Here is a 946662-nt window from a genome sequence, read left to right as displayed (position 1 = left end):
GTTGATGTTCCCTTTCCACCCTGCGAGGGATAGGTATACAAACAAAAGGCCCCATGACCAAGGGTAACTGCGGGTAACTTCACTATACGGGGGTTGGGGGAATCCCCCACTGCTCCCACAACGGCGGGCAACCTCTTGGGGACCCCCCATGTATACTAACAATTGACCAGGCCCAGGTGAGCAGATTCCAGCCCAGCTGCCTGCATGTGCATGTACAGCGTGGCTTTTACCAGGCACACAGGACTTCTCCTGGGTCTGAGTGCCACACAGGGAGGTCCCTAATGTTGCCGGATTGCAGCTGACCAGGTTATCTTTCCTCTTGGAGAAGCCCAGGCTCCCAGCCCAGAGCTCCTGTGGGGCACGCTGGCGAAGGCACAGCAATTCTCTTCCAGTGCCACTGGCAGTGAACAGACTCCTCTTCCTCTTGCGGGCCGGGCCGTGGTGGTGACTGCACCAGAGTAGGTGCCGGCTTGTGCCCCGGGGGCACCAAAGTGTGCACGCCTCGTTCGCGCTCATCAGGTACTGTTGGCGGCTTTGCAGTGCTTTTCTCCTCCTCACAGTCCTCTTAGGGGAACAAGCCTGCAAAAGGGGGAGTGGGCCCCTAAGCCACGGTGACCGCAGAGGCCCTCACCACGCGCCCCTGCAGAAAACAGCGCTTCCACATGAAGGAAAATGCAGTGCTCACCACTGTGCCTCGGGATAAGGGCGAGACGCTCACCATGCCATGAAACTGCTCCAAGTGAAATCACCTACCCAGCACTCTCCACACGCTGAGGGTCAACGGATGCTGTGGTGGTAGGACCAGGGGCAGCAACCCACCCACTTAATTCACTGGGCCCCTGGGAGAACACTTATAGGGGGCACAAAGCAGCAGTAGTAAGGGCGATCTCATCTTGCAGCACCACAGTGCCCTGGCTGAACAAAGTCAGGGAGCAGCTGGCAGCAGGGCAACACACAGAAAAGCAATCCAGATGAGTCTTTTGTGCCACCCAGCATATACCAGGCAACAGGGCAACAAAAGAAGGGCAGTGCAGATATGTCCTTTCTGCAGGCCAGCCGTCCTTCTGGCAGAGGTTCAGTCCCAGTTCCACAGGTGCTCTCAAAACATGTGGAACAACCCCTGTACTTATACTCATTTTGTCTTTGATCTCAGGTGGTACTTCAAAGGACCTTTAGAAGTGCGTAACAACCCCCTTCAGCCCCAGCCCTGGCTCCAGACATAAGTAGTGGGTAAACAAGTCTATTGTGTGAGGGCAGGACACAGCCTATACAAATGTAACTGTGCCCCGTTTCGCACTCACTCTCTCTGTTTTTCTCTCTTAGTCCCAGCCCAGGAAGACCATTCAGTATGCATATGTGATCCTGTTACACTTCCACCCTCCCTGTGTAATGACTGTCTAGAAAGTAAGCAAAATGTCTAGCTGTCACTCCACCACAGACGCGGACTGGAGTCAGGCTGCAAAGCACAAGAGTCATAAGCATAAAGTGCAAAAACAACAGATGATGGACGGAATGTAGACCAAATCAAACATTCACCCCCAGTCACAGATCTGGGTTTAATCCATAAGTTTTATTGCTTGTCATGCCTTTCCAGTTTGGACCCAACCATATAGCAAATCAGTCTTGACCCTGTTCTCCATGGGCCACAAACAAGCATTGTGGGACCGGTATCAGGGTATCACCCTTTATCAGCCAGGCTAGCTTGAATCTGGTGGCATGCTTGTTTCCAGTCCAGGGAGGACCTGGCCTGGCAGTTCGGGCTGGAATGTTCCCATGTGGAGCAGGGTCAAGACTAATTTGCAAATGGCTAGGTCCAAACTAGGGTGGCAAGGTGAGCAAAAGAATTGATATACTAAACCCAGATCTGTGACTGGGGGTGAATGTTTGATTTGTTGCGCATTCCGTCCATCATTTGTGTTCGCTTTCTAAAAGTGTCATTTCAACAATGGTAATAAAAAATCCACCTACACCAATAAGCGAGATTTCTCACTACCATTCAAAACATACCAAACATGTTCATGCTGCTCCTCATAAATCAGAAAATAACAGTTAGACATATGCAAGGGCATTCCTAATGTAAACCTATAAGAGAGGCAGACCTCACAGCAGTGAGAAACCAAATAGACTGTTTGTCACTACCAGGACAGGCCACACAATTAGGCACATGCACTACCTTTTACCTACACCGCACCCTGCCCATAGGGATACCTAGGGCCTACCTTAGGGGTGACCAATATGTAGTGAACGAGGGGTTCCTGGCCTGGCAAGTAAATTTAGATCAAAACAACAACAGAGGAGGGGTAAAAAATGGGAAATTCGGAGTCTAGCTCCTGGTCCCGTGTGTAAAGTTCCCGCTAACAGTCAATCAAATACAGATTACACAGGGTTCCATCTAATTGTGAGTTTCTTTCAAGTGAGAAGCTTTGGTCAGTGATTGAGAACCAAAGGTATTCGAAGCAAGAGCCCTCACTCACCATCCGGTGACATGCTTCATCATAGGGCTAGCTCCTCGTCAGGCCGGCGCTGCAATGCCTGACGGGCCCCACAGGGGGGCTCTTTGCCGGAGATCTTTTATGAATCGAGTGTGGCCGGTCAAAGACAAAGGAGTAAAGGATTGGTAAATAGAAAAATTAAAAATGTCTAGAGGTAACTACTAATAATTTTAATTCTTATATTTATACCGCTGACAAGATTAAAAACCAGAAAAAAAGGGGGGAGTTAGTGGAATAATGACCACAAACCCCACAGAAATACACATCGGTATGGTAAAAATAATGTCTCTTAGAGAAAAGTGGCATATAAGAGACAGAGCACACAGGGTCCCCTGTGTCACTCTATGTGGTGGGTCGACATGTTTCTCGCTACTTATAGAAGAATTAACTTATGCGATTCATCAGGACCTAGTAACATACCTAATCCTATAGAACGTGGGAAATTCCACACATATGATAGTCAAAAAACCCTCCAACAATTAATGGTAGGGCCACATCGGGGGAGTCCAGGCTAAAAAAATCAACTCTGATTTTAGGAGATAGCGGTCACTGCCGGAAAACCTACGCCATTACTCGCACCCGGTATCCAGGTAAATTTAGATGCCAAGCCAACATAGCAGTAAACTGCGCACACGGGCCCTGCAATGGCAGGCCTGAGACAGGTTTGAAAGGCTATTTCTGTGGTTTGCGCAAGCTGCACTGCAGGCCCACTAATAGCATTTAATTTACATGCCCTGGGTATGAGGGATACTACTATACAAGGATCTTGCAGGTAAATTAAATGTGCCAATCAGGTGTAAGCCAATCATACCAAGTTTAGAGGGGAGAGCACATGTACTTTAGCACTGATCAGCAGTGATAAAGTGCTTGGAATCCTACAGCCAAGAAAAAGAGGGTCAGAAAAACAGGAGGAGGAGGAAGGCAAAACGTTTGGGGATGACCCTGCAAAAAGGGCCAGGTCCAACAGCGATGATGTACTGATATAGTTAGAGTTGTGTGATAACCACTATCAACACCTCAGAATGACGCTACAGAGAATGTCTGAGGGGGCATACTGTTAATCAAGGGAAAGTGCAAGTTCTTCAAATAAGTTTATTTTTTTGGTACATCTCTTAGGAGAGAATCAACAACTTCTCCGCTTTTACCTCAGCCATGAAGGTGAGGGGTTTCCTCAGAATGGCAAAGTATTACAGGCATTTCATGTCAAACATCACCACTCTAACAGAGCCGCTAAGGAATCTCAGCAAGGCACATGCCCAGTGGCATAATTACCACCTCATTCCTTCTGGCCAGCACACCCTTGTTGTTACTCTGTTTCACCGCCTGACTCCAAAACATCCTCGCAGCCGAACCCATATACCCGTGAGTAGACTCCAACTGGAACTAAGGATAAGCAGCAGCACTCGATCTCACCCACCAGGTGCTAAAACCTGCAGCAGGTGCAAAACCTTTTGATCTCTTGCAGACTGTTGACAATGTTCACCACAGCCAAATTATCTATGTTGAACATGACTGACTTGTTAGCAAAATAACGATGCCAAAGGCAAACCGCCACCACCAGTGGGAAAAACTCCCAAAAGGTTATTCTCAGCACCTTCTTTCTCAGCCCTCTGGCCACTCCTCAGCGCATCACTGACCCTGTCAAAAAATGTCAAAACATGCCTACATCCCCCCTGCCCCCTGCCCCCGCCAGCTGCACTTGAGAAGAGCTCCAACGACTACTCCACCTGCTCTCCCAAACCAGTCATGGTGATCCCATTGAACTCTCTCAAAAACATCCTCCAAACCTTCAATCCTCCTCCCCCCTTGCTTCCAAATTCCCCAATTGGTGCAGAAGTGATGTCCCTGTCAGTGATGTCCTACAGTCTTCTATTGTGCAAACTGGAATCCCAATCATTTCCTGAAACACTGACAAAGTTTCTTTACAGTCCTCTGACGCGGGGGAACCCACTATGAAGAAATCGTTCAAGTAATGTGTCATGATCTCCTTCCCTACTGAATAGCTAAACAACTTCTGCAAAACAAGGAGCTGAAAACTTCAAACAAAGAACAAGAAATAGAACAACCATTCAGCAATGCTTTGTCCACGAAAAAATATCCCGCAAACTGCTTGCTCAACAACTCAGTCATCAGGGTGAACAAGAAGCAAAGGAAAGGCAGATTTTACTTCAAATTTTCCCATCAATGCCCCTGGCCCATACCTGTTGACCAGTTCTCTGTGTTTATCAGCGCTCTCCAATTTTCTATATTGACAAGTACCTTGGGCTGGCAGGACAGTTCCTATTTCTCCCCCTTGGAGCCTTCCTTTGCCTGTATCTCTCAGTGCAGCTGCTTACAATTTTCAATGTACTTCCCTTTCCATATCCATTCCTTAGTTGCCAACATTAAATGGGCCGCCAGTAATCCCCATATATGGGAGTTTCTTATGATTTATGTACATGCTCTCTTTTTTATCCGTAATAACTTTCTCCCCTTCCTTTTCCTCCTGACTCCTGACCTGCCTCCTGCACCGTCTTGCTCCCCATGGGCACAGCATCTGTACTTATGCCTTGGTCCAGCACATACTTACCCCGGGACAGACGAAGCCCTGTACTCATTTGGTCCTTTGCCTCCGCCCCAACTGACTGCACCTCAACCCTCTCTCCCCCATGGCTGCCCTCAGTGCAAGGTTCCTTGCCTGGCCGCAAGGTCGGGCCGGCATTGAAGCTGCCCATCCTGGGGGATGGCCAAGATGGCATCAGACATGATCCTGTGAGCCCACAAAAATATCCTGCATTACTGATGCCAACAGGCCTGGAGTCACCTCCTACTATCTAGTGGACCTCTTCTGCGGCACCGCTTACAGCCAGCTGCTGCCTCAGTCTGTGGGTTTCTGCAACCATTGCAGCAGGGTGATCATCTGCGAGGCCTGGCGTCGATGAGGTCCTTGCCCTGCTATCCCTGGTGGCCTGGAGTGGTGTACTGGGGCTGGGCTGACTGCTGACAGGCTCTGGTTCCAGCAAGTGGTGAGCTGTAAAGAGGTGAGGCCCGCAGTATACTAGACTGCCCTGTGTATGATTAAGGAGCCTGGCCGTACCCCACTGCAGTCCACAAGCAGGAGGAGGCCTTAGCCCAAGTTAGTGTTAGTGGTGACGGCCACTTCGAGAAGGTGTTACCTAGTGAAGACTCACTGATGAGTCCGGAGGGCTTGGAGGCTCAAAAAGAAAAAGGACCTGTGAGGCACAGTGCTCCCGGGTGAAGTGCCTTAAGGCCACGCTGTTGTACCTGGGGCTGGGGGACCCAAAGGAGCTGCTGAGACCCTGTTGAATGTGGGCAGTGTCCTGGGGTGATCCCTGAATATCACGTGGCTTGCTACCAGTTGACATCTTTGGGGCCTGTTGTCGGGAGGACAGCAGAGGGAGAGTCCGGATGTTTGGTCCCCCTGGTTGGAGGGTGCACAGTGGCTGATAGCACAGAGGGCTCTGACCAGAGACTATCGGGGACTTGTTGGAAGTGCTCAGACCTACTTCTTACTGGTATCTCTCAATTGACAGTGGGCCGGACCCCCTCCTCTCCCTTGTCTGCTGTTTGCTCTTCGACCCATATCCTGTGTTGCCATTACCGCTGCTTCCTCCACACCACCATTGTGACTTAGGAGCCCTTTTGTTAGAAATGGGGTTGTTGGTTGGCAGTCAGGTTACCCCCTGTCCAAGCAAGCACCCTCACTCTAGTCAGGGTAAGTCATGCACAATCCAAATTATCCTGTACCCACCCTCTGGTAGCGTGGCACTGAGCAGTCAGGCTTAACTTAGAAGGCAATGTGTAAAGTATTTGTGCAATAAATCATGCAATAACACAGTAGAGCACCACAAAAATACACCACACAGTGTTTAGAAAAATATATAATATTTATCTGGTAAGATGCAGGTCAAAATGATTAAGATGCAACAAGTATATTTTGAAATATCACTGTAAAAATGATATAAAGTGTCTCTTAAAAGCAACAAATGTCTCTTGCATGCACAAAGTACCTGGTTTGCGTTCAAAATCTCCGCAAGGAACCCGCAGAGGAGGAGATATGTGGAAAACAGGGAGGTGTGCGTCGATTTCTCAGGCCGCACAAGGCGATGCGTCGTTCACTTTTCACTCAGGGAAGGCTTTGCATCCATTTCCGGCGCTTGGACTTGGGTCCTCTTATGGTTGCAGGGTTTTCGGATGCCCCAGGGACGATGCTTTGAAATACGGCGCTGCAGGACGAAGTCACAGAGGCTGCGGCGATCCAGTGGGCATTGCGTCGAAAATTCTACTGCACGGCAGGCACTGTGTTGTTCCGGCTCTGCTGTGAGTCGATCCAGTGTGCCGTGCGATGAATTACTGGTCGCTATGCTAACACTGCGTCGATCTTCTCCTTGGGAAGTCGGGCTGCGTCGTTCAGGTTCAGCGTGCGGTGATTTTCTCACTGCGATGCAGGCTGTGCGTCATTTCTGGCAGGCTGTGCATCAATTTTTGCAGCACAGGGATTTCTTCTTGCAGGAATGAAGTATTGTTGGTCCTGAGACATCAGGGAATTGGAGGCAAGCTTTATCCAAGACCTTAGAGAGCACTTCTTAGCACAGCCAAAGAGCAGCAAGGCAGCAGGGCAACAGCAAGGCAGCAGTCCTTCTCAGAAAGCAGTCAGGTGAGTCCTTTGGGCAGCCAGGCAGTTCCGCTTGGCAGGTTGCAGGTTCTGGTTCAGGTTCTCTTCTCCAGGAAGTGTCTTGATGAAGTAGAGTGTCTACCTCAGAAGTGTCTGAGTTGGTAGGGTCAGCGACCCTGCTTAAATACCCAAATGTGCCTTTGAGGTGGGGGAGACTTCAAAGAGTGGCTTAGAAGTGCACACGGTCCCCTTTCAGTTCCATCCTGTCTGCCAGGGTCCCAGTAGGGGGTGTGGCAATCCTTTGTGTGAGGGCAGGCTACTGTCCTTTGACATGTAAGTGTCAGGCCCTCCACTCTCCCAGCCCAGGAAGACCCATTCAAAATGCAGATGTATGCAAGTGTGACTGAGCATCCTGTGTTTGGGGTTTGTCTGAATGAATGCACCAGGGAGCTGTCAACTAAGCCTAGCCAAATGTGGATTGTAAGGCACTGAGAAATGCTCACTTTCTAAAAGTGGCATTTCTAAAATAGTAATATTAAATCCAACTTCACCATTAAGCAGGATTTTGTATCACCATTCTGGGCATACTAAATATGACCTGGCTACTCCTTTCAGATCAGGATCTACCACTCAAACAGTATATGAGGATAGCCCTAATGCTATCCTATGAAAGGAGCAGGCCTCACAGCAGTGTAAAACGAATTTAGGAGTTTTACACTGCCAGGACATATAGAACACACATGTTCATGTCCTGCCTTTTACCTACATAGCACCCTGCCCTATGGGCTACCTAGGGCCTACCTTAGGGGTGACTTATATGTAGAAAAAGGGGAGCTTAAGGCTTGGCAAGTACTTTTAAATGCCAAGTTGAAGTGGCAGTGAAACTGCACACACAGGCACTGCAGAGGCAGGCCTGAGACATGGTTAGGAGGCTACCTATGTGGGTGGCACGACCAGTGCTGCAGCCCACTAGTTGCATTTAATTTACAGGCCCTGGGCACATGTAGCGCACCTGACTAGACTTACAAGTAAATTAAATAAGCCAGTTGGGTATGAGCCAATGTCACCATGTTGTAAGTAGAGAGCATATGCACTTTAGCACTGATTAGCAGTGGTAAAGTGTGCAGAGTCCTAAAGCCAGCAAAAATGAGGTCAGAATAAGAGGAGGAAGGCAAAAAGTTTGGGGGTGACCCTGCAGAAAGACCATTTCCAACACCTTTATTCTGTCTGCAGAGCAGTGCCCGGTGGGCTGCCTAGAGAATCTGCTGCGTCACTCTGGAACCCTTTACAGGGGACAGTGGGTTTCCTGCAGACTTCAATCACAGAGGGGGACATGATGGTGAGGCCCCACGCCCCAACAATGCCCCAACTATGCCCCAACTCCTCCACCCCCATCCTGATCATAATCGGGCACACTGACTAATCCGGAAGCTACCCTCCGCAGCCACTCTGCCCATTTCGAAAGGGTGCTGCATGCTATCTTGGACACTAAAACCTAATTGGAAACTAAAGTAGATGCCGTCTCCCTAGATGTAAACCTGCTCTGCGCATATCACCGGAAGCTGACAGAGTGGGTAGATGATGCTGAATCCTCATGGAGATCTATGTGGTCCACACTGCTTGATTTCCAGATCCAGATGCATGACATGAGAGTGGAAGTGACCTCTCTCCACAGATGAGCGGAAGGCTTGGAGGGCCAGTCAAAATGCAACAATATACACTTTCTTGGCTTTCCTGAATGGTCTATTGGTCCAAACTTGGAACTATTTTTGGAGAACTGGCAGATGAGGACGGTACTGGAGGGTGAAGTGCCAAAATTGTCTTCCATGGTGCAGTCGTTGACTGTATCCTGAACCACAGAGATAGAGATCTGATATTGCAGGTATTCAGATCGAACGGTCCTTGGAGGTTCGAAGGTAATATCATTGCTGCTTACTTGGACTTTACAGAGGAAGTACAACAACTGTGCAACTCCTACCCTGCAGTTAAGCAATGGCTCCAAGAACTGAACCTGAAATATGCCCTGCTCTACACAGCAAAGCTTAAAGTAATCGACAGTGAGTTCACTTGTTGCTTCTCATCCCAGAGGATGTATGGACTTGACTTCCTGCCATAGGCCTTGCGAACAACACCAATGACAACCAGGGGGCCGGTATCTGGCTGACACCCCGACCCCTGCACAGGTGGCGGAGAGGGAGTGGGAATCACCCCTCACAGGGACAGGTTGTCAGGGAGTAAGCACAGGCAGTAGCAGAGGCCCTGAAACACAGCCAAAACCATTCTGATGCTCTACAACTAGAAATTGGACATTAGGTCAGGCACAGGGGACTCAGGGGACACATCAGCGAGGACAGCCTGGGGCCCAGACTTGACAACCAGATTAGCAGATGATATCCTTTGAGCAACTGGAAGTGTTCTTTCCTATGAGTCTGGGGATTGGGCTTGCTGCTCGGAGCGTGCCCAGTTGACTGCTGGCTCTTTTAGTTATGAACTGGATGCTTTGGGATCTATAGCGGCCCCATCAGCCAGAGACCTCAAGCTTTTTGTGTGCCATTCCCCAGATGATTTCTGAAAAAGACTTGGTTTGTTTTATGGTTATTTTTTCTTGTTGTTGAAGGGGAAGGGGTTATTTGCTTGTGCAGTTTTGGCCAGGGACACAAGGTCTTGCTGGCAAGGGAGGGGTTGAGTTTGTTATGTTTCTTTCTTCTCTGTTTTGTATGTGGAGTCATATGCACATGTTTGAAGGTAAGGTCCTGACAGGTGTGGTTCACTTAATTACAGTGGGCAGATGTAGAACAGTCCTCTTACTGTGGTTATTTGTGGGCGATTTGCGAGCATTTTTGATTGTTATTACTTCATGGGCACTCGGATATGCATTGTATTCCCACAATATAATCTAATGACGTGGAATGTGGGAGGCATGGCTAGCCATGCTAAAATGTATCAGGTACATGCTTACATCAAACGATGGCAAGCACATATTGTGGACTTGCAGGAGACACATCTCGCACAAGGGGAGGTAAACAAGGTATGTGTGACATGGAGAAGGCAAGTGTATGGCACCACATCATCAGCCTATGCGAGATGGGTGTTGTTCTAGATAGCCCCAGGGGTCCTGCTTGTGACAGATTCACATAGGGGAGACGAGGGGGGTAGATATGTGATTCTCGAGGACCAGTTAGATAAATCGCCACTCACACTGGTGGGCATTTATGCCCCCAACTCTAATCAGTCAGCCTTCTTCGACACTCTCGCTCCGGTGCTATTTCGGGATCCACAGGTCCCTGGGATATGGGGAGGTGACTTTAACTGTGTACCAGATGTGGCCCTGGGGTGCTCTGCCCCCCCTTTCCTGGTGCCTCTGGCATATGCATATCACACTTTCAAGATTGGACGGATTGTGCCCGATTGTATAATGTATGGCACAATCCCACTGACAGCAATTTTTCATTTTATTCCCCGGTTCATGCCATCCACACTTGGTTGGACCTCTTTCTGTGTAGAAACCCACTAGGCATGCAGATTGCCAGGACAAAGTACTTGGCCCACACCCAGTCTGATCACTGTCCATTGCTGTTGGCATTCAGATGAGGGAGACCATGCACTAGGATACTGACCTGGAGGCCATATTGGCACATATCACTCACTATTTTGAACTGAATAAGGAAACTACCTCAACTAGAGCACCTAGGTGGAATGCCCATAAGGTGGTCATGCAGGAGCACTGCATGGCTACATCGTGGGGGTCTGATGGTTCTTGATGAAGGAGTTGCTTGACCTGGAATGGGAGATACTCTTGCTTGAAACTGAGATGGCCTGGCAGCCTGCTGAACTTGAATTACTTAATTGCTTGCGTAAGATGGAGAGAATCAGAGACATGGTTTGAGGAAATATGATTACAAGCGCTGACTTGCTCTCCTGGACGTGGGGGGGGGGGGGGGGCGATAGGGCAGGCTCTTGGCCTGGTTGGGCGAAGAGGATCAACACCACGTGCCGATAGAAGCCTTCAAACTGAATGATGGCACACTGGTTGATACTCAGGCTGCCATTGATATTTCTTTCCAGGAATATTATCAGTCCTTGTATGTATTGAGGTATTTAATGAGGCTAGACAGTTAGGCTACTTTGGGAATCACTTTGGGAGGAGCTTATAGTGGTTCTTTCCACACCAGGACAAGACCTTCTAGACGTTAGTTCCTACCCCCGCTATCTCTTTTAAATCTCGAGATAATGGGGAAAGTGCTGGCCAACATGTTACTCCCCGTCATCGGTACCCTTGTTCATGGGGATCAGTCCAGTTTTATCCCCGTATCCTTGAGCGTAGTACCTTCTTGTATATCTGTTAATGGCTGCGCATGTTGGAGGTTACCCCAACTGGCACAGGTTGCGGTGTCATTGGACATAGAGAGGGCATTGACACCTTGGGGTTGGTTTACCTACTGGGCGTCACTTATCTTTGCTTGCTGCCTGGCTGTGCTCGCATGTTTTGGCTTTGGCATTTGTGAGGCAACATTAGGGGTAACTTTGGAGATCGAGAAGGGGTCTCAGGTTTGGGGTTCACAAATCCCACTGCAGCTTCTTGTAGCTGCACAGGTGAATAAAAACTAGGTGCCTTGGGAGAGGTATTCATAGGATCATATGGGGTGGTGAAACAGATATGGTAATAGGGCTATGCCTTCGGGTCACTACGCGCTTTATAAATCCTTAAAACTAAACTAAACTATCAACATTTGAAGTATAATAATTTTTTTCACAAAACACTTGCCATGCAGCTAACATAGTTTCTCTCTTCTGTAATTCGGCTTCTGTAAATTTACTTCTAATGTATGGATTTTAAGCTCAATTATTCTATCATCGAATGTCCCTTCTTTTGGCCAGGGATACATATGTTTATGGGTGGCTTTAAATCATTCTAAGCAATATTGATGCAATTTCCTCTTATTATTTGGAAAAACCTTCTACATACATGCTAAGGGAGTTTCCATGATTACTCGTATTTCCAATACTTCTCCAAATTAACCTTTTTATCTATCTGGTCAAATACTACTCCTCTTTTAAAACTTACATAAATATCTTTTAAAGCAGGGCATTTTAGCAACTGTTGTTTTTGTCAATTATGCAATACACATTTAAAAGAACATTATGCAACAATACACAACAACATCATACTGTGGCCACTTTTCATTCATACACACACACACACACACTCACTCACTCACCATTAGCATTTAAAAAAACTCTTCAAATCTTTCCTAAATATGAATCACCATTTTTTCTAACTCTAAGCGGTAAATACAACTGGCAACTGTTAGTCACTTCCCTCTGCACTTAGAGAGGATAACCTTCTCAAACTATGTGTCTCTCAGACCATTGAATGACTTCTGGACTTTAGGTCCAGGATAGTAATTTGAGTGTTCAGATTGTACTCGGAGGTAAAGTTCAATGACATCAGCCTTTCGGCTGTCCCTCTATGTCAAACATTGGAACACATATTGGCATCCCCCAATTTCAAATTACCCACATTTACTACGTCTAACTTTATATTGGGAATAACAAGTTAACCGTTTATGCAGCACTCAACTACTTCTAATTAATCAACTATATTCTACTGTAAATGGTAAATGCAACTGGTCACCCCTGGTCAATTTTCTCTGTGCTCAGAGAAGATAAGCTTTTCAACCCATGAATCTTTTAGATCATGGAATAACTTCTGGACATTAGGTCCAGGATAGTAATTAGAGTGTTCAGATCGAATCTGGAGGTAAAGTTTAGCGATATCAGCTTCTCAGCTGGCTCTCAATGTCACATATTAAATCACATATTGGCATCTTCCAATTTCAATTTACCCATATTGACCACTTCCAGCTTGTCACTGGGAATAACAAATGTACCAGTTATGGAGCTCCTTTCCTGAAATTGTGCAACACATGTACACAATCTTGCATGCAATACCCTTTTGTCTTTTATAACCTTATATCTCCTTATCCTATATATCTACATCTGTATTTACCATTGGCAATCGAAATAAGTCATACAGTACATACAAGAACATGGAACGTAGTCCGCATGGCCCTCACCTTAAAAGACGGCAATCCCCGAATCCTTACCAACCACCGTGCATAAACAGAATTTCAGTAACCATGGTGTCTGCTTACCCCATCAAAGGTGCACAATAATCTGTGCAGCGGGGATAGGTGGTCTTCCGGTGTCAACAGACGGTGGGAACAAAAGGGACCTCTTGGCTGGCTCGCCAACTGTTACATGGCAATTCAAAAACTTGGAAAATGGAAAAAAGACAGACTCCTCTTTGGCAGTGTAAAGGCAGCTGTTTACTGTCATAACAGGGAGATCGACCCCCCTCACTCAGGCAGACAGCTCGTCTCAACTTGCTGTTTCACAGACAGCTTCCTATATACAAAACTACACAATGTTTTATTACAAAACAGAAAATAATGAAGCACTACATAGTTATACAAAAGTTGTGAAAAACATCATGCCTCCTGTGACCCTTCGATCCTAAACTTTAACCTAAATTAGTACACATCCTTTATTGCCGAACTTCAATAATAATTGACTTGACAGTTAAAGATTGAAAACAGAAAAACACTAGAACACCTATGACCCCGTAACCCCAGATTCTGACCTAATCCCTTACACATTCTTTGTTGTAGCTTTAACAATGCTTGGCAAACTAACCATTCTTGAATACATGCATATTTGCGGTAAACACCGTTTTTAATGGCATATGTGCTTTATCATTGTGAACCTAAGACCTCCATACAGCCTGAACCGATTAGATTTCCTACACCCATTGTCTAATCAAGTTGGAATCTATTTAAAAACACAAGGTCCTTGCCAGTGACCCTGTGTGTTTGAGTCATACATTCCTTCATGCTTACTAAACACGAGCTGGTCTTTAATTGCAACCCTTTCAAGTTGCTTATTCCATTATGTCCTCAAAGGAACTCTTCACCTTATTCCAGTCAGTATTAGATTTGATCCTACAATGTTCTTTCACCACTTACAGCTGCGTAGCACTTCCTGCCGGCGTCTGTTATTGCGCTATGTTTTCATATTCATATTTCACGTTTCATACAACATACATTAAATTCTAACAGGCGGTGGATAACTGAGGGGGCCAGGGCCACATGAACCACAGTCTTCCCACACCCACTAACAGAAAAGAACTGGTGCCAGGTGCTACAGCAGGTCAAAGAAGTGTCCTGTAATCTGCATTTTCAATTTATGCAACTTAACTACATACATCAAGCTTACTTTACACCCCACTGCATTCAACATATGTTCCCCGAGGCATCCTCTCAGTGTCCCAGATGCAGAACACCTGACGCAGGTTTTTATCATATGGTTTGGGAGTGTGCTGTGCTGCTGAAAGCTTGGGGAGAGGCCACGATTGCGGACCACACACTTTTGCCCACGCCTGAATCCTTTCTTTTGGGTATCTGGCCAAGGGGGCTAAATACTTACACAGGCTTACAGACAGCACTTTTATCCTCTTCAAGTGTCAAATCGCAATCTCATGGAAGGGTCCACAGCCCCATATATTAAGTGTTGGCTAGGTATACTGTACTGTTGAAAAGGGCATGCACTGAGTCAGGTGTGCTTGCAATGGTGCACGCCAAGGGAGTGGGTGCAGCAGAAAAGTGCTGAGAAATATACCTTAGGAATATAGAAGCAAAATAACGACAATCACTGCACTGACAGATAAGTGGACCCACACTGATTTCTTCCCCGTACCACTAGGGAGAACACCTGGATTTCTGCAGAGTAGGTCAGGCCTTACGCTGGCTTATGCATTTTCACTGGCCTCCATGCACACTTGGGATCCATAAACTGGGCATGAGGAGAAGTAGAACTTTGTTAGATATGAAGGGAAACATAGATCTGTCTTCACCATTTGAGCTGACCAACCCTCAACTACTAACAAGATTCCCTCCTGCTCCCTTGTGACACATGCAGGATGCAGGTGATGGCCATCTCTACCTGCAACAGGCCCAAATTTGCACACTTTAAAAAAAAATTCTCTTTTCCATCATGACTGTGCCGTCACTGGACCTTCCAGTACCACACAGAATGGTGCCTGCAGGTGGAAATGTGAAAATAGGGAACTTTGTTCACTCCACTGTTAATGCTGTAGTTTGGATGTTAATCTGGGAGCCTCATGCAGGACAACGTATTGAACTGATGACTTACTGCTGTTATGACCACCCACAGTACTGGCCATGTTATGTTAAATGACAAAATAATAAAATAAATATAAAAATTTGAAAAAAAAATGCCCATCCTGATGCCAACCTCACAACCATTTGAATGGACACCATCCTTATAGTTTCCAGGCCAGGCAACGATGTCTGTAACACACCAAAACTCTTGCTCTGGTTGATAGTACTGCACCCATGACACACATCATAAGGTGCTGTCCACCAGTTTCTTTCATGCATTGTGTCTTCCACAATCTCCCCCTCTTCAACCTCATCCTCATCATAGTCCAATATCAATTCATTCTCATATTCACCCGCACCCATGTACCCACTAGTGCCAGGAACCTCACCATCACCCACACCACCAGCTCCAAATTGCGCTTCATAAAGATCCTGGTAAGAATCCCGTTCTTGCAAGGCGGATGCAGAGCCTCATCCTTGTTGCGCTATACTTGGTCCACCGATATCCCTGAGCCAGCTGCAAGGACACCATCTCTGTCTTCGGGTCAGGGCTTGCGGTCGCACTAGACCTTGCTGTTAGAAATGGGGTCTCTAGTTGGAAGTCAGTTTGCACCCTGTCCATCTAGGGACCCTCACTCTCCGGTGGTGACGGCATCCTGCGGTGTCGGTGAGACCAGGTCTGCGGTGTTAAGCGGGGCTGCATGACATGCGGTGTTTCCAGGTCACAGTGCAGGCAACGGCTTCGCCGTTGCTGAAGCGCTATCGTCAGTAGCCCCAAGGCGACATTGCAGCACGGGGCGGGCTCCGTGCAGTGCCCACAGGTCGCAGTGCAGATAGGGGCATCTGTTGACGATGCTGGAGTCGATGGTGCTAGCATGGGTGGACCGGGGCTGCGGTGCAGGACGGGAAGGTGAGTTGTGTACCTCAAGATCTGTGTCCTCATGCCACAGTGCAGGCAGTGGCATTGGTCTCAGCATGGAATGTCATCGTCGGGGATACCAAGGCTGCGGTGTGAGCAAGGCGATGCGGAGTGTGGCGCCCACAGGTCACAGTGCAAGCAGCGGCTTGGTGATGGCATCAGGTGGCGTCGTCAGTGAGACCAGGGTTGTGGTGCGACATGGGGCACGGTTCTGTGTGTTGTCATTAGGTCATTGTGCAGTCAGCAGCGTAGTTGATGGCGTTGCAGTGGTTTTTCTTCTGTTGCAGCACGAAACACACAGTTCCCAGGGTTGTAGGCAGATGAAGCTTTGATATCCCTGAGACTTCTAACAGGAGGCAAGCTCTACTCCAAAGCCTTGGAGAAACTTCACAAGCAGGATACACAGCAAAGCCCAGTCTTTGCCCTCTTTAAAGCAGAAGTAGCAACTGCTGGCCAACACAGCAAAGCACACACAGCAAAGGGGCAGTACTCCTCCTCCAGCTCTTCAGCTCTTCTCCTTAGCACAGGTTCCTCTTGATCCAGAAGTGTTCTAAAAGTCTGGGGTTTGGGGCCCACTACTTATACCAGTTCTGGCCTTTGAAGTAGGCAAACTTCAAAGGAAAGTCTCCTTGCCCACGCCTGGCCCCAGACACACATCAAGGGGGCAGAGACAGCATTGCGTGAGGACAGGCACAGTCTTTTCAGGTGCAGGTGTCAGCTCCTCCCTCCCCACTCTAGCCCAGGAGACTCAGGATATGCAGGACATTGCCCAGCTTCCTTTGTGTCACTGTCAGGAGGGAATTCACAAACAGTCCAACTGTGAGTCTGACCCAGACGTGGATTCCACAGGAAGCCAGAGGCACAGAATGGATAAGCAAGAAAATGGCCACTTTCTAAAAGTGGCATTTTCAACAGACGATCTAAAAAACAACTCTACTAAAAGATGTATTTTTAAATTGTGAGTTCAGAGACCCGATACTCCATATCTCTATCTGCTCCTAATGGGAAAATGCACTTTAAAGATATTTTTTAAAGGCAGTATCCATGCCAACCTATGGGAGGGATAGGCTTTGCCGTAGTGAAAACTGAAGTTGGCAGTATTTCATTATCAGGACATGAAAAACACACCAGTACATATCCTACCTTTTAAATACCCTGCACCCTGCCCATGAGGATACCTGGGGCCTACCTTAGGGGTGCCTTCATGTACAAAAAGAGAAGGTGTGAGCCTGGCAAGTGCATACACTTGCCAGGTCGAATTGGCAGTGCAAGACTGCACACACAGACAATGCAGTGACAGGTCCGAGACATGGTTACAGGGCTACTCATGTGGGTGGCACAACCAGTGCTGCAAGCCCACAAGTAGCATTTGATTTACAGGCCCTGGGCATACATGGTGCACTTTACTAGGGCCTTATTAGTAAATCAAATATGCCAATCATGGATAAACCAATCACAATTACAATTTAATTGTGTCTGTAGCACAAACTCCTTGGAGAGGTTTGGCACGGCTCAGTCCAGATCACCTGTCTAGGCTGCTTCTTGGAAGTCAGCTCTGTCAAGGGGACAACAATGGTGCCATACCCCTTGACAAATCTCCTGTAGTACCCGGTGAGGCCTAAGAAGGCTCTCACCTCTCTCTGGGTCTTGGGGGGTTCCCAAGCCCGAATGGCATCAATCGTGGGCTGTAGGGGCAACACCTGGCCATTTCCTACCTCTGTCCCAAGTACACCACTGACCCCTGCCCTATCTGGCACTTACTGGCCTTAATAGTGAGGCCTGTGGCTTGCAGCACCTTCAACACTTCCCAGAGGTGGTGCAAGTGGTCCTCCCAACTGGAGCTGAAAACAGCAATGTCGTCAAGGTAGGCGGCACTGAAGTTTTCAAGCCCAGCCAGGACCTGATTGACCAATCTCTGGAAGGCAGCAAGGGCGTTCTTCAACCCAAAGGGCATGACCCGGAACTGGAAGTGCCCCTTTGGCAAGGAGAACGCCGACCTCTCCTTGGCACCATCAGTTAAGGCAATCTGCCAGTACCCAGATGTTAAATCAAACATCCTGAGGAACTTGGCAGCCCCCAACTGATCAATTGGCTCATCAGCTCGGGGGATGGGGTGGTCGTCAGTCTTGGTGATGGCATTGAGCCCACAGTAGTCCACCCGGAACCGATGTTCTGGTGTGGCATCAGGTGCAGCAGCCTTAGGTACCAAAACCACTGGGCTGGACCAAGGGCTGCTGGAGTGCTCAAGCACCCCTAAAGCCAACATCATGGATACCTCATTCTTGATGTTGGCCTTCACTCTGTCAGCTAACATGTAAACTTTGGGGCATATTTATGAAAAGTGGCACGGCACCTAGTGCAGCGCCACTTTTCAAGTGCCTCTTAGTGCCCCCCACTAAGGCCGCCATGGTACCGCCTTATTTAAAATACGGCACACCATGGCGGTAGCTAGGGTGACTAGCATCATAATTTTTTACGCTAGTCTGGCACTTTGCAGGATTAGAGTAACAAATTATGATGCTAATCTTTCAAAGCAACCAAAGGCCCAATTAATGGGAGCCTATTTTTAACGCCTGCACTTAGCAGACATTACAAAATGGCAAAATAATTGTGCAAAGGAATCTCATAGATTCCTTTACGCCATTTTATGCCCCCCCCCAGCACCAGAACGCCCCCCCTTGCATACATTATGCCTGGCACAGGCATAATGTGGTGCAAGGGGATACAAAGTGGCACAATGCAAGTATTGCGCCACTTGTAAATATGGCGCGACATAAAAAAATGATGCTGATGTGGAGTTGGAATGGTGCCAGGCCAGCATAAATCTGGCCCTTTGTATTTCACAGGCAGGCTTTCCCCAGTGTCCACATCATGCGGGCATAGATGGGTGACACCTGCAGTGAGTGAAAACAGAGTTGAAAATTATCCCAGTAATTGGCGACAGTCACTCTGCTGCTCTAGAGTCAGAGAAGGGGAGAGGACCACACCTTCTACTGACCCATCCTGCTCCCCGGCAGACAGGAGGTCAAGGAGCGGTTTACTCTAATCTTCCACCCCATCATCTGTAGCCAGAAGCATGGTTAACTCAGACCTCTCAAAGTGGGGTTTGAGGCGGTTCACATGAAGGACCCTCAAGGGGTTCCTTGGAGTCTGCAAGTCCACCAGGTAGGTGATATCACTCTTGCGCTCCTTTACTTCAAATGGCCCTGTCCACTTGTCCTGTAGACCACAAGGCTCTACTGGGGCCATGACCCACACTTTCTGACCAGGCTGAAACTCAACCAGGGTGGTATTCTGGTCATGCCAGCATTTCATATCCTCCTGCCTTGCCTCTAAGTTCTCTTGAGCGAGCTTCCTGAAGCAGGCAGATTGGTTTCTGAAGGCCAGCCAGTAATTAAATACATTCTGGGGTAACTTCCTAGGAGTTTGCTCCCAGGCCTCTTTCACCATACTTAGAGGTCCTCTGACCGTATGCCCATACAACAGCTTAAAGGGGCTATAGCCGACCCCCTTCTGTGGTACTTCACGGTAAGCAAAGAGAAGGCATGGCAAGAGGACGTCCCATTTACACCTCATGGAGTCTGAGTGACCCCCAATCATGCTTTTCAGTGTTCGGTTGAAACTCTCAACCAACCCATTACTTTAGGGGTGGTAAGTTGACGCCACACTCCTTCCACAAGGCCTTTATGTACATGAACAAAAAGTTGGTATCCTGGTAAGATACCACCTCCTTGGGGAAACCCACCTGGGTTAAAATCCCCATCAGCGTCTGGGCCAAAACGGGTGCCATCACTGTCCTCAGAGGGATAGCTTCAGGGTACCTGGTGGCATGGTCCACCAAGACCAGGATGAACTGGTTGCCCAGGGCTGTCTTGGGGTCCAGAAGCCTTACTATGTCAATGCCCACCAGTTTGAAAGGGGTGATCACAACAGGGAAGGGTTGGAGGGGAGCTTTACTTTTCTCTCCACTCTTGCCACTCGCTTGCAAAGTCTGGCAGGTCTTACAGAAAGAATGAGCACTTTTCCTCATTTGGGGCCAGTAGAGGTGGGTGACAAGCCAGTTAAAGTCTTGCCTTGTCCCAAATGTCCTGCCAGAGGCACATCATGAGCCAAACCCAGTAGGAAGGCTCGGAAGCATTGGAGTACCAGCAGCCTTAGGCTTGCTAAACAGGAGACCATCCTCCCAATAGATCAGGTGATTCTTGGGCTCAGCTCCAACTGTCTGGCCCTCGGCCTGCTGCCTAAGGCCCACAAGAGTAGGGCACACCTTCTGTTCTGCACATAACTCCTCCCTGGTGGGACCCCTCTTCTTGCTGCCAATGGGTCAGCTCAGGTAGGTCTCCCAGTTTGGCCACTTGTTCCCCTGTAGGTGCTTGAGCGTCTCCCTCAAGGTCAGCCTCCTCCAGGACCGAAAGAACTTCAGGGGCAGATTTCCCACCACCCTAGCCAATTCTTTTGGAAGGCACCTGGGCCACTGTTTCAGGCTCCAGGTTCTTCTGATCACCCTGACTGGTTGTCATTGACCAAGTGGTCACACACACGACTCTGGCAACCCCAACATCACCAAGTGCGACCTGAGCTCCACCTCCTTCCAGGCAGAAGTCTCCAGGCCGTTGCCCAGTAGACAGTCAACAGGCATGGTGGAATTCACAGCTACCCTCAAGGAACCTGAAGCCCCCCCCACTCAAAGGGAACCTGCGCCACCTTACAGTGGCACTCTGAGTTGTCCACTGCAACTACTTGGTGGCATACACCAGTGACTATGTGCTCTTCAGACACCAGGTGACACCGGATAGTGGTCACACTGGCTCCAGTATCTCTGAGAGCCTCTACCCTCTGCCCATTGATGGTCACCAACTGCCTGTACTTTTTAGTCTTATCAGGCATTAGGCTTCTCTGGACCATCTCACCATCCCCTAGTAAGCCAAGGGTCATCTCAGTTGGCTCCTGAAAATCGCCTGGGACCAAATCCTCCTCAAGCGCTACACTGGCCAACCCCTTGGTCTGCCCACCAGTGGGTGGCTGTGTCCGTTTGGGACATTTGGGGTTCCCCTTCATGTGACCCACCTGGTCAAGAGCAAAGCATTTATGGGTTCCCGCCTCTGTAGGCTTTCCTGAAGAACCCATCATTTCTCATCTCCTAGGGGGAAGGAATTCTTACCGGGGATACTAGATTGGGGCCCTTTGGAGAATTCTTTTTGTTTACCTTTTTCCCCCCACTCCGTTGCTAGGGACCCTGCCCACCTTTGGTGGAGTCTCCCCCGTATACCTTCTTATAGACCCTGGTACTCACCCAGAGGTCCACCTCTATAGCAAGCTTCCTGGGGTCAGTCAACTTACTATTAGTCAAGTGCTGGCACAGCTCTGCAAAGCACAGACTAGAAAAGTGCTCTCATGCAATTAAGTTGTACAGCCCTGAAAATCTGTGACATTACTGCCCTTCACCCAACCATCCAGTGCCCTGCAAAAAAAATCCACACATTCCAACCAGGTCTGTGCATCAGTTTCCTTAATATCTCTAAACTGATCCTGGTACTTGTCAGGAGTGAGACCATACCTGGTGAGAAGAGCCTCCTTCATGTCAAAATAGGCGAGGTTGTACCTCTTACCCAAAGCTAACAAAGTGTCCCTCCCCTCCTCTGTGAAGTGGTTCCACAATCCTGCTCCCCAATTCTTCTCAGGAACCCCGTTCATGTGGCTAGATGTCTCATATCCCTAAAACCACCCCTGAATATCATCTCCCTTCTTGTACTCCCTTCCTATATACTTGGGAATGTGGACTATCCTACCTGAGTGCACTGAGGTATTGCTGCAACTATTGCTGCTCGATCTACTCCTTTGCTACAGCTCTTCGACATGACCTAAGAGCATCTTCTTCTCCTCCATTTTTAGCCTGGCCAACTCTATCTTCTGGCGTCTCTCCTGTCTTCCAGCTCCTCTGGAGTCAGGCCCTTTGAACCACCACCACTGCCTGGCCCGGAGGGTATCCCCCCAAGCAGCTCCTGCACCCCCAGCACATCTTCCCTTGGATTTGGCTCCACGGTCTCCCCAGTTGGATCCTCAGGCATTTCTGGCTGCTACCCAGGCCCTCAGCGCCTTTTGTAACTCCTCATTCTTGGTGAGATCTCTTGCTTGGACTTTGAGGCTTTTGCAAATGGACTTCAATTCCTTCATGGTGTACATTTCAAACCTATCCTCCCCAAAAACCAAATCCAGGGATGCAATTGATGATGCTCTTGACTGAGACATGATGTGTAACTTGAACTCAAGACCAAAAAATTAATTAATGGAAAAATCTAAAAGTGGTCCGTAGGTCAAGTGCAAATGCAAGTCCTGTCCTCACCGCTGACAACCGATGTTGGAAATGGGGTCTCTAGTCGGCAGTCGGTTTGCACCCTGTCCAAGTAGGGACCTTCACTGTAGTCAGGATAAGGGAGATACCCAGGTCAGACAATCCTTGCTCACCCCCTTGGTAGCTTGGCACAAGCAGTCAGGCTTATCTCAGAAGCAATGTGTCAAGCATTTACACATTGTAGGAAAGTACTCTTTTTTTGGCATGGTTAATTTTTGCCTGCTGTCAGTGTGTTTTGACTGTTTGCACTGGTATCCTGCTAACCAGGACCCCAGTGATTGTGCTCTCTCCCTCTAAATTTGGTTGCTTAGGACTTTGCACACCCCACAATTGGCATACTGGTACCCCAATATAAGTCCCTAGTTTGTGGTACTTAGGTACCCAGGGCATTGGGGTCACCAGGGGTTCCCTATGGGCTGCAGCATGTTATGTGCCACCCATGGGAGCCCACACAAAATGTGTCTGTAGGCCTGCCATTGAGGCCTGCGTGAAAAGGTGTATGCACCCTTTCACTACAGGTTACTGCAAGTCACCCCAATGGTAGGCCCTCCTAGCTCAGAGGGCAGGGTCCGGGCACCTGCGTGTGAGGTCACCCCTGCATAAGCAGAGGTGCCCCTACGTACTCCCGCTCCATTACACTGTACTTTGTATCTGGGGGGAAGGCATTGTACCCATGTACTGGACACAGATCACTACCTGTATCCAGCTACATAATTGTAACTCCGAACGTGGGCATGTTTAGTAGTAAACATATCAGAATCATGCCCCAGTACTGCTGCCAGTATTGGTTGCATCATTCAAGGCACTCTAAGGGCTCCTTAGAGGACACCCAGCATTGCTCCTATCAGTCTTTTGGGGTTTTCCAGGCAGGCCGGGCTGCAGCCACCCCTCAGACAGGTTTCTGCCCTGCTGCTGCTTGACCAGCTCAGACAGAGGAAGGCAGCACAAAGGATTTCCTGTGGGAGAGGGAGGTAACACACTCTCCTTTGGAAATAGGTGTTACATGGCTTGAGAGGGGTAGCCTCCTCAAGCCACCGGTATGCTTTAAAAGGCACTAGTGCCCTCCTTGCATAAACAGGTTTGCACCAGTCCAGGGATCCCTGGTCCCTGTTCTGGCACAAAACTGGACAAAAGAAAGGGGAGTGACCACTCCCCTGTCCATCACCACCCTAGGGGTGGTGCCCAGAGCTCCTCCAGGTGGCCACTTGATTCTGCCATCTTGAATCCAAGGTGGGCAGAGGCACCTGGAAGCATCTGAGTGGCCAGGTCAGGTAGGTGATGTCACAGCCCCCTCCTGATAGGTGGTCACCCTACTAGGTGACCAATCCCCCTTCCTGGGCAATTTAGGGTCTCCCTCTTGGGTGGGTCCTCAGATTAGACATGCAAGATTCCAGCAGGACTCCTCTGCATTGTTTACTTTATCTTCTGGCCAGTGGGACTGCAACTGAACCCTCCAGGAACCAACAATCACTAATTTCAACAAAAGATCAGCTGCGTGGATCCTGCATCACAGGTGGTAGTTTGGAGTAGTCCCCCTGGTCCTCTCTACCAGCTGTCCAACTTGGGCGACGGTAAGCCTTTGCCTCTCCTTGCAGGTCAGTACCCCTGTGCACTGCTTCTCTTGCAGCAAACAAGGCTTATCTGTTCCACCTCCAAGGGATCTTCTGGCTCTGTGTAGCTCCAGCCCCCAGCACTCCTTCCTGCAAAGCACAGTCTCCTGCCTGCTGCTCCAGCGAAGTGGGACTCCTCTTCAGGTGTGCTGAGTGGGCCTCACTGCGACTCCTGTGCCTGCTGCCAGTGGGTTGCCTGTGGGGGCTGGCTCCTCTTCTTGTGACTCTCCCCGCTGCTGAGGGTCACCCCGGACACCCCTCCTTGGGTCAAGTCCACTGAACCTTGCTGGTCCTTTTCAGCCTTGCAAACCTTCTTCTTCGTCTCTTGCATTTGCCAAGGCTTGTTAGTGGATTTCCAGCACCACTAACCAACTGCATCTCGCCCGCCGATGTGGGACATCACTTGCATCATTCCTGGGACTTCTCTTCATCTCCTGTGCTGCACTGCTAACCTTCTTCATCCACAGTTGACCTACTCCTGCATTCCCAGAAGGGTGGGTAGTGGCTCCTGCCACAACTGGACACTCCATCTCGAACTGGACTTCATCCTCTTCCTTTTAAGGTCCTCTTCTGTCAGGATCCACCTTTGAGTTCTTCCAGTCTTGTTTGGGTCTTGCACAATTCTTTTCTAAAATCCGTCTGTTGGATTTGGGTAAAACCAGGTACTTTCCTCTCCTCTCTTGGTCGCTGGGGGTCACTCTGGTACTGACCTGTTGGGGTTCCTAGTTCCTCCAACTCCCTTCTACTGATTCCACTTCCTTGGGTGGGGGACTGCTTACCACATTCCACTTTTTTAGTATATGATTTGGCCCTCTCCTAGGGATCTCACTATCTGCTATTGCTTTTACCAATGCTTATTGCTTTCTATTCTATTTACTGTTTGCTAATGGGTATATAATAGTGTGTTTAATTACCTCCAGTTGGTTGGGGGAATGCCTACTCAGTGTTCTAGTATCTGTGTTACTATAACAAAGTACATTCATTTTTGTAACACTGTGTGGTTCTCTTATGTGTGTAACTACTGTAGCTATAGTGGTATTGCATAAGCTTTGCGTGTCCCCTAGATAAGTCTTGGCTGCTTATCCACAGCTACCTCTAGAGGACCCTGGTTTCCTAGACACTGCCTACACTTCACGAAAAGGGGATACCTGGACCTGGTATAAGGTGATAACACCATAGGTGCTCACCACACAGCAGGCCAGCTTCCAACTCACATAACACACAGTAATATAGTGAACACACTACAAAAGGACACCACAACAGTTTTAGAAAAATGGCCAATATTTATCTGTATAAAATAAGACCAAAAATAAAAAAATCCAACATACAATAATAAAGGTACGAATTTTGCAGGAATTTACTTAAAAGTACAGTTCCTTGTGAAGTTGTAAGCTCTGCCTGGGCTATCGCGGCATCATGAAGAACAAATCTAAGAGTTCAGGCCAGCCGCAGCATCGTGGGCCAGCTACCGTGTAGGGAGGACCCGCAAACAGTACCTTGGAGATTCAGGGGGTCTTGATCCTCAGACTGGACTACGGCAACGCACTGTACGCAGGAACAACGGCCAAGCTCCAGAGGAAACTTCAGCGCATTCAGAACGCCTCCGCACGCCTCATCCTCAACCTCCCACGCCACAAACACATCTCAGCCCACCTCAGAGACCTTCACTGGCTCCCCGTCAACAAGAGGATCATCTTCAAACTCCTGATCCACGCTCACAAGGCTCTCCACGACGCAGGCCCTGCCTACCTCAACAAGTGTCTCAGCTTCCACGTTCCCACCCGCCAGCTCCGCTCTGCCAACCTCGCCCTCGCCACCGTCCCCCGCATCCACTGTACCACAACCAGCAGCAGATCCTTCTCGCTGCCAAAACCTGGAACTCCCTCCCCATCAACCTACGTCTGACCCAGGACCTCCTGACCTTCAGGAAACGTCTCAAGACCTGACTATTTGAGCAGTAGCACCCCCCCATCCCACCCTAGCGCCTTGAGACCCTAACGGGTGAGTAGCGTGCTTAACAAGTGATTGATTGATTGATTGATTGATCCCTGTGATGAAATCCAGATTGTGGCATCACTGGTGTAGGTTCTGGAGGTCGTGCGGAGGTCGTCGGGCCCTTGAAGTCACATGCATTGCAGATCAAACTCCGGGCTGATGACGAGTCAGGAGCGCTGGCACTGATGGCGTCAGAGTTGCTGTGCGAAGCGGGACGATGCAAATTGTGGTACCCACAGGTCACTGTACAGGCATCAGCTGGGTGATGGCATCCTGCGGCACCGGTGAGACCAGGGCTGTGGTGTGAAACTGGGCGGTGCGAAGTGCGGTGTCTCCAGGTCAAGGTGCAGGCAGCGTTGTCATTGTTGCTAAAACGCTGTCATCGGTAGGCCAATGTGGCTGTGTGGCACCGGGCGGGCTCCATGCGACACCCACAGGTCGCAGTGCAGACAGGGGCATCTGTTGACGATACTGGAGTCGATGGTGTTGGCATCGGTGGACCGGGGCTGCAGTGCGGGATGGTGCACTGTGTACCTCACGAGCGGTGTCCTCAGGCCACAGTGCAGGCGGCAGTGTCGGTGTCAGCAGGGAGTGTCAGCGATGCCAAGGCTGCGGTGTGAGCAAGGCATTGAGGAGTGCGGGCCCACAGGTCACGGTGCAAGCAGAGGCTCGGTGACAGGGTCAGTGAGACCAAGGTTGCGGTGCAAGTGGGGCACAGCTCCCTGCGGTGGCGTCAGGTCACGGTGCAGGCAGCAGCGCTGTTGACACCGTTGCTGTCGTTTTTCTTCTGTTGCAGCACAAAACACACAGCTTCCACTGCTGTAGGCAGTTGAAGCTGAAGTCTTTGATATCCCTGAGACTTCCAACAGGAGGCAAGCCCTTGGAGAAACTTCACAAGCAGGATACACAGCAAAGTGTCTGCCCTCTTTATGGCAGACCCAGCAGCTGCAAGCCAACCCAGCAAAGCACACACAGCAAAGAGGCAGTACTCCTCCTCCATCCCTTCAGCTCTTCTCCTTGGCACAGGTTCCTCTTGATTCAGAAGTGTTTTAAAAGTCTGGGGTTTTGGGTCGACTACATATACCATATCTGGTCTTTGAAGTAGGCAAATGTCAAAGGAAGGTCTCTGCTGTCCACAAGATCCTGCCTTGCCCAAGCCTGGCCCAAGACACACACCAGGGGGTCGGAGACTGCATTGTGTGAGGACAGGCACAGCCCTTTCAAGTGCAGGTGTCAGCTCCTCTATCCCCACTATAGCCCAGGAGACTTGTCAGGATATGCCAGGACACTCCCCATCTCCCTTTGTGTCACTGTCTAGAGGGAATTCACAAACAGCCCAACTGTCAGTCTGACTCAGACATGGATTTCACAGGCAGGCGGAGGCACAGAATGGTTAAGCAAGAAAATGCCCACTTTCTAAAAGTGGCATTTTCAAACAGCCAATGTAAAAACCAACTCTAACACAAGATGTATTAAATTGTGAGTTCAGGGACCCCAAACTCCACACCTCTATCTACTCCCAATGGGAAACTGCACTTACAATATGTTTAAAGGCAGTCCCCATGTTAACCTATGAGAGAGATAGACCTTACCATAGTGAAAAACGAATTTGGCAGAATTTCACTATCAGGACATGTAAAACACACCAGTACACGTTCTATCTTTTAAATACCCATCATCCTGCCTACTGTGCTACCTAGGGCCTCTCTTAGGGGTGCCTTACGTGTACGAAAAGGAAAGGTGTGGGGCTGGCAAGTGGGACAACTTGCCAGGTCAAATTGGCAGTGCAAGACTACACACACAGACACTGCAGTGGCAGGTCTGAGACATGGTTACAGAGCTACTCATGTGGGTGGCAACACCAGTGCTGCAGGCCCACTAGTAGCATTGATTTACAGGCCATGGGCAGACATAGTGCACTTAACTAGGGGCTTACTAGTAAATCAAATATGCCAATCATAAATAAACCAATCACCATTACAATTTAGTAAGATAGCAATTGCACTTTGGCACTGATCAGCAGTGGTAAAGTGCGCAGAGACAATAGACCAGCAAAAACAGAGTCCAGCATACCATAAAAACAGGAGGTCAGAAGGCAAAAAGACAGAGGAAACATTAAAAAAAATGCAGGTCTAACACTTTCTGATTGACCTTTTCCCGCCAAACGAACACCACCTGCCTCAACCCCCTGGCTAGCGCTAAACTGCCCCTGACCCACAGGGAACTGATCGATCTGGGGTACTTCAGGCACCCAAACCCACTTTCCAGGACTCCCTCCACTTTCCTCCTCCCTCCAATGACCGCCACCTGAGTTGTCCCAAGTTCGCCTACCCTGCCCTGCCTACTTTCTTGATTTTGCCTCCCCTTCCTCGACTGCTCACCCACTCTGAAACCTTCCTCCCGCCTGCACCACTCCTGCCTCAAAGCCGGCGAGGGAAAATCCCTCTCAGCACCTGTGAGTCCTGCTGCCCTGCCCACTGAATTCTTGGCCTTTTCCCTGGCCTCCCCTGCTCCTGATTCTGGGCTTGCCTGAGTGAACTAGACAAGTCCAGCGGCAGGTCCAGTGTGTCATAAGCCCCACCCCTTACACTCTGACCCTTCGCTGCCCTGTGCCCAAAAAGGCTCACCGCATTCTGCTCGATGCAGCCAGCCAGTCCAGGCCAAAAGGGTAATACTGCACTGGCCCGTGCAACTCCCACCCCAGGCCTCCCTCCTTGCAGCGCTGCAGCTCCCAGGAGCACTCCGTCTTGTTCTGGCGGGCAGGCCACCTTTCTGTTGTTGCACCCGCTTCAGGTTCCAAAGGCTGCACTACCGCAACGCGCTCTTCCGAGCACAGAAACTGCCCCACCCTGCTCAAGCGCAAGTCTGCCACTTCCCTCATCTTCCCCACCTGGGGGGTCGCTCGACTTAAAGAGCCTCCTTTTTCACCCAAAGGTGGCATAGCATGGCATATCGACCCTGGAAGGATGGCCCAAAATTCTTGCCCTTGCCAACCATCCCGTAGCCTTTGTGCCACGTTTTTGCTTCAGCTTGGGGGTGAGCAGGCTAAAACAGCCACTGCCCCACCCCACCCTCAAGACCTCCTCTGTGGCCTCACACTACAGGGTACCCATGCCTGTTGCAGGACCACAGGCTGCAATAGATCAGCTCTGCCCGTCTCCTTCAGCATTAGTAGGGCCTCTACTTTTTTATTTATAAAGCTCGCCATACCAAAACCCTGCATGCCTACTCTATACCTCTGCCTGTGTAGGATGATAAAACTGTTCCTCCCAAACCGGTGTGTTTTGCAACTTTCAGAAAATGGGGGCTTGGGGAGAGTAAGGGCTCGCCCGATCTCCCCCCAAGCTGATCGGGCATCGGTGGTACAACCCACGACACAGGTAAAATCTATTGGTGGTGGGCACCTAAGGGGAGGAATTAGAGGCTGGATTATAAGTAGTGGGTAGGTTGTGGGCAGCCTCTTTGACCGCTGTCACACCCAAGGGTAAGGGGGTGGTTAGTGTTTGTAAGATTGATGGTCTGGTAGGCCAAAGGAATAATTTTTTCAGTTTCAATTTCAGTTGTGAAGCATTGTTTCATTAAGAGGAAAAAGTGAGTCGGTGGTGCAAGCATTAAAAATATTACATGATGAAGGGCGGGAGGACTTACTACAGAAGGGGGTTTTGAAGCAAACATGGGTGGGCCTAAAAAGGCCAAAAAGGACACCCGCTGGGGGAGTAGTTGCAGCAGTAATGGCTTGCACATCTCTGGAGGCTAAGCATAAAAAGTTTAAATAAAAAAGTGATGAGGGGAGAAAAGCACGCGCTTCACTTGAGCCTGTGTTGCGTTCAGAAGCATTATGCGTGGTGACTATGGTCTTACTTGAGCAGACCGCATGTGTGAGCAGAGGTGGTCTAAAATTAGCATGTCGTTCAAGTGCTTCAACACAAGATTGTGTGGGTGGCCAGGGGAGAGGTGTGTGAGGCATAATTGCAGTGAGGCATGAGCACCGCTTGTGGGCGAGGTGAAGCACGTGCAAGCGCATAATGTGACAGGTGTTGCAATGGGGACGGCTGTACAAGCCCAACTCCACTTAGAAAAGGATTTTGAGCGAGTTGACAGGCAGAGTGAATTTGCAATCAAGATGGCGGCGCCAATGGATTTCAGTCAATCAATCAGTATTTGTAAAGCACAGCTACTCACCTGTGAGGGTCTCAAGGCGCTGGGGGGGAGGGGAGGTTCCTCATCCGAACAGCCACGTCTTGAGGTTCTTCCTGAACATGGTGAGTGATGGGCTTTGTCTGAGGTGCAGGGGAAGGTTGTTCCAGCTCTTCGCTACGGTGTAGGTAAAAGATCAATCGCCTGTGGTGGTTTTGCGGATGGGGGGACGGTGGCCAGGGCCATCTGTGTGGAGCGAAGGGATCTGGCAGGGGTGTGGAAGGAGATGCGGTGGTTTAGATAGTCTTGTTCTACATTGTGTGCGGCCTTGTACATGTCGGTGAGAAGCTTGAAGGTGATTCGCTTCTCAACCGGTAGCCAGTGGAGGGTCCTCAGGTGTTGGGAGATGTGTCCTCGGCGAGGGAGGTCCAGAATGAGTCTGGCAGCGGTGTTCTGGATGAGTTGAAGTTTTTTGATGTTCCTAGTTGAGGGTCCGGCGTAGAGGGCGCTGCCATAGTCGAGCTTGCTTGTGATTAAGGTGTGGGTGACTGTCCTGCAACAGTCCATCTGAAGATCCATCTGGAGATCTTTCGGAGTTTACCCTTGTTAAAATTGTGTTTAGCTTTGTGTGCCGTTTTCACCTGATGGCGAACTTTGCAGACATGCCCTTGCCCTTATGCCCTTATGCCCACAGCCTCCACCCATGTGCACTCTGGCCAATAATTGTTCCTCTGTCCCTGAACTCTACCATCGTCTGAAGATACCGTGGGTTATCCCCATTATGAGGCACACTGTCTGATGTGTGTGTGTGTAGAAGAAAACGAGGGCTGGAGGCATTAATTTTCAATGACTGAGCCTGCCTAATGTCTATGGAAAATGCAGGGCACTCTCCCAGAGACCCTTAGTCTACAACGTACAAACAAGAGACATAGAGCATGCTATGGACTCTAAAACGAAAGTCCATATTCACATGCAACAAACTTCAACACAGATTAATAGTCAAGATATATCGAGATGATTCCTAAAATATCAAATCAGCAGAACAGTTTGCAAAAGCAGTGAGGTTTTCAGTTGTAATATAGTTCTTAATAGGTCTCATTCTTACAATCTTCATATCACTACTAAAGTTCTTGCAGTTTTCAGCTGGTGCTCAACTTTCATTGTAAAGAACGTAGTGTTAGCTGGTAACTGCCTGCAGAGCTCCCACTGAAAAGCACCACCTGAACACTTTAGACTGAACACCACATACTCATCCAATAAAGCGCAGATATGTGACATACATGTATAGGACCATGTTCACGGCAGAACAAAAACTGCAAAACAAAAACACTTAACAGCAAACAGAACATATTATACAGAATATTTCATATACACACGATTGAATGCAGATGTGCTGCCTAGCAGTGCTTCTTAAACATTTTAGAACCACAACCCAATTTGTAGAACAATAAACTTTTTCGGCACACCTAGTTTTAAAGACATGAGGCAGGGAGTTTTTCTTATGTAACTAAAGCACTGTGTGGCAGCACACTGCAATTTCCAGACAGTACATTTTCAATGTAAGTAGCTACTAAATTTGCACAGACATAGTTTTGCTGATTAAACTATACTGCACACAAATTATAATGTGTGGAAATTGGGTTTCGTGCCTATTTATCATTTGTGCATCACCACGTAAAGTGTCTTGATTTGGTTTGATCAAATTAAAATTTGTGTTTCCATCACACTTCAGGGTTACAAAAAAGTGCTTAATTTTTGCTTTCCTAATTACTGATAACAGTTCATTTACAGTTTTTACATTTTGATGTGTGTTACAAACAAATTACATCCTATAGTCTCTCCTTTCACCATCCCTTTATCCAGCAAGATTATCACATAATTCACTTTACATTGCTTTCTTTGGCTGCAGAATGAGAGGAGTTTTTAGCAAGAGAAAGGAAAGAAAAGGGAAATAAAAGAATAGCAGCTGAAAATAAATCACTGCTCTGAGACAGTGTGCCAAACCTCCTGGGTGAACACTAGTGAACTTTGCTGATGTCCTACTGAGCAAGTGCGTGCCCTCATCGACCTGCAGGCACAAGCTACAGCAGTGACATTATGGGAGAGGGAATGCTGGATTAGAAAATAAGTGATCTGGTTGCTTTCAGGGCGCATGAACAGTGGCGCTGGAAGGAGTTAGCAGAACTCTATTCACTTCAATGGCTGGGGGTGGGTCAGGTGGATGAGGACAAGGAGGGAGTGGGCGGCAACAATTTGTTGATTTCACAGATGGGCAGGCTGTAGGAGGGGTAAAGAGGGCTGCTCTCCTGGCAGTTACAGGTGTTTAGTACAGCATTTGGTTTCACTTTGAAAAAACAATATGGCGCTAAGCAGGCAGAGTGCTCCTTATCTGACTTTAGAGGCCCAAGAGAGGGAAGAAAACAGCTAAGGACAACAACTGCTCTACTGGACTAAGAGGTAAGTGTGCAGTTAATCGTCTTCCTGCATCAGGGACATTGTCAACCCCCAGCCACCATTTAGCAGCTACAGTGGAGTGGGGTTCTTGATGGGCCTTTTCTGTCTGCAGCTCGGCAGACAAAGGCCCATAATTAACGTGGGAGGGTGAGTGAGTGAAAGGAAGGATGGGTGGATGGATGGATGAAATGGTGGATGGATAGATGTATGGATGAATGAGTGGAATGATGGATGTGAGAGCGAAAGGAAGAGAGGATGTATGAGTAAAAGGAAGGGTGGATGTTGTAGTGAAAGGATGGGTTGATGGATGATGAGGGAAAGCATGGACAAATGGATGATGAGAGAAAGAAACAGTGGATGGTAGAATGAGTGAAAGGATGGATGGATGAGTGTAAGGGTAAATGGATGGATGAGTGGATGGATAGTTAGAGTGAAAGTATGGATGGATGAGCGAAAGGATAGACAAGTGAACGTATATATGTAAAGATGGATGAATATAACAATGGATGGATGAGTGAAAGGCATGGTAGATGGATGTCTGGATGTAAAGGATGGATGGATGAGTGAAAGGGTAAATTGATAGATGAATGAATAGATGGATGTGTGAGGGAAAGGATGGAGAGCTGATTGGAAGCATAAATGGAGGGTTGTATGGATGGATGAAGAGAAAGCAAAAGGATGAATGGATGGTTGAATGGATGGATAAATGCATGGATGAAAGAAGGGATGGATAAGTGTAAAGATTGGTTGAGTAGATGGTTTGGTTTGATGAATGGGTGTCCCTGGACCATTGTCAGCTGTCCTTTATGGCCCTCACAGCTACTCTACACCCTCCTTGTTATGTGGTCCATTTTTATTGTCTCAAGAGTGAATATTTATTTACTCTTGATATAATAAAATAAAAGGCAGTCCTGCTTCAGGTCCAGCAACAAACTGAGGCAGCTAGTGACATTGTTTGAATGCTGACACAGGTGCATGAAGGTGCCTGTGCCAGACATCAGAGATTCTGTTCAGAGCTGGTGAAATCCCAGCACAGTGAGCATGTCTGTGTAACTATTTGTATGAGTTCAAGTGAGAGAGTGTCAGTTAAGGAATGCGTCAAAGTGAGTGAGAATGAGTGACAGTAAGGACCAGTATGTGTAAGAATGAATGTGAGTGAGGGAGGGAGAATGACAGTGAGTGTAATGAACGAGTTACTTACCTTCGGTAACGCCTTTTTTGGTGGATACACTAGCTACCTGTGGATTCCTCACTCATTGAATTTTCCCCATGCGCCAGCTTCCGACGGAAATTTTCTCCTAGCTTCTGCACGTCGACGAGGACGTCATAAATGCCCGGCTCCCATGCGACGCCGTCTGACGTCATACGGGAAATAAGAGGTCCTCGCCGGCGTGCTGACCTCAGTACCAACATTTTTTACGTGCCTTTGAGGCGAACAGGCAAATACTAACAAAATATATACATTTGAAAGAATACATGAAATAAAATCTTATATCATACAATTTAATTAAATCAAAAAGAGAAAACATTCGAATAAGTATGCATATATGCAAAAATATATACATATAAATTATATATAATTATATCATCACAAAAATAAATACATATATATTATTATATATATATATATATATATAAAAACAACGCAAACATATATCACATCTGCATCAGAATAAACAAATCAATTACCAACAGGAGCTCACCCAAGGAAATCTTGGTAAGACCAGACAGGCAACGGGGAGGCGAGTGGGACCGTGAGGAATCCACAGGTAGCTAGTGTATCCACCAGAAAAGGCGTTACCGAAGGTAAGTAACTCGTTCTTCTGATGGATACAACTACCTGTGGATTCCTCACTCATTGAATAGAGTCCCAAAGCAGTACCGCACTCGGTGGAGGGTGCTTGAATGGTCAAAGCAAGAAATCCTGCAGCACCGACCGTGCAAAATGGCCATCCCTCCTAACCTCCTAATCCAAGCAGTAATGTTTTGCAAAAGTGTGGAGGGATGACCAAGTTGCGGCCTTGCAGATGTCAACCACAGGAACACCCCTAGCCAAGGCCGAAGAAGCCGACTTAGCTCTGGTGGAATGAGCTCTTACTCCATCAGGGGGTTCCTTCTTTGCCAGAGAGTAACACAGCTTAATGCAAAGAATGACCCACCTGGAGAGTGTTCTCTTGTGGACTGCACTTCCTCTCCTCTTTCTCACGTACCCGATAAAGAGTTGATCATCCAATTTGAACTCCTTCGTTCTGTCGACGAAGAAGCTCAGTGCTCTTCTCGGGTCCAAACAATGCAGTTTTTCTTCCTCTTTCGAAGGATGAGGTGGAGGATAAAAAGAGGAGAGTGTAATAGACTGACCCGTATGGAAGGGTGAAACAACCTTCGGCAAGAAAGCAGCCTTGGTCCTCAACACCACCTTATCCCCATAGAAGGATGTATACAGGAGCTTAACAGAAAGAGCTTGTAGCTCACCCACCCTTCTAGCTGAAGTAATAGCAACAAGGAAAACAGTCTTTAGAACCAATAACCTCAAGGGACAAGAATGCAATGGCTCAAACGGTGAGCCCATAAGAAACGTTAAAACCAGGTTCAAATCCCACTGAGGCATAATGAAAGGAGTGGGAGGATATCTATTAGTCAGGCCCTTTAAAAACCTCAACACTAAAGGAGATTTAAATAAAGAAGGTTGGTCAGGCAGACACAGAAAGGCTGACAGAGCCGACAAGTAGCCCTTAACTGTCGCAACTGCACAACCCTTCTGTGCCAGGGACAACGCAAAAGACAAAATATCCGATAAGTGGGCACGTAAGGGATCAATTTGCTTCTCTCCACACTAATTCACAAATTCAGCCCAACTGCTAGCGTAGATAGATTTAGTGGAGTGTCGCCTGGCCGATAAAATAACATCCACTACCTCAGGTGGGAGAGAAAAGGAACTCAGGTTGCCCCGTTCAATCTCCAGGCATGAAGGTGCAGGCTCTGGAGGTGGGGGTGTAAAACCTGCCCCAGTGATTGCGAGAGGAGGTCTGCCCTGTGAGGGAGACGGAGCGGTGGGCACAGAGAGAGTTGGAGAAGATCCGAATACCATACCCTCCTTGGCCAATCCGGAGCTATTAAGATGACTTGGGCCCGGTCTTGGCGAATTTTCCTCAGAACCCGAGGAATTAAAGGTATGGGGGGAAACACGTAAAGCAACTGGTCGCACCAGGACATCTGAAACGCGTCCCCCAACGTTCCTTGCACCGGATACTGGAGGCTGTAGAACAACGGGCAGTGCGTGTTCTCCCGAGTTGCAAAAAGATCTACCCAAGGGAACCCCCACATCTGGAAGATATGCAGGGCTAGATCTGGATGAAGACGCCACTCGTGATCGGTCGAGAAGTGCCGACTGAGACTGTCCGCACGCACGTTCAAGACTCCGGCCAGATAGTTTGCTACCAAGCAAATCCGATGGTCCCTTGCCCAGGACCATAGCCGCAGAGCTTCTCTGCAGAGAATGTACGACCCTACTCCTCCCTGCTTGTTGATGTACCACATCGCAGTAGTGTTGTCCGTCAGGACCTGAACTGACTGACCGCGAAGGGAAGGGAGGAAGGCCTTGAGAGCCAGACGTATCGCCCGCAATTCCAACAGATTTATGGGAAACATCTGTTCCACTGGAGACCAATGACCTTTGACCTCCAGGTCCCCCAGATGAGCTCCCCACCCTAGAGTGGAAGCATCCGTTATCACTGTGGCCACTGGAGGAGGCAGCGAGAACGGCCTTCCTTGGGAAAGGTTGCCGTCCGCAGCCCACCATCGAAGATCCACCGCAGCGCCTCTGTAAATCTTCACCGGTCCATCGAGATCCCATTTGTGCTGAGACCACTGCTTTCGGAGGCACCACTGAAGAGCCCTCATGTGCCAGCGAGCATGAGTGACCAACAGGATGCAAGAAGCGAACAGACCGAGCAGACGAAGGACCTTGAGGACTGGAATCACTGCTCCACTTTGAAACATTGGAACCAACGCCTGAATGTCCTGAACCCGCTGGGGCGGAGGAAAGGCACGATTCAATGTTGTGTCCAGTACTGCCCCTATGAACAGGAGGCGTTGAGAGGGCTCCAGGTGAGATTTGGGCATGTTCACCGAAAAGCCCAGATCGAACAATAACTGGGTTATCGACTGCAGGTGACGCAGCACGAGCTCCGAAGACTTGGCTTTGATCAACCAATTGTCCAGGTAAGGAAATACCGCTATCCCCTTCCTTCTGAGCTCTGCTGCTACCACCGCCATCACCTTCGTGAAGACTCGAGGTGCTGAAGTAAGACCAAACGGAAGAACCGCAAACTGATAGTGCTGCGATCCCGCCACAAACCGGAGATACTTCCTGTGCGACTTGAGTATCGGGATATGAAAGTAAGCATCCTGCAAGTCGACAGACACCATCCAATCTCCTTCGTTCAACGCCAAAAGCACCTGTTGCTAGGGTCAGCATCTTGAACTTTTCCTGTTTGAGGAACCAATTCAAAATCCTCAGGTCCAGGATTGGTCTCAACCGACCATCCTTCTTGGGGATCAGGAAATATCTTGAGTAACAACCCTGACCCCTCTCCTGCTCTGGAACCAACTCCACTGCACCCTTTGAAAGGAGGACCAGAACCTCCTGTTCTAGTAACAGGAGATGTTCTTCTGAACAGAAGGATGGACGGGGTGGGATGGGGGGTGGAAACTCCCGAAAGGGAAGAGCATAGAATTTCCCCACAATACTGGTGACCCAGGAGTCCGATGTTATTTCCTTGCACATGTGGAGAAAGTTTATTAACCTCCCCCCTACAGGAGAGGTATGCAAAGGAATTGGTGGATGACTAAGGCTGCTTCCCATGCTGCACCCCTCCAGAGGAAGAGCTGCTGGGCTGCCCCTCTGGTTGGAACCCTACCCCTCCCCCTGTATGATCTATAGGGGGGGGCAGAGGCGGCCTGCTGCTGAAACCTGCCCCGAAAGGAGGAGCCACGACCAAACCCCCTAAATCTCCTGAACAATCGAGACGAAACAGAAGAGGAGGCTTGCAAGCCTAACGATTTTGCTGTGGCTCTACTCTCTTTAAATCTTTCAAGGGCAGAGTCCGCCTTCGATCCAAAAAGTTTATCCCCATCAAAGGGTAAATCCAGCAGGGCTGACTGAACATCGGATGAAAACCCTGAAGAACGAAGCCAGGCCTGTCTCCTCGTAGCAACAGTGGTGCCCATAGCCCTGGCCACAGAATCAGTTGTGTCCAGCCCTGACTGGATTACTTGGGTCGCCGCAGCCTGAGCATCAGAAACAAGGCCCAACACCTCCTGAGGCAATTCAGAATGAGATGACTTGATCTCCTCCATAAGGGCGTAGATGTATCTGCCCAAGATGCATGTGGCATTGGTGGACTTGAGGGCCATACTACAAGATGAAAATGCCTTTTTGGAAGACTGGTCCATCTTTTTAGAGTCTCTGTCCGAAGGCACACCCAGAAAAGAACCTGGAGCAGTGTGAGACGAACATGAAGCTTGTACAACCAAGCTTTCTGGAGTTGGGTGCCTCGACAAAAAGCTCGGATCCGCAGGAGCCACACGATATCTGTGCGCCACTGTCCTATTAACAGCCGTAGATGAAACTGGCTTTTTCCAAATCTCTAGAATTGGATCTAGGAGAGCTTCATTAAAAGGCAAAAGTGGCTCTGCAACTGCTGAAGCCGGATGTAGCACTTCTGTTAGTATGTTGGGTTTTGCCTCAGCCACTGGAAGGGGAAGGTCCAAAAAGTCAGCTGCTTTCCTCAAAACAGAGTGGAAAGAAGCAGCTTCCTCTGTATATTCCCCAGGAGATGTTAAATCCCACTCTGGAGAAGTGTCTAAGCCACTTGCTGTGTCCAAACCATGGAGATCTACAAGAGGTTCTTCAATCTCACCCTCCTCCAAGGCCTGCCTGCTATATTCCTGTTCTTCAAGGAGGCGAAGAGCTAGCCTCCTTGAATGAAGCCTGGCCTCGATTCTTGGCGTCGACAAGGCGTCCGCCGATGTCGATGACCTCGCCTGACGCCGATCCTCTGATCCATCCGACGCCGGATCCATCGGCACCGTGGATTTCTTCTACGCCGACCGAGGTAGAGGATGAGAAGGCAAAGAACTCTCCGGCTCCGGGACAGCAGTCGTCATCGGAGTCGCAGGTCGTGTATGCGACGCCAAAGGAACCGGCGCCGAGCCAGCACCTCCCATTGGAAGGAAGGGCATGAAAGTTGCCGGTCGTAAAGGAGCCGGAGCACCCATATTAAAGGCCAATGGCCCCAAAGGACCAGCCGGACCACCACCTGGGGCCATCTGCTGAAAAATGGCAAACATCGCATTCAGAAATGCGGAACTATCAGCACCTGGTGCCGGGAATGACGGATACTGCGGAGCCTGTGCTCGAGGTGATAACGGCGCCGACCCCAGCCTCTCTGAAGCAGGTGAAAACCCTGGCTCCTGTGGAGGTACGACCTCGAAGACAGATGGCGGAGTCGTCGGAGAAGTCGGGGAAGCGGGAGGCGACTGCGGCTGAGGAGTGATGGTGGGACTAACCTCTCATGTCTTTCGGCGCTGAACCGAAGGCGACCTCGAGCGTGAACGCTCTCTACTTGACCGGCGCCAAGATTCACGACGGTGCCGGGTGTCACGGTGGCGCTGATGAGATTTAGGTGATGATGATCTGCGCCGATGCCGCTTCTCTTTCTTTTTGGACTTCGCCAAAAACAGCTTCGCCTCCCGTTCCTTCAACGCCTTAGGATTCATGCGTTGACAGGATTCACATTTTTCCACTTCATGGTCGGAGCTCAGACACCACAAGCAAATCACATGTGGGTCTGTCACCGACGTCTTGCCTCCGCACTCTCTACAAGGCTTAAAGCCCGACTTTCGCTGAGACATCTCGAAAAAAATAGTAACTGTAACTACGCATAGCAGAAACACTTGCTCCCTCGAAGAATAACCGTCGCTTGAAGGCACGGAAAAAAGGGAACTGAAGTCAGCACGCCGGCGAGGACCTCTTATTTCCCGTATGACGTCAGACGACGTCGTGTGGGAGCCGGGCAATTATGACGTCCTCGTCGACGTGCAGAAGCTAGGAGAAAACTTCCGTCGGAAGCTGGAGCATGGGGAAAATTCAATGAGTGAGGAATCCACAGGTAGTTGTATCCATCAGAATGAGTGTTTACTGTGTATGAGGCTGAGTCACAGTAAGACTGAATAATTCAGAATGAGTGAGAATGAGTGAGACTGAGTGAGATAGAGTGGGCCAGACTAGAATGAGTGAGATTGTGCGAAATAGAGAGACCAAGTGAGACTGATTGAGTCAGAGTGATACAATAAACTAAATGCAAGAAAGTGTGAGAGAACCTTTCAAGAAAAGCCTGTTTGGAATTCGAGCCATGGATTACACCCCACCACTTCTAAAGGTCACCAGCCGCCATTGGTTTGTAAACATCAATCCCCGTGTTAATAAATAAGCAACAATTTGTAAAACAACATAGCCTGACATTTGACCTCCGTTTTTAAAGTGCAGCAAATGTGTAAATATAAATACAGAATTTGAAGTCATCTTTATGTATAGCTTGGACTTTCACAACCTACAAAAAATCAGCTTGTGACCCACCAGTGGGCCCCAGCCCCCAGTTTAGGAAACACTGTTATGTAGTTGAGTATCACTGTGCTCACAGCAGCACTAACCACCAGGTCTCATCATACATACCATTCAAAACACGGACCACTACACATGGGTCCAAAGTAACACAGATATTCCATATTGTGGTGTAGTGAATCCTAGTTTGTTTTAATGGGATATAGGAGTAAGCTTAGCCTTTGGATTGCAGACTTGTGCCCCCGTCACCTAGTGACTTTTAACCTACTTAGCTTGCTCTATTTTAGAGCATTTATTTAATTAATTCTTTTAAGATGGCTGCCTTGTTTATAGTAAGGCCATTGTTTTAGTTGCATTCTCAGTGCCACCGCGCTAAGGCGTCAATATCAAGCAACAAAAGACAAACAGTCGGTGTTCACATTGGGTACTTTCCCTCTTCACACTTTCGAGGTAATTGTTTATATTAATTACCGTCCTCAGCAGGCCTTGTTATCTATTGTTTGGGAACACACCTAGGGGGGTCCAGTAGATCTGTATAAATATTCCTCACTTAAACAGATAGTCAGAGGGAATCCGACCAGATGCCATCGCTGCTATCAATGCTGCATGTCGCCTTGACGCTGACACGGTCTTCGTGTTCCTACGGAGTCTGAGCTAGAGACCTAATTTCAAGGTAACGAGGGTTGGGGGCTCTTCTCATGGACATGGCATTGGCAGATTAGGTTTAACATACCCAGCTCTCTATTAGGTTAGAGGTTAGGCCTATCATGATAGGGTATTAGGACACATTACACACTTCATGTCATTACATATAAATGCAAGATGGTGGGGGTCTTTGTATTGATGACTCTTGTCTTTACCATTCTGAACTGTTCATTATCCTAATCATTGCAGCACATTAAACTTATTGCGGATTGCAGTTTTGCTAAAATAAAGCCTATTAAAACTTTACTGCATCTTCTTCATTGCCTGTGTTAAAATGAGACATAATGCTTCTGTGAGAAAGGGGTAATCTCCATTTAACCAAGACACTCCATGAGATGTCATACTCTTGAGTCCATGCGTAAAGGCTGCCACAGATCAAATTTTACTGTTTGGGTTTTTGGTAAGGTGCTGCTAGTGAGCCGGAAGGGTTGGGATGACAGTTGCTACTTGTTGTAGGAAAGGCATAGTCGCCTACAAACATTAGTACTGTCATCCTTAAACCAGCAGTCTTGCCTAGAGCAAGAGTCCAACTACGACATGGTACCACCAACTATGGTGTTTAGGCACTAATATACGGATACCCCGCTTATCACTGCCTCACATACAACAGGTACCCTACATAGCATTATACGGAGACGTCCGTGGTCTTGGGGAAGATCCTCCTCAGCTGAACAGGGACCACCAAATTAGGCTGTAGGTTGTTCAAGCTCGAACTCATAAAAGGACTTTACTCCTCATTTGGTTTTCCACCTCTTATACCCACTTTTCGAATATGGCAAACGCCATAGAAATTCCTGAGAATGCTAGACAAGCATTAACATTACACCTAGTGGCACATGGTTTAACATAAGAAGGCAGGGATTTCACTGTCATAGTAGAAGCTAATGAAGCTTACCTATCAGAAACATTTTACTCTTGGGTCACCTTCACTGAGGAAGACTAACGATCAGTTACATTCCACACATATAGAATTGCAAACGTACCTCAACTGTACCAAGCATACCAGTATCATGAAATACCGCTCACTTATCAAGAGCTTCAGAACTGGTTTGAAAGCGCCCTCCCACATGTAATACAATGCGTGAGATTAGGTCCTTTGGGCAATGATGGACAAACGTGGCCTATTTTGCCACATACACACCTCACCCAGGTATACAGAATATGCAAGCAGTAGAACTGCGAAACTTATACATTGAACTAGTAACACTATACAGATGACTTGTTCAGTTTGTAATGCGAACTTTGAACACAACACCAGTGCGTCCAGCACCACCAGCACCTGCTGGCTACCCACTGGCTACTGGGATTGATCCACAAACAGTGCATACTATCATGGGTAAAGTACCCACAGAACAAGAGAAAATATCCTTCTGGGTAGCCCAGGAAACAAATCAGCTGGAAGGCGTGCTTCCCCATATGGGACAACAAGAGAAAAATAGAATTCTCACAATGTGCTTGCCCTTCGGGATGGTTCCCTCGGTGGATGACTGCGCCACATGGGGTACAGTCTACGCTGCAATTTATACTACCACTCATGGTACCCCGACACTTGCCAATTTACCGGAAGTGTTAAAACAAATACAGAATGAGCATGGGGCAGCACCTGCCCTAGATTTGGGGATGAAATGAATGCGTAACTTCGATGCAGTTCCTCAATAATACTCAGTAACATTAAAGGGGAAGCGGTAGCACTGGCTATATGCCAGCATCTCTGAGAAACTCCACATTTGGAACAGGAGAGATAGCTACCGAAATTTATTTCCAACACCTATACTGGTATAGGACGGGATAGTTTGGGGGCCAAACCAAATAAACTCGAATTACAGAGTACCACCCCTAAGGAAGGTACTAAACAGGCACAGGAGGGTCCTAAAAAGCGCTGGGATAAGCAAAAACAATTTAAAGATAGACAGCAGCAGAGAGCAGATTCTTCACATCCGGAGAACTCTGAAAGGAGATACACTCTCATAAATAGAGAAAGTATAAAAGCTCCTGACAAATATACTGATTCATGTCCCTCTCGTTCCTTTCAGGACACACTGGATAGATGTAGCGAGAGAGGGGGCCGTCCTGAACGACGTCCTGAATACGTGAAACAAAAGGAAGACTCACCACAGTCTACAGTCAAAAAAGAAAAGACTCCAGAACAAAAGCCACAATTTAAAAAGAAAAAGGTGGCAGCACTGTCAATTAAAAATGCCAGTACACTTGAGAACATTACTGAAGAACATGACGTGGGCAGCGACACTGTTAGACAGCACAGCAGTGGTCAAGATATGTCGCTAGAGTCTGAAAGATCATCTGGATGCGACAGCAACTAGCGATTTTATTACAGTTGAGACAGCGGATGGGTGCATTCTCCCACCCGACAGGGTTTACAATTTAAAAATCCAAATTGAGGGAGACATAGAGTGCACCATTAAAGTGATATTTTGGGATGATCTTAATTGTGATATCCTATTGGCCGAAAGAGACTGGCCACCTGAACACGTCCATAAGCTCCCAAATGGGGAAGATGTTATTTTGCCTTCCTTATCTGATCTTGTTCTGGAGGCGGTAAAACAAGCCTACGCTGTCGATTGGGCTTTAATGCAGGCACCTGCACTATACCCCAATCATGTAGGTTGGGACAAGAATTCTCCTTGTCATGTAATACCCATCAGGTCTACTCCCCAACCTCAGCCACAATATCCTGTTAAACATGAAGCAAAAGCTCCAGTGAGGGAGATCCTCACTCAGCTCAAGTACCAGGGAGTAATTGAGCCCTGTGCCTCAGCAATGTATAACCCATTATTCCCTGTTGCAAAACCAGACCATTCCTGCAGAATAGTCTTAGATTACAGACACTTAAACAGTCATACAAGTACATATGCTATACAAAATTCACATAGCACAGCACTAATTAACAATATAGGGCCAGATGTACAAAACTTTTTGCATGGCGCAAACAGCAAATTTTGCTGTTTGCGACATGCAAAAAGCACATCGCGATGCTCATTCCCATTTTGCGAGTCGGTAACCTGGTTACCGACTCGCAAAATGGGAATGCGAGTCGCAAATAGGAAGGGGTGTTCCCCTTCCTATTTGCAATTCGCATCGCGATGCAGAATTGCTTTGTGACCGCAAACGCGGTCGCAAAGCAATTCGCAGTTACTACCAGTGTCACACTGGTGGTAACCCATTTGCAAAAGGGAAGGGGTCCCCAGGGGACCCCTTCCCCTTTGTGAATGGCCCTGAAAAAATTAAACAAAAACGTTTCATTTTGTCGTTTGTATTGCAACTCGTTTTCCTTTAAGGAAAACGGGCTGCAATACAAAAAAAAAAACTGCTTTATTTAAAAGCAGTCACAGACATGGTGGTCTGCTGTCTCCAGCAGGCCACCATCCCGGTGAGTGCTGCGAATTGCAAGGGGGTCGCAAATTGCGACCCACATCATTAATATTAATGAGGTGGGTCTTTGCGACCCCCTTGCGATTCACAGATGGTGTCAGGGAGTCTCAAACTCGGAATTTCATACATCTGGCCCATAGTGCACAAAAAATACAAAACAACATTGGATATTTTCAACGGGTTCTTCTGCCAAAACTTAGCACACGAAAGTCAAGATCTGAGTGCATTCTCATTTGGCTCACAGAAATGCTTCTGCCATTTGCCTCAAGGCTATAAGAACAGCCCAGGACTGTTCTCAGCCCGTGTAACGTCAACATTACATGATATTGATCCCGAGGCGCTACCCTACGTGGATGACATCTATCTCACAGACGACGACCTCAACATTCATCTTGTCAGGGTCGATCGGATCATTTTAGGGTTTGCAGACCTCGGTTACAACTTTAACTTTAAAAAAAGTAAAATAGCCTTTCTCAGTGTATTGTTACTGGGATATGAGCTATCAAACGAGGGGAAGAGCCTGGCCCGCACTTTATAGAGAAATGTGCACAACTTCACACACCTAACACTCTCAAGAAACTACAGTCTTTACTTGGTTTCTTTAATTTTGGCAGAACATACATTCCAGACTATGCACAACGTAGCAAGCCACTTTATGCCTTAATACGCCCAGAGTTTTCTAGCAAACACTGGACAGTTGAATACACACGCATCCTTAGGGAATTGCAACAGGACATGCTAAAAGCTAAACACTTGCACACAAGTGACAATAAAACAAATTTGGTCATCAGAATAATTGCTGGTGCCATTGGGTTTACTTATGTCACCCTCAATGAAGGCGACACAGTGCCCATAGCTTATAAATCACATTTATACTCCAATGCAGAACAACGTTTTGCACCCACAGACAAAATTCTGACTGCAGTTCAAATGGCTGTCATTAAGGAGAGGCCACTTGCCCAAGGGAAACGCATCATTGTCCTTACCCCGGTTTCCTGCCTTGGAGGCCATCACCAAAGCAAGCGTTCCAAACACTAAAGCATTACATCCACATTGGATTTAGTGGGCGACCTCCCTGACCGCCACTGATGTTGATTACATCTTTGATCCAAAACTCCAAACACAAGAATTTCTCCGATATGAACAGGAGTACCCTGCTCCTCTAGATACCTTGCCACTTGGCAGATACCATACTGCCATCTACACTGATGGTTCAGCTCAACCAGCTATAGGTACCAAACATCAGTACTCAGCCGCTTGCGCAGCCGTGAGTGGGGTAATGAAGGATGGAGTTTTCCACCCTCACAATACTTACACGCAGACCCTAGGGGCCTGCACAGCTCAGTTAGCTGAACTCAAAGCCCTTATTTTAGCACTAGAACGCACACAGCCAGGATGGCTGCCTTTAATTGTCTGCGACTCATACTACTGCGTCCAGTCCTACAATGATTATCTTAATCATTGAAAGTTGAACGGGTTTAGAGATTCCAAAGGGAACACCATAAAACACAAAACATTGTGGGGGAGCGTGGCTGATCTTAATTATAAGCTACCGTGTGTCCATGTAGTACATACATTGGGCCACCAACGTGTAGGAGTACATGTTATCAGCAACACTTTGGCTGACGAAGCCGCCAAATCCACAATAGTGACGGCTTCTGTGGCTGCAGTGACTCATTCTCATACATGATTGGATAATTAAATTCTGACTGCTGTGAAAGCTTCGGCTGAAGGCAAGTCATTTCCAAAAGGATACCCTACTAAATATTCTTACCACATCAAGGCGCAGAATGTTGCTTATACAACACTTCCTGGGGTTGGAGATGGACCGATCCCCAACCAAGACCAGAGATTAGATCTAGTAAAAAGCAGCGCATGAGGTTGTCGCTTCTGCTCATGCTGGTATTTCGGCCACAGTAACACTCTTGCAGAAAAGATTCTGGTGCCCAGCTTGATACAAACAGACAAAGCAATACGTCCTTTGTTGTGACATTTGCCAGCAAATTAAGGGCTTGAATATCAAACGCCCACCACAGACATCCCTCTTAGTGTCCAGCAGACCACTACAATATGTGTACCTGGACCATTGCGGTCCACTTCAACCTGATGGTGCATACAAATACATCTTAGTCGCTGTTGACTCTTGTTCTAGATTCCTGTGGGTATGGCCTCAGGAGTCGGCTGGCGATTGAACTGTTATAAAAGACTTGCTGATCTTTATCGGTACATATGCGGTTGCAGCATTCCATTCGGACCAGGGCCCTGCATTTGCCTCTAAGGCATTCAGGGATACCATGGGGATGATGGGTGTTGAACTCCATTACTCCTCACCATACCATCCCAAGGTAAATTTGGTCGTGGACAGGCGGAACCGTGATCTAAAGCAGACCTTAACAACTAGAGTATTAGGATCTGGCCGCAGCTGGTTTCATCACCTATATGGAGTCCAGAGAGCACTGAATAATCTGCCAAGACGGTCCTTGGGGGTATGCACTCCCTACGAGGTTCTCTTTGGGATGCCTATGTATGTCTCAGATCTTGATGGCCCTGGTTTGGTGGCAGCAGACACACCTTTTTGACATAAATGAACGTCTCACTGTCTTACAGGAGCTTCAGCAATTTTGTGATGATAATTCATCCGCCAGTGCTGTCACTTTAGGAATGAAAGATTTACCAACAACTTCAACTGGCTGGATTCCTAAAGTCGGGGATCTGGGTTGTGAGAAGATCGCTGTGAAGAAGGAATTCGGTCCATCCTACAGAGCACCGGTCCCAGTCCTGGGGGTACAAGGTACCAGAACTGTCATCTTACCACCGCTGCCTGATTCCAGAGGAAACAGATTCATTTCCATTGACAACGTCAAGCTTCACCATGTGGCTGATCCTGCACAGTAGACCCAGAGATCCCTTGGGTAGTTCCCAATCTCCTCTCACTACCCAACAGGACATACCTCTTCACAGTAGAATGAACAACATTTCTTCGGACTATACAACAATGTCCAACAATGTTACAAATACCTCCTCAACTATGGGGAGGGTCGAAAATGAGCTCTTGCTGGTTCCAGTTCCACCACTTTGACGACAGCACCTGTTTAAGATTTGGCCATTTTCTACACTAACACTACACAGACTGACGATACCATCTACTATGAGTCGCCACACCACGCAGTTCCGTATTAGCCTCCTAGTCCGTTATTGTTAGTCCATCATTTCCAAATCAACTTCACAGCCGTATTGAACTCCTAGTCATTAGTTATTGGTCCATCATTTCCATAACGACCTCACAGCCAACACGTGTTTCGTCTAATGACTTCATCAGGGCTGAAATTTGGTTGCTTCGTCATGTGAAAAACCAACTGAGATTTAATTACTTTGTCTTGTGAAAAAAAAACCTTTTTATCAAGGCTGAAAATATCTCTGGGAAATCATCCTTTCAATCGAGGTTGACCGCTAAACAATAAATTCCTCAAACCAAATCCCGGCAACCTGAAGACGCCGGTAGTTAAGCTCACGATTCCCCTTCACTCGAATGGACACGACCAAATTTCAGCCCTGATGAAGTCATTAGACGAAACACATGTTGGCTGTGAGGTCGTTATGGAAATGATGGACCAATAACTAATGACTAGGAGTTCAATACGGCTGTGAAGTTGATTTGGAAATGATGGACTAACAATAACGGACTAGGAGGCTAATATGGAACTGTTTTTTAGAATAATATATGAAGAATGGATATACAATTCGGATCTGATGAGGAGTGTGGGAAGATTCAAAACTCATAAGTGGAAATATGATGTGATTTATACTTAAAATAACATCATGGACTAATTCATCAGATTTAATTTTGATCAATATTTTGTTGTGAGGGGAGTACTTGACAAGAAATCAAGACAGGAACAAGATCTTATGATAAAAGAATATCTGCAGTTAATTATATGAATGTCAACGCCTCTCTTTGGTCATATTACTGATGCATTTTTGTATATAATATGACATTGAGGAGGTTTTTGCTACTGTTGGTAGATTATTCAATGTTAATAACTGACATCAGACACACCTTAATATAATGTGATAGCAACGAGTGCCACAGTATTGTTGTATGTTTAATTGATTGACTCGTCAAATCAACATGGGGGGTTTGAGGGTGTAATCCCCACTGTAGTGCACCGTTGTAGATTAATGTGTTAAACTAATATAATCCCAAGTACTTTGTGCGCCACCTTTCCCTTTATTAGACACCCCTTCCCGTCCAGTAGATCTGTATAAATATTCCTCACTTAAGCAGATAGTCAGAGGGATTCCAACCAGATGCCATCACTGCTATCAATGCTGCACGTCGCACTGACGCTGACCCGGTCTTTGTGTTCCTACGGAGTCTGAGCTAGAGACCTCATTTCAAGGTAACAAGGGTTTGGGCTCTTCTCATGGACATGGCATTGGCAGATTAGGTTTAACATACCCAGCTCTCTTTTAGGTTCGAGGTTAGGCCTATCATGATAGGGTTTTAGGACACATTACACACTTCATGTCATTACATATGAATGCAAGATGGTGGGGGTCTTTGTATTAATGACTCTTGTATTTACCATTCTGTTTCTTGCACTGTTCATTATCCTAATCATTGCAGGCCATGCAACTTACTGCAGATTGCAGTTTTGCTGAAATAAAACCTATTGAAACTTTACTGCATCTTCTTCATTGCCTGTGTTTGAATGAGACATGAGGCTTCTGTGAGAAAGGGGTAATCTCGTTTAACCATAACACTCCCTGAGATGTCATACTCTTGAGTCCATGCGTAATGGCTGCCACAAATCACCTTTTACTATTTGGGTTTTGGTGAGGTGCTGCTTGTGAGCTGGGAGGGTTGGGACGACAGTTGCGACTTGTTGTAGGATAGGCATAGACGACTACAAACATAAGTACTGTCATCCTTAAACCAGCAGTCTTGCCTAGAGCAAGAGTCCATCTACGAAGGTGGCACACATTTTAGACATAACAGTTCACATACATGCAGCACACCAAGATATGCTATGTACTTGGTCATCTCTGTGCTCACTGTTGCACTCACTTTAACACACCACCCACACAAATCTATAACAGATTATATTAGACAGAACTCCTAACCCACTACCAGCACGTCCAGATAAACCAGTACATGACTACCTTGATTCCCCAACAGCAACCCCTATCTAAAGTAGCCAGGTGTTACCATGCGATCAATGATCAGGTCCTGGGCTTTCCTTTAACAAATTATTGTTTTCAGATGTTTGAGTTCAATTGAATCAACTTAAGTGAATCAGGAGCACAGCTCCCAGAATGCCACACTAAACAAACGAGGTCTGGTGCATCACATTGTTGGTGATATGGAGCCCCCTGGTAACCTTACCACTACCTCCAATGTTCTCGCTGACCTGATACATGCGGGGCAAAGTGCATGCCAGATAACCCAGATGGCACCCAAATAATGTGATAATACCTCCAGCTGCCCTGATCAAACAGTGTAACACACTGACATGTAAATGATGAAGTCAGCTTAGTGAAAGAGTAAAGATCCATGAATGACATAAAGTCATGTTTCACTCTGGTCTGCAGCAGTATTCTAGAAACTAAAGTTGCAAGGCTCTAACACTCAGCACTACAAAGCCATGCTAAAGGCAGAAAGCACTCTATATAAATAACTCTAACCTTACGTATCCTTAAAAGGAGAGGCAGGATGCTTCTCAAGACCACAGTCCTGGATTTGCTTTTGATGCATTCTGGGTGTTGTAGTCATAGTTAAGTTCCATTGAACCAATTGGACATATATGTATGGCAGATCACAGGGGTGTATGAATGACATCGGAACTATTGTGTCCACAGTGGCAGTGCCACAAGCAAAAGGACACTTTTGGAGGAGGAATTTCAGTTTAATGACTGTCAAATAATCACAGTTTATGTAGAGTTATACATTGTCTCACTCCACATTAATCAAAAGCGAGAGTCAAAGAAAAAAGACTCATTTGGCGGCATGGAAAAAAGAATGAAACTTTTTGTATTTTCAGTCAACTTTCAATTACAATCCTCATTAATTCTGCAAAATGATATTCGTGTGAAGACAGTATAAGGGAAACCCATAATCGTATGTGCTTGTGGTCATATTTACTGAAAGTGGTCAAAATGCTGAACATTAAAAAAAAATCTAACCAACAGCAGGATGTACAATACAATACTAAGAATATCTAAGTTGGTCCTGTGCACAGGTTTTACTGACGGACTGAAACACTTGCACCTTTTAGTGCAACCACCTTGAGCATAATAGTAATGCAGTTATTCTAGGTAGTTGCACCAAAAGGTGCACAAGTTTCAGCCCATCAGTAAAACCTATACGCAGGACCACTCTGAGGGCAAAACATTTACATGACAATTATCCTCCTGGGTGTATAAGTCACTTAATAAAATACAATTAGACTGTTTAGAAATCTAAATCATACATATAGAATATGGAAGTACAAATAACTGCAGAATACAGTGTAAAAATTGCTTCTAATTGGTTCACAACATCACAAATAGGATGCATAGAAATAAAATGACAACTATGTGTAAATGATGGCAGACAGCAGCTTAGCTGACGGTCTAACAGATGGAGTAGTTTATAATCTGCCGTCTTTGCCCTGCCTTCCCTGCTCTGGTCAGCCAAGCCCATGAATCTACAGTGTTCTGGGAAGTCACTGCACCACTGGGTTGGCAGTTTGCGAGAGAGGGCGAGTGAAAATGGGAGTATGCACACAGCTGTTAACTAACACGTGTGCTCGCCTGAGCCTCGCTCAAGAACGGGACATGTACTTCTTTTAGCAAAAAGTATCAGGACGTCGCTACATTCTTCGAAAAAATTGAAGTCTGGGTTAGCTGTGACATCTGGTCACCGTAACCTTACTCTGCCCTGTAGTGGCGGTGGTTCAGATTTTCAGTATTGACAAAAAAATCTTCAACAAAATCAGCGGAAGATTGTTTTACCAATACAATCTTGAATGCAAATGCCATCTGAAGAACGAATATTGATACGTCCTTCCAAACACTGGATTACCAAATTGGCAACCTGATTTGAAAGCTTTTTCTGTAGTTTTACAGAGCGCAAGCTCGACCCAAAGGTAGCGCTCCGCATTAGCAGCAGTTACATTACACAAGGACACGTTCGTTTTTGTCGGCACGGGAGATTAAGTGATCTGCCCAGAATCACAGGATGCCGTGAGCGTTCGCCGAAGCTGGAACCTTGTTTCCCAGTTCCAAAGTGATACGCTCTGGCCCTGACGCCACACCCTCTCCCTAGGAGAAAATTAAAGATAAGGACTGGAACCGCTGCTGAAAGGATTAGTATGTTCCAGGTTGAGACACAATCCACCACTCTAGCAACTGAAAGGAACCTCTAAGAATGCGATGGTGGCCATCAGCCATATAGGCCCTCATTACAACCCTGGCGGTCAAAGACTGCATGGGCTGTTTTGGAGTTTGTGCCAACTTGGGCATTATGACCGCGGCGGAAGCGCCGTGGTCGCACTGCCGGGACCGGCGGTTTCCCGTCACTTTTGTCCCGGTGGTTGTAATCCCCCAGCAGTGCTGCCCAGGGGATTACGAGTCCCCCTCCCGCTAGGGGGGTCGCGGGGCCCCCTGCCACAGCCCCATGGAGCTTTTCATAGCAGACAGTGAAAGGCGCGAGGGGTGCAACTGCACCCATCGCACAGCCGCAACACCGCCGACTCCATTTGGAATCGGCTCCTGTGTTGCGGCCAAGATCCCCGCTGGGCCGGCAGGTGGAAACCAGGTTTCCGCCCGCCGGCCTAGTGGGAATCTCAAAATAGACCCTGCTTGAGTGCGGCTGCATTGGTGGCCGCCTGGCGGTTTCATCTTGGTGGGCGGCGGTTGCCGCCACCAAAGTTGAAATGAGGGCCAAAATGTTTAACAAGCGAAGAACGAATAGAGCAGAACTGGATTAAAGTTATCCGGACCTGGGGTGCCCCTTGATACCAGGCATGAAAGTGGCATCTGGATATCACCAGGGGCGTAGCTTGGTCAGTAAGATTGGAGGGTGTGAGCCTCAGATTTTCCAACAATCACGCTGCCATATAATGGTAAAATACATTATGTGACAAGCAGGGCACATGAGAGGGGCCTAAGGGGCAGTGAAAAGGAAGAGGAGTGTGGCTTCGTAGGAGTACTAAGTGTGGGAAAACCTAGGCCCTCATTCCTACATTGGCGGGCGGCGGTTGCCGCCCGCCATGCGGGAACCTCCAATCTGCCGCCATACGGTCAAAAGACCGCTGGCAGCATTCCGACCTTCCCGCTGGGCCAGCGGGAAGGGGGCCTGCAACATTGAAGCCGGCTCCGAATGGAGCCGGTGGTGTTGCAGGTGTGCGACGGGTGCAGTTGCACCCGTCACTCTTTTCACTGTCTGCTAGGCAGACAGTGAAAAGCAGGCTGGGGCCCTGTTAGGGGGCCCCTGCACTGCCCATGCCAGTGGCATGGGCAGTGCAGGGGCCCCCAGGGGCCCCAGGACACCCGTTCCCGACAGCCTCTTCCTGGCGGTGTAAACCGCCAGAAACAGGCTGGCGGGAAGGGGGTCAGAATCCCCTGGGCAGCGCTGCTTGCAGCGCTGCCCTGGCGGATTTGCCCAGCCGAGGGAAATCCGTCGGGAAACCGCCGGACCCGGTTTTCTGACCGCAGCTTTACCGCCGCAGTCAGAATGGGCAGGGAAGCACCGCCAGCCTGTTGGCGGTGCTTCTGTCATTTTAGCCCTGTCGGTCTCGGACCGCCAGGGTTAGAATGACCCCCATAATGTTTTGTAAAATAACTAATATTTTTAGGACTTTCAAAACAGAGAGATGGAGAGTATGTGTACAATTTGTCTGTGTGTGTGTGTGTGTGTAAACATTTCTTGTGAAACTCGACAGACACCTCGCTGTACCCGACTGAAAGCATCTGCACCCTACTATTTAACAGAAAATTAATTTATTAGGGGGTGTAACACCCCAAACACCCCCCTGAAGTCACTCCCCGGAATAGCACTCCCCACTTACAGACATACAATTCCAACAGGAAACATAGGGAAAAAAGATACACAGAAGTACACCCTTGCTTCCACCTCCACTGATCTAAATATATGTCCAGATCACTGTAAGGTGCTTAACTTGGCGTATCATCTGAAGAGGGCTTCAAGGTGAAAAGAAAACGTTTTTTTCACTTAAGTGTATATCCAGCTACAAATAAATCATGAATTATGTAATATAAATGCCTTCGGGCACAATTAAAAATGGATTTTCATCTGCTTAAAAACACTCCCATCAGGAAGTAGAAGTTATTTAATGCTGAAAGTAGGGTGGACGATTCTACTCCGTCAAAATCGTATATTATGCTCCTCGTATCTGTTTTCAAACTTTTGAATCCAGGGCCAGCTTTAGCGCAGGTGGCGCCTGGTGCCACAATCTTTTTTGGTACCCCTTTCCTCGCCCATAACCTCCTCCCTGGATTCCCTTAGAATCACCCAGCAAAAGTGCCCCTCACCTCTCCATAGCCCCTCCCTCACATACATTTCATTTGTTTTATAGTGCTAGTAAAGGCTGGCTTTACTAATCCACTGAGCTATCCACATAAAATACAGGTCTGTTTCTTGCAGCAGGTGTATTAGCCCTTTTTGTTGTTTATGGAGAGTCAAAACTGTCACTAGACAAAACTCCACCTCTCTCTCTCTTTCTCCAGCGGGAACTTTAATCACAAGCGTTATTGTGACGTCTGCTGAAAGCTGGACGCTCAAGAAACTCTGCAGAAAGTGCTTTAAAATCGTGATACTGCTAAACACAGTGACTCCCCCCTCCACCTCCCCCAGGTGTCCGCCTCCAGGCCAGCTCCCAGTGTGGCTGCACCGATCACACCACTCTAAAGCCGGCCACCATATGACTTATAAGGGACCCAAAAGAAGAGACGTGAACTTGTTAATTTGATTTCTCCATTGGACTTGAAGACATCTGTACATTACACGTATTTCCCTCCCATCCAGTACCACAATAGAAGGTGCCTCAAAGATGAATGATTATTTCCATTTTTAATTGAAGATGCAGGTCATAGATATGAAATAGAACAGGTCGGTTAAGTTATGTATTTTTTTCCCTTTTCTTTGCAATAAGGACAATAGTGCTTAGTAAACAATTGGCTGCACTAGTGTATTTTCTATGGTAGAAGATTCTCCACTTCCCGGAGTGGGGGAACTCATCTTAAAAACTAGGGTGGTTTGGCAATGGACAGTTGAATTGGAGTAAAGTAAAACCCTATGTGTAAACTTTGACTGTGATTGTCTGACAGAATATCAATATTAAAAATATAATGTAGACAGAATATTTGGCCAGTAAAATCAAGGCTTAATATATCAAGAGGGTAAGTGCTAATAGGTAAGTATAGATTTACAATTCTTAACTTCATGTCTGTGTACCTTGGAGATATATATATATATATATATATATATATATATAGTACCATGGTACATATATGTGGAGTTAAGTATATCAAAACTATGCTTACCTGTAGACACTTATCTTCACAGTATTTTTGTCCTCTATGTTATTGACACAATATTTTGTTTGCACTCCAGTTTTTCTTCAAAATGTTGTTCAAACACCTTGACTGCTACTTTCCTCTGCTTCAAGGTCCAAATGAGAGTTGGCCTTGCATTCAGTGTATGCAGCAGCAGTGCCCAGCCCCTGGAATCCTGAGATAACAGGAGGGATTTGTCACCATGTTTGCACTCTACCTCTTAGTCGCCCAGGTTTAAGAGAATTTACCTAAAACATCAAGCTGTCCCACCAGGGTCTTTTGTCCGGAATGGTCACAGTGAGTCACTGCATTCAAGACTCAAGAAAGATATATTAATTAATTCACACTCTGTAACAATGAATATAGGAGGCTTCTCTGGTGGTAGAATAGCCACAGAATCAGGCTGGTTCTCAGGGGCCACTGGGACTCAAGGGCAACTAGGCAATCTTTGTGACAGGTAAAGCTGTTGTACCTGGACCTAAATGAGCCAGGAACTACTGAAATGTACTAACTAGTCAAGTACCACCTCTTGGCTTTAACTTTTTGAAGGTAGGTAGCAAGGTCAAACAGCTGAGGCTTATTCTTGGAGTGTTATGTTAAGTAAGAATTAGTGGTGAAGATAACACACGTACTTCTCAATTTCAGTTTATTTATAAGATACATATCTACTATGAGATGCACTATACAAAGATTACACGTTACATAATCAATATATTTCTAAAATACATTTAAGAACGGTAAACATTGTAAAACGCATCATTTAATTTTCTGGGTTAAATAAAAATGGCATGGCATCTTTCACTGAGTGCGTTATTTCAAGAACAATGGCAGTAACAAACATCGATGGTTATAATACAATGCGGACACACAAAAAAAGGACATTTTCTAATGTTTGTACCGAAACCCCACCGCGATTATCAATCTGAATTCCGGGTCCACGCCCAGCCATACACCTGTAATTACATTTAAAGGCATACTGTTTAATCGAAACAATAAAAGAACGAAAAATACCATGCTTCAGGTTTCACTTTAGGTACGGTTAGGGGGAAGCCGCAAAGCATGTGCAAACAATTGCCCCATCTTTCCTTTTCCCTATAGCTAAGCATATCTAGATACCTTGAAGTAACCGTAAGGCTGAGTCTTAATGTACTTCTCACAATAAATATATTGCCCAAGAAGTTATATTATTTTTGTTTAAAGGATTAAAACCTTATTCACAATTATCTACACGGCTCTTTGGCAAGGTTCCTTTAAGGTGACGACATGCCCTAGTGGCATGAAGAATACTAAGGCACACATACCGGGCCTTAGGTCTGTGGTCACCCACACTATTCTCTGGGGGAGGAGAGGGGGGCCACAGACGATGCGGATCGGGAGTGAAAGGCTGATGAGGCAGGCACGTCTCGCCGCACATTTTGCCACACACTGACGCATTGCCACTTCTGCGGTCCTATTCTCTCGGGACTGGGCCTTCGGGACCAGACGGATGACCAATTTCTGGAAAAGTGATACGATCAGGCTGTAGACCTGCACAAGTACTAGCGAGTGGAAGGCACTGGAATAATTTGGAATGTGAGTTCCCGAGTAGGCCGGATACGTTCTGAGACTCCCTGTTGTGTGAGTTGGCACAGTGGGTTATTCACCATAGAATAAATACACAGCACGATTCTGATGGTAAATCGTACTGGCAACTTGTGCTGGGAGGGATAAAGCCTCGGGCGAAAGATAAATGGGGTGAAGGGAGGAAGGGGAGAGGGAGGGATTAAAGTCAAGATATATGGATAGATCAAGAAACTTGACTGTTAGTCCCCTGCTAGAACTGCAGCAAGAGTTTAGAAGAGTTTAGAATGTTAACGATTCCATGCTAATGGGGTCATTCATAGAAATACGTAGTAAGAGCTCCTCCTTGGGATTCTGCTCCTGGATTCCATCCTGTGCTAGGAGGTCATTCACTGATATATGTAGTAAGAGCGCCTGCTGGGAGTTTTGCTCCTGGTTTCCATCCTGTGCTAGGATGTCATTCATAGGTAATCACAATAAGAGGCCCTGCTCCTGGATTCCGTCTATGCACTACATGCTCAACACAGGTATGTATGGTAAAGAGGGCCTGCTGCGAGCTCACTCCAGGATTTTATCCTGTGCCTGGACATCATTCCTAGACCTGGACAATAAGAAGATTTATTGGAAGTTCAGCTTCTCATTTACATCCCTTGTCAATGTGGCCTCCTGTAGAGAGGTAAATACATGGGAGGCTTAATTTTGCTTTTATAATCCCCAGATCCATCACAGAGAGGCACAGGGCACAACACAGTGTTGGCATCTCTTAGTATTTAGCCACTTCTATGGTAAAACAATATTGTATTCCCATCCACATAGGAAGAAACTGGACAGGAAGATGGCCTCCTGATGTGAACTTGATTTTTCATTGTCTTTATCTGATGCATGCCTCCCACCCCCTGTAGAACTGAACGCTCCAGTCTGTGTTTCATGTGGAACCTGTTCAGGTGAAAACAACAAACACACTATGGCCCTCATTCTGACCTTGGCGGGCGGCGGAGGCCGCCCGCCAAAGTCCCACCGTCAGGTTACCGTTCCGCGGTCGAAAGACCGCGGCGGTAATTCTGACATTCCCGCTGGGCTGGCGGGCGGCCGCCTTCAGGCCGCCCGCCAGCCCAGCGGGAAAGAGGCTTCCACGATGAAGCCGGCTCGGAATCGAGCCGGCGGAGTGAAAGCTGTGCGACGGGTGCAGTTGCACCCGTCGCGTATTTCTGAAATACATTTAGGGGCCCTCTTACGGGGGCCCCTGCAGTGCCCATGCCAGTGGCATGGGCACTGCAGGGGCCCCCAGGGGCCCCGCGACCCCCCCTACCGCCATCCGGTTCCCGGCGGGCGGACCGCCGGGAACTGGATGGCGGTAGGGGGGGTCGGAATCCCCTCGGCGGCGCAGCTAGCTGCGCCGCCTTGGAGGATTCCAATGGGCGGCGGTACACTGGCGGGTGACCGCCAGTGTTGCCGGTCCGACCGCGGCTTTACCGCCGCGGTCGGAATGCCCATTGGAGCACCGCCGGCCTGTCGGCGGTGCTCCCGCGGTCCTCCAACCCGGCGGTCATGGACCGCCAGGGTTGGAATGACCACCTATGTCTCCTTCGCTGTCATTCAGTAATTGTAGTTCCCCTTTTCTCGTGTGCTCTGAAACATCCCAATACAATACACTGCATGTTAGAAAAACCCACATAAGACCACCTTCTTACGAGCGAAGACCCCAAACTCTGCTCTCTCTCCTAAATTCTTTTTTAATACACCCATGACCCCAACAACTACAGACCAACTACAAATGGACCTTTCTGGGCAAACTGATAGAAAGAGCAGCATTTGTCTAGATGTCACAGTTCTTTGAAGATAACTCCATACTTGCAGTCTACCAGACAGGATTCTTCCCAGGAAGAGGCACAGAATCCACACTTATTGCCACCTGGGATGACCTTATAAACAAAGGGGTTGTTGCACTACTCCTCTTGGACCTCTCAGCTGCCTTCAACACAATTGACCACGACATTCTAATACAAAGACTTTACGAAGCCAGCATAGAGGTGACTGGTCTCGACTGGATCACATCCTACCTTCAAAACAGAACAAATGTCATCTATACTCCCCATTCTCATCTAAACCATACTTTACAAAAGCAGGGGTCCCTCAAGGCTCTATCATCTCACCCATGCTTTTCCAAATCTACATAAAGTAATTACTGCCAATGATCAATTAATTTCAGCTGACATGCTATAACTATGCAGATGACATACATATACTCCTTAAACTCGAAAGCTCCAAAAGAGATTGAAAACTCAAAAATCTTCAGTTGCCTCAGAGCCATTGATCAGTGGATAACATGGAGCCATCTCAAATAGGATGCTTTCAAAACTGCAATACTAACATGTGGCAATTGGAAAAATTATGACCCACTCTGTGCATGGCCTGATGATCTGGGACCACCTCATAAAGTATCTAAGGAAGTAAGAAACCTTGTAATTACTATGGACTCTAAGATCCCAATGAATGCCCAAGTGGACAAATTAGCAACATCAAGCTTCATTACTATGAAAACTCTGCAACAAATCTTCCCCCACTTGGGATTTCCACACAAGGTCCAGGCTACTATCTCTCTTGTATTGTTTACACTTGTTACGCCAATGGCCTCTACCACGGATCATCTTTATCAACTATGAAAAGTCTCAGATTCAGAAGTTTACTGTCAGACTACTCCTACATGTCAAGCCACAAGCCCACATCTCCCCTGCCTTGAGGTCCCTACATTTGGTTACCGGTTGCCAGAATATCTACCTCCAAGCTGCTTTGTATCACCCACAAAGCAATATGTGGCACAGGACTGATTTTCATCAGGAATAAAATAACCAAATACGTTCAACAAAGGAACCTCTGCTCCACCTTGCCTCAAAATCCCACCATACATGAAAAAAACATAGTTGGCAGTTCCTTCTCCATCCAAGCAGCCAAACTATGGAACTCATTAACTCATTCCCCAAAACATAATATCTATTGATAACTAACAAATGTAATATATATACATTCATATACACACAAACCTGTATACATAGACACATACACACACACACACATTCACTTTTGTACATTTAAAATGTGAGCCTAACTATAGCTTCCCTGTAACCTTAAGTTTTTTTTAAAGTGAATTTCTTTTTTTTTTTAATTCTATTTCCTAACAATAATGTCTTGTAATCTTTGTTTTTTTTCTATGAATTTCTATGTTTTTACTAACGTAAAGTAATTTTCATTACTATACGGTAATCCAACCACCATCGCGTACGGCCTTTGGCCATGCGTGGCAGTGGCTGGACACAGAACCTGGCCTGCAGCCAACCCCCTAACCACCAAACCTCACGTTGTGCACAGCTCTTTAGCCATGTGCGGTAGGAGTTGGCCACAGCCTGTCTCTATAGGTGTTAGAATAGGTGTGAGATGGTGTATCTGGGAGTGAGAGTGGCTGTAAGAGTGTCTGTCTGGGTGTTAGAGTGGGTGCATTTGTGTTTTAGTGGGTGCATCAGTGTCTGCATGGATCTGTGAGGAGGTGCGTGAGGGTTTCAGTGGGTCTGAGTGGGTGTGTAAGAGTGTGAGTGGGTCTGTGAGTAGGATTGTGAGTGTCTGGGTGTGAGAGTGGGTGCATCAGTGTCTTAGTGGGTGCGTCAGTGACTGTGTGGGTCTTTGAGTGGGTGCGTGGGGGCTTCAGTGGGTCTGTGAGTGGATGTGTGAGTTGGTCTGTGAGTAGGTGTGTGAGTGTCTGAGTGCATCTATGAGTGGGTGCATGAGGATCCGAGTGGGGCTGGGAGTGGGTGCACAAGGATCTTAGTGGGTGCTTGAGGTTCTGAGTGGGTCTGTGAGTGGGTGCATAACGGTCTGAGTGGGTGTGTGAGCGGGTCAAAGAGATTGAAAAAGAGAAATTTAGAGAGAAAGAGAGGGACGGGGAGAGAGATAGAGAGTTTTTTAGGCTTTGGTGAATGATATACTCAGAATGAGATATTTTTGCACAAATTGAAAATAAAAATATATTTGTCAATTAAAAAGAGTGAGATCACCTTTAATTATGATCCTTAAACTTTTAAAGCTGAAAAGAACTTAAAGTAGGGAAATGACCACAGACACACTTGAACTAGGACCTTCAACTTTCAGCGTTAGAGTCTAACCATTATGGAACAGGTGAATGCTCAGTATAGTCATTGCATGGATCTCTCATTCTCTTTCATCCCTGAATGGGATCGAAAAAAGAGAGAGAGAGAGAGAAGAGAGAGAGAGAGAGAGAGAGAGAGAGAGAGAGTGAGTCCTAGCTGGCTCCCCATGTCCTGCAGGGAGCTGTTTAAATAGCAGCTCCCATGCTTGCAGGACTAATGTTTTCATCTGTGTCCATGCACGCATATTTGCTTGCAAGGAAACAGATGAAAACTCTGCTTTCTGCCAGCGAGAGCTGTTTGACTGGGGGGGGGCTGTTTTTTTTTGGGGGGAGGAACAGTCCCCAGGGCCATCTATTGCTCCACGAGGAGGGGCTGTACGGCCCCTCCAAATACCATTGCCCCAGGAAGGTGGTGGTCGCGGGGGCTGCCTGCCCTCACTGCCCCCCAGTAACATTTGGTGAAAGCCCCAGGAGGTGGCGGTCCCCGGGGCTACAAAAGGGGGGATGAAGAGGGGTAGTCCCCCGTCTTGTATTTGTTTAACGCTTGGGGAGATGGCGGTCCCGGGGCTGGGGCACATGAAAATGGCAATGCCCCCGGGACTTGGCCCACCCAGGGGCTACAGTTAAACAAGCGGGGGATCCACCACTTGTTTTTTTTTTCGTCGCAGCAAACATTTAAAAAAATGCTTTTTAGCTCTGGGAGGGGGTCCATCTGGGACACCAACACCAGAGCTAAGGGGTCAGGGTGTCCCTACCCTGGCCCCTTTTGTTTTTTTTTAAATTCTTTTTTCTGGGACTCATCTGAAGCCAAGTCCAAAAATTGCTACCAACACTTTGTTCAGCATGAGATCGGGAGGGTTTGCGGAGCCTTTGGGTCCCTAAATATCCAAATTTGGATTTTCTTTAATACCTCAAAAACTACTGAACAGATTTACACCAAATAACAAAAAGACCTTTTTTCTTGCCCAAGAGCCACCCTTCTGCCAAATTTGGTGTAATTCCATCCAGTGGTTCGGGCGGTATATGGAAAAAGCTATTTGTGACCCTCCCTTTTACTCGGTCCCCGCTTGACGAATCACCCTGAAACGTTCCAGGCAGCAGCTGAAGTGAGAACCGTTTTTCAGGGGAAAACTTTGCTAAGATTCATCAAATGGCGCCAAAGTTATTAGCAAAACAAAAAACGATTGTTCTGTAGAAACTGGATCCTAACTATAGCTACCTAGTGGCCACTGGCACTAGGTATTATATTTTTATATATTATTCCATACTTAACATGTATATAAGTAATTGGATAGTTTTCATATGTTACTTGAAAATATGCTTATGGGTTCTCTGTTTTATTTACCTATCACAATATGCAAATAGTATCATAACTATTTTTCTACTAAGGCTTCAATATTTAAATATTGAGGAAATATAAAACAAAAAAATAGATGTAAGTTAAAAAAAATCAAAAATGAATTACCTTAAAGTACAGCAACACTTGAAGGATTCAGTTTATAAAATACTACTTTAAATATCGATATATTATCTTCTTTATACATGTATACCCTGTCTATGTACTTCTGTATCTATATATAGTTAGCACTTTACTCCTACTGTAGAAAACAATCTTTGACCCTATTCAATGCACTACTCTATGTCTCACCCTATTCCTTTCCCAAGATATCCTCTGCTTCTACTCTATGACTCATCCAAACCTCATTCCACTATCATGGTCTCCAAAATAACCCTTTCTAAACGTTTCCCTCTTCTTTCCCTTCTTGGTTCATCCCAGACCTCACTTTACAACCATGATCTCCCAAACAAAACTTTCTAAATTCTTCTCTTGTGTATCCTTCTTTTGACTCACCCCAAACCTCATTTTACTCTTCTGATCTCCCTAATCCATTTCTAGATACTCTTCCCTCCTCTGTCTCTCCTTTTTACTCATCCCAAATCTCATATTACTACTATGATCTACCAAATAACACTTTCTAGACTCTTCCCTCTTCTATCCCTACATTATTCTACTCAACCTAACTAACAGGCACCACTCAAATAAACTCATATTTCCCTATACTAATCCACCACTAATCGTTTTTGGGTTCAGAAGTAGCATGCTACTTGTTGAAAAGTGCCTCGTCAGGGGTAGTAAGTGCTATATAAATACAATTGCAGATAGTCTCATAGAGATGACAAATATTGCAGGCAGACATCCCTCACTCATAGACATAGTTTCATGTAGAGCTTCTGAAAGGGATGTGAAAGGTGCAGAGGCACATGGACACTCACTGAGAGACACAGTCGCATGGAGAGGTTCCTCAAAGGCATGCAATGGATGTGGAGGCACAAGGGCCCTCATGAACAACTATCATCACATTTAAAGGCACTGAGGGCAACACTGGTCCAGCCTCACTGTGGATGCAGAATTTCTGGACTCGGCTGCAGAAGATCAACTGTCTAAAGCTGAATACTGACAAAACCTAAATCATGATTTTCAGGAAGCGCATATCACTGTGGGACTCTGTTGGAAATGGCCCTTTTTACAGGGTTATCCCCAAACTTTTTGCCTTCTTCCTCCTATTTTTTTCTGATTTGTTTTTGCTGGTTCATTGTCTCTGCGCACTTTCCCACTGCTGATCAGTGCTAAAGTGCAAGTGATCCGTATGTAAATTTTATTGGTGATTAGTTTATCCATGATTGGCATATTTGATTTAGTGGTAAGTCCCTAGTAAAGTGAACCAGAGGTGCCCAGGGCCTGTAAATCAAATGATACTAGTGGGCTTGCAGAACTGGTTGTGCCACCCGCATGACTAGCCCTGTGAACATGTCTCTGTGTGCACTGTTTTAAACTGCCAATTCGACCTGGCAGGTGTACCCACTTGCCGGGCCCAAACTGTCCCTTTCACTACATGTGAGGTACCTCTAGGGTAGGCCCTATGTAGCCCCAGCATAAGGGTGCAGTGTATGTTAAAGGTAGGTGTGAGAAGGTAGCCTCTTTCTAGCCTTGTTACCCCCACTTTTGGCCTGTTTGTGAGTGTATGTCAGGGTGTTTGTCACTGTTTTCACTGTCTCACTGGGATCCTGATAGCTAGGCCTCAGTGCTCATAGTGAAAACACCATGTTTTCAGTATGGTTGTTATGTGTCACTGGGATCCTGCTAGTCAGGACCCCAGTGCTCATAGGTTTGTGGCCTATATGTATGTGTCACTGGGACCCTGTCACACAGGGCCCCAGTGCTCATAGGTGTGCATGTATATGTTCCCTGTGTGGTGCCTAACTGTCTCACTGAGGCTCTGCTAACCAGAACCTCAGTGGTTATGCTCTCTCATTACTTTTAAATTGTCACTAAAAGGCTAGTGACCATTTTTACCAATTTACATTGGCTTACTGGAACACCCTTATAATTCCCTAGTATATGGTACTGAGGTACCCAGGGTATTGGGGTTCCAGGAGATCCCTATGGGCTGCAGCATTTCTTTTGCCACCCATAGGGAGCTCTGACAATTCTTACACAGGCCTGCCACTGCAGCCTGAGTGAAATAACGTCCACGTTATTTCACAGCCATTTTACACTGCACTTAAGTAACTTATAAGTCACCTATATGTCTAACCTTTACCTGGTAAAGGTTAGGTGCAAAGTTACTTAGTGTGAGGGCACCCTGGCACTAGCCAAGGTGCCCCCACATTGTTCAGAGCCAATTCACTGAACTTTGTGAGTGCGGGGACACCATTACACGCGTGCACTACATATAGGTCACTACCTATATGTAGCTTCACCATGGTAACTCCGAATATGGCCATGTAACATGTCTATGATCATGGAATTGCCCTCTCTATGCCATCCTGGCATTGTTGGTACAATTCCATGATCCCAGTGGTCTGTAGCACAGACCCTGGTACTGCCAGACTGCCCTTCCTGGGGTTTCTCTGCAGCTGCTGCTGCTGCCAACCCCTCAGACAGGCAGCTGCCCTCCTGGGGTCCAGCCAGGCCTGGCCCAGGATGGCAGAACAAAGAACTTCCTCTGAGAGAGGGTGTGACACCCTCTCCCTTTGGAAAATGGTGTGAAGGCAGGGGAGGAGTAGCCTCCCCCAGCCTCTGGAAATGCTTTGTTGGGCACAGATGTGCCCAATTCTGCATAAGCCAGTCTACACCGGTTCAGGGACCCCTTAGCCCCTGCTCTGGCGCGAAACTGGACAAAGGAAAGGGGAGTGACCACTCCCCTGACCTGCACCTCCCCTGGGAGGTGTCCAGAGCTCCTCCAGTGTGCTCCAGACCTCTGCCATCTTGGAAACAGAGGTGCTGCTGGCACACTGGACTGCTCTGAGTGGCCAGTGCCACCAGGTGACGTCAGAGACTCCTTGTGATAGGCTCCTTCAGGTGTTAGTAGCCTTTCCTCTCTCCTAGGTAGCCAAACCCTCTTTTCTGGCTATTTAGGGTCTCTGTCTCTGGGGAAACTTTAGATAACGAATGCATGAGCTCAGCCGAGTTCCTCTGCATCTCCCTCTTCACCTTCTGATAAGGAATCGACCGCTGACCGCGCTGGAAGCCTGCAAACCTGCAACATAGTAGCAAAGACGACTACTGCAACTCTGTAACGCTGATCCTGCCGCCTTCTCGACTGTTTTCCTGCTTGTGCATGCTGTGGGGGTAGTCTGCCTCCTCTCTGCACCAGAAGCTCCGAAGAAATCTCCCGTGGGTCGACGGAATCTTCCCCCTGCAACCGCAGGCACCAAAAAGCTGCATCTCCAGTCCCTTGGGTCTCCTCTCAGCACGACGAGCGAGGTCCCTCGAATCCAGCGACACCGTCCAAGTGACCCCCACAGTCCAGTGACTCTTCAGCCCAAGTTTGGTGGAGGTAAGTCCTTGCCTCACCTCGCTGGGCTGCATTGCTGGGAACCGCGACTTTGCAAGCTTCTCCGGCCCCTGTGCACTTCCGGCGGAAATCCTTCGTGCACAGCCAAGCCTGGGTCCACGGCACTCTAACCTGCATTGCACGACTTTCTAAGTTGGTCTCCGGCGACGTGGGACTCCTTTGTGCAACTTCGGCGAGCACCGTTTCACGCATCCTCGTAGTGCCTGTTTCTGGCACTTCTCCGGGTGCTACCTGCTTCAGTGAGGGCTCCTTGTCTTGCTCGACGTCCCCTCTCTCTGCAGGTCCAATTTGCGACCTCCTGGTCCCTCCTGGGCCCCAGCAGCGTCCAAAAACGCCAAACGCACGATTTGCGTGTAGCAAGGCTTGTTGGCGTCCATCCGGCGGGAAAACACTTCTGCACGACTCTCCAAGGCGTGGGGGATCCATCCTCCAAAGGGGAAGTCTCTAGCCCTTGTCGTTCCTGCAGTATTCACAGTTCTTCAGCCTAGTAAGAGCTTCTTTGCACCAACCGCTGGCATTTCTTGGGCATCTGCCCATCTCCGAGCTGCTTGTGACTTTTGGACTTGGTCCCCTTGCTCCACAGGTACCTTCAGACAGGAATCCATCGTTGTTGCATTGCTGATTTGTGTTTTCCTTGCATTCTCCCTCTAACACGACTATTTTGTCCTTAGGGGAACTTTAGTGCACTTTGCACTCACTTTTCAGGGTCTTGGGGAGGGTTATTTTTCTAACTCTCACTATTTTCTAATAGTCCCAGCGACCCTCTACAAGGTCACATAGGTTTGGGGTCCATTCGTGGTTCGCATTCCACTTCTGGAGTATATGGTTTGTGTTGCCCCTATCCCTATGTTTCCCCATTGCATCCTATTGTAACTATACATTGTTTGCACTGTTTTCTAAGACTATACTGCATATTTTTGCTATTGTGTATATATATCTTGTGTATATTTCCTATCCTCTCACTGAGGGTACACTCTAAGATACTTTGGCATATTGTCATAAAAATAAAGTACCTTTATTTTTAGTATAACTGTGTATTGTGTTTTCTTATGATATTGTGCATATGACACTAAGTGGTACTGTAGTAGCTTCACACGTCTCCTAGTTCAGCCTGAGCTGCTTTGCTAAGCTACCATTATCTATCAGCCTAAGCTGCTAGACACCCTATACACTAATAAGGGATAACTGGGCCTGGTGCAAGGTGCAAGTACCCCTTGGTACTCACCACAAGCCAGTCCAGCCTCCTACAGTAGGACATGTACTGATGTCTTTTACATGTCGTAACAATGAAATACTGCGAAATTTGTTTTTCACTGTTGCAAGGCCTATCTCTCTCATAGGGTTAACATGGGGACTGCCTTTAAGTACATTTTAAGTTCAGTTTCACATTGGGAGCAGATGGAGATAAGGAGTTTGGGGTCTCTGAACTCACAATTTCAAAATACATCTTTTTGGTAAAGTTGGTTTTTAGATTGTCGGTTTAAAAATGGCACTTTTAAAAAGTCTGCATTTTCTTACTTAACCATTCTTTGCTTCTCTCTGCTTGTGTTTTCCATGTCTAGGTCAGACTGAGAGTTGGGCTCGTTGTTAATCTCCACTAGACAGTGACACAAAGGGAGCTGGGGTGTAGCCTGCATATCTTGTGGGCCATCTGGGCTAGAGTGGAGGGAGGAGTGGTTGCTTACACCTGAAAGGGCTGTGCCTGTCCTCACACAATGCAGTCTCCGACCGCGCAGTGTGTTTCTGGGGCCTGGCCTGGGCAAGGCAGGATTTTGTCAACAACAGAGACTTTCATTTGAAGATTGCCTACAAGGGGTATAAGTAGTGGGCCCAAAATCCCTGACTTTTAGAACACTTCTGGATCAAGAGGAACCTCTGCCAAGGAAAAGAGCTGAAGAGCTGGAAGAGGCGTACTGCCCTTTTGCTGTGTGTGCTTTCACAGGTTAGCCTGCAGTTGCTGCTTCTGTCTTAAAGAGGGCAAAGGCTGGACTTTTGAGTGTATCCTGCTTGTGAGGTTCCTACAAGGGCTTGGAGTAGAGATTGCCTCCTGTTGGAAGTCTCAGGGATATCAAAGACTTCAGCTTTATCTGCGTCAGCACCTGGAACTGTATGTTTTGTGCTGCAGCAGAAGAAAAACCACTGCGATGCCATCAACGACGCCGCTGACTGCATCGGGACCTGAGGACACCACATGGAGCCATGCCCCCCCATTGCATCACAACCCTGGTCTCACCGACGCCGCTACCTGACGCTGTCACCGAGCTGCTGCTTGCACTGTGACCTGTGGGCCCCGCATCGCCTTGCTCACACCGCAGCCGTGGCATCCCCGACAACGCCACTTCATGCTGACACCGTGGACTGAGGACACTGCTCATGAGGTACATGAAGCACCATCCCGCACCACAGCCCCGGTCCATTGACGTCAGCACCATCGACTCCAGTGTCGTCAACAGATGCCCCTGTCAGCATGGGGGCTGCACAGACCCTGGCCCACACTGCACCGCCACCTTGGGCCTACGGAGATGCAGCTGCCTGCACCGTGACCTAGAGACATCGCATGTTGCGCTGTTCCACTTCACACCGTAGCCCTGGTCTTACCGACGCTGCTGGACTCCGTCATCCGAATGCTGCCTGCACAGTGACCTGATGGCACTGCACGTCGCATCGTCCCACTGAAGCCCCAACGCCATTCACACCAGCCAGCGCTCCTGACTTCGTCATCAGCCTGGAGTCCAATCTGCAATGCGTGTGACTTCAAGGGCCCAACGACCCCCACACCGACCTCCGGAACTGACACCTGCGACCCGCACTCTGAATCTCAATGCGAGGATCACTGCGCCCTACATTTCCAAGGTACTGTTTGCGGGTCTTCCCAACACCGCAGCTGGCCCGCGATGTCGTGGCCAGCCTGAACTGTTGGATTTGTTGTTCATTACACCATGATAATCCCAGGTGGAGCTATCGACTTCAAAGAACTGTATTTTTTAGTTAATTTTTGCAAAATTCATATCTTTATTATTGTATGTTGGATTTTTCTCGTTTTGGTCTTTTACATAGATAAATATTGGCTATTTTTCCAAAACTGGTGTGGTGTCCTTTTGTATTATTTTCACTGTATTACAATGTGTTATGTGCAAATACTGTACACATTGCTTCTGAGTTAAGCTTGACTGCTTGTGCGAAGCTACCAAGGGGGTGAGCAGGGGCTATCTGCGCTGGATATCTCCATTATCCTGACCAAAGTGAGGGTCCCTACTTGGACAAGGTGCAAACCGACTGACTCCATCTGGTGGCCAACAGAGCTAGGACTGACACCCACCCCCACCACCAACGCCAAGAACCTTGGGATCATCATTGGCAGCAAACTCAACATGACCACCTAAGTCAATGCCATCACTGCATCAAGCTTCTGTACCCTCAAAATGCTGTGGAAGATTTTCAGAATGCTTCCAATCAGCACCCGGAAAACCATCATGCATGCCCTGGTCACAAGCAAGCTGGAAAACAGGAACACTCTCTATGCCAACACATAAAAGAAAACTCACCAGAAGGCTGCAGACCATTTACAACTCTGCAGCTAATTTCACTCTCAACCTCCCACACCGCACTCACATCACACTGCACCTGTAGGAGCTCCACTGACTCCCCACTGACAAACAAGCACAATTCAAACTCCACGCCTACACTTACAAGGCTCTACATTACACTGGCCCAACATACCTCAACAATCGCATCTGCTTTCACCAACCTTCCAGACACCTACACTGGTCCAGACTCTTACTTGCACAAATCCCACACATACAGAAAAACAGATCTAGCGATCAAGCCTTCTCCTACATCACTGCTAAAATGTGGAATGACCTGCCGCTACACATAAGTGATTCCTCCTCAATTCTTGACTTACACAAGAAGCTGCAGACATGGCTTTTCGACTGGTCCCATTAGTGCCTAAATGTGGCTACTCTAACACCTGCTCAGTGCCAGGACATCCTCCCAGGGGATTGAGCACTCTACAAATCTGCATACCATAACACAGCATAACATAACATACCATAACATATGTCTCCAGCTCTTCAGGGCAACACATTGGCTACAGCATAGTTTAGGAATGAAGAAGGTGTCCAGGTTACCTACAGTCATACAATACTGGAGGAGTTTGATGCATATTATGCACAATTATAAGCCTCTAAGATGACTACACCTGCCGCACATATTGCACAGTACCTAGACGTGGTGGCCTCAGCTTGGTTGGAGGGTTTTCGCAGGCACAAAGGGTCTGATTCACAAAGGTAACCAACACATTTGAGTAAGTTTACAACTTCTCAGTAATCACAAATCGCACTTTTGTGGAATAGTGGAAGAAGGGACTTACTACAAAAGTGTAAGTTATTGTAAAAGTGTAAGTTACAACAAAAGTGCAGGTGTGCCTACTGAAAAGTAGTAAACTTATTCAAAAGTGTATGTTGCTATGAAAGTGCAGTTTGTGAATAGCAGTGTAATGAGTTTGTAGTACTAATGAAGTACTAGAAAACACACTAGTGTGTTGTTTCTGAACCAGGCCCATACTGCCCCAGTGTCTGAGATCAAAAATGCTATTGATGGCCTGTCTCTAGACAAGGTCCCACATTAGAGGGCCTGTCGGCAGAGTTCTTTAAGACATTCAGGAATCTACTAGCTCCACATCTGCTTGACATGTAGAAGGTATCCAGGCCGGGTGAAGGCAGTACAAGTTGCCAGTCAAATTTTCCCCTTTCTTTGTGAAATGTTGATAACAAAATACTTGCAAAGGTGATAGCTGGGTGTCTGATGCCTTTGTTGAGAGATTATATTGCCGGATTAATCAGGGTTTGTCCAAGACTGAGTCATAACGAATAGCCTAAATATATTATTTGTGGTATTTCATCATTTTACGGTAGAGGTGGAAGTGGTCCGAGTCTCCTTAGATGTTGTGAAGAGCTTTGATTCTGCAGAGTGCCTCTTTCTAATGATTACTCTCTGGAAACTGATTTTGCTGCTGTATAATGACCCTATGGCCAGGGAACCAATGAATGGGCTGTCAGATAAGTGGTCCTGGAACTGCAGTAGCAAATTGTTTATGACCCCATTTCTGCTTAGACTCTAAATACAATTTCCTTTAGATCCACCAGTTACTGTAGAAAATGTACAATTTCCTAGTAGTGCATGTAGCTCACAACTTTCTGACATGCAATCAATGAATCAGTGATTTACACAGCACGGCAAATCAAGGGGTCTCAAGGCGCTGGAGTGCTTAACTGCTTGGTGGGAATATAGTCATTCGAACAGCCAGGTCTTGAGTCGTTTCCTGAATTGCTGGGGTGATAAGGCGGTCCTGAGGTGCAGGTTGTACCAAGCTTTCGCCACTAGATGAAAGAAGGAGTGTCCTTTGTTGCTGCTTCGGGAGATCTGGAGGGTGTCTCCGTAGGAGAGGGTGGCGGATCGTAGGTTCTGGTCGGTCTATGGAAGGTCATGCATTTGTTGATGTATACCTGTCCTTCGCTGTGCAGGGCCTTTTATGCACGGGTCAACATCTTGAGCTGCCGTCTCTTCTATACTGGGAGCTGGTGTAGCTTCTTGAGGTGGGATGTGATGTGGGTCCGTCTGGGGAGGTTGAGGATGAGTCTTGCTGCTGAGTTTGTATTGTCTGTAGTCTCTTCAGTAGTCGTGCGGTGATTCTTACAAGGAGTGTGTACCCGTAGTCCAGCATGCTGGTTACGGGAGCCTTTATGACTGTCCTTCTGACAGCAAGAGGATCAGCTGGGTGTTGTCGTTGTAGGAGATGATGTTGAATCCATGCAACTTGACGGTGTTGGCTAGGGAGTCATGTACATGTTGAAGAGGATGAGGCTGAGGGACAATCCTTGGGGGACATCGCAGATGATCTTCTTGGGTTTTGAGGTGAACAGTGGAAGACAAATTCTGTGGGTTCTTGCGGTGAGGTATGAGGCAATCCATCTGAGGGCATCTCCCTGGATTCCGATGTGATGGAGTCTGTTGATCAGGATGTGATGGGAGAAAGCAGTGAAGGCGGTTGACAGGTCCAGAAGGATGAGGGCTGCTGTTTCTCTGCATTCCAGGAGGGCTCTTATGTCGTTGGTGGCTGTGAGCAGGGCTGTGGCTGGCTTGGAATCCAGATTGAGAGTGGTCCAGGAAGTTGTTATTTTCCAGGTGTATGGTGAGTTGCTGGTTGATTGATTTCTAGCACCTTTGCAGAAAAGGGAAGCTCAATTCTGAGTGTTTGCAGTCCTCAGTGAAGGAGGCTGAGCTGATGGAGGTATTCAGGACATTCTTGAGCTTGTTGCCAATCATCTTGTTCCTAAGGTTGAAGACATGGTGGGACAGGAGTTTGTGGCTGCTCCCAAGTGCAGGGAGTTCATGATGGATATAATGGCTTGAGAAGAGAGAGGGTCCCAGTAGGTGAGCAGGTGTTCTGGGTTTCTGTTCATGGGTGTGGGCAGGCTGATGCTGTTGGCAATAGGGGGTTGGGGTTTAAGGTTTTCATAGATGGCTGAGATCTTTTCATGGAAGAAGTCCACCAGGGTGTTGCACTGTGCTTGGGAGGGGGTGATGTGGTTCTCTGCAGCTGTGAGGTTGGAGAACTCCTTCACAATGGCAAAGAGTTCCTTGTTTTGATTTGTGCTGGACTCTATTCGATCTGCTAGGGCGTTCTTCTTTGTTTCTTTCAGAGCGGCAGTGGTACTGGTTGAATGCTGTCTTGAAGGTGGTATGGTATCCTATCTCTTTTCTGGTGCTTCCTTTCTAGTTGTTGGCAGTTGCATTTAGTGGATTTTGGTTCTGCGGTGAACCAACTGGCTCTTCCGGCAGGTCCTTTGGGTTTGACTGGCTTGGTGGGGGGGGATTGGGTCAGCGCATTCTGTGATCCACTGGGAGAAGTTCTTCACAACCTGTTCTGGGTTGGATGTTGTGTCTGGGAGGTGGAAGTTGAGAGCGTTGTTCCACTGGTCTTCTGATAACTTTTTCCATTTTCTGCACGTGGAGCTAGGGGAAGTAGTGCCTGTGTTGGTAGTTCCTGAGATGGTGAAGTGGATGTTGTGGTGGTTGGTCCAGTTGAGCTGTGAGACGTAGTTATACTTGACTCTGTCACTGAAAGTGAAAATGGGGTCAAGCGTGGGTCCTGTGATGTAGGTAGGATTGGTGATGAGTTGTTGAGGCCAGTGTTGCTCAAACCTTCCAAGAGGACAGCAGTGTTGATGTTGCTGGCATCATCAAGGTGTAAGTTAAAATCTCCTAGGAAGGTAGGAATATGTAGTGCTCCGAGTCAATGGCGATAGCGGCGATGAGGTCAGGGATGGTGTCGCAAAAGCTGGGGCGAGATCCTGGTGGTCTGTAGGTGAGGGTGCCTCTGATAGTACTTTTCCCACCTGTGTGGAGTTGGAATTTGAGATGCTCCATTATCGGGGCGAGTTGTCTGAGGAGGTCATGGAGTGGATGGTGTTTTTGTAGATGATGGCAATTCCACCTCCGTGCATTGGAGTTCGGTCACAACGTGTTATCTTGTAGCCTAGGGGTGTGGCGATGGCAATGTCTGACATGGATGCAGGGTCCAGCCAAGTCTCAGTGAGGAAGATAATGTCCAGGGTGAGGGAAGAGATAATTGGGGTTATTACAACTTTGGAGGAGGTGTTAATCCGTCCCAAAAGTGATGGTAAAGTGACGGATATACCACCAGCCGTATTGCGAGTCCATTATATCCTATGGAACTCGTAATACGGCTGGTGGTATATCCGTCAGTTTACCGTCACTTTTGGGACGGATTAACACCTCCTCCAAAGTTGTAATAACCCCCTATGTCCCAGATCTCCATGGCGTGTTTGCCGAGCGATCTTCCATTGAGTCAGATGCGCTGGAGTTGTGCTGCGGCGGTCTCTGTCGTGGTGGTGGATGCAGTTGTGTTTCATGTGTCTCCGGCATTAGCTGCTTCAGTGTTGCAGGTGTAGTGGCAGTGCTGACATGAGAACAGTCCTCTGGTGGTGCATGGCGATGTTAGGCAGCAGTTGTTGTTATCGGTGTGCCCGGGATCCAGGGCTCAAAGGTCTGTGGCGTGTAGCTGTGGGAGATGGACGGGCACAGACGGGCTTGCCTGTGGCCTCCTTTAAGTAGGTTCTGGGAAAAGGAAGGGGTGCTGGGAGGCTGGAAATTGTGGGAGAGAACAGTGGGAAACGGCCTGCATGGGACGCAGGTAAAACAGTGGCATAGCAGGCAAAAACAGGATGAAAAGGAAAGTGGGCAACACAAGTAGCAGAAAACAGGCAGAGCCCGAAGAAAGGAAAGAAAGTGGGCAGTACAAGGGGCAGAAAACGGGCAGAACAAGGAGGAAGGGAAGGATAGCAGGCATTAAAGGCGGGAAGGATAGCAGGCAGAAACAGGCAAAGCAGAGTGCAATAAAGGAAAAGAGAATTGTCAAGAAGAGCAAAAAAACATGGAGCAGGAACGACACGTTGAGGGGAGCTGGCATGGAGACCTAATCCCTAACATTTTACCTAACCTCCAATTAACATGATCAGAATAATGTTTATGTGAACATTTCGGTATGGTATTGTTAAAAAAAAAACATTCCTAGTAAAAAAAGCATGGGGGAAAAGGACTGTCTGCTTCTTGTTATCTGCCAAGCTTCTGCTCCCTAGTTACTTTTTAAAGAAATAGTTGCATCCCAAACTACATATCTCTTTGAAAAAATATTCATTTTAGAATTGAAAGTCCATATATCATTTTATGCCTAGGAAAATGGACACGACTCAGGTTTTTGGCATTTCTGTTGTACTCAAATGTCAGGATACAACCTATATTTTAATCGGACTTCGAAATAGGGAAACTCAACAATTAATTCTGATGAAGTGCCCCAGCTGGGAGAAGAGCAGCACCCCCATCCCCCAGTGTAGATATGGAATACGATGCTTTCAATATCTAATACTTGATACATGTAACATCCTGTCAGCATGTATACTGTAACAATACATGTCTTTATAGTTATCTGTGCTCACATAAGGATCCGCATCATATAAAGAAACAGAGCATTGTAGATCTCTGAGGAGACTTTTATCAATTTGCACCTCATGTGCTGGCAAAGGGTCCTGGTGAGACAATCTCCTCGAGATTAGGAGGAAAGTTAAGAGGCCCTGCCACTGTTTCAGTTGGACCTAGTATCTGATACTCCGTTTCATCCTAATAAACACCACTTTGGACCGAGATACTTTTGAGGTTAACAGCAGATGCCCACCTTCTAGAACAATTAAATAGAGGGTCACCGCCTCCTTCCAGGTAATTAGAGCCACTGATTCCAGTTCTGGACTTCTGCATGACAGCCTAATCCGTTCTGGGTGTTGAAGTCTCCTTTTGCTTCCAGAACCACCACCTTTCCATCTCGCATTTTAAGTGCAATTGTTGTTAGGATTATGCAGACTTTAGTGAATGGGGCCCTTGCACGTTTACTCAATGCCTGCATAGACATGGCCCACCTGCTTCATCAACTGAAACTTTGACTTTATTTCAAAGCTAAATCAAATGTGTAAAATTGAAAGTTTGCAGTCTGTTTCACCTTGGTCTTCTCCACTTGCTCATTCTGTGAAAGATGCTTCACAGTTTCAGTAGGTCTGAGTGTGGTTTGTTTCCGGCGCATTGAACATTACAATCAGTTTTGTTTCAAATGTTCAACACATCTTGCACGGGTGTTGCATGTAGGGAGGTTGGCATTACACCATTAAAATCTGGAGCAAGCCTTTTTTCACTTTTAACCAACACGGTGCTTACGTTTGTTGAACTGCGCTTGGACTGACTTGGTTGCACATTATGAGGATAGGCTTCTGGCTTTGGTGCGGTCTGTGGGTTTTGTGGCGGTGGCACCAGATACCTATAAAGGATTGGCCACATGGTGTAGCTCGACTGAGTCAATTGACATTTGCTTTTTCTTCTTCCTTGATCCTGGTAATGGTGGCAAAATTGCAAAATTGCAGTTCTTGTATCTTCCGTAGCTATTTGGTATAAGTTTTTGGTATGCAGGTCCAAACTCTTCACAGGTGTATGGTCTAGCAACACACGGTGTGGTAGATTATTTAATGCGTTTTGCAATGTTATAGGCTTTATTTAGCCGTGATGTTCCATCACTTAAGTCCCTCATGGTCAGGTTTGCTGTGGACATTAACAACCACCTATAATGCTCATGTAACATAATGCAGAGTAGCTGCGACGCCTGTATGAGCTAAACCTATCCCCTCGTGAGTGACTTACCCTATCAGTTTGGACTGGTTCATTTGGTATAGTTATGTATTTAGTGACACACCTGCCCCCATACAATTTTCTTCTCAACTTTAGGGTTGCGAGATGTTGATGAGAAGGTGGTCTTAGACGCCAAGTCAGGCAGTATGATACATTTAGAAACATAATTGGAGCTGTGCTGTCAACACTGTGTTAGTTAGACAAAGGGTTTTGAATTTCCTAATTTGTTAGACTTACAACCAAAGAAAGGTGTGACTTTAAATCGAGAGTGCTAAAAACCTTGTGTGGGCTGCAGGACGCGTCTGTGGGCACTAGGTAATCAGTGTCTATGAGTACATGTGAGTGCCAATGTGGGCCTGTATATGCCAGCTTCTTCTGTGGGTGTGCTTGGACCATCTGTATGCCTCCCTGTGATGCAGCGTCTGAGTGACATGAAGTGCCACTATGGACTGCTGCTTCTGGGGTTTTTAGGGGCCTGTGCAGGATGCTGGGTGCCTATGTTCACTGCAGTATTTATGAGCTGCTGGGTGCCTCCCCAGGTGAGGTGGGCACTTTTCTGTGCGGCAGTGGGCTACTGGGTGCCTCTGTTTGTACCTGAGTGCCTCTATGTGCTATATAGCGCCTGTCGGTGCCCATATGTGCCACAGTGTGCATCTGTGTGTTTGCTGGTTGCCTCTGTTGGCCACGGCGTGCATTTGGGTTGTACTGTGGCCTTTATTTACATCTCTCCAGCTCAGTGCCTCTAGGTCCCCCTATTTGCATCTTGGCGCCTCTGTGTTTCATAGAGTTGCGTTGGCTTTATGTCAATCCTAAGCGCCTCTGTGCAGCTGTTTGCATCAGTGTACCACAGAGCTGCATTGCATTGATGGTCTGCTTTCCGCATCTGGACAATGCCGGTCGGTTTTTGCACACAGGGTGCTTCTGTGAGCCACAGAGTGCCTTGTCTGTATGTATATACAAGATGCCTCTGTGGGCAGCTGACTTCCTCTGTTTAGCAGTGTGCATCCGGGTGCCTCTGTGGGTGTGTACTGCGCGTCTGTATTTGCCGCAGGCAGGGTGCCTCTGTGCACACGACTCGAGTCAGGCGGGAAAACTTCTGACTTGTGAAGCAAAAATGGCCTCATTTTAGCTGTCTCCCACCTGATTCTGAAGAAGTCGATGGGAAAAATGCATTACTTGTGCTTCAATAAAAGTCAATGGGACAAATACATTCTACGGATTATTTTTGTAAAATCTCCCGCTTCTAAAATGTTGGCGTGTATGGTAATGGCCGCGCCCGGGCCCCAGTGAGCTCTGTCGCTCCACACGAGAGGCCTCAGCTCGCTCCCTCCACGCTAAAGCCCAGGGGCCGGCCTGCTTACTTACTTCCTCCTCCGCCGCTCCCTCCTACTGCGGTTTGTGTGACAGTTATAGAAGGGGAACTCGCTCGTTTCGCACTTGTAGAAACTGGAGCGCGAGAGGAGGAAGTGAGACAGGAGGCGCGGAGGGCGCTCCGCGAGAGGGGGACGGGAGACGCCGCGGACGGGGGGCGGAGGGCGGAGGGCGGAGGGCCCTGAGAGGGGACGGGCAGGACTAGAAGAAAACACGGAGAGCTAAGTGAGGAGAAGTGACTCGGGTGGGGACGATACACGGAGACAGGTGAGAACAGAAGAGAAAATACATTGCAATAAAGGGGGGCGGAGCGGAAAGGAGGCAGGGGGTCGGGGAGACACTGAAGAGGAAGTGAAAGAGGATGAACTGAGGCGACGAGATCAGGGCTGTTCGATACTGCAAGAGGTGACTGGGGGCGAGAGAAGAGGAAGAGACTGTGCTCGGACATTCCACTGTTTTCCGAGAGGGGTGTCAGTGCCTGATTTGAGCATTTTGTGGTCATCCACTGCCCTGGAAGTGAAGCGCCTCCTGGAGGTTTTTCGGTGACCTGCCCACCCCCACCCTTAGGCGTGCTGGTCACCTGAACCCCTCATCTACAGACGTTTCAGTGACAAGGACTCTGGCATCTCATGAAGGAGTTTCATTGACTTGAACCAACTGGACTGGACCCTTTTGAGGATTTTGAAGCACTTGGACCCCTTAAGGATTTTAAGGGACCTGGGCAATCAGCGCCTCCTGGAGGCATTTTAATTATTTGCGTGTTCCAGCCACTCGGTCTGTTAACGCACCCCTAGAGGTGTGACAGTGATCTGGGTCCAGGACACCCTTCGACATGGAACTGTGGCGGCAATGTGCCCGCTGGCTCATCCAGTGCCGGGTACTGCCACCCAACCACCGGGTGATGTGGGACACGGCTCAGGTCTGCGATCTGGCACAAGCCCTGCGTGATGGGGTCCTACTGTGCCAACTACTCAACAACCTGCTGCCACAAGCCGTCAACCTGAAGGAGATCAACCTACGGCCACAGATGTCACAGGTGAGTGCTGCATGTGCCTCCCAGCCACATGCATTGGAGCCCGCTGCTCCATCGCCATCCATCACTCAGTGATTTTTTCTGTTTTATATGGTGCTTTGCTGTGCCCTTTAGTGTCTTCTGGGCACGGGGGATTTTGATATCAATGCAGCAGAAAAGGAGGAAGTTAGAGTCCAGTCAGATGAGGCCGCAACCTTCATCCTGTCCGTTGGCTTTAGCTGCTTCACATCTCCCAATTTAAGATTCTGTACAGTGTATGCTGCTTGGCAGAGCGATAATTTTTTGGACTGTTAAAACATTGCAGTGCAGTGAAGCTGTAATATTTGTTAGTGCTTGTGTTCGTCTTTCTCATGTCAGCCCCAAGTGGCCCACCCCTTTAAACTCACTCCTTCCCACTTCCACCCTTTTGGCTGCTCACTCTCTCACATTGTTCTTTCCATAAGCAGCTTAGAGAATGGTGAGACAGACCAGTCCACCCAGCCCATACCTATTGGTTGATACTTAATATTTCTGGGTGGACTTAACAAAGGACATAATATGGCTGGTTGTGTAATGGTTGCTTCTCTGCTGCTCATGGGTAACTGCTGTGTTTAGATTTTCACACTCAAGATATGATGTCACTAGGACTGTTGATTCCTGAGTCCGTAGGCCTAAGTAATGGACCATACGTTATTAGGGCCTGATTACGAGTGGGTCAGTGTATTCCGAACCATGCATAAACTCCTTTTTTGTGCACATGTAATTTTGAGTTGGAAGGCATTTAATGTATCCAATAATCCTCAGATGCGTTGCATTACTCAACCGTTGTTAAATTTCAGTAAGCCAAACATGGCAAAATTTAACAGGGAAAAAGCATATAGTATTTACCATATCATGCAGATTGTGGTGTGTTAAACACTGAAATATGCACGTTATTCCCCCGTGCTCGTAATAGGTGCTGTTTATTGCATCCAATAAATAACATACCCTGTGGTGTCATTATTTATCAGGTGCAATAAATAGCACCTATACTCATAATCAGGGCCCTAATTTTCTAATAGTAATGAAGGCATGTCCGGCAACTTCGTTAACTTGAGTTAGGAGCGAGAGGCTGGAGGCCATGATTGCATCAGGGTTCCTCACCATCCTTGATGTGTTTGTTGTCTTTCCCAGTTCCAGACGCCATGTGAATATGGGCTGTAATTCTATATGTTGAGTCGATTTTAAGATGATTCTTTAGCTTAGACTGGTCTATTGCAGAGAGGCGTTTACTGAGGTAAGTAGTTTTAAGGTCAAATAGTTCTTCCTGATCAGAGATGGTGTGGATATCATCGGCTTAGTTATAGCTTGAAGGAGCCAATAAGTTCAGGAAGTGGAGATGGGTATACATATGCAGAAGTGGGATGAACTTTGGGGACACCTATCTGAGAGGTGAATGGTGGTGAGCAGAACAATGTAAATAAGACCGTTTGGGCTCTACCAATGACAAAGTATTTTTTTCAGTTGAGGAAGTGCCCTGCATTCTGGTGTTAATTACTCTTGGTAGCATCAGTTTCTGTTCTACAGTGTTGAATTCATATGATAGGGCAAGTAGGAGGCGTGCTTTGATTTTGTTTAAATCTGCAGTTTTCTTGAAGTCACCCCACACGGAGACTAATGCTGATTCCAGACTCCTTTCCAGGTCTAAATCATGTGTGCCTGAAGGAGTTTATTTTTCATTGGAGCTGGAGATCCAGGAAAAGGTTACCTTTTCAGCGAGTGTACCTAGAAATGGTCAGTTAGATATTGATTTATACTTTGCTGGCTCTTACTGATCAAGCCCTTGCATCTTTAGTTTGTGTTTATTATAAGATGTTTTCAGATTGCTCGTGAACTCTCCAGTTGATAGAGAAAAGTTAAGGATCACTCTGGCCAGTATGGCAGCAGGGCTTTCATGAAGAAAGCTTTTACATATGTGTAGAGGGCAAGGGTCTGCATGAAATCTTGCTATCTTTAAAGCTTGGTTTAGTTGGTTGTTTTATTTTATCATTATTAAGACAAGGGAACACTTTGTAGATTGTATTGTGGGTGTAGTACTATTGAGCAAGGTTTGTTAATGGAAGATGGCACTACTTGCTTTTAGGAGAAAACGCTGAAGTACACAAAAAAGTGATGGAAACATTGGCTGAATTAATCTCAACCACTGGTAATTACTTGATTTTGCATCCCAGTCCACTGTTATTTGGTACAACATGCCAGCTCATTTTGGACCATAGCCAAATCCATCTTGACCCTGCTCCAACAGAAACAGTCCAGCCCAAACTGCCAAGATAGGTCCTCTCTGAACCAGAAAACAAGCAACCAGAACTGAATGTGCCCTTATTAGGGTTCCGTAGCCTGGTATATCTTGGTTCCAGTGGCACAGAGTGCATGGGGTCTATGTCTGGGCATGCCCATCCCACCTAGGGCACCACACTAAAGTATAGCAGAAAGTGATGAATGGAATGCTTGCAATAATCTCAGCCACAGGAAATTAATTGGGGCAGCATCCCAGTTCCTTATTATTTTCCATTCCATGCCACATCACTTTGGCCCTAGCCATACGCAAATCACCCTTGACCAGGGGTGTGGAATTTAATAAGATTTCTACTTGTTGATAAGACAGGTTGCTTCATAAATCTACTTGTCCTGTAAAAAAAACTACTTATCCCTTTGGTTCAACTTTAGTGTGTTGGCAAATTATGGCCACAAACTCATTATATAAGAGCTCTGATATTAGCCTCTCTGATTATACTAGGGCTAATACTATAGTAGGGCTTGAATACTAACAGTTTGCTTATTTTGACGCCTTTCTGCAGATCTACATATTGGGACTGGGGGTAGCAGTAAGCAATATTTCCAGGATTGGAATGCCCCTTGCAGACTGTGAAAACCTACTATCTTCCATGTTTTAAGTGTTTTCGCCAGCTCTCCTCTAATCTTTTTCCATACTGAGAAATGTTGGAAATTTACCCCTGAGAAGGGTCAGAAGTAAAACTTCTCCCACGTTTGGGGAAAGTAGTTGACTGGAATGTGAACTTGTAAATGTTCAACAGACTTTCGCATGAGCAAATCTCATGCATATTTGCTCTGTCTAAAATACCGTTCACAATTTTTTTTCTAGGTGTACGATTTCCTGGTCTACTTCTGTAAATTCTTGTCAATTAATGAAATAAGTAAATCTGCGCTAATGCAATGTCATATACCATGGCTGTGCTTTCGTGACTTTCTTCAAGAATTGGGTCTCTAAGTAGGTCTGTCGTTAATTAAGACCTTGTGTGATCATTTAAAATTCTATCAATCGCTCTATCCATATTTTGACTGGCTTCACTGTGAATCATCGCAGTGTTCTCTTTCACATGGAGCATATTGGCAGACAAAGTAGTTTTGTTCAGTGCCAGAACTACTGTGACAATGTGTTGTTTTTGAGACCAAAAATCATTTTGAATTTTGCCAATGTTTGTCACAATATTGAGGGTACAGCAGCTCCTACAACAATAAAGGTTTAAAAAAGTCATTTCAAAAGAAGACACACATTGATTAACCCAAAAGACTTACCACAAATGTCAGACCTGTTGGCTTTACCAGTGCTTTTTTAGTTTCATTTTACCCAAAATCTTGTTGAAACTGGTTACACTGACTTTCCATTACGAATATTTTTTGTGAATAGTAGCATACATCAACACATTTAATTAAACGATGCTTCAAAGAAATGGTACCTAAAATTTCATAGTAGTTTAGGAAAACTTTTTTTTCCTAGTTGCATTTTTTTGTGAACATTTTACTTTTGAAAGCACAGAATCATCAGTCTTACTTTCAAGCTTCTGCAATGTTTGCATCTAATAAGTGAGCATTTTGGAAACATTATAGGTAGCCTCATTGTTAAACTTTTCAAATATGTGTACACATTCTTTACTGGAACCACTGTCAGTAGTGCAGTCCGAGTTTACAACATTTATTGAGAGCGCTCACCCAAATAATAGAGACTCTGCATTAAAGGACCATAAATACAAGTTCGAACAGCATTAACATATGGACACACATATTACCTCAACTGCCGACAATTCCCTTCTGCTCTTCATAATGTGGTGCTGTAAGTTTGCAGCCAAAGGGTTTGTGCTGAAGGGAGTTGGGCCTACTTGTCCCAAGGACAAAATAAACCTGAAATCTTGTTGTTCTTGACTCAAACAATATGTCCTGATGTCATAATAATTCCACACCCCTGCATGACCTTGCTACAATGGGAATAGTCTGTCTTGATCCGCCAGGCTGTTCCTAAACTGAAACAAATGCAACCAAATACTGGTTTCACCCTTAATAGAGGTTATCAGTCCGGTATAGCTTGATGGTTTTGCTCTTATTATGCAATATCAGCCAGGTATAGTTTTGTTCCAGTGACGCGTATACCCAGACTTGGGTCCCATGCACACTGTGCCACTGGAATCAAGCTATACCTGATTGATTAGCCCTAGCTTGTTATATAGTATAAGTTTAATCACTGTATTTCTGATCAGTACTCAAGATGTAAAGGTAATAGTGGAAACTGGGATCATATGATTTGGGTATGTTGGAGCTTGAAGGAGGTTAATTTTCCACACATAAGCCATTGCTTGAGGCAGGGTGTCTGTCCGGAACCTGGAGTGGAGTTTTGCATAACTATAGTTCGGGAGACAAAAATTAAGTTCTCCAGTGGTTACACATGTAATCCCACTGGTCGACAGTGGGTAATTGTGGGTATAGTGACATTGGTTAATAAGTTGCTGTAGTGATGACTCTCATTATTCATTTGGATGATATAGTAGCAGAGCTAATATTCAAATATTATTGATGCCTCTTGTCCTGATGTCTGATAGGATTAGAATGTTATTATTGACTATGATCTGAGTGACCAGTGAACATCTGACTGCTTTAGTGTTTGCTCTGGGCATTACTCTGAAAGGTATGGAAGCCGATATAGCATATGTGATTTGTCTTGCAAGAAAAGATGTATGTTGTTTGTTCCTAAAATTGCCCTGGTAATTGTTTGGATATTGCCCATAGCCAGTGTCACAGTACAGGGTGTGAGTAAGAAGCAAAAGTCAGTCCCTCTTGTCATTCAAGTCATTTAAGGAGCTCGAGTAGAAGTTTGATTGGGATGGACTTGGAGGTCTGTGAATCAACAATCTTTCAATGGAGATAACTAGGAAGAGGCTATGGTGGGGTTAAAATACGGAGGTGATTGACAGTATAGAGAGTTGTACTGGAAATTGTGGAAGGGGAGGTGTGAATGATAGGATAGGAATGTGAAAAAGGGCGTTGTTAGGAGAGAGCGATAGCATATAAGTGAGCCTGGTCTCTGACATACCAGCAGGGAGCATGATTCAGAAAATGTGGTGGAATGTCACTAGAGAGAGGTTTTTGAGACTTGTTTGAGAATATTAAAGCGATAAGTCAATAAGATAATAGTTGAGAAATTGAGAGAGCCTTTAGGATTGAAGATGAGCAGCGTCAAGTGTGTCAGAGCGTAAAGGTGTGGTAGGACGTGATGTGTCAAAGAGGGTATTAGTAAGTCAGGTTGTTTTTGATTTGTGTTCAAAGTATATAGATTATTTTTGTCATAAGGTGATTTTTTAGGGGGACTATAAGTTACATTTGGTGTATTGGTTAATAAGGAAGACCATAGGTTTTGGGTTATGGTGGGGAAAGAAGCTGGAGGGCATATGGAGTAAGACAGGCAATGTATAGCAGAGTGTGCTAGCCGAGAAGGGGAAGGAGGTGGAGAAGAAACTAGGAAGAAGAGGGCTAGTGTGATGGAAGGATGGGATTGTAGGATATGGCAGGTTTACAAGGGGGGGGTTCCTGGAAGGAAGATTGGAGGTATATTGAAGAGGTTGTAGATGGGTGCCAACTGGGCAAAGTTGGTGAAGATGGGAGCATTCCTTTTGGCAGGATATACAGTGCCTTTCTGCTTAGTAGGATCCCCTTGTTACCAGGTCCTAATTACTAGGTTGATAAAATGTATGTTTCACCATGCTCTAGTAACAGTAATTATGCCCCTTAGATACTTGAAATTCTGTAATTTTTGTAGGTTTTTGGTTTGTAATATGTATAGATTGGTCTCAAGGCCTGGAAGCTCAGCCACTAGACTTAGAAAAACTTGAGCCCTTTGTTGCGAGCCTGTTCCTTATTAGTCCTTATTAGCGTGGGGATTATCATTGGTGTTTTTGCTCTGCATGTGTTTTAGTTCTGCAGCGGGACCACTTGGATTCCTAGTAGCTTCTAGTCCATTTCCAGCCCATTGCATGATCTGAGTTTCGAAAGGTCCACATGTAATTTAGAGTCCAGAGAAGCAGATGCTCGGCTACTCTTATTTGGAGAGGCTGGTTATTTTTATACAGTTGAATCTTCAAAATGAAATGTGCATTCACTTAGTGAAGCTTGACCATCTCCAGTGTGATCACAGTGAAGGGTCTGTTCGGTCAACTCATGAACGAGAATGCCAAAGCCCACAGACATCAAACAGCAAAGTAGTAGCTGCACAGTACAGTAGGGATATTGGGAAATCAAATACATGCCAGTGACAGTGAGTCTGCTTAGGCCCATCCCAAGGTGGGAAAGTCATTATCTAAGGATAATCAAATAAAGTTCAGTAGAGAATTTAAGTCTCCCCAGTTGCAGAAATGCTGCAGCTTAAGAAATATTAAAGATACCAGGATAGCCAATCTTTCGACTCCACTCTAAGTAAAAATGCTGTGGTCTAAGGATAAATAACGACTCCATGGAGGAGTGTGCCTGTTGGCCCACTCACAGCAGAAATAACGCTCTGCTGTGGATAATTCAAGGCACTGTGGTAGGGTCTGTGTTAGACCAATAAGGTGAAGTGTTGAGGCCTCTTGATAGTCAAGTATAACACAGCAGTGGGACTATGGGTTACTGAATCTCTCGGGGGTAGAGATGCGTGACCCAAAGGAGCAGTTGACACTGAGGAACAGAAAGCCTTCCGGGCACTAAAAGGGTGAAATGAGACACTATTGGCCAGATAGAGAAGACACTAATGGAAGTCACTCGTAACCTGTGCCATTCGCCTGGACACCCAGGAAAGGGATTGTAAGGGTAGAGTAGAGTAGTAGCGGAGCATCAGAAATCTGTTTGACTGAGGGGGCCCTGGAGCTACAATAGTATTTGTTATGCATGGCTGCACTGAAGCCCTGATGGGATCCATAGCCAGCATGAGACTGGAGAGCAGGCTGTGAAACGGTGGCTCTGCCTCTGGTTCTTTTTTTTTTGTACTATCTTTATTGAGATTTTACTCAATACAGCACAATAGGTGTAAACACCTGTGTTTGCAGTAGTATTGTCGGTATGTTGTGGCCTGACTCGGTGCATGCAAAGTTTTTTACATAATGGCATGGAGGTACCGATTTTAAGGAACAAAACAGAAAAGCCAAACCATGAGCCTTCTGGAAAGCGTAAATGTCTTGGAGGGCGTGGCGGTGGGACATTGTTTACCTGCTGCCCATCCGCAGCATCGGCGGAAGTACAACGTTGCGAGGTGTGTACCGCAGGGGCGCCTCATCTGACTTGTGTCTGTGTGATCGAGGGGGTAATGGTGACGCAGAGAGGGAAATATGTGGTGGAGTGGCCCCCGGGAGCAAAGCTAGGGCCACGCTGATAGGGGTATTCTCAATAGCCAACTAAGCAGTGTGTCTTGCTAATTTGGAGCGGTGCTGCTGTCCGGCATGCCCTGAAATGCAGACAGTAGGTCATCCCATGCAGCCAATATGGCCTTTCGTAATACCCGAGCCTCTTCGCGCTGCCCTTTTATAGTCGCCGTCTGCCAGTTTTTCGCGCTGAGGAGTGTGCTTGCCTTTGGCACTGCTTCGGGTTAGACAGCTCCGAGCATGTACTATGGGCGGTGTATTTTGCCCATTCCTGGGTGTTTCTGCCTGCCATTCCAAAAAGACCTCAACTGTCGTCCTCACACACAAAGCCGAAACACTCGTCATACAGGCCACATGGCACACACCCGCTTCCATCCAAGCTCTCCCACAAAGTAACGTGGTATACATCTGGAAATGCGCTTCTGCGCATCATCAGGGAGGTGAAGCACTATGTGAACACAGCAACTGTACAATACATCTCAACTGTAGTTCGTTCTGCTGCTCCGTCTCCCTTGCCTTTTCACTGCTTCTCCACCCCTAGCTTGCTCTGTCACCCACTGGTCCTCCACGGCCACAGCACTCGTGATCCACAACACCCTTTACGTCCATTGCACACCTGCCTAAGATTAAAATCTACTCCTTCACCTCAATCTGTTGCCTGCCCTTTCCTCACCAGCACTGTCCCCCTCCCAGCCTCCTCTCCTCTTTGGTCTTCTCTTCCACATGCATCCCAAATTGGTCCCACCCCATTAATCGCCTATACGTTCCTCGAGTTACGAGCTGTCGCTTCTTCTCTGCCCTTTGCTTGGCCCTTCCTAAGGCCCGCCACTCCATATTTGCTCCCCCTCCTGCCGCTCTGTCACCACCCACCACTGATGGGTGAAATAACCCTTCACATCTGCCATTCCCTCACAGAAGTCTTGGTGGTTGAAGAGTGAGGGTCACCAGGCCACAGTGTTGTGTCAACGAGTGGGGCACTGCCAGCACTGATCCTCATATCCACAATTGACAGCAGCGAGTGGTCGCCAATTAGCACCTATAGCACGGGGAAGGCGTCAATTAATAAAGGTTATGGAACTCCGAGTTAATTTGCAATATCCGTATCATGTACCCTGAGGGTACTTTATTCTTTATAATACATGATCACACCATCATCTTTACCACAAACCACACAAATCATTGATTCAAGGCTCTTTCATATGAAAGTGCAAGTGTGAAAACATGAAGAATGAAATTAGAACCTCAAGTGCAAAATTAAACACATAAAAACGTGTGAGATATTAGAAACTGTTCAAGCTGCAGTAGCTCTGAATGTGTAGAATCATGCAGAAAGATTATAGTTTTCCTCTAAGAAGTTAAAAAAATAAACATGTTCTTTCTGCTTGCCATTGTGAGCTAGCAAAATAGAGCAAAAGAAAGAAAAGCAACATTCAGTTTTCCTTGATTTAAACATCTGCTTCAATTATGCTCAGTGACCTGACCTGCCTTTCACCTTAGCTGCTAACTCTGACAGCAGGTATTGTGAGGTCAGAACTCTACTGTAATAACTTATAATTAAGGCTCCCGGTTTTATGATATTTTTTTTAGCATCTCCATCTATATTTATCCATATTTATTTTTTTACCATCTTTTTTGGTATTTATCCATACTTATTTTGTGTTTTGAGACTAAACAGAGTCATAAAATTGTATATTTCCACATTTATTTAACTGACAATCAAGCACTCATAATTTGCCTGTTGAGTTACAGCAAATTAAGCACCAAATAAAACAAAACACTACACCCACTGAAAAGTTTCATATTATATACAAGTATACATTAACTAATGGTGTATTTAAGAAAATCTTATAGTGCTGTTTAACTCTCCATGCTTTCTATTTGCTCAGCTGGGTGGCCTGGAAATCATAAAGGACAGCATAGAGAGTCACTCACAAGAAGCACAATTTTCTGTATTTTCCACTTTTAAAAATAAATACAGACAGAAATCACATTGTCTGTATTTTACTGGCATAAATCAGTAAAAACAGAAAACTGTGAGCCTTACTTATAATAGTCGAGGTCTGACCTATTTTCTTTATAATCAGTGATTCAGTGCGCTACAAGTCACCAACTATAAATAAGTTATACATTGGCATTTATACAGGCATTACAGAATTCCATGTATTATCAGTATATTATTTTACATATATGTTCAGTAAAATCAAAAGGGTTTGGCTAAAGGAAGAGGCAAGAAGAGAGGAGAGAAGGTAGAGTGATGAAAGGAGGAACAGGGGTGCATCAGGTTGAAGCGGTGTTGAATGCTCAGTCATGATAGAGACTGCAGCACCTTTGACTGGTGCGTTGACGGCTGGCCTGGCATTCAAAGCTCTGTACATGAGAAAGGGGAGTAAATTGTTCTTTGATGTTTCTGTGACTGTCCAGGCCTTTGTTTCATAATGTGCATTATCGTAAGTGCCTTGTGGCTTCATCTCACATGTGACGCCATCGACCAACCCCAGCTTTTAAACCAAGAGTGTTTTTTGCCTGTTGGACATATTTCAGAAATACAATTGACATTCAGAGCGTAACAACAAGACCCAGAATGCAGTACTCTGCGGAAAAGGACCAGCGGAAAGTGTAGTTTGTGACACGTGCCTACTTGGAAGCTATGGCTAAATAAGCGGTGTGTTTGCAGCTGCACTGTGCTCGTGTCAGCGCCGTGACACGCGTACGTCATGATGTCACAATTGCATGTTCAGTGTAAAGCTGCTGCGTGGCTGATATTCTTGAGTTGAAATGTGACTGGGGAGGGAGCAAGAGGTGCTGGGCGTCTGCGATCTCTCAGGGATCCATAGCAGGGCACGTGAAAAGATTCCAAGCTAATATTTTTTTAAAACCCTGCCCCAGGCTTCTAGATTCATTAGACGAACTGGTAAAGGCTGACGTTATTACTTTTGAAGGACTGAACCGAAGGTGAACCCAGACACTGCAGGAACAGGGGTGCCACTTATTTGCACAAGACAACCGACAGGTAAGATGTGAGAAGGCACTGAGTGCATATGGAGGTGTGAGCTGTGGAAAGCTGTCACTGTGCTGGCCCCAAGGTTTAGACCGTTCCAATCCCAAGGTGTGCCATTTAAACGCAGTTTAAACATTAAGGGCCAGATGTAGCAAAGGTTTTTACCCATTCTGTGTCTGTGGGAAAAAGTTTTCGTACATATGGCACTAAGACCTGGGGCCATATTATGGAAGTGTGCAGGGGGTGTTTGCGCCGGGGCACTTTGGTATTACAGAAGGGGACGCAAACGCCTGTGCGTCCCATTCTGTGATACAGATAGCACATGTTCATCTGAGAGCGTTCCCTCATTTGCATGGGGGCCCTATGTAAATAAAGGAATCCCTTTGACTCTGCGCCCACACCGTATTACACACAGGCGCAGAGGCAAAGAAGCTCGCACTGATAGACAGTGCCCCACCTGCAAGGGGATCTCTAAGCCCCCCAAAAGTGCAGGTGGATTTCCGTCTGCACTGTGAAAAACGGAGACACTTCAAAGCAGCTGCTCTGTTTTTCATGTGAATGCGCTGTCCCCAGGGCACCACGATTTCGCAGTTGCCCTGGGATGGCTCATTCATCCTAATAAAGTGCATTTTCCTTGTTGGCGCCGGGCGCACCTTTTAGAAGGTGCACCTGGCGCAAACAAGGAAAATGTACTGTAACTGTGATACGGCCCCTGCTTTAAGGTGCGCCGTGGCGCAAACATGGATAGTGCGCCCGATCTGTAATATGGGTCGAGGTTTAGTGTTTCCGGGCGTGGGCGGGATTTCTAGGTCTGGAAGCTCAGGCTATTCAGTATGTCCTGGAGCTGTATTAGGATACAGTTTTGGGCAACACGTCATGAGAGCCTAATGGTAATTAGTTACACAGGGCTTTTGTGTAACCAAAACATTTAATTCCAAAAAAACAAGGTAGAAGCCTTCACTGGCCTTAGATCATAACAAAGATGAATGCCATACTTTTTAAACTGGATTTAAAGTTATTTTAATAAAGCAGTAGGTTATGGTGCTTTAAGAAACTTGATAGGTTACTATTCATTTCTGTTTTTCTCAGTTGAAGTGATTTATATGGGGTTCCTTGTTTAATTCACAAGAAAATACACCAAGAACAGCATGGCAGCACTTAAGAAAATCTATTGGTATTTCCAATTTGTCTCTCATAAGGATCATCATTGGTGCTGAGTGGTCCTCTCTGGCAACCAGATAGACTGTAACACAAGAAAACTGTCTTGTTTATCCTTATCTCTGTGACAGAATTAGACTCACCTCTCCTGTTTAACCTTGAGCACCACTTCCATTTGAGCATAGTGCCTGGAGTCCACCCTTTTATAGTGGTAGGTGAGGCAGGATCTTAAAGTGGTACTACTCTTCGATATGTAAGCCCTTACTTATAATGAGAAAACTGTGTCTATAGGGTCCAGTTTGCATAGGTCTGTTAGCTGTACCTGAGTTAGCTGAAAGTCATTCTTAGGATAAAGGGCCAGTAGACAGCTGTACTTGTCTTGAGCTCAGGCCGCATGGCCTCTTGGTCAGCTCGATGTTGTGGCCCACGGGCGTGGAGTGGACAAGGTGTGACTGGTTACATATATACTAATACTTCAACATTGTATCTTGAGGATGCTTGCTCAGAACGTATGAGGCACATTTCTTTCCCCAAAGTCCTATAGCAAGCAGACGTGGAAGACCTTGTTCTTAGCAACACAAAAGGATGACAGACGAAGTGCTGAAACTTTTCAAACACTCACGCCCAGTCACAGATCTGGTTTGAATCCTTCATTCTTTTGCTCACCATGCCACCCAAGTTTGGAGCCAGCCATATGCAAATCGGTCTTGACCCTGCACCCCATGGGAACAGTCCAGCCTGCACTGACAGGCCAGGCCTTTCCTGGACCATAAATAAGCATCCTGAGACCAGTAGGGAGCCCCCTTCCTCCTGGACCCAGTCGGGGACCTGCCGCCAGTGCATAGTGTCAATTGCTGAGGGAGCTCTCTGGAGCTCAGGTGTTTTGTTATGCCCCCTGCAACGAATGTTAAGCAGTGGGTGGACTGTAAGCCCACTATAAGCACAAATCAGGTCTTTTGCAGCTAGGCCGCATTACCTGTCTAATAGCCAAGACTTAAGAAAAGCCATTCTGCCAGAGGGATGTTGAGTTTTAAGCACCCTGAAGCCGGGTTACAGGCATACAAGATGACACTTCTCAATCTGCTTTTAACTTGTGCTAGGAGAACAGTGTTCTCTTTTCAAAACATTTTGGTGGTGGACTGCTTACAACTGTGTCAGTCCCTTTTTGTGCCCTGACTAGTGTATCCCCTCGGTCAGTCCTCTTTTAGGTCTTGCTTGGCTGCGCATGCGTTGTCCCTTCGAGACTTTTGTAATCTTACAGTGGGCTTAAGCCCACCTGTTGCTTACCATTTGTTGGCGCGCATGTTCTTTACAGACCCGTAATTGGTCACTGCAGGTCTAGCGTGATTTCCGTTCTTGTCTGTGGAGCAGCGACCAAGCACTGGTTGATTCAACTTAATCAGTGCCCGTCCACTGATCCCGACATGATTTAGGTGCTTCTTTTTAACTTCTTGGCCCTGCAAACAGAAGGTATATGTGACTGGCAAAAATGGGCCCAGCAGGTCAAACTAAATTGCAAAGTTTTATTTTCTACAGTTAACCCGTTTCTTTTATTTTGCCAGGTCTTCCTTTCTCGAGGTCAAACTAAATTGCAAAGTTTTATTTTCTACAGTTAACCTGTTTCTTTTATTTTGCCAGGTCTTCCTTTCTCGCTTGGCACTCGTTTTTTTGCTTGTAGCACTGTTCTCAAAAGACGAATATCTTGTTCTAAATGTTGCAGAGCGACATTGTTTCTTTCTTATGTGTAATTTCAGAAATGATGCTTTAACACTTAATCCTGCAGTACACCTCAATCCACCCTATCCAACCCACTCTAATCCACCCCACTCAATCCAATTCCCCCATACCAACCCAATCCACCCCACTCTAATTCAAAACACTCACCCCAATACACTACAGTGCACCACACTCTAATCCTCTTAGCCCACCCAATTCTGCCCTGTCAACACCACTCCAATCCAAAATAATCTGCCCCACTGCAATCTAAAACAATCTTCCCCCCACCAATCCAAAACATTTTGCCCACTCCAATCTAAAACAATCCGACCCACTCCAATCTACCCCACTCCACTCTAAAACTATCTGTTTCACTTCGGTCTGCCCTCATCCAATTAAAAAAAATCTGCTCCACTCCAATCCAAAACATTCTGCCCCACTCCAATGTGACTCCCTCAATCCAAAATAAACTGCCCCATTCCAATCTGCCCCACTCAAATTCAGAACAATCTGCTCCAATCCAATCTGCCGTACTCCAGTCCAAAACAATCTGCTCCACTCCAACCCATAACAATCAACCCCACTCCAATCCAAAACAGTCTTCCCCACTCCAATAAAAACAATCTGCACCACTCCGTTCTGCCCCACGCCAATCTAAAACAATCTGCCCAATCCAATCTGTCACACTCCAATCTGCCCTACTCCAATCCAAAACAATGTGCCTCACTCCAATCCAAAACAACATGCCCCTCTCCAAACCAATCCGCCCCACTCAGTCCAAAACAGTCTGCCTCACTCCATTCCAAAACAGCTGCACCACTTCAATCCAAAACAAGCTGCCCCACGCCATTCAAAGACAATCTGCCCCACTTCATCCACAACAAAGTAACCCACTCCAATCTGAAACACTTTGCCCCTCCCCCTTCAATCTGCCGCACTCCAATACAAAACAATCTACCCCACTCCAATCTGCACTACTCCAATCTAAAACAGTCTACCCCACTCTAATAAAAATAGTCTGCCCCACTTCAATAAAAGAATCTGCCCCCTCCAATCCAAAACAATCTGTCACACTCCAATCTGCCACCTGCCAATCCAAAACAATCTGCCCCTCCCCAATCTAAAACAATGTACCCCACTCCAATCTGTCCCTCTACAATCTGCCCGCTCCAATACAAAACAATCTGCCCCACTCCTATCCAAAACAGTCTTCTGCAATTGAAAACAGCTTGCCCCACTCTAGTCCAACACAATCTGCTTCACTCAATCCAAAACAATCTGTCCAGCTCAAATCTGCTCCACTCCAGTCTGCCCCACTCAAATCTAAAACAATCTGCCCCACTCCAGTCCACCGCACTCTAGTCTAATCGGCTTCATCCCAATCCTATCCGCCCCACTCCAATCCAGTCTACTCCACTCCAAAACAATTTTCCCCATTCAAATCCAAAACATCTGCACCACTCCAACCTGAACCAATCCAGTCCAAAATATCTGCCCCAGACCAAACAGAACAATCCGCCCCACTCGAATCTTCCCTATTCCAATCCAAAACAATCTGCCCCACTCCAGTCTAAAACAACCTGCCCCACTCCAATACAACCTGCCCCACTCCAATCAAATCCACCTCACCCCAATCCAATCCACCCCACTACATCCCAATTCACCCCACCCCACTCCAATCCCGTCCACCCCTGTACATCCCAGTTCACCCCACTCCAGTCCAGTCCAATCAAACCTACCCAATCCAATCCACCTCACATCAATCCAATCCACCACAATCATCCCACTCCAATCCAACTCAGACCATTCCAACCCATCCCACTCCAGTCCAGTTCAACACAATCCAATCCACCCCATTCCAGTCCAAGCCAACCCACCCCATTCCAATCCATCCCATCCCATCCCACTCCAGTCCAATCCAACCAACCCACTCAAATCCATTCCACCCCATTGCAATCCAGTCTAACCCACTCCAGTCCAATCTACCACATCCCAATTCACCCACTCCAGTCCACCCACCCCACTCCATCCCACTCTAATCCAGTTCACCTTAATCCACCCACTCCAGTCCAATCCAGTCCACTTTAATCCACTCCATTCCAGTCAACCCACACCAATCCAGTTCACCCAACTCCAGTCCACCCCATTCCAAAAAGTCCACCCACTCCAAAATGTCCACTCTACTCCAATCCACCCCACTCCAATCAAATCATCCCCACCCCAATCCAATTCACCTCACTCCTATCCACCCCATTCCAAAAAGTCCACCCACTTCAAAACGTCCACTCCATTCTACTCTAATCCACCCCACTCCAATCAAATCCTCCCACACCAATCCAGTTCACCCCACTGCAATCCACTCCATTCCAAAAAGTCCACCCCTACCCACACAAAAAACCCTCCCCACACCAATCCAATTAATCCTACTCCAGTCTACCCCACTGCACTCCAGTCCACCACAATCCACCCCCAGTCCACCCAAATCCGGACCACCGAAATCCAATATACCTCACTCAGTCCAATTCACCCCACTCAACTCCAATATACCTCACTCAATCCAATTCATCCCACTCCAGTCCAGTCCATCCCACTGCAATCCAATCTACCAAAATTCAGTCCACCTCAATCCAACCCACCCAAATCCAATACAATCCACCCACCCCACTCCAATCCACCCTACCCCACCCCACTCCGGTCCACCCCAATCTACCCCACTCCAGTCCACTTCACCCCACTCAACTCCAATCCACTCTACTCCACTCCAATCAACCCATTTCCACTCTAATCTTATGTACTACAATCCACCCCACTCTACCTAATTCAGTCCACCCCATTTCAGTCCACTCGACTCCACTCCACTCCAGTCTAATCCACCGTACTCCACTCCAATCCACTCCACTCCACTCCACTCCAGTCTACCCCACTCTAATCTAATCCAGTGTACTGCAATCCACCCCACTGTACCCCTATTCAATCCACCCCACCCATTTTTAGTCCACCCCACTCCAGTCCTCTCCAGTCCACCCCCACCCCACCCCACCCCACTCCAATCCAATAAATCCATTCTACCCCACTCCAATCCACCTCACTCCTGTTCAATCTAATCCACCCACTCCACCCCACCCCAATTCACAAAACTCCAAACCACCCCAGTCCAATCCACCCCGCCCAGTACAATACAATCCACCCCACCCCAGTCCTATCACTCAAGTTCAATCTACCCACCGCAATCTAATCGAATCCACCTCACTCCAGTCCACCCCAATCCAATCCATGTCACTGCATTTTAATCCACCCACTCCAATCTACTGCAGTCCACTCAATCCACCCCACTCTACCCTGATCCAATCCACCGCACTCTAGCCCAATCCAATCCAGCTGCTACCTCAATTCACTCCAACCCACTCCATCCTATTCCACCCCACTTCACTCTACACCACCCCACTCTGTGACACACTCTGTCCCTAAACCACTGAACTCTACTCCCCTCTACTTAACTTTACAGCACTCTACTCCCCCTACTCAACTCTACTACACTGTACTCCAACAAATCCACTGTACGACATTGCTCCCCCACTCCCCTGTATGACACTCCACACCACTAACTTTTAGCCATGCTGGTAAGCATCCACACTGGTGTACAACATGGCAAAAACACATTGCCAAGCCAATAACTCTTGTATAGGCGAGACCTATTGGCTTTACAAATGCCTGGTTCTATAACTCATTGGTTGCAGGGGCATCTAGCAACATTAAAGGGGAGTGCATGCTCTCTATGCCTGTCTATGATTCTGAATAGATTCCTTGCAAAGGCTAGCCAAGACTCACTCAGTTTTTGTTCTCCAGTGGTAGCTGGGGTGCTCACTTTGTGCCGTTCGTGGGCACATGTATTTCCTTTCTGTGTAACCATATATATTTATTACTTTAGCCCTACTGTAGAAGAGAACAAACAATTCTCTAATGCACTATTGTCACTCTAAACCTCTCTCAATCTATCCTCTAGCTCCACTCTCTGACTCATCCAAAGCCTCATTCTACTACCATGATCTTTAAAACAAACCTTTCTAGACTCTTCCCTCCTCTCCCACCCCAAACCTGTTTACTACTATGATCTTCCTAGCAACCCTACTAAATATTCCCTCATGCATCTCTCCTTTGACTCATCCCAAACCTCATTTTAATACTATGATCCCCCTAATTCCTTTCTACAGACTCTTCCCTCCTCCATCTCTTCTTTAGTCTTCTTAAACCTCACCTCACTACTATGATCTCCCAATTAACACTTTCTGGATTTTTCCCTCTTCTATCCCTTCATTATCCTTTTCAGTCCAACTAACAGATTCACATGTCCACAGCTCATTATTAACTCATATTTCCCTACACTAAAACGAATACTATACTTATCTTTCCCTGTACTAATCCACCACTAATCCTTTTGGATTCTGGAGTAGCATGCTACTCACAGAAAAGTGCTTTTAGGCCTTGGCAGGGGTAGTAAGCGCCATATAAATACAATTACAATATTTGGGGGGAGGGCTTATTTTCATTCATCAGGTATTAAACAATAGCAGGAGAAAGGCAGAAAAGAGAAAGAAGGAGGAAAAGTAGTAGGTAGGAAATGTGAAAATGGATAAAGTATGGATTATAAGAACCTGCAAGAGTGAGATAGACAGAAAGTGTAGGGTGTGGAAGAAAGAGGCACAAGGTAGAATCAACACTAGACAGCCTTGGTATTCAGCAAGCCAAGCACTCGACTGTGGCAGACTCCTAAGAAATCCGTGGACCCTCTTTTTAAAATGAAACAAACGCTGGGCATCTTATATTTAGAAATCAAGACTAAGGGCCTGATTTAGATCTTGGTGGGCTTACTGCCAATCTGTTGCAGCAGCAGTTCCAAGAACACTGTCAAATCGATGGTGTTCCACCCGCTGTATTTAGATGTATTGCAGCTGAGCCACCAAGTGCCACGATGGAGTGCTCTTCCTAGCCTTCAGGTGGGCAGGTTCCCTGTGACCGTATTTAGATGATACAGTCCTACAGGTGGTGTACTGCTGGCGGATTGCTGATGGATGGAGACCATCGCTGGATCCAATGGACATCGTACAATGGCAGTGGCTATAAAAAACAGGTAAGTCACACACACACACTGTACCTTGCCCATATGTGTACCCCTGTATCACACGTAACACAACACATACACACTTGTATCCCTTGCCATTCCATCAAACCACAACACGTACATGCTGCAAACACACACTGACGCACATCCATGACAGCATACACACACTATTGGCACTGCACCTACACACAACACAACCACAACACTCCTGCACACTCATCTACACAAACACTCACACAAAGGCACACTACACACATCACCACGACAACCGCCACACAACAACACTCACATGAATGTTGCATGCAGCAACACAACAAACAAAACAACATACACAACAACAGCAAACCCATATCCAAGTGCACACATACTTACACAACCACATCACCCACTCCAGCTCCCTCCACCTGAACCAGCCAATCGCATCATACACACACACACACATACACGTACTGACTTACATACACAACTGGAAGCACAACATCACAGCTACGGGTCCCCTTGCAATGTGCACACATGGATACAGTTGACAAGTTTGAGCCTACCGTCATTGTGGTGCCAGCATTCATTTGATAATGAATACTGACACCAAAATGACAGTTTTGTATGTGTGCAATGTGTGTTGTACCAGTTGATCCCTATCTATGTCTGACCCAATTGTGTCCCCGACATATGCATGTCAAAGTAATTTAAAAACATTACTGTGACATATAAATGACTGCAGTGGTCCCAAACTCATATGCGGTGCCCACAAAATGTAAACAGGAAATGCGGGTTCCCTACCTTTGATTCCGGCGATGGGGTTGTGGGGGGGTCGTGTTTTCTCCATGGTCCAGTGACAGCAGTGATGGGAGGTGCTGTCCAGTTGGAAACAGAAGTGGATTCTGGGAAAAAAGGTATGTTTTCACCTTATCCCCCCCAAATCCACCAACTCCAATGTGGAGGTCAGACCACCACAGATGGCTTGGCGGTAAGGCACATCCAAATCTGCATGGCAGTAAGGGTGACTTGAGTGCCGCCGTAATCCACTATTTCCTGTGGTGCCGTTGACGCAGATGAGAATCCTTGGCGGAGTCGGTGGAACTCAGACGGGCTTTCGCCTATGGGACCGCCAACATCTAAATCGGGCGGGTGGACCGTCAACATCTAAATCGGGTGGGTGGACCGCCAAGGCGGCGGACAGGTTTTTAGTCGCAAAATGGATGGTGGGACCATTACCGCAAGATATAAATCAGGCCCTTAATCAGGTAAGGTGTTGTGGCAGTTATTTCAGTTACAATATACAACAAAGATGTCACATGTAATGAAGTTCAATTTCCAGCCAGAAAGGTGTTTCTTTGAAAATAAATGAGCTCTTTTTATACATTTAAAAAAGAACACTTCAAACAGTTAACAACTTTGAAGACCATAGGGCGCCACTAAGGTTCCGAAGTTATATTTCTAAATAGGTGGTAAACAATGTTCCCTCTAATTTTTTTCCACTCTGTGCGGCAGTGTAAGGTCTCTGTGTGCTGCAGCCAAGGATACGTGCGCCAAGAAATTGACCATTCACACGAGCGCAGCACATAACTACCAAGATCATTGGCATTTGCCTCTCCATAGCTTTGTTTTACCACTAAAGCAAAAAAGGCAGGGCATTGGAAGTTAAAAAGAAGAAAATAGTATCTCATTAATGTCAGGAGCAGCGGAGGGGCACAAATTAAGTTGAATCAATCAGCGCTTAATACCTGCTTCACACAGAGGAACGGAAATGATGCTTGGCTTCCAGTGACGAATTACAAGACTGTAGAGAAGAGTGCCACACAAGCCAACAAATAGTAAGTGACAGGCAGGCTCCAAGCCCTTTACTGTACACAACAGAGTCTCCCAAGCAAGATGCATGAGCTAGCACATGCACTCACAGCAAGCAACAGAAAGGTGACAAGAACGGCCTACCACTGCGCATCTTCATAAGGTGGTGGGTTTTAGTGATATTTGAACCGTTTGAGCTACGAACCATGTATTTTGGATGCAGATTTTTGGTGTCAAAATCTGTAACTATACAAAAATGATGGGGCCACACAACTGCATAATTTTAGTGTCCCTGAATATAGTGCATCTTACAAACTGAAGTCACAGCAGGGGCTCAACAAACAGACAAAATTAAGGCATAGTTTGCTTAGTCCCATGATCGTTAATGCAGACAGTGACTTTAGCCCATCCATAACCCTGGGTATTCCTCACAATAACCAACTACCTAATCTGTAACCTGCAGTACAGAGTACAGCATTTGGCACTTATCCTTCTTGTGTTCTCCGGTTTTGCAGCATGTTATTAAGGCTAGGCATTCTGATTATCCAAATCTGTCAATTAGAAGGACAGTATATAAAAACAAATAACCCAGTTCAGGAAGCACTGTAGTTATAGAAGTGCAGACTTCTGATGGATACAACTACCTGTGGATTCCTCACCTAATGAATACTCCCATGCCGCCAGCATTCGACGGAAATCTTCTTACTAGTCTCTGCACGTCGACGAGGACGTCACTCTAGCCCACGCGACGCCGTCTGACGTCATACAGGCAATAAGAGGTCCTCGACGACGTGCCGACGTCAGTTCCCTTTTTTCCGTGCATTCGAAACGGTTATCTTCGAGGGAGCAACTGTTACTTTTGTGGTTACAGTGTATTTTTGCTGCGTAGTCTTTCGCTGTGGTAATAATGTCGCAGAGAAAGTCTGGATTCAAGCCTTGTCGTGAGTGTGGAGGCAAGATGTCGGTGACGGATCCTCATTCCGATTGCCTTTGGTGTTTGAGCTCCGACCACGACGTCTCGACTTGTGATTCATGCCAGCACATGAATCCAAAGGCCCTCAAGGAACGTGAGGCGAAGCTGTTTATGGCGAAATCGAAGGAGAAGCATCACAAGAAGTCTTCTTCACCAAGACATCGGCGTCATCGAGACTCCCGGCGCCGTAGAGAATCTCGGCGTCATTCGAAGGAGACTCGTTCCAGGTCTTCAGATCGGCGCCGAAGGACATGGGAGATCAGTCCCACGGTTACGCCGCATCCTTCGACGCCGTTGCCCTCTCCGGCGTCTCCAACTTCACCTGGACAGGCGTCGGTGATTGAGGTATTGGAGCCTCAGGTGTTTTCTCCGGCGTTGCAGACGTCGAGGCCGGCGTCGGGGTCGCCTCCGAGACAGGCACCCCAGTATCCGGCTTTTCCCACCCCTGGAGCCGATAGTTCCGCATTCTTGAATGCGATGTATGCCATCTTCCAACAGATGGCTCCAGGGTGTGCTCCGGCTGGGCCTTTGGCCTTTTCATTGGGTGATCCTGCGCCTCTTCGGCCGGCACCCTTTATGCCCTTTCTCCCTTTTGGGAACGTGGGCTTGGCGCCAGTGTCGGCGCCGGTGGCCGCTCCGGTGGCTTCAGAGGGATTGGCCCCGGGGATTTCCAACCCGTCGACGTCGGGATTTCGGCCTGTGACTCCGGTGGGTCCATCTGCTTCAACTGCTCTTTCGTCGGCGCCGAAGTTACCTGTGGCGCCGGACGCGGCGTCGGTGGCTTCTGAAGATCGGCGCCGATCTTCGACTTCGGCGGAGGCATTGTCGACTCCGCGTATTGAACAACGGCTTCATTCGAGGAGACGTGCTCTCCGTGTATTAGAGGAGCAGGAGTACCAACGAGCCCTGGAGGAAGGAGAGCTAGAGGACTCGGGTGATGGGCTGCGTGGTCTGGAGTCGGCCAGTGGGCTGGACACTTCCCCTGAGTGGGATCTTTCGTCCCCGGGAGAATATACTGAGGAGGCTGCTTCCTTTCACGCAGTGGTACGGAAGGCAGCTAGTTTTTTGGACCTGCCTTTGCCGGTGGTGGAGGCTAAACAAAACCTTCTAACAGAGGTGCTACATCCGGCCTCAGCTGCGGCGGAGCCTCTTTTGCCATTTAATGACGCTCTGCTGGATCCGGTGTTAGAGGTGTGGAAGAGGCCGGCATCTTCCCCAGCAGTTCACAGAGCCGTGGCCAGGAGGTATCGGGCGGCTCCGACTGACCCTGGTTTTCTGTCTAGGCACCCTACGCCGGAGAGCTTGGTGGTGCAGGCCTCCTGTTCATCCAAGTCAGCGCCTGGTTCTTTCCCGACCGTGCCTGGGGACAGAGATTCAAAGAAACTAGAGGCGCAGTCCAAGAAGATTTTTTCGTCCTGCAGTCTGGCGTTGAAGGCCACCAACGCAACCTGTATCCTGGGGAGGTATATTCATGCTCTGATGGATGACATTTCCTCATCATTTACAGAGCTTCCCCAGGGTCTTTTGGATGTTGTTTCAAATGCCCAGGCTGCTGCGACCCAGATTATCCAGACGGGACTGGATACGACCGACTCGGTAGCCAGAGCAATGGGCACAACTGTGGTGGCAAGGAGGCAGGCCTGGCTCCGTAACTCGGGCTTTTCTGCGGATGTACAGTCCACATTGTTGGATCTCCCGTTTGATGGGGACAAACTGTTTGGAGCCAAGGCTGATTCGGCCTTGGAACGTTTTAAGGAGAGCAGGGCCACGGCTAAGTCGTTAGGGCTCCAAGCTCCTTCTTCCACGGCCTCTTCCAGATTTTTCAGGAGGTTTCGTGGATTTGGGCGTGGCTCTTCCTCCTCTTCCTTTCGGGGAAGATATCAGCAACCTGCCTCTTCCCATCCCTATAGATCTTTTAGAGGGAGAGGTAGGGTCCGCACCAGAGGAGCCTCTCAGCAGCACTCTGCCTCTTCCTCATCCTCTGGCGGGGTGCAGCAGGGGAAGCAGCCTTAGGCTTCCACCATTTCCCACTCACTCCTCTCCTGTAGGGGGAAGATTACAGCATTTTCTCACCAAATGGAAGACTGTTACAACGGACACTTGGGTTCTCAGTATTGTGGGAAAAGGCTACACCCTTCCCTTTCGGGAGTTCCCGCCCCTCATCCCGCCCCGCCCTTCTTATTGTTCAGAAGAACACCTCCTGTTGCTAGAACAGGAGGTACAAGCCCTCCTTTCAAAGGGCGCGGTGGAGTTGGTCCCAGAGCAGGAAAGGGGTCGAGGATGTTACTCAAGGTATTTCCTGATTCCCAAGAAGGATGGTCGTTTGAGACCAATCCTGGACCTGAGGATCTTGAATTGGTTCCTCAAGCAGGAAAAGTTCAAGATGCTGACCCTAGCACAGGTGCTTTTGGCGTTGAACAAGGAAGACTGGATGGTGTCTGTCGACTTGCAGGATGCTTACTTTCATATCCCGATACTCAAGTCACACAGGAAGTATCTCCGGTTTGTGGTGGGATCGCAGCACTATCAGTTTGCGGTCCTTCCGTTTGGTCTTACTTCAGCACCTCGAGTCTTCACGAAGGTGATGTCGGTGGTTGCGGCAGAACTCAGAAGGAAGGGGATAGCAGTATTCCCTTACTTGGACGACTGGTTGATCAAAGCCAAGTCCCCGGAGCTTGTGTCGCATCATCTGCAGTCAACAACCCAGTTGTTGTTCGACCTGGGTTTTTCGGTGAACGAGCCCAAATCTCACCTAGAGCCCTCTCAGCGCCTCCTGTTCATAGGGGCAGTACTGGATACAACATTGGGTCGGGCCTTTCCTCCGCCTCAGCGGATTCAAGATATTCAGGATTTGGTTCCAATGTTTCGAAATGGAGCGGTAGTTCCAGTCCTCAAGGTCCTTCGTCTGCTCGGTCTGTTTGCCTCCTGCATTCTGTTGGTCACGCATGCTCGCTGGCACATGAGGGCTCTTCAGTGGTGCCTCCGAAGGCAGTGGTCTCAACACAAAGGGGATCTAGAGAGTACTGTCAAGATCTCCAGAGATGCTGCTGTGGATTTGAAGTGGTGGATTGCAAGCAACAATCTTTCACAAGGAAAGCCGTTCCAGCAGTCGCCACCAGTGGCCACAGTCATAACGGATGCTTCCACTCTAGGGTGGGGAGCTCATCTGGGGGATCTGGAGATCAAAGGTCTTTGGTCTCCAGAGGAACAGATGTTTCACATCAATCTGTTAGAGTTACGGGCTGTACGTCTGGCTCTCAAGGCCTTCCTCCCTTCCCTTCGTGGTCAGTCGGTACAGGTCCTAACGGACAATACTACCACAATGTGGTACATAAACAAGCAGGGAGGAGTGGGGTCGTACCTTCTCTGCAGAGAAGCTCTTCGACTATGGTCCTGGGCAAAGGACCATCAGATTTGCTTGATAGAAAACCATCTGGCCGGAGTCTTGAACGTGCGTGCGGACAGTCTCAGTCGCCAATTCTCGGCAGACCACGAGTGGCGTCTCCATCCAGATCAAGTCCGTTTAATCTTCCAGAGGTGGGGGTTTCCTCGGGTAGATCTGTTTGCCACTCGAGAGAACGCGCATTGTCCGTTATTCTGCAGCCTCCAGTATCCGATGCAGGGAGCGTTGGGGGACGCGTTTCAAATAACCTGGTGCGGCCAGTTGCTTTACGCGTTTCCTCCCATACCCTTGATTCCTCGAGTATTGAGGAAGATTCGCCAGGACCGGGCTCTAGTCATCCTAATAGCTCCGGATTGGCCAAGGAGGGTATGGTACTCCGACCTTCTCCAACTCTCAATGTGCCCTCCGCTCCGTCTCCCTTTCAGGGCAGACCTCCTCTCGCAGTCGCAGGGGCAGGTTCTACACCCCAACCTCCAGAGTCTGCACCTACATGCCTGGAGATTGAACGGGGCAACCTGAGTTCCTTCTCTCTCCCGCCTGAGGTAGTGGATGTTATATTAGCGGCCAGGCGACACTCCACTAAATCTATCTACGCTAATAGATGGTCTAAATTTGTTGCGTGGTGTGGAGAGAGGCAGATTGATCCTTTGCATGCTCATCTATCGGACGTTTTGTCTTTTGCTCTGTCTCTAGCGCAGAAAGGTTGTGCAGTGGCTACCATTAAGGGTTATTTATCGGCCTTGTCAGCCTTCATATGTCTTCCAGACCAACCATCTTTATTTAAATCCCCTATTGTTATCAGATTCTTGAAAGGTCTTCTAAATAAATATCCTCCAAAGCCATTTGTTATGGGATTTGTCCTTGGTCCTGACTTTCCTTATGGGGTCCCCTTTTGAACCTATGCATTCTTGCCCCTTAAGGTATTTGGTTTTAAAAACAGTCTTCCTGATAGCTATAACATCAGCAAGGAGAGTGAGTGAGTTGCAGGCCTTATCAGTAAAGCCCCCTTATACAACTTTTTATGGGGATAAGGTGGTGTTGAGGACCAAGGCTGCTTTCCTCCCGAAGGTTGTTTCACCTTTCCATTTGGCTCAGGCAATTACTTTGTCCACATTCTATCCTCCGCCTCATCCTTCCAAAGAGGAAGAAAGACTGCACCGTCTGGACCCAAAGAGGGCGTTGAGCTTCTTTATTGATAGAACAAAGGATTTCAGGCTGGAGGATCAGCTGTTTATTGGATACGTGGGCAAGAGGAGAGGAAAGGCAGTCCACAAGAGAACACTATCCAGGTGGGTTGTTCTTTGCATTAAAATCTGTTACTCTTTGGCAAAGAAGGATCCTCCTGAGGGCATTAGAGCTCATTCCACCAGAGCTAAGTCGGCCACTTCGGCCTTGGCCAGAGGTGTTCCTGTGGTCGACATCTGCAAGGCCGCAACTTGGTCGTCCCTTCACACTTTTGCAAAACATTACTGTTTGGATTCTGAGGTTAGAAGGGACGGCCATTTTGCACGGTCAGTGCTGCAGGATTTCTTGGTTTGACCATTTAGGCACCCACCGCCGGGCGTGGTACTGCTGTGGGACTCTATTCATTAGGTGAGGAATCCACAGGTAGTTGTATCCATCAGAAGAACGAGTTACTTACCTTCGGTAACGACTTTTCTGGTGGATACATTAGCTACCTGTGGATTCCTCACGGTCCCACCCGCCTCCCCGTTGCCTTTCTGGTCTTACCAAGTAATCCTTGAGTACGCTCCTCTTGGTCTTTGAGGGTGCAATAGATGTTGTATATATTATATTTATATATATGTATATATCTTTGTGTATATACTTGATGTGTATATATATTTTAAAAAGAGAGAGTTATATATACAGGGAGTGCAGAATTATTAGGCAAGTTGTATTTTTGAGGATTAATTTTATTATTGAACAACAACCATGTTCTCAATGAACCCAACAAACTCATTAATATCAAAGCTGAATATATTTGGAAGTAGTTTTTAGTTTGTTTTTAGTTTTAGCTATGTTAGGGGGATATCTGTGTGTGCAGGTGACTATTACTGTGCATAATTATTAGGCAACTTAACAAAAAAAAATATATACCCATTTCAATTATTTATTATTACCAGTGAAACCAATATAACATCTCAACATTCACAAATATACATTTCTGACATTCAAAAACAAAACAAAAACAAATCAGTGACCAATATAGCCACCTTTCTTTGCAAGGACACTCAAAAGCCTGCCATCCATGGATTCTGTCAGTGTTTTGATCTGTTCACCATCAACATTGCGTGCAGCAGCAACCACAGCCTCCCAGACACTGTTCAGAGAGGTGTACTGTTTTCCCTCCTTGTAAATCTCACATTTGATGATGGACCACAGGTTCTCAATGGGGTTCAGATCAGGTGAACAAGGAGGCCATGTCATTAGATTTCCTTCTTTTATACCCTTTCTTGCCAGCCACGCTGTGGAGTACTTGGACGCGTGTGATGGAGCATTGTCCTGCATGAAAATCATGTTTTTCTTGAAGGATGCAGACTTCTTCCTGTACCACTGCTTGAAGAAGGTGTCTTCCAGGAACTGGCAGTAGGACTGGGAGTTGAGCTTGACTCCATCCTCAACCCGAAAAGGCCCCACAAGCTCATCTTTGATGATACCAGCCCAAACCAGTACTCCACCTCCACCTTGCTGGCGTCTGAGTCAGACTGGAGCTCTCTGCCCTTTACCAATCCAGCCATGGGCCCATCCATCTGGCCCATCAAGACTCACTCTCATTTCATCAGTCCATAAAACCTTAGAAAAATCAGTCTTGAGATATTTCTTGGCCCAGTCTTGACGTTTCAGCTTGTGTGTCTTGTTCAGTGGTGGTTGTCTTTCAGCCTTTCTTACCTTGGCCATGTCTCTGAGTATTGCACACCTTGTGCTTTTGGGCACTCCAGTGATGTTGCAGCTCTGAAATATGGCCAAACTGGTGGCAAGTGGCATCGTGGCAGCTGCACGCTTGACTTTTCTCAGTTCATGGGCAGTTATTTTGCGCCTTGGTTTTTCCACACGCTTCTTGCGACCCTGTTGACTATTTTGAATGAAACGATTGATTGTTCGATGATCACGCTTCAGAAGCTTTGCAATTTTAAGAGTGCTGCATCCCTCTGCAAGATATCTCACTATTTTTTACTTTTCTGAGCCTGTCAAGTCCTTCTTTTGACCCATTTTGCCAAAGGAAAGGAAGTTGCCTAATAATTATGCACACCTGATATAGGGTGTTGATGTCATTAGACCACACCCCTTCTCATTACAGAGATGCACATCACCTAATATGCTTAATTGGTAGTAGGCTTTCGAGCCTATACAGCTTGGAGTAAGACAACATGCATAAAGAGGATGATGTGGTCAAAATACTCATTTGCCTAATAATTCTGCACTCCCTGTATATATAAAAGATTTACAGTTATTCATGCAATGTTGTGTATTTTTACAATGTAATGGGATGTTGCCTTGCTCTTTCATTGCATTGCCTGGTTGTTCTCATGCACGTAAAAAATGATTGGTACTGACGTCGGCACGTCGTCGAGGACCTCTTATTGCCTGTATGACGTCAGACGGCGTCGCGTGGGCTAGAGTGACGTCCTCGTCGACGTGCAGAGACTAGTAAGAAGATTTCCGTCGAATGCTGGCGCCATGGGAGTATTCATTAGGTGAGGAATCCACAGGTAGCTAATGTATCCACCAGAAAAGTCGTTACCGAAGGTAAGTAACTCGTTCTTCTCTAAGAAAATATCTAAAAATGTAATAGCCAAAAACATCTTTCCATCCCAAACTGTAAGCCCCTTATCTTTATTGCCCTTTATTTATAGTCTTTAAATCGTAGAGTCCAAGCCTTGAGGGTGCCAGAGTCTTTTAGAAAGAAAACAATTGCCGTGCCATCTTAACAGCTGTGCACAAGTTATTACAAGCAGAAGGGGTAAAACACAACCAGGGAAATAAAGCATGAGTGACATTGTAAGAATGGAGAGACACCATCCCCTTCTCCTTATGGTGACTTTTCCAGATTGAGATAGCGGAAGTGAAAAAAAAATAAAAGAAGTGGGGGGGAGCTAACCAAGTGGGGCAGTATACAAGTGACACCATGGCGAATCACATCACAGCTTGTTGTTTCCGGTGCTGAATGGGGTTTTATCACACGTTTGTGTTACCACTGCACTAAGCAAGTGCCAATACATAAGATTAAGGGCATGTAAGCCAATAATACATTATGGGGGTCATTCCGACCTCCGCGGGCGGCGGAAGCCGCCAGAAGACCGTACCGCGGTCGAAAGACCGCGGCAGTCATTCTGAGTTTCCCGCTGGGCTGGCGGGCGACCGCCAGAAGGCCGCCCCCCAGCCCAGCGGGAAACCCCCTTCCATGAGGATGCCGGCTCCGAATGGAGCCGGCGGAGTGGAAGGGGTGCGACGGGTGCAGTTGCACCCGTCGCGATTTTCAGTGTCTGCTTGGCAGACACTGAAAATCTTGGTGGGGCCCATGCCCCACGACACCCGTTACCGCCAGCCAGGTTCTGGCGGTCAAACCCGCCAGAGCCAGGCTGGCGGTAAGGGGGTCGGAATCCCCATGGCGGCACTGCCTGCAGCGCCGCCATGGAGGATTCCCTTGGGCAGCGGGAAACCGGCGGGACACCGCCGGTTTCCTGTTTCTGACCGTGGCGGTACCGCCGCGGTCAGAATGCCCATGGGAGCACCGCCAGCCTGTTGGCGGTGCTCCCCCGGTCGTTGGCCCTGGCCAGGGTCAGAATGACCCCCTATGTTTTTTTCATGTGCTATTGTGGACTCAAAATTCAAATAAGATACATAACACTGAGAAATAATCTGTCGCAAAGTAAAATGACTGTGCCATTGTTTAGTTAAAGGAATAAAAGTTTGAAGGCCATATGTAATATTGTATTAGTTGCCAAAATTGGTCACAAATTATACATCAACTTTTTGCGACCAGTATCTGATTTTGTAAACTAACCCACATACTATAAGGTTAAATTGCAAAAACACAATTTGCACAGCGGAAGAGCTGCCTAATGAATACTAAAAAGACATGACGCAATTCGTGATCCTCAGGGACACCTGGCCACCATCCTGATGTTTGCAATTTCAAATGCATTCCCATAAAGAATATGGCACTGATTTAAAGAGAAACATTTTACTTGTTGTTTCCGTTGCGGAGTACCAGCACTTATTTTTGAGTGCTGATGCTTATTTTTCTTACTCAAACATTTACTGCCAGTAAAAGACACATATGGGAAGGACGGAGAAAGAGAAGAACAAAAAAGTGTCACAAAGGAAGAAAGCAGAAAGCTGCAAGACTGATTGGAAGGGCCAGGGACTGGCTTTAAATGTATTGAAGCGGCTCTAGATGGCTTCAGTATTATGCTGCGTAGTATTCTGTGTTTGCACTTTTAATTGCAGCAGCCTCGCGTTTAAGAAGAGGGCTTTGGGCACCGGCACCTTTTTTTTATTTAAGAGAGATGTTTTACTTGTTTCCTCTTTTTGAGTGCCGGCGCTTATTTTGATGCCTCAAGCATTTACTGCGAGTAAAAGACACATATGGGCAAGACGGAGAAAGAAAAACAAAAAAGCTTCACAATGGGAGAAAACAGAAAGCTGCAAGAGTGAGCTGAAGGGCCGGGACTGGCTTTAAATGTATTGAAGAGGCCGAGATGGCTTCAGTATTACTGCCTTAGAATTCTGTGTTTGCACTTTTAAGTGCAGCAGTGGCATGTTTAAGATGAGGGCTTTGGGCACCAGCAAGTTTTTTTATTTACAGATTATGCACTGGAGAGCACAATGCCCTCAGTGACAAAATAAACATTTTATCTAGCAAGCAATCACCCCAGCCAGCCAGCCTGCTGATAAGCCTGATTTATTGCCCTGAATGCAGCCCGGTGCCCCCCAGCCGGACAAAGCTAGTTAAACTGACCTGCTGTAACTCTTCTAAAAGCACAAACCTTATTCACGGGGATTTCTCCTCTGGATGCTGCTTGTCCTGCGCAGGCAGTAAAATGTGCGCACTTTGTAAACGTGTGTGCGCGGTGGGAAAAGTAATTGTGCGCGCCCGCACAAGCGCGCACCTTAAAGGGGTGAATAGATGTACTGCATAAAACAAAATGGATCTAACCCAAGTAGATTGCCCCTGAAAACCCAGGAAGAGGAACCCAAGCCAGCAAAAAAGCAAGGGCAATAGCGGAACAGTTCCACCAACTGATGTGGGCTTTCAGCCCAGGTATTTCTCGAAAGGTAACAAAAAAGTGACAAAAACATGGCAGAAAGGTCAAGATCAATTCAAATAAACTAAGCTAGCCATGCGCACATCCAAAGAATACAAATCCTCCTCTGCAGTATAGCGTCCTCCCCAGCATGGGTACCTGCTAATGAATACACCCACACGGAGCTATGTATTACACATTTTTATTCATATGCATATTATAATTCTTTAATGAGTCTTCTTGGTGCTTCTATAACTCATCCAGATCGTGTCTTTGGAAACTTGGAATCCATAATCTGCCTTGGTGATGTAGGAGTAATGATGGTCTGAGATTCTCCACAGGTGTTCTCTGATCCACTTTCTTCATTGACATTAACATCCGACGAGCATTGAGACAGCTATTTGAAGTGAGAGGAATATCACATGATAGATTTTACTGGACTTAGGGCTGTTACCTTGTGCTCTTTGCTGGTTACAACTTTAAATAGCTTGCAATCAAAAGGAGCATCAGATTTATTTAGTTGTAGCTCCTGAACAAGAACTCAATCTCCTTGCTTGAAAACTATGTTTTTTGCATTTTGCCTTTTGTCAGCATAGTCCTTAATTTTCTGCTTAGACTCAAGTCGGTTGTATGTGTCTCAGCATCAGTTTTGGATCTCATGTTGGTTCATTGAGTTAGCATGGTTGTTGTGGCTCTCCCGAACATCAGTGTTGCACGGCTTTCAGTTGTGGTTGAGTGAGAAGTTAAACAGAACGCTCATAGAGTAGAATTCAAGACAGTCTTGAGGTTGAGCTTCTTTAGTGCAGCATCCTGAACAGCTTTCTGTAATGTACTCATGAAACGTATAACAAGGCCATTATCCTGTGGCCAAAGAGACATGCTTTTCTGATCCATCACAATAAGTAAATTGAGGACGTTTCTGAATTATCTGCTGTTAAAAGGTGGGCCATTATCAGTTTTCAGAAGCACAGGAATGCTCCATGTCTCAAAGGTGCCATCTAATCTCTCAATAACTCTGTCCTGAGCGATAGACAAGAGGTCTTCAACTAATGGGAAGCCAGACTATTCGTTCACAATCACCATCATGTGATGTCCATTATCAAGTGAACTAAAAAAGTCAACAGCAATTCTTTCCCAGGCATGCTTAGGCATCTCTGTTATGTTCAAGGGGTGTAAAGTAGTTTTCAAAGTCAGGCAGTTAGGCGGATGGCAGATTTCCAATTCTTTTTCAACTCGTTCATTGATATGAGGAAACCAGACTTGATCTCAGAGAGCTTGTTTAGTGGCAATAATTCCACATTGTGCCTCATGAGCTACTTCAATCACCTGCTGTTGCAGCACTCCGGAATTACAATTCTTGAACCCCTCAGGATAATTCCTTCTTGTGTCACTGACAGTTCATCTTTAACATTTTTGTATTCATGAAACTCGCTGTCACTGGTACGAGGTCGAGCATGTTGATTCCATGACTAATGGGTAATAATGCCTTTCAATTTCAACATGTCTCTGTCGCAGCTCTTGGCAGTGGCAATTTGTTCCACTGACATGGCAGCTGGTGTGTTCGCTTTCACTATGAAATTTATGTAGGCTTTAGCAGTCTTTGAAGGTTTACCTGGACATTGTATAGGGACTCTTGAGAAGTAGTTGGCAGGGTTTGGATCTTTTTCTGGCTGATGTCAATTGTGTAGTTGTACTCTTCTAATCGTAGACCCCAATGTTCAATTCATGGAGGCTTCTTGGCTTTTGGATTTGGATTGCCAAAGATAGTCAGCATTGCTTGATGATCCATCAAAAGCGTGAAAGGTTTTCCGTACAGAAATACATGGACATGTTCACAAGCCCACACTACTGTTAGACTTTCTCTTTCTGGTTGTGAATAAGCATGTTCAGACTGAGACAAACTCTTACTTGCATATGGCAAAATATGTCTTCGAGCTTTTCGCTGTCCGCTGTGTTGTGCAAGAATAGCACCTAACCCAACTATGTTAACATCAACAACAACTTCAGAATGTAAATTTGGATCAAAATATGTCATTTCAGTAGCATTTTCAATAGCTTGTTTAATGCTCTTAAAACTCAGCTTGCATTCATGTGACCCATGAAATAGAAAATTCTTTTTCATCAACTCTCTCAATGGAGCACTCACAGTAGCAACGTCTCGTCTCGTATATATCGTGAACAGTAACTGACCATGCCAAGGAATTAACTCAACATGGGAACGTTGTGTGGGGGTTGGCAGTTGACAGCGCTTATACTTTAACTGAATGGAGTGTCATGCCCCCTTTAGAAAAGATATGGCCAAATAATTGTTGTTTTGTCTTATTGAATTGACACATATCAGCATTTGCAGTTAAGCCAGCACGAACAAGTAAATGACACACTTGCTGTAAAGCTTTGTCATGTTCCTTCTGTGTAGCCCCCTAATCCAGTATGTCATCGCTATAGTTGAAAGCATTAACAACAGGTTGTATGATACATCTAATGACATGAAAAATCTGCAGCTGATGACACTTAAACTTAGTCTTTGGTATTGAAACACACCAATATGTGTATAAAAGTTTGCAGTGTACCTGCAGTTCTCCTTGAGTTCCAACTGATGATATCCTTGGTTTAAATCAAGACGAGAGAAGACTTTCGCACCTTTCAGTTGTGTTATTGTATCAACAGTGTGCGAACCTGGAGATCATTCTCTTTCCGTTGCCTTGTTCGCATGATTCATGTCCACGCAGATGCGTACAGCTCCTTCACTGTCCTTTTTAGGCATTTCCACTGTGGGAGAAACCCATGGCATCGAACCAGTAAAGGGCTCAATAATATGCTTAAATAGTGACTTGAATCCTTTTTCAACAGATTCTTGAAAATTAAATTATATTCTTCTGTGTCTCTTAGCAACAGGTTGAAAATCTTCATTTAAATGCAGTTGTACTTTCACAATCTTAAATTTTCCTAATCCATGAAGTAATGAAGGGAGCTGACTCACTATTTCGTGATGAGCATTCATATTGTAATTCACGCATATCAATCCCATGTCAGCAACCATGCTGAAACTGAGTAGACAGGCACTTGACTCTGTCCCTTGAAGTATGTGAATGGGTGCTTACTCTTTTGCTTTCTTGTGTTTCACTGTTGCTACAAATCAGCTTTAACTTTTTAGAGGCGTCAATGCAGCTCATGTATACAGTTTTGCCTTCAATGGCATCAGTTGCGGTAATGGAGACAGTTCATTGTATTTCTTCTCAGACATAGGCCCTCATTTTGACCCTGGCGGTCTTTTGACCGCAGGGGTAAATGTGGTGCTCCCACCACCAACAGGCTGGCGGTGCAGACCGCCACATTATGAGTGTGGCGGCATGGCTGCTTCAAACTGCCACATCTCCACACATACCACCATGGCCGGAGATGATCCTCTCCGACCCGACGGTCCACAAAAGACTGTCGGCGGTATTAGGAGCCGGCTTTCCGCCACGAAAACCATGGAGAAAAGACTACCAGTGACAGGAAATTCCTTCCCTGTCACTGGTAGATGACTCCTCCACCCCCCCAGCAAGCACTAGATACCCCTCCCCGCATACATGCACACAGACATTCACACGCACCACGCATACACCTATTAACCTACACTTACATACACGCATTCACTCACACGCATCTATGCACATATTCACTTCAACATTCATACGCACATTCAAGCATGCGTACTCACACCCATTCAAGCATGCATACTCACACCCATCCAAACATGCATACTCACACGCAAACACAAATACTCACAAGCAGACAAACATGCATTCACCACAACACTCTCACTCACATACACCCATGTATACACACTTACATGCAGACACGCACTCACTTCTATGTTCAGACACGCATACACCCATTCATGCACAGGCAGACACCACAAACAACATTGCCGACCCTCCCACCCCCTTCCCTGTCGGACGATCACTTTACCTGGTCCGGGGAGAAGGTAGTCCGGCATGGAATGGGATGGGGTGCTTCCACCGCCCGCAGCGCCCCGCCAGCAGGACACTGCCAGGCCATATTATTGCTCAAAATAGGGCTGGTGGACTCCTACTGGCAGGACGGGGCTGGTGGTGGAACCGCCCAAGCACCTCCACCCAACAGCACGACTACTGCTGGATTTCCACCCAAAGTGTGGTGGAAATTCAGCAGTACCCCTGATATGGTGGGTGGAAGACCGCCAGCAAAGGTGGTCTTCTGGCTCCCCCATGGCTTGGGCGGTCTTCTGTGAAGAACGCCAAAGTCGTAAGGAGGGCCATAATATTTATTGACACACCACTATCGAAGATAAAAAATATTGCACAACCATTTAACTTCAGTGTAATCTTTGGACAGTATTTGAATGATTTAGGTGCTTTCTCATGTCGACTGTTCTTTGATTGGTATTTCTCTTCACCTGTAGCCAGACCAACATGTGAGCGTTTCTCCGAGGTAAACATTGACATTGCGCAATCATCTTCTTCACGTTTACTTGATGCTGAGTGTGACAAACTTTTTGATAATGATTTAGATGACAATTGACTTAAATTGGTGTTAATTTGTCTTAACTGGTGTTGTCGCTTGGCTTTGTGGGTGCGTGTCGAATATCGCTTCTTCAGCGTTTGGTCAGACATTTTGTCTTCTTGCAGTGACACACTTACTTTTTTCTTTGCTTTGCAAACCGTCACAAAATGGTTTTCTTTACCACAGCCTTTACATAACTATCAGATGGCAGGACATTTACCTTCATGTGGAAATGGCAATCCACATCTGAAACTCAACTTCTTTTTCTGGGGAGACATCACCTTGTCTCCTTCAGCTTTATGTTTCAGCTTGCTTTTCATGTTCATGACTGATTTACTGTGGGCACCTCTGGCCTCCATGTCAGCAGCTTGTCGATCAGCACACTCTTCAGCTCTGGCAACCATGAGCACTTCGTCCAGACTAAGAGTTTCTCTCAGCAAATATGTCATCTGAATGAATCGGACAGGCATCTGTCAATGACTCTGAGACATATTGCTCCCTTATCATTAAATTAATTGAATCTGCAGTGTTTTATGAGCATATTCAATCTCCCAACAAATTCATATATTGTTTCACCAACTCTTTGTCGTTCTTGACAGAAAATGTACCTTTCGTATTGAACTTTAGGTTCAAGGCTCCTTTGATTTGACAGTACGTAACTTGTCCAATGCTAGTGCTTATTTTACGCTAGTGGAGCCGTAAGAACCATTCTGATCAACTGTAAAGCACTAAGAGTAGAAATCAGAAGGCCACACCTGTGCAGAGCCCACCACAACCCCTAGTCAGACTGAACATCCTCTCCCTTGTGGCCCCTCCATCACCCTGAAAGACAAGCCACTTTATGAGCATGGAATTCAGGTCATATTGCCCTCCATCACACATCATGAAGACAACACACGGGGTCATGCAGCAGAAGAAGGGAGCACATAGCCAATTCCCGACATGATCGCGAAGGAGTCAATTAGGAATCATAACTTTTTACCATGTTTGTTAACCCTCTGGGCACTATCATGCATGCTTGCACTTTCCAAATGCAGCCTGCAGGAACCCAAGAGTATTCGGGCGGGGAGTTGTAGTCCCTATTTAGAGCATTAAAGAGGCCTTATTAGGCCTGCAAATCGAAACGGTCCAAGGGCTTTTATTATTTTTGGCAAAAGAAAATGCTGCTAAGCACCCCACATGGCCCAGAATACTCTTGTTACTCTTGGGTTCCTGCGGGCTGCATTCTGAAAGTGCAAGCATGCACAGCAGTGCCCAGAGGGTTAACTAAACCAGTAAAAAGCAGGGATTTCTAATTGACTCCTCACGATCATGTTAGGAATTGGCTATGGGCGTGACGTGGGCTGGCTTTATGATTAGGCACCACTATATTGGCCCCCTCCTCCACTGAATACTACCACGCACTAGAATGCCCCAAGGGATGGTATTATTTTAATCATATCAAGCATACCATTCTAATAAAAAAGACACTCTTGGTGGTTTATCCTGAGATATTTTTAAATAGTATCTGGACTTGAGTTCCTTATCCAGTTAGATAATATCTAAGAACTCCATGAAGATAGCACCACTTGAGGTTGAGCGGGCCCTTGTAGTAGTATCTTACCAGGGTGGGACTAGGTGTCCTATGATGAAGCATGTCACATCACGTGAGTGAGCCCACCTCGTCCAAATCTTTGGGATGTCAGGGAACTCCTGAATAGGAAGGGTTACAATATAGACTCTTAAGAATAGAGTTCTGTGTGGTGTAAGAGTACCATGCACTAGGTGTGTTGATGATATGAAGTGAGGCTAGCCTGGCACTCCATTAAGCCTCAGCGTTCTCCCTACGTGTGTAAGGGTTTTGTAACTGGCTCATCAGTACCTGTAGTTATTGTGTGCCGCCGCAGCATCTGTAACTGGTGGTGGTCCATTTGTCGTTGGAGATAGGGCATTCTCCCTGTGAGCTAAACTGTATAGTGTAAGTGCTACATCTTCTGTGGCACAATAGCCTGCATGCTTTGCATCCAGTGTTTTGGATATGAAAAATAGTTTATTTAAAAGTGTTACATGGCAGACTTGAAACTTGACGCATGTAAACACTGAAGGTGACCAATACTACAAAGAACATTTTCTTTTATATACTTACCTATAAAGCTATTTCAAATCACGACCATTCATCATTCCTGTTTAAAAATGTTGCTTTGTTAGTGACACCTTGATAAAACTCATTGGCCTATCAGCTAGAGCAAAACACGTCTCAGCTGTTTTGACAGAATCAAAAGAAAGCAAGAATTGCTTCAGATACCAAACTGATCTGCAGCGCTTTTTACCTATCAAATGTATGACAGGATCATCCCGTGGAACATACACAAGAATTGCAGTAGTGTCAAGGTTCCTGGTAAGACTGCCCCTAAATGCATGATCTTTTTAACTAGTGTATTTGACACCGAGAGTCACACATTTGTTGGAGCTGAGAGGTAATACATTTTACCTTTGAGTAAAATGTTTTACGTCCTTCAGATGGTGGATATAAAAGCATAACAGATACAGATATAGGAGATATCTAAAATATGCTCCACAAAGCTTGTGATGTATTAATGATAGTTCAATGTCATGCAATGTCACACTGTGTATTTGCTTTGAACCCGTTATATGGATTCCCAGTGTACCAGCCTGGTGACTTCTGGCTTGCAATGAGCTAAAGCTCACCTGCCCTGTAACCCTATCCCATGTTAACACAATTATAAGGTCATGAAACGCATTGTGCGTGTGTGATTGAGTCTGACCCTATTCATGTCATAGGCTGGCTCCGCCTCCTGCAGGGACTTCTTTTGGGGCTCATTGATGGGGCTTCCGTTGATGCTCTGCTTCACCCATTTCTGTTCCCTTGAGGCAGGAGGAATTGAATAGAAAGCGACCGTAAACAAAATGGTCACATTTTAAAACATTGTATATATTTGTTTATGTAGAGTGCATTCTCAACCCTAAATAGGGTTTCAGAAGGCTTCACATATGGAGAGGATGAATTTCACAGGAACATTTGTTTTACTGCATTTATACAAAGCATTTTACAGCAAGGTATTACAGGAGGTTATTACAAGTAGAATACAAGAGTACATACATGTAGGGTATAAAGGGACGTACAGTATGATAGGTGGCTGAGATGCTAAGCAGGTAAGATAAGGTACGAGATATGCTTATGGGAAGGTAAATTGGAAGGGAAACGGCCTTAACAAAGCAGGCAGAGCCACGTTTGCTGTTTCCCTGCAAGTGCAACAACGCTTGCCTCAGCAACAACTCTGCCTTAACCATGCATGTGCCTGAACCACTCAAATGCGTGGTTAAGGCAGAGAAAGTGGTCTAGCTGTCCAGGAGGAACAGGAAGGAGCTGAGAGCAGAGGGGAGAGAGGTAAGTGGGGCTGCGGCCAGGTTTGAGGGGCGGAGGTCAGGGTAGTTTTTTGGACAGGGCAGGTTAGGTTTTAGGGTTAAGGGCAGGGGTCGGGTAGTTTTTAGGACAGGACAGGGTTAGTTTTAGAGTTCAGGGCGGGGATTAGAGTAGTTTTTAGGGCAATTGACAGGCTTTTAGGCCTATGGGCCAGTGGAGGGTGTGGGGGGGGGTTGGGTAATTATTAGGGCAGGGTGGGTTGGTTTTAGGGTTCACGGTGGGGGTCAGGGTTTGGGGTAGTTTTTAAGACAGGGCAGGGTAGGTTTTAGGGTTCAGGGCGGGAAGTTGGGGTAGTTTTCAGGACAGGGCGAGTCAGTTTTAGGGTTCAGGGTGGGGTAGTTTTTAGGACAGTGTATCAGGTTTTAGGCCTCAGGGTTGGTGGGGTTGGCCAGGGTAGTTTTTAAGACAGGTTGGGGTCGGTTTTAGAGTTCAGAGAAGGGGGCGTCTGGATAGTTTTTAGGACAGGGTGGGGTTACTTTTAGGGCTCATGGCAGGGGGGAGTTTTGGGCTCAGAGCAGGGGAAAGAAGGGGCAGTTTTAAGGGCAGGATGGAGTATGGTGTCCAGCATAAGGGGGCAGAGCGGGTAAGAATTTACCACGCATGTTCCTTTACTAAACATGATTTTACAGCAACATTTATTGGAAAGACGTGTGGTAAAGGCATGTATGGTAAAGATACAATCGTTGTTGAGACTGCGTTAAGGCATGCGTGGTTTAGGCATGTGCAATTCCATCATATAACCAAACTGGAAATTGAGGAGGCGTTCTAACATAAAATCATTCTCAAGATGACTGGAGAACATTGCTGTGATTTGCAAGAGTATACTAGCAACAGTTAGTGTGTGTCTAGTAGATGTTTCATTAGGCCAGGCTTGAATCATGTGACCAAGAGAGTCACATAAACTCGGTCGGGAATGAGTTTCAGATTCCTGTGGTATTGCAGAAGAAAACGTTCTTGTTGGGGCCAGTATATCTGAGCCGAGAGAGGTTGACACGTGAGGAAACGTTCCTTCTTTGATTTTTCGCTTCCTCCAGAAAGAGTCAATTTGTTTGCCATTTTTTTATGGGTGTTTGGCCGTAGGACCTTGCACATTACACATATAGGGGGTCATTACGACCCTGGCGGTCGGTGTTAAAGATGCGGCTAAACCGCCAACAGGCAGGCGGTAAAAAAAATGGAATTCCGACCCTGGCGGAAACCGCCAACAGAGACCGCCACATCAACACACCGCCCGCCACGGCGGGACAAACAAACAGTGCGGCGGTCACCGCCAACAGACAGGCGGGAGACAATGTACCGCCCACCCTATCACAACACACCAATCCGCCACCTTTTCCGGGGCGGTAGCCCCGCCGATAAAAACACGGCGGAAACAGCCATTTCAAACGGAAAACGCTCACCTCCATACACCCCACGAGGAATCAGAACAGCATGGAACCCGAACTCCACATCCTCCCAGCGATTGTCTTCCTGCTCCTCTACCAGGAGCACGAACGCCGGCGCAGAAGACAACGGTGAGTACTGCACCTACGACACAGGGGAGGGGGGAGGAGAAAATATTACGGGCACACACATACACCCCCACCCTCACCCACTACAACACACACATCAATGCATAGAAATACATCACAGTCCCCCCCCCCCCCAAACCCCCGGAAGAAAGCAAAGACAAAAGGAAATGATTCTAAACATTGGAATATATTGTAATACTGGCTGAATTATATATATATATATATATATATATATTTCTACACATCAAAAACACTTATAAACATATATGTACAAGTCCGAGCATTGTAGCAGGCATTGTCCGTGGACCACTGGGCCCAAATCACATGGGCAAAGCCCACACAGGATACCTGACTCCAACGGAGAGAACACTGCAGGGGCATCAGATAGGAAAACTCAAGGCACCTCAGGGGGAAGGGGGGGCACCTCAGCCAGATGAGTGCACGACGCCAGATCCACGAGGGGCCTCCATGGCCACTGTTCAATCCTGGGGAGTGCAAAGCCACAGTCTCTCAAGTCTCTACAGTGGGTGGCTTGCCCACTGTTCAATCCTGGGGAGTGCAAAGCCATAGTCTCTCAAGTCTCTACAGTGGGTGGGTTGCCCACTGTTCAATCCTAGGGAGTGCAAAGCCACAGTCTCTCAAGTCTCTACAGTGGGTGGGTTGCCCACTTCCATATCCTGGGGAGTGCAAAGCCACAGTCTGTCAAGTCTCTACAGTGGGTGGATTGCCCACTGTTCAATCCTGGGGAGTGCAAAGCCACAGTCTCACAAGTCTCTACAGTGGGTGGGTTGCTCACTGTAACATCCTGGGGAGTGCAAAGCCACAGTCTCTCAAGTGGATGACAGTCTCCACTGGTTCTGGAGGGGGACTGGTGCCCAGAGTGCTTCGTGCAGCCCTGCCTGACACAGATGCGGGCCTGCCCCAGACGCGAATGGGCCAGCGGTGCTTGAGACGGCGGTGCCCAGTTCAGCGGTGCTTGAGACGGCGGTGCCCAGTTCAGCGGTGCTTGAGTGAAAGGGCCCAGTTCAGCGGTGCTTGAGACGGCGGTGCCCAGTTCAGTGGTGCTTGAGACGGCGGTGCCCAGTTCAGTGATGCTTGAGACGGCAGTGCCCAGTTCAGCGGTGCTTGAGATGGCGGTGCCCAGTTCAGCAGTGCTTGAGTGAAAGGGCCCAGTTCAGCGATGCTTGAGACAGTGGTGCCCAGTTCAGCGGTGCTTGAGTGAAAGGGCCCAGTTCAGCGGTGCTTGAGACGGCGGTGCCCAGTTCAGCGGTGCTTGAGACGGCGGTGCCCAGTTCAGCGGTGCTTGAGTGAAAGGGCCCAGTTCAGCGGTGCTTGAGACGGCGGTGCCCAGTTCAGCGGTGCTTGAGTGAAAGGGCCCAGTTCAACGGATCCGGCCATGGCGTGCAGGTCATTTGCCACCTGTCCTGTGGCTGGCAGGGCCTTCCTGCCCATCTGTCGGGTGGCTGGCGGGGCCTTCCAGGTCTGCAGTACCGGGCCTGTTGGTGTCCTCCTGCCCACCTGGGATAGGGCTGGTGGGGCCCTCCTGGCCAGCTGGGCTGATGGCGGTCTCCTCGGGCGTGCTGCTCTTCCCAGCCTTCCCTGTTCGCCTGTGGCCCTTCCCCACCTTGGGCGGTGTGCCACCTGTCTCCACACTTCGTGCCGGAGCCATGGTAGGGAATTTAGTGCCTGGCGTTTTCACCCTCTCGCGCCGGCCGCTGACTATCTTCGGGTGGGCTGCCCGTGCCTTGGCTCCGTACTGAACTGGCTGCCCTTGAGGGTGGGGGACTCCACAGTCCATGGCAGACTGTCATCACAGGGCCCGGTTTTGTGGTGGCTGAGGTGCTGACTGGAGTCCTATGAGATGGACGGGGTGGGGGAGTTGTAGGAAAGAGGTCAAGTTTGGACAGGAATAGCAATTTAGGACCAGTGGGACGGATAGGTGTATTGGGTATGGGAGTGGAGGAAGAGGTTGTGGTTGTAGGAGTTTTATGTCTGGTGTCTTTGGGTGCAGGTGCTTGGGCTGGAGGCTGTTGTGAGGTGGATGGCTGTTGGGTGGGTGGCTGCCTGCGTTTGTGTATCTTGGAAGAGGGGGAGACAGACACACTGGGAGAGGACACAGGGGACGTGTAAATGGTAGTGGGGGTGTGACTGCACGTGTGCGGGGGGTTCTGGTGGGTGTGCTGGTAATGGATGTAGTGGCTGAAGATGTTGTGCATGCAAATGTGAGTGGAGACGTGACAGGGAGGGAGGAGGGAGACGAGGAGGAGGGAGACACAGTGGAGGCAGTGGGTGTTGGTATGTCTGTATGTGGATGTTGCTTGTGTGAATGCTTGTGTGATGTGTGGTGCTTATGTCTGGATGAGCTTCCCTTTGGTGTTGAGGTGTGTGCAGGCTGGTCTGATGGTGTGTCTGGGATAGGCAGAGGTACAGGTGATAGGGTCTGGGTGGAGGAAGTTGGAGGGGGGAGGCTAGAGACAGGGACAATGGCTGCCATCAGTGCTGAGGCCAGAGTCTGGAACGATCGCTGATGGGCAGCCTGACCAGAATGAATGCCCTCCAGGTATGCATTACTCTGGTGCACCTCCCTTTCTACACCCTGGATGGCATTCAAAAGGGTAGACTGCCCAACAATGAGCGTCCTCAGGAGGTCAATGACCTCCTCACTGAGGGCAGCAGGGGTGACAGGGGCAGGGCCTGAGGTGCCTGGGGCGAAGGAGATGCCCACCTTCCTGGGTGAGCGTGCACGGGCCAAACGCTGAGGGGCTGCTGGGAGGGCGGTGCTGGTGCGCTGGGTGGCGGCTGTACCTGTTGTTGCGGGGGACACGGATGTTGCCGCCACCACAAGGGAGCTCCCTTCAGAGGACGAGTCCGTGTCACTAATGTCCGCTCGTGTCCCTGCTGTGGAGCTCCCCTCGCCCTCCGTCCCACTGGTGTATTCGGAATCCGTTGCATGGCCCTCCAGGGCCATGTGGGATGCAGCTCCCTCGTGCTCCGATGCCACTTCTCCTCCGCCTGATGATGCTAATGCACACATGAACAGGAAGACCACAAAAGAGGGGGGGAGGGGGGAATAAAGACATGTTGAGTGCATGCATTGGCGACACCGTTGGCGGAGAGGACAGACACAGAAGCCCCCTGCACTACGCCGCGCACTTGGGGTCCACTACTCAATCCGTGGGACATGGCCTACAAGCCTATGGACGACAACTGCACACATAGATGACACAGGACCATGGATAACTGTACTTGGCACCCTACAGAGGTGGGGGGCGGGGGCACAGGGCCATGCCTTACGGAGGGGCCTAGACTACAGAAATCGCCCTGGCCTAGGGATACCACAGCCCTCCTCCCCCACCCAGACACCTCCACTGCGCGCAAAGTCAGCAGAATGAGGTTGTACTCACCCCCTTGTGTCTGCTGTGATGTCCTCACGCGCCCATCCAAATCGGGGTAGGCCACCGCCAGGATCCGGGACATCAGGGGGGTCAAAGTCCGACTGGCAACCCTCCCACGTTGGGAGGCCATCCCCAGCTGAGCCTCCGCCGTCTTCCTGCTCCAGCGTCGGATGTCCTCCCATCTCTTCCGGCAGTGGGTGCCCCGTCTCTGGTGGACCCCCAGGGCCCGGACGTCCTTGGCGATGGCACGCCAAATGTCTATCTTCTGGTGGGCGCTGACCTATGTGAAATGTACAGGGGGAGAAAAAGAGTCATCACCTTCTGCACCCTCAATGTGAGTGGGCCCCCATCCCTACCCTTGCCATGTGGCACATCCTGTCATCCGTCGTTTGATGCATGCCTCATTCGCTCCCCTCCCCACCATCTTTCATCCACCCGACTCAACACAGGCATTGCCCCCAAAGCATGGTCCCAGTGTACTTACCTGTTGGTCTGGAGGACCGTAGAGTAGTTTACTCTAGGTCGCTCCCCCTGCCGCTGCAGCTCCTCCAGGTTCCTGAGTTCCTGAGACCCACCTCACAGTAAGTACCCCCCCCTCCCAGCCCCTCGCTCTGCCCCGCGCTACTCACCCTCTCTCCTGCTCCTGCTTCTTTTCTTCTTTTCTTCTTCTCTGTTCTTCTGTTCTTCCTCCTCGCTCCTCGTCTGTAATCTTCTTCTGTACTCTTCTTTCCCCCGTCTTCACTCTTCTTCTCTTCTTCCTCATCTTCTTCTGTGGTCTTCTGCCCTCTGTTCTTCGTTTTTCTGTATCTTCTTCTGTGTTCTTCTGTGTTCTTCTATGTTCTTCTGTGTTCTTCCGGTCTTCCTTTCTTCTCTCCTTCCGGTCTTCTGATCTTCCTTTCTTCTCTCCTTCCGGTCTTCTGTTCTTCTGTTCTTCTTGTCTTCTGTTCTTCTTGTCTTCGGCTCTTCTGCCTCCTCCGTCCTCTTCTCCCCGCGCCTGCCCTCCTGCTCCTGCCTCATCCCCCTCCCACACTCGCATCCCCCTCTCTATCTCTCCTATCTAACCCGTTCACTGTCTACCTCCCTCACTCCTCCTATCTACCTATCTCTCTATCTCTCTATCCCACTATCTAACTCAGCAGGGGTGTGGAATTTATTAAAATATCTACTTGTCCAGGGGACAGGTTGCTTCTCAAATCTACTTGTCCTGTAAAAAGATCTACTAGTCCCTTTGGTGCCATGTAGTGTGGCGACAAATTATGGCAGCAATTAATAGCCTCTCTGATTATGCAAGGGCTACTACCATAGTAGGGCTTGAATACTTGCAGTTTCAATCCCTACTGTAGCAATTTCCTTATTTTGCCACCTTTCTGCAGATCTGCATACTGGGGCTGGAGGAAGCAGTAAGCAATAGTTCCAGGGCTGGAATGCCTTTGAGTCTGCAAACCTACTAACCTGCATGTTTTAAAGATTTTTACCAGCTTCTCTCTAATATTTTCCCATAATAAGAAAGGTTGGACATTTACTCCGGACAATGGCAGAATTAGAACTTCTTCCAGAGTTGGGAAGAAAGTGGCTGGAGGGAAAATGAACTTGCAAATGCTCAATAGATTTTCACATGAGAAAATCTACACATCGTATTTACCCATGCTAAAATACAGTTCACAAATATTTTACAGAGGTACGACATATACCATGGGTGCACTTTTGTGACTTTCTTTAAAAATTTGGGGCCACATGTAGGTAGGTTCAGATTTGTGACCTGCAAATTGCTAGTCTCAAATCCGAATGTAGGACACCATCTGTGATTCGCAAGGGCTTCGCAAATGCCCACCTCATGAATAATCATGAGGTGGGTCGCAATTTGCGACCCCCTCGCGAATGGTGGCCTGCTGGAGACAGAGCAGGACCACTGCCTGCTCTGAAAAAATGTTTACAGTGACATTCACAATGGGAAGGGGTCCCATGGGGATCCCTTCCCTTTTGTGAAAGTGTTAGAACCCATTTGAAATGGGTGCAAACTGCGATTGGTTTGCGCCCGCGTTCGCGGTCACAAAACAATCCTACATTGCACTGCGAGTCGCAATTAGGAAGGGAACACCCCTCACTAATTGCGAGTCGCAAACCCGTTTTGTGATTCGGTAACCAGGTTACTGAATCGCAAAACTGGGTTTGTGCATCGCAATGTGCTTTTTGCACGTCGCAAACAGCGAAAGTCGCTGTTTGCGACATGCAAAAAGCTACCTACATGTGGGTCTTGGTCCCTAATTAGGTCTGGTGTTAACAAAGACATTTTGTTTTTATTAAACTTCTATTTCTCTCTCTTTCGGCTGGCTTTACTGTGAGTGATTGCATTCTGCTCTTCCACAAGGAGCATATTGCCACACAAAGTAGTTTTGTTCAGTGTCAGGAACTACAGTGGCAATCAGTGACGTAACGAAACTGGAGGGTGCCCCTTTGCAAAGAACATGGAGGAGACCCCTCTCCAGACTCACTCAGGGCAGGTGCTGTGCTGAAGGGGCCCCCTGGAGGGTGGCTGCGGGGCCTTTGTTATGCCGCTGGTGGCAACATGTGCTTTTAGAGTTCAAAAACGTTTGGGGGGGGGGTTTGCCAGTGTTTGTTACAATGCTGAGGGCCTGGTAGCTCCCACAACAATAAAGTGTTACAAAAGCCATGTCAAAACAAGACACGCATTGATGAAACTAAAAGACTTATAAAAATATGTCAGATCAGTTGGCTTTGTCAGTGTTTGTTTATTTTCATGCTTCCCATAATCGTGTTGAAAATGGTTACACTGATTTTCCATTAGAAATATTTTTGGGAAATACTAGCATGCATCAACACATTTTACTAAATGACACTTCATTTGCATATAATCAGAGAGCATTCTGGGAGCATTATACTTAGCCTCTTAGCCTAAACTTTTCAAACATGTGTGTACACGTTTCCAACGTCAGTAGTGAAGTGTGACCTTAAAACATTTATTTACAGCACTCACCCTAATAATGAAGGCTTTCAAATAATGAACCATAAATACAAGTTCGAACAGCATTATCTTTTGGAAACACATTACCTCAACTGCAGAGAGTACCACTCTCTGTAAACAGGCAGCCAAAGGGTTTGTGCTACAGGGGGTTGGGCCTACTTGTCCCAAGGACAAAGTAAACATAAAAACTTGTTGCCCTTTACCCCAAACAAGATGTCCCGGGCGTCGGGCGATAGGAATTCCACATCCCTGTTAACTCCCTCACTCTCCACCTCTTCCTATCTCTCTATCTATTTCCCTATCTATCGATTTCCCTATCTATTTTCTCTATCTATTTCTCTATCTCTCCCCCCCTCCCTCACCCCCTCTATTACCTATCTTCCTATCCTCTCACTCTACCTCTAACCCTCACCCACCTCTACAACCCCCCCTCCCCTATCTTCTCAACCCTACTCCTATCTTTCTCCCTTATCTCCTAAACCTCCTAACACTCACCCCCTCCACCCTTAAACCCCCCTCCCCATCTCTTCTCACTCTACCTGTCCCCCCCTCCCTCGCGCTTTCCCGCCGCGACCTCCTGCACGCCCCCGCCCCCCAGCTCCCATTCGCCCCCACCTGACCCCCCCCCCTCCTACCTCATATGGCGGCCGCTGCGCGACAGTGGTAGCGACCCTTGACCCAAGGGTAGGTCGCTCCCCCTGCCGCTGCAGCTCCTCCAGGTTCCTGAGTTCCTGAGACCCACCTCACAGTAAGTACCCCCCCCTCCCAACCCCTCGCTCTGCCCCGCTCTACTCACCCTCTCTCCTGCTCCTGCTTCTTTTCTTCTTTTCTTCTTCTCTGTTCTTCTGTTCTTCCTCCTCGCTCCTCGTCTGTAATCTTCTTCTGTACTCTCCTTTCCCCCGTCTTCACTCTTCTTCCTCATCTTCTTCTGTGGTCTTCTGCCCTCTGTTCTTCGTTTTTCTGTGTTCTTCTGTGTTCTTCTGTGTTCTTCTGTGTTCTTCCGGTCTTCCTTTCTTCTCTCCTTCCGGTCTTCTGATCTTCCTTTCTTCTCTCCTTCCGGTCTTCTGTTCTTCTGTTCTTCTGGTCTTCTGTTCTTCTTGTCTTCGGCTCTTCTGCCTCCTCCGTCCTCTTCTCCCCGCGCCTGCCCTCCTGCTCCTGCCTCATCCCCCTCCCCCACTCGCATCCCCCTCTCTATCTCTCCTATCTAACCCGTTCACTATCTACCTCCCTCACTCCTCCTATCTACCTATCTCTCTATCCCACTATCTAACTCCCTCACTCTCCACCTCCTCCTATCTCTCTATTTCCCTATCTATCGATTTCCCTATCTATTTTCTCTATCTATTTCTCTATCTCCCCCCCTCCCTCACCCCCTCTATTACCTATCTTCCTATCCTCTCACTCTACCTCTCACCCTCACCCACCTCTACAACCCCCCCTCCCCTATCTTCTCAACCCTACTCCTATCTTTCTCCCTTATCTCCTAAACCTCCTAACACTCACCCCCCTCCACCCTTAAACCCCCCTCCCCCAGCTCTTCTCACTCTACCTGTCCCCCCCTCCCTCCCGCTTTCCCGCCGCGACCTCCAGCACGCCCACGCCCCCCAGCTCCCATTCGCCCCCACCTGACCCCTCCCCCCCCTCCTACCTCATATGGCGGCCGCTGCGCGACAGTGGTAGCGACCCTTGACCCAAGGGTAGGTCGCTCCCCCTGCTGCTGCAGCTCCTCCAGGTTCCTGAGTTCCTGAGACCCACCTCACAGTAAGTACCCTCCCCCCCCTCCCAGCCCCTCGCTCTGCCCCGCGCTACTCACCCTCTCTCCTGCTCCTGCTTCTTTTCTTCTTTTCTTCTTCTCTGTTCTTCTGTTCTTCCTCCTCGCTCCTCGTCTGTAATCTTCTTCTGTACTCTTCTTTCCCCCGTCTTCACTCTTCTTCTCTTCTTCCTCATCTTCTTCTGTGGTCTTCTGCCCTCTGTTCTTCGTTTTTCTGTATCTTCTTCTGTGTTCTTCTGTGTTCTTCTGTGTTCTTCCGGTCTTCCTTTCTTCTCTCCTTCCGGTCTTCTGATCTTCCTTTCTTCTCTCCTTCCGGTCTTCTGTTCTTCTGTTCTTCTTGTCTTCTGTTCTTCTTGTCTTCTGTTCTTCTTGTCTTCGGCTCTTCTGCCTCCTCCGTCCTCTTCTCCCCGCGCCTGCCCTCCTGCTCCTGCCTCATCCCCCTCCCCCACTCGCATCCCCCTCTCTATCTCTCCTATCTAACCCGTTCACTATCTACCTCCCTCACTCCTCCTATCTACCTATCTCTCTATCTCTCTATCCCACTATCTAACTCCCTCACTCTCCACCTCCTCCTATCTTCCTATCTCTCTATCTATTTCCCTATCTATCGATTTCCCTATCTATTTTCTCTATCTATTTCTCTATCTCTCCCCCCCTCCCTCACCCCCTCTATTACCTATCTTCCTATCCTCTCACTCTACCTCTCACCCTCACCCACCTCTACAACCCCCCTCCCCTATCTTCTCAACCCTACTCCTATCTTTCTCCCTTATCTCCTAAACCTCCTAACACTCACCCCCTCCCACCCTTAAACCCCCCTCCCCCAGCTCTTCTCACTCTACCTGTCCCCCCCACCCTCGCGCTTTCCCGCCGCGACCTCCTGCACGCCCCGCCCCCCAGCTCCCATTCGCCCCCACCTGACCCCTCCCCCCTCCTACCTCATATGGCGGCCGCTGCGCAACTGCGCAGCGGGCGCGCCACTGGCGCGCCAGAGGCAAGCCCGTCTGCGCCCGTCCGCGCCTGGCCCGCGCCCAGCGCCATGACCCCTGGTCCCCAGCTCTCCCAAGCCCCGCTGACCCGCTACGACCCCACCACCCTCCACGCCCTCAACCCAGGACGTTCCAACACCTGCTTCCAAGCTCACCCCAAACGCACCCATGGACCCTTCGCCTGCAACTCCTGCAAACGCACCTTCCACCACGCAACAGCCACGACCACAAGCCCACGCGCCATCAACCACCTCAAGTGCATCCTAGTCAACGCTCGCTCCGTCCACAAACACGCCATTGAACTCTGGGACCTCCTGGACTCCATAGCACCGGACGTCGCCTTCATCACGGAGATCTGGATGAACGCCTCCTCGGCCCCTGACATCGCCACTGCCATCCCCGAAGGCTACAAGATCTCCAGAAAAGACCGCACCAACCAGGTAGGAGGAGGTATCGCCATCGTCTTCAAAGATTCCATCAGCGTCACCACCTCCACCGAAGACACCCCTCTCGCCGCTGAACACCTGCATTTTCAGATTCGCACCGATCCGAGGACCACCCTCAGAGGATCCCTCGTCTACCGTCCTCCCGGCCCACGCGCCCCTTTCAGTGACGCCATCGCCGACTTCATCTCCCCGCACGCCCTCGCCTCGCCGGACTACATCCTCCTAGGTGACCTCAACTTCCATCTGGAACAAAACAACGACCCCAACACCACCACCCTGCTCGACAACCTCGCCAACCTCGGCCTCAAACAACTGGTGAACACCGCCACCCATATCGCCGGACACACGCTTGACCCCATCTTCTCCGCCAGCAAACACGTCTTCTTCAGCCACGCCTCCGCCCTACACTGGACCGACCACAGCTGCGTCCACTTCACATTCCGACGCGAGACCTGCCACCTCCGCATCCAACCCATCCCTCGTCGACAGTGGAACAAGATCCCCGAAGAGCAACTCTTCTCCGCACTCGCCGCCAACCAACCCACCCTCCCCACCGACCCCAACGACGCAGCCCTCAACCTCACAAACTGGATCTCCAACTGCACAGACATCCTTGCTCCCCTCAAACGCACGCATCGACAGACCAACACCAAAAAACCTCTCTGGTTCTCTGACACCCTCAAAGAATCAAAGAAAACTTGTCGCGCCCTTGAGAAAGCCTGGCGCAAGGACCACACCGCTGACAACATGACCGCCCTCAAGAACGCTACCCGCGAACACCACCACCTGATCCGCGCTGCCAAAAGGAACTTTTTCACCGACAGACTGGACAAAAACAGACACAACAGCAGAGAACTCTTCAGCATCGTCAAGGAGTTCTCCAACCCCAGCGCCAACGCCGTCACGCCCTCACAGGATCTGTGCGAATCCATCGCCACTTTCTTCCATCGCAAGATTAGCGACCTCCACGACAGCTTCGGACACCAGACCCAACCATACACCACCGAACCGGCATCCACGGCCATCACCCTCAACAACTGGTCCCACATCAACACGGAAGAAACCAAATCCATCATGAACTCTATCCACTCCAGCGCCCCTTCGGACCCCTGCCCGCACTTCATCTTTAACAAAGCCGACGACATCATCGCCCGCACCTCCAGACCGTCATCAACTCTTCTTTTTCTTCTGCTACCTTCCCCGAATGCTGGAAACACGCCGAAGTCAACGCCCTACTAAAGAAACCTACGGCTGACCCAAGCGACCTAAAAAACTTCCGCCCCTTCTCTCTTCTGCCTTTCCCAGCCAAAGTAATAGAGAAGACCGTCAACAAACAGCTGACCACCTTCCTGGAAGACAACAACCTGCTCGACCCCTCACAAACCGGATTCCGAACCAACCACAGCACTGAAACCGCCCTCATCTCAGTCACTGACGACATCAGAACCCTGATGGACAACGGTGAAACAGTCGCCCTCATTCTGCTCGACCTAGCGGCTGCCTTTGACACCGTCTGTCACCGCACCCTAATCACCCGCCTCCGCTCCACCGGGATCCAAGGCCAGGCCCTGGACTGGATCGCCTCCTTCCTCTCAAACCGTTCCCAAAGAGTTTACCTCCCTCCGTTTCGCTCAGAACCCACCAAGATCATCTGAGGCGTACCCCAAGGCTCATCACTCAGCCCGACACTCTTCAATGTCTACATGAGCCCCCTCGCCACCATCGTACGCAAGCACGACATCATCATCACCTCCTACGCCGACGACACCCAACTTATACTCTCCCTCACCAAGGACCCCGCCAGCGCCAAGACCAACCTACAAGAGGGTATGAAGGACGTCGCAGATTGGATGAGGCTCAGCCGCCTAAAGCTGAACTCTGAAAAAACGGAAGTCCTCATCCTCGGCTACACCCCGTCCGCCTGGGACGACTCCTGGTTGCCCACGGCCCTCGGCACCGCACCGACCCCCACAGACCACGCCCGCAACCTCAGCTTCATCTTGGACCCTCTTCTCACCATGACCAAGCAAGTCCACGCCGTGTCCTCCGCCTGCTTCCTCACCCTCCGCATGCTCCGCAAGATCTTCCGCTGGATTCCCGCTGACACCAGAAAAACCGTGACCCACGCCCTCGTCACGAGCCGCCTGGACTACGGCAACACCCTCTACGCCGGGACCACAGCCAAACTCCAAAATCGCCTGCAACGCATTCAAAACGCCTCGGCCCGCCTCATCCTCGACATACCCCGCAGCAGCCACATCTCCGCACACCTGAGACACCTGCATTGGCTCCCTGTCAGCAAAAAGATCACCTTCCGACTTCTCACCCATGCACACAAAGCCATCTACGACAAGGGACCGGAATACCTCAACAGACGCCTCAGCTTCTACGTCCCCACCCGCCTCCTCCGCTCCTCTGGCCTCTCACTCGCTGCTGTCCCTCACATCCGCCGCTCCACGGCGGGTGGGAGATCTTTCTCCTTCCTGGCGGCCAAGACCTGGAACTCCCTCCCCACCAGCCTCAGGACCACCCAGGACCACTCCGCTTTCCGGAGACTCCTAAAGACCTGGCTGTTCGAACAGCGATAACCCCCCCCCCTTTTTCCCCTAGCGCCTTGAGACCCGCACGGGTGAGTAGCGCGCTTTATAAATGTTAATGTTAATGTTACTGGGGGAGGACCCCATCCACAAGTTTCTCCAGTTCCTGAGCAGTGAAGGCAGGGGCCCTTTCCCCAGTCGCATGAGCCATTGTCTCTTCCAGACCGAGGTCACAGCAGCACTTGCAGTGTAGGTCCTCTGCTGTCGAAGATCAGGTATCGAGTGATTAGGCAGATAGAAAATGGTGGTCACGCCCGCGGCGGTGCGTACTGCGACCGCCGGCGCACATCGTCATTGGCTCCTGAGACCCATAGGGTTCAATGTTAACCAATGCTGCTTTGCGCCGCCGTCTTCGACCGCCTACCGCCACGGTGTGCCACGCCAGCGCATTGACCTCACATCCCATTGTCACACTTCACAGGTCAGGCAGCCGCCATTTCAAGGGCCCACATGGCTTACTTTTAACTGCGTCACACATACCTAGGCCTTGCATCAACACTCATACAAACCATTCAATGCATTGGGAATCGTGTTTTGGGCAAACTGTGGTTACGTACCTGTGGGCTGATTGACTCTGTGCTCGCTGTTGTCCTTCATAGGCACTGTCCGCTGGGACATGCTAGGAGATGGAGGAATCTTCCCGTGTACAGACCGCTGGTAGACCTGTCGACAATGGAGGAAAGACATGTCATACTGACATACAGGCTTGACCGAGCCACTATTCAGGAACTGTGTGCCCAGCTGGAGCCAGACCTGATGTCACCCATCCGCCAACCCACAGGGATCCCCCCTCTAGTGCAGGTGCTGTCAGTACTCCATTTCTTTGCAAGTGGGTCATTTCAAACAACAGTGGCCATATCATCAGGGATGTCCCAGCCTATGTTTTCCAAGGTGTTGTCCAGAGTGTTGTCTGCCCTTCTGAAATACATGCGGAGCTACATTGTTTTCCCTGAGGTGGAGGATTTGCCTACAGTGAAAGGTGATTTCTATGCCCTTGGACATATCCCCAACATCATAGGTGCCATTGATGGGACCCATGTGGCTTTAGTACCCCCCAGCAGGAGTGAACAAGTGTACAGAAACAGAAAGAGTTATCATTTGATGAATGTACAGATGGTGTGTTTGGCAGACCAGTACATCTCCCATGTTAATGCCAAGTTCCCTGGCTCTGTGCATGACGCCTACATCATGCGGAATAGCAGCATCCCTTACGTGATGGGTCAACTCCAGAGGCACAGTGTGTGGCTAAATGGTGACTCTGGTTACCCCAACCTGTCATGGCTACTGAACCCAGTGAGGAATCCCCGGACAAGGGCAGAGGAACGGTACAATGAGGCCCATGGGAGAACTAGGAGGGTGATCGAGCGGACCTTCGGCCTTCTGAAGGCCAGGTTCCGCTGCCTCCATATGACAGGTGGATCCCTATTGTACTCACCAAAGAAGGTGTGCCAGATCCTCGTGGCCTGTTGTATGCTTCACAACCTGCCTTTGCGACGCCAGGTGCCTTTTCTGCAGGAGGATGGTCCAGATGGTGGTGTTGTAGCAGCTGTGGAGCCTGTGGAGAGTGAAGAAGAGGAAGCCGAAGAGGACGACATAGACAACAGGAACACAGTAATACAGCAGTATTTTCAATGACCCACAGGTAAGAGTCCAACCCGTCATATTACATATACTTAACCCCTACTACCTCTCTACTGTCTGACCTTTTCCCCCTGTGTATGGTAGCTGAGTTGTGACTTTCCCTTCCAGTTTCAGAGATGTGGGCCATACTGCGTGACATCTGCTTTGTTTCCCCATGGACTGCAGCTGTGTGACAGTGGTATGTTGGCATCACAATGTAAATATGCATTTTGGGACGGTAATGTCTAATACATCAGTACAAAATCACAGCCAGACTCCTGATTGTTTGGTCGTATAACTGTTTATTTCAGTGATCTATATTGGTGGGTGGTTGCAAGTCGGTGAGGGGTGATGGTGGAGGATTGACACAGGTGCAATATCCAAATGCCTGTGGAAAGTGGAGCATGGGCAGTATAAGAATGGACAGGGTGTCAATGTGGGACAGTGGGATGACAATCAGGGAGGTATCTTTTCCTGGCGGGGGTCTTGGCATCTTACTCTGTCTTCTTCCTGGATCTCAGGGCCCGCTTGCGGGGTGGTTCTCCTTCTCCAGGGGGTGGGGTGCTGGTGGCCTGTTGGTCCTGTGGCGGGGCCTCCTGTCCACTAGCGCCGGCGGAGGTGGTAGGCAGTTCTTGGTCCATGCTAGTGTCAGGGGCCCTTTGTCCTGCCACAGTGTCCCGCAATGTGGTGACTACCTGATTCAGAGCCCCTACAATGGTGCCCATGGCGGAACTGATGTTTCGTAGTTCCTCCCTGAACCCCAAATACTGTTCCTCCTGCAGAAGCTGGATCTCCTGAAACCTGGCCAGGACCGTCCCCATCGTCTCCTGGGAGTGGTGGTAGGCTCCCATGATGGAGGAGAGGGCCTTGTGGAGAGTGTGTTCCCTGGGCCTGTCCCCCCACTGTCGCACAGTAGCCCTCCCAGTTCCCCTGTTTCCCTGTGCCTCTGTCCCCTGGACTGTGTACCCACTACCACTGCCCCCAGGTCCCTGTTGTTGTTGGGGTGGGGGGTTAACCTGGGTGCCCTGTAGTGGTGGACACACCGCTGATTGACGTGTCCTGGGGACTGAGGGATGGGCCCGCTGGGTGGGTGCTGTGCTGGTGTTCCCAGAGGGGGGAAGGTCTGCTATGGGCTGTGGCTGTCTGAGGGGAACCGACTGTCCCGAGGTCCCCGATGGGCCGGGCTGGTCATCTAGATCCAGGTCGACAGAGGTGCTGTCCTCACTGTGGGCCTCTTCTGGGGGTGGAGTGGACATTTGTGGACCCTCCTGTGCGGTGATGTGGCGTTCGGGTCCTGCAGGGGTATAAAAGTATGGTTATTGCATTTGTGTGTGCCATAGCGTGTAATGGGTGGTTGCCCTTGTACCCCAGTGCTGGCATTCCCGTGGGGGCTTTTGTGACAGTGATTTGGTGGGGGATGGGTATGTGCAGTGGGCATGCTTTGGTGATGGGTGTCCATGCTTTGTGGTCGCATGCAGGGCTTGGTGTTGGGATGGGTGGGCTGTGATGGTGAGACATTTGCAAGGTGCAGGATGTGATGGGGGTGAGGGTGAGGGTCGGGGTATGAGTTGGCATGCTGGTGGGGTGGGGGGGATGAAGTAGTGAAGATGAGACTTACCATAGTCCATTCCTCCTCCTACTCCTGCGAGGCCCTCAGGATGCAGGATCGCCAAGACTTGCTCCTCCCATGTTGTAAATTCTGGGGGAGGAGGTGGGGGTCCACCGCCAGTCCGCTGCACCGCGATGTTGTGCCTGGATACCATTGAACGCACCTTCCCCCGTAGGTCGTTCCACCGCTTCCTGATGTCGTCCCTATTTCTTGGGTGCTGTCCCACAGCGTTGACCCTATCGACTATTCTGCTCCATAGCTCCATCTTCCTGGCAATGGTGGGGTGCTGCACCTGTGTCCCGAAGAGCTGTGGCTCTACCCGTACAATTTCCTCCACCATGACCCTGAGTTCATCCTCGGAGAACCTGGGGTGTCTTTGTGGTGCCATGGGGTGGTGTGGGTGATGTGTGGGGTGGATTGTGTGGTGATGTGTATTGGTGTGTTGTGTGAAGTGCGTGGAAATATTGCTGGGTGAAAGTAAAGTGCGCGTCTGGGTGCTCAGTTCTCTTTTTCTCAGTGCGTGGTCCCGATTCTGTAGAAGTGGGGGTTTGTGAGTGATGTGGGTGTGTGTTTTATAATGTATTGGGTGTGTGGGAGTGGTGTGTGTATGTGTATCAGGTGTGTGTATTTTGAATTGTCCAATGTGGATGTGTTTTGTATATGTGTGTGTATTTTGAGCGCGGCGGTGTGTACCGCCAATGGAATACCGCGGTTGAAAGACCGCTGCGTGGATTCGTGTGTCGTGATAGTGTGGGCGTATTTCTGTTGGCGTGACGGTGGAGGTTTGGTCATCGCCAGTTTCTCACTGCCCTTTGGTGTGGCAGACTTTTGTGGATGTCTGTATTTTGGCGGTTTGCCTGTTGTGGGTCAGAATGACCGTGGCGGTTTACCGCGGCGGCGGCGGTATGTTGGCGGTCTTCTGACAGCGGTAAGCGGCTTTTACCGCCAAGGTTGGAATGACCACCATATTCTTTCATGCACTCCACCATTGGAAGGGAAGCCAATTTAGAAATGTCAGAATGGCTCTAACATAGTCACATTTCCTTTTACCGGAGATGAGTCACACGGTTGGGAGGATATCTTTTAATAGTGTTATTCGAGATTTTCAGAGATCTGATATTGAAGCATTATTGTAGTTTAACCTGGATGTGGTCATGACTTGAACAATGTTTTCAGTTCCGATCTGGGTAGAATTTGTCTGATATTTCTAATGGTTTTGAGATAAACAGTTTTAGCTGTTGCCTCCGCATGGAAGTTTACGTTACGTTTTGAGTCTAGGAACACATTTACAATTTTGCTGGAAAGATAGTCTCGGGAGAAATACTTACATTGCTCATTTGTTCCTTTCAGTTGATAATTTGCTGTTAAGCTTTGATGGTAGAACGAAGAATTCAGTTTTCTGGACAGTTAGTTGAACTTTCTTGTTTTTCATCCAGTTTCATATATCAGACAGACAGCTAGTTAGAGGATCATTACACGTTTTGGTCTGTCCATTTCTTGCTGGTGCAAGAAGACACAATGCTTTTAAAGGAATTCACCAAAGGGTTCCAAGTAAAGGTTAAACTGAATAGAGCCCGTATGAAGGTCTGAAGAACATAAGAGTGAAGGATAAAGGGGAAGTTGATTTGCCTATTCCCACTACGTAGAAAACGTTTGATAGATAAGATCGGAACCGGCTGAAGGCAATGTTGTTGAAGCCAGGACACCACATTAAATGAAAAAAAATATAAAAAACTTTAAAATAAAAAAACAGATGTGGGAATGGTGGTCGAAGGGTCCACATTGGGCATGAGTTGAAGGCAGCTAGTTAAAGGCTACCCTTTGGACATGGAACCCTCTTTTCTTTGCCCGCAAGTCATCCTCCATTCAGTGGATTGGCTTCAGTGTGGCTAGAATCAGCATACTGCTGGAAAGACCAAAGATGCTGACATCAAAAGAGTTTAATGTCTCCTGCCTACCCTTCTGAAGGACAAATATTTTTGAACCATTCACCAGGATCCCCAGTGCTACTTGCAGAAGCTTCCTTTTCCTGCATGAGGAGGGGTGGTCTTCATTTTAGATGGGAGTGTGCACTGCTGTCATTGTCCTCCTCCAGTGGTTCCTTTTATCGGTTTGCTGACCTATTATGACAGCACTTTTTATCTCATCTTCAGATAATACAGAGATCTATTGTCTGCCTTCTAGTGGGTGCTCACAAATTTGTTTCTTATTTTATTCTCTCTGACATGCATTGCCTTCCAATTCCAACCTGTATTTTGTTCTAGGTTGTAGTTCATAGAAAGGAAGACACCATTGTTTCTAAAAACAAATGCACTTATAGCCTATCCACAGTTCGTTGCACATTGTTCGCAGCCAACCAGAGTTTGCCCTTGAAAACGTATTACAAGAGACAGGATGAGGCGAAGCACTTTCAGTATTGGGCTTGTTCACCTGGAGTAATGTTCTCCGTCTCATCCCTCAATTTCACCTTCTGGCCAATTTTCTTTTGTTTTAGCAAGCAGCTCAAAATCTGGCTGTTCCCCTCAAATTATGCTTTCTAGTGAGTCCTGTCTAGTGTTAGACTATATGTCTTTCAGCGCCTGAGTGGCTTATAAGTCTCTACAGAGGGGTTTATAATTGCTTACAAAACTGAACATGATCATGACCTACAAAATGCTACAGTCTTCACAGAGCCTTACCTTTATATTGGTATTGAAGAATTTTAGTCTAACAAAATTTGCCATAATGGTTTACGTGCCTGTCCTCATTATTAAGATGTCAGGTTATGCTTTTCACTTGTTGGCCACTAGCCAAGACGTTTAAGACCCTTGTCTATGAAAACCGACATTAAAAGCCAGACTTGGAATCCTACTTAGCATCTTGCTTGAAGGTCACTGCCCTTAGAAGGTTCGGGAGTGCTGACTTCCATGTTGGTTATTTCTGAACCAGGTGAGATCTTTGAACATTCAACTTGCTTATAGCCGCACACTCTCCTGGTTTGCCATGTACACAATCAGGATGGTAGAGTGCTCGGCCCTCTGATGAAGCCTCCACCAGAGTCTCATTGCTTGAGAAGCCCCACGGACCACCCACTCCCAACTCCTAAAAACACTTGCATGTGGATTAGCATGGCACAATCAGAGTATCCCCTTGCACCTCGAAGCTTGTATTGACCCTATAGTCTGTTTGCTGAACCCTTCATCCACACATGACTGGAAATCTGTGCATAACCCAGGTCCACAGCGCGCTGGCATTGTGCTGTCTCAGTTCCTGTTTATTGTCTTTCTGAGTTGGCTTAGTTAGAGAGTCCAGCTCCCTGAGACTGTACTAAATTGAATTATGATTGTCACAAGGTATCTCTAAAATTGGCTATAGAATTAGCTTTTTGGTGCTACAGAAAGACCTTTTTAACTGCATGTCACCTTGTGATTTACAGACAAGTCTCCAGCCTTATCCTTAGAAAGTGATAGGAATGTTTTAATTAAGCTCTAATCAACCCCCACAAATGGGTAGTATTGTTTTCTTTTTTTTACTGTTTAAAAAGAAGAATTATATGGCCAAATATCTCAGGCTTTGATAATGGCCAAAGATTATAGTTTCAGGAGAGGTCAAGGTTGGATCCTTGGTGGATTTTTAGTATAACTACTGTCAATGAAATGTGTTGCATTTAGATTCATTCTTGGTAAGTGTATTAATTTAGATGTCCTGAAAATTTGACATGGATCCGCTAGAAGAGCTGTTACTGCAGGTGAGGTTGTAGTGAGGAAGAAAGGTCAGGGAATTCCTTGGCTCGAGTCTGGCCCCAGACTCACTGGACCAGGTAAGATGTGGGTGATCGGAGTGGTTGCTGCAAAGGCGGGGGGGGTGCTCCTCTGGTGAAGGCGGCCCAGGTGCACCACACGGTCTGGTTGGGGCGCAAACCCAGAAAACCCTCCACCCGCTGGAGCTACCTTAATCCGTGGTGCTACAGGCTCTGGGGCGCGGCGGCTTTCGGTCACAGCTGTGGGTCCGGGTCATTGATCACTGAGCCCCCTGGTGGCAGACACCGGGTGCAGGGGCGTCCTCAGATCCTCTGAACCGGGGTTGATCTTGTCAGGGTTATCCGACAGCCTCATTAACAGGAGTGGGGGGGCATCTTGGTGAAGGGTTCCCTATTGCAAGAGACAACGCCTCGTGCAGGGAAAGCAGCGGCAATAGGGTGATTTTGCTGATGAAGAGAGCAGGGCCCGGCGGCCCCTTTTGACGGCTGGTCATGGCTAGTACACGCTTGGTACATGCTTGGCAGAGCACAGTCCTTTAGGGAAGCAGGACATGCCAGGCAGGCCCTGAAGACACTCTGGTGTTGCTTTGGTGAATCCTTTCAGAGTGCAGGGCAGAGATCATCAGGCAGCAGGGCAGCAGAGCAGGTCAGAGCAGCAGTTTCTGGGAACCAACAGGTCTGGCAGAGTGGCGATCCTGGCATTCAGCAGTCTTTACTCCAGCACAGTTTCTTGGGGTCCAGAAGTGTACTGATGAGTGGGTCCGGAGTCACACTACTTATAGAGGAAAGTGCCTTTGATGTGGGGGATGACCAACAAAGAATGTGCAGGTCCCCCTTTCAAGTCAGTCTCTGCTCCAGACAGCCAGTTGGGTTGGAATCCAAGCAGGCATATCCACCTTGAACCTGTAACCACCAAATCTCTCCCCTCCCCAGTTCTAGCCCCCCCCCCACCTGTTAATTCCTTCCCCCTCATGCAGTGACTTATTCTGATGCACGAGTGCTGAATAGTCACATCCCTTCATCCCGGATTCTGATTATGTCTGTAGCTTTGTTAACCTATATTTATTTTGATCTATCAGTCCCAGGGCACTTACTCCATTTGGACAGTAAGGGCCTCTATTGTGAGCATTTAGATATTGCAGCACTGGGTGCCACATTTTATTGAATTTGAGCGTCTCTCCTTTAAGGTCGTAAGACAACTTCTCATGTGCCAGTAAGTGCCAAAGGCGCTAGAGCCATATTTCCCCTGTCTGTGCCAATCGGTTGCCCCATAAGCCCAATATGCCTGAATGTGAAGAGCAGTTGGGAAATGCAAGTTCCTTTAAAAGACTGTAATGGATATGTGATTGCTGCTGGAATGCCCAACACTATGGTTGTCGGATTGTTACCCATTGTTTCCCTCTCAATTTGTGTGATGTTGCATAATATAGCTCCCCAAAACTCTTTGAGCTTTTTGAACTTTGGAAATAGCCATAGTTTTTGTAATATTGTCCCCTGCTCCCCATAGTGCCTCCAGCAGTGTGTTGACCGTGTTTTGTCAATTGTGTGAAGGCTTGTTATGTAGAGTGCATTCTATACACTTTTTTGTATAGATTTTCTCAACCTTGTTCATGTGAAATTGACATCCCATTGTTTTGTGAGGTGTGCCTTTTGAGATCTTTCCCTCATTGTGCTTGGCATGTAAAGTACATTTGTAGGTGTTTCTCATTGAGTAAGGCATAGATGTGAGATATTGTTAGACCTGCCACCCTTAGGGTGGTCTTACCCCAGACTTTTTTGCCGTTTACCTCCTATTTTTGTTGCTTTATCTTTTTGTTGGCCCTAGGACTCTGAGCACTTTTCCACTGCTAACCAGAGCAAAAGTGCACGTGCTTACCTGTAAACATGGTAACATTAGTGTATCTGCAATTTACATATTTATTTTATATGTATGACCCTTGTAAAGTGGTATACTATGTACCCTGGGCCTGTATGGTACATGCTACTAGTGGGTCTGCAGCACTTGTTGTGGCACCAACTAAAGTAGCCCCGTAAATATGTCTCGGCTGCCACTGCCGAGCCTGTCTGTGCAGTTTCATTGCCACATCAACTTGGCATTTAAAACCTATTGCCAAGCCTTAAACTCCCCCTTTCTTAATATAAGTCACCCGTAAGGTAGACCATATGTAGCCCACAGGACAGAGTGCCATGTAAGTAAAAGGCAAGACATGTACTTTTAAGTTTTACATGCCCTAGTAATGAAAAACTACCAAAGTGTTTTTTTATTATTGTGAGGCCTGCCCCTGTAATAACCCATTATTGGGAATTCCTTAAAATACTTCTAAGCTGTAATTCCTGATCAGACAGGAGTAGCTGCATCATGTTTAGTATCATTGGAATGGTAATAATAAATCCTCTTTACTGGTAAAGCCAGATTTATTATTACTATTTTAGAAATACCACTTTTAGAAAGTGGGCATTTCTCTGCCGTAACTGTCTTGTGTGCCCACAGCCTGTCTCCAGTGCACGTCTGGCCTGGACCAGTTGACTGCTACACTTGTGCATTCCCTTCAGACACCCACCACACAGGATACTCAACTGCATCTGTATTCATCTGTATATTCATGGGTCTTCCGGGGGAGGAGGTTGGGAAGGGCTTACACACTTCAAAGGGGAGTGGCCTGAGACCTCACAAAGAGGTTGCTTACCTCCCACTGATAGCGTGGAGCCGGGGCTAGGCTGGAAGTGGAGCCTGTGCACTTCAGAGGAAATTTTTGAAGTCATCCCCCACATCAAATGCACTTTTTGGTATAAGTACTGGGTCTCTAACCCCTAAAACAGCACATTTCTGGACCCAAGGAAATTCAGCTGTAGTAAAGACTTTTGTGTGCCAGGATTGCCACTCTGACAGTTCCTAGGAACTGTTCCTCTGTCTTGATGAGCTGCCCTGCTGCCTGGTGATCTCCGCCCTGCAAACCAAGAACTGACAACCATCCCCAGAGTGACTCCAAGGGCTTGCTGACTAACCTCCACTTCTATGAGGTGTCTCCAGGTCATCAAGGACCTCAAAGCTGCTTCCCTGCAGCCTGCCGCCCATTTTGCCAAGGTCTGCAGAGCTTCTGGCCTGCTTCCCGCTTTTGCCAAAGATCACAGAGCGGCTTCAGCTCATCTGACTCCCTGTGCTATCAGGACTTCGGTACTGCTTCCCTGTAGCCTGCCGTCCACTTTGGCCAAAGTTCACAGAGTGGCTTCACCTCAGCTGGTCGCTCGTGCCATCAAGCCGTTGGAGTGACCTCTCTGAAAACTATTGCCTGCTTCTACAAGGACTGCGGAGTGACTCCATTTCAGCCACCACAGTCCTTACTTTGGTGCCCTGGTAACGGAAATGCTCTGCATCTTTGTGTGCACACTTCTGCCCTTTGCTTCAGCACCGGCCGCTGAGAAACCACCTTACTTCTCAACTTACGGGTGCAGCAGTGATTTCCCTGGAGCCGCTGGTTCACTAACAGCTCCCCCACGGCCTTGACAGTATTTTTTTAAAAATATATATATATTTATGTAGGTAGGTGCCCATGACAAACAAAGATACAGATTAGTATGACATCAATACAGCAAGTGTTTCCACAATAGTGAATGAGGACAATGTAGGGCAAACATCAAACATCTGTTTATCAGAAAATTGGTGGGCATGGCAAAACAGATCATCCACATGAGTGGTTTTGGGATAAAGACACATCATCAGTATCATCTAGCAGATCTAGTCCATAATGGCCGATCCTACCGCCACACAGTTTGCGGAACTTGCGTGTGCACCCCTGCTCTTATATGTTACTCTACCCGCTGCCATGTCCAGTCCTCTTTTCAATTCCACCATAGTAGGTGTGTCAGGAACTCCCCAATGTTTGGCCAGTCCCTGTTTTGCTCCCACTAAGCCCAAGTTACACAAAATTAGTTTCATCCGTGGGAGGTCTAGGTCATTGGGTATGCCTAAAAGCTCTTACTTAAGTTCTCCAGGTATAGACTTCTCTAGTATTGTGCTTAATTCCATAAGCACATTTTGCCAGAATGAATGAATGGCTGGACATGTCCATAATGTGTAGATGAAATCCCCTCGGTGCCCCCCACATCTCAGGCAGTCTGGAAAGGCTGCCCTACCTATTTTGTAGAGGCTGACTCTATCGTAGTAGGTTTTATGTAGGATTTTGAGCTGAATTAATCAGAGTCTAGATTTTACTGCTACCTCCCATAGGAACATTACTGCTGCTTCCAAATCTGTATTGTCTAATTCATTAACATCGGTTTCCCATTTGGTCCTTAGTTTCAATAGGGTGTCAGGCATATTATTGTTAATGGTTTTATATATGTAAGAGATTGCCTTCTCTTGTATCTTGCCCATCACAAGTCTACCATCCAGGAGTGCATATTCCTGGACATCTGCAGGTATGTTTTCCTCTTCCAGGCATGGACGAGCTGCAGATATTTATAGTGTTCCCTGTCATGGAGTTGAGTTTCCCTCTAGAAGGATGAAAAGGGCATCAGGGTGCCCCCCCTCAATCAGGTCACCCACTTTGGAAATACCATTATGGTCCCAGGCTGCAAATCTGTTCAGTTTCCCAATTTCTTAAAGGTATCATCCCACCCATAGTGGAGTCTCCCGAGTGATCTTTGATGCCCATACCGGACATTTACTAGCCCTGCATAGATAATATTCATATGGGCATGATTGAAATTGCGTCCTTTCTGGGGCGTAGGTGGGGTGGTCACCAGCCACATGGCCTCAATCATTTATTGCTATCAAATGAGATGCCCAGTAATAAGCCCTTATGTCTGGAAGGGTTATCTCCCCCTTTGTATGAGGTGCGCTGTAGTGTTTGGAGAGCTGTTCTAGGGTGTCAGTTGTTCCACAATAGTCTCCTAAGTTCACATTAGTCTTGACAAAAACATCATCAGGTATTATATAGTATGTGTTTTGTAGGGCATACAGAAATTTGGGGAGAGTGATCATTGTAAACATGACTGCCCTGCTGAGTATCGTTAGTGAGAGTTTCTTCCAACAGTCAGCATCTACGTGAAAGTCGGCCAGTTCTGTACTGCCCTTACATTGTGTTCTGTGCTTCTCTCCTGCTCAGTTGTGCTAATCCCTAAATATCGGAATCCCTCCAAATTCACCCTGCTGATAATAGAACACCAAGCAGGCTGTAACCTCCAGAAGGAGTCCCAGAGGAAAAAACCAAAACTTGGGAAAAACCTCAGATCAACAAACTCCTGAAAAAGATAAAAAGAAAAGAAAAAGTAAAGCAGAAAAAGTCTGGAACAAAAACTGCAGACAGGGAAGAGCAGGTGAAGTCCAAAATCACAGGATACATAAGCGAGGAGCACAACCAGAACGGAAGTTTCTGATGGATACAACTACCTGTGGATTCCTGACCTAATGAATACTCCCATGGCGCCAGCATTCGACGGAAATCTTCTTCCTAGACTCTGCACGTCGACGAGGACGTCACTCCAGCCAACGCGACGCCGTCTGACGTCATACAGGCAATAAGAGGTCCTCGCCGACGTCAGTTCCCTTTTTTCCGTGCATTCGAAACGGTTATCTTCGAGGGAGCTACTGTTGCTTTCGAAGTTACAGTGTGTTTTTCTGCTGCGTGATTTTTATCTGAGAGTTACTATGTCTCAGAGGAAGTCTGGTTTCAAGCCCTGTCGGGAGTGTGGGGGCAAGATGTCCGTTACGGACCCGCACTCGGACTGTTTATGGTGCTTAAGCTCCGACCACGACATTGCAACATGTGATTCATGACAACACATGAATCCCAAAGCCCTAAAAGAGCGAGAGGCTAAACTCTTCATGGCAAGGTCGAAGAGGAAGGAGAAGAAGCGTCATAGGAAGTCCTCCTCGCCGAAGACTCATCGGCGCCATCGAGATTCCCGGCGCCGTAGGGATTCATGGCGCCATTCCAGCCAGAGGTCTCGATCGAGGTCGCCTTCGGCTCGGCGTCGTAAGACTTGGGAGGTCAGTCCCACAGTCACTCCACATCCATCGACGCCGTTGCCTTCTCCGGCTGCGCCGACTTCGCCTGGGCAGACCTCTTCAGTGATCGAAGTGCCGCAGCCTCAGGTGTTCTCTCCGGCGTCGCAGACGTCGAGGCTGGCGTCGGGGTCGCCTTCGATCCAGGCACCCCAGTATCCGGCTTTTCCTGCCCCTGGAGCCGATAATACCGCATTTTTGAATGCGATGTATACCATCTTTCAGCAGATGGCTCCAGGAGGTGCTCCAACTGGTCCTTCGGGGCCGTTGGCTTTCACCTTGAGTGCTCCGGCGCCGCTACGGCCAGCACCCTTCATGCCCTTTCTCTCCTTAGGAAATGTGGGCTCGGCGCCGGTGTCGACTCCGGTGTCCGCTCCGGTGGCCCCAGGGGTTTCGGCCCCGGAGGTTTCCATCCAGTCGACTTCGGAGTTTCGACCAGTGACTCCGACAGGACCATCGGAGGCTCCGAGACGCGCCTCTCTGCATCCGGCTCCTACCTCGGCGTCAAAGCTGCCTGTGGCGCGGACATGGCGTCGGATGGATCCGGCGTCGTTCTTCGAATTCGGCGGACGCCATGTCGACGCCGCGTATTGAAGAGAGGCTACATTCTAGGAGGCGTGCTCTCCGTCTCTTAGAGGAGCAGGAATACCAACGGGTCTTGGAGGAAGGAGAGATAGAGGATTCTGGCGAGGGTCTTCATGGACTGGATACAGCTAGTGGGCTGGATACTTCCCCTGAGTGGGACTTGTCATCTCCAAGGGAGTATACCGAGGAGGCAGCCACTTTTCACGCTGTGGTAAGAAAGGCAGCTAACTTTCTTGAATTGCCTTTGCCGGTAGCGGAGGCGAAGCAGAATTTGTTGACTGAGATCCTGCATCCGGCCTCTACTGCAGCGGAGCCTCTTTTACCATTCAATGAGGCTTTGCTTGATCCGGTGTTGGAGGTGTGGAAGAAGCCGGTATCTTCCTCGGCTGTTCATAGGGCTGTGGCCAGGAGGTATCGGGCTGCACCATCTGACCCTGGCTTTCTGTCCAGACACCCTACGCCGGAGAGCTTGGTGGTCCAGGCCTCCTGTTCTTCTAGATCTGCGCCTAGATCTTTTCCGACGGTGCCGGGGGATAGAGACTCCAAGAAGTTGGACTCTCAGTCCAAGAAAATATTCTCATCCTGCAGCATGGCGTTGAAGTCCACCAACGCGTCATGTATCTTGGGGAGGTACATCTATGCTCTTATGGACGAAATAACATCTTCCCATACGGAGCTTCCCCAAGGGCTTTTGAATATCGTCTCCGATGCCCAGGCTGCTGCAACCCAGGTTATCCAATCTGGGTTGGATACGACTGACTCAGTGGCTAGGGCGATGGGCACGGCTGTGGTTGCGAGGAGACAGGCTTGGCTTCGCAACTCAGGGTTCTCTGCGGACGTGCAGTCGACCCTGTTGGACCTCCCGTTTGATGGGGACAAACTGTTTGGGGCCAAGGCGTATTCGGCCCTGGAGAGGGTCAAAGAAAGCAGGGCCACAGCCAAATCATTGGGACTACAAGTCCCTTCTTCTACCTCCTCCAGATTTTTCAGGAGGTTTCGTGGATTTGGACGTGGCTCTTCCTCCTCTTCCTTTCGGGGGAAATTCCAGCAACCCGCCTCTTCTCACCCCTATAGATCATTTAGAGGGAGAGGTAGGGCCCGCACCAGAGGAGCCTCTCAGCAGCACTCTGCCTCTTCCTCGTCCTCTGGAGGGGTGCAGCAGGGAAAGCAGCCTTAGGCTTCCACCATTTCCCACTCACTCCTCTCCTGTAGGGGGAAGATTACGGCATTTTCTCCACAAGTGGGAGACTATTACAACGGACACTTGGGTTATCAGTATTGTGGAGAAAGGCTACACCCTTCCCTTTCGGGAGTTTCCGCCCCCCCTTCCGCCCCGCCCATCTTATTGTTCAGAAGAACACCTCCTGTTGCTAGAACAGGAGGTTCAAGTCCTCCTTTCAAAGGGCGCGGTGGAGTTGGTTCCAGAGCAGGAAAGGGGTCGAGGTTGTTACTCAAGGTACTTCCTGATTCCCAAGAAAGATGGTCGGTTGAGACCGATCCTGGATCTGAGGATCTTGAATTGGTTCCTCAATCAGGAAAAGTTCAAGATGCTGACCCTAGCACAGGTGCTTTTGGCGTTGAACAAAGAAGATTGGATGGTGTCTGTCGACTTGCAGGATGCTTATTTTCATATCCCAATACTCAAGTCGCACAGGAAGTATCTCCGGTTTGTGGTAGGGTCGCAGCACTATCAGTTTGCTGTCCTCCCTTTTGGTCTTACTTCAGCACCTCGAGTCTTCACGAAGGTGATGTCAGTGGTTGCGGCACAGCTCAGAAGGAAGGGGATAGCAGTATTCCCTTACTTGGACGACTGGTTGATCAAAGCCAAGTCCCCGGAGTTTGTGTCGTATCATCTGCAGTCAACAACCCAGTTGTTGTTCGACCTGGGCTTTTCGGTGAACGTGCCCAAATCTCACCTGGAGCCCTCTCAGCGCCTCCTGTTCATAGGGGCAGTACTGGATACAACATTGATTCAAGCCTTTCCTCCGCCTCAGCGGGTTCAAGATATTCAGGAATTGGTTCCCATGTTTCGAAATGGAGCGGTAGTTCCAGACCTCAAGGTCCTTCGTCTGCTCGGTCTGTTTGCCTCCTGCATACTGTTGGTCACGCATGCTCGCTGGCACATGAGGGCTCTTCAGTGGTGCCTCCGAAGGCAGTGGTCTCAACACAAGGGAGATCTAGAAGGTGCGGTCAAGATCTCCAGAGATGCTGCTGTGGACTTGAAGTGGTGGATTGCGAGCAACAATCTTTCGCAAGGAAAGCCGTTCGCGCAGTCGCCACCAGTGGCCACGGTCATAACGGATGCTTCCACTCTAGGGTGGGGAGCTCATCTGGGGGATCTGGAGATCAAAGGACTTTGGTCTCCAGAGGAACAGATGTTTCATATCAATCTGTTAGAGTTACGGGCTGTACGTCTGGCTCTCAAGGCCTTCCTCCCTTCCCTTCATGGTCAGTCGGTACAGGTCCTGACGGACAATACTACCACGATGTGGTACATAAACAAACAGGGAGGAGTAGGGTCGTACCTTCTCTGCAGGGAAGCTCTTCGACTATGGTCCGGGGCAAAGGACCATCAGATTTGCTTGGTAGCAAATCATTTGGCCGGGGTCTTGAATGTACGTGCGGACAGTCTGTCGCCAATTCTCGGCCGACCACGAGTGGCGTCTCCATCCAGATCAAGTCCGTTTAATCTTCCAGATGTGGGGGTTTCCTCAGATAGATCTGTTTGCCACTCGGGAGAACGCGCATTGTCCGTTATTCTGCAGCCTCCAGTATCCGGTGCAGGGAGCATTGGGGGATGCGTTTCTGATAACCTGGTGCGACCAGTTGCTTTACGCGTTTCCCCCCATACCCTTGCTTCCTCGAGTGTTGAGGAAGATTCGCCAAGACCGGGCCCAAGTCATCTTAATAGCTCCGGATTGGCGAAGGAGGGTGTGGTACTCCGACCTTCTCCAACTCTCGCTGTGCCCTCCGCTCCGTCTCCCTCTCAGGGCAGACCTCCTCTCGCAGTCGCAGGGGCAGGTTTTACACCCCAACCTCCAGAGTCTACACCTACATGCCTGGAGATTGAACGGGCAACCTGAGTTCCTTCTCTCTCCCGCCTGATGTAGTGGATGTTATATTAGCGGCCAGGCGACACTCCACTAAATCTATCTACGCTAATAGGTGGTCTAAATTTGTTATGTGGTGTGGAGCGAGACAGATTGATCCCTTACATGCTCATCTGTCAGATGTTTTGTCGTTTGCTCTGTCTCTAGCGCAGAAAGGTTGTGCAGTGGCTACCATTAAAGGTTATTTGTCTGCCCTGTCAGCCTTCATTTGTCTTCCAGATCAACCATCGTTATTTAAATCCCCTATTTTTCTCAGATTCTTGAAAGGTCTTCTAAATAAATATCCTCCAAAACCATTTGTTATGCCTCAATGGGATTTGTCCTTGTTCCTCACTTTCCTTATGGGGTCCCCTTTTGAGCCTATGCATTCTTGCCCCTTAAGGTATTTGGTTATTAAAACAGTCTTCCTGGTGGCTATAACATCTGCAAGGAGAGTGAGTGAGTTGCAAGCCTTATCGGTAAAACCCCCTTATACAACTTTTTATGGAGATAAGGTGGTGTTGAGGACCAAGGCTGCTTTCCTCCCGAAGGTTGTTTCACCCTTCCATTTGGCCCAGACAATTACTTTGTCTACGTTCTATCCTCCGCCTCATCCTTCAAAGGAGGAAGAGAGACTGCATCGATTGGACCCAAAGAGGGCGTTAAGCTTCTACATGGATAGAACGAAGGACTTCAGGCTGGAGGATCAGCTGTTCATCGGATACGTGGGCAAGAGGAGAGGAAAGGCAGTCCACAAGAGAACACTCTCCAGGTGGGTTGTTCTTTGCATTAAAATCTGTTACTCTTTGGCAAAGAAGGATCCTCCTGATGGCATTAGAGCTCATTCCACCAGAGCTGAGTCGGCCACTACGGCCTTGGCCAGGGGTGTTCCTGTGGTCGACATCTGCAAGGCCCCAACTTGGTCGTCCCTTCACACTTTTGCGAAACATTACTGTTTGGACTCTGAGGTCAGAAGGGACGGCCATTTTGCATGGTCAGTGCTGCAGGATTTCTTGGTTTGACCATTTCGGCACCCACCACCGGGAGTGGTACTGCTTTGGGACTCTATTCATTAGGTGAGGAATCCACAGGTAGTTGTATCCATCGGAAGAACGAGTTACTTACCTTCGGTAACGACTTTTCTGGTGGATACATTAGCTACCTGTGGATTCCTCACAGTCTCACCCGCCTCCCCGTTGCCTTTCTGGTCTTACCAAGTAATCCTTGAGTGCGCTCCTCTTGGTCTTCAAGGTTGCAATAGATGTTGTATATATGGATACTTGTATATAATTATATGTATATATATATATGTATATATCTTTGTGTATATACATGATTTGCATATATTTGTTGGTTTAAAAAAAAAAAGAGAGTCATATTAAATCTACAGCCATTTTATTGCAATGTTGTGTATTTTACAATGTTATGGGATGTTGCTTTGCTCTTTCATTGCATTGGGTTGTTCTCATGCACGTAAAAAAATTTGGTACTGACGTCGGCACGTCGGCGAGGACCTCTTATTGCCTGTATGACGTCAGACGGCGTCGCGTGGGCTGGAGTGACGTCCTCGTCGACGTGCAGAGTCTAGGAAGAAGATTTCCGTCGAATGCTGGTGCCATGGGAGTATTCATTAGGTGAGGAATCCACAGGTAGCTAATGTATCCACCAGAAAAGTCGTTACCGAAGGTAAGTAACTCGTTTGTTTGCAACGCAAGGAACAGAAGACCAACTGTGCTTATATATTGACTAACAGGAAGTGACATGAAGGAAGTAATGAAGACATCATCTCGGATTGGGAAAAGACACATTAAAGTAAATGGAAAAATAGCTGTAGTATAAAAATAGGGAGCAAGGCATGCAGGGAAGGAAACACAGCCTCCTGGGAAAGTGAAAATATGGCCAAGAAGAAACATAAAAGAAAAAGAGAAAATAGAAGAAAGACAGTAAAAAAACAGGTAAGAAAAACTAGGGGAGTAAAAGGTGGGAGCAGCGTGAAACAGAGCCCAAAGGGAAAGTTTCAGGTCGCGCTGTGGCCCAAAAAACAGGTTGCGGCCCGAAAAGTGGCCCGTGGCAGAAACAGCCGTCCTAGATGCGGATTGCTGATCCGACCGCGGCCCGCAAGTGGAACGCCGCCGGTCTTTGCGGTGTCACACGCGCATTTCCAGCCAAAGCAGCTACCCTCTTTGTCTAACCACTCACTGCGCCATGACCGCATCACTGACTCTTCTCAGGGAGATGTCACGCTTTTGGGCTGCTCGCCTCTTTCCTGGTTTCCACATACGTCGCTGCAGGGATCATTCCCAAGCACTCACAATTGTGCCGCCGCTGACAGTCAGACCCATGTCCACCGCTTTCACACAGAGGTGCAGGAAGGGGTGGGAGCTTCTCACTGGGTGTCACCCCCGCTGAGCTGGAGTGCGTCTCCCCCCAGACCGGTCCCGTGGTTAGCTTTGTGGCTACCTCCTGCATCTCCACTGTCTGTTCCCAGCGACCACCATCTTAATGCAGACCATCATAAGTAGCCTTAATGTTTTACGATGTACGATGTTCCCGTGACAGAAGTCGCTGAGCCTGAAGCAGCCCTGGGTCTTCCAGCTCTTGAAATGACCTCTGCCCGATGCTGTGTGAAGTCAGTGTTCCCGATGGTTAGGGGTGAAGGGTATGTGGAGAGCTTTTGTTTCCTTACTAGGCTTTTGTTTTCTCACTAGGCTATCCCAGGTCTCAGCTGTTACCTCCTCACAGGAGGAACACAGAGGTTCCAACAGCGCTGTTTTTGGGAATGCAGATCACCTCTCCCAGTGGGTGAGCTATTGTGTAACGTGCATGCATGCTTGTACATGTGAGGTATTTTGTCCTCACCTCCCCCAGTCTCCCCCTAGAAAGAGTTCCTCTCTGGATAGAGGAAGGGGTAAAGCTTGGAACATAAAGACGATTTTGGGAAGTATTGACATTTTGAGTAAGGCAATTCTCCCCAGCCAAGTCAGAGCGTGAATTCGCCAGGAATTCAGGTGAGCTTTAACCTTCTTCAAAAGGGCTTTTTACATTGCTTCTGGTGCACGCATGTAGGCTAGTGAACAAATAGATGTCCAGATAGTGGTCTCACTCGTAGTGCTTTACCCAGGGTTTGCCCTTCCAACACAATGAACCTCTCTAATTTATGTAGGCTAATCTGCAAAACTGCAAGCACACTCTACTCTACTCTAGCAGTGGTATCAGCTCTTAGCATGACTGTTGAGGTAAGGTAAGGAAAATAAATATGTTGTCTGCACAGGCTGCCTCCCTGAATGTATCCTAGTGAAAGTCAATACCAAGGATGTGGAGGGTGTTCTCCTATTCTTTGCAGTAAAGGTTCTAGATATAGTGCCAAGAGCATCATGTAGAGTGGACAACCCTGCCTCGTAGATCTTTGTATCACTATGGATAGAGATACCCTACTATTAACCCTTATTGTGGTATTGTAGCCCTGGGTAAGGTATATAGTGCAACCCCAACCTCAGAATCTAGACCAATTCTCTCTGCCCAGCGACGCCATGGGCATATCCTAGTCTACCTTGTCTCTGAGAGAACTCTCACTGGAAGACGGTTCGGAACTAATGGCTCTATCTGTATTGTATGCCTTTTTATCTCAGACATTTTGTAACCTGTTGGAAGGACCAGCTCTTTGCCAGCGTGACAGGCTAGAGATCTTGAAATAGCTGTATTGAAGATCTAAATACGGAGACAAGCCCCCCTTCTGTGCTTGTGTCATAATGGTTTCTTTTTCCTCGAAGAAGTGGATTCCCATCAAGACACCTGGATGGGGTGGGAGAAGGGGTGGGGGTAGTGCTGCTTCTGCCTTTGGGCCCTTTAATGATTTTTGTCGAGTTATTGGGTCCAATCTGTGTTGATAAATGATGCTCTCAAATATATCTTGGACATATCTCAGACGTTCATCACTACGCGTGTCTGTAAGAATACCTCAGATACAAATGTTGTTTGTCCTTGAACAGTTCCCTAAGTGCTCACATTTTTCTTGAAGTTTAACATGTTTTCTTCATGGGTGATCTTCCTTTGTTGCAAGTGCTTGCAGTGCCTTATCTGGTCTTGGAGGTGATTTTTCTACATCATCCACATGCAATCCTAGATCGGATATTTCACGTCTCTTTAGGTCTCCTCGGAAGTCAGTTTTAAAAGCTTGTATGTCATTCTTGACTTATTTAAAGGGTTACAAAAAGTCCCTTGTAACACCCTGATGCACGTCTTCCTGTATGCTCCTGTCCTCTGCTAGGGTGTTTTTTGGGGAATCTTACTTGTCTTTGTAAGCAACTTGCCACCTGGACTGGATTAGAGTATCTTTGATAGAGGCATATGTTTCGCCCCCCTTATTGCCTGTCATGACTGGGTTGGTCCCGTGTATGTTGAATCTTCGCATGACTTGATGAGGAGGTGGGTCAGTGCCCCATATCAGATGTCTCTTGTTATTGTCCTGCCAGCCGCCGTCAGAGGGAGGCTAGCAAACGGCAGCCCGTCGCCTCCTCTGTATTCCTCGAATCCCTCCTCCCCATTAAATGTAAATTCTACATGCCCTAGTTAAATATAGTGCTGTGTACTCTGGGCTGCAAGGCCTAAATAGGGATTATTCATAAATATTTAAAAGGAAGGTTTTGTCCTGTCAAAAATGCTTATTTTGACAGGCCGCTGTGTAGATTTTGCACTGCATAAGTCAGGTGCAGAGGGCGGGACTGAAGTCATGTTTGCTCTACCACTGTAGGGGATGGCACTATGTATGGTTCAGTTCTCAATAGGAATTAAACTTCCAGGCCCTGGGGGCACTTTCTACACCCTATAGTAGGGACCTATAAACAAGTTAAATGTGCAAATTAAGGGTAAGCCAGTTCAACCATGTTTAAAGGGTGAGCACAGGCACTTTACTACTAGTAAGTATGGGTACCGTGGACAGAGTTCTAAAGCGAGCAATGCACATAAGACAAAAATCAGAGGGGACTTCATAAAAAAGATGGTAATTTTCTCCAGATCCAGATTTGAAAGAAAACTCGAGGAGAAAGAATCTGAAGCATTCAAACTTGCATGCTATACTTTTTCACTTGGTGCAACATGAGGTTTATGTAAAACATTGTCCTTGGCTGCTCTTAGGTTTAAGTCTAGCTCTAGATGTCACTTTGTAATCAACAGTTAAAGACAGTTGACAAATGGAAGGAAGCATGTCCAAGTGAGAAAAATGAATTATATGTACACTGTGATTTCCCCTGATTCATTCAAAGACAACTGATATTTTTTATGTAACCGTTAATTAGAACCATCAAAAGTATTAATGTAAAATATAAAAGAAATAAAACAGAAACACACCAACTCAGAATTAAATATAGAGTGACCACCCAGAGTTTCTTTTCGTTTTTTAAGTCACACCATGGAAAATAATTAAATGGTTTTACAAAAAGCTGTACAAGTGAATACAGTGAGCATGGGCTCACGTAAGGAGAAGATGGAGGGAAACATCAGACTAACATATGTGGATTAAACAGGCAAGATTGGCAAGGTTTCGCTGTTGCATTACATTTGTGTAAAGCATTTGCAGGATAAAAAGTTTAGGCAACCTCAGTGGCATAAAATAAATGTGCTCCTTATTATATCAGAAGTGGATGGTAATGAAGAGTTTTCCATAAAACGCTCATGTAATGAAACAGGATAAGCTGTAAAAAATGAGTGGGGCAATTTAGATGAATACCATGCGACTTAAAAAATGTACAATGAATAGGAGGGGCAAGAATGTCCATAGTGAGCTTACTTAGGGCAGGCTGTGTATGGTAAAGATCTACAAAGAAGATACGGTACGTAAATAGTTATGGTATCATGGATACAAAATATATACATAAATGCTGCCAACAGGTGTGCCAGTTTACTGCGAATATGTGTGATGAGCATCACCCCTCAAGTAAACTTGAAAGATGCAGTACAGACCATCCACTCGGCACTCTGTGAGAAAGCCGAACAAAGCATGGTGTTCAGAAGGAGAAATGTACTGACTGAAGGCCCAACAAGGCCAAAAAATTGCATGCGGTGTAGCCTACCAGAAAGGTAAGAATAGCGTGATACCGGGGAAGGATAGCCTAAATTGAACTACAGTTATTTTGGTGTCCACAGATGATGTGGTACTTACTGAAGCCCAGGGTATTTCCATAGATAAGTATGACAATTTCCTGAGTTTATGATTAGGCAACACCCAGAGAACAATGAATCTGGAGCAGTCCGAATCTGATTGGCTTCTCATGCCACGTGACCCAGTGACATCACAAAGGAGATCAAGAACTGAGAGTTTTGGTTGACACTAAACCTACTGGATAAGAAGGCCGATCTTTCCTTGGACACGGCTGGCAGTGCTGGCAGTCATCCAGGAAAAAGGGTGATGGATAGAGCGTTATAGACTCTGTGTTCTTGTTCCTTAAGACATGAGCTCTTAAGATGCTTTCTTAATGGTTGGGATCAGACCTTGTACTGTAGATCCAGTGGCCCGAGGGTCCATGAGAAGACTGGACCTCCCTTGGACTGTTGTGGGTCAACTGCCACTGCACCCTCTTCCACTAGGAAATCCAATATCGACTTTTTCCCACCTTGCTTGTGTTTGCTGTGACGCCTGCAGTGCAAGACCGACCGCAGTATTGTTCTAATGAGCCCAGTAAGTGTGTTCCGATTCCTTATGTTCGCCATAGAGGGCACATTGTGAACCACTTTCCCATATCACTTATGTCGATGGGAAGGCCATCCAGACTGGGAAGGGCCCCCTAACCACTGAGTCTAATGTGTTTTCCCCTAGCACTGGTTGGGTGGTGCACTGCTACGCTGCCTTTTGCTTGGGTTTTGGCAGGCTTCAACAATCTCACTTACCATCCTCCTCTTCCAAGTGTGGTTACCATCCTGCCTGTTGCTTCGCCTGTGCCCCTCTAGCTCTGACTGTCTCTCACCAGAGCCGTAGACCAGCCTGTCTTAGCATCACCACCTCTCACCGTGCAGGGTTGATTATCTGAATGGGGCTTTAGAAGGTCAGGGGCCTCATGTCCTGTAGCCTCAATCTAGTGTCCAGATCTCTAACTCTGTTACTGAGCACCACCATCCCTGGGCTATTGAATTGGAGCATACTTTAGGGTGGGTCTTGGTCAATGGTGCCTAGAGGGACTGTGTACATAGCTGCAGAATTACCTCGTCCTCTTTTCACTAGTGGTAGTGAGCAAAAGAGTGCCTTTTTATAGTATATAGTTTATGATGTTTATACACAGAACAGGTGTTGTTGACAGTACAGTGTGTTGCCAGTTTTGCTTTCAGCTCTCTTTGTTTCAGGTGCCCTGCCAGACACAGATAAACCATATAATTCAATCCACCCCGCCGCTGCCAGAAGGTGTGAGCCCTGAGGTGATGCCCACTGATCCCACACACGTTCTGCTGCGCTATCTCTACGAGGGACCATCTGTCAAGTCACTCTTATCTTGCTGGGTCTTTCTCGCCCAGAAAATCTTTTTAACAATAGCCAAAACTGGGATGCAGATCAGCGAGAAAGTTTCTGAATGGCCAAATTTTATGAGGTCTGTTGAAAAATAGAAATTTGGGGGAGATAATTTTTCCTGTTTTTTTGAGGGTTTACAAAAGAGCCAGTGAAGATGATGCCCATCGCCTGATCCTCAATTACCATACACTCTTGTGCACCTTGACTGTGCAAGTGTGTTCCCTAAGGAGGTCTACATTGTTCCAGCATGCCTTGCGAGTACACGAAAAATAAGAAACATGGAGGCACTGGCCCAGTGTCCAGAGATGGACGCCCCAAGTACGACTCTAAGTCCCAGACATGGGTCATGTGCTTGCTGTGCCATAGGACTCACGCAACACCCTATGACAGTCCCGAATAGAGAGAAACTGGTCTGTGGTTGCTCGTGATCCCTTCTGAAGTGGTCATCTTCTGACACAGCAGAACAGACAGTCCCTAGGAGGAGCCTGTTTGGGTACTGCTTTGATTTCCATTAGGCGTGTCTTTGTCTAGAGTGGAATGGTGGGTGAAAAACAATGGACTGAAATGCTACCTGCACGATCACAAGTGGCTGAGATCAATTTAAGCAGTCCATCCTTCATTTTTCTCTCTTTTGCAGAGATGGCAATTGGCATCATTCTTCCATTCGTTATATGAGGGAATGTAGTAGGAAGGGCAGCAAATTTCAACCAGAATACTGAAACCAAAATATTGAAGAAGCGAAGAACAAAATATCTGCACGCTAAGTGTGTGTGTATTTGTGTGCGAGTATATATGCCACTAGGTAGTTACAGTTAGGACCTAATTTCCATAGACAGAGTTTTTTTTGTTTTGCCTATAACTTTGGTGCTCCTTGATGAATCTTCATGAAATTGACAAAACTTATACCTTGGTCAGTGCAGCTGCTGTATTGAAAGTTTCGGGGTGATCTGTCAAGCAGGGGCTGAGAAAAAGCGAGGGTCCAACTCATGTTTTCCCCAATCATTTTTCCATAGGACCTTTAGACATGCCTACAGCCCAAACCACTGAACAGAATTACACCATATTTGGCAGAAAGCTAGATCCTGTTGCGCAGATCATGCTTTTAGTGTTTTGGCGGAAATCCATTCAGTATTTTTGGAGAAATTTAGGGCCCAAAAATATAGATATAAAGGGTTTTGGATCTTTGCGGATCCAACTGTCCCTGTGCTGATATGTGATTGGCTCCCAACACTTCTACAAAGAAGTGTTGGCAGCCATCTTGAGACTCCGCTTTAGCCGAGTCTCAGAAACAAAAAGGAAAAAAAAGAAAAGGGGCCAGGGTTGTGTTACCCTGCCCCCTTAGCACTGGTGCTAGGGTTCTTGAGGGACGCAGCCAGGGCTTAAAAGCATTTTTTTTTTCAAAATTGTTTGAAAAAATCCATGGATTTCTGTTTGTGTTTTTTTTTTTAATGGGTGGTCTCCTGCCCTTTTCTTTTTATTGGCCCCTGGGTGGGCCATGTCCTGGGTGCATAGGGATTTTTAATGAGAAGGGGGGGGCGCATGGGGCCCCCCCTCTTAAGGCTTCCTTTAGCCCTGAGGGCCGCCACCTTCCCGGGGCGATGAGTTAAATATGTGCGCCCCCCTGCAGCCCTGGGGACCACCACTACCCCGGGGCATTTATGAAATAATGTGTGGGGGCCACATGCCTCCCCCCCCCCCCCCCCCACAGCTCCGGGGATCACCACCTCCCCTCCCCAGGGCACTTTAATAAATATGTGCAGGGGGGGGTCACGCGCCCCCCGCAGCCCCAAGGACCATCACCTTCCCAGGGCAGATTAGAAGAAAAAAAAGAGATTAGGGGTCAGTTTCAGACCCCCTGCAGCCCAGGGGACCATCACCTGCCCGGGGCTATGTTTGGTGGAAAGGGCCGCACAGCTCCACTCAAGGAGCCACTGATGGCCCTGAGGACCGCCACCCCCCAGGGCCGGCTCCTGCTCTCTCCTGGTGTCCCCACCCCCGGAGGACAGCAGTGAGACTATAGTGGCATGCACACAGACAATAAACGGCGGGTGGGTGGAAGTCAGGGGCAGCAAGTTTACCACACAGGGCAAGTGGGAGGGGCTGTAACAGCACAGAAGACAATGCATTGCAAGCAGGTTGGTTAGTGGCAGCACAAGGGACATGGTGGGCAAGAGGGAGGGAAAGGGGCATGCATAAAGGACTACAGAGGACGGAAGGGAGGGGTAGGTGCTGGACACAAGCAAAAGAGGGCAGGGAAAGGGGCTTTGCAGGGCAGTCAGGAAGAGCAATTGCAGCACAACAGAGCATGGGGGCAGAAGGGAGTGGAAGCAAAATGGACAATGGAGGACAGGAGTGAGAATGCAGGGGCATGGAACTCTGATAGGCAGGGTGGAGGTTGCAGGCACATGCAGCAGCCATCTGATCTTGCTGGACAGTTGGGAGTGCTGTAGCAGCTCAACAGAACACTCAGAGTAGATGGGGGGCAGTGACATGTCCATGGAACACAGTGAGCAAACAGGAGGGAGGAGGGGCGTGCACACAGCCATTAGAGGGCAGGGGGAAGGAGAGTTGCGGCAGGAATCTAAGCACAGGGGCTAAGCAGGGGGCAATGATTGGGCATAGAATTGGTCAACGGAGGGTGGGAGGAGTAGGCAGGGACAGCAAGCTAAATGGAGGGCACTGGAAGCACATTGGACCAGGCAGGGCAGGTGGGAGTGGACTGATGCATGGACTTGGACAACAGAGGGTAGGGAAGAGATAGATGGGGCAGTAAGCTAACTGTTCAGGGCAGGCGGGAAAGGCAGTGGCAGAACAACAAGCACTCAGAGCTGTAATGAGGGAGAAGGGGCATGGACTTGGACAATGTATGGCAATGAGGAGGGAGGGCAGGAGCAGCAAGCTTGGGTAGGGGCAGCACAATGCCAGGCCAGGCCCGGCCCTACTTCTAACCCTCCCCACCATGCATTGCAATTGGCATTTTACCTAACGTTAAAAAAAATCTAGAAATTCACTGAAAAATCCAAAGGTTACAAGGACTTTAAAGTTAGGAAATAGAATTAAAAAACCTTAGATATATATCCTGGTATGTCCTTGTGGTCTCTGATATGTTGGTAGTGCCATACATCAGTTATGGTAAGAGAATCCACAAAAACGCTAGGGCATTTGCGAACCAGGATGAACATTACCCTGTAGCCAGACATTTTAGAACGCATAATTTTAGTGACAGGAAACTACTGTTGTACATTGGGGCTGAGCACATTGTAGCAAACCCACGGGGGAGTTTCTATGTTGAGGATATATATGTATGAATGTATTCAGTTAAAAAACAAAGGTTACAGGATCGTTATAGTTAGGCTCAGATTTTACACGTACAAAAACCATAGAAATGCAACTGTTATAGTTAGATTTATTTAAAGAAACTATAACTCGTGACCTCTCCGTTCACAGTTTTTCTTCAATAATTCGAATTCCAATGTTTCATTCATACTTTTATTGACATGATTAAAGTCGTCATGAGTGCTGTAATATCTGGGGTACTTAGCAGTGCATGGCGAGGGCGTGGTTTATAGTTACCTTAGGCCGCAATCTATAGTTACTTGAAAAAATGTCTATGTATGACTGCTGAATTTCTCTGGTTTTGTGCAAGTCATTTCGGAACCTATGTATAACGTCCCTGTAACCTTTTGTTTTTTTTTTAAGTGAAAAAAAAAAAATATATATATATATATATATATTCTATTGGCAGTCACCAGTAGGTAGTTATAGTTAGGACCTAGTTTCCATTAAAAAAGCGTTTTTTGACTTGACGCTATCTTTGGCATCGTTTGACAAATCTTCACTAAACTTCCAGAAAAAGTGTGCCCAAGGGTCTTGTTGTGTGGAAGTTTTCGGGGTGATCCATGTAGAGGGGGTTGAAAAAAAAGGGTGAGGCTCAAATTGTGTTTCCCATCTTAATTACCATAGGGGTTATGAACACGACTACAGCTTGCCTGAACTGCTGGACGGAATTACACCAAATTTGGCAGAAAGATAGTTTCTGGTCAGCAGATCACGCCTTTTCTTATTTGGTGTAAATCTGTTAAGTAGTTTTTGAGATATTAAAGGAAAACCAAATTTGTATATATGGGCAGAACCTAAGCACAGATCTCACGGTGAGCACTTCAACCAAAAAGTGATGTCAGCCATCTTTGCACCAATATACATGATCGCGCCCATTGAAATGTATTGTAGCGAATGACATGTTTTGAGGGTCACAAAAAGGAAAATGTATAAAGGGTGATAAAAATGTTTGTTACATTATAAATCATTTGTTGATGATGCCATACTAATTGTAGGAATTGTGGTGTGTTCTAAGGTGATTTTACCCAGCTGGGACTTCATGAATCATGTTTGAGAGAAAACTGCTCTCTTGTGATTTTCCTACGTAGGTTAGGGAAATGCTCCAGAAACTAAAATGAGAGCATATTTTCTGTAAGTTCACACTTTCTTTCTCAGCAATATGAGAATGAAGTCAGACATTCTCAGTAAAACATGCAATTCCAATAGGAGCAGCCTGTCTGTTGATTCCCTTGTGTTCTGCTGCACCCTCCCAGAGTTTTCTAGAGAAAAACAAGAGTGCTAACAGTCATACTTATTACATACGTGTGGTGCACCTGAAGCCACCTTGATTAAATCAAACTGGTAAAACTTAAAACATTTAATTTAGAAAGGAACAAAATGAGGTGGTTCATTTAGTCATATAAATTATGTTTATTACTGTAGAAAGAAAAACTAGTACGTATTTTAAGTCCGTTCTAAAATATCTTTCTTTTCTATTGCATTAAAACATTCTGACATGTGGACTGAAACTTGCACTTTCAACGCCAGCAGCAGACTGCCAGTTAACTCCCAGGTGATCAGCAGCTTACAGTGTTCTTACTTAACGTTAAAAAACCCAAGAAATTTACTGAAAAAAACAAAGGATACAGAGATGTTATAGTTAGGACATAGATTTTTTTTTAAAACCTAGAAATTCACAAAAAAAATAAAGGTTACAGGGACATTATAGTTAAGTTCTGAATTTGCACGCACAAAACCATAGAAATTCCGCTGTTAGAGTCATTTGAAGTAACTATAACTTGTGCCTTCGCCAGGCACTACTAATTACCCAAGGTGTTACATCACTCATGACATCTTCTTTGACATCAATGACAATATCACTGTAACATTTGCAACAAAATTATTGATGAGAAAACTGCATGACGGGGGCGCGAGTTATAGTTACCTTAGAGTAACTGCACTCTACACTACTACTCTCTATGCCAATGCATTCTGCAACACTCTACTCTGGAACACTGCACTTTCCATCACTGAACTCTATGCCATTCTACTCTGCACTCTATGTCAATGCACTCTGCAGCACTCCACTGTACCGCACTCCACTCTATGCCACTGCGCTCTACTCAACTATACTCTGCAGCACTTCACTTTATACCGCTGCATTCTATTATGCACTATTCTAATCTACGCCACTGCATTCTACAATGCTGCATTGTATGCCACTGAATTATACGCCTCTGCACTCTATGCCACCGCACATTAGGCCGCTATATTTGGCAAACATTCTATGCCAATGCACTCTACACCAGTCCACTCTACTCTACTCTACTCTGCCACTCCACTCCTCTGGACGCCACTCTGTCTCTCCACTCTATTCTACTTTACACCGCTCTACACTATGTCATTGCACTCTACACCACTCTACTTTACACCAATGCACTCTGCGTCATTGCACGTTAAGTCACTGCACTCTATTGAGCACCACTGTATTCAACGCCTCTACACTCTATGCCACTCTACTCTACCCCACCCTACGCCACTGCACTCTATGCCAATCTACTCTACACCACTCTGCACCACCGCATTCTGTGACACTCTACTTTGCAACACTTGAGTCAATGCTACTGAACTCTACGCCACTGCACTCTGCTCTACTGTATTCTCTGTCATTGCGCTCTACTCTGCAACACTAACTGTACGCCACTGAACTCCATGCCACTGATTTCTGCACCCCCTTAGTCAATGCCATTGCACTCTAAACCACTGTGTTTTAAGCCCTTTCACTCTACATCACTCAATTCAGTGCAGCTGCACTATGCAGCACTCCACTCTGTGCCACTGCACTCTGTGGCACTATACTCTACTTTGCACCACTCTATGCCACTGCAGTCCATGCCACGCTACTCTACTCTGCACCACACCTGTGCTCCACTACAATTAGTGCCAGTGCACTCTACCATGCAACACTCCAAACTAGGCCATTGCATTCTATGACACTGCTTTTAACACGACTGTATTCTATATTGCTGCGGTCTACGCTGCTCTACTGTAGGTCACTGCACTTCTACGTCACTGCACTCAATGCCACTGCACTTTGTAACTTTAGTCTTCACCCTTCTACTCTACGTCACTGCACTCCACATCACTGCATTCTACTGCACGCCACTCTACTCATCATTGCTGCAATCTATGCCCCTTTACTCTACCCCACTCTACTCTACACAACTGCACTATACACGGTGTACCCTATGCCACTCTACACTACTGCACTGTATGGCACTCTATTCTGCAACATTGCACTCTATGCTGCTGAACTCTACTGCATTCTATGCCAGTGCACTCTGCACCACTGCACTCTATGCCACTCTGTTCTACATCACACCACTGTACGCCACTGCACTCTGCAGCCCTGCCCTCTACGGCACTGTACTGTACTCTGCACCACTCTTCTCCACTTTACTCTGCACCACTGTACGCCACTGCACTGCATGTCACACTGCTCTGCACCACTTCTCTCTGTGTCACTCTGTTCTACTCTGCACCATTCTTCTACACTTTGCCACTGCACTCTACTGTGCAACTCTCTAATCTAGACCACTACATTCTACGAAGCTGCTTTGTACACTGCTGAATCCTATACCGCTGCACTCTACACTGCTCTGCACTCCATCACTGCATGCTGCCACTGCACTCTGTGCCACAGAATTCTATGCCACTTTTCTCTACACCACTCTACTCTATTCCACTGTATTGTATGCCACTCTACACCACTGCACTCTCACAACCTGCTCTACAGCACTGCACTCTGTGCAACTGAACTCCACACTACTGATCTCTGCACTACTGCATTCTATGCCAGTGGAATCAGGCCACTGCACTGTAGGCCACTGTACTCCTCATAACTCTACACCACTGCTCTCTGCAGCATTCCACTCTAGACCACTGTACTCTACAGCACTATACTCTACCCAGCACTACTCTACCCCACTCTACTCTGTACTACTCTAAGCCACTGCACTCCATGCCACGCTATTCTGCTCTGCACCACTTCACTCTCTGCCACTGTACTCTGTGCTACTCTACTCTAGTCTCCATCACTCCACTCTGCACGATTGCACTTTACGCTACTGACACTACTATGCAACACCCTAATGTAGGCCGCTGGTTTGTACACCGTTGAATTCGATGCCACTGCACTGTACGCCACAATACTCTGCAACATTCTATGCCAATGCACACTACACCAGTCCACTCTATTCTTCGCCACTCCACGGTACACCACACAACACTTTCTGCCACTCCACTCTATGACACTCTACTCCACTCTTGACCACTCCACTCTACAATACTCCACACCACTCTCCTCTGCACTCCTAATGTTTAGCCATGCTGAGCAATAGCCACACTAGTGTACAACATGGCTAAAACACTTTGGGAAAGCCAACAAACCGCTGTTGCATAGTTGGAACCGATTGGCTTTGCCAATGCTTGTTTTGTTATTCTGACACAAACTCCTTCTTTTCGACTCTGGTGCACATTTGTCAGAAATATGGTGGATACGCACCAAACTTGTTCGGCCTTCAAAGCCACTGTCCTGTGAAGGTACAGTGATCACCACAGGATCAGCTGTGATCTCTAGATATGGTGGGTGGGAATCCGCCCAGGGTGATGCCTACCACAATGTCTTAAACCAGGCCCTAAGTCTACCTTCAGTGATGTGTATAGTCGTTTTCACCTTACTTATGATTTGAAGTAAGCTGCCAATTTCAGGAGGGTATAGAGTCAACTGTTACCGTTTGAGGGGCCTGCGTGAAGATATCAGTGAGTACTTCAGTCCGAAGACTCCCTGGTGTTGTTGGATTGAGACTTGATGAGCTCTTTGAGCTGAGGCCATAACCACCTTCTCTTTCTTTGATCCCAGTTCCTGTGTTTGAAGAATATTCGTACTTTCCTGTCCACCTGCTGTGACAAGTTCGGTCTGAGGAAGAATGAACTCTTTGAAGCCTTCGATCTCTTTGACGTTCGCGACTTCGGAAAGGTGAGTCCATTCATTTTAATTATCACCTATAACATCCATCTTTCAAAATATTTTTCTGGAATTAAAAGGAGTGGATGGCGTGTAATTAATCGTGCACGTGAAGACATTTTCAGATTTAAAAAAAAATTGTAGTTGTAAAATAGTGTGTCATTGCTTCATTAATGACTCACTTGAAATGGTCGCTACCTAAAATTGGAACTTCCTGTTTTTCTCTTTTGCATATTTCACGTACATTGATAGTTTAACCGTGTGAGCGGGGGCTCGCACTCGTGTCCGTTTATTAACCGTTTAGACATGTCCCAGAAAGATCTAAAATGCTTTTAAAGTAAACCGGATTTTGCTATTTTTAAAAAATAATCTTTATGATTAAACACTGAGCGTGCTGGTAAAATACTGGCCATGGCCATGTGGCAACCCTCGTACTAAACCAGTACCAAGATTTGATAGCGGATTGTGAATCTCATTTCAGACCTTTGGCATTATTTTTTATTAGCAGAAATCTCGGGGAAAGAAGAACAAACTGTAAAGGATGGAATGTTGGAATTAATCGCAGCCACTAGTAATTTCTCTGGACTGCATTCAGGTGCCTCCATTTTTGTTCACTGTACTGTCCGTTTTTGGGGTCATGCCCGAAGGAGGCGGATTCATCACAACTGCTAGGGTATGTCATCTCTTTGATGAAACTTATGCCACAGCCATCTTTCGGATTTGATCGGTGGGGGCCTCATCAGTGAGGAGTAACTTGATTCCTATGGGAGGGTGACCTCAAGGATTCTAGTCTGGGCACACATAATACGAAAACAAGCATTTGCAATGTAGCAGGTCTCGCGTTTGCTCGTGTTAGAGCTATTAGCGTTGTAAACTCATAGCCGGACTTTTCTTGGTACATAAACTAATAATGTAAAGTTAAAACAGTTTCACATATGCAAGCCAATGGTCGCCATGAGCGTGAAGGAGATAAAGAAAAGGAAACAGAAGTTAGTTCAAACTGAAATTTATTGGCAAAAGTGCAATTATCCATGTTACAGGCAAAAGTGTAATTATCCATGTAACCAGCAAAAGTGCAATTATCCATGTAACAGGGTCGGTGTCATGCAAAGTGCTTACCACTGCCTGTGAGATCGCGCTGCGCAGGAAATGAAAAGATGAAGTAGTCCAGAAACCAGCTGAAAACACGGAGCCTCCTATGTTTTCAGTAGTTTATCGATGCGCTTGAGGAGGGCTAAAAACCGGAAAAAGCATGACATATGCATGCCTTTCACAAATGGAATCAATCGATTTTTAAAAGGCAAGCCCAAGAACTAATGAAAGTGACAGGTGTGACATGCGCGTGGTTAGAAGCCCACAGATAGATTACAACATGGTCCAGAGCGCGTGCGCGTGCTCAATCGTAAAGAACGTTTGAATTGGACAATGTGGGGTGGTCTTGTCTGTAAAAATACAGGCTGGATTTAAAAAAACACAATGGACTGGAATGCGCCAAAAGCAATTACCAGTGTTTCTGAACAGTCTTAAGCATTCCAATACATCTTTTTTGCAAAGTGAGCATCACAAACTCAGAAAGGCATGCCCAGATGAGGATCAGAAACTTGCACACATGCACACACACTCATATTCCGAGTATAAAAGGTATATGGGAGCCCCTCACTAGAGAAGTGTATGATTAGTTGAATTTAGTGATGCTGGGCTCAGGTCCTTACCAAGAGGGTGAATGTGAACTGAAAGCATGGTTGTGTTAATCCCCTTGACTTCCAGTGCTGTGTGGCTGCATGGCATTATGTTGTGGCCATTAATATTGACATATAAAAATAGTGAACTCTTTGTACTGCTTGACGCTATATTAGCAAGGTGAATATATAATTACTATTCTTAACTCCACATCTTATTGCCTAGATTAATCCTTAGAAGTAATGGTTAGGTTAATATAGTAGATACAATATTTTTGACATACCCTTTAACACATACCATATAGTGCGGTTATACTATGCTTTTCTACACCCCAGTGTTGACTGGGATAATTGACAGGTGCCTCGAGGGTGCTCTGATGATGTGCATGTGCAGGGCTTAGCTACCCAGGTACCTAGTGTGAGTGAATGATCAGTCTAGATGATGAGTGGTTGTTGCTGAAGTCAACCTGGGCAGAAAGTTATATCAATTGGGTAGAGACTGAGGGGGTCATTCTGACCTCGACCGGCGGCGGAAGCCGCCGGCCTGGCTGGAACCGCCAGAATACCGCTGCACGGTCAAAAGACCGCCGCGGGTATTCTGGGTTTCCCGCTGGGCTGGCGGGCGACCGCCAGAAGGCCGCCCGCCAGCCCAGCGGGAAACACCCTTGCATGAGGATGCCGGCTCCGAATGGAGCCGGCGGAGTGGAAGGGGTGCGACGGGTGCAGTTGCACCCGTCGCGATTTTCAGTGTCTGCATGGCAGACACTGAAAATCTTGGTGGGGCCCTGTTACGGGGGCCCCACGACACCCCATACCGCCATCCTGTGCCTACCGGCCAAAACCGCCAGGAACAGGATGGCGGTCGGAATCCCCATGGCAGCGGAAAACCGGCGGTACACCGCCGGTTTTCCGTTTCTGACCGCGGCTGTACCGCCGCGGTCAGAATGCCGAAGGGAGCACCGCCAGCCTGTTGGCAGTGCTCCCGCGGTCATTGGCCCTGGCGGATTTTACCGCCAGGGTCAGAATGACCCCCTGAGTCTGGAGCTTAGAGCAAAATGGTGCTTCTAATATGGTGGACAATTTGTGTCCCAAGAAATACACCCTGGGGAAAAACCCTACGTGGGAACAGGAACTGGGAACAGTTCCATGAGTGTGGGGTGACACAGGGGAAGGAACTGCCATAGTTTGGATAATTGGGCAATAACCTCTCTTAGTCTGAATTTTTTATCTGTGCAGATTCCCACAGAAAGTAGTTCCAAGAGGAAAATAGAACCCAGATTAGTGTAATGATGTGTGCTAGAACCTCATCAAGGACCCCTCTCGTAAGAATCCTCTGATCATCACTACAAATGAATTTACATGGGCCCCAATTCGAGTTACATGTTATGGACGGATACGCCAATACCTGGTCCACTATTACAGTTTCTGATCAGCATTTCAACATTTGTACAGTGCAATTCTACGTTTGTAGTTTTAAATGGGGAACAGCATAGGGGCCTTGAATTATGGGACTCTTTCTTGCATGTCTATTCCAGATTCTGGACATGTATCTACTCACAGATTGAAATTTTTACACAGTAACATAGGGGAGAACTGAGATGTGAGTCCACTCTGGGTCTACTCAGTAGCAGTAGGGTAGTATCTTATGAGATATCACTCTGTGTGACTCAGACTCAATCCCATGGTTGAGAGAGAGCAGGCAGTGTTCATAACAGCAGCAAATATATAAAAAAAAAAGCAAAAGCATTGTCTCTGGAAGGAAGAAGAAAAACACAATTTAAGCAAAAGTGATTTGGTGCAAGAAGCAAACATTACTTTATATCCCATGCTCATAAAAGGATTATGAGAGATTGGTTTCTCCGTTTCTCAGGGGAGTTTAAAAATCAGCCCTTTACCATCAAGTGAGGGTCTGGGTCTTATGCATGACTATTTAGGGAGCTTAAAAATCAGCCCTTTACCATCAAGTGAGGGTCTGGGTCTTGTGGCATGACTATTTATTAGGAAGAGTGGATGTACACTAATGAAACACAAAGATGTTTTAGAAAGTAGCCATGATGGCACACATACGTTGTACTGCTGTGACGTCTATGGTTTTTATCTAACATCAACGACTGCTCTTAGGTGGCTGCAAGGCAGCCTGTTTAGGATATTTTACCACAATATCAAGATTTTAGGATGTATATGTAATACAATGTTCGATGGCATATGTTGCTGCAGATACACATGTTTGGCACAGTCCGCTGCCTGGTGTTGGGCTCGGAGTATTACAAGTTGTTTTTCTTCGAAGAAGTCTTTTTTGGTCACGGGACCGAAGGACTCCTCCCTCTTCGGCTCCATTGCGCATGGGCGTCGACTCCATCTTAGATTGTTTTTTTCCGCTGTCGGGTTCGGACATATTCCTTTTCGCTCCGTGTTTCGGTTCGGAAAGTTAGTCAGAATCTCGGAAGAAAGCGTCGGTATTGTTCCGTTCGGTATCGGGATAGTTAGGTACATCGACACCGATCATCGGAAGACTTTGGGGTAGCTTCGATTCCCCCATCGGGGCCTGGTCGGCCCGACCGCGTGCAACATCGAAGCCGATGGAACGCACCCCGTTCCGTTTCTGCCCAAAATGTCACAGTAAGTATCCTTATACAGATCAGCACTTGGTCTGTAACTTGTGCTTGTCCCCCGAGCACAAGGAGGATACCTGTGAGGCCTGTCGAGCCTTCCGGTCCAGAAAAACACTCTGGGACCGAAGAGCCAGGCGTCTACAAATGGCGTCCACGCCGACAAAACAACGTTTCGACGACGAAGAGGAAACATTCTCGGTTCCGGACTCAGAATCCGGAGACTCCGACGTCGAACAACAGCAACAAACTGTGAGTAAGACGTCGAAAAGTAAAACCATCGACAAAACGAAAGCCCAGGGGACGCCACTGCCAACAGGCCATGGCTCGACCCACAAAACAGGCGACCCGTCGAAGGCGCCGAAAAAGGGCACGCCCATAGCGAAGACACCCGACTCCGGTCGAGGGACCGCCATGGAGCAACCTCGGAGCCGAGAAAGCGGCTCCGAGAGACAAAAACAAGATACCGGCACCGAAAAACATCGGCACCGAGAATCCATGCCGAAAGGAACAAAAATTCTGTCGGTGCCGAAACCGAAAAAAGATTCTCTCTCGGCGCCGAAAAATACCACCCCTTCATCCTACTCAGAGGAACAAGGAATAAGTGGCCAGATGCACAGATTTGGACAAGAGCTCCAAAGTGTAGAATCAGACTACACACAAAAGAGACTGTACATCCAGCAAGACACAGGGAAGATATCAACCCTTCCCCCAATAATGAGGAAAAGAAGGATCAGTCTCCTCAAGGATGACGCACAACCACAAGCCAAAGTGGTTAAAAAAGTCACGCCTCCGCCCTCTCCACTACAACAGGCATCGCCGGCACAAACACCGCCACAAATGCACTCACCAGCGCAAACTACCATAAGTCAAGATAATCAGGATCAAGACGCTTGGGACCTATACGACACCCCAGTGCCGGACAATGATCCAGATTCATACCCCCCAAAGCCGTCACCGCCAGAGGACAGTACCTCATACTCACAACTGGTGGCTAGGGCTGCAGAATTCCACAATGTCCAACTGCATTCCGATCCTATAGAGGATGATTTTTTATTTAACACCCTCTCGGCTACACATAGCCAATATCAATGTCTCCCAATGCTACCGGGGATGTTACGGCACGTAAAACAAATTTTTGAAGAGCCCGTAAAATCAAGAGCCATCACCCCAAGGGTGGATAAAAAATACAAACCACCACCCACAGATCCAGTGTTTATTACTTCGCAGTTACCACCTGACTCCGTAGTAGTAGGGGCAGCTCGCAAAAGAGCAAATTCCTATACATCTGGCGACGCCCCACCTCCGGACAAAGAAAGCAGAAAATTTGATGCGGCAGGAAAAAGAGTAGCATCACAGGCAGCCAACCAGTGGCGCATCGCAAATTCTCAAGCGCTGCTGGCCAGATATGACCGCGCTCACTGGGATGAGATGCAACTTCTCGTAGACCATCTTCCCCAAGAATACCAAAAAAGGGCGCAGCAAATAGTTGAAGAGGGACAAACGATCTCAAACAATCAAATCCGCTCTTCACTGGACGCAGCCGATACTGCAGCGAGAACAGTCAACACTGCTGTCACCATAAGGAGACACGCTTGGCTCCGCACTTCAGGCTTCAAACCTGAAATCCAGCAGGCTGTCCTTAATATGCCCTTCAACGAAAAACAACTTTTTGGCCCTGAAGTGGACACAGCCATTGAAAAACTTAAAAAGGACACAGACACGGCCAAGGCCATGGGCGCACTCTACTCCCCGCAGAGCAGAGGCTCTTTTAGAAAAACTCCATTTAGAGGGGGGTTTCGTGGCCAACCCACAGACACCACCAGCCAACAAACAAGAACCACACCATATCAGGGTTCCTTCCAAAGGGGAGGTTTCAGGGGATATAGAGGGGGTCAATTCCCAAGGAGTAGGGGAAGATTCCAGACTCCAAAAACACCTCCACCTAAACAGTGACTTTCAAGTCACGCAACCCCTTCACTCAACACCAGTGGGGGGAAGACTAAGCCAATTCTACCAATCTTGGCAACAGATTACAACAGACAATTGGGTATTAGCAATAATCCAACATGGCTATTGCATAGAATTCCACAAATTCCCACCAAACATCCCTCCCAAAACACGCAAAATGTCACCACAACATTTAGAACTTTTAGGACTAGAAGTTCAAGCACTACTGCAAAAGGATGCAATAGAGTTAGTACCAGTAACAAAAAAACACAGGAGTTTACTCCCTGTACTTTCTAATTCCAAAAAAAGACAAAACATTAAGACCAATATTAGATCTCAGGACACTAAATACCTACATCATATCGGACCATTTTCACATGGTCACACTACAAGACATCATTCCACTGCTCAAACAGCAAGATTACATGACCACATTAGACCTAAAGGATGCGTACTTTCATATACCAATACACCCTTCTCACAGAAAGTACCTACGGTTCGTATTCAAAGGAATACATTACCAATTCAAAGTGTTGCCATTCGGAATAACAACTGCACCAAGAGTGTTCACAAAATGTCTAGCAGTAGTTGCAGCACACATCAGGAGACAACAGATACATGTGTTCCCTTACCTAGACGATTGGCTAATCAAGACCAACACAGTAAAAAAATGCGCAAACGACACCACATGTGTCATACAAACCCTTCACAAACTGGGGTTTTCCATCAACTATACAAAATCACACCTAGAACCGTGTCAGACACAACAATATCTAGGAGCAACCATCAACACATCAAAAGGAATTGCCACTCCAAGTCCACAAAGAGTGCAGGCATTCCACAAGGTAATAAGTGCTATGTTTCCAAATCAAAAGATACAAGCAAAATTTGTGCTAAAACTTCTAGGCATGATGTCATCATGCATAGCCATTGTCCCAAACGCAAGACTACACATGCGACCCTTACAACAGTGTCTAGCATCACAATGGTCACAGGCACAGGGTCAACTTCAAGATCTGGTGTTGGTAGACCGCCAAACATACCTCTCGCTTCTATGGTGGAACAGCAAAAATTTAAACAAAGGGCGGACATTTCAGGACCCAGTGCCTCAATACGTTATAACAACAGATGCTTCCATGACAGGGTGGGGAGCACACCTCAATCACCACAGCATTCAAGGACAATGGGATATACACCAAACAAAATTTCATATCAATTACCTAGAACTGTTAGCAGTATTTCTAGCGTTAAAAGCCTTCCAACCCATAATAACACACAAATACATTCTTGTCAAAACAGACAACATGACAACAATGTATTATTTAAACAAACAAGGAGGAACACACTCAACACAATTGTGCCTCCTAACACAAAAAATTTGGCAGTGGGCGATTCACAACAACATTCGCCTAATAGCACAATTTATTCCAGGAATACAAAACCAACTAGCAGACAACCTTTCGCGAGACCACCAACAAGTCCACGAATGGGAAATTCACCCCCAAGTTCTGAACAAGTACTTTCAAATTTGGGGAACACCCCAGATAGATTTGTTCGCAACAAAAGAAAACTCAAAATGCCAAAACTTCGCATCCAGGTACCCACACCGCGAATCACAAGGCAATGCTCTATGGATGAGTTGGTCAAGGATATTTGCATACGCTTTTCCCCCTCTCCCTCTCCTTCCATATCTAGTAAACAAGTTGAGTCAAAACCAACTCAAACTCATACTGATAGCACCCACATGGGCAAGACAACCTTGGTATACAACTCTACTAGACCTTTCACTAGTACCGCATGTCAAACTACCCAACAGACCAGATCTGTTAACACAACACAAACAACAGATCAGGCATCCAAACCCAGCATCATTGAATCTGGCAATTTGGCTCCTGAAATCCTAGAATTCGGACACTTAGACCTCACACAAGAATGCATGGAGGTCATAAAACAAGCTAGAAAATCTTCCACTAGACACTGCTATGCATCTAAGTGGAAAAGATTTGTTTACTACTGCCATGCCAATCAAATACAACCATTACATGCCTCTACGAAAGACATAGTAGGATACTTACTACATTTGCAAAAAGCAAATCTCGCTTTTTCATCTATAAAAATACACCTCGCAGCAATATCTGCTTACCTACAAACTACTCATTCATCGTCTCTATTTAGAATACCAGTTATTAAAGCATTCATGGAAGGGCTAAAAAGAATTATACCACCAAGAACACCACCAGTTCCTTCATGGAATCTTAACATCGTCTTAACAAGACTCATGGGTCCACCTTTCGAACCCATGCATTCCTGTGAAATGCAATATCTAACCTGGAAAGTCGCATTTCTCATTGCAATCACATCCCTCAGAAGAGTAAGTGAAATACAGGCATTTACCATACAAGAACCATTTATTCAAATACACAACAATAAAATAGTTCTAAGAACAAATCCAAAATTTCTGCCAAAAGTAATCTCACCATTCCATTTAAATCAAACAGTAGAATTGCCAGTGTTCTTCCCACAACCAAATTCCGTGGCTGAAAGGGCACTACATACATTAGACATCAAAAGAGCACTAATGTACTACATTGACAGAACAAAGCTAATCAGGAAAACAAAACAACTGTTCATAGCTTTTCAAAAACCACACATAGGAAATCCAATCTCTAAACAAGGCATTGCTAGATGGATAGTCAGATGTATTCAAACATGCTATCTTAAAGCCAAAAGAGAATTGCCTATTACACCAAAGGCACACTCAACCAGAAAGAAAGGTGCTACAATGGCCTTTCTAGGAAACATTCCTATGAGCGAAATATGTAAGGCTGCAACCTGGTCTACGCCTCATACGTTTACTAAACACTACTGTGTAGACGTACTAAATGCACAACAAGCTACAGTGGGCCAAGCTGTACTAAGAACATTATTCCAAACTACTTCAACTCCTACAGGCTAAACCACCGCTTTTAGGGGAGGTAACTGCTTTATAGTCTATGCCAAACATGTGTATCTGCAGCAACATATGCCATCGAACTGAAAATGTCACTTACCCAGTGTACATCTGTTCGTGGCATTAGTCGCTGCAGATTCACATGTACCCTCCCACCTCCCCGGGAAGCCTGTAGCCGTTTAGAAGTAGATCATAAATCTTAAACATCTGTACATTTGTAAATAATTATTATAAACTCTTAACGTACATACATATTCACTCCATTGCATGGGCACTATTTATAGCAAACAACTCCATCCTCACCCTCTGCGGGGAAAACAATCTAAGATGGAGTCGACGCCCATGCGCAATGGAGCCGAAGAGGGAGGAGTCCTTCGGTCCCGTGACCAAAAAAGACTTCTTCGAAGAAAAACAACTTGTAATACTCCGAGCCCAACACCAGGCAGCGGACTGTGCCAAACATGTGAATCTGCAGCGACTAATGCCACGAACAGATGTACACTGGGTAAGTGACATTTTCATTCAAGTGCAGAACCATGACTACCCCTGCAACGTGAAGGTAAATATATGTAGGTAAGTATAGATTTACTGTTCTTAATTCCACATCTGCGTACCTTGAAGATGTATATTGCGTATTATTCTGTGCCCTTTATTTTTTTAAGTCCATATTTTGTCGATCAATATAGTGACATATAACCCATGTTTATCATCACATTATACTGATTAAATAAATAAATCAGGGGTCTCTGAACTTTTCTACAGTGAGATCTACTTCTGATCAATGAACACCTCTCCAGTCTACGACCTAATATATAAATTAGGTACATAAAGGCCAAACAGCTTTGATGTTACACTTATAGTACTCACATCTTGCTACAATGAGTAGACATCATTAATGGCACAAGACCTGTACCAGGAAAGATTTCCCTGTGTGATTGTTACTGTAGGTTTAGTGTTGTTTATGAATCCACTCTGTGAGTTATTGCATTTGGGCTTGTTTCTTTGCCATACAATTCAAAGGATGAAACAGCTTTCATCGTAAGAACCAGTACCCAAAGGTCTTCCATTGTTTGACTAATTCCCTAAGGTCCACTGGTTGATATCCAGAAGCTGCCTTTGGCATAATACCACAAGATTAAGAATAATGATGCCTGGCAGCAGAAATGGAGCAAGGGTTGAAAAGACAGACCCCTGAGTTTGTGATGTCCTAGGTGAAGATGCCCAAGCACAACACTTCACAGCTCCTCTTTCCAAGCATGTAAACGCATATTAAACCAAGTCTGAATCAGAATGTTGTTTTTTTAATAGCTCCCCAAACTAGAACCATTAGGAATAATATAATTTGCAACCTACATGCATACATTATGATGTCTCCAGGATTTCTATCAGAAATATACCTCTGAAGCCACAGAAAGTTGTTCTAAAAAACTAAACTCTCTTAAAGAATCAAAGGGAAAAAAATAAAAAAAGGGAATGGGAGGAGGAAGAGCAAAAAGAGGCTGGGAGAAACTGAATAAGTAAGAGAGGAAATGAGTTAGGAACAAACAAAGGGAAGGAGAGGCAGTAAGAAAAACGGGGAAAAGAGTAGGGCAAAAAGAGGAAGAGAAAGAAACTGAATAGAGAAAGCATGAAAGAAAAGGTGAACAAAAGAAAGCAAGAAGGAGAAAACGAAAACAAGAAAGAGGAACAGACACAGCTTGAGATAAAGGGAGAAAGCGCAAGAAAGGAAGAGAAGAAGAAAAGAAGGGGGAAGAGGGATAGACAGAGAAAGAAGGGAAAGAGAAAGAAAGGGAAGGAGAGCTAGTGAGAGAGAAAGAAAGAACTAGAGAAAGGGAGGTTTAAAGAAAGGGAGAAAGAACAAAAGAAAAAATGGAGAAAGAAAGCAGGGGTGAGAAGGGAGGGACAAAGAAAGAACCAGTGAGAAGGGGGTTACAAGGAAAGAACGAGGGAGAAAGGGAGGGAGGACAAAAGAACAGGGGAGGAAGGGAGGGAGGATGAAAGCAATGGGGTGAGAAAAGGAGGAAGAATAAAAGAACAAGGGAGAAAGATAAGACAAAAGGAAGAACAAGGAAAAAAGGGAGGGGGAAAAAAGAAAGGGAATAAGGAATGAAGAGAGGGAGGAATGGTGAGGGGAATGGGAGAAAGAAATAGAAAGGAACAATTAAAGAATAAAAGGGAGAATGAAAGGAAAAAAGAGAGGAAGAAAGAAAGCCAGAGAAAGACAGGCTCTAAAAAAGAGAAAGAAACAGGGAGGAAAGAATAAAGAATGGGAGAAAAAGAAATAAATACAGGACAAAAGACTGAGAAAAAAGAAGGACTGGGAGAGAAAAAGGAAAGTAGAAAAAAAGGAAGACAAGGAGAAAAAGAAAAAAGATACAGAAAAGGGAATAAATAAAGACAGTGAGAAGGACAGGGACAAAAAAGGAACAAAGAAAGACAAGAACAAAGGAAGATGGGGAATACATGGAGAAAGGAATGAAGAAATTGAAAAAGGAAGACAGCAAAATGAAAATGAAAAGAGAAAAACAAAAAAAGGACAAAGAGAGAAATAAGGAGAGGACGTGAAGGAAAAAGAAAGCAAGATACAAGAAACTTAAGCAAAAGGAAGGAGGAGAGAAATAAAGGTATGGAAGATAGAAATGGAGACAAGGAATAAAGAATAACATTTTAGTAGAACTGTTGAAATGTGAATTCAAAAGTTCTTGACCACAATATGTTTTTCATAGTGAAAGTTGTCAGTGTGCCTGAAAAGCTGAAGTACTTATATTTTGCAGGCTTCATACTATGGACATCATTTTCTTGTGAACAGGAGCGCTGTTTGCTGCTCTTGCACTGTCAGCTTACGGAAGCGGGTGAATATATTTTAAAGTGCTACTCTGGAAGGCACACAATTTAAAAAGCCTAGATTGCATTCCAACTGACAGACTGCGAACGACTTTGCTACTCCCTGTAAGCTCTAGTAGTTTGTGTTCAATTTGTCGGAGATTTCTGAAATAAATGAATCAAAATTGAAAATGGCTTTTGTTTACTCCAACCAAGCCATGCTAGCTTGGGAAGCTGTGCAGTCTTGAAAGGGAAGAATCATTTTAAAGAGTTTGCTGTCCTATATAATGTGCTAGTTTCTCACAAAAACAGATAAAAAATAAAGGTGAATAGAGAGCAGGTATATGAGACAGTAGAGAAAGCAAAGCAGACTAAATATTGTATCCCAATGCTTTCCTATGGAACAGCCAACCCAGTTACAGTGAAATTAGGTTAAGGTGTTAGTCACTGTAACAACATATTTAACATCAAACTTTTACATGTCCTTCATTTAAATATCATGCACCTTGCCATTTGCACAATAAAGCTTATTTAGGAGTGAATTATTTATATTTAAATGGAAGGTGCAGGCCTATCAAAAATGGGTTATTTTGGCAGGTTGAATTTGCAATTTACAACTGCTCAGCTAAGCTACAGTGATAGACCTAGAGACATTCTTTACAGTGCGCTGCAGTATATGGCACAAGGAGCGCTGCAGTCCACTGGTAGCATTTCATTTTCAGGTTCTGGTTGCACTTGGTACCATATATATTGGGGACTTATGAGTAAGTTAATTGTGCCAATCAGGAGTAAACTAAGTTTACCTTTTTGAAAGGAGGAGCCCAATCATTTTACCTCTGGTTAGCAGGGCTAAAGTGCACACAATTCTGTAACCCACTAAAGTAGGGTTCTGCAAAAAGTCAAACAAAATCTGGGTTACCCCACAGAAAGGGCGACTTTGCAACCCAGGCCCGACCAAACGCTAGGATAGACTTACAAATATTGTGATGGGCTTCTCTGATCAAGCTTTAGAATGCAGACAGTTTGCCTATTCTGCAGTGTCAGTTCTATACCGCACTGTACCTATCTGTACCCCTCTGTCAACCTACTCCTCATCTGCAGAACCTTCAGATCTTAACTTGCTTATTCCAGTATGCAGATAGTGCCACCATGGCCAACTAGGTAATGTGGCCCATGCTGCCCTCCAGGTCAGACCTCTGCTGTCCCCTCAGGGTAAACTCTGCCTACAAGAACTGCACCCAACAGAGGTCACTGTGAGCTATCAATATCAAGAGTCAGGCCCCTGACCATCCACTGCTAGGTGGAGGTTCCATTCTGGGGTCTTAGGCAGGCCTCCCCTCCAGCCAGAAGGCTGGCAAGGAGACCCCTCCTTGCTCCTGAGGTCTCTCAAGTCTCTTAGGTTTTCAGAGCGAGGGGTTACGCCCTCAGGTGGTATACACCCTGCTTCCACTCTCATTCCTGCCATCCTAGGGTTGGTAGTCTATACCCTGAGACTGAACAGGCACCTGGCAGTCCAGGACTTCCAGAGGGGAACCACTGCCCCCTCAAGGATGACACTGTCTGTGCTGTGCAGGGCTCTGCCCTGGCAACGACTCCTGTCCTTTGTCTCTGTGACAGCACAGGCAGCACCCTAGGTCAGAGGTGCCCTCACCAGAGTCAGTCTTGGTGTGCTCTTCTCTCATATCAGGTAACCCTTGACCTACGTGTCCTCCCATTGTAGATTGCCTCTTCATTCTGCCCCTCACTCTCCACCTAGGCTACCGTACACTCCACTTGGGAGCAGTCTCCCCACGACACCTGCGTTTTTGAGGTGCCCTAGACGACCACCCTACCCAGTTCTTTTCTCACCTGTGGAAGCTCATTGCCAAGGATACAGACTTTTGGCATTTTGAGACTGACAATGACTCTATTCTGAGCCACTGTCCCTCCTCCCTTTCTGGGCTACTACCCTTTCATTCCAGGGATACCAGAGCCATAAGGTGAAAACAATCCTGCCCATGGGCATTGCCATACATACCTGTCCTTTCAGATACTATTCTGGGAAACACGCCTTTTAAATACCATTGTCTGTCTGGCACAGGTATCCCACCCTCAGGGACCACCAGCTTACTTCCTGGGTCCCCCTCCCAAATAAGGTATGCTATGGAATGCACTACCATTTGCACCTAGAGAAGGCCTCTCCGCCACGGCCACACTGGCTCCTCTTGGGGCGTGTCCACCTGTGGAGGGTTCCTAGGGCAAGCATAATTTCACCTATGCCCCTCCCCACACTTGTGTTCTGCCTGGTAACAATCATAACACTTGAGTGAGAAAAAAGGGTGCCCTGGGCTTCCTCCAATCACCCCCCCTGCCCCCAACGCTGTGTTCAGAAGGGTTATAATAATACTTCCCTTCCAATCACTTGGACCATTTCAGGAACTGGGGGACTTATTTGTTTTATCCTAGACCTCCTCCTTCTGCTGATGTGGACCAGAACCATGCTTTACACCAAGGTGCCTTTTTACACTGGATTTGATCAATAGGTCTACTTCTTTCCCAATGTCGCTGGGTGCAGTGATCTTAAAATAAACAAGGCGTTGGTGTAACTGCAAAACAATTGCTGAATATGTCATCATTCAGTATTAAATTGTAAAGCCCATCATATTCATTTACTTTGCTGCCCTTCACCCAACCATTCATTTTCTTAAAATCAACCTATGGCAGGTGGGAGTGCTTCTGGCTGAACTTCATGCAGTATTTTTTTATGCCTAACCCAAACTTCACAACAAGGGCTTCCTTCAGGAGAGTATATCTCATCCTGTCAGTTTTCACAAGGGCCAAAAAGGTATCCCACCCTGTTGTGGGCATACGCTTCCATAGGCAAGCCTCTCAATTCTCCTCTGGCACTCTGTGCATGCACAAGGATACCTCATAGGCCTCAGACCACTTCTCTATGTCACCGCCCCTCCATAAAACTAGGCTCCAGGTCTTGGGGATGTGGACCTTTTTACCCCTCAGTGTTGTTGCCACCATCTACATTGGACGTAGAAGCCCTCTAGGCTTTCAGGTCCAGTTCTCAATGGCCTCTGTCAAGGACCAGCAGGGCCTTCTCCTCCGAGACCACGGCTAATGTTTTCTCCTCCACTGCCATCTCTTCTGCTTCCTTCTTCTCTTCTGCAGCCAGCTTCTTTTCCTCCAGGGCCAGGGTGCCAGTTGCATCTTCAGAGCCCCCTCTGCTTCTCTGTCCTCTAGTTCTTCCTAGGGTCAGTCTGTGGGAGGGCACACTGCACCCTACTCTGTAGAAGGCATGTGACCAAGGTCTGGAGGCCACATCTTTTTCTAGAATTGGGGCCACTACACAGACACTCCCCTTTTTCTCTGGCTCTGGGACCACTGCAGAATCATTTTCTTTTTCCTTCAACTCATCCTCATGTTTTACTCCTTCATCCTCTTGCTCCTATGCTGCAGAATGCAGCATCCGGACTTCCTCCCAGGCTCTGGGTTCTCTCTGGTAGTCCAGCTTCTTGTTTTGTTTTTTCCGATTTATAGAGCGAAAAGTGGCTTTATTTTATTTAGTTTTCAATTATTTTTTATTAAACAGTTGCTTAGTGTACATTAAACATAAGGGGGTTAGCATTTGTAGAATAGACATTATACAAGAACCAGTTTAATTACAAGTGGTGTGTCCACTGGGATGCATTGTAAGAAGAATTGCTCGTACAGTAGTTATCAATAACTTAAAACACAAATTTGATGGTAGCATCAGTTCCTCACCTCACCTCACCTAAGGTCACCCTTTCCCCGACTGCACCCTCTAGGTACTCCAGCTTCTTGGGCCCTTTTACGAAGCTTCAGCCCTCTATATCCTTACACAGCTTCTTCGTATCTGTTGTGCTGCTGTTCTCAATGCTGCCCAGATCCACTTCCATTCTTTCAAAAACACAGGTGCAAAATAGGAAGGTAGGAATGAAATTAAGGAAAGAGAAAAAATGCCTAAATAAAAATAACAGGAGAATTTAAAAATCAAAAATCGATTTTGATGTCAGATTATGAAAAGGGATTTTTCATAACCAAATTTTTTCAGCAGAAACAAGTGAATATGTACAATACAATTACAACATGAATTACTTTTTCTCAAACGGCATGCGATAAAATTCCTTATACAGATTTTTCCAAATCATAATAAACCCACCATTTCCCCCAAACCTTATCTTTCTAGGGGCAGCCCATTGCCACGCATATAGACTCTCCTTGCTTTGCACACCAGTTCATTTCCAAACTACTGAGTGAGGGAAGGAGAGCTTGCAGAGTTCCACTGCTTGCCAGTGTCTCATTTCGCAATCATAGTTCCGATCCCAAGCAGGGTGCGTTTTCCCTGGCATTCCCCAAGATCTTCAACAATACCCAACAATGCAATCCAAAGCAAAGGGTCTATTGGTCTGACATGAACCCTTGAGAGAGTGGTAAATATCCCTTGCAAATATGAAAGGACAGCCCTACAAAATATGAGAGAGGCCTCCTGTTCTTCAGTGCAGTGGAAGCACATTGATTCAGGAAGCTTTTTGGCCTGCCACAGCTGTTGGGCATAAGGTAAGTAGCATGGAGGGCCTGTCACAGCTGTTGGGCATAAGGTAAGTAGCATGGAGGTATTTAAGCTGGACGAGTCAGCTGTGCAGCAATAACAAGCACTTGTGGGGTAGTAGAAGCTCTTCTGTCACTCTCCTCTAGTGGATTCAGCCATTTCTCCTGTGGCGCCTTTAAGCCAGAGAAGATGTAAGGGGAATTAATGAGCAATGACTTACAAATCTGAGAATCAACCTTTTCCCCAGTGGGCCTATAAGGATCTTATCTTAACTTTAAGTGGGTTGTATTTGAGTATATCAGGGAGCGCATCCTAAAGACGGGTGAGGGCATGGTGCATTTGTTAATATTGGTAAGATTGTGATTTGTGTAGGTCAAATTCAGGTTTGGAAACCCCTGAAGGACTTCATTTGTTCTCCATACCAGATGTCCTGTGCCTTTAATATTCTGATGAGGTCCCATAAAACAAAACCTTCAAGTTATGTGGAATGCTCTAGCCGTCGGCATTGCCAGATGGGCATTTTAAGCGTTACCTTTAGTCCCAAGGAGCACCAACCTGGTGACCTCTGGAATAGGGGCGCTATGTAGGAATCCTAAGATATTATCTTGTCCGATTAACACCACCTCCTCAAGAAAGGCAGGGTTGTATCACCCCACCCTTCAGCCAGGCGTTGAGCATCAGAATCTGCACCACCCAATAGTAGAGGTGCGAGTCAGCCATGCCCATTCCACCATCAAATATTGACTGCACTCTTAGCCAAAGCCATGCATGGGGTGGTTGATTTACCCATAAGAAGAAACGAGCCCTGGTGGAAAATTCCCAGTACCAACCCTGTGGTATAATTAGTGGACAGTTATGAAGCACATTGGTGCTATGGTAGGATCATCTTGAACAGGGCTAACCTGATGGTAGGGGGTGGGGGCACATCATTCACGCAGACCTAGACCTTTGGGTATGCATATAATACCAGGATGTATGACATGAACCTGGGCCAAACCTCATCTTTACCAATATCTTCTTGTGATCTTATGAAACACCTCTTCAAGAAAGGTCTAATTCATGGGGTCAAACACCTTTTCAAAATTATCAATGCTCTGGGGACTCTTCAGGTGGCATAGTCCAGCAAGGGCCTTATGGATTCGACGTATGCAGTGTTGCATGCTGCGGTGTGGGATGAAGTGTGTGGGATGAAGCTGCATTGGTTTGGGTGAATTTTGATAGCACACTAAGATCCTTCTATGCAAGAACCTTGGCGGATAGTCTGATTTCCACAAGGAGATTCAGCGGTATGAGCCACACAGGTTTGCAGGTCAGGCCGGCTTATTCATTATCACAATAATCACCAGGTCCAGTTGGGGTGAAAAGCAGCACTCATCAATAGTTTGATAATACATATCTGTAGGAAAGTGCCCTCTTTCTTAGCATGGTTACCCACATGTTCTGCCTTCTGTCAGTGTGTTTGACTGTGTTCACTGGGATCCTGCTAACCAAGACCCCGGTGATTATGCCCTCTCCCTTCTAACTTGAAAACTTTACCTTTTTCCTTCCCACAATTGGCATACTGGTCCCACCATGTAAGTCCCTAGTATATGGTACCTAGGTACCCAGGGCATTGAGGTACCAGGGGATCCCTATGGGCTGCAGCAGTAATTCTGTCGTCCATATGGAGCCCATGCAAAGGGTTCTGCAGACCTGCCATTGCAGTCTGCATGAAACGGGTGCATGCACCCATTTTCACTGCAGGTCACTGCACCAGGTCACTATAAGTCACTGCTATGGTAGGTTCTCTCAGCCCAAAGAGCAGGGTGCAAGTACCTGTGTGTGAGGGCACCCACAAACTCCAGGCCCATTTTACTGGACTTTGTGAGTGCGGTGATGCCATTTTACGCGTGTACTGGACATAAGTCGCTACCTATGCCCAGCTACATAATGGTAACTCCGAACCTGGGCATGTTTGGTGTCAAACATGTTGGAATCATACCCCAATACTGTTGCAAGTATGATCCCATGCACTCTGGGGGCTCCTTAGAGGACCACCAGCATTGTTACCACCAGTCCTGCAGGGCTTTCCGGGCAGCCAAAGCTGCTGCCACCCCTCAGACAGATCTGATCAAGCCCAGGAAGGCAGAACAAAAGATTTCCTTTGGAAGAGCGAGGTAACACCCTCTCCCTTTGGAAATAGGTGTGACTGGCTGGGTAAGGGGGGGTGGCTGGAGGAATAGCCAAGCCACTGGTGTGCTTTGAAGGGCACATTTGATGCCCTTCGTGCATAAACCAGTCCACACTGGTTCAGGTACCCCATTCCCTTCTCTGGCGAGAAACTGGACATTGGAAAGTGGAGTGACCACTCCCCTGTCCATCACCACCCCAGTGGTGGTGCTCAGACACTCAAAGCTCCTCCAGAGGGTCCCTGGGTTCTGCCATCTTGTTTCAAAGGTTGTCAGGGAACTCTGGGAGCATCTGAGTGGCCATGCCAGGCAGGTGACGTCAGAGCACCCTCCTGTTGGGTGCTTACCTGGCTAGGTGACCAATCCCCTTTTCAGGGCTGTTTAGGGTCTCTCTCTTGAGTGGGTCCTCAGATTCAGCTTGCAAGATTCAAGTAGGACTCCTCTGCAACCTCCACTTCGACTTCTGGCCACTGGAACCGCGACTGGACCCTCCAGGAACCAACAACGCTGCAATCCACGAAGAAGACTCTTCTGCAACTTTGTTTCTACAGCTCCTGCCAGCTTTGCAACATTTCCCCCGCTGTGCATCCTCAGAAGACAGCAAGTATTCAGCCTGCACACGAAGAAGAAGGAATCTCCCTTGGAGTGAAGGAGTCACTCCCCTGCATCCGCAGGCACCTGCTGCAACGACGACTGGCTGCGTGGATCTCCTCTCATCCTGAGCTGCGTGGATCCTGCTTCACGGGTAGTGGTCCGGAGTAGTCCTCTTGGTCCTTTCTGCCAGCTTTCCAACTTTGGTAGAGGTTAGCTCTTGCCTTCCCTCGCTGGACAGTACCCACGTGCACCGCGTCTGTTGCAGCTGCCAAGGCTTGTTTGCATCTCCTCCAAGGGATCTTCAGGTGACATGTAGCTCTAGTCCCCAGCACTCCTTCCTGCGATGTACAGTGTTCCGCGTGGTTCTCCTGCGGTGTGGGATCCGTTTCTGTAGTGCTGCGTGGGCTCCTTCTGCAACTTCTGTGTCCCCGTCCTGTGGGACTCCTGTGGGCACTGCCTCTGCTCCTGTGGACTCTGTGACGCTGAGGGTTCCCCTGTGACTCCCCTTCTGGGTTGAGTCTTCCTGGGTTTTGCTGGTCCCCGGCAGCACCACTTTTCCACTAACCACGAGTTTGCCTTTGCCAAGGCTTGTTGGTGGAATTCCTGCACCGACACCCGTCAGCAATCTTCACCCCAGTGTGGGACATCTTCTGCATCCATCAGGATCTCTTCTTTGACTCCAAGGCTGTAGTGTCGACCTGTTATTCCTCACCGTCGACCACCTCCTGCAAGTACAGCCAGGTGGGTAGTAGCTCCTACTCCTCCTGGACTCTACTGTGACTTTTGGACTTGGTCCCCTCTCTTCACAGGTCTTCTTCTTCAGGAATCCACCGCTGGTTTCTTGTAGTCTTGTCTGGGTGTCTTCTTTTCTTCTTTTTTCTCCTTTTGGGTGGTTTGGGGAAATTCCAGTGATTTACTCCTGCTTTCCTGGTTGCTGGGGCGCACTGTGTTACTTACCTCTGTGGTTTTCTAGTACTCCCAGCACCCCTCTACACATTCCACTTACTTAGGTGTGAGTTCTGTGTTCAAATTCCATTTTTTAGTATATGTTTTGGGCTCCCCCTAGTGTCACTATTGGTTATTGCTATTGGCACTGTTTTCTAACCTTTTCTATGCCTATTACTGTTTACTAGTGTATATATTTGGTGTATTACTTACCTCCTATTGGAGGGTTGCCCTTCTAGTGTTTTGTGGTATTGTCTTCCAAAAATAAAGTACCCTTATTTTTGCACAACTGAATGTTTTCTTTCATGTGTGTAAATGCTGTGTGACTACAGTGGTATTGCATGAGCTTTGCATGTCTCCTAGATAGGTCTTGGCTGCTCATCCACATCTGCCTCTAGAGAGCCTGGCATCTTGACACTGCCTACACTTCACTAAGAGGGGATACCTTGACCTGGTATAAGGTGTATGTACCTTGGGTAACCACCAATCACCAGGCCAGCTTCCTAAAATATTCATGAGGTGCTGCAACAATAGTGAACAAAATTAACAATAATATACAGTTGGGTACCTGTTCTTTCCCGGTGTCTCACTGCGGTTCATGTCTTTCGCACCATCCTACATTTCTGTCTGTGTGAGGGAATGTTCAAGTTCCTTCCGATCAGTGGTAAAAAAAATGTATGCGATGATAGGGGCTTAGAGCTCACGAGCAGGGTTGCCCTCCTTTCGTTTATGCAGAGCGAAAGGCAGATACAATGTCCAACGCAGCAAAGACTCATCTCTTTGATGTGGGGTACCATTCAATTTGCAATCCTTCTGTTGCTAACCAATATAACATCTTAACCGACTTACCCCCCCCCCCCCCAACATATAAACTCTTCTAGCCGAGGTCATCCAGTATTGGCGTGCCTCTTCCAAGGAGAGATGTCTATGGGAGGTTCTATTGATTTTCAGGCAGCGTCTCATATCCTTAATCTGATGTCCATGATTTTTCCGCTCTAGAGTTAGAATATTAATACCTGATGGAGACTTCCAGTTGCAGATTCCTTACATTAGAATTTCCCCCAGGCGTCAGACTAGATCCTGGGATTTTTCTTCGAGCAGTACCCTTGCCCGCTGTCAGGTGGTGTCAGATGACTCTGCGTCCATCATTGGCACCGTGGTTGCCATGATGACGTCGCACTCATATAAAGGAGCCACCCCGGCGGACTGATGTCAGTTCTTTTCTTTCTGCGCCAGCCTACACGCAGATCCGGAGAAGTGCCACCCTCCTTCGTTTTTTGACTGACTTTTCAATCCTTTTGTTGAAGTTTTTGACTACTTGGTGCATCAAGATGTCTTCCAGCAAGACCGACTTCAAGATGGTCACTCCTGTCATCACAAGATGTTGATGACGGATCCGCACCTTGTATGCTTGTGGTGCCTGAAGCGCGACCATGACCCGAAGTCGTGCTCCGAGTGCCAGGCCATGAACCTGAAGGCTTTGAGTGAGTGGTCCCTAAAGCTCATGGCGTCCCGGCGCTCGGCTCTGCGTCCCTTCTGATCTTGTTCGAGAGGAAGGTCACAAGACGGCTCGTGGAGCCATCCCCACTTGTCCTTGTCCCACTTTAAATCGTGGGGGCATTTGGGTCACAAGAAAAAGTCGAAGAAGAACAAACATTCTTCGACTTCACCCCTTCACTCGGACGATGCAACGCGGGAGGAGTGTCGACTCTCTAGACCTTCGTCCTCAGAGCCTGTTTCTGGGTTGGCTCCGCAACTCCCTGAGTTTCTGGGAGCTGGAGCGACTCCAGCCCGACTGAGAGTTTTACGAGACCATGTGAATCATTTGTGGGCAAACCGACCCTCCAGTGATGCCTTTGGGCCCAGTAGGGTCAAATGGGACCCCCTACGGTTCCGTGCTGGCGGCTTCGCCTCCGGAGGGCACCCCAGGATCCGTTACCGGATCTGTACCAGCGCCGGTCATGCCATCGCAACCTTCCCTGGCGACGGTAAAGACGATGACGCTTGTGACGCCAGTCAGGCCCACGATCGGTGTCGATCCCATACTAATTCCTGACTCCGAGCCAGAACAACGTCGCTCTACACCAATACTGTCTTCGGGGACAATGCTCCCCAGATTGGAACATGACCCTATGGATACGGGTATGGTAAGAGTATGGAGGGGTCGCTGGACCCTTTAGAATTCCAGCTAGAAGATCCTGAAATGGACCGGGTTCAGGAACTGGGTGAAGCCAGTGGTTGTGACACCTGCTCTGATGCTGGCATGCTTTCTCCCCCTACAGTGGCTACAAAGGAGGGAGCCTCATATCCTATGGTGGTGAGAAGAGCGGCTGAAGTCCTGGGCCTCGAGCTGCCTTTGCTGGCTGTCAGGACTAACCTCCTGACTGAGGTGCTTCAGCCAGAGGCTTCCACATCAGAACTCCTTTTGCCCTTTAATGAAGCCCTCACTGACGTCCTGCTGGGGACGTGGTCTAAACCCAGCACAGGGGCTCCTGTCAACAGGACAATTGCCCGCTGCCATAGGTCTGCACCTAACGACCCAAATTTCTGACCCAACATCGCAAGCCTGAAAGTTTGGTCAGCCAGGCTCCTTCCTCTTCTGGTGCATTCCCATCCAAACCCCCGGATAGGGAATCAAAACGACTAGACCAATTTGGGAAGAAGTTGTTCTCTTACTCCAATCTGACTTTGCGGTCCAAGAACACCACATGCCTTTTGGGCTCCTTTTCCCAAAGTTTATGGGATAAAGTTGTGCAGGTGCTGCAACAGATCCCGGAGGAGGCCTGGACCGTTCTCTCCCAAGCTGTTGCTGACTGGAGAAATGCAGACAAGTTCACGATTCATTGTGCGCTGGACACAACCGACTCACTAGGCAGATCAGTTGTGTCGACCGTGGCCTTTATGCACCACGCTTGGTTGAGGACGTCTGGCTTTTAGGTGGATGTCCGGTAATTGCTTATGGACATGCCCTTGATGGCACCCATCTCTTTGGAGACAGAGCGAACTCAGTGCTCAAGTGCTTTAAGGAGTCCAGAGCTTAGTCGTTTGGCCTCGCAGCTCATCCTTGCCCACCTCAGTCTGCTTTTCGCCCCTTTCGTGGCCATTTCCTTCCAATCACCGTGCCACACATGCTGCCCAGCCCCTGCGTGTCCATGGATGCGGGATCCAATGTGCCTGTTGATCAGGGAGCCAGCAGTCAGCCCAAGTCCACTCCCCGCTGCAGCCTCCAAACCTTCCTAGTCCATCAAGAACCAGTTGGAGGAAGGAATTGCCATCACCTGTCCCATTGAGAATCCATCAGGATGGATAGATGGGTTTTGCAAATCATCCAAAGGGGATAACTTCCTCCCTTTTGAGACTACCCCCGTGCCATGCCACCATCCTACGATCGGATTACGGAGGATCACTTGGCACTTCTCCACGAGGAAGTTATGACTATCTTGGCCAAGGGAGCCATAGAGAGGCTCCCTGTGCCAGAAGTAGGTTGTGGTTGTTATTCCTGCTACTTTCTGATTCCCAAGAAGGTCAAGGGCCTCCGCCCTATCCTAGACCTTCGGTCCCTCAATCTCTTCCTCAGAAAGGAGAAGTTCAAAGTGCTCACACTGGCTCAGGTCCATCTGCCCTGGTCCCTGAGATTGGATGGTAGCGTTGGAATCGCAGGGAGCCTACTTTCACATTCCCATCCTGCCTGCCACAGACTTTACTTGCAGTTCATGGTAGGTCACGAGCACTTTCAGTTTACCGTGCTCCTCTTTGGCCTTACCAGTGGCCCTTGGGTGTTCACAAAAGTGATGGCGGTGGTTGCAGCTCATTTGCGCAGGCCAGGGGTTTCAGTCTTCCCCTACCTCGATGATTGGCTGTTGAAGGCAGACTCGTCCCACGCTGTTGTATCCCAACCTCAGACTATGGCAAACCCTGTGCATTCGCTGGGGTTCGCTATAAATGTGCCGAAGTCGCAACTGACTCCCTCTCAGACGCCCCTTTCATCTGAGCTGTTCTGGACACAGTGCAGTTTTGGGCCTGTCCTCCCGAGCGGTGAGTCTAGCATATTCAGGCTATGATACCGATGTTCCAGCCTCTGTCCTGGGTTTCGGTGAGAATGACTCTGAGGCTGCTGGGCGTCATGACCTTCTGCATCCTGCTGGTCACACATGCCAGATGGCATATGTAGGCTCTGCAGTGGGACCTGAAGTTCCAGTGGGCGCAGCATCAGGGGAATCTCTCCGACATGGTCCAGATCTCGGAGGGAACTGCGAAAGATCTGCAGTAGTGGCTTTTGAACTGTGATTGGGGGAGTCAAGGCAGATCCCTTTCCCTTCCCCAACCAAATCTGACAGTAGTGACAGATGTGTCCTCCTGGGATGGGGCAGCCACGTGGGGAGGCGGAGATCAGAGGTGTCTGGTCCCACAGAGCCTGGGCTCCACATCAGGCTTCTGGAGCTCAGAGCGATCAGGCTTCCATTGAAGGAATTACTTCCATCTCTCAGAGGAAAAGTGGTGCAGGTGTTTATGGACAACACAACCGCTGTGTGGTACTGCAACAAGCAGGGCGGAGTGGGGTCATGGACCCTTTGTCAGGAGGCTCTACCTCTGGACATGGCTGGAAAGTCAGGGCATATCCCTGGTGGTTCAACATATGGTGAGTACTCTGAACGTCAGAGCAGACAAACTCAGCCATCAATGCATGGTTGATCACGAATGGCATCTCCATCCGGAGGTGGTGCAAGGTCTCTTTCAGCAATGGGGAGAGCCTTGGTTAGATCTGCTTGCCTCCGATGAGAACGTGCAATGTCAGTTGTTTTGCGTGCTGGAGTTTCCAAGGCGGCATTAGCTCTGCAACGCTTTTCGTCTTGAGTGGAACTCTGCCCAGAGTTCTCAAGAAGATCAAGAACGACGAGGTCCAAGTAATCCTTGTGGCTCCGGACTGGGCACGAAGAGTATGGTATCTGGAGTTTCTAACCATGGCCATCGACCCTCCACTCAGACTGCCTCTTCTGGAGGATCTTCTGTTGTAGCAGCAGGGGACGGTTCTCCACCCGAACCTGTGGAGTGTCCGCCTTCTTGCGTGGAGATTGAGCGGCGGCAGTTGACGGCGTTCGACCTTCCACCTGAAGTCTGCAATGTTATCTTGGCAGCCAGGCGTCCTTCCATCAAAATGGTATGCGCCTGTCGTAACAAATTTGTGGCCTGGTGTACCAACGGGTCTGTTGATTCCCGGTCTGCACTGCTGTCTGAGGTTCTTTTGTTCTGCTTAAATCCTCAAGCTTCCTCAAGGGTCTTACCTACATGTTTACACCTACCCCGTTCATAATGCCCCAGTGGGATTTGACCTTGGTATTCACTTAGCTCATGTGTGCTCCCTTCGAACTCCTTCATAATTGTCCTCTTCTGCTTCTCACTTTAAAGACAGTCTTTATTGTAGCCATCACCTCTGATTGTAGAGTGAGTGAGCTCCAAGCTCTTTCTTCAAAGTCACCCTTTATCTCCGTCCATCCTGACAAAGAGATGCTTCGTTCCAGGGCCTCTTTCCTTCCTAAAGTAGTCAAGCCATTTCATGTAGGCCAGTCCATCACCTTGCCTACATTTTATGCACCCCCACATCCTTCTCGTGAAGAGGAGAGACTCCACCATCTGGATCCAAAAAGAGTACTGGTGTTCTACCTCAATCGTACCAAAGACTTCCCGGTGGACAATCAACTTTTTGTTGGTTATGTGGGTGCAAAGAAAGGGTGGGCAGTGTAGAAAAGGACCATCTCTAGTTTGTCTCTGCATCAAAATGTGCTACACTTTGGCTAAGAAGCAACCCCCTAAGGGCTCACTCTACCATAGCAGCTCCCGCAACCACTGCCTTAGCATGCGGAGTCCCAGTCCTGGACATCTGCCAGGCAGCAACGTGGGCATCCCTGCACATTTTCACTAAACACCTCTGCCTAGACAGTCAGGTCTGCAGTCAGGTCCGCAGGGACAGCTACTTTGGACATTCGGTATTGCAGGACTACTTACTATGATCTTGGTTCACATACCCACCTCCGGGAACGGTATTGCTTGGGTATCTATTCTAAGGTAAGGAATCTGCAACAAGAAGTCGCTATCAGATGAACAAGTTACTTACCTTCGGTAACGGTTTATCAGATAAAGACATATTCTAGTTGCAGATTCCTTCCCGACCCACCCATCCTCCCTGCTCTGCAAACTGATTTCTAGGGACAGGGACTCCCTTTCAGGGCCCTAGTTCTGGTGCACCAGTCTCCGTGTTCTTCATGGCTCCGTGCTTCTGGCTTGGAAAGTCGTGAAAAGAAACTGACGTCAGAGGGCCGGGGTGACGTCTATATACGACCGGGACGTCATCACGGTGAGCACGACGCAGATGGACGCGGAGTTGACCAACGCCACCTGATGGCACGCAAGGGAACTGCTCAAATAAAAATCTCCAGAACCAGTCTGACACCTGGGGGAGATTCTAAGGTAAGGAATCTGCAACTAGAATATGTTTCTACCAGATAATATGTTACTGATGGTAAGTAACTCGTTCTTCCAACTTGGTGATTTGTCTATACTTTTTCCTCTTCCCTACCACATAGGACCTAGTGACCCCTCACATGGTAGCCTTTCCATCAATCTATAACGTAGCAGGGTAGTGTACCATTCCTTTGTTCAAGTCTAAGTAGGCCTGCAGTTCTTGCATTAGGAATTGTGTTAATTGTTTATCTGCCAGGAACCAGAAGTGTAGGCGCCATACCAAGCAGTGGCCCTCCCTAAAAGCGCCAAAACTCAGTGTGGAACTCGTGGTATGATGTGTGCTGCTGATGTGTGGAGGAGGTCATGCATGGGTATAAACAAGAGTCTGTGGTTTTCAGACTCACCATGCATCACACAATACCAGCCCTCTCACCTACTCTGCCAGTCTCCTCACTCCTCTATAGCTCATCCCCAGGGATGCAGTGAAGTCTACTTGAGCCATGATATCATTAAAATTACCCCTGATAATGGTGTCCTCTGTGGTAGCCCAAGCATGAACCTTCTGTGGGCCTCAGGGCCAGACTTGGCAAGAAGTGGAGGAATTTAGATGCTCAACAGGTTATAGTGACGGCCCTAAAGAACCCTTAATGTCCACAAATCTTCCAAGTGTGTCTAGATTGGCCTGTGAGACAAATAAAGGGAACCCTTTGCATGTGAGGATCTCCATTTCTCTGGACACGCTAGTGCACCTCACGTGATATACACTATTATAACCATGTTGAGCAATGAATGAGCACTTATTACCCATAATATAGGTCTCTTGTAGCATAAGGCCACCAGTGTGTAGGGCTGCTCCTCTTTTAATGCGGTATTTCAAACCATTGACATTCCATGTCATAACATTAAAGGCATACATGAGGACATGGGAGCAGATTTTTTAAGTGTGTCAAGATCGCCAGGAGAACATTACCATTAGTAAAACCGGCATTGTGCATAAATTAGGACTGCCTACGAAAGAGGCAATCAAACAGTTAAACCCCTTCCCCCTGCCCACACGTCAACCCCAGACGCATCTGTTACCACCTTTAGCTAGAATTAGCAAAACTAGGTGAAACTCTCACCGTAAACCCACTCCTGTTGTGACCCGTGCGAGAATATTAAATAAATGATAAAATGGTCCTGGTTTAATATAAATAAGAACGCAGCTAGGTCAGCCATTCAGTAATTGTAATCCTTGGCTCTCCGGCCACCTCCTCGATCTGGGGGGACAGCAACCATCTCCTTGGGTCCTGTTTCAAGTTCTGATTCACACCAGCAAAGTCACTCTCCAAGTCTGAGGAATACAGAGTTTATCGGTCTGCCTCCAGCTGCTTACGGGACTTACTGCGTCCATGACGTCTGCAGATTTCTCACTGGTCCGCATCTGCATTCGCTGACCAGATGATCTCCACTTTGAAACTTGATTAAATTGTCGCTCTCAAAGAAGATTGACTTTGAGTTGTGGATACCCTTTGCCATGCCGGGTATAGGAGCATATACTGAAATTGCATTACCTTGAGTTTCCTGGTAGGATTTCCGTTGCTGTTGGACTAGATCTGTATAGTTTGGAAAAATCAGCATGCTGTTTGATTGAAAGGAGAGCAGTCCCATGTTCCATGTTACACTAATGATTGTGTCCCCGTCCTTGTAGTTTAGTCTTTTGGCATTCATAGGACATGTGGAGAGGCCTGTTGGTGGGGTTACTGAGTGAGCTACCTTTGAGCTCTTTGAATAGTAAAGCACATTGAGAGCTGGACCAAAGCCTTCCATGAGGCTATCCATTTCTCAAAGATAGTAAAATAAAATCTGGGGTGACCCTTCATAAAGGGCAAATTTGCAACATGATGCTTGAAAGTTTTTTTCTTTTCTGTAATTCTATAAGGGCTAGTACTGCATATAACAGTTTGAAGCTTCAATGCTGTTGAGTTTAGAAAAAGAAGCAAAGTAGTTTGCTCTACCACATTAATAAGTAGATATATTGTGTTTCAGGTGGTTCCTCTGCATCTTTTATTTGATGGCTCAGATGCAATTTCTAGACCTAAACAGTCTTACAGAATTTCCAGCTTCAGTATGATTTGTGTTGTCTGTGTAGTCGTAGCAGCTTAGATGGGAGGAGTTGATTACACCCCATAGTGGCCTGAGTTGGGTAGGGAAGAAGACTGACAAGATGAGTCATCATTGCAGTAAATCAGTCAGTGAAATCTCCTGTAGTGCTAAACAAAGAACAACCTCAGATCTACAATTGTGATAAAGAAACAGAGAAACACTGAGCGCTAAGCACCATACAGAGAAACACTTGAACCGAGATAATACCCCACGTCCAAGGCAGCAAAGACACATCCAGGAAAAGGAAGAAGATATTGCCCTGCCACCTGTCAACAAAGCAGGCTCTATCACATTTTTTGCTTTGGCTGCCACATTTTGCTCAGATAATGAGGAACTTTGTAATTCGCTGGAAACCTGTGGGTTATTTGGTTATGCATCTAAACTCTATGCAAAGGAGACTGAGGCTGCTGCCAGCCAGTCAGCTCGTCAGCACTGGCCTGGGCTTGGGTATAGCAGGTCTCTCCCAGCCAAACATTGTCACTTCCTTGCTGATCTGGTCCTCCAGACTTCCTTCTGCTTTATCTGGCTCATTGATTCTAGCCAATGCCGACATCCCTTCCCCTTTTGGTAGAAGTCTTCCAGCTGCCGCTTGCGGACGTCAAGGTTCTGAAGTGTGTTTGACTGACTCAAATGTATCCTTCCTGTGCGTGACACAACTGTCACAGTAGGACAGGATCATGTCAGATTCTTAGGCTATCCAATAATGAAAATGTGACAGGGGTGTTGCCCCGAACCAACATTGGATGTACATGGCTTACAGGATTATTGTGCTGGCTACAGAGATCTGTGTGAATATAAGTTAGATATGTCTATCAGGCTGCTCTGATTTCTGCAACTCTTCCATTTTTGGGAGACTGGATTTAAAAGGAAAAATATCAGTCCATCTGTGATAACCTATTTTGCCCACTCAGCTGCCTTTGTCTGGGTTGGATTTGTGCTGTACCGTCTATGCTAAATACAAACATGACATAAGCATTCAATATACAACATATATACCACACAAGTCAACCTGCAATAAGAAAAAGCATTGCCTGACGTGTTTCACTGTGATGTACGATCACCAGAGCAGTAAAGTTTAGTCCAGAAAGAGCAACACACGCGTTAAAAAGTGAAATAGCATACTTAGAAAGTTACTGTGATGCACAACATAAGATATACAAAAGAGAAAAAAGATCTGCTGATACGTCTGGGAGACCCCATTTTATGCAGGGAGCATTCCAAGTGAAATGCACCAACCACTCTGAATACCCTATTTGATCTGACAGTTTATGTCTTTGAGCTTCTGAGTGTTTGGTTTTCTAGGGGTGATCCTTCAGAGGGTGATGAATTGTAGAACATTGAGAAGGGTCAGACTGACATTTCTTCACACCAGTGGAGTTCGTCAGCAAGCTATTGAGTTTGAGATTTCTGTATAACGCACTATTCATGAAATCCCCTGAGGCATTTTGTCTTTGCTGGCCAAAGCAAGGTGGCTTGACTAAAAGTGACAGGCAGATGGTTGTAAGTGCTTTCTAAACTGAGAGATTTTGGTATGCACAGAGTCAATCAATCAGTAGATTTGTAGAGCACTACTTGTCACTCGTGAGGGTATCCAGGCTCTGAGTGAGGAGTGGATATCTGTCAGTCATTTCACAATTATGTACCAGTGACTGACTTGGATGGAGGGTCTCCTTATGACAGTGAGGCATGTTGCAAAGACCTCTAGTATATTATGTTGAGGTAGAGAGGAGTGTACAAGGGAAATGGTAGAGCAAGTTTATTCATTAAGAGAAGAGGGGCCGTGCTTTAGAACCGGACTGCCCAAAGGGTGTGCCAGGAAGGACAAATCCATGCCACATTTTCGGTATATCTTCCTGGGATGAATTTACATACAATGAATCCAAATGGGAATTATATTGTCCTTATTGCCCTGAAAATGTGGCCAGTGTTGGACATTGCTGCAAAAGAGATGATTCTGTAGGTAGCGGGCTAACTTAAACATTCTCCTTGTGTCAAGTTATCTAGAAGAGGCCTTTGAGAGAGAGGGATGAGTAGTTCCAAGGATGATTTCTGGAACAAGATTGACCTTGTGTATTTGTATGTGGATTAGATATTTTTGCACCAGAAGGAGGTAATTGGAGATGGGATCATGGTTAGGTAGGTGCCAATGTTCCACCATGGTTAGTTGGTTTCTCGTTTGGAGATAGGTTGAGCAATGGCATTTCTACTGCTGGGAGAAGGAGGGGGTGCCTACTACATATTACCTGAAGTTGGAAACTAATTAAAACCATGTATTCCAGTGTAAATCTGTTGGCGTGGATTTTGGGCTTATTTCATATGTTAGATTCAGACTGGGTGTGAAAAAAGCTTTTTGATCCTGACACTTTGGTCCAAATATGATACTAGATGATTTTTAGCTGCATTTCGAGAAGCTGTGTTCATCATTGGCTCTATGTGCTCAGTCTCTGTGTTATTTTTTGTGTCGGTATTTATTGTTGGACACTTTAAGGTTCAATTTGTTGATGTGTTTATAAAGCGGAAGAACATGATTCAGTGAAAGGTCCAGCAGACTGGTATGGGTACGTTACTAGACTTGCTTGGTTTTAATGGTAAATCGGGCTTAACTACCAGTGGTGCAGGGTATACAATGCACCGGGGCCCAGAGGTGAGAAAGGGTCCAATTACAACAGCCTCATGAGCCATGAAAGGGTGCCTTCAAGCAATATGCACTGTATGTAGGGATGTGGGGGTGCTGCAGACCCTCAAAATAAGCATGCTGGAGTGTCAAATGTAAAAGAGAAGTAAAGATGACTTTACATTTCAGTTTTTATCTTCTCACATTTGCTGTGCGTTCAAAGATAGAGGTCAAACATGAGTCTAGTCCTCTGACAAATTGCTGCTTATTCTTTAAACATGGAGACTACTGTTTAGTTTTGTTTCTCCTACTGCAAAACATGAGCATTTTTGTAAAATTAGCTATATGACAGACTTGCTGATGTGAAAGAAAAGGCTGTTGGATGCTGTTTTCCTTTAACACACAATAAAATTAAAATATCTATGAGTGAACTATACAAATATTTCAAAATAAATGATTAGGAAAGTGTGATGGAAACAGATTTTAATAGGATCAAAACACATCAAGACATTTTCTTTTGTGGCCCGCAAATAAGACATATTCCTTTCCTGGAAGCCAATTTTCACATTTTATTGTTTGTGCACTACATAGTTCTATCAATAAAACTGAATGTCTGCACCTATCTAGTGGCCGTTTCAATGGAAAATGTGCTGTTTGTAAATCACATTGTGCTATCACAGGATGGTTTAGTAACATAATTGTGACAGTGTGCTCCTAAATGCAACACCTGCTGCATACTACCCCCTTTATAACTCTCATGATAAATGGGAGTGGCTCATTTGCGACACTTGTTCTTTGTCTAATGCTTTCATTTCTCAGAATCCCTATGAGTTCAGTGATGTATTATTGGTGTCAACATGGCCAGTCTGAAAATTGCTCCAGCACCTCTGCCTACTAGGGCCACAGGAACTCTTACAGCACTGAGACCTTGCTGTTAGCTCTGTCCGATTCCCTCTGCTGCAGGAGTCAGATGCTGAGCAGCAGAATTCACTAAAACACCTGCAGGGGCACTGCAAAGGTCTCATTGTGCATGCACTGAATGGCAGAACAGTGCGCATGCTTACTTTTGCAAAGTGCACCATTTAGCCCTGGCTACTTGCTGCCAGCAGAGGTCAAAGGAGAAGTTATGCCTATGTTGCTGTGTCCCTTCTGAAGACAAAACACTTGAAATAATCACTGCATTCAATCTGACAGATGGACAGCAGAAGATAGTGGTTAGTTAGGGAAAAATATTTATTTGAGTTTTATGCAAAAATAAAGTGCATAGGTCACTTTAAAATAACTTCTTGGGGTCGCTAATGCACAGTTCTTCCTCATTAAACAGGGGCCAGATGTGCGTAGGTTCAGTTTTGCGATTGCCAAATAGCAAATTTTTGCGATTCGCTATTTGGCAATCGCAAACACCCGAACGTGTGCTTTACTTTTTCTGTGATTCCCAGTGGGTTGCAAACAGACCTACCTTATTAATATTCATGAGGTAGGTCTCGCTTTGCGACCCATTGGAAATTGCTAAACTCACAGGGATGATGGCTTGCTGGGATCAGCAGATCACCATGTCTGTGGTTGCTTTTAAATAAAACAATGTTTAAATGCAGCCATTTTCCTTAAAGGAAAACGGGATGCATTTTATCAACAAAAATGAAAAGTTTTCTTTTAATTTTTTTAAGATTAGACAGTGGTCCATGGGACCACTTCTTGCTCTTAAAAAATATTTTTACATCCATTTTCAAATGGGAAGTGGTTCCTTAGGGACCTCTCCTCATTTGCGAATAGGTAACCACCAATTGAAGTAGGCAGTAAAATGCAGATGTTTTGCAACCACATTTCGGTCGCAAAACATGCACACATATCGGTATTAGGAAGGAATGCCCTAAACACTCCCTTCCGAATACTGAATCGCATACCCTATTTGCAATTCTTTAATTGGTTACCGAATCATAAATAAGGCCTTTGTACATTTAAAAATGCTTTGTTTTGGTCACAAACAACCCGATTCTGTGAATTGGACTGTTGCGACTGAAAAAAATGAATTGTACATCTTGCCCCAGATGAAGGAATAGTTATCCTACTGAGACCTATGAAATCCAGTTAGAATCTCAAAAAACAAGTTGTTGCTCCCCGGTATGTGATATTAAGAGAGGGGGAACTTGTGTAACTGTTAAACACAGTGCTGTAGTATTGGCAGGCTAGCCAACAAATTGACAAGGGGAGATGAGCCACGAGTCTGTTTTGACTCTTAAGAGCCCAGGCATGACCTGAGCCACAGGAACATTTGGCATGGAAGTCATGCAACAAATATTATGTAAAAAATGATGAAGTGTCTTCAAAATTCAAAAATTGATATTTCTTTAACAAGCTTTTCACCTTAGTACATCACTGCATTGAGAGGCATTTATTTACAGTGATAGACTTGAACATAGAATCTTTCATGTCTTCACCTCCCCATCCCAACGACAATACCATTAGGGAAGTAAGAGGCAAGTCAGTTGTCATGTGTTCTCTCTATGTGGGCTATAATCTTATTTTATACAGAGCCACATTATAGTCCATTAAGTCAAACATAAGAGATTTTTGTATGGTAAACAACCTTGCGTATTTCAAGTTTTTATTTTCATTTGCGGTAATGAAAAAATAAACGGCACAATAAAAAATAAAATAATTTCCTAGGATGAAGCAGTTTGGTAAAGTGGTTTCATATTGTGTAATTCAGCCACTAGATTGGTATCTTTTTCTCTCTCCTATTTGACATCAAAGTTTAATACGTTGTCTTTCATTCTAGGTGCATGAGGTAATTGTGTGGGTGGGAGGTGGGAGCCACATCAAAGCTCAGCTCATTTTGGACTCTAAGGCTCAAGAGGACCTTGAGTTGTACCAGAGCCTAGCGCCTGGCTCGAGCCTTCAGTAGCCTATTCACCTCTATACATTAGCCTAAGTATTATGTGCTTGAAATAAGCTTAGATGCTTCTGCCAGTGTGATTCTGTTTAGTATGTGAAGATACTTTTGCTTGCCCTGCTGCAGACCTTCTTGTAGCTGTGCTGTGTGTGAGTAGAACTTACTCTGCTGCCAAATGCTGCACATTTTGTGTGTGTTTACACCCTTGATTGGGCTAATGCTGCAGATATCCGTATTCTGTGCATGCAAGGGAAGCTTGTGTTGTTTCTGACCACCACATCAGAATGTGTTCTATAGGTGTGAGGGAAGCGTGTACTCCTGCTCGGTACCGTACCTGTTTTGTGTGTGGAAATCTTGCTGTGTGTGCGAGTTAAGCTTGCACACATACACCACAGGGCTGTTCCTTACACTTGTGCCAAATGCTAAATGCTGCATATTTGTTGAATCTAAGGAAGGTGTTAAATGGTGCTAGCCACTGGCACACCTGTTTGTTTCTTTGAAGGAAGCTTGCACTGGTGGACCTGCAGTGCCACATTTGTTCCGTGTCTCTGAAGGAAGCTTGCACTGGCTCTGCAGTGCCACACTTATTCCACATTTTTAAATTACGCTTGCACTAGACCTGCGGTACCACATTTGTTCTGTGACTTTGAAGGAAGCTTGCACTGACTGGCCCTGCAGTAGCACACTTGCTAAATGCCTTTCAGGGAAGATTGTGATTGTCTTGACCAGTGCTGTATGTCATATGTGTGTGAGACTAGGACCCACTCTGCTCCTGCTCCCAGTGCTCTATATAGTTCTTTGTTTTAGGTCTGATCAAAAGGCTGTTTAATTACCTCACCAGCCCTCAACAATAATACATAACAATAATACATAATCTTGCCTCAGTTATTCATTAGATAGAGTGTCATTCAGCCTTTCAGTACAGCATGCGCAAAATTGGTCAGTAGATCAGCCCTCTTCAACCTCTAGCTTTGTTGCCAATGTTTGGCTGTTCCTAGTAGACAACCGCTGGTCTTTAGGATGTCAGGTAGACTGTGTTTCACCTGTTTACTCTGTGTTACTCTGCATCCAGAGGATCTGACCTAAGGAGATATTTCCTTTAGTTCTCTCCCCAGCAGATCACTTGCAACTACAGAATAATGCTAATTGAGTAATGAGGGTACCTGCATCGCCGCTGCCAGTGCTACTGGACCACAACTTTCTTACACAGAGTGCCAGACATCACTGCTGCAAGATTCAAAACAATGCAGCCATCTTGAAATGGTATTCTGAATCCTCTATCGCTTTTTCGTGTTCAAGATTGGCAGACCAGTGTGAAACTTTACTTTTTTTTTATAATTGAAGCACATGCCCTCCATGTTTAGTTTGCAGTTTTTTTTATTTTTTTTTATTTCTGTTTTTCTTTATTTTAGCATATGCTACAAAGAAAACCAACACCTTGTGTTTTTTGGCAGGCAAGTGGGACTTGTTTTTTGATGCAAGAACCTTTCCCGCAAAAGGCCATTAACATCACACTCATATAGTCTACAGTGCTGGTCCAAGTGTGGCTGATGAGACATTAGATTACCTCAGTGGACATTCAGCTGTCAGTATAGTTTACCTCAACAGCTTTGAATTGCAGTAATGGACCGCTGCACCACATACTTAACCTGTTTTAGCATCTGCTCAAACTCTGCTCCTTGAAAGTGAGCGGTATACCTGTGTGTGTGCAGTGTGCTTATGTGAGTGCAGGATAGCCACCATTTTTTATGAACGGATTGTGAGGGGTGTGCCTATGTGGATGCATATTTCACATTGTGTCTTGTGAGTGTAGGGTAAGTGTTGTTCAGGTCGAAAGTTGTGCTTGTGTAAGTTCAGTATGAGTGGTGGTGCCTATGTGAGGGCAGCAGTGTTAGTGTTAGGTCCCTGCATGTCATGTCTTTATGTGCATGCATGCTACATGGGCCAAACCTATTAGCTTTGTAATGCTGGGTATCCCTTTGATTCGTAGAAATGCAGCGTAGGAAATGAAAATACTACAGTGTGTATGTGAGAATGATAGTGAATTTTGATATGGCAGATACAAACTATGTCGAAGAATGTTAAGGAGTGTCTGGGCAGCTGATAGAAGAAGATGTCACACCAGTGAGAGGGGCAGTTACTTTACATGCACTAAGGCCCATGGCGGCCTAGCTACCTCACTGAGGTAAATCCGGGAATAATTGTCAGATACTATAAAAAGGTTACTGCATGGCATTGCACATATATTTATGTGTCTATTACATTTAAGTTTTGGAAAACTCTGCAGTGTTGTCTTAGTCACTATGGAGCAACTGAGTAAGCTTTAAAACTAAAAGAACCCGCTCTGATGGACCAGATCCATACCTTATTTTTGAATAGCTACATAACATAAATTTACATACAGTTAATCAATATGGGATTTGTTGTACATCCTCATTCGTTCCTGAAACTCTGACAAGAGTGCAATATTCCTTGGCCATTGCCCCTGTCCTCACTAGTTTTTAGCAGTAGGCTTTTTTAGGTGGTACATTCTTCAAGAGTTTTCTGAACCAGACGTGATTGCTTTATGAATAGTCATCAGTGTGCCTCCTCCCTGTCATCCGAAGGCTAGAATAACTGTATATTTTGTTGCGTTTTTATTCACACAGTATTTGCCTTTTGCTGTTAGTAAAGGCTAAAAGTTTCTGCACGTCACACTCCTTCGCGGTGTCACCATGCAATAAATCTCCATTACCCATAGAGATTGTTCTGCTGAATTTTAAATCTAGACAAATTATAAAAATGTGCAAGAATTGGATTAGGGTACATTTTCCGTATTAAAGCAATGTTGCCACAGAAAACGAAATGAGTCTGTATAAAGTTAGGAGATATGGAAGCTTAAAGTATTCTGTAAGTGCATGGGGTTTTAGATTTCGGTGGACCGGATATCTGTCACCATTGTGACGGAGTAATCCATCTGCCAAAATCTAAATCCGGCCCAAAGTCTTCTATTTTTTTTCTTGTGCAAATGGTGAAGGTACTCTGGTTGTGGTGGGCCTGTTGACCCTCATTGTATCCTGGGGTTCCTGGCTGTGACTCTGTTGTGGTTCTTTGATCAAGCTGGTGTTTCTGGTTGGCCTGGATATTGAAGGTCTTGTTCTGATGATGCATGGCTATGGCTCTCCCGGTTCTGGTGAGTCTTTTGCTGCTTAAAGGTTCTGTGGATAATTCAGAGCTGTCTAGCTCTGCTGTGCCTCATCTTCTGCATATATGCCTGGTTGCACCAATATTCTATTGTGTCTTATCTTGGCTGTCTCTCTTCAGTGGTGAGGTGGATATTAGCAGCCAGGGTTCTGTTACACTTAGTTCATTGTATGCCTGCATCATGTTTTTATTGAATGACATTTCTAGGGTGGCCAGTCATTATCATCATCAAACAAACTTTATTCTGCATCAATGCCATAAAAGTACATCATACAATTTGTATACAGCCAATCCGATGTCGACAACTAGAAAAGACCAAATTTAGAACTTAATATGAAAAACATAAAATCATAGATTAACATAATTAAGAAAGATCAAATCCAAATAGGGTGACCAGTCTTTTTTGTGCTTTTGAATTCTGAGCTTTCTGAAACACTCCACAGATTCGAAATCTGCCATTTCGTTGCGTGGTGTCAGAAAAGGCACTTGAACTTTGATACTGTGGTTTCACTTCCTGTCGTTCTTCATAGTAGCTACTGTGCTGTTTGAGTTATGTTTAAACTCCCATCAACTTGCCTCGGCGTAAGTGGGGCGAGGAGAACGGAAACATTTTGGTCTACAACCAGCATGGTGTATTTCAGGCGGTTACATTTTAAATTCTTTATGATGGTGGCCCCCTTTCTCTTCACCTTCCCCCACCCTGGGAAGATGCTGAATATGGTTAGTTAGATGGCTGAGGTCGGTGGACATTTCCTGTACAGCAAGCAACACTTCCTATTGCGAGTGTCTCACTTCCTGTTCGGAGACACACTTACAGTAACTGGCCGCAGTGATATAATTCGAGTCGCTGGGTCTGGGGAAAGCACATGTTAACGGAGTTTCTGCCATCTAAAGGGATTCTTAAAGGAAAAAGGTAGCCTGCGAATAATGATGGTATCTCTGCCATTTGTACACTGATTCTTTTTTAAGAGACAAAGTAGTTAGCCCAGTTAACAAAGGGTTTTTAATGGACCTCACAAAGGTGACAGGCTGAATGCCTTCTGCTGCATTTCATATCTGCGATATTCAGGTTTAGACAATCATTACTGCAGCTCAGTGGCCCCAATACATTGAGCAATTTCACTAGCTGTGAGTAAAAGTTATTCAGGCCTCTGTGGCTGTCAGTAACGGAAGACTCGAAGGTTGCCACCTCGCTCCATGTTGTCACAACACCATATTTCCAATTTTGGGCTTTTATGTTCAGTATTATCAGGTGTGTAATTTCAGTTTATTCAACGGGAACAAACCAGGACTACAACGTCTAGAACCTAACATGCTGGTATAGTAAACCTTAGCACCGGAAAGCTGGTGTCACGATGACATGGAGTTGTGCCATTACTCTTGTCAGATTGTCCATTTCCGGGTCTAGCTGCTCTTAACTCAGTCTTCTGTCTGCAGCAATGATTCCTAACCCGTGGTTCAGGGAACCTTGCGGCCCACAACACATGCTCAGAGTCCAAGACTGCTTGGAAAATTAAATATTAGTAACAGAATAATAAAGTGAAAATAAATAAACAAAATTTCAAGTTGAAAAATGTTAACAATTCTGTCAATGTGAAGGAATTTGAAATTGGAGTCTAAACATTAAGTTAGTATCCCACAGATTGATTCATGGGAGCTGAGCAAATGCATCAAACAGAATATAGTATGGACGATGGGTGGTCTCTGTTGAAATTTCAAAAAGTTTCAACCTTCCCGTTAAATTTTTTATTTTTTTTATTTTTATATTTGTTAATTAAATAAAATATTTCATATTTTCTGGATTTATTTGATGAATGTTTCTGTAATCTTGTATATTGTTTTGCGGTTCAAATCATCAATATTTCTTAGGTATGGGATCCCCGGCTTCCTGTATTGGTTCCGTGGGGGTCTCTGGATTCCAGTGATGATTACATAGGTCTCCACATAAGTCAAAAGATGAAGAACCAGTGTCCTATAGTGCTTCTTTTGTTTGCTCTGACCCATGACTCCCTTGAATCTGTCTTAGCTGTATTTAATATTGTTTTGTCTCCATGCCTGCGCAAACCTTGTGTGCATTAATAAGCAAGAAGGTCATCTCCCATTCTTGCTGCCTTATCTGAAGAGCGTCTTTGAAGTGATAAAAATATTTTCATACACTTCCAGCTAAAAATAAAGCATCAGTTGCATACAACAAATACCCTCTTGTACAATTTTAAAATACCATTTCAAATGTGTAGCTTCTTAAAGTAACCCTGTGAAGACTGAGAAATACTTTTTACTTCCTATGTTGTAAGTATAATACTCCCAGAGCAAAACATTGTTTAGAGCTCTATTAGTAAACCTTCTTTAAAACCGTATTTTCCAATGTACAAGAAACCTTGGGACCTTCTTGGTGCACTACTCTTTTTTGTTATCCTCCGGGTAAGCTCTAGAGGTAAGGGTGAGCTTGCATGCAGTTTAACAGGAGTAGAAAAGTATTTTGTTCACCGCCTGTGGACCGCTGGGTGGAAATCACCAGATCACTGGTACTCTTAAAGAAAAGCTTTGGTAACATCAAGTATATAAGGTTTTCCGAAAAATACAACAGCAAAAACCACAGTGAATCCAGAATCCCGTGGCTGGGATGTACCCTGGACTGAAGAAACTCAATCACATATTACTAGTTGTGAAAGACGCTCTGACTGACGATTGTTGGTACAGTGATTAAAGCCTTCCGTTCCAAAAGCCATAAATTACTTATTATTCCCCACTCCCACAATATTTCAGTCATTAATCTCTAATCATTGTTCAAATCAATGTCTTCAGATGCGTTAGTATAGTTCTTTCACCTGAACTGAGCCAAAGCTACAATTTCCAGAATGCAATGATTTGTATAATGAAAGGCCAGTACTGAAAACAAGTGGAACTGGTGATATGGAGTCAAGGCTGTTCATTTTCATTCACTCGATTTTTGAATGACCTGATTAAAATTAGAATGGTAAACTATGATGTCAAACTTGTCCAGATTCGAAACTTTGGACTTTGGAACAGTCTTAATTCATTTCTGGGACCACAACATGACTAACACACCTTAAGGAAGTATATAAAAAGTGATGGATGGAATGTTTGAAATAATCTCAGCCACTTATAATTACTCAGGCTGAATCCCAGACCTTTGTTATTTTGCACACCACACCACACCACCTCAGTTTGGACCTAGCCATATGTCTTGACCCTGCTCCAATGGGAACAGCCAGCCTGAATTCCAGGCCAGTCCTCCCTGACTGGAACACAAACAACCTGTGACCAATTTCGCCCTGATTAGGGCTCATCAGACAGGTAGAGCTTGGTTTCACTGAGACAGTGTGCACAGGACCCATGTCTGGGCATACCCACCCCACTTAGGGCGATACACTGAAATATAAGAAAATGATGAATGGAATGCTTGAATTAATCTCAGCCACTGGCAATTACTCAGGCCGCATCCCAGTCCATCATTATTTTGAACACCATGCCAGCTCGATTTGGACCTAGCTATATGCAAATCAGGCTTGACCCTGTGCCAGGGAGAACAATCCAGATCAACCTGCCAGACGAGGTCCTCCCTGAGGTGGGATGGTGGGCGAAAAAGTGTCCTGAAGTGCAGTTCCGAGCTATTGCCAGTGGCTGAGATTAATTCAAACATTCCATATTCCATCCATCACTTTGTTGTTGTTGCAATTGCTGTCCTAAGTGCGATGGGTATGTCCAGACGTGGGTCCTGTGCTCACTTTGCCACTGCAACCAAGTTACACTTGACTGAAGAGCTCCCATCAAGGGAAACCATTTTTGGCCCATATGTGTTACGGTTCATGGAGGACCTGACCTGGCAGTTCGGGCTGACTGTTTCTTTTGGAGCAGGGTCAAGACTGATTTGCTTATGACTGGGTTCAAACTGAGGTAGCATGCTGGGCTAAAAATGGTGGTGTGGAGTGAGCTCCCGAGTAGTTGCCAGTGGCTGAAATTAATTCAGGTATTCCATCCAACACCGTGTTGTTGCTGTAGACACCTTAAGGAAGGACCTAAAATCAGTACTGCTGAGGTAGACCTTATCTTCACTCAGTGTAGGTCTGAATTACCCCCATTGCCCATCAATCCGAGACCTGGCCTGTAGTCTAAAAGGTGCACCAAACTACACCTGTCATAGAGCCCTTCAACCTCAGTGTGACATCTGCACCAACACACCCCTTGCACCAAAGATGCCCAATGTTTGTCCAGGAGGACTAGATGTGTAGTATATCTTCACAATTGTCAATTGCTATGTAACGTTACATAAATTGGGTTCATGGTATGTAAACTTTAGTTTGTGGATATTTGAAACACCTTACCCTCTTCGATCAACAATAAAAACTCCTGCTCTCTGTTGAGAGGTATTTTGTTGGAACCGCCACACCAAAGGTATTGTGGTACGCTAGACAACATGGCAGTACTCAGCAGAACAAATTATTATAATTCCAGCGACTCCTGAGGCCCAAGGTATCAAGCCATTTTACTCTCACAAAGACTGCATCACAAGCTGAAGGTCACTTAGGGGTGTGGAATTTATTAAAATATCTACTTGTCCAGTGGACAGGTTGCTTCTCAAATCTACTTGTCCTGTAAAAAGATCTACTTGTCCCTTTGGTGCCATGTAGTGTGGCGACAAATTATGGTAGCAATCTCATTATGTAAGTGCTCTGATAATAGCCTCTCTGATTATGCCAGGGCTACTACCATAGTAGGGCTTGAATACTTGCAGTAAGCAATTTCCTTATTTTGCCACCTTTCTGCAGATCTGCATACTGGGGCTGGAGGAAGCAGTAAGCAATAGTTCCAGGGCTGGAATGCCTTTGAGTCTGCACACCTACTAACCTGCATGTTTTAAAGATTTCTACCAGCTTCTCTCTAATATTTTCCCATAATAAGAAAGGTTGGACATTTACTCCTGACAATGGCAGAATTAGAACTTCTTCCAGGGTTGGGAAGAAAGTGGCTGGAGGGAAAATGAACTTGCGAATTCTCAATAGATTTTTACATGAGCAAATCTACACATCGTATTCACCCATGCTAAAATACAGTTCACAAATATTTTATAGGGGTACGACATATACCATGGGTGCACTTTTGTGACTTTCTTTAAGAATTTGGGGCCACATGTAGGTAGGTTCAGATTTGCGACCTGCAAATTGCGAATGTAGGATGGTGTCCCTGACACCATCTGTGATTCGCAAGGGCTTCGCAAATGCCCACCTCATGAATAATCATGAGGTGAGTCGCAATTTGCGACCCCCTCGCGAATGGCGGCCCTCACAGGGATGGTGGCCTGCTGGAGACAGCAGACCACCATGTCTGTGACTGCTTTTCAATAAAGCATTTTTTTTTTTTTTTTTTGTAATGCAGCCCGTTTTCCTTAAGGGAAAACGAGATGCATAACAAAAACGAAAAATGAAACATTTTTGTTTCATTTTTTCAGAGCAGGCAGTGGTCCGAAGGACCACTGCCTGCTCTGAAAAAATGTTTACAGTGACATTGACAATGGGGAAGGGGTCCCATGGGGATCCCTTCCCTTTTGCGAAAGTGTTAGTACCCATTTGAAATGGGTGCAAACTGCGATTGGTTTGCGCCCGCGTTCGCGGTCACAAAACAATCCTACATTGCACTGCGAGTCGCAATTAGGAAGGGAACACCCCTTACTAATTGCGAGTCGCAAACCTGTTTTGCGATTCGGTAACCAGGTTACCGAATCGCAAAACTGGGTTTGTGCATCGCAATGTGCTTTTTGCATGTCACAAACAGCGAAAGTCGCTGTTTGCGACATGCAAAAAGCTACCTACATGTGGGTCTTGGTCCCTAATTAGGTCTGGTGTTAAAAAAGACATTTTGTTTTTTATTAAACTTCCATTTCTCTCTCTTTCGGCCGGCTTTACTGTGAGTGATCGCATTCTGCTCTTCCACAAGGAGCATATTGCCACACAAAGTAGTTTTGTTCAGTGTCCGGAACTACAGTGGCAATCAGTGACGTAACGAAACTGGAGCGTGCCCCTTTGTAAAGAACATGGAGGAGCCCCCCTCCAGACGCACTCAGGGCAGGTGCTGTGCTGAAGGGGCCCCCTAGAGGGCGGCTGCGGGGCCTTTGTTATGCCGCTGGTGGCAACGTGTGCTTTTAGAGTTCAAAAACTTTTTTGGGGGGTTTGCCAGTGTTTGTTACAATATTGAGGGCCTGGTAGCTCCCACAACAATAAAGTGTTACAAAAGCCATGTCAAAACAAGACACGCATTGATGAAACTAAAAGACTTATAAAAATTTGTCAGATCAGTTGGCTTTGTCAGTGTTTGTTTATTTTAATGCTTCCCATAATAGTGTTGAAAATGGTTATACTGATTTTCCATTAGAAATATTTTTGGGAAATACTAGCATGCATCAACACATTTTACTAAATGACACCTCATTTGCATATAATCAGAGAGCATTCTGGGAGCATTATACTTAACCTCATAGGCTAAACTTTTCAAACATGTGTATACACGTTTTTTTTTTTGTATTGGAACCAACGTCAATAGTGAAGTGTGACCTTGAAACATTAGTTTACAGCACTCACCCTAATAATGAAGGCTTTCAAATAATGAACCATAAATACAAGTTCGAACAGCATTATCTCTTGGAAACACATTACCTCAACTGCAGAGAGTTCCACTCTCTATAAACAGACAGCCAAAGGGTTTGTGCTGCAGGGGGTTGGGCCTACTTGTCCCAAGGACAAAGTAAACATAAAAACTTGTTGCCCTTGACCCCAAACAAGATGTCCCGGGCGATAGGAATTCCACATCCCTGTCATTATAAAAAAAATGAATCAAAATGAATTTGCAAATTGCAAATGTCTTTCGGCCAGATGTACGACCCTCAGTGTTTGGGACTCACAATTTGCATTTTTGTGCGACTCACAAATTGCGAGTCACAAACACTGATGTACAACAGTGTATGAGACACTGTTTGCAATTCCCATATTGGTCGCAAAGGACGTGCCTCATTAATATTCATGAGGCAGGCCGCATTTTATGACCCATTGGGAATGGCCGGCACTTAAAGGGATGGTGGCCTGCTGAAGTCCAGCCATTTCGCCCATCATTTCCACCTGATAGATACCTTTGCTATTTATCTACAAAAAAAGATTTTGTTTTTTTAAAGTTCATCAACCTTTCTTTGACAGGAATGGCTCTTTCATCCTGTGAGCGTACCTAAATTCCAACAAGCCCTTCTTTTATACTTCTCTTGATGACAGTTCAATTTGTTTAAAATCTTTCTTCCTAAAAAATAACTCTCTTCCCTCAGGAATTCCATCTTCTTTTGCAACATCACACCATCCTGAGTAGAGCATGTACAAAAAAAGACTTAAATTGGAGAATGAACCACCGGAGGACTCTCAGCCTGTGACAGTCCTAACTTGAAGAGTGATCTCCTTTGGAGAAGATGCCCTGCTCTTGGACTTGCTTATCAGCCTATTCCTCCTGGCTCTCTTAAAGACAAACTCGATCATCAGTAACATCTACCTGAATGCTCAATTCATGCTACTGCCACCACAGGCACTTGGACTTCTGTTTATCTCCAGTGCTACATTGGAGGACGCTCCTCTTAAAGCCTGAGCCAACTCAGGGTTCCTCACTGTACTCATACCCTCTGGCTGGGTCTTGTGTCTCCTTCTTGGCCTTTTTATATTTTTTTTATCTCGCAATTCTAGGTGAAAGACATCTTGGTGCACCTAGAAAGAGGTACAACCATGAGGTGAAAGCAATTTGTGACACTATTTTACACAAAGTGAAGTGGGGAGACCTCATCTGGATTATTGTACAACATTCTAGGGGCCAGATGTAGCAAAGGGTTTTTCCCATTCTGTGTCAATGGGAAAATGTGTTCGTACATATGGCCCTAGAAGTCTCATTCAGTGCCTTGCACAACATTCTAGGGCCTCATTTAGAGTATTGTACAACACTCTAGTGGCCTCATCTGGAGTACTGTGTCCACTTCAGGAGGGCTGCATCTGAAGTGAGGTGCCCAGTTCTACAACCCATATTTAGAGAAGGATAAAGACAGCTTGGCTCTTCTCCAGAAAAGAGAGACCAAAATGTAGCTTGGTTTAGTCCACAGACCTGCAGAGAGATCTAGGATTTAAGTAGGTTTTTCCAGGGCTGAAGAGGGCCAAAGGGATGCTTGTTACAAACATTCAAAGCTACATTTGTTAGCAGAAGAGAACCTGACACGTAACAGTCTTGGAATAACACTTGGGGGGTCATTCGGACTCCGTGGATATGGTATGTCTGCAGAGCCCCGATATCCTCACATGATACTATTTGTGTGGATTTAAATTTTCTGTTACAACCAATGGTGTTTTAACTGTTACCACTTCAGTGTTGCTGTAAAAATGCATCACTCTACTAATAAAAGTCGGTCATTATTGCCATGTAAAGTCTGGTGATGAATATTGTGGGTAGGATGCACATAACAGCAAGATAATGGATTTAATGAGCTTAGTACCGTTGCTTCCCTTTTGTCTTTATATTGTGAGGCAAAACCAAGGGAAAACATAATTTGCGCTATAGGGTTTAAGTGAGATCACTGCGATAAGAGGTGAAAGAGGAAGATCTGTAGAAAACATGTCACAATTCAAGACAAAAATACCAAAGACAGGCAGCGTGAGTAAAATCTAGACTTAACACAGTGAGTAAATGTGAAGAGCCATAACAGTTCTAGACTTGTGAATATAGATGTTCTAATGATCACCAAACTGGTATGATATTTATTTTGTAGCACTACAAATTGAGCTAAACAGGATGGCCTTTAAAAGGTAGGGAAACCTTAGAACTGAAGATTAATTTGGTTGATAATGTAATACACAGAAACGGTGGGACATTCTGTTGTTGCATCTTCTGCTGAAAAACAAATGATATATCATCCTGATGAAGGCGTAGAACACCAAAGTGTATAGATTCACTTTTAATGAATATTAACTGTTAACAAGGCAGAATGCATGGTTTGAAATGCTTGCGAAAGACAGCGAGTGCAGAGTTTGCAATGAACAGCAGGCCTCCATCTCTGCAATCATAATGTCCCGGTTTTATGGTCCCAGCTGAGTCTCTTAAAGGGACAGGTTTTGAAATATCAAAAAATGTGGCACACTGCAAAAACAAAACTGAGTGAAGTACAACCACCCATTCCCTCACACCAGTAAATTTGTAATGTTTTGGGGCTGCAGGAGAGGTGACAAATCACCAATACATTTACTTGCATATCGCATGGTAGGCGAAACTCCTCTTTGCCCCCACCCTTTTCATTGTGGGTCGAAAGGAAGAGAAGTGTTAACAATAATAAACACAAAGTTCCAGATGTACGACACATTTTACCCGGTCTCAAATGGCGTACAGCAAAATGCGTTTTGGCATGTACCAAAGGCAAAATGCAAGTCAGTAATTTGTTACTGACTCGCATTTTGCTTTAGCGATTCGGTATTAGGAAGGGCTTGTAGAGGGCATCCCTTCCGAACTGCGAGTCACACTGGTATGAATGTTTTTATTGACCGGGAATGCATTCGGAAAACATTCATGGTTTACCGACTCCTTGAAACAGGCGGTAACCCATTCGCAAATGAGAAGGGGTCCCAAGGAACCCCTTGCAGTGTTTGAGGACAAAAGAAAAGAGACGGACATTTAAGAAAATAACATGAACTCAAACCTACGGGTAGGCGTGAGGAAGTTGGAAAAGGAGTGCAGAGGCCATGCAAACAGAGATTTTGCATCTCTTTTCATAAATGAATGTATCTATTGAGTTTTATATCCAGCTCGAAAGAACATGAATTAACATGCAAATTGTAGTAGAGGGTGACCATCCAAACACAACACAGTAATATAACACAATGGCACATGTAAAACAAGCCACATACCTCTCTCGAGCATGGCCTCAGATCAACTCAATGACAGAGGTGCAACCCAAATAGGTAATTAAACCCCTGAATGATAAAAAGTAGCGGTGCATAATAACACCTTAATGAGATGTGCAGCTGAACAGGGCACTAAAAAACCTGAACAATACAAGTACAATAAAGCATTGCATAAAAACACCTGCTGAAGGTGTGTACAACCTAACATGGCATCAAAAGTCCTGAAGTTTGCAGTACAGCTTAACGTGTTATTATCACAAGTGAAAAACACACATGCACCTCAGAGAGGTATAAAATAGCTGATTGACACATGTATAACCCAGAATACCAAATAATACCGGAATGGCACTCTTACAAAATTACAGGACACCAAAACAACTGAACAAAACTAATAAATCCAAAGAGGAACTGTTGAGAATTTTTAAGGAAATTTATTTTTATACCTTTATGTTTAGTCAACTTATATCTTTCAGTACAAACAAGTCAAGGAAAATAGTCAGCAAGGTTACTTTATAGACTTCTCAGTGAAGCTATCTGAAGTATGTGAGACAAGAGAAAGATGTTGAGTTTCAGGATATAATCACTCTGTTGTTCACACACTGCAAACACACCATTAAAAGACGGTTAATGGCCGACAAAACAACACGTGGAAAAAATAAAGACATCAAAACACATGTTCTAGCTAACATGGCATAAAAGCGCTAACACGACTCTTGTGTAGCTCAAGATTACATCCGTTAGACTGTTACAGTACCACAAAACACCTAATTCACACACATGCCGATGAACTCAGCATCAAATCACCTTAATGACGCACATACAACCCTAAAGGGCATCAACACACCTCTATGCAACCATACAGGCCATCAAAACCTTAACAATGGTTACAGCACAACCATGGTATGGAAACACCTCAGCGACACTCATCATAATCTCAAAACATTGCTGCACTAGTTATTACCCAACAACATAAATACACAACATGAAGCAAAACACCTTAACAACAAACATGTAACCTGAGCCTACATCATAACGTTTAAAAGGCACAGCAAAGTGTGACAGGGTTTAAAACACTTCAACAACAGATGTACAACACAACAGGACATGAAAACCTGTGAAAAACACACGTATAACCCAACATGATAAAATATTTCACCAACAGATGAACGAACCAACATTGTAAACTGTCCCAACATGGCGTCAGAGCACCTCAGTGACTAGCATATTACTCAACGTGGTGGCAAAAGGATGCATGCACCAGCTTGCATGGCATTACAGTACTATACACTTCATTATTATTATTACAATTCTTGCAGACAAATGTACAGAGTAATCTGGCATCGGAAATACTTCAGTGACACATAGAACCCAACATCTCATCAACAATCTTCAACCACACAGATAGCAGCGAGTATGATTTCAAAATACTTCACTATACAACACATGTACAGCACACAGCATCACCAAAACACCTCAGTCAGACTGCTGCTGGTCAACATCACCAATTTGTTTACAACCAGCATGACATAAAACACTTTTTTTAAATACTCTTACAGCACGACATGACACTAAAACACCATGTTAGGACCCAAACAGTGCATCAAAACATCTGTGAAACAGATATTATCAAAGTTAGCCTGAAAACACCTCAGCAATATGTCTATGGCTAAGTTGGCATAAACACGTGAGAGCAGTGTGGTTATCACCAACATTACACTAAAAACTTCAGTGAGTGATATTACTTGACAGAGCACCCCAACGCATCAGCTCAGATGTACTACTCTGTATGACCTCAAAGCAGCTCAACAGAACGTGTACAATATTTAAAATGACCTCTAAATCATCAGCGGAATGGGTATACCAGGGCGTGGCAGTAGAACACCTGAAAAGACACACATATTACCTAATATGATAACACAGTGGCAACCTTGAAATCATCAGAGCCTGCAGCAAACAGATACACAACCCCGCCAGAGGCCTAGCCTAGCGCTTGCTGCCCCAGAGCCCGAACACAAACCAGTATGCTAGTGCAGCATAATATCCCATTACAGCACCCTAAATGTGACATGGAAAACAAACGTCAGCTTCAGCACACACTACAATATTAATAGCACCAGATTTCGGTGGATATACCCAACGTCAGAACGTCACAGGGCCAAAATACAACACAAAATAGCAGTGGACATCAATATAAGAAACAGAACTTTATTCTGCCGAGCGACAAAGCACTGCAGGTGTACTGTAAGCTCAAAGTGATATGCGACACCCACTCCCCATCATAGCATACGGTGCTAATTTCAGGCTGACACAAGATTCTTACACACACAGTATCATGCCCGTTCAGTCTCATCATCGTTGTCAGGCCTACAACTGGAAACCCGCTTTATTCAAACCTGCATCATGTGCTGGATCACCTCCCTATTCTTTCTGTAATACGTGCAACTGAAGGGGCTTAGACTGTATTGAGGGCGTAACTACACCCCAATAACACGCACCCCAAACTACTGTACTTTCTAGGGCTATTACTTTTCTCTGAAGACAACTTTATAGTGTGCCTTTAGGGGTTCCCTCGTCTTAACAGATATAATAACATACCATAGTATAAAGGTGCAATATTTACTGAACTAAATAATTGTGTTTCAATCATCTGATACTCTCCTGGCCTCATGGTGAGGTTCATGCTATTGTCCGTGTTAATCCTTCCCTGACACCCTCGGACCAGGAGCATATTGGAGCCCCCCGCAGCCCCTCTTAGGGGCAGTGGCCCCCAGGGTTCCTTGTTTTGGAGGGCCCCCTCACTCTCTAAGCCATGCTATTGCATGCCTTGTGAAATACGCGCAATGGCATGGCATAAGAAATAGTTAAACGCTTGGGAAAGCCACTCTGCTTTCCCGAGCAGTTCCTGCAGTGTGGGGGAGAGGTGGTAACCCTTCAGTGGACACAAGTAAGCCCATGGTCAATAAATAGCTGTGCATTCTGCCAGGGGGGCATCATTTTGCGTTACACCACAGCCTTTGGCTTACCATTCCAGAGGCACCAGTATCCACAGTATCAATAACTCCCTGGGGCGGATTTAAGAGGGATTACAAGTAGAAACCTAAGGTGTTCCTGAGATAGGCGGAATCGGGGGGAAAGAGATGTGTCCTTACTGGCAGAGCTGCTGACTTCGGAACAAATGTAGCTTTGAATGAATAGAACAAGGCTTGAGGCCCTGCCTCTCCTCAACATCCTGTCACTGGGGCAATTCACGTAGGCCTGATTTGGAGTTTGGCGGAGGGGTTACTCCGTCACAAACATGACAGATATTCTGTCCACCGTATTACAACTCCGTTATAGCCTATGGAACTTGTAATACATCTGGTGTGATATCCTTCACATTTCTGATGGAGTAGCCGCTCCCCCGAACTCTAAATCAGGCCCTTAATCTCCCTGTACTGAATAAATAAAAAAACTGTAATATACATTTGTTCTCATGTAAAGCGCTCTAATACCCTTTTTGTGCTCTATAGAACTGTAAAAAAACAAAAAACATTAGGGGACTTGGTACTTTTGGTTTCAGTTCCAATGGTAATCCTTCATTTTCCTTGGTGTTTGATGTGGAGAATCCATCTACCTTTAGCAGGTGGAGTGTCCAGGTGAAACAATACAGATTTACAGAATTACAAAGGATCTCATAATTCCAAAGGGGCCAATAACTCCTGTTACTGGCCAGTTGGCCTCTCTTAATTATGGGATTAGTGAACTCTCTTTATAAATACTGGACTTCTCTTGTCATTTCAAAGTCTTTCCCTACACACATCTCAACCACACGCCACAAACACAGCAGCCAAAAGTACACGTATGGAAAAACTCTTATATGCATCCAAAATAGCACAGATATCAGTGAGCACCCAGCAACGTTTGCTGCTAAAAAAAACGCATTAGACACATATATTTCGACTAGGCAGTGCATGCCTTCCTTCCTAAAAGATGAAAAAAATATTAAATCCACACAAGTCAGTAATTGAGAGAATGTATTTCTCCAATTTACTTCTATTGAAGGATAGGCAATTTCAGGTGGATACAGCCAAAATAAAGCCCATTTTTGACTTCTCCGGCCTGAATTGGGTCTGTTGGCTTGTTAGTAAATCTAGCTGTCTCACCTATAAAACATTAGTGACATTCAACCACTATTCATTGAGGCTGACATATCCACCCGGTCACACTCATCGGTGCATACATTCACAAGCAGACTCAAGCTCCAGCCTCCTCGCCTAGAAAGTTTGAAACTGTTAGGAAAGTAACCCCCAAACTACAGAAAATACCACAATGCCACACCAATGGCAGACTGCGTACCATTCAAATAGGGTTGCCACCTGACCGGATTGTTACCATCTCGGCCTGTATTATTAAGTCCAGACCAGTAAATATATCGGGAGCAACAGAGAAATCCTAAATTTTCCCCTTTAAACCACAAATCCAAAACATCAAACACATAAATCCGGTAAAAAGTATTTGCAAGCTGTCTAAATTGTTTCAGAATGATCTTTGCAGTCAGATTAGGGATAATGTTCATATTAAAAAACATTCCTGGCAATTTTGCACAAATTCATTTTCACCTACCAGCGCTCACTTGTTAAAGAACAGCAAAACAAACAACTGTGGCCGGTAGTGTTTCCTAGATAGATGGCAACTCTCTATAATAGAACTGAGAATGGTTGTAATATTCGGGCATGAGGACGTTTAAATTAAATGCTCATCTTACAATTGCCCAGACTGTTTTAAATGTCACTCAGGGTTCCCCATCGTTCCCTGAGATCATAGTGTTGCTGCACGTTTTAGAGATAAACTGAAATAATCCTTTATCCTGGAGCCCGACTGTTCCCCACGTTGGAGTGCAGTGCACCATGTGGCTGGTCCAGAAACTGCTTCTAAATGCAGGAGACGCAAAGCTTTGCAGGTCCTGCATGTGCCCGCGTGTGCACATGAACGCTTGTACAAATTGCCTAATATTTATATTAAGTGACAATTTAGTTATATTTACTTACATTTTACTTGATACTTGTGTGTAGCCAATATAATTACACAACCATTTGGCATGAAATCAGCCATTATGCTGGAAAGTAGATTTGTTTGCTGAGGATCACACATTTTGTGCAAGCTGATGTTTTGTTTCTACTTCAGACTGAGAAATACAAGGAATTCCAACTATGAAGAGCTATTAGTCTGAGTAATACATTTGTTAAAGCACTTTTTAAGGTTTGAATAGGGGAAGCTTTCAGGTCAAATGCAGCAACACAAATACACTTCCAAACATAATCACAGCAGTAGAATAATAATGATCATAGAAACAAACAGTAAAAATACACTACTTTAATCATGGATTTTATATATCTGCATATACAGCGATTATATATTCATTCACAACGCAAAGCTAAAAATAAGAATTAAAAATGAATCACCATGGGACGAGGTAGGGGTATCATCTCTTTGACATCTTCAAGCTGAGAACCCAGACGACTGCAGAATGAGAGAAAAGCGACCCTCAGTGGGAACCGGGCAAAGGCGTCCCTCCCCGGAATGAGCTCTGTCTCTAACCCCAGTTGTCAGATTTCCCTCTTAAATACCTTAAATAAGTTAGAGAGGAGAATTCTAGAAACTCTCCACTCCCATATTGTGAATTGTTGTTTAAATGCTGGCTGAACCAGTCAGTGTTGAAAGAGCACGTTGGAGATTTGGCCACATCGCAAGGTACGCTCCCAAGACCGAGCTGTTCCCTACTATACCATAAACATTCTTTTGGTACATCCTTATCTTACCCTCACTCCTCCATGTTATGTCCCTGCCCTTGATGAGAAAGAGCACGAAGACTGAAAACATGAGCGAAAAACATGTTGCATAAGTTGTGCGTGGAAAAATACCTGCACCAACAATGTGACTGTGTTTGAAGCTAAGTTAAGCAGAAAATGGAGTCAGTGGTTAAGATGGAGCAGTAGTCAAATACAGATATCATTACACTCCACCCTTTGACCAATTACTCTCATAACTTACAGGTGTGACATTAACTTGTTTTGGTCTAAAAGTTGCAAGCAAATTAGGTATGCATTGTACACAGCAACACAACATTATGACTATAGAAATCACCACAGGTATCCCACCCAAGACACAGGTAATTGTCTGAAGTTGGGCAACCACTAGAACAACCAATCCCACCACCCTTTATCTACATCTTGTTTTACTCTTTTCACCAATTCATGTAAAGTGTCAATATGGGACTGAATGGATTTAGAGTGGTCTAACAAATTGAAGCAACACATGCCTTCAAATTCAGAGCACCCGTGCTCGTGCTCTAATAATAAGTAGTCTATAGCAGCTCTGTTTTGCAATGCATCTTTTCTAGTACCACGTATATCTAGTAAAAATTCAGATGAAGCAATAGAAGTGTGATTAATATTCTTAACTATTAAGCATGCCAACTTATTGATCATTGGAGTATTATAAACAGCTAAACCGGGTACGCCTACAATAGAAAGACTCAAGCTTATATATTCTGATTTGGATAATAATTGAAGTTCGGCATCACAGTCTTCACCTAATTGAACAGCTTCTCTTGTATACCGAGTATGTACAGAATGAAATGGCAACATCACCAGGTCTAATCATGTAAAGGTACACGGTCCACCAGTTATATTAGGAATGTAGGAGAAAGTGATATTTCCACATGAAAACAGCCAACCCACCAGTAATTTAACATGCTCGATATGACTAGTACCATTCACCACATGATGACAAGAGGTAGGATTATCCATCCGTTTGCCATGTGTATCCGTTCAGTAATGGCAGAGTACCTTTTGTTCCCACAGTATGTCTTGAGGAGCTCCCGTTGCTGCCTTGAGGCGCAGTTGAGCGCATTTTCCAATTTCACATGAATCACAGGTGAAATTAAAACATACATCTCCATGGGTGATTTTGTAAGTAGTTAGTTGTAAAATATTGTCCCACTTTTCATCTGTTGTTTCTTGGCAAGATCTATAATACTCATAAGGTGCAAAATGAGATAACACACCACTCTGTTGCACGTTTCTGTCTTTATTGGTGACATTAAAGATATCCAGTGGAATTTTTGTAAGCGTAGGGATAGCCACTAGGCAGGTTGATATGACATCCACTGTACTTTGCATGGCTCCCATGCAGAAATCAGATCGGTTGAGGTCAATTCATGCCAAGTGGGTCCATACATTTTCAGTCAGGTGCAGTAAAGGTGTCGCTCGACGTGGTTGATCACCTATTTCAGAGTTGGGGGTTTTCGGTCCTCCCTGAACCCCCATGCACACTCCCGAAAGGAGGCCACACAGCACAGTCAGCGCATAGACACCTTGTAGTATGATCTGTAAAAGAGACAAGTATGATCATTCTTGCAAATAACATTTGTCAACTGGGATATGCTCCCATCGCTCCTTTCCTGGTTTCATGATTAGGAGAACATTATCAGAGCCCTTAGCTATAATTTCTGCTGCTTCTGGAGGGTGATTTGGCTATTCCACCCACACCTTAGCACCAGGGTTTGTGTCTGTTGAACCAAGACCTCCCTCCCCATGTACTGTAAGAAGGGCTGGGGTCGTCACGTTCTGCACTGTTCCTCCAAACACAGGGATAATTATCAATTGTGCTATTCTATCTCCAGATTGTATCATCAAGTCAGTGTCTCCACTATTCAAGAGGATAGTTTTGATTTCTCCTTGGTAGTCTGTGTTGATCACTCCACCCAAGACCTGAATACCTTTGAGTGCCAACCCGGATCTGGGAGCAATCAAGCCGAAATGCTCTGGGGGAATCTGTATTCCAACATCTGTTTCACAAAGCGCCATGTCTCTTGGTTTCAATACTTACGCTTTTAAAGTATGTAGGTCAAGACCTGCAGATTCTGGTGTGGCACTGTAAGGAACTAAGGCTCCAGGTTTTATTTCCCAGTACATGATGGTGTTGGTGGCCACATGGGGTTGTATCTGCAATGCAGGGGTTAACATTTTTATCAGGGGAGTTTCGGCATTTGTTAGTGGTCTGTTATTCAGAATCTGGAGGGCTTCATTTAAATGCTCTCTCCAGTTTTTCAAGGTCCCATCTGATAATTTTCGTAAATGGGCTTTCAGTGAGCCTTTCATTCTCTCAATCAGTCCTGAGGCTTAAGGATAATATGGAATGTGATAAATCCACTCAATGTTGTGTTGTACACAGTACTCTTGTACCAATTTTCCTTTGAAGTGTGACCGATTGTCACTCTGGACCTGGAGTGGTACTCTATAATATAACAATAACAGGTTCAAGGTTTTGATAGTATTGTGCAGAGTAGCACGTTTACAGGCAATCAGGTAACCAGAATAGGTGTCTACTACTGTGCAAGCGTATTGACACCAGCAACTAATCAGTAGTGGCCTAATGTAATCAGTTTGCCATATCTGACCGGAAACTTCCCTCTCCCCAATTGACCTTTGACAGTTTGTGGGACAGATCTCTGTTCTGTGTGTTGACAAATAGGACATTGTGAAATCACAGTTTTTATTGAATCAAGAGGAATGTGCCTCCCTCTAATCTCTGCCCACCTGTAAGTGGCTTTCTCTCCCAGATGTCCACATTTTTGGTGCGCCCATTTAACCATCCCCTCCAAGTCAGAATTCTGTGTTGCCTCCTCAGCCTCTGAGATTTTGGCTTTGTCGTCTGCAAGGGAATTGAACCAGTGTTCTAGTAAATCAATGGTACAGTGAGCATCTACATGATCCACAGTAACTGTACTTCTGATGTGTACAACTACCTGTGGATTCCTCACTTTATGGATTCTCCCAGTGCACCAGCATACGACGGCCATTTTTTCCAAGCTCTCCATGTCGACGAGGCTGTCGTAATAGCACAGCTCTGCACGCGACTCTGTCTGACGTCATCGGAGCCACAAGAAGTCCTCGCTGACGTGCTGACATCAGTTCCCTTCTTTCCGCGCCTTCAACTCTAATGGTTTTCCACCTCTCCAATGTATCTCCGCTGTATTGAGGGAATTATTTTGTAGCGCTATTATGTCTCCACAGAAGAAATCCGTGTTTAAACCTTGTAGCGAGTGCGGGGGTCATGTTTTGGTGACGGATCCGCACGAGAACTGCCTCCAGTGTTTGAGCTTGGATCACGACATGGCAGGTTGCTCATCCTGCCAACACATTAACTCAAAGGCTCTAAAAGAGAGGGGGGGAAAAGCCCTTTCTAGCAAAGGCAAAAAAATAAAGAGGTCAACGAAGGTAAAGGACTTGGGACACTTCGTCGCATAGGTCATTGATGTCTCACAAGAAGTGACGTTGATGGCATGAGTGAAGGCGCCACTCATCCAGAGATCGGTCAGTGTCTCCAACTTCGAGGTTACAGTGCCGCACAACTTGGGAAGTCAGCCCCACTGTGACTCCCCAACCACAGTCACCTGAGGCATCTCTGGCTCCTACTTTGATTGAGATCTCTGAGTCACCTGCAAGTTCAACAGCTCACTTTTTCCCTGCATCCTCCCAAGGTCAGGAGGTGTGGGGCTTAGGCACCAGATGTAGCACAGCCACCACAAGAGGAACAATAGTATCCTGCCTTTCCGGCTCTGGAAGCGGATCTGTCTTTGTTCCTCAATGCTATGTTTAGCATTTTAAATAGGGCGATGGTCCCCCCTGATGCACCTGCTGGTCCCACGGGTCTGTTGGCTGTTACGCTGGGGTTGCCTGCGTCGTATAAGTAGGCTCCATTTATGCTGTTTTTACCAGCAACACCTTTCGAAGGTACTGGAACGGTGCTGAGGATATCACCACCTCTACCACAGATGACGGTGCTAGTCGCGCCAGCGGTGCAGCTGCGGGTGTCAGATAGATCTCGACGCTCTACTCCGGCACAGAGTGTGGATTCAGCTCCTCCTTCTCCACCAGTCTTGCCCTCTTCTTTAAGGGCGATGTTGATGTTGATGAATTCTCCCTCAACGCCATGTTTGAAGTCTAGGCTAAGGCCTTAAGATTTCTGGAAGAGCAGCAGTATCTAGAGGAACAACAACAACAACAGATGGAAGGAGAAATTCCTGGGCCTTCGGATGATTTCCAGGGATTAGATACTGCTAGTGGGTTGGATACGTCCCCTGAGTGGAAGCTTTCATCCCCTGGAGGTGAACTCTCGGCAGAAGCGACTAGCTACCATGGTGCGATTAGGAAGACAGCAGAATTTTTGGACTTGACACTTCCTGCATCAGAGTTCAAAACCAACATTCTGATGGAGGTTTTACATCCATCAGCTTCCTCTTCAGAGCCCCTTCTCCCATTCAATGACGCTTTAACAGAACCCATATTATAAGTATGGAAGAAACCGGTTACTAAATTTGCGGTTTTTCAAGACTGTGGCCAGAAGATACAAAGTTGCTCCAAGTGATCCACAATTTTTGTCCCAATGTCGGAAAGCTTGGTGGTACAAGCTTCTTGTTCTTCAAGATCGGCTCCGGGATCATTCCCTACAACACCATCTGATAGGGAGTCAAAGCGTATGGAGCAATTGGCAAAGAAATGCTTCTCCTTGGAAAGCATGGCCTTAAAATCGCTGAATGCAACTTGTGTACTGGGGAGATACATTTATGTCCTAATGGATACTGCGAAGGAGGTCATCACTAAATTGCCGTAGGAAGTACAGGAATATTTTAGTGGACTGTTGCAGGACACTCAAGCAGCAGCTAAGTAGGTGATTCAGTCAGGTCTGGACTCTGCGGGCTCAGTTGCTAAAGTCATGGGGACTTCCATTGCGACTAGGAGGCATGCGTGGCTCAGAGGTTCTGGTTTTTCCTCTGATGTGCAGGCTACGTTGCTGGACCTCACATTTAATGGTACAAGACTGTTTTGGGCAAATGCGGACTCGGCCCTGGAAAGGTTCAAGGATAGCAGAGCCACTGCAAAATCTTTGGGCCTTCAGGCTTCTTCTACGCCCTTCAGACCTTTCCGCAGATTCAGACGGTTTGGCCATGGGTCGTCCTTTCGTGGGAGGCAGCAGCCCCAATTCCAACAGCCTGCCAACCCTCTCTACAGTTCCTACAGGGGCTGTGGGAGAGTTAGAGTGTGGGGAGCCATGCAGCAGCCTTCCTCCTCTTTTTCATCCTCGTTGGGAATCCAGCCAGGGAAGCAGTCCTAGTTCTCGCTCCATTCACCAGCATGTTCTACCCGTAGGTGGAAGGCTGTTACATTTTCTCTACGAGTGGGAGTTAATAACATTGGACTCTTGGGTGTTGAGCATAATGAAAAAAGGTTGTGCCCTTCCCTTTCGGGAGTTTCCTCCCCCCTTTCCTCCCCGTCATTCATTTATTTTGCTCAGAAGAGCATCTCCTGTTGCGTCAGCAGGAAGGGCACACCCTTTTGTTAAAAGGTGCAGTGGAGTTGGTTCCGTAGCAGGTAAGGGGTCAGGGATGTTATTCAAGGTATATCCTGATTCCCAAGAAGGATGGTCAATTGAGGCCTATCTAGGACCTGAGGATTTTGAATTGATTCCTCAAGCAGGAAAGGTTCAAAGAGCTGACCCTAGCACAAGCTCTTCTTGCGGTGAACAAGGAGGACCTGGATGGTGTCTATCGACTTGCAGGATACTTATTTTCATATCCCTATTCTGAAGCCGCACAGGGAGTATCTCCGGTTCATGGTAGGGTCGCAACACTACCAGTTTGCAGTCCTTCCTTTTGGTCTTACTTCCGCACCTCAAGTCTTCACGAAGATGATGGCGGTGGTTGCAGTGGACCTCAGAAGGAAGGGAAAATCTGTATTCCCTTACCTGGACGATTGGCTGATCGAAGCTGAGTCCCTAGATGGCTGATCAATGCTGAGTCTCCAGAGTTTGTGCTGCATCATATGTAGGTGACAACTAAGTTGTTGTTCAACCTGGGCTTTACAGTAAAAGTGCCCAAGTCTCACCTGGAGCCCTCTCATCACCTCCAGTTCATAGGGGGCAATACTGGACACAACATTGAATCGGGCCTACCCTCCTCTACAGAGGATTCAGGACATTCAGGCGATGATTACAATGTTTCAAAAGGGAGCAGCTGTTCCAGTCCTCAAGGTCCTACTTCTGCTCGGGCTGTTCGCTTCCTGCATTCTGTTGGTCATTCAAGCACGTTGGCACATGATGGCTCTCCAGTGGTGCCTCCGCAAGCAGTGGTTTCAACACAAAAGGGATCTCAAAGAGTCGATAACAATCTCCAGAGACGCTGAGGTGGATCTGCGATGGTGGACTGTGGACAGCAGCTTCTCTCAAGGAAGGCTATTTTGTCTTCCACCTCCAGTGACCACAGTCATAACGGATGCTTCCACTCTAGGGGGCGAGCTCATCTGGGGACTTGGAAATCAAAGGCCTTTGGTCTCCAGTAGAACTGATGTTTCACATCAATCTGTTGGAATTGCAGGCAAAACGTCTAGCTCTCAAGGCCTTCCTCCACTCCATTCCCGGTCAGTTGGTACAGGTTTTAACAGACAACACTACCGCGATGTGGTACATCAGCAAGCAGGGAGGAGTAGGGTCGTACTTTCTTTGAAGAGAGGCTCTGTGGCTCTGGTCCTGGGCGTTCTCAACGTACATGCAGATGGTCTCAGTCGGCAATTTTCGGCCGATCATGAGTGGCGTCTCCATCCAGACGTGGTTCTTCACATCTTCCTGATGTTGGGAGCACCCCAGATAGACCTGTTTGCCGTTCACGAGAACACACACTGCCCGTCGTTCTGGAACCTCCAATATCCGATGCAGGAGACACGTTTCAGCTGACCTGGAGCGATCGACTACTTTATGCGTTTCTTCCCATACCTTTGAATCTTCGAGTTTTGTGGAAGATTCACCAAGACTAGACCCAAGTCATATTAATAATCCCAGATTGGCCAAGAAGAGTCTGGTACACAGACCTCCTTCAACTCTCACTGTGCCCTTTGCTCCGTCTCCCTCACAGGGCAGAACTCCTCTCGCAGTCGCAGGGGCAGGTTCTACACCGCCACCTCCAGAGCCTGCACCTACATGCCTTCAGATTGCATGGGGCAATCTGAGTTCTTTTTCTCTCCCTCCAGAAGTGGTGGATGTTATTTTATTGGCCAGGCATCACTCCACCAATACTGTCTATGTCGGTAGATGGACGAAATATGTTACTTGGTGTGGAGAGAGACAAATTGATCCCTTAAATTCCCATTTATCTAACATTTTGCTGTTTGCTCTCTCCTTAGTGCAGAAAGGTTGCGCTGTTGCGACAGTGAAAGGGTATTTATCATCACTGTCCTTTCTTTGCCTACCTGATCAGCCTTCCCTATTTATGTCCCCTATAGTTCTTAGGTTCCTTAAAGGGTTAACAAACAAGTTTCCTCCCACTCTGTTTGTAATGCCTCAGTGGGATTTGAATTTAGTTTTGACTTTTTTGATGGGTTCACTATTTGAGCCTAAGCATACTTGCCTGTTGAGGCTTTTAGTTTTTAAGAGTTTTTCTAACAGCCATCACGTCGGCTACACGTGTGAGTGAGCTTCAGGCTCTTAGTGTCAAACCACTTTTCACTGCCTTTCATGCTAACAAGGTGGTGCTGAGAACCAGTGCGGCTTTCCTTCCAAAGGTAGTCACCCCCTTCCATCTGGGACAATCTAAAACTCTCCCATCCTTTTACCCTCCTCCCCATTTATCAAAGGAGGAGGAAAGGCTGCATCGCTTGGATCCGAGAAGGGCTGTGAGCTTCTACATAGAAAGAACAAGAGACTTCAGAATTGATGATCAGCGCTTCATTGGATATGTGAGCAAAAGGAAGGGCAAAGCTGTCCACAAGAGGACTCTTTCTAGGTGGGTCATTCTTTGCATAAAGATTTGTTATTCGCTAGCAAAGAATATTTCTCCTGGGGGCATTAGGGCCCATTCCACCAGGGATAAATCTGCCACTTCTGCTTTAGCCGGTTGCTGATATTTGTAAGGCAGCAACTTGGGCTTCCCTCCACACTTTCGTAAAGCATTATTGTTTAGACTCGGAAGTGAGGAGGGATGGCCATTTTGCCTGTTCTGATTTTCAGGACTTCTTGGTTTGACCAGTCAGGCACCTACCTCTGAGTGCAGAACTGCTTTGGAATTCTATTCATAAGGTAAGGAATCCACAGGTAGTGATATCCATCAGAAGAGCAAGTTACTTACCTTTGGTAATGCTTTTCCTGGTGGATACAGTAGCTACGTGTGGATTCCTCACGGTCCCACCCTCCTCCCTGTTGCCTACTGGTCATACCAAGAGTACTATTGATGTTATAGATTGTGTGTATATGATATATAGATGTGTGTGTGTGTGTGTGATAGATAGATAGATATATATATATATATATATATATATATATAAGATTTTTAATGTATATATATTGAGTTGGGCTTGTGATGTCGGTATTCACCTGTTTGCCTCAAAGGCACGGTAAAAAAAAACTGGTGAAACTGACATCAGCATGCCGGCGAGGACTTCTTATGGCTCCAATGACGTCAGACAGAGTCGCATGCGGAGCTGGTCTATTATGACGTCAACGTGAAGAGCTAGGAAAACAATTGAATGCTGGTGCATTGGGAGAATTCATAAAGTGAGGAATCCCAGATAGCTACTGTATCCACCAGAAAAAGCATTGCCGAAGGTAAGTAACTTGTTCATTGCTCTGGCATTTCCCAAATTTCTTGCCACAACCCTTTGCTCCACACCTCCTTTACATGTATTTGCCAGTTATGTGTATGCCACGTGGGAAGCCAAGTGGCTAACCCATTGGCAATGGACCAAGAAACAGTGTAAATATGACAAGTCCCGGGCAACTCCTGTTTTAAAGCCTGATACACAGCCTACAACTCTGCATATTGACTACTTTTCCCTTCTGCTGTAGTAGTTAACAACTTTTTGGTGACTGGATTATATGACGCTGCTTTCCAATGTCTTCTAGCTCCCACATATTTGGCTGAACCATTGGTGAACCATACATGCTTCCTATCCTCAGGGGATAAGGATTCAAATGGCTTATCCCATCTCACAGTGATTCCTTTATCTGTCGTACCTCCTGCACCCTCTCCTCATCCTGCACTGGGGCTTGCGACACCTTTTCATGTAGAGCGGCTGTGCCTGCTGGTCCCGCTCAAACCTGTCCTGTATGTACCATTTCCAACTTACGATACTAGCTTCTTGCGCATGTCCTGTGCGGTGCCTTTTAGGTGAGCTCATCACCCACTGCAATAATGGAATCTCAGGTGTCAAAATCACGTTATGACCTAGGGTCATTTGCTCAGGGTCCACTAGAGCCCAGTAACATGCAAGCAACTGTTTGTTAAAGAGAGTGTATCGCTCCCCAGCCTCAGGTAACCTTTTAGTCCAGAACCCCAGGGGCACCCTTGTTCTTCCCTGTTTTTGCCACATACTCCAATTTGCATATTGCCCCTGAATGGTTACCTGCAACTCAGGGTCTCCTTCTTGTACTGGCCACAAGTCTAAAGCCTGTTGAATTGCCTCCTTTACCAAATCAAATGCACACTGCTGCTGTTCACCCTATTCAAACTCATGTTTCTTTCTTGTCACGTTGTACAAAGGGGCCAAGATCTGACTCACATGAGGGATATGCTGTCTCTAAAAACCAAACAATCCAATTAATTGCTCTGTCTCCTGCTTAGTGAGGGGAGTGGCAAACTCTAAAATCTTTTGTTTCGCTTGCAGCAACACCACTCTGTGTCCCTGATTCCACTGAATCCCTAGAAACTTCAAATTTTGAGAGGGTCCTTGTGTCTTGTCTGAATTAATCATGCACCCTTTAATTTGCAAGATTTCAACAACCCTCTCCAACTGAGACTGCACCTGTTCTTGTGTCTCTCCCTGAATCATCACATCATCAATGTAATAGGTCAGTTGCACCCCTGGAATAACGAATACTTCATCCAGGTGTTCTGCCACCAGCCGATGACAGATGTGGTTATGTATATACCACATTGGCAAAGATAACATCTTGAATTGTCTGAATGTGAGAAACTGAATTGCTCTTGACACTGAGGGGCCAAGGGTATAGGCTAAGAAAGCATTGCCAACATCATGTAGCTAAGAAAGCATTGCCAACATCAGTAGTTGCATACCAGGTCCCTTTATGTTTCTGTATTCTTTCAATCAAAGTGATGGGGTCGGGGACCACAGCTGTCAGTAGGGGTGTATGTTTTTATTCAGCTTGCAGTAATCAATAGTCATTCTATAGCGCCCATCAGGTCGACACAGGCCAGTGGGAATTGTTCCTTTCAGTGGTGGTTGGAGCTATTACACCAGCCTCAATCATGTCTTGGATAGTCTTAATTATTTCATTATGCCCTTCCGGAATGCGGTATTGCTTTAGGTGTATTACCTTAGTTGCCACGGGCACCTTCACTGGGGGTATCTTCAAATGTAAATCTGTAGGGAACACTGTTCCAAACAAAAAGGAGAAAGATAAGAGCACGGGTCCTAGAGACCCTTCTAAAATTAGAAGCAAGAGCCCTCACACATCCAATGGCTGTCATGCATCATCATAGGGCTAACTCCTCGTCAGACTGGCGCTGCAATGTCTGACGGGCCCCACAAGGGGGCTCTTTGCCAGAGATTTTGAATTGAAGTGTGTGCCGTGACTATTAAAGTAGGGATAAATTTAAGCCTACAATCAGGGAAGAGCAGGAGAAAAGAAGGTTAAAATTGGCTCAAGAGCCCCAAAACTATGTTTTATTAGACGTTGAGGATCTTGGTCAAAATTAAAAACACAAGGTAGTGGGATAGAAATAATGTTCCACCACTCTACCAACTTGTAAGAGCTGACATGGACACTTACCCTTCAGCTGTTAAATGGGGTCAACATGTTTTACGCCTTAGAAGTCCATACGGATCACCTGGCCCTTCACCAGGACCAAAACAAATGTCTCCTAAGCTACACTACATACCCTAGTTAAATTTAAAAGTCTGAAGGGTAAAAAGTAACATACATAGAATGCTACACAAATCGTGACATAAATAGGTGAGAACCTGTGGAAAGGAAAATACAACACAAAGTATGTTTGTAAGACAGTATAAATCATCGAAATACAACACACATAATTAGTGTTGTGACACTCTGTGTAGATGTGCTGCCATTCTGAATGTGACAAAACTCACAATAAAAAAACTCCTTACCCTCTTATATTAACGACTGGGTTCCATGTGAAAGTGCGAGCCAATGGACTGACGTCACTCTATGTGAATTACAGAATCATCAGTAATTATATTAAACAAAAGGGCCAGTCATCATCGTAAAAAAGCCTGCAACACCATGGTCATGGACCCAAAGCAATGATCACATGTGAACACGAGGGCAGCTCTCACGTGTAACCTGTGTCAAGCCAATGAGTGCCACCTTGTGCAACATAAAATAGTCTGTGAAATGGCTTGATTGACAAATAAGGGCTCTGTGGCCCATCGGCACATTACCCGATAGTGACACTCGGTTTAGATGCCATTGCAAACTAAGAAAAAACACAGACCAATGGTTTGTTGTACCACTAACATGGTGTATAAAGAATACCTTCTTAAAAATGCATTTTCAAGTAGTGGATTCCAAGTGATGAGCGAGCAAGGACAGTACAGGTGCAATGCGGTTAGGAATTCTGTTTTCAAAAACTTACAGTAGAGGCATTGTGTCCCCTTACCCCATCACATATCTGTGCTAACCGCGTTTCACTTTACCCTGTAGAAGAAACAGGACATCAGCCGAAACAGGACATCAGCCGAGCAGCCACAAGAGGTGCAATATAAGAGCTTTTAGACAACCTTTGACACTGTATACCCAGGATACGGTAATTGCTAGAGTTTCCAAATGACCGGTTTTCTACCGCCACCACTGGTATTATAGTGATCATTCGGGTACAAAGATAAGCGAAATCACCGAAAGCTGGTATTTTTAGCCCTGTATATGCTTCAAAAAGCAAATATAAACAGAAAGTACTTTGAAATGTGTTCTAGAGCTGTGTTAATGATCCATGGCCAATAATTAAAGTAAACAAAGACAGAAATAGTAATTTACCAATTAATACGTACGATTTTGTTTCCATTCCTATTCAGATTCACGTCACTCTTAAACAACTAATGACCGGTATTTTTCGCTTGGAAGGGTGGCAACCCTAATCATGGTGGAGTGGTGAACTGCACTGGTGGGTCTTTTTACAATGTGAAAATATGTAACAAAACCTGTGCGGTGCACCATTCAATGAAAATTAAATTGGCACAATGAGTATATGTTTTGAACTAGAGCAGAAATAAACATGCTTTCACGCATTTATTGTGTAGTTTTATATCTCGTATTATCGTCGTAGTACATTAAAAGCCATGCAATAAATAACAAGGTACAGAGAGGGGCAAGATTTAACACACTCTGCAGTACAAGAGATGCCGAGTGACATTGTACAGATCATTGCTGCCACGTTTTCCAACCGAGAAAAACACAGGCCCCGTTCTGTGTAATCATTATCTCAAGAAACAAATGGAAAAAGTCACTATGAGGCAGAGGTGGAGGGACTACCTGGCATGAGGCATGCAGATCGGGACCTTCGCCTCTAAGCGCCTGCAGATATTTATTGTGAGCAGTGTCATCAGCTCAAGCAATGTTGCAGGCTGTGAGGTCCCAAGCAGAACCTTTTTTTCAACAACTCAAGAGGGGGCAGTAACGGGCTGGAAGTGCTGAAAGGGCAAGCAAAAAGAACGAGGGAGGACCAATAGGTGCAAGCAGACAGGTAAGGGAGGGCAGGAGGACCACAGAGCAGTGAGGAGTACACAAGGGAGCCAGCTGACAAAACACACCGTCGTCACGCACCGTAGCCTACTTTCATTGTAGTAGTGAAAGAGAATACAAATCTCGAAACACAATTGCGGTGCAGTAGGAAACAGTTTAAAAATGTAGAGTTACACTGCAGGATGTTTTAGAGATTTAATAAAAAGAAAAATAAACCAGTGACACGCCATCCAACAGACGATGACCACATAAAAAGCTAGCATTTCAAATTGACATTCAGCACAACAAAGAAGTAGCAATGGGCTGCCAGTAAGCCCACTAACTGTAAACAAAATGTCTCGAAGAGACAACGCATGTGCTCTCTACACAAGATCTAACAAGGGAACTGTGATGCTTGGTGAACGAGGAGGGGTCAAAGGTATGAACAAAAAACAAAATATTCTGCTACTAGTTTTTTGTCTTTCTCCTTCAGGTAACTACATATAATATAACGCATACCTTAAATAAAAAAAAGTAAATTTAGGATGACCAGTAGGAAATGGACTAATGTACATTATGAAAACTGTTGGTTAATAAGATCACTGCAGATGCCTGTGAGTGTAACCAGAGAGACACGGAATTGAATCGTGGATAAAACATTCAGGAATAGTAACTTTTAGTGCTACGAGGTCCCAGCCTGTGACCAAAAGCACAATTAATATATGTCATTATTTTAAACTTGCATTTACACACAGTATAACAGAGTCTGCTACAAATGCCCCAAAATATTTAGGTCTAAGATGAAAAGGTGCTTAGAAAATATAGATTTTCTTATTATTTAGACTACCTAGTGGATTAATTTTTTTCATAACTGTCCACTAAAGCATGCGTTACAGAGATCAGTTGCTGGGGGTGCCACCTTGCCCTCCCTTGTAGCAGCTGGGGGTGCCTCCTTGCCCTTCCTTTCAGCACTTGGTGCAGGTACCCTTTCAGTGTGTCTGCCTGGTGCCCGGAATCCTCTCCCACCTGGAGTAGTTGTGGACACTACTGTGCCCGTGGACTTGGTGGCTGAGGTGCTTGCCTGGGTTCTGTCCACCGTGGCCTGACGTGAAGGACAGGTGGGGGGAGTGGTAGGGAAGAGGTCAAGGGTGGAGAGGAAAAGCCTCTTAGGGACATTGAGGCGAGAAGAGGGAGAAGGTTTGGGAGTGGAGGAAGAGGAAGTGGTTGTAGGAGGTGTCTGTCTGCTCTGTTTGGGTGCAGGTGCATGGGCTGGATGCTGTTGTGAGGTGGATGGCTGTTGGGTGTCTGAGTGCTTGCGTTTGTGTACTTTGGGAGGAGGGAACACATACACAGTGGGAGAGGATGCAGGGGACGTGTGCATGGATGTGGGGGTGGTGACTGCCAGTGAGGGGTGTTTAGTGATAGGCGTGCTGGTGCTATTGGATGATGATGTAGCGCATGCAGGTGTAAGCGTAGACGCAGCTGGGAGGGAGGTGGACGAGGAGGAGAAGGGGGACACAGTGGAGGCAGTGGATGTTGGTTTGTCTGATTCTGGATGGTGTTTGTGTGAGTGCCTGTGGGATGATGTGTGATGCTTGTGTTTGCCTGAACTACTCTTGTGTGTTGTCTTATGTGCATGCTGGTCCGCCTGTGTGCTTGGGATAGGTGGGGGGTTGAGGGGAATGGGATTGGGTAGAGGAAGTTGGAGGGGAGAGGGTGAAAACAGGGACAATGGCTGCCATCAGAGAGGAGGCCAGAGCCTGGTTTGATCTCTGTTGGGCTGCCATGCCAGTGTGAATGCCCTCCAGGAATGCATTTGTCTGTTGCATTTGGGCTGACAGCCCCTGGACGGCATTCACAATGGTTGACTGCCCAACAGAGATGGACCTCAGGAGGTCAATAGCCTCCTCACTCAGGGCAGCAGGGCTAACTGGGGCAGGGCCTGAGGTGCCTGGGGCGAAGGAGATGCCCTCCCTCCTGGGTGAGCAGGCACAGGAAAGACGCTGCTGGGATGGTGGTGCTGGTACAGGGGTGGCGGCTGTACCTGTAGTTGGGGTGGGCACAGAGGTGTCCGCCGCCACCAGGGAGCTTCTATCAGAGGAGGTGTTACTGTCTGAACTGTCCCCTCCAGTCTCCCCCGTGGAGCTCCCTTTGCCCTCCGTCCCACTGGTGCCCTCACCATCGGTGGACTCGGCCTCCTGGGTCCCCTGGGATGCAGCTCCCTCCGTCGCCGGTGCCTCTGCTCCCCTGCCAGATGATGCTAATGCACATAAGGACAGGGTGGCAAAACAAAAAGTGGGGGAAGAGACAAAGGATACACTTGGTCAATGGCTGCAACAACACCACCGTTGGCGTACACAGCACCCTCACACACAGGGAACAGTCCTATGCACTAGGCAATGCACTACCAGTCACAATGCTAGTCACCAGCCCATGGACAGGGACACCTACGGCCAATTGCAGCACACCTGATCCCCACAGACCCCTGCCCAGTAGTGGATGCCTACTAGCTTGGTTGGAAGAATTTTACATCAGAACCCTGCCTAACATGGGTCCTACCCTGCAATGTCAGGCCTGGCCTACGGGCACCCACAGGCCCACATCCCCCACCCAGATACCACACCACCACTTGCAAGTTGTATATTGGGGCACTGTACTCACCCCCTTGTGGCTGCTTTGATGCCCCAAAGCGCCCATCCAGCTCCGGATAGGCCACCGCCAGTATGCAGGACATCAGGGGGTCAGTGTTCGACGGGCACCCCTTCCTCGTATGGAGGCCATCCCCAGCTGGACCTCCGCCGTCTTCCGTGCCCAGCGTCTCAGGTCCTCCCACCGTTTCCAACAGTGGGACCGTAGACCCCTAGGGTCCGCACGTCCTTGGCGATGGCACGCCATATAACCTTTTTCTGATGGATGCTGACCTGCAGGGAAATGGACACAGGGAAAGGTATTCGTTCGACTGTCCTGCCTCTTAAACTCATGGGCCACCATAGGCCTTCCCATCCCCTTACGCACAGACATGGCCCAGCATACATGCTGCACGCTACCCAGGGCCCATCCAGCAACCCCACCCACACAAGGCCTTCACACACAGCACTCCATGCATTCATGCCCCATGCATCGTGCTCACAGTGTACTCACCTGTTGGTCTGGAGGCCCATACAGCAGTCGGTACTGGGGTAGGACCCCATCCACCAGTCGCTTCAACTCCGCCGAGGTGAAGGCAGGAGCCCTTTTCCCAGTGACATGAGCCATGGTTGGTTCCAGACACAAGCCACAGCAGCACATGCAGTGTAGGTCCTCTCCTGTTGAAGGTCAGGTAGCAAGTGAGTGAACAGACAGAAAATGGCGGTCACCACCGGGGCAGATCACCATTGGCCACTGTACCCCATAGGGCCCAACGATAACCAATGAGGAGTTGCACGGTGGTTCTCGACTGCCTCCCACAACGGCGCACAACGTCAGCAGAATTAACTCATTTCCACTTGTCCCTCCATACAGGACAGGCAGAAGCCATTTCGGTGGGGGTGCAGGCCATGGCACCTAACTGCGTCACAGTACACACAAGCACCATTTGGACCTCTCCAACATTATACTGTTACAATCTCAACATGCAATGAAGTGTAGTGGTTGGAAATATGAGATACTGACCAGCTGCTCACCGTTTTGCCCCATAGATTGCAACTGCTGCGGATGAATAGGAGATGGAGACATCCCCCGTGTACAGACCCCTAGTGGACTTGGCAACAATGGAGGACAGGCACATTATCCTCACCTATAGACTGGACAGGGCCACAATCACAGAGCTGTGTGCCCAATTGGAGCCTGACCTAATCTCTGCTATCCGTCACCCCGCCGGGATCCCCCCTCTTGTGCAAGTCCTATCTGTGCTCCATTTCCTGGCAACTGCCGTCTTCCAACTGACAGTGGGCTTGGCAGCAGGAATGTCGCAGCCAATGTTCTCAGTAGTGCTGACCAGAGTGTTGTCTGCCCCGATTAAACGCATGCACAGCTACATCGTTTTCCCCCAGGTGGAGGATTTGGCCACAGTGAAAACTGATTTCTATGCAATGGGACATATCCCCAACATTATTGGGGCAATTGTTGGTACACATATTGCATTTGTCCCTCCCCCGGCGAAATGAACAGTTGTTCAGAAATCAAAAGAGCTTTCACTCAATGAATGAGCTGATAATGTGCCTGCCGGACCAGTACATCTCCCATGTCAATGCAAAATATCCTGGGACTGTGCATGATTCCTTTATCCTGAGGAATAGCAGCATCCCATATGTGATGGCTCAACTCCAGAGGCACAGGGTGTGGCTAATAGGTGAGCCCTGGTTCCCACCCAGTGGATGTTGGTGTATGGGTATGGTGTTGGCCCTAAGAGTTAGTGTGTGGCTAACAGTTATCCCTCGATATTTGCAGGTGACTCTGGTTACCCCAACCTCTCATGGCTACTGACCCCTGTGAGGAATCCCAGGACAAGGGCAGAGGAACGTTACAATGAGGCACATGGGCGAACAACAAGAATTATAGAGAGGACATTCGGCCTCCTGAAGGCCAGGTTTCGTTGCTTCCATCTAACAGGTGGTTCCCTGTACTACTCACCCAAGAAGGTCTGCCAGATCATCGTGGCATGCTGTATGTTGCACAACCTTGCCTTATCTCGCTAGGTGCCTTTTCTGCAGGAGGAGGAGGCTGGAGATGGCCATGTGGCAGCAGTGGACCCTGTGGACAGTGAAGATGAGGAGGCAGAGGATGAGGATGAGGACAACAGAAGTGCAATAATCCGTCAGTACTTCCAATGACACACAGGTAAGACAGTGTAACTTAACATTTAATTGACAGTTTTGTGTTTGACATTGTCACTGCCAGACTGATTTTCAAACTTCTATGGCCACTCACTGTACCCTTTGGCATCTCTATTTTCAGATATTTGTGCCCCACTATCGCTCCTGGTGTGTTGATTGAAGCCAACTACAGGTCATTCCTATGTATACATTATTGTACAGGTGAATTGCAATGTTTGAACCTTGTTAAACTAATACATACTTAAATCATTTGACATACTCCATACTTGTATTTTTTTAAAGAGTGTTTATTTAGGTGCTAAGACGTAGAGGGGGATGTGCAATGGGCTGGGGTGATGGTGGAGGAAAGTCCAGGATAGAGTCCAGTCTGTGTGGATCACAGGTGCATTGTCCAAGGAGGGATAGGAAGGGGCGCAATGGCAGTTCAAGGTGGACAGGGTGACAGAGTGGGACACAAGAGTGACATTCAGGAGAGTCTTATTTTCTGGAGGGGGTCTTGGCAATAGTCTCTGGCTTTTGCCTGGATCGCAGGGAACATTTGCGGGGTGGTTCTCCTTCTGCAGGGGGAGGGGTGCTGGTGGCCTGTTGGCCCTGTGTCGGGACTCCTGTCCACTAGCGGCAGCGGAGGTGGAGGGCTGTTCATCAGTTTGGCTAGTGTCAGGGGCCTGGTGATGTGCCACTGCCTCCCTCATAGTGTTGGCCATGTCTGCCAGCACCCCTGCAATGGTGACCAGGGTGGTGTTGATGTCCTTCAAGTCTTTCCTGATCCCCAGGTACTGTCCCTCCTGCAGCCGCATGTTCTCCTGCATTTTGTCCAGTATCTGGCCCAGCGTATCCTGGAAATGTTGATATGCTTCCAGGATCGCGGTGAGTGCCTCCTGGAGAGTCTGTTCCCTGGGCCTTTCCTCCCCCTGTCGCACAGCAGTCTTCCCAGCTTCCCTGTTGTCCTATGCCTCTGCCACCTGGACCGTGTGCCCACTGCCACTGACCCCAGGTCCCTGATCGTCCTGTGTTTGTGGGGTGGCCTGGGGTCCCTGTAGTGCTGGACACAATGCTGATTGACGTGTCCTGGGGACAGAGGTATGGGCCCGTTGGGTGGGTGCTGTGCTGGTGTTTCCTGAGGGGGGAGGCTCTGTGGTGGTGTGTGACTTTGCCTGGGTAACCGACTGTCCGTGATCCCTGATGGGCCAGGTTGGTCACCCAGATCCAGGTGTCCAGAGCTGCTGTCACCACTGTGGGCCTCTTCTGTGGGGGGACTGGATGTTTATGGCACCTCCTCTCCGGTGACGTTGGCTGGGGGACCTGTGGGGATGTTAATGCAGTGTTGTTGTTTCTGCGTGTGACATCATGTGTATGGGTGTATTGCCCTCTATGATTGTTGTTGCCCTGGCAGATTGGCCTTTGTGTGAGTTGTTATTTGGTGGGCTAGGTGATTCGCTCTAGTGTGCATGCAGTGGTGATAGTTGTCCATGCAGCTCTGTGATAGGTGTCAATGTATTGGTGTTGTATGCAGGGCTTGCTATTGGGATGGGTGGGGTGTGTGTGTGAGGTGGTTGAGTGATGGGGTGAGGGTGGGGGTATGTGATGGCATGCAGTTGGGGGGGGGTGAAAGTAGTAAAGAGTTGACTTACCAGAGTCCAGTCCTCCTCCTACTCCTGCCAGGCCCTCAGGATGCATGATTGCCAAGACTTCAAGACTTGCTCCTCCCATGTTGTTAGTTGTGGGGTAGGAGGAGGAGGTCCACCGCCAGTCCTCTGTACAGCTATTTGGTGTCTTGCTGCTGTGGAACGTACCTTCCCCTGTAGGTCGTTCCACCTCTTCCTGATGTCATCCCTTGTTCTGGGGTGCTATCCCACGACGTTGACCCTGTCTACGATTCTCCGCCATAGCTCCATCTTCCTTGCAATGGATGTCTGCTGCACCTGTGATCCGAATAGCTGTGGCTCTACCCAGATAATTTGCTCAACCATGACCCTTAGCTCCTCATCTGAGAACCTGGGGTGTCATTGTGGTGCCATGGGTGTAGTGTGAGTGGTGTGGATGAGGGTGTGTGGGGTGATGTGTTGGGGTGTGTGATGTAAGGTGCGTGGATGGTGTATAGGTGATGGTGGTGTGTGGCTGTGGTCTTGTCTGTGGTCTTGCTATCTCTCTTGTGGCACTTGTTTTTAGTTGTAAAGGGTTGTGGGTAATGTGGGTGTGTGTTATATAGTGGTGTGGGTGTGGTGTGTATATGGGTGTCAGGTGTGTGTTTGAATTATCCAATGTGATGTTGTTTTGTATGTGTGTGTGTATTGTGAGCGCGGCGGTATGTACTGCCAGTGGTTTAGCGCCATTGAATGTCCGCTGCAGTGATTTATGCGTCATAATGTTGTGGGTGTATTTCTGTTGGCTTAACGGTGTAGGTTTTGATACCGCCAGTTTATCACCGACCTTTGGTCTGGCGGACTTGTGTGTGTGGCTGTATTGTGACGAATTGGTATGTGTGTGTCATAATATGGAAAGCGGATATCCACGGCGGTATGTTGGCAGCAGTCGGCATGGCGTTAAGCGGGACTTACCTCCTATGTCATAATGAGGGCCTATATGCTTGTTGGGAATGTTCAAGTGAACTCTTTCAATTAAATTCAACAAGGAATTTCAAGCAGCCTTTACAGTTGCAGATTAACCAACTGCACACACTTACATTTCTTCCAGGCAGTATACACCCTGTCAAGAAAGCTTGTTTTTTGGTCAGCTATCTGTCTCTCCCTCGTCGTTAGAGCATCAGAGACTCTCTTCCCTCTACTTCAGCTGGTTTCTCAACAAGTCCACGGAACTGTTCTCTTTTAATTACAAATAGGGGATTTTTGTGTTAATTGAAAAAGTATGGGCACGTCGTGCGTCACAAATCCCGCCTACTTCAACATCTGCATGTACAAATGAGCAACACGGGGTACTCTATGACACTCCCAATGCAGGACAACCATTGGAAAAGCAAATAAATCTCACTTTTTTGGCCGATTGGCCTTCCCAATGCGTTTTACTAATGTAGTGCAACATCAGCAAAAATAAATACTTTTTGCTGATTCTGTGCTGTATCAGCAAAGGAAAGAGTCATGATGATGAGAATGTGCTCATGTGTGTGTCATGCCATATCATTCCATATGTATACTTATGCATGATGTGCATGCCGACGTAATAAAGCGGCGCCATTTTATTTAATTGTGTATTCTTTGTACCAAAAAGCTGGATGACATTTGGAGCAGTATGTAAAAAAATGTGCTTTAGCCAAATACCAAATGGCAGGAGGGACCATCACAGAGTGCAGCGTGTAGGGTGGGTATTTGAGGAGTGGACAGGAGCAAGAAAACATATGAACTCCCATGGACAGATAAATAAAAAAGAAAAGTTCACACCTCAATGTGAGCAGTGGGAAGAAACAAGACATCCGAGCAAAAGAATGGTAAAGAAGATATTTTTTAATGTAGGGTTAAACATAGAAGAAAGGAAATCCATCAGTGCTGGAATTGGAAAACATTTATCTAGGAACCGATAGATTGGGGTCAAGGTGTGGCAGAGGAAATAGGGTGGAGTCTTGATGGGCGGAACTTTAAAAGCAGAGTTCGAAAGTCAGTTTATACATTTAATTTTAAAAATCTGCAGCAAAGAAATTGGCAACAAGAGCATATGTGACAGTAAATCTGTTCTAAATCATTTAATTGGTCACAAAGAGGTTACATTTTAAAGTATCTTACAGGGTTAAGACACCTATTGCAGAGTTCATTGTGTGCACAGCAATTTTGAGGGGATTATAATAGTTGTAATATAACTCTAGTGGTTAACACATTTCTGGAAAAGTTCTGTCCAGTCACAGTTATGACTCATAAAGTAGCATAGATGGTTAATGTGCCTGCTGCAAAGCACACACACAGATTTGTGTTTTTAGGTAGGCAAATAATTGTGCTACGTTTTTTCACTCTGAGATCATTTTATTACTTCCAGGTCAGGCACTGCAAGCCCTTCTATTATAACTAATATAGCAGAGTGCTCTATTTACCTGCATCAAGGCGCTGCATGTACACTGTATGTCATGGGTCTAAATCCTTATTACAAAGAAAGGTTTCTTTGAGAAGTATTAAAACGTTATTAGTGCAGATAACTACAAACACTGCTTTAGGTTTATATCCTGACTTTGTGTTTCTCCTGTCCATTCACTCTTAACTTTTAATGTCTACAAGTATGGGTGATTTGTGATTCCTACACGTTATAAGTTATAACCCTCATTGTCTCATGTACGATTTCCAATATATTGGTTGACACAAGTGTATAATTTATTGCGCCTCTGTGTGTTATATAAAGCAGTCTGACACTCTACACTGGGATGAGTAGCGCTATAAAATAAATTAAAAAAGTAGGTGCCATTTACATCAATATTTGTGTAATTACGTGTACAGACAGCTACATCTTGCATTCTTACAGTGCAAGCACATCTCAACAAAGTTAAAAACCTGGCGCCAAGCCATAGTTTCTCCTAGGTACTTGTTTAGAGTTAACATGTGCTGCACCTTTGATTTCTTCCATTGCTTTCGCCCCTAGGTCTTAGGCTTCACATAGCTCTCAAACAATATTATACTGAAACAAAAGGAGGGATGATTGCCCTTTCAATCAGGTCTTTGTTTTAGGCCCATCTAGAACTGAATATAAGGAAGCCCCCTTGCCACCTGCACGTTGCTGCTGTGAACAGAATGCAGGCAAAGTGGAGGAGCGACTGAATTGTGTCCTGGTGTCCGAAAATGACGCCAGGTCAAATTCAGCTCATTTCCCTGGATCAGTCAGTTCCCAGATCCGGCGAGTAATAGCTGCAGGAATTGTTCTGGCATGATCCCCCTACTTTCCAGCACTGAAGGAATAAGAAGCAAGCAAATGATAGTGACAAAGCCAACCAACGATAAGCAGTGGGGTGGCTCTGAGCCCACTGTACGATTTTGGTCTGATGCACAAGAGGTATTTTGCCAACGAACAGCTAAAAGTAAGTGAGATCAAAGATCTGATGACAGAAACAACCTGAAAATGGTTTTGCCTGAGCTAAAATGTACATGTAGTTAGAACACATGTACCTGTACCTTAGTAATGATTATTTTTCTTTTCTTCCTGAGGTAGGGTAATTCCTAACTTTCGGCGCAATGAAAATAGTACGCTAAATATCTTTCAAATAGTACTAAATACCACACTTCTGCTGTTTCTCTGTTTCTGAGTGGTGTAAAAATAACAGAAGTTACCTTTTTCCCATTGATGCTACTAAGAGTACCCACTTTGAATAGACGGGAGACTTGGGCCCTTATTACGAGTGTGGCGGTCTTGAGACCTCCACACTCGCGGTAGCAGTTGGACCGCTGCCAAAGTGGCGGTCTGAATGCCATATTACGACTGTGGCAGAGCCGCCTTGGTTGGACCACCGGCACCGCTGGGTTGCCGCCGGTTGACAGCCTAGTGGTGCTGGTGGTCTTAATCCGCCAGGGCAGCGCAGCAAGCAGCACCGCCTCTCTGCCGGCTTTTGCATGGCGGTACCACCGCCATGCAAAGGCTGGCAGAGAAGAGGAGCCAGGGGCCCCATGGGGGCCCCTGCACTGCCCATGTACTTGGCATGGGCAGTGCAGGGGCCCCCATGGACAGCCCTGTTGTGCTTTTCACTGCAGGCAGTGAACAGCGAGATGGGTGCAATCACACCTGACACACCGCAACATCGCCGCAAGCTCGTAATCATTATGGCCTGTTTCCCGCTGGGCCAGCGGGCGGAAACACTGTTTCATCCGCTGGCCCAGTGGGGAAACTCGTAATGGGACCAGCAGACGGAAAACCGAAGTGGCGGTTTTCCGATCCAAAGAGTTTGGCGGGCTGCCTGCCAAACTCTTAATATGGCCCTGAGTCTTTGTACTCTAAAAGCAAAGGAAAAAAAGTTACTTCCTGGGATCCGGTGAAAGACAGAACATTCTGTGCATCATGCTATTGAATTCTTTATAGATACATTGGGGCATATATGTCAGCATTTTTTCTTCTGCCAGAATTTATATATGACCTACAGGACACTGGTTTAATACTCACCAACATTATCTCAGCATTTCACCTTGCCAAGATAGATTGATAAAATGTTATGGCTGGGTTGACTAAGACTTTTTGTCATTCGCATGTGACTTATTTAAGAGCTTTTGTCATTCACATTTCTACAAAGCAGCAAAATGTGGTATGACAAGCCCCACGTATTCTCAAGGTGCGATATGTTTGTTTAATGAAAAAAGAAATATATAATTGGAAATTAAATTTGAAACAGGTGTATGTTACAAAACATAAAAAAGGGGCCTATTTAGATAACAGCGGAAGGGTTACTCTGTCACAACGGTGACGGATATCTCATCCGCCGAAATATAAACCACATAGGATAAAATGGGATTTATATTTCGGTGGACGGGATATCCGTCACCGTTATGACCAAGTAACATGTCTGCCAAGATCTAATTCAGGTCCAAAAGTCTCAAAACTTCTGTAACACATCAGGGAAGGTAGTCTTAAAACAGAAAACACTTTCCAGTACTGTACAGGCTATATATAGCGATACTTGGATAATGAGGGTGTCATGTCTTGGAATATTGGTGATTATTCAGAATTAGTTAAGGATTTGCATGCCAACTAAACGAGCACCTGGGTTATCTGAAACCTACTGATCTAAGGTTTTGGCGAGGCCAGTTAAAAGATCACTCCCATTAATCTAAGGTATCCGAGATAGTCATTTGAAAAACAAGTTTTTTGCCATCCTGTGCTCCATTGAAGGACCAAGTCTCATCACGTTATGGTTGCATGGAGAAGTTGAACTAGCCTCCATTTGTGGGGATTTTCTGGCCTGTCATAGCCTCACTAGGTGTGTCCTGCTCTGAATTGCTTCCCCTCTGCAGAAGTCATGACTCACTCCTGATTCTTGTAGGCAGGAGAAGTTGATGAGTGAGTGAACTCATCCCAATAACAAGAGCAAGAAGTAATGCCCTTTCATGGTTCTGGTGCTGCCACTGGGCCACAATAAAAGAGGCAGGAGGTTCTGGAAACAACTACTAACATCCCCTCTCGCACCATAGTGAGCAGCCCACCATGAAGTTGATACGTCTCTCTGACCACTTTCACAACCTGAGTCAGTGACACTGCCTTTTTCTCTTTCTTTTCAGATCCTGCAGGAGGAGTGATGATGGTGGCCTGAGGCCCTTACGCAGTCTTATTCTTTGCTCAGAGCTCTTGTTGTCCACCTTTGTGAGGCCCCTTTGGTACACCGATCTCTTTTGCTCATATTATTATCTAGAAAGGTTGTTTTCGAAGCGGAAGTGTTTGCCTTTTCTGAGTACACCGGCCCAGATTATGCTAACAGTTATATTGATCCAGGTGTCCATCTTCGGGCTGAACCAGGGAGGGGTTTCACCAAACTGTTATACCTCTTGTCACAGAGTGCCTTCCTGGATGTGTTAACTGCCAGGTGAAAGCCATGGTTCAGTCCCTATCATCCGTTCTGATGGAGATGACTCTGGTCTCTTTCTGTATTGTTATGGTACTGGTGGTTTTACAGTACTAGTGTAGTTACCAGCAAACGTGTCTGAGGAATTAGTGCTTCCTGCCTCGGTGCCCGTGCCTTTTAAAACAATACCGTTTCTTACAGCACCATCTTCTATATTACTGTATTGGTCCATCATCAATGATCTTTTCTCCAGCAAAGCTCTTAACCCTGGGTTCCATATCAGCTACATAGATACAACTGAGCTTGTGCACAGGAAGCCACGTTGGCTGATCTAGACATTGTTGACTCTGGTACCAGTGAGCCAAAGGCATACCAAGCACTCCTTTTCAGTCTTGGCAAAAGCTCTGCAAGCATTGTCCATTGAGTCATCACTTCCCTCAGAGATTTGAGGCTTGCACTCTGGGATGCCTCAGCTCTCCAACCAAAGTGTTTACTCCTAGTGGTGCCATAGGTCATCAAACAAGTGCAAGAACTTGGCAAGAAACTAAATACCGAAGAAGTTCTCCTCTCTCTAGGGCTGTAAACCATAGAAACAAGACTCCCCAAGAGCGCAGTGTCCATCTCTGGAAAGCCACATGCTCAATTTGTGGCAATTTTGTCAGTTGTCCAAAACGCGAAGGGTTCACTCTACCACTTAGGGATGGAGGCCGAATCTGTATAACTGCAGGAAGCACAGAAAGATTATGTACCAAGGCAATGGCCGCTAACTCAGAATAACATGAATGCTCTCATTACATGCTAATGACTATACCTCTCGCAATAATTTGGTCGCTGTGCCCCCTTGATCCCCAAGCATTTCCAAGAAGAGAAAAATTTATGCTCAAGATTTGAAAGGAGGCAGCCGAGCAGAGGTTGCTGTTATCCAGGGACCTCATAAGAGTGGTGATTGTATGTAGACTTTAGCCACCCACACTTCTGGCAAGGTGACCTATATGATAATGCTATTGACACAGACTGGTGAGCGATACACATGCATTACTTTTCCGACGTCAGCTTTAGCTCAGATTATATTAGAGCCTTGATAAGCTATGTGGTTTATGGGCCATAGCAAAATCATTGACTGCTAAGTGTTTTTATTAATGAGAACAAAAAAAGAAGAAACCATTATGACTTTAATCAATCCGAACTGGATTATTACACGTTTTGACACTTCTTACGATGTGCAGGGATACCCCAGTTGTTCGTACTTTGTAACAGCGCTTGAAAAGTGGTCTCTCCTTGTGATAGCAAGTGCTTTTGAAGTCTTTGACCTTAAAGAAGTACACAGAAGAACTGTGGCAAAGTCATTAGCGTTAGTTTCAGAGGAAGAACTTCTTTGAACCATTGATGAGCATGGGTCAGGTCCATACTGGCAAGGTCATGGTCAGATTGCTCAGTTGGGGCCTAAACCCTCACGCAGTCATGGCCTTAAAGAAAAAGGAACAGTCGCTAACCCCAGAGTAGGTCTTTAAATGCAATGTTTCATCTGTTTCTTCAATTCATTTAGGGAGAGTAGTTTTAAGTGGTGTTCCAGATCTACTTAATTAGATTACGTTCAGGCACATCAAGTCACTGAGAGATGCTGCTGCTCTGTGTGGCACCTTTAAAGTCAGTTCGTGTTCTGAGTCATCTTCCTTTTCTTTGGTGGCTCACAGGGTCAGATTCAACAGTGCAACTCCCTTTATGACAAAGACTGGACATGTAGACTTCAGCTCAGCAGCAAAACGGAAATCCTATCGCAAGTCAAGCATTGCAACTTGGAAGGACCGCCACACAAATCAGTGTTTCCTTTACTGCATATGCACAGATTTTACGGATTCAGTGAGTATGCGCCACAGACCAGTACTTCATCACTGTCCTTCTCCCATTAAAAGAGGAAAAAGCAGCTCATGTGCCACGCATTTTTCCAAAGCTTCTTTCACCCTTTAAAGTTTAATGTGGCACCTTTAAAAGTTTAATTTGGCCTCAAGGCTGCACACCCGGCAGCAGACAAACTCGGGCTGCTACATTTCAACTATGACCAGCGGCCTGGCTTCCATTTTTTCCAATGGATCACATCTGGGAACTCAGTAATGCTCCAAAATACATAATCGTTCTAAAATAGGATATACTGGTGAAATACAAGTGCTATCTTTTACTGACTACAGCTTTATTTAATCCTATATATCCGGGTTTGATAGCTATTTCTGTGTTCTTTTCTTTACTCAGTAGCCTTCCACCAGTACCTCCTTCCTCCGTTAATGGCCCTGTTTCACCTTTATAAGTGGGTGGCTGGTTTAACTTTGAAGTGTAAATGTTTATCTCACGTTTAGCCTGATCCATCTCTGCTTGTTCCTAGATCAACCTTCATATCAATACCCTTTTTATTTATTAGATAAAATAGCCAGGGCACCTGGAATTATGCAATATGTGTATACAGTGTTTTCGGCACAATTATACATTGACTGCATTTTCTCATACAATCCACCATCTTCTGCATGATTTCACAAAACAAAAAATGTTGTTTATAGCTCAAACAGTTCAAAAGTTACTAAAATTAAAGCACCACTTCTGGTCTGCTAACCTGTTCCAAAAGCCAACTGGTCACCTTTCCATCCTTAGTGGTTGTACGTATGTGTTAAACTGAAATCAACGAGGTGAAACTTCTTCCCAATCGCAACAATTTCTGTTCCTTTCACAACTGCTGCTCCTGGGAGTAAGTTTATCGAAGGATTTTTAAATCTTGTGGGCTTTAAAGGTAAACATGAAACATAGCAGCAATTGAACCCATTAATAGTGACTTACCTCTAGTTTCACAGGTATGTTAACATTTATAGAGGAAAAGGGACCATCAAAACATTCTTTTTTTAACTGAAAAATCTTGGGATTCATAGTATTAAGCCATACGGTAACTTTTGAATCCAGGGTTGACCTCACCAGACTACTGTACCGACATTAGAGTTGTTTCGCAGTTTACTGTGTTTACCTCTTCTATAAATAATATAAATAATGCAATTTGTCCTACATATAGTTCCTTGCCTGTCCGCCCTAGTGCTTCCAGTGGCATGTATACCACTTCCAGTGGCATCTATACCACTTTAGACTCGGCAAAGGAGTTTAATTCTCATGTATCTTCTGTTATTTATTACAATTACGTTTTTGGTAAATGTTCAAATCTGTTTTATTATTTCCAACTCTGCCTGTGACAACACATTTCCTTTGGCATTCTTAATGCCCAGGCAGTAAAATTAAACCGTAAGGAGATTAACAGCTGCCAAGTCTGCCTTTGATTTAAATGCTTTGCTGTCTTTAAATGCCTCAAATTCCTGTTGTGTGTAAGTTTTTTAAGTAGTAGCACAGTATCCTCTAATGATGTCAGTTATCACATACAATTGTGTTCCAAGTAAATCTCTGTTGAATATTGTAAAATACTGGTCTGTAGGATTCTGAGAAGTATGCGTGAGAAAAGATTTTTCCATCTGAAGGCTTCTTGGTAATAGACTGCCTACTACATTATTTCAGTCGCCTGGTTCTGCTCTAGTCAGGTGCTCAAGTTTGGCCACCCTCCAGTCTAACAGTGTATTCAAATCTCATATTTTGAGGACAGCCTGACGATTCTCCCAAACTTGACCTGTCCAAACGTTTCAAATGTTCGTGTACCCCTCTTTACCTTTGCTCCTTTCAAAGAGCTTTGTTGAAACAACCAAAAAGTTGCATATAGCAGTTAACAAAAATGTTAAATAAATACCTAATTGAACCAGTATTTACCACCAACTTTATATCACAGCAACTCATTGACACCTCCACACGTGGGCTCTCTTCTTGAAGCCCAGTGTTTCAAAACTTGAAAAACAACTGAACCAGTAGTGCCCTCTGATCATTTTAAAATGTAAAAAGCAAAACAGAGGGCTGACATGGCTTAGTTCAACTCAGATCTGGTCACTATGAAAAGATTAGAATACCAATTTAAACGAAAGTGGAGAAAAACACAAGTGGCAGCAGATAGAGCTTGGTAAACCTAATTGTGACATTTTCATATAACAGGCCAAAAAGTAAAGGCCACTCATTAAAGTATTCGGAGAACAATATGAAACTGAGATAATCAAAAGGGGCACCTCTCATCTTGCACTTCGAGAGGCTGATTACTTTTTTTTAAAACAAGGTCCACACGATTTCTATGTATATATTATAGAGGAGAGGGTGACACCAACAATCGCATCAGTGGAACCTCCTAACATATGTATCTTATTAATTTCCTTAATTGCACTGTACGTCAGACAAGTATATAAAGTTAGTAAACTTAAAATTTTGAATTTCCGTGTTGAGCCTTGTTCAGCCAACATAAGTCTACCTCTTTATGCTTGACCCGGAAGTAACAAGAATCATAAATGGCTCTTTTCCAACAAGGATCATTGACTAATGCCTCAAAACATATAATAATCAAATGTTTACAAAAGGGACCTGCAGCAAATGCTCTGGCAACAGCAAAGTACAGACCTAGATGAGACATCCCCTTGTCTAATATTAGAGCCTTGAGAGCCACAAAGCAAGCACAACCCAAATCCTTTGATCCCATGACCCTGAAGCATGTAGGATACCTAGTGTTTCATATTTCCCATTCTTCCAAAAAAATGTTTAAATGATTTGCCTTCAGTGTCCTATTCACACTGGAGATTTTGAAAAGTATGCAATAGATGAATAAAAACTATGGTTACTTATTTCTTTCCCATAAGAATTTCCTATTTATGATAGACTTGAAGAAGCAGTGGTAGTGTAGTTCATCATTGTGGATGGACTAAAATTTCCTAGGTCCGCTTTGAAACACATGGAAACGAACACTGTGATGGCCTTTAATACTCATAACCAGGATAACAGAAGTAGGTCTGTCTTTTCAAGACACTCTGTAAAAGAGCAACTCAAAGTTGGAAATATCATTATGGTGCCTTCTCTTGTTCCATCTCAATCATTGTGCAGCAAAGTGATCTCTAGCACAATGTATTATCATTCACGCGGTGGTCACTTGTTATCTTTTTAATGTGACTCCTTGCTTCCCTGGTTCTAAATCATAGCCATGCTAGAATTACATTTATTGCCCTCATTGTTACCCTGCTTGGCTTGTTCACAAGTTGTATTTTTTTGCTCTCCCGCAGGTTATCGATACCTTATCGATTTTATCTTGGACATCCGCTGCACAGAATAAAGGTTTTATGTGAGTACATTCTTCGTTACATTTGTGCATGCTCTATGGCAGTGGTTCTCCACCTTTTGACTCCTGGGGGCACCCACTTAATCATTACTGGAACTTAAGGACTCCCAATGAATCGCTATTGGAATCCGAGGACCCCCACTGACTTACTTGATGCAGGAGACCCCAGCTTTGGCATTTTCGATTATTTGAACTGCAAAACAATACACAAAAAATACAGAAACAATCATTTTCTAACAATTACACAAAATATTTAATCATTTAATTCACGTACAAATATTTTAAAAAACAGTTTTATAGGGAAGGTTGAAACTTTTCTAAATTCAAATGAGGCCACTATTCCTCCATACTGCATTCTGTTTGATGCACTTGCTCTGCTTCCACAAATCAAAATGAGGACACTAACTTAGTTTTTAGCCTGCAGTTTTAAATTCCTTCACATTTATAGAACATTTTAAAATGTTCGGTTTTAAATTTAGCTTTTTAAAATTTATAATCCTTTATTAATCTGTTAATATTATTTAATCTTCTAAGGAGTCACGGACCACCTGGGTAGGCTTGGCGGACCCCCAGGGGTCCCCGGACCACAGGTTGGAAACCACTGCACCATGAGGTTCACTTATGAATGCACTCTGGTGTTTGCGTGTTAGTTCACTCTGGGAGACATCTTTGATTGTAATCTAGGATACCTAATGTATTTAGTTCTTGGTGTAGCACCAACCCTGCCAACAGAAGGACTACCTAATCCCTTACCAGTGATTGTTGATGAACAAAAATACAGTAATGACAAGAGTAACCTAATGAAACAGCAGGAGATTCACATGTAAAATAAATTGAAACAAAACATAGGTGCTATCAGTCAGTCAGTTAATCAACTGTATTTGCTTTGTTTAGAAACCAAACAATTAACTATTAAAGTAATCAATTATAGCATTACCATAATAATAATAAATATATACATAAACATCCTTCAAAATGAGACACTATCTCTTAACAAGCAATAAATCACACAAAATCAAGTTGAATTAGGCAACATAGGTAGATCAGCTGGTATTGCGACCACCTCTTTAAAACATTATAAAAAACCTATTGGTAAACTCCTAATACATACCCAACATTTTACATCAGTTAATACCATGCCTACATCATTTTCCTTGATCCACTTAAGACACTCAGATTACCAAATAATTATGTTTCATTTATGGCCCCTCTAATCTTCCTTGTATGCCAAATAAAGTTAGCCACAGACAGGCACATATGAGGAGGGTGAAGCTGCTGTAAATAAATAAGGACCGGTCTAAATTGGTTAAATATAATTATTTTAGCAGCAAAGTAATATAATGCCTCCTTGGTATTGAATGGAAACTGCACAAAATAATAGGTGTAAAGTACATTGCATATATCGCTGGTCACTTGGGCAGACAAATAGCTAGGATATTTAACGTTTTTCTTATTTACACTAACCATGGTATCTTATCCGCAGCATTCAGTTTAAGACAGCCATTCACTATTTCTTTGTTCAGTGCCCTGGCTAGTTTTGACCATAACGAATGCCACAGTAATGATGGAGACAGATTTATGTGGTCCTCTATAAATGCAATGCATAATTCAGAATGGCATATCAATTATGCACTGCTAGTTGCTACATTAACCAGTTTTTAAGAAAGAAATGTTCCACCTTCTGTATATTATTCACATTTGAATTACCCCAAACACTTGCACCATAGCAGGCAACCGACATACACTTACCATTACAAATATTTATAATGTCTTTTATTGAAGGATGTTGAGAATACATGGCACTATCATAGAAGCAGCAATAATAGGTAAGTTAGATGTGAGTTTAATTCAGTTACAATGTAACCTCAGTAAAAGAAAAATCAAGAAAGGGTATAATGACCAGAACACCTTCTGAGGGCAAGTACACATTATAATTATTGTATCAGTTAGGAACAGTAAAGGTTTCTGTATGTGGGCAACGAGGGATCAGAAAAACTAGGTAGTGGCATGGGTTCAGATTAGAGTACACTCTAGGATTTGAGTCCGTGACCACTCTGAGTTAAGTGGGGGTACACTGGAAAAACATGTTTGTGATCTCTGAGGAATAAAGGTGAGCACGCTATGAAGTATACTTTAAGGACACTCTGTGTTATTCTTTTAACTACTGTTTTGGATAAAAGTATGTTTACAGCATGTGGTATGAGTATGAAAACACTGTAGGTTCAGGTGTATAACCCTTATTCAGTGTGAGTACAATATGGGGTACTCTAATGTGTACACTACAGGATTTATGTGTGAATACATTTAGGGGGTTTTAGATATCTATATATTCTGTCACCTTGCATGAGGGTACGCCAAGGTATGAGTGCAAGTTTACTCTGTAGTGCATATGAAAATACACCGTGGAGTATATTTCTATGTAAACCCCTGGGAACAAGTGTGAATACTCTCTGTAGAGCAGATATTTGTACACTTGGCTGTGAATGCATGAGTACATTCTGGGAATCGGTATGAGCGCATTCCATATTCTGATGTTCATTCAGTTTATTTACAGGAAACCTGTCTAACTATTGGGCTTGACATGAGTGCAAAGTACAAACTTAAGCATGCTGAGGGTGGACTTAGTTGTAACTTTTGAGCTTCATACTGCTGGAAGTTAGATTTTTGACCACTGACATTTTCTCTGTTATGATCTTAAAGCCCTTGATATTAGATAAAGGAGTTGAACACAAAGTCGCATAGTTTAATGTTTAAATTGCCCCAGATCTAAACTTAATAACGAGCAAGTATTTGAAGTGATGTCAATTATTGAGCCTTTTCAAGTTAGTAAGCGTTATTAATGGGACATTCTAGTGCTCGTAAATTCAATGTTATTTTTTCACTTTAGTAATTTGGGTGTAATTTGAGATTTGGAAACTCCACATCTGTTTAATAAACAATTTTGATTCACATTGTATAGTATTACCATAGCCACACAAATAAAATCTAGTGGGATTAATTGGCTGGACAAAAGACAACACCCAAATAGAGCCAACATTGAGTAGCGGGTAACATTTGTCGTCAATTATGTTTCTCGCACCATACATATAAAAATTATATGTCCAGGTCTAACAGTCATGCCCAAAGCTAAGAATGACCATAATCCAATTCTTGTTTTGATTAACACTGATTTTGAACAGAGTCTAGTTAATGTCTTCACATAGATCTCTTCTAACCTTTAAAAAAGCAACAATATAATGTAATGGCGCCTATTCTGCAAATTGTCAAAAGCTCTCTCAGACTCTATACCGATTACTAAATTGGTCCTTTTTCAACCACAATTTAGCCATTTTTCTTGTAATAAAGATAATCAAATTATTCAATCCTGGTATAGGATTAATAACACATTTATTAAGGGGAATGAGGGAGACTTTTGGCATTTAGGGCCTAATTTTGCCAAACTCTAAAGAGGCCATTAGTCTTTAAATCTACAGGCAATAATGTTTTTATTTGTTTCAGTTAGTGAACAAATCTGGAAAACCCACTTTGACAATCTGTATGCAGTTAATCCATTGTCACCTATTAAATATTAGACTCCTATTACTAATACTGCGGATTCTAGTAATACATGAGCGTGTACAATTGATCTAATTGTTAAAATAATTTTATCTGCTAAAGCTTTCCAGGCTCAAAGTCCAGATGGGGGTCACATTTGCAAATGTAAAAACAAACCAGGGTCCTAAATCAGTGTTCTGTGCCTTTTATTTAATGCATGTCTGTTTAGTGGCATAATTCCTGACATGTGGAGAGAAAGGTTGCTTTAACACATGTAAAAAAAGAACCTCCCAACTATAGGCCTACAAACTATTGGATGCAGCTGTTTGTGAAATGCATCATATATCTCTTTGTTGAATTGTCAACACATGTATGTCTACTCATTTTAGAATAGTGTGGCTTCATAACAAACTTTTTAACAATCTATAATATCATCTTTTTTAGGCTGCTGTGTGAGAAATCATCCACCAATAGAAAACAACCTCACTATGCAGGGATTTTCATCCACTTTTGATAAAGTTGAACGATTCAATTATAATTTAAGATGGAAAATTGGGACATACCTGTCCTTCTAATTAATTAATTGAAGAACCGCCATATAGAAAATTGGGTAAGGGTTCTACTGGGTGCAGCCAATGAATTTAGTGCTACCATAAATATGGACCCTTGCTGTTTTCTCTGTATCTTGCCAACTTACCAGCAGAATTAAACAGGATAAGATCTCCCCCACCACAACCGGGCAAGCAAGATTAACCTTGTAATGTATGCTGATGACATTGTGTTATTAGGTCTTACACTTATAGGCCTTTAAATTAAATTGGTGTCTCAAAAGTAGTTTTTAGTTTATATATAGTAGTTTATATTATAGGGCTCCCAGTTTTCCATTTTTACAGATAAATACAGACAGAAAACAATGTGTTGCATGTCTGTATTTATTTTTAAAAGTGGAACAATACTGAAAATTGTGCTTTTTGTGAAAGACTCCCATGTTGTCTTTCATGAATTCCAGGCTAAAGCTGAGCAGATAGACAGATGAGGAGTAACAAAACAAGATCATATTTACTTAAATACAGGCATTTCTTCACATATATTTGTAGTATAAAGCTAATATACACCTATGGGTTTAGTGGTTTGTTATATGTGACTGCTTAATTTGCTAAAACGCGTCAGGCTTCTACGTATAAGTGCACGTCTAAGAGTTTTAAAAAAATGTTGAAATATACCATTTTACGACTTCATTTGTTCTCACAACACACAATACATATGGATAAATAGCAATAAAATGGCCAAAAAATAAATATGGATAAATACAGATGGAAATGTTAAAAAAATAAAAAACCATAACACCGGGAGCCCTATTTATAAATTAACATCCGTTAAATGAAGATGCTGATATTCAGAACATAACTTTTAGAGAAGAATTGTACATGGAGCAAAGATGGAGTAAATATTGACCTTGTCCAGCAATATATTTATTGAACCCTTCTTTTAAAAACATTCTTAGGGCAAATTATGTTTTCAAACGTAATGTGGTAAATCCTCATTGATCAGCTACAACTTGCTGAGTTTTTCACTGCTTTTGGTTGCTTGAGAGTTGCTGCATTAACAGTATTTACTTCAAAGCTTATGACAATACTTGCCTTTAGAATTTAGTGTTTGTCACTACACTGGATTGCTTTAATTGAGATTATCAAAACCCCTCAATGGGATTGTTACTTAATTGTGGGGAAATCTATATCCATCTAGGCTATTCAGCTAGATTTAGAAATGGTATGCATTTTGTACTGTATTGGATCCTATTTACTTTTTATGAGAATCAGGAGTTGAATTTAGCCTTTGGCTTGCAGGCCTGTGCCCCGGTCACTTAGTGACTTTTAACCTACTTTGCTTGCTCTCGTTTAGCACATTTATTTAATTATTTCTTCCAAGATGGCTGCCATGTTTATAGTTAGGAAGATGTTTTAGTTTCACATTATTAGTGCCACTCTGTAAAGGTGTCACTATCAGCATCAAAGATTAATGAGATATGTAGGTATTTACATCATGTACTTTCCCACTTTCATGTGACAGTAGCATAATGTACCTTTTCTGGGAATTGTTTATACAATTGCCGCCCCAAGCATGCGTTCTTATCTATTGTTTGGGAACATACCTGCGTCAGGGGTCCTACCAGATCTGTATAAATACATCTCACACAGACAAGATAATCAGAAGGATTCCTACCAGATGCCATCAACGCTATCTATGCTACACTTTGCCTTGATGCTGACCTAGTCTTCATGTTCCCACAGAGTCTGATCTAGAGACCTCATTCCAAGGTAACAATGGTTGGGGGCTCTTCCCATGGACATGGCACTGGCATATTAAGTTAAACACACCTAGCTCTCTTTAGGTTAGAGATTAGGTTCAGCATGCTAGGGTAGTTGAGCCTATTTCACATCTATTTCATATTATGTTGTTGCAAGATGGTGGGGGTCTTTGTATTCATGACTCTTGTTTTTACCATTCTGTTTCTTGCATTGTTCATTATCCTAATCATTGCAGCCCATGCAATATAAGGTAGATTGCAGTCTTGTTAATGAAACCTATTGAAACATTACTGCATTTCTTTCATTGCCTGTGTATGACCGAGACATGTATGACTAAGACATGTTGTTCATGTGAGAAAGGGGTAATATCTGTTGAACCACGACCTCCCTGAGATGTCGCACTCTTGGGTCCATGCATAAAGGCTGCCACAAATCACCTTTCACTGTTTGGGCTTTTGGTGAAGTACTGCTTGTGAGCCAGGAGGGTTAGGACAACACTTGTGACTTGTTGTAGGATTGACCTAGTCACCTACAAACATAAGTACTATCATCCTTAAACCATCAGTCTTGTCTAGAGCAAGAGTCAAACTACGACATGGCCCCACCAACGTTGGTGTTTAGGCACTAATTTACGGATACCCTGACTGTCACTGTCTCACACACAGCAGGTACCCTAAGTACCATTATATGGAGACATCCATGATCTTGAAGAAAGATGCTCCTCAGCTGAACAGGGAGAAACTAACTAGGCTGTAGGTTGTTCGAGCTCGAACTATTGAAAGAACTTTCTCCCTGCTTGATTTTCCATCTCTTTAAAGACTTCACAATATGGCTAACACCATAAGAATTCCTGAGAATGCCAGACAAGCATTAACACTACACTTAGTAGCACATGGCTTAACAGACGAGGGCGAGGATGTCACATTCATCGTAGAAGCTAGTGAAGAAACATTTTATTCCTGGGTAACCTTTCCTCAGTAAGACCAGAGTTCATACACATTCCACACATACAGAATTGCACACGTACCACAACGGTACCAAGCATACCAGTATCTTGAAATACCGATTACTTATCAAGAACATCAGAACTGGTTTAAAGGCGCTCATCCACACGTAATACAACCTGTGAGATTAGGTTCCTTAGGTAATGAGGGTCCAACGTGGTCTATGTTTGCCACATATACATCTCACCCTGGTGTACAAAACATGCAGGCAGCTGATCTTGTAGGTTGGGACAAGGATTCACCTTGCCATGTAATACCTATTAGATACAATCTATACATTGAGCTAGTAATACTATATAGACGACTTGTTCAGTTTGTAATGCGAACTCTGAACACAACACCAGCACGTCCAGCACAACCAGAACCTGCTGGATATTAATTAGCTACTACTGGGATTAATCCACGAACAGCACATTCCATGATGGATAAAGTACCCGCAGAACGAGAGGAAATCCTGTTCTGGATAGCCCAGAAAACAAATCAACTGGAAGCTGTGATTCCCCATACAGGACCACAGGAAAAACAGAATTCTCACAATGTGTTTGCCCTTCGAGATGGTTCCCTCAGTGAATGACCGCGCCTTATGGGGTACAATCTTCTCTGTGATTTATACTACCACACATGGTACCCCAACACTTGCCAAATTACCAGAAGTGTTAAAACAAATTCAGAATAAGCATGGTGCTGCACCAGCCCTAGATTTGGGGATGAAATTAATGCATAACTTTGATGCAGTCTCTTCAATAATACTCAATAACATTAAAGGGGAAGGGTAGTAATGGCTATATGCCAGCGGCTCCGAGAGATTCCACACTTGGAACAGGAGAAACAGCTACCGAAAATAATTTCTGACAGCTATACCAGTATAAGACGCAATAGTTTGGGAGCTAAGCCGAAAAAGCCTGAAATCCAGAGTACCACCTCTAAGGAAGGTACTGAACAAGCACGGAAGGGTTTTAAAAAGCGATGGGATAAACAAAAGCAAGTTAGAGACAGATGAAGTCAGAGAGCAGATTCTCCACATCCGCAGAACTCTGAAAGGAGATATAATCTCAGAATTAGAGAAAATGTAAAGACTCCTGACAGATATACTTATTCAGGTCCCTCTCGTTCATTTTAGGACACACTAGATAGACATAGCGAAAGAGTGGGCCGGTCAGAGCGACGTTCTGACTATGTGAAACTGAAGAAAGACTCACCACAGTCTTCAGACAAAAAAGAAGACATGTCTCCACAACAAAATCTACAGTTTCAAAAGAAAAAGATGGCAGCACTGTCAATTACATATTCAGGTACACTTGAGAACTTTGCTGAAGAACAAGATATGGGCAGTGACACTGCTAGACAGCGCAGCAGAGGTCGCAATATGGCGCCAGAGTCTGAAAGATCATCTGGATGCGACAGCAACTAGCGACTTCATTGCAGTCGAGACCGCAGACGGGTACACTCTCCCACCCGACAGGGTTTATGATTTAAATATCCAAATTGAGGGAGACAGAGAGCGCACCATTAGTGTCATATTTTAGGATGAACTTAGTTGTGATAGCCTGCTGCCCGAGAGGGACTGGCCAGCCAAGCACGTCCGTACGCTCCCACATGGGAAAGATGTTATTTTGCCTTCTTTCTCTGATCTTGTTCCAGAGGCGGTAAAACAAGCCTATGCTGTCAGCTGGGCTTTAGCGCAGGCACCTGTGCTATACCGCCATTATGTAGGTTGGGACAAGGATTCACCTTGCCATGTAATACCTATTAGATCTACACCCCAGCCTCAGCCACAATATCCTGTTAAACACAAAGCAAAAGCTTCAGTGAAGGGGGGATCCTCACTCATCTCGAGTACCAGGGAGTAATTGAGCCCTGTATCTCTGCAATAAATAACCCTTTATTCCCCGTTGCAAAACCCGACCATTCATACAGAATAGTCTTAGATTACAGACACCTAAATAGTCATACACACACATACGCAATACAAAATTCACACAATACAGCACTAATAAACAACATAGTGCGTAAAAAGTACAAAACAACATTGGATATCTCCAATGTTTTTTTCTGCCAAAACTTAGCACATAAAAGTCGGGACCTGAGTGTATTCTCATTTGGCTCACAAAAACGCTTGTGTTGTTTGCCCCAGGGCTGTTCTCAGCCAGTGTAACATAAATTTTTCATGATATTGATCCAGAGGAGCTGTCCTATGTGGATTACATCTATCTCACAGATGACTACCTCAACATTTATCCTGCCAGGGTCGATCGGATCGTTCTAGGATTCGCAGCCCTTGGTTACAAATGTAATTTTTGGAAAACTAAAATAGCCTTTCTCAGCGTATTGTTGCTGGGATACGGGAAATGAGGACAAGAGCCTGGCCCCCGCACTTTTTAGAGAAATGTGCTCAACTTCAGCCACCAAATACAATTAGGAAACTGCAGTCTTTACTTGTTTTTTTAACTTTGGCAGAACTTACATTCCTTACTATGCACAAAGTATCAAGCCACTCTATGACTTAATACACCCTGATTTTTCTATTTGGCACTGGACAGTAGAACACACACGCATTCTTAGAGGACTGCAATAGGACATGCTAGAAGCAAAACACTTACACACCTGTGACAACAAAACAAATTTGGTCCTCAGAATAATTGCTGGTGCCATTGAGTTCACTTATTTCATCTTTAATGAAGGCGACACTGTGCCCATAGCATATAAATCTCATTTATACACAAATGCAGAACAACACTTTGCACCCACAGAAAAATTCTAACTGCAGTTCAGATGGCTGTCATTAAGGAGAGACCACTTGCCCAAGGGAAATGCATTATTGTTGTTACTCCGGAGCTGGCCTTAGAGGCCGTCACCAAAGCAAGTGTTCCTAACGCTAAAGCATTACATCCACGTTGGATTCAGGGGCAACCTCCCTGACTGCCACTGAAGTTGATTACATCTTTGATCCAAAAATTCAGACACAAGAATTTCTCCGATACAAACAGGAATACCCTGCACCTCTAGACATCTTGCCACTTGACAGTTTCCATACTGTCATTTGCACTGACGGTTCAGCAAACCAGCTGTAGGTACCAAACATCAATACTCAGCCGCTTGCACAGCTGTGAGCGGGGTAATGAAGGATGGAATATTCTACCCTCACAATACCTACATGCAGACCCTGGGGGACTGCACAGCTCTGCTTGCTGAACTTAAAGCCCTTATCTTAGCGCTAGAACATACGGACCCGGGACAACTTACTTTGATTGTCTGTGACTCATACTATTGCGTCCAGTCCTGCAATGATTACCTTAATCATTGGCGATTGAATGGGTTCAGAGACTCCAAAGGGAACACCATAAAACACAGAACTCTGTGGGGAGGGTGGCTGATCTTAAGGTTAAGCTACAGAGTGCTCATGTAGTCCATACATTGGGCCATCAACGTGTAGGAGTACATGTTATTGGCAACAATTTGGCTGATGAAGCAGCCAAATCCGCAGCAGCTACGGCTTCTATGGCTTCTATGGCTGCGGTGACTCATTCTCAGATGAGACTGAATAATGAAATTCTGGCTGCCGTGAAAGCTTCAGCTGAAGGCAAGCCTCTCCCAAAAGCATACCCTACAAAATACTCTTCACACATCAGTGCACAGAATGCTGCCTATGCAACACTCCCTGGGGTTGGAGTTCGAGTGATCCCCAACCAAGACCAGAGATTAGACCTGATCAAAGCAGCGCATGAGGGTGTCGCCTCTGCACATGCTGTGATTGCTGCCACTAAAAACACTCTTACAGAAATGCTTCTGGATGCCAGGTCTATACAAGAAGACCAAGCAAATGTGCTTTGCTGTGACATTTGCCAGCAGATAAAGGGCTCAAACATCAAATGCCCTCCGCAGACACCCCTGTTAGTGTCCAACAAGCCACTACAATGTGTGTACCTGGACCGTTCTGGTCCCCTACAACCTAATGGTGCATACAAATACATCTTAGCCGCTGTAGATTCTTGTTCTAGATTCCTGTGGGTATGGCCTCAACAGTCGGCTGACGCTCACAATTGTTATAAAAGACTTGCTGATCTTTATCCGTATGTATGCGGTTGCAGCATTCCACTCAGACCAAGGCCCTGCTTTTTCCTTTAAGGCATTCAGGGACACTATGGGGACGATTGGTGTTGAACTCCCTTACTCCTCACCTTACCATCCTGAGGGAAATTTGGTTGTGGAGAGGAGGAATCAAGATCTAAAGCAGTCCTTAACAGTTAGAGTATTAGGTTCTGGCCGCAGCTGCCTTCATCACCTATATGGGGTCCAGAGAGCACTGAATAATCTGCCAAGAAGGGCCTTGGGGGGGACGCACTCCTTATGAGGTTCTCTTTGGGATACCTATGCATGTCCCAGATATAGATGGTCATGGGGTTGGTGGCAGCAGATACACTGTTTGACATAAATGAACGTCTCACTGTCTTACAGGAGCGTCAGCAATTTTGTGATGATAAATCATCCGCCAGTGCTGCTACCATAGGAATAAGGGATTTGCCAACAACTTCTACTGGCTGGATTCCTAAAGTTGGGGATCTGGTTTGTGAGAAGATCGCTGTGAAGAAGGAATTTTGCCCATCTCACAGAGCACTGATCCAAGTCCTGGGAATACAAGGTACCAGAACTATCATCCTACCACTGCTGCCTTGTTCAAAGGCAAACAGATTTGTCTCGATTGACAACATCAAACTTCACCATGTGGGGATCCCTTGGGCAATTCCTGGTCCCCTCTCACTACCCAACAGCACATACCTCTTCAAAGAAGAAACAACACTTCTGACAATAACAGCACGTACAACGATGCTACAAATGCTTCCTCGAGCCTGGGGAGGATGGAAAATTAGATTTTGCTGATTCCTATCACCACTTCAACAACAACACCTGTTCAAGATGTGGCTGTCTTCTATTCCAACACTACACAAACTGACAACATCGTCTACTGTGAGCCTCCACGCAAAGTGGATCCATCCACCAGTAATGCACCAGCTCCTGTGTTTGCAGAGACTGCTTCTGGTTACTTCATAGATATTGATGATCTTTCTTCAACTTCATCCGTTCTTGCTATTGAAACTGTTTCAAAGACACGTAAGCTGTGCATATGGCTTAAAAATAACTATTTAATTCATCCATGGAACTATCTGTGGTTATTTCTGACATTGCTTGCATTTTTCTACGGATTGGTTTTGTGACTGTTTTCTTCCTGCTTTTAAATGGTCATTACCTTCCTGAACGCTCCTCTGTTGAGCCCGTGGATGAAGTTCTAACTCCATATCTTTCCTCACATTAGGTCCGAAGAGACTTGTCCCTTGTGAAAATTTCAGCAGTACCGATTCCTAATGGGATTGTGTGGGATAAAGTTCCATTTGATATATATCGCGTCCTACTGAGATCATTCAAATTGCATATGTCTTTAAGATTCCAATGACTGATGTCATTACACCTCCTGGTGTTGTATCTGACGACTGGGATGTCCAAACAGTTGATTCCATGTTAGACGAAAAATGATGGATTACACTGTATTTGAAAGTGATGATGTGTACACTAACACAAAGAATTATGGGGAAATGTTCTACTATAACAACTGGCGACATTACTAACTGCACTTTGCAACTAGACACAAAACAATAGTTAATTACACACAGTGGGAACACTGTTCAACTCCACCTATGGGGAGCCCAAAACATTATTCAGATAAATTTGCATATTTCTCTGGGCATGACACTAAAAATGCGGAGCCCTACTAGATGAACGCTATAGATATAAAGAGTGTATCGGGTGCACAAGACTGGTGAATTTGGGGTAGGGAAGCTTTATTTAGAGCGTGCCTTATTCCTGTACAAATGATCTTTTTAAATGACACAATTCAACTGACATCCTGTCTGGGGCTAGCAAAAATTAAAGAAATGAATGCACCCATTAACCCCACACCGGAAACATTTACCAATTGGCAGTCCTTCCTGAATGTCATTGAGGAAGAACTAGATGCAAAGGTTCAGGCTGGGTCCTATAATTCTTCACTTTCCAGTCCTCGCAGTTGGTTATTGTGGCCAGTAGACACGAATGAGTGTCAGGCACGTTTTGTGAATTCCTCAGGGGGTTTCAGGATTAGTTGGTCAGACCCTCACTTTGTCTCTGGCCTACACTTGGGTATAGTTACTACAGATAGTGTGGGTAAACTGTGCCAACAGTGGTTACAAACGAATACCTTAGCAGCAGTTGAAGAGCATCTTATTACTCTTTTTGAAGATACAGAATTGCAGGGCTTCTTGTTAGGTCCAAGGAAGCTATGCTCTAAAAGACTCATCTATTCCATATACAATGAGATCTGGAAGCTTTCTCAAATGGAAACTGCTGCACGTTTAAGGCAGGTAGACAAAGAAAATTTAGAAAAGGCTTTAGCTGTTGTCAATAATGGCATGAAACTCTGTCCAACAGGATTTACTCCCTTAATTATATAGTGTCATCTGCATTAGACATCATTCAGAATGACGTGCTTGTTACACCATGGACAAAGTCAGCTGCGTTCCATCATGCAGTTAGTTTGGACACTACAGATTCTGAAAAACGGCTGTCTTCCATGGAAGTATATTAACGGTATTGAATTGTTAACTGCTTTTAATTTATCCAGGGAACAACAGACAATGGCTAAAAGGGAAGCAAGTTTGACCATGCTTCATTTAGAAAAGCTAGAAAAAGTTGCCTTTCACAGTTGCAGAGATTTCATCAACAGTTTGGCTCGTACATGGCATTATAAATCTGCCCATTTCCACTTTTCGTTTTTCAAAATGCTTGAAACATCTTGCTGTGGGCAGATATGAGCGGCTAGGTGATAGCTATATTGAAGAAGAGTGGGAGTTACCCTTTGAATATAAATGTTTGAACGGCGAAACAGAGGTCTTTTTTTAGCGGAAGCAAATGTGAGACTACTGTTAATCATTTAATGATTAGCAGGCAGGTGTCCCTTCATGGCCTTTGCAATGCGGGGGTCGCACCCTTGGCCTGTTTTCTGAATGGTACTCCCATCCCTTTGATTCGTCCGTCATTTCATGTACTTTCGAATGGAAGCTATGTTGTGCTAAAAGACTGTTGCGGTATGCGACCAGGAATTGCCTACACAATTTCAGTCTCTAAGATCGTAAAATGTTGCGGACATTATTTATTCCCCCCACACAAGAGATAAGAGTAGCAGAAATGTGGCCTGACATTGATACTACTAATGTGAATTATGACAAGCTAAGCAGTCTAAAGGCGCTACTGTTCCAGAAACAGGTTGCGTTGACATCTGCTAGAGACTTATGCTCTCCAGATAGCAAGATCATCAGCCAAGATACAATCCCTGTTAAATATTAACTTCCTCAAGCACTTTGGAGAGCCTGTATCCAGAATTTTCAACTCTTCGAGCACTACTGGGGTTGTCCATTTCTTTAAGGCTGTTGGGTCTAGATTTGTGTCCATCTTCCAGACTGTCTTCAGAGTCGTTCCATCAACCATCCATTCACTCTTTTCCAGTGTGTTTGGCGGCTTTCCTGTGTCTTTGGCATTGATCAGTGCGATACTACTGCTGTTGTTCCTGCTATGCAGTGGTTGTGCCTTCACATCTAAGTGGAGTGATGGAGCTACTACCACCAGCCCAGCTGTGCCGTGATTACATGGGACAGTTCTTTGGTGCTCCCGTTGCTGGAGGAATTGGAGTATGATTAGTCATTGTCACTCTGACCAGCGCTTTGGGATGCGCAACCAGTCTTTCATTGCATCTGGTGCCTGTTTGAACATCTACCTCCGGTGTGCCTTCCTGTTCCGCCAGTTCCTCATGTGGACAAGGAACTGCTAATGTTCCCGATGAGGGTTCATTCACGATTGTGCCCCATGGGACTGAGGCTTATTCACGAGGCCTTGGTGGACTGTCTGGCTCCTTTGGGCACTTTCGATGGTGTTACCGTCATGGGAGATCCTGCGTCTAAGCCTGCTGCTCACTACTGCTCCGTGGATCCGTCTGCCAATCCTGTCATTAATCTAACACCTGACAATGTGGCTTCTTTCTTGAATGCGTTTTGTTTTGATGGCTTCGAAGACATTCTTCAAGATCATGACTACTGTTGAATAAATTTGACCATTGGCCTATTCTGAAGTTTTCAAGTTTGCCAACATTGCCTTTAACTTTAGGCTGCTGTGCTTGTCGTGGTTGACATTGTGTCTCTTTGTATGTTTTAGCTATTTTTAACAAGTTTTTTATTGGATTTTAGTTATATTTTAATATGATTTTAGCTTGTTTTAGTCCAGAGCATTTTAGCTTGGGTTCATTCACTTTCTCTGGCATCATCATTAAGGCGTCATACTTGTTCTGGCAATGGGAAGGGTGTAGTGGATCCTATTTAGTTTTAATGGGAATCAGGAGTTTAGCTTAGCATTTGGATTGCAGGTCTGTGCCCGCGTCACCTAGTGACCTTTAACCTACTTAGCTTGCTCTGTTTTAGCACATATATTTAATTTTTCTTCCAACATGGCTGCCATGTTTATAGTTAGTAAGATGTTTTAGTTTCACGTTATCAGTGCCACTCTGCAAAGGCATCACCATCGGTGTCAAAGATAAATGAGATACGTAGGTATTTACATCATGTACTTTCCCACTTTTTTGTGACAGTAACATAATGTACCTTTTCAGGGAATTGTTTATATAATTGCCATCCCAAGCATGCCTTCTTATCTATTGTTTGGGAACATACCTGTGTCAGGGGTCCTACCAGATCTGTATAAATACATCTCACACAGACAAGATAATCAGAGGGTTTCGTACCTGATGCCATCAACGCTATCTATGCTACACATCGCCTGGATGCTGATCCAGTCTTTGTGTCCCCACAGAGTCTGATCTAGAGACCTCATTCCAAGATAAGAGTTGGGGGCTCTTCTCATGGACAAGGTACTGGCAGAGTAGGTTTTACACACCTAGCTCTCTTTAGGTTAGAGATTAGGTTCAGCATGCTAGAGTAGTTGAGCCTATTTCACATCTATTTCATTTTATGTTATTATAACATGGTGGGGATCTTTGTATTCATGACTCTTGTTTTTACCATTCTGTTTCTTGCATTGTTCATTATCCTAATCATTGCAGCCCATGCAAGATGCCGTAGATTGCAGTCTTGTTAATAAAACCTATTGAAACTTTAATTCATTACTTTCATTGCCTGTGTATGACTGAGACATGTGTGACTGAGAATTGTTGTTCATGTGAGAAAGGGGTAATCTCCGTTGAACTACGACCTCCCTGAGATGTCGCACTCTTGGGTCCATGCATAAAGGCTGCCACAAATCACTTTTCACTGGGTTTTTTTTTTTGGTGATGTACTGCTTGTGAGCCAGGAGGGTTCGGGCAACATTTGTGACTTGTTGTAGGATTGACCTAGTCACCTACAAACATAAGTACTATAATCCTTAAACCAGCAGTCTTGCCTAGAGCAAGGGTCAAACTATGATAGCACAGGGGTTTAGTCAGGATTATTGGGACATGGAATACCATTAAGATGGTGGAGCCTGGGTTGCTACAAGCACTTATCCTCACAGAAATGAAATCTACAAATAATCAATATAGATTTTTGAATCTGGTCACCTCTCCCTTGGATACTTCAGAGAGTCAGGTTTAGATGTCACTGTTTTCAAACAGCTTTTTAAAATGTGGTTTAAGAGACTTATGACATTGAAATTCTTTGAGTCAGATTATTAACATTTTTCAATCCTAAAACTCCTTTTTCCGATTTTCTTTGCATATTACTCTGGATCCTAACATTAGGAATTTTTTATCAATTTCATTGGTCCATCAATGGCCTGTCTAAAGCTAGGGACTATCCGTTCTCCAGTATTGAATCTTTCATAGATTCACATGCTTGAATCATTCCCTGTTGTTGAAGTGGGAGTCCCATGGTACCATAACATAGCAGTATGTAACATTACCATAGGCCTAATGGCAATGAACAGTCACTTTAAGAACTTATCTATGTTCATTTAAAAAAAGGACCAAACTTGAACTATGACCAGTCAGGCGACAGCACCCTCTAGAACACTCACAAGAGAGATTGCGTCCCTCAGATTTCCTACTGCACATCATGTGAAGAGAGTCTCTCTGAGCTCTGCTCAGTTTTTCCTTACTTCATCCTAAAGAACTCAGCTGAAAATGTCTGATACTTCTGAAAAATGACTCTTCAGATCCTGCAAGTCCTGTAGAAGAAAACTACTTCATGTGGATGACCCACATAAAGAATGTCTTTATTGCCTCTACCCAAAACATCAGGTAAAGTGTTGTAAGAGCTGTAGAACTTTCTCTTCAAAGACACTGAAAGACAGAGAGGGGAAGCTACTTCTGTGGCCATCACTTCTGAGAAGGACAGTGTCACCTCTGAGAGGTCATGAAAAAGGATAAGATCCTCTGATCAGGGGACATCTGAGGAGAGTAGAAAGGCCTTGAAAACACACCATAAAGATCCTCTTAAAAAGGAGAAAAGACACCACATCTCCACAGAGAAAGTCTCCCCTCAGCCCTCTGCCACATCTCTAAAACATGGAGAGTTATCAATGACAAAGCAAAAGACTGCTTCAAAAACACTGTTGATAACAACATCACTGTGACTGCTGTTTCATTGATAACGCCGACAGTTGCCACCACCTTGTCAATGAGACCATCATCTGCAGAAACAATGACGGCTGTCAATGCTCCCATATCATCAGTGAGGATTCACCCACAGTCAACGACTATGTCATCGACAGCAGCACCATTGATGGCACCATCGTCAAAGGCAACACCAAAAATACACTTTTGACAGTGAAACAACATCAACAACATTAATTGACAAGAACTCCAGTTCCAGCCTTTGCTTTGACGACGACATTGTTGATGTTGTAGCCGATGGGACCGTCGAAGATGATAATAAAGGTGACTACAAGATCATTGACTCCAGTGCTAATGTCACCCAGTAAGGTTTCACCTTTTCCTCCATCCTATCTGTTGGATATGGAGGAGTCAGATGATGTTGGACCATTTGGGCCTGTGCACAGTCCATCTGAATTATTGGTTAAGTGCCAACAAGATGATGACATTGATTAGGAAGAGGAACAATGCAGCATCCTATACCAAGCAAGGCCCTTGCTGAAAGCAACCCTTCCAGAGTAAAGACACAGGTCTCAAACAGTGACCTGCACCGGGTGCCGGCTGACCACCACATCCCATCCTGCAGGTGCGAAGATCTAAAAAAATCTACCCCAAAGGACACAGATAACATCAGACAAATGGGTGTTAGACCTGGTCGCTTATGGCCATACCCTAGAATTTGTACAGAGACCACCAAACAATCCTCCAAGGGGAACGCACCCCCTTCATCTTCACTTACTGAAAAAAGAAGCCTCACCATGCTTGCAAAGGAAGCAATTAAACGAGTTCTGTTTTTACAAAAGGACATAGGCTTCTACTCCTGATTCTTCCTGATAAGAAAGAAAACAGGGGAACGGAGGCCTATCCTGGCCTTAAGAAAACTGAACAAACTCTTATGTAACCAATCATTTCAATGGTCTCCAATGTCCTGCACCTCCTCAACAGCAGCTATTTCATGATGACTCTTGACTTGCAGGTTGCATATTTCAACATCCCCATACATCCCAAACACAGGAAGTATCTTCGCTTCACTATAGCCGGTACTCATTACCAATTCAAAGTCCTCCCATTCGGACTCAACTCAGCACCTCACATATTCACCAAGTGCCTGGCACCAGTAGCAGCTGCTCTCAGAAACCAAGGTCATCAAGTGTTTCCCTAATTGGTCCGTTGGCTACTCAAAGCCCCAACAGCACATCAAGCGTCCAGAGCCACACAAGCTTGTCTCAACCTATTTCACAAGCTGTCTCTCTCTGTCAATTTTCAGAAATATGTAACTACCCCAAACCGGGCTAGTATGTTCCTAGCATCTATTGTGGATACAATACAGAATGAGACAGACCATTTTTACTCACTCTGCAGGCTTTTCTTCCGAGGATAGCAGGCTCCTCGTGCTAGTTCATACGGGCAGTACAACCAGCATGAATTACATAAATAAACAAGGAGGTGCACAATCACTAACACTCTCCCAAGAGGCCCATGATCTGTGGAATTTACCCCACTGTTCACAAAATATAACTGAGCGCCAAGCTTGTGTCCAGAATCAGCAACACTGTAGTGGATACACTTAGCAGGGCAAAATACATTTGCCACAAGTGGGAACTGGATCGAACACAGCTAAACAGTATATTTTCACGCTAGAGCACACCGGCAGTGGATCTTTTTTTGTGACAGACAAGAACACTAAAAGCCAGCTCTATGCCAGTCGGTATCCGCTTCCAGGATTGTGGGGAAATGCCCTTTTGATAAGATGGTCAGGGATTTATTCATACACTTTTGCCCCCTTCCCTCTCATACTGAAAGTCATCAGGAAAGTGAGACGAGAGGGCTGTCGCTTGATCCTGATTGCTCCCAGGTGGCCTAGAAAACACTGGTTTACAGAACTCCTGTTGACGGAATGCAATCCTGTTTGCCTCCCAGCACTGCCATCATTGTTAACCATGAACAACGGCCGGATCTGCATCTGGAACCAGCCTTTCTCCACTTGTGTATTCAATGAATTTAAAGACTTAGACATTCCTGAGGACTGTAGGGATATCCTGTCTAAAGCAAGAGGTGAATCCACCAACAAGACATACATGTTAAAATGGAAGAGATTCTGTGTTTGGTGTCAACAGTCTAACTTGCACCCCTTAAAAGCATCACCTGAGCAGATTCTGCTGATTCTCATATCTCTTGCTAGATCAGGATTAGTGCATGCGTCTGTCAAGGTTCACATTGCAGCAATATCGAGATGCAGACGTTCAACTCACTCTCTTTTCCTTAGCTTCACAAGCATAATTAAACAATTTATGAAAGGATTATTCAGAGTTTTCCCTCCGGTCCAAGCTCCTCCTCCTGAATGGCATCACAATATAGTTCTGTCTCAGCTAATGAAACTCTCATTCGAACCCATTCACAGAGTAGACCTAAAGTTTCTTACTTGGAAGGTGACATTACTGTTAGCACTCACCTCCGCTAGGAGAGTCAGTGAAATACAAGCTTTCACAATGAAGGAACCATTCCTACATTTCAGTAACAATTGTGTATTTCTCAGGACAAATCCCAGATTCATACCCAAAGAGCCAGCTGAATTTCTTCTTAAGTAGCCCATCATACTATGCACTTTTTTCCTGAATCTAGCTACTCTAGCTGAGCAGTCTCTCCATACTCTGGATGTCAAGCAGTGCCTTAAATTTTATTTGCATCATACACAGCAAATAGGTAAAACTGATCAACTTATAGTCAAACTCAACAAGGTGCTTCAGTCACAAAAGCCACTATTGCAAGATGGATTTCTGCTGTTATCCCTGTTTCCCATGCAAAAGTGAGTAAATCACTTACATGCAAAGCCAGAGCACACTCAACAAAGGCAGTGCCCATTTCGACTGCTCTGTTTGCAGCCATGCCACTGGAGATTTGCCATGCTGCAACGTGAAAGATCACCCACACCTTCACACAGCACTACTGCCTAGGATATGCGCACCATGGTGGTGATGCAGCTGTAGGAAAGGCTGTGTTACTTCATCTGTTCCGATAAGGTGAGCCTCTGTTCATGAGATTTTTACATTGGTATTTAAGTATAGTTTCTTGTCATATTTTAATCTGTATGCCTGTCTTTCCATGTCTGGAACATTAAGCTTAGGCAATGTAGATATATTGTATTGACTTCTTACCCACCGTCCTTAAAGGGCATTTATATTGCCTCATAAGCATACTTATAATAACTGCCTGCTATTCTGATTCAAGCATGTGAATCTGTGAAATATCCAATACTGGAGAAGAAAATTAGTTACTTACCTGTAACTTCAGTTTTCCAGTATTGGTATCTTTCATAGATTCACATGTGATCCACCCTCCTCCCCTGAGAAGCTCTGCTTATCACTCCTTGAAGATATCACACTTGTGCTCGAAAATCTGAGGGAAGCACCCTCCCTTGGGAGTGTTCTAGAGGGTGCCCCTTGCCTGATTTGTCATAGTTCAAGTTTGGTCCCTTTTTAAAAAGGGCATGTAAGTTATTAAAGTGACTGTTCATTGCCATTATGGCCTATGGTAATGATACATACTGTTGTGTTATGGTACCGTGGGACTCCCACGTCCACGACGGGGAGAGATTCAAGCATGTGAATCTATGAAAGATACCAAAACTGGAGAACTGAAGTTACAGGCAAGTAACTAATTTTCTTTTTTACTATTGTCAATTACAAGTTGAAATTCATACTATGTTTGTCTTGGATTGCCTCCGTTAACTGATTTGTATTTAAATGCACATTTCTTGAAATATCACATTAAAACTATATAGCATACCATTGACCTTTGAATCTACCCCTATACCATAAATGTGTGTAATTTTTAAAAATGTTAATGCTGTCTTAATAATGTTTGTATTCTATGAAATATACAAATGAAATTGAGTTTGCATGTACAATCTGGTGCATGGTAGTAGGAACACTGTGTACATTTGCACAAGGCTGTTTAAGATGCTCTTATTTCTGAGACGGTCTGGAATAGACCTAGGTAAAGCTCTTCTTTGAATCTGATTTTTTCTACAATGAACTAGAGTATAAATTAAGGAAACTGTTCCTTGCATGATTTCTTTCTAATGTAGGCTAGCCAGACATGGGTAGATTTGTATTGAGGGCCGAATGTCTGGTTGCCTCTCATTCTCCATTCTGGCTCGCCAGACAAAAGGATAACTTCTTCATGTAATCACAATTGACAAAAAGACCACATAGAAGATGGCAAGAGTTTTCTTGGGCGGAAAATGCATGAAAACTCCTTGGCAAGTGATAGAGCACAGCATCCAACAAGCTAAAATGAAGGCCAAAAAAACTGAAGTAGACGGTTCCTGACAAATAGCCAAATACATCAGAGGGAAAAAAAAGACAAAACGGTCTTGAATAGCTGTTGAATCTATTCTCCTCAAGCAATGGCTCATATCGGGGGTAGAACACGTTGTGAGTTTGTTCCACCTTCTTACCTTGGATTCACAGAGGATGGTAAAAAATGGCATTTTAGATTGAGGAGGATAAGTGGAAGGCATGCCCACTTCGTATAGCACAGGAAAAGGAACCTTTTAATTTAGCTAATATCTCAGAACACCTGTACTTCAACTTTCTCGCTCTGCTGCTGCCTTTTATTATCCCCAGCCATGACTGTTGTGTGAAAAAGCTAGTCCGGTTGCCTTGCAGCTGTCTGGAGCACAGTGGGTATAAAAGATGCCTGTTTCCACTTTTCTCTACGATGCCTGGTTGGTGAGAAGAGTTTACCTGAGGGAGCACTCTATGTGTTTGATGTGAGTGGCCCTTTGGTCAGGGCCCAGCCTTGGGAGAACAGATCCTGAGGGCAAACCCCATACAGTGAAACACGAGCCGCATCACTTAACCCGTTCTCCTATTAGGCAGGAGAGTATGGGAACCTACCCTGAACCACATCCTTGTGAAGAGGATGACATCCGGATCATCCTAACATTCACCAAATCTGCAAGGGAATTGCTGAAACCCATAAAAGGTTGTTTATCAGCCATTTGCCAGTGGATAAACCTTAATTGTTTTCAAATTTATGAAGATCATCTAAAGGGTTATTGTGTTGTACTGGGTGCTACTGGGTGTGTTGTACTGGGGCAGAAGATGTTCTTGGATGTGCTTGAGTGGATCCTGTGAATCTTTTCAAGATTGTCATGTTTCAAGAGTGCTCCAATGGTCAGTAGACTTTGTTCATATTATTGTCATATTATTGTTTCTCTACAGACCTTTTCCCACAGAGGACAGCTTGGTCGATGAAGACATCTACAGTGGGCTGCCTGACCAAATTGAGTAAGTGAGCAGTGAGAACATATTAAAGAATGACAGCAGTGTCACAGAGTGCCTGCGGACAGGCCCTGTGGCCAACCCCCTGCACTCACCCAACCTTGCACTGGGCACAGCCATGCATGGTGGAGTTGACCACAAGGCCTGGCCTGTGGCCAGACCCTGCAGCCAACCCCCTAACCACCCAACCCTAAGAGAGAGAGAGAGAGAGAGAGAGTGAGAGATTGAAAGAGAGAGTGATTTAGACTTTGATGAATGATATACTTAAAATTAGATATTTCTGAACAAATTGAAAAGAAAAATGTTTTTGTCAATGAAAAAGAGTGAGATCACCCTTCAGTACGTAACTTAAATATTTGTAGTTGAAAAGAAGCTAAAGCAGGAAATGACCACAGACTCACCTAGACTGGAACCCTTAACTTTCAGTGTGCATATCTGAGACCTTAACCACCAGGCCACAGGTGACTCCTTACAGTACTCTCTCCAGACTTAGCTATGACATTCACCCCACAGATTCTGAGGGGAAAAATACTTCAATGTTCCATCACTAGGAATGTTTAACATCAAAACACTAAAAAATAAACATACACACTGTCATGAGATACTAGGATTTAAACCTTCAACATACTGACAGTCCAAGAGCTTTACCATTAGTGTAGAAGTGTCCCTTGTCTCCTGTCCATCAAATCGAAAGTATAACATAAGCACCAAACATCATGCCAGCTTGATGCTTAGAAGTCATTACATGGAGTGACTATTGGAATAACAATCTCTCTCCATCCCAGTATGGGATGGAAGAGAGCGAGAGAGTGACAGAACAGTGGGGGGAGTCTCAAGGCCCCCCCCAGAACTAGCCAGCTCCCCGCGTCCTGGGGGAGCTGGCATTGGTCCCACAAGCAGGGAGCTGCTTTCAATAGAAGATCCCTGCTAATGGGAGGAATGTTTTCATCTGCTTCCCTCCACGCATATTTGTGTGCAGGGCAACAGATGAAAACTTTGCTTCCTGCAAGTGAGATCTGTTTGACAGCTCTCTCTTGCAGGAAGTGAAGTGTTTGGTCTGAATTTGTGGGAGCTGTCAAAGCTCCCCCAAGTCAAAGCAAATAGCTATGTCCTGGGGGTGGGCACCTTAGGACATAGCAGGAGCCGGCCCTGGTGGGTGGCAGTCCCCAGGACCATCTATGGCTCCTCAAGGGGAGTCCTCCTCCAACGTAAAGTAGCCCCGTGGAGGTGGTCGTCCCTGTGGCTGGTGGTCCACTACATATCCCCTTCATTGTTTAGTCCAGCACCAGGGAGGTGGTGATCCGCGGGGCTGCGGGGTCCACACGCCTCCGCATTATATTTGATCGATTTCAGCACCGGGAGGTGGTGGTCCCTGGGGCTGCAAGGGGGCTCCCCCAAGTCAGAGCAAATAGCTTTGTCCCGGGGGTGGGCACCTCAGGACATAGCGGGAGCCGGCCCTGGGGGTTGGCGGTCCCCAGGACTATCTATGGCTCCTCAAGGGGGGGCCTCCTCCAACGTACAGTAGCCCTGTGGAGGTGGTCGTCCCTGTGGCTGGCGGTCCACTACAAATCCCCTTCATTGTTTAGTCCAGTGCCAGGGAGGTGGTGATCTGCAGGGCTGTTGGGGCCACACGCCTCCGCATTATATTTGATCTATTTCAGCACCAGGAGGTGGTGGTCCCTGAGGCTGCAAGGGGGCTGCACAGCCCCTGCATTATATTTGATTTCTGGCCTGGAGAGATGGTGGGGAGGGGGGCCAAGCATATTTGATTAAAGCTCTGGGAAGGTGGTGTTCCCTGGGGCATCAATATGCCCTAGAAGGGGGAGCCCCATGCGGTCACGCGCCCCCTCGCATTCATTATGATTTAAGCCCTGGGGAGGTGGCGGTCCCTAGAAGGGGGAGCCCTGTGCACCCCCTCCATTATTTCAGCATGCCCCCAGGACCTGGCCCACTTGGGGGCTTCATTAGAGCAAGGGCGGGAGCCCTCACTTGTTTTTTCTTTTCTTTTTTTTGCCGTGAATTTGCAACATTGTTGAAAATTCCTGGCAAAAATGTTTACAAAAAGTTGGGACAAGAGCTAAGGGTTCAGGGTGTCCCTACCTCTGTGCATGAGCTACTATTATTCGCAAAGTTGTCAGGGAGGATCTACGGTCTTAGATATACAAATATATTTTCCCTTTAATATCTCGAAAACTACTGAACTTATTTACACCAAATAACCAAAAGCACAATTTGCGGAACAAAATCTAGCTTTTTGTCAAATTTAGTGTAATACCGTCCAGCAGTTTGGGTTGTAGTCATGTTCAAACTACTGTGGGAATGAAAATGGGAAACACATGTTTTTTTACCCCCCCTCCCCCCTCTTTTCTCGGCCGCCACTTGACCAATCACCCCGAAACTTCCCATGCACAACAAGAATCACTGGGACACTTTCTTTTGGAAACTTCCGTGAAGATTTTTCAAACAGTGCCAAAGATGTAGGCAAGTCAAAAATGATTTTTCTATGAAACATGGTCCATGGTCCTAACTACAACTACCTAGTGGTGATTGCCACTAAGTTTTATATATATATTTTGGTTGGGCATTGGGCTATTGGGCGAGCAAAGGGAAAATGGTAGGAAGACTTTAAGATTGCCATGATGTGTGGTTAGTAATGGATTGTAGCACTACCTGCCAGAATAGCAAGGTGTGTTACTGCAAGCCTGGCAGCATTGTACAGTACTGGGGGTCAGAACTACTGAGCTCCTGAGACCAGAGGATATTACTGGGAGTCTGAGAGAAAGGTATGGTACTGGGAGTCATAACGCAGAGTGTTACTCTGACCAGCAGAGTGATTAAGGGAGCTAGAGAGGAGGGTATTTTATTGGAAGCTTCAGTTAAGGGTGTCTCAGAGGGGACGTTAGGACATTGACTTCTGCAGGAGTCTGAGAGCAGAGTGTCCATGGAGACCTCAGAGCAGAGCTCCTTTTTGGTAGCTTGTTTGTATGTTGTGTTACTAGTGGCCTGTAATGTGGGTGTTTTCCTGGAAGCTTGAATGCAGTGCCATACTGGAAGCATGCAAACAGGCATGTCACTGGGAGTATGAAAGCAGGACTTTGTTCAAGAATACATATTGGGGTTGTGAGAGCAAACTGTTATGCAAAGATCCTAGGCATAGTGGTCCAGATGTAGACGCATTTTACCGGTCTCCGTGTAACTGGTAAAATGCGTTTTGGCATGTACCAGAGGCAAAATGTGAGTTGGTAACTTGTTACTGACTCGCATTTTGCTTTTGGGATTCGGTGTTAGGAAGAGGTGTATAAAGGGGGTGTCCCTTCCTAATAGGGAGTTGCACTGGTATGTATGAATGTTTTGTGACTGGGAATGCATTCGCAAAACATTCATACTTTACCGACTCCTTGAAGGAGGCAGTAACCCATTCGCAAATGGGAAGGGGTTTTATGAATGGGGTGCCAAAAATTTTTCAGGACCACTGCCTACTCTAAAAAAAGGAAAAGAAAACTTTTAATTTCTGTTTTCAAAATGCATCCCATTTTCCTTTAAGGAAAATGGGATGCATTTAAAAATAACTGCTTTATTCAAGAAGTAGTCACAGAAATGGTGGCCTGATGACCCCAGCAAGCCAACATCCCTGTGAGTGCCGAGCATTCCAAATGGGTCGCAAATTGCGACCTGCCTCATGAATATTAATGAGGCAGGTCAACTTGCGACCAATTGGGAATCACAAACAGTGTCTCAGACACTGTTGTACATCAGTGTTTGCAACATGCAATTTGCAATTAGGAAAAAATCCAAAATTGCGAGTTGCAAACACTAAAGGTCGTACATCTGGCTCCAATGTGCTTTACTTGGAATCTGGAAGCAAGGTGATTGACACTTACTAGGAACCTGAAAGTAGCATGTTTTCTTGGAGTTTCAGAGTAGGGCACTTTGCTGGACCCATGTTGCAAGCGGACCTACTTTGAGAAAAGAGTTTGGGTATGAAGACAAGTTCATTTATCTCCTATCACATTTCCACCTCTAATAAGTTTTGGCTATGAAAAATGTCCTTCATTTATCCTCCTCCTCACTGTCGACTCTCAGTAATGCAATGGCAGGAAGGCTTACAAAAGAGTCTTCGTTAACTGAACTCCATTTTACGCCGACCACAACTGTCAGGAAATTTAAAGAACTCTTTGCTCATTCCTTTCCCCTTCTCCACCATCACAGTGATACAGTGGAGGAAGACGATGAGCTCTACGACTGTGTTGACATGGAGGAGGACGAGGGCGATGACATCTATGAAGACCTGATGAAGAGTGAAGTTCCACCAGTGCAGGTTAGTGGCTATACGTGGGCACTTGCAACACTGGCCTCAGGTGAGGGGCAGGAGGACTTAGGTCAAAGTCAGCAAAGGCGAGTGGAACATGTGAGTTCCCCCAGCAGACGGGAGTGGGTGAAATGTGAACAATCTCAACCCAAGATGTTGGAGCCATCATGACATATGAACTTGGTATGGTCTTGTGGGTGAAAGCAGTAACAACTTTAAGAGATCCTAGGACAGGCAAAAAGGGATACATAGAGGAGAGTGGGTGGGCAGAGTGACTGGAAATAGTAAATGCAAACTAAACCAACGTATGAAACTCAATAGATACCTTTTTTGCTAAACGTAAAATGTTTTTTTTATTTATTAACTCTCTTGTCCAAAATGTATTATTACAACAGCTTAAAACAGAAGTGGACAAGAGGGGTTGCTGCCTTCAGGAGATACAGCAGACAGAGGAGAAGTACACTGACACACTTGAGTCCATTTGTAAGGTAAGGCTGGACCTTAGCATGGAAAGCTATGTCTATTGTCCCATGTCCAATCCAAAACCTGAGATATCTCTCAAAACATCGCCACAGTCACTCTTGTTATTGACTCACACAAGCCTTTAAGTACATCATCTCTGTGATAACTTTAGCCATCCTCCTGCAAAGAATACATAAAATCTATCCAGAAACAACAGCGAAGTGCCCTAGATGCAGAACATCAGGTGCAGGTTTATGGCACATGGCATGGAAATTCGATCACATACAGACTTTCTAGTCATCGGTAGTGGCAGAGCTAAAGGAAATCACTGGTGGGTTGCCAGGACTTACTACAAAACTACTTGAAATGATGCTAAAGACAAAGAAAGAAAAAACGAGACACAACTTTACAGTGCTAAAAATAATAATAGCGAAAAGAAGGCTGGCAATGCATTGGTTGCCATCTGGAGCTTCAGAGTACACTGGTGGATTAGGGATAGGGGAGAATGGGCATTGGCCAAGGAGTTACAAATGAAAAAAACAAGTTAGGAGAAAAAAGGAATAAAAAAGACGAAAGATTAGAAACAAGAAGAGATAAGAGGTCAAAATAATCAAGAAAAAATAAACAGTGACAAAAGTAAAACATTTACAAAGAAGAGTATAAAAAAAGATTTACAATGTGCTTGAATAAAAGTGTGATTTGATGTCTGTATAAAGAATACAAATACTGTGCCATGTATATAGTTGTAACGTTGACATAAAATGTGTAAAAATAGAATAAATATTTTAAGAAACCTTTAGCCAGTTTCGGATGCCACAGGTATATTTTCTTACCCTGTGCCATCTCACCTGTCTCAGGCTTTTAAAGTACAGTTTCTCAGCTTGGGCCTTTCTCGCCCCAGCCTTTCCTAGATCACCTGTGGAGACGCCCTGAGTTGCAGGCTTTCTTGCATGTATCAGATCCCTAAGGCAGTTTCAGTCCCAGGAAGACTTGCCTGTCTTAGGCTCCTCTGAAGCCCTTCCTCAGCTTTATATCCACTAGCGTGTCTGATATGCTATAGAGACAGTTCAGCAGCTTTAGATCCTCTAGCCTTTCTTATGTCCCTGTGGAACCGTAGGCCAACCCTTTCCCTCACACCTGTCTCAGATGCTTCTTGCCATTTTAGGTCACTCTGGTGCCCTTCATCAGTCCTAGGATAGCTATACTTTCCCAGATCACCTAAGGACAGTACAGCATCTCTGAGCCTTCTAGCCTGTGTTAGGCAACTGGGTTAGATTTCTTTCTTCACCGTTCGTTCTTGTACTTACAGATCTACTAGCCAGCATTCCCTACCCCTTACTCCCCTGAGCTTCTCAATGCTCCTCTTATCGTACCAAATTGTGGCGTCGCTCATCTAGCCACCTTGCTTACACTTTGTGACCTCAAGCCTGTGTTCATCTTACTGATGCAGCCACACTATCCCTTTGTTTGCTTGAGAGCCACTGCCTCACACTGCTACCCTGCATTCAGGAGACCCTTTGTTATGTTGGAATTATATGCATCTGATCAGTTTCCTGCTGTTGCTGTGGGTTTCCTGTCTGATGTCCCCTTTCTGTGTTGCAGTATTTTCTGAAGCCACTCCAGCGATTCTTAAAGGTCCAGGACATGGAAAGCATTTTTATCAATGTGGAGGTAGGTGACCCACTTTTCAACTTATCACTCCTACCGCAGAGAGTTTTGGGGTTATAGTGTAACTGATACAGAGAATACTGGCTTGTGTTTTGAGGTTCAGCAGTGTTTCAGGGAGTTATGTGTGTTGAGGCTAAGATAGAGTCAAGGCAGTGCAGTGTGTATCTAGCATTGGGACGGCCAAAGTCTGAGGTGTGGGTGACCTGCTGATGATCAGAGAGCCCCAGACACTGTGGTGGATATCCCTGCCATTCCTGAAGGGGGACCAGGTGGGTCCTAAAGTGGCTGTCCTCACCACGGGCCTGGAGAGCCACAATATTTTAGGCTGGGTGTCCTGTCTGTGCTTGAAGAACCACTTGATCCTATTGCAAGTATCCAGTCTGATGCCTGTGTTGCCCTGTACATTGTGATTGGTATCCTGACCATGATGGGACACAGGAACCTTGGGTTGGTTTGCTGCTTGATGCCTTTAGTGAGCCAGGACCTTGGGGTGGGTATCACCTCCAGATGCTGGAGAGGCCATGGACTGTTCTATGGGTGTCCCATCTGGGGCATGGAGAACCTCTGGACTCCAGACAGGGTTTTTTGTCAGGTATCAGGAGAACCCAGTTGTGTCCGCACTGGCACAGGGTCTTTGAGTGGTTAATATGCCTGCTATCCAGAGAGCCTCAAGACCCTGAAGTGGGTGTTTGTTTTGTGATGCCAGACTTTGCTATGTTATCCTTCCTATGACTGTAAGGTGTGTGTTCTGCATTGGGTTTATGAGGCTTAGAGACCTGTAGTGGGAGTCACTCAATTAATTAAAAAAGCATGATAGGTGGTCACAGGTGGCCATGTGCCTTTCAGGACTAAACTGTACCCCATACCTCTGTCTTGCTACCCTCCTCTGGACCACGCTCTACCCACACACCATACCTCTTTTGAACAAAGGCCACCTATCAATTACACAACTTCCAAAATCATCCTGTTTCAAATACCATGCACCTCCCAGCACAGCCCCCCCCCCCCCCCCCCAGTTCCTCAGTTTTGTTTTTTGGGATTCTGTGTCCTGCTCTAGAACACAATACACTTTTCATTAGAGTTCATTCCCCTCCTAACATATTGCTCCAATGAGCAGCCTATATGATGAACATCTGTCTTCTAGAGGGACTTTTACCGAACCATTATATTTTCATAGGGTTCAAGGCAGACACATAAGTTCTCAGAGGTCACCTCAAGACCAGAGTGCATTTCAGATGGAGAGTCCTACCACAAAGCACACTAGTTCTTAGGCTTACACAGACAGTGGAGAAATGGCATAACTTGTTGCCCCAAATCATTCAAATGGAGTGAGCTGGTAATGCTTGTCCTGTATTGTTCCTAGCCCTCTTTGATCACATCACCCAATGTATTGTCTAACCAGGCTCCTTTTACATCCCCCTGCTAATTATGTTGCATATTAATCACTCTCCTGAAAATGTTCAGATAGGTCTGAGCCAGAGTCTGCCAATGTATGAAATCACAACCTTGGAAATACTGTATTATATCAGAACAGGAATAGGGAATGGACAGCACCATCCATTACCTACAATGATCTGTCTTACAATTACCTCCCTATGAGATCTGTTTCCTAAAATGGTAAACATAAAGAATGGGTGTGCTGATGTTTTAATCTTGGAAAATGCCCCTATATTGGAAAGCACCCACCCCGAATCCCATATGTCTCTACTGAATAAAGTGACTCATTGGGTAGGAAAACACACGGGAGGGTGGGTTGACTTCCATAGGGACATCTTAACTGTAAGAAGGGTACCTTGGGTTGGCTCATCCCCTAAAACATCACCTGGGGATTGTATTATAATAAATTTTAGGACCCCCCGGACTGTTAATGCTCTGTATTACCATCTCTCACCTATGAGATCATCTGTAGGGCCTATAAGAGTCCAACTCTTGACTAAGTTTATCCATTCGTTATCAAACCCATGCTATTCTGATTCAACCTACTCTGGGTTTCAGAATCCCAGTAACCTTGGTCTCTCTAATCCCTCTGATACTGCTTTGACATTATCAAATAGATATGAAACCCTGACCTCACTAGAGCAGTTAGATTGACAATCACTAACTGAGCCATCCTTGCAATATCCTCTGGAGACAAACGTACTCTCACAGTCCCCTTTAGAACCTAAAGGAGTCCCTAATATACGTGATATACAGGGTATGACACCCCTAGGGATTATTTCATGGAATGTTGCAGGTCTAAAATCAAAAATTGGAAACCCCGATTGGATAGATTTAGTGATGGGAAATCTTATTATTTGTTGTCAGGAGACCTGGCTCAAAGAATCACCACATATTAATGGCTATACCACATTTTATGTCCCTGCAACCAAGGCCCATGCAGGTAGAGCTAAGGGCGGTCTGGCCATCTTTTTATCTGTGGAGGCTGGAGGGATGGAAGCACGTGTTGTAGGTATATCACCTTTTTTTCTGGCCCTATCTCTGAAACTAGAAGAATCATACGATATACTACTGATCAACTATTATAACAACACCTTTGATAACTCAGATACTAGCGTGGTCAGTAGTCTGGAGACTCTAATACATAAGGTAACAGTATCCAGTAAAAAGGACATAAGAATAGTCTGGGTTGGTGATTTTAATGCCCATCTCTGCGAGCCAGAACTCCTTGACTGTTGTGGACTCCTGGACGAGAATGACATTCCCATTCAACACTTCAAACACTCCCCGTATGGGAACGCCCTTTATTCTCTGATAATAGTAAACTCCCTTTCCTTTCCCACACCCGCTACCAGAGGGATACCAACATTTGTAAGGGGGGACACTCACACCACTATTGATTATATTATTTATTCTAGGGAATTGTCCCCTATTACAGGTCAATTCAGGGTTACCCCGACCTGTTTTAGTGATCATAATCCCTTATCCATTATGATTAATTTAGATCTGATAAATGATCCAAGAAGAGGGAAGCGACACCCTCCCATGAAGCTCTCATCCCAAAAAGGGCTTACAATCAAATGGGGGAAGATAAACAATAAAAAATGTTTTAGAGATTTTTTTTTAATAAATGGCCAGATGTTATGACATCCCTGGATGAAAATAAGGCCCCACACGAAATTATTCGTGCATTCTCCTCTCTGACAAATTATATGGCGGAGAAACTACAGCCTCAACGAGCTAATAAAGTCCGTGGCCCAAGATGGTTTAACCGCGCATGTACCTCATCTTTAAGCATGCTAAAAAAAACAATCAATGCATCTCCCAAAGATCTACAAGCAATCAAGATTGCCAGGAAAAACCATAAAGAAGTTCTTGCCAAAAGGAAAGTTGATCTAAGTGAATCTGCGTGGGAGGAACTGATGTCTGCAAGCAAAATCAAAGATACAACTGCATTCTGGCGTGTGGTAAACTCTTCATTATTGAGCGATAACTATGAGACGCCCATGGACACTGTCATTCCAGCCAAGACCTGGGTGGACTATTTAAAAAAAACTTTCGCCATAGAGATAAATACCTAATCAGGAATGCTAAATTGTTTAAAACCTGCAGGAAATGATCAGCTAAGTTTGGCTTTTAGTAACACTATAAGTGTAGATGATGTTAAACAGGCAATCCAAGATAGTCCATCTGAGAAAGCCCCGGGTCCAGACAGAATTCCTGCTGACTTATATAAAGCACTTCCAGACTTCTGGGGCCCATTGCTAACCAATGTCATGAGATCGGCTGTGGTAGGCCCTTTAGTAGACTCTTGGAAAGAAGCGATCATCGTCCCGATTTTCAAGAAGGGAGATAGGGCAGACCCTCTGTGCTATCGCCCAATCCCTTTGCTGGACAGTTCAGTCAAAATTTTGGGCCGGGTAATTTTAAATAAGCTAGAAGAATGGGCGACTGATACTCACTCCCTCTCAGAGGTACACTTTGGCTTTCGCCCAGGGGTGGGCACAGTCGAACAAACTGTTAATTTGACACTTATAGTCTAGAAATATACTAAAGCCAAAAGGGGCTGTATACACTTAGCATTTATGGATCTCTCCTGCGCCTTTGATACAGTCAGCAGGGAGAAATTGTGGAAGGTAATGCTGGGTATAGGCGTGGATAAACACATAGTTATATTACTCAGTAAACGTCATGCCTGCACAGAGGCTCGGGTCCGTTATTCTCGGGAGGGAGGCCTGACAGAGAAATTCCCCTCACAAAAAGGGGTCAGACAGGGTTGTGTTCTTGCCCCTTTCCTCTTTCTTTTATATATAAATGGGTTGGAGAAATTTCTTTGCGATTTAGGGAAAGACTCTGCAGTTATTAATAACTCCCCAATCCCTGTACTTTTATATGCAGATGATGCAGTATTAATTTCAAGGACAGCGAATGGCCTCCAGATTTTATTGAATGCTTTTAATACCTTTATGAGGAACCTTGGTCTAAAAATTAATAGAACCAAGTCATTTGTTATGAAGTGCGGTCCTAAATTAGCAAAAACGAAGAAATTTACTTTAAATGGGCATGAGATACTTAAGGTCCCACATTTTACGTATCTGGGGGTCCCTATTGATGTAGATTTCAACTGGAAGTTTTTAGTCAATACACGCTCAATACAATTTAAAAAAAACATTGAAGCTGTTTTTAGGTTTGCAAGAAGACTACAACATAAACCTGTTAAGGAAATGATGACGGTCTTCACTTCTAAATGCCTTTCCGTCGCGACATTTGGAGCTGGGGTCTGGGGGCTTGCATAATGTACAGGGCTCCAGATTATAGAAAATAAATTTCTAAGAAGGCTACTATCAGTCCCCCAATCTACACCAATAAAGTTCTGTCACAAAGAAGTAGGTTTAAGATACATATCTAGCTATATAAAACTTCAACCTCTTATATTGTGGATAAAAATCTGGACTAAGCCTGAAACGCTTCTATGTAGAAAGGTGATACAGGACTGTCTTCTTCTGTCACGATTTCTAGATATACCCTGGCTTAGATATGTTTATCTTTCTCTCCTATCATTAGGATTAGGAGATTTTTTCTTTAAACCAGATACCTTAACAAGACAGGACATTAAGAAAGTCAAAGACATATTCTGGCAGAAAAATCAGGATATGGACCCAGCCTCTAGTTTAATGAGCCAACGGACAAGCTTTGAGACACAACAATCTCAACCAAAGTTGTACTTGACCATCATTAATCATGAGCGACAAAGGTTTTTACTCACAAGACTACGTCTAAACACCTTACATTGGGGGTTATTACAACTTTGGAGGAGGTGTTAATCCGTCCCAAAAGTGACGGTAAAGTGACGGATATACCACCAGCCGTATTACGAGTCCATTATATCCTATGGAACTCGTAATACGGCTGGTGGTATATCCGTCACTTTTGGGACAGATTAACACCTCCTCCAAAGTTGTAATAACCCCCATTATCTGGTAGCATTCCCAGTTGCTGGAACCTGGTTTAAGATCCTCCCTCCCTGTTGCTGCGATGGAAAGACATCTCAAAGTACATTACACTTTATGCTTTTCTGCACTTTATATACTATTCCAAGAAAAAGGTTTTTATGTCCGCTGTTTCAGTTTAACAGTATTAGAACTAGCCAACTAGCTTACTCCCACTTACATGATTTGGGAAATATGGACATAATACAGGCTGTGCTAAATTTTATACATGCTGCTTTTGGAGTTCGGAAAATGTATTAACAATGTTTTTAGAAATGTTTTATGACTGTGAAATTCTGTATGTTATTTATTTATTTTATATCTTTTATGGTCTTTTTGCACCGAATAAAGTAAACTAAAGAAAAAAAAGGGTGTGCTGATCCTAGAGCCTGTATCGTAGGTAAAGTTGCTCAAAGGGCCTAGTGGATGGCTAGTAATTTTAAACAGGGCAAGATTATGGAGTAATTATTCAAAGTATACCCTTATCCTCCCATTGCTCAGACTCACTGATGCCCACTTATAAAAGGTGATAGGAAAGCAAATGTTGGCACCACATGGGACAAATTCTACAATCTGAGTGGAGGACTACAGAATGCTGATATGTTGTAACACAAGTTTTGCACTTAGTATACATTTGTCAGTAGTTTAGTCTATGATGGAGGCTTGTACAGACACATACGACTGGCTACGTTAGTGCATACAAAATATGCCCCCATTTCATCATAAGATGTGCAATTACATATAAATAGCTAAATATGTAACACCACAACCAAAACCATTCTTTTTGTGATGTTACCTACTTCTACAACGAGTATTTGGCAAAGGAGGTGTTTTAAAATTCATGTATACCATATCTATATTGATTGTAGACAGAACAAGAAATTCTGTGGTTTTACAGCACAAGTGAAAGTGTAGTACTTTTAGTTGTATAATCAACATCATTGACTGGTATCAATATTTAACCTTGTCAGGGTTGTTTAAAGACCTATAGTCGCTACTATAGCATAAATGTAATAAAATTGAAGAAAATGCCAGATCTACCTGGAGCTTTTGGCCTCTAGTTCATAAGCAGGACTAGCTAAGAAAATTGTATTGCAAACTTCCCAAGGGATCTAGGAGTTCAGTACTGCTGGGGTATTGTTTATTAAATACACAAAATACACAAGGTGATCTGGAGGCACTCCTATATTTAAACCTAATCAAATGTATCTTCTATGGTCTTTGATGGTAGCTGCTTGCTGTTTGCCTGAACCTGACTTTGTTTGTCCCTGCCAGTGGTATCATGAGAGTAGGGCACTCCACATAATGCACGTTTGAAAATGTCTGGCACAGGGACACCTTTGTTGAGTAGGTACTAATATGCAGTCTTATGGGAGGGGTTTGGCAAAGGATTCTGTTTGGACCATAGTGTCTTTGATATCTTGGCCAGGGCAATAAATAGCTGTATTAGGAAGAAATTCCAACTGAGGTAGGTTTCTCCAGATGTAAACACGGAACTTTCCAAGTTTGAGGTTGAAAAATTTCTGCAAGTTTGACTTTGTAAGCCAAGAAGACGTTTTTGAAGTTGCCTGAGGGAGCTAGAACCCTGTAATATATCAGCTGTGGCATGTTTCCATAAACAACAAGGCTATTAACCGTACAAACTCTGTCTACAAGGACAGTATTGTGAGCATGTTTTGGGCCCTCCCTAAAGTGTTATGGATTGGCTTGCCTGTAGACCGACTCAAAATGGTAGTAATGGAATGGGTCACAACTCACCCGAAGTGACTTTGTCAGTAAGTTAGGACTTGAACTTGCAGTGGTGTGATCCATGATAAGAATTTGGGCCATCATTTAGACCTTGCAGCTTGGCTGCCAAAAGGCTGTTGTGGTGGTGCTGACTTCATCTATAAGGTGAAGGAAGACACCTCATTTTAATCTTTACGCTTCTCAAGCCACCGTGACATTGGGGACTGTTGTAAGAGGGTTACTGGTGGCACAATTGATGGCAGCTTCACCAGTGGAAACCCCATTTCTCACCGTACTCTACATTAAGATGCCAAACAAAACATTGGTTGATGGCCCATCACGCAAAGGGTCCCTTGGGACTTGAACCATCATTTAGACCATGAGGCCTGGCTGCCAAAAGGCTGTTACCGCGGTGGTACTGACTTCATCATAGCAGGTGCAGGACGATATCTTCTCCTTTCCCCATCTCAAGGCAATTTTCCAAAAAGTAGCTCCTGACAGGAAATGATCATTGAAGGCACAATCACCATGCCATGCTAGCATGGCAGACCTGTCATTACTTATGTTACTGCTGGTATCCATCTCCAGGAATAACATATCAAATGCACCCTATTCATTGTACTGAGTGTTTTTTCCAAGCATGTGGGGTCTTTTCAGGACTTTTTCCTCTGAGAACCATTGTAGTACACATGGTGGTATTTGAATTATGTTGTTGGAGGGCCTGTGCTAAATTGAACAGACTCTCTAAGCACATTTCTGTCAACATTGGGGGTCTGTGGTAGCTGTCTTCCTGATGGCAGAATCAGTGGCAGCTTCACAACTGGGACCCCCAATTTTGACCACACACTACATTTTAAATTTCATGTGATTAAACATGTTAAGTCGGGAGTGGAACTGTGCGCAAGCTCGGATGATCTACAGGTGGTTAACGCTGTACTGTCATTCCTATGCGTGGTGTGGCCCTACCTGAGAGACCTGCCCTCCGTGCTAGGGATTAGCTCAGCTTGTTTACCTAAGACACTCCGTATATTCCTCACCACAGCTGAATTATATACCTTGCACGGTCCCCCAAGGAGAGGGCTGCCTTCCCTTAGAGGGACAACTTGTGCACCTTAGGTGTCTATTTTTTGTATCCACTCGGTGGGAATGCTACACTGCTCTTAGTGGTGGACTGGCTTAGACCATCAAAGTATTCCCCTTTTGCACTTGCACTTTTGCAGACCCCATGATTATATGATTGCTAAACTTGGGTGTGATGTTTTGTGATTATGACCGTGTTTTTTTTAAGCAATCATGTTTAGTATGTTCTTTTCTTCTTTTTAACAATTATACTGTATTTATTGTATCCTTTTTACTTGCATTTTAATTATTGTATGGCTAACAGCTGAAACAATAAATGTAACTTTGACATTAAGATAGGAAACAGGATGCTAGTGGATGTCCCATCACTAATAGGGTCCTTTAGTCTGAAATGGGGATTATCTGCGGTATTGGTTTAGTTTCGAGAGCATTGTTAGGAGATAGAGCATGGTCGTCAGAGTATGACGGGTGGGACATGACATCCATTACGGTGGGGTTTAGATCAGATAGGAACAGAACCACCTATCAATTTTAGTGTGATGTCATTTCATGAGGAATTTCCTGCACTTTTTATTGATTTTTTTTATATTAAAAAAAAAAAAAAATTCATAACAAAACCACAGGGTCTGTACAATACGAACAATGCAGTAGGTGCATCTGCAGGTGCAGCTTCATGCAAATATCATGACATTATTAACATTTAACAGGAATCATTACAGAATGAAACAAGCATTGCCAAAACCAACAGGTGTTGCCAATATTTTAAAGATGTTGCTCAGCACCACGTGCTGCTGTACAAGATGGCTGAGTAAATAAAAACAGTACTATGGCACAGCCAGCTTTGACCATGCCATAGTGCTTTGTTTTTGTTTTCTTTAAGCCATGTTGCTCAGTAGCCCGCGATGCTGTGCAACATCTTTAAAAAAACATTAACAAAGCCATATAGCTCAATTCGAGCTAGATGGCTTACAGTAAAAGAAAAACCTCGATAATCGGCCATAGTGCTTTTTGTTTTCAGTCGATGGGGGAACAAAAAAGGCACAAGGATGCATGGGAGGAATGGCAGCAAAGAAGCAGGCAGGATGGGAGGGACAGGCAAAAAACAAGGACGTGGGAGGGGGTGGAAGGGAGTGGAAGGGTAGAGAGGCTCTGCAAACACATGCACTCATAAGGAGTGCTAGATTAAAAATAACAAAAAGTACCTGTACCAAGAAGTGGCCAGTGGAAGGACACTGGCCGCACACACTGGAAATTGTACTTGGTCCATGCTCCATAGATGCCGGATGACAGAAGAACTGAAGAGAAAGTGAAAGCTGCAAGAGGCCCTGAACAATGAGAAGCAAGGAAATGAGACCAACGTGGGAGCCAGCCAATGGTAAGTAATGGTAAGTATGGGGCGGACTTTAAGCACATTTGTAAGCTTTTTCCATTAACAATAGCTTTTGCTGACAGTGGATGCATGCTGTAGGGGAAACCTAAAAGTAGTTCTCGCTTGTGAAGGATGTATGAGTTCAAGGGCTTGGTTTAGAGTTTTGGGGACAATTAAGATGGAGTACTGTTCATTTAGAGTTGAGCAGAATGTAAGTATTCTGTCAATGAAACCCCTTTGGCCCCATCAATGGAATATTTCTTCCAACAGCTTGGCAGAGTAAGAGCCATTGGAGAAAGTGCATTTAGGGTGGAGGGTATATTTTTTCTTTCCAGTGCATCACAACCAGAAACAATCTGCCAGTGAGGGACATGAACACCCCCCCCCCCCCAGCCCCACACACACACACACACGTCTTCCGCCACGCTGATGGAGTCAACTCTGTCCATCAAACTCTAAAACAGGCCCTAAGTCATTATTAATTCCCAGCAGGCTATTCAAGAATTCCCTTCATTCTTGCAAATCTGGCAGGGTCACTTCTTTCTGTACCATATTCATCCGGATCACCTCAGCCAATAGCTACGCGTTTGCATCTCTCTTCCTCAGGTCTAAGGCCCTGCAGCTGTAGCCAGTGGATCATTTTGCAGTGCTTTTCCAGCACTAACACTTGGGTCACACATTTATATCTAACTTTTCCTTCTTCTGGCTAGGGTGTTTAAGCCAAGTATATAGTCTGTTAATGAATGTGTCACAGTTCTCAGCAAAAGTTCCATTAAGGCAGAAATCACCTGTCTCCAATAGTCCACAAGTACCAGGAAAGCCCACACCGTGTGTAGGAAATTTGTTCCTGTCTGACGACAGTTCACTTGTCTTGGTTAGATATATCTTTTGAAGTACTTGGGGTCAGAAAAGCCCTTTGTAAGATTTTAAACTGAGTGAGGAAATACTGTGTATTGCTAAACAGTTCCTTATGGTATACCAGTATTTTTTCCCAGTCAATATCAGTAAATGGCATTTTGATGTATTGATTCCTCCTTAAGAGCAGTAGGTGAGTTGCCTGGTCCTGCAGGAGTTCTTTATAAATATACAATATCGGTCACCCACCCTGTATGACACTAATAAAGGTGGTCATGATATTGAATTCAGGGGGATGTCCAGGAAATACTCACCATGTCTACCTCACAGCTCTTGTTAGTTTAACAGGTCAGGAACTGTCCTGCACCTATTGCAGAGTTATGTCTGGCCTCTTCAGATGTTATAAATGTCTTTCATTTGTACATGTCACCCATGGTGGAGCACTCTTCCTCAATTCAATCAGCAGCCTTCACCTCCTGTTTTAACCTTTGGAAGTGTGGGTATCCCCATATTTCGGTGCCTGCCATAAAGGGGGATCCCTTTTCTAATTTTTGCACACGTGCGTTCCAATATTGGTGATATGAATTATATCAGATAGAGAGTCGCTTGGTAGTCACGCTTCAGAGCTATTTATGCAGTATGCAAAGTGGATTGGGATAACACCCTGCAAGTGATCTTCTCTTCTGATTATGGCGTTTATCTATCCATGTGGCAGTGTAGTAACCGAGCCACCAAATAGTGTTCGAAATCTGGCAGGGCAAGCCTGTATTCTTCATATAGCAATTAAGTGTAGTAAGTATAATTCTGGGGTGGCCTCCACCCCCCACCAAAGTGGTGAGTATTTTATCATTCTTATGTAATATTGATATGGGCAGCAGATCTATTACACCCTGAAATGCATACAGGCATCTGGAAAGTAAGATCATTTTAACAAGGGCCACTTTACCTAATAATGACAGGGCAAACACTGCCAGAAAGGAAAAGAGTGTTCCACCCTTTGCAGAATCTTGCCTATGTTCAGCCCAGTCTCTTCTACCAGTGAATGGACCACATGTATCCCAAGATATTTCAAGAATTCATGTTGCCATTCTAATTCTAAGTGTGGGAGCGGTGGGATTCCTGCTCTTTAATGCTTAAGAGTTCTTTGTGACTTCCTGGGCCCCTGGTTAGTGTCCTTTTGAGGAGAGCTTTGTTCTTTTCAGATGTCACCCACTGGTAAACCCTTGGAAAATAGTCTTACAAATCAGCTCAATTTTCAGGCCTCATAGAGTATGGAAACTTTCAAATAAGACATCCACTCTGCCCACCTATCAATAAACGTTGAAATCCAGGGCTACACTGGCTGTGAACAACACTTCAACATATTCTGAAAAAAGCAATCTTATTGCACTATTAGTTCAGTATTATTTGTTTTTCATTGTTATCACCACATGTCAACTTGTTTGCCTGAGCGTAGAATAGTTAATTTTAACGTAGGGTATGATAGAATAATGATAGTCAAAGTGGGGCACTTAAAAGAAAGGCTAAAGTGATGAAAACATTTCTTGTACTGCAGAAAAAGTATGAGGTGATGGAAATTTGAGACTGTAAGACCCCAAGTAATTGCCTTTCAGACCTTTTAGTAGTAAATATAGAAGTCAGACACATATACATTCCTTTTAATCTCAAATCCTATAGAGTGACAGTAAGCACTCTGGTTTCATCCAGCAATGCTCCAATTTTTGTTAATTGCAGTTTTGGGAAGGGCATTGTCCACCGAAATTACATCAGTTGGCACATCAGTTTGTCTTTACTGCAGGAGAGGTACACATAGGATAAATATCGGAAGCCAATTCAGGAACAAATTGAGATTAATTTAGGTTCCACTAAAAGGGGTATAACAGGAGAAGCTTTTAAAATATTTGTCAAGGGTACACTAATTTCTCAAAGCATCAGTGTCAGAATGCAGAAAAGAGAAGAACTACTAAATATAGAAGGAACATTGAAAAAGGCTTAATGCAAGGTTATACAGACCCTCACACCAGAAAATATAAGGAATGTTAATAAATTGAAGGCAAAAATCAAGGAGATTAGAAGTGAGAGGGAAATCAAATTGAAAATCCAAAGACAGTCTACCAGCTGGTGTTTGAATAAAACAATATGAGAGGCAGATAGATTCCATGTTTGGAATATTAAAACCAGGGTGGTTTCTTATCAAATAATGGTAATAAAGGAGCCTTGAGGAAGTGACATGGTGATGGAACTGATAAGAGTAGAAAAAAATGTCTCTAAATGTTTAGAAGGATTTTTATGTTGATTCAATATCCCTGCTGTGCAAGCCTTTCGGGGAAAATTGAATGAGACTAATATGGATACATTTTCTTTTGAAGAACAGGCTGAGTTTTCTCAAACTTTCTCACTAGTAGAAACTGATTGTGTAACAGATTATTTGCCATCTGCAAAAACCCCACAGAAGGTGGGGTACCAAGAGCAGTGTTTAAGGCATAAATGGCCCCACATTTAAAAATAGTATTTGATGCTATTGTCTTGGGAGAAAAATCCCCAGCCTCAGTCATGAAAAGGAAAGTAATAATTTCCCTTACATCTGCCTGAGACCCTGAGTGTTTTAGTTCATACTGGTCCATTACAATGTGGATTATACCATTTAAATGTAGGTGCTCAAAATTATTTCAAGAGACTCAACAACGTGGTGGGTGAAATCAGGCAGGCTTTATTTCAGGCAGATCTCTTGCTTTAGATAGCCATTACTTTTGGTCAGAGCTCAAGTGTGCAGTAAGTAATCAGGAGAGAACCCTGGACAGTTGTTGTTCTTTTTGCAGAGAAGGTTTTCGACCTGCTGAACTAGGCATTATTGACAAAGATTTTAGAGGTCATAAACTTCCCAGACCAGTTCATCAGTACCGTAGAGAGCCTCTGTCAGGGCTCAATCGCCAAATTAGTGTTAAAGGGTTTAGCACTGACTTAAATTAATATTCAGCATGGGACTAAACGTAGATGTCCATTGTCTCCTTTATCGTTTGTGCTTGTCGTGCTGCTTTCTAGATACATTTTGAATTTTGAATCTGTTAAACCCATTCTCACTATTCCGACTGCTATGAAGATTCGACTATATGCAGATGATGTTGCATCATTTTTGGCAACAGATAACCAAAGCCTCAGCAATTTCTCTCAGATAATTGATGCATTTTCAACAAAATTAAACAAAACTAAAACTGAGTGTATATTAATAAATGCTCTGAAATGAAAGCGCACACCAGAGTTGCACATTACCTCTAACCCTGTGTGATATCTAGGAATATTAGTGAATGCCTGGTTACCTGGTATTTACAAAGCTAGTTCCAACAGTCTATTATCTAAAATGTAAAAAGATTTTAAGAGTGGGATGGCTAAGGCACGGACCCGACAAGAATGTATCTCCGCTTAGATCCATGAGCGAACTCTCCAGAACATTTAATTCTGTTATCAATGTAATTTATCACCTATCAAAGATGAAGAGATTCTGCATACTCTGCTCAGAGAAGTAAGCAAAAACATTGAGAATTCATGGACAGAAGGGATCAGGAAGATGTGCCACTTCTCACCAGCATGCATGGCGAGAGTTCCAGTAATCAGAGAAAACAGATATGGGGCGGCATAGTCAGCATCAGCTGACAGGCAGCACATAGCCTCCCAGTGTAAGAACAGTGGGAGAACCATGATAAAAGGGCACATCGACACAAAGTGGTCTCAGGTCCTGAGATCAATGAGAGACTTCCGCGACAGACAGCAATAGCAGAGAAACAAAATGTGACTGCGACTGGGTGAGCAGATATGCTACATCCCCGTGCTTACATCTCCTTGAGTAGGATAGCGTACTCATTCCCACACTTTTACATATTTAGCAGAAACAAAAAGACTGCGGGTAAACTGGAGTCTAAAAAAGTGAAAGCTATTAATCTAAGTTACTGTCGAGGCTTGAATTGAATAAAATGTTTTAATTCGTCCTACAGCAGTAAACTAGACACACTTGTGAATAGTGGGGGTCTGGGAGGGTCCGTACACTCTTGATAACTATTCAAAGAACTATTCACAATCATATTGGTAGTGCAAATGGATCCTGACAGTCAAATCCTTAGCACCATCCTCTGTTTATTACATACCCCAATAAGGAATGACTTCTAATCAAAATTAAGGTCAGAAAAGAGTATCAATAAAAGACATGCTTAAAACATCACAATTGTAGGTAAGAAAAGCCAAGAGGAGTAACATTTATCTCATCCCTGATTGGACCAAAACAGATGACCTTATTGATCTCACAACTCCATCCACTAAAGGTGGCATCCAATATCTGATCCTTGAATTATGAAAAGGCCTCTCTGACTGAGATATAATTTTGCAAATGCTGGCCATTCTGAACCATTCACTTCAAAAGGTACATACCAGAAGAGTCCACCTAGAAACTTTGCACGTAGCCACTCCCACTCATAAATGCACAGTTTACCCTTAATACGGTTGGAAGTTAACGATCTCAGCTTTATTTAACTTCTTTCATCATACATCCCACTATTTCTCAGTGACAAAATCAAAGAATACCGTACTGGCAACAGGTCATACATCAAGTCATAAATCATTTAATCCAGTCAATTAAGCCATAAATCTAAAAATGCTGCATTGACACATGATCATAAATCAAATAATAAACCATTACTGGACGGTTACTGAGTCATAAATCAAATGACCGGACACTTTTATGATGATTATTAGTCAAATAAGCGTCTGTACCAGCCTGGCGTTTATTGCTGATGACTGGGGTCCTTGAGCTGGAGCTTCACTGTGCAGGGGCAGGGGTATTCCACCATCTCTCTATTTTAGGCCCAACTCACTATCTTGAATTATTCGGTGTGCTCCGCCAACTGGCGGGCCACCAGGAGTCATCCCATGTGGAGGGGGTGGAACCTAAAATGAGGACTTCAGTCTTGTCGGATTTTGAGTTTGAGGCAGCTGCTCTTCATCCATTCAGCGAAGGCCTTCATTCCTTCGTGGAGGTTGGTCTTGACGGAGTCCTTGGTGAGGGAGAGGATCAGCTGGGTGTCTTTAGCGTATGAGATTATGTTGAGGTTGTGGGATCGGGGATTGATGCCGTCATTAACAGACTCCCCCTCCAGGAAGGACAGGTGGTGAATTAGCCTATACTGGCCCTGCCCTTTTTTGGGTACCACCTGAGAGGTAAAACCACTAGTCCACCTGGCTTCTCCAAAACCAAGGGGCCCTCTATCCTTTCCAGCTCCTTTTTTTTCATGATTTTCTTGTGCATAATCTCTGGTTTGTGTAATGCTGAGCACAGGTTATTGGTTTTCCTGACCTGACTTGTCTTAACACTGGTATTCTGAAGCCTTTCTCAAATCCTTCACATAATAACTGTGCATCCCCTTTATTATCGTAATGGTTAGCTAGCAGTCTGAGCCTGTGTGTATTGATGGGGGAGTGGGCTAGCTGAAAACTCTCCCATGCAATGCTTGCCCCCTGGCCGCCCGGGCTATTTTTTTTGCCTTGTCTCTCTTTTCTCTTTCATCATTTTATGCATGTAGCTTGATAAATCTTCCTCGTCCCACTCATTGTCAGGGTGTACCTGCATCTTCATCCTAAAGCTCTTGTCATAGTCTAACCATGCGTCTCCCCTGAATTGCCTATAGGACTCATGAATCTTAGACTTGTACAGCTATAAATCTTTTGCGCAGTGTGGGAATTTCTCGGCTATCACGCAGGCCATAATTCTGGAGGCATCCAGCCAATTATCAAAATTCCTCACTTTGCTCACCCACACCCTTTCTCTCCTAGCCTCTTCCTTCTTGTCTCATATGGCAAGATCTACCCCTCTAATTGTATTTCTAGGAGCATGAAGATGTTTATAAATTATTTGCTCCAGATGCGCTCCTTTATTGCCAGTGGTATCAGACTTTCTAAGCCTGTGGCCCTCGTTACCATGACCCAGAGTGCCCCTCCTGTAAGCCTCTGACATCAGGCCATATCCATCCTGTCCTTGAGCTGTACCCCCTGATTTGTTACCCCATGCCTCCGTGGGTACTACATGTGTGGTGCTTGTAGATGGAGCTTCTTCGCTAGCGCTTGCTCTGCCTGCAGGGATGCATACGTATCATGTGCCTCTGCCCTGTTGCACCACCACCCCCCCCCCCCCCCCCCCCCCCAGCGCGACTGTCCCCCCTCCCCCTTTGTTGGCAAAAAGCAATGGTGCAAAAGATTTCAAAGAAGCCTGCATAATCGCACTTATCTGCTCACCATCCGTGGGTCTTGACTTCTTCCTGGTGCTGCCTCCTGGGAGATCTTTGGTTTGTCAGTGTCTCCTTTCCTTTTTGCAGCCTTTTTGCCATTCTTGCTTGCAATACTGCAACGCTTTTTTGGCTCCTCTATCTCCTCGCTTTCATCTAGTTGGTCCTCGCCTCTCTCTTCACTCTCACTGCTGTTACTGAGCTCTTCTGGGCGACCACTCAGTCCTCCTCTTATTTGGGCTAGCAGCCATTCTCTGTAATGCGTGGTGGCTGCTTCTATTGCTGCCCTCATTATTTCTTCGATGTCCTCTGGATGCAGCCCATTGCTTGGATCTGCCATTTGTATAGACAGGTTGCGTCGCTGACCGGTGGCTGTCTCTGCTGTATCTGCTGTATGTTATTTATTCGTGCTTCTCACCAGTGCCTGGGTCGCTTCGCCCCTTACAGGGCTGTCCTCAACCTTATCTGGCTTCCCTGCTTCTCAGCACGGTCTGGATTGTATCACTTCTTTTCGGGGCTGTCACCAGCCTTAGTCTGGCTTCTTGCTTCTCACCATGGCCTGGGACCCATCACCCTTTTCAGGACTGTCCCCGCCTTGTGCTGTAATCCTCAATTGCTCTAACTCTTATGGGGCTGTTCCTATGCCTCTGTGTCCTCTCGGGTTACAGTGAGGTGTGATCTTCGCTATATAATCAATATTCAAGTCTAATCAATGCCCAGTAAACACTATGTGTGTGTCAGAGGGGGGAATTAAGCAGAGAATTATTCAGCGTTACTATGGCAACAAACGGTGAGTTCACAGTGCAGGTTACAGGAGCTAACCTCTGTATGAAGCACCTGCGTATTTCATTGATTTCCCACTGTGGGCTCAGCGTGTCAAACGATGCAATGACGCCTCTCCTGTGTTGTGGGTGCCGGTGCTCCCACATCTCTCCTGCGTTTGTGCTGCAGGCTGCTTTACCTCTAAGGCTTCTTTGCCACAGCGCGGCTCTAGTGACGCTACCGCTGTTAGGGCGTCTGCTGGGTGGTGGTTCGCTACTCTCTAGAGCTCTTCCGGCAAACCTCTTGCCACACACAGTTGTGTCATTACCGATGTAGCGGTCCTCCGTTGGTGGTTCTTCTATTCCGGGAAGTGTTGTGCAGCTGATTCCTGCGCCACACAGAGTTGTGTCGCTACCGGTATAGGAGTCCTCTGTTGGCTGTCTCTTCTACCTGGCATTTTCTAGCTGCCCCTCCTGCTGTGTAGAGTCACCACGGAGTAGCAGTCTTCTTCTGGCGATCCTCCTCAACGACACGACTGACACAGAGGCTTCTCTGGATACACTGTCTACTCCTCGCTGCCTCTTTCCCTGACTGTTCCTCCATTCTCTCCAGCAGAAGGTATCTCTCACAGTCCAGCCCGAAGCAGTGGCTGGACCGCGCATTTGCCTTACTTTATACGGGCATGGTGCCCTGCGGGCTCAATTCAAATCAAGCTCGGCCTCCCATTGGCCGGCGTTCACGCCACTTCACTGCCCTTTGGTGCCCTTGCAACTTCTGCCCCACCATTGCACCTCGACCCTCAGGACCCCCCTGTTACCAGGCCGTGGCGCAGTTTAATGCTCTGGCCCCTTAGGCACCCTCTGGTTGAAGGCCTCTACCAATCTAGAAGCAAACGTTTGCCAAACAAGCATATGAGCAGGACAAATCCGATGTCAGAGCCCCTGACCTTGAACAGCATTATAACCCACCATTAGACAACAACGATGATGGTGGGTCGTGGCCAAGAGTGCAGTGGCGTAGGCTGCTTTGATGAGGCGCACTCTAGAACGTGGCATGCTCCACCAGTTAACCTGTGGCAGAACGCCTCACCTTGCCTGCACAGAGATGGTGAGCCTCCGGGAACATACAGTGGGCAGTGGGGACCCGGAGCAGACCTCGGCTGTTGCCATCAACCATGAAGTAAGAGGTGCTCCGCCCTGCCATATACCATGCCACAGGTGTTAGACTAATGCATTTTAGTGCTGGTGTCTGCAAAACCGCACTAAAATGCACTAGTCAGGTATTGTAGCAAGTGGTGGTTCCTCTTCGAAGGCGGGGGAGCGTTGCCCCACTGCCCGCTGCGAGCCAAGCTGGAAGAAATAGAATGGCAATGAAAAGATTTAATTGCCACACTATTTCTTCCTACGGAGCGCACACCAGCCCAGAGACATGCTGGGTGTGCTCTCTGCTGCCGGACGCAGAGGTAGCAGAGGGCTGGAGCAGTGCCTGGACTAGATGCTCCAAAGTGCGCATGTCACTTTGGCCGGCTGCCTTCCGCCGGCCAAAGTGACATGCGCACTTTGAAGCTGTCTTAAGATAGCTGGGTGGCGACCGGGCACAGGCCTCAAGGGCCTGAAGCAGCATCCAACCAGGATGCTTCATCCAATCCAGGTGCTTCTTTCATGCTGGTTAACAGCATGAGAGCAGCGTCTGGATTAGTTAGGGGAGCTCTTCCTCTATCGGAGAGCAGAAGCACAGGATCAGGAAGTGCAGCCCTTGGGTAAGTACCTTTTTTTTCATGGGTGATGCATGTATGTGTAATGCATGCGTGTAATGTATGTAAATGTGTAGTACATGTAAGTGTAGTGTTTGTGTTTTAGTGTTATTTGGGCTTTTGGTGGGAGGGGTGGTTTACTTTAGGGTTTTGGAGGGAAGTGTGTTTTTTGTGTGCAAAGTGGTGGGGCACTTCAACCACCTCACCACTTTAAAAAGGTACAGGCCGTTGCTAATTGTAGCGCACCTGGGGCACCCCATGACAAGGGCTTAAAACGCTAGAGCTCAGCTGCATGAATAACTGAGCAGCTTGCCAACGTGCTAAAATTGGCTTCCTCCGTAGCCCGCCTTTTACGAAATGAATTGTATCACGCTTTCACAAACCATACATAGGGAGTGTAGGGGGTGTCAGTATTTACAGTCACAGTGGACCGCCCTGGGATTCAGCGAGATGATCACGCTGGACCAGCTTCTAACATAATTGACGCCGTGGTGGTGAAAGGGAAACAAATAACAAACACTATCCGCTGGAGAGATTGCAGCAGTTATGAATCTGGGTGGTGCCTTGCTTTTCAGATGTGGCACCATCCTCTGTTAACAATAGCCAGGAGATAATTGGCCCATCAGGCAGAGTTGGCGGACGGCATTTCTTGTTTTTTTCTTGCCATGTCTTATGCTAATCTTGATCCCCTGATTAGAAAACGGGTACCTTTCTGTCCAGTGGGTGCTCCCCTCACAGCGGTGCTCACTGTGTAAGGCTCTCACTGCAGAGCTGGCGATGAAGAGGGTTTTCATAGTAGGGCGGGTCTCTGCCTTTAGCACGTCTCGCCCCCTCTGCTGGCGCTTTGCACCTGCGCCTGCTCTAGGCAGAGCAGAGAGCATCAGGGACAGCTGAGGGGGCTAGCAGACTCTGCAGCAGCGACATGGTGAATCTGACTGCATGTGTAACCAACTTCTCCATTCTAGATCTCATCACGCGGTCACCCGTTTACCGACTTCTATGAACCTTGAGATACAGGAGTGACAGGGTCGAAGATATATTTTTCGATGGGAACGAAGCTGATTTTCTGCACTGCACTAGGCTGGAACCAAGATAAAATGCAGTTGTCAGCTTGCTGCTCCTTTTATAGATGAGCTTACTGAGGCAGATGATGACTGATCCCAGGCGAGTCCAGTCAGAGGGGGCTGCAGATTATATTGTATGACCTTAGGCCATGGAGCTCTCTCCTGCTGTAGGCAGGCTCTCTTTCCCTGTTCAACACGTAAATAACAGCAAAGCAAAATTACAATTATAATCCTGTTAAATTCTGTGCATTACTATGTGTCCTGTCATACTAAAGGGATAATTCAAATCAATTCTTATGTTCTGCTAATTTTGACTTTTGAAGTAAAAATTCATGGTGCTGTCTGTGCTGAGAAAAGCTTGTTTAGCCCTGGATGGGCCGTCACAGTTCATTTCCATAAATCATTATACCGCCCAAATGTGACACAATTTCTATCTGTATCCATAGCCTGTCGACAATGCAAGAGGAATGGGGTCCCTAATGAGCCATATAAGGCCGTAGATAGTGTAATAATCTCAAAGTGCCCATCTTATTTCCATGAATATTATGATGTTGTTAGTTCATTCTAACGCTTCGTGTTCTTAATTGTAAAATAATAACTATGTCTATGATTTGGGACAAAATTATGAGACCCTGACTCTCCTTTCTTAACCTGTTCGCCCCTGTCTCGATGGATTACCCAATAGTATCAGACCTAATGGTCATTAGCTATAATCTCTCATTGCATCTCTTAGAGTCTCAGAAGAAATCTCCATATATTGATATATTTTATCCTACATGGGTCCACATCTCTTCGTCCATATTCAATCCCTTCGGTATCATAGTTTTTAATTCAATGATGTAACAGGATTCTAATTGTCTCAATTATCGTATTCTGAAAACACCTCGTTAATTTTTGGGGACCTGGTCCATACAGAAAAACAGTAAATTTCTGTTTTCTCTGTGTACTGTTAGAAAATGCCTTGCCACTGGGTATGTGAGATCTACTTTTGAAATTGCCCTCATGTGTTTCAAAACTCGATTTGAACTGCTTTTACTGTACTCTCCACATATTGTAAATCACGTGGACATACTAGGCAGTCAACTGTAAACTCTGAACTACAATTTAGCAATTTCGTAATTAGTTTATTTTTTCCTGTTCCAGGTATCTCATATTTCTGTATTTTATTACTCGTTTTGCATGCTTTAAGATTTATGCAAGGGAAAAAGCCTCTTGTTTTACCTTTCTCTATCTTGTTGGCAGTATATTGTCTGTGTGCCAGCATGTCATATAAAGACGTGCTTCTGCGATATGTAACCTGAGGTGTTGATGGTAACCGAGCCCCAGTGACCTGATCACTTTTTAGGGTCGAGCCTGCGTTGCATGCGCTCGCGCATGCGTTTCGCAGCGAGACTCCTTTGTATTTAGAAAAGGGCTCGGAGCCCTGTCAACTTCACGTCAGTGTTTTTTATTGGTTCGTGGGCTTCCCTAATAAAATCTGCTTTCTTTCATTAGTCGAAGGCACGCATATGTCATGCTTTTTCCAGTGGCTAGCCCTCCTCCAGCGCAGCGACCAAGTACAGAAAACATGCGAGGCTCGCTGTTTTCCATCAGGGTCGTGGACTTTTTTTTCTCTAATTTACGAGCCTGATATCGCTTGGCAGAAGTCGAGCGCTTTACATACTTGATTTCACTTTTTCGGGTTATGTACAAAAATGCACTTTTGCCCGATAGGTGAAAAGTCGGGTAAGGAGTTTACAACGCGATCAGCTCTAACATGATCAAACGTGAGACTCGTTGCATTGTAAATGCTTGTTAGAATTTGCCAATGTTTTTTCACCATCTTAAAAAAAATGTGGAATCACTTGAGCATGTTGTAATCAATCTTACACCACCTGATTATTGTTTATTAGTAGCCTCTGTTTAGAAAATCTGATTCGGTCTTTCACACAGTTTGACCCTTTCTTGGGATTCTTCCAAAAGAGACTTAGAATACCCTTGTGAATGGAATCTATTTATTGTCTCTAACTCTAAAGACATGCATAGACTTTAACAGGATTATAATTGTGATTTTGCTTTTCTGTGATTTACAAGTGTTGAACAGGGAAAGATGTTTGATAATTTGTTATATTTAAAAATGTCTGCCACTTTCACAACTGTGTTTCATTTGTAAATATGGCCCATCTTCTATGTTTTGGACGAAATTGTTGATGACGTTTTTCTGCCTTGCATTATGAAAGAGCAGCTTTGTTTCTGTTTGTAATGACTGACATTGAGGAAGGCGAGAAAGCCAAAACACGTCTGTCTGATGTATTAAATGTGGCTAAATAAATGAGCTGAGCAATTTGCCATTAATGGCGTATACTTCCTGTGAGTGCCTGACATTGTTTGAACAGAAACAGAGATTTGGTGAGGCCGCCCTCACTGATTGGAGTACCGCTGTGTCTGATTACAAATGCAGTGAATTTTACTCTCCCCTTTAACCTCCCATGGGAATTCTGGTAGTTGTAGTTTTATTGTTTTTTTCAACATTAGAAAAGTTGGTTGCCTCATTATCAAAGAATGCGCAATCAATACGTTATGAATCTTCCCTGCGCAAACATCACCTCTCCTGTATAATACATTATTCATCCCCGGTCTCTTTCATTAGGAATGTAGCAATTGTAAAACAAAAGGTCCACAAACCCTTTCCTTTCCTGGGTCGTATCGGCATGAAATACAGGTTTTCCAATGATCAGGGACATGCACCCACTCTCGCTCGTAAGGCTGTCCCTTGCACACCTTTATACTGCAGTAGAAACACAAAGGCGTGTCGAGAAGTCTGTACCCCTCCTGGCTATTTTGGTCATATCCTAATGCTGGCACCGGTAGTTTGAGCGCGCTGTTTTAGACCAAATTGCATAAACTACTATGATTAACAGCAGTGCCCGGCTTGAAAGGAAAAGACTACGAAATCTGAAACTACTCACAGGATTGAAATGAGGGACACAAGTCTCCTGCTTGTGTACTAACATTGTAAGCTGATTAAATCTGCTCAAGGTCCATGAGAGTGCAGCGTCATTCTGTTTGTGTTTTTATGTCGAGGGTTCTGGTCATATCCTAACGCTGGCACCAGTAATTTGAGCTCGCTGTTTGAAACCAAATTGCATAAACATATATATATATATATATATATGTAAAATAAAATATGTTGGAAATGGCCCTTTTTGCAGGGTTATCCCAAATGTTTAGCCTTCTTCCTCCTATATTTTCAGGTCTGTTTGTGATGGTTTATTGTTTCTACGCACTTTAACACTGCTGATCAGTGCAAGTGCTCCCTATGTAAATTGTATTGGTGATTGGGTTATCCATGATTAGCGTATTTGATTTATTGGTAAGTCCCTAGTATAGTGCAAAAGAGGTGTCCAGGGCCTGTAAATCAAATGCTACTAGTTAGCCTGCAGCACTGGTTGTGCCACCCACGTTAGTAGTCCTATAAACATGGCTCAGACCTGCCACTGTAGTGTCTGTGTGCGCAGTTTTAAACTGCCAATTCGACCTGGCAAGTGTACTCATTTGCCAGGCCCAAACCATCCTTTTTGGAACATGTAAGGCACCCCTAAGGTAGGCGCTAGGTAGCCCATGGGCAGGGTGCAGTGTATTTAAAAGGCAGTACATGGTTTTACATGTCGTACCAGTGAAATACTGGCAAATTTGTGTTTTGCTGTTGCAAGTCCTATCTCTCTTATAGGTTAACATGGGGGCTGTCTTTAAATCACTTTAAAGCGCAGATTCCCTTTGAGAGCAGATAGAAATATGGAGTTTAGGGTCTCTGAACTGGCAATTTCAAAATATATTTTTGAGTGAAGTTGGTTTTTGGATTGTGAGTTTGAAAATACCACTTTTAGAAAGTAGGCATTTTCTTGCTTTAACCGTTCTGTGTCTCTGCCTGTTTGTGGATTCCCTGTCTGGGTCAGTTTGACAGCTGGCTGTTTACACCTCTCCTAGACAGTGACACAAAAGGAGCTGGGGTGTAGCCTCCATATCCTGATGAGCCATCTGAGCTAGAGTGAACGGAGGAGTGGCTACTTACACCTGAAAGGACTATGCCTGCCCTCACACAATGAAGTCTCCAAACCCCTGGTGTGTGTCTGGGGCATGGCATGGACAAGGAAGGATCTAGCAAACACTTGAGACTTTGCTTTGAAGTTTGCTAACTTCAAAGGCAAAAAGGGGCATAAGTATTGGACCCAAAACCCCAGACTTTTAGAAGCTTTCTGGAATCCAGAGGAACCTCTGTCAAAGAGAAGAGCTGGAGGAGGAGTACTGCCCCTTTGCTGTGTTGCGGGTGAACTTTGCTGTGTATCCTGCTTGAGAAAGTTCCCCAAGGGCTTGGAGTAGAGCTTGTCTCCTGTTGGAAGTCTCAGGGACACCACAGACTTCAGTTTCCGCGACCTGCAGCACTGGGAACTGTGTGTTCTGTGCTGTAAAAAAAGAAAAACCACTGCGACGCCACCAACGATGCCGCTGGCCTGCACCTAGACCTGCCAGTGCCACCCGGAGCCGCACTGCCCTGCTTCGCACCGCAACCCTGGTGTCACCGACGCAGTCATTGGACGACTTCACAGAGCTGCTGCTCGCACCGCGACCTGTGGACCCGACACTCTGGCATCGCCTTACGCACACCACAGCCTGGGCATCCCTGCCGTTCCTGCTGACACTGTTACTGCTGCCTGCACCATGGCATGTGGACGCCACTTGTGAGGTAAACGAAGCACCGTCAAGTCCCGTACCGCAGCCCCGGTCCAGCGACTCCAGCACCATCGACTCCAGTGTTGTCACCGGGCACCCTGGGTGCACTGTGGCCACCGCTTGTGAGGGTCACAAAGCCCTGTCCTGTCCTGCACCGATGACAGCGCTTCATCAATGACAACGCCACTACCTGCACTGTGACCTGGTGACACCGCTGGTCGCACTGTCCTGCTTCACAACGCAGCCCTGTTCTCACCGCCGCCGCTGGGTGCCATCACCGAGCTGCTGCCTGCAATGTGACCTGTGGGCACCGCTTGTTGCATTGTCCCGCTTCACACCGCAGCCCCGACGCCATCCACGCCAGCGCCCCTGACTTCATCAGCCCAGAGTTCGATCCGCAGCATGTGTGACTTCAAGGGCCCAAAGACTCCCACACCGACTCCGGAGTCGACACCGTGACACCAGCGACGCCGTTCTCCGGAGCTCACCACGAGGATCACAACATCCTGCAAGTTCCAAAGATACTGTTTGCGGGTCTTCCCGACACCGTAGCTGGCCTGCGACGCCGCAGCCAGCCTGAACTGTTGGTTTTGTTGTTCACGATGCCGTGATAACCCCAGGTGAAGCTGTTGTCTTCTTGGAACTGTATTTTTGAGTAAATCTTGCAGAATTCATATATTTATCACTGTATGTTGGATTTTTATCATATTTGGTCTTGTTTTATATAGATAAATATTGGATATTTTTCTAAAACAGGGGTAGTGTCCTTTTGTAGTGTTTTCACTGTGTTACTGTGTACTATGTGCAAATGCTTTACACATTGCTTCTGAGATAAACCTGACTGCTTGTGCAAAGTTATTGAGGGAGTGAGGGTCCCTACTTGGACAGGGTGCAAACTGACTGCCAACTAGAGACCCCATTTATATATATATATATATATATATATATATATATATATATATATATATAGTTGGAAATGGCCCTTTTTGCAGGGTCATCCCCAAACTTTTTGCCTTCTTCCTCCTATTTTTTCAGGTCTGTTTTTGCTGGTTTATTGTCTCTGCACACTTTACCACTGCTAATCAGTGCTAAAGTGCAAGGGCTCCCTATAGAAATTGTGCTGTTGATTGGTTTATCCATGATTGGTATATTTGAATTACTGGTAAGTCCCTAGTAAAGTGCACTAGAGGTGCCCAGGGCCTGTACATCAAATGCTACTAGTGGGCCTGCAGCACTGGTTGTGCCACCCACGTTAGTAGCCCTGTAAACATGGCTCAGACCTGCCAGTGCAGTGTCTGTGTGTGCAGTTTTAAACTGCCAATTTGATTTGGCAGGTGTACTCACTTGCCAGGCCTCAACCTTCCCTTTTACTACATGTAAGGCACCCCTAAGTTAGGCACGAAGTCCAGCGTATGTTAAGGTAGGACATATACTAGTGTGTTTTATATTTCCTAACAGTGAAATACTGCCAAATTCGTTTTTCACTGTGTCCTATCTCTCTCATAGGTTAACATTAGGGCTGCCTTTAAATATCCTCACAAACTTTGACTCACTTTCTATAAGTGTGGTACTAGTACCACTAGTACTCACTTTATTCCTTGCCTCTATAAGTGTGGTACTAGTATCACTAGTACTCACTTTCTTCCTTGCCTCTATAAGTATGGTACTAGTGCCACTAGTACTCACTTTCTTCCTTGCCTTTATAAGTATGGTACTAGTGCCACTAGTACTCACTTTCTTCCTTGCCTCTATAAGTATGGTACTAGTGCCACTAGTACTCACTTTCTTCCTTGCCTCTATAAGTGTGGTACTAGTACCACACTTATCGAGGCAAGGAAGAAAGTGAATCAACGTGCGAGAGACAGCATCCTATTTGACATACCAAAAAGTAAGATGAGACAATCAGATAAACAACAGATCGTTCGGTTTATAACTACGTATAATATGGCACGTACACAAGTACGAATGATATTACAAAAGCACTGGCATATGTTGAGAAGTGATCCGATTATAGAAAAAGATATTTAAAAAAAAAAAACAAATTACCTACCGCATAGGAGAATCAATGCGTGATGCATTAGTAAGAAGTGACATCAGGCAGCATGATAATAGGAATATCTGGTTAGTTAAGAATTATGTTTTTTTTCAAATGTTCTAAATGTAAGGAATGGAGAAAACAACAAGACAGTTGTTATGAATGGCAAAACCATACATAACATTAAGGGAGTGTACACTTGTAAAAGTGATTTTGTCATATATACTTTAAAGTGTAGTTGTCCCAAAATGTACATAGGTAGCACAAAATTGCAAGTGCATAAACATATTTTGCAGCACTTGAGAGCAGTTCAAAATAAAGATGACACTTATCCAGTGGCTAGACATATTCAGGAAATGCATAGGGGAGATATAAAGAACCTAAAATAAAGTGTAATAAATGGAATACCGAAGGATCTTAGAGGAGGAGACAGAGAGAAAAAGTTAAGGATACTTGAGTCTAGATATATAATAGCATTTGATACAAAGGAACCAAAGGGATTGAATAAGAGTGAAGAGTTATACATACCATCTAAGGAGTTAAATAAAATTGATGTTAACATATTTAAACACAATGTTGGTGTTCACACTGATTGAACCATTGTTTCATATTTTTCGCCTTGGTAAATGTATGTACTATTGTCCTGATAGGTTAGGAATACAATGCGTTAAAGCTGTTGGTGCACTATGAATAATAATTTGTTCAAATACTTGAGTAATTTTGAATAAGAGTGAAGAGTTACACATACATCTAAAGAGTTAAATAAAATTGATGTTTTGTGATTAGGAATATGTTTAAACACAGTGTGTATATTCATATTGATTGAACCACTGCTTCATATTAGCTTGGCGGAATTGTATTTTCAGGTAAATGTCGCATTATTAGTGGAGATTATGGAATTATCTCTGATGTACAGTAATTTTTGCCATAGGAATGAATTGATATACATTTCGCATTGGTAAATTCATGTACTATTGCTCTGATAGGTTAGGAGTATAATGCGTTGAAGCTATTAGTGCATCATGTTAAAATATTTGTGTAATTTTGAACAGTGGAATCGCACCATTAGGCGATTTAAATTATATTTGATATTCAATATTTCAATGAATGCATATTACAGAATGGCATATTTGCGATTGTAAGTAATTATCTGTTAGTGATAAGAACCAACGCATATTAGAATATTTATATGCTCAATTGGCTCCCCTTAGACATTGTGGAGCTATCATGGTCGTTTTACCCTTTTTGGGTGGATTTACGAACAAGAAGTTCAACATTAGATACATCTTGAATTGTTATACAGTATGATGAATACAATGTGAAATATATTCTAACTTTAGCAAATTGATTTGAAAAATATGCATTTCGGTTAGAAGGATTCCAAATGTTATGATCATGTGATGAGATATAAAGTGTAAACAAAGATGGTGTACAACAGGCCGACGAAGGCAGAAATGCCGAAACACGTTCCTGTTGTTTTTCTTTAATAAATTATAGGGAATAACTGAGATATTCTAATGCACCTTCAGTGTGAGGAACCCTTTTGAACAGCTCTTTAGAGAAGAGAATTGCGCCGGGAAACGTCTAGGGGTACTTGTGCACACTACACATACACTAATAATAATAATGATTAGACAGCAGAATGGGAGTATTTTTCATCATGGCTGATGCATCTTTAAATAAATCTTTATTTAAAACCTGTAAGTCTTGTTGCAAGAAAATAATGTATGTGGAGGATCCACATACAAAATATCTGTACTGTGTACATTGTGAGCAGATTGTAAAATTTGCCACAGTTTCTCTGAAGCACTGAAAGACAGTGAACAACACTAGGCGCTTCCACTCTGTAGAAGGAAATGGAAAAAGTAAGCCTTCCTCTTCAAAAAAGAAAGGTAATGTTAAGCAGGATAAAGGAGCCTCTGACTCTGCTGTGAAGAGCCAGACAGTCTGTCAAATAGACTCTGGTGTGAAGGAACACAAATAGCATGATGTGCAGATTAAGTAGAAAGTAAAAACATGTAGATCCAGCAAAGGAAGGGGTTCCATTGAAAAAATCAAAGGTAACCTCAGATACTGACCCTAAATCTGCAACAAACTTCAATGAAAATAGAGTGTAAGCAAGACAAAAAAATCATTAATGAAGAAAATGTACTAATCACCAAGACGTGAAAAGGATCCATTGAAGAAGGATTTATGATTGACAAGAGACAATTTCACCATCAACAGAAAGGTATTGATAGGGGAAAGCCAGACAGAGACACTGTCCATGAAGGAAAAGTCGATGACGGCTTTGTTGACATAGGTTAAAGGTGTACCATTGACGAGAGAAGTACTGTTGACGAGAGTTATTGCTGACGAGCGAAATATTGTGAATAAAGAAAAAACAAGCAATTAGTGACATCAGCATCAACAAGGTGGGGTTAATGGAACAGATAAGAGAATATGACTCATCAGGGGAATGAGGAATTAGAAACCATTTTGCTAACTATGATGGTTTTTCCAAATCCATTGCAGCTGCCACAGCGTTTCCCTTAGGAACATTTAGATCAGATGGAGGCCTTCTTCATCAATGAAGAAAGATCAGAGATAGAAGAGAAAAGCAACTTACCCAGGGGAGTTGAGTTGAATATTCATTTATAGATAATGAAGAATATGTAGAGCAATTTGGCTAAAATGAACAAAAACAACAAAAATCACCAAAGATGAACCAGAAAAAAAGAAGGGACGAGTAGGTCCATCCTTCTGAAATGCTGGTTCTGATTCCGATGTAGATTTTAACCTTGTTACAGCATGATTGCTGATATTTACACAAGGCTCCCACCACCACCAGCACAGAATGAGCAATAATCAGGGTTGTCAAAATTCTCACAGCCACCAATATTACAACCCTTACAGATGCAAACACACAGAGATCACAAAGAACCAGAATTATCTAAGAGTACGGCTCCTGATGATATTTCTGTTGGTGAAGGACAGGGTGATGATGACGGTGTTGTTAGCTGACCTTATACAGATAATAACAATAATAATGATAATGGTGATGATACTGATACAGAAAGTCCATCAGATTCTCATACCGAGAAGTCAGTATGGAATCATTTCATAGTGCAAGCTGATGCTTGTCCAGAGCCAGCACATAAGAGTTCACCACCAGATGATATTAGTAGATTTTGAAAGGCCTAATAGCGTTTCTGACCCTGACTGTGGTTGAAAAGTCTTTTTCTTTTTGATTTAAGTAGAAATCTCAAAGAACTGCATGGTCAATGCCTTTGCCAGGTCATATCTGGGAAGAGGGTCTATCAATGATGCATATTCCTGCAACTGCCTTTGTAAATTTAGCTAAGATGGAGAAAAGGCCCAAAGTTACAGATGATGTATTTTGAATCAGATGCAGCTTACTGATTCATTTACTTCAGCAGTGGCAAAATGGATGTCAAGGATTTCTTCATCCCCTTGTATACCGCCTCCAGATAAAGAAGACCGAAAATGGGACTCAAAATTGATAATTCATCAGCCATTATGGAAAGTATGATAGGCAGCTTTGGAGTGATATGGCGGCGTCCTAGAGAAATTGCCACCTCAGTTTCAAGAGCTGGAGAGTCTCTTCATTGATAGACGCAGCAATGGAGTCATCAACATGCTCACTTGAGCAAACTAGAAATGTGACAGTCATGAGGAGGTATGCCTGCTTGAAGAGTGCTTCGTTTTAGACCAGAGGTCCAGTCGCATGTAATGAACATGTCATTTGATGGTAATAATATTTTCTGAAAATAGGTGGATGAGGATCTTCAGGCAATAAAGTCTGATACAGGGAACGCTCAGTCTCTAGGTAAGTTGCACAATAAAGAACCATACAGAAGATTTAAAAGGCAGTTTCAAAGGCATGGTCAAAAGCAACAAGGAACCTTTTTTCATTCCTACAAGCAATATGGATCATATGGGAAATACAGTGCATATGGACAGCAAGTGAGATATCAAAAGCAGCAGAGAGGACAAGTATAGAAGTGGGAACAAAAAAGAATGGGCTGAGGTCAACCCTCAAATTTTGAGAGGAAAGTAGGAAGATCATGACTTAACAGTCAGTATTTCCTCATCACATTCAGCTGCCAGCGGGAGGCTGAATGCCATTTTATTTGAAAAGTTGGAGGCAAGTAACAGACAGATTGGGTTTGGACATTACAAGACATGGTCATTCTTTGGAATTTCTAGAGGGGCCACCATCAGTTCTACCATCATCAGAGGGACACAGACATTTGAAGGAACTGAAGAAGGAGTTAATAAAGGCAATTACAAAGGAAGCTTTTGAGAGGGTGTCTTTGGAGGAGAAAAGAAATACAAGAGCTTCTACTCAAGATTCTTTGTTTTTAGAACAATCTGGAGAGTGGTTTCCAATATTAGATCTAAGAGAGGTAAATACCTTCATAAAGAAACAAAGTTTCTGTATGATCGTGCCACAGGAGATTCTTCAGTTTATAAAGCTCAATATATGTTGAGGGTGCATACTTCAATATCCCTATTCACAGGAAATATCTCTGGTTTATGGTAGATGGTCAACAATGCTAATTCAAAGCCCTATCTTTCCAGCTAAGATTAGGACCTCAGGTTTTTACAAATTGCATGGCTCCAATAGCAGCGTATATAATGAGAAAGGGAAGCATGGTGTATCCATACCTGGACGAATGGTTCATAAAAGCAAGCACACTACAGAAGGCAAACAGTATGATCAGTCTTACAAAGCAAGTGCTTTATAAGGTGGGCTTTGCTATCAGCAGCATGAAATCAAATCTGCAACCAAGCAGGTATATGTTTTTTTTTTTAGTGCAAGAATATTCACTTCAAAGTGGATGGTTTTTCTGTTGGAGAAAAGAGGCAAGACGTTAGGTGCCTACTACTTTAATAGGAAAAGAAAGAGTTTCAGTGAGTATGCTCAAGGCAATTCTAGGACCAATGGCCCTCATTATGCCGCCTGCCAAACTCATGCCGCCATCCCCGCCAGACTCGTACTGCCATCCGCCTGCCAATGCGGGCAGAAGTCCGCCAACCCTGCGGTGAACAGGGCCTTAACATTGATACCGGCTTTTAACCGAGCTGGTGGTATGTGGCGGTGCGGCAGGTGCAGCAGCACCTGTCGCGCTTTCCCCTGCCTGTAATTCAGGCAGTGGAAAGAGCAACGGTGTTGTCCATGGGGGCCCCTGCACTGCCCATGCCAAATGCACGGGCAGTGCAGGCGCCCCAATGGGGCCCCCGTATCCCCCTTTCCAACAGCCTTTGCATGGCAGGGCTTCCGTCATGCAAAGGCCTGCAGAAAGGGGACTTATAATCCCCTGGCAGGTTGAGACCGCCGAGACTGACAGGCTTTCGCCTGGTGCAACCTGGCAGTGTCGGCGGTCCGACGTGGTGGTTCTGCCAAGGTTGTAATGTGGTGGTCGAACCGCCACGACCGTAGCAGTCCGACCCCCACCGCGAGTCTGGCAGTCTTGAGACCACCAGACTCGTAATGAGGACCTATGTCTTCATGCCTTCTGCTGATTCCTCATTGTCATTGAAATAACTCTAACTATAATAGCTAAATTTCTTTGGTTTTGTACGTTTAAATGTATCCTAACTATAACGTCCTTGTAACCTTTGGTTTTTATACGTGAATTTCTGTGTTTTTAAAAAATTCTATTTCCTAACTATAACTTCCCTGTACCGTTTGTTTTTTTCAGTGAACTTCTATGGTTTTGTTTAATGTAAAGTAATTTTAATTATTATACTTTAATCCAACCACCTCCCGTACCAACCCTGAACCCTAGAAACGCCTTACACCCAAAAAACCTTTACTGCCCCTAAACCCTAAAAACACCTTAAAACCCCAAAACCCATACCCACCCTAAACCCTAAAAATTCCCTTGCTTCTCAAAAATCCATACCCACCCTAAACCCTAAAAATTCCCTTGCCATCTAAAATCTCATGCCCACCCTAAACTTTAAAATTACCCTTGCCACTCAAAAGCCCATACCAACCCTAAACCCTAAAATAAACTCCTTCCCACCTAAAAACCCATACCCAACGTAAACTCCAAAATTACCCTTGCTACTCAAAATCCCATACCCACCCAGAACACTATTACCCTTGCCACTCAAAAACCCATATCCACTCTAAACCCTAAAATTACCCTTGCCACATACCCACCCTAAATCCCAAAATTATCCTTGGTACCCAAAAGCCCATACCCATCCTAAAACCTGAAAATTCCCCTGCCACTTAAAAATCCATACCCACCCTAAACCCTAAAATGACCCTTGCCACCTAAAAACCCATACCCACCCCAAGTGCTTAAAATTCCCTTGCCACCCAAAAACCAATACCCATCCTAAACCCTAAAAATTCTCTTGCTACCCAAAAATCCATACCTACCCTAAACCCTAAAATTCCCCTTGTCACCCAAAATCCCATACCCATCCTAAACCCTAAAAAACACTTGCACGCAAAAACCCATACCCACCCTAAACCCTTAAAATGACTTTACACACACACATATATATATATATACATATGACCTTAGGTAACTATAACTCACGCCTCCGCCATGCGCAGTTTTTTGATCAAACATTTTACTGCAAATATTACATTGATATTATCAATGATGTTATCAAAGATGTCATGGCTGCCATAATTTGTGGGGTAATTAGCAGTGTATGGCGAGGGTGCGAGTTATAGTTACCATAGGGCATGAGTTACAGTTACTTGAGATAACTCTAATTATAACAGGTGAGTTTCTATGGTTTGGTACGTTTAAAATGTGAGCCTAACTATAACGTTCCTGTAACCTTTGGATTTTTCAAGTGAATTTCTATCTTTTTTAAATTCTGTTTCCTAACTAAAAGGTCCCTGTAACCTTTGTTTTCTTCAGTGAATTTCTACGTATTTTAATGTAAAGTACATTTTCATTACTATACATTAGTCTAACCACACACAGCCTTCGGCCATGTGCGGCGCGCTGTTGGATGCTGGGCCTAGCCTGTGGCTAGGCCTTAGAGCCAACCCCTATATTCCCACACTGTGCACAGCCTTTGGTCCATGGTGTATGAGTGTGTCAATAAGTATTTGAGTGGGTGTCTGAGTGTCACTTGGTTTCTCATTGGCTGCATGTGTGTGTCAATGGGTCTGTGAGTGTGTGTATGAGTGACTAAGTGGACCTCTGAGTGGGAGTGCAAGTGTCTATCTGAGTCTGTGAGTGGGTATGTGAGTGTCTGACTGGGTCTGGCAGTGCGTGCCTTATTGTGTGAGTGAGTTTGTGAACATATATTTTATTGTAATTTTGTTAGGTAGAGTTTGTGACTCCATCGCTGCGTTACATGGGGGTCCGTGCTGAGCAACGCAAAGGAATCCAGACTCAACGATCGTTTAAAACTAATAAGGGGGTCTCTGAGACACCCATTAATAATCCTCATGGGGTCAGAGTACCTCTACCCTGGCCCCTTCTATTATTTTCAGCCTCTTATTCCATCCCCCACGACCATGCCCCTGTACATAAAAGGGCAGGCGCAACTTTCTTCACAGGTTTCAACAAACCAATCACACTACTGCTTCTGTTGTGTGGAGCCGCGATGCTCCGCACAGGAGTCGCGATGGATCCGTGTCCCTATGTATACAAATTTGTTTACCACTTAATAATTAGAAAACCACTGAACGAATTCACACCAAATCACAAGAATGTCACTTTCTAGACCAGGCCCTAGCTTTCTGCCAAATTTGGTGTAATTCGATCCAGTAGGTCAGGCGCTATCGCTGTTCAAAATCCCTATAGAAAAACAAATGGAGAAAAGGCGTTTTGGGAACCCAACTTTTTCTCAGCCACCACTTGATGGATCACCCCGAAACGTTCCTTGCTGCAGCTCACTTGAGGGTCAAATCTTTTTTGAAAATTTTGTGAAGATTTGTCAACCAGCACCAAAGATATAGGCAAGTAGAAAAATGCTTTTTCTATAGAAACTAGGTCCTAACTATAGCTAACTAGTGGCCACTGCCACTAGGTTATATATACATATATATACACTTACCTGTAAGAACTTTACAACAAATATGCCTTTACCATTTATTCCTTACAATTAAATTTGTTGTAAAGGCATGCATGGTAATGTTGCATGAGTGGTTAAGCCTGCATGGAAATGGCATGCAGGATTCAATCTTTGTTGTAAAGGCTATTTCTCCTATAGCACTAACCATAAAAAGAACCCCCTAGTTTTGTTGCTTTGTAAATTACATGGTTTTTTTACCAGTTTAACTCAATCAAAACAGCTTCAGGTGTGCCACACTTTTGTCATAAGTAAGACTGTTAGCGCTCTAGTTGTTCATGAACATGATTCGCAAAGTCCCAGCAGGGTAAAATCACCTTAGAACAGACCACAATTCCTAAAATTAGTATGGTACCATCAACAAATGAGTTATATTGTAACTAAAATTTGTTATCACCCTTTATGCGTTTTCCTTTTTGTGACCCTCAAAACCTGTCGTTCACTACAATGCATTTCAATGGGGTGCTTTAATGTATATTGGTCCCAAGATGGCTTTCAGCACTTCCTGGTTAAAGTGCTGACAGCCATTCAAATCTCACCATGAGATCTGTGTTTAGGCTCCGCCCAGATATGCAAATTTGAGTTTCCATGAATTTCTCCTAAACTACCAAACTGATTTACACCAAATAAAAAATCACAATCTGCAGAAAAAAATCTAGCTTTCTGCCAAATTTGGTGTAATTCTGTCCAACAGTTTGGGCTATAGTCGTGTTCAAAACTCCTATGGGAAATAACATGGAAACACAAATTTTTTGACCCCCCACCCCCTTTTTCTCCACCCTCGCTTGACAGATTAACTCAAAAATTTTCATGCACAACAATAATCATCGGCACACTTTTTTGGTTAGATTTCGTGAAGATTCGTCAAACACACCAAAGATATAGGCAAGTCAAAAAATGCTTTTTCTATTGAAACATGGTCCTAACTACAGTTACCGGGAGTTCCCAGTCTAACGATGGGAAATGATTCAAGCATGTGAATCTATAGATGATACCAATGGGGAGTTACTGGTAAGTAACTAATTTTCCATCTTTAGTGATGGAACGTGACTGATGACCTCTTTGAAGGAAAACACAGTGTGTCACCCATTGCTATCAGATGCACCTCAGTGAGTTCTTGAATGTCTCATTGGCCTTGTGTGAGCCTCAAGGCCTCCTGTGTGCCTCACTGGCCTTGTACGTACCTTAATGACCTCTTGTCTGCTTCAGTGGGGTCCAGCTTGTCGCAGTGGTGCTCACATCTGCTTCAATGGGTGTATGTGTGCCTCATTGCGTGCCTTGTGTGCCTCAATTCTTTTTTGTCAAAAGGTGTTGGGCCCATATAAAGCAGAATGGCATCTACTCTACTAATATATGTCTCTGAATATTGTGCTCCCTCTGCTACAGATCAATCTTGACTTTAATCTACACATTCTACATGTCCATATGTAAAAAGTGCAATCATCAACATCACACTTTTTGAATTTAACTCAGTGTTTTTCTTTTTCTACCAACACTCCTGGACCCAGAGTTCGGTAAACACACTTTAGCATAATGTCATTTAAGAGTCATAAGATGCAAAAGAATAACCTAATTTGGTTTAAGTAATTCCTTGTGAGAAGTTAAAGAACAACCTGTCACCGGTGCTTGTGATGTGTAATATACAGCAAAAACATATTTGGTGCAAAACATAAAATAAGAACTTAATATTGTACAATCTGTGTCATAATGAACAAATCCATGTGTCACCAGACCTTCCTTTTTGTTTTTTTGGAGGGTGAATTAGTAGCTTTATATGCTTGTTCCATTATTTCACTCCACCCAAAGAATATATAGTATACAACAAGGGTAAGGACCACTTATGTTCATTTTTTTTTTTATGTCAAATTTCCTTGGATAATATGTCTGAACGGTTACAGTGTTTCTGACCTGTTTTCTAGGATCTGCTGAAAGTTCATCAAGAATTCTGTAAAGAGGTGAAAAAATCAATTACTTCCAATAGTGCCCAAGACTTGTACCAAGTGTTCCTTAAGTACAAGGAGAGGTGAGATTATTATACTGGTGCAGGTAAGGACATCTGTCACTTACCATCAGCCATCATTTCCTCACACATTGTCATTCTTTCATCATGCTGTTCCCCGTTTCCTCACACTCTTTCATCACAATCCATCCCATTTTACAGACCTACATTTTGCCCTATTCCTTCACTTTGCCTACATCATTTCTTCCTCTGCCCCGTTTCCTCCCACTTTACTCTTGCTTCCTCTCATGGTGTCCCTAATTGATCACACTTTACTCTGTTGACTAACACACTAGCAAATTGTACTACTCTCTGCACCATTGTATTGAAAATCAATTTATATATTGCTTACTGCCCCTTACGATGCATTGACATGCTTTACGGCAGGTGGCATGCTTCAGAACCCAAGGTTAATGGTCAGTCAAGTGGTTATCAGTTATTGTTTGTTGTTAGGATTAATCTAGTGCTGCTATGGAAACCATTCAATCCATTTACTCTGCTTTCCTTGCAGTAGATAAAATGAAGAGAACTCAGGTGTTGTCATTAGTGGGGGCTGTATGAGCCCGTGCAAATGGTTGGTGGGACGAATAGACAGTCTAGAGCTGATTAGGTATTGTAGGTGATTACGTATTGTTTGGTTGCACAAATATGGTCTTAGAGAAGGAACAGTTATGGCCTTTAAAATGAGGTGAGGAGATTTGCAGAGATATAGTAAGATTGATTCAGCCAGGCAGACGTGTGTAGGCTCTAAGAAGATTGCCATACTTAAGAAAGAAAGAAGAGGGAACAATTGTGGTTTCTCTTAATTTTGCTTCTCATGTGTGCCTACATACAAGGTTACAGACATGGAGTGTGAACTAGGATTGCACGTTTGTTGGTTGCAGCTTGTATTGATTGTGAGGGGTAGACCACAAAGAGCAAGGTTCTAGATCCTGCTCTGCTTGTTTGGAGAAGATGTGGCAGAACTGAGTTATCATGCCATCAGGGCAAACAAAAAGTGGTGAATGTGGGTATATTGGATGTCAATGTAGTTGTACAGTAAGCGAAATAGAAATCAAAGGGGTGTGGATATGATGGCAAAAAGGAAGATGTAGAGATCTGAGTTGGGACAAAGAGGAGACCGGTGTAGAGAGGTCATCAGGCCATAGAGGACTGCTTCACAGAGATGGAGCAGGTAGAATGTTCACGTAGTACGGGATTCAAAGAAAGAGTAGGAGGAAGGGGTTGTGTGCCCTGCATTCCACTATTGGAGCCTTACCAACCACCTCCATTTCTCCCACACTTAACTCTGTATCCTCACATTCTTCTGTGTTTTCTCACACCTAACTCCAACCCACCTATTGATTTACATGCTGCCCTCTTTCCCATTAAAACATATCTTCCTAAACCTTTCTCTAGATCAGTGGTTCCCAACCTTTTGATTTCTGTGGACCCCCACTTTAACATTAATGGAACCCAGGGACTCCCACTGAATCATCATGGGAATCAGGGGACCCCCGCCTGAGTCATTACTGGAAGCTGGGGACCTAATTTGTCAATATTTGTTAATATTTTTTAATTTTCTAGGCTCTCGCGGACCCCCTGAGAAGGCTTCGCAGACCCCCAGGGGTCCCCGGACCACAGGTTGGGAACCACTGCCCTAGATCAAGTCCAGCATTCTTGTTTTTTATATTTTCAGTTCCTAAGAAAGAGTCTACCCCTATTTCCAATCCAAATGCATGCCATATTCATTGGTGTGGGGATTCTTTCATGCTTAGGCTGCATCAATGCGCTGTCTGTACTCTCCTCAAACACCATTATAGTCTTTCTCTCTGCCATGTTATCTAACACTCTGACCCTTACTGTGTACCATTTCTACCCACCCCAGTCTACCATTGCCTCACACTCCATCCTAGAGGTGTGAAAATCCTCACACACTGTGGGGATCTGTATGCTTCTTCTGTTTTTCACTTTTCTGGTTGACCCTGTGTTTTTTCCCACATTAGACCTGACATCTCGAACCCAAAGCTGGTTCACTACAAGGTGTGATTGCTCGCCATGAACATGGAACACTCTCCTGGACATGGGGTGCAATCAAAGTGGACACTGACTACTGCCTTTTCTTCCGGGTATGGGACGACATGTAGTTAGGGGCAAGTGCATATTGGCAGGGACACAGACCTTTTCACATGTACCCTTGGAAGAAGTGTCCACTTACCTTCATGGTAAAATCAGTTTAGTCCCGCATATAAGAGGGCTTTTCTCTTCTCAATGAGTTTAATTGCAATTGTGCTTATGTGTGATATGTATGAGGACTCTGTACATTGTAGGTCGTGTTCTGTGGAAGGACACCTTACATGTCACACAAGTTGGTGACTGTCTACTTCAGGGTAAACTATTCTGGTGTTCTTTTCATAGGGGTGCCACTTGGGTCTGTGTCTTTGAGCCCCCATGTAAGTTTCACGTTCATCTGCAATCCACAGTAAGCTTCGAATATGTAAAGAATGCAACAATGTATTGGTTGAAACCGTTTTGACTGCCTTTGCAGCCCAGTCTACTGATCAATCACAACCTGTATGCAGAACTGTCAACTTGAAAAAAAATCTCACTCTGTGAGCAGGGGGCGGGGCCGGGAGGGGGCAGGCCTTGTGCTGAAAAGTACCTAACTGACACTTTTGCCCCCACCCCGCCCCAAAGCCGCCTTCTTGCTTGCTGATGGTGTTGCTGATTTCCTTTGGTGTTTTCACACCAATTAATAGTCAATGGTAGTTTAAAGCCTTTAAAACCGAGCTGAAAACCAGTGGTTTTCAGCTCGTTTTCCCTGCAACTATGTGATATCGGCTCCTTACTGGGTGACTGTGTGACGGGAGCCAATATAGTGTGTCACACGTGGCACACTGTGTGAGCTGACTGGTCTGGGTATGTCCGGCGTGCAACTTCTCAAACACCATCACTTTTAGCAGTTGTTTTTCCCTTCTCCTTTTACTTTCGCATAAGAAGCCCAGAAAGAGGTCTGCAAAGTTGTCCTGCTCTGCTAAGGAAATGAGCTTTTAATATGACACACCTCTTGATTGGGCCCTATATTGCCTCCACTGCTCCACTTGTGGATAAGAACTATCCCCCAAATGCTAGTACTTTGTATTCTCCCTGACTTTAAGCTCAAGCTCTGAAGTTGTAGCTGAAAGAAAAATAGCATAACAGGACCAGGTCTTCGAGATGCGGTTCCCAAAAGACTGAGAAGATACCTAGCTCACTGGGAAGATACCTAGATCATTAGAAATACCTAGTGCTGCACACTGTGAGGAAGATATGCCGTTCTGTCCGAATGGAGAGAAATATATCCCCATACCGCGAGCATCCGACCAAGATTCAATTGACTGAGACCCGAGTGAAGGAATTAATCTACCTCTGAGCCTTTAAGGAACTGCTGCCATGCTGACCTGAAACAAACCTATGAAACAAGATCTGCATTGTCCTTATGAGAAGATCCCGAATATGATGGCTATATGAAGTTATTTGGAGGTGTAGACTTATAAGGTCTATTGCAAAATTGCTTTTTGCAATGCCTTTAGTAGTACTGCAATAGTACTACTCACATACTACAAAATGTAATTCACACAGCCACATGTGGAGACCTCCACCTCTGGGAGGGATAAGGAGGAGGTTAGGGCAGGACATGAAATACATACACCCATAGACAAAAGAGTAAGTCACATGCTATTCACAAACTACACTTTTAAATTTACTTCCGTTAAAAAGGTCCTAAAACAGTAGTAGTCCAGCTCAACCTTAGAGTATGTCAAGCACCACATGTAGTTAGGTGAATTTGTCAATGACTATAACGTTACTTTAACCTTTGGTTTCTTTCAATGAATTCCTAGGGTGTTTTTTTTTTAACAAAAGTAATATTCAATTATGATATTATGCAGCTAGGTCTTGCGGGCCACCCTGACATGCATCCAAACCTACGCTGCGCACCGCCTTTGGACATGCACAGTGGGGAATTGGCCACAGGGACCCCAATCCCCCAGTCCTTTTTTATTTTAAAGGGAAGTGGCTGTGTGGACCCCTCCCTGACCCTCATCAGGCCCTGGGGACTCCATCCCCCCAAGTTTTTTTTTTTTTTTTTTTTAAGGGGAGTGGGGAACCATAGCCCCCCTCCTGAGCCTCATCCCTCAGGGTCACTCCTTTTACAAAAGGGAGGGAGAAATCAAAGCTGGCTGATTCAAGTCCCAGAGACCCCAACCCTGGGGCCAAGTGTTGTAATCAGGTGGAGAGGGTCATAGCCCCCTTCCATTTTCAGGCCAATTTTGGCCCCAGGGACCTTATGCCTCGGGGACTAGCATAGCTAACTGGGGAGGAAGGGCACGCTACTCTGTCCCCGGGTCGATTTTGGCCACAGGGACCCCATCCCCTGCGACGTGGCTTTATAATCAGGAGGAGGCAGGGCACATGTTCCCACCATCTCAGGGCCGATTTCAGCCCCAGGGACCCCATCCCCTGGGGCCTGGTTTGATTATCAGGGCCAGTTTTGTCCTCGGCACTCCATCTCCAAAGGTGCGGCATTATAATCAGGGGAAGGGTGCGCACAGCTACACCCCATCTCCGGGCCAATTTCTGTGCTGGTGAGCCCATTCCATGGGTCCTGGCTTTATTATTAGGGGGCGGGGGCATGTGGCACCCTTCACTGGGCCAATTTATACACTGGTATTTGGCAGTGTAAGCAAGCTACTGTAGCAAAGAGGTTCAGCAGTCAGCATGCAGTCGTGGTCATCTGGCTGGAATCTCCCTCTAACGTGCATGGGACAGAGAAGTGATTTATAATAAAACAACTGGTGTTCTAAGAAAAGTCCCCACGTAAGGAAGGATATGTATGTTTCTGTGAATGCCGGAGACACAGCGTACCACTTATGCCGTCAACCCTATCTGGCTGCGGCCTTGAGGAAAGCACAGGGTGAAATGAATGCAGTGCTAATAATGTAATGCTTTCCTAAGCGAAAGAACAAACAGATAGAGAAAATAAAACAACACCGCAAATATGGCTAATGCTAGAAAAATAAAGAGATGCTGAATAAAATATAACTGGGCTAAAATGCACAACGGCAGGCCTAGTTTACTAACATATTGTGTCTAAAACATGGCTAAAATAGCTATACTACAGGGCCACATGGCCTCCTTCCTCTTTTAGTTAAATTTCGAGCCCAGGGTGGTCTCTGCAGGGCCTTTTGAGGTCTGAGGGGGAGCAGCATGGCCTCTCTCCCCATGTATTTTTTTTATTTCAACCCTGGGGGTGGGCTCCCCAGGCCTTCTGAGATTCGGGGAGGTGGAGGCCATGTGCCCCTCCGCCACCCCCCCCCCCCCCCACACCCCCCCCCCCCCCCCCTCCCCATACAAAGTAACTTCGGCATAGGGAGTGGGCACCTTGGGGACTCCAATGGCTGCTCGTCCCCCTCCTCATTCATAATATGTTTGACCCCCTGGGGTAGACCCTCCGGGGCTTCTAATGCCCCCTTAACTATAACTCATGGCCTAAAGTTACTTAACAGCACAAGTTATAGTTTCTTCAGATAAGTATAACTACAAGTATAACCATAACTGCTGAATTTCTATGGTTATGTATGGGTAAAACATGAACTGTCCCTGTAACCTTTCTTTTTTTCCACAAAAAGGGTATTTCTAGACAAAGATCTAGCTGTCTGTCAAATCTGGTATAATTAAGTTCAGTGGTGCAGGGCTGTAGCTGTGTCTAAATATTGCAAAATCCCCATAGGCATTGCATGGGGAAATGACTCAAACAGATGGACCCACTAAAGAACAAAAATATATTGCCACTACAACATTTCATCTTCCATCTTCCTCAGGTAGTACAAGATTGTTTACTCTGTGACTGCATAGCTCACACTGCTCGATTTTTGAAAAAGCATAATGAATAAAGGCTGCATTTAGAATGTGAAATCAATGCAGTCCTACGATCTCTTGAGATATGTAGTAATCAGATGGTATTGTCAGTGATGTTTAGTCCATCTGGATGCAATGATTTTAAATGGTACATCCAGATGTTTTCACTGGAGTTCAGTAGGTCTTCCTTTGAGACTTTACACAGGGAAAATCCTCAAATCGGATAGCAAATGGTCCACAAAGCTAAAATTATTGGCTGCAGGCTGGTAAAGTTCTTACTAACTATTGCTATTAATGATTGCTGACTTGTGATTCCCTGGGATCTCCCATATTTACTACTAAAATGTCAAACTATATATGCAGAGATCGCGTAGAAGAGACAGGAGAGGCAGAGGTATCTGACCGTAGGTTAGTACTTAGCATTTTGTGGTATGAGAGTAGTACTGCTGTTGTGCTTGTTCACGTACTAAAAAATGTAGCATGTATATAGTTCATATTTGTTTACATCCACTGACTGGATTGACATTGATATGTTTAAGAGTAAGACTTGAGATTGGTACTGGACCAAATATTGAACTGCTAAATAGTATCACAGATTGCAGTTAGTCTATCATCTAGTGTCACTTTTTGCAGATGAATCTATTGCTTGCATATAAAAGTGTAGTGATAGAATCATGTTTAGGGCTATTATCTCAGAAGGACAAAATGCACATACTGCACAGTCTCCTGCTCTTCATTGCCTCACCCTCAGCCCCACCCAGCTTTTCTTTTTCTCACACTCACCCATGCAAACCTCTCCATTCCCACGTTTATACTCCAAGGCCTCATTCCTAAATTCTTCACCATCCCGCCTATTCCCACACAGTCCAATCCCCACAAGCTTCGGCCTTCTCTCAAATTCCACCTGTCGACCCTCTCCCTAATCCCTCACATGCTTCCACACCTTGCCTTCTAGTCTTTCAAATCCACTTTAAAAAAACACTGATTATCTGACTTTGAATTGCACAAGCTTCTGTCCCTTCTCTGGCAGACCATTGCATGAGCATTTTGTAGCTATTCCTTTGCACTCCCCCACAAAATGTCTCCTACTTTCCCTCACAATGCAACCCTACACATTCTTCTCTTTAAATTTTACCCAAACAGCATTCCTCCTACATTCCATTCCACTACACTGCCGACTCCTACTCTTAAAATCACCTGTAACTCCGATTCTGTATTCTCTCTCCTGTCTTAGGTTCTTGCTGTATGGCCGATACTGTAGTCAGGTGGAGTTTGCCACCAAGCACCTGGATAAGACGGCGAATGAGCGGGAGGACGTGCAGATGAAGTTGGAGGTCAGAGGTCATTTAAGTTGACTCTTTTGGACACCATTTGCTATAGAGCAAATAGCGCAGTATACTACGCCAATTCCTATGGTTTACTTCAGAATCCAAAACTGTATTTAACTCTTGAAAAATCAAGAAATTGCTACCCCCAAGACCCATAGTTCTACTAACCAAATCAGTATCCAAGAGTCCTCCATTCAAGCTGCCACATGACAGAGTTTGTTCCATCCTATAGAATTCTCAGAGTCCCTCTGGATAAGTGCCTTTTTGTGCCCCACGCACAATTGCATGTGAGGTCATGCTGTCATTTCAGGTAAGACTACCATGTGACATTGTGAACGTAGGCTCTGCCAGGCTTTCAGAGACTGCTGTAGTTATCTAGCTTCCAGAAAAGGACTGAAGTAGTTACCTTAGCCATGGGAAGACTTCAAATCGAAAGTATGAGTACTGTTATTTGGTGTGCTGACCATTGAGGCGATAAGGTTTCCTTGGGGGCTGATTGAGAGGCATCATCCTCTCATACCATAGGCCCTAATTTGGACCTCGGCGGTCTTTTCTCAAGACCGCTGAGGTACCGCCGTGCTGAAGACCGCCAGTGCAGGCGGTTTTCCGCACAGCGTATTATGACTGCTGGCAGCCCCCCGCCCTTTTTCAGAGGGAGAGCCGCCAGCAGCCATACTGGCGGTCAGCGGTGAAGTGGAGGCTGCTCCACCTCCACCACCACGTCATCAGAACACCGCCCACTGAATCACATCCCAGGATTCGGTGTGGCGGTGTTCTGGTGATGGGGTGCTGGCGGCGGAGCAGCCCCCATGGATCCCGTTCCCTCCCGGAGGATCACCGGACCAGGTAAGGTGATCGTCCGTTAGGGGAGGGGGGTGGGGGTGTGTTGTGTATTGTGTGCGTGCATGGGGGTGTGCGTGTGTAGAGGGGATGTGTGAGTGTGTGTATGCATGCGGGAGTGTGTGGTGTGTGTATGGGAAATGTGTGCGTTTATGTCTGTGTGTATGTCTGTGTATGTGTGCATGTATGTGTGTGTGTATGTGTAGTAGTTGTATGAGTGCGTGTAGGGGGTGTGTGTGTCAATGTTTGGGGGTGTGTGGGGAGGGGGGGTCCTACCACCTTTGGGGGTAGTAGAGGGGTCGTGTGTTTGGGGGGAGGACTCTGGGGAGAGGGGTGGGGGAGACCCCTATCCGTGCCAGGGAACGTATTCCCTGGCACTGATAGTGCCTACCGCCATGGATTTAGTGGCAGTACAGAACCCCACGAAATACATGGTGGTATGCGGGGTCGTGATGCCGCCGGCGGTGTAGTGACGCCCGCCGGGCTGGAGACCGAAGTCTCCAGCCCTGCGGTCGTTACCACCCTGGCGGTCAGAGTGGAGAAGTGGCGGTTTGGCATGTCGGTCACCGCCATGCTTGTAATTTCATTTTTTTTCCGCCGGCCTGTTTGCGGTATTACCGCCACTTCTCCACTGACCGCCAGGGTTGTAATGAGGGCCATAGTGGCCTATCTTTGGTGGTATCTATCCCTGCCATTATAAAATCGGAGTAGGTCCACTGAAAAATCTGGAAGTGAATTTATATTTTAAGAAGCTTTTACCAGGATTGTATATGACTGAAAACAATCACAACCATTGTGAAGGATTAGGAGACTAAGGACTAAAGGTATGACTCCGGTCTTGTGCTAGGGGGTATGTCTGTATCATTTTGCTCTCTTCCAAGCTTGCTTGTAAAGCAGAAACATAATAGGCTCTTGTCACTAAAAAGCCTCTCTTTGTGCCTTTGCGCCACCCTATGCATTTTAGTAGTGTAGGAACTGCAGGTACATTGCGGTGGTAAAGAGGAACCACGGTTCACCTACTGCCTACAGTCTCTAGAAGAAACCTCTAACTTGATTGAGTCTGAAAATGTATTTATTCAATAAAAGATCTTTAAGTCAAAGTATAATAATACCTCAGCAACCGTGGTGAAGGCAAACTCCGCGATAAAAGAATATGCATCTGTGAGCCCTTGGGACTCTGTGCAGATGATCTTCAGAAAGTATCAACATTAATACAAAGCTTTGGCTGACCATGTGAAAATCTAAAATCCTTGCCTCAGGTTAAAGCGTTAAGTCACATCTTGACTCTGAGACTGTTTTTTTTGCAGTTAACAGCATTAGCATGAGCAAGGAGACATGGTAGTTACTGTTTGTAACAGTTATGCCATCACATAGAATAATTAATTTCATTTTACATTTAGAAGAGACATGACTGAACAGTGTGTCAAGCCATCTAGTTGTGTATAACTCCAGGTATCTTTGTCCATGATATAGACATATGACCCTGTTGGTGTTAATCTGTTCATTATACTCAGCTGACATCTGCATTCTCCATCTACAGGAGTGTTCAAAAAGAGCAAATAACGGAAGGTTCAGTCTGCGTGACCTGCTGATGGTACCAATGCAGCGTGTACTGAAATATCACCTTTTACTACATGTAAGTACAGGGCAACCCTTACTCATAGTAATCATTGTCTCTACTTGTGCTCTGTCACTGCTATCTCACCTCTGTGGCATCACTGATATCCATCCATCTTTGTGGATGGATGCTTTGTCCCTTATGGCCTACAATCCTTGTGCCCTCACAGGCTTCCTAAAAAACAAAACTGTTAAATGTATGTAAAAGTCTCAGCTACTGGTAATTGCTCAGAGCCACATTCCATCCATCACTCCAAACAGTGACCAGCCATATTCAAACTACACTTAGGCCCTTATTACGGCTTCGGCGGTCTTTTTGCAAAACCGCTAAAGCCGCTGCCGCCAGCATACCGCATATTTTGAGTTGCTTAGTATTTCTGTCCATTTACGGGTGGAAATCCAACCCCGACGGCCTGGCCGACGGAGAAAGAGAAGCAGTTCCACCGCCAGCACCACCACACCAACAGGACTCAGCCTGCGGTATTACGATGCGTAATACAGCATGGCGGTGTCGTGTACGGCGGTGCGGTGCTGGCGGTGGAAGATGCCAGGACCCATCCTCTACCAGATAACCACCTTGCTGAAACTGGTAAGTGGACCATCCGAAAGGGGGGGAGGGGTGTTGGGTGCATGTGTGTGGTGTGTGCGTGTATGTGTAGCGGAATAGGTGTGCGTGAGTGCGTGTGTGTATGCATGTGTGCATGGAGGTGTGGATGTGTGGGGGTGCATGTGTCGATGACAGGAATGGTGATTCCTGTCACCGGGAGCACTACTGCCAGGCTTTTCGTGGTGGGGCGACCTCTGCGAAAAGCCCGGCGGTATGCTGCCTCCTAATACAGCCAGCGGTCTGAGGCCTGCCGCCAGCCCGGAGGAGCTCACCACCAGCCGAATCGGTGTGACCGCACTGGCGGGCCTGGCGGCGCTGTGACAGTTTAGCTTTGGCTAAACCAACCTACTTGTAATGCAGCAGTCTTTACGGCCGGGTCCGCGGCGGTAAGACCACCACAGCGGGTGTGGCGGTCTTAAGACTGCCACACTGGTAATGAAGCCCTTAATCTGGACCAATAGGAACAGAAAGGCCACGTCTCCTCCATATGGAATCCAGGCAAGCCCTTACTGTTCTAGCCCTGCCATCTCTGGGTGGGCTGTCACAGATACCCCCATTCCATGTGTCTGTCACTGACATCCTGTGCCAGTGCTCTGTCACTGACTCCCTCCACTCACTGATACCCTTTTTATTTGCAAAAAGAACAGATGATGGACGGAATGCTGAACAATGCAAACATTCACCCCCAGTCACAAAGGGTATGCCCAGACATGGGTCCCGTGCTCCCCATGCCACTGGATTCAAGCTAGCCTGGCAGAGGAGGGGTGATACCCCGAAACTGGTCCCAGGTTGCTTGTTTCCAGTCCAGGGAAGACCTGGCCTGGCAGTTTGGTCTGGACTGTTCCAATGGGGAACGGGGTCAAGACTGATTTGCATATGGCTCAGTCCAAACTGGGATGGCACGGGCAGCAAAAAAATGAAGGATTTAGGCCCAGATCTCTGTACTGGGGTGAATGTTTGACATTGTTCAGCATTCCGTTCATCACTTGTTCTTTTTTTACATTTGTTGCCCTAAGTGGGAAGGGTATGCCCAGACATGGGTCCCGTGCTCCCCATGCCACTGGATTTAAGCTAGCCTGGCAGAGGAGGGGTGATACCCCGAAACTGGTCCCAGGTTGCTTGTTTCCAGTCAAGGGAAGACCTGGCCTGGCAGTTTGGGCTGGACTGTTCCCATGGGGGAACAGGGTCAAGACTGATTTAAATGGCTGCGTCGGAAACTAGAAAGGCACAGCAGCAAAAAAAAACGATGGATTTAGGCCCAGATCTCTGTACTCGGGTGAATGTTTGACATTGTTTGGCATTCTGTTCATCACTTGTTCTTTTTTTTACATTTGTTGCCCTAAGTGGGAAGGGTATGCCCAGACGTGGGTCCCGTGCTCCCCATGCCACTGGATTTAAGCTAGCCTGGCAGAGGGGGGTGATACCCCGAAACCGGTCCCATGATGCTTGTTTCCAGTCCAGGGAAGACCTGGCCTGGCACTTCCGGCTGGACGGTTCGCATGGGGAACAGGTCAAGACTGGTTTGTAAATGGCTGCGTCCAAACTGGAGTGGCATGGGCAGCAAAAAAACGATGGATTTAGGCCCAGATCTCCGTATGGGGGTGAATGTTTGACGTTGTTCAACATTCCGTCCATCACTTGTTCTTTTTTGAACTTGGAATGTACAAGGCATTAGCAGCCTAACCTACAATGAAGAAGCAGTCACATACTGGCAAAAAGTCAATGCAGTTATCCTGCAAGGAATGCAATTATGCTTCCCTGATTGGTACCTGCAGTTCTGTTCAGCAACAATCAAAATGAAGGAAAAGGTAGACCAAAATGGCCATTTACAGTGTATTAGAATTAGGTGTTGCCACAGAAATAATCCATCTCTCTGAACCATGGGAGTTCTTGTCAATAACTGGGTGAGGGACCCTAGGGCACCCCTCTTGCTAATAAACATTTACATCCACCCACACCCTCACTCCAAATGTGAGATTATACCCAAGCCTGAATCAATAATAACTGATCTAAGCCTAGCATATGATGCAGTCTACATGATTCTATCAGGCGATTTCAAAACAAATGTTTTAATTAACTGCCAAGGAGATAAGACAATGCTTTTACAAGACGACCTTTGCCGTATTCCCCATCAAGTGACCCCCACTGCCAAGAACACTTGAGGATCATAGACTACACCTTTATTAGTCTCCCTTTGTTTGGGTATTGAAGTAATTGAAGTTCTTCAAAATCGATGCTCGCACACAAAGCAACCTTAATCCACATTCCCTGCAACTAAGTAATAAATGTCCGCTATTTGACAAAAACACTGACTTGGGCTCTGTAACACACACAACAAGCCTAAAGAGACTACAATGGAAAGGCGTCTCTGCGAGGGCTCTCGGAAGCATTGAAGATCATTCTAGTTCATAGATAACCTGACCTCCAAGGGCTTGAGCCTGTGTAGAGCCTGGGAATTGGTAGCAAAAAACTTGATTGAAGTCACAGTCAGCGTGGATTCGCACACCTTTAAAATATTCTGCCGAGGGCTTCCATCCAGTGTAAGGGCCATTAAAAAGGAACTACGTAAATTGCTTACATCCCTTATAAATAATCCAACCAAGATGGGCCTAACTGCTAAACTCGCAGCCATTAGGAAGATATGTAAGAAGGAAATATGGGCACTCCAACACATTGTCACAACAATTTCTAGGCGACCCTCCTCGTTGCAAGTAAACCAAGAAACTTGAAAAAAAACATGGAGATTGTGATCTATCGCCATCCTCAGGCGGCAAACTCTGCAAACATCGCCTCTCACTGATGGGAAGATTTCATCACCATGGCACAAAAAACACATGCAATGTCTTACCAAAGCCTTCAAGTAGCAGGAATCATCAATGGTAGACACTACAGAAATCCAGCCATGTAAGGTAATGAGTAGAGCAGCAGAGACTGCCGGGCCCGAAATGGGTGCAGAAACAGACCCACTAAATCAGCAGGGCACAGAACAGATAGCGTTTTGCTGCAAACAGGTTACAGATGTCATGTCCATGGGCCGATGACAAGGTGCCCCAAGACCAAATGGCCAACCGCAACAACTATTCAAAGACAGCTTGGAATTCTGGGTCTCTCTACTGACTCAATGTGTCATCACAGAACAAATCCTCTTGTCTTGGGAGGGGCGACAATTTACCCCATTTATCTAATCTCCCTATTGGGCAACGAAGCTAAATAGTACGCAGACCTCTTATTTGGGGAATTCACCCCTATCCCCACAGGGTTTAGAAAGGGGCTGAGAACCACTGCAAATATCCTTCTATTGTCTTCACTAGTGGACACAACAATAAAAAAAAACTTGATATACAATTGTTTTATTGATTTTAAAGCAGCTTTTAATTCAATTCCAGACAATCATTTATGGCAGAAGCTGCCTGCAAAGATAAACCCTCCACTCCTCTTAAAAAGCATTGTCAACCTACACTGCAACACATGGTTTTAAGTCAAACTGAGGGAACGGCAGATCCCTGTCACAAAAAATACAGAAGGCAGAGCTCAAACAAGGCTGCTGCCTCCAAACTGGGATATAAACCATTCTGTTGTCTTTTAAATGCCGTTGACAATCTCTTATTACCCGAGACTAGAGCGGGGCTACAGCGGCTCTTGGACTCTCTCCAATTCTACACTAATCAAAATGGGCTCACCATCAACCTTACAAGGACAATGGCCATAAGCAGACAGAAAAACAAATCAGGCAGGTGACATCTAAATGGTCTGGAAGTTTGCACCATTGCAGAATATAAATACTTGGGCGTCACCATAGACAACCACCAAACCTTCCAACACAAACAGCTTTTAAAGTCGAAAGCAGCAATGTGTTTCTATGCATTCCACAAGCTCTCCAAAAAATCTACGGTCCTTCCTTAGAACCTCTAATGTAGGTGATCCACACTAAGCTAGCGCCTACCGTAGCCTACGGTTCAGTGGTCATGTACGGGGAGGCTCCAGCCTGCTGAACAAGTTAGTAGTGTGCATCTACAAAAAACTATTCTGTTTACCTAAACTCACCTCTTCTGCCCAAACCCGCATGAACTTGGCCTGTACAGTCGAGTCCTGAACAGACAAGACACCTTCCTGGAAATCTGTTTTAAGCTGCGCTCAGCAGGCTACGATACCTTAGAGAACTAACTATGGACTGAAATAACAAAAACGGCTAGCCTCTCTGTTGCCGGAGGATTCCTGGATCAGTTAAGAACCTACAGGCCATCACACTATGGGAAACACATTTCATGGTTAGCCGACAAACAAAAAAAGTCTCACGTTTGCATGCCTGGGTGATTTTAGGTAGCCTAGCAAGGACCCCAGGGACCGCATCAGTCCCCAAATACACACGTCAACGAACGTCAAACAACAAGTTATTTGACACAGACTTGGGAAGCTACCAACCTTGGTCTGCCAACCTGCATATAAAAGGGAAACATCAAGTAACCTATGCAGGCTGTGCCTCTCCTGCAGGAAAAAGCTTGTGCATATCACCTGGATTGCCCTGCTCTGCTAAACAAAAGACGGGTGCTTCTAAAATCATAGTTCCAAGCCTTGGGCATTCGTTTCTGCAGGCCTGCCATAATTGCCTGCCTTTCCGCTGATCACCCCATTCTGATAGGGAGGTTCTTGAAATTCACGCAGGGGTATGAGAGAACTCTGAACAATCTAGCCCACTTAGACTAACATTCAGGAATGTATAGTGAGAAGTGACAGTGATCGGCAATTCTGTTCCTAACCCCCGTGGCCCACGAAAGTGATCATACCTTGCACCCAGCATCTATACCTCTCCCATGTAAGCCATTCTGGCAAGTCACTCATGCTCCAGTTTGTACGTTTTGTCATTAATATTTTTAAACTTATATTTTCCTTTAACCGCTTCAACAGGAATGCGTAGTGAGAAGTGTCAGTGACTTACGACACCGTTTTTAACTTTTGCGGCTCATGAAACATATTTGTAAATCGCACCATGAAAAGTCAAGACAGTACTCCACATGTATGATTTTCTCGTGCAAGCCATCCTTGCAGGTCACCCATGCTCTATTTTGAAAGTTTTGATATTACATTTTTAACTTGTATTTTTTAACCTGTAAGTTCTTTTTATGCAAGTCATTCTCCCAGTGTTTGGTAGCATGCAGAATAAGAGAACTGTTATGTAATGGTTTTCATTAGTCATCCAAATAAATAAATAATAAACGATTAACTTGATATTCTCAAATCTCTGTACTGTGCCAGTTCCTTACTCTGACCTATGTGCTAATAGGCCATGTAAAAAAATTCTGATTCAGAGTGGGATATAATCTGACGCACCCCATAATATTCATGAGGCTAGTTGCAAATTGGGGCTCACCCCAACAGCAGACCACGAGGTATGTAATTAGCTTTTAATAAACCTTTTTTCTAAATGCAACTCTTTTTCTTAAACGAAACTTGGCTGTGTTAAACAAAAATACTTATTATTAAACGTGTGTGAGAGAGTTGGCAGTGGTTCTCTGTACTACTGCCTACTCCCCAAAAAATATGGAAAAATTCAGAAAGAGAAAGAGGTTCCCATGACTACTTTGGAAATGGGTTATCATTTTAACACAGTAGTTGCTAACTTTTAGTGTTTTGGGCTCAGATTATGGTTTTAAAACCTTGATACATTGCCTTCCGAATCACTGTTTGGAAGAGATGTCTACAACACGCCTCTTTAAAACAGCAATTTGGCATGGGATCAAAATACTACTTTAGCAGTTGGTAGACGGTTACTTTGTCCTAAAATTGGATTTGGACATTAGAAAAAGCATTTTGCTTTCACAAACTCAGAATAATAGCATTTACAATCATAAAAATGCTTTGTTACTAGCATCCTCTCAAATTTGTTCTGCCACTAACATTTTGCCGCCCCTGTTGCTAGGAGCTGGTGAAACACACCACCGATGCCTCCGAGAAGGACAATCTGAAGCTGGCTCTAGACGCTATGAGAGTAAGTGTATCTGCTTCCAGTACCTAGGGAAGGAGATGGGTGGAACTGGAGGGAGAGTATGATATATACGGGGAAAGGGGTCCCAGACGATTTGAGAGTGTCGGGGTAATGAGATATGGAGTAAACGATGGCGTAGGAGTTAAGAGTGGAGATTATAGGAATGACAGTCAGGGGCGATGAGAGAGGGTGTGCAGAAGGGTAGAAGAGGTGAGTGTGGAAAAAATGGAACTGAGGAAAAGTAAGAGTAGGGGAGTGAGGATTGGTGAAAATTGGAGATTGTATGGAAGGATACAGCAGAGTGGAAATTAGACAGTGCACATTCCGAGGGTGCTGGACGGCCCCCTCTATGCTACGAGATAGCACTCAGCTCCTTTAAGGGAGCTGAGTGCTATCTCGCAGCACTGTTCAGACCGGCGGGAGTGCTCTCTTGTAATAGGGTGGGAAGGGGACGCCACTGTCATGGTGGTGGCGCCCCCCGCAAGTTTGGCAGTACCATGTTGGGACCGCCAAACTCGTAATGAGACCCTTTTGGTTACTCTTCATGTGATTGAAAGTAGTGTATTTTACACTGAGATATTAGCCATTCGTTTTTAGCAGATTTGTTTATTATTTCAACTTTTCCAAGAAAAAGCTGACTAGTCTCATGTTTTTCACATGAAGTAAAACTGCTTTTCATTTGATAAAACATAAACTTCACTTTTAAACATCTTTGAAAAATATCACTAGCTTTGATATATTTGCAGATGTAATCCACCCTTGTGCTTCGACTGTCCTTCGTGGAATTGCTTTTTCAGAATGATTGCAGAAAACACTTGAGTTCATTTTCCGGTCAAAGTGCAAGCTTAACATCACCCGCTCCACACTGTAGTATGCGATGCTTTCAGAAATATGATCCTTGCCAGTGTTGTTAGGGCTGATGTACAGCGCAGAACGATACACAACACAATCAGAGGTCTTGAAAAGTCATCCCACTTAATGGCGGTAAAGGGGGTTTTAAAAAAAGAATGCTTTGAAAATGAAATATCTTGATGCGTAGGAGAATAACTACTAGAGGTAGCCCCGAACCTTCATCCTAACAGTGCACCTTTTTCTTCAAAGTGAGCTGATGCTTTCCTGCACCAGTCTGTGGAATTGGCAATTATAGGTGAACATCTGCCTTTGAAAAACGTAAAAGAGGGTGCCATCGGTTCGTGATCAGTCATTTTTTTGAGTAACTGGAAGCATGGTACCTCCCCACTGGCCTCACCCCATCCGACTCATAGAAGTGCTTTTGTATTTACAGAACAGCCCTTTTGCAGTTGCAAACCTCTGTTTTCTTAAGTCCTGATGTTATCATTAGTGTATACATATATTAGGTTCTCCCAGAAGATTTGTTGCTGCCAAAACTGTGCCCTATCCCTACCTTCCAATGGAGTTGCCACCTGTCGATCTCATTTGAACGATCACTGTTATCCTAGTTTCACTCTGGTATAATCATCCGACTATTCTCTCTTACCAGGAATCTAGACATGCGTAGGGTGATAGTTTCTGACTAGGTGAGCATTTCTTATCCATACTTTAGTGTGGTATGCCAGTCTTGATATGTGTGAGACATTATTGAGATCCGTTTTAAAATATCTCATATCTAGCTAAAATCATTAGGGAAAAAACTCAGCTGCCTGTCATGTTTACTTAAGTTCCATACACACTTCAATTCTTCATTCCAAATATTATGAGAGATTAACTTACCTTAAAGTCTTGCTGAACAGTTTCTGAGATGCTGTTACCGTTTTAGTAATTCATAAATGGACAGCTGACAGACACATGTATACCACCCGCTTGTTGTTGATCACATTTTTTTTGCACCTGCCCTCTGATTGCACCAGTGTTTTTGCTAACTTGGTTATCTTCTTAGGAGACCAATACATTCTGTGAAGAAAATATTTTTTCTATGTGATGCAAACCCTACTGTATGATGTAAAGTGTGTAATATACTTCCCAAAAATTGTCAAGCTCTAGCATCAGCAAGGCATTTTCCCAGATCTACTAAGACTTACTTAAGGATGTCTCTGCGGCTTCACTTAGTCAGGAGTACAACTTCTTAATTTCTTTTCCTCAAGTGCCCCTTTTTTGTGATTATACCTCCATCTTAGATGGAGTTGCAGTTGTTCATTTTTTGTATTATACTCCATTATAGTAGTTGTAGATAGCGCTTTCCAAATCTGTGTCAAGTGCTAGGATGTTATAATATGGGTCCTTCAAAAGACTTAATATCATGCCACAATCTTGTTGAAAAGTTTAGTATGTTAGCCTGACCTTTTCAAAGTATTTGGGGTCTGCAAATTTATATAAAACATGCTGCCCATGATGTCCTGAAGCACTGGGCCCATTTTAGAATTATCTGTATAAGAAATGAATACTCTATATTTTTTAATTGGAAAGCCAGACAGTATAGTTGGAAATCTGGCAGTCTGAGATCTTTTTTAACTAGCATTTTCCTTAAATTCTTCCAGGAAATCCTTTGACCTTGCAATTGTAAACTAAACTATTAATCTTGCTCCGTAATTTCACCAAGTCGTTTGTATCAAATCTTAATGGAATGCTATTTAACAAGTGTGTAACTTTTAGGAGGATTGACTTCTTGATAAGATTAGCAGTCCCATATATAGTCAATGGAGCATTTCCCACCATGTAATAGTCTTATCTATCTTGTGAACAACTGCCCCTAAGTACTTTCCTAGAAGTTTGGCAATATATTCTATTTTTACATTCTAACTGCATTTTACACGAGTCCCTCTTTAGGTCTTGCTTGACTGTTACTGTGGCTGTGCAGTTGCAATTTCTATTCATTGTCCTTGATTTTGCTTTCTATATACTGAAACTCGGTCCTTTGTGTTCTGGACTTCTCTTTGAATATTTTTGCAACTGTCTCCCTCAGGTACTCCTTATACATATTCTAAATATCTTTATAGAGGAGGTACCAAGATGAAATTCAAAGAATATTCTCAATATATCTTTTATCTCCTCATTTATGAGGAGTTTACAATCCCCAGCCCATGTGAGGCGAGACTAAAGGGTAAGGATTTTTTATTTTAAAGGCAATGCTGTATGATCAGAGATGTGAATTGGTGAGTGTGAAATATTGACTACATATCTTACAGTTCACAGTTCTGGGGAATACAGAGGAAAACATGCTGCATGCTATCACGCTGGACTAAAGCTCAGCTAGAACTCTGAGTACCCCCTGTTGTAATAGGTATAAGTACTTACCTCTGAGTAGCATTTAGCGAATCCCCTGAAGCTACCTCAGAAGAGGGTGGATTATGGGAGTAGAGGTATAAAATACCAGCACCTTGCCCAGATAGACTTGTGCAGCACAGCAGCTGTGTTGAAACCATAAGGCAAGTCACTGGCTCTGCCTGATAGGGCTTGTAGAGGGTGTGCTTGCAGTCAGTGCTGCCAATAGCACAGGGATTCGTCTACCTGGCTTCACTGCGTTCACCGAGAATCACCTGCTTCCCAACTTTATGTATGAAGAAGGGGGGCCTCGGAGCAGTCGAATAGCATATAAAGAAAGCAATTAGAAACCCCCCACCACCAAAGTAAAGGAAAGTGGAGCCATCAACCAGGTGGTTAATCATCAGTGCAGAGAAAGAAGGTAAAGGTGCACAGTCCCACCAGATCACTGATACAAAATCGTAGTAAACTGTATTGTTGACACAAAAATTGTAAAAAATATAATTTACCACAATATTGTTGACACTAATATTGTTAGGGTGATCAGAGGTAGGGTTTTGTCCCTTAATAATTTCCCCCCCCTTCCATTCTTGGAGTCCTGAAAGTTTTGCGGCCTTTTGTCAAGGAGGTGCAAAGAGGAAAAGGGGTTCCCAAAACAGGTGTAAAATCAAATACGTTTTACATAGTCTTTTATATTTTGCTTAACGTGAAAAACATTGGTTGTATTTTTACAGAAGTTAGAAGAATTATTTATTATGGTGCATAGATGATTCTTTGGGGTACTGTAAGTAAGTAGAGTAAGTATTATATAAGTTTAAGTGTTTTTAATTTAGCTATGTCTGTGACTGCGGTGGTACCGCTGAGCTCAAGAGGTATATAGCAATGGCAAATCATTAGGTGATTGGCTAATGATGGCCTGTACAAAAGGTAAAGGTAGCCATGTTGTTTTCAGCTCAATTTGGCCTGGGTACTGTGTTACGCCTTTCAATCTCGGTAAGTATTAGGTTTGGAGGTTTTCCTATAACCATTACCACTTTAGTGAAGTGGTACAAGGTAGCGAAAATATATACAAGTTTATATATATATATTTAAAAAAATACAGAGTACTCCAGTACTAACAAGGTACAAAAAAAGTAAAAATTGCAAATACACTATAAAACACTATGGGCCTGATTTAGAGCTTAGCGGATGGAATACTCCTTCACAAACATGATGGATATCCCGTCTACCATATTACGATCTCCATAGGATATAATAGGATCGTAATATTGCAAACGGGATAGCCATCACATTTGTGAGGGAGTATTCCCCTCCTCCAAGATCTAAATCAGGCCCATGTTTTATAAATGTAGTATGTTAAAGTGTTTTTAATTTTTTACATATTTAAATATGTACAAAATAGTATATAAAGTAGCATGTTAATTACTAAAAATTACCAAGCTACTATAAAAAAAATGCAGTTCACAGTACACTGCTATAAAAATGTATAGAAATTAAAAAAGAAAAATGTTAACCTTACAAAAGGCCCTCATTACGAGTTTGGCGGTCATTAGACTGCCAAACTTGCGGCAGCGGTCTAACCGCCACGGACCCGGCAGTAAAGACCGCCACATCACAAGTTGTGAGGCTTGGCCGAAACCAAACCGCCACAACGCTGCCTGTCCCGCCAGTCCGGTTGGACTGCCGTGGCCGGCGGTGAGCTCCTCCAGCCGTATTAGGAGGCAGCAAACCGCCAGGCTTTTTGCAGTGGTGCCCCGCCACATAAACTCTGGCGATAACGCAGCCGGCAACAGGAATCGCCATTCCTGTTGCCAGCACATGCATCCCCACACGTCCACACACATATAGATACCACCCACCACTCCCCCACACTTCCAAACACCCCCTCACCCAATCGCACACATCCATACTAACACCCCTACCCGACCACACGTATCCATACGGACTCCCCAACTCACATGCATCCACACAGACACCCCCACTCACTTGCATGCATCCATACAGACACCCGCATTCAATCGCAGTCTTGCACACATGTACCCCCACTCACATGCATCTCAATACACACACCTCGTCACTCGCACCCTGTCAATCCTCTTCCCCTCCACTTCCATTCAGACACACACACCTCTCATGCACACCCATACCGCTACACATACACATCACACACATGCACACAACACCCCCGTCCACACACTTACAAATGCCCCCACCCCACTGCACACTTGAAGACACCCAACCGCATGCTTACAGACCCCCACTACGCATCCATACACACCCCCAACCCCTCCACTCACTCCCATTCCATCACACACACACACACACATACATGCACATACCATACTCCATACTACCCCTCCACCCCTCCCCCCCCCCCCACCCCATGTCGGTCAGTCCACCTACCGGTCTGGGTGAGGTGGTCGTCTGGGAGGAGATGGGTATCGGCTGTTTCACCACCAGCCCCTCACAGCTGTGCAGGGTTCGCCGTGCCATATAACGTATCACAATACGGTGGGAAGAGTCCTTGTGGCATGGCGGTGCCTGCGGTGGAACAGCCTCTCTCCTGACGTCGGTCAGTCCGACGGTGTCGGACTTCCACCTGTTAATGAGCAGAAATCCATAGGCAACACCAAATATGGGGGTCACAGCACCGCCAGCACTGGCAGTATGCTGGCGGCATTTTGCACGGCGGTCTTGGCAAAAGAATGCTGTTGTCATAATGAGGGCCAAAGTCTTTATGGGGTACCGTGGTACTACAGCACTCGTATTTTTTTTAAATAATATAGAAACTCATAAATATTTTGAATTACCTATCACCACTTTATTAAAGTGGTAATAAATAGGGGAAAAATACCACACCTAATACATACCTACATCGGAAGGAGTAATGCAGAACACGGACAAAGTGTTCCTAACAACAACATAGCTACCATTAACTTTTCTAAAGCCAATGAATAGCCAATCAGCTAATGACTTGTAATCACTATGTAGTGTGGTACTATCGCTAAATACACCCATATTTCACTAAAGTAATGTGAGATCAGATATCATTAACTTTAAATACTTTAAAACGTATAATAAATTAGTTACTCTACCTATCTAAACTACACTAAACTACACACACAATCTTCTGGGCACTATAAAATGTAATCCATCCACCTTGAAACAAAATGTGACTGATGGTTTTCGTACAACAGATAACACAAAAGTGTATGTGAAATAATATGCATAAACAAAATTGAGATTTTTTCACACATTTTAACTGTCAGTTTCCTTTAATTTACACCCTCCAATTTACACCTTTCTACTGTATAACAGTTCATTTTACGGCACTCCACTCTGGTATTTAAAGTATACTAACTCCACTTTACGACACTCCAGTAACACCACTATATTATATGCGAATCTATTTTGTGTTAGTGCACTGTACTTCACGGAACTACACTCTATGCCCCTCTAGTCTACACCACTAAATTCTACACTATTATACTGTCCACCACTGTATTCTATTACACTTTTGTGTAGGAGTTTATAGACACCCTTACACTGTACTGCTCGCAACTGTATGCTATTCGCTGTACACAACTCCAGTTTACGCTATTCCACTATATGCTAATTAACTGTGCCCCACTTCATAGTACACTACTGGAGTGTACACTGTTCAAGTGCATGCTACTCTACCGCACTCCATTGTACTGAAATGCAGTATATGTCACTACTGTCCTGCAGTCCAATGTATGCTATTACAGATACATTCTGCACCACTCCACTAAACAACACTTCACTGTACATTACTAGAATCTAGGCTTCCGCAGTTATCCCCATTCAATTGCACAACACTCTACTGTATGGTACTCCATTATATACCACTCCAAAGTACTGTTTCAAGTTTGAACACTACTCGTTATTACACTATTGACTACTCAGTTCCTATGCTACTCCACTGTATGGCACTACACTTTATGCCACTTCAGTGGCGAGTGAGGTGAGAAGACTGTTCGGAGGTGGGCGAGTTATATGAATTTTAAGATGGTAGGTAAGTACAGTTGTGCGTTATAAGTATAATATATTAATTCAACAGTGGTGCATATATGATAAATTTAAAATATAACTATTACTTTAGAATTTCTAATGTTTGTGTAGTTTAAGTTTGGGTTGTATAGCAAACATAAATAATGTTTTCCTAACTAATGTATCTGTAATCTTTGTTTTTTGTGTGAATTAGGTATATGTGTGTGTGTGTTCGATTGCATGGGTACCTGCAGATACACATGCTTTGCATACGTTTACCATCTAGTGTTGGGCTCGGAGTGTTACAAGTTGTTTTTCTTCGAAGAATGTTTTCGAATAACAAGTTCGAGTGACTCCTCCTCTCAGTGATAGTGTGCATGGGCATTGAGTCCTTTGTTAGATTGTTTTTTTTCAGTCGTCGGGTCTGGACGTGTTTCCACTCGCTATGGTAGATCTTGGTTCGGTACTATCTGAACTTCTCTCTTTTTTCCATGAACGTTGATACAGTTCTCAATTGCGTTTTCTAAACTTACATTTGAATCAATCGTAATCGTCTGGGTCAATTAAACGCCCTTTATGGGCGACCTCGTCCTTCTTGGGCGTACTTTAATGCGTGGTAGTTGAACAATGTCAGGCTGATGGAATGGACTCATTTTGTTTTTGCCCTCGGTGTCACGCCAAGTTTCCATACACCGAACAGCACTCGGTGTGTAGTCTCTGTCTTTCTCCAGATCACAGAGAAGAAAGCTGTGAAGCTTGTCAATCCTTTCGTTCGAAGAAGACTCTTAGGGACCGAAGAGCATGTCGGTTGGAGATGGCGTCCAAGTCGTCTGAACAAATGCCCTACATCTTCGGGGAAGAACACGCACAAGAAAAAATGGCTCATGACACTACAGTTTCCATCGTAGACTCCGATTCGGATCGATAGTTTGATGGCAACAGCCAAACCATCCCACTGGCGCAGTATGTGAGTACATCAGTCCCTTCCCATCAACAAAAAACAGCCAGAAAGACTTCAGCACCGGTCTTGGGTACCCCACTGCTTGCCAGCCATGGTTGGACCCGAAAAATACAATCGGATGACCAACCTTCAGGTTCAGCACAGAAACACAAGACCAAAGTGCATTAGTCACCAACAAACAGCTCGCTATACCTGTTTCAGGATTGAGCCGAAAATCAGAGACTTCCACCTCCGTGCCGAAAAAAGTAACGACGCTTTCGGAGCTGACATTTTCGGCCCAACTCAAACATTCGGTTTCCAAACTTTCGGAGCTGAAACCTGTGGATGAAAAATATGCTCGAGTTACTGAGGAGTCTTCTGAAATAAGGCCGATATTGGAAGTAATGGACATTAAACAACAAAAAATCCATATACATAAGGACACAGGAAGAATCATAGCTTCTCCTCCTCCAACAATCAAAAGAAAATTGGCTATCCAAGAGAATTTAGAGACTGGGCCTCCACTGGCTAAAATATTTGAACAAAAGGAGAAACCAAAGGCACCACAACAGCCTTCACCGCCACATTCTCTTTTACTTCCTGCTTCTCCACCACCAGATACTCCACCACCTTCACCTACACAATTTTCTCCACAATCCCCTATCTCAACACATGGGGATGATTTATTTGACACTCAACTAACTTAACTTAACCTAACTTAACACTATATGAATCAGATACCATCACTTCTAATGATCCTGATGTATACCCTGCAAGATCATCTCCACCTAAAGATCTATAGGAGTTATATGAATCAGATACCATCACTTCTAATGATCCTGATGTATACCCTGCAAGATCATCTCCACCTAAAGATACCACTGCTTACAATCCGGTTATAGCTAATGCAGCTGCGTATCATAAGGTACAGTTAAATATAGATTCCATTGAGGATAATTTTTATTTGATACACTAACATCTACTCATAAGGAGTATCAGTGTCTTCCTACACTCCCAGGCATTCTTAAACATGCAGAGGACATTTTCAAGGAACCAGTCAAATCTAGAATTATTAATCCAAGGGTGGATAAAAAGTATAAACCTGCAACCTCTGATCTGGTTTTTATTAGAGCTCAATTGCCACCCGATTCTACAGTTGATAGTGCAGCAAGGAAAAGAGCAAATAGCCAATCTACAGGGGATGCTCCTCCTCCAGACAAGGAAAGTCGTACATTTCATGCAGCTGGAAAGAGAGTAGCTACTCAAGCTGCTAACCATTGCACTGTTGTCAAGATATGATAGAGCTCATTGGGACCAAATGGAACATCTGCTACAGTAACTTACACCAGAAAAGGGCACAACAGATAGTAGCAGAGGGGCAGGCCGTTTCTAATAATCAAATTAGATCTGCAATAGATGCAGCAGATACAGCAGCAAAGGATATCAACACTAGTGTCATCATTAGAAGGCACGCATGGTTAAGGATTTCAGGGTTTAAACCACAAATACAACAGGCAGTGTTGAATATGCCCTTTGCTAAGCAACACCTGTTTGGGCCAGAGGCTGATACCACCATAGAAAAGTTTAAAAAACACTTGGATACAGCTAAATCTATGGGCGCCCTGTACACTACACCTACTCGGGGAACTTTTCGTAGGCTGTAGTTTAGGGGTGGTTTCAAACCATCGACCGCAGAACCATCTACATCCCAACAGAAACAAGGGACACATTTTTACAACAGAGGCTCCTTTGGAGGCTTTCACAGCGGAAATAATTATAGAGGGAAAGGTAAATCAACCACCCCAAGAGGTTCCTCCACCTCAACCAAACAGTGACTTTTTACAGATCCCCACACAGCATATATCTCCTGTGGGAGGAAGACTGGAAACTTTTTACCCACAATGGCACAGCATTACTACAGATCAATGGGTTCTGTCAATTATCCAAAATTGTTATTGCCTTGAACTTATCTCTACTCCTCTAAACATTCCCCTTCACTCGCACAAACTTACTCTGGAACATCTCAATTTCTTAAAATAGGAGGTACAATCACTTCTACTCAAAGGTGCCATAGAAATGGTACCTATATCCCAACAAGGGTCGGGAGTGTATTCACTATACTTTCTCATACCAAAGAAAGATGGTACTCTCAGACCAATCTTAGATCTCAGTCCCCTCAATCCGTACATTCTGTCAGAACACTCTCACATAGTCACTCTACAGGACATCATTCTCCTGCTTCAAATACAAGATTGCATGACAGCATTAGATTTAAAAGATGCTTATTTTCACATTCCCATACATCCAGCACATCAGAAATGTCTATGATTTGTTATAGTAGGGAAGCACTACCCTTCGGAGTAACAACAAGGGAATTCACCAAATGTCTGGCAGTAGTTGCAGCATTCCTCAGAAGACAACACATACATGTCTTTCCGTATCTGGATGACTGGCTCATAAAAGCCAGTACAATTCAAACCTGTCAACAGCATACACAGTATACATTGGACACCCTACACAACCTAGGGTTCTCAATCAATTATCAAAAATCTCACCTGCAGCCAGCACAAATACAACCATATCTAGGAGAAATTCTGAACACACAATCAGCATTAGGATAAGCAAACCCAGTGAGAATTCAAGCTTTTCACAATTTTGTAGCTCAACTGCAATACAACCACACTTAGACAGTGAAGTTAATCATGAAACTATTGGGAATGATGGCAACATGCATAGCAGTACTACCCAATGCACGTCTAAACATGAGACCGCTACAGCAGTGTCTCTCGCAACAATGGCCTCAGTCACAGGTTCACATTCAGGATCTAGTGTTGTTGGGCCGCCAGACTTATCACTCTCTACAATTATGGAATCACACCAACTTATTAAAAGGGCGGCCCTTTCAGGACCCTGTGCCACAGATCATAATCACAACTGATGCATCAATGCTAGGTTGGGGAGCCCATCTTAACAACCTCACCATACAAAAGGAATGGAACTCAATTCAACAAACTTATCACATAAACCATTTGGAATTACTAGCAGTGCTCCTAGCACTCAAAGCTTTTCAAACACAAATCACACACAAGACAGTGTTAATAAGGACAGACAACATGACCACAATGTATTATCTGCAAAAACAGGGGGACACACACGCATCTCAATCTTTTAGCGTAGACAATTTGGAAATGGGCAACTCACAATCACATTCAACTACTAGCAGAGTATATCCCAGGGATACACAATCAAATTGCGGACCTCCTAAGCAGGACACAGCAACAAGTACACAAATGGGGTATTCACCCACAAGTGATTTAACAATACTTCTAAATGTGGGGAACCCTAGACATAGACCTCTTCGTCACAAGCAAAAACACAAAATACCCAAACTTCGCATCCAGGTACCCACACCCTCAATCCAAAGGCAATGCTCTATGGATCAATTGGTCAGGGATATTTGCTTACGCTCCCCCATCCCCCCCCACTAATTCCATTTCTGTCAGTAAGATCCGTCACACCTCCCTCACTATAATACTCATAGCTCCCATCTGGGCACATCAACACTGGTACACAACACTATTGGATCTGTCTGTAATACCACATCACAAGCTCCCAAACAGACCAAACTTGTTGGCTCAGAACAAAAATCAAATCAGGCATCCCAATCCCAGTATGCTCAACCTGACGATTTGGGTCCTGAGTTCATAGAATTTGGCTGTCTACAGCTTCCATCTGAATGTATGGATATTCTAAAGGAAGCATGCAAACCTACAACTAGACAGTGTTATGCAGCTAAATGGAATCATTTTGTATATTACTGCCAACCCAAGAACATTAAACCACTTAAAGCATCAGTACAAGATATTGTCTGTTATTTGCTTAATTTTTAAATAAGCAAATCTTACATATCCATCTATGAAAATCCATTTAACAGCAATAGTTGCTTACCTCCAAAACAGACAGCATACGTCTCTGTTTAGGATGCCTGTTATAAAAACTTTTATTGAAGGCCTTAAAAGAATGATTCCACCTAGGGCTCCACCAGCTCCTGCCTGGAATCCTAACATCATGCTCACAAGACTTATGGGTCCACCATTTGAACCCATGCATTCTTACACACTTCAATTTTTGTCATGGAAGGTTGCTTTCTTAGTAGCAATTATTTCCTGAAGCAGAGTTAGTGAAATTCAAGCATTAACTTTAGAAGAACCTTTCTTTCAAATTCACAAAAATAAAATAGTCCTTAGGACAAATCAAAAATTCCTACCAAAAGTATGTTTCACCATTTCAAATCAATCAGTCAGTGGAATTACCAGTCTTCTTTCCACAGCCAGATTCAGTTGCTCAAAGAGCTCTTCATACCCTTGATGTTAAAAGGGCTCTCATGTATTATATAGACAGAACAACTGTTTGTGGCTTTTAAACAACCTCACAAGGGTAATCCTATTTCAAAACAAGGATTAGCCAGATGGATAGTAAAACGTATTCAAACTTGCTATCTTAAAGCTAAAAGACAGTTATTAGTAACTCCTAAAGCACATTCTACTAGAAAGAAAGGAGCTTCAATGGCATTCTTAGGAAATATACCAATGGCAGATATATGTGAAGCAGCCACAATGTCCACACCACACACATTTACTAAACACTACTGTGTGGATGTCTTATCTCGCCAACAAGCAAATGTTGGACAAGCAGTGCTTAAAACATTCTTTCAAACTACTCCAACTCCTACAGGCTAGCCACCGCTTATTTTGGGAGGGGACTGAGTTACAGTCTATGCAAAGTATGTGTATGTGCAGCTACACATGCCATCAAACGGAAAATGTTACTTACCCAGTAGACATCTGTTTGTGGTATTTAGTGCTGCAGATTCACATGCACTCTCCCTCCTCCCCGGAAAAGCCTGTAGCCTTTGTGGTACTTTGCATGGACATCTTCTTTTCTCACTATATATATATATATATATATATATATATATATATATATATATATATATATATATATATATATATATATATACACACACACACACACACACACATATGTGTGTGTATACATATTAATTTCTACACTCTTTACTTCACCCTCCTGCGGGAAAACAATCTAACAAAGGACTCAATACCCTTGCGCACTATCACAGAGAGGAGGAGGCACTTGATCTTGTGAATCGAAAACCTTCTTTGAACAAAAACAACTTGTGACACACCGAGCCCAACTCTAGATGGCGGACTTATACAAAGCATGTGAATCTGCAGCACTACATGCCACGAACAGATGTCTACTGGGTAAGTAACATTTTCCATATATCTATATATGAAATTCTATATATATATATGACTTTTTTGTGAATTTCCTATATATATCTATATATAGTGTAACAATTAAAAAACGATTTAACTTTTTTTAAAAAATATTTTAAATCTTATCAATTTTGAAATATATCTCTATATAACTATTTGTACTAATCAATTTAACATGGTATTAAAATTTATATCATGTAAAATATATTTTTTTGTAATTCTTTTTTTTTTTAAAGTCCTCATATCACATCGGAATGAGCATGAACACCCTCCTGATCCATCTGCACCTCAAGCTTATATCCAGGACAAACTCAGTCAAGAAACTCCGACACAGGGGGATCACCCACCTTCTCTATCTTGTGTTGCTAAAGTTTCCCTTAGTGGGAAGGGTATGCCCAGGCATGGGTCCCTTGCTCACTGTGTCACTTGATTCAAGCTAGCCTAGTTGATGAAGGGTGATACCCTGAAACCGGTCCTAGGATGCTTTTTTCCGGTCCAGGGAGAACCTGGCTTGGCAATTCCGTCTGGACTGTTCCCATGGGGAACAGGGTCAAGGCTGATTTGCATATGGCTGGGTACAAACTGGGGTGGCATGGTGAGCAAAAGAATGATGGATTAAACCCAGATCTGTGACTGGGGGTGAGTGTTTGAAAAGTTTCAACACTCCGTCCATCATCCTTTTGTGTTGCTATTATTCATCAAGACATTGAAATCTCCACCCAGTATGAGTGGAGCTTCAGATTCTAGTAATACCGAGAAGAGGGAAGCTAATAACATGGTGTCATCCACATTGGGACCAAAGCAGCTTGCCAGAGTACACCGACTCTGCAGAATCTTAACTTCTGCGACAATCCAGCACCCTCCTGCCTCAGCTTTAATGCTCAATACTTCCGCCCCAGCGTTCGCCTTGAACAATATAGCTACCCCCATTGTACAGCATGACTGATCCGTGGTCATTACCCTCTCCACCCAATGATGATTCTTAAAAAGACTCATGCATTCTGACCATAGTAGGTGGGTCTCCAGTAGCATAATAACCCGAGCTACGCTATCCTTCAGGTATTCTGTTACCGGGCACTGTCTGCTCTTGGCCCGTAACCCATTCACAATCCAGCATAGAAAGGAAAGGCAATCTCCCCTCAGCTTGTCATCACCCGTGCCAGGCCCCTCCAGTGTACAAACCCTTACTTGATATTTTTAATAACTTTACTGAGGACATTTATTTCATTTTTTCCCTATGTTCCCCACCACTTGCCCTCCCCCCAGTGAATATACACAAACCAAGGTTTCAGTTGGTCTGACAGGGTTCGTGAGGCGTTTGACCCATAGCTAGTGGAGTTAGGGGACGGGATCGGGCTCAGACTAAGCAAGTAAAAGGGGTGAGTCATAGTAAGTGCAGAAAACCTTGCAGCAGAACATCGCCAAGAAAAGTCCCCCTTAGTGGATATAGGCTGAGTAGCACTGTGAGCGGGCCTCCCAGAATAACCCCCTTGCTGAGGTCATATGTTAAAATTAACGCTATGAGTATGGTTGGGATTAGGGTAGGAGGTGCAGTTGGGCCAGAGGGTAGTAGGAGTGAGTTGAAAGTGGTTGAGGCTGGGATTGAAGGGAATGAGAGGATGCAAGAACAGGCAAGAATGATGGCTGGGGGAGACCCACCTACTGTCATTTAGACATCCATACTAGCAACAGATTTTCACCATTGGAGGTACCAGACCTACGGTCCAGAGAAAAAGGAATGGGGGCAATGGAGGGAGCAATGGGAGGTGTTGATGTGACAGGGACCCCTCAGCCAGCGGGAGCAAAATGTCAGTCCAAGCGGGGGGTGTCTAGTGGCAGCAACCCAAAAGGCCCGGCAGGCTGGGAAGTGGTTTAGGTCATGTTTAGTAAACTGTCTCAGGAGATCAAGGAGCGTTTCTCAATCTCAAAGACTAATCAGAAGGAAATTTTGGCCACGTGTTTTTGAGCCCAGAGGACAAACTGTCTAATCAAACCCAGCATACAGAGGTACTGTAGACCAGGACTCAGGAACTGAGTCTAGCAGTGGATAGAAATGCAGAAGAAGTTGTCAAGCTAAAACTCAAAGAGAAGGAGCTGGCAAATAAGTTGAAGAAATTAGAGAACAACTCAGAAAATAACAACATTAGAATACTAGAAGTGAAGGAGGGAGCGGAAGGAGACCTAAAGAAGTTTTTCATAGATCTTCTTTCCAAGGCTCTAACTCAAGTGACCTCCTCCATAGATCTAGGAGTGGAAATCCAGAGGGTACATAGAGATCAATTCAAGTCGAAACCAGGACGTAAGAGGCCCAGGAAAGCCTTGGTTAGTTTTTTTACATATGTTGTGAAGGAGAAGATCCAGGGAGTAGCCTTGAAGGGGAAAGTGCTGCTGGCTCAAGATACCTCTTTTCAAGTCAGGCCAGATATCTCCAGAGCCACAGAGGATAGGGGGTGGGAGCTGGGCTTGCGCATGAAGACTCTCAGAGGTGTGGGGGCTGTGTGGCAGCTAAGATTTCCTGCACTTCTGAAGGTTATGTGGGCTAATGAGATGCATAATTTTCTGGTAAGAGATTGGATCAATGACAGAAATGGGCTACTTTAATTGTGTTAGAGTAGTGAATAATCAGCTCCCGTGGGCAGCAACTCGAAAAGGCAAATATGTCTGGTGGAAGGTATAGGAAAAAGGATTTTAATTAGATTATAGATAAAACATAAATACACAATTAAACCATGAAAGGCTAAAAGGAATAAGATTAAATTAATGTACACAAAAAATAAAATAATAAAAATTGAAACATCGAAAAAAGACAGTTCCAAAAAAACTATAAACATTAAAATAAATGTTAAAATAAAACTAATAATGTTAAATATAAGAAATAAAACAACTAATGCTATAAACTCCTATTTAACCAACCTTATTAAAACTATTGGAGCCTACAATATTACATACACTGTTCCCACTCCAGTCTCCAGTCAGTACAACAGTAGGGAAAGTGTTGGATTTCAGAGGGATAACATGTATTAGTCCCACTCCAGTCAACACATCAGTAAGGAAAGTGTTGGACTTTGGAGTAGTAAAATGTACTATTACCACACCATTCTGTGCAACAAAGGAAAAGAGTTGGATTTCGTAGGGGTGACATTTACTATTTCTCTCCAAACAGCACAACAGTAAGGAAAGTGTTGGACCTTGGAGGGAGTCAAATTTACTATTCCCCCTCCAGTCTCTGTAACAGACAGAAAGCATTGGACTTTGGAGGGGTACAATTTACTATTCCCACTTGACTCTAAAACAGCAGTGAAAGCATTCGATTTTGGAGAGTTAAGATTTACTATTCCCACTCCAGACAGCGCAACAGTAGGGAAAGTGTCAAATTGCAGAGGTTAATTTTACTGTTCCTGTAGGAAGCTGTCCAGGTGTGTGGTGAGAACCTATGGTGTTATCACCTTATACTAGGGCCAGGGATCACCAATTAGTGAAATGTAGGCAGTGTCTAGGAAGCCAGACTCCCTAGAGGCAGCTGTGGATGAGCAGCCGAGACTTATCTAGGAGACATGCAAAGCTTTTGCAATACCACTGTAGTCACACAGCAACTTATCACATGAAAGAACCACACAGTGATTCAAAAATAAAGGTACTTTATTATAGTAACACAACACTAGAATACTTATAGGCAGTTCCCCCAACTGGAGTTAAGTACACATTAATTATATACACACACAACAGCAATTAGTAAATAGCATAGAAACAACAAGCATTGGCAATACTTGGCGAGATACATTCCGCACCAAAGGATGTGGAGTTGTTAGAGGGGAGCTGGAAGAACTAGGAACCCCAAAATGTGAGTATCTGAGTGACCCCAGGGACCAGTAGAGCAGAGGTAAGTACCTTGTATTCCGAAGGACTACAAGGAGGACTTGGAAAAAGGATTGTACATGAACAGGACCAGACAAGAAGAAACCAAAGGTGGATTCCGGTAGAAGAGGACCTGCAAAAGAGGGGGACAGAGTCCAGTCCACGATGGAGTATCCAGTGGGGACATGAGCCACTACCCACCCTTCTGTGGATGCAGAACCAGGTCAACGAGGGGAAAAGTCTTTGGAGCAGTGCAGATGATGTTCCAAATCAGTTGTCGGGTCACAGATGGTCAGTAGTGCAGGAGAACCACCAACAAGCCTTTGCAAATGCAAGAGGAGCAAAAGAAGAGTTGCAAGGCTGAAGAGGACCAACAAGGCCCAGGGAACTTGACCCTTAGAGGGGAGTCCGAGGTGACCCTCAGCAGTCGGGAGAGCCAACAGAAGCAGTCGTAGCCCCCACAGGCAACCCACTGGCAGCAGGCACAGTAAATCACAGTGAGGCCTAGCCAGCACACCTGAAGAGGAGTCCCACGTCGCTGGAGCAGCAGAGAGGAGACTGTGCTCTGTAGGAAAAAGTGCTAGGTGCTGGGACTACTCGGAGCCTGAAGATCCGTTGGAGCAGGAGCAAAGAAGCCTTGGTAGCTGCAAGAGTCACCCTGCACAGGGGTACTGTCCTGCAAGGAGAGGCAAGGGCTTACCGTCTCCCAAGTTGGACAGCTGGCAGAGAGAACCAAGGGGACCACTCCAGGCCACCACCTTTGATGCAGGATCCATGTGGTTCCAGAGGAGAGCAGATCCACGGAGCTGGTCGTTGTTGCAGTTGCTACCTGCAGATGCAGGGAAGTGACTCCTTCACTCCAAAGGAGATTCCTTCTTGCTTCTTAGTGCGGGTTGAAGTCTCATTGACCTCAGAGAATGCATAGCCGGGGAAATGTTGCAGTTGCTGGAAGGAGCCAGAGAAACAATGTTGCAAAGCACAGTCGTCACTGGAGTTGCAGATTGTCGGTTCCTGAAGAGTCCAGTTGCGGTTCCAGTGGCCAGAAGATGAAGTAAACGATGCAGAGGAGTCCTGGTGGAATTTTGCTTGTTGAATCTGTGGACCCACCCTCAAGGAAGTCCCTAAATAGCCCTACAAGGGGTTTGGTCACCTAGTAAGGTGACCAACTATCAGGAGCGGGCTTTGACATAATCAGATGCTCCCATGGACCTCTTCACATCTTGGGTTCAAAATGGCAGAATCAAGTGGCCACCTGGAGGAGCTTTGGGCACCACCCCTGGGGTGGTGATGGACAGGGGAGTGTTCACTCCCCTTTCCTTTGTCCAGTTTCGAGCCACAGCAGGTACCTGGGGTCTCTTGACTGGTGTAAACAAGTTTATGTAGGGAGGACACAAAATGTGCCCTTCAAAGCAAACTAGTGGCTTGGGGAGGCTACCCCTTCCAACCTTGTAACACCTATTTCCAAGGGAGAGGGTGCTACCTCCTTCTCCCACAGGAAAACTTTTGTTCTGCCTTCCCCTGCCTGAACTGGTCAAGCAGCAGGAGGACAGAAACCTGTCTGAGGGGTGACAGCAGCGCGAGCTGCCCGCAAAATCCCAGAAGACTGGTAGGAGCAATACAGGGGATCCTCTAAGGAGCCCTCAGAGTGCCTGAAATCATACAACCAAATCTGGCATCAGTATTGGGTTATGATTCTGACATGTTTGATACCAAACCTGCCCATGTTCAGAGTTAACATTGTGTAGCTGGACACAGGTAGTGAAGTGACCTGTGTCCAGTACACAGGTAAAACGGCTTCCATGCACTTACGAAGTCCAGCCCAATCGATCTAGAGTTTAAAGGGGCACCTCTCCTCATGCAAGGGTGCCTACACACACAGGGACCTGCACTCTGCCCTCTGGGCTAGGAGGGCCTACCACAGGTTACTTACTATGACCTGCTGCAGTGACGTGGTGAAAGGATGTATGCACCGTTTCACGCAGTCCGCAATGGCAGGCCTACAGAACCATTTTGCATGGGCTCCCATGGGGGGCGCAATACATGCTGCAGCCCATGGAGGACCACTGGTGCCCCAATGCCCTTGGTACCTAAGTACCATAGACTAGGGACTAATAAAGGGCACCAGTATGACAATTGTGGAGTGTGCAAAAGTCATAGGCAACCAAATTTAGAGGGAGAGAGCACTATCACTTCAGTCCTGGTTAGCAGGATCACACTGAAAACACTCTAAGCACACTAATAGCAGGCAAAAAGTGGGGGTTACCATGCCAAGAGTACCTATCCTACAGTTCCTACTGCAGTCTAAATAAGAGTAGGGAAAGTACTTTACCTCAAACATTTTACATATATCAGTAACAACATGATAGTAGAAAAATATTAAACTCAATAGAAAAATACAAAATATTATTTAACATAAATAGGTATGAATTGAAAAATAGAAAATAAGCACTTTACATAATTACTATTTATGAAATTATTATCAATGAGTAAATAATTGTTATTCAGTTATCAACTAACTTCCCATCCAATACCCCTACAAACCTAGCAGGCCACAGCTAAAATATAACGTAAAAATAACTATTTCATAATTTTCACATGGAAAATCAAATAATGATTAAAGAAAAATTAATACTTAATTGTTAACTATCAATTAACTTCCCAGCCTATACCCAAAAAAACCTAGCAGCTCACAACTGAAATATAATTTAAAAAAAATAATTAAATATTCCATAATTTAAACATTTAAAATTAAATAAAATAATTACCCTGCAAATAAGTAATAATATATGAATTATTGATATTATTGAAAACTATATTTAAAAGATATTATTAAAGAAAATATTACTTACCTAAAAAAACAATATTATTGTCAACGATATTTGTGCATCACAATATTTGTGTAACAGAATATTTATTTTCCGGTATTTCTGCCTCTCAATATTTTTCATCTGATATTCTGTCCAGACACCGTCACCACAAGGTGAAGGAATCATAGCATCACTCCAAAACCTCCTCTAAAGATGGTAAATAACCTCAAATATTTACTGAGGCCAAATAAATATTGAGTGAGGGTGGCACAGTATATTGATGGTTACTCAGTAGTTGGGGCAAGGTGTCAAAATAGGGCAAGCAGGTCCAGCTTAAAGGCAACAAAGTTTCATCTGTAATTAAACTTACACCTATATCAACCCACATGTACAAGTTACTGGGACAAACACTGACAACAACTGTTGTGCAGTATGGCATGAGAGTCAACAAAAATTGAAAGTTGATAAAAGTTTGGAGATGCCTAGTAAAATTAGTCTAACGCTTAGATTGTTTTTCTGGGTTGTTGAAAAGGAAAAGGAAACAATGGAAGAAGTGGGAGAGACCACATCAATGGGCAAAGGTATGGAAACTTCCTCCTAGTGTTGTATGCAGCATCAAGATAAGTGTATGGCATCAAGAGACATTGGTGAGGGGGGGACAGATAATACTAGAGGTATACTCTGACTCATACAACAAATGGGAGTGGGTCTGACTTCATGGAATCCCAAGAGAGCTGTTTACTGAATAAACACAAGATTTTGTCTCGGCACATTTATTAACAGAAAAAAAACAGGGGTGTGTTTGTAGACTTTAACCTTGAAACACTATCTTAACAGAAAGTGGAAGTGTAGAAAGAACCATATCTTCACTTAAGCACACTAATGATACTTTAGAGAGCATGATACTGAATCTAACTGCAGAACCTAAAACCAGTTTTAAAACAGCTGAAAAATATCTTAGAGTGTTACAGGAAGTCTGTACACTTCTAGAGAGAAAAACATTAGTTGGGAAACAGAGCTTCCTTACCTGGAAACGCTATGCCGGAAACTAAATTATACGTTGGAGAAAATACTCAGGCTATTTCTAGAATTAGGACACAAGAAAAGTGAATTCTGGAAAACCAAGAAAGGACTTAAAATCACTATAAGGGAAATAACCTCATATTATTACTATTAAAAAATACCAGAAGGTCTAGATGGTAATGACTTTAAACATTTTGTAATAACCCTCACCAATGGATTCATTTTTAAGAACAATTCAAAAGTAAATCTTGGCAAAGGAATTCAGAGAGTAAGCTGAGACCTGTTAGAAGAAATCCTAATAGACAAAACCCTAGGAAAAGTTTGGTAAATCTGCAGCTCTGCTGAGTTAAAGAGCAAATATTGGGATTAGCATTGAAGGAAAAATCAGTATAGCTGAGAGGCCATATGGGTTTGATATGTTCAGATATTTGGCAGGCCACTGAAGAGAGGCAGTGGAACATGGATAAGACAGTGTAAGACCATCAACAACTTGGGGTAAAGGTGCAGATAAAGTTTCTTATAATCTTAAGAGTAATGTGGCAAAACAAAATGCATGATTGTTAGAATGTAGAAGAAGCTAATTTTCAAAAAAGTGAAATAAAAATAAGTAAAGCAGGAATGGCTGGGGGAATGGTAGGATTAGCAGCCATGTACCCTCATATGAATGACTTACTTTCTTTCACTAATTTACCTGTGTACAATTTCCTCTTTCTGGTATTTTGGGTAAATGTCAGCAGTGCCTCAACTGGCACTGAGTTTGTGCCTTCAATAGAGAATATTCCTGGGGGAAGGAGAAGAACATATAGGTAGAAATCCAATAAAAAGCTTTAGTCCTCATGCACCAGCATTTGGAAACAATAGCTTAAGGGTAAATGATACAATTGAACGATGGTGAGTATGTAGAGTAACTCTTTTTGTCATGAAATATGAATGGCTTGAAAATCAAGAGAAACCAAAGATTGGTATTAAAATATTTGGAACAATGCTATGCACAGATTACAATATTGTGAGAACTTCATTTGACCAGCAGAGAATGCAAAGTTTTATTTAGGGGTGAAAGATGGGTACAGCATATTGTATGCTCCAACCAAACCGGTGTAACAAAAGTGGTTCTACTAGTGACAAGACAAAACCCGGATATAGAAATAATACAGACTAAGGGCCTGATTAGGTGTTCGGGAGTTGAACCGCCACAATTCCAATACTCCAATGTTGGGGCGACTGTCAAGCCGGCGGCCTCACCATCGTCATCTTATGATGTTTCCACTGGGCTGACCGTCAGAAACTGTATTACGACATTTCAGCTGGTCAGGCCAGTGGAAACAGTGCACCGGCATTGGCCTCGGCCTCCTTAGGGAGCCAAGGCCAATGCCTTTGCACACAGCAGCCTTGGAATGTGCACTGACTGCATAGCAGACCGTGCGTATTCTGAGGGTTCTGACGGGGGGACCCCTGCACTGAATTTCCACCAGCCTTCCATGGCAGTGACCCCGTTCGTTAGAATTGCAAGAATTTAGGTGTACTTGTTGTATGGAGGGAACACAAGGGGGAGCGAACAGGTTATAACTATCCTTCAAAGAAATATGGACCTTACTCAAGATTTGAAATTATGCAAACCCTGTGTTTTTTTCAAATCTCAGGGTCTGCATTTGCAAAACGGTTTTGTACATAAGGTCCTAAATAATCTTAGAACTCACTAAAAGTCAAAATATTTTCAAAACAAATGGCAATTAGCCTTTGTTAACACATGTAAACATGCACTTTTTACTGTTGTGGAGTATATAAAATATGTTTCTTATATTTTTTTTAAATGGTAATGTTTTTGAGTGTCAAGAGTGAGGGACAGTACACAAAATATATTTTGTAAATACAAGCAACTCATTTTTTAGTATGTGACAACATTCGGGAGGTTGTTAAGAAGACAGAAGTCCTCGCTTGAAAAGCTGCCTTCAGTGTTTTGATCTCTTTAGCATGTCACGGGACTAAAGCAGTCAATCCTAGGATGATATAGTTTACTTAGATGAAAAGATTATATGGGCCCTCAAATCCTGCTACGCCAGGCAAATGTGTGAATGTGGCTGGTTTTAAGACCCCAATCGTAAATAGTAGTGCAAAGCAGCTTGGAAATGTTATTTTCATGCCTGTGACGGGGATACAGAAGTGCTCCTTTCTCCCTGTCAGGCTTCTGAAATGTGAAGAAGGACCATACTCATTCAGTCAGGCCAAAAGGATGTAGAAATATTAAATTTTTCAAAATTTTACATAGACAAAATATATTTAGTTTTTGAGCATGTGTTCCTCATCCCATTCTGATTATTTCTTGATCTTTCTACAGATGTTTTGTGGTCTTTTATTTCTTTATTGCTTTTGAGTGCCATTGTCATCAGAATGCCTACATGTAATTTAGAATGTATAGGCTCAATTCTGAATGTAATTGCTATGGAGCGTGGACCTGACTAAAATGTTGATGCCTGTGCTCTGAGCTCATCAAAGGTTACACAAGCTACCCTTGCTCTGATGCATTGCTCAATTGGATGGAATCATTTCAAAATGTTTTTGTCTCCTAGGATTTAGCACAATGTGTGAATGAAGTGAAGCGAGATAACGAAACGCTACGGCAGATCACCAACTTCCAGCTGTCCATAGAGAACCTGGTAGGTGCAGGGCTGGGCCTGAATCTGATTTGGTAATGTTTGCACTACTGATGGGTGTTTGTTGTGAGACCCAACCACAGAGACCCAGCCACAGACCTTGTCAGAGCTTGAGTGAGTATGTATTCCTCAGTTTGGCACAGCTCAAATGCCGATTCAATGTGTGACTTTTGATACATCCCTTTTTTTCAGGTACCTATACATTGTCAGCCAGGTCTTCTGTAGACTCTGTTGACCTTGGCCAATCACCTCTATCCCTCGGGTCGCAAGTCTGACCCAAGCTCTGCCTTAGAGTCAGAGACAAACTGTAATCTAGTTCCTTTTCTCGTAGAATGAATCGTTGGCACACTATGGTAGACCGAAAACAGATGGGGAACTAAAGATCACCAGCGTGGAGAAGCGATCAAAAATGGACCGGTGAGAAGTCCTTTGGAGGACATGCGTTCCCATGCTAGAATACAGGACCACTGTAGTCTGCACGTGGCCATCGGTGGGCGGTGGCACATATCCTTCTAAGTGAATGGTTCCCCTATGGGGTACTCTAAGCTAACACTAGGAATCAGTGCCTAGTCACGTGGGGTCTGAACTGGGGCGTTAGGGGCTGCAGAGGGCCAGTGTGATTGAAATAGCATCACTTTGGGGAGGGCTACTGTGATGTGTATGTGTCTAGTAAAGATAGGGCCAGGCTTCTGTCCTAACGTCTTACTCTTGCTGCTCTATGCAACATCTCTTCTACACTCTCACCCCTTTTGGAGGTCACCTCGGTTGTACCCTCACCTTCCCACTCCTCTGACATTTTGTCTCTTTTACATCATTTCATTCCATTATGTCTAAAATGTGACCTTGCTCATATCTTCCCACCTTTCTAAAATATAGACTTCTAAGCTCGGCCATCTAAGATGCTTATCCTCTTTCCTCTGCCCTGACTGAACCCCTTGACTATTCTATCTTTACTTTTTCTGTTGCTGTTGGGTCTTTTGTTTCCTAGCTTGTTATCGCATGGCCCCTCTCCCAGTTCATTTTTCTCAGGCCTCTGTGATGTGCCGCCCGTCCTACTTTTTAAACTTCACTCCTCTGAAATGCACCATGCCATCTGTCCTCCCAGTTCCGTGCCTGATACGTATGGCCTCTCTTCAGTGCTGTCAATCTTACTCTCTAATATGTCATCCCTCTCCTAGTCGCTATACTTTGACACTTGTCTCTCTTTTAGTCTTTCCCCTATGAGGTTTAAAATCTCATTTGACCTCTGCCTTCTGATATTTGACCGCTCACCTATCCCCCTCCCTTAGCCAGTCCTCTCTGGGATACGACCTCTGTTCTAGCATTTCCCTGCTGAGAAATGGCCTATTTTCCCCTTAAAGTTGTGACTTCTCTCCTAGCCACTACCCTCTAAAATATAGCCCCCGTCTCACCTATCCATCTCTGAAATAGGGCCTTTCACCTAAACTCTCCACTTGGAGATATGGCCCACTCGTAGACTTTCCTCTGTGACATATGGCCTCTTTTATAGCTTCTCCACTCTGAGAAGTTGTCTCTCTGTGTCTTCAGGTATGCCTTTCTCCTGGACAAGGCCTTACTCCTCTGCAAGAGGAAAGGGGAGACATTTGAGATGAAGGACTTCATTAATCTGCCCAATTTCCAAATCCGGGATGATTCTGCTGGAGAAAGAGACAATAAGAAGGTAATTAATTATCTGGATGGAGGGGAATAGGCAAATACGGACAAAGAAGGTTGTTTGTTCTGCTGCATCAGAAAGAGTACCGACGCTTAGAAGTTGAGGACCCACAGTGTGATGGGTGGTGGGCAGTGCTCTAATTTATGGAAGGATGTGTGTAAGGCCACCATAGTTTTTGATTATAGTAGTACTGTAGTGTGGCGGGATGGGAGGTATTGTTGATTTTAAGGAAGGAGGCAGAAATTTATGTTGCACCTATCCTTGTTTAATGCTAATAAAAATGCATCTGCAGAAAATGTGCTTTGAAGAAAAGATTTCTCCCCTTATTGCATCGCTGCTAGTAATATCAGGAACTAAAAGTATTTTTGACGTTAACCATTACTGCTTCTTGTAGATTTAGGTTATTATGGGAGTTTTGAAGATTAGAATGAGGAATAACATGCAGTTGTGTTTTCCTCTACATCAGAACCGCATGTTTCCCCCTTTTCCAAACTCATTTCCCTATGCACATTCATCCAACATTCCTCCAAGTCATTCATAGAGGTATTTGAGCAGTGTTTACTATGGATCAGTGCACAGTTTGCTAACTCAGGAACTGAACCTGATTTCAAATTGCCACAGAATTCAGAAGAAATCTGGCTTTTCTTCACTTCACAAGATGTGCAAAACAACTTGGAGTGCAAATGTACAAAAATAATAATACTCTCCCTACATTTTTCAGTATTGATTTATGTCAAAAGTATGGAAGTAGTTTGTATCATACCTTATAGGTCATGTTTGGTTTGGATAGTGTTTGTTAGTAACAAAATTATCTCACTACATACAAAATAACATTTTGCATGGCTGATGGCAAAGGAAAATCATTAAACTATGCAATCTTTGCTAAGGGAGACATATTTGAACTTTGCAAAACTTTGCATTAAAAAAATTCACTTCACAACTTCCAAATTTGACAATGTTTCTCACATGGTAATGTGATTGTTGATTCCGGTCTCTTACTATTATAAAACTATAAATGTACCAACTGTACCTTGCAAAGTTTAAACACAAGTGAAATAGTCCCTGCAAAGGAGATGGAGGCTTTCCAAAAACAAGAAAAAAGTGCTTAATTTAGTAGTCTTTGAAATATAAGGAGTAGATGGCCATTCTTTCCTGAAAATGCAAGAAACTATTTTCTAAAATGTGAGCAATTTATTGCAAGGTGTGTGGCTATCCCAAACCCACAGAACATTTTGTGTACGAGTTAAAACTTAGAGGCTTTGTTATGTTTGGCTACAAAACTACATCTGCCAACACCAGGCAAATCAAGAAGAAACTTTACTTCCTTCTGATTTGTAATTTTAACCATGGCAGTAGCAGTGCATTTGCATTCAGAATTAGAGATGTGGAACCAAAAATAATATAGTACAAGCCACAGTAAATTCGCTGGAGGAAGTAAGCAAGTTCCAGTTTCATTGACAAATTGAGGACCACTGGAAGGCATATTGCACATAGAAATGGGGATCCATAGATAGATGGTCGTAGATACAAAAGCGCATCCACAATTTCAAGGCCAGTAGAATGCACTCTCAGTTTATACTAGCTTCCCCGCTGGATATGCATCAATTCACACTATTCATTCAAAAGAAGGGAGAGGGGCACAGTTTTGAATTTAATCCAATGTTCTTACATTTCCTTCCATTATATGTACACTCTGTCCACAATTTGTTTTATGATGGCAAATCACCTCTTTTTGGGACTTCAAATGTCTGTGGTTCAGTCACTAAAACCAGGAATAAAACAGTAAGTACTTTTTCTAAAAAAACAAAAAAAGCATAACTCAAGGTTTTTCAAGTAGGTTCTTGATACACTACTAACCTAACTACATCTACCTTCATTGCCACATTTGTTTCCTGAAACTTCCTCTAGCCTGAATCAATGTGTGTACCTAAATTATGAATACATTTCTCAGCACATTGATTTGAACTATTTTACACATTTGATAAAAAAGCAAGTTTCACCATAACAAATCATTTTAATGGTATTCTACAATGTATTCAACCATAAATAATTTACAGTTCATATCAGTCAGCTACTTTCAATACTCCTTCTATAATTTATTTCGATCCAAGGATCATACTTGGTGTATTTTCAGACCTGTCCCTGCAATCCTGCATTACCAAGTGAAGCCTTTCTTCTAGGAGTAAAAATCTTCACAAATGCCTTCTTCGACTTATTCCTAATTTCTTTAAAACAAAAATCATATACTCATCATCATATATTCAATCCCATACATCGTCACATAATATTTTATGTAGTTTTCCTAAAGCAGATAGCCATCCTGAGATGGCATACCACAATAATGCCTGAAATGTAGGTACCCTGCAATCACAGTATTTGCAATTAAAATACAACTTTTCCCATTGAGGGGTTCCATTCAAATTCACCTTTCAAACACATATATCCACAAAATTAATCATACATCCAAGAAGCAGGGTTTTAACACAACCTATATATTCAGGTAAAATCTCACATTTAAATGTCTGATAATCGTAAGTGTCAGTCAATTATTCATGAAAATACACCTGCATCTCCTCATCTGCATTTAAACCTTTTTTACAGCTATGAAATGGTGGATCTGTAATGTCTTTAGCTGTCTCGTTTTATTATAAATCTCCACCTCTTCTGTGTAGGTGCGCTATTAATAATCCAGTACATTTAATTTTGGAAATGTCAGACTCATTATCTGCTTTCCCAAAATGCACTGTCAAACAGTGGCTCTTGTACCCTGTTTCTCAGAGCTCTCAAGTGCGCCTGCCTCCTGGCTTTGATTTTTCTGATTGTTGAGCCCGCGTGCGTTGACAAAAACAGATAACGTATGCAACACGTAAAGCTTTTTATGGTTTAAGAAGAATACTTTGAACACCTAAGTGGAAGGTCATAAAGCAAATTTGAAGCAACAGGATAATCATTGACTTGGGGGTAATTTTATGTTTTTTTTCTTGATCAAATACCCATACATTTTACAATTAATCGATATGACTTTATGATGGATAAGTGCTACTGTTCACTTTGCCGCTGCTTTTTGATATAGATAAAGAATCTTGCTGAAAATAGCTTCAAATTGGGGCAACTAAGGTCATGAGGAGATTGGTGCCTAGAATGTGATTTTGAATGGAGACACGATGTAAATAGTTGTATTTGAAATGAAATCTATGATTGTAGGGTACCTACATTTCAGGTGTTTTTATGGTATACTGTTTCAGGATGGATGTGTGCTCTACGAAAACTGCGTACAAATAGTCTGCAATGAATGGGATTAAATGCATGCTGAAGAATATATGGCAATTTCTTTAGAAATAAGAACCAAGTTGAAGCTGTTATTTGTGAAGTTGTTTACTCCTTGTAAAAAGGCTTTTCTCAGTAATGGGGCATTACTAGCACCCCAGTGTACTAAAACTAAACTAAGCATGCTTGTTGGGCCGAAAATCTTAAAGGGGTGTATTGAGTTAAACTCACTGATATGAACTGTATGTTACTTATGTTTTACTGAAAATAGTAGAATGGCATTACAAATGGTTTGATATGGTGAATCATTATATAGCCAGATGTATATTATTCTTGTTCAAATCAACATGCATAAAAATTGGCTCATAATTTAAGTGCACAGGTTGATTCAGGCAAGAGAAGGTTGCAGTAAAAAAACCTGGATACATAGAAATATTTAAGGTCTCACTATGAGTTTGGCAATCTCTGGACGAATAATGCGGGCCTATGGAGCAAAGACCGCCACAATTCCACCTGCACCGCCAGGCAGCACAGACCGCTGCGGTCAAGAGGCAGCACAAGCAGGCCGGCGGAGCGTGTCTTGCTGCCGGACACATTATGAGGTTACACACCACCAATGTGACCGTGGCGGTCCAACCACCACATTTCAACAGGCGGAAACTGGGAGTAGAAGGGAAGACGCTCACCTGCAGGCAGCCTTACATGTTCGGTGCCGCCATGGAGCCCATCACACACGTCCTGCCACTGCTGCTGATAATCGATGAAGCCCAAAATCCATGCTGCCATGGGTGCAACCAACAGTAAGTACACACACCTACGTGTGTCATTAGGCTGAACAGTAGATCATCACATGGAACACAAACACCACTCCCAATAAACAGCCATGTAATGGACACACACATCACCTATATTGCAACACAATGGAAGAACAGTGGGATGCACACTAGACAGAGAGACAAATATACCAAGCTCACTATGCAAACAATACCTGCACAATAGGGATGGGAACATCAGGAACACTCAGGGAAGGAGGCTGCAGTGCAGCACATATCACTTTGCACATGCCCCTTAAACAACATTTGCACAGGAACTGTCCCTACATGTATCTCAGGGACAAACAATACTAGACCCAAACGACATGCCTATCTGCACAATGTGGAATTGCAAGTCAACAAAGCACATACAAATTCAACTGCATGAGACATACCCCTACATGAAGTAGCTGCAAGTTACACACAGCTAAATGGACACATGCACAGTCAAATGCAAACAAAGGTAGCTCAATCAAACACACTTCATGTCTGCACAAACAAAACAGAAGCTGCCACACATTAGATGCATCTATAAATCCATGTCAGGGGGACAAGTCTAACACCATACATGCTCACATTGGACAACACAAGATGAAATACTTACCATAACAAACATTACACAATGCCATGATACCACCATTGCACTTATACCCACATATCCATACAGTCAACATATATTCTTGTCTTGGCGGACACCAGCACTGCACACAAAGTCAGATACCGCAAACAACAGCAAATGGATCAGCAAGCAGGCTGCAACACACACAACTCTACGCAGACAACACAAGTCACTCAGGAACAACCTAAATGTAGAAAAAGAATTGCAGGACAAATGTGTACCCATCACAACAAATGTTTGGGTTTATTAACTTTAAACTTGAAAAGTCCAAGGCCATCGGCCAGTCCATGTGGTTCTGCACAGGGAACATCACTGTGCCGTCACTTAACTCCTAACTGCCAGGGAACCTCCACAGGAAGGGGCATCAAGTGGGCAGGCAGGCACCTCAGGGATCATCTTTCGGAGGTGGAGGTGGGTCGGATATGAGATGGGTAGGCTTTGGTTTGGAAGGGGTGGGCTGCTTCTTAGGAGGGGGGGGCTGCTTCTTATGGGTAGGAGTCTGGGTGCTTGCAGGAGGGGCAGATGTGACAGGGGAAGACTTGGAGGTGGAAGGGAGAGGTTGGGAGCTGGGTCGGGCCTCTTGGGTTTGGGATGGTGGGTGGTTGGAACAGGGGAAAGGTCAAGGTCAAACCAAAAAACCTTCTTAGGTACGCGGGACAGTCAGCAGAAGGGGATGTGGATTTGCAGGTCGAGGGAGTGGTTGTCTGCTGTGATGGTGTGGATATCATGGGTGTGCACGTGTGGGAGGTACGCTTGTGTTAGTATGGTGTCTGTTGCGTGGGTGAGTGGGTGCGTTTGTGCATATAAGGGGCTGGTATTTGGAGGTGCTGGGAGATGGAGTGGTGGTTGTGTGTGTGTGTGTTGAGATGGTGTCTGCGGGTATGCTGGATGTAATGGATGGCTGTGTGTCTGTTTGGGTGGTGTCTGTGGGTATGGTAGGGGTGGTGGATGTCTGTGTGTCTGTTGGGGTGGTGTCTGTTGGTATCCTGGGTGTGGTGGGTGTGTTACTGACTGTTGTGGTGGCTGTGGGTATGCTTGATGTAGGTGGTGGGGGTGTCCAGGGAAGTGGTGACTGATGTTATATCTGTGGATGTATGTTGTTTGCTTGTGTGCCAATGTGTTTTGTGGTGGTTGTGTGTATGTTGCTCTTGTGTGTTGCGCTGGGTGCTTGCAGATCAGTCTGTGTGCTTGAGATAGGTAGGGTAATGGGGAATTTGGATTGGGAAGAAGGAGGTGGAGGGGGGGACGGAAGATGGGGGTGACTGGCTGCCGTCAGTGTGGAGGCCAGAGCCTGAAAAGATCTCTGTAGGCCAGACATTGCACCATGCATTAGTCTTTTGGAGTGCTGGAGTTGGGTTGCCAGTCCCTGGATGGCATACACAATGGCTATCTGACCCACATAGATACTTCTCAGGAGGTCAATAGTCTCCTCACTGAGGGCAGCAGTGGTAACAGAGGCTGGGGTCAGCGGGCACGCCAACTGGGTGGGGAGCAGCAGGAAGGGTGTTGATAGAACGGGGGTGGCAGACAAAGATGGTACAGTGGTATTCCCCTATGGGTCCACCACCACTAGGGAGTGTCCACTGGTTCTGATGATGAAGATGATGTTCCCGTCACCCCTGAGGCATTCTCCTCACCCTCTGGGAAACTGGGTCCCTCTTGACCCGAGGCCCTATGGCTAGATGCGTCCCCCCTCGGCTGTGCCCTGTCTCCATCTCTTTCCTGGGCTGATGCTGCAAATACAAAGAGAAATAGGGTCATCACATGTCCATGATCACACTTGAACAAGACCTCTGATTAGCAAACATTATCATGATGTCAAGTTGGCCCCAGCAACAAACTCCACCTAAATGGCCCATTCTTGTGTACTTGTGACATACCATATGCATGCATGCCATTTGAACTGTCAACAGTTGCCCACAGAGGAATCAGGATCTCAGACAACTACAATTGAATTTGTTCCCAGTATCCTTTGGACTAGAAGGAGACCTCATCACACTCAAAGCTTTGCCCCATGGAGCAGACCTCAGTTACCAGCTGTCAATCAATAGTAGGCCAGTACCAAGTCCATAACCCCAGATCCTACACAAGATCATGCACACATCAATCAATCAGTGTTTGTTAAGCAAAACTACTCACCTGTGAGGGTCTCAAGGTGCTGGGCGAGGGAAGGCGTGGAGCGTCCATCAGTGCAGTGGTTCTTCAATAGCCATGTCTTCAAATAGCCATGTCTTCAGCTCTTTTGTGAAATTGGGGGGGGGCGGGGTGTAGTCTGTCTGAGGTGGGGGCAGGAGGGTGTTCCAGGCTGTGGTGGCCAGTTAGGAGAATGAGTGTCCCCCTGTTCTTGTTTTTCTGATGCGGGGTACTTCGGCGAGAGAGAGCTGGGCTGAGCGTAGGGTCCTGTGGGGTACGTGGAAATTGAGTTGCCTGTTCAGGTAGGCTGGTCCGGTGTCATGGAGGGCTTTGTGTGCGTGGGTGAGGATCTTGAAGGTGATTCTTTTCTCTATGGGGAGCCAGTGTAGTGTGCGCAGGTGCTGGGAGATGTGAAAGTGTTGAGGTAGGTCGAGGACCAGTCTGGCGTCTGCGTTCTGGATGTTCTGTAGTTTGCGGGTGAGTTTCTTGTTGATTCTGGCGTAGAGCACGTTGCCGTAGTCCAGTCTGCTGGTAACGAGGGCGTGAGTGACGGTCTTTCTGTTTGCGAGGGAGATCCATTTGAATGTCTTGCGTAGGAGGTGGACGGTGCGGAATCAGGTGGATGCGACTGAGTTGATTTGGCAGTCCATGTTGAGTTTAGAGTCCAGGATTATTCTGAGGTTGCGGGCTTGGCTCATGGGGGTAGGCGGGCTTCTGAGGGTGGGGGCCACCAGGAGCCGTTCCATGTGTCGGGTTGAGGGCCTATGATGAGTACTTCAGTTTTGTCTGCATTGAGTTGTAGGCAGCTGCTATTCATCCAGTTGGTGACTGCTCTCATGCCTTTGCAGAAGTTGTGTCTGGCTGTGTTGGGTTCGTTGGATTGGGAGAGGATGAGTTGGGTGTCGTCAGCCTAGGAGACGATGTTGAGTCCATAGTTTCTGACGATGGTGGCTAGCGAGCCATGTAGATGTTAAACAGTGTGGGGCCAAGGGAGGATTCCTGGAGGACCCAGCAGGTGGTAGGTGTGGGGTCCGAGAGAAAGGGGGGAAGTCTTACTCGTTGAGTTCTGCCGGAGAGGAAAGATCTGATCCAGTCGAGGGCATTGTCTCTGATGCCGGCCTCGTATATTTGTCACATACATGATAGCCCAACAATAATAAATGATGTTCCAAAATCCTGCTGTATTGCTGACAAATGTACAATAGTCTGGAGAAGGTGACATGGAAATACTCATGTTACACTGGAAGCAGTTCCACAATGCACACGTCACCAAGTGATATTTGTCCCAATGAAGTCATGGAGGTAGTACTAATGTTGCTCGGGTAGGCCACACATGTGGCATGGAAATGGACACTGTAGGCATAATGTGCAATATGTCAGGGAGAGAGGTCCCCAAAATCAACAACACAATGAATCAGCAAGCCCCAGGGTAATCACCACTAATGTCTGGCACCCCTTACAATGGCATACTCCGAGTGAATCAGTAGACGCCATTAGTCCCCTGGATGTTGGTGAGGCCTAGAGTTTTGCAAGTACTTGTTGAAGGCCCTCAACATGTTGCTCAGTTGGAAGCTACATCATTGTCTATGTCATTTTCATACATACCCAGATGTCTGTGGATGAATGATTGTACCCAAACAGATGTGATTTCAGCAATGAACATTGAACATTGAGGAGTAGTGGTCTGTTTTTTTATTTGAATCTGTTTTACTGGATTTGAATTTTGTGGTTGAAAAAACAACAATAGGGTGTACATAATGGCACGTTCTAGTTAATAACGTCGTTGATATGATACATGCGTTTCAGTGGTCAGCATTGGGCACAACACAATAAGTAAGATGCAGTAGTTCACCGTCAGTGGCATTAATATTCTGCAGGTACAGTTAAATGCAATGCCCCTCTATGAGCAACTGCCACTTGTGTCATCAGATAACTGATCAATCATTTATATCATAACATAAGAAAAGAAAAAAACAACTAGCCAGTTCAGATTTAACATAATATCTACTAGGTGTAAAGGTGTGCGACTACATTAACTGTTAGTTATCAGCCTTTTTGATACATCTGTGGAGAGAATAGAGAGAAGTCCAAGGTTCTACTTCCTTTGATTTATTACATTGCCTGGTGTGCAGATTGGGACAGTATTGTCTTATATTATCTGACACTACACGCGTTGGCATGTTGTATATGGTTATGTGAGCATAGGTGAGAGCCCTCTCAGCCCTAATGTTTCGTTTATGGAAGCATCTGGTCCCTGCACTCTATTGTCTGTTAGAGGTGTAAGCAAATCTGCTACTATTGTGTCCCATTAGATTGCTATAGGGTATTTGCAGAGGCCCAGTGCATCTTCCTGGTGGATCGCTATGCTCTCCGCCTGTGCCCGTCTCTTCCACCTTCGAGTAATTAATTGTTTGGCTAGAATAAGTCCTAGATCTAGGAACCTGGAAGTGAGAGGGTTATGTTTAGTTTTGTGGAAAAAAGTCCCAATATGCATGTTTCCTATGTGTTAGTGATTGTGCAGCCCGTACAGTGCAGCAGCCGGGTCACCACCACTCCCCAGTAGCCTCGCAGGGTGGTGCAGGACCATAACATGTAAACTGTCAACATCCAGCAAGTGACATCGAGGGTAGTACACATCTGTTCTATAAAAAAACAGTTAATTTGTTGTGGTGTCAAATAAGCTTAGTGAATAATATAGTATTGGATGAGACGGAACCGAGCATTACAAGGCACCTTCAGTGGAATCTCTAGTATTCGTGTATGGTGTATGTTTTTTAGGCCTCTGAGTGTTCCCGTAGTCGTGTGAGTAGGGGGGCGTGTCTCAGAGATTCCGCTAGCCAATGCACCAGATGCCTTCATGCGCCAAGCACATGCAAATATTGTAGTGTCAGGTGTGTGGGAGGTTCGTGAGTTATGCCCCCACGATCCTGTCGTAGTGCACCAGTGAGAGAACGGTGTAAAAGGAAGCCGCCATGAGGTATGTTAGTGTCTTCCTGTAAGAAGTCATACACAAGTAGAATGTGGCTATCATATAGTTCACCGAGTGTATGGGTCCCAGCTGCATTCAAAGTGGCCAGATCTGTTGTTGGCGTGATGTGTACGCGGCGTTTCCCACCAGTGTCATCGGCGGTGCATAAGGGATCACTCCCTTGGTAAGGTAAAATCTCTTGCGATAACAGTGAATAACACTGTCTGCAGCAATGGGACCTCGGGTACAGCGTGCTTTGTGCATAGGTGAAATAAGTGGAGTAACTCGGGAAGTGCCCATGCCGGGGCTAGGGTGACCATGTCCGCCAGACTTCAGCCGGCAAACCAATGCAATACCCACTGTAACACATGGTAGTAGAGTTCAAAGTTAAGAAGCGCCAGCCCGTCCTGATCAGTGGCTCTGTGAAGCTTAGTGAGTGCTACCCGGTAACAAATTGAGGAGTAGTGGTCTGTTGGATAGAATTTAAACCCACTACAACAATCAGTACTTGATTGATCACTGTACACAGCCATATGTCGTCCCTGGAGAGCAAGTTTTTGTGGGTTGTACCCAGTTGTGTCGTAGGTCCCTGGGCCAATAGGCAAGGCACATCTATATTCAACACATGACATGTCTACACATACAGTCACTCATCTACTGTGTTACACATGGCTCATCCCTAATCATCTGGGGGAGCTGTCAGAATCTAACATATTTACTTGGCAATGTGACAGGCAGGAATATGCCCTGTACTCACCCCCTTGTGGCTGTTGTGCTGTCCTCAAATGCCCATCAAGGTCTGGGTAGGACACCGCCAGAATGCGGGCCATTAGAGGGTCATGGTCCAACAGGCACCCCTCCACGTTGGGAGGGAAGCCCCAGCTAGACCTCAGTGATTTTCCGAGCCCAACGTCTCAGGTCCTCCCACCTTTTCCTGCAGTGGACACTCTGCCGGCTGTGGACCACCAGGGTCTGCACCTTCTTGGTGATGGCTGTCCGTAGGTCCTTCTTTGGATGGGTGTTGACCTGCATGGATGCAAAAGAGAAATCAAGAGATTATAATCACAGGTTTCATCACAAATGTTTGAGTCACATACATGTGAGTAATATCAAGCTAGGACTTTTCTATTTGCCAATACTCCCCTAGTGTGAAACACATAAGCCAATAAGTACAGGGACTATAGACATATGTATTTCAATTTGTAGACTAACCCACTACCTTGCTCATGGCCTACAGTGACTAAGCAAGCTTAGTGACATCAGGTAGCCCGTACTCTAGCAACATGTACTGTGATGTGAGCCACTGTGAAACACTACAAACCTATGTGGCTTCCGAAGGGTAAAGTGTTCAGGCATGAATGGACCAATATATTCACACTCTGTGAGAATGACTCACGGCATGCGGTACCTACAGGCAACTGCCAGAGTACAAACGTCATCATTGCACGAGTATCAATGAAGGTACTAGCATGGTGGGTTCAGAAAGTGTCTTCCTTGTGAATGTGTGGACATGTAGCTTAACAAATGCAGACTCATGCCACTTTAGGGGGTGAGGTTCTGTGTTATGTACCTGTACCTCAGAACACTCCTTTGGACATATGTGTGCATCCTACTGAGATGGGGTCCAACAATCAATGGCATGTATTGTACAGTTTCTGCTATGTGACCAAGCTACTGAGTCACATATGGCCTCTGAGGAATCAACACAATGTCCCCACTATGGGACTGTCACTTATGCATTATGCCTGTACAGGACAAATATGACCTGGTGAACGTGACTACAGAGCTGTGGCAGTAGGGAACGTGTCCTGAGTCTAAGACACCCATTGGCAATGATGCTAAAGGCGCATATGGACTAATTTAATGATTTACCTCTGAACCCATTTCTAATTTAGTCAAAGGAATGAGGCATTAAAGGCAGGTTTTGCCACTAGAGCCTCAGATTGGCCACATGACAGGATCTGCTGGGTTACAAAGAGTAGGCACAGTGCTACAGTTGCATAGCCTTAGTGACTCTACCACAACCTAGACTAGGTCCCATACTGGGAGATATGTGTGACAGGCCCTGGTCTCTGCAGGCTGAGCTGACAGAACCTACATGACACTCCATTACCATGCATAACAGTACATAATGTAGCCAACAGCAATTTGGTATGTGTGTGTGGCAATCTAAAGGGCAGAGTGACTCATGATATGTCTTCCAGATAACAGTTTAGCAAGGGCAGATGTGGTATGAAGAACTATAGCTCTCTACACATTGCTCACATGACCCTCAGCTGACTCATACAACATGCATACACAGCTCATGCTGTTATGCACATACATGTTGCCTGACATTTACAACAATCATGAGGAAAGTGATGTCAATGGCTGGCAGTAATATCTCCTTACCTAGTTATGTGCATCCAACACAGGGAGGATCTAGGACCCCAAAAACCTCACACAGCACAGTGTGACTGAACTTAACATATGGCACTGACTACCAGTATCTGTATATTGTCCATCCCATTGATGGCACACAGACTGCAACAACAAGCACATGAGTATTCTAACTGGCTCACATGGGCACATTCTAGCCTGTGAGGAGAGAGAGGATGGTGAAGTATAGAAAAAATTGTGCACCTAAGGTACTTACCTGCTCATCTGGTGAGCATTAGAGCTGTCTATACAGGGGTAAGACCTCAGTCACCAGCCTCTCCAACTCCTCTGGTGAGACTGCAGGGGCCCTATCACCTGCTGGACATGGCATGATTGCTCCCAGAGGTGGCACACAGCAGCTCAGGTCATGGAGGTTTTGCTGTCAGCAGTGTCAGGAGTCAAGAGCGTAAATCTGCAGAACATGGTGGTCACGTCCCCAGCATACTGGTTTGTCACAACTAGCAGCCACAGCCATTGGCCCACGACCACCTCTGGCAACGTTAGCCTATGGCTGTGTCTGCCGCGGTTGCAACCGCCTACTTACCATGAGGACTTCCGCCGGCGGTCGCAGGAGGTTCCTAATGTCCAGTGGAGTAGGTTGGGTAGCTGCCATTTTGGCAGCCTAAAAAACTGTATTTGGATTTATAAACTGCGTCACACCTGCAAAAAAGGATTTTTAATCTTGCAACCATGCTTATCCTGTCTTGTCATGTAGGTCCTACTATTCAAACACCAATGAAGTATGCGGCAGGGCACAGATGGCATTTAACAGTGGGGCACAGTCGACCACTAGCAACGGTCATTTTGGCAGTAGGAATATCCCGTCACATTTCGGGGGCAATTGTGTTGCACATCTTTGAGTTTGGTCCATATATATGTTGTGGACATGTGTGGAAAACCATGGGGGTCACATGTGACCCTTGTGTTATTTGCATGTGTTATGTGTACTGGTTGCCATATATATCGGTTCAGAAAAGCCTTGTCACATGATTTCAGTGACATGCATCATGTATGTTGCTGTGGACACACTGACTAATGTTAGAAATCATGTCTTGTCAAACATAGGTATCCAGGGAGAGGAAGGATGCAACAACCTCATGTCTCCCGTCCACTGCCAGACCTTCAGACCATGGAGCACCGCCACATAATAGCATACTATCATCTGGATAGGAAAACAATAGTGGACTTATGTTGTCAGTTGGAGCCGGAGCTGATGCCAGCTATTAGTTATCTGTCAAGCATATCACCCATTGTATTCATGGCAGTATTGCACTTCCTAGCCACATGGTCCTTCCAACATACAGTGCCCATATCTGCTGGTATATTCAGTGTGGTGTTGAAGGATGTCCTTTCAGCAGTGTTGAAACTCCTGGACAGCTATATCCGTTTTCCCCAATGTGAGGATTTAGCCCAAGTGAAGGCTGACTTCTATGGTTTTGCACGCATCCCACATGTGGTGGGGTCCATTGATTGCACACACGTTGGCTTGGTCCCACCGGAGGCCAACGAACAAGTATATCTCAACAGAAAGAACTTCCATTCCATCAACGTACAAGTTGTCTGTTAGGCGTATCTCTACATTTCACATGTCTGTGCCTGTTATCCCGGTTCACTGCATGATTCCTTCATAATGTAGAACAGCACCGTACCCCAGCTGATGTTACAACTGTACCCAGAGAGGGCCTGGCTGGTTGGTAAGTCACATCTGTCCTGTTAGAGAGTGTGCAATGCCTGGTGCTACAATCATGAAGTGAATGACTAATAGTTGCACATATGTCCCATTACTGAACAGGGGACTCCGCATAGCCGAACCATCCTTGGTTGTTGATGGCACTAAGGAATCCAACTACGCCAGGGTAAGTCCACTTCATTGAGGCCTATGGAAGAACACCACAGATAGTGGAGCGAGCTTTTGGGCTCCTGAAGGCCAGATTTGGTGTCGCAAAGGACTGGTGGAGCCCTCCTCTACTCACCCGGAAGAGTGTGCTAGATCACTGTGGCATGCTGCATGCTCAACAACATTGCCCTAAGGAGGAATATCCCATACATCCCAGAGGAGGGGGAGCCAGCATTGCTACCGGGTGAGTATCCTGAAATGCCAAATGAGGATGACAGTGGGGAAAAGGAAGGAGCTGACTTGCGGGAAGATCTCATCATTAGCTACTTTTCATGGGTGTATGTCATGTGATGTAATGACTGTGACTGTACAATGTACAGTAATTGTGAGAATGTGTGGAGTTGAGTGTTTTCACATCAAGTAGGGAGCTGATAGTCTGCCGTATTCAGCCAAAGGCTGCTTGAAGAGCTAGCCTTTGACATAGCCCCACCTTAATGGTGTCGCTTTGTTTGTGTTGGTTTCCTTGCAATGTAATTACATTTCCTGTAGATTGCTATGTGATTTTTGTGATAGGTATGTTTTCAAGCCTATACTCTTCGTTTTGTCTTTGTACTGGTACCTTCACCATGACATCCTCATGTGGGCATGTCAGAGTTGTGACCTTGGGAGGAATCTGATGCTGTTCTGACATACAAGGTGGACATGGATTGCTCCAAGTAATTTAGGTCACAGCTTTGGGGTGTATGAAATCTGTGCCAAGGCAGCATGCACAATGTTTGCGTGGAAAGTCAGAAGTGCACATTGGACTTGTTTTGTGTTCTGTGGTGGGCTGATAGCATTATTTGTGTCATCATGTGGGCATGAAATATGTAGTCATCGTTTGCGACAAAGTAATTCACCTTTCACACTGGCTAAACACTGTTCTTGTATGATGTGTATGTAGCTGTAGATATGTTTCATCATCGCAGGCCAAAGTGCCTGTGTCACAACACTGACATATGTTTTTGTCATACCACCAGATGCATGGGCATTGGATTATGATGGCCCTGTGATCAGGGACTGTTGTACTGGCCTCTGTCTGCATCTTGGATTATGTGATGTTGGATTACTTTGGCGTGGTATGTGATAAGGCTCAAGCTGCTGGCATCATCCACTTTAATGTTTGCCTATTCTACAGTTCAATGTCTGACAAATCCCTCCCTTCTGTGGACTGGGCGGCTTTACCCTGCAATATGTACTGTGACTCAGTATGAGTCACACATTCTTATGTCACAAAGGTCCATACATATGGACAGACTGTGTGCTGTACTCTTAAGCAGAATGTTTGGTGTGACCAGACACTTGTATATATGTTTTTTTGTGTAATGGTTGTAATCCTGAGCAGGACACTATGTACCTGTAACATATCCTTCCTTGCACAAGTAACTTCTGTCTTCATCATATGGTTCATATGGTCTTATATCTCTACATAGCAAAATGTTGAAATTAAGCAAGCAGACAATGAGTTTCTAATGGGTGAATTTATTTCAGCGTTGATGCAGTAAACAGAATTTTGACAGAAAAGACGGAAAATAATAACGTGAAGGTGTCAGTCATGGTGAATCAAAATATTCGAGTAGATGCCACACCATTGGGAGTCCAAAGGCCAGAGTACTTCTCCCATTGGAACGAGTGGGTAGTTCAGGATCAGTCAACAGAGTGAATGTGTGGCACACAAAGGTGGTCCTTTAGAAAGGGGTCACTTGCTGGCAGTGGTGGGTGTCTTGCCATCCGCACCTTCTCTTCGCCAGACGTCCCCACTTGCGTGGTGAGTGGGGTGGGGGATCTGCTGCTACAGAGGTAGGGGTCTCTGGGGCTTGTTCCTCTGGCAGGGCCTCTCTTCCAGTGGCTGGCACCGATGAAGACGGGCCTGGTGCTGATGCAAGCTGACAGATTAAACCCAGATCTGTGACTGGGGGTGAATGTTTGATTTGGTCTGCATTCCGTCCATCAGCTGTTCTTTATGCAAGATGGTGGACACTGCACTCAGACTACAGGTGGGGTGACTAATGGTTGCCTGTGATGTAGAGGGAACTGGTCTAGGAGGTGTTGATGTGGCCACAGTGAGACTCACTGTTGGTGCCTGACCAGGTTGCCCAGATGGGCCAGAACCGTCCTCCACGTCCAGACAACCAGGAGGGTCTTTACTGAGGGCTTCATCCAGGGGGGTAGTGGCAGTCTCTTCTGTTGCCTCTGTGTTCCCAGTGGCAGCTTAACCTTTGATGTGAAAGATACAATGTTCCTGGTTATATTGTGACATCTACCTCCAATAATTTATTGTTACATTAACCATAGACCTTGTACAAAGTTATTTTGCAGTTAATCTCATTGTGGCAAGTAGCCATGATATTGGTTGTATTGACCTGACATTTGTGAAGCATGCCAATCCCATCTAAGTCAAGCAGCTGCCACATGTGCAGATCATTAGCCATTGGTAGGATGGCCTGAGATGCCATCTTGCCACTAGTGCAGGCAAAACATTGGCACTGCAAGATATGTTTGACTGTTATGCAGGGAGACCCAGGACTATTTTGTATATGTGACTGGAGTCATCATGTGCCTAGTGCAATGTGAATGTGTCTGATGCCAATACCATTCTGGTGATGCACCTTGTGGTCTTTGGAATCATTATTTTACACAATGGGTAAGCTGTCCTTGCTGTCCTCAATAGTTTAATCTTGGGTTAGTTGGTCAAGATAGAGCTAGGTGGCCAGACACTACTCCTGGGTCCCTCCCAGGTGAGTAAACTTCAATTGAGAGTTAGCTATTTTGGTGTTTGGAGTTTCTGAAACAGTGTCTCCTGGGAGTTGTAGTCATGTAACTCTCCATACTACACACGATTGACAAATGGTATCCTCCCAGATGAGTAAACTTCAATTGAGAGTTAATTAATAGATTTGGGCAAGTGAACATTCTTTTTGTGGTTTGAGTTAGAGACACAGGGCTTATTGGGCTTAGCATTCCGGTCATTCCCACTGCTTCCAACCACCGCACAAATGTTATCCTCCCAGATGAGTAAACTTCATCGGAGAGTTAAGACACATGAATATTTGGACATGAGAACACTGGGCTTGTGTTTGGAGTTGGAGAGACAGGGCCTCCTGGCCTTAGCAGTCATGTCACTCCCTCTACATCATACACTTGATAAATGTCGTCCCCACTGGTGAGTACACCTCATTTGTTAGTTTTGAAAGAAGGGTATTTGGAGAACTGAACATTGGGCTGGTGTTTTGAGTTAGTGAAACAGTGTCTCCCGGCCTTATCAGTCATGTAACTCCCGGTACTATACACATTACTCATATATCATCCTCCCAGGTGAGTACACTTTAATAAAGAGTTAAGACACAGGGATCACTTGAGGAGAGAGCACTGGGCTGGTGTTTGGAGTAACAGAAACAGGGCCTGCTGGGAGTTACAGTCAGGTCACTCTCACTACTCCCCAATACTTCACAAATGCTATCCCCACAGGTGAGTAAACTTCATTTGGAGTCAAACAGGGGTCTTTGGACAAGAAAACACTGGGCTGCTGTTTGGAGTTACAGAAAGAAGGCCTCCTGCCTTAGCAGTCATGTCTGTCCCTGTACTACACACACTATAAAATGTTATCCCTCCAGATGAGTACACTTCATTTGTGAGTTACCAAACAGGAGTCTTTGGAGAAGAAGAACCTGAGCTGGTGAGTGAAGTAACAGTGATGGACCCTCCTGGTCTTAGCAGTCATGTCAGTCCCTCTGCTACGCACACTATGCAAATATTATCCTCCCAGTGGAGTAAACTTGCACTGAGGTTTTCCAAACGGGTCTATTGGTGAATAAACACAGTTCTGGTGTTTTGAGTTGCTGAAACAATGCCTCCTATGAGTTGCAGTCAGGTTATTCCATCTAGTTGACACACTTTTCCAATGTTCTCCTCCCAGGTGAGTAAACTTCATTTGTGACTTGACAAACTGGGGTAGGTGGGCAAGTGATCACTCTGCTGGAGTTTGGAATTACGGATACAGGGCCTGCGGGGGTTGCAGTCATGTCACTCTCTCTAGTAAACACACTACACAAATATCCCCTGAGGTGAGTACACTTCATGTGGGAGTTACCGAACAGGAGTCTTTGGAGAAAAGAACACTAGTCTGGTGGATGGAGTGACAGTAGCACAGCCTCCTGTGAGTCACAGTCATATAACCCCCTGTACTACACACACTTTACAAATGTTGTCCTCTCAGGTGGGTACACTTCAATTGAGAGTTACCAAACAAGGGTATTTGGACAAGAGAACACTGGGCTGGCGGTTGGTTCTGCAGACAGAGGACCTTCCTGGCCTTAGTAGTCATGTCACCCCCTCTACTTCCCACATTTGACAAATGGTATCATCCCAGATGTGTAAACTTAATGGCCTAGTTGCTAAACAGTGGTCTTTAGACATGTACACACACTTGACCAATGTTCTCCCCCCAAGTGAGTACACTTCATTTGAGAGTTCACTAACAGATGTATTTTAACATGTGACCACTGTGCTACTGTTTTTTAGTTACAGGACTAGTGCCTTCTTGGAGCTGTAGTCATGTCAGTGCCTGTACTACACACACTTGACAAATGTTATAACTCCAGGTGTGTAGCCTTAAATTGATAGGTACCCAAGAGGGGTATTTAGAGAAGTGACTACTGGTCTGATATTCGGAGTTATAGAAAAGTGCCTGCTGGGAGTTGTAGTCATGTCAGTGCCTGTACTACACACACTATAAAAAAGTAATCTCCCCAAGTGAGTACACGTCAAATGTGAGTTGCCAAATCGAGGTATTTGTACTGGTGGACACTGGGGTGGTGAGTGGAGTGACAGTAAAAGTGGCAAAAGGTGAGCTGTGAGCATGCATGACATGACATTTTGGTGACATGTTTAGTGTTGTACCTTACCAGACTCCACTCCTCCAAGTTTTCCTGTCAAGCCCTCAGGATGCAGGATGGCCAAGACCTCCTCCTCCCAGGGAAAGAGATGTAATAGCGCACTGGAAGGGCCACTACCAGTCTTCTTGGCATGCAGCTGGTGCCTGGAGACCAGGGAACGGACCTTGCCCCTTAGTTCATTCCACCTCTTCCTAATGTCCTCCCTTGTGCGCAGAGTGGTGCCTACAGCATAGACTCTATTGACATTCCTGCCCCACATTTAAATTTTGGCTCTGCTCCTATGATTTCATCTACCATGAAACTTAACTCATCTTCTGAGAAACAGGATTTTTTTAAACGTGTCATGGTGGGAAAAAAATGGGTGACTGTGACTCACTAAAGAGGGGAAGTGCCAAAAGGTGTGACTGGACAAAAGTGTGTGCAGGGTGTTGTATACGATGGTGAATAAAAGTGGTGCCTAGTAGCTGTACTGTGTGGAAAATAATTTGCTCTGGCTTCTGTGTGTTGCAGTATAAATACAAAGTATTGTAGTGTGTGAAGGGGTGTATTTTATAGGTTTGTGCAGTGTAGCAATGTGTCAGCTGTGTTTTCAAATTCATCCAATGTGCAGTTGCGTATTATTTTGGCAGAATGCTGTGGTTCGGTCTGCTATTGGTTGGCCACCTTGGGGGTCCGCCATGGCGACTGTGTAATACAGTCCGTGATTGGCCGCGGTGCTGCCAGTGCTGGAGTTTGGACTGCCTATTTCTAGCCCTCCATGCCGCTGGCAGTCTGCCTTTCTTGGTTGGCGGTCAGCAGTCAGCGGTTGTGCCTGTATGACTCTTAAAAGGGCAGTCTGAAATACAGCCAACATGGCAGTCTTTTCTGGACTGCCAACATGGGGGTCTGGCGGTCTGACCGGCAAACTCGTAATGAGGACCTAAGTCAGTAGTATATCAATCTTCTCAAATGCTTTTCTCAAATTAAGTTTTTTTTTTTTTTAAACCTTTGTTTTGTACTTTTTATTTCTGTTTTTTGTGACTGTAACCATCATTTGAGTCCCGGGAGAAGCGATTGGTTATCACAAAACATGTGTTGGCTAGAATATATATGGAATAGAAGGCTATTTTACAAACATCAGATTAACATCAAAATTGTGTCACTCTCCCTTCTTTTGAATAATGTGAATAGACGGTCCTCATTGTGGTGCTTAATGGTCCACCACCGAAGCGCGTGTAAGTAGAGTGTGCACACTGAGGCACAGGGGTAAAACCAGGAACGAAGGTAGACTCACTTGTCATAATAGTGACACCTTGAAAGAAGTACGACTAGCCCTCGGGGTCAGTTGCTCCTGCAGAGCACCAATTCTGGATTACTGTAGCCAAGGGCCCTAGTCACATAGTAGTCAGAAAGGGAGTACCTTAAGCTGAGACCTAAAGTCAACACATTTCAGCCAAGAATTAATGGGCAGGAGAGTACTCTTTCTTTTCAGAAAGAAACACTCCTGTGAAAGCTTGCAATCTATCACAGGGCATGTTGAACAGAAGGATATAGTCAAACTAGTTATGAAAGGACTTTTTTCTTGGTTAACATCTCTTCTTTCTTTTCCCAGTGGTCTCACATGTTCCTTCTGATCGAGAGTCATGGTAGCCAAGGCTATGAACTGTTCTTCAAAACCAGAGAATTAAAGAAGAAATGGATGGAACAATTTGAGATGGCACTGTAAGTCCCTGCAAGGGTGTGATTTACATCCTCTCACAGTATGGGGTGGGTGGTGCGGAACTGGCATATTGGGTTCTTTATTGTGGTAAGAGTATAGCATGTGTTGCTGACAGTTAGAGGGTGACACCAACGGAGCACTTGAGTGCCTTTACAGCTTTCAAAGATTCACATGCTTAGATCAAGCAGCTGTATTTAAGATCTTAGGGCCCAGTTTAAAGTGAGATGGACAGGTTACTCCACCGCAAATGTTACGGATATCGTGTCCATCAAATATAAGTGCTTTAGGATATAATGCATGTGTAATTAGGCAGCCGAGATATCCGTCACATTTGTGACAGAGTAACCCATCCACCAAATTCTAAATCAGGCCCAAATTAGAGTTGAGTTCACCTCATTGTATAGGCAACAGTGCTGCTAGTTTGATGGAGAGCCATCTTAGCTCAGCCTTTCTATCACACGTCAAGAGGAAGGGAATTCCTGATAGAACTCTGCTCTGTCTAGCACTTAGGACTCATACCCACTGCTTTCTACCATTCTTTGTAACATGATATAGATAAGACCATTTTGCTACTCTCACGTTCTCACTGGTCGGTGCCCATGTTCATATGCATTCCCTGGGCTGTTGCAAGATTGAACAATTTCAGTGCCCTTAATGTGCTGGCATGGTATCTGTATCATGTATCGTGCCTCCGCCCTTCTACTTTAATGAGACCATCCAGTGAATGATTACACATTTGGTTTTATAACAAAAGCAGACATCATCAAATTAGGGGACATTCTGGGAATCACCTCATCAAAGGCACATTTAGAAATCTAATCCTCAACCAGACATCATTAAACAAAGACACATCCTGCAATGGTAATCCCACCAGACAGCAGAAAGCATTTTCGCATTCTGCAATACAAAACTAATTCATACACTATCAAACAAAGGCACATTATTTACTACAAAAACATTCAAATACCAGCAAACACAAGGGCAATGTGGAATCAAGACCTCGTCAAGGCACCATCAAACAGAGGCACACCTTGGAATTCAAAACACAACCATATGCCATAAACAAAGGGCCAATCAGAGTATCCAAAACCCACCCAAGCATTATCAAGCAGATAACATTCTTAAATCCAGAATCTGCTGAGAAACTTTAAAACAAATGGACATTCTGGTATTGAAAATCCATCCAGGCACCATAAAGCAAATGAACGATCTGGAAACCGGAACCAACCTCCAACAAATGCACATTCTGGAATCTAAAAGCCCTCTACAGTTCATCGAGCATGGGAGCATTGTGGAATGAAAAATATACCCAGACCTCACCAAACAAAAAAATATTCTATGCTACAATACCAGCACACGCACCATCAAACAATATGTTACATGAACATGAGCTCTCTTTTCTTTTCCTTCAGATCAAATATTTACCCAGATAATGCGACTTCCAATGCACACGACTTCCAGATGTACTCTTTTGAAGAAACTGCTTGCTGCAAGTCCTGTCAAATGCTTCTAAGGTAAGTGCAGAACCCCACGTTCTTAGGGAAGGGTGTTCACTCGTTTCCAAAGCTCCAAGTTTATTAATTCCTAAACAACTTTGTATTGCATTGTATTGTATTGCGGCATTTACATAGCGCTTACTATGCCTATGTGGGGCACAGAAGTGCTTACCCATATGGGCAGTAAGCTACTCCATGTAGGGTGTGTGGCTGGTGGAGTGTTGTGTCTGTTTTGTCTTTTGTGACCCTGTGTGGGAAGTGTTTCCACGTAATACATGATGACCACCCAGGTGTGGTTATTGCGTTATGGAAGGCAGGATGCAGCACTATGGTAGATGATGAGGTGTAAGAAATAAACATGTAGTTTATGGTTTTCGGTATGTTGGCAGCTTTGAACTGCACTGAAAGTCCTTTTACAATATTTCTTATGATTATGAATAATTATAGTCTACTTAACTGGTTACTGCACTAAGTAGTCGAACCTGAAATGTTGTTTATTGTTGTGGCCCAGAGCTGGCATGGATGAGAGAAAAAAACTTAGGGAGATCAGCTGGGAAGGGTATTGTTACTACCATCTCATATCTGGGTGGCATTGTGAGATGTAAAGAAGCAGTCATGGTGTACAGCTATTCGGGACCTGCAGTTGTGGACTAGACAAAAGTCTTCCAGTTGACCAGCACCATCTGACAGATCTCTTCAGTTATTCCATGCCTTTTCATTTGGTGATGGTTGGTTGATTGCCTGGTACAAAACTGTTGGTCTACAAGCCCTGAAGCAGATATGTGTTATGTGAGTGTAAGAAGTGTAAGTTACAGTTGTCTGCCGACCATTTAGTGTTATGATATAAGTATTGGTGTGGGCCAGAGATTTTGTTATATATGAATTGATATAGCTGTATAATATCGAGGAGAATCATAGGTCAGTTCTTTTTACCTTATCTGCATATAGATAGTAGTTTGCTGGTTGTTTTGGTACCTGTTTGTGGGTTGTAAGCTAATAGTGAGATTCAAGATGTGATTATCTTCATGGGTCCTGTCAACATGTTGATGTTGTTGTATTGGAAATAGCCATTTTTCAACTGCCTTCTGAAGTGAATATGGTCATGGAGGCTTTGAATACTGCCTGGTAGTGAGTTCCAGAGCATGGCAGCTTGTACTGAGAAAGCAGTACCTCCTGCGGATTTGTCAAGGTAAGGTGGTATGATGATAAGTGGTGCAATTCTGGAGTGCAGTGTCCTATCTTGTTTGTATTGCTTGAATTTAACTTGTAGGTATAGTGTTGCTTTTTCTTTGGAGGCTCTATAGACAATGAAGAGTGCCTTGTACTAGCTACATGTGGCCAGTGGAGTGATTGCAAGACTGGAGTCATGCACTCTCTTGGGGAAAGTCAACGACCAATCTTGTGGCAGCTTCTTGGATCAGTTGTACTTTGAGTAAAACAACTGTGGGTGCACTATCGTACAGGCTGCAAGCGTCTTTAGTCCAGTTTGTAATATGAGCAAAAAACTCAGAAGTTAACTGCTATCCTTCCCTGTGAGGCCCGCTTTAAACTCTGTAAACAAGAGTTCTTGTAACATCTCCCTTTAGTGCAAAGTCCCCTCCTGCTCTGACTTGCATCTCCCTCATGCGCAGAGTACCTGTAAAGTATTTCTCTGACACCGCAACCAATCTTTGGCAGTTTCTCTGATATTCCCCTTTCATGCAGTATTCCTAATATCACTTTATCAAGCAATGTTTATGTATCACTCCCTTGTGTAGAGTCCCCATAATATTTCCTCTTGTGCCAGGTTCCTTTAAAGTCTCCCACTTCTAGTAAGTTTGTCTAATATGTTTCTTTTGTGCAGAATTCCCTTAACGTCTCCCTCTTACACTGGAGTCCGGCATTCTCTCTTGTGCCATCACCTATCGCTCTTGTGTGGAGGACCTGTAACATCTCCCTCTTTTGCAGTTCTCCTGTAATATATTCTGTGCAGAGTTACTGTAATATCTAATTCTTGTACAGAGTTCCTGTCACCTCTCTCTTGTACAGAATTGCCATTTCCGCTTGGACAGAGTTAATTTGATGTCTTATCTGTGCAAAGCTCTTATATTGTCACTTCCTTACGCAGAAACCCTCTAACGTCGTCTTCTTGAGCACACTTTGTGTTACGTCTCCCTCTTGCAGAGTAAAGTATCCCTTTTGTGTAGAATTCCTGTATTGTCCCCTCTTCTACAGAGTTCCTGCAGTGTCTCCCTCTTGCTCAAAGTAACATATCTCTTGTGCATAGTTCTTCCAATGTGCTCCTATTGTGCAGAGCTTTTTTCACTCTCTTGTGAAGAATTCCTTTAATGCCTTCCTCTTCTGCAGAGTCCCTATGATGTCGTCTTTTGCAGAGCTCCTGTATTATTACTTTCCTGTTTGTGCAGAAACATGTAATGTCTCACTTTTATCACCCTCCCAGGGGGGTTTTCTTCCAGGGGTATCGATGCACTCGATGTAAGTCACCAGCTCATAAGGAATGTCTAGGAAGAGTTCCAGCATGTGGACAGAAAGGTGGGTCCTCATTAAGGGACAAGGTGGGTGGTGCCTGGGATGGGGGAGTTCAGAGCCTGCTTAATGAGGAGGGGTACAGTGCCTTCTATGGAGTGCGGGAATAACAGCTAAATTCCTAACCACCAGAAGGGTCGGCTCCCCATATCTACTTATGTACTATAACTGTGCCCTGGAGTCAGACTGTGTGGGCTTCTCAGCAAGCACTAGAGGGGACTCGAGTCTGCTCTGCCTCTGTTATACCGTGCTCTAGGAGAGAGGCTTGAAGTAGCACGAGGCCTTTGTATTTCTTTTATACCATGCTCTAAATATGGACTTGTAGACAGTGCTTTTCTGTCTCTGTTGTACCACTTGGTGGAGGCAGATCAGAGGGAACATCTGCATGTGTTGTGCCCTGTGGTAGAGGCACTCCTGACAAGTCCTGAATCATTTAGGCCGCTATCTTGCTCAATGACGTCAGAGTGGACTCCATGAATCTCTTGACTGTTTGAACACTGGATTTGTGCCGCGGGGATTGTAGCGGAGAAAAACAATTGAGCCATGCTTCTTCTGTCTGTTTTTTGTGGTGTGGGCTCCTGCTTAGGTTTGTAGTTTGTTGTTTTGGTGTGGCCATCTTTTTGAACATCAAAGATCCCTGCATGATGCTACGCATGTGCACCTCTGCCCTGATTTACCCAAGGATCAAGCCTTTGAATATTTTTCTTTTGTCTCACCACACACGACCATCATCTATGCACAGTGAGGGCTTAATGTAACATTGCTTGTGACCTAGAGCAGGACTTTGTAGTCAGAAAGGCACACTTTCTGCAGACTCATTAATTCGAGTGACTACTTTCTGCTCACTGTGGTACTGAGGTCTGTTACTGGTAGCAAGGCGTATGTCCATATAGCAGGACAGTATTTCTTACCTGTAACCTCTGTAGGTAGAGTTGCTTGTTACCCCATCTAAACAAGAATTCCAGTCCCCTGGAATTGGTGCAGGGGACGGGACTTCATGCTTTGGCGCATGAAGTTGTGTGCGGATGTCAGCTGTGTGTGTGTATAAATATAGTGTTTGTAGCAAAATGAGTAAATAGTACTTGTGTGTGTGTGTCATGGTTGTCTGTGGACATAGCTGATTCCATTTAGAATTTCCTCTGTGGTGATAGTGTACAGAATTGAGGGTAAAGGTAGCCTGCAAGAAGAGCAATGTGTATTGCTGGGATGTTTCAATGTATTGGGAAGCCTTTGTGATGTCCCACCCACTCTAGTATGAGAGGACAGAAGAAAGTGGTTTTGTTTAACATAGAAAAATACTATTTGCCAGCGTACCCTCCCCCCACCCCCCCCAGCACCAAGGTGTTATGCCACCTTGTTGATACTGTAGAGTGTGATGCGGTCTCCCTTTTTTTGCCCTAATTTCAAAGCCATAGCCTCCATGTCCCAGCCTTTAAAAACTCTGGCCCAAATTTACTAAGATTTTGCACCAAGGTGCCATTTACGAAGCCATGCAAAGTCAATTTCCACAGCTTTGCGTGGTTTAGTGAATACAAAGTAATACAAGCCAGTGCATAGTGCTGCCATGTAGTATTTTGTGTTAAGTAGGTGCCACATGGGTTGCTATTGCAGTGCATAGACCCATGTATTTTGACCCAAATCCAGATTTACAAACGCTTGTAAACCTAGGTTTGTGCCAAAATGGTGTGCCTACCTGACAGAGGCACAAGGAGAAATATCTTAATTTCACCTTATTTCCTTCTTTCCGTGTGTGCTGCAGAGAAAAAGGAATATGCCCCTAAGCACTGTATCCCTTTCTGCACATAAACAATTCTGCCCATAACACGTGCACCCTTGGAACCATGCCACAAGGGTACCTGTGTTAGCACTTGACAGCTGCAGTGTGCACCAGCGCATAGAGGGAGATGAACACCACCATATTTTGATAAATATGGCACCATTCAGCTTTCTCACATCCACGCAATGCAGCACAGTAACTTTCCTTCCTGTGTGGCATTGTGTGAACTATTAGTAGATATGCCCCTGCGTTTTGGAGTCTCCTTTCTCAGGTCACCACTCGGAGTAAACCTTGGACTGCTCGGCTTGCTGCCCTGAGAATCAAGTGCGGAAGGGTTGTACTTACTGCTAATTTCTTGGCTCAACCCTAGGACATCAGAGATAAACTGGCCCAATCCCACAATAGGGGCCAGTAGCCCATAAATGTCCTGTGTCCCCCGAACCACTTCCACAGATTGAGGGAAAGCAATGCAGATCACTTGATTTCAGTCCCAATGAACACAAATGAAGATTAGTAAGCCCATATTTATATTTCACCCACAACTTGTGCAAAGAAATTACAGTTACCACGAAAGAAGTGGAACTCAACAACCTATATCTATACTAGTTGAAGGAGTTGTGTTGGGACAAGGGATAGAGGGTTCCTAGATAGATGTAAGGCTAGAAAACCTTTTAAAGTTCAGGAAGAGCTAGCTAGAGAAACAAGTCTTCATATAAATGGGGGGAATGCTTTAAAAGACTCATGGTAAGGTTCAGTCAAAGGGCCCCAGGAAGAAAGTGCTCTAGTGAAATGCTCTCACACCCTTTGGGACATGTGTCCTCCTGGTCTACTCCAGTCGGTTGTAGCTCTTATCTATTTGTTTCTTCTGGTTCCTTTCTTGAGTGGGGAATAATACCGACTGAGTGCAATTGCAAGAAGCAAGAGAAAGATGATTAAGATGACAAATAAATGGATAGGATGATAGGAAAGTCCAGATTGCATCTGGGTAAAGAAAAACAAACTGCGCAAAATACCTCTTAAAAAATCACAATCCAGAATACACAAAAATACTGACATTTGCAAACTAGACAAAAGAAGAAGCAAGGAAATGATATGGAAATAGGCGCAGATCAAGAACGATTATCCCCATGCTCTCTGATGCAAAGGAGATACAAATTATTTGTCTTCTTGGATGGCGCTTCCTATAACAACACAGAAATGCATGTGCGTCATCTTGAATTGAGAGAGCCGAAATGTATTCCTAAAGAACACTTGGGACTTCTATAGTAATGCTTGTTGGCACTAGCTGTCACTGTTTTCAAAATATAGAAAAGGCAATAAAAGAAAGTCTTTCTTTTTAGGTCTTAATTGAGACAGCGCATGCGCAGCCTCTTCCAATACATGAGTAGACCCAGGAGAAAACTGAGCCATAGTGCTCTCTGGGGTCTCGGAGATTTCAATCAAAGTTGGCGCTGGAGAAGCCTGTGGACTCTGAGGCTGAGGAGACACTGTTGGGCTGATCTCCCACGTCGTGTGGCGCTGTCTCGGAGGGTACCGAGACTGATCTCTGGAAGACCGACGTTGAGATTCGTGTCGGCGCCGCTTCTTATGCGACTTTAAGGATCTATGTGATGATGTCTCCCTCGCCTTTGAACTTCGGTGATCTCTCTGCTCCTTCTTAGCTTTTGCCAAGAAAAGCTTAGCCTCTTTTTCTTTCAAGGCCTTCGGGTTCATCTGCTGGCAGGAAAAGCACTCCTCCACATCGTGGTCCGAGCTCAGGCACCACAAGCAATTTTCAAGAGGATCCGTCACCGACATGTGACCCCTACGTTCATTACAAGGCTTAAATCCCGATATTTTTCAGTGGTGAAATTGTAACGCTCTACAACAATTCCGAAACAGTAGCTGCCAAGAGGTAGAAATAAACCGTTAGCGTCGAAGGCGCGGGAAAAAGGGAACTGACGTCAGCACGCCGGCGAGGACATCTTATTGCCACTATGATGTCAGACGGAGTTGCGTGCGGAGCCGTGCAATTGTGACATCCTTGTCGATGTGGGGAGCTAGGAAGAAAATTTCTGTTAAATGCTGGCACATTGGGAGAATTCATAAGGTGAGGAATACACAGGTAGCTACTGTAGCCGCCAGAAAAAGCATTACCGAAGGTAAGTAACTTGTTCTTCTGTACTATACCATTCTATATATACATCCAATACCATACCATACAACAGGCCATAACATACTTTACCACATACAATGACAGCCCATTCCATACCATACATACCCTACCATACTATACAATGACAGGCCATACCATACTATGCAATGACAGACCATAGCATACCATATCATACCACAGTACACAGTGACAGACCATACCATATTATATTGTAAAGTGACAGGCCATATCATACTAGGCAATGACAAGATATACCATACCATACTATGCAGTGACGGGCCATACCATGCCATACTATACCATGACAGGCCATTCCATACCCTACTGTACAATGACAGGCCATACAATATCATACAGTGACAGACAATAGGATGCAATACCGTAACACACCACAACATACTATACTACACAATGACAGACCATACCATATTATACAATGACAGGCCACACCATAACACAACATACCATACTTTTTGACAGGCCATACCATACCATATTTATTTATTTTTATAAAGCATGGACATTACCCAAATGTGTGAGAGCGCTTTGCAATAAACATAGATAGTACATAAGGTCCAGAATTACAAAGTAGCACTTTACAATAAGCACCAAAATTACCAAATAGTAACTAAAATTACAAAATAGCAAATCTTTACAAAATGCAAGGAATACAATTGCTGGAGACGTAGGTACTATGAGTTTCAGCAGTGACAAGGTTATTTGCTGGCACCTTCTTCTTGGTAGCATCTAATAAAATGGAGATAGTGGAGTAAATCTGAAGGTCTGAGCCATAGAGGAGGGAGTGCATGATCCTACTGGAGAGGTTAGCTAAGGTGTCTTGGGCTAAAATGTCTTTGAAGTCGAAGGGCTTTCAGTTCCGTTTTGAACATCGCCAGTGAGGTGGTGGTGCATAGGTTTGGAGGAAAGGATTTCCATATTCTGATTGTGTTTCCTGAGAAGGATTGTGCCATGTTTTTAAAGGTCAGCGGTTCTGGGAACAGTGCTGTGTTGTTACGCGATGGTCTAGTGCCTCCAGGGTTCGTAAGTTTGTCCACAAGGTAATGGAGAGTGGATATATGTATGGCCTTATGGCTTATGGGTGATGCAGGCTGTCTTGTTTATAGTCGTGGCTTTAATGGGTAGCATGGGTAAGATGTGGTCATTCCTTTTGGCTCCATAGATGAAACGTGATGACAAATGTGAGTTTGTGGTGGCCAACAAGGTGGCCAACAAGCAGCTCTAGCGAGGAGCTCCCTGCTCTGACAATTAACCCTGCAACATCCTGCCGCTATATGCTCTCCCTGTACCATGGGAGCACAAATGTATGGCGCAGACAGCGGAGGCCTTATGATTTGCCCTATACTGAGGCAGTGGCTCCTAGTGGACCTTGTGGGTGGAGAGGGGCTTCCTCCCTGGCCTGAGACAGCACCGGCCGAACCCTGAGCTCCGTCTGCCTCTTCAGGAGAGGACAAAAGATGGCCTGCCTGAGCTTCGGTGCCCCGTCCACTGTTGAGACGTGAGGTAGTGGAAAGATCACTGGAGATGGAACAACAAGTCACGAAACTCCAGGAGGAGCTACGGGCCCTCCAGTCCAAGGTTACCTCTCTGACGGCCGAAACGCAGAGACTCGAGATGAGGGTGTAGGATGCGAAATGCTGCTCCCAATGTAACCTTTGATTTGTGGGGTTCCACGAGGGAGCGGAGAGGACGATCCCAGAGCTATTTCTAGAGTATTGATTTTGCGAGACACTCCCAGGGGTGCCTCTCTCAACTGTCAATGGGTTGGGGAACAGTGTGAAACGGGGCCTAGTGGCGCATTATATACGACGTCACAAACCGGATGTGGTCTTCTTACAGCAGACACATCTGTTGGGCACCCATTGCTGGATCCTGGGTAGGGGAGCCTACACTACCTTAGCACATGCTGGTTTCACTACCGGGTCAAGAGGAGTGGCTATTCTAATTAAAAAGAAACTTGGTTTCAGGTCACCTGAACATGGACAGATCAATACGGGAGGTATGCTGGATTGCGAGGATATGGGGATGGGTGCCGACCACTCTGATTTGTATGTATGCCGCCTCTCAACTGTGGGACCTGGTAGTGGAGAAGGTGTTGAATATATTGCTGGAGACAGACTCCACTCTGCATATTTTGGGCAGCAGTTAAATGATTTCATGGCCCTGGTGTTAGACCAAAGGTGTGGAATTTAATAAAATATCTACTTGTCCATGGGACAGGCTGCTTCTGAAATCTACTTGTCCTGTAAAAAAAATCTACTTGTCCTTTTGGTGCCATGTAGTGCGGCAACAAATTAAGGCTGCAATCTCATTATGTGAGAGCCCTGGTGATAGCCCCTTTGATTATGCTGGGCTACTACTTAGGGCTTGAACACGTGCTATTTCAATCCCTACTATAGCAATTTCCTTATTTTGCCACCTTTCCGCAGATCTACACACTGGGGCTGGAGGAAGCAGTAAGCAATATTTCCAGGGCTGGAATGCCTTTGAGTCTGCAAACCTACTAACTTGCATATTTTTTAGGATTTTCCCAGCTCTTCTCTAATCTTTTCCCATAATGAGAAAAGTTGGATATTTACTCCTGACAATGGCAGTAGTAGAATTTCTTCCAAGGTTGGGAAAAAAGTGTTTGGAGGGAAAGTGAACTGGTAAACGATCAATAGATTTTCACACAAGCAAATCTACACATGCACATTGGCTCGTGGTAAAATACAGTTCACAAATACTTTCTAGGAGTACGATCTCCTGGTCTACTTTGTAAGTTCTTGTGAATTCACGAAAGCTAATAAATAAAGACATATATCCTGGGTGCACTTTTGTGACTTTCTCTAACAATTGGGTTCCTAATTAGGTCTGAGGTTAACAAAGTCATCTTGCTTCTATTAAATTTCTATTTCTCTATCGGCTGGCTTTACTGTGAATGATCACATTCTGTTCTTCCACAAGGAGCATATTGGTATACAAAGTAGTTTAATTCAGTACTGTGGCAATCGGTGGCATAACGAAACTTGAGGGGGCCCCATCTGCAAAGAACATGGAGGGCCCCCCTCCAGACTCAGTCAGGGCAGGTGATGTGCTGAGGGGGCCTTTGTTACACCACTGGTGGCAACGTTTGCTTTTTTTATACCAAAAACTTTCTTTTTGCTAGTGTTTGTTACAATGGTGATGGCCTGCCTACATGAAATGTTACAAAAGCCATGTCAAAACAAGACATGCATTGACGAAACCAAAAGACTCACAAAAAAATGTCGGATCGGTTGCCTTTGGTCAAACTGATTTTCCATTACTAATATTTTTTGAAAATACTAGCATGCATCAACACATTTTACTAAATGATGCTTCAAGGAAGTAGCACCTAAAATTTCATAGTAGCGAAATAATTTCTTTCCTACTTGCATTTTCTCCTGCACATTTTATTTTACAAGCACAGAATCATCACACTTGCTTACAAGCTTCTGCAAGCATTTGCATCTAATCAGAGAGCATTCTGGAAGCATTATACTTAGCCTCATATTGTTAAACTTTTCAAATATGTGTGTACACTTTTTTTTTTACTGAAACCACTGTCAGTAGTGCAGTGTGACTTTAAAACATTTAATTACAGCGCTCACCTTAATAATGAAAGCTTTTCATTAACGAACCATAAATACAAGTTCAAACAACATCAACATATGGACCACATATTACCTCAACTGCAGACAGTTCCCTTCTCAGTAAACTGGCAGACAAAGTGTTTGTGCTGCAGGAGGTTGGGCCTGCTTGTCCCAAGGACAACATAAACATGAAAACATGTTGCCCTTGACCCCAAACAATATGTCCCATAGGAATCCCACATCCCTGTAGACAGACTGGGGGTCTTGGTGGCTCCTTCGGTGTTCACTTTGTTGGCACGCTTTGCAGCCTCCATTTGTCTTGTTGACTTATGGCGTAGCTGGAATCCTGATACCCGGGACTACTCCATCTTCTCAGGGGAACATAAGGTCTTCTCCAGATTGGACTACGTATTTGCTCCGGCTGGGGAGGTGGGTAGAGCAGATTACTTGGTGAGGGGCACCTCTGATTACTTGCCTCTTTGGATTGAGGTCCGAGGCGGGGTACTGAGGACTCCAAAGTTGGAAACTCAATGCCTGGGACCTAAAAGACCCGAGTGTTGCTTGGGAGATACGGGTTAACACAAAGCTTTACTTGCAGGAAAATAGGGAGTTTGTGGAATCTGCTGTGGTGCTCTGTGAGCCCTATAAATGTCGACTCCGTGACAGAATGCAGAATATACTGGCGCACAAGAAGCGTTGAGAGCTGGCAGAGATGGAGGGCCTCGAGAGATGACTGAAGGAGAATGCCCTGGGGAGAGGGAAGGATCCCCGGGTCCTCAGTGAGATGGAGGTGTTGCGGAGGGAATATCAGGACTTGGCAGAGGGAGAAATGAGGAAGCAACTGCTGACCATGCAGCATCATCTGTATAATGCTGGCAGTAAAGCGGGAAAACTGCTTGCCTGGCTGAGCAGACATGAGACTGCAACATGCTAGATTCATATCATGGTAGATGTAGATTGTTCGCTCTGTACATCAAATACTGACATTACAGACGCCATAACAGCCTACTTAGAAGCATAGATCTGTCAGTGGTCACAGACGAGGATCGACACCTCTTAGAGGAACATATCATGCTTGCCGAGGTCCAAGGGGCGATTGGGAAATCAAAACCTGGAAAGATCTCAGGCTCCAGAGGCCTACCAGCTGAATTTTTCAAACGTTACTCCACACTTCTGAGTCCCCAATTACTGAATCATTTTCTGAGAGATTGAGATGAGGGTGCCCATAGTTGGAAACTCAATGCCTGGGACCTAAAAGACCCAGTGTTGCTCTGGAGATACAGGTTAACACTGAGCTTTACTTGCAGGAAAATAGGAGGGGACTCTGCTGTGGTGCTCTGGGAAGCCTATCCATATTTCTGAGTCCCCACTTACTGAATCTTTTTTTGAGGGCTCAAGAGGAGGGTGCACTTCCTCCCGACCTACAGAGCACCACCGTTGTTGTAATTAACAAGAAGGGCAAACCAGAGACTTGTTATGGCTTTTATCTGCCCATCTCCTTGCTCAATATCGAGACCAAGATATTGGCCACAATACTTGCTTCCAGACTTTAAACAGTTATTGTTCCACTCATACATAGGGACAAGTCTGGATTCATGCCCAGCAGATCCACTTGACTTAATCTACCCCATCTCCATAATTGGATGTCCGAAGTGGCATATAGAAACACGCCCCATGCCTTTTCTGCCGTTGGACGCCGAGAAGACATTTGGCGCAGTACATTGACCCTATCTCCACCAGACGCTACAGAGGTTCAACTTCAGCTCCAAATTAAGGCTGTGGGTGGGGCTGCTCTATCAAAGTCCGGCTGTGACAGTGAGGGTAAACAAGGTGCACTCTTCGGTGTTCCCAATTTGCCAAGGCAACCAGCAGGGCTCTCCCCTATCCCTGCTGCTCTTTGCTCTCATGGTTGAGCCTCTGGCAGCCAGGATCTGCTCCTGCCCCGATATCTGTGGTTTTAGGGTCTCCGAGGATTTGAGCTGAGACAAAAAAAAAATCACTGTGCCCAGATGATATATTGCTCTACATCACAGACCCCACCACCACCATTCCGGCCATCTTGTGGCGCACTCTCCGGATGCAAAGTTAACTGGAGTAAGTTGGTGCTGTGCCACCCTTATAGGCCACTAGATTTGGGCATTCTCCCACACACACTCTGGGTGGCAACCATGGATTCCAGTATCAGCATTTTTGTGACCCCTTCCAGGAAGTTATGCCTATCCCAAAATCTTGGTCTGGTGATCTCCGGCTTCCAAGAAGACATAGAACAATGGTGTGCCCTACCCCTCACCATACTTGGCAGAGAGGCTGTCTTTAAAATGATAACGCTCCCAAAATTGCTCTAAGCCCTACAAAACATATACCACTCGATTCTAGATGGAGTCTTTGCTAAGATTGAGAGAGATTTACAGACCCTTCTGTGGGATAGGGACATCCCAGGATAGCACTCAAGACCCTCCGGCGCAACCCATATAGTGGTGGCATTGGATCCCTGGATGTGAGAGCCTTCTATTGGGCAACACACCTGTTGGTCATTGACAAGTGGTCCTTTGCACCTCAGGATCACTCAACGTATAGACTGGAAAGAATGCAGTTCACTTCCCACTCATACCCCCACAATTTAGATGGCGAATGAAACATTCGGTGACTACAGCCAGCGACACAGGCCTGGCTGGGGCCACAAAGCTCATCAGCTGGGCGGGGAAGATTACATGAGCTACTCCCTTCTGGGAGAGAATGTGGATGGGCGAGATCAGGAAACTCAGAGGATTTCAGACCTGGGAGTTGTTGGGAATGACACAAGTGGGTGATGTTTTGGGAAATGGCAAACTGATGCCCTTTTTCTCTCTACAGCCAGACTATAGCATGAGTTCTAACGAACATCTCAAATATGGCCAGCTGCGACATGCCTGGCAGGCAGAAGGCCTGGATGTGTGTGACCCGCCCGAATATGCCCCTCACGAGGGCAGACTACTCATGGAGGAACTTAAAGTTAAAGCAATCTCCTTCACTTACAAAACCATTAATTACAACATACCTTGCACACTGGTCAAACTTAAAGCACACTGGGAGGAGGCATTGGGGGAGAGCTTGAAGAGGTTAACTGGGTGGCAGCTCTGATGCCCCCATGGTAGATAGCTATTAAATCCCTGTTGCGTCTGATCCAACTCAAGATTCTACATAGAGCCTGCTATGACTGGGACTGGCTGCATCGAATGGGTAGGGCTGCCTCCGCAGGTTGTCTAAGATGTGGGGATGCCCAGGTACGTTCATGCACACTCTTTGGAGTTGCTCGACTATTCAGGAATACTGGCGGCGGGTGGTGGGGGCGCTTTGTAAGGTTCTGGGGGAAACTATCCCCCTCAACACAAAATACATTCTATTGGGAATCTCCGTGGAGGTAGACATTCCCAGGCCAAAACTCCTGTTTTGTAATATAGTACTAATGGTGGCCAAGCGAGATGTGGCTTGTCACTTGGGTGCTCCGGAGGTCCCGACAGTGGGAGAGAAAGTTACTTATAGAAGTAGAGGTTGCCTGTGCAAATTTTTCAAGATGTGCAGGGGTTGGATAAAACATTATGGATTAAAGCTGCCTGGCAATGACAATGAAGATGTTATCCGATCTCCCTTACAAACAGGTACTCCTGCTAGGTTAAATTACACTGCCTTCTTGATGTTATCTGATTAAGTGGTTTTGTGCTAACCCCACGGGGAGAAGCTGCTGATTACCCATCTGCTTTGTTGTAGGGTGTATGTTCAACGCCCTCGCTGCTGACTGTTTATTGTAACCAAAACTAAATAAAAATATATTTTTTTTTTTATGTAGAAGTGATTTCAGGGGTGTCTTGAGCAGACCAGTCAAGAGTTACAATAGTTAATTCTGGAGAGCACCAGTATTACAGCAATAGATTTCAATTCTTGCTCTAGATTGTAGCGGCGGATTCCTCAGAGAATACGCAATTGATGACGTGCATTGCTGTTCATAGTACTGATTTGAAAATGTAAGTTGAACCTTTTGTCTGGGATGACTGCTATGGATTTGGCAATGTCAACAATGATGGGTTTACAGTTAAGGATGTTGAGTGTGTCTATTCATGATTATATTGGAAATGGTGATTTCAATTCAAGAGATGAGGAGGAATTCAGTTTTGGAAAGGTTAATTTTAAAATTTTTAGATGTCATCTAGTCTTGTTCGGAGTTTAGAGTGATGGGAAGGTGCGAGATGTTCTTTGGAGAGGAGACCATTAAATTCAGCTTGGTGTTGTCTGCATATTGATGCTAGAATATCCCTACCTTTCTTAGTAGGTCTTGATATACAGATTCAATAAGGTCAGAGCAAAGACAGATCCCTCAGGGACCCCTTAATCAACAGCAGTCACTTGTAAGAGACAGTCATCAATTTTTATCCTCTGTGACCTGCATGCGATGAATGATTTGAACCATTTAAGGACCACGCTATCTATGGCTATCCTAAGACCGCACAGTAGTTGACTGTGTTAAAGGCTGATGATAGGCCGATAAGGATCAGGAGGTAGCATTGTCCAGAGTCCAAGACTCGAAATGCATCATCACTACCTGCAGTGGTGCTGTTTCAATGCGGCAGCACCGATTGAATCCCAATTGGTATTCATCTAGGAGGTTGTTATCTTTGATATATATGGAGAGTTGTTACACTATACATCTCTCTATTTTTGCAAGGAAGAGTAGTTTGGAGATAAGTGAAAATCATTGAGGTCATTCGTATCTGGAGAAGGGGTATTTGAGGTGTGGAGTGATTTGTCCCGTTTTGAGGAAGTAAGGAAATGTTTCTTGGCTGAGAGGGAGATTTACAAGATTTTTCAGGTAGGGGAGCAGATGTGTGTAAAGGTCTTTGGCAGTGTTACTCAGGATAGGTTACACATAGTGGTAAGGTTTAGTCTTCATGATTGTTTCAGTAAATCATGCTCCCTAAGATTGTTTAATAATTGCCAGGTGTTCTTGGATTGACACACCATGAGAGGAGTATACCAGTCATCTTGGCATGGAAGCAATTTTACTTTGGAGTCAATGAACTGTACAAATTAATTTGCTTTCATTGGTGGGTCATCAGATTTGATGGATGTGGAGGGGTTGTTAGTGATTTTGACCAGATGGAAGAGTTGTTGGTTGGTTCTTGTCAAGGCAAGAAGGGACCTAAAGTGACTTGATTTCTCACAAAACATATGTCTTTTTATAGTGATCTTGAGTTTCGGACAAGTGAGGTTAGTGTGGAGTACGCTGTGTTCATTTCTTCTCTAATATTCTCAAATTTGTTTTCTCATATACGACCCTGTTGAACCACAGGGCTGATGGTTTAGGTCCTTTCTTTTTGATTTGAAGTGGAGCTGTCTCACCAAGCAGATCGGACTGACGATCAAGAATGTGGGCAGTCGAGTCATTGACATTTGTGACAAGGCTGATGGGAGGTAATACCTTCTGTGCTGTGTTGCTAAGTATGCTGATGTCAGCTATGTTCTTGGGTAATCGCTCTTTTCGTTTCTCCTATGGTCATAAATGAGAGAGTTGCAATGAGAAAGAAATAAAGAAATGATCAGACCATCCGACTGATATGGTTTTATTCGCTGCGAGCAGGTCTTTTCTGGAGATTGTTAAGTTGAGTATTAATTTCCAGAAAGAAAGAAGGTGAACAGGTTAATTGCAGAGTCTTCTATGATGCCCCAGTGAAGATTAAAGTCTCACAGAAAGATCACTTCGCCATTTTATGTAGATTGGTTGTTTTCAAGGTCCAGGTATTCTTCAATGAAGGCTTTATTGTCACCTGGTGGGTGACAAATTGCATTTAATCTGAAAGGGGAATGAGAAATGTCCTAGCTAATGTAAAGGAAAGTTCCAATTCTATTAAGGACATGGAGGCAAGGATTAAGCAGTCCTTTTGTCACTGTTATTAACACAGCAAGTTCAAAGTTCAAGTAAAAAAACACTGTAAAACACTACATATCCCATGAGTTCTAGAACATTCCCTTGATAACCATAAACCAATAGTAACCCTGTCCGAAAGTCCATATAAATGCGTGTCAGCTTCAGTCCTTCCTCTTCTTCACTTTAGGAAGTTAAGTTCAAGCAGCCTCAATCCGTTTTAGATTCAGATCCTAGAATACAAACCAAATGTTAAACAGCCTCAAACATTACCTGATAAAATCCTAGCAAATCATTGCAAGTGCCAGAGACCAAAATAGAGACCTCACTTGTTATTTAGAAATTACATTTAATCATCTCAGAAACATCATTGCTCAAACAAGTAGTTTAAGGAATAATATTACCTGTAATTATACAGTACTTCTTCATTAATCCTCACCCTAAATGTCTTAGTCCTTGTGTTGATCAGAGAAAACAGAGAAGGGTCATAATGCTAAATGCATAGGGTGGGATAATCCTCACCTCCTTATCCTTAATAGAATTGAAACTTTCCTTTACGTTAGCTAGGAGATTTGTCATTCTATGTCAGGACTGGAGGCGAGGATTATCCATGTTCAAAGCTTACTCACATGCAGTGATGTGGCTTCATGAATAGGTTCGAAATAGAATCTTGTAAAGGTGGCTTCTGATTAAAAGGAAAGTTCCAAATCTATTAAGTCGGCCACATTCATAATATCTTGTAGTCTGCCACCTAGCTGGACCGCCTTAGAAACCATGGCCCCTCTGGTAGAGTGTGCACCAAAAAGGCAAATGCTGTTACCTGCCTCTGTAATAATCCATCTGTTGGAAAGTCCTTATTTCTGGCATGGTTACCCCCACTTTTTACCTGTTTTCAGTGTGCTTAGACTGTTTTCACTGGGATCTTGCTAACCAGGACCCAAGTGATTGTGCTGTCTCCTCCAAATTTGGTTGTCTTGGTATCCTTTACACCCCACAATTGGCATACTGGTGTTCCCCTGTAAGTCTTTTGTATATGATACTTAGGAACCCAGGGCATTGGTACACCAGGAGTGCACCCTGGGCTGCTGCATGTATTATGCCACTCTTGGGAGCCCATGCAAACTGTGTCTGCAGGCCTGCTTTTAGGTTTATCTCCGGTCAGAATAGCTTGTCCTTTTTTTCCACTAGGAAAAGGTTGCTCAAGAAACCGCTCGGAAGAAGTCATCTGGGTGATGGCTTCCTTGGGGGGCAGATCCTGGACATCTTTGTCAATCAAATCTGACTCCTGTAAGGAAAAACATATTGGTTGTGGTCTTGCAGTTTTAACTGGAGTCCTGTAGAACTGTATGTAAAAACCATAGACCGTCTCCAGCACCCAAAGGTCTGAGGTGATCTGGGCCCATTTGTTGGTGAACAGCCTCAGTCTCTCTACCAATCTTAGAGGGGAAAAAAGGGTACTGCTTACCATTAATGCCTCCTGGAGCATTAGCTCCTCCCTTGGCAGCACGGCTGGGTCTTCCCCTCGCACCTCCCCGGTTGGGGAAGAAAGTGCCCTGTCGGCCATCATTCCACCCTTTGTTTCGGTGGGCCTGTTCTCTGGAGGGGCCTGATTGGAGAGGGCCCCCGGGGGAGCAACCCCTACCTCTTCCAGCCCCATAAAAAACCTTCCTTGGGAAACATTTTTTGATGGATGATTGTGCCTTGTCCAGCGCTGAGAAGGTGGACACAGACTTCCCAAGCTTCTTCACGAAGGGTTCCCTGAAGAGGTTGCCTTACGCTATTCACCCTGCTTCCAATGATGAAAGTTCACCCAGCTTGGGGTCGATTTTTATCAAAAGAGATTGTCTTCTCTCCGCAGAGAGGGCATAGTTGGCGTTTCCTAGAAGACAGACCGCCCACTGTGCCCAACCCGCCACAGTATCTGTAGGCAGGAGGAACCTGACTGCTTGGATTGTTCAGCTAGTTCTGTTATTTTAAACAGGTGCTCGAGAGAACCAGGAGCTTATTCTGCCATGTGCTCCAGGAGCGATCAATCACTTTTTTAAGACCTTTCATATACTTGGAAATCGTTTTACATAGCTTAGGGCCGATGTTGGTAGTGGCCGTCACCTTGCTTTCTAGGGCTGGCCTAGGGCAGTCCATTCGCAAGTGGGCACACACCTCTTCATCCAAAGGGTGACAAATTTTACTCGCCACATATTCGGACACTTTCTGCTCCAGGACCCACTCTGAAGACGTTGGGTGATATATGTCTTCTGGGTCAAACATGACAGTGCCTGTTTGTTCCCCTTTAAAAGAACCTAAGGCAGTTGAGTTCAGTTGCCAGGGCCTACCCAAATCGCACCCCTCATCCGATGAGCCCTCATCATCAGTATCCCCCCCCCCCAAATTAGGGTTGAATTCTGGGGCGACCTTGTCACCAGGCTCTTCGGTTAGAACATCCTCCTGGCGGGGTGCATTCTGTAAAATGCTCAAACTCTACCGGAAGGCATCCCGTAATTGATCAAAGCCCTCCAGCTGCCCCGCGTCATGATTCTGAGTCCTCGAAGAGGCTGTGGCGGAAGAGCCGCTAGTACTTGCCCCTGTGTCCCCAGGATCCCCGAGCCACTCTGTGGATAAACTGCCATAGACATCAATGGAGTGGTCCTGATGCAAGGGATACAGGATGTTGAAGATGCTGAGGATGCTGTTGTTGCTGATCCTGTCAATGTTGTGTTCCTCGGACCACCCCTTTGTCCAAGAACATGGTGGGGTGGCTTTGGCAACGTAATTTGATGTCCCTTGAAGTCCAGTTGCAGTCCATCCAAAAAACAGATGCCACTGGTCTACTGTGGTTCCCTTTAACTGGGTCTAATATCCATCTTGGATGACCAGAGTGCACTTTGGCGGCCCTCCTGCTCCGGCAGATCTGGGTGCAACTTTTGAGCATCAAGGTTCGATCTCCCAGGCTGCACTTCAGTAGATAGCTGCAAACAAGCAGTTGTGGCTACCAACTTTGCCAGGGTGTTTTTTTTTTTTTTTTTAGCTTTTCTGGTCCTGGTGTTCTAACAGGACGCCAGCCAATTGACTTTTGAAGTTCACCTCTTCTGTCTGGGGCTTTGAGATGACTTTTCCTCAAGCAGGGCACCACAGCCTCTGTCCTTTCTTTGCTAACCCAGGAGCAGTAGGTGCAGTCCAGTCTTTGGTACCACCTCTCTTTGCCAGTCCTTTGGTCCTCTCTCCAGCACAGACGGGCTCTGAGATCTGGGTGCCAGGAGTGCCACTTTTATGCTCATAACTTACCCTTGAGGGATGCAGTGAATATTAGCCACTGGGTTACCAGGTCCCCTCCCACCTGATGATGACTTCCTGCAATGCGTGGCATCTCGCTATCCCAGAGAGCATTATCCTTCCCACTCCCAAGATGGCAGAATCCTTCTTTGCAAGGTAAGCTTGATATCCCACCCTAGAGTTGTGGCTGCTTGAGGAGTAAATGCCCACAGAAAAAATGGGTTGACAACTATTTCCCCCTCTCTGTCTCTGACACCAACCTGACTACCAGAACAAAAGAGCAGCCCCTCTTGTGTATGGCCACCATTTGCCCTTCGAGGGCAGCTTCCCCCTTGAAGTTAGCCTTTTGGGCTCACACCATGTGTGGCTTTCTGTCAGGGAGAGGTAACACCTCTTCCAACAACAGGTCTTTATTGTTTCCTTTTCTGGGAGTTGTTTACACTTCTCCTCAGGAGGGCAGAAGCTATCTTGTGGCCAGCATCTACAAATGACCACTGGAAAACTTGGGCAACAGAGTGGCAACTTTCTTAAGTTGCCTTTTACTTAAAGGTTACATTAAATTCGACTTGGGTGTCAAGCTAGGTTTAATGTAATGATTCTTTTGATAACTTGATGTACCTGCATTAGTAGTCCAATTCAGAAGTTAGCACAGCTGAGTTTTCAGTGTGTAACTCTGTACTTGCCAAAGGGACTACTTGCCTTTCCACAGTAAAAACAATTGGGGGTTTTCACTGTTGGGATATATAAAAACATATGTCCTACTTTTTTAAAATACACTCCCATACCTTAGAACTCAATAGGCTTACCTTTGGGGTAACTTATATATATATATATTGATGAGGGAGGTCTGAATGACTTTGTAATTAGTTGAAATAGGGAAGTCGAGTTAGCAGTTTACCACTTTTCTACTAGTCTGCAGTGGCAGGCTGGAAGAAATGTTTAACTTTGTTATACTTATGGTGGCACAATAAGTGCTGCAGTCAATGGGGATACTTTAAATTGAAGGGCCCTGTGTACCTCTAGTACCATATACTAGGGACCTATAAGTAAGTTAACTTATACCAATTGAACTGGCAGTAGAGAGCAGGCCTCCGTGCACTCAGAGTTGACAAGCCAGCAGCATCAGTCCAAAATGTTGGGGGTGATCATGCAAAAAGAGGAAATTCCTTACACCATACCATGACAGGCTGTACCATACCATACCATACTATTCAATAACAGGCCTTCTCGTATCATACTATACAGTGACAGGCCATACCACACAATACCATATTGTACTATAGAATGACAGGAAATACTATAGTCAAATCTTACCACACTATACACTAACGGACCATAGAATACAATGACATGTCATACAATATCATACCATACCATTCCATATTATGCAATGACAACCCATACCATACCATTCCATACTATACTATACAATGACAGGCCATACCATTCTATGCAGTGACAGGCTATACCATACAAAGACAAGTCATACCACACCAAACCCTACTATACAATGAGAGGCCGTAGCATACCATACCATATTATATATAATGCTCCCTGCTTTCCGTTTTTACTGATTTTTTTCAGATAAATGCAGACAGAAAATAATTTATTTTTCTGTCTGTATTTATTTTTAAATGTGGATTAAAACGGTAGTTGGGTTGTTTTTTGAGTGATTCTAAATGTTGTCAGTTATGGCTGCCAAGCAAATATCTGTGCGGATTGACAGTCATGGGGGTTGAAAAAAAGATCATTTGTGGGTTTTTATATCATTGAAACATCTCAGGTGTTTAAGCATGAGTGCATAGTTATGGGTTAAATAAATGTAAAAATATGCTAGTTTCACCTTCATTTTTTCACAAAACCCAATATAAATATGTATAAATACAGGCAAGATTAGCAAACAATAAATATGGATGAATATAGACAGAAACGTCAAAAAGATAAATACCATGAAACAGGGAGCCCTAATTATACAAAAATAGGGCATACCAAACTCCACTATACAATGACATACCATACCAGGCGATACCATACTTTACCATACTATACTTCATAATGACAGGCCATACCATACCAAACTATACAATGACAGGCTATACCATACTATACGTTGACATACCACCCCATAACAAACCATACCATGATATACAATTGCAGGACATACCATACATTACCATACTGTGCAATGATAGGTCATACCATACTATATACTTACAGACCATACAATACTGTACAATGAGAGGTCATACTATACCACACTTTATTGTACAATGAAAGGCTATACCATACTAAAGAATAACAGGCAAAACATACTATGCTATGCAGTAACAGACCATACTATACTGTACAATGACAAGCCATACCATACCATACCATACTATTCTCTGCATTGACAGGTCATATCTTACCATACTGTAGCATATAATCACAAGCCATACTATAATATATCATATACCATACAATATTATACAATCACTGGCTGTACCATAGTCAAACCTTACTACACTATACAATGGCAGACCATACCATACGATATGACAGGCCATAGCATATCATGCCATACTACACAATGATAGGCCACACCATACTATGCACTGACTGGCCATACTATACTATACAATGTCAGGGCATACTGTACCGTACTATACAATACCAGGCCATACCATACCACACAATCACAGACCATAGGATACATATCATACTATGCCATACCATACAATGAGAGGCCATACTATGCAATACAATGACAGACCATAGCATACCATACTATACAATGACAAACCATACTATACATTGAGAGTTCATACCATACTATACAATGACAAGCAATACCATACCATCCAATAATATTTAATGACAGATTTTACAATGCTATATTATATCATGACATGCCATTCTATACGACAGGCCATATCATACCATACTATGCATGACAGGACAGACTATACCATACCAGGCTAAACCATATCATACTATGCAATGACAGAGCATACAATACTACACTAAACTATTCAATGGCAGGGCATAAAATACCACACAATAGCATACTAATCATTGGCAGGCCTTAGCATACCAAGCAATACCATACCATACTATACCTATACTATATCATATTATACAATGCAAGCAATACCTTACCACACCAAACCATACTATACAATGACAGGCCATAGCATACCATACTGTACAGTGACATGCCATATCATACCATGCTACTGCGTACATACAATGACAGACCATATATACAATCCCAGTTGAAACCGTGCCACACCACACCATTTCATACTATACAATACAAGGCAATATTCTAACAAACTAGATTTACAGGTCATACCATACTATAACATACCAACCATACCGTACCATTCCATACAGTGACAGACCGTAGCATATATACTATATCAAGCTCTATCATACCATATCATTACTGTACAATGACAGGCCATACCGTACCATACAATGGCAAGCCATACCTTTCTATACTATTCATGACAGAACTTTCCATACCATTCTATACAATGACAGGCCATACCATACTATACAGAGACACAATATAGCATAGTATACCATACAATGATGGGTCATAGGATATCACACCATACTATACTATAGAATGACACGCTATACTGTTCCATACCATACTATACAATGACAGACTATACCATAGGATAGATTGACAGTCCATGCCTTAATAACATACCATACTATACAATCACTTGTGAAACAATACCATACCATATCATACTATACAGTAACAAGCCATATCATACTAAACTTTACAATTAATAATCATACCATACCACACCATACGATGACATACCAGGCAATATCTTATCATACTACACTATATTATACTGTATCATACCATGCAATGACAGACCATAATGTACTATACAATGACAAGTCATACAGTGCTATTCGATGACAGGTCATGCCATACATTACCATGGCAGACCAAATATACTATACAATGACAAGCCATACCATCTCACAATATATAATGGCAGACCATGCCATACTATCATATACTATGACAGGCCATACCATAACATACTATACAGTGACCACATAACATACCATGCCATTCTATGCAATGACAGGCCATACAATACTATACCATGCAAGGCAATACTCTAGCAAAGTATAGATTTAGAGGTCATACCATCCTATAACATACCACACCCTACCATACCATTCCATACAGTGACAGGCCATAGCATATCTACTATATCGAGCTCTATCATACCATATTGTTACTATACAATGACAGGCCATACTGTACCATACAATGGCAAGCCATACCATACATTTCTATACTATTCATGACAGAACTTTCCATACCATTCTATACAATGACAGGCCATACCATACTATTCAGAGACACACCATAGCATAATATACCATACAATGATGGGTCATAGGATATCACACCATACTATACTATAGAATGACACGCTATACCGTTCCATACCATACTATACAATGACAGACGATACCATGCAATGACAGACCATACCATAGGATAGATTGACAGTCCATGCCATAATAACATACCATACTATACAATTACATGCGAAACAATACCATACCATACCATACTATGCAGTAACAGGCAATACCATGCTAAACTATTCAATGAATAATCATGCCATACCACACCATGCCATACCATACGATGACATGCCAGGCAATATCTTACCTACCACACTATATTAGACTGTATCATACTATGCAATGACAGACCATACCGTACTATACAATGGAAGGTCACACAATGCTATTCGATGACAGGCCATGCCATACTTTACCATGGCAGACCAAATATACTATACAATCACAAACTTTCCATACCACATTATATAATGACAGACCATGCCATACTATTATGTACTATGAAAGGCCATACCATACTATACAATGACAGAGCATAACATGCCGTGCCATTCTATGCAATGACCGGCCATACCATACTATACTTTATTATACTATGACATGTTAAATCATATCATAACATACCATATTGTATAATGGCAAGCCATACCATACTCACAATGACAGACCATCCCATTGTCAAAACATATCATACTATACAATGACTGACCATACTATACTATACAATGACAGGTCATACCATAATATAATGTACAATGACAGCTCACACCATACCATTCTGTTTAATGACAGGACACTCCATACTTTACGACAGGCCATACCATACCATACACTGACACACCATACCATACTATCCACACTATACCATACTGTCCAATGGCAGTCCATACCATGCTGTACCATACCATACCATACCTCACCATACCAAACCATATCAGACTGTACTATGGTGGCCATACCATACTTCACTATACAATGACAGGCTATACCACCTCATATCATAGAATAACAGGCCATACCATACTTACAATGACATTCCATACCATACCAGAAAATACCATACAATAGTGTACAATGACAAGCCATACCATACCATCACATACCATGCCATGCCATATTATATGACGGGCCATACTATACCATACTATACAGTGACAAACCATATCATACTATACTATTACAGGCCATACCATACCATCCTACACCATACCATACCACACTGCAACATACCATCCTATACCATATCATGACAGGCCATAAAATACTATACAATGACAGGCCATACAATACTATACAATAAAAGACATTTGCTTTGCCACTGTTTTTTAATAAAATGTGTTCAGCCAACTGTATGCTGCTTAACCAAAGGCTTGCGAGGAGAGACCTTAGTGGAAGTGAATCCAAGTCCTGGTATGACCTTGAGAAGCTCCTGTGTGATCTTGCAACAGAAGTATGTGCCAATGATAGGTAGGCAGAGAATCTCCAGTCCCTGTAGAGCACTTGTTGCATGCATGGCAAAAGAGTGGACAAATTAAAGCCCATAACACCCCCTAGTGTAATCGCTAGATTATTTTTCAGACCTTCCCCCTGACAATCCCCTGATGTTGAGTGCTCTGCTGTCAACAGTTCCAGGGATCGTTTCCTTTGGTGGGTTAAGTCTAAATGAGACTTTGATTTTGCAGCTTTTGCAGCTGGGCATTCAGAAAGACGAAGTCTGTGGAAAAGAAAAGGCTGTATCGTTTCAGAAGGAGATGTTGAAATTAACACGCCTGTAAATGAGGCGGGGCCAAGAGAAACCCAGGACGATTGGGTGTCAGAAAGAGAAAAATATGTAAGAGAAAAAACAGAAAGTGAGAAAAAAGCTGAAAAGCTGGAAAAGTAATGGGAAAAGGAAAGACAGGAGAAAGCAAGTTACGTAATTAGAGACAGAGAAAATAGCCCTTGAAAAAAAGGAGGCATAGGTTTGCAACAGAGCAAAAGGTCAGGGAAAGGTGATTCCCCATCTAAACACAAAGACTCCCAACCAAAGTTCCTAAGGATCTTATACACATGTACTTGCCAGGCTCAGATATTTTGGAAGTATGAGTTATGAGTTCGCACTTAATGGTGAAGGGTTGAGCGTCATCGTAGTCTGAGGTCAAAAGAAGAATTCCCGAGGGTGACAAACTAGAACTGGGAGCACATGTATGAGGCCTTACCAGACTGCATGGGCTGAAGCCAACACAGTACCTTCAGAGAGTCCTATTGAACAAGAAGGCAATGGAGTTCCATTTGAGAACTTGATCCATGATGTATTGTGTAATTTCATTGATTGGGTCAATGGGATGGAAACAAAAAGATGCCGGTCTCTTAATCAGTTGATGGTGGCTGAGCTACTTGGAGGGGAGTGCTCTACTGCACTGTATAACATGACAGAAGGAGATCCAGAATTTTGTTCTGTCTTGGTTGACAAGTATTAGCCAGAGGATCTTGGTTCTTGGTCTAAGGTGGATAAGAACTCCCTTCAGAAGGTCTCCAAAGCAGTATGGAATACTAGGACAGAAGCCTGAGGAAAAGTTGGTACTTAACCAGAAGCACAAGTAAAGGGGAGGGAAGGAGGTTTCCTCTACACTCAGGGTGGTGACTTGTTTTAATGGCCACAAGCAAGGGCATGACAAGAAGGATAGCACTAAGCATCCTGTACCAGCTGTGCCCGTGATAGGTAGCATGCTACATGTGAGGACTTGCACCAGTGAGTACCTGGTGGCACTTAACATAATTGTTATGGACAACTGGGAGTAAGACTCAAATGCTCTCAAGCACATATACACAAATGCCACGTGGTAAGTCAGGTGAGTAATACTGGTGCCATCCAAACTATGGTTGAGAGGTTATATCTCAAAAACAAGAAGATTTCCCATGGTTCAAGCAGCTTATGCCTAGCTGTCAGCGTGAATGGCTCAAAGAAGTCTTGCCATGGTTGAGGTAGTGTTCAACAACAAGCTGGCCAAGAATCACCTAGTGGTGAGAGAGAAGCTGGGTGCCTTAGGTTAGCGATCTAATCACGTCTGGGTTAGCTCCAGGGACGTAGGCTTATATGGTCTAGACCACATGATCTGTGCCTATCAGGGCACAGGCTGCACCTCAGCGTAAGGAGAAGGATGTGACTACTTGAGCGATGGAAGGACCGTGGTAGTGTAGGGTAGGATAGGGTAGTGTAGAGCAGAACAGGAGAGGCTCTGAGAAGACACCAACTGTGGTGTCTATTGTCCCAGTCCATTATGGAGAGGAGAATAAGGCCCCAAAGCTGGGCTGTTTATTGAGCTCTAGGTAGCTACTAGAGCTTCAAGCTGGTTAACTGCTGGAGGACTGTTCCAGAAGTTGTTCCTTTGGTTACAAGTCAACTTCCCTATTCTAGTAGGCCCATTAAGGAAGCCAAAGAAGACACCACATCACATGAATGGTTCGCACACATAGCTTGGCCTGGTAGGACAAACTCATGGACAGCGAGTCTTTGAACTCTGAGCCATGTGCCAGCAGGAGGCTTGTGACTCTTCAGATGCACAGAAAATTCCTGCTGACCCCTGTCCACAATGTTGCTTTAGCTAGACACTTGGGCATGGAAAAAGGCAGAGGACATGCTGTACCTTCTGTTTTATTGGTCAGGTATCTACCCTAATATAGAGTGATTCTGTAGAACCTCCCCAACTCAAAGTCTAGAGGTAAGACTATGGTACTTCTACCAGTGGAAAATGTGTTGTTTGAGAGGGTGGGCATCAACACGGTTGTTTCATTTGAAACCTGCTTGACCTCCACCGCCACCCTGAGCTTAAAAAGACAAATGGAATGGCCCCTGCAAAGTAGTCCATCAGATCTCTAGTGTCCCTTTTAGTTGAGACAGGTAGGGGCAACAAAACCAAGGAGGATGGTCCATGTGAGCTGGATGAAGTCAGACCTCCACAGAGGGTATAGCATGAACATGTTGGCAATGAATGGCAAAGGACACTTCCTTCCTCACCCCCCACTCCCTACCTGCAGCTCAACAATGAAGAGGATGGATGTACTAATGAGGTTAACGTTGCTGAGATCTGACTCCTGCGCAGAAAGAAGGGTTGTGAAGACGTGAGAAGTTTTGGAAAGGGTTTTCTAGCTCTTCTCATTGATCCCAGTGTTGACATCCTCCTATGTCCATGACAGAGACAGTGCAACCTGGTTCCTCATGAAGAGCAACACTCACAGGTTGTCAGATATGGTCCAAGTGCTCCTCAAAACCAAGGTGGCCAAGGTGTTTGAACCATTGTGACAAAGACTGATGAGCATGTGATCCTGCAAGCTGGTAAGCTTGGGAGCACTCTGATCTGACCAGTGGCAGATTGCTCTGGCATTTGGTGCCATGGAGAAGTCTGCATTTTTCACCCTGGAAGGCCTTGTCAATTCACTGCTATGCCTTCTGGGCTAGTGAATGTGCCTGTGACTTTTCATTGCCCAGTTAACCACGTGTTGTCAGGGTTGGAAGACTTCTGTGCAGCCTGTCTCGACAACATTGCTGTTTACAATAATTCACAAAAAGACCACCTAGAGCCCTGGAACAGGTGTTAGTGCAGATACAGGGGCCAAACTGACCATCAAGGATATGAGGTGCCACATGTTTTCTTCAGTCTCTCTTGTTCATCAGGTGGGGAGTGGGAGGATGGGCCTGTTTGAAGCCAAAGTATCTGCATTGGTGATTGGGAGGTCCCTAACACACAGACCCAGGTGTGAGCTGTTTTAGGTCCTACTTGCTGTTTACAGCACTTTTGTGTCCCCTTATGGTCGCCCTGACCTCCATAAATCAGCCCCATAATGTGATTTGACCTGAGGAATGACAAAAGGCTTTCACAGATCTGAAGTCGACAGTAAGCAGTGCTTCTGTCTTGAAGGACCCTGACTGCAGACAGACTTTTATTCCACAAATGGACATTTCTGACCTGGTAATTGGGGCAGTTTTTTCCCAACTGAATGACAAGGAAAGGAACATCTAGTTACCTTTGTCGATCACAGACTTATTCATGGAAACAAAACTGGCCTGCCATTGAAAGAAAGTGCTTTGCCATAGAATGGGTTGTTAGGATATTCAGACCTTATTTGTTAGGCACCAAGTTTGTGGCCCAGACATACCACAAACCCCTCATTGGCTATACCAGTGGTCTAGTTACATGGAGGGGTCTTCACAGTGAAGAGCAATGCAATGCTATGGCAAAGGAATTCAGAATGACTTTCCGGATGCTTTGTCAGTCTGACAACCAAATTTCACTAACCCAGGAATGTGTTTGGGAAGGCACCAGGTACTCCGATCTGGGAGCATCATCTTTTGGGATGAGAATGACCTCTGAATGGTTCTGAGAGTGTGTATTCCTACCTTGAGTGTCTAAAGGAGCCAGTGTCAGGTGTTCTGACTCTTTTTTGGCCTCAGCACAAAAACAACTATCATGCATGTATGCGGAGAACCCTAAATATCTTCTCCCTTATTTGTGCCTGTGTTTTGGGTTTCTTTGAGACAGAAAATTCCAGTTCTGGCCCTACTTCCTGCTGACATTCAAAGACAAAGACTGTCTGAATACTGTAATAACAATGAATACGCAAAAGGAACAGAACCACCAGAAACCAGTCCCAGAACTGCACACATAGAATCTACAAACTCTGGAAACAGAGTAGGCAAGAGCCTAAGACCCTAAGTCAGTGTTCTGGAAAATCTCACGGACTGGTACCCAGGCATCGCCCCTGCTGGGTGTTTGAGAAACATCTATGCTTCAGGGCTGGTGTCTCTGACAGACAACTTCCAAGCCAGCTGACTGGACATCACCTTGCGTCCCTGAAAGAGAAGCACTGGAGGTGTTTCTGCACAAGGGTACTGCCTAAATGAGACCCTAGCCCAGCTGAGTGGAAGAAGAAAGGCTGGCCATGGAAAGTACTGGCCGAGTTTAATAAGTGATACCTGCATGTTGGAGCCCAGAGGGCTCTCAGTGCAACACAGGCCTGTGGTGAATCCGTGTGCTCCTGCTTGATGAGTGAGTGTTCCTTTCTACCTCCACTTGGGCTTCAAGTTCATTTCAGACCTCATCTCATCCACATACTTGCCCTCATCCTCGTCGGACCTGGAAGAGTTCAGCAATGTTGCTGCTGCAAACTGATGGTGCTTATACCCAAAGTGGGGAGCCCTGCTGCTGTGGCACGCACCCTTGATTCTACAAGTCTCTCTTGTAGCCCCTCTGCCCCCAAATCACACAAGAAGGCTGAAAGGACTACAGTTGTGACCGCCCACCTCACCTCACCTGCTTGCTGAACTGCTTCTCTTTTCAAATTACACCTGGATGGGCCTTCGTCTCCTTTGGGTGGAGGAATTTTATATGAGCCTTTGACTGCTGCTTTTGGGACTACAACTGTTTCCAGCCCGACAGTGACTGCCCTTTGAGACCACAGAGACGCCTAAAAGAAGGCAAAGCTGGATGGGCAAATAAACTGTGGCTGCAGCAGTGGCACCCCCCCCTTTGATCTGAGTTTTTCACACAGCCATCAAATTAAATGGTTCCTTGTTGGCTTGTAGCAGCTTGAATCTTGTGATTTGTACATACGATTGTGCTGTTTGACCTCTCTGGCAACGATAAAAGCAGAATTGTCACATGAGTGCTCAAGGACAGGCTGTAACTTCTGTGGAATTCCACCATAATATCCTGTAAATATATCTGGGTTCACAAATATTGTGATGTCAAAAATATTGTGGGACATAATATAGAAGGTAAAAATTGTCAATTATTTAATAACATTTTCTAAAAATATAGTTACATGGGAGTTGACCCCTCTAATGTGCAACACTCTCTCTACTGTTGCTCAGATTGAAGTATGAATAGTAAATGCGAGCCCTTCAAAATTCAACAGTTACTCTACTGCTGCTCAGTTTGTAGTGGGAGTAGTGAATTTTACCTCTCCAAGTCAAATTGTTTTATTTGACTTTTTAATGCTGTTTTAATTATATTTTGTGTTTTAATTTTAAAAGTTAGTTTAATATAAGTGTTTACTATGTTTTATTCATTTTTGTTAATTTATTTTTATATTATTGTACTTCTGTTTTTCTATATCTATTGTTTGATATTATTGTTAATTTTTATTAGTAGCTTATTATGGGGGTCATTCCGACCCCGGCGGTCAAGGACCGCCGGGGCCGGGGATGCGGGAGCACCGCCAACAGGCTGGCGGTGCTCCTCAGGACATTCTGACCGCGGCGGTTCAGCCACGGTCAGAACAGGAAAACCGGCGGTCTCCCGCCGGTTTTCCGATGTCCTGCAGAATCCTCCATGGCGGCGCAGCTTGCTGCGCCGCCATGGGGATTCTGACACCCCATACCGCCATCCTGTTCCTGGCGGGTCGCCCGCCAGGAACAGGATGGCAGTATGGGGTGTTGTGGGGCCCCTGGGGGCCCCTGCAGTGCCCATGCCAATGGCATGGGCACTGCAGGGGCCCCCGTAAGAGGGCCCCACTTTGTATTTCAGTGTCTGCTTTGCAGACACTGAAATACGCGACGGGTGCCACTGCACCTGTCGCACATACCCACTCCGCCGGCTCCATTCGGAGCCGGCTTCCTCGTGGGGAGGGGTTTCCCGCTGGGCTGGCGGGCGGCCTACTGGCGGTCGCCCGCCAGCCCAGCGGGAAAGCCAGAATGGCCTCCGCGGTCTTTCGACCGCGGAGCGGCCATATGGCGGCTCCCTCCAGGCGGGCGGCTCCAGGCGGGCGGCTCCCGCCGCCCGCGAGGGTCAGAATGACCCCCTATGTTTAGTTTATTTGCAATTATTCTGAAGTGTATATTTTTATTTGTTTGTGATATATGTTTACATTATAAGTATATGTTGTTTATTGTGAAATTGTTTTTTGTTATATTTTTGAAAAAGCTATTATAGTGCATAATAGTTAACATTTTATATACTTATCCATTTTGATGAAAATGTAGTCGTTTGTATTTTTATTGTTGATATTTTTGTTTTGTTTGTAATATATGTGTTATATATTTTTACATTATAAGCATACGCTGTTTAATGTAATATTATTTTTAAGTTAATGTATGTTTTAAAGCTATTATAGTCCATGATAGTTAAAATGCTATAGATTTATTCATTTTGGATGAAAATATGGTCCTGTGTGTTTTACTGTTGGGATTTTTGACTTTGCATGTTAAGTATTTAAAGTCAATATCTGTGTTTGCAATATTTGTTTGACATATTTTTGACCACAATATTCCATCAGACAACCATATGTGTGCCATAGACAGCAGCGGAATCACTGTAAACACCGTGAAGCATTATCTGTCTGTTTCCCATAGTTGTTAGTATGTTTCCTAAATAGCAGAACATTCATTTCTGTAGTTTTATGTCTTGAGTAGAATAAGGTACTTTTTTTTATTCAAGATGTAGCTCTAGCGGGACATTGATTTGTTAAGAGTTACTCAGTGAGATACAGTTATTGTAGGAAATGGGTATACAGGGAAAAATTTTAAGGCTGGTAATTCTACTGCATACAAGAAATACTGCCAGCGTCAGATATAGTACGAGAAATGATTATACAGCAGAAATTCCAATCCAGCGAGGCGTAAAACAAGTCTGCGTTTTGGCCCCAACCTTATTCAATTGCTACATAAATGAAGTAAGTCAAGACCTGAGGAAATTAAATCTGGATGTGCCAAAACTAGCCAATGAAAGTATACCTATCTTGCTTTTTGCTGATGACGCTGTATTACTGGCAAGAACGGAGATAGCAATGCATCGACTACTTAGGGGTTTTGAATCATTTTGCACCTCAAGGAGTATGGTAATCAATGAGGGGAAAACAAAGTTTATGATTCTTAACCAAAAACAGATGATGCAATCGACTTTTAGGGTAAACTACAAGCATTTGGCCCGAGTGGCTACTTATGACTACCTGGGCTGCAGACTGGACGAAAAACTGACATGGAAACCGCAAATTTATAAAAGTAACAACTCCTTGGTCCAACAAGCTGGAGCGGTACTCAGATTCGCAAAAGCTACAGGCAACCATTCTGAGAGTTCTGCACTGCTTGCATATAAAACAAAAGCAAGGGCCGCAGCACTATATGGCGCAGAGATCTGGGGATTTAGAAAGACTCCATCAATACAAGTAACCGAGAATACATTTTTACGCCGATTACTCTGTTTAGGCAATGCCACACCAATGAATGCAATAAGAATTGATCTACAAATGAGAAAGGTTGAGGACTACATTGCATTGGCTCCAATAAGATACTGGATCCGTATTTGGGCAAAAGAGGAACTCAAACCGTATAGAGATGTACTTATAGACATCATGAAGCTACAAAGTCATCGGAAATTGCCCTGGTTCAAACACATCTCAACCATCCTGGCTGCTATCGGCCAGGAAGACCTCTGGCTCCATCCAGGAAAAATCAGAAGGCCTAGTTTATCTGTCATAAAAAAGGCATACTGGGACCAAAAGACTCAGAGCATGTGTGAGACACTTAGCCCTTTATTTAAGCGTTACATTTTGTTTAATCAAGAGCTCAAACCAGCTTTTTTCATAGACAGTATTTATCCGGAAGAAAAAAGGGCTCTCTATTTTAAATTTCGTATGGGCAACACTACCAGTGATAGCGGTGACCAGTAGATGGCAACCCGTCCCTCTGGGTAGATTAGAATGTTGTCCATGTCTTCATGGTGGCCAAGAAACACTATCCCACTTCCTTTTATTATGTCACTTCACGCTCAAACTCCGCAAATTGTATTTACGTCCACTTTTTAGATCATACGGAGTTAGGAAGTGCAAAGAGGCGGAAGTGTTATGTATGCGATCAGACGAGAAACATATTGTGACAAAGGTCTCAACTTACATACTGGAAGCATGGAAGTTACGTCTATCAATGCACCTACAGCTGGCACAAGTATAATTGCTTGTGTTGTCCCATAGCTATTATTAGCTTGGGAAACCGGTGCAGGTTGCTGTAAAACGGGGCCAGGTCCTGGGTCACTATTAAACTGATGGCTGGCACCGTAAGGTCCCAAATGATCAGTGCCATAATAAGATATCTAAATTTTAGATTTATAATGTTTTTCTAGAATAAGTTAAGAGTGTTATGTAAATTGTGGTTATAGATCACGTTTTATGATAATGCAGGGTAAATTGGGTACATTTTGGCACATGTTAAACCAAAAATTCAAGTACAGTTTTTTTATTGAGACGTTTTATTTAATGCAACTTTTTACCGAGTATGACTGATTGGTATTTATTGTGTGTTATTGTTATGGCCGGATAGGCTGACAACAAATAAATAAATGGAAGTGGAAAATGGACTCTGTAACATCACAGCACCTCCCTTAATAAGCCATTGTACTGATCGTCTAGCAACTCTTGAGAGTCAAGTGCTAAAGGTCTGCACTTGGCGCTAAGTTTTGATCCTCTTGTGGATCAGCCAAATCAGAGGTAAACTGAACTAATTTCCACAATTTAGAGCCAGTAGTCCCGGTGAATATCCACCTAAGGTATATGTTTAGGTTTTGTGGTTTGGACCGCTCACTTCTGCTGAGGTAAATATTTAGTTATAGAGGTAGTAACTTCTGTCTCTTGCTGAAGTTAGGACTTTGTTGTGGAAGATCACTGCATCCTTCACATCCTTCGGAGGTTAGTACTTTGCTGTGGTATAAGCTTCTGTCTTCTGCTTAAGTTATTATAGTTTATTATGATACAGGCCTCAGCAATGCTGCTAAGGCTAGTACATTGCTCCAGTGTAACATGCTGCTTCTTTTCATTTCACAGATTCTGGGTCCTCAACAATCAAGAAGGTACGGTCTTCTCCTTTGAGTCCTCTGCAGTGTCTGCTCCACCATTGGCTTACTGAGTGTTCCCCAGGTGTAGAAGTAGACCTACACATGGACCGTAAATCAAGTGTGGGTTTTTGAGCTGGTTGCCAGGGAGAGGTACAGCTTGTAGTCATAAAGAGGGCATTGTTGTGGACCCCCCCCCCCTCATAAATGTATTGCATGCAGATGAGTACCCAAATAACATATTCTTCTCTCTTGACAGAAGAAAACAAGCAGCAGTGGCAGCCAGAGTAGGAATCAGTCAGGTGAGGCTGGGGACGCACCTGTGTGATCATATTACATTCACAATTTATATGTAAATAGTTTAAGCATAAAACATTTCTGTGCACAACTGGAGTATCAGAGTGCCACAAAAGAGTATTAGACTGTAACTTGTTAATTGTTTTTGCCACTTCCTGAAAGAGAATGGTGACGGTGGATGAAAAAGGGGGTTAACAAACTATTGGCAAGAATTCATTATTATGTGTTAATATTTCATCACAAAAAGAGAGAACAAAACGCCTTGCAAAAGTGATCAATACACCATTAATAAGCTTGAGATCAATTTGCCTTAGTAGAATATCAAGGAGTCTATTAAACAAACCATAAATGAAAATATCTTTACTCTTCAGTTGCTGGTCTAAAATACAGAAAACATTCATTTAAGTATCCATAAAGTGGGAACATTTTAGAGGAAAGGTATCCCAGTTAATAAGAAGGTACTTTGCATGGAAATTATTATTCTGATCAATATGTCAGCATTCAGTTCTTCAGTAGAAACACTCTTTGAGAGATGCGTCAGATTTCTTTACTCCATCTAGCTTTATGTTGTGATTGACGCACGTGCATCAGATTCCTTTTTTCACGAGGAGATGGGGGTTCGCTTTGTCAGCCATTAGCAGCTGGTACATTTTTATGAATAGTTTGTAAATTCCTAAAATAAATTATTAGAATGAAGTTTTCATAGTTCGGATAATGAGTTTAGGAACTGTAATTGTTACAGTTTTGCATCCAGTTTACTACAGTATAAAACACTTCAGCGTTTGGCTTTATTCACAAGTACACTCGCCCATCCGGAGTGAGAAAGACATTTTACCTATAAACACAGTGAGCAGAGAGATTGTTAATAAATCAATCAAATCTCATCTGTCTTGGTAGCTGGGTGGCATTACTGATTTTAATTAAATTGAGTTTTAATTACTATCACTATTTGATCTTTCACTACTGTGATTATTGCCGTTCATTCTCATGTCGACCTTAGTTTTGTGTCCTACTAGGCCTCCTACACCTCAGTGAAACTAAGAGCGCATGATGTATATTAGGTGATTGGAATGATTCAGTGGAATGGAAGCAAAAAATTACCAGTCACTCAATCAGTCAACAGCAGCTGACTGACTCAGAGGGGAGTGCTGTCTAACACAACAAAAGGGCAACCAAAGAAGCCGGCTGTGTTGGCTAATAAGTGCAAGCCAACTTGTCAACTTGGTTCCTAGTCCAGGATGGAAAAGAGCTCCATCAGAATGGCTCCAAACTAGAAGGAAGGACTAGCCACAATCCTGAGGAGACCTTAATGCCTAATCAGAACCTCATGGAAAAGGAAGGGACGGAGGTTTTCTCTGCACCAGGGTTGTGACTTGCTTTAAGGGCCACAAGGAAAGTTGTGACAAGAGGGATTCAATCCACCATTAAGGATTCAGAACCAGATGCACTCCTGATAGGCAGCTTGCCACATCTGAGTACAGGCACCAATGGAGACCCAGCATCATTTGCCCTGCCTCTGTGGACATTTGAGAGTGAGATTCAAATGCTGTCATGCATGTACACCCAGACAGCATGTGGTTTGCCAGTAAGATGGGTAATAATGGGAGGAAGGTTCCTGGCCTGAGACATACAGGACTGTGATTGAGAGTAAATATCGCAATCCCAATCCAAGAGCTACTCCCTGGTTTCAGTGGAATTGTTGTAGTAGTCAGTGGAGATGACTTTAAAGCATCTGCTTGCCAGAGTTGAGGTGGAGATCTTCATAAAGTTGCCCATGGACTACATAGTGGTTAGAGCGAAGAAGAATGCTAAATTCCTTTTGCTTAATACTCTCATTGTGCCCAAGCCAGTCCCAGGGGTAAATACATACATGGTCCAAACTACCTCAGCTGTGCTTATTAGTGTACATGCTCCATGACAGTCTCAAGAGGCAGTTGTGACTACTCAAATCATGGAAGGCCCAAAGCAGGGTAGTGTAGAGCAGACCAGGGAGAATTTGAGAAACACCACCTGTGGTACACATCACTCATTACAAACAGAGAGGAGGTGGCACAGAGATGAACTGTGTATTATAGTCTGGGTCTCTACCAGTGCTGCAGAGTTTGTTTGATACTGGTGTGTTATCTTGAGAGAAGTTCCATCAGGCACACGTGGAATGCCCGGCTCTAGTGGGTCTGCAGCTGGAGGCCACAGACCAGGTCACCACAGGAATGGTTCACAAACATAGCGTGGCTTGGAGAAAGGACTCCTATACATGAGTCACTGAAGCCTGAGTTAAGTGTCAGGAAGGGGGTGGTGATTCCATGAGTTCACAGGAGCCTCCTGTTTACACCCCTCTTATATTCCTGTTCCTCTAGGCCCTCTTACACCTTGTCCATTTGTCCTGGTTATGTGCCTGACTTCTTGGTAACATTAAAAGTTAGCTATCTAGTCTCAATCTGCATATTTTTACTAGTGAGCAGTGAAAATAACTTCCACTGAGAGCAAACGTTCTCATCTCTCTGCAATGTCTTGGGAAATTTGAAAAATAAAATAAAACAAACCAAGACATGCCTCACATCCATGGTTTCAAGTAACCCAAGACACATCAATCCCAATGCACCGGAGCTCAACTACGGCTGAGTGACTCAGAGGGGAGTGCTGTCTAACACAACAGAAGGGCAACCAAAAAAGCAAACCTGTGGTGTTGGCTGATAAGTGCAAGCCAACTTGGCATCTTGGTTCCTCGTCCAGGACCAAAAAGAGCTCCATCACAATGGCTCCAAACCAGAAGGAAGGACTAGGACACAAGCCTGAGGAGACCTTAATACCTAACCAGAACCACATGGAAAAGGGAGGGATGGAGGTTTCCTCTGCACCAGAGTGGTGACTTGCTTTAAGGACCACAAGGAAAGGCGTGACAAGAGGTATTCTCCAATTAAGGGTCATGAACCAGATGCACTCCTGATAGGCAGCTTGCCACATATGAGTACGGACAACAAAGGAGGCCCAGCATCACTCGTCCTGCCACTGTGGACATCTGAGAGTGAGAGTCAAATACTCTCATTCATGTATACCCAAACACCATGTGCTTTGCCAGTAAGATGGGTAATAATGGGAGGAAGGTTCATGGCCTGAGACATACAGGACAGTGATTGAGAGTAAATATCTAAAACCCAACCCAAGAGCTATTCCCTGCTGTCAGTGCCATTGTTGTAGTAGTCAGTGGAGGTGACATAAAAGTACCTGCTAGCCAGAGTTGAGGTGGAGATTTTCAAAAAGTCGCCCCTGGATTACATAGCGGTGAGAGAGAAGAAGGATGCTAAATTCCTTTTGGTCAACACCATCGTTGTACCCAAGCCAGTCCCAGGTGTAAATACCTACATGGCCCAGACCAACTTGAGTGCTTATTAGTGTACAGGCTACATGACAGCCTCAGTAGGAGGTTGTGACTACTCAAGAGATGGAAGGACCAAAGCAGGGTAGTGAAGAGCAGACCAGGGCAGGCTTTGAGAATCACCACCTCTGGTACACATAACTCACGCCAAACAAAGAGGAGGCGGTACAGAGGTGAACTGTGCATTGGAGTCTGGGTCGCTACCAGTGCTGCAGAGTTTGATTGATACTGGAGTGTTATCTTGTGAGGAGTTCCATCAGGCACACGTGGAATGCCCTGCTCTAGTGGGTCTGCAGCGGGAGGCCACAGACCAGGTCACCACAGGATTGGTTCGCAAACATAGCATGGCTTGGAGAATGGACTCCTACACATGAGTCACTGAAGCCTGAGTTAAGTGTCAGGAAGGGGGTGGTGATTCCACGAGTTTACAGGAACCTCCTATTGACGCTCCCCTAATGTTTGTGTTCCCCTAGGCCCTCTTACACCTTGTCAATTTTTCATGTTTATGTGCCTGACATCTTGGTGAAATTGAAGGTTAGCTATCTAGACTCAATCTGCATATTTTCATTAGTGAGCAGTAAAAAGTGACTTCCACTGAGAGCAAAACATTCCCATCTCTTTGCAATGTCTTGGGAAATTTGAAAAATAAACTAGTAACCCAAGACACATCAATCCCAATGTACTGAAGCTCAACAGTGCAAACACAGTGTTAAACAAAACCAAAAACTCCACACTCAGAAGGCTTTAATAAGACCACGACACAGAGGGCTTCATCAAACCCATCACCAAGAGGGCTTCTATAAAGCCAAAGGAGAGAGGATTCCATCAAACCCTATACAGAGCAGAACATGGCTTGAACATCTCTAACACAAGGCCACATCAATCTCAATGCACTGAAGTTCATTAAAACAAGTACAGTGTTGCAACAAAATCAACAGGAGTATAACAACCGATGACCAACACAGAGGGCTTCCACAGCCTTCAGAAAAGGAGGGCTTCAACAATCCCAACACAGGACAATGTTGGTGAAAAAAAGACTTCATTAATCATACAGTAATATGACATCACATGGTGCAGTTTATTGAGTGCCAGTGGAAATAAAATAAAATAGTGGAACCACCTGGTAGTGCTCTCAAGAAGTGTGAGATGTGTGGATATTTACAAATCACTCCAATAACATAATGTTATAGTAAAATCATCTCTTACCCTCATTGAATTAAAGGATGGGCCCTATGGGGATAACGACGGGCATGCATGGTCCAGTAAATATATGAATCTGTATATGAGGTTAAATAAGAGGACAGAAATATTGTCATTGTGTATCTAAATAGCTTTTGACACCTACAAAAAATGTTTTTGTTGTAGACAGCAGGTAAATATCAGACATGCCAAGAGTAAAAATACAGCAATTCTTCACTCAGTTAAAAAATAAGCTCTCTCAATCAGACGAGCACTGAATTTTAAAGTGTCCCCTGAATATGACAGGTCCCGCCAAGTGATATGCAGGTATTGAATACTACGTGTCATTGCCTTTGGTAGCTCCTGTCATAAGGACTGGGTCGGTGATCTCAAAATAAGCAATTGTGAACTCAATGTTAAATTCATTGACAGCTCCCACCAAGGGAACAGAACGAGAATGCATGCGCATAGGTTGTCGCAGTTGTAATGTAGATCATCTTCAAAAGCGCCGGACGCTATTTGTAAGAAGCAGTCAGCGGCGGTAATTGGAAAAACCGCCTTACCGCGTTCTACAAACAAATCACCAGAGAGGCCGTAGGATTGTTTCAAGCAGGTATCTAAGCAAAGATGTTGTGTGCTGTCATAGCCGGGTCGACATCAGTATCTCACACTCTTAGCTGTTCTATATCCATACAAGAAATGCATGATACCAGCAATACATTTCTGAGACTGAAGAACCTGGTTAAACTTTTTCTACAGTGTTATTCCTTTGTTTTCCCCAAAGGTCCCACTAAAATGGAGGTTTGTGAGGATTATTACGGCTTCCCTCCACCCCCCTTATCTTTCGGACCACCATTACCGCTGCACCAGGGTGAAATCATTGAATTGACCAAAGCTGATGCCGAGCAGCAGTGGTGGGAGGTGAGTGATTTCTGCATGAACATTACATAATAACTACCAACAATTTGAACTAGAGCTGTTTGAGGTAAGGGGTCCTAGAATAAACTGTACAGAACTCCACCAACAACGTGACCCAGAGTTGTGGGAGGTAAGAGGTCATTGCAGAAGCATAATACAGCACCTGGAACAATGAACCGTAGTTGGGAGTGGTAAGGAATCACTACACAAATTGCACACATTACCTCCAGCAACACAATCAAAAGTGTAGAGAGGCAAGACATCTGTATATAAGCTTTGCACACCACCTGACACTGGGAGGCAAGTCAGCACATTAGCTTTAAGAACACATGCAGGCATGGGATGAAGGAAGGTATTACTACATGAGCTGTACATGTCACCTTCAAAACCCAAAGCAGCCATGGTGGGAGGTAAGGAGCAGCATGCTCACTGAACATGTCGACAGTAGCAATGCCTAAGGTAAGACATCTGTGACCCACCTGCAGATGTGAGCAGGGAGATGCCCTAGTAAAGAGATCCAGCCACTTCCCTCCAGTGGAATCCATGCGCCTATTGATCATGTAGTTCTCACCTTTCTGGTGCCACTTGTTATTCTGATCCAGATGTAGTCCTGTTCTCTTGCCCTGCTGTTTCAATGCCTTCATGCACAGCACACCTATGTTCCTGCTTTGAATGCTCCCAATTTCCTTGGCAGGGTTATTGGATGTACTACTACCACTTGTGCAAAGCTGCATCACGGCTAATTCTGTGCTCCTGCTCTCACATCACCTCTATTTCATGTGTTTACCTTATTCCTTGGCTCATTTACTCATCTATCCCAAGGTGCTGGTGTCTACTTTTGAATAATGTATGTTCAGACCATTCGCACTCCTAAATAGCAGTCAGTTTATATAATGTCTGTCTTTCTCCCTCCAGGGCAGGAACACCATGACAAATGAGGTGGGCTGGTTCCCTTGGAGTAAAGTGAAGCCTTATCTGTCTGTAAGTATGGGAATGCGCAGGCTTGCTGAACACACAGACTCAAAGGAGTCCTTTGGGTGGGCCTGGGTATTACAACCACTCACTTCTCCTCCAGTAAATATTCCCTTCTGAATCTCTCAGAAGCCCCTGAGCAGTGGCTTCCACTCTTGGTTAGACCCTGGCTAGATCCTGATGCCTGGTGAGAATGGGAAAGCATGGAGGTCTTCCAGTGGACAAGTCTTTTCTAAATGATTCTTGCAAATCTGCTTTGACACACCCACTGGATCATAGCTGCAGTCGAAAACTGATATTTCTATTAGGTCTACCCCAGAATTTTAACAGGTGCACCTGTGAATTCTAACAAGCTCTCTTGAAACTTCTAGGAGACATTCCTGAAAATGTTTATGAGATACCTGTGAAATCTAACAGGTGTACCTAGGCATGTGCCTAAGTACTCCAGACATTGGTTCATTCCAGCACCTTTGTTCCTGTGTAAAGAATGCACCTTACAGACAAAGTGGTTTGAAGTGAAATCTATGTTATTTAATTTAGAATCAGTACAGCCTCACAGTCAACTCTTTAGAAAGGTAAGCAATTAAATGATGCCTTATGTAGTAGGCATATCTCTTCTTCCATGGTATGGAAACTGAGGAAGATGTTGGTGACTGCCTGAGTCAGTTGTGAAGGTCTAGAGCTTGTTGACTTTTACATGCCTTCCTGTGGGTCATTTAACTGAACATAATAACTAAAGACTTCTTTTAGAACTTTGTGAAATGAAAGCACTGCCCTAAATTGGTGGTGCTCTCTCCCCACCAATCTTGTGGTTCCCCCCGCTCTATTTAGGATTAAGGGAACAATGCTGGTATAAGCCACCAACCTTGTGGCCGGCCCACCAAGTGACTGCAGTGTTATAGTGATGGTCATTTTGACTGTTTCTGGCAGGACAGTTGTCACTAACTTTCCACGCCTGTGCCTTCCATGTGAGGCATGGCGGACAATGGAATGAAAATATTTAATGGCCCCTACTTGCAGGAGAAAATTCCCTGTACATTGGACTAATTATTTCTTATTTGGCAAAAACAACCTGCCCATTGCTGATGGGCCGCCTGTCCATCAGGTGTCTGGATGCCATAGCCTCTGCACGCTGAAGGAGGAACGTCCGCTCTATTTAGAGATCCCTGTGCGCCTGAATGGGTTCTCTGTTTTGTCAAGGGAGCCACTGTTGCCGCTCCCTATATAATACTTTAGGTTTGCAAGCAGGTGCCATGTTTAAAAATCCTAAACAGGAGTATATTTTCTCTAAATGAAAAAAATGGCCCAGGTATGCAGGTAGTTTTCCCCCTGCATGTGGGGTCTATTCTCTATTTTCCTGCTTGCGGTTGCCAAACTCTGGATGATGTCCTTCCAGCACATTTGAGTGCTACTTCAGAAATATTGATGCCTCTTCCCTCCTCCCTCAACCCCCTGATAAACTACCACTTATGGTGGAGATACTGTGCAGATCCTTTGTGGTTGAAACTGGATTAGTTTATAGTATAACTTCACCTGAGCATCAAAATCAAAACAAATACAGTGAGAATGGCGACGAACTGGAATGCATAGGCCAGGGGACAGACCCAAATTAGTTATATTTTACACCATCAACAAGACAAACTTTGAGATATTATTTCTTCAGCATGTTTAATAAAACCTAACATCAGGAATAATAGTAATGAAAATGTATTCCAGAATTTAGCTTGAAAAGGCACTGGGAAATGTACAGCTAAGTAAATCCTAAATAGCTAGAATCTTTTTATAGGTACTTACAGGTCACTTGGTCACAATTTCTTCAGATATTTATATGAATCTACACAATGTGAAAATCTGGAATAATGCTGTCTGTCTAAGAGCAAAGACTTGAGTCCTGATTTAGGGTTTGCTGAATGGGGTTACTCTGTCACAGATTTGATGAATATCCCATCCTCTGTAATATCATTCCATTATATCCTTTGGACATTGTGATAAGGCAGATGGGATATCTGTCAGGTTTGAGACGGAGTAACCCTCCCGCCAAACTCTTAAACAGGCACAGACTCTTTACATTTCATCTTCCATAACAAGAATCATGTTTGATTTGAGATTTATGTCTTTGATAATAACTTTTCTATCATGTAAAATATTTTTTTACAAAAGATTGTAAACGTGATGAGAAGTAGAGGATACTCAATCTTTTGTGTTATTCATTGAGTTATATTTGACATGCAGATAATACCTTGACTATATTTCCGACACTCTAAAAAACTGTAATATACCTTAATTGGTTTAGTTGTATTACCTTATGTGTTCATTGCTAGAGAGTACACCCTCTGTATTTGGTTGTGCTATTTTATATAGCCTTTAGGTCAGGTGTTGTTTATCTAAATAGCACGATGCAACATGTTATAAAAACTATTGAGAAATAATATAAATTGTTCTAAATGGTTCTACTTATCAATTTGTACAAACAAATTGTCTGAAGTTGAAGGAATACAGCTTCGCGGAATAACAGGTCCAGAAAAAACTGTGTTAGATTTCCAGTGAACAGGCCATTTGAGGCACAGGTTTAAAATAAATGGAATAGATTGATATTTATGGAGTGCACTTTGATCTAAGACGGACGAGCAGAGACAGACAGTCCAACAGAGGCATAAAGACGACCCCCAAATTACTCAACAGCAAAGATGAGTTTGAATGCTTTCCAGAATGATAAAGAAAAGATGACTGATTTGTTAGCAAGGGGAAGATTATTCCAGAATCAAGGCCATAGATAAAACATAGCTCTGCCTCCCACTCAATTTTTTCTTTTATAGTTGGTACCAAGAATTGTAACTGAGAATTCAAACGAAGATGTCTCATTGATTTATAAAACTGAATGTGAGTGACTAGGGAAGATTTTTCAAGATCATCAAAGATCTTATACATTAGACATAGGCCTCTAAAGATCAACCTCTCCTTGATGGGTAGCCAATGTAAAGCAATCCTAACCTTTGATATGTGCTCAAATTATTCAGTCTACATACCATTATCACTGCTAGATTTTGAACTCTCTCAAACCAATTTAGAGAGGATTGAGTCAGGCCTAGGTAGAGAAGATTACAATAATAATAATTATAATAATCCAGCCCAGGTGAGACAATTGGTGATACTACCTGGGGGTTCATAGCCGGAGGAAGAAAAGGTAGGACTTTTATCATTTATATTGTAAGAAGCAGATGGGGGAGACTCCTTTGATCTGAAGGAGAATTGTTACTCAAAATAGAAACCTAGCAATTTGACTTTTTCTGTGGGCACAGGAAGAACATCCAACGAACAGGGCCAGATGGATTTAGCCCAAATGTCAATATGATCACCTACCACCAGTAGTTCTGTCTTATCAGCATCAAGCTGAAGAAATTTGATTGACATCCATGCTTGTAAAGCTGTAAGAGAAGAAGTGAATCCTTCTACTGACCATGGAGCATGTTGATCTGACCAGTAACAGCCTCCTCTGATAGAGACTTCTAGTTGCGGATTCCTTACATTTGAATTTTCCCCAGGAATCAGAATGGATCCAGAGAATTTTCTGAGCAGTATCCCTGTGTACCATTAGGTGGTGTCAGTCGGCTCAGCGTCTATTTTCGGCAACGTTCGCGCCAGATATAACATTGCAGTTCCTATAAAGGCACCACCCCAGTGTGCATTCTTTTCGTTCCACGCCAGCTAGCACCGATCCAGAGAGAGCTACCACTCAGTAATTTTTTGACTGGCTTTTTTTGTCCTCAGAGCCTATGCTTCCGGTTAATAAGGCCATCACGGATGTCCTACTGGGGACCTAGTCAAAACCCAGCACAGGGCTCCTGTGAACAGGACAATTGCCTGCCACCTCTCTCCGCTCCAGGGGATCAAAGTTTTCTGATGTAACACCCCACCCCTGAGAGCTTGGTTATCCAAGCCTCCACTTCCCAGGGTGTGTTCCCTTCTGAGTCCCTGAATAGGATAGTCAATAGGCTGGATACACTTGGGAAGAATATTTTTTCTTCCACCAGCCTAGCATTGCGGTCCATGAACTCTGCATGCCTTTTGGGCCGTTACTCCCAGACACTGTGGGATACAGTTGTGAACGTGCTGCCACAGGTCCCAGAGGAGGCCTGTGTTGTACTCTCTCAGGCAGTTGCCAATGAGAGAGACGCAGCAAAGTTCACCATCCGTTGCAGACTGCTGACTCACTAGGCAAAGCAGTTTTGTTGACAGTGGCCCAGAGGCGCCACACCAGACTGAGGACATCTGGCTTTTCAGGAGTGTCCAGGCTACTTTGATGGACATGCCCTTTGATGGCACCTGTCTCTTCGGAAACAAAGCCAACTCGACACTCAAGAGCTTCAAGGATTCTAGAGCTACAGCCAGGTTCTCCTAAGTCTGACTTTCTCCCCTTTTGTGGCTAAGGAAGGGAGCTCCGACTGCATCTATTCCCGCCCAGCCACTGTGGCACTCATGCTGCCCAGCCTCTGCTTGACCCAGGGCATGGGATCCACCGACCTCATTGATCAGGGAGCCAGCGAGCTGACCATTTCACCCCCACCCCCAAACCCTTCCAAACAACCTCTAAGCCTTCCTAGTCTGACTCCCCACCAAGGGCCAGTCGGAGGCAGGATCTGCCATCACCTGGTCCGCTGGCAATCCATCACACCAGACGGGTGGGTTATGCAGATAGTCCAAAGGGGCTACTCTCCCCTTCAAGGCTACCCCTCCATCCATGCCACCGTTCTACGATTGGATGATGGAGGATCACTTATCTCTTCTTCCCTAGGAAGTTATGGCTCTCTTGGCCAAGGGAGCCATAAATAGGTCTGGGTTGCTACTCCCACTGCTTTCTGACACCCAAAAAGGAAAAGGGCCTCTGCCCTATCCTAGACCTGTGGGTCCTCAATCTCTTCCTCAAGAAGGGGAAGTTCCAGTTATTCACTCTGGCTCAGGTTCTATCTGCCCTGGACCCAGGATACTGAAAGGTAGCGTTGGACTTGGAGGACACTGATTTACATATTCCTGTCCCGCCTGCCCACAGACGTTACTTGTGGTTCAAGGTGGGCCACGGGCACTTTCAATTCACCGTGATCCCCTTTGGCCATACTAGCGCCCCTCGGGTGTCTACGATGGTGATGGCGGTGGTCGCAGCTCAAGTGCGCAGATCAGGGGTTTCAGTCTTCCCCTATCTCGATGACAGGTTGTTAAAGGCAGGCTTGGCCGAGGATGTTGTCTCCCACCTCCAGAGTACAGCGGACCTGCTGCATTTGCTGGGGTTCACTATAAATGTGCTGAAGTCACTCCCACTCAGAGGCTCCAGTTCATCGGAGCTGTTCTGGACACAGTGCAGTTTTGGGCTTATCCTCCTGAGCAACAAGTCCAGGATATTCAAGTTATGATGCCAATTTTTCAGCCTCTATCCTGGATTTCAGTGAGAATGACTCTGAGGCTGGTGGGTCTTCTTCTGGTGACACATGCCAGATGGCATATGCATGCTCTGCAGTGGGACCTGAAGTTCCAGTGGGCGCAGCATCAGGAAAATCTCTCTGACAAGGTCCAGATCTCGGAGTGAACTGTGCAAGGTCTGCAGTGGTGGTTAACAAACCGCGATTGGGTCAGAGGCAGAGCCCTCTCTGTTCCCCAGCCAGATGTGACGAAAGTGACAGATGCGTCACTTCTGGGATGGGGCAGCCATCTGGGAAAGGTGGAGATCAGAGACATCTGGTCTCCTGCGGAATCCGAACTCCACATCAACCTGTTGGAGTTCCATGCTATCTGGCTAACATTGAAGGCATTTCTGCCCTCTATCAAGGAAAAGATGGGGCAGGTGTTTACGGAAACCACCACTGCCATGTGGTACTGCAACAAGGAGGGCAGGGTGGGGTTGTGGACCTCTGGATGTGGCTGGAACAGCAGGCCATATCTCTGGTGGTTTAACATCTGGCAGGCTCTCTGAACAACAGAGCAGACAAACTCAGCCAAAAATGCCTAGCAGATCACAAATAGTGTCTCCATCCAGAGGTGGAGTAAGGTCTCTTTCAGTAGTGGGGAGAGCCTCAGTTAGATCTGTTCACCTCCACAAAGAATGCACAATGTGAGCAGTTTTCACATTGGAGTTTGAAAGGTGGCAACCGCTTGGAGACACTTTTTGTTTCGAGTGGAACTCAGCTGAACAAGAAAAGAAAAAAAAACACCTCCTGAATAGGTTCCAGTAATGGAACTCAGGCCTCCTGCACTCCTTTGCTGCCCATACCATTTCTGCCCGGAATTCTCTAGCAGATCAACAATGACCAGGGCCAAGTAAGCCTTGTGGTTCTGGACTGGGCATGGAGAGTTTGAAATGCCGAGCTGATCATCATTTCCATCGATCCTCCGATCAGACTGCTGTTTTTCGAATTATCTTCTGTTGCAGCGTTAGGGAAGAGTTTTGCACCCAAACCTGTCCAGTCTCCGCCTTCTTGCGTGGCGATTGAGCGGCGACAGTTGACAGCTTTTGACCTTCCTCCTGAAGTCTGTAACATAATCTTGGCAGCCAGGCGTCCCTCCACCAAAACTGTATTTGCCTGTCGTTGGAGGAAATTTGTGGCATGGTGCACAGACAAGTCTGTTGACCCCCTCTCTGCCCTTCTCTCTGAGGTCTTGTTGTTTATTCTTTCCTTGGCCCAGCAGGACACTGCTATGGGCACCCCTAATGGTTATTTGTCTGCTATTTCGCTTTTTTGAGGTTTCCTGATCAACCTTCTTTGTTTAAGTCCACTATTGTACCTAAGTTCCTCAAAGGTCTTACACACCTTTCTCCTCCATCCCCATTCATTATGCCTCAATGGGTTCTGAACTTGGTGTTGAGATTTCTGATGTGTGCTCCTTTTTTTGCCTCTACACAATTGCCCTCTCAGGCTTCTCACTTTGAAAACAGCCTTCATTGTGGACATTACATTTGCCCGCAGGGTGAGTGAGCTGCAGGCATTGTCATTTAAACCGCCCTACCTTTCCATCTATCCTGACTAAGTGATGCTTCGCACTAGGGCTTCTTTTCTGCCAAAAGTGGTTATGCCTTTTCATATAGGCCAATCAGGGAGCAGTGAGACTGCCAGATTGTCACTTATACATGCTTTACTGCACTTGGAGATATTCAGGACCTAACACTTTCAAAGTCTTTTTATGCATAGGTGTATGTGGGATATATCACCCCACATCCGTTGTGCTGTTAGAAGGGCTATCTTGGGTCTTACAGCCCTGTCATTCCTATTCCTGAAGTACACAGCATTGATATTTCTTATTTGAAAGACTATGGGGGTCATTACAACCTCAGCGGTCTTTTTCAAAGACCGCCGAGGGACCGCCGTGCGGAAGACCGCCAGTAGTGGCGGTTTGCCGCTCGGCGTATTATGACTGTTGGCTGCTCTCCGTCCTTTTTCTGACAGAGAGACGCCAACAGCCATACTGGCGGGCGGCGGGGAAGTGGAGGTTGCTCCACCTCCACCGCCACACCAACAGAACACCGCCCAGCAAATCACGTCCTGTGTTTCGGTGCGGCGGTGTTCTGTTGGCGGTGTGGTGTCGGCGGAGCAGCCCCCATGGCTCCCGTCCCCTCCCGGAGGATCGACGGACCAGGTAAGTCGATCGTCCGTTAGGGGAGGGGGTGAGTGGTGTTGTGTACGTGCATGGGGGGGGGGGTGTCTGAGTATGTAGAGGGGGTGTGTGAGTGCGTGTATGCTTGTGGGGGTGATGCGTGTTTGGGAATGAGTGCGTGTATGTCTGTGGGTATGTCTGTATGGATGTGTGCGTGTATGTTTGAATGTGGGTGTTCGTGTCTGACTGTGTGTGTGGATGTTGGCATGTATGTCGGTGTGTGTGTTGGTGGTGCCTGCATGCGTGTCGGGTGTGTGTGTGAGTTATGTGATGTTGGGGGTCGAGGTGGGCCCTGCCACCTTTGGGGTGTGGCAGGGGGGGTAGGGGAGGGAGTCGGGGTGGGGGAGACCCCTATCAGTGCCAGGGAAGGAATTCCCTGGCACTGATAGTGCTTACCGCCATGGATTTCATGGCGGTTCAAACCGCTGGAAATCCACGGCGGTAAGCCGGGTCCAAATACCGCCGGCGGTATAGTGACGGCCGCCGGGCTGGAGACCCAGGTCTCCAGCCCGGCGGTCGTCTCCGCCCTGGCAGGCGGAACGGAGACCCGGCGGATGACCATGGCGGTAACCGCCATGGTCATAATTCCACAATTCCATAATTCCAGCCTGTTGGCGGTCTTACCGCCGGTTCTCCGCCTTCTGCCAGGGTCGTAATGACACCCTATATATTGCTATATGTAACTAAACTTAGGTTGTGTATTCCGAAGGCCATCATTATTGGCTTCACCAAAGGAAGTCAGTATCAATTTGATTTTGTTTGTTTTTTTGTCTATTTTTTAAAAAACGACTGCAAATTTGTGTTTTCTTTTTTCCAGACCCCTCCACCAGATTTATCTGTTTATAGTTGGTAAGTACACAGAGCACATAACACTGAACCTTTCCAAAAGTATCATATTCACAATAGCAGAGAAAAGGAGCAGTATTTCCCTTTGGTTTTGGTGGTAGCAGTAGCCACTGCATACTGATTTATTGGATACCTACAGCCCATGCACAGTCATTCTGTGATACTTTAAGCCCCTGTACTTTGAAGTTAGGGCAGTTAACAGCCTCAGGCAGCAATATCAGGATACTCATAGCCCCTCTGCAGAAATACTAATATGTTCAAAGTCTACTGGAGTGGGCGGTGGCGGAGGAGGTACGCCTTAAACGAGTAAGAACAGATGAAAAGGCAGACAAAGACATACAAACCTAGGGCACATTTGTAAATAACTTTGAAGCAGGAGATAGTCAATTATTGAGTGACTTAACAGATGAGGAGAATTAGGAGAATGAGAGGGCATGTTATTCGGAACTAAAGTAACGACTGCAAAAGTATATGTATGATGTTGGAAATGATATGTGTGGCTTAATGACATGGATAATAGTGTTGTATATGTTACGTGGTTGTCTATAGCAATGATCTCTTTTGTTAAATTGTTGGTATATGTCCTTTAAATGCCGGGATCGGTTGGTTGTACACTTTAAAATGCTTATAAAAACAGATTCTATAAAAAAATATATATATAAAGTCCCTGCTCTGTAGAACTCAGTCTTCATGACCCCCAACGCTGCGGAACAGGAATAATCACAGCCCCCTCCAGAAGTCCTGGGATATTTGCAGTCCATGACCAGCAATTCTGGGACAGCCCCTACATGGTTATATTGAGGATATATACGAGGCCCCTGCAGTTAATAATGACCACTGAGACTGCTTCTACTGCACAAATACAGAATTAGCTGGAATTTTCCCCATCTGCATTAATCCTAGCCCTTCCCTAAGGCATGTGTGGGTACCAATATGGGACAAACCTTTACTGGGTGGAAAAGTAATGGTGTGTTTCTATCCTTTATGTTTATGTGCACACACTTGAATACATTTACATTTTTTTAAATTGTACCATGTGAACATGACCACAGCTGGCATAACCATATAACTGCATTAAGCGACAAATGCTGACACTGCTTATATCTGTGGTGTGCTCTTTTTTCTTGGGTTTGTACAAACAATGACTTCTATATAATCTAGAAGTTAAAAACAGGAACTTGCACCCAAAACCTTTTCTGGAATCAACATCCCTGGTATGCTAGAGGCAGTATTAATTTTTCCTTCCTGGGAATGCCATGTCAAGCGTGGTACTCCCAGGCAGAAAAAACATGATGGGATACCTCAGGCTAAATAGAGCAGTCCTTCGGATGCAAAGCTGGCTAGCTGGTCAGTGCTAAAGAAGATGTATCTGGTGGTGTAGCAGGCTCGGCTCTGCCATTGGAACCCGAGCACTTCGTTTGACACAATTGACAACCTGCCCTCATTCTCACTCTGGAGTCTTGAATGGGATTCACCGGCAATGTCCTTCACTGGTTCACCTCCTACCTTTCCAACTTCCAGTTTGTTCACATAGGTACCTCCAAGTCTCACAAAATCCCTATCACCTGTAGAGTCCTCTTGGTTTCTATACTGTTACCTGTCATCCTCGGACTCACTTGGAGGTGCTTGGTGCTCAACTCACAGACAGCTTCAAGATTCACAAATTCCCAGATAATACACAACTCTACTTGAAGTCTCCTCTGCTTCAGACATCCAATGCCTTAAACACTCCCTCCACGACATCTAGTCCTGTATTTCCAGTGCCTATCTGGAACTGAGCACAACCAATAAATAATTGTTGTTATTTGCCATGGAGAACAAACAAAAACCCTGGACAGCCAATCTCACCCTCAACGAATGCATTGCCAAAGTCTACCTGCTACAAATTCTCCTTTAAACAGAGTTACATAGTTTCTTCCAGGAAGCAACTTTGAAACTGCTGTTCAATACTTTGTGCTCTGAAATGGTGGCAATACCCTGCTCCATGGCCTCCCAGACTCCACACTATCATCCCTTAAAGACATCCATTATGCTGCAGCACATCTCAACCAAGGCCTGAAGAAATAAGGTCACATCACCCTCATCCTGATGGAACTCCATTGGCTCCCCTTGCCAGCCTGCACCATCTTCAAAACCAGGTGCATCATTTATAAAGCCATTACGACCAGCACACCTTCTTATTTTATAGACACGCTCAGCATCTCTGGTGGTTCTTGGCGCACTTGCAGCTAGGACGCAATATGACTACAGATTAAGAAGTCTAACAAAAGAAAAAAACAAGGAAACAGGCCTTTTCCATCTATACATGAAGGGTCTGGAACAACATCCCAGAACTATCAAAGCCGCCCTACTGCTGCTGCAATTCAGGAAAGAGTTGAAGACACACTTCTTTAGAGATGCTACATCACAATGCATTCACAGTCCACAAAGTAGCTAACTCTCACTACTTGTTGACTTAATGCTTGTCTTTGAACCTATACAGCACTTCATTGCTTTTTGGCTAGGTTGCACTACAGAAATATCACTCACATCCATAAAAACAGACTTCTAAAGCTCCACGATAAAGTGGCCAGCGATTGTCTGAACCTCTGGTGGCAAGATTGTTAAGCGAGCCTTAAAAAATCCTACTGACTCAGTAGGTGCAACATTCTAGGTTAAAGTTTATTTACATATACAAGGCATACTGGAACGGAGAAGCGAATATGTGCAGGGAATGTCCCGCTCTAGGCATCCAAGAGAAGCCTGTGAAAGCAAACCTATTATCTCAAGGAGCCGTCAAAATAAACTAACAAGTACACAATTCTGTAGGAGTCCAGGGACCCACCCAGGCTTAGAAATCAAAGGCTCTGGGTAGAACCGTCCTATAGCGTTTCCAAGAAAGGCCTGAATACTAAACAGTTCCACCTTGCCTTTGTCTAAACCTCACACCCTGGGAGGTAATGAGTGCAGATTTTGAGACCAAGACCTCCCCTTTAGTAATTCGACTACAGTACCCCCAGGTTCTCTTTCACCGTGCACAGATTCTAATGACATAGTGCTCTCTAGCAACCATAACATGTTCTGTGAACTAAAAGAGCAAGTTACTTACCTTCGGTAACGCTTTTTCTGGTGGATACTTTAGCTACCTGTGGATTCCTCACCTAATTAATTCTCCCCATGCGTAGCATTAGATGGAAACTTCTCTCTAGCTCTGCATGTCAGCGAGGACGTCACAATTGGCCGACTCCACGCAACTCCGTCTGACATCATCATGTCAATAAGAGGCCCTCGCCGGCGTGCTGACGTCAGTTTACACCATTTTTGACGTGCTTTTGAAACATATAGATAACATCGACAACCTAAACACTTCATAAATAAATAATAAAACTTTATAGAGAAGCTTTATATAAAAGTTTTACAAAGCTCCTTAAAAAGAGCATACCATCATGAACAGTCTGAAAACTTGGAAATAACCTGAATTGCAACTATGAACATATATACATATATAGAAACATAGAAATTAAGGCACTGAAGTGCACACCCAAGGCGATCCTGGTATGACCAGACAGACAACGGGGAGGCAGGAGGGACCGTGAGGAATCCACAGGTAGCTAATGTATCCACCAGAAAAAGCGTTACCGAAGGTAAGTAACTTGCTCTTCTGATGGATACAACTACCTATGGATTCCTCACCTAATGAATAGAGTCCCAAAGCAGTACCACCTCGGAGGAGGGTGTCCGTCTGGTCACACCAGGAACTCCTGCAGCACAGACCGCGCAAAATGGCCATCCCTCCGCACCTCGGAATCCAGACAATAATGCTTTACAAAGGTGTGGAGGGAAGACCAAGTCGTGGCCTTACAGATGTCTGCCACCGGAACACCTCTGGCCAGAGCCGATGAGGTCGACTTGGCCCTGGTGGAATGAGCTCTGATCCCCTCAGGAGGATCCTTCTTCGCCAATGAGTAACATATTTTAATACAAAGAACAACCCACCTGGAGAGCGTTCTCTTGTGGACGGCCTTCCCCTTCCTCTTCCCCACGTATCCGATAAAAGAGTTGTTCATCCAACCAGAACTCTCTCGTCCTGTCGATATAAAAGCTGAGAGCCCTCTTAGGGTCCAAACGATGGACTCTTTACTCCTCCTTAGATGGGTGCGGAGGCGGGTAGAATGACGAGAGAGTTATGGATTGTCCCAAGTGAAACGGAGACACTACCTTGGGGAGGAAAGCCGCCCTGGTCCTCAAAATCACCTTGTCCTTATGAAAAGTCGTAAATGGTGGGTGAACAGAAAGTGCCTGCAGTTCACTAACACGTCTAGCCGACGTAATGGCTGTCAGAAACACAGTTTTGAAAAACAAATACCTCAAGGGACAAGAATGAAGAGGCTCAAAGGGAGAGCCCATCAAAAAAGTCAACACCAGATTCAAGTACCACTGCGGCATGATAAAAGGAGTGGGAGGAAACTTATTAATAAGCCCCTTCAAAAATCGTAAAATCAAAGGAGATTTGAATAAAGAGGGTTGATCTGAAAGACATAAGAAGGCCAAAAGGGCCGAAAGATAGCCTTTTACAGTGGCCACAGCACAACCACGCTGAGCCAACGATAAAGCGAATAACAATATATCTGAAAGGTGGGCACTTAAGGGATTAATTTGCTGCTCTCCACACCAACGAATGAATTTAGCCCACCTACTAGCATATATCGATTTGGTGGAGTGTTGCCTGGCCGATAAAAGAACGTCCACCACCTCTGGTGGGAGAGAAAAAGCACTCAGGTTGCCCCGCTCAATCTCCAGGCATGAAGGTGCAGGCTCTGGGGGTGGGGGTGTAGAACCTGCCCCTGCAACTGCGAGAGGAGGTCTGCCCTGAGGGGGAGACGGAGAGGAGGGCACAGAGAGAGTTGGAGTAGGTCTGCATACCATACCCTTTGCGGGCAATCCGGAGCTATTAGAATGACTTGGGCCCGGTCTTGACGAATCTTCCTCAAAACCCGAGGAATCAATGGTATGGGGGGAAACGCGTAAAGCAACTGGTCGCACCAGGACATCTGAAACCCGTCCCACAACGCTCCTTGCATCGGATACTGAAGGCTGCAGAACGACGGATAGTGTGCGTTCTCCCGAGTGGCAAACATGTCTATCTGGGAAAAACCCCACTTCCGAAAGATGTGAAGAATCAGATCCGGATGCAGACGCCACTCATGGTCGTCCGAGAAGAAGCGACTGAGTCTGTCCGCCTGACGTTTTGAACCCCGGCCAGATGGTTTGCTACTACGCAAAGCTGATGGCCCGAGCCCAGGACCAGAGTCGCAGAGCCTCTCTGCAAAGAAGGTACGACCCTACACCCCCCTGCTTGTTGATATACCACATTGCGGTCGTGTTGTCCGTTCGGATCTGAACCGACTGACTGCAAAGGGAAGGGAGGAAGGCGTTGAGGGCCAAACGAATCGCCTGCAGTTCCAGCAGATTGATATGAAACCTCTGCTCTACTGGAGACTAACGACCCTTGATCTCCAGATCCTCCAGATGAGCTCCCCACCCTAAGCTGGAGGCATCCGTTATCACTGTGGTCACAGGAGTTGGCAGCGAAAACGGTTTTCCTTGAGAAAGGTTGCCGTCCCCAGACCACCATCAGAGATCCACCGCAGTGTCTCTGGAGATCTTTATCGACTCCCCGAGATCTCCTCTGTATTGAAACCACTGCCTGCGGAGGCACCACTGAAGAGCCCTCATATGCCAGCGTGCATGAGTGACCAACAGAATGCAAGAAGCGAACAGGCCGAGCAGACGAAGGACCGTGAGGACTGGAACTACTGCTCCTTCTTGAAATATTGGAATCAACACCTGAATGTCCTGTATCCGCTGTGGCGGAGGAAAGGCCCGATTCAATGTCGTGTCCAGTACTGCCCCTATAAACAGGAGGCGTTGAGAGGGCTCTAGGTGAGACTTGGGCACATTTATTGAAAAACCCAGACTGAACAACAATTGGGTTGTCAGCTGCAGATGACGCAACACAAGCCCCGGAGACTCGGCTTTGATCAACCAATCGTCCAGGTAAGGGAATACTGCTACCCCTTTCCTCCTGAGGTGTGCTGCAACAACCGCCAGCACCTTCGTGAAGACTCGAGGTGCGGAAGTAAGACCAAAAGGATGGACCACAAACTGGTAGTGCTGCAATCCTACCACAAACCGGAGATACTTCCTGTGCGACTTGAGAACGGGAATGTGAAAATAAGCATCCTGCAAGTCGACCGACCCCATCCAATCCTCCTTGTTCAACGCCAAAACCACCTGTGCTAGAGTCAGCATTTTGAATTTCTCCTGTTTGAGGAACCAATTCAAAACCTTCAGGTCCAAAATTGGTCTCAGACGACCATCCTTTTTGGGAATTGGAAAGTACCTGGAATAGCAACCCTGACCCCTCTCCAGCTCCGGAACCAACTCTATTGCGCCCTTCAACAATAGGGAGAGAACCTCCTGTTCTAGCAAGATGAGATGATCTTCTGAACAAAAGGAAGGACAGGGAGGGAAGGGAGGAGGACTCTCCCGAAAGGGAAGAGCATAACCTTTTCTTACCACACTGATGACCCAGGAATCTGATGTTATGGACTCCCAGATGGGAAGAAAAAGAGAAAGCCTCCCCCCTACCGGAGAGACATGGGAGACGATGGCAAGAGGACTAGGGCTGCTTTCCTTGTGGCAACCCTCAAGAGGAAGAGGAAAGGTGCTGCTGCTGGGTGGCCCCTCTAGTGCGGACTCTACCCCGCCCCCTAAGCAATCGATAAGGGAGGCTTGAAGACTGCTGCCCCGGCTGCTGTGACCTCCCACGAAAGGAAGCCCCTCTTCCAAAAACTCGCAGCCGTCTGAATGACCGAAACGGGGTGGAAGCAGCCTGCAGACCCAGAGACCTAGCAGTGCCCCTACATTCTTTAAACCGCTCTAGCGCAGAGTCCGTTTTAGATCCAAATAGTTTTGCCACATCAAAAGGCAAATCCAGTAGCGTGGCCTGGACATCAGAAGAAAAACCAGAAGTGCGCTACCACGCATGACGCCTGGTGGCAACGGAAGTCCCCATGGCTCTTGCAACAGAGTCCGTGGTATCCAGCCCTGACTGAATAACTTGCATAGCCGCCACCTGAGTGTCCGAAAGAAGGCTATACAAGTCCTGGGGCATGTCCGGAAGAACAGTCTTTGCCGCATCCATTATAGCATGTATATACCTGCCAAGAATACAAGTAGCATTGGCAGATTTTAGCGCCATGCCACACAACGAAAACACCTTCTTGGCCGATTGTTCCATTCTCTTGGATTCCCGGTCCGATGGGACTCCCGGAAACGAACCAGGGGCAGACCTCGAAGAACAGGATGCCTGCACTACCAGACTCTCTGGCGAAGGGTGTTTTGACAAAAACTCCGGGTCCCCCGGTGCAGACCTATAACGCCTGGCCACTTACCTACTAAAAGCCGAAGAGGTGACAGGCTTCTTCCAAACCTCTTCGATTGGTTCCATAAGAGCCTTAATAAATGGCAAAAGAGGATCCGCCATGGCTGTAGCAGGGTGCAAAACTTCCGTCAAAAGGTTGATCCTAACCTGAGCTGTAGGTAAGGGAAGTTCCAAAAAAGTCTCGGCCTTTCTAATCACTGAATGGAAAGTGGCTGTCTCCTCTGTATATTCTCCTGGGGAGGCCAGATCCCATTCTGGAGAAGTGTCAAGTCCACTTGCAGTATCCAGTCCTGGGAACTCACTCTGGGGATCAGTGATCTCCCCTTCTTCAAGGAATTGTTGCCAATATTCCCGTTCCTCCAGCAACCTGAGGGCCTTTCGCCGAGACCTCAACTTGGCCTCCAGCCCCGGCGTCAACATGGAGTGCAATGACGTCGGTGAATGGCGGTGGGAAGGCGTCATGATAGGATCTCCAGATCCACCCAACGCCGCAGATGGATCCAACGATGTCGAAGGTCTCTCCCTCGACGTCAACGGCTGCGCCGCCAGCAGAGGTGCTTGACTAGAGTCTCCAGCCGGACAGAACGGCATAAACAGCGTCGGCCTGTATGGAGCAGGAACGCCGAGATTGAATGCCAGGGGACCGGTGGAGCGAGCCGGCGCACCACCTCCCGGAGCCATATTTTGGAATATGGCAAACATGGCATTGAGAAATGCCGCCGGATCCGTACCCGGAGCCGGGAACGAAGGATAGCTTTGCGGAGCCGACGCCGGGCTGGACTCTTGTGCGCCTGGATGCACCGGAGAAGCCAGATGGCTTTGAGACTCCACGACCTCGAAGACTGTCGGCGCCAGGGACGTCTGCAGTGTCACTGGCTGTGGGGACACCGTCGGACTCACTTCCCAAGACTTGCTGCACCGAATCGACGGAGACCTCGACCCCCGACCGACTCCTGGACCGACACCGAGAGTCACGGTGACGCCGCTTCTTGTGAAACGACTTTCCTGAAGACGATCATTGGTGCCGCATCCTCTCCTTATTTGACTTAGCTAAAAATAGCTTAGCCTCACGCTCCTTCAACGCCTTAGGATTCATCTTCTGACAGGAGCCGCATTCCTGGACGTCGTGATCTGAACTGAGGCACCAAAGGCAGTCGTTGTGAGGATCAGTCACCGACATCTGACCTCCACACTCCCTGCAGGGCTTAAAACCCGAGTTCTTTGGAGCCGACATCGAGAAAACACAAAGTATCCCTTTCGAAGAGCGAACGATACAGGTAGCCAGAAAAGTAACCGCTATCGAAGGCACGGAAAAAAGGGAACTGACGTCAGCACGCTGGCGAGGGCCTCTTATTGCCATGATGACGTCAGACGGAGACTCGTGGAGTTGGGCAATTGTGACGTCCTCGCCGACGTGCAGAGCTAGAGAGAAGTTTCCGTCGAATGCTACGCATGGGGAGAATTAATTGGGTAAGGAATCCACAGGTAGTTGTATCCATCAGAAACCTAAATAATTAAATATGCGTTAATGTGAATGACAGTGTGCATTTATGATTCGTAACAAACAATAGTGGGATAGTCACACTCCCAGCCTCCCATTATGTGGTTATATTCTTCTGTCCCTGCCTTTGATGTTGGACTGGTTTGTTCGTTTGTTGTACAGTGGTTCCTGTTGTTGCACAGTCTTTCACTCGCATGGGTGTATTCCACAGCTCATGTCCCTGATCACAAACAGCCCTTGTACATTTATACTGCACTTCTTCCTGGCATTGCATAGTTCACACAGTTATATGCAGGCATATTCTACATTTCTTTGTGTTACACTGGCTTTGCACATCAGTATGTCATCACATTCTACATTCTCTGCGCTTGATGTACCGCAATCCTGGAACGTTGATGTGTGGTAGTGTTATACACACCTTAATTCTACAGGCTGCTGTTGTCTGGACCATTTTCATTGATTAGTTATAATGTCTCTTAAAACTTACCAGTGACACTGTGAGATATTCAGCAAATGGCTTCATATTCCTTAACATATGTCCACTTGCTCATTAGGTATGCTGGCCCCATGGAGAGGAAAGAAGCAGAATTAGCCATGAATAATCGCTCAGACGGCACTTACCTGGTCAGGCAGCGGGTGAAGGATGCTGGAGAGTTTGCCATAAGTATCAAGTAAGTACTTAAGCTAGAGGTAGTCACTTGCGTTTTTAAGCTTTGTGAAGGCACGAGCAACAGTTTCCCACCACTCAGTTTCCAGACTCCATGCAGGAAACAGCAAATGATTATCACCAAGCAATTTGTAAAAAAATTTCAGGCACAACAAAACTCATCACATGAAATGTCTAAAAGTGATGCAGGGATAACCAAATTATCACAGTATTTTTGTTTTCCAGTCCTTGGCTCACTGGCCATCAAGTTCATACAAGTGAAGTCATTGCTCTGCATCAACAATCTAGCATCCAGTGGCAATAAAATTGGGCTGTGGGTTGGGTCTCTTGCCTACTAGATGTCTGTTGGTACAGACATCCTTCAAACTAGCAGCTCGGTGTTGGTTTACGGCCGCCATATTCACATTACAACAAGTGAGGGTAAAGAAGAGAAACTAGTAGTTCTCTTTTTCCAACAAACACCTGGGTACCTGATTGTGGAAATAAATGTTTTTCTTGTCAACCTAGCAGGGTGAAAGATTGTCCTCAGCATTACAGAGCAGTGCTTATAGAATAGGTGTACTATATACACTTCGGCATGGGTGAAGTAGGGTGCTAGGAATATGTTCATACTGATGGATAAGAAAAGGCAAGTGTTTAGCTAGTAGTTCAAGCTCTCATTTTCCCTGGTGAGCTACTTGGCAAACCCTGATGTGGAGATGCAAGCCCTCCAATGGGATCATAGCTCAGAAAGAGTAAATGAATGGTGAAGAGAACAACACTCAGGGGGTTGCAACTGAGTTGTATTTCACCTTAAAGATGAGTAGTACAGTGAGATGGCATCCTTCTACAGCAGAGCCAGGGCACCAATAGCACAGATCACTTTATCTTCTGGAGGTTAGCTAGTGGATTTAGGAGGATTTAAGAGTTGGGTAAACGGCCTGGTTCTTACATCTTGGGTGAAGATCTTTCTTTTCTTAAACTGCCCTCTTGAAAGACTTTTCAAGTCCTGTGAAATTGGAGTACAGCACTAAAAGTGTGTTCATGATCCAGATGTGCAAGGGGCAAAGTTTGGTAGTAAGAGGTGGCAGTAGTTGTGCTTGATCCCGGCATCTGCTTTCTTAGACCCCCTTCCATGGCATAGGGGTCTTCTGTCTAACGTGGTGGGAAAAATGGTCTGAGGGCATGGGCAGGAAACAGTAAGACAACCTAATAGTAAACTCCTTGAACCAGTTTTCTTAATCATTGGTAATAGGAGATTTCCCTGCCTAGATTGTTTGACTGTATGAGCTTCCTTCCTCACAAGTTATTCTGTCCATTTCTTTGTGGCCACCAGCATGATTCTGTTGATGATGGAATGCTGCTTAACATAACACATTCTTATTCAATAGAATAACTCTGTTACTAACTAGATCGTAGAGTTCCGCAAGGCCGTGACCTGACTCAAATGGTCCTCTCTGATGTTGAGTCAAGCCAGTTCGAGTTTGCCCAGTTTGTCATTCAGGCTCCATTTCCTCTGCTTGCTCTGCCTCAGCAACGACAGAAGCATACCCTGCATGACATAGATTTGGATACAATGCAGTTGATAAGATTGGCCAACCTTATGAGGAGCATTGGTTTGACGACCTGCAGGAGGCTAATTTCCATTGTGACGCCATTCGTCACTGGGCTTGGCTGAGGTCTTTCAGTTTTTCAGGTGATGTACAGTCGTCCCTCGTGGACATGCTGTTTGATGGACTTCACCTGTTTGGGGACAAGGCAAACTCTGTTCTTGAGCGGTTCAAGTAGAGCAAGCCTACAGCTCACTCCCTGAACTCATCTAACCCACCTCACCAGATGCATCAGCTCTACTGTTCCTTTTGTTGCTTTGGCAGAAGTATCCCATACTGTCAGCCGTTCCAAACCAAGCATGGTACCAAGCACTTTTGCACTGGCGCTGTAGTGCCCACCACCCGATCTGTCAAGGTCAATAGGCCACCCAGTCCTTTTCCCTCCCTGCAGCCCCACCTGCCAAACCCCTTTAACGTACCCTTACTGGAGCACAGCCACCCAGTAGGAGGCTGGATCTGATGAGTCTTGGCGGGTTGGCAGGACATCAAACAGGTGGATCCTGCAAATTGTTCAGAAGAGATGTACCCTACCCTTAGTTTCCCTTCCCCGCACCTCCCCCGTCTCCCCAATGACTGATGGAGGACCATCTTTCTGTTTTGCAGCAGAAAGTGCAAACCTGTTTGGCCAAAGGGAGTATTAAAAGGGTGCCCATGCCAGAAGTAGGACGTGATTTCTGTCCCTGCTACCTTCTGGTGCCCAAGGAAGATGGAAGCTCTTGGCCTGTTTTAAACCTGCGCTCTGCCCTCTCAACGCCTTCCTTCAGAAAGAATACTTCAAAGTGCTCACACTGGCCCAGGTCTTGTCTGCTGCCCTCAACCCTGGAGACTGAATGGTGGGGTTAGACCAGTAGGATGCTATTTCCATATGCCTGCCCTTCAGGCCCATTGGCCCTGCCTGCAGTTTCTTGTGGGACAGGAGCATTTCAGTTTGCTGTACTCCCCTTCCATCTCTCCAGTGCCCCTCAAGTGTTCACGAAAGTGATAGCAGTGGTGGCAGCACACCTTCTGAGGTTAGGGATGCCAGTCTTCTCCTATCTTGAGTGCGGGTTCACCCCAAGCAGTCGTCAACCTCCTCTAGACTGCAGCAAACCTCCTGTCATCTTTGGGGTTTACTATCAACATGCTGAAGTCACGCCTGACTCCCCTTCATTGGAGTTATTATGGAAACAGTTCAGTTTCATGCCTTTTCCTCGGGAAAGATATTTCCAGCCATTCAGGCTATGATCTCAGTCTACATCCTGGGTCCTGGATTTCAGTGAGGTCGACTCCGAGGCTACTGGGACAACTGATGGCCTCCTGCATCCTGCAGGTTGAGCATGCTAGGTGGCATGTGCTGGGTATGCAATGAGATCGGAAGTCTGAGTAGGCCCAACATCAAGGAGACCTCTCCAACCACAATCAGATTTCAAAGAAGACTGCAAAGAATCTCTTCATTCTCCACCCAGAGCTCACAGTGCTGACTAATGCATTACTTCTGTCTATTTTCTATCTGTCTTAGTATGAGCCAGAAACATAAATCCGTCTGAAAGACAAACCACACAGCAGACTGAAGAAAGTTACTTTCCTGTACTTGAACTGTAATAGTTGTGATAATGTAAATAAAGGAGATAAAATTGCACACCCAAATTCTGGTAAACTTGTCAAACTACAGCATTGTGGCCACATTAAAAAAATGTATATGTTATTTACATCAATAAATGCTCTTATGGCATCTACAGCGTCGGTTAAACATCACATCTTGTGAAAAATCATTGCAATGAGCATAAATCCATTGGACAGGTTAAAAATGCATTCTCTTAAGTGACCAGACACTTCCTTATCAAGCATACCAAGCAATAATGTTTCCAAATTGTTGCAGTGGTACTGCTAGTCATGAGAGTTGACAGACGAGCTAGGATTGTATCCCATTAAGAATATATTTGGATACAAATGTTGGATAGTCTTGCACTGTAAAGTTTGAGTAAATATCAAAATATAATGTTTGTACTATAAGGTTCAGTTAACCATCAGAAAATGACTTCCCAAGAAACATGAAATGGGTATGAGCGGACTATTAGCAGGTTAGTACAACATAGCACGTCCAGAGTAAGTACTGGCTTAAAAATGCGGACTTCTAAGATGATTGTTTCTTCAAACATTGAAAACTGCAGTTTGTGAAAAAAAGATGTTTTATTTTATTGTGAATTAAAAAGAAAATTTGAAAAATGGTCAAACACTTTTGTGAATTATATAGTTTTGCTAAAAGTATAAAAGATTTTATACAACCCGAAATCTGAGACGGCGATAGTGTAGATACACACTAAAATTTGTTGAAGAACGCCAATGAATATCCAGAGGTGAAAAGTGAGTTACAAAATTAGTGAAAGGTGGGGCACGAAATAGCGGTTGCTTCAGAGAAGCAGTTTAAAAAACTCTTAGGGAAACAGAAAGTTCTTAAAAAAGGTCCTCATGATGCAATCGTAGAACAGGTTTGTGACTTTAATACATTACCAGGCAGAGGTTTGACATATACTTTATATTTGACAAGAGGAATTCAGTAAGCAGTTTGGTAATATTAAATTTCACTTACTAAAATCATGGATCATGTTTGGTTGAAAACTGTTTATCCCTCTAGAAACGTTATTTTTTGTATATGGTCATCAGGTACATGGATTGAAAGGTACATATTCCCAAAAGAGGGGTGCACTTAGTATGACGTAATATGGACATTTTCTGATTTTGTTTAATCCCTCTAGTGGAGAGAATGAGTTACAAAATGATGAACAGGTGAAATGTTTCCTGGCATTTTTAGTAATAACAGTGAATGTTTGAAAATGTCTAAACAACACATTTTCATGAATAGAGGTGCTGTCCATGTATTACTTAATGTCAAGCTTAAAGTCAAGACTGTCCCCTATCTCACACATTTTTCAAGGAACTACAGAGGATATTGTCTGGCTCCACATGGGGGGAGACGTAGGGTGTCCCTATCTGTGCTACAGAGACCGTTACTCGATGGCGGTTTGGGCGCACCCAGTTATGAGTGGTACTATGTGGCGGTGCAGCTGCAGTGGCCGATGCGATGGCTGAGCACAGGGGCCTGTTCAGAGATGGTGGCAGTTGCAGAGCCTCTAGGGGGAGTTCCGAAATACACATGGCTGTCATCTGTGGGTGCATAACAGCTAGGGGAGTCTCAGCAGATGAAGGTAGGTCTTTTGAGTTGATATCGATACGTTATGGGATGGTGTACCCACTCGCCTTATTCTCCCCTCATTCTAATCTGGCACATGCCAACTCTCTGTGAGCTGGCATGTCGTTTCGACCAGGCACCATGGGCGACAGCTGATATATTAGTCCTTGGATAACTTTACTATGAAGGCCACCTCATGTCCTTCCAGGATGTCATGAACATGTATGGGTGACGGTGGGACATTTCCTGTCATATCATGCAATCCAACAAGCACTTCTTATCATTTGGGGGAGTGGAAGGGAATGAATCCCCCCCCCTCCAGTTATTTCATGTTTTGTATTCTACGGAGGAACATGGCACCCCATTACAAATCTATATACTACCCTGCAATCCATAGCCCCTGGAGTGCTGAGGTTGGCACTTGGCTCTGGGGCTTGGATCCACCCATGCCGCTGACAAACAATGGGACCAGGCTTTGCGACATGTGAAGGAGATGTCCCGCAAACTGCGCTTCCGGTACACTCAATTAAATTATGTACACCAAACTACCTCACTGATCACTGCATCCAACGCATGTACCCAGGGGCTTCTTCTGAATTTCCAAGATCCAGGATACTACATGCTGGCTTTTATCATCTGAGGGGGGAATGAGCAGTAGTCCAACGTGCTTGAGGAGAAGTAACTGAGATAACAACTGAAATAGTCGAGCAACCGCTGCCACCCACTTCTGATTCTTGTGTGCTGCGATTCGTCCCTATGTAAAAGGGGACAAGTACCTACATAAAGGTATAGACCTGGTGTTTATCCTGTTCAAACATCACATTGCCATGCAATAGAAGGCGCCAGTGGCACCAAACATTATTGTTTAGCTGGACACACTCTTGACATGGGCTCGTGTTGAGATACACTTCTTTACACAGATAAGATTTCAGGACCAGGCTACAGGAGGAGTCACCTGCAGGGGTGAATATGTTAGGAAGATCGAAGCAAAAAACAATAATCGCCCTCCCTGAATTTTCATGCGCAGTGCCCTGAGTGCATGTGTAGGAGGATCTACAGGAGATTGGGTGGAATTGTTGGGCGACGGGCCTTTATTTAGTTATCACTTGTCGGTGGGGTGGGTGTGCTGGTCCTGCTGCTGTGGATACTACTTCCTGGTGCTCCACTCTGATGACTCTGAGATGGGTCTTTACTGCAAGGGTGCCCATTTACAAGACTATGCACAAGTGTAGTGTCGGATCACCTGTAGATACCATGTGATTCTTGCTACGTGTGGACATTAGATTTTTGTCTATAATACCCTTCACACTTCTTCTTCTTCCCAGAGGTCTGCACTATTTTCCCGCTTGCACAGGATCAGTATGCCAATTCTATTATTCATGTTTATGTTATGATTGATTTTTTTGTTCTCTCCGTGCTTCCTCAGTATAATTGCTCTACAGACAGATTACTGTGTACTGATCTTCTGCTCTTGTTTATAATCAATGAAACACATTTTTTTTAAAGTCAAGAAAGTCCCATGAGCTAAAGTTTGCATTCAGGAATTAATTAAAGTGATGTGAGAAAGTGATTGGGTTTCCCCTATGGAGATAGCTCGCAGCCTGTCGAGGAAAATCAGTTTGTATATCCTCTTAAGGGGTGTAAACAAATAATTGTTTATCGACATCTGTTTCTGAATACTAGAAAAGTGTTGTCTGTCATTAGTGAGGCCACCTTTTTATATTATGAAAGATTTCACCTATGCTAATCCTCAGAGCAGGTTGATTGTAGCTCTAAATGTTACACCTGCTTTGGTTTCAACAGCACTAGATTTTCAGAAAGTAATGGTTCTGTAGTTTGTAAAGCGGCAAGCAAAATATTTTTCTAGGCCAAGAATCAAATATTTGACATAAATCAGTATGAACATAAGAGCTGATTGAGCAATGTGTCCAAAATTCTCAGGGAGAATGATTTCACAGTTCATATCTTTTGAAAACCGCTCTCTCTCTCTCTGCAACAAGTTATTTTGCGTTTACTGGGTGTTAATGTGCTTACATTTGTGGGTTTGCCTTCACCAATTGCCATATTGGCAACCAATTGTGGGCTCAGCCCTCGCTGCCTCTATATCGACACCCTGGGATAAAAGACTTTGAGAACTTTTTTTCATTAGAACTCACAGGAAGGTACATGTGTTGCGCTTTCCTAGTGAGTGGGAACACCCATTCCCACTTCCCTCAAGGAACCATGCTGGGTCCAGTCATACACAAAGGCTTTAGAGAATATGTAATTTATTAAACCTTCCACAGAATGGCAGGATTATCGTGGCATCTCCGTGGCATGCCTTTTGGTGCCCACTATATTGCAGAAAGGTTTAGTGCCACCAGTGAAGGCTGTTAAGGGGACCACATTGGAAAGAAGAAAAGGAAAACTAATAGTTGTCTTTTTCCCTTAGGTTCAATGCTGAAACCAAACACATCAAGGTGACGACAATGAATGGGATGTACCGCATTACAGAGAAGAAGGCCTTCCGGAGTCTGACCGTAAGAGAGGCACAAGAACTGAAAGATACAGGGTCATGCCACACACCCAGAGGCATTCACAGCCACAGATAGTTCTTCCAAATGTGCACTGTAGTGGGGTTATGGCTGAAAGCAAAAATTGGTCGATTGGGAGTTTATGCCTCACTCTCAGAGGCTACCAGAGCCTTACCCATCTCTTCTCAGACCCTGTCTCTTCCTTTCCCTGTACCCTCTTCTTTCATCCCTACATTTTACCATGCCTTCATGAAGTCTGCAACCCTTACATCCACCAAGAACTCTTTCTTTGTCTTTGTCCAAGATTCCCACACTCCCTTCACACAGACCCTCAGCGGCCCTTTCTCTAAACCCTCAGCCTGTGCACTCTTCTTTGGTTCATATCCCCCTCTCTTACTACCTCTATACCTTCATCCTGCCTTCCTCCAAAACCATGAAGCGGTGGGTAGTGTAAACAGCTAGCACTTATGGGCTGTTTGAGCAGCTGGTAGTAGTGGTCAGTGTGAAAAGCTGGCATATCTGAGAAGGGTGGGAAGTTGGTGGTTGTACTCATTGTGGGGAGATGGCACTAGTTGAAAGGGAGCAACCATCACTGATGGGCAGTATGAGGAGCTGGTACATATTGGCAGTATGAAGAGCTGGTACATTGGGCAATGTGAAGATCTCCCACCAGTGGAGACAGTGGGTCGCTGGCACTAGTGAACAATGACAAATTAACACTAGTGGGCAGTACAGTGCTTGAAATGGAAATATAAAAGTGTAAGCAACCATTTTCCAACCGTACTTTCTGCAGAGAACTTCCAGTACTCTAATCCTAAAAGTGTTGAGCCCTTGTTCAGATGTACATGTACTCCTAATAAGTGTAGTGCCAATACCTGCCACTGTAGCCCGCTCAGAGGGCATTGAGTTCACAGTGCACTCTACACAAAGATACTAGCATTCAGATGTTGGGGTGCTCTGTACTCATTCATTCATTCACATGGTACAAGAATGGCCAGCAAAACTGAACTCCTACTAATCTTCTTTTGCAGGAACTGGTGGAATTTTACAAGCATAATTCCTTAAAGGATTGCTTCAAGGCACTAGATACAACACTGCAGTGCCCGTATAAGGAGCCAGAGAGGAGAGCAATGCCCACACCAGCAGGTACTAATCGCCTTTCCTATCCTTCACACTTCCACAGAACTCAAAGGTTTCTAGACACCCCACAAGTCTTGGGTGCTCTACTTGAGGTAGATATAAAAGTTCTGAGATGACGACTGTGCGCACACTATCCTGCATATGCTTCTGTATTCTTCAAACCCCACTACATCAGGACGCGTAGCATAAAGGAAGAAACCAATACAGTAGAGATGTGCATGCTTGTGGAGTTGTATGAAAGTACATATCCTGCCTTTAGCTGCTTACCAGTGGGTGTTTATATATACAGAGGGGAGGGCAAGGAAATATAATTTTAGCTTACCTCTTAAAAAAAAAGGATATAGTTAGGTGCTGTATTAATAGAAAAACTAATGTTTAAAAGCCAAAAAAACACTGAAGTTCGCCAGTCATAGTTCACTGAGCTAACTATAACTTGAGCCCCCACCGTGCATCACATCACTGATGGAATCGTCCAAGCTACTGCTTCTCAAATAGAAACAATTAAGTACTGGAGACAAGTCTCATTCAGTATGTTCAATGTTATATGTTGCACACTTCTGCTACCAGTGAAGTTTTAAGTGCAAGCAGTATTTCATTAAAGCAAGGCAGGGACTGACGCAACTAGTGTGAGAATCATACGTTTCAAACAGGCTAAGGCCTGCTACCAAAAATATGTGAGAACAATTAAAAATTCTCCTTACAATACATTTCATGCAATACAATACATTATCCATTTGTTAATTTCTGTGTGAAGAAGTTGTCATGTAGTGCTATAAACTATTTCTATAAATCTATTTAAACTGGAGATTATAAAAGTTCAGTAAAAATTCTAAGACATTATACATTTTTGTACAATGTATAATCTATGGATGACTGACGGACGGTTCAAGTCACAGTAGGATTGCAAGTATTCTTCAAATGGTGTACACCATTTTGCACATTTCAGAAGTATGTGTAGAGTAGATTTACATGCTACAGGAGCTGCCCAAAGTTACTCCAGTATTGGAACTTTCATAGATTCACATTCTTGAATCATTCCCCGTCGTTGAGATGGGAGCCTCCGGTGTAATACAAAACCACATTCAATTGCATATAAAGCTCAGAGGCACTAGGCCTCTTAATTTAGTAACATCTCACAGTCATTTTGTAAAAAAGGACCAGACTTAAGAGACAACCAATCAGCTGTCACCACCCCTTAGAACCCTCCTGTGAGGAGCTGATTTCCCTCAGATTTTTCACTGCACGTTGTGCTAAGGAGTCTCCTCTGAGCTCTGCTCAGTTTTTTTCTCTCAGAAATACTGTCTGAGTGGATTTGGATATTTCTCTCTTCAGAATTACTTCAAGGTGATTCAAACTGACTACCATGTCAGAGACACCTAAGAAAGAGCTCTTTAGAGCTTGTGCTACATGCATGAAGAAAAGGCTGCATGTTGATGACCAGCATAAACACTGTATTTATTGTCTCTGTCCGAGCCATAAACCTAGAGACTGCAAGGTATATAGAACATTTTCTACCAAGACCCTTTAAGATAGAGAGGGTCATCCAGGGACAAACCTGTCTCTGATGAGAACAGTGCCTCTTCTTCTGTTTCTGTGGTGAAAACGCCTGTCAAACGACAATCTGGAGTCTCTTCAGAAGAAAGACCAAGGAAAGTTGCCAAAAAATCTGCTGAGGCATCCTCAAAGACTGGTAGCCCTTCAAAGATGAAGGTTAAAGCTTCTGACTTTAAGTCCAAAAAGAAGCCTGTTTCTGAGCCGTCAACACCACCACTTAAGGTAAAGCATACCTTCAAGAAACCAACTTCTGTGCCATCCACAGGTTCATCGTCGACGACGGCGCTGTTGACAGCTCAGGTATTGACGACGACTTCTACCGTCGCTACACTTTCTGTCTCTATGGTGAGATCCGGCTCTTCGTCGACGATATGTTCGTCCTCGTCGACGGCACGCCCTATAGCTTCACCGTCGGCAGCTACACCGGCGATGCTCTCATCGACGACCCCACGACGACAACCTCGTTGATGCTATTTCCGCTGTCAACGTCCTCGTCTACGCTGTTTTCACTTACGGCGGCTTCGTCGATGGAACACCAGCCGTCGACGGCATCGTCGATGACACACCAACCGTCGATGACACTCCTACCATCGACGATGACTCTACCTTCGATGCAGCGATGCTCTTGTCGACGATACCACCGTCGACGCCACACCTCTCGTCGTCGACGACGACGAAGACTGCAGTAAAGGTGCAGAGACCAGATTCATTGCCTCTGTTGTCGTCAGGAGACCAGGATACTCACAGTAGGGCAAAAAAGCATCATTTAACGCCCTCAGTTACATCTCCTAGCAAGGTTTCCAGCCTTTTACCCTCACATCTTTTGGATGAAGAAGACTCGGATGAGGAGGGTATTTTTGGAGTCGCCAGCAGCCCCTCACAATTATGGATTAAGTGCCAAGAGTACTTTGATGATGATGAGGCTTCATACTACACCCAAGGCTCTTATGAGCAGCCGACATTGGTCGGTCTTCCCCCTGGGATGGTTTCTGACTTGCAAGCAATGTTGGTGGATTATCAGGAACGTTTTCCACCTAAGTCTTCGTCGGTACAACAGCCGTTACTTCTGCCTCCGCCAGCAACTCCTCTTTTGCAACAGGTGCATTGTGCACCTCAACCAAGGTCACAGCAGTCTGTTCTTTCCACACCAAGACATCAGGTATCCTCCGATGAGGATGCGAAGGAAGGTGAGATACAGCCTGCTAATGATGAGTGGGATGATTATATTATACCGGCTCCTGCCTCGGCTACAGCGCCCATGGATATAGGTGGCTTCCATTACCTGCTTGAGCGTGCCGCCACACGGGTCAATCTCCCAATGCCCACGACTCAGCAGGATTGCTTCCTATATGACTTTAAAGAGCCCACAGGAAAATGGTCAGAGCTATTCCCATCATAGACCATGTGTGGAGCCAGGGCCTAAAAATTATGCAAAATCCAGCAACGGTCCCTGTGGTTCTGCTGAGACTGGATAAAAAAAAAAAGCCAACAGAGGATGCCCCGGCCTGGCTCTCAGGAAATCCGAAACCGGACTCCGTAATATCAAAGGCTGCCCAACGTCGCTCCAGGAACCCCTTTACACCATTGACATCACCCCCAGATAAAGAAAGAAGGCGCCTAGATAATATTGGCAAGCGTTTTTCCTCCATGTCCGCTATTGTGGGAGCGGACCACTCCCTTGCTCTGCTAGGCAGATACGATCGACAGCTCTGGTCAGATGTCTCCCATTCACTTGAAGAGCTCCCGGACACCTCCAAAGCAGAAGCTAGAAAAGTTCTTATAGAAGGCCAAAGATCTTCAGCAGAAATCATTGATTGTGCGCGGGACATAGGGGCAATGGGCTCAGACTACTTGCTGGTTCAGCGGTGTTGAGGCGTCAAGGTTGGCTCAAAGCCACCAACTTTCAGCCAGAAGTCCAAACAATAATTCTAGATCTTCCATACGACATGGAAGCTCTATTTGGCAAGCACGTCGACAACGCCCTTCAAGCCATCAAGGCAGATACAGAAATGGCGAAATCCCTGGGTACTCTGCAATATAGGAAAGTGCTCTTTCGGAGTGCTAGGGGCAGAGTTCAGCCTTCCTTTTGTGGTGGATACCAACAATATAGGTACCCAGCCTATTCATCAACGTTTCAGCCTGCTAGAACACAGTATTAGCTGAGGCAACCACCTCCCACAGCATATACCAGGCCCAGACAAGAGCAAACAGGGGCGTCAATCTAAAGAATCCACGCGTAGACAATGACTGTCCAACGACACGGCCTATTCACTCTCCTCCTACAATTTATCATGGAATTCTAAAACATCATCTACAATGCTGGCAGCAAATAACAAAAGACAAGTGGGCGCTGGATGTTATCTGTTTCGTACACCTATTGGAATTCACCCAGATTCCCCCCTCAATGCCTCCATCACAGGTTCATCAAAAACACCTTTGTCTACTCCGCTTGGAGGTAGCAGTCATGCTGAGGAAATGGGCTACAGAGTCTGTTCCGCATTCCCAGAAGGGAAAGGGTTTTTACTCCCCTTTCTTTCTCATCTGAAAAAAGTCTCGCCTATGGCGGCCAATCCTAGACTTACGGGAGCTAAACAAATACCTCAAGAAGCAAACATTTCAGATGGTCACCCTTCAAGACATCCTCCAGCTTCTGAACAAAGCAGACTACATGGCCTCTCTGGAACTTCACGACACATACTTTCACATTTCGATTCATCCGCTCCACAGAAAGTACCTGAGGTTTGCGATCATCGGCAATCATTTCCAGTTCAAGGTCCTTCCCTTTGGCCTACATTCAGCACCACAAATCTTTACCAAATGTCTAGCGCCAGTGGCGGCCTATCTAAGGAGAAACAAACACCAAGTTTTTCCCTTCCTCGATGACTGGTTGGTAAAAGCCCCAAATGTCCAGACAGCAGAAAGTTCAGTCAGGGCAACTCTGCACCTTTTCGAGGAATTGGGCCTTACACTCAACAAGGAAAAATCGTCCCTGCAGCCATCCACTCGATTAGACTTCCTAGGGGTTATCTTAGTCACTCAGCGAGCCAAAGCCTATCCAGCGCTGGATAGACAAACAAAGCTAACACAGCTGGCAAAGTGCGTCCAAAGAAAAAGGTGTCTTTGAGTTCGGCAGTACAAGTCCTTGCTGAGCATGATGTCGTCATGTATCAATCTCATTCCATTCTGCCGCCTCCAAATGTGTCCGATTCAAGAACTGGACAAGCAATGGATACAAGCACGAGGTTCATTCGAGGATGCCATCCTCGTCACACCGCGCTTGGTCCATTCTCTGAATTGGCGGACGAATCCCGAGAACATTTCCAAAGGTCTCAGTTTCTTGGCATGAGTTCCTCCAATGACTGTCACTACGGATGCATCGCTCACAGGATGGGGTGCATGCTTGCAGAACCTTCGGGTGAGCAGCAAGTGGCCGCCCTCTCACCGTTTGTTCCACATAAATCTTCTTGAGCTGAGAGCGGTCTATTATGCCTTGCAAGCCTTCCTTCCAAAGAAACGAGGGTCAGCGGTGCTTGTCAGGACAGACAATACCATCACAATGTACTACCTGAACAAGCAGGGAGGAACACGGTCTCGCATACTTTATGGAGAAGCACAGACCATCTGGAAATGGTGCATTCACCACTCAATCCACATCACTGCGGAGCATGTCCCAGGTCTGCTGAATACCATTGCGGATTCACTAAGCAGACCGACGACATCCTCCCATGAGTGGGAGTTACACCAGAGGACGCTAGATCAAATATTCGACCAGTAGGGAAAACCAAATCTGGACCTATTTGCATCCTCCCAGAACACCAAATGCCGACATTTTGCAAGTTGGCATCACCAACAGGGGTCATGGGGGGATGCATTTCCAACCGCATGGTCCGGGACCTATGCGTACCCTTTTCCTCCGATTCCTCTTCTCGCAAGGGTGATCAGAAAGATGAAGCCAGAACCTGCCAGTTGATCCTCATAGCTCCAGCGTGGCCGCGTCAACAGTGGTACACGGAGTTGCTCCTCCTGTCGGCCTCTCCAGCCATCAGGCTCAGACCAATCCCGGACCTGCTTACCATCAATCAGGGGCAAGTGAGGCACCTGGACCCCAAATCTCTCAGTTTGCACGCATGGCTCCTGAGTACAATTAATTTGGCCATCTAGATCTACCACCTGAGTGCAGAGAAGTGCTAGCTAACGCACGGGCAGCTAGTACCAGCAAGTCTTACAGACTAAAATAGAAGAGATTTTGTATTTGGTGCGAAACCCAAAATGTGCATCCTCTTTCCTCCGCACTGGAGGCAGTGTTGCCGTATTTATTACAGCTGGCATGTTCAGGACTAGCCCATTCCTCAATCAGAGTCCATCTAACTGCCATCTCCAGATATAGAAGAGTACCAGGCAAACCATCCTTATACTCTCTCAGATTGATAAAACAATTTCTCAAAGGTTTCTTCAGATCTTTTCCTCCAGTAAAACCTCTGCCGCCGGCATGGCAACTTAACATCGTCCTTGCCCAGCTTATGAAGGAGCCCTTTGAGCCGATTCACAGAGTGGACATCAAGTACCTCACTTGGAAAGTGGCTTTCCTTCTTGCCCTTACTTTGGCGTGCAGAGTTAGTTAAATTCGAGCTTTCACTTTACAAGAACCTTTTCTGCAGTTGAGACAGGACCGAGTCATCCTGCGCACCAATCCTAAGTTTGTACCCAAGGTACCTTCCAAGTTCCATATCAATGAGCCGGTGGTGCTCAAAACTTTCTTTCCGAACCCGCAAACTGCTGCGGAAAGAACTCTCCATTCACTCGGCCTTAAAAGATGCATAAAATTCTATCTGGACAGGACAAAACGTTCAGACAGTCCACTCAGTTGGTTGTAGCGTTCAGTGCTACTAGGAAAGGTCACTCGGTAGCCAAACAGACGATATCCCGATGGATTAAGGACGCAATCATATTCTGCTATCAGAAAGCAGGAAGGCCATTGAACATGACCGTAAGAGCGCATTCTACTAGAGTTATCTCTGAATCCTGTGCGCTGTTTACTGGTGTCTCAATTAAAGACATCTGTTGTGCTGTGACATGGAGAATAACTCATACCTTCACGCAGCATTACTTCTTGGACATGGAGTCACTTCGGGATGCAGCTGTTGGGCAAGCGGTCCTTCGAAAACTGTTTCAATGACGGTGAGCTAAAATAATTATGTCCCTCTATCCGCTTATTTTCTGTTATATCACATTTTCTTTAGTATAACGTTGTAGATCATAGCAAAAGGTGTATGTACGTATTATCAGACCAGTTCGCATTTCAGAATGTAATGCTATTATTTGTAGAACGAAAATGTGTTATCCACTGCTTACTCTTCTGATTCAAGCATGTGAATCTATGAAAGTTCCAATACTGGAGTAAGAAACAAAATACTTACCTGTAACTGTAGTTCTCCAGTATTGGAAACTTTCATAGATTCACATGCGACCCACCCTTCCTCCCCTGGGGAGCTCACCTTCATTTTCTCAGTCCTAGATTATTGTTGCATTTTTGCTGGGAAAATCTGAGGGAAATCAGCTCCTCACAGGAGGGTTCTAAGGGGTGGTGACAGCTTATTGGTTGTCTCTTATGTTTGGTCCTTTTTTATAAAATGACTGTGAGATGTTACTAAATTAAGAAGCCTAGTGCCTCTGAGCTTTATATGCAATTGAATGAGGTTTTGTATTACACCGGAGGCTCCCATCTCGACGACTGGGAATGATTCAAGCATATGAATCTATGAAAGTTTCCAATACTGGAGAACTACAGTTACAGGTAAGTAACTTGTTTCTTCCTGGTAGTGCATGCCTTATAACTGGTTAATGTATAGAAGTGAAACAGTTCTCCTAAAAAGTCTGTGTCAGATGAGGTATTTTAACAGCAACATCTTGTTAAATTAAATAATAACCAGACACTGTTTTCAAACGGTATTCAAGATTTAATAAGTTGTTTGTTTCATTACTGTCTACAGAGGCATTACTTTCTTACACACCTTAATATCAGTAGAAAAGAGCATAATATCTTCTTATTGTGGGTGATTTTACAGATTTACGTCATATTCTACATGTTCAGCTTTGTTGCAATAGAATACGCCTATTAGCATTGCAGATGTTATGGAAAATTGGCTCTGCATATAACTTGCTGAGTACCCTCATTGAAAAGCTTATAGCAAACTGTCATAACTGTTGTATGGCGTAGTCAGTTATGTAATTAATTATGTCATTTGAGATTTCATCATTGATATCATTTAAGTCGTCATTGGTGATATATTATGTGAGGTCATAAGCAGCACCAATTATAATTAGCTCAGTAAGCCATACTTGCTGAATTTCAGTGGTTTTGCCTTTTTTTTGTACAGACCCTCACCCCACATTTTCATTTTTTTTTTGGGCTGTACTGCATTATTTCTATTGTACTGTTGAGCAAATTATACCCGCAGACTGCGGGACCACAAAGTAAAGCTTGCACAGTCATGCGGTACCACGGATCCTGTGGCAGCTCAGTACATGGGTGTTGTGGAAGCACCTTCATACCACCAGCAAGCATTTCTTTTCATTTTGGCCCCTGGGGGGGGTGGGCCTTGTGCCTACCTTTCCACCTCAATCCCCCCAGAACTCCCACTTCCCAGATGTTCCAGAGAGTCAGGGTAAAGCTACCTTGCCTCATTATATCTTATCTTTTAACTATGGTGAGGATATGGGGTCTGCAACTCTGAGCCCTGGAATCACAGCCACAACATTCTTGAGATGATATAGTCCAAGTAACATCTACCATGAAGTAAGCATTAAGATGGTTGAAGATATTCTCCTCCAGCTTCCAGGTTCAGAAATTGCATCTGGATAAACCACAGCTGTGTCTAACAACGGATGCATCTCTGTCAGGATGGGAAGTGCATTTGGATGGAAAACAGGTAAATGCCATCCGGACGGAAGAAGAAGGAAAATGGCTCATAAATGTTGGAAGGGCTGTAAGGCTAGCTGTAAAAGCTTTTTTGCCCATTGTGAGAAATCTGCATGTGATGGTCAATACAGATAATAGAAAACCAATGTATTATATCCAGAAGCAGGAAGGAACAAAGGGCCTGATTCTAACTATGGAGGACGGTGTTAAACCGTCCCAAAAGTGGCGGATATACCACCTACCGTATTACGAGTTCCATAGGATATAATGGACTCGTAATACGGTAGGTGGTATATCCGCCACTTTTGGGACGGTTTAACACCGTCCTCCAAAGTTAGAATCAGGCCCAAAGTCTTCTTTCGAAGGAAGCACAAAACATGTGGAATTGGGTGATTCAGAACAAAACATTCCTCATTGTGATGCACTTTTCGCTGGTGCATACGGCAGGGACGGACCAAGCCCTGATTTATTTTGCAAACCAAACAATTCTGAATCCGTAGCACTCCAAGAGAGTTAATACTTTTATTATCGTAATCCAGCACCAGTTCCACCACCAACCCATTTCAACCAACAGGTTTTGCTCACATAATGTGAGTGCATTTTCAATGTCTTATTTTTATACTTTTTACATGCACCTCCCTGACAGTGCATTGTGGGAAACGTAGGACATCAACATTAAAATCACTATAAATCATTCACATAAATACTCTACATGGAATCCAAAATAACAGTTCTGTTTAAAACAGGGATAACGTGTCTAGTTCAAGCCATATTATCTTTACTGCTTATCTCTCTGCTTCATCGTTCTCTATTCATTAGTACACATTATATTCTTATGAGTCTCATGTATCCCAATAATTAAAACAAATATATTCATTTTTACTTTCCCATCAATTGGATCATATTAGATTCATATTTATCTTATCACTAAATATATTTGTAATATCATTTAACTAATTATTTTTTTACTCATTTCTTTTGTCACTTTTCCATCTCCTATATATTGGGATTCTTTAAATATATTTCACATGTTCTTTCTCAATATTTTCAAATTATAATCATAGTATTTATAAATGGCTGTAAAGTTCTACATCCCTATTATGACCTCTCGGGGTCTTAGTCCGCAGTTTAATAATCAGACGTGATTCTAAACGTCTAAGTTTCAATTCACGGTCTCCACCACTTTCATTTTTATCAATACTGGCAATACCAAAGAAGCTTATATTTGTCCAATTATTTCCTTCATGTGTGGATAAATGTTTTGCCATGGCATAATTCATGTCTTTGTTTTGTACAGCCCTGATGTGCTCTAGTATTCGTTTTTTCAGAGGACATATTGTGCTGCCAACATACCGTAGTCCACAAAAACATTCTATTATGTATACTACAAAAGTAATATTACATGTGATCCTCTTGTTGATCAGTATTTTATTTCCTCTGAAATCTTTATATTCTTTTGTGTTAATACCTATCCAACATGCTTTGCATTTTCCACAACATGTGAATCCATTTTCTTGAGCCTCTAGCCAGCTCAATGATCTATTGTTCTGAAAGTGACTCCTTACCAAAAGATCTTGTAATGATGGAACCTTTTTATATGTGATGGTTGGTCTTACTTCCAGTAATTTGCCCACATCTGGGTCTTTTTTTATAATATCCCAATATTTATTAAGGATATTTAAAATTAAATGATTTTCTTTACTGAATGTCATCACCATTCTTATATTCAAGCCTTCTTTCTTTTTCCTTTCCTTTGTTATTACATTATTTAATATTTCTGTTCTATTTAGAGACCTTGCTTTTTGTTCATCTGATTGAATATCTCTATGTTTATATTTCCTCTCAATAAATCTTTGTTTAGTCTCAGCAAATTTGATTTCCATTTCTTGTTCTATAGAGCAATTTCTCTTCATTCTAATAAACTCCCTGTAAGGGATACTTTTCTTTAATGATTTGAGATGGAAGCTTTCTCCATGTAGAATGCTATTTATTGAAGTTGTTTTTCGATATAATGTAGTTTCTATTTTGTTCTTTTCAGTATATACTAGCATATCCAAAAATGGAACTCTATCCGTGCTTATATTGTACGTAAATTGTAATCCAACTTTTTTGTTGTTCAAATTGTCAACATATTCTTTACATTCTTTTTCAGTTCCATTCCAAATTATGAACAAGTCATCTATATATCTAAGCCAAGTTGCTGCCTTCTCTGCATATCTTTCATTTTATTCACCCCAGGCTACATGTTTTTCCCATCAACCCATTGTTAGGTTGGCCTAGCTTGGTGAAAAAGAAACCCCCATCGCCGTCCCGCATATTTGCTTAAACAATTGCTGATTAAAGAGAAAAATATTGTTGTTCAAACATAATTCCATCATCTTTAATAGCATCTGTGAATGTTTCAGCTCTTTCATATCTCTCTGTTGTAAGAAATATTGTACTGCTGTTAAGCCCAGCTCATGACTGATGGATGTATATAAAGATACTATATCAGTCGTTGCTAATTTGTATCCTTTTTCCCCATCCTATTTCTGCTAATATTCTCAAAAAATCTCAAGTATTCTTCATATATGAGCTGAGATTTAAGACTAAAGGAGCCAAAAAGTAATCCACATATTTGGACATCTTCTCATATAAAGATCCACAGCTTAATATTATTGGGCAGCCTGGGGGGCTTAAGACATTTATGTATTTTAGGAAGAAAGTAAATTGTTGGTATAATGGGATTTTCATTTCTCAAGAAATTTCTCTCATCATTATACAGAAGTCCTTCATCATACCATTTATCCAAATACAAATTTAACTCAATTATTAAATCATTGATCGGATTACTTTTTAATTTTGAATAATGAGTTGTTTCATTAAGTTGACAATATGCTTCCTCCATGTATTTAGTTTTTTCCATAATCACTATATTCCCGCCTTTATCAGCTGGTTTAATTTCCAAGTTCTGGTTATTCATAAATTGTTTCAGGGCCTCCCGTTCTTACAAACTCATATTTTCATTAGCATTATTAATTTTTTTATATTCCAGTTGTTCAAGTTCTTCCATAACCAAATCATGAAATATGTCCATCCTATTGCCAGGCGATCGAGCTGGACAAAATTTGGACCTGGGCTTAAATTCAGTGTGTTTATGTCCTTTTATGTTTCTCTCCGGTTCTTCCAATATTTGGGTTTCAGACAGCTCTTGGTCCTCAAGGTTATACATCAAGTCATATCCTGTTTTAATATCAGATTTTTGTTCTCAATAATCAAGCCAGTGGATAGAGATTGATTATCTTTTTGTTGTTTCACTTTTAACCCATGTTTGGAAAAGAATTTTGACAACTTTAATTTCCGTACAAACTTATATAAATCAATTCTAGTCTCTACATACACCAAGTGTTTATTAGGACAGAAAGTTAGGCCTTTATTCAAAAGATTTGTTTCCTGTTTCGTCAATTGATGACTAGAAAGATTGACAATTAGATTTTCACTTTGTTTACTCTCCACTAGTTTGCTTTGTACTTTTGTCTGTTCCTTAGGGGATACGTTTTTTCTGTTTCCAGATCCTCTTCTTGTCTTTCGATACTTCCTCGATCAAATGTGTATTTGCCTCCACGTCCTTGTCATCTGCCTCTGCCCTTTGGTTTTCTCTGATCCATGTAAACCAATTTCATGGGAAAGTAAAAATGAATATATTTGTTTTAATTATTGGGATACATGACACTCATAAGAATATAACGTGTACTAATGAATAGAGAAAGATGAAGCAGAGAGATAAGCAGTAAGGATAATATGGCTTGAATTAGATACCTTATCCCCGTTTTAAACAGAACTGTTATTTTGGATTCCATGTAGAGTATTTTTGTGAATGATTTATAGTAATTTTAATGTTGGTGCCCACGTTTCCCACAATGCATTGTCAGGGAGGTGCCTGTAAAAAGTATAAAAATAAGACATAGAAAATGCACTCACATTCTGTGAGCAAGACCTGTTGGTTGAAACCCGTTGGTGGTGGAATTGGTGCTGGATTACAATAATAAAAGGATATATCTCTTGGAGTGCTACGGATTCAGAATTGTTTGGTTTGCAATATATATATATATATATATATATATATATATATATATATATATATACGTGTCGACGGCATGTGTAGCTGCAGATACACATGCTATGCACAGGTCCTGCCATCTAGTGTTGGGCTCGGAGTGTTACAAGTTGTTTTTCATAGAAGAAGTCTTTTCGAGTCACGGGACCGAGTGACTCCTCCTTTTCGGCTCCAATGCGCATGGGCATCGACTCCATCTTAGATTGTTTTCTTTCCGCCATCGGTTTCGGACGTGTTCCTCTTCACTCCGGTTGTTCGAGTCGGAAAATCATATAAACCATCTGAAATCATCGGTATTGTTTTCGATCGCGTCTCATCCAGCATCGACACCTCGGGACCGGCGGATACAAATCTTTGATTGCCCTTCGGGGCACCCGCGCCAAACTTGGGCCTGGTCGGCCCGACCAAAAGTATAGTCGAAGCCTCATGGACTGGACCCCGTTCAGATTCTGCCCTCGGTGCCACGCCAAGTATCCCTACACAGATCAACATCTGGTTTGTAACCGGTGTTTATCTCCGGATCATCGAGAGGATACCTGTGAAGCCTGTAAATCCTTCCGTTCGAAAAAGACTTTAAGAGACCGAAGAGCGCGAAGGTTAGAGATGGCGTCCAGAAGCACCAAACGCCTCGACGCAGAAGAGAAGGATATGATTCACACCGCTGTCTCTGTTCGGGGATCCGATTCCGAACAAGAGTCCGACATCGACCGACCCCTAACAGCGGGCCAGCACGTGAGTACGCTTGCCCCAACCCACTCCAAGCCCAAAGACAAGGCCTCGGGGACGCCACTGCCGGAAGGCTATGGCTCTACCCGTAAAAAAGCGACCGGTGACCAAGTAACATGTTCGGCACCGAAAAAGGCCACGCCAGTAACAAAGTCTTCAGACTCGAGCCGAGGCACAGGCTCCGAAATCATACGACACCGACCCATCGAGTCGAGACCCCGAAAGTCACTTTCGGAACCGATGCCAACAACTACTCCACGCCCATCGGTGCCGAAAAAAACGGCTTCGGAGCCGAAAAAACATACCTATACAGAGGAGCATGGACTTTCGAAACAATTAAAAGAAAGCCATAGATTTGATGAGGAATTGCAACATATGGAGGATTTCAATGAAAAACAGGCCATGATACAAATCCACAAGGACACTGGCAAGATCCTCACAGCACCTCCTCTGAAAACAAAAAGAAAACTGGCCTTCCATGGACGTTTGGACACTGATCAGCCAACGGCTAAAGTGCCAAGAGAGAAATCTCCGCCTCCCCAGTTTTCTCCTAACCAGTCTCCTCCTCAGTCTCCTCAACTAACTGTCTCCCCGCCTTCTACACCCACTGCACATTCTCCATCACACACTATGCAGTCACAACATGACACAGATCCATGGGATCTCTAGGACGATCCAGTCTCAGACAATAGTCCAGAGTGCTACCCATCTAAGCCATCGCCACCTGAGGATAGCATCTCATATACACAGGTTCTAGCTAGGGCAGCAGCTTTTCACAACGTGACAATGCACACAGAACCTCTGGAGGACGACTTCTTGATCAATACATTGTCCTCAACTTATGCCACATACCAAAGCCTACTCATGCTCCCCGGTATGCTCAAACATGCGCAGCAAATATTCCAAGAACCGGTTAAAGGAAGGGCTATAACCCCAAGGGTAGAGAAAAAGTACAAGCCACCACCCTCAGACCCCATTTTTATCACACAACAACTGCCCCCAGATTCAGTAGTGGTCAGCGCAGCAAGGAAAAGGGCTAACTCACAGTCCTCTGGAGATGCACCCCCTCCAGATAAAGAAAGCAAAAAATTTGATACTGCAGGGAAGAGGGTGGCGCCACAGGCAGCTAATCAGTGGCGAATAGCTTATTCACAGGCCCTACTAGCTAGATACGATAGGGCTCACTGGGATGAGATGAAGGACATTATTGAGCATCTCCCCAAGGACCAACAGAAGAGAGCGCAGCAGGTAGTATAGGAGGGACAAGCAATTACGAGCAATCAAATAAGATCGGAGCTAGACTCAGCAGATACAGCCGCAAGGGCTATTAATACGGCTGTCACCATTAGGCGACATGCATGGCTCAGGTCATCAAGTTTTAAACCTGAAATCCAACAGGCCGTCCTCAACATATCTTTTAATCAGCAATAGTTATTCGGCACACAGATGGACACAGCCATAGACAAGATGAAAAAAGACGCTGACACTGCCAAAGCGATGGGAGCGCTTTATTCATCGCAATACAGAGGCTCATTTCGAAAGCCTCAATATAGGGGAGGCTTTAGGCCACAACCTTCCGAGCCATCTACCTCACAAGCCAAGCACTCTTACCAGACACAATATCAAAGAGGGGGATTTCGGGGATCCTACAGAGGACAATTCCCCAAATCCAGAGGAAAATATCAATCCTCAAAACAGGCCACTAATAACAAACAGTGACATTACCACCACCTTCCCTCAACACACTTCCCCTGTGGGAGGAAGACTGAAAATGTTCTACGACCAATGGTTAAACATCACAACAGACACATGGGTACTATCCGTTATCCAACATGGTTACTGCATGTAGTTAACACAAATTCCTCCAGACATTACCCCAAAAGCACACAAACTTTCATTGCAACATCTTGCAATGTTGCAAACAGTAGTACAGGCACTATTACTCAAACAAGCCATAGAACTTGTGCTGCATCATCAAAAAGGAACAGGGGTTTACTCCATGTACTTGCTTATTCCCAAAAAGGACAAAACATTAAGGCCAATATTAGCTCTCAGGACTCTCAACCTCTACATCCGATCAGAACACTTTCACATGGTAATGCTACAAGATGTAGTCCCACTGCTACAACAGGAAGAATTTATGTCAACACTGGATCTAAAAGATGCGTATTTTCACATACCCATCCTTCCAGTTCACAGAAAATACCTCAGATTTGTTATACAAGGAAAACATTAACAGTTCAAAGTATTACCCTTCGGGATAACAACAGCTCCCAGAGTCTTTACAAAATACCTTGCCGTAGTTGCATCATACATCAGGAGACAACATATACATGTATTCCCATATCTCGACGATTGGCTAATAATAGCCAACACTCAAAAACAATGCCAACATCACACACGTTATGTAATAAACACCCTAAACACACTAGAGTTCTCAATAAATTACCAAAAGTCACATCTGCAGCCATCACAAATTCAGCAGTACTTAGGGGCTACACTAAACACCCAAAAGGCGCTTGCAAGCCCAAGCCCACAAAGAGTGCAATCGTTCCACACCATATTGCCAAAAATACAGCCAAACCAACACTACACTGTATGTTTTGTCATGAAACTGCTGGGTATGATGGCATCATGCATCGCCATTGTCCCAAACGCAAGGTTACACATGCAGCCCTTACAACAGTGCCTCTCAAAACAATGGTCGCAGGCACATGGTCATCTCCAAGATCTAGTGTTGATAGACCGCCAAACACACAATTCGCTTCAGTGTTGGAATCCCACAAATTTAAACAAAGGGCGGCCATTTCAAGAGCCTGTGCCTCACGCCATTCTCACAACAGATGCATCAATGATTGGATGGGGGGCACACCTCAACAATCACAATATTCAGGGACAATGGGACAACAAACAGAAACAGTTTCACATAAATCACTTAGTGCTAGGGACACTGCTAGCAGTTCTAAGAGCCTTTCAGCCTCTTCTTGCTCACAAACACATTCTTGCCAGAACAGACAATATGACAACAATGTACTACTTAAACAAACAGGGAGGAACCCACTGATCACAACTTTGCCTTCTAGTACAAAAGATTTGTCATTGGGCAATTCACAACAACATACACCTGGTAGCTCAGTACATTCCAGGAATTCACAATCAATTGGCAGACGACCTCAGTCGAGATCACCAACAAACTCACAAGTGGGGAATTCACACACAAGTACTTCACAAATACTTTTGTCAGTGGGGGACACCAGACATAGATCTGTTCGCCACCAACCACAACGCAAAATGCCTAAACTTCGCATCCAGGTACCCACATCCTCTATCCAAGGGCAATGCTCTATGGTTCAACTGGTCAGGGATATTTGCTTACGCTTTTCCCCCTCCCCCGCTCATTCCATTTTTGGTCCACAAACTGCGTCAAAACAAACTCACACTCATACTTATAGCACCAAAGTGGCACGCCAACCATGGTACACCACATTGCTAGACCTGTCAGTAGTACCACACATCAAATTCCCAAACAGACCAGACCTGTTGACACAAAACAAACAACAGATCAGACACCCCAATCCAGCGATGTTCAATCTGGCAATCTGGCACCTGAAATCTTAGAGTTTGGATATCTAAATCTTCCACCAGAATGTATGGAAGTCATTAAACAGGCAAGAAAACCTATCACCAGGCAGTTTTATGCTAACAAATGGAAAAGATTTGTTTTCTACTGTCAAGCAAAACACATAACACCCTTAGACGCAACCATACAAGACATTGTAAGGTATTTACTCCACCTACAAAAAGCAAATTTAGCTTTTTCATCCATCAAGATACATCTCACAGCAATTTCTGCTTATTTGCAAAATAAACAAACCAAATCTCTATTTAGAGTGCCTGTCATCAAAGCTTTCATGGAGGGTCTAAAACGAATCATACCTCCAAGAACGCCACCATTACCCTCATGGAATCTTAACATTGTACTCACACGACTCATGGGTCCACCCTTTTAACCCATGAACTCCTGTCAGATTCAATTCCTAACTTGGAAAGTAGCATTTCTAGTGGAAATCACTTCATTACGAAGAGTTAGTGAAATACAAGCATTCACTATTGAACAACCCTTTATACAAGTACACAAACATAAGGTTGTACTTCGCACAAACCCTAAATTTCTACCTAAAGTCATATCACCGTTTCATTTAAACCAAACAGAGGAGCTTCCAGTCTTCTTCCCACAGCCAGACTCAGTAGCAGAAAGAGCACTACATACATTAGATATTAAGAGAGCTTTAATGTATCACATCGACAGAACAAAATCATTTCGAAAAACAAAACAATTGTTCGTCGCATTCCAAAAACCCCATACTGGTAATCCTATATCAAAACAAGGCATAGCCAGGTGGATAGTGAAATGTATCCAAACTTGTTACCTAAAGGCTAAAAGACAACTGTTAATTACGCCAAAAGCACATTCCACTAGGAAAAAAGGAGCAACAATGGCATTTCTAGGAAACATACCAATGACAGAATTCTGTAAAGCAGCCACTTGGTCGATACTTCATATATTCACCAAGCATTGCTGTGTAGATGTGTTAGCAACACAACAGGCCACAGTAGGACAGGCTGTACTAAGAACACTATTTCAAACAACTTCAACTCCTACAGGCTGACCACCGATTAGGGGAGGATTACTGCTTTGTAGTCTATGCATAGCATGTGTATCTGCAGCTACACATGCCATTGAACGGAAAATTTCACTGACCCAGTGTACATCTGTTTGTGGCATGTTCCGCTGCAGATTCACATGCGCCCTCCCTCCTCCCCGGGAGCCTGTAGCCGTTTAAGTTACATTTAAAATTTGTACATATGTATATACATCTCTATTCCATTGCATGGACATCTCTTTCTTTACACTCGTACCTCACCCTCTGCGGTAAAACAATCTAAGATGGAGTCGATGCCCATGCGCAATGGAGCCGAAAAGGAGGAGTCACTCAGTCCTGTGACTCGAAAAGACTTCTTCGAAGAAAAACAACTTGTAACACTCCGAGCCCAACACTAGATGGCAGGACCTGTGCATAGCATGTGAATCAGCAGCAGAACATACCACGAACAGATGTACTCTGGGTAAGTGACATTTTCCATATATATATATATATATATATATATATATACACACACGTGTGTGTGTGTGTGTGTGTGTGTGTGTGTGTGTGTGTGTGTGTGTGTGTTAGAAATGGGGTCTCTAGTTGGCAGTGGTTTGCACCCTGTTCAAGTAGGGACCCTCTCTCTAGTCAGGGTAAGGTGGCCACAAATCTAAGATAACCCCTGCTCACCCCCTTGGTAGTGTGGCTCAAACAGTCAGGCTTATCTCAGAGGCAATGTGTAGAGCATTTGTACACACACAGTAACACAGTGAAAACACTACAAAAGGACTTCACAGCAGTTTAGAAAAATAGCCAAGACCAAAATGACAAAAATCCAACATACACAAGCCAAGATATAACTTTTTAGGAATTTAAACACGTCTTAATACCTAGGAATCAATGGATGTATCTCTTTAGCACAAAGTACCTGGGATGCGTCAACAAGCAAGAGGCAATGTGTAAAGTATTTGTACACAAACACACAGTAACACAGTGAAAACACGACAAAAGGACTCCACACCAGTTTAGCAAAGTAGCCAATATTTATCTGAGTAAACAAAGGACGAAATTACAAAAATCCAACATATACAAGTCATTATATCACTTCTTAGAAATTTGAACAAGTCTTAATCCATAGGAATAAATGGATGTATCTCTTTAGCACAAGATACCTTGGATGCGTCAACAACAAAGATGAGGCATTCCACAGGGGTGATGAGGCGCCAGAAAAGCAAAGCGATGCATCGGTTCCTTATTGCGCAGGGGAGGTGATGCGTCGATTCTTTCCTCACAGGTGAGACGATGCGTTGGTTCCTTACTGGCAGGGGAGGTGATGCGTTGATTCTTTCCTCGCAGGAAAGGCGATGCGTTGATTTCCAGACACGCTGCATCGGTTCCTTACTGTGTTGCGGGGTCGATGAAAAATTGGTGCTCAGGGCCGATGTGTGGAAAATCCAGATGCACTGTGTTGCTGGGACCGCAGTGAAACAGGCGCTATGTCGATTCTGCAGCCGTGGGACAAGCGATGCATCTGTTCTTCATCTGCAGGGCCGGTGCTGTGTCGATTCTTTGGGTGCGGCGCATTGATGCATGGATTTTCTCTCTCAGAGCACCAGCTGCACTTCCAAGGGTCCACGGACTGGAGTTGGCACCACTTGTCAAGTCAGGACTCTCGGTAGAAGAGCTCAGGCACTGACAAATGAATTCTTTGATGTCCCTGAGACTCCTTAGCAGGAGGCACGCTCTGTCCAAACCCTTGGAGAACCTTTGGAAGCATAATGTAGAAAGCCAAGTCCAGTCATTTCACTCTCAGGACAGGCCAGCACAGCAAAGCAACAGGCAGAGTGGCAGTCCCTCTTACAGCATCCAGCTCTTCTTCCTGGCAGAATTTCCCCAGTCCAGAAGGATTCTATCTATGTCAGAGGTCCATTACTTATACCCATTTCTGTCTTTGAAGTAGGCAAACCTGAAAGAGAAGTCTTTGTAGTACACAAGAGCCTGTTTTTCCCTGCCCTGGCCCCAGAACCACTCCAGGGGGTTGGAGAATGCTTTGTGTGAAGACAGGCAACGCCCTATTCAGTTGCAAGTGTCAGCTTCTCCCACCACTCTAGCTCAGGAGGACCCATCGGGATATCCAGGGCACACCTCAATTCCCTTTGTGTGACTGTCTAGAGTGAATGCACAAATAGCACAAGTGTCATCCTGACCCCGACATGTATTCAGCAGACAGGCAGAGGCACAGAACGGTTAAGTAAGAACATGCCCACTTTCTAAAAGGGGCATTTTCAAACTTGCAGTTCAAAAATCAACTTCACCAAAAGATGTTTTTTTAAATTGTGAGTTCAGAGGCCCCGAACTGCATATCTCTATCTGCTTTCAATGTGAAATTACACTTAAAAGATATTTAAAAGGCCATCCCCATGTTGCCCTATGGGAGAGATACGCCTTGCAATAATGAAAAACTCATTTAGCATTATTTTCCTATCAGAATATGAAAAGCACACCAGTATATGCCTTACCTTTTAAATACACTGCTCTCTGCCCATAAGGCTGCCTTGGGCCTACTTTAGAGGTTGCTTACATGTAGTAAAAGGGAAGAGGTAGGCCTGGGAAATGGTTGCACGTGCCAGTTTGAAATCGCTGTTTAAAACTGCACAGACTGACACTGCAATGGCAGGCCTGAGATATTTTTGCAGGGCTACTCGCGTGGGTGGAACAATCAGTGCTGTAGGCCCACTAGTAGCATTTGGTTTACAGGCCCAGGACACACCTGGTACACTGTACTAGGGACTTTCTAGTAAATCACATATGCCAATCATGGATAGACTAATCACCTATACAATGTAGACAGGGAGCACTTGCACATTAGCACTGGTCAGCAGTGGTAAAGTGCCCAGAGTCTTAAAGCCAGCCAAAACAAAATGCAGCACACAGTCAAAAACAGGAGGTCGGGGGAAAAAAGTTTGCGGATAACCCTCCAAAAAAGGACATTCCCCCCAAAAAATGAGAATAAAATATATATATATCCATTCAAAAGTTACATTTAAATCAACTCCTCCTCAGGTCAGCCGTCAGTATTAAATGAACGGCCACTGACACTTTCAGTCATCCAGTCAGCGAAAAGAACAAAAGTTCCTGGGAGGTTATAGTTAGGTTCTGAATTTACTTGTACAAAACCATAGAAATTCAGCAGTTATAGTTTGAGTTCTTTCAAGTAACTATAACTCATGCCCTAAGGCTCATGCCATAACTCGCACCCTTGCCTATCTCTGTCAGTGTATGTGTGAGTGGGGGGGGGTGAATGTCTGAGTGGGTCTGAAAGTGGGTGTGTGTGTCTATGGGTGGGTCTGAGTGGGTGCATGGGTGTTTGAGTGGGTGTGTGAGTGGGTGCCTAAGCCTCTGAGTGCATGTATGAGTGAATGAATTAGTGCATGAATTAGTCTGCGGTTTTTCTTTCAAATTTTACCATAATTCATAAATTCATAAATAATTCATGGAAATTTGTGAAAATTCATGAATATTGCGTGCTGTGACGCAAAATTATATTAAACCTAGAATTTGCCCCTAAAGCACACCTATATCACACTCCTGGGGTTAGGGTACATTCACCATGACCCATTATGCCACTTTCAATTTCAATTTCCACTCCCAGAGACCGTGTCCCATGAAATAAAATGGGGATCTCAACTTTCTAGTCAGGTTGCGGTCAGGCAATTGCAATGCTTCTTTTCGTATGCGTATTTCCAAAATTTTGCAAATTTCATGATTAATGGCGGCCAGAGATATAAAAATTTATTTGGCCTTAAATATCTCCTAAACTATTAAATGTATTTACAGCAAATAACAAAAGGCACAATCTGCGTACCAGCAGGTAGCTATCTGCCAGATTTCATGTAATTCCGTCCAGTGATTCGTGTTGTAGATGTGTTGACAGGTCCTGTGGGAATTAACATGAGAAACGCTAAATTTTTTTAGCCTCCTTTTTCTCTGCCTCCGATTAACAGGTCACCTTGAAACTTCCCGTGCTCAACAGGAACCACTGGGCCACTCTTTTTTGAAAAATTTCGTGAAGATTTGTCAAAGGTGCCAAAGATATAGGCAGGTCAAAAAACTATTTTTCTATACAAACATGGTCCTAACTATAACTACCAGTAGTTAATATATAAATATATCTATTGTGTGTGTGTGTATATGTGTGTGTGTGTATATATATATATATATATATATATATATATATATATATATATATATATATATATATATATATATATATATATATATAGTTAGGACCTAGTTTCCATAGACACATCATTTTTAAGTTGAGGCTAGGCAGCGCGCATGCGCTGTCTGTAAGACCTGTTTTATTGAATAAAGAACTTGGCTCCCGCCTGCTGCTTACCATTGGTTTAGTCAAGTGTCGCTCTTCTTAGCTGCCTCCTAAGTGTTTCACGCAGTAATAGGTCACTTCCATTTTTCCACAGAGGAGCACCGCTCAACTACAGTCAACTACAGTTTCCTTCTACTTGTATTCTTCATCTGGTGTTGGGGCAAACTCTTTTTTTTTTTTTTATTGTTGCAGTGTGGTACGCCATGCTTCATCTTTGAGTATGCAAAAAGAACAGATGATGGACGGAATGCTGAGCAATGCAATCATTCACCCCCAGTCACAAAGAAATGGGTTTAATCCATTGTTTTTTTGCTCACCACGCCACCCCAGTTTGGACCCAGCAGTATGCAAATCAGTCTTGACCCTGTTCCTCATGGGAAATTAATGGATTAAACCCAGATCTGTTACTGGGGGTGAATGTTTGATTTGGTCTACATTCCGTCCATCAGCTGTTGTTTTTGCTTCATCTTTTAGTAAGGCGGTCGCACACACCACCACCTCCCGTCCGTCGTTCTATTTGTTATAGGTATGTTCACACTGTGATTTAGTATTTCTTTTAATTTATTTTAGCTGTTTTGCTCATGGCACTTGTTTTTTCAGCTAGCATATTACTCTTGTCTCCCCTTCCTCATAACCTGAATGCACAGCATAAAACGTTTCACAAAACTTAATTTTTCAGCACAGTGCCTGAAAGTCATTGGGGATGTCTGGAATTCAACATTGTAGGGTGCACCCTTTCCCTGCTTTGTGCACATTAGAATGGTAAATATTGCGGTTTTTTTTTTGAGCCAGCATATTAGGTGTAAACCATGTTCTTCCTGATTACATTTCACATGCTTTACTTAATCTTGTTGTTTTTGGTCCACGCTATCCAAAGCGTTCCCACTGTAATTAACACTCTCCATCAACAGATGTCTCAAATGTGGTGTAATGCCAAAACTGTTCCCTTTGTAACAGGGAAGCAAGATTCGAATATCGGCATTGGCTCACCATTCTGTGATTCTGGGCAATCTCCCCGTGCTCCCCAAAAAATGAATCTGCATTTGTGTAATATAATTTGTGCTCCTGTAAAGCGCTTTGATGACTACTGTTTGAGATTGCGCTATTTCAAACTGCAAAATAACAGTGGTGATTTTGGGGAAGATGTTAATAAGTTATCAAGCACCAAGAATTCACATAGATGCCGAGCTTGAAGTCGCTTTAAAATGTATACCCTGTCATCCTTTATGGCATGGAAAGGAGCTTTCAGTCGGGTTTCACCAGGAATTTTTACACACAGGAAAAAACTTGCCGCACTCTCTCCCTCTCTCTGTTTCAAAAGACTTAAAAAATGTTGGTAATTTCACAAAGTAATGTGCTTTATCCCACTTACTACACCTACAAATCTGCATTTCACTTTTTCCTTCTGCTGCCCCATAAGCCACTCTCGTGCACCCTGCTTACCATATAATAGTACGTTTCAGCCACTGAAAGCATGGGATGAAAAAGTGTGTTTACACAGATTAGTGATTGTCACGTTGATTAACCCCTTAGCTCCTGGGACACCCTTACCCTAATGCTGAGCCCTTTTCTGGCTATTTAGGGTAGTGTGTGCTTAGGCGTTCATAACTTTTTTTCCACATAAGCTATCCACGCCAAATTTGTGTCTTTATTTCCAACATCCTAGTGATTCTAAAGGTACCCAGAGTTTGTGGGTTCCCCTGGAAGAGACCAAGGGCCATATGTACAAACACTTTTTCCCGTAGACACAGAATGGGTAAAAACTTTTGCTCCATCTGGCCCCAGGAAACTAACCAAAATGCTAAAATTACGTTTTTTTTCTTCAGGAAAATGGGAAAAAAGAGCTGCAGAAGAAAGAATGTGTTTTTTTCACTGAAAATGGCATCATCAAAGGGTTTGCAGTGCTAAAATCACCATCTTCCCAGCTTTTAGGAACAGGCAGACTTGAATCAGAAAAACACATTTTTCAGCACAATTTTGGCATTTTACTGGGACATATCCCACTTTTACTATTTTTTGTGCTTTCAGCCACCTTCCAGTTAGTGACAGAAATGGGTGTGAAACCAATGCTGGATCCCGTACAGCTAAACATTTCTGAAACGTAGACAAGATTCTGAATTCAGCAAGAGGTCATTTGTGTAGATCCTTTAAGGTTTTCCTACAGAAAGTAACTGCTTCCAATAGACAAATATTGAAATTGAGGTGAAAAAAGAGCCATTTTCTTTTATAACTTTTTCCAGCTATGGCAGATTTTTTAAAGCAATATACTGTTACGTCTGCTGGACTCTTCTGGTTGCGGGGATAAATAGGGCTTGTAGGTTCATCAAGAGCCCTAGGTTCCCAGAGCCAATACATGAGCTGCACCTTGCAATGGGATTTCATTGTATACTGGGTATACAGCCATTCATTTTGTGAAATATAAAGAGTGAAAACTAGATATCAAGGAAACTTTTGTATTTCCAAAATGGGCACAAGATAAGGTGTTGAGGAGCAGTGGTTATTTGCACATCTCTGAATTCCAGGGTCCCCATACTAGCATTTGAATTACAGGGCATTTCTAAAATAGACTTATTTTGTACACACTGTCTTACATTTGGAAGGAAAAATTGTAGAGAAAGACAAGGGGCAATAACACTTGTTCTTCTATTCTGTGTGTCCCCCCCCCCCCCCCCCCCCCAGCTCTTCCGATAAAAATGGTACTTCACTTGTGTGGGTAGGCCTAGTGCCCGCGACAGAAAGTGCCTAGCTGTGGATTTTGCCCTCTAGCCCAGCCGGCACCTAGGGAAACCCACCAAACCTGTGCATTTATGACAACTAGACACCTAGGGAAACCCTTAGGGTGACTTGTGGGGCTCTAACCAGGTTCTGTTACCCAGAATCCTTTGCAGACCTCACAATTTGGCAAAAAAAAAACACTTTTCCCTCGATTTCGGTGATAGAGAGTTCTGGAATCTGAGAGGAGCCACAAACTTCCTTCCACCCAGCATTCCCCCAAGTTTCCCGATAAATATGGTACCTCACTTATATGGGTAGGCCTAGTGCCCGCGACAGGAAGTGCCCCAAAATACAACATGGACACATCACATTTTTCCCAAAAAAATTGACCTGTTTTTGCAAAGTGCCTAGCTGTGGATTGTGGCCTCTAGCTGATCCAGCACCTAGGAAAACCTACCAAGCCTAGACATTTCTGAAAACTAGACACGTAGGGTAAACCAGGATGGGGTAACTTGTGGTGCTCTCACCAGGTTCTGTTAACCAGTATCCTTTGCAAACCTCAAACTTTGGCAAAAAAAACACTTTTTCCTCACATTTCGGTGATGGAAAGTTCTAGAATCTGAGAGGAGCCACAAATTCCCTTCCACCCAGCATTCCCCCGAGTCTCCCGATAAAAATGGTACCTCACTTGTGTCGGTAGGCCTAGTGCTGGTGTCAGGAATAGATCACATAACGGTCAATGTTAGTCCTTACATGAAGGCAACTGAAGACCCTTGGGTGATCCATTCCTGATGCAGGCACTAGGTACGGGCACTCAAGTGGGGTAGCGTTTTTATCAGGACAGGTGGTGAAACACTGGGTGTTAGGAACTTTGTGGATCCCAGCATAGTCCTGTTGTTTGTGTGACAGACATGCAAGAAAAAATAGAGTTTATTCACCATTTCCCTTTTGCAGGGTATTCTGGGTAAGAAAACCTTTGGCAAACCCACACAAACATCACCTTTGTGGACTCCCCCAGGTGTCTAGTTTCCAGAAATATCTGGGTTTGGTAGGTTTCCCTATATGGCTGCCGAGCCCAGGACCAAAAAAGCAGGTGTATTCCTTACAAAACAAGGTTGTTTTGTGATAGATTATTTTGATGTCTCCACAATATGATTTGGGTGTTGGAATTTGGGGCTGAACTAAATTGGGGAGCTCCCAAGAGAGCACTCTCTCTGTGCTTGCCGCCACATGCACCTGCTCTCTGGGTTCGACTAACCCACTATTGTCCCGCTGCACAGACTGTGCTTGTGAAGGGACAGCAGGAGTGCCCTCATCACCTCCCTCAGAATCACTGGAAGAGGAGTTGTCGGAAAAATCATTCCCAGATTCTGCGCCACTGTCCTATCCCTCAGATGCTGTCTCAGTATCTGCTGTCTCAGTCTCTGATCCTAAGTCAGAGCTGTCCTCTATAACCCGAGTTAGGGCTTCAGCAGCAGTCATCCAACAAGATGCCATCTCTGCTACTGGCTAAAGTCTCGCTGTAAAACACTAGCCTACATAGACAGTCACAAAATTGCTGGTGGGTGTGTGTGTGATGCATTGCGCAGTAAAGGTCAGTCACATTACCTTCGCTTCTTCCCTCAATCAGCGCGTTCTCTCAGACATTCAATAAAACAAAAAAGGCACACTATTACTTCACCTTGTCACATACCAATAGTCACAGTCTTTAGCGCCTCTGGCGCTCACCAACAATCATTATTGGTGCTCCCATGACCACCTCCTCGGATTCCCTCACTACCACCCAGCAAAAGTGCCCTTCATCTCTCCCTAGCCCCCCTCGCACATACATTTCATTTTATTATAGTTCAGGTAACGGCTGGCTTTACTAATCCGCTCAGCTATTTACATAAAATACAGATTTGATCTTTGCAGTAGGCATATAAACCTTCCGTGCTACTTTATGGCATCAAAACTGCCAATAGGCAAAAGTCAGATCTTTTTGTAGCAGAAACATAATCACAAGAGTTACTTGACTTTTTTATTGCTGCCTAAAAGCTACAGATGAAACGCGTCAGTTGAAGTATGTGCATTGCTTTGAAGACGCAAGCTGCAACTGCAAGAGAACTGGTGGCGAATAAATATATATATATATATATATATATATATATCACTTTTATATGTGGGTGTGGTTTTCCTGGGGGGTCGATCGCAGCCTAAGGGAAACCACACACGCATTGACAAAAGTGATCTCTCTCTCCCTCCATATATATATATATATTCAGAAAAACTGGTGCAGTGTAATCGCACACCAAGGGCTGCACAACATCCAAATAGGCTCGTAAAAATGTAGAGTCAAAAACCACTTGTAATTAATTTCATCGGCTGCTATTTATTGAAAAAAGTTTAAATGCAGGTTAAATTCGAACCGCATAAAAAAGGTATAAGAAGCACAAAAGAAGTCAATAATGTGCCCACCAAGAACAAACACACGCTGTCCCAACCAAATGTCAAAGCGTTTCGGCAAAAGCCTTCAACAGGACATTGGCAGACATTTTTACACCCAACTATTTAAACCCTATAGTCCTTCTTTGTTGTTAACTACATAGCTAGAGGGAAGTGCAAACGGAGCGGCCATTTTGTAACATAACAGTTCTGGGTTTGAAAGTTAGAAAATAGTAATCCTGTGCTTAGATGAAATATAAACTTCAAATATAACATTGTGTATTTCTTTTATATTGTAATACCATATCACATATATAATGTGATCGCCTGTAAATGCATAAATAATATATAGTCTTAATTAATAATTGTTAAATACAGGAAAAAGAACAACCCATATATAGGGTTTTTTTTCTCTTTCTCTTCCTTTTTTCCTTCTCTCTAATATCAAAGTATTGTCCACTTTTTACTTGATAGTTTTGGAAGCCTGATATATAAATAGATAAATACATAAATATGTGTACTATTACTTAATTACAATACAATCAATCTATATACAAGCTATAAATAAATAAATGGAATAATTCCAATCGATTCTTATCAAGGAATGACAATAAGAAATATATAAAAAGGTCAGATATATAAATAGATGTTAATAACCAAAATTCTGTACGATTTGTGCTAATATATAAATATCTCAATTGGTCTTAATAACAATGTCAAATTCAGTTATAGATAAATCATTACACAGTACATAAAATTGATCATGGTCCTCTAAATGTTAATATACTGTCAAAGGGAAAAAATTATTGTGTCCATAACACAGGCAAAACTATCATTAATTTTGAAGTTACAAAGGAAACCCAACAAATTCAACAACAAGGATATATATGTACAGACCGCAAGAACCTCCCTCAAAAGTGCATAATACAGTGCAAAGGTGAGTTAGATGAGTGCAACACCATAAAGGAAATTAATACTGTGATAAACAAAATAACAAAATAAACTAAGTTCCAATCCGGAAATCTCATTAACCAATAGAGGATCCTAAAAAGTAATTTTTAAAGTGTCAAATAAATTTCATGTTTTCTACTTTAAAAAAGTATAAAAAGGAATCTAAAATCTCACAGATGTACATGAAGCTCTGCATCCAAATTATGACCCCAGGGGTTTTCTGTGCCTACGAGTAAAATCATTTTAGACTCAGTTTGTCTCAGGTGGGCAGTTCTATTACCCCCCCGGGGATGAGCAGCAATGGTTTTAATACCATAAAATGTTAAAGAGCTGCAATTGCCTTCATGTACATCCCAAAAGTGTTTGGCTAAGGGGTAAGATGGATCATGATTCTTGATAGCTCTGAGATGTTGTAAGAACCTGACTTTCAATTTATGAATGGTGCTGCCTACATATTTTTTATGACAACCACATTCAATAACATACACGACATATTCAGTTTCACAAGTGATGCGATCTGTTATGTCACAAATTTTCCCTTAGAATGTGGTGTATGTATGAGTATTTTGTGCATATAAACAGGATTTACAATGTCCACATTTCCAAAAGCCAAGACTTTTCTTAGCTAGCCAAGATGAATTAGCTTTGGAACTGAATAGACTTCTGGTGAGATGGTCACCCAATGATTGAGTTTTACGATATGTGATATGTGGATGAGGACCTATACTGTCCTTTATAGCAGGATCATGTCTCAAAACATGCCAATTTTTCTGTATGATGTTGTTTAGTTGTGAGTGTTGAGAGTTGAATTCCCAAAACAGCCTAGGTGAAGATCCATCATTTTGGTCTTGATTGTTGATGCTACCAGATTTAAAAAGCAGTTTTTCTCTAGACATATTCAGCACCCTCAAATGAGCATCTTTGAGAATCTTTAAGGGATACCCTCTCTCCAGAAATCTCTGTGTCATAGTAACAATTTCAGTGTTGAAGCATTCATCATTGGAACAAATTCTACGAGCCCGTAAAAATTGACTATATGGAATGCTCCATTTCAAAGCTTTAGGATGGCCGCTATTACCATGCAGAATTGAATTACAAGCTGTTGGTTTACGTAAGATAGTTGTTTGTAAACTGTCCTTTTGTACAGAAATCTGGACATCAAGAAATTCTATAGTTTGGGCACTGTATTTTAAATCTAAATGAATATTAAGCTCATTGTTATTCAAGATGTTAACATATTGTCTAAGAGAGCCTTCATCACCATCCCAAATGAGAAAGAGATCATCGATATATCTGACCCATAGTACCACTTGTTCCATGTATTTGCTATTGGAGTCAGACCAAGCTATCTCCTTCTCCCACCAGCCCATATAAAGGTTTGCGTACGTGGGAGCAAATGAAGCTCCCATCGCAGTCCCTTGTTTCTGCAAATAATATTGATTGTCAAATAAAAAGGCATTGTGGGTGAGACAGAATCTTAGCATGCTAACTAGCATGTTGGTGTGTTGAAGGAATTCAATTTTACGAGTGCCCAAAAAATGACAACATGCTTGGGTACCATAATCATGCATGATGGAAGTATAAAGTGCAGTCACATCCATGGTTACCAATAAATAGTTGGATTGCCATGGAACATTATGAATCTTGGCTAGAAAATCATTAGTATCTCGTAGATATGAGGGCAGTTCAGTGACATAGGGACATAAGAAGAGATCCAAAAAACGGGAGGTGTTTTCTAATAGGGACGAATTCATACTAACAATAGGTCGACCAGGGGGATGTTTTGTATTTTTGTGAATTTTTGGTAGAAAATAGATACAGGGAGTTCTAGGAAACATGACTTTAAGATAAAGATATTCGTTTTGATCAATCAGATCATTGGTGTGCCAACTATCGAGCATCACCCAGTAGATGGTTTGATATTCATTAGTAGAATTGGTGGTTAATTTTTGATAGTGCTGTTTATTGGAAAGCTGATAATTAGCCTCCTTCGTGTAGCTATTAATATCCATAATAACAATGTTCCCTCCTTTATCGGAGGGTTTGATGACAATGGTGTTATTGGATTTGAGCTTATTTAGATCTTTCCAATCTGATGCTGAGAAATTAATTCTCTGAGCTTTTTTCATTTTAATACTTTTCCAATTGTTACGAAAATGATCAATATCATCAACAACCAATTCATAGAACATATCAATCATATTACCCGTAGGTAATTGGGGATTGAATCTACTGGAGGGTTTCAACGCACTGGCAGTGGTCTGATTAGTAACAAATCCCATATCTGTCAAAATGTTGTTATCTTTACCTGTATCATTACTAACATCATCTACACAACTCAACTTCCCAATTTCTACTAAGTCAGGCACATCATTGATATGAAACCCAGATAGCGTATCTACATTGGTGTTAGGACCGGATGTAGTGGCCCGTGTTTTTTTAGAGAAATGTTTCAACAGCCGCAACGTGCGTGTGTATTTATACAATTCTATTCTGGTGTCAACATAATTCCAATGATTGTCTGGACAAAAACTTAACCCTAAATTTAGAATGCGTTCTTGGTTCGAAGTTAGTTGTACTTTAGAAATATTTTCAATAATGTTGGGATTGTCAGATCGAAAAGTCCCCTCTAGTCTTGATATGTGTGACTTCCCCCTCCGCGTCTTGTGCCTCCTCGACTTCGTCCTCTGCCCCTGTTTGATTGTGGCGTGATTGATTGTAGTAATCTCATTTCCCCGTGAAAATCCAGTTTATTTGCAGAAGCTTCATCAGCTGATGAGCTTAAGTCAGAGCTGTCTTCTACTGAATTGGCTGTCACATTGGAGCTATCCGTTGTTACGATTTTGTCTTGTGCTCTGAATGTATTATATTTACGAGCAAATGTGTAGATTCTGCCTACTTCATAGTCTTTTTTAATCTCTGTTAAATTTAGAGGCCTTACGGAGTTTAATTTCATCCTCTTTTTTGGTGATATGTTCTTCCATCTTCATCAATAGTTGTTGTATCTCTGGAGAGTTGCCCATTTTTTCTAGTTCTTTAGTTAAAAGTTCAATTTTGTGGGTTTGTTCTTCCATACGTCGCTTTGATTGAATAATCAAGGTGTCCATTAGTTTAACTGAACATTCAGATGTATGTACTCTCCATTGTTCCAAGAGATCAGGATCTATATCACCAAGGGTGGGTAAAATTAAAATTCTTAGACCTCGTGGCACATATATAGAGAGAGAGAGAGAGAGAGATCTATCTATATAGATTGTTTCCCTGGGGGCTATAGTGGGCCCCAGGGAAACCATACAGCTATTAAAAAAAATTGCCCCCACAGGGGGTCAGCCCTGCTCACGGGTGGCCCCCTGTCAATTTCATTTAAAATATATATATATATATATAATTTTTTTTTTTTTTACCCCAATTTCAAAAACAGTTTTACACCAAATAAAAAAAGGGCTCTTTCTGGACCAAGAGATACCTTTCTGCCAAATTTGGTGTGGTTCCATGTAGCTGTTCGGGCTGTAGTCGTGTCTAAAATCCCTATCAAAATTAATACGAGAAATGCGTTTGTTTTTTTTTACCCCTGCCCCCTTTTTTTTCTCTGCTCCCGCGTGACAGATCACCCCAAAACTTTCCATACACAACTAGACTCAGCTTGACAGTGTTTTTTGGAAAAAAATGTGAAGATTCGTCAAATGCCACTTTGAATGGTTGCCACTGGTTAGAGTATCTGTAAGCATTCATCCCATCATTTTTTTATGTTTGCCAGTAGTATGCCTCGGAACTTGAAACTGGTGCATCTTTCGAAGCTTTCTCCTGCCAATTCTTGTGACTTCCAAAAAGTAGTATATTTGCACCCATTCAAGGAACTGCGGATTTACTACCTTTTTTTGAACTGGTAGCAGTGTATATTTGAGATCCTGATCCAAAAAATGAAGAAGTTAAAACCTCTTAGTGAAATGAGAACTATGAAAAAAACTGACACAGATATAGCAGACTCAACCCAGGATCCCCAGGCTGAACTACAAAACCAAGAATTTGGGTGTCATTCCTCAAACACCCCAACTGAAACTACGCTCCTGCCCGTCCAACCTGTGCCTGGTAATTCTCCCTTGGAACTCACAATTAGTCACCCACAGCCTGGAGCCTGCACCCTCCCCCGATCATTTATTTTAAAAGTACTTTCCCTGCCCACACTCTTCTTTGTCTCTGGTACAAAAAGCCTTGATGGCAGAGTTGTGAATTTGGTGCTGGGGGGCAGGGCTCAATGTTTCTGGTCCTCACCTTTTATACCATTTTATCAGTCGACTGACGGCCCCATGTACTAAGGCCAAGTCACAAATAGAAAAATGAATAGGCAGATTATGAGGGTTGGCTGAGTTAAAGCTGAACCATGGTCCGACTTGCCTCTGAGAGTCGGTGCACGAGTTGAGCCATGAAAATGTTTGCTTTGTATATTGTGCAACATGCATAATGTAAACAATGATAAACCTCTTCTAGATTCAAAACATTGGCCCTCATTATAACTTTGGCGGCAATAACCGCCTACTGGCGTGGTGACGGCCTCCAACATGCCACAGCGGCGGTGACGATCCCTCCGCCAGATTATGAGCACTGCCTGACTTCCGCCACAATAAGGGCGGAAATCTGGCAGTGTTCATACTGGTGGATGGTGGTGACCTGGCGCTGCTAACACCAGCACCGCCCTGCCAGTAGAACGCCACCAGCCGTATTTTGAGCAGAAATATGGCCTGGCGATGTTTTGGGGGGGCGCTGTTGGCGGTAGCAGCGCCCCTTCCCGTTCCCTGCCGGACGACCTCCTCGCCGGACAAGGTAAGTCAGGCGTCCGACAGGGAAGAGGGGTGGGAGGGCGGGGGATGTTTTGTGTGTGTGTGTGTCTGAGTGTGTGAGTATGAGTGTGAATGCGTCTGTGTGTGTTGTGTTGTATGCGTGGTTGTATGCGTGTAAGAATGGTGAAGTGAGTGCTTGTCTGCATGTCAGTGTGTCTGTGTTTAAGAATGTGTGTGAGTATGTCTGGACGAATGCGTATGTGAATGCGTGCATGCCAGTGAATGAGTGAATGTGTGTATGCCAGTGAATGCTTGTATGCCAGTGAATGAGTGAATGTGTGTATGTGGGAGGGTGGGTGTGGGTCGCTGTGACTGTAGTGGGGGTGGCATAATGTTTGTGTGTGTGTGCGCGTTTATGGGGGTGGGGAGGTTGCGTATATCGGATGGGGTGGGGGGTGTTTGGATGGAGGGGGTGTTGGGTATCAGGTGAGTGCTGGGAGTGCGGGGGAGCCGCCTACCTGTGACAGTGAAGGGATTCCCTGTCACCGGTAGGGCCTACCGCCATGGTTTTCGTGGCGTTGCTAACACCACGGAAACCATGGCAGTAGGCCGGCTCATAATGCCACAGGCAGTACTCTGTGGGCCGCCGGGTCGGAGATTAACATCTTCGGCCTGGCGGCTCATACCGCCATGATGGTATGAGTGCTGAAGTGGCGGGTTGGCTGCAGCCAATCCGCCTCACTCATAATGTGGCAGTATGTACTGCCAGCCTGTTGGCTATAATACCGCCACATTAACCCTGGCGGTCAGAAGACTGCCAGGGATAATGAGGGCCATTGTGTTTCTTTAACATGAGGACTATTTTCACCTAAGTGCATGAAGTTATATCACTGCATAAAAAGGTATTTATTAAAACTGTTTTTAGAAACATTCATGGCTCACCCCCCAATGACTATGCTATTAGTAAACTAGAGACAAGTCAGTAGTCATGTAAACCTTAAAGATGGCCTAGATTCTTATTATAGATATAGCAACATTACAGTCTAATATAATAGGTGTTTGTGCAGCGCACATCCTAAACTCAAGTATTTAAAAGTGTGCTCACCTGTGATAATAAAGAAAAAGGAGGTTCTGTGACCAGGACACTGAAGCACATTATGAAGAACCTACAACACATTTTTCTTGTGAGTGTAGCACTTTGTAAAGTCACTTGACCTTTGAGTCTATTGGCAACTTGTTAATTGTTTTAGCCATCAATGTAATAAGCATCATCTGAAATCAAAGACTTTTGATCCGTCTGTTGGGTTATCTGATTAGAGGAAAACATATGGTAGCGATGGTTGTGGGCCATTTGTGGGGTTGTCTTGGTGCTACGGGCTGATTGGAATGGAAGATCTTGGCAGGTTCGGTGCCTTTTATTTAGACTTATCTCAGGACATTTTCGGATTTCACTATGCCTACAGAAGGCACCAGTGAGTTGAATACAGCTGCTTTTGTTCTTGTCAGCAGCTCTTGTCTTTGCTCCAGAGTTGTTATAAGCCAGTAAAAGTATCCTTTTCCGATGGAAATATCTGGAACTAGGTGTATTGTAAGACCTTCAGCTTGAGTTGTAATCAAGCCTTTAGAGTGCATTGTATTGTAATCCCTTTGAAGGCAGCCCTTTATACTAGGGGTGCTGTAAGACAGGGCAGCACATTATCACTGTAGTGTATTAACAATGATGTTGAGCCCTTTTATCATTGTGTTTTAAACAGAGGGGAGCATGCGATATTTCGGTTCGGCCATGGCCCGATACGATTTCTGCGCCAAGGACCGGACAGAGCTGACCCTCAAAGAAGGTGACATTGTGAAAATACTTAACAAGAAAGGACCCCAGGGCTGGTGGAAGGGAGAGATCTACGGCAAGGTGAGCATAGACCTTGATACCTGGGGTCGGGAGCAGAGCAAAAATTGTAAGTGGGACATAAGGTTTGGTCAGAGCAAAGGATGTACTTGTACAGAAGGGTTCAACTGGAAGGTTAAGAAAAACCTTTTGATCTATGCCATCAGATAGTTCTCAACAAAAGTCACAAAGCCTCTGAAGCTTTTAGAGGGTGTTTTACTTCATGTAAATGGTGGACTAAGATAGCAACAAGAAAGTTAAGACTCCAATGGATATTGATTCACTGGTGGGAGACTTTTTCTTAAATGATGGCAATAGAGATCAGGCTAGGATGTGCAATGTAAATGGATAAGTGGATACACCAGATAGTGAAATAATTTTGAAATGGGACAGAACACTAAAGTAGAAAGAGTAACTGTCTAAAGGATAGACCAATGCCAAAAGTCTAATGCAGAAGCTAGCCAAGAATGTGAGGAATTAAAAGGTCAGGCAACTGCACTAGAGATGCCTTAAGAGACACTAGAGATTGCAAGTGGTTAGGGAGGAAAACAAGCACATTAACCTTGAACAGAACTACAGTAATCATTAACTGGGATTAAGAGATGAATAGCAGGCTATACCCAAAAGGCATGGGGACAACATATGTCCTGTTGGTATAGGAAACACAAACAATAACCCATGGATTTACCCAGAAGGCACTGGTGAGACTATTGCCCTGCTTGCATATGGATACTAGAAAAAAGACTTGGAACAAAGTCACAAAGGAAATGCAAACTCATAGAAGACTGAAGTTGCTGCCAAACGGCAAATACATAGAAACAGAAGCACTACTAGGACCAAGCAAGAACGAAGGGCAAAACGAAACAAGCATTGGCATAGTCAGTAGGTCTCGCATTTGGGACCATATAAATGTTTAGCCAGAGCTATTGGCTTTGCCAGTGTCTTTCAGCCATGTTGTAGAGCAGCATGGCTACGTGGCAATTCACCTGTGATTTTCTCAAAGTGCGGAAGTTGGTAACTGCTTCATGGTGATCTGTTCATTCAAGCAGCCAGGTCTTGAGTTCTTTCTGCACCTTAGTTCACCAGGCATTTCTGAAATGTATCCAAGCAGACCTCACCAAACATTTAAAACTGTCTCACAGTCATATTCCCTTAGATAGCTATTCTTTCATCTCATACTTGGAAAAAGCACCGACCCAGACGTGGCACGGACAGGGTAATTTTGCAGACCTAGTAAGCCTGCATCTTTACGTGCCTCTGAAAGTCTGAGTCCTTTAATTACATACTCATGGGCTCACATACTCCAGAGTCAATCGAGGGTGAGTGCTTCAGTTAACTTTGTTGGAGTAACGTAAAAAATAAAATTGTATACTTAAAATTGTGGAACTGTATCCACTTTTTTGGAAGTATGATTACTCCTGTGCTCAAACTAATATGCAGGTACCCACGTAATTTACAATGCTGTGCAAAAAATAAAAACAAAACCCTACAGTAAATAATATGTTGACCTGCCCTTGAAAATGCCCATTCGTTAAGAAGCTACAACTATAAGCTGACAAGCATATTGTTTCTGAAATGTAATGTTTAGCTTCATTATTAAACATTCTTAAACTGCTTATTTCTTTCACCTTGGAGGCAAAGCTGTGAAAAACACAAATGGAAGCAATATATAAGGTGGCAGAATGCAAACTACTATCTAAATGCTGTGTTGCCCCGTAAATCACCTAATAGCCATCAAAAAGAGGCATGAGACGCAGACCCAGAATTAGAAATTCACATGAAGGTTGGAGTTCATTGAATGTAATCTAAGGAGGCTGGAATATGATTTTATGCTAAAAACAAAGATTATCTTTGGAATGTACTGCAAACAACCATCCGGATAAAGCTTTAGCATTGTTACGAAAACCCCATTAAGTAAATTGGAAATATAAAAATCAGGCCTTTCTCAAAATGAACATGTGAAGACAGCATGAAATAGAAGTGTGTAAAAATGAAGTAGCAGTTTAGACGATGAAATAGGAAGTTTTCATTACAAATACCAATGACACTTCATCCAAAACACACAAAGACATTACAAACCACCTTTGGATTGAGATTTATTCCCTCAAGTATTTAATGCAAATAGAATTTAGCAGCTACGAAAAAGCCTACTTTAACTTTTCACATGTTTGTTTATTACTCCCATCTGTGCCTGTACAGCTAATTAAAAGAAATCCAGAAAATACATAAGAAGTCTAGCAGCTGTTGGATTTTAAAAGCTTAAATGCTACTATGCGCACTGAAATAAACTATAGGATGCAGCATTTAATGAAGAACGGGTGTGCAAAACCAGCTTACCAAACCTCGACTAATGCCAAAAGTCTGAATTTCGTCTGAGCGTCTCGTTGACGCCTTAGTTCTAAAACATGCCTAACTTTGTTGTGTTTCACCAAACATACATGTATTTTTCAAAGGAAAGGTGGCAGAGTCCAATTACTTTAATGTGGCTACCATTTTCAGAAAAAAAACAGTTTCCACAGGGCACTGCAAGGATGGGACATATTCCTGCATCGGGGACGAGCAGGACGGGAAACTAAGGCTCTGAATAAGTTTTATTGAAGGCAGGGGGTGGAGCAGGAATGTGCTGCAATGGCAGCACTCATCCTACCACTCTGTAGGTCTTCAAGGACTATGTGCAGAATTACATGCACATCATATGTATGTGTACCTTTATTTACACTTTTGAATGATGTGTATTTTAAAAAAGCTGAAAGTAACTGGCTAAATCTGCAGTATCGTGGTTTACAGCCCAAGAAATAAAGCTAGCAAAACAAATGCAATTTTTGTGCCAACAGTTAAAATAAAAGATGCATCACCAAAGCCAACAATACTTCAATTAACAGAAGACTTTATATAGACAGCCTTCCCATGCCACCTGCAGAAACAAAAGAACCTAGTATGGTACAGAGAGAGGGTTTTAGCAGACGTCCATATTCGGAGGCTCAGTGTGTGGGTTTCAGCTGTTTCCTGAACAGGGGTAATTAATCTGAGATTTCAGGCTTGAGCCAGTGGAATTAACAGATAAAAGAGAACTCCATGCACAGTAAAAGGTTGAGCCGATGAATCCGAGTGCAGTACAGAAAGACAGGAGGAGACGGCCAGAGAAGGGCAGAGTTAAAAAAGGTTACACAGTAAGATGCATATTTATACAAAGAGAAAGAACAACACACAATTCTAAAGCCGTCGTGGCGCTGGCATTAGCGCCGCTGTGAGCTTGAGGCGGTGTGACACAGGAGCCCATGGGAGAGTTTTCTCTTCAAACATGACAGATAAAAGTGAAGTCGGTGAGGCTGAGCAAAAACTGCTGCCATCAAAATCTGTATTTTGAAAATATGCACCCATCTTCTGATGTGTTAAAAGTTTATCTGTCTTGCTAAGCGCGTTTCCTCCTTTCTTTAACTAAAGAGTGTGCCTGCACTCACAGAGCTGCAGAGCACCCTCATTGCAGCAGCTCACATCGGAGCACAACAGCTGGTCTTTTCCTTCTTGGTAAGAGGTGGGAAGGACGAATGCTGCAATAAAAAGCAAGCAGCTACGGGCCTGAAGCACCCACAGTGTAACATGGGCAGGAAAGAAATAATAAACTAGTCACCTAAACCAAGAGATAAAGAACGAAAGTGTAAAGATACAGTATTTGGTCCCTGCTCTGTGGGAGGAAACAAAAGTGAAAAAGGAGGAACAAAGAGGAAGAATTGACCACTGCAAGCAAAGATTTTTAAAGGAGACTGAAACAAACAAATGAAAAGCAGTGACTGGGCTTTCAGCCCACAAAGAAGTATACCAAAGTATACAAGAGATCTCGAAAGCTCCTCATAAAAAAAGAAAGACGGGGTTAACAGGCTAAGAGTGTGAGACAAGGGAGCTCAAAGATGAAGCAGAATGCTATATGAGGGAGCCCCAGCAACTTGGGTAGGACATAAAAGCAAATGTGGGAACAGGCATCAGGAATTTTTCGAATTTCAAGTAGAGGATCACAAAACAGAAGCTCCCTTTGTAGGCAGGAAGTAGAGGTTTTCCAGCTCAAGCTAACGCCAATCCAGGCTGTGGCTGTTTCCAACAAAACAAACGTGTGAGTTAACTCTAGTATATGGCAAGGGAAAGCTGTTTAATCCATTCCTCCAGCCTTGACTGAAAGGGAATATACAGATACCAGGAACTATGAGTTGTCTGAACTAAAACCGGGATGGATCTGGTTTAGAAACTTGATGTGTAGGTATGCAAAGAAACACCGGTTTATGCTAAAGCTGCTAATGTGGTATATAAAAATAGTCACTGAGGATCTCTTCTCCAACTCGCAGCCTCAGGGATAGTCTGCAGTTACAGTATTTCAAGAGTACACAACAGGAAAGCTTTAGAACAGAATCTAAAATGGGTCTAATTTCAGATATGATTAGGAAAGTATGTGAATAAGCAGACGAGTGCAGCACAGTTTTCAGACTAGTGTTCGTATTGCACATAGAGTCACAGAAGGTCTTTAAGCAGCACTATCTGCTGATAGGATTATGACACTATCTCCTCCTTGTTCTCGTGAATGATGCAATTCTCTGCTGTGTTCTCCTCACTCTCAGCCGGTGTGCATGTGCCTCCTGTCTCTTTCTCATTCTCGGGCAGAGCGTTTGTCTCTTTTGACTATGAATTTGCATGCCACCCATCTCTTTCTTATACTATTCCTATTTTTGCATTCCAGATTGGCTGGTTTCCTGCAAACTATGTGGAAGAAGACTATTCAGAATACTGCTGATGACAGCCTGAAATGTGGCAGAGGACTGCTGTCATTGTGGTGTAGGGCTTCACACACTTGGGCCAGGAGCCAATGGAACTAAAGCTGGAGATCCAGACGAATACAACTCAGGACCCTTTGGAATATGTCTGGAGGACCTAAGAGGCCATTTGCAACGCTGGACGGGCTCACTGGGAATAGTAAAGCTCCTCACTCGGAACACCAGAGAACCTCACTGGAAAAAATAAAGAGGATCACTGAGAATACTGGGCAGGTTCTCTCGGACTACTGAGCAGACTCACTGGGAGTACTGAAGTGGCTCATGGGGGAAACTGCAAGCTCACTATAAATACTAGGCAGACTCACTGAACATACTGGATAAGCTCACTGTGAAGAAAGGATAAACTTAGTTGAAACACTGGAGTAGCTTGCTGGCACTGAGAAAGACTGAAAAACAAATTAAGAATACTGAAGTTGCTTACTGGGGATAGTACTCCATCTCAGTGGGAGCACTGGACAGGTTTGCTGAGAGTATTAGCAGACTCGCTGAGAATCTTGGGCTGGCTCGCTGAGAACCTTATCAAATGTCGTGCTGCACTGAAATGAATCACCACCGAAGACCACAGCGAACTTCATTCTTCAATTGTGTCTGAGAGAATAACTGAACTGCAAGTTGTAGGAGCATTCCTAGTGCCCGCCTGTGTCCCCCTAAACCAGCTGTGCTTGATTGAAAGGTGTGCATTGTGATTTTGTTTCCTATTGTCACGTTTGTGTTGTAGCACTTTAGGGCAACATTCATTCATTCCTTCGGACCAGCTGGTGGTGTACAATCCTACACTCTGCTACCCTGACACTTCTGACAAATTCAAATTAGTTTGCCGAGATGCTTTGAAATGGGAATCACTCTTGTTCACTGGATCTCAGAGAATCAGAGACAGACATTTTCATCACATACTGTACCGACGCAGGCATTCCAGTCATAACCTGTATGGAAAACGGTCTCATACCTGCATATGGTATAATGGCAGGCATTCCACTCTCATGATGCACTGATGCCTTTCATATACTGTGCAGTGGCCCCGGCTGTCAGAAGGGGCCGCATGGGGCATTACCCTCACAGGCCTGTGCCTTTTCAGGAGTTTGCATTCTTACTGCATAATGTATTTATAGAATTTTAAGCATGTCTACCTGCAGCTAACTGAACTAAACCACTAAGTGGCACCAGATGATTGAGATGTCCTATTGTCCTATTTTCGCCTACCCTGGATGATATGATTTTTAAACTTAGAAACAGGTGCTTGTGCTTGTTGAGTCCTCACATTACATGGTTGACCTGAGCCCTACAAAAACTTCTTAAAGGCCTGGCAGCTACGGGCACTCCACTTACGTACTGTTACAAGGTATTACTCCATACTGTACAGAGAAAAATGTGAGTCTAAAACACATGAAATCAGAAAAGGCCTGATAGTCACTGATCCTCCTGCAACCTTAATTACAGATCTTGGTCTGCGCAACTTGAGGTAGCCAGCTGTACCTGTTCACATGGTAGCACACATCTGTAAACATGTATTACCACAGATCACTCCTCTTCCTCTCAGTAAAGTCCGGGTACTTCGGGGACTCGCCTAGCCTCTTCCTTGCAGAAGAGGGATTATACAGATCAGACCCCAGGAGCCAATGGTGCACACAACCTCTATCACAAGAAATGTTTAACCAGCAGAGAACCTCCCATATTCCCACTGCGAAGCACTCTCAGGCATTACCACTGGGGGCGCAAGGTTAAAGTTGGAATGTTGCTTCAACCTGACCAGAAATAAAATATTTGTTGTTGGAATGCCTCTTATATTCCTTCTTAGTGTTGAGATGCACTAGGTGAGAAAGTGCGCATTTTTGCAGCCAAAAGCTTCGGATGCGATGCAGAATTTACAGATAAGGGGCTGAGAAAAACACTCTTCCACCCCCTTTAAATTCTTTTGATTGTGGGTAGGTAATATTTTTTTTCCCTCCCTCACAGATATTTGTGGAAAATTGTGTAACTACATGCCATTTGGAAAGTTTTTAGCTTTGCCTCATTAACTCATTTTGCTAGAGTTTCTTTTTCTTGCATACTTATTTAACACCAGCAAAATGGTTCTGCATAGTCTACAAGTAGCAGAAAATAATAAGACCCCGAATAACAGTATGGAAAATCCTGATCCTTGTCAAAACATAAGTTTTCACAATAATCTGAATTCCAAATAGTGGAGTGATTACCGCACTCCACAATGACCCATTTCACAAATAAAGAGCCAAAACTGAATTTCAGGGCAGTAAACACTGATTTGCATAGTATGCTTTATTTTTGACTGGAAAAAACATAGGAGGTATATACTGGACACTGATATGTTTGTGGATTGTGTTGCTGTAGATACACATACTGTGCATACTCTTGCCATATAGTGTGGGGCTTGGATGTGGGCAAATTCTTTTTGTTCAAAGTAGTCTTTTGGAGTCACGAAGTATGACTTCACCTATTGTAGGGCTCGGACGTTTCTATGGGAGTTCCAGGTCATCACCGCCTGGTGTTCTTACCGGGCCTTTGGCCCCGTCCCTCATCAGTCTAAAAAATCCCTCTTCTGGATGGTTTACCATCCAATGTTACTCCAATGCACTTACTCTGTGGTTGATGAATTCTATCACCTTTGAAGGTTGAGAATGTCCAAGTTATGGAAAGGACTCCCTTTCAGTTCTGCCCTTCTTGGCACGCCAACTATCCTAGGACAGACTTGCCTGAAGTTTGTAACCTGTGCCTCTCCACAGATCACTGAGAGGAATCTTGTGCGACATGTCTTGCATTTCCATAAAAAGATCGCCCTTTGGAACCGTAGATCATGTCGCATTGCCTCGGCTTCAGTGGCACAGAGGAGAGGAGTACACTCCAGACTTCTTTGACAAAGGCGAGGAGGAAGCTATGCAGCAAATAGGTATGTCTAGAGCGAAAAGGTGCTCTTGTTGGAGGAGGCCACCTCTGAGTGTAACATCAGAGCTGTAGGGTCCCCACCAGCCCAGCCCTCATTGCCGAGGACTACAGTGAGTACCCAACTAACCATCCCTTGAGACACCAACACTAAGCTGTCATGCAGCTTCAGATGGCTCCGGGATGCCACTGCATCATGGTCATGGTCAGCACCAAACTACTGAGCCAGACCCAACGCCCTCACAACCCTTGGTGCTGTAGTCTAACCCCCTGAAGCTCCCCCCTCCCTTGACGTCGACCACTGTTTCGGTGCCGGATCCGAATATGCCAGGCCTGCAACATTTGGAGTCAAAATCTTCAAAGCCGGAACCTACTTCGCGGCATTCTTAACACCGACCCTCTTTGGCTCCATCAGGCCATCTTTGCAGAAGTCTGACCAGCCCCTCCTGCAGAGACTTCAGGAATGTTTAAACACGGGCCAGCAGAGGATCTACATCCAGCTGGGCATGGGCAGGATCAGGGCTAAGCCTGCGTCACCTCCCAAGGATCCCCACAAGAGGAGATTGACTTTCGAGGAGGCCCTCAACCCTCTATGGGAGTCGATGCCCAAAAAGCCTTCGCACCATGAAAGAGGCACCTCTCCCTTGCAGTCTGGCCCTTCAAGGCCTGCTGCTGCTGCTCCTCCTGTCCCTCTGCCACTTCCTCCTCAATCCCCTCATATTCCTACCTCCCCCTTGCTGCCTGATGACTCTCATTCACCACAGGGATCTCATTATTTAGGGGAAGAGGCAATCCAGGGACTCCCTATGATCCCCCTATTATCCCTGGGCTCCTGACCCTTGGTATGATTATCAGGCTGATCCTCTGGCAGACACCCTCTCTGATTTAATCCCCCCAAACCCTCTCCCCCTAATGATACAACCTTCTACCGTGAGGTTCTTCATAAGGCAGCTGATTTCCTTAAGGTTGAGCTCTATCGCCAGCCTAAGGAGAATCATTTCCTACTAGAAACCCTCTCCTCCACGGAGAGGTCCCTCTGGTATTTGCCCTTGTTTAAGGGCATGCTCAAGCCTGCTGGGGACACTTTCAAAGAGCCTGTAAAAGCTAGAGTCATCACACCCCGAGTTGACAAGACGTTTAAGGCTTCTCTCTCAGACCCCCCCCCCCTACTTCAGAGGGCAGCCCCCACCCCACCCCCCACCCCCGATTCCCTAGTGGTCCATTCAACCAGGAAGAGATCTAATTCCCAGACCACAGGAGATGCACCCCTACCAGACCAGGAAGGCAAGAAAATAGATGCTGCTGGCAAGCGTGTGGCTCTGCAGTCTGCCATACAGTAGCACATCCCCAAATCTGTGGGCTTGCTAACATGATATGAACCCGCCCACTGGTACCAGATGGAGGATGGTATCCAACATCTCCTAGAGCAATACCGCAAGCAGCTGCATGAATTGGTTGTTGAAGGGAACATTATCTTCAATACCAGCATCCGGTGTGCTCAGCATGGCGCTGAAACGCCTGCTCACGGCATGTATTCTAGTCTCCTTCTCCACTGCCATGCATGGCTATGTGTCTCCGGTTTTAAACCAGAGACGCAGCCACACCTTCTTAATATGCCATTCAGTGGTAAGCATCTTTTTGGCCTTCAGGTTGACTGGATGCTTGAAAAGATCAAGAGAGACACTGATACAGCTAAAGCCATGGATGCACTGCAGACTTCCCCATGGCTCCTTTCGCCTCCCACAGTACTGCGGTGCAGCAAAGCAGTTGCCACACCTGAGACTTCCACCACATACACCAGATAACAGCAGCATACCCCTTCACAGGATTAATACAGAGGAGAGTATTGGGAGCAAGGTAGAGGCAAATAGGCAGCTCCTATAGGCTCCTGTCCCCCGATCATCTAACACTGGTCGGGGCAGTTTGCAGGGGATTCTGCCTCACTGAGAGTCAAATATCTCCAGCCTCTGGGTTCTAGCCATCATATGGGAGTGGTACTGTTTAGAACTCTCCCAACCACTACCTAACATCTCCCACATGCACAAATGTTGTCCACAGAACACCAACGCCAGCTCCAGGAAGAGATGCACACACTACTTGCCAAAGGGACCATAGAGCCTGTGCTGCCACTACATCGTGGCAGATGAGTCCACACCCTGTACTTCCTCATTCCCAAGAAAGATGGGCCCCTCATGCCTATACTGGACTTCCAATCGCCCAACAGATACATCCTGCCAGAACATTTCCACATTGTCACACTTCAGGATGTCATTCCCCTGTTGTGGCAAGGCAACTTCATGACCTCCCTCGACTTGAAGGATGCCTCATTCCATATTCCCATTCACACTGCCCATCGAAGATTCCAGCGGTTTGTGGTGAGTGGTCAACATTATCAGTTCAAGTTGCTGCCTTCCTGGGTCACAGCAGCCCGCAAAGTCTTCACCAAATGTCTGGCTGTAGTAGCAGTTCACCTCTGGTGGGGGACATCCACATGTTCCCTTACCTCGATGACAAACAACCATAGACCTTCTTCACAAGCTAGGCTTCATGCTAAATATAACCAAAACTTACCTTCAGTGCCCTCTAAGTACAACCCTTCTTAGGGTCTACCTTAGGCCACCTTAGACTCAAAGATGGGGAAGCCATATTCAAACGTAGCCATGGTCACCGCTTTCCAAAAACTGGTACTTATTTTTCAACCTGATTGTCATGTAACGGTCAGAACAGTGTCACGTTTGTTCTCCAGCACTGGTTCTTTTATAGATTCACATGCTTGAATCATTCCCCATCATCAGACTGGAAAGCCCCGGTAACATTACCAACATCAGTACACATATAAATATCCCTTTACATTGCCACTCAATGCAGCTTTAGCCAACCTCTCCTCATCTTTAAAATGATCCAAACTCCAGCCAATCAGAGAAGAGGGACGCAGTTTTTATGTTATGGTGGAGGCAGCAGTTAAAAAGTCTTCATTTAACACATGCTAATTGTGTGGGGTTATTTATCTGGAGGCACCACATACAAGATGTTTATACTGCACGCACTATTAGCGCAAGCCAGCAGATTTCAGTATTTGCCAGACTTTTTCCACAAAGACTTTAAAAGATTGTGAGAGGCAATTGGACATTTTAGATAAAGAAATGGAAAAAGGAACCACATCTAGAAAGCAGGAAATGGACCCTCTAACCCCGCTTTTAAGAGTCAGACATCTGGTCAAAAGCACTCTGGTGAGAAACAAAAGAAACACAGGGTAAAGAGTGATGAACCTGCAGGAGAGATACCTTGTTAAAGATCTAAGGAAGCCTCAGTGTCAGATGCCAAAGCATCATTGAAGAAAAGTGATGTAAGTCGTCAAGTCAAAAGTTGCCGATGATGGAAAAGGATAAAGAATCGGAGAACAATAACACTGACTATGGCATCATCAAGTGTTAAGGCAAAATTATTGATGGAGGGGACCAGTTTGGGTTCACCATCCACGGAAGCGATGTTGATGAGAGTGTTACCATCGACGAGCAAAAGATCATTGACTAGAGAGACATTATTGGCAGGTGGAAAGCCATACATGAGGGAAGTATCGTTGACGGAGGCTGCGTCGATGCTGGAGATACTGTTGCCAAAAGAAGTACTGTTGACAAAAGGATTGGCGTCAACAGGGAATTTATCAATGATGAAGATAATGCCGCCAACGAGAGGGAAGATGATGAAGGAAAAGAAACAATCATTGGTAACACACACTACATTGAAAAATCTATTAAAGGAAGTCAGAGCTGGGGAAGTGGAGCCAATAGTGCAAACAGTGCTGGTGTCACCAGTACCTTTAAAACCACCACACCATTTATTACAGGACACTTGCCCTGAGGGTCTAGGGCCATTACTATTTTATCAAGAGAGCTCAGAACATGATCTGGATCAGATAGAAGCATTTTTAATGATGGTAGCTCTGAGGAAGAAGGAAGGGCAACTCATCCACAGGATGTAAATATTCTATACATTGATAATCAGGAGGAAAGGTTCAGGGGATGCATGCATCAGAAAAACTGGTGCAGGTACTAATGTACATGTTAACATCAATGCACAACGTGATTGCAGCTATTTATATAAGACTTCCACCTCAGTCGGAGCAGGAAGGACAGGAATCTGAAATACCAAAGACCCTTCAGCCACCAATTCTGCAGCCAGAACAGATGCAAATCCAGGAAGGACAGGGAAAGCAGCCATTGTCCAAGGATATAAATCTGAGGAAGGGGCTTTAGATGAAAGAGCGCAAGATGCTAGAGTAGGATTACCATGTAGTACCAAGGATAGCAATAGCAATAATGCAGATAATGACGCAGAAAGTACACACAGTCGACCTGTGTCCCAAGCAGGTGATTCAGAATGGAATCAGTTTATTGTGCAGCAGGATGCTAATCCCCAGTGGTTAATTTGTAAATAAAAACGTGCCGGTGCCCAAAGCTCTCCTCTGAAACATGCGGCCTCTGCATTTTCATGTGCGAGCACAGAATACTGAGGCAGCTTAATCCTAAAGCCATCTCCTCTGACCTCCTGGTCAGCGTCTGATGCCCTCCCCTGTGCAGCTCCACCTGTTGCTGCTTCTGCCTCTGCCTCGAGCGAACTGAGAGCCTGCGTAGCTCTCAGTTCGAGGCCCACCTCCACCCAAAGGCTCCCGTCTGCGCATCATCCCTGGTGGCCTAGTGGCCATCTGCAAGAAAGTATCTTCTATCTCTCTTTACTTCTGTTTTTTTACTTCTGTGTATTTTCTGTCTTTTTATTCCATTTGATTCTCTTTCCTTCTTGTCTCTTTCTCTCTCCCTTCACTCTCCCTGCGTTTTCCCCATGTTGCTGCAGCCCCTGTGCCCTCCCCTGTATCCCTCCCCTTCTTAATGGCAGCCTCTGCTCACTGAGAAAGAGACTCCTCTGACCTCATGGTCAGCGTCTGTTGCCCTCCTCTGTGCAGCTCCACCTGTTGCTGCTGCCTCTGCCTTGGGCGAACTGAGAGCCTGTCTGACTCTCAGTTTGAGGCCCCCCCACCACCCACGGGCTCCTGCCTGCACCTCATTCCTGGGGGCCTAGTGGCCATCTGCAAGTATCTTCTGTCTCTCTTTACTCCTGCTTTTACTTCTGCCTTTACCTCAGTTTTTTACTTCTGCAGTTATTTTCTGTCTTTTATTCCATTTTGTTGCCTCTTGTCTCTTTCTCTCTCCTTTCTCTCTCCCCATGTTTTCCCCATGCCGCTGCTGCCTCTGCGGCCTCGCCCCGAAGTGCTTTTTCTGCCCTCACGCCTACCAGCTGACTAGAGCCCCCACCTCCCTCCCTTTCTTAATGGTGGCCACGCTGCTGGCGTGCCAAATGCACCATCCACAAGCCCGTCTGCGTCTGGACCGCGCCTATTGCCACAGACCCTGGTCGTCGCTCCATCTGCCAGTTTGACACCAACACTCTGCGCACCCTGAACCGGGAAGATCCCCAGCCTGCCACCTAGCCGACCCCAGGAAGACTCATGGACCTTTTCCATACTGCACATGCTCCCGCACCCTCCAAGGACCACCTCACCATCCCGTACCAAGCACGGATGACCACCTCAAGTGGATACTCTATAAGCACACACTCCCTCATCAAGCATGTAGTAGAAGTGTGGGACCTCCTCGACTGAACTGCCCCGGATGTCGCCTTCTTCATGGAGACATTAATCACCCTCATCTCCTCCCCGATCATCGCCACGACCATCCTGTACAGTTACAAAATCATCCACAAGGACAGAACCAACCGGCTGGAGGAGGCATTTCCATAGTCTACAAAAACATCCTCGGCCTGACAACCACCAATAAGTCAGACCAACCCCAACTCCTCCCTCCGTGGCACACTCATCTACAGGTTGCCAGGACACAAACCCCATTCTGCGAAGACATGGCCAACCTCGTCGCCCCCAAGTGCTCACCTCCTCCGACTACATCCTACTCAGCGACCTCAACTTCAACCTTGATGCCTACGATGACCACAAACCACCTGGACAACCTCATAACACTCGGCCTCAAACAATTCGTCAATGTCCCCACCCACAGAGCCAGACACATTCTCGACCCTGTCTTCTCAGAAGCGAACAACATCACCATCTCTCACACCTCCGAACACCATTGGAACGACCACAAGTGCGTCCACTTTACCTTCCCAAAGAACACTACGCGCCACTATGCCCCCTACCCCCTCGGCAAACGCTGGGGCAAAGTTACAGAAGCACAACACACCAACGCTCTCAACCACTCCCTCCACCCAAAGCAGCGGATGCTAATGAAGCCTCATGCAATCTACCCTGCACGAACCCAGCCCCACACCAGATCCTGAACTCCTGTATCCCCATCACCAAAGAGGCCTCCTAAAGACTCATGAACTCCATCCACCCGGGAGCAACTTCTGATCTGTGCCCTCATCATATCTTCAACCTGGCCAGCGCCACCATAGCACCTGAGCTCTGCCGAACTACCAACCGATCCTTCGAGACCGCCACCTTCCCATCACATTGGAAGCACGCCGAGATCAACCCGCTGCTCAAGAAACCCACCACCGACCCAAGAGAGCTGAAAAACTACAGACCCATCTCTCTGCTCCCTTTCCCATCCAAAGTAACGGAAAAGGCTGTCAACCTGCAACTCACCGAATTCCTCAAGACACACCAAATTTTAGACCCATCCCAATCTGAATTCAGAAGCAACCTCAGCACCGAAACAGCCCTCCTAGCAGCCCCTGATGACATACACATCACACTAGACCACAGTGGCACGGCTGCACTCATCCTCCATGACCTCTCCGCTACATTTGACACCGTCTCCCGCTCTATCCTCTGTGACATTCTACATGACGTCGGCATTCAAGATAAAGCACTGGATTGGATCAGGTCCTTCCTCACCGGAAGAACACAGAGTGTCAGACTACCGTTGTTCATGTTAGAACCCAAAGACACATGCTGCAGAGTGCCCCAAGAATCATCACTTAGCCCAACACTTTTCAACATCTGCATGGCCCGCTAGCCAAGATGATCAAATAACACGGGATAAACGTAGTCTCCCACGTCGACGATACCCAACTGATCCTCTCCCTGTCCGATGACTCTGCAAAGGCGAAGAGAAATTTCAACAACGGGATGAGAGCAGTCACCACCTAGATGGAAGCCAGCTGCCTCAAACTCAACTCGACAAGACAGGGATCCTTGTAATCAGCTCCACCCCTTCCTCCTGGAACAACTCCGGGTGGCCAAAAGCACTGGGAAACGCCCCCGCTCCCACGGACAATGCACGCATTCTGGGCATCATCCTGAACTCCTATCTATCCATCACCGGCCAAGTCAACGATGTCTCATCATCATGCTTCCACACCCTTTGACTCCTGTGAAAGATTTTCAAGTGGAGCCCCTCCGACACGAGGAAGACAGTCACCCACGCACTCTTCACTAGCAAACTGGACTACGGCAACACACTCTATGCCGGCATCAATAAGAAACTACAATAAAGACTGCAAAGAATCCAGAATGTAGCAGGCCGACTCATCCTGGATATCCCCTGCCACAGCCACATTTCCTCCCGGCTCAGAGACCTACACTGGCTTCCAGTCAACATGCGCATCACATACAAACTCCTGATCCACACCTACAAGGCACTACACAACATAGGAACAGCATACCTCAACCACTGCCTCGCCTTCTACGTACCCTACAGACATCTCCGGGCACATGGTTGATTCTGATCTTAGAACATCTATGGGAGGAAGGGTTGACAATGATGCAAAACCCAGCACATGCATCAGTACATCTATTGAGAATTGAAAAGAAATGCAAGGCCACAGATGATGCAGCAAGATGTATTTTAAATCATGGGGATACTGATTTAGTGATTTCAGCAATTGCACAACGGAGTTCAAGAAGTCCTTCATCCCCATGCACAGCACCAACGGACAAGGAAGGAGGAAAATGGCATTCATTGGGGAAAAGATTAAATGTGTTGGCTGCAGATGCGATGAAGATCGCTAATTCATCAGCATTTTTAACACAAAATGTCAGGCTATTATGGAGTGACATGGCTCAACTCCTAGAGAAGTTGCCATAGAAAGATAAAGAGAAAGCAAAGGCAATATTGAGAGATGGCGAGCTATATTCAGCTTCATTAATAGATGAGGGCGGCCATGGATGCTTCAATTGATGCATTTAGGCAAGTTGATAATGCAACTGTCATGCAGAGATGTGGCTGGTTGAAGAGCACATCTTTTATGGCTGAGGTCCAGACACGAGTGATGGGTATGCCATCTGAGAGCAGCTATGTTTTTGGAAGTAAGGTGGATGAAGCCCTTCAAGTGATTAAAGCAAACACAGAGACAGCATGTTCGCTGGGTATGCTGCAGCGAAGGCAGCCATACAGAGGATTTAAAAGACAATTTTTTCTCTAAGGACAACAAGGGTCTTTCTTAGGCCCATATTTATACTTTTTTAGCGTCGCATTTGCGCAACTTTTTGGTGCAAAAGCGGCGCAAACTTACAAAATACAAATGTATTTTGTAAGTTTGAGCAGCTTTTGCTTCAAACAATTATGCAAATGCGACGCTAAAAAAGTATAAATATGGGCCTTAATTTCTACACTACAGACAAAGTACATCATATGGCCAGTACAGTTCATATGGATAACGGACAAAGCAACAGAGAGGACAAGGCTTCAGACAGAGCCAAGGAAGAATCAGGAAAGGAAGGCAGCCCTCAAGGTTTGAGGGCAAAGGAGGAAGGTCATGACTTCTAGAGAATGGTGCCTCCGACATTCAGCTGCCGGTCAGAGGGAAGATGCAGTTTTATTTCAAGTGTTAGCCGCACTTTACAACAGACAAAGGGAATTGGATATTGCAAAGCAAGGGCATGTTTTGGACTTTATAGAGGAACCTACCAGCAGTCCTGCCAAAAATGGAAAAGCACAGACATCTGAGAGAGTTACTGACAGAAATAGTGAAATTAATAAAGAAGAAGGCTATAGAAAGGGTGCCTATGATGGAAGAACACAAGGGATTCCTCTCAAGATTCTTTCTCGTTTTAAAGAAATCTCAAAATTGGTGTCCATTACTGGATTTAAGGGCACTGGTCAAGTTTATAAAAAAGAAAGAGGGCCTGATTTAGATCTTGGTGGTATTAACACCAAGCCATGGTGGACCCGAAAAGACCATCAAATCGACGGTGTTCCTCCTGCTGTATTTAGATGTTAGATCTGCAAGCAGAAGTCTGGTGACAGATTGCTGACATAGGAAGACGGCGGTGTGACCCAATGGACTTTGCACAGTGGCAAAGGCTATGGAATAGAGGTAAGTGACACACACACTGCACCCTAGCCATATGTGTCCCCCTGCTCTACACACTACACAACACTCTACATACACACCATCATTCATTACAACTCCAACACAACCAGTACATGCCGAATACACACATTGACATGCATCCATGACACAACACACACACTGACACCTCACCCACACATGACACAACCACAATAACCAACACAGCTATACGCTCAGCTACACACTCACACACACAAGCACAACTACACACATCACCACAATGTCAAACAACAACAGCATTCACTTGAATGTGTCACACGGCAACATACTCAACACATAGCACAGACCTACCAGTAATGGTCTCCTCGCAATGCGCACACTTAGACACTCTTGTAAAGTGTGAGTGTACAGTCATTGTGGTGCCAGCATTCATTTGGCAATGAATGAAACACCAGAGTGACAGTTGTGTATGTATTTGTTATGCATGTTGTGCAAGTGTGTTCCCAGCCATGTGTCACCCGCTCGTGTATGCATGTCACAGTGATTTAAAAAGAAATTATTGTGGCATGTATATGTTTGCAGTTGTTCCGCCCTCCCATGCAGTGCCCACCCAACGTACCCTGGCAATACGGCTCCTCTACCTGCATGTCCAGCGACAGGGGGGGGGGGGGGTCATGCGTTTTCTCCGTGATACGGTGGTAGCAGTGACAGCAGGTGTTATCGAGTCGTGTCCAGTTGTAGACAGATGGAATGGAGAGAAAAGGTAAGTTTTCACACCAACACCCCCCCCTCCCCCCTCCAATCCACCAACTGAGAAGTGAAGGTCAGACCGCCACTTTTTGCTTGGCACATCCAAATATGCACAGCGGGAAAGTTGGCTGGGGTCCTGCCGGCATCCACTTTTCCCTCTCCCGACATCGACGCAGGTGGTGTTTCTTGGCAGAGGTGACAGTTGGAATGCAGGCTTTCTCCTATGGGACCGCCAACATCTAAATACGGTGGGTGGACCATTGCGGCAGCTGACGGGTTTTCAGCCGAAACGTTGACGGCGGGACCATTACCGCCAACATCAAAATAAGGCCCAGAGTTTCCACTTGGTCACATTACAAGAAATTCTTCTGATTATAAAAAGAGGCCCTTGGCCTGAGGTTAGCTTCTCGAGTCTTTATCAAATGCATGGCTCCAATAGCAGAGTTTATAAGGAGAAATGAGGGTATAGTGTATCCATACCTGGATGATTGGCTTATAAAGGCAATACATTGCAAAGCAGCAGAGAGATAACAAAGCTAATACGCTTTCACACTTAGACTTTGCAATAAATTTAAGGAAGTCAAAATTGGAGCTAGGACAGGATCTGCCACACAAGGGGCATGCCATTTCCAAAGCATGGGTTGCTTGTTGGCTTAAGTGTATTCATACTTGTTATGTTAAAGCTAAAAGGTCTCTACCTGCCCCCCCTCCCAGACCCCCATTCCACTTGCAAGAAAGAAGCTTCTATGGCTTTCTTAGGGAATATACCATTAGCTGACATCTGTAAAGCAGCTACTCAATCCACTCATCACATTTTTACTCAACATCACTGTGTGAATGTCTTGGCTAGACAGCAAGCTAGAGTTAGCCAGGCTGTAATACACACACTGTTTCAATCTTTTGCAACATCCTCAGACTAGGCACCACTTTTGGTGAGGACTGCTTTACTGTCTATGCATAGCATGTGTATCTACAGCAACACATGGCACAAACAGAAAATGTTACCCTGCAAGCATCTGTTTGTGGCATGTAGTGCTGTAAATTCACATGCGCCCACCTTCCTTCCCGGCCTCCTATTGTCTGTTGCAGTTTCTCTTACCTTAATTCTTAGCTTCACATGGTAATATTTTCTGTTCCTATATGCTCCATCTACATCTTCGCCCACCAGCCAGGGAAAAACAATCTTACTATGGAGCCGATGCCCATGTGCATTGCCTACAATAGGTGGAGTCACATAGCTCATGACTCGAAAAGACTTATTTGAACAAAAACAAGTTGCACATGTCGCAAACCCAACACTAGATAGCGGGATTATGCACAGCATATGACTCAATAGCACTACATTCCACAAACAGATCCTTACAGGGTAAGTAACATTTTCCTTACTGGGTGTGGTAAATACCACTTCCAATTCATCACTACTTAGGTACATTCGGGCCTTAGTTTACCGCTCATGCCAAATGCCCTTATGCATAGTTAAACTCGGAAAAGGGTATCTTTGCAGGGAAAACTGTGCCAACATTTGCCCTTGGGGAATAGTCTGCATAAATGTCCTGGCTTGGATGGCTTTGACTAGACTGATAATGACCTCGGTTTGGGGTAAACATTTTTCTTCCTATGCAAAGATAAACTTTGCACAGATGAAGGTAGACCAGCTGTATTCACAAGTTTCCCAAGGAGTGAAAATTGAGAACTTTGCAAAGCTTTTCATGCTAAAGAATGTACTCGCCTACATTTGTTAAGAGACCGAATTCTGTATGACAGCAGAATTGTTACAAATGTGAAAGGTATAGTTCAGCCTCTTCTGGATGTGTGTGTGCTAACAAAAGTGGTATGATGTCTACAGAAAATAGCATGGGTGTGGGGTTTGCATGATTTCATATGTACTAACGTGGTTTGTAGGGAATTTAAAGGAATGATTATGCTGGTCCAGCCAAAGCAGCCATCTATTGACTGGTGAAGTTATAAAGGTAGGAAGGATGGGGAGTACGGAAGCCTGGAGGGGGCTACATCTGTAATGTTTCATTAAGAACGTCTATACTCAGGAGTATTCTCCTTGGTATCCCTAAATGGTGTGCAGTGAGCTGTGAAACACCAGAAATGCCTGAACGACATATTATTTGCATGAATGTGATCTGAGTGCACATCTGTAGAAGGTTAATGACTGATGTTGTTATACAGACATTCTGGGGGTTATTCTAACTTTGGAGGAGGTGTTAATCCGTCCCAAAAGTGACGGAAAAGTGACGGATTTACCACCAGCCGTATTACGAGTCCATTATATCCTATGGAACTCGTAATACGGCTGGTGGTATATCCGTCACTTTACCGTCACTTTTGGGACGGATTAACACTCCTCCAAAGTTAGAATAACCCCCTCTGTCTTGTGCTCGCCATATGCTAAAAGCAAAGATCTTGACAGCCTAGGGCCTCTAAAAGAAAGAACACCTATGCGTCTGTATGTTACTGTATCATTGAAATAACAACTTGCAAAAATATTGCACCTGTTCTATTGACTAACATTGTATTGTGAAGGTAAGTAAATATAGAAAGAATAGATGTTCTATTCCCAATTCCACATCTACTTATACTGGTGACATAGAGGTACTCTATATTGCTGAGTTGATATTTTTGCAGGTCGATAATTCAACCACGATGTAGTATATAACACCGCCATAGAGGACAGACCCCAAACCATTCACACAAGAATAGAAAAACCTGAAATAGAAAACCAAGCAATATTTTGTCAGTGGGAACCATTGATTCCAGAGTTACAGAACGTTAGAATACACACAACCTTCAAAAACTCCACCGTGAAGTTGTTTAGCTGAAGTTTAAAGTGTTGTGGCTCTAGAATGCATCCTCAAACTTTAGATTCCTGGGATCGTGGAAGGAAAGAATGCTAAAATGGGTGGTCCGATTATTCTGGTATCGAAATTCCTTACCAGGGTAATCCCAGACGTAATACGTGTCCGTAAACCACTTAAGTTTCCAAATAAGAGACTGGAGCAGGGTACGAGCGAAGGCAGAGTCTTTGCCAAACTGATAAGAACAATTAAGAGAAGATACTGAGTTTAAAAAAAAAATATTCTTTATTCTTTTTTGTTGCAAGCAGACAGATTGACAAACCATTCGGATTCGTAGTCCATAGATACTTTTTGTAAGTATTTTTATTGATTTTAGTTATAACAATTGTCTTGAACATCAAGATACAGTACCAATAATAGGCCGGCAGAGTCGGCCCAAATATCCAACACATTAATATAGGGGTGCATGTACAAAGTAAGAAACACATTATCATGTGAACAACTGTCCCTTATCCCACATACAAAAGAAGAAGGTATATGGACTTTGGCAGGCATCTAATCAACAAATCAAGAACCAGCTCAGCTCGCTTCCGTGCCCCCCACCTTCCAACCAAGTGTACACAGCATCTCTTTTCAAGGAGCTTCCCATTCATGTAAAAGAACTGCACACGGTGCCACACTTAGCTGTCAGTAGTATGATCAATGGAAGTGAGCATATCTTTCATTCGGATCAAGTAGTCACCCCACTGGTCCATGAGGTTACATCTCCCATGCCTAGCCCTGGCATCAGCACGCACTGAAAGCTCTGTTGAGGCCCAACGAATCACATCTGTCTGCCATGCGATGATCGGGGGAGCCTTCGCTGCCTTCCAGGACATGGCGATATAGCATTTCGCAAGTACCATTGCTAGCCCCTGAAGCCCAACCAGCTGTTTCGCCCCTTAGTCATTACCTCAGAACTGAGAATACACCATTCGGGGTATCGTGGAATAATAGAGGCCTTAACCCCTGATATGCAGGTGGTCACTTTTTGACAAAATTCCACTATTATCGGGCATAGCCACATCATGTGCAGAAAGTCCGCTTCAACACGCTGACATCTGGGGCACAGCGCTCTAGTGCCTGGATACATTTTTCCTATCTTGTCCAGTGAGAGGTATGTATAGTGCAGGTAATTGAACTAAATATATCGTAATCAGGCATTCCGTGTAATTGTTTTGATTGACCCCAAACACCTCTACCATGTGGTGTCTGAGAGTTCCATAGCCACTCTTTCCTCCTACCACCCCTTAAGGGCTAGGAAACATGTGCCAGTGGGATCCCAAATCAAAGCCCCATAGATGTTGGACATCACCTGTCTTGTGCCTGTTGAAGTTAACACCAGTTCCAATGGTCCGGCTACCTCTTATAGGTCCCATCCAAGCCCCACATCTTCCCCGCCACCCCATGGAGTGCCGAATGTAGTAGAAATTGTTCCGGGTCCAGGTTACTCCCCTCCACCAGATCCTCAAAAGTGCATGGTCTTCCCTTCACCACCACGTTCCCCCCATGTCATATGCCGCACTGTAGTCCAAGTGTTTATCTGATAAATCGCCATCAAAAACACCTACAGAGCAGTGGCGCTCATAACGGCAGACTAGGTGGATATGGTATTCCCCTCTTGCCTCGATGTATGTATTTCCTCCAGCACCAAATCGCGACCTTCACTAGTGCGTTTGCTATGGTGCGGAAGGGAGGGTATTCCAGGAACTACTCCAGTTATGGAATGCCTCCAGAATCAAAGTCCAGCTTATCCCATTTGGGATTCGAAGTGTTCTGTAGCCGTTGTAGCAGCCACTGGAGTTGAGTTGCAGCATACTTGAGCTCAAATTGGTGGCTCCTAGGTCCCAGCCTCCAGTGCAGCGTACAAAGTATCAATCGCTACCCTGTGTCTCTTAGCAGCCCAGATCAAGGAAGCGAGCTATTGCCGCAACTCTATAAAGAATGGTTTCTTCAGTATCACCAGGAGTGCTGCAAAAAAATAGAGGAGTCCCGGGAGTATTAACAATTTCACAATGGACACTCGGCCCATAGAGGACAAGGATAACTGTGTCCAAAAGGAAATGACTGCCGGATAGAGATTAGTGCTTTACCCAGGTTACCTTCTATTAGGTCATCTCCGAGTGGTAAATTTGGACCCTCTGTTTGTATAGTCCCAATAACCAAAGGGCCAGAAGGGCTTGATACTTCGCGTAGACCTCTGTAGGTAGTCCATCAGTGCCAGGCATCTTGGCTCTGGCTGTTTGTTTAATAGCCAGTCTGTCCTAACAGGTCAAGTGGGCATCCAGTTTCTGCATCCATCACGGGTTAAGGAGTGGTGTCTCAAGAGGCCGCAGATAGGCAGAAAGCACCTTTTGGTCGACGCCCGCTGGGCACCGCCAGCATAGCACCCTGTAATAGGCTTCAAACTCTTTAATGATGGCCAATTGAGAGTTCACTACGGGGTCCACAGCTGATTGGATGGCCCCAATAGGGGTGCATGGATGTTCAGATTTCAGCAACCAAGCCAGCAGGCCACTGGACTTGTTTCCCAAGTCGTACTCAAATTTGGTATATTCTTTGTAATCAAAGGCTTATAAGTGCCTGGACACTTCCCTGTACTCCGACTTAATGCCTTCTAGCACAGGGTACCTAGCTGGATTGGATGCCTATTCCCTCTCCGCTTTCCTCAATATACCCTTCAGGTCCAATACCTCCATCTGAAGGTCCTGTGTCATGCCAAACTGTATAGTCATGCACACACCACGTATCACCACTTTGAATGCGTCCCATTTAACCATTCCATCCATAGCAGAACCCTCATTCTCAGTAAAGTATCTTTAGATCTGCTCCCCTACATTTGTTCGGAACGGCACATCTGTCAATGCCCATGGCTGCGGACACCAGGTGGGGATTACCAGACGAGGATGCCCCTATTGAAAAGTCACCATCAAATGGCAATGGTCGGACGTTATTCTGCCAAAGTACTCTGATCGTTTGTATTTATTCACTAATGTCCCACTACTATACACCAGATCAGTCCTCGTGTGGAAAGCGTGTATGGCAGAGTAATGGGAGTACTCTCATGTGGGTGCAATGTGCATCAAATATCTAACACCTCTACATTAAGGGTCCACTGCTGCAACTGCCTAGTGGTGGTGTGTGATTGGGCCCCTGGCACAGGAGGAGTGAATCTAACTAGCGCAAAATCCAGGACACAATTGAAGTCACTACACCAAACTATTGGGGACAGTGCTGACCATAGGAGAGCCGGTTTCAGAGAAGTAAGGAAGCGGGGTTGACCCACATTTGGAGCATACAGAACCACTAAAGTGAGGGGTTCACCATTTAGATAGCCTTCTGCAATAACAGTCTGGCCCGCTGGGTCCACCAAGGTATGCCCAGGCACGAACAGGACCCCAGGAGCCACCCATAATAAAACACCCCTAGCATAGGTTGAGTAAGTGGTGCCCAGTAACAAGCCTCACCAGCGCTTACATACCTCAGAAGTTCCTCCACTGTCAAATGTGTCTCCTTAAGGCAGGGAAACTGGATGTGGAGCCACTTCAGATATGAATGAATGCTTACAGTATATGCCCATGTCCTTCAAGTTCCATTTCATTATGTTATATTCACATGTGGCCATGTGAGTTGTGTGTAGTGTGAGTCCCCCTTCGCTGCTTTCGAGATGGGGAGTTGGTATAGTGGCAAGCAGGCTGAGCAAAGGGAAATTAAAAACAACCAATAAAACATCATCAACAATCTCCCAGGACCCAGGCCGCCCTCTCAATTGGTCACAGCCATGCAATGCCATCAGTGATTTAGCATCCACTACGTCTACTCAATGAGGCGAGTGGCCCAAGTTAGCCATCACTGAATGCCATAGTCCAGATCCCTGCCAGCAGTATAGTAGAGAATTCACCTTGCACTATAACACAGGTATCTACCCTCTGCTCTCCCTTCAATTTCGCCCTGCAGTCACACATGCAAAATAGCCATTGACAAAAGGATATACTTTTATCCGTCAGGCCCTCTCTAACAAGTTTGCAATCACTGGAGTGACCTAAGGGCTGCCCACAACTCCTCCGGCAGCTCGATCACCTGTGAAGTGTCCCACATTGCCCTAGTATCTTCATCGGATTCTCAGCCTTCCGGACCGGACATGGATGATTGCTGCACTATAGCTAGTACTGCTGCACTGTCCAGCGCTGCTTGCGCCTTTAATGGTTTGCCACTAATGTTTCTAGTGGATCGTCATCTGTTCCGTTGTGTCTTCGATTTTCCCCACTGGTCCAGTGAGGACGAGCGCTGATAGTCTTCTTGTGTTTCAAGCCAGGATCACACTTCCTTTGGCGTCAAAAAGAACAGTGTATTGATGCTTGAGATTACCCTCAATTTAGCTGGAAATAACAATGCATACTTGATAACTGTAGTGTAAAGTCGCTGCTTCACTTCCCGGAACGAGTCTTGCAGTTTTCGTACATCAACTGTATAATCCAGGAAGATTGTGATAGTACTATTGTCTGTAGACTAGGGGCCCTTAGTTCTATCAATCTGCAGAATATTGTCCCTACCTATCTCTAAAGTTAAAAAGTCCTGCACCAGTGATCATGTTGCGGCTCCCAACATAGGGTATAGTTAGGCACCCTGTGCACTCCCTCCATGAAAAGAACTTAGAGATCTTCCCACAGCACCTGTTCATTCAGCCATGTTTCTAGAAATAAGTCCATACTCAGGCCTTCTATGCCTTCAGGGAAACCCACCACCCTGATTGTATTCCTCAGGGAGCATCCTTCCTGTTGTCTGCCCTCCCCCGCAGCAGCGCCACTTCTTTCCAGAGCATTTCGATCTGCTGTTGGTGGTCTGTCACAGATGATCTAACCATCGCTAGTTCCGTCTCCGTGTCCTGCACCCTATCTTTCAGCTTTTTGTGGTCCCCCGAAGAAATCCTACATCAATCCTCAGAGAGTCCAGCTTGGGTTCTAGGGAGGGCTGGAGGCTACTAACAGTTCTGAGAATGTCTCTGTGTGGTCCTTCAAAAGGTGCTCCAGTGCCATCTGCTGTCAGATGCCCAGGTTCTGTTGCAGCTTGCACCACCATGTGGGGCCCCTCCCCGCTCTTGCTCGGCTTCACTTTGGCCGTATTGGATTGAGACTGCGCAATCTTTGCCTTCGGGGAAGTGAAGAGGGAACATATTGCATATTCAGCAAGGGCCTCTGCGCAGGCAGCGCAAAGAGGTGATATTGCCCACAGGCGGGTGCCGACCCAGTTCTGAAGAACCTGCCAGCGCCGCTGTGCCATGCAGAGCTACAGTCGTTGGCAGAACACCATCACCTTCCAAAGGCCCAACAGTGCCCCTGCAAGCTGCCAGGCCCTTCAGTAAGCCCTGGAAACTATTCGTTTGGGGGCCCAGACTGTGTGTGTCCTGGTCAATGCACCGATTGCCACTGCGTCACTGACGACTCTAGGAGGGCTGCCTTGGACATCCAGGTTAGCCCCGTCTCACGTCCCTGCCTTGAGTAGCTAGGGATCATTCTGGCAGGTGGGGGGGTGCACCATGAGCCAGGCGGGCGATTAACCAGCACCCATGCGTGACAAGGCCTCACCAGAAGGTCCCACACCTATGTATGCAGCAGAACCCCAACCTGCAGATCAGGACCAGCTCGCTAAGGTATTCAGCTCCTCTCAAGCGCTGCAGCTACAGAGGCCCAGTCACACAGAGCTCTTATCAGTGAGGCTGGCGCATCTTCCCTCTGCAGGCTCCACGGTGCTTCAGGCCAGTCGCTCCGCTCCCGAGTCATCCGAGTGCATTTTTCCTAGCGACGCTGGATAGTACCTTAAGTAGAGGGCCGCATCCACACCCATCCGCACTCATGCATCTTGCACACCACCTTAGTATCTCCCGAACCCTGTCATGCCTATGGGCTGTAGCTCCGACCATGCAAATCATTGTTCTCAGCACTCCTGGCGCTCAACTGGTGTGGGGCGCATCAGCGATCTCAGCTTCAGTGGCACTGTTTGGATCCAGAACCTTGCTGCGGCCAGTCCAGCCATTCACACATCGTTGGCGCTCAGAGGGGGTCTGTGGCTCCCTGGCCCACCGTGTGGTATAGGCTGGGGCTCTCCGTCTGCGAGGATACCTGCTGCATGCAGGGGCCTCTGGCAATTATGGAGGGGAGCCAGGGTGAGAACACTCATCCCTTGCACTCGAGGCACACTACCCCGTGCCTCAAATCACCTGTGTGAGGGGGATGGAGCTGGATAAATGTAGGGGCAGTTCAGAGCTCGCAATTAGGTGACCATCCCGTCTGCCATGTTGGACACGCTCCTTCATAGTTCATAGATACTTGACGCAGTAAATCCATTATTATACATTACTGGATTATTAGCTAAATTCCAAATGCACTTCCCCGTCATAAACAAGAGAAATATTTGCATTTTTACCCATGTAACTTACAATGTAAACCGTGCATTTAACCAAAATATTGTCAACTTCCCTCTAGTAGTTGGGAATAGCCAGACAAGTCCATGCCCAGCGCAGGAAGTTGGCCTCTGGGTTGGAACATCTCCTACACTCCGATGATGGTGACCACCCGTACCTGGCCATTGTTGCAGGTGTATAGCAAGCCATGTGTATGAATTTGTAACGTATTAGTCTTTGTTTCCCATTAGGGAATATCTCTTTTATTACTGGCCTACGTATTGCCATATATGGCCCAGGATTACCTGTTCTAGCTCCTTTGACCATCTCTTGCAAGCATGGTTTATAGGTACTTTTAGTAAATGGCATTTCTAAAGATTTACTCCAATTAATATTAAGGCCAGGCTATCTGCCAAAAACAGTAATTTCTTGTATAAAGGGATTCAGTTTTATCTCTGGGTGCGTGAGCAGTAGAAGGATCTTATCCACATGGAGCAAAAACAACATTCTGCTGGAACCAAATTTTATGCCTTGTGAGCTCTAAGAATACATGCTAGAGGCTCCAGTGCGAGTGCAAATAAAAATGGAGACAGCAGACATCCCTGTCTGGTGCCATGTTGTATATTAATGGAATCTGAGGTGTGCTGCACATTCTTTTTTTGCTACTGGCTTAGAGTACAGGAAATCTATCCACTGCAATATTCGTGTACCTAGCCCCGTTCTTTTAAGGATACTGCATAATACAGCACCATTCAATTGAGTTAAACCCCTTAGTGGCATCGAAGAAAGTGGCTACGGTGGGATCTCAGGGCAAGCTGATGCGTTAACTGCAAACAGTTCTATTTATAGTGTGAAACGTTTGGGGATGACCACAGATCAGTCAGGCCTCACCAAACCTTGCATCCCAAGCAGTAGCCTATTTGCAACAACTTTAGCAAAAAAAATAATTGGCAGTGTTGATTGTTGACAGTGGCCGGTAATAGTCACACTTTTGTGTGTCCTTGTCAGGCTTTAGTAGGGTAATGACAATGGCCTCCCTTAGTATGGGTGGCAATACCCCATGGATGTGGGCCTCTTCATACATCAGTAACATAAAAGGTAGGATGTTGTTGATGTGTTATTTATAGAATTCAATTGTAGAGCCGTCACATCCAGACGAGCGGCTGTTTTGCATGCTTCTAATCGACATTTTTATTAGGTTTAGCCTAGGCAGCGCGCATGCGCTGTCTGCAAGACATGCTGTATTAAGTCTGTGGACTTTAACACTGCCCACTAATGCCATTCACTCTTTGTTGTGCTTGTCTTTTTATTAGTGCATTTTTATAAATGTCCCTTAGTTGTGTGCTTAGTTCCCTTCAAGGCAATTTCACTAAGTGAACATTTTTATTGGCCATCACACTATGTTCATGCTTCCTTCTTTTACAGCGTGTGATGACCTCTTCTTCGGTCTGGGCATTTCAGCATTTCTGTTCTTTTGGTTGTCCATAGCAATGTGTTCACACCACACCAGTGAAATCACAATGTGTAGAAAGGCACCAAAGGTTTCAGGTTTCGTTTGCTCTTGTGCCTCCTCTTGTGCCTCTGCTGGGGTATACTTAATTGATGTTTTCCAAGCCACTTCTCCCTACACTGCTGTTTTAGAAATAATTGGCTCTGTGCGCCTGTTTTGGGCCCTTAGCACACACACTCATCCACTTTCTGTCCCCCTCATTCTAAAGTCCTCTAAACAGTGCTGCAGCTGCATCTCTGGTCCCAGTGGTAAATCCTTATTCTCAATCATATAAGCAGTGCTGCTTGTTGCTTTTCTGGTTCCGTCGGTAATTCCTCATTCTAAGTCTTCTAGACAATTCTGCAAGCTGTTCCTCTGGTCCCGTTGGTAATTCCTCATTCTAACCCCTCTAGGCAGCCACGCTAGCTGCTTCTCTGGTCCCAGTGGTACTTTCTCAATCTAAGTCCTCTAGACAGTGCTGTAGCTGCCCTTCTGGTCCCAGTGGTAATTCCTCATTCTAAGTCCTCTAGACAGTGGTGTTAGCTGCTTCTCTGGTCCCATTGGTCATTCCTCATTCTTAGTCCTTTAGGAAGTGCTGCTAGCTGCTTCTCTGGTCCCCTCACTAAATCCTCATTCTAAGTCCTCTATACAATGCTGCAAACTGCTTCTCTGGTCCTGTCACTATATCCTCATTCTAAGTCCTCTAGGCAGTGCTGCTTGCTGCTTATCATGTCCAAGTGGTAATTCCTCATTTTAAGTCCTCTAGAGAGTGTTGCTAGCTACTTCTCTGGTCCCAGTGGTCATTCCTCATTTCTAGTTCTGTACACAATGCTACAGCTGCTTCTCTGTTCCCAGTGGTTGTTCCTCATTCTGTGTCCTCTAGACAGTGTTGTAGCTGCTTCTCTGTTCCCAGTGGTAATTCCTCTTTCTTAATCCTCTAAGAAGTGCTACTAGTTGCTTCTCTGGTCCCCTCAGTTAATCCTTATTCTAAGTCCTCTAGACAATGTTGCAAGCTGCTTCTCTGGTCCTGTCAGTATTTCCTCATTCTAAGTCCTCTAGGCAGTGCTGCTAGCTGCTTCTCTTGTCCCAATGGTAATTCCTCATTCTAACTCCTAGACAGTGCTGCTAGCTGCTTCTCTGGTCCCAGTGGCAATTCCTCATAAGTCTTCTAGGCAGTGCTGCTAGCTGTTTATCTGCTCCCAGTGGTAACGGCTCATTCTAAGTCCTCTAGACAGTGTTGCTAGCTCCTTATATGGTCTCAGTGGTAATTCCTCATTCTAAGTCCTCTAGACAGTGCTGCTAGCTGCTTCTCTGCTCTCAATGGTAATTCCTCATTCTTAGTCCTGTAGAGAATGCTGCAGCTGTTTACCTCATCCCAGAGGTAATTCCTCATTCTGTGTCCTCTAGACAGTGCTGCAACTACTTATCTCGTCCCAGTGGTAATTCCTCATTGTAACTCCTTTAGACAGTGCTGCAGCTGGTTCTCAGGTCCCAATGGTAATTCCTCATTCAAAATCCTGTAGACAATGCTACAGCTGCTTCTCTGGTCTCAGTGGTAATTCCTCATTCTAAGTCCTCTAGACAATGCTGCAGCTGCTTCTCTGGTCCCAGTGGTAATTCCTGTAGGTAGTGCTGCCAGCTGCTTCTCTGGTCCCATCAGTAATTCCTCATTCTAAGTCCTCTAGGCAGTGCTGCAGCTGCTTCTCTGTTCCCAGTGGTAATTCCTCATTCTAAGTCCTGTAGACAATGTTGCAGCTGCTTCTCTGGTCCCAGTGGTAATTCCTCATTCTAAGTCCTGTAGACAATGCTGCAGCTGCTTCTCTGGTCCCAGTGGTAATTCCTTATTCTTAGTCCTCTAGGTAATGCTGCTAGCTGCTTCTCTAGTCCTGTCGGTAATTCCTCATTCAAAGTCCTCTAGGCAGTGCTGCTGGCTGCTTCTCTGGTCCCAGTGGTAATTCCTCATTCTCAGTCCTGTTGACAATGATGCAGCTGCTTCTCTGGTCCCAGTGAGAATTCCTCATTGTACGTCCTCTAGATAGTGCTGCAGCTGCTTCTCTGGTCCCAGTGGTAATTCCTCAGTGTAAGTCCTCTAGATAGTGCTTCAGCTGCTGCTCTGGTCCCACTGGTAATTCCTCATTACTAGTCCTGTAGACAATGCTGCAGCTGTTTCTTTTGTCCCAATGGTAATTCCTCATTCTTAGTCCTCTAGGCAGTATGACTATGATCCTTCTCTGGACCCAGTGGTAATTCCTCATTCTTATTCCTGTAGACAATGCTGCATCTGCTTCTCTGGTCCCAGTGGTAATTCCTCATTGTAACTCCTATAGATAGTGCTGCAGCTGCTTCTCTGGTCCCAGTGGGAATTCCTCATTACTAGTTTTGTAGACAATGCTGCAGCTGCTTCTCTGGTTCCAGTGGTAATTCATCATTCTAAGACCTCTAAACAGTGCTGCAGGCTGCCTCTCTGGCCTCTTCGGTAATACCTCATTTTAAGTCCTCTAGACAGTGCTGCTAGCTGCTTCTCTGGTCCCAGTGGTAATTCCTCATTCTTAGTCCTGTTGACAATGCTGCAGCTGCTTCTGAGGTCCCAGTGGTAATTCCTCATTCTACATCCTCTAGACAGTGCTGCAGCTGCTTCGCTGAACCCAGTGGTAATTCCTCATTATTAGTCCTCTAGGTAGTGGTGCTAGCTGCTTTTCTGGTCCCGTCGGTAATTTCTCATTCTAAGTCCTCTAGGCAGTGCTGCTAGCTGCTTCTCCGGTCCCAGTTGTAATCCCTCATCCTTAATCCTGGATACAATGTTGCAAGCTGCTTCCCCAGTCCCAATGGTAATTCCTCATAAGTCCTCTAGGCAGTGCTGCTAGTTGCTTCTCTGGTCACAGTGGTAATTCCTCATTCTTAGACCTGTAGACAATGTTGCAGTTGATCCTCTGGTCCCAGTGGTAATTGCTCATTCTTTGTCCTGTAGACAATGTTGCAGCTGATTCTCTAGTCCCATTGGTAATTCCTCATTCTAAGTCCTCTAGATAGTGCTGCTAGCTGCTTCTCTGTTCCCAGTGGTAATTTTTCATTCTGAGGCCCTGATTTGTACTTTTTGGTGCAAAACTGCAGTAACGCAGTTTTGCACCAAAATGTTTAGCACCAGCTTGCACCATTTCTGTGCACCAGCCAGGCACCATATTTATGGAATGGTGCAAGCCGGTGCAAAGGGTAGGCTAGCGTAAAAAAAATATGACGTTAGTCGGGTGGGGCTGGCGGTATGGAAAAAATGACATTAGGCAGGTTAGTGTAAAAAACAATGACAACCTGTCTAGAGTCATTTTCTGACGCAAAACCATCCATATCACATGACTCCTATCCTAGAAAAGACAGGAGTCATGACCACCACCCCAATGGCCAGCACAGGGGACCAGGGTCCCCTGGGCATAGCCATTACACCCAGTGCCATGTAGGGGGCCCATTTCAGGGCCCCCAAGGGCACTTTAAAAAAAAAAACAGATACTTACCTTTTCTTGCCTATACTTACCTGGGATGGGATCCCCACACCTCCGCTGTCCCTCTGGTGGCGGTGGGGGTGTACCTGGGGCCTGGGGAGGGCACCTGTGGGCTTATTCCATGGTGTTCCACCATGGAAATAAGCCCACAGGTCCCCTAACGCCTGCCCTGACCCAGGCGTTAAATATTTGAACCCTGCTCCCCCTGTGCCGGATTTAAGCATGGGGATAAATAGAGCGCTAAGGCCATAGTCATTTTTTGCACCGGAACACCAACCTTGCACTTCATTAAGGCAAGGTAGGTTTTCACATCCCAAAAATGACTAACTCCATAAACTTGGCACTAGACAGGTCTAGCGCCAAAGTATAAATATGGATTTACTTTCGCACCAAATTTGCGTTAAAAAAATGACGCAAATTTGGTGCAAAACAAGTATGAATATGCCCCTTAGTCCTGTAGACAATGCTGCAGCTGCTTCTCTGGTCCCAATGCTAATTCATCAATCTAAGTCCTCTAGGCAGTGTTGCAGCTGCTTCTCTGGCCCTAGTGGTAATTCTTCATTCTTAGTCCTGTAGGCAGTGTTGCAGCTGCTTCTCTGGTCCCAGTGGTTATTCCTCATTCTTAGTCCCCTAGACAGTGCTGCCGCTGTGTCTCTGGTCCCGTCAGTACCTCCTCCATTCTGAATCCTCTAGGAAGTGCTGCAGATGTTTCTCTGTTTCTACATACTTAACCCTCTAGACATTGCTGCTAGCTGCCTCTCTGGTCCCGTCAGTAACTCCCTCATTCTAAGTCCTCTCAGCTGTGCTGCAGCTGTGTCTCAGTTTCCAGTGGTAATTCCTCATTCTCAGTCCCCTAAACAGTGCTGCAGCTTGTTCTCTGGTCTCATCAGTAATGCCTCATTCTAAGGCCTCTAGATAGTGCTGTAAACTGCTTCTCTGGTCCCATTTGGTCATTTCTCATTTTAAGTCCTCTAGACAGTGCTACTAGCAGCTTCTCTGGTCCCAGTATTAATTCCTCCTTCTTAGTCCTCTCTACAGTGCTGCAGCTGCTTCTCTGGTCCTGTCAGTAATTCCCCCATTCTAAGTCTTCTAGGCAGTGCTGCATCTGTGTCTCTGTTCCCAGTTGTAATTCCTCATTCTTAGTCCTCTAGACAGTGCTTCAGCTGGGTCTCTGTTCATTCATCCACTACACTTCCAAACCAAAACACATTGGTAAAAGACATAGGGGGTCATTCCAACCCTGGCGGTCATCGACCGCCAGGGTGGATGACCACGGAAGCCCCGCCAACAGGCTGGCGGTGCTTCATTTGGGATTCAGACCGCGGCTGTAAAGCCGCGGTCGCCCAGCCGGGTCCGGCGGTTTCCTGACGGATTTCCCCAGGCTGGGAGAATCCTCCATGGCGGCTCTGCAAGCAGCGCTGCCATGGGGATTCCGACCCCCTTCCCGCCATCCTGTTTCTGGCGGTTTTGACCGCCAGGAACAGGATGGCGGGAACGGGTGTCGTGGGGCCCCCTAACAGGGCCCCAGCATGATTTTCACTGTCTGCATAGCAGACAGTGAAAATCGCGACGGGTGCAACTGCACCCGTCGCACCCCTGCAACACCGCCGGCTCCATTCGGAGCCGGCTTCTATGTTGCAGGGCCTTTCCCGCTGGGCCGGCGGGTGCTCCTTTGGCGGGCGCCCGCCGGCCCAGCGGGAAAGCCAGAATGGCCTCCGCGGTCTTTTGACCGCGGAGCGGCCAAATGGCGGTGACCGCATGGCGGGCGGCTACCGCCGCCCGCCGCAGTCAGAATGACCGCCATAGTCATTTACAAAACCAATAACTACCTCTCACAAATTTGAGACCTATTACAAATGCTTGTTTCTTTAGGTGAGATTGGTTCGCAGAGTGGTCTGTGTTCCACCCCCTCCAGCCATGCCAATTTCAGAACAAGCTGCTGATGAATATAATGATGGGCAGTGTTCATTGAATGTTGTCCTTGTGTCTTTGGCTTGGTACGCCATGGTACCAGCTTCGTCCTCTATCTGTAAAATGTTATTGGTCACCCACTGTGGTCTTACGAGGTTGGCTAGGGTATACCCCGGTCAGTTTCCCTACCCATATTTTCTAGCCTGTACATATTTACCTATATATCTCCTCTCTCTCACAGCTTCATCCTGAAACTCACTCCTTTTATAGTGAATAAATGATAATGGGTCTTGGGTACTCGTGAATGTGTCTTCTGTTGTTTGAATCTGATTCCAGGTTTTAATCTACCATGAATGGATTTCAATATACGGTTTCCCTTGCCCTGGCACTCCTCTCCACCACCGCCTTAAACGCTGCTGAGTAGGTAGGTACAGGCCCAGTATTGTTCTCTTAGTGTGCCTTTATTCCCTGGCATATCTCATACCAGAAGACTTCGTCCTGAAGCATGTTCGGCTGGAATGTTCACGGCAAGTGTGCTCTGCTATTGTCTGCAATGTGTAGTCTCAGCAGAACCGAAGAATGGTCTGAGAAGGTTCTGGGTAAATGAGTGACGGGCTCTGTCCAGCCGGCCATGTCTCGAGAACAAAGCCAGTATGCTAATCGAGCTTCAGTACCTGCAAGGTCATGTTAGCTCATATTATTTGATATCATCTCTCTAGCTAAATGGTTTCTATGGGATCTACCTGTTGAGCTACCTAGATTGGGTGTAGCACTGTAGCATGGCGTTTTGACCCCCCCGTGTTAACGCAACTAATTTTGCAGGTGGGTTTCTTGCAGGAATAGTAACGTCGGTCCGGTGTCAATCTGTGTAAACTATTACTCGGTCTAGTCTCGCTGGGTTGTTTAATCCCCTAATGTTCCACGGGAATATTTTGCGATGCAGGGGGGAATCGGTGTTATGTCCTGCTTTCATGGTGGGAGTGTTTGTATGCAACTTTACCAATGGGCGTCCTTTCAACCCTTTATTTGTGCTACCATGTATCTCTGCGCTAATACTTAGGCTGGAGCTTGCATTTCACACCACCAAAACCCTCTCACAGTGGGCCCTGACTTTTGAGTGAAATACCCCATTGTAACCTTATTAACTAACTGAACTGTGTGGGGTTAGGCCAGATTATACTTATCACGATCCTGTCCCAAGTCACTCGGTTCCCACCATGCCACAGGACCACTCTGCAGCATCAGGCAACAAGTGATCTGTGTGCTCTGTGCTCTCACTATCACCAGAGTGTGCAGCAAGTTCTCGCGGCCAAATCGATATATATATACCTCTGGTTTGTCCGTATCAGCTGTTGCAGGTAGGCCCAGGACTCCGAGGTTGTTCTGCCTGGACCTAGCCTTGGGGTTTTGTTTTTCAGTTTAATTTTGCCCAACTTTGTTAGAACTTGTTTTTGCTTTTTTGAGATGGCACTTGTGTTGCCTTCTGTTTCTATAGTGTGCCGTTCAGCCATATCAATCTGCACACCATGTTTATATATTCTGTCTTTCATGGTGTCTGGCTGCTGATAGGTTATCCATTTTTGCATCAATCTATATTATAGGCTGTGTTTCATGTTCAGGAGTACAGCCTTGATGGCTTGATCTGTCCAAAGCTATGCCTGCCCATCCTTTCAATCTCCAGTTGCCAGTCGCAGGCCTTCTTCCTTGGGGCCTATTTTTGCCTCAACTTGTAGCTTATGCTTGTTGTTGTGTTTGCCCATTGTTGTTCACAATGTGGGCATGGACACAGAGTTTCCGGACTGTGATAATTACCAACTATCTACTGCAGACACCCCCGCAATTCAAAGACTGCCTGCTGTGTTGCTGCAATGTGGGGAGTCCGCACACCAGGACCTGCACCTTGCCTAGCCCACACAGGGCGTCTCGCCGGGGCCCCCGAAGAAGGAACTCATTATTTGTTAGGCGTAGTTGCCATGTTAGCAAAATGAGGCTCAAGTCTGTAGTGTCGCTGACCAGTGATGTAACCGGCCGGCCGACACTCGACAGTGGAAAGGGGTGTTTAGTGTTAGATAATTAATCGAGGTGAAATCCCCGGATGTTCCCGAGGGGTTTCACCTCTTACTAGTTTGTTTATGGTTTGCTCCGTGGCCTCCGGCCCAGAGCTATAAAAATAAAGAGAGGTGTGGTCGGGGCAGGGAGAAGCCGTGCTGTGAACAGTCGGAGACCCGTGCTGCCGGGCGCTCCCGACTGAAAGGCCCCACCCCGCCACGCCGACCCAAGCCCAGCAACAAAAAAAAAAAGGGCTGTAAGCGTTTCCACATTTATGTGTATGGCCGCCCGTTTGTCGTGACCACCGACCATAAGCCATTGCTACCTCTGTTCAATGGAACCGCTTCCAAACCACCGCCGAGAATTGAGAAGTGGATGCTACAATTCCAGGACTACCGGTGTCAGTTAGAGTATCGCCCGGGATCTGAAAACCCTGCTGACTATTTGTCGAGACATCCCAGAGCGGCCTCGGATGTGGAGGTCGAAGAAGCGCAGGAGACAGAGGAGTATGTCAGATATGTCACAGATCGATCCCGGCCTATGCCAATAACGATGGATGAAATTGTACAAGCAACCAAAACGGATGAGTGTTTGCAGAAGGTCCTGGTGGCAATGCAGAATAATCAGTGGCACCGTATTAAAGGACAATTGCCTTTGCTGAACATCGAGTCTCAACGCGTCATCGGGAGTCTGTATAATGTCAAGGGTGAACTCACCACTGATGCTGAAGGGTGCCTGTTGAGGGGAAGTCGGTTGGTCATTCCATCCTCCCTCACAACCAAAGCCGTTGAGTTGGCTCACAATGGCCACCAAGGGATGGTCAAAACCAAGAGCCGTCTCCGGTCAAAGGTGTGGTTTCCCCTTATGGACAAAAAAGTTGAGCGCATGGTAAGGTCTTGCCGTTGGTGTCAGGCTACTGGTGAATCGAATAGGCCTGCTCCCATTGAAACTGAACCCTCCCGAACAGGTTCCTGGGTTTCAGCTAGTTTGGATTTTGGCAGTTTGCCCGATGGCCGACACACCATGGTCATCATTGATGATTTCTTTAAGTAACCCGAAATTGAAATTATCCCTGCCCTCACGGCCGATGTGGTGATTTCCGGTCTCGAGAAAGCTATGGCCACTCATGGTCTCATAGCTGAGATAAAGACAGACAATGGACCACCCTTCCAAAGTAAGGAACTGGCTGAATATCTAAAGATTACAGGCACCCGTCATCGCCAGATTACCCCGCGTTGGCCTCAAGCGAATGGTGAGGTTGAGCGGTTTATGAGGACTTTAAATAAGGTGATTAGAATCGCGCTAGCAGGTGGACAGGCCGTTGAATATGCCATTTTCTCGTTTCTACGGAACTATAGACCAACGCCCCATTCCACCACGAACCAAGCACCAAGCCACATAGCCTTTGGGAGGGCATCTATCAATGCCATTCCTCATCATTCGTCCTGGATTCCTCCCCCCCCTGGCTAGAGATTTGGTTCAAGAGAAGAGGCGGGTGTCCAATCAACGGCTCAGCCGCGCTCAACGAGCGACATTGTCTGATCTCAAAGTGGGGAATCAGGTGCTGCTAAAACAAAGCAAAAACAACAATAGATGGACCGAATGCGGAACATTGTCAAACACTCACCCCCAGTCATAGATCTGGGTTTAATCCATCGTTCTTTTGCTCACCATGCCACCCCAGTTTGGACCCAGGCATATGCAAATCAGTCTTGACCCTGCTCCTCTGGAATGGCATGGGCAGCAAAAAAACGATGGATTAAACCCAGATCTGTGACTGGGGGTGAATGTTTGACAATGTTCAGCATTCCGTCCATCACTTGTTGTTGTTGCTGCTAAAACAAACCCTGCCTGGTAGTAAATTTTGTATGCCTTTCAGTTCTGTCCCGTGGAGAATTGTTCAAAGGAATGGATCTGCTATTGTTGCCCAGCGTGGTAGCGAAACGGTGACCCGTAACGTATCGTTGTTTAAGAGGTTCCACCCTTCTGGAAACACTGGTGACGAAGGTTCTTGTAACACTGATGATGTTGGTCCTTGGTCTCTGGGGCCTGATGTGGACAATTCAACGCCTGTTTCTGAGGATAGATGTGTTGGTGTTCCTGGTTCTGCCCAGATGGAGCAAGTGACTGATGGGCCGGTCCCAGAGTTATTGTCCCAACGCTCCGGGTCTGCCAGATACGGGTTGCGTAGTAATCCACGTCCCTCAATTCGTCTGCGTGATCACCTGTGTGACTAATGATCAAGTGTTTTGTGTAATGTTTCAGTTTTTGTATTTTGTGGAGGAATGTAGTGTCGCTGATCAGTGATGTAACCGGCCGGCCGACACTCGACAGTGGAAAGGGGTGTTTAGTGTTAGATAATTAATCGAGGTGAAATCCCGGCATGTTCCAGAGGGGTTTCACCTCTTACTAGTTTGTTTATGGTTTGCTCCGTGGCCTCCGGCCTGGAGCTATAAAATAAAGAGAGGCGTTGTCGGGGCAGGGAGAAGCCGTGCTGTGAACAGTCGGAGACCCGTGCTGCCGGGTGCTCCGGACTGAAAGGCCCCACCCGCCACGCCAACCCAAGCCCAGCAACGCGGAGTCGCGTGTGTTTATTTATCAAAGCGGCGGAACGAGCATTGAGTGTTGTAGCCCTTTTAAGGGCTACGACACTAAATTCACCGTAAGCCCTCGCGGCCCCAGGCACAGTGGAAAGAGGCCGCAACAAAGAACTTCCCTCCCCACAGTGGTAGACATCTTCACTGATCCGGTGCCATAGCCGGCAGGACCCCTGGGCATCCTCCAGCCAATGACTCCTCCATGGGGGGCCGTAGCAACCAACCCCAAGGCCGCCCAGAGCCACACCCACAGTCTCTGCTGCTTGCTTCGGGGCCGAGCATGTCTGTGCTGCTCCTAGGCCTGTGCACTACAGCTGCACCACGAGAGGGCCCTAACAGCCCAGGCTTGGACCCCGGGTCCCGCACAAGCCCTGGGGCTGCAGGCGCCTCTGTAGGTCCCTCTTGCCTCAGCACTTCTAGTTAGGCCAAGGGGAGCGATCTGTCTTCCTCTGGGATACTGCAACGGCAGGCTGGGCAATAGCCCAATCACCCTCATGGCTTCACGTTCCTGACAGCACAGGCAGCAGAGTGACGACGGCACTTGGAGTCGTGGGGTTGCAGATTGAAGGGAATAGATTACATTACAAGCAGTCCAGCCGCCAGAGCTCAATTTTGAAAGCTGCCATCTTCATTAGCACCCTCCGGCACCCCTCACAACGATACTGAGCTCTACTATTTAGGAAAAAAAATGGGTGCGTGGAAACAATGGGTCTGTCTTAATGAGCAAATTCATAGGAACTCAGTAGAGAAAAAGTGAACCTGATATTATTTTAATAAAAAGTGGTTAAACCTAAATGCGGAGGCATTGATCTGGCATTTCGGCAAACTTTGTGCCTACATGTTCACCTAGGTGGTGCCTTCAGGGTGATTCTTGGAAAGAACAAAAGGTGGGAACCACTAGTGCACCGGCAAGAACTAAATTCAGTGGGTGTTCTCTCAGCTGATACAAAGGTTAGCTTGGCCTTCTTGGTAGCACCTTGCCCTTCTACAGATACCTCTGGTGCTACGTCTGCCAGGTCAATCAATATTGTAGAAAGGACCGCACAAGCGGCTGCAACCATTTCTGTAATACCATTGTACCCCTCTGACGCAAAAAGCAGGTGCAAAAAGCAGGCACATACGCCTGTTGTGCTTGGGTCACTTTGTGTAAGATGGTCCCTGGATGATACATAATCAGTGCTTAATTTGTGCTTATTGTTTCCGGTGCTTAGCACCGGCACTTATTTTTGAGGTGCAGGGCTTATTCTTCTGCCTCAAGCATTTGCTGCGAGCAAAAGACACATATGGGAAAGACGGAGGAAGGGAAAAACGAAAAAGCGTCACAAACCTAGAAAGCAGAAATCCACAAGAGTGAGCTCAAGGGGTTGGGAGTGGCTCTAAATGGATTGAAGAGGTCCGAGATGGCTTCAGGATTACGCTGCCTCAATATTCCGTGCTCGCACATTTAAATGCAGCAGTCGCATGTTTAAGAGGAAGGCTCTGGGCACCGGCACCTTTTTATTTACAAATTAAGCACTGTACATAATTGTCCAGTGCTAGTATTACGAACCCACTGATAGCCCTCAGCGATGATACAGAAGACTTACCCAAACTTGCCCTCTGGTCCACGCTGTTCTATGACTCAACCAATACAAAGGAAAGAAATGGTTAACAGAAACAACAAATTACAAGGCCAGGAAAGGAGAACTGAAACAGTGAGGTCCATTATGTTTGCAGGAAAAGAGTGCGAGAGTTGAAGGGCAAGAGGAGAGAACAGAAAAGCTGGTGACAGATTTAGGGTCAGGGGTCGCCGAGGTGGAATCAGGGCTCTGGTGGGGAGTTGAAGACGTGAGGAGGGCGCAGAAAGTCCTGCAGCAGGATGAGATGCCGACTCCCTTCGAGAGCCCAGGGGAGAAGGCCGGAACCTGTGAATCAACAAAGGAAGGCACATTTCATGGAGGTAGCGGCGGCCTCCTCCGCTATAGCAGAGGAGCGTTCCTCCCCCTCTTGCCAGCAACAGCAGCTGCAAAACTTGAAAAATAAAATGGTAATAAAACCTGTTTATTTTTGTTTAATTTTTGAATGCAGCGGGCATTGGGGGGTGACAGGCAGGGAGGGGGAGTGGTGTGCACTCCTCTCAGTGCGCATGTGGGTTTGGCCGGCCATCCCCACATGCACACTGAGCTCTCTCCAACCTGAGGTGTGTTGCCAGTTGGAGATAGCGGGCACAAGCTCCCAGTCTGCCTGGGAGCGCAAATCGAGGGCGCTCAGGCCAATCCTGACGCTGCTCTCATGTTGCCAGCAGCATGAGAGCAGCATCAGGATTGGCTGCAGAGCAGGCTGGGAGCCTGTGCCTGATGAGCGGTGTTGTGGAGATGCAGCAATTCTGCTATGCGACGGGCAGATACTTTTTTTTCTCTTTCTGTTTGTGCCCCCGGCCACTTTGCCCATACACCAGCCACGACTGTAGGGAGGCAACTGCCGTAGCAGCTCTTGGTCTGGCCACACTCCAGAAGGAGCGTGGCTTGCCCATGTGCATACAAAGGTACAAGGGCGGAAGGCGGTTATGGCCAAAAAATGTAGTAGGAAGAAAAGGGAACTTATTAGGGAGGATTTTCTTTAGGAGTCTTTCTAATAAAGGGGGGGTGCCTGAGGCTAAGAAGAGCTCCTTATAACGGAATTAAATAGAGGAGAACATTTACCCCAGAAAGATACCTTCAGTTGTTTTTCTTTCTTCTCTGCCATAAGTGTTTTGTTTACAAGAAACCCCTCCATTCCTTTGAATAAAACGAGGTCAGCATTAAGTCCCTGACCACAAGACTGCTATAAGCGAATCGGTATCCACCTGGCATCTTAAATGGAGGGAAAAGCCATAAAAGTATCTAACAAGCAGAGAAAAGATCCCTCAGAGATACACGAAAGAGAAATATCCAGCGATAGAAGAGAGAGCTAAAGCAGGAGAGTAAAGGGTGAGGTAGTTAAGATAAACAGAGAAGGAGAAAGCAAGATTTACTTTCCAGAATATAACACATACCTGTGTTTTCCTTCTTTTACTGGGCTCGGGACAGGAGGGCCTCCTATTGCGAGAGAGAAGGAAAAGCGAAACCATTAATACAGTGTACCAACCTGAACATGTTCCACACCGGAAGCAGATACCCTAAGGAGAAGGAAGACTAAATACCTCTAAGATAGTATATTATGAACAAACTTCATAATCCATTCGAAATAAAGCAAGGCTTACAAACCTTCTAAAGAGTGGTAATGTGTTTGCACTAAGTCTCAAAACGGAACCCTGCCGTGCCTTCATATCTGTGCTGGTGAAGAAGATGGGACATATCACTAGAGACTGAAACTGAGGGATACGGGGAGTGAGAAAGAGGAAGTCCAGACTGGAGTCCACTCTCTGAGGTTTCGGCTGTTTCAGTGGAAGGCACCACTCTCTCTGGATGATACGATAGGAAGTAGTTCTGACCAGCTAGAAGGCAGAGGGCATACGATAAGTATGATATACCAGCTGGTTGGTAAGAACAAATAACTGGATCTTGGCTTACCAGTTGCAGCAGCGGATGATGCAATGACAAGCTACCTAGAATCCAGTTGACCCTAGGACACTGTTTAACACACAAGTGTAAAACGTTATGAGGAAAGCAACAAGAGCCAGCAAAAACAACAATACAAGAAGTGGATAGAGCTAAGAGAACCAAGGGAACCATAAGAGATAAAACAACAAACAGTGACAGGATGCCAAAACAGGTGCAAACTGAGCAAGAATTGGAATGCCAATGCAACCACGCAGGGCACAGGACTGAGTTCCTTGAAGACTAGTAGGGCTGAACCTCCTATCACCTGAATCTGCCTCCTGGCTATGAAGTGAGTTAAAAAGAGTAATTAACAGTGGTCTAGTGTTCCTGTCTCAGCCTCCATTGACCTGTTCTCCAGCAACTCCAGCACCAGTAGTTCTGTTGTTTCATCTGAATCCTGACAATATCGCTCCCATCCTAAAAAGCTACCCCAAGGGGACACTTTGGAGTCTGATTTTAAGGGGTGGCCCATATGGATCCTTCAAACTAATCTGGGTGCAGTGACGAAGTCTGCTGGTCCCTATGACCTTCTTGATATGTCATATCCCTCCCAATCCATAAGGTATTGTAACTGCTCCCAGAAGACAAGGGAATCAATAATTTCCTCAACTTCATGCTCAGGTGATTCATCAGTCAAAACAGGGGGTGGTTAGCTAGGTGCATCTGTTACTGCAGTTTTGACTCAGGAAACATGGAACAGAGGATGAATATGGCAATGGGACAGGATAATTGTGCAGCAGACTTCCTTACTTTTCCTGGTGAATATGAATGGGTCCATAAATAGAGGGCTACACTTGGATTGAAAGTCAGGGATGAATAGGAATTTGGTGGGCAACCAGGGCGTGATTTAGAGTTTGGCGGATGGGGTTACTCCGTCACAAACGTGACAGATATGCCGTCTACCGTATTACAATCCCATTATTTCCTATGGTAATCGTAAGACGGTGGATGGGATATCAGTCATGTTTGTGACGGAGTAACCTGTGTGCCAAACTCCAACTAAGGCCCTTTGTTACCCACATCACAAATAGTTGCTTTTCTTTGGTGTCTGTCTGCAGAAGGTTTCTAATTACTATTTGCTTTGCTCAAATGTTAGTAAGCATCCTTCCTAATGAACAGAAGAACTGTGATCTCCCCAGAGAGAAATGCCAGGGCTGTTGTAAGTGAATTCTGCTAATGTAATCCATCAGTACCAAGCAATAGGTTTGCTCATCAGAAAATAATGAAGGTATTGTTCAAGTGATTGGTTTAACCTTTCCATGTGACCATCAGTTTGCAGGTGGTAACTTGTAGAATTAAAGTACTTGGTACCTATTCTTTTCATTAACTTAGTCCATAAAAGTTATGTGAACTGTTATCCTCTGTTAGTGATAATGGCAATGGCACCAGCCCACCAAAAGCCATGTATAATTTTGATATAATAAACGTTTCTGAATGGTGATGTGGTTTTCTGTGGTTCTTGGTCAATCAAGTGTAAGGCAGGAACTTTTTTCTGGACTTCCATGAAGAACTCGCCAATGTCATTAGCGGGAGTGGCAGAGAGGGCGAGACTACATGGTGTTTCTACTTTTGTTTCTACTCCTGTATCTTCCTGTCAGAAAAATGCATCAGCTTTTCTATGACGATTGTCAGGTCTGTAAGTCATGAAATAGTCAAAACAAGAAAAGAACAGAGTCCATCTGACATGATGAGCACTTTTCATGATTCTGTGGTCTGATACATTTTTGTGTCCACACTGTAACCTTGTGCCGAGCTCCTTACAAATGTTGCCTCCAATATCAAAAGACCTCTTTGATCAACAGGAGCTCCCAGTCATAAATAGTGTAGTTTTTCTCTATGTCAGTGTTGGGGAATGAATTTCTATGGGATGAGGTTCATTAATCTCAGAATTTCTTTGTGATAAAATTTCCCTGTAGGAAAGTGCCCCTTTTGGACATGGTCACTCACACTTTTTGCTCATTGATTTTTGTCCCTGCTAAACAGGTCCCCAGTGCCAGTTCTCTTTCCCTAAAACAGGTAAAATGTGTACAATTGGCAAACACCTCTGCACCTCTGTAAGTCCTTAGTGAATGGTACCCCTGGTACCTAGGGCGTGGGTACTGGAGAGGGTCCCTAAAGGCTGCAGAGCACATTGTGCCACCCTCAGGAACCTCCTTGAAACAAGTTGCACACAGCTGCCATTGTACTCTGCGTGTCCTGATCCAAGTCAGGCAAAAATATGACCTGGGACACCCACTGTGTGCCATTGCATCTAAGTATATGTAAGTCACCCCCCATGGCAAGCCTTAGAGCCTTAAGGCAGGGTGCATTATATCTGATGTGAGGACATATCTGCATGAGCAGATGTGGCCCTGTGATGTCCAGTTCAATTACTGGATATTGCAAGTGAACAGGGAAGCCATCTTAAGGTTTGTACTGGAAACCCGTCATCACGAGTTCCCCTGCTACATAATGGCTTCACTCAAAGCCTATTGTGTTCGGTATCAAACACCTTGTCTTAATAAATCCAGACTGATGGCAGCCTTGGATTTATTATGCTGTACAACCAGAGGGCACCTTAAAGGTGCCCCCTGAAACTTACTAGTCTCTTAGTGTGCTGGCTGACTGGTATCAACCAGCCTGCTGCCACAGACATGTTTCTGACCCCCTGGAGACGAGAGCCCACAATCTTAGAGGCCAGAAACAATGCCTGCTCCAGAGGAAGGTGTTATCATCTACTCCAGCAGGATGGCTGCATACCAAGGCCTTCAAAGACACTGACGCCTTTTGTATGTGACCCAGCTTCCCCCAGGCCGGAGACTTGCACCAGGACAGGTGGGAAAATTAGTTAGGCACTAGGCGTGCTTTACTTTTCGGCTAGCCACACCAACATAGTAGGCTACCCAAAGTGGACACTCAAGGAAGGGTTGTACAATCTTGATTTTCGTGGAACTAGGAATTCTGTGACAAGGTTATGCTGACTTCCACAAGAAATGGTCATATAGGGGGTGTAGTGACACCAAGGGTACGTAGCCCATTGACTACTTCTCTCCACTCCCCTAAACACCCCGAAATTTAGTATTTACCACAAGAACAGATTCATATGACTCAGGAGGAAGAGGACAAAGAAGAGCCGGAGGAGTGCGAACTGTGGAAAACCGTGCCTACCTACTTGCTTCTGTCCTGACAATTGTGACATCCCGACTCCTGCAGCTGTGGGGACTCCAAAAGCTTTGGTGGTTCTCCAGCACGTCACCAGCCCATCAGCATCTTTATTGGAGTGGAGAAGCCACTTCCCTGCTACCGACAGGCACCAACCGCAACTTCCGGTTCACCGTTCTGCTGACCACCGGTTCCACTGACACAGCAGCCACCCAGGAGGAGGTCATCATGCTCCTAGAGGCCAGTCCAGCCTCCCTTTCAAGTGAGAAGCCATCAGAATCAATCGGAGCCGATCTGCACCAATACCTGGTATGCCTGACCCCTTTGCAATGACCAAGGCTTGTTGAAGTCCAATCCAGATTCCAATATCGTATTTGAAGACCAGCCGTCAAAGGATATCAGCATAACAGTCATCCAGCTGCACTGTTTTGTCCCCCTTTTTGCTGGTCCATCAAAGAACAGTGGGCGCCTTGACTCAGGAGCACTGACTGCACCCGAGCTCTGCTGCACCTGAGCTCCCCAGCCTGGGTCCAAGACCACAGCCAGCGATCCCTTGTTCTCAGGACCTCCACCAACTGAGCCCCGCATTGGGTGTTCCTGGACTTGTTCCCAAGGCCACCCTTGCACTCTCTTTCTAGGTGTCCCCCGTCCCATTCATCGCCCAAGACACTCGACTAGCACCACTGCACCCGGACATCCCAGGGCAGTTAAAACTGTATTACTGATCTTTTTTGTGACTTTGCAACCCTAGCACACTACAATCCTCAGGGGACCCGAGGACTGTTGCAAGGACCTCTTTCCAGTAAAAGTACTTTGAAACCTTTACTGAGTAAAAGCGCATTTGAGTAAAAGTGTTACTTACTTGTTAAAATGATACAAATTGTAACAGTACTTATCTACTTGAAAGTATTCTGAACCATAATATAAACCAAGTAACTATTTTTCTAAACATTAGTCCTGAGTTCCTTCTTGAGTGTGTGTCTAATTTATTTACTCTTTGTGTAAAAAAAAATGTTTAGCACTACCCTCTGATAAGCCTGGCTGCTAGCCCACACTACCACAAGAGAGAGCTTTTGGGATTACTACTTTTTACCTCATAAACCAATAAGGGTCGCCTGTACTATCTGAATAGTGTACTCCTATATTTGATACACTGCTTAGATAGCCAGCTTCTACATGCCTGAAGGGCAAAAGACAAGGCGTCAATTTCTTCTACTAAGGCAGTAAGTCATTAGGTTATCTTAAAATTGGTGCAGACATGAAAGATTCTTTGAGCTTGTTGAAGGCTTTTTACTGTTCTTCTCTTCAAGTGAATTTTACTCAATTTTTATTCAGTTGTACAATGGAATGGTTGGTAGAAGGAAACATCTGTATAAATTGCTGATAAAAATTGGCAAACCTAGGCCCATATTTATACTTTTTTAGCGCCGCATTTGCGTCATTTTTTGACGCAAAAGCGGCGCAAACTTACACAATGCAGTTATATTTTGAAAGTTTGTGCCGTTTTTGCATCAGAAAACAACGCAAATGCGGCGCTAAAAAAAGTATAAATATGTGAGCTAATCTTTGCACTTCCTTCACACTCTGAGGAGAGGCCATTCTAAAACTGTCTTCACGTTTACGGGATCCATTTCTGTCCGTGGTCTGGGAAAGAGATGGTTGAGACTTCAAAGAGGCACTTGGCAGCTTTTGCTTACATGGAATGCTTCCTTAATTATGAGAGCACTTCTTGTACTTTCTTCCATAGATGTGGAGTAAATCAGAATTTCGTTCTAGCATACCACCATGTGTATATCCAAAACATATCTAACTATGTCATTTACAGAATGCTGGTTTTCCATTCATCCTCTCACACGTCTGTTCTACGTTATATGCTCATCTGAGATGTAATTTGGAGAATAACTTAGAAGATTTGACCGGATCACGAAGTACAGATATGAGAGGGGAGAACACCAGTTCCATTTCTTAATTGTATTTAGCTCTCTTTACTCTGTTCATGGTTGGATATTCTCCATTTGTTTTTAGCATAAATAAGTTCAACCAACACAACAACCAACAAAACTACACATTAGATGCACAACCCCACTCACACAAAGGCACAACTACACACATCATGACAACGTCCACCACACAACAACAGCACTCACCTGAATGTGTCACATGCCAACACAACATACAGAACAACATCAGTCTCACATGCAATTGACACACATACAGACACAACCACATCACCCACTCCAGCTCCCTCCACCTCAACCAGCCATTCCACACACACACGCACACACACATGTATGTACTGACTCACATACACAACAGATAGCACAAACCTACCAGTACAGGTCTTCTTGTAATACGCACACATGGACACCCTTGTCAAGTGTGAGCGTACCGTGATTGTGGTGCCAGCATTCATTTGGCAAAGAATGATAGCACTACAATGAAAGTTGTGTATATGTACAGGGAGTGCAGAATTATTAGGCAAATTAGTATTTTGACCACATCATCCTCTTTATGCATGTTGTCTTACTCCAAGCTGTACAGGCTCGAAAGCCTACTACCAATTAAGCATATTAGGTGATGTGCATCTCTGTAATGAGAAGGGGTGTGGTCTAATGACATCAACACCCTATATCAGGTGTGCATAATTATTAGGCAACTTCCTTTCCTTTGGCAAAATGGGTCAAAAGAAGGACTTGACAGGCTCAGAAAAGTAAAAAATAGTGAGATATCTTGCAGAGGGATGCAGCACTCTTAAAATTGCAAAGCTTCTGAAGCGTGATCATCGAACAATCAAGCGTTTCATTCAAAATAGTCAACAGGGTCGCAAGAAGCGTGTGGAAAAACCAAGGCGCAAAATAACTGCCCATGAACTGAGAAAAGTCAAGCGTGCAGCTGCCACGATGCCACTTGCCACCAGTTTGGCCATATTTCAGAGCTGCAACATCACTGGAGTGCCCAAAAGCACAAGGTGTGCAATACTCAGAGACATGGCCAAGGTAAGAAAGGCTGAAAGACGACCACCACTGAACAAGACACACAAGCTGAAACGTCAAGACTGGGCCAAGAAATATCTCAAGACTGATTTTTCTAAGGTTTTATGGACTGATGAAATGAGAGTGAGTCTTGATGGGCCAGATGGATGGGCCCGTGGCTGGATTGGTAAAGGGCAGAGAGCTCCAGTCCGACTCAGACGCCAGCAAGGTGGAGGTGGAGTACTGGTTTGGGCTGGTATCATCAAAGATGAGCTTGTGGGGCCTTTTCGGGTTGAGGATGGAGTCAAGCTCAACTCCCAGTCCTACTGCCAGTTCCTGGAAGACACCTTCTTCAAGCAGTGGTACAGGAAGAAGTCTGCATCCTTCAAGAAAAACATGATTTTCATGCAGGACAATGCTCCATCACACGCGTCCAAGTACTCCACAGCGTGGCTGGCAAGAAAGGGTATAAAAGAAGGAAATCTAATGACATGGCCTCCTTGTTCACCTGATCTGAACCCCATTGAGAACCTGTGGTCCATCATCAAATGTGAGATTTACAAGGAGGGAAAACAGTACACCTCTCTGAACAGTGTCTGGGAGGCTGTGGTTGCTGCTGCACGCAATGTTGATGGTGAACAGATCAAAACACTGACAGAATCCATGGATGGCAGGCTTTTGAGTGTCCTTGCAAAGAAAGGTGGCTATATTGGTCACTGATTTGTTTTTGTTTTGTTTTTGAATGTCAGAAATGTATATTTGTGAATGTTGAGATGTTATATTGGTTTCACTGGTAATAATAAATAATTGAAATGAGTATATATTTTTTTTTGTTAAGTTGCCTAATAATTATGCACAGTGATAGTCACCTGCACACACAGATATCCCCCTAACATAGCTAAAACTAAAAACAAACTAAAAACTACTTCCAAAAATATTCAGCTTTGATATTAATGAGTTTTTTTGGGTTCATTGAGAACATGGTTGTTGTTCAATAATAAAATTAATCCTCAAAAATACAACTTGCCTAATAATTCTGCACTCCCTGTACAATATACGTGTTGTGCCAGTAAGTCCCCAGCCATGTGTGATGCAATTGTCTCCCAGACATATGCATTACTGTGAGCTATATATTCCTGCAGTGGTCCCGACCTCCCGTGCAGTGCCAACCCAACGTACACTGGCAATGCAGGTTCCCTACCTTAGAGTCTCGCGACATTGGGTTGTGTTTTCTTCATAGGATGGTGGCAGCAGTGACAGCTGGTGTTGTCCAGTCATAGACGGAGGTGGAATTGGGGAAAAAGGTTAGTTTTCACCCTCTTTCTCCCCCAATCCACCAACTCAGAAGTGGAGGTTGGACAGCCACTTTTTTCTTGGCGGTAAGGCACATCTAAATCTGCACAGAGAGAAGGGTGGCTGGGGTCCCACGGCATCCACTTTTCCCTCTCCTGCCGTCAACGCGGGTGGCGTTTCATGGTGGTAGCTTGTGTTTGAATGCGGGCTTTCGTCTATAGGACCGCCAACATTTAAATACGGCAGGCAGATGGTCACAGTGGCAGACAGGTTTTCAGTTGAAAAGACGACGGCTGGACCGTTACTGCCAGCATGTAAATCAGGCCCTATGTTAGATAAACTATGTAGTGCCAAGTATTAATGAAAAAATAAGTAGCAGTGATTAAATCAAATTGAATCTCTTTGAACTGCTTGAAATTGATTATCCATAAAACATCTGAATGCTCAGGAGCCAACAAGGACAAGAACCCTGACCGTTCCTCGAGAGGTGGCAATCATTACCTGCACAAAGAAATGAGCTCTGTCTTTAGTGGACATTTTAGTAATTTGTGAGCCTGGCTTGGGTTTATGATTTAGGGAGAGACTGAGTTGATTACCTGCAACTGTGCGCAAGGTTTCACCACATTTCCTCTTTTTCCACAGTAAGAGCAAAGCCCTGGTTTCTGATGTTGCTCATGTTTTTTGATAGACTTAAGGCCTAATTTAGATTTGGTGGATGGGTTACTCCGACACAACGGTGACGGATATCCCATCCGCCGAAATATAAATCACATTTTTTCCTATGGGATTTATATTTCGGCAGACGGAATATCTGTCACCTTTGTGACAGAGTAACCCGCCCACTGAAATCTAAATCAGGCCTAAAGTATTTTTGTGATTTCCCAATGTGCATGCGTTCTTTAGCTGTAGTCATACTTTAATTATTTTCAGGTGGATTGATAGGCCAGTTACCACGAGTATAATTTAGTCGCTTTGACTTCCTGAGTCGCTATTCTGTATTGATCCGCAGTGTTAAATCAAGTAAGCAGTCTGTTGCTTCGTTATTAACAACAAAGCACCAGCTCTGGGACATGCCCCCACCCTACATAGCAGCACGAGGGTTTACTAACACCATTTGGAACATTATTTGGGACACAGTGGAGATTTCTGGTGTGGCTGCGGTTGGGCCTCCTTTCTTCTGGACTCGTGCGGCACGGAAGCGGAAGTGTGCCTTGCTAAAAGAATGCGCCCCCTGAAGAGGAAGTCTACTGCACACCCCGCTCGCCTGTGGCTCAAAAAAGTGGCGTGTTGGCTGAGGCTGAAAGAAAGGTGTGAGGCAGGGAAGAAAATGTGACTTTGGCAAGCGACCGATCTCGTTACAATGGGATGAACTCACCGAATCCGTTAAAGAAGCTGGGAAAGATGATGGAAGGCCTCCCTGAATTCTGTCAGTTCCCCAGCATTGCCTGCAGCCGAGCTGTGATGTACATACCTGGCTTCTTTATTTACATGCGTGCCCTCTCTTAGAAGTGGCCAGGGGGCCATGCCCCCTGTGCTCTCACTTGTTCTGCAGTCTGGGACCAGGATGGAGGGATATATAGTCCGCGTGCACCATATTTATATAAACAACAGGTACACAATAGACGCTCACATTAAAGATCCCGCAATTGTAGATTAAGAATTTGAAAAGAATTACTAAAGCGCAAAACTAGGGTTGGGTTTAGAGGGTTTAATTTTTATTTAGTGTTCAAATTCAATTGTTTTCTTCTTTATATATTTTTTTGTTCTGGTGATAATCAGCATATTCGACAACATGCCAACCTATTTTATGCTCTATGTATTCTATAATCTAATAAATATAGATATTACAAGTTATATTAGTAGTACTAAGATTTATGCCTATGCTGTTTGGATAGTCTGAGTCATATGTTTTCAAAAGGTACCAAACTGTTGCTGTTCTGTGATCAAGCATGCGAACTTGGTAGTAAACATTACATTTTTATTTTGAATGTTGAATCTATGCACATATGGTCCACAATTTGAAATTGAAAGCATCGGGTATGATGATAATGCATCAAATATGTTTGATGGTAAAAAAACATTAAATTACAGAATTAGATTATTTCAGATGTTTAAAAATTGGAAGAGATTATTGGATAAATATGCTAGTTTGGAAGAGAAATGGGTTGTATTGCAGAATCTCAGGTTTTAAATGTTATTTTACCGCAATATCAAGGGCTAAATATCTCAAGAGAAAAATATTGAGGTGAGTGCATATAAGTAAGTATAGATTTACTATTCCGTACTCCAAATCTATATACCTTGAATATATATATTTTTTTCTTAAGCTACATATATGTAGAGTTGAAGTACAACAAACAATACTTATCTGCATATACTTACCTGTCGATATTATTGTCTTCATATTTAGGCCTTGATATTGTGGTAAAACGATATTAACCACTCGATATTCCTGACCCACGCCAGAAAAATAGCTCTATGTTTCATGAAACTGCTCCATAAATCACTGGAAGAATCCTGTGATTACATTGATAGTGGTCTGTAAGCAAATAGGGTGGCCCGGTACTTACATTTACATTGAGTCATAAGTCACTGGAGGGCGGCGTGTTTACGTTGAGATTGGTCCATACGTCATTACAACCCTCTAGAAGTGCCTCGTGTACACTATGCACTCTTCCATCTCTTGCTAGAGACGGCTGCACTGGTGAGAGCCACATATGTAGGTTGGCAGTGCTCCATATTAAAGTTTGCCAGATGACCCACGGTCATCAGTCACACTAAGCTCAAATCCCAGCCTTTTATTTTACCAATCATTGCTTGCAGTTGGGTTAGCCCAATTGTTTCACTTGAAATGAACCAAGACTGCAAAGCACAGGCTTCGTTGGGTTCTTCAAGGAAAGCCGGGTCAGGAAAATGGCGCCACTAGTGGCATGGAATAATGCGGCAACCTTATTCATAATTCACTAGAAGTGTTTCATGACCACTGATGCATACATCCTCAAAATATTTCTTTCAGATACTGATTATGTTCGGTAGTCCTGAATTCTGCCTCTCTTCAGTTATACGTAGATGTATATCAGGTAGTGGCAATCCCCTAAGAGCTAAGCATGTGCCAGGAGTATGTCTAGAACTAATAATCAAGCCCAGGTGTGCAGAAATGAACAGGTGAAATACAAGGAAGCTGAGCTTCTGATGTTCCGAGACTACATATAACTATTGCAGTGTAAATGTAATACATCTGAGATTGTCAGAAGTAGGTTAAATCAATGGCAAGTCTGTTACTTGCTCCTATTCCCAGTGGAGCCTAAGATTCTACATAGCAGTAAATTGTTTTTCTTTGGCGTCCTGGAGGAGGACGAGAAACAGGTAGAGGAAATGACTGCGTTACAAGAGCCAATGAGAACACCGCAAGAGAAGCTTCAGAAGATCAATACGCAGAATCGTCACAGCCTCCCATACTAGAAGAGCTTGACCTCAGACTCAGAAGCTGTAAAGCACAGAGAAAAATAAGGTCCAGGCACAGAGGTCTAATTAAATGACCGACCAGCACTGAACACGAGAAGGCAATGAAAGGCGACTTAATGTGGAGGTGTAGGTCGAAATGGAGAACTGAATTAATAGGGGCAGGTTAATGGAGCTAGCTAAAGATATAGTTTAACAAACAGGTCGAATCAGTAGGTGAAGGAGGACAGGGTAAGGTTATAGGGGGGTTTCGACTTATGGCCACTCTCCCCTGAGATAAATACAATTGATTATTCTAGTAATTATCCAATGCTGCTCAAAAAATGGCTGTGCTGTCTTTGCTGTTAGCCGGAAGATCGCATCCCGCAACGGAGGTAAGTAGGACTCTTGGACCCTGAAAGCTTGATTTAAAAAATACATGTTGCAGTTATAGAAACACTGGGGCAGATTTTGTGTCGTGGTTGTGTCACTTTTGTGATGCAGCCCGATGCAAAATCTTTTTTTATATTTACTGAGCTATGCAAAGCCACTTTGTGTGACTTTGCGTGGTTTAGTAAATACAAAGTAATGCGACATAGCGCAGCCTTGCTTTCTCGGGCATTGGATCTTTCATTGATTCTCATGAGTGAATCCTTCCCTGTCCTTAAACTGGGAACCCCGGGTAACATTACTAACAGCAGTACATATATAAGCATACCATTACATTGACACAATGCAACTTTACCAGCCTATCCTCATCATTAAAATGATCCAAACTTCAGCAAATGGGAACGCACCACACCCAGCTGTTCCCCCACTGGTGCCTCTGTCAGATATTCTCATACACTTTCAGGTGTGAGGAACCCTATCTGACAGCTCTGTGGAGAGAACAGGAAAACGCTTTCACGTTATTGCTGAGGCAGCACTTGAAAAGTCTTTACTTAGGACACATGCAAATCATTCGGAATAAAGAAGATTTATGGGAAGAATCCACACACAAAGGGCCATATTTATACTTTTTGACGCTAAACTGCGCTAACGCAGTTTAGCGTCAAAAAATTTTGCGCCGGCTAACGTCATTCTGAAGCGCCATGCGGGCGCCGTATTTATTGAATGGCGTTAGCCGGCGCAAGCAGACCGGCGCTGCCTGGTGTGCGTGGAAAAAAACCACGTACACCAGGCAGCGCCGGCGTTGGGAAAAAATGACGTTAGGGCGTCTTAAAATGGCGCAAGTCCGGTTGACGCTAAAAAATCGTCTTAACCCGACTTGCGCCATTTTTTAACGACGCCCATCCCCCATCAACATGACTCCTATCATTGTAAAGATAGGAGTCATGCCCCCTTGCCCAATGGCCATGCCCAGGGGACTTCTGTCCCCTGGGCATGGTCATTGGGCATAGTGGCATGTAGGGGGGCACAAATCAGGCCCCCCTATGCCACAAAAAAAAAAAAAAAAAATACTTACCTGAACTTACCTTAATGTCCATGGGATGGGTCCCTCCGTCCTTGGGTGTCCTCCTGGGGTGGGCAAGGGTGGCAGGGGGGGTCCCTGGGGGCAGGGGAGGGCACTCTGGGCTCATTTTGAGCCCACTTGTCCCTTAACGCCATGCCTGACCCAGGCGTTAAAAAGCGGCGCAAATGCGCCGTTTTTGGCCACGCCCACTCCCGGGCGTCATTTTTGCCCGGGAGTATAAATACCACGTAAAGGCCTGGGAGTCATTTTTTAAGACGGGAACGCCTCCCTTGCATATCATTAACGCAAGGAAGGGGTTCACGCTAAAAAATGACGCACACTCCGGGCACTTTGGCGCCCGAAGCGTCTAACGCCATAGTATAAATATGGCGTTAGTTGGCGTTAGTTTAGCGTCGAATTTGCGTCGAAAAAAACGACGCAAATTCGGCGCAACCAGAGTATAAATACGGCCCAAAGTGTTTGTACTGCCTGCACCCTGAACACAAGCCAGTGGATTGCAGTATTTGCCAGACGTTTTAACAAAGACTTTAAGAGATGGTGTTAGGTGACAGGCTCTTGCTATTTTAGGAAAGGAAATGGAAAAAGGAGAAACATCAAGAAAGCAGGATAAAGGAACCCCTGACTGTTGGTCAAAAACACTCTGGTGAGAGACAAAAGAAACACAACTTAGAAGGGTGATGAGCCTGCAGAAGAAATACTTAGTAAAAGATCTAAGGTAGCCTCAGTGTCAGATGCTAAAGCATCATTGAAGAAAAGTGATTTGAGTAAGTCGACAAGTTGACGACGATGGGGAGGGATAACACTCAGGATAGCATTGTCAAGTGTTGATGCAAAAATAACGAAGGAGGCAACCAGATTAGCTTCAATGTCCACTGAAGGGTCGACAACGCGAGTGTAAACATTAATGAGTATGAAGACCGCCACAAGACAAGTATCATCAATGAAGGAGGTACCATTGCGGAAGGAAGTACTGGTGATGAAAGCATTGCCATTGACAGGGAATTTATTGTAGACGAGTGGGAAGATGATGATGGAAAAGAAACAAACCATTGGTAACACCCACTACATGAAAACATTCTATTAAAAGAAATGAGAGTTGAGGACGTGGTGCCAATATTGGAGACAATGCTGGTGTCACTAGTGCCTTCAAAGCCACCAAAACATTTATTACATGACACTTCCCCTGAAGGTCAAGAACCATTACTATTTTATCAGGAAAGTATTTTTAGTGGTGATAGTGCTGAGGAAAAAGAAAGGGCAACTCATCCAGAGGATTTACATGTACAACGCAGTCATTATAACTTAATTAGATTTTATCATAAAATCATAAAAGCACACACTCAAAAACAATAATAAAAAAGTCAAACTCCTTATTAAGAACAAAGTACATCCACAAAAGTACACATTTTTGACGCACATTCGGCGCAAGCAGAGTATAAATATGCCCCCAAGTGTCTTATTTTCGACCCTACCTGCCTTAGGTCTAGAGCTCGCCCCCCACGTCCGCAGCACCAACCTGCTGTCTCCTGCCTCTGACCCCCGCCCACGCTGCTACTAGCGTGTTCGAGGCCCTCCTACACCCGCAGGCATCCTCCTGCGCCTCATCCCTGGTGTCTAGTGGGGTCTAGTAAGCTTCTCTTGACCCGTGTGCCGCTTTCCGCCGTCCTCGCCTTGCCTCCTTGCGCTTCTGCCCCCGTCGTGCCCCTTTGATTGTGCCGCTTTCCGCCGTCCTGTAAGTGTTTTTTGTATATTTTCAGCGCCTTGCCTCCTTGCGCTTCTGCCCCCGTTGTGCCCCTCTGACTGCTGTACCCCGATTGTATTTTGTGCCATTAGTGTATTTTTGTGACTGTTTTTCAAATTGTGCCCGACTTTTTTGTGCCTTGTTTTCGCCCCTTGGGCGCTCCCCCTTGCCGATCTCACCTTGCCGCTGCCTCCCTGCGGCTCCGCCCCCCTTGCGACCCCATTCGCCGCTCCCTCCCGCCTCCCAGCTGCTCCTCCCTCCCCCCTCCCTTCTTAATGGCTGGCGCTGCGCGTTGCGAGTGAGCGACCTCTGACCTGCCTTAGGTCTAGAGCTCGCCCCCCACGTCCGCAGCACCAACCTGCTGTCTCCTGCCTCTGACCCCCGCCCACGCTGCTGCTAGCGTGTTCGAGGCCCTCCTCCACCCGCAGGCATCCTCCTGCGCCTCATCCCTGGTGTCTAGTGGGCTCTAGTAAGCTTCTCTTGACCTGTGTGCCGCTTTCCGCCGTCCTGTAAGTGTTTTTTGTATATTTTCAGCGCCTTGCCTCCTTGCGCTTCTGCCCCCGTCGTGCCCCTTCTGATTGTGCCGCTTTCCGCCGTCCTGTAAGTGTTTTTTGTATATTTTCAGCGCCTTGCCTCCTTGCGCTTCTGCCCCCGTTGTGCCCCTCTGACTGCTGTACCCCGATTGTATTTTGTGCCATTAGTGTATTTTTGTGACTGTTTTTCAAATTGTGCCTGACTTTTTTGTGCCTTGTTTTCTTGTTTTCGCCCCTTGGGCACTCCCCCTTGCCGATCTCACCTTGCTGCTGCCTCCCTGCGGCCCGCCCCCCTTGCGACCCCATTCGCCGCTCCCTCCCGCCTCCCGCCTCCCAGCTGCTCCCCCCTCCCTTCTTAATGGCTGGCGCTGCGCGTTGCGAGTAAGCGACCTCTGACCTGCCTTAGGTCTAGAGCTCGCCCCCCACGTCCGCAGCACCAACCTGCTGTCTCCTGCCTCTGACCCCCGCCCACGCTGCTGCTAGCGTGTTCGAGGCCCTCCTCCACCCGCAGGCATCCTCCTGCGCCTCATCCCTGGTGTCTAGTGGGCTCTAGTAAGCTTCTCTTGACCCGTGTGCCGCTTTCCGCCGTCCTGTAAGTGTTTTTTGTATATTTTCAGCGCCTTGCCTCCTTGCGCTTCTGCCCCCGTCGTGCCCCTTCTGATTGTGCCGCTTTCCACCGTCCTGTAAGTGTTTTTTGTACATTTTCAGCGCCTTGCCTCCTTGCGCTTCTGCCCCCGTTGTGCCCCTCTGACTGCTGTACCCCGATTGTATTTTGTGCCATTAGTGTATTTTTGTGACTGTTTTTCAAATTGTGCCCGACTTTTTTGTGCCTTGTTTTCTTGTTTTCGCCCCTTGGGCGCTCCCCCTTGCCGATCTCACCTTGCCGCTGCCTCCCTGCGGCCTCGCTCCCCTTGCGATCCCATTCGCCGCGCCCTCCCGCCTCCCAGCTGCTCCTCCCTCCCCCATCCCTTCTTAATGGCTGGCGCTGCGCGTCTGCGCGTCTGCGCGTCTGCGCAGCGGACGCGCCGCTGGCGCGCCAGAGGCAAGCCCGTCTGCGCCCGTCCGTGCCTGGACCGCGCCCAGCACCACCCCCCTGGTCCTCACACCCCCCGCAACCCCTGCCTCCGATACTCGGCCAGCGAACTCCTCGCCCTCAACCCTGGCCCCTCCACAGAGTGCTTCTAGGCCACCCCGAAGCACACCAAAGGACCTTTTTCCTGCCGCACCTGCAACTTCTCCTGCAACAGAACAACGAAGCCAGCAACAACCAACACAAACCACCTACACTGCATCCTCCTCAACACACGCTCCGCACGAAAACACGCCATCGAGCTCTGGGACCTGCTCGACACCACCGCCCCAGACGTGGCCTTCCTGACCGAAACCTGGTGGAACGACTCCTCGGCCCCTGACATCGCCATCGCCATCCCTGACGGATACAAGATCACCAGAAGAGATCGCACCAACGGAATCGGCGGAGGAATAGCCATCGCCCACAAATCTACCCTCAAGATCCACACCCACACGGACGACACCCTCAAGACAGCCGAACACCTCCACTTCCAGATTCACACGGACCCCAACACTACCCTCAGAGGAACCCTCATATACCGCCCTCCAGGACCAAGAGCCCCCTTCAGCGACACCGTCTCCGACCTCACAAGCACCCACGCCCTCGCCTCTCCAGACTACATCCTCCTGGGAGATCTAAACTTCCACCTGGAGAACAACAATGACGCCAACTCCGCATCACTGACCACCAACCTCTCCAACCTCGGACTCCGTCAACTGGTCAACACTCCCACCCACATCGCCGGACACACCCTTGACCCACTCTTCACTTCAAGCAACCACATCTCATTCAGCCACACCTCCGAACTCCACTGGACCGACCATCACTGCGTACATTTCACCTTCAAGAAAAACACCGAACACCACCGCACCCCTCTACCGCCTCACCGCCGCTGGGGAAAAGTCACCGAAGATCAACTAGCCAGCACCCTCGCCAAAAACCCACCACTCGACCCCACCGACCCGGACTCCGCCGCCATCAACCTCCATCAATGGATCCTCAACTGCGCCAACATCCTAGCTCCACTCAAGAGACCCACCGCCAACCAAGAAAAGAAAAAACCAGCCTGGTTCACAGACGAACTGACCACCTCCAAACGCACCTGCCAGAAACTCAAGAAAAAATGGATCCTCGAGCGCACACCCGACAACCTTGCTACCCTCAAGGAAGCCAACCGCGAACACCATCAACTGATCCGACTCGCCAAGCGATCCCACTTCACAGAACGCCTCAACAACAACGCTCACGACTGCAAAGAACTCTTCTGCATAGTGAAGGAACTTTCCAACCCCAACGCCAACGTCAACGACGTCCCTCCTTCCCAGGAACTCTGCGACGATCTCTCCACCTTCTTCTACCAGAAAATCGCAGCCATCCACGACAGCTTCAACACCTCACCTCCGCCAGACCCCACCCCCAACAACTCCTCCCACGCCTACCGCATCACCTCCTGGACTCAAGTAGATGACGCCGAAACCCGAAAGACCATGAACTCCATTCACTCAGGATCTTCCGCTGACCCCTGCCCACATCACGTATTCAACAAAGCCGACGCCACCATCACCCCCAAACTCCGCAAGATCATCAACCTCTCCTTCAACACCGCCACCTTCCCGGACAGCTGGAAGCACGCAGAAATCCAACCCCTCCTCAAGAAACCTAAGGCTGACCTCAACGATCTCAAAAACTTCTGACCGATCTCCCTCCTCCCTTTCCCAGCGAAAGTCATCGAGAAGATCGTCAACGCACAGCTTGCCCACTTCCTAGAAGACAACTCCATTCTAGACCCCTCTCAATCTGGTTTCAGACGAAACCACAGCACTGAGACCGCACTCCTCGCCGCCACAGATGACATCAAACAACAAATGGACAACGGCGAAACCTCAGCCCTGATCCTCTTAGACCTATCAGCCGCTTTCGATACAGTCTGCCACCGCACCCTACTAACCCGTCTCCATGAAGCCGGCATCCAAGACAAAGCCCTCAACTGGATCTCATCCTTTCTCTCCGGCAGAACCCAGAGAGTCCGACTCTCACCCTTCCGCTCCGAAACCACCAACCTCATCTGCGGCGTCCCCCAAGGCTCCTCACTTAGCCCAACGTTGTTCAACGTCTACATGGCCCCCCTCGCACAACTGGCCTGCCAACACAACCTCAGCATCATCTCCTACGCCGACGACACCCAGCTCGTCCTCTCCCTGACCAAAGATCCTCTCACCGCCAAAACCAACCTCCACGAGGGACTGAAATCCATCGCCGAGTGGATGAGCAACAGCCGCCTGAAACTTACCTCCGACAAGACGGAAGTCCTCATACTCGGGCGCACCCCCTCGGCCTGGAACGACTCTTGGTGGCCCACCACCCTCGGCCCCCCACCCACCCCAGCCAGCCACGCACGAAACCTCTGCTTCATCCTCGACTCCGCTCTCACCATGTCCAAACAGGTCAACGCTGTCTTCTCTTCCTGCTTTAACACCCTCCGCATGCTCCACAGGATCTTCAAGTGGATTCCAACAGGAACCAGAAAGACGGTGACCCAAGCCCTCGTCAGTAGCAGACTCGACTACGGCAACGCACTCTACACAGGAATCCCAACAAAAGACATCAAACGACTCCAACGCATCCAGAACGCATCCGCCCACCTGATCCTCGACATACCCCGCCGGTGTCACATCTCCCCCCACCTGAAGGACCTCCACTGGCTCCCCGTGGACAAGAGGATCACCTTTAAACTCCTCACCCACGCACACAAGGCACTACACAACACCGGACCCACCTACCTGAACTCCAGACTCAACTTCTACGTTCCCTCACGCCAACTACGCTCTACCAACCTTGCCCTCGCCACCGTCCCCCGAATCCAGCGCAAGACCTCTGGCGGCAGATCCTTCTCCTACCTCGCCGCCAAGACCTGGAACTCTCTCCCCACCTCACTACGCCAGACCCAGGACCTCCTCACCTTCAGGAGACTCCTCAAGACATGGCTCTTCGAACGATAGCAGCAGCCCCCCCCCCCCCCCCCAGCGCCTCGAAACCCTAACGGGTACATAGCGCGCTTTATAAATCTATTGATTGATTGATTGATTGAAATACATCGTAAGGCCAGTACAATTCCTATGGACAACAAGCAAGGCAGCAGAGGCATAGAGGACAAGGTTACAAAAAGAGTCAAAGCATAGTCAGGAAAGGTGATCAGCCCTCGAGGATTGAGGCCATGACTACCAAGAGAAAGGAGTCCCCAACATTCAGCTACCGGTCTGAGGAAGGATGCAGTTGTATTTCAAATATTGTCAGCACATATCAACAGCCAAATGGGTACTGGACACTGCAAAGCAAGGACATGTTCTAGAATGTATAGAACCACCATAGTCCTATCAATAAGAGAAAAGCACAGACATTTGAGAGAATTACGGACAGAAATAGCAAAATTAATAAGGAAAAACGCTATTGAAAAGGTGCCATTGAAGGAAATATACGAGAGATTCTACTCGTGTTTTTTCTCATTTTAAAGAAATATGGAGAATAGCGTTCAATACTGGATTTGAGGGCACTGAACAAGTTTATAAAAAGACAGTTTCAGCATGGTCACATTAAAGGAAATGCTTCTGTTTATAAAGAGAGAATGTTTTCTAAGTTCAGTAGACTTGGAAGGTGCATATGACAATATACCTATTCATAAGAAACAGAAAATATCTCTGTTTTATGATAGCAGGTCAACACTGTCAGTTCAAAGCCCTGCCTTCTGATCTGCGGTTAGCTCCTCAAATCTTTACCAAAGGTATGCTTCCAATAGGTGGGTTTCGAAAGAGAAAAGAGGGTATGGTGTATCCATATCTGGACGATTGGCTTATAAAGGGAAGTACGTTGCAAAGGAACAGAGAGATAACAAAGTTAACGCAGGAAGTTCTATTGCACTTAGGCCTGGCAATAAATACAAAGAAGTCAAAATTGGAGCCAAGGCAGGATTTGGTGTTTCTAAGAGCAAAAACGAAAATGTCAAAGGGGATGGTATTCCCTGTACACGAATAAGGCAGGAAGATGATAAAGCAGGTGACAACCCTGACGGGAAAATAAAGGGTGACTTTAGGATGGTGAAAGCGGTGCTAGGGATTATGTCCTCATTGCCGTCTTCAAATGAGGGTAATTCAGGAGGGTTACAGCAGGCAATAGCAGCAGAAAATTGGAGATTGGGATGATATAATCCAACTAACTCAAAGTATGAAGAAATCTTTCCGCTGGTGGAAGTGGAGCGAAAATATTTTGAAAGGACAAAGGGGGTCATTCTGACCCTGGCGGTCGGTGATAAAGCGGCGGCCAACCCGCAAACAGGCCGGCGGTCAAAAAAATGGAATTCTAACCCTGGCGGGAACCGCCAACACAGGCCACCACTTCACCACTTCAACACTCCGACCGCCACGGCGGGACCGACAAACAGCACAGCGGTCACCGCCAACAGGCAGGCGGCAGACAATGTACCGCCCACCCTATCACAACTCACCAATCCGCCACCTTTTCCGGGGCGGGAGCCCCGCCGATAAAAACACGGCGGGAACAGACTACGAACGGGAAAACGCTCACCTATACACACTCCACGAGGAAGGAGGACAGCATGGAGCCCGAATTACACATCCTACCAGCTATTGTCTACCTGCTCATCTACCAGGAGTACGAACGCCGGCGCAGACGACAACGGTGAGTACTGCACCTACGACACAGGTGAGGGGGGAGGAGGAAAGCTTACGGGCACACACATGCGCCATACACCCACCCCCCCACCACAAATACCTATACCCCAATGCCGAGCAACAAGTCAGAGTGACACCACACAAACCCCCCGGAATAATGCAAAGACACAATTTAAATGATCTATAAAATATATGTATAAATAGCTCCATTGAAGGAATGGCAAATATGCCATATAAAAGATACAAAAATAAGGAATGAACATAGTCAACAATATATCCATAGGCAAAAAGTCCTGCACATTCCGTCAAAGTTCCATAGTCCGTGGGCCAATGTGCACAAACACATGGGCAAAGCCCACACAGGAGACCAGATACCATTGGAGAGAACACTGCAGGGGCATCAGATGATAAAACTACAGGCACCTCAGGGGGAAGGGAAGGGGGGGCACCTCAGCCACATGAGTCCACAACGCCAGATCCACGAGGGGCCTCCATGCCCACTGTCCCATCCTGGGGAGTGCAAAGTCACAGTCTCACAAGTCCCTACAGTGGGTGGCTTGCCCACTGTACCATCCTGGGGAGTGCAAAGCCACAGTCTCTCAAGTCTCTACAGTGGGTGGCTTGCCCACTGGACCATCCTGGGAAGTGCCAAGCCACAGTCCATCAGTTGGATTACCGACTCCACTGTTATTGGAGGAGGCATGGTGCCCAGAGTGGTTCCTGAAGCCCTGCTCGACACAGAACCGGCACTGACAATGGGCCAGCGGTGCTTGAGATGAAGGGCCCAGCGGAGCGGTGCTTGACAGGAAGGGCCCAGCGGAGCGGTGCTTGACAGGAAGGGCCCAGCGGAGCGGTGCTTGAGATGGCGGGACCCAGCGGAGCGGTGCTTGAGACAGCGGGGCCCAGCGGAGCGGTGCTTGAGACGGCGGGGCCCAGCGGAGCGGTGCTTGAGACGGCGGGGCCCAGCGGAGCGGTGCTTGAGACGGCGGGGCCCAGCGGAGCGGTGCTTGAGATGAAGGGCCCAGCGGAGCGGTGCTTGACAGGAAGGGCCCAGCGGAGCGGTGCTTGAGACGGCGGGGCCCAGCGGAGCGGTGCTTGAGATGAAGGGCCCAGCGGAGCGGTGCTTGACAGGAAGGGCCCAGCGGAGCGGTGCTTGAGACGGCGGGGCCCAGCGGAGCGGTGCTTGAGATGAAGGGCCCAGCGGAGCGGTGCTTGACAGGAAGGGCCCAGCGGAGCGGTGCTTGAGACGGCGGGGCCCAGCGGAGCGGTGCTTGAGACGGCGGGGCCCAGCGGAGCGGTGCTTGAGATGAAGGGCCCAGCGGAGCTGTGCTTGACAGGAAGCGCCCAGCGGAGCGGTGCTTGAGACGGCGGGGCCCAGCGGAGCGGTGCTTGAGATGAAGGGCCCAGCGGTGCGGTGCTTGAGATGAAGGGCCCAGCGGAGCGGTGCTTGACAGGAAGGGCCCAGCGGAGCGGTGCTTGAGACGGCGGGGCCCAGCGGAGCGGTGCTTGAGATGAAGGGCCCAGCGGAGCGGTGCTTGACAGGAAGGGCCCAGCGGAGCAGTGCTTGAGACGGCGGGGCCCAGCGGAGCGGTGCTTGAGATGAAGGGCCCAGCGGAGCGGTGCTTGACAGGAAGGGCCCAGCGGTGCAGTGCTTGAGATGAAGGGCCAAGCGGAGCGGTGCTTGACAGGAAGGGCCCAGCGGAGCGGTGCTTGACAGGAAGGGCCCAGCGGAGCGGTGCTTGAGATGAAGGGCCCAGCGGAGCGGGGCTTGACAGGAAGGGCCCAGCGGAGCGGTGCTTGACAGGAAGGGCCCAGCGGAGCGGTTCTTGTCCCGGCGGGGCCCTGTTCAGCGGTTCTTGTCCTGGCGGGGCCCTGTTCAGCAGTGCTCCTCCCGGCGGGGCCCGTTCAGCGGTTCTTGTCCCGGCAGGGCCCTGTTCAGCGGTTCTTGTCCCGGCGGGGCCCTGTTCAGCGGTGCTCCTCCCGGCGGGGCCCTGTTCAGCGGTTCTTGTCCCGCCGGGGCCCTGTTCAGCGGTTCTTGTCCCGGCGGGGCCCTGTTCATCGGTGCTCCTCCCGGCGGGGCCCTGTTCAGCGGTGCTCCTCCCGGCGGGGCCCGTTCAGCGGTTCTTGTCCCGCCAGGGCCCTGTACAGCGGTTCTTGTCCCGGCGGGGCCCTGTTCAGCGGTGCTTGTCCTGTGTGTCTAGGGAGCCAGACCTGGGCAAGACTTCCAGCTCATTCACCATCCGAACTTGCGGTCGCGGCGCCCTCCTGTGATGGAGTCCTGGGCCCGTGGGTGTCACCCGTCACACCCGGAATGGGGCTGGTGGGGCCCTCCTGGGCAGCTCGCCTGCTGCCTGACTTCTCCGCCCTGCTGCCCTTGCCCTCCTTCGCTGAAGCTCTGTGGCCCTTGCCTCCCTTGGATGATGTGGCAGGTGACGGGGCAAGGCTACTGTCCTTGGTGGCAGCCGTCTCAGGCTTGTCGCGCCGGGCCTTTTTCTTTTTTGTCCTCTTCCCAGGGGGGGGGGGGTTGGCTGTCCCCTTGCTGCTGGCCGATGTTCCTGCCCTAGGATCTGGTGGACTCCAATAGCCCTGCACTATGGTCACAGTAGATGCAGGGCTGGTGGTGGCTGAGGTGCTTTTTTTACTCTTACCAGATGGAGGGGGTGGGTCAGTGATTGGAACGAGCTCAAGGTTGGAAAGGAAAAGGACTTTGGAAGGACAGGGACCGGTAGGTGTAGTGGGTTTGGGAGTGGAGGAAGAGGATGTGGTTGTAGGAGAGTCAAGTGTGCTGTCTTTGGGTGCAGGTGCTTGTGACGGAGGCTGTCGTGAGGTGGATGGCTGTTGGGTGGGTGGCTGCCTGCGTTTGTGTGCTTTGGAAGAGGGGGTGACAGACACACTGGGAGAGGACACAGGGGACGTGTAAATGGCAGTGGGGGTGGTGACTGCACGTGTGCGGACTGTAATGGAGGGTGTGCTGGTGATGGAAGTACTGGCTGATGGTGGTGTGCATGCAGGTGTGAGTGGAGACGTCACAGGGAGGGAGGAGGGAGATGAGGAGGTGGGGGACACAGAGGTGGTAGTGACTGTTGGCATGTCTGCATCTGGATGTTGCTTGGGTGAATGCTTGTGGGATCTGTGGTGCTTATGTCTGGATGAGCTGCCCTTGGGTGTAGAGGTGTGTGCAGGCTGGTCTGATGGTGTGGATGGGATAGGCAGAGGAACAGGAGACTGGGACTGGGTGGAGGGAGTCAGAAGAGGGAGGCTGGAGACAGGGACACAGGCTGCCGTCAGTGCTGAGGCCAGAGCATTGAACGATCGCTGATGGGCAGCCTGACCCGAATGAATGCCCTCCAGGTATGCATTGCTCCGATGCACCTCCCTTTCTACACCCTGGATGGCATTCAAAAGGGTAGACTGCCCAACAATGAGTGTCCTGAGGAGGTCAATGACCTCCTCACTGAGGACAGCAGGGGTAACTGGGGCAGGGCCTGAGGTGCCTGGGGCGAAGGAGATGCCCGCCTTCCTGGGCGAGCGGGCACGGAGCGAAGGCTGAGGGGCTGCTGGGAGGGCGGGGCTGGTGCGCTGGGTGGCGGCTGTACCTGTTGTGGCGGTGGGCACGGATGTTGCCGCCACCGCTAGGGAGCTCCCTTCCGAGGACGTGTCGGTGTCGCTGACGTCTCCACGGGTCCCCATTGTGGAGCTCCACTCGCCCTCCGTCTCACTAGTGTACTCGGAGTCTGTTGTATGGCCCTCCGGGGCCATGTGAGATGCAGCTCCCTCGTGCGCCGATGCCACTTCTCCTCCGCCTGATGATGCTAATGCACACATGAACAGGAAGACAAAGAAAATGGGGGGGGGGAGAAATGAAGACAGGTTGAGTGCATGCATTGGCAACACCGTTGTCGGAGAGGACAGACACAGAAGCCCCCTGAACTAGGCCGCGCAATGGGGGTACACTACTCAGTTATTGTGACTAGGCCTACGGGTCTATGGACGACAAATGCACACATGGGTGAGGCCGGACCATGGATAGCTGTACTTGGCACCCTACAGAGGTGGGGGGTGGGGGCACAGGGCCGTGTCTAACGGAGGGGCCTAGCCTACAGAATGCGCCCTGGCCTGGAGATAGCCACAGCCCTCCTCCCCCACCCAGACACCTTCACTGCGCGCAAAGATAGCAGAATGTGCTGATACTCACCCCCTTGTGTCTGCTGTGATGTCCTCACGCGCCCATCCAAATCGGGGTAGGCCACCGCCAGGATCCGGGACATCAGGGGGGTCAATTGGCGGCTGGCACCCCTCCTACGTTGGGAGGCCATCCCCAGCAGAGACTCGGCAGTCTTTCTGGTCCCGCGGCGGATGTCCTCCCACCTCTTTCGGCAGTGGGTGCCCCATCTGTTGTGGACCCCCAGGGCCCGGACGTCCTTGGCGATGGCACGCCAAATGTCGATCTTCTGATGGGCGCTGACCTATGTGACATGTACAGGGTGGTAAAGGAAATTGCATCAGTTTTCTGCCTGGTCAATGTGAGTGGCCCCCCCCCCAACCTTGCCATGTGGCACATGCTCTCATCTTTTGTGCGTTGCACTCCTCATTCGCTCCCCTCCCCACCATCTTACATACACCCCACTCAACACAGGCATAGCCCATTCAACGTGCACCCTGTGTACTAACCTGTTGGCCTGGAGGACCGTAGAGTAGCGCATACTGGGGGAGGACCCCATCAACAAGTTTCTCCAATTCTTCGTCAGTGAAGGCAGGGGCCCTTTCCCCAGTCGCAGCAGCCATTGTATCTCCCAGACTGAGGTCACAGCAGCACTTGCAGTATAGGTCTTCTCCTGTGGATGATCAGGTCTCGAGTGATTAATCAGATAGAAAATGGCGGCCACGCCCGCGGCGGTGCGTACCGCGGCGGTGCGTACCGCGACCGCCGGCGCACATCGTCATTGGCTCCTGAGACCCATAGGGTTCAATGTTAACCAATGCTGCTTTGCGCCGCGGTCTTTGACCGCCTACCGCCACGGTGTGCCACGCCAGCGCAGTGACCTCACATCCCACTGTCACACTTCACAGGTCAGGCAGCCGCCATTTCAAGGGCCCACATGGCATGATTTCTACTGCGTCACACAGGCCTAGGCCTTGCATTGCCACTCATACAAGCCATTCAATGCATAGCGAATCGTGTACTGTGCAAGCTGTGGTTACGTACCTGTGGGTTGCTTGACTCTGTGCTCCATGTTGTCCTTCCTAGGCACCGTCCGCTGGGACTTGCGAGGAGAAGGATGAATCCTCCTGTGTACCGACCGCTGGTGGACCTGTCGACAATGGAAGAACGACATATCATACTTACATATCGGCTTGACAGAGCAACTATACATGAACTATGTGCCCAGCTGGAGCCAGACCTGATGTCCCCCATCCGCCAACCCACAGGGATTCCCCCTCTGGTGCAGGTTCTGTCAGTACTCAATTTTTTGGCAAGTGGGTCTTTTCAGACAACAGTGGCCATATCATCTGGGATGTCTCAGCCTATGTTTTCTAAGGTTTTGTCCAGAGTGTTGTCTGCCCTGATGAAATACATGTGGAGCTACATTATTTTCCCTGAGGTGGGCGAATTGGCTACAGTGAAGGGTGATTTCTATGCCCTTGGACATATCCCCAACATCATTGGTGCCATTGATGGGACCCATGTGGCTTTGGTTCCCCCCAAAGAAAGTGAGCAGGTGTACAGAAACAGAAAAAGTTATAATTCGATGAATGTCCAGGTGGTCTGTTTGGCTGACCAGTACATCTCCCATGTAAATGCCAAGTTCCCTGGGTCAGTGCATGACGGGTATGTCATGCGAAATAGCAGCATCCCTTATGTGATGGAACAGCTACAGAGACACCGTGTGTGGCTAATTGGTGACTCTGGTTACCCCAACCTGTTGTGGCTACTGACCCCAGTGAGGAATCCCCGGACCAGGGCAGAGGAACGGTACAATGAGGCCCATGGGCGATCTAGGAGGATCATAGAAAGGACCTTCGGGGTCCTGAAGGCCAGGTTTAGGTGCCTGCATATGACAGGGGGATCCCTCATGTACTCACCAAAGAAGGTGTGCCAGATCATCGTGGCCTGCTGTATGCTTCACAATCTTGCATTGCGACGCCAGGTGCCTTTTCTGCAGGAGGATGGTCCAGATGGTGGTGTTGTTGCAGCTGTGGAGCCTGTGGAGAGTGAAGAGGAGGAAGACGACGGGGACGACACGGACAACAGGGATACAGTCATACAACAATACTTTCAGTAGCACACAGGTAAGAAACAGCCACCCCAATTTACATTTACTTAAGGCCTCATGCGTCTCCACTGTCTGTGTTTCCCCCCAGTTCCTGTTAACTGATTTGTGACTTTCCCTTCCCTTTTCAGAGCTGTATGACCCACTGCCTGACTTCAGCTTTGTTTGCCCATGGACTAAAGCTTATTGAAATTGGTATGTTGTCATCACAAAGTAACTGGACATTATTGCACCATTATGTGTAATACATTTGTTAAGAATACAAGCAGACTCCTGTTTTTTTAAGTGGAATAAGTGATTTATTTTAAGTGCTACATATAGGTAAATGATTGGGAAGCGGGGATGGGTGGGGGTGGAGTAATGTCCATGGCAGAGTCCAGTTCTCAGTCGCACAGGTGCATTGTCCATATGCCTGGGGAAGGATGGAGCAGGGGCAGTTCAAGGTTGGACAGGGTGACAATGTGGGACAGTGGGATGACATCAGGGGGTATCTTAGGCTGGCGGGGGTCTTGCAATCCTACTCTGTCTTCTTGTGAGATCTCCATGAGATCTCCACTAGCGCCGGCGGAGGTGGTAGGCTGTTCCTGGCCTGGGCTAGTGACAGGGGCCCTTTGGGGTGCCACATGGTCCCGCAATGTGGTGACGATCTGGGTAAGGGCCACGACGATGGTCCCCATTGCGGAACCGATGTTCCTCAGTTCCTCCCTGAACCCCATGTACCGTTCCTCCTGCAGTTCCTGGATCTCCTGAAACCGGACCAGTACCGTCGCCATCGTCTCCTGGGAGCGGTGGTATGCTCCCATGATGGAGGAGAGGGCCTCTTGGAGAGTCGGTTCCCCGGGCCTGTCCCCCCCATGTCGCACAGCAGCCCTCCCAGTTCCCCTGTGTTCCTGGGCCTCTGTCCCCTGGACGGTGTGCCCACTACCACTGCCCCCAGGTCCCTGTTGTTGTTGGGGTGGTGGGTCAACCTGGGTGCCCTGTAGTGGTGGACACACCGCTGATTTACGTGTCCTGGAGACAGAGACATGGGCCCGCTGGGTGGGAGCTGTGCTGGTGTTCCCAGAGGGGGTTGGGTCTGGTGTAGCCTGTGGCTGTCTGTGGGGAACCGACTGTCCAGAGGTCCCCGATGGGCCGGGCTGGTCGTCTGGCTCCAGGGAGACAGAGCTGCTGTCATCGCTGGGGGCCTCTTCTGGGGGTGGGTGGACATCTCTGGACCCTCCGTGGCGGTGTGGTGGCATTCGGGTCCTGCAGGGGTATAAAGGTATGGTTATTGCTTCTGTGTGTGGCATTTCGTGTGATGGGTGGGTGTCCGTGTACCCATGTGCAGGCATTTCCTTGTGGGGGCTTTTGTGAGGGTGGCTTGTGGGGGTGATGTGTGTGTGCAGTGGGCATGCTTTGGTGATGGGTGTCCATGCTTTGTGGTCGCATGCAGGGCTTGGTGTTGGGATGGGTGGGTTGTGATGGTGGGCCTTTTGCTAGGGGTTGGTGTGATGGGGGAGGGGGTGAGGGTGGGGGTATGATTTGGCATGCAGGTGGGGTGGGGGTGGGAAGCAGTAGTGAAGATTTGCCTTACCAGAGTCCATTCCTCCGCCTACTACTGCGAGGCCCTCAGGATGCAGGATGTGCAAGACTTCCTCCTCCCACGCGGTAAATTCTGGGGGAGTAGGTGGGGGTCCGCCGCCAGTCTTCTGCACCGCAATGTTGTGCCTTGATACCATGGAACGCACCTTCCCCCGTAGGTCGTTCCATCTCTTCCTGATGTCCTCCCGATTGCGTGGATGCTGTCCCACCGCGTTAACCCTGTCCACTATCCTTTGCCATAGCTCCATCTTCCTGGCAATTGTGGTGTGCTGCACCTGTGCCCCGAAGAGCTGGGGCTCTACACGGACTATTTCCTCCACCATGACCCTGAGTTCGGCGTCACTGAACCTGGGGTGTCTTTGGGGTGCCATGGGGTGGTGTGGTTGAGGTGTGGGGTGGCGTTTGTGGTGATGAGTGTGGTGCGTGTGGTGGTGTGTGGTGTTTTGTGCGTGGATTCTGTGTGGGTGATGGTGTTGTGTGCCTCTGTGTTGTGGGATTGTCTATTCTGTGCTCTCTCTCTAGCCTTCGTCAATGATTTCGGGTCGTAGGGGCTTGTGGGTGATGTGGGTGTGTGTTTTATATTGTGCTGGGTGTGTGGGAGTGGTGTTAGTATGTGTATCAGGTGTGTGTATTTCGAACTGACCAATGTGGCTGAGTTTTCTACAGTATGTGTGTGTGTATTTTGACCGCAGCGGTGTGTACCGCCAATGGAATACCGCGTTTGAAAGACCGCCGCAAGGATTTGTGGGTTGGAATGGTATGGGCGTATTTCTGTTGGCGTGACGGTGGAGGTTTGGTCATCGCCATTTTTTCGCTGACCTTTGGTGTGGCGGATTTTTGTGGATGTCGGGTTTTTGGCGGTTTGCCAGTTGCGGGTCAGAATGACCGTGGCGGTTTACCGCGGCCGCAGCGGTGTTATGGCGGCCTTCTGGCCGGCGGTAAGCGACTTTTACCGCCGAGGTCAGAATTACCCCCAAAGTCTGCATATGCAAAAGCCACAGCACTATTTCACTATAGATGCTTCCATGACGGGGATGGGGAGCGCATCTAGACAACAAGATTGTTCATGGTGTTTGATCAGAGGGGGAAAAAAAAGATTACAAATAAACTTATAGGAACAGAAGGCTGGCATTGAAAGCCTTTCAAAATTTTGAAAAGAAATGTCAGATGATGATCAGGACACAATGTACTATACACGGAGGCAAGGAGCCCCCATGTTTGTTAATTCTTTCTAAAGAAGCCCAGAAAATATGGGGGCGTGGCCAAGCCAACAACGATGGTGGACTCGAGCCGATAGAGCTCCGCGTCCTTCCCTGGATTATCTGGCAGCATCCAGCGTATGTGGGGCCGGTGGCGCTTTCATGACGGGTGCGCTGCGGCGCTGAAGCGTTCCAGATTGCCGTGGCTCCGGGTGGGGCCCCCCTGAGCAGCGTGGAGTCGGAGAGTGCCGTGCCCACGAGGGATCTGCGGCCTGGGGAGCTGAGGTGAGCGCGGAGCCGGGGAGGCCCAGCTGTTGGGGCCTGAGGAGAGGAGGCGCAGGAGGGCTGCCAGCCCCGGGTTAGCGGCGACGGGGCCCGGAGAACCTTGGGGCGCGTCCAGGCAGGGGGCTGGCCTCCCTGGTGCGGCATTGCCGCGATGGTCGAGGAGTCTGGGGTCTGCCTTCCGCGCTGGTTAGAAGAGGCTCGGTGCGGGGGCACTAGACTGCAAGTCGGCCTGGGATACCCGGGGAGCTAGATACTAGCTGCCTGAAGTCCGGAAGAAGGTGGAAGAAAAAGTCTGCAGGGGCATTACCGGCTGGGCTGCTCGTGCTGCTGCGCAGCGCCATCCTGGGAGCGCATGCAAGCGGGCCCAGTCCTTATCGAGCTGACGGAGTGCTGGTTCAGATAGTGCTTGGAGCGGCTTGGGAGTGGATCTGTCGCTGGTTTCAGTGCTGGTGGTGAGGAGCTGACCCCCACTGGACTATGGTGGTGAGAGACTGAGCCATTGGTTTAGCCGACTTGAAGACACTGAGGGCTGACTTGGGGGGCCCGTTTTGCTACACAACTGCAAAATTCATTAAGTTGACCCTTTGGTTTGGTCCTCCTGGCCTGGCTGGGTGTACCGGTGGGCTCCCGCGTGACGGCACTGATTGTGTGTCGCCTGGTTAGCGGTGAGGCGCCAGTTGACGTCCCTATAGATCCTGTTTATGGCGGGGACGGGTCGCCTTCGCTCTGGAACTGGGGCTGGGTGGTCGCAGGACGCCGCAACGCAAGACAGACAAAAGCTAGATGCTGTGCTGGCCGCGGTGGAGCACATCAGTGATTCACTGGAGCGGGCCCGCACATCCCTGGAAACCAAAATAGACAAGGTGGCCAGCAATCTTGTCCTGCTGCACGCAGACCACCGTAACTTGGCGGACAGGACAAATACGATTGAGGCGCGGGTGGACGAGCTGGCTCCGGTGACGTCTCACCTAGAAACCAAAATGGGAGACACACTGACCCGGATAGGAGAATTGGAGCGTCGTGTTGAAGATGCGGAAGGCCGCACCCGACGAAATAACGTACGGGCGGTTGGATTACCGGAGGGTGCGGAGGGTCACGACGCTCCGGGGGTTAGTACCGGAGGGAACACTGACCCCTTTCTTCTCAGTGGAGCAAGCGCATCGGATCCCTGCACGACCAAGGCCTCTGGGAAGTGGCCCTTGCCCCTTCATAATCCACTTGCTCCACTATGCAGACAGAGATATAATTCTCAAGACTATGAGATCCTCCTCACCGCCCCGAGTTGATGATGCACAGATAATGCTGTTCTCGGACTACACACTGGCGGTGCAAAGAGACCGGGCCTCCTACTTACCCCTGAAGCGCAGGCTCCGGACACTGCACCTTGAGTACTCTCTCTTATTCCCAGCCAAACTCTGCATCATAGCTGAGAACAAGTCTCACTTCTTTGTCACGCCTGAAGCGGTGTGGGAATGGCTGTAGTCAATGGGCTGTATCAAGGGCTGTGAGGCGGAGGGGAACCCGCCTGCACCGAGGAGCAGGCGCAGCCGAGCGAGGCACAGCCGCAAAGGAGGAGGTGCGACCACTGAGAACGCGAAGCACGCTCCTGACCTGGAACAAATTATACAGGAGCGGCGCGAGGCACTGCAGTCGGCGGCGGCTATCAATGCCTCTCCGACGGCATCGGAAGCGGAAACTGAAATTTCACAACCCCCCAGTGATCGACCTACTACACCGGACCGGCTCTCTGAGTTGAGTTTCCCGGCATGCCTAGGTGTGACCCCCGGCACAGCCAATGATCTATTCTAGACTCTGCTGGCACCTACCGGGGTGGCCCGGAGATGTTGAAACTCTTCCCTCGGCATGAGCTATGCGCTTTGTCTATAGAGACGCTATGTCATTCTGTAAATGTTGACCAGCGGCGCGCCAGATGAAGCATGGGGTAATTAGTGGGTGGGCTGCGTAGCCTTCATTGGTACCCTAGTTATTTATGGGCACCGCTCGCCACTGGCCCCTCACTCTGTTATCCACACAAGCCGGGGTGCATGGATTAGTACACGCTCATTATAGTGTTACGTGGCCTATCCCACTCTCCTACCAGTGGAGAACTAACATGTATAATTATTTTGTTGACTGTATAAGTTGTTTGGTTTGGGCGGAAACCGGTTGTTCATCTGCTCTGATGGTATTAGATTTGTTATTGTTGATTTGGAGTCTATACATAGGATGCCTATCTGGGTCCTGGGGACCCGCCATTGTATGCACAAACTTGCGCTCATGGGCCGAACAGATAGCTCACAGCCACACCACCCAGACGCTGCCATGAACTCGCACATTGCAATCACGTGGAACGTACGCGGCATACACACGCCTAAGCGTAGGTACTCCATATACTCATATCTTAAAAGACACTTGGTGCACATCGCCTTTCTGCAGGAAACCCACTTGGCGCTCCCGGAGATTCCCCGCTTGCAGCGGCGTTGGAGAGGGCAATTGTATGCAACAGGCCACTCTACCTATGCTAGGGGCGCCCTGGTCTGGATCAAGCCGGGCGTCCCCTTTGTAGCAGAAGACCAAATCATAGATGCTCAGGGGAGATTTGCCCTGGTGCGTGGGCGGCTTGCGGGCCGAGCCATAGTGCTGGGCTCCATATACGCCCCGAATGTAGATCAGGCCTCCTTCCTGCGCACTTTGTCTACTCAGTTGTCAGGGTGGAGTGATTACCCTTGGTTACTGGGAGGGGACTTTAACAGCGTGCTAGATATAGACTTAGACCGCTCCTTCCCCCCACTGCCTACATCACCTACTGTGCCAGCTGCGCGTGCGTTGGTCACCTGGATCAAAAACTGGTGCTTAATTGATATATGGCGGCACCATAATGTCACAGATAGAGTTTACTCATATTACTCTGCCCCACACTCCCTGCATGTGATGTGCGTCTTGACAGAATACTCCATACACAAAATTTGTCCTCTGCGGTCATGGACACGGAATATTTGGGTCGCATGCACTCTGACCACAACCCACAGCTTGTGCGCTTGGGCTGGGATACTTCCCCTCCAACTGTCCCTACTTGGAAACTTAGACCTGAACTCCTGGAGGATGCAGCGTTTAAAGCATCGCTAGATGCGGCGATCTCCGAATACTTTAAGCATAATGACTGCACTTCTTCCTCGGGCCTGCTGGAATGGGACGCCTTTAAGATTTTCACCAGAGGTCACTGCATGGGGACGCAGTGGAATCTGTGTCGCTTGGTTGAGCATGATCTTGCCCATACAGAGTGGAGCCTGCTGCGCCCTGAGAGGGAGGCTACCCGAAGCCCCACTGAGGTGGCTCCATTGTCTAAGGTTCGTGCTGAGCGCTTATCCCTTCTCGAGCGGCTGCGTCGTTTAAATTATGCTGCTCACTCAGCGCGTACGCATGCCTCAGCAGATAAGTCGGGCAAGCTTCTGGCCTGGCTGACCAGAAGTGATCGAGATCACGGCCCAATTGTGGAGATTCGCTCAGAGTCTGGTAGCTTACTTCATACACCTTTGGAAATACATTCTGCATTTATGCAGCATTATAGGACTTTGTACGTCTCGGCTGCAACTCCCCACCTACGGTCCTGCGCTGAGTTTCTTTCTGGGGCTGTGCTTCCTTGCCTGTCGGCCACCCAGAGGAATGCATTGGAGGAGTCCCTCTACCTCACTGAGATTCAGGCCAGTATCTGCAAGCTGTCGGCTGGTAGGACACCAGGCCTGGATGGTCTGCCGGACGACTTTTACAAGGCATTCGCTTCAACCCTTGCGCCCCGGCTACTCCGCGTATCTGAAAAGGCCATTCAGAGGGGATTCTTGTCGACATCCCAGAATGAGGCGATGCTAGTATCCCTTCCCAAACCCGGCAAAGACCCGATGGAGTTGGGCTCATACCGTCCATTGGCAATGCTCAACACAGATTATAAAATATTGGCCAAAACCCTAGCAACGCATCTAGCGCCTATGACACCGGGCTTGGTGCACCAGGATCAAAACGGGTTTGTACCTGCGAGAGATACATCACATAACATTCGGCGGCTGTTCTGTATCATGCATTGTTCGAGACAGGACTGGCCGCTGGCGGGATGCCTTGTCCTCGACCTTGAGAAAGCTTTTGATTCTTTAGAGTGGCCTTACCTTTTTGAGGTCCTACAGCGTTTTGGCATTGGGCCCCTTTTTCTTTGCATGGTTAAACTACTATACACTAATCCTCAGGTCCGTGTCAAAGTGGGGGGGAATATCTCAGAAACAGTGAACGTGCGTAGAGGCACAAGGCAGGGTTGTCCCCTTTCCCCGCTGCTGTTTTCCCTTGCCATGGAGCCCTTGGCGGAGGTTCTACGCGACAGGGGCTCCTGTTGGGGAATTGCCCTAGGAGGTGACCTGCACGTGGCATCGCTATATGCTGACAACCTTTTACTGTATTTCAGAGATGTCACGCGCATCCCTCCAGAGGTCGGGACCCTACTGCAGCAGTTTGCCTTGATCTCTGGAATCAGGGTTAATTGGTCTAAGTCGTGTCTCTTTCCCTTTGATCCCACGCTTCCAAATCCAGAGCTTTGTCTCTCTGGAAATACTGTCCCTTGGCAGCCTCACACATTCAGATATTTAGGAATACGCCTTTACCACCATAAAGAAGACTTAATCGATGGGAACCTTAAGAGAGCGGTGTCCTCCATTAGATCCCAAATGGCTTTCTGGCAAACACTACTGCTGTCGGTGGCGGGCAGGATAGCACTGTTAAAAAATGATCGTCTTACCACGCTTACTGTATTCTTTTTCCAACCTCCCACACTATATTCTGGCCAGTTTCTTCAGGGGCCTGGAGCCCAAGTTGAGAGAATTTATCTGGAACGGGGGGCGCTGCAGAGTTGCGCATAGGAAGCTATACATGCTGCTGGAGAGAGGTGGTCTATCGGCTCCTAATCTGTAACATTATTACTTGGCTTCTCAGCTCCAGTGGGTGTCCAAATGGCTAGCAGGCCTTCATCTTACTGATACAGCGACTACTGCGGGCACCTGGTCCCTCATGCAGGTGATGCACCTGTTTCACCCGCTCACGCGCGGCGTCGCCGGGGCAGATCTTCCTTAAGGTGGCCCACAGCTGTTACCGAACGTCTCTGCACCTTGCAGGTGGGACTGTTCCGTTCGCCCCAGCCTTGGTACTGCTGGGTACTCCTCAAGGCTCCAAAGTCACGTCAGGAGCTGAACTACGTGAGTGGCATGCGGCGCAGCTGTGCACGTTGGGCGATCTGTATAATGATGGAAAGCTGCTCTTGTTCTCCGAACTGGTCCAGGAAACGGACCTTCCTGCGGGACAGTTCCTGCCATATAACTCGCTGTTGCGGTCTTTATCATCTAAGTGGGGTGACCTGTCGACCGCGCCCCTAACTCATCTGCTGGTACAATACATACAGGTGATGGACAAGGACGACACCTGATTAGGTGGTTCACAAATGCGCTGTGTATGCACACGACCCTAGAGTACACCACACTGCGTGCAGCTTGGGACATTGATTCGGCTACCCCATTCACAGACGCGCAATGGAACTCTGTTCTCTCCAGCCACATTAATATACCCTGCAACTCCAGATTTCGCCTAATACAATTCTATATCATTCCCAGGGCATACTATACGCCAGCTCGCATTAATAGATATTTCTCCTGTTGTGATGCAGCTTGCCCCCGTTGCCACCACATTAATGTAGATATGATTCACATGTTATGGTCCTATTCCTCCTTACACTGTTACTGGAGAGCGGTAGTAGACTGCTTGTCAGAGTGCACACCACGTTCAATTCCATTCACATGGGAGGTCTGTGTACTGGACCTCTTCCCTAGGAACACGCGCCACAGAGCTGCTGCAAGATTTCTGGACCTAGGCCTGGTAACGGCCAGAAGGCTGATAACACGTAGGTGGAGGTCTGCAGATGCGCCAACTGAACTGGCTTGGAAGCATTCGTTTGAGATCTGGGCAGGTGCGGAGGGGGTGGGATTGAGACAGGAGGATGCACTTGGGTTACGCAGGTATCCATTGTCAAATAGTTGGGAGACGATGATGGCACACTTGCAGGGCCTAGGAACAGGCTCAGGTATGGAGGAATCAGACTAGTAATTGTGAGGGAAATGCACCCAGTCTAAAGATAGGAGCGCGCAGTGGTGCATGCCTGAGCACTAGTCGCTAGTTCTGTTTTTGTCTTAAGGGTGTAGGCGGGTTCAACACAGGCAGCAGGCACCTGGTGCTTGACATGTCCCCATCATATGTTAGCGCGCACATGCGTCATGGAGGGGTTTCCACACACACGAAGGCACGCTTATATAAATGTCAACCACTTGAAGATATAGCACTCCATTGTTTGAAATCGTTATTATTGTTATCTGTTGCTTGCTCTAGGACCAGTACTTACATAAACAACTCTGCAAAAATGTATTGATCTTTGCGTTAAGACTAGAGGGGCACTGTGGCATCTATTGCCCTGCATGTAATACCAGAGACACAAATTTTCCTTGCATGGATCTTCCGCATTCGGTGTCAATGTATCCTGCTGTATGTAAGATTTAGTAGAGCACATTTGAGAATTCCATTCAGAGCTCTGATTGTAAATAGCCAGTATGTTTTAATATCTGCTTTTCACTGGTATAATTACGCAACATGACTGGCAATTATGAATATTTGCTGTACAAATGTTGATGCAAAAGTCAAAATGTTACGATGAGGCTGAAAAACAATAAACAGATTTCTGAAGAAAAAAAAGAAGCACAGAAAATATGGAGCTGGGCCATTGCCATTGAAGTATTGTTGATGGCAGGGCATATTCCAGGAGTGGACATCGAACAGTCCAATCAATTGAGCAGACGGCTTGTGGATACTCACGAGCGAAAAATAGACTTGCAGCAATTGGACAAAATGTTTTGAAGGAGGAGAAAGCGAGAGTGGATATGTTTCAGAACCACAAGTGCAGAAAGTTTGCAAGCAGATGGAAATGCCCAGGAACACAAGGCAATGCATTTTCAGTAGATTGGAAAGGGACGTTTGTTTATGCTTTCCTCCCAATACCGTTGATTGTAATTGTATTGTGGAAAATGAGGAGAGAGTTGCAGGGCAATCTTAGTAGCTCCAGCATGGCCACATCAGCACTTGAATGCAAAACTACTGGAGTTGTGTGTGGAGAGACCAGTGGAGTTCAAGCCAGATGCACAGCTACTTTCAAAGGACAGGTGCTTAACCACACTCCGAAGTCGCTTCACCTGATGGCATGGCTCATCAGTACTTACAATTTGGCCATCTGAATATACCAGAGGAATGCGGAGAGGTGTTAAACAAAGCAGGGGCTCTGTCGGCAGACAAGACGTACAATGTGAAATGGAAACATTGTGTAATGGGCAAGTGAGAAACAGACTATATCCATTATGTATGAGACTGCATGAGTTTTTACCACATCTATTGCATTTGGCAAAATCTAGACTGTCTTTGGGTCAGTAAAGGTGCATCTTGCAGCAATTTTTTAATATTTCTTAGAAAACCTAAAAGAATATCCTTATATTCGCAAAGATTAATTAAAGAATTTAGGAAAGGTTTATTTAGAGCTTTTTCACAAGTACATAATGTGGCACCTGAATGGGAATTAAACAGTATTTGGCAGGTTTGATGAAGGCCCTGCCTGAGTCAATTCACAAAGCAACACTTAAACATTTGACATGGAAGACTACCTTTTCGTTGGCCATAACATCAGCAAGGAGAGTTGGTGAGATACAGGCTTTAAGTTGCAAGGAACGGTATCTGAATTTTACAAATGAAAAAGTGACAATGATAACACATCCAAAATTCATACCGAAAGTGCCAACTATTTTTCATCTAATGCAGAAGATAACATTGCCAGTGTTTTTCGCAAAGCCAGTTGCAACATTGCATTCATTACACATTAAAATATGTCTGAAATGTATTTACTAGCTACTAAGAGAATTCAAAATACAGATCAGTTGTTTGCTGCCTATTGTTTGGGGAATAAACACAGTATCCAAGCAGACGATCGTACAGTGGATTGGGGCATGTATAGTTACAGCTCATACATTGCTGAAAAGGCCACTGATTCAGAAAGTCAGGGGCATTCGATAAGGGCAGTGGCAACGACAACAGCTTTCTTTGCAGCAATATAATTGGAGGGTATTTGCAAAGCAGCAACGTGGAAAATGACACATGCCTTCATTGAGCATTATTGTGTAGACTTGCAAGTGAGCAAGGAGGCAGCGATGGGCCAAGTGGTTCTCAGGAATCTGTTTGCATAAGATAAGCCTCTTTCCCACCTTCCACAATGGTGAGTTATGGTACTATTATGTTAGTCAGGTTTCAAGCATGTGACTCAATGAAAGATCTAATGCTGGAGAAGGAAATAAGTTACTTACCTGTCGCTCCGGCTCTCTAGCATTGGGATCTTACATACAGCCTGCCCACCTCCCCTTTCATGAGGCTTCCAAATTAATATTTTTTTAAAAAGAGTACGTTATGGCACATAATACCCAGATCCTTGTACTGTAAAGACTGACTGTAATTCTGTGTGCCTTTAAAGAAAGAACGCTGCAGCATTATTTCTTGTCTCCCAAATATTATTTATTGAGTAAAACATTGTTTCTGGTGTGTTCTACTTGCCTCAAAATGCAGTGTTCACCACTGCAGTGCCTCTGTGAAACATCGACAAAACCCATGCACTCTGCGCCACTCTACTCTGTGCCACTGAACTCTAAGCCACTCTACTCTAGACCACTGCACTCTATACCACTGCACTCAATGCCACTCCATTCTACATCACTCTGTTCTGCACCACTCTACTCTGCACCACTTTATGCCACTGCACTCTATGCTTGCACAATTACACTCTATTCCACTGCATTCTACCCCACTGTACTCTACTCAGCACAAATTCACTCTGTGCCACTGCACTCTATGCTACTCCACTTTATGCCACTGCACTCTACACCACTCTACTCTAGACCACTGCACTCTGTACCACTGTACCACTGCACTCTATGCCACTCCACTCTACATCACTCTGCTCGGCACAACTCTATGCCACTGCACTCTATGCCATTACACTCTATACCTGCACCATTACACTCTATTCCACTGCACTCTACGCCACTGTACTCTACTCAGCACAAATTCACTCTGTGCCACTGCACTCTATACTACTCCACTCTACACCACTGCAGTTTAATGTGCACTACTCCATTCTTCACCACTGCACTCTACACCACTGCACTGTACGCCACTGCACTCTAGGCCACTATACTCTACACCACTCAACTGCGCCACTGAACTCTAAGCCACTGCACTCTACGGCACTGCACTCTACACCTCTTTACACCACTGCACTCTATACCGCTGTACCACTGCACTGTATGCCACTGCACTCTACACCACTCCACTCTAAGCCATTGTACTCTGCACCACTCTACTCTGCAGCACACTACGCCACTGCACTCTGCATCAGTCTACTCCATGCTACTGCACTGTGCGTCAGCCTAAACCATGCGACTCTACTCTACTACACTGCAGTCTATGCTGCTCTCCTCTTCTCTGCACCACTGCAGTCTACACAACTGCACTCTATACCACACCATTCCACAGTACCCCCCTTAATGCCACTGCAGTCTATGCCACTCCACTTTGCACCACTCTACTCTACTCTGCACCACTCCTCTGTACGTCTCTGCACTCTATGCAACTTCACATAACTCCACACCACTCCACTGCACTTTAAGCTACTGCACTCTAGGCCACTCCATTCCATGCCACTGTACTCAACTCTGCACACTCCATTTCACTGCACTCTACTCTGCACCACTCCACCCTATTGCACTCTATGCCACCACACTTTACATCACTGCACTATAAGCCACTCCACTCTACTCTGCACTAAACCACTCCACGCCACTGCACTCTATGCCACACCAGTCTACAGCTCTCTACTCTGCACCACTCTACTCTATACCATTCTAGTCTACTCTGCACCAGTGCCCTCTACTCTACTCCATTCTGTTCTATGCCACTCCACTCTCTGCCACTTCAATATACACTACCACCACTACACTCTACATCACTCAACTCCACTCAACACCACTGCACTTCACTCTACATCACTCCATCCTACACCACAGCACTCTATACCACTAACTCTACGCCACTGGACTCTATGCCACTGCAGTCTACTCTTTACCACTGCACTCTACACCATAGCACCCTACAGCACTTAACTCTATGCACCTCCATTCTATGCCACTCTACTCTGCATCACTGCACTCTACGCCACTCCACTCTGCATCACTGCACTCTGCTCTGCACCATTCCACTCTATACCAATCCACTCTACACCACTGCACTTTATGCAGCTGCAGTCTATGTCACTGTACTCTACATCTCTTCACTCAATGCCACTCTACTGTACTCTACAGCACTGCAATCAACACAACTGCAATCTATGCCATTACACTCTGCACCATTGTACTGTACTCTGCACCATTCCACTCAACACCACTGCACTATACACCACTCCATTTTGCTGTGCATCATTGCACTCTAGGCCACTGCACTCTATGCCACTCCATTGTACGCAAGTGCACTCTGCACTTCTCCACTCTACTCTACACAACTCTACACCACTGCACTCTACACCACTCTACTCTATGTCACTGCACTCTACTCCACTGCACTCTATGCCACTCTACTCTTCCCTGTACCTTTGCACTCTAAGCCACTCCACTCTTCACCCCTCCACTTTACAATGTTCCACTTTTCTCCACTCTACTCTGCACCACTCCACCATTTGCCACTGCACTATAGGTCACTGCACTTTACGCCATTCCACTCTACGCCACACTACTGTGCTCTGTACCACTCTACACCACTACACTCTATGCCACTGCACTCTATGCCACTGTACTCTGTGCCACTCTACTCTGCACAACTCTACTCTGCACCACTGCACTGTATGCCACTTGACTCTACTCTGCATCTACTCTGCATCACTCCACTCTGCTCTGCACCACTCCACTGTAAGGCACTCCACTCTATGCCACTGCAGTTTGCACCACTGCACTCTACACCCCTGCACTCTACGCCACCCTACTGTACTCTGCACCATTGGACTCTACTCCACAGCACTTTACGCCACTCTAATCTACTCTACGTCACTCCACTCTGACACTCAACTCTACTGTGTGCCACTCTACTCTGTGCCATTGTGCTCTATGCCATGGCAATCTACGCTGCTCTTTACCTCTTCACTCTATGCTGTGCCCATTCACTCTACACCACTGCACTCTACGCCACTGCACTCTACACCACTGCACTCTGCACCAAACCACTGTATGCCACACCAGTCTACGGCTCTCTACTCTACACCACTCTACTCTATGCCACTGCACTCTACACAATTCTACTCTACTTGGCCCGCTGCACCCTATGCCACTCCACTCTACTCTGCACCACTCCACTCTACTCCATAATGCTCCATGCCACTCCACTCTGTCACTCCAATATACGCCACTACACTCTACACCACTCCACACCACTGCATTTTACTCTGCATCACTCCACCCTGCACAATGGCACTCTATCCTACTGCACTCGATGCCACACCAGCCTATGGCTCTCTACTGTACTCTACACCAATCTACTCTGTGCCACTTCACTCTATGCCACTCCACTCTGCGGCACTCTAATCTACTCTGCACCACTCCATTCTGCTCCATGCCACTCTACTCTGTCACTCCAATATATGCCACTAGACTCTCCACCACTCCATGCCACTGCACTTTGCTCTGCATCACTCCACCCTACACCACGGCACTCTATGCTACTGAACTCTATGCCACTAGACTTTATGCCACTGTAGTCTACTCTTCACCACTGCACTCTACATCACTGCACTATATTGTACACCGCTTCACTCTATGCCACTCTACTCTGTGCAACTCTACTCTGTACCAGTCTCCTTTGCACCACTGCAATCTACACCACTTCAATCCATTCTGCATCACTCCACTATGCTCTGCACCACTTCACTATATGCCACTCCACTCTACACCACTGCACTTTGTGCAGCTGCAGTCTATGCCACTGCACTGTACACCTCTGCAGTCTATGCCACTCTACTGTACCTTATAGCACTGCATTCTACACCACTGCAATCTATGCCATAACACTCTACTCGACTCTGCACCACTCCACTCAACACCACTGCACTCTGTGCCACTCCACAGTATGCCACTGCATTGTACTGTGCACTGCTGCACTCTGCAGCACTGCACTCTATGCCACTCCAGTGTAAGCAAATGCACTCTGCACCTCTTCACTCTACTCTGCACCACTCTACACCACTACACTCTACACCACTCTACATCACTGCACTGTACTCCACTGCACTATATGCCACTCTACTCTTCTCTGTACCACTGCACTCCAAGCCACTCCACTCAACACCACTCCACTCTATGCCACTGCAGTCTATGCCACTCTTCTCTTCACCACTGCACTATATGACTCTGCACTCTATGCCTCTTCACTGCACTCTATGCCATTCCACTGCACTCCCCTGCACCCCTCCAGACTACTGCACTCTACTCTGCACCACTCCACTGTATGCCACTGCACTGTAGATAACTGCACTCTATGACACTCCAGTCTACTCTGCACCACTCCACTCTATGCCGATTCACTCTACTGTGCTCTGTACCACTCTATGCCACTACACTCTGCTGCACTCTATGTCATTGCACTCTATGCCACTGCACTCTGTCACTGTACTCTACTCTGCACCACTGCACTATATGCTACTCCACTCTATGCTAGTCCACTCTGTGCCACTTTATTCTGCACCACTCTACTCTGCACAGCTCTACTCTGCACCACTGCACTCTGTGCCTCTGCACTCTATGCCACTTGACTCTACTCCGCATCACTCCTATCTGCTCTGCACCATTCCACTCTATGCCACTGGACTTTGAGCCACTGCACTCTGTGCCACTGCACTCTACACCTCTGCACTCTATGCCACCCTACTCTACTCAGCCCCATTGGACTCTGATTCACAGCACTCTACATCACTCCACTCTACTCCATGCCACTCCACGCTATGCTATTCTACTCTGCACCAGTCTACTCTATGCCACTGCACTCTACGCCAAGGCACTCTACGCTGCTCTACTCTACGCGTCTTCACTCTACGCTGCACAAATCCACTCTGTGCCACTGCATTCTATGCAACTGCACTTTATGGCCACTGCACTATACTTCACTCTACTCTATTCTGCACCACTCTACTCTACATCACAATAATCAGCACCAATCCTATGCCACTAACCTTCACACCACTCTACTCTGTGCCATTGAACTCTATGCCACTGCACTCTATGCCACTCTACTCTATTCAGCACCACTGCACTTTATGCTACTGTACTCCATGCCACTCCACTCTGCATACCTGCACTTTACGCCACTGCACTCTATGCCACTCTACACCACTGCACTCTGCGCCACTCTACACCATTCTCTTGTATACCACTGCACTCTACGCCATTCTACTCTATGCTTGCACCACTCTATACCACTGCACTCTATGTCACTCTATTGTACTCTGCATCTCTGCACTCTATGCCACTCTGCTCTGTACCACTCTACTCTATGCCACTGTACTTTATGCTACTCTACTCTATGCCACTGTACTTAACACCATTCTACTCTGTGCCACTGCACTCTACACCACTGTACTCTACACCACTCTACAGCACTACACTGTGTGCCACTGCACTCTATGGAAATCTACTCTACCCTGCTACTCTCTATGCCACTGCACTCAACACCACTGTACTCTACACCACTTTACAGCACTACACTGTATGCCACTGCACTCTACGCCACCTCCCTCTATGGAAATCTACTCTACACCACTACACTCTATGCCACTGCACTCTACACCACTCTACTCTACATCACTGCCCTCTACACCACTCTACTCTACATCACTGCCCTCTATGCCATTCTACTCTACTCTGCACCATTCTACTGTTTCTGCACTCTACACCAATCTACTCTACAGCACTCTACAACTCTTCACTGTATGGCGCTGACTCTATGCCACTCTACACCACTGCACCCTACGCCATCACACTATACACCATTGCACTCTATGGCACTGCACTCTGCACCACTCTACTTTATGCAACTGCACTCTACACCTCTGCAATCTGCACCACTCCACTCTATACCACTGCACTCTATGCCACTCTGCTTTGCACCACTCTTTGCCACTGCACTCTACACTACTCTACTCTACTCTATTCTGCACCCCTCTACTCCATGCCACTGCATTCTAGACCACTGCTTTCTGCACAACTACACTCTACACTACTACAATCAATGCCACTCTACTCTACACCATTCTTCTCTACTCTACTGCACTGAACGCCACTGCAATCTGTCACTGCATTCTAGACCACCACATTTGATTCCACTCTAGTCTGCTCTCCAGCATTACACTCTATGCCACTGCACCCTACTCTGCACCACTCTACTTTGTGCCACTGCACTCTTTGCCACTGCATTGTATGCCACTACATTCTACAACACTACACTCTACACCACTCTACTCTACTCTACCTTGTAGCACAACACTCTATACCAATGCACTCCATGCCACTGCACCCTGCTCCGCACCACTCTGTTCTATGCCCCTGCACTCTACACCACTGCACTCTACTCTGTGCCACCCCATTACACTGTACGCCACTCCAGTGCACACTACTCCACTCTACGTCATTTCAGACAGAGTCACTTTATGCCACTCGACCCCATTACACTCCACCCAATTCCACGCTATTCTATGCCACTTCATTCACTCCACTGTACTCCACACCACTCAATCCCATGCCACTCCACTCTACTCTACTCCACTCCTTGCCACTCCATGCTACTCCACCGACCTCCACTCTATGCCACTTTACTCTATACTACTCAACTCTACACCACTCTATACCACTCCACTCTACAATACTCCCCTCCACTCTGTGCCACTCTACTCTATGCAACTCCACCTTATGTCACTGCACTCTATGCTACTTCACTCTACACCACTCCAAGCCACTCTACTCCACTCCACTGACCTATACGCCACTCTACTGCACTCACCTCCACATCACTCTACTGCACTCCCCTCCACACCACACTACTCTATGCCACTCCACTCCACACCACTCTATGCCATTCCACTCCACTCTAATCTAATCTACTCCACACTGCTGAACAACATGGCTAAAAGATATTGGCAAAACCAATAGCTTGCGGATACGCGAAACCTATTGGCTTTGTCAGTACTTGTTTATATACAATTGATGATGCCACCAGCGGCAGCTCCTCCACTATGGTGGAGGAATGCCGCTTCCCCGCCAGCAGCAGCAGCTGCAAATCTTTCAGAATAAAACAATAATAAACCATGTTTATTATTGTTTTGTTGTTAAAGGGGCAGGGCATTGGGGATAACGGGTATGAGGGGAATGCACAGAGTACTACCCTCATTTTGCCTGTGTGTTTGGCCAGCCGTCTTGGGCCAGCCAAACACACATGCACACAGGGCTCTGTCCAGCCCAGCCCTGTGTTGCCGGGATGGAGAGAGCAGGCACAGGCTCCCAGTCTGCCTGGGAGCGCCGTGGCTGGGTGCTCCCAGCCAATCCTAACGCTGCTCTGAGCTGGGAGCTTGTGCCTCCTGTCAGAAAGAAGGAGTGGCAGTGCGGCGACAAAGCAAGGAAGGTACGTTTTTTTTTTTTTGTTAAATAATTTAATGTTTATCCTGCTGCCAACCCCACCAGTGATACCAGGGATATCACCAGTGCACTATGAAAGTGGATTATTGTGGTCAGGTCAAATAAACACTGTCCCTCCCATCAACAGTGGGTACAAAGCATTATGGGGCTCATTCCGACTCCCGCCGGCGGCGGTAACTGCACGCCCGGCGGGAGCCGCCGAATGACCGCACCGTGGTCAAATGACCGCAGCAGACATTCTGCCTTTCCCGCTGGGCTGGCGGGCGACCGCCAGAAGGCCGCCCGCCGGCCCAGTGGGAAAGCGCCTTCAACGAGGAAGCCGGCTCCGAATGGAGCCGGCGGAGTTGAAGGCGTGCGACGGGTGCAGTGGCACCCGTCGCGATTTTCAGTGTCTGCTTGCCGTTCCTGGTGAAAGCCGCCAGGAACAGGATGGCGGTAAGGGGGTCGGAATCCCCATGGCGGCGCTGCTGGGGCAGCGGGAAACCGGCGGGACACCGCCGGTTTCCCGTTTCTGACCGCGGCTGTACCCCCGCGGTCAGAATGCCCATGGAAGTACCGCCAGCCTGTTGGCGGTGCTTCCGCGGTCGTTGGCCCTGGCGGTCAGAATGACCCCCAATATGTATTAAACAACTGAACTATGCACACATAAACGTTGATGTCAAGGAGATTACTCTAAATTAAAATATCAGTACAATCTCTCTTGCGATAACTTAGCCTAAAAAAAATAGTGTTGTATGTCGTAAAGTCTTTACTCAATATTACCATCTCATGCTTTTACTGACACTGTAAATCCTGCGGGAGGAAATGACAGCATACCTCTTGCGTGTACCCTTAGTCATATGTTAAAGGGCTAACTGAAACCGGGGTAACTTTCAGTTTCTCCAGACTAACAACACCTCCATCTCCATTACTGATTCAGTTTATTTGATATAGCAACGGTATTAAACTGTAGAAATGACCTACTCAATAAGTCCACAGAAAGTATTCGCACACTTGTACTAATTATGAGTCATTATACACCAAGTCAGTAAACAGATGCTAATATTGATTACAAATTCAGTACAGTCAAAGAGAAGTTACATTAGATCCAATTTATAATACAAACATGAAATTCATGGGATTAATTATCCAATAGTCCATATTCAAACATGAAATTCATTATCCAATAGTCCATATTCCCACACTGAAATATTAGTTGCTTCACAGTTGTAAATTTGAAAAGATGTTCATAGGTATCCAAAATTAATGAAATCCATCCAAAGATTATTCATGAAATAAATGTCCATCCCGTCGTTCCGTTGTCAACACGTGTTTCATCCCGGGAGTACCCTTGGATTTCGTCAGGACCTCCTACAACAATATTTACATATATACTATTGTAATACATCTTATAAGTATCACAATACTATCATGTGTCAAATTAGATGTGCAGTGGGAACCCAATTATATTACATAATGTATTACATCCCACCTCATTTTTTGTGTCCTTTGTGATAAAACAGACCTGGGTGAACACAATATTGTCTGTGACAAATACCACTTTTGTGAGCAAGCATATTTTAAAAGTAACACCACTTTGGTGAACGTGCCCCTCCTCCTACTTCAGCATTATCCTTTATAACCTACATGTGAACCAAATCCATGCTATAACCCTACCTTTCTAGAGGGCTCCACTTGTTAAATTATTGATACATCCCTTGTTCTCTAATTGTCTTATTAGGAACTTCTGCTGAAAGAAAGTTAGATATAAATTCTCCAACTCCACCGAATACACTTACATAAAATCTCAAATTACGCCCATTTTACATCTTACCGCTATTGTGTATCTCCAAGATGCCTATTTGAGTCAATTTTCTATATTATTTTGTCCTGCACGCGAGTACGCTCCTAAGTCCGTTTCAAAATATAACCAAGCCGAGGCTCCTCGGCTGCCGATGCTTTATACCGCTGTCTTGATACTGAAAATCGAAGGCGGACAGCAACGTGAAAACGCCCGTGTGTTCCTGATGATAGAAATGGAAAACGGACTCCGCAAGTCCGAAATTTACTCTTTAGTATGCTTATTATCGAGGCTCCACGTCGCCTCTTCGATCTAGAGCCCCTATCATAATTCCTTTAAAAAAAAGTATATGGTGAATACAACAGTAAATTCATCTAAATCTATTATCAAAATGGTATAAAGACAATATATTAATGCCCCTATTCTAAACTTCCGACTACACTTAACCATATATGTGCTGGTATCCCATTATTATCCATTGATAACATATTGTCAGGTAGGTAAGATTAAAGTATAAAATATAATAAATTGTAATCCTCCCAACCTAATATGTACTAATCTCCAATTATAAATTACGTGTCTCCCAAGAAATACTCCATTTCATAATCAGTATTAAGACCCTGTTCTACAGCTTTTAGTTTCAAAATCCAATATGACTCCTTTCTCCTAAGAGCTAATTCTCTATTCCCACCACGAGGGTTAGCTACACAATGATCGAAACCAAAAAAATTAAATGTTTTATACTTAGCCTGTACATTACATACCTTCATATGAGATGCTATGGGGTAACGATCATCCTCTAAATTGATTGCCCTCCAGTGTTCGGAGATTCTAACCTTTAGCGGTCGTATTGTGCTACCTACATATATCCTATCACATTTGCAAATAATCATATATACCACAAACTTCGTATTACAGTCTATATGTGATTTAATGGATACTGTGTTGCCATTACAATCGGCAAATTCCTTCTTGGGCTGCCATGCCCATTTGCATACTGTACATGAACCACATTTGAAAAAACCTAAACTACGCTTCCCAAGCCAATCTAACTTTTTCCTCTCCAGTAGATAGCTAGGGCTCAGTATATTATTGAGGGTATTCCCCCTTCTAAATACAACATCAGGTCTGTTACCTATATATTTCTTAAGTGTATCGTCCTGAGTTAATATTGACCAGTGTTTTTTCATACTTCTAATGAGTATTTTGGACTTCTCCGTATAATCTAAAATAACCCTAATCTTCTGAACCTCATTTTTGTCAGATGTGTCACCCTTATAAATACCCGGACCTAGTGTCTGTCTACGTGAAATTTTTCTCACTCTCTGCAATGATTTCTTAATAATGCTTTCTGAGTATCCCCTAGCTAAAAATCTCCGTCCAATATTGTCAATTTCCTCATGGAAGTCACTATTTTTACTGCAATTTCTCCTTGCTCTAATCAATTCTCCAAGCGGTATCGCCTCTACTTGATGCTGTGGATGAGCACTAGTGGCATGCAATATATTGTTACATGAGGTCGGTTTACGATACAATCTACTCTCTATTTTATTATTTTCGACAAACAGTTCCACATCCAGGAATTCTATCCGAGTCTCACTATATTTGTATGTAAACTTGATATTCGCATCATTATTGTTAAGATATTTACAAAATTCCTCCAGTGTACTAACATCTCCTGTCCATAGCATGAAACAATCATCGATGTATCGGCCCCAATATAGGATATTGGTGTGCCATTTCGCTGCACCTGGGCCCCAAATCCAAATTTCCTCGAACCACCCCATAAACAAGTTGGCATATGAGGGGGAGAATTTTGAACCCATTGCTACACCCTATTTTTGTTTATACCATTCATTCTTAAATAAAAAATAGTTATTATTAAGTATGAACTCTATCATACTAATTATCATCATCGTATGTTCCATCAGACTGGCAGACCTCTTATACAAGACATGTTCAATTGCTTGAATCCCAAATTTATGTTGTATACTTGTGTACAGTGCCACCACATCTAGGGTGACCATAATCATACCTGTATCCCATTGTATATCTGAAAGCACACTTAGTATATGTTTGGTATCCTTAATATAAGAGGGCAGATTACAAACAAATGATTGTAAGAAAGTGTCTACAAATTCCGATAGTCTTTCAGTGGGATCACCCACACCTGAAACTATAGGTCTACCAGGTGGAAATACAGATTGTTTATGAATCTTGGGCAACGTATATATGCAGGGAAATTTAGGTCGATAGACCTGAAGATATAAGTATTCATCTTCATCTAGTAGTTCCCTCTCCCTCCAATTCTTCAACATATTGTTTATGTCTCTGGTCAAAGTATTAATAGGATTAGAGGCTATCCTCTCATAGCAATTTTCATCATTTAGTTGTCTATATATCTCCTGCTCATAATCCTTACGATTCATGATCACTATATTTCCACCCTTGTCTGCTCTCTTAATGATCACATCATCATCTAATTTAAGAGATTTTAGTGCAATAAATTCCTCACTCTTCAAGTTTAATTTGTTCAAATATATCCTTTTCGTCTCTTCTCTATTTAGGTCTGCCCATACCATTTTATAAAAGGTTTCTATACTGCTATCCAATATTGGTCTTGGTACCCAAGTTGATCTTTGTTTCAAACCACTGGTGACATGTATATTCAATGGTAAATTCAAATCCTGTAACACAGTGGAGACCGTTGTAGGATATTCTTCATAGTCTGTAATTGTCATTAATGCCACTGTGTCATGTATGTCCTGAATAGACAAACCACTAAGTACCGTTTTTTTATGTAGGATTATCTCTGTATCCTTATTACGTAACTCAAAGTATTTTTTTATTTTCAATTTTCTAATAAATTTGTACAGATCTATCTTCGATTTACATATATCTCCAACTGAAGATGGACAGAAACCTAAACCCTTATTTAGAAGACATATCATATCCGAAGATAATGGCTTATCTGACAAATTCACCACATTGTTCTCCAAATCCTTTATACATTGTACATTTTTTGTCCCATGACCTCGTTCTCATTCCTGAACGAACTACGCTTTTTTCCTCCTCTTTTCCCTCTTCTTGTCTTCCTGTCCTTCCTGACTCAATAAGTCACCCGGAATCAGTGTCAGACAAATCGATATATTAATAGACATTTTCACAAGCCGGAACTAAGCCACAGTATCAATTCTATATTTATCTGTCACCATAAACCAGCCTGGGTATTTACTCTTTAACATGAATGTTAATGACTGGTTAATACAAGTATTGACAAAGCCAGTAGGCCTTGCCTTTCTTTAGTTGCCAGTGCATCCCAATTGACTTTACCAAAGCTTTTTACCAATGGCATTCAGCTTCAGCACAAAAGAAATGCTGTGCATCATCGAAAAAAAGAAATGAAGTGATATGAGGTGTACGTGCGCATACATCATTATGCATGTACACCCATGTGTCATAGTCCTACTTTGGACCAGCATTATTGACAATATTTAAAAATATATATTTTTATTTATTTAAAAAGATAGTAACAGGAGGGGCGGGGGCAACGGCGGAGCATGTGGGAGTAGAAGCCAACACAGGAGGAGCAATCGAGAAAGGGGTGGGAGTAACAGAGGAGCTAGAGGTGAGGGAATTAAATGATATAAATCAGCAATAAACGTCTTGGCAGGGTGGGCTGCAGGAAGCAACAGACAAGAAGTAGAGGTAGGAGGAAGCAATGCTTAGCACACACAGGGCTGAGTATTTGAGGAGGGAAGCATCACACAACGGAGAGAGCAAGAAGATATATGCACTCCCATTAACTGCTGAAGAAAGTAGTGAATGTGAGCAATGGAAGGATACAAGTCAAGCAATTAAAAGGATGGTAAAAATGCTATGCTCCAGGGGAGGGACAAACACAAGAAGAACATGGAAATCCATTGAATAAGAAGCAAGCATATTAGATTGACAAGAAAGCCATCCAATGGTAAGCAATGAGTTGGCCCAAAGCCCATTGTAAGTTTTGTTATGGTCCACAAAAGTCCTTTCACAACAGATAACTAAAATCTGGATGTAGGCATTCCCCAAAAAGCAATCATGCGGCTTTGCTGTTTCCTTCTTTTATTGTTCTAGAACCTTTTGAGCAGGATGCATCATAAAATGTGTGGACCACATGTACTAGGCCACCTTTTATAAGAGCTGTTCTAACATGTCTCTTGGACAACACCCACAGTAGATCCTTTGCACACCTTTTTGATCCAAGTCCTGACAAGTCCTTTATCTAGATTTTTTTAGATTTACTAAAAAAAGTGACATTGCACATCTTATGCTGATATAATCAAAGACAGTGGGTAGAAAGTGCTATGAATCAGGTAGAAATAATAACTAACTTCAACGTCTAGTAGAAGCAGGTGGAAGGCCAGACTTGGGAGTAAAATTGGAGAGCAATAGAGTCACATTTAGGACCGCAGGTGAAGTGACATGAAATACCGTCCCATCCATTACTTACTCATTTGCGTGAGAAGACGGGGCACAAAACCACTTGTGTCTTTACTTCCGTGAGTGCCACCCCTGGCTATTCCCTAAATGTTACCTTTGCGCATCAAAGCCACAGTGTTGTGCTTTTGTTTGCACAGAATCTTTGTCTCAATTGATTGAGGGATAGAGGACTAAACAACAAGATGTGCACCCACCTCTTGCATCTCCCGCCTCATTAAAAGCATTTTCTCCGAAGCCTTTCAGTCAGGGTTATTTTTTGTCTAAAGGAAGACCCCTGATTTGCAGTCTATCTTTTGGAAAATTTAGCAAAAAGACAATAGGTCTTGCCTTTTGACTTTCTCAATGCAGACTTGTTGGATTTGTCAATGCTTTTTGCCTATGCTGGTCTACCATGGCAAAAAGAATGAAGCTGTTTTTTGCTAATGTTCAACACCTTTGGCAAAAAAAAATGTAAGGATGTATATGCACGTGTTAGGACACGAATGTGAATAGGGTTCCTCAATTTATTTTGGCCTCAGCATACACAAAATCCTGCATGTGTGCAGCAGGCCTAGGCCCAAAATTGACTTTAAGGCCCAGAACCTGGCTCTGTGGGCATGGAGGGCATTGAAAGTGTACCCTTGACGTGGCACAAGACTACCATCTGTGGCCTGACTAAGTACAGTGGGGGCGGTTGGCAATGTACAGTGCTTTTAGTGATCAGTACTTTAACAGGCATTTTACCTGTTTAAGGAAGTGTGTAATGCCTACAATCATGTGTGAGTTAAGTTCCACTTGTTTCATGACCACACCTTGCACTGACATCCATCTTCGAATGTCGGGTTTTGTGTATGTTTGATGCGTGGTAGCAGGAATCCATATAGTTTATAAGTGTGGGAACTATGACAAGAAATAATGCCAAACTGGTTTCTGAACCCAGACAGTGGCTGCTCATCTGCTGTATGAAAATACCGCATAAAAGTGGGCACCAAACTTGGCAATTTGTTCCAGTTTGAGCTTCTTCGCTGCCGGGGAGAAGTACCGCTGTGTTCAATGGCCGGTATGCGGCTAGCCAGCATCCCGAAGGTGAAGGGGCATCGCTTGATTTCTACAGGCCTTTCTGAGCTATGGCATAGATCTGCTATGGTCCCCAGGAGCTACCAGTCTGCTGAGAAGAAGAGAGAGCGCCGTCTCACTAGCCTGGCTGTACATAGAGGAGAACCCAGCTGCAGAGGCTGGCGTCAGGAACAGCCCAGACAGGAGATGTGGGAGGGTCAGAGAAGACCCATGGAGTGCCCAGGGTCCCCCAGCCTCATTGCCTGCCTGCTGAGTGGCCTGAGAATGAGGAGAGGTCATGCCTGACTCACCAGTGTGAACCACAAAGTAAAGACTGCCATGGGGAAAGACCCACATGTCCTGTGCTGAGTACCCTTTATGTACTTCAGGGATTCATACAGCACCTCATACTGAACAAGGAAGATCCTTTCACCACAGCCACTGGCGCAAACCTATAGCGGTGTCCTCGGGGGCTACTGCCGTGCCAGCCAGCGCACCACAGAGAGGAGGAGGGGGGGTTGTCTGTACGAGCCTCAATCAGTGGTTCATTTCACCCAGTGCCCCACCCACTGGCACACCAGCGCTTGGTACATCCGGTGTGCATCACGTCACTTCATCCATGTGCCTGAGAGGCACTGACTGGGAACTTTTGGCTGACAAAGTTTGGTGGGACAATTCATAGAGCATTGCTATCGCCGCAAAGGAACTGAAAAGTAATTTGCTACGAACTGACCTACAAGTCACAGAAAGCTAGGAAGCTGCTTGTAACAAATGAGTGCGCATCTGAGCTTTAATTACGATGACTTCCATGTTTTCATTCTGACGCAAACCCTTAGACCCACTAGTGCATCTCTGTAGATATGATTACTCTGAATGTACCATGTTACGTTCTGCTGTGTTTAAAATACTTATCCTTTTCCAAAAAGACAAGCATTGAGCTAGAGATAACAATGTTGCATCTATTGTGTGACTGTTATCTGCCACTCACAGTACGTCTCTGAGACACCTTAAACTGCTTGCACACGCTACCCAGAGAGTCATGGGGCATATTTATAAGAGGCTTGTGCCACTTTTAGTGACCCAACAGCAGCACAAACCTTTCAACCATATCTATGAGGCCGCGCAGTACCACTTTGACTGGCTTTGAATGGACTCATAAATATATGGAGAACGGCAGCGCGAATCGCTGCGTTGGCTTACTGTGCAATAGGAAGGTGCTTCATGGGCATTGCGATGGATGTTCCCATGTAACACCCAGGGATTTTGATGCATCCTCAGATTTACAAGGTCATGTAAACCTGGGGATGTGTCAAAATCTTACGCCTCCCCAGGGGATGTGCAACGAAGAGAAATATTTTTATTTCTCCTTGTTTTTTCCTCTTTCTATGTGTGCTGCATTCTGAAGCACATTTAGAGGGAAAAAGCCTCCCATGTTGTTTTTGTGTAGGAAGATGCCCCTTCCTGCAGAAAAACAATCCTGCATGCAACACAGACACCCTAGTTGAATGAATGCTATTTGTATGGTTATGGGATACACTAAAAATTAGGTTAACAACATTGCAGTATTGTCAAGCATAGCAAATAGACACAACTTTAAATGCTTCAAAGAAATATATATATTTTAATACATATAACGGTTTTTGATTATATATAGATATATGTCTGTACAGAGACTTATCTGTCAAAACACAACGGTGCTCCAAGTGTTAGTGCAGTGGATAGTGAAAAACAATGAGCCAAAACAAATTAAATGGAACAGAAATAATAAAAATGTTATTTATACAATACGTACAAAGGGAAAGTCAGGCTCATGAATGGCATTTCATGAGAACCATCAAAGAAATTTCCAAATGATGTTAGTATCCAACATTGAATTATGAGAATTCACCATATATACCGCACATTCTTGCCCTTGTCTTGCTGCGCTGCCCTGCACCAAATCCCTAAAATCCGGGTCCCAGTGCATAATGGGTGTGCTTGGCCCAGTTGGCCGAGCAATAATAAGACAGGCCCATGGTTGGGGCACTACATCACCCATCTGCCCTATGCCCCCCCTCCAAATTGAGGTGTGCATCATGCATGTGTCATCACAAATAATGTGCAGAAGGCAGGACACAACTGCTTTTTTAATTTATCATTCCATAAGGTCAGGTGTCAATCATGGAGTGGTAAATACATTTTTTTAATAAAATGTGGGAGAAAGCATGCTTTAAGAAAAGAGTGGGCCAGCAGCAAAATTGCATTGCCACCTCCCTCTGCCAAACACTAAAATGTTTAAAAAGGATGCCATGTGGAGGGGGGGATTAAATAACGAAGGCTTTAGGAAATGTATGCCCATATTTATACTTTTTTAGCGCCGCATTTGCGCCGCTTTATGACTCAAAAGCGGTGCAAACTTACAAATTGTATTTGTAAGTTTGCGCCGCTTTTGCGTCAAAAAATGACGCAAATGCAAAGTGCTAAAAAAGTATAAATGTGGGCCTTAAGCTCTACTGAGCAAGGAGAGTTAGTGGGATGCAACAGAGGAGCTGGATTGGTTATGTAGTAAACAAGGGGACAAAAGCAAAGCAGAACAGGGAAAGCAATGTATGAGTTGGTGGAGCAGGCAAGAGGCAGTTATTTTGGGAGGAAAGCAGCACACGCTGGAGAGAGCAAGAAAACATGCACTCTCAGGAAATAAGTAGTAGCCTCAATGTGCATAGTGGAAGGATACAAATCACTCAAACAAAAAAAAGGATGTTAAAGAAACAATGCCACAGAGGAGGGACAAGGATAAGACCAGGAAGCAAAACCACTGAATCAGAAACAAACAAATGAGAGTGATAAGGAAGCCAACTAATGGTAAGCAGTGGGCTGGCCCAACACCCACTGAGTACTGATATTGTGCACAGTAGGTCTTTGAGAAAAGACAGCTAAAAGATATCTGAAGATGAGACCTCACGTGAACCGCAATGCATGTTGGCAGGAGATTTCACTTAGATACTGACAGGTGCCCGGGCCTGGTGAGCTTCCCTGCGGATACACGCGGAGCTGCAGATTGCCACGAGGTGGCAGCATTGCCTTATACTTATATCTTAGTAAGAATTTTTTGTCTGCTGTTCTGCCAGTAGCTCTCAGACTTCCCAGTGCCTCTGCCCAAATGAGGACTGGACTGGAAACTTTCATAACCAGGCACTGACATTTTAAGTTGCTTGTAATAAGAAAAGTAGGAACATGTGTCAACGGAGATTGTGCAGTCTTAAAAGATAAGCCTTTTATTATTATTATTATTATTATCAATAATAATAATAAGAATCATAATAATGTTTATTTATTTTTTGTGCTGACGCCTGCGCAGCCGCCGCTTCCATACGCTTTACAGGGACAAAGAGTGTTGAGAGGAGGCAACTGTGGGGGCAAATCAATCCGGGGAGCGGCAGACGCGACCAGCAGGACCATACCCTCAGAGCAGGGAGCTTGGATTTCATCCAAAGACCTGTCGGCCAGATGCGTTTTCACAGTTTTAGTTAATCTCAGAAAATCCTTCTCAGAACGGAGAGGTAGAGAGGGGGCGCTGCAGCACTCTACAGAGTGGGTGGTGAGGTTGGTTTGCGTGATAGTGGTGATAAAAGCAAAATATAAAATACAGGATACATGTCTGGTGGTCTGTTCTATTAGAATGAAGCATCCCTTCCCAACTCACTTAACCAACAATATTTATGCCTAAAAATGATCACCCTGACCTGATTTTAGGACGAGCCTAAAGGAAGAGGAACGAGCGATAATTTGGCCTGCCCTTCTCCATACAGGGTCAAGTGCAAAAGCATATCCGGGGCATAGGAGAGCAGCTCGCCCATGCACCTCAGTAGATCGCGCATCGCTGGGGGGGAGGGCGGGGCTCTACCGGCGGTGCCCGAGCCCACAGGGACCTGGCCCCGAAGCCAGTCACCCAGAGGCTGAGCAGCTGGGATACGCCTCAGTGACTCAAACCAGTGGTTATAACCTTTAGACTTCTGTGGACCCCCAATGTATCATTACTGGAACGTGGGACCTCCCCACTGAATCATTATTGGAATTGGGGGACACCCCACTGAGTCATTAGTGGAAGCCAGGGCCCCAGCCCTAAACATTGTCAATGATTTGAACAGCAAAGCAATTCACAAAAAATACTGAAACAAACTTTTAATCGAAAACATACACAAATGATAACACATTTTGTTTCATTTGCATACAAATAAAAAAATAATTGTAATAGAAAGGTTGGACCTTTTCTAAATTCAATTGAAGCCTCACATCGTCCATACTATATTCTGTTTGATGCACCTGCACCGCTCCCACCAATCATTCTGAGAATACTAATTTCATTTTTAGCCTCCAATTTCAAATTCTTTGACATTTACAATATGCTTTAAAATTTTCAATACATTTAGTCACTTTATTTATATACACTTTGCTTAGAAAATGTACTAATATTAACCAATTAACAGTCATGGACCCTCCATGAGGCTTCAGACCCCCAGGGTCCCCTGAACCACAGTTTGCGAGCCGCTGACTTAAACCATTGAAGCTGACATCTTGCTTGAATCGCTTGTCACAAGTTCTGCAAGTGCATTTCAGTTTTCCATTTTTCTGAGGCTGGTAAATTCAGACTTGAGAACCACTAATACAGTTCTTTGCAGCACTCATGAATGGCTGAAATGTGTTATGTAGCACTACCTGAAAAAATGAATTAATGTGTGACCACATCATGCACCCAGCGGTAAACAGGGACAGTTGTGCAGACTAAAACCCTGTCCATACATGTAACCCAGATAAAACAAGACCCAATAGTACGCTAGTGGTTTATTTGTGGATATGCAAATACTGTCTGCAAACCAGCTTTGGTAAATCTCTATTTTAGTAGTATGCCCACAGAAAAAAAAAAAAAAATACCAGTGATTCTCCAGCTTCCATGCAGATGAAATTGAAAGTAAGGCGTGAGGAACAAGGGTATTCTCACAGTCAGTGAATTTCGGCCAGCCTTTACCACACCGGTGGACATTTCGTCGAAGGAGCCCTAAGCAGTCCAAGAGATGGTGGTTATTACAGGGTGGAAGGAGGAAGCCTTGTGGGAGCTGGAACACGGCGATGAAAGGCAGTGGCATAACCAAACTTGAGGGGGCTCCCTTCAAAGTACTTCTGAACTCACTCAGGAGCTATCAGGCCACGCTACCGAACAGCAGGGACTGCGGGACCCATCGTTACGCCACTGGTGACAGGCATGTGGCCAAGTGGAGCCTCGCACAAGCTCAGACAAGATTCAGTCCCATAAATACTCCTTGTCCTCTATCTTCCTCCTCTTTTCTTTGCTACTTCTGGGTGGGTAAATATAATTTGTGTATGTTGATTACATATGGTTTATATAGAATTTATTTGTGATTTGTATAGGATTTTTATAGATATAAGGTAGATTGTGTATTATACCTAATTTATGGGTAGGGTATTTATTTGTATGTTTAGTTTGTATTATGTTTATATATTTTCTATCAGTGCTAATAAAGTTTGGGTAGTGGTTTTAGGTATTAGTCTGGGGTTTAAAGAGTTAACTATTTCTTTAGTTAAAAGAAGGCATTGTTGGTTTATTAGTCGATTAGGAGATTTTAAGAGAATTTTTTGGAAAAAAATAACAGACACTTTGCGTAGAGCGGTTGGTACCACATTGTGCATTCTTATCTGCGCGCGACCGGCATTCGTTGGCTGCCGGGGTAGAAGCTGCATGCTTTGTGGAGATTCTGCACGCGCTCAACTTCAGCTGCAGTCGCAATTCACTTCAGATGCGGTCATAAATTGGGATATATGCGGAGCCACGGACACTTCTGCCTTGCTAGTCTATGCGTATGCTTGCCATTGCGACCTATTTCTAGGGGCAAAAGGCATGAAGGATGGTTTCCATGACAACGGAACTCTTTAGAACAGTGTTAGTTGCCGAGGACGGTTTGTTGCTCATTATCAGAAGGGAAATTGATTAAAACAGTGGAAAAGGACTATACTACGAGAAACATTTTGAAAATTAAGGAGAGTAATATTAAAATAAGGGATTAAGTCAGAATGATGGTAAAGAATGTTGAAGATTCCGATCAGGAAGACTTTATTAGGAAAATGATAACTAGAGAGGTACAGGTTGCTGTCCAAGAGATAGTTAAACAGGTTTTAAGTAAGAAAAGACAAATCAGAAATTTGAATGAGGAAGAGTATTTCTCAATTTCAGATGAGAAGGACTTAAATAGAGGTCCGAGTGGAAAATGTATATAGAAGAAGAAGCATGTGGACCAGTATTCTGGTAGTAAAGGAGCCCAAAGTGGCTCAGTGAGAGTTGGTGTCCGAGGCAGCACACAGACAAGTCAGTTTTACACTGAAAGTGATTTTGATTCCAAAGACGAGATGGGGGGTGCCAGAAAAAAGTTCACATATGGATGAATATCTCCTAGACTTAGATTATAGGGATGGTTTGAATGAAGAGAATGAGATGAGTGGTAAAAATAAAAATAAAGATATGCCTACAGTGATAGATCCTTTTGGGGGGAAGTTGTTTCACCATAGAAATATATGACATCCGAGAGGGAAGGACTGGTGGCCATTGGATCATGTGTCCAGTTGCATTAAGGCCAGATTGCATAGACCCCTTGAGAAGGAGGAGAGGAATATAATATGAGCAGTGTTCTTTTCCTATGATCGATGATACAGTAACCATGGCACCGAATTTGGACCCTGAGCTCATTATGTACATTTTTAAGTTGTGGATGGTCCCAAGGAAAGGATTGAAAAGTCACTTAAACAATGTCAGGACTTGATATTGGATATCTTGGGTCCATTGGCAAAAATATTTGATGCTGTGGAGGATGCCTTTTTTGAAGAGCATGGATTTGGATATAAATTTATTAAGAGGTTGGTGTCAGCATACCAGAGCTGCAGGACTGTGCTTATGCGCATTAATCCAAAGTTAAGTGATGCATCTAGAAATGCATAATGTGGCACAAGGGGCTATAAAGTGGTGCATCGCATGCATTGCACCACTCTGTAAATCTGACGTGGCGATTTTGGGCTCATTAGCATAAAAAAATGTGGTGCAAGGGGGTGCTGGGCCCTCTTAAATCTGGGCCTATATTTGATAATGCCGAGCAAATGTCTTTTTGTTAGGCATAGAAGGCAAGGGGCATCCTTTAATGGATTTGAGTTCTCGCAGTCTTCTAGTCTGGAGGATTGCAGGTGTTCAGGAAGATTCTCAGGAGTTTCGGGAACAGCTACAGGCTTACTCAGTGAGTCAGGGGCACCAGGAACAAGGAAGAAATTCAGAGGAGCATGGAAAGTATGGTGACGTTGGTGCGTGGAGAGGGATTTGGATCCCGTGGAGGCAGATGAAGTAGAGGGGGCAAATTTCATAGCAGATCTATTTGAGAAAGGGATGTATTACAGAACAGTGAATTGGTACAGGTCAGCTGTAGTGGCAGGTCATTCATTACAACAAGGATTGTCAGTGGGTAAAAGTCCATTGATATGCAGAGTGATAAAAAGGATTTGTTAAAACGCCACCTAAAGCAAAGTATCAAACGTTGTGGAATGTGGATTTAGTATTACAATTGTTTATGATTTGGCCATGTAATAAGTATTTAGAGGTGAGAGAGTTAACTTGGAAATTGGCAACTTTGCTGTGGCTCCTTTCTTTCAGAAGTGTCTCAGATGTTCGGGCATCAGAAATATCACACAGATTCTTTCAGCCGGATGGAGTAGTTTTTTAAACTTGTGAATGGATGAGGACTAAGGGCCTGGTTACGACCATGGTGGATGGGATACTCCATCACAAACATGATGGATATCCCACCCTCTGTTTTTCAAGTTCCATGGGCTATAATGGAACTTGTAATATGGCAGACGGGATGTCCGTCACATTTGTGACAGAGTATCCCATCCGCCAAGGTCTTAATCAGGCCCTATGTCAGGGTCTACATTTTATCCTAGGTTTGACAATTCACCTAACTTGTGTGTGGTTCGATGTTTAAAATAGTATTAAAGAAGGTTGTTAGATAAAAGATGTGCAGGAGTAGATCAATTATTAATCTCTTATGTACAACCATTTAAGGCAGTCACAAGTGCAACAATTGCAACATGGGTGAAGGCTACAATGAAAGAAACAGGTGTAGATATGTCAAAATGTACGTCTCACTCTATCGGGGAGCCATGGCAAGTTAGGTTTGTATGATGGGACGATGGCTGGAGGACATCATGAAAGCAGCAGATTGGTCAACACCTGCGAAATTCAGAAGGTTTTATTCCAAAGCTGTAGAGTGTTTCAAATTGTGTTTTGAAAGACTTTTAACATGCATAACACTAGCCTCCTGTCATACCATAAAATGATGATTCTTATAGGTTAACTGAATAAAGAATCACAATTTTATTAAAGACAAAGAGGCTAGCATTATCCCACCCACCCTCCTAGTTTGAGGAGTTAATTTGGTATTAAAAGTATTGATGATACTTTTATGTGCTAATTGCAATAAATAATTTAGAAGTGATAATTGTATGAAGTAAGCAGGGTCGGATTGGTAAGGCGGGCAGTCGGGCATTGGCCGATGGGCCGATGCCTAACGGTGACCTGTGGGCTGTTTTTTAAGGGCCTCTGTTAACCAGCCCACGGCATGTCATTTGCTTTATTCCTCCCCTGCCAGGCGATCATCACTCTTCAAAATATGATGAGCGAGGGAGGGGTTAGGCTGAGATGGCTTCACTGGGGGCCAGGTGTTGCTCTTGCCCTCGGGCCATTCTTACCTCAGGTTCCCTGGGGGGACAGCCATGCCCAGATGCAATCTCTCTTTTCTCTGCCCCCCATCCCCACTGACCATTACATTTAGGGCATGTCTATATGCAGGGACTCCCTGGGGAAGAGGGAGTGGGCAGGTTCATTTGTGACCATTGGGTCATTTTCACCTGAGCCCAGTAGGGAAGCAGCAATGTTTTTCTTAACCCCTCCCCTACCAGGCGATCGCCCTGTGATTATGGTGGGCTGGAAAGAGGTGACTCTGGGAGAGGTGATTTTGTGGCCCTTGGCCTCCACCTTTCTGTTGCTGGAGCAATAGCAGCTATGTGCTTCACCTGACCCCTGCCCCTATCACATTTCTCTATAAATTAGTGCAAACAGTATTTCATGAAAGGGCCTTGTCCAGGAATGTGGGCTACTTTTTGGGGACTGCCCGGGCCGAATTATGATCCCAATCCGACCCTGGAAGTAAGTTTACCTTGGTAAGTGAAGAAGTAGAGGACACGAATATATGTTTTTTAAATTTACCTTGCAGATATTTATAAGTGCATAAGGATATGGTGCAGAAGTAGTAGAATGACAGGCCTGAAGAGAAGAAATAAACAAAAGAAGAGGAATATGGAGGACAAGGAGTATTTATGGAACTGAAAGTTCTAAAGTTTCATTGTGATATTTTAAAGTTCTGCCTTGGAAACTTTTAAAGGTTGCTGCTCAGAAAGAGTGAATAAATGTTCATGTATAATGTTAGCTTCCTTGTCTTTAACAAAATTGCGATTCATCATCCAGTTAACCTATGAGAATCATCATTTTGCCTCAAATCGTGATGACCACATAAAACGATCTAGCAAGCTATATGATCTAAAAATGGATCTGTCTTGTTTACCTTAATACAGTGTGAACTGTGAAGCAGGGCACCCTTTCTGTATGCTTGCCGTAACAAAGTATTTCAGGAGAGGGTTAGTACATTAGTGGGATACAAATGTCGGCAGCGAGGTCTGTGGCTCCGTGGCGCATGCCTTCGGTTACAAACACACAAAGGGAGAGATCTGCGGAGGGCACAGCCTCACGGGTGTGTCTAGATTTAAACTGACATTTCAGGAGAACAAGTTAAAGGAAAAATCCGCATTAGACATGTGTAATATGCTCGCCAGCTGTGCCCTCTACAGCAGGATGTTGTATGTTTCTTTCCCAAACTCCTTTAAGGGTAAACAGCGTGGGCAGTAGGCCGAATGGTGGGCTCTAAAGATGCCTGGCAGTCGATGGGTCAAAAGGCAAGCCAGGGCGCCACTCTGGCTGAGCCAGGCATGAGCTTTTCTTGGATCACTCGCCTTAACAAACACGAGAACTAAACAGAGAGGCTCCATGTCTTAGGGAAAGAAGGCATGAGAAATCCCAAGGGTGCATAAGGTGGGCAGACATTATCCGGTGCATGGCATGAGGGGATCACGAAACTCATACATCCTGATAATAGAATAGCAAGGCATGGAAGACACACCAGGGCGGGTGTAGTGAACACATTTGCCCTGAGTGTCTGGCGCCACACTACTCCAGCACATGCCTTTATATATCCTCAATGTGTACAGACACCCCAGTTTATACGTCTCCAGTATGTGCCTTCATATATCCCGAATGTGTGCCCTCATACATCTTAAGGGTGTGCCTCATACATCCTGAATGTGTGCCCTCATACATCCACAGTTCATGCCCTCATACATCCCAAATGTGTGCTCTCATACATCCCGAGTGTGTGCCCCCTGCGTTCCCAGTGCTTGCCCTCATCCACCCTGAATATTTGCCTTCATGCGTTCCCAGTTCGTGCCCGCATACATCCCGAAGGTGTGCTCTCATACATTCCCAGTGCATGCCTTCATACATCCTGAATGTCTACCTTCATACATTCCCAGTGCTTGCCCTCGTGCATGCCAAATGTGTGCCCTCATACATTCCCCATGCTTGCTTTAATTTGTCCCCAGTGCATGCCCTCACGTCCCACGTTGCCTGCTATGAGCAGTGGTATGGTATGGTATAGAAAACGCTGTCTGTCCCCAGGGTGAGTACTCCATATGTGCGCCACCATATGCAGATTGTATGATGCATTCCCATGGGCTGCTGTCATACATGGCCAGTGCCTATCTTGAAACAGCCCTGGTGATCCTCTCACGCATCACCAATGTGCCATCACACCACCTCAGTGTCCATCCTTTTACATACCCAGTGCATGCCCTCAAACACTCTGTAGCCTGCCCACATTCGTCCCGAAAATACGCCCTCACACCTTCTTAGTGTATGTGTCATACATCCCAGGTTTGTGCCATCCATGCCAGTGAGGGCCACCTACTCCCACTAGGCACTGCCATCACCAGTGTGTGCACTATGCCGCCAGCCCCACCGACGACCAGCTTTTCTAGAGCGCTTTTATTCCTGGCATCGGCTACTACCGGGGATTACTGGCCCGATCAGCATTACCAGATCCGAAGGAGTGCCCCAGAGCCGGTACATTTCACTCAACGACGACGGCTCCTGAAAATGTGACTAGGCAGACCCGGGAGGTCTGCTGTTCACGGGAGTCCTCGGCCTCCACTGGCCTGTGTGTACCTGCTATGATAAAGTTACAACAGATAGGGAGCTGGAGACTCGCTTCACGGTGACGCAGCTAACCAGCCATGGGCCGTCGGGCCGCACGGACCCTCTCACAGTGGCTGTGGAGGGGTCAACGTCAGAGCTGGGTATTAGAGTGGCTGGTAGAAGGGGCGGGAAGGAGAGGGCGTCAGATGCGAGGTCAGATAGTCAGAGGTGGGTCTGCAGGCGGGATGCAAGATCTGAGAGGACACTATGGGAAACCCTGGCTGCGCCCCCTGCTGCCGCGAACTTCCTGCCTCGCGGGGCTGGAAATAGCAGCCGTCCTTGTTGTTACCCGGATCTCTGTGTGAAGTGAACCATGTTGACGCGAAGAGGGAATTTTCGATGAAAATTTGCTACCATTTTTGATTATTCTGGAAACAGGAGCCGCGGGTGACATCTACTGTAGAGTTGCAGACTCGAGAACAGTGCAGTGGCGTCGCAGCCGTCGCTGGAAGTGGTTTCCAGAGGGGGCCACCGATATAATACATACAAAGTCATTTATACATTTTAAGCAGCCTGAATTAAACATTACTAAGGTCTGTGGACGGGGCAGTGGACTTGAGAGTGACTCAGTCACTCCAGGTCTCCTCGTCTGCAGTCTCTCGGCTACTGATACCTTCTTGATACCCTCCATCTGCCTGTCTCTCACTTCATCTCTTTCCTCTTGAGGAACCCTCTTATCCCTCTCTCCTGCACATACTTCCTTGTGCCTCCTTCCCCTCACCTCCTCAAACACAAGTACCTGCTCACATTTAAGCGCCGCATTTTTCAACTTTCATCGTGTCAATATTTTGACAGCTGTGTACCTCCTTCACACATTTTATGACAAGACCGGAGGCTCTATTATGCGTTCTTTTCTTACTTTAATTCAAACAGCAGCAGTCAAGAAACTACAACTCCCAGAATGGTTAGCTAATGTCTAACCAATGGGAGCAGAACAATAACCCGAACTGGACCAATAGGAAGGGGCCATAAACCATAGAGAGCACCCTTGACTGCAAGCAGCCCTCTTTTCTTGCTGCTCGCAGTCAAGATAAGTACTCTTCTTTTCGTCTCATACGTATTTCTTGATGTTCTTAACTGTTATATTTCAGGCATTTAAAGTTTTACTGCAATTTTCTGTTTACGTATTTGTTGTATAATTTACTTTCTGCTTACCGCTTCGCCTTCGGCGGCTTTATCCCGTTCCCCCCCCCCCCCCTTCCAGTACCGGGCTCCTATGCGCGCGCTCCGCCGAGCGTTCCATTGCGCAGTTCGTTTTATTTCTGTCAGCGCGCGTCTTGTTTTAACGCGCGTCTGACAGAGAAGCTCTTACCGGTCCGGCGCGTCTTCGCCTCGGCTTCTCCTCTTCTTGGCTATTCACGCGCGGCCCCAGAGGATAGCGTTCATTCCGCTGTCACTCCTCGGTGCCGCTGCGCCTAACAATTGAATTCTTCCCCTTCAGGTCTCCGCCTTGGGGAGGAGCCAAACTTTAGTTTCTCGGAGCGTGCTGCTCCTGTTAACCCTTTCTCAGCCTTGCATCTTTCGGTATTCATACAACACATTTCTGGGACCTCGCATTTCTGCCAATTTTAATTTTATTTTGCCATGGAATCGGGGAGTTCTCCCTCAAGGTCTACCTCTCAGGAGGATGAGGAATCTTTTCAAGATTTGAACAAATTTATCCAGTCCTCTGTAAAACACGCTATGAAAGCGTCTATGCAAAAAATGTCAAAAAATATCGAAAATTCTGTCTTGTCCATGGTGTCCAAATCTATGGCCTATTCTGCGGGGGAAAGCAGAAAACGAAAACTATCCTCTTCCAAATCACGTAAAGGCGCACAGACAGGAAGTGAGCTTGACTCACACCAGACTGAGGACTTGATTCCTCCCAGGCCTCCTTCAAAGGAGGGGATTTCCGCCAAAAATATGGCACCTCAATCAAAATGCAAATCTAAACTGAAGCATATTACTGTGCCTAAAAAGATTGTGATTTCAAAGATTTTGGACACAGACGATGAGGACATGGATGAGTTATCTCAGTCTGACAATCCGAATGATACGTTGTCCCCACCTTCCCCCAAACGTATCAAAACTGCGGCAGGTGGTCCCTCTACCAGCGTAGTCGACTCAGAGGGTGTTCCCATGTTCGATCCATCCCTCATTCACCACCCTAACTCAACAGAATGGCTTCCGTTAGACCATGTAGGTGATTACATCTCTTCCCGCCTACCCCTTCCTTTAGACAAGCAAACCAGATCCAAGTTAAAATCAGAATGCCCCAGACCATCATTAGACTCCAACATTACAGCAACCCCAACTATTGATGATTCTCTCATCACTTTCTTTACCAAATTTGGTAAAGATCCCCGTAAGGGAGTGGACAAGGCCTGGACCACTTGTCAGGACAAGCTCCTAGACGTGGTGGGCCCTCTCGCAAGGATCTTCGACATAGCTGAATCAGCCAGGTTAGAGGAATCACCTATTGATCCCTTGGATCTTTCCCTTTGGACTCAGCGAGCCTTTTGTTTTTTGGGCAATGCGAACTCGGCTATTATCCACGAAAGGCGTAAGGGTCTTCTACTCAAAATGGACCCCAAGTTAGCTAACTTGGCCACTCGAGACCCCGGCCTTCAGGCCAACGGGAAACTCTTTGGTGATAATTTCATAAAAGACGTTAGCCGTTTCGTTTCGACGTTTTCATCCTTGGACAAAGCCCAACAAAACCTCAAAAAAGTTTTTAACCAACGTGTTTTTGCCCGGACCGGTAGAGGTAGGAGCCGCTTTACCGGCTGTACATACAGGAATCAAGGCTCAAGAGGATATGCCAATTCATTCAATTCCTACACTCACGAGTTCAAACCCCAATTCTACCCACAAAGAACTAGGGGTTTCCGCAACCGTGGCCAGCGCTCCTCCAGACCGCCTATTAACCAAGGTAAGCCAGGGCTCTCTGCTAAACTTACCATGTTGCTATGCTATGCTATGCTTAATTTCTATAAAAAAGACTTCAGACGTTAGGTCCTTAGATGTCTCTGCCCGACAATTCTTACCTTCAGGGGTCCTATTTCACATTTCCAAACGCACCAAAACTAACTTACACTCAGTTTTCTACCCTTTCTTTCCAGACAAGCCAAAGTTATGTGTAGGTCTTTGTTTAAAAGAATACGAAAAAAGAACCGTTAACCTGAGAACGTCCTCTTCCAATCAATTGTTGATCTCTTTCCGAAAACCCCACAATCCTTTGACTTCGGCAACTTTAGCCCGCTGGATCAAATTGATTATGTCCCTAGCGGGAATAGATATTTCTGTTTTTGGAGCCCATTCCTCCAGGGGAGCTATGGCCTCAAAAGCGTTCGCCATTGGGTCCACTTTAGAGGACATTCTCAGGTCGGCTGACTGGTCAAATGATAATGTTTTCAAAACTTTCTATTGTAAACCTGTTAGAACTGCTTCTTCATTAGTTATTGACCAGCTTTAAACGTGCATAATAGAGCCTCCGGTCTTGTCATAAAATGTAGATTTTCCTAGTAATTTATGACGGAAAGTCTTAATTTTATTAAAGACACGGAGGCGAATATTATCCCACCACAGTACTTCTATTAATATGTACTTTTTATTTCCCTCCCAGCGACTCCAGCACTGCCTCCAGCTTCCAGGTAACTCCGCTAGTTCAATCGGTTCCATCCTCAAGAAGAGACTTCTGGAGGCGTCATCGCAACCTGTCCAGGATCAGCTTCCTCAATCATCGCCCTTTCGGCTCATCGCTGTGGTTCAAGACTTGTGCTCCATTGTTTTATCTCTAACAATTGTTGGTCTTATTTATCCTTTGTTCCATGACTCCATTTGACTTGCTCGTTCAAGAAAAGAGGGCTGCTTGCAGTCAAGGGTGCTCTCTATGGTTTATGGCCCCTTCCTATTGGTCCAGTTCGGGTTATTGTTCTGCTCCCATTGGTTAGACATTAGCTAACCATTCTGGGAGTTGTAGTTTCTTGTCTGCTGCTGTTTGAATTAAAGTAAGAAAAGAACGCATAATATTCGCCTCCGTGTCTTTAATAAAATTAAGACTTTCCGTCATAAATTACTAGGAAAATCTACATTTTCAGTCACATTTACAATTGACACATCTGACCAGTGTTGGAGCTCTGTAGAGAGGCCAAGGATTGGATGATCATTTATTCTGAACCTGTTTATGACTGTCTGACGGCACTGTAAGAAATTCACACTGCCTTTTGTTTGACCTCCACAGCTCTCCATCGCTGTCTAGTACAAACACCCACCCATAACCTACATTTTCAGAAACCACTGCTTAATTTGAGCCGGTGGTTTCCAGTGCTCGGCACCGGCACTTTATTCTTAGCACCTGCTCTTGTGACAGTCTGCCATATTGCTGTGCTGTCTGCCAAATTTGGGTATAAGCACAACCACAGCTATTTATTAATTTATTATATGTTAATAATCATTAAAATGTGCCATCAAGGCCTTTCTTATCACTTTGAGGACATGAATAGGCTGAATTGTCACACTTGTAGGAAAGAGATGGTTAGTAAGACTGTTGGGTCCATATTTATACTTTTTTTAGCCCAGCATCTGTGGCATTTTTTTTTGACGCAAAATCGGCGCAAACTTACAAAATACAACTGTATTTTGTAAGTTTGCGCTGCTTTTGCGTCAAAAAATGATGCAAATGCGGCACCAAAAAAGTATAAATAGGGGCCCTGGTACTTTAATTGGCAGCACTCTTGTGGACAATGGGTGATGGAAGCTGCCTGACGAGGGCCCTGGCACTTATTGTTTTACAAATTAACCACTGACACAAACATATAGAGGCCACTCCTTTCACAGTGCGCATGACACACGAGTAATGGGTTTCATGAATAAACTGAGCTGATTGGCAGGCTGGAAGGGCTCCGGTTTTCCCACACCAGGAAGTGGCACACCATCTATTTAAGTGAGACATCATGAATTTGCTGCTGTTGAGAAATTGTGCTCCTCAGTACAAGGACAAACCCAGAGTGACTGGAATAGTTCTTGAGTTTCCCTTCTGAACTGCATGTAAAACCTACTGCTTTGCAGGCAATACATTTAGAAAACTGTGCTGCAAAAATGAATGTTTTTTCCATTTTTTAAAGAAGCATTCCAGAGGTAGAAGCAAAGCCAAACCCTCATTACTATGGTTTTAGATCCCAGGCCGCTCTCCCACATGTTATTCAGCTAACGGCAGGAATGCAGGAGGGAGAACTGGGGGTCCTCTTACCACAGACGCAGATCTAGAAACCATGTTAAAAAGCACATCTGCACTCCAGCAGTATTCCAGATGTTCTTTTTGAACTTGCTGTGAAGTCACTCTTCGGCTTGCATCTGTTTTTGATAAATATGGCGCCGTGCACTTGGATGTGTTTACTTGGTACATGTAAAGCTGCATTTATACAGCTCTCAAGCTTCCCATTTTCAAGTGTGAGTAGTTCATCCAGTCTGGGGACTTCTCTTTGTATTCTGCGATTTGAAGTATTTTGATCCCAGCATGAAATTAGGAGAACAAGTCCCTGAATGCAAAGAAAAAAACAGGACTGGGGGTGTGACTCACACATGGACCCGGGAAACGTGGGAGCTCTAGATTGAAGTTTTTATTAATTATTGCTTCACTTGTGAGCTTCAGGGACAAGAGCGATCTGGTCACAAAACCCCATCAAAAAATACTAGGTCACAGGCGGCCTGACCAAATAGTTCGAGCCATGTCAACTAGCCCATACCATGACAGTGAATTTTAACAAGTCTAATGTTCTTCAGCGTAGAGCTGTTAGCAGACCGGGACTGGTAGGCTATACTTACAATGGAAAAGGGGAAACTACAAGTCCCAGCATTCCTATAGCTAATGACTGAAAAAACAGAAGTGGCTGAACCTTCCCTGCATGACAGTGGGGCCAGTTGAGGACTCTGTTGAACTACTGCCTGCCAAGGACATTAGACTGGTTCAAAAAGTCTTATAGGCTTCTGCATACTGACTTCGCAGGATTGGCAATTCCATCAAGAAAGTGAACATGTTCATTTCTGACTGGAAGACGGGTCGTAGAGGTCATACCTTCAACACAGATATGTAGTGGCCCCAAGCTAGGTGCAACACTTTCAGGGTTTTCACCGAACAGCACTTCTAGGCCTCTTTTCAAGGTCCTGGATTGTGGCTTGCTAACTATCTTCTTCGCCATCCCTGACATGTACTGTTGTCCTAGTACTGGTAACTCCTGCACGGCGCTATTATTGGGACTCACAAGCCTCAGCTGGCTCCACTGTCAGAAACCCATAACCCGGTGGCCTAACAACCCCAGGATCCTGGGTCATAGAGGCAATATGGGCCACCACCACTTTTTGTTTCCCTGACCAGGTCCGCCAAGTGAGGCAAGGCAGTCGGTGGCCTAAACCCACCAGGTGAAAGCTCTCTGTAGATCCAGGCTATTGTTAATTTTAAAAACTCAGAGTTGGCTAAAAACACAGTGGGCTGCTCAGCACCGAGCTGTGAGGAAAGTGCATCCGACAGTGTGGTAGATGCACTGTCATCACAAGATCCCTGCTAGGCAGTAATGATCTGTCAGTGTGGCAGTCAGTCCTCCACCAGGCGGTGGAATCCAGAGCCCTGCTGACTGGTGAGCTTGTGGCCACCCACCAGGGTCTAAATTACCCTCTTACTCTCTACACCGCACACACCTTTCATTCACGACTTTCTCTCAGCCAAAGATTGTGTATCATACCATACTTTTTAGGGTCGAGCCTGCGTCGCATGCGCTTGCGCATGTGTTTTGCTTGCGAGATGCTTTAGGAGTTAGAAAAGGGCTCGGAGCCCCGTTCACGTCACGTCAGTTGTCTTTCATTGGTTCATGGGCTTGCCTCTTAAAATCTGCTTGCTTTCATTAGTGGAAGGCATGAATACGTCATGCCTTTTCCGGTGGTTAGCCCTACTCGAGCGCAGCGACCAAGTACTGAAAACATGCGAGGCTCGCTGATTCCCATCAGGTTTGTGGACTACTTTTATCTTTTGTTCGAAGCGCGATCTCGCTTGGCAGAAGTCGAGCGCTTTGCATAACATCGACCCTGTTACATAGTTATTTGCACTTTTGCCGGTTATGTAGATAATTGCACTTTTGCCGATAGGTTTCATTACGAGTGAACTGTAGCAGCGTGATCGCGCTGTTTTTTTCCCTTCAATGTGGAAAGGAAAATCCGGTTGGGGGTTTACAACTGGTAATAGCTGAAACTCGGAGAAATGCGAGACCCTAGTGCCTTGCAAATGCTTGTTCTCCAATATCATCCCTATCGAAGCCCCCCTCTTTACTTTTCACCCATTCTCCCACCTCCATCACTCCCAATGACCCATTCTAGCTCTGGCTTCTCTATTCCTTGACACATGGAGCTTCTCCCCATTCATTAATCCATTAATCCATTACAGCACACCCTCTGACCCCTTCATCCCATGAACTATGAAATCCTTCACTCCCTCTGCCAAGGTGCTTCTCTGCCTAACCTCTCCATTCAAACACTCCTACTTATCTAGAAGTTACCTACAATGATTCAATCTGCTGTTGTACTACTCTAATGCGAAAAAAACACTGCCAACCCTTCCTCTCCCATTAACTAGCCACAGTGGCCCAACTCCCTTTCTTCACCTAGAAATTGGAACACCAAGGGCCATATATACAAGAAAGTGGCACATCAGCTGTGATGCGCTACATTTTTTGCACCCGCTTGCATCCCCCTAACCACACCATGTGTGCGCTGTATTTACAATACGGCGCACCATGGCGCACGTTAGGTCAATAGCGTCAAAATTTATGATGCTATTGTGGTACTTTGCAGGATTAGTGCCATAAATAGTGGCGCAAAGTAAAGGGAGGCCCATTGCAAGTGAAGGGCACGTCATTTTAGCGCTTGCTCTGAGCAGGTGTTAAAAATGACACTAAAAATGGCGCAGTGAAATGTTGTAAATGTCACTGCACCATTTTTACGAACCACCCTGTGGTGGAATGCCCTCCTTGCATACATTATGACTGGCGCAGACATAATGTGGCTCATGGGGGCGGAAAGTGGTGCAATGCAAGCATTGCACCACTTTGTAAAGATGGCGAAGGAGAATGGCTTCCTTAGCACCACATTAGAGTGAAAAAAAACGGACTCCGGTATGGTGCTAAGAGACACTACGGCCTTGTAAATTGGGCCCCATGTGGTTAACCGACCTGCTATAAATCTATTATCTAACAACCTCCTTAGCCCTTTGCAGTTGAGCTTTTTTGCCCTCCAATCGACTGAAACTGCATCCTCCAGTTTTTCACCTTCATCTCCTCTGCTCACCCCAATCACTCTTCGTTCATTCTTCTAGAATGATCCGCCGCACTTGACACAGTTGATCACACCTCATTACTTTCCCCCTTCCACACCATGGCATGAAGCGGTCAGTTCCTCATATCTAGCCCATCACTCCCTCTGAGAGCAGTGGGACTCCAAGAGATCCAATCTTTTATGGTGCCCTCTCCCCCGTGACCTCCTTCTCTATGAACACCCTCACTTCCAGTCCCCAATAGTGCAACTCATATCTCAATAGCTATATCTCTGAAATACATCTAATTTTTTATAGCACTACTCATAGTTCACTCACACTCAGGGGCCTATTTACAAGCCCCTAGCGCCACCTTGCACCGCCCGAACTTAATTTTGTTTACTCTAATGCAGCGTTAAGGAGGCCTTTCTCCCGCTCTGTATTTACAAAGTAGTGCAATGCTTGCATTGCCCACTTTGTAAACCTTTGCACAACATCATGCCTGTGCCAGGCATAATGTATGTAAGGGGTGTGTTCTGACGTTGGGAGTACCAGAAAAATGGCGCAGTGAAATTTAAATTTCACTGCACCATTGTTTCTGTGATTTTTAACGCCTGCTCAGAGCAGGCGTTAAAAGGACGCACCCATTTTAGTCAATGGGCCTCCCTGTGCTTTGCGGCACTAGCATCAACATTTTTGGCATTAGTGCAGCAAAGTAACACAATAGAGTCAAAAACATTGACGCTATTCTCCTAACAACCGCCATGCTGCACCATATTTGCAATACGGCGCAACCATGGTGTCATTAGGGAAACACAAGAAAAGTGGCGCATCGGACGGGTGCACCACTTTCTTGTAAATGTGCCCTTCAGTTCTGTGATCTGCATGGTACATGTTCTTTGCAGCAGGCACATTTTCCCTCTACACTACTTTATGATGAGCTAAAACTGCCATTAGAAACATTTCTGATCTCTCACCAGTAAAAACAACAATCACCAGAGTTATCTTGACATTTTTATTGTTACCTGAGAACTGCAAGGAAGTTCTCTTCATTTAAACCAATAGTTATTTTTAAACACAGCGCCCCCTTCCGAAGTCAGAACCAGGTGCGGCTGCACCGGTCACACCGCCCTAGAGCTTGCCCTATCCCGGTGTACACCACACACGGTGCTTAATTTATATGTTCTTGGCTCAAAAATCTGTTCTAAAGCCCACTGCCAGTGCTTTCAAAGGTCGCGATGCCAAGTATCAAGGGAGCATGGACTTGATCTCTCCCAGGGCTGGGCTGGCCTACCCGCACAAGACGTTTCAGTGGACTGGTGGAGGGGGGGGGGCTTGGTTTCACTGCTGGGGAGGGCCCCTTTTGTTGCTGAGGACGTGCTGGCCTCCGTCCCATTTGCATTGCTTCTAAATATACAATGCAAAAACAAATGGTTTTAAAGTATGTTGTGATCACACTTTATTTTTGCATTGTTTATTTAGAAGTGCTGCTAGCAGGAATGTGGCTTACAGATTCCCAGCAACAAAACCAGCCCCCACCGGCAGTGGAACAGGCCCCCACCCTGCCATTCCATGGGAATGCCCGGTAGCCAGTCTGGTCCTGATTCCACCTCATGCCTCTTTAATCCACCAACAAGACAATCACTGTCTCTTTATATCATTTTGCGTTTTCTTTTTTATCACTTCTTTCGCCTTTTGTAAATTTTTCTGTCTTTATCTTCCCCCTCCCTTCCCCGTTTGCGTTTTTCTCTCTCTTGTTCTACATCAAAATGTGTTGAGGAAAAATAAGTGCTGGCCCCCAAAAATGAGTGCCGGTGGTCCACCCTGCAACCATCAGCTCAAATTAATGACTGACCGAACATCACCTTTAATCACAAAGCTGGGTGGCTCTCATCTAAACAAAGGGCCCTCTGCATGTTGTCTGTTGTATTCAAAGTGCTGCACTTCATCACCCTAGACTACCATTACAACCATTCTGCCATACTACCACGTGCCTACTAGGAACTGACCATACACCCACCAGAACTTGCAGGTGATGCGTAAATCACTGCGTGCTGCATCATGAATCCGATCCCCCTACCTTCAAGGATAAACATCAGTTGAACCATTGTCTCCTGAGAACTAAGCCTGCCCCTCACTTAGGCCCTCATTTACGGGGATTTGGTGTAGGGCATAGGGCTGCACTGCCCTACGCCAAAGTGCAAGGGCAGGAATGCACCCGGCGCTGGCGCCATTTGAGCAGTCTAGAGCCAACGCAACCACCCTTGCACCACGGTGCAAAGGTGTCTGTGTTGTCAGCAGGATTGTTTTTGGTTTAGGAATGGACACCTTCCTGTATAGAAAAAATCCATAGAGGTGTAAAAAACGAGGAGAAATGAAAATATTTCTCCTGGTTACACCTGTCCTGGGGGAGGCGTAAGGTTTGGTGCATTTCAAGGTTTACAGGCTCTTGTAAACCTGTTGATGTGTCACAATCCATGGGTGTTGCGTGGGAAAACTCACTGCAACGCTCATGGAACGCCTCCCTGGCGCAGAGTAAGGCAATACAAACACTTGCTCTGCCTTGCCTTTCTCCATATCTATGAGGCCATTCAAAGCCATGCAAAGTGGATTTGAGTGGCCGACTAGATATGATTTTGTATTCTGCGCTGCTGGAGCGTCAAAAAAAGTGACACTCCGGCGGCGCACGGGGCACTAAAATATGCCCCTCAGTGTCCACCTCATGCGATCAAAACGAAAACACCATTAGTACACATTGCGTCAGATTGTAAATGTATGTTTCATGAAACTCGACATCTAACTTGTCTAAAAGTATTTTTATGTCAATTAATATATATCACAATTCAAAATCTAGGTACAATATGTCAGTCACCCTTTTTGATTAGTGTCAATTTCCCTCTTTGATTATCATGCTGTGTCCCATTATTTCTGACAGAATTTACATGCTGATTATGTGAAACACATAAATAACCAATCAGCGCTGGTTGCTGTTTAGACTGTTCTGAGTGCCTGCTAAGCAGCAAATCAGGATATCTGAGAGCGCGTTAAATATTTCCTGTGATATTCTGTGTAAAAAGAGTCACAGGCAGCCCGGATACCAGTGATTTTCCATGTTCAGGAATGGAACCTACCCCTTCATTTTAGCTTGCTGTAATGCAAAACAAAGACTGTGATCTTGTGCAGATTATTAAAACAAGCACTGGCAAAGCCAAATGGGCCTGGTTTTAACGTGCCTACACACGTAAACAAAGGCATTCAGAAATGGTGTTATATGAGTTGCATAAACAAATGCTTTTTATCATAATGAAGAGTGCCCTAATGCCTTTACATGAACTCTGAAATAAGTAACTCAAAATGATTGCCTTCTGTATAGAATGCAAATAGGAGCTTAAGAACTGAATCTAGCAAACAGCCTGGTGATTGAGTGTACTTTTTGGATGTAGTCCAATAGCAGCATTTTCCTCTGGGTGAAATTAATTTTAGAGCAGTGGTTCCCAACCTGTGGTCCGTGGACCATCAGGGGTCTTTGACACATTCCCAGGGGGTCCACAGGCATCTCAAGGCCTTGACCGGCAGGGAAGCGCTTTTCCGGCTGGAGTCTCTAGACTGAAACACATGTTTTTATATTTGTAACTTCATTTGTGCAGCTGTTTTAAAAGCAGTACAATGTTCTTTATATATCCAGCAGTTTTCGGGTAAAAATGAAAGTGTCAAGATAACTCTGGTGATTAATGTAACTACTGGATAGAAATGGGAGTTTTGTCTGTGGCAGTTTTGACTCATGTAAGGTAGTGCAGATGGTTAATATGCCTGCTGCAAAGTTTGTGTATCATGCATATCAAAGAACAGTATTCTATGTACATAGCACTGAGGGTTACTGTTCTTGTCACAGATGTTTTGTTACTGTGCAGCTCATAATCATAATCTAGCATAGTGAGCTATAATCTGCCATCAAAGAGCTGCATGCAAACGCCATGGTACAAGTTAGAAAGTTATGTTTTTCCCATTCTCTCATTATCCTGATGCCGCTAAAAAAGGTTTATTTGTGTAGAAATACATTCTTATTATTAAAGTCAACGGTAACCACAGTGTTAAGCTCTGAATCCTTAGTTTGTGTTTCTCCAGACCAAGCACTCTTAGGAAATACCTACCAGTATAGTTGACAAGTGAATCCTACACCGTGTGGTCCCCTTAGTCTATGTAATATTTCCCATACACTGATTTACACACATGTGATTCATTGTCTCTCTATGTGTGTGATGTAAAGAGCTCCGACATCCTACACTGGTATGAAAGGTGCTATAAAACAAATGAAAGACATATGGAGAGATGAGAGGCACTTAAGGTTTTCTTCCTTTCTCCACAACATATTTATGTGAAAAGGGTTTCTCAGATCCTATGTTCCTTAAAAATAAATACAGAAATTGCTTGGGAAATGTGTTTAAATCCTACAAATTGGTTGGGGGTCCCTGGCTTCTAGTAGTGATTCAGTGCGGGTCCTCAGGAGTCAAAATGTTGGGAACCACTGTTTTAGAGCATTGGCTGTCAAGCTAGACCTAAAAATGCAGATTATGCCACATTATTTTTTTCAAAGTGTTGTCAGCTACCCTTAAACAGAATCAGAAGGCTTCTACACATGCAACACAATCTGAAAGACACACCACCAAACCTAATCCTCAACACAATGCAGAACCATAATAGGAGAGTGGGTATACCAATACCACACTATACCACAACTCTGCACTAACAATCTTGCCACTACCAATGTGTCATTTCCCCAAAGCGCTAAACAGAATGCACTATTGAGCAGAGTTGTCTTAAGGATTTTAGGGTCCTGGGCAAGGCATATGTTGGGGGCCTCTGTTGGGCACAACAATGAAATAATGCATTTCCTGATAATTCAAGCCCACTTAATCCAAACTGTACTACATTATATGTTAAACTTTCAGTAATTGGGCCACATATAAATAAATTAAATAAGTCCTACCTGAAAAAACATAAATCCTGACAATTGCACTCTGCTGGTGCAGGCAGACGGAGAGTGGTTTAGATAGTCAATTAGACATGGTAGTCAGAGGTCAAATAGACCAAATGTTTACTTCCGCAGAGGACCCCTTGAAAGGTAGAGGCCCTGGGAAATTGCCCACTTTGCCCATACGTTAAAACGTCTCTGCTATTGAGACAGAGGGCCATTCCACCGCACAACTCTCAGGGAGCCAACACACTCAGGGTGGAGCTAACCCATGTTATATTACACAAGGCACACTACCACCACTGCTAGACATGTGCATACCAAACCCAAGTCCACCATCAGCCTGTCAACATAGCTCACATTTATTTGAGTAAACTGGGCTTTGACAACTGTCACAGTGAAAGAAGGCAAACACGAAGACCCTCATCCCCCGGCTCTGTCTCTTAGTGCACTCAGACACATACACAACCACCAAGTGCAGCCACCTTGCATGCCCACTAACCTTTCAGGCACGCCTGTCGTGCAGCCACACCCATTTAGCCAACACATTACAAAGCCACTCTGTGGTCTGCCAACACTCTCATCGACAAGCTTGGCATGCACCAGCTCTAGGCCAAATACAACAGGAGCAAATAAACCAAACACTACACACATGAAATAACATCTTCCATAAAGCAGGCCCTAATCAACATGAAATCCCCAGAGGCATGTGAAAACGCACATTCCTTCAGCTATCTGCACTACAAAGCCATATCAGTGGAATATACAGGGAGTGCAGAATTATTAGGCAAGTTGTATTTTTGAGGATTAATTTTATTATTGAACAACAACCATGTTCTCAATGAACCCAATAAACTCATTAATATCAAAGCTGAATATTTGTGGAAGTAGTTTTTAGTTTGTCTTTAGTTTTAGCTATGTTAGGGGGATATCTGTGTGTGCAGGTGACTATTACTGTGCATAATTATTAGGCAACTTAACAAAAAACAAATATATACCCATTTCAATTATTTATTATTACCAGTGAAACCAATATAACATCTCAACATTCACAAATATACATTTCTGACATTCAAAAACAAAACAAAAACAAATCAGTGACCAATATAGCCACCTTTCTTTGCAAGGACACTCAAAAGCCTGCCATCCATGGATTCTGTCAGTGTTTTGATCTGTTCACCATCAACATTGCGTGCAGCAGCAACCACAGCCTCCCAGACACTGTTCAGAGAGGTGTACTGTTTTCCCTCCTTGTAAATCTCACATTTGATGATGGACCACAGGTTCTCAATGGGGTTCAGATCAGGTGAACAAGGAGGCCATGTCATTAGATTTCCTTCTTTTATACCCTTTCTTGCCAGCCACGCTGTGGAGTACTTGGACGCGTGTGATGAAGCATTGTCCTGCATGAAAATCATGTTTTTCTTGAAGGATACAGACTTCTTCCTGTACCACTGCTTGAAGAAGGTGTCTTCCAGGAACTGGCAGTAGGACTGGGAGTTGAGCTTGACTCCATCCTCAACCCGAAAAGGCCCCACAAGCTCATCTTTGATGATACCAGCCCAAACCAGTACTCCACCTCCACCTTGCTGGCGTCTGAGTCGGACTGGAGCTCTCTGCCCTTTACCAATCCAGCCACGGGCCCATCCATCTGGCCCATCAAGACTCACTCTCATTTCATCAGTCCATAAAACCTTAGAAAAATCAGTCTTGAGATATTTCTTGGCCCAGTCTTGACGTTTCAGCTTGTGTGTCTTGTTCAGTGGTGGTCGTCTTTCAGCCTTTCTTACCTTGGCCATGTCTCTGAGTATTGCACACCTTGTGCTTTTGGGCACTCCAGTGATGTTGCAGCTCTGAAATATGGCCAAACTGGTGGCAAGTGGCATCGTGGCAGCTGCACGCTTGACTTTTCTCAGTTCATGGGCAGTTATTTTGCGCCTTGGTTTTTCCACACGCTTCTTGCGACCCTGTTGACTATTTTGAATGAAACGCTTGATTGTTCGATGATCACGCTTCAGAAGCTTTGCAATTTTAAGAGTGCTGCATCCCTCTGCAAGATATCTCACTATTTTTGACTTTTCTGAGCCTGTCAAGTCCTTCTTTTGACCCATTTTGCCAAAGGAAAGGAAGTTGCCTAATAATTATGCACACCTGATATAGGGTGTTGATGTCATTAGACCACACCCCTTCTCATTACAGAGATGCACATCACCTAATATGCTTAATTGGTAGTAGGCTTTCGAGCCTATACAGCTTGGAGTAAGACAACATGCATAAAGAGGATGATGTGGTCAAAATACTCATTTGCCTAATAATTCTGCACTCCCTGTATGTGTCATTCAAATTCCCATAATATACAACAATGGGTGGTCAACCTTTTATCTGTGACTCCTTCAAAGCTGATGGGTAGTGAAGAGATCAGCTGCCGGTAATGCAGTAATGCATGACCCACCACTTGCACCACTTACCCCTTCATAAAATCAAAACAAGCATTGGCAATGACAATAGGTCTGGGTCTAAAGGAATGCTGTATAGTAATGTGAAGCACTACAGGGAGATAGCATGAGAATAGATATGTATTTGTGTGGAAACAAAAATCTGTAGAATAATATTGGGTTGGGTTAAAAGGTCAGATGACAGTGGCACTCTCAAGCCAGCCCTAAAAAAAGATGTAGGTTAATGACTGCTGTCCTTCCATTTGTGAGCTGCCAGAGAAAAACACCATAAATCATCTATTTATCCAAGACTGTTTAATAGCATGACAAGAAAGTTCAAACTTACACAGCTGGATAAATAAACCAATCACAAGCTGTGTGGAGGGCAAGCATGTTTTGTTGTGGAAGCACACAACTTCTACCCAATTAAAACATGTACTCTGGGCTTCCAACATGTAAGCCAAAGCCCCTCTCCTGGCGATTCTCATTCTCAGATAATTGTCTGGTGACAGCTGCACTGTCATGCCTGACTAAAAAGATGGTGCAGCCAGAGAGGAAGCAGGGCTAAAAAAGCACCATTTGAAGATTAATTTGCATTGCCTTTATCAAAAGTGCCACCTCATTTGTACCAGTTATACACTCCAGTACAGCCAACAGGAAGTGAAATGTGGCCAGTTAACCTTTGCAAAAAGTGTACCACTAAGTGGTGGCATGTCTAGAGTTTTTTTGTAGTTTTTAGGTCTTACCTCACTGATAGCACAAGCTCTCTGGTTGCAAAAGACCTACTGTGGGATTACTAAGAACTTACACCCTTGGAACTCACCCATTTCTTACCATTGGTAGGCTTTATTGCCATTCTCATTTACTTGCTTCTTATTAGATGGCTTGCACTGTCCCATCTTGTCCATCTCGTGATTGTCCTTTCCCGGGAGCATGGCTGCTACTTGTTTTGGTTAAGCACTCAATGAGAGTATTCCAGTACTGCAGCCCACATATAACTCTGTCAATGCACCTCAACCCTAACCTGCAGGGCCCCATGATTCCCATACCAGGAATTACATGGTGCTCCGTTTCTCATTCTTCACCGGCTGCCTCTCTGTTATTCTAACATTGGGCCTGAGCACAGCTCTGTCTATACCCCCAATCTTGATCTGAAGCGCCCCAATATTGCTGTATTGGGGTTCACATACAGCTCTGCTAATGCACCTCCTGCTGTTCTGTGGTGCCACCTTCTGTTCCGCACGCTGACTTCTGTTAGAGGACGTGGGGGAGCCAATTAAATCTATTCTTAGCTTTCTTCTTTATTTGGGAGGGTCTGTTTCACCTGTCTCAATCTGTTCTTTCTTTTACTCTGTTTACTCTCAAGGTTTTCTTTCTCCCCCACTTTTCACTTTCCAGCTCTTATAATCCACTCATTAACAGTTTTGCTCTTTCTTTCAACTGTTTATTTCTACTCCCCTCTCTTTTTTTATTTCCCTTTTCGTCTTGATACCTCCTCTTTAAAACTCGCAAAAATGTGGTTATTTCTTCCCTTCTTTTGTTTCTCTCTTTTTTCTTCAGCAGGTGTTCATTCTTTTACTATTTTTTTCTCTTCCCTTTATTCTTTCTTAGTTTTTTATTTTTTTCATTTGCTTTTTCCTTTGACTTGGTATGCATCTTTTTACGTCTTTTTTTTTTTAGATCTTTCTTCGTTCCTTTTTCTGGTGTTTTTCTCATCCTTATCTGTCAATTCACGTCTCACTATAAATCCATCTTTTTCACGTCTGTATGTGGAAGCCACAAGCTACATGTTGGGACCCGAAGTGTCAAAGTAACTTTCCCATTCTGTGTCTGTGGGAAATGTGTCAGTACAAACTTATGCTGGTTCTTTCACTGCTTGTTTCTCTCACCATCTTTCTTTTTTTCTGTAATGATCATTTTTCTCTTTCTTTTCACACTTCTTTCATTATTTTTTCCTGTTTATCTTTTGTTCTCTAGCTTCCTTCCTCTTTTCTTTTGCCTCACACTTTTGCTCTATTTCTTCTCTTAGTTGTATTTTCATATTCTCATTTTTTCTTACCCTTCTTTCATTTATTTCTTTGCAACCCCTTCTCTTTCTTCCTTTTGTCTGTTGAATTCCTTTCACATTTCTTTTTCTGCTTCATCCGCTTTCTCTCCTGAGGCCTACTTATTATTGGAGCAACAGGTGCAGTGGTCCTTTCCATCTTCACTCCCGACTCCCCCTTTCCTTTCACCCTCCAATCCGTCCCAAATGTTTTTTATATGGTGTTTTGGGCATTACACTAATGCCAAAAGTTTATTTCTGATAAATGTTTATATGATCATTGTATATGTTTTAATATATGAACTGTTACTAGGCCACTTGTCCTCTCCATCTTTACTCCCAACCCCCTTTTACCCTCCGATCCGTCCCCAATTATATTTTTGTTATGGTGTTTTGAGCATTACACTCTAATGCCACGCATTTATTTCTGATAAAGGTTTTTATGATTATATACATCTTAAGATAGAGGAAGAAGGTAAATGGAAGCGCTTTAGTTAAATGCTGGACCACTGGAACTATATGGCAGGAAAAGAGGAAAATATGAGGCAGAGTTGACCAATTTATTTGACAAGAAAAGTCCAGTTATGAATTTACAATGCCAATAGCTCTAACTCAAGAAAACGCGAGACCCATTGCATTGCAAATGCTTGTCTAGATTGCAACCTACCAGACAACACAGCTGTCTAGTTTGCTAAAGACATCTTGGGGACTTTCAGAAAGTTAACCTAGGAATGCAATCCGCTCGCTGATTACCACTGGCTTCGCGGTTTGGAACTCACGCTTGTTGGATTTTCATTTGCTGGCTTTATTTGCTTTAGGCTTTTCAGGTTTTCTTTCTCTGACTTCAAAGTGAGAGGATTTATATGACAATATTGCTGGATACTGGGAATAGGAAAGAGTATTTTTCTAGTGCGCGATAACATGTAAATGAACTGTGTAAGTATTTCAGGATATATCAGAATTATGAACGCGGAAATGTTGTGGGTTAATTTTGCACCTTGCTTGGGCACACATAATTTAGCTTAGCTTAGGTCTGTGGTCTGTGCCCTTTTACCTACATATGTACTCCTATTTTTGTTTATTAATTTCAGTCAGCCTGCTTTTTAGCTGAGGTATTTCTCCTAATCAGCTGTGATTCTGCGAAAGCATTGTCATTATTTCTGTACACAACATTTCACCATGTACCTCTGCCCAAGGCTGACAAGAACAGTACATGATAATACAGTTAGTATTGTCGCCACAGGAGTTCGTAAACAGTCCGACACTTAGGCACATGCCCTCGCCAGGCCTATTTCACGGAACAGAAATATGTTTCTTATAAAAACATTCTACAGGCCAAGGAAAAGGAGGGAGGTCATTCCAGCCAGGATATCCATCCATGCTGTATGCCATTTAACTGCTGACCCAGCCCTGTCTCTACAACCAGCCAAAGAGACAGCAGGTAGACCCCTGTTCTCAGCTAATGGGGGTGGGTACTCCTCTCATGGACTAAGTACTGATAGTTTGGGCTAGCACCACTGTGCTATCACCTAGGAGTTAGGGGTTAGGTAGGATTCATATGTACATGTTATTCCAATATGCTTGGGTTGTTTATTTGCTTCTCACTGGTGCAACAATCCTAATCTTGTTATATCTTTTGCCCTAATAATTGTAGCTCATATATTTTATCATAGATTGTAGCCTTTTCAATAAATATATTGAAATCTATCCTGCATCTTTTCTTTGGTGTATGAGACCTTTGCTAATGAGAGAAAGGTGTGAGATTTGTTGACCATGACTTCCCTGAGAGGTCACTGGATGTCGTGTGTCAGGCTGCCACAAATCACCTTTGCTTTGTATGTTTTGGTGAGGTACTGCTACTTAGCTGAAAGAGTTCGGCCAACAGCTGCCAAGATGGTGCGAGATTGACTCATTTACCCACAAGCGGTGGTGCTGCCGCCCTGAATCCAGCAGTCTCATTCCAATCACACAAGTCCTACGAAATGGCGCCACCAACGTTGGTAGGGCACTAATTATACATGTCTCCCAAGTATCTCTGTCTCAACCACACTGAAGGTACCCCAAGTACCATTATAGAGAGACTTCCATGGTCTTAGGGAAAAATCCTCCTTAGCTGAATAGGGAGAACCTATCTAGGCTGTAGGTTGTTCAAGCTTGAACCTTAAAAGGACTTCCTGGTTGGTGTTTCCAACTTTGATACCTATTATTCTAATATGGCACAACCAGTAAAAATACCAGAGAACTGTAGACAACCAGTCATACAGTTTCTTTTAGCTAATGCATTAACAAATGAGGTGGGGATGTCACATTCGTTGTTGGAGCTCACTACGCTTAAAGACCAGGAATATTTTACTCATGGGTCACCTTTTCAGCAATAAATGCAGACTCAAATACATTTCACAGATACAGAATGGGGAATGTACCACAACAATACAGAGCATACCAATATTTAGAAATTATGAAGAACACCAACATTGATTCAATGGCACCTTCCCACATGTAGTACAACCTGTTAGATTAGATCCTTCATGCAATGACAGGCCAACCTGGCCAACCTTAACCACATATATATCACCTCCCAATGTGCAGGCTATGCAAGTAGCGGAAGTACGCACATTATACAATGAGCTAGTAGAAATATATAGAGGCTTAATACAATTCGTAATGCTAACTTTAAACACCGCCCCAGCAAGGGCTGCTCCAGCTATAAATCAATTGGACATCACAGGGATATATCAACAAACTGTCTATTCAATAATGGAAAAAGTGCCCTTTGAGCGTTAGAAGATTCCATTCTGGGTTGCGCAAAAAGCAAACCAGCTGGAAGCTGTGTTTCGCCATATGCAACCCCAAGTTAAATATAGAATTCTCACAACGTACTTGCCATTTGGAATGGTTCCCTCAATAGAGGACTGTACTACTTGGGGCACAGTCTTTGCCACAATATATACCACTACGCAAGGTACACTGACACTTGCAAATTTACCAGAAGTATTCAAACAAAATTAGCACAGGCGACCCCAGCCTTGGGGATGAAACTAATGCACAACTTTGATACAGTATTCTCAATTATGCTAAGTAATATAAAAGGGGAAGCAGTAGCACTGGCAATTCGTCAGCTGCTCTGGGAGGTTCCTCAACAGGACCGGGAGCGCGAGCTGCCAAAGACTATTTCCTAAACTTAATACTAATATAGGTTGGGATAGTCTGGGGGCCATCCAACTAAACCTCAATTATAGAGTACTCCCACTACGGAGAATACTAAGCAAGCACAAGAGAGCTCTAAAAAATGCTGGGATAAACAAATACAAAACAAAGATAGAACGCAAAGAGAAGAATCTCCACCACCGGAGACCTCAGAGAAACAATACGACCTTAGAAATAGAGAAACTTTAAAAACACTCCAAAAAAAACAATATTTTGAAAGTTGCCCATCTTGTTCCTTCCAGGACACACCTGATAAATGGAGTGACAAAGGAGGGTAGTCAGAACACTAAATCGGCTATGTGAAGCCAGAAAAGGACTCACGACATTCTTCAGAAACTTTCACAATAAAGGAAGAGAAACTTCCACAGCAAAAGCCCCAATTTAAAAAGAAAAAGGTGGCAGCAGTATCAATCAAGGATGCCACTTGTGTTGAGAACATTGTTGAAGAACAGGACGTGGGCAGTGACTCTGCTAGACAGAGTGGCAGAGATCACAATATGTCGCCAGAGTCTTATTCATCTTCTGAATGTAACACCAATTAACAACATCCTCGAAATCGAAACAGTGGACAGGCGCGTCTCCCTCCCCACCCAACAGAGTTTACAATTTAAACATTCAGATTGAGAGAGACATAGAGCGCACTATTAAAGTTATCTTCTGGAGAAGATAGACACTAAGGGGCATATTTATATGTTTTAGTGCAAAACTGAACTAATGCAGTTTTGCATCAAAAAGTTTAGCATTGGCTTGCACCATTCTTGAGCGGCAGCCGGGCACCATACTTATGTAATGGTGCAAGCTGGCGCAAAGGGTAGGCTAGCGTAAAAAAAAGAAATTACGCTAGCCAGGTGGGGGTGGCGGTATAGGAGAAGGGGGCTTTGCACCAAAAAATGACGTTAGGCAGGTTAGAGTAAAAAAAAATGCCTCTAACCAGCCTAGCGTCATTTTCTGACGCAAAACCATCCATACCACATGAATCCTGTCTTAGAAAAGACAGGAGTCATGCCCACCACCCCAATGGCCAGCACAGGGAACGAGGGTCACCTGGGCATGGCCATTGTACCCAGTACCATGTAGGGGGGGCCATTTCAGGGCCCCCAATGGTACTTTAAAAAAAAAAAATTACCTGTACGCACCTATATTTACCTGGGATGGGGTCCTCCATCATCCGCTTTCCCTCTGCTGTGGATGGGGGTGTCCCTGGGGTCTGGGGAGGGCACCTGTGGGCTTATTCCATGGTGTTCCACCACGTAAACAGGCCCACAGGTCCCTTAACGCCTGCCTCGACACAGGCGTTTAATAATGGTGCAAAGCAAGCTTTGCATCATTATTGTACCCCTCCTCCATTCCGTGTGTGATTGTGGAAGGGGGGGATAAATATGGTGCTGAGGCCATAGAGTAATTTTTTGCATGGGAACGCCTACCTCGCATCTCATTGATGCAAGGTAGGTTTCCACGTCCAAAAAAGGACTTCAACTCCATAACTTTGGCGCTAGATGTGTCTAGAGCCAAAGTATAAATATGGAGTTAGTTTTGCATGCTCCCACAAGGGGAAGATGTCATTTTGCCTTCTTTTTCTGTCCTGGTTCCATAAGTCGTAAAGGAAGCCTATGCTGCCAATTGGGATGTGGCATAGGTTCCTGCGCTGTATCGCAACCTTTTAGGGTGGTATAGAGATTCCCCCTATTATATAATATCAATTAGATCAACTCCACAGACCCAGCCTCACTTTCCAATTAAACATGAAGCTAAAGCACCCATGAAAGAGATTCTCAAACAACTTGAATACCAGGGAGTAATAGAACCCTGCGTCCCTGCAATAAATAACCCATCATTCCACGTAGCAAAACCTGACCATTCATATAGAATATTCTTAGATTACAGACATTTAAACATTCACACACACACACACATTTTCAATGCAAAATGCACACAGCACAGCACTTATCAACAATATAGTGAGTAAAAAATACAAAACAACCTTGGATGGTTCCAGTGTTTTTTTCAGCCAAAAACTAGCGCCTAAAAGCTCGGCTTTAAGCACCTTCAGTGTGCTTGGCTCTCAGAGGTGCTTTTGTCATTTACCTCAAGGGTATAAGAGCAGCCGTGGGATGCTTTCTGCCTGTGTAACATCACTATTACATGATATTGAACCCAAGGCGTTTTCCTATATGGATGCCATCTATCTCACAGATGAAAACCTCAATGCACATTTGGCCCAGGTGGATCGCGTTGTTTAGGATTCGCTGCCCAAGACTATAAATTAAATTTCAGAAAAACATAAATTGCTTTTCTTGGTGCCCTATTCCTAGGATACAATCTATTTGATTAGGGCAAGAGCCTAGCCCCACACTTTCTAGAAAAAGGCTCTCAACTTCAACCTACAAACACCATCAAGAAGGTAGCTATTGCTGGGTTTCTTTAATTTTGGCAGAACATACATTCCTTACTATGCACAATGCATAAAACCACTTTATGATTTAATTTGTCCAGATTTCTCAAACAAGCAATGGACACCAAAACACACACGCATACTGAGAGCTTCACAACAGGACATGCTAGAAGCTCAACATTTACATACATGAGTCAACAACAAAAATTTGTCATCAGAATAATTCCTTGTGCCATTGGGTTCACCCATGTCACATTTAATGAGGGTGACATGGTACCCACTGCATACAAATCACATTTGTACTCCAATGCAAAACAACGATGTGTACCTACAGAAAAAATACTGACTGCTGTACAAATGGCTGTCATTAAGGAGAGACCACTTGCACAAGCGAAATGCATCATTGTTGTTACCCCGGTACTGGCCCAAACGTAAAAGCATTCCATTCACGTTGGATTAAATGGGCTACCTTCCTGACTGTTGAGTATGTTTTTGACCCCAAACTGCAGACCCAAGAATTTCTTCAATATGAACTTGAGTACCTCGTGCCCTCTAACATCATGCCTCTTGATCAGTACAAAACAATAATTTACACTGATGGTTCAGCACAACCAGCTGTACGTGCTAAACACCAGTACTCCACCACTTGCGCGGGGTAGTGAGGGATCGTACATTCCACCCTCAACATAACTACATGCATACCGTAGGGGACCGCACAACTTGCAGTGCTTAAGGCTCTGATTTTGGCACTGGAGCATATGGATCCTGAACAGTCAACATTGATTGTGTGTGATTCGTACTACTGTGCCACGTCCTGCAATGATTACCTACATCAGTGGTTCACAACCTTTTGATTCCTGAGGACCCCCACTGAATCACTACTGGAAGCAGGGACCCCCAAGCAATTTGTACAATTTAAATTTCAAACATTAAAACAGTAATTCACAAAAAATTCACAAACAAGTACACACCAAACACATACTGAAATTACTAAAGAGTAAATTATTTTTTATTTAAAAAATATGTGAAAATTGATAAAATGTCAATGGGAAGGTTGGCGCTGCATCTTGGCCACTAACTTTTCAATGTTTGGTTTTATATAGGAAAGCTGACTCTTCAGGTCAGATTCTACATTTCCCAAGCAATTTCTGTTTTTATTTTTTAGGTACATAAGATCTGATAAAATGTTTTCACATAAATATGTGATGAGAAAAGGAAATAAAATCATAAGGGCCTCTCATATCTCCACAGCCTCTGTCACATGTAATTCATTTGTTTTATAGCACCTGGCATACCAGTGTAGGGTGTCGGAGCACTTTCAGAGGACTACAAGGTGTAGGATTCACATGTCATCCACACTGGTAGGCATTTTCTAAGAGTGCTTGGCCTGGAGAAGCACAAATTCTAGATTCAGAACATAACGCAGTGGTTAGCGTTGACTTTAATAATAAGAATGTATTTCTACATAAGCAACCCATTTTTAGAAGCATAAGGTTAATGAAAGACTGGGAAAAAAAACTTTCGAATTTGTGGCATGCAGTTTGCATGCAACTCTTTGATGGCAGTTCACAGCTCACTGTGCCAGCTTAGGGTTGTAATTTATGAACAGCACAGTAACACAAGAATCTCTGGGACAAATGTAGTAACCCACTGTGCTATGCACATAAAATACTTTTCTTTGCATGATACACGTTCTTTGCAGCAGGCATATTAACCATCAGTGCTACCTTAGATGAGTCAAAACTGCCACTAGACAAAACTATCTCCAGCAGGAACATTAATCACAAGTTATCTTGACGCTTTTATTTTTGCCTCAAAGCTGACGGTTGTACAGGAAACTTTGCAGTGCTTTTAAAACTGCTGCCCAAATGAAGTCTTAAGTATAAAAGCACGCACATATTTCTGCCCAGAGGCCCAGGCCTGCGGACCCCCTGGGAATGTGTCACGGACCCCTGGGGGTCCGCGGACCAAAGGTTGGGAACCACTGACCTACATCATTGGCGCATGAATGGGTTCAGAGATTCCAAAGGGAACACCATCAAACACAAAGCCTTATGAGGAAAGGTAACAGATCTTAAGGACAGACTACTGAAAAGCTCATGTAGTTCATACATTGGGCCATCAATGTGTAGGAGTACACTTTGTTGGAATCACTTTGGCTGATGAAACTTCCAGCTCCACAGTAGCTAGGGCCTCTGTTGCTGCAATCACTTGTTCTCATACAACACTGGACAATGAGACATTGGCTGCTGTGAAAGCCCTACAATTAGTATACCCTGCAAAATATGCCTACCACCTCAGTGCCCAAAATATTGCATTTGCAACTATCTCAGGGGTGGGTGATCAGGTGATCCCCAACCAAGATCAGAGATTAGATCTCATTAAAGCAGCACATGAGGGTGTTGCTTCTGCCTGTGCTGGTGTGGTGGCTACTATCTCCCTGCTTCAAAAGCGCTATCAGTGGCCTGGTCTCTACAAGCAGACCAAGCAGTATGTCCACTGTTGTGACATTTGCCAACACCATCAAACGCCCACTGCAGACACCCCTCCTAGTGTCCAACAAACCATTACAATGTGTGTATTTGGACCATTGTGGATCCGTACAACCTGATGGTGCATACAAATACATATTAATCACTGTTGACTTGTGTTCTAGATTCCTATGGGTATGCCCACAATGATCGTCTGACGCTTCAACTGTTACTAAAGGTTTGCAAGTCTTCATCTGGACATATGTAGTTGCAGCATTCCACTCAGACCAGGGCCCTGCCTTTGACTCCAGGGCATTTAGGGATATCATGGCAACAATGGGTGATCATCTCTATTACTCTGCATCCTACCATCACCTTTGATTTGTATGTTTGGGTGAGGTGCTGCTAGCTAGGTAGAGGGTTGGCCAGACACGCCAAGAAGGTGTGGGATTGGCTCATTCAGCCACAAGTGGTGGTGCTGTCACCCCAAATCCAGCAGTCTTGTTCAAATAACGAGAGTCCTACGACAAAAACAAATACTTTAATATGATTAAAATGAATCATTAAACTAGGTGATGCAATTGCCCCACATTTTTTCTGTGCACTGTATAGATTTGTTAGTAAAACTGTATGTCTGTGCAAATGTAACGGTCATTTCAATTGAAAATATGTTGTCTGTAAATGCAGTGGGCTACCACACCATGAAAACTCTACTCTATGCCACATTACTGTACTCTGCACCACTCCACACCACTGCACTCTACTCTGCATCACTCCACACCACACCACACCACTCTACTCTGCATCAATCCAGTTTACACCACTCCACTCCACACCACTGCACTCTGTACCACTCCTCTCTATGCTACTGCACTCAACGCCACTTCACGCTACACCTCTCTACTCTACCCTGTACCACTCTACTCTATGCCAATCTTTGCCACTCTACTCTATACCATTGCACTCTTCGTCACTGCACTCTGCATCGCTCCAGTCTAGCCCACACCAATCTACTCTGCACAACTCCACTCTACACCACTGTACTCTATGCCACTCTGCAACATTGCACGCTATGTCACTGCACTCTATGCCAGTACACTCTATGCAAATGCACTTTACACTGTAACACTCAACTGTATGCCCCTGCACTCTACGGCAATCCACTGTATGCCACTCTAATCTACTCTGCATCACTGCACTGTATGCCACTGCACTCTACACCACTTTACTCTACACCATCACATTCTATGCCAATCTACTCAACTGCATTCTACCGGGCACCACTCCACTCCATTCTACTCTGAAACAATCTGCTCTATGCCACTGCACTTTACGCCACTCTACTCCACTCTGCGCCACTCCACCCTATGCCACTGCACCCTGCGCCACCCTTCTTTTAACCACTGCACTCTACTCCAATGCAATCTGCACAGTTGCACTCTGTCACTGCACTCTAAGCCACACCACTCTGCATCACTGTACTCTACGCCACTGCACTCTATGCCACTCTACTCCTCTCTTCACCACTGCACTGACACTCTACTCTGCAACACTGCACTCTCTGCCACTAAACTCTATGCCATTCTACTCTTTACTACTCCACTCTGTGCCACTGCACTGTATGCCACTCGACTCTACTCTGCCTCATTGCCCTCTGCATCACTCAACTCTACGGCATTGCACTCTGCACCACTCTATGCCACCCTATGCTAAGCCACTCCCTTCTGTGTCACTCCACTCTGCACCACTGCTCTCTACTGTGCACCACTCTAATCTACACCACTGCATTTTACAGTGCTACACTGTACGCCTCTGAATTCAATGCCATTGTACTCAGTGCCACTGCTTTCTACGCCACTACACTCTGCAACAGTCCCCTCTGCGCCACTCCATGCCATTCCACTCTGCACCACTACCCTCTACTACGTACCACTCTAACCTACATCACTGCATTCTACAATGCTACTCTGTACGCCTCTGAATTCAATGCCACTGTACTCAATGCCACTGCACTCTACGTCACTATACTCTAAAGCAGTCTACACCAATGCACTCTATACCAGTCCACTCTACTCTGCCACTCCAATGTATGGCACTCTATGCAACTCCAATACATGACACTCTCTGCCACTCCACTGTACAACACTCTGCTCCTCTCTTCGCCATTCCACTCTACGACACTCCAGGCCACTCTCCTCTATGCCACTAACTTTTAGCCATGCTGAACAGCAGCCACACTGGTGAACAACATGACTAAAACGACAATGGCAAAGTCAATAGCTCTTGCATAGGCAAGACCTTTTGGCTTTGCCAATGCTTGTTTAACTTTCTGTCCGTGTTTTCCCCCACACACCACCTTCTGTCTTGATTCATGCCAGGGGCGCAACATGGACCCTCCAGCCCCTGCAGCGCAGGAGGCAGCCCTTTAGAGGGCTTCCTCCCCTTCAAGGCCTCCCTCACATCCCCAAACAAATCAACTTTTGTGAGACCTGGGACACTTGGGGGTCCGTCATTACATCTTCGGGGGTCGCACCATTTTGCGTTATGCCACTGCCCATTGCTTGGCCCTCCCTTCCAGCAATTAAAAAAAGCACAATGCCAGGCCAGTGCTGGCAGCCATCTAAAACAAAAACATTGACAAAGCCAATAGTTCCCACAGTCGAGAACTATTGGCTTTCAAATGCTTCTTTTTGAGGCAAGGGCCGCTGCTGGCGCCTCCGTCACTGTCTCCAGCTCCCCCAGGTAATTATAGAAGGCATGAGAAAGGCCAAAGTGGGGAGAGAAAGAGAGAGCAGTATTTGGTTCCCAGGCCTGCCCTGGGCACTGTGTTAACCGTCTCACCATCGTTCCTCTCTCCCCCAGACACTCGAACCCGCGCCGGCCCGGCTGACAGCGTCTGACAGCTCCTTGTTCCGTCCTCTCTAGAAGGCCCGGTTCCCACGACTGCCCGGTCCCTAAAAAGGAACCGAGTCACGAGATGATGCGCCCTGGACTTAGCGTAAAGGGAACAGGAAGTGCTGGGATTGTTTGACCGAGAAAAAAGCACACACACAATGCTTGGGTTATTCAGTGAGGGAGGAAACGAGAGAGGGGAAGCGAGCCACACGGCAGCCAGCGAAATAGTCTGTCAGAGCTGCTGAGGAGAGGAACGGAGGAGGAGAGAACGGGAACTATAGAAGGGGGAAGAGGAAGAGCACAGAGGGAATAAAAAGGGAGAGCAGAATTGGGGCAAGGGGGGGTAGCGGGAAACGGGAGGAGAGGAAAAGAGGGCGAGAAGAGCGAAGGAGCGAAGAGGAAGGCAGAGGAGGAGAGGAGCGCGGCAGAGGAGGAGGAGGAGAGACATTCTGGCTCCACGCTAGGGCTGATGCCTCTAGTCCGAATAGCGCCATGAAACCCCTCTAAGCATCGGGCTGAGAGCCGAAGCCGGGAGCAGACTACGGAATCTGTACAGGTAATTTAACGTATTTATTTACATAGCTGTGAAAGGAAGCCGGCCGTTTCAGGCACCGTGGCCCTGTGTATCCACTACGCTGATATTATAAAAGCGTGTGGTACACTGACGAGTAGCGAAATGCGTCCGTGATTTAAAGTGGCATCAACCTGAAAACTGGTGCTTAGAAGTGGGCGCTTCCAGCGAGAGGAAGCACATCCCGCCCTTTCACGCTTCAGCTCTGGTCCTGAAGCAAAACCCCTTTCTAGGATGCTGTAGACTAGGTGTGTTTGGATTTTCAGAGTTAACTCCTTTGTCTAGCGCTTAAACCTTTTGTGAGCAATCAGGCGCCCCCGACCTGCCGCTTGGAATGCAAGCAGAAGTTCACTTTCGCACTTTTCTTGGGATGTGGTTCTTCATTTGGGAGTAATTGCAGCAGCTTGAAGTCGCCCGGCATGGCGCAGGGCACCAAAGCGCGAGTCTAACCCTTTACCTATCCGGGTGAGAGTGCAGCTCATGGGCTTTGGGGGTCTAGAAAGAGGTTGTGCTATTTAATAATAAGTGCAGAGGCTCAGTGTTTTTCTTAGCGGCCTACTACCTGATGCCGAACTCCGGGGTTCCTGAACACCCAGGCCTCTGGGCGCTAATTCCGCCTCGTGCCTTTCTTTCTCCGCCCTACACTTCACGCATTTCTCTCACTCTTGTAGGGTCATTTTTTTCCTTCTTTTTCACTTTGACCCTGTTTTCCTACATTTCTCCTCATCCTTCTCCCTTTTCTGTCTTTCTCCCTCTTGCTCCGGTGGCAAACTCTGGGTCTGAAAACTAATTCTTGGTTCCGCGAACCTGTAACCATGGGAGCAGGTACGCACCGGGGGTTTCCTTCCCTGCACTTGGAGTCAGGTGAGTTTCTGAGGAACCGGAAACTCTCCGGAGGTGACACTACGTGTGCGGCAGAGAGAGAGGTTAATGTATGTTATCGGCATTTGTTTAGCGCCCATTTTGCTATTGTTATGGCTTCGAAGCGCTTTCCATTGTCCGAGGATGACTTTCCAGTGGTTCTGAGGTTTCCATGACACCTCATGGAAGATGCGCGCCCAGATGTGCCGTCGGGTGTTCCTGGTGTGTGATGGGTGAGGCCAGAGGACTGTACCCAGTCGCTCACATGTCTTCTAGGATGGCACACATGCGCTTTGCCCTACAGAAGGGCAGATCTGTCAGGAAAGCGGCGGTAGCGACTACTGTGGGTGCTGTCAATGATGTTGGGAGATATGTCAATGTATTCTGTTGTATGATAGCGCATTCCATGAAGAGTACGGATGTGAGCAGTCATACGTATACGCAGGGCTGCTGGAATTATGCGGCAGTGGAGGAGCGAATTATGTGACAGGTTTAACTAAATATCACAGCAAGAAACGATCAATTATGTGGCGTGGCAAATTTTGTGGTAGTATTATTTAATTTTCTGGGATTTTTTTTACACACGTAAACACTATCTGGGCAAAAGTTTCACCTCGGTAGTACCAGTTTGACACCCAAATATCAAAAGTAGCAGAAAGGTGACCAGTCAAGCTTTGTGAAGGGCCTTCCACGTTGCCATATTTTTAGTATCTTTTCACCCGTTTGAGCTAGAAACCATTTTTGTTTCGCTAAAATCTGTTGATTGTGCAGCCAATGGTGGATGAGGTGGCAAATGCGGTAAATTCAAAATTAAACAGTCGCAAAATAGTACAAAACCAGTGGTCCTGCTGATACATTTTGCAACAAAAAATGTATTCTGGGAGTGGACTTGTCTTCGGTCTTGTTAGTTCCTGTCACAGGCTGAAATGTGAGCTAAACATAACCTCCATAAGAGGCTTTTGGGAGCGGCTTGCGGTCTCCCCAAGAAATATTTTTTAAATTACAGCTAGGCGGTCCGCTTATAGCACAGTATTCCTACCACGCTGGCTGAAGACCGGCCGCAGATCATTCTTGCACCTCGCCGCCAAGACGTAGAACAATCTTCCCACCCACCTGCGTCAGACCAAGGACATCCTTACCTTCAGGAGACTTCTCAAGACCTGGCTGATCGAGCAGTAGCAGCGCCCCCCTCAGCGCCTTAAGACCCTCATGGGTGAGTAGTGCGCTTTACAAATTCCCTTGATTGATTGATTGATTGATAGGCAGATCTGAAGAGAAACCCGTGAAGGTACTTAAGGCTTTGACACAGTATAGCTGCAGCAGCAGATCACGCATGCTCTCGCATGAGAACCATTATGTGGCAATAAAATGCCAATGATGCCGAATAATGCAGCACATTTTTTACAGTATTACAGCATTATTTTGTTATCTGTGCACATGTTAACACTGTTGGGGCAAAGGTTTCAATTCATTAATTCCATATTAACGCTCAAACACAGTAAAAGCAATTGGAAAGTGACTAGTCAATATATGCAAAGGACTTTCCACTGTGGGGCAACATGCGTTGATCCCTTATTAGTAACATTTGATCAATGTGGGGTAGAAACATTTTTTGTTAAAATCTGCAGATTCTGCAGTAAATGATGGTTTATGTGGCATATGCTGCTAATCCATAATTATGTGGAAAATGCAGTGGCCCTGGAATGGCACAATTCCAGTGTCCTTGCTCTATGCGCTATGGGTCAAAGCTTTGTATAGAATTATACATCATGTGCAGACGGTCGTAAATGGGAACCAAAATAATGTTTAGCACTAGGCAGAATGAGGTAGTGTTATAGCGACCATGACATTGCAGTGCTTTATAATATTGTTAGGATAATTTAGCACTTTTTCCCCTCAGTTTCATGTTCTGAGAAATTGGCCCAAGGGCATTAGAACGCTTCACATGAGCTTCGTGGAGATTGAGGGCCTGATTTAGAGTTTGGCCGAGCAGGTTACTCTGTCACAAATGTGACTGATATCCCGTCCGCTGTGTTACGATCCCTTTATAGCCTGTGGGGATCCTAGTACGGCGGACGGGATAGCCGTCACGTTTATGACAGAGTAACCTGTCCGCCAAACTCTAACTCAGGCCCTAAGTGATTTGCCAAGAATCACAGGATGTTGAGTTTACGCCAGGATTCATACCTGTTCTCGAGTGCGTAAACCGTCACAGTGGCTGTTAGGATAGCTCTCCTCCCCTAACAACTGTGTAACATGAACTGCTCTGCAGTACTTCACTAAGAGAGACGGACAGACTGGATGGGTCTGGGGTCTCATCTGCCAGTGATGAACAGACTGGATGAGCCTGGGGTCTCATCTGCAGGTGATGGACAGACAGGGTGGGTCTGGGGTCTCATCTGCCAGTGATGGACAGACTGGATGGGCCTGGGGTCTCATCTGCCGGTGATGAACAGACTGGATGGGCCTGGGGTCTCATCTGCCAGTGATGGACAGACTGGATTGGCCTGGGGTCTCATCTGCCGGTGATGAACAGACTGGGTGGGTCTGGGGTCTCATCTGCTAGTGATGGACAGACTGGAAGAGCCTGGGGTCTCATCTGCCGGTGATGGACAGACCGGATGGGCCTGGGGTCTCATCTGCCGGTGATGAACAGACCGGATGGGTCTGAGGTCTCATCTGCCGGTGATGGACAGACCGGATGTGTCTGGGGTCTCATCTGCCGGTGATGGACAGACCGGATGGGCCAGGGGTCTCATCTGCCGGTGATGGACAGACCGGATGTGTCTGGGGTCTCATCTGCCGGTGATGGACAGACCGGATGGGCCTGGGGTCTCATCTGCCGGTGATGGACAGACTGAATGGGCCTGGGGTCTCATCTGCGGGTGATGAACAGACTGGATGTGTCTGGGGTCTCCTCTGTCAGTGATGGACAGACCGGATGTGTCTGGGGTCTCATCTGCCAGTGATGGACAGACAGACCGGATGGGCCTGGGGTCTCATCTGCCGGTGATGAACAGACTGGATGGGTCTGGGGTCTCATCTGCCGGTGATGGACAGACTGGATGGGCCTGGGGTCTCATCTGCTGGTGATGGACAGACTGGATGGGCCTGGGGTCTCATCTGCCAGTGATGGACAGACTGGATGTGTGTGGGGTCTCATCGGCCAGTGATGGACAGGCTGGATGGGCCTGGGGTCTCATCTGCCGGTGATGGACAGGCTGGATGGGCCTGGGGTCTCATCTGCTGGTGATGGACAGACTGGATGGGCCTGGGGTCTCATCTGCCGGTGATGGACAGACTGGATGGGCCTGGGGTGCTATCATGGAGGCAGAAAGTAGACTAGACATGCCGGGGGTCTATAGCTGAGGCAGACAATAGATTAGATGTGACTAAGGATGCTACCTGCTATGGCGTTGCTTGTTTCTATATTTTATATTCATTTTATAGAATGTAATTTAAGACTATAATAAGATTTGTGGGATGTCCCTAAGTTTGATTTCATCATAAGGGAACATTATCAGCGCTTTGTTGCCCTATAAAACCCATACTTTGAAACTGGGCTGTGTGTGGGACTGGGGTATATTTGGATTGTCCTCTGTGACCAGCTATGTCTGGGTTCTCGGGCAGACTGTAAGTATTCTATCCGTGTGCCCTAGTTCTGCAGGTTGTGTGAGAATACTATATCAGGTCTAACTCCGTACACCCCTCTGCCTGGTCTGCAGGGACAGAGGGTATCTTGGCCCACCCCCGTGCTGCACTACTGCCTGCTTCTGTGGGCATGCTGGGCGAGGGGCACCTTTGTGTCCCGTCGCATTCTGGGCCAGAGGGTACCTGCTACACCGTCTGGCTCCAGGCCTGCCTGGGCTCTGGGGGAAGAGCGTGTTTTGTCTCCTTTGTGCCCCAGCACTGCCTGGGTTCTGGGGGCAGTGTACCTGGTCCACCTCTGTTGCATCTGGTGTATCTAGTGTATGTGGTCTACCCCTGTGCTCAGGTCTGCCTGGGTTCTGTGGTCAGAGTGTATCTGGTCCACCTCTCTCCCCATCACTGCCTGTTCTGGGGGTAGAGTGGGTCTGCTCCTCCTGCCCTCTGCTCTCCTGAGTTCTTGGCACGGTGTATCTGGGTCACCACCGGCCCCCGGGTCTGCTGGGATTTGGGGGCGTATTTCTGGTCCACCTCTGGGCTCCACTTGTGTTGGGGGTATAGCGTGCATCTGGTCCACCACCGACCACAGCACTCCCTCGTTCTGGGGGTAGAGTGTATTTGGCTCACCCCTTTCCTTAGCACTGCCCAGTATTGAGGGCAGAGTGTATCTGGCCCACCTCTGCCCGGCTCTCCTCAGCTCTGGGACAGAGTGTATCTACTCCACCTCTGGGCCCATGGTCTGCTGGGCTCTGGGGAGGGGGCGGGGTAGACTGTGTCCGTCCCTCCCCTGTCCCTCTGCTCTCCTGAGCTCTGGGACAATCTGGGTCACCACCGGGCCCCGGGTCTGCCTGGTTCCGTGTGCGTGACTCACTGTCCCATCTGAGCCAACATCTCCCTATCTTGATTCCTGTTCTGGCTGCTATGGCGACGGGTGGGGGCCGGCTACTGAATGGCAGGAAACAGAAGACATCAACATTTATTAAAAGAAAATGGGTTAAAAGACACAGATGAGAGCCACATTTAGAATACTCGAGCCCATCCAATCAGAGTGAATAGGGGGAGCCGAGCGAGGGGGTCGGGTTAAGGGCTAGATGTCTGAAACATGTTTACTTTGGACCCAAAGTGACTTAAGAATAGAGACTTCTGAGCAGGAACACTTGGGACATTTGGCACGGTGGGAATTCAGAAGTATGTAGTTGTGATAACCATCTGAGCCTCTGAGTCTGGCTAAGAGACTCTTACCGACTGCGTGACCAGCTGCTGCGTTTCCCTGACAGAGCCCTCGGTGCCAGGGGCACAGGAAAGCTGCCATGAGCCCTAACGCAAGCAAAGAAAATGCCTCCCCTGTTTATATAGAAAAAAAACTGGGACCCTGTGGACCACTCACACCTCCGGTCCCCGGTGCGACTCCACCCGCTGCACTATTAACAGCTACTCTGCTTAATACCCCTAGGGACTGTTAAAATCAGAGCCCACCCTAAGTTTATAAACTGATAACGCCAACCCCACCGAGCCCACTCTGAAAACAAAGAGCGGTAACTTCTGGGCTCGGTAAACTGCTGATATCAAACCCCACAGCTACCCCACCAGCTGCTAATATTAGGGCCCGCACAAACCTTACAAGCTTTTACAAATCAAAGTTCGCAGGAACCTTCCAAACCTCTAAAATCAGAGCTCACTAACTTGATAAGCCTCTGAAATGAGAGCCTCTCAAACCTTGCTACTGCAAAAATTAGAGGCCATACAAACCTACTAAAATCTGATCACATACTAACCCTATAAGGTGCTAAAATAAAATCCCATACTAACCCTGAAAACTGGAAAAAATTAGTCTGCACTAACCCTACACACTTTCAAAACCAAACTCACCATAAGTTTACAAGCAACTAAAACCAGATCTAACTTTACAAACTACAGAAATTACAGCTCACCTAACCCTACAAACTGCTAAAATCAGAGCCACACTGACCCTTCAATCAGAGCTCGAACTAACAGCAAAACGTGCTAAAATTAGAGTTTATGCTTACCCTGGAGGCATTTAAAACCAAAGTTCACAGTAAACTTATAAACTGCTAAAATCGAAAACACAGCCTTATTAGCTGCTAAAACGACAGCCTACACTAACCCTGCAAACTGCTGCAATCAGAGCCACACTGACTAACCTTACAAACTGCTACAATCAGAGCCACACTGACTAACCTTACAAACTGCTGCAATCAGAGCCACACTGACTAACCTTACAAACTGCTGCAATCAGAGCCACACTGACTAAACCTTACAAACTGCTGCAATCAGAGCCACACTGACTAACCTTACAAACTGCTGCAATCAGAGCCACACTGACTAACCTTACAAACTGCTAAAATCAGAGCCACACTGACTAACCTTACAAACTGCTGCAATCAGAGCCACACTGACTAAACCTTACAAACTGCTGCAATCAGAGCCACACTGACTAACCTTAAAACTGCTACAATCAGAGCCACACTGACTAACCTTACAAACTGCTGCAATCAGAGCCACACTGACTAACCTTACAAACTGCTGCAATCAGAGCCACACTGACTAACCTTACAAACTGCTACAATCAGAGCCACACTGACTAACCTTACAAACTGCTGCAATCAGAGCCACACTGACTAACCTTACAAACTGCTAAAATCAGAGCCACACTGACTAACCTTACAAACTGCTGCAATCAGAGCCACACTGACTAAACCTTACAAACTGCTGCAATCAGAACCACACTGACTAACCTTACAAACTGCTGCAATCAGAGCCACACTGACTAAACCTTACAAACTGCTGCAATCAGAGCCACACTGACTAACCTTACAAACTGCTACAATCAGAGCCACATTGACTAACTTACAAACTGTTAAACTCTGAGACAGTCTAACCGTTCAAACAGCTGAAATTAGAGTCGCACAACCTGTACGTACACTGTTAAAAATCTGATTCTAGATTAAAAGTGCTAAAATCGGAGCCCTCACCAACCTCAAAAGCTGTTAAAATGAAAGCCCACACGAACACTACAAACCCCTAAAATTAGAGACACCGACCGTGCAAGGTAATCGTGCTAACATGAACTAAAATCAAAGCTCAGAATTACTTCACCAACCGCTAAATTCAGAACCACAAACACTTTACTAATGTCTAAAATCGAAGTCCACAAAAACCTTACAAAGTGATACAGAGCTCACCCTCAACTTACAAACTGTTAAAATTTGAACCACTCCAACCCTTCGTATAGCTGAAATTAGGCCCACACAAACCATACATGCTGGTAAATAAAATCTGATCCTATACTAACCATAAAAGCTGCTACAACCAAAGCCTCCCTAACCTTACAAAATTCTAAAATCGGAGTTCCCACTAACCTTACAAACTGTTAAAATGAAAGCCGAGTGAGCACTACAAACCTCTAAAGTAATAGCTCAACCGTACAACCTGCTAAAATCAGAAATAGTGATTACCTGAACTAGTATTAAAATCAAAACTCACAATAACCCTACAAGCTCCTAAAATCAGAACCACGCAAACCTTACAAACCTTTTCAAATCGCACACCACAATAACCTTAACAACAGCTAAAATCAGAGCAAGACTGACTAACCTTGCCAAATGCTAGCGAACAGAACCTTTGTAACCTTACACAAGTCTAAAGTCAGAGTTCACCTAAACATTAAAAACTGTTAAAATCTGAGCCACTCTAACCGTTCATACATCTGAAATTAGAGCCCCCGCAAACCCTACATACTGTTAAAATCTGATGCTATATTAACCTTCAAATGTGCTCAAATCAGAGCCCACACAAGCTTCTAAAGTGAAAGCCCACATGTACACTCAAACCTGTAAAGTCAGATCTCAACTAACCGTTCAACCTGCTAAAATCAGAAAATGTGCTGACCTAAATACTGCAATCACAATAACCTTACAAACTGCTGAAACCAGAGCCACACAAACCTTAAAAAGCGCTAAACTTAATTCAGTGCTCACGTAACACTATAGTAACTACTAATAAAACTGCTAAAATCAGATCTTACGCTAACCCAACTGATTGGACAAAAGCCTACAGTTACCATGAGGGCTGCTAACTTAAGATGCTATACTACTATACGGATTTATAGGATCAAAGCCTGCACAACCCCCAGGAACTTATAAAATCACAGCCCACTCTGACTCCTTGGTCTTTAATAGTATGGACTGTTAAAGACGGAGCCAGAAAACCCCAGGGCGTCCTAAAAGGAGGTTTCACGATAATCCTACAAACTGCTAAAATTACAGCCCACGCTAACCCTGGGGGTTGCTGAAATTAGAGCCAACACTACTCCTATGTGCTGTTAAAATCGGGAATCACACCAGACGTTAACAAGCATTTACAATGCATCGGGTCTCGCGTTTGCTCATGTTAGAGCTGATCGCGTTGTAAACTCCTAACCCGACTTTTCACCTATCGGGCAAAAGTGCATTTATGTACATAACCTGAAAAAGTGAAATCAAGTACGTAAAGCGCTCGACTTCTGCCAAGCGAGATCGGGCTCGTAAATGAGAGAAAAAAAAGTCCATAAGCCCGATGGAAAACAGCAAGCCTCGCATGTTTTCTGTACTTGGTCGCTGCGCTCGAGGAGGGCTAAACACCCGAAAAGGCATGCCATATGCGTGCCTTCGACTAATGAAAGCAAGCAGATTTTGTTAGGGAAGCCCACCAACCAATAAAAAACACTGATGTGAAGTTGACAGGGCTCCGAGCCCTTTTATAAATACAAAAGAGTCTCCCTGCGAAACGCATGCGCGAGCGCATGCAACGCAGGCTCGACCCTAAAAACGGACCCAAAATTATTATCACGGGCAGGGCCGGACTGGGACCCAAAGCAGTCCTGGTAAATTTTGTCAGACTCAAGCACAGTGAGCAAACCTGACCACTACAGGGAGAGTTCGGGAGATTCTACCCTAAAGAAAATTGGGGAAAAAGGCAAAAAATAGTGCATTCTACAACACATTTTTCATTACATATTTAGTTGTAATACCTTTTAAAGCAAATTAAATTATGACCTTACAGTGCACCAGAATACAACAATCTTTATTGGGGTTCTTCAGTGATTCCCTCACCATTACCTTCTAACAGTGCCTCTCATCTCTCCATAATCCCTCTCTCATATGTATTTCATTTGTTTTGTAGCGCTTCTTATACCAGCGTAGGGTGTTGGAGCACTTTTATCACACACACATACAGAGACAATGAATCATACGTGTGTTAATCTGAATATAGAAAATGTTACATAAGACAAAAAGAGTAGAAAGTGTAGGACTCACGTCATCCACACTGGTTTAGTGATTTTTAAGAGTACTTGGTCTGGAGAAGCTCAAACTCAGGATTCAAAATGTAACACAGTGGTTGGGGTTGGATTGACTACTAAAATGAATTTCTACCCAAACAAGCCTATTTTAGCAACATTGGGATAATGAAAGACAGGGGAAAACATAACTTTTAAACCTCTACCATGCAGTCTGCATGCAGCTCTTCGATGCAGTTCTTAGCTCACTGAGCTAGATTATGATTCTGAGTTATATATTGCAAGTACCAAAAAGATTTCTGTGACAAAACTAGTGACCCACCAAGCTATGTCCATAAAATACAGATCTTGGATCCGCATGGTACATATTCTTTGCAGTAGCATATTCACCCTCTACCCTATTTTAGACGAGTCTAACCTGCCAATAGACTTAACTCCATCCATCTCCAGCATGAAGACTAATCACCAGAGATATCAATCTTGACACTTTTGTTGCTGCCTGAAAACTGCTGAGTATACAAGGAACTCTGCAGCCAGAGTGGGAAATGAGTGATTGTGCTGGCCAGGCCTGCTGATTTTGTTACTGGGGCTGATATTGGAGCACTGCTGCAAAACCCGGCCCCAGTAACAAAACCATTCCTCCCGCCTATCCAGCCTCTTAGGGATCCGCCCAATGCCCAGGATGGCCCCTCGGGCCTTGAACATGGGCTGCTACATTTAGAACTGAATCAAACCCTCGGACTTCTAAAATCAGAGCTCATACTGACGGTATAACTGCCAAAATCATGGCTCAAACTAAGCCAGTGGACTAATAACATCAGAGCCCAATAGCCCCATGCTGGAGTAGCTGGAGTCCATGGCGACCACAGCCCCATGCGATTCTGGAATCAGAGACCCTCTGGATACAGAGGAATCAGAGACCCTCTGGATACAGAGGCTGAATTAATCAGGTACCATACCAGCCACGCTGACTGATGATTTTAAAGCCCAAGCTAGCCTTACCGTCCTCTGAAATCAGGCTATATGCTACTGCTACCAGCGGTGGAAATCAGGGTACGCAATAGTCCCAGTGGCTGCCCAAACCTGGCCGCTTGCCAGCCTTTATAGACTTGTAACATCAGAAGTCCAACTAGCCACGCTGCTATGTTGCAGCTCACATTGATCACAGTGACTGCTGATATTGTGGCCCAGGCTACAGACTCTTGAGATCAAAGCCCACACAGGCCTTCATGCACTGACGAAATCATGACACAGTTGCCACATCAACCGATAAAATCAGGGCCCACTCTAGCAATAAAGGCTTCTGAAATCAGAGCCCACAACAGCACTACTCATAGCTGAATTCAGGACCTACACTTGCCAAAGTAATTTCTAAAATGAGGTCCTGAGCAGCCACGGTGCACTGCTCTAGCGCGGTGATGTGGTGAGGCTGAATTCAGGGTCAAAGCAAGCCCTATCAACTGCTGAAAGCAGCTCCCAACAAACCAGAGCAAGTGCAGAAATAAGGGCTTGCTCCAGCCTGGAGGCTACTGAGTAGGTGCCCACACATGCAATACGTACCACTGAAATCTGGTCCACACAAGCCTTTCCAACCTGCTTTAGGAGCCCACACATACCATACGGACTTCCGAAAGAATGGATGGCGCTAAGCTTCTACTGTGGCCGGCTGTACAACGCCCCCTCCCATGGGTTTCTCCTCAGCTGCTCTTGGGTGGGCTCCTCAGAGCCCGTACCATGGCTAGTTGTATGATGCTCATCCCAGCGGCTTCTGGCTGGTCTCCTAGGAGCATACACTATGGCTGGGTCTACACTGGCCCTTCTTATGCGTTTGCTCCTGATGCCCCTTAGTAGACCCTCAATCAATAAACCATGGCTGGGTATTCGATGCCCATTCTTGTGGGTTGTTCCTTTGCCCCTCCTTGGAGGACTCCTCAGAGCACACACCCTAGCGTCAGACATCATTCTCATTTCTAAGGGGTGTTTCTCTGACACTCCTGGGTGAGCTCCACAGAGTGCTACCGTTGAGGGAAGGATGCCCACTCAAGCAGAGCCCCTTTGGACGTCTGGGTAGTTTCGTACTGCCCTATACTCAGTGCAGATCTCATGCACAACGGTGAAATACACCCCGTACAAGCTATGTGGCAAATAAGTGTACCCATACAAGCACTCCCGCAGAGTAGCATACTACAGACCTGCAAGTGCATGTAAAGTTTAATATAATACCACCATACTACTAGAAAGTATCGTAGTATTTTTGTTACCACATTGATGTTCTAAAAAATGGACTACTGAAATGTATAAAGAATCCTTGGTCATATAAATAGAATGCATCTACTTAAAGAGAATTTATCAAGAGAACAGTCTGTTGTTTCGCCTTCCAGGATGATTACTTAAGCCTTCAGTAGGGCACCAGCAGTGCTTAGTTTGTACATAAAAAGGTGCCAGTGCCCAAAGCTCACCTCTGAAACATGCGGCTGCTGCTATTAAACCTGCGAGCAGAGAAGACTGAGGCGGTGTAATCCTGAAGCCATCTCGGGCCTCTTCGATTCATTTACAGCCACTCCCTGAACCTTCAGTTCACTCTTCCAGCTTTCTGCCTTTGTGACGCTTTTTCGTTTTTATCTTCCTCCGTCTTTCCCATTTGTGTCTTTTGCTGGCAGTAAATCCTATGAGGCAGAAGAATAAGTGCCGGCCCCCAAAAATAAGTGCGGGTGTCCCGCACCGGAAACCCCCGCTCAAATTAAGCACAGTGTACGAGTCATTCCATCATGAATTTTGTCCCAGACTTCATTGAAAAAAATATTGATGGACGTGTCCTCTAAAACAATGAGGCCCATATTTATACTTTTTGACGCTAAACTGCGCTAACGCAGTTTAGCGTCAAAAAATTTAGCGCCGTCTAACGCCATTCTGAAGCGCCATGCGGGCGCCGTATTTATGGAATGGCGTTAGCCGGCGCAAGCAGACCGGCGCTGCCTGGTTTGCGTGGAAAAAAGCCACGTACACCAGACAGCGCCGGCGTAGGGGGAAAATGGCGTATGGGCGTCTTAAAATGGGGCAAGTCAGGTTACGTTGAAAAAATCGTCGTAACCCGACTTGCGCCATTTTTTTTCGACGCCCATCCCCCATCAACATGACTCCTATCATTGTAAAGATAGGAGTCATGCCCCCTTGCCCAATGGCCATGCCCAGGGGACTTCTGTCCCCTGGGCATGGTCATTGGGCATAGTGGCATGTAGGGGGGCACAAATCAGGCCCCCCTATGCCACAAAAAATAAAAAAATAAAAACTTACCTGAACTTACCTTAATGTCCATGGGATGGGTCCCTCCGTCCTTGGGTGTCCTCCTGGGGTGGCCAAGGGTGGCAGGGGGTGTCCCTGGGGGCAGGGGAGGGCACTCTGGGCTCATTTTGAGCCCACTTGTCCCTTAACGCCATGCCTGACCCAGGCGTTAAAAAGCGGCGCAAATGCGCCGTTTTTGGCCACGCCCACTCCCGGGCGTCATTTTTGCCCGGGAGTATAAATACCACGTAAAGGCCTGGGAGTCATTTTTTAAGACGGGAACGCCTCCCTTGCATATCATTAACGCAAGGAAGGGGTTCACGCTAAAAAATGACGCACACTCCGGGCACTTTGGCGCCCGAAGCGTCTAACGCCATAGTATAAATATGGCGTTAGTTGGCGTTAGTTTAGCGTCGAATTTGCGTCGAAAAAAACGACGCAAATTCGGCGCAACCAGAGTATAAATACGGCCCTGAATATGGAACAGTTTAACCCCTTCACTGCTCTTATTAGGTGTGTATATGTCATGAAATGTATTGAAAGGCATTGTTTCCTGCCAGGAAAGTTCATTTAAAGTATCCAAACACGAGTGTTATTACTTCTTTACTACTATTGTGGCTTAAGGGAGTGGCGATTTCCTCTTTCTCATGTGACACTTACATCCTAGCATAAGTGTGGCACTGCAAGCCCCAGGATGCTGCCTGCTGTTGAGTGAAAAAACAGGATTGGCTAAAACGAATTTATCTTGAGCTCATGGTGTTGGTTGATAGCTATCGAAGAAGATAATGTATGAGGGAATGCAAAACCCAAGTGCACACTAACTGCCCATGCTCACACAGGGAAAATATGTTTTTAATAATAGCTTTTTCATTTCAAGACGTTTCATTTTGGGGCTTGGGTTTAAAAATGGGATCTGGCTGGGTGCACTCTGTTAGCAGTGAGGTGAGGCAAAATGACAGGGCCCCGGTAGTATGCAACGAAAGTCCCCGACTTTCTCACATCTCAAATATTTCCATTGTCCTTTGGCTGAATGGGAGCCCTCGCAGGGGTTGGGGCCACCTGGAGTGTTGGGGGACCCCCTCCGCCTCACGGGCCTGCATTAGGGTCCTGTCTGTTAGGTTAAGACTATCGCACGTGCAGGCCCACGCCTACACAACCTCAGTTTGGAAACAGGCCTCATATCTGGTGCTCGGCCTTGCACTCTCCCATGACCCCGGCCATGTATTATCTGATAGAGCACATTTCTGTAATACAGTTAAAAGGGTCTGTTTTCATAACAGAGTAATGATAATCTCTCCACGAGGGCCAGCTTCTCCCCAATCGCCCTTTAACACGGATGTCACCCCAGAATTTAGGCCCAGGCAGACGGGACGCAGACTTTCCAACACAAGAAGCTCACATTAATGTGATTTCCTAAAGCCAAATTCATTTTGTGAGCCAAGGACACAAAGCTCTTTTAACAGTAACAAGGTCTGGTTTTATGGTGTTTATTATTTTTTAACATTTCCGTCTGTATTCATCTCTAGTCTTTTTTATTGGCCTTTTTCTGTGTTTATCTATGTTTTGTGACAAAAGTAGCCGCCGCTCATATTTTTCTGCATTTATTTGCCAGATGTTATTCTCATACTTGGGTGATGCCTGATGAGTTTAGCACTGACAACAGTCATGTACTACACATTAAAATACTTCATGGGCATCGACCGCAAACGTGCACATCTGCAGCTCCTTACATTCCATTGGAAACATTTGGATTTAACTTCTGCTTGACAGCCCTACATGCATTGGCCTGACAGTCATAATTGCACTGAACACTTAATACAGACCTTTTTTCTTTTTTAAGAATAAATATAGTCAGGGAAATAGATATTTTCTGCCCGTTTACCTAAACAAAATAACAAAAGCTTTAATAATTCGTTTTTGTAGCTTTTAAAATCACAATGATTGCAGTTTCTGCTTTCGGTAAGTAGCAGGTGCTGCAATTGCCAAATGGTACGCAATTTATCGGCCTCGGAAGGATGAAAGTTTCAGTTAGACCAGCCTGGGTCGAAATTGGGATCTATTAGTTGCACCAGGTGGGAGCAGTGAGCGTTTAACTTGGTTTAATCTCTCAGTGGCTCTGCAATGATCACTGTCACAGACCAATTGCTGCATGACTCTATACCCATGCCGTGATACATTCCAGGAGTTTAGTTTAACGACCTAATGCATTGTGGGACTTGTAGTCGTTGTTCACAAACGTTGATACAATTGACCTGCCACACCTGAAAACAACCACTTGAAAAGAAAGAGTCTAGAGATGGTGGGTTATGTCCTTCGAGTCACGGTGTCAGCTGGTAACTTTGCCTCACACTCAACGCGGAACCCACATTCAAGGAAGAAACCAGGTCCGAGGAGAGAGAGTGATGGTGAAAGGGCCTTATGTGCACACAGTGGACCTCTTTGCTATTTGGGTTGAGATCTCCTGGGCCTCTGGTCTTCCACAGGCTGCGTTTGCTGGTCATATATCAAGCTCGAGGGTCCATGGGCTCTGGTCCTTGCCAGGCTCTTTTTGTTTAAAGGCCCTTGGGCCACCTTCCTTGCAGTACTTTTCTGCTGGTACGGTCACATATTTAAGTTGAGAGTCAGTGTGCTCCTGCTCCAATCAAGACCCGGTGTGATAGTACACTCATTTGAGCTTATCTTGTCAGTCCGCGTTGGGCGGCACTCATTTACACTGAGGGCCAGTTGGTCGCCAGGCCTCACCAGGATGCTTGTGCTAGCCAGTCTAGTACAGAGTCTATCAGGGGCTGGCCCAACATCCCAAAGCAGCAGCACTCAAGTACCTATTGTCCTTTGCAGGGCCAGTACCTGTGCACTGGGCTAGTAACAGCTGTTCCCCGCATCACTTAGAGCATTCTACTCTCTTTGAGTATAGTGGTCTATCAGCATTCTACTTCAGACTCTACCAGTTAAAAAAGGCCCTATCCCTCGTTCTGTGACCTGGCCTAAGGCTCTGAACTATTACTGTAACAGAGGGCCATTAACAACCAGTATAGCCTTCAGCAGCAGGCTTTAGCGTGATGGTGTCCTTCGATCTCAAAACATTGATAAGCAAGATCTCGTGATCCTATTTCATTACAACCTCAGTCATATTTTTGAAAATAAAAAAAATAATTCTAAATGATCAAAAATGAAGCAGGCATTCAAAAAACACAAAGCATTTAAAAGCACAGTTTTTACAGCAAATTATAGTTTTAGTCATTTACAAATGTCCCGGTGTCACTGGGACTCAAACACATGACGTTTGTGTGTGCTCCTCTTTCCTCGAATGTACAGCACTATACAAAAGCGCTTGAATGTATATGCACTCGTTTTCAAAGTGAAAAATATTCCCCGCTAGACACACATACTCCAGCCCTGCCATGTTTCCCATAACCATACGGAATGTGCAGCTCCAGTCCAGGTTTGCACTTTGAATTCTGGGACTTGTAGTAGTGTTTATGTCATAAAACAAGACTACAGCAGTGGCGGCTTGTGTTCAAGGGCTAAGGGGCTGCGCCCCTAGCCTTTTCTGGCCTCTCTAGGGAAGCATAAATTTAATTACATGATGAAAGTAAAACATTTTCTGCACAACATTTTCGGAGTGAAAGTTGTGCACTTTGAAAAGCCCCACTGCGCCTGCGTCTGTATGTGGCTGAAAGCTGCACAGTAGGGCTGACAGGGCTCAAAGCCCTTACGTCCCTGGCTTATCTCCTCCTCCACCAGAAGCCCTGATTGTAAACAGCCTGGAGTGTTTTTTGTTCAGCCCAGGTTTCTGAAAACTTCACATCACTCCAATATTATTCTCCACCCTTTCCTATTTACTCAAATGGTGGGGTGTGATCAGAAGGGTCTATTACCAGAGGTCACATTTTATTAAAAGAATGTGGCACTGGGCAAAGAAAATCCCCAGTCTGTGGCAGAGAAATAGAATAAATACAATAAATAACTCCATCCAGGGCTCTCTGGGAGACAGGAGTGTGACCTGAAGACCTCACGTCATAAATATGCCAAAGACAACCCTGCACACAAGTAAGTTGGAGCTCTATCTTTTTTACAGGCAATAAGAAAATAATTTGTTCTCTCAGCTCTCCTCTCCTTTCACTGCCTCTGTAGGTGATTTCGTCTCTCAAAGGAAGTAAGGGTTCCAGTAATTTATCATGGCTACTTATTGTTTTATTTCTTCTGCAGACTAATGACGTGATATGTCATATTAAACATGTAATCTGCAGCTCAAATAAACGTGTACCTTTTATCACTGAAACTGCTGGATACTGGATGGGTGAGGCAATGTGTGTTTGTTTGAATGTGTTTGCAGGGCTTGACTGAGTGGCTGAGAAAATGTGGGTGTCTGTGTATAAGAGTTGTGTGAATGGCAGTGGATGACAATGTGGATGAGTAAATGGGTACGTGACCAAAGGCAGTGGGTGAGTAGGTGAATGGAAATACGTGGGTAGTGAGGCTCTCTCACAAGGTGCAATTCCATCTTGTATTTGTGCCCCACCACTGCTTTCAGTCACCAGCCACCACTGGACTACAGGTACTAAAATTCTAATAAAAAACCTAAACTGGAGCACCCCATTTTGCATGGTCTAGGAAACTTGGCACCCCCAATAAAAATGTACTATATAGGAAATAGTTGGGTACGGGTGCTTTCAGTCGGGTATAGTGAGGTGTCTGTTGGATTTCACCTGGGATCGTTAGGTACCCACACTGACAAAAACACGCACTAACACTCTCTCGGCTCTGTTTTAAAGGTCTTAACAATGATGAGTTTGACAAATATATTTATAAGTACCCCTAACAATGCGCGTTCCTCACCCTTTTCACTTCACTTTAAGCCCTTCTCAGGTCTTGCTTTTCATAAAATGTATTTCTTTTTTATTCCTTTGCTTCCAAACCTGCGTCTGTAATACGGCCCAGGTGCAGAGGTCAAGGGTTTCCTCATTATCATGGGGCCACACCCTCATGCAAATGAAGGAACACGCCCCTGAGATTTCACTAGCACCAGTGGTCGTCATGTATGGGAATTGTGATACCGAGTACGATGGGGTCAGCAAATGTAGAGGGTGTGGTCAGAGATGCGCTGTTGCTGATGTACTCTGCTAAAAAATGGATAGATAGTGCCACCATGTGGCAGATTGTCAGAAATCAGTGCTGGTGTTAAGAAATAAGGGCCAGTGCTGAACACCAGCAAATAGCTGCACAAATTATGCACATATTAATCAGTGTGCTTAGAAACAGTACAGACGATAGTTAGGAAGGCAAATACAAGACATATACCTAGTGAGGGAAGGAAGGTGGTTTACAATTCCTTACTGGACAAGCGTTAGGTAAAGCAGACACCTGAGCTACAGGGGATGTTAGGCTTGGGGAGGGGGATTTGGAAGGTAGAGGTGGCTACTGTGGTTTTTTCAATTATTAAAGCCTAAATTATTAGCTGTAGTATGTGATTGCCAAGTTATAGTTTATGTAGAGCAGAGTTGCATTAAAGTGATGTTTACACACAAAAAAGCGAGTCTATTAGGACTGCGCTGTCTCGCCCGAGACAGACGTTGAAAAGCCTTGAGAAAATCTCACTAAGTGTCTGATTACAAAGAGAGTCCATTAACTTCACATTTATTTTACAGGGCCGACAAAATGCAGCACCGTAACAGCTGGATTATACCACTGGCAATCCTGGCCTTTCCGAGGAATATCCGGTCGGGTAAGTGAGTCCAGTTTATTTCCAGAACTCATCTTCCCCTCAGCAGTCTACGAGGGTATGTTGGACAAGTCCCACATGCTTCAGTGCTGCCCACGCCAGCACAACCTATCCTGCCTGTGAACTGAAACACTCGGGTCACAGCTTCCATTAGCGACTGACAGCACTCACGGACTGCTTTGAGGTTCTGAAAAAAGCTCCTTTATTACTGAGGCAGACAGCAGCTAAAGCTCACATTTACCATTCTCTGCCCTTTTGCCACCCACAAGTGTGCAGTCCCTTGCATCAAGCTATATTAAACTTACTGCAAATCCCCCAACCTCGAAATAAATTGCCTCTCCCAATGTTTTTCTTGTTTCTAATGTTCAGTTTCCCAGGCCCACTGGACCCACACAGGGCCTACTGGTTCCTAGCTGCCCTTCTGCTCCACCATTTCTTCTGAATTAAGACCTAGAGGTATCCAGGCCTACATGCCCCTGTCTGGCCTCTGCTCCACCATTCCTTGCAGGATTCTAGACTTCCGGTGCTTGGGCGTCCCAGTGCACTGTTGCCTTCTGCGCCCCCCTTCCAACACTAATTCATACCTACTGGCCAGCGGCCCGCCCTTGAGCCAGGGCTGCTGAGCTCCCTACGTCCTTCTCACTCTGCCATCCTTCTCCGTCTTACCAAACCTATATTACAACCATGCTATTTCACCCGAGTCTTCCTTCCGCTTCCTGCCTCCAGCTCGAACAAACATATGCATTGTTGTTAACCTGCTCAGTCCTGTCTCCACAAACCACATCCACCTGAAAGCCACGGAATGGTGGGTCCCCCGTTTGACCACACCATGGAGCCCCAACATGCTATGCCGGCCATCTCTGAGGCCAAGAATTAGCATAAGTATGCCAACACCAGCATTTTGCATAGAAGCCCCCCAATGCCAAGTATTACTTCCAGTTTTTCAGGGTCTGCATTCTGCCATGTGTTCCCTCTCTTATGATAAGAATTACCTCAAATCTCCCAGAGCCAGCATTTTGCCACAGGTGCCCCTATGCCAAGAATTACTTCTAGAATGTCAGGGCCTGCATTTGGCCATGGATGCCCCCCTTATTTCAATAGTTACCTCTAAAATTCCAGTAGCAGCATGTTACCATGGGTGCCAGCATAAGCCCAGAACTATATTGAGCATGCCATGGTGAAACACAGACTCACAATCATCAAAAATGCAAACAAGCATACTCTTACTTACTTGCACTCTCTCCCTCACTCATGGTCACTCCCTCTCTCATTTGCTCTGTTTTTCCTCACTCTAACACACTCATTGTTTCTCACTCATTCTCTCTCACTTACTCACTCTTACTCATACTCACGCTCACAGTCACTCATACACAAATGTACTTACACTCGTTGGTTCTCCATCTCACTTGCACATGCAGTAACAAAGACACCCTTTCATACTCACTGACTCTAGCTCAACTGGTGATGTACAAATACTCTGCTTTATCAAATCAGATTCAATCGGCCCCTCCAGCCTCTGGGGCCTGGTGGAACTGCACATGCTGCACCATTGATAGCTGCACATCTGACTCGCTTCCCATCCTCTCAAAACCTCCCCTCACTCACGACAGACTCACTACTTAAATCCCTTCCGCGCACTCACTTTCACTTACAAATACTCACACTCTCATTCTCACTGATTCTCTTCTACTTTCACTCTCATCTACACTCTCAAACATACCTACCCAGACAGATACACACAAACACACATTCTCACTCAGTCTCATTCACTCTCAGGCACTCACAAACACAATCACACATGGAAAGAGAAACATCATTTGTTTTACTTACCTTTCTTCCTTTGCTGGCAACTCGGAGGCTCCAAGATCCATGAGAACAGAAGCTAGCAAGACATGATTCCCAACAAGGAGCCAGACAGCTGCAGAGCAAGGGTTGAAAAAGGGAAGAGCCAGCCTAATCTTAGTTGAACTACGTCCCTCACCTGCAAAATCCAGACATCCACCTATAGCATCCCGTGTTTTTAAACAGCACTCTGTAGAATGGATCATTGCTGAACACTCATAGACCCCCTCCTATTCCTGTCATCAAGAACTTGGAGAGAAGGCTGAGATGGCTGACCTGCGCACTGGCACTGTTCATAGAAACACAAACGTTGTGCGCACTTAAATAATTAAAAGTTCTCTCAGTTTTTATCTCTGACCATGTTGACTCTGTTTTGTTTTCTGTCCTCTTGTATTTCTCTTTTTTCTGATGTTCTCGTCTCTCTCTCTCTCTCGTTCATGTCCTCTCTCTTTGCTTCTCTCCCTCTCTCTGCTTCTCTACTTTCTCTCTTTTTCTTCATCTGCTTTATTTTTTTAAATCAGTATTTAAAATGAATGATATCAACTTTGGCACCAGTATATAATGTGCAGAATTATACAAGAACTTCAGTATACTATTTTTGCTCACACAGCAGCAATCAAATTTACTCCAATAAACAAATCAGGGAGAGGATAAGATATAGGTGTCATCCTTGAAACTGGAGAACCAGGTTCAAGTCATGGCGTTGGTTCTACATCTTGTGATTTTGGGCAAATCACTTAATTTCCTGGTAACTAAAGAAATGAGTATGATCTTCTGTAATATAAATAAATATATATATATATATATATATATATATATATATATATATATATATATATATATGTCACAAATCCCGACTTGTGCTGGCTACATCCACCCACGCGAAAACGAGGGGTTCGGTGCGAGTTGCGGTCGTTGGTACCGCTAGTATTAAACAAAACATGCACCTTCTCAGGAACAAAAGGAACTCGCACTGCAAAGGCTGGGTACAATCCAAATGTTTAGTGGACATCTAATGGTATATCATGTTCAAAATGTCGCTGAAAGAAAACATCCCATAAGGTATCACTGGAAGTCAGTAGGAACTGGTTAAACCCATGATCTCAGTCCATAATTACATCAGATTTACAGGATAATGACGAAGAGAGAGAAAAAGAAAAGGAAGAATGGAGACTAAACCAATGTGAACAAACAATTCTTCGACAAGTTAAAACATCCCAGGGCCCTGCTGTTGAGGCGAATTATATACTCTGACTCCATAATCCAAAGTCTTTTTTCCTGTCACCTCCTCTTGCTTTCAACAACACCCTGTCAATACCAAAAAAAAGAAAGTATATCAGAGACTTGGGAGTGCTTTTCCATACAGTGCCTAGCCACTGGGTAGCCTTGATCACCATTTTTAACAGCTCTTAAGTGCTCTAAAATCCGCTTGACCACAGGGAAAAAGGCACTTCCTACATGATGATGACCACAAGGACAAACCAGCACATGAACACAAAAATCACTACTACATGTAATTAATTTGTTGATCCTCAACCACTTGCCATTCAGCAGTATGTAAGATTTAACATTCTTGCTGTCCTCACTTGCCACATTTATAAAAAAGGTTCTGTTCTGAGAGGCACCCCCTCAAATAACTGTGAACCATCTTTCACTGAGTTGGCCCTACTATAAGTAATCTGTGGATATTGCGTCACTTTCTGTCCTATAACGGGATCTGATGTAACTAAATGCCAGCGTTTTGTAATCATATTCTTGATTCTAATAGACTCTGCATTGTGTGTAGTGATCTATCTCACCTGTTAATCATTTTTAACAGGGATAGTTCTCTGTAGCAAGAGGTAATTCCTTTCCTGTCCAGACATTCTTTTTTGCAGTCTCGAGGACCTCACAGGGGTATCCCCTAGCTTTGAACCTACATAACATTTTACCCTGTTCTTTGTCAAAAGCATCCTTGCTGCTACAATTCCACGTGGCCCTAAGAAGTTCCCCATAGGAGATACTCCATTTCAATTTGGTAGGATGATGGCTTCGGGCATGTAAGACACTATTCTCTGCTGTCTTTTTGTGGAAAAGGCTAGTATGAACCCTCCCTTCATCTATCTCAGCATGCATATCCAAAACATCCATACTCTTTTCAGGTACCTGATATGTGAAACAGAAATTTAAATCATTCTGTGAGATGTATGTTAGGAAACCCTGTAAAAGGCTCCTAGGACCATTCCAGAGGACAAAGAGGTCATCAATATATCTGGTCCAGAAGGTTATATGCCTAGTCCACTGTAAATTTTCTTCTGTCCAATCATGCTGTCCCAGTGAAACTTGGGGCAAAGCAACTGCCCATCGCTGTCCCCGTGACTTGTTTGTACCATATGTCATTAAAGAGAAAACAATTATGTTCTAGACAGAATCTCAACATATCAAGAAGCATCATAGTATGATCCTATAAAAAATGGTCTTGTCCCGAAAAAAGTGTCTGCATGCCCTGATTCCCAAATCATGATCAATGCATGTACACAGGGACCCCACATCAATTGTCCCCAAATGATATGAGGGTTTCCATGGTATTTCACCAATTTTGGTTTTGAAATCTGTACTATCCCTACAATATGAGGGTAAACTCAAAACATATGGTAATAGATAGTGATCAAGATAGATTGACATTAGTTCCAAAAGGCTCCCATTAGCAGAAATGATAGGTCTCCCTGAGGGATTCAAGTTGTTCTTGTGTATGTTTGGGAGCATAAAAACAGGGTGCCACAGGTTTCTGCACAAATAAAAATTTCACTAAACCCCACTCTCTCTCCATTTATTCAACGTAATGTCATATTGTGAAATTGACTCTTTATATAAATTATAACTAGTCAGTTCATAATCACGTAGGTTAGTAAGTTGTCTATCTGCTTCCTGTAATTACATATGAATGTCCCAGAGGACTACATTTCCCCCTTTATCTGAAGGCTTTATCACAATATTATTATCCTGTGATAAGGACTTCAAAACCAACTTCTGATTTAAAGACAAATTCTCTGCAAAATGATTTTTACTTTTCTTCCAAATCTGCAGGAGCTCTATATTCAGTATTTCCAGAAATGTATCTATATTGTCATGAGGAGTTGAAGGATTACATTTAGATTTAGGTTTAAAAGGGGTAGGTTCCACTCTGCCCAATCCAAATTCATAGAGATTAATACACCTCTTTCTGTATCCCATTCTCTTGTACCCCTTCCAGTTCTTGTAAGCTAATCAAACCCTCAATGTCACTTAAACAAAGATTGTCAAAAGTGAGATCCACTGTTGTGATGGAGGGGTCTTGTTTCCGTTTGTCTTCTTGTTGGGAAAATATTTTCATCAATATTAGTTTGAAAATAAATAGAAACAAATCTATCAGAGTCCTACAATAATCAATATTTGACACAGGACAAAAAGACAAACCCATTTCAAAGAGGGACTGCTCACCATCACTAAGTACATGTGAGGAAAGGTTAAAAACTGTGAATCGGTTCCTCTTTGTCTGCCGTGTTTATCTCCTGTACAGCATTTTGTTTTTGTCTTTTCCAGGCTCCTTTTACTGAGTCTTTCCCCTCTTTCGTTGTTTTCTCCTCTTACTGGATGTGGTTTTCTCAGTGGATCTCAATTTTGTTGTAAAAATGATATTCATCAACAGTAGTTAAAGGTAACACATTTTTATTGCTGGTACCAGGTTACTCTTCCAAATCTGAATAACTATTAGACCCTGATGCGGAAGTGACTATCTCATGTAAGCGTGACACCCCCATCTGCTTAAACTGTCTCACAACATTATCATATTTTTTGCCAAAAGTCAGGATCTACCCAGATGCATAGTACTGTTTATTCCGAAGAAATGTTCTCCTCTTCTTTGTTTGAATCTCCTGCTCGTATTTATTCAATCTTACTTCCATTTGAGTAACACACTTCTCAATTTCATCCTTCTCAGGGTGTTGATCAAGAATTGTTTTCATCTTATTTATTTCTTCACAAGTCTGTTCCAATTCCAATTTAGCATACTTAGATAATAAGCCCAACATTCCCCTGCAGGTAGATGCCAACAACACTGACCATTCCTCAAGCAATTTGGGGTTTGGATTTTGATATGTGGGAGTGATTAAAATACACAATCCCCTTGGCACCCTTCCAACTGCAATATAATTGTCCAGGGAGGTGGTCTCCCACCATCGATTGATCTCCTTAATAAGTAATTTCTCATAATTAAACAAATGTTGTTTAAGAGTCTTGATGGCTTCATTGCCTCCACTCACCACCCCCTCATTACCAGGTATGTGAGTATCTTTCTCATTAAATGAACAGCATGCAACTTCAGATTGTGTTTTCACAAAACTGCTGCTCCACAAGCAGACCTTATTATTCAAAACCAGGCTACCTCCGTATTCTGTTACTCATACAGAAACAGAGCCCCTGCAATTTATGTATATACAATGTTCAGCCAAAAAAACACTGTGTACATACATTGTAAGGGGGCCATGCGCCACACTATGCATACATCGGAGGGGCCCCCGGGGCAGCTCCAGCTATGGCCCTGGGTGCCCACCCGCACGACATAGCTGTTTGTTGTGGCTTGGCTGCAGCTCTGCAGCTGCAGCCTCAGCAAACACTTCAGGTTTTGACAGCAGGTCCTTTGCCAAAATCCAAAGCTGCGCAAGTTATAGTTACCTTAGGAGGGAACGAGTTATAGTTAGTTTAGATATCTCTAACTATAACTGGCAAATTTCTAAGGTTTTGTACGTTTAAAATGTGAGCCTAACCATAACGTCCCTGTACCTATATATATATATATATATATATATATATATATATATATATATTTATTTTTTCACTTAAAAAACGTTATTATATATATATATATATATATATATATATATATATATATATATATATATATATATATATCCAGAAAAATGGTGTATTTAAATCGCACACCAAGGGCTGCACATCATTCAATACCAGCTGGTAAAATACTCAAAAAACCACTTATTCTCGATAGATTCATCGGCTGCTGTTTATTGAAAAAAGATTAGATTGCAGGTAAATCACACCAGCAAAAGTTGGTACAAAAAGCACAAAAAAACGGTCGACAATGTGCTCACCATTCAAAAGACACACACGCTGTCCCAACCAAATGTCTACGCGTTTCGGCCAAAGCCTTCAACAGGACATTGGCAGACATTTTACACTCAACTATTTAAACCATATAGTCCTTCTTTGATGTTCATTGCATAGCTCAAGAGAAGTGCAAATGGAGCGGCCATTTTATACCGTCACAATTTCAACTTAAAAATGAGAAACTCCTAATCCTGTGCATGTTTTGAAATAAACTATGAACTAAAAATGTGACATTATATATTTCTCTCATATTATAATACATTATCACAAATATAGTCTGGTCACCTGTGAACACTAAAAAATTAATTAATTGTAATCACAGTCTACAATTCTTGAATACAAAACAAATCCCATGTATGCTATTTTTTTCTCTTCTCTTTCTCAATTTTCATTTTTCCTTTTTCCTTTTACTCTTGATGTCCACATATTGCCCACTTATACCTAATAATTTTAATTTTGATTTTGATTTCAATTATAATTTTAATTTTAAAAGTCTGATATATAAATGTAATTAATTGATAATATAAATAAATATATAAATATATAAATATATGTACTGCCAATTGATTGCAATACATCCACTTCATATACAGGCTATAAATAGATGACAAATGATGACAAATAAATAGAGTAAATTCAGTCAATTCTGAAAATCCAAAATAAAATACAGGTAAAAGCGATTTCAACGTGGAATAAATAAATAAATGGATATTCATCATCATAATTCATTAAATTAGTCATAGTCGTATAAATTAGTATATTCTAAAAGGAATCTGAAGAGATTAATTAATAGATCCATATCATAGGTCAAATTGTTATCGATTAGGAAATTGTAAATAAACCCCACAAATTCAGCAACAGGAGAATGTATATGTGCGCCGCTATCCTCCCCAAGGACCTATGCAACAGTATAGGAATAAAATAGATGAGTATGACACCCTAAAAGTGAATAAATTATTAATAAAAAATTATTACCAAAATACACTAAGTTTCAATCCGGCAACATGCTAATAATAGTAATAATAACAATAATGATAAAATCAATCAGTAAGGATCCTAACAAAACACAATATTCTAAAAAAGTCATCAATTTCATTACATGTTTTCTATTGGACAAAATCTATGTGTGAGAAAATGTAAAAAAATGTGTGTATATCTCTGTATGGGAAAATCTAAAAATTTAAAAATTTACAGATGTACATGAAGCTCTGCGTCCAAGTTGTGACCCCAAGGGTGTTCTGTACCTAAAAGTAAAATAGTTTTGGACTCCATTTGTCTCAAATGTGCAATTCTATTGCCTCCTCTGGGATGGGCCGCAATGTTTTTAACACCATAAAATGTTAGGGAACTACAGTTACCTTCATGTACATCCCAAAAGTGTTTAGCTAAAGGATAAGATGGATCATGATTCTTAATGGCTCTGAGATGTTGCAGGAACCTGACTTTCAGTTTATGAATGGTACTGCCCACATATTTTTTGCGACACCCACATTCAATGACATATACAACGTATTCAGTTTCGCATGTGATACGTTCAGTTATGTCACAAATTTTTCCTTTGAACGTGGTGTATGTCTGAGTATTTTGTGCATACAAACATGATTTACAATGTCCACATTTCCAAAAGCCCAAGCTTTTTTTAGCCAACCATGACATATTAGTTTTGGGACTCTGAAATAGGCTTCTGGTAAGATGGTTACCCAAAGATTGAGTTTTGCGATATGTGATACATGGATGTGGACCTATACTGTCCTTGATGGCAGAATCATGTCTCAAAACATGCCAATTTTTCTGTATGATATTATTTAAATGCGAATGTTGAGAACTAAACTCTAAGAACAGTCTAGGTGATGATACCTTATTGTGATCTTGATTCTGAATATTATCAGGCTTGAAAAGCAATTTTTCTCGAGACATATTCAAGACCCTCAAGTGTGCATCTTTAAGGATCTTCAAAGGATATCCTCTCTCTAAAAATCTCTGTGTCATCGTCATGATTTCAGTCTTGAAGCAATCATCATTAGAACAGATTCTACGAGCCCGTAGAAATTGACTATATGGAATACTCCATTTCAAAGCTTTTGGATGACCACTATTGCCATGCAAGATTGAATTACAGGCTGTTGGTTTACGAAAAATGGTTGTCTGTAAGACATCTTTTTCAATAGAGATCTGGACATCAAGAAATTCTATAGTTTGTGCACTATATTTCAAGTCTAAGTGAATGTTCAGCTCATTGTTGTTCAAGATATCAACATATTGTTTGAGAGAAATCTCGTCACCATCCCAGATAAGAAAGAGATCATCAATATATCTGACCCATAGTATCACTTGTTCCATGTATTTACCATTAGAGCCAGACCAAGCTATCTCCTTTTCCCACTAGCCCATGTAAAGGTTGGCGTACGTGGGAGCAAATGAAGCTCCCATTGCAGTCCCTTGTTTCTGCAAGTAATGTTGATTGTCAAATAGAAAGGCGTTGTGGGTGAGGCAAAATCTTAACATGCTAATTAGCATGTTAGTGTGTTGAAGAAATTCAATTTTACGAGTGCCCAAGAAGTGACAACATGCTTGAATGCCAAATTCATGCTTGATGGAAGTGTATAATGCAGTCACATCCATGGTTACCAATAGATAGTTGGGTTGCCATGGAACATTGTGAATCTTGGCAAGAAAATCATTGGTGTCTCGAAGATAAGACGGCAATTCGGTGACAAAAGGACATAAGAAAAGGTCCAAGAAACGGGAGGTATTTTCTAATAGGGATGAGTTCATACTCACTATAGGTCGACCAGGAGGATGTTTTGTATTTTTATGAATCTTTGGTAGAAAGTAAATACAAGGGATTCTAGGAAACAAAACTTTGAGATAAAGATATTCATTTTGGTCAATTAGCCCTTTAGTGTGCCAGCTATCAAGCATCTCCCAGTAGATGGTTTGATATTCATTAGTAGGATTAGTAGTTAGTTTTTGATAATGTTGTTTATTGGAAAGTTGATGATTAGCCTCCTTCATATAGCTATTAATATCCATAATAACAATATTCCCTCCTTTATCTGAGGGTTTGATGATAATTGTGTTATTGGATTTAAGCTCATTTAGATCTTTCCAATCTGAGGCTGAGAAATTCACTCTTTGGGCTTTTTTCATTTTAACCCTTTTCCAATCATTCCGAAACCGATCAACGTCATCAACTACCAATTCATAGAACAAATCAATCATATTACCAGTCGGTAATTGGGGATTAAATCTGCTGGAGGGCTTAAGCCTGCTGGCAATGGTCTTATTAGTAACAAATCCCATATCAATCAAAGTGTTATTCTCTTCACCTGTATCATTGCTACCATCATCCAAACAACCCAACCTACCAATTTCTACTAAATCAGGCGCTTCATTGACATGAAAACCAGATAAAGTGTCTACATTAATGTTGGAACAAGATGTAGTGGCCTTTGTAGTCTTGGAAAAATATTTCAACAGCCGCAATTTACGTGTATATTTATACAATTCTATTCTGGTGTCAACATAATCCCAATGATTATCAGGACAAAAACTTAATCCTAAATTTAGAATTCGCTCCTGATTAGAGGTGAGCTGTACTTTAGAGATATTTACAATGATATTGGAATTGTCAGATCGAAATGTCCTCTCTAGTCTTGATATTTGTGATTTCTGCCCCTTCCCCCTCCGCGTCTTGAACCTCCTCGACTTCGTCCTCGACTTCTGTTTGATTGTGGCGTGATTGATCGTAGTAGTCTCATTTCCCCGTGAAAATCCAGTTTATTAGAGAAGCTTCGTCAGCTGATGAGCTCAAATCCGAGCTGTCTTCTGCTGTATTAGTTGTTATATTAGGACTGTCCATCATCATAACTTTGTCTTGTGCTCTAAGTGTATTATATTTACGAGCAAATGTATAAATTCTACCTATTTCATAATCTTTCTTGTCTCTATTGAATTTAGAGGCCTTGCGGAGCTTGATTTCATCCTCTTTTTTAGTTATACGTTCTTCCATCTTCATTAACAATTGTTGTATTTCTGAGGAGGTACCCATTTTTTCTAGTTCTTTAATAAGAAGTTCAATTTTATGGGTTTGTTCTTCCATACGACGTTTTGATTGAATAATCAAAGTGTCCATCAATTTAACTGAGCATTCAGATGTATGCGCTCTCCATTGTTCTAGAAGATCAGGATCAATATCACCCAGGGTAGGCAATATTAGAATTCTGAGACCTCGTGGCACACGACCATTTTGTATATATTTGGTCAATGAGGTCATTTCCCACCATTTTTTTAATTCTAAAATTCTTGCCTTTTCTAGTTCAGAAATAATGGTGGTTGCTGTGCGTGTAGATAAGTCCGAAGGCATTGAGGTTCCAGAAACATTATCAAATAGAGTAGTGGCAGCTTGTTCCCACAGGGCTTTCCGATTCGCCATGATGCATTAAACAATTCAAAAACTGAAAAATGAGTCCAAAAAATTGTACCAGGTTACCAGTGTGAAAATATGTGACAAAACTGTCGTCTATTCAGAATCAGTCCCAATACAGAGTTCCAGATAGAAAAACGAAGAAGAAAGAAAAAATCAAACGCTTCATTCAAAAATTAGAATCCAAAACAAAAATAAATAGTTCAACCAAACTCAAATGCCGGACCGTTACTATACGGACAGCGTGTGTGAAAAATTCAAAGAAACACAAAGCACGCCGATGTATGTTAGTGGTTCGTATTTCGCAGCGCTGGTTACACAGAAAAAATCTGTGCAATATGACACAGTTCAAATGAATGATTCGGATGTACGACTATACTAGTCTATCCGAGTCGAGCGTCGTAATACATCCAATGAATGAATCTCGGCTACCCCCGGCACCAATCCTCCTTACCTCCAAGGGGGAAAGATTTGCTACGATGGCAACAGCAATCTCTACGGGGGAGCTACAATGTATCCAAGCGACGCGGTGCAGCGTGAAGAATCCTCCTTTGAAAGCAAGTCTGGTAACGTTGTATCACGCGCACTCCAAGCGGCGTGCTAGCCCTACCGCGAACCAGACATAACGCGGAACAAAAATATCCAGAAAAATGGTGTATTTAAATCGCACACCAAGGGCTGCACATCATTCAATACCAGCTGGTAAAATACTCAAAAAACCACTTATTCTCGATAGATTCATCGGCTGCTGTTTATTGAAAAAAGATTAGATTGCAGGTAAATCACACCAGCAAAAGTTGGTACAAAAAGCACAAAAAAACGGTCGACAATGTGCTCACCATTCAAAAGACACACACGCTGTCCCAACCAAATGTCTACGCGTTTCGGCCGAAGCCTTCAACAGGACATATATATATATTAATTCACCGAAACAAACAAAGGTTACAGGGACGTTATGGTTAGGTTCTGAATTTACTTGTACAAAACCAGCAGTTATAGTTAGAGTTATTTCAAGTAACTATAACTCACGTCCTAAGGTAATATCAAAGATGCCATAGAAGGTGTCATCAAATTATATAATATGCAGAGTAAGTAGCTGTGCAAGGCAAGGCCAGGGTTATAGGTCCCTTAAGGCGAGAGTTCTAGTTACTTGAAATAACTCTAACTATAACTGCTGAATTTCTATGGTTTTGTATGAGTAAATTCAGAAACTAACTATAAGATCCCTGTAACCTTTGTTTTTTTCAGTGAACTTCTATGTTTTTTTTTATGTAAAGCAATTTTAATTACTATACCTTAATCCAACTACCGCCGCACACAGCCTTTGGCCACGAGCAGCGGGGATTGGCCGCAGGGCCCATAACCACTCAACTCCGCACATGGCCTTTGGCCGTTCACACCGAGGTTGACCACAGGGCCTGTTTCTGTCAGTGGATCTGTGAGTGAGTGTGTGAGTGCCTTAGTGTGTCCGGAAGTGGGTATGAATGGGTCTGAGTGGGTGCATGAGTGTCTGAGTGGGTGTGTAAGTGGGCGCATGAGTCTCTCAGTGCACATATGAGTGAAGGAATTAGTGTATGAATGAGTGTGACTTTAAAAAAAAATGTATGCTTATTTGTGATTAATCTCGATCAATTCTGAATAAACTCGAAAAAATTGCAAATACTGTGCAAAATCATTTTAAACTCATAATTTGACTTTCAAACAGCCCTATATCACACCCCTGGGGTCAAGGTACCCCCAAGCAGACCCCTTATGCTACTTTTAATTTTGTTTTTCAGGCCCAGCCAGGGACCTTAAAATGGTGGCCACAACTTTCTGTTCAGTTTGTGGCAAGCCAATTACAGTGCATTTGAGAACATTTGTGAATATTCACAAATTATTTGTGACCTCAGATATACACATGTATTTTCCCTTTAACATCTCAAAAACTACTGAATGGATTAACACCAAACACCCAAAAGCACAATCTGCCTACCAACAGCTAGCTTTCTGCCACATTTGGTGAGTTCCATCCAGTGGTTCGAGCTGTAGTCATGTTCAAAGGTCCTAGGGGAATTAACTTGAGAAATGCAACTTTTTCGACCCCACCTTTTTCTTGCTCCCTGCTTGACGGATCACCCCCAAACTTTCTCTGCGCAACAAAAATTGCTGGCACACTTTTTGGGGAAAATTTTGCAAAGATTCGGCAAACAGTGCCAATGAAATAGGCAAGTCAAAAATGCTTTATCTATGGAAACAAGGTCCTAACTATAACTACCTACTGGCAACCACCAAGTAGGTAGTTTTAGTTAGGACCTACTTTCAATAAAAAAAAGGCAAAAATAATTACAAAAAAAAAGTGTGGACTCCTGTGCTTTTTTTATGAAGCCCCCGGGTGGGCCAGGTCCTGGGCATGCCAAAAATAAGTAGGGGTGCAAGGCGCCCCCCTCCTAGAACATTTTTATGCTCCGGGTATCGCCATTTGCCTGGGGTTTTACATATAATGTTCATCCCCCCGATGCCCTGGGAACTGCCTCCTCCATGGGGAACTATTGCTAATAAAAGCAGGGGGTGCGCATGGTCCCCCGCAGTCCAGGGGACTGCCAACTCCCTGGGAAGAACTTCAATTGTTATGCCGGGGGGGGCTGCGTGGCCCCACCGCAGCCCCAGGGACCACCACCTCTCTGGGGCACATTTTGAATTAAATGCAGGGGGGTGCCTGGCCTCCCCCCCGGCAGCCCCAGGGACCACCACCTCCCTGGGGCAGTTCTTCTAAATAAAATCTGGGGGGGTCACCTAGCCCTCCCCCACAGCCCTAGGGACTGCCACCTCCCCGGGGCTAGTTTTGAAAAAGATAGGGGGTCCATTGCGGGCCCCTGGGAACACCACCTCCACTGGGCTATTTACGTTGGAGGGGGGCCAAGAGGCCCCCTTCAAGGAGTCACTGATTACCCTGGGGACGGTCACCCACAGGGCCAGCTTCTGCTATGTCCATAACCCAGGGCTGGCTCCTGCAATGTCCCGGGGAGCCCCCTCCTGTGACATAGCTGTTTGCTCTAACTTGGTGGGAGTTTTGACAGCTCTCACCAAGTCAGAGCAAACACTCTGCTCCCAGCAAGGGAGAGCTGCCAAACAGTTCTCCCTTGCTGTGAGCGGATGTTTCCTCCGTTTCCCTGCCCATGGAAATGCAAGCAGGGAAACAGGGGAAACACTGGTCTCACAGAGAGAGGAGCTGCATCTTTAGCAGCTCCCTCTCTGTAACAGCAATGCTGGCTCCCACACGAGTTGGGGAGCCAGCTGGAACTGAGGGGTCCTTCAGGCTCCTCCCACAGTCCCCAACATTGTGAATGGGTGCCTTGGGGGGCACCCAGGTCACATGGATGGGCCCCAAGGGAGAGGGTTTCCAGGGTTAAGTTCACTCTGGGGAGAAAAAAACCTAAATAATTAGGCTGGGCCTGGGGGATGGGGTGCCAGGGCCACGTGCCCCCCCTTATCCCAAAAATATTAAATATTTAGGCCAGGCCCTGGGGAAGAGGTCTCAGGTGGGAGAGGGGGCTACTACAGTCGTGTATGGCCAAAGGCTATGCGCAGCATGGGGTTGGGTGGTTAGGGGTGTTGGCCGCAGGGTCTAGCTGAAGGCCAGGCCCTATGGCCAACCCATGCTGCAGACAGCCAAAGGCAGTGCACAGCGTGGGTTTGAGTGGTTATAGGGGTTAGCCACAGGGCCTGGCCGCAGGTCAGGCTCTGTGGCCAACTGCTGCAGCCAGGCGCGGTGGTGGTTGGATTAATGTATAGTAATAAAAATTACTTTACTTTAAAATAAACATGGAAATTCACTGGAAAAAAACAAAGGTCCAGGGACCTTACAATTAGGAAATAGAATTAAATGAATCCATAGAAATTCAATAAACAAAATAAAGGTTACAGGGACGTTACTGTTAGGCTCAAATTTCAAACGTTCAAAACCATAGAAATTCATCTGTTATAGTTACAGTTGTTTCAAGTAACTATTACACGTGCCCTAAGGTAACTATAACTCGGTCCCTATGGTAACTAATCTGCGGCCTACCCCCCTAACCACCCAACCCCATGCTGCGGACGGCCCTTTGGCCATGCATGGCTGGGGTTGCCTGTGGCCTGTCTCTCTGGGTGTGAGAATATGTGTGAGAGGGTGTCTATGGGTTTGAGAGTGGCTGTGAGAATGTCTGTCTGGGTGTGAGAGTGGGTGCATCAGTGTTTTAGTGGGTGTGTCAGTTTCTGTGTGGGTCTGAGAAGTGTGTATGTGAGGGTTTCAGTGGGTCTGAGTGAGTGTGTGAGGGTCTGAGTGGGGCTGTGAGTGGGTGCACAAGGGTCTGAGTGGGTTTGTGAGTGGGAGAAAGAGATCGAAAGAGAGAGACAGAGAGAAAGAGAGTGAGAGGGAGAGAGAGGGAATTTCGAGATACGGAATGGGACAGGGTGCTAATATATCATAAAAGTGTGTCATAGAACGCCAAACTCAAATACATACAGTACGACAAACTTCATAGAGCATATCTCACACCCACAGCATTGCACAAAATATTTGGTTCCCCTTCAGAGTGCCCCCGCTGTCACAATCTAGGTGCTGACATGATCCGTATGTTTTGGTCCTGCCCGGAGTCGAGACACTTCTGGCTCCAAATTACAGAAACTCTTACAGAGCTAACTGAACGTACTAACTTACCCTCTGCTGAAAGTGCCCTACTGGCGTTGCCCCCAATGAGCAATAGTAACCAATTGTTACATTTACTTGGCGTCAGTCATTGGTAGGCAAGCCGATGCTATGACCTGGAAGTCACCCATGCTCCCGGCCATTTCCCATTGGTGCGCTGTGGTCTTGAAGTGAGGGTAGAGCTGATTTGGTGGCCCTTAGGCGGGAGGAAGCGAGAGGACTGCAGAAGGTCCTGGTAGCAAGTGGCTGGGACAAGTACATGCAAGCGCTGCAATCCTATAGAGAACGCATCTAGCCTCTACAGCTTTATAATAATAATTAAAATGATGAAGACCTAGCAGGCCATGACCACAATGCTAGTCTTATAAAAGCTCCCGCAAGTGAAGTGTGATCACACCTCATAATACACTGTTTGCAGAAAATGATCACTAAAAATGTATATATGGTCTGATCCATATAATAGGGATCTCTGAACCACGGATGTAAATTTATTCTGTCTATCATGAATTGACGATAATGTTGTGGACCATTATCATGCATAACCTGTTAGAACAATGCTAAAGTGCTTGTCTGTAACTAATTTGAACAATGCTAAGTTGATGCTTCGTTTGTTAATCAATTAAGTTAAGGTCATAATGTTGTTTTATCGAACCAGCAACTCCTGTCTTGCGTATGACATGATAAGGTACAATGATTTGTAAAGCACATGAGATAGCTATGTATACCCCTAACAATGTTGATTGAATGATGCATATACCCGTGCATGAAATTAATAAAATTGGTTTTAAAAAAAGGAGGCCGTGGCTCCATGTGTGTGTGGATTGTGGTTGCAATCAGGGGATCGAGGCTGCAGAGCAGGTGATCACGGAGGCACATGGCAGGCTGTGATTTAGTGTGGAAGACCTTGGCTTCACATAGGGGACTGTTATATGTAAATGTAGATATGTCTAGGTAGGATTTATGTAATGTTACAAGCACAATAGATCCTTTGGAGCTGATTTACAAAATAATTTTGTGGAAGCACTTTGAACAAGTCATACTACAGCAGTACTCTTTTGCACACTTTCACACACCTTAGTGACTTGGCAACTAAACATTTGAAATGGGAATAAAATGGGAATATTCAGGGAATATTCATATACAGTTAGGACAACTAGAAATACTGTGCCCTGTTTGCACTTTTACTAAGAAGGGAGCTGGACTTTTTGGAGTCAATTCACAAAAGCAAGTAAGAGTACTTAAAAGAGTACTCCTTAAATACTGCTTTCAGTACTTATAAATCTTTTGTGATTCTGCCTAATATATTGGAATGTAGAATGTTGGGAGTCAGTTGTGTCCTTTGAGAAACAGACTACATTGGACAACCGAAGTCTCCTCGGATTATGGCTACCTTGGCCACCATAACATCCCCATTTACTTAACAAAGACCACTGCAGGTCTATGTGAGACACTGCCTTCCCTTACGGAGACATTGGCTTCGAACTCTGCTGTCATAAAACACACACAGCACGCCATGTGTCTGGCATCAGGTGATGCGGTTTCAATTCCCAGTTCTTGGTGTGTCCTGGACACAAAACTTGGAACTAAGGGACATATTTACAAGCCCCGTGCGCTGCTAGCGCATCACTTTTAGTGACGCACCGGTGGCACACAGTGCAGACCCATATCTACAAAGCCACTTTGTGTGGGTTTTTATGGCCTTGTAGGCATGGTGTAAGGCAACACAGCGACTTGCGCTGCGTTGCCTTACACTGCATCAGGGAGGCATACCTTGGACGTTGCGGTGGGTGTTCCCACGCAACACCCATGGGTTTTGATGCATTCCCAGATTTACAAGGATCTGTAAACCTGGGAATGCGTCCAAACCTTACGCCTCCCCAGGGCAGATGCAACAAGGAGAAATATCCTTATTTCTCCTTGTTGTTTCCTCCTTCCATGTGTGCTGCATTCTGCAGCACTCATAGAAAGAGGGAAATGCCTCTCTGGGTTGTTTTTGTGCAGGAAGGTGTCTCTTCCTGCACAAAAATAATCTTGCTAACAACGCAGACACCCTTCCACCATGGTGCAAGGGCGCCTGTGTTGGATCTATGCATCAATTTGTGCACCAGCGCAGAGGGAAAAGACAAAAATGCACCGCATCTTGTAAATACAATGCATTTCTGCCCGTTCCCTGTGGCGCAGGGCAGAGCAGCAAGGTGACTTGCCTTGCTGCCCTGTGGCGCAGGGCAGAGCAGCAAGGTGACTTGCCTTGCTGCCCTGCACCATGGGGCTTGTAAATATTCCCCCATGTGTTCTGGTCTACAAAGGGGCTACTCGTCATGTCTCAACTGCTTGCTTTGTCTGGATATGTCCCACCCCCCTCACTTTGAGGGACTGGGCAACCCAGCCAATAGACAGCTCACATGGCTGATAGGCATGTGAGTATTGTATTGTATTACAGCATTTATGTAGCGCTTACTACCACTTTGTGGGGAACTAAAGCACTTGCTGCAAGAGCATCAAGCTACACCATGTAGGGTGTGCAACTGAAAGGGTGTTATCTTTGTTTTTGATCCTACGTTGTAAGGCCCATATTTATACTCTGTTTGCGCCGGATTTGCGTCATTTTTTTTTTTTACGCAAATTCAGTGCAAACTCCATATTTAAACTTTGGCGCTAGACACGTCCAGCGCCAAAGTTATGGAGTTTGAGTCATTTTTTGTACGTGTAAACCTACCTTGCGCTAATGACATGCAAGGTAGGCGTTCCCGTACAAAAACTGACTCTAAGCCATGTGCGCCTTATTTATCCTCCGGCGTCAAAATGATGTACAGGAAGAGGTGGGCCTTAAAACAAGGCCCCAGCCGGATTTGCGCCAAAAAATGGTGCAAGTCAGGTTAGAGCCAATATTGTTTACTCTAACCTGACTTGCACCATGCTTTGGCGCACAACCCCCAGTCTTCCCTTCGCCTCCACTGCCCGGTTACCATCATTTATTTTGACGCTAACCAGGCCGCAGCTCCGGCTAATGTCATTCCATAAATAAGGCGCTGGTCTGGCACGTTGGAATGGCATTAGCCGGCGGTAAACTTTTTGACGCAAATCTGCCCTGGCGCTGATTTGCGTCAAAAAGTTTAAATATGGGCCTAAGTGTTTCCATGTCGTACGTGAGGACCACTGCGGCGCATTTATCATCTTTTGGGACACAGCGAGTAGCAGTGTGACATATGAAGACATTGGAGAGATAGAGGCACAGTTTAGTGCAAAAGCAAGGCTCTCCAGCAGCAAAGCAGAGTTTTTGACTCGTCCTACGGTGGAGTCCGAGATCTAAGTTATCTCGAAAATAACTCCAATGTAGTGGGCCACAGCTTGTCAGTGTACAGGAACATTTTAACTCTCGATTTTCAAGCAGATTTCCTTGTGACTCCTATGTGTCGGGTTTGGTGCAAGTTAGCAGCTATGTGGTCTGTTGAAGTCTGATGGGGCAAGCTTCCTTGTAGCTCTGCATAGCACCATGGCTCTGGACCAACTTCCGGTGAAATTCCTCCCTACTTCTACTTCAAAGGCCTCTGACGCTTGAGAGCGGGGGCAAGGGAAGTGCCCCAGTGCTGCGACCTTCTTCCCAGACAACAATACCCGCAGCCATCTGGCTCCCTTAGCGCCCCTGGCCTTCACCAGGAAGCAGGCTGCGGGGGGGGGGTTTCCAAGGATGTTAGATCCTGCATTATGATTAGGTCGTCCAGATACTAAGACACAAAAGATGTATCATTACTGCAGTGGGTGGCGAAACCGTAGCTTCAGAGGGGAGGGGAGGGGTGTTGCACCCCCATACTAAATATTTATTTAACACATAGCTGGGCACAGGTCCTTTCAGTCGGGCATGGCAAGGTGTTTGTTGGATTTAATCTGGCATTATTGAAAACCCACTCAGACATAAACACACACGGCTCGATTTTGAAGGTCTTAAAACATAGTTATTTCACAAAATAATGTGTTTTAAGGACCCCCTCACAATCCGCACCCTTCCCCTTTCCACCACCCTTTAAGATCCCCTCATGCCTACGTGATCGTCGGAAAATCCGAAGAATCACACCCGACCCCCCAGTCTTACTATTTTGGCCTCTTAAAACTCACCCCTGAAAAACAAAGGAAACAACGTCAGTATAGTTATAGGGGCTGCATTCAAGGTTTTAGCTAATAAATTAGCTGCCACCTTTAAGATAATAAAATGAGTTTAATTGGGAAGTCTACAGCATGCCCTCTAGGTAGACATACTGAACGAGAGCTATGTGTGCAGCAGCACAAAGACACGTGTTGAAATTAAAAATGTAACATCCGGTTTTCAGTGTTCCTTACAAAGATGTGCCGCTTCCGGAAGTGTTGTCTATTTTCCAGCACAGGTAACCACTTTTCTGATGCTGTTCAATAATTAAGCCACATGATCTCATCGTAGTAGGTCTAGCATTCGGACAAGGCCTCACTCGTGACAATTGTGTAGCTGCAAACTAGTGAAAAAGTAGTTCATTGCGATAAGAACACTTGGGGATGTAGCAAAATTTACTAGTCTTCATTCTTAGTGGAGATTAAAAAAGGACGTGATGTTCCTAGAGCTGTGCTATTAATTTTTGCTTTTATATTCTTGGTGTTTCACTTCTTTCATATGCTCAAATGGTGACCGGAATGAAGAGAGGAATCTGGAAAGAAAGGCAGTTCTCACCACAATGCCATATTGACTGTTAACAGGTGACATTGATTTTGGTTTTCCCCTCTGGGTTGAAATTCTACTTCCCAGAGTACTGCGCCATAAAAAACATGCTTCATTTAGATAGAAGAGACAGTCGCCTACTAGGACGTATTAGTAACATAGCATAATATTTTTAATTCCACCCATTTTTTTACATTGACAAACCTCTTACCAAGAAAGAAGATTGAGCTGATTGGCTTCATGCTCACAACTCTAATTTTTTGTGCAGGAGTTAGTCTTCAGGATGGGAGTGCCGCAAAAAAGGAAAGGCTTTGGCCCATATTTATACTTTTTTAGCGCTGCATTTGCATCATTTTTTGACGCAAAAAACTTGCAAAATACAATTGTATTTTGTAAGTTTGCGCCGTTTTTGCGTCAAAAAAGCGGCGCAAATGCGGCCCAAAAAAGTATTAATATGGGCCTTTGTTTTAGTGAGACATACTTATGTATAAGACCATTATAACCCTCTGTCAGCCAGTACTCTCCTTCGCAACCAACATGGCTGCCTGTGCAACCCCTGAGACTCTGCAACTTTACATAAGCCATCTTGTAGGTCTTTAGCCCCCAAGGAGAAGAGTTTGGCATCTTTGTGCTCTCCGGCACATTGTAACTTCGAGGGACTGTATCCAGTGGCAACTGCTCCGTTGAGTGGGGCATAAGGACCCCCGTGAACCCACTCGCTCTGCCTAAGGACTTTACACATCCCTGGCACCCACCGGCCACCACAACACCTTTGCTGGAAATGCCTTGGTGACTGTTTCCCCTACCAACAATTGGTGCAATTATGTCATTGTTTGTTATTGCCAAAGGAACATGACTTCTGCATACATTTTAAGCTCGAAAGTATAAAAAAAAAAGACCAAGATAGATCAAGATTACCTTTGAGGCCAGCACTTTCTCCCCATGACAGGTATGGTGTCGTTTTTGTCAGGCGCTACAAATGGAATTGTGTCTAGACACTGTAGAAACGAGACCAGGAGGCGTCAATGAGGGAGAAGCTGGGAGATTGCTCAGACTTTTAAATTATGATCCCTTGTCTTTTGTAATGTCTATATTTTGATAATCCTACCTAATACCTTGATCCCCCTTTAGCGACGTGCACGGCCCCAACTGAAGGGGGTGGTTGTTAGATTCCTTTGAAAACTCCTGTGTCTGTCTATATCCTGCAGCCGATGGGATTCTGTTGTGAAAAGTAAGCAATGCTTTGCTTTTCACTACATTATCTTCCCCTCTAGGCCACAACCCCATAAGAAGCTGAGCTACAGACGTCTTTGTACGCAATCGCACCATCAACAATGCCTCTCAACCTCCTTCTCAGTCCTTTTACCTCTTAAATAGGACAGCTGAGCCATGTCACAACCCGCAGGCCTGCCGACTGAGCCATCCTGCACCCACTAGCCTTCCCACGAAGCCGTGCCGGGAGCACCGAGCCCTCTGTGCACGAATATTCTCTGGAAGTTCAGCAGAAATGATATTGTCGAGAATTACCTCTGGAAAATATATACTTAATAGAGATTTCCAAAAACAATGGTGCAAAATTTCCAGATGTGTTTTTTTATGGCAAAGAATGATAGTTTCTTGTATATTTTTCCAGCACTTATTTTTTTTTATTAATCACAAGAAGGATATATTATCTTATTTTCAATTTTTCACAGCAGTTGATAAAACGTAGTCATACACTGAAAGCATGTTTTTACTTGGCTGCGCATTGCTCTAGGACCAAACACAAGGTTGCATGTTGGCAGCTTCCATGAACTTCACTAACAAGAAGTGACGGGTCTGCTGTTGCACAAGGCTACCTTCGAAATTCACAGAGACTTCTGAGACCTCTGAGAAATGAAAGGCCTTTACCTGCAGTCTGTGGCATGCTTCATCATCGGGCTTTCCCCAGTGATTAATTTGTAAATAAAAACGTGCCGGTGCTCAAAGCCCTCCTCTTAAACACGCGGCTGCTGCAATTAAATGTGCGAGCACGGAATACTGAGGCAGAGTAACCCTGAAGCCATCTCGGGCTTCTTCAATCCATTTAAAACCACTCCCTGCCCCTTCAGCTCACACCTGCAGCTTTCTGCTTTCTCCTGTTGTGACGCTTTTTAGTTTTTCTCTTCCTCCATCTTTCCCAAATGTGTCTTTTGCTCACAGCTAATGCTTAAGGCAGAAAAAAGTGCCCGAGCTCCGCACCGGAAACAACAAGCACAAATTAAGCACTGGCTTTCGTACATCCGGACCACAGATGGTGTACGGATGGATTCGACCACGTGATGTGGGAGCAAGGATTTTTTTTTTGCTAAAGGAAGTGTTAGGGAGCTAGAGAAACAAAGGAACTTAAAACATTCTAGGATGCCCTGACTGGACTAAAATGTGGTGAAGGGATCAACAGGCATGGGTTGTAATGACCCAGCCATCTTTAGTGCACCAGCATGTCTTCTCTGAATTTGTCTTGCCCATATGGGTTGGCGGCCTTCCTCAGGATGTAAAGCCTCTGGCTTAGTGTGAGACATTTTGATAATGAGGCACTGCAACACATACATGTATATGCAAGGCCAATGGTACACACATAATACAAAAAAAATCAACATACAACATAACATATTTGTGTGCTCTTTCCATTGGACATTTTCTGTGGGTCAGAGAATACATCGTAAATCACTTTTCAATAAATATGCAAGTTTGTTTCCCACTAGAAGATATTTTTCCGTGCACACACAAACCGTGTTTTGTGACTCAGCACTCAGTGAAGCACATCACATAACACGCAGAGAGGGGTATTTTCAAGCATCTGGTGCAGATATCACATGTTTACCCAGATGGTGAGGACATTTTTCTCACAACAGGGATTTAGGGGAGTGCTTTCCCTGTAGTCACACACCGAACAATGAGATTCTTAACACAATTGGGATTTCTATGCCCATAATCCGGGGTACTAGAGTAGCAAGCACAATATAATTCGCCTCTTGGAAAAAATTAATTCAGGCTGTAAACTCTTTTGAGGTGGATTGTGCCCCAGGTAATGGGAATTGTGGGGTCTCCTTTAACTAAAGAGTCAGTACTTGGTGCACAATAATTAGAGCCTCCCATTTGTGCCCTGAAATCCCTTTGCTGATGGCTGAAAGGGCCAGTCGACATCCTTTTATTTTCCATGTCTACATCTATTTCCTGGATGTGCCCTTTCCAAGCATCATGTGACATGTGACGTTGGGGCGTTCTTGCTTATGCGTGACCACTGGGTCCCAAGGATCAGCCATGTTGGATTGGGAATGAATTTACTCAAAACATTTCGTTCAGTCCAAATTGATAATTACATGAAAAAACTGACCTTGTGCATCCCATATCCTATTTAAGTGCTCAGTTCGGCATAACTTTAGCTGCCAATGGAGAAGAACAGGGCTTCAGCTATGGCGATGACATGGCATGAGCCATATTGTCAGTTCCATCGTTGTTAAGAGATACTAAAATCTCACAAGCATTCATAGATGTAGACAGATGGGATTCCTTAACAGAACGTAAGAAAAAACAGATCAAAATACTGTCACATTGAGCTATCCTAACTGAATATCTTCATGCCAGTGCTGCACCACAAGGTCTAGTTACCATTGAGCCACAAGAATGACCTACCACATTCATTGACTGAGTGATTGCTGAAACATTCAAGAGATGGTCTTTGGGTAACTGAGCACCAGCAGTACTATACCAGGTGAAATGGGGCTGGATGGACACAGTGTCAGTTACACCCAGGGCATGGTGGCAGATAGAAGGCTCTTATACATGACTCTCTTGGACACAGGAAGTCATTACAAATCTGGCACTGACTGCAACCAAAGTGTTTCCTTGGCGTTCACAGTTAGTACCCTGGACTTTACCGCAGCTGCTTCTATGGATTCCAGAGCAGCTGCTTTCATTGGCTTAGACAAAATCACATCAATGAGCTATAACCCTGGCCTTTTTTTGGACTCCACTATGACCGCTTTCACAGACTCAAAAACGTAATGGTTCTCCAGCACAGCCGCTTTCAATGACCCCACCATAGCTACTTCCTTGGATTCTAACACAGCTGCTTCCTGGGAATCTAGAATAAGTGCAGCCTCAGGATGCTACCACAGACAGATGCCAGGGCTATCATACTACGATACCTTCAGGGAATTATCTGTTTCCAAGGAAGGCAACAGAAAGCTTCCTGGGATTCCAACACATCCAATCCCAGCTACTCCATCACAAACACAAATCTTTCCTTGGACTCATCACAGCTGGTTCCTTGGCATAGAATACAACAGCTTCTTTGGACGCTAACACAACCATTTCCCTCAAATTTGTCATAGCTGTTTACATGGACTCCAGCGCTTACGATATTTCATGAAATTCAAAACAAACATATAAAATATGTTATTTGCACCACAAAGAATCTCATTAATGAGTATTATGCAACCTACTTTTTATTAACCTGGTAAGGGTTTTTGGGGTTGAACCTGCAAGTGCATACGGTTAAGGTATGTGTCTCGCTTGTGAGATTTTGTTGTCTACAGTGAAGGGCTTGAAGCCCGCCCATTACTTACCATTTGTTGGCTTGCGTAGTATTCTGCTTTATAGCCTTGTAATTCAGCACTACAGGCCTGGCATCATTTCCGTTCCTCTGTCTGGAGCAGGGACCAAGCACTGACTGATTCAATTTATTCGGTTCCCGCCCTTTGCTCCCGAGGTACTATTTTGTTCCTTTTAACTTCTAGTGCTCTGCAAACAGGAGGCGTGTGATTGTCGAAAACGTGCCCAGCAGGACAAACAAAATTGCAAAGTTTTATTTTTTACAGCTGACTTTCTTTTATTTTGCCAAGTCGTCTTTTCTCACTTTGCAATCATGTTTTGTTTTGTTTTTGCTTGTGGGCGCTGTTCTCAAAAGATGACGATTATCTTGTTCTAAATATTGCAACGCAACACTGTTTCTTTATTTGTAATTTCTGAAATGATGCTTTATCACATAATCATGCAGTACACCCCAGTCCACCCCACTCCAGTCCGCCCTACTACTATCCACCCCAATCCACTCCAGTTCACCACACACCAATCCACCACACACCAATCCACGCCACCCAATCCAATCCACTCCAACCCAGCCCACTCCAATCCACCCAACCCACCTCAATTTAGTCACCCCCACTCCAATTTGCCCCACTCAAATCCAAAACAATCTACACCACTCCAATTCAATCTGCCCCACTCAAATCCAAAACAACCTACACCACTCCAGAACAATCCGCCCGTTCCAATCCCCACTCCAATCTAAAACAATATGCCCCATTCCAGTCCAAAACAATATGCCCCACTCCCATCTACCCCACTCCAATCTGCTCCACTCCAATCTGCCCCACTCAAATCCAAACAATCTGCTCCACTCAATCCAAAACAATCTGCCCCACTCCAATCTGCCCAATCCAAAGCAATTAGCCCCACTGCAATCTGCTTCACTCCAATTCAAAACAATCTGCCCCACTCCAATCTACCCCACTTTAATCCAAAACGATCTGCCCCACTCTAATCCGCCACACTCTAAACCAAAACAATCTGTCCATCTCAAACCTCCCCCACTTCAATCTGCCCCACAGCAATCCAAAATAATCTGCCCTACTCCAATCTGCCCCACTCCAATCCAAAACAATCTGTCCCACCCTGATCCACCCCACTCCAATCTGCCCCACTCCAATCCAAAACAATACACCCCAATCCATTCTAATCCCCCTCTTCCCAATCCAATCCACCCCACTCCATCCCAATTCACGCCACTCAAATCCACCCAACATCATCCAGTCTACCCCACTCCCATCCAATCCACCCCAAATCAATCCAATCCAATCCACCCTACTCGAATCCACCCCACTCCAATCCACCCTAATATAATCTGCCCCACTCCAGTCTGCCCCACTCCAATCCAAACACTCTGCCTCACTCTAGTCTGCCCCACTCCAATCCCAAACAACCCACTCCAATACAAAACAATCTGTCCCACTACAATTCACTCTACTCCAATCTAATCCACCACAACCCACCCAACTGCAGTCCGGTCCACCCCACCCCACACCAATCCAATCCAATCCACCCCTATCCAGCCCAGTCCAATCTACGTCACTTCAATCAAATATACCTCACCCCAATTCAACCCACCTCACCTCAATCCACTCCAGTCCAATCTACCTCACTCCAGTCGGATCCACCTCACTCTAGTCCAACCCATTCCAATCCAAACCACCCCACTCCAATTCAACCAACTCCAATCCAACCCACCCAAATCCAACTGACCCCACTCCACTCCAATCCATGTCATCCCACTACAATCCAACCCAGTCTATTCCAATACAATCCACACAACTCCCATCCAACCAATCCACCCCGTTCCAATCAAGTCCTTTGCAACCCAATCCACCTCACTCCAATCCAATCCACCCACTCCATCCCAATCCATCCCACTCCAGTACAGTCCACTTTAATCCACTCTGCTTCAGTCTAATCCACCCCACTCCAATCCAGCCCTCCCCTCTCCAATTACTCCACCCCACAACAATCAATCCACCCCACTCCAATCCAATCCACCCCACTCCAATCCAGCCCACTCCACTCCAATCCACTCAATCCACCCCACTTCAGTCCAACCCACTCCACTTCAATTCACCCCACCACATTCCACCCCACCTCAATGCAATCCACCCCACTCCAATCCACCCTAATCCAGTCCAGCACACCCCAATTCAATCCACCCCACCTCAGCTTTATCACCCCAATCCAGGCCACCTACCCCAATCCAATCTAATCCACCCCACTCAAATCGACTGCAATCCAATCCACCTCATCCCACTTCAATCAACCCCACACCAACCCAGTCCTCCCTACTCTACCCCAATCAAGTCCACCCCACTGTACTCCAATCCAATCCACCTCAACCCTCAATCCAGTCCAATTCACTCCACCCCATTCAACCCCACTCCACTCTACAAAATGCTCTGCCACTGAACTCTACTCCCCTCACTCAACTCTATGACACTCTCCCTCTACTCCACTCTACGACACTCTAACAAATCCACTCCAGGACACTGTACTTCCGACTCCACTCTGACACTCCACGCAACTAACGTTTAGCCATGCGGGACAGCAGTCACACAGGTGTACAACATGGCAAAACACATTGCCAAAGCCAATAGCTCTTATATAGGCGAGACCTATTGTTTTTGCCAATGCTTGTTTTTCATGCCTCCTTTATTACAACATTCCAAATATTTATATCCCACTTCCTCATTGCCCTTGTGGTACCAAATAAGAGCATTAATACATTACGGTTGTATGTCAGATAAACTGTCTCCTAAAATATTGGCCAGTACATATATTGAAAGCATAATATTGATTCAGATATAATTGTGAAGGGATGTGTAGATTTACTATTATTAACTCTATACTGGCAATATTCATAAGTTCATATAATGGTCACAACACATATGTGTTGGTCAGTATTTCAACTATCATAATGTTGTACAGCACCATACTGTATTAGTTAATCTGTAAATTTTTGTATGTCAGTTCCATACAATCTCAAAAGTATTAGAAAAGACAGGGTTTGACAATCAATATCTTAAACAACAGATTTGTTATACTATACGATTTATTTGAATTCAAGTTCATATAGAAATGATCTCTAGCAATTAATGCCAGTCTCTATTCCATATATTTGTTGTCTCGCTATACAGAAACACCCTTGTTTACCTGTGTCTGTGATAATCCTTCCTGCACTGGGAGTCTTTGCCTCGGGGCCACGTGCTTTGTCAGTGTATTGCAAGACTCTGGAACTTTAACTGAACACAAAGGCTGCTATAATTCAAACATCGAGAACCATTGTACCAGCAACATCAAAGACGTGATGACCATTAAGTGCTGCAACTCGCAAGAATGCAACAGGGACCTCCAAGTGAGCATCCATGGTGAGCAGTCTCCACCACTATTGACACGCTTCTCTGTGCTTTAAGCTCCAGAATTATATGCATGTTGCAGAACAAAGTCAGTGCTTCAATAGGCTATGCAACTCCTAACAACTCAGTTAGTCAGTTACCATAAAACGCAATCCTCCAAAACCAACTAGACGGGGCTTTCAGCTTTCTTTGCATGTAAAAATTTCGACCATCAGTAATATGGGCCTGCACGTATATTGACTCCAGAGTGCTACCGCCAACATATTGTCAAGGGAAGCATACATAAGAATAGATTCACTATCTACTTACTCTGATGACACGTTGGAGGTAAACATTGTGAAGACGTTTAAGTGCAAGTCGTCATAAAAAGCTAGCTATTTTGAAAGAACACCTCCGGTTTGAAGATCTAGGCTATCGTCCATTGGCCCAAATTTATATATATATATATATATATATATATATATATACATATATATATATATTCAAATTTTTCTGTGATTTACATCCACGTCTCAGGAATCTGGATTGGGTCATCTGACTCAACATGTTCCAGTGCAAAATGAGAAGCTATGGGGGCCCACACTCACTTCCAATACTCAGTTGAGCCTTGGGCATAGATTTTAACTTTAAACCCAAGGTGAATCACCAGAAAGTAAAACCTAGCTTTTGTGCAGGACATGCTGGAATTTTGACAGCAGGTGGAGAAAAGGCTGATAGCTGAGGATAGAAGATTTCATCCTTGGGCTGCAACCTACGCTGGGTGGAAGCGGGGCCCAGAGTGAGCAGTAGAAGCACAGGCAGTAGAGAGCCGGGCCACAGTGGTTGATATTTACCTCTTTACTTTCTCCCTCTTGTGTCTGAAGGGCCCGGAGACCCGCCGTATGACCCCAGTGCGAGGAACCTACTCTTGGCGATCCTTCTTCCGCTGCTCGTTTTCTTCCTCGTGGCGGGACTCATCGCTCTCTTCATTTGGAAAATAAGACATCGGAGCAGGAAGCGGTTGCTGGCCCAACTCAGCGAGCTTGGAGACACAGACCTGCTGAAGGCGTCTATCGTTGGTGACAGCACACTGGGGGTGAGTCTCTCGTCAAATTTTGCCTGGGAGCCACAGTCAGCGGCTGTAGGACAAATTATATTATCTCTTATTACTAGGGCATGAAGTTGCCACTAGTTTGGCCCTCAGCCTGCCAGGAGAAGTCACTGGTGAACCTGAATGTTTGATTGGTCGAGCGTGTGGTTCTGAATTGTGAGGTACTGACATATGGTCTGGTTGTGTTGCGGCAAACTTGTTGCTGTCTGTATGGTTTGCCAGTGTTGTAGGGGAAAGTAACAGCATGCACTTCTTGTAGGTTTTGCTCTATATACCTGTCAGATGAATCCCTGCATGGTAGGTGTGCTCCCCATTTGTTTGTAGCTTGGTTGCCTTTGGTGAAATCCCCTGTGAGCTCTTTGATCATTCCGACCATAACTGTTTGCAGTGGCTTATTATACAATATGTTGCTGTTTTTCAGGGATTAGCCGATGTTCTGTTGTAAAGTTAAGGATCACTGAGGGGCCAAAGCTTGAAGAGTTACTTTTTTTTAACCTTTTGGAATGTTGACACAGCTGTAGCAGCAGAGTGATTGTCTCTGTATGTCGCAGAGCTGCAGCAGCACTAGTGTCGCTGTCTGATGCAAAGACGCTATAGCACAAGTAACACTGTCTGACTCAGAGCTGCTGTAGCACAAGTGACGCAGTCTAACGCAGAGCCGCTGCAGCACAACTGACGCTGTCTGACACAGAGCTGCTGCAGCACCAGTGACACTGTCTGATCCTGAGCCGTTTCCAGTTGCATAATGATGGGGCCCCTTGTACGTTGTGATTGGGGGCCCTCAATCCCCCATACCTCAGAAGGGTTTGGGAGCCTCTGGGATATTGGGGGGGCCCCTGCGTGGCAAGGGCTGCAGGGATCTGCATTACGCCCCTGGTCGTTGCAGGATGAGTAAGGTTAACTGAGACAGGCAGACCCAATACAGAACCATTAATGATCCCTGTATGACAAGACGTTGTTGTAGAATGAGTGACACTCTGAGTGACACTGAGCTGCTTCAAGAAAAGTAAGGGGCATATTTATACTCTGTTTGCACCAAATGTGCGTCAAAAAAGTTGACGCACGTTCAGCGCAAACCTTGCCCCACATTTAAACTATGACGCCCAACTCTGCGTACATCAAAAAACCTCTGTGTGCGTAATTTTTTGGATGCGGGAAACCGCCATGCGTTAATGACATGCAAGGTAGGCGTTCCTGTCCAAAAAATGACTTCAAGGCCTGTGCGCCTTATTTATACTCCTGCATCATTTTGACGCACAGGAGGGGGCGGGCCTTACAAAATGGCGCACAGCCTGATGTGTGGAGTTTTTCAACACCTGGGTGAGGGCAGGCGTTAAGGGACCTGTAGGCTCACTTACATGGTCTCTGACCATGGAAACAGTCCAGAGGTGCCTTTCCCTGCCCCCACGGACACCCTCTGCCACCCTCGTCCACCCCAGGAGAACACCCATGGATGGGGGGACCCATCCCAGGTAAGTACAGGTAAGTTGAGGTAAGTATTTTTATTTTATTTTTTTAAGTGGCATAGGGGGCCTAATTTGGGTCCCCCTACATGCCACTGTGCCCAATGGCCATGCCCAGGAGACAGAAGTCCCCTGGGCATGGCCATTGGGCAAGGGGGAATGACTCCTGTCTTTGCTAAGACAGGAGTCATTTCAATGGGGGTTTTGCATCAAAAAATGTGAGCCATGATTTTGGACTCAAACCTGACTTGCACCATTTTTTGACGCACAACCCCCATTTTCCACTACGCCGGCCCTGTCTGGTTTGAGTATTTTTTTTTACTCTGACCAGCCCGCAACGCTGGCTAACGTCAATCCTTAAATAAGGTGCCCGCATGGCACGTAGGAATGGCGTTAGCCGGCGGTAAATTTTTTGACGCAAACCAGCGCCGGCACTGGTTTGCGTCAAAAAGTATAAATATGGGCCTAAATCTCTTTCACTGTAACCGACTGTTGCTGTGATGCTTTTTGTAACTAACAATCAATTGATAAAATCGGTCTCTTGGTAGAATTATGTATTCATTTATTTTATCTAAAGCATAACACAGAAACAAGCAAACAACATTTTAAGCAAATGCTTTGGATCTGTGATTATTGTCCTATTTTTGCATTGTTCTGCTAATCGAAGCATCTAAACTTATGACTTCGCAGTGGCTTGGATAACAGTTCTTTGAAGAGTTTTTCAACATGTAGGATAATATGGGATTAAGAACCATAACAATTCCTCAAAAGCTGATAGTCGTACAATAGAATTGCCTAAAAGTATAATGAGCTAGAGAGAGAGAGAGAGAGAGAGAGTGCAAAGTGTGCAGTGTGTATTATGCTATTTATTACCAATGTCGAGGGTAGGAATGGGTCATGATATATGAAAGGCGAAACCTCAAACGGAATGTGATGCCCCTCGCTTCCCTCAAAAAGGGCAATAAATAGCATATTTAATACAATTGTCGGGAGTGAGAGGCTATGACCCATGAATAGGAGGAGCCTCAAGTAGGTCATAATGCCTCATCCCTCACTCAATAATCTTCCTAAATAACATATTGCAATCATTGGATTGACATGTATGATCATATGTTGCTTTTTTTGTGACATTCATTGAAAATGTTAACCAAAACCAGAGCTCATGTGGTTAAATCCATGCTGTGAGATAAATTCACAATAACTGGTTCTTTTGAGTATTTCCCCAGTTGTTTTTAAAACCGTGAAAGGCATCTACAAAGGAATCTGGGGTATTAAGCATTGTTTTCTGACATGAATTGAATTGTACTGTGATAATAAAATGAAATTTGACATGTGGACTCTGGTAATAGAAGTCTAAGGGTCTTATTTAGGGTTTAGCCGATGGGATACTCAGACTTATACAATGTGGCGTCTGTCCCATTCCCCGTATTACAAGAGCGTTATAGCCAGAGCAACAGGAATTATGTGGCGGGGAGAACCAAAATATGCATCAAGGTTGATCAAATTATGCAGCAAGAAAAGACAAATCATGTGGCGTAAGGCAGCACATTTTGTCATAGTATTACATCGTTATTGTTTTACTTTTTTTTTACACATGGTAGCATTGCCCGTGTAAAGACTTCATCTTCTTAGTGCTGGTTCAACAACTAAATACAGCAATAAGCAACTGAAAGATGACCCGTCAACCTTTGTGATTTGCCGTCCACAACGAGACCCACGTTTCCATGTTTTTAGTAACTTTTGATCCATTTGCGCTAGAAACTATTTTTTTGTTAGAATCTGCAGATTATGCAGCAGATGGGGTGGCAAATGCTGCAAATCCATAATTATGCTGAAACAAACATGGACACAGAATTGCATCATCCCTTGGGCCCTGTTTATAGCCAAAGGCACCTGTAATACTGCAAACAAAATAGCAATCATATTTTGATGTAGTATCACGTCTGTGAAAATATACATAAGGTAATTTGTCTGAATCGGTATTTACTGGTATACTTGCTCTGAATAACATCAGACGAGTACCACATTGGTCTATATCTTCCTTTGCATAACTATAGTTCTGCCATAAAATTGAAAACTATGGTGTAATTACTAGGATGTGAATCTATTTGTTAAATGATATCAATACAGTAGTTCCAATGTGATGTGAGTAAATGAAGGGCCCGCTGTAGGGCGATGTGACCTGTGCAGCCGCACTGGGGCTGACCTGGAAGGGGGGCACTGACTTCAGGGGAGTCTCTGTGTTTAGCAATAACTTACTATTTTAAAACACCTGCTGTGGAGTTTCTTGTGCATCCAGCTTTCAGCGAGCATTAAAAATGACAAAAGAACTGTAGTGATTCATGTTCCTGCTAGAGAGAGAGAGATTGAAGTTTATTCTAGCGGCAATTTTGACTCAATGTAAAGTAGCGCAGATGGTTAATACGCCTGCTGCAAAGAACAGATCTGTATTTTATGTGGATAGCTGAATGGATTAGTAAAGCTAGCCTTTCTACCACTAGAAATGAAATGCATGTGAGAGGGGGGCTATGGAGAGATGAGGGGCACTTTTGCTCGGTGGTAGTGAGGAAAGTCCGAGGAGGAGGTAATGTGAGGGGTGCCAAAAAAAGATTGTTGCACCGGGCACCACCAGCGCTAAAGTTGGCCCTGAGTAAATACGCTAGTGTGTGATTGGGAGGTTGTTTTCTTGTCCAGTCAACATGACAGTGATGCTTTCTGAGCATCCCTTGCACATTGACAAATCTGCCATACTCATCAATTGTATGATAATTGTACGTTATTGTTGTGCCTAATAAAAAACGTTAAAATGTCCCATTTGCAACTGACAGGACCTCCTGGATGACAACTGCACCACAGGCAGTGGCTCCGGCCTACCCTTCCTGGTGCAGAGGACTGTGGCGCGGCAGATCACGCTCGTCGAATGCGTTGGTGAGAGGCCCTTCCATTATTCGGGATTGTTCAGTGTGGAGCCAGAAGCGTAGCGGGGCTCAATATGGTGTGCTTGTTCTACAGATATTAGAGTCGTCAAAAGCCCTCTCTTGCGTAAAATGCCCTATGATTTGATGCCATGACGACAAAACAAAAATAAACAAAAAAGTGGTAGGAGGAACGCTTGACGTTAAAAGTGACATCCATGGAACGTCACAGTTTGCCTCAAAATCCCAACAGGGATTACCAAACAATGGAACATTCTGGAATAATTATTTGTGACAATTGCTAGTGATGCAGGACTGGATAAAGAGAACTCTTTTTATTTCTCTTCACTGGATCGCCCCTATAGATCCAGCAGTTAGTAGTGCGTGGCTCTGCTTCAGTAAAACCAGTGAAATCCAAACCACCATGCGTCATGGGCTGAAGTGTGTCAGGCCACGCCCACCGCGCCTTAGTGGGGCCGGCCTGAGGGGTGGCGCTAGGAGTATGGAGGTGCTGTTGGTGCAGTTACACCCACTACAACAGAAGTCCTTTAGGCATATAACTACAAACACGAAACCAGTGCTTGAAATGGAAAAATAGAAGTGCCGGTACTCTCCAATTAACAGTATTACGTTTTCTTGAGAAGAGCATGTACTCTCCCTCTAAAAATAATAAAGTGCCGGTACTCCGTACCGGAAAGTACCGGCCCATTTAAAGCACTGCACGAAACATTTGCAGACTGACACAAAGACATTATGCTGCATAGTGCTATTCTACTTAAATGCTCTGTTCTCTCATTTTTATATCTATGATGCAATCTGCAATATGTAATCGACTCAAACGAAATTTTACACCACCATCAGCAAAAGTGGGAATGGGTTCAGACACCAGAGGAGCCTAGCGCAGGCGTAGCCCTGGAATTGCACAAGTCCCTCTTGCTGCCCACCTGAGCACCGTGTAAGACGATGGCACCTTATCAATGAAGACACAATGAATAGGGTGACCAGGCGTCCTGGATTTGCCGGGGCAATCGCGTTTTTTCACCAGCTGTCCCGGCAGATTTCTGGAAATTTAGTTAATGTCCCGATTTTTAGAGAGTGTTGCCTGAAAACTGTGGGAGATAATTTTTTTGTTTTCCAAAGAAGGGATGGTTAGCAGATGTTATCGGAAAGCAATTTTATTAACAGGCATTATACTGGCTTTAAACATTGTATTTTATTTGTGTTCTTAGTGCGTTGTCTGTATTTCTATGCTGATGAGCGCTGTCATTCTGTGTGCTCGGTTGAAGTAAAATTGTATTCCTCCTATTTTTTGTGAAATGTCCCTTTTTTTGGCTTTAAAATTCTGGTCGCCCTAACAATGAAGCCTTTCGTGCACTGAGTGGCGCTTCTCCCAGCAGAAAGAATGCACAGGATAGGGTGACCAGATTTTGAGGAGCAAAAACCGGGACAGGTCAGAATAAAAGAAGGACTAAAGTCATTACTCTCACTTTTATATCTGGCCTGTCCCGTTTTTTTTGCGTAGCTTTGTGAATGTGCGCCTATACATGATTGTGTGTGTGTGTGTGTATATATATATATATGTATATATATATGTATATATATGTATACACACATATTTACAATACTACATATATAAAATTAGCTATGGCTTGACCTCCCACCCTGCACCACTAACCCGCCCCCACCCACCTCTCCCTGCTCCCCACTCCGTCTCTTTACTGGGCGCAGACAGGGGACTGTGTTGCCTGACAGTAACAGATAAATTACTTTCATCATTTCATACTTTGTAGGCGTCTTTTAAAGGAGAGCATACCTTTAACTAATGCTTCCCTAGATGATCTGACCTTAGTACCAAAAACCAGGACATTTATTTAATGATCTGACCTTTGTCCCAAAAACTGGGACATTTATGTAAAATTAAGAGAAGCGTCGGGACACCGGGACAGTCCTCTAAAAACCGGGACTGTCTGGGGAAATCCGGGACGTCTGGTCACCCTAGCACAGGAGGACTCTAGCTCAGCTGCACTGACTGCCTCCTGGTTGAGAGGAATGTGACCTTGCATCAGCTGGAGCCTTTTGGCTAACGTGATGCCAGCACCAACGCAAGGCATCTTGGTGCCACTTTCAAAGTAATATTGTGTTCACCTCGCCATGTCATGTGAGCAAGAGCGGAAGAGCAGGGGGAGGGGTCTTTTGCTGCGTGTATGGACAACGTTGCAGCCTCCTTACTTTGCCTCTAATGGACCCCAAGTGACAGAATGCAAAATCAAGGAGGTGTGACTGTGTGTCTGTGCGAATATGATGTTTGAATATAGGTTGAAGGTTCAAAACTAAAAGTTTGCAAAACCAATACTTCAAAACAGATAGCAAGAAACCGAGTTCGAAAAAGAATGCAGTCTGGGCAATTACAAGTTAGTTTGAGGGCAAAATATTAAAATAAAACATTTTTTCAAATAATATTATTTGTTACCATAGTAATTCGCCCATGAAGTAAGGTGCCTTAACCTTATACCCCACCTTCTAATACTAGTGCAAAGCTCATGCTGTAAGAACCTAACACTCAACCCTAACCTATAGGTTTCCCCATCACTAACCTAAATTCTAACTCTAATTGAAGCCTAACTGCAATGTCTGTCACTCTGTTCCTAACTACCCCTTTCCCGAGGCCTAACCTTCACCTGAATCCTAAACTCAACTGTAACCTTAACCCTCACCATTAAAATTACATCTACCTTTAGAGTTAGCCTTAAGCTAAGCCGGTTAATAACCCTAAGTCCCACCCTGATCCTTTTCCCAACGAAAACTAAACATAGTAAAACCTTATCACATAAGTCTCTGGTAGCATTTCAGACTCATATTCAAAAACAAGTTAAGCATTTCATCTAATGTTTTTCCAAACTTTACATTTCAATTGTTTGGTCTTTTGAACTATATGATTAGAACCTCTGACCTAATATACCTACTCACTTACTTCCACTCGGTATATGTGGCTCTTAGAGAATTGGCAGGGTAGTGATCTCTGCTGATGGTAGGAGGCCCTACATAAATCTAGAAACTCTCACTAAAGGTTTTTTAAAGTTTGTTAGGGCTCCATTAAGAAACCACTTGAGTCTGATTGGCAGATGTCCATCTAATAAGCCACTTACTCTACAAGAAAGAGACTATGAATGGCGGGTAACTCCAAGTTATGTTGAAGGAATCTCGTTTTCAACTCCACTTTTACCAGTGTAGAGTCCAGAAAGACAAACTGTTACCACTTGATGGCATCTCTCACTATGATACTCTAGGCAGCTGCCTTCCTTCCCCATCATATGGCACCAAATGATTGTGACACTGTTCTTGGCGTGATGCTACATGGGACCTGAGCTTACATTGGTCTTTCCTTCCTTTTTTATAAACAAAAGACAGCTGTACAGCACTTGACACACAATAAACTTAAATACCACAAAAAACAAAAAGCAGAAGTCTTACACAAAAAAGTACAGCAGATTGGCATTTCAGACCCGATTTAAACTTTAGCAGACGGTCCTCCGTTTGTCAGGGTGGCAGAGGACATGAGCTCTTCCACGTTGATGGACTACCATCTGCCAACTTGAAAGATTATCACTCCCAAAATTTGGAAAACAGAAGACTAATGTCCTCCCCATTGAGCGATTTCTCCCAGGAAGTAGGGAACATTATTTTTTTTCTGTTCTTTATTGCCAGTTTTTTTTTACATCTTTTTTTACAGTCGTGTTCTTAAAAAAAAAAGGACTTTACACCATCCATAGTAAATACAGCAGGTGGTGTAATAACTTTCTCTGATGGCCCATTCCCCGTAGAGCCATCGTAGGAAGCCTTCTGTTGACTGAGCCAACGGGGAGTCTATCAACGAAAAGCTTATGAACCACCCACCTCTACATGAGACAAAGGGACCAAGAGTTTGGCATACAAGGTACTATGTTGTGTTTGCGCCAAGAGATCTCTGTTCACTAAACTCTAAATCTAGCCCAAAAACATGACGTCAAGCTCTGTGATCCGTAATTTCATCACTAAATTTCTGTTGATTCATACTTCAGTGTATTGTCCGTCCTTGGCAGGATATGCTGCCCCCCTCCCAAAAAAAGGGAGAAACGTTGCAAGGAATTGGATTAATAGCTGTAAAGGATGAGAGTCTTTCACAAGTAAAAATGTCCACATTAGTCTCTTTACTTTGCTGAGAACCAAGTACCTATTGTAGCTCTTGCCTCTTTCAGGGTAGCAGAGCAGAGCAATGTATTGGCTACTCAAGGGAAGTATTGTGGGCCAGTAATCCCAATTCACTGGTTCAAAACAATAACACTCAATAAATCATTGTCTAGTCAGTGCTTTTTCTTTTATAAAGACAATGTACTTTTATGTATACACTACTAGATACTGTGCCACCCTCCCACCTCTACTATATGCAGGCGCACAACATAAGAGATGCCATTATACATAAGGAAGGCCTACTGCCTTTGGCAGGATGTCACCACATTAGTAAAATCAGCACAAGTTGTGCTACAAGATTTCACCGCAATTAAAATCATTAAGCATGATATTAGTCATTAACAGCTTTCAATGTAATGTTGCATTTTGCATTGCCAATATCAATGTGGTCAATAAAGCATTTTAAATTGAAGACGTGTGTCAGAGTGTTTCTTTACAGTGAATAGCCCTAAAAATGCAGCCATATGATCAACCAAAATAGATTCCCACACTCCAGACCCCAAGAACAAAAGCGGTATCTCCGGGAGTGCTCAAAACAGTGATAAGCCTCTTGTGGAGTTATGGACAAAAAGCCCAAGCAGACTTAAGTTAAAGGGGACCTTTTAGGGGCACTTATGGGTGGCTGCTTCCTTCCCTGCAGTCCCCCACAAAACTCTTTGGAATCTTTATTGGTGCCCCTATGCATTTTGTGGACACCACAAGAAGTTAAAATGTATCTTTTAACCTAATGGACCTTTGTGGGGTGCTCCTTGTCCATTTCTCTGTATAAACAATGAGTGCACCCCTGCTATGAGCTCATTACTGTGGTCTTGCCCCTTGTGTGTTTTTGTTGTGTTGTCTTTTTATTTTGGTGACCTGGGCCCACCCAGGGCACCCACAGGCCTAGGCATTTGTTGGGTGTCACAGGGAGGGGATTCCCAAAGCCCTGCTGGCTACAAGTGATCTGTGGGAGCTGGCATGTAATGTGTACTCCTGTGGTGAAAGGAGTGAGCAATCCTTCTGCTCCTGCTTGAGCACTTTCCCCTGCCCAAGCTCCTTGCAGGCTGGGAAGACAAGAGGTTGGCGCAAACCACCCACCCCAGACATGGGCACGGTGGTTCACAACGTGCCTGCCCTACTAGCTTTGCGAGCGGCAGGGGATCGGTTTCTAGGGTCCCTTTACTATTATGACAGCTTCCAGGGAAATGGGTGGCTACCAGGGGGGAAGATTGTGTCTGTTGAGAGGCGGCCCACACACGCCCCTCTACCCAGGCAATAATGAAATATCATTGCACTGACTCCCACGTTGAGAAAACTCCCATGGTGAGTGGGGTCATTACATTTTTTATTTTCAGAAAAAGAATCCTACTTTGGGGAAATCGAAAGGCAGCTGACAACTCTAAATTTGGAGTGCCTTTTTCCATCAGGGCGATAGAGTAAAACACTCTGCTGCCCTGAATGATTAACAACAATCTAAAATGGGCCTTAAGGCTGACTATTTTCCACACCTTGCTTCTAAGAACAGAGGCAAGAAGTGGAGAATTGTCTGATTTAGTATTACAGACACTGGCATGGAGTGGTATATTGAGTGTCCAAGTACTACAGAAAGAGAAAACGCAGTGGTATATAGTAAGGCCTAATACCAACTAAAGACAAGAGGAGGAAGAGGTACATTAGATGACTTGGTATGACAGATGTATTCATTGAATAGCACATAGTTAGATTTAGTACTACAGATAGACCAAAGCAGTAGAAAATCGTCAGTCTAGGTACTAGAGACAGAGACAGGGAGTGTAATATAGTTAGGGTTGCACAGATGATGTACGTGTAGGCCTCTCAGAATGCACACTCTGTAGTTTACTTATATTCCGTTACTTACATTAAATATCATCAGCATTTGTCTACTGCATGCTTGTATTTTGCCGTCGCTAGCCATGGACACCATGTGTAATGTTTTTCTCACCCCACAGGTAAAGGCAGGTATGGGGAGGTGTGGAGAGGCATGTGGCAGGGCGAGAGCGTGGCAGTGAAGATCTTCTCTTCCCGCGATGAGCAGTCATGGTTTCGGGAAACTGAAATTTACAACACAGTCCTCCTGAGGCACGAGAACATTCTTGGTGAGTTAAGTAAGAGGCAACAGTTACTAAAGAGACATTCATGCAACAGAGTAACCCACAAATTAACTAACCCCCCACTTTAAACTAAAACTCTGATGGCATCAAGCAAGCAAAGAAAGTGAGCCTAACCTGCCCTAGAAGAGCTCCCTGGTCTCTTCCAGCCAAGCAACTATCCATTCATCCTTTCACCCTTCCACCTATCTGCTGATATCCACTATTTCACCTTTACATTCTATTATCCATTCATACTTTCATCCATAATTGTCTTCCCCAGTCCATCCATCTGCCATCCATCAATCCATGCATCCACTTTGCCATCCATCCACCCTCCATGCATCTATCTATGCATCCATCCACCTACCCACTCTGTCATCCATCCATCCATTTCTCCATTTTGCCTTCCATTCATCATCCACTCTGCCATCCACCCATCCACTCTGCCATCTAGCCATCCATTCACTGTTTCAACCACCCTCTCTGACATCCATCCATCCATCCATCCATCCATCCATTTATCTATCAAACCAATCAGCCACCCATCCAGCTATTCATCATAATCCATCCACTCTGTCTTCCATTCACTCATCCATTCCCTTTTCCATCCTTTTTTTTCATCATCTCACCCAGGCATCCATCCATCTCTTAACTCTACCATCCTTTCACCTGTTCATCCACCTATTTATTCATTCACTTATCCATCCATCCACTTACTCTACCATCCTTTCACCTACCCACCTGCCTAGCTATTCATCCATGCCTCATTTCACCTAGTTATCCCTTTACCCACTCATTCATTCACCCACTCATACATCAATCCTTCCTTTCACCTTTCTTCCATTAAATATTCCTTCTTTCTTTCCATTTTCTATTTCCTATCTATTATTCTTCCTGTGTCCTGTGTGCCCTTCTATTTGGGCTATATTCATTTATTGAGTTAGGTAGGAGATTTTGCCTGCCCATCTTACGAACATAAAGAACCGCAGCCCGCTGTAGCTGCTGAAGCAGGCGTTCACGAAGCCCCTGCATTCACGTGTTTGAAATGGCACGTGACAGCACACACTACCATACCAACGAGCGAGGACACACAAGGACATGACGCAGGGGCATGAACACATGACACCGGCGATTTGATGGTGTGAGCAGGAGCATGACAACGTGACGACGGTACAATGATATGTGACCCGGCACATGATGTGAGGCTAGGGTAGGATGATATGAAAGAAACAAAACGGAATTAACCTTAGTCACTAGTAATTACGATGGCCACCATTAGGTTTCGTCCCTTGTTAGGTCTGGCGTTAGCCAAGACATTTTGATTTTATTACAATTATAGGTCAACTTACACTTTCAGTCCGCCCTCTTTATCCATTACCATTACCATGTTTTCCTCCTTCTACAGCATACAGCATGGGGCAGTGGGTCACCGCACTTCATCCATTGGCTAACTTCATTATGACAGCATTCTACCCTTTCACACAAAGCAGATTCACACACAGAATAGTTTCCTTAAGTGCTAGGGGTTTCTAAGGTAATGCGTACGACCAAAATAATAGTTTTGCTTTTGGTCAATGTTTTTTTAGGTTAATGAGGCGCCAGTGGCTTTCCCCAACAATAAAATTGTACAAAAACCATGATACAAAACAATCATTGACAAAGAAAAATGGTTGGCTGCCTACACTAGACCTATTGGTTGTGCAAATGTTATTTGTTGTTCATGCTGTGCCACTACAAATAGGTATCAACCATCTACATGTCATTCTTAGTCTGACTCCAATAGCAGCTGTCCTTCCCAGATTGTTCGGCCTTTCCCCTTTTTGAAAGGAACACAGGCAACCGCAGACTGGAGCATGATGACATGCAAAAAGCATGAAGTTGGGGCATGACAATATGGAATGGGAACATGATGAAGTGAAGCATACACTTTCAAGGGTGAAATGAATCTATCAAGATAATGGATTTTTCACAATTGCAAAGCCTGTGGAAGTCCAGAGTCTCAACCAGTCAATTCCTCCTAATCAAGGCATTTTACCAAACAATTACAAGTGCATCTGGGTCTACCACCCACTTCACATCTTCTTATTATATCCCTTTGCAGACATAAAGAGGAGATCACTTAAACCCATTGTTCTTAGGACAGTACAGCTTCAATGATGGAATGCATGTGTCTTCATGGTTATAAGACTTTTTATGAAGTTTAGTTAAGTTAGCTTGATAGCAAGCAGCTGTGTACCTTGCAATAATAATTATTTCCATATATTTGTGAAAAACAATGTCAAGCTAACCGAAGGGTGGCATTATGGCTCTCATTATGAACATTGGCAGCTGAGACCGGTATGATTGTTGCGGCGGTAATGACCGCCACCAGCATGGCGGTCTCAGTCGCCAAATAAGGAAGGCTGTGGGGACTGCCACAGGCGGCCTTCCACCACCGCCAGGCTACCGCCGACAGGCAGCCTGACGATGGCAGAAATCATTATCTGACTGATAATAATCCCTTTCCCTCCAGCCTTTCCCTGTTGGGCTCCCCTGTCAGGGAAAGGCTGGCCGAAGATGTTCTCCGGGGCCCCCGTGCAGTGCCCCGTCACGCAGGTCACAGTGATCTGCGCAACTGGTGCTGCTGCACCTGGCGCACAGCGGCATTGACAGCAATGTCCCGGCCCAGCAGAATGATGTTAATGCGGCCGGCAGTGTCTCGAGGGGGCTGGCGGTCAGTGAATTGACCTCCAGCATGAACACGGCGGTAAACACTGCCATGTTCATAATGCCCCCCTATGTTTCTAGTCAACACCACTGGAAAATGTTTGCAGCAGCAAGAGTGTCAATTTACCAAAATGCCAGTGGTAGAGAAAGTGACACCATGCACCTTTTGACCCTTGTTGATATCACAGTATTGAGCCTTACCCTAGTTTTAACTTCTTACTCACTGCTGCCGGGCTAGGGAAAGAAGTCAGTGCTATTGAAGATAACAGACCTCTAAGAGCCCTCGTTACCTTTTAGGTCAAGCGTGCAAACACTTTGACCTGTTGTAAGTATTGTGGGCTTTTAACCATGCCCATCTCACGCCCATCACTTTCATTCGTTTCTGGGCTTGCCTTTCAAAAATCACTCAATGTCATTGGTAAATGCTTTACATTTGTCCAGTCTTGAGGCTGTTTTTGTCACGCCTTACTGACTTACCCTGTAACATGGATTATTGCACGATTGCAGATATACTTCAGCGTGGGCGAACTATTTTTTACTTTTGTCTCTTCCCTTTGTGCTGCATGATGGGCATGGCGCTCACAGCGCAAAGAGGTACAACAGCGTGAACTCAATCTGCGGTATTGGAGAGCTGGTCACATTCTCCACAGTTACCTAATCGGAGTCATCTCTTGTGGCTCTCCCCTTAAAACACTTGAAATTGGTAAATGCTTTATGTAAAACAGAAATCCTCAAATCGAAAGCGGCTCTCCTGGCACCGCAGGAGAGTTGATACTACAATATTCACTATACTCTGGAAACTTGCCCCATATTGCTTTGCAGGGCATTCCTTTTACAAAACATGGCCCAGATTTAAAAGGGCCTAGCGCCTCCTTGCGCCACATTAGTGTAATTTAATGCATGCACTGCGCCACTTTGTAACCCCTTTCGCCACATTATGCCTGGGCCAGACATATTGTATGCAAGGGGGGCGTTCCCCCATTAGGGGGACCGCAAAATGGTGCAAATAAATCTAAAAGATTCATTGCGCTATTTCTTTACACCATATTTAACGCCTGCTCAGAGCAGGTGTTAAAAGGGGGCACACAAATGATTACAGTGGGCACTTAGGTACTGTTCAGGGATAGCTCCAAAATGTTGGCACTAACCCTGAACAGTACATCAATAGTGTAAAAAATGTAGATGCTATTGCCCCCTAAACCGCACCATGGTGCGCTGTGTTTTAAATATGAGCACACATGGTGGCGGTAGGGGGCGCTAAGGGGCACGAGAAAAGTGTTGTTGCACTGGGTGCAGCACTACATTTCTTAAATCGGCCCCCATGGTTGCACATAACTCAGCCTGTGGTGGTCCTAGGACAATGGGACCTCCACCAAAACGTCCAGCGTGACTCTTTCTGTGTTCGTCATCTCTAGATCCTTACACTAGATTAGTGGGGACCCCAAAATAATAACCTCTCCCACCATTCAATGTCTTTTCAAGTGCTCCCATGGATGGAATCTTTGTTTTACAGCTGGGAATATCTTGTGTTTTAAGGGCCTTGTTTGTAATATCATGTTGCCCTTCAGGGGATAAATACATGGCTACGCTGCATTATTTATTTCCATTTTGCTTTTTTTGTTGGGCTATGCCCTTTAGGGGCTAACTGTATGGTTACATGACTATGTTTCTTACAAATGCTATTTTCATTGTGGTGTCCTCTAGGGGCTGCTCTAAGCATTACAGTCATATCAAAATACTAAAATATTTGTGGCATGAAACTTTCCCCATAATGCTCTGCAGGGCATTACTTTTACAAAACATTGTTGCTTATAACTCATACTGTGGTGGTCCTATGACAATGGGGCCACCTTCAAAACATTGACCACAATGTGCTCTTTCTGTCTACATCATTGCTGGGTCCCCACACAATGACAATGACAACTCCAAAATAATAACCCCTACCACCATTCACTGTCTTTTTAAGCTCTCTTATATTTGGAACTTTTGTTTTACAGCTTAGAGAAGTTATGCTTTATGGGCCTTGTGTGTGATATTATTATAACAGGCCAACTAGACTTGACAAAATATGATGTGCTATGTTTTCTAGTAGCTACATGTATGGTTATATTGCATTACATTCTTCCATTATTATTTCATGTGGTTATGCACCCTAAGGGCTGATTGTATGGTTACATGACCATGTTTCTTCTGAACGCTATTTTTGTTGTGGTGTTCTCTAGGGGCTGTTCCGAGCATTGCAGTCAACATACTATAATATTTGTGGCATGAAAACTCACTGTATAATGCTTTGCAGGGCATTACTTTTACAAAGCAACACAGGCTGCGGTAGTCATAAAACAATAGGACCACATTCAAAATGCTCTTTCTGTCTATATCATCTCTGGCTACCCACACTAAGTTAGTGGGATCCCCAAAATAATAACCCCCCCACCATTCAGTGTCTTTTAAGCATTCTTATGACTAAAAATGTTGTTTTACAGCTGGGAGAAGTTTTGTTTAAAAGGCCTTGTTTGTAATATCTTTGTAGTAGGCCCGCTAGCCCTAAACACCCTATAGGGGCTAGGTATATGGTCACACTGCATTACTTTATCCTGTTTTTTCATGGCGTTATGCCCTCTAGGGGCTAACAATATGGTTACATAACCATGTTTCGTACAAATTATATTTTTGTTATGGTGCCCTCTACGAGCTGTTTTGAGCATTACATTCTAATGCCAATAGTTTATTTCTGATAAGGGTTTATATGACAATTGTATATGTTTGAATAATCTCTCTTTATTACAGTTATGACCATGATTCAGGCCAACTTAGCATCCTTATTACACTGTGACTATTTGAACACTCTTGATATGTTTGGATGACCCTTCTAGTTTATTTTTCATCTGTGGCTGTTGTGTTTCTTTTTGGGGGGGTGGGGGTTGTATTAACCATCCAGCAATTCTGTAGTGATGAAAGTGGTATTCTATTGGAATTAGCATCGCTAATTCAAATTAGGATGCTAAATGGCAACATTTTCATGTTTTTGTTGCAGATAGAGGAAGAAGGTAAATGGAAGTGCTTTAGTTATATGCAGGGCCATTGGAATTATATGGCAGGAAAAGATGAAATTATGAGGCAGGGTTGACCAATTTATGTGGCACGAAAAGTTCTGTTATGAATCTACAATGCCAATAGATCTAATTCAAGCAAATGCGAGACCTAATGCATTGCAAGTGCTTGTTCTTCCTGATAAGTCTTTCATGATCCCTTTGGTTTCGGATAGTACATGGCAAGCCAAGAGTTGCAGGCGTTACCCCCACTTGTTTATTACTGAAGTTCATTGTTAACAAGTAAACACAACACTGCTTATGAACAATTGTGAGAAACATGCCTGTAATTGGTATTGTATTGGCTAAAGTATGATTCAACGGTCCACATGGCAACTCCAGGAGGATTTTAATAAATTGTGCAAAATCCCCAATTTTTTGTCAGTTAGTTGACAAATATTTTGCTTTCTTGCTTCTGGTATAGTTTGTTTTCTGGCTCAAGGCCTGCACCTAGAATTTTATATTTGGTAAATGGGTATGATAGTGTTGAGGCACTCCTGTTCTCAAAATATTCATTTGTTGAATTTTAATGTACTGTTTTATAGGGGAAATGTGTCTACATATTTATATAAACATTGTTTTTTTGTGAACATGACAAGTTTTGGTTGTACCACACTTTCTTTTTGTTTGCGACTTCCAGTGTGTTGCTGATTGTACTTGAAGCATCTTTTGAGTCATGTGTGAGAAGTGCAGGACAGTCAGTGGTTACTTTGATCCATCAGAAAATCTGGCATATAGGGGGTCATTCCGACCTTGGCGGGCGGCTACCGCCTTGCGGCCGCCAATGCGGCCGCACTCCTGCGGCCCCCATTCCGACATTCCCGCTGGGCCGGCGGGAATGAGGCCGCAACACAGGAGCCGGCTCCTAATGAAGCCGGCGGTGTTGCGGCCGTGCGACGGGTGCAGTTGCACCCGTCGTGCTTTTCACTGTCTGCTATGCAGACAGTGAAAAGCTGGCCGGGGCCCTGTTAGGGGGCCCCTGCACTGCCCATGCCAGTGGCATGGGCAGTGCAGGGGCCCCCAGTGGCCCCAGGACACCCCTTACCGCCAGCCTCTTCCTGGCGGTGCAAACCGCCAGAAACAGGCTGGCGGTAAGGGGGTCATAATCCCCAGGGCAGCGCTGCCCTGGCGGATTATCACCGCCGGGGCATAAATGTCGGGAAACCCACGGCCCCGGCGGTTACCGCCGCGGTCAGAATAGGGGAGAAAGCACCGCCAGCTTGTTGGCGGTGCTTTGGTCATTTTTGCCCTGGCGGTCTCGGACCGCCAGGGTCAGAATGACCCCCATAGTAGCCAAACCCGGTACCTTTTGACTCTTTTTCTATGCAATGTATGGCGGATGTGCTCAATAATGCCCTTTGGTATGTCCTGCACAAGATTCACCCTTGCACTAGCGAAGCACTATTTTTCACAAATATAGAGCCAGAGTTATATGGCCCTTTCTCCACATTAGCGTCATTTTTTACGCTAATGTGTTGTAAGGTATTTGTGACATGTCACGTATTGGCGCAATGCTAGCAAGGGGGGGTGTACCCCTACAGGGAGACAGCAAAAAATGGCCCAGTGAAATCTACAAGATTTCATTGCGTAATTTGTCTGTCATTTTTAACTCCTGCACATTGCAGCCATTCAAGTGACGGGCCCATAATAACCTATGGGCCTCCCTAGTGCTTTGCCGGACTAGCACCATAATTAATGGGACTAATACTGCAAAGCACCACAATAGCGTCATAAATTTTGACACTATTGTGCTAACGTGCACCGTGATGCAATTTATTGTAAATAAAGCTCTACCTTAGTAACATAAAAGGGACTAAGGGCGGCGCAAGAAAAGTGGCGCATCAGGATTGATGCGCCCCTTTCTTGCAGATCTGGCCCATCGTGTCTTGAAACAAAGAATAACTTAAAATACCTGTAATATAACGTAGAAGATCCTTTGCTACACTGTTGTTACTTAACTGGATTACGGTGCAAACACAAATGGCCAGATGAGGCCTCCAGATGACAAAAATTTGCTTTAAAATATTTAAAAGATGTCTTGCTGCTAGGGCAAAGGGGCTCTGAAAATCCTTGCCCTAAAGCTGGCGAGGAGGTTACCTTGAGTGTAAGAGGAGAGCCATGAATAGAGGCTTGTTTAGAGTGGTGAATTCTGCAAAGAAAGAGGATGCTCACAACATATTTATATTCACCTCCCTTAGGGTTTATCGCATCAGACATGACATCCCGGAACTCGAGCACCCAACTTTGGCTCATCACCCACTACCATGAGAGTGGCTCCCTGTATGACTACCTGCAGAGGACCAGTGTGGATGTGGAGGGCTGTCTGCGGCTGGCGCTGTCCATTGTTTGCGGGCTGGTGCACCTCCATGTGGAGATCTTCGGGACTCAAGGCAAACCGGCCATAGCGCACCGTGACCTGAAGAGTCGCAACATCCTGGTGAAGGCCAACAAACAGTGCTGCATCGCAGACTTGGGTGAGCAACGAGCCTTGAGATCTATAAGCAGTCAGTGGCGCTGTGGTCAATGAAGACAGGGTTGGGGTTAATGCCCAATAAGCTGGAAACGTGGACATCTAGGTGGCTTCCCATGTACTCTTTTAGGGGTATTACACACTGCGTCACTGCCTGTTTTGTCCACTGACCCTGTTACAAGAATGCCAAAGCGAATCGTCACATATTCAGATGCTCGGCCAAGACCTTTTTCTGATGGAGGCATGTATTTCGTATTTGCAAGGCTGACTTCCGTGGCGGCCTGTGTTTCTTGTTATCATTGTTTTTGATGCAATGTGTGTTTCTTGTTTTCAGGTCTGGCTTTAATGGAAGACTGTTTTTTCAGGCCTGGATTTGATGTGTGTGTGTTTCTTGTTTTTAGGTCTGTATCCTATGCAGCACGGTTGATGTGTGTGTGTTTCTTGTTTTTAGGTCTGTATCCTATGCAGCACGGTGTTACATGTTTAAGGTGGGGCTCTGATTCAGGCATGTTTTTCTTGTGTTCAGATCTGACTCTATGTAGGTGTGTGTTTCAATCATGTGTTAATTGCAGGTCTAGCTGTGATAGAAGCTTGTGTTTCTTGTTTTGGTTCTGAAGTAGACACGTGTCTCTTGTTTTTAAATCTAGCTTTTTCATTTCTAGAGTGGACGAGGCTTATGTAAGTTTCTTGTGTACATTTTGGCTCTGATACAGGGGAGACTTTATAGTGCTTCAGAGTGGCGTAGATGTCGCTGTGTGTTTTTTGTGCTGGATCTGGCTCTGATAGTGGCATATGTTTCTTGTTTTCAGGTCTGCCTCTAATGCATGTACGCATTTCCTGTTTTCAAGTCTGTCAGATGAAAGAGTGTGTTTCTTCTGTTAGATCTAGCTCTAATATAGATGTGGGTCCCTTGTGCTCAGGTCTGACTCTGATTCAACTTTGTGTTTCTGGTTTTCTGGTCTGGCAGATGCGTATGTGCGTTTCTAGTCTGCAGATCTAATTCTGGTGCAGTCTTATGTTTTTGTGTTACTTCTGGCTCTGATGCAGGTGTATGTTTCTTGCGTTAGGTCTGGCTCTGATGCGGGTGTGTTTTTTTGTGTTTATGTCTAGCTCTGCTTATGCCTATTTTTTTAGGTTTCGCTCTGATGCAGGGGTGTGTTTCTTGTTTTCAAGTCTGGGGCCGGATGCACTTGTATGTTTTTGGTTTCAAAATTGTAATTAAACTTGCATTAAGACTGACTCGGATGCAGGTGTGTCTTTCTAGCTTTCTGATCTACCTCTCTTTGATGCAGGTATGTGGTCTGCCTCTGGTGCAGGTGTGTAATTCTTGTTGTAATGCAAGTGTGTTTTTTTCAGGTCTAGTCCTGTTGCAGATGTGTGTTTTTAAGTCTCCTCTGACGCAGGTGTGTGTTCCTTGTTTTTATGTGTGACAGTGATAACATTTTGATTCTCTTCTTTTCAGTTCAGCTTCTGATGCAGGTGTTTGTCTTTTGTTTTTAGGTCTGGCTGTCATGCATTGCCAGAATGGCGATTTCCTAGATATTGGAAACAACCCGCGAGTTGGAACTAAGCGCTATATGGCACCAGAGGTTTTGGATGAAACTATCCGCACAGACTCCTTTGAATCGTACAAACAGACGGATGTCTGGGCATACGGCCTAGTGCTGTGGGAGATCACTCGAAGGACGGTCATTAATGGTGAGACGTGATGATCCACCTTAATGTGCTGGGTTGGGTTCCGTAGTGTCATCGTGGGGGGTTGCATGTACATCTGCTGCACTGCTTAAAAAGTTACTTGTATTCGATGAAATTGCACCCTGTTGCACAGCATTTGCTTGTTCTAACTCACAAAGTAACAAGGAGCGCTTTAAAGAAAAGGAACCGCTGCTAACGCTGGAGTACAAATGTGTGCTTTACATGAGTGTGGTCCAGGCACGATTTATTAACTGCCTGAAAGGATCATGCAGTATCTTCTAAACAAAGTTTGGGAACAGCGTCCAACCAGCGACAGGAAACACAAAAATCTGCTCCCAGTGGAAGAACATGCAACTAGTTGCGCCACCTGCAGGAAGAGGCAGAGCCCCTAAAATCCTCCAAATCCTGTTGAAAACGTGCAAACTGCACGTGTCGCTGTTGATATAGGAACGCCCCCACCCTGCCTTCATCTGATGAGAGTGCTTGAAAACACCTCTTTCCAACAATAATGGTATATTCCCACCTGACACTGCCACCTTTCATTCGCCTTCCGAATCACATTGCCAATCCTGAAACTATTTCCAGCAGAGTGTGTGTTTCCCGCATGCCTTCCTCCTGCCAAGGTCAGTGGCCTCCCTTGAGACAAAATCAACATTTGCAAATGGAAACCCATCAGGCCAGTCTGTAGAAGTTCTGCCGCCTGACCCAATGAAAGCGGAAGGAGGTATGCTTGCCATACACCCTGACTTCCTGTCTTTTGAAGGCTAATTACAATGTCCACTTCTAAAACTAGTTACAAGCAATAAGTTTCCTGAGGCGTCCATGTCTGATCCAGGCAAATGCAGAGTTTTGCTCATTCAGTAAATTGCAATGGCGTCTAGCCATAAAATAGTCATCAGGGAGGCTTTGCAAGCATCATCGGAATCAACAAAGCACTAGTAATTTAGGCCTAAGTGGCCTGATTTTCCACCTAATGCACCAAGCATCCCAAACTAAACAATCGCTGTTTCCACATACAGTGCATTGAACTGTGTTGCTTATGCTACTTTCTGCTGCTGTCACGAGGTACCATATTGCTGCAAGTTTACCTACAGAAGGACCGCAGGAAATATACTGATGGTCATGTTCTGTAATGACGCCAAATCACTTTCTGAAGAACATTCAGGACCACATTCTGTAATACAAAGATGCCCACATTGTCGTACAATGACAGGCTCATTATGAGGTAAAATGCTGGCCGCATTCAGTAGAACAGTGACAGCTTTATTCTTAAATAAGTTGTTGGTGAAATTTGTAATACAATGAAATGTCACATTCTGTCGAATAATGGCAGCTTTATTCTTTATTGAGTGATTGGCATTTTTGAAGTACAACGGTCACATTCTCTTCTGTAGAACAGTGGCAGCTTAATTCTGCAGTACAATGGACAAAACATTATATAGTACAGTGACGACTATATATAAAATAGTGTCTATACCCTGTAGTACAGTGGTTGACATATCCTTTGGGCTTTGTTGTATTCTTCAAAAAAAGGGATATGAATAATATGCAGCACAGTTACCATGATATTGTGTAGTACAGCAATGTACATAGTCTCTAGTACAGTTAGAGCTACATTCTTTGGTACAGTCATACTCCTACCGTGTGATTCAGAGATGGTTATAATCTGTAGCTCAATGATGGACATTTTCTGTGGTAGAATGATGTCCAATGATACAACAAGGGATATATTCTGAACACCGAAACAAACTGGATTATTGTGGGGTGGGTGACACTACCTACCTCAAGAAATCATCAAAACGCTTCTCAGGGTGAAACCTTAAAGTCACTAAATTAACTTGAGCTCAGCTTCCTGGCCTGGTACCTATGGCACAGAGCAGACAGGCTTAACTCAGGGCAATGTACAAAGTATATATGCAGTTTCAAAACAGTAATAGAATAAAAATGCTAAACAAAAAAAGAATTAGAATAATAGATTAAATGTAGTAAACAAAAGAACACAAGAATGACAAAAATCGAATAAGGGAACCTGGCGATATGAATGTTTAAGGTTCAAATAAAAATAGCAACGAAAAGCACAAAGAACAAATGATAGTCAATGGTCATGGCCAACCAGGGCCAAGGTTCAATTTGAGGCTGATCCTGATGGACTGCGAGTCAGATACACCAAACAGGTTCATCATGGTCACGGGGTTTACTTACTAACCTACGCATAATCCACCACAGGAGTATACTTCTGATGCTGACCAGGACTTAATTGGAGGCACTTAAAGACAAACTGCGTATCAGGAAGGGGCCAACAGGAAGGTTCAGTCCAGGTACACACGGTCAGCGGAGCAGTTGCAGAAAAGGCTTTTTGTAGCTAGCTGTATCCTTGTAGCTTGAATAGAAGGCCAGCCTTATGACCCTTGGGATCCAATTCTGTGTCCGGGGTACAAGAGAGAGCATGTGCAGTCCTTCAAGGCTCCTCTGAGGTCACAGGCAGCAGGTCCAGTCCTCTTCTGTCTTCCTCAGGTCCAGCGATCTTCTGACGTGGGTGCCTGAAGATACCAGATTTATGCATGGCATGAGATAGTAGTTGAGAATGACTCTCGAGTGCTTCCTAACAAATTGGGTAAAACTTCCTGGGACCAACCCTATTCACTTTTGGTATTTTCAAAATGGTGAAAAAATTCAGCCTCACTCAACTTAGGCTTGGGGTCGGGGGGCACTACAATAATTGCTGTTGGCTTTACAGCAAGTAGCACGCTACTCAAGAACCCAAGGTTAGTGGTTAATCTAGTGGTTACTGTTGGTTATGGCGATTGATCATGTGTAAAAATTGCATGCATTTATTTCACTATGGTAATCCTAGTGTCTCCCCACATGTAACACTAGAATTCAGTTTGAGGCAGCCACTGCACCCCAATAAACTCAAAGACAGAAGTCAGGTAGGACTAAGGCTTTCCAGTAACTACACAGTGGATAAACAATAATTAATTAAACCCCAGTCGACTTGTCATGCAGGATTTGACAGTCCAACAGGATTTGACACTGCAATGTCAAAAGGGATGCCTGTAGCTCCCACCCTTCTGGTGAGCTCAAAGAGGTCATCCCTGCCCGTTTAGGCCAACCTGTCAATCACAGTGACATACAGTGTATCTCCTGGGAGGCATTTCACCCCCTTTTCAGACCTATTCCAACAATAATCCCTAGCTGGGAGAAGCTTGAGATAAAATGCAAATTAGCCACCAGGAGCTTTGGGCAGGTAAAAGTTAACTTCCTAAAAGTTACTTTTCATTAATATTTATTAAAATAGTTGTCTAATTATTTTTCTTTCTAGCCAATTCCTGAGATACATTATTAGGTCTGTAATCTGTACTGTGGTTTTCTACATAGGGTAGCTAGGCCTGCCACCATGAAAAATAGTGTTTGGGTAATAGTCACTGTAAGAACATGTTAACATTATGTTTTTCCATGTTCTTATTTTAAATACCATGCACCCTGCCTTATAGAATACAAGCCCTACATAGGGGAAAGTTATTCTTATTTAAAAGGGAGGTTTCCACCCATCAAAGTGGTTTATTTCAATAGATCAAATTGCCCTTTTTATACTGCTCCAGTCAGGCTGCAATGGTAGGCCTGAAGCCATGTTTGCAGTGACACTCTAAATGGCATAATAGGTCCTGCAGTCCACAAGTGACATTTAACATACAGGCCCTGGGCACACTTTGTACAATATACTAGGTACCTCTAGGTAAGCTAACCATACCCATTAGGAATATGTCAAGTCAACCCTGTTTAAAGGGGGAGCACAGGCACCTTAGTGTTGGTTAGCAGGTGTAAAGTGCACAAGTTCTAAAGGCAGATAAAATATAGGGTACAACAAAGGACAAAGAATCCGTGGTGACCACACAGAAAAGGTGGATTACCTAGAAACATAGTCTGTAGAACAGTGATGGGCATGTCTTGTAGTACAATCATGGTCATACTTTGTATTTCCTCACTCTAACACACATTCAAAGGGTACAACTTACCAATCCTGTAATGGCTTCTCCACTCATGTCACATATTAGTTAGTTCACCTGTAATAGCTACTGCACCCGGAGGAAATCATTACTGCTCGGGTACTTGCTGCTGCACTTGAAGTACATATTAATTCTCTTGTAACCTCTGGAGTACTTGTAACTCACATTCCTGATCATGTAACCCCTACAGTTCTTGGAGCGGCTATCACTGCCTTACAAGTAGCAAACATGACTACTCCTGTAAGCAGTCTGGCACACATTACTCAGTACTGATTCTGCATTTAAGCTTGCACACTTAAAGCACACACCTGGAGTATTGTTGGTCTTTTAGTCGCTCCAGCTCTTTCACCACACATTGCTGGTCGTGTAGCCGCTCGATCCTGAAGCATGCGTTATTTGTCCTGTAACTGCTTCAGCTCGTCAGCACACATTATAGGCCCCGTAATTGCTTGCTCTTAGAGCACACATTGCTGATTCTGTAGCCACTGCCTCTTAAAGTGCACGTTGCTTGTACAGTAGCATCTTGAGGTTGCAACACAGATTGCTGCGCCTGTAGCTGCTGACGTTTGGAGTACCCATCGCTGATTACGTAGCTGCGTGCTCTTGGAGCGCACATGGCTCATCTTGTAGCTGCTTGCTCTTGTAGTAGGTATTTCTTGTCCTGAAGGCACTTGCTCTTGGAAGGCACATTATTGGTCCTGTAGCTGCTTTCTAGTGAAGCATGCATTACTAGTCCTCGCACTGCTTGCTCTTGGATTGCACATTGCTCATGAAGCCGCTCGCTTGCGTAGCAGACATTGCTTGTTCTGTACTCGCTTGCTCTTGGAGCGCACATTACTGGTCATGTAACCACTTTAACTTCTGGAATACGGATTGCTTGTCCTATAACCGCTTGCTCTTGGAGTGAACATTGCTGGTCCAGTCACCACTTGCTCTTGTAGCAAGCATCGCTCGTCTTGTAACCATTTGTAGCATGCTTTGCTGGCCCGCTAGCCGCTTTTTGTTTGAGTGCGCATCGCTGGCATGGTAATCGCTTACTTTTGTAGTGCACATTGCTGCACCTAAAGCCGTTTAATTTTTGAAGCGCACATTGTAGGTTCTATAACCGCTTGCTCTGGAGCGCACATTTGCTGGTCTTTCAACTGCTCCAATTCCCATAGCTCATCAGCGGGATGCTCATGCCTTGCATAGGTCTGGCACACATGCCAACATTTAAGAAGAGGAAAGTGTGAGATTAAAAAAAAAAGCTGGAGAACGTATTTCTCCCATTGACTTCTATTCCAGCAGAGGCAATTTCATGTGGGAGGCAGCCAAAATTAAGCCACTTTTGGCTTAAAAATTCGGAAGTCTCCTGCCTGAATCGGGTCGACTGGCATATATGCACTCAGGTCCTGCAGGCGCTGGCCTTTAGGAACCCCATTACAGGCCCTGTAAACGCTTCCTCTCGGAGGGCCGGTGCGGGTCCGATATCCACGTGTTCGGGAGCGCGCAGTGGGGTTGCAGGGGCCTCTCCCTCGCTCTCAGCACACCCAGACCACATATTACTGGCTCCGGGTGCAGAAAACCCCCTATCAGCGCTGTAATGTCAGGAGGGGCGAGAATCATAAACAGTGTAATCTGGTGTCAACACCCAGGGCTGTGATTAAAGGCGGGTTTACACTCAATCAGCGCTCTGTTTGCACAACACTGATTAGGCGGCGAGCGCCCTGGGGAAGAGCTGGACCTGAGCCCACCGGGGCTGTCCCAGCTTCCTGTCCGCGGGCGCTGCAGCCGGAAGTTTCCATGTACTGCTGCACAGCTGGAGGAAGCAGGCCCAGCTGTACCAGCGTCATATTATTTGCACACAGCAGTGTGAAAAAAGATGCTACTACCGCCCCTCGCAATGGTGCTCTTTGTATTGAGGCTGTTCACGGAAAATGGCAACCATGCCATGGTATACGACATTATAAGGGAGCATAACATAAGATGACACCACAACATACACAACACATAATATTCGATCGCATTCAGGCAACATCATAATGTTAGCTGAAACACAACTTCCCCTGTCATAGTATAACATACTGTAACACAGCCAGGGTGATGCACCACACGTCACAACATCCCATATCACATCGCGGCATGGGATAGCAAATCAATATTTCACAAAGCAAACACACGGTGCTATACCTCATCATTTCCTACCACACACTGCACAGTACACATTACCCACAGAATAACTTTACGTCATATTACATAGCACACAATAACACATTGCCGCATACGGTTCTATCCCATGTATTACAAGGCACCACAGCATTTCGTTACATCTCACATTACGCCCTACATGCACCCTGCCATTCAGTGCTTAATTTGTGCCAGTGGTTAGAGGTGAGAGCACCGCGTTTCTACTCATTCAAGCTCCCCCGTAGTGCCTTTATTTTTATGCGTTTCCTGAAATTCTGAGAGGAGGAGAAATACCCCCGGATATTAGAGGAGAGGATGATTAACTACTAGGTCCCGTCCTCAAATATTTGGGGAAAGATTTTGTTAGTAAACATTGATGTACTTTCGGCAAAAGGGAGTTTAAAAAGACATGCTGGCCAGCAGCATGCGTGAAGTGCTTTCGCTTGCTCGACAAAGGTCGAAGGTCATAGAGAGATGGGGAGCTTAAAGAGAAGGAGGACTGGCACTTATTTTTGGGGACCGGCACTTATTTTTGGGGACTGGGACTTATTTTTCATTTTCAGATTTTCGCCTAGAACAAGCGAGAGATATGCAGGAAAGGAAAACAAGGAATATGACAAAGATATGAAAAAGTGACAATGGGAGGAAGAAGTGGAGTCAAGCCTAGACGGCGTTAGTATTCAGCAACCGTGCCAATCAGCAGTGCCTGTGGCAGGTTCCTAGGAGGCATTTGTGCTTTTTGTCTTTTGGGTATGTTTGGGCACTTTTGGTCTTTGAATATGTGTTTTTTGTAAAGAATTAAACAATGCTACCCTACGTGACTGTCGAAAATATACTTAGCCCAGCAATTCCTTTCCATAGCTATCATACCAAACCATGACCTTCCATACCATATCGTCCCACTCCATAACATAGCTCAGTTTCTATGTATTCGTTGTCTTAGTTTCAGTGTCACTGTATTTCTAGTCTGAGTCTTTGTGTTTTACCTGGTCTAATGTCAATGTACTGGCCCAGAATCTGTGCTCCAGTCTTGCAGTCTCTTCTCAGCTCCATAGGTGATGCATTTACTGTCCCAGCATATTCCCTTTAATAGTTTTAGGGGCACATTTATAATGCCCTAGCGCCACCCTGCGCTACATTAACGTCATTATTTTTTACGTTAATGTGGCCCAACAAGGCCCAAATCCCTGCGCCCTATTTACAGGGTGGCACAATGCATGCATTGCACCTCTTTGTAACCCTTTGTGCTACATTAAGCCTGCGCCTGGCATAATGTATGCAAAGGGGACATTCCCGTGTTCGGGGGGGGGGGGGACGCTGAAAAAATGGCGTAAGGAAATCTATGCGCTTTCCTTGCGCCATTGTTTTAGGGCACTTTTAACGCCTGTTCAAGACCAGGCGTTAAAAGGGGGCTTCCATTCTTCAGAATGGGGCCCTATGTACTCTGCAGGAGTAGCACTATTGCCACCTACCCTGTGCCATGATGCACCATATTTTAAATATGGCGCACACATGGTGGCGGTAGGGGGGTGCTAAGGGGTGCAGGGAATGTGGCGCTGCACTCCGTGCAGCACCACTTTCCATAAATCTGCCCCTTAGTGTGTTCCCACCTTAGTCTATCATTACGTGTAGTGCATTTTCACCCTTACAGATAACTCCAGATGGAATTATACCACCTACAATGCTAAGTGCCTCCATACCATAGGCCCTGAAAATAGAGGCTCCAGGCGGAGGTTGTTGCAGCACCCCCAAAATAACCATGCTGGAGTTCAGAAGGTGAATGAGCAACAAAGATGCCTTTAGATTTTGTTTTCATCTTGTCACATGTGGCGTGTCCAAAGACAGAGGTCAAATGTCAGGGTATATTTTCTGTCACATAACTGCCTAATCTTTTACCATGGTAATTAGTGGTATGTTATGTTGATTTGTATAGTGCACTATTCACCCAAAAGGGTATACAGGCACTTCGGCAAGGGGTGTAGGTGTTTGGTCCCAAGTCGCTTATATGAAGAGCCAGGTTTTCAGCTTCTTGCGGGCCTAAAGAAGTGAAGAGAGGGCTCTGATGTGTTGAGGGAGGTCATTCCATGTCTTGGGTGTGATGTAAGAGAATGAGTGACCTCCAGATTTGCTTTTGTGGATGCAGGGAGTGTGTGCGAGTGAGGCAGAGTGTAGGTGTTTGGTGGGTTGATGAAAGTGTATGCGGCTGTTCAGGTACTTTGGTCCTGTATTGTGTAGGGCTTTGTATATGTATGTGAGAAGTTTGAATTGCCTGTGCTTGTGAATGGGGAGCCAGCAAAGTTTCCAGAGATGCAGTGTGATGTGGGTGCAACATGGGAGGTTGAGTAGGACTCTTGGGCTGCATTCTGGATGCCCTGGAGTTTGTATGGGAGTTGTTTGGAGATTCCATCATAGAGAATGTTGCCATAGTCCAGCTTGCTGGTGATGAGTGCCTGCGTGACAGACCACAACCCTACACACACTATGGTGCAACAAAAGCAAACAAAAACAAATAATGGACAGAATGCAGAACCAATCAAACATTCACCCCCAGTCACAGATATGGGCTTAATCCATCAATTCTTTTGCTCACCATGCCATCCCAGCTTTGACCCAGCCATATGCAAATCAGTCTTGACCCTGTTTCCCATGGGAACAGTCCAGCTCAAACTGCCAGGCCAGGTCCTCCCTAGACCGGGAACAAGCCTCCTGGGACCGGTTTCAGGGTATCACCCTTCATCAGCCAGGTAAGCTTGAATGCAGTGGCACAGCGGGCCCGGGACCCACGTCTGCGTATACCCTTGCCCACTTGGGCAAGGGTCGCTCCCCAGGGGACCAAATCATTTTTAGGCCATTTCTGCCCCCCGAGGGGAGCAGAAAACCCCTAGACACCAGGGATAAAAACATTTTTTTTTCTTTTATGTGTGCGGAGCGACCCCTTAGGCAAGGGTTGCTTCTTAAGGGGCCAAATTGTTTTTAGGCCATTTCTGCCCCCCCCCTAATATAATTAGGCTGATCTGCTCCCGGGAGGCAGAAACGACTAGACACCAGGGCCATTTTTTAAAAATTATACTTACGCATAAGGGGAGCCACCCCTTGGGCAAGGACCGCTCCCTGGGGGGCCAAATTATTTGTAGGTCATTTTTGCCCCCCTGGGGCAGATCAGCCAAATATAATGAGGCGGATCGGCCCCAGGTGGGGCAGAAAACCCCTAGACACCAGGGATAAAAAAATGTTTTTTCTTTCATGTGTGGGGAGTGACCCCTTAGGCAAGGGTCGCTCCCCCGGGGGGGGGGAATTATTTTTAGGCCATTGTGCTCCCCCTGGGGCAGCTCAGCCTAATATAATTAGGCCAAAAACCCCTAGGCACCAGGGATAATTTTTTTTTTTTTATAGGTGGGGAGCGACCCCTTAGGCAAGGGTTGCTCCCCTGGGCGGCAAACTGTATTTAGGCCATTTCTGACCCCGTGGGGGCTGATCGGCCTATTTTTGTTAGGCCTTGGGGGCAGAAACCACTAGACACCAGGGATTGGTGTGTGTCTATGGGTGTGATTTGTGTGGGGGGCAGCCCCTTGGGCAAGGGTCGCTCCCTATGGGGGCACATTACTGTTGGCCATATCTGCCCCTCTTTGGGGCAGATCGGCCTATTTTTGGAAGGCCAGCCCACCAGAGACCAGGGAATATTTTTTTTTCAAAATAGGAGGGTGGGGGTATGGCCATACCTACACCCCAAATAAATGGAGCCAAAGTTGTTCTACACACCAGTGGGCAGATGGGGCAATTACCCCCGATCCACACCCTGGGGGGGGGGGGGGGCAGAAAGTCTACTAGATGCCATGGAATAAAAAAATAAAAAAAATAGTGGGGTGGTGGCTACCAACCAGTATGGTCCTGGTTATGCCCCACCCCAACTGAAGGGAGTAACAGTCTTTCAGCTCTCCCCCGAACACTAAAACATCTTATCCCACGTCAAGCAAGAGGACATTTGATTATTTGGGGTTTTAGTTTTACATTTGGGCCATGAGAGCTTGGTTACTCTCAAAATCGTCCCACTTACAATGATGAGGGCTGTTTTTTTTTTACTTTGGGACGCTGCCATGTAGAAAAATCCACAAGACCTAGACACATCTGAGAACTAAACATCTGGTTGATTCCAGGATGGTGTGCTTCACATGCACCCGCACCATTTTCTTACCCACAATGCTCTGCAAACCTCCAAATGTTTCCCACATTTCATGATGGAACCTTCCGGAATCTGCAGGAATCCACAAAATTCCTACCACCCAACATTGTCTCAGCTATACTTATAAAAATTTGTCCTGGTGCGGTGATCCCACACAGAAATGTGGGAAAAATTTGATTTTTTAGGTAAATGTTTGCTGAGGATTCTGGGTAGGAAAACATTGTGGGATCCACTCAAGTCACACCTCCCTGGACTCCATTGGGTGTCTAGTTTTCAGAAATGTCTAGGTTTGGTAGGTTTCCCTAGATGGCTGCTGAGCCCAGGACCAAAACGCAGGTGCCCCCGCAAAAAAAGGTAATTTTGATGTGTCCAGATAGTGTTTTGGGGCATTTCCTTTTGGGAGCACTAGGCCTACCCTCACAAGTGAGGTATCATTTTTATTGGGAGATTTAGGGGAATGCTGGGTGGAAGGAAATTTGTGGCTCCTCTCAGATTCCAGAGCTTTCTGTCACCGAAATGAGAGGAAAAAGTGTTTTTTTGGCCAAATTTTGAGGTGTCCAAAGGATTCTGGGCAACAGAACCCGGTGAGAGCCCCACAACTCACCCCATCTTGGATTCCCTTAGGTGTCTTGTTTTAAAAAATGCAGAGGTTTGGTAGGTTTCCCCAGGTGCCGGCTGAGCTAGAGGCCAAAATCTACAGCTAGACACCTTGCAAAAAACATGTCAGATTTCAATGTCGCGAGCATTAGGCCTACCCACGCAAGCGAGGTACCATTTTTATCGGGAGACCTGGGGGAACACAGAATAGCAAAACAAGTGTTTTTGCCCCTTGTCTTTCGCTACATTCTTTCCTTCCAAATGTAAGACAGTATGTAAAAAAGACGTCTATTTGAGAAATGCCCTGTAATTCACATGCTAGTATGGGGACTCTGGAATTCAGAGATGTGCAAATAACCACTGTTTCTCAACACCTTATCCTGTGCTCATTTTGGAAATACAAAGGTTTTCTTGATAACTATTTTTCACTTTTTATATTTCAGCAAATTAATTGCTGTATACCCAGTATAGAATGAAAACCCATTGCAAGGTGCAGCTCATTTATTGGCTCTGGGTACCTAGAGTTCTTCATGAACCTACAAGCCCTATATATCCCCGCAACCAGATGAGCCCAGCAGACATAATGGTATATTGTTTTAAAAAATCTGACATCGTAGGAAAAAGTTACAGTGTAAAACGTGGAGAAAAATGGCTGTTTTTTTTCACCTCAATTTCAATATTTTTTTATTTCAGCTGTTATTTTCTGTAGGAAACCCTTGTAGGATCTACACAAATTAACCCTTGCTGAATTCAGAATGGTGTCTGCTTTTCAGAAATGTTTAGCTTTCTGGGATCCAGCATTGATTTCACACCCATTTCTGTCACTAACTGGGAGGAGGCTGAAAGCACAAAAAATAGTACAATGGGGGTATGTCCCAGTAAAATGTGAAGATTGTGTTGAAAATGGGGTTTTCTGATTCAAGTCTGCCTGTTCCTGAAAGCTGGGAAGATGGTGATTTTAGCACCACAAAACATTTGTTGTTGCCATTTTTAGGGAAAAAACACAAGCCTTCTTCTGCAGCCCTTTTTTCACCATTTGTTTAAAAAAAAAACGAAATGTTTGCTGTATTTTGGCTAATTTCTTGGTCTCCTTCAGGGGAACCCACAGAGTCTGGGTAGCTCTAGAATCCCTAGGATGTTGGAAAAAAAGGACGCAAATTTAGCATGGGTAGTTTATGTGAACAAAAAGTTATGAGGGCTTAAACGCGAACTGCCCCAAATAGCCAAAAAAAGGCTCAGCGCAGGAGGGGAAAAGGCCTAGAAGCAAAGGGGTTAACAAATGAAATGATAATAAACATGGTTTATTATTGTTTCATTTGTTAAAGGATTTGCAACAGCTGCTGCTGGTGGGGGGGCATCGTTCCTCCACCCTAACAGAGGAGCCGCTGCTGGTAGTACCATCAGCCATTTGTTTTGTTGTGTGTGGACTTTTTTAAAGCTTGATGTCCCAAAGGATTTCTTGGAATCGTTTTCACTCATGAAGGGCCCCATTCTGAAAGTGGACTAAGGCCCATATTTATACTTTTTGATGCAAAACTGCGCAACTGCAGTTTTGCTTTAAAAAGTATAGCGCCAGCTTGCGTCATTCCAATGCGCCAGCCGGACGCCAAATTTATGGAAGCCCGCAAACCAGCGCAAAGAGTGGGCTAACGTCTGGGAAAATGACGTTAGCCGGTGGGGGTGACGGTATGAGGGAAGGGGGTTTTGCACCAAAAAATGACGTTATACCGGTTAGAGGCAAAAAAAATGCTTCTAACCAGCCTAGCGTCATTTCTTGATGCAAAACCATCCAGCCACATGACTCTTGTCTTATGAAAGACAGGAGTCATGCCCACCACCCCAATGGCCAGCACAGGGGACAAGGGTACCCTGTGCATGGCCATTGCACCCAGTGCCATATAGCAGGCCCATTTTAGGGCCCCCAATGGCACTTAAAAAAAAATATTTACCTATACTTACCCTACTTAACTGGGATGGGGTCCCCTCAACCTCTGGTGTCCCTCAGGTGTGGTGGGGGTGTTCTTGGGGTGGGCACCTGTGGGCTCTTTCCATGGTGTTTGACCATGGAAATGGGTCCACAGGCCCCCTAATGCCTGCTCTGACTCAGGCGTCAAATAATGGCGCTAACCCTGCTTAGTGTCATTATTTAGGCCTGCCTTCCTCCTGTGCACCATTTTTGCACAGGAGGATAAATAAGGCGCTAGGGCCTTAGGGTCATTTTTTGGACGGGAACGCCTACCTTGCATCTCATCAACGCAAGGTGGTTTAACACATCCAAAAACTGACTTTAATTCCAATATTTTGTCGCTAGACAGTTTAGTGTCAAAATATAAATATGGAGTTACGTTTGCGCTGAATTAGCGTAGCAGAAATGATGCTAATTAAGCGCAAACAGAGTATAAATATGGGCCTAAGCATCTGTTTGTCCCACTTGGCCACAGTAACTGTGCTATTTCGGGAGTAGAAATTCTGGCTATGGTTTTGTAGTCTTTATTCACTGCATATGACTCTCATATATGTACAGTCGTGGAAGTGTGCTGAGCAGTTAAGATTCCTGTGGTGGGTTACATCACAGTGTGTTCATCCAGTAAATAAGAAATAGATCCATTTGGTAGGTGGTTCAGAAGCATTGGTATACTGACTGATGTACGGGTGGTGGTAACATATTGCTACTGGTACTGCTACGAATATGTCTCCAGTAAAAAGAGAAAAGTAAAAAAAGAAGAAGAGGAAGATAGGCTCCCTACCAAAGATATCAGGCACATGCTTGCATGAACCTACAGACCTCCAGTAGAAAGCACTCACAGGCTCTGTTTTTCTCCTGCAGGGATGGTGGATGAGTACAGGCCTCCCTTCTTTGATGTAGTGCCAAGTGACCCGAGCTTCGAAGACATGAAGAAGGTGGTGTGCACCGACCAACAAAGACCAGTCATCCCCAACACGTATTATTCAGACACCGTAAGTCGTCAGTGAGCACGCGATTGTAGTGTGAATGGACAATGTCATCTTTCACAACATACTATTCAGAGGCTGTAAATTATGAATAAGCAAGCACTTGTGGAGTTCCTTGTGCCCGATCAAGGTTTCAGGCAGCGTAGTCCGCATCCAGCTCGGACCCCTAAGGAACCACAGGCCCCTTATTTGGCATTCTTATCCACATTAGACTTCAGGGCTGATTCCATATAGACAAAAGCAATATTCTCTGACTGCCAGAGGTATTGACAATGGCTTCTCACAATAACTTCGAGAGAGGCACTTTTCTTCTGTCCTCGGTAGTGTTGGCTGCAGTGCCCAACCCTGACCCCTAGGAAGAGACAATATCCTCCAATCACCAAGGGAATTAGCAGCCGTAACCCCATGCTGCTTTCTAGCGAGAAAAAGGCAATGTCCTCCTATCATCTGCAAGTTAGCTGGAGAGCCCCATCCAGTGCTTAATTTGTAAATACGAAGGTGCCGGTGCCCAAAGCCCTCCTCTTAAACATGCAGCTGCTGTAATTAAATGTGTGAACATGGAAGACTGAGGTGGCGTAATCCTGAAGCCATCTTGGGCCTCTTCAATCCATTTCAAGCCACTCCCTGCCCCTTCAGCTCACTCTTGCAGCTTTCTACTTGCTCCCATTTGTGACGCTTTTTCCTTTTCCTCCTCCCCCGTCTTTTCTATATGTGCCTTTTGCTCGCAGCAAATGCTTGAGGCAGAAGAATAAGCCCCGGCCCTCAAAAATGTGTGCCGGTGCTCCGCACCAGAAACAACAAGCACAAATTAAGCACTGGCCCCATCCTAGCCTAGGGAAGAGGCAATATCCTTAAGTATCCAGTTGCATCTATATTAAATTGATTATTAGATTACAAGAATAGAAAAACAACCCAATAAAAAACTAGAAAATCGGCTACAAGATTTTTTTCATGAGATGTAAGAAATAGTACTATAAGTCCAACTCAATTGATCAGATGTACCTGACAATTTAGCTTACAGTATTTAATAACTATTATCAACTACTGTTCAAAAAGAACTAACATAACACAAGAAGCAAGTGAAAAAAAAAAAAACAGAACAAAGACAAAAATAAATACAGAGAATCACTAAATAGCAATATTCAGCCACATACATTAACATATTATTGTATTGCTATAATGATAATGATAATAATAATGTGATTATTACTGATATTATTATTGTTGTTGTTCTTTTTCTTGGTATTATTGACAGCAATAATAATATATTAACATTTGGCAAGGCTTTCTGCGCATTTTTTGTATCAAACATCTGGCTTGGCACTTTCTGGTTGCTACAGGGCACTTTAAGAAAGTGCAAGTCCCAAAATACAGAATTTAGTCAGAAACCTCTGCTTTACTCCTACTCAGAAAATGTAGGCTGCATTTTAATGAATCCTTGTGACTGTCCCACTCTGACCAGAAAAAGTAGCCTCTTATAGTATATTTCTCTACCGCAGTTTGACTTGTGCATAATCTTTCTCTGTCTTTCCCAGATTCTATCAGCGTTGGCAAAAACCATGAAGGAATGCTGGTACCCGAGCCCGTCCGCCCGCCTGACAGCCCTCAGGATTAAAAAGACTCTGAATAAGCTCAACAATGCCACCAAACCCAAGCAGGAGTGTTAATGGCTAAGAGGGAAGCCCATCTGTCCCAGGATGGCACGCCTGTACTGCACAGTTTTAGATACTGACTTTCAAAGGGCACGCCTCGAAGGGGCCTGCACTATCACGCAACATTCAAAGCCCGTCTTTTCCTGAGAACAACAGTGGTTATGCTATTTCAAAACACAAAGTGTTCCGAAATTGAAAGCTAGCGTGCATCAAGACCAGAAATCAACATCCTGCTTGCTATCAGGAGACCAATAACATTGAGCGAGCTGTTACAGACCAGCCTTTGATGGCAAGTTAAAAACAATTATATGACATCAAAAAAATGACCTACATTTACGGGATCTTTTGCCGACAGACACTGTAGGTCACTGATTGGAAATAGACACTCAACGTGCCCTCAGAACCATAACCATAAATCAGTGCGCTGCATGCTATAGCAAGACCCAAAGGTCCACCTGGTGCACACAGTAAACCTATAATCCACAATGTATCTTCAGGGGATGTGCAGTCAAAACCCATTGTTTCATCAAAACCATGAGATTAACACCCATCGTACTATCCGAGGGTTGAAAGATAACCAGTGTGCTGTCAAATACAATATGACACACAGCTGCCATTAAACATTAAAGATATGACAATAACAACATAATGCATTCAGAGGGCCAGCAAGTAACACCAAGGGTGACGTCAAATAGTTGCAATCAACATCCAATCTGCTTTCAGGAAACATACAGGCGATTTGCAACCTGCCATCAAAGACCTGACATTATCATCAATTGTACCATCAAAGAACTGAAAGATATGTATTGCTCCATCAAAGCCCAAACATAAACGGCAATCGTGCCATGAAAAGCCTTCAGTCGTCATGCAGCTTGCCATCAAATGACCAGCAATCAACACCCAGCTAGCCACCAGAAAGACACTCAACGTGGCATCGACGACATGTAGGCCACCATCACACCATTAAAGAAGATACTGACAAACAACGTGCCTTCCGAGACCTGCAGCTGACACTTAGCATGCCATCAAAGACTCCATTCAACACCCAGGGTGGATTGAGAGAAGTATAATCAACAACCTGCATAAAAAAAAGACCTGAAAGACCCCAGCAAACCATCAAAACATCTGAAAAAAATAACCTGCATGACATCATTGGACCTGCGCCCGCCACAATGTATGTTACCAAATATAAGAAACTAACACTCTGAGTGGCATCAAAGATGTCAAATCAGTGCTTGAAAACCATTAGAAAACATATGACAAATTAAGAGATCAAAAACCACAACCCTACACTCACTATGGTGTCAAAAGACCACAACTCCTTTCCTCAATCCTAATCTCCGTTGTGCGCAGACATTTTATATAGTGGAATATCTCCTCTCTGGTGAACAAAGGTGGCCATGTGCTTGGTGAGAGGTTCAGGTGGAGGGCTAGTGAGTTGGTAAGGTGCCCCATGCTTAACTCTGAATGGCGTCCTGAAGGCTCATATTGATCTATCCACCTGGGCTATAAGCAAGATCAGAGTTTAAACCTAGACCTGCTTTTAACCACAGATTCCATGGCTATATTTGGCACTTTAAAAAAAGCAGCTTCGGTTGATAAGGGGACAGGATCATCTGCCAGGGAACAGCATTTCCTGGAAGCCTAATTTCTCCTTGCATTCACTTGGAGTGTATCTGGCAGCATTGCTGTTGTCGAGGAGCCTCAAAGACTATCTGTTGCTGCTGCAAACGCCAAAATCATCTTCAGAAAGCAATATCTCTGAAAACCTGTTCAGGTAGCAGAAGCAGCTCATCTTTTCATGTGCTCCACTTTGTTTACAATTACTGTCCCTTATGTTTGAGTAAGGGTATTTGCAACAAGCCCATTGCTTGGACCTAACTGAATGACCATGGCCAGCGGGCCTCATCTTCCTTTTCTAATAGGTTGTATTTCAGATGGGTTTGTGTGATCCTTCATAAAGATCCAATTTATTGTTATTCCAATAAATGACATTTTCGCAAATCCTTTAAAAAACATCAGAAGCCTTGTGCCACAAAAAGGGCCTCTACCTACAATTACATCCTCAAGCTTTAGTGGCCCTGTTTTTACCAACCTAAGCCTGGAGAATTCTGCTGTGAGTACAAATGAGGTACAGAGTAAGAGATCATTTCAAACCCGTTTTATTGTCTTAAAGGTAATCAATATAGGGGGTGCCTGGTGAACCTCAGCCGTTGTTAGACTCATTGAAAATATGCCAGCTGAATTATTTAAAATAGGTCCATCAGGGACGAATCAATGTCAGATTTTCAAGGGATATACATGGAATATAGTTATATACAAGAGGGAATAACATACATAGTCAGTGGTTTTCCAGAAAATCTGTCAACGCCCAAGCTGTCATGAACCTGAGTTGGATAGGATCTGCTGGAAACCTTTTTTGGGATATCCACCACCCTGGCAGTCTGGGTGAAGGAACCCTGACCTACCGGTGGAAGCAACACCACTAAAAATGTGACTACACACATAGTTAAAGCAAAGAAGTCATAAGGGTCACACTTAAGCAAAGGGATGTCGGTTTTCATTTAGTTTTCAGATAATAGGTACAATTGTCTACATAATATGGAATCTCTACTTGGATCAACACAGTCTTGAAAATATCTACTAAAGATTTAGCCCCCAATTCTACGTTGCATGGTATGGGAGACAGAAATACTGGGGTTGGAATGAATGTTTCCAGACCATCTTTTGCCCCTCTAACATGCAGTTCCTAGTTTGATCACCTGGAACAGGGAATAGCATGCAGGACCCAGACTTATCTGCAAATGTATTGTCAGTTCTGGCCGTGTTTCCTCACAAATGCAGAAACACACAGGGAGACACCAGGTCCGAGTCCACACCCAATTAACTCAGAATCAGGTAGGATAGTACCTCCTACAGGGATGTCACTCTGCCCTACCTGGAATCAAAGTCATAGCAGTGATTGCATTCCCCAGACCTTCTTGTTGATATCATTTGCCAAAATGGGCACGGCCAACCTCTTCACCCATGAGAGAAGAACCAGAATTCAAGCGCAAGAGCACTATCTCGGATTAAATGTATAATGCCTCTAGGATCGGCACTTGCTTGACCGGCTCCATTGAACAGGGTAGGACTATTATTAATGGAGCCAAATTCCTGCTGCACATTTGAGTTTGTTACTTTAATTTCCTTTGTGATAGCTCTGTTTTTCAGAATACAATTTAGCAGTTAAAGCTGTGATCTGTTTTGATTTCATGGACAGGTCATGGTTATTCCTAGTTAATACCGGGTCACCCATGCATGACTCAGGTTTAACAGGTGTGCTGTAGAATATCAAGTTTTTTATACTGTCCCGCCAAAACACCATGGCCAATATATCGACTACCACAATATTGTGAAGATAAGAATGAATGGGCAAATATTGATTTGCTAGTCATATCTCCATACAAATGACGTTGACTATAAATAGATCTTCAAGATATGTAGCTATGGAGTTAAGAACACCACATCTATGCTTACCCTCACAATATTGTGCCAGCCTATATTTCGCCAGAACAATATTTGTTCCCTCAATTTTACGTCATGCAGCCAGTTTAAATTTGTTGTTGAGAAGGGTAGGTTTGGGATTAGTAAGGAACATCCAATGATCACACACAAACCTTCAATTTAATGAAAAAATCTTCAATGAGGAGTGAGTCCAATGTGTCTGGGCAATGCAAAGCAGCACAACCATGTCCATTACCACTGTCCCGCTCTACTTTGTCACATGGCGTGCCAGATATGACATTAACTTATAGTGCAATATGTATTATTGTGTGCGAAATATTTATATGTAGGTTGTTAGATGCATATTTTTATTGTGGTATATTAACAAATGTGCAATAAAGAGCTTCTGTCATTGGCGTACACATTGTCTTTAAACTTCAGAAAGAAATATGAGCAGAACTTTTCACTTCCTTCCTAGTTCAAGGATTTCCTAATTTTCAACTATTCTTTTTTTCTGGGCCCTTGATGAACTCTGACCTCACAGGATCACTTACAGATGAAATTACAGATTTGGTCTTTTTGATTTATTATCTGCACCTTCAACATTTTCACCATCAGTTAAGCACACATGCCAAGAAGGGGACATATAATATAGTTGATAAATACAGAAGTGCTACCATAATGTCCACATTACAGTGCCCTTTGGCTCAGTTCAGTGACCTCCTAAACCCTGCAAATTGGCTCTACACTTTCTCCAGATTCATGATGGACTTTTCAGGACTAATGTTCCCATGTGCCTGTCCAGAGCCTTTTTAGGGTCGAGCACACAAGCGCTCTAGCCTGCTGTAATCTCTCTGTGGGCTTTTAATCACGCCCATCAGTTTCGTTGGTTTGTCGGCTTGCTTTTCAAATATCGCTCAAAAAAAAAATTGTGGAAGGCATGTTTAGGTCATGCCTTTTCCGGTGTTTAGCCCTCCTCGAGCGCACTGGCCAACTACTGAAAACATACGAGGCTCCATGTTTTCAGCATGGTTTCTGGACTGCATTTTCTATGGAGCACAATCTCGCTGCACATTTGCCAATACGTTTGACTGAGAGCAAACTTCTGTTTCATTTTGTGTGCTCCTTCACGCTAATGGCGTGGCGCTTTAAACCAGATCGCTTATGTAAAACTGTACTACTATTCATTTTCACTTTGTGTGGCAATAAAAGTCTGGTTAGGACTTTACAACACTATTAGCTGTAAGTCGAGCAAATGCGAGTCCCGTTGCATTACAAATGCTTGTTTATATTATTTACAGCTTTTGTCGGCATCACACCTGCTGTTTGGTTCACCCATGCATTTGCTCTCATTTATGTAAATATATTGTTCAGTTTGGCGTAAGCCAATAGCATTTTTTTTTTTTTAAAGCAAAATATTTAAAAATTAATACCTGTATGCATACATACATAGAGGGGCTTTCTCTCAGCCATCTTCTTCCATTGACCGGTTGTAGTGTCATTCACATTTTTCTTCCATCAACTACAGCATGGGACAGTAGCATGCACACCAAAAAGTGATCTTAATAATAATGACGATGATGATGATCCACTTTAGTACCAGGGTTTGCTGGCCGATGTGTCCTTAATGTTTAGTTCTGGCCCAGAGGCAGCTTTAAATGTCATGCCAGCCTATGTTTTAAATAAAAATACAAAATGTACCTGCATATAGATATTTAGAGGGGGTTTTGGTCAACAACTTCACCCACTGGTCTGCTCAACATACAGCAAGGGGCACTAGATCAGCCCACACCATCCATTAACTGCCTTGTACTGTGAGTGATGGCTTTTTGCAAAGCAGCCTGAAAAGGAGTACACGTCAGTGCCAGGGTCGGTCTGCACATACTGGCAAGATACATCTTTATTTTTAACAACTTCTTATACATTTGTCAGTTTAACGTACATCACATATGTATAGGCAAAAAGAACATTAAAACATTGTAGGCTTTGCCAAGGCCAGATCTATTGGTTTGCCAGTGCTTGATTATATTATTTCCAGCTTTTCTCTACTTCATATCTGCTCTTTGGATGACCCATGCAGTTACTCCCCTGTCTGTAAATATATTATTCTAACCTTGCTTTTGAGTCACCTCCTCCCAGACTCATCTTGCTAGCTGTAAACATGCATAGTCAATTGTCAGTGTTTACTAAAATTATAATGTGAATGTCGCTGCAATACACCCTCTCCTTTAGTGTACTCACATATTTAGATTCCTCAGTTTCTCCCAGTGCTTCACGCCACTGAGCATTGCAGTAGCCCTCTCTGGACTGTCTTCAGTCCTTTTCCAGACCACTAGACCAGTTTACTAGCCCTCTAGTTCTCTGATCTCTACTCCTTTTCTAGATGTGGTCTCGGGAACAGGACATAGCAGCCCAATACGACTGGAAGGATTGGCCTACATTCTCCAGTGTGACATCATTGACTGGGCGCATTACTCCACATGTGGCCTCTGGGAACAATAATCTTTTGTGGCATTCAGAACTTGTGACAACATTCCTGTGAGTCATCTGGACTTGTGTTAGAATTAAAGCTACAATATCATAAGAAGTTGTTTATATATAATTTGACCAAGGATGGATGATAATTTCATTATTACATGGAACAGCTAACCTGGCCAGTAATATGTATCACAGTTATAACTTTTTAGATATTTTTGCGAAAACTGAATGAAAACGTGCCTTGCGGCTGGAAGCAGAGAAACTGTAATCAGTCCTCAAGGTGTACAAAAACAATGTGGGGCCCAGATTTACTAGCACTTTGAGCCCGGTTTGCGTCATTTTTGAGAAGCATACCCGGAGCAAAGTGCAAAGTGTTAGGCTGGGATTTACTATCCCACCCTAAATCAGGTTTTGCGTTGGCCAGTATCACAAAGTAATAGGAAGTTGCACTCAAATGAAGGAAACACTGATTCCAAAGAGATCCCAAGACAGAAGAGATGGCCTCACACAATACTGCAGACATAACCTCAACAAATTGACCTAATACTCCAGTGGAGATACCTAGCAAAAGGATGTGACCTCTAGAGTTGGACACAATCCTCTAGGTGTGACCTCAACAAATGGAACCAAATTCCAGGTGGCATACCAAGAAAGGCGATATAATCTCTAGAGCTGGACACAATACTCTAGATGTGACCTCAACAAATAGAACCAATACTTTGTCTGTGATCCCTAGAAAGTTGATGAGCCACCAAGAGCTAGAAACAGTGAAAAATTTATCTAATACTCCAGGATGAAATACTTAGAAAGGAGTTGTGGTATCTAGCACTAAACACAATATTTCAGAAGTGGGCTCAACAATTGGATACCATGCACCACTTCAGGTCCTAAGAAAGATAATGAGTCCTCTAGATCTGGAGATCTAGACACATTACTCCAGAATATTAATCAGATTGATCTCAGTATTTTCTATATAAGTGGCTTGTGAGGCAATGTTTTTGCGTAGCGGTGTGTTTTAGAATTGCTCAAGTTATATCTGTGGGTTTCTATAGTGTATGTTGGTGTAATCTGTGATTGTGCTGTTGATTTGGCAGAGCTTTGCCATATATATATATATATATATATATATATATATATATATATATATATATATGGCTTTGGAGCAGTGTTGTGCACATCATGGTGAGAAGGTTATGTCTGCTGTGTGCTGTCTCAGGAGAACCACTTGGTCCCAATGGATATCCAGTGAAAGCCCACATATGGTATATCGGGGGGTTGTTGGTGAAGCGTCGTTTACAATATACCTACTGAGACAATGCATAGTAAGTCTTGGGTTTAGGCAGTATGTGCACCCAATAAAATATTCTCTAAACCAGGGCTGCTGTATTTTTATGTGTGATATTAAGCATCCCCCTGTACCTTTCTCATGCCCAATCCCTCTTGAGCCCTGACACCTTGCTCTCTCTTACATTCACTGCCAGAAGGAGTTAGGTCAGCAATAGGCCACCGCCATCAGAGACAGGAGCACGCAATGCCAACTGTGGCCTAACAACTTCCCATCACCTTTGTATCCTTCAGAACATCATTGCGAATGATCCCGGTCCCATCACAGGCATATCAACCCCTATTAGGCCCCACCCTTTTTGGGCAAACTGTGTGCCCCATGCAAGAAGTACTGGGTGGGTAGGAGTAGAATAAGGTCAACAGCTATGTCACAGGGCAAACAATGATGGACTGAACTACAGGGCAGGGGAAAATGTATCTCCCCACTTACCCTCAGTCCTCTTCTAAAATCAGCCTTCAGATTTCTCTGCGATGTTCTGGTAGTTTCTTTTTAACTACCAATGGCCAAAGTGCCAAATTTCATCATGCTCTCCCCACCCACTAACCACGCTCAACCTCCTTTCTGCGCTTAAGCAGTGAGGAAAATCAGATAGAGAAGGAAAGTCATAGGCAGGGCCCCTGGAATAAAGTGATTCCGTGACCATGGCATTTTCTGCATAATTATTGATTTGCTGCATTTGCCACATAATCGACTAGCTGATGCATAATCTGCAGATCTGAAGAAACAAATAGTTTTTAGCTCAAACGGAGTAAAAGTTACTAAAACAACCATTGACAAAGCCAACAGGTCTTGCATATGTGAAAACGATTGACCTTGTGAATGTTTTTTAGCCATGTTGCAAATGGCTGAAAGTAAAGATAAAAAGTTTTATGACACAGCCAGCATTGACTGACACAGCATTTGTTTTACTTGCTGCACTGAAAACAGCGCTGCTGTATAATCTATAACGTCCCTTTAGATCTGTCGTCTGGGGGCTGCAAGCACACTCCTGACCTTTGCATGTGGCCCCCTGTTCAAAACGGGCAAGCATTTATTTATAAGTTAATCAGTGCAAAAGAAAGCAAGTAACTAGGGTGTCCTGCGCAGTTAACTTTTGGGTCACCTTCATTTTTAAAAACATTTTACAACAAACGTTTGAAATACTAAAATGTCTCTTCAAACATGTATTTTATTCACAAGCAGAACTGTTTCATCTTAGTAGTAGTAGTACATCATACTAAATCAGTGTAATTTTTTTTAAGGACATTTCAAACATGAATTTTGAAACGTTCCTGCTTCCACCCAACCTGACAATGCCAATAGTGAACTAAGAGGCAGGTCAGTTAAGTGCACCCTTTGGAAAGCCTGGGTTGCTATTCTACATGGACAACATTTTGGATAAATCAAATGCTGGAGACATTTTCGTACAGCACACATCTTGAAGGTACATATTTCAAGATCGTATTATATGTAATAATGAAGACTTTGGTTCTCATTACGAGTCTGGTGGTCCGAGGACCGCCAGTCTTGTGGTGAGGGTCCGACCACCGCACTCCAGGCGGTCCGACTGCCACATTACAAACCTGGTGGGCAGACCCGCCAGGGGACCTCTGTCACAACCGGAAATGTGGTTCCCGACGGGCTGACGGTGGTCTGAGTTGTGGTCAGCCACAGCGGTGCTGCAGTCAGTGCCACCATGCTGATCGAAACTCAACTTTCCACCAGCCTCTTCATGGTGGGGACCCCACCATGATGAGACTGGCGACAAGCCAGTGCAGTGGGCCACAGGGGTGGGCTTGCCTATGGCATGGGCAGTGCAGGCCCCCAACCAGCAGCAGCAGAATGCGCACTGTCTGCTTTGTAGATAGTGAGCATTCCTAGGGTGCTGGTGTGCTACGGTATTGGCTTCGGCTCTCGTAAGACCAATACTGTAGCACTGTTCCCGCCGGTCAGCCAGGCTGAAGCATCGTAATATAATGCTCTGACCAGTCAGCCTGGCAAGAACACTGTAATACAATGAGAGGGTGGGCCGCTGCAGGCAAGATGGCAGTGTTCTCCCCGCAAGTTTGGCAGGCAGCTCATCCAACCGCCAAACTCATAATAAGGCCCTTTTTCAATGTTTTTTGTACATGGTGCAAATGACTATAATAAAGATGTGCAGTAACAGAAAGAGCTGTCGATTTGGGAAGCCGTGTCTCAGCGCCGGCTCAACATCCTCTGATCTTGACCATATCATGTAATCTCCCCAGTGCCGTAAAACTGTCTTTGTGTAATGTAACTGGTTCTGAAGTACTTTGTAGAACTTTAAGGTGCTTTTTATAAAAGCTGTCCGTACTGTGAAAAAAGGAGATCCATACACTTTTAAAGTGTGCCAATGTCCTAGGTGAGGAGAAGATGAAGCCTGTGAGGGAGGAAGCCTGTGGGGGGAGAGAGGAAGGGTAAAGAAGCACTGCAGTGGTGGAGGAAGTGGCGCTCGCACTGCGAAACAAGAACCACTGGGACTGCAGACGGTAACTGGGGAGCAGGGAAATATCGGCCATAACTGGTCCTGTGTTGGGGTTAGTAGTAAAATATTGCAATAATCGGTACTCAGTGGGTTTCCTAGACCTTTTGGCCCCTGTGCAACTGCACCTGATGCACCATTCAAATCACGACCCTTGTGCCTGCAAGGTAGTTGCACTTGTAACTGCTTGTTTAGTAGTAAAGTATAGTAATAATCAATGTTCATAGGGTTTCCTAGTCCTTGTGGTCCCTGTGTAACTGCACTCGCTGCACCATTCAAATCATGACCCTAGTGCCTGTAAAATTGTTGCACTTTGCTTGTTTAGTAGTAAAATATAGCAATAATTGGTGTTCAGTGGGTTTCCTAGACCTTTTTGCCCATGTGCCACTGCACCTGCTGCCATTCATATTATGGGCATAGGGAAGGAAAGGTAATTGCGCTCATGTCTGCTTTTTTAGTAGTAAAATATAGCAATAATCAGTGGGCCTCCTAGAGCTTTTGGACTCTGTGTCACTACACTTGCTGCACCATTCAAATATGGCCCTAGTGCCCCCAAGGTAATTGCACTTGTGACTGCTTGTGTAGCATAAAAATATAGCAATAATCGATGTTCAGTGGTTTCCTAGAGCTTTTGGCCCCTGGGCCACTGCACCTGCTGCACCATTCAAATCATGACCCCAGTGCCTGCGAGAACAAATTAGGAAATTGTTTATATTCAGTGATATATGTGTACCGAAAAAGGCACAGTTGCAGATGGAATTCATAATTATTGTGTAGATAAACATAAACACAACATTTTCATTAACCCATTGGCTGCCAGACCTTTTCCCACTCAGGTGCCAAGCCTTTTTTTGGCCATTTGGGGAAGTTGTGCATAGGCCCTCATACCTTTTTGTCCACATAAGCTACCCACGCCAAATTTGTGCCCTTTTTTCCAACATCCTAGGGATTCTAGAGGTACCCAGAGTTTGTGGGTTGCCCTGGAGGAGACCAAGAAATTAGCGACAATATAGCAAAAATTTAATTTAAAAAAAAGGGAAAACGGACTGCAGAGGAAGCCTTGTGGTTTTTTTCCTGAAAATGGCATCAACAAAAGGTTTGCGGTGCTAAAATCACCACCTTCTCAGCTTTCAGGAACAAGCAGACTTGAATCAGAAAATCACATTTTTCAACACAATTTTGGCATTTTACAGGGACATACCCCATTTTTACTATTTATTGTGCTTTTAGCCTCCCTCCAGTTAGTGACAGAAATGGGTGTGAAACCAGTGCTGGATCCTGGACAGTTAAACATTTCTAAAAAATAGACAAACTTCTGAATTCAGCAAGATGTTATTTGTGTAGATCCTACAAGGTTTTCCTACAGAAAATAACAGCTGAAGTAAACAAAATATTGAAATTGAGGTACAAAACAATCATTTCTCTCAACATTTTACTCTGTAACTTGTTCCTGCGATGTCAGATTTTCAAAAGCAAAATACCGTTACGTCGCGCTGGACTCTTCTGGTTGCAGGGATATATAGGACTTGTAGGTTCATCAAGAACTCTAGGTACTCAGAGCCAATAAAGGAGCTGCAACTTGCAATGAGTTTTCATTGTATACTGGGTATACAGCAATTCATTTGGTGAAATTCAAAGACTGAAAAATAGGTATCAAGGAAACCTTTGTATTTTCAAAATGGGCACAAGATAAGGTGTTGATAAGCAGTGGTTATTTGCACATCTCTGAATTCTGGGGTCCCCATACTAGCATGTGAATTTCAGGACATTTCTGAAATAGACGTCTTTTTCACACACTGTCTTACATTTGGATGGAATAAATGTAGAGAAAGACAAGGGGCAATAACACGTGTTATGCTATTCTGTGTTGCCCCAAGTTTCCCGATAAAAATGGTACCTTACTTGGGTGGGTAAGCTTAATGCCCGCAACAGGAAATGCAATATGAACACATCACATTTTTACATTGAAATCTGAAGTGTTTTTTGGAAAGCGGCTATCTGTGAATTTTGGCCTCTAACTCAGCCGGCACCTAGGGAAACCTACCAAACCTGTGCATTTTCCAAAACTAGACACCTAGGGGAATCCAGGATGAGGTGACTTGTGGGGCTCTCACCGGGTTCTGTTACCCAGAATCCTCTGCAACCTTAAAATGTGGCAAAAAACACTTTTTCCTCACATTTCAGTGACAGAAAGTTTTGGAATCTAAGAGGAGTTACAAATGTCCTTCCACTCAGCATTCCCCCAAGTCTCCTGATAAAACTAGTACCTCACTTGTGTGGGTAGGCCTAGTGCCCACGGCAGGAAACGCCCCAAAACACAACACGGACTCATCACATTTTCCCCAAAAAACCGACCTGTTTTTTGCAAAGTGCCTAGCTGTGGATTTTGGCCTCTAGCTCATCCGGCACCTAGGAAAAGCTAGCAAACCTAGACATTTCTGAAAAGTAGACACATAGTGGAACCCAAGATGGGGTAACTTGTGGTGCTCTCACTAGGTTCTGTTACCCAGAATCCTTAGCAAACCTCAAAATTTGGCAAAAAACTCACTTTTTCCTCACATTTCAGTGATAGAAAGTTCTGGAATCTGAGAGGAGCCACAAATTTCCTTCCACTCAGCACTACCCCAAGTCTCCCGATAAAAATGGTACCTCATTTTTGTGGGTAGGCCTAGTACCCACAACAGGAAATGCCCCCAAAACACTACGTGGACACATCAAAATTATCAAATACAAAACAACCTGTTTTTGTATGTGGGGGGGGGGGGGGGTCACCTGCGTTTTTAGTCCTGGGCTCAGCAGCCATCTAGGGAAACCTCCCAAACCCAGACATTTCTGAAAACTAGACACCCAGTGTTTTCTTACCCAGAATCCTCAGCAAACCTCAAATTTAGCTAAAAAAAATCACATTTTCCCACATTTCTGTGTGGGATCACCGCACACGCACAATTTTCCTACCACACAATTTGCCCCTCAGTCTCCCGATAAAAATGATACCTCACTTGTGTAGGAGGGCTAAGTGCCTGTGACAGGGAAGAGCCAAAAACAGGTCGAAAATGAGGGGGAACCAAAGCGGGTCCAAAAGGTCAGTTTGGAAAAAAATGCTTTTAGGCCGACAAATGGGGCAGAATTTTTATCGGTATAGATGTAACAATGCTGGGTAGAAGGGATTTTGTGGATTCTTGTAGATTCCGGAAGGTTCTATCAAAAATATGTGGGGAAAATATGTGATTTCAAGCAAAGTTGGAGGTTTGCAGAGCATTGTGGGTAGGAAAATAGTGCAGGGTGCATTTGAAGCACACCACCATGGACTCACCCAGATGTTTAATTTTCAGTTGTATCTACGTCTTGTAGAGTTTTCTACATGTCAGGGTCCCAAAGTCCCAAAAGTGCAGCCCTCACCATTCCAAGTGGGACAATTTTGAGAGTTAGCCAAGCTCTCATGGGCCAAATGTAAAATCAAAACCCAAAATAATCAAATGTCCTCTTGCTTGCCATTCGGATAAGATCTTTTAGTGTGCGGGGCGAGAGCTGAAAGACTGTTACCCCCTTTGGTTGGGGTGCAGGCATAACCATGCCCATACTGGTTGGTAGCCACTACCCCACTATTTTTTTTCCCTGACATCTAGTAGGCTTTCTGCACCCCCAGGGAGTGGATCAGGAGTAATTGCCCATCTGCCCACCGGTGGACAGAACAACTTTGTCTCTGTTTATTGTGGGTGGGGGTATGGCCTCACTCTCTTTTTTGAAAATAATCTTCCCTGCTGTCTGGTGGTCTTTCTGCCACCCTGGGGGGCAGGTGAACCTCACAAAAATAGGCGGATCTGCCCCCAAAGGGGTGGCAGAAATGGCCTAAATTAAATTTGTCCCGCAGGGGAGCGACTCTTGCCTAAGGGGTCGCTTCCCTTGCGTGAAATTGATGTAAAAAAAAAACCCTGGTGTCTAGTGGTTTCTGCCCCCCTTGGGGACAGATTGGCCTTAGAAAAATAGGCCGATCTGCCCCCAAGGTGGGCAGAAATGGCCTAAAATAACTTTGCCCCCCCTAAGGGGTCGCTCCCCATTTGTAAAAAAAAAAAAAATCCCTGGTGCCTAGTAGTTCCTGCCCCCCTTGGGGACAGATCGGCCTAATTAAAATAGGCCAATCTGCCCCCAAGGGGGGCAGAAATGGCCTAAAATAAATTTGCCCCCCAGGGGAGCGATCCTTGTCTAAGGGGTCACTCACCTTTTTTGAAAATTGTCGCAAAAAAAAATCCCTGTTCTCTAGTGGCTTCTGCCCCCAGGCCTAATAATAAATTGCCCTCTCGAAAGCGACACTTGCCTAAGTTGTCGCTTTCCTTATAAATAAACAATAAAACACATCTCTGGTGTCTAATGGCTTCTGCCCCCCCCGGGGGCAGATCGGATTAATTAATGTAGGCCGATCTGCCACCAGGGAGGCAGAAATGGCCTTAGACAAAATGTGTCCCTTAGGGAGCGACCCTTGCGAAAGGGGTTGCTCCCCTTATGACAATATAAAAAAAAAAAACACATCCCTGGTGTGCTTTCCTTCCCTTTTCATGCCTCTCTGACCTCCCCTGCCTTGTACTGAGGAGAAACTAATCTGTTTCATCTTGGATCGGAGGCGACCTCTAATGAGGTCAGTGTGCAATTGCATGCTGATGTCATCAGATGTCAATGGGGGGGGCAGGGGTAGAAGGGGAAGATATTCCCCTTCCAGTCCTGCCCTAGGGCTTCCTCCGAGGGCCTCTACCAGGACATAATGGTTGCGTCTGTGGCACCTCAGCGCCCCGCCACCGGATGTAATCATTACGTCCTTGGCGGTCAAAGGGTTAAAAGTGCCTTTAAACTTATTCAACTCTCTAAAACGAGCTGCCACAGATGTCCTACATAAAGCATCTGCTTTATATATCAAAGTGAAAACCAAGCAGTGTTAAATTGTGTTACAATGTGGGTGACTCTTACCTGTGAATAGATCTTATCCTGTGCTTGACGGTGAATGGGCCATAAACATTATAAACTGACCAAGATCACCATATGCCAGTCATGCACTTTTGTACTTTGTTCCTAAAAAAGCAGTTTCACAAATTAAAAGGACACATCAAAGGAGAGCAATTTTGCAAAAATTGTGCAAAATATGAAAAAGTCCCTGCAAAAATTCCCAAAACACATATCTTATTCACATGCAGAACTTTTTCATCTTAGTAGTACTAGTATATCAGACTAAATCGGTGTGGTCTGCAAGCACCCTCCTGAACATTGCAAGCGGCTCCACCTCATTAAAAATGGACAAGCATTTACTTACAGTTAATCAATGTGAAAGTAAACAAGTATTAAGGGTGTCCTGCACACGTAACTTTTGGGCTACCTTTGTTTGTAAAGACATTTTGCAAAAAACATGTAAAAAATGAAACAATCTGCAAATTTTCCAATAACTGTATTTTATTCACATGCTGAACTGTTTCATCTTAGTAGTACCAGTACATCAACATGATTTTAGAAATGTTCATGTTTCCACTCACCCTGACAATGCCAATAGTGAACTTCATGCCACACGAATGAAAGGCAAAAGTTTTGTGCAGCTGAACAACAAGATACCTTTTGAGGTGGCAATGTCTACAATAAAATACATTTTAAATAAGGGCACAAGCAGGCTCCATGGAGAAAGTACGCTGCATTCCTCTTTCCTGTAAGCACTCTCACTTTGAAGTAATCTGAAAGCAAAATAAACATCAGGCCCCCTTGAAGACGCAGCTTGACATTTGACCTTGGTTTCAGAATGCCCAGCAAATGTGATGAGATAAGAACAAGATTACAGGCCTGTTTATTACAAAAAACAAGTTTGTGGAAGAATACTGTAAACACAGCTTTGGCATGGGGTGGTACGACCTGGAGCTGGGGAGCCTAAAGCAAATACAGCCAGCAAATGGAAAGCCAGAAAATGTGAATTACAAACCACAAAGCCAATGGCAAGACAAAACCAGGTCAACTTCCTGAAACTCCCCAAGATGTATTTCGCATACCACGCAGCTGCGCTTTCTGGTAGGCTGTGTCCTAAAAAGTGACATGTGTTCCTGTGCAGTAGAAAGCCCTTCACAAAGGTTGACTAGGCCTCTTTAAATGCCTTAGTGCTGTTTTTTGTGTTGAACTGGTACTAATAATGAAAAAAGCTTTGCCCAGACACCAACATTATTTCACAAATGACAAAACAATGAATTAATACTATCACAAAATGTGCTGCATACATTGCCTTTTCTTGACACTCAGTTTAGTCAACCCTGCTAGATAATTTGGTCCTCCCTGTCAAATAATTCCAGTGACCATAGCAGAAGGAAATGGAGCAACAATGAGCCAGGACAGGCAATGATCAATCTTGGCGATAAGTGGGATCTCATAGCACTGCAGCCCAGTCATCTCTGCCTTCCCCAGACCCAAAACTGTTGAAACAGGAGTTCATTTGAGGTCCAAGTAGTTAAACTAAGGGAGAAGTGAGGTGTTACCAGGGAAAATAAATTACCAATTCCTCAGGTAATTCCTTATTATATAGGGATTTTCATGGTCGAACTCGGGATCCCTGTTATTTTTACAGCACCTTAGCTAATGGGATCCCCGGTGTTAATGACTCCAGAGGTGTGAAATTAACACCATTTATGCTAGGACCTTGTACAGTGTTCTTTAGTGTCAGTGATAGGTTTATTACTTCATTAAGCTGATTTAAATAAAGTAAGTGTAAAATACCAGCTGTGAAGATCACAGTTTTCATATTCAGGTGTTTCATAAGAGACATTTTCAATATATTCCTAGAGTGATTCTCCTGTATCTCCATCGCTTGATCCTCTTTTGGTGAGATACATCACACCTTGTCTTTGCAACTTCAAAACTGCCCCAATTTGCAAATATAGGCCACTTTTTAGCTATTGAATTCACTAATGGGGGTAACTTTTACTTCAATACCTGGGCCTATATTCTGTTCCAGTCTGACCCCAGTCACGTTCCTACACAAAAGTACAATTTATCATTTTTTAGCCCTTTTCTGGAAAAAGGCTGCACCTTTCAGAGTGAGGGTCTGCTGAATGAACAGTCCATTGGGTTGCGCAGCAGAGGAACACTAGTGTAATCTGAACCATTAGGAACATTCTGTTTTGCACTACCCAGAATTACTGCAAATGCCCTACCATCCAATGCCATATTTGACATACTCATATGAAACGGCCCGAAGTGCCTGGATGTTATATCACATGAATTTATATGCTTTTTGAAGTGGGGGTCACCCCTACAGTTTCAAGTCACTAAAGACCGCAGAATATATTGTTAAAAGGTAAAGAGCATTTCACAAAAAAGCATTAGGGTAGATGATGTATAAGTACTGCTAAGTATTCAGGTCTGGCTTGAGACCACAGCTGTTGCCATACCATATGTGAGCAGCAGAAAAAGACCTTTAGAAAGCACTACTGAGAGAAGGGAGTCGGCTCCGCCCACATTGCTATTCTCCTCCCTACAGTATTTGATTGGGCAGAAGCTGTGTTGCTCTTGAGAAAGAGTGCTTGTTGCACTGCCATAGTCTTTTGATGGGTTTCTTCTCACCAAAGATGGTCACCACATTCAAATGCAGTGACGCGGTGGTAGCACAATGAGAAACAGATGAAAATGTCAATACATCTCAAGGGCCAGAGGTCATCTTTCCTTTTGTCTTTCACACCCATGCTGTAGTTTAATTGGACCATAAACATGAAAGAAAAAACAGTCACCGCACCAGGAGGGTTGGTGGAAGGCACTTCTGCGGGCTGACAGAAGTGAAGCTCGCTGTCACCTTTATCCCAGCTGATGAAGACTCTGATGTGCAGCTGGAGAGCGATGGTCAGCTTCTTGTGGCTCAGTGTTGCCCCCGTTGTCCAATGTTCCTTCCCACGGTCCCCTGCTCCTCTGCAGGGCCACCTGTGTCCGCTTCTGGGTGCCTCTGTCAAGCTGCCCCTGTTAAAGAAATTTTGTGCACACAGCAATCAAGGTCAAAAAGGGTTTTTTAACAGAAGAAAAAAGAATATCGGTAAATCACAGATTCTCTCAGCCAGCGGTTCGCCCTGCAAAAGTAAACCGAGCGATCAGTCTAAGCAAAAATAAGGCACCCATATACAGAATTTCATATTCAGCCTTGCAATGGGAATCCATTACATTGTAAAACAAAGAAAGTGCATAGGTGCCTGGTTCTGAGATCATGAGAAAGGAGAAAGACGACCTTTAGTTATAACAATAACACAACCCTTTCAGCTGAGCAAGCTGATCAACACTTTCTCGTCTCTCGAGCCGGATGTGAAAGCGAGGCTCGAACCATCACAGGCGGGCACTCCTTTAACATGAGCAGGTACGCACGGCAGAAGCAGTACAGTTATGCTCAGGCGGTAGCTTACGTCATCACCCCACTGTTCCCATCTTCTCTGGTCTGGTGAAACCTGCTCCTCCGCCGGGCTGTCCTTCTCCCCTGGCACCGGACTGCCTCCATTGGTCTTGTCTTCTCTTGCTGTCGACTGCTCTTCTATCGCACCCCCTTCTGCACCGTGCTGTGCCCAGCAGGCTGACATGCTGCTCTCGTTGGCCCTGTCTCTCCTGAAGCTCCTCTGCCGGCTGCCCACCCCCACCTCTGAGCACACACAGGACCCTCATCATCATGGCCCTGTTGCCTTGTCCCTGTTGTCTCCCATTGTCCCCCGCTTCGCCTTCAGGCTGCCCCTTGCCACCTCTGGACGTCAAATGACTCTTGTGTTGCTCCCCCGGTTGCCCCCGCCTTTGTAGCAGCCCCTAGCTCCTTCACTGGGCTACCCCGCTCCACCTCACAGCGCCCCGCATCCCCCGCCACGCTGCCTCCATTGTCCCACCCTCTCCTGGTGTCCAGTGCCCTTCTTCTGGGCTTCCCCTCTCCGCCACTGGGTAGCACGTGGTCCATCATCACACTGCCGCTGTTGTCCCCGCTCTCTTCGCCGGCTGTCCTGAGTGTCGTGTGAGTGTCTTTGATTGGTGGTGAGCGTGTGAGTGTCGTGTGGGTGTCTTTGATTGGCGCCGAGCGAGTGAGTGCAGTGTGAGCAGTGTGGGTGCGGGCAGTGCTTTAAATGGAAATATAGAAGTGCAGGTCAGTGGCGTAGCGTGGGTTGTCAGCACTCGGGGCAAGGCAAGTAATTTGCGCCCCCTAACCCAGGGCAAGGCAAGTAATTTGCGCCCCCTAACCCGTGGATTTAGTCTCTTCCAAGATGTTGCGCCCGGTGCGGCCGGCCCCCCCTGCACTCCCCACGCTACGCCACTGGTGCAGGTACTCTGTACCAGAGTACCTGCTTGTTTCTGAGAAGTGGCGGTACTCTCCACTTAAAAGTATGACGTTTTTCTTGAGATGTGCCGGTACTCTCCCTCTCAAAATAAAAAAGTGCCAGTACTCAGTACCGGAGAGTACCTGCCTATTTAAAGCACTGGGTGTGGGGAAGGGGTGTGTCTGTATGAGGATAGAGTGAGTTGTGCCTGAGGAAGTGCAGGTTGAGGGCCGTGAATAGAACAGCGGAGGGTCCGAGCTGTACTTTGGTGATTGCTGGGTGCGCCTGTTCTCTGGGAGCATGGAGTGAGTTGTGCCTGTGTAAGTGCAGGGTGAGCAGTGTGTTTGTGTAAGAGCAGTGTGAGGGCAATTTCTGTACGACTGCAGGGTGAAGGGGGTGACTGTATAGATGGCCGGAGAGGGGCGTGAAGGGTCTGTCTGTGGGAGTGCAGTGAGCAGTGTGCTTGTGTGAGTGAAGGGAGTGGGGTCACTATGTATGAGTACAGATTGAGTTGTGCCTGTATGAGTGCGGGGTGAGGGGAGTGTCTGTGTGAGCGCAGGGGTGGGATCTGTTTAAGTAGAGAGTGAATTGTGCCTGTGTGAATGCAGTGTGAGCGATGGATGTGTGACCGCAGGGTAGGTAGTATGCCTGTATGAGGGTAGGTAAAGTGGTGTGCCTGGGTGGGTGCAGGGTGAGTAGTGTCTTTGCAAGACACACTACTCACCCTAAGCAAAGTAAAGCAAGAGACGTGTCTGAGTGTGGTGTGTGGTGGGCGTTTGAGTGGAGAGTGAGAGAATCTCTGTGCAAGTGCTGGGTGGGCAGTGTGTCTGTATGATGGCAAGGAGATGAGGTCAGTCGGTATGACTGCAGAGTCCGTTCTGTCTGTATGAGTGCAGGGTGAACTGTGTGCCATGCCACCGCAGGGTCAAAGACATGCTTAAGGGCGCAGGGTAGATTTTCTGGTTGGCAGGTACTCTACAGGCCTGGACAGTTTTTTAGGTCAAGGGCGGGAAGGTAATTGGGGAAATCTGTGATTTCCTGAATTTTTCCTCTTTAAAATATAAACAAAAAGCACATGAGGAAATCAATTGAAACATTTGAGAGCTGTCTAAAATATGTCTTAATGATTGTTAATCCAAACAGAGGAGGGTTAATTGTAATGTACAAAAACGTCTTGGAATTTTACACAAATTCCTATACATCTATCAATTATTGCCCCTTCCAAAGTAGCTAAACATAAACAAATATCTGCTAATTGTTTTAAGAAGGAGGGGCAACCAGTGCTTTAAGTGGGTCCTGTCAAATGTCAGACCTAGCAGTCATTAAAACAGGCCTTGAAAGGCGGCCCCATTAAAATCCTTTGTTCATGACCTTAACTTTATAGGCAAACACACAGATTAATTTCTCAACAGAGACTGTAAAAATCGTAACTCAGCCCATGTCTGCAATGGAGATCCTGCACAAATTTACATAGTTTTGCTTCAGCCTGCATTCCCTAGGAGTATTTGCTTTTTCCACATATTTTGTTCCTCTGGTGTTTTTTCATGTCTTGCCAGCTTTTAGCTGTCTGTTGTCAAAAAGCATCTTGTGGACAATAGGAAGAAATGCCAGAGGAAGTTACCAACAAAGAAAATATTTCCCTTACTTCCAGCAAATATCAAATGCCAAAAGACAGAAGAATTATACATTGACAATATCCACCCAAAGCAACATTAGCAAACTAATGTGCACGTGAGGCACAACCTTCGTGGGGACAAAAGAGCCAAACAGCACATGCGGATAATGGGGTTGGGTGTGGAGGCTACCAAACTAAATCACAACTGTAGCAGATGCTATTTGAGTCTCTTTTTGAAGAAACCAGGTGTGCCCTACACTGAGACTTTTGGGCAAATAGTTCAATAGTTTTGAGGAGAAGTCTGCCTGCTTTATGATACGCGACAAGAGATCGGCCTGCTATCTTGGAGCTTGGCTGTTCAATGATGTCTGGACAGGATAAGGCTTCTGAGACGGATTTGTTGGTCTTTCAGCACCCAGTTTAAATGTATTCTTTTACATAGCATATTGTGCTTTTCCATTGGCTGAAAATCAGCCCTATTTTGTACTTTTTATTACTTTGTGACTCCAATCTGTCCCACTCCAATCTGCCCTACTCCAATCCAAAACAATCTGCCCCACTTCAACCCAAAACAATCTGTCCCATTCCAATCCGCCTCACTCTAATCTGCCCCACTTTAATCCAAAACAATCAACCCCACTCCAATCCAAAACAATCTGTACCACTCCAATCCACCCCCTCCAATCTGCCCCATTCCAATCCAAAACAATCTGCCCCATTCCAGTCTGCCGCACTCCAGTCTTCTCCACTCCAATCCAAAACAATCTGCTCCACTCCAGTCCAAAACAATGCACTTCAGTCCAATCCAATCCACCTCATCCCATTCCAATCCACCCAACTCCATCCCAATTCATACCACTCCAAACCACTCTGCTCCCATACAATCCACCCCACACCACACCATTCCAATCCAATCCACTCCTATTCACCCTAATACAATATGCCCCACTCCAATCCAAAACAATGTGCTTCACTCTAATTTGCCCTACTCCAATCCAAAACAGTCTGTCCCACTCCAAACTGCCCCACTCCAATCCATTTTATTCTGCCCTACTCCAATCTGCCCCATTTTAATCCAAAACAATCTGCCTTACTCTAGCCTTCCCCACTCCAATCTTCCCCAGTACACCCTGCCCCACTCCAATCCCAAACAACCCACTCCATTCCAAAACAATCTGTCCCATTTCAATTCACCCCACTCTAGTCCACCCCTCTCCCTCTCAATACACCCCACTCCAATCCACCACAATCCACTCCACACCAATCCAGTCCACCCACATTCATCCACCCCACACCAATCCAGCACAGTCCAATCTACCCCACTTCATCTCAATACATCTAACCCCAATCCAATCTACCCCACCCCAATAAACCCACTCTAATCCAACCCACACTATTGCAATACAACCCACACCACTCCAATTCAATCCACCCACACCAATCCACCCTGCTCCAATCAAGTCCACTGCTACCCAATCCACTTCACTCCAATCCAATCCACCCACACCACCCCATTCTATCCCACTCCAATAGAATCCATTAATATCCACACCACTCTAGTCCAAATAATCCACCCTACACCAGTCCAATTCACCCCACTCCAAACCACCTTAATCTACCCCACTCAAATTCAGTCCACCTCTCTCCAATTATTCCACCCACACCAATCCAATCCACCCCACTCCAATCCAATCCACTCCACTCCAATTCATTCCACCCCATCCAACTCCAATCCACCCAAACCTGAATCCACCCCACCCCTATCCAATCCACCCCTATCAATCCACCCTAATCCAATCCACCACACTCAATTCAATCCACCCACCCTAATCCACCCTGCTCAATCCAATGCACTCCACTCAGTCCAATCCACCCCACCTTAATCTGATCAACCCCAATCGGATCCACCCCAAACCAGTCTACCCGACTCCAGATTCCCCACTCCAGTCCACCCCACTCTAATCCAATTCACCCCACTCCACCCCAATCCACCCCACTCCAATCTACCCCTCCAGTCCACTCCACCCCACTCAATCCAATTCACCCCATCCCACCCTAATCCAATCTACCCCAATCTGATCCACCCCAATTCAGTCCACCCCACTCCAGTCTAACCCACTCCAATCCTCCCCACTCTAATCCGATTAACCCCACCCCACACCACCCCAATCCACCCTACTTCAATCCATTTCTGAAGTCCACCACACCCCATTTCAATCCACTCCACCCCATCACCCCCACTCCAATCAATCCACCCCATTCCAATCTACCCCATGCCAATCCAATCCACCTACTACAATCCACCCCACTACCTCAATCCACTCCAACCCACTCCACCCTATTCCTCCCCACTCCACTCTATGACACTCTGCCATTGAACTACTGAACTCTTCTCCCCTCTACTCAACTCTATGACATTCTGCTCCCCCCACTCCACTCTATGACACTCCAAGTCACTAACTTTTAGCCATGCTAGACAGCAGCCAAGCTGGTGTACAACATGGCAAAACACATTGCCAATACCTCTTGTATGGGTGAGACCTACTGTCTTTGCCAATGCTTATCTGATGCAGCTAACAAGCAATGGTAAAGCCAATAGGTCTGGCTTGCTTTATGAATATGTTTGTTGTTGATTTACAAGGCTGTATCAATAACAGAAACTTGCAGTGAGGCACTCAAGTACTGTTCAGGTGGCACACTGTGAAGCACAGGAGTTTGGTTCACATGTTTTAAGCCGCACCCTTAATTACATATGCCACGACTTTTGGAAATTAATCCTAAATACTTTTCTGTGGTTACGCCCCTTTTAAGAGACGCCTCACATTTTTAAGCACGGGTGGAACCCTAGTGCAGGGAGAGAGGTGTGCAAATGTCATATCTCAACTTGCCTCAAACATGCAGATGTAGTCAGGCTTTTAAGAGGGTCATCCCAATAAGTCAATGGGCAATGAACACCATTTTTGCAAGGGTGATATGTGTTTGAGAAGCAGGTGATTCCATTAAAGTCTATGGAGACATTTTGTTTTGTCAGACGGAAAAAGAAAAAGCAAGTAACTCCAGCCAAATGCAGGTTAGTTGACAGGTATGCTGTATAGGTGCTGGCACATTAAGGTCCGTCATGTTGCATTGCCCATCCTTGTTTAAGTAATATTTATTGAATATATCAAACATCCTTTCGCGTGGAAACGTTTTAAAACTGTTATTACTGGAACAAAATTAAAATATTCCAGATTCTCCCCCACATAAATAGAGTTATGAGAAACTAAGTCTAAGCGGCTGTGTAGGCGGTCGTCGGCACATTTGGCGAGAATCCTGTCTCCCACTAGGCAGACGGGTTGGCAATTTCTTAGACGAACTCCATGCAGTCACATTGTTCGAATGGCTCGCCTCTACTCCGGACATACTATGAGTGCTCTCGAATCTAATCCCTGAATCTGAGGCAAGAAACGGTCGACAGGCGCTTCCTGTAGATAACGCGCCAAGCCCACACCGGAAACGGAAGATTCCAGAGCAGATTTTCTTTTTCCTTTTTAAGACGTAAACAAGAGAACCAAGACGCTCTCAATTTACTTTCAGTGCTCTAGTATCCATTTATGCCGATGACGGCTCTCAGTGCGTGGTCACCGTCACATGGGGTTTTTCCAAAGCTTTGATAAGGCAAGGGTAGCATAAGAAATTGTTTTTTCAGACAGGCGCCGCTGTGAAGTAGATCGCTTTGTGAGAAAGTCCTGCTGCCAGCACGTTGAAGTTCTGGTGGACCTGTGTGTTAACTCGCTTCTTCGCCAACTTGGCAAAGTTTGAGAAACAGACTCTTTTGAGTTAAGAGAATGTCAAAAACACTGGGCGTCGTTTCAAAGCGTGTATTATACAAAGAACATTCATGCAAAGTAAAACAGTTTGTTCCACATCCAAATTTCTTGGATACATGTGTTCCGGAGCTAGAATCTCATATTTTATTTTTTTCTTATTACTTTTATATTGAAATGCATGCAATAACCATGCAACATAGCAAAAATAATGTGTACGATACATGTATGTGATACACATTAACTTACATTCAGGAAGGGGGGATGGTATAGGCAATAAAATCAATGACATTTCGTATTACGTCGAGCAGTACCACAGATTGGGTGCTATGTCCTCACAGCAAGCACCTCCAATGCACAACTGCAGAAGTAATTGCAACTAACATATTATGGTTCAGGCGTAAATCCTGTCTGCAGAATTTCACTGCCTGCTCAGAGTTGAGACCAGAGAGGAGGTTGATACATCAGAAACAGCCGCCTCTTGCAGCAGAGTCTCTTGACTAAGCGGTGTGGTGGTAAAGGGTGTGTAGAGGTCTGCTAGGATTAACTCCCATTGAGATGCGAGTGGGTATTTGCGTAGACTTAGGATGTTTTCATTACGAAGAGCTGTTACCTCCGCTCTCACCCAGACACTTCGCGATTGCGCCCAGGCCTCATAAATTGGTGGATCGGGGGAGCCCCATCTGTGAGTTATAAGGCATATAGCCAACAACACACTCAAGTCTAAGAAACAGGACGTAGCTCTTAGTTTTTTGCTCTTTAGAAATAAACCCAAGATACCGCATCTGTGGCACCAATCGGCCCACACAGTGCGTCAGGCGGTTCAGGATTCCAGTCCAAGAGTGTTGTAGATTCTGACACAATCACAACATGTGTAACAGATCAGCTCCCTCACCCTGATAACATGGGCATGCAGCATCAGTACGGCTTTAATATCTGTTAACCTTATCAGGGGTAAGATAGGCCCTCTCTGTAATATAGGATTGTATTAGACGAAATCTCTTATTGCATGGAATGCCCGTGGGACCTTCTAGTATTGCAACCATTCCTTATCAGTGAATAGTCCCACTTTATCCACCTCCCATCGCCCATGTAAAGCTATAAGCAGACCAGAAGTGTGAAGCCGTATAGAGTCCGCTTTGCAGCGCACCAGGTGTCTCCCCTCACCAAACAAATGTAGATATTGGTAATGTGAGATGTATTTGGGGCACCCTTGTCAAGTCAACCCATGCTCGCTGTAGTGCACCCCTAATGGAGGTGTATAACAAAAAGGTTCCCAGGGACAAGCCCATGTCTTCCACCAGGGCGTCATGAGTGTAGATCATGCCATCAGTGTAAAGATCCCCCAATGTATGAATCTCCACTGCATGCCAGGGAGCCAATTCAGTAGTCGATGTGCTATATGAACCCTATGCAATGGGATGGCAGGTGCATAGGGGACCAGATCTTTAGTAGGGTAACAACACCTACGAAAGCAGCAGTACGCTAAGTTCAATAATAGGGGTTTTATAGGGTAGGGGATTTGGCACAAGGGTGAAATATGTGCAACAATTTGGGATGTGACCATACATTTAAATTGGTAGCGGTATCCGAGAGGCATCCAGAGGAGAAACAGCGGGCCACCCATTGTAGCTGCACAGCTAAGTAGTACTACTCTAGATTCGGCAGAGATAACCTGCCCTGACTCGTAGGACTGTAGAGCATAGTAAGGGCTACTCTGCAGCTGGAGTTGTTCCAGACAGAGCTGTGTATGCCATGTTCTAAGGATCAGAAAAAGAAAGCTGGGATATATTATGGGAGATTCACAAAGTAATATAAAAGGCGAGGCAAAATTATAATTTTAACGAGGGCCACTCTGCCTATCACAGATATCAGCAGGGTCTTTCAAAATGCCATCTGGTTTCGTAGAACCACCGTGGAGTGTTCCAGGATAAAAAAAGATACATTTTAGTATGGTATACTTGGACACCAAGATATCTAAATGTATTTGGCTGCCATATTAACTCAGAAACAATAGGGATGGGCCCTGGGTCAGCCATAGTGCGTAGTAGGGGGTAGATGCAGGACTTGGCCCAATTAAAATGGAGACCTGACACTGTTGAATATTTATCAAAGAGGGCTATTATATCTCTAGGGAAATCTGTCAGGTCCCTAATGTATACAAGAAGATCATCCACATATAGGGATACAGATTGGAGCCCGTCCTCCTGGGGTATAAACCTGGTATGCCCGCGCTCCTGAAGTGCAACAGCCAGAGGCTTCACTGCCAGGGCAAACAGCAGAGGAGATAGGGGACACCCCTGCCTCGCACCCCTCTCAATGTGGATTGGTGACGATATATATGTGTCCAATCTTGGTTCGGGCCAATGGGAGGCTATATAGTAATCTTACCAGCTGGAAAAAGTAAGGGCCTAACCTATATCTTGCTAGGACTTGAAATAGGAAGGGCCATTCCAACGAATCAAATGCCTTCTCTGGTCTATCACAAGACAGCCCGCTTGGGCCAGCATTAAGGGGTGTATTTCAAGATACTGAAAAAACAGCAGAGATTGAAGGATGCCGAGCGACCGGGTACGAAGCCACTTTGATCTTCGTGTACCAATGCAGGTGTACCCAGTGGGGCTGGGCGTGTCGCAATGATTTTAACAAATATTTTAAAGTCTGTGTTTAGAAGTGCTAACGGTCTAAAAAAATGAAGGCTAGTGGGGTCCTTATGTGGCTTGAGCAATTAAATCAGCGTGGCCTCCTGGAGCGTAGCGGGCAGTCTTGCTAGGTCTAGAGCCTCCTCATACAATTTATGCAGCTGGGGTGCGAGCTGGGCAGAGTATGTCTTATAGAATTCTGCCGGCAGTCCATTCGGACCAAGGGCTTTGCCATTAGCGAGAGAGCGGATGGCGTTTTAATTCTCAGATAGTACTATGGGACCCTCCAACTCCAAGCATTGGTCGGCTGTGATACAGGGAGGGGTATGTCAGCAAGAAACAGATCAATATCATCTAGTGTGGAGGCAGAGCGGTATAATGATGTAGGTGGAATGCCCTATGGATCGCATCTTGTGCATACAGCAGAGATCCAGAGGTTGAGCGAGTTGTCATGACCAGGTGAGGTGGGCTTTTCTGTTGTGTTAACCTAGCAAGCAGGGTTCCCGCTCTATCCACCTTTGCATGTGTGTTAGCTGAGTGTACAACATAGTTTAAGCATCACAGTCGTTCAAGCAGCTCAGAATGAGCTTTATGTTTTGCATGTAACTGAGGCAAAGTGTTAGGGTTTCGTGCTGCCTCTGACTCATAGCGTAATAACTGTTGTTCAGTGTCAGACACTTCTTTATCCAGCTGTTTACGTGTACTGCAGCAGTGCCCTAGGCAGTGGCCACGCATTGCAACCTTAAAGGCATCCCACTCCACTGATCGTGAAGTGGCCGACCCCCATTGAGATCAAAATAGTCACTAATCTGCTGTCCGGCCGCACTACGGAAAGCCAGGTCTTCCAGTGCTGCGGGTTGCAGTCACCATGTGGGGACAGGAGGTGGGATGGTCCCTCCCCATTCGAGCTGAAGGTATTGAGGGTTGTGATCGAAATGGGTCCGCCCTAGATAGTCCGTTTGCACTATCACCGGATCAGGTTAGAAGTTCAGATCAGTGTGTCAAGGTGAACATTCAAGCCACGTGGGGCTGAGGAAAAATGAGTATATCCTAGAGGTGGCATTGTAATGGTGCCAAATGTCAGTTAAATGCCAGTGACCTAGCCAATTCGCCAGGGAATGGGCATTTGAAGCGGCCGGCCTGAACTGTTGGTTTTGTTGATCACAATGCCGTGATAGCCCCAGGTGGAGCTATTGACTTTTAGGAACTGTATTTTTGAGTAAATCTTGCAGAATTCATATTTGTATAACTGTATGTTGGATTTTTACTGTATTTGATCTTGATTTAAATAGCTAAATATTGGCAATTTTTCTAAAACTGGTGTGGTGTCCTTTTGTAGTGTTTTCACTGTGTTACTGTGTGTTATGTGCAAATGCTTTACACATTGCTTCTGAGATAAGCCTGACTGCTTGTGCCAAGCTACCAAGGGGGTGAGCAGGGGGTTATCTGAGCAGGTATCTCCCTTATCCTGACTAGAGTGAGGGTCCCTACTTGGACAGGGTGCAAACTGATTGCCAGCTAGAGACCCCATTTATAACATTGGTTGTCAGTGATGAGGATAGGACTTGCATTTGCACTTGACCCACAGTGATTGGTGTACACTACTACCATATCACAGACCATTACATTCCACATAAAGATTTTTGTTTTAGATTTTTTTCTCTTTGACCTATTTTTGATCTTGAGTTCAAGTGAACTCCAGCGACATCATGTTTCAATCAAGAGCATCTTCATTTGCATCCCAGGATTTTTTTTTTGAGGAGGATAGGTTGGAAACCTATACCATGAAGGAACTGAAGGCAGTTTGTAAAAGCCTCAAAGTTCAGGTCAGAGGCCTCACCAAAGAGGAGGAGCTACAAAAGTTGCTGAGGGCCTGGGTAGCCGCCAGAGCTGCCAGCGGGCAGTCTGAGGATCCAAATGGAGAGTCTGCCAACACAAATTCTAGGGAAGATGTACTGAGGGTGCAGGAGCTGCCAGGGGGGAGGTACCCCCTGTGCCAAGCAGAAGTGATGGATACAAACGCCTGACTCCAGAGGAGCTGGAGGACAGGAGAGAAGCCAGGAGGCACCAGATTGAGTTGGAGAGATTAAAAATGGAGGCTCAGAGGGAGCAGAGAGCCATGGAGGAAAGGAAGATGCTTTTGGAACATGAGCTCAAAGTGAAAGAGCTGGATGTGAGAAGCAGATCCAGCCAGGATGGTGGCAGCAATTCATCGGTGTAGTCAGACAGAATTGTGCACAGCCCAAAAAACGTAGAGAGAGAGTACAAGAAGGGGGATGATAGACAAAGGTGGTTTCAGGGATTTGAGGCATCCATCCACATGAATGGAGTCTCTGAGAAGAATTGGGGGCAGGATTGTGGCACCACTTCACAGAGGAGGGAAGGGACACTTTGCTAGTTTTGGGTAAGGGGTACAACCTCATCTACGCTGACATGAAGGAGGCCCTTCTCATTCGGTATGATCTCACTCCTGACAAGTACAGGGATCAGTTTAGGCAGAGTAAGAAAACGGAGTCCCAGACCTGGTTAGAATGTGTAGATTTGTTTTGCAGAGCACTGGATGGTTGAGTGAAAGGCAGTAATGTGACAGATTTTCAGAGGCTGTACAACGTAATTGCGTGGGAGCACTTGTCTAGTCTGTGTTTTGCAGAGCTGCGCCAGCACTTGACTGATAGTAAGCTGACTGACCCCAGGAAGCTTGCTATGGAGGCGGACCGCTGGGTGAGTACTAGAGTCCACAAAAAAGTATATGGGAGAGATTCTGCAAAAGGTGGGCAGAGTTTCCAGCAGCAGAGTGAGGGGACAGGGTTAAACAAAAGGAGTCTCCCAAAGGGCCCCAATCTAGTAACCGGGGTAAGAAATCCCACCCCCCAGGAGATAAGAAACCATGGGCCTGTTCAGAAGGTAGAGCACCATAAGTGCTTTGCTTGTGACCAGGAGGGTCACAGGAAGGGAGATCCCAAATGTCCCAAATGGACACAACCACCCAGCGGTGGGCAGACCAAGGGGTTGGCCAGTGTAGTGTTTGGGGAGGAGGAGGTCCAGGGTGGGTGTGGGGATCCTACAGAGATGACCCTTGTCTCACTAGGGGACGGTGGGTAGATCCAGAGAAACCTAATGCCTGATAACACTAAGAAATACAGGCAGTGGGTGACCATCAATGGGCAGAGGGTAGAGGTTCTCAGAGATACTGGAGCCAGTGTGACCACGGTCCGGTGTCACCTGGTGTCTGAAGAGCACATAGGGGGTCATTCTGACCCCGGCGGTCAAGGACCGCCTGGGCCGGGGTCGGCGGTAGCACCGCCAACAGGCTGGCAGTGCTCCGCCGGGCATTCTGACCGCGGCGGTACAGCCGCGGCCAGAAACGGAAAGTCGGCGGTGTACCGCCGACTTTCCGCTGCTCATGGGAATCCGCCATGGCGGCGCAGCTTGCTGCGCCGCCATGGAGATTCCGACCCCCTCACCGCCATCCTGTTCCTGGCGGTTCCGCCCGCCAGGAACAGGATGGCGGTGAGGGGTGTCGTGGGGCCCCTGGGGGCCCCTGCAGTGCCCATGTCAATGGCATGGGCACTGCAGGGGCCCCCGTAAGAGGGCCCCACTTTGAATTTCAGTTTCTGCTCAGCAGACACTGAAATTCGCGACGGGTGCTACTGCACCCGTCGCACATCCTCCACTCCGCCGGCTCCATTCGGAGCCGGCATCCTCATGGAGGGGTGTTTCCCACTGGGCTGGCGGGCGGCCTTTTGGCGGTCGCCCGCCAGCCCAGTGGGAAACCCAGAATACCCGCGGCGGTCTTTTGACCGCGCAGCTGTATTCTGGCGGTTCCCTCCAGGCGGGCGGCTCCCGCCGCCCGCCGGGGTCAGAATGACCCCCATAGTCCCTTGTGTATTCCACCAAGTAGTTGCAGTGGACACTTCAGAGTGCCATTGTAAGGTGGCGAAGGTTCCCTTTGAGTGGGGAGGGGTCTCAGGTTCCTTGAGGGTAGCTGTGAGTCTCACCATTCCAGTTGACTGTCTGCTGGGCAACGACCTGGAGACTTCTGCCTGGAAGGAGGTGGAACTCAGATCTCACTTGGGGATGCCAGAGTGGGCATGTGTGACCATTCGGTCCATGGCAGCCAGTCAGGGTGATCAGACAGACCTGGAGCCTGAAACAGTGGCCCAGGTGACTGCTGAGAGAAAGGGCAAGGGGTGTGGGAAACCCACCCCAGAAGTTCCCATGGTCCAGGAAGAGGCTGAACTCGAGGGGGAAGCCCCAGCACCTACAGGGGAGCAAGTGGCCGAACTGGGAGACCTACCTGAGCTGACTCATTAGCAGCAAGAAGGGGGTCCCACCAGGGAGGAGTTCTGCGCAAAGCAGAAGGTGTGCCCTACTCTCATGGGTCTTCGGCAGCAGGCCGAAGACCAGGCAGCTGGTGCTAAGCCCAAGGTTCACCTGATATACTGGGAGAATGATCTCCAGTATAGCGAGCCTAAGGTTGCTGAATCTGGGGCAGCCGTGTGCTGATGGTACCCCAGCGCTTCAGAGCCTTCGTACTGGGTTTTGATCATGATGTGCCTCTGGCAGGGCATTTGGGGCAAGGCAAGACCTTTGACAGGCTTGTCACCCACTTTCATTGGCCCCAAATGAAAAAACATTCAGATGTGTTCTGTAGGTCCTGCCAGACTTGCCAAGCAAGTGTCAAAAGTGGAGGGAAATGTAAGCCCCCCTCCAACCATTTCCTGTTGTGAGCACCCCTTTTGAGCGGGTGGGCATTGACATGGTGGGGCCTCTGGACCCCATGACGGCCCTAGGCCACAGGTTCATCCTGGTCTTGGTGGACCATGCCACCCTGTACCCAGAAGCTATCCCTCTGAGAACAGTGACAGCGGCCGTTGTGGCCAGGGCACTGATGGGGATCTTTACCCGAGTGGGTTTTCCCAAGGAGGTGTTATCTGACCAGGGTACCAACTTTATGTCCATGTACATAAAGGCCATGTGGAAGGAATGTGGAGTGAACTACTAATTCACCACTCCTTACCACCCCCAAAGTAACGGGTTGGTTGAGAGATTCAACCGAACTCTGAAAGGCATGATTGGGGGTCTGTCAGACTCCATGAGGTGTAAGTGGGACGTCCTCTTACCATGTCTTCTCTTTGCCTACCATGAAGTACCACAAAAAAGGGTTGGCTTTTGCCCCTTTGAACTGTTGTATGGGCACCGGTCAGAGGACCTCTGAGTCTGGTGAAGGAGGGCTGAGAGTAAGCTCCTAGAAAGCCACCCCAGGATGTATTTAGTTACATTCTGGCCTTGCAAAACCAGACTGCCCGCTTCAGGAGGCCCGCACAAGAGAACCTTGAGGCAAGCCAGTAGGACATGAAATGCTGGTACGACCAGAACACCACTCTGGTTGACTTTCAGCCTGGCCAAAAAGTTTGGGTCATGGCGCCCGTAGAGCCTTGTGCTCTGCAGGACAGGTGGTCAGGGCCGTTTGATTTGAAGGAGCACAAGAGTGATGTCACCTATTTGGTGGACTTGCAGACTCCTGGGACCCCTTGAGGTTTCTACATGTGAACCGCCTCAAACCTCACTTTGAGAAGTCTGAGTTAACCATGCTTCTAGCTATAGATGATGGGGTAGAAGAGGAGAGTGACCCTCTCCCTGACCTCCTGTCTACCAAGGAGCAGGATAGGTCAGTAGAAGGCGTAGTCCTCGCCCCTTCTTTGACTCTAGAACAGCAGAGTGAGTGTCACCAGTTACTGGAACACTTTGCCACTCTATTCTCACTCACTCCAGGTGTCACCCATCTATGCATGCATGATGTGTACACCAGATACAGCCTGCCTGTGAAAACCAAAGTTTACAGGTTAGCTGATAGAGTGAAGGCCAGCATCAAGGAAGAGGTTTCCAAGGTGATGGCTTTAGGGGTGAATGAGCACTCCAGCAGCCCTTGGTCCAGCCCAGTGGTCTTGGTACCCAAGCCTGCTGCCACACCAGAACTTCGGTTCTGTGTGGACTACCGGGGGCTCAATGCCATCACCAAAACGCATGCCCACCCCATCCCCAGAGCTGATGAGCTCATAGATCGGATGGAGCAGCCACATTCCTCAGCACATTTGATTTAACGTCTGGGTACTGGCAGATTGCCTTAACCAAGGGGGCCAAGGAGAGGTCAGCATTCTCAACACCAGAGGGGCACTTCCAGTTTCGGATCATGCCCATTGGGTTGAAGAACGCCTCTGCCACCTTCCAGAGGTTGGTCAATCAGGTCCTGGCTGGGCTTGAAAACTTCAGTGCTGCCTACCTTGACTACATTGCTGTTTTCAGCTCCAGTTGGGAGGACCACCTGCACCACCTTTGGGAAGTGTTGAAGGCGCTGCAAGCCGCAGGCCTCACTATCAAGGCCAGTAAGTGCCAGATGGGGCAGGGGTCGATGGTGTAGTTAGGACACCAGGTAGGGAGGGGCCGGGTGGCACCCCTACAACCCAAAATTGATGCCATTCGGGCTTGGGCACCCCCCAAGACCCAAACAGAGGTGAGAGTCTTCTTAGGCCTCACCGGGTACTATAGGAGGTTTGTCAAGGGATAGGGCACCATTGTTGCCCCTTTGACAGAGCTGACTTCTAAGAAGCAGCCTAGACAGGTGACCTGGACTGAGGCGTGCCAGACCGCGTTTGACACCCTGAAAGAGGCCATGTGCACAGCTCCCGTGCTACTGGCCCCTGACTTCTTCAAGGAGTTTGTGGTACAGACAGATGCTTCTGAGCATTGTGTGGGGGCAGTACTTTCACAGCTAAACGAGGAGGGCCTAGACCAGCTTGTAGTCTTCCTTTGCAGGAGACTACTCCCCAAAGAACAAAGGTGGAGTGCAATTGAAAGGGAAGCTTTTGCTGTGGTCTGGGCACTGAAGAAGCTAGGACCCTACTTGTTTGGGTCTCACTTCCGGGTTCAGACTGACCACAGGCCCCTCAGATGGATAATGCAGATGAGGGGTAAGAACCCAAAACTATTGAGGTTTTCCATTTCCCTACAGGGGATGGACTTTAGGGTGGAACACCGCCCTAGCACGAACACGCCAACGCTAATGGTCTGTCCAGGTTCTTCCGCCTTAGTGAGGAGGACTCCCCAGGGGTTGGGTAGTCCCCCATACTCTCAGCTGGAGGGGACAAGTGTTAGACCTGGCAGCTTTTTGGCGTGTCTCCCCTGTCTTTTTGCCTTCTGACCTCCTTGTTTTTATGGTGTACTGGACTCTGTTTTTGCTGGTGTATTGTCTCTGTGCACTTTACCACTGCTAATCAGTGCCAAAGTGCAAGTGCTCCCTATTGAAATTGTACTTTTGATTGGTTTATCCATGATTGGCATATTTGATTTAGTGGTAAGTCCCTAGTAAAGTGCACTAGAGGTGCCCAAGGCCTGTAAATGAAATGCTACTAGTGGGCCTGCAGCACTGGTTGTGCCACCCAGATAAGTAGCCCTGTAACCATGGCTCAGACCTGCCACTGCAGTGTCTGTGTGTGCAGTTTTAAACTTCCAATTCGACTTGGCAAGTGTACCCACTTGCTAGGCCTAAACCTTCCCTTTTACTACATGTCAGGCACCCCTAAGGTAGGCCCTAGGTAGCCCCAGGGGCAGGGTGCAGTGTATGTTTAAGGTAGGACATATACTAATGTGTTTTATATGTCCTAACAGTGAAATACTGCCAAATTTGGTTTTCACTGTGCAAGGCCTATCCCTCTCATAGGTTAACATGGGGGATGCCTTTAAATATCCGTAAAGTGCAGATTCCCTTTGAGAGCAGATGAAATGTGGAGTTTGGGGTCTCGAAACTCACAAATTAAAAATACATTTTTTAGCGAAGTTGGTTTTAAAATTGTCTGTTTGAAAATGCGACTTTTACAAAGTATGCATTTTCTCACTTATACCATTCTGTGACTCCTGTTTGTGGATTGTGTGTCTGGGTCAGTTTGACAGTTGGGCTGTTTTGCACCTCTTTAGACAGTGACACAAAAGGGGGCGGGTGTAACCTGCATATCCTGATGAGCCATCTGAGCCAGAGGGGAGGGAGGAGTGGTCGTTTACACCTGAAAGGACTGTGCCTGCCCTCACACAATGCAGTCTCCGACCCCCTGGAGTGTGTTTGGGGCCTGGCCTGGACAAGGAAGGATCTGGCAAACACTTGAGACTTTGTTTTGAAGTTTGCCAACTTCAAAGGCAGAAAGGGGTATAGGAAGAAGACCCAAACCCCCAGACTTTTAGAATCTTTCTGGACTCAACCTCTGCCCAGGAGAAGAGCTAAAGAGATGAAGGAGGAGTACTGTCCCTTTGCTGTGTTGCTTTGCTGGGTTGGCCCTCAGTTGCTGCTTCTGCCTGAAAAGAGTGCAAAGGGTGAACTTTGCTGTGTGTCCTGCTTGAGAAAGTTCTCCAAGGGCTTGGAGTAGAGCTTGCCTCCTGTTGGAAGTCTCAGGGACACCAAAGACTTCAGTTTCCTCGACCTGCAGCACTGGGAACTGTGTGTTTTGTGCTGTTCAAGAGGAGAAACCACTGTGATGCCGCCAACGAAGCTGCTGGCCGCAAAGTGACCTGCTGACACTGCACGGAGTCGCACTGCCCCGCGACCCTGTTCTCACCGATGCCGTCATCAGATGACTTCACCGAGCAGCTGCTCGCACCGCGACCTGTGGGCCCGGCACTCCTGCATCACTTGCTCACACTGCAGCTTGGGCCTCCCAGCCGCCGACGCTCCTGCTGACACCGGCGCCACCGCCTGCACTGTGGCCTGTGGACACCGCTTGTGAGGAGCACGAAGCACCGTCCCGTCCCACACTGCAGCCCCGGTCCACCGCCACCAGCACCATCGATTCCAGTGTCATCACAAGCTATCCCTGCCTGCACAATGGCCTGTGGACACCGCTCGCGAGGATCACGAAGCACGTCCCGTCCCGCACCACTGGCTTGGGCCTACCGACTACAGCGTTTCTGCAATGACAACGCCACTGCCTGCACCGTGACCTGTGGACACTGCACGTTGCACCGCCCCGCTTCACACTGCAGCCCTGGTCTCACTGACGCCGCTGGATGCCGTCACCGAGCCGCTGCCTTCACCATGACCTGTGGGCACCCGCACGTTGCATTGTCCGGCTTCGCACCGCAGCCACGACGCCAGCACTCCTGACTTCATCAGCCCGAAGTTCGATCTGCAATGCGTGTGACTTCAAGGGCCCGATGACTCCTGCACCGACTCTGGAACCGACACCACTCTCTGGAGCTCACTGCAAGGATCACGATGCCCTACAAATCCAAGGTACTGTTTGCGAGTCTTACCAACACTGTAGTTGGCCCGCGACTGGCCTGAACTGTTGGTTTTGTTGATCACGATGCCGTTATAACCCTTAGTGGAGCTATTGACTTCAAGGAACTGTATTTTTCTAAAACTGGTGTGATGTCCTTTTGTAGTGTTTTCACTGTGTTACTGTGTGTTATGTGCAAATGCTTTACACATTGCTTCTGAGATAATCCTGACTGCTCATGCCAAGCTACCAAGCCTGTTGTCCGAGAGTTATCTGAGCAGGTATCTCCCTTATCCGGACTAGAGTGAGGGTCCCTATTGGACAGGGTGCAAACCGACTGCCAGCTAGAGACCCCATTTCTAACAGGGACCAATAAGAAGATGAAGGACTGTTAAGGTGAAACCCCAGCAGAGAAGATGGAAGGCGACAAAAGATGTAGACCCAGCCCTACTGGCCTGTCTCCTGCTTCAAAAAACCTGCAAAACAACAGCGGGACCAGCAACCTCTCCCAAGCTCCAGAGGACTGCCATGCACACAAAAGGACCAAGAACTCCCATAGACGGTGGCCCTGTCCAAGAAGAAACCAACAACTAAGGACTCAAACCTCACTCTGAATGCGTGAGTCCTAACCACTCTGCACCCAACGCCCACGGCCCGTGTCCAGGTGGTCCAACCAGCTAGAGAGGATCCCCAGGTGATTTGGAGCAAGTGCCCATCCTGGGTTGACCTCTCCACCCCTCCACAACGACGCCTGCAGAAGAAATCTCGAGGACACCCCTGACTGCGAAGGCTCCAGACAAAGATATCCGAAGCCAAAGCACCCACTGCACCCGCAGCCCCCAGGCCTTGGAGAAACTGACACCCGGTGCAGCAACGTCCAGCAGGCGGACCTCCTCTATGTCCAGCCTGTGATTTGCCCGAGACAACCCCCTGGACCTCGCCTGCAGCCCATGAGTGATCCCCGGGGTTCCCTCAAAGAGAACCATTGGAGGCCCGACATCTTGTTTGCACCCTTGCACCCGGCCGCCCAGTGCCACTTAAGGTGTAGGTTTAGTGTCTACTTGTGCCCCCCCCAGTGCTCCTCTAAACCCCCAAGTCTGCCCTCCGAAGTCACGGGTACTTGCCTGCCTGCAGATCTGGAACCGAGTACCCCCAGTCTCAATAGGAGCCCATGTTAATTTTGCCTGGTGCCTGGTGGTGGGTGTTTAGGGTTAACATGAACCCCAACCTGTGGACTTCCTAAACCCCGGAGACTGTAACTGTAAGTGTTGTACTTACCTTTAAAAGAATCTAACTTTTCTTCCCCCAGGAACTGTTTCTGAAAATTGCGCTGTGTCCATTTTTAAAACAGATTATTGCCAATATTTAAAAAAACGTATGACTTATCCATTTCAAACTAAATACTGTTGATACATGTGTGAAATACGAATCTATTGAAGTACTTATCTGCAACTTGAATCTTGTGGTTCTAAAAATAAAGAAAATATATTTTTACTATATAAAAACCATTGGTCTGGACTTTAGTCATTGAGTGTGTGCTTCTTCTAGTGTCTGTGTGTGTACAAAAAATGCTTTGCACTACCCTCTAATAAGCCAAACTGCTCGACCACACTACCACAAAAGAGAGCATTAGTATTATCTACTTTAGCCTCTGTTAAGTCTCTGAGGAACCCTTGGACTCTGTGCACACTATAGCTCACTTTTATATATTATATACAGGACCAGGTTTCTACAATACCTACTTGCTGGGGTGTGCATGCCACAGATGTTCCATGTCAGTATATTAATGTGGGCCATAAGGAGAGCACTTAGTGGTTATGGGCAGTACGTGAAACGTATACCTGCCCTCTAATACTATCTATGTGTGCAGAGGAGTATGCCAGAGTGTAATTGTTAATGCCATGTATTGCCTAATAGGGAATGGATTGTACAAGAAGTGGCATTTAACAGCACAATGTAACAATAACATAGTGAATACCATTAGAGTAGCACACTAAAACGTGTGGCTACTCAAACCAGATAATACAAAAGAACTGGCCTTACAGCAGGGGTAGGCAGTGATTGCAAAAGAAATGCAAGGCACTATCATTGGGAGCAGCATACCACACCACCTTGTTTTAAGCATGACACATATGGCCATCTACACATTTCTGTACATAAATACTGGCTGTAGCTGACAAGTGACATTGCACAATTTAAAAGGGTAAACATACACCGTATTATGTAAGGCATTAAGGGCACCGCGAGGCTATGCGGTATCAAATGATAGAATCCACTGTTTGCGGGGTTATGTCTGGCAGAATGTGTGAGCTCTGCACAGATAGCCATGTAGCCATGGAGCTCTCACCATCTGATAAAGGAGAATTCAGAATGTCTGGGCAGGAGCATTGCTTCTTGTCCGAGAGTGCAGCCGCCTGTTGCAGGGCTCCACGATGCTCCTGAAGTCTCTGCTCCAAATCCGGGGCTGCAGAGGGGTCCCCCCCTTCTGTGACCGTAGCCGCCGACGCCCAAGCAGGTCATGCCAGGGCCTCCAGACCCCCATCCTTTCCTTTTGTGTGGTGTGGTTGGATTGGACACTTAGGCCCTCATTACAACCTTGGCGGGCGGCTTCAGCCACCCACCAAGGTTGGACCGCCGGGCGGCCGCCAATGCAGCCACACTCCCACTGCGGTCATTTTGAGATCCCTGCTGGGCCGGCGGGCAGAAACCTGGTTTCCGCCCGCCGGCCCAGCAGGGATCACGGCCGCAACACAGGAGCCGGCTCCAAATGGAGCCAGCGGTGTTGCGGCTGTGCGACGGGTGCAGTTGCACCCGTCGCGCTTTTCGCTGCACGGGGCCCAGGGGCCCTGCGACTCCGCATACCGCCAGACTTTTCCTGGCGGTTCAAACCGCCAGGAAAAGGCTGGCGGTAGGGGGACTCTTAATCACCTGGGCGGATTAAAACCGCCGGGACTGAAGTGGCGGTAAACCGCCGGGACTGAAGTGGCGGTAAACCGCCGGTCCCGGCGGTGCGACCCCGGTGCTTCCGCCGTGGTCGTAATACCATGGAAAGCACCGCCAACCTGTTGGCGGTGCTTCTGTCGAAACAGCGCTGGCGGTCTTTGACCGCCACGGTTGTAATTACCCACTTAATCCCTCAAGCCATGTCCATACCTCCTCAGGGGTGGTGAAGAACTGTGTGTTGTTATCAGCCATTACTTGAAGCTTAGCTGGACAGAGGAGGGGGTACCCCAGAACCACCTCATGCAGCTGTTGCTTGACCTCAAGAAATGTGCTATGCTGCTTCTATATGGCAATCGTGTAATCTGAAAAAAACATAACTTTGGCATTGTCCACCTGTATGTTGGTGAGCAGGCATGTTTACTTCAGCACCACATCTCTGTTGCGATAGTGTAGAAAGTGTATCACCAGCGGATGTAGATTGGCACCTGGTGGGGGTCGTCGCTTGGGAACGCAATGTGCCCTTTCAATGGAGTAGAATTGCAATAGTGCGCCTGGGGGAAGCATTGTTCGTATCCAGTCTTCAAGGTCCTGCACTGGGTTGTGACCCTCGGCACCCTCCAAGAATCCCACCAGAAGGACATTATTTCTGCGGGATCTGACTTCCGCATCCTCTGCTCGTTGCTCCAGTATACGCACCCATTCTGGCAACTCCTGCAGGGAGGATTCCAGGTTTTGTGTTCTAGGCGGCAGCTTTGTAACAGTTTGCTCCGTGAGCGTCACCCTGTCCGCTAGTTTCCTATGATCTGCATGGAGAAGGCTGAGATCAGAGGCAACCGTGTCTATTTTAGATTCCAATGATGTCCGCCTGTTGTCTATTGCCAATAATACAGCCTCAAGTTTGTCCTCAATGTGTTGCAGCATGTTAAATTAGTTACAGCAGGTTGTGGCTGTGGCATGGTTGTCCAGGATTGGGAGGTGGTCGTATGCCCCACAGCCCGTAGGCGCCACATGTCTAGATTTGCTACGTTGCCTAACGCTGCAATTCAATACAGGGTGAAGAGCAGCAAAGCACTCTTTGGGCGTGTGTTCAAACTGACATTTACATTACTACTCTGTCAATGTAAATGCCCCTCTGTTGACAGCGCAGGTAGAAGCACATCAGGCTTCGCCACATTGTTCGTACCTTACTGTATTTAAGTAAATGCGTCTAGTGCACCATGTCTGGCGCCAATGCAGCAGGTCACTGTAAAGCACTTTCCTGCTTACTGCCGTACAAGTCCCACTAAGCACTGGGGAGTCAGTAGATCACGTCGCACAACAATTGGACGGACTGAGCCGAGCATGGGAGTTTATAGGCACAGCCTATAATGCCCCTGTTTAGTCATAGTAGTTCAGATCCAGGAGCCCACTTATAATGTTATGGCGCAGCTCTCCACAGGACATCACACCCGCAACCGAGGAAGGAACTCGCTCATAGGATCACGGTAATGTCAATCCCCCCCTCACAGGCACCATTCGCAAAGCACAAAACCCCATTTCTGTTCTCAGCAGGGATTGCAGGCCTCGGTTTCAAGCGGTAATCACTCTCCAGGTCTCATGCAACGTCACAGCAGCACTCGTTTTCCACAGCCCACAATGGCCAGGCGCGTCAGAGACACTATGCGTCTGTTCATCTTGTCAGCTCCCCAAGTGCACTGATAGCAGTGCTTGATGGCCCGCCAAGCAAAAGATTTCAGCAGGATAATTAGGCAGTGTGGCATAGCTCTGTTTCATCCAAGACACCAATTTTTCAGGTATTTTAAGCTCCTTAGATAAGTATGTGACCTTGCCGAAAAGTGGATTAGGGGTGGGTTGCCAAATGTGCACTATGCAATTTTGCACCAACTGTTGAGTGGAAAACTGGCATTTACACTGTAAAACTGTTGCAAGGATGCAATGTTTGCACCAGTTGATTGGTGCAAATGTCTTTTTAAGGTATCTGTTATTGAAAGACCTCTTGTGGACCATACCAAAAATTTTCAGTAGACTTAGAACCAGCATTGTTTACCATTAGCTGGAATTTTTGTCACTTTCTTTGCTTGCTTCCTAATAAATGGCTTTTCTTCATTTAGTGTTTGTCCCTCCTCAGGAGCATAGCTTCTTTACCATCCTTTTAAAGTTCAGATTCAGGGGACTATTTTTTTGTATTTTTCGTTCTGCACTACATGAGAGTGAACTACATGAGAGTGAACGTGTTTTGTAACTCTCTCCCTTGTGTGAGGGTCCCCCACAAGAAAGCACATGCGTGCTGTTTGTTGGTCCCTCATCACCCATTACCAGCTCGTCCACTGCTTTCCTCACTGCTCCCTGACTTTTTTTGACGGTTGCCATTGGCTGCCAGGCCGCACTTTTAATCCGAATCACTTTGCGCACTTTTAAATATTTTTTTTATTTATTGCTCCACCACCAAGGAACGATAAATAAAAAAATGAAATAAAAAGGCGCTCATATCATTACGTATGAACACGGATGCATGAAGACGCATGTCATTTTTCTGGCTGCCGTGGCTTTTTGACGCATATACGTGTAGGCGTCTTAACGCACGTTCACAACACTGTACAGCATCTGCAAGGAGTTTTTCTTTTTTACCGATTCTGTATAGCATCAGAAAATAGAGTTGGCACAGCCAACAGGTTGAAAAGGCGAAACCAACTGGCCTTACCAACACTTGTTTGTTCTATGTAGTCTGTTTAACAGTGATGATAAATAGAAAGTAAAAAGCTACAGAGGTAAAGGGGTGCAGAAGAATGAGGAAAGTAGAAGTGAGTGAGTCATGAGGGACAGTGAGATAATTCAGTGCATCATACTATCCCGGTCACAGGGGGCGGCAGAGAGGCATGAGGTATGTAGTAGGCCTGGTAATCACCTCCTTCAAGAACAATGTCTCTGGTTCAAGGAGGACCCCTCGCATGGTTCTAAATACTCAGCCTAAACTCCCCTAGTCGGTGCCCTGGACTGGGATTTCAGGGGTATCAACCTCACTTTTAATGTCTAGCTGGCACCAGGGTCACAGTCCAACCAGGGCTGGAGCTCACGTGTAGGCCTAATTGAAAACAAAGTTTCAGACACATTTATTCTTGCAAAGCAAAAAACTTTTTGCTGGAAATCAAAGGTACGCAGTCTGAGGAGCGTTTCAGCGGCCAGTCAGTATGGCCAATACCATAACCCTCTTTAGCACCGAGTGGAGTGGATTAAACATTCTGGGGCAAGGTCATAATAAGGCATGTACAAGATGCATAAGGCATAAATCGCACTGCCCCTAGCTGCACAAACTCTACTGTATCAATAGATGAGGTGTCCTACACATTGCATTTAGTGTGCATAACTATGGTGAACCAGTATGAGGAATTTCAAAATTAACCTGATTTTGTTCTCTCCCAGTTAAAATGGTTTCCCTTACGTGTCTCTTTTTTTCTATACACATCGTGGGAAAACCAGGAACTTTTTACATGTTACCACCATATATACAGCACTTGCACATGGATCATTTGATTGTTAACTACATAATCTGAATTTTTTTAGAAAGGCACATACGAATATCAGTGACTACCACAAATGCAATGGATTTTGCTCATTATACCTGACAAACCCCTGTGAACAGCCACTGAGGCAAATTAAGTTAAAATCATTTGGCATTTGAAAGACAGCAGTATCAGGACATTGGTGCAAAGTCAGTCGAAGTACCACCCACACTCCCTGTACCTCCCCACATATACATTAGTGGAGAACTGTTTTGTTTGGGGTACTGGACCTGAGCCAGCTCTGATTTTGGAAACCACTTTGCAACAGGACAGCCGGACTATCACCTCTATGGTATCAGAAAGCCCACCTGATGGCACAGGAGTTCCAGGCAGGAATCAAGCATTGGCAAAGCCAATAGATCTTGCACGTGGGAACAGGCCGGATTCTAGCAGGTGGGTCAGAAGGGCCAGGCCCACCCCCAAACATGACCTTTGGCACTCCCAGTACTAACAAAAGAGGCCACAGAGAAAGCAACTGTTGAGTGCTTCCTCAATGTTGGCAACGTGATTTTTTTCACTTTTGTTTAATGATCAGTCTGGGGTCAATGAGAAATCTCTAGAATACTTTTTATAGTGCATTGTTTTAATAATAGCTGTTTTACTTTTGTACTGACAGGGAAAAAAATACAGTTTTTAGATGATTTTCCCTATTTTTCTACTGTGTGAGACAAAACTCCGGGCATGCCGGTAAAAAGAAAACAGCCCGGTGCGATCTTAGCTCATGTCTGGGGCAAGTTGCAGTGGGGAGGTGTGTGTTGGGGAAGAGGAGACTGGGGTTTACCTGCCAATGATGCAGCAGGTGCAGTGGCACCAGAGCCCAGATTGTAGGCTACCTCCAGGATTGTCAAAAAATGGGCATACACTGGCACCCCAAACGCAGCCTTGGCCCATCCAGATAAATTCCTGGAACCGGGCCTGCGTGGGAAGGGGGGAATGGTCAACAAACAAGCTGGTGCAGATGGGGAACAACAGGGAAAGCAGAGGGTGGGGATTTCTGCAGGGAAGCAGCTTACAAGGGAGAGCAAGAAAACACATTCACTCCCATAGAGCTGTAAAATAAGAAGGAAAAAACGATTTTATTGAATGTAAATTATGGAAGAATATAAGTCATCCAATCAAAGGAATGATAAAGACGTTGTGCTCCAGGGGAGGGACAAACACAAGAAAGGAAAGCCATCAACTAAGAAACAAGGGAATTAGATTACCATTCACACGAACCAATGGTAGGCAATGGGCTGATACATAGCCTAATGTATGTATTGGTATATCACAATATGTCTGTCTGTGGACTGCATCTAAAATGGAATTCTGTGAGGCTTCTAAATCAGCCCACATTGCTACTTACAGCTCACTAAAAACAAGTCAGTACTCCTATATCCTTCCGAATTCCCATCTTGACATAATGAAGCAGGTGCCATTGTTAACACTAGCATTTGTAAAGCTGTAGGTCTCGCCGTTTAATGGCATTATCCCCTCATCTCCATCCCTCTAGCCCCAGTAGTAGCATCATGAGGCGAGCCTGCCTCAGACAGATTAACCATGCCCACATTAAAGAGTTTGCACACACTAAACTCTTCTATGCACCTGATATATGTCCCACCCTTCTTTGAACACTTCCTGTTTTTGTGCTGTCCTCGGCAGACGAAGTAGGTCACATATTTTCTTTCATTAATTTCATCCATTTTATGTTAATTTGTTTATATGTTCTGCTTACTGACGTTGCTGGGTGCAATGGTCTTTGACAAGTATGCTGGTGTCTTAACGTGCTCCCCGCCCATGTGCTGGGCTGCAGCAGGGAGTGGTATATGCTGGTTGCCCGGCCACGCAGAAGCCGTGAATGCCTGGTATCCTGGCATGTTCTCCCGGTTTATATGTGCTTCGGGGTACAGGAGGCTACACTGTTTTCATTTGATGCAGCGATCCTGCAAAATGCAGGATCTCGTTACCAAGCGACTATAAAGCAGGAACAACGCTGCATTAGCACGTTGCTGGCCTGATTCCTAACATGGAGGGTGCAGTAGACTCTGCTTTAGCACAGCCATGTAATAAACATATTGAAGAAGAGCCTCAGGAGGAACAAAGAGAGAAATATGTCCAAGGCTCTCAGTTTCATGATCTGCTCATACATATTAGGGTTACTCTGGGGTTTGAGCTGGAGACTCCTTAGGAGGAGGGATTTTACGCACAATTTTGTGCTCCTGACACACATGATCTACCCCTCCCTAGTGCCATTAAGGACATTTTATTGAAAGAGTGGAAAGACCCTCATAAAGCAGCCATACCTCGCTTTGGCATTAAGAGGTTCTCACTAAAGGATTTTGACACTGAATTTCGCCGGCCACCTAAGGTCAATATGACCGTGGCCTCAATGGCGTCGACCTTGAATCTGGCCTCAGAAGATGCAACACTTTCTGATGCTGTTGACAAGAAAGTTCAATCTTCTCTTAAACGATAATATACTGCCTCTCATTTTGGGGTCAGGGCAAGGGCCTATGCACCTTACGTCACTCAGATCCTGTTAAAGGATTTTCAACTTTTATTTTGATTGCATTCAGGAGAATGATGATCTGACTTCTATATTGGCAAATATGGAACTTTTAACTAAATTTCTATCTGATGTCTCACTTGACAGTTTTTAAGCAGAGATCACATCTGCATGAGGTACTGCAGCTGGGCGCAGACTCCTGTGGATAAAATGCTTGGAAGCTAGAATTAGGTCAAAGAACCATCATCCAAAAATTACCTTTCACAGAGCCTAAAGTATTTGATGCTGAACTTGACAAAATGGTTTAAAAGTTGGCAGAGGAACAGAAGATAATTAAGCCATTTAAATAGGCACTGGTGAAGAAATAATTTTTGTCCAAAGGCATATCATTGAACTTCGAGGATAAACGTCCCTTCCAAGGCCAGGGCTAGGGTCAGGGGACCACACCTGGAAATAAACCAAACCCACCAAAATCATCACTAGCAAAGACCAGTGTCAAAAATGACTATCTGCTGGTTGGGGCAGGTTAAATCAGTTGTATCCCTAGTGTACGGCCTGGATGTCAGATCAATGGATTCTGGAGATGGTGAAGACTGGGTATCTCATTCCTTTCTCACAACATCCACCCATGCTGTTCAGACCTACTCTGTTACAAAAAGATCAAAGAAAGGCACAAGCAATGCTTATGGGGATCCAGGCCCTTCTGGAAAAGAAAACAGTATTTTCAGTCCCAGTGGAGCAAATATTCACTGGGTTCTATTCAATCCAAGTGGAACTTGAAGACTAGTTCTAGATTTAAAGACATTGAACAAGCATGTCCTTGTGGAAACGTTCAAAATGATTTGATTACAGTTCATCATTCCCTTTATTGCTCACAACAACTATCTTGTGACACTGGACAATCAGGATGCATACTTTCATGTTCCAGTCCATCCCTCCAATCAATGCTACCTTTGCTTTGCAGTGGGAGATCATAATTTCCAATTTCAAGCTCTTCCATTTGGTCTTGCAACTTCTCCCAGAGTGTTCACCAAGGTACTTGCTCACGTTGTTGCTTATCTACAACTCTCTGGTCTTTCTATTTTTCCATATTTAGATGACTGAACATTGTCTATGCCCTCTATTTTACAGGCGCAAGAGAATGTGGAAGTGGTTCTTAAGGTTCTGTCATAACTAGGATTCATCGTGCATTTTCAAAAGTCTGATCTTCATCCATCACAGGAGAAAACTTTCATCGGAGCCTTCTTCAACACACGAGTGGAACATGTGCTTCAGTGGGTCCTGTGCTCCTTCCTCCTCAGCGGATTGTGGTTCTTCAGAATATGCTCACAGAACTCCTAGCACAGCCTACAGCAACACCACAGATTTTGTAATGCATGCAGGGACTAAGGGCTGTTCCAAAGGCTGTAGTCCCATGGACTCCTGCTTACCTAAAGTCATTTGGTGAATCACATTCTCCGTCGCTGGATCTCAAATTCACTGAATTATGAGCTCTTGATCCCTTAACACTCCATATCAGTCATCAATTGCAGTGGTGGTTGGTGGGGAAAAATCTGTTGAAAAAGGTTTCTTTTCAGTACTCTCTTCCCCGCCATCCTCCTATGGATGCCAATCTATAGTATTAGGGAGCAACACTGTGGGGATCTGGAAACACAGGGTCCTTGGTATCAGGAGGAGAGTCACCATTCCTCCAATTTGAGGGAGTTAGCAGCAGTGGAAAAAATACTGCAAGCTTTTGCCATCATTTGGAGGGTCAGTACATTCTGGTCAGGATGGACAACCAGGTTGCAAGGTGCTATTTCTTTCACCAGGGGTGGTACAAAAAATGTAGAATTAAATCTGATAGTTGGTCGGATCTTCGAGTGGGCATAAGATCATCTGATAGCATTAGACGCTGGTTATATTCAGGGGGTCTTGAATTTTTGGGTGGACAACCTCAGTTGAAACCTCTTGTCTTTGGTGAGTTGCCATCTTGCAACTGAAGGATTCAGTTGCATCTGTGCCATCTTCAGGAAACTGTGAATGGACATGTTTGCATCACCCCTGGATGCAATGCTTCCATTGTTTTGTTTGGCAGAGGGAATGCATTCAGGAGACATTAAAGCCAGTAGATTGAGTGGATACCCTCTTAATCCACTGGCCTCAAGGTCTCCTGAATGCATTCCATCCACATCCCCTCCTCCCGAAGGTGCTTCAGAAGATATGGGAGGAGAAGAGCACAGTAATAATGATAGCCCCATTTTGGCCACGCCGTCCATGGTTTTCACTCTTGATATCTATAGGCAATGCCTCTTTCATTCCACTTTTGCTGAATCTACAACTTCAAAAACCCAGACTGGCTGCTTGGTTATTGAATCGGTAGGCCTAGAGGAGATGTGCTGCTCCAAAGGAATCGCTTTGGAAATTCAAGCTTTAAAAAAGCCTTCGACATTGACATCATATAAAAAACACTGGCCATCATTCCATAAATGGTGCATGTCTAAAAGTATCTCACCATTATCCGTTGACCTCTGCGTGAGAGTTTACAGAAAGGCTTGACACCATCCACACTGCCTGCACAGTAGTCAGCTATAAAAGCCCTTAAGGATGACTTAGACTGTTCTCAAATTTCCCCTTGGGTGGTTCGACTTCTTAAAAGTTTCAGACTTGAAAAAACCTTTGGTTCCATCCCCTGTTCCTACGTTGGATTTGACTATTGTTTTACAGGAATTACAGTTTGATAATTTTGAACCTCTGGAACAGGCAGAGTTAACATGTTTTTTAATGGCAATCACATCAGCAAGAAGGTTGGGTGGATTGGGGGCGTTAATATCTTCATTCCCATACACCTATTTTTTCCGGACAGAGTGGTCTTAAAATTGGACCCCAAATGTATTCTGAAGGTGCGATCCTAGTTTCATCTGGCATAGGAAATTGTGTTGCCATTCTTCTCAGATCCGGGTCAGATCATTTCATCCTCCTCGGACGTAAAAGGGACTTTGTCTCTATCACGTACACATGCTTAAATTGTATTACTTTCTTTGTGTTTCCTTTTGGGGAGCTACTAAAGGGAAAAGGGCAATTACACAAACCATTAGGAGATGGGTTTGTTTGGCTATCAGTCAAGCATATATGTCTGTGGGCTCCACATTTCCTTGAAGCATACCGGGCTGCTCTAGTAGAGCTGTCTCAGCTTCATGGGCAGAGGCAAGGGGTACTTCCATTTCAGAGATGTACCAGGGTTGCAGCATACACTATACGTTTTTCAAACATTATAAACTTATATTGTCTACTTTGAATAAGTTGAATTGTGGTTCTTCATTCTTGAAATCAGCAAGCATGTTAATTGTTAACATTCAATACATTTCGGGGCAGTATTGTTCAGTTGTGGCTTTCTGCGCTTTAATGGGGCAGGGGTAACAAAAACGTTTAATAAATTAAAAAAAAAAAAAAAGTACCTGTTCCGCAATCCCACACTGCTCCTCTTTCCCATGTCACTTCAGGCACAGGCTCCCAGCCTGTCCTGTGGCCAATCCTGACGCTGCTCAGAGCAGCATTAGGATTGGCTGGGAGCCTGTGCCTGCTTTCTCCAGCCCAGTAATGCAGTGTCAGGCTGGAGAGAGCACAGTGCACATGTGTGTTTGGCTGGCCCGACACAGCTGGCCAAACACACATGCGCGCTGAGGGGAGTGCACTCCCCTCGTCCCCTTCACCCCCATGCCCCGCCTCTTTAACAACAAAAGGATAATAAACTTAGTTTATTGTTCTTTCGTTGTGAAAGGATTTGCAGCAGCTGCTGCTGGCGGGCGGGGGGGGGGGGGGCGATGCTCCTTCGCAATAGCAGAGGAGCCGCCACTGATATTGTAGTTAGTGCATTGGTTCTTTTCTGTGCTTGGTACACCCTCGTGATATTACTACTGAGATGAGATGGATGGAGATGAAGGGGTTAATGAAGATTATCAGTAATTAATAGTCATTATCCTGACCTTTGACTTTGTCAGTGATTTTGCAGATGCTGTTCCATGCAGACAAAAATAAAAAAGTGCAGGTTAACAGATGTGAGATAGCACCAAAAAAAAGATTTGAAAAAACACAATCATGAATATGCACGCATGCGTAGATATGCAATATGACTACAGTAGACCCAGGATGATGACACATGCAGGTACATTAATCATCATTTATGAGCACACATGTCATAACACATTGGCACATATCTTGGAGCAGCAAATTGAAAAAATATTTAAAAAGTGCCAAAGCCTTCCACAAAAAAAAAAAAAAAATTAAATGTGGTGGGGAGTGTCAATTCCAAAGACCTGCGGGAAGAGCAATGGAGAAGGTTGGTTGGGAATTTGCTCAAATAAAAATAAAAAGATGAGAGGAACGAAATCAGGGAAGCTATAGTCGAGTTGGGGGAGAGGGTAGCAACATGAAAAGCGTGGGGGAGATGCATTTGGAGGTCACAAAAAGGCAACAAAGGAAGGTGCGGTGGGGGCTTCTGGAGAACAGATGGACTGCTCAGTCATAGATGCCAATGTGGGGTTCAGTATCAATTGAAGGTAGGATCGTGAGTACCATTGGGCTCTTGAAGGTCGACAAGATTGGAAGGTAGAAACGAATGATGGAGGGCATCCTCTTACTCGTGGGGTGTGTGTGTGTGGGGGGGGTGGGGGGTGAGATATCAGGGCCAAAAGCTCAACTCGCTGGGTTGGCTTTGTAACTTGCCCATTGAACGTGTGGGATACAGCATAGGCAGAGACACACCACGATGGATAATTTCGTATTTTCTGCAGTAGTTTATAAGTATTTACTATGCATAGCTGTTTGGTGACCCTATACTACACATGAACGCTTCAATGAGTGGAGGGCTTTTATTCAATATTAGTACTTCCCAGGAAGGAAATAAACTACAGGGCCCAGAATGCAGTCTGCTCTTCCTAGAATCCATGGCTGCCTGCAGGGATCACACATCACCGTGTGCAATGCAACATTTCAGGATGTTTGAAGTATGTGTTCTTTCGAACAAAAAGTCCAGGGGCGTAGCTTCAGAAGGGGTGTTCCAGAACCCTATTAAATGTATTTTCTGTTAAGTAGTTGGGTACAGCTGCTCTTAGTCGGGTATGGTGAGGTGTCTGTCGGATTTCAAAAGGTATTTTATTCATACAAACACAGACAAAAACTCACACACATTCACTCCCTTCAAGTCTTCAAAAAAGTTGTTTATTGCACCAAATATTGTATTTTCTCTCACTTAGTACCCCCATCAATCCGTAATCTCCTTTTCCACTGCCTTAAAGCCCCTCTCATTCGCCCTTCTTGTCTATAAGGTACGCTAACGAGATATCCCTGAGTGATTGCTGGGAAATGTGAAGCTCAACCCATGCCCCACCCTAGAATCTTAGTGACCCATGAAAATGCCTCCTATTTGTTTTCCCGAATTGAGACATATCCCACACATCGAAGACAGACATCCAGTAGTCCAGCTACTGGCTGGGGTGACTCACGCTAGATCTTGCATCTCGGCTGATAGCACACTAGGGTATCTGCACGCGCGCACGTCTCAGGCCGCACATTACCTCTCCACCTGGGGTGACTCACGCTAGATCCCGCATCTCGGCTGATGGCACACTAGGGTATCTGCACGCGCGCACGTCTCAGGCCGCACATTACCTCTCCACCTGGGGTGACTCACGCTAGATCTTGCATCTCGGCTGATAGCACACTAGGGTATCTGCACGCGCGCACGTCTCAGGCCGCACATTACCTCTCCACCTGGGGTGACTCACGCTAGATCCCGCATCTCGGCTGATAGCACACTAGGGTATCTGCACGCGCGAACGTCTCAGGCCGCACATTACCTCTCCACCTGGGGTGACTCACGCTAGATCCCGCATCTCGGCTGATGGCACACTAGGGTATCTGCACGCGCGCACGTCTCAGGCCGCACATTACTTCTCCACCTGGGGTGACTCACGCTAGATCTTGCATCTCGGCTGATAGCACACTAGGGTATCTGCACGCGCGCACGTCTCAGGCCGCACATTACCTCTCCACCTGGGGTGACTCACGCTAGATCCCGCATCTCGGCTGATGGCACACTAGGGTATCTGCACGCGCGCACGTCTCAGGCCGCACATTACCTCTCCACCTGGGGTGACTCACGCTAGATCTTGCATCTCGGCTGATAGCACACTAGGGTATCTGCACGCGCGCACGTCTCAGGCCGCACATTACCTCTCCACCTGGGGTGACTCACGCTAGATCCCGCATCTCGGCTGATAGCACACTAGGGTATCTGCACGCGCGCACGTCTCAGGCCGCACATTACCTCTCCACCTGAGGTGACTCACGCTAGATCCCGCATCTCGGCTGATGGCACACTAGGGTATCTGCACGCGCGCACGTCTCAGGCCGCACATTACCTCTCCACCTGGGGTGACTCACGCTAGATCCCGCATCTCGGCTGATGGCACACTAGGGTATCTGCACGCGCGCACGTCTCAGGCCGCACATTACCTCTCCACCTGGGGTGACTCACGCTAGATCCCGCATCTCGGCTGATGGCACACTAGGGTATCTGCACGCGCGCACGTCTCAGGCCGCACATTACCTCTCCACCTGGGGTGACTCACGCTAGATCCCGCATCTCGGCTGATGGCACACTAGGGTATCTGCACGCGCGCACGTCTCAGGCCGCACATTACCTCTCCACCTGGGGTGACTCACGCTAGATCCCGCATCTCGGCTGATAGCACACTAGGGTATCTGCACGCGCGCACGTCTCAGGCCGCACATTACCTCTCCACCTGGGGTGACTCACGCTAGATCTTGCATCTCGGCTGATAGCACACTAGGGTATCTGCACGCGCGCACGTCTCAGGCCGCACATTACCTCTCCATCAACAACACCTTTTTACACTTTACTTTGGCTTCGCAGGCTAAAGTGGCCGGGCTTAGAGGGACCGACTCGTCGTGCTTCGGGTCAGTGTAAAACATAGCTCGATGGAAGAGCATGTGCGTCTGTGTATTTTTTTCAAGAACGGGTAATTTTATACAATTTAAACTTTATTAACTTTCATTCGACTTGATGGACGTTTTGTTAAATTAAGGGAATGTCAATTACTTTATAATTTATCAAGCTGCTGGCATTGTGCCCTGAAACAGTTACCTACTGCCCTCGCGATCAAAGTTGTCATTCCTGCACCTACTGGGCTGCAGCACAAATCTTGAAAATCTCCTACATAACTATGATAGACGGAGACTATGGTCAAAGGGCCGGGTGTGGAGTCTGGTCACTGAACAGCAGTGCTTACCCTTCATACGGGCAAAGTTTTTTAAGGGTCTGCAAGGCAAAGTGCTCTGGATTATTGTCAAAGTTTGGTGTCCTTAGCTCCGACGACCAGCCTTTTGGCCGGATTACAAATACGTACCCGCAGTGGCGATGTGACCACCGCTTCCTTGGCGGTCTGATCACCAGATTATGAAGCTGGCGGACGGACAGCAGCAACCACCAGGATCTTGGATCCCGCAGTGGCCAGGGAAGGCGCGATCCATCACAGCGGTGCCGATGCCAGCACCGCCATGCCGATCACTATCTGTCTTTCTGCCGAGCTTTTCATGGCGGGGGCCCCACCATGTAAAGCTTGGCAGAAACTCAGGGAAGGGGCCCCAGGGCGATTTTGCCCACTTGGGCAGTGTGGCTAAGGGCACGTTGTGCCCCCTCTATGCCTGCACTGTCAGTGCACACTGTGCCATGCACAACATTGTGCATGGCACACAGTGCACCAGAGGTGAATGTGGCACTGCACTGTGACAGCATGTGCTTGAGACTCACTTTGAGCCGAAGCTAGCCACCGCAGTGACCGCTGCAGACACTACCGCCAGCCCGGCAGTAGTGTCATAATACAGTGGTGGCGAGCCCGCCGGCTTGGCAGTGTACTCCCAACCGCCATATTGGTGGTCTGGTGTCAGACTGCCAATATCATAATCAGTCCCTTTGTATCCCCCTAGTTGGCTCCAAACCCTTTGCCCACATGGCACCGATGTATCTGATATTATGGTTATTTTTGGTTATTTGTTGTTGCAAGAGAGCGGATGCTAATTTGGGTGCCGTAAATAAAATAAAAAAATGTAAAAATACGCAAAAGCTCATTTTGAACACGCAATGGTTTTGATTATATGTTGCACAGATCTGTGAGCTGCTGTCCAATATGGTTTAAAGTTTAAAAAAACTACAGTGTGGGGGAGGAGAGTCTGGGAGGGGCAACGCATCGGAGGGCAGGAGGATGGCCGGGGTTGGTGAAAAACAATGGAGGCCAGGGGTGGTGAGAAAACACAGGCGGGACGAAGAAGAGTTAATTTTGGACATGCGCTCCATAAGAGTGGCTGCCCAAAAGTAACAAAAGAGTACCTACAGGAACCTGAGGCCAATGAGAGGATATTAGCCACAGGAAGATGTACTTAGTCCATGCTCCACAGATGGACACACAGAGACACCCCAGGAGTAAGCTATGACAGGGAGGAGGTGCTGGTCAATGGTACGTAAAGAAACACGAGTGACATGGGAGCCAACCAAGGGTATGTAGAGATAAGTAATGGGTGGGTTATAAGCCACTTTAAAGATTTGTTTTGTAAAAAACAATAGCTTTCGCAGACAGGGTATGCGTAATGTAGGCAAAACCTAAAAGTAGTGGCCAGGCAGCAAACTGTAGCTGCCTAGCCCTTCAAATAATGTACTATTTTTAAAGGATCTTAATGGGAGGGAGAGGAGAGCAACCAGAAAATAACAAGGGTAGAAGTCATTGCAGAAGGTGGGAAAGGGAGAGCAACGGAAAAGCTTGAGGTGGAGGGAAGAAAAATAAAAACAGGATGGGATTGTGGAAGCAAAGGACTAGCTGGAGGAGAAAGCAACATGGAAAGGATCGGGGGCATTTGAGGAGGAAAGTTCCACACGAGGGAGAGAGCAAAAACACACACTCACTGCCATACTTAGTAGAATTAATTAGCAAAAGTAATATGGATCAGTAAAAACAATGCTCTTGGCAGGCTAGCCCAGCTTTTCCAAGCCATGCAGAGACTTCACTGCCAACATCTATACTCTAGGATTCAATCCAGGGACTCTTGATTTGACAAAGATCTGGACAGAAGATACATTTACCTGCTAAGCTACCTCACCTGAAGTAGTCCTTATTTAACATCCTCCCAAATTACATCAAAATGAGTATTTTTTAAAGAAGAATTATCAGGTGGGAAATGCAATGGCAAAACTGATAGGTCTAGCACGGACTACAAGCCTTTTGACTTAGTCCATTCTTGTTTTGTCAGGGTTTTGCAAAACCTTATTGTTAGGGATGCTGCCAGACCCTCACCAATTAAAAAAAAATGGCAGCTAAAAGAAGAAATATGTTTTGGTCTCAAAAGTACATATTGCAATAGTAGTCCCTGTGGGTGGACACATTCCTTGCGAAAGTGCAGGACACCATCACTCAGAGTGAACTTAGCTAATGGCTAAAGTGGGCTGACCTGCTGCCCATGCTGTATGTTGAAGTCTGTGAAAGGAAAATGTGAATGACACGATAACAGACCAATGGATGTTCAGGTTTATGTAGCGTTAAGGGATAATATGAGGTTTTTAGGGTTCCTGGAAAGGTAGTGTTAAGGGGTAGCAAGTTTCTATGGTTAAGGCGAGGGTAACATTAAGGGTTAGTGTGGGTTTTTAGGGTTTAGGGCATGGTAGTGTTAAGGCAGAGGTCTTCAAACCTTTTTGCTTTGAAACCCCGCTAAGCAAGATGTTTTGAAGTCGGGCCCCTCCAAAAGTTTATTACAAGGATTGATGGAGTAGGAAAGACGGGGCTGAGTGCAAGGGGTGGGGCTTATGAAATAATTTCAGTGGTAATTTTCCATAGTTCATAGTCCACACTAAATGTGAGATTTATAAAACAGCAAATTCTTCAAACAAAACCAGTATTTCACCCAAAAATACTGATCCCCATAATTGGGATGTTGTCAGCCCTCACACTCCTGGGGCCCAATGCATCTGCCACAATAATGACAGCTAAGGCCCTGACTAGCAGCCTATTACCTCTTCCTCTTTCACCTCTTCAACACTTTGTCTGACCATCACTCCAATCTCGCGACAGGCTCTCTGGCACTTTCTGCAAGGGTGCTCTAATGCTACATAGGAAAATAAACCTGTATGCCCCCTTTCTAAAGTAGGACAGTCAAAAAGTGTGATACAGTGGGCCCGCAGACCTCCATGCCTCGGTGCCAAAGTGGACTGTCTGATCTACCATTTGCTAAAAACAGGGCTGCCATTGTGCCACATACCCCTCCATGCTATCTCTCTGAGGCTAAAAGAAGGTGTCTCCCCTGCTTCAATTGTTCCCTCCCCAGAGTCATTTTTCCAGAGCCTGAAAGCAACACTGGCATAGTAATGCAAGCAAAGGAGGATAGTAAAACAGTCATGACTGGGGTGCCATGGTACCTCCAGCACCAATTATGCCTTCTACCCCTTTGTGTTAAAAAAAAGAAGCAAGGGTGATATGGGTCTAAAGCTGGCAAGGTCGATGCCCCCCAACTCTGCCTTTTTATAGTAAGACAGACATAATTGGGTGTACAGTAATCCCTTACACTCTTTGCCTCAGTAGCTGTTGCACTAATGACAGTGATGGCCCTTTATAAAAAAAACAGCCCTTATATTCTGCCTCCTTCATAGGGGGGATCTCTCTGAGGAAGTTATCCCTGTTAATTTGTAAACAAAAAAAAAATGAGCCCCCACTTGGTGCCCTCCTCGTCTAGACACTATCTTCAGTGCCATTATTCCGAGGCCCAAGGGGTCCAATGGATTAGGGCTCTGCGGTTGATTGCAACAGTCGAGGTTCGCTGTGCGGTGAAGGAGTGGCGGTGGGAGGTGGCGGGACACAACTAAATAAACAAAAAAATTAAAATAAATTTAAAAAAAATTAAAAAACTTACCTGGTTTCCGAGTCCCCACTGCATCGCCGGTCTTCAGGCTGCACTGCAGGCACAGACTCCCAGCCTGCCCTGTGGCCAATCCTGCCATTGGCCGGAGCGCCCTGACTTGGTACTCGCAGGCAGACTGGGAGCCTGTGCCTCCTCTCTCCAACCCGGCAACACAGTGCCGGGTTGGAGAAAGCTTAGTGCAGATGTGTGTTTGGCCGTCCTGAGACGGCCGGCCAAACACACATGTGCACTGAGGGAGATGCACACCACTCCCCCCCCTTCTTGTCATCCGCATGTGCTCGCCCCTTTAAAAATAAAATGATTGTTTTATTTTTAAAGTTTTGCAGCTCCTGCTGCTGGTGGGCCGGGTGGGGGTGGGAGGGCGTCTCTCCTCCGCCATAGCAGAGGTGCCGCTTCTGGAATGCAACCCTGTTTGCCTCTTTCCCGCCACCCCCTGAACTCACTTTTTACAAAAACAGCTTTCCCTGAACAGTTAATACTGTCTTTGAGGTGCCATTGCATAGGAAGTGAAGGGGGTGGTGGGGTACAAAGAGCTAGGGAAGAAAAGGCCTTCTCACAAGCCTTTAATTGACGGGTTCCCTTAAAGCTTCATGGTTAGAAGGATGTATTCTTTTTAAGAGGAAATGTAAGGTTGCTATCTTAACAGCTGAATTCCGGTGTGATTGAGATACTTAAATGTTAGCACTAGGGACCGTCTGATTACTCATTGCTAAAATATATATTTTGAAAGCATGTGTTTTATCTGTAACACTAATCCAGGATGTGATGCTATGGCCAGAGCTGCCGACTTTGAAACTGAGAAACTAAGTTCAAGTCCTGGCGTCTGCTCAATACCCAGTGATTCTGAGCAAATCACCTAATCGCCCCATGCCTAAAAAATGAGTGTGACCTTGAGTAATGAAACTGGTGCTCATTTAAAGTACTCCAATACCTTCGGGTTCAGTCTGTGCTACATAAAACTGCAATGAAAAAAACTGTGGAAGCCTAGTTTATACTGTGTGTAACACTATTTTAAAATAATGGCTTACTTTGAAGACAGAGGGTGTCCCTCAAAGCATGAACGCATATGGGGGAAATGACTGGGACAGCTGGAGTAGAGTCTTCCCTCATATTGTATCTTGTGATAATATCTCCTATTCAAGCAATCACCTTACTGTACTTTACGAGGCTGCCCTGTGCTTTATTTGTACCCCCTTGTGACAATACTGAGTGTTCGACTTCACCGAAACGCAATAAAAATGTGTTGATCAAAAAAATAATGACTTACATAATCACAGTGCTGTCTGTCATAGTCTGGGGCTTCAAAGCACTATAATAAGTCCCTATTCCACAATGCATCAGCTAGGATTCAATTTCTGCCTTTCTGGTCTCACACACACAAACCTTTGCAATCATCACATTAGCCAAATGAAGTATCACAATTTTCACCAATTACTTTTTTTTGTAGTTTTATATAGTAGGATCTTGACCTGAAGGTATTAGAGCACTTTACATGAGCACCGGGTAACATTACACAAGGTCACATTAATTTTTCAGACACAGGGAGAATAAGGGCCCGATTTAGAAGTTGGCGGACGTGTTACTCCGTGACAGCGGTGATGGATACCCCATCTGCCGAAATCTAAATCCCATAGTATATAATAGGATTTCGATTTCGGCGGACGGGATAGCTGTCACTGTTGTGACGGAGTACTATGTCTTCCAATATCTTAATCAGGCCCTAAGTGATTTACAAAGAATCATGGGATGTTTAAATTGCATTCTTTTTCATTTCACTGTGTGCTTGTTATTCTTTATGCAGTTTTGTGAAGGCCAAAAAATAAGAAAATACACAACATTTTGTTCTTTTTAGCCACCTCACTGACTCTGTCACCACACTCAGTGACCCCCGCTCCTGTGGCACTCTGGATCACAGTTTCTATACTTTGTATTCTCTTAAAGGTCTGTTTGTAAATAAAGACAACCCAAACTGTGCCAAATAAGGAAGGTTGCACTTCCAAGCTACCTTCCTTTACATTCCTTCACTGAGGCATTTCTGCCCCCCTGGGAATACAACCACGGACCCCCAGGAGGCACACCCCACAGTTTGAAGACCTCTGTGTTAATCGGGAGCAAGGAGTTTTTAGGTATCAGGGAAAGGCAGGATTATAGATTAGTGGTAGGTTTTTAGGGTTCAGGGAAGGGTAGAATTAAGGGATAGTATGGGCTTTCTAGGGTTCAGGAAAGATTACCTATAACAAGTAGTAAGGGGTTTTATGGTTCAGGGAGGGGTAGCATTAAGCGGTAGTAATACATTTTTAAGGTTTACAGCAGAATAACACCAAGGGATAGTAAGAGGTTTTTAGGGTTCATGGAAGGTTAGCCTTAATTTAGGGCAAGGAGTTTTTAGGATTCAGGGAGGGGTAGCAGTAAGCAGTAGTAATGGATTGCAGGTTTCACAATAGGGTGGTGTTAGTGAGTAGTAAAGAGTTTTTAGGGATCAGGGAAGGGCAGTTTTAAGTGGTATTAAGGGGTTTTTAGGGGTGAAGTATGGTGAGTGTAAAGGGTTAGTAGGGGTTCAAAGAATGGTAACACTGAGAGATAGTAAGGTTTTTTTTTAGGATACAGGGAAAGCTAGTGATAAGAGTTAACTAGGTCGTAATGTTCAGGGAATTGTAATTTAAAATTACAGTATATTAAATAAGTATACTAATTTAATGTATTATCTACAAATACATTTGAAGTAAGTTAAATATAATATTAGTAATGTAACTTTTACAAATTAAATACTCCATTCAAAATAATAACATTAACTTATGGGAGCACAGTTGCATTACTTAAAGCACTTAAAAACAGCAACGACAAGAAGTGCTCTATGAAACCAAGTTATTATTGCATGATTGATAAAATAATTTTTTTGCCTACAGGGTGGGCACTGGGTGTTTCCCGAGCATTTAAGATACAATGAAGGGATTTATTTAGCGACTATTTGAAAAAGGTTGTTACCTTAATTTTCATTTTTATTGTGTTCAAACTGTATGACTTTCAAGCAGTTTTTTCAAACAAATTAATTTGATCAAAGTGCTTTTCAAATATATGTTTTTCAAACAAATAAACCAAAGGATCAGCTTCAGCAGAGCACATTGCTCCTCTTGGTGCAGGCAGTGACAGAGGGACAACAGATGGAGGTGGGTGATGTGTTTTTATACGAAAGTCCTTTTAAATGTCTGTGCAACAGACACTGTCTGGCTGTTGCTTTTATATATACAGTGTTAAAACTGTGTCTAAGTGAGACTATGTGCATTGTGTGTGTGTGTATGTGGTGACTTGTATGTAGTGGGAAGTATGTTGGATGCATAATGCGCACATACAATCTCTGCAAGTGATGTGTGTGGGCATTCTATAGATCTAAAAAGCGTGCTATACATAGTGTGTGAGATTGTGTCCACGGTGACTGCAAAAGAGGCTTTATGTGCAGCGTATGTACGCTTTATGTGCATTATATTTATGATTGAGAATCTATGAGTCAGATTTAAGAAGCCCCTAGCGCCACCTTGTGCCACATTAGTGTCATTTTTTTTTACACTAATGTGGCATTAGGTTGGCAAAAACGCTATGCAATATTTACAAAGTGGCACAATGCACGCATTACGCCACTTTGTAAACCCTTGCGCCACATTATGTCTGCTCCAAGCATAATTTATGCAGGGGGGCATTCAGGCATTGAGAGGCCCAGAAAAATGCCACAGTGGAATCTCATGTGGCGTTAGGTTGGCAAGAACGCTGCGCCATATTTACAAAGTGGCGCAATGCACGCATTACACCACTTTGTAAACTCTTGCGCCACATTATGTCTGCACCAGGCATTATGTATGCAAGGCGCAATGTTCCAGCATTAGGAGGGCCAGAAAAATAGCGCAGGGGAATCTCATAGATTAGTTATGAAGCAGACATTAAAATGACGCTCCCATTGTTTTCAATGGGTCTCCTTTCATTTTGCAGGATTAGCATAATTTTTTTTGCCGCTAATCCTGCAAAACGCCAAACTAGCATCAACATTTTGTATCATTAATACGGCGCACACCTGGTGGTGTTGGGGGGGTGCTATAAAAGTGGCACACCATGACATGATGCACCACTTTTAATGAATATGCCCCTATGTACAGTGTTTGTATGTCCACAGTGTGAATCGGACTGTACATACAATGTACGTGTGTGACTCTGTAGGTACTTTGCGTGTGTAGGGGTGGGGCTGAAGTCACGTTATGAGTACGAATGAGGTTTTAAGTACATCGAGTTTGTGAGCCCAGTTTGTCAGTCGGTATGCACTGTTTCTGTGTGAGTGTGTGTGTGTGGGGGCGCATTGTGTGTGAGGGAGAGCGAGAGGATGCATATTTTGCGCCTGCATTTGCAAGCAGGGGCACAGTGTGTATTTTAGTTTGTACATATGGCGTATATGCGTGTCTTTGTGAGGCTGTGTGTACAGAGTGTGCATGATGTTGTGTACGCTACAGAGAGTGCTGTTGTTACTGAACTTAAATTGTGTGCACCGGCTTTATCCACAATAACCTTTGAGTCAGTCCGGTTCCATTTGTATCTTTATGATGAAAAGAATACAGCAGGGGTGCGCAGTGCTTACAAAAATACAAATACAGAATGCAGATGCAATATTGGGCGGGGCTAATGTGGATTTTAAGCCAGTGTTTGAGCCTGCGCAACACAGAAAGGGCTACCCACCAACCAAACCCCTTGAGAGCCTGGGCACATGAACGTGAATGCAAACAAGGGCTTCTCACATTTTTAGAGGAAATTAGAAAGTTATTTAAACATAAACTGAATTTAGAAAGAAAGTGATTATTAATTTTAAGTTAAACTGAACTTTTATTTCCTATACATAGCCTGCCCGCTTCATCGTCATAGTTAGTCCCTGTAGTATCATTTATTCCACTTGCGATACTGCCATGTGAGGTCGATGCGCACCTTTCTTGGCGGGTTTTGTGTCCACGTGTACTGCTATGCTTAGACTTACTTTTCTTTACATGTGTGTGTTGCATATTATTGTGTTTCGGCATAGTTGCCCCTTTTCAGAGATGCTTTTAATCTTTGCTAGTTCGCGAACATCAGATCTGGTCACTGCGTAGCCCCTCGGCCTACGTCACACTGACGATACAGTTTGATGCTATACCATTGAGTTTTTATTACAATGTTGACACTGTAAAGAATGAACGCAGCCGATCTTTGCTTGCGGTATTAGTGTCAGCTGGTATTGGAAGGTTAGCCTTTCCTTCACATATATCGTTTGCATTATATTATATTTTGACTTACTTGGCCCTTTTCACAGCTTGTTTGTCCCTCTGGGGCATATTAACCAATCTTTCACACAGGGCAGCAAGCAAAGCGTTCAAGGTGGAGCGCAGAAATGCTGCATATTTACCAAGATATAGGACAGAGCACTTCTGCACTCCTTGCGCTGGCACGCGGTTTGCTATTTAACGCCAACAGGCACGCTTGGGCCGGTGCTTAATTTGAGCCGGTGTATGCACTCTGTACTGTTTATGTGTACTTGTGCGTGCGCAACGAGAGCATCCTTTGCCACCAGCATTCGTGGCAACTAATGTAGTATGTAAGTAACCAGTGAAGCACAAGGTTAGGAACACTGCATACTCGAACAACTCATTTGTGTAAAAAATCTCTGGCTAAAAGCGCAACATGGGTGTGTCCCCGGTTCATACAGAAAGGCCCTCATTACCAGAGGCCCGATAACTTCCCATCCATGCTGTTACTGCACATATCGAAATTATGAGTTTTGCCGTTTTTATCACACCTGGCACATATTGGTTGTGAGAATGCCACACTGTGAGGAGTTTGGAGCAACAAGGGGCAAAATCCACGTTATGTCCTATTTAGGGGCAAAACTAATAATAGGCAATAATTTCTGCACACAATAATCCCCATACACATTGGTATTGGTTTTTAACGTGTGCAGTAGTGCATCCCACATAAAACAGGGCAACCTATAACAAAGGCCAAAATCTGTGAAGTACACTGAAAGGCGACGACTTCACCACTGCCATCATGGAAAACTTCTCACAACACACATGACCGGAAAGTGTGGCCTGGAGGGGCTCCTGAAAGAGTGATAACTGGAGGGATGACAGCACATGTACCTTGACCTTTGAGTAAACGAAGATATTTCTGTAGTACAATGTACAAGCACAGAATTTCCACTGCCTGATAACTCTAGACAAAATCAGTGATACAGGAAGGTATTTGTCCTTATTACAAGCTGGTCAAGAGCTGTGGCGTGAGCTGTAACATAATAGATCATAGGTGAGAAGCTATGTTGACCGGTTCTGTGCTTCTCCTGTATCCCACCGCAACAGACCCCAGGAACAGGATCGAGACAGCATGTGTGCTTACTGAGGCCAGGTCTCTTTGTCTGCAGTAGTCAGTGGTTACTGGACAATATCAGTGGCATGCGTTCCCTGTCATTTACCACTGGTGTCCCACAGCCACAGGTCAGAAAGAACTCAAATTAGAGGAAAGCAGAGTCCAAAGAGGCGAATTTTAGGTTTAGGGAATGGAAGAAGGCTGCAGTTTTGTCCTGTGGTATGTGGCAGACTAATCCAAAATCCTGGCACATGACACGAGAATGCTTGGTTACGAGTTTTAGTTTTTATGGTTTGGGGAAAATCCAGAAGTTGTGACTTGTCTGTTGCATTTCTTTCACCTCCAGTAGAACAACACTTCTCCTTTAGGAATGTGACTTGCCCAGTGTGCAGTGCTTTGTGCGCAATTAAGAGCATTTCAAAGGTAATTTTAGCTTCAAGAGAAGGTCAGTGCATATCCTATCAGATGGGGTGAGGGATTGCGATTTCTTAGTTCCTGTGACTAGCAGAGCTACTGGATGTAAGAAGGTCATTAGAGGAGCCAACATACATTAAGGCCCATATTTATACTCTTTTTAGCGCCGCATTTGCGTCATTTTTTGACGCAAAAGCAGTGTAAACTTCCAAAATACAATTGTATTTTGTAAGTTTGCGCCGATTTTGCGTCAAAAAACGACGCAAATGCGGCGCAAAAAAAAAGTATAAATATGGGCCTTAGTGCGGCCGGGTAGCACTGCATTGCCCTTGTGGAGGTGTAAGAGCATTAATGTTTGTTCTGCTTTTCTGAAGCCTGAAGGAAGGATATACGGTATCAATTCTGAAGGAAAATGCAGGTGGAAGGAAGCCATTTTCATACTTCCTAGAATGTGTGGAATCATAGATGCTGATAAATGATGGTATCTAACAGACTGGCATGGAAGACGAATAAGAGTCAAGGTTGCATTCATCCGGCGATGCAACTCTCCTCACTTCCCAGAACCCAGTGATGACCATGCAAGTGATTTTTATGCTGGTCAGGAGTAGACTGGGGGAAAGAGGAATGGGACAAGCGAAAGAAACAGCGCACATCTTCACCTCGCCCCTTCTTATTGCCAAACTCAAACTGTGCTGTAGAGGAACTGAAATCTACAAGAAAATGTTATTTCAGATTTCGATCAACGAGATTATAATTCACTAGTTCCACTATGTCATCTAATATGAATCATAGCAATCTCTGCATAACCCACTTTCTGAGGTTACTGACAACTCTATGGGGGTCATTACGACCCTGGAAGACGGCGGTAATTTGGGGAAAGATACTGCCAACAGGCTGGCGGTACCTTTTCCCAAATTATGAAATTGGAGGTTTGGCTCAAGCCAAACCGGCAATGTACCGCTCCGTCCGCCAGGGTGGTAACAGCCGCCGGGCTGGAGACTTCAGTCTCCAGCCCGGCTGCCGTCACAGTCCCACCCTCGGGATTATGACCTCGCCTACCGCCATGGTTTTCATGGCAATCTTACTGCCACGAAAACCATAGCGGTAGGCCCATCTGTGCCAGGGAATTCCTTCCCTGACACTGATAGGGGTCTGCCCTGCCCCCCTCCCCTCCCCAGAGTCCTCCCGCGAGTCCTCCACTACTCTCCCCCACCCGAACACCCCGATATCCACACATCCACATGTGCACACATACACACTCATACACACACGCATACCCACATCCACCCACGCATGCACATATACATACCCACACACCCCAACACACAGTAACATACATTGTCGCCCACACGCATTTACAACACACAACTGACACGTACACTCACATTCAGTCATACAGGCACGCATTCCACCCAACTCACACCCGCATGCACGCATACAAAAACAGACCCCTCCACAGTCACACCCCCATCCCCCTCTCCTGTCGGAGAACCCGACTTACCTGCTTGCAGGGGGTTCTTCGGCAGGAGACAGGACGCAGCGTTGCTGCCAGCAGCAGCGTCCGCTAGCAAAACACCGCCAGGCCGTATCATGGAACATGATACAGTCGGCGGTGTTTTGTTGGCGTGGCGCTGCTGCTGCCAGCAGCGCCACCTTACTGCCATCCGCCGCCATGATCGTCGACAGAATTCGGCCGGCCTTCTGGCGGTATTGCGTCTACGGTCATAATGCATTTGGTGGCTGGTAGCCACGGCGAGAGTATGTTGGCGGTCGTCGCAGTGGGGGTAGGCGGCATTTGTCGCTAATGTCATAATGAGGGCCAATGTTTTCCTAGAGCTGTAAGAGATTAAAAAAAACTATATAAACACTGTATATTATATTCTGAACCATAAAATACATTCTTAGAACAACCTTCAGCAAGTTAGAAGTCAAGTCTGTGATTTCAATAATTCTTAACACACATAGTTCATCATCCGCACCATAATGCATACCCATTACTATTTGATTTTTTTACTTCTGGCAGTATGCAATAACTTCCCCACCACTAGTAGTACTTTAATGCCATATGTGATTCCAGAGGAATGAGCAAAGTCGGTACAATAGAACTTGTAAGCCTAGAAGGATCACTCCGTTCATAATCCCAAACAAGATGACTTGAGTATAAACTGTGCAATTCTAAACAAGGTAACTCCAGTAAACCTGTAATCCTGAACAATATGACTGCAGTAATAAGTGCAAATTACACTCTAAATTATTAGCATCTAATATATATCCACAATACTTCTCTGAGTACAAAGTCCTTAACCACTATGAATTAATTCACAGTGTAATCACTGCTTAGCAAGATATGCTTTGAAACACAAGGGGGCATATTTAAGAAAAGTGGCGCTGCACCTAGTGAAGAGCCACTTTCCCTGCGCACCTTAGCGCCCCCCCTACCACCACCATGTGTGGGCCATATCTAAGATATGGTGCAGATTAGGGGGCAATAGTGCCATTTTTATTGACACTATTGATGTACCCTGCAGGAGTAGTTCCAAAATATTGGTGCTACTCCTGCAGAGTACATAGGGGCCCATTATAAATAATAGAAGTCCCCTTTTGACACCTGCTCTGAGCAGGTGTTAAAAGGGCCGTAAAAAATGACGCAAGGAAATTTGTTAGATTTCCTTGCGCCATTTTCTCAGCCCCCCTAATGGGGGAACGCCCCCTTTGCATACATTATGCCTGGCGCAGGCATAATGTGGAACAAACAGTTACAAAGTGGCGCAATGCATGCATTGCGCCACTTTGTAAATATGGCACAAGGATTTTGGCCTCGTTGGGCCACATTAACGTTAAAAAAAAAAATGCCGCTAATGTGGTGCTAGAGGCTTATAATTATGCCCCTAGGAATTTATTTTCATAGGATCAACGACACCTGTCACCATTGCAAATCTTGAAATCCTGTGAGAGTCCTGTAGCACTCTGGGAAATGTGGTTTATCTTAATTTCAATTGCTTGTTTAATGTGGTGGAGGTGCAAAGCCTCACTCCAAGTAGCGTCTAAGCTGTGCTCACACTGCTGACCTTCACTGCAGCAAAAGACTTGAACACTTTTGAGGTTCAAAGAAACATGTTTCTGCACTTACCTGTCATACCCAAGCAAGTGCGGATCCATAGATCATGACAATACAGATGAGAGTCCAAGCTAAGTGTACTCGCAGTGGACAATCGGAGTGGACATGGTGTAATTATGTCTTACTTGTGCTCAGCTTTAGGAAGGAAAGAGCCCATCCAATTAATCTGTTTTCCAATGGCGTTTTTACGGGTTAAGTTGTTTGATGGATATGATACTTTAAGGTACAGTTGAAAACCATTGATTCATTGATGACTAGTGATGTCTTCATCTAATAACAGGTTGCCAAGTGGTTCATGTAGAGAATGAACAGGTATGGACAGGTGACTGGCCCTCATGTTACGCCGCAGTCTAGAAATAGTGTTGTGGATCTTTACGAGTCAATATTAATTACAAACTGAGATCTTGACTTTAAGAAGAATTGGAACCTGATTATAATTTTACATTCTATACCCACCCTGGATAATAGATCATTTAGCAGAGTATCATGACCAGTTGTCTATGATACTAGAAGGTTGATTAACAGAGGCAGCTGGCGAAATCTGAAATTGGTGGAGCTGTTGGGGGCACAACATGAGGGGTGTTGCATAAGGGGTTGGAGGCAATTTCCCAGTACAATTTTATTAAATAAATAGTGTAACATGATGCAATTTTCAGTAATAATTTTGTTAGACTTTTGTACAAGAACTCTCAAAACATTTGGAGGAATTCCTGGCTTTCCAAGCAAGCCTGACTTCCTCCTCAGGCATGTTTGCAGCAGGCAAAAGGGTTTGTGGTTGGCATGTCCCTCACAAAATGTTTGTAAAATCATTCTTCTTACCTCCATGTAAATACATATCAGGCTGAGACAATAAGGATAATAGAGACCAGGGCTACTCACAGCTATAATGATGTTGCATACAAATATACTGTTAATGTTGCATGCAAACATCCTGGTCCATTCTCCCATATCGATACTCAATGACACTTAAAATGTAAACAATATATTTAAATAAATGAGTATTTTTACGGATACAAAAAAATGCTTCCCAAATTCGTTTTGAGAAAGAGACAACCAACAACTTTGAGTGGAGAAGATTTATCTGTTCAAAAATCAAGAGACTCATCATTACTTTGGCGGTCCAAGGACCGCCATGTTGGCAGTGGCAGTCATACTGCCAACAGGCCGGCGGAGAGGACCGCCAAATTATGACTTTGGCGGTGATGCATACGGAATCCTGCCCAAGCACCGCCAGTGCGGTCAGACCGCCACGGACGAAAGAAGGCACCAGCAGGCCGGTGGACATTAAGTTTCCATCGGACCTATTATGTGGTTGCACACCACCAACATTTCTGCCACGGTCAGAGCACCATAAAAACCCAGGTGGAAACAAACTTTATAAAAGGAGACACTCGCCTCCAGGAAGCCATACTCGTCCGGAGCCGCCATGGAACCACAACTAGATGTCATGCTGCTGATCCTGTTCGCATATAGACAACAGAACTTTCAACGACAACAGTAACCATAAGTACACACACTCACCTGTTACAGTTGTATATTGTGACATTTTGTACAGTTACATAACATACCATAGGGATTAAATAAATAGTGTAACATGATGCAATTTTCAGTAATAGTTTTGTTAGACTTTTGTACAAGAACTCTCAAAACATTTGGAGGAATTCCTGGCTTTCCAAGCAAGCCTGACTGGGGGGCTGTGAGGGCATCACTCACATGTAACAGTACACTGACACACACACTCATATAGAAAAACAAATACACCCACACATACACAGCACACACACTGCAGCCAGCTCACACATACACACCACACGACAAGAACATACACTTTCCCACGGAAACACAGCACAGGCCCAGTCTCACACAATCCCATACAACATACCAACACGTCTCAACAACACCACAACAGCACCATCATAAACACTTTGTCAAGCAGTCACAACCGACACTGGCCAGAGACTCATCACACATACAACACAATATACAACCAACAGGGAACAAACACACACATTTACACAATCATAGCAATCGACACACACATCACACACACAGCACATCGTACCTACAATACCATTCACAATACATGCACACTCACACAGTCAAAGCACACGAAGCCACACACCACAACAACACATACTTGTCAACACAAACAATACACAATACCATGACAACAACATGTCTGCAACATACACATGCCCATCACACAACACACACCCTAGCCCTGGGGGACAAAAGCACTGCACACACCCTCACATACTGCCCAAATAATACAGGAAGCACAAGCACCACACACACAAATACTCACACACAACCACATACTGCCCAAATAATAAAGGAAGCACAAGAACCACACACACAAATACACACAACCAATGTCAGCCAGGAACAACTCTAACCAAGGAAATGAAAAGCAGGACAAAGATGTAACCAGAAAATCAATAACTGGTTGGTCTCTATATATATTTTACAAACAATAAATAGGAAAGTTGAAGGTCATTAGCCAGTCTAGTATAAAAACTATCTTGTGCGGCAAAGGCACTAAATGGCGCCCCGTGACTCCTAATTGCCATGTAACCTCCACAGGTAGGGGCATCAAGGGGGCAGGCAGGCATTTCAGGGATGATCTGAGGGAGGGTGGTGGTGGAGGGGAGGCTGTGGGTTTAGGCTTGGGATGGGGGTTTGGGCTTTGGCTTGGGAGGGGGGGTTGGTTTTGACTTGGGGAAGGGCTGGGTCGTCCTGGGAGGGGGTTGACTTCTTGGTGGGGAGGGGCATGGGTACTGGTGGGGGTAGGAGAAGCCTTAAAGGTGGAAGTGATGGCCTTGGGGAGGGAACCTGATCGTCTAGAGGTGTCACAGGGGGAGGGGGAGCTAGGAGTAGGGAAAGAGTCAAACTCCGAGAGGAAAGCTTTTTTGCACACATGGGGATGGTCATAACAAAGGGGTTTGGGTGTGGAGGAAGAGGGAGTGCTTGTATGAGGTGTTGGTGTGGATGCCTTGGGTGCATGTTTGTGGGAGGTATGCTTGCGAGTGCTGGGTATCTGTTGGGTGGGTGAGTGTGGGTGTTTATATGTCTTGGGCTGAGGGAGTGGAGGTGCTGGGGGATACTGTGGTGGGTAGGTGGCTATCTGTTGGGGTGGTGACTGCAGGTATGGTGGATGTGCTGTATATCGGTGTGTTAGTGGTGTCTGCAGGAGTGGCAACCAGGGTGGATGTCAGAGGATCTGCTGAGGTACTGTCTGTGGGTAGGATGGGTGTGGTGGCTGGATCTGTGAATGTTGGTGCATTGTCTGCAGGCTCTCAGGTGTGGTGTCTGTGATGCTGGGGGTGTCAGGGCAGGTTGTAACTGTTGCTGAGTTTGCAGGTGTATGCTGCTTGCGTGAATGCTGGTGGTGTGTCTTATGGTGCTTTGGTTTGTCTGAAATACCCTTGGACGTTGAAGTGGATGCATGCCTGTCTGTTTGTGTGCTTTGGCTGGGTCGTGGAAGGGTGGATTGGGATTGATAAGAGGAAGGCGGAGGGGGACGGGAGATAAAGGATGACTGGCTCCCGACAGTGTGGAGGCCAGAGCCTGAAATGATCTCTGTAAGCCAGCAAGTGCACCGTGAATGCCCTCCAGGAACGCATTACTCTGTTGTATCTGAGTTGTCAGTCATAGGATGGCATTCATGAGTGTCGACTGACCCACAGAGATAGATCTCAGGAGGTAAATAGCCTCTCCACTGAGGGCAGCAAGGCTAACAGGGTCTGAGGAAGAGGTACCTGCAGCAAAGGAGACGCCCATCCTCCTGGGTGAGTGGGTACGGCCAACTGGGTAGGGAGCTACAGGGAGGGCGTTGATAGAAAGGGGTTGGCGGACAGAGATGGTGCTGGGGTGGTCCCAGATGGGTCCGCCACTGCCAGACAGTGTCCACTGGAGGAGGATTTCGAAGATGATGACTGGATCCAGTCTCCCCCGTGGAACTTCCCTTGCCCTCCAGGCCACTGAGTCCCTCGGTGTCGGTGGTCTCATCACTGGAGGTCCCGTGGCCAGCAGCTTTCCCATTCGGCTGTGCCCCATCTCCTTCGCCTGATGCTGGAAAACAGAAAATGAGTTAGGGTCTTCACATTCTTAACATAACACTTACATCACAATGTACACATCGGTAACCTCCCATCTAGTTGTACAACACCCCCAGGTAGTACAAGTTTAGTGCCAACATCATATCACAACAAAAAACAATGTACGCCCCTCTATAATAACAGAGTCAGACACCAGCTAAGCTACCTATCTCACACCTACAATGCCATGATAACAGTAGAGCTATTACACTAACCATTCCATGACAAGGTGACTTGGCCACATGATACTGGGTTCCATGCACAGCAACATAGTTAACCAACAAATAGGGGTAACATTGATTTCCGCATATGACATACACAAACTCCACACATACTAACAATGTGGCCTGATATCATGTACCAAGCAAGGTAACTCATTCTATAGTAAACACAAGACAGCATGTTGCATACAAGCCATACCCACTACATGTCACTGAGTTCACAAATTCCACAATGGACATTTCCAAACATGCAACTACTCTAATTTGTATAACCAAATGGTAGATAATGAAAGAGTCAGATCACATGTCACCTACACATGTACCAATAGTAATGTAGGAAAGGATGATACATACTTTGTGGACCTAGTCATCTAAGTTACTGTCCTCCTGAAAACAAAGTATATCACTCATATAAGGACCTAGTAAGCTAAGAGCATTTACTCACACACAACCACAGGTAGTATATCTACTCTTTCAGGTCGATGGACACATGTTATGTGTATGAAGGTGACATACAGTTAAACGTATCATGCTATTATTCCATCAATAGCCAAATGGCTGAGTGGCAACATAAGTATCCACACATCTGACATGACTAGTGTTACATCTGTTTGGGAAAAACTCACGGACGCAAACTACATCTGAGGTTACAATAACAGCTACAACCACCATGATGCAAGCCAAGTGCCAGAATACATACACCATTCCAGTCACTTGTATGTGAACTACCACACCTGCACCACATTGGTGTCTGTGCAAACAATAGGTTACCATACAAGAATGAGTCAAAACATATCCAAAAGAGCAACAGAAAGTAAGTTTATAACTCATGACTGTGCATTCATGACAGAACCTTTCAATGTACACATGATGTTGGCAAGAACCAGTTAAGATTGTAACTTTGAATATGATGTCTTATCCTATTTATCATGCCTACAACATTATAGCTACGGAAATAGCTGTTTAGCAAGTCCCCACATACATAACTACACATGGTGCTAACATTCATAGCCCTGACACCAATGTATGTGATTCAACAGGAGTCTAGTAATATCTCCACGGTTACCAACATGTAGGATGTTCACACAGATGACACATTACAGAGGCCTATTTACATCCCTCACTTACCAAGGGGCTTCACTCTGTAACAGGTCAGAATACGTTTTGCATGTATGGCATGTGAAATGTCAGATGGACATCACTGCCTCATATGATGCTGTCAGACATCAGAAATCTTTTGAAAAGTATGAATGACTTCAAATTGTCAGACTCTATGTTGCACATAGACATGATCAAGGGATATTGGAATGGACAGAAAGCAGGGACCTGGGCAACTCACCATCATGATATTGGGAGTAGGAAAGGAACCAACAGGGCAACAGGGTATGAAAAGCTGTATACTGGTATACAGATGGCACAGTCATGTGCATTATCATATGCTTCTGTACAGTTGGGACAACATAGGAGAGTAATTTGTCCCTATACAACATAGTACGTGCACACCTGTGTACCAGTGTTGGGGACTATACATCCATGTGTTCCCTGGAGATCTTTGTCACTTTGCACTTACCACATTGTCGCAGCTTAGACTCTTTCACGTCATACACTAACCTGGTAAAAGGATGAAAAAGTGTCAAGTCTGTTCTTACCCCCTTGTGGCTGCTGTGCCACCCTCAAACACCCATCCAACTCCAGGTAGGCCACTGCCAATATGTGGGCCATTAGGGTGGTCAGGGTCTGATGGGCACCACATTCACTGATCATGTACTACAGTCTGCAGTTGGGTCCGTTTACATACATCACACACACTCTACTATATCTCAGGACTCAAAGTCTATCTGTACACATATGCACATGCCCATCTACCCACACATTTTACCTCAATTCTTCATTCCACCACATTCCCTGGACATCATCATATACTTAACCCTTAAAATATTGCACTTGCATTGCAATTACCTGCTCCTCGGGTGCACCACAGAGCTGTTCATACAGGGGTAGGACCTCCTCCACAAGATTTTCAAGCTCCTCAGGGAGAAGGCAGGGGCCCTATCACCTGTAGGATGTGGCATGATTCCTCCCAGAGGCAGTACACAGCAGCTCAGGTCGTGGAGGTCTTGCTGGCAGCAGTGTCAGGAGTCAAGTAAGAGATGAATTATGAGATGGCAATCACGTCTGCCACGTAAAAGAGCTTCACCGCCGGCGGACATCGCCATTGGCCCATGACTGCCAAAGGCAACAATGTGTTTCAATGGCAATGTCCACAGCGGTTGTATCTGCCTACTGCCATGATGACTCCCGCCGGTGCACCTAGGTGACTGCCTAATGTCCAGTACAGTAGGTCAGGCAGCTGCCATTTTAAGGCTTATATATGAATGAATACATTTTTTTAAAGTTGTGTCACAAGTTGTGAAACATATCTACGACATTGTGTTCACTGTTGGCTTTGAGCAAACATGTAGCAATGTGCATGAATTATGTACAGGATGTCAAATGTATGTGTTTTTAGAAATGCCAATGTAGGAGCATAGTCAGCAGAGCAAATACATTCTGACATATGGTATATGTGTACCATGTATGTGTAACATGTTAATAATGTTGATGTCATATAGACTGTCAGTGACATACTTTTCCATTTCTAAAATATGATAGAGGAAAGGGGATGTGAATGCAGAAATAAGCCGTTATTTGCCTAGGTTTGTTCATTGTACAATTTTTCAACAGTTCATGTGGCATTTTAGAGCAATATATGTGACATAGGTATGCTCATACTTTATGATGTACAGAATGAGTGATACACATACATTCTGATATTTCTCCCACAAAGTTACCCTGGCATGAGAAGAGTTAGAGAACCTCTAGCGTACAATCCACTAGCAGACCTGCAGACCATGGAGGAGTGACATGTGATTCAGATCTACCCCCAAGATAAGCATACAATCATGGATCTCTGTCGTCAGTTGGAGCCAGATCTGATGCCTGCCATTCGTAATCCCCAAGCATACCACCCGTTGTACAAGTTATGTCCGTGCTGCACTTCCTGCCCGCAGGCTCCTTTCAAAATACAGTGGCCCTAACTGCAGGGATGTCCCAGCCTATGTTTCATCTGGTCTTGAAGGCTGTACTGTCTGCATTGTTGAAATACCTGGATAGATATATCAGATTTCCACAACATGAAGATTTGGCCCATGTAAAGGCTGATGTTTAGACTTTGGAACACATTCCTCATGTGGTTGGAGCCATAGATGGCACCCAAGTAGCCTTGGTTTCCCCAAAAGCCAATGAACAAGTGTAAAGGAACAGGAAAAACTTCCACTCCATCAAAGTCCAAGTGGTCTGTTTGGCTGACCTCTACATTTCACAAGTTTGTGCAAGGTACCCGGGGTCAGTCCATGGTTCTTTCATCACGCAGAACAGCAAGATCCCACTGATGATGACACAACAATATACAGAGAGGGACCGGCTTGTGGTAAGTCACATATGTAATGTGTGTCTGTAACTTTCATCTGCTAACAAATGTGTGGATGTCTGTTACTTATGTTTGCAAAAAGGACAAGTGATGGATGGAATGCTGAACAACGTCAAACATTCACCCACAGTACAGAGATCTGGGCCTAAATCCATCGTTTTTTTGCTGCCCATGCCATTCCAGTTTGGACCCAGCCATATGCAAATCAGCCTTGACCCTGTTCCCCATGGGAACAGTCCAGCCCGAACTGCCAGGCTAGGTTTTCCCTGGACTGGAAACAAGCATCCTGGGACCGGTATCAGGGTTTCACCCCTCATCAGCCAGGCTTGCTTGAATCCAGTGGCATGGGAAGTGATGGACGGAATGCTGAACAATGTCAAACATTCACCCCCAGTACAAAGATCTGGACCTAAATCCATCGTTGTTTTGCTGTCCATGCCCATTCCTGTTACTTATGTTTGCCTTTCTAAACTCTTCTTTACAGGGGACTCAGGTTACCCAAACTGTCCCTGGTAGCTGACACCAGTGAAGTACCTTGCCATGCCAGGGGAAGTCCGCTTCAACGAGACCCACAGAAGGACAAGGCGTTTTCTGGAGCAGACATTTGGGCTCCTGAATGCAAGATTCCGTAGCATTGATAAATCTGGTGGAGCCTGCCTTTACTCACCCACCAAAGTATGACAAATTAGTGTTGTCCACTGCATGCTCCACAATCTCGCCTTGAGACATCAAATGCCAATTATACCAGATGAGAGGGAGCCAGCAGTTCCAGTGGGTGAGCATGCAGATGTGCCAAGTAAGGATGAGTATGATGAGGATGAAGCTGGAGACATCAGGGCAGATCTCATCAATCAGTACTTCACCTGACTTTAGGTATGTGATGTTATGTAATTTAAGTAACTCAGTGGCGTATTGATGGGGTTAGGGATGCTTGATAAGGTCTTACTGTGACCATCAGACAGGTCATAAATAGCTTCAAAACATGTATCTCAGATGTGCATGCAGAATGTTACATGGAGTACTGTGCAGGTTTATGATCACCATCACCCCATTTTCTCACAATGCACAGTCTGAATGACCATTGTATAAAGTAATTGGCTGTATGTGTTTGTTTCAATGCAGCCTATACCTTATGTTTGACATTTATAATTTGCAGATTACTTCACAAGCTCATCCTCATATGCAAATATTAGACAGTGTCACATGCAGGTGGAATTTGCAGACTGACAAATGAAGTGAACATGGATTGAACCAGGTACTGTCAGGCATGAGATTTGTGATGTCTGAGTCCTATGCCCAGACTGTAAGGACAGTGGGATAGAAGTGTCCTATTCCACTCACTAGACCTTTTTGGTATTGTAGGTTTGTTCAATGGTACCATGTGTGTATTAATTTGTCTCTCACATGTCATCCTGTGCTATCCATACCCTCAAACATCAGGATGGTTTGTACTGGTAATAACTACATTATATGTAGCTGTCACTGTGTTTCCTCACTCAAGGCCACTGTGCATGTGTATCAAGACTGACATAGGTGAGTGGCGTGCCTACTGATACCTACTATGGTAAGTGGGAGGTTCCATGACTGGGGGCATCTGTATCATGGGGTATGATCAATAGTGAGCTATGCAATGGGTATGTGATAAGGATTTAGCTGATGATATATTGAAACAATATGCATGCTTATTGAGATAGTGAAAGACTAACATGTCCGTAACTTCAGTAGTCTGTGGGGTGGTAGTGATTGACACCTATGCTGAAACACTGAAGTGAGCAGCAGTACACCACTGTGTGATTCCTGGCATTCTCCCAACCTATATGTGAGAAAGTTCAATGAAAGTGAGTTATGTCTATCATTATTACTTAATGCAAAGTCTAACCAGATTAAACAGTACATGTGTGATGAGGCATTACAAATGTCTTACGTTTGAGAGAAACTTATTTGTGCAAGAGGTGTTATAGATGACAGTTAAATATGTTTGATAAATGACTCTCACACATGATCTGTGGTTAGGTAGCATTTATTGAGGCGTGCACAGCAAAATTAATGAATTGGATCAAATATAATACAAAGGAAACAGTGAAGGCTTCTGTCATGGTGGATGAAAACATCAGGGTAGCTGCTACAACATTTGGAAACACAAGTCCAGTGTCCTTGTACCATAGGAAAATGGAGATAGGTTTCAGAAAAGTCAACAGGGTGTATCTGTGCCACACAAGAGGAACCAATCAGTAGAGGTTCACTTCCTGGCAGTGGTTTTGGTCTTGGCATCTGCTACTCCTGGATGTTTTGGGGGATGTCCATGTTTGTGGGGGGGTTCTTTTGCTACAGAGACACGGGTGTCTGAGGCATTCTCTTCCACTAGCAGCCACAGATGTAGAAGGGGCTAATGTGTCATTGAAAGTGGAAGGGACCAGCTGGTGTGTACAGAACCTACTCAGTGTGGTATTCATGTCTGTCAGCACCCCTGCAATGGAAGCCAAGTGGGTATTTTGGGCCTGCCACTGTTGCATGACTTCCTGATGGTTGTCCCTCTGCAGCTGCTTTATCTACCCCATCATGGTAAGTAGCGGGCCCATCATGCCTGGGAATGTTGGTAAGCTCCCAACACTTGGGAGATTGTGTCCTGGCCAATTGTATCCCTAGGAGTCTCCATCCTTTGGCCCACACCACCCTCCCATACACCCTACCCCCACATGCCTGTGCCCTTGACACAGTTTGCCCCCTCCCACTGGTGCCAGGTCCATTATTGTCTGGGTTTATGACAGGAGACTCAGGTACCTGTACCGGGGGCACAAGATGGTAGACACTGTCCTTGGAACACAGGTTTGGGGTGAATGGTGGCCTGTGATGTTGAAGCAACAGGGCTGGGAGCAGTTGATGTGGGCAGGGTGGGGCTCCCAGTTGTTGACTGACCAGGTCTCCCAGATAAGCCATCTTGGTCCTCAAAGTCCACACATCCAGGGGTGTATTCCTCACTGAGAAATTCATCCAGAGGGGTAGTGGCAGTCTCGGTGTCCTTTCCATGGTGTCATTTGATAGGTTACCTGTAGGAGAAATAGAACACACAGTTGCTGAAAGTAATGCAACAAATGATATCAAAGTTTGACCACAAGAAATGCTATGTGACATGCACACAAGACCTTTACTTGATCCCCTGATATAACAATGACACCTGCTTACACATCTGAGTTAGGCCTACATGGGACTCAGAGATTTCCAATTACATACACCTTGCTACAGGATGTTGGAGTATCTTGGTGGGTAGATGACTGTTCACTGACTCATACACTGTCTGATTGATAACTTGACATTTTAAAGTGATCACCAAGTTAGGTGTATAGCATCACTGAGTCAACTAACAGCTGCACAATGTGCTATGGTAACAGAATTGGCCAAACGTATAGGTGTAACCATTTTGCTTGGGCCTCTGTATGGGTGTACTCCAAGTACATCCAGCTTCCAGTATTGGTGTCCCTCCCAGGTGAAGACATGACATTGTGTGGATGGTGATTTAAAGGCCAGTTTAGTAGGGAACACTGGTGTAGCTGTGTGTTGCTTGTAATAGTACTGGCAGATAGCCATAGCATTGCTGTCATTGCCATGGACTGTACAATAGTGGACGAGTCAGGTGGGTTGATTTGATTGTTAGTTTCACATTCAAGGCTGCTTAACTTGTAGTACAAAGTTCAGGTTTCCTTAATGATAGAACAGTGCATGCTGAGAGTTGTAGTGCTGTCAATCCCTGTACTACCCATGCTATACATAGTGTGCCCGTGGTGAGTCTAGTTGACGTGGTATGCCAGAAAGGGATATTTGGACACAGGGGTGGTAAGTGGGTTGGCTGTTAAGGTGGCCAAAGGTGATCAGTGAGCATGCAGGACATTGCAGTTTGGTGATAGTTGTAGTATTGTGACTTACCCAACTCCACTTCCCCAGGTATTTCTTTCAAGCCCTCAGGATGCAGGATGTCCAAGACCTTCTCCTCCCATGATGTGAATGTCGGGGGAGGAGGTGGGGGCCCACCGCCATTCTTGAGGACCACCAGCTGGTGCCTGGCAGCCATAGAACGTACCTTCCCCCTGAGGTCATTCCACCTCTGCCTGATGTCCTCCCTTGTGGTAGCTGCCTACAGAATTCACCCTGTCGACTATCCTTTGCCACAGCCCCCTTTTCCTGGCGATAGATATTCGCTGGACTTGTGCTCCAAACAGGTGTGTCTCTATTCTGATGATTTCTGCCACTATGACCCTCAACTCATCATCTGTGAAATGGGGATGTTTTTCTGGGGACATGGTAGTGGTGGACGAGACTGTGAGAAAGAATAAAATTATTAGGTAAATCACTGATGATGAGATGTGGGTGCTGTGATGTGAGTTGTTGATTGGTGGTGTTGAAAGTGTGGGTTATTAATTCAGCTCTGTTTTGCAGGTGTGGGATGAGTGTTATGTGAAATGTGTATGGGTGCCTATTCTATGGTTGGTAAATATTTTTGTGTGGCCTCTCTCTAGTGGTGTATGGAGTTCTGATTGCAAAGAATTGTGTGGTATGAAGGGGTGTGTTTTATAGTGCAGTGTGTAGGTGTGTCAGGTGTGTGTCAGGTGTGAGGTTTTCAAACTATCTAATGTGGTGTGGTGTATTACTGATGTGACCGCCGCAGTTCGCACCGCTATTGGTCTTCCGCTTTGGAAGAACGATATCATGATTTGTGGGTTGTAATAGTATTGGAGGTTTTTTGGTGGGCTGGCGGTGAGATCGCCTCTATCCAGCCCTCCAGTGTCCTGGCGGTTTCGGAATTTTGGCTCCATATTGGCGGACTTCGTTGTGTGAGTTGTAATACGGCGGTCGTATTACAGCCAACATGGCAGTCCTTTGCCAAAGTCGTAATGAGGCCTCAAATCTTTATTCTTTAGAGTTACATACTGTGTACATCTCTCATAAGGTCTTAGATTCATCAGTAATATAGTAAAACATAAATAATTAAATTAAATATGCAAGGTGATCCCACACAGAAAATGTGGGAAAAATGTGAAGAACTAATACTACTATAATGATGCTCTGTCTATAATAATAATCAAGACGCAAATGGCGTTCACATGACATAACTTGCTTCTTATTTCACTACTAACACTATTATGGCAAGGAGAAAGAAATGTTTTTAAGTTCATGTTTAAAAGCTATAACCTTTAATAAATATCTCTCAACGTAGTGAAATAGTTAAATGTACTAAAGTGAAATACTTCAGCATGTGAAAGAAGTACACATTTCTGAATTTTGAAGAAACTTTATCATACTTTTACATGATGTTTGTTGCATGACTTACATACTAAATAATTTCATGTCTTGGCTTGAGCAGGGTTCTAGGAGCCAAGCTAGACCATTGACTTGGTTCACCCTGCTAATTTATTGTCTCGTCCACCTCTACGTTTCTCTTGTTTTTTGGTGCAAAAATTGCTGCCTAATTGTGCTTTGTCAGGCGTGAGAAGTTCAAATAATCTTGTTTTTGTTGCAGGTTTATGGAGCTCTTGATACTTGATTTAATACAGCATTGCAAGTACCATAATGCAACATAAATTCAAGGGTTGTGGGAACACTGCCACCTACAACCTAAGTACAAAGAAAGAACATTGCTTTTTGTAAGATACTGCTCCAGTGGCGCTCAAACTTGTAAGCACCATAATATCTGAGCCAGCAACAACACAGTGATATAAACAATCTATGAAGACATTATGGTGGACTGAAAAAAAAATCTGAAAAAGTTTAGTGGCATTAAAAAGCATGTTGAGTTGGGAAAGATTCACTCATGCAACTCATGCTCTTGACTGACAGACTGACCTCCTAGATGACATTGTTTGTGTAGAATTCAGCTGATTTTAGTAAAGATGTAGGAGTGCAAGTGACTGACTGAGCTCCAGGCCAGAGGCTTTACACACCTCTGAGTGTCAAGAGTTCACCAGAATCCTATAAAGCCCAGCAGTTGAGGTTAAAAAATGTATAAGAGCTGTAAACCAGAGTGCAATGGGGGCGAAGTCAGAGGTGCGGTCTTTCATTACAGGTTAAATGCAAATCTGTACACAAACATGCGCAAGCACTCGCTCTCGGAATGAAAAATCAATGGAAGTCAAAGTAACAGGTTGGAAATGCACACTTTATGCTAAACCATCTTAATTTGTTAATGCAATAACTGCAAATGACTGTGTGTAACCAATCATAGAACTGGTTGGTGCAGTGGGGAAATAGTGACCTGTGTTTGTAGTGCCACATGGTCCCAACCTGTGGCTGAAAACACTATGAAAAAGCAAGTAATTTTTTCATTTACACAATATAAGAAAGGCTCCTGCAAAATGCGCCAAAACAGGTGATTTTAAAATATGTAATTTTAATATTAGGCAATTTCATTAGAAGAATGCACTGCACAACTCAGACAGTACCACGCTCACATTTCCTCTCGAAAACAATGAAAGAAAAAATATTTGCCACCGTAAAGAGTCAAATGATTCTACAGATTAAAGCCTTTACTGGCTTCAAGCAGCCTTTACCTATGATTTAACAAGTGCATACATTTACACTTCTGATTCCTGAGGAGCAGCAGCACACTTCCTGACTGCTACTCCCTTGGCTTCAGTGTAAGCCCCTCCCCCTCCCTACCTCACAGTCAGAGGCATCTCAAGTTAGGCGAGTCACTAACCTGTTATCAGTCTGAAAGGAATGCAACGTGGGGGAGACATTAATCAAAGGCCTACCTAGACAGTGCACCGGGCATTGCAACAGCGCATACTTTCTGCTGCCATGCCATGTGTTACGAAATTATATCTGTCCACACTCTCAGACGCCCAAACTTTGAAAGCTCCAAAGACAGATGTAAGTGAGAATCCTCTGGTAAAGGCAGAGAAATTCGGAGTTCATAAAAGAAAATTAGTTTCCTTTTAATAGGATTATGTTTGACATGAATGAAATCTAAATAAATGCAACAAAGCTTGTCTAAGTTATATTTTGTCATAAAGATGTTAAGCAGCAGAACACAGATTCAAAGTAGTGCCAGTGCTTAATTTGTAAATAAAAACGTGCCTAATCACGCAGCTGCTGCAATTAAATGTGCGAACACGGAAGACTCTCCCGCCCCTTCAGCTCACTCTTGCAGCTTTCTGCTTTCTCACTTTGTGACGCTTTTTCGTTTTTCTCTTCCTCCGTCTTTTCCCATATGTGTCTTTCGCTCGCAGTAAATGCTTGGAGTAGAAGAATAAGTGACTGCCCCCAAAAATCAGTGCCGGTGCTCAGCACCGGAAACAACAAGCACAAATTTAGCACCGAGTAGTAGCGGTGACCCCGGGTTCCCGAGCAGGAGTCACTGGCCGAGGATGGGGGCTGCTCCTGCACGCCCAGGTGGCAGGGAGAGTTGACAAAGGAGAGTAACCGGGGCACAGGCCCTGTTTCCACAGTCTCCAGGTGAAGAAAGAAGTAACAGCCCTGCCGGGACAGCACTGTTTCTGTCTTTTGCTCTAAACACCCCCAGTACTCGTGAACACGGTGCACACGCGGCACAACTCATTTCAGATTCCCGAGATGGCGCGGCACTGTTTTTTTTTTTTCTTGACACCGTACAGTGTAGAACTGTTGGGGTCCAGGCCCGGTTCTAGTGGATGGGCCAGTCCCACCTAAAATGACCTTTGGCCAGTCCAGTAATAGCAAAAGAGGCCACAGAGAAAAGCACCTGTTAAGTGCTTCCTCCACGTCAGCAAATATGATATTTTTTCGCTTTTGTTTACCTAAATTATCAGCCAGGGGTCAATGAGAAGTCTCTAGAATACATTTTATAGCGCAATAGCTGTTTTATTTGTGTTCTGATAGGGAGAAAAATACCACCTCTAGGTGAATTTCCCTCTATTTCTACAGTCTGAGACAAAACTCTGGGCACGGTGGAAAGAAAACAGCCTGGTGCGATCTTAGCTCATGTCTGGGGCAAGTTGCAGTGGGGGAGGTGTGTGTTGGGGAAAAGGAGACAGGGGTTTACCTGCCAATGATGCGGCAGGTGCAGTGGCACCAGAGTCTAGGTTTTAGACTACCTCCAGAATTGTTGAAAATTGGGCACACATTAATCCCCCAAACGCACCCTTAACCCATCCAGTTATAAATTCCTGGAACCAGGCCTGGTGGGACAAGGTGTGATAGTTAATCAACTGCAGTGCCAATGTCCCTTTGTGAGTCTCTGCTCATGTAATGTGTAAACTCTCTTGGAATAGCCCTGGGCCCCTCCACCTCAATCCGGTCACTTGCAGTGTTAGGCACTGTGGAGGCCTCAGGCCTGCTCCCTTATGACAAATGAGAAATACCATACAGGTGGCTCCCTGTGGGTTCCGATACTCTCAAATTTTACTTACCTTACACGAAGGTGATGGGCACCTTGGGAAGCTCAAGCTAAGCCATAAGCTCCTTTCTTGAGCCCCACACCTGCTGCACCAACGTGCCCATTGCCTGTCTTCTGTGTTGCACGAGTCTGCTGACACCATAATGGCGTCCCTCATTAAATAAGGCGTGGGAAGCAGACACTTCGAGTCTGCGCAGTGTACCTTTAAACCACTGCGCAGACTCAATTTCTCTGCTTCTCACCTGCAGACTCTTCTCCGCCCTTTCCCACCTTGTCACAGGGTGAGGGCCCGGCCAGTGATGCACACTGACCCCATCCTGTGACGAGTTGGGAAAGGGTGGGGTGACATGGTCTCTGTAGTGTTTGACGCCGGAAGCCGTCAACACCACAGACTGAGCCAAGGAAGGGGAAATGGAGGACCACCCCTCCTCCAAAGGTTCAAGATGGTGTGCACCATGACGACAGGGGGGAGGAGATAAAAAGGGAGGCGGTAGGCGGGAAAGGGGTTGTTGGCTGACAGTGAAGGAGTAATAAAGATGTCCGTAAGAATAGCCCGAAGGCTCTGAGTTTAATTTGGGCCGTGCGAGTGTGCGCACTAGTAAGTCGTGAGACACGACAACTTGGTAACGGAGTGGGCCAACCCAACACCCACAGCTCAAGACGGCGGACCCTGATCCTACTTGGCGTCGCAGACGAGAACCACCTGCAGCCGTCCACTCCCACGTCCTGACCACCGGAGGCCCGGTACAGGGTTTGCCCAGCGAGGTTTGCTGCTGCTGCCTGCTCAGCCGCGGCTAGCGCCTGCCAACGCAGCGACTGGTGCTTCGGCATACCAACGCCCACGTGACTCCAGGAGGCGGCACTCCTGGAACTGCGGCCTGCATTTGCCCAAGGCACTGAGAGAGACGACGCGTGTCAGGTGAGAAGGATTTCCCCTGACACGCCCCCGCACAGTCCCGGCCAAAAGCTGTTCAGCTCTATTTGCACCGCCCGGCTCACAGGAAACGAGCTTACCGGAGCGTCAAAGAATCCCCAAAGGTACTGTTAGCTCCTCTGCGCGTTTCTGCAATGACGGAAAAAGGAAAGTTAACACAAATTGCCCTACCGATTATAGAAAAAAAGAGGGAGCAGAAAAAAAAAAAAATTCTCCCCCAAAATTTTTTGTGACTAAATAGCTACTACTTTGCTGCGCAAGTCTGCACGCAATTATAAGCAGGAAAAGAGAGCTTGTCAAAAAAAAAAAAAAGACTTTATTATACAAACAATCTTTTGGTGCATTAATCCACATCAAAACAGTACGCCGCAAGGAGGAAAGGTTCACAGCAAAGCACGTGTGCTACACAGGTGGTTTTTCTCTCTCTCGCCCGTGTGGATCGATTTTGAAAAAAAAAGGGGAGAGGAACAACAAAGGCCCGCCAAATAAAGTTTGTACCCACACCTGAGCCACCATCAGCATGGCTGGCATACCACCTCTAGAGCCTTTCACAGTCACAGGTGAGCCCCCCACCCAAGCAGCAAGGTGGAAAGTCTGGGTAGAGCGCCTCAAAACATATTTCGAAGCACTGGATGTGCAACCAGAAAGGAGAAGACCCCTCCTTCTCCACATCGGAGGAGCAGACATACACAAAATTTTCAAGTCAGTCACAGAGGCGAGGCCATGGACATATGAAACTCTAAAAGGGGCAATCACAGCGCACTTCGAGCCATATGCGAACCCAGACCATGAGAGATTCCTTTTGCGTCAAGCCAGACAAGTCACCGACGAGTCCGTTGACGTCTTCTACGCCAGAATCAAAGAACTGGCCAGCACGTGCACACTGCCCGATGAAGAGGACGAAATCAGAGCACAATTCATTCAGGGATGCTTGTCGTTAAAACTTCGGGAGCGAGTCTTACACCAACTAAACATGGCCATGAAAGATATCCTCACACTGGGACGGTCACAGGAACTGGCACGAGCACGAGCAACGCACATGGAACAAGCCCCGGCAACCCAACCGAAGGCAGAAACGGGCAACGCAGTAACAACTGATAGGTCACGACAAAGAGACGCCTACAAAGGAAGACTCAAAAACAGATTATGCAAATGGTGCGGAGGCCCAGCACCACACCCAACAACCTGCCCGGCGTGGGGCAAAATATGCAGCGCATGCGGAAAGGTAAACCACTTTGCGAAAGTGTGCAGATCGGCACCTAAACAAACAAACACCGGCCCGAAGAAAACCATCAAAATGGTCGAAACTACCATGGACCCAGAGTCGGACAGCGACATGGACAATGACTCACATGTAGTGCACATCATACATGCTGTTGGGGGCCGACGCCTACCCACTTGTCACGTCACAGTCCAAGGAACACCCAATACCGGCACTGGTAGACACAGGAGCCTCAATAAATCTGATGGCCATGGACGTATACAACGAACTGCCTAAGCCACTTCCGCCGCTAAAACCCACCAACATACAAGTGTTCGCGTTTGGAAACAGCCGCCCTCTAGTGATAGCAGGTGCATTCACCACAAAGATCTCCCACGTGGACACGGGGAAAACCACAAAAGTATATGTCTCCAAAGACGGCGCTGGGTTCCTATTAGGCTGCCAAACGGCCCAAGATCTGGAGCTGGTACACTTTGCTTTCAGCATCCACACACAGGCACTTCATCACCTCACACAAGAATTTAACACACTGTTCGAAGGCATAGGCTGTCTGAAAGGCCCCCCACTACAGCTCCACATCGATAAGTCTGTCACCCCGACAGCACTCAGACATTGACGCGTTGCGTTCCACCTTCGCCCCAAAGTGGAACAAGAACTCCAAATGCTAGAACGAGCGGGCATCATTGAGAAGGTCACGGGTCCAACACCGTGGGTGTCCCCTATCGTGGTTGCAAAGAAACCAAAACAGCCAGACGCGGTCTGGATATGCGTTGACAAGCGCATACCCAATCTGGCAATCAAACGAGAACGACACCTCACACCAACCATCAACGATATCCTCAGTGAGCTAACAGGATCCTGCTGGTTTTCAAAAATGGACCTTCGGTCAGGATATCACCAGATCCCGCTACTCCCCAAGTCCAGACCCATAACCACCTTCTCCACTCACAATGGTTTGTGGAGATACAAGAGACTTAATTTTGGCATATCGAGCGCTGCAGAAGTCTTCCAACACGTCATCAAGGAAGTTCTGCATGGGCTTCCAGGAGTCCTGAATGTAAGCGACGACATCCTGGTCCACTCACCAAACATCGAGATACAACTAAAACGACTGCGAGCCGTATTCGTCAGGCAGCAAAAACAAGGACTGACACTTCACAAAGACAAGTGTGACTTCCTCAAGGAAGAAATCTGTTTTTTCGGATACCACTTTTCGAAACGCGGAGTAGGACCAGACCCTCAGAAAGTCAAAGACATCCAGGAAGCCCCAGCACCTACAACGGTCACAGGAGTCAGGAGCTTTTTGGGAATGGTCACGTACTGCGGGAGGTTCATGAGAAACCTCGCCGACATCACAGGACTGCTGCGGCAGCTCACGCAAGCAAACCAACCATGGGTATGGGGCAAGGAGCAAGAAGCGGCTTTTCAAGCCACCAAGGAAGCACTCTCGGCCGACACCACGTTAGTTTTTTTCGACTCCAAGTGACACTCACAGCTGGTGGTAGACGCCAGCCCCACCGGCCTAGGAGCGGTTTTAGCACAAAAGCAAGACTGCGGAGAATGGGCCCCCATTGCGTTTGCCAGCCGCACGCTCACACCAACAGAGCAAAGATATTCACAAATTGAACATGAAGCCATCGTCATCCACTGGGGGTGCCGCCATTTTCATCTCTACCTCTATGGCAAGTCGTTCTCGGTCGGCACCGACCACAAGCCCCTGCTGCCCCTATTCAAAGGATCGTCATCCAAACCTCCGCCGAGAATCGAAAAATGGATCCTACAACTACAAGAGTATGAGTTCACGCTCATTTACCAGCCCGGCACAAAAAACCCGGCGGATTTCCTATCCAGACATGCACGCCCAGCCACGTCACAGGAGGAAGAGGAAGCCCAGGAAATGGAAGAGTATGTGAGACTGATAGTAGAACGAGCACGACCTTTACCCATACCACTCAGCAAAGTGGTGACGGCAACTGAGCAAGTTGAATGGCTGCAGCTCGCCATAGCAGCCACCCGAACAGGAGAGTGGAGACCACTCCAGCGACCAGACTCGTTCCGCACACAACAGGCCCAAGTCTGTCTACATGCCCTTTTCAATGTCCGCCAGGAGCTGTCGGTAAGTGAAGAGGGCTGCCTACTACGAGGTCTCCGCCTAGTGCTGCCGTGCAGCCTCGCAGACCGAGCTGTGTCCCTTGCACACAGTGCACACCCAGGAATCGTCAAATCCAAAGCCCGTTTGCGAAACAAAGTCTGGTTCCCAGGTCTGGACAAACTAGATGAAGACACAGTTAAAAGATGCATTGTCTGCCAAGCCAGCGGTAACCCGACCCCCAGCCCCAGTCCTAACAGAGGAAGGACCTTCGGCGCCATGGCAAAGAGTGAGTGCTGATTTTGGACATCTACCTGATGGGTCACACATGATTATTGTAGTCGATGACTATTTGCGTTATCCGGAAGTAGAAATAGTACAGTCAACATCCGTGCAAACCGTCATTCCCAAATTTGAAAAACTAATGGCCACTCACGGGTTTTTCGGAGAGATACGTACAGACAATAGGCCCCCGTTAAACAGCCATGAGTGGGCCAACTTCCTAGCGTCAATCAACACCAAACACAGACGCATCACACCTCGATGGCCGCAAGCAAATGGGGAAGTGGAACTGTTCGTAAGAACCCTGAACAAGGTCATCCGCGTAGCGGTGGCGGAAGCGGAAGACACGGAAAGAGCAATCTACGCCTTTTTGAGAGAATACAGAGTAACTCCTCACGCCACCACAGGGGCCACCCACAGCCAACTCTGTTTTGGCAGAACGGTGATGGACGCCATCCCGCATCACCCGTCCTGGACGACGAGAACCCCACAACCAAACTAGTCAGCGGAAAGGAGAAACGCTACAAACAGATACGCCTCCCAGAAAAGGAAAACACGGGAGACAAGGATACAAGTGGGAGATACTGTCCTGGTTAAAGACCGCCACCCAGGCAGCAAGTTCCGTCTGCCGTTCAAAACACGACCATGGACAGTGACTGCCGTAAAAGGCACCATGGTGACAGCCCAAAGAGGATCTGAGACAGTAACCGGAAACTTGGCGCTGTTTAAACGTCTGGTCCAGGATACACACAGAGGAGGTGACAAGAACAGCACCGGAGAAAGAGCACAGTCAGACGTGGAACCCGATGAGTGGTACACAGCAGGAGAAGGAACAGGAACCAACCTGGAGCACTGGACAGAGCGGCCAATGGAGCAAGAGCGAGACCAGGCGACAGGAACAAGAACACCTGTTCCGAGCGGAGAGAGAATCCAAGCATCAGGGCGGTCCGGCAGAGGAAGGTACATGCTAAGGCACAACCCTAACCCGTCACGGCGATACGCCGATTTTGTATGTGACTGATCTACAGAGACAGCAACCCAAGTACAGTTTCAGGCTTGACAATGGCCACCAGTTTAACCAAGACTTTTTAAAATGTTCTGTTTAAAGTTTGTTCGTACTCCTCCCCGTTGGGGAGGGATGTAGTGTTTGGCGCCGGAAGCCGTGAACACCACAGACTGAGCCAAGGAAGGGGGAAATGGAGGACCACCCCTCCTCCAAAGGTGCAAGATGGTGTGCACCATGACAACAGGGGGGAGGAGATAAAAAGGGAGGCTGTAGGCAGGAAAGGGGTTGTTGGCTGACAGTGAAGGAGTAATAAAGATGTCCGTAAGACTAGCCCGAAGGCTCTGAGTTTAATTTGGGCCGTGCGAGTGCGCGCGCTAGTAAGTCGTGAGACACAACAGTCTCCACTACTAGAATTAAATGAGCCCCGGCGCTACAGGGCTTCAGCCTAAAGGGCCCGGGGCTCACTTTACTACCACGTCATTTGGGAGGGGGGGCTCAGTCCCTGAAGCTATGTATTTGCCGAGCTGACAACCTCACAGGCCTCAGGACAGTGAGATCATCAGCCCGGCAAAGAGCATTGGATTCACAGGCACTGGCTTGCACAGAAGTACATCTGGGGAGAGTGCAGCAGCCACTAGGATCGACGAGTCAGTGTAAATGTGTTTTTTCAAAGTAATACTCTAACTGAATCCAATACTTTAACTGAATCCTGCATTATTACTAGCTCGGATTTTGAAATTACGGTCCCTAGTGCTGGGAGGGGATAAAGAGGGCAGAGCCCCTCCCGCCCATGACAAGAAACCGCCCTTGTTGATTAATCTAAGAAGGCATGCACCCCCTTCATCTAGAGTTCAAAGAATTTAATCCATCATCTGAAGATATGCCAATTTAGTATTGTATTTGGACTGGAAGTTGGATTGGAAGGTATTGAGCAAACCACTGTTAGTGATGCGAGTCAAAAGCTGTGCAGCAGCAGCAATTTGAGTAATATTTGCTAAGAAAGGAGTTTTAGACAACATGCTTATGCTTGAGGCATTTTGGGTGTTGATTAGGGTTTTTGTAAGCGAGGTCTATTTTGGGTAGATTTGAAAGAGAAGTGAATGTATCTTCTTTTAGTGAGGCACTGATGACTAAAAATCATATTAATCTTTTAGGAGCCATTTTTGTCAGGGCTGCTGTTACTGTAATACAAGCATATGATGAGGAGTTGGCAGAAACTATTATTTTGAGCAGTTCTTGTGAGCACAGTTGCTGGTAGGATGAACATTTTGAGAGGGTTGTTGTTGGTATGTGTGTGGGAGGTAGTATTTGTGAATAGGTATTTTGGTGAGATGCTGGTTACCTGTAGCTTATCAAGGGCACTTTTGTCAACATACTAGTTATCTCTGGCATAACAGTTGTGCTCCATGCCACTTTGTGAGCATTTTGTACAACATTCCGGCTATCCCTGCCATTATAAAGTCCTATGTATGACACATTCCGAGGCAATTAAGTGATTTTCTGGTCCTCCCACCCATATAAGTGGCCAATCTATGATACAATGTGAGCATTTTGTCAACAAGTTGGATATTGGGGCACAGCAGCTGAGGGAGCATGGCAGCTTGCTTAACACCAGCCAGGAGCCCAAGAGTCACTTGCCTTCTCACCCAATGAGGACTAATGCAGAATAATTGCTAATGTGGCTCACTTTCTCACCTTCTACAGCTTCCATTTCCGTGATTTGATTATCTTTTTGTCTTTGCGATTAGATAATGGTTAGACTATCTCAGGAATTATAGATCAGAGAAGCAGGCCCACCGGCTCCACTGAAAATGTAGTACTGGTGGGGGGGTGGCTAGCATCTCTTGATGGGCCTGCAAATCAGATTGTGTGCTCTGAGTTCTGGACCCGGCCCAGGGTTAGGTCCAACTGTGGTAGTGGATGCTGTGGGCCTGACAAACTGGGGTAGAGCCGCCGACTTGCTGTTCCAAGGCCATACGGCCAGCTGGCATTGTGCTTCCCCCTGGAAGGTTCACAAATCTGGCAGTGTGAGCACAGGTGCCTGGCTGCGCAGTGAGCTGGCAGCAGTGGACACTGCACACTCAGTGGAGCTGGCAGTGAGGGTGAGGTCTCACTCCCAACCTGTTTTGTGTCCAGAATCAGAAACAGGGGACCCAATGCCGAAGCTGCCGAGAGTGTGACAAAAATTGCTCATGTCTGAAAAAAGTATTGGTTCCTCTATTCCTCCTGATGATTCTAGATCTAGATTAATGGCAAAACCAAGAGTTTCAACCAACTTCAACAAGAGCGTCAATAAACATAAGGATCATACTTCAATGATATACCTGGTAGGTCAAAATGTATTAAAGAACTGAGAAGCAGGCGTTTTCAACAAGGGGCTAAACATACATTGAGCTTGCCCTAGAAAGATGTCCGGGGAAATTTGGAGGACAACAGCCCTACAAAAAAGTCTTTGATAACTATCAAAATACAGCCAAGGCCGAACAATCTATAAAGACACGGGGTCATACTGGAAATAAGGGTATGCCTCAGATTAAGATGATTCCTAAAGCAACCACGTCCACAACATTGTATGCTGAGGTGCCTTCATAAATAGGTGAACTGGTGGAGTATGAGGCCACTAATCTGGTCTCATTTGACCAACACAAATCTAGTTCAGCTCTTTCTATGACAGTTAATTGAGATTTTGTGTAGAATGGTCAAAATTCTGTTTTAGCAGAGCCCCTGGCTCTGGTTTAGAGACAAGCAGATAAAGATCTGTTAAAATTGACAGAGGCAGACCTGTGAGGCAAGATGGGGATGTGACATCGAGTTAGCCTCAGTAGAGATTATTCAGTCTCTGACCTATGAGTCTCAGCCTGTGCTCGGATCCAAGGGTGACCAACAAATGCAAAGCATGCACTATGATTTTAGAATAAAATGCCTAGAAATGCTTTCATTTACCCAATCACTTTATCTCATAATTTCGTGAAGGAACTACCTAAAACAAAAGACTCGGAGACCATGGCCCCTGTAGGCAAATAAGCCCGGTTAAATACATAATCCGGTTTATCTTTCTGGCTGTGGTGGGGCAAAAAACAGGAAGGTGAGGTTTCCTAAATTAAATCACTATCATTATTGGGAAACTCTGTATTAATAATAGTCATCAAAACACGTTTTGTTAAGTCTTGTCTTAGAAAACCTATCATATGGAGTAAAACATATGTTGTTGACATACAGAGGTTTACATATGAAGCTCCTAAGACAGAAATGAAGCATGATAACATGGTTAATTTTGCTAATGTTTGTTTCAAAGATAAAAATGAATATTCTTGTCAATGGCTAAGAAACGTAGAACCAAATTAACATCCCAGAGAACTTCTCATCTGCAGGGGAAAATGCAAAGCCCCTGCCCGAACCTAAAAATCAGTGCACACATACAAATTTTATTTTATTTAAAAAAGTAATATTTATTATGTGCTAGACTCCTACAAATAATGACAGTAAGAATTTTTGCTATCATTATTATAACTCAGCGAACAACATGAATAAAAGGGACCATCAACTCCCCCCACCATTCATATTTCATCACACATCCCTAATTTCATTATATGACACAACAATATGCTGAGGGCGACCGCGCTGGCTGCCTTCTGGCGTGGCTAGTTCAGGAATCTCCGCAGCAAACTCCTGTTGAGGCAATCAAACTGGATTCTGGTGAGGTGCTTAACACACAGGCGGACATCAAAAACAGAGTTAAAAATTATTATCAATCATTATACGCTGCCACAGAGGCACATGCACAGTTATCTGCTTTCTTAGACATGCCCCTCCTACCCAAAATACACGTGTCGGAAACAGACAACTTAGATGAACCGATTTGGCTAGAGGAGATCCGCACAGCTTTGGCCCAGTTGGCCTGCAACAAGGCCCCTGGCAAGGACGGTTTACCAATTGAATATTACTCTGCATACTCGTCCCGTATCCTGCCACCCATGCCTGACATGTTTGCTGAAGCACGTACAACAGGCCAATTGCCGCAATCCCCAAGCGAGGCCCACATAGTGGTTTTGTGCAAACCCAGACGTGACCCACTAGACGTGCGATCCTATAGGCCACGCTCCCTACTAAACCTAGATAGTAAAATATTGGGAAAAATCCTGCCGAATAGACTTCAACCGTTAATGCCTAGTTTGATACATAAGGATCAATCTGGTTTCATTCCCGGACGGAGTACATTTTTAAACATCAGGCGACTGATACGACTCCTTCACATTGACTTTTATACAGACTATATAGGGGTGGCCGTCTCGCTTGACACAGAAAAAGTGTTTGATTCACTCAGCTGGGATTACCTCTTTGAGACTCTAAATCGGATGGGTTTCGGGACTGGTTTCTTGAGTTGGATACATATCCTATATACCAACCCGATAACCCGCGTTCAAACAGGACACATTGTATATGACAGTTTCCCAATTCACTGAGGCACTAGACAGGGATGCCCACTTTCCCCATTATTGTTTGCAATAGCAATGGAACCATTGGCTGCCCGATTGAGACAGAATGCAGAAAGTTGGGGAATACCGAAGACTCAAATGTACCACATTATATCCCTATAAGCAGATTACGCCTTAATATATCTATGCGAACCTGAACAGTTTGTACCAGGGGTTATGACCTTTCTAGACTCGTTTGTCACAATATCAGGGCTGAAGGTTAACTGGCCCAATTCTTGTATTTTTCCCCATGTCGCCTGTCCCATTGGATGAACAACATACCCTTCCAAATTATCAACTGCAGTGGTGCCATACCATGTTTAAATATCTAGGGATAAGGTACATCACTCCATAAAAGATCTAAAAGAGGGTAATCTTGACCGTGCCACCAGACCTATAGGAGGTATGCTTCCTTTTTGGTGCTCACTTCCGCTTTCACCGATGGGCAGTGTAGCCATAGCTAAAATTATAGTTCTACCTAGACTACTATATTTTTTTGCAGCGTTACCGACTGTTGTACCAAGATCCTTTTTTCGAACACTACACAGCTTATTAACCGATCTACTCTGGGGGACAGGTAGGCACAGAGTGGCCTTGACCACGACACAATGCCCATTGGCCAAGGGGGGTCTTGGCATGCCTAACCTTGAAATATACTATCCTGGAGCTCAGTTACAATGGCCGATACAATAGTAGAGCGAGTCTCAGAACCCAGACAAAACAAATGTGACCAACTTCCTCGGAGCTACCTCAGTGTATGCTTGGCTGACTGACAAGACATGCCTCCCTATATGCGGATCTATTCTGATGACCATGGCCAGAGCCTGCTGGCACAGATTTATACATAGTAAACTTCCTAACATACCGTACTCACCATTGATACCCGTGATGTAGTTGCCGGCTGCTCGGGGTCGTGCTCCGACATCATAACATGACCCTGTGGAAAGCTGCGAAGCTTACAACGTACACTAATGACGTTCGATGAACTTAAGGGAGTCAATGACTTGCAAGTTGGTTTATTGTTATCATACAATGCATTCAGATGACTTATACATAGCACATGGCAAAACGGCGACATGGAACCAACGCCGTTGCATGCACTCACACTCATACTGTCTGCTTCGGGGACTGGAAAAGCAATTTACACATTATATACTGCTTTGAACAATACAAATTGCCCAGAGATGGATAGGGCCCGCGCTCGGTGGGACGCAATGCTTACTAGTCCTCTGTTCCAGTGCTCATGTTCGGCAGCCTTATCCAGCATTAAAGGAGTATCGCAAACCCTAGGCTCTGTTTCACACAGTTCAATTACTTGCACAAAGCTTATCTCTCCCCTTACCGCAGTAAACGTATGTTCCCAACAGCTGACCCTAAATGTCCATGTTGTGGTTTGCTCGAAGCTAGCTTCTATCATATGGTATGGGAATGCCCTCCATTAGAGGTGGCTTGGCAGCGGGTTTTTGAGACTACAGCTGACATAATAGATCACACCCTGTCACCCACTCCAGAATCCTGCCTGCTGGGACTGCGCCACAGAGCCCAAGGGGACAAACACCTACATAGATTTACTGACCTGGCGTTTAACACATTTAAACGCATTATAGCCATGCACTTGACGGCGTCCTCTACCCCAGACTCTACCTAATGGTTGCACATATTATTGCAGTGGACTCGAGCGGAGGCCGAGGTGCTGCATGCGTTCATGCGTAAGGGCCTAGCACGAGGCGGTAGTGAAATATGGGACGAGTTCATCACCAAAATAGAAGCAAAAACCGATATTCGTCCCCCATGAATGAAACATGATACCGTAGCCCTATATGTAAGTAATAGGCCCCATGTTGCCCTCATGAAATTATGCTCACCGCGCTCCTCCACATCTTCGCCCGGCTAGACATTACCGATCATTGCATTATCTTAGCCGACACCATCCCCACAGGTGCGCCCCTCACATTACTGCCAACTCCACCCTTTAAATTCTCAACCACACTTGGCATTTATATGTCCTCACTTCGATCCACACATGCTCTCCCATAGACCGGGGAAACAACACACATGAGCATCTTGGCTGACGCACACAGCAGAAAGTATTGCCTCCAAATATCTGCTAAATATACATGTTATACAGCTTTATGTCCACTGAGACACTGGTGTCATTTTATTTATTGTAGCACAATATTTGCTTTGTTGTCCTTCAGGTGTATCTCTGTCTGCCCCTCTCCACTCTTGCTCCCAATCCCCAAATCTCCTTCTATATTTAAAATTGCTGTAATAGTGCTATCTATGTAATTGTATGGTTCTTTTGTCTTTGGATTTGAATGGTTTATGAAACTTAAAAGAGATTTGTAAAAAAAAACAAAAAAGTAAAAAAAAAAAAAATTGATATCCTGTCTCCCTTATTATAATTCCAGTATTTCCAATGGAAATTGTAATACAGCGGACGGAATATCCGTCACGTTTGTGATGGAGTAACCCGTCCCGCAAACTCTAAATCAGGCCTGTCGTCTTTTTCTCTACCTATACTATAACTATTTGATTTACGGGGTACTTTGTTTTAGAACATTTAGGCCAATCAAGCAAAAGGCCGCATACCTTTAATAAATTAGAGCTACTCTTTTAAACAAGGGGACAGAGTTTATAAACCAAGAAAAAAAATGCTCCCCTAGGCAAACATTTGCACTACCACTTACATTTACACCCCCACAAATACACTGAATAATATGTTTACAAAATATGAAAACATATATTATGTATTTATTAGAACACTAGAATGTTGAGAGCTCCATTGAAGACAACGGAGCAGCAGAGGCGTACATAAGCTCATATAGGCCTGCTGCTCTCAAAATGTCAGTGTTCTAATCCATAGCCTCTGCCTTTCTCTTTCCCCGCCTCTCCAAGTATATGAAGTGAGCAAGGAAAAGCAAAAGGCAGAGACTGTGCCCCTCCCTTCTCTCATAGCTCACAGAATCACTTGATTCTTGGAAGGAGGGAGGGAGGGAGGGAGAATGCTGCTCAGCTCCATGATCTCCCTGGGGTGGCTGAACGAGAATAACAGTTTAGCTGAGCCGTGGGAGAACCAGAGGCTGACTTCGAACCCCTTTCACAGCTCCTACTGTGAATGTTCAACAGCTAACTGCCAAGGGCCATCATGCATGTTGTTAGCTGTAGACTATTCAAAGAAAGAGCTGTGAAGCAAAGGGTTCGGGGACCGAGGGGGATTTCAACCCCCTCGAGCTACGACAGGCCTTTGTGTTTTTTTTTTAATAAGAACATCCTGCCCTCATAGGGTGGAATGTTCCAACAGCCTTATAGCCCACCGTAGCGGGCTATGCAGGCCATTAAAGGCCCGCTCCCTTTTAAAGGCTGGAGCGTGCTTTAATGGACAGTATGGCTTGCTACGGCAGGCTATAAGGCTATATTATTGTTATAAAACACTTTTGTTAAATTATTTTACATGTGTGTCATACAGCATAAAGGACACTATAAAAACATATGTTACAGTAACAAGGATGAATTTCAAACCAGGCTAAAATCATTAGCCAATAAACTAGTACATATCCATGACCCAATGTCACTGTGCAATCATGAATTCATTTTTCATATACAATTGTTCTGTTCTGGCTGATTATGTAATTTACTCTTTGTCAATGCGTTTCAGTGGAGGAAATATTTCTAATCCACCTTCTTCAGGGCTTCCATACATATACTCTATTTCATACATATATTCCTGCCATAAAATATAATGAATTAGGGTTATGAATTTTGTGATGAAACATAGTAATTTTAATAACAATAGTAATATTATTAAATTTTACATTTCATTTTATAATGTACACATGGACCCCTGTATTTTGAATTTTATATAATTAAAAACAGGTAATGTGATAATGTATATGATCTTTGACACATTGCCATATTGGTGAGGTAGTTAGTGTAGGATGGCACCTACTTTATGACACTGTACACCTGACTTTTCCAACCAGTAGCTTGTGAGCTACTAGTACTAGTAGCTCTCCAGGTCCCTGTAAGTAGCACTTGTATGAGTAGCCCACCCTAATAAATTAAACACCTTAGCTTTATTGACTTAATATATGTATGCCAAAACTTAAAAGCCTGTGTTCAAGACCAAAATGTGTTTATTTTTAGAACTCCTAAGCAAATGTGTGGAGAAAAATGGTTAAATGTCCAAAATATTTATAAAACATGTAGTTGAGGGATACATCATGCAAGCCTGGGAAGACATAATACATATTACTAATGCTATTACCTTGGTGCCAGGGGCATTGCAACTATGGCCTTTACACATTGCTCATGAAGAGGCATTCCTAATTGATAAAGCTTTTTAGGTTACTGCTGACACACCTATCTAAGGCACTGAGATGATCACTGTTTGTGGTGTGCACTAATAATATCTTGCCTGATGTGATCAAAAAATACAACACTAATAATATAAATAGCTCAGGATGATTTACACTGAACAGAAGTAGCTCTTATTATTGAAAAGGCTGGAGATCCCGGTTGTGCATCATAGGTTAGGAAATCAAACCTAGAGTTTCTGAGCAGTTACATATATAGATACTTTAGGTGTCTCCTGTTTAGACTTCTATTTGTGGTGCATTGGTAAGGGAAGCTTTTCAATATAGTACTTTAGGAAAAAATATGGATCATAAGGAGAGATAATATAAGTTGGAAGGACACAAAATGTCCATTGCCTATGTTAAGGATAGGCTAGTTCCATGGTATGTGAAACTGAGACCACGAAACGTCCTATTTTGATGCTCATGAGAGGATTATCCTTCATTACGCATGTATGACATGGGTGAGTTAGAGTGTTACACGTAATACATAGCAGTCCTGGGTGGAGGCATTTTTTCTTTTGAACCCTCAATAAGTCAAAGACTAAATAGATTTTAGCAGAGCTAAGTGACACGTTGTGGGTTAGTAAGTACTCTATGTAGGGAGTATTTGTAAATAGCAGTGACAACGATTATGTGGAACATTCAGTTTTTAACAATTTCAGGGTACAGCATGTGTTAGATTATATATTACGCAGATTAACAAAAGGAAAGCATAAATAGTATCCCTAGATGAAGGTTTTTTCCTTCTGTGGCCTTGGTGAGTTGAAGACCGAACAGAGTTAAGCAAAGCGGTACGTTGTGAATTAGCAAGTACCCCACATGGGGAATATTTTCAAATAGTGTGGGCAAGTATCATGTTTAAATAACCCATTTTTAAATAATTGTCACATCTTGTTGAATTACCCATGTTCCATATGCAATAAGGTGGAATACGCCCAACTATGAGGTGAGAATATATTTACCTCTATATTTTAGACATAATATTATAGGTTTGTATGAAGTTAAATGTTTGGATATTCATGTGATCGACTCACAGTATTCCTATGCTTTTTTTTGTAAACATATTATGCAATGTATGTGTGGGGATGTGAATGTAAGTGGATAGTACAAACGTTCACCCAGAGGAGCAATTTCGCCATGTCACATACCTTATAGCCATAAAACCAAACTTTGGAAATTGTCTTTCAGCGACCATCTAGCAATTGTCTAACTGCCTTGCTCTGCTCCAATTCCCACTACCTGTTATACCTTTTCCATACACTATTTTCTGTAGAGCATTATCTGCTGCTTTGTTTGTAGTGCAGGGTGATGGTCAATGCTTTTGTTAAGATTTCAGATTTTAGGAAGCACTCCTCTTATACAGAGCCACACAATGCTGTTTATGCTTGTAGGGTAGATCCACAGCTACCTTAAAATGGAAGCAGATGTGAAATGACCAGATCCCTCTTTCCCAGGCTTGTTAACATGTGGAACAGAAAATATGTGGCATTTAGCCACACATAATTTACATGTTTTTGTCTAACGATACAAGGCACTAAACTACTGTCATGCACTTCATTGCATTCTCCACAAACAGTAGCCATGTTCAAATATAAAGGCTGTGGTATGGACATCACATAAACATATAATCAATGTAACACCCCACATCATCCCTTCTTGTATGAAATAGTCTTGTTTAACAATCTTTACCCAATCCTGTATGGAAACCTGGCAATATATTGCTTCTTACTAAGTTAAGTGTAGCACATAGTGTAAGTGGCAAGAATATCTATTACCTAAAATGTAGAGACTTCGCTCGGTTGTTTGGGCTTTTAAAGGTGCAGGATGCAATTCACACAGTACTTCAGACCAAGCTTGTCCTCTTGTTGTTATCCGTCTCTGAATTATTGAGCACCAAGGTATGTTATTTGCCTTTCTCTTCGCTCTTCAGAATGCCAAATGTCAAAATAAACACTAAGATGTTAGTAGTTTCATCCATTTCATTATCAGAACCGACACTCAATGCAATGCATGCGCTGTTTTCTTGGGTTAGTATCGAAGACCATTCTTCCTCATTTCCTTGAGTCATAGTTATGCCCAACTTCAGGTCTTTCAGGTCTTTTTTACTTCTTCACTAGCAAAATCACACAATTTATATTATTCTGTGCCAATTCCAAAAAAAAGACTTGATATAAAATATGCTAAAATATGTAATGCTGATCCTAAATGCACTTACTAACCCCTTACTAGCTGATTTTAAATGTGAAACTATTCAAATTCAAATGTGAAATAATGTTATAAGCATGTAGAACATCTAAAATGTCAGTATGTTTGGTAGTTAAGTCACTTGTAACTGTGTCACTCATGTTCTACTACGTGGTACTTGAGATGCATAATATTAAGTTGCCGACTTCATTATTCAACTTGTCTTTTTTTAAACTCTTATATTGTTTTTTTTATTTTTGACAAACATATACGCCGTTATCCAACATGCAGCTTGCTAGAGAGCATCAAGTCAATCCTCAAGGTTCAGCTGGGCATGAAGACCTAAAACAAACAGAGAACTGTGTTTCACGACAGTGGCAATAACAACATATTACATATTTTTATTGTAAACAAAAGGAGATCCACTAACAGCATAGCAACTTCACGAGGCATTAGCAAGTGAAACTTGGGCAGCACAGAGCAGGTATTGCCCCCGTTTATATCCATGTGCAGGAATATTGTCATACACATCCCTAAGCTTGTATCACCCAACGTTTCATCTTGCCTTAATAGTAATTACACTATACTGCATCGCATGTTGAGGTTTGCATACCGGAACTTGTTAATATGTTAGTATTCAGCCAATAGAGCAACATAGCAGCTCGTGTTGATGGAAACAACCCTTATGCACAATATTTTACTGTTTACTTAGAGTAACTACATAGCTGAATACTTCTTTTAAAGGCCTTTATGATTTTGCAAATCTAATTAGATAAGAACCATGTTTCTTTAGTGTGAACACTCCTGTAATAGTCTCTTTTGGTGCAACAATTAATGAGCGTTTGTCTTTTAAGTATGCAGCGTTTCCTTACTCTTTGATAAAAGTTTGCTCAAATTTTAAAGATGTTCTTAACAGGCTGATATATTCCTCTGTATTTAGAAATAATGGTAGGGTTTCTAATTAACAATGTAGAGAATACAGAACTTGCCAGTGAAAATAAGTAATAGCTATCCCCAATCTATCGTCCCACCCCATTTCTCTTTTTATTAAACATCCTTCAAACCAATGAGCATTTATTGGTAGAGAGATGATTAGATGGAAGAGCCAAGTGCTATTAGATTTTTAAAAAGGTGTAAGAAGAGATAATTTAAATTCCTATTTCTAAGACCAAATTATATATCAAGTGGTGCTTACTTATGGCTAGTTGTTTAGAATTCATACGGTAATGTTCAACAACTGTTTTACCGTTGATAAGGTTCCATGGCACCCTTTTCTTTTTTTTATAATGTATAACAGTGCACCAATGATAGTCTATGTCACAGTAGACGGGGACCTACAAACAATTTCAGGTTGACTGTGATGGAGTGCAAGTAGGATACACCAACCAGTTAGTCCTCGGCAAGGATTGTACTTTCTAAGTCCCAATCAACCACAGGAGTACACTTCTAAGGCTCCCACGACCTCAGGGGAGGCACTTAGAGACTCACAGTTCTCAAGCAGAGACCAACAGCAGAGTCCAGTCCAGATGCAACTGGTCAGTTAGATACTTCTAGGAAAAGGCATCTTGTAGACTGTTGTCTCACGGTAGCCACATAGGTCAGCTGAGTCCACTTCTTTCTCTTAGGTACAAGAGGCAGCAGGCTAAGTCCTCTTCTTACCTTCTGCAGAGCCATAAAATGTGTGGAAGTGGGTGCCTTGAAGTGCCACATTTATGCCTGCCCCTTGCTAGTAGGTGGGAATGACTCCTGGGCATGTTATATACAATGGGGTAACAGTTTCCAGGGCCAACACTACCCAGGTTTTTTGTAATTCTGGTTTTCTTTAGTGCAAACAGGCCCAAAAGGCATTTTCAAGATCCTGAAAGGCTTCCGCCACACTCAACTTGGGCCCTGAGGGCTGGAGGTGTGCATGGGGAGTGTACTATGGTAATCCTAGTGCCTTCCCACATCTAATACTAAAATCCAGTTTGAGGCAGGCACTGCCCGACAACAAATCCATAAATAAATGTCAAGTAGGGCAAAAACAGGGCCCTTCAGGAACCAGACAGGGGATCCACAAGAATTGTCTTGGCACCCTGGTCTCTCCCTTTGGAGTGTGCCCAGAGTGTTACATACAGACTCGTCAGGCACTTGTAACAGTTCAGGCAGGTAAAGGATAACTTTCTAAAAGTTATTTTTCCTTAACATTTATTAGAAATCTGACTTTACCATTGATTTGGAGTTTAAATAACAGTTAAAAATAGTGGTTTAATTATTATGCTAGCTGGTCTCATTCCTGAGATAGAGTATTAGCATAATAATCTGTACTATGATTTTCTACACATGACAGCTAGACCTGCCACAGTGGAAATATATTTGTGGGCCTTGTCTCTGTAGGGAAATGGTGTTGATGGCCTGACATGATAGTGGGCTTCTGATCCTGGAGACCTTGATGTGGAAGAAAGGGTGATCCCTTCTCAAAGCCACTCTGCCACCAGGGATTGCCCCCCCACCACTAAAAGATGACCAAGAAAAGGAAGCAAATTCTGAGGGAGGAAATACCAATTGTGCAAAAACCTCCAAAAAGAAATCCAGAAGGGCTGCAAGCGCTGAGAAAACCAACCTGGAGCAAGGCACAAGAAAAAACTAGTCAGAAACACAAGGAGCTAACCAGGAGGGTGTACACAGAAGAGGAATGTTTGTGACATACTTTAACCAAACTTTCACTTCCTTATATAAAGAAGGGTGACCAGGAACAGGCAATAACACACAGGAAGGGAATGGCCACCATTTTGGATTGGGAAATCGCTCATAGGCACCATCTTGGATTGGTTAATAAGAAATGAAAAAGGCGCTGCATACACAGGACACCAAAGACCCTAGAAGAAGGCCTCACACATCACCCTGGGCTCCCCTGTGAGCTGCCCTCTTTCTCCTGACCTACCACCCTGCAGGTAAGAACTCCCACGGGGCAGCGCGTACTGTGCACTGCCCAAGCTATGAAGTACTCGAGGCGCGTCACGTTCGGTGTTGCAGCGGGAACGCTGTGTCCCCGACACATGGTAATATTACATTTTCTACATGTCCCACTTTTAAATACCGTGATCCGTACGTTGTGGCTATAAGGCTTACACAGGGGTGACTTATTTATATTTAAAAGGAAGGTTTTTACATGTCAGAAGGGGTTATTTCAACAGGTCACACTGCAGCAGTCAGGTCACAGAGGGTAGGCCTGTAGCCATGTTTTCTTTGCCACTGTAGTGAATAGTAAAATAGGGTCTGCAGTCCAGAAGTGGCTCCTACCTTCCAGGCCCTGCCTACACTCTGTACACCATAGTCTAGGGATGTGTAGGCAAGTTAGGCCAATTCAACCACGTTTAAAGGGAAGCACAGGAACTTTCCTACGAGTTAGCAGGGGCAAAGTTCTCAGGGTTCTAAAGCCAGCAAACAAAAATAGGGTCCAGCAGAGGTGAAAAATGTGGGATGACCACCCAGGAAAGTTGATTACATACATTCACGTTCTTTGTAAACATTTAAGGAGAACCCTCACACTCATATTTCCTTCAAACGAAGTAGTGTATTATGTCACTATAAACAAGGGATCAGACCGTTTTCCCACACTGTAAGGTTGCAACATGAACTTAACCATATCTAGGATCCACCGTACTAGCTAATGGACTGGCTATTCAATGTTTACAAATATTCTATGATATTCATTTGTGTGGAATTTCAAAATGCATGTTCCTATAGAGTCATCAGTTGTGAACTGAATGGTAAGCCTCGGACAGCAAAGCCTTCATTTCATAACTTCTTTAAATCCTATCTCACTGACAATTAGAAAAAAGGTGAATATTAATTTTTCAAGGTGCTAATAGATCTTTTAGCCCCTTAATACCAGTAAAACCAGAACATGTGCTCTGCTGAATAATGTCATTCAAATACATGATATCTTTCGGATAATATGTTAGACATACAGTATCTGCTTTTTAGACCTGCTTTTCTTCTCTCCCTTACATATGCGGTTCAGCAATTGTTTTGTTCTAAAGCATATATCCTTGCACCATATAGTCTTTTAACTACAGTGTAAATTTATCAGTTTATGTCTGTATAGAAATAAACAAGACAAGTTTCTGTATTTCTGATTGTAGAAATGGGCTTCTGGATAAAACCAATTTTTGAATGGAGTTTAAAATAAAGGAATCTATACAAATTCATGTACAGTATCCGAAGTTGGGGCCAGTACAGTCACTGCAAAAGGTCCTGGTAAAAGGGAAGTCTTGTAACTTTAGAGGAAAGGTGTGTGGCACTTGTACATGCCCTGCTGGTCACAGGAGCTGGTAGTTCAATTCCTCTGAATGAAAACATCTTGCAGAGAGGTTATCAGACTGACTGCAGATCCGCTCCGATAGAACTGTGCAAATCATTCTACTTGCCTAACTGTATTTAATTAGACTGAAGTCTTCAAATAATAGTATTCCCCAAGCACCATTTGGATGAGAAACACCACTACACTTATCCAGATTGCAAACATGATTGTGAGCATTATCCAAATACACGTCAGAGGGCATTGTGCTTATTTCCATTTTACACCTGAAAATGACCGAGTTATTCTGCCAATTTCGAATCAGACTCCGACTCCGTTTTTTTTTATCTTGTACATTTGGAAACTTTCAGTAAGTGCATCTTTTTGCTCTCTTTCTTCTGCACTTGGATGATCTATGAACACGTTTCACACACTGACACTGAAGTCTAGTGGGTTTCTGGTACATTGGTTAATTCAATCTTCAATGCTTCTTGAAACAAGTGTCTATGGTTGTGCTGAAGGTATTATTGCAGAGTTGGCATCCTGGTCTTGCTCATTGTCAAGTAGCACAGTGCTTGCTGTTTGTTAACATATGCCTGGACTTGGCTGCAGTGGACATGAGGAATTCTCTGGTTTGGGCGTAGATTGCAGAGTTGTCATTAGCAGCAGTGGGTAACTGTACAAGATTGCTTAAGTGTTATAAATTCACTGATGCAATCAACACCTGCATCACATTCTGCTTTCTATGTAACAGTGCTAATATCAAGGTTCTTGTTCCTTCTGTTTTGACAGGTGCAGGCTCTATAAGTAGTCTAAACTCTTCTCTTTCGCCTGGCTTTTCAGCCACTCAATCAGCAGCAGTGGTTAAGTAGCCAATAGAAACAGACATGGGAGGAACAGCAGCTTGAGCTTCACTCAAACTTAGAGGGAATAACTGTGAAACGTGTAAGAGATCAAGGCGAGATTAAGCATGCGACTTTTCCCCAGCCAGGAGGTCTGGCATGTACGTTCGCCTATCAAATAATACTTCATAAGTGGAGTGATGTAGCAATTCATGCCTCAGCATATTATTTAGAGCTCTTTCAGCACTTTACTGGTTATTGAGCCACAAAGTACCATTTCTTAATACCCTCACAGTGCACGGCTTGTTTGACCATGCTTTTGCAATGCTCTACCAGTCTGGAGACAGAAAATTGGAGATGAGTTCCCATGTTAGTGAGTGGCTCTGTTGAACCATAAAAGCCAGCCCTTAATTAGAGTGAAAGGTAAGCACTCCACTAGTTTTCTGTAACAGCGCAAGGAGGTCAGACCCCTATAAAGCACCTACAGAAATCTATTCATACCAGTATGTATACATTTCTTTATTAGCTTTAGTGAACCATGTGATGAATCCACATTATAGGAAATTGTTAAGCTGGTCAAGTTAGGAACATTTGAGTGGTCTAGTTATCATTGAAGATTTTATTAACTGGCAGATCTAACAATCCATACAGCTTAGTCACCTTTTTAGGTCAAAGCCTACCAGGCAGTACAGCTGTCTCGTTTGATGACGAAATCTTGGGTACATTCAGAAAGCTTCCCTGGGAATGCATTCCGCACATTGTTTACCATTGGCTTTGTGGTTTGTAACTCACATTTGCTTGCTTTCTATTTGCTGGGTCTATTTGTTTTAGGTTGACTTAGCTCAAGTTTGTCCTTTACTTTGCCCAAATACTACTTACTGTATTTGTCCACCAGTGTCCCTTTCTGTAAACAGGCCTTTAAATCTTGCACTTATCTTGTCACATTTGTTGTGCCTTCAAAGACAGCAATCACGTCAGGCTCTGTCTTCCAGAGAGCTTGGTGTTGACCTTTCTTTCTCTGACTTAAAAGTGATAGGATTTATGTGATAATCATGCTGGCTCTTGAGGAGTGCTTGAGGAAATCTGCACTATATATTTTACCTAGCACAGAACAAAATGTAAATGCACTGTGCACATATTTCAAAATTAGAAAAGCCCAAATGAAGCAAATGTTTGGAAATTCTAAAGTGTGGTGGAAACAAATATTTTAAAACAATCAAAACAAATAAATATACTAGGTGATGACATTCCCACACATTATTGTTTGTATACTGTATACTTTTATCAGTAAAACTGTATGTGGAAATGTAATGGTCGTTTCAATTGAAGGTGTGTTTTCTTTAATGGAAGTGAGCTACCACACTATGCATATTCCACTCTACACCACTCCACACTATGCCACCCCACTCCACATTTCATCACTGCACTCTAATCTGCACCACTCAAATCTACACAACTTCACTCTATGCCTCTCCACTCTTCACCACTCTACTCTATGCCAGTGCTCCCCACACTAATCTACTATGCACCACTGCGCTCTTCACCACTGCACTCTACACTACATGCCACTACCCTCTACAACACTGCACCCCATACCACTCCACTCTATGCCAATGCACTCTACACTGTACCACTCAATGCCAGTTCATTCTATGCCAATCCACTCTACGTCACTCTAATATACCCTGCACTCTATGCCACTGTACTCTACCATGCACTATTTTAATCTACTCTGAAACAATCTATTCTACGCTAATGCACTCTATGCCACTGCACTCTACGTCAGTCTAATACACTCCACGCCACTGTGCTCTACACCATTCTACTCTAAACCACTGCACTCTACGCCAATACTCTCAACACTTTATTAAAAAACAATGCACTTTAGCCCACTGCACACTACTCCAACTACTCTGCACCACTGCACTCTATGCCACTATATTCTACTCTGCAACACACTATGCCACTCAACTCTACATACCTGCAGTCTACATTGCACCACACTAGGCTACTCTACTCTGCACTCATTGCACACTACTGTGCACTACACCATTCTAAACCACTGCACTCTATGCCAACGCAGTCAAAACCAATTTACTCAAAACCTATGTATTCTACACCACTGGAATCTATGCCAGCCACTGCACTTTGCACTGCTGCATTCTGCTCCAACTACTTTGCACCACTGCACTCTGCACCATTATACTCTATGTCGCTGCTCTGTCCGCCACTCTTTTCTACTCTGCACCACTGTACTCTACGCCACTGCTCTCTATGCCACTCTACTCTACCACACTCTGCAAGACTGCATGCTACGTCACAGTATGCTACTCTGCACCACTCATACTGTGCCACTACACACTAGGGCACTACATTCAATGCCACTCCCTGACATTCTAATCTGGTCTGCACCATTGCACACCACACCACTGCACTCTATACCACTCTACTCTATGACACTGCACTCCATCCTGCACCACTCCTCTCTGCCCCTGCACCCCCTCCACTCTACACCACTTCAGTCTACTCTCAAACAATCTAATATATGCCATTACACTTTACGTCACTGCAGCCTACTCTGCATCACTTTTTTCTACACTACATTGTATGCCACTCTACATCAATGCACTCTGCACTACTTTACTCAAAAGCAATGCACTCTGCACAACTGCACTCTGTGCCAATCTACTCTGCACCACTGTACTTTACTCCACTTCACTCTAAGCCATTCTACTCCAATCTATAACACTATATTCTATGATAGTCCACTCTGATGTTCTTAAACTCTATTCCACTCTACACAACTCCCTCTCTGCCACTTTACTCTATTCTATTTAATGACACACTACTCCACTCTATTACCCTCCATGCCACTCAACTCTGCTCTACGCCACTTGATTCTACAGCACTCCACTCTACTCTATGCCATTCCACTCTTCTGCGCTATTCCACTCTATGACAATCAAGTCTAGCTCTATGCCACTTTACGCTACAACACACTACTCCACTCAAAGCAACGCCCTCTATGCCACTCCATGGCACTCTATGCCCTTACATTCTATGACACTTTACTCCCTCCATGACATTCCACAAAAGTCCACTCAATGCTGCTCCATAACACTCCAATTTACAACTCTCCATGCCACACTCCTTTACCCCACTAACGTTTAGCCACGCTGAACAACAGCCAAGCTGGTGTACAACATGGCTAAAACATATTGGGCAATAGCTCTTGCACAGACGAGACCTATTGGCTTTGCCAATACTTGGTCATATAGCTACCAATAACACCCATGTAATATTTGTAAAGGTGCTAAAACTAGTTGATACTAAGCTTCTCTAATTAATTCAGTTCTGGTTCACTCCTTTGTTATATCTCCATCGCCTACTCCCTGTATCATAACATTGAGGAGTCCATGCCAGGCTGTCCCAGGAAGTAATGGTAATTCACAGGGAAGCCATGAGTGTGTGGATGTACTATTGCGGGATGATTGATTCGCTGAGTATATGTTTGTGTCAGTTTTGCTTTGTGACATGGTTACTGTTGCTACTTTGGGTGTTTGTACTGAAGATTCCACTGCTAGATGGCTGCAGAATTGCCTTTTACGTAGATTACATCACTCTGGGGGCTAGCATGTGCTGTACATCCACCACTCAAAGCTGTCGTCATATGTGCGTTCCACAGCCGCACAAGCAGCTGAATATCACTGTTTCATGTCTACAGCAGACTGTGCTTCTCCGTCTGTATAAAATACAGTATGGTGCTCATCTATGGAAGTTTCAGAATAGCCTGTTGACGTTGACACCGTTATGTTTCTTAGTGTCTGGTCACAGGAAAGATGTCATGTTTTCCCAGAGAGTATAAGTATATTCCTGGCATTTGTAAGGCTGGAGGGAGGAGACCCATATGTTGAATTGAGGACAAAGGAGACAAAGCTCCTAAAGAAATGATCTCTTGCCGAGGACCTGATGATTGCCCTTTCTATAGAACTACCATTCGGTAGATGGGGGGCTAAATAGGGAGAACTGCTGTCGCCATTGTTCAGGGTGAGAGGGATCATCCTTTCGCCTTTTCCCTGATGATTGTTCATTTTTACTAATGGTACCCAGGTCCAGAAAGCTCACACATCTTTTTGCTGCTGTTGTAAGTACTCCAGAGGACTTATCTGCTGTGAGGAACATGGCTCTACACAAAGGTTGTGTCCAGAGAGCAGGCTGGAAAGGACATTTGAGAGAAATCCCATACTGGTTCTAGCAGTGTAGACAATGGATTAACACCTACTGTTTGCTTGGACTATATTAAAGTGGGAGCCACTGACCCACCTATTTCATTTATAATTTTTTTGACCGGGGAATGGAATGCTTCAGAGGACTTCCATGCAAGGAGAGCTGGTGTCTGCCTGACAGCTAGATTCCCAGAGGTGCAGTCTTGCTTTTCTGAAATAAGTTGTTCAACTGACCTGAAGCACCTGGAAGCCAATCTACCTGCTGAGAGAAGAACGTAGTCTGATAACCCTGCAGGAGAAATGACTGTCCAGGGAGAGCCAGAAACAGCAAGACCCCACTGCCGTTGGTGTCTGCCAAGAGACAAAAAATGGAGGAGAGCAATCTGCGAGGCCCAGAAGTGGTAGGCACTAGTCTCTCCAGTTCTTTAGTTCTAGGGCTTATTCACAGTTCTGTGACTGAAAACACCTCTGTGTCAAGAAGTGCATCTGTGGTCGATCTTTGCCTATGTGGCAAGAAGTGTGGCTTCTGCCAACCACACTGCTGTGACCAAGAATTGCGCTTGCAGTGGCCCTCGCCACCATGATCAGGAAGGGCACTTGCGGTGGTCATCACCCCAGTGATCAAGAAGTGTGCTTGCAGCTGTCCATCGTGCCTCGGTGACCACCCTTTTGGGTGGTGTGGCCCACCTGCAGCGTATCACCTTGGTGACCCAGAAAAGGGTCAGAAGCTGAGAGGGATCTGCCTGTCCTATGGGGTTCACATGACTCCAAGTACTTGTGTTTGTCCTGTCGTCTCTCACTGTTGCCGCCTAGACTGAAAGAGGCTGCTCCTGCAAACAGCGTGCCTCCTCCCAGAAATGAGAGCAGGTGAAGGTGCATGTTCCCAGTTCCCCACCAGCCGTGATTTGAACATGAAGACTTGCATTTGGTGAGAGTATAAAGTGGACGGTACAGAACTATACACTATTTGGCATTTAATCAAGATTGGGCCTTGGGATTGCTCGATTCGATGATATCTACCCAGCAGGAAAAAAAAACTTTATCTAAAATTCCAATTGGAAATATTGCCAGTGGCTTCAGTAACCAAAAAGGTGGTCTGGCAACAGGACAGGTCATTGTTTGTGTCCTTTGGGTGGCTGAGAAACATTATCCCACTTCGTCTTGCAGTGTCAGTTAACCTTATGCCTTTGTAAGCAATATCTATGCCCACTTTCTTAAAGTTTAAGGTCAGAAAGTGCAACATTCTAAGGCTCTGTGGATGAGACTCGACGGCAGACATTGTGCTACTTCTTTCATCCTATATCTATTCAGCATGGAAACAAAGAGCAGAAGCACATAAAAATGTTGCATGCAGACAGATAATGCCTCTAAAGCCGTGGCTGGGTAAATTGATTATATGAGGTTTACTAAATCTTCCCGGCCTGGCATCCACTAGAGCTTACAAGAAACTGTGTATCTGTGCCTTTCTTGTTGCCAGTACATTGGATTTTGGTACATATCTCCCAATAAAATCCCTAGCACAGTCGCAACATCAAGTAAATAGCACTCAAGCACTTTATAAAGTTATGTTAGAGATCAGATGAAATAGACTATCTGGGAGCTAAAAGTTGTTATTTTGCATATGTCCCAACATCATAAGAAGGTTGTTTTCGATGTGCCTTATGGCCCTTTTAAATATATTGATTTTTTTATGCAGGGCACATTATCAAGCCAAATTTGACTGTTGAAAGCACCTCTTTCTCGTTGTATTCCTAATGTAAATGTAGGCTGACACTTTGTTTTTCGAAAGCTGCTGCTGGATCTGTCGCTGGAGCGTGAGACGACATGCCTCTGCCTTAAGCACAATACACTCTAAAACTATGCCATGTTACAGCTGCTGGTGGGCCCATCACGGGATGGGCAAAACGCACTAGCACTTTACGTTCAGCGCACCTTAGAATTGCAGAACTTAACGCTTTCTAGTCACAATATTTCCCGCACTCTACTCTCAGACAGATATACTCTTTCCCCAACTGACGTAGTCATAATATATGTCGGATGAACACTTAGAGTGCATTAGTCGAGGTGTACCTGTTTGATTCGAGATCAATGGCTTTTTAAAATGTTATGTTGCGATCTGGGCGAATGATCAAAAAACAATTGTCCTGTTTATTGACTATCGGTTTTTCTGTATCATTTTTAATTGAGAAATTTTACTAATTATTTGTGATTTTCTGTCATGATATCATGTCTTAAAATGCACACTGTAATTCTAATTGTTATGGCCGGGTTAGCTGAAAATAATAACGTTTATTACTATAGCATTTGGTGAGATTATAAAGTGAACTGTAAAGAACCAAGCACTGTATATGCTGAACAGGGGTAATATGCATCGGAGCCTTGATTTGCATAGTATATTCACTCTTAACCATACAAACTTGAGGATATTGACATGTGCTATGAATACTTCAAAGAGACGGTGTGTGTTATGTTACTACAACTGCAAGGATATTGACACACACCATCAAAGGAGTAACCATAAAACCGCACTTGGTGGCCTGGGCAGTTATCCTTGTAGTACTGTTAACACCAATGACAGTCTTTCCTCTTGGCGTTAACTGGCACCAGACATCGACACCCTGCCTCAAGCTTCCCGAGTAGCCTGCATCACCACTTTCTGGTTATAATCATCATCTCAAAATATTTTTATAGCATCCTGATATTTTTATTAAACATTTTTTTGTGCTTTCTGAGGGCTTGAACCAACATGGAGTATTGTTTTGTATTGTATTGTAATAGTATTTATATAGCGCTTACTACCCCTGACGAGCCGTCAAAGCGCTTTTCGGCGAGTAGCACGCTACTCCGGAATCCAACAAGAATTAGTAATGGATTAGTATCGGGAAATATGAGTACAGTTTTAGTATTATTATGAGTTAATTTGAGCCGCGGATATGAGAGTTTGTTAGTTACATTGACTGGCGTAATGGAGGGGTGGGGGAGGAAAGAAATCCAGAAGTGTTAATTGGGAGTATATCCCTCATTTACTCATCCCAAAGGCTTGGGATGAGTAAAGGGTGATAGAGGAGGGAAGGGTTAGCGAGATCATAGTAGCAGGGTGAGATAAATGAAGGAGAATTTAGTAGGGTTGTTTGGGAGGTCATGGTAGTAGAGTGAGGTTTGGTGAGTTAGATGTGGAAGCGGAGGGAAGAGGTTAGGCAGAGTTATTTAGGAGATGAAAGTAGTAGAATGGATTTGGGATGAGTCAGAGTGGGAATGGAGGATAGATTGATAGAGAGTACAACCAAGCCATCATTTTTGTTTACCATATTCTTGTCCACTCTCAATTGAATGGGGGAAACAGATTGGGACTTATTTGATGGCTTTGGATGGTCAGGAATACAGTCACAACAGAAAGCAGGCCTTGTTAATAAGTACTTTGGTGGGTAAAAAAAAAAGACACTGCAAACTTAAGTATTTGTCTGAGGCAGTAGACCAGCAAGGTGATCCCATACAGGATGCCTACAAGGAAAGCAAACAGAGACTGGAAACTAGATTTGCCAAATCAGTGACTATTGCTATGAATCATTGTTGGATTTGGCTTGTTCTGTAGGGTCATCCTCAAACTTTGTGACTTTACCCCACTGTTTTCTGAATCTGCTTGTGTTGGCCTTTAGGTCACTGCACACTTTATCACTGCTAACCAGTGCTTGTGCTCTCTTCTTTATACAAGGTAAAATTGTCTGCCACCCAATTGACACATTTAATTGACTTGCAAGTCCCTAGTAAAGTGGTGCTACATCTACCCAGGACCTGTAAATTAAATTCTTCTATTGGGCCTGCAGTACTTATTGTGCCACCGACTTAAGTTGCCTTTTAAAAACATGCCTCAGGCCTGCTATTGCAGCCTGGGTATGCACTTTTAAGCTACCATTTCGACCTAGCAAAATACAGCTTTTGCCAAGCCTAAACCTTTCCTTTAATACATATAAATCACCCCTAAGGTAGGCCCTAAATAGCCCATAGGGCAGGGTGCAGTGTATTTGAAAAGGTGGACATGTACTTTCAAATGGCCTGGTAGTGAATGACTCTTACATTTGTTTTTCACTACTGAAGGCCTCCCTCTCCCAGAAGTTAACACAGAGTTACCCTATTACATTTAATGAGTAATAACTTTCAATTGGGAGCAGGTAGGAATGTTAAGTATGGTGTCTAAAGAGATGTAATTTAAAACACTCTTTAATGCTAAAGTTGAATTTTAAGTCACAATTCTGAAAATAGCACTTTTACGAAGTTGGGGTTGTTTGTCCCAACCATTTGGTGCTTGCATCCTGTATACTGGGTCACATGACTAGGTGTAGCTGGCAGTTGATCTTTGTGTATTGCTTCCAGACAGTGGGACAAAGGGGGAATAGGTGTTGGCAGGATGGGCCAACTCTGACTTGACAGGTGGAGTGGAGCTGTCACCTTCCCCACTCATACATCACAAAGACTCTGTCTCAGCACACTCATAAGTGTTTCACACTAGTCTTTTGTTCCCCCAGCTAAACTGGGACCAGGGCAAGGAGGAAGAAAATTCCAAACACCTCTTGGGGTGGAAACCTCCACGACCTTCTCCAGCTTCAAAACTAGAACCAAGTATAAATATTGAACCCTCTGACCCTATTCTTCACTGCCCTTGTGGACCTGTAGATACTACACAAGAAGGAGGCCCTGCTGCACTACTGCTTGAGGCCTGCCCTGCTTGCTGAGGTGGAAGACTGGGCCTGCACTCTTCATCCCAGGCTGAAGTAACTCCAAGAGGCAGCTGAGTGACCTCCTGTTTTGAGCTACAAGGACCTAAGCTCTGGAGGCCTCCTTGCAGCTGCCCAGTAGACCCGCTCGGTGGACCTGCAACTGGAACTGCTTGGGCCCTTCTGGCCTCTGCTGGAGTGAGTGCTTGGACTCCCCCTCCCCCACCAAAAGAGGTGTACCTCAGGTCCTAGACACTTGGTGTGAGTTGAGTTCTTCCTTGACAAAAGGAGAAATCTTGAAGTTTTGGACTCTTTGCGAGCGCAAACGGGCCTGTTTGCATCAAGATTTTGCTGACTAATATGTGAAGTTCTGGTGAACCTGACTCTTTGCAATACAGCGCCCACCAGTGACAGCTGCCAATGCAAGATCTGCTGCACTTTGGAAGGTAACATTTTTGGCAGCTCTAACCTGGTCCCTGTATATGGCCCACGCTCCAATGCAGTCGACCTGAACTTGTGTCTGTCACCTGGTCTCAAAATACCAGATAATCGCGAATGGTGCTTGGTGCCTCTAGGTGCTATATCTATCTTAAATATTTGATCTTGCATATGTCTGGTTCTATTGATTGGTGTTTTGTTGTTTTGGTCTCAAATAAGTTGCTTAATTGTACTCTTTTTTTCTAATTTGTTGTGGAATTTTTCTCCCTACTGTTTGAATTGCTGGATAAATACTCTACATATTTCCTCTAAGTTAAGCCTGACTACGTTTGTGCGAAGCTACTAGAGGGTTAAGCACAAGTTAATTTGGGGCTGCTTGTGACTTCACTCTGACAAAAATTGTGGATGCTACTTTAGTAGGGTTTAATCCCCCTTAATTCAATTTCCTACACCAGTCACAAGTTTTACCCATAGCCTCAAAGAATCAATTGGAGAGATTGTTTGTTGCGTCCGATAACTGGTGATCAAATTTCAGTTCAGTAAAATGATAGACGACATGATAAAAGATCAGTTCATCATCCAATGCTCAAGTAAAAAGATCCAGGGGAGACTTTGGTCCTCATTACGACTAAAGCCGCTGGCGCCTGGAGACCGCCAGTACTGGCGGTCTCCAGTTCACCATATTACGGGTACTGCTGGATTTCGGCCACACTCTTAGTGGAAACCCGGCAGTAGTCGTGTTGGCGGGTGGAGGTGCTCTGGCGGTTCCACAGCTGGCCCGACACCGCCAGACATATTATGGGCCATAATATGGCCTGGCGGTGTCCTGCTGGTGGGGTGCTGCCGACGGTGGGAGTGCCCCTTCTCGTTCCCTGACGGACGACTTTCTCCCCGGAGCAGGTAAGGTGATCGTCCGACAAGGGAATGGGTGGGAGGTGTTGTGTGTGAGTGTGTGGTGTCTGCATGAATGTGTGTATGCATGGATGTATGCATGTCTGAAGGTTGAAGTGAGTGCGTGTCTGCATGTGAGTATGTGTGTTTGGATAAGTGCGAGTATGCATGCTTGAATGTGTGTATGAATGTTGTTGTGAATGCGTGTGAGTGAATGCATGTATGTAAGTGTAGGTGAATGGGTGTATGCGTGGTGCGTGTGGGTGTCTGTGTTCATGTATGTGGGGAAGGGAGGTGCTGTGGCCGAAGGAGGAGTTGGGGGGTTGAGGGGTCCAGTGCCTGCTGGGGGGCGGGGGGACCTATCTACTGTTGACAGGGAAGAAATTCCCTCTCACCAGTAGCCTTTCTGCCATGGTATTAGTGGTGGTGTTACCGCTGTTGAAACCATGGTGGAAAGCTGACTCCTAATACCGCAGGCGGTCTTCTGTGGACCGTGGGGTCCGAGATGATAATCTCCAGTCTGGCGGTTCAGACTGCCATGGCGGTATGAATGGAGATGTGGCAGTCTGCACCACCAGCCTGTGTGTGTAAAAATGTTTTTTTTTAAATAGTTGAGTACTTGTATGAAAGAAATAGAGGCTACTGAGGACAACAAGCAGTAGCAAAACCAATAGGTCTCACCTATGTAAGAGCTATTGCCTTTGCTAATGTGCTTTAGGCATGTTGCACATCAGCATGGCAAAACGTTAGTGGCACAGAGGAGTGTGTCAGAAAGTGGAAGGGCACAGAGTGGAGTGGCGTACAGTAGAGTGGACTGGCGTAGAGTGCATTGGCACAGAGAGTTGCAGTGTATAGTGGCGTGGAGTGTAGTGGCACATAATTCAGCGTTGTTGAATGCAGTGGCGTAGAGTGCAGTGGTGCAGAGTGGAGTGGCACAAAGTAGAGTGGCGCAGAGTAGAGTGGCATAGTGCATTGGCGTAGAGTGGTGCAGAGTAAAGTGGAATGACAAAGTGGAGTGCAGCAGTGTAAAGGGGCATAGAGTTCAGTGGTGGAGAGTGCAGTGGTTCAGGGTAGAGTGTCGTTGAATGCAGATGTGTAGAGTGGTGTAAACTGCAGTAGCATAGAGGAGTGTGACCTAGACAACAATGGTGCAGAGTAGAGCGCAAGGGCGTAGAGTGCAGTGGTTTAGAGTAAGGTGACGCAGAGTAGTGAAGAGTGCAGTGGCATATAGTAGATTGTTTGAGAGTACAGTGAAGTGGCGTAGAGTGGAGTGGTGCCTGGGTGGAGGGGAGGGCAGTGACAGAGAATAAAGTTGTAGAGTAATGGTGTAAACTGGTGTACAACAGATCAGCAGAGAGTCTAGAGACTTAAAGTGAAGTGGTATAGGGTAGAGTGCACTGGAGTGGAGTGGCCTAGAGTGGAGTGGGGTAGAGTGCAGTGGCAAAGAGTGCAGTGGTGCAGAGGAGAGTGATGTAAGAGTGCACTGACATAGAATATAGTGGTCCCGAGTAGAGAAGAAAAGTGCAGAGTGAAGTGGTGTAGAGTGAAGAGGTGTAGAGTGCAGTTGTGTAGAGTGGAGTACAGCAGAGTGCAGTGGCATGGTGTAAAGTGGAGCGGTGCAGAGTGGAGTGGCATGGAGTGTTGCAGAGTACAGTAGAGTGGCATATAATGGAGTATGCATGGTGTGGGAGCAAACTGGCATTACAGACAACATATTTTCAATTGAAATGACCATTACATTTGCACATACATACAAGCTGACTAATACAACTATACAGCGCTCAAATGATAATGTGTGGAAAAGGCATCACCTAGTGCATTGATTTGTTGTGATCAAATTAAAGTATTTGTTTCCAACACTCTTCAGAATTTGAAAAATGTGCTTCATTTGAACTTTGCTAATTCTGATATTTTTCAGTTCATTTAAATGTTTTCAGGTGCTAGATCAATGGTTCCCAACCTGTGGTCTGGGGACCCTTAGGGGTCCGAAAAGCCTCCTCAGGGGGTCCACGACTTCCGTAGAAAATTAAATAATATTAACAGATTAGGTCCCCACCTTTCAGTAATGACTCGGGGGGGTGGTCCCCGGATTCCAATAAAGATTCTGTGGGGGTCCCTGGACTCCAGTAATGATAGAGTGGGGGTGTACAGAAGTCAAAAGGTTTGGAACCACTGTGCTAGAGAAAACCCTTTCTTATCCCCATTATTGAGTAAGATTGCAACATAAATTCTCTCACTTTGAAGTCAGAGAAAGAAAAGTAAACACCAAGCTCCCTTGGAAGCCAGAACTCAATATCTGACCTCTGTCTTTTAATGCAGAGCAAATGTAACAAGATAAGAACAAGATTTGCAGGACTGTTTACAGAAAGGAGCACTCGCGGAATAATACAAGGAGAGACAGTGTGAAAAGGCTTTGCTCCTTGGAAAGGACAAACTGAACATGAACAGCCTAAAACCAAAGCCAGCAAATAGAAAGCCAGAAAAGTTGAGTTACAAACCACAAGACCAATGGTAAGCAACATATGGAGTGCATTTCCAGGAAAACTTTCTAAATGTCCCCAAGATGTCTTTAGTAACAAGGCAGCCTCACTGCTTGGTAGGCTTCAACTTAAAAAAGGGTATGAGGTTACTGTGCCTGCCCATGGTCATCAACTGCGGGATGAAGTGGCAGTGGTACACATGAAAAATCAAAGCAATGTCCACCAGTATTTTTCACAAATGAGTACCCTTTTTAGGACTTTTACTGAGTGAGTCTCAATACTTGGCTGACCTCACTCACTCACTGTAAATTTGCAGTATTTGGACTGACCATGTTAATTGCCAGTGTCTATCTTTTAAGATAAGGTCACTGCTGTGCAGCTAGGGTAAGAGGGATTGGGCTGGTTACATGTGAACAGGTATACACTTGTGTGTACATGTGCAGCTGCACGAGTGAGACTACAGTCATGGACAGCATTCTGTGTGAGCACAGGTAGTCTGGCACAGAAGGGACTTGGCAAGGACTGGTACTGACCTGGGATAGGCCTTATAATAGGAGTGGGCATTTGTAGTGTAGGTCTGTTATGCTTAAGGGAAAATCTGTGGTGTTTTCACTGTATTATACATATAGGAGAAATCTGCCCTAACAAACAGTTTTGCGCTCAGGTCTACAGAGTCCAGCTAGGTGTCAAATTGGGGTAAGACATGCACACCAGGTTTGAATTTGCAGTTCGCAATAACACACATCCACCTCTTATGGACAGCAGGAATTGTGATATGGGACACGTTAATGCCTCAGCTTCTCACCAGAGGGATCACATTCTTCTCCCCACAAAAGGAGCAATCAATTGGGATTAATCCAATTCCTGGGATAAGAAGGGGTAGGGAGGAAATTACATCTGACCTTGATTGTCATACTGCAACTGGGCTGGGACAGTTTGAATTGTCCCAGATTGCTGTGCAGCAGGATTGGGACAGGGGTGGAGGGATGATGTGGCATTGTAGGATTGGCCAGGGTTGCTAAGCCCCTTACACAACCCATCCTCACTTAAACACCCCTCAACAAGGGAAAGACACTTGAGTGGTCCCTGGACCTGGGAGGCAAAAACGGTGGAATGGATATACATATGGAAGAAGAAAACAGCAAGGATGGACTAAGAACTTTAACTCCGGCTGACCCCTATAGCTAGGATGTGTCTCTCCAGGACCAGTGGCACTGGCTCACTTATGCTGCTTGAGGACTAGTTGGGGAAAAGAACTGGACTCCAAAGCCCCACCCCAAATATCAATTGCCTCCAGGGGCTCCCATAGCCCCAGGGCCAGTTCAAAGAAACATAGAAGGCCCACCACAGCATCTAACATTCTGGGGAATCCGTTGCCCTGGGACACAAAGCAAGGTGATAAGCTGGGCAAGTTGGCTGCCCCTCATGCCCATGTCTGGGTGTTGTCAATCATATTTGCAGAAAAGCAGCTCCCACCCAGTAGGGGCGGAAAGGCATATTGCGTCTTCCGTACACTTGGGGGCAGAGCACATGGGGGACTTTGGGCTCCCTCCCGCAGCTCCCAACAAATGGAGGAGTACTTGAGTGTCCCAGTGGGAACTAGGGTACCCGACAACATAAAAACAAAGGAAATACGCATGTGCGAGACCGCCATGATACAATTCCAGAGGGCGGACAAGTAAAGAGCTCCTCTATAGATCTCTCCAGATCTAGGATCACATCTGTGAAAATCCTTGACAGACATTAGGCAGCTACGCCACAAACACATGGTGAAGAACAACATTTAGCAATAATAAAATGACAGACCTTTCTGGCACCAAAGCAGATGACAAGACAGATGATTCACAACTGACAGAAGCCAGAAACTGCTAGAACACCCGCCGAAAACACAGAGCCCAGGACGCTGCTGACTTGCGCAAGGGAGACGTGGGAAGAGGGAACATTAAGAACTTTGAGGAACACAGGCAGAGGAGCCTGCCCCAGTGCCAGCCCAACTGCCCGATCCAACAACCAGAAAGGATGACTGTGCCATCTTCCCCAGATAGGGCGGCCTGAACTAATCATAGAGAGCAGCATAGAACAGGCCTGAAATCTTAGAATTGCCCCAATCATCTTAAAAAGCTTTGATACAAGAACAAGCCTAGACTCCATCAAACCTGTAGAATGGTCGGACCACCACATCATACTATTCCACCTAAACTCAGAACACCAAGAAGTCAAAGGCCAAATATGCACAGCTAAACGGTGGATATGGAACAGCAAATAAATCAAAACTGATAAACTAGCAGGACAGTTCAGCTCTTGCCTCCTACACTGAAATTACATACAATCTGTGGAAGACCCAGGCCTCGAGAACTCAACACAACCACTCACTATGCTGAGTCAGATTTTATCATGGTGTACTATTTTTAGGGACTACTGGCCCTTTCTAGCAAGCTGTAATGCCGCGCTCTGACGCAACGTCTCTTTCTGTCCTCGCGGGTGGAACGCGCTACCGATATTCAGAGCGCCGTTCCCCGCGTTTTTTGACTATGCTTTCTGGGAAGCATATATTTCACTCCCGGTCGCGCTACACTTACTTGTAGCCTTTTTTCTTCTTTTATTGTTGGTGGTGGGTTTTTGTTGGTTCTTTTGCCTGTCTCTATCCATGTTGTGTCCATCTTGTCTTCTTCGTGTTTTTGTCCCAGCATGCTCTGTTTTTCTTTTATACTACTTCCTTTTTCCTATACTGGTCTATGGGCTTTTCCCAATCCAAGATGGTGTTACTTCCCTTTCCTGTGATGTCACTTCCCTTTTCTCAGTATATAAGTCAGTCAGTCTTGTTCCTCCTTGCGTTGCCTTGGGAGATTTTTGCCTGTTCTTTGTTCCTGCTTTTGCCTTGGGATATTTTTGCCTGTTCTTTGTTCCTGCTTTTGCCATGGGATATTTTTGCCTGTTCCTTTTTTCCTGCCTTGTTCCCTGGATATTGCCTATTTTTGTTTCCTCTTGTCAAGTCCTGTTTTTTCTTGTTTTCCTTCAGGAGTTCCTGTTAGAGGTTTTTTCCCCAGTGTTGGGGTTTTTTCCCTCTGGGACTCCTTCTGGAGGGTACGGTCTGCTTTGGCGTAGCCTGTCAAGCGGCACCGTGGCTACTAGAAGGGGTCGCCCTTATCTGGGAGTATCCAGGACCTGTAGAAGACTTGGGGGGTCATTCTGACTTCGGCGGGCGGTGGAGGCCGCCCGCCAAAGTTCCCCCAACAGAATACCGCAGCGTGGTCAAAAGACCGCCGCGGTAATTCTGAGTTTCCCGCTGGGCTGGCGGGCGACCGCCAGAAGGCCGCCCGCCCGCCCAGCGGGAAATCCCCTTCCACGAGGATGCCGGCTCCGAATGGAGCCGGCGGAGTGGAAAGGGTGCGACGGGTGCAGTTGCACCCGTCGTGATTTTCAGTGTCTGCTATGCACTGAAAATCTTTGTGGGGCCCTGTTAGGGGGCCCCACGACACCCGTTCCCGCCAGCAAGGTTCTGGCGGTCAAAACCGCCAGAACCAGGCTGGCGGGAAGGGGGTCGGAATCCCCATGGCGGCGCTGCCTGCAGCGCCGCCATGGAGGATTTCTCAGGCCAGGGGAAAACCGTCGGGAAACCACCGGTTTCCCTTTTCTGACCGCGGCTTTACCGCCGCGGTCAGAATTGGCCTGGATGCACCGCCAGCCTGTTGGCGGTGCATCCGCGGTCCCCAGCCCTGGCGGTCTATGACCGCCAGGGTCGGAATGACCCCCTTGGTGTATTCGCCAATCCGAAATCCAGAGGTGAGAAGTCCAGCGCAGTACGTGACAAATTGCAACGCCAAAAGATTCTGCGTTGCGAGAGCGCCATGAAAGATCCACAGGGAGAGGTGTCAGAAAATGCTCAAGCTATGTTACAGACTGTCCAACAACAAGCCCAAGAGTTACAACAGTTACGGGCAGAGAACACTGCGCTACGACAGGTCTTGTCTTCCCGATCAATGGACATACCACCCATATCTGCTACTATTCCTCGATATTCCGGAGATCCTTTAAAGATGAAGGAATTTTTGGACGCCCTGACGGTTTTCTTTGCCTTTCGTCCACTCCAGTTTTCTTCGGATAAGACTAAGGTGGGCTATCTGATCAGCGCCTTGTCTGGTCCAGCGCTTGCTTGGGCGGCTCTTCTGGTTTCTGCAGATGACCCAGTCCTGGCTAACTATTCCGCTTTCCTGACTGTTTTCAAACAAATGTTTGAGAGACTTGGGGTAGAAGCAGCAGCTGAAGAAGCCCTATGTGACATTCAGCAAGGTAATCAGGATGTACTGCAGTATATAACACGCTTCAAACAGCTGGCAGCTGAAATCTCCTGGGTAGAACGCACCTTCGTAACCCTTTTCCGCCGAGACCTACGTGAAGAAATTAAAGATGAGCTTGTACACTCTTCTCCAGCTTGTTCTTTGAAAGAATTAATGGATCAATCTATGAACATCGAGTATAGACTTCGAGAGCGCAAGATGGAAAGACGTAGAACTAGAGCTCCATACCAGCCCGGTACCTTCCGTGCTAGCAGTCGGCGAACGGAAGATAGTCCATCTGAAGCCTCTCCACCTCCCCATGAAGAGCCCATGCAGATAGATCTGGTTCGTGGGCCATTGACGGAGTCAGAAAGGGAGGAACGATGACGAAAGGGACTTTGCCTATACTGTGGTAAGGCTGGCCACCTGATCCGTAGTTGTCCGGTACGTCCCTCAAGGCCTGCGGGAAACGCCAGCTCCCGTCTCCTGTAAGGAGGAAGGAGACGGGAGGAGCTGAAGTACCATCAATATGTTCCTCCAAAGAAAGCATGTCCACCCTGTTTATCCTCTCGGTCAAGTTACAAAGTTCACAAGATCAAGAAGAACATCCTCTGGCTCTCCTTGATTGTGGTGCCAGTGGACTCTATCTGGATGAGACCTGTGCTACGAGTAAAGGAATCCCCCGCATTCCTAAAGAAACCCCGGAGCAGGTTCACACGGTGGATGGCTCTCCGTTAACCTCAGGACCTGTGGTGGCCTCAACTCCTACTCTTTGTTTGACACTTGGGGGGCATCAAGAACATGTTGCCTTTGATCACATAGCCTCACCAAATCACATCATGATTTTGGGAATTCCCTGGTTAGCCCGACACAACCCCTATATCAATTGGGAAACACAAACTATATCCCTAACGTCTTCATTTTGTCAACAGAATTGTTATTCCACTACTTCTTATTGGACTCCAAAAAGGTCCTGTCAGTCAACTAAGGATAACATTAACTCTATCAATATTATCCAGGGGGTTCCAGATTGTTATCAGGAATATATCAGGATTTTTCAGAAACCTAGTAATCCTATTTTGCCACCTCATCGCAGTTATGACTGTGCTATTCCTTTAATTCCTGATGAAGTCGTCCCCTTCGGTCGAATGTATTCTCTGACAGACCAAGAAAAGAAGGTGTTAAGGGAATATTTAGACGACAACTTACACAACGGTTTGATTGCTCCTTCCACGTCCCCCGCTGGGGCTCCTCTCTTCTTCGTCCCAAAGAAGACTAAGGATCTGCGTCCTTGTGTGGACTTTCGTGAACTCAACAGAATAACGATTAAGGATCGATATCCACTGCCTTTAATCAGGGATATATTGGATGCCATTCAAGGAGCCAAGATATTTACTAAATTAGACTTACGGGGTGCCTATCATCTCCTTCGGATCAAGGAAGGAGATGAATGGAAGACTGCTTTCCGTACCCCTTTTGGGCACTATGAGTATCGTGTTATGCCCTTTGGACTGACCAACGCCCCTTCTGTTTTTCAGCGATTTATGGATTCAGTGTTCTCTGATGTACTCAATCAATATGTAGTCATTTATTTGGATGATATCTTGATATATTCCCGTGATCCTGAGCACCATGTAGATCATGTCCTGCAAAGACTCAAGAAAAAACAATTGTTTTGTAAACCTGAGAAGTGTGAGTTCCATAAATCTGAAGTAAGGTATCTCGGGTTTTGTATTAATCAACACGGAATATCCATGGATCCTGACAAGGTCAGTGCCATATTAGATTGGCCTTCTCCAACGTCCATTAAAGAAACGCAATGTTTTCTTGGGTTATCAAACTTTTATCGTCAGTTTATTCAGAACTTTGCCCACCTACAAAGTTTCAGAACACAAACAATTAAGAAAGAGAACCTGAAGAAGGGCTTCATTTGGACCAAGGAGGCTGAACACGCGTTTCAAGAATTAAAGACAGCCTTTACCCAAGCACCCGTGTTGCGTCATCCTGACAATACCGAGAAATGTATCGTCGTGACTGATGCCTCAGACAGAGCTATTGGAGCAGTTCTGCTGCAGAAGCAAGACAATGATGGATTGGAACATCCTATCTTTTATCTGTCGCATATTCTATCAGAGGCTGAACGAAATTATTCTGTACTGGAACGAGAACTACTCGCTCTCAAAGTAGCTTGTAAGGAATGGAGGCATTTCCTGATGGGTTCCAGAGAGCCTTTTGAAGCTAGAACTGATCACCGTAATCTCCAGTGTCTTCAGAGCTTTCAGTGTCGCAACAGTCGTCAGGCTCGATGGGCTTTCTTCTTTAGCCAGTACGATTTCGTGATCACGTACATACCTGGTTCCCAGAATTTAGTGGCAGATGCCTTATCCCGCAGATATCCTGACATACCCCAGAACTCCTCTCCACATCTTATTGAGTCTAGCAGGATCATCGGAGCTACTCAATCTTTTCAAGAATGAATTCAATCCGAGTACCAGTTTCTGTCTGCTTCAGAATGGGATAGAGTGACTCCTTTTTTGCAGAAGAAGCACAACTACTTCTATCATCAACATGCTCTTTTCCTACCTACCAAGAAAGTGCAGACAGAAGCCCTGCAAATGTGCCATGATTATCCTATAGCCGGTCATCGAGGTATCAGGAAGACCCAGGAGCTGCTTCAGCGATCTTTTTGGTGGCTTTCGCTAAAGACAGACACTGAAACCTATGTGTCAGCATGCCCAGTCTGTGCCCAGACTAAGACACCCCGAACTAAGGTGGCAGGTTTATTAAGATCTTTACCGGTTCCTTCCGCTCCTTGGTGTACTTTATCCACGGATTTCATATGCTCTTTACCTACTTCCTCTGGTAACCAAGTAATCATGGTAACCGTAGATTCATTCACCAAGATGGCCCATTTTTCAGCCTTGAAGAAACTACCAACGGACCCAGAAATGAGTCGCATTTTTCTACGAGATATTTTTCGCCTCCATGGTCTTCCTCAAGAGGTCATTTCGGACAGAGGACCTCAATATGTATTACGTTTCTGGAGAGCCTTTTGTGCCTTCTTTAACATTGAGATTTCTTTATCCTCGGGTTTCCATCCACAAACGAATGGGCAAACTGAACGAGTGAATCAAGAACTTCAGCAGTATCTGAGATGTTACTGTAATGCCACACAAAGCAATTGGTTGGAATATTTTGCTCTTGCTGAGTTCTCCTATAACAACACAATACATAGTGCGACCAAGACCACACCCTTTTATTGTACGTATGGATTTCATCCGAGGACTTTCACTACTGTTTCTCGAACATCCTCTTCTGTGCCTGCAGTCACTTCTTTTTCACGACAGATCCGTCGAATCCAGGGCCTACTTCATACAACTCTCCTGGCTTCGAAACAAGCTATGAAGCGAAAGGCGGATCGTTATCGGCAAGCCGCACCTTTGTATCAAGTGGGCCACAAGGTATGGCTTTCTTCCAGATTTCTACCATCCCGGTTTTCCACCAATAAGTTCAAACCACGTTTTTATGGACCCTTTCGAATTTCGCACATCCTGAATCCTGTAGTTGTGCGTCTCCGCTTACCTCATACCTGGAGGGTTCATCCTGTTTTCTATGTGTCCCAGTTAAAACCCTTTGTTCCTGATCCTTACCATCGCCAGTTCCAACGTCCACCTCCTCTTTCTATCAACGGACAGCCTGAGTATGAAGTCCAGGAGATCTGTGATTCCAGAATTTTTCGGCGCAAACTACAGTTTTTGGTCCACTGGAAAGGATACCCCCTCAGTGACTGTTCTTGGGAGGATGCTTCCTCCGTCCATGCTCCCCGTTTGGTTCGCCTGTTTTTTGACAATCATCCTGACAAACCTGGTGCCTCGCGGAGGGGACCTACTGTAACGCCGTGCTCTGACGCAGCATCTCTTTCTGTCCTCGCGGGTGGAACGCGCTACCGATATTCAGAGCGCCGTTCCCTGCGTTTTTTGACTATGCTTTCTGGGAAGCATATATTTCGCTCCCGGTCGCGCTACACTTACTTGTAGCCTTTTTTCTTCTTTTATTGTTGGTGGTGAGTTTTTGTTGGTTCTTTTGCCTGTCTCTATCCATGTTGTGTCCATCTTGTCTTCTTTGTGTTTTTGTCCCAGCATGCTCTGTTTTTCTTTTATACTACTTCCTTTTCCCTATACTGGTCTATGGGCTTTTCCCAATCCAAGATGGTGTTACTTCCCTTTCCTGTGATGTCACTTCCCTTTTCTCAGTATATAAGTCAGTCAGTCTTGTTCCTCCTTGCGTTGCAAACACTTCCTACTGGTTGTGCTGTTTGCTCCTGTTCCTTGTTCGTGCTTTTTTGCCTTGGGAGATTTTTGCCTGTTCTTTGTTCCTGCTTTTGCCTTGGGAGATTTTTGCCTGTTCTTTGTTCCTGCTTTTGCCTTGGGATATTTTTGCCTGTTCCTTTTTTCCTGCCTTGTTCCCTGGATATTGCCTATTTTTGTTTCCTGTTGTCAAGTCCTGTTTTTTCTTGTTTTCCTTCAGGAGTTCCTGTTAGAGGTTTTTTCCCCAGTGTTGGGGTTTTTTCCCCTCTGGGACTCCTTCGGGAGGGTACAGTCTGCTTTGGCGTAGCCTGTCAAGCGGCACCGTGGCTACTAGAAGGGGTCGCCCTTATCTGGGAGTATCCAGGACCTGTAGAAGACTTGGTGTATTCGCCAATCCGAAATCCAGAGGTGAGAAGTCCAGCGCAGTACGTGGCACAAGCTGACAAAGAACAGGTGTTCTGTACACTCAGAAAGTAAATGAGCAATAAAGATGCCTTTAAAACTTGTTTTTATCTTGTAACATTTCTCTGTGTTCAAAGACAGAGGTCAGATGTCCACAGAGGTTTTCTTACAATTTGCTGCTTATTTTATCCTGGACGATGGAGTTTACTTTTCTTTCTCTGACTGCAAAGATAGAGTATTTTTGCAAAGTGAACTGTGCTGTGTGAGTGTGAAATAGAGAGCTGTAGAATGTCAGTTTTTTCAAAACACACAGCATTTAAATAGCTTCTATATGAACTGTACAAATAACCAAAAATAGATTTTAGTAGTTAGGAAAACAAACTAACTCTGATGGAAATACGAATTTTAATAGGATGAAAACAAATCAGATTTACTTTGAAGACGATAAATATTTTTGCTGAAACCCAATTTCTCACATTATTGTTTATACACTATAGAGGTTTCTCAGTAAAACTGCATGTTAGTGGGAACGTTTGTGGCCATTTCAACAAAGAATGTGTTGTCTGTAAACGACAGTGTGCTACTACATCATTCTTAGTATTATATTTATTAAAAGTGAGTTTTTAAACATGAACTGAGAAGCATTCCCACCCCTGCCCTAAGGAAAGTTCTATTTGTGAACGAAGGGGCAAACCTGAGGTAATGTGTGCCCTGTATGGGGGTCTAGATGTTTACTGTACGTGGACCAGGTTTAGTTTAGTAAAGCAAGCAAAACAGTTTTTCTTACAGCAGAAATGTTGAACTTGCATATTTGAAGGTACTCTCATACTAGATAATGAAGAAAAAGGTGACTCAGTAAAATAAAATATCCACCTAGGATGACATAATTTGAGACCAGTTCACAGTTCAAGTACATTTCCCTTGGGTCAACTAGACAATTAAAGTCACTAGACCTGCAGGTCTGGTGATATTTTTATGATTTTTCCAGGGTAGATCTGACCACACATTACAATGAAACTATGCCAGACATACTCAACCAAGGAGCCACACTAAAACTCAAGAGACTCAGGAGGAACAACTCATTATGCTTCTGGTCTGAGAAGGTACTCCATGAAGAAAGGAGACAGCTCAAGCTAGCAGAGAGGAGATGGAGTTGAGACCCTTCAGCCTTGCACTTTACCCTACTATGACAAGAACAAAACAGGAAGAAGAAACACATCTTTAAAGCAAAGACCATCTTCTGATCGCAGCAAGATAAGGCAACAAGCTTCCCCAAACACCTCTTCAACATCACCAGGCAACAAACACTCCACACTAACACACCAAACACAACAATCGCAGTTGAGCGATATAAGGACTTCTCAAAATTCCTCAGAGAAAAAATCGTGAAGATTGAACTCTTTCTGACCAACTGCCCCAACAACAATGGGCCCACACTTCAAACAGTAAAACAGTGAAAACACCATACAAAAAGACACCACACAGGGTTAGAGAAATAGAGCTGAATTTTATGAGTAAAACAAGACCCAAATGACAAGACTCCAATATGTAGAAGTCGAGATATACATTTTTAAATATTAAACTGAAATAATGTGCTTAGAAGCATAAAGCACCAACAGGGGCTATCTGCTTGCGCTAGACCGGGTGAAATCCAAAAGTTCAGGCTGGCCACAATGGAGCGTGTGTTGGATACAGACAAGTCCTGCTGAAGTTTTACCTTCTCAAAGTTCAGCCAAGAGTCCCGTTCGCAGGGAAGAAGTTCAACGGGAGCAAAGAGAGTGTCACTGGTGGTGGTCCACGGGCAAGAAGAGTCGGCCGGGCATCGCAGCTGGGCAGACTGGAGCGTCGCGGTCGTGAGCTGCGATGCTTGCTGTTTGAAGTGATGAACTTGCGCCAGATCACGCTGATTCTTTGTGCGAGTAGCACAGTTCCTTTGCGAGCTGGCCCGTTCGCGGTCAAGTAGAGCCCAAAAGCTTGACTTGAAGATCAACAAAACCACTTTCAAGGTCCCAGGACTGGAGGGGTGCCTCTTGGGGTCAGGATCTGGTTGAAGACTGGCCCAAAAGCTGTAGCAGATGTGTAGGAAGACTTTTGTCTCTCTGAGACTTCAGAAGAACAGGAGGCAAGCCAGCACGCCCGTGGATTCACTTTGGTTCTGGGGATGTAGAGATGCAGGTCCAGTCCTTTTCACTCCCAGGCCAGGAGGGCAGCAGGACAGGCAGAGCAAAGCAAGAGTCCAGCAGAGTGACAGTCCCTTCAGCAGCACAGCAGTACTTCTTCCTGGCAGAATGTCCCTAGGTTCAGAAGTGCACTGATTTGGTAGGGTCAGAGGCACAGTTCTTATACCCAGTGGTGCCTCTGAAGTGAGGGAGACTTCAAAGAGAGGCATTTTACGTGCACAAAGTCCCTGTTCTTTCTACCCTGGTTCCAGACAAACTACAGGTTATGCAGCTCTTTGTGAAGGGTTAGCCCATTCAGGTGTGTCAGCTCCTCCCTCATATCCTGTCCAGGATGGGCCATCAACATGCAGATAGCCACTCAGTCACACCTAAGCTCCCTTTGTGTGTGGCTGTCTGGAGGTAATGCACAAGAGCCCAGGTGTCACTACCCATTCAGAGACAGGAAGAAGGCATTAGGTGATTTAAAGAAGAAAATGGCAACTTTCTAAAAGCGTCATTTTCAGAATTACAATTTAAGTTGTGATTTTAACTTGTGATTCCAGAGACACCAAACTTGGGGGTCCCATCTCTTCCCAATCGGAAATTACGCTTACAAAATGTAGTAAGGTAATCCAAATGTTATCCTACAGAAGAGATAGGCCTTGCAGTAGTGAAAACTAATTTAAGAGTTTTTCACTACCTGGACATGTAAAACTTAAAAGTGCAGGTCCAACTTTCTCAATACACTGCACCCAGCCCTTGGGGCTGTCTATGGCCTACCTTAGGGGTGACTTACATGTATTTGAAAGGAAGGTTTGGGCCTGGTAAGTGAGTTTACTGGCCAGGTCGGCATGGCAATTTAAAACTGCACGCAGGCTCTGCAATTGCAGGCCTGAGTCATGTTTAAAGGGCTACTGAAGGTGTGTGTGTGGACAGTGGGGTGGGGTTCAATCAGTGCTGCAGGCCACTAGTAGCATTTAAATTTACAGGCCCTGGGCACATATAGTGCACTTTACTAGAGACTTATATGTAAATCAAATATGCCAATTGTGGATAAGCCAATGGTAACATGTTTTAGGGAAAGAACTGATGCACTTTAGCACTGGCCAGCAGTGGTAAAGTGCCCAGAGTCCTAAAGCCAGCAACAAACAAAAATTAAGGCAGCAAACAGGAGGTCAGAAAGCAAAAAAGTCAGTGGAAACCACAACAAGTATGTTAGGTCTAACATGTGAGCCAGCTGAAAGCTGGGAAAGTTACCCAACCCGTTGGGAGTTCCCATCACTAAGGCAGAAAAATGTGGACAGACCATGCACATTGATGTGGTCCGTTCCAGGACAGTATTCCAGCATAAGGTCCATTCCCTGTAGAGAGATGGACACCTAAAGGGTTTGGGATTCTCACCCCTCATTTGAATTAATCATCTGAGGGGAGTGTGGTCTGTCTGAACCCGGAAGTGAGAGCCAAACAGGTATGGCCGTAGCGTTTTCAGCACCTAGACCACAACAAAATCTTCCCATTCTATTATGCTCCACCTCTGTTCCCTAGGAAGTAGCCTTCTACTGTGGTAGGCTACAAGTTGATCCAGGCCCTCTTCATTTAGCTGTAAGAGCACGGCCCCTACACCATGCTCTGAGAAATCTGTTTGGACAATACATCTGTGGGAGAAGTCAGGAGCCTTGAGCATGGGTGCCATGCACATTGCCTCCTTCAGCTTGTCAAAAGTTTTCTGGCATGCCTCTGTCAAGATCGCTTGATGTGGCTGCTTCCTGGAAGTCAGCTCTGTCAAGGGGCAACAATGGCGCCATACCCTTTGACAAATCTCCTGTAATAACCAGTGAGGCCTAGGAAGGCTCTCAACTTCAGCCTGGGTCGGGGTCCCCAAGCCAGAATGGTCTCAATTTTGGCCTGGTGGGGGCTGCACTTTGCACTCTCCCAATTGATGACCCAAGTAGACCAGAGAACGATGCCCTATCTGGCAATCACTGGCCTTGATTTTGAGGACTGAACTCTGCAGAGCCTGAAGTACTTCCTTAAGGTGGTACAGGTGGTCCTCCCAGCTAGAACTGAAGACTGCAATGTTTTCTAAGTAGCACTGAAGCTCTCCAATCTAGCTAGGACCTAGCTGACCAACCTCTGGAAGGTGACAGGGGTGTTTTTTTTAACCCGAAGGGCATGACCCAGATCTAGAAGTGCCATTTTGGTGTAGAGACCTCTCAATTGCCCCCTTGGTCAAGGCAATCTGCCAGTACCCAGACGTTAAATGAAACATGCTGAAGAACGTGACAGCTCCAAGCTGATCTATGAGGTCATCAGCTCTGGGGTTGGGGTGTGCATCAGTCTTGGTGACTGCACTGAGCCAACAGTAGTCCACACAGAACCTCAGTTCAGGTGTGACCCCTGGAGGGGCAGCCTTGGGGACCAACACCACTGGGCTGGACCAAGGGCTTTTGGAGGGCTCAATTACCCCTAACGCCAGCCTTTTGGTTACCTCCTCCTTAATGCTGACACTCACCTTATCAGACAGCCTATAAATGTTGTTCTTTACAGGTGTGCTGTCCAGTATCAATATCATGTGTACACCATGTAGTGAATCCCGGGGTAAGGGAGAACAAACAAGCAAACTGCCCCCCAAACTGGCGACAGTCTCTGTTGGTCTAGGGTCACTGTAGGGGAGAGGTTGACACCCTCCAAGGACCCATCCTGCTCCTTGGAAGACAGGAGGTCAGGGAGAGGTTCACTCTCTTCTCCCTCACCATCATCAAATCAAATCAAATCAAATCATTAACATTTATAAAGTGCGCTACTCACCCGTGCGGGTCTCAAGGCGCTAGGGGAAAGGGGGGGGGGGTTACTGCTGCTCGAAAAGCCAGGTTTTTAGGAGTCTCCGGAATGCGGAGTGGTCCTGGGTGGTCCTGAGGCTGGTGGGGAGGGAGTTCCAGGTCTTGGCTGCCAGGAAGAAGAAAGACCTCCCACCCGCCGTGGAGTGGCAGATGCGAGGGACGGCAGCGAGCGCGAGGCCAGAGGAACGGAGGAGGCGGGTGGGGACGTAGAAGCTGAGGCGTCGGTTGAGGTATTCCGGTCTCTTGTTGTGGAGGGCTTTGTGTGCGTGGGTGAGAAGTCAAAAGGTGATCCTTTTGCTGACTGGGAGCCAATGCAGGTGTCTCAGGTGTGCGGAGATGTGGCTGTTGCGGGGTACGTCGAGGATGAGGCGGGCCGAGGCGTTTTGAATGCGTTGCAGGCGATTTTGGAGTTTGGTGGTGGTCCCAGCGTAGAGGGTGTTGCCGTAGTCCAGGCGGCTCGTGATCAGGGCGTGGGTCACGGTTTTTCTAGTGTCGGCGGGGATCCAGCGGAAGATCTTGCGGAGCATGCGGAGGGTGAGGAAGCAGGCGGAGGACACGGCGTTGACTTGCTTGGTCATGGTTTTCTGTAACCAGGAGCATGGGCATCTCAGACCTTTCAAAGTTGGGTTTGAGGCAATTAAGCATGCAGAATCCTCAGAAGACCACCAGGTAGGTAACTTCACTCTTGCACTCCTTTACCTCATAGGGCCCAGACCAGCGGTCTTACAGAGCTTGGGACTCCGCGGACTGCATCACCCAAACTTTTTCGTCAGGTTGAAACTCCACTAGAGTGGCACTCTGGTCATACCAGCGCTTCATGTCCTCCTGGTTAGCTTCTAAATTCTCTAGGGTGAGTTTATGGAAGCAGGCTGTTTGGTTGCAAAGGGCCAGCATGTAGCTGACCACATCCTGGAGGGCTCTCCTGGAGCTTGATCTCAATCCTCCTTTACCAAAAACTTATCAGCACCAGGGGCGCAGTTCTAAATTAGTACACATCATAACTCAAACAATCTCAGCTAATCAAACAGAAAGACACTCTCACGTCCATCCACTGTTAACCAAGGAGTCCCAAAAGGCTCACTCCTGTCCCCTACACTTTCAACTTGTACACAGTACCCTTGACTATGATCCTGAAAGAAGCCAACCTTCATTCACCTATTCGCAGATGACGCTCAACTCCACCTAAAAGTCACATAACTTAATAATATCCTCCACCTGAATAAAACCCTAAAAGAAGTGCAACACTGACTATCTTTCAATCACCTGAAATTTAACCACCAAAAGACAGAATTCCTCTTACTTTCCTCGGAAGGCAGTTTCCTCCTGTGACAAGAATGAATCACTCATCTTGATGCTCTCAACGGCAGCCCTACAATCATCAACTATACTAAATCATTGGGAATCACACTAGACAAAAACCTCAACATGACTGTTAACACGTGCCACAGTGAGAAGTGCCCTGTACAATCTCAAATTCCTTGAACAGGTCAAACTCTTTATTCCTAGGACGACCTCAAAAATGTGATAAAGTCCCTGGTGATACTCAGACTTGACTATGGAAATGCAATGTTAACTTGCACACTAAAAACCCTCCTAGGTCTCATGAAGGCCACGTGTAACGGCGCAGCCAGACTCAACTCAGGAGGACAAAGTTCTGACCACATTACCCACACACTATTAAGGCATGAATGGCTCCTGATCGAAGAAGGATGTATCTTCAAAACAGTCAGCATTATACACAAAGATCTTCACCTATAGACCCTGAAATACCTACTGAGAAAACTGACTAGAACAGGAAGGCATCAAACGCCTACTGGAACCACCTAAATTCAAGAGAGGTCATATGCAACTTCCTTCACTGGAAACACCCTGGAATCTGGGACCTCATTTCAGCTTGGATCCACGCAAAATCATCCATAACAAACTTCAAGAGAAGTGTCAAAGTATAACTTTGTGAAAGACACCGGGGCCCAACAGGGTAATATGTCTCTTGCTCTTTATAAGTCTCCTACCCCTTATCGGCTCAAGCAAGAGCCCTCACAAACCTAACAAGCAAAATACCACCGAAAACCAGATGGTGACAACACACCCTACCTAACACCATTATTTGACCTCTTGCAAATGATGGAACTCTGCAACCTACCTTGAACAATAGTAAACATCATGTAACCATCAGGCAATATGTAATCAATAGCTATCTGTTGGTGTCATGTACATAATTAACTTTGTAACATTTAAAAAATTTCTATAACGTCATAGTCTATGTAACATCAATATATGGGGGGATAAATAGGGTACCCTACAAGACAGCCAGGAGGCTCTGGAGCCTTGGAAGTGTGGCAAGCAGGGAATTAGGCTGGCTGGTAGCAGAATCGTCTGTGGGAGTCCTGCTTGGGACCAGGGCACCCACCACCAAACTAAGAACAAAGGAAATACACATGGCACAAGGTTGCCATGATAAAAACAGACAGCAATTGAACATGCTCATTAAGTATTCAGGCTCCTGGCCTGGGAGTGCTCCATAATGTCCTGCAAGGACTAATCTACATGGTTTCCTTTGCTTGTGGATACCCAAAGTGGGCACTCCCAATAGCCTACCAGTATGTTTTTGGGAGGGCTGCAGAAAGTGCAACAAATCCTCAGGAATGTTTTCAAGAAAAGTAACCCTAAGCCCCCAAGGGTATGGAAACTCTGCTCACAGCGAAGACTTACTATCTTTTCTCTAGACCTAGAGCTTTTGACTAACAAGCTCTGGAGAGCAGGGACTCCTTGTGGTTGTTTCTATGGATGCAGTGTGTGGCCTAGAGACAGTGAGGAAAGACTCTGACACAAGTTTATGGTTGCTTTGAATGGAAATGTTTCGTTTAAAAATCTTTACTGACTTTACAGTCTTATGGAAGAACACTGCAATATGTATGCTCCTAATGAATGCTTTTGAATATGTTTTTTGTCCTTATTGATTTTAATGGTGATTCGATGATTCCTAAGTGTCAGTTTTATTAATGTGGTGAAACCCACACAAAGCTAGTAGGTCTGCCATTATATATACTGATGCCACTTATGTGATGTTGCATCTAGTGTGATTATGGGGTTCAGGAACCACTAGGTGTGTAATATGCCGTAGGGCGTCACTAAGATTATTTCCATGTAACTGATGTATATATTTGTAATTTAATATGTAGTATTTAGTAGTGTGTGTCTAATAAAAGTACTTTTCCTTTTGTTTTGAAAAAAGGCACTGATCGAATAATAATTTATTGGCTGTTCTTAGTGCGTACCAGTGAACTGAGATTGCTAGCCCACACCACCTCCCCTAAGTAAGCCTTGGACTGCTCTGCTTACTACATTGAGAGAGTCAAATGCTACAGCAGGGCACTTGGTTCCCTGTAAAGAAAAGTGTGCATCTATTACTTGTGTAGGACTCTCATACTTCACAACTAATAACCCACATTCTTACAGGGGGGAGTAGATGGTTAAGCAACTAGAGTGGTGGAGAAGGGAAATTATCTTATTTCGGCTAATTATGTAACAGGTGTGGGACTACTTTTCATGGGTCTACCTTCAAAAATTGTTTTGCCTCAAACAAATATTTTAGGAAATGCTAAATGAGAGGACATTTTGCTAGATGTGCAGGGCTAGGGACAAAGGTAAAGTTGCCTCAATTGAGGTTGAGGACAAGTAAACCGAGAGGGTGTTGAGGTAAGAGGAGTGTCACTGAAGAAAGTGTAGACCCAAGGAGAAGGTTTTATTAATAACAAATTGTGGACCTGATGGTGGATTCTGGTTCTATTTGGTGAGAACATTTCGAAGGTCTGTTTTGGAGCCCAAAGATATTAATCCCACTGGCTATCAACGAAGTAACCACAAGGTTTTGGGATACACATGGCTCGATATGGTGTTTTGAGAAAAAAAGGGTCAGGAGCAAAGTTTATGCAGCTGACTCTGGACCCTTTATTCTGGGTTGTGTTCAGCAATTTGACCTCGAAATCATTATCGATCCCAGGAGCAAAGATCAGATTTGGAGGAGGAGGACACCAACATGGAGTAAATAGTGAATATTGCCAAGGATGTGTTTTGAGGGAAAGTTAGGAGCTTTGAGAGGTTATGTGCCTAAAGTTGCATTACAACAATAAGCTGAACGTGTTAGGCATTGATGGAAAGGGCCCTTTTTGCAGGGTTATCCCCAAACGTTTTGCCTTCTTCCTCCTATTTTGTTCTGATCTGTTTTTGCTGGTTTATTGTCTCTGCACACTTTACCACTGCTAATCAGTGCTAAAGTGCAAGTGTTCCCTTTGTAAATTGTATTGGTGATTGGTTTATCCATGATTGGCATATTTGATTTACTGGTAAGTTCCTAGTAAAGTGCACTGTGTGTAGCCAGGGCCTGTAAATCAAGTACTATTAGTGGGCCTGCAGCACTGGTTGTGCTATCCACATGGGCAGGGTGCAGTGTATGTTAAAGGTGGGACATATGTACTCATGTGTTTCACATCTCCTAACAGTGAAATACTGGCAAATTCAGTTTTCACTGTTGCAAGGCCTATCTCTCTCAGAGGTTAACATGGGGACTGCCTTTAAATAACTTTAAAATGCAGTTTCCCTTTGAGGGCAGATAGAAATATGGAGTTTGGGGTCTCTGAACTCACAATTTAAAAATACATCTTTTAGTGAATTTGGTTTCTAGATTGTTAGTTTGAAAATGCCACTTTTAGAAAGTTGGCATTTTCTTGCTTAAACCATTCTGTGCCTCGGCCTGCTTGTGTATTCCACATGTGGGTCAGACTGACAGTTGGGCTGTTGTGAATTCCTTTTAGACAGTGACACAAAGGGAGCTGGGGTGTAACCTACGTATCCTGATGAGCCATCTGGGCTAGAGTGGTGGGAGGAGTGGTCACTTACACCTAAAAGGGCTGTGTCTGCCCTTACACAATGCAGTCTCCGTCCCCCTGAAGTGTGTCTCGGTCCAGGCCTGGGCAAACAGGTTCTTATCAACAACAGAGACTTTCTTTTAAAGTAGGCCTACTTCAAAGGCAGAAAGGGGTATAAGTAGTGGACCCAAAACCCTAAAATCCCAGACGTTTAGAATCTTTCTGGATCACGAGGACCTCTACCAAGGAGAAGAGCTGAAGAGCTGGAGGAGGAGTACTGCCCCTTTGCTGTGTTGCTTTGCTAGGTTGGCCTGCAGTTGCAGCTTCTGCCTGAAAAGAGAGTAAAGGGTGAACTTTGCTGTGTATCCTGCTTGAGAAAGTTCTCCAAGGGCTTGGAGTAGAGCTTGCCTCCTGTTGGAAGTTTCAGAAATATCAAAGACTTCAGTTTCATCTGCCACAGCACTGGGAACTGTGCGATTTGTGCTGTTCAAGAAGAAAAATCACTGTTACGCCGCTGGCCTGCACCGTGACCTGCCGAAACCACACGAAGCTGCACCACACTGCTTCACACTGCAACCTTGGTCTCACCGCCGCCGCCATCTGACGCCACCACTAAGCTGCTGCTTGCACCGTCAGCTGTGGGTCCGGCACTCCGGCATCGCCTTGCTCACACTGCAGCTTGGGCACCCCTGTACCCAACGCTCCTGCCTACACTGGCATCGCTACCTGCACAGTGGCCTGTGGACACCGCTCGTGAGGTACACAAAGCACCATGCCGTCCTGCATTGCAGTCCCAGTCGACTGACGCCAGCACCATCAACTCTAGTGTGGTCCCCAGTCTGCACCGTGCCTGCCATTCGGAACCAGTCCTCGACCTAGGCCTACTGACGATAGTGCTTCAGCAACGAAGACGCCGTTGCCTGTACCGTGACCTGGTGACACGCATGTTGCACTGTTCCAATTCACACTGCAGCCCTGGTCTCACCAATGCCGCTGGACTTCGTCATGGAGCTGCTGCCTGCACCGTGACCTGTGGGCACTGCACATCGCATCGTCCTGCTTCACACTGCAGCCCCAACGCCATCCATGCCAGCTCTCCTGACTTTATCAGCCCTTGAGTTCGGTCTGAAACGCATGTGACTTCAAGTGCCTGACGCCTGCACCGACCTCCGGAACCGACACCTGCAACGCCGCTCTCCGGATCTCATCTCGAGGATCACAATGTCCTGCATTTCCAAGGTACTGTTTGCGGGTCTTCCTGACACCGTAGCTGGCCCGCAACACTATGAACTGTTGGATTTGTTGTTCACGATGCTGTGATAGCCCCAGACAGAGCTATCAACTTCAAGGAACTGTGTTTTTAAGCTAATTCTTGCAAAATTCATATCTTTATTACTGTATGTTGGATTTTTCTCATTTTGGTCTTTTATTGGCTATTTTTCTAAAACCGCTGTAGTGCCCTTTTATAGTGTTCTCACTTATTACTGTGTGTTATGTGCAAATGTTTTACAAATTGCTTCTGAGATAAGCCTGACTGCTCGTGCCAAGCTACCAAGGGGGTGAGCAGGGGTTATGTGAGCGGGTATCGTCCTTATCCTGACTAGAGTCAAAGATATCAATCCCACTGGCTAGCAAAGGTGTAACCTCAAGGTTTTGGGATACACATGGTTCAATATGGTGTTTTGAGAATAAAAGGTCAGGGCAAAATTTGAGCAGCTGATTCTGGACCCTTTATTCTGGGCAGTGTTCAATAATAATTCCTCCAAATCATTATCAGTCCCAGGAGCAAAGATCAGATTTGGAGGCAGAGGACCCAAACATGGATTAAATAGTGAATATTGCCAAGGATGTGACTGAGGGAAAATTAGCAGCTTTGAGAGGTTATGTGCTTAAAACTGTATTACAGCAATAAGCTCAACGTGTTAGGCATCATCCAAGAAGGATAACGGTTGCTATCAGGTAAAGGTCATAAAAATGCTGGACAGCATGGTCACAGATGCTGTGATACAGCAGTGCAGTGGGTGTTCCCTGTGGTCAGAACTTTAAAAAAGAATGGGAAATTAAGTTTCTGAGTCGACCTACATAGCATGTGTTAGAAATGGGGTCTCTAGTTGGCAGTGGCTTGCATTCTGTCAAAGTAGCGACCCTCACTCTAGTCAGGGTACGGGAGTCACACAGCTAAGATAACCCTTGATCACCCCCTTGGTAGCTTGGCATAAGCAGTCTGTCTTATCTCAGAGGAAATATGTAAAGTATTTGCACACACACACACACAGACAGACAGTAACACAGTGAAAACAATACAAATGGACTCCACACCAAGAGGGTGTAGAGGGAAGAGAAATGTCACTGAAGAGCGGGGAAGAAAGTGTAGACCCAAATGCAAGTTTTTATTAATAACAAATTGTGGACCTGATAGTGGATTCTGGCTCTATGTGGCGAGAACGTGTGGAAGGTCTGTTTTGGAGCCCAAAGATATTAATCCCTCTGGCTATCAAAGGAGTAACTTCAAGGTTTTGGGCTACACAAGAGAAAAGGGTCAGGTGTAAAGTTTATGAAGCTGACTCTGGACCCTTTATTTTGGGTTGTGTTCATCAATATGACCTCCAAATCATTATCAAACCCAGGAGCAAAAATCAGATTTGGAGGCAGAGAGCACCAACATGGAGTAAATAGTGAATATTACAATGGAGGTGTATGGGGGAAAGTTAGGAGCTTTGAGAGGCTATGTGCCTAAAATTGTACTACAACAATAAGCTCAACGTGTTAGGCATCATCCAAAAACGATTGCTATCAGGTAGAGGTAATAAAAGTGCTGGACAACATGGTCACAGATGCTGTGATAGAGCCAGCTGAGTCAGTGCAGTGGGTGTCCGGTGTCCCCTATGGTCAGAACTTAAAGAATGGGATATTAAGTTTCTGATTCGACTTACATAGCCTCTGTTATGTCACTAGAAAGGGTAAGGGTGTCACATGGCTAAGATAACCATAACCCCTGCTTACCTCAATGGTAGTTGGCATGAGCAGTCCGGCTTATCTCAGAGAAAATGTATAAAGTATTTGTATACACACACACACACACACACAGTAACACAGTGACAATACTACAAAAGGACTCCACGCCAGTTTAGAAGAATAGCCAATATTAATCTGGGTAAGACAAGACCAAAACAACAAAAAGCCAACATACAAAAGTCAAAATATCTCTTGTTAAAAGTTTAAGCCAGTCTTTATCAATAGGAATCAATGGATGTATCTCTTTAACACAAAGTACTTGGGATGTGTCACGAAGACTATGTGGGCCTCAGGGGAGGAAAGGTGCCAGAAAAGCAAAGCGAAGCGTTGGTTCCTTCCTGTGCAGGAGAGGTGATGCGCAGATTCTTTCCTCACTGGTGAGATGATGCGTTGGTTCCTTACTGGCAGGGGAGGTGATGTGTTGATTCTTTTCTAGCAGGGGAGGTGATGTGTTGGTTTTAGGACACGCAGCCTCTGTTCCTTACGGCGGTGCAGAGTCGATGAGAAATTGGCACCCAGGGACGGTGTGTGGAAAATCAAGATCTGCTGTGTTGATGGGACCACTCTGAAACAGGCACTGCGTTGATTCTGCAGCTGCGAGATAGCAGATGCGTCGATTCTTCCAGCGTGGCGCAATGGATTTTCACCTTCAGATCCCCACCTTACAATTCCAAGGGCCCAGGGACTGGAGTTGGCACCACTTGGAAAGTTAGGATCTTCAGCAGAAGAGCCCAGGCACTGGCAGATAAGGTCTTTGATGTCCCTGAGACTTCTTAACAGGAGACAAGCATAGTTCAAGCCCTGGGAGAACCTTTGGAAGTAGGAAATAGAAAGCCACCAGTCCTTTCACTCCCAGGACAGAAGCAGTAGTCCACCACAACAAAGCAACAGGCAAAGTCGCAGTCTTTCCTACATCATCCAGTTCTTCTTCCTGGCAGAATTTCCTCAATCCAGAATGATTCTGACTATGTGGTGTCAGAGGTGCAGCACTTATACCCATTTCTGTCTTTGAAGTAGGCAAACTTCAAAGATGTATTTGTAGAACACAAGAACCTGCCTTTCTCTACCCTGGCCCCAGACACACTCCAGGGGGGTGGAGCCTGCTTCGTGAGAGGAAAGGCACGGCCCTATTCAGGTGCAAGTGTCAGCTCTTCTCACCATTCTAGCTCAGGAAGACCCATCAGGATATGCGGGGCACACCTCAGCTCCCTTTGTGTGGCTGTGCAGAGCGAATGCACAAACAGCCCAATTGTCATCCTGACCCAGACGTGTATTCAACAGACAGGCAGAGACACAGAATGGCTTAGTAAGAAGATGCCCACTTTCTAAAAGTGGCATTTTCAAACCCATAGTTCAAAAACAAACTTCACCAAAAGATGTATATTTGTTTTTATTGTGAGTTTAGAGACCCCAGCCTCCACATCTCTATCTGCTCCCAATGGGAAACTACACTTAAAAGATATTTCAAGACAATCCCCGTGTTACTGTATGGGAGACATAGGCCTTCTAATAGTGAAAACTGAATTTAGCAGTATTTCACTACCAGGACATGTAAAACACACCAGTACATGTCCTACCTGCAATATACACTGCACCCTACCCATGGGGATGCCTTGGCCGACTTAAAGGGAGACTTACATGTATTAAAAGAGAAGGTTTGGGCCTGGCAAGTGGATGCATTTGCCACGTCAAAATGTTTAAAACTGCACCCACACACACACTGCAGTGGCAGGTACGAGACATGTTTACAGGGCTACTCATGTGGGTGGCACGATCAGTTATACAGGCCCACTAGTAGCATTTGATTTACAGGCCCTTGGGACACATAGTGCACTTTACTTTGGACTTACTAGTAACTCAAATATGCCAATCATGGCTAAACCAATACAATCTAGACAGGGAGTACTTGCACTTCAGCACTGATCAGCAGTGGTAACGTGCCCAGTGTCCTAAAGCCAGCAAAGAAGAAATGCAGCACACAGTCAAAACCTGGAGGTCAAAGGCAAAAAGTATGGGGATAATCCTGCAAAAAGAGCCATTTCCAACAGCCTGAATCAAAACACTATTGATAGCTTCCCGTAATAAGGGTTCTGATTCGACCTACCTTGCCTTAATCAAAACACTTTTGACAGCTTTCCTTTGTCATACATCAGCAAGATATATTTAATGCTGAAGAGACAAATATTTTTCAACGCTGGACCTTCACAGCCCCTACCATCAAATAAAATTACTCTCTGAATTTACGGTGCTCACTGCTTTGTAACCATCAAAGCCGTGTTTTATAACCATCAAAGGGTTCTACCAGTTTAATTGTTGATTCTGTAGCAAGTATTTTACTATCCATGCTGGCTGATATCTTCAATGGCCATGAGCAAGTTGTCTAGTTTAAGGGTGACATCACAATGTTTGGATAGACTGTTGACAAAGATAATGATGCAAGCTGTAGTGCTGCCATGCCAATGTCGGATGCTGAGTGTTTGAGGTACATGGAAGTTCGTCAGCGCATGCATTCAGGCACACATGATGAGAATTGGAGTTGGCTGTCAAGATCCTTCACTTGTGTCAGCCTGCACAACTTCAAAAAAGCACATCAGCTGGGTGGATGTGCCAAAGGCAAGCATGTCTGTGCCCGCCTGCGCTCCACCACCATGATCCACCCGCCACAATGCACCCTTCTCTTCAGGGCAGATCCTAGTTTTAGAGGCAACCCAAAAATAGTACATTCCTCCCAGCAGCTTAATGCTCTACATTCTGATATCTATGTGCCCTTGACTCCATGACCTTAAGTAAAGTACAGATTCCAGCTATATTAAAGTTGAGTATGCCTGCAAAGGTAAAATGTAATAAGGTCCCTCCAATTAAGGGTCAGGCTCTCATTGTGTTACATTCTGATGTCTATGCCCTTGACACAAAGTTAAATAAAATACAGACACTAGTTTAATTAAAGTTAAGTATGATGGCAAAAGTAAAATGTAATACAGTCTCTCTCCGATTAGGGTTCATTGTCTTGTCAAGGTGTCCAAGACCACCACTAATTGTTGAAAGCTTACACGGCATAATACTCAAAAGTTTCTGCCATCTTTTGCAATGTTCGTCTGTCGTGGCGCATGGAGTGAAAATCCACGGCTTCTTAGAACAATTTGGTATACACATGCTTTTTACTGCTAAAACCTACCTGGCTATCCCCCTATAGTTCATCTATTTTAGATGTATTAGGCCCTCAATGAAGTAAACGTATCCATGTTATGAATGCAGGCTAAAAAGGGGGTGGTATTGCTATTATGTATCAAGATTCTCTGTCCGTTAGTCAGATGAGATCAAAATAAGTATTCAAATACTGAGTGGATCCATAAAAGAATAAACATCACAATAAATATCAGGATAAAAAGTAATTTAAATCGTAAAACACTCTAAAATAACATGCACAGACAATCAAGTTACCATACAATAAAATAAATACAATAAATGTATTAGTTACTGATAGAGCGTCAGGCACGCACTGCTGTGGTAAAAAATGTCCCATCATGGGTGGTTACCTCATCATCATCCAGCTGGGAGAAAATCTGAAGGGCAACCCTAAAATTGTTAATATTGCGTCTCTTGAGAAGGGTAATCAAGAAATGCCTAGAATACATGGAATACTATTTGCAAAAAAAATGTGAAATGCGTCATTGTTTGCCCAGACTTCCCAACGCACGGGCAAGGTATACAATCAAAACCAGCATTGAAACCCAAGAGAAAACATAACAGGTATTTCATCGTCCCTGCCCTTAAACGGAACAACAAGCTCTGCTTCCAATGGCCCACCGACCTTTTTATATACCCCGCTAACTGGTTGGCCATTAGAGAGTTTATATAAACAGCCACGCTCTGCTTTTTCCTCTCTACAGTCAGCCTTTCAGCCTCCGCCAAGTTGAATAAAGCCGAATACAACAGTTTTTTGTTGATTTTATTATCACCCTCTGGATGCTTAGAAACATGATGAAAACCGACCTTACGCACGCATAGTGCCACGTAGGCTAACCAGGGCATGTCCATACCTTTAGCACAACTGAGGCAGTCATTTTTTTTAAATATGTCCTCATACTTTTCCACCCTGGCTGAGGGGGCCATGGGTATACGTTGCCAGGAAGAGACACCCCAACCACAGTGGGTCTCCCCCCATGATGCACTCTCTGCCCACCTGCCACTCAGGACCAAGGCGGTGTCTTATCGGTACCCTCGAGTCCCACACAGTTGACACAGATCTATCGCCTCGCCAGACAATCTCAAGACCAGATAAATCCTTGTGGAAATTTCTTAATCACTGAACTCCTTTTGTTAAACTCGAGAAAGCCCATACTCTACCCAGAATGATCTATCTCTTGATAACTAGTTTCCCAAAGTGACCAAAATTCGTCTCTGTTACTAGGGGGGCCACTACATTCTAGACAGCACAGTTTATTAATCACTGTGAGCCATTCCTGTACAGTAGGAGCCGATGAGAGAGCCCATTGTCAACAGATTTCTTGTCTGGCTAAAAGTATTAACACAAACAACAGGTGACTTTGATGTCTGGTGAGCTTCTTACTTTGCATTTCCCCATCAAACACCCCAAAAATGATCGTCGGGAGGCTTACCTCAACTTCTGGACTAATTACCTCCTTAAGCACCTTATCAACAGTATTCTAGAAATCTTCAAGCTTCGAGCACTGCCAAAACATGTGAAGATCATTCGCCCTCTCTTCGTCACAGCGAGGGCAGTTTTTTTTAGCCCTTCCCAGAGCTGTTAACTTCTCCCGCGACCAATACACCCTATGTAATGTAAACAAATGATTATTCTTCAGAAAAGCAGATTCAACTGTAAATCAGAGTGTAGACATTGATACTTGCCAGAGATTGGTGGCATCCTGAGTTGGCAAGTCCTTTCCCCACTTCTTCTCCGGAAGGGATGGGGTCTCTTCCCCTGCCTCTATTAGCATCCCATACCATAAAGCCACCTCTTTATGGTAAACGGATCTCTGAAATAGTTTCTTCTCCCAGATACTGTTCCCTGTCCCTTCCTTCCACAAGGTGTTAGTCCACCTTGCCAGCTGATAATACTTGAATTTGGAAATTGCATTCCCTACTTGTTCCATAAATGTAGACTAGGGAACCAGAGTATAAATCCTCTATAATTTGTCCCCACTTTACCACCCTTTTTATCTGTAGGGGAACTGATAGTTTACCTTGAAGGTATTCAGGGATACCTGGTGAGTCCCAAATGGGGGCCATGCTGCTATAATATGATATCCCTTAGGAACGCCAGAATTGAAACCATATCCTTCAGGCTGCTGTCAGAGTTTTTAGTCAGATCTTTTTGAAATATTTCGGGTGGCCAAATTTATATAGGAAATGGTCTTCTGAGTTCGAAAAATATTAGGTCCTTGCCCTCAAAAGAGGGGTGTAGTTAAGTCTGTCATTTAGTAGAGCCCTAAATCTTTTAGTTGGAAGGCGAGATAATAGGAATAGAAATCTGGTGTTATGATCCCCCTGTGCTCCTTCTTCTTGCACAGCTTTTTCCACGCAATACGAGCTCCCTTGGATGCCCATACAAGCAAAGCCCCCCAGTAATTTTTTAAACCAACCTAACTTAAACTCTAAAGGGATTGTATTAAACAGAAAAGTAAACTTTGGAAGAATAATCATCTTTAAAATGTCTGACCTACCTATTAGAGATAATGGGAGGCTAGCCCATACCTTTAGGAGCTTCCTTGTTTCTGCCCATGCTTTATTAAAGTTGACCTTAGCAACATCCTCCAGGTAAGCTGTTATCTGTATCCCCAAATATTTTATCTCTTGCTTAACTAAGGGGCTATTGTAGGCGTCATTCCAACACATAATTTCCCTTTTCACCAGATTTACAGAGTAACCTGACACCCTAACAAATGCCTCTAGGGAAAGTAGTATGCTAGGAAGGGAGACACCTATGTCTCTGGTATATATCATTAAGTCATCGGTGTATAACGCCACTTTCTTTTCCCATCCTCTACTTTGAAAGGGCACAATGTTACTATTCTTTCTAATCATTATGGCCAGGAGCTCAATATACAAATTAAAAAGAAGAGGGGAAAGCGGACATCCCTGTCGAGTACCTCACCAGATCCTAAACTCTTGTGACAGATTACCATTATTTGATATTCTGGCTGTTGGATTCTTGTACAAAGCTCGTACTGCCCTGGAGAAAACCTCCCAAAACTTATAGGCTTTCATAGTCATCTGTAAAAAGGAACAACTGACCCGATCGAAGGCTTTAGCTGCATCGAAGGTAAGAACCACTAAGGGGGGCATCCTCCTGGAGTGCCAGATCTACTGCACCCAATAAATCATGTGTGAGTTTGTGAAGTTATCTCCCCATAATAAAGCCCTTCTGATCTTCATGCACCAGAATACCAACAACCCTCTCAAACCTCTTGGAAAGAGTGTGTGTGTAGAGTTTGTAATCTGAATTCAATAGTGAGATGGGTCTATATGACTCACAGTGTCGAGTCTTTCCTGGTTTAAAAATCAGGCTAATTGTGGCTTCATCCCACGATTTTGGCATCTCCATAACCTCAAAGCAACTTGATTAAATAGCTCTAACATGATTGTGGCCAACTTATCTTTGAGTAATCTATATAGTTCATTTGGTAGGTTGTCAGGCCCGTGTGCTTTTCCCTTCTTTTGGCTCTTTATCGCTTCATACACCTTTATCTTTACCTCCAGCTCCTGTTGTGATGTTCCATCTAACTCAGGGAAGTGAACACCACCCATACAGTAAAGCCCCTGATCTGATCCTCCGATATGTCTGAGTTCTCTGTGTAAAGCTTTCGGACGAAAGACGTGAAAGCATCCTCTATCTCTGATTCCCCTGTGCAGTGACACCCTGTAACCTCATTTCTAGTGGATGCAATGTGGTTCCTTGTCTGGTCTGTTTTGGTTTTCCATGCTAAAAGCTTACTACATTCCCATATTCGTAGTGCGCATACCGGCTACTTTCCCCTCTTCTCCTATTTTTAATTTCTAAAAAGGCCACTAGGTCTACTCTGGCCCTCTTCAATTGGGGATCCAGACTGATTGATTGTTGTTTATCCAGAGACAACTGAGCTTCATATTGTGATACTTGTCATGCAGATTTAACAGACTCAAGGCTTCTTATCTGTTCCTTTTCTTCTCTGTGTGGTCAGATTGATTAGCCTCCCCCTTATATGCAATCCAAACCACCTGTAATGTAGTAGATCCACAATTTATAGCGAAAAACTATTTAGTATCACGCTTTAGGCTTTCAATAATCAACTCGACCAGAAACAATGCTCGATTTACTGTCTACCTAGGGTTAATAGTCTGTATATCAAAGTCCAGATATAACTTCACCGCCGAGTGGTCAGAAAGATGTTCTGGGGCATGCCCTACATATTTAACCTTCCCGCATAAGCTTCAGTGCACTAAGAAAAAGTCAATCCTGGAGCGATGGCCATATTTCTTATTGTAAAAGGTGAATCTAGAGCCTATTCCGCCACTCCATCAACAGATGTCAACTAAGCCAAGATCTTCCATTGCCTGCTTCACCCAAGATCTTGTTTTAGGCAAGTTCAAGGTTCCTCTAGGGGTGGATTTATCCAGAACTGGATCCAACAGTACATTGAAATCGCCCCCCAATAGACCTGAGTATTTTGATGTTAATAAATGGTATACGGCCTGGAAGGGTGCCGGGTCATCTATGTTTGGGCCATAGTGCCCTGCTATTGTAAACCAGGACCCATGTTATCTCACTTCCACAATCAACCATTTCCCTTTGGAATCCACAGTCACTTTGCCCACTGTTACCTTTATAGATTTTTTAAAAAGAATCGCCACACCTTTGACTGCACAGGATTGATTTGTACTTGCACAATCCCCAACCCCTTTTGTTTAAGAATGTTTTCCCACCCCTCCGGCAATAAATGGGTCACCTGAAGAATGACCACCTCTTCATCTATTGTTTTAAAAAATTCCAAAATCTTCCTCCTTCTCCTCTTAACCCTAAGATCGTTTACTTTCCAGGATAGAACCTTCAACTGGGTATACTTGTCTCTAGGCATTAGATAAAAAACAAGAGCCCGGTGAGCCCCTCCCTAACCTGAGTATAGTGTGATCACCAATGATAAGCTCCATGAGGACATTTTTTTTGTTTTCCCCATATGCTCCCACACCCAGTGCCAAAAAGAAACAAAAAAACAATCAATCTTTCAAGTCCCCCAGCCTCTCCCCGGGGAACCCTCCATTCTTTTATTGGGAGAACATAAAGTTGCCCCCGTTTGAGCTCTCTTCTGGGCAGCCCAAGCACATAATTTAATGTGATGCCTTAATCTGTTCTACAAAAGTACGGGCTTCATTTGGATCCCTGATGTTATACATATTGTTCTTCCACATAATTATTAAAGCAGCTGGGAACCTCATCTGAACTGTTGTCCCCAGAGACCTAAGCTCCTGCATATATTTCCCCAACTCCCACTGTCTATCCAGCATAGCCCTGGACTCGTCAGATCATATATGAAAGGACCAATCCCCTTTCGAAAAGCTACTGACTTTAAGAGCTTCTGAGAGAATCCTCTCTTTGAGAGAGTATGTTCCAAAGTTTATTAATATTTACTTGGTGGGCTTCTAGCAGTGTTTTTCTTATAAGGGTCTTAAGATGTCCTCGTTTAGGAATGGAGTCTCTGATTAGAGATATTACGTAACCCCTAATGTCATCCCCTTCCACCCACTCTTGGACATTCAACAATCTGATGTTTTTTCTCCTCATATTATTTTCCAGAGTTTCTAACTTATCTTGCATAGCTTTCTCTCCAACTTTCAGCTGAGAAATATCATGACTAATTAACACTACCCATCTGTCTTGTTCCTCAACAGCCACTTCCAGTCTACTCATCCTTTCCCTTAACACATTTACCTTGCTCTCCATAGTTTCAAAGACTTCTTTAATCTTTCCTTGATTGCGCTCTGAAACCTCACACTTCTCTCTAATCTCCTTTATTAACGAGAGCAGGAGGCTTTGAGCATCTGGGCTATGCGACTGCAGGGATTCCACCTGGGGTGCAGGTTCTGGGGTTCCAGAGGGAGACAATGACTGTGAGGTCTCCATATGCCCACTGAGGGAGTCAATTATCGTTCAAGGCAGGATAGGCTCCTCATTGCTTTTTTCCAACTCCTCCTCCTCTAAACCTGAACCCTCCAGAAAAGAGGGAACATTTGTAACTTCTTTTAATATCTCTGCACCCCTACCCCCCTTAGGGAGACACTTAAAGAAAGACATTAGCGGATTGGGGGAACATGGGGGTCGGCTGAAGAAGCGCGGCTGGGAGCTTTTCAGATTCTGGACAGCCCGTAGATGTTTTCGGACGATGCAGAGTCCCTTAATATAACAAAACAGTACAGAAACAGTGAGAGAATTATTGCCCAGGGCAGGACTGCGTGTGTATGTGGGCACTGGAAGAGACAGAGCTGGGTGGAGACCCGGCTGCGAGGCAGGGAGAAGTGAGCATCTCTCTGCTGATTCTGCCTAGAGAGTATGTCGTGGGAGATGCTTCTCATCCCGCTGTGATCTCCGAGGGGCAGGAGGCGCGAGAGGCACCCTTTCCCCAGAAGAGGAGGTGAATAGGAACTGGGGGTCACCGCAGGCTAAGAGCTCTGAAGATCTGATATATATGATGCCGGCTCACCGCCGGGTCCATACATGCATTGAGGAGACACTGTGATTCGTTGTATCACCAACTACACGAAAACCGCTAGCTTACTACATAAATGTATGAACAGACATTGGTACATTTTAACAGATCCTGTTCTTAGAAAAGTGATTCCAGATACCCCGGTTTTTACATATAGAAGGGGCAGAACTCTTAAGAATTTTTTGTGTTCTAACTTTCGCAGTAAACCCTACCAAGGGAATTGGCTCACCAATCGTGGTATAAGTTTTTTCAAATGTGGTCACTGTGGAATGTGTAGATGGGCCAGGTCTGGTATCACTACATTTACAAGTTCTACTGGTGTGCAATACAACATTAACTATAATATCACATGTGAAAGTAACTTTGTCATCTATATGGTCATTTGCAGATGTGGTCTTTACTATATAGGGAGTACTATTAGACCACTAAAAACTAGGGCTAGTGAGCACTTCAGAGCCCTGAGACAAGAAGACGAGAGATACCCTATAGTAAACCATATTCGGCATTGCCCCAAACAAAATAACATCTGTAGCTTTGAATTTTTTGGTTTTGACCGTATAAATAAAGATCCTAGAGGAGGCAACAGAGAGTTAGCCCTCAGAAGAAGGGAATGCTATTGGATCTTAAAACTCAGAGCGGTGGAAGATGGACTTAACACCAATTTCGAAATGGAATATTTTTTGGGAGAATAGGATTACAATTCAGGTTACTCAACATGTATACTCATTGTCTTGTGTATGAGGTTCTCCACTGGTATCTACTTTAGTGTTTTTCCCTTGTTAATTATTTCGCATTCTTTTCTGTGTCTAATATGATGATACTATGTACTGAATTAAGTTGTGGTTATGTTTGTATATTGCTTTACATAAGATATACTATTGATTTTACTAGGATTTTACTTAGTGCATTTTCTTAGATCTGCTCTTCATTGTTTTATACATTTGGAGTCCTGTCATTGTGGGTTCTTTACATATTATGACTTGAGCACGTCACATGGTACTCACCTTACATTCTTTCCCTCTATTTTCCACTTTATATCTTTTTCCATCACCTTTGGGGATTGTGGTATTATATATTATTTTTTTATATTTTTTTGTTTCTACTTAGGTAACTGGTATTACATCAGGGTTTTTATACATTTTGACGTTTTATTTGTTGTTTATATCAGCAATTTTGTTGAGACCTAGTGAACCCGGTTGCTTTTCATTTGTTGTAGTGTACTTTAGTCTTTGTCATTTCCCATACGGTCAGTACCCGTTGAATTTCAGGGTCATGTCCTCAATAATTTTATGTTGAGTATGGCTATTTGTGGTCTTATTATTATTTGACATTTTTGTGTCTCATTATTCCGATCGATTGTCGTTTACACTAGTTTGCTGTTGCCTTTAGACTTGGAAATAACCCTCTCCAAGATGGCGCCCGCCTTTTTGTTTTAATCCGTATTCGAAGTCCGTTTTTCATGTCTCTTAAGAATACGTGACTACAAATAAACGCGTCTGTTTCGGACGCTCGATTTTCGATAAAGGTCTTTGATACTCAGAACGCCGTGTCATTATCTGACCACGGTTTGTTCTTCCTTAATAATTATTGACACATCCGATTCTTAGGTGAGTGATCCGGTTTGTTTGTATAGCACATATTCGCACTTTGGGTTAGCTTCGGGAAGCGTATTTATTTTATTTTCGGATTTTTTTCTAACGTCACCGGACTTCCATTGTGTTCAATGAGTACATTTTTCTTTATATCTTACTTTCAGATAGCGTCAAAGACATTCTGCATTAATAGATTTGGTCGGAGGAGTAATCTTTTCACCAAACAAGGTCAGTTTTTATGACCTATGATTATTCTTACGTTGTGGTATTGGACGTTAGTTGGGCTTCACATTAATATTAGTGAACTCATAGGTGTACCTACGATTGTTTTCGCAGATTTTACAAGCTTTGAGAAAGAGTTTCACTTACGGAATACGTACCTGACTCAAGGTATGTCCCGTTTCTGATGGGTTGTCTGGTGTTAGTTTTTACGTTTAGGTCTTTTATCTATCTCACGGTTGGGGGATTAATCAGTTATTAGCTGTTATTGACTATTCTTGGTTTCCCGGGTACTTTTTTAGATTTTTGTCTATGGGGTGACGGTTTTTCTCTCTTTTTCTCTTTTATTCTTCTATTCTTTCTTTTCTCATTGGGTGACGTGCATACTTATTGTATGTTTTTCCTTACAATGTGATATAATTTTGGAATGCTTGATTCTCTAATAATAATGTGGGTAGTATTTTAAGTGGTAACTCTCTGCCCGTTAAATTGTTCTTTGAGATTTCTTCTATTCTTTTTCACACACTAAAGTCACACTTGGCATGGTTTGACAAGCACAAACAGCACGGTATGTTCTGCTCTTAACAGTCTTTTTTGGATACAGATCTCAGACATAGTTGTGTTCTCGTTTTTTACAGCCCTGATGAAGTCCGTGAGAGGGATCTCTCATAGGACGAAACACGTGTTGGCTGTGGTGGCTAGACTTATGTGAAATTCTAAGAGGGTTTACAATGATTATGATGAACTTTGTGCTTCAAGAAATAAATCTTTCTGAACTATGGATGGTGTGATTGCCTTTCCACACTGAGGATCCGATACATCACTAACTTTGATTTCTATATTCATGAGTGCCCTGGCATTTGTCTGTTTTATTGTTAGTTTCCCTGGAAACATTGGAGGATTAAGGAAGATCCTCTTGCCAGGAGCACCTTGCTATAATTGAAAAGTGGATATTATTATATGGACTTACTGTGAGCGCCCATTTCCTATGACTCTCTTCCTAGGTGCTTTCGTTTGACTCTTTGACGTTGTACATAGGGGTGCTGCTCCAGGCCATTTGTATTATTTGACTATATTGTATTGATTGTTTGTAATTTATATTGTCATTATGGATCGTGACAAATTAGCTGCGGATATCTTTGGCAGTTTAGAGCAGACAGGAACTATACCCAAATCACGTTCAACCAGTGCACAACACTCAAAAATGGGACTTCGGGATAAGTTCTTCAAATTAGAAAAACTGAAGAAACAAGAGGTGTCTAAATGGTGGGATGGGGCCACTTTGAAACAATATGTAAAGCTTAACAGGATTCCTAGAGGGTTACGTTCACATATTTTTCCCACTTTTGATGACCTTGATCCAAACCTGTTGGACAGTTGGGAACAGGAACTAGTATCAAGTTCACTTAGACTAATGAATATCCTGATAGAAAACTCTGAGAGGAAAGTGACTAGATTGCAAACAGAGATCTCGGAACTAGAATTAGAGATTAAGAATATGAATTTGGATGAACCAACTGCCAACAATTATACAATTTTACAGGAAATTATTGAGCATCATCAGAATGAGATCACACAAAGAAAAGCGCGTAAACTGAGGCGTGATGAGTTAGATTACAAAAATGGTAGGATTTTTACATTTTCCCGTAAATATGATCACCTTGTCAATAAGTATGAATCCCCACATAATTATGATGTTGGCTCCTCATCTTCTCTTAGTAGTGTATCTACCAACATTAGTGATACAAGTGCTAGCTCGAACATTTCCAGACAGGATAAGACAGGACAACAAGGTACTCCCTCTTTTTTAGCAGAGGTCCAACGAATAAGACAGGGACAATGGGAAGTAAGTCGACGCAGGGCAGAACCAGAAAAACCAGACGGGGGTAGAGGAGGATCGTACAGACTCAAGCAAAGGAATGAGAACAAGATCATGGAACAGGGGGAAATAGATTTCTCTGATAGTGATTCCATCAATGTTATTAACCTCTCGAATTTGAAACTTACAACTCACGGTCTTACGCTTCTTAGTAAAGGACTGGGATTTTGCCCGGGAGATTTTGGTGACTTCTAAAGAACAAAAATTGACTTTTTTAAATTCATTAGACGTCTGAAGTTGAGGAAGTATTTTGCTAATCATCCGGATATCACAGGCACTAGTACTCTATTTGTGGGTCACAATGATGACCAACATTTGTCCATCATGGATGTCCATGATACGGCTACTCTTCTGTCAATTGCGGATTATGAACAGGATCCCAACACAATAACACGTATTCTATCAGATCTTGATATCCCATCAGATTCACTCCTGAGTGGTCTGAGGAGGAAATCGGATTGGATACCAACATTAACGAAGGACAATTGTGTAGATACTTTTTTTTAAATGGTCTGGCGTGACTTAAATAAATTAGAGTTCAAAAATAATGCTCGCCAACATGTTTGGCATCAGAACCTCACCCAAGCAGAATTGAGCTATTTGAGACTCTTACAGACTAAAGAGGAGATTACCATCAGAGAGGCAGACAAAGGAGGGAATATAGTGATTATGAACACCTCAGACTATGATCGAGAGATATATAGACAATTAGAGGATGTTACCTGCTATGAAAAGATCCCATCTGATCCTATCCCTGCACTCGCTAATAAAATCAATACATTTCTACATGATTGTCTAGATCGTTTACTTTTAAAAGATGAGGAATACATGTACTTACGTGTACATAGACCTAGAAATCCTTGCATATATGTACTACCTAAAATTCATAAGAATCCTACTTCCCCTCCAGGTAGACCTATTGTATCAGGGATTGGTGGTCCTACTGAAAAACTGTTGGAATATGTTGATATCTTTTTACAGCCTATTGTAGGGAACTTACCATCCTATATCAAAGATACGAAACATATTCTCAGTATATTATCAGATGTGACCTGGGAACCAGGGATGACTTTAGTCACACTAGATGTGACCTCCCTATACACCAGCATTAACCATGAACAAGGAAAGGAAGCGTTACGTTATTTTCTTTACAGAAGACCTGCGACTTTGGATGGCCATACTCAAATGTTAATAGACATGGTAGATTTGATCTTGAATAACAATGTTTTTCTGTTTAAAAATGACTGGTTTTGTCAAAAACAAGGTGTTGCTATGCGTGCTAAATTTTCACCAGCTTACGCTAATCTATTTATGGGATTTTTTGAACATAACAAGATCTGGAGTAAAGAGGGGAGCAAATGGGTTTCGAATATACTCTATTGGGGTAGATACATTGATGACTGCCTGATGATTTGGACAGGTGATTTACAAGAACTTGACAACTTTATATACTATCTAAATAATAATGATTGCAATATTCGGTTCACTTCAGAACACAGTGTGACCAGTATTCCATTTCTGGACGCGGAACTTTTTATTTACAATAATAAAATTGAGAGTAGACTATACAGAAAAAGTACTTCTTGTAATTCTATCTTACATGCAAGGAGTGCACATCCAGTCCATCAAATCAACTATATACCATATGGTGAAATGGTAAGAGCAAGACGTAATTGTAGTCTTGAAAATGATTTTGATTTATGTATAGAGGATATGGGCACAAGATTCAAAGCTCTGGGATATTCCACCCGAGTGATAGACCGAGCCCGTACAAGAGCCAAACGTATGAAACGATCTGACACATTGGGTCAAAAATCTAAAACAAGAGACACTGTGATTCGTTGTATCACCAACTACACGAAAACCGCTAGCTTACTACATAAATGTATGAACAGACATTGGTACATTTTAACAGCAGATCCTGTTCTTAGAAAAGTGATTCCAGATACCCCGGTTTTTACATATAGAAGGGGCAGAACTCTTAAGAATTTTTTGTGTTCTAACTTTCGCAGTAAACCCAACCAAGGGAATTGGCTCACCAATCGTGGTATAGGTTTTTTCAAATGTGGTCACTGTGGAATGTGTAGATGGGCCAGGTCTGGTATCACTACATTTACAAGTTCTACTGGTGTGCAATACAACATTAACTATAATATCACATGTGAAAGTAACTTTGTCATCTATATGGTCATTTGCAGATGTGATCTTTACTATATAGGGAGTACTATTAGACCACTAAAAACTAGGGCTAGTGAGCACTTCAGAGCCCTGAGACAAGAAGACGAGAGATACCCTATAGTAAACCATATTCGGCATTGCCCCAAACAAAATAACATCTGTAGCTTTGAATTTTTTGGTTTTGACCGTATAAATAAAGATCCTAGAGGAGGCAACAGAGAGTTAGCCCTCAGAAGAAGGGAATGCTATTGGATCTTAAAACTCAGAGCGGTGAAAGATGGACTTAACACCAATTTCGAAATGGAATATTTTTTGGGAGAATAGGATTACAATTCAGGTTACTCAACATGTATACTCATTGTCTTGTGTATGAGGTTCTCCACTGGTATATACTTTAGTGTTTTTCCCTTGTTAATTATTTCGCATTCTTTTCTGTGTCTAATATGATGATACTATGTACTGAATTAAGTTGTGGTTATGTTTGTATATTGCTTTACATAAGATATACTATTGATTTTACTAGGATTTTACTTATTGCATTTTCTTAGATCTGCTCTTTATTGTTTTATACATTTGGAGTCCTGTCATTGTGGGTTCTTTACATATTATGACTTGAGCACGTCACATGGTACTCACCTTACATTCTTTCCCTCTATTTTCCACTTTATATCTTTTTCCATCACCTTTGGGGATTGTGGTATTATATATTATTTTTTTATATTTTTTTGTTTCTACTTAGGTAACTGGTATTACATCAGGGTTTTTATACATTTTGACGTTTTATTTGTTGTTTATATCAGCAATTTTGTTGAGACCTAGTGAACCCGGTTGCTTTTCATTTGTTGTAGTGTACTTTAGTCTTTGTCATTTCCCATACGGTCAGTACCCGTTGAATTTCAGGGTTATGTCCTCAATAATTTTATGTTGAGTATGGCTATTTGTGGTCTTATTATTATTTGACATTTTTGTGTCTCATTATTCCGATCGATTGTCGTTTACACTAGTTTGCTGTTGCCTTTAGACTTGGAAATAACCCTCTCCAAGATGGCGCCCCCCTTTTTGTTTTAATCCGTATTCGAAGTCCGTTTTTCATGTCTCTTAAGAATACGTGACTACAAATAAACGCGTCTGTTTCGGACGCTCGATTTTCGATAAAGGTCTTTGATACTTAGAACGCCGTGTCATTATCTGACCACGGTTTGTTCTTCCTTAATAATTATTGACACATCCGATTCTTAGGTGAGTGTTCCGGTTTGTTTGTATAGCACATATTCGCACTTTGGGTTAGCTTCGGGAAGCGTATTTATTTTATTTTCTGATTTTTTTCTAATGTCACCGGACTTCCATTGTGTTCAATAAGTACATTTTTCTTTATATCTTACTTTCAGATAGCGTCAAAGACATTCTGCATTAATAGATTTGGTCGGAGGAGTAATCTTTTCACCAAACAAGGTCAGTTTTTATGACCAATGATTATTCTTACGTTGTGGTATTGGACGTTAGTTGGGCTTCACATTAATATTAGTGAACTCATAGGTGTACCTACGATTGTTTTCGCAGATTTTACAAGCTTTGAGAAAGAGTTTCACTTACGTAATACGTACCTGACTCAAGGTATGTCCCGTTTCTGATGGGTTGTCTGGTGTTAGTTTTTACGTTTAGGTCTTTTATCTATCTCATGGTTGGGGGATTAATCAGTTATTAGCTGTTATTGACTATTCTTGGTTTCCCGGGTACTTTTTTAGATTTTTGTCTATGGGGCGACGGTTTTTCTCTCTTTTTCTCTTTTATTCTTCTATTCTTTCTTTTCTCATTGGGTGACGTGCATACTTATTGTATTTTTTTCCTTACAATGTGATATAATTTTGGAATGCTTGATTCTCTAATAATAATGTGGGTAGTATTTTAAGTGGTAACTCTCTGCCCGTTAAATTGTTCTTTGAGATTTCTTCTATTCTTTTTCACACACTAAAGTCACACTTGGCATGGTTTGACAAGCACAAACAGCACGGTATGTTCTGCTCTTAACAGTCTTTTTTGGATACAGATCTCAGACATAGTTGTGTTCTCGTTTTTTACAGCCCTGATGAAGTCCGTGAGAGGGATCTCTCATAGGACGAAACACGTGTTGGCTGTGGTGGCTAGACTTATGTGAAATTCTAAGAGGATTTACAATGATTATGATGAACTTTGTGCTTCAAGAAATAAATCTTTATGAACTATGGATGGTGTGATTGCCTTTCCACACTGAGGATCCGATACATCACTAACTTCGATTTCTATATTCATGAGTGCCCTGGTATTTGTCTGTTTTATTGTTAGTTTCCCTGGAAACATTGGAGGATTAAGGAAGATCCTCTTGCCAGGGGCACCTTGCTATAATTGAAAAGTGGATATTATTATATGGACTTACTGTGAGCGCCCATTTCCTATGGCTCTCTTCCTAGGTGCTTTCGTTTGATGCATTGAGGAGCCCATTTAAGCTCCAGTCTTGCAGACATAAAGCCCACATAAAGGTATGGTGGGTTTTACAAACCCTCTTCCTGATTTAGAGAGCAGAGGCTTGTCTATCAGGAATTTAGGGACAGGGGGCCACCCGCAAAGAACTAAGAGGGGGAGAACGGGAGTGAGAAGCGGGTCAGTCAAAAGTAACCCAAAGAACAGTGACTGCTCAGAAAATCAGCAGGCTATTATTAATTTGAAAAAGAAACAGGCAAATAAAAGCACTCCTATTTTGACTAAAAAGAAGGGGGTTTCCCCCTCAAAAGATTTGCTGGACGATCGCAGGAGTGTCACGAGGCAGTCATTTATAATATCTCTTGTGAGACGTATTTCTTTATTCTTCCAGGCTGCCAATCATGACAAAGGCGGGCGTGTACTAAGATAATCTTCCACAAACTGAATGTCCAATTCCCTATGACAGATCAAGTTGGAAGAAGAAATAGGGGCCGTCACAACCCTTCTACAAAACCTATTCTCCTCAAGCTGAATTGCCTCACATTTTTGGTTCCCCACACCCCTGCTCCATAGGTTACTGATAATAAGCACTGCAAATTGTAAATTCTTAAAAGAGGGATGAGCACCCCCACCCCTGGGTTGTGGTTAGATAAACAAGGAAGAAATTGTCTTTGCTAACTTCAAACTAGAATGATCAATGTGCGATGTCCATTTGCCAGGGTTTGCATATATCAGCCCTAGGTAAGGAAAAGTGCGAACCAGTGCTAAAGTGCATATGCTCTCTGTGTAAAGTGTACTGTTGATTGGTTTATCCATGATTGGCATATTTGATTTACTGGTAAGTCCCTAGTAAAGTGCACTAGAGGTGCCCAGGGCCTGTAAATCAAATGCTACTAGTGGGCCTGCAGCACTGGTTGTGCCACCCACATTAGTAGCCCTGTAAACATGGCTCAGACCTGCCACTGCAGTGTCTGTGTGTGCAGTTTTAAACTGCCAATTCGACTTGGCAAGTGTACCCACTTGAGAGGCCTCAACCTTCCCTTTTACTACAAGGCACCCCTAAGTTAAGCCCTAGGTAGCCCCAGGGGCAGGGTGTACTGTATATACTAGTGTGTTTTACAGTATATGTCCTAACAGTGAAATACTGCCAAATTCGGTTTTCACTGTGCAAGGCCCATCTCTCTCATAGGTTGACATCGGGGCTGCCTTTAAATATCCTTAAAGCACAGATTCCCTTTGAGAGTAGATGCGAATCTGGAGTTTAGGGTCTCTGAACTCACAATTTAAAAATACATCTTTTAGTGGAGTTGTTTTTTAAATTGTCTTATTGAAAATAACACTTTTAGAAAGTAAGCATTTTCTTGCTCACACCATTCTGTGACTCTGCCTGTTTGTGGATTGTCTGTCTGGGTCAGTTTGACAGTTGGGCTGTTTTGCACCTCTCTAGGGGCAGGGGTGTAGCCTGCATATTCTGATGAGCCATTGGAGCTAGAGAGGAGGGAGGAGTGGTCATTTACACCTGAAAGGACTGTGCCTGCCCTCACACAATGCAGTCTCCGACCCCCTGGTGGGCGTCTGGGGCCTGGCCTGGACAAGGAAGGATCGTGCAAACACTTCAGACTTTGCTTTGAAGTTTGCCGACTTCAAAGGCAGAACTGGGTATAAGAAGAAGACCCAAAACCCCAGACTTTTAAAATCTTTCTGGAATCAAGAGGAACCTCTGCCCAGGAGAAGAGCTGAAGAGTTGAAGGAGGAGTACTGTCCCTTGGCTGTGTTGCTTTGCTGGACTGGCCGGCAGTTGCTGCTTCTGCGTGAAAAGAGTGCAAAGGGTGAACTTTGCTGTGTGTCCTGCTTGAGAAAATTCTCCAAGGGCTTGGAGTAGAGCTTGCCTCCTGTTGGAAGTCTCAGGGACACCAAAGACTTCAGTTTCCTCGACCTGCAGCACTGGGAATTTGTGTGTTTTGTGCTGTTCAATAGGAGAACCCACTGCGACGCTGCCAACAACGCCACTGGCCTGCACCGTGACCTGCCGACACCACACGGAGTCGCATTGCCCCGATTGGCACCACGACCCTGGTCTCCCCGATGCAGTCATCGGACGACTTCACCGAGCCGCAGCTCGCACTGCAACCTGTGGGCCCTGCACTCCGACATCGCCTGCTCACACTGCAGCCTGGGCATCCCCGACGACGCTGCTCCTGTTGACACCGGTGCCGCTGCCTGCACCGTGGCCTGTGGACACCGCTCGTGAGGTACACAAAGCACGTCTCATCCCGCACCGCAGCCCCGGTCCACCGATGCCAGCACCATCGACTCATGTGTCGTCACCAGGCATCATGCCTGCACCGTGGCCAGTGGACTCTACTCGTGAGGGTCACCAAGCACCGTCCCGCACCGCTGGCTTGGGCCTACCGACAACAGTGCTTCAGCAACGACGCTGCCTGCACCGTGACCTGTGGACACCGCACGTTGCACCACGCCCCTTCACGCCACAGCCCTCGTCTCACCGACGCCGCTAGACGCCGTCAACGAGTCACTGCCTGCACCGTGACCTGTGGGCACCGCACGTCGCATCATCCCGCTTCGCACCGCAGCCCCGACGCCATCCACGCCAGCGCACCTGACTTCATCAGCCTGGAGTTCGATCTGCAACGCATGTGACCTCAAGGACCCGATGACTCCTGCACCGACTCCAGAACAGATACCGCGACGTCAGTGACGCCGTTCTCCGGAGCTCACCACGAGGATCACGACGCCATGCAAATCCAAGGAACAGTTTGCGGGTCTTCCCTACACCATAGCTGGCCCGCAACACCGCGGCCAGCCTGAACTGTTGGTTTTGTTGATCACGACGCCGTGATAGTCCCAGGTGGAGCTATGGAATTCAAGGAACTGTCGTTTTGAGTAAATCTTGCAGAACTCATATTTTTCTTACTGTATGTTGGGTTTTTATTGAATTTTGTCTTATTTTATATAGATAAATATTGGCTATTTTTCTAAAACTGGTGTGGTGTCCTTTTGTAGTGTTTTCACTTATTACGGAGTCTTATGTGCAAATGCTTTAAACATTGCTTCTGACTGCTCGTGCCAAGCTACCAAGGGGGTGAGCAGGGGTTATCTGAGAAGGTATCTCCCTTATCCTGACTAGAGTGAGGGTCCCTACTTGGACAGGGTGCAAACCGACTGCCAAGTAGAGACCCCATTTCTAACAACGACCAACTGCGTTATCAGACAGACACACCTCTATCAAACTAGGGTTCCCTGAAACTATATCCCGAAAAAGCCGCCTAGGGTCCGCCACCCACCAGACAAGGTGCAAGCCATCAGTGGATGGCTGAATGGTTCTGGTTACACACTCCTGTCTAAAATTAGGCCTGGAAGATAACATTAGGGCTGCTTCGATCGGATTATCGTCCCCGAAGTCGGAAGGAACAACCCGCCCATACAGCTATAAATCTTCTAAGTTCGATGATATAAAAAAATAATCAATTACAGAAGAACAGCCATGGCACCTAAAAGTTGGTAACAGGTGCACGTCAAGCTCAGCCCCCCGTGTCTGCGTCACCCATGATATCTATAGGATCATTACCAATTACTGTGGAACCATCCATGGGCTTAACATAAGTGCTGAGTTTGGCGTTTAAGTCTCCGGCTAAACAGTAACCTGCCAATTTTCCCTTTAGTACCAACATTCTTTTGCAGGGATGCGATAAATTCAAATAGCCTTAAAGTTTTACTACTCAGGGTGTGGCTAAAATCATTAGTATAAAAAATTATTAAATACAAAGTCACTCCCCTTTTATATTTGACAACCTGAAATTTCCCATCTTTAGTTTCAATTTCTTTACATCACCGCCCTGCAGAAAGGTTCATCCATAATGCCAAACCACCCACTGCTCGTCCTGATCGAGAAGAGGTGGCTGGAATGCTATAACACTCAAACTCATCAATTAACAAATCTTGCGTTGCCCAGGTTTCCTGAAACATGAGTATGTTGTATTTTCTCATGAAGGCCACCCATTCTGGTACTAATAACTTGGACTGAAGGCCTCCTATATTCCAGCTTAATACCCTTAATATTACATCGCTGGTGACCAGATATTTCTGGGGAACTGAAGAAGTATCAAGAAGTAGTGAACATGCAACTAAATCTGGTGTAACTATTGTGCTAGCAGCAGCACAGACCGCCAGTCAGTCCAGATCATCGATGTTACTCACAACAGAAAACTTGTTGTGAAATAAGGGTTGTGGGCAAGGTAAATGACTATTGCTACTAATAATCGCCCAATTTGTTGCAGCAAAGGTTTTTATTTATTTATTCATTAGTAATGTTTTCTTGAAGTATTTTATTGTATATTATTATTTTCTTTAAAGAGATTGTTTATCTTTTATGGAGTAAAATCCGAATAAAGATTGATTTGAATTGAATTGAATTGACTATTGTTACTACCCCTTTGATCTACCAACTTTTCTGGTTTATAAAAGTACCCTAAAGGAGGAGCACAGATCCCCATGTCTTTACGTCCCCAAACATCAGCTGATTTCAACATTTTTCATATAAGGCCTTCTAAAATTCACAATAAAATCTACTGCTATAACCTTTGCTGAAAGACACACCCATCCAACTCTACGCACCATTGATATCCCATTTATGTTACTTAACTTAAAATGCTTCTGTTTAGTAAGCCAATCTGCACACTTAGTAAGCAATTCCAAACATGTTTTTGTTTGTGAAATACTAAGGAGGGAGGGGGGCAGCCAACACCACAACATAGGGGCACGAGGTAAATCCAGATGATCTCTGCTCAATTTATAATTGTTTCCCCGAGTTAAATTGCTCATTAGAGCTTGCCCCCACTCACCCTTGAGATGAAGTAGCCACCTGCCTCCCACTAAGCCCAGTCTGCGAACTAGCTGGTCGTGTGGAAATGGGTCTGGGGGTATTGTGAGATACAGTCATTATATCGGCAATAGGCTTTGTGGCGACTGATCGAACTTGGAGATGAACCCTATGTAGGAGGCTGGCCTGGCTTATAGTGGGTACCCTGTGGTACTTACACCCTGTGCCAGGTCCAGTTATCCCTTATTAGTAGAATAGAGGTGTTTCTAGCAGCTTAGGCTGATAGAAGGTAGCTATGGCAAAGCAGCTTAGGCTGAACTAGGAGACAGGCAAAGCTTCTACTACACCACTTATATCATACAGCACAATATCATAAGAAAACACAATACACAGAGTTACTAAAAATAAAGGTACTTTATTTTTATGACAATATGCCACAAGTATCTCAGTGAGTACCCTCAGTAAGAAGATAAGTAATATACACAAGTTATATGTGCACAAACGCAAAACAGGTAAGTAAGAGTCAGAAAAGTAATGCAAACAGTGTAGAATTACAATAGGTTGCAATAGGTGAACATAGGTCTAGGGGCAACACAAACCATATACTCCAAAAGTGGAATGCGAATCACGAATGGACCCCAGACCTATGGGAGCTTGTAGAGGGTCACTGGGACTGTAAGAAAACAGTCAGGGTGTCCAAGATACCCCACCCCAAGACCCTGAAAAGTAGGAGTAAAGTACACCTACTTCCCCAAAAGGACACAATAGTTGTGATAGGGGGATTCTGCAAGAACCACAAACACCAGCAAAGCACTGAAGACGGAGTCCTGGACCTGAGGACCTGCAAGGCAAGGGGACCAAGTCCAAGAGTCGCGATAGTGTCCGGGGGGGCAGGAGCCCAGAAAACCCCAGATGAAGGTGCAAGGAAGCTGCCTTCAGATGGAAGACGCTTGGAATTCTGCAACAACGAAGAGGACTAGGAACTTCTCCTTTGGATGGAAGATGTCCCATGTCGTGATGAAGGTTGCAGAAGTGTTCCCATGCAGATATACCGCAAACAAGCCTTGCTAGCTGCAAGGGTCGCGGTAGAGGTTTTTGGGTGCTGCTGGGGACCAGGAAGGACCAGGATGTCGCCCCTTGGAGGAGGAGACAGAGGGGGCGCTCAGCAACTCAGAGAGCCCCCACAGAAGCAGGCAGCACCCGCAGAAGTACCCGAACAGGCACTTAGAAGATTTGTGAACTGGAGCTGGCTCAGAGTCACAAAGGAGGGTCCCACGACGCCGGAGGCCAACACAGAGGGTTGAGCACTGCAGGACGGAGTGCTGGGGACCCAGGCTAGACTGTGCACGAAGGAAATCCTGGAAGAGTGCACAGGAGCCGGAGCAGCTGCAAATCACGCAGTACACAGGTTTGCAGTCTAGCGAGGGGAGGCAAGGACTTACCTCCACCAAACTTGGACTGAAGGATCACTGGACTGTGGGAGTCACTTGGATAGAGTTCCTGTGTTCCAGGGACCACGCTCGTCAGGATGAGAGGGGACCCAGAGGACCGGTGATGCAGTCTTTTGGTGCCTGCGTTAGCAGGAGGAAGATTCAGTCGACCCAACGGGAGATTTCTTCTTGGCTTCCAGTGCAGGGTGAAGGCAGGTGACCCCCCGAGCATACACCACCAGAAAACTGTTGAGAAAGCCGGCAGGATGAGGCGCTACAATGTTGCTGGTAGTCGTCTTGCTACTTTGTTGCGGTTTTGCAGGCGTCCTGGAGCAGTCAGCGGTCGATCCTTGGCAGAAGTCGAAGAGGGAAGTGCAGAGGAACTCTGGTGAGCTCTTGCATTCGTTATCTGAAGAATTCCCCAGAGGACAGACCCTAAATAGCCAGAAAAGGAGGTTTGGCTACGAAGAAAGGAGGATTGGCTACCAAGAGAGGTAAGAGCCTATCAGAGGGGGTCTCTGACGTCACCTGCTGGCACTGGCCACTCAGAGCAGTCCAGTGTGCCCCCAACACCTCTGTTTCCAAGATGGCAGAGGTCTGGGACACACTGGAGGAGCTCTAGGCACCTCCCCTGGGAGGTACTGGTCAGGGGAGTGGTCACTCCCCTTTCCTTTGTCCAGTTTTGCGCAAGAGCAGGGCTGGGGGATCCCTGAACCGGTGTAGACTGGCTAGCAGGATCCCAGTGACACATAACAAACACACTGACAACATAGGGTTTTCACTATGAGCACTGGGCCCTGGCTAGCAGGATCCCAGTGAGACAGTGAAAACACCCTGACATATACTCACATAGGCCAAAAGTGGGGGTAACAAGGCTAGAAAGAGGCTACCTTCCTACACACTACCACTATTGTCAGGGGCCTTTAGCCCTAGTGAGACTCTTTCACTTTACTCTCCAGGAGAGCCAATTTGGTGAATGATTCACTCAGGCTACTCAACACACCTCAATTGCTCTTTGATTTGGGTCAATTTCTCATCCAGGATGTCGCCAAGCTTTCCACACAAGTAATCGAGATCGGACATATTCTTAACCAAGGGGTCATCAGTCTGCATCACCTAAGTATTAAGCTGCTTAGAAAACACCAAAAGGAAAGCTGGCCATGGTGCTGCGCATGATGTTTGCTGCCCCCCTCAGGGGTTCTCACTGAAGGCTTCTTTTTCTTCACTACTGGTTATTATTTTATGGAATTACCAGACAGATTTACTGAAGTGAGAGCCCCATCCACTGCTCACCAGATCCAAAACAGCAACCTGGGCCTGTGAACAGGCCATAAATCCAGTAGTACTTGGGCTTGTCGGTCCCTTTGTGTGACATCATTTCAGGACTTGGCTCTCCATAAAAACAATTTTCCACTGACACTCTCCGCTCGGTCAATGTGATCTCCTTCGAGATGATACCCGTGGCCTCTTCCAATATGTTATTGATGAATGAACATGAGTAAACAGTCAACCTTGCAGGGCCCCCAATTTATGTTTGCCCATATCGTATTCAAGTACGGCTTACCTCCTAAGACAAAGTCGGGAACATCTGCCACAGGGGGCGAACTTGCCAAAGCAAAAGACTGTGGGTCCAGCCTCGTCCAGTCGTGGACGGGCACAGACTGGCCCGCTCTTGGCCCAATCTTCTTCCAGGCACACAGCTGTGCAGCGGGTGTGGAGCATACTAATAAGCGCTTCGCTGAAGGGGCAGGCACGCAAAACAGAAGTGCCTCATGGTGCAAGCAGTGCAGGGAGAGGTAGTGTAGGCTCTTGCCAGTTCCCTTGGAATGCGTCCCGGGCAGCGGGTGTTGAGTGCGCTAATAAGCACTGAAGGGGCAGGCAAAACAGGAAACACCTCCTGGCGCCATCGGTGCAGGGAGGGGTAGTTCAGGCTCCCACCGGTCCCCTTGGAATGCGTCCCGCGCAGCAGGTGATGAGCGTGATAATAAGCGCTGAAGGTGCGGGCAGGCAAAACAAGAAGTGCCTCCTGGCGCAAGTGTTGCAGGGAGAGATAGTTCAGGCTCACCTGTCCAATCTGATTGTCGCTTTAAAGGCCTATTTAACACATATTACCTTTTTTGTTGTTGTCTCTTTCCCATAATTACCCCAACCAACTCCTTTAACTCTTTAAAATTCTAGGAGTATAACTTATTTCTTTTAAAGGACAATGTTATATTACTTGGGTATTTTAATATAGGATTGAAATATTCTGTAGTTAATTTGCTCCCGTATACACAAAATAGTGCTTAAACGACAATTGCTGTCCAGGGACCCTCCTCATCTAGCTGGTCATCTTCATGACCTTTATTTTTCACTGTAGACAACATAAAAATGTATGGACCTCTAGCCATATGCTGGACGGATCATTTCATCATCCCATTGGGTGTGCATCTTCCACTTACAAAAAGATCATCAGGTAAAGTGGTAATAGAGTATAGGTCCTGGAGAAAAATCTCTGTATCAGATCTGGGAGTTACAATTCTTAGTAACCTCAATTCTAAAATTACATCTGATTTGTCATTGGATCCCTCATCTCTGCTTAATCCCTTCAATAAATGTTTAAACACTACATTAAACAAAGTTTTACCAATTAAGCATCCACCCAAAAAAGAAAGAAAATCCCTGGATTTTACTGGATCTTATGAAATTAAAGTTGAAATGTCGCCAATCAGAACATAAATGGCATAAAAACTATGACCTTGACTTGAAGACAAGTTTGGCTCTTTAAGCTAAGGTATACTACTTAAAGATAAAAGAAGCCAAGAAAAGCTACATTTTCTCTACACTAAAAACAGCTCCAAATCGTTCTAAAACACTATTTTCCATTTTTAGAGAGCTGCAAAACACCGTTTCTGTTCACAATTATATCACAGTCTCCCTGAACACATTGGAAAATATCCATTTTTTCCTCACTCAAAATAACCATATTTAAATAGCAGATAGGTGCATAAGTCATCACCATGCCCGCCGACATACGATTTCCTCAGATCTCTGGAGAAAGTCAAGGTGTGATTAGAACAATTCTCTCAGCTAAAGGTAAACCAGCTTATCAATTTAACATTAAGTTGCCAGCCTTCACAGTCGCCTTTAGACCCTACCTATTCCAGCAAAATGCCATGTGTCAGGGCATTTTCAAGATGGTCAAAGTTCTTGCCACACTAAACTTGAGCTCTGAGGGCTGCTTGAAGTAGGCACTGTACCCACAGCAAACCCAGTGAGAGAAAGAAGTCTGGCAGAACAAGTGCAGGGCCCTCCAGCAACCACACGGTGGATACACAAGAATTGTCTCAGCATCCTGTTCTCTCCCTTTTAAGCGTGTTCCCAAGTGTTAAATGTAGCTCAACAGATCTGTCAAGCAGGATTTTACACTATAGCATCAAAAAGGGTTCCCACAGCCCCCACCTCACATACTCTGTGGAGTTCAGTTATCTCTGCTCTTTCAGGTGAACCTATTGTTTACTCCTGGCAGCATTTCACACCAATTCAAAGTTAAACACAGGCTTCGAGCTGGTAGACTTAAGCAAATTAGTCTTCTGACAGTTCAGGTAGGTAAAGTATATTTTTATATGTTACTTTTCCATACTATTTATTAAAATCTGAATTTGATTTTTTAACAGACATAAAAAATAGTGGTCTTGTTTTTCCAGCTGGTCTCACTCCTGAGATAAGACATTAGTATTTTAATCTGTACACTAGTTTTCTACATATGATAACTAGGCAGACTGTGGCAAAAACTGCTTATAGAGCATTATCACTATAGGAATATGGTAAGATTAACTTTCAACATGTCCCACTTTTAAATACCATGTACCCTAACCTGTGGGCTAAAAGGCTAACATAGACGTGACTTATTAATATTTAAACGTATGTTTTTACCTGTCAAAAGGGTTCATTTTGACAGGTCACAGTGTGTTTTTGCACTGTTAAAGTCAGGCTACAGTGGTAGCCCTGAAGCCATGTTTGCACTACCACTATAGTGGACAGCACAATAGGTGATGCAGTCCACTAGCGGCAGTTAACTTCCAGGGCTTTGAGTACATTTTGTACACAATATACTATGGATTCATATGCAAGTTTTATGTGCTGATCCACAATAAGCCAATGTAACCATGGTTAAAGGGGGAGCACAGGTAATTTACTACTGCTTAGCAGGGGTTAAGGACACAGATCTAAAAGCAGAAAAAAATGTGGATCCAGCAAAAGGCTAAAAAGTTGGTGTGACCATGTGGAAAAGGCAGATTAACCACATACATTCTGATTACATGTTGTGTACGCTCTTTTCATCCCCTTTGCTTCCTCCCATTGAGAACAGAAAGCAGCTCAGGGCTTGTGTTTGAATGGAGAACGCCAGCCCCCTCACAATAAGGATAGTGGGGGCGGTTTGCACTGGCTACACTTTTTAACTCCTGTACTATGTTTTGAAATGGGATTCAGTACCATGATGTAAAATCTAACTTAAGAGTTGGAACTATGTCCAAATCGCCTGGATGAGCAAGGTTCCAACAGGTTTAAGCAAACTACGTCTTTCTGTTCCCATGGAGCTTTGTTCCCTCAATGCCCCAGGACTATGCACGTACTGACGTAAATAATTACAGTACGATAATAGACATAGAGAAAACACTTGAAAAAGCCAATCGGGAGCAGCAGCCGTTGTGCAGCGACTGCTCTCTGTGGTCAGGGGGGCGTGTTGTCCAGACTAAGCCACCTTGGGACGTTTACACTTAAAAGTTGAAAATGTCAAGGTACCAGAAAGGAATACGCGGCGGTTTAAAAATACTCCATGCGTGGTTTGGATTTACGACAATGTCGGTTGGAATGCGGTTATAAAGCGTTCCGACCCCGTTCTGTGCAGAGTCCGACGATGCTATACAGAAGAGACTCCCGAAGGGATGGGATGGTCCAGAATAACACTCCAGGTCTCAGGTGCACCTCCTCCGTAGAAGAAATGGCGCCGAGCTCCTGTCAGTCCTCTTTCCATGTCAGTGTACGTACCCGTTCTACTGGTGCGTGCCCGCGCCCTGTGCCTGAAGCCGTGCGCGTGCACGCGCTCAGTGTCTGAACCTTGCGTGCGCGCTCCCCCAGCTGTCCCAGAGCTCTCGGTGCTATGGCGGACTTACGGGCTAGCGGCTCTCCGCTGTTCATCTTCCTTTTGCTGTTGACGCTGAGCAGCGTCCCCCGGGGGAGCCACGGTGAGTGAGGAGGCGGGGCACCAGTGGGAGCCGGTGATGGTCTGGGAGTGAAAAAGCTCAGGTACAACAACAATATGGCGGACAGGAGAGCAGGGAGCTGTATACAGGGAGGGAGCGTGGAGGGAACGAGGGGTGTTCTTTATACCCACGGGATGTGTTGGCTAAATGAGGCTTTATATACCGGGGGTTAGGTTGTATAGGCAGATCCTCCCCACGTCGCTGGGTGTCTTGGTGGCTTATGTGCCATCGCCGGGATATGCATACCAGAGGTACGGGTTGGAAAAAGGGTATCTCAATGTACAACTATAGTAGACTGGGGACCTGCATGTCAGTGCCTAGAAAACGAAATGCTGGAGGTTAGAGGTTGGCTGAATAGGTTATAGTGTTTGGATAAAGGGGCGTAGAATGGATCCAGTATTTGTTTACTAAGTGAAGCAAGCAGCATGCTGTTGAAGGAGTACTGGTGTGTTATTGTCACACAAGAACTATTTTGGTGAAGAGACCGGATGGGCTCCATCCTCAGAGTCGAATATTTTGAAGGCGCGCTTTACAAACTACATCGTTTTAGACCCTCATAGGCTTGAACACTCTTAAATCTCCCTTCTCTTTCTTGGCAGCCATGAGCACGATACAGTTGGGGGTATAATTACTTCTTGAACGTACTGTCTTGCCCAGAGTAGTCCCGCTGACACGGACTTCGTTGTCTTCTGAAACGTTTTGGGGTTTAAAGAACAAGGTGTCCTACTATGTCTGGTAATTAAGAGAGTAAGTCATAGGAGGACGATCTGAAGCAGAAGTAAATCAACGAAGGTCGGGTCCCTGCCAGAATGTAATTCCTCATATGATAAACAGAAGCTTCGTCTAAATGGAACTTCTTGAGACAGTCAGTAATTAACATTAAAATGTGACGTGTTCTAGCTAGCTTGCACCTACGTCGTCCTCCTGCTCTAAAGAAATGTCTCTCTTATGGGGTAATGGCATCATCAAATACTAAAACTCGTGTTTTTTTAGCGGTTCTGGTGACTACACATGGCTGACAGAGGAAATGCCCTTCAGAGTATCAGTAAAAAAAATGCTCATTAGTGCTTTGTAGGGGGGTCTCTGGAGAGAGAGTGTCTCATACCAGGTCAGTAGCAGGAAACAATTTTAATAGGTTTGGAGGAGTTGAACAGAGAATTTGTTGAAGAATAGGAATATTAGGCCTTGACACAAACTGGAGGTAGTAGACCCCCACGTGGGTCTGGGGAAGAAGAAGCCCAGGGCGAATTTAGAGGAATGCTCAGTGTGATTGGAGAAGAAGGGACTATAGAGCAGGTATGATGAGTGACTGCTAAACATCTAGAGATGAAGGGCAACCAGGGTGAGTTTAAACCGGTCGTGCCTTCTCATTGGTTTCCCAAGTAACGTTTATTTAGTAGTGTAGCCTGTTTGGTGTAGTGTTTCATAGTACCCTTCCGCCCCTCCGTGGCCCTTTCATTAATAGGTGTTGCTATTACCCAATTTAATTGTACTTATTTTACCAACCTTAGCAAGATCTGAGACTGTGTTGGCCTTACAGAAATTCATACACATGGGGTACGGGTCACATCAGGTACCAGCTTTGAATGTTTAACTCACTGGGCCATCATACGTGGAGAGGGGCTAATAATGTTCGATTCAAAAACACCTCTTAAGGTGCTCCGTCTCTTAGGTAGTTTTTAACTGCTTTTGTTTATTAGCCATTCTTTTATTTATAACATGTAAAAATAGGCCACCTCTTCACCGACAGCTCGGGTGGGTTCCTCATCTATGACCTAGAGGTTGGCTGAAAATTATTTTTCCGCCTGCGGAGTTTTGGCCACTTCAAGTTACGCCTTAACAAGTAGTCTTGGCCAAATTCTGTCAGTTGTCACATGGCGGGATTTTTCTCCTGCGAAGCACCAAAACATGCAGACTGACAAGTGAGATTTGGATCCCCTAGCGTGATTTTCTAACCCATGCATTTGTGAGTGATCACGGGGGCTGCAGTTAGAGTAGATTTTCTACTCCAGCGACAGCAAAATCAACTTGAATGACTGCGCGCTATGCTCAACGCATGATGGCGTGCGCCCTTATTTTCAGTGCTGCTTGTGCTAGATTGCAGCATGGGATGTGTGATTGCCATCCGTTGGTGGGATTCTGTGGAATCTTGCAGCATTTTTCTGTAAAACTGCGAGTTCCGCCATCCCTGCTATGAACTAAATGAGCGTTCTGATGTTGTGAATGTCGTTCAGGGACAAATTCAGGCCAAGTCCTGTCTATTGATGTCAGGACAGTGTTTCTCTGGGTGAGGGAAGAATTCTCGCACAGTTACAGCTAGTGATTGGTTTGGGTCGCGTGTATCCCAGAGTGCATTCCAGCTGGAGATGATGTAAAGTAATCCTGGACATAAGCTCCTGGTGGCAGGTAGAGGATGGCAATTTTAAATATTCAAAATGCTTTTTAGTACTCCAGGTAAACCGTGAAGGAATATGTGATCTTCCTTGCCCCTCTAGATCGAGGCCTTCTGTGTATTTTTCCTTCTAGAGCAGGCACAAATGAAATTCATTTTGAGGAACTGAGAGAAAAGTCAAGGACATAGAAATTTCAGTGAAATTAGTTATATACTCAGTGAAGTTTTTGGAAATGTCTTTATGGTGAAAAACTGGGAATACCTCTTGGTTGCGGTGCACACCATAAGAAGTGTTCGAAATTCAAACAATAGGGATGCAAGGGCATATTGTGTGTGACTTGGGATAGGGACACGTTAATTGTCTGTGCCGTTTATGGGGGTGAGAGGTGTTAGGTTTGTATTTTTGATTTTTGTTAGAGAGATGCATTTTGTAGCCTGGGATACGTGTTCAATTTAATTTTGGATCGTGTGCTCCAAGTACCTATGTGGTTGAGTTTCATTGTGGCTTAATATTTTATTGTGTGTGGGTCCCCGATTAGGGGAGATATTTGTCTCACTGGTCTGAGAGACGGAAGTTTATTTAACATACGGTCTTGTGTAAATATGATTTTATTATTTTTTGTCTCTGTGCTGGGTAGACATCTATATTGTGTTTCTGTGGCCTACGGGGATTTTTTTTTTCTTTTGTCTGGTGGGCTGTATATTTGATCTTAACAGTATTGGGAGCGATGTGAAATGTCTTCAGGATATGGGTAGGTATGTTTCTGTTATGCGAAATGGTGTAAATGTTGCTCATTGTCTGTTTGGCGATATATGCATTTTGCTGTGCGAGGTGTGAGTTTGTCTGTTGTTTTGGGAAGTTGTTCACTTTGACCATGTAGAGTTAAAAGATGTGTATTTTGGTCTTTCTTGTATGCGGAGTGATGTATTTTGTTTCTGTGAAGAGGTTTCCATATTGTCTGTGATTTGGTGAAGTTGCTCATTTTGACCTTCTAGGGTTCTAGAGATATGTATTTTTTTTTCATTCTAGTACCCCAAGGGATGTGTATGTTGTATTTTGTTTCTTTGGATAGATGCGTGTTTTGTACATGGTCTAAGGAAATTGCTTATTGTTTTCCTTCCAGTGTTGTAAGCTGTTTATTTTGTCTCTGTATGGGGAGAAGTAAGTTGTCTCTGTATGGCACTGTATTTTGTCTCTGATATGGGAGTTGTATTGTGTCTGTGTTCTGCGCGGATATGTGCATTTGGCCTCGGTGTGAGATGTGTATTTCGTCTCTGCATAAAGTGAGATGTGTGTTTCTTGTCTGAGTTGGGGGTTGTTTCAAGCCCGTGTTATTATTCGAGAAGAAAGAAAGAGGGCGCATAATTGTCCATACGCTCTTTGTTATGCATGGACCGTCTCACAGCTTGTGACCTTTGGCATCTGGCAGTAACCTTTAACTCTTCGCTCTGGAGCAGAGATTAATTTATTCTTAGGCCGTAACTCCTGAGGCCCCGAGTCTGTTTCACATCTTCTGTCAGGGCGGGTTTCAGTCATTGTTCCCCGGTGAGCTGCGAGAGGTGAGAGAGGTAACCTCGGGGCAGGCGTCAGCAGCATTCCCAGCCCGTGTACTTCTGTGTCACTGCACTGGCATTTTCTACAACATGCCATCTGTCATATACCCAGGCTTCATGTGGAAAAGCATCTCTGACCATTATCAGAGACACTGGTTTCATAATTCCTGCCCAAGAACTCTTTAAACATCATAGCTCCCAGACTTTATGGCTCCGATCTGTTTCTCCTTGCCCCTTCTTCTGCCTGCTCGTGTGGCTGTGAGCGGGACAGCAATGAGAATCGTAAAGGTGGAGAGCAGGGGCAGATATGTGCAATAAAAAATCCATCCTGAAGACTAAGCAGCGACTGTGTTTGACCGGCGACCCTGAGAAAAGATCGGCGGGACATGAGACGTGTGTTTGAAGTGCCCTTGAGATTGGTACAAGTCATTCCACGTACTGAGGGCACAGCCAGACGAGTGAAGTAGTTGGGTATCAGAGAGGATTCCTTTTAAATTCAAAACATGTATGGATAGTGACGACGTGGATGTCTGCTGTGAGGAAGGGGAGGAGGTAGCACCTTGGTTCACGTTCCTGGACATAAAGGCCCAGCCTTGTCTGTGAACATTCAGTACTCCAGCTTTCCAACATGCAGAATGCAAGGTGGAGTTGCACTGGAAGGAAATTGGCTAAAATATGTGTATTTTATACATTTTTCAATCGCTGTCAGGCCTGGCGATGCTTTTTTCCCCCACAGAATTAGAACAAAGTAATACCGAAAGGGGGAGCAGTCAACCTCGAATTGGCATGGGCGAGGGAAGACCACGGAGTAGTAACTAAATTAGAGTAGAACTCTGAATAAGTTAGGCAGCTTTTCTTGATGTGGGTAAAGTAGCGATTGGCTTGGGTGAAGATGGAGGAGTATTCCAGTCTGCCGATTATTTTCTAGGCACCTGCTAGAAGCAATTTTTAAAAATAAATCATGGTGCTTCAAAGCTCTGTTTTACGACTTTTTAGCCGTGTAGGTTTAGTCTGGGATTAAAATATGGTCTCTTCAATAAATGTGTCTTTATTGGCGGCTGTTCTTTAAACATATGCGGCGATGCATTCATTCCTAGCTCTTTTTTGTAGCATATGAACTTGGCCTTTTTGAAGTGCATTTGCCAGTGCAGATTTTTAGTAGACAAAGCTCATTTGTTCACTCCCAGAATAAGATGCTTGTTGTTCAAATGTAAGATAAACATCTCGTGCCAACATCCCAGGGAAAACAGGACAGTTGTGGAAAGCAGCATTCACTTCCGCACTCTGTGCTAATAGTTTAAAAAAAATCTCCATCTATTTCTTATAGCAGTGTTGTGTAATATTTGTAGTTTGTAAGATGCACGTACAGTGAGCCTGCTGTAGTAGTATGTAAAACACCGGTTCAGAGCCCACCATGCCACTGCAACCGTGCGCTATGTAGTCGGAGCCACGTGAAAGGAAAACGTAGGAAACCCTATTCTTCACTGCTTCAGTCCTGCTGATAGACGGGACGTCTGGAATTCTGCGCTTTTTGTAGCTGTGATCAGCCGTCATCTGATTTACATCCCAAAATGTTTGTAGCGCAAACGAATCAAAAGTTACTAAAACCGTTTTATTGAATGTTTTTCACTATGGACGTTACAGGCATCGTACAGTAGGTGTTTTAAGCAGTGTATTGGAGTGAGCGCTCCAGAATCAGATAATGTATCGTTCCACTTTAATAACGAAACAGGGACAGTGCACTGCTGTGTGGAATTGGCGTGAACCAAGTTACTAAATCGCACGAAGGTGTCTTGTCACACAGCAGAAAGCCCTCCTCGAAGAGCGACAGGTCACATTACTGTTGTTTATTGCTATCCGTGCGTGTTAAACTGTTACTAATGAGGTGAACAGACAGTGTTAGCAAGTGTGAAAATGACAATCTTGAAGTAATACTATCACAGAACGTGCCACTTTACGCCACATAATTTGCTTTTTACATGTAGTTTTGAATGTAGTCAACCCTGCTGCATAACCTGGTTGTCTCTTGCTCATAATTCCAGTAGCCCTGTTTACAGAGCAGAAAACAGACTACTGCAGTATACATTTTGGGCGTTCAGATTGTGTGCTGAACACACCCTTTACTAGCTTGTTTACCTTGTGGTCCCTTGCAGCGGCATAATCTGGGTCCTGGAGTTTACGGAGAGGTGAAACTTGTCACAGAACCTTAGTATAGTAACAGACAGACAGCCATCTTAAATTAACCTTTACCATCCGATCATCTGCCATTTTATCGCTTTGGCCCACTGCTGTAATGAACCAGTACAGGAGATTGTGCGCCTTTTTTCTCTGCTCTGTGAAGTTCTAACCTCATATTCCAGGTTCAGGAAGGATCCTAACGTTGTAAATAGAAGAACGAAAGGACTGAAAAGTCAAGGATTCTCTTTAGGCGTCCATATTTCATAATCTTTTTTTAAAAGTGCTGGTCTTGCACTGTTTTCTATGCTGGTCCTCGTGGTTCAGGGTCATGTCTGTCCTGTCTTTTGACATTAGGTTCTTACACTCCTCTCTCTCATCCATGATTTTTTCTGTGTGAACACATTTATCAGGCAGATTGCCTCCTAAGTAAGGGCATGGAGAACATTTTGTAAACTGGGCGTCAGGTGGTAGGTGTTGAATTTGTAAATTGTAAGCAATAGTTCATTGTCCTGGTAAAGGTTTGCCTGCCCTTCATGGTTTAATTATTTTTTTTATTATAGGAAATGTGATCACTTTTCAAGATACAGATGTGTTCTGTTGCTTTCAGGTTCCCGTATTTGCTCCTATTGGAGTTATGCATTGTTTTCTTCGAGTTGGGTTGGTCTTTTGGTTGTTTTTTTTATTTTTTAAGGTTGTCGGGTTGCTAGGGGTTAGTGTCCAATACTTTTTTAAGTCTACAGTCCCCTCCGCGGAAGTTGAGCACCGTAGACTCTTGAACGGTGTACTCCGGTCTACTGAACTACCTCACTCATGTAGTTGTAAAGTATACGTGCAGTCCCGGTGTCTCCTGCTACTCTTCAGCTTGTTTTTGGTTGTCTAAGCCAGTGGTACTAATTTGTCGACCCTACAAGGATGAAAGGTAATGTGCGCCCGCAGGGATTGGACCTGTGGTAGTCCAGGCAGTCGCAGATCCTCGATTATGGCACCGGCGGGGAATAGCCTACCATATGCAACCATATTTGCATTACTTCTTTTGCTGACTCAGACCTCGAGGCAGGCACTGTAGAATTGTGAAAGAGGAATTGATGTCCAGTGGACAAAGGGCACCTAAAGACAGACTTCCTTTTGAACAAACAAGGGGAGACATCGTATCCGTGGCGTAATCACTTGGCAGAACTCACTGATCTGTACGAGAAGCCCCATGCGGACAGGGCAGCCTATCCACTTTCACTGTCCAGTGTCTGTGGTCCAGTGCTTATGTGACACGAACAATTAGCACCCTCGACCACTGGAAAACCTCATACTCGGTGTTTGGCGATGCACGTGCCCATCTTTGGACAGGTATCGATGTACTGTTCTCTGCGAAAACACATCCGTAATTTAAATCTCAGGGGTTTGATCACCTTCGAGGATCAAGAACAGAAACCCCAGTAATTGGGCAATTAAAATCACACATCTGTTACGTTTGAGAAGTGAAACAACTGCGAATCACCTAGGCGGGACTCGACGTGATAAAGTATTTTATGAATGTATCCATTGGCATCAAAACTTAGCCTTTGCGTTCCCATTTAATTGATGACGAGCAGCATACTTAAGTTTTATATAAAAATCGAACCGCTGAACTTCCGAATTTCTCAAATGCCCGCTCCTGCTGGCCACTGTTTCTTGTAAAAGGCAAGTCCCCTGGGGACGCGGAGGATGCTCTAGAAAGAGGTGCTATAATTAAATCAGAGGCTCCTCTGGAATAAGTGCCTTGTAATTAGAGCAAGGCAAGCCCATTAAAAAAAAAACTCAAACCCCGCCTTAAATAAATACAGATTTGGTCTTGTGTTGTTGAAACTTATAATTACCAGTGTCACAGAAACACAACCGGATGCCACGGATGATTCTTCAACTAGTATATATTTTTTAAACGTTTAAAACTTGCTTTCTTAAAATGAATCCGCCTTTAGATCGAGCACACACAGTCAATGATTAAAAAGACGCAACACTGCAGGATTCGAAAACGGAAGAACCGAAAATGTGGGTCACCAGGCTTTTTTTGGGGGGGTGGGGGGGGGGAGGTAGAGATCATGTGTTGGGAGTTTATAGTTATCATCATGCCTCTAACAAAGTGGGTTTGCACCTTGTTTTTTTTTTTTAAGTTTCACCTACCTGATAGCGCAAGCTGTCAAGTTGTGAAAGACCTATGGTGATCTTACAGTGGGCTTGCAGCCTTTCCATTGGTTGGCTCTATTGCTGTTATAATTTGTTTGCTTCCTATTCAATGGCTAGCATTCTCTTATTGTGTTTGGCCCTCTCCCTTGAGCATTGCCTCTTGCCATCACTTTGATTGGCCGACTTTGCATCCTTTCACTGCTCGCATTTAGGGAACTACTGTTTAACTCAGTGCTTCTTAAGAGCACATTTGTTTTCTAGTTGTCTACCTTGTGCGTTGCTCCCCACCCATCCCCGTTTGTTTATAAAAGCGCAGCAACATGGATATTTCTGCTGGAGTATGGCTGAAGATCAGACAGGTCTTTTTGTTTTGTCTCCTGTATTCTACCTATTGCATGAAAGCACAAACATTGGCGCATAGAGGCTTTTACAGTGCTGGGGGAATAGCCGTCTGCCTCACTCACTTATTTGGCACATGAGGCCGAAGTTCTACTTAGCATGACTGTTCGCCTGGAGGCCCATAAACTTCATCTCCGGGCTGCTACAAATGACCAAATGGCTGAATCATGTGGAACGTCAGTTAAACCTTGTTAAGAGATTCTAGAAGATACGTATTTGTTTTTTCTCCAGTATTTTTAAATGTTTTATTTTTCAATTTTTTAAAGCAATCCTTTACAAACAACGGCTTAGCCAAGATATTGCCCCACACATTATAAATGTGGAACCTACTGGCTTTGGCAGTGTTTGTTAAATTCATGTTGTATTTTTTTTGTTACATGCATATCCTGCATAGACCTAGAGCTGGGTAGAGTGCATGCACCATATGGGGGAGTCCGAAGAACACTACCACTGAACACCAATGGTTTCCCCCATCAATAACTCAGCCTGGACAGGATAATTACATTCTCAGGCAATGTTTATTTACGAACAAGATTAAAAAGAAAAAAAAAGAAATGCATCATAAAGTTCTAGACATTCTGTAGATCAATTTTGGAGGTAAACTAGACATTCAACTAGACATTCAATCACCTAACCAGCAAACACCCCATAGTAATGGTTTACTGCCCAGCTGTCTTTCCCAAATACAGCAAAATAATTGGGGCCTAGCCCCTTTTCTTGCGTCCCCTGTTGGATTTCTCACAGGACAGACTCCCCTGCTCCTCAGTACAAAAGGAGTGCCCACGCCAGCTTTTATGTTGACTTCCCTAAGACCATGAAGATTCAGGGAGCTGTGAGCGCAAAGTCTCGCTGAGGGTACTATGGAGGAAAGAGAGGGCAATGCCCCAGTGTTTTCAGCTTAAATACTGTCTACTTACCATCCTTGCATCCACCATGCAATCACCAGCATCCACTCACTGCAGGACTACCTGGACTGTGCTGTATTGTACCAGAATTGCTGTATTGTACCAGAATTCAAACTACACCACTACCATTGCCGATGAGCACCCCAGCCATTGTTGAGCCCTACCTGTTTGCTGGGACCACCGTGCTGTGTGCCCCCTTTGCATGTTCTAAATATAACTAGTCAATAGTAGTATGCAATTCCAAATGATAGAGACGTGCTCTACTTAATAATGAGGTCATAAGCAAGTGCATTGATTATTATTATTATTATTTTTTTTTTTTCTTTTCTTAGAATCAATATATTGAGGGATGGTTCAAATATGTGTATCGCGCAGTAACTAACTTTTTAAAACATGTATTAGCAAAGCCAATAGGCCTAGCCTGTGCAGTAGCTATTGGTACTGCCAGTGTGTTTTAACTATGTTGTACACCAGAGTGGCTGCTGTCCAGCATGGCTAAGAGTTAGCAGAGTGTTGTTGAGTAGAGTGGAGTTGCGTAGTGTGGCCAAGCCAGTGGTAAGTAGTGGGCAGAATGCTTTCCCAGGGAAGCTGTTAAACTGCCCACAAGAAGTCTTTTACGCAACCAGACAGCTGACGGTCTAGTAGGTTTGGACCTAAAAAGGAGGATGATGGAAGCTGTGGATACTCAGCAGGAGACTGGGAGTGTGTGAAATATTAAGGAATCTATTTGCACGAGCTGGCGCCTGTTGGTGAGGTACAGTTTGTACCATTTCAAGATGGGTGCCTGTAGATCCCATGCATATTTCAAGGGTGTTGATCAAAGCTGGGTGGTTGACACTGTCAAAGGCTGTAGCGAGGTCAAGCAGTACTAGGAGAGCAGGAGTCATCTGTGTTGTTGAGGAGGGTGTTATTGACTACTTGAAGTGCGGATGTCTCAGTGCTGTAGCATACCTGGATAGTTAATACTGTATAGGATTATTCTTGATTATATGTTCCTGTAGCTTCGTAACAACAGCTTTTTTGATGATATACCTGTGAATGGAAGGTGGGCAAGTGGGGTGGTAGTTGAATGAGTCCAGGGATGTTTTTTAGGTTGAGCACACAAGCGCTTTGACCTGTTGTAAGTGTTGTGGGCTTTTAACCATGCCCATCACTTTAATTCGTTCCTTGGTTTGCCTTTCAAAAATCACTTGATGTCATTGGTAAATGCTTTATGTTGTCCCGCCTTAAAGCTGTTTTTGTCACGCCTTGCAGGCTGCCTCTGTTACATGGATTATTGCACGATTGCTGAGATACTTCAGCGTGGGCAAACTATTTTTTTTGTTTTGTCTCCCCTTCGTGCTGCATGGCGGCCATGGCGCTCACAGTGTGAACATACACAACACCGTGAACTCGATCGGCAGTATTGGAATACTGGTCATATTGTTCAGTTACCTAATCAAAGTAATTTCTTGAGGCTCGCCCCTTAAAACACTTGAAATTTGTAAATGCTTTATGTAAAACAGAAATCCTCAAAGCAAAATCGGCTCTCCTGGCAGAGCGGGAGAGCCAATACTACAATATTTACTGCACTCGGGAATCTCACCCCATACTGCTTTGCAGGGCAATACTTTAAAAATGTTTTTTTGCTCATAACTCAGCCTGTGGTGTTAGCCAACCAGCAACTCTGATGTTGGGGCGGTGAATGTGGTATTCTATTGGAATTGACATGGCAGATTTAAATTAGGATGCTAAATGGCAACATTTCATATTTTGCTGCAGATAGAGGAAGAAGGTAAATGGAAATGCTCTAGTTCTATGCAGCACTACTGGAATTGTATGGCAGGAAAAGACGAAATTATGAGGCAGGGTTGACCAATTTATGTGGCAAAAAAAGTCCAGTTTTGAGTTTACTATGCCAATAGCTCTAACTTATGCAAATGTGAGACCTATTGCATTGTAAGTGCTTGTTTAAGTAGGGGAGGATGTGACCTGATTTAAAATGAACTTTCTGTGGCTTAGAAAGGTATTGCCACAAACAGGGTGCAAGAAGGCAAAGTTCACTGTACGTGAAGTTAGAAGAGACTTTTTTGAAAAGTAGGTGCGGCTGTTTTCATCTGGCCCATGAAGTCAGGGATGAGAATACAGAATGAAGAGCAAGACTCCTAGATGAAGAGGTGCATAACACAGATAGGGGAGCAGGAGGAGCCTGAAAGTTAATGGGGTACCAAAACAGACTACTGAGTATGAGCTGGACCTGCTTGCACGATGATGGGTGTAGTTTGTGAGACAGGTAGCATTATTCAGGCACTGAATCCACCCTCATCACACTTTCCTTCCATTGGTGGATGGTGATCAGTAACCTCCATCCTTGCCGACAGTTTTACGAATTATGACAGAAATCGGACAGTCGAGCCCAAGCAGTGGACTATGCCGACCAAGAGCCAGGGCAGGGGAATAAGGGTTTCAGCTTCCTCAGAGCTGGGATAGCTCTCAAAGTCTGTACTTCCCTGCCACGTTTAAAGTTATTTGAAGGAAGCACGCAAGACGTGTGCCCTTGGCTAAGGAGGTTCTTGGGTCTGAATATAATCGGCCTAAAAGCCTGCTAGAAAAAAACGGAGAACTCCTGACCACTACAAACTTCGATTTTTTTTATCTGCACTACTGCAAGATACAGATTACCAAGGAAACAAGTTATTACCCTAGCATGTGGAACTGCACCTATCTTCAAAGTACCCAACAGCACCTTATGCTACATGGATATACTGTTTTGCCACTCATTTGACAAGGAACACAGGCAACAACCACGGATGTCGCTTCAATGTCCATCTGTCTGTTTCTTGACTTGTAGACCTAGACGTTTTCAGGATTGTCCCTGAAAAAAACAAAATCGTAACAGCTAACAATTACAAATGCAGTGACAATCACTCATGTGCACACCTGATTATTTTATAACATGTAATAAAGTGCTACCGGCATTTACTCCCTTTTGCACCAGGTGTAATGAATGCCAAGTCAAAAAATACAACCCTCTTGTTTGTTCACGGTTGTCAAAGAAACGCCTTGTGAGCATTTAATGCAACTTAATCAAATTTTGCTATAAAATATGCACATTCCAATATGTCTTTCTCCCTGTCATGAAAGTCTTCACTTTGAATACCTGGCATTTTTGGGATGTCTTCACCTAGTGGGTTTACATATGCTTAACCGGAATTAAGCTTTACTTGGCACATTGAATGTGCAGGCAAATGACCGTTCTTTAAAAGGTGCATTTTTAGGTCGAAATGTTCCAGACAACGCAGCTGTCTGGTTGCAAAGACATACTGGGGCCAAGCAGAAAGTTTCCCTAGGAATGCATTCCTACCATTGCATAACATTGGCTTTGTATTTTGTAACTCGCATTTGCTCACTTTATTTGTTTAACGCTGTCCAGTGTGTCTTTGTTCCTCCCGAGGAACATATCCTCCTTACCACATTTTTCCTTAGTACTCGCTTTCTGTAAACAGACCTTTAAACCTTGTTCTTATCTTTTCACCTTTGCCTGTGTTCAGAGACAGAGGTCAAATGTCAGGCTCTGTCTTCTGAGGGATCTTGGTGTTTACTTCCCATTCTTCGCCTTTAAAGTGAGAGGATTAGCTTGACAATCTTGCTGGGTACTGGGAAACAAAAGTTATTTTTCTAGCAAGTAACAGAATGAAAATGTCGTCTGTAAAATAATCTGTGCAAATATTTCAGAATATATTTGAATTAGGAAACCACAAATGAAGCACATTTTTTTGTAATTCTGGAGTGTGGTGGAACAAATATTTTAATACAATCAAAACAAATCTGCACACTTAGTGATGCCATTTCTACATATTATCGTTAGTGTACTGTATTGTTTTATCAGTAAAACTGTATGTGCAAATATAATAGGCATTTCCATTGAAAATGTTTTTGTAATGGTAGTGCTCTAACACACTATGTGTACACCACTCTACGACACAACACTTCATCACTCTCCGCTCCACTGTACGCCACTCTACTCAACAACACTCCGTTGTGCCACTCTACTCCACTCAGTGCCATTCTACTCCACTTTTCGACACACTTCACACCATTAACTTTTAGCCATGGTGAACAGCAGCTAACCTGGTGTACAACATGGCTAAAATACATTGGCAAAGCTGAAAACTGTTGCACAGACGAGACTTATTGGCTTTGCCAATGCTTGTTTAACCCCCCCTACATGGAACCTCTCAGATATGTTATTGCTTACAACATGAAGATTCATCAATGGATGGTGTCCAACTCAACCTAAAAATATCCTCATCCAACGACACGCAGAGACTCAAATTGTGTCTTCAGCTCGATTCAACGTACTTCCTGAAGCACAAAGACTGAATTCCTCCTGTTTGCCACCAATACCAAAAAGCCCCAGATTCAAGACTGCCTGTCCAACTTAAACCTCCCAAGGTACACCCCTCAGATGTGAGAGCATGCCTAATCTCTCAGGCTCACCCTCCATATAGACCACTCATTCAAGCCACACTTTGCTGGGAGCACCAAGACTGCTTGATTCAAACTCGCCCTCTCGAAGAAAGTGAGCCATTACTCCCAGATGAGGACTTCAAAAGAAAAGTACAAACCTTCGTCCTCCCTCATTTGGATAGAGGCCACACTGCTTCCTGTGGGTTCTCTGATTTCATTCTAGCATTCCTGAAATATATCCTACATGAGGTGGCATGGCTTATCAGGGGGCTCAAATAAATGTAACCATTCACCCCCATATTAAAAGACAAGCTGCATCTTATAAAGTCCTCAGCAACAAGACACCTTACCTGGCAAATTGCCATGTCCTGTCGACAACATGTGAACAAGGGCCTATGCATCACCAAACTGGGGACCAAACATTTTAAAAGGAGAGAAAAACAGATGGCAAGGCATCTCTTTTCATGCTCCAAGGATATGGAGCAGCATCCCCATCTACATCAGATCAACACCAACTGTCCTAAAATACAAAAAGAAAATGAAGACACCTCTTCAAAAACCACTATCCCTGATCAAAGGTGCACTGTTTGGACCTTATCCCAATAATTTTCTCTCCTGGGGCCATGCCCCCTGTTTAGTGCTCGTTTTACGTGCTAGATTTGCAGTCTACGAATACCAACATGCACACATCATATTGCAAGGTTGACTGTCTGCTCTCCATGTCCTGTCCCTCCTTTCACTTGAGGACTGCCTCCTGCTCCATTTGTCCTACCTTGACATACAGTTATGCTCTCCCCTGGCTCGCCAACTTTTGACTCTGCAGGCAATGAGACATCATTTTTGCAGTGATGCCCCTCCAGGTGATACCCTTGCCCTGTATCCTTAGCTAGTGAAGCTAACCTCCTGCTCTTGGTATGATGGTTCCTGACCCAGTGAATCTCTTTTGCTGTTCCTACTGTCACGACTCTTCATTCAATGTGGCACACATCCTGCTTTCTGTATGCTGACTCCACGTGTACAGCAGCATGCCCCAGGCTCCTGATTAGTTGACTCCACACAGTAAAGATCTGCTTTCATTCAGTGATGACCTCCTCCTGCTCCCAGCGTTGTCTCCTCAAACGGGGAGGATAGTATTTTGCTCTCCCTACCCTGATTCCTCGAATTTTAAACCTGGAAGACATCCTGATTTTCTGGACTTCTCATACAGCGAGGCCTGCCTCTTGCGCCTCATGTTCAGCCTTCTGAAGCACTGAGTCTGATTTCCTGCTCCGTGTCCCGACATTTGAGGTGCCCCTTTAGTGTCCTCAGTCTTTAAACATAAAATGAGAGTAACCTATGGATCCTGCATTGTCCTTTGAGACCACATTCAGTAAGTGTCGCCTCTGGCACACATCCACACAGATTGAGGTTTCCTTTTGTGTGTCTTTGCTCTTCAGACAGTGGCTGATGACCATCTCCTTCTCCATGTTTTCTTCACAAACAGTGAGACAAATCGAGTGATCCCTTGGCTTGCCTTCTCAAACATTAAGGGTAATGTACTGCCCTCTGTGTCTTGTCTCCTCAGATGAGGCTAATCTACTACTGCCTGTATCTTGATTCTGCGTGTGGAGAGATCCGCCTTTTGCCCACATCTCATGCCTTATACTGGGAGGCCCAGTTCCTCCTTCCTGTGTCCTGATCCTCGTAGAGCGATGCATGCCTCCTGCTCCTCGTTTCTGGGCTTCTCAAACTGTGACGCAAATACCTGCTTCCCAGGTCCTGAATCCTCAGACTCTGAGACTAACACTCTCCTTCTGTGTCTTAATCTCTTGCATGGTGAGACGTGGATCCAACTAGTCATGTCCTGACTTCTTTTAGAGTGAGGCCTTGCCTCTGCCTCCCTGTGTTTTGACTCCTTACACCAGTGTTTCCCAAATTGTGAATTGCTTGCCTATTTTTGGTGGGTTGGGGAAATTGAAGCTCCCCTTTCCATATTCTTATTCCTCATATAGTGATGACCACCTGCAGCTGCCCATGTCCTGACACCTCAGACATTGAGGTTTGCCTCCTACTCAGCTCGTTTTGATCCTTATACTACCACCTGCTTCTCGAGTCCTAGTAGTGAGGCCCAGCTCATGTCCAGCTTCCTTTAACATCGAGACCTTCTTGCTGCCTGTGGCCTGGCTCGCAATACTGTGAGGTGCCCTTTTGCTCTACATGTTTCAATCCTGGAAACGGTGAGGCACACCCCCTGCTCCTAAGTCCTGCCTCCTCAAACAGTAAGACTGCTCCTGTTGACTCCTTATGCATTGAGCCCAGCCTCCTGCTACTGAGCTCCTGCCTCAGTCAGTGAGGCTCACATCTGTGTCACGACTCCTCAAAGAACGAGTTTTGGATACTGCTCCCCGTGCTCTGACCCCAGATAGTGATTCCCGTGTCCTGAAACGGCGGAACTTGCATACTGTTCCCCCGAACCTTCTGCCTCATACAGTTTTTAGGTCGAGCACACAAGCGCTGTCACCTGTTGTAAGTACTGTGGGCTTTTAGCCACGCCCACCTCATGCTCATCACTTTCACTCGTTCGTGGGCTTGCCTTTCAAAAATCCTGTTATCATTGGTAAATGCTTTACATTTGTCCCTCCTTGGGGAGGTTTTGTTACTGCCTAGCAGACTGGCCCTGTTACATGGATAAATGCACGATTGCCAATATGTTTGACTGTGAGCGAACTTCTTTTTCCTTTTGTGTCTCTCCTTTGCGTTCATGGCGGCCATGGCGCTTTGAATCGGCCTGCTTAGGTCAACTCATGTTTTACTCTTCATTTTCAATTATGTGGCAAGAAAAGTCCAGTTAGGAATTTACAGCGCCAATAGCTCTAACTGGAGCAAATGCGAGACACATTTCATTGCAAATGCTTGTTCTTTACTGCCTCACAGTGTACTTACTATCTGCTCACAGCGAGCCGGCCTCCTGCGCACCTCGTCTCTCTGGGGGAGGCACCGCTATCCCATTTCTAAATAGATTTGGTGATGGGGGGAGGAGAGGGGTAGGGGTCACGGCCCGGCTCTCCTTTGTCCCTGGCTAACCCAGTCCATCTGGCTGATTCGAGGGAGCTCGTGCCCCCGTGCAGGGCTGGAAGCAGCAGACCCGGCGCACAAAAGAAACGCATTTACATCCAGAACCGGCGCACAATAAATAGCTCCCCGTCTCATTCTAAAGTCTGATCTGTTCTGTGGGGGCACAGCCGGCCTCCGATGCCAGAACCCATGTTTACGTCGTGCTGTCTTCCCGCTCGCCGCCCCCAAACGGGGTTCATGCAGTAAGCACTTAGGTAGATAAAGCTAGTTTCGGCAAATCACGGGAACATGAAAACCTTGCTCTGGCGAGACCGTGCCCTGCTGTGCCAGGTGAATGCTTTCCATTAAGACAACACGTGCCCCTCAGAGCTGACCCCCCACCTTTCCTCCTCCTCCCGTGACCATTTCATAAACCCTTCCCAATTACAGTCAACGTCATGGTTTTACATAGTGTTTAATCGTTCCCACCCCCCATGACTGCTCCTTCTACAGCTTGCTGTTTAGGGCGTACGTCCAAGGCAGCCTGCCTGCCTCCAGGAGAGACACGAGTGGGTCCCAGGGGAGGCGGGTATAGCAAGAATGGAGATGGTGTTACAGAAGTTTGTCCCTCTTCTGTATTTGCTGCATTTCTGCGTTGGACTGCCCTCCCAAAGCTTGCATGACTCTCGTGGACACATGAGTGTGTATTTACAGCCCTTTCCTGTGATCCCACTGATTTTCTGTTGCAGTGTTTTCTGGGGACCTATTTTGGGGGTCGGACTTTTTGCACCCAGCACCCTCCTTGTGAGGGCCTGGGGCTTGTTTTGTTACCTCGGTCTGTGCTTTTTTTCTTTTGGTTTTGTGGAGGCCTACTTTGGGGTCTGCCTGTCTACTTAAACCTGCGCCGTCTCTACATCCTAGTTTACCAGTGTCTGTGCGTCAATGGCTGCCCTCACTTTCCATGTGCCTCCCATTTGTGGTCTCTTCTGTCCTCCAAAGCCCTTCCTTGTCTCCTGCAGTTTTCCCCCATTTGCATTGTTTCCTGGGAGGTCTGCTTTGATGTTGGGGTTTGCCTTCCAAGCCTCCTTGAATTTCATGTGATTTGAGTTAAGCAGACCTTGTTTTGGATCTACCTTCCTAATCATTCATTTCTCACCTATAGGCGTATCCCATATACACTGTTTGGCTGTATCACCTATAGTTTGTGTTTGGGATGGTGTTTTTTTTGCTGTTGAAGACAGTATTTCTTCACCATCCCTACCTTCTGTTGCACACTTGTAATTGTAACTACATTTGTATAGTGCTTCATGCTGCTTAGTGTGCTGAAGGACATTATCAGATGAGTAGCACGCTACCCTGTGTGGGATTGTTTGGGGCATGTTATACTTCTAATGAGATCTGTAAGTCATTTGTAATGTTGGCATGTGTGATCAGAGAGGTGCTCTGATCTTGTCTTGAGTCGCAGTGCTTATGAGCGATGAAGGTAAAATGGGAGAGAGAACTCTTGCAGTTTTAGCTTATTTGGATGGTTTGATCACTCTGTACGCCCCATACAATATTTTGTGGGACTGTCTGACCATCAGCCTACGTCATGTGCTTTCCAGTTCTGGCTGTGTTACCTTGGAAGTCTATCGCCTGTGTTATGTGGGGCCCTCCCTCCCAGTACTGTCCCGGTGTGGTCTGCGTTTTAGTGTGTCGCTGTCTGAGGTGGTTGTGTTGTCCACGTCCGCGCTTTCCTGTTGTGGTTGTGTGTTTGGAAAGAAGTCTTTGGGATCATTTTTTTTCAAGGATCCTCCTGCATGCCGTTCTAGTTTCGGTTTATTTTTTGGAGGAGGCCTGTCTCCGAGGCTGCTGGTTTGTGGGATTATCTGTGTTGATTGTACTTCTCCAGATTTTGTTAATTATATTCGACAGCTGCAGTGGGTTTATTGACTCTTTCCAAATTATTAAAACTAGATATTGATTCACAAATCATTTGCAATCACCACTCCAAAACGTGACATTTCATAGTTGGTAATCTCACTTCTGGATTAACAATGCCAGGATTTGCTGAGGCTTCAGATTGTGAAGTCCATGTACATTTCTAGAAAATCTACCCGTTTGGTAGAATTTCCCTCTATAATACATTTATGTACAGGTGAAGAAAATGGATGCTCCCAGGGCAAGAGTACTTGAGAATGTGGATCTCATCTCACCATTCCTATTTCCCCCCAAAGTGCACCACTGTCAAACCCAAACTCGTCCCCCACAACAACTTCAACATTATCTCCGTACAGTAAGATCTCCGCCGTAACAGAGCCCCCTCGTGTGGCGTAAAATCTTATTAAAAGGACTTTAAGCCAATGCCTCCAAACGAAAGCCCTATGCACCCTGTCACTCCCAAGAACTCACTGGCAACACTATTTGAAAACAAAAACTAACGTTCTAAAACGATCATATGCTTGTCTTGGCAGTCAAATTCATATGCAGACTGGTCCTCGGAACTCTTATAGCAAATCTGCTATTGATGCATCCAACAAAAACAGATCTTTCCATAAAGCAGTCGAACATTGCATCACCTGATTTTCTACCACTGAATACAATGAACAAGCACTTCACATTGAAGGTGGAAGGTGAACAAGACCGGTTTTAACACTGACAGCACGAAGAAGACCACTACCAAAGCAATAACCACAGGAGGACCACCTTCAAATCACTTCCGGATACAGGCTTCACTGACATCTTCTCAAAACTGAAAGCCATCACGTTTGAGAATAATATCATACACTCAAACATAGTGAAGTCTAGGATAAGCATGGACACCCCTTAATATTGACCGCGCCTCTCTTGCTCCACGGTTTTTGAGTCGCACAAAATTAGACAGACACCACATCATGAGGAAACAACCCTGGACTCCGGTGACCTCACTAAGTAAATCCCTTAAATCGCCTCCCTTTCATTGGAAGTATAATTCACAATACTTTCGTAATTGAACACCTACATTTAGACCTGTAAAATTATAGAGCAAGGGGTCACATACGATGTGGAGGTACACAAACGATCCCTTAATTTCAGAGGTGCCGGGCACAGGTTTTTTCCATGAGAATTCCTATGTGCAGGAAAAAGTATAACATGAAAATGCACATTGATGGCATATGGATTTCTGCCACACTTACTACTACAGATTGGTTTATGATCACTGAAGCAGTGAACGTAGGATTCCTGTACGCCAGGAAATATACAACTTCACCAGTTTTCTAAGGTGCATGTATTTGGAATTCTGTGCATCCTGAAAAAGTCAAATATCAAATGAGTGTGTTTGTGTGAGCGTGGATTTCAATCCCTGAACACACTATGGCCGTGCCAGGTGATGGTGAGATAATGTTTACTAACGCCTCCCGTCTGTATGTCCTGGGTGTGCCCAGTGCATATCTGTAGCAAGCAGATGTGTTCACGCGCCTGGCAACTTCACACTCATTGTCTGACTAACAAGTAGTCGGTGCCCGCTTTATTGACAGTTCTAAATTATCACTTCCACTAAAAACTTGGTTTGTCGGCTGCATATAGTTGGGCATTTTTGATAAAATCAAAATTTACAGGAGCGGTAAACAAGGATTTGTAGATGTAAGAAAATCAAAACACTTCGTTTCTTAATAACACATCCTTAACCCCAGCACAAAGAAACGTTTCAAAGCGAAATTTGGCAACGCTCTAGAACCCGAGGGCTAGGCAGCATTTTGCTTTATTTAATTAAAAACAAGTTTAACCTTTTTTGTCTCGGTGTACCGGCGTTTTATTGCCACTAGATGGAAACTTGTTGCACCGATATTTACAGGAAGACGTAGCTTTAAGGCAAGAGGCAAAAAGCCATATTTGTAAATGTAAAACAGAACTGTCAGCTTTTTTGGGGTTGGACTTGAAGGCATCTGAGAGAGGAGGTTTATTACTGGCAGCTTCAGACGCGGAACCCGTTTAACGTGAGTGCTTTCTAAATGACGCCACATGCTGGACATGACTCCTGCTTTTTTTGTCCTTCTTCCATCATGTTGGTGTGTGGTCACGAGGAGATGAATGCATTGGTCTAAAGCTGTCCAACTCAAGCTCTGATCTCTTGCAGTCTTGTGGTGGTGTTCAGTGCATCTCTTGCATGAAGATTGTGCATGAATATGGTGCTTATGGAAGGTATGGTCATGGATTAGAGCGGTTTGAAACAGAAACGTTTAAAGACCGATTCTGAAGACAAATCTGCACATTTCAAAATCTCTTCTAAGCATACTCCTGGCACAATGGACTTTTAGGTCACGACGCCTCTTGTAGAGTGTTCTCCATACATCATAGTATCCAAACCTGCTTGAGACATACGCAGTCTTGCCCACCTGGCAAATGTGGCTGCAGACGCTGGGCCAAACGGCATGACAAATGAGGTCAACAGCTGAGTAGCGTTGCTTGGTCTGTACTCACCACAACAATATTCATATTCCTTTAGGGCACCTCCGGACAACAAGAGAAGGATATTAATCCAGAGGATGTCTTTGTTCTTCTGCTAATGGTAAAGATCACTCCATCGGGAGTCATTTTTCTAGAACTGCCTAGAGCTCTAATGTCAGGAATTCTTCTGTAGGAAATCAAACAGAGGAGTGTGGCCAATTTGCCTGACAATTGCTTTCTGGATAAACTCTTTAGAGGGCCACCTTTGTAAGAATCACAACATGATGTTGACATTCCACAGCCTAGTGTACCGGGGCAGAGGAGGAATTGCTAAATTAATACCTCTGATTGACACATTTACAGAGCATGGGGTGTTGGACCACTGCACAGTGAGATATTGCAGAAATGGCAGACAGAAAATTATATGGGGGATCTGTAAGCCATCACAGATTCTGCTAGTTCTGAAAGTGTATTCAATATACCCGCACATCCATGTGAATGGGATCAAAATCCTGTGTAAGACACCAGCGTCACCATGAGGAGTTGAATAACTTAAATATACTCTCTGCCAAGACTCCCCTGATGTATTCAGCAACCTTACCTGAAAGGCATGGCAACTGCTATCCTTCCTGGAAATTATTTGGGCAGCCAGTGTGAGGCGTGCATCCAGAATCAGGGGGTGAGAATTGCTGCAGGGATTAATCAATAGACCCAGATGTGGCATGAGAAGTAAGGGGCAATCACACTAAAGCTCCAGAAGGATGGAGTACCATACCTGAGATTCCCACACTGGAGCTATCAGGATCAACTCTGCTGCTTGTCTGCATACTTGAGCTGTGAATATGGGAAGCACAAAACAGGGGGCAAGTAGGGGTTTCACAGACCAATTCTGAAGAGAAGCATTGGTTGTTTTCGCTTTGGGATGCAATTTCCAACTGTAAAATCTAGGTAGTTGTCTGTTGAGACATTAAGCAAACCAGTCGAAATGATACAGACCCCAAAAATCCATCAGCTGTTGAAATATTTCCTTTTTCAGCATCAAGTTGCTGCTGTCTAGGAGAAATCTGGAGTGCCAGTCTCCTGGCAGATGTTCTGCAGTTATGGAGATCCTGCAGGTGAGGCAGACTTGCCAACAGTCTTTTGCCACAACGGTCAACATCCTTGACTTCATTCCTCTCAGCATGCTGATACATTTCACAGGCGATATGTTGTCCATCTTCAGGAGGACACAAGTCGCCAGTTCTTCATAAGAAACCTCACTACAAAGGAGCCAGCAAGTATGCACAGGCAGTTGTTATGCATGTCCAGTTGCAGGAGGAACCATTTCCACCCAGTGATAGGGTTCACGCACCTCCCTGTCAAGTGCCTTGCAGAGGTGGGATTGCACATTCAGAGGCACCTTGATGGAAAGAGGCCAGTATGCTAGGGTGGTGAAAAACATCTTAAGGGGAAACATTTTGCAGGAGGGCCCGCCTAATTGCCATATCAGAGACCTCTTCATAACCCTCTTCTAAGGGTCTCTTGTTTCTCCTAGTCGCCGAAGAAGGCCTCCATCTCCTATCTGAATAGGCATGAAAGTGTGAGTTGTCTGAACATCAAAAGGGAATCTTGCCGCCATCGTAGTAGGCATCAGTTTGAGGATCAAAAGGATCATCCCCCTCATCACTCAAACGGAACCTCGAAGCCGAGGAACCATCCAAGAGCAGTTCCTTGGAGCTCCTAGAGTATCATCCAATGCCTCAGCATAGACAGAGTGTTTTAACTTATGAGAAGCATTGGTAGATGTGGGAGTCTAGCAACCTTCACTGTTAAGCGTGCGTCCACTCAACACATCCGAGCCTCTTCCTTTCTTCTTGACTTTTCTTAGAAGCTGAAGATCTGACCTTTCAAATAAGCTCCCATAACTATATATATATATAACCTGCTACAGAGCACCTGGTACCCTCACAGGTGATTAGTGCGCTATAAAACACTGACTGCATACGTAGGACATGGGTCTGCATTCTCCCGCAGCGTCCAGTTGTTCCCCAGTAGCTTTTAGTTCACGTCATAGTCTTATAGGCCGAGGCTTACACTGAGGCATCAGATAGGTATTTATCCACATAATAATTATGTTCTTCTTCAACAAATCCACTTTAGACAGTAGTGATACCAAAAATGAAAGCTATGGTCTAGCACATACCAGAGGTAATTGAGGCAATAAAATATAAGCTCATAGTGTGAGATAACACCTGCAGGCTCTCCAGAGCAATATAGGATATGGGAGTGAGAAAGGGCTGCAATACGCTCCTAACGGCAGCACAATTTGCAGAATTTACACCCCCTCATCAGGCCTCGAAAAATCATAAAAATGTTACTAACCTACAGGTTGAGTAACTTGACTAATTTACTCAACCTAACTGTAATGTACTTTAGCCATAAACAGATCTTAGATAAATAATTTATTTTACAGTTGCCTTTTTCTTCATTCTCAGATATGAGTGCACCTTCAAGGATGAGTTCAGCATTTCTGCTGTATAACAAGCCCTCTTTTTTTTGAATAAATAGACTAAACATTTGCTCCATCTATAATAATAATCTAGCCCATATATAGGGTACACATGATCCATGATTCCTCTTAGTTTGAGAATAGCATTGCATAAGGCCAGGAGTTTTTCTCGGTTTATGTTTAAACACTCACTTTTATGAAATATATCACTAAAGCATGATTTGGTAGCACACTGTCATTTACAGACATTAAATTGCTAATAAATGTCCAAAAACTTCCCATTAACTTGCAGTTTTACTGAAAAAACTATAGTGTATTTACAATAATCTCTGAAATGTGGGTTTCAGAAAACATAATTATCTTTTGCACACCACCAAGTAAAGTGTTCTGACTTATTTTCATCTTAATAAAATATTTTATTAATTACACAAATACAAAAATATATTTAAAATGTTTGTACAGTTCACTTAATTATTCAATTGTTGTGTGTTAGGAACAACCTGACCGCCAACAGCTTTTCATTTCACACACTTTGTACAGGAGGTCGGATAGTTCACCTTACAAAATCCTGGAACTCTGCAGTCAGAAGGGAAAATAATTGTAAGACAAACTGACTTTTGACCTCTGTCTCTGAACACAGAGCAAATGTGACATAATAAGTACAATGTTTAAAGGCATCTTTATAGCTCCGTCAATGTGTGACTAAACACCTGTTCTTTGTGAACTCACCAGAAGGGGCGAGTAGGTCCTTAAACTATCTTGACTTAATAAAATATGATTCACTGTAGTGAGGGGGCGAGTTGATTTTTTTGAGGCCTGCTCATATTTGGGGCATATAGGGGAGCTTAAGCCTTTGCATGTACCGCTGGATTCAAAACTGCGGGGTCACATGCTTGCACAAAACGACACCTGCCAGAACGGATGATGCTGGTGAGACAGGCTGACCGGGACAAAGCGGGAGTGGTTGGGAGAAGTGCTTTCAACAGAGGAGAGAAGTGGTCTGAGCAGCTCAGAAACGACTTGCAATCTGACTGCAGACCCCGAGCGACTAACCACTCTGGGTCTGCTAACATGTTGGGAAGACAGACAATGTATAGACGTGTAAGCAGGTGGAATTAACAATCTCAGTGCAGTAAGTTCAGCAGTATAAACAATTCTAGAAGTGAGGCACTTATTTTGGCTGCTGAACAGCCAGAAAAGAGGAAGTGGCTTACGTTGCGGATGTCTTTAGCCTCATTGGAAGCTACCGATTGGCTAATGAAATTGTGATGTAATTCTGTTATTTACTAAAGACTCTTGGGATTCGTAGTGTAGTCATTAAAATTTTAGTAATGTTCAATATAATTTACTGCTGAGTAAGTGAATAAAAGAAAGACTTAATCTTTGCTCTCTGTTCCGACAGAGTTATACACCACTCCGTCAGTTGCATGAGTTCAGAGATGTATACTCTGCTTCGTAGAGGTGATAGTGTCTTGAAATAGTGGCTGAAGGAGTCTGACCCAAACAAGCCAATGGCTGATGGATACTGACCCAAAGAATACCCGATGGATAATTTAAACAATAGGTCATTCAGACTGCCGTACTGTGCATCTAGAACTAAAAATGCTGCTACTACCTCCACAAAAAATGTCATTACGCAGGCAATGTTTTTTAATATTTGAGTAAAAAAGTATACATTTTTTTCAGCAATGTAGTGTTCATTGGCATGTCGAAAATGTATATTGTACATTTGTAAGAACTACGTATTTTGGCAGCTAAAGAAGCTGAGGTACTGCTGGGGAAATGTGATGTCCATTGTAGATGAGAGCGCGTGACATAATTAACGTCCATTTCACATCCCTGTCACCAACTACTTAGACCACATATCCCTAGCAGAGGTGTGATGGCCAAAAGGAGAGCTAGCATTGGAAAAAACAATGGGTATCACCTTTTCACCTTTGAGTTAAAACTAAAAACAAGTCTATAAAGATGAAACGTTTTTTTTCCATTTTAGTTACCGACCCAAGTTGAATTAGTAACTACAAAGAAACTAACACACTCAAAAGTTTTTTAATTATTATTTATTTATTTATGGTGAGTGAATTGGAAACAACAGTGGGGAGTTCATTATTGAAGGTGGAGGGAATGGCGAATCAACTAACGGGGTGCCAACAACAAAGCAACACAGGAGAGTGGGGAAACTGCAAAACAAAGAGGAAGGTGCGGAGTGAACAGTGAAACAACATTGGAAATGTTGGGGTAACGCAAGAACAACAAAAGGGAGTGCTGGAGGAGCTGCCAAAGCAACAGTAGTTAGAAAGCGGGGGCGAAAGCAACATGGAGGTTGGGAGAGAGCAACGTGGTGGTAGAACAATGGGAAGACGCATAAGGGCAAGCACAAGTGGGAGGATGGTGGGAAAAGCAGTCAGGAAACTTGACAGAAACGTGGAGTACAGTAGAAGAGACATAAACAAGGCAGAAGTCTCAAACAGACGCACTCTAATGGACTTCTTCATACAAAAGAAAAATAAGTTCTTGTAAAAGCAAGTAGTGATGCCAGAATGTCACAGAGATTGTAAAAAGGCAGTGCTCCATGGGAGGGACAAACACAAGATTGACAAGCTGAGACACAAATAAGAAGCAGGCAATGAGAGATTTGCAGGAGGAATCCTTTTCTAGATTCATATACTATGCAATATTCTGTCATCTAGTGGATGGGTCCGGAATTGTCTGTTTCCCCCCCCCTTTTTATTTTTTTTCTATTCTTGCGGACTTCGTCAACCACCATTTGATGCTATGTCTGTCCTCTGTGTGACATCAGACGGCACCCTGGAAGTACCTGTGCGTGGTAGCCATCTTCAGATTATGTTTTTTACACCGTTGGGTCTGGAAGCAAAAGGTAGAGCGCTAAAGTTATTATTATTTTTTTTGTTTGGAAGAATGTCTTAGAATGCAGAAAAGTGAAGATTTTTGGAACAAATCGTCAAACGAGAGACGAAAGGAGATTGGTTGAGAGAAGGGGACCCTTCGCTCTCAATCCCCAGTGGACGATTCTGTTGGAATACACGTGGTCGGAGAATGAAGCAATGTAGGGGTCATGGAAAACACCCACCTTTAATTTGTGCGCTAACTGCCACCCCAAATTCGTGCAGCACAATCCACACAAAGTTTGTAACTTTTGCCTCCTCATAGACCAACAGAACGAGGACTGCAAGGTCTGCACTGTATTTGTGCCTAAGACTCTCAGAATTTGCCAAAACAGAGAGATGTACACCATACAGCAATGTAGAGCAGCCAGAAACCACAAGCTTTGCTAAAAGATCTGGTAGTTTCCAGCATCGACCAGGAAAATGTTGGAGGCACAGAATTAGACCACGGAGGATTGGACATAGAAATCCTCATGGGGCGCTGAGAAGAAGCGTGTGGCAAAGTATGTAGAAAAGGGACCTGAAAAGGTAAAAGGACTGCTGAAAACTTTAGAGACTTAAATTCCCGAGAACATGTCGCACCAGGCAGCCCTGAAGTCTAAGAAAACGATGGTCGATCCCAACCCAGGGATACTGATGAAGGCAGACTGTTGAAATTGACGAAAACCACCATGGGTCTAGAGGCCTTTGGAGGAAGAGCTGCCAACACAAAAAAAGAGAATATTTTCTGAGCAGGACATTGAAAGAGCCTTAGAGATGGAGAAGAAACAAAGATTATAGGCTGAAATTGCAGCGCTCCTTCAATGCAAGGAGTTCGACACACTAAAGAAATTCAGGATTCCAAGTAAGCATTTCACAACAATAGACATCAAAAAGGAAGAAGCTGCGTTAAAAGCACTGCAACACCAGAACCTCATAAAGAGGAGTCTGAGGAAGAATTCTATTACCCTGAAGGGCAGGAGGCAGCAGGGGGCTTAGAGGTCAAATGGAATGACCTAGACACAGAGAGCCCAGAAGAGGAGATCAAATACGCCTGGAGACCTTCACCACCTGACAACATTACACTCCACAATAGCCTGGTAAAGAGGGCAGCTTAAACTCATGGAGTGCCTCTAGAGGAAGAGAAGGAAGTCTCACGTTTTCTCCTAGAAATTCTTATGCCATCAAACAAGGGGATCCAATACCTCCCAATGCTACTTAGCATACTGGACCAGAGCAAGGAACCCTTTAAGGAGCCATCTTCAGCTAAGGGCGTGACCCCAACGGTAGAAATGAAGTACAGACCATCTTTGAAGGACCTCAAGTACATCCAGGGGAACACAGTGGCCGGCTCTATCATTGTAACAATTGCCAGAAGGGGTAGCAATGCACACACTTCCACGGGCCCACCTGCTGAGAAAGAAAAGAAGAGACTAGATATGGGATGAAGGAAGGTGGAAAGAGGCTGCGACGCAATGGCGGATAACTAACTCCAGTGCTCTCCTCAACCGAAATGGCCAGCAACAATGGGACGAGATCAAGGAGCTAAAGAAGAAGCTCCCAGAGGATGATATAAAGAGAATATAAAAGATATAAAGAGAACAAGGGCAGTTATCCAAGAGGGGAAGAACTTTGTCAACACCTGTCTAAGATCAGCACTGGATGCAGCCGATACAGCCAGTAGACAAGTGTATAGGCACAACACTTACGAGACATGCTTGGCTTAAGATCTCATGCTTTAAACAAGAAGTTCAGGCCTCTAATACAAATAAGCCACTCACTGGAGATACATTATTTGGCCGATGGTAGACGAGTCCTTACAACAAATTAAAGCGGACAATGAAACTGCAAAGGCAATGAGTGCTTTACAGTACAGAGGCACTTTTATAATGGGAAGAAATACAACCAGAAGGTCCACAGGACGGAGATCCTTCTCCACACGGCAGCAACAACAAAAGCAAGTCCAGAGTGGTACAAAGCAGGCTACTTATCAAGCCGGCTAACAACAGTGGTACACTCAAGACAGCCCTTTTGTGGTAGTGGGAGAGCTAAGGGAGAAATCTCCAAGGGAGGAGGAGTAACCACCAACTGACTTAATAACAGCCTCAGGTCCCCACACAACACCAATGGGAGGCAGAATAGCCCAATACCCACAAGAATGGGCAAAGATCACTACAGCAATGGGGTTTTAAACGTGGTACGCCACAGCTACTGTATAGAACTAACAAGGACTACCACCAAAGAAAAAAACTTATCAGGAAGTAGAACTTGTACAACTAAGGAAAGAGTTAAAAGAGCTCTTGCAAAAACATGCAATAGAACGGTACCAACAAAGAAGGTTAACAAGGGAAACTATTCACCTTATTTCCTGGTGGCAATACAAGACCTCACACTAAGGCCAAGCCTGGACCTCCGATTCATAAACAAATTCATTCACACGCAACACTTCAAAATGACAACACTGCAAGAGGTAATCCTGCTCCTGCAAAAGGGGGACTACATGGCAACCATAGACTTAAAGGATGCCTGTCTACACTTACCCATGAATCAGGCGCACAACAATTATCTCAGATTTGTGCTGGAGAAGGTACACTACTAATTCAAGGCCGTGCCCTTCGGCACCAAGAGTTTTTACAAAATGTCTGGCAACAGTTGCAACATTCCTGAGAAGAAAGGGGATTCACGTCTACCTTTTTCTGGATGACTGGCTAGTGAAGGAAAAAATAAAGGTAACATTTCAAAAGGACATTCTAACAGTGATACCAACCCTATAAAAACTGAAGTTCTCCATAAACCACAAGAAATCAACCCCACAACCACAAGAGAAAAATAGTTTCCTAGGAGCAAGACAGGATTTGAAGGTAGCATGTGTGTATCCAACTCAGAAGAGAGGTACAGGCTATCATAGAGCAAACGCTCCTTTACCAGAGTGGGCATTCCCTGACAGTGAGGGCAGTCATGGAAGTGATGGGCATGATGGCATCATGCATTCTCCTCATAACCCATGCAAGACTGCACATGCTCCTATTTCAAGAATGGCTATCCAACAATTGGTCTCAAGTGGTTGTAACAGTGCAGATACAGAAAGAGATACAGTGGCGAACATGCTAAAACATAACCCTGGGGAGACTTTTCAAGACAACTCTACCGGTGAGCATTACAACAGATGCATCTCATAAGGGGTAGGGAGCGCACAGAGGCACCCTAAGAATTTGGGGTCAATGAAACAGCACAGACGCAATAAAGCACATCAACCTCCTAGAGATGAAGACGGTGCTGCTAGCGCTGAAGAACTTTCAAACGCACGTAACAGGGAAAACAATACTGATTCAGATAGACAATACAACAATGTTTACCTGAAAGAATAGGGAGGCACAAAGTCATTCACCTTAAGCAAACTAGCCCAAGAAATATGGCAATGGGTGATATCATAGAGGATCAACTTAAAGACCATTTACCTGCCAGGGAAGGACAATATGGAGGCAGACAGTGAAGAAGTTCACATAAATGGGAACTAAAACAAAAAAAGCGTAGAAAAAAATCTTGAGGCTCTGGGGCTCACCAACAATTGACTGGTTCGCAACAGCAGAGAACAGGTAATGCCAACTCTTCGCCTCCAGGTTTCATCACCACCGGTCAGAAGGGAGTGCACTGTCACTGAACTAGTCAGGGAGATTTGCCTATCCTTTTCCACTGATTTCTCTGATACCAAAGGAACAGGAGAAAACCAGACAACCTGGGACGGACGGATCTCATTCTGATAGCTCCACAATTGGCATAGACAAACCTGTTACTCAGAACTGCTTGAACTGTCAAAAGGGATAGATGATCAGAATCAAAGAGGAGCGAGACCTTCCCACAATGCAGAAGGGGCAAGTGTTCAACCTTGAACCAGCAACAGTTCAGCACCTGAATACATAGAATTCGGACACCTAAACGTGCCACCTAGCAACCATAGAAATACTAAGGGAGGCAAGAAAACCAATACCAAGGCAATGCAACGCGCAAAATGGAGAAGGTATCTCCTATGTTGCACAAAGAACAATGCTTTAGATACAATATCAAAACCTATCTCACTCATCTGCTGGTCAGCGGGTTTAACTATTCATCCCTTAAGGTCCTCTTGGAAGCAATTGTGGCTTACATCAGGGGAGAAGGTTTTTCACATCACCGGTGATCTAAAAGTTCCTAGAGGGGTCCAAGAGAATAGCCACCCCACCCCCCACAGGGAAGGCTCCAGCCTCTATGTGGACACTAAATACAGTTTTAACACAAAAAGTGGTGAAGCCTTTTTAGCCTATGCACAAAGCAGTACTCTGCTATATCACACTGAAAACTGCCTTCCTAATAGCAATCACATCGCTACGGAGAGTAAGTGAACTTCAGGCGTTAACAATCCAAGAAATGTATATGCAGATTCACAAAGACAAGGTAGTTCTCAGAACAAACCCTCGATTCCTACCTAAAGAAGTGAGCAAGTTTCATGTCAGTCAGAGCATTCAGTTGCCATTGTTCTTAAAAAAACAAAAAACACGACCTACAACTAGAAAGAACCTTGCATACCTTTGATGTGAAGAGAGCACTAATATATTATCTACAAGAGACCAAACAGGTTAGTAAGGGGAACCAATTGTTTATCTCATACGCTAAATCCAGCAATGGTTCACTCATTACAAAAAGAACAGTCACATAGTGGATTGTGGAATCAATACAAACATGCTGCTCCTCACCAGGAAAAACTCCACCCTCTCGCCCTAAAGTGCATTCAACAAGAAAGAAAGGCGCAGCTCTAGCGTTCATGGCAAACGTGCCCATAGACACTATCTGTGCAGCAGCAACATGGGCATCTCCACGCACGTTCACCAAACGTGTGGACATACAGATGAATAGGGAAGCTCAGGTGGACAGAAGGTACTACAACACCTGTTTGCAACCCAAAGACGGGGAGACCACTACATAATCTAATACACAGCAGGGGAATCCAGAACAGGATCCGTGCTGCAAAACAAAATGGTTTCTTAACAGTAGGAGTATTTTTGCAGCTTGAAGAGATTTCTAGATTCACATGTGACCCACCCATCTCCCTGGAAACGGCAGCAAGTCAAAAAGGTGGTAAAGAGGTCGTATATAAGGATGAACTGCAAGGAAAAAATATAAAACACAAGAAATATTAAAAAATAAAAAAAGGCATCTGAAGATGGCCAACCCGCAAGTGACCATTCTGGACTCAACCACTAGATGGTGTAATAATGTACAGCATGTGAATCCAGGAAACTCCTCAAGCTGCAACACTCCTCCTCCTATTAAGTAAACATTTTGTTACGTGGAAAGACAAACAATGGTAAGCAATTGGGGGGGGGGGGGGGGGTTCCAAAACCTTCATGTTAAGGCATATTATGGGCAAAGAACAATGGATTTGCTCGCTTCACCGCTGAGTGGTTCACAGCTACAGTCTTTTCTATATGGTTCACTTAGCTCTGTTTGTATGTCTCTTCATACCACACTTAAGCCATTTCCACATGTGTTAAATAGCTGGTGTTGCTATGATCAAATTTAGGGTCCTATATCAAGAGCCTCGGAGCAGTGCCTGTGGCAGCTTGAAGTGTTCATTTCGCTGTGCTCCCTTTTTATTTTTTATTTATTTTTTAACATGAGGAAAGTCCAGCTATGCAGTAAATTATGTAACCGTCTGCTGCTCAAATATTTTATAATTTCCAAGGAAAAGAGAAAATATCCGCAGAAAAGTTAAAATCATAGTAATGTTTCTTAGACCAAAGGCATAAGAGAGATTAGAATAACAGGCTGCACTAATTCATTTCATCATTCCTAAATGTGTAGAAATCCCACTATTTGAAAAGTGTAAGGTCTCTGTTCCCTTCGCACACACCTCTTTACAACTTCAGCTGATGTCCTTGTTTGTCTCCTTCACATAACTTTCCCAGTAAACTTCTCTCAGGAGCCAGTGTCCTGATGCCAGGGTATCTGCACCTTCTCACAGATTTCCTCATGCTCTTTAGCATGCGTCTAACCTGTCAGTGCACACATGCGTGTTACATTCATTCATGCCTATAGGAGTCACTGAGTGGGCTGTGGGGGCAGCTTCCCAGTGTAGATTTACTATGCAAGTGCTCACGACTCAGCTCAGCCTGCAACTTTGCTTTGCTGCTTTTGCTATTAATGAGTACAGTCAGTGCCTGTAGTGTTTCTAGGCTGGTAGTAGTTGCCACTGCATTTCCACCTCCTTGGCTCTACTCATTACTCCTCCTTTCTGCTGTAATTTCCAGAATATCCAAAACCTTTGGAAAATTATCAAAATCTACAGCAATCCAAGAAATCTGTGTTTTCTTTTGAAAAATCTGTGCTTCAGACGTGGAGTGTCCCTAGTTATAGCTTTACACCAAATGTACTCCTCTGTAAGGCATACGGCTATTGTCCAAGATGATGCAGGGCTGATAGTAGTTTGTTCATCTGTTTATCCTAGCCTCATGCTTGCAGGTATTGTTTCCAGGCACTCTTGCAATCAACAAAAAAGGGAGCGTGAGTGCAGGAAGGTAAAGCGAATTGCCAATGGTAACAGTGTGGTAAGCAAGGATCCAGAATTAGAGCCCAAGGAGACTAACCATCAACTGACCCGTTTTACCACATCTCCAAAGTAGAGACTTGCTGAGCTGTCGGTTAGAAGACCTTTCCCTTTGTAATGCTGGAGGAGTTGTAATAGCCGGTCACATATGATTGACTGAACATACCTCCGCCTCTTCCTGTAGTGCAGTCAAACCCATACCTCAAAGAAAATTAGTGTTAAAAAAAACCTTTGAACCTGTTTTTTTTCATTGTCCTTCTTTATGTGCCCCTCATGCCTCATACTATTACTATTCCATAACACTCATCGGTTAGGCAGTCAGTTGTAGTTTATACAGACTGCATAGTAATTTCTTTGTACTGCTTGACACTCTCTCACACTCGCATATGACCAAACTGATGTATGCCTTTTCATTTCCTAATACTGTATTAGTCCTCAGCAATAAACCACTCATTACCAACTGAACAGGCATTAAATAACTGAAGGAATCTACCACATGCCACTGGCCAAGGGAGGTCTTTATTTTAGTCCTCCATTGCCAGTCTCAATTAGCAGCATTTTATGATAGCTTTTGACATCTCACAGGGGCAATAGGGTATTGGATGATAGTTGCAAAAGTCCATCCCAGCAGTTCTGATTCAGGGCTCCTTCCAACGTATGCCTGTTAAAGATCACAAACTTTAAACAAGATATCTCAGAATGGACAACCCAGTGCAGTAACCAGGTCAGTGGACTGTGAAAATAAGAAACACCATAAAGGCACATGCAGAGCAGCACAAAGCTGCCAGCTTACTGAAAACCATAAACTGTGTATCTGTCTCTCATCATCTTCATCCACCACACTGCTAAGCACTGCATCCCATAACACACACCTCAGTGGTTATCGCACACCCCATGGAAACACTTCCAACATAGGATCAAAACAAAGATAACTTTCTCCCAACTACAGACCCTACACAGTGTAGTGTGTTATCCATGTAGGCAAGCGATTCAGCGCCCCACATAGGGGTAGTAAGTGCTATATCAAAGTTGCAATACAATATATTTTGCAAAAGTTCCATAGAAGGCCAGCATGCAGTAGGCTGCTGACGGACACTAATGGAAGCATTAATAGTATTTTGGGTAATCAGCATTGTCTGGGTTGGTACCTGTAATATGTGTGTGAAGAGAGCTTGAATTATTTCTACCCGTGGAGGGGGGGGGGGGGGGGAAGCTAGTTTAGTTTGGGATACCCCAGCTAAAACTGTTGTCTTTATGCATGCTTTTTTTTCACATCACTGTGGCCACTAGAATTATGCAGCAGGGGCGCACCAAATCATGGTGCAGGGTTTACTAAATTATACGGAATGAAAAAGCAAATTATGCGGCACATTTTTTGGCAGTTATACTTCATTATTTTTCTTTTTCTTTTACATAGTAAAACTGTCTGGGCAAATATTTTACCTCATTAGAACCAATTTAATAATAAATACAGAAATAAGCAACTGAAAGATGGCCCGTTAACATTTGCGAAGGGCCTTCCACTGCTCATGGGCACATGTTGCCACATTTTAAGTAACTTTTAATTCGTTTGAGCTCAAAACAATTTGTGTTAAATTCTGAAAATTATGCAATAGATGATGGAGTAGTGGCAAATCCAGAATTATGCCAAGAATGCCGTGGCAACTGAATCTCATAATTCAGTGGCCCTGGGTATAACGGAATTCTGATTCACTCATGTGTGCTTTCCATGGGCGTAGGTCATTCCTAAGGGAACAACAATAACCAAAGCCAGTGCTTCTGTCACAAAACTACTGTATGCCTGCTGAAGGTAGTGCATAGTGTGTGCACAAGGTGCGGGCACTGTTGCCTCTGGCACAATGCATCTATATATCTGGCTGTGGTCGTCCTGCTGCGGGCAAACTCTGCACCGGGTAGCGAGCGTCGCTGTCCTTGCTGAGGTTACTGCACCGTCTGTACACACCCTACTGTAAGGGCAGCAGCAAGCACTGCCTGAGCAGGGGCACATATTATTGCTATATCTGCTCGCTGGCTGGAGGTGGTAATACCCTGCACACACAGCATGTTTGGGGCACGGTGCACTGCTACTGTTAGCACAATATGTTCCCCTACTGCAGGGAGCACTTGCTGCTACTCTCACAGTATACTGCTGTGTGTCCGTACGCTGATAGGACCCCTGCTGTGACCGGATGCACACCTACTGCGGTCAGTACTTAACGTTCCTCTTACAGTACGATATTACTGCACGCTGATAGGACCCCTGCTGTGACCGGATGCACACCTGCTGCGGTCAGTACTTAACGTTCCTCTTGCAGTACGGTATTACTACTCCTACTGTACGCTGATAGGGCCCCTGCCGTGACAGGATGCACACCTGCTGTGGTCAGTACTTAACGTTCCTCTTACAGTACGGTATTACTACTCTTACTGTACGCTGATAGGACCCCTGCTGTGACAGGATGCACACCTGCTGCGGTCAGTACTTAATGTTCCTTTTACAGTATGTCATTACTACTCTTACTGTACGCTGATAGGACCCCTGCCGTGACAGGGTGCACACCTGCTGCGGTCAGTACCTAACGTTCCTCTTACAGTACGGTATTACTACTCCTACTGTACGCTGATAGGACCCTGTATTACTACTCTTACTGTACGCTGATAGGACCCCTGCTGTGACAGGATGCACACCTGCTGCGGTCAGTACTTAATGTTCCTTTTACAGTATGTCATTAGCACTGCTTTCATGTGCCAGTTCACTGGTAGGACTGTTGCTGTTAGTCTGTGCACTGGCGGATGCAGTGCTTGCTGCTCTTCTTACAGTATGTTATTCCTACTGAAACTCTACTCCTGTACGCTGGTAGGACTGTTACAGGATGTACACCTGGCGGAGGCACTGTTTACTGCTGATTTGACAGTGCTGCTACAACGTGCCTGTACACTGGTTGGGCTGCTGTTCCAGTGTGAACATTGGGCCGTATTACACAAGTGCCCCGGGGTGCAATGATCACGTTAGTATTACAGAAGACACTGGAAATGCTTGTGCTGCCGTCTTTTTGTGGGGTGCATATGTTGCATCTGTGCAATCGTGAGGAGTCATTTTTCCATCTGTATGAGGCGTTGCCATGTGTAAATGATGGCCAGCCTACGTCCCGGCGCCCACACTATATTGCAGATACTGGTGCTGTTTAATCACGAACTATGTGCCTCAAACGAAGTGCCACACGGTGCGCCCTCCTGCCTCCACCGAGGGGGCATGCAGATCCCTGCTACGCCTGGTGCAAATGAGTCCTCAGGAATTTGAGCCTTCGATGGGGAGAGCTCATTATATCTCTGGTCATGTTTGTCCTGCAGCGGCCGCATGGCTTCTGTTCAGTTTGGCAGGTAGAGCTGCTTCGTCACTGGATGCCTGAACACCTGATGTAGCTAACAATGCTGTGACCTTCTTCACCTATAAGTGATCTTGGAAACTTAACCCAAGTAAAGCCACCTCTTCTTTATGCACAGTTGGAATACGTATCTTACAATTCAGAAAATAAGCGCACATAACCCCTTCACTGAAGAGTGCACAAGTAACCTTTCTATCCTGAGAAATGGAAGCACAATGACATCTTTATGGTAAACAGAACTGTATTGCATCTCCGTCCTGGGAAACAGAACACTTAACACTTGTTTAGAATGACCAACTTTTGATTTGCATGGTATTACCCCAGGTTTTGCCCTTCTTTAGCAAAACCCTTTCTATTGACCAGTGGCAGTATACTTGTGCTGTCCCTTTTGAACATGATTGAATTGACAGATATCTAATTTGCACATTTAATTTACTTAACTCCCTAGTGTATGGTACCATGCGTACTTGGGCCTGAAAATTAAATTCTACTATTGAACTGCAGCCCTTATTGTGCCACTCATTAAAGTAGCCCTGTAAAACATGTCTTCATGCCCTTGCATTCTTTGTGTGCAGTTTTAAACTTCCATTTCAACCTGGCAAAAAAACCTTTGGCCAGGCCCAAACCTTTCTTTTTAAAACGTATGTCAACCCTAAGGTAGATCCTAAACGCCCACAGGGCAGAGTGCATGTTATTTGAAAAGTAGGACATGCATATTTTATGTTTTTTACATGTTGTGGCAGTGAAAAACATACAGAGTAGTTTTGTACTGTAGCAAGACTGACTCTCCTATTGGAAACACTGGGTTATATTATAACAATTGATAAATTGCTTAACTTTGGGAGCAGGAGTAACATGATTCAAGGGCTCTTTTGAATAGTAATTTAAAATCCAACTTAATGGTAAAGTTATATTTTATATTACTATTTTGGAAACAACACTTTTAGAAAGTCTTTTTTTCTGCTTAAGCCAGGTGCGCTGTTTTGCAAGTGTTACCTAACCCTTGATGGCTCCCCTGGAGTCTTGTGTATTGCTCACAGTGTGTGGACAAAGAGCCTTGGGTGCAGGGAGGGGTGTTCCTGTACTGAGCAGGATGGCTGGGGAACTGTACACAGCCCCTGCCTGAACATCAGAGGGTAGCCTGGGATTCTACCCAACCCCTTCCTGACTTCAGAGAGTGCCTGCTCTGTCACTGGCAGATGAAACTTAAACCTGGCCATGCCTGTCATTTGTCTATTAATCAGGCTGGCACCAAACCCAGTGGAGGTTGAAGAGCTGACCAGAATTGGTTTAGGGGGTGAACAAAGGCTTGCCCTCTGCCTACAGGCTGGTCCTGGGCATAAAAGTGGACCCTACAGATCTCTCAAAACACTCCTGGACCTGTGTGGATCAGAAGGACTGCCCTGTTGTCTGAAGAACCCAAAGGAAGACTGGACCTACTTACCTTGAATCCAGGACCCCAGAAGTGACTCAAAGGGTCATTTTGCTGACCTGTTTAAGCTACGGGAACCCAACAAGCTTCCAGAGGCCTCTATTGCCTGCAACTGCCCACCTGCCGGGTCTTAACTAGACCTACTGTGGCCCTGCTGCTGGCCTCTGATGAATGCGTCCTAACCCTTGGCTGATGTAAGAGTGTACTCTTTTTCTCCCCAAACTGCAAGATCTGAGACTTAGAAACGTCTTGCCAACTTTCTGCCTGGAGCACTGTCGGAGACTGGGACAGCTGTTAAAGATGCCAAATCACCGGTCGGCCTCTGCTTTTTGGTTTGTCTTGCTGAAGGAGATCAGACTTCCAAAAAATGTTGTCATTCCGATGGTAGAGAGTTTTATTGAGGACCGACGCCAAGCTGCCATCAGCCAACATCTAGGCCTTCCTGGGGACAGACTTTGCCTGCTCAGAGTTTTCCAGCCTTTGTGGATGACCGCGGCCATAGCCTGCTTTTCTGCAGCCCACCATCATCGAGCCCTGCCTCAGATCCAGCTTGCCCTGCCAACAACTCATCAATTACTTCTTTTTCTCTAGAAAAGCTTTTAACTCGAAGGTAAACTTTCCACCGGGACTAGCCTGGTCACTATATCTGACACACACTTCATTCCGGTTGGCCGGAACTTGTGGCTTTCTCACAGTCTTGCACAACCAGAAAGCCGCGCGTAGTGCTTTGGACTTTATGGCTTATCACCTTAATCTTTAAAATTGCGTAGCTCTGGTTCTACTGATTGGATTTTTGTCTTTTTGGTCTTCATTTATTTATTACATTTTAGTCTGTTTTCTAAATTGGGGTGAGATTTTGCCTTGTGTTGTATTTTCACTTTATTACTGTTTGAAGTGCTACATACACATTGCCTCTAAGTTAACCCTGACTGTTCTGTACCAAGCCACCAGAGGGTTGAGCACAGGTTAATTTGGGTTTTGCTTGTCCCTCACCCTGTCAAGGATTGCGGTTCCTGCTTGAGTAGGATTTCACCCACTCAGCCAGTAACCCAATTTCTCACAAGATACATAGGAAGGAAATGGGTAAAAATAAGTGCCCCCTATCGCCGACTCTAGAGATTTCATTTGTGTGCTGCACAATCCGTTGCAAGCAGCTCTTTCTTTTTTTAATTTTATTATTGATTTTTCAGAACTTTACCTGACTGGAGAGAGTGGCCTTCCTGTCTTCTAGTCTTCCTCTCTGTTTCACCTGAGCTTAGTCTAGTGCTTTTGGTAGGAGTGCTTGACATTTTTCATCCTTGGAGGCTCGCAGAGAGCCATGTTGTAACCTTCCCTCTCTGAATTCCTTTGCAGCTCTAACTTGCCTCTGCTCCAGCTGCATCAAAAACAACTTCACGTGCGAGACGGACGGCGCGTGCATGGTGTCAATCTCGAACGTGGAGGGAGTGGAGCACCACGTGCGGATATGCATCCCCTCGACCGAGCTCGTGCCCGTCGGCAAGCCCTTCTACTGCCAGAGCTCCGGGGATCTGCGCAACACGCACTGCTGCTACAGCGACATGTGCAACAAGATTGACCTCGTGGTGCCCAGTGGTGAGTAGGAACTATTTTTATTTACTGCGACCCCCTCTACCCCCACCCACAAACGCCACGAGCTTCGAAAGGGCAGAGCTTTTCGTCAGAGAAAGTTATTTTTAACTCTTCTGTTTACACGTCTTAAGCGCCTTCCTGTTATGTGAATTGTCTGAACCCACCAGCACGGTTTGCTGTAGTGTAAAAAGCAAAACAAAAAAAAAACACATATTCAGTATTAGTCGAATATCAGTCGAGTGATTGGTGGAATCCTGTTTGTCTTAATGGAGTCAGCATTCTTCATAGCAGTTGGCTCGGAGGCGAACATTATTTTGTCCAGTCGTGTTCTAGGTTGAATATAATTCAAGCCATCTGGCACACTTAGAGATACTGGATCTGACTTTGTGTTCTCTTTGCATCACATCCAGAACTTTCGGATATTGTACGTGGGAGGGCTGTGCTAATCATACAGGCCACGAAGAAGTGAGATTTAGGGCTCCGTTGGTCTTCAACAAGCTTTGGGTCGTATTTGCTTTTTCACAGGCGAAGTACAAATTGCCATAGACTCCGCATGAGGCAACTTAACAGAAACTTTAGTTTGTGCAGCTTTCTGTGTTAACACAGATAGCTGTCTAATTACAAATGAAAAGTGTGATGGGCTAACTTAGGAGGATAGCTACTCCTAAGAGTTGTACAAACTTTTTTTTGCTTATAACTGTTCTTGGTTCCAACAGAGAAAATTAACGAAAGAGTCTGTTAATGCCAGTGAGGCAAGAGGCAGCAAGGAAGGAGGGGTGTCAGTACACAGACAAACTGCAATGAGTCTGTTTCAACTGGGCACAGACCTGCTCCTCTACCTGCCCCTACCTTGCCTGCTTATTAGCTGGGTTTGCACTCTTCATGTCTGCCCGTCCGTGCTTTTAGGCATTTTTAGGGTGGCAAAAACCTTCACACACATGATTAGCCTACCATAATGATTGCTGGCCTAATACTGAGACGTGACATCCAGACACTGATCTGCACGTTCGCTGGAACTGATTGGTTTTGCTGGTGTGGTTGTGAACATTATTGAGGTTTGACCGAACCTTACCCCTCTTTTATTAATGTACTACACAAGAACTTTCCCCTAAAAAAATAAAATAAAAAAAAATGCCCCCCAAAAAATCGATCAACCCACTAGATGGACTTCATATTTGTGGCCCATTTCGGAATGTGTTCTTTTTTGCACTTTGATGCGCTTTTTGTGCTCTTGGCGTTAATGTTGACTAAGTACATTAATATCTGCATTACATGTCCTTTGTAATACAACAGGCCGTGTGAAGAATGATACTCCAACTATGTGGGGCCCAGTGGAGTTAGTGGCGGTCATCGCAGGGCCAGTTTTTCTGCTCTGCGTCATCCTGATCGTGGTGGTTTTCCTGTTCCAGCACCACCAGCGTGTGTATCACAACCGTCAGCGGCTGGACATGGAGGATCCATCTTGCGAGATGTACCTGTCTAAGGATAAAACCTTACAGGACCTAGTCTACGACCTGTCCACCTCAGGATCTGGCTCAGGTAAGCTTCTCAACTCTGCAAGATTCCCTCTGACACCCGCAGATTGCTTTTTGTGTGTTGTATTACATGGACACATGAGCCCTGTAGAGTTGACATGTAATGTCTTTCTTTTGAAGTACTTCTGCTACCAAGAAGACTCGAACTTTAACATGTTTTTGTTAACACAATCCTTCTTCTCTCACATTGGCACACCTCTTACTCTGCACTTGTACAGGACACAGCTAATCATGTACTTAAAGAGAGGCACCTCACCCTGTGCGCAAGTGGTCACATGCGCTGACCTAACACCCCACACCCCCTTCCCCACCCAATAAGTGCACACAGGCCCACTGCAGAGCATGCAGTTATGGACCCACCTCTCTCTCTCTCGCTCTCTCTCTGCACTCGTACAAAGAGACCTCCTGCACTTGTACGGGTAAACCTCTGTGTCTGCCCAGAGGAACACCTCTCACTCCTCCCCCAGGTTTCCTCTCTGCTCCTTTCAGACGAGCCTGATGCAGGCCATGGTGTGGCGGCATTTCGCACATGGCGGAAGGGCGGACGGTGTGAACTGGAAAAGGATGCACACTGGTTGCTCCTATCTTCTTGGGGTAGTGTTACGGAAGTCGTCAGCGGGTCCCAATAGACCGTGCTCTTAGTTCTCCGATTGGAGATTAGAGAGATATTTCGCAGAAAATAAATAAACAAAAGGCTCGGAATTACTGCTGGAAAGATACTCATAGAATGGTGAATCACTACACAAAATTGAGGACTGCAAAAGCATAAGTTAATTGTGCTGCAGGTAATACACTGCTTCAAATGACTGACGTGGCAGGAAAGCAACGCTGCAAGGAAGAAAAAAAAATTCAGGTGCCCTAAAAAAAAAACTTGTGAAACCGAGACACTCCACTGAGGTAGTTGCTGGGGGAACAAGAGACAGTGCAAGATAGGACCATGAGAGTACAACACAAGAAGAGCCGCGGAGATGTAAAGAATTTTACGAGAGATTATAAAGGGACATTCTGCATTGACATTGTAATGGTGTGACAGGAAGTGGCAAGGGATAGACTAATATGAAATAATTCCTAAATTTCTCTGGGTAAAAGTTTGGTGGTACAGGACAGAGCATATAAAGACAAAAGGATAACCGCCAAAGTTAATCGAATGACAGAGCGAGAGAGGAGGCAGCAGATCAGAGAGCATGATAAGAGGCATAAATAAAAGGCTGCGGTAGAAAGGACCACCAGAAGAGAGCCACAAGAGAAAGCTCAATTAAGAATCCACCCCCAATGGAAGTCCAGACCCTCCAGGAATGGCAAGGTGGTATGTGTCTCAATGCAGCGCCCCAGTGGGTATGAGGTTCAGATGCCTGGGACCCACGCAGTGCACCTAACATGTAGGTGGTGGGGGTTCCTGTCTGGTGGAAAGTCACCACTTGAATCCGCCCCAATCCACTCAAAACAACCCGCCCACTCCTATTCAAAACAATCCACCTCACTCCAATCCAATCCACCTCACCCCATCGCAATTCACCCCACCCAAACCCACCGCACACCCACCCAATCCACCCCACACCAACCCAATATGCCCCACTACAGTCTGCCCACTCCAATCCAAACCAGTCTGCCCACTCCAATCCAAACCAGTCTGCCCACTCCAATCCAAACCAGTCTGCCCACTCCAATCCAAACCAGTCTGCCCATTCCAATCCAAACCAGTCTGCCCATTCCAATCCAAAACAATCTGCCCCACTCCAATCCAAAGCAATATGCCCCACTTCAGTCCAAAACAACCTGCCCCACTCCAACCCTCACCACTCCACCCTGCTGCACTCCAATCAAAAACAATGTGCCCCACTCCAATCCAACCCACTTCATCTCACCCCGCTCCAGTCTACCCCACTCAAACCCAGTTCCCCGCTCTCCAGTCCACCACACTCCAGTCCAGTCTACATCAATCCAGTACACCTCACCCCACTCCAATGCACCCCACTCCATCCACCCCACTCCAGTCCTATCCACACCACCCCAATCCAATCCACCCCACTCCGTCCCACCCCAGTCAAACAAAACCAACTCCACTCCCTCACTCCAGTTCAATCCACCCACACCGCCTCATCACACTTCAGTACAATCAACCACCTTAATCTACCCCACTTCAATCCAGTCCACCCCTCTCCAAGCAGTCGACCCCACACCAGTCCAGTCAGCTCTAATGCAGTCCACCACACTCCAATCCACCGCACTCCAAGCCAATCTACCCCACTTCAGTCCACTCCACCCCAATCCACTCCACCCCAATCACCTCCCACACCAGTCCGATCGCCTCCCACCCCAAATCAACCCACCCCATGCCAATCCATTCCAATCCACCTCACCTCGATGCAATCCGCCCTAGTCCAATCCACCCCACCACAAGCCAATCCACACCACCCCAGTCCACCCCTCTGGCCCATCCCATCCCATTTCAATTCAGTCCACCCCACTTTAATCAACCCACTCTATTCCAATCCACCCCACTCTACCTAATCTAGCCCACCCCATCCCAGTTCAGTCCACCACACTTCAGTCCAATCCAGCCAGTCTACCCCACTCCAATCCACCCCAATCCAATTGATTCCAATCCAATCCCCCCCACTCAGTTCAATCCCCCCAATTCCACTCCAATCCACCCCACCCCACCTCATTTCAATCTGCCCCACTCACTCCAATCCACCACACTCTACTCCACACTGTCCACTCTATCCCAATCCAGTCCACCTCACTCCAGTCCATCCAGCCTGCCTTACCCCTCCCCTATCTAGTCCACCCCTCCCCTATCTAGTCCACCCCACTCAAATCCAGTACACCCCACTCCAATCCACCCCACTCCATCCACCCCACTCCTATCCACCCTACTCCAGTCCACCTCACTCCAATTCAGCAAATCCAGTCCACCCCACTCCAGTTCAATCTAGTCCACAGCAGCCCAGTCCACCCCAGCCATAGCACTCCAATCCAAACAACCTACCCCAATCTAATCCACTCCACTCAAATCCACCCCAATTCCATCCACCTCACCCCTTTTTCAATCCACCCCACTCCAATCCACCTCACATCAATCCACCCCACCCTACTCCTATTCAGTCCACCCCACTATCTCAATCCACCCTATTCCACCCCACTCCACTCTGACACACTCTACCACTGAACTCTACTCCCCTCTACTCAACAACACTCTACTCCTACCCCACTTTATGGCTTTCCAACAAATTCAGTCCACTACACTCTGCTCCCCCACTCCACTTTGACACTCCACACCACTAACTTTTAGCCATGCTGAACAGCAGTCACACTGGTGTACAACATGGGAAAACCCATTGCCAGTAGCTCTTGTATAGGTGAGACCTGTTGGCTTTGCCAGTGCTTGTTATAAATTGGGTGTTGTCGATTTTGTTCTTCAATTGTTTTGGTGCTGTTTAAATGCTTACCGTATGAAAGTACCCTCTTTTTGGCATGGTTACCCCCACTTTCTACCTGCTGTCAGCATTCCTTGACTGTTTTCACTGTGATCCTGATAACCAGGGCATCCTCCCAGCCCCCCGGGACGAAACTGGACAAAGGAAAGGGGAGTGACCACTCCCCTGTCCATCACCACTCTAGGGGTGGTGCCCAGAGCTCCAGCAGGTGGCCCTTAGATTCTGCCATCTTGAATCCAAGGTGGGCAGAGGCCACTGGGAGCATCTGAGTGGCCAGGTCAGGTAGGTGGGTCCTCAGATTTGACGTGCAAGATTCCAGCAGGACTTCTGCATCGTTTACTTCCTCTTCTGGCCACTGGGGCTACAAATGGACCCTCAAGGAACCGACAATCTGCAATTTCAGCAACAACTCCTCTCTGCATCATTGTTTCCCCGGCTTCAGCCTGCACAAAAAGTAAGAAGGAATCTCTCTTGGAGTGAAGGAGTCACTCCCCTGCATCTGCAGGCATCAACTGCAACAACAACTGGCTGCATGGATCTGCTCCCCTCCGGAACTTTGTGGATTTTACATCACAGGTTGTGGTCTGGAGTGATTCCCTTGGTCCTCTCTGCCAGCATTCCAACTTGGGAGACGGTAAGCCCTTGCCTTTCCTTGCAGGACAGTACCACTGTGCACTGTGACTCTTGCAGCTACTATGGCTTGTTTGCTCCTCCTTTAAGGGATCTTCAGGATTCATGTAGCTCAGGCCCCCAGCACTTCTTCCTGCCAAGGACAGTCTCCTTCCTGCTGCCCCAGTGACGTGGGACTCCTCTTCAGGTGTGCTGAGTGGGCCTCATTGTGACTGCTGTGCCTGCTGTCAGTGGGTTGCCTGTGGGGGCTGCCTCCTCTTGTGACTCTCCCAACTGCTGAGGGTCACCCCGGACTCCCCTCCTTGGGTTGAGTCCCCTGGGCCTTGCTGGTCATCTTCAGCTTTGCAACTCTTCTTCTCCCTCTCTTGCATTTGCCAAGGCTTGTTGGTGGTCTTCCTGCACCACTGACCCACTGCAAACTGACAACCGACGTGAGACATCACCTGCATCACTTCAGGGACTGTGCTGCACAGCTGGTCATATTCATCCCCTGTTGACCTGATTTTTGAGCCACAGAAGGGTGTGTAGTGGCTCCTGCCGCAACCGGATACTCCAGCACGAACTGGAATGGGTCACCTTCCTTTGCAGGTCCTCTTCTGCCAGAATCCACCTTTGGGTTCTTCCAGTCTTGTTTGGCTCTTGCACAATCCTTTTGCTGGTTTTGGGGAAAACCAGGTATTACCTCTGCTCTCCTGGTCGCTAGGGGTCGATCTGCTACTCATCTCTTTGGGTTCCTAGTTCCTCCAGCTCCCCTCTAACAGTTCCACATCGTTGGGTGGGGGACTGTGTCTCGCATTCCACTTACTTAGTATATGGTTTGGTCTTACCCCCTCCCCCACTACAGTATTTTCTTTTGTTTTTGCCAATGCCTATTGCTTTCTATGCTCTTTACTGATTGCTATTGTTTATATAAGAGTGTATTTACTTACCTCCAGTTTGGGGGCTGCCTATTCAGTATTCTGAGTATTGTGTTACCATAATAAAGTCCCTTTATTATTTTAACACTGTGTGGTTCTTTCATGTGTGAGAGTGCTGTGTGACTATAACTGGTATTGCAAAAGCTTTGCACGTTACCTCGATAAGTCTTGGTTGCTCATCCACAGCTACCTCTAGAGAGCCCTGGCTTCCTAGACACTGCCTACACTTCACTAATAGGGGAAAACTGGTATAAGGTAATAACACCATCGGTGCTCACCACACACCACCCACCACCCACCACCCAACTTCCTACACTTAGCACTTGTTCCTCGATGTAAGCCTTGCTGACCTGTGCCACTGCTTCCCAGGGTTGAGTGGAGGGCTTCACAGAAGAAACCTACTGGACCCCAAGGGGTTGGTAAGTGCATTACACGGTGAGGCCGCACGACCACACCAAATAATACACTCAGTTTCCTCACATATGACAGAAGTCATTTCCAACAAGACGAATGATGAGATTGCAGCCTGCCTATGCACTATCTATAGACGATAGTCATTAGCAATAGTAGTGAATGTGCATGTAGTGGTCGACACATTTTACACACTGCAGTATTTCTTGAACAACAGTTGACTTACTAGGGAGTAGGTTTAGCTTGGTTGGGTAGCCAGCGGTGATGGTATTAGACACAGGTGTCAGTTTTCAAGTTGAGTAGGCGTTTTATAAAAAGATATTTTTCATAACTTAAACACTCCATACTGTTCCCCTACTAGGCTTGTAGAAAGACAATTTATTAAATACATTTCATTAGATTATTCAAAATGGAGTGAGTAAAAATAACCTTACCTAAGCAACGGGATGTGTAGCTGTGGATATGTGTAAAGTTTAGCAAGATGGAAGACAGTGAATACCTGGGAGAGGGGCGCCTAGGCTGGGGTACGAGAGGCTTGAAGAGCAGCCATTCGTCTACTATTGAGGTGCTGTGGACCAAAGAAGACAGCTACAATAAGATGGATGGAGTACACAAATGAACGTTGCAGTTGTTCACTGGTTAGTGTGTATCCACAGCCTGCTTATGAAGAGCAGCTTCACAGGTAGTCTGGAATATAAACGCTGGTAATGTCTGTGTTTTCATCAATGCAAAACAGCCATCAGAGAATTGCAAAGGATCTGGTGCTACAAGAGGAACTCCCAGTGAAGCTGAGATTTACCTGAAGATTATGGAAAAATGTCAAGTTAAAATTGTGGAGTCTCTGCTCTGTTGGCAGAAGAGGAGGTTGATCTGTAATGGAAGTACCTTTCAGGTGGAATATTTCTTGGGCAATATTGCAATATTTGCACACTAATTATACAGTGCAGTACAGACAGTATGTTGAGCAGAAGACTAAGCCATTTGCACTGTGCCTCTCATCTGAGGTCTAGCAGAGTTAATCTGTGGCGTTAATAGCTAGAAATCTTCTTTACTGAAATGTTACAGGATCTCCACTTGTTGTTCATACGGTCCCTTTTGGTTCTTCCTATGGGTTTTGCAGATTGCTTTCGAGTCACTGTTTCAGAGTTGCACATGTACAGTTCGATTTTGCTTCCAGGTCATGCATGCCACCCTCCCTTTTTGCATCTGCCTCTAGGGGGCACATTTTGACGTCTGGGTTGCACATGTTCATTTCTCATTTCTGACTTTGAGTCACACATGTTCACTTTTTATTTTTTTCTGGACTCATAGGCTCCTTTCTCTGCATCCACACCACACTCATGCAGGCTTACCTATTATTTCACCTCTCAGTCATCGCTGCCTTGATCTCAAGGGTCCTTCTTTGAATATATTCCTCATTACAGGTTTGCCGCTCTTCGTCCAGAGGACGGTAGCACGAACCATTGTTCTTCAGGAGATTATTGGCAAAGGTCGTTTTGGTGAGGTGTGGCGTGGAAAGTGGCGAGGAGGAGATGTGGCAGTCAAGATATTTTCTTCACGCGAGGAACGGTCCTGGTTCAGGGAAGCAGAAATTTACCAGACTGTTATGCTCCGCCACGAGAATATCCTGGGCTTTATTGCAGCAGATAATAAAGGTAACAACGTGTGTTACTACTGATGTGCTGCTGGATGTTCTGTATTTTCTCCACTTAATTTTTTTGAGTTCTTCAGTTTGTGTTTTACTGTGCACTCCATCCACGTATACATTACATGCCTGTGCAACCTAAGTATACATAATTATCTCTAGCTATCTGTTAATCCAGCTATTCGACTTAATGAACTCGCAGATTCTCCCCCTCTTCTCCCAATATCACACCTAACTTCTGTTTATTTATTCTACCAGAAAGAAACAAGAATAAGTGAATTGAATAGTTTCTTTGAGAGCACAAGACTAATCTCAGTTACCAATAACAGCTAACATTCACTAGATTAACCATTATCTTTGGGTTCTGAGCAGCGTGCTTCCCGGCACAAAATGTTTCAACATGTCTTAAGGAGCAGAAAACACCACGCAAATGCAATTACTTTACAATACAATACAGTACATAATTCCCCTATGTGCCTCACTGTCGGCATCATTCACTCCTCTTTTTATTTGATACTGCACTGTCTGGCTTTTACCTCTCCTCTTCAACTTTTATACACTTTCTGTCTGTTGCATTAAATCCACCTCCTCTACTCTTATGCACTAAATGTCTGTACCACAAATCCTCATGCTTCCATACGCCATTCATCGTTTCAGCTCTACACTTAAAGACACACTGTCTATGCTCTTCACCTTTCTGTCTCTGATCAAGCACCCCATAGTCTTTGCTTCTGCTGTTTCTCTCCCCATGTTATTCACTCTTGTGGCTCACCTAGGCATTGCTCCTGAGAGTGACCTAACATCTTCTTCTGTCGATGTTAGATAATGGCACATGGACGCAGCTGTGGCTTGTCTCAGACTACCACGAGTATGGCTCCCTCTTCGATTACCTGAACAGGTATTCTGTGACCATTGAGGGGATGATCAAGCTTGCTCTGTCGGCAGCCAGTGGTTTGGCCCACCTGCACATGGAAATTGTGGGCACGCAAGGTAAGATGCACGCTCCGGGTGGCGTTTGCGTGATGTTTTTCATCTTTGAGTTTTGATCAGGCACACGCAAAAATCCAGTGATGGCATTTGTACCCTGGGGCTCTAAATCGAGAAGAAACTGATAAGCTGGCGGAACATACTGTAGTGATTTCCATGTACTGTCAGCATTATTTTGCATGGTTGTTAAGGTTGGCTGTGGGCAGGCAGTGATCTCAAGTAATTGTGTGCTGATGTTAAAAGGTTGTGTACTGAGGTGAAAGTCCTTGGGCAGTGTAGCTTATTCAATGCCCCGAGACCTTTTGCAAAGTTTTGGAAGCGGACGCTCGCATGAAGGTACTAGTTTGACACTAAGAAAGTGATGACAAAATAAGTTTTTTTTTTTTTTTTTTTTTTTTTTTTTAATCCATCTCGCTGAAAATTACTTATGGTCTTTCATTTGTCAGTGGGATCATGTTCCTAGCACTTAAACATTTTAATTTTCATGCTAAATCATTTGTAACCAAGCTCATGCACAGAGCTGATTTCTTAAATCCTGGTGGGTCATTGTCCTGTTTTACTGGTTAAAGAGTGTAATTTCTGAGTTATGGATTTTTTATTTTTTTTGCTTGGGACGCATGTGGTTTTGCCTATTGTTTGGAGGCACTGACATGCTTTCTCCCAGTTCTGTTGTGGCAATGAAATATATTTCCTTGTTCTCTGCAGTTGCATTTTTGTCATATTCTAAAGAGACCGTGGCATGTGTTTCCCCTTTTCTTTGTTCTGTGGAGGAAGATGGGTATGTTTTTCTTTGATCCCACGGTCAGGTGGGAAATTAATGTTTGTGGATGTGTTGCTGTAGATATGCATACTCCTGCCATTCTTCAACTATACTGTGACGTAATTCGAGGTTACCCAGCAAGCAGCCATCTGTCACAAAGTGACATGCACATCCACTATGAGGGTGATAGCTTGTCGAGATGCTTTCCAAGTTGGAGCGGATAGTGCAATTTCTCCCCATGCTGAAGAGCATGCTCTTGTCCACCGTTAAAAACATTCAAGTCACCCCTGAAGACTAGTGTAACTCCTAGGGTTGAGAGGTATAAATCTTTCCCCAGGGACCCTTTCAACATTAGGGACTATGTCCCAGGTGACTCCATACAGCCAGTAAGCGGGCCTTTGCTTAAACCACATGTGACGACCCGCCGCCTGACGAGGAGAGCAAAAAGTTGGACGTAGCCAGCAAAAGGGTTGCCATAGGAATGATTACCAAGTGACACCATAGCCATCATTTCCATGGGGCTCCTCTCCTACTACCATTGATCCGAGGGGGAGGAATGCAAAAGATGGTGAAGCATCTCAGTGAGGAGCTCAGGAAAAGGGGCAATGATATAGTTTCCGCAAGCAAGACTTTCTCAAACGCTAACATACGTTGTTGTTCCTTCAATGCAAAGGGCAGAGCCTTCTGGGGGGGTTTAATACCAGCAACATTCACAGAGCCATGCCTTGCTCCATTTCTTGGGGTTTAAGCCGGAGGTTTAATAGCAACTCCTGAACATGCCCTTTGATGGGACACACTTATTTTGCACCTCAGGTTGATGAGATGCTGGAAAAGATAAAGGACAAAAAACATCTCCAAATCAGGGGGTGCCCTTCAAACTCTGGCTACCTCCATCACACACCACCTGTTAGGGGAGATTCCCAAGATTTCCTGTCTCGCTGTTAGGAAATCACATCAAAGCACTAGATAAAGTGGTTCATCGCAGCTACTAAATAGATCTTCTCACAACCTCTCCAAACATTCTACACCATGCTTATACCCTTCGTAGAGGACACCTCAGCCTTTTAGAGGAAGAAGTGCAGGTGTTACTATGCAAGGAAGCCATAGAAAGAGTGCTCCACACCACTGAGGCAGGGGTGTCTACTCTCTTTACTGCTTTGTCCCCAGGAATGATGAGTCACCCAAGCCCCACAATCTATACAGCCTGTCGGAGTGTTTTCACGTGACAACTCTTGAGGATATCATTCCTCTGCTGTAATAAGGCAACTATATGGCAGCGCTCTTATCTGAAGGATGCCTACTTTCACATCCCCAAACATCTTGCCCTGTGGTGCTACCCCTGCTGTGTGGAACTGTTCATAATTACCAATTCAAAGTGTTCCCCTTTGGGGTTGCCACTGCTACAAGAGTCTTCACAAAGTGCCTAGCAGTTGTAGCTGCTCGTGTAAGGAGGTGGCACATCCATGTTTCCCTTACCTTCACGATTGTCTGATGTAAAGTGCAGGCAGGCAACAACGCCTAGCTAACACCCAAGTTTCATCCCCCTGCTTCACAGACTGGGATTCACTAATGCTACTAAATCTCACCTACTATCCCTGCAGGTCAAGCCCTTCCTGTGGTCCGCACTGTTTGTCGTCACACGCAAAACTTGCCCCAGCCAGCAGAGGGTGTTAGCATTCTATCAACTCCTACATCTGTGTCAGCCTAAACATCAAATCAAAGTCAGAACTGTCATGCAGCTCCTAGAGATGGTGGTCTCCGGATCCTCATGGGACCCCACGCCTGACTCCAAATGTGCTCTTTCAAGAATCCCTCTCGACTTCATGGTCACAAGCAGAGGGTGTCTGGGAAGATCTAGTGGTGATCAACTCCAGTGCTTATAGTTCTTTTCAGTGGTGAAACCACAACAGTCTGTTGCAGGTCAGGGCTCACTCAGACCCCCATTCCACTACTCAGACTCTTCTCTCGCTGTCTGGGTTTGGGGTGGAAGGGCATGGTGACCATATGACAATGCAGGGGGTGGGCCCCCCACCACCGCTCCACCCACAACACCAGGGACGGCACACCAACAATCTTGGGCTGATAGCCGTACTCTTCGCTTTCAAGGCCTTCCTTCAAGTCATTTGGGGAAGTAGTCTTTATCAAGACTGATAATATGACTGGGCTGGATTGCCAATAGAAGCAGGGTGACATTGATCTCCACTGCTATCAGCGTTCATGCAAGAGAACTGACCTTGGGCTATCTGCCACTGCATTACATCTCCTAAAAGAGTACCTTCCAGGAGTAGACAGCCTTGCAGACCTGCTCATCAGGACTCCACAGAAGGTCCACAAGTGGTAACTTTACTTGCATGTCCTTCTACAGTACTTCCAATTCCATGACACCCTACAGATAGACCTGTTTGCCACTCCTGAAAACACAAAGTGCCCAAACTTTCCATTTAGGTTCCCCCACGTACAGTCCATAGGCAATTTACTGTGGATGAACTGGTCAGGAACATTTGACTACTCTGTTTTTCCCGCTGCTTCTGTATGTGGTATGGAACATAAAACAAACCTTTAATGCTCATCCTAGTGCCCCTCGTGGGCCAGGTAACCCTGGTACTCAACACTCCTCAAGATGTCCATCAGCCCCCACGAAAAGATACCCCCAAAAGACAGGACCTTCCACACACAACCAAGGTCAAATTAGCCACCTCGACCCCAAGCAGCTCAATCTAGCACCTGATTTCCGACAGTGTGTTTACCTGCAGAGACTGAGACAGAGAGACACTGAGACTGTCTGTCTCATAAGCCTACCATGCAGGCCTGCTATGCTGCACAGTGGAAAAGGTTCGTCCACTACTGCATTTCCACTCAAAATAATTTCCTAAAGCTAGTCCAGGTCATCATTTGTTATCTTGTCCATCTACAAAAGTCAGGCTTTGTCTACACTTCTATGTAGTTGCCTCTAGCTGCCATTGCTGTACATATGCCAACAGGAAGCACTCTTCAGTCGTTTGCTTCCCTGTAGTCAAAGAATTTATGGCAGGCCTCAAGAGCATCATCCCTATCAGAGTTCCTCCTGCTCTTGTAGGGAACCACAATGTGGTCCGTTCATCCACATCTGTCCGCCTTTTTGGCCTGGCATTTTTGCCTGTCGCAATTTTTTTGGGTGGAAAGTGTCTTTCCTCGTGGCCAGGTGCATTACTGCACTGTAGGCCCTTACTCTCCAAGACTCTTTTATTCAGGTTCACATGAGCAGGGTCATTCTCAGAATCAACCCAATGTTCCACTTCAAGGTGGATTCCCCTTTCCACCTGACCCCAGAATATAGAGCTGTCAGTTTTTTTTGTTTTCCCCCTGAGCCACACTAGGTGTCGGAGAACCTTTCATACACTCTGTAAAACGTGCTCTCAATTGTTATATCAATAGGACCAAGCATTTCTGTAGATCTGACCAGTTTGTAGCTTTTGCAAAACCACACAAAGGCCAGGCTCTTTCTAAGGCTGGTATTGCCAGGTGGATAGTCTAGTCAACTGCATCAAGACCTGCTACTATAAAGCTAAAAGAGCCATCCCTGTTACCTCCGGGGTTGTCTACATGCAAGAAATTAGCCACTTGATCAATCCCACACACCTTTACCAAGCACTATTCTGTGGCCAGCTGGCTGTGATTGGCCAGACAGTCTTGAAGACCTTGTTTCAGACATTTGTATCATCCACATGCTAGTCACTGCTCTTGGTGGGGGGGGAGAAAAAGGGAGGGCAGGTGTGAATACAGCTTTACAGTCTATGCAGAGAATGTTTATCTACAGCAACATATGATATGAACAGAAAATGTTAACTTGTAACAATCTGTTTGTAGCATGGAGTGCTGTAGATTCACATACGTCCATCCTCAGCAGCAGCATTGTGCTCTGCCTGCAGATCTCTTCTTTTAATAATAAACTCTGTCATTACTTAACTTAACATGGAGCATCATGCTGCGCTCACTCTCCACTCCATTGTTACTCTCACCCACTTTGTAGAAAACAATTGAACATGGAGTTGATGCCCATGTGCATGTCCCAGTAGGGGTAGAGTTACAGTGCATCTCATTACTAACGTTCAAAAGTCCGACCCCAGAACTTGATGGCAGGAGTATGCAGAGCATATGAATTTACAGCACAACACACTACAGATCCATACAAGGTAAGTAACATTTTCGTTCCTTGTGCTTTGATGCTGTGGGGTGTGTTTTTCCTTTCTGTAGAAAACAACACGTTTATGTTTTCTGAAAGGCTTAGATTATGTTTTCCTTCCTCTCTAAAAGTTGTATGGTGCAATTTTTCTGCATCATTTAGAGGTAGAGGCGATTGTATGTCACCTCTGAAAATTGTGTGTCCAGCAATTCCCTGTTAACTGGAAGGCAGTGTTTTATGATACATTCTTTTTTTTTTTTTTTCCTTTTGGCTGTGTCTTGTGTACAGTGGGCAAAATGTTTTTCTGTTCCCGGAAACTAGTGGGTGTTTTTTCCCTGCTGTCTGTAAGAAGTAATGTGATTTTTGTCTGTTCCTCTGGGCATGACGTAATGCCATTTTCCCTGTTCTCTGCCATTGCTGCTTTGGGTGCTTCACTGTGAGCTGTTCTTTCTCTTTAGCGAATGTGGTCTGTTTTCCTCTGACTTCAAAAAGGACCTAAATGGTAAAGTGTAAACATTGTCTCCTTTTGGTTGGACCTCTTTCTGTGTTCTTCACAAGCTACTGTTGAGCTTTCCATGCTTGGTATGCTGCTGGGATTTATGTTCCCCACCAGCTTCATTTTTAGATTTTCTGGGCAGTATGTAACTCAAACTTCACCCTGTAACCATTAGGCTTTAATGTTACAAAGTAACAAGCAAGGCTGGACCTCATTTGTTAGTATTTTCTTTGCTTCCGAGCCTCTTGTCTTTGGAGCATCTGATTTGAATCCTGGTATGAGGTTGCAACAGAGCAAGGGATAATCAGTGGAATCCAGGCTGGACTGTAAAAATGTAGGCCCTCATTCAGAGTCTGGCGGTCTTCAGACCGCCAGACTCACAGTGGCAGTCGGACCACCACATTATGACCTGGCGGTCTCGGCAGTCTCAATCAGTCAGGGCAGCACTGCTTGCACCGCTGCCCTTGGGATTACGAGTCCCCTTTCTGCCAGCCTTTGGATGGTGGTAGTCCTGCCATGCAAAGACTGTCTGCAAGGGGTGCCGGCGGCCCCTGCACTTCCCATGCACTTTGCATGGGCCCCCCCATTGACAGCCCCATCGGGCTTTCCACTGCCCGAATTACGGGCAGTGGAAAGCACAACGGGTGCTGCTGCACCCAGTGCACGCCACATTTCCGCCAGCTCAAAATCAAGCCGGCGTCAATTTTAAGGCCCTGCGGTGAACACCTAATGGGGTCGGCGGTGTTCGGGCTGCACTGGCGGGCAGATGGCGGTATGAGTTGGGCAGGCGGTGGCTGCCGCCCGCCAAACTCAGAATTATGGCCTTAGTCTGCTCCTGAGCCCAGCATGCGTAGCTACACTAGCAGATCTGCTTGTGCCCTGGAAGGTGCAATCCACTCACGCTCACAAAAGGTTGACCATCATGCTCTTGTTTTCCAGGTAAACCAGGTATCGCCCACAGGGATTTGAAATCCAAGAATGTCTTGGTAAAGAAGAATGGCATGTGTGCCATCGCCGACCTGGGCCTTGCTGTACGTCACGACTCTGTAACAGACACCATCGACATAGCACCCAATCAGAGAGTGGGGACCAAACGGTACATACATTTTTAACATATTTTGGAATTCTGTTGCATTACCTGTTTACAGTTTCTTGATTTGGCTGTAATTCCAAATATCAGGGCGGTAGTCGTCTTCTGAATTTATTGTTCCACCCCCTCCACCAGAAGTCTGATCTAGACTGCTTATTATATTGAGGTTTTGCTCCACTTGATTAAGCAGCAGTAAGTCATCAATCATGTCTATTCTTTTTGTTGCTCTCTCCGGTCCTGATGCTGTGGGCAGTAGACGTGTTGGTTCCTGTCAGATAGAACAGCCTGTATAAGACTCGGTTTAAAAAATATCAACGTTAACTTGACTGTACGCAAGAGAGTAACTGGAGTAGTTGGGAGCAGTAGAATCTGATTTCCCTACTGGAGAAAGATCTGAGAGGGTGAGCGAAAGTGTCAAGAAGTGAGATTGAGGGTAAAAGTACGGGGATCTGTTACAGCAAAGTGGTCATGCCCCCAGGTGGTTGTACTTTTTACTTTGCCTGTAAAAAAAAAAAAAAGGGGCTGTGCTGTGGCTAATGTGAGTGAGCACATGAGTAAGACTTTTGTTTTGCAGGTATTGATTACACTTCCTAGAAATGTTCATGTGTTATTTCCAGGTTCAATGATCACTTCGAGAATAATGACAGGTGATTAATGTTGGCGTCCTATTTTTTTATTGGACTTTCATTTTTTTTTTTTTAGGAGCTCTATGATGGTTGTTTATATATTTTTTTAAATTAAATGTCTGCTCTGTTACGACGGAAGACACAGCGTACCCCCTTCTTACCATTACACATTTCCGTAATCCAATTTCAGTTTCTATTGAATTAAATGTTCCCTTCCATATCATTTTTTTCTAAAGTGTGAAGTCTTCCCAGCATTTGTGCGCCTTTTTTTTTTTTTTTATAAACTAATCCCTACTTGTGTATTTTTCTTAACCGTCCATCAGGACAGCAATCCATTCGCTCCACTCCTCGTCCCTAATGGTGATGTGGCAATTAGCGGTTCTTTCGTTTCTGTTTTGCGTTCCTCGGTGCAAGCTATGCGCGAGTTCGGACAACCCAGGGCACCACTTGGGAGTCCTCCCCCCTGGGTCGGTCTCATAGATGTGCTATCTCCTACTCCTACTTCGGGGACTACTGCACTTTTGAATAGTCCATCCCAACTCGCCACTAAATCTTCCCAGGCCGAGGCAATAGGGATCTGTCGGATGCCTCTGGCCTCCTCGGCCTTCAGGACCTGCAGTTCAGCCCTGGACTGTTTCGTAACATCCCTTTTCCAGTCAGCCAGCAAGGGGTGGTCTGAGGCTTTCCAGCCCTTTGAGATCAGTCTTTTATAAAGGGCCAGGGTTAGGTCCAGAAAACGCCCTCTTACTTTCCCACTTAGCGCCGCCGGTCTGAGACCCAATAAGCATAGGTCTGGGGTGGGGCGCAACTCCGTCCCAAATAACTGAGCTAGGATAGACAATTTCCTTCCAACCAACCTGAAGTACTGGGCACCCCCACACCATATGGTCAAAGTCTGCTTCTCCCCCACAACATCTCGGGCATGTCCTGGGGCCCCCCCCCGTATATACGGAATAGTCGGTGTGGTGTTAGGTACGTCCTGTGCAGGTAATTGTATTGAATGTATTTTAACCGCGCGTTACGTGAGATCACCCGGGGGTGAGCCAGTGTTTTGTTCCATTCTGAGTCGGACAAGTCCCGCCCGATCGTGTTTCCCCATCGTTCCCTCAGTGAATGCAAAGGATCTAATATGGTCTGAACCTGGGCCCGGTATATTTTGGCTATCAAGTGAGGTTCCTCCCCTGAAGTTAGTAGGAGGTGCAACACCCAGTGGGCAGTGGGTTCTGTGTTTATCGTGCACCAGTGGTCTTTCAGTATATGCACCAGCCTCCCGAAGAGCAGGAACTGACCCCGGGGAACACCCACGCCCATTAAGTCAGCAAAACCCCTCAGTACACCCCCCTCAAACAGCCCACCCACTGTCTCAATCCCTGCACTCGTCCAGGGACCAAGCCCCAGACTTGCCAATCCCTTCCCCCCAGACTCCAGGGCCAATGCCGAGAGCGGTAAAGCCGGAGAGTATGGCGGGCCCACTCCTGCCCTTTTCGCACACCTCTTCCAGCATGCCATTGCGACACCTATCATTATATTGTTTCCAGGTAGGGCTATTTTCCTGTCTGTCATGCGTGCCGTAATCCATGCCGTTTCCACTACCCCCTGGGCGGTACACAGGTCCAGGTGTCCTTTGCCCGCCAGCCAGCTGGACACCCACTGTAGTTGGGATGCCAAGTAATAAGCCTCAAAGTCGGGGGCACCCAGTCCTCCCATATGGGTCGGCCTACAAATGGTCGTAAGTGCGGTGCGTCTACGTCCATCATCCCAAATTAGTTCTCTGAGCAACACGTTCAAGTCACGGAACCATGCCGGGGGGGATCAGCAATGGTAAATTGACAAAGTAGTAGAGGAGTCGGGGAAGCATAATCATTTTGGACAGTGCCACTCTGGCCATTACTGATAATTTCAGAGAGCGCCAAAACCCAACCGAGGACCTCCAGGATCGAAGCACTTTTCCAAGATTACCCTCTCTGAGATCTCCCAACTCGTGGAATATTTGAATACCCAGGTACTTGAAGGTCCGTGGGGCCCAGTTCACGTCTATCGGGAATGCTGCTGGGCGCGCATAACCAGGTGTTAAGGGAAACACATGCGTTTTGCCGCGGTTAAGGCGCAGTCCCGAAACTTCCCCGAAGTCCTCCAAAGCCCTCAGGGCCCAGGGGAGACCACCAGCACCGTCCCTAAGATAAATTAATATATCGTCAGCATACAGGGAGACGATGTGCTCAGTTGGCCCCCAATCGATCCCTCTCCCCACAACCGGGCCGCCAGGGGATCAATCGCTAGGGCAAACAGCAGTGGGGAAAGACTGGATATGCACTAGAGATTGTCCTGCCCGTCTTCACTCTTGCCAGTGGGGACGAGTACAACAGGTCCACCCACCTAACCCAGCTCTCCCCTAGGCCCATTTTTAACATCACCGACCTCAGATAGTCCCATCTAATCGAGTCAAAAGCCTTCTCGAAATCCACCGCCAACAGGATCCCCGCCGGCGGTTTCAATTCTTCGGGCATGTGCAAGATAGAGAAGAATCGCCTAAGGTTCAGGGAGGTGCTGTGACCAGGAATAAAGCCATTTTGGTCAGCATGTATTAGTGTGGACATGTGGGGAAGCAGTCGGCCGGCCAAGATCTTGCTGAGGATCTTGAAGTCGCTGTTTGGCATCGATAATGGGACGGAAATCGGCCACAGAGGCTTCCCTGTTGGTAGTCTTGGGGAGTGGGACTACCAATGCCTCACGCAGTGTGCATGGCAGTTCTCCCTTCTGTATTGCCTCCGCTTACACCTCTGTCAAGCAGGGAGTCGGTAAGGATTTATATTTTTTGTAAAAATCCATAGGAAGACCGTCCGTACCAGGGGTCTTCCCAGGGGCTAGCTGCTCTATGGCATCATTTATCTCTTCCGCGGTCACCGGCCCTCTTAAATTGTCCCTGTCCTCAAGACTCAGCACCGACAGGGGGATCTGCAACAAATAATTGTCAAATGTCGCCGCTTCCAGGCTGATAGGTCTCCTATACAGGTGTGTGTAATAATCTCTGAATGCGTCATTGATGAGGCCTGGGCAAAGTCTAAGATTTCCCCCTCTGTCTAATACACTTGTGATGGGTTCGTTATCCCCGCTCGGGCGCACCAACCATGCCAGTAGCTTACCCGACCTCCCCTCCTCTGATTGTAGGGATGCCAGGTATTTTTGCGTGTTATGACATCTGAGCCGTTCTTCAGCCTGGGAGTGTTCTCTGCGTGCTCGGTTATATTCTTCATCACCTTGTGTTATAAGGCCCTGCTTCAGTTCCCCCTCATGTATGATATTCTCCAGGGCAGTTAGCTCCCTCTCTAGTGTGTGCCTTACCCCCGCCGACTGCCCAAGACAGAAACCCCTCGTCACCACCTTGAGTGTCTCCCACTCCACGGCCCTGGAGGGGGTGGATCCCTTGTTAGTTTCAATGTGTTCTGTCAGGAGGCTGCGCAGCGGCTCTCTGTACGCCTGATCTTCAAACGTCGCGGGGGCCAGTCTTCATGATGGGATGGGGGGTCTGTCCTGTGATACCCTCAATGTTAGCAGTAGAGGATTATGATCTGATATTGTGCGGGCTAGGTATTCGGAATGGGTCACACCTCGAGCCAGCCCCGGGGTGCAGACCACCCTGTCAATTCTGGTGTGCACCCGGTGGAGGCCCGAGTAAAACGAGTAGTCCCTGACAGTCGGGTGCCGCACCGGCCAGACATCCACTAATCCCCAAGTGCTCAGCCATTCGGCTAGGCTCTGTGCTATCTTAATTGATATTGCCCCTTGAAGTGGCGGGGTGGACCTGTCCATGTTTATATCTAATACTGCGTTGAAGTCCCCTCCTATTAGTACTTCCCCCTGTGCGTTGGCGGGTGAGGTGACTTGATAAGCCCGTCATGAATGAAACCTGGTCTTGATTAGGGGCATAAATGCTACTCAAAACTATCGGAGTCCCATGTAGCTTCCCCTCCAGTATCACAAACCTGCCCTCTTTATCTATGTTAGAAGAATCAATTGTCAGGGGGACCCTGGCTCTAATCCAAATCAGTACGCCTCTCGCATAAGCTGAATATTCTGTAGCAAACACCTGCCCCCTCCACCTTAGTTTCTCTCCCTCCCCCGTGCCAGGTGGGTCTCTTGTAACATTGCTACCTGCACCCCCCCTTCTCTTTAGAAATGAAAGAATTCCATGTCTTTTGGCCGAAGTGCCCATCCCCCTGACGTTCCAGGTTATAAAATTGTTGTCTGCCATTCTGCTCTTAGAGCCTGATAATAGCGGGCCTGGCGCGCCCGGGATTCTAATTGACCCCCCCCATATGCTCATTCCTTTACTGTGATCAAATTTCTCCACCCATGTTGCCGATTTAACTCGTAACTGCAAACCCCAACTCCCCATACCCAGGGCGCCTCCGGAACTGTAGGTTGCCCAATAGACTGTGCAACAGCGCAACTTTTTCAAACACATAACTGCAGTACTCGGCAGCCAGGTCCGGAGGGGCCACTCGTTCAAACAGCGTGCCATGTCTCTGGGCGCCCCCACAAGCCCGGCCTATCCGAGTTCGTCAGCTGTTTGTGGCGTCACCTTCGGTGCTCGTGACAAGTTCTCAGAGTCCCCGGCAGAGGACACCATCGTGTCATCGGATTCTTCTTCAGATCCTTCTCGGGGGGGGGGGGGGGGACACCTCACCTCCCACCCGGGCCGCCGCCTCCAGGGCCGCCCTTCTGCCTGTTTCTCTCTGCGTTTGCGTTGGCGCCAGCCATGGGCGATCTCTGGACCTCTTCCCCTTCGGGACTCGGCAGGTCCTGCTCGCTCCCGAGTTCTCATGCGCAGCTCGCACCGTTTGGGACCCGTGCCTCTCGAGCCATTCCCATGCCTCCTCCGGAGATTGGAAGAATGTGGCCTTTCCCTCCACAATCACTCTTAGCCTTGCCGGATATAGGAGCTAATACTGAATCCCCTCATCTCGTAAGGCTCTTTTGACCACTAGAAATGAGGCTCGTCTATTCTGGACCTCTAGTGTGAAGTCCGGGAATAGTGTCACTTCCCCGTTTGCTACTTTAAACGGGCCCCTCTCTGGCTTTCTGTAGGAGGATGTCCCTGTCTCTGTAGTGCAGGAGTTTAGCGATTACAGCACGGGGTGGCCTGCCCAGGGGCAAGAGGTCTCGATGGCACTCGGTGGGCCCGCTCCACCGTGTTGAAAGAGGTCAGGCACCCCGGTGCAACCACTGTGCTCAGCCATTTCTCCAGGAATTCCACCATGTTTGTCCCTTCAGGGAGGCCCACCACGCGCACATTGTTCCTCCTTTTTCTTCCCTCCGCATCTTCGGCACGTTGTTCAAGTCTTGCCACTCTGCCGGCCAGCGAGGTTACCTCCGCTGCCATGTCTTTCTGCCTCGGTGCGATGTCCGCCAACGTGGTTTCCGCTTCTTTGACTCTGTCAGCCAGTTTATGATGGTCAGCTCTCAGGAGCCCCACCTCAATCGCAACTTGGTTGATGTCTTGTTGCAATGTTGACTCTGTATCCTCTATGGCCCCCAGTATCTTGTCTAGGGTGTCTTGAACTTTGGTTTGTGACTGATTCAGTGAGTCCGTTTCACCATCCCCAGGCGGTGTCAAGGGGTCCATGGCTCTGTTCTTGTGGCGGCCCTTGGGGGGCATTGGTCAGGCAAGGGGGTATACCCCGGGGGGGCCGGCAAACGGCCTGTGTGTTTTTGTGCGAACCACTACCGAATTTGCCCCCTTGTTTCAGTCTCCGCAGCTTTAACTTCTGCTCACGTGCATTACTGGCCTAGCCCCCGGCGCTTCGCCGGCCACATCCGGGGTTCAGTTCCAAGGGCAGGGGGCTCTACTGCCGCCGACCGTTACCGATTGCCACCTGTTTCAGTTCTGGCTCCTCCGCATATTCCTCCTACCAGGCCCTTCCTCTCCAACCGGAATCAGGTATGCGCCGCGACCGTGGCCTGGCTGTCCCCCCCACACGGGACACTCACCCACTCTCCAGTGCCTCTTTTGCGCCCGTGGCTGTTCTCCTGTTCGTGCACAGTATTCTCGCTCAGGGGTCAACAGTGCCCCAGGACGTCCAGCAGTTCCATGGTACCCCCATATCAGGCAGACGAACAGAAACTCACCGCTGGGTGGGCTACTCCTGGGGACCTGCACCCCCTCTGTGTCTCCACGGATGGTCCCCACAGTAGGTCCGCCGGTCGCGTCGCCGTCCCGGTTCCCCAGTACTCCACTTGGGCCTGATTCAATGCCCTCGGGCTGGCCCCAGTGAGATCAGGGCCGTGCCCGCTCCGCTGGTTCTAGGGAAAGCGCCCGCTGGAGTGAGGTCCCCCCCCAGGGCCCTCAATTCACCTCGGATGCTCCGGGTCCCACGATCCGGCCGCGTGTTTCAAACGCGAGCGCCGACGCTCGCGGGCCGCTCCCTTCCACTCTCGCCGCGGCCTGCTGTGCCACGCAAGGTCGCGGCTTCAAGCGAGAGGAGGGGCCGCAAGCCTCCTCTTGCATCAGGAGGATCAGCACGTTACGCCGCATGCCCCAAGTCCACGGCGGGGGCTCGGCCGCTTCGCCCGCCGGTCCGCTGCAAGGCGCCCGCACTCCGTGTGTGGGCAGCCCGGACCAGCGCGGTTTCCAGGATTATTCCGGCCGGCCCCTCCGGAGCTGGTTATTCAGACGTCCGCCATGTTCCGGACCCTGGCCACGCCCCCCAAGTGTACATTGGAGTTGAGCAATCCTTATCAATGCTGGATGTAATGATTCTTTTGACATTAATGTACATCAGATCACATATTTAGTGATCACCTGATTCTGCTCACAGTAACTAGCTAATCGGTCTTGGAGCTCTAAAAAATGGATAGGTCATAAGCTTTATTTTTGCGATCTCTGTAAACTTGATGAAATACCTGCATATAGAAAGGGTGGTCTGGTGATGAGGGTGTTAAGAAGCAGCAGTTTTTTTTTTTTTTACTAGAAGTAATGGAAATTCTTGTCAGATTATTTAAAGAAGGGCTGGTCTTGTGAAGCTGGCACAATTATGCCTTACAGCCTTTAAATTAAATCTAGTAGTAGCTGAAGTGATGGTGTCCAATAACCGACTAATGCAAGGCTTACCATCTGTTCCAAAGTGGATGGAGTAACTACGGATCCAAGCAGGTGAAAATCTGTACCACTAGCTTTTAGCTCTGGCAGGTTTTTATTTTTTTCAATTGTGTTCGAGACTGGGGAAGCTTCCTAAGATTCATTTTGATATTATATGTAGTGTTGCGATCCTCGTGCTCTCGCTAATGCTGAAATTGTGGCTTTCTCCTTTGTGTCCTTCAGATACATGGCTCCTGAAGTCCTGGACGAGACGATTAACATGAAACACTTTGATTCCTTCAAATGTGCCGACATCTATGCCCTTGGACTGGTCTACTGGGAGATTGCTCGCCGTTGCAACGCAGGAGGTAATATAGGATGGCTAAGCACACCTACATTCTTAACGCCTTCAGACATCTTCCTAAGCATTTTATCCTTCACACTACTCCCCATTTTCAAATTCTACCAAGTAGGCCCCAAGTGCAGAAAAGCTTACACAACTTGCTGCATGCTTTCCAATGTGTCATCAATTGATTGTGCTCTTTCTGTTTATTTTCTCGCTCATTTTCCACCCTTCCCAAGGGGTCCACGAAGAATACCAGCTCCCATACTACGACCTGGTACCCTCTGACCCGTCCATTGAGGAGATGAGGAAAGTGGTATGTGACCAGAGGCTGCGACCCAACATCCCGAACTGGTGGCAGAGTTATGAGGTATGAGGACGCAACGCAGTTGTGGTTTAAATTTCATTTGATTTCCTTCTTAAAGAACAGTGGGCTGGAGTGATACAGTTGGGGATCAGTAGATTGTCAGTAGTCCCACATTCTGGACTGAAAGAGTCTGGATTGCTGGTAGGAACAACAGGAAAACATTTGGGGACTGTCCAGAGGCTCTTTTGTAGCCCTCCAGTACAGACGGTGGGATAAAAACACCACTCCTGACCTGTCCACCACTTTCCAGCAGCAGCAGTCAAAGCAGGTTACTCAGAGGTTATAGGAGCAACAATATTGATCGATCGATCAATCAATTTGTGCTTATAGAGCACACCTACTCACTCGTTAGGATCTCAGTGCTCGGGGGGGATGGGGGGGGTAGAGTGCTTTGTGTGCGTGGGTGAGGATCTTGAAAGTGATTCTTTTCTCTATGGGGAGCCAGTGCAGTGTACGTAGGTGTTGTGAGATGTGGTAGTATCGGGGTAGGTCGATGACCAGTCTGGCAGCTGCGTTCTGGATGTTTTGCAATTTGCGGGTGAGTATTTTTGTTGATTCCAGCGTAGAGTGCATTGCCGTAGTCCAGTCTGCTGGTGATGAGGGCATGTGTGACGGTCCTTCTATGTTCGAGGGGATCCATTTGAAGGTCTGGCTTAGGAGGCAGAGGGTGCAGAAGCAGGTGGAAGTGACTGAGTTGATTTGATGGTTAATGCTGATGTCGGTGTCCAGGATGATTCCGAGGTTGTGGGCTTGGTTGGCCGGGGTGGGCGGGTTTTCAAGGGTGGGTGGCCGGCCACCAGGAGTCGCTCCATGCGTTGGGTTGAGGGCCCACGATGAATGCTTCTGTCTTGTTTGTGTTGAGTTGAAGGCAGCTGTTTCAGTCCAGTTGGCGACTGCTTCCATGCCTTCGTGGAAGTTGTCTGGCCTTGTCGGGTTCGTTGGAGAGGGAGAGGATGAGTTGGGTCTCGTCGGTGTAGATGATGTTTATTCCATAGCTTCTGATGAGGGTGGCTAGCGCGGCCATGTAGATGTTGAACAGCGTGGGGCTGAGGGAGGATCACTGGGGCGCTCTGCAGGTGGTGGGTGTGGGATCTGCGAGGAAGGGGGTGAGTCTCACTTGTTGCGTTCTGCCAGAGAGGAAGGATTGGATCCAGTCGAGGGCCTTGTCTCTGATGCCAGCTTTGTGGAGTCTTCTTATGAGGTTGTGATGGGAGACTATGTCGAAAGCCGCCAAGAGGTCTAGTAGGATGAGTGCCACCGTCTCCCTTGTCCAGTAGGGAGCGGATGTCGTCTGTTGCAGCCAGATGGGCTGTTTCGGTGCTGTGGTTTGACCTGAATCCGGATTAGGAGATGTTGAGGATGTTGTGGTCTTCTACAAACGTGGTGAGTTGGCTGTTGACTGCTTTTTCAGTGACTTTTGCAGGAAATGGAAGTAGGGAGATGGGCCTGAAGTTTTTGATGTCGGTGGGGGTCTGCCAAGGGTTTCTTGAGGAGGGGGTTGATTTCAGCATGTTTCCAGTCGTCTGGGAAGGTGGCGGCAGCTAGTCAGTGGTTGATGGTGAGGCAGAGCTTGGAGGCGATGGTGTCTGCAACTCTGTTGAAGTTGTGATGGGGGGAATGGATCCGTGGGGGCCCCGGAGTGTATGGACTTCATTGTTTTCAGCGTATCTGCGGTGGAGAGGGGTGTCGAGGTGGATATTGTTGGTTTGTTGGTGTTGGGGTTTGGTAGAGAGGGTTCTTCGCGTAGGTTGTCCTTGTTGAAACTGTCGTAGATGGTCTTGATTTTGTGATGGAAGTAGGTGTTGAGTCTGTCACAGAGGTCATGTGAGGGTGGGATGTCTGTTGTTTCACTGTTTGGTTGGTCGAACTCCTTGATGATGCTGAGGAGTTCCTTTCTGTTGTGTGCTTGTGAGTAGATTGTCTTGTATAGCCTTCTTTCTGGTGATTCTGATGAGTTGGTGGTGTGCAGTGGTGGCAGCTCTGAAGTTGCTGTGGCGGCAGCTCTGAAGTTGCTGTGGCGGCAACAAGTGCGTCTCGATTCTCGGAGTATGGGGGTGAATCAGCTGGCCCTCTTTGCGTGGGTGGTGGTCTTTTTGAGGGGAGCTATGGTGTTTGTACAGACGGTGACCCATTTGTGGAAGGTGCGAGCTCCGGTGTTTGGGTCGTTGTGTGAGATGGTGGGGGCGGCGAGGGCGGTGGTGAGCTGATGGTCGGTTATTCTTGTCCAGTATCAAGAAGGTGCGGTCAAAGGGGCCGCCCCTGAAAAGCAATGACTCTCTTGCTTTTTCCCCGATTACTCTCCACCTGTTGGAGGAAAATTATTGGGGTTTTTTCCCTAGTGGGAAGAAATCACCTCGTACCAGTGGGTTTTCTCCATCATTTGACAGGGATACTGTCTCACTGCATCCTCACCAAACATTCCACGCCACAGACCTAACCTCTCCACAGGACATCAGTGCCTCCTTCAAGCGGAGGTACCGACGCTTATCCTCGAGGAGGAATAGAACCTGTGCCACTACACAACCGCTGCACAGGGGTGCATTCCCCATACCACCTCATACTCAAGAAAGGCAGGACACCAAGGCCTATTCTCGACCTCGGGCCTCTCAGCGAGTATATCCTGTTGGAGCTGTCCATATGGTCCCTGCAAGATGTCATTTCCAAGCTGCAAGAAGGTGACTTCATGACCACTGTCGGTCTTAACACTGTTTACTTACACATACCTATCCCCCGTGCTCATTGTCACCACCGGCGGTTCGTAGTAAGTGGTCACCATTATCATTTCCCGGTGCTGCCCTTCAGGATCACTGCAACCCTCGGAGATTTTCCACAATGTCTTGCCATGATAGCTGCTTACCTCAGAAGAAGATGTGTCCATGTGTTCCCTTACCAGGACAACTGACTGGTCAAAGCTCAAACAAGCAGCAGTGTCCCTCATTATGACCCTGGCGGTTGGCGGTAATATGGTGGAAAGTACTGCCAACAGGCTGGCGGTACTTTCCACCATATTATGACATTGGCGGTTTGGCTGAAGCCAAACCGCCAATGTACTGCCGACTGCCATGGCGGTAGCAGCGGCTGGGCTGGAGATATCAATCTCCAGCCCGGCGGCCATCACTGTACCGCCTGCGGGATAATGACCCCGCCTATCGCCATGGTTGCCGTGGCTTCCTTACCGCCATGAAAACCATGGCAGTAGGCACTATCTGTGACAGGCAGTTCCTTCCCCCATCCCTCCTCCCCTGTTGGAGCACCCACTTACCTGTGTTCATGGGGTCCTCTGGAAGGAGACGGGACAGGGCACTGCTACCAGCAGCAGCGTCTGCCAGCAGAACACCGCCAGGCCGTATTATGGGTCATAATACAGCCGGCGGCAGTCTGCTGGTGTGGTGCTGTCGCTGGCAGCAGAGCCACCTTACCGCCATCTGCCGGCACGGCCATAGCCAGATTTCCACCATTCTTCTGGCGGAAATCTGTCTGTGGTCATAATACGGCGGACGGCTGGTAGCCGCGGCAACAGTCTTTTGGCAGCCACAGCAGTAGGCGGTTTTTACCACCAATATCATAATGAGGGCCTGTGTGTCTCCCACACTCAGCCCACTATAGACATTCTGCTTGATTTAAGTTTCACCATCAATATACTCAAGGTCCACCCTTTCCTGGGTGCAGTTCTCAACACAGCCACTAGGAAAGCTTACCCCAACCAAGTTCAGGTCCATGCTTGCTACTACTACTGCCTCTTTTTCAGCCTGGTCACTGCTTAAGTCAGAACAGTGGTGCGCCTCCTTGGCATTATGGCCTCTTATAGTGCCACACTCCCCCATGCAAGCTTACACATGCATCCTCTACAGGTGAAACAATGGTCACAAGCAGAGGGTTAATGGGACGAGCTGGTGTTGAATTAAGCCAGCTCCCATTGTGCCCTGCAGTGGTGGAACTGCAGCCAACTTATGCAGGGCAGGTCCCTTTTTAGATCCAGTTCCATAGGTGACCATCAGTACAGATGCTTCTCATACGGGCTACGGGGGTGCTTCTTCAGCATACCACTATCCAGGGCATGTGCATGCCCCACCAGTGAGGCCTCCACATCAGTTACTTAGAACTGCTGGTTATCCAGATGGAACTCAAGGTGTTTTTCAATCAGGTGTAGCAACAGGTGGCCCTCATCAAGACAGGCAACATGACAACCAAGTATTACCTGCAAAAACTGGGAGGTAGACCGTTTCTGCAGTTGTCAGCGCTGCCACAGAAAATGTGGCGCTGGGCACTCCAACACAGGATATATCTGCTAGTGGAGTACCTCCTAGAAGTGGACAACGACTTTGCAGACCTGCTTAGCAGGATGGATCATCAAATACGTGAGTGGGCACTCCATCCTCAAGTGCTACTCCCATACTTCTGTCTTTGCAGGTTCCCATGGTCCAAGGGGGAAAGCACTATGGATGAATTGGTCAGGGATATTTACCTACTCTTTTCTGCCTCTCCCACTCCTTCTGTACTTGGTTCATAACTTTCGCTAAATTTATCTCGCCCTTATCCTGGTGGCTCCCATGAGGGCCAGAGAACCGTTTCACGACCCTTCTAGACTTATCAATGGTCCCTCACAAGAAACGACCCAATCTTGCAGATATTATGCAGAACCAAGACTCATCAGGCATCCAAACCCCAGGCATCCAAACCCCAGGCAGCTCAAATTGGGATGTTGCTCCTTAGATCTTAGAGTTTGGTTACTTTAATCACCCTTTAGAACGTGTGTCTATCTTCAAAGAGGCAGTTAACCCCACCACAGGCACTTGCAGTGCTGGCAAGTGGAAAATTTTTATTCACTATTGCTTTCCAAAACACATAGATCCACTCAAGCCAGCAGTACAAAATATAGTTTGCTGCATCCTTCACCTTTAAAGATCAGGTTTGGCTTACTGTTCTATAATCCTCAGTTTAGCTGCAGACACCGTATACTTGCAAAACAGAGAGCAATATTCCCTCTTCAGGGTCCCAGTAATAAAAGCTTTAATGGAAGGACTCAGACAAGTCATTTACCCCCCACCCCCCCCCCCCCCCCCCCCCCCCACCCCCACCCTCCTGGGGTTCCTCCTGCCCTAGTCTAGAATTTCAGTATTGTAATTACTCGACTCATGGACTCTCCTTTTTAAACCCCAACACTTGTGCCTACTACAGTATCTATCATTGAAGGTTGCATTTCGTATTTAAGGCGTGCTAGGTAACTTCAAGCTCCTACTCTGCAAGAACTCTTCTTCCAGGTTCCAGGTTCATAATGACAGGGTTGTTCTTAGAACAACCCAAAGTTTCTCTCAAAAGTTGTATTCCGTTCCACCTCAAACAAATCATTGAGCTGCTGGTTTTCCTTCCACAACCAAAACCTGTGACAGAGAGGCCCCCCCCAAACGTGTCCTCGTATGTTACATTGATTGAACCACGCAAAGGTCACACCGTGTCCAAAGGGGGCAAAGCCAGATGGCTTGTCAAATGTATTCAAACTAGCTACTCTAAAGCCACTCCCTGCCACACCCAGACCACTCTACTCGCAAGAAGGGGTCTCTATGGACTTCCTTGGCAACATCCTCATAGCTGACCTATGTAGGCAGTTACTTGGTCCACTCCACACGTTTACCAAACACTACTGTATGGAAGGCTTAGCACAGAACCAGGCACTGGTTGGCCAAGCTGTACTACAAACACTTTTTCAGTCCTCTGCAACACCCTCCAGCTAGCCACAGCATACGGAGCTCTGCTTTACAGTATATGCAGAGCATGTATAGCTACAACTGCACATGCCACAAATGGAATATGCCACTTACCCAGAAGCAATTGTTGTGGCATGCAGTGCTGTAGATTCACATGCTCCCACCCTCCTCCATGGAACCATCTGGTTGTTGCAGACGTTTTTTTCTCTTCCACATGGCCATCTATCTTTTCTTTTATTATGCTCCATCTTTATTGTCACCCACTGTGCAGAAACAATCTAACAATGGAGCCGGTACCCATGTGCATTACCAGTCATAAGAAAAGTCACTATACCTCGTGACTTTAAAGTCTTCATAGAAAAACAAGTTGCTCAAGTCTGAGACCAACACTAGATGGCAGGAGCATGCAGGGCATGTGAATTTACAGCACTACATGTCACAAACAGATGCTTATAAGGTAAGTAACATATTCCTTACACACAATGAATTAAAATCGAAATCATTTACTCAGTGGATATATAGAACATCTAGCACGCCTCACTATTTTTTCAAGACCTGAACTCTTGAAGTATGTACCTTGTCACGTTTTCTGGTCCTGTGATGCCTTTGAACTTCATGGAGAGAACCTTAAATCTGACCCTATGTGTAACCGGCAGTCTTTGACTTGATTGGAATCAGCTCCAAGAATTGAGATCAGTAGCCATTATTTGCTGCCTTCAAGTGGAATGACTGTGACTAGCTCTTTGGTTTCTCCCAGTTCTGTATTACAGAGCTTTGTAGTAATGAAGTTTTGCCAAGATCAAAGTTCGAACAGCTTCTTTAAAGGCCAAGTAGGTCAACCCCCTATTTAGCCTGCCCAGTCCGGTTAGTGAAAAAATATAGATTAATCTACAGATTTTTTACCTCTTAAGGCAGGAGACTGCTGAATTGCACTAGACAACTAAGTGGTATATTAACTGTGCAGATAGGATCGCCAATTCGTGAAACTGGATAAAGGTCATTTTTATTTACTTTGGGTTAACAGGTGTTGGTGAACTTGTTTTTGCCACGTTCCAAGATACTTCATACTTTTTCCATGTACAGTCCTCTTTCATCAACATGTACACTAGAAGCATTCCTGAAACCCTCAGAATATTACATGTTGGTGCCATGTGAAAATTACACAAAGGTGGTAGTAATGTAAAGGGCTCCATAAGCACAATAGCGGGTACTAAAATATTTTTCATCGTCATTCCTAAAGAGCGTTTGTCTAGGAATGGTTGACCCTACAGCACTGGAAGCCAGCCTATCAAGCAGGATTCAGAAATGATAATTGTACCTTCTAATTATGGAACAGCCGCTCCCTTTGTTGGAACATTATTTGCTTTTGGCATAGATGACGAGCATAGCCTAGTGTTGTGTTTTCAATTATTGTTGCTAGTGGGAGTCTTTCGGCTAGGGAAAGGAATATAGTCTTAGAGAAATGCCCCCTTTTTAATCTTTCTGTGAACGTTTATTTAACTTCTGAACAATGTTTGGTCGCTGCCTCCAGTGAAGTCCAAAGTACAGGACATCAACTTACATTGGGGTATTCTGTGAAGTCCAAAATGTTTCACACGACATCTAAAGTTGTTAGGCAGCCTCCAGCTTTCCTTCTTATTCCTCCTGTCGCCCCTGAATAATCAAAGGGAACAACCTTCATCTCTCGAGGTCTAGGTTTGTGTGAGGGCTTTGCTTGCGGTCACAAGATGGGTTTGGAGGCAGGTTGCCACAGGCCACACCAGTCAAGTTCAGGATTCGGTGTTGCTGGGTATCCGCTTGTACAGGGGGTGTGGTGGGGGTGTCGCTGAGCCTAGGAAACCTACTTCAAACGATGGAAGGAATGGGGGGGTCGCCCCCGCCCACTATGGACTGACAGAAAACACACATACATCCTACGCTGAGGGGTAGGTAAAGTGCCAAAGTTACCATGCCTGAGCATATTACTCGTACAGCTTCAATGTTACTTTTGGAGAGCTCTCTGTAATTCTTTACAAATATGTTTAGTAAATAAATAGCCTTCCACAATCTGATTTGGTGTGCACTTTATATATACCACTTTTCTTAATTCAGGTCATTTTTATTAGGATTTCATATACCACTTTTAACAGCACCAAGAGCTCTTGAAAGTGCTCGTAAAAAGTGCAGCAGTGCCAGTCTACTGATGAGCATTACCGGACTGGTCAGAGAAGAGAGAGCGGATTGTGGTGGCATAGCTTAAAGCCTAGCGGGGGCTTCTGTTGCAGTGGTTGGTGTCTGGGAATGTTTTAATATAGGTGGCTGTACCTTTCCGGGTGACCCTTTTTTTATCCAGCATTGCAGGGTTGGCAGCTTGGTGGATTTCAGCATCCAATGCCTAACCCGGCCCGGTAGGTCCAGTCAATACCAGTGAAATTAGTACCATTGAGTTTATCAGTAAACGTCCAATTCAGCGGTAAGAATGCACTCTGGTTGAATGTGCACTTTCGGGCAGCCATTTTTATGGTTATCAGATGAGTGTTTTAGCGTATTTTAGTGTTTTTTGGTTGTTTTGAAATACTTCTCCCTCCACAGAATAGCATCCTAATTTCTTCTTGTTTCCGAACAGGCTCTGAGAGTGATGGGGAAGATGATGCGCGAGTGTTGGTACGCTAATGGCGCCGCACGGCTGACGGCCCTGCGCATAAAGAAAACCCTCTCCCAGCTGAGCGTGCATGAGGACCTGAAGATCTGACGCGGATCTGCCGTGATCACGTACACCTGTGCTGGGGCCTACCTCGTGCTTCTGCCTGAATCCCAGTTGGACAAGGGGGTGGATAGGGTGACCCATGACCAGCAGGAAGAGCACACATTTTATTCTTTCAGGCCTGGAGACTGACCTTTTATAATTTCCTAACAGCATGGCGACTTGGAAATAGCTTTTCTTGGGTTATCTCCGTACTTGACTCTGTTTGAATTTCCGGATTGGATTCCCAGTGTTGTTCAGTCAATCCAGGCCGACTGGCGCTGACTCAGGCTACAATCCATCGCATAGGTGACATTCATAAACAAGATGAAACCACTTCCGGTGCCCAAATGCCATGACCTGGTGGGTTCTTAAAGCCATGCCATCTAATCTGACGTTTTCCACTGACTGGCATGTGACATGCAGGCGGCAGCAAGCTTCCCATTCACTAAATATGAGCGCTCTGTTTGTTTTTTGTGAAACGTGTCGTTCTTGCTTGGAAGCCTCAAAAACTGGAAACCTGGCAGGTCAATTATGTGTAAGCCACGCGTCCAAGCATGCGTGTGGGTGTGTGCCCCCGTCTCGCCACGTGTGTGCCTTTTGTGCATTTGTGGGTGCGCACGTCATACGTGTTCGTGTGAGCTTGTGTGCATGCTGTAGCTCCAACTCAGACTCGTGTGCTCCTTGTCACAGCGGTGGGAAGTGATGGGAAAGAGGTGCTCTGCTCACTTCCGTAAGATGAGACCTTGTTTTCGGAGAGGGCAAAATCCACTAATAGCGCCCGAAGAATGCTGCCTCCCTGTCATCGCAGTCGTTAACATTACCAGCTTGTAAACCGAAACCACATTACAACGCTATCTTCTGAGACGGGTGATGTCCTGTCATCCTGTGGTCTGACGCTACCACTTTTGGAAAGAGTCAACAGAGCCATATGGTGCCCCAAATTATGAATAGCATGCTTGGAATACCCACGATATGATGCTACCAGATTGCAAAAGAGGGGAGAGACTTTGCTCATCAGTGGGGCCAAGGGGGTGGGCAAGACTTTGGCTGGGGGGTGTTTTGGGGAGGGGGGGAGGGATCGAGGGATTGGTGAGCCATTCGCAGCCGTTCCGTACACTCTGGGTCTCCATATCCGTCACTTTACCTCAGCTCTGTGTGGATGTCTATGATTTAGTTATCAGGTAATTCCCATTCTTGCAGCTCCTCCTGCCATATTGCTGTTTACCCCCAAGACAGGCTGCAAACGTGATGGGCTGGGAATGTTTCTCAACTGAAAAACTAGACCTGACAGTGTGTAGCAAGACAGTACAGACTCTAGCCACTTGAAAGAAATCTCGGAGGTAACCGTGGCATGATTATGTCCATTAATTGAATCAATCCTGCTGGCTGTTGGCTATATGCGTAGTCGTTTTTGACGGATATGTGTTCAATATTGGCTAAATTCGTTTTGATTATTGGCTGAACATATGCTGAAGTGGGAAAACGTGTTTGGGTACTAGTTAAAGACTTGTTATTGACTGAAACATATCAAGTTTTGGCTACATATGTTGTGGTAAATTGCAAACGTGCTTAATTTTACCTAAAGCTGTGCTGCTTATTGAAGCTGTTTTGGGTACGGGAGAATGCGTTTGGGGGTTAGCTAAACGGGTGCTAGGCAGTCTCTCAAGAGGTGGTGGTTATTGGCTAAAATATTCTGGTTTGTGCCTAAATCCATGTTGTGTTTGGATTAACATGTTGGCTATGAGGAACACACGGTGGTTTTAGCTGTTATTGGAAAGCATGCAGGGCATTTGCTAAATGTGCTCTGTATTGAAGCAACTCTTTCTGGGTACTGTAGAGCTTGTTATGATTTCAGTTGCACACATGTTGGGTGTTGGCTAAACAGATGTTAAGTATTTTACACAGTCTGTTGGATAGCCACAAAACACGTGCTGGATAATGCAGGACAAGTGTTTGGTACTGGGCAGCACGTAAGTGGTATGCGTGACCTTCTGTCTTTTCCTGTACTTAAGAAACATTGATGTTAATGTTTGATGGCGCAGTGCATGAATCTCGTTTCTTTTTGTTAATATAATGTAGTATTATTCAGGTGGGAATGACCTTTAGCTGCTTCTGCTGTGAAGTGGAGCAGTTTGAGGTTGGAACAGAACTCAGGATGTGATACAGAAGTTTGGTTGGGTTGAAGGGGGGAGGGAAAGTTTTTGTTTAACGTCAACACTACAATAACTCTGAAGCCATAAATTTTAACTGGAGTGGTTTGATTATTTTTTTATTTTTTGAGAGGGTCTGGATTTTAACTTTTTTTAATAAATATTTTAATTCTTTGTATAAAAAAACAAAAAAGAACAAAAAAACTGTAATTATTACCTCTCAGCCTATGGTTTGTAAAGAAATCAAAACAAAACCAAAAGCGCAGAACCGTACACTAGTCTGTACTCGCACCTGGAGCCCGTTCTTAGCTAGGTTGGAGCTGTGCACATTGTTCCATCATTCACGTTCCTTAAAGTCTTGTTTCCACTTGGTGGTATGTCTGTTCAGGACTATTGATGACGTGCTCAGGAGTTTGCCGCATTGTATGCAAATCTTGGCCTCATCCTGCCTCTCAAGGGCACTTTCCAACTTTGTAGGACTGTGAATATTTTGGCCATTAGTACAGATTTGGGGCATTTGTGAATGTTTTGTTTATGCCCTCTGACTCCAGAACAGTTCAAGCCAGAAATTGTGGCACAGATGCAGTATTTAGAGGTTCTAGGACAGTTATCAACATGTGGTGACTATGGACAAGAACCACTCTAACTGAAAAATGCTAACTACAACCCCCAGCCTGGTACTTTGTGTCTGGACATGTTGCTGCACCTACAAATCCTTTTAATTGATTGCTTGTGCAACTTATTGTTACCTGAACACTGTACGGTGCTGCCGCATCATGAAAAAAAAAATGCCAACTTATGGGTGTCTCATCCCTGTATATGACACTTTAGGTTCATACAGCGGTTCTGTGCCCAACAGAACAGAAACCGCATTATACACAGAATCTGGAACTAGACATTCTGTCTAGCAAGGGCGCCGACCTGGTTAAGCGCCCCTTCGTTGACCATGTGCAAGGTGTAAATGCCTGGCAAAGCTACTGACTGAAAAGCCACACCAGCTATGAGTTGTGGTGCAGTGTGTTCCTTAATTTCTCAAAACCTTTGGTTGGGAGAAGGCAGTGATCCAAGCAGGATCAATACGTGCCTGGGAAACTCATCCCCGGTGCTGCTGCAACCCACTGGGGAGTTTTTTTTATTGAGGGGGAAAGATCATGCTTTTTTTCCAATGTGTATTGCAATCTCTACAGGAAAATGCATTCTTGATACTGCTGTCTTTTTTGGTTTGTTTTTTTGTACATTTTGTTACAATGGACTGTAAATTAGCCACTTTGACACTTTACCTCCTCAGTATGCAAATGTAAATAAGTTGTAAGATAGAAAATCTTTTGTTAATATAAGACAAAGGCTGTCAAATCTCTGCTGTACATTAAAAGTTTGTCCTAGTCATTATTTGTGTGGCATGTCTTGCCGTGGTCGGACATCTACATCTCAAAGCCATAACATTTAAGAGGAAATTGTGTTTAAAAAAAAAACAAAAAAACTGTACATAGCATATTAGGTGTCAGTGGTTTGATTGTCGGTGATATTGTGTGGACAGTAACAACGAAGACAGACATAATACAGAACTGTAACTAGTAAGAAACACAAGCAAACGTGAACATATCTGGAACATTTTGAAGAGCCTGAGGAACGGTAATCCACTTTTGCCTTCTGTTAGTAGGAAATGATGTTTAAGGCTTTTAAACTCCTGGTTAGAGTACCTTCGCCAGAATACTGGTGTAAGAGAGTTTTAGAGAAAGGTTCATAATAGGCAAAAAGCCGAGACACAGAGTGGTTTGTGGGAGACCAGAGGTTTTTTGTTGATGGACTGTAAATTATGAGTGGGAATGGGAATCTAGGTGCCTTGAGTAGTCACCGGGGGGATGAGCCATTGATATTTTCATGAGAAAAAGTAAATTTTTATTTAATTTATGCTGCAAACCGTTGCTATGGGTGATAGAGGTAGGGGTGCACACAGTGTTTTTGTAGCAAAGTTTAGCTCTTTGTCCAGTGGGAAGAATAATCATTTGGTAGCATTGCAGTAGTGCAGTTTAGTGTCTATCCACAAATTTATCAGTGCTTTATACGGTGCCAGCTCGAGTAGTTGCAATTTGAGGTTCTATTTACATAACAGTAGGAAGAGATCAGAGGTTTTGAAGCATGAATCATTTTCATTAATTAGGCAGGTAGATGGGTGCAGTTGAGGAAGGAAACTATAAGACCTCCATCTTGGATGAGTTCAGGATGAGGCGTCTTAGTGCCATCCATTGATGAATAGTTATAAGACACTCAGATTTACTTGGATGGAGGAGGGGGAAAAAGGTTGGAAAATAGATAGTGTCGTTTGCATAAAGATGGTAAAATAAATCAAATGAGATTGCGTAGGGTGGGGTTATAAAAGCAAAACTGAAGTCGATCCAGGACTGAACTTGAGGAACAGCCACTGTAGGAAGGTGTGTCGTGGGTACCTGAGATACACCTTATACCAGGTCCTGGTATCCCCTATTAATGTTGTGTAACCAGTGTCTAGAAGCCAGGCTCTCTAGAGGTAGCTGTGGATGAGCAGCCAAGGCTTATCTAGGAGACATGCAAATCTCATGCAATATCACTGTAGTCACACAGCACTTACATACATGAAAGAAAACACTCAGTGTTAGAAAAATAAAGGTATTTTATTTTAGTGACCCAATACCAAAAAGTACTAGAGAAGCAACCCTCCCATAGCAGGTAAATAACGCACTAAATATATACACTAGTTATCAGCAATGGGCATAGAAAGTAATAAAAAACAGTGCAGATGCAATTAGACAATATTGACCCTAGGGGAGCCTAACCCATATACAAAAAAAAAAAAAAATGGAATGCGAACACAGGACCCCCACCTAGGTAAGTAGAATGTGTAGAGGGGAGCTAGGGGTACTAGGAAACCTCAAAGGTAGGTACTACAG

The 946662-nt window shown here is 45.3% G+C and overlaps 3 protein-coding genes and 1 long non-coding RNA gene across 7 annotated transcripts; 3 read left to right on the top strand and 1 right to left on the bottom strand.

Annotated features, from left to right (window-relative positions):
* Window positions 1-77306: 77306 nt before the first annotated feature.
* On the top strand, window positions 77307-486739 carry VAV1 (vav guanine nucleotide exchange factor 1). Its single transcript, XM_069230534.1, has 27 exons — window positions 77307-78245; window positions 163312-163428; window positions 247095-247153; window positions 269889-269954; window positions 274158-274266; window positions 274653-274745; window positions 276322-276390; window positions 313416-313519; window positions 320607-320706; window positions 323081-323176; window positions 329682-329750; window positions 353470-353556; window positions 353885-353970; window positions 355102-355234; window positions 375808-375917; window positions 377328-377429; window positions 379852-379943; window positions 411830-411855; window positions 412097-412139; window positions 417474-417610; window positions 418523-418588; window positions 427035-427066; window positions 436545-436661; window positions 443847-443934; window positions 444960-445074; window positions 480019-480170; window positions 484873-486739. Exons 1-27 carry the CDS (start codon window positions 78042-78044, stop codon window positions 484924-484926), a joined length of 2526 nt encoding a protein of 841 aa, XP_069086635.1. The 5' UTR covers window positions 77307-78041; the 3' UTR covers window positions 484927-486739.
* LOC138292134 (uncharacterized) lies at window positions 393484-615251 on the bottom strand. Its single transcript, XR_011202595.1, has 3 exons — window positions 615118-615251; window positions 521717-521759; window positions 393484-393609 (listed from the first exon to the last, which is right to left on the bottom strand). It is a non-coding gene; the product is annotated as an uncharacterized lncRNA (long non-coding RNA).
* On the top strand, window positions 615236-704495 carry ACVRL1 (activin A receptor like type 1). Its single transcript, XM_069230535.1, has 10 exons — window positions 615236-615727; window positions 634475-634551; window positions 663072-663302; window positions 664154-664365; window positions 668672-668771; window positions 674935-675081; window positions 683069-683344; window positions 684841-685038; window positions 698813-698943; window positions 700473-704495. The coding sequence occupies exons 2-10, from the start codon at window positions 634485-634487 to the stop codon at window positions 700602-700604; spliced, it is 1494 nt and encodes a 497-aa protein (XP_069086636.1). The 5' UTR covers window positions 615236-615727; window positions 634475-634484; the 3' UTR covers window positions 700605-704495.
* Window positions 704496-868661: 164166 nt separating this feature from the next.
* Window positions 868662-944806, top strand: ACVR1B (activin A receptor type 1B). 4 transcript variants are annotated; one of them, XM_069230530.1, is made up of 9 exons: window positions 868662-868815; window positions 908432-908671; window positions 909962-910207; window positions 917026-917256; window positions 918069-918236; window positions 924591-924747; window positions 932689-932813; window positions 933028-933158; window positions 941466-944806. In XM_069230530.1, exons 1-9 carry the CDS (start codon window positions 868731-868733, stop codon window positions 941589-941591), a joined length of 1509 nt encoding a protein of 502 aa, XP_069086631.1. In that variant the 5' UTR covers window positions 868662-868730; the 3' UTR covers window positions 941592-944806. The 4 variants fall into 4 exon arrangements, with proteins under 4 accessions (XP_069086631.1, XP_069086633.1, XP_069086632.1 ...); XM_069230532.1 differs by having other exon boundaries at window positions 868753-868876; XM_069230531.1 differs by lacking the exon at window positions 868662-868815 and adding an exon at window positions 868912-869084.
* Window positions 944807-946662: the final 1856 nt, after the last annotated feature.

This window comes from Pleurodeles waltl, chromosome 4_2 (genome assembly GCF_031143425.1).
Source record: "Pleurodeles waltl isolate 20211129_DDA chromosome 4_2, aPleWal1.hap1.20221129, whole genome shotgun sequence".
Taxonomy (NCBI): domain Eukaryota; kingdom Metazoa; phylum Chordata; class Amphibia; order Caudata; family Salamandridae; genus Pleurodeles; species Pleurodeles waltl.
Note: the sequence above shows the minus strand (reverse complement) of the source record. Positions and strands in the feature narration are given on the sequence as shown.

What these genes read in the sequence shown, in the direction of transcription:
- VAV1 (XM_069230534.1), top strand. Translation starts at nt 78,042, where the DNA reads ATGGAACTGTGGCGGCAATGTGCCCGCTGGCTCATCCAGTGCCGGGTA. An exon ending in ACGTGCAGATGAAGTTGGAG is followed by an intron (nt 320,707 to 323,080) that starts GTCAGAGGTCAT and finishes CTCCATCTACAG; the next exon opens with GAGTGTTCAAAAAGAGCAAA. An exon ending in GAACAATTTGAGATGGCACT is followed by an intron (nt 375,918 to 377,327) that starts GTAAGTCCCTGC and finishes CTTTTCCTTCAG; the next exon opens with ATCAAATATTTACCCAGATA.
- ACVR1B (XM_069230530.1), top strand. Translation starts at nt 868,731, where the DNA reads ATGGCGGACTTACGGGCTAGCGGCTCTCCGCTGTTCATCTTCCTTTTG. An exon ending in TGACCTCGTGGTGCCCAGTG is followed by an intron (nt 908,672 to 909,961) that starts GTGAGTAGGAAC and finishes GTAATACAACAG; the next exon opens with GCCGTGTGAAGAATGATACT. An exon ending in TATTGCAGCAGATAATAAAG is followed by an intron (nt 917,257 to 918,068) that starts GTAACAACGTGT and finishes TGTCGATGTTAG; the next exon opens with ATAATGGCACATGGACGCAG.
- ACVRL1 (XM_069230535.1), top strand. Translation starts at nt 634,485, where the DNA reads ATGCAGCACCGTAACAGCTGGATTATACCACTGGCAATCCTGGCCTTT. An exon ending in GTGCTGCATCGCAGACTTGG is followed by an intron (nt 683,345 to 684,840) that starts GTGAGCAACGAG and finishes TTTTGTTTTTAG; the next exon opens with GTCTGGCTGTCATGCATTGC. An exon ending in TCGAAGGACGGTCATTAATG is followed by an intron (nt 685,039 to 698,812) that starts GTGAGACGTGAT and finishes TTTCTCCTGCAG; the next exon opens with GGATGGTGGATGAGTACAGG.